A 1,153,433-nucleotide genomic window follows, 5' to 3' on the forward strand; every position below is an offset into this window, starting at 1 on the left:
GATGACCAGGGGACTGGAGCACCTCCCGTATGAAGACAGGCTGAGGAAGCTGGGGCTGTTCAGCCTGGAGAAGAGAAAGCTGTGTGGGGACCTAATCGCAGCCTTCCAGTATCTGAAGGGGGCCTATAGGGATGCTGGGGAGGAACTCTTCATCAGGGACTGTAGTGACAGGACAACGGGTAACGGGTTAAAACTTAAACAGGGGAAGTTTAGACTGGATATAAGGAGGAAATTCTTTCCTGTTAGGGTGGTGAGGCACTGGAATGGGTTGCCCAAGGAGGTTGTAAGTGCTCCATCCCTGGCGGTGTTCAAGGCCAGGTTGGATGAAGCCTTGTGTGGGATGGTTTAGTGTGAGGTGTCCCTGCGCATGGCAGGGAGGTTGGAACTAGATGATCTTGAGATCCTTTCCAACCCTAACTATTCTATGATTCTATATATGGAAGGGAAGAAGCCCCAGTGAAATGGCAAATATTAAGAGCTTTGTTTTAGCTGTCTTGTGAGATTGGCTCACCTATTTCAGTGAGTACTATAACCTCTTAAGATGCTGCCTTAAAGCTTTAAAAGAATTGCCTTAATGCTGCTTAAGCATGCAGCCTTGGCCAAGCCAACAAAGCAAATAGAGACATGTGATGGGCTTTCGCTGGAGAAGACAGAAAAAGCAGGAACTTCCCAGTTCTGCCTATCCTCCTCTTCTTTTCCCCTCTCCCACGGCTAACATATGGCATACATTTCCAGCCTGCTTCAGTGCCTAATGAAATGGAGTAACTCAGATCCCAGGTACTTCTGTGAATCTGTTTACCCTAGCTGTTTCAATCTGCGCAGTAATGCAACAGCGGCTAAGGATAGTATTGATCAGCTAGGAGAAGCAGCCTCTTAAATCACTCAAGCTAGCTCTACAGGACCATGGCTGTCTATAGCCTTACTTTAAGAAATGCAAGCAGGAATGATAAGACAGACAAAACACAGAGTGAAGAAGAGAAAAGGTTCAGGAGGGAGAGGAAGCCGACCCCATTACTATTCAACACATTCACAGTTGGCAGGAATAGGGATTTACCTATTTTTCTTTTTGTCCAATCAATGCACAGCTGTGTCATAGAAGACTCCTGGATTCCTGGACTCATGATAGTGAACTTAGTGCTATTCTTTAAGCCATGACACCTTTCCTTTCTGCATTTAAGTACTGTTCAAGAAGGCAATAACCACCATATTATTAACACACCTTGTGAAGATTTTCTTGATTATTTTAACTGTATTTCCTAATCCTTTTTTTTTTTTTTCACATTATCCCTAAAGACATGTTAAGCATTTTTAACCAGGATTTATTTCTTACGTTCTGTTTCTCTCATATTTACCTCCAACTTTAGTTAACTTCCATAAGCTATCATATATAATAGAAGGAATTGTAGTTGTGCTACTTTGAACAGTAAGCTTAAGCTTACTGTCTTTGCATATGTGCCCAGTAAATTAGCCATCTTATAGCTGTGAACAGTAATTACTGATACAGTTTAATATTTCTCTTATGTCTATAGCCTAATGAAATTAGTGCTAAGCAAGTTTCAGCCTCAAAGAACAATTAGGAAATTAGGATAGCACAGTTAAATCCCCACAAGCTATTATTAAAAAGGAAGCCAGACCATCACAGCATTCACCTTGCCAAATTTCAGCCCAGAGCCCAATTTAATCTTGTTTTTTCCTTTTTTCTTTTTTTTTTTTTTTTTATGGACAGGTTAAATACAGTGAGTGAAAACAGTGTTTAGAGTAGAAATGCTGACAAAAACTTTACTGCAGCCATGTGAACAATGCAGCTGTAATAATAGAAAGTATGCCCTTACCACAGCAAGAAAAATGTAAGGAGTTCTGAATTTGCACTGAATGAGCCATTACTTACGTCTATCACAAAGAAACAGGAGTGCTGAGCAAAAAAAGAAAAAGGATACATTAAGGGTCGTTCCCCCTCCTCTCCCCAAAAGAAAACTAAAACTAAAAAAGATCAGATGTGACTCAGGCTTTCAAACAATAAAAATAGCAAGATAAAAGAACTAGGTTGCTTCATTGCCTAAAGAAATGGTTAGAATCTTAAAAAGTCTGAAACCTGATTGTGAGAGACTCACTTTATGGGCTGCTAAGAAGGTTCTGACCTTCGTCATCAATAGATTGTCTGAGCCTTTGTGGTATTCGGCAGTAAAGGAAGTGCTTAAAAAGTCATCCCTCTGAAAAATGGACTGGAAAAATCTCCAGTTCAGATCTCAGCCTGGCTGTTGTCACTGCACATGCCCATTCAGAAAGTCTGCCTGTAAATCTAATCCAGATAAATCTTGCTTCATTTCTAAGTGATAAAACTGGAGCATCCTCACCTTAGAGATGGATCAGGATATCTAGAATTCAATATAGATGAAAGCATTATAGAGGAGGTCAGCTAATGACCTATCTGTTGTGGGGCTCTGGATGTGCTTTGTTATAGTACTGTATTTCTCTGTCCAGAGGACATTGAAGGAGTGGGATAACACTTGTACAAGTACCAGTGATATAATTTTCTTACACTCACTCCATAGTTTTGGATGCAGTTTTGCCCTTTCCAACATTTGCACTGAAATGAACTGTAGCGGATGACTGCCCTGTGATTTCAAATGGCCTTCTGGGACACGAGAACTGTTTAGATTAAAGAGTTCAGTTCCTACAACTTTCTGGAAAAGTCTCATCACTGTCTAAGTAGTACACCAACACAGCAGTTGTCATGATATGGATCTTCTAGTAGGGTGAATTAGCCACGGTGGTGTATCAGGCTAATACAATGACATGGCTGCTGGTACACAAATGAGCTCACTGAAAGACAGATGGGGTATCTTTGCACAAAATGCATCTGTGTTGCAGATACAGTCATACCCTGGCTGAAAAATGTTGTGATGTTATCCTCTAGAAACCATACAAGCATTGAACATTCACAGCAGAGAGCACAAAATACAGATGGACCACTAATGACTAGAGCTTTTAGGACAGCAGATGAGGTACAGACAGACTATCCTGAATGAGGCAGCTTGTACCTTATGCTGCAAAGGAAGCGAAAACAAAACAAAACAGTGACAAGAGAAATCTCTGTCAGTTCTGGTCAGGGTTGGGAGGGAGAGAATTATTGCTGCCTCCAGATCTGATGTCTAATGTCTTGAGTTTAAGCAAGGCATTTATGGAGTGTGTTCAATGTCAGAGCACAAGTCCACTTGGACTGCTGTCAAATGGTCCATGTAAGGAGCCTGCTTCAGAGTAAGAAACATAATCATTGAGTCTTCTTTCTGCTTCCTAGCTGCTGTACCATTCCCCTGGACCTCTGAACCATACAAGGGTATGACCCTGCAGGCCAACACTGGGGAATCCCACTTTGAACTTGTATCTTCCTCCATAGTCTTGCCACAAAAGGCAACCATGATCCTCAAACAGCCGCTTGTGCTGTCTACCAAAAGATTTTACTGAAACTGGGAAACAGAACTTGTTCTGAAGAACAGCCTTATGGAATTCATGACCCAAAGAGCTAGTAACAACAATATAATGGTCCAGTTTCAAGGCAGTTTAATACCCTCAGAGAACTACTAGAAGTTCATCTCTCCTGTCTCTACACTTCAGTGTTGAATGTAGCTCAGTGGTTCTGCCTTTGTATATGTAGATTTAGGAAGATAGCACTGCAGTCTTAAGTGTTTTGAAAGGTTTTACTTCACAACTATAAGGGCAAAAGCTTTTTTGGTTGAAATCAAAGTTTAAATTCTGAAATAAAAAGGGCTCATCAAAGAATTGGCAAAGAATATAAGAACTAGGTGCCAGATGAAATCCCTGTGTGATTTATCAGCAGGTTCTTCTCTAATCTGATGTAAGATAATATGAGGAGGTGTTGAAAGCAGAATAAAACTAGATACAGAACAAAAAGCCTAAGTAACAGGGTTCATAAGACTAAGCACATAAGGAAATTTACATTATGTAGTAGGCAGGTTGCTTTCCCCAAGGTTTACTGAGATATATTGGGAAATAACAGACAAACCCAGAAGATTTTAAGATAAATTATCTTATGTTTCTTTTGCATCTATTTTTATTCTCTATTTGAAGAGATGTGGTTTCCTTACCAACATACCAAACAAAATACTTGTCTGTAGTAGCTGTTAGTGCCATGGACAGACATCTCTTAGCGAAAATTAACCCTCAAATATACAGAAAGCTGAACTGATCAGGAAGATCATTCCTGAGAGCTCGCAAATTTAGAGTAGTTTAGTTAGTGACTGTAGCACTAAATCGTCTCATCTATATTCCTCTGCATAGTGATTCATTAGAAGCACTTTACAGTAAATGCTTCCAAAATAAAAACCAGACATTTTAACCAAAGTCTCAGGAAAATACTTAACTGACAAAGATAATGATTTTCTAAAAGCTTTCCCCTGGAAATGTGATTTTTTTTACCGAGGCAGTGATTAAAGTGAGCCTGCCTGAGTTACAATGTGCTTCCACTGCACAACCCAGAGTCATGTTACTCAGCTTGAATACCTAAAAATACAGTAGAAGCCGCAAAAATCCACTTAATACAGCAAAGTTCATTTCAGGTGCTGGTCCACCAGAGAAATGTCCATATGTGATGAAAAAATTACTGGTCTGTATTTCACAGTTCGTGCTCTGCTTTTTTTTATTCCATGGCAAATTATTTTTAGATTCTTAAGACAGTCTCATGGCAAACAGTTTGGTCCAGCCAATTTCCCATTTACACTGATATCTACCCTGCTTCAGATAGAGGACTTTGACTTTGTTAGCTTTCTGGTGAGGAGAAGACAGCCAATTGTATTTTGGGCTGCATTCAAAGAAGCGTGACCACCAGGAAGAGGGAGGTGATTCTGCCCTCTGCTCTGCTCTGGTGAGACTCCACCTGGAGTACTACGTCCAGTTTTGGAGTCCTCAATACAGGAAAGATATTGGCCTGTTGGAAAGGGTCCAAAGGAGGGCCACAAAAATGGTCAGAGGGATGGATCATCTCTTCTAGGAGAAAAAGCTGAGAGAGTTGGGGTTTGAGGTTGTTCAGCCTGGAACAGAGAAGATTCCAGGGAGACCTTATTGCAACCTATCAGTTCTTAAAAGGGGCCTTATGAGAAAGATGTGGAGAGACTTTTTAACAGGATCTGTTGCAAATGGACAAGGTTTTAAACTAAAAGAGGGAAGACTCTGGCTGGATGTGAGGAAGAAAATTTTTACAGTAATGGTGGTAAAATATTGGCACAGGATGCCCAGAGAAGTGGTGGATGCACCATCCCTGGAGACATTTCAAGGCCAGGCTGGATGTGGTTCTGGGCAACCTGATCTAGTTGAAGATGTCCCTGCTCATTGCAGGGGGGTTGGATTAGATGACCTTTGAAGGCTCCTTCCAACCCAAACTGTTCCATGGTTCTATGATTCCATGATACTAGTTCTGCTTGAGGGCTCCTTAGTATTATACAGCTGCTTAGAGGAAAATTCCTGTAAACTTGTATATGATGTAAATACTTAAATCTCATTTTCTAGAGTTCGATAGGACCTTCGCTGAATGGCCCACCCAAGAGGCTGTGAAAGTCCTGTGTTCTCCCTCCAGAACATGGTATAGCTGTACACTGCAGGACCACACGGAGGTCCATAATAGGTCCCAGTTATGTTGGCATGACATGGCACTAAGATCATCAAGCTCATCCCCTCAGCTGGTGCTGGGGCTGGCTGGAGTATCTGCTCTGCTGCACAGTGAAGATAAATCATAATTTCCTAAATTACCTAGTGCTGAAGCCAGCACTGAAAAACACAGCTTCCAGTCTTTAGGCTGTGCTATGGTTTGTTTTAAAAGGGATTGAATGTCTTACAAACAGGTAAAATTGCTGCCAGATGCAAGTACATTAGCCTTTTCCAGCTGCTTTACTGCTGCCATTCAAAATAATCTGCTATAAATATAATTCCTTTGAGCTCTATCCTGACAAGTGCAGAGCACTATCTGGGGGAAGGGCCAGTGGTTTTCTGTCTCCACTGAACTCAGTAGGAGTTGTGATTTCTCAGCGCATTGCTGAAAAAGTCTGCTGAAATTACCTTAAATGACACAATTATCCCCTCACCTCTTGCTCCTTCTCTTGCAGTCGTGGAAGGAGGAATAAGTTTCTCCACAGGCAGTTCTGCTGCAGTAAAGTTTTCAGCCTGGAGGTGGTGAACAAATGCCAGAATCAACAAGTTCCTTGCTTCTGGGCTGGTGACAGTCCTGGCTGCAATCTGGTTTAGCCAGGGAGGAGCTGCGAAACATGGCAAAGATCTGAAACTCTATTTACACTAACATTCAGCATCAGCTTCTTATATGGCCTAAAATGGCTTCATCTCTTCCCTTTACCCCTTCCTATAAATTTCTGCCCATTACCTAAGTCCCACTCCCTTACACAACAAAGATTCACTGTATCACAGCATCCAGGACACATTCTGGCAGCTTTTACCAGTGCAGTAGCCCATAAAGTAGGGCCTCGCTAAAAGTCTACAAGTTGCCTATTGTTTTAAATCTGTTCCTGGCTGAACAGAAATGGATTTATTATGTATTTTTCCTTTGTACAATCTGTACCTGTAGTTAAGTACATTAAACTGCTGTTCAATGTATGGAGGTCTGTTAAACAATAACAAAATGTTAAAGGCTGAGTGCTTATGCTTAACAAACCATTCTGAGAGGCGATCATCATTAAAGCTATTTACAATTATACTTGTCGTAATTGATGGAAAAACTGGAGAAGACAATTACCTGTGCTTTGCACCTTTTCACTCTGAAGTCAGAGTGAAGCTTGACATCTGAAGCAGATGAAAATCAACATTTCCTTTGAATTTGAGCACAGTTATGAGTTTACAATGCCAATTAAGTCACCTTCCCTATTGTATAGGAACTAGTGTTGAGAAGAGGCTTATGAACTTGATTCTGCACCTTATATGACAAGTTTGAAACCACTATTGGCTCCCTAAACTGAGAATTAGGGTGTTAAATCTTAGGGGAGGGATGCTCTTCAGCAGTAAGACTCCAGTGTCCCTTGTAAACAGTGGAATAAGAAATGGCTTTGAAAGCCAAATCTAGATCTGAATTTGGCTCAAGTACAGCTGGGACCCCACTTGGGTCTCATGCTCCTCTGGAATATATTCACTCTACCTGATTTTTTAATACCCCTCTCTGACCTCAGCAACTGTGCTTACCAGCTCTCAAAGATCGGAACACAGCGATTTTTTGCACTGTGTAACAACATACAATGCAAATCAATCAGTCACAGGGTTTTGGTTGTTTTTCTTTTGCTTGAAAGCCAGATTTTCCCTTCTTGTTGCAGATCTAAAACTGGTACACTGATGTTATTTTGCAGTTTAAGGGACTTAAACTTTTACACAGGAAAGAGAAAGTAATTACAGCTCATCTAATATTTTATGTACTAACTGTTGAAGAGTTTCCTTCTTTCATAATAGTGCCCACAATAGTGGAGAAGGCATTAGTATGCTTTCTTTGGCTTTGGAACATTTCAGTATTCTTAACTTTTCTACATTTTTCTCCTAGGACTCTTTCTTTGCTCAAGTTATGGCATCATAAAGCAACATTGACTTCCAAAAAAATATTTTGTAAGCATGAATGGCAAGAATGAAACCTCTCAGCAAACGCATAGTAGTAAGCAGTTCAATGTAGCAGCAAACAAATTGAATGATATTCCAGCAGCACTGCAAGAGGTCAAAAAACATCTTGGAGGTGCAGCAGCAGAGAATATAATGGAGAGAATAAAAATGGCAGAGAGAAAGAATAAAAACCAGAACAATGATGTAGAGAGAGCAAGCCATAAGTGGAAATCAGAAAATAATGAAAAACTGGCTGTGCAAACAGAAGAAACGATGTTAGAGACTGGCAATCCATTAATGCTGACAGCTCTGTCTCATATTCCTCTGAAAAGCCTAAATGACATAGAAACTGAGCTGGTCTACATGTATGAGGATAGCATTTTCCTTGAGTTTGAAGAGCCTATGGTGCCTAGCAGCACACAGTCAGGGTGCCATGATGCTGCACAAGCACATGCTCTGAACACACCCGACAGCCGCACTTTGCCCCACATCAATAAACAGCTTCAGATGACCCTCTTGGAAGCCAGCACTTGCTACAAACAGAAGAACTATGCAGCAGCAGTGGAGCAGTTATCAACAGCAATGGAGGTATGGGGTTAAAGAAGTATGATCACCATAGCGAAGTAAATGAAAGGCTGTCATTGTACTAACTTGGTGTAATAATATCAAAGCGAACAAGGAGTACAAACCTGGGACGGATACAGTTTAATAAAACCCCAAGATGCAATTTCCCATGAAATCTGAAAATTGAAAGCTAAAAATAAATCACAGAGGGAGGGCGGCACGGACTGAACCAAAAAATCTTAGCTGATCTTGTATTTTTCTCTAAGTCTTACACAGTATTTATGTATGGAGGAAATTTAAGTCCCGTAGAGTGTGGTGGGTCAGGAGGGGAATCTCTTTCTAATCCCAGCTCTGTCAGAGACAAATGATACCTCGATAATCAGGGGAGTCCTCACTCTATCCCAGCTGTCTATGCACTACTGAGTTAAGTGTTTAATCATGCATTCTGATTCCCTTTTTTCTCTAAAGCCAGAAGATGGCCACTGGATCTGTGTGGAAATCCATTTTTTTCCACATGAGAAAGAACAAGCCCAGTAGTGAGCAACCTCCTTCAGACACAAACAGCTTTCTCTTCAGTAGCTATGAGTTCAAAAGCTGGGGTTTTTGTGAACAGAAAGCCTCCTTGCCTGCCTGAGATATTAAAGAAATGATATGACCTTGACTATGATCTTTGAAACTAATCTACGATTTTAATGACTTTCTGCCTTCAAGTGCTCAAATTTGAGCTGTCTTAAACACATCTGTTCTTCAATAAGCAGCTATTTTTATGTTTTCAAAAGCTGAGCCCTTTCCAGTTTCAGGCTGAGCCCGCAAAAGGAGGTATCTAAAGGCCCTTGACATTTTTTAAAATCTCAGCTAGCCTTGAGTTTTATCAGTATAATATGAAAGGAAAGAATAGAAGAGGGAGTTCCTAACACTCTGGCAAGGTTGAAATTAATTTCATGGGGGGAGGGAAGAGAAAAGAGGTGTAGGAAACACCAGCAGGTGGTCACAGTTACATCCACCAGCCTCTTGTTTCCTGGAAGCCAAAGCTAGCAGCATTTACAGTAAACCTGATTGTTCAAAGTTGTATCATTATTCCCAGATTTCTCGAGTGCTGCTAATCTCAGTTAATTATATTGGAAATCCCTTGTATTATAACCATGTAATTCATGATGTGCCAGTAGAAGTCGTGGTTCATAATAATCACATAATGGGCAAGGACTTAGACGTAATCAGATTTTAGTTACCCTGTCGTGTTTCCGTAATGCTGTTGTAAAACCGACATAATCAGAAAAAAGCACCAGTTATTTAAACATTTTTTATCAGATTGATGTACAGTATCTTTCTCTCTCTTTTTTAAACAATGTAAGATAACCAAAATTAGATTACAATTGCTGGGAACAGACTATGATAAACTGTTTGCTTGTGTGCAGAATGAAATTTAATAATGGCTTCAGCATCTCAATTTTTAGTAATGTTAAACCTGTTCAATAGTAGCACTCTGCAGCCAAAGGCTGCTTTCAAAGAGGAAGCATTACAGCATTTTGAAAACCATATCTCCAAGAGCATAGCTGTCCTATAAACCTTGAAAAATACCCTATACCCTCACAATTAACCCAGATGCTAACATTTACTGTGCAGATGAGGGCTTTACTTTTTCTATGATATGTGATGCAAAAAACCCCATTCTTAGTAGATGTAAGAATTTTAAAGGTCAGTGTCTGCTTCTCAAAATAAAGAGAGACACTTTCTACTTTACAGGAATATGGTTGGTGATTAGAATAGAGGACTTGCAAGCTAGACTCTCTGAACTCTAATGTTTTATCTCCACTCTGACCCCAATCACTTCAGCTGTACACTTGACATCCTGAGAAAGGGTCCAACTACACTTGTCTCAGCACTGTACTGCCAAACTTATTTCAAAAGCATTTATGAAACATTAGTTTGCAGTTGAAAAACAGATATCCTATTCCTACTTTTTTTTTTCTACAATACCAAAGGCATTTTATTTTAAAACAATAAATATTACAGAAGTGAGTGAGTAGAATTAGTAACTGCGATCCTTTTTAGGCTTCCCCTTCCCCCCCTTTCAGAAATGAGCTGTGATGGTGACAAAAGCACTTATCAATTGACAGCAAAGGGGTACCTGCTGCCTCCTAAAAGGAAATGGAAAAGCTAGCTAATAGGCATCCTGGTGATAGATTAAGTAGAGGTTAAAGAATTCTTTCCTGGGACTGTAGACAGAGTGATTGGGAAATCACAGAATTGTAAGGGCTGGAGCTTCTCAGCAGCCTCTTAATCCGGCTCTTCTCAGAAGTAAAAACCAGAATATCCCTGAAAGACACATCTGTGTTTTTCACAAAAGTGTCTTCCACAGACAGACTTCTCATCTATATCAGCAAGCTGATAAGAAGTTTTTCCATGTTTTCCATGCTGCAAAACAGCTCATAATGGTTTTTGTATCCTTATTTGACATGAAGAGTAATTAACCAACCTATTCTCTTTGTACTTGCCATATCTCTTTTTCAGTCTTCTCAAAATGAAATAAATTTAATCCTTTTAGTATTTCCTCCCAGGTCATGTATTCTGAACTTCAATATTTTTTTGTTGCTCTCTGTTGCAACATCTCAAATTTGCCTACTCATTTGGATTTCTGTGCACAAATTGGAGATGGTGCAGAGAAACCCAGCAAACTTAAGCTGCCGAGATTAGAACTGTAGTGGATTTGCCCATTGCTTTTTGGAGAAATAAACAAAAATATCTCTGCATTTCACATGAGTGAAGAGATGTGTGATATGATGCAATAAGCTCAAAAGTCAAAGCCATGGTTTCTGCTTACAAAAATTTACAGACTTTTTCAGATTTAATGAAATTAAGGCTTTAGCCTGACATTGCAACGTTTTGAGTAAGAGATCTTGATACAGAAAAGCATGTGCACAGCATTAAATTTGAATAATACCACAAAAGCTAGTGCTGCCTTACATACTGCAGACATCATACATTTGACTCTTCTTTAAGCCAAAATTTCTTCTCTAGATCCATCTATATATTTATGTTGCATTTTAATTTTTTATATCATGTCATTTTTTAGATATGCAAATAACAGGCAGTTCTGAAAGTCTAGCACTGAAATTATTGGATTTAAAATTATTAATCAGAATGGAATATTTAAATGCTTGCTCGATTTAGAGACTTTTATAAGTTGGACAGCATGCTGCCGATTACCACAGACATCAGGAAGGCAATATTATCAGCAGAACTGGTGGCTTCTCACTATTTCTGCACTATTTAGTTACCATTAAATTAATCAGGAGGGACTTAGCATTAGTCAACTGCATTATAGTTGGCCTGGGAGAGTTAAAAATAACGCTCCCTTGGAGAACTCTCACCATTAGAGCATAAGAATTAAGTACTTTTTGTTGCTAGTGAGGAAAATAGCTGTGGAAATTGGGGCAATAGTCTTTGCTTTTCTACTTCCTAGCTCAAAAATACAGTATATTATACATACTACATTGAGGAACACTAAATTTCCCTAGATTTTCGGCATCCATCTGTTGCAACATAGGGGAATAGGACTTGAACATCTGGAGTGGGATATGAAGGGTATGAGAAATCACTCTTTAGCTTAAACCCTCAGTGGAAACCGTATACGTGTATCTATAAAATCTCTAGCCAATTATTAACAGCTTAGCTACAAAATAACATTAAACCTTTATGAGGATTGAAAGATCTTGTCTCAAACTAATCTCCTAATATCAGAGAGCGTAAGAGACCTCAGAAACACCAGCCAGTTTAAAACCTGCACAAATTTAAATTTCAGACCCTATTGTTCTGAAAATAATCCTCCCCTGTGATTAAAAAATAAATGAGAAGAGTTCATGACTGCGGTGCACAGAAAGAAGCCCACAGTATCCTGGCACACAGCTTTTGGTGTAGAATATCTGAGACATGAAATGAATCCCACAAGCAAGGTGAAGGCCTCAAACAGCGTGTGATTAATTTACAGGAGTGCTGTTGTGGTGCCTTCCATAAGCTGGAACACCTCCATTTTCTACAGATGGCTATTACGGGCACCATTCCTATGGCAGGGAGGTTAGTGCCATTTTTTCTTGCACACCTTGAGTGCTTAGATTAACCTTTCCTGTGAAACAATACCTTCCACGCAAAATTATCCACAAAAAGGAAATATTTTGAAAGCAGCTGTGGCACTTGTGCCTTGTGGACATAATTACATACCAGTATAGAGTTAGGCAGCATGGTTCAACCAAGCCTTCCATCAGTTTCATCATGCGAGAAGCAAAAAATGAATATTTCCTAAATATCTGTGTGAAAAGAGGTATATCTTACACAGTGTATCCACTGGCAAAGCACATGAGAAAAGCACAAGAGGCATTCTTTGAGTCACTGCTGCAAGGGCATTCCTGGGAGCACTGTAGGATTAAGGTCTTTGGATGTGCTCCCTGTTGTGATCATTGGATCAGTGCTACCTGCTGCAAAAAGACTAGGGCACAGCTACATTTCTGCCCACCCTTCCTCCTCCAACATTGCCTCTTTTTTGCAGATGGATCTTGAGGTCCAAGAAGCTATCAATGCATAACAATGTGTAACACCTTACTTCATGGAACATGGAATTCCTGATCATCTGGAATGAACAGGGCATATGATGGGACTTACTAGAGTTTTCCCTAACCCCTCTCATCAACAGCTGTGCAAGAACTACACACAACACAAAGGAATTCCTCAAGGAAAAGCCTCATGTGAAAGGCTAAATATTTATTTTAGCAACTTTCTGAAGCTAAAAATCAGGCCCAGATTATCTACCCTTATCATCAGCACAGATCCTCTAGAAACTTCTTGGGAGTACACTAGATCTTGGGCAGAGAACACCAAAGATGACAATCACTATTTCCCTAAAGCCTTAATACAAGATACTGACTTTACTCTCTAGAAATATTCTTTTAACATCTAACAACAAAGTAGTTTCCAAAATACCCATTTAACTTTCTTAAGAAAAAAAAAAAAAAAGACAGTTTTTTCTCTCCCTATAATCCCATCACTGCGTTTTTAGGCTGCAAAGCCAAGAAATTGACTTACACACACACACTACTGATTTTCCTTTATGGCTGCAGAAGATTTTAGACCAGGAATGTGAAGCTTATACAGATGGCTCAAATCTAGCTTGTGGAATAGAGTAGGAATCTGTTATAATGATCCACTTGGACATGCTCCCATTTTTTGATCACTGAATTTGAATTTATTCATCTTCTAGACATTTCCAACATGCCCATCACCATTACATAAAGCTGAGGAACTGCACAGCTGTTTCTCTATAAGGATTCTTGCCCCCTCTCTTCTTGCCTGATCAGCTGTTACATACTGGCTTATAAAGTACTTTTTTCCTAAAGGAATACTATATGTTGACCATAAAACAATATATTTCCTTACTCATATGCATGTACAAGAGCAAAATTCCTATTCCAGAAAGGACAGGCCATATTTTCCAATCATTTTGGTGCCAAAGCAGATCAATTTCTAATTAACTCTAATTAGCTTCCTCACATGTTATTAAATTATTTACCTGGAGGTGACAGGCGCTCAAAAGCACCAAATATTTTCTCCATACTTTGCAAGTGTTAAGCAGTTTATTTGATTAAAAATAATCATCCACTCCTTGTCACTTACAATCAAAAGCCTCATTGTAAAATATAGTCTGTATGCGTTTAGATCAGTCACAGAGAAATGGAGACAAGGTCCATGTAGTAGATTCCTCAGCAGGTAACACTGGAAAGAAAAGAGAAAGAAGTAAAAAAGAAAAAAGAAAAGAAAAAAGAAAAAAAAGACTTAGGACAGCCCCAAGGGAGGCAGTAGCCCATCCTGAAAGACACAGGCTCTGGATCCGTAAGGGGCTTCTCTGAAAGCTGGGCAGCTAAAATTATTTAGGTGCTTAAACCCTACAGCTCCCCCCATGTATTGCAGGCATTGTGGCACCCAATGACAGATAAACACAAAGGTGCAACGCTACCTCACCTCTCTCTGTGTGCCTTAGAGCTTGCCTCAAAATGGAGTTTCCGTTATGCTCAAAGGCCCTAAGAAATTGGAAACATTTATCCTCCCAGCTGCCACCTGCTCCTGGAAGGAAGTGCAGGAACAGAGAAGGAAGAGCAATACATGTTAAATTTGTGGCTCTGGGTGCTCCCTGGCTAGAGCAAACACAGCACAAGAATGCAATGGACAACGGGCTTAATTTAGAGTAAGAAAATTAGGCAAGTTCAGAGAAGGTTCAGTCACCAAAAGCAGCTAATTCAGGAAAGCAGCAGTCATAGAAGGTGTACTGTTAAAAGTATTTTCTTGCTGAAATGTCTTTAAATCATACCACTGCATACCTATACAGACTCTGCATAAAGATGCAGGCTGAAGTGGGCACCGAATTGGAAAGTGTTCATGGACTGATTTGAGAGTAACTTTATCCATGAGGACAGTTTAGAGAAAGTGTGTTATTAAAGTACTTTATTTCCATTTAGAGATTCACACAGGCATACACAGACAGTAGGTGGTGACAGCTGCTACCAGAACCATTTGTTATCTTACTCCTGTTCAGCGTTTGACAGTGTAAAATGAATATAAATGCTGAAAAGCTTTAACAGAGGTGAACCAAACAATAAAAAGTAGGGGGGAATGAATTCTGGTTAGGCTACTTTAGGGAAGAGCTTTATTTCTGTTTATTCCTGAGGCATGAATATGTGCTGTGTTTCTAATGCTGACAATACTGTTGAGAGGATTCTTGTTGGATTTTACCAAATCCAGACCATTCTGAGGTGGGAGAGAGGGGAGAGCTGGCCTTGCAGCTAGCTTTAATGACATATCCAGAAACGGCATGAAAATAAGTCTTCAGCATATTATTGCTTTTCCCTAATAATCCTGTCCATCAAAATGGAGTGAACCTTTCACATAGTTTGCCTTAATAAAAGAGCTGGTGAAATATCTCTGTGTTTGGACTTAGCAGGAGCAAATCTCTTGGCATCAAGGAGATTAAATTAGTTGGCCTGAAATTATATTGCTTTTTCCAAGCAATCATGACAGCTCCCAAAATCTTGCTACAATATAGTCACATCACACCAGCTGACAGTTGCCTCCAAAAAAGCATCCATTTTGGCCAGCTCCTCCTGTGAGCACTATCAACAGACTGATGCTCCTGCTTCAAAGTTGAATAGGCATTTTGAACTAGAATCCTCTCAAGAGGAGGTACCGGTATCAGTTTTGACTTCTGATTGTTTGGTTTTCACAGAACCATAGAATGGTTAGGGCTGCAAAGGATCTTAAGATCATCTAGTTCCAACACCCCAGCCTCAGCAGGGACTCCTCACCCTAGACCATGTCACCCAAGGCTCTGCCCAACCTGGCCTTAAACGCTGCCAGGGATGGAGCATTTACCACTTCTTTGGTCAACTTCTTCCAGTGCCTTGCCACCCTTACAGTAAAGAACTTCTTTATATCTAGCCTGAACTTCCCCTGTTTAAGTTTAAACCCATTATCCCTTGACCTATCAACGAGATGAATAGCTCACATGGAGTATTTACTCCATCCTCAGTTTGGTTTGATCTTGGATGAACTCACAGTGAAGGAATGACAAATTTCATATTACAAATACAATCTATAAAAGAGATTTCAGTCTGCTGTATAAAATATAAAGTTCCTCAGAAACTAATGTATATCGATTCCATGATGTATGTTTCATTTTAGCACTTTGGGATTGTTTTTCTGGAGTGGGTTTGGGTTGGGTTTTTTGGTGGTGATGGGGTTTTTTGGTTGGTTGGGATGTTTTTGCTTCTGTGACTAATTCTTTCACCCCAGCAGTACTGATAATGGAAACACTCGATAAAATTAGGATTGATCATAAGAGGGACAGACAGTGCATCACATAGATTAAGCTGAAGTCAAACTGATATTTTCCTAAAACCTTTGCTCCTGATGCAATATTTCTGAAGCAAATCATTTTACAATATGAGACAGACCCCTAAGTTTGCACTGAGGGGAGACAAAGTCTTTAATCTGAAGTTGGGCCAATAAACAGAAATTATTTAGGCTTAGGAATACTGCAGGGAACATCGTTAGCTTCTGTGGGAGGGAAAGATTCACGTCAAGATTATTTTTATAAAGCAGCATTCACCTAGAAATGAGCACAAACTGAAACGTTATATCCTTCAAGTTTGGTGGGCACTCAAAAATCTCATTTTTGCAGAGAGTTCTTATTTCCAAAAAGGGCCAAAAGAGTGATAGAAGCACAAAACATGTCAGCCTTTGAGGAACGAAAAATTTAGGTTTGAATTTCTCTAACATTCTGCCCACCTGGTAAACAAATCCCTTCCATGTACCTCTGGTTCCTGCCAAAAGGCTGGTTGCAGCCAAAGAAGGAATTTAAGCATAGGCATAGACAGAACTTAAGATAAACCCAACGACAATGTTGGGAGAGCAGGATCAATTCCACCCCACCAGATGCCACGGTGTGGGCAAGCAGACTATTAAATTCATCTGGTAAAGTCACCCCTCACCAAATCCATACTTTTCTAGTAAACGGGTTTTCTCAACAGAAATAGGGAACATTTCTCATAATGCAGGACAACTCAGGTATATTGGCTTTCAGCCAGTAGTGTGCAACTAGCAATGTTCCCAAGATAGCAAATGTGTTCTGCACACACATTATTACATCATCCAGTGCTAACTCTATACAGAGTAGCTAATAAGCCAAAAACACCATACATGCATATTATTTGAATTACTCATTGCAGAGCACATTGTAGGAAGCCTTGTGAATTTAGTTCTTCTCATCTGACATCTGCATTCATATTTAGTAGTGAATGATATATTTTCAATATGTTTTCTTGCAAGTTATTTACACAAACCTCATTAACAATAAAGACAGTGGGTTTATATACAATTCCTGCTCTGCTGACTGAAATTGCATACCAAGATGTCAGTATGACTTTGAATAGAGCTGGAAAGTTATGCTGCATGAAAACATGTCATTCAGGGAAAATCCTCTCTTTCTCCCCCATACTTTTTCTTTTTGTCTCTCCGCTGAGACAAAACTGCCATTACTGTTTCTTTGTTATCCTGGTTTCCTGCAGTATTTTTGATAGTGCCTAACAGTTGTAAAGACTCGATTACAGTACAATATACAAAAAGCAGTTAGTTTTCAGCACTGTGTGATGCCTGTTATCAGGTTTTGAAAATTATTTTCAGAAGTAGCCTTCCTTAGCAGACATTTTCTGGGATGCAGTCAGTGTTCAACTTGCCAGGTGCCTGATGTGCAATGCAGTAACATTACCAGGCTGATTACTTGGATGGATCTGAAGTGAAGGCATCTGGTTAGGACTGTTGGCCAGTCAGAAGAAAAGGCACTAATTAAATACTTTTTGCCCTTTCAGGTTTGTCTCTCTGATTAGCCACTCTAAAAATCACTGCAGGAGAAAACACCATTATCTTTAAAAGAGAGGCATGATTAAACATTCCTCTGCTAACAGAGAAAAAAAAGAAAAAAAAAATAGAAAAAAGGCAATGCAATCAACTCTGCAAGGCTAGCAGGTTATTGCTGTATTCAAAGTAACTCAGCTTTTTCATCTGACAGAGGAAAGCATGAGTGATCCCATGGAATATGCCAATGAATCTTAGTGCCACACACTATTTGACCAAATTTACTTGTTTTCCTAAGCTAAATTGGTCTTAAAATATGTATCTATAACTACACAAATAGATGGACATCTATTGGGCATCTCTAAAGCAAACTGTATTCCTGAATTTCTCATACACCAAACCTATAACAGTGATCAGTAAATTGTTACCATTGCCAGTTTCTTACAACTGAACCTTTCACCTGGTTTTCAGAGAAAACAGTTCCAAAGTGCCAAGGTACAGATCACCAGAGCTCTCATCTTATTCTTCTAAATTACACACGTGCTAACTAGAAAGCTACCTTAATCATCAACATTTCCACTGGTCTCTTACCAAAGCCATGGTTGGTCTTCTGGGGGATCTTTTCCTCTCTTCCTTATTAGCTAATGACTGGGAGGTCTTTACTCATAAAATTTCCTCCCTTGCTACTGCCAAAATTAAAGCCTTAATACCACAAAAAAAAATCTATGCTAAGTTCACAGTATCACAGACTCATTCTGTGACCTTTGATAAAGTACTTCGTCACAAGCATTTATATGACTGTGGTTTCAGCAATATTTATAGGGTCCTATACACGGCAAGAGAAGCCACCTTTACCAGTGAAAATACAACATAGTGTCAGTTCACCCCTAATACAAAAACAGCCCATGATGCTTTCATTCCTTGCATTTTGTTTATATACTTGACAGCTCTTTGAATGGGATAACTCAGTAGTCTTCCAAAGGATGCATGTTCACAAAACCTGCTCGATAGCTTCCAGTTGTAACAAGGGCCTCTATGAAAATATAAATATCCTTTGGCAGGATTTTTAAAATTAAATGTTATTTCTGGAAAAACACTTGTATCTACTGGCAGGGGCACTCTCAGGTAAACTACGTCTGAAAGTAAAAAATACTGTTACATGTGCTAGCTATGGTAAAAGACATAAACTGGCACATTACAAGTTTTCAACCCCAGATTGGCTGTAAACCTTCAAATGTTTAAATGATTTGCTTCAAATTTAAAGCCTCTATAACCTTTACGATATTGGCTAGATTTCTGCAGACCAAAAGCTCACTAAAGTTTCAGGCAAGATGTACCCCAAATTTCCCAGTTTGGAATTAAAATACAATTCTCACATAGCTCTGGGGAAAAAAGTAAAATAAAATAACCAAACACCCTCAACAGTACAAAAAGCAACTGCCTCTCCAAGCCAACATCTATATTTGAATGTCCTTGTGACAAGACCATAAGGTATTCGGAGTGAGAGGGAGCTGCTTTTACTTAAAGCATTCCAAAAACACCACAGCCCTTTTGATCTTCAAAGTTGGTGTTATTGGACTACAGACTGCAGCAAGATAAATAAAACTCAGTTGTGCTAGGTGAAACATGAAAAATGCAAACAAATCTCCTCCCTGCTCATTATGCCTGTGCATGGCACAGCCTTTCTTCTTCCCCTGCTCTCAGTGCAGCTGGGTTTTCTAAAGTTACAACATCTACAGCTACAAAGGTTCCTTTGGATCCCTAGAAAATTTTCCTATTCCTCTTCCCCTTTGAAACTCAGATGTGAGTCTTTCTACAACTCTTCTTCACATTCCCCACCCCCCCCACCCCGCCCATGCTGAAAATCTCTGCTCACTGTCTCCTTCCTGCCTAACTCGTCCCCTAGGAATTTCCCTAGTCAGCTTCGTCAGGGACTGTCTTTGCCTTACACTCCCAGAAATGCTCACTCAAACTTCATATTCAGTGCCAGACAGGCCAACACAAGGAAGGGGTCCTTCTCCTACTGCATAGTCAAATCATTTTATCAGAAAAGTCAGCAAAATACAATAAAGGGTGATAAACCACACAAAAAAACATATATCCTCTATCAGAGTTTGGGAAACAATTATGCGCTTTTCAGGCAGCGCTAAGCTCATTCACACAATTAAAACTTTTTCCAGTGGTGTGTCTATTGCTACCAAAACAGTACATTTAATACTGCATCTTATTGTGCACCAATACCAGACACTAGGGCTATTTAGTATATTTATAACTTTCCCCACTTAGTACAGAAGGAGCCATTTCTGTAAAATTAAGTTGAATCTGATTTTTGATGCATGTTTGTGCTGTTTGTATGGAAATAATGTGGAAAAGTCTCTCCCAAATGCATTGACCCACTGCAGAAACGTTACACAAAAATTAGGAGAGTTTGGGACACAAAAAGCATACAACTTAGATATAGGATGTCCCAAATGCAGGCACATCCCTTTAAAAATATTACTCGGATTTTGCAAGATTAAAGATTAAGTTATTATTAATTTCTTTGAGCTCTTACTCTGAGATGTCTTAGAGGAGACCTTACAGAACCCAATCTTCACCGTATTTAAATATATTTTCTGAATCCTTATCTGTTCAGGTATGGTTTACAGAGACTCATGTCTTGGTTTTTGTCAAAGATAACTGAGGGGTTACACAGGTCTAAACATAACTCTTCATATCAGCAGTAAGACTCAAGGAAACTCTGAATTGCAGCAGTTTATACTGAAGGGAGTCCTAAATGATTTTTTCTTCTCACAATCATTCAAGAACCTGCAAGTCCAGGGAGTAGCCTGATATCTCTTATTCCCATAAATTTAATAGAGGTCACAGCATGGCCAATTCCGCTGAAAAGTGTTATTACAGAAAAATCTGATGATACTTTTATGTTCACTGATGTGAACATAATTCTCTGGGTCTTTAGGTACATATAGCATGTCTTACCCATAGAGACACTTCAGCAGATATATACGGTACCATGAGCAAAGTTGTAAGTGATGAATTTGCTGATTTATAACTTCTACTGATAACAAGATGATAGAAAATCTTAAATGTATGGATGTTATATATACACTGTGTAACTTTGCTCTGTGGAGAAGGGATGTGAAAGACAAAAAATATTTATCACACCTGAACTAGGGGGACGCTTCCTCAAATGACCTTTGTTGCCTCTTAAGAATTGAGCTGATCTCCAACCAGTACACAAAAATCCTAAAGACAGGGACAGCTTTGTAGATGCTAAGTGTGGATGTGGGTCTATAAATCCTTGCCTTTAAGAATCACAAGCAAGAAGAAAGACGCATACATAGGAGAGCTTTACTTCTGGACAGATTTAATCTTCTAAAGGGATCTCAAACTGCTGAGTTGATATTGCACCTCCTACAGATCAGCCACTGGATTTTAACTATGTAGGCACAAGAAACTAATTACTATAACTAAACTCATTAGTGATGAGGAACTAGCAAAACTGGGCTTAAGCAAGAGTCCCTTGGTTATACCCCGTTTAAAGTAGAGACTACATTCATCTACATCAGGCCGCAGTTGTATATCAGTGCCATAAGCATCCACAACACTGCTCTCAGTGTGATTCAAGACTTTAAGCACACAGCCTAGATAAGTATTAATTTGTTAATCTTCATTACAGATCTACTTTTAAAGCTGACTCGCAGTGAAGTCACTTAGATGAAATCATTGCACACTACACAATCCTGTTAAGGATGTTTATCCAAGCAAGGGACATTCAATTGCATTTTCATTAGTAGCACTATATGGTTATTCTACTTAAAGACAAGGATCTTACACTTCATCTATTTGCTTACAGTTGACTTTTCTTAAGAGCTAAAAGCTAATTTTTACTACTCTTGGGCATTACAAAATCAGGTAGATTAATAAAACAAAGATTTGAGGACTGAAGGTGGTCCTACCCAGTACTGCCTATCTGCTAGCACTAAGGACTCTCCAAAACTTTAAGGAATTGTGCGTTATCTAATTCTAAAGTTGTGCATTCTTAAACATCGTTCACTGAGAAAGTCACTGGCTGTGATGAACAGCAGGCGATTTATCTATCAGGGAAAGATTTTCTTTTTTTTAAGAGAAAATATGATGCTTCTCTCTGCTAAATTCTATATGGATCAAGACGATCAAAAAGATGGCTGATGTCATCCTTTTAACTTTCTATAGTAGTCTTCTGGAAGGACAAGTCCTCCCACGAAATGAGGTCAGGGTTTCTGGTTTCCTTGCCTTGTATCACACTCTGCTTTCCTACCCATGGGACAAAGGCAGCAGAGCCTAAGGCAGAGTTCATCACTGGCTTACTGGTGTAAGTAAATAACTGTCTGAGCCTCCTTCCTTCAACCTCCTTCTGAAGACAGCCATGGATTTTGGTACACTGAAGTTGAGCCTCTATTTTTTTAAATGGGGAAAGATATATCTTCTTTCCTAACAGTGCTTTTTAGGTTTTAGTTTATTTTCTACTGTCTTGACTATCCCTTCCAGGAATATGACACTGCATTTTATATTATATTCACACGTATTTGTACTGGGTTTTATAGTGCTAACTTTGGTAGAAGTCAGGGTATATTTTACTTGGAATTCCATCTACTCAATTTATCAGTTACAAAAAGCATTTCTACCTAACAAAAGATATATTATAACATTAGTAAATAATGTTTTTGTTTCTTGTACAGCTTTTCAGTAAAGGTGCTGCTATAGACAATCCCTTTGAGTCACCTCCAGAAGCTCTTTCTAGTATTGCCAGTTCTATTGAGACAAAGCTTGTAATCTGCTACCTAAAACTGAGGAAGCCTGGTGAAGCTCTCAATCATTCATACAGGTAAAAATAAATATTAATTATATACACTGCTAAGACAGAAATGAAAAAAACTAAATGACAGACCATGAATTAAACCTGTGCAGGAAGAAACAGTCTAATAATGAGAAGAGAGGAAGCAATAAAACACAAGTTACACATGACACTGATGCTTAGTGTAGACTAACACAACATCTGGGACATTAAGCCACAATAGCCCTGTATACATTTAACTGCTTTGATAATGCATAAGGTAAGGTTTTGCAAACAAGTCATACAGTTCAGGGCACCCTTAAGGCTGAAGCTAAGCAAATATAAACATTCTTAGCCTTATGTGACAGTAATGATGAGTTCTTGATCTGCTTCAAGCCAGATTAGGTCAGGGATAGCTTCAAATTATTTTCATTACGTAATTCCTCATAGGCTCACTTGTGATCCACATGACCAGCACCACCAGCAGTGTGTAAAGAAGCCAGAAAAAAAACCTCGTACATGGTGGAGATGAAATTCCCATTAGTTTCAGATGAGTTCGGACTTTGCTGGGCTTGTGCCGCCCTTAATTAGCATTCGGGCGTAAGGATAGTTTCTGTTAAGCACATGCATGTCCTGCCAGCAACACTTCATTACTGAGGTCTCTGTTCTTTTTTTATTTTTTCCCCCTTGGATGAGATGTATTAAGATGGATACTGCAATTAGTGCAGAGTGAGGATTTTTTCCATACAATCATTCCAAATGAATGTAACTACAAGAGAGTCATTACAACAAAAGAGAAGACACATGCTTATGCCTGATGCACAGAAGACAGTGGTGAAGAATAATGTGTTGGTACAGAAATGCAATGCTACCATGGCAGCAGTTTCATTTAGCTACATGCTAAATTCATGGGAAGTCTGAGAATCCTGACTTAATGACAAGGTCTTCATCTCCCACCCCCACTCATCCCCATCCTTTCCCCCAGGATTTTTTTTTTCTGTAAAGCTATACCTACCTGGAGCTTATACACACTGGGGGCATTCATCCTTCAGACTACTTTCAAGTACCTTTCTGGGTTGACAGCTTGAATGCCCAGGAGTGGTTGGAGAACATTAGGTGAGCTCCCAGGGCACATATTTAGCAGAGACTCCTTTAGGTGGAGTATTCTGGTAGATTAGCCAAAGCATAGGACATGGGGAAGAGGAAGACTGAGATTCCAGCCCATGGCAGGGGGGTTGGAACTAGATGATCTTAAGGTCCTTTCCAACCTAAACCATTCTATGATTCCCGTTACAAAAAAAAACCACACACAAAAATCCATAAAGTGCACTCCTCTCACAAACTAAAAATCAAACACATTTTCTCATGGTTTCCTAAAGACCATGTTAGAAAAGAAAAAAAAAAAAAGTATGTCTAAATTTGACTGGACTCCCAACTTTTAACAAAATCACTCTCTTATTCCAACACCGTTTACCAAGAACACTAAAATAAAGAAACATTTGGACATATAACTGGAAGAGGAAATAATTTACTTCCCTTAAATTATCTTGATTTCAAAATAGTAAAACGTATTGACCCTGGTGCTACAGAAACTAAAGCCTATTCAGACATGCTTTGGTTTCAGTTGTCTAAAACAGAAACCCACGACCTACAAAGAACATACATGCAGTCAGATTGAGACCGCTAGAAAACTGAAAAGGGGAAAATTCTTCACTTTTTCTTATCTGCAATTACAATAATTTGTTCTTAACTCTCTTAACATAGCACAAAGAAAAGTGGCAATCAGTTATTCACATTTTCAATATAATTCATTTAATAACTTCCAGAATGGGAATAAACCTGCAGACCATAGTTGTCACACTGAAAAAATGCAGCAACTTGTACAATAGTATATTAGTTGAAAAAAAAATATTCTGAAACATACTTAACAGAAAGACAAAATTTTAAATACAATCAATTGCTATATTTTTCAAAAAGATCATATAAATTACTGTATGCTTGCCTACTAAAAATAGCTTACTGCTATCAGCTAACTGGTGTATATAGAATTTTTATTCCTATTGAGTTTTTATGTCATCACCACACTGTAGTGGCTTGCTGGTAATCCTTTGGGCATTAATCATGAATCCAAATTAAAATATTCATTTCTGTATTTATTTGCATTTACTGAAATATTCTTTCTTTAATTTAATGTAAATTTCACAGCACATGCATTCATTTCTGAAGCCTTATTAGCCAAAAATCAGCTTTAATTTTCTCACACAGAGTTGTATCAAATATATAGAAGTGGGTTTTGCTAGGAAGAAATCTTATAAAATATCACAACTAGAAGAACAGAGACAAATTCCATCAACTTTGTTTTAAAGTATTCAAGAATACGCATTTACAGGAGAATATCTTTCCCATTCTTAAGAAATGAAAGGGAGTACAATTTATATCATCGGCCTTAGATCCTGTATAAGAAGCCAAGTCTTCCTGAAAAGTGGGGATTGCATTCTCTAGTTTCTCAATATCAAAATTTAAGGCTGCCTTTAGCATCACTGGCACGATTGAGGACACTGGCTGGGTTCTGGTCATTTGTCAGGCTGATAACAAAAGATTTTACCCTTTGCGATCAAACACTCTCATCCATCACAGCTCTGAACAAACCATGGATTGACCTCACCAGGCAACATCTGCAGTAACCTACTTGACCACCAATTTTCATCATGAGATAGCCATCAAAATAATTCCTAACTTGCAGGCTGAGGCTATAAAATGAATCACACAATATTTACATGCCCTGTGGTCCTTTTGGCCCAGGCATTATGGCATTAAACCAGGGTTTAATGATCTTAATAACCCCATATGGCTTGCTGAGAAATTAGATTTTCCCTTTGGTTTCAGAAGACAATTCTCAATTACAGCAGATGGCAAAACAGTGAAGGTCCAAGAAGTCAAGAACTGAATAAGAAACCTCAGATTAGTACTTAGGCCTTACGGTGCTCAACCTCATAACATCAGTGGTTGAATTTTTGCCCCAAATGAAAACAGTCTCAAAGCAGAGCATGGCATTTCAGCAGAGTAGTCCCCCGGTTATGTCCATTCTTCAGAGGGCCAGGCCCAAAAGAGAAATCCATAAATATGCAGTCACACGTGACAAACAACCCATGGAGTATCATGTACACAGCTCAGCAACAGTTAGGATTCAATTTTGTTTGAAACTGGAGAGAGAGATGCAGAACTCCAGGACAACTGAAGATAGGCAATCCTTCAAAATATGATAGCCATTACTTCCTTGACGAGACTGTATATCCTCTTTCCAGTTTCTTTGTTTATTTTGCTTTTTTCCTCCAAGCAAGCTGAAACAAAACACACAATAGTTAGGGTTGGAAAGGACCTTAAGATCATCAAGTTCCAACCCCCCTGCCACGGGCAGGGACATCTCACACTAAAACATGTCACCCAAGGCTCTGTCCAGCCTGGCCTTGAACACCGCCAGGGATGGAGCATTCACAACTTCCCTAGGCAACCCGTTCCAGTGCCTCACTACCCTAACAGTAAAGAACTTCTTCCCTATATCCAATCTGAACTTCCCCTGTTCAAGTTTTAACCCATTACCCCTTGCCTTACCACTACAGTCCCTAATGAAGAGTCCCTTCCCAGCATCCGTATAGGACCCCTTCAGGTACTGGAAGGCTGCTATGAGGCCTCCACACAGCCTTCTCTTCTCCAGGCTGAACACCCCCAACTTCCTCAGCCTGTCTACATATGGGAGGTGCTCCATTCCCCTGATCATCCTCGTGGCCCTCCTCTGGACTTGTTCCAACAGTTCCATGTCCTTTTTATGTTGAGGACACCAGAACTGCACACAATACTCCAAGTGAGGTCTCACAAGAGCAGAGTAGAGGGGCAGGATCACCTCCTTCAATCTCCTGGTCACGCTCCTTTTGATGCAGCCCAGGATACAGTCTGCTTTCTGGGCTGCGAGTGCACACTGCCGGCTCATGTTCATTTTCTCATCGACCAGCACCCCCAAGTCCTTCTCTGCAGGGCTGCTCTGAATCTCTTCTTTGCCCAACCTGTAGCTGTGCCTGGGATTGCTCCAACCCAGGTGTAGGACCTTGCACTTTTCATGGTTAAACTTCATAAGGTTGGCATTAGCCTACCTCACAAGCGTGTCAAGGTCCCTCTGGATGGCATCCTTTCCCTGCAGTGTATCAACCAAACCACACAGCTTGGTGTCATCGGCAAACTTGCTGAGGACGCACTCAATCCCACTGTCCATATCAGCGACAAAGATGTCAAACAAGACTGGTCCAAACACCAATCCCTAAGGGACACCATTCGTCATGGGTGTCCAGCTGGATACTGAGCCATTGCCCACAACTCTTTGCACGTGGACATCCAGACAGTTCTTTATCCACCGAGTGGTCCACCTATTAAATTGATGTCTCTCCAATTTAGAGAAAAGGATGCCATGAGGGACAGTGTCAAAACGCTTTGATCTGCATTAACACCATATGTATTTAAAGGGAGGCTATAAAGAAATTAGAGACCCTTCTTTTTACAAGGAGTCACATGGAAAAGTTAAGGGTGATGGGTACAAAGTTACCACTGGGGATATTCCATTTGGACACAAGAGAAAAATTTTCACCAGGAGAACAATCAGTCATTGGAATTATCTCCCCAAGTAAGTGGTGGATTCCCCAGTGTTGGACACTTTCAAGATTCAGCTGCACAGGAAGCTGGGACATCTTATCCAAATCATGCTTTGGCCAAGATAGTTTGGACTAGATGATCCTTGAGGTTCCTTCCAAGATGGCATTCTACGATTCCCCAACTGCTATGGTGCTCATGGCACACACTATTTAAAGAATGACAGACACAGCTTGATCTAGTTGCCTGAACAGACTGCTGTTCACAGAGATCCCGTGCATGGATCAAGCACTAGAAAATGTGGAAGAGGTTAACATCACCTACCCAGCAGCAAGTGACAATAAGTATTTTGTTTAATTCCTGCCTACTTTGGATTACTCCCTGCCCAGGTGTAGGATGGCTGCAGGTGCGTAGGTCCCCTCTGGAAATCATCTACTCAGCAGGGAAATGGGGCTGTCCACTGTAAGTGAAGAGTCATACCTCTTCCCAATGGCATTGCCATCATGCCATAGGAAACCCACATCTGTTGATGGGAAGTGCCATCTGGAAGGATGCTTGCAACTTGCCTCCTCTCCTCAACATGGAGATTGTGCATGTAAGAGCTGGGAGGCAGAAGAGGAATCAGACATTGTGGCATGTTTCTTTAACATTATCTCTAAGTAATGCCTGAAAAATATGTTCATGATAATGAGGAATGCTGTACAGAGCTATTCAAAATCTTTTGCTGGTTAGAAAAGATTTTCCTGTGTCCTTGTAGACTCTGCTTTGCAGCGTGACTTGCTGCCAGTTCTCTCCCTCCCTCCCAGAAAGGCAATGTATAGAGAATGTAATAAATCTGTAAAGCTTTTTCTGCTATGCCTTTTTATGTGTTCAGTAGAAGGCAGGGCTCTCTCATGCCTCTTGCACAATTCACAGGGAGACACATGAAGTAGAAAATAGCGCCTATGTTAAGTAGTACACGATTGCTTTAGTGATGACTTAATAGAGGGAATCTCTTCTGGAGGCACAGTGACGGGGAAAAAAAATAAATCTAAGACAGATGAAGCCTCACAGATTTCTTTCTAAATCCTTTGCATTTTTCCCTGTGACTGTTCAAACACTTGAAAGGTTTAACATAATTATTAATGATAAAGCTTTATGCAATAGCAGTAGGAAAAAAGGCATCTCAAAACTTGATCAGTGTATTATAGATAAGATAAATCAGGACTCTCTAATCCAGATAAATTCAGAATTTTCAGAATAAAAATTCAATATTCAGCTACTTCTTCATTCCCTAGCTTCCTTATTTTGCACCTTTAAAGTAGGACTACATTAAAATAAGTTGATGAATAGAATTCTAGTGAAATATTAAATATCAAAACTAAATAATGTAATGATGCTATGATACAGTGCAGTCAGCGGGCATTAAAATTGAGATAGAACAGAAGGGCAGCTCAAGAGCAGCATAGACTTTTAGGTAGAAGCAGAAAAAGGTGAAGCATAATGGCTGATGCTGCTAATCTGTGGGAAGTCTATAGTGTAATGTATACTTTGCTCTAAACTACCCTCATAATCTCTTACCTTCTCAGAAAAGTGAAGAAAGAGAAGAATTAGCAGCACCTAATTACTTCAGCAATTTTGTTAGGCATATTGCAATATACATAATAGATGAGATATTATTAATACAAACCTATTCCACTGAGATGCTCTTAGTAATACAAACCCGAAGTACTCCTAAAAAAAATAATTCCTTCGTATGCAGCATTTCAAATATTTCTCTGTACTTCAACTTTTTATTACTTTTTAAATGAGAAACATTTTCTCTGAATTTCGATTCTCAACTCTGAATCACACGTTATTTCCAGGTTGGTATACCAGCAACATAGTTCCTATTTTATGGGCTGAGACTTCCTCCACTGACATCAAAGGCCATATTCCCCTTGACTTTAATGATGCTATATTGCAAAATCATTTATCTACACGATGTATGGTGGGATCCTATTATGGAAAGGCATATTTGGTGGGGGTAAAGAGGAAAAGGGGAAGAAAAGCTCTGGAAGAAATACAGAAGAAACAGTCTGGCAACACTTTATCAGAATCAGATGGAATCACTTTATGGAATCAGATGGTTTGGTGGCAAAGACAGTGCTACTTGTACAGCTGGAAAGTGAGCGGGCAGTGCACTGTGCACACAAGATAGGAAATGCAGAGTATCTCCACTTGTATTAGGATGTTTTGGGAGATTGAGACAAGATCTTTCTAAATATCTCTTTTTCTGGATTGAAGAGCATTCTCCTTTTTACCACCTTCACAGCTGAGGAATCGGGACCTGTATAGCACATTTATCTTATGCTTGCAATTCAAAGCAAATTGCTGCTGCAAAACCTTTTAGTATGACAGTTATATTTCACTTTACTGACAGAGAAAAGGCGTTGTGTGAAACCTTTTTTGGGAACCCACACTTCCTCCCATCTTGTCTGTTTAGATACAAAAACTTCATGAGATGGTTTCTTCAGTGCACTAAAGGTTCTTGCCCATAACTGCATTTTACTTCTAATTGGTTGCACAAAAAAAAAAATCCAACTGCACACAGACAAGTCAGCTGTCCTTCAGCATAAAGGGAAGTTCAGTAGAAGCTTTTATGTCTTTGTTTGCAGCTGTTTCAGTGATGACAACTACATTAGAAGGGATTCCTAATGATTTATGAGGTTACCAAAGAGACCAGTCTGCCAGATTAGCCTTTATGGATGCTCTTATTGCTACATCTACATGGCCCCTTTGTCTTCCAGCTTTTTCCTGTATAACACAGACATTATCTAGTTTTTTATGTCACTTCCTTAAAACAAAGAGTGGCAAGGGCAGGGAGGGACCAGTGCTCCTTCCTTGAGGGCCCAGAGCACGCACAACACATAAAAAGGCCTCCAAGTGCAGGGCAGAGTGGGCACTATCGCAGCCAGGCATTTAGTGGCAACAGAAACTCCCCATGGACCCATATGTCTGAACCTGCACAGCTACCAAGAAACCAAATTTAGCTCAGGAGAAAGGCCCTACCGCCCTCGCACGTCCCTTCAGGCGGCTCTCCTCACCACAGACAGCCTCCTTCTGCTTTTCTTAATGCCTACTAGCACTGAAACCACGACACTCTTGTTCTCTGGGACAAAGTGCTTCAGCATGCCTGCTTTCACAAGCCTACTAAATATTTCCACCTGCTTGGTGCAACAGGGAGGATTTTTTACCTCTTCAGGATGTCAGCTTTGGTAAACTCTCACATAGAGCACAGAAGCCCACAAGATTTTGCGTATATCCAAGACATATCCCTCTTAGTTCCCTATAACAGCACTGGAAGGATAAGTGGTTTAGAATACAAAGTTGGCTACAAGCAAACATTCCACTATTAAGTGCTCAAATAAAACTTAAATAAAATCATAACATAGCTGCACATACAAACTGCAGGAAAATATGGTAAGATTGCTTCCTGGCTACCATAGGGTTCAGGGATTTGACTGCCTCTACTAGAGCTGAACTCTTAAACCAGCCGATGGGATCACAGAACAGAGTATGTCAGACTCAGACAGATGTAAGACTAGAACTACATTGCAGATAATAAGCTCCCTGCCATATAGATGAAACAAGGAAAAAGAAAAAAGTTGAGGTTCAGTGTAATTGCACAGGATTCGTCAGGTTCATCTGCGAGTATACTGGAGCTGGATCATCAACTGTACTAATCAACAGTATTCACTGAAGATAAAAGCTTTGTGTTGGTCTACACCAACTGAATATGTGGTTCTGCTGAATACTAATTGACACTAGTGGCACTGACATTGTATTTAATGTTGTGGTGAGAACACCTCAGCAACTTCATCTGTAGTCAGTACCAGTGACACATGGATGTGCCAGCCCTTTAACCCATGCTAGCTTTATGTCTCTCTGCAGAGGCACATATTGCTTTAGCACTGAATTTTTACTTCTGATAAATCTCCTAATTCCTCTCTAATAGTAAATTACAATTGACTATTAAAATGCATCTGTAAAGATCACACTGTATCAGAGAAAAGCATGGACAACTAAGAAAAAGAAAAAGCTTCTGCTACTCAAAGAAATAACTGCATGCACTTCTACAAACAAACTATCTTTTACTCACAGTAAGAAAAATGAGTTTATCTGCTTTAGTGGTGAAGCGTGTTTTTTACACTTGTTTCATCTATAGAATCACCTCATTGACTTTTTCTTGGCCTATAAAGGCCAAACAAGTACAATGTGGTGGGTAGTAGCAGAGGCACTTTCTCCTGTTAGTCAGAGTTAAATCCCTGTTGTATCTGGGAGGGAATTTGATAGAGGATGTGCACCTTAGAGAAGAAGCAAAGTGATTTCTAACAGCCAGTTTTGATGTAGCAATCCAAGTTTCTTGCCACACCTCTTTTCTTAACACCAGGCAGCGAGACTGAAAGAAAAACTTGGGAAGAAAACCACAGACTAACGCGCGCACTTTTGATTCACATACTCCAATTGTGAGAGAGTTGATGACTTCTTCCCCCTCCTCACAGTTTGAAAAAAAAAGATAATAGGACAAACACTGTATTATTTTTAAGAGAAGATGTCAAGATGAAAAAATGAAAATGTCAAAAGAGGCTGATATACAGCATTACTTAAGGACTGTTTTGTTGAGAAAAACTGACCACATGATTTACGAAAGGCTTTTAACAGGGTAGTTTTTGGATTACAGCAAAGATGAAAAATAAATGAAAATCTATTTCAAGTTTACTTTAGCCTAGTCATTTGACAGATGAGGGCAAAACCTGGCAAGAATACAAGTTTTAATCCTCAGATGTAGTGACTTTATTTGCAGTTTTGCAGATTAGAAGTTTTCTCTGGGCAAAATAAGAACTATTCATTTTCAGGCATTTCCTGTTGAAACTTTTTCTACCTGAAGCTCCAATGGCAGCACATGAGTAAAAAGACCAAAGGACCAGTGTTTCTGCTGATGGCACAAATTGCTGCACACAGGGATTGTTCCGAGTGTGTTGCAGCTGGTGTGTCCACCACCTTCTTCCCTTCCTAATTCTTCTGTCAAGCCTCCCTCTTGAAACACATCCCTCCTAATTAATTACAGGATAAACCAGCCTAGTATCAAGACTGCTCATGGCTGGAGGTGGATCTTGGAGCACGGACTTGTTCTCACTCTGCACAGCCTGGCACATTTCTGCCTGGCCAGATGGGCCCCCCATCTGCTCCTATTTGAAGAAGAACTTCCTGGAATTAAGAGTTTTCCTCTTAACCTTTGTTTGTACAATTCTTTTGCTTCCTATTCTCATTCAGGGTTGTGGGGTTTTTTTGCCTTTTCACCAAAATTACCTGAAACACAGATTCAGGTTTAAAAGCCAAAAGGATAGCTTTGCACAGTTTTAGGGCACACCTGGCACTGAACTAGAACGGCTCATCATAAAGGCTAGTAAACTGCAGCTGCATCAGTACAGTAAAGGTTTGGGTAGAATAGTAATACAGCAGCAATTATTTCCAGCGTATAGGCTACAGACAGCCTAGCAACATCAAACCTAACTGCCAGAAGTCAAAGCTAGGTTTCTGATATTTGCTCAAGCTATTAGGGCATGTTACAATACTTTTCAGTATAGAGTTTATAGATCAAGAGAAGCAGTTGAACTTCTTGAGACTGGTAAAAAACAAAAAAACAAACCTCAAGATGCAAAATAGAGAGCCAGTATCTAATTCGATGAAAATCTGCCACAGTTCTATATTTATTATAAGCCTATCACAGCACATCCTGCTCAAAGACTTACAGAAAATGTGTTGCTAACTACCAGAGAATTATTGATTTATTTTTCAAATAAATAGCACTTTCATAGTGCTATTGCTTGGCTGTGGTAGAGCCGATAACTTGGGGAACAGGGGGAAGGAAAAATCAATATTATTATTATCAGCTGTTGACTACAGTTTACAGCAACCATAATCTCATAAAATAGCTTGCAGAAGTACTAGTTGTGATCCACGGAAGATATTACTGTTTTGGTCAAATCATTAAATGCTGATAGTATTTAATGTTTTGATGACTTTGCTTTGGTTAAATTAAGTTTTGGTGACCATCAGTATTGTCTAAACTTCAGACCTGAACCATGTTCAGCATGCCATGCTTGCAGTTGACATTATCTTTTCATTATTGCTAAGAGTGATTCGTTCTTCTCATTAGAAAAACTGATCTTTAACATCTCATGCCATTTCATACACTGTATTTTAGTTCAGTATTTAGATGCGCCACTCAGTCACTAAGGTCTGCACTCCTTCCAATAATGTCTTAAGTTACATGATATTCATCACTGTTTTTTTAACCCCACACCTTCTTCCCAGACAGGTAGTTCCTGCAAGGTAAAGCTTTCTCTCAATACAGTTTTCTGAGCATTTGTTCAAGTGTTGGACTGTGAAAGCATAGTTCTGAGTTCTACATTTTCTACATGCATGTAACAATAAATATTAAATTAGGCATCCTACAACACACTGTATGTACCTTTTCTGCAAGCATCAGGAGAAGTGCTGACCAGAGAAGCCAAGTCACTCTTTGGTTCCACTCAGAAGTGGAACTAACTAGATGTAGGAGCTGTCACTCTTGCCCTCCCTCTGCTCACATCAGAAGTCTACCTTGTCTGCCAATCTAACTGCTTAGCTTATGCTATTTTTAGCCTTCTTCTTCTTTCTAATATTGACTTAAAGCCTGTAATTTGTTACACTTGGAATTGCATCTGTTAAAGGTAAAGGTCTAAGAAACATGCCAAGGTCCACCCACATAGAACCTATCACTTGTACAGAAAGTGTTTCACAAATCTACCAAGTTAACATTAAAACACATGCTACATACAGTTTTTCCAGGTAGATAATCAGACAACTGCAACTCATTTTTGTGGAGCTAGGAGTTAACATGAAGTTGTACTGTAGCATTTTTGCTTATGCTTCCTACAAGCTAAAGGCAATGTAGAATATTACCACAGGAACGTTTTTCCTAGACCAATACACAAAACCCCAATGAAACTGTATTTGTGATACAACCTCAATAAAAATTTTAATAATGTTGTTCATATATCACAGCTGTCAAGAGAGAGTTCATACTACATTTGAGACATACAGTGTTGACCTGTATAGAGTAAGTGTGTACAGTACGATTCTTACAGTTTGATTATTAGTAGCTTTTAATGGTTTACCGAACAGAAATCTAAACTTGTCTCTCTCCTCTTTTGAAGGAGCATTATTTCGAATCCATCTTATTTCCGGAATCACCTGCGCCAAGCTGCTGTGTTTAGGTGCTTAGAGAGATACTCTGAAGCTGCAAGGTAATCCACTGCTTGTGGATTTCTAATGGTTTCTCTACATCTCTTTCATTCCAGCTCTCAGTAGTAAGGATACCACCTTATATCCAGGCTTTTTCAAAGTCAGTGGGAGCTTTGCGCTGGCTTTGTGTATACGATCTCACTTGCAACAGAGCTCCAATCTTCCCATTTGGCATAGCATGAAAAATCCCAATTTTGTCCCTAGTTGCTGTTAGGTTAATGCATGCAAGAGCATTTACTCCTCCTCAGGCACAGGGGTGAGCCCTGATCGGGTACCTGGGCTGCCCTGGGGCAAAGTTACAAGCATCTTCTTCTTCCTGGTTTCCCCATAACCCCGGGCAGAAGCTCAGGTGGGCTCCGAGTGGATGGGGGCGGGTAGGGAATCAAGATCTCTGGGTACACTGTGGTATGCTGCAAAATTTAGCCTGTGTGCAGCTGATGAGATTGCTGGTGTGAACGGGAACTGCTGGCAGGAGGAAAGCCTACGAGAGGAAGCTCTGCTTGTATGTTGCCGTTAATGCTGCCAAAACCTCAAAGTTTCAACATGCAGCAGGAGTTTTTAACCATTTAACATACTTAAATGAAAGAAATGCATGAGGAAATGCAATGGTGGCTTGGTATGTATCACCATTACTGGTAACATTAGACACTTACAGAGGACTGCTAAGCTGAAGACCACAAGGTATATCACAAAATATTTCACAAATCATTGGCTAACTAATGGAAGAACAGTGAGTGCACATAGGGAAGAGACTGAAAGGGCACTCTGCTTCATCATTTAAGATGGATACTAGTGGTATTGCTCTGAAGCTATTAAAATAGCAGAAAACTAGTTTGTACAGAGAATGGAAGACAACTTTATCCAAGCAGATATGCAGAGTTGCAGAGAGAATTTGGGAAGATGAACTTCAATTTTCTGTGCTGGACTTCAGCCAAAAGCTCTGGGACGAACACTTTCTTTCTGAAAGACTCCCTAGCTTTCACAGGTCAGGACAGGGAGAAGAAATCTGTTCCCAAAGGCAAGAAAACAGTTTTTCCAGATTTCTTTAAAAACACAGTTTTAGACAAACCTGGAATATTTCAGTTGTCTGTAAACCCACTTATGGGTTTTTGGTTTTTTGGTTTTTTTTTTTGAGGGGGAGAGAAGAAGGGAGGTGGGGTTGGGTTGGATTATATCTCACTAATAACAGTCGCTTATTCCCAAGTCTTGTTAGAGCATTGGTTCAAAGAGAAATTGTCACCTTCTAAATCATTAACAATTGAGTCCACTGATCAGCCAGACATTCTAGAGCTGTGCTAGGAGAGTATAGTCACTTTATGATGGTGTCCTGGGTTTACCAGGAGCCATTTTGCTCCTTCTTCTTAACTGGTGCAAGCTCTGTGTTTTGACTTCCAGCCTGGGCAGAGAGCTGATAACACCGATTGTTTTTAATTGTTGTTAAGTAATGTTTATTCTGGCCAAGGACTCTGTGAGTCTCATGCTCTGCTGGGGACGGAGGGGAGGCCGGGAGGAAGCAGAGACAGGACACCTGAACCAAACTAGCCAGAGGTATTCCATACCACAGCACGTCATGCCCGGAGAGGGAACTGGGAGTTGCCCGGAAGGGGCAGGCTCTCTCTCTTCGGGGGGGGTCGAACTCGTTCGGTGGTGGTATCGTATTCTCTTGTTATTTTCTCTTATCAATATTATCATTGGCGGTAGCAGCAGTGATTTGTGTTATACCTTAGTTGCTGGGCTGTTCTTATCTCAACCCGTGGGAGTTACATTCTCCTGATTCTCCTCCCCATCCCCCTGGGAGTGGGGAGGGTTGGGGGTGGGGGGTGAGTGGACGACCTGTGTGGTTTGGTTTAAACCACGACAGACGGGTAGAGAATCCTGTCCAGGACACTTTTAAACCCACAAATCCATTAGAAGCCCAACAGGTGAAGTGACACAAGCCAATTGTTTGGGGTGCTGCAGGGGAAAGAAGACTTTCCTCTGAAAGACAGGTTGAAGATTTTTAGAACAATCATAAAAGTTAAACAATAACCTCTCAGACACTGATCTGTCCTAAGCAGCAACGCATATAGAGGCCCATATTTGAGAAGACAGTATGAGCTAAGAAGGTGTTCATAAATAGGATTAACAAAAACAAATGAACTAAACAAACCACAACAAAACACAACACACAAAAAAACACCCCACAAAAAACCAAAATCGTGGTTAGTGTCACTGCAGATAAGCAAGCAGTAAATTTACTACATCAGCAGGCACAGGGGAACCCTGTCAGCCTGTTTTTCCCCCACACTGAGTATCTTTCAGGGGACTAGATTTTAAATGAGATTACATATTTTGTAAAGGAGAGGAACACTCTGACAGACTGAATCCAGAGTGATTCCAAAAGCAGTGACTATTGCAGTATTCAGAGTTTAGCCTAGTTTAACATAGTGTTATAGCAACTGTGCAGAGCTGCTTCTGCAGATTGTGTTAAACTAAGCTTAGCACTACTTCTGTCATCACACTGGAGTTGCTGGTCTTAGCTGAACCCCACTAATGGTGCAGAATGTACTTCAGTCATTACAGAAACACCATGGCACAGATATTCAGTTGCAGTTTCTGGAAAGACAAGCTTGAGTTTTGTTAGCATAAGCCATCATTTATTTCTGCTTGCCTTTTCCATGAGAAAAAGGTCACTCTATTCCTTTTTCTGCTTTTAAGTATCCCTTGCCTTCCCACCCCTTCTTGCGATTTTTTTGCTATTGCATAGTCCATTAAATACACCTAAAACACTGTACGAGTGAACAGGAGTGGCTGGTTTTGAACCGTTCTGCTTGGCACAAGCAGCATGGATAACCACATTTAATTCAGCCTACCTATCAAGCTGAAATCCCCAGAGATTCTGTCTCTGAAGACACACGAGACTGAATTCTTTGGTTCAGAGAAAGTAATAGGTTAGAGTGGGGTCAACTGTAATTTAAACGTCTCTCAAGTTCTTCTGTGTGTCATTTTCATAGTACAGCAGGAGAATAAGCACATGAAGCAGTCAAAATGCAAGGACATCTGAATTAATGTGAGGAGTCTGATATGCCCATATCAGAATCACTTCTGAATTTTGTCAGCTGCAATAGCAATTCCTGTGGGATAGCACTGATAGGATGCCACCATGTATAGTGCAGCCTAAGGCCATTTGGCATTGTAGAGCAATCCTAGAAACACCAATGTGGGGTCACAGAATCTGCAAATGATGAATTCCAAAGTGCTGCAAACACTAGATGTCAGCTAGTAAATATATTTCTCCTCTACTGGTATCTCTGATAAGAGGACTGCTCTTCACAAAGATTTAAACATCAGATGGGAGGAAGCCTATTTCAGTGGAAAGATCATCTTGGCCCTTGAACCATAAATGCATTATACATAAATTTAGTCTAGAAGTTACTGGGAAGTCTTAGGCATTAGAAGGCATTTAGGTTTAGGATGAGCATTCAATAGCAGCTACTAGAGGTACCCTGCCAAAGGACACATGATTAAAAGATCACCGATAACCAGAATGGGAAGTCAGGGGCGCACTTCTGTCCCTAAACTAAGAAAATGCTCTTGGAGGAGGCCAAGGAGAGCTCAACTTTCCTGGCAATATACCCAACCCAAAATATCCTGTGATTCTATGATTTCTACCTTAGGGAAGGATGAGATAAAGGACGAGACAAAGGATATGTATGTGCAAGGGGATGCGTAAGTCACAGAAGAACCTCAGAGGTCCATACTGTCTCTAAAGACAGAGCAGACAAACCACCATCCTTTGCTTTCAAGAACAGGAGTGCTAGAAAAGGAACATGCATCCACGGGTGAGCCTCAAAGCTCCTGAAGGAAGAGTTATGAGAGCCTACATGCCCTTCAAGTCACCAAGCCCACAGGCTGTGACCCCACAGCTGCACCCATGGGAGAAGGTCTAACCAGATGAGCAATAAGGCATGAAAGCAATTTCTCTTTTTTATTCAAATAGTGCAGGCTATTGCTGACACTGAATAGCCCTGAATTGGTAGTAAGGTGAAAATTCTTAACTTACAGAAAAATATTGCCACCTATTTGCTTTGAAACTGGAGTTTTAAGTACAGAAGAGATTTTATCCCTTTTTCTCATTAAGCTGTATAGCTCTCATCTTTCTGCTAATCAAAATGCTGTGCTGATTTAACAGTGTCACTGTGTTCTGCGAAAAGCTTAAGATAGCTCTTTTATCACCAGCTAGAACACTAGTGACTTGAAATTAGTTGTATACATGTAAGGGAAAACAGACTGTCTGTCCCTCTGCCAGAACAAACAACTCATATTCATCTGACTGCATAGAGTAGGGGTAAGCAAGCATTAAGGAGGAAGACATTTGATGATCTTAATAGCTGGGGTACGGCTGACTCAGCTTTTTGACATTCATATTAAATATATACAAAATAATCTAGATAAATCCATCATCTTAAAAGCAAACTAGGTCTGCATGCAGTGAACCTCAGCCCCCTGTAAGAGCTCAGGTGTGTGTCCCCTTTTCGTCTGACTTGAAAACACAGTGTGTGAAAGCTAGGTGAATAATTTGGGTTAGTTTGTAAGTCCGGGTTTGTTTTACGAGCCACTGAGTTGTGCTAAGGAAAGTTGTAGTAATAATTGGTGTTGGGGACACACTGCTGAGTGCCTCTAAACCAGTGCAACCTGCCTTTGCATCCAGCCTGGGTTTTCTCTTGGAAAAACAGGTGAAGGTTTATATTGTTTCTCCATCCTAATGGTTTCAGTTTTCCTAAACTGGAAGGGGAAAAACAAAAAACAACTAAAATAAACAAAAAACCAAAAAAAAAAAAAAACAAAACAAAACAAATCAAAACACACACACTAAAAAAAAAAAAAATACTCCTAAAAAGGACGGAGCGTGGGAAATCTGCTGTCATGGCAACGGACCCCCCCTCCCGTCAGCACCGGGGTTCCCTCCGGAGCCCCGCGGCTCCCCAGCACGCAGAGACCTCTCCCGGCCAGGGAGGTGTATTTGCGTACCCTTATTTCGGGGGCTGTCCAGGGGTCAGAGCCGCGGGACTGCCCTAGGCTGGGAGCTGCGCAAGAGCGACCACCCACACGCAGCCCCGCAGCGGCTCCGCGGTGAGCCGGCTCCGCGGGCAGTGGGCCCCCCTCTGCCAGGAAGCGTTTTGCACGGGCAGCACCCGTTGCCCAGGACTAGGAAGGAAACGGGATCCGCTTCCCACACACACGAAGGGGTCCGCGAGCTTTGGCTGGTTTTGTAATCTCTAGACTCCCCAGAGCAACACTGCAGAGGCAGCGCTGCATAAACTGCATCTAGGAAAGGAGCTTCGACAAGTGCTGGGGTCAAAACCCAAAGGAAAGTCCACACAGCCTATTCCTTAATTTGACACCACCATATGATGTTAGACTGTGCCTACTACCTGTTATTTCTGTGCCACACATATTATTCTTTACCATTCGAGGTTGTCCACATGTAACAACAGCTGGCTCCAACAGGGGCAGATCAGAGGCAGCTTTCAACGCTCATATTTTCCATGTCTGGCAGAAACAAATCCAGCCATTGACAGTGCAAGATGTGCCCCTAACCCAGGGAGCATGAGACACAGAAACACGAGAGAACAGGGCAAGCACCAACAAAGAATTCAAAAGAAGCACAGACCATGGATTTCTGGAAGTTTCATGGCATCTCTGCCAGACGTGGTTCCAGCTAGCCTATCCTGTCTCTAAATGGCTCAGCCATGAGGCTAACACAGGCAGTGGGGCCTCCCATACCTCCTGGGATTTGTAGAGCATATCCATTTTGACTAGTGCTTATTTCATACCAGCACACAGAGAGCCCAAGATCTTGCTGGACAAGCAAGCAACCTATTTTCTTGAGCATCTCTTGTCATTTTAAAAGATTTGTCATTTCCCTGTGCATCACTCAGCTCATGTTTGTAAAGCAATTTCTATGTCCTTATGTGGCAGTTGCCATTAAATGAGAAATGCTTGTTATCACTGCATAGCAACCTCAGTACAATGCAGAAAGTTGTTACCTGCATGCAACCATGGGACAGATAATAAATGTAATAAATGTATTCTAAGTACAGGTGCCATTTTCTTTGCAGGAAACTTACTTCTCTTTTTTCTGGCAATAGGCTAATGACCCAGAAACTTCAGCAAAGACAGTAAGCATACCCCATCACCAATCCAGAAGGGCTGGGCAGGACAGAAGAGCTTCTTCCCAGTGCACTTAAGGTTCACTTCTGAAACGCATAAAAGAAAGTTTTAGCCAGTCCATTGCAAGAATTAGCAACATCGAGGTGTTATGCATAGATAACATAACTGTTTGCCCCATTTGGGGGCTAGTCTACATATAACTAAATCCTGATGTTAATAATTTCTTTTTTGCTTAATATTCTGGAGTTGTGTTTATCTCTCATCATCTAATGGCTTCCAAGCACCTCCATAACATCAAAATAATTAGTTTACATTTACTTAGGCTATATAGATATGTTTAAAAATTAACTATTATTATTTTGTTCACTTTTCAAATAGGATAATTGCATTAAAATTATTACCTCCTACTTATTCCAGTTACAAACATCACTTTCCTGTTATAATTTCAGAAGAAAATAAGAAAGGTCATGCAGAATAGAGCAGTACCTTATTTTGTATCTTGCCTTTTAGTCTCAGTACTATTGCATTGGAGAGCTTAAATACCCAGGTATCTACATCTGAGAATATGTATCTAAATATGAATATAATAGGAAAAGTTCCTTTTAAACAGAAAAAAAAAAAAAGGGGAAATATATATATATATATACTTACGCTTTCCAAGCAGTAGGTCTGCGCAGGACTAACATCACATAGCAGCTGCCAAGGCCTCCTATTAGTACCATGTACTGAGGATCCAGGTGAGATCACTTGAAGTAGGGAGCAACAGCTCCCAGAGCCTCCTATTAGTACTGTGTACTGAGGATCCAGGTGAGATCACTTGAAGTAGGGAGCAAAGGTGATTTTCTGCTACTTGTCAGGCTATAATGTGCCTAGGCTGTGATTATTCCTAAGGCTCTGCAACCTGCAGAGAAATATTCCTCTCCACTGCAGGGCTTCCTCCCTTCTTTTCTTTCTCTGTACCTCACTGGGAGCAGTCAAGGTTTAAGGAGCTGACCTTGAGTCTTGCCCTTATATATTTCCCAGTATTTACAGTGGTAAATGAACACACAAGTACTTAGCAACAGTACTAATGTCTTGTCATCTTCGAAAATGTAACACTTTGGTGCATTCCAGAAAACTCTCCATATTTCTTATACCTGTACCATCCATTTTCTTGTCATGCACTTGTGTGGCTGCTGCAAAAGGTTTAGCTGTATGCTGGCTGTTAGTGTCAGCAGCCGTCGTGCAGCAAAAGTTACCTTTGACTCTTCTATTACAAGTTCTATAACATGTCTGGAGATGGGCTGAGGGAGACAGTTTAGGATCTGTGATATGCTCTTGGCTTGCACATACAGAAATATATCTTATTATTTTACACCACCAAGTGGCCAGATTGAGCAGATATTGCAAAACATTGCTTAACCTAAGTGGGCCAGGTTATGTCATGGAAGTTCATAATGACCTGAACTAGCAACTAGGGAAAAAACATTTGAATGTAAAGCCTCATGTTCTGAAAGAAGGAAGTGTCACATTTTCTGCCACATCCCATAAGGTGTTCCTGAAGGTGCATTGTCAGAACTACTTCAGTTCTCATATCAGACAGAGCTCCTTGGTGGGCTGCACACCTGAAACTCAGGCATGTTTTAAGTATTTCAAATTAGTAAGCCAAAACTGGTGGATGGTTTTGTAAATATGAAGCAAATATTTCTGAATATCAATGAAGTGGTTATGTCAGAAGTTGGACAGGGCTTTGAGCAGACTGGTCTGGTGGAGTGTGTCCCTGCCTATGGCAGGGGGGTTGGAACTAGATGATCTTTGGGGTCCCTTAGAATCCAAACCATTCTAGGATTCCTTTGTTATATTCTTTGTGCTCAGGAGGGTTCAAAGTTGGACCCTTATGTAGTCACTCCAGGGGTACAAATCACAGTGAGGTCTGTTGCTGGCCAACATTAATTGTCCAAAACCTCAACATGACATAACAGCTGATCCCAACTGATAGCATTACATATCTACATATCACATTTAATATCATTTTGAAATTGTAACAGGGGAGGGAGTGGTCCCTCATTCTGTTTCTGGCAATAGCAGTCAATGTATCAGGAAATTCCTTCTTTCAAGAACTGCTTTCTGCTCTTCAGAAAGCCCTGTTTGGGAGGGGAATTAATCCTACCCATCCCTACTGTACTCACCATATAACTTCTTTTTATCTATGGAGTTCCCGTGAGCAATGAAGCAACTCTGCTTCATTCTCAAGATATATATTATCCCCTTAAACCTTTAATAAAAATGCAGTCCTACAGTATGTTCTAGAGTCTTGTATGCTTCATTCCACCTATAATTTTACATTTAAAATTGACGATAATTCAACAATGGGTGCCTAGTTTAGTCGTTACAGATTCCCCTGATGATCTGTATTTAATATTTTATCAGTCTGCAGGTTGGACCAATGTTTTCAGTGTGCAAGTAGAAAACAAGGTTACAGCTGGTTCTGTAACTAATTTTCAAACTTGTTTTAAAAATAGACACAGCATGTATCTAGTATATGCGAAAGTGTAAGTAATATTGGGCTAATGCAAGCAAGAGATAAATGTATACATACAAACAGAAATGGCAAGAGTAATCTGAATTGCGGAGTTACCTGTAAAAGTGACTATTATTTCAGCTAAACTCTTTACCTGTTCCCCAGGCAATTCTATCAGATATAAGAGAAGCTTCAGAGTCAGGCAGTTTGAACTCCATCCCTCTTTTTTTTTATCCCTTTTTTGTCTCAGTTTAGGGAAAGCAAATTTCTCTCTTCTTCATTAGCACACTGCAGGAGATGGAAGCATTGCATTGTGCAGTGTACAAAATTATCACAAAGAGGTCTATTTTAAAATAAAGAAGGGCCCTCCAAATAAAGAAGAAAACCTCCAGATAGCCGTATCATTGAAGGAAGGTTGGACAGCTTTGCTGAAATGCTGTTGCACATGAATCCACCAAAAAAGAAATAAAAACAAGTATGGTGTCTTGAGATATGTGCATGCAATAGGCTTTCACTCTGATGAAGGAGGGAGAAAAAGATGTTAAAGATCTGGGTCACTTGCTCTGGATCTTAAATAATAATTTCATAAATAGTATTTCATTAAATAATATATTGCAGAAGTCTCATTTTAGAGTGTCTCACAGGCTTACCATTTGCTTACTGAATGTCCTTCTTTGTTACCCGAATTTCTATGGGCCACATGGATAAGTACTCACCTGGACTTAGGAGCACAGCTAAGTTATGTAGACCTTCATGTATTTCAGCGGAAGACAGGCTTTTAATCTACCTAAATATCTCAATCAGTTTTTTGGCTTCTGAGAATTTAGGTGCCTAGATATTTTTCAGTGCCCAGCCCTGTAACCATATTCAGACAGTATAATTTCACCTGTGTCCCTGTGTTTGGGAATTCATAGCTCCCTACTGCATGTGTCACTTTGGTTCTGTGAATTGAGCTTCGGAGGCCTTTAAGGAACACTCTCTAACTTGGGCACATTTGGGGTTGGACACAGGCCATGCACATAGAGCCTTGATGCTTGTGCTTCTTTTGAAAGTGGAATTTTTTAATTGTAAACCCTAAGGTCACATTAGCAAGTGTGCTCCCTGAAGGACAAGGGACTGAGAAGGAAAACTGGGATGGAGGCATGTGAAAGGCTCAGAGGGGTTTTATGTCTGTTCTTTGCCATTCCTGATGTAATGCGTGCCAATATGGAAGAAAATGAGTAGGGCATTGAAAAACTAACCACAAATGCTGGAAATATAAGTGTGTCTCTGATTATTTAAATAACAACAAATTAAGGAGGAAGAATAAAGAGGAAAGGCATTTGTCTGGAGTGCAGCAATGCCTGGAGACCTCTGCCACAACCAAAGTGAAATTATGCTAAGCATGCTGCAAAGAATTAGCAAAAGGTTGTGCCAGGAGGACTCACACACCAAATAAGTAAATCAGTCAAATATGATCATCCGCATTTTATAGCTGATGCTGAGAAACAGAGAAAGATGAAGAAACTTGTCTGAGGAATTATTCCAGATTTGTCCAGGGCTCTGCACTTATCTCCTCTGTTGAAAACAGTGCCACACTGGGAGAAAAGTCTTGGCTGCCATCAAGGAGCACGAGGTGGCAAACTGGTTGTCATGTCGTGCTGCCAGTGGGATGCATTCTCACGTCGCCAGTCTGCAGCCCTGCAGTAGGGATGGAAAAACACACTGCAGGTGTCTCCGTATCGACTGATTGCGTTCGACCCATGGCAGTGCTCCACAGCAGCAGGCAGAGACAGGGCGATGCTCAGGTTAAGGATTTGCCAGTTTTAATCTTTGAAATGACAGCAGTTGAGGCATGATATATCTATAGGATCACAAATTGTAAATGACCACTTGCAAATGTCCTTTGACTCCAAGGCAGACAAGGCTTTAGTGCTTAAGAATTGCTCTAAATTTAGATTGAAAGTTCCTTCTCTCTGACAAGGTGGCTGCAGGAGGCCACCACTGCTCATGTACACCATTACAGAGTAGCTGTGCCATTGCCATGGTAGCTGGAAGCTTTGTAGACCACCTCTGGTAGACCAAAGGTACACAATAACATGACGGATTCATTCAAAGTATTCCCTCTAATTCTGTGCCACACAGTTATTTCCCTTTTCCACCTCAGAGCATAGTGAAGGTCTTTCCTCAAAACTATCCCAGGCCAAGCAGGCAAAGCTGGACGCTTTGCTCACCTTCTCTGCTTCATCCACAGGATCCATATGTCATCCCTGGGATTAAACACTGACACCAGTTGGAGTCAATGAGACTTTTGCCAATGAATTTCAAGGCAATGAAGATTTCATGCTTTGTTCATCCTGTGCCGGCTGGGCTCATGATGTTCAGTTAGAAACCACTCTTTGTTCTAGTGCAGGCAAGAGGATTTTTGCCAATGATTTAAATGAGCATTGAGTAAAGCTTATGGCTAAATCCAGTCCTTATGCAGAAATCCATGGATCCTATTGAATTGCTTTTCTCCTAGTGAAATTAATGGGAGCTGCATGGGAACATCTAAGGGAAGATTTAGTTCCTGTTTGTAACAATATGTTACCCCCTGATACTGGCCTTGCTTTGAAATGTTTATTGTTAAATCCGTGTATTTTTGGTTATGTCTCATTAAGAACATAATACAGCCTCGAAAAGTACATTTTGAAAGGGTACAACAGCAGGATTGGGATTACTATTTGTGAGACACTTTTAACTAGGGGAAAATTTCAAATTCAATTTATGGTAATGTCAAAGCACAATTAATATATAGGCAATGATAAGGGGAACATGCAGAAGTACACATTGCTAGCACTACATCAACAAATAAACTTTTGGTGCTAGTAATTAGGTACAGAAGATTATTATATGTTTAATTGACTAAGTGACAATTTGGAATTACATCTAGTCATGTTTAATTGGATTTGGAATCTCTAGAGAACAGGAAACGGAGAGCAATGTGAAGAGGCAGCCATAAAAGCAAACTGATTTTCTAGAGTCTGTTAAGACTCTACATTAATATCCATTGCACAATAGTATTTTAATATCCCTCAGTCTAAAAAGAGCAATGCAATGATTGTCACAGACAGTGGGAGTACTAAAGCATACTCCATTAGGTAGCAAGATGGCTGATTACTTTTAATTTGTTTTGTTGGGATTTTTTTAAGATATAGTTTAATCAAAGTTGAACTATGAGTTAGCCATAGACCGGTAATAAGCTCAAATGGCCAAGCCACAGGGTGTTATACATGTTGATGCTGTCCTAGAAGAAATGTACTTGCACATAACATACATCCTCCACAAATACTATAAAGCAAAAAAACCCAGACTAGAATATTGTATAGCAGTCATTAAATATTTGCTCAGAGTAAAATATGGAAAAGCTATTAAAAGAAAATGTAGGGATGTTTGCTTGCAGATAGTTTAGCTAGCTGAAAAATGTTTACTAATGCTTATCTTACTGAAGTTGCACAAAGACTGAGAGTTATGTGTAATCTTTTGATACAAACCTTATGTTACACTGTTTAAGAATTACCTCCTTTAAATATTGCTATATACATCCTTCCCTCCCTGTACACTCATTTATTCTGCTTTTGTCACCAGGAGCGCCATGATCGCTGACTATATATACTGGCTGACAGGAGGCACCGAGCAGCATATAAGCAAGCTCATCAAACTGTATTGGCAGGTAAAAATTGATAGCCCAATGAGGAAGGAGGTGCCTATCTTACTATTAAGACCAAAATGAAGGATTACTGCTTAAAAGACTGCCGACAAAGGTAGCTCTTGGCCATATCAATCAACAGGACACTATATAGTACTACAGTATTTATAATGAAGTAGATCTTCTTGGACTAATTTTAAGGGCAAAATTCAAGGTTGTTAACCCTTGGCTCATACTTCAATTTTATGGACTGCTATAAAATTTAATTCTGGATACTGTATAGTTCCCTAAGCTATTTTTTGTGAAGTCTTCCTACCTTAGTGACACTTTTCTTTTGCAATTTGCATGATACTAATCTTCTGACACCTTTCCAAACTCTTCAACTGGAAGGGGAGTTAAAAATGACTTTAACAAATGGTCTCAGAGAAACCTAAAGTGCTCTGTGAAGGATGGTTAGGTAACACCCCAGTCCACAAAGATTACTTATGTGGGGAGTAGACTATTGATTTCAATGAAATTTGTCTCTGGAGCTATTTGAGGTGGCTGCTTAGCCGTATCAGCACAAATTTAAGTTTAAGGGTACCCCCTTCTGCACTGAGGAGAGCTCTCCTACAAACCTGGAGGTTAGCGGATGCTAGATCCTTTTTGCTGGGAGACACTTATTGCTGCAGGATCTTACCACTGCCACTGGTGCCCCAGCCTTCACCCCCCCTAATTTCAGTGTGAACAAGGTGCATTTCAGAGGGAGTGCAGTGTTTGAGCTCCAAGTGGTGGAAATCCCTTCTGTCTCCAAGAGCGGACCTTGCCCTCTGGTCCAATATATGTCCCTAGTGATAAAATTTCAGAGTCTGATTCTGATCCCATTTGTGAGTTTGTTCTGTGAGAACATTTGTGACATCTGTACTTTATGTGAGGTGGTGCAAAATATGTCTGACATGAGCCAGGGTAATAAAGATCAGAATCTAGTATTTTATCTTCACTTCCACAGTAAATTCTTCCTTTAAAAACTATTCTTAGTTGCATTCTTATTGGTAAAATTAAATAAATCTCAGTCCTGGGAGCTGCTGAATTTCAGTACTGCTGTGAGTGCAAAGTGCATCTCATTCAGAGAATTACCCACTGGGCTAGTGTTTGCAGTGCCTGTGAACTTTCTTATTTGCTTTCCAGCAGAGAATTTCTCCTGTACAGAACAGTTTGATTTTTTTTCCCACTGGGTCAGACTCATTTAAAATCTTGAGTTCACAAACAAGTTTCATGAAGGGGTCATTTCTTCAAATGGAATGTCTTTTTTTGTCTCTTAACACTCGTATCCATTGACTTCCCTTCTTGATGTCACGGACATGAAGCTTCAAAGAATAAACCTTTAAAGGAGGAGCTGTCATAGCTGTCCTCTCCTCCAGGGGTTCAAACTCTCCTGCTAGGTAACAGGGCCCACAAAGTGGCATGAAGGACAAGATTTATCACAGTGTCTCCCCATAGAGTCTAAACCAGAAGCTGTGGTTGGGCTGAGATGGGAACAAACCAGAACTGACGTGGGGCTACTGAATTGCTTCCAGTCATTCCCATCATATTCCTAGATAGCAAGGGCCAAAGGATTTTGGCAGTGGTAGGGCTCTGGTTCATCTCTGCTTCACTCCAGAGCTCGTGTGTTGCAAGTTGATGTGTGGGCCTCCCAGGACCCCATAGTACCTAGAGGCTCCGCCATGATGTTTGTGCCCCATTCCCTCTCCTTCTCTGCCTTTCTCCTGAACCTAAGTTGCTGTCATCTTTCTCTGCAGAAGCTTTGAAATGTCAGCAGAGATCTAACCATTTGTTTGATCCCCCACCGTGCTTGATTTTCACTGGGAGACTGAGATTGCTCTGCAATTTTGTGCCTTTTGTGCATATGCCTTAGCGTGGGCTCAGCTAAGGAGTCAGCGGTATCTATATGCTGACACACAAGCAGTGGAGGCAGCTGGGTGCCCAGTACCGCTCCCACTCAAGTTAATAGCTAGCACTTAAGAAATGCTGTTCATGAAGATATATCCCCAGAACCAGTAGCAACTTTTTCCTTCCCAAGCTGATGAGTTCTGTGCACTCAGCATCAGGGGTGACTTCAATGTCATTAGAGCACACAGCAACAATTACGCGGGATGATGTAGCATGTGACACTGCACTGGGACTTTCCACCACAGAGAGACCAAGCAGAAGTAACATAATCTTTTTTATAAATATTCTCTCTATTTCACGGTGTAAAGCTGAAAATAGCTTGTCACAACTATACATGCTCATGTGCCTTTGTAACCAGAGCAACAGCTATTGATGCACGCTTTTCTTGCGAACTACTCCTCTGCCCCAGAGCTCGCTAGCATTGGCTCACAACCATGAGCAAAATTTTCTGAGGAAGAAGGGAATAGACAGTGAACAGGATGGTTTCTTTTTTACTTTTCTGAAAAAAGATTTTTAGATTAGATATGTCACTTTTTGCTTTGATCAGTGGGTCATGTATATAATCTTCTGGTGTGTCATTGACTACTTTTGTTTCTTCTTTTCATGATTCTTTTAACTGCTGGAAAAGGCTTTTCCTCCTCACAGCCTACCTTCTACTTCTTTCATGGCTTCAAAACATTGTAAGACCACTCGAATCCTGCAGCTGACATCTTTACTGCAAAAAAATCAGGCCTTTAATTCATATCTGCAAAGCTCCTTATTATTTATTCTACTTCTAAATCACTGGTTTTTTTCTCTCCTGATCTATTCATCATGCTCAGAGCCATCTTTACCTTGTATCTCCTTTGGTTTTCCTCTCCTGATTTTAGTTTGATACTTCCTTTTGAACTTCTTCTATCCTTGACATCTACTGCCAGAAGTCCTCTTTCTTCACAGTTCTTTTTAAAACATCCTTCAGTTGCTCTCCTACTCGTTATTAACTTTTGCATATTTCTTCTTCAGCAGCAGTAATCTGTTCCATGTGACTGTGTACCTCCTCTTATGCAAACTGCAAGGTTCAGACTGCCAGATATTTAAGGCCAGATGGACTCATATTGATGAATTAATTACCTGACTTCCTGCATGAAAACACCACAGAATTGCACCCTTACCTTCCTACACTGGTGCCAAGAGAAGAAAGCAGTCTGGTTTTAAGAAAGTTACCCAATCTCCATTTAAACAGTTTAATAATGGACTATTTAACATAGCCCATTTCATAAATTATTTGTTTCATTATTGCCCCCTGTTTCTTTCCCAGTTTACAAACTGGGATCTTACACACCCAGTCCAAACTTCCAACAATTTATATTAAGCATTCCTCTCTGAAAGCTTAAAGAACCTTTAGTACTTGTAATCTTCTCCCTGTACATGCACCTATGGATCATGATCAAGGCAACTTTAAATATTCTTTTTGATTAGCTTTTTGATTAGCTTTCTTTGATTATCCCCTTTAAAGTAAATCATCTATTTCTGGATCTTCTGTACAGTGATATGTAATATCTAATGCCCTGTGTTGGTTTTGAATATTAATACCCACCTTCCATTCCAGTCTGAGATAAATGTATAATACTGATGAGAAGTGAAAAAGTAATTTGCATTGGATAATATTATTCTGTAAGTTGGGCCTTTTTTTCTGTTCAAATATTTTATTCCATGGATTGAAAATATACATTCTAAGTTAATATATGATCAAATGGATGGGCTTTTTCTTCAAATCCACTACAGAATATGCTCTGGATGATTTGTGTATTGGCTGTTAGGTTAAAAATAGGTGACTTAAATAGAATTCATCACAATAAATAATAATGTGAAAGTTATTAAATGTATTATGGTTGATACCTTCAAAGCAGTAGCAACAAGACAAAGTTTAAACTTATTCTTTATATCAGTGAAGTAAGGTCCCTAGCATTTATTGTCGGCAATGTAATTTCTTAGCTGGTAATATTAAAGCAAACAATGGTCTTGAGATATTTCATCCCATAGAAAAAGTCCTTCTCCAAACTGTCCAGTTTTACTCACACTTTTGTAAGTCCTCTTTCTTTTAGCCATTATTTCCAATGGCTAAAAACTGCAATATAAGCTGGACATTTTATTCCATGAGTAAAAATACATCGCATGGATACCACAATGTCAAAAATTACCAACATTCTCAAACTTGAACTTTGCACAAATCTGGAAAGTCACAGTCTGACTTCACCAGTATCTGGCACAAACGTCTTAGAGTTAAGTGCCTTTAGTATCGAATTTATAAATATCTTAGACTTAACTCACTACTGCAAACTTAGTTGCTCTTATTATTCCATTGTTAAAACCATGTGACCTACTTTATATTAAAGGTTCAGCTCTAGCATCCGCTATACACTTCCAACCAAGGTCAATCCCATCTAGCCTAAGTGCACCAGCAATGCACACTTAGTGCAGAAACTAACAGAACCCCAGGAAGGCATTTCAAAGCTTGTAGGTTCGTATCTGTAAGCTTCCATAACCACCTGTACTAAAAGACTTTATTCCATAACATAGCCAATGTGTATTTGCTGCAGCTCAAATGGAGATCTTTTAGCTTTAGTTCCTGTTCAACACCAGCGTTTTGGCCAAGATTGCAGCCATCACAGAGCTGCTCCTAGCACATAGAAAATACTGGCTCTGTGACTGCTGCACATGGAGCTCACAAACTTGTGTGTCTGAGAACATTTCTGTCAGCTAAACTCAGTGTCACAGAGAAAGCTTCCAGCAACACATGCATTGGCTGACATGGAGGTTTGGGTATTCAGACACTTGTTTTGCTGTCTTGATGCTGTTGTGAACATCAGGTGCTTCCATTTCAAAAATCTTTGCTGTTGCAAGCACAGAGAAATACACACATCACACAATAAACTAAATGACAACCCAACCCTGCAAGGTGGCTGAACACCTACAGTGCAGCGATGAATGCTGTCAGCTCCTTTAGAACTCAGCTTTATCTCACACCTTGTGGAGTGACAAGCCAAATCAAGAAACTTAAAAGGAAAAAGCTCTTGGTAGCCAAAACCTCCTCTGCAGTCTCAGCAGGTGACAAGACCCGTCAGCAGTCCTGCATGCTCACACTTGACCCATGTCCTGCTATGGAGCGTGAGGTTTCCAAGCTGGCAATGGCAGGGATGTTTTGCGATCCTCCTAATGGAATGACTGATAGGAGCTGACAGGCAGCCCCTCTGGGCAGCCTGGGCATCATAGAATCATGGAATCATAGAATAGTTAGGGTTGGAAAGGACCTTAAGATCATCTAGTTCCAACCCCCCTGCCATGGGCAGGGACACCTCACACTAAACCATACCACCCAAGGCTTTATCCAACCTGGCCTTGAACACCGCCAGGGATGGAGCACTCACAGCCTCCCTGGGCAACCGATTCCAGTGTCTCACCACCCTAACAGGAAAGAATTTCCTCCTTATATCCAATTTAAACTTCCCCTGTTTAAGTTTTAACCCGTTACCCGTTGTCCTGTCACTACAGTCCCTGACGAAGAGTCCCTCCCCAGCATCCCTATATGCCCCCTTCAGGTACTGGAAGGCTGCTATTAGGTCCCCACGCAGCCTTCTCTTCCCCAGGCTGAACAGCCCCAACTTCCTCAGCCTGTCTTCATACGGGAGGTGCTCCAGTCCCCTGATCATCCTCGTGGCCCTCCTCTGGACTTGTTCCAACAGTTCCATGTCCTTTTTATGTTGAGGACACCAGAACTGCACACAATACTCCAGGTGAGGTCTCACAAGAGCAGAGTAGAGGGGCAGGATCACCTCCTTCGACCTGTTGGTCATGCTCCGTTTGATGCAGCCCAGGATACGGTTGGCTTTCTGGACTGCGAGCGCACACTGAAGCCAGCTCATGTTCATTTTCTCATCGACCAGCACCCCCAAGTCCTTCTCCGCAGGGCTGCTCTGAATCTCTTCTTTGCCCAGTCTGTAGCTGTGCCTGGGATTGCTCCCACCCAGGTGTAGGACCTTGCACTCGTCATGGTTAAACTTCATAAGGTTGGCATCAGCTCACCTCACAAGCGTGTCAAGGTCCCTCTGGATGGCATCCCTTCCCTCCAGCGTATCAACCGGACCACACAGCTTTGTGTCATCGGCAAACTTGCTGAGGGTGCACTCAATCTCACTGTCCATGTCAGCGACGAAGATGTTAAACAAGACCGGTCCCAACACCGATCCATGAGGGACACCACTCGTTACTGGTTTCTAGTCGGACATCGAGCCATTGACCGCAACTCTTTGTGTGCGGCTGTCCAGTCAGTTCTTTATCCACCAAGTGGTCCATCCATCAAATTGATATCTCTCCAATTTAGAGACAAGGATGTCGTGTGGGACAGTGTCAAACGCTTTGCACAAGTCCAGGTAGATGACATCAACTGCTTTACCCTTATCCGTCAATTCTGTAGCCCCATCATAGAAGGGCACCAAATTGGTCAGGCAGGATTTCCCCTTAGTGAAGCCATGCTGGCTGTCACCAAGCACCTTGTTGTTTTTCATGTGCCTTAGCATGTTGTCCAGGAGAATGTGCTCCAAGATTTTGCCAGGCACAGAGGTGAGACTGACTGGTCTGTAGTTCCCCGGGTCTTCCATTTTCCCCTTCTTGAAAATGGGGGGTTATATTTCCCTTTTTCCAGTCGCCGGGAACTTCACCTGACATAGCACTGAGAAAATATATTTCTCATTAATTCTCAGGGCTATTTTAGCAGATCTTGCTGTGCCACACTTCACTGCAGAAAAGTCCCTTCTTTAATTAAATCTGGGGAAAATCCCATTGAGGTCAATGACTGTTGTGTATACAGGCAGAAGTGTCTAATACCTGTAAGCCTATATTGTCCCAGAGGTCTGGGGAGCTTGTTGCTGCTTTAAGAATTAATTTTTAATTTTCTCATGTGAGAAAAAGAGGTGACATTTCTCTTACCTCTCTCCATAAAAACCAATAGGTAATCCTCCCTCTTCTATATCTATGGCCATTTTGAAAGACAGCACTTGCCTTGAAACACTAAGCTTTACATTTTCTGGTGGAAAATTGGTATATAATGATTTTCCTCATCCTGCACATTAGAATTATAGAAAAGAAATATTATTTTGTCCCATACAATCAGCGTTCTTAAGACACTGCATTGGTATCCAGGTGATCTCAGGGCAGCTTCTGACCAGTTCACGGTTTTCTATGTTCTCAGTGCATCATGGATGCAGCAACTTGCTAAGATTAAAATTATTAACACTTTTTCAGGGCAGAATGGGCCTCTTCCTACATATGCCATTTCAGGGATTCAGACCATTCTGGCTTCAGAATATACTATTTTTAAGACATAGCACTCGGCTGCAAAAAATCAGCTTCATTCTGTTCTCAAATAAAAAATATGGAGTAATTGAAAAGGCAAATAAAATAACATAACAGAGTTTCTATCATGTTGATACTGATTTGGGAGCTTTTTATTGCTGTTGTTATTGCTTATATTTCCATTCCAAAAACAATTTCACATGTACGAAAGCAAGGAATTTAACATTTTTCTTGTATTCTTTCTTCTTTAATAATATCTACCTCCACATATTTTCTACCTACTTCTATTTTTCTGCTACTACATCATACATGGTAGAATAACTGTTGCTTGAATCATACTTATATTTACATAGTAAGAGAAATTATTAATTTAAATGTCACAAGTATTAAAACAGATGGGTTAATTGTCTCTAATTGCAGGAAAGATGGATTTAATACTAGCCGAATGTAATAGGCAGCACATACCTTACTGTAGTTGGTAGCTGTTGAAATCCCACTATGAAACCCTATTAGGGTTTTAACTGTTAACAGAGGGCCATAAATCATGTCTCAAAGATGCTCAACAGGAACAACCTGGCCAGCAAAGTTCCAGATCATTTAAAAAACCTACAGGGTAGCTCAAAAGTAATGTACATATATCACAAGCAGAATTTTCAGTTCATTCTGGCTTTTGCTGGGTTGCAAAGCAGAGCTTTAAGATTTACAAAAGCCTGAGAAATCAGTGCAGAAAACCAGCCATTTTGTGCTGTCCTCAGGCCATATTGTTCCTTCAAGTTGCAAAGGTCCTTAAGAAGTTACACATTTATTATCCTCTTCCATTTTTGTATACTATCTCCTTTCTCTGGGCAGATGAAGCTACAGGCAGAAGTTTGTGTTCTCAGGATCATTGCTGGTTATGTGGCTTTCCATCTGCACATCTGCTCTTGAAGAACCACAAAGGACATCACACAAAAATAGATAAAGCCACTTTTCAGAAACAGCACTAGATACAGTCAATTTGTCTTCTACTAAATTAGCAGCTATTCAGCCACATAAAGTAGCATGCTATTGCAATGACTCGGGCATGATTTTTCACTGCCCCCTTGAACAGTGCTGTCCATTTTACAGGCTAACCACATCAGTCACCATCTCTGGCTGTCTGATTCATCTTTTTGCATTTAAGTCAAGTTCCCAAAATACTTTGAGCTCAGTTCTAGGAAGGAATGACATCTCCTTCAGTTACTTTCTGAATTTTAGTTGCTTTTTCTATTTTTTTTTTTCTTATTTTTTGTTTTTCTCTTTTGGGGCTAAAAGCCCTGAAACCCCCTACAACAAGTATCCCACCTTTCTCCCAGGGGTATTCCATTGCCAAGCTCAATCACTGCCTCTTAAGCACTTGCCTGCATCGACAGATGGATGCAGCATCCAGCTGTTGTCCAGTGGGTTCCAACTACATTCACATAAAGCACTCAGGCAATGTTCAACCTTTAGCTCTGCCTGTCTGAGTTAAGACGTCCCGCTGAGCCCACGTTACCAAAGCTATTCAGTTTATAAACCCCTTTCACACAAGAAAAAAGCCCCTGCCGTTTACACTATGAACCACTGCTGGCATAGTGGGAGCCATGTGGAGCTGGCCCAACACCTAACTGAGGACTTGTGATGGCAAAAGGCTTCTCCTAGCACTGGAAGGTCACTCCTGCTGCTCAGAGCAGTCCCAGTGAATTTTGGTTTGGGATTAGGGCATTTCTCACCACAAAACCTCTCTTATCTCTAAGAAAGGGGTAATATTAACAAAACTGGTTAAAAGCCATGGGTTTTGCCAATAGCTTCACTTAGAGGATAATTAGCCTGTTCACAGGGCCAGTTCTTTGATCACAGAAACATAGAACTGTTTGGATTGGAAGGAACCTTACAGCTCATCCAGTTCCAAACCCCTGCCATGGGTAGGGTCACATTCCAATAGAGCAGGTTGCTCCAAGTCCCAACCAACCTGGCCTTGAGCACTGGCAGAGACAGGGAAGCCACAGCTTCTCTGTGCAAACTGTGCCAGTGCCTCACCACTCTCACAGGGAAGAAATTCTTCCTAATATCTAACCTAAATCTACCCTCTTTCAGTTTAAACCTATCTCCTCTTGTTCTGTCACTACTTGCTCTTATAAAAAGTCCTTATCACATTGCCCCGTTCCAGATTTATGCCTGCCCTCTGTCTTGAAGCTAGTGCTCCTGCCTGGGATGGCAACAAACTGTAATCTGAGCAGTAAGAGGGGCTCACCTTGCCAATGCTCTGGATCACCTTTGAAATGTAAATACAGCCTCTGTTTCATTGGTCTCAGAGTTGCTCCACCACAGCAACTGAAATCCGTCACATTTACCCCTGTGCTGAGATGAAAGGGTAATATTCTCAGTTTGCAGCAAGTGATGCAAGAGTTGAGGACTCTCGTGGCATTCTCTATGCACATGAGTTTGTGAGACTAGGGCTTGTGGGTAGAGAGCTTCCCTGAACTAGAACTGCATTTCCACGTTTGTGCTCAGTCCCTGCTTTCCCACCAGCCAGCATCGCAGACAGGGAGTTTCAGGAGCAGCCTCCAGCTTTTTCCACACTCCGTGTATTTTGGAGGGTTTCTCTAATGAATAGCAATCTCTTTGGAAGGTTGTAAAGAATGGATTTCTTTTCTCCCAAAACATAAAGAGATTCTTAATAGGATGTCAAACAGGTCTTGAAGCCTAAGGTAACCCATTTGCCATACCTCTGCCTTTCAGAAGTCAGCAGAATGCACAGATCTATCACTGTGGTGCTCTGCAAATCCGCTTTCAAAATACACTGCATACAAAATAACTCACAGAGACTTAAATACGTTAATAACTTAAGAACCTAAATAAGCTGATATTTGATGTGACCTACATTAATGGGGAGGCATTACATGGCAGATAAGCAGGAAGTTCTCATCTATTGTATAATACATTATTTATTCATACCACAAACATAGTGAGCAAAGGATATGCTCTCGCATTCTGTCTACTTATTTTTCCTCCAGAAAAAAAAAATAATAATAAAAATGATGTAAGAAGATCATGCTGGTGAGAAGATATTAATATCACAACAGAAACAGACCTAGTGGCAGAGCTGCCAGATACTCCTTTATGGTTGGAAAGATACAGAGAAAAGCACATAGGCTGCACCACTGTGCACCCACAATTCTAACCACCAGCCTAACAGTGGAAGCCATTCATAGAAGAGGCTAATGGCTTTACCCTGACTCATATCATTGCATTAATAAAAATCATCTGTAAAAGCATCAATTCCTGCTGTACTGTAAATGAGACAGTGGCTGAGTGTGCACTGCAGCTGCAAGATAAGGCACTAGAAAGACATCTAAATTTTGGGCTAATTCTAGATGTCAAGATAATTGGATTTTCCGAATTAAACCTTTCTGTAGTTAAAAAGGACTAAGGGTAAGGACTGTAGCAGGGAAAGCTACTGTCACCGTTATGAAGAATTTTTTGCTACAATGCCATATTTCTTCTGTGTCTGCTCTAAGCCCGCAAAATGGCAAGAGCTTCATAAAAGTATTGAAGTAGTTATATCATTTGTCATCAGAAGTTGGCATGGGAAAGCTGTGTTTCTCATGCATTTACGTATTCATTTTATGAGCTCTTAACAGGATTTTAGTGGGTGGTGAAGGGACAGTATAAGGTCGTTCAGGCTAAAGTTTGAGTTTTATTAAAAGGTCTGTGAAATGTAACATTACTACATATGATAGAATGTAAAGATATTGCAGGGGCAAGGTGCTCAGAGGAGTATGTGGCATTGGGTCAAATATATGTTTAAACACTTGATCAAAACAATTTTTTTGTTTAAGAATGTCTTTTGGCTTTTTAATTGTCGTGATAGCAATGTACATCCCTCAAACCTTGTGAATGCTTGTGTTTCATGAAGGAATCAGTTGGTATTTTAATAGAAGTGCTGACAATATAAATACTCCTTGAGACACTTTGTCTCCAGATGGTTTCTCTGAAGACTTTCTCTGATACCCCACACTTCCAAAACAGGGATATAAACCTCCTGACATAGCAAAGTATGAGTCAGTCCCATAACTACAAAAAGAAATCTTCCCTATCATCAGATTACTCTACAGCCTCTTCTTGAGCTACTTTTACATGTTTGCCGAGGCAATAGATTTTGTCCACTGCTAAGATAAACCACCAAATTCAGTGAACTCTTGTCAGTCATAATCCTTACATTATTGTACGTTGCTAGAGGACCTCTTTCATACAGTTTAAGGTCATCTCAAGGATTTCGGTTTTTCTAGCTCTGCTGGAATTGAAAGCTGGAATGTAGCATCATGTGATGAGATGAGATAACATTGCAGAGCTCACTTGCAGGATATGACAAAAAAAATCATCTTTCTTTATCACCTTTATCAGTTTAGCAGCTACCCCCATACTCGTGAAACAGCCTGACACTTCTTCCACTCCAAGGCCAGAACAGCAACATCCTCCCTGATGCATCTGAGAGGATGCTGCAGAAAGGACCCTTCAGATGAAAATAAACCAAAGCATGTGCAAATGGGGAAGAAAAAGAGCCCCACGGTAGTCCTGTCCTCTCTGCAGGAACTCTCTTGAAAGTCTGTTGGAGCCCTTGCAGTCCTCTCCACAGTGTGACTATATCCTGATGCATGGTGTACAGCATGACAGATGATGTTCTGTAGGCATTCCTGTTTCCTGGACACATTGCCAGATATCCATCCACGCGTATGGACTTCAGTGCATAAACGCTTAAGCAGAAAAATCCTTAGGGATTTCATCGTATAAAGTTTTCTCCTCCAAAGTTTTTATGGGCTGAAGTTTTATATCCTGAAAGACTTTACCCCATAAAAATCCAAGAGGATAATAAAACAAATAGCATCTATGTCCAGGGTCAGGAGCTTGGGGAAAAAAAATGCTCTTGGGTAATAATAATACCTTCAGTAGCAGTATTGACCAGAAACTACAGATCTATTCTTTTCCCCATTGGCTGACATTTTACCGTTATTGCCCTCTGCTGTGCAGAACAGCCATGGGTACATGGCAATGCAGAGATATTATAGCCGTGACTTTGAACCGTTCTTGGGGATGATAAAGCCAAAAGAGAACTTTTCAGGCAGAATACAGAGCTTGTCTGGTCCAGATTAAGATATGGCTGCCAATCTATAGAAAATAAGCAGAATGCCCAATATCTCACCCCGAATAAGGCTGACCCAATTCTATGCCTATATTTACATGTGAAATTCAGTAAAACTTGAACAAGACGGCCTCTGTTTTTCTAAAAAATATACCTTGGAAAGCTAGATTGGTACTATTGCTCTGCTACTGATCCTCTAAGGGCCCTGGATGACAAGATACTTACAGTCCATAGAAATACAAAACCCTAAAATCACTCTCCTATAAATCAGTGCAGACTAGTAAGTATTTCCACTGGGAGGAATGGGCACAGGATCCCTTCATGGACCTCCAAGCTCTTGGCAGGAGGACACACTTGCTATTTTCTGGTCTGGTATCTCCAGATCTGTGGCATTAACCGTGGATAACATGGCTGCGCCCATAGAAAATTGCAACTCCTTCTCACTGGGAGGGGAAGCTATTACTGCCCCAGGTGATCATGATACTTTTGCACACATCTGAAGCTTTTTAATGTTCCAGGGCTACATGCAAGCCACTCCAGACTGCTTCCATTCCAGTAAATGCAGGACAATGGGCTGACTAAATACTGGAATCTAAAAGTATAAACAAATCCCCAGTGACACCCTTGACATCCAGGTAGAGTATTCAGTGTAAGAGTACTCCGGATGCATGTATGACAGCCTATTCCAATATCTGCTTAAAACAATTCTATAGAATTTCCACATGCCCCATACCAATAAACAGAATGGAAATAAAGTGGCATACGGCCGTATTAGAGGACCTGTTGTCTAAAGCTATTAAAGAGAGGACACAGGTATTTAAGTAACTGGCACTCTCAGCCTTCCATTCTGGGTTGGTGGGAGCAGTCATCAGCTAAACATATGACTCACGGAGGCATGCTGTTTCTTAAATATTTTTATATAGGTGGAGGATAGACTGGAGAATAAAAGGGAGGACTTGTCAATAAAATACCAAACTAGTCCCATAATGATACCTTCAGTGTATAAAGTGATCTTGGAGATTCATACATCCTGCTTAAAAAAATATATCTTTTACTGTCTTACTTTTGCAACCATCTCTATTATCTTTGTTAGTATTGTCACTATTAACCATGTTTATCCTATTGCTGAGACACCTTAATGAAGCCTTGCAGTTCTCCCAGTTTCCAGAAAGGACTGCCCATGTCAAGGAGACAAAATCTTTTTTAACAATAGATGCAGCTGAAGCAGCACTGAATATGGTCTTATCTAAACTCAACCCAGGAGGAGCTGCAGTTCAATCTCCCTTGCACTGATCAATAAGAATACTGAGCAAGACTTTTTCCAGGCTGGTAGCTCCTGGCAGTTCCAGAACCAGTTCATTGGGGTCCACTAAGTGTGAAATCCACCTCTGCATGAGACCAGCACAATGCATCATCTGAGCCATTTTTAAGGGATGACAAGGTTCATAAGCTTCATGTCGCCCTCTGCACAGAAGTGAATTTTACTCAATGCAAATGGTGTTTAAATGCAATATTTTAAGACTAATATTCCGTATAGGCAGAGTGTCGAATTCATGCCAACCCAAGGGGTAATATGAATGCTTAGTATTGTTTAACCAACTCCCAAGGACTGAATAAAACCCTCAGATGAAAGATGTGACCTTCAGAGGGCATGGAATCACTTTTTCTTTTCCTCTAAAAGATAATTTATCTAATACTTTTCATTGAAGACATAGACTCACTGCACTGAAAACTGTTTACAAATGTTCTTTCTCCATTAAATGGATTTTCTGAGTATAGATAGGCAAGTGTTTTCTGGAACTAATTTAAATCCTCATCTAATTAATATTCAAGACCAAAATGTGTTATCTTTGCATGACTGTGCAATTATTAAAGGGAAAATATAATCTGTGAAAGTTGGTTTTGGTTTGTTTTTTTTTCTAACTAGCCATGAACAGACATGTAATGTATAATTCTTTTGCCTGTTTTAGGCTATGATTGAAGAAGCCATCACTAGAGAAACATCTTTTTCAGTTATGTACACACCACTTGGGACAGAAATCAAGGCTGATGAAAGAAACAAGCTAAAGACCAGGTTTGCTAAAAAGCACCCTGATTATGTGGAGCACATATATACAGGTGACAGCAGATTTCACATGTCCTTAAGCTCTGTATACTGTTGCTTGAGTGGCTGACTTACTTAAAAAGAGTTTGAGAGAGTCTGGAGAGTGGGCTCCAGACATTTTTATACTTCGGGGGGGGGGGGGGGGACAGTGAGGGAGAGGGGAAATAAGTGTCTAAATTTTGCTTTATGATTGCACATGATTTAGGTAATCAAATCATTACTTAGGCCAAGTACAGACTTTACACTGCAAATCCCATAAAGATGATTTTTATCCATGAAGTCCCATGCTTGAATTGTTGAATTTCATTATTGTAACTAATATTTTGTTCAAACGTAGATATGCAGTACATTGCAGTGACAGTGAGACCCAAGCTCATTCCCATCTCTGTGGGTTTCCGTCTGTCACTGATGGTCATCCCTGCAGCAGGGGCTTCACTTTCCAAAATTATCCTCCCTTCTATGAGCACTAATAGACTGACTGACACTTTTAAGAGTATCTCAGCTGCAGGAGTTGGAATAGATAGCTAGGTTTCCTTTAGCCTGTTGAAGACAAGTAGAACCGGAGCGAACAAGGCCTTTGCAGAGCCCTTTGTCATCTCCTGGCAGAGTGAACTCAAATAGCATCTCCTGGAGTAAACAGATGCTTAAATTCTGGTGGCCACAGTCTTATTGCGGGAGGAACAGGCATGACATTTTGGCAAAAGAGAGGCAAGGGGATAAAAGGCATTTCTTACTGCCATTAACGTGGTGACTTGGAGCATAGCTGACCCTGATAATATTTGACCTTGAGTTTGATTTAGAAACGTAAAGGGAAAAGTAAATGTCTTAGGTGAAATTCTGGGAATCCTCTATCTTCATCACACAAACTGAATGTGTAGCTCACCTCTTACTGCCACTTCCAGCAGGGTCACCCAAAGGGCTGAGGTGCTGCCTGCTCCCTGCAAGAGTTAGACCCAGCTCAGACAGCTTCATCCTTACAGCACTGCTGAGCCCCAGCACTCAGCAGATAAATAACGCTTCCAAAAGGGCACACATTGCGTCTTTGGGGAGGAAAAGAAAACCTATTTGTAAAACATAAATAGGAATTAGGAAACCAAATGTTTACCACAAAACTCTGCAAATAATGAACACAAGTAAACTCGGTTTGTTCATTTTTGTTTTGCTTTAAGGAAACCAGTGTAAAGCTAGATTGTGCCTTGCAAGTTGCAAACCACCCATGTACTAGATTTCTGGCAGTAGCTTTGGGGTTGTTCAAAGGGGGAAAATGAGGACTTACCTATCATGGTGGTTGTAGAATCCCTGTCTACTGTTTACTTTCTAATATGATTTTGTGGAGAATTTCCTGGGACAAAAGTATTGGCATTAAAAGGAGCATAAAATAAAACTCCCTGAATCTGATTTTAAAAAAGATAAATTCGTATTTCACATAACCCCCTCAATTTACTCGAGCATACTCAAAGAGTGAGACTTCCAAGAGCATATGAGCAGAAAAGGTGTGCAAGTGCTGCACTGAAACTCAGTTTGTGTTCATAAATCAATGAATGACTTTGAAAGTGTCATCAGCCATTTTCTCACTCCTCCCAGTAAGGAAAAGGAGGAAGTTAAAAAAAGAGGGAAGGTGTAAAAGATCTCAGTCCTGTAGTACTTTATACTTATAACATATAGTAACTATAAAATAGATTAGATAGAGCCAGATCTGCCTTCAGATACGTTTGTTTACAAAAATCTACCAGTTAAAAGCATTGCTTCAATTCTACGTAAGTTTCTCTGACTGCAGGTTCTGAGGATTCTACGAATTAAGTGGGATAGAATGCCAAGATAAAACAATATGGATATCAGGGTTTTGAAAGTGCAGTAGTGTGAGATGTCTCACACAGACAGGACCTCTCCCAAGCTCCCTCCTTTCTGTCCTATAAACACAGCAGACTCTTTTTTTCCAAGATGATGCTGAGATAACTCACAACAGTGTTAGGTAAGGTCCACCAAAGCAGAAGGGTTACTCAAGTTGTCTATTCAGGTCTGACCTAAAATCACACTGCCCACCAAAAGAAAAACCATCACAAAGCAACAAGTTTAGCTCATTATCGGTGTGGTACCGCTGGGCATTCAACCTGCAGGTCTGTGTCTGAAATAGCTGAAATTAAAAATGTGAGCTAAACCCCATTTTAACAGTGGGTGTGAAATACCAGACTTCTCACGAACATGTTATTTTAAATAACCTTCCTATTCTGTAACAATTATCTGTCCAATTTTAGTCCAAGTTCTGCTAGAGTGTAAGGATTGAATTGATTTTGAAGTTTTCTGTATTGCCAAGGAAAAGGAGCAGACACACATTTAAATCCAAGTATACAATGCAGTTTGTTGCAAAATTGAGAATCCATTAAAAGCAGAATATGCTGCAAGGGAAATATCAGGTCCATTCACTTTGATTTATATAGGGGTAAGTTCAGAGTGCTCTGAGTGGGGTTCTCCATTTGTCACTCTGACCACGCAGCCTGGCATCTTAAAAGCAGAGCGCACTGAAAACAGAGCACTGCTTTGTGAAAAGTGACACTGACATTCAATCTAGGTTTATTCTTTGCAGGGCAAGAGGAGGGAGGAAAGGACTGGTCTGGTTTCCTAAGCAGAGGTGGTTTAAACAATCGGTCTGAGCATCTGTCCTTGTTGAGGTCAGGGCATACCAATTCAGCTAATACACAGGGGGTTTGGCAGCAGCAGTCACAAACTCTGGACAAGCCACAGCACATGCTGTTACATACCAGCTGGGTGGATCAGAAAGGACATGCAGGAAGCCTGGGATTACAGTGGTGGTGATGGTTAAAACACAAATCTGTAGGAAATAAAACCTCAAAAATTCAGGGAATAACAAAACAGCTTCTTTTGCAGTAAAAAGATCACTATGTTATGTTACAGAAGCGGTTAGTTATTTATGCTTTGGATTATCAACATTGAAAAATACATAAATGGAAAAGACAAGTTTTATCATCATCAAAAGACAAGTTTTTGCATCAGCAAAATTTAACCTGTTGATGCAAAAGGTTGCAAAGTCTGGAATTTCAAAACCCAGTTGTAGCTGGATGGGCTAGCTTGGTCACCTTTGTTTTGTCAAGCTTTTGGGACTACATTTCACTCTTTCTTAGACTTCCTTTCTTTTCCTGGGGGGGGGAGGAGGGGAGGGGGGAATGAAAAAGAAAAACAAAAGTAACTTCTGTTACAACTGAAAAGAAATGTGACAGTGGAAATTATTTTCATTTCCTATTCCAGATCCTCATGGACTTCACATCTTGCCACAGACATCTGAGTGGCTGGCTGAGCCTCCCCAGAAGTACTCACTGACTCTGGGTTTCAGAAACAAACATATTGGAAAAGTCTTGGAAAGGTGGTCAAACAAAAAACTGCCAATCTTTTCAGGTACGCCAACCTGCTTATAATAGCTGGGACAGCTCAGGGGAGACCTCCATGATCCTTGCTAAATGAGGGAGGGTCGGGCTTTCTCAGGACCCATTTCTCTGTGCTGGCAGCCCCAACTGTCCAGATATCTCTCCCCATACTCCTCTCTCTTCCTTCAGTTTCCCCATCTTCCTGCTAGATGTGGAAAATGTATATAGATATAGATATAATATAGATATCATCCCAAATGTATATAACGTATATAGATATAGATAGATATAGATACAGATATACACAGTGCATGGTTTTGTGGTATCCTTTCCTAGACCGGAAAGCACCTTTCTGTCCTCTCACCAAAGAAGAAACAAAAAGATATTGGGATTACACTGGAGAAAAGATCATGCCAGTAATAGATTTTATAAGAAGCACCAAATTAACTGTGAGTATGAAATTCCCTTTCTGGTGTATAGTGTGTATGGCAGCAGAAGCCTGTGCATGTGTGAATGATGTGTGCTTTTTGGTGGGTAATGCATTCTGCACATGCTCCTCCTGTGTCCAGAAATGCTCAGTGAATTGCATTAGGAACAGAGTTCAAATGAGGTTTAGATACTTTTAAAAAGTACCCCTAATTATTTGACAATGTACCCAGTTTATTTAAAATCACTTTGCATGCAATTTTCTCAAATCTTTATGGCCTATTATATTATATCCCTTCTTCACATAACCACCAAAACAACTTGCTATATTTAATACCCATAGTTTACTACACATATCACCAGGATCTCCATCAAGAGTTAATAATTGCTACTTGAAACATTTCTAGTGCTTTAGATCCTGATCCCTATGTAGTGAAGTATGTGAAATAACCTTCAAATCTGCTACAACCATACTGAAGGTATATTAGTTAATTCTACTCTATACTTTCTGCAATAATGTACACAGCTTTTTAGCACCATGGCTTTTGATTAGCACAAAAGGTCAAAAATCAAATTTGCATGTAGACTAGACTGTTTTAATGCAATACTTAAATTATTCTCCTGAAAATAAGTGGAAAAAGCCTCTCCTCCCCAGACTGTAAATGCTAATGTTAACGCTTCTTTCCTAGCAATAACAGGTTTTTAGTTTTCTGTATGTTGAAGGGATCAGAGCCATTTCCTTGTATGGGGTGTCTTAGCAAATCACAGGATTTATATTCTTAGGTTTTGATACCAAATAGGAGGTTGACAAAAACTGCTACTTAGCAACCCCTAGCAAGGAGGAAACATTAGCTAGATATTTGGGGAAGCTATATCTCCTTTACTTTTGGAGAGCAGCTGCTGAAACAGCAGTAAGTGCTTGAACTTACATGGTTAGTGGGAGGTAGAGGTGCTTAGTGCTTCGCCAAAATGGGCGCTCATAAAGCATCTGTATCAGTGTGAAGCAGGTGGAGGAGGCTGAGGGCAGACACCCCTGAGGAAACACAGAGCTACTTCTTTCCAGTTCTTTCCTGAAGCCATGTGCTGTTGGCTTCAGATGACAAAAAGCCCGTTATTAATGTGCAGGCTAATGGGAATGGCATCTTATGAAAAGTGAAATACCCATCACTGCTGTGAGCATTGCACTTTGAATGTTTCAGAAGCTTGAAGTATAAACAGACAGCAGGTGGGTACTGGCTACAGAATAAAACCCTGATCTTTCTGAAAGGCCCAGTAAAAGTCCAATTAAAAAAATATATATATACAATGTTCTCTTTGGGTATAACACAGAGCTTTCACAGGTGAGATTCCTCTATTGCAGTTAGTCAGTCTTTAAAGAGTATCAGGAGAGAGAAAAAATTGAAATCTCATAGTCTTTGGATTCCCCATAACAACACTGATCTATAAATGAATTTGGAGGAACTGGACCACATGGTACAAGCAGAGATACATGGTATCTGGTATCCAGGGTACAGGGAAAAGCAGCTCATCATGTTAGAGATGAGAGTAGAGTGGTATATTAAGATTGCTCAAGCCAGTCTCCACTAGCTGCATGAATTTACACTGCTCCTACACAGTAATATTTTCTACCAGGTCTCAAACTCACCTCATGCATTTAAATAGTCTTGCTGAAACAAAAGAAAGCTCCCAGAACCATTGAAGTCAGCAGCAAAGATGCCTTTTTTTCAAGGAGGTCAGCACAACATTCCTGTGTTTCAGGCCAGGCCTATTCCAGCACCACCTCCAGCAGCAGCAAGAATGTGATAACAGGTCTGAACCTCCATCCTAGAGATTTATAACTAGCACCCAAGGGGTCAGTATGGGAGCTTTAATGGAGAGGAGGAAAGACACAAGATAGAAGAAAGTATCACTGAGTTGGAACAAACAGCTGCCAATTCCACATCCATTATCAACGGAAACATATTCACTTTCCCTTCAGTTTTCATAGCGTTGAATGATCCAGGCAAGACAGAACCTCTGACCCAGAGAGCAAATGACAAAGCTAATTGTGCCTGATAATATAGATAGGCATGGAGCCAGGACTGCTCTGCTGCTGGTGATTAAAATCTCTTTATAGGCCTGACAGAAGTTTGGCTACTTTTGCTTCTTTAAAGTATTCCAACACTTTCTTCAAGCTAGAAATATGATTCCATCTTATTTCCTTTAGAGACAAATTAAATCAAAAACTTCTGCCAAAAAAAAAAAAAACACCTTCAAATACAGACTCCAGCTTTACAACTTAATTTAAGATAAAAGAATGTACTTGTTTTTTAATAGAAGAAAATATATTCCTTTCTGCCCACTTCCTCATTTGTGGATGCAAACATACAATCTGAATACTTGTCCTTATCAGATTTCTTTTTGATGAAAACATCTGAGTGCTAGAGCAGAGCTTATTAAACCATGGCAACACTTAATATAAGTCAATTCTGCCACCACAGTTTTGCAGCTACACAACCTAGAGTTAATTATATGATTTATACACTTACCACTGTTTGTAAGATGCGAAATTAAAGGTTAAAAACCAGAACATTTTCTGTTGCCCCCCCTTTTTTGTAAAGAACAGCCAGTCCCATTTAAATCAAGGGGACATTTATATATTGTAAAGCAGGAAGCATTTGAGAATGAATGTCACAGCCTGGTCCCCTTGCAGCATCATCTGCTGCGGCTGAGGAAATGCCATAAACCTCGTCTATCCAGAAATACGTACCATGACACAAAGGTTATTTTATTTGCCTCAAATATATATCTGTGCGTGTGTGTGTGTATATATATATATATATTAGTCAGAACTTCAGCTACTCATATTCCATTCAAGATTACCAGCACTGACAAGGGGTTATTCTATGCAGTGATTTCACTGGGGTAACTGCTGCTTTACACACACCAAGTCTGCCTTTCTCCTGGTGCAGCCCCATGCCAATGGCACATGATGCTACTTAACAGGAGAAACAATGGCCAGAGGGCTTCTTCACATTATAAAGGTGAACAAAACCTACTGTATGATTCCCAGCATGATGCATGCATTTACAGATCTCACTGTTTTGATGTCTACTTTTTAAGTAGAGGGAAAGTGTTTGATACATACAGATTTCAGCATACACATTTTCTGGAGGATACCAAAGGCATTAAAGAAATATTATGATGGATTTTTTCTGCTTGTTACTGCAATACACCACAGAGCTGTTTGCAAGGCATAACTTTATTCAGATTTTGAGCTGCAAAATGCTAGTAAAGACTCTACAATAGAAAAGAACTACTGGGGGACTTCTGCAAAATGATGCTCTTAAAGCTGACAGTAATACGTATTGGAGGTGACAGACCCTGCTTTAAATCCAGGCTGACCAGTCACTTGCTTTTCTTTTTCTTTAGCATTCAGGCAAGCAAACTTTATTTATAAATAGAAGCGGCATAAAGGATGAATCCTTTCTTGAGTATAGAGAAAAGCAAAAAGTGGGGGTATCATCCCAAAATTCTCAATACATGAAAAGACACAATTCACTCTTCTCACATGTCCTCCAGCTCCTTTTTGCAATGAAAGCCTGTCCTAGTTATCGCTGGGTATTTAACAACAGCAGGTAAGCTCCATCCAGAACAGGCCAATCTGCTTTTTTTAGGTGCCTTTTCATCCCAAGGTCAGAGGAATGAAGATGTCATAGGGCTGATCTTTGGGTATGAGGACCTTATTTCTGTCCTAGAAGGAAGGTCTTCAAAGACACCTCTGGGGATAAACACCTTTTCATTTTCCCCCTTTTTTTTTTTTTTTTTTAAGTTTAAGGGGAATTTGTTCAGCAAAAAATCAGCTCGGAAAAACTCTCTTGAGAAGACCCCCACCTCAGCCAAGACCGCCTATTAATGAATAAAGTCATCAAGAGAAGAGCCATCAATTACTGGTTTTTACTTCCTTCTTTAAATTCTGCTTGGAATACCAGACAATAAGGGTGAGACCCACCCAGAAAGCAACAGCAGTAATATGCTGCTGCATTTCTCGCCAGTATGCAATCGCGACTCCATGAACTGCATTTGTTGGTTCCTATGCTACGTGATTCCCCAAATGTGCATTTCTTCTCTTTGTTAAAGGAGCCAACTCTTTTCCACTGAAGTCTCCATTTAGGTTTGGTCTTTACTTAACCTTCACTGTGCCTACCTGAGCTGTTTTCATCTTCATCTAATTGCTTGACCACTTTATTGTGTTTGTTTCTACAGCTTAGTAGCCCCTTGAATTCTGCTATAGTTCATTTAATTCTCATCACGTGGTTCAGTGTCCCATGGAATTTTTTCTCTTGCCAGCAGCAGTTATTTACTTTCTCTCTCTGCATTTTTCACTACCACTCAAACATCACCTCTGACAATGTTCAACCGCCTCTAATCCCTTAAAAAAAATCCACTGTTGGCTACTTACTTATTTCCAACCTACTATAAACTTCCACAGAGTGCATGTGGGCAAAGATGCCAAATTTGTTTCCCATATCTACATGGCATGCTCTCATATTTCTTCTGGAGAGTCAAGCAAAGAAAAAATGTTTCATTTTGCCTTTCCTTTCTTAATCATTGAAGAAGCCCCCAACAGACACAGCGTGATGAGAGAGGATTTTTACCTGCTTCCTTAGCTGATGACTCAATATACTCATTTCTTAGTGCTTGCACAAAAAGCTTTTGGGCGGATTTCAAGAATAGCAGGGAAAAACCTTTTGCTGCATCTAAAATGTGAGATTATTTCACTTATATAAGAGCGCTCTTTCTCTCTCATTAACTGCTTGCTTCTCTTTATTTTAATGTGCAAAGCTCTACCTGGGGACACAGCTATCTGGCTCTCAAACACCAGTGATCAGGTGGAGGTGGGGTTCTATTTTGTTCCTTGCTTTAGTGCCATGCAAACTAGATTGTGTCAGGCTTAACAATTTCACATATCAGAGATCACAGGAAATTTTTTTTCTTTCTGATTTCTCCTACTAATACTAGGTCAGGGCTTCAGAAAAGGGTTTTTCAAGTGATAAAAATAGTTTGTAAGAAGATTGTCCTGGTCTCCTTTCTTAGAGGTAGGTTAACAGAAGTTCCTGAGAGGGTAGGTCTGGAAGGGCTCTCCTGGCTCCTCAAGTCAAATCATGCTGTTATACACTGCTGTGTCACCTGATATTCTGTTCATAAATTGAATAAAATCCATCTTAGAACTGGTTAGGCTTTCTGACTTTTCTGCTCTTGGTGAAACACACTGCAGACCTTCAACCTGAAATATAAGAAGCTTAATTGCCATCCCAGTCTTATTGGTACCTATTTATACACAATGGTCCTTCTGTTATCATTGTCTTTTATCTCTCCTTCCATTTTCAGTTGTTTTCTCTCTTTGGAATTTAGCCCTGCATTATGTTTATTGAGAAGAATAATAAGCTCTTGGCATTTTCATTAATAGACTAATCAAACCACACTTCTCTCAAATGAGGTATCTCTTAACTCTACTGGCTTCTCTGCTCCATGATGCTTGGGTTTAAATTAACCTCTCCAAACACAGCTGACTGGAGCTATCTACAATACTCCAGAGAACTGCTGACCAGAATTCCTTTTCCCTGTGCAGTGCGCAATTCTCTCCTTCAGCTAATGGAAATACCAGTTCATTGGCTCAGCTCTTTCTTTTTCAGTTACTTTCATATCTGGAGCTCCCAGATTATAGCTGCATTCCTACCATTGGTCACCAGTGCATGGTCTTATATTTCATACTATTTTACAATTATATTAGGTATTATATTAAAAGGGGTAAAATTAACTATACCAGGACTATTTTTCTAGAATAAAAAAAAAAACCTAAGCTTTTTTTTCATTATTATTCTTGTAATTATTATTCTTGTAAGTTTTATAGAAAGCAAGAACAGCATTCTTATTAAATTCTTATACTTGATACAAGAACTATGTTGATGACCATTTTGATAACACTTGATGCTTGCCCTGCACAAATTCTTGCAAAAGATCAAGATCAAACCAAATAACAAAGATTCTTTGCCAAGAACTGTTAATTTTAAAAACAGAACACCATTTCTTGAAAAATAAATGTCATTCAAGACTTTCTTTTCACCCCATTCAATATATAGTTGGACCTAGAACCACATACCTGGAAGCATTATGTAAATGACAACATCAGTGTGCTACCATATGTAACTGTCAGAACAAAGGCCTGCTAAAAATACTGGAAGTGGTTTTGAAAATGGATGCCAATTCTTGGAATTTCAGGCACCTAAATACATTTAAAACCCTGATTAGATGAATGGAAATTTCACTCTGAAGGGCTGAGCATTCAGATATACAATGGCTACATCTCATCGTGAATCTAGGCCAAATTGCTTGAAAATCTCAGTAGGGTGCTTATTTGCATTTTTGGCAACAGAATACTTTCAAAGATATGATGGTAAGGCTGCCATCCATCAGACACTTCAGCAGGTGCTGAGATTTTACGCAAGCACTTGGCTGAGTTTCTGTATTCACATGTTTAAAATTTACCATGTGCCTAGCTGCCTGGAGCATCAGAGACCATCTCTGCAGGGTTTAGTCCCTCAGGGTTATATATTTGAAAACTATGTATCTGCCTAGTCTGCAAACAAGCCATAAGCTGACACACTGCACTGTTTCCTCAACCTCTTCACTGAAACTTTAAAAGCAATCCATAAACGTCAGGTAATATTTAACAGAGGGGATTATGGAAAAGCCATTTCCAAATGAGAAAATTGCATTCAGGTTTGTTATCTGCTGCCTCCCCTTCACATATATTACAACAACATATTTATTTTTCTAGTACTACTAGACAGATTATGGCAAGAAAGTCTTTTTTTTCCCCTCTATAAAGACTGACAGCAGCACTATCTTTAAGGTGCTGGATGCCATATTGCTTATAGTATTACCTGCACAAATACGTATGATGATAAGCCTCAGGGCATAAGACTGATGATGAGTGTGTTTTTCTGTGACTCTCCCCTAACCTAATTGCTTTTGCTGAGAAAACAGGACAATCGCTGCGCATGTTCACGTGGGATAGAGAAGTTGCATTATGCCAGCTTCCTTGGCCGTTTGCAGAGAGTCGAGGAACAGTCCCAAGTGATTAATCAAGCGATGGCTGAACTGGCAACCCTTCCCTACCTACAAGACACCAGCGAGAAAGATGTCAGAATGGTAAGTATTGATTTCTAATACTTGTTTTGGCCTTTAGAGGCGGGAAGCCAGGGAGGGAAGGGCTGGGGCAGAGCATTGCACTGCAGTTTGCTCTGGAAACCATTTTTTGAATGTGTGGACCTGAAGTAGTTTTAAAATCCTACCGCAGTGCCTTGTCAGAGGAGGTGCTTATCACCTGCAAGGATGACTTTTATAGAACCAACATGACTCATCTGTAGGCATATTTTTAAAGCCTCTTCTTTTCCCCCAGACCTCCCCAGATTGGTCTGGGAAAATGATTGCAATTATTCAGATCGTGCTACTTTAAAACACCTAACATCAGAAGCCACCTGCAGCAGAACAGGCCCAATCTAGCTAAAGCTGAGGAGAGGAGGGAAAGGAGAAAAGATTTTCTTTCCTGGCTCCATCTATGACTTGCTCCCTGTCTCTGAATAAACCTGTCTACCTGCTATGCTTTTGTTTTCCCTTTGCAAAATGAGGGCAGTGATGCTAGCAGGGCTGTTGCAAGGCTAGAGTCATTAATAGCTTGATCGTATATGAATAAGCTGCAATCAGAAAGTACCGTATGATTGCTCTTCCACGAGGCTGTCAGGTTTTCTGATGGAAGAAGGAGGGAGGGAGGGAGGGAGCTCACATAACATGCAAATTTTAAGAATTCCATTCTAGAAAAAAAATAAAGTCCCTCCAGAGTCCCTGTATTTAAATGCAGTCCAATTTTGATGATCCAGCTTCAGTTCACTAAAACCTGTTGGTTTTCCCAAAGCCAGTCCCTTGACATTTGTTTGCAGTCCTGCAAAGCTCATAAGCTCTGTAGAATTAAAGCTGCGCAGCAGCTTGCTTTAGGGAAGAGGAGTATCGGCCTGCAACTGCAGGAGGTGGTTGCCAGACTTTGAAGTCTGGGCTTGAGATAAGGGGAAACGACATTGCAAAGAAACTGTGCTATTAAAAGACATTCGCCTTTTGATGCAAGTTTCCTACTATTAAACTTCAGCAGGCCCACATTTCAAGGCTGACTAAAGGGTCTTGAGTTATTGGTACATATTTCAGTGATAGGTTTTTCTTTGGGGTACAATATTTTCAGTACATCACATATAAGGCACAGGCTATTACGCTTTTGCCTGTATCTTGTCATGTAGTAATCGTAAGTCTGACCTCCCTGGAAAGCTTTTTGAGGGAGGCTTCAGGCCACCCACAATGTAGGTCCTCAGTCTCTTGGGGTTTTTTTGGGCGGAACAAGTGTCTGAGCTGGGACATTTAAGTGGCAGCTTGTAAATCTTTCAACTAAACACACATGATTTGTTTACTAAGCCCAAGGTAAAAATGATTTTTAAAAAAGCAAAGGCAGAAAACCTCTACCAGTTACTCTGTCCAGGGCATTAAAATGTATTAATTCAGCATTCGTTTCTTTGTCTTTGTCTTGTCATCCTGCTGAAAAATGTATCTTTAGTCTGTGTTGCAAATGGAGGCTGAGATGCTTTGTAGCTAGGATATTTTAGTATACTTCAGGCACCACAGTGTTAAGGCACAACACTGCAAGCAAGAACTTGCAGAGTGACTTCAGCAGGGAGTGATTAATGTGCTTTACCTTTCCTGGTGACATTAGCCTGCATGGCACAAGCTCCTCTTATGTTAGTAAGGATCATTTGCCTACCAGATCATAACTGCGTCAAGCACAGAACATTAATGCCCATCGCTGGGATCTAGTGATTGGGTTGCTCAGCCTACCTGTCATCCTCCTCATTGCAGTGCGGTCCAGGCAGGGTGAAACACTTGCAAGACTGGGCTATACTGGTATGATTCAGCAGCTTCCAATGAATGCTGCCGAGGCAGCCCCCCCATCTCCCTAGCCTTCTCCCTCGCCGGCCACATTTCTAAGACATCTGAATTTCTTCATGGAGAAAACTGAGCTGGCCAAATTCTAAGCTCTTGTACCAATAAAAATTTAAAGTAATTCCTCCATGGTCATTCTGACTTTACAGTGGTAAAACTGAGATAAGACTTTATGACCAAGCAAGGCAGTTAAATCATGAGTTAGAAAATGCTAAAGATGCCAAGTGCTTACTATCACATACAGTAGAAGTTGTATAAAGTTTAAAACACACTGAATTTATAATAGTGGAATTTTCACTGAAACAGCAAAGATCCCAAAAGTATTTCAGGTATAAACTCTTCTGTGTAAATGTCTTCTGGTAACTAAATAAACAGAGTCCTAATCTATGGCACAAAGAACCTCAGATGAGGTCTTTTCAGATCAGTATTTATTCATAGACCCTGGAAAAATAAAGATTTCAGCTAGGTTGAACAGTTGAATATAAGCGGGGAAAAACTTTGAAGAACATCTTTCCAAGGTTTGTGATTTCAATGTCACCATATTTGTACATCATAACTCAAGATGAAAGCTTGTAAAAAAGTCATAAATCTATTTCAATTTAAAATCAAATGAGGATAAGACATTTTTTAAATGAAGCATTCTTCCTTTGAGAAGATTTAAAAAAAAAAGAGCAGCTCTGGGAGAGCTGCTTTGGTTGGCGAACTGCCTGCTCTGGTAGCGTTTTGTCTGCCAATAGAGCAGGGGAGACATTTTGGATGATGAAAATTAAAACCAGAGCACACACTGGGAACTTTTCACTGGCAGGTATTGATATCAGCAAAACTTTAACTGGAAAGGTACCTTGTTTTAAATGCTTGCCCAAAGCAGTGAAATCTCCAGCCTGGTTCAGCTTGGCCCCTTAGGGGTGACAGACCATTGTCCTGGTCCCTGCCTCAGTGGGTGCTGTTCCACTACTTTTTCAGAGAGAACCACTCTAAGAAAAGCAATGGAGAAATCCTCCCCTTTCCCACCCAGTTCCTCCTCTGCCTGGTTTGATGCAGGATCTGTGCCTTGCCCATTCTGCCCTTAATACCCTTAATCTCTGGACTGCATCTATTCTCGATTCATAGAAGATTATCTGTCACAAGAGTATTGTTATGGAAAATTTCTGACAGGTTCTTGACTCTTCTCACATTAAAGTCAGAGGCAGAAATTTGTGGGTTTGTTGTTTTTTTTCATGAATACTGATGCATGACTTACTTAATAAAAGTTTCCATCAAAAGATGGGATCAATAAGATTCAGTTTGGTGGCTGCACAAGCACAGAGCAAGCAGGCTGGAAGCAACCATAGTATGTCTATTTAGAGATTCAAAAGAAGATTCCTGCACCCTTTATCCAGTGTTGGGACACAGACAAAGAATTTTAACTTAAAAACCTGAGTATGAAGGGAAACTTGAGGAAATCTGCTCCTTGAATCTCAAGGCAGCATTTTTATACCTTGTGTAGATGAGCCTAAACTCTGATGTTTTAAGTTTCATGACCTTATCTATGTTAGACCACTGCCCATCTAGGTACAGAAAGAAGAGACAATACCTCTATGAATACGTACAATTATACTTGGCCAATTAGTTGGAACATGTAACAATTTGGGAAGAGACACTGAAAAATTATTGTCTGGGTTCACTTTAACCAGCTAAACATTTCAGAATAGACCTAATAGAGCACAGCAATATCACAGGTATTGGGTCTGCCCCTGTCTCTCTCTGTTCCTGAATTAAGAGCCATTGAAACATTCTCAAGTGTTTGGGAAAGGTGCAGGGTGAGGCAATGCTGTGACTAACCTGGAAGGGTACTGTGGGAGCACTACAGCTAACCTGAATTTTAGCCTTCCCTCTAACAGTAAGGACTGATTAGCAAGTATTTTCCTACAACTTCTTTTTATAGTTTACGCTAGAAATTGTCAGCCTTGTTTTTATGCTCTGTTATGCTGAATGATGGGGAGAAGGGAAGGTTTGCCAAAGAAAAAGGATAGTAAAAGCATGGAAAATGAGCTAGATACTTCCAGCTACAGTAAAAGCATCTCAGCTTTAGTGTTGTCCTCTTGTGAGGTTTTACATGCTGCTTTAAATTATGATACATTAGCCTTGGGAGAAAATACTAAGAAGCATTCATGTACAACAAAGAATATCCCAGGCAGCTAAAGAATGAAATATGGAGCCTTTATTCTCTACAACCCAATTCCTTTACTGAGTATAAACATTTACTGCATTAAAACGTATAGGCTTAAATACGAATTTTCCAGAGGATTTTTTTTGGCATTGTTAGGTATTTTATATCCACAATAATACAGTGTAATGGCTGAAGCAACGATGAGGTGCTCGTTGTGTGAAAGATGAGTAATAAAATCATCAGCATACAAATGATTTTTTAATTAGGTTTTAATCTGTGTATTTAGAGAAGTTATTTCTGTGTGAATTCCACACTGATAATTTTTATCTTGGTGCCACAGCTGCGGTTGCTAATGGCAGATGCCATGGACACCCTTGAAGGAAGAAGGAGTAAAATACGTGTGTGGAATAAAATTCAAAAGGTAAAACCCTGCAGCAAAGGACAAGAGAGTGTATTGTTCCCCAGGGAGTAAATGTCCACCTGAGTCGTATCTGTTCAAGAGGTAGAAAAGAAAGTAGGTGGCATTTGAAACCTGACTGTACGCCTTGAACTCTGTCAGTGTTTAGGCTTTAGCCCCTGTGGTTGAACTTTGTCCATGTTAATAGTCTCATGTGGTTATCTAATGGAGGAGAACAAAAAAAAAAAAAAAGAAAAAGAAAGAAAAAGGAAACAAACCTTGAATAGCTTATTTTTGGCTGATAATTATATTTTCATCTTTGTCATATGAGGTACTGTGCTAACTGGGGTGGGAAGCTGTTATGGAACAAAATTCAGCCCAACAAAACAGGTCCATTAGTGGAGCTCAAATGAGACTTTGGTGATGTGAGAGGTAAGAGACATGCAAATACCTTTCTGGAGTCTCTGCACAGCAACCAGTCAATTTAATTCTTAAAGGATTTGTGAAATGCAGGGAGTCTTGTGTTGGTTCTCTGTACAGATGAATCTGACACAACGTAATGAATAGTAGGTCAGGCTGGGAGGTAATAAGAGTATCTTGTGTTTTTACAAAGTCTTTCGAACCAGAGCAAATCACAGCTCTGGGTGTTCAGCTTTCAGCCTCTTCTGAGGAAAAGGAAAGCAATTCATCACCAGGAAGGTAAAACGTTATTAATGGTTCAAAGCAGTGGTCTTACCTCATGTCTTATGGCTCCATCAGTTCCCAGACAGATGCACGCTTGCTCTGGGTTGTGGCTGCAGCAGGAGGCTGGAGAAGAGAGGGTTTGAATTTCTGCACTGGCGGAACATGAAATTGTCCTTCTTTGGGATTTAGGGTTTACAGACAGATCTCAGGGAAGATGCTGAAAACCAAACCCTGGCTGCACTGGGTCAGCTTAAACAGGATAAGCAAATAAGACAGAGGTGGTGTAAAGAAATCACTGGAGTGAAGGGTCAACGTATTTTCAGAATCCATGTTTCCAAGTGATTTGAATTAAAATTTCTGAAGTCATCCTCTTTGAAAGAAAGTCTGAGTAGGTGTATTGCTTCAGTTAGCTGTCAGATCAGTGGCTGTTAATAAAGTTTTCCAAGTACAGAATGTTTTCAGAAAGTAAGCAAAACCCAAATGCCAAAAATTATAGACAGACTGGGTTTCATCTCTTTCAAGCACTCATGAGGCAAAACAAAGGATAAATATTCATACTGCTTTTACATTGTGCCAGGATAGTCTCCAGATCTCTCACACCTGCCTACAGATCATATGAGAATCTTTTGCAACACAAACACTACGTATAAGATGAATTATTTATATTCAATTACACACATATTTCCTGCCATATATAACTAATACTGATAACTAGATGAATATATTATCTATTTGTAAATATATCAATGATAATATATCGATATATTTACAAATAGACTATTCCTGTACTTCTCTAGCACTTATTCTTTGCATTTTCAGACAATAGACTTAAATATCAAAGACAGTTTTTCAAAGTTTTTCCAAAAGTCAGGATTTTAATCCATAGTTAGGTGTTTGAATGACCAGCCCAATTTTCACTGCCCTGAACCACCACCACTCAGAGGCTGTTGAGAAGAGGTCGTGGCTGAACATTAGACCAAGTACACAGATAATTAAATAGCTATTAAAGGCTCATTGAAAGTTTGTTAGTGATACCAAAATTATTCCCACAGATTTCCAGAGACAGTGGCTAGTATTCCATTGTAAATTCATTAAGGCAAAGTATTTTCTTTCAGAGTATTCTGATTGTAGAAGCCTACAAAGAACCTGCACACAGACCTAGTTACAATGTAGTTATTTGTATTTTTGGTATTGAATTAATTTACATATATTTGAAAGCAAAAGAGAACATTAAGGAGTTTATACAATCAGCTATAAATGCAAAACTCAGGAAAGCTGACAGCTACGTTACCACCAGTGAAGTTTGGCTTTTGCAATAGAAACAGCTGTTGCACCTAACGAAAGCACTCAAAATTTTTCTCTAATGCAGCAGAATTATGGCCATGCCTATTTTCCAAATGGTTAAAGGGTCTGTCAGAATTGCCATTACAAACCACCGTTTTCAGTTTTATATTCTACAGTCAGGCGTAAAAAGATCATTCAGGCTGAAATTTGACATAGAAGATGCAAAGCCTGACACCCAAACACTTTTCCTTTTGTCATTATTGCTTATCAAATTAGTTTGAAATTAATCTGGGCAATTTTGAATTTGCAGGGCTGACAAAGTAGTAACACATGCATAGCTTCAAGTGGTTTGGGTGCTGCGCTGCTCATCCAATTCACTGACAAATTTACGTTTTCAAGCAAACTCATTTATCAGATGGGCTAATTTATTTTTGGAAGCTTTAAGTACAAAGAAATTAAAAATGACCTTGTAATTAGCTGGAGAAAAGAGAATATTACTGCAAAGAAGGTGCCTTTCTCGGTAGTACCAGGTCACAGCCTCTCCAGCCACAAGGAGAGCTGACCCAGGAGAGCCTGGATTACCTTGAGAGATTAAGAAACATCCTCCTGCAGATGCTTCACCCATGTAGCCTAAAGAATGCCTTAGAGGCAGGGAAAAAAAAAAAAAAAACAATTGGGTCAGTTTCCCAAAATCCCTATTATCCAAAATTTTGCTACCACTTTTCCTTACAGTCCCCCGGATAAAGTGTGAGATATGTATTAGCAGTTTGGGGAAGCAAGACTGTTGGGTCTAAGACCTTTCAAGTAGTTAATGGAGGGACTAAGTCCCAGTCTACTTCAGACTCATGGGCATTCCTAAAAAACTTTTACCACCCTCCTGCTTTTCATATTTGTCAGAAATTCCCAAACCGAACTTGCTGGTGGCCAGACTCCTGGATTTACAGAGGATTCAAGGCAACATACTAGGGCTTAAGAATTTTTCTTCAGTTGCTGGCTGTGTCCAAATTGTGTTATAAGTTGAGCCACAAAGGTCCTTAAATATCACACCATCAGCATTAGATGAGAATGGACTTCCCTGAAGCCACCCTTATGAATGGGTAGCCCACCTAGAGTAGTTAATGGAAAATGTTACGGGAAAGAGCACCAAACCCTCTCTTTTAAAGAGGCTTAAGTCTTCACCACTGAACAGAGGTAGAAATATACTTTTGATTACTAGATTTTGAAGTGCAAATTCTCTTATTAATTCAAATTACATTTGAATTTATTTTTTTTACAAGACTGACTTAGCTCAGTGTTTTAAGCAATGATCTCTGATTCACAAGCCTCAGCAGCAATGAACAAGAAACTTCCAAGAGAGGTGGAGGGGAACTAATCTGATTATTCTGCTCTGTCCCTCAAAATCCACTGCAGCCACTGGGTCTTAAGCAGATGGGGACACCAGCAGAATAGCCAGGTTATTGGCTAGCTTCTTTGCTGACATCTGATATGAAGATGAATGCTGGGACCAGTGGTAAAGCTTGGCCCTGAGTAACTCAAGGAACCAGGTCTCTGCATGGCCATTACAGAACTTTATAGCGGCTATAGACAGGCAGAGGAGTTTAGAGTATCTCAGATACATAAAATGCCAGGAAGGCTCCCGCTTTCCTCTGTAAGGCCTTTGCTTCTCTGCAGACTTGTAAAAGTAAGATAAAGAAATAAAAAGAGATTACTTTCCTGTCTCATAAGTTCATTAATAAAGCCTCACAAAATTATAACAGTGAGAGGAATTACATGGAATAAATAGATACTTTAGAGACTATGAACCAGCAATTTTTGACATCCAAAGAGAAGAGAGCCATGTAAGTGCAAGTGCCAGTATGACTCTACTTCCCCTATGAAGATAATAATGTAGTTCTACTATTTTTTTTCCATTTAGCCCCTAGGCTTTCATAGCAGTTTCACAGGATCCTCTTAACATCATTTCAAGAGCCAAAGGAGAGACAGGAGATGGCAAATAAACACTTTCCTACATTTCCACATGTGAGACACTTCATAAAACCTTCACATCTGAGTTTACCTCAAAGGCATCACATACCTTGCAATTTAGATAAGTTATTATGCCCATCATTTGCTGAGCTTGGTGGAATGCCTGTTTCATAAATCTGAAAGCAGAGCAAACATGGATGAGTGAATAAAAGAACAGATGTAACTTACATAAGGATAAGTATATAACAAAAGCTGCACTAATATATATGAATATGAAATGAAGTAAAATTAGCTTAACATATTATATAATCTTTTAGCCAGGCATATGGATTTTTAGCAGTTGACCTCTGCCTACTACATCTCTGCTTCCTGCAACAGCAGGGGAACACTATCTGATGAACTGTGCTCTTCCACTGACATTATCTCTTAATTGAAAATCAAGCCATGGAAAAGAGACATAGACTTGCTAGGTTTTCGGTCAGCTGGAGGAGCAAGGAGATTCATAGTATGTTGATGGGAAGTGGACATGTTGCTGAGTAGTATTGTGCTGGCTGCTAGGACAGTTATTTGATGTATATGACTTTGTAACATCTTGTAAAGTCATCCAAGTCCATGCCACAGCCACAGGGAACTGCACTTGTGCCCAGAGCATGCGGGCTTCGAAAGTTGTGTTTTGGTGCACTGTCTTGATTCAAACTTGGCTATTCCTGAATTAACAGAAGGAAACTAGTTCCTGTTTGTTGTCTTGTGGGGGTTGTGATGCAGCTGGGTGTTTCATAAATGCATAGACCTATTGTGAAAAGGGGAAGCAAAAGATAGGAAAGGATAGGAAAAGCACAGTCCTGGAACAGGAGTGGAAGTTTAACGTGTAATGTCTAACATTCAATGAAATCGTAAACGAGCAAACACAAAAGGAAAATAATGTTTTTGGCATTAGTTCAGGTAGACTGAGTGAAGGAAAATAAAACCAGAGGAACCAGGTAGAAATGCAAAAGTTTTTGTTAAAGTTCACCAAAGACTGGCTTCATGCTAAGATAAGAGAACGCTTACTAAGACATTCTGGAAAGGATGCATCAGCTTTGAATCAGCAGCAGCCTAGAGAGGGACAAGAATTTTCTGCGGCAGGCATTTCTGACCTGGCACTGAGTAAAGTTTTCAGACCTGACAGAGGAAGTTAGGAGAGTGAGCAGGAAGTGAGATCTGCCCTGTTGAACCTGAGGGAGTTCAGAACAAATGTAGGGAACCAAAGCATCACGTTAATAAATTCAGCCCCATTGCTGGGATAAGAAAAGCATGATGGCATTCACAGAGAGTGACGACAATGGGATTTCAGCAGTTATCTGTACACCTGTGCCTAATATAAGTTCCCACCCTTGTGAGTCTCCAGTTCTTTGTCTTGCATGCAAGAGAAGAAAAGATGCCCCAGCAAGATGCCTACATGGCCCTCAGCTACACTGGAAGAAGCAATTGCATCCTGCCCATTTCCCACCCTCCAGACATCAGTATCCTACATGAAGCTGAGCTATTTAGTGACCACACACTAACCAGTTCTACCTCCTGATCACCACTAGACCAGCATTGCAATATAAAAACAGGGGCTGTGACTGCAAAGAAAGAGTGAGCTTTTAGGCATACAAGGTTTTATTCAAGTCTGAAGCAGACATGGAAATTTTCAAGTCTGTTGTTCTGCACCAGAAGTTAAGTTTCTGTACATAAAAGCTTGGGGGTTTTTTTCCAGCTAAATCAAGTGGTCTGATAGCAGATATCATCTATACCTGTAATGCTGAGGCCATCACAGCTACAACAAAACACTGCTAATGCTATTGGGAAGGAGTGTTTTTGATGAAAAAGGCTTTGGTCTGTTCCGCCAAGCTACAGGGTGTGATAAATCACTGGAATAATTTTAAATAGCAGCAAATCCAGCAACTGAGCAGTAAATGTCCTAAACATTGGAATAATGTAGCTGGTTGTAGCTTCCTTGCAGTTAAATCACAGGCAATTCTGGGCATTAACAAGCCCCACGTAAGGATTTAGATAAACATTTCACCAGCCGTTGCTAATCATGCTGTCAGTTATAAACGAGCAGTCTGCTTACCTGCTGCCCTCTACCAGAGAAGGTCTCCAGCCCTATAAACACTTGCTACCAGATATTGTTACTGCTGTAAAAAACAGCATGAGTCAACAAGACTGCTCATAGTAAACACTGTGCTGGACAGTGATTTCAGAACTTACTAAGTACAAAGGGACCATCTGAGTTGTAAGGTAGTTATACATGTATTCCATTACCAGCATCAATATTATTTTTATTTAGTTCCTCATCGACAACAGTCTTTCCTCCATCTGCTTTTAGCATTGGAGCTTTGCTAGTGTACTAAGAACCTACTGGCAAACACTAGTTTTCAGAGTTTGACTCCTTCCTTTACAATGGAAATATGCAACCGAGCTGGTTGTCAGACTTCTTCCTTTAAAGAAAGGCAGTCCATACAAAGGAGGCATGTGAAAGTGAAGAAATGGAGCATGAGGGGCACTATATTTATCTCTGGCATTAACATCTGAAGCTGTGAACACTTCCAGAGGCAAGTCCAAGGCAGGACTTGCACAGTCAGTGGGTTACATTGCCAACCAAATGCAGGGAAGCACCTTTGGCCTGCCCATGGCAGTTCAGACCATGCACTACTGTGCAAACCCACTTCCTTCTGAAAGCAACCACAGCAGCTCAAATGCCCTTTGCTTAACACAGGAACAATAAAATCATTACTTTTACCTAGATACTGAGGAACATTTGTTCTAACTGACTTTAATGGAAAGTACAGACTGGGATTTAATTTTTATTGAAATATCAGTCGCTTTTCTTAAGCTTTTCCTCGATGCTCTGTGCAGCCATCTCTACTTACTCGTAGACCCTTCAAGTACTGTTCCTTTGGTTATATTCACTCCAAAGAGTGCGTTAACAAGTAGCTCTGAGAGACAAAGCAAAACGCTGAGAGGTACTTCATGTTTAAAGGCAGCTCATTTGCCTTCTATTTCTAATAGCTCTGAAGAAATAAAACTAGATTCTGTATGCCAGAAGATCCTTTTTGCCATTACATGTTATTTATAGCTCCTGTATTTGTTTCCAAAGCACCTGTTTCTTATCTGAGAGTGAGCCCTTTGATTTGTATTGGGATTTAGGAAGTTCAGATGTTTAGACATTATAGGGAATGCATGCACATGCATCCATGCGAGACATACTTTTAACGATTTTACAGTTTCCAGAGTCTGCTTGCTGCTTATCCATCTGAGTTTTTTCTAAACAAAATTATTTTCCTACAGGAGTTTGTCACTGTGGGAACCTGGATCTTTCTCATTTCATTCTAAACTCTTCAACACATACTATAACTGATATTTTGCATTTGTATTCAAATGTATGCCAATCCTTTAAAACACGCGTGCTTTCAAGTTAGCTTGTAGTGAGAATAGCTACCCCATTTTTGGATAAGCTTCCTTTGGACAGTCAGTAAGCCATCAAACATAGACATCTGTTCCTTGGAACAGCCCCCTTGCAGCAAAGGTTGACAAGTTTCATGACATCTGTGGCCCATCAGGACTTGGACAAAACCACACTGAATGATGGATAGTATTGCAGTGTTCCCTCATCGTAGCTGGTGCATACCACATAATTAGGAACAATATGTAGGATGTCTTATCCGGATGAGTACATAGAAAAGGAAAAGAATATACTTGCATTGTAGCATATTAGGACAAAAACAGATGCACACAGGCAAGTTCAGAAGTGATTGACATGGCATTACTAGAAATCCAGTGAGTTTTTTCGGAAAAGGAGATATGAACTTGCCATAAAACCCTGCTTTGTAGAGGAGTTTGGTCTAGATGACCTCCAGCAGTCCCTATGCTGAAATCTTCCAATGATTGTAATTCAGCTGCAGCAGCAAGTGCTGCTTACGTGTCCCCCCACACCGTGAGTGAATCAATCTGGATGGCATCCAGAGAGCAGGGCTGAATGCTCACAGCAGCGAGTCTCTCCCCTTTATCCATCACTGGACAACATGTACAAAAGGTCAGGATTAGAAATATTTTTATATGTGCCAAACAAAGACTGTATTGTTCCTTATCTTTGCATGGATCTGCATAATGTCATTTATCAAAAACCCCTGTAGGTCCAAATCTAATCCTAAACCAAAGGGAAATCATATATTGCCTCACCTGATTAGACCCACTGCAACTCATCCCTCCAGCTAATCCTGTTGCATTGCCTGTTACCCAAGGAGCTTTGTGTTTTTATTGCAGACATAAACTGCATTAGATAAGTGTACCAAAACCATAAGTATTTACACATTCTGCCCAACCTTTGAGAATGATGTAAAACCATTTCAAGTTAAGAACAAGCTGATAACCTCAGTATTCACATGCACCACAGACCATTTTGTTCTCTCAGCATACTCAGAACTGGAATTCAGAGCAGACTGATTGACTTATAGTCCATCCAGGTACTTCTGGTGCACTGATTATGCTTTTCACCTTCTCACTTTGTGTCAGAATAAAAATGCCTTGATGTGTGGCACTGAGGAAAGGCAGACACCTCACCCATTTATCTGATTTTCCGTGGGAGTGAAAGAACAGGAATACTTTTGAGACATGGCCTGTTGGTGCTACAGGTCTGTGCTGGGGTTTCAGCAGCATGTGATGTCAAGGCAGCAGCTTCTTGGTCCAAGGGTCACACAAAGGTTTTGTCCTTCCCAATCATTCATCTGACTTAAAAAACAGTGTCATTTCCTTCCGTTGGGCCAAACAAGTTTGCTTTTCTTGTCTTGTTTCTCGTTTTCATTTAGCCACCAGTCTAGAGATGTCTCGATCCTAACTTAATTCCCCTTAAGCGTCAGGCGTGCAGACCCAGCATTAGCCCATTGCTTTGATTCCCCAGGTACTTCTCATGGACTCGTGGGTATAAAACTGAAGGTGGACAATTGAAAGGCCAACGCTATATATTTGTACCCTTGCAGAAGTCCAGTTGTTTTCTTGGTGTTAATTCCCTTGCTTTATGTTCTGGCCCTTCCCAGATGCAAGAATTTGAAGCACCAAGGAGAATTTGGGGGCAATGTAAAATAAAAGCAGCATTAAGATAAAGAGCACAAAATAAACTCTGCATAGTATCTGGTTCATTCTCTAATTTCTGCCCCCAAACCCTTACACTTCTCTGCTTAGCTTGAACTCAAAGCACCTATAGGTACCATAGAGATGTGCTGTGGGCTAAGCATGTAATTTGCTTTAACAACATCTTTAGTTTCTATTTATTCCCGTTTGATCTTCATTCTGTTCATTCCCTTTTTCGCCCGCTCCCTCCACCTGATTACAGGGGCCAGACTAAAGACAGAGGGAAAAATCCAGTGAAAGAACTAAGATCAGGAGCAGCCTGACAAAGGCCAGTGCTGTAGGTATTGATCCAAAGTAGAAATGCTGCCCCTGCACTGCTGGGGGTAACTGGGGAGGGGCTGAGGGGATAAATACTCAGGATATCTTGTAAGTAAGATGTCATAGCAGTGGACGATTAAAAATAGGTTGAAGCCAAATTTGTCTTTGTAATCTCTCAGGTCACCAAACGCTTGAGAAAAAGACCATAAAGACACTGTATAGTGGGTTAGATGGGAGAAATGTGGTTTCATGTGTTCAGGAGAGTATTCAAGACTTCAAGAATGTCAAGCAGCAAGTTCAGCTACTGACAGCTGAGCACAGCCTCTGTAGATGTGATGCAATGCTTCTGACCAGCTCCCAAGCACTGACTGTGGCACACATAGACATCATATGGATCAGGGAATTAGAGGTGGGAAAGCATCATCCAAGTACAAATAGATTAAAGGACTCATCCAACATTGCTGATCTCTGTGAGGGTTGGGATCGAGCCTAAAATGAGCCTCATGTGAATCACTGGCAACACCAGTAGTGAATCCTCTGCCGTGAACCCAGTCCTGCAGAGCTCTTAGCTTGGGCTTTAGTGCTGCTTTAGTGTATCAGGTAGCCAAGGGGCTCAGCTGTGTAACCCTGGGATTTGGTCTCAGCATGAGTCTGTAGCCATCAGTCTATTGCTTTGCTTGGGAGTAAGTCACAAGTCTTTTACAAAATCCAATTTCCTATGACAGCTGTTGCTCTAACACTAATCAAGTTTGGGCTGGCTACAAACTATGCCCTTCCACCTACTCCCATCCACATGGATTCTTATTTAAACAGTTATTGGATTTTTAAAAAAAAGAGAGAAGAAAGAAAGGAAAAAAAGGAAAAAAAAAAAAAAAAGAAAAGCTATTGATTTAAAAAATTTGCATTTCCCAGTGAGAGCCCCGAAGGTGGCTCACCGCAGTCAGACAGCAGAAGAGCAGGCAGAGGGAGGTTTTAAATTAAGGCAAAAAGGCAGAACGTAATGCTTCCAATTTACTTTCTTAAAATGAAATGTGCAAGCTAGAAAGCCACGAATTAGCACTACTGAACACTGCAGCCACCAAAAAGAGATTTTTAAACCACTCCCCTCCCTTCTTTTATCTTGTCAAGAGACTGTATTTTCATTGTGTTTGTATGGTAATTTAAATCATGCTAGGGCTCAGAGCATACAGTGTAATTGTAAGTCAGCAAGGGTTTGAATGCCATCACTGCAGTGAAAATAGCATCATCAGCTCATCAGCTGTGTCAGTAACATTGCAATTATGTAAGCAACCATTATTTCCACCCCTGATATGCTATATTAGAATGTATTTGGGGGGCTGGAGCTGACAGGTATTCTGTAAATATGAAAAGCACACAACAGCAGCCGAGCCATGATTCAAGATAGGAACATCATACCACCGGGGCTTTCTAGTGGCATCATCATCAGTGCAGGCACCACTGGATGGTCCTAAAGGATCTGCTGTAAAACTTGTAGCTTTTCTGGTGTCCCCTTTGCCCTTACACCGCACCCTATCCATCACCTGGGACCCATTTCCTTTCCTCATACCAACTTTTGTGCTCACCCAAACTCAAGCATTTGCCCCAAAATCGAAAAGATTACTTTAAACTGCAGAAGAAAGTTACATAGACATTTTTATTTGGTCTGTTGCCGAACAGTCTTGTGGATTTGGTGGTTGTGTTAAATATGTCTAAGCCCCTGGACTGGAGCTTGTCACTAAGTGATTAGTCTTTCTTCCTGCAACTTCCCGTGTGCTTTTGGCCAGATCAATGATTTCCTAAGCTTTTATTTCAGCTTCTTAAATAGGAGGCTAGCATAATGATGCCTTCCTCTAATCCTCTGCATGTTTATATGGTGAGCACACCACAGCGGAGCCAGCCCATGAGGCTGTCTTCAGAGAGCCCCAGCCTCCCCATGCTCCTGTTGCAATGGATCTCTTGGCAACAGAAGAGTGAAAGCCCACGCATAAGTGCCTGTCAAGGTTCCTCAGCACAGTAGAAAACTCTTTTACATGGCATCATGCATTGTTCTACGCAAAGGTGATCTGCTGAAAACATCACCCCTGCAAGCTTCATAGGGAGGAGGAGGCAGATCTCCTGTCCCAGACATGTTCCTTGTTCTCTCAGCACCCCAGGGAGGCAGATGTAACTGTCCTTAAGCTTTTCTGCCTGCCGCATTTTCTCTCTCACACACACACAACCCTCACCAACCCAAACCATGGCCAGAGTGCACGGCATGCCTTCAGGTTCAGGGTTGAAAAGCACTTCAATAACTGATCAATATATGAATAAATACAGTAGGAAGCCACACTTGGACTAATTCTCAGTTCGGTGTTGTGCCTAAAGCAGCAATGCTCCACTGAATGTGTGTCAGGTTATGGAGTCAGCCTTTTTTTTTTTTTTTTTTTAAGATTTCAGTTTAAAATGCAATTGAAAGACTGATTCTTTAGATCCTCACATTAAAAAGGGCCTAGATATTGAGTATAACTCAGTGTGAATGGATATGATTCTCGTCTGCACCTTACAGAAATACCGCATATCGTAAAAGCTGACAAAGGGTATGAATAAAGGTAAGGTATAGGGGGGAGATAGCCATAAAATTACGAATGCCTTATATTCACAGAATACCTGTACACAATGCTATTAATCTATAGTTTTGGTTGTTTTGAAATCATCTCTGCAAGGAAGATGTGTCTATCTGAATGTACTCTTTATTAGAATAATTGCATTCTTATTTTGGGAGCACACTGAGGTCATCTATTCTTTTACTGTATTCTCTAGTGTATTATATTCATGGGAAAACATATTTATTCAGAACTTCATTTTGATATAATAGAAAAATAGTTCTTGCCACAGCAATGTGGAATACTCATTTCTCTCCATGTGTTGATTTTGGCATATAAATGCCAGAAGCCTCTGTTCTCCTTCCTTATCAAGAAAAACTTGCCTGAGATTAATTTCCTCATCATCCTTTCCTTTTAAAGTGGCTGTTTTTCAATGCCATTTAAAAACAGAGTTGTGATAAATTCCTGTTTTCAATGTGCACATTTCAATGAAAGAGTCTATTCCACAGCAGTAAAGTAATTGAATCCAAAGAGAAAGGGACTAAAAAAAATAAATTATGAAATCAGGTGCTGTTACTCCAGCCAATTGTATGAGAGGTGCCTTCATGTATTTTTCCTTCTAATGACAATTAGTTTTGAAATAAACCAGTTAGAAAAGCTTTTAAAATTTTTATAGAGGGGAAAGGACATGCTTTTGACACCACTTCTTTATAATTTCAGATTGGACTAATTGAAGACTACTTATATCAAGCAGAAGACAATTACTTAAAGAACAAAAGGCAGAGAATAGCTAAGATGGAAAACATGAAGAGAACCCAAAGTACACAGCAACATTATAGGAACTACAAAACCATCCCTTACAAGCCCAAAAGTCATAGCCACACAGCAAACAAGAATGTTAACTGTAAATAATTGACAGATGGGTCAGCAAAAGCCACCTTTCCAATTAATGAGTCTTCCCCTGACTATGGAGTGTCTTCAGCAAAACACCCCTGGACTTCATTAGTCTTTACTGGTAGGAATAAATATCTCTGAAAGGCTTGTTTTAAATTGCCTTGTTCGTTTAAATGGTAACACCCAACAAAGAAGTGGCCTGTATTGTATTTTCTGTTCTAAGGATATTCTGCATCCGAACTCTATAAGATCCTGCTGCCCAAGCAGCACTGAAAAAACAGGGTTCCCCCATCCTCAGCTAAGAAGATTCAGCCCCACACTGCCTTCTTCCCAGGTTAATGCTTTGCACCAATACAGTACTATCTATAGGTGAAAAGCGGCATTCTCCACCTTTCAGCTGTGGCAACTGCAAAGGGAAGAAACACAACAGTATGAAAAGAGAAAGGAAAAAGAAATAGGGCAGAGCTGTTGTCCCATGGTTAAGAACATGAAGTCCTCTCTCGTCTGTGCCCTTATGATGATTTTTTATCCCCTGCATTAGATGGTAATTCTTTTTTAAAAGAAACACACCAAAACACTCCAGGGACGAGAAGAACTGCACCTGCCTTCTTCAGGGCAAATCTCTTGCTTAAGGATCAGCCACACGTCTTGCACTCCCACAGCAGCAGTCTGTAGTGTAGGCACATCTTACATCACTTTGGTCTTCAAGGGAGGACAGGATCCCAAATCCCCTGACACCTGTCATCAGTGAGCAAAGCAACACACCTGCTTTTCAACAGAGATCACCTTATCAGATGATGTTTGACAGGCATCCCAGCTGATGTGTGCAGCCTCTTCTAAGACTGGCATTTCCTTTATGTTCACTCTGTTTACTTTGTAAGTAAAGAACCTCATTCTATAACACCAGTATTCAGTTCATTTTCCTCATTCAGGGGTGATTTTAGAAACAAAAAGATTGAAAGAAAAGGAAAATCCAGCCCCCAGCCTTAAGATTTAATTAAAAATCCAGGACCTCAAAGGTATTTAGCACTCAATTCCTACCACCTATTTATTGCAGAGAGGAGTCTAAATCCTACAGATTTTTAGCTGCTCAAGACCATCCTTCCTAGGCTCTCATAAAAGATTTTTGAAAAGCTAAGAAAGAACCGGTAAAAGCTTTGATGGTTCTTTGTTCATTGTTAACAGAGTAAGCATGAAGAAATCTTCTGAGAAAATCTGAGCTAGCCTGAGCTCCTTAAACATGTGGGACAGGAAAACAAAGAATTATTGCCCTTTAGAGATGGCATTATTTTGCTATGGAGTTGGTTTTGTCAGATGAAGTTTTATGACACGTAGTGGCAATCATCCATCTTCGATGAGCAGACACACACTAAATCAGAAAGACTGCTCTCCATGGATCATCAAGTCACAGTTAATGCACAGCTTGGTAAATCATGAAGGTCTTAACTAAATGTGCTTAATATGATGCAAGCTGGCTTAGAATTCTGCAATATTTAATACAAAATCAGGTATTTTTACCTAGAACGATGAAAAATAATAAAATGCAGTGAAAACAGGTGATATTTAGGAACAAAAAAGCAACATTGCCAGTGAAAAACAGTCGTCTGTGCAACATTAAGAAGTTGAGCTGAGCACACCAAGAAAGATGTATCAGTCTCATCACAGAGTTTTGCAAGAAACCCTGATCCAAGACAAGATGTGACATTTCACTTTTCAGGTGTCAAGTAGGGAAGAAAACCTGTCTTATGATGTAGATCAATGAGAGAGAGAGAGGCCATAGCCCATATCAATCCATAAGGTGACAGAAACATCTAGGACAACACTTCGCTACAGTGCCCTTTTACCTCCAGAAAGCCACAGCCTAAAGTAGTTGTAAGGAGATGAATTCAGCTATGAAACAACACAAAACAAACATGCAAGGAGCCTCTGTCACAGAGAAGATTATTGCTGCTTTCCAGAAATACCCATCTGTGATGCATAGGGCCAGGTCCAAACCTACACAGTATTTTATTCATGACCTTCCAAGAGTCAACATTACTCCTCTCAAGGCCAGGTTGGACAGGCCCTTGAGCAATCTGGTCTAGCTGAGAGTGTCCCTGCTTATGGCAGGGGGATTGGAACCAGATGCCCTTCAAGGTCCTCTCCAACCCAAACCATTCTGTGATTCTATGAATATACTACATTTTGGCTGCACAATGGGGAAGAAGGGCAGGGTGAAATTCCAATGCTTGCTGCGTACAGTATAGTTCCTGAAGCATGAGATTCACTGGGATCACCTACAAAATTAAAATACATAATAAAAATTAACTCGCCTTTTGAAGATATGGCAGACTGCATTACAAGGATTCTATGGCCTCTTAGCTGGTGCTTTCTATAGCGGAATGACATATAACACTGCTCCTCTCATTCAGGAAATATTATTACAAGTTGGGTTTCATTCTTCATCCCCTTTTTTTATTAAGAGCACATTAAAAACAGTAGCCCATGGTTGCGGTGGCTCTTTTGCTCCTGTACACAAGGACACATGAGACCACTCCCAAGAGTTCCACTTTCAGGTCACTTCTCTTTCAAAGACTTGCTTCCAAATGAATGATGGGGGTTTGTTTCCCTCCATCTCAGATTTTTTTTTGTCACAAAAATGATTTATCTGTTGACAGCTAGGTTCACCGGCCCCAGGCAACTGATGCCAGTTGAAACCACTCAATGCAAAGCACAGAACACTATGACAATTTCAAGAAAGGTGGGTGGGGGAAAAGAAGAATACTGCCTTGTAATTCTTCTGCCTGCTGCTGCAATTCTTGCTTCCTTTTAAATGCCAGAATTTCTGAACTAAGTCCTGGAAGGGACAACAAGCACACAAAGAGTCAGCTCCTTCAGGTGTTAGGTGTACATTTGCTGTTGAGTTACAACACTAATTACGACTCAGAAAAGGTAGACCACGGAGTGGTTGGTCTTAAAAAACATTTTTCACTTTCATTATTTGTGAAGTCTCTCCTGTCAAAGGCACATGGTAAAAACACCTGACAAGTACAAGATTGTGATTCAGTGATGGAGAATGGTTCCATAGCTAAAGTATCAATTAAATTCAACACATCACCAGAGGAAGATGATGAGATATACTTGTGACATCCAGTGGTAAGGATTAAATCAGTAGCCTGCTGTTGCTAATCTCATTCTGTAGTCGATGAGAGGACAGTACTCAGAAAATGATTGGGAACACCTGAGTCATGCTCCTGCCTCTGCAAGTATCTCTGTCTACCTCTGTTTCACACCAAAGGTGAAAGAGAAAAGAACAGTTATATCAAGTTTTCCTTCAAATTTGGCTATACAGATTGCAAACTCCTAAGAACAAGGACTGTCTTACAGTCCATTCTGGATGCCTTCTTAAGAATTAGCATATTAATACTTCTTAAGAAAACACCACTTAAAAAGGAGTCTCATATTATGAAATCTGTAAACTAATCATGAGTTTATTAACACAGAGGACATGTGGGATATTAGGCACCACAGTATTCCCAAAACTAAGTCCATGGCTAAAATTAGAATAATCTACATATGTGTGCACTGTATCCTACTTCCAACCCAGCTGAGAAGTCATACAAATGTAACCTATTGCTTATTCAGTGGCTAGATGTGGTCACACATCTTTAATCTCAAAAACCAGAACAGCAGCATGTGCCAGTTTTACCTTTTTCCATTTGAACTACAATCATTTTCACAAGAGCCAATTTCACATTGGGCTCTTTCTTGTTCTTGTTGTAATTCATCACAAGAAGACATGCGGTCTAAGACACCTTAGCAAGGCATAGCCCATGAATAATACAGCGCATTATTTCGACCTTTTCAGTTTGCTTTGTAGTGTGATTGGCCAACCATTCCTGTCCTCTGTTGACCACCCCATTAACCTGGGAGGAGAAGGTGGGAGGGACAGACAATTAGCCAGAAGCATACTAAAAAGGTTAACACTGGAATGCACAGCCCTGGCTTTCTTGAGCTTTAATGTGTAATAAGATTCTGCAATCTCTTTCTTCTTTCAAATTATGCAGGGAATAAAAAATAAATCGTGCAAAATGAACTTTGTTTTCATTTCAGATTATAATCATGTCGTTCCTATCAGATGTCATACTTGAATGATTTTAGTTTATGCATAAATAAACTGAGAAGAGTGTTTATTTTTACCCCTCTCAATATGGAGAATATTGGATTGGAGTAGGGAACTTTTCCTTTGAAGCTGGTCATTCTTGAGTAAAAGAAGATGGGTGAAAGTAGAGGCAAAAAAGCTCCATACGGCAGTCATCTTTAAAAAGGTCACACTTGCTACACTAACTACATGAGCTGAGTCATTCCAGACATTTCCTAGTCAGAGAGAGGAAATGGGGGAAGTTTTCATCCTGTGGGCTGTCAGCTGCAGAAAGCTTTATCTCCATATTCACCAAGAATACCAGGGCAAGAAGCTCTCACGTGTGTCAGGCACACACAGAACATGAGGCACAGTAGGTTTTGGTGGAGGTTCAGAAGTGCCTGTATGTTTCCATACCTCTTCATAAAATATTCTAGATTTTTTTTTTTGGAAGATGACACTGTCATGAATGACACAAAGTTACATCGGCAATTATCAGAAAATGTTTCCTGAGGCCTTGTAGTCAAAAGACCCAACTTCTTTTGCTTGTAAAGATTTTCTAAACATTATTCTGGTGTTTCAGTTACAACGACATGGGACAGGGTTTTTTTAGATGTGCCATATCCTTGTCTTTGTATGAATGTGCTACTCTGAGTTGCTATTAATAGCAATGATATTAAATACTTTAGATGGAAGAAGTGGGGGGAAAAAAGAAAGGGACATTTCTGCTGCCCATTAGAACACCAAATTTTACATTTATTACAAGTATTGACCCCAGTAATGCAGAGTCTTTTTTATTATATCACAGTAATAATATAATCTCTATTTTGCTTAAGGTGATATTCAGACAGGAAGAATTACTAACAAAGAAAAGATAAAGCTTTAAATTACAAAAATGACTTCATGGTTTCGCTCTGTAATACATTTTAAGTCCAGAAGGGACCATTAAGATCACCTGTATGCCAAGGATTTTTACACTGTGCTTTTTGATATATGGGATCCCAAGTAACACACCATTTCTTTTGACCCTTGCTCTTGAGCATTATCTCTGATGGATTTTTACAAACTATGCATTGAAATATTCACATGCTTAGAGGCATGCTCACAAATTGAAATTGGTTAGGAAAGCATAATTTCAGAGGAGCAGTCATACTTTATAGCACAAAAGTTTTGCTGTGGTTTTGTAACAATTTCAGTGAAATCAGCACAAAGAGAAGTTAATCAGGCTGCAATATCTTTTTATGTTGATTTGAAAAAATCTGTAGCAATTTTAATGATCTCTTATTCTTGATTTAAAGTTTGGAATTGAACTGAATGTTTCTGAGCATTTAAGTGACAAAAGTTACAGCAGTTACACCATTTACCAACTGTCCATATCTCTAGCCCATTAATGCCCCATTAAGCACTAGAGGGACACCATCATCATCATGAGAACTTCAACCTCAACAGCTTGTTTCTATGGATCACTATCACAAATTAAAATATACAATGAATTAGGAGAGCAGTATTCCTGTCAAGAACCAGATTAAATTCTGGGTATGTTGAATAGAAGAGGCAAATGAAGAGCAAGAAAAAGACAGACAATCCATTCCTGCTTCTGTTCTATTGTCTAGGTGACCTAGGGAGTGCCTATGGCACAGAATGAAGTGACCCCTCCAGAGATAAACGACTAAAGATCTTTTTGTTCTTTCTGTTCACTAAGTAAGGGCTGAGGCAATCTGTAAGAGAATGAGAGCGCCAGGAAACACCCAGAGTTCTGCTGCTGTTGTGGTTTAACCCCAGCTGGCAACTAAGCCCTGCAAAACTGCTCACTCGCTTCGCCCTGGTGGGACAGGGGAGAGAACCAGAGGAGTGGGTGAGAAAACTTGTGGGCTGAGGTAAAGACAGTTTAATAGGTAAAGTAAAAGCCACGCACAAGCAAAGCAAACCAAGGAATTCATCACCACTTCCCACGGGCAGGCAGGTGTTCAGCCATTCCCAGGAAAGCAGGGCTCCATCACACCTAATGGTTACTTTGGAAGACAATCATCACTCCAAACATCCCCACCGCCACCTTCCTACTTCTTCACCAGCTTTACATGCTGAGATGACATCATACGGTATGGAATATACCTTGGATCAGTTGTCCCAGCCATGTTCCCTCCCAGTTCCTTGTGCACCCCCAGCCTGCTCTTTGGTAAGGGGTATGAGGAGCAGAAAAGACCTCGACTCTGTAAGCACTGCTCAGCAATCCCTGAATAATCAGCACTGCTTCAGCACAAATCCAAAGCATTGCTACTAGGTACCAGAAAATTTACCAGCACAGCTGCCTTGAATAGTTTCTCCCCAATTCCTCCCTTATAAGCAACACAGCAGTAACTTTATTTTTTAAATATATTTATCCACCACTGCTGGTAAACATGCCCTGAGAATTTTTGTTTTCCGGAGGGATGAGACCATCAGCTGTTACATATCGACAAATAAGCAGAGAGAAAGCTTTCTTTTTCTTAAGATACGGAGTGTCACTTCTTGTGGAGGTAAAAGCTGGAGGTGCATAAAACCAGATTCTGCCATTTAATTAGTAATCAGCAATGAACTGTCAGTCAGAGTTACTGTAAGTCATGAACTGTTAAGTCAAAGCAAAAATGGCAAGTAATTAGACCGTATCCATTAGAGCTTCACTAACACTCACTCATACATATAGGGTTTCAATCTGAGGAAGAAATGGAAGTGTGAAACTCCTTATTATATTCAGCTTTCTAATTAGCAATCAGTGCTGATTTGTCAGCCATACCAACCCTAATGCACAAGCCATTAAAACACAGAAAAAAAGGTACATTTTCAAAATAGCTTATGCTTATTTTTACATTCCCTCCAGGCCAAAACATTGGAGAAAATACTGAAACATCATCTTCACCACCACAGGGCAGCAGAAAGCATGTAGAAGCTTACAATCCAACAAAGCCAAAGAATTACCGACTGTTTGGGTAAAGACCGAAGTTGAGTTTGTGAGAGAGAGATAGTGTCTCCACACTATCTAACAAATAAATATTACCATTTTAATTGTACATGAAACAAAATCTCTAAGAGCTTAGGTAATACAATCTATATCCCAGTCAATCCCATTTTAAAGAATCCATTAATAAATTGATAGCGTTCTTACCAGACTGCTGCATTTCCTTGATCTTTGGCTGATGAAGGAGGTGGTTGAACAAAAGTGCAAAAAGTCATCCTTTACTTGATCTTCCCAGATACCTGAGCTTGTGAAGCAGAATGCAGCCTGCTTCTGGTCTTCAGTAGGTGCAAGATCCCCCTCAAATAGGAGGAACTCTTGCACTACTCCCAGTAAGCTGAGCTGCAAAGCTGGGCTTTCCAGCATTAGGCCAATGGCCACATCTTTTTTCCTCAGTCCTCAAAGACACTGACATGCTAGAGGTAGAGGGGGAATAAGGACTACAGATGTTCTCTTTTTACCCATATTAATATAAATATCAGAACTTTGATTGCTTAATTTCACCAGTAACCAACACCAGGCTTCACTATGCAAGGTAAAAAATGACTCATCTCTTTGTAAGTACATGAGGTTTTTTCAGTATTTCATACATACATATATATATTTATAGGTATAACAGCTTACTTCAAGAGTTAAAGGGTAGCTCCCACTGTAGCCAGGCTCTATACTTACAGTGCCAGTACATGGATCAGCTGATAAAGGCACCAAAACAGCTTAAACTAATTACAATTTGCAGGTAGAGTGGTAATTGCATTTCTAACTGCCTAAATTAGGCATACAAATGCATGGTTGCATTTGTTACAGGCTGACAGAATACTTTGTGCCAGCTGAAAATTCAGCCCTGAATAGTGGTAATGTTCTTATCTAAAAATGACTTTTGTTTGCTTAGCATCTGACAGTGTAACATCTATTTCACTACATGTTTAATTAGTTTGTTTTCATGGTGTTCTCCCTTCCATTTTAGCTTTCATTACTGATGGGAGAGAGCAGGTTTCTGGCTCTGCACTTAAAACTGGTCCCAAGGCAAAGAACATGGCACCAATTCACCCTTGCAATGTCAGCTGTACAGAGCACTAAGCCAACATTCTAAGCTCCCTACAGCTTTTGTGTTTTTAAAGTACCTTCTAGCTAGCCCCTGTTTTGTCTCTGATGGCTGGCTTTCAGATGTTGTAAACATCCATCTCACTGTGGAGTTTTCAGTTCCTATTTTTGAAACAGCAACTATTTTTTCTACAAAATACAGGTCAAGCCATCCTGTTGAATCTACAAGAGATTCACAGGCAGGTGCTCTCCACCAGCTATAAGCTCTCCACCTTTTCTTTTCAAACAAAAACTTTTAAAAGGTTAATCATTTTAGACCATAAATGCTCTAATAGCTTGCTGTGAGTGTATGTTTATGAATTCTAGGTGTAGGTTTGTGAATGGCAGCACCGCTCAAGTCCAGGCTGAGCTACATGAGGAAGTCCACATGATTCAGGTATCAACAAAAGAATGGTTCAGCTCCAGCCTGTGTTTCAGACTTCCTACGGTCTCTTGGCCAGCTGCCGGCTTCTTTAACGTCTCAGTGGGGATTCTTCCATTATTTTTAAGCAAGCAAGCAAACTACTGCTTCCTCGTGTATCACCCTGCCTCAGCACAAGCTTCAGTCTACACATCCCCTGCAAACTACTATCCAACAGTATACAAGCTCCTTACACACTCTTTAGAGTATAAACTTCTGAGTACTGTTACATATTTCAACTAATAAAAAAAGACAATACATAATTCTCTCCAAATGTTGAAGGGCATATTTAAACTACATCACAATGTACTTACAACATTAATTCCTACTCACAGGAATTTTCTTCTTGGAGCATTACTAGCCTAAACTACAAGATACATAGGGCTAACAAGAGAAGCAGGCAAGCACACTGCTAGAAAACTGCATTCTCCTTAAAAATCTGGGTCAGAACAGTAAGACATCCCCACCTAACACCCATCTAAAGGAAGACCCTTCCCTGTTTTTCAACTTTTAGAAGCACCAGTTTAAAACACTGGTTAAGAGTAAGGATTCTTGTGGCAAAGAATGCAAGCTCATTGAGCTATTTGATTCTGTACAGCCTAGAACAGAAGGCTGTTGATTCTGTAGAGCCTAGTACAGAACGAGAAGGTTGTCTTTCAAACAATGATTATTTTTCTACCTGCTCTTTGGACAGTTCCAGTCTTTCTGAATGAAAACAACCCTTTTGTATGCCAAATGTGTGATGGCTTACTCTTCAGCATGAATGAGAGCTAAGTTAGAAAAAAGAAACGTCCCTTTTATCCCAAAGTTTGCTCCCTGAAGCGTTGCAGGATCATAGAATGGTTTCAGTTGAAAGGGGCCTTAAAACTCATCTAGTTCCAGCCCATGGAACAGGGATACCTTTCCACTAGAACAGGTTGCTCAAACCCCCATCAAACCTGACCTTGAACACTTCCAGGAATGGGGGAGCCACAGCTTCTCTGGGCAATCTGTTCCAGTGCCTCATCACCCTCACAGTGAAGAACTTCCTTATATCTTATTAAATCTCCCCTCTTTCAGTTTAAAGACATTCCTCCTTGTACTATCACCACATGCCCTTGTAAAAAGCCCCTCTCCAACCTTCTTACAGGCATCCTTTAGGTACTGGAAGGCTGTTATAAGGTCCCCCTGGAGTATTCTCTCCTCCAGGCTGAACAAGGTCAGCTTTCTCAGCCTGTCTCCATCGGCTTGTAACACTGTCATGCAAGATACTGCCTTATTGAATGGGTCAGGTGATGCCTAGTACTTTCTCCAGTATCCAAAAGACTTGTTACTAGCTCTAGCTAATTAAATTAAGAACTGCCATTAAGTTATCAAATCAGCACATCAGTGCAATTACTACCTATTAGCTTGTTATTTTTAACCCCAAACCTGTTTTCCCATCTATCTCACCAAAAAACCGTCAGTATCTACAAAGCAGTTAAGGGCTTCAGTACAATCTAACAACACACAGTGCTGGTGCACCATCTTTCCGGTTTGCGAGAAAGCATACGTTCAGTGAACTGCTGCTACAGAACATTGCTTTAGAGCATCATCAAAGAGCAGTAAACAAAGTAATGACTATATTGTCCATTTTATATCATCTCATTTAGTTACAAGAGGATGGAGCTGCTATTTTTCTCTTAGTCCTAGGATAAGTTTTTTTTTTTTTTAACTGTGCAATTTTTAGTAAAAATAGAGGCCTCATGGTGAGGCTTAACATCACAAGTTAAGATAATAATGCATCCAGAATGCAGGAGAGTTAAAGTCACACTGGAGGCAGGCAGAGTCTTCCTTTCTTTTCCTACAAGTGTTATCAAGACTGAGCAGAACTAGTTCCTCCATTAGAAAGTTACGTGCACCAAACAACAAGCAGTAGGATGCTTAGACAATCATTTTCTGTTCATTTAGTAGAGCTGTGCAGCAGTGGTAATGCCAAGACTAAGCAATACAGTAAGAAGTAGAAGTTCAACTGGTATAATGATAGGCTGATATAAGTTTGCATGGAGGGTACCAGGTTGGAGATGCCCACCCAAAAAATAACCATAAGAACCCCAAAACAGCTGTTGATTTGTTTTTAGCAGTATTTATTGAATAGTTTATTTCCTAGAGCCACTTTATTGTGTGTCCTTGTGTACTTAGGTCAGATGTTTCTTTTGAATGGGTAAGAGCAAAAGCCCCCTGGATACAGCTATTCAGGGGAAGATGGGAAAATAGTGAATATATTAAAAAGAAAGAAAGAAAAGTTTGATTCTGGCAGATTCAGGCCTACCACGTTGTATACTTCATTCATAATAGTTACATAGATAATCAGAGTACATTTGTAGGCTGGAGCCCAACACAACTCTTTATGTAAAAAGACAAAGACTCTCAAAAAAGCCTGTTTAGCAAAGCCATAAGCAGCATTATTTTAAACAGTTTATTTACATTGCTCAAATTGGAAAAAAGAGATATAAAAATCAGTTAAGTCTGGCACATCCAGAAGCATCACTAGTTACATACAGACATAAGACAAGACACGGGTGGTTAAAAAGGAACCATAAGTTGAGAATTCCTAATACAGAGTGACAGCTAAACAATTAATGAAATGCAGAAATATACATATTTAGATAGTTCCTGAGATAGCATTGCACCATACTAAGTGTTCAGAGATGAAAGAAGTGAACATGTAGTTTTGAAGTAAGACACAAATACATGAGAAAACCACATAAAAAGCCTTGGAGAACTACACCCAGCATTTGACACACCAAAATAAGGCCCCCAGGTTATAATGTCACACCACTATTTCCATGCATTAAATAACAATTTCTTGACCAAGTATGTGGAAGATACAGGATTTGGGGGGTTTAACAGCCCTACAAAAAGGAGTAAAATCATTTTCCTCAGACTTCCACTCCAAAGACATTCAGAAGAATTCAACTGATAATTTTTGGTGGTGGAAGCTAGGTCACAGCCTTTAAACTTACTGTTCAAATAAAGGCATGTAACATACCAGTGTCTTACAGTGAGACTGCAGAAGACCACAAACACAGAAACTCAATTCTATTTCTTTACAAACAGCTTCCATTATAAAATATCTGGAACAAGCAGCTGTATAACAGGTTAACTGTCATACTTGAAAGGTCAGGTACTTCATAATGCACTTCCATTTAAGAAATTAACAATTCAAACATTAGAGTGCTCTGCCAATTGACAAAGTTAGGCAAGCATAAAAGCCATTTGAACTAGCCGTAAGTTATCCGAACACCATCTTCATTTCAAAATCTGAAAAATTAGTTTATTGCCTAGAAAGGACAATTTCCATAGAAGAAAATGCTTCCATTATGTTCACGAGAAAATAAATTTCTGCAAGGGAATACTGTGTCTTAAATGAAGACCAAGTTACTTATTCCACTGATTAGCTGATCTGCTTCAATACAACTAAAAAGCCCTTGTGATTAGTGTTATCTAACATTTTGCTAATCATTGCTAAGTGCTAATGACTAAGGTACCATTAATGTCAGTAACAGGTCATTTGAACAGCCAAGCTGCGAGTCAGTCACTATAATACAGCACTGTATTAGAAAACTGCTTCATATCAAGTGGGTTGTTGATCGACTTAATGTATGGCTCCTTTTTTCAAAGATCGAGGGAAGACTGACCAAAGAAGGAGAAGGAATACCCTGTTGGGAAAAAAAAAAAGAAAAAAAATATATATAGTTATTTGATCATTTATTAACCTGTATCAACAGTGCAGTAGTCATTTCCCTGATACATAGTATAAGGAATGTAACAGTACAGAAGATAGTTAAGATTGGCAGCTTTTGAAATTAATGATTCAGCATTCCTAGATTTCAAACAGAGAAGTTAAACAGCACCAAATGAGTAGAATAAATCTACTTTTTTTTTAAATTGCAAAGGAAAGCTTTTTTTCTTGTTACTGGCCTTGAGAGATTCACAAAGCAAAAAACATGCTTTTGAGGAGTGTCAGCATACATCTTGCATCACACTTTTTGCAGTGGTAATCTCCTTCCAAATTGAAGGCAAGAGATATGATAAGAATCTCTTAGAGAAGTGGAGCTCTCTTCAGAGCCTACAACTTTCTGTATTCTTCCCAGCTTTGAGCCCCAGATTAGATGCTGAATACATGCTTTCTTGGCTACAGAAGGCAATAGAAATAACAACTATTTGTGAAAGCTTGCTTTAGCAGCACCTGGATGGGCAAAAACCTTACTTTTCTGATGCTAGAAGCAAAGGCTACTTCTGGGACTTAAAATTACAGTGAAACCAACACATCAATGTGTAGCAATAAAAGTTAACCTCTTTGGATCAGCTGAGATTTTAAATTCTTTTTACGTAAGACCTCAAGATTCTTTCACAAGTAGTCTTCTGTTGCTCATCAGGCAGAGAGCCAAGCTTTTCAGCATACAAACAGGTCATGATAGTTTGACAGCTTGGTGCACCTGCATGCTTTAAGAACATTAAACAGGGATATTTTGACCAGGCAAGACGTGCCTCTTTATGGCACATCTATTCACAGTCAACACTAAGTAATTCAGTTGTATAAAAATAAAAAAAAAAATGCTGAAAAATTAAAAGGATTTGTGAAAGAATTAACTTTGTACCCAGAAACAGAACTAGACCACACATGAGTGTTGACTCCAACCCCATGCACTAGAAAAGTCAAAGAAAAACCCAGCACCATTTACTTTGTGGATTCTAGGGTTTTATACAGTTGTACCGTGCTGTCTTAGTTTAGAGGAACCAAGATTTTTTGCTCACTTCATGCAAGATGGATATTAACAGTCAGGATTTGATGTACAGAATTTTTCAGCACCACACTGGTTATCATCTCCAGCATCACCACAAGCGGTAGTAATAATAACAGGGATAGGACATGCTCTGTCCAAGACATGACCACTTAAGCTTTCCAAGTTGGAAGAGGTTTTTTCTTCTACAGCATTTGAAAGATGAATATTTGGAGAGCCAGGACACAGCACAGGTCGAGGCCTGGAATTTTGAGAGCTCCATTCAACAGAATTGGAGCTATGAACATTAACAGCACTTTTGACAGATCCATTTAGGCTGCACGCAGAAGTTGAACAACCAATCTACAATTAGGAAGGGGTTCAAGAGTTAGTCCAAACAAGAAAAAACTCCAAGCTCTTAAACTTTATCAATAATTTTATTCTATAGTTTTTCTGCACCAGAAAATCCCCACACAAGCACAGACCAGGATTTTATTTAAATAAACCAATGTCTGAATTACAGCTTTGACTCAGACAGGTTTCCTGAATCTTTAGTTTCCTACTCAAGGACTGCACTGGTATCCAAACTTGAGCAGATAGAACCCAAACATCCCTTTTGCCTATAACCATATGATTCAGCCAAAAAGGCTTAATGCAAGTTTCAGTGGTGTGTGGGACTAGTAAAAAAATAAAAAAAAAAATAAAAAGATTTTAAAAGTATGCACAAAAAAAAAAAAACAAACCACACACGACATCACACACAGCATACGATCTCCTGCCAAGCTGCATCTTACTACCTCAGAGGTCCAAGAATTCTGGTGAAAAATTTGAAGTGGGAAAATAGTTTTTATTACTCTAAATTCCTATTGCTTTGCTAACAAAAGCATTTTTGTAAGAGATAGACACACACAGAGGCATGCATGACTTGTATTTTCATGAGAAATAAGACACAGTGCTATATCAAAATGAAGACAGAATATTAGAATTTGAAAGCAATTATTGGAGCAATCCTAAGTGAAGCAAGAAACTCTTTACAGAGAACTGGGTTATAGCCACATTGGTAGATTCTTTTTTTATTTGCTCTAAAGCAAGGGAGTCCACTGTGATTACTTCCTCCCTCATTAATTCATATTTTCCCATGCCTATCTCATGTGGGAGAGCAGGGCAATATCTTTCTGTCGTACAATTTAATGGCTACTCAAACATATTGAATTATCTCTATATTAAGGTACTGACATATCAGGCAGTAGTATAAAGATGCACAGGAGATACTCTTGGTGGCCTTCTCTCCTGCAAATCACAGACTTTAAAGTAGGTGTTTACTCAGCATACAGACCTACTCAAACACTACAATAAAAGCAAAGATGATGAAAAAATTCCTCCAAATCTAGTCTGCTTTACTAGACTGTACTAAGAAATTGAGTCCGACTTATTGTAGAATAAAGCTGCAATAGGTAGCCAGCACAACAGAAGAGTGGCAGTATGTAGAACATTATTTTACCAAGTTTGCTTAAATGCGTCTACAGAGAGAATTCACTTGTCTTTCTAAAAACTCTCAGCCTGCAGCATCTATATTTCTCTACACTTCCTTCCCTGTTTGTTTCACAGGATGTTTATCATCTCACTACTTTCTTGATACTTTCACTGTACTATCCAGGAGTATACACCACATTTTGTATGTATTGTCCAATAACTAAAAGCATGGACCAACATAAGTGTGTAAGAAGTTTCTCACTCAGAAGAGGTTACATATCTCCGGCAAAAGAAGTCGGTTTGATTTTATTTTCTAAACTTCATTGTACAAAGTGACTCTCAGCTTCTAGTACATACAGCAGATTTTTCTGCATTTTCAGAAGGTAAATCTATTCATTAAGCAACTCTCTCAGAAAATAACATGCCTATGAATACAGTTAAAAACAAAATTTTCCATTGTGGATCTTGAAATTGTTAAATTAAGATCAGCACCAGGCATTAAAATAACTGTGATCTTTAAAAAGCTACTTATTTGGTCTGCACAGCCAAATCACTTACCGCTAGTGACGATGTACTAGTCAGTCGGCTGCCTATATAACTCTCATTAGCTGAACTGGGACTTCTTCCTTCTGTTGCACTATGTGACATTAAAGCCCTTCGAAGAGCTCTCTTTGGTGTTTTTGAGAAAGAAAATGCTCTTGTAACCTGAGGAGTTTGACAAGCAGTTATACACTGACAAAAATCAAGTTGCAATAACTACTACAATATAGGCTACTGTTCAAATTCTGAACATCTGTAGGACGTGTCAAATGTTACTACGACTGTATCAAAACTAGCTAAACACACGCCCCCTCCTCCCATAGGTTGATCTGACTTTTAAGGCTCCCCATCACCACTGCTCTTCTCACTGTCCATATATGAAGACAACATGGGGTGGTGGACGGGGATGCAGAGGGCAGAGATCCAGGAAGAAGTCAAAATAAGGTCCAGTCAACTTTGCTTCCCCACATTCCCTGGGTTCTGCAAAGTCAGCCCCCCCTTCTTTTACACTGCTCTCAATTTAGTCTTCAGCAGCTTCCATGCTACAGCAGCCTCTATAGTTTTCTCTAAGAAACTGTCTCAGCAGCTTGAACATACTAAGCCTGCCCCAAGGCTGCTAAGAACAGGCAACATATTCCTCCTTGCTGCACCCCTTCTCACATGCCAGACTTCGGTAGACTCAAACCCAGTGTGCAAATAACACGACAAAGCAGACCAGAAGCCTTCTTCCTGCCTCCCAGCCAGACCCTCTTAGAGGAACAGGGCACAGTTCCTCAGTACATTAGTTGAGAGCAGCTAAGCCATACCCAAAGACAAAGAGTACACTGGCAGACAGCAGTGTTCAGCATTTAACTTGCTTGCTGTTTCAAAGTCTGTTTTATGACCAGGACACACACGCACACTACACCCATCCTACTTTTGGAGGTTCTTGAATTTAGATAATTTCATGCAGCTTTAAAACTCCATCCAATACACTAAGAACAGTTACAGCTGAGAGTTGGAGCATTTTTTGTAATATATTTAAAAGACTCAAAAATATTAAACAAAGTTCCGTAACAGACTCAAAAATGACTACATAATACTTAAAACGATAATACTTAAAACCATATCCAAAACTACTCAGTCAAAACCTTGAACACTTCCCACCTTCTTTCTTTAAGGAGCTTACACTTAAGAGCTTTAGTTCAGATTAAGTTTTTCTTGTCACTACTGTAAGTACTACAAAACACCTGAAACAGCAACAGTAGCACAATTCCCTGACTAAAATGGGTTTTACTGTAAAGCATTATCTTTGTAGTATCTTACCTTTTTTGATGTTTTCTTTATCGCTCTGGATGCTCTGCTTAAAGTACTGTCCATATCCTTAGTATTTACTTCAACTGAGTCAGGATCAACAGTATAAATAAGATTTTCCTATAGAGAAAAACAGTCTTAAGTAATGGTCAAACAAATACCAGCACTTGTAAAAATATCCTCCTCCAGTTCACTAGATCACATTTAGAGGTTTTAATTACCATATTTAACTCCTAACATACAGGTAACTGTTATTTACTTTCATGCCATTTAATTAGATTAACTGCTGGTGCAATCAGTTTAATAAACCACTTCATCAGTAGTTTTACATTTGGTTTGTTTGATTCAGTTTCAATTTAAGGGTTAACCAAAGTAAAGGCACTAGTTCTGAAGTATACATACAAAGTTTCATGGGATACATATCTCTGTTTCACTAACACATTTAGTGGTCTTCTAAAGTTAAATCTTGATAGACTTTCTGTTTGACAGCTAGAGGTAAGTCTTTCAGCTCAAGCTCAACAGATATTTCACAATAGCCACAAGGTTTGTTTGTTTCCTTCCCCCCCCCCCCCCCTTAAAGTCTAGCATGTGCAAAGCAATCTCTGGATAATTATGTATAAAACTACGGGGGGAGGAAGGAGCAGATGGGGGGGAGGTTTGTTGTTGTTTTGGTGTTTTAGTTTGAGAAAAAACACAGTTTATACCTAAAAAAACCAAAGTTTGGGAAAAAAAAAACCAAAAAAAAAAACCAAAAAACAACGAAATCAGAAGGACACATAGAGCAAGCTGTACGGCTGCTCCTAGCGTCCATCAGAGGGTAGTTAAAGCCTTTACTGCCACCATGTGGCAAAGTCAACCGTATCTCATTCTCACACGACTAGTACTTGAAAACTAGGGAAAAGGGGAAGATTGCTGAAATTGAAGCTCAATCTGACACTAAAACCAGGAAGAAAGAAGTAATACATAGTTGGTACAAAGTAGTCATTACAGAAATTATAACTAATGGGTTTCAGCATAGCAGGTTACAATCTGTCAGCATATGATTCTGAATGTCCTGGGACAAGGGGGAATGATAAATTTATTACACAAAGACTGACTTTCTACTAAAAACCGCAACATTTTTCCATCCTTTTGTGTTATACGTAACACAAGAGACTGAAGATAGGCAACAGACAGATTGAAGTAAATTAACATTTCTGAACCAGTACCTTTCCTACTGAGCACCTAAAAACAAAGAAAAAGCACAAAGCCAAGTTTCTCATAAGTCCAGACTTAAAGATATTTCCCAAACTAAATGACTCTACGATTCTATGACAAACCAAGTTAACATAAAACTAAGATGCTATTCTGATTACTTAACTACCCCTTCCAAAACAAGCATGTCTTTAAAAATCAGACAACCAAATATTGTATAGTAAGAGCACAACGCTGAACATAAAATATGCCAAGCTCAAACCCAACTTGTTTCAGCTGTAAGTACTCTGCACATTTTCAGCAAATTTAGATGACTGATATGGATACACTCACACAATTTAAACATTAGCTGCCGTCTATTGCCATAATTGGCCAGGAACTACTCTTCAAATTAGTTTTCCAGCTGTGGAAAGCCTACACTCAGAACTAAAAATGTGAGTGCCTTTTTATTTCATTGTTTTATTTACTTTCTTGTTTTAAGGTGGCAGGCTTCTGTCTATAGGAGGAAGATGCTTCATATCTCTCACATTATGGTGCTCATGCAGATAAGGTATAGAACAAAGAATTCAACCTGACACAGTTAAAGCAAAACATATACAATCATAATTCCGGGACCACAGATTAAAACATAGCTGTGAAACAAGTGAGCTGAAGACAATTCTGTTTAGATATACAGTGCAGAGTTTAAACTATTTATAACTAATTTGTGATGGTGGAATGGCATGACTCTCGATGTAAATAATTATCTTCTGTAAAAGCTAACTTCCAGGCTTTTTTTTTTTCCTACCTTTTAGCCACTCCCTTGCAGGCACGCTAGCACAAATGTTTTCTGCTCTATTTCACCTCAAGCATGTCCACTATTAACAAGTTCTTTTGCGTCATGTGCTTCAAGCCAGAGAGAAACGCTTCCAATCAGCAACATGGTTCCAGAGTACTTACTGCATCTGCTTTACAAATAGTATTAGCCACATGCCGACACAACATCTTCAACCAATCTTCTTTAGGAGGTTCTTCAGTTGTCATCTGGAAACTAAGTAGCTTGTTGTTGAGTTCTGTTGGTGGCCGCACAACTAAGGCAAAAGCTTTATGGCAATCTACAGTTTATAAGAAAGAGGAGAAGCAAGGAATTAGGACAAAGAATAATCATCTTCTCTTATAATTCGGGGAGGGGGGAGGGGAGGAGACAGAGGAGGAAAGGGTATGACATTCAAGAGCTAAGTCTCCATCTGCCAAGAGCTAGAGTTAGGTAAAATATGATTTGGTGCAAGGATTTTATCTTTATTTACATGATAGCTCTTTTATCACTTGCCAGAGTTCTGTATGCACCCCCCATCAAGAAGCTGCAATCAGCCATTTATGCAACAGTTATTTACCAAATAATCTGCATACTACAGTCTGCAGACTACTCCATCTTTACTGTATATAGCAATAAATATCAATTTCATTCTCTAACTAATGAAATGTTGGCCAGATAATTTCTTTATGAACAGAGATAAAAGAAAAGAACAGTTACCCTGTTTTGTAAAGCAGGAAAAGGCAACAAAGACATTAGTACTATACATGACACATTTAAATAGTCAAGTTACAACGGTTTTACTGTTTAAACTTGACAAAGATTGCTCACTTGGTAGCAGAAAAATAATCTATTGCTGAAGCCAGGATTTACTCCTTTATAGCAGACACAGCTGAAGCACACTAAGCACAGCTGAAAGAGAAAGGAAAAACAACCCACTGCCAATTCAGAAAAGCAGCACTGGACAAGCAATCCCATAAGAGTGCATGTAAGACAGAGTAGCTGACCTCTCCCAAGATGAGCATACTAAGATCTCCACAGATACTAAATGGTATGCTTACAAATGGCTCCTATCAACCAAGTCCCAAAGTAAACTTAAGTGTTGCACAGTAAGCTAAAGAGGATTCTTAAAAGGGAAACCCTAATGTACCTTTTAAAACACGCAGGCATTCATCGTGTTTACTATCTATACTCTGCTATTTCTATTTTGTATTGGGTTTCCAAGTTCAGGTGCTTCAGAGAACATAAAAGCAGAACAAGTACGACTTGCACATCACCACCTACATTGAAATATCAAATCTATCTTTTTAGTGTATAGATTTAGGAACTGATCTGACCAGACTTCAAGTCACTATCAAAGCTAGAACAGTATAGCAGTACGTGTTCTGCTGATGTAGCAATGCATTACTTCAGTGAAACCTCTACAGTCTCAGTACGGCAAAGCAGCCAAAGAAATTAAGTCATCTAAACCCTTAAGTTGCTAAGCGCAGCTCCTCCTCAGCATCATTATCAACACAGTTAAATGAAGATTTAGTTTGACAGCAATAGCATTTGTCTCCGGTCAGTCTAATGCTCTGGACTGAAGTTTGGTGGTTGTTTGTTTTGTTTTGTAAATTCAGGGCTGTCAAGTGTACTCCTCCGTTTAATTCTCACTGTCATTTGCTTAGCTTATATTAATGCCATTTAGTAGTTCAGCCAAATTCAGCATCCTGCAGTGACTCTTGAAAAGGCAAAATGTGTCAATGCAAGGAATTCTCAAGCTCATACAGCACTTTAAACAGAAGCTTGTACTGGAATCACATACCTAACGTACCATGCAACATTGTTTTGTACACTGAGAACAGCCATTGGAATAATCTCCCTATGGATGTGGTGGTTTCCCCAACTCTGGATACTTCAAAAAATGAGCTAGACAGGGAGCTGGGACATGTTATTATCTAGACTGTGCTTTTGCCAAGAACGGTTGGACCAGATGATCCTCAAGATCCTTTCCACTCCATGACAGCCGAACCTTCATCCTTTATACTCTGAACAACAGTTTTCATTAGTTATCACAGCACTTCAAAACATACTGACCTTCTGTCTCCCTGATGTCTAGGACTTTCTTGATCTGGGAGAGAGGCATGAGAACAACATGCTTGAGAGATGCGGGAGGCCTTGTGTGGCCATGGGGACTCTTGAAAGCACCAATAACTTTATGCCGTTTCCTTGCAATCTGTGGTTAAATAGAAGACAAAAAGGTAAGAGAGCTTATTGCCATTGATTTGTCTTTTCTATTCTTTCACCTTCTAGTAAACAGCAAGGCACAAAAAGCCTTGCTACAGAGAACACTCTATGGAGTATTTTACCCTATTTGCCACATAAATCTTCAGGGAACTTGCTTATCTCACTGTTCACTGTCTACAGTTCAAGTGGCCCGGCAATATTTGTTACTTGGTATCAATACACTCACCTCATATTTTTTTAGGTTTTGTTTTGGGTTTTTTTGAAAAAAGCATCAAAAGGGTAAAGTAATTATTCATTACAGACTTCAATTCTACCCTGCACAAGAAGCAAGGGCCCTTTGAAGCCTACCTCAAGGTCATCTAAAGGTTTCATATCCTAGACGTATCACTTGCTGCTGCTTGTGCATGCAGCCATCAAATGGATTTTGCAGTGGACATTGGTCAGTCAGTTTTCACTTCACATTAACACATAGGTATCTTATATGTGAGTTGATGAGAAACTTAACATGAGCAGGCAGTGAGTGCTCAAAGCCCAGAAAGACAACTGTATCCTGGGCTGCATCAAAAGGAGCATGACCAACAGATCGAAGGAGGTGATCCTGCCCCTCTACTCTGCTCTTGTGAGACCTCACTTGGAGTATTGTGTGCAGTTCTGGTGTCCTCAACATACGAAGGACATGGAACTGTTGGAACAAGTCCAGAGGAGGGCCACAAGGATGATCAGGGGACTGGAGCACCTCCCGTATGAAGACAGGCTGAGGAAGTTGGGGCTGTTCAGCCTGGAGAAGAGAAGGCTGCGTGGAGACCTCTTAGCAGCCTTCCAGTATCTGAAGGGGGCCTATAAGGATGCTGGGGAGGGATTCTTCACTAGGGACTGTATTGATAGGACAAGGGGTAACGGGTTCAAACTTTAACAGGGGAAGTTTAGATTGGATATAAGGAGGAAGTTCTTTACTGTAAGGGTGGCGAGGCACTGGAATGGGTTGCCCAGGGAAGTTGTGAATGCTCCATCCCTGGCGGTGTTCAAGGCCAGGTTGGATAAAGCCCTGGGTGGTATGGTTTAGTGTGAGGTGTCCCTGCCCATGGTGGGGGGTTGGAACTAGATGATCTTGATGTTCTTTTGAACCCTATCTATTCTATGATTCTATGTTCTTTAAGTAATCTACAGTTGCTTATATCTTGTACAAAAGACAAGCCAAAAAGCTTTATTGAAAGTGTTTTCATTTTCCTCTTTCCTTTACAAGAAGCAATGAAGCTGAGTCAACCTGACTCCCAGGAAGAGCTCATCACTAGTCACAACAAGAGGCTTTTGTCTTTAAGTGCTCCTTAAGACAGCACTAATTTTGGATTATTGTAGAGTTCATCTTGTATGAAGACAGTGTTTTTACTGCTGTAGACAGTAACAAGTACTACCATAAAGTATCCTTTACAACCTCTGCTTCTCCACAGAGGTCTCCAAATCCTATGTTAGATTACTTTTCCCTTCTAATTCTTGCTAATGTACTTTTAGTCTAAGGCATTTAATATGTGATTATTCTTTTTTCTGGTAGTCTAAGCACAGACAGACCTGCCCCACAGTCCTACTGTCTACTCACATTAAATATGACTAAACCTTAAAAGGACAAACATCCTGCTGAGCCAAGGTCTCCAGCACTTTTTCATCCACTGGTACTACTCAAAGTGCTATTCAAATAAACACTTATTTCTTACCATACTAAGCTGCTTCTAATTTTTTGATCTGGCTGCAAGACAAAGGTTACATTAACACCTCCCAGACATCCACAAGTGACTAGCTACTTGTGTTGGCTTATACAATAACTAATGGATAGGCAACATCAGCATGTGCTGAACAGCTTTCCACGACTTAGAATTCTGTTCCAAAGATTTCAAATTTCATTTATGTTCATATGTAATGTCAAGCCTTTTACAAAATTCAGTTCATCAGATATATAGCCATCTTACCTCTAGGCAATCATTAAATAGAAAGAGTGTGACCTGTTCTCCCCTGTCACAGAGGTCATCACCAAGTGCTACAGTTTCCAAACGCTGAACTAAGCTTCGGTGAGAGGACAAGAGATTGGCCTAAGTGATAGAAGCAAAAAGCTCATTAAGGATTTAGTTCAAGAGCTGGATTACTGCTTGCTTACAACTTAACACTGGAAATCTATTTAAACCAGCACCATTGCATTTTAACCTCACATACTTTTGCAAAGCGAGCAAGCCAGTGCACAGTCATTTTAGAGGTATAGCAGCTTCAGAGAAATTACTTACTGGACATCCATCAACTTCATAGACAACATCAAAGAACTGCCTCTGTGCCTCTGTTTTTCTTTTGTCTTCATTAATATGTCTGAGGAAAGCATATTCTATTTAACTTCAATATCAAGCAACAGCAAATGAATGCACTGTATTCAAAACATCCAAAAATAATGAAGCTGAAAACATTCAGAGCTCTAGTTTACACAGCAGCACTGGAAAACACAAAAATCTACCACTCTTGCTCATTGACGTATTCAAATACCATACGTTCAGCACATAGGAAACTTCAGACCTAGAATATTCTTGTCATGTTATCAGTAGTTGACACACCATACAGTTAATATAGAATTCCCTGTCCTTGCCCCTAAGATTTTGAATGGAGACCAACCCACTGCAGTTCTTTATAGCCTGCATTTTAACCCTCCAAGTCAGGACTGCAGCTCACAAAGAAGCAGATGCAAGAATAATTACAATTTAAAAAGTAATTGTTGTTAAAAATTGGACAAACACCCAACCAATGCAGGCAGTCTCCATGCTGGAGACATACACTATACTTCCAAAAAATTGAGATTTACAGTCTGAACAACTTCAGCTTTAAGCTAATTAACTCACGGCATGGTGCCATGAAGGAGAAACTAATCTTCTACCAATAGCATGTCCTTTCAGTAGATGTAGGCATAGAAGTAAGATTTAAAGACAAAACATGTCTTTCCTGGGGGGAATAGACAGAAATGAGAGCTGGAACAAAACAGACAACTTAGGAGGTTCAGCTTCATGCTGAGGCATGGAATCAGCAGAGGTTCAGGTAGAAGTGGGGGTTACAATGCCACAGAGCTCTAGCACAAAATGCCAGAACAACAACAGCAGCCAAAGGGAGACAAAGGACATGTACAACTATGTATATTTACACAGAGACTAATGTTATGGCAACAACACACTAAGAGCTATTTCGAAGGAAGAGAGCTCTAGATGTATAACAGTACGTTTCATAGAATGAACATCACTTACGTCATCACTTCCTTTAATGACTCAATAGCTCTCTCTAGAGTTACTTTATCTGGGTTGTCTTCTGCTGTATGCTTCTTAATATCTACAATTAAGAAAAAATAAGTTAAAAAAACAAACAAAAAACAAACAAACAAAACCACACAAGAAACACAACATAAACAAACAAACAAACAGAAAAAAACCACAACCACATATCCTGGAGTCCAAATAACCTTGATTAAGTGGGGAGGTAGACTATACAGCAACTGTCCATGCCTCTTGGTGGGGGGGGGGGGAGGGGGGAAGGTGCTAAGAAAAGAAAAAAAACAACAAAAAACCCATGCAAAACACCTACAACACAAAAGCAAACCCTCAAGCTATTCAAAAATCAACAAGACTATGTGCTACTTTTGTTGAAGTGCAGAGACAAGCACAGAAGTCTTTCTAAATGAAGCAAAGGGTGTTGGTACAGGTTTTATTATTTTTATTAATGTACTCATTATTACAGCAAAGAGATGATACCAGGTGGAACACACGAAGCTGTAAACCTTGTCAATAGGAATTGCTTTCTAGTTTATGCAAGCTGCATTTGAATCTCAATTACATTTGTATTTGATGAGACAAAACCGTTGTCAGATCAAACTTTTCGTCTACCTATATCCTGCAAACAAATATGTGAACAAGTAAAATTTAGCCAGGAGTATGCTTTCTTCAGTAATTGGTCTCGTTAAGCATGATTAACTCCAGAAAAGCAGTTACCAATTATGACCAAAAGCTCACATTACCTTGGTTTTAACACTTGCACAAACTAATTAAAAAAAAAACCTCACTAAATTACCATTTAGCAGTAGAGCAACACTAGGCAGCCTTTGAACAGGACGTATAAGGAGTTCAGCTAGACTTTGACGGCCACACTCAGGTTTAGCTTGATTTATCTGGGGAAAAGAAAGAGGAGAAAGGAAATAATTATTTCTTTTTATAGACACACATAGAATCCCAAAGTAGGAGAAAAATTGTCTTCCTTGAAACTAGCATTGCAGTAAAGTTCAAGGATCACTTACCATAAATACTCAGTCATTAATATATTGGGTTAAAAAAAAAAAAAAGAAAAACATTCAAATCTGCACAGTATTTATTATTTATGCTCTCAATGTCTAGTTTTACATCGTCCATATTATCAGCCCCTCAAGTCTTTGTTGCCGATGCTAATGTGGAGTGGGATGGGGGATGGCCTATTCTCTTATTCATTCCTCATCTCTTAGATATCAATACTTGGATATAATTGCTGGTACCTCAGAAAACAGAAGCTCAACTCTTCCAAATCTAACTCAACAGTTTGATTACTCCACTATTACAGAGGCACTTGCTGGATACAGAAGAGTAACTAAAGCAATGCTGCTCTATTAATCAACTATACACCTTTATCTGAAAAGCTCAAGAGTCTTTAGACTCATCTTCAAATAACTTTCTTTGAATATTATCTTCCCATTGGATCTCCACTGTTACATTCCCATTCACTAGTCACAGGAAGTTGAGAGATTCTACTTCCCTCGAACCTCACAGCTGCCAAAAGCTAGTTAAAAACTGTTTCAGAAATACAAGTCTTTTAAACACATAGAGGGGGACCAATAAAAATCAGCAGCTCTAGTTATCTTTACAGAAAGGACATATTTGTGAGAAAGTAAGTAGAACACACTTTTTCCTACAAACGCACATAGCTAACCTTCTTTGAATGCTGTGTAACAGGAGGAACCCAGACCTCTTAAGTCTTACAAGAAGCTTGAGGGATGGAACTTCAATCCCTTCCTATTTCTATTTCACCAAGATGTTCTCATTCCTCCAGACTTCCAAAATTCCACATTTTTCCACCTATTGCATTAACTAGTTTACTTGGTAATGGTCTCCATGCTCTACACAAAGACTTCGTTTCGCAAACACTTACCTTTAGGAAAGCATGAAACCTTGGCTTCTGTTTTTCACATCTAGTAATAGTCTCCTTACTCATTTCGAAGAAATTCACAAATGGAGGGTATGTTTTCAACAAGTCTTTTGACTGAAAGAAACAACTATTACAGCTCTGCTTTACATGTTGCATAGCATTATACACACATTCATATGCCCTGAGAGCCATACAAAGCTGCTCAAAGGTACATTTCAATAAAGAAAAATAAAGACAGTGTTGTTAATCTATACATGTCCACAGAACAAGTCAAGGTAGTTCTGCATGCCAGATACTCAAGATTCAATGCTGCTGATTAAATGCAGACAGCTCTCAGAAACATTAATTACATGTAACAAGCTTAGAAGACGCTGATCAGCTCAAATGTAAGGCAGATTCTCACCTGGCAAGATGCTTTTGGTGAAAACTTTGAAAATTTCAGGCACGTATTCTATCCAGTTATTGTGATCACCTTTAAAAGGCACTAAACCACCAGAAGCAATACGTTAGACTGAATGCCAGTCACTACTTGCCTCAAAATGGACCAGGTCAGCAAAAACACAATACCTAGCAGATTACTTATATTAAAATGCATTACAGTCCCAGATCTAGCTTTCCTGTTCTGCACATTCTGTACTTGGGAAAACAAGAAGCCCTTACATATTTCAAGTCGACTCTGTCCCACACAACATCCTTGTCTCTAAGTTGGAGAGACATCAATTCGATAGGTGGACCACTCGGTGGGTAAAGAACTGGCTGGATGGCCCCACACAAAGAGTTGTGGTCAATGGCTCCATGTCCAGCTAGAGACCAGTAACGAGTGGTATCCCACAGGGATCGGTGCTGGGAGTGGTCTTGTTTAACATCTTTGTCAGTGACATAGACAGTGGGATTGAGTGCGCCCTCAGCAAGTTTGCTGATGACACAAAGCTGTGTGGTTCGGTTGATACTCTGGAGGGAAGGGACGCCATACAGAGGGACCTTGACACACTTGTGAGGTGGGCTGATGACAACCTCATGAAGTTTAACCATGCCAACTGCAAGGTCCTACACCTGGCTCGGAGCAATCCCAGGCACAGCTACAGGTTGGGCAAAGAAGGGATTCAGATGAGCCCTGAGGAGAAGGACTTGGGGGTGCTGGTCGATGAGAAAATGAACATGAGCCAGCTTCAGTGTGCACTCGCAGCCCAGAAAGCCAACTGTATACTGGGCTGCATCAAAAGGAGAGTGACCAGCAGGTCGAAGGAGGTGATCCTGCCCCTCTACTCTGCTCTTGTGAGACCTCACTTGATGTATTTTGTACAGTTCTTGTGTCCTCAACATAAAAAGGACATGGAACTGTTGGAACAAGTAAAGAGGAGGGCCACGAGGATGATCAGGGGACTGGATCACCTCCCGTATGAAGACAGGCTGAGGAAGTTGGGGCTGTTCAGCCTGGAGAAGAGAAGGCTGCGTGGAGACCTCATAGCAGCCTTCCAGTATCTGAAGGGGTCCTATATGGATGCTGGGGAGGGACACTTCATTAGGGAATGTAGTGACAGGACAAGGGGTAACAGGTTAAAACTTAAACAGGGGAAGTTTAGATTGGACATAAGGAAGAAATTCTTTACTGTAAGGGTGGTGAGGCACTGGAATGGGTTGCCCGGGGAAGTTGTGAATGCTCCATCCCTGGCGGTGTTCAAGGCCAGGTTGGATAAAGCCCTGGGTGGTATGGTTTAGTGTGAGATGTCCCTGCCCATGGCAGGGGGGTTGGAACTAGATGATCTTGAGGTCCTTTCCAACCCTAACTATTCTATGATTCTATTTGAAAGAACACCACAAGAAGTTTCCATGGAAAGTTATTCTCCTAGTTATTTACTATTGATCAGAGGCAGCTAATAGGTAAGGCTACAGGAAGAGCATCTTTTAATGTCTGAGTAAAAGTGCATCCATAGTGTTGCGAATTACAGTTCTCAAACTGTATCTATTTGGAGTTTTACCCCCTCATACAAGTGGACAGACTTTTAAACTTGACATGGATTACCTATACAGAGTACATCATCTAACTCAACTGAAAAGTCTAAACAGAAAATACAATTGAAGTTAGTGTTCTTTCTCACTCAGTAGTGCTTTGCTTTTATCTGCCAACTCCTATAAATGGATTATTTCTAAGACAAGATAACAGCTCGTAATAGTACCAATGCATAAAAAAAAGAAATTGAAACTTACATATTTAAGAATGATATCACCAATACTTTTGCTTTCAGTCCAATTCATCATAAGATCTTCCAGGTCTTCCTAGAATAGATGCAAGGACAGGGGGTAGAAAATAAGATGAGAATAAACTGCATAAAGCTGCAAAGATGTGTTCAGTGTTCTGCCAAACATATATAATTAGCTGTGTGTTTCCATGCTGACAAAACAGGCAATCCTAAAAGCTGTACAGTTTCAAATTAAGCCCCTACAGTCTACTGAGAGCTGAAAGTAAAAGACCTCTGGTTTATTAAATATGTAGTTTTGAATCAATGAAAGCAGAACCTAGCCATGGTCAGCACTAGACAGCTCTGCAACAAGAGGACACTATTTTGTCCAACACACTACAAAACATATCCCACAGGATGATTAAAACAAAAAATACACACAGAAGACTATTGAACCAATTCTAATTAAGAGTGCACAACTAATACAAGACTCTTAAATCCATAAAATAGGATTGGAATATAACTAGCATAGATTTCCCTCACTTGCTACACCAGGGTGTCAAGGACAGCAAGACCAAGCTGTTAAGCCTGTATCAGCTTAATAAGGATCAAGCTTATTCACTGTCAGTTAGTAACAGGGACAGAAGGGCACACCTGAAGGTTCAGGTTTCACTTTAAGTGAAAAGGATTCACCATTAATATTTGTTGCTGCCACTTCTCACATTACACCAAAAATGAAGGGAAACATAACCTAAATACTATCTAAGCAACTTTGTCTACACTGCATGCTGCAGGTGAATCCTGCTTGACACACAGACACGCATACTCTCTACTTTCATCTTAATAGGCACATATCAATACCTGTCATGATATTAGGCTGGATCCCAACAGATGGGGAAAAAAAAAAAAAGAAAAAAAAAAAGGCAAAAAAAACACACACCCAACCAAAAAAAAAAAATCCAACAAAAAAATAATTATATACATATAAACCCCCACTCAGTTACAACCAGTCTGCAAGTCCCTCTATTTTAAAAGCCTACAGTGAAATGCAGCCCAGAAAAGACATTTGCCATTATTTAAAGGAAATATTACAGCTTCATATTTGAGGAAGACTTGAATCACAATCTATTGTGAGACCCAGAGATGGCTTCAGAGCGTACTTGCAGTCCAGATTGTTTTCTTGAGTGTTTATTTTGTATTTCAATCTCATAGGAAATTCTAATCAGCTCTTACCAGGCCTTAGAACCAGCCTAGCTGCTTCAAAATTTGAATTGTGGGCCAGTTTCATGACCTGGTAGCTTCTGACAATTGGTTCAAAGCCATTTAAGGAAGGATTATTTGTTCCTCCTGAATGACAGTAGTCTCCTTATATGAAGATGTCCAAAGCCTAGGAAAACACTGATTTTCATTTTGTTGGTTTTCATGGGGTTTGGGTTTGTTTTGCTTGTTTTCTTCTGTGTGTTTGGTTTTGGTTTTATTTGTGGAGTTTTGTAGTTTGGTTTGGATTCATTAGTTGTTGGTGGGGTTTTTTTTGGGGGGGTGGGGCAGGGAGTTGTGATTTGCTCATTTTAGTTCCATAATTTTAGCTTTCCTTCCAAGAGTTCTTGCTTATTGCTTTAATAGAAATATGTATGTTGTAAGTACTTGTGAAGTAGTAACATTTGATGCCACTGCCCCCTTTTGACCAGTTCTGTATCAGTTACAGAGAACCTCCTACAGGAAGAGCTATTAAAACAGAAAAGGAGAAGACAACTCATGAACGGTAGTATTAGTTACATGCACATTACTCAGAATTCAGATATTTACATATAACTGTTATAACTTAGAGTGTACTTTGGATTTGCACCTAATTCCACAGATTGAACAGTAGGTAACAGCACCAGGATGAATCTACACCTATCCTGCAGATACAACTTGAAGCATGCAGATAAGATACAAGGTCTGTATCAATGCTTCCCCTGCAGGGAAGAAAAGTTGGAGCTTGCCTTGATTTTAGTATGCACATCAAGAATATCTGGAATGCTGCCAAATATGGTCTTAATCTCTTCCTGTGCAAGGATTGGTCCCCCAAGTTGTCCTTCCTTTTCCAACGGAACTTGAAATAACTGTTGAATTAGACAAAAAAGTTAATGCCCTCCTAACCACCACACATTGTATTAGACATAGTTATGAAAGCAATAGTGTTTCCCCTCGAGATTATACTTTCCTGCAGTCACAGTCTTGAGATACTCTCATTTAGCAAAAGTGAGTTATGGAGGAGTTATGCCATCTCTTTACTCACCATTATCTTAAAAATAAAAGTGATGGAGATCCTATTTTCCTGAAGTTCGGAATTTCCACACAAACTGCAATTCATTGCTTAGAAATTGTATTTTTTCAGCCCTTATTAATAGACAGTAACCATTTTCTTATGTCAGTAAATTACATAAAATTGTAATCAATTTATTTAAAAGTAAAACACTTATCTTGTTTTAAACCTTTGATACACCCAAGCCCTCAAAAGCCTGCAGATCACAGGTTGAAAATAATCATTAATGTAAATACTAAGTGCCTACAATTGAGCAGTACTTGCTTTAAAAACCAGCTTACCTGAATGATTGTTGTTAGAATATCAACATAGTTACTTTCTGTCTGATACAATTCCTTTGCAACCTGCCATCTTGCAGACTGTTTTAGCGCAAGAGGAGCTGCATTTTTGGAAGGCCTTGCAGAAGATTTGGGTGTTTCTGATGAAGAGATATTCGCAAAAGAAAGAAAGAGAGCTTATTACAATAGAGTCCATAAAGAAAAACTCACCCTCAAAAATGGTGGGCTGGAGGGGAAGGGCAGAAATCATAATTTTTAAGAAAGTTGTTTGTTTTCTTGGGGTTTCTTTTTTTGTTTGTTTGTTTTTAAAAAGGGGGGGAATATTCTGGAGGTTATTCTATAATTACCAGAGCTCTTTCTGAAAAAGAGTTTGCTTTATTAAAGCCTTATTATAGAACAACAGTAACATTATTCCTCAAAATTAATCTGAAACTAGAAAGCCATTTATGGGCATGTCAATGATTTAACCCTATTATGTTTAATAGGAAGTGAGGATTAGGTGCTAAATATTATTTATACATATGCTATGTACAAAAGTATTTTTCTACTTTCACTTTGCCATCAAAATTATTATCTTTCAGCTGCCTATCATCCCTGCATTAAGTATGTAGCTCAAAACCAGTTATTACAAATCAGTCTTTGCATGAAATACATACACTTCATCTCACGGGGAAGAAAGAGGGGAACACACAAGAAAGTAGTTTTTCTTCAGGTTACAGCCAAGATGGACCTTGAACAGTCCATTAATTTTAAATACTTGCTCATGTATCGGCCCTTAGGAAACCTGTACTCACTCATTTTGATGTCAAAGTTCATTACTGCCACAGTTACTATGAAACAAGTGTCTCACCTGTTGTTTTCAAAACAGCATATTTTCCTGAAACTCTCTGCTGATGCTGGCTTATAAGAAAATTCCACACAAGGGGTTACAAAGGCACTAGCATGAGCTAAGAAAGCTGGTCTTTGAGAGTAAGCTGATCTTTCCAGTTCCTTCTAAATTATCACTTACAGATTGTGCTTCACTAAGGTTTCTTATTTGACTTGCATACATGGGCCTTTTTAAAGCAGTAGTGGCTCCAGATACCTCCTCTATATGATGGAACTGGAGACTTTTTTTTTTTTAAAAAGCTCAGGTATTAGCTTTTGACTTATCCAAAATTTTGCAGTTTCTCTCTTCCAGAGTGCAGAGATATTAAAAGCTCTTTAACAGTTATCTCAAAAACAGCTGGTGATTTAAATTCTTCAGTTTAGACATGACAGTTTTCTGGCACAGAGTGTTACCTCAACAGAATGTTTCAAAGACCTATGATTTGGCTTTGCAGCTCTTTTCCCTTTAAATCCTTTAGGAAAGAATCTTTGCCCTCCTTTCTCCAAGTATCCCAACTACAGAGGTTTTTAGATTATTTACTCTTAACTACATCACTTATTTGCTGCAGATTATCAGCAGAGTATTTGAAGCACTGTGGAGTAATGTTGTACTTCACACTTATCAATTCCATATCTTTTCCTTGGTTTCCTTCAGATATGAATATGCTGTGATGACAAGAGGCAGCCTGGCCTCCATCTGAACTCCTCACTCCAATTCTGCTTTTGACATGCTTCAAAAAGGCAAAAGCCTGGGATTACTTAGCAAATCTGTAAAACTTCTAAACACTTGTATGCAGAGAGCTCTTTAACATTGCAAGTGTGTCTGAATGAAAGGTTTTATCTCTACCTGCACTGGTAGTGCTTGACTCTGGAGTGTTAGAAATATCCAGCAAGGACCCAATCGAAAGTGAATGTTCAGCTGATGGGCGTTTCCGAGGAGGGAATGGTGACACATCTGTTTCTCTGGTCAGCTGTGCAAGAGTCTCTTTCAAACGGCGCCTTTTGCGATTGCTGTTTGGAGTATTCAGAGAAAGTAGTGACACAGACTTCTTGAGACCTGGACTCTCTGACTGTAGTAAAAGAAAGTTTAGTGTTTTCACTCATTGTATCCAGCTCAGTTCAGTACAAAAGTAAGTGAATTGTAAAGATCAGCATATAACGCAAGTACTCTTATGGAAGCCAAAGGAAAACAGGTGAAGCTTTTTTCCTGCTTCCCAAAGGTTGAACTTGCTTTTAGTCAAACAAAATACTAGCATGGGTGTCAATTAAAAAATAAATAAATAAATAAATACATAAAATCCAAATTAGTATTCTATATATAAAATTCAGAATGGATTCTCTGGTACTTAAATACTGCTTTGAAACATTTGATCTCTGGCCCAACACATACCATTGTGTATGCCAGTTTTACCACCAGATATATGCTGCATGTTACGCGAGAGTTCAACATACCTTTTCAAATAAATACATGGACTCTCCAGCTCTGGCATCCATTTGAATGCTTCCCCAGAACCACTAAAGAAAAAAAAAAAAACCAAAAACAAAAACAACACATTAAGAACACACTGCAGGACTTCACCCAAAGTTAAAAAAATTCAGAATAATATGTATAATAGTAAGGCAGAGTTTGCATACTAAATACACTTTTTTCAGAATAAGCCACATGTTTGCATCTCACACAGAGCACCACACAGCAATATTCTTTCAAGAACTTGCCAGTACTAACCTCTTGCTTTACAACATAAAGGTTTTTTAAAGGTTCAAATGGAAGATCTTTTACTGTACTTTCTTCAACCACTAAGTGCGTACACCTTTCATCACCAACTGGTAAATAGTGTCCTCCTAGATAAAAAAGGCACGTTAGCAAGACCGAATATTATTATTGTTAGAAATTATAGATCACTTGATAGTTCTGTGGCACCTATCATTAACAAGAGAAGAACCAAAAAGAGATGAACTCTTCAGTAACCTGACCAGTTTTGGACCTTACGTAACATCCCAGCTACTACCAGCAGTGGGCAGCTTTTAGGAAATAGAATATAATTTCCAGTAGTAAGGTACACGTTGAAAAAATCAGAGTTCACAGTGTTCAGGAAGCATTTAAATCTGCCTGGCAACAAATGCAATATTCTCCTGGAAAGCTTTTCTTGTTTCTTGGAAGAGCAAGCCAGGAACACTCACCCTAAAGACATCCACAAGCTAGGACCTGTGCATGTCACACTCTTGTGAGGGAAGAGAATTTAAATAAATAAATAAATAATGAAAAAAAAAATTAAAAAAAGGCAAGCCCAGACAACTTTAATCTACTTCAAGCCTGTGAGGAAGCCTTGCTGTTACAAGCTTGCTCCATTCCCATGTCTATAGTGCTGTCACATGCAACTCAACTTACAAATCTCCAGACTTGTATTGCTAATTTGCTACATCATTACCACCAATGCGATTATTAATATCGTAACACACTACTGGAAACTGGAACACTTCCAATCAAGTGTTCTGCCAGTGATGATTCATATCAAAGTTGTAAACATTGTAGATGCTTTCTGTGAATTATGCAAACATGCATAACCACAAAACTGGTTACAACAATTGAAGTAGAACATACATACATACCAAGTTTTCCAGGATATCTTCAAGCATCCTATAATTACTTCTTTTTCAATTGTATAGTTTCAATCTGCCTAGGAAGTTTGAAATCTTCAACAGCTACCAGAACTTATGCATATACCAACATCAAAAAATCAATTTATAGCTTTCCACGTTCAAGAGACTTTGTTAAAATATTCACAGTCTAGTATTTCAACTTCAGTGAAGTGCGTATCAGCTATAAACCCCACTCTTTCCACAGGTCAATTTTCATAAACAATAACCTTGCATTTCTGTCATTTCTTCCATGTTAGCTTTCTCATCATCAGAGAATCCAAGGAAACTTAACATGCAATCCTGGAAGGGAGGAACCTTGAATTGATTTCTGAAGTCATCATCAGCTGCACAGAAATCACTGGAAGAAGAAAAAGATAAGTTAACAATAATTAAAAAAAAAAAAAACCAAAAAAACAACCACACACACACACTAAAAGGTCACTAAATCAGTGCTACATCACTACTTAAACAAAAGCTCACAACACCAAAGGTGAACAGGACGCAAGGTTAAGGCTGAAGGCAAACAAACACCTACATTTCATTCCTTTTCTCCCACGCCTTATAAATCCACTCTGCTTTCACGATAGGAGTGCCCAGACTCACAGCAATCTATAAAACAGGAAAAGCACAAGTTGTATCAAGGGTTTCCATTTAAGTCTTTCCCATGCCAAGAAAAATTCATAACCATGTTTTTATCTTAAGACAGATACTGCAAAAAGTGAAAATATTCCTTCAAGAATCACGTCCAACTAACTCCCAAGAGGTGGAATGTATTAATTCTTCAGTGACTAGGAAATCAGATCAATAGTTACTTTGACACTTACTCCAAAGTGCACCAATGTTAGTCTCATGTCCTTTATCACTGACAAAAACACAAAAGAAAACCTCTGCTCTAGTGGAAAACTGGATCTTTTTTCTGCTTTTGATACTTTGAATAAAGACACACATCCCAGCGTGCTTTTACCAAAAAGAAGGCAACTATTCCGAAAGTAACTTCCATGGCCAAGAAAGATAGTAAAATTTTCCTACTTTTTCCCTTTGAGTTGACAGAAAGGAGTGCTTGAACATAGTTAGAAAGTAGGTCTTCCAATTGGAAGACTAGAAAGACTAGGAAAAAAGGCAACAGCCTGCTAACAATTCAAATAAGGGAGAGTCAAGGGACACAGTCATTGCCATATCATATTCCATAGTACAAAAACCTACAAATTTGTATATACTTGTCAACTAGACATACATGTTCTGAAGTATTCCTTATTTTTTTTTGACAACACCAAAACTCACACACATTTATGCATAAAGAAAGATTTGAACACTTACACGTAGGAAGTAAAAAAAATTTTTAAACAAGATGCATACAAATTGAGTACTAAAGTTTTTTGCAAGTTATTTTAACCTTTATTGTTTGGATAGTCAAAAATGCAGGTATATTGATAAAAACTTGTTCATTGATAAGCAAGTATTTGCCAATCTTTTTAGTACTGATAACATCAGTACTTAAGTACTTAAGCATTTTGGTTATTTACTATACTTGTCTATTTCAAAATCTTAGCTTGGCAGGTTTTATTATTATTATTCTCCAACAGAGACAAAAAATATGTCAAAGCTTCCCACCATGAGACTAAGAACTCACCATTACAAGTTATTGTTGTTAGTCCAGGAAAAAAACCCAGCAGTTTACCAGCTGAAGTATAATTCACAGACTTAGTCTACAAGAAACAAATCTGGAATTTTCCAAAAAGTACAAGAGTACATACTCTGAATTTGTCTCCATGTGTTGAGTTAGCCACCAGATGTGTAACTTTTGAGCTTAAGTCCCTGCGAATAATTCCACCCATATGGTGAACCAAGGTCACCAGCTTAACCTGAAAAATAAAGATCAAATAAGTTTTCAGTGTATCTTTTGAAATGTACAGTGCAGAGTGACAGCAATACAAAAATAGTTTACAAAGCAAGCTAACAGGTTACACCCAATGTCTTTGTTCTTAAAATAACTTGTTTTAACTTTACAAACTTTTTTTTTTTTAAACAGTTAATACAGCCTTGCTGTGTAACTTGAGGAAGACTACTCAAGCCACCAGTACTCTCATAAGGATCACACATAATGCCATTACCCTCTCATACACAATAGACTCAAAGCATGCTTTCCTCATTGATTTAGTCAGCTCTCTGAAGGGGCAATTGTCAGAATTCACACTGCAATTTGACCAGTTTGAATTAAGCAGATCAAACCTAATTACCCTAGCACTGGGTAAAGCTTTTGTTTGGTTTGGTTTGGTGTTTTTCCTGTTGGTTTTAGTTGGTTGGTTGGTTTTGGTGTTGTTTGGGTATTTCTTTCCAAATGAAGACATGGAACCATATAGTTGACTCCCAGGTGTCCAAGAGGGAAACTGGGTGTCACCTGCATCACTGAAACGCAAAAGTAAACTGCTTGAGTATCAAATCACTTAGACATGTCAAAACTGAAGTCCTGATAGCATGATAGCATGGCAGCAAGACAACATGTCTGCAAATGCTCTGAACTGGACTACAGAGCTTCACATCACCACACTAATACTTGTACAAGTAAGAGGACACTGTTTGGTAAACATAATCATATCTAAGTCCTCAATCTGCAAATCTTTAAGCCCTACTGAATCAAAGCTGCTTAATATCACTCAAAAAAGTGACCAAAAACAGCATGGACACAATTATTTCAAAAAGGAAGCAGTTTCATTCACATCCTCCAATATCACTGCCTTTGGACATGCAACAAAGCAAAACAACAATTCATCCCCCCACACAAGCTTTAGTAATGGTTAAACCCTACGGGTGACTGAACAGAAGATCATTTTGAAAATAAACTTAATATAGTTTAACCAATCCAAAGGAAAAAAATTGTCTTACTAATTCATCTTTCTTTCTGAATCCTGTAAAGCACAGTACCAAGTTCAACATACTTGCACAGTACAGTGGACGACAGGAAAAGGGTAAAGGCTGAAAATAAGAAGTAATCATATTAGTCAAAAGCATACTGCTTCCATTGAAGTTTTAATATTATCTTTAATATAATACTGTTGTTCCTAGTATTAAGATGCATCAGACACTAGCCCAAGTCTATGTATAGCCTTTTCTGTGTCCCTGCCTGTGGCAGGGGCATTGGAACTAAATAATCTTTAAGGTCCCTTCCAAACAAAACCATTTTACAATTCTATGATTCAGTTACACCTCAACTCCAGACCTGCCAGCATTCTGACAAAGTAACTACAGCATCCCCAAGTTCTACAGGTAACGCTCCATCCTTTTTTAACTCTCCCCAGATCATCTTCTTTACGTGATAACCTTTGGAAATATAAAGCATCTGCTGGAGCATCATTTCTATGCTGCATTTCATAATGGCACAATCCCAATTAGTGGGTCAACAACAACCACAACTACTGCAGCAGCTGTAGACTTCCCACTGCCTTCCTTTGCTTTCTTGCTATGTGCGATATTCTAACACAATATTCTAACACAATATAAGAAGCCTGCTTTTCTTAAAATTCTCTTGCTAAAAATATTTATGATTGATTGGCAGAGCGAAATAGACTCCATTTTGAACACTTAAGATTTAGAACTCACTGCACCAGAGAACTACTCAGCTGATTTCACAAGAAACACATACCTCTCCTTTTTGTGCACAGTGCAGTACTACTGGAGGTCCAATGACACGGCAATCTGCTTTGCAGAGGTTGTTGAAGATAGAATCTTGAAATTCTGATACAACAAAGATAGACTCAAATTCTGGGGAATCGGAATCTCCAAGTTCTTCTATTGTGTCTGTCTTTATGTAGGGCACTTTAATTTCCTTGATGTATAGGGATGAAGTGAAAAGCATTATTTAGACAATGTACTTACACTAGTATCAAAATTCAACTTTTTTTTTTTTTTTTAGACCATTAGAAAAAGGTATGTTTAAGATTTCAACAAATCTGCTCTTAGTTTTTGTGAAGGCCGAGATGCCGTGCTCTCTAGCATAAGAATAGGTATGAACTGCACCTAAAAAGAAGTCTTAAAGCAATTCCTGATTCTGAAGAATAAGAATTCTACTTACTTTAGTAGTTTAGGTATCAGTTCACACTGACAATATAGCACTGGAAATATTTACAGAAAGAGAAAAAATAAACTAAGCACAAAGAGAAACTGAATTTCAGACTGTCAGAACAGCTTAAAGTTCTTCTGGATGCTACTAAAAAGTAGTATACAGCTTGCAACAGGAAGCACTATGCTGCTTAAGACCTAAAGAACAGAAGTCAATTTTGTTCATTGCTTGATATTTTTAAAGGGCTCTAAAAAATTTGTCTGTTCCAATTTCAATCAGTAGATCCAAATTTTATTTTGTAGGCTTTTCACATTAAGAAATGGAAAACCACTTCTTACTCTTAAGTTTAAATGCAGCTCTCAACTGAAAGAGAAGTCAATTAACCAGTTATGAAATCAGATCATAGCAAAAACTTATGTGCTGACTGAATAAAGGCATGCAGTTGAATGTCTCCATCAAATCTTCTATTACCCCTTAGATAACACCGCTAATTAAGAGCTGCAGATATTACTTCCATATTAGAGAAAGTTTGTAAAAGAAGTGCCAATTTTGATGAGCTTTAAGTGACACCATCAGAACCATTAGCATGTAATATGACCATTATGCCCAATTAATATAGAGTGTGCACATTTCAGTCCCAGTGAAGTACAACATGCTGCATGCAATCACGTGTGCTTAATTGCATGACATACCATATGAATAATACTTTTTATTAGTTTTTCTTCTGCTTTACCAGGACTAGTTTTCTTTATCTTTATAACTGGTACTTCCATTATCTTAATGGTCTGTGGAAGAGGAGAACTTTAGTACAGAACCAGATTGGTAACAAGAAGTCTAAAAGCATACCATCTCATACCAGACGAGATGGTATCTTTTTATCTTAGACCCACATACCTCCAAGGCTTTCAGAAGCTCTTCATGTTTCCCTGCTTCCTGAACCAAAACCACTCTTGTTTCTATTTGAGGCATTTCTTCTATTTATAGAAAAACAAAGGTAATATTCATATTTTAATAGAAAAATCCATGTTCAGTCTAAAGCAAGCAGTAATATATAAAAAATAAAGGCAGACTGCATCCCTCCAGGATACCTTGTTTATCAGGAACAAGTCTGAAATTAAATGTTACCTCAAGAAGTCTTTAATTAAGGCATACCTAACTGACCACAGAGATTAAATTTTCTAGGATATGGTGAAATGAGATTCTGCAACTTATGATGATGAAGGCTTGACTTCACAAAAGAAGATCTGGGAAAGGCTTTACCCATGCTTTTGCAAGTGTGAGTAAACCCTTCGGTCCAGCGCAGTGGATTTTTTAGGTGAGGCACAGCATGCATGAAAATGGCCCTACCCTTTACACCTGAGGTTTACCTGCCAGGGCCTAGCAAGCTTGGACAGTGACAGAAAGAGTCTGCAACTTATAACCAGTTACTTACAGTCAAAGCAAGAACATGCAAGAAGAGTTAGTGAAAGAGAAAAAAAAAAAAAAGTTAAAAAAATTGACTTAATGCTTCTAGCAGAATTAGATTCCAAGACTTGATGGAAAATAGCTGGTATCTTTTTTAATTTCTGTGTTCCTGTCTGACAAGGTTCATTACTTGCTAGTAATTGCTCAGTTTCACCATGGAATATCAGAACTGAAGTTAGGTATCTTGCTCTTTTTCTCCATGTATTAATAAGTTTAGGAGAAAGGGACAAGTGTTGCCTCCGTGTCATTTGCACCATAAGACTGCCACTGGACTTTGGTTACTGCATTGAAGGAAAAAAAATGGTTTTGTTGGGTTTTAATTTGAAGATTTGCTCTTGAATGAACTTCAAGCTCAAGACTATTCACCTCTCTGAGGTCTACCTGCACACAATAGAGCAGTAGTTTCCAAACACTCAAAATACCACCTGGAATTAGTCATTCAACAGAAGCATCAAATGGAACTAACAGATATCTATATATCAGCCAGAAGACTCATTTGATTTCATGGCAGTAACCCCAAAATTTTTATAACAAGATGAGTGAAAAATTAAGACAGTCCGTATGTTGGTGAAAGGATACCAAACCAACACCATTTTGGCTACCCTACATTAAATCTAGAATTCAGCAAAGCACTTATGTTTTTTCAAAACCACTACATACCTACAAAGTAACCAGTCATTGAAAAAACATAGTAGTTTTAAGATAACCTTCTCCCATTACCTTCAACATTCAAAATAGATCCAAGAGATACATTCTCTTTTGAGCTTTCTCCAGTTTTTGAATCAAGAACAGAAGAATCAGACAAGAGGCTCCTCCCAGTTTCAGACATGAGCATACTGTTGTCAGCCATGATTACGTCTTGCTTCTTTCTTCAACAGCTAGAAGACATATAGATGTGCTAAGTTACAGTTGCAAAAAGCATAATAAGAGTTCTAGGACTAAAGCAGCCAGAAGTAATGTCAAACTTCTGAAAATAAAACATGTAGACTCTTATTAAACTCCCACTCACACTGATAGGGTAGTTCTGACAGAGTATTAGGAGTCACGCAGTTTTTAATAGAAAGGACTGACAACAAACCTGTTACAAAAATGATTCTGAACAGGCTGCTTACCAAAGAAATAATTTATTTGCACAGAAAGCTGCAGAGGGTACTTCAACTTTGAGCAGCAGGGAAGCACTAACTCTAGTGTTCATTTTAAAAAAGTTTTATCATAAAACACCAAGAAACTAAAACCACTTATTTGCTTCAGTGATAAACTATTATGAATTACATCTGAGACCAAGATTAGCACTGAAGTGAAACATTAGCAGAATGCTAATTAGCAGGGTACACAAAACATCTTGACATTTTTACTTCCCCCACGAGGTGTATTGGTTACATAAAAATGACCAGCCAGGGAGTAGAACCAGCAGTATTTAACAACAGAATCATAGAATGCTTTGGGATGGAAGGGACCTTAAAGACCATCTAGTCCTCTGCTATGGGTGGGGACACCTTCCACTAGGCCAGATTGCTCAAAGCCCCATCCAACCTGGCCTTGGACACTTCCAGGGATGGGGTAGCCACAGCTTCGGTGGGTAAACAGTGCAAGTGTCTCACCACCCTCACCGTAAAGAGCTTCAAATACCTAATCGAAGCCTACCCTCTTTCAGGTTAAAGACATTACCCCTTGTCCTATCACTGCTTGCTCTTATATATTTTATTTTACTCAAAGGGAAGTTACTTTTGTGAAGAAGCACAAGTCTTCAAAATTCATAAGCATATACATATATGCATGCCTGTCTGCATGATCTAGTTTATTGTCCTACACTAACTGTAATATAATAGAAGTAGCCGTACATCATCATATAAAGAGGCCTTCTGTCTTCTCACAGATATATTCTATCTGTGCTCTCCTTGCCCAAATGAACATACTGGAAAGGCAGAATTCTTACAACTCTCACACCCGAATCTTGTACCAGAAAGTTTGTTCTAAAGCACCTGCCCAACACAAAGTACATTCTTTTGTGCATGAAGCAAGAAACACACATTTCCTGTGACTCATCACTCACAAAGATTTAAATATTTGCACCGAATTTATCTAGACTAGCCACTGTATCTCAACTGCTGTAGTATAATAACCCTCTATCACTTTAACTGAAGTTGTTCTCTTCCTGACTGCAAAAGACTTTTTAAAACAGTAGCCACTTAACATACTGAAGCAGTCTGAAAGACATGACACAGTAAAACCTGTAGAGAACAGCACATACTATTTTCCAAGTTGTGCTATGCTTGTTCATTTACATAGCAAAGTCAAAATCAGAAGACTGAAAAAAAAAAACAACAAAACAAAAACTATGGATGCTTTGGCACAACAGCAATGTAGAAAAGGGCTTATCTTCTAGAGTTCAGGAGATCATGTTTGAGACTCTTGGTCAGGCTTCCTATCGTCACAGTACATCATTTAAGTTCCTAAGCAGTGATGACCAGTAAGTCAACACTACAAATCTATCATCATTCTAGGCATATTATCAATATTGCAACCCTAGTTACAATTTTGATGTCATGCACAGCTATGCAGGCTCTATAGAATTAAGTTTCCCAGCAGTAAGTCCCAGTCACCCAGCTAGTTTATAGCAAAATTGCTGAGAGCTAGCAAGAGGAGAACATAACTTTAACCAGTCTTCCTGGATCACCTGTCCAGAAGGTTATAAAGATACTGCTGGGAACTGGTATAGCATTCCCCCTTCTTTGGTAGTGAGGGTGGAGGGAAGCATAATCTTGGAAGACTCAAACCATATTGTTAATAATGATTACCACACAGGCAGTTACATGTAAAATCGGGGGGGTGGGGGGGGGAGCACACCATACAAAACAAAACCCACATACTATTAAGGACACCATTAAATTTAAATCCTAAAGATCACTTTTTAGAAGTCTGAGACATCAGTACAATTCCTGTCATGCTGCTGTTGTCATACCTAATAGCACATACATGAACTTACAGAGCACTTCCTAGTGTATTTGGGAGAAGCCCATACTGTGGGCTGGACATTCATTTTCTCTATAGCTTTTCCAAATTATTTATTCATTTATGAGATCCCATTCTGGGTGTGTTTTTTAAAACATTCCCTGTTTTAATGGTCACATGTTGATAGTGTAGTATTAGTCACTAGACTTAGGCACTGAACGTGCCAACACAGAGAAGATGTGGGCATAACAGTTTCCCCTCACACAGAAAAGAACCGAAGTCAGAACGCCATCATTACAGCATTCAAGCAGACCCGAATGCCCTTATAGCATTACACTTAAAAATGACCTCCCAGGAGCTTGTGGAAAGCCTTAAGGTTACAAAACATAAGCACACTAAACCGTATGTAAAATGTAGGGTTTTCAACGCGAGAAGAACACATGTAAAAGCCTCCCATGTTCCCCATTTCTTCTGGGGGAACCACCCAAGAGAGTGATCAGACCGCACTGCGGGGAGGTGTCCGGAGGCGAGATATCACCAGCTGCTCTCATCCCAGGAGCTAGCAGGTGCCCGCGGGCCAGGGCCTCCGCTCTGCCCAGAAAAAAACACAGCGACCTCCGAAGGGCCCGGAGAGCCGCTGCCCCACGGCCCCCGTTCTCCCGGGTGCCCCAGCCCCAGGCCCACCTTGGCTGGCGCACCTTCCCCAGCGCACCCGCACCCTCCGCGAGCTCAGCCACCCAGCGCCACACCCGACCGGTAACAGCGCCAGGCCCCAGTCTCCCCTCACCGCTAACGTCGCCAACCGCAAAAGCAACCTCCTCCATGAGCGGCCGCCACCGACAATTCAAAAAGCGAGCCGCCGCACTAAGTGCGCCACGCATTGGCTGCCAATCCCACTACCCCTCTGTAAACCACCACCTCATTCGTCATCTCTCCGAGTTGTCCCGCCCCCTTCCCCTCCTTTTTTGGACAGCGCTTTTCGTCCTTGCCTCTCGGATTGGGTGCTATACCTGCCGCTCATGGCTGGAAGGTCTCCCATTGGCGGTGGGACGTTTCCTGGGCAGACTATCAGGCCTTGTGACAGTACTCGACAGCAGGTTGTTGAATGGGTGAGGGGTGTTTTATGCTGATTGGTTGTCGGGGGGTTTCGAACGCTTCCAACGGCCGCGGCGGCGTGGCCCGGATGCGGCCGTGCCAGGCACTGGTGTCCGCTGCCGATTCGAGGCGCTGCCGGCTGGTGTCACTCTGTGGCCGCATGCAGATAGCGGTTAGCAGCCCGCAGCGTGGGCAGCAGGGCTGGTGCCTTCGCGAACACCCACAGCGTGGCCCGGCCCGGCCCGTCTCGTCTCGTCTCGTCTCGTCTCGTCTCCTCTCACCGTGTCCTGCCCCAGACTGTCACGTCGGGTGCTCCTCCGGAGATCACAGCGCATACAGCTGCCCTTCACCCACCTATGGACGGTTATGCAAAAGGCGGATAAATAGTTACTGTGGCTGCTATGAAATATATTAATGCTATTAATAACTTAATAAGTGCTGCGTCGCCGGAGGTATTAGCGTGCATATATTATGTTGAGTTTCAAAATAATCATTTTACAGGAAACGAGGGAAGAGAGTTGACAGGAGAAAATACAATAGGTCAAGGTGAAAGTCAACCAGCTGACTCAACGTCACCAACCCCAAAACAGGTTAATTATAGCAAATTCTTTACCATCCTTTTTAATTTTCTCTAATACTAAAACCTACCGATCTGGAAAGGAATTCTTTCACAGGGACTCAAGCCTCTGAAACCTAATTTAGCATAACATTTCACTGGCTCAATATAAAAAGAATGAGATATATATTTTCTATTTCTACAATTTTCTATCATATGCTAAATTATATGCTAAATTGAGTTCTTAGATCTTATTAATTTTGATACCATATCTTAATACCTTACATATAACTTAGGACATATAACTATATCCTAAAATACAGGTTTTTATTAAGGCATTTTCATGACTGACGAAGCAGCTGTGAGAATCAAATGACTATGATTTGGAAGAAAAACAAAATAGGAAAAAAACAGAAGATGACAATAGGTGTTGTTTATGTGAATAAAGATTTGCTGATGAGGTACTATTAGAATCATAGAATCATAGAATAGTTAGGGTTGGAAAGGACCTTAAGATCATCTAGTTCCAACCCCCCCACCATGGGCAGGGATGCCTCACACTAAACCATCCCACCCAAGGCTCTGTCCAACCTGGCCTTGAACACCGCCAGGGATGGAGCATTCACAACTTCCCTGGGCAACCCATTCCAGTGCCTCACCACCCTTACAGTAAAGAATTTCTTCCTCATATCCAATCTAAACTTCCCCTGTTTAAGTTTTAACCCGTTACCCCTTGTCCTATCACTACAGTCCCTAATGAAGTGTCCCTCCCCAGCATCCCTATAGGCCCTCTTCAGGTACTGGAATGCTGCTATGAGGTCTCCACGCAGCCTTCTCTTCTCCAGGCTGAACAGCCCCAACTTCCTCAGCCTGTCTTCATACGGGAGGTGCTCCAGCCCCCTGATCATCCTCATGGCCCTCCTCTGGACTTGTTCCAACAGTTCCATGTCCTTTTTATGTTGAGGACACCAGAAGACACCAGAACTGCACACAATACTCCAGGTGAGGTCTCACAAGAGCAGAGGGGCAGGATCACCTCCTTTGACCTGCTGGACACGCTCCTTTTGATGCAGCCCAGGATAAGGATACAGTTGGCTTTCTGGGCTGCAAGCTCATGTTTCTGGGCTGCCTGCTCATGTTAAGTTTCTCATCGACCAACACCCCCAAGTCCCTCTCTGCAGGACTGTTATTCTGAGGATAATATTATCCTGAGAATCCTATTAGGACTATTTTCCTGAGGAAAGTATTTCAAAATAACAGCCTGGGAAACAAGGAGGTCAATTCAGTTTTGACACTTGGGTCAGCCAATTATTACACAGTCCCACAGTTATGTTATTACATACAGAGAATTGCAACAATGACCTGCAGTCAAAATATAGCCTAACCCAAGGTCCTATTGTCACTCTGAAGTACCAGTTTGGGCCATGATTTTGTGGTGCCAGGCCATGCTAACCTGCACTGGCTTTCCACCTGTTCTTCCTTCACACTGTTACGAAGTCCTTTTCAGCCAGGTCTTAGGTTTCCTTCATGCCCTGAACCAGCGATCAAGTTTCTCCTGGGTTTGGAACAAGTTCTGCAGTCTCGGAGTCAATGTTGTTTCTGCAATATAGCTTCTGGAAAAGCTATTGGTGATTGCACATTAATTTCCGCTTATCCTCTACATCCTCAAAAAAGCAATATAAAATGTTGTGCCTGCAAAGACAGGAGAAGCATATTTATTGGAGGTGAGGATTAACAGTTGATAAATGCATCATTTCTCAGTTAAAGTTTTATAAAGAATATAGGGATACCTAAACATTCATTATGTAAACACAGGCTCACTATATATATAAAGAGTGACTTGGACATTAGCAATTTCTTAAATACACTTGAAAATTACAATCTCACGAAGCAACTAGGGTATTTTCATGAACCATTGTAAGCTATCACTCCTGGGACTGACAGAACTTAGACAAATTTTCAGTAGTAATCACTGAAGAAAAGTGAGTAAAATTTTTTTAAATCAAGTGCATTTATCATAGAATCATAGAACAGTTTGGGCTGGAAGGTACCTTAAAGCTCATCTAGTTCCAAGCACCCTGCAACAGTCAGGGACACCTTCCACTTAGACCAGGTTGCTCAAAGCCCCATCCAACCTGGCCTTGATCACTGCCAGGGATGGAGCAGCCACGGCTTCTCTGGGCAGCCTGTGCAGTGTCTCACCACCCTCGCAGGGAAAAACTTTTTCATAGTGTCTAAACTAAATCTCCCCTCTGTCAGTTTAAACCCGTTTATTCTCACTAGAGTTTAGATCAAGAGTGATGACAAAAATAATTACTATTATTTGTATGTCTGACGTTTAAAAATCAAAGTGCTTTTCTTAAAAAAGGCTCTGAAATAGAGACACCTATTGGCTTTTTTTGTGTAAAATGTAACATGCAGTTGAAACGCAATGTTCCTTCCGGTTACCTAGACATCAGTAACCCAGGAGTATAACATTCATTTAACAGTTAGTTTCCTCTCACAGTGACACCCACAGGGATAAAGTTCCAGGAGATTCGATCATTACATGAATCCCATCACATCCACTTTGTGGGAGCAGGGATCTCATGCATTGTGGAAGACAGACAATGAGGCCACTTCAGAAGAGCTGATGGAACCTGGAGAGGCCTGAAGGAGACCTCATTGTCCTGCGTTGTCTCTGGAAGGTGGTTGTCCATCAACTGCTCAATGGCCTCAGGCTGAGTTTATGTAGATAAATTGCTTGTCCCCTTGATATCTTGCATTTGGGGGGTTAATTTATTTTTCTCAGACCACCAGTGTATAATTTTTTCAATCGACTTCTTCGTAAGTGCCTAGGAAACAAAACCAAACCAAACAAAACCAAACCAAAAACCCGCAAAAAGCCACCTCAAAACAGATTCCTCAAAGAGACATTGATTCGGTTTAGCCAGAGCAGCAGCCTTCAAAGCAAGAGGGGATTTCAAGCATGGGGGTTAGTAGAAGCATGAGAAACCCCAGAAAAATTCCATTCAGCCTTTTTATGTCTATTTCAAGGAAATAAGTACATGAGAGAGGAGTTGGACAAGCCCCAGTTTTGCTGGAGGTTTGGGAACAATGATTTTTGATGGAAGAGACAGGTACAAATTATTACACTCAGGGATCCTGGGTGTGGACTTGGGAAAGCAAAGTAATGCGAGTTTGCTAAGCAAAGGTGAAGGGGTGCAGGATGCAAGGTAACAGAGAACACGGGAGCACAAAATGACACAGAAATGGGCGACTTGGTATAAAAAGCTGGAGACCTCAGGAATCTCATAGTGTGTGGCTTTCTTGACAACACTTGTTTCCAAGCTGCCCTTTCACAATCATAGTCTGCCCAAAACTGACTGAAAATTACAGAAACTCCATCTGCTGTCATTATGAAAACAGGGTAAAGATGCATGAGTCTTATTTCCTCACAAATTCCAGAAACTTTCTACTGTGACCTTTAGAATCAGCGAGGTTTTACTTCAGTTCTGGTAAAGATGGCTTAAAAGCTGACTTTTTACTTCTTAGAAACATATTTTTCTTTTATTACCTTTTCATATTAGTTTTTAAAGGAAACTTGTCCTTTCTAAGACTCTATTTACATTTCTATGTGACTTTTTAGTATAATGAGTTCACTTTTGAAAGCAATGTTATCGTTAAAGTCATATTGCTCATTCTTTTTTCCACATCAGGTTCATAATGCATGTGAACCTGGCTATTTAAATATTTTATTTTGTTGAAGATAGGACTGTGACTAAGCGTAAGTAGTCTTTTGTGTCAAGGCTGAACTCTATAGTGCTTTTATTTCCTGTGTGTCGGTGATGAAACTCTAGGTACAAGAAATATTCTCATGTTAAACCAAAATCTGTTACTGACCCAGGGTAGAAAAATAAAAAATAAATTCCCAGTCCAGAATAAAGTTACAAAAATCTCCTTTTTGGAATTGTTTTGTGATGTGTTAAATGGGAAACTACTTCTTCAGCTAAAATAAGGGTCTCCCTGAGTTCCTCCCGGAAACACATTGGATCTGGAATTCCCCAGGGTTGACTTGATCCCTTTTACAGCCTTCATCCCACATTCACAGCCTCCGGGCTCTGCAGAAGGGCAAACTCTGCCCAGACCCAGATGTTCCTGCACCCTGATGTTCCCATTCTCTGTTGGTGAGGAGCTGCCACTGAACATCTTCTGGTGTTACAACCCCTGAATATGGGAACCGGTGGGGATTTTGCTCATGGGTCAACCTCGCTGCGGTACAGTGTGCCATACAGCACCACACTGAGATGCTCAGGTCGACAGGGGGCAACAGGACGCGGGGCCTGGTAGAGGGGAGGCAGAGCGGGACGCTCCCGGTTTGGGTGGCCATTGATGGCCCAGCGCACGCTGCAGGAGCCCGCTCAGGCCACGGCCGCGGCAGGGCAGCCCCTTGTGGGCCGGCGGGGCGACGCCAGGCCCGGACGCTTCCCCAGGGCGGCCCCGGCCGCACGGGGGCAGCCTCCGGCAGCCGCGTGGACCACGGGCAGCCAGGCGCCGGCCTCAGGGGCGGTGGCTGCCCGGTGCCTCTCCGGGCGGCGCAGCCAGCTGCGCGGAGCGGCCTCGCCGGCGGGGGACAGGCGGGGTGGCGCTGCGAGTGCTCCCGGGCGAGCCGCCGAGCAGGCCGCCGCCCGCCGGAGCTGGCACACAGCTGGCGGGGACGGAAGCGCCGGGACTTCCTCCGAGAGAGGCCGGCCCGGGGGCGGTGCGCGCCCTGCGGGCAGCCGCGGCGAGGCGGCCCCGCGCACCGCGGCGGAGGCAGCGGCTGTCGCTGTCGCGATGCGGTCCGCATGGGTGCTCCTGGCGGCGGTGGCCGCCCTGTCTGCCTACTACGTGTACCTGCCGCTGCCCGGCACTGTGTCGGACCCCTGGAAGCTGATGCTGCTGGATGCCACTTTCCGGGTAGTGCAGCAGACGGTAAGAGCTGCACCGGCCCCGCCAGCGTTACGGCCCCGGTCACAGCTCCGGAGGGAAGGACAGACATATCCCTCCCTCCCTCCGTGCAGCGGGCCGGGTTCTCGCTCCAGTGCCGGAGATGGCTGGAAGCGGCGGCCGCGCCCGCGGGTTTTGATGTCAGCCCGGGCGGAGCACGCCTCGGGCACCGGAGTGTCGCAGCGGCGTCCTCCGCGGCTGGGAGGGCCCCGGCCGAAGAGCCGTGCGGTGGGCAGCGTCTTGGGGTTGAAGCCGAGGAGGGGGGAGCCGCCGGCATCGGTGACATCTGCGGCGGGCGGCAGCCGGGGCTGGTCGGCGCTGTAACGGGTGTTACCGCATGGAATGGGTTTCGATGTATTGCTCGATTTGCCGAGCTGAAGGCAGCGGGCAGCTCAGGGGGAGGGTCGCCTTATGCCGCTCGTGGTTTCGCCGTACTTAGGACATCAAGCGTGTGCATTGCCTCAACAGAGAAGGCTCCGGGAAGACCTCAGAGCAGCCTTGCAGTACCTAAAGAGGGTCTACAAGAAAGCTGGAGAGGGAATACTTACAAGGGCATGTGGGGATAGAACAAGGGGGAATGGCTTTAAGCTTAAAAGAGGATAGATTTAGATTAGATATTAGGAAGAAGTTCTTTACTGTGAGGGTGGTGAGGCACTGGAACAGGAAAGCTCTTTCAGATATTAAACTGCCTTGATCTGGAATCTTACTACTGAACACAACTCTGAATGCTTGATTTTTGTCATAAGACAGTTACCGCTTCATGAGGGCTCCCTTATTTTCTGCCAGTGTGTTTCTGATTAGATGAAACAGAGCAGAGATCACAAACTTTATAATAATGGCTTTAGCTGTGAACTTTATTTTCTTCTAGGGTGGTCGGATCTCTTACAAGGACTGATCAGTGATGGTCAGGCCTGATGTAAGGAACTATGTACATGAAAAATTGTTTTCTGTTTGGGTTTTTTGTTTGGTTTTTTTTGGGGGGTGAGGTTTTTTTTGGGGGGGGGGCGGAGCTGATTGCTTATTTGGGTTGTTCAGGTTTTTTTAATTTCTCACCAGCCGTTCAGTTTACTAAATTTGTTGCAAAATGCACAAAACCCAGTACTCTGAGTGGATGAGAATATCAGCATATTCAAAAAAGAGTGAGTTAATGGACAAAGGGCCCATAAATGTATACCAAAAGGATTAGATGGGAATGTACCTTCTATGTTCCTAATGCAATAATTGTGGATGCTGGGAAGCATGTGGAGAGTGGACCACACATTGTCTGGACTTGTATATTCTGCCTCAGTAGCTTCTCTGGTTGCCACTGTTGTTTTAGAGAGTCCAGGACTCGAAAGACTACTCATCTTCTCATGGTCCAAATGTATCACTGAATCAAAGCATTATCTTTAGGATGAAATAATTAAACCTGTTTGCTTGTACAGGATAAAACCTGTTTGCTTGCATACTTTCCCATATGTCTGCTATGAAAATTATGCAGATGTGGCCTACAACAGCTTCATTCATCAGTAAAATCTATGGCTTAACTTTCACTTTGTCCATGTTTTTAACCCCACTAACTGAACAGCAAGCACTTATCTTGATCAGATTCATTGGCATGTATGGATAGAAGAGGCATGATGCCCCCAGAGCATGCTGTCTGTAAAACTTAACCGTCACAGCTCATCCAGGAACACCTAAATCAAGGCTATAACCTCTAGCTGAAGGAGACCTATCTTTAGAAGAATCATATGACTTACTAGGTATATTGCTATTGGCTTATGTACACGTTCAGTTTGTTTATGTGATATGTTGGCATCATCAGATGAATTCAGGTGCCTCCAGCTTGGAGGCTGGTATCTCTTTTGGAATATTCTAGAGGTCATAATCCCAAGAGGATCTGGCAGAGCAAAGCCTGACAGGTGGCAGCTGGAGCTAGCTGGCAGGCAGGGCTGAGGTGCCCACATCTGTCCCGGCATTCTGGGGTGGGGAAGTTTCTTTTAGGGGAAAGTGGCAATTTCTTAGTTGTTTACATATCTGGCCTAAGAAATACATACTTCTATAATACCAAACAAGTAACAGTTCCTGTAATGTAGCTTACAAACCAAATGAAGGAACAAGTGAGTTTTACACAGAGAAGCGTAACAGAAGTGAGGTATTAGGGGTGCCCTGAATCACACAACAGAAATTGGTTTCCAGAGAGAAAGAGAAGGTGCTCTCCAAGTGTTGAAAAGCCTTTCCAGCGCTGAAGGGCAGCACAAAGTCAGCAATAAATGACTGCCATCAAGAAGGAACTGTGTGAACTGCAGCTAAGGTTGCAAAAGTTAAGCTTGAATATTTTGTTATTAGACAACTTTTGTCTGTGTATAGAAATTAAAGTATATGTCCTTTAGCAGAGCTCAGCTTCCCCTTTCTTCATCTACAGCTATTGCAAGACCAAATGGTTTAACATTTCTCTAAATGTGACCATTGAACTTTCACCCACTTCTGAATGTACTTTCAGCTTGCTATTTATTACTTTCCTTTGTAGGTTTGATAGCAGGCAGAAGTACATTTCTGTTTTTAAAATCTCTGAAACCTACTGTAATCCTTTTTTTCCAAGGGTGTGAAACAAACTTCATGTGCTTCAAATACAATTGATTGCCTTTTGCTTATTTTGAAATAGATTTGTGAAGACTGAGTATTAAGCATGATGATTTCTTGGATAGAGATAATGTGTTTGTTTTCTCAGCGCACTAATAATCACTAGCAATAAAACATAATAAGGCTGTCATTGGCTTTCAGCATACTAATTATAAGGGGTTTGTATTTCCATACAAAGTTTTGTCCCAGTCAGCTACAAACGTTTTTTACAAGCTTGGGACTGACTCAGTGTCCTGGCTCAGCAGGAGACACTTCAAGAAATGTTCAAGTATAATCACATGGTTAAAAAAATGCATAATGCTTATAGGGCAGTTTCTGTAAGTAGGTTTCAAAATGTACTGCAGAAGGGGACCAATATTGTTATCCAAATTTTAAACTGGGGGGACAGAGATAGGAAGAGATGGAGTGTCGAATCTCAAAAATTCCCATGGGGAAGGTGGAAACTGAGCTGGGTTTTCAGGGCCTTGTTCCTGTGCCCTCTTTAATGTCCTGTGCTTCCCCAGTCTGAAAACAGAGAAACTTAGACTTTAATAATATTAATGAATTGATGTGAAAGCGTTTAACTGAAAATGAGAGCAATTTGGCCCTCTCACATGCCTCAAAATGGGACATGGTAACACTTTAACAGAAAACTGTGATATAACACCATTTTAGATCAGAAATTAAAACTACCTATGTATGTATTTATACAGGCGTGTTAGACTTGGCTTCACTGAAATTTGGACAACCACATAAAATGGGATTGAGCCATAGATTAAACCATAGCTATTTGTTTTACTTGGTGTCTGTCAAAAAGTGTCTAAAGCAACATCTCATAATTCTGCTGGTAACAGCAGGATTGATATAGGCATTTTTCACTTCTTCCTCTAACTGGTCTCCCTTATTGCAGTAAAGAGAACAGCATATGTTTATTTAATAAGCCCTTTGAAAAAGTTTATTTCTGAACACCTGCTGTCATGACAGTTGCTGTTCTGGTGCATGGCAAGGAAGAAGGGATTTTTTTAAGTGGGACAGCTGTTAGCAGAGGTTTTGAAGGACAGATTGGTTGGCATGGAGGCCATCAGATAGACATGTATGGAAGAAGGTAGGCTACCATACAGGGGAGGAAACTATCCTCGTATTTGTCCTCATCAGCCATTCCTTCATGCTTCTCTGCCATTTGCTATCAGAATTAAAACTAGGGCATGGGACATCAACATTCAGGATTGCAGAAAACAGTAATTAGTTTGTCCTAACATTTTGACATTTCTCTACCCATATATTTCAGAGTATGTGACTTCTGGACAGATGTAAATCCTAGTTGTAGCCAGCCAAGTAAATAGTTGATATTTTTGCATGCAAGAACAGGCCTTGGACTTGGTTTACAGTAAACCAAGTTGTTAGTTGTGGCAGGTGGGTCTCAAGGCAGTGGAACCTGAGCAGAAAATGAACCACACTGGAAATCCTATTTGCGGTAACAGATAACTTTTGTCTCTATCTAGTACAAAAGCAGATCATCATGGGTGAATAGGTATATGCACAAAACCTTACATTAAAATTCAATCTCATTTCTGCTTCTAATTAATAAACTGTAAAACAGTTGTCTTGTTTTCAGTTCTAAAGGAAATTCATCAAACTGAGAGCACTTGTCTTTGAGGACTGTCTTCCTGTCTTCATATAGCAGTGTTAAAACCACATACTCTTTACTGGGCAATAATTCACCTGCATTAAGAAATTGTTCTGTAAAATAAAATAGATATTCACTTTAAACAGGATAAACTGGCTGAAATGCACACAAAACAATGTTCTGCACACAGCTAAGTGGGGAAATGATCCTGTTTATTTTTCACTAATCTGTTACCGACTACAGATATTGTAGTTGGCATGTTGGAATGCATTTTGCAAAGTGATTCCAGAACTCATGATAGTGTCTGCATCTTTTAAGCTGGGAAGTTTAGTCTTAGACAGTTCAATTGCCCAATTCTGGCACCATTACTCATTTGAGGTATGAGTGAGATTTGGCTTATCCCTGAGTAGTGTTATGTGAAAAAGGAGCCTTAGCTGTGTGCTTAATTCCTGATCTTGACGAGGTCTGAAAGCTCAGTGCAGGACCTTGGGCCTGACCAGCTGTGAAAGCAGCAGAGGAAGCAGCTGGTGCTTTCAGTTTGGCTTTAGAGGCTCACTGCGTGTATGTGCTGTCTGAATGTGACCTGTTGCAATAATTTCATGGCCAAAGGTCAGAGATACGAGCAAGACAATGTCAGCTATGGAAGTCATACAAGGACAAAGAATCCCAATGTGCCGAATACTGTTAGGGGTTAGACGTTAGCAATAGAAAAACTTTACGTAATTTTTTTTTGGAATACAGAACACATGACTAATATGGAGTACAAGTCCATGAGGGGGTAAGTATCATAGCAATGAGCCTTTACGATTCTTCATGAAATTACCAGCTGAGGAGCAAATAGAAGAATCCTAACAGTTTAGGGACTGATACTGGTGAGTAAAGATGAAGTAATGTTGGCCATCTAGAGCAGTATTTTGTCTGCTTTTTATCAACAACCCTGACTCTTTTCTCCATTTATTGAAAACGTTCTCCTGCATCAGTTAAATATTTAAAGATCTGGCAGCCCTCTCGAAAGAATACACCAGGAAGAAAGTGGCAGTCTTGAACAGTTTATAAGGGTTCCCTGGGTTGTCCTTACCTGAAAACCCCTGCTATGGGGATGTCCTGGTAAAACAGGAGGAGGTTGGGGCTGTAGTGTTTTCTTTGCCTGACTTGTTGGAGAGCTGGGAAGCATTACAGTGTGAGTGTAAATCAGACTGCTGCCAAGGCAGCTATGGATCACGGGGAGCCAACAGCCCCAAAATGAAAAGCTGCAGTGGGAAATGAGCAATAGTTTGTCATTAGGGCTAACTGTACTATGTCCACAGGTGTTATTTGCTGAATTGGCTCAAACACCAGAAAAATACTCACATCCGCCTCACCAGCCTGTCCAGCCTTCCTCTCCTGGGGTCCTTGTGCTCATCCATCCAGCCCTGCCTCACTTCCCAGGAGCTGAGCTCTCTCCATGTGTGTCAGCCCGTTAGTCAGTCCAGCCCATAATGCTGTGAGGTTCACCAGCCACATTTCCCCAGAGTTACCTGTTCAGAAATCAAAAATGTTTATTCAGACAGATGCATGAAACCAGTTGTTACCTGGGAAAACTTGCAGCTGTGACCCATAGCAAGTGATGTGCCTGTGGCTGGCACAGCAGTTCTGGGCTAATTGCCCCCAGGGCTTTCATCTTTATATTATCTCCTCTTCTCTGTGAGTTTGCCTTTACTCTTTTTTCTGTAGTCTCTTAATTTCCCCCTTGTCCTTTTGATTTCTCTCCTTTTTCACTAGTTTATATTATTACAGCACTGTTTTCTCTCCCTTTTCACCAGAGAATGTCACTATATCTTCTGTTCCGCATGCACACACACACACATAATTCCCAGATATATTTAAGTCCTATATTTGATAGTCTGCAACAGTCCTGCATATTCTCACAGGAAGGGTGGTAAAAATTGCAAATACCAGCAAAGATCAAACCAATTATTGTTCACATGACATGACCAGGTACAGTTTTATCATGGATTTAAAGCAATCCAATTGTGGACTGCTTCCAGAAGGCCCAGTCCCATCTTTTCCCCACTCCCTCTTTCCTGCCTTAGGTTATCAGTAAGATGGTGACCTGGCTGAAGTTTGATATTGTTTCTCTGTTTATGCTGGGTTCACACTGAGCTGGTGCAGCAAGGTCACGCTCTAAGGTATTGTGTTCGTTAATGCCAGGACAAGAAAGGTGCCGGGGAAGCACAGTGAACAGGGTGGGCAGGTCCGCCCTTTGGGTGGCAATGTAGTCCTGAAAGAGAGTTCTAACCCACCCCCCCCATGCTGTGAGTAGGCACACCTTCCACCAGGTTGCTCAAAGCCCCAACCAACCTGGCCTTGAACACTGCTATGGATGAGGCAACCAGAGCTTTTATGAGCAAATGGTGCAAGTGCCTCACCACTCCCATAGTGAAGATGATAGTTCACCCTCATAGTGAAATACATCTTCTTCCTCCAGTGGCTGTATTGCAGAGTGATAAGTACTATATGTCTATTTTAAATGTTTATTTATAGAGAAAAAAAGAATTTTGTTTGTAAGAACTTTGGACAAGACTAACTCATTGCCAGCAAAAAAAGGCAATCCTGATGCCTTATAAATGACATCCAGATAGGCTGATTAGATAGATACACTTAAAGAATCTGTCTGGCACATGCTTGGCCAAAAAAAAGCACACCTATGCCTAGCAAAACAAAAGCAAAACAAAAAATCAGGGTAGCTGCTTTTTTGCCTAGCTCTAGACAGTATCTCTTCCAGGTTTTTGGATTCTTGTAAAGAGTGGTCCTTGGAAACCAAGGACTTGAATTCCAAGTGGATCCTTGGATAGAGGGTTAAAAATAGGCATGAAAGCATGTGATAACCTGCAGATAGCCATGGTGCTCTGCAGTTTAAAGAACAGAGCAAAACACTTCTTGGTAAACAACACTAACTAGCTTTTTTTGAAAGTAAAACATCTGATTCCAGGGAATATGTGGTAATCTTGTCTAGAAAGAATGTGAACGAAAGTGGGAGAAAAGCAAAATGGGACATCTCTTGCAGCACAGTCAGGCTAAAAAAAACCCTACAAAATGTTTTCCCTGGCAGCACTTCTAAAATTGCTGTGGTTACCTTTCCTGGGAACCTCCATGTGGCACAGGGAGGGTCAGGTCTTCAGCTGATTGCATCAGTGGCAGCACAAATTGATTGCCAGATTATTAATGGATGTATTGCTCTTCAGATTTCAAACTCGAACGGGGTTTTCCTGTGGGAATTTTTAAGTAACAGTGGGAGAAAAGCATGATCTGAAATTCAGAGGCACTAACAGACTTGTGAAATCACGGTTTCTTCCTGCCAGGTAGATACTTTGTGTTTCTTCTCCCAGAGAAACACATTGCAGTATAAAGAAATGATACTCCATCCAAAAAGCAGCAAACATTTGAAAATTTGGATTCCCACCAAACTATCTCAGCAGGGTGACATTACCACAAGCTAAAGCAAGAAAAGAAAGTTGTTTTCATAAATTCTTGTTTTGGAAGTGGATTCCTGTCCCCATTTGCATAACAGCCCATTGTATTTGGCACAGATTGGGGAGCAGGGGGGAAATATTAAAGTTTGTCTTTTTCCTACAGCAGTCTGCAGTGGAAGTGGGGTTGTCCAGGGCCTTTTCTATATAGCACCTGGCTAAAAAACAGTTGTTTTTGTTTTTTTTGTTTTTGTTTTTTTTTTTTACATTAAAACTAATGATAACAGATTAAAAAGTTTCATGTAAGGAGTAGGCTCCTTAGTAGGCCGTAGATGTAAGGAGACAGATCTTCTTTGGCATGGATGCTGCTTCAAAACTTGCTTTTCTTCCAGAGGTGCATGTTTGCCTCTGTTAGCCCTTCCTTTACTGCGAGCAGGCGCTCCTGGAAGAGGAGCTGAAACTTGGCACTGCAAGTGGCTGCAAAAACAGTACTGCAGAAGTACAGGCAAGAAACCCATCAGGGAAATGAAATAGTTGTCCTTGAGAACAGATAATAGAAGCCAGAAAGAGACTGAAACTCTTAATTTGCAAAATCACATCTGTCATGAGGAACCAGACTTGGCTTCTGCATAGTTTTTGTACAGGTTGAATTATGGCAACTACTGGTTCTTCACAACGTGAATGTAGTTAGACCGGTCCTGGGTGACCCTGCTCTCTCAGGTGTCAGCATCTTTAATTCATACTGGCAGGCCTGCGCTGCACTAGTGGTAGTAGCAGAATTAAACCAGTAAAGGAAATCGTGTGTGAACAAGCATCATGACAGCTAACAGTACACCTCTTATTCCTAGTATTGGTACCGGTACGTAAAATGAAAGCTCACACTTGACAGTTTTCCTTGGTAGTGGTGGTCCTTCAGGTGTACGTTAGGTATATGTGTTAATTTTACCTCCCAACTCCCTTGCCTTAGAAAGTTGTACAAAAAGCTTAGCTGATTATCTAATTTCTAGCCTTCATCACTAGGACAGAGATTAACTTTGCAAAAAGGAAAAGACCCCACTTACTTTTGAATTTTAATGGCCACTCCGGACATCATAGTCCCTACAGTGCTTTGGCTCACTCTGCCACCCAATCTGCACCATGTGGGGAATGGAAACAGGTATGCACTACAAATAGTGTGCAGGTCATATGTGGGTAGCAAGTCGTGATCATTTAGGTTGGAGAAGTGCCTTGGATTCCAGTAGTTTGCCAAGAGAAACAGGTTTTTAATCTATTCAGGGCAAAGTTAAAAAAATAATCATTAAAATTAAAATCCTGGATAGCCAAAGAGGATAAAATCTCTCTTATTCTACAAACAGGGGACACAAAATCAGATTATTGCTAATTTTCATAGTGTTTCACCCCTACAGAAATGTAACACACTTTAGTCGCTGGGAGGAGGTGGGGGTAGAAATCATTATATCACTGTCCTCACGTGGTTTTTGGATAGTATTTCAGATCCTTCCTAATTCAGCAGGTAAATACAGGACTAGGCAATAAACAACTGTTATATTCCTTTAAGATCATCCCTGTTTTCAAATTTCTTTGTAAACTTGAGAACTTTCTTAATTTGGAAGTGGAAAGACTTAACGCTTTGGGGTGGAACAAGAGAAATACTTCGCATTTTTTATACCTTACCATTAGAAAAGCTTTGCCTGTGTGATATTGCCCTCTGCTGGCACTGGTCTGAGGAGCTTCACAAGTCCCAAAGAGGAGCATGCTGGTGAGGTTCATCTCCTTTCAGGGTGGCTTTCAAGGGCAAGGATCTGCGTGCTCATTCTCAGTTGTCTTGAGCCACATAGTAGACAGGGTTTTCTCTTAATAAGGTCTTAAAAGCATTAGAGGTCTTTGATAATAATTTATTTTCCAGTGAGTAGTCTAAGAATCCATATTCATTTTCATATAGGATCTGTCCTTTGAAGACAGCTGCATTAAACATCAATGCAGTATTGTATGATGTGCTTTGAACTAACAGAAATTTTCTTCTTCTCCCCCCCAGTGCCACCTAATTCACTATCTGAGACTCAGCCATCACTTGATAGTTCTGAATTACTTGATTTGTACCTTTGACAAGCTGAAGTCTGTCTCGTCTGAAGACATTAACATCACGGATGCTGTTTTTGACGGTGTGGAAGTCAGAGTGTTTGAACCCCCTGCAAGGCGAGATGAAAAGCTCAAGCGCAGTGTTGTTTACATCCACGGAGGGGGCTGGGCCTTGGCAAGTGCAAGTATGTGTCTGCCAGTAATTAATAAGATTCTGATCTGGTTTTCTCCTAGCAAGGGAAGCCAAAAGCTGTTTTTCCTTCCAGGGATGACAATTTTGTTGACGTACCTGAATTCAGTAGTAACTGTCTCCACTCTGGTAGATCAGCTCTAAGGAGAGAAGGGGAAACATACTGTGAAAACACAGCAAAAATGCCTATCTTATCTGCACATGAGCTGTAAAAGGACAGAAAGGTTAATTTTGTTACATCCTGAGAGGACAAAAGAGCTTATTGTTTAAATTCCTGGGATGCCTGAATAGGCTGTTTGGGCCAGTCCCCTGTTTTCTGTGGTCATATGCAAAATTCAGTCCTTTGTGATCAGGATCCAGTGACTGTGTGTAAGGTTTTTGCCCCATTTTTGCAGAATAATTATCAGAAGAGTGAGCTGAACAACAGTGTGTGTAACAACATTGCTAGTGTTTGGCTCTTAAGTAACACAGACTTGAGAATACATGTTGCTGATCACCAACAAGAGGCAGTGTGATGGAGAAACAGGTAGAGGTCAGATCTGGTCGTAGTCCCTTAGGGGACCATTACCACCACTAGCAGAAATTACATTAATTGGTAACTAATGCTGTTTACTCCAGTTAACTTGGAAACCATACACGTGATCAGAGAAACTAAGGTATAGCTATAGACAACAATAAGCTAACCACTGATTCTTCCACATCGTACAGGAGGAGAAAAAGGGCATGTGGTTCTTACGGCTGCTCCAAGATCCAGAGCCCAGAGGAGTCTTCCTCTTTTTCCTTCCCCATTGCTCCCATGACATCATGAAGTCCATACAGCCCTGAAGCATTCTATGGCTTCAACTACGGAAAAAGAACATTAATGAGTTTTTCTGAAATGCTCCAAAACAACGACTGTATTGGTTGCATTTGAACTATGCATGTATGAGTCACTTGGACCATGATTTAGGTCCTTAAATAACTTTAAAATCTTTTCTTCACCTGCCTTGGGAAATCCCAGTCTCTTTGTCCTGTGGTCCTATAGAATCATGGAATAGTTTGGGTTGGAAGGGACCTTCAAGGGTCATCTAGTCCAGCCCCCTTGCAATGAGCAGGGACATTGTCCACTAGACCAGGTTGCTCAAAGCCATGTCCAACCTGGCCTCAAACAGTTCCAGGGATGGGGCAGCCACAGCTTCTCTGGGCAACCTGTGCCAGTCCCTCACCACCCTCACCTACAGCAGTTAAAAATTTTGCAACTCTTCCTACAGAGGAATTGTGCTTTGAGATGGGTTTTCTTAGGCCTGACTAAGGGAGGTTTATTAGTGCCCTGCCTACCTCATTTGTTCTGTAACAGTTTGCGTATGACTTGTTGTGCAAAAAGTTTATATTAAATTACCACGCTTTGTTTAGATTACTATAACTCAGCTATGTCAGATGCTCTCAAGTCTAAGATGAAGACGTTAATGGCACAAATATTACAACTAAATGTTAAATTCTAAGACTATAGCTACTTAGAAAAATATTTAGTGTCTTAATATATTTTATATTACCAAGAACTAACGATTAAGTAACTGGAAAGGAATAAAATTAAAGAAAATCAGTCCACTGATAAATAGGGTGGCTATTATTAATCCTCCCGTAAATGAGTAGTTCAGTTGACATTAATAGGGCAACACATTTGAATCAAAGCAATGCATGCTATAATAAAAGGAACAACAAGCGGTGACTCATGCAGTGATAATTGTCTTTGGATGCTAATGCCCCCAAGCCACTGGGTACCTTAAATTTTGCCCAAATAAGGGAATTGTGATAGGTGGATGAAATTACATCCCCCAAGTCACCAAGAAGGAGATGCATTAGACTGCAGGACTTCTCAAGGCGTGAATTATGTTCCTTCTGCTACAGTGTGTATTTGGCACTTTATCTATTGCAAGCTGATCTCATTTACTTTGCTTATATTTGTATGATGTCTTTACATTTTCGGAGAAGACTTATGTATGGCTTTGCAACTATTGACACAAATGGACGTGTATGTCCCTAACACTGTGTCCTTTCATTCTAGGAACAAGCCTTTATAACAATCTCTGCAGAATCATGGCCGAGTCTCTCAATGCTGTCGTCGTCTCAGTTGAGTGAGTAATCTAAAACCGATCGAGTAATTTTAAGGTACTAGAAATATATAACACAGTTCTTTCAGCTTTTCCCTTATTACTGGTTTGTGTGTAGGGCTTTAATTTGGACAATAATTGTCTATACCAGTCTGATGTTTTTATCCTTTTAAAATTACAACAAATTGGAATGGTATCAGAAATTCATTTGTGTTTCTAAATATTTCAGAGGTCATTTTAGAAAGCAGAAATGTGGGAAAATAAAGTAGCACTGAATTCATTTGGACAAATACTAAAATGCAAATGTTACTGCATATTGCAATTGTATCTACATTTAAGGAGATGAAACTTGAGATCACTCAGGTGTCAAGTTATGATTATGTTAATACATTTGAACTTTAAAAGCAATCAAAAAACCCAAACACATTTGGACATGATATATACCTGAAGGAAAGCTGAACCACATCGCTACGCCTCCTTGTGTGGCAAGAGGGACTTTTCTGATCCTCAGTTGCCACTCCCACAAGATATATTTTTAATATATATTTAAAATAATGTTTATATATATTATATGTATTAAGTCCACCTCAAGTCTTTCTATAAAGCAGTTTCTAAAACATACTGTGCAAGGATCTGAAACATAAAAATTATCAAATCATTTTACCCTGCTCATTAGCCAGAACACACTGTGGAGTCTGGCAGTTTCCTGCTGCTCTCTCCATCTCCCACTGTTCAGTCCTCTCACTTAAGCCTTGTACTCCACTCAAGAGCAAAGGATTGCCAGGGTGCCAGACAACAGAGAAGCAGGGCTGCTTTTTAAACAAGATGAACAATTCCAAGGTAAACAAACCTCTTAACTAGCTAAATACATTAGCTCGATGACTCCAACATGACTGGTACTTTTCCCATCCTTATTGTCAACATCAGTTTTTTCTTTTACAAACCCAATCACTTGATATAACTACTCAAATTTCCCACCTGCAGTTGATTACATACCAAGCTCTGTGATCTAATTGCAATTTAATTATATGGAGTTGATGTTACTCATTTAATACTTATTATAGCGTACTTTAAAGGGCCACCGCCTTTTTTTCTTTTTAATTCTTTTTTTATTAGTGGAAACAATGAAAACTAAAAAAAGCAGCTGTTGGTTATTGCAGACAAACAGCGATCACAGTATTGAAAAATTCCTTTTCATTCCTTTTCTAGTTTATGGTGGTATAATTCTACCTGTGGTATAATTCTACCTGTTTCTCTGAGTTATTGTTTACCTCTTCCCCTTAGCAATTATATCCATCAGTCCAGGCGTTTGTACTCAATCAGTGAAGTCTAATTAGGTTTCTCACTGGTTTAATTGCGTGTCTTCCTTTCATGATCTATGCACAGTCTATGATACGCAGTTTTGTGAAGAGTTCCCAAAGGACAGTCGTACTCCTAGATATGCAGTATATAGATTGCTTTCTGAAAGCAGGTCAGATTTGGAGTTTGAAACTTGCAACCCAAGTTTAAAATTTATTCTGATATGAAGCTTTTTTTTTTTTTTAGCTCACATTCTAAAGAAAATGTTTTGAATCAGAAAGCTGAATTTTGTTTTGCTCATTTTGCTCAGCTCTACTGGGAATATGTAAAATCTGTTGTTTGAGAAGCTACAAACAGAAGGCATGCTTTGTACCATAAGGCCTAGTAACAACTCTTACATGACAGATTACTCAGTAAATATGAACAGACTTCTCCTGCACTAGAATTTAGAAACTGAGAAAATCTAATGAATGGGACTCTGCTACTGGCTGTTTGTGGGCAGGCTGCTCTCTTTGTGCTTCAGTTTCTCCACCTGTGCAGTGGGTATATTTCTGCTCCTCTCTTTGGTAAAGTAGAGGAATTATTGAATATGTGGCATTGGAGCAAATTAATATTGCCTCACTTCTTGTCTATTGTTTATTTCATGGCACAGAGGTATAGCAAGGTTCATTCTCTCCTGCCTATAGGTAAAAAAATCAGGAAACAGAACTGTTTAGGTGTTTGGCTCAGCAGAATCTGTTGCATATATGTGAATTGCTCTCCCTCTTACTAGTTAAGGTGGGGATGTGGATCAATACCAGGTTGATCGTAATGACTCACTTGCCAAGGGTGTTTTTAAATATTCATTCATTTTTATAACGTATGATTAAATCCTTTATTGGGAAATCCTAGGAAAGTGCTGCACAGCTTTATAGTATCTTGGGATTATTCATTTCTAGTAGGTTCACACTACTCTTTCAGAATGACAGCATTAATTGTAAGATTAACTCTTACATAAGTATTACACACCTCATATTTTTCCCATAGTGTTTACCCTAATTAAATAGTTATTTGCCATTAAGGAATATCTGATACTGCCTATTAATCCTGAAAGAGAGGTACATTGACCGTAATAAGTGTCTGTCATCTCTTTTCTTTTCTAGATACCGGCTTGTACCAGAGGTGTGCTTCCCCGAGCAATTTTATGATGCTCTTCGTGCTACTAAGCATTTTTTGCAGCCTGATGTCTTAGCTGAGTATTCAGTTGACCCAAGTCGAATTGCAATTTCTGGCGATAGTGCAGGTGGAAATTTGGCAGCTGCTGTGTGTCAGCAGGTAACTTCCAGTGTCTGTTTCATATTACACTACTACCTAATTCAGTGATGCATACAGGTTTGAGAGATTCTTTAAGGTGATGTGCCAACCCTTAAGACAGAATGGTAGAAAGCCACCATCTAGTCACTTTACAGAAGAAAAATGTGTCCATCACAATATGCATCACATAGCTTGCAACAGTGATGACTTGTTATCAGCCAGATTTTAAGAGCAAGTAGCTAGATTACTTTCTTAACCCTTTTTGCTGGTGGATTCTTTATTTTTCTAAGCAGGTAACTAGGCACATGTTTAGTTTTATCAATTTAGCCTCCTATTTTTAGGTGCTTGTCTCTGAAAATATGTTTTTATTTCATTAAAATACAAATGAAGGACCAAAAAATACAAGGCGTGAAGCTTACTTCTGCTGTTAAATTGTCTTCCTGTAGCATTTTGCAATTTTAAAGATTTTTTTTTTTTTTGGGGGGGGGGGTATCTGCAGTTTAAATGTAATCTGAATTTAATCTAGTAAAGATTTTAAAGGCAGCCTGGGGTGAGCAATAATACTTTTCCTGGTTGAGTGAAGCATTATTATTAGCTTTTGTCATATTGCCATAACCACTGGTGATAAGAGAGTTATATCATGTCCAGACAACTAATTGACTAACCTTGCAATAATGAATTAGGGTGAAAAAATTAATAAGCGACAATTACACTAAAAGTTTTGATATTGAGGACTGATAAACATAATAGTACCATGTTTTGCAAAAAGCTTTCCTAATTTGTTTTCCTGGTGCATAATTCTTTTTAAGCAAAGTGAGATATGATAGAGAGCTGTGTAGCTTGTGTAGAAGATGAAGCAAAATAAGTGTTTGCTGATTCTTCTAGTAGAAGAATTGAAGGGCACCAAATGTATAATTGGTAGGCTCAAATCAAATGCAGATGGCAGGCAGGTTCAAGACAAACACAAAGAGGTATTTCTGCACATGGTGAACCTTTGCTAGAGAAAACTGCAGATGCCGACAGTTTGCACATGCCGAAAAAAACAATTAGGTAAATATGCTGAAAAAACCCGATTAGATAAATTCATAGTGCCTTTGATTCAGGAAGTCTTTCAGTTGCCAATTGTTAAACTGGAGACTGTATTAGAAAAATGCCACTTTATGCTTTTTCTTAATTTTATTTCTTATATCCTTCAATAAACTTTTGCCACTGATTTCTGTTGGAGATAGGATACTGGATCTGCCTGAATGACCATCTTTACAAGAAAAGGATCAGGCTGCTAATATTTCATACAGAAGAGCAACATTATCTGCATAAGAGCAGAATTCAGCCTAAAAATTGGCAAATGAATTGTTGGTTGTATGAAGTACTAGACTGAAATTATAATTTTTATTTTCTTTATAATCCCAATTCTATTCTGTATTTTTCCCACAGCTTAGCAAAGATGAGGATTTGGCCGTCAGACCGAAACTGCAGGCTTTAATTTATCCAGTCCTGCAGGCATTTGACTTCAATACACCTTCTTATCAGCAAAACATGAATATGCCTGTTCTTCCTCGTTATGTCATGATCAACTATTGGATAGATTATTTCAATGGTAACTATGACTTGGCTCACTCACTGCTGATTAACAACCATACTGCTCTTGACGTTAGCCAAGCTCTTTCCTTCAGAGGACACCTGAACTGGACATCTCTATTGCCTTCGTCATTCAAAAAGAACTACAAGCCTGTAATACAAACCACTGGCAAGGCTGAAATCATCCAGGAGATACCAGCACTGCTTGATGTACGAGCAGCCCCACTCCTTGCAGACAATGAAACTCTGCAGCTGCAGCCAAAAACTTATATCCTGACCTGTGAGAATGATGTCCTGCGAGATGATGGGGTGATGTACGCCATGCGCTTGGAGAATGCCGGTGTGGAAGTCACACTTGATCATTTCGATGACTGCTTTCATGGCTGTATGATATTCACCATTTGGCCTACTGATTTCTCTGCAGGCATTCAGACCAGGAACAGCTATATAAGATGGCTAGATGAAAATCTCTGAAGACAACCTCTCTTTAGAAGACACAGGGTGCACAACTCTGGTGTCCCTGCAAAAGAGCAAATGATTAAGTGCACTTTCCCAGATTCTGACTCCATCTGTTCAGCTGCAGCTGCTGGGGGTACAGACCACTAACTACAGCATTTGCTAGCTCAGTTGGCCTTACCCAGCAAAGTAGTTTGAGAAATACTTTTTCAAACTTGGATTTTTTCACCTTCTTTCAGATGTCTATTGCCAAACAAAGAAATGTTGAGCAGGGAGATCAGCATTCCTGTAGCATTCTTAACTGGCTGCAACTTTCAAGCTTTCACCCTTAATTAGGCACAAAGGCGCCATTTTACAAAGGATGTGGGATAAAGCCAAACACCTACATCTACATCTGAATATGTAAAAATGGGAGCTAATTGCAACAGTGTGGAGCATCTGATGTCAAAGAAAGAGTGAGCCTCACCTTTGACAGCAGAGCCATGCATCTGAATGTCAAGGAGGGATTTAGGTGTTGGCTTTTAGGCACGTAGACAAATGGCTAGTTTAAATTTTTTTAAAAAAGCTCTTCTGGGCAGTTAGGATGATGCTAGACAAGTCTTTTAGCCAAACATGCAATTCAGCTTTGGAATTTGGTCTTTATTGCCTTTTAGTTATTTATTTTTTATAAAAGCACAGGACTAATATATTTTCAGTTAAAACATTATAGCATACATACAAATATGCATACCATACAACATATGATAAAATACACTATCAGCAAAGTCCAGATTGCTCATGTGAGTGAGCTTCAAAGCTGGCTACTTATTTGGCTAAAGAATGTGACTTCATCTGTGTTTAAAGCCTCAGCTGTATGACCTCCTTACAGAAATACTGTGCTTACTAAAAATAATCTGCTGTGTGGTTTGCACTAATGTTTGTAATTAATAGTAGAAGTTTTTGTTCATTGACTTTTCTTTTGTGCTCAGACCGTTTATTATATTTCATCCTTCTTTGAAGGAGGGAAGCAAGCAAATAGAAGTGGGCTCTTATCTACAGGGAAGATTTAAATCTGAGCTCTGCAGCTAAACTTTGTCTTGCAGACTAACCCAAAACACTAGCTGAGATGATCTCACTGTGCGCACAAGCCTCTACAGTTTGAGCCAGTCTGTAAAATTCAGACAGGCAGGACAGGGAAGTGAAACCAAGTATTAGTGTATGTTGTCAAGGATGCCTGCTGCTTGCAGAAATGAGGATTGTGTCAAAAGTCTAGTGTTTCTAGGTAAAGAGGAGAGAATAGCTGCCCCATGACTAAACTAACAGATTAAATTCATCCTCAGCTTTACTACAGACTTCCTGTGGGACCCCAGGAGAACAACTTAATCTTATGCCCTTCTTTGTTCTTCTGCAAGAGGAGGAGTAGTATTGTCATACCTCACAAAGGATCTGTGAAGCTGAATTCACAGGCATTTGTGAAGCACATGGATGTGATGGTAACTGGCAGGTACTGAACTGCTCCTGTAGCTTTTGACTTTCCATCTTTCTCTGATAGCTGTCAGAGCAGTCTGCCCCAAGACAGGTGGTGCTGCAAGGCCTTGAGTTACACCATCTCTGTTCTGGCTCCTATCAGAGTACCATAAGGCGAGGCTTCTTGGCAGATCATGACAAAAGCAATTTCATTAAAGCGTTTCTTATGGCAGGATTCTGAAAAGTTCATTAAACAAACAAACAAAAAAACCCAAGGTACTGGTAGATCAAACTGCCTTCTGTCATTTAAAATATACACAGAACAGTCCACTTTTGCTGGTGTTTAAATTAAATGAGAGAATGACTTTGCTGAATCATTGCTTCCTAGAAATACCAGGTTGTTAATGTGGCTGTATGTATTAAGAAAAATGAGACAAGGCCTCAGTGTACACTCAGTCATGCAGGCTGAAACTCATTTCTGAGCATAGGTGTACATGGAGATGTCAAGGCAAAGCTTTTTTAAACAGTGGACCAGATTCTTCTTCCACTTGTCTCATTACAAAGACTTAGTGCAATTAGAGCAGCCAAGCGGCAATCTGAATCAGAATAAATTTTGGTCAAGATATCCAATTAATAATGCAGCAGAGTTCAAACTTTTTTTATGCATTTAAACCCTTTTTCCTCCTTTCCTCCATAAACACAATTTCAGCAGATTTAATTTACACTTAAAACAGACAGGAAACAAAGTTAAGTCCATTCAAAAGACAAATTACTGATCTGTCCTTTTCTCCTGTATGGAGACAGCTCCCTTTACTTGCCTTTAAACCATAATTTAAAGATTGAAAAATAGATAGTTACACTTTGTTGCAACAACAGGCTTCTTCTTTGCTTTCCCACTTAAAGAGTAAACCCAGAAAAGATGTAATTTATATCTACCTGCTGTCATTAAAAGATAGTAGTAAATGTAGTACTGGAAAAAAAAGTGGTTTATCTGCTTATAAATTCTATAATAATTAAGTTTGCCTGAGAGCTTTCTGCAAAGCTTTAGATCAGTATTTGTTTATAGCTAAGTTATAAATATCTGCTATGAAGCTATAATATAATTGCTGCTGGTTTATTTTTTTTTAACTGAAATGAAATGGAAAGCTGGAATATATATATATTCATAGAGTCTGTTGTAAAGTTCCTTCATGCACTGAAGCACATTAAAGTCTTGGCACAAGAAATGGTAGTAAGTATATAACTGGACTGAATGTGTTTACTAAATCATCACCAGCTTGACATGACATCCAGGATCTCAGCACAACTTGGATGCACTGTCACAGTATTAAGTATTTCCATCAGAATATCTTGACTACTTTTATCTTGCAGTTATATGGTTTAAATATGTGATAGCTGCAAAGATATGTGATGGATCCTATAACGTATAAAAAAAGGTCTGAGTTTCAGCTCTAAAAAGACCTTTTAGTATATAACTGCACAAGAGACTTGATTAAAATTCAGTGTAAACCTTGAAGGTAGTCCAAATGCAGCTTTCCTCCTACTTTGCTTTGTTCTCTTTTGTATAAGTCTCGGTGCCCGAAGTTGAAAGTTCAGAGTTGTTTCCAGCTGAGCTGCTGCAAGCTCCTAGAAACTGAGCACTAACTCAGACAAGAGCTCAGATGGGGCCGGCAGGCATGCTTACAGAGAGCTGATGCCTGATAGCAAGAGATTAGGAGTAGTGCATGTTCCAACAGCTCAATTTGTTCATGTGTTTAGTCCTGTCTCCTGAAGTGCTTCCTCGCGTGCACCTAGAACCTTCATTCCTTGGTTATTTCACAAAGCGGTTTAGGGCACTTTGCACATTGTAGGATCAGACCAAGTACTTGTAACAATATTCACCTGTGCATAGTAAAAAGTCAGGCTTCTAAAAGAAGATACTCAATGTCTACTTATCTTCATTAAATCAGTGAGTATGACTAGCTGCTTTTTGTAGATAGATAGCTTTGTTTTCCCCTCCTAAAATTAGACTTCATCTGCCCATTGCAAGACTGCCTTGTTTCTGATGGCCATCAAAGCATTCAAATGTAAGCTTTTAAATAAAAAACCAGCCAAACTCAAATAACAGAACCTATAGTCATTTGTATCCTGCTTTGATAGAATTGGGAACTATTAGCAGGCCAATAGTCTCAGGAATAAATGGAGGTTTTGTCTCCCTAGTTTAGGACCTCTTAAAGGATGTGTGTCCAGCATTTCTGAAAGCCCTAACCTGTTTAAGGATGTTTCATGATGTATAAAAGTTACAGATAAGTTGAGTTTCCTAACCTTCATCTAAGTAATTCCAAAATTGCATCCCTAGCTAAAGCATAAAGGCCATTGTGGGTTTAAATCTCCACAAACTAAAAAGAAATGCTTTTTCTTTACAATATTATTTTGTAGTGTTTGGGCTTCTATTTTTTTAATCTCTTACCAAACTTTATTAAAAACCTTTTCAAATAAAATTATTAGAAGTAGATTAACCTCCATTAAACTTTTTAAGCTGCTATGATCTGCCACAATGATGTTGTTAAAAAAACATAGCTATTTCAATGTTCTCTTATTTATGATGTTCAGAACCTGAAAGTACAACATACTTGGTGTGAATGCATTCATATCTCATGCATGACCATTTTTTTGCTATTTTTCCCTGTGCAGGTGAAACATCTTGTAAGATCTAATTAGAAAGTGTGATTGAGATGTGCTATCAAAATGAAGAACAAATAAAGTGAAATATATCTGTGACTTTTTTTTCCACAGGACCATGAGAAAATGATCTTATTTTCTGATGTGCATCATTTCCAATTTGAGTTTTCACTTAGCAGAGGTCAGTGAAACAAAACAGGAGACTTCAGAGTTCCTGAAGAAATGTTGGAACCAAAGTCAAGGTGCTTATTTTCAAGGCAGGAAACCTTGCCTGTGTGTCTGTGGGCTGTGAGGGTGACCTCCTCTTATTTCATTTCTGCCAAATGACTAATGGTGACCACATCTGCTGGTGTTGAATAGTGGACAGTACCTGCACTAGTGCTGCTGTTCTCTTTCAAGATGGACAGTGGAGCTCATGTTCTCCATTCTGATCTATAAAAATATTTTTTGTATATTTATAAATCATGTCCATGTTTGAAATCTGTTTTAGCCAGTGAAAGTCCTAGTTCCATTTTCATTCCTATTTGCCTTCCTTTCACATTCTTTCTGAACTGTTACCCACTTTCTTCCCCTTCTATCTCATTTGTTAATGGTCATAGCAGCACAACTTTTGAAATATCCAAATGTGAGAGTTTGCCATTTTGTCCAGCAGGGTCCAGTGACTTTCACAGAATACAAACCTTTTCTCCTGCTGAGAAAGTTCTAAGCAAAAAAAGCTTCAAAGAACTTACAAACCTATTTTTAAGTCAGCAGGAGTCATACTCCTGCCTGTATTAAATTGAATGCATTAAAAACAGACTGGTCCTCATAGAACAATTTTTCCAGTCATGCTTGCTTAGATTTAGTAAAAAGTGCCTTGCAGGGCTTGGGAGGACCAGGACAGTGCCTCCCATGGCCAGGTACAGCTGCACATCTCATCCCATGCCATGTGCTGCTGCAGGAGGATGCACAGTGAGCACCCACTGAAGGACCTTCTGCTGCCTGTGCTGCCCTTCCACCGGCACTGAGCTGCCACCCGAGGGCTGACAAAGGGTCTGGCAGAAAATCATCAACAGCATCTTCAAATGGCATTAGACGAAGATATGAGGCATCTTAGTTCAAGCATTAATCTACTATAGATACAGCACACTTCTTTTGCAGATATATGGTGCTGCTGAGTATTTATCCAAGTGGGGCTGGCTGATGTCAAAACTCAGAAGAGCCAAGCTTAGAAACTGAGCCTGGTGCCAAGCACATCTCTGATTGCACTGAATGCCTCCATGGTGCTGGAGCTGTATTTCCCTGGTCCCACTGCAGCAGCCTATTCCCACCTCCTACCCTCAATTGCACGACTGAAGCAGCAGTTTTCTTTTGTTCATCTGCATGGGAAGCACACATGATCTTGCTTTCATTTTTTTCTGGCACTAATCCAGTGGCATTTATTTCTTTTATAAGTGTTGTTTGAATTGTTGGTAGCACATCACTAATATAAGACTTAAGTTTTACCCCTAATGTAAATTTAATAATTTTTCACAATGATTTTCTATAGCATTTTTCAGTGTTTATCAACTCTTCAAGAGGAAGACAGGCAAAAGAAAACAAAAAAAGAAACCCTGCAATAGCTCCTTTTAAACTGTTTTTAGAGAAACTCTAGTGTAAATAACTCCTTGTGACTTTATATAAGCAAGAAAATACTAAGTATTTCTATCACAACCACTTGTTCTTTTCTGAGGCACAACATCTACAAAACCACAGCACTTCCCATCATAAGAAGGCAGTCTAGGGATATAGGAGAGGTGGAGTTCATTAAAGGAGAGAATATATATTAAGAGGTTTAAAACAACATTTCAAAATTTAAATTTAAAGCAACAATAATTGGGGTTACAGAAAACTACCTCTCCCACAAACACTGTGCCAATATTAGGAAAGGTGTGGTACACGCAGTGCCATCAAGGTGTGGGATTCAGAGTAGGGCAAAGGAATATAGAAAGGGAATTTTTACTGTTAATCTAGTAATTTCATTAACAGTTTTAGTCTGAGGTTTTTAATTATAATAATTCACACTATAGACAGCAGAGGGAGCATGTTTCTAGAAACACTATAAAACTGAAAGCATTATTGTGGGAACTGCACCAAAACAGATGTGGCAACCCAGCCCGACTTGTGAATTCATGGATAGACGAGGCATAAAACTCACGCTAATCAGAAATTACCAAGATTTCTTGCCAAATATACAGATAACCTCAGAACCTTTTTTTAGCATGAATCATTTTCAGTACTTGGCACGACATGAGGACTTTTTTTTAGGTAACTTAGCTGCTATTAGTTGACATTTTGCAAACCAGTTGGGGCATGTGTGGTTATTCAGGTCTCGTTGAAGGTGTCTGTGCATGTTTCTAGTTTGCAAATCCAAAAGGGTGAGGAAGTGCACCGAGGGCATTGCTATGTAGTCATGGACAGTTGTATTTTCAGGACTATCATCTCCATTGCCTTCATACACCTCTGGCTTTATTAGTGAGGGATGCATGGAGGCATAGCAGCATCTCCAAAAATCTATGGAGTGCCCCTGGAAATGTCTGCGTTTTAACCCCTAGGGGTAATACCTGGAGAAGTGGGTCTATTACTTTGTGCCATGGCATTTCTGTTCTTTTAATGGTGCATAAAGCAACTCATTTGTAAGTAAAAGGCAGTTTTTACAGGCTTCTGATGCTATCAGGAGGAAAGGGCCTTTCTTAGAGAGCCCCGCTGGCAAAGCAGCCCTGACACTGCCCTGAGGTCCATGGGAGCCAGTGTTACTTGGCACAGTCAGAAGTTGATGTTTGCATTATTTTAGTGATCAGATGAATTACCTTTGATGTTTTCACCATCTGGCACATGCACACACTCCACACTGTTGGCTGCCATTGCATTTTCTGCTCCAGCGCATTCATTCCTGTGATGCAAACGTGCTGTAGGTTATAAAATACTGCAAAGTAAAAACAACTCAGCAAAGCAGCAGGATACATTTAGTATGACTGTATCTACTTCTGAGGGGTATTTCCTCCACCCAAAAATCCTCTGCAGAAAAGCATGCAAATGCAGGAGGCAGAAAACTGCCTCACCTCCCTGCTGTAGCCTGAGAGGCTGGGTGCAAGGGGTCAGGGTCTGTGCTGAGCAGTGGGACTCCAAAAACTTTTGTGTTTCCTTTTGCATTCCTATTTTTCATCACTATTTCCTCTGCAAAAGTGGAACAGAGCTTACCAGATTTCCAAAATATCATGCCATTGCATTTCATTGCATTTGTTGATTGTCTGTGTGGATAGCCAAGATGCTATTTGTTATTTTACAGTCACTGCAATGAATCGGAGGCACCGGTTCCAGACTTAAACTGGCTTTAAACCTGGTTTTGAGCACAAAGAGCCAGCTGCTTAGTTCAGGTCTTGTATAGTCCGCTCAAGTTTATGTGGTTAATCAGAAAGCACATCATGGATTTGCATTTAACGTCAAGCCCCCAGGTTAGCATACAGACAGGGCATCTTAGAATCATAGAATCATAGAATAGTTAGGGTTCGAAAGAACATCAAGATCATCTAGTTCCAACCCCCCCACCATGGGCAGGGACACCTCACACTAAACCATACCACCCAGGGCTTTATCCAACCTGGCCTTGAACACCGCCAGGGATGGAGCATTCACAACTTCCCTGGGCAACCCATTCCAGTGCCTCACCACCCTAACAGGAAAGAATTTCCTCCTTATAGCCAATCTAAACTTCCCCTGGTTAAGTTTTAACCCATTACCCCTTGTCCTGTCACTACAGTCCCTGATGAAGAGCCCCTCCCCAGCATCCCTATAGGCCCTCTTCAGGTACTGGAAGGCTGCTATGAGGTCTCCACGCAGCCTTCTCTTCTCCAGGCTGAAAAGCCCCAACTTCCTCAGCCTGTCTTCATACGGGAGGTGCTCCAGTCCCCTGATCATCCTCGTGGCCCTCTTCTGGACTTGTTCCAGCAGTTCCATGTCCTTTTTTTGTTGAGGACACCAGAACTGCACAAAATACTCCAGGTGAGGTCTCACAAGAGCAGAGTAGAGGGGCAGGATCACCTCCTGTATCTTGTATATAAGGACTCTCTTTGGACTCAGACATAGACTTCATTGGATGTTGTCCAACTCCACAACAGAATTATGAAAATCAAACACAAGGCTATAAATGTGAAAATGGCCTACAAAATTGCATGTCTCACCATGAGTGATACGGAAAAGATGGTGAAACAGAAGCCTGTAGCCTGAGCCAATGTATATATTTAAGCACACTCGAAGGAACTACTTATAAACAATATTTGTGTGTCTTTATATATACACACACATATATATGCATATATATGTTGCATAGTAGAAACCTAGAACCACTTCATTGAGGATTATAGACTGACTCAGAGTTTAAAATGGTCCTCTGAGTCAGACTAAACCGATGCTATTGGCATAAAGTTGGGCTCAGGCCTATTTTAATGAGCATCATCATCTTGATTTCTTGGGCTGGTGATCTTCTCACCTGAGTTTCCAACGGAGTGTCTAATTTTAAGCAAGATCTAAAAACATCTGCTAAACTCACCTTGAGGCAGAGGCATATGCTTACTCCCACCAGCCACCCATCCCATCTCCTTGGGCCTTTACTTCAAAACATAAAACCCAATTTTCACCTAATTTTCAGTGTCACTTTGAAATGCAACTTTATCCTGACCAGAGTTTGTTCTTACTGTGGCACCCCTCCTGTGCCTGCCTGGAACAGTATCATCTGAACTGTGAAAACTCATTTACTGTTTGCATATTAACCCAGCAGAGCTGACACAGCTGGGTGCTCTTCCTTCTGAAACTTCCTCAACAGACTTGTTTAGTAACCTGCAGTCTGTTAAAGGTAGCAAGGTTAAGTCAGCACCTCTTTGGTGACAGAGATCACCGAACTTTACTTGCAGACAGATGGCAGCTCAGCTTGACCCAATCTCAGTTTCCAGAGCTGGAGCTGGGAGCAAAACAAACAATCTTTCAACTTTCAAATCAATGAGGTCAGAGCAGTCATTAAAAGCTAGTGTGTGCCAGGATCCATAATGAAATTTGGCAATAACTCATTTTCCAGAAGAAAAACAAGTTAGAGCAGAAGGTGCTTTTCCTGTTAATACCTCATCCTTTCCCCAAGTAACATCTCAGGAGCCAGTGGATCTTAGCTGAGTGAGAAAGAGGGCATTTGGTGGGGGAGGAGAGGAGTGTTTAAAAAGCAACAAAATCAGCAAGGGTTAGAGGTCAGCTGGGCTAGCCATTCATGTCCCACTAGTCAGGGCAGCAGGAGCCCTCCCATGGGCAGACCCCTGCTTCAGGAGCAGGGAAGGCTGTTGACTCCCAGACAGGGCTGTGGGGAATTCCATTGCTGGTGTAACTCCCCCGTTCTCTTCTCCTGAGCAGCACCTGGATGCCTGCCAGCTCTTTACAAATGGTGAGGCAGAACAATGAGGGCGTTTACTTATTTAGACTTGCAGGAAGAGATTGTGAATTTAATCAAAACAGCTGCCAAAAGCTGGGATTCATGACCAGCCTGGCGCTCAAGCACACTCATTTCACTTGACCTGTGTGATTTCTATAGCATGCCTGTGCAATCACAACCCAACCGTTCACCAGTGTCTACAGTGTTTGGTCAGGTAAGGGTTTTAGTACGTAAACACACCATCATGAGCTGGTCCTTGCAGTACCAAAGCAGTTTGCTATTTTCTTCCTTGACAGTGTTCCTATAACACTCAAGTTGCTGCAGGCTTGGGAGCATGGAGTGTCCTCTGAAAATACTAGGCTTCTCATAGTAGCTGAGGTTACTTAGCTATTTAATAAGGAAGACATTAGACGACTCAAATACTTTAGGACCTTAACTACAGTCTGGTGCAGCCAACAGAGAAACTGGTGCTGTCCTAAGGAGCTCTGGGCCCATGTATGATGGAGTGGGAGCCCTGAGACCCCAGTAGTGGGTTGCTGCAGCCTCAGCCATAAAGGTGTATGAGCACCCAGCATCTCTTGAGCTTTGTCACAGTGAGGTTTGAACAGGGATAAAACTAACACAGATAATAAAACTTTTGCCCATGTATTTATAGTCACTTCATCTAATGCGCTGGGGAAGGAGCCTCTGACTGCAAGGAGAGCAGTAACTGGAACAAACAAACAGGGCATAAATGGGATATTACTGTACTCTTCTGAACAGGCAAACTGCAACAAAGGTAGGTAAGGTCAAAACTTTCAGACTTGGTGCTTTCTGCTAGATCAATAAATTAATCAGCCAAGGAAAGAAGAATGTGGGACTGCTGTCCCTCACACGCTCCGCCCCTCCACTCAGATTGCTTCCTGTTCCCTGAAATGTTTGAAAACAAATAAGCCAGTAAAGAGTGTTACAAATATTAAATGAGCTTGCTGCTCGTAACTACTAAGGAAGAAGGCTGGGCGAAACACCCTGCCTGTCTTCTGACTCAGCCTGAGCTGCCGTGCAGTCCTGGAGTCACCATAAATGAGAGGTCAACATCACTTTCACAAAGCCATAAAGAAAACACCTTGGGAAACATTAGGAACTAGTGCAAATCAGGATAAGTTTGCTCGTCAGCAAAACCTTGCTAGATGTATCCAGATTAGTTTTTACAAATCCCTTACAATTAAAGAAAAGTGTACTTTTACATGCTTTGAACTATCCTATGTATCCGAAGTTTTGGTTGCCCCGAGTGTATTTATGTTTTCTCTCTGATTTATCTTGAGCAATAATTGTTAAACAAAATGAGTCCAGCTGGGCAAAGTTGCCTAGTTTTATACACTCTTTTACAACCCTTATCAGGACTAACAAGAAGGGGTAAAATGTTGCAATCAAACAACCCACAGAGATACCACCAGTCCTGGCGCTGCCATCCTTTTTTGCCTGTAATTTCAGTTTTTTATCACTGTTGGTATTTAATGTGTCAGGTATTTAACAGGTTTCTCGCGCAGCACAGCATGAAGGGCTGGAAATGCAGACCCTGGCTAATTAAAAAGTCACCTTTTTTCCAGCCTGATCTGTTTTAACTCTGCAGAGGTGCCAGTGTATGTCTTTCATCACCTAACTGCAGAGGCAGATATACCACCACAGAGCCTGACCTATGGATTCATCTTTCTTTCTTATCTTTTTATTTCTTCTGCCTGTACCTCTTTGTGCTTTAGACATTGCCTTTCTGTGAAAATGCTTTCTTGGTGGCAACTACAGGTGGAGAGAAGGTTTAAACTGAGGGTGACAGGGGTTTCTGTGAGGTCTTTGCAATAGAGGCAGCAAGTCTCTCTTTCAATGGTGTGTTTCTATTAGAGGTTGAGATGTATTTTTCAATTATTTTTTTTGTGAGCAATTCATACAACTCTGAGCATGTATATTCTCACCATAAAGAAGGCCATAAAGCTCTGTGGTTTTACAGGCACTAGCATTATGCATTCTTGGATTCTCAGGCTCACTGATAAGGCAAGTAACCTGAGTTTGCATGGTTAATACCACTTTAGGCTTTTTCATGTTTGTTTAGGTCTTGGGTTTGGGGTTGGTTTTTTTTTTTTTTACAGGGAAATAACCACAGGAATCCAAGTGCTGCATCCAACAGCAGTGCATTTCCTGGCTTTCCAACTTACCGTAACTACATTCCCAGTGAGAATTTTCCTTTTATTTGACCATTTATTTTAATCTGAGAATGAAGAGTGAAGGACATTTGCACTTCCCTTGCCTAAATGTGCTCCTCAGAGGATACCACCAGTGTAGCTCACAAGACTGTAGTCCCTGTTGAGGTTTATAGGTAGGAAGGATCTCCCCAGATCAATGTCACCTGAACTTCCTCTCTGTTCATCACAGCTGGAGACAATTTTGTTTATATGCAATAATTTCCATAGTGCACTGAGCCAAACACTTGTCTATCTAAAAACATTATCTAATAACATTGTCTAGGTATCTGCAACTGTTATTCAAGCTACAAAATGTTTTCTTTATTCAAGTTCAGACCATACTCATCAAGAAAAGTCAGGTGAGGTTTTCCAGTATGGTGACATCTTCCTTTCCTCTTCTTATGTGATTAGGCATGCAACTTGCTTATTCCAGTTAACATAGTCTTTAGAGAAAAATAAAATCCACATACGAAATCTAATAACACAGGTAGATCTGCAGGGATTAACAATATGAAGGAGAACATTGTCAAGCATATAATGATTTTTTTTTTTTGTATGTTTGCTACAGCTAACGCTTTTAATTGCATTTTCCAGTTTAATTCTAGTAGCCAAAGGCTCAATGCACAAGGCAAATAAAAGACAGGATAATTGGCATGCCCAAGTGCTCCTTTTCAACATAAATCAGGCAGACAGCAAATATGAGTTGAGCAAAGAGATCACTGTGTTGCAGTTTAATTCACTCAGGGTTTTGCCAAAATTAATTTTACACTGAAGGATGGAAAAACAGACCTAGGAAATGCATTGGTAATGTCAGGAGGGACTGGAGCTACAGTATCCTCCCTTCCACATTAACATTTCACATAAAAGAGAAAGCTTGTAAGCAGACCGATCAGGGAGGAATAGGATCAGATAGAGCCATCTTGCTGGTGTACTTCTTCATTCCCTGCATTTGCCTGAAGATGCATTATTAAAAGATTCTTTGCAATTATGGGTGCAATTACTAAAAGCCTTTTGGAACAGAAAGACCTTCCTACAAACCCAACAGAAGCAACGGATTTTATTATCCATGCCCAGATGTTTTGTTTCATAAGACATCAGCCCTGTTAGTATACGCAGAGGTGAACTATCACACTATTTCAGCTGGCACTACACAGCAGTTTGTATGTACACAAGGAGCTTGCAAGGTAATGATTTTGACTCTAAGCCCTCTAGGGCCAAGATTATCTTTATGGGCTTAGACAAATACAGAAATACATTACCAGAGCTTTAGTTTTAAGTCCATCAGAGTTGCAAGGTGAAATAAACAAAATGATAAGTACTTTTCCTTGAGTTTCAAGAGAAGGTGAGTTTTCTCCTGTTTGATCTACAAGTTCAGCCAGAGTAAGTTCAGAATTGCTAACTTCCATTAAGCATAGTAATTCATTGTTTGAGTCCTATGCACCTTTTCTTTGAAGATAGAATAAATAGGTATTCCTACTTATCAACACTGCAGAGCTTACACAGTTTCTCTTTGAGAAAGCTTGATTATCTAGAACTTTGCATGGCAGCAGCTGAAACACAGCTGGGCAAATTCCCTGCTAGTGTTATTTGAAATATTTCTATTCACTTTGTGAGAGTTTCGCCCCTTTATGCCAGCACAGTCAACCCTACTGCATGTATGTTATGTTCTGAGTTCCAAAAATTTGGCAGATCTTCACCAGGTGTTTTTAGGCATTTTTACTAGCCATAAAGAAAAGATATCTGTATTTGGCTTCTCTGCAGATTATTTGGCCACCTAACCTAAAAAAAAAGCCAAACACTAAAGTGATCCTGTTGATCACATCCAGTTTTGGAAAGCTACGCTGCAATTGAGTACAGTATTTCCAGGCTGTAAGCCATAAAACAGGGCTGTTCCTGCTGCAGTTCACATGGCTTTTCCTACGAACTGGAATGAGGGCAGGACCACATCCAATGCGTGGTCCCAAAGACACTTGCACATATTTCAAACCCAAAAATCATCAGCTGTAAAAACAAAACATTTGAGGAAACTCCAGTCAGGGAGCAAGCTGCCAAAAGAAAACTATTCTTTGTGTATGCAGAGTTGTCTTTGCTCTGTGGCCTGGCCCAGGGCAAGGACAGGTGAGTCCTAGTTCAAGGGAAACAGTGGGAGCAAGCAGCTGTTTAACAGTCCCTTTTCAGCACCAACAAGGCATTAATTTGACTTGCTTTAGTGTAACACTACACCCTAACATTGCAGGGCTTGTTCCAATAGATCTGTTCTGGTATTACTGAAGACCAGCTCCTGAAGGGTATAACATTTCTCACTGGCTCAGTGATAATCTCATTAGCTGGGTGACTCTCCCAGCACAAACTGTGCCCTTGCATTAGTTCTGCGATCTCTGCAGGGATCGCTTATGCAGGTGGGTCTTGGTGCATTTGCCTGCTGATGTCTCAAGTGCAGTGTAAAGCATCTTTACATGCTTTTACATTTACTTTACAAACTTCAGCTCAGGTTGGTGTTACTGTGGGGACTTCTCTACAGTCAAAACAGTGGTGTTATAAGGAATGAAACCAGATGTTTCATGTTTATCCAGTATCGACGATTTCGTAACACTTAGCTTGCAAGTCATGACTAGATTATTTCAGCTGCCAACGGCACAGCCCAAGCATCAAGCTGTGTTCCCTCCACTCAGTGCACTCACAGCTCTGAACTGAGTAGCAGGAATGTTAAATTACCACAACTAGGAAGAAATTACTTAGAAATATATTTGAAATATGGAATATATATTTGAAATATATATTCGAAATATAGCATATATATTCAAAAACTGGATTTCACAAATAAGCAACACATACCATAAGAATGCTCCTTAGGGCACAAAAGTTCAGTCTCTGAAGCACTAAGCTCTGTACTGATGAACAAGTGAAGCGTTATGCTGACCACCAGCTGACCTTTGTGCCGATGCTGCCTCTGTCAGGATAAAGCACAGATCCCTCGGCAACTATACAGATTTGGCAGCATTAATACTGTTAGGTTAATTAATAGTGTCTTAAGCTGAAAACAGCCTAAGGCCTTTATATTTACTTGAACTAATGCTTCCCACACCTGACATTTCTATTCAGAAGATATGTATCTTGTCCTCAATCACCCAACACTTACACCCTGCTCACTTTCTCTTACCTTTACAAGACTTTTGCACTCTGCTGTAACTGCTGAGACTCCACCAAAGAGCACAAATCAGGTGAGAAACTTTGGAAGCCAGGTTGGACATTATGCCTTCCACTTGTGTGAATCTGAGGAAAAAAAAAGAGGTGAATACAATAGATTTTGCAAGTCCTTCAAAGTCTACAGTCAGTGTAAATACACTGTGTAAAACCACGACAAACACACATCAAGCCAGGCTGTCAGAAACAGCAAAATAACCTGATGAGGATTTTGGAGAGCTATATGTTTACCAAAGAGTGAACAGCATTTGCTTGAAAAATATGTTCTTATGATAAGAAACTTTAACATCAGGTGTCTTATAGGCAAAACAGATAACTGGTTCAACTACAGTAGTACCTTGAGGCTGAATGTCATCCAGAGTATTTAAACCACAACAAACAAAATTTTGCTAAGTGCACCAAACTAGTAGGACTGTATGCTGGTAGGAATTACACAGACCGTGTGCAGGAATGCAAATGTATGTATATTTAGACAGTAGTGCATTCATTCATACGCCTCTATACCTATGCAGGCATGGAGTCTGAGCAGCAGCATGTGCCAGGATTATCTGATTAGTAGGCTTTTTAAGTAATCTGTTTCTCTTGACATCCCTTCCCTGTGCAATAAAGCACAAGTTTGTCAAGGCATCAATAATTCAGTCTTGAAAGTCAATTCTCACAAAGTGCTCTTCAGGCATGAATTCTTCATAATCCGCCTGTGGGGGAGTTGGGAGCTGAGATTTCTTTCACCTGATGGTTCCCTTGAAGACAGGGACACACTGTGGTAGAAAAGCTGAATAATTTGGCTAAAGTCAGACAAAAATTCCAACAAAGAGCCCAGGGCAGCTTTCAGGAGCTCTGGGCTGGCAGGTCTCTCCCTGGACCACACAACTCCATCAGCTTGATGCAGTTTACTGCATATAGCATAGAAACAGGTAAATAATCAAGCATCGATTAATAAATGTATACTTGCTAAAGAAAACAGAAGTACGGTTTCCAGCCCTAAAAACTGAAATAAGTTCAGAGCTCAGAAAAACTCAAAAGCAAAGGAAGGGAAGATCAGATGTTTTCTCTTCAGACCCTTGGAGACCTGGCAGCCTGTTGCTGCAGGGAGGATGCAATTGTTCAGACTTCAGCCAGATCTAGCCATGAAATCATAAGGTCAGAGGGTTTTGGGGTTTTTTTCTTTCCATGTACTCCATCATGAGCAGTTGACAAGAGCTGTTGGATTCTGGAGGCCTACCTCACATGACATGTTACACCTGGACTGGTTCTAAGGAGGGGAATGAACAGAACTAATAACTCACAAACTTCTTTCTAGTGGGATGCAGGCAAGCACCAGCAGCTTAAATGTCACACTGAAGACACAGCTCCCACCTGCTGCATGCTTGCAAGTCATGCCCTCATGGTACAGTGTCATTAAAGTGCTTTGCTCACAAACAAGTCTCCAGATTTAAAACCATTATGTGGCTGCAAGGATCAGACACAGCCTGAGTCAGACAGACTGAAAACCAGGATAAAGAATGACAAATGCAATTTACCCTTCAGGACCTTGTTCTGATTTACAAAGTGCAAATGAAGCAGAAGTTATTGCTTTTTCCTACAAATCTTGCCTTAGGACCATTTACAAAATTCTGGAGATCTCCTGCATTGCATTTTAGGGACCATAATCCAGAGCTTCTGGCAGTCAGCTGGCTGGAGATAGTACCTCTCTCTGAAACAGAGACTTTCAATAGAAGGAAAGAGGTTGTTAAAACTTTTCTGATGTGCAACAGGTTACTTTCTAAGTAAGGCAATGATGCCCCTGTGAATTCAGTGCCTCTAACCTTCATAAAGATTCAGTGTTGAAGAAAACTCATTCACTTTTGACACAAAGAAACTTAGAATCAAAACCGACTTGTTGAGTGGTTGCTCCAAACCCTCCCAGCTCTTTTACCATCTGGCAGATTCAGGAAACAGAAGGAAACAGAATTGACTTGATTCCTGCAACACCAGTGTTGCTCTTGTTCTGTCTGCAATGCTGTTTGTCATGATGGGAATCAGAGACTGGCATCAGAGGCATGTTTAGCAGAGATGGGGCACTGCTAATCTACAATGGGACCTGAATCTGGGCTCACATCTACATTGGTCCTGTTGAAATAGGAGCCTGTTCCTACACAGCACACAGTGGAAGCAGGAAATTAGGCACATGCTTGGAGGAGAGAAGGGGATTCCTCTGAGTGGTTAACCAGATGAAGCATAAAAATCCACATCAGGAGCTGTGGCCCTGTGAATACTGGGACTTGACTGAGTTCTTTCAAAACAATGTGGTGCCTCATCTGCAGGCAGGAAGCAGTGCTTGAAAAGGGAGGTTTTACAAACAATGCACTCACATCTGGTTTCCTTCTTACCAAAACTTTCCTGCCTGCCAGCTTCAATCTCCTGCTGCTGTACCCCTCCTCCAGGTTGAGACCCCAGCCCTTGCCCTGCTCTGTGCGTATTTACATACCTTGGTTAACTCAGAGATGTTGAATTCTTTGTGGGAAACTTCAAAGCCCTCTACTGCATTGTCCTGCTAATGATTTGTAAGCATATTATCTGCAATCTCTGCCATCCCCATCCAGCTATTGTGCTCCCTGTGGAATGCGGCCATGTCACAAGGCAAAACAAACACAAGAAAATAAAACAGATTACTACTAAACCCACCAGTTTTCTGTTTAAAGTTTCAGGCCAGAAACATAAGCAATTATACAACATACACTCTCATACAATAGGCTCATCTGCCGTCAGGAACTTTCAGGATCTATCTTATTTCCCATACCTGTACACATCAGTTTTCAGGAATGTGTATAATTCTTTCTCAAAGAATTTGATTCATTCTCAATGTGGACATAGGTGGCAAATCTGAGATTGCTAGAGGCATGGCTGGGGAGAGCTGCTGTGCATCTGCAGTTACATCCTTGAGTGACCCTGGAGAAAAAATCTGAGCAGAGAAAGAGGGTATGACCATAAAAAAACAGGCCAGATATGGAATATTTATAAAATATTTCTAACTTCCACCTTACAATGTCTTGTAAAGACAAGGAAATTACTGTTTAATAATAGATTCCAGCTACAAAAAAGGGCTCTCCAAACAAGCATTCATTGCTCATGGACAGTTCATCAGTTTAAACCAACACAAAATTAGAAACAGCAGCTCTTTCTTGTTACAGAGACGCAGTGGTGGTAAATGTGTTGGTAAATAAAGAAGACACATTGAAGAAAATAAAATCTAGTTATGTACAGAGATGAGTGCTCTTTGGGTGTCGTCTCCAAACACATCTAGCGTGGTCTCTCGTCCTGGGCAAGCCTGATGGAGGCAATCCTGATAACCCCTTGTCTGGATTTGTGACAGCAACTCATTGTCTTCTGCTATCCTGTAATTTAAATAAAATCTGTGTATCAATCAGCAATCAGCAGAACAGTAGCCCTGGCAAACATGGTAGGCTCTATAGGAGTCTCACTGCTCAAATTAAGATTGCAGCTTCACACCCAATTCTCCTATTTCAGTTGATAACAGTGAGTTCAAAGGTCCCATGTTTCCTGTATTAAGAGCTAAGATGTAGTTTCAAAAGATCTCCCTAGTTAGAATTCACATCCACCTCACAATACTCATAGCTAAGCTATGAGGTGCATTTCCCTAGCTCCACTTTCCACCTCTCTCTCTAAAATATGTTACTAGAAAGAAGGACCTGTATTTCTCTAAATATGGTAAATGTCCTTTACACAGCCAGGCACTGACAGAGGGTAATGTCAGTATAGTTTAAAGCTGGTTGGAAGCTATGGTAGAAGGAGCCGAATGACTGACCCATCCCCCCTTCATTCATTAAACCGGAGCTCAGCCCACAGCTTGGATGAAGGCTTCTCATGCCGCCCTCCACCACGTTGCCCCTTAAATATATATCAACAAAACTCTCTGTGTTACCATACCATAAACCAGGCTTGGGAAATGAAGATTTATTTCAAACCTGGTCGAAAGGGGGCTGGGAGCCGCAAATCCATATTGCCACTGGGATAGTCAAAAGACCATCTCAGGGAAGCTGTTGGTAATGTTTCTCAAGCTGTCTCTGACTCACCCCTCACTTGGCCCTGTGTGAGACCTCCCAGAAGAAACCATGGCATGGACCCACTGCCCTAGTGCCTCAAAATGCTGCAGAAACAGAAAGTGGGTTCAACTGAGACTTCATTTACACCTTCTTTTGCAGAGAACCACTGCTAAACATGAAACTGCTAGTAACAAAGAAAACGAAAGCAAAACCAAACATAAACTCTCTCAGGAGGAAATGAGTATTGTGTTTCTCATAAATAGTAGTTCTTTGCCAAAATGGATGTTTCATAACAGGTAAGCTTTAGGCAATCCTTCCCACTAATCTGTTTGATAGATGAGTTTCGGCAGCCTGAAAGTACTCTATAAATATTTATAACAGCCATTCACTGAGTCTTCTTTTTTCTCAAAAGTATCAACTTAAAAGAAACCAGAGCCTGGAGATGAGCCACATTCAACCACATTCACCGTCCTGACAAAAAGACGCAGGGGTAGCTAAGGCTAATATGGATGAGCAGCTGGGCCCTTCTCATGGCCAGGGAAGGATTCTCCTCAACCTGGCACTAGTTCCCACCTCTCCCTGCACTGCCCTGGACTTGCGTGGCTTTTCACTGTGCCAGTCCTCATTGATAGCCCAGAAAATAGCTATCTGGCTTTCTGCTGGATGAATGAGCCATACTGGCTCTGATGAGCACCAGAGCTTATCCAAGGTGAACAGCAAGCTCATGGGGCTAAGGAGCAAGAAGGCAATGAGAAAGAAGTGGAATTTTTTTTTTTGAGAACGGGTGAACACATCTAACACTGTACTACACGTCTCATAAGCATCAGTCTCCATTTGTGCTTTGCATGTGTATATGGGTATTATAACCTCTCTGACTATCACATCCTGCCAGTACCACTCACAGCAACAACAGCTGGTTGAGAAAGAGCAGTTATTTCTGTGATGCCATATCATGGCCTTCTGGTGGTTTTCTTTCAGAAAGCTGCATCTGCAACGTTAAGGCCTGCTTTTTAAAATTAAGCCCTCAAGTCACTTTTTTGCATGTGACCACTCCATTTCAGTGCTACTGTCTGCCACTGGAATACTCCCTGTGCTGCGAATGGCTCTCTGCTGAGAGGTATGCACTTATCTAGTGGTATTTCTTCTCTAGGTGATGAAGGATCTAATTGTCCCAAATATATTACTGGACTTTATCATTATAGAAGCCAAGGAAATCAGTTCACATGCCTCTAAAAGTCACAGAATGGAACATACTATTTTAAGCCAAGGCAAGCCCCAAGTAACTGTTTTAATTGAGCCAGTCATGGAGGTAGTTTTACAGTCTAACTGTGCTGAAGAACTATTTCACTGGCTGATTGCAGTCATCAATTATTTTTCAGGTGCCTCTTGGTGATAATTCTTCCTAGATATAAAGAATTTTCTTTTGTATCTATTTTTTCCACATAAACATTCTGTTGCAACATTTCCAGCTTTTTGTTATCGCAACCACCACAAATCCTTCACCAGCTGAGCCAGCATGTATTCACAATCCAAAGTTATCCATGATACTAAAGAAGTGCAACATTTTACCCAGTCAGGTAGTATTGACATACAACATAAATTTCAAGCTGTGCTTCTCTCTATGTATGTTCATGTATCTTTAATAAGAACACAAACATCCTCCACAGCCTTCTCCATGGCAATCTCATGTGCTGATTCTGCCAACACAAGTTTTTAACACTCATCAGTAAAAAGTTTTGAAATAGCTTTACTATTGCAAAACATTTTACAGGCAAGTCTGGATTCCTTTAATATCTGGGTTTACGTTTGAAGCTCCAGGACAGGCCTTTGCTGTATTTCTACTCTTTCTTCCTTCAATGTAAAATCTGATTTTTTTTTTCCTTTTCCTTATGATATCTAAGAAACTTTACAACCTCTAGGATCTGTGCTTTAACAAAGGTCAATTATATCAAGATGATGTCATCATATGGACATTGTCTTTGGCAGAAGAACGGTTTTAAGTGTTTCCTCCCATCCTTTGCTGCCCTTATGCAGTTTGCTGTTCTTTCAGCTGTGTCCCTCCCATGGTCTGGTGCCTCTGCTGTGAAACAGCTCCCAGAACACCCAGAATCAACACAGATTTTTAAAGAAGTGGTTTGTACCTTCTTCTGTGATCTGTTTTGCATTGTGGCCCCACTGACAGTTGTCCTGGTTAGCTCCAGCACAGCATAGGAAGGATCAGCTGGGCACTGCTGCTGCCCTGGCTGCAAAGGTCTGTTGATCAAACAAGCAAGTGCTCAGAGGGTCTGGGGGCTTCACAAGGCTTGCCTGGCTCCTCTGCAGACACAGGAGCAGCAGGCATTTGCGCAGCTTCCAGACCCTACCCACCACAGGACACCTGCATGCAATCTACATGTTACCTCTCATAGCCTGTCCTTCCCAGTGAATGACCTTAATTTTTTAAAGTAATTTTTTTTTTCTGGTTCTATAATTGTGCCTATATGATGGTGAGGGCAGCATTTGAGGAGCTTGTATTTCCACCTATAGGAAGGCCAAACAACTCTAAAAATCCAGTTGGAAGCACCATCTGAAATTATGGTGATGCAGGGATTCCTGAATCCTGTGCATTCAAGTCTGAGGATACACCTGAGACAGAAGGAAAGAGCTTTCATAGAGGTGCTTTGAGTCTTATCCAAGTCTTGTCCTTCTAAGTGTTTACATCTTGCATTTTGCATTGCCTGAATAAACTTTCTAGTTAATAAATTACCTAGCAACCCTGCATGAGCAGATATCATTGCTAATATTGTTGTGGTGTGCAGACAAGGAAGAGTAATGACCAAAGTCGAATACAAAAGTGAATGCTTTGCTTGCTAAGATACAAAAAAGCCTCCAGGGTTTGCTTGGTGGACCACTCCTGTATTAACTCACATCTCAGTGCTAGCTAAAAATTAATGGGAAAAAACAAGCGTGTGTTGCCCAGAACGAGGTACTGGGTTGAATATGCAATCACTGTCATTGCCACAGCTCTAAATCTCTGTTGTTTCTTTTTTAAATGCCATGTTCTCCACTGCAAGATTTTTTTACTTTAGCTATTTATTGTCAGAAATCTTTTCCAGCTTCCTTCCCAAGTAAATAAGGAAATCCTTCTTTGAAGAGGCTGAGGAAGTGTTTGTTATATGGCTTTTATTCCCAGACACTCAAGATCTTGTTTTGCAAATCGATGTCAGTTTGAGTTTAAACTGAAAAATTTGAGTGAGGAAAATCAAAAAACTTAGCCCCAAGAGTAAATATACTGCAGGTCGGTGAAGTACACTGCAGTTGACTGTTAGTTAAATATTGTTATCGTTATAAATGTTTTTTCAGTTAAATGTTACACAACGTTGGAGTAGGAATGGTGAAACTAAAATGCATATTGACCCAAGGGCAGCTTCGCTTTCTATTCTTCCTCAAGCCTTTCTGCTTACTGAGTTTCAGAGCCATATAAAGCCCTGAAAACATCTTGTTGGGGGTATGAGGCTGATCCCCAGTATATAATGACCTGTTTTTCAGGACAGAGGACAAATGACTTTGGAGGTCAGTGTCACTGAACATACAAACTGTGCCTTGAAGACCCAGATACACAAAACTCTGTTATAATGTTTGCATGACATTAATGAAATAGCTTCTATAACATAAAAACATGCGTATTTATAATCACCACCATGATATCATTGGCATTTTCACTGAGGCCAATGTTTTCTTTCAGGTTTGCTTCAGCTAACTGATAAACCAACAACACACAAGTAAATCAAGTTATACCAGTCTTGCACTGACCTCAGTGCTATGTGTTTCCAGCTCACCAGTCTCTGAAACTTCCCTTTAATGTTCTGGACAGTCTTGCCTAGCTCTGATTAACCTTAACAGTCCCTGGGCTCTTGCAGCTGCCCTGAATTCACAGCTGTTAACCTGGAAAGAACCCCATTTGAGACGGTGCAGGTACTACAACACTGAAGGATTTCGAAGTTTTTCTCGAGTGCAAGTCACTACACCCCTCTCCCAGAAAGTCCTCCATGTCCCCCACTCAGGGCTAAATGGCTACAATATTCATGGCCACATTCTCTTCTTGTTGTTGCCTGGTTTTTATACTAACCACACAGCATGAAAGCCTGAGCAGATGAGTCTTTCTAGCTATTGGAATTAAGTCTTTCAATAGGCATAAAAGAAATGGTAGAAAAACCTGTGTGTCTTAAAAGAATTAGTGTCTAGGCTGAAGTATGCAGCATTTCAGCAACCATCCAGGAGCCAGATTCACATGCCACGTATCAGAGCAGTCCATAGTATTTCCCAGTGTCTGTGTCAAGGCTAGTGCAAACAGAGACTGGTATATGCAGTGTCACAGAATCATAGAATCAGCCAGGCTGGAGAAGACCTTTATGATCGTCAAGTCCAACCATTACCCCAGCACTGCCAAGACCACCACTAAACCATGTCACTAAGGGCCTCATCTACACTGTGTCTGAACACTTCCAAGGACAGTGATTCCACCACTTCCCTGGGCAGCCTGTTCTAATGCCTGATCACCCTCTTGGTGAATAATTTTTTCATAATATCCAATCTAAACCTCTTCTGGCACAGCCTGAGGCCATTATCTCTTGTCCTATCACTTGTTACTTGGGAGAAGAGACCGACCCTCACCTCACTACAGCCCCCTTTCAGGTAGTTGAAGAGAGCAGTAAGGTCCCCCCTGAGCCTTCTCTTCTCCAGACTAACCAATCCCAGTTCCCTCGGCCACTCCTCATAAGGCTTATTATCACCTGATACCGAAATCACTCCCTAGAGCAAAGCAGCCACCAAGCAGTCCCCAAAACACCACAGGAGTAGGACACAGAGTGAATAAACCCAGAATATATACACACAGCAATGGGTATCACATGCGACATGATGCTCTTGCTGCAGATGCTTAGATGACTAGATGCAAATACAAACAACCTATTTCCCACTTTCATTAGTACAGTCTTAAGATGGCTGTACTGGTATAAATACAAAAACAAATCCATGCATATAAATATGGATTAAATATGTTGTAGACCAAGCCAAACCAACACTGCAGGAAAACAGATTCTGCTGGACAGGGCTGAGAATTTAACTTCACTCACTGTTGTTTCAATCACAAGAGAGAAAACAGTCCATCCACTTAATATAATACACACATGCAGTCCAACCCATTATACTCTTTTTTACTGGTTACAAGAACAGGGAAGGGGTTTCACATAGTTAAATATCATCCTCAGCTGCTTCTCCCCATTTCTTTTGTACCAGAGCATTTTGTTGCCAACTGGGAGAACGCATCTGAGTGGGAGCCCCAGCTGCAATGCTGAGAGCACAGAGGAGTACGAATGGCAGGTTCCCTCAGTGAGGAAGCAAAAATCTCGCTTCAGTTCTCTACATACATCCTTGTTACTGATTTTAATCTGCCCCAGGAGGAAACTGTAGCCTAGACAAAAATAGACAGGTATGTGACCATGCTTTACCATGAAGAAGCTTCCAAAAAAGTAATTTATTTGCATGCATATCTGGCATACTAAAGAGAAATATCTGTCTTCCATTTTCACTGGAGGTTAAAAGCACTCACCTATGGTAAAGGCAACCGAATTTCATGCTCCAAGGCTTAAGCTGATAGCATAGCAGGGGGTTGCTATGTGCCAGTGACAACTCTTCTTCTTTCTGAAATGTTGTAGTGGCAGCTAGGTGAGTTATGGATTTCCTCCCAGATTCCCCCAGAGCTGTGTCTGCAATGAACTGTTTCAACATTATCACTTTGTTAATACAATATAAAGACTTAAAAGTGGCTGTAAACATCCCTTTCATTCTCTTAGCAAGGGGGCTTTAGCATCATCTAGCGCTTCACACAAGTCTAATCACATGATAATAGCCACATGGCCAGGTCCCACCTTGGGGTCTGCAATTGAAATGAGTTGCTTCTACCTTAGTGATCTCAAGGGACATGCAGGAAAGTATAGCCATATACCCCTAACAGTGCACACATATATACATCGACAGATAGAAAGATGTATGTATGTTATTCTATTGATTTCAGCTGTTCCAAAATGAAAATTTTAGAAACTTTTCTTCAATCAAAATCTTTCACTCTAACACAAACAGAAATTTTGAAATGTGAGACTTTCCCCTGGAACTTAAATTCTGGGTTACAGTGCTACAAGTAATAATGAAAACAATACCATGGAAACCATTTACATAAAAAAACCCCCAACACACACACACGAAACCCCCCCCCAAAAAACCCCATACATGACAAGGAATCTTGGACCAAGGCACCCAAGTGAAACTAACTGCACTGATTTGCTGAGTAACATATAGGTGTTTTGCTGGGATGTGTGTGGTGACAATGCCTGGCATTTGGGTCAGCCGGTGAATATCAGAAGAGCAGGCACCACGCACAGTGCTGCAGCCCAAGGCTGGAGTTTTACCAAAACTCAGAGAAGTTCAGTATCAGGAAGGTGATCTTTCCTCTTTTAAGCCACAGTCACTTAATAAACCAGATTGGTTGCTCAGGCCAGCGTAAAGCACAAGAGTTGAGTTTCCAGAGCTGCCAACAAACCTCAAACCAACGGTTAATGATTTTGTGAAGAGTTACAAATTGGGAGAACACTGCTGCCACTGCTAATGTTCTGCTCAAGAACAGGCTTTCTAAGTACCAACTTTATGTAGAAAGCTAAAGAAGTACTAATCCTCTTAAAAGTGACAAGTGGTCATGAAGGACACTACTTTTGGAAGCACCACATATAATTGACAAGTAATGAAAAAGCTTAAAATACATACAGTACCTTACAGGGAGAAAGTCAAGTATTTTGTCAACTAAAAATGAGAGATCCAAAGCTGGATCTAGAGTGCTAGTGCTACTGCATTAATGGTGCATTTGGGGCCAGCTAGACCATTGCTGTTTTTTATGTAACATCATGGGAAAAAAGGGCGTTGCACTGATAAATAGATCCTCATTCTGATCCCATGACAATATAAATCACGATTAAGTCATGAATTTGCAATAGTTTGCAACTGATAGTAAAGCATGAGGTCTGAATCTGGCATGTGGACCACAAAGGAATGAACGTACCGCAAAAGCCAAGATATGATCTGTCCGGCACATGTGCAAAAATGAGGACCAATGTGCAAGGTTAACTCTGTGCTGGCTGGTGTAAACTATACTTCTTGTGCCTGCCTAGTTTGAAGGTTTCAGAGAATGAGGCTGTTCATGACCCTTGCCCATGAAGCAGAGCATGGCAGTGACCCATGCCTGCACTGGGAGGCTGGACTGGGCATGGACTCCATTTCAGGGAGGAGAGCAGATACAGCCATCTCTTCCTGTGCTCTTACAGCACAGTTTCATGCTAGGAACTGATGGGTGGAGTAACAAAGCCCAAACCAAGAGCAGCATTCAGGTGTCTTCTGGTGGGAATTGGGTACCTGAAGTCAGGCATTACCTTAGAAGAAAGAATTAAATAGTCATAACGTCTTTGGCAACAAAAAGCTCGATCTGAGTCATGCTCCCTGCAGGTAGAAAACTACAGCCAGAAAGCACAGCCACAGGGCTGCTCCACTGTCCAGAAGGAAAGGAGAATTTCCAGCTAAATTCCCTCTCCACAACTACAGCACTGCAATTACATGCTTTCATACCTGTGATGAAAAACACAACCTCCTTTGCTGCTCAGCAGAGAAATCAATGTCAAGAACTGCTACGTACCAAAAAGTCAACTCTGCTTTCTGTGACTTGGAAAATGAGTGCAGCCCTGCCATGCTAGGGCTGGCAGGGAATGACAGCCATGGTAATAACAGCCATCTGGACCACTGGGAGCAGTACACCTACAAACTCTGTCCTCCTCTGAAAACATCTTCATCACCCCCATCACTGCAGTCAGTGGGGAATGGGAACTAAGCACTTTTTCTAAGACACTCTCCCCTTAATTTTTATACATTTTCAGAGCCATTACAGATTCCTACTAGTAGCACTGCTGGGGGAGAAGTGTGGCAGGTCCACTGCCAGGTATGTCCTTGACATGACAAGTAGCACAGGTCCTGAGTACACAGGACAGATTAAGGTTTATCTCTAACTAAATGGCTCACCAAGTAAGCTTTAATAGGATGAAGGAGCCAGGAAGAATCAGAGGTTTTGCTGGGGAGATGCTTCAGTCTAGCCCTACACAAATGCACAGTGCTTGTTTTTGTTTAAATGGGTGCAAACGACACTCCTTCCCACCAGTGTCATGACCCTAGTTTTAGCACAGTAAATTTTCATTGGAAACACTCATTTTATACTCTCAGAACTTTTGAAACAATTTCTTTTCAGTAGATGCTTACACTTAATAGAGACAAAAATTGACTGTGGAAAAATAAGCAAAGTACTGAAAGCAGCAAAGACTTTCAAGTGTAGTCAATTGTGAAAACAGTTGGCGTTTCCCTCTCATCGTATACTATGTTGGTGTGGAAACCCATAAACATTTTATTATTGTATAATGATATTTTCAGGCGTGAAAATTTCAGAAAGAAATGTGATGTGATCATTTTTGGAAGAGACAGATTTTAGTGGGTTTTTTCCATGTTTTCCCAATTGCTCTTTTCAGAACAAACATCATTAATTTTGCCTTATAACTCTTGCAATAACTTGATTTTAAAGGAATACATAAGGAATACCATGGAGGATTTCAAATTATGGGTCAGAGGAATGTGAACCATACCTCATAGGCACCTGCAAGCTGAGTACATGGGTCTTGAAAACATCTTTTATGAGTCTGTATGTTTACTCCCAAGAATAGTTCTGTTACAAGTCATAGGTTGGGGAGAAATGGGTGAAGAAGTTGGAAAAACAGAATAAAATCCAACTCCTAAACACGAAAAACAGCACGGGTACCCTGTAACCTTGAGCTTCCTTTCGCTTTTGCTTCTATTCTCTTTGAAAGGAAACACTAAAAGAAGTTTAATTTCCTTCAAACAAGGTAGGACCTCCCTGAGCATTTGGAATGAAAATCCATACAAACTTTCTTCAGCAGGCAGGATTCTTCCTCCAAGTTAGTTACTGCCTTTTGACTCTTCACATGGCTCCCTCAGATGAAATTTATTTCTTAAGAATTTATGAACCATGATAAACAGAGTAGGGTTTTTTTGGGCTTTTTTTTTTGGGAGGGGGGTGTTTTGTTTTTTTTTTTTTTGGCAAGTTTTTTGGTCTTCAGTGCATGTACTAAAATCTTTAAGAAACTCCTGCTCTGAAGTGGATGCAGAGAGCTTCTTTGCATTAAGTAAAAGTGAATAGCAGCCCCACTAGCCCCACTTAGGAAGGGACTGGGATGCTACAAAGCAGAAAGAGCGCAAATTGTCACACTGGCTTTCCTGAGAAGTCATAGGAGGAGATCATGAGCTCACTTTCAAGAAAACATTAATCTTCTCCATCTGACATGTGCTGGAATTACACAGATCTGAACTGTTTTGGCATACAGACTGAATGCTGAATAGAGCCAGACAAACTGCCTGCTGCCACGTTAAACAGGGATTCAGGGATTGTTTTGCTACACTATGATGGAAGAAAACCCAGTTTTCCTGTAAATGGTTGAATACAGTGCAATACATCTTCTGAAGATGTTCTTAATAGTCAGGAGAAATGGAGACATCTTTATTTTAATCTTCCCCTGTAATTATACTGAGAACTCCCACCTGCATCTTGGCACTCAGGTTATGGATGCTGGGCAGGAGCCAAAATTTCACACTGCCCTGCAGCAACAGCGTGAAAGTGAACTAGCTCGTCTCTGCACTGGGATTTCAGATCCCAATTTTCCATGCCTACACTGTCAGCAGATCACACTGATGCTACCTCTAAGTCATTTTAAAGCATCTGCAGATAATTATGAAGTTGCTTACGATCCACAGTCTGTGTGAGGTGAAGGTGTCAAAACCCCAGGGAAACTTAACAGACACATTCTAAATCACTCGTGTGCCTTTGGAAAACAACTGTCTGTATTCAACAGTCTGGAAAAACAGTTTGCAAAGAGTCTTAGAGGTTTGAAAACCAACCAACCGAACCTCAGAGTGAGTTCATGATAACGAAAGCCCAAAAGGTACCTGGTGCCTTTCTGTCACACCCCAGCTCTCGGGAGTAACTGCAGTGTCAGACAACTCTGGGCCTCTCCGTACCTTAACCAGAGCCTTTATCTACAAAAATCCTATTTCCAGCATACCCTGGCGGCGACGGCCCAGAACCGCCCAGCGCCTCAGCGGCTGAGCAGTCACACTACAGCTCTGCGGGTACAGGCGGCTCCCAGCAGCCCCACAACCCCCGGCAGCCGGAGGAATAGGCCGGGGCGGGGCGCGGGGGGGCGGGTTCCGACAGCTCCGCTCGGCCCCGCGGGGCGGGGAGTGCGGCGGACGGGCTGGCGGGGGCCGCACTTCGCCGCGGGTTAGAGGCTGGTGAGCCCCCCAGTCCCGCTCCGCACGGCCCGGTCCTCCCCTCCCCGCCGCCGCTCGGGAGCTTCAGGCGAGCGCTGCCTGGCCATGATGCTGCCCGCAGCCGGCCCCAGCCCCGCGCAGACTTGCGCGGCCGTGCTCGTCGCCGCCGTGCTCCTGCAGTCCGTCTGTGTGGCCGTCACCTTCCTCTACTTCACCAACGAGCTCAAACAGGTCGGTGGGGACAGGCAACTGGGGGGGACCCCGCTCTCTCCCTTTCTGTCTGGTCAAGGAAAGGAAGGACAGACAAAAGTGTGTCCCCGCTCTGTGCAGAAGCCGGCGCAGGGCCGCGTAGCGCTCGGCGGTGGGATTGGAGCCGCCGGCAGCCTCCAAGTGTTTATTCAGAGCAGCGCCCAGCCCAGAGCCCACAGACAAAGAGCTCCGCGCTGCGTGAGCCTGCTCTTTGTGCAGGCTTTCCTCGGGCCCGGGGGCGCACGCAGGGGAAGAACAATTAAAAAGTTTTTGCTTTTTAAGTAGCGCATTTTTGCAGGGAAGTAGCAAATGTGCTCTTTATCAGAGCGCCACATCTACCGCATCCCACTGTGCTGCAGGGACATTGGTAGCGCTGGGAGGACAACAGCAGCCTCCATCAGCTGCATATTCATGTGGGCAACAGGGACAAAAAGGCTAAGAAAAGCTGAGGTACCTTTTAAATGCCTTCTTTAGGCATTTAAAATTAAATGTTTCTTTAGGAAACATACATAGTTTTAAGTCAGTGACTAATCCCAAAGGAACTTGATCCAGGCAGCAAACACTACTGAATTCCCCGGAATGACTTGTAGGGTGCCCATTGTATTGTTTAGATGCCTCGGTCTCCTTGCAGCCATCCTTCAAGCCTGCTAACTACCACTTAACCCTTTCCTATTCCTGCAAAAGATCATTTGCATTCCAAGAAAGTTATATTTACTTGATAGCCCCATAAGCCTTTAATATGTATGCTCCTGCTTTTCATTAACCCCAAGTCCTCAAGGTTTCCCTGAGTGTCTTGACAAAACTTCACTGTCTTGCTGTGGTTTGGGTTGGAAGGGACCTTAAAGATCCTCTAGTTCCAACTCTCTGGTGTACTGTAGTTACACAACTTCAGGAAGTATCACACAAATGTAAAATGTTACCTGTGAGTTTACTTATTTAATAGGTGCAGTCTTCTGCGATGTCAGAGTGCTCTGGGGAGCAAATGTTAAAAGGTATACTGTATTCCACAATATGAGGCAATGCTCATACTTTGCAAATGTCCAAAATGGATTTTCCTGCTGAGTTTATAGCTGTGGCTGTCCCATATTTGGTGAAATGGGGGAGTCACACAAATGTTTTGATTTTACAAAATCAGATTACATAATACTGCTAATGGAGAAAAATATATAAATGCACTGTCAACAGTTTGTGCGTATCGTTCAAAGTCCTTTGCTTAACAAGCTTGCCAATCTTAAGTAATTGGTAACCACAGTTATCTTTCCTTTCCTGGTATTCAAACACATACAGTTGGGACACAACCACATTTCGTGATACTTGCCCAAAATACAGCTGATTCTGAATAAGCCTGAGTTTAGCTTGAAAGCTAAGTCTTCCTGCCCCCCCCCCCCCCCCCCCAAGTTCTGCTGGGCTACTATGGGCTACTAAGTAAGGTTGCTGGCTCTGAAGGGAGTACCTTAAGCACATACTCTCCTGACTCTGCCATCTGGTGCACAATGAGCAAGGACAAAGCTTACCTAGAAACAGTCTCCTACCCCACATCCACATGGTGGTGCATTTGGAATAAATATCAAAAGACAAACTGCGATTTTTGTGTGGCCATTTTTCTTCCCTTTGTTGTTCACAATATTGGCATTCCTACACCCTCACCAAATTTCTATGGCTGAAGAGACAGCAGGTATTTTTATCTTTGCAAATAGAATAATGTAGAACTAGCAGGTGTTTTTTCCTCATAGTAATCTGGGTATAGCTACAAATATAACATTTGTTTAACCATTTTGCTTTGCTTTGAGAGGAAGTGTTGAGACAACGAGCACAATAAAGTTCATTATGCTTCAGGATACAGGGCTGCAAGAAAAATATCCTCAGACTTCCTTTTGTTTTGAAAATGTAGTTCACACACTACTAGAATAGGGTAGAAGGTTTACAAGATAGCATTCCTGCAGGACTTGCATCCTCAGACTTCAGTGGTACAGACAAAACCTCATTTGAATAAGTCTTACTATACGCTGATGCCTGGCTTTCTCTACCTATACAACAGCAATACCAATCTTTCAGTACCATATGGTGCTGATACAAGGTTGCATTCACGAGGATTTCAAAATGCTGTTCCGGTGCCAGGATAGTAAATCTGTTTTGTGGGAAAAGTATTCAGGTAAGGAGAAGGCAGAGGGCCAGGACTGTTTGCTTCCAGATTGCAGGGCAAAGCTCAGAGGTGAGCTGTAGCAAATCTGATAGGAAAATAAAAAGTAACATCTCAACTGCTCACCTGTGTTTGGGGTTTTTATAACTCTTCAAACTACTTTGTTATAGAACTATAGTTAAATGCCAGAGCCCTTAGTTGTAAGTGCAGTTTTACCCTAAGAAGAACGTAATTTTAATCATCCTGAGTTCTTGAAATGAGAAAACTGATTTAAGAATATACTCAGCAAAGACAGAGAAACCTTCACAAACACTCTGTGGTGGCCTCATTTCACTCTTGATGCCTACAAAATCATGTCAAGTAATGGATGAAGCTTGGTGCAATCTGCTGCAGCAAACCAAAGGTGCTGTTCTGCCACAAAGGACTTGCAGAGTAATATGGGTCAATTCTCATCCTCCTGGAGTGGGAAATCTCTTCCTAAATGCCTTTGTTTTCTAACAGGCAGGAAAAGCATGGAGTGTGAAGGAGGAAGTGATTCCATTTGTTGCTTTCAATACCTCAGTCTCAAGGACAGCTGAAGCTGGTACTTGCCGAATAAATGTATCTGTTTTGCAAAACAGGCCAAATGCCTTCAACATGAAAGAGTGAAATGTAAATGTTACAACCAGAAGTCCATCTAAATGCTTTGCATGCTTATTGCCGATTGCTGTTCGTTCCAAGCTCCTGTAGTGCAGTCCTGGCTCAAGAAGCCTTACAAGTCTATAGCTGATGCAGCAGCTGCTGCTGGGTTCAAAGCAGATAGGAGCTGATCTCTGCTGGCTGCAGAGCAGGTTTTGTGCTTGTAGGTTAAACAACAGCGCCAGCTGGAGTTATGTGTGAGGCTGCAGAGCTTGGAAAAAGCTTCCTACTATGATACAAACTCTCCCAGTCAGATTCCCATGGAGTCAACATGTGTTCTGCACTCTCTTCAAACTGAATTATCAGAAAAGAATCTGTTTTGTCTGTGACTAGAGGATGTAGACATAGGCCCATATCACAAGCACTCAGTATTTTATTTGGACCCAAATGTCTTTTCTGTTGTCTGGACTTTGTTCTGAGTTATTAGGTCAAATACAGTTTCGGAGATACCCCAAACTGGATATGGGGAGGATATGGTATGGATATATAACAGCAAAAGCCTGGATTGTAAATGGCATTGGCTAAAACATCAGAATAGAAAATACTTTTAAGGTCTGGTTTTCATCCTTAATAATTTGTGAAGAAAAATCCCTTGCGCAAATACATGTTTTCTAGAGCAACTAAAGAGCTCACAACATTAGTGATTTGGATATTGAAATTTCACATAGCTTATTTGGGTGTGTGCTGGATACCAGATTTATGTCCGTGGAGATAATGTAAGTATGCTTTTGCGTATTAGGTATGCCATCTAGTTAAATAATTATATAAAATCAAGATGAATTACTCATGCTGTCTATATAGTCGTAACTTGCACCATACTAACAAATGCTTGAAAGAAAAGAAAGCATGTCCCTAAGGGTAGTAAATTTAGCGACATACCACAGCTGAACACCTGCAGGCACATCACAGGTGAAAACTCCTGGCTTTCCCTTCTGCTGCAGCTCCAGGACACATACTCGAAGAGCAACGTTGCTTGTCTCACTGGGGAGGAAATCGGAGATTTCATCCAAAAGTTGGATCTAGTTGAAAGTGAAGACAGAGTGGCTGATCCCTGCTGGCAAGTCAAGTGGCACCTCGGCAAATTAATTAAAAAGGTATTTGGGAACCGACACACTGAAGCAGTGTGCTTGGTGATACTACAATTCAGAGAAACCTAATAGCAGAGTAAAGGTGGGAGGTCTCAGGTTGGTTTACTGCAGAGCAATTGTCAAGCCACAGCATTCAGCTGCAGAGTGCTTGCACTGAAGCCAAAATGACCCATGACAGTGGTTTCACTGCATTCAGGAAAACAAAACAAAGACAATAGTTTTTCACTACATAAATTTCAGTGATAGGTTGGCTTGTCTGAAATACCTCAGAAGTGTTTGACTTGAGCTTGTTTTCTATCTGACCATAGAGATTATAGTGCTAGCAGAGGTGTCACTCCCTCTTTGGAAATACAGGGAAACTGGCATGAGAAAATGAGACAAAATGTAACACAGGGAGAGGTAGAAAAGTGCTTGAGGAATGGTCTAGTCATGAGCTCTGTAATGTATTGGGGAAGAAAAAGCAAGCAAGCACACAGTATCAAGCACAACACCTTTCCAGCTCAGCATTCCGAGAACACCATCTCCTGCACTATTTACACATAAATACATAATTTTGGCTACGGAGAAGAAAATAAGACTGGCTGAAAAATCAGAAAAGCTAAAATCTTCTGTAGTGGTTTTCAAAATCCCATATCCAGCACATAAAAAAAGCTTATCCATAAAAATTCCAGTTTGTGGCTGAAACTTACCTAGCACATCTTGCAGACCAAAATAGATCCTCTTATTATATTCAGAGATCTCGGGTTCTTCAGTGGAAATTCTATCAGTGATGTCCCTGAACTTTGAGTAAAGAAAACATTGTTTTATTTGGTGATCATTTAGAAATCTGGTATACCTACTTGCTCCCCTATGGCTTAAAAGAAGATAGCCTGGGTGCCAGAAATCATAAATTATAATAATAGTTACAATAATATGACAGGAAGGGAAGGTAAAGGAAAGGAGGGGAAGGGAAGGCAGAACCCATCAGTAAGTGGCAGTACAGGGCCCATGTTAGTCACCCAGATAAATCATGGCAAACCATCAATATGATTGCTGCAGCTGCACCACTGTGTGTGATCAAACCAGTTTGGCTCATCAGTCCGCAAACAGTCAGAAAAAAGAGGAACACACAAAGATATGCTGGATTAAGACCTCACATAGGGGTATAAAAAGAAATGGAATTTTGTTTCTCAGACCTAAGATCACACAGAAGTGCACACTGCCTCGTATTCTACAAATGGAAGCTGGTACTTGTACGCTGTATCTCTTATTTGAGAAAAGCATGAGGGTCAAATTTTCCAATAGACTTAAAGCCCAGATGGCTGAGCTATATTGAAAATGTTTTCCTATGTATTTCATTACATAAAAGATGTAAACATAATAATACTTTATTGCAACAAATTAATTGGCCTTTTTTATTTGCTTGTTGATCAAATCCAGAATACCCCTATGTTTATGAATTGAGATAGGAGTGTCTTTTTCCTGAACCCATCAGTTTCTGAACTAATTTGTTTTCTCTGTATTTGTTGGCAGATGATGTCAACGAGCTATGAGGAAAACATATCTGCAGTCAATGGTATTATTTCTATTATCTGTGGCAAAAAGTTGCAGCTTGTAGCACCTGATATGTAGTGACTCAATTTATAAAAAGTGCAGAAAACACTGAAGATCGTGTACTGGCAGTGATGATTAGTGGTTAGAGCAAGGTAACCAAGGGGGATGCTGAAGGCTCAGCTTCTAGACCTCATTCCCACAATGTTATGGGACTGTTTAAACAGTCTGCTCTCCTGGAAACAAGCAGCACTGAACTGCTGTACCCATAGATCAGCTAAGGAATAGCTTTGCTGAAGATTGTACAGCCCTAAACACTTTGAGCAAAAGCATCACAACCTCCAAGTAGAAATTTGGTGTAAAGATCATGAACACTTAACCATTAAAAATGCTGATCATGAATGTGGAAATTTGGTACTATGGGTTATTTTAGTTGTCTATCAGTAACTGGGGGTATGATCAGTAATCAGGGGCTGGGAGAGGAGCAAAAGGAGAACAAAGAGGCATATAAAGACATTTTGAGGAGAGCAAGAGCAAAAGAGAAATTCGAGCCATATTAGTCTGTACAGCATTCAGTGTATGATTTAGTCCATTGAAAAAATGACATACCTATTCCTTAAAATTGGGTCACATGGGACAGATGTGCTTTCTAACATTCTTGCTTCTAACATGAGGTTCCTTTTCTCATCTTTCTGTAGCTGAGAGAACCATGACACTACCGCACAATGACAGGCAGCAGCCACTCAGCCCCATCAACAGGATCGCAGCACATCTGACAGGCAACAGCAATAGGAAGAGTTCCCTGTCACCACGCAGTAAGAAAAAACCTTTAAAAACAGTTAAAGATCGCAGAAATTACACTCTCATTGCTAGCCTTGTGCTTATATACCTGTCGTGGTTTAAACCAATCCACACAGGTCGTCCACTCACCCCCCGCCCCGACCCTCCCCACTCCCGGAGGGATGGGGAGGAAAATCAGGAGAATGTAACTCCCACGGGTTGAGATAAGAACAGCCCAGTAACTAAGGTATAACACAAATCACTGCTGCTACCACCAGTGATAATATTGATAAGAGAAAATAACAAGAGAATACGATACCACCGCCAAACGAGTTCGACCCCCCCCGAAGAGAGAGAGCCTGCCCCTTCCGGGTAACTCCCAGTTCCCTCCCTGGGCATGACGTGCAGTGGTATGGAATACCTCTTTGGCTAGTTTGGGTCAGGTGTCCTGTCTCTGCTTCCTCCCGGCCTCCCTCGTCCCCAGCAGAGCATGAGACTCACAAAGTCCTTGGCCAGAATAAACATTACTTAACAACAATTAAAAACAATCGGTGTTATCAGCTCTCTGCCCAGGCTGGAAGTCAAAACACAGAGCTTGCACCAGGTACTAAGGAGCAAAACGACTCCTGGTAAACCCAGGACAATACCCTTTTTAGTACTTGCATCGAGTTAATAGTAAGAAACAGATCATTAAAGTCTTCTTCTCCCAGACAGTAGTTTTTTCAACTAATTCTTGCAAAACAGGAGAAAGCCTGTTCTCTCTGGGTACCTCCCTAACGTTTCTTCTTGAACCGTCATTACAGGGGGAAAAAAGTTATCCTTCTTCCTAAGGCTAAGTTTTCCTTTTTTCTTTCCTTTAATTTCCTTCTGTTAGCTGTGTGAATCCCAGCTGCTATGGTGACAGACCTATTAGAAATGCGAGACAGAGACAGGAGGGACTTAACATTCAGGCCATATTAATGAAAGGCTTGGTAGGGTTTCTGCAGCTTTGGAGGGTATCAGACATAAATGGATCTTTTAACTTTGTCACTAAGTAGCAACATACTGATTTTTCTTTCATTTGTGGGTCACAAACATTATAAATAAAGGTAGTCCATGTGAATTCCCACATAGAGCTAAACAGTTTGCTTCTGGAACTTCAGATTGTTTTGAGAATTGGCCTAAGGAGCCACTGGGAAGAGCAGATTTCGCTAGTTTGTCATTAAAAACTAGACACCCCAACTAGCAGACACCTGGTTTCACTATCTGCCATGTAATTTAACATTTTCTGTCTTTTTTTCTCAAGTAGATTCGTTGGCCAGAAAAGGGAGCGGACAAAAAATAAGCAACTGGGAGTCATCAAGGAAAGGCCACTCTTTCCTTTACAACGTGGAGCTGAGAAATGGCGAGTTAGTGATACCCCAAACGGGCTTTTATTACATCTACTCACAAATTTATTTTCGTTTCCGTGAAAACGAGAACGAGGATTCAGATTTTTTGGCACAAATCAGGAATCCCAAGCAGCTTGTGCAATACGTTTACAAACTGACAAATTACCCAGAGCCCATTATGCTCATGAAAAGTGCAAGAACAAGCTGCTGGTCTAAAAAGGCAGAATATGGACTTTATTCCATCTACCAGGGTGGAGTGTTTCAGCTGAAAAAAGAAGACAGGATTTTTGTCTCTGTCAGTAATGGTGATATAGTTGACATGGACAAAGAAGCAAGTTTTTTTGGAGCCTTTCTGATTGGTTAAACGGTGAAAATCATGCTCTGAAGGAGCCATTTTTCTGTGTCAGGATCAGCTTAAAATTCTCTAAACCAGGGAATAATAAGCAAGCACTGTAGCAATACCAACAATACCAGACTCCCCTTTCTTCACTCACTCATTGCAAAGTCTGACCATGCCAAATACTCTCCCACCAGACAGGAAGGAGCAGCCGCAGGAGATGGTGCTGTTTTGGCAGGCTCCACTGCCTAGCCAGGCTGGGAACATGCAAGGATGTCACACCACAGATAATACCTTTGGCCAGAACCCTGGGCAGGTAGGTGCTCACCACCACCTCCGCAGAGGAGCTCCACACCAGCTCAGTCACAGCAGGTGGGTTGGAGAATGCTCCAGGTCTAGTTACTCAAGGGTGAGACTGGGCATCAACTTTTATTTGTGGTCTCCGTTGGGATACCATCTTGAATATCTCAGCTCTGGTAAGAAGCCTTTGCAAGTACTGCTTCCCAGATGCCTGTGTAATTACTCTGGAAGTTTGTGTTTGAACCTGAGTTTTACAAAAGTTGAAAGTCCATCAGAAATTCAAAGTACACACCTTCATCTCATCTAACCACTTAAGCACCTAATCAATTTTAAGTGCATGAACAGTCGCAACTAAATCAGGGTATTTACATGCTTGAAATTAAATATGTGCTTAAGCAGTTTCCAGAATCATGGCTTGAGTAAACACATTAGCCTGTCTTAATCAGGATATTGTACATAAGACAAGCTGCTGAAATGGCACAGAAGAGGTTTTGAAATCAATCAGTATTTTGATCAGCACATTACAATAGTGCCTATTTACTTAATTGCTGTGCTGCAAAGATTTCACCAGGCTTCCAATAGGCTCAGTAATGTACTTGCTGTTGCACTTGTTGACAGCAAGTACTTGATCCAGAAAAAAAGGTGTTTTTCTGTAAATACTGAATTTTATTACACATCTGCCACAAATTAAGCTTGACATGGTTCTTCCACATTTATTTGTACTGGCCTGTATTTGGTAATATGTAATGCAGTATAACACACCCTGATTACTAATATTTTGACGAAAACAAACAGAACTATCTATGCTTAAACAAGAGCTGCATATTTAGGTAATGCTCTTTTGATTTTATTTTATTTTTAGGAATGGGTGGAAAATTTTCATAATTTTTTTTTTTTACCATATTTTTTTAAAAAATGACACTATTTTTTGGAACTCTGTGAGTCAGAATATTTTATATAAAAAAGGAAAAAAAAGATTTGCAAGTGTAAGCTGTGGACTAGGTGCACAGAAGTTAAGTAGCATAAATCAGCACATGCACAGCATTGCCAGGGGAGTGATACCACTTCGCATTTTGCCCAGATTCAGAGAAAACTGGGGAAAAAAGAAGGTGAAAGAGTAAAAAAATTAAATAAATAAATTTGAGGGAAAGGGAGTCAGTTGTTCTGCGAAAGTTACTTCGCATCAACAGAACGACGCCAGGAAAAAGTCCGGTTGTCTATTTTGTTAATACGCGAAGGTTGCTGTGGGAACCCTCACGTTCACCTCCACATTCTGGTAATTGAATCACTGTACAGCCTTTGCATACGAGCCTCATGAGTAAACACATCGTTCATCTTGCTACTTTGTCAACAAGAGGATATGAACACACAGAAGCCCCTGAATTTATTTTGTCATTGAGAAAAGGAGGTACAGCCGTTCACTTAAATACCTGTGTTTGAGCAGCAAGAGAAGAATTTCAGGAATAACTCTCTTTATGACAGGTTAAGTAACACACTGCCGTAAGCCTAAAATGATGAGGTTTGACTTTGCCTGCTGTTCTAACATAGTGTCACGCACACTGTGTTTGGTGATAATCAAATATGTGAAATTCTTCATCTTTTACTGGAACACTTCGGTTTGCCCCATTCTCAAATCGTGTTTCAACAGAGAACAAAATATTTCTACAGTTTTCCTCCTGATTCCAGCATGCCTGCGCAGAAAAGTCTGGGAAGAACAAAGTCGTTCTCTACATATCTGGATGTCTGCTCTATTCATGACTTTTGTAAGTTCTCCTTGCAAACAGACCAGGCTTCTTGATCTCAGCACAGGATTGACCCACATTATTGGGTTTGAGGGAGTTTCTTAGCAATTTCTTGTATTAAAAAGTTGATTTGATTTTTAAATGTTAATTTAGGTGCTTATTTGAAAGAAATTTCATTTGAACTGTGAAAAAGTATTTTGGATTTACTGGTGGCAGCTTAGACCCAGAAACCCTCCCTATGGCTAAGACCAATTTGTGTAACGTAGGAGTTGTGGCTGCTAGAAAGGACTGGAAGGAAACCAATGGGGACTCCATGAACTTGCAGCTGATGCTAAGACAAGCTGTCCATTACACATAGATTTTTTTGCTCCATGTTCTTTCTTTCCTCAACTCTTGGTATATAACACCATGCCTGCTGTTGCTTGGGGAATGCTCTGTGGTATTGCCTTCCTTTTTTATCCAAATATACATATTATTGGTCTCTGCCTGCAGAGCGTATCGCAGTAGGAATCACACCAAATAATCCTATTTTATTTCTGAACAATCAAAAGGCATGCTTGCAGGTTATTATCCTGGGGAGAGATTATCAAGCAGTATCATACAGGAGACATTTGAAGATGAGTGGAAAGATACAGCAACTTCTGTTTGTACATTTGCACCCTGAATCATACTTTTCATCTCACTTTACGTTGAATGGCGAATGTAGCAAATTTTTATTTGTGGATGTAGGTTGTGGTAACATGTACAGATTGTAATTTTTCTACATGCGTTTTATATAAAACATTTTTATTAAAAAGTTACTTAGTCTTGCAGTGATTATTGGTATCATCCTATGGCTTCTATAACAACGCTGTCTGAAATAATTTCTCTGACATTGGTTAGTATCAGTTATAACCCATTAAATGCCACAAATGGTTGCAATGCAAAGGGCGTAATGCAAACTACTGAGCAATGCCATACTGTGTAAAGCCATATGAGCAGCTTCCAGACCCTAGTTAGTGAACACCATCTGGAAGCAGTATACTGAAGAAATCACTGAAAATGATCTCATGACCAGAAACTACAAAATGCCAAGCACTTCACTTCAAGTTCTGATATTCTGGGCTTTGGCCATTATTTAAGTAGTGAGAAATCTATTTATTAGGGAAACATCTGATCCTTGTCCATTACCAAGCTCCAGTAAAAGACACGTGGAATTCAGAGGGACAAGGACTATTTACACAGATGTTGTAAAGCAGCGGTGAACTGGAGATCCCCAGTCTTGAAAGCAAATGCACTCCCTGCCCCAAACGCAAGCACAAGATATTGTTTGGTCTCTTCCCTTCTAAAATTTGCTGCAACCAAAAAAGCATACGAAACCCAAGCAAACCCTGGAAACTCAGCAAGAGATAAAGACACCACCCAACCTGAGCCCCAGCCCTCAAGTGGGAGAGGGGGTGGTTTCATCCTGCTTGCGCAGAGAAGGGCTATATCTGAAGCAGCAGCAACATGGCACGGTAGGGAAACCACTTGCTTTTTGGGCACAAGCCTCCAGGAACATTGCCTCCACCTTAGTCGCTTCAAGGGCTATTTCATCTCTGTGTGTCTTCTTTTGGCATGACCTTCTCTTAGCAGTCCCCACTGTATTATTATTCTCACCATACTGGTCTCTGGAAGACCCCCACATCACTGTTACACACACTGCACATCTATGTGATTAACAAAAGGATGCTTTACTCCCTAATGGATTCATAAGCTAAATAAATGTATTTAGCCCAGTGTTTGTATTAGGCTTTATTTGGAATAGATGGGCATGCCTCAAGCCTCAGTAATCAGACATGTAGATCTGTATATGTGGCTCTCCCCATCACGCCAAACTCCACTGGAACCAGTATGCCATGTCTAGGGATGAGCAGCCCCAAACTGCAGGGATGCCCACAGGTTTTCAAAAGAAATTATTCCTTTTATACAGACTGCTTTTATTTCAGCAAAGGGTTTTCACTTTTCTGGTGTTTCCATGGGAAAGAGGACATGCCAAATTAACTGGCTTTTATTGTACCTTCCATTACTTCATGGAAATGGACTTCTATTTTTTGCCTCTCTTTGCCTTAGTAAATGTAATTATTATTGTTTGTACTGCAGCAGTATTCACTGCCTACTCAGGATCGGGGATGCATTTGCTGTAATCCATGCAAACAGTTAAAAAGCCTGATTCATACACTGAGGTTTTGAAATTCATAATTTTAGTTGTCAGATTGCATCTAAATATTAGGTTCTAAGAAAAGACTGAATGTAACGATCAATATGCCATAAATAGGCACAGTGAGACAAGATCTCGTTCATCCCTCCAAGGCACCTTGTATTATTCAGTAGCAGAAATGGAAGATAAATTAGGATATTGTTGGGTCTGATCCAGTTTTCACAGGTTGGGTTTGGGGTGTTTTTTTTTCATGTAGAATTAACACGGAAGTTTGCATCAGTTTTCATCAGAATTTTCCAAAACTTGGTTCTCCATAACTTTTCTCTATTAACAAACTGAATTGCATGCTATATCATATGTTAAAAATCCTGTTAAAAATCTGATGGCCAGGGTACCACAGTTAACATGCCTGACCACCACATCACTGTTGCTTTGTAATACCACACCTTTTCCTGAGACTTTCATTATCCAAACATGTATAGACATTTCGTTAATTTCCTCTATAAGCCTTAGAAGTGACATTTTGTTGTGACACCGGGTCATGACAGAAATGCTGTCAAACTGCCTTGGTCTTGTCAGTGAGACAAGACTGCAACTTAGGGCAGAAGCCCGTTCTTTAACCAGCTCCCGTTTTCATGAGCACATCACATATATAACACAGCATTAGCAAACATTAGGAAACCCAAAGCTGTTCCAACCTCCTTTCAGAAACCAACAATTTAAACACAATAGAATTCAAGGCACAAATTCCTCCTCAAGATACTTCTGATTGTGAATTCCTCAGCTCATATTATTCTCAATTTGTATCAAGTTATGGTTATTTAGCCCATATAACTGCTGGGTGAAGGCAAAGTGGGTTAACTGCAGATTTGCTGTTGAATTGAGCCAAGTTATCACTCCCCATTTAGTATGAGACAGAAGTATCAACAAGAAAGGATGGCTGAGAATAATTAACCATGCAATCCCATCCTGCATGTTCTGGCACTATCAGAACTCAAATCATAAGGAATATAAATATATACATGTAAGTCAGGTGAACATTTCCATCCAAAGCCAGGACAGCTTAGTCAAAACTGGCAGATCTTTTGAGATCAAATATATGTCTGTCCAATGATATGGAAAAAAAAAAAATAAATAAAGTTACTGGATACATCTACTACTCTCATGCTGGAAATTATTATTTAATAAAAACTTTGTAGTTTCAACTCAGAGCAAACATACCTGTGACAAATAGTGCTGGTTTTGGCTGGGGTAGAGTTTATTTTCTTCATAGTAGCTGGTCTGGGGCTATATTTTAGATTTGTGCTGGAAGCAGTGCTGATGATTCAGGGATGGTTTAGTCATTGCTGAGCAGTGCTTACACAGAGTCAAGGTCTCTGCTGCTCCTCATACCCCCTTACCAAAGAGCAGGCTGGGGGTGCACAAGGATCTGGGAGGGGACACAGCCAGGACAGCTGACCCCAACTGACCCGAGGGCTATTCCATACCATATGGCATCATGCTCAGCATGTAAAGCTGGGGAAGAGGGAGGAAGCAGGGGACGTTCGAAGCGATGGCATTTGTCTTCCCAAGTAACCATTAAGAGTGATGGAGCCCTGCTTTCCTGGGAATGGCTGAACACCTGTGTGACCATGGGAAGTGGTGAATGAATTCCTTGGTTTGCTTTGCTTGTGTGCAGCTTTTGCTGTACCTGTAAAACTGTCTTTATCTCAGCCCATGTTTTCTCATTTTACTCTTCTGATTCTCTCCTCCATCCCACCAGAAAGGAGCGAGTGGTTGCACAGCACTTGCCAGCTGGTGTTAAAACCTGACACCAGTGAACCATGTTCTCTCTCCAATTGGTGAACAAATCTAAAGAAGAAGGACATTAATGCCCAGGGCATGACCTAGCGGCACAGTGAGCTGAAGAATAGTGAAAAACTAAGTCTAAAGCAGATGCCTCTGAATTAGTGGCATTAAAGCACCGCGTTGCTGATAAATAAACTAACTCTGTTTTGAAGTCTGCTTGCAGATGTTTGCTGCCACATAAACAACTATACAGTGATTTGAGCACATTCTGAGTTTTACAGTATGAAGTTAGATTACCATTATTTCGTCAACACTATTCACTGATGATAGTTGCAAAACCATAACCTTTGAAAGCATATGCCAAATACTACCTTCTGTTCTTAAAATACACTTACAATAGAAGTCAAAACACCTTCTGCCCCTGGATATAACAAAAAACCCTGCATTTGCTTTTCTCTGAATTGTTGGAGGTGCGTCATTTTTAAATGGGAGATCTCTCCCTTGAAGTCTGTTTTCCAGTTTCTTCATCTCTTCACAATAAAACCACAATCATTCTATATTCAAAGCCTTCAGATATTCCCATGACAACAAACCATGATACAAACAAGAATTAAAGCTTCATTGGATGAGAAGAAAATGGAAAGAATGGAACAGAGGAGAGAGATTTCAGAACTCCATAAAAAGAAACTCTCTTCTACCTTCTCTCCAGTGCTCAACACAGCTTTAAAGATACTGAAAGAAGCACCAATATTTTAAAAGTTCCATGAAAGGTAAATGTCCATTATGCTTTTTTAAATTATTTTTTAATGTGTGTTTTGTTCACACATCCAGATAGTGAATAAAACTGCACATAAAAAGTACTTAACTTCAGCCTCTTTCTGTTAATTTCTCTCACCCCAATAACATTAGCAATTTCAATCTTTTCTGCAGTTGTTAAGGCAGCATTAAAGTATTGTTCTTGCATCTGAGGGCTAATAAATAACTCTCTGGAGCCTAAAGCTATTTTCTCTCGCAGCTCTTATACCTTCTATCATTGCTATCTTCACCATTGTCCTTCAGCATATGCAAAGAAGAGCCAGGAACTCATTACCATAAAGTTTGTGAGATGTCAGTTCTTTATATCACATCAAAATTTGGCTTACAATTGCAAAAAATAAATAAATATATATCATCAGAAAGAGTCGTAAAACTGGAGCTGTTTTTCTTCTCCCTCAGCTGACATTTTTTCTGGCTCTGACCCCATGAAGGAAAATCAGCCAGAGAAGACTTTGACTCATGGTACCCTTCAAACAAGAAGGGGGTCAGTATTGCTGGATCCAAAGCACAAGTGCTATTTCTGATTCCAGGGGCTCATCACTCAACACATCAAACTCATGGTGAATTAAGTGTTAAAGCACTACATTACAAGCTCAAATTGTCCAGCATATGTGTATCATGGTACCTCACTTTTTACTGCTTGATTTTGCTACACACATCAGTACAAGCATTATTTTAGGAAATATAAATTAAAAAAAAAAAAAAAAAAGCAGCTTTTTCTTTCCCTGGGGAAAGGGAAATGGTCATTTTTGACAAGATAACAGCTCAGCAAAATCTGAAAGAATTTCATTAGAACGAAGGATCCTCACTACACAGAGAAGTCACATTTATAGCTTCAGACCATTTTATCTGCTGAATGTCAACATTCTGCAGTGAATACCATTGGCCTGAGAATTTGTCACAAAAAGAATCCCAAGGTGGAATAATCCCAAAGTGAAATAATTCTTGATAATAAGTATTTGGCAGTTTAAATAAAGAGACAGTTAACTAGCTCCTTCATAACACAGTGCAATGAAATTTAGATTAGATTTGACACAACATTCTAGTATGAAATACCTGTACGTTGGTGGCATAAAGCCCATGATTTTTCTTCAGAAACCTATAAAACAATTACATAGGCAGCCGGATAAACTAAGTGATAAGCACATTAGGTTCTTTCTTCCTCTCAACTGCAATTAATGTGTAGCCATCCCCATAAAATTTAGCAACTGTTGAGTAACTTGCTACAAAACTGCCTCGTGGTTCAAGAGCGGGAGCGATGAGTACTGATTCCAACAAATTGCGGAAATATGAAATCCAAAGTAGGATATGGGGGAGGCACTAAGGCTAATGCTTGCATCAGGACAGAAAGCAAATTACAGAAACAGGCGCAGGAGCACAGACAACACTTACGCTCTATCTCTCCACAGCTGTGAAATCATAATGCTAGTAAGTGCACACGTATGGGAGCGCACGTATGGGAAAAACTCATACAGCTGTTTCTCAGCATGGATTTGAAGCCTTGGTTGCCACCTGAGACATGGGGTACAAGGGAAAGGATGTAGCTCCTCTGGGTAGAGGAAAAGAAAGGAGTGAAAAGAGGTTGTGCAGGAGCACACTCTCATAGATGCTTTCAGAGGACGAGTTGGAAAGGAAGACGGAGAAACCCTTTAATGTGTGCTGGGGTGGGTGGTGTCATTTTACTGTCCCTGGTCTCACCTTGTGCTGCTTCCGTCTGATTCCTTCTCAGGTGCAATACTGCCATTTAGTAGTATATATGAGTCTGCAGTGGCGAAACACACAGTACAGAAACGTAAATGTCTGCATGGGGCAGAGCATAGGACAACAGAAACATGCCAAATCGAAATTTAACTGTAGGTAAACCATGTAGAAGAGAGTGATGACTGCAGCTTCACTGAACTGGAGCCTTTACCGGGCTCCTGCCAAGATCCAAGGGCAAAACAAAGGTACGAAAAGAAGGGGAAGAATCTGCAGCCACCCCTGTATTCCTACAGTCACCGAGGCACCTCCATGTGCCCCGCAGGACCGCGCACCCCGGACACCCGCAACTCCATGTGCGCTGGCAAGGAGCGGCATCCCAGCTGCAGGCGAGGGAGGCACCGCACTCTGGAGGCTGCGACCGCCCTTAGCAGCAGCGACTGGTGCTACCCGCACCCCGGGCAGGAGCGGTTCAGGCAGCGGTGCCGGGCGGGGGGCGTTTGTCCTGGGTGGGAAGCGCTGGGTGAAGCCCCACGGCCCCGCTCCGGGACTTGGGAAGAAAGTTTGCGCGATGCTGCCGGTGCGGACCTCGCCAGCGCGCGGGATCTGCGCTGCGGGGCTGGGCTAGCTCTCGGCCCTGCGGCGCCAGCCCCGCAGCAGAGCCCCGGAGCAGCGCGGCGCCGCTCCGCGCCCGCGGAGCCAGCGCACCCACGCCTCACGTGACGCGCCGGAGAGGACCAGCCCCTCTGTCCGCACACCTCGGGGCCAGGGGGGAGCCGCAGCACCCGGGGAGAGGCGGAGCGGGGCCGCCCGTCCCTCCCCGCCCTCCGCACCTGCCCGAGCAGCGCGGCGGAGGGCGCGCAGCGGCGCGGAGGCCCGGCTGGGGCTGCGGGGGCGCGGGGGGCTCCGCGGGCGCGCCGGGCTGTGATGCGCAGCCCGCGGCTGCAGGATGCTGGAGGGGAGCGCGGGCAGCCGCGACGCGGAGAACCGGACGGGCGGCGAGCCCCCGCTGCACCTGTTTCCCGCACCCGTGCTCACAGGCATCACAGTCGCCTGCATCCTCCTCTTCGTCATCGGGATCGTTGGCAACCTCATGACCATGCTGGTGGTGTCACGGTTCAGGGACATGAGGACCACCACCAACTTCTACCTGTCCAGCATGGCCTTCTCCGACCTGCTCATCTTCCTCTGCATGCCCCTGGACCTCTTTCGCCTCTGGCAGTACCGGCCCTGGAATTTCGGAGACCTCCTCTGCAAGCTTTTCCAGTTCATCAGTGAGAGCTGCACCTACTCCACCATCCTCAACATCACCGCCCTTAGCGTGGAGCGGTACGTTGCCATCTGCTTTCCCCTCCGAGCTAAAGTGATCATCACCAAGGGGAAGGTCAAGCTGGTCATCCTTTTCCTCTGGGCCATCTCCTTCATTAGCGCTGGACCAATCTTCATCTTGGTGGGGGTCGAGCATGAGAATGGCACAAACCCCCTGAGCACCAACGAGTGCCGAGCCACAGAGTATGCCATCCGCTCAGGGCTCCTCACAATCATGGTCTGGACCTCCAGCATCTTCTTTTTTCTGCCTGTGTTTTGCCTGACCGTGCTCTACAGCCTCATTGGGAGGAAGCTCTGGAGGAGAAAGAGAAAGAACATCGGTCCAAACACTGTCATCAGGGATAAGAACAACAAGCAAACTGTGAAAATGTTAGGTACGACTCTTCTTGCACTGTTTTTCCAAAGGATGCATGTGCTTGTGTCTCTGTGTGTGTGTGTGTGTGTGTGTATGTGTGTGTGTGAGAGAGAGAGAAATACTGAGAACACTCGGTAGTTCTCTATAGTTGTTTCCAAAGGAAAGCATTTATCGAAAATGCTTCATACAAAGTGCTACACCTCAAGGTATTGTAGAATAACTCTTCTCTCTCCCTACGTTTGTTTCTAACTGGTTTGAGCTGAAGACTCTCAAGCAGTTAAACGTTAATAGCAATCACTGGCAAGGACAAATATTATGGTTATAATTAGCTAGTGCCCTGGAGATTCTTTAACATTTTTCCCCTTTGGTTGTGAGTACCGATGTTATTTACAGAAAGATAGTTTATTTCATTTTTAAACAAAAAGCAACCTTTCTCAAGCCACAAAGTTGAACTGCAGACAAAGCAAGCAGGATATGATGTGTGCTTAGTTTCACATGAAAAGAGTGCTGAGGTTTTAGCAAATTGGGGTTATATCATAAGGCCATGCTTGTAAAATTCATCTGCCTTTTTATATTAGCAAAACACCAGGGTGTGCTGAACAGGGAGCACTGCATCTCCTTTGAGGTCTGTGATCCTGTAAATTCTCACTGACTTCAAGAAGACAGGATCAAGATGACAGACACTGTCGCTCCTAACTTTGTATGTTGACATTGCTGAATGGTTTAAACAACAGTTATTGCTGCACATGCAAACACAAATTTTAACGTACTAACTCAGTGCACGTTGCGGAGTTCAGTGCACAAAACCAAAAAGTTGTTCTGCAGTTTAGTGCCTAAAAACTGCAGAATCCTACTGCTGCTGAGTACCTTTATTGAAGCAAAAGTCCTCTGCAGTGCAAGTCGTCCCATGGATTTCAGCAGCAATGAGATGCTTTATGTGAAGAAGGTTTCATGGGCAGCAGCTCTGCTGTGCTCATTTCAGCTGTGCTGAAGTGATGGGCTAATAAGCTAGATGAAGAGGTGGCAGCGTGTCCTAAGTACCTTTAAATATTAAATGGGAGCCTAACTGACTTTTTGTTCATGTCCTACTTTATTATTATGCAATAGCAGGAAGAGAAATAAACCCCACAGCATTCTTAGTGCCCTTTCAGCTACATTTTATGATCAATAGGATTACTTCAGTCTGGTGTGACCTTGGAAGTAATTCATCATTTACACTTCTAGAGTTTCAGGATTATGAATGTCTAGAATAAGTAAATTGCTACCATATATTACTACCGTGTCTATATTTCTGCATACTTAACTATAAAGAATTTTGAAATAATAACTGTTTATTCCTGCCCTGAAGCATTGCCACAAGCATTACAGTATTTCAGACACCTTCTTCTTTTTTTCCACTTACAAGGTCTGACAACCAAGCAAGACAGTGGCAAGACCATCCTCTGACAGGGAGCCAATATTCTCTAAATTATAACAGCCTGATGGAAAGAAAAGAAATTAGCAAGGGCTCAGAATGAGCAGATACTCAATACAGTCTGCTCTTCCTGGTGCTGATGTTCTGCATGGAACATCAAGTAAATGGGATTAGCATCAGCACCTCTTCTAAATTGTAGAGAAAGGTTATGCTTCTAGGTCCTTAATTAACCATCTAGACATACAGTTGCAAAGGAGTTATCATACCCAGTTCCTATTGAAATCAAGGTGATTCTGCATGCGTGAAGATCAAACTGTCAAAAGCCTGACTAGGAATATACATGCCTACATATGAAAATATTGACTATGCTTAAAAGCCTGTTCATAATGACTATGATGGTAATATTCATTACATGGATTAAGCTCCACTTGTGAGCAAGGGAAGCATTATCTGAATTCTGTAGATGAAGACACTGAGGAAAAAACTGAAGTGGCTGGCTCAAGAAGATGCAGAGCTGAAAAACATACTCTGAGCCTCAGCCCTGTGCCTTATAGTCCACCATAAGTCCTGCATAAGTATCCATTTAAACTTGGGAATGCTTGTTCAGGAAGTTGTTGGGGAAAGATGCCTATAACAATTCTTCTTAGCTCTTTGAATTTTGTTATCTGCTGGGACTCGACATGAGAAAGCAGGATTGCTAACGTGGGAGAACAGGTTAACGGGTGAAAATGGCTTAAGAATGTCAAAAACACCTTGTTCAGATTTTCCGGGTTTTCTTTCTCTGGTGTATTAACAGATACACTGAAGCAGTGTGAAAAATAAGAAGGGTAAGAAAGATCAATAACACACAGGCAATAAACAGAAAATGTTTCCCTTTCTCTAGGGTGGAAATTCAAATGGGCAAGTGTTCAAAGCTCACACATTCCAATTATTCTATATACATTATTTTTACATATAAATGCAATCATAGTGATAGTATAATATTACATATATACCATATAACTATGAAGTATATATATTTCATTTTACTCTTATTGGAGTATCTCGTGTTCTAAAAAATGGACAAACTGCAGGGGTGCACCACTTTTCTGTTCTTACCTTGGCATGCGTGCTCTAGAAGTCCACATTCTGGTGATCTGTTTTATTTTTGGGCCTTTGCCTTAAATAATTTTGCTTTCCAGAGATTCCATTCTTTGTCATAAACCATGGAGTTGAGTCTATCACATCATACGTAATTTTCTTTAGTTAAACACTGCAAATGATAGATCATTATACTGTTTCTGTCACTATTTTGATTCTTTCGTTCTCTATTTATGAAAACCTAAGTTTTATAGGTTGGAAGTGTGCTACATCATGTTAGTTGTGTAATATACAGGCAGTCTGTTCAGATTTGATCAACGTGTTTCAAGTGTTGTTAATTTTGACCTCAGCAATTGTATTCAGAGATACAAACCTGAAAACTTACGGGATGCATTTTCAACCTTTGTGATTAATTTCGTAAAGAAATATAATTTTAAAATAGAATATTAATCACCCATATTTTAACACTCATTCTTAACACGATTTCTTCTGCTGTTTTATTTTAGTTGTGGTGGTATTTGCTTTCATACTCTGCTGGTTGCCTTTTCACGTAGGACGATATTTATTTTCCAAATCCTTTGAAGCTGGATCCTTGGAGATAGCGGTGATCAGCCAGTATTGCAATTTGGTGTCCTTTGTCCTCTTCTACCTTAGCGCAGCCATCAACCCCATCCTCTACAATATCATGTCAAAGAAGTACCGAGTTGCCGCTTGCCGTCTGTTTGGACTCAAACCCCTTCCAAAGAAAAGACTCTCCAGCACAAAGCAAGAAAGTCTGCGTGTTTGGACAGAACCAAGTGTTATCACATGACACCTGATTTCCAGCACTGGAGCATCACTTACCCACGTTTCCAAGAAAGCCACGACGAAAGAGAAAGAAATGCGAATTGAAACGTTAAAGCTGTACTTCTGTCACCACCTGGATTTGCTGAAAGATGTCATGTTGGCAGTTATAGATTAAAAAACCCCAAACGTAAGAACAAAACAACAAAAACCTAAATTTTGAGGCCATAAAAGGAGACACATGATTACGGAATTCGGCAACACACAAGCATTATTTTTCTGCTCCTTTTTCCCATATGATTTTTTAACGTTGACTTTAGCAGGAGAGGTAGGCTTGCCATCCTGAACAGGGGAATATAGCCCAGTCCACCTGATAGTCTCTGTGATTTCAGTAGCAGCTAATTTGAGATCAATTTTTCCAGAGTTAAGTTTACTTTTGCTAAAAATTGTGCTAGCGTATACCCAGATGCTACAAAGAGAAAATTGAAAGGCCTTTTTGGAGTAGTGAACACAGAATTTGATACACTTTTCATAATGTTGGTTTTTAAATAAACAAATATTTTTTTCTGAATGAGGAAAATGATTGCTGAAAAAAAGAAGAAATAAAATGGGTAGAAAAACCCAACCTTCATGTCATATCTGAGTAGAAAGAAAAAAAAATGCCCTCCCAGAAGTGGCTTAGAACCTGACTGTACTGAAATATCTGTTTTAAGTATGTATGAGAGGGACAAGGACAGTGGACAATGCTGACTTGAGGACTGCAGTGATGCTATAAAAATATGGAATGCAATCTCCCACCAAAGTTCTTTAGTTTTGTTTTTGTTATATTTTACTAGTTAAATCATCTGTACACATTCTATTCAGCTTGTCTGTGGGTGACCTGATGTATTTGAACTTGGAAGCTTTTAGTTGTTTTGATATTTGTAATGATTCTGTAGTTACTTGTCCCTGTGCTGTGCACTACCAAACACCCGAGGTTTGTTGAGGACAGGTCTCCTGCCTCTAAACCCCGACTTCTTGCTGTTTAAAATGTATGAGCCGGTTACCAGTACCATGTTTCTCCATAAAGCCCTGTGTGTACTTGTACTAGTTTGCTGTAGTATTAAAATGAGAACATTTTTTTAACCAATGTGACCTGACAAAGTAATAGAAAAATCTGCATTGGGAGACACAAGCAGACATGTTCTCATACTTTTCTCCATAAAAATCTTAAATTCAATTGATCTTTATAACTGAAGTATGCCATTAAAAGGCAAACCAGAAAACTTTCCATCCTTTATAATAAGTATGTCTTATATTGCATCTATTTTCACACCAACACGTAGAATTTGTGGATCAGTTAATAGACTTTTGGAGCATGCAAGTGCAATAGCAGCTTTCTATTTACTTTGTTCTAGTACTTATTATCTAGCTGGTCCACAACTGATGCTCCATAATGAATTGTCTGTTAGCAAAAGTCTTATTGCCTTCAAACTCCTATTAACACTGACGGCCATTTTCCACCTGTTACACCTGTAGCTGATGGTGCTGCTCAGGTATAACCCAAAAGAGAACTTGGCCTCTTCTGTAAATACTGTGTCTTTTATGCCATCCAGTGCTTTGCTAGGGCCAGGGGGCTGATTGCTGCTCCTCAGTGTGGTGCCTGAGCCTGTCTTGCTCCCCACTCCAGCACTCACAGAAAGCATAGGTTTGATGTAGGCAAACCTATAAATTAAGGGACAAATGAGCAGCAGTGCTATAGGATCATTTAATCTCTAATCACATCCGTCTTGTTACTGATGTTGTTCTCTCACTCACTGACCAACAGACAGATCTGATGGCAGATGTCATGCAACTCAGGGAAACAAGAAATTCTGGAATCTTGAAAAGATTTGAAGATGTGAACTCACTTGTAACATGTCTCTGTAAATGAACCAGTCACAACACCTAGTGTCACGTGTTTCAAATCTCAGCTGTGCCTGCGGTATTAAATGTGAACAGAATAAAGTGATGGGACCCTTTACAGACCTGCCTGGTGGTTGGTAGTGGAGGGTCTGGCGTGTGATTTCATGCAGGCTGGAGAAGCAAGTTGCCGTCAGGTTCACTCAGCGCTGCCACACACCTCTCCTCTCGATGTGGGAGCCGGGCACGGTGCTGGGTGCTGCAGGACTGGCAGCAGGCAGGGCAGGCATCCACAGCGTTCGGATGGGGCACAGAATGGGTACCAGCGTCTTACACAGCCTGCAAGACTTCACAGGCTTGCTCTGTTCTCTGCAAGTAAAACCTGCGTCTCAGTTATGGGAAGAGATGCTGTGTGGCCAGAGTGGTCCCACAGAGCCTTTTACCTAGCAGAGGAGCTGCATTGTTGGGTTACCATTTTTTTCTCCAACCCTGCATAACTTGATTGGGCTATGGGCTTTTCGGTTGGGGTGATAGGTTTTTTGGGGTATTTCTTTGTGCCCTTTTTTTTTTTCTTCCCAGAAAAGCTGTAACATTAATGCCCATGAAAGCCCTGCATACATTTAATTCCTGCGTATAAACTATAACCATACGAATAATTTCATTCAACCTAACACTTCATCAGGAGAGACTAAATTTTAGCTATACCAACACTGTGAAATTGACACAGCTTTGTGTATAAAAGAATTTAAAGCATTTAATCTGGGGTCACAGAAGTCAGAAAGAAAGGGACTGGCTGCTTATTTGGAGGGAGGACAGGACTTTTTCCTTCTCACTTAGGAAATGGACTTAATTCTGCAAGTCATTGAACATTTGACCAAATCTAACAAAACACACCCATTAAAGAAGAGTAGCCACCTTCATGATTCTTGCATAAGCAGGAAAATACTGCAGATCTAGCAGGAAACATTCAAGCATTTAACTCATGCTGTAGCTGTCTCTATACCATCCATTAGTGTTGTTTTCCTCAGCACTAAAACTCTTCCATATAGAAATGCTAAGGCCAGTGGAGTCACACCAGCATGCATTGACTCCAGATGGTGAACAGGGTCTGCTTCCTCCAACAGGTACTTATGCATGCTTTGATATGGAAAACAAGAAAAAAGATATCACCTGGGTAACCTTCACTTTTGCATCATAAAATCAACTATTGTCAGATGCCTCCAGAAAGATGTATACCTCCCCACCAGAACTGATGGATGAAACCACATTGCTTGCCTCAAGGTTCATTGCCCAAGTTGTGAGAAATAATTTAATAGGGTAAGAAAGTGCAGTCAAGATTTCAGTAGCATTTTTTACCAAAGAGATGCTACCTGACATCAGTACGAGATCGACATCATGGGTTTGTCTCAGGTAGTAACATAAGGCAAGGTTCCTCCTGCTTTGTTTCTACTGGGGCTTGCAAAAGCAGAGGAGATGCTGCGGGCAGAGAGAGTAGTGGCAAACAACCCGCGCTGGCAAAAGCAACGCTGGCACTGATTTAACCATCCATCTCACCTACTGCACCTCCTCGGGGTCCACAGTGTAGTCTATCCTGGAAAATACCTTCCAGCAGAGACAAAGCATTTGTCCTCTGTTTCCCGGGGCTTTTCTGCAGCACTTCATGTTCCTGGCACCTTCTCCCTATCTGAAAGAGCATGGGTGCCTCCACCACCTTGTTTTGGGTCTGGATATGGCTTTTGAGATGTTTTACATTCAGAGAAGACAAGAGCCCATGCAGGCACTGGGCTATTCATGAAGTGTGGCAGACTGGGTAGCTCTGCAGCATGATTTCCTTCAGGCTATTGAACCATAGGCTGCATTTCTGGAAACTTTTCCCTGCAGGAACCAACTTAGCCAGTTCTAGCTGAAAAAAGAAAATATAATGTATAAGGCTTTGTAAGTTAAAACTTTGCGGTGTTCTTACTGACTCGTATGTGAGCAGCCCATATAGAAAATAACGGGAGGTTCATTAAACAGTTCATGTTTTAGAAGCTTTTCTAACTACACCTTGTATCACAGCTTCACAAATAAATAGGAACAATTTGGCTGCATTTTATTTCTTGGCAACCTATTACATCAGCGCTGAAATAGGTCAAAGGCACTTTACCAGAAAGCCTCATTCATTTTAGAAAAGTACCTTTGATGGAGACCCACACAAGCGGAAAATCATGCCCTATTGTATTTCTTTCCAAAAATAAAACATACCGGGATAAAACCCCACAGCACTTACATGTCAGGCTTGGAGTTGACAGGTACTCGGTAGTTATAGAAGTCTGTATCAAAGGACCTTTGCATAAGCCTTATTTAAAGCAGCAGCCATTAGATACCAAAACACCCAGGAGAACCTCCTCTCTGTCATGGCCATGCCCTCTGCTGTAGCCAGGGTGGTGCAGCAGCTCCCTCCTCACCTGCTGATGGGCAAGGGCAAGGTGTGGGGAAGCAGGAGGAAGGGTGGCTGCTGATGGTCCCTTTGCAGGTTTGAAGGCAGCTGGTTCTGCTCCGTGGGGAGTGCTTGCTTGTATTGATTAGTGTGCTCCCTTACGGGGCTGTTTGCAGTTCCTCTGAGCCCTTCAGTCAGTGTTTCCTGATGGGCTTCCATACAGTCTGTTTCTTTTGCAAAAATGCTGTGGCCTTCAGGAGGCAAATTCCACCTTGAGAAGTAAAATCAAAATTTGGTACGAAAAAAAACCCAAACCCCTGCCTAACTCCTCACATTGCAGCGATGCCTGTGCTGTTCCTTCCGCGCACCCCGAACCGCCCTCCTCACTCCCCAGCTGAAAGCACAATGAGTAGATTTTACTCTCACAACTTTTAATGAAATATGTTAGCCCAATTTTACAAAAAGTATATTAAAGCACTTGGCATTTTAACCCCTTGCTCAAACTATGCTGCCTTAGAACAATGGGGTGTATACGTTCACCTCCCTCTGGCCATCACTCTTTGGGCTGCGGGCTGGTGAAAGTAGCTACGAGCATTGTTTCTGTTTCTAAGCTGTGCTGCCAGAGTGCTCAGCACAAGTAGCCCGAGATCAGCATTATATGGGAAATAAGAAACCTCTGACTGGCACTGCAGCCTGTGGAGAGCACAGCCAAAGGGAGCCTGAACAAATGAAACACAGGCTATGCTTCCAAAGCTCAGCTTGCCCAGAGGAGCCGTGGCTGCCCCGTCCCTGGCAGTGTTCAAGGCCAGGCTGGACTGGGCTTTGAACAACCTGCTCTAGTGGAAGGTGTTCCTGCCCTTGGCAGAATGGGCTGGAACTGGATGAGCTTTAAGGTCCCTTCCAACCCAAACCATTCTATAATTCTATGATTCAGTCTGCATCCCTCCTCTCAATAATAACCAGACAATCCATACTAATGGCTGAGGCAACACCTGCACCCACAGTGGGATTTGTACCTGCACTTGAACTCTTTTACCAGTCAAAACACAGAGCTTGCACCAGTTACTAAGAAGGAGCAAAACGGCTCCTGGTAAACCCAGGACACTGGGCCTGCACACATGCAGGAGCTTCCTGGAGAATCCTCCAGATGATCCAGATAGACATATATCCAGCAGATGCAGCTGCGGAGTTGGCATGCGTTGAGAATGTCTGGCATGATTTACACTATTTTACACTATTTGCTGTCATGCACATCTAGCTGGTGTTACACACTGCCCAGCGGTAATGCAGACAGCGCTTGATGGAGCTTTAAGCTTGTAGGGCATTAACGTGAAGTCTCTCTGTTCTTTAGGCAGGTCCATCATCCACACAGGGCAGTGGTACATCCCCCTCACTCCAGCCATCTCTGCCCATCCATGCGTCCTCACCTGAGGTACTGCAGTAGACTCCTCCCAGCTCTGCACAAAGACCAGGAACTTCACAGGAGCAAAACAACCTCCTTATGCAGATGTGCTTGCCAGTGGCTTGTCAGTCTCACGCATGATTCCTGGTGAGAGACAGGTAAAATCTCCAGGGGTTTGGCTTCATGTCCCATGTCCTTGGCCAAACTGTTGCCCAAAGCAGTTTGTTAGATGATGGGGTACAGCTTTGCCAGCTCCGTCAGATCATGACATCACAGTTTCAATTTCCAGAAGCCCTGGCTGTTGCTGTTTAGAACAAAAAAAAAGGAATGTTAGATCATGATTTGTCTTTTACATCCAAATTGTGATTATGCAAGTACAGCAAAAGGGGATTAAGAAAAAGAAAAGTTTAATCCATCTTGTATTAATGGCGGTTTAACTGCAGGCTTCTGCACTCACTTCTGCTTGTTGTTGAGCTTTAGTACGGTTGTTATTTCACCACACAAGATAGTGCATTAGCATTATTGGATGCAATTAGTATACTTGGTGGGCATTTAACAGTTTTTCTCAGTGCTCTTCCCAGCAGAAAGGCCTCTGCTCTCTCCCAAGCCCAGCACTTGTATGGTCCTGCCCTTGTCAATCTCAATTACAGAGTAGTGCACGCTATTTTCAAATAAGCACAAAATTCACAGCCACTCATTAACCCTGTTCCTTGGACAAAAAAATAACAAACCAACCAACCAAAGGGGAAAAAAACCCAACCCAAACCCTCTCTACTTCAGACTGGAGAAGAGAAGGCTCCGGGTGAGACCTCAGAACAGCTTCCAGTACATAAAAGAGGCCTACATGAAATCCGAAGAGGGTTTTTTTACAAGGGCATGTAGGGATAGGACAAGGAGAAATGGCTTTAAACTGAAAGAGGGGAGATTTAGATTAGCTATAAGGAAGAAGTTCTTCCCTGTGAGGGTGGTGAGGCCCTGGCACAGGTTGCCCAGAGAAGCTGCGGCTGCCCCATCCCTGGCAGTGTTCAAAGCCAGGCTGGACGGGGCTTTGAGCAACCTGGTCTAGGGAAAGGTGTCCCTGCCCATGGCAGGACAGTCAGAACTGCATGAGCCTTAAGGTCCCTTCCAATCCAAACCATTCTATGTTTTTATGAAACCACCTGATTGGATGTGAACAATCCCTTTGCTTTCATCTTCCCAGTGTTTTGGGGCATTCACGGACAAGTACCTATGTCCTTCACACATGGGGTTGGGTCCAAACAGACAGCGGTGAGATTGTTGCCTAGACCCCAGGACTGCCCCTGGTAAGAGGGCACCCAATCCTCATTTGGCATCTGAAGTGTGTGCTGCCTGGTTTCCAACCCACCACTTTTGTTCTGTGCACAAATACATAATTGTGAAAGCCCACAGGGTGCTCCTTTAGCTGTACTTGGAGATAAATTACTGGCAATGAAGGCACTTTGTCGCTCTCTACCTCTGCTTTGTTTCCCTTCCTGGGAGGGAAACAAAGGTTTGGTGATGTGTGCAAGTCCATAAGGTAAAATTGCTTTCAGAAATAAGGTACTCCAGGGTTAACATCAGAGCCCGCTCCGAGGGTACAGGAGATGCTCTTCCAGCATTTGCCCCATTTTGAAAGCTGCCGGATCAAAAAGAAAGAGTTTTACTCCCTTTCCCTTTTTCTCATGTTCTGATTGATTTCCACATGATTACAATGCTGTCCATGAGAAAGAAGAGGCACGGTGATTTCCAAGCCTTTCTTTACAACTTTCTTCCCTGCACAGCCTCCTTCCACCAACCACCCGGTGCTGTGAATCATCCCTGATTAGGGCTGGCAGGCAGGGAATCTAACACCATAAGCCTGTCCTGCAATAAGCCTGCAGCAGGACGAGCTCCAGAGTGAAGAGATTTAAATAGCTTCAACATGCCAATATTACAAAAGATAGCAAAACCTCATACTACAAGTCCTCACCAAACATTAAGCGAATATCCATGATCACATGTGGCTGTGTGTTCTGCCCAGTCAATAGCACCTTGGTACTTTTACCAAGTGGTGACAATGTGATTGATTGCTGTAAAATTCATCGTACTGTGCTAGGGGCTGCAAAAAGGTGCGATCTTCTGAGCTAGTTCTGATTGAGTGTCAAGTTTTGAACCCACTGAACTATTGTTAGTTTGTGCCTTGGCTGGTTCCCCAGGTCCAGTGGAGATGTGGGGGTGTGAGACTTATCCCTTGGACAAGTGGCTGCCTTGGGTGCTGCCCGAGCATCTCTGGTCTAATACCGATATCTAGCAAAACAAAACAATTTCAGATATACTCAGGTCACTACAGTGGCTTCTTCCTCATAAAAAGCTAACCTGCAAGGTTGACTAGTTCCTCTTGCAGAGCCACTGCCCCAGAGTCACCTCAGACCAGCTACTCTTGCTGTAGTGTCAAAAGCAACAAGAGGTTTGGATTTACCTGCATTCTCTTCAGTTTTCGCTATGGGCTTGTGCCTGATTTCCCACATCACGGTGTGATTTGGAGTCTGCCATGTAGCTAAAGGAGTGCCATTGCCACAGGCTGTGGTGAGACCTACATCAAACGCCCCTTCTTGCAGAACAGGCTGCAGTCAATCACATCACACTTTAAACAAGGACATGACACTGAGCTATATTGTGCAGAAGAGATGCCTACTCCCCATAACAGAAAGAAGGCAAAGACAGCAGTAATGGCTTAAGCACTGCGATCCAGAGCAATCACAATATTAGAGCTACACCTGACACCATACAAAGTCCACACAGCAGCATCCTAGGCAATATTTGGCCCTGCTGAGTACAGAGACATGCCTTTTCTCACTGTGCTGAACCCTGACACGCTTCAGCATCGGCTGGGCAGGCAGCAAGCAGCATCCCAGCCGGCGTGCTGCCCAGGGACATGAATGCGGGCCGTGCAGGAGAGCCCCTGGAACCAATGACACCGTGACCTGCTTGCAAGCATTTTGTGGATAGAAAGGGAGTTTGAGCTATTAATAAATAAATACAATATTGACACTGGATTAGGAGGAATTTCTCAACTCTATTCATGTTTTAATCCTTACAAGACCTCTGCATCCCTACTGTTTGCTCCATTTTATTTGTAGAGAATAGCTTTCATATGATGAAGTGAGATGAGCTAATAAAATTACCAAGAAATGACACCCACTGAGCACACTGACCCAAGCAGTTATTTACTACCCATGCTAGTAGACCTAAAAATAGATTTGATCGCATGCAATACCATCTATATCAGCAATTAACACAGTAAATGTAACTACTCAAACTAATGACAGCATAGTCACCTAAATAACAGCAGATAGCAGCCTAACCCACTGTGTTTGAATGCGCCTTGTAAAACCTCTTTTTTATTTCACCCAGCCAAGAATCCACGTTTCGAGAGACCAATTGTCACGAGCAGAAACAGATGCAATCATGTAGAACTTATTAAAAGTAACACTGGTGAAATAGCCCTTTCAAGGGATCTCAGCTGGCTTTTTCTGCTCAGCCATAAAAATAATGAACCAAAATGTCCATATCCTCCTCCTCTACTGACTTGTGGTTCTCACTGCTGAGAAGAGTAAGAGATAACATTTGTGTCTTCACAGCAAGGCAGGTGAATGTTAAGGACAGAGAATATAATTCTATACCACTTCAATAAGTCACAGTACATCATGAACTCCGCAGTAATTCTATAATTGAAATTCTATAATAGAAAAAGATTTACACAGGAAATATAATTGATGCATCACATTTCCCCACTAACTTCTTTATAACTTTTCTCTCATACCTTTGGGTGCAGACAGGTGTAACAGAACCATCTGGCTCACGTATGCGTCTTTGGTGCTGGGTTGTGTGTGTGTGGAAATCACCCCATCTCCCTAGTCCATAAATTCCTCAAGCTTTGCTAAGATCTTGAAGGATCCATTTAGGCTTGGCACGAAGAGGTAAAGATTAGGTTACAGCTGGAGTCTTTAAAAACATTAACCAGTCTGGTTTTGTACAACTTGTTTAGTTCCAAACAAACACACGTGCAAGGAGGAGAAAGGTGTTGGCTTGGGTCTGGCAGAGACTAAGCAGTTCAGCTCCACCAGCTTCCTAGTGGTCAATGTGGAGATTTGGGTGGGCTGTGAGCACCAGGACTCATCCCACCACTTTCTACCAGTTTAACTTCCATGTGTCATCTGCAGCCTTAAGCTTCAGCAAAAGGACCAAAACACACTGGGGCCATTAAAGACAGTGATGATTCAAATCACATCAGAGATGGATGGAGGCTGAAGCACTTCCTCCCATTCATCCATGACTCTTAGTACTGACAGACCTTCCCCCTTCCCCATGCGGGAGGAGGAGCCTCTCTTCCCCACAGATGCCAAACGCATCACAGCAGCTTCACTCAGTTGACAAACGAGTCAGATGCTGAACCCCTGAGCTTCCACCACCACTACAGGCTCTGTGTACAAGGTGTAACCACCCCTCCATTCAGACAAGAACAGCAGCATTCCCAGCTGCAAACCTGTAAAGGACAGGAAAGCTCGGATACCTCAGCCAACTCCCACCTGGCTGACAACACCGATGCCCTGGCTCCCATGGCAGGAGTAACTCAGGTGATGCTGTTTTATACAGCACACCCTGGAGGTGTCTACACTGAAGCTCCTGAAGTATTTAAGTTTCAGGGGTGTTTTCAAACATCTCTGCTATGCTTCAAAACAGGAGGGACAGGCAGGAGTGCCCCGGTCCCCTGACATAAAGGCTAGAGTTAACATCTACCTCCCTTCAGACAAGTGCTATTTACAGTAGGATCAACCGAAGCATCTCTTAAAAATTCAAAGACTTGGATGAGTCTGGCAGGAAAAGCTCCGCAGGAGGTGAACAGCACAGATCGAAGCTACCTCCAAATACGGTTCGCTTTCTTACTTGTCCTGGGCTCAGATCACACCACGTCTTACTTTGATACACCCCCTTCAAAAGGGGCTCAATTCCCCTCCACTAACCCAAACATGCTCCCAACTTGCACCAGTGACTGAAGTCAAAAGCAAAACAAATCCTACACATTTAGTTTATGAACAGGCTCTTTGATTACCAAGAGAGAATTGCTGCTGCTATAGAAACCTGGTGACCACTCTGCTGCAGGCAGACCTAGAGATTACTCAAATTGCAGGATGTGCCACAGTCCACATCCAACTCCCGAGCTACCTGAAAGGTTGTTTGTAAAACCTCAACAGCATCTAAAAATCCAAGCCTCTGCTCTGTTCCGAAACTCTTCTAAACAGACACTTCTGTCCGAACTGGTATAAGCAGGCAAGAGATGCTGGGAAATATCGCCCAAACCCAGCTAGAATTTGGTGTTTCCTCATGAAACAAAATCCATCGGAAACTTAGCGCTATTTACCCACCTCTGCCTAGTTTCGGTGTGGAAAAGGGACCCAGCACCTCCGCACCAAGCCTATGAGTTATAACTTTGCAAGATAACAGTCAGATCTCAACCAGCAAATACCTAAATCCTCCTTCACTGCCTTGGGCTTTAGCTGTCCCCCATCAATTCTGCAGACACCCATGGCAATATTGTAAACCAGGGATTACTGAAAAGATTCTCTTCAGATACCAAAATGCTGATTAGCATTCTATAGACATTATTTAAAAGATTTTGTTCAAGGGAGATTGTTTTGGCAAACACAGCAACCAAGTGAAAAAGTGTCTGTATTTCCCCAGGAAAAACCCACTCATGTTGTAAATTGCAGTAATTAAAAAAGCAAACAAACAAGACGTTGTATTTATGCGGTGATTTGAAAAAGAAAAGCTTTTTAAAAAACGTGTTTGACAAGAAAAATGGACACATATTAGAACAGTTCTTTATGATGAGTAACTGAATTTATTGCACGTAATTAGCAAGTAAGTGAAAAGTTTGGTATTTCAAGTGTTTGATTTCAAAGATAACCGACCTAGGTGTATTTTTACCATCCTTACATTTTCACACAAGCTATTTAAAATAAGTGATTAAACCACCACAGAAACCTGACTTTAAGGTTATTTCTATAAACTTTCACTCACCAAGGGCAGCAAACTGCAGGGCAGTGGTCAGAGCTCACTGCCCCAGGCCAGGCAGCCCCAGGAAGAGGACTGCCATTTCCCATGGATGAAGAGAGAGAGGGCTACAGAAACCAGCTAACGCAAGAAGGAATTTAGCATTTACCTGGATGATGCTGAGGTCAAAACAGGAGCAGCCTTTGGATACACGGCACAGGTTACAGCCTGGCTGAGCTTCAGCTTTTCAGGAGCTGGATGAGCAACCCGCGGTGAGTTTAGCACAGTCTAAGAGAAGATGACGCCATAAACGGCTCAACTGCACCAGCAAAGACTTCACAAACAACACAAAAATCGTTCCACTTACAAATCAGAAACATCCCATGTTAAACTGGGGGGCTCCCGCTCCTGCTGCAGCAGCGCCACACACACACTGAAAAGGCTTTATTCAATTAAGAAAAGTCCTGGTAATATCAGAAAGAATTAAAACATTTATTGGGCATAAATATATTACATATACACTACAGATACAGTTAAGTCTTACATACATAGTGTAGTATTTGCAAAATCTATACATTAAAATTGATATGGCAGTTTTAATATAATGCATATGAAATAGTCTAAAATTTACAATACAAGAAAACTTATGATTATTTTTTTTTTAAAGTTGAAAAGCTTGGAATGTATGTTCCCATAGTGAGGTAAAAACATTTTATTTTTTTCAATTTAAAGAACTGTGCAAGGATAAGGTTCATACACATTCAGTTAGGGCACTTTTTCAATCATGACACTGAATACTGAGCTACTGTAGCCAACAAACTGGATTAGAAAATATTTCAAGTTCATAAAGAAAAAGGCAGAACCATACAAAACCATCTCTCTCCTCCATTAAGGGTTTTAAATATTTAGTGTTTCATTCTACCTTTGTTTTTGTTGTTCATCATTTCTTTGAGAGCAGAGAGCACTTGGGTTGGATTCAACGCCTGATACTGCTGCACCAAAGGGCATAAGGATATGTGGGAAAAGGCATCAGCAAAGGGCACATCAGTGGTAATGGCAATCACAACAGGAATGGTTTAACATCTGTGATGCCTTATTTTCTTGTCATTATATGAATGACAATCAGATCACTATGGCAGAATATACAAACTAAAAATAATGACAAATTAAACTTAATTTAGGGTCTGTCCTAACTCCTACAGAATACTTGCTCAGATAATCTCAGGGTTGGACTGGGTGTTCTCAGTAGCATTGATTATAAGGGACACCAAACAAACAAACTAGCAGTGACAGAAATGCTTCAAGAGCAACTGATTGCTTCTGCTCACCACTTTTAGCACAATTTGTATTTCAAACTCTCAAGATCAAAATTGATCAAATCACCTAAAGCATGGTGGGTATGTTTTTTTCCTTTTTTTTTCTTTTTTTTTTTTTTTTTAAAGGTGTCAAGCTTGGACTTCATAGCAGCACTGCTGGAACAAAAACAAAAAAGGGAATCTCTTAAAATTTCTGGGTTTCCAAACTAGCAGTTTTTTCATTGCTTGCAAAAATACTCTCTTTCCCCTCCACTGAAAACAGCTGTATATGCTTTGCTCACAAAATACAGATGCAAGGTCACAAAGTTTTGTATCACAAATAATTTTAAATAAGATGTAAATAAATTTGACAAGCCATGACTTTGGCAAAACCAAAAAAATATATATATTTAGCTCAATGCCATTAGTTTGCAAGGCTAAATTAAACTAATTATAGTCAATAACAAAATACAGAACATTTCTAATATCTGCTACATCTAGAGAGGCACACAGAATAATTCATTGATCTTAGCACTTTCTTTCCAGAGATGATTATGTTTTTGGATACATGTAAACGTTTGAATCACTGATAATGGTATTTTTTTCTTTTTTTTTTTTTTTCCTTTTTTTGGCATTTAATGTACTAGATGCTCCCATCTTCAAAAACACAAGAAAATGTAAGAAGATTAATACTACTAGGAATGCTGTCAGGTAAAAAGTTGACCTAAGTACAACAGTATAAAACAGACAAAATATAACATGCTATGGGGAGGGTGGAGAGGGGGATTAGTACATAAGTACACTTTTTATTTTTTTTTTTTACAATAAATAAAAGATTGCACTGTAATTGGTATTTAAAGTACTGTATGCAGTATATAGTATAAATAAACCTAAAACAAAAATAATGTCGTTTCTTCCCCATTACTTTGGTTAAGGGAATATTATGCTAGTACAGGACACTGAATCTTAAGACAATGGAGACAAGAGCACAAAATAGCTAGGACAAAAGCAAAACCAAGTAGCAAAAATATACAAAAACAAGAGGCAGGGAAATACACTGTGTCTGTTGCACCCTTTTGGAATCTATTTGCACCTCCAGCTCATTTATGTCCCTGAGGTACTTGCACAATGTTGACTTAATATAAATAATCCAATGACTCCAGAGTTAAAAATCTAGTATCCTGATGAATTAAAATATGTGTCTGGGAAGGGGCAGGCAGGAGGGGCACATGCTCCCATCAGAGCAGGGACTATTCTTCCTGCAAGACTCTCATCTGAATTTTGCCATGTACCAAGTTATTATTTCAATCGGCCCTGTAGTAAGAATAGCGTAGATACCCATTTAAGGTATTTAAAATAGACAGACCTAATTTCTGATACCTCCAAGAAAGTTCCATAAAATGGATACCCCTCCAAAAAATAATAGTAGTAAAAAAAGATCAACCGACAGTAAAGTTTGCTTACACTGAGTGAAAATCTCACCTAATTCAGTAGAGGCAGTAAGCTGTCACCAGCAATAATCATATAAATCAGGCTGAACATAATAGAATAATATCTAGTATTAGATTAGGAATAGTTATATACAGTGACAAACAGACAAGTTAAAGCAGCTTTTAAATAGCTGAACATGGGAATAACTAACTATTGCACAATGCCCTCTTACTTAAAATTACTGCTAGGAATCAAAATGGTAAAAAAATCTATAATGCTTCATAATTTATATGCAATTTGGTTATTTGATTTCTTATACAGGCAGTTTATAGTGTTGTAACTGTAAAAGTTAACAGATAATTAAAAAGGTTTTTAAGCTGCAGGATATTGTTCCGATTTAAATGCACTACACAGTTAAAATAACTTACATTTTACCTTGAGAAAAATGGGGCAAAAGTAGTGAATAAGTCATAGGCAACATGGCTAATACTGTTCAAGGAAAACTTGGTACTGTTGACTAACACTGTATTCTAGTCTTGCCACTATACACACTCGTGACTAATGTTTAGAAGGAAAAAGAAGAGACAAAAAAGTGACTCATGATTAAAATTTCCTAAATAGTAAGGTAAAATAAGAGACTGTATGAACTTCAGTGAATAAACCCCAAAACAACGTTGAAAAGGCAAATTGGTGACAATTTTGAACCTGTGAAGGAAAAAATAAAAACCCTTGCATTTGGTGTCTGGTTTGTTTGTTTCTCCAGTTTGACCACTTCCGAGTTTTGAATTTCAAAAAGGTGCACCAAAACACTGATTTATCTTTCTTCAAGCTAGAACTGTAAAACCAAGAAGTATATAAAATGTATGGTAGAACAAAAGGATTAAAAAAAAAAAAAAAGGAATATCTGAATAAATGTAGGATTATAATGCGTAGCATTAGTTAAATTTGTATCTCAAACTTCCATTGAATCCCCTACTTCATAAAGAAGTACTGTAATATACAGGCGAATATGATTGACAAACTTGCGAAGCCAAGAACGATGAGGGCTGCAAACTGTTCATCAGTAGGAATCATGCCTTTTATCTTAGGATCATCTATGCTTCCCATTTCTCCTGAAAGCATGATCTCATTACGCTGAAGCATAAAGGCAACAGATGGGCTGAAAGGTCCACTAAGTTCCTGTGAGGTATCCAAGCACCGGCGGCAGACGCAGACGCGAAACCGATAGTCTGTGTTGAGTTGAAGGCCTGAGATGTGGAATGTGGTCTCTTCTCCCTTGTACACCTTCAACACAAAACAGCAAGCACAGTCAAATACAAAGAGCAAGCCAGCCTCCTCCTCCTTTAACAGCATCAAGCGATTTAAAAAACTTTATTTTTGCCGAGGTGAGTATCTCCAGAGAGGAGCCTTCAGCACCAGAGCGAGGGGAAACACTGTGCGCAGAAGGCTCCGTTCTGAGCGGCAAGTGCCACCAAGGGAGCCTCAATCCATCACGAGATGCCCAAACCATGAGAGGTCTCATTGCAACGCATTCAACAGAGTCAATATATGCAAAGACAGACAAGACTTCAGAAAATGTATCAACCATAAGAATTACTCATCTTTTGTGGGTATGATAAATACCATAAACATATTTCTGTATCCTTAAAATGTGACTATATGCCTAAAACACATATAAGGCATAAGCACCGTGTTTGGCCCCTGCAAACTAAGGCCATTGGAAGACATCCACTGCATAATCATAAAATTGGTTAGAAATACTATTTTAATGTATTTTCCCTCACATTTCCCTCAAGAGTCAGAATCTTTACAGAAATTACACTTTCAGAATTGTGGAAACAATAAAATATTATTAAGGTATAAAAAACTCCTCTGGGGCACACTGCATTTGGTTCTTTAGCAATCCAAACCCATCATATATTTATGTTAATCAAACGTAGGTACCGCATGACTCAGAGCACGAGTCACAATATGAGAGATAACTGAATATCTAAGAGACAGTTTTGTGACTTAAATGGAAAAAGACCACTGGAAACATTTGCGTACTCTGAAAACGAACAACCAGTCAACAATTTATATAAGGGAGGGTTATTGAAACTGGTGTTTGAAGGAGTTAAAAATGTCACAAAGAGTCTGCTGGAAAAAAACAACCAAAACAGTCCTGAACTTCAGTTACTTCTTCCTCTGCTCATTTAGCCGGTTTCCTTCTCCTCGCTGCAGGAGCAGAAGGCTGAGAGCATATCAGCCCTCCCAGAGGTAAGGAATCAACTTCGAAAGGGGTAACAGAAGGAAATTAAACACGAGCTGACAGAGGATTTCCTGTGCATTACTCTGCAGTAAGAAATACAGGAGGAAAAAGAAGAGACATGCTTGGCTAAGCACCAGTTAAAAAGTCCAGCTTTCCTGCCCATGCTTGCCCCTGAGACTCATCCCTCAGTTAACAAGCCAGTCACTGATTTCTTGAGAAGGCCTAGGATGAAAGATTCATGTTTTTCTTTCATTTGTTCTCTCCCCCCCTTTTACAGTTCAGGTAACTTTTTAGGAAAACTTCTTTAAAAGTCTAAATCCTTCACAAAACTCTCACAATTTTTCCAAATATAGTTTGAATGACAGGGCTAAGTGGAAGTCCTCTAACTGGCTCAGGTTTCTTAACCTCCAGGCATAAGTCAAGAAGCGACGTTTAAATAAAGTTATGTTACCTTCCTCAAATATGCTCAGCATTCACACAAAGTTAGCTTAAGTGATGGGAATGCAGCAAATTAATACATAAATCTGTGCGATTAACCACAGCTACGGACATCCTTTATGTTGCCTTCCTTGTCTTTGCCTGTCTTCGCAATGCCAGTAAGAAGTGAGTCATTAAGTTACAGTAATACAGTAATTGCAGGGAAAGCAAAACCACAAGTTGCTGTAGTGGTCCACAGAAATAATATGAAGGTTGAAACATCTGTTTGCAAAGCATACCTCATCCCATGAACACCTCTGTCTCTCTGTTTTCCAATGGCAGTTACATTTGTAATACCCACCTGTTGTGGGCAAATGCACTCCACCTACTCCACCATCAATGCTACATCTTGTAGCTGGTTAATACCTCAGTTTACTCCCAAATACAAATAATCATGCAAAGAAAAGTTGCATGCATTTGACATGTAAATGTAGGTTCAGCGAGTCATTAAAAAAGGATGTGCTCTTCCACAGAATCAGAGTCAGGATTCTTCTATTTGGAGGAATTACCTACCTTCCATTTCTTTAGACTCTGAGACTCAAACCATCTATCCTTACAAAACAACTGTAAACAAGGTATGTTTTCTGGTGCTGTTGCAATCAACAACTTCATTTCAAGATGTATAATCCGTAATACATGTCTTTGCCATAAATGAGCCTTTGCAACCAATATGACCACTTCCAAATCAAAATAAAGATCCAGTAAAATCCAAACAATGACATTTAATAAAAATTTTACAATCTAAGCTTTGTAAATTACATATAACAGATACTACACTTAACTAGTCCCTCAGGGATGGGATATATACAACCTGTCTCTGCAATGAGAAAACCTGTCCAGTTAATTGTTTTGGGGTTTTTCTTTACACTTGTTTTGTTCTGTGAAGGTGGTGAATACTAGTGTAACTGGAGGCTGTCTGGCTAAATCAGAGGCCTGTATCTTCATTACAGTCTAATAAATATAGATGACCGAGTTCACTCAAGCCAGCTACTTGACCAAGTTATCTTAAGCCAGCTACTCAACAGCACTTTCCAGAAAAAGGCCAGTCAAGTGAGAGAAAAGTGTATCTTTAAAGAAAGCTTGAAAAACCAATGAAAGTACATTGAATACACTAATTAATATCCACTAGTCATAGAATGGTTTGGGGTTGGAAGGGACCTTAAAGATCACCTAGTTCCTGCAACGGGACCTAGTTCTTTCTTAGTACTGAGTAAAAAATAACTATGCTTAGTTGTCATTCACTTCCAACAGTAGTTCCTGTATCCTCCACAACTGGCTGCAGCAAGCACCCTGAAGACACTATTGGCTGCTGTTCATTGTTCCCTGTAGTAGAATCTATAGCACCAGGCTAAGCCAACGCAGCATGCCCTCAGCACAAAGATACATGCTTGGTTGTGAACACAGTTACACTCTGTTAATGGACTTCACACGTTTTGTTAAACAGAGGAAAAAAAAATAATTAAAAATTGACCATTTTGTACAAGATCTTTAAATTTGCTGCACAAATATGAACCCAAATAACTTATGAAGCAGCATACTTTTTCACATGTAGCACATTATGCTTTGGTGGAAAACAAGTCAAAGTGAAGCGGCTAGCCAATTTATCACTTTCATTTCCTAAAAACAGCTGTTCTGTATAGGCACCTGAGAACAAAATAAAAACATGATGAGCTTTTTGCCTGGCTGCCTCAATGAGAATATCATCACAAGTAACAAAATGCTGCTGAAGCCTCTTAGGCATTTGATCCTACTGATCAAGCTGGACAGCTCAGAGAATTCCTGTAGGGAAGTATTTCTCAGTTTCACCAATGTAATTAAATAATTCCACTCCCCTCTTCATCATTTCCAAATAATAAAAATGACAGCCACGATTGCCCTATAAGCAACACACTTCAAGTATAAAATAACTTTACTTGGTTGTTGTGCACCATTGCAATGACCAGTGTACTTCCTAATTAATAAAAGCCTATTTTGTATGGTGAAGATTGAGATATAAGAAGATCAAGAATAAGAGGCAGGTTTCAATCTATTTAGAAAGCATGCCCGCTCGAAAGGTTTAATTTCTTCTAAGCCATTTGACAGATTTTTCTTTCAGAAACTAGGTTATTATTCTATCCAAACTCAAAATCAGATTCACTCACTGCAATGCTGAGATGCTCATAAACCCTTAGGAGCTGCAGGGACAGCCTTGTCCCTTGAACAATGGACACAAGAGTCCCTCAGATCAATTCCTGCAAGCTGGGCTGCACTGAAAAATTACCAAAAGAAAATTATTTGCTCCATCTGATGACACAAAATTGGCATCTGGAGGCAAAGAAAATACTCAGTGCAAGCAGCACTAACAACACATGCCAATGTGTACTCTACAAGTATGTTGCACTCCGGCATACAACCAGCACAAGTGCCTTCGACTCCCTATTTTAAAGAGAGAGGGAAACCCCATTTTTAGCTGATTGGAGCTTTATACAGATTAACAATACACTGAATGCATTGCAGAAACTGTGCATCTACAAAGTCTGAAACAAAGTAAAACTAATAAAAATCAGAGCTTGTTAAGCCAACCGGGTTCTCCCAGGCACCCACCTCAGTGCAGACCCCAGCAGGCTTCGCCCTACACTGCTGGGGGATTTTTTTACAGACCCAGTGTATCCCACCCATATGTTCTCTTCTTTGGAAAGCATTTGGGGGCAGTTTTCTCCCAGAGGAGATGTGACAGAAGCCGGTGAAACACTGCTGCCTCCAAATTCTCGGAAATTTCAAACGTAAGAACATTTTGCCTCACTGGCAAACAATCTAAGGATAAGCTTTAAAGCTCAGCTCTCATTTCCTGTGGTCAGCTCTTATGAAGAGCTGGCTCCTCAGTAATTCAATCCCCAGAGCTGCTCAGCTGGGGAACTAAACTAAAACTTAGGCTGCGAGTGTTACAACTGTTATCCCAAGCTTCAACTCCTGCTAGCGCTGCACAACCCACCCCACTCCCCAAATTCCAAATTAAAACTATGCAAAGCTGGAGAAATTTTAACACAGTTTTAAGGTAAGTTCTGACTAAGTAAGTTTTGCTAGGTGAAAGTGCAAGAAACAGAAAAACAAATTTGGGCCACTGATTCCTGGAGGCAGCTGTGATTTACATCCTGATTCATAAAAAAGGAAAAATTGATTTCCTACAAAGAGCTGTCATGTGTCAATCCTTGTTTTTAAGTATTCAAATAGATAGAACTAACAAATACACAAAAAGGAACACATCGCTTGAGGATTTTGTTGAACTCATTTTTTAGGGAGCTACAATGTTATGTGCTTAGCTTTCGCAAATTCAGTTTTTTCAGACAGTTCTCATCAGAGAAATATTTACGTGTTCCCCCAGAGGACAGGGACAGCTATAGCCTGAGTCTGTAAAACACAGAGCTTTTGAATACTTTGATACTAACTCTGCTCCAACAAATTGTGGAACAGCAATGACTTTTGCAATGTAGAGGGCTGCATACATTGGGTTACCAGGGGAGCGAGCTCAGCTCAGGTGCGATGATCTAGAGAAACTATAGCTTTGCCCCAAAGCATGTAAATGGCTCATGTCACAGCAGGGGAAGGAAATGCTAAAGTGATTTAGTTTATTTTATAAATTATTGAAGAGTATTTTCTGTAACTTGATTTTGTTTCTACAACATAAGCGAGGTGCAAGTACAGAGCAGTGGTCTACTCCTAGGTGCTCTTCTCTCAAGAGTTTCATCTCCAGGATGGCATACGCAGCAATGGATTTACAAGGAGCTCAAGCTTTGAGAGTTAACAGATGACAATAAGACTTTGTTTTCTCCTATTAATGTTTTATTTCATAATTAGGTTTCTATATTTATTCACTTTAGATCCAAAACACACTGGAGAGGTGCTACCATGCCCTACTTTATACTGATTCACAGGCAGGTCCAGAAAAATCAGTGCTGTGCAGTAAGGAGCCATGCTGTGTGAATAAGGGAAGTGAAACGTGGCTACTTTAGCATGCACCTGAGCCTGTGCCAGAATAAGCTGAAGCAGACTACTTCATGCTTAATCAGCACAAAGAACCCAGATGAAGTTTTTCTTCTATTAATGAAACTAATATGGCAGAACATCGCATTCTGCACCTTCTAAACGTCTTCCTAGCAAGGAGTTGGGTCAAGGTCTGTAATGTAAAATTTTCCCAGAAATAGGAATTGAGCATCACATTTGTGCTTCCTAAGGATTTCTGTAAGCTTTCTTATCAAGCCCAGGGAGACTCTGTGCTCAACACTGTGCCACACCATGTGCACAACTGTTCCCCAAACAGCCACAGGATACAGCTGTGTCTGAAAACTCAAACACAATCATCATTAAAAAGTTCTAACTCAGTTTTCATGATGATAGAATCTTCCTTTTTCAAGCCTTTATTTGGATGAAAAGACTAAAATCTACTACGGAAAGCATACAACATTCGTGCCAATAAAATGCCATCGCACCAGTTTAAAAGACATAAGACTATAAATGCTAAGCTAGTATTACAAAAGTCATATTGTCATATTCCTAGGAAGTTTGTCAGAATAACAAATATCTTTGCCAGAACACAAACATCATTGTAAAATTTCCTGGGGGAGAAACACAAACATATCCCAAACATTCTCCCATCCCCTACACAAAAAATAGATTGACAAGCATCATCATCTTGAATTCTGCTGTGCATAGTCACTTCTACAGATGGTGACGTTTGTAAATGCTTTACCATTTCACTGGTTTGTTCTGCTCCAGGATATAGCTGCATATGAAATTACACTCATAAGCTTTTACAAGATTAGCGGTTTAAGACAAAATGAGGAAACTGGTTTTGGTCACCTATCAGCTGTATTCATCTGAAGTAAATCAACTGGGAGGAGGCACAAAGACTCTATGGGGATTTAACATGCTTTCCTATTTAAACTGTTTAATGCCTTCCCTTATGTAGTTGCCTTTAAATTGCTGCAAAGTGATCTGACTGTTGATAGAATGACAGCACTGTAACAGAAAAACAATTTTACATGTTCATTAGTTGAAAAGTTTCAATTTTAAGAGGGGTTTTAAAAGTGGATTTTTATTTCATGAAGCATCTGCATCTGAGCTGGTGTAAAACATATCATCCTTATGGGTCCCAACTTGAGATATTCTATGATTTTGTGTCAGAGAACAAAGACAGCTCTGTCCTGGAAGGTGAGCGAAGAGGAAAGCTTCTGAGGACGAGTGACTCAACATGTGATATGAAGTCTTGCACAGCGCATAAATAGCTTGAAATAGCTATTTGTTGCATTTATTTCCATGACAGTGGGACATAAAAAATTACTTCATGCAGCTATTTATCTCCTTATCCAGCTGTACTATCCCTGGATCTTGCAAAATGCTCTGGCAACTGCTATAGAAAATCCAGTCACTTAAGACACTGTTTTTTTCTCATGGGTGTATTTAATAGCCTGAAAAGCTACAATATTTTTTATTTGTGCAACACTTAAAAACAATTTGCAAAACTTTTCTAACATGATATGTCCCTTGAGATACACATGCAAAATATATACTCACTTGCAGGGAACAAAACAGATTTAAAGTAAATTTAGGGCTTGCACTTCAATTAAGTTAACATTATTAACATTACTTTTCAGTTAAATAGTAGCAAGTGACTGCACCCATGCCCCAGCAAAGTTAAATGCATTGGCCAGAAAAATCGCTAAAAGACATGCATGTATTTCATCTCCTATTCACATAATAGGAGCTACGAGCATGCATATAGCTACTGCAGCTTAGCTGACAGACAGTAAGTTAGTGATGTGACCCAGTGCTGAGACAACACCCACGTTCATGATGAAGATAACTCATTTTGATGGGCAAAACTGATTTCTGAGAAGGTGAAATAGTGGAACTCTCCCTCTTTTCCACGGCTGGTTATCAGTTGAGAAGAAAGCACGGGTGGACAGAACCATAGCGTTTCAAAGGTTAGTTCCATTAGAAATAATGATTAAATGCGAACAGAGTGCAAATCACTTCAACAGAAAACCATGTTCTATATAACTCCTCAGGGGAAACCCCAACCTACTACAGCCCTTAATTTTGACTTAGCCTTTACCAGAGTTCCCCTGACACATCACCATAGGGTGCAATTCAATACAGTAGAACAAAGCAGCACAGCAAATGTTCAAAAACATTTCCTTTATCTCATTGATTTAGCAATATTAAAACGAGACCACTTTCCTACCTGCTTGTATTCAGATTCTCTTCCAACCAGTACCTGCAGAACATAACCAACAGGATCGCCCTTCATGGGTGGGACCATTTCCCAGGTAATTTCACAGGCATTTCCTCCCAGCTGTGTCACTCGAGGAGCTACAATAAAATGAAATGTGTCAGCATTTAATACAAAGATGGCATTGAAATCTTATTCATTTATGTGCACTGTAATATATATGAGCACATTTTTAAAAAAGGACTTTGGGACATTACCACAGCTATCAGTACAGGCTGGGGGATGAAGGGATTGAGAGTACCCCTGAGGAGGACTTGGGGGTACTAGTGGATGAAAGACAGGATATGAGCTAGCAATGTGTGCTTGCAGCCTAGGAAATAAAAGTTATAAGCATAATTTTAAAGACTTGGACTCACATCTGCTTCTGAGCCTGACATTCAGATAATCAGATGTGCTATTTCCGGCCAGGCTTAGACTAGGACTTTCACTAGAACTCTAGAGAAATTCAGTCAGCTGTTACAATGCTGCTGTCCTTCGGAGAAAGGCCTTTCACCAGCTGAAAGCCAAAAGATGCTGCACTATGCCCAACAGCAAGCTTGCAGGTGAGCTGAGCAGAGTACTAACGGCAGCAGCATGTTCAGATGTACAATTAAGCATCTGCCACTGGAAGGCATCAAAACAACTGCGACGGCATCCAAGGTCCACCAACCTCTTGATCAGGCACAGTAAGCAAGAACATGACAAAAAACCAGAACTGGGAGAAACAACGGTGCTGAATACTCTGCCAAGTGGTTAACATGTGCACATGCAAGGACATGAGCTTGTTAACGGCAATCTAGCTTCCCAACCCTATGAAAACAGACAACAGGAGTGTCTATCAAAGAAACAAATGCTGCTGCTGCTGCATACATTACGTGAATTTTAGACTAATTTGTTACTACCCAAGACAAACACATGAATCATATGGGGACCCAAATGTAATCAATATCCATTTGCTTCTCTCTGCACATCTGCCAGTGCTGAGAGACTGATAATAGATGACTCCATCTCAGCTGACAACAACACTCTCAATTATTTTCCCTTTTTCTTCCATCCCTCACCCCAATACACGTAGATTTTTGACTGCCATTAACAATAATGCTATTTCAGGGTTGGCATCACTAAGTGAGCAATTAGGATACTTTATAGGAGAATAAAAATGTGCATGAAAAACTATATTAAGTTTATCACATACATTCCTCTGTATTGCTCCAAACACAGACAGGAATCAACATCATAATTTTGCCTCAACAGATCTCTTTTCCCTGTAGCATTGCCTCCCTTTGGCAGTGTTCACTAACGCAATTTTTGTTGTGCCCTTTTCCCATTACAGCCAGTGTTTTGTCATGTACCTGAGGTCCCAGCCCACACATGACGTGGTATTTACACTGTATTAACTGCTTGATATTCAGTTGAGGGTATGAGTCATATTTAAGAGGAACCAAATAGGCAGGGAGCTCAAAACCAAAACCTAGGTGAGATCTGAATTTAATAAAATGGATTTCTACCGAGGAAAATAAAAATGTGACTGCAGTGCACCCTGTGCTATAGTTTTATTCATTTAGTGCAGTTAAAAGAAGCAACGACAACATGGACTTGGCATCTGCAAGTGACATGTGCTTGTGCTCAGTCACTCCAACAACTCGCATATGCTAAAGCTGTGAAGCGCACCCTCCCTGCTACTATCATCTATACCAGCCTGGTTCATCTAGCATGAGCTCCCTTTGTTTTGCTGGGCAGCATAGCTCACAACTGCTAATAAGAGTGAATCATGACAATTCACCATTGGGCAAGTATATTTACCCTCAAACTTTACACCAAACACATATATACAGGTAACTTCCTATAGAAACAGCACTGAAGCAAAAGCCAAAACCCAAGGATACTCAGGTAGAAACAGAGGTGGGATTCTTGCATATGCTGATTTTAGTATAGTGAAGCCAGTCTTCCAGCGTTCTCTCTATGCTCAAGTGTTGTTCTTCCTGGGGGTAATTCAGAGCAGCTAACCTAGGGACTGGGGAAATTATACCCCAGCAGTGTTCTCCCTTCTCTAAATCTCTGATTACAAATGGTGTCAAAAATCACCAAAGCCAGATTTTAAATACAGCAGAACAAACAAAACCTCTCTGACAAGCTAAGAGTTGCCACTTCTCACAGTAAATGGTACTGCTTGACAGAGGAGTTTCAAACACAGGGAAAAAAAGGTGCATCTGATTTCAGCTCACTTTATCTGCCAGTTGACACAGAGAATCCACTGTCTTTGCAATAGTTCTCCTTGGAAAGAAGGCAGAAAACTACTTAGGCCAAAATTTACACACAGTAAAAGATGCTTCATTATAAAATTTCATTTAATTCGGCCTTTTGCTCTTCTGGAGGAACACAAGCTAAGTGAGTTCTAAATCTAACACTTCATGTATGTGAAGTATCATAATTAATTTTATACATTAAAGGGAAAATAAACACTAAAGTTCCATGTTGAACATCATCTAAACAACTAAAACCAACATTAAACTCTACTAATGTTTAAGCTGGTATGTATACATATATATACAGAAGAATCCCTGGTAAACACTATTGTTAGCAGCAGCATTTTAACAGTTTATGTGTAACAGTAGTGGTTGGTGCAGCATCTGTAGTGGTTTTATGAATATTTTGGTGGTAATTTAGTTTCCCAACATAATATAACTTGACAATCCACAGAAATACACAAGCAGCACAAACTGATTTTTCACGTTATTGCATACTCAGGGTAACCCTTACAAACTCACTGCATACACACAAATTGCTTTAATAATTACATGTTACTTATTATATAGGTAAAAAAATCTATTACATACCTTTGATTGCAGGTGGGACTGACTTAGTTGTGCAGAAGGTACATATGTCTGAGAAAGGTCCCTCCCCAGCATCATTGACTGCTTGTATTCTGAATGAGTAACATGTGGATTCTGTCAGCCTTTGTATTTTGTATGTATGACTTGGTCCCCTATAAATTGGAATAAACCTGGAAAAAATAAAACGAGAGCATGCAGTTACATGGGCGTGCCTCTGACATTGCTGGCTATTACAGATATCAGCACAAGGTATCTGTACTATGAAAACTGGCATAATGTGCTTTTCTGAGCTGTTAAAGGCAAGTATAAAACCGGCATGTTATTAGCACACTAACAATGATTAGTAGGCTGGAGAAAGCAGAAGTTCATGGTCTCTTTTCCAGCTCCTACTTACCTTGGAAAACGATAACGTGAATGAGAAAAACAACTGTCAATGCATTTCCTACTACCTACTAATCAAAATGGATCCAACTTGTGCTCTGCTACAATACACTGCATGCCCTGATGGTTTAAAAGTAAGTTTAAAATGAGGTAAATACTTTGAATCTTTTATTGCTTGATTTGGACTTTATTCGCACATTAAGATCCAAAGACTGTATCTTACACTTATCTATGCCATCTTGAACCAGAATAACTGTATTTAAATCAGAACATAGGGATGATATAATACAGTCATATGTTTTTTGAAGAGTTCATGGACTGAAGATGGCCTAGTGGCAAAGACAGTATGAATGAAAAGGCAAAGGGGAAGCATGATTACAATGAGAGGGATATGGAGGATGGAAAAGGGTGCCCACTTAGGAGCTCTGTCTGCCCTTACTGTCTGAGAGCAGGCTGAGAAGAAGAAAAAGACATGACACTACGGAAGTAACTTATATAATATTTCCATTGACAAAACCAAACCTCAGCACCCAAACTTGTCCAGCAATGTTCTCCAAAAAAAGTACAGTTGCTAGAGTGAATCAGACTTGATTTTCAGTTGCTCTGCTCAGACAGAAGCTTTCCAGTAATAGCTATATGTTAGCCAGCAGTTCCTAACTAAGATCCCAACCCTGCTTAGGATCACATGGGTTTTTATTGATGTACACTTACTCAAATTGTCTTATCCATTTCAGTGGATTTGAAATTACCAGGAAGCCAGGAAGAAATTTGGTTTTGACCTCCATGTCTCGGTGCTAGCTCTATCCTTTGGCTTTGCATAAGATACACAGTATAACCAATTTGAGCATTTCAAAGAAACAGGGTCTGTCATTAGCTCTCAGGGACAGAAATCAATTCATGTTACATTATGACTGAAATCCACAGAAGTACAAAGACATCAAGAATCATCTGTAATGAAAAGAAATGTTCAGATAATTTAAATTGCTAGAAATGTACCCTGAGGACTAATGTGATTTACTACCCCCTCTGAGTTTTAGTGATCTCCTCCTCTTGACTGGCAATCAAAGATCCATACCTACAAGTTTGTAAAAGGGTATTTTAGAGCAGATTTTCAAAGAAGAATTTAGTTATTCAACCTTATACAGTTTTAAGGACTGCTTGCTATTCCACATTTTTTAGGCTCACAAAAACAGCTATGGCATGTTTCAAAAGACTGCCACAGACCTTCCTCATGGCATAAAATTTCTTGTGATTCACTGTGTGATGAACAAAGCACATGTATTTAGGACAGCATTAAGACTGAAGAGACAAGACTACTGTCTCTCTCTCTCTCCACTTTTTGTAGCTCAATCAGGTGGCTGTCTCAGAAACCACTGCAGTACTCACAGAAGTGCAGAGACTTGTCTCTGACCCTTCTCTGAGGGCAACGGATAGCAAAACAAAAGATTTTTTGACGCAGTATTTTAGACTACTGATCTCTTTGTAATCATCTATGGAGCCAGGTAAGCAAGCAAGGATAAATACACCTTACCAGCCAGCAGACAAGCACACCCATCCCCCAGTTTGGGCTAGACATATTTATATGATTAATACCAATAATCTAGTCCTCAAATCACATTTTCTCCGTTTGAATAAGACTAAGGTTTCATAACACTGCAAAAACAATCTGGCAAAACACTTGAGCTCTTCCTGTCATTTGGGAACTGGACTAATACTCCAGGTCCATGGAATCCAGTTCCTCTAGAAAAATCCTTACAGAAATCTCCAGTGCATTTAACTTCTCTATCTCAAAACAGAATCACAGAATCACAGAATCCCAAGGGTTGGAAGGGACCTAAAAAGATCATCTAGTCCAACCCCCCTGCAAGAGCAGGGTAACCTACAGTACATCACACAGGAACTTGTCCAGGTGGGCCTTGAATATCTCCAGTGTAGGAGACTCCACAACCCCCCTGGGCAGCCTGTTCCAGTGCTCTGTCACTCTTACAGTAAAGAAGTTCTTCCTGATGTTAACGTGGAACTTCCTATGCTCCAGTTTACACCCATTGCCCCTTGTCCTATCACTGGATATCACTGAAAAAAGCCTAGCTCCATCATCCTGACACCTACCCTTCACATATTTGTAAACATTGATGAGGTCACCCCTCAGTCTCCTCTTTTGCAAGCTAAAGAGACCCAGCTCCCTCAGCCTCTCCTCATAAGGGAGATGTTCCACTCCCTTAATCATCTTTGTGGCTCTGCGCTGGACTCCTTCAAGCAATTCCCTGTCCTTCTTGAACAGAGGGGCCCAGAACTGGACGCAATATTCCAGATGCGGCCTCACCAAGGCTGAGTAGAGGGGGAGGAGAACCTCTCTTGACCTACTAACCACTCCCTTTCTAATGCACCCTAAGATGCCATTTGCCTTCTTGGCCACAAGAGCACATTGCTGGCTCATGGTCATCCTCCTATCCACCAGGACCCCCAGGTCCCTTTCCCCTTCACTACTTTCCAGCAGGTCAACCCCCAACCTGTACTGGTACATGGGGTTGTTCTTCCCCAGATGCAAGACTCTACACTTGCCCTTGTTAAATTTCATCAAGTTTCTCCCCGCCCAACTCTCCAGCCTGTCCAGGTCTCGCTGAATGGCAGCACAGTCCTCTGGTGTGTCAGCCACTCCTCCCAGTTTTGTGTCATCAGCAAACTTGCTGAGGGTGCACTCAGTTCCCTCATCCAGGTCATTGATGAAAATATTAAACAGCACCGGTCCCAGCACCGACCCCTGAGGAACTCCACTAGTCACAGACCTCCAGCTAGATTCTGCGCCATTGACCACAACTCTCTGCCTTCTTCCTTTCAACCAGTTCTCGATCCACCTCACTACTTGATCGTCAAGCCCACACTTCCTCAGCTTATCTATGAGGATGCTGTGGGAGACAGTATCAAATGCCTTACTGAAATCAAGAAAAACCACATCTACCGCTCTACCATCATCCCTCCACCTAGTCACTTCCTCATAGAAGGCTATAAGGTTGGTCATACATGACTTCCCCCTCATAAAACCATGTTGGCTGTTCTTAATGACCCCCTCATCCTTGATATGCCTAGTGATGGAGTCAAGAATAAGTTGTTCCATCATCTTTCCAGGGATGGAGGTAAGGCTGACCGGTCTATAATTACCCGGGTCCTCCTTCTTGCCCTTCTTATAGATTGGTGTGACCTTTGCCATCCGCCAATCCTCAGGCACCTCGCCCGTTTTCCACGACTTACCAAAGATGATGGAAAGTGGCCTAGCAATGACCTCCGCCAGCTCCCTCAGCACCCGTGGGTGCATTCCATCCGGACCCATCGATTTACAGATGTCCAGTTTGCATAGCTGATCCCTAACCCAATCCTCATCTACCAAAGCAAACTCCTCCTTTGTCCTGACTCCTTCTGGGGCTATAGAAATCCGGGGCCCTCGCCCATCTGTAATGAACGCAGAAACTATGGAAAAGCTTGCATCCATGTTCAAAACACAAAACTATAATGGAAGCACACTTAAACTTTTGAAATTCAGCCATTTTGAAAAGAGGACCTCCAATTTTGGAAGAAGAAAGGCTGATTACTAAGTCAACCAAATGCAACTGCTGTTAGGCTTTACTATGACAATAACACTTCACAACTGTGTTTGAAGATGCAGATCATGAGATAAGAAACCTCATGAAGATGACTTGGAGAAATACATCCTACAATCAGTCTCCTGGGCTTTCTGCTGAAGGACCACAATGAACTTAAAGTTGAATCAATCAGTGTGATTGCACACTGCTGCTGCGATGTATGCATACATTAAAAATTGTCTAAAGTAAGGTAGTCTGTTCATATTACAGTAAGTTCATTTTTTAAATCTAAATTTAAATCTAACTTTAATTTAAAAGGCACATTTAAATGTGAGAACCTTTCTGTTCTTGGCAAGCCTGACATTGTTCACTGTGCTTTATCCAGACCCTGTTCCACACATTTGCTTAAGAATAAGCCACCATTGAGCTTATTTCCAAGGGCTTAATCTCTTATGCATTTAAAAGTTGACATAATCTGTGGATGGAAAAGATCCCATGTTTTCTCTCTCCTTCTCAGCTTCTTCCAGCCTCTACTCAGCTCTTCATCTGAACACGGACAATGAATTTTCCTGCCCAGATGCTATGGAATGCCATTAAGCATGGTCACTAACAAAGCTCAGCCATGAAAAATCTTTCTGGCTTTTCAGGGTGATAGCTGAACTATGTTGCGGGACTCGCCTTTTTTCTGCATCCCACTTCATTTATCTAACAAAGCTTTATATCATTCATAAATTGAACATGAGATCATAGAATCGTAGAATAGTTAGGGTTGGAAAGGACATTAAGATCATCTAGTCCCAACACTCCTGCCATAGGCAGGGATGACCCAAGTCCCAGCCTCCACAGGGAAGCAACACAACTTGCACATCAGTGCAATTGAGAGCTGAGAAACTTGTGGAGGGGTCAAGTGCATGGCTCAACAGAGCCTTCTCCATGCCTCCTCCCTGGCATGGCCAGGCTGAAGCTGAGGGATGGGCACATGGTTGGACATGACTGAAATACTGCAGCTTGACAAACAGCCACTTCTTGTCCCTTCAGTCAAAATGGATATGCTTTTAGTTGCAGTGTTGAAAAGGTTAGTTTAAACTTTAATAAAATATCAACCAATACTAACATGCCAACATTTGCAGTGAAGGTCCCTTAGGAAGTGTGGCAGCTAAGCCTGCCCCAAACTCCCTGAACTTGCTGTTCCATTCCCCGTGCTTCTCCTTTAGTACAAATATTTACAGGGCTAGAAGGTGAACTGGATTTGAGAACTGATAGAAGGTAAAAGATCTCTAAGTAGGATAGTCTTACACTGATTAGTTCCCTAGCTGGTCCAATGTTACGTTAATACAGTTGGACTGGCAAAATTGTGGGGATTGAATGAGGACATGAGTGGTTTCAACAAGCCAGAAGTGCTCCTGTTCATATATGGGAACACACAGAATTATAAGTGTTTACACTTTAATGTCTTATTTTTTCATTACTCTTACTGTCCAAGACAGACAAAACCAAACCCAAAACAGGACCTGGGGGTGTTGGTCGATGAGAAAATGAACATGAGCTGGCTTCAGTGTGCTCTCACAGCCCAGAAAGCCAACCGTATCCTGGGCTGCATCAAAAGGAGCGTGACCAGCAGGTCGAAGGAGGTGATCCTGCCCCTCTACTCTGCTCTTGTGAGACCTCACCTGGAGTATTGTGTGCAGTGGTGTCCTCAACATAAAAAGAAAATGGAACTGCTGGAACAAGTCCAGAGGAGGGCCACGAGGATGATCAGGGGACTGGAGCACCTCCTGTATGAAGACAGGCTGAGAAAGTTGGGGCTTTTCAGCCTGGAGAAGGCTGCATGGAGACCTCAATAGCAGCCTTCCAGTATCTGAAGGGGGCCTTACAAGGATGCTGGGGATGGACTATTCATTAGGGACTGTAGTGATAAGACAAGTTATGGGTTAAAACTTACACAGGGGAAGTTTAGATTGGACATAAAGAGGAAGTTCTTTCCTGTTAGGGTGGTGAGGCACTGGAATGGGTTGCCCAGGGAAGCTGTGAATGCTCCATCCCTGGTGGTGTTCAAGGCCAGGTTGGACAAACCCTTGGGTGAGATGGTTTAGTGTGAGGTGTCCCTGCCCATGGTAGGCTGGTTGGAATTAGATGATCTTGAGGTCCTTTCCAACCCTAACTATTCTATGATTCTATGCTCAAGTGTGTCTCAGCCAAGATGTGTTCATTCTCTGATCTCCACCTGCTTTCAGGTAAATCTTAAAAGTGTGCTAAATAAGCACCAAGAAATTTTCAGTTCTCAGAGGTGTGTCCTGTTGATATTAAAAGACAGTATGCTGCACATCTTAAACTGGTACCCTGTCTTTGAAAAAATTATTACTTCTGTGGGTTAATGGCATTCTCAATGTAATCGCATTACGATTTTTTTAAAGTTTGCACCATGCACACGTAACACTGTATTGTTCAAATTTAACCTCCTGCAGTGCTGCTCTCCTCTCCACTAAATTAACAGCAGAAACTGAAAAGAAAGCAACTTTCTCCAGAGATGAAGACATTCTCCAGAGGCTACTTTCCCTCATCTCATTCTTCTCAGACATTCTCATGTCAGTCACGGATTATTCATTTATCTACACGCTGTGGAGGAGAGAGAACACAATGTGCTAGAACGATTGTTTGGGAGACACCATTGCTGTTAGCTTTTCATCAATACCTTTCTATTCTCCATGAAGATCTTCTTGGAAATGTTTTACATGTTGCAGCTGTTTTGTTTTCTCCACTTTAGTAACTTCCAGTCGAGCAAAGGAATATGAATGTACTCGCTCTACCTCTGCTCATTAGTCCTCAGCACATTTTTATCGGCAGGTTCCCTTTCAAACTCCTGGGTTTAATTTATATTTTAGTAACCCATTTGTCCTTACAAAAATTAAATTTGAAAGAAAATCTACATTAAATAAGACAGCAATCTCAAGGCAAGGTACAAAGGCTGGAATGGACACCTTAATGATTCTGTTACTGCCTCCCAGAAAAACATGGTCATCTGCCACAGTCTTGGCTGCAGTCAAATTATTAATATAGCACTGGTCCAACCCAGTGCCCTGAGGCTTCATTTCAGCATACAAAGGCAACCGCATAATTGGAAACTGAAGTACAAGCGTTTCACAGACCAACAGTTCTTTTAATATTATTATTGCAACACCTCTCTTATGTGCACAATTACAGCTCCTACCCACTTCCTTAGACTACTCCTCTATTTGTTTAAAGAACATTATCAAACACTCACTGATTTACTTGATTTTCTTTCCCCACCAGCAACTCCCTCTATTACGAAGTGGCACCAAGGAAAACAAAACTTCAAAACAAAACCATATAATTATGAGTAAAGTCAACACACATTCTTTTTTCCATTTCTTCTGTATTTTAAAATGTTCAGCTCAAAGAGAAAAACTTACCCCACCCCTACATCCAGTGGTGCCCCTATAACCACTACCAAGCTGACCCAATCTTTTCAGCTTTGGGGCACCTTTCCAAGCCACTCTCTGGCATCTCTTGTTGCAGGTAGGTGCTCAGGGAAGGCAAATATCTGGAAAGGGGGTACCAAAGAATTTTGTGCTCCCACAACCTCCCCTAATCCTGACTTCCAGTCCTAACATGAGTTGTGGACAAAACAGACAGGATGCCTTGGTCCTTCTGATCTGAAGATCTCTTTTCTAAAAGACACCTTTTGGATAACTTATTAAAGTATGCTTGCTCATATTATGTTTAGAAACCAACCTCCACAATGCACTGTCAACATAATTTTTGTTTATAGGCATCATAAAAACAACAACAGCAAGAGCCACTGAAGGTGGCAACTTTTACTTCTTTATACTTAGAAAAGCAAAACTTAGTGGAGAGCAGAAAAAGGCAGGAAGAGAATAGAGATAATAGTCAGATGGGAAGAGTATGGTTTTCTTTGCCTAATTACCTAGCACATCTTCAGGCCAAAACCTGATTTTTAACTTGCTTCTACTAGATCATCTTTTATCTGTTGCTGAATTTTAGCACATAATCTGTATTTACCACAAATAGTCACTTGTTAGATGTGTGGAATTACTGAAAATGTGGAGATGCCTTAACCTACAGAAGCTTCCCATAACAACAAAAATTACTTTCTTGTAAGAAACTCCTGGGCACATTCAGGAGGAATGGAAGACAGGTCAGAAAAGTGCCTGACAGATTATTCCTGTGTGAAACTCCATCAGAGGCCAAGGAACAGACAAGAAGGACAGTACTGAGCACAACTTAATGTGAATTAACAGCATCTGAATGAAAGATCCGGGAGAAATTAGGGAGAGCATCTAATGACCTGTTGAAAGTATATAGTCAGTAAGAACTAGACGACTAGGCACCTACCAATACCATGGCTTGCAATGGTAAACACAGAATTGCAGAATCAGTGAGGTTGGAAAAGACCTTTAAGATCATCAAGTCCAATCTTTACCCCAGCACTGCCAAGGCCACCCTAAACCATGTCACTGACGGCCTCAACTACACAGTTTGTGATCATATTAATTATTAACAGTAGATATAAATATGAGTGGGCTTAACTAAGCTAAAATCAGAAGAGAACAAAACAGTTCAACTGTGGGAAAGTAATGCTTTTACAGTACAGATACATTTTTATCTTCTGTCTGCAGCATTACAATCCCCTTTCCCAGCATGGCAGCAACTAACAGTGTCTATGAACCTTAAAATGAGGTCGTTCAGCACCTCATCTTCACAACCATTTACTGACATGACAGTCTAGGTGACATGTTTCAGCAAAGCTTGTTAAGGAAGTCAAGCATTGTTGCCAGTTCACCAACTTCAGCAAAATGAAGTTGGAACCTAAAGATGTTCTCTTAGAAAACTGGCTAACATGATCCTGGCTGCTGTAAGCTGAACTCCATTACCACTTTAGATGCTAGACAGTAATTACTCTGATTAAGGCATTACTTTTCTTATGAGGGTGTCACAGGTGTTCATAAAACAGCTTTCATTACAGTGACAACGTTTGGTCTAGATGCTGCTGCTATTTCTGATCTGTCACCTAGAATATTCAGTTACATCCATGAGGTCTGAAGTACCTGCAGTGTACACTGATCAAAATACAACAGAATATTGGTCCACTGCGTTTCTATGTAGTTAATTACTAAATTTCCCACCAAACCAGGGATTCTTTGAAAATACTTACGGAATAGCATCTAATTCTGTGTCTCACGAGATTCCTAATAGCTGAAACATCTCATCTCCAACATTTAACATGGTTTGCTCACATTTCACTTTGCCTCAAAAGATGATGTGTACACAGTTAACTTGTATCTACTAAAAATGTTTGTGTACTCATGTTTCTAGGAACAAAGCTGAAATGCATGAACAAGTTAAGCTTTTGAACTTGCAACAGTTCTTCCTCTTTTCTTTTGCACAGCCCTTACTGCAAAGCCCCAAGTATGCAATCAGAATGCTCTTAATATCATTACTGTTACTAGCAACACTAGTCTACAGAATGCAACAAACAATATTAAACAAAGACAGACTACCTAAAAGAACTTTTCTAGATGTCAACTTTCTATTTAGCCAGGCTTGCAGAGTAAATTGCAGCATGCCATATGTCTTGGTGCTCATTCTTAACTGCTTTTCACCAGTGTTTTACCCAATATGAAAATGGTTTTTTTTTCCCCACAGTTTTTTGCAAGGATGTGTAATGTATCTAATTTTATATTTTAATAGAATTTCACAAGCCGTAAGCCTGATACGTACCCGTAACTGCTGTTAAAATGGGTGCAAATTGTCTTGATCAAATCATTAAACAATTTTTAATTAAACTGCTTGAAACTTGCAGTAACTAGATAATAATGATGCTAGTCATCAGGCAAAGACAGCACATTTAGCAATTTATCTCTCTGTGCTTCTATTCTACCTTACTTCATGTCAATGCAGAGCATACATACTGAGGCTCATACATATGACTACTTTCTAACACATAGAAACTGTCTAATCATTTTGCAAAGACTGCTGCTCAGACCAAACCATCATACGTGATATTTTACTTCTACAGTAAATGGCATTGGACACTGTGACAGACAGTCTCCATTTCATTTGTGTGTTCTCTGCCATTTGTTATGCTTCTTCAAGGAGTAACTAGGTCACAGAAACTGCTGGAACGAAGGGAAAACAGTTTCTTCTGCTATGCACAACCTCAGCATGCTTGGGGAGAAGAGGTTTCCAGCACCACTGGGTGAAGACAACAGAGGAGTGGAAGAATCACTGGAAGAGCTAGGAGCTTCAAAAAACTGAACCTTTCTGCAGGAAAAAAGAGCTGATCTGTATTGTCTGCATTGGCTTTACTGTTTACTGTTCAAAACATGTTTTTATTTTCCTTGGAAACCACCTCCTGATAAGTCCTATTTGGTTCCTGTCACCTTGGAAAATACTGGCATAGATTTTTACAATATACTTTTCTCCCTTTCTTATAGGCTTTCTCTAAACAGTGAAATAGCTTTCCGCACAATTGAAAAAGAGAGCACTTCCACAAGCATCAGCAACATCTGGGTTTACAAGCATTGAAACAGACGGGATAATACATCTCCCTTGGATACAAGGAAGAACACGCATGTCCCCCTGTTCATACTCAGGCTCCACAGGCTCCTTTCACAACCTACCATACACGAGCAAGGAAAGACAACCTCAGCCACAGAAAGGCAACTGAGACTCCATATAGCTTACAGCACAGATGACCTCTGCTGCCTGCACCACAGTAATGGGCACACCTGAGATGAGGAATATGAGGGGAAATGCCTCTTGAAATAAATATTCAAGTTAAGGTAAAATTCTCCAAATAGAAAAACAAATGTTATTCCTTCCCTGGAGTCACTAAAGTTTCCACGACTACATCGAAGTATGGCTATGACCTTTGGGACATTCTTAGGTTAACCAGAAAAACAGCGTGTGCACAATGACTGTACCAATATTAATAGTGAAGTTCTATTTTGTGACTGATTTTTCATTTATATTAAATGGCAAACACATACAGTTTAGCAAAGTATTTGCCAGCAGCTTAATACCCACATAAATAATGTTTCATAAGTTATGAAAGGGAGCTGCTACTGATCACCTCCTGTCACTGGATAAAAACTCATTTATTTAATAAGTATCCCTAACAAGAGCAATTATATTTTAGTATGTCAGTAAACACCATCTCATACAATTCACTTAAAAAAGCGAGCTTCAGAATTGTCAATTCATCCATTGGTATCATTAAAGAACAGGTTTAGGTTGCTTCTCAGCCAGCCTTACCAATGATTCTCCCTTAAAACATAATTTTTATTTGGATTCTGTATACACATAAAAAAAATCACAGAATTCATCTTAGTTGCAACACATATTCATCTAAAAGAAACACAGCCAACTGGTAAATGACCCACTAATAATGTACTTGCTAATTCTCTGTTTGAGACTGGATAGTGTAAGCATTTTAAGACACTAAAGAGGTATAATTAGTTGTAGGAACAACTAAAGACTAATTACTGGCACAGGAAAAAAATAAATCAAAAGCACTACTATAATTAGGTTCATTTGTTTCCCCTGGAGAGGAAAAATCCACAGTATCCTGGAAAAATAGTGCAACTTGATTAACATGATTTTTTTGACATTACTAGTTAGGAAATGAAGTCACAACTGATAGCTTATTTAAAAAAGAAAGAAATTTTATAGTGCTCTCTACATAAAGGTCAACTACTCTCAGCTAACGTGCCCACGTACTGTGCTTTCTAGAAACAGGTTTTTCTTCATTTCCATTTAATGCTACACATAATTGAAAGGACAAGAGATGCTAATTTGATCTTCCTAAATGTCACCCACTGAACAGCAAAGGAGAGCTAAAGCAGGTACATTTCTGATGTTCACACCTTTTCAAGCCGCTACATTAATCAGTGTCAGGAGATTTCCAAGTATTTTGTTTCACAGGTCTTGCAATCGATGAAACATTTAGTCTCCAACTACTGGCCTGTTACACCTCATTACAGCATGGAAAAGTTAAAAACAATTCTTAATGACCAGGACACATTCAAGAGCACTGGCTGACTGTCACTGCATAAACCCAGAGCTCACTCTTTACAAAAGGGCCGTTAAAGCTATCAGGGTCAGACCTCAACTTTACTGATGATTTTCTTTTTTCCTTTTTTTTCTTTTTGTCTTTTAAAGAATTTGCTCAGCTTTATATTGCTGTTTGTGTAAATGCTTCAACAGCATTTTAAAGCTAATTCCTATTTTAAGCATTGTCAGTAAGAAATGTTACAGTAAGCAAAATGCATACTCAGATTTACTGAAGAAGGGAAAATTGTAATACTGAGTTGAGGGACTTAACCATAAAGCTGTCAAAAGCGATTTCAAATATCTCAGGGAATACAGTAACAGTATCTTCTGAAAGAAGAAAGTGACAGATCCATTTTGAGTTATACATGTTTATGCCACATCCTCTTCCCCTGGGTTCTTATCTCTCACCAGAGGGAAAAGACACCATGGAACATTCCCATAACCCTTTCAAACCACGAAAGACTCCAGAACACCCTTCTAGATCATTGAGTCAACTACATTGAGTACCTACAGAGGTACTTGATGCCCCAAGCCTGTCAGTGTTTAAGAGGCATTTGGACAATACCTTAACTTCTGGTCCCACTGAATGAGTCAGGTAGTTGGGCTAGATCATCGATGTAGGTCCCTTCCAACTGAAATAGTCTATTCTATTTAATTATTCCATTAGATGTCCACAGTTTACCTGCATTAGCTTGTTAAAGCACCGCGCAACTAGCTAGAGGCTAGTTTCAAAGAACCATATTCCAGTATTTTTCACAAGCATACACGTGAGTGAGTAACCCCTCAGTGACGACGGCGCTTATTTTATGGGAATGATCTAAGAGAAGACTCCTAACTCTGTAACTAACTGCTTTTTCTACCAATTCATGTGTGGGCGGTCATTCTGTTCATCAGGAATGGTAGCTCTCCTGAATGTACAAAACTTTGCCGCTGTATTCTTTTAGGAACTTCTTTCATTGTGATTGGTGGACACGACGGGGAGCTAAAAGAGATTGTCAGACAGGGAACAAAATAAATAGACCTTACTGACAAGAACTGCCAGCTCCAACTGTTCTCAAACACAGCACCTGTCACAGACAGCAGCATGCCCATTCTACTCTGCTGTGCCTGTGACGGTGCATGTTTCATCAGCTAGAGGGCTCAGGGCTATGGCTCATTTCAGGTATTATTTGACCTAATTGTGATAAACTCAACCACCAAACGAAGCCATTTCATGCAAGGATTCTGTTCAAGAAGGAGACAGTGCAATGTAGATGAGTAGCTTCTCTACATCTGTGGCAGCTGATGTGGTGTCTAAACGAAATTTAAAGCTAAGAAGACCTAGCAGAGTAAAAAGCTCAAATTCCTCCTAAAAACCAGCTCTTAAGAGAATATTTGCAGTGGGAAAAGTTTGTGCAAAGGGTTATGTTAAAGCCCTATGCAAGTGCAATTGAGAAAGAGGTTTTCTTCTCTGCTGCCAGATAACATAACATGTTTGATTCTTACAAGGAAACTCACTGTTTTCTTCAACATCAAAACAGGTTTAAAACAATTTATAGTTCTTCACCATCTTACCTGCAGTGCTACATGAAAGCAAACAAAAAATGTTTCTTTAGAGCTGACTTGATCACATGCTGCTGCAGGTGATCGGCTCCTGCCAAGCATCATTGCACTCTGAAGAAACTGTGTTTATCAGTCAGACTTTGAAATGGGCATTTGTATTCATTGGACACCTCTCGGTATTAATACAGAGGAGCATGCACCCTCTCTGCATCAGTACAGCTGAGATACAGGGGATGTATTTAGGCATTATTCATGGATTTATTACTTACAATTAGAGCTTTTGGGCCAGATCTTCAGTTGGCATAAACTCAGCACAGCTCTATTTAAATTAAAGGAATCATGCTAATTCACACCAAATTATGCTCTGTTCTCGGAGTCTCTAAGGATTACCTACTTATACATCAGTTATTTTACTTAATTAAACTAGTTAAGACTCTTTCTTTGTAAATTATAAGCCATCTACGATATTTACTCATAAAAGAGCTCAGACTATTAGGCAATACTCACATATTGTCTTTCATTCCCTTTTTTTATTGATATATCTCATCACAACTTTAGAGCTACATTATAAATCTTTCCCATACAAAGTTTGCATGGGAAAATACTTTTTGCTGATTTTGTACCTGTTTGATTTATTAATACACACAGCATGTTGGGTGTAATATCTTTGTTTTACATATTACAAAGGGTAAAGTACTATGACCATGAAAACTGGTATTAACTTTAACTGGTGGGGGAGCAGGGTTTTGCTAAAATTTCAACAGTATAGCTTTATGTTGTTCTATAGCAAGAGCTTTGTTACATAATTTGCTCAGTTACACTACAGGCACAAAATCCCTGTTAAGCCAATAGTTTGTATATATTAGTAGATATAGGGTAGTCTGGAAAACAACATTTTTCTTATTGTGAATCACAACTGCATTATGATGAACCAGAATTCATTTTCATTAACACAAGGAAAAGATTAATCTCTCTTACCTTTTATTTCTGTCTTCTATCTGCAAGATATAGACCATATCATCGGTAGTATGAAGCTTGGAGCTGCTGTCTCCCCATTTCAGCTTCAGGCTTTGGGGACCTGCCGCGGCACACTCTAACCGAGGAGGTGAGGGTGGTAACGGCCTAGTTTTTGCTTTAATAAAGTGGCTAAATGGTCCAGCTCCTATTTCATTGACAGCCTGGATCCTGATCCTAAAATGAACAACCAAAAAAAAAAAGTTAAATAAAGTGCTTTTATGAGATTCTTGGTATAAAAAAGACTCAAACAAAGCAGCCTTCTGGAGCAGACTGCTCCATCACTAACACACCAGCCACTCCCAGCTACCAGTGCTTTGCTTTGGCAAAATATAAGGCTCTGTAAACATAACAAGTATTATCATCCTGTTTATATTGTAAGAGTTGCATTGAAGATAACAACTTTGTTCCAGTATTTAAAGGATAGTATAAAGAAAATGGAGAGTCCCTTTTTAAGAGGAGTCACACTGAAAAGGGGTAATGGGCACAAGTTAGCCCAGGGGTGATTCCAGTTGGACAGAAAAGGAAAATTTTCACAATGAGAACCATCACCCATTGGAATAATCTCCCCAGCGAAGTAGTGGATTCACCAGTATTGGACACTTTTAAGATTCAGCTGGACAGGGTGCTGGGACATCTTGTCTAGACTGTACTTTTGTCAAGAAAGGTTGGACCAGATGATTCCCGAGATCCCTTCCAACCTGGTATTCTATGATTCCACGAAATGCAGGAGAGGCAGAGGAGAGAAAGATTTGGGTAAGCAATCTCAGAACCTAATGACAGTCCCTTTAACCACATGAACAACAGTGGATACAAGTGCAACCTGGATAACATGAAATGTGTAACTATGAATAAATAAAATGCAGAAGTGTGTTGTGGATGTCTAACAAAGGTGATGGACCTTTGAAATTTAGGTGAAGTCATTAAGCAAAAGCATTGGTGTCATTGCCATGAAACCCATCTCCATGTTGGTAAATATCTCTGAAGACCAAAGAACGGTATTATTTTGGCGTGTGCAGCATCTCACAAAGCACATTATTTAAGTACGTGAAACTCTACTGGAAAGAACTAACCAAGAAGGTTAAATTCACAAACCATCTACACATCTTACACAAACTGTGGAAACACTAACCATCAGTGAACTATATGTTAGATTAAATAAAAGTTGAACTGAAGCCACTCTCTCACAAGATGCACAAAATCTCTCAAGCCATCTGAACTGCATTAAGGACATTCAGAAGAAGAGAAAAGCACACCACCTACCTACCTAGCCATAAGAAGTTTTAATTCAGAAATATTCTTAAGATTGAGCCAATCTTCTAAATTCTATTTCTTTCTTAAGATAATGACTCCTGGCTTTGTCACTTTCTCTTACTTGTCTGCACCTCAGTTTCAGAATTTGCACAATGAGAATCTGCTTACAGGAATGAGTGAAGAGTCATCATCTTTTATTTTGGTAACATTAATATTGTAACAAAAATGTGAAATACGCATTTTGAAAGAGTTTTGAAGACTGTGTAAACAGAAATATTGGTATAGATGAGCCTGAAAGGTTTCAGAAGTTCGTTGGATCAAACTGAAAAGAAGAGAAAACAGGATGGGCAAACGAATTAGGCTTTTATTTTTATTTGTTTTTAGACAGTTCAGCCTAGTTTAGATAGCTGGATAGATGCCATTTACTCTGGAAACCCTGTCCACAACAGCCCAGTATTTTCTCATGGGAAAGGACTCTGCAAGAAGTTAGCCACCAAGAAGGCAGAAGTCCCTGGGAAAGGTGGGAGGGGAAGAAGGGAGAAGGGCAGAACATGGGATACCCCTACAACTGCCTGCTTCAGAGAAAGAAGAAGATAAATAGAACTGTCTGTGGTTGGCATAGCTAGTTATTTTGATTGTAACAAAACAGGACAAGCCATCCCCACAGATCCCCACTCAGACTGCATTGTTCTGGGGCTGGAACAAGACTTAATTTTACACTCTAAAGCATAAATTTTGTTTTATAACCCACTTCAGCATTGCTAACATGAGCATCCATGTGCATTTTTCTCTCTCCATCTTAAAATATCTTTTCTTTGATATTGTTTGGAAATCTAAAATGTCTAGAATTTTTATTCCTGAACCAAATTAAGTGTTTCTATTAAAATTTAATAAGGCTACTATGTATTTCTGTAAACCATGTAACTTCAGAAGAAAACAAGCATTCTGAAAACTCAGAAGTTATTTTGCAGTGAAGTATCTCAACAGCACAGCACAATTAGCTATGGAGAGCATTAAGTGAAGCTTGGGAACAGAAAATTGGTATTTCTGTTACTGTTGAATACTTATTTATTGTGGAATATTTATTAACTCGCTTCTAGTTATATCAGTTCAGAGAAAACCGGTCCAAGTACTATTACCCTACAATTGGAGCTTACAGAGCTACATGGCTATGTCAATAAAACCAAAAAGACTGTAGAACTCTCAGACATACTTCTGCAGCTGCTCACCAGCAACCATGTTTATACATTGCTTTTGTGAGGCATTTGCTTTTTGCAGAAGTGCTGATCTGTGTCTGACATCAGAGAACTCCTCTTGAAATCAGCCCTACATTGGCAGAAGCACGCCCCAGTTTCTCCTGCCTTGAATGTATTTTGGGATGCAAATCCTCCTTGTGGCATGCTGGCTGGATTTGCTACTAAGGCACAGAAACCATCAAACTTTGAGCCCATCTCAGCTAACAGCCTGGAGTTAGCTGAGGTATACTTAGAGTTGCTCATGTATGGTTATTCCTGTACAGAAGCTGGAAGTAGCAAACAACACCAGGCCTCAAATAAGTTCAACAGGGTGGACACAAGTAGACATGTTCTTAGAATCACCACTGCGTAAAACAAGGTTCATTTCCAATTTCAGTCTTGAATTCTTAATAGCCAAGACTTGTTTTCAATTTCAGGTTCCCACAAAAGCATTGACAGTGAAATTCTGATGCAACCAAAACATATTAGCCCTTTGCTGATTTACTTCAAATTCTGCTGAAACTTCAGCAAGAGTTCAGTCTCAAAGCCAGTATATGGCTTGTTTAGTCTAGGAAAAACAAGGCCTGGAAGAAAACACATTTGCTGCTTCTTAACACAGCAGGGAATAAACTTGTGACAGAGAAAAGAGCCTGTTGAGGTAAACAAAGCTGACATGAGAAGAAAAAACACTGGTGAACAAATTTAGAGAATGAAATCAGTGATGCTCTGTATCAGTCCTCTGATTAAAACAGGAAGGGCAAAAAACCCATCATGTTTTAGCATATGGCTTGATAAACATGTTTCTTACAGATACAGATGTTCCTTGGTGAAAGACAGGTGTCAAGATAGGCTTAAAAAAGAAATATGAGTTAATGATAGCAAAACCACTTTGACAGGTCTATTTTCATTAGGAGAAAAATACTTCAAACTATAGGTGAGATGCTTTTGCACCCCCACTGCAGTCACTTGTCTTCCCTGATAGGCATGAGATGCAAGATTTGGGGGTTTCTTTCTCTTGTTTTATTACAGAGCTTCATATATTATTATTTCTGAGTAATCATCTACTGATCTGTGCTCTTCATAATAATTGTTTTTTGTAGGAACTTCATTTTACAATAATATATAGAACAGTCGCAGTTAATGCTTGTGCTTTAGCCTTTTCATTTGGATTAGAGATAATCACACTCCCTGACTAAAAATACATTATTTGCTATGATGCTTTTTACAAAATAATGAAACAAGAAAGCAAAAAAAAAAAAATTAAAATAAAAATTCAGTAAAACAACAGGAGTAAGAGCTTCACAGACAAGACTGCAGCACGATTATAAAGATGAGTAGCGTTCTGCCCATCCTTTCATTCTGTATCTCCTTTTCCATCCTGACAAGGATGTTTCCCTGAAGGCAGCTGTAGACAACCAAGAACCAGCTAAAAAAGAGACTGATGTAGGAAGAATTCAGCCAAGAACTTAGACGGTCCAGTCTGGCTGTCTTGACTGGGTTGCTCAAAGCTCTCATTTTGCTTTAGATGTTTTGACTCCTGCTATGAGGAGAAAGCAGGGAGTAACGAGACTGCCCAGAGATGATGAAGTTCCATGGCTTGGTGGCCAGCCAATAAACAAACTCAACAACTTATTAGATTTACTTGGTTTTTTATTAGTCTGCAATCAGCTGGGTTCCCTGGTCTGGCTTAGAGTAAGATCACGTAAATACCAGTGCCAGTGCCAATGCAAAGTAGAGAGTGAGAAATGTGTGAGAACATAAGAGACAGAAGAGTCATGACAACAGCAACCTGAATTTGCTCAAATTATTGTGCAGCTTTACTCACGTGTAGCAGTTTCACAAACACTTTGAACTGACTTAGAGCACAGCTACTGGAAGAGGTGGTGCTAGCCTTTTCTACCCCTTCCTCTCTTCTCTGTTCATTTACAATGTAAGAAGTATAATTAGCTTTCAAAAAGACCAGTTTTTACAGTGTGGAATGGTGTAATAGCCCTTTGATGGCATAAAGGAGGACATAATGTAAGGAGGTAAGAGGCTTCCTTTGACAGCAATGCCAGGTTAAACTGACCACAAAATTAGGATCTTAAATAAACACAGAAGACTACTAGAAAAAAACTTTTACTTCATTACTGTCTTTGCAAAAAAGGATCACAGCATTAGAAGCCATTGAAGAACTGGCAATAACAATGATAACATACTGACATTTCCTGGATTTATGAGTGATCTGGAACAGAGGGGTTCTGAATCACCAAATTCCTATTTTGCCTTATTTTTTTTTTCAGATTGCTAGAGGCATGTATATATATAAATATATATAAATAAATTTACATCTTTAGTTTTTATTACCTGGTTTTAAAACCTAAAGATTCTAGGCAAAGATCAGGAACTACGGTACTAGGCACTGGAAGCAATATAAGCTCCACACTTTATTTAACTTCTAATATACATATTTGTGTATTTGCTACAAGAAGTTCTCTGTTTTGGGTACATGATAAAGTTTGAGAAATGAACTTTTGATTAAAACTTCACAAGACCTGTGGGATTTTGACACTTAATACAAATAAAAAAGAAACGTGTTACAGAAGATCTGTGCTGTGTCTAATTTTACAACTGGACAATCAGATAATCAGTTTTCAGTTTTTATTAGAGCAGTACTTAAAATAGAATTTCTTTTGTCACATCTTCTGCTGTATTGTTGTTCATTGTCTGCATGGAACCATATTTTTATTTTAATTGACAGTTAGGGAAAAAACATACGAGCCTGAACATAAAATAATAATAATACTAAAATGTTGGCAATATCATTTAGAAATTCAGACTCTGAAGAAATATGAAGAAATAGGTTTAAAATTCACATTATCTTTTTACTGATCTCCATGTGCTAAGCCAAAAAAAAAAAAAAAAAAGCTGTTGCTATACAAATAGAAGTTCGTTGCATGCACATTGCTATCCCCTCACTGTGGTCAATATAGTTAGTAATATAAGCCCCTGAAATAGTAATGCTATAGATCTGAAAAAACAGAAGATGTCACATTGTAATTTTAGTACTCTCCCATTTTTAAAGTTTATTCACCTACCAGTGTAACCTCACCTTCAAAGAGCAACTTAAAAAGGTCAGAGATATGCAAGCAGAGGAGAAAGAGGAAGAAGGTGGGGATGAAGCAATATTTCAACATGAACTACTATAATTCATTCCATAAAGGAATTTTTGCAGATTTCCATTCTCCCTAGGTTGGTTGGTTTGGTTGCTGGTTTACTTGTTTATTTAACTGAATCCATATGCCATAAACATTTTTTACATAAAATTAAAGTGTGTGATCTCATCCTCAGGGCTCTGTACCACACCAAAAAAAATTGTACTCACCGGTATGAGGTTTCTGGCAGCAAATTAGTGATAACATAACTTGTAACATTTCCTACTGGAATGCTGGTGTCACCTAGGTCAATGTTGTATGATGTAATCTCAGCTCCATTATTGCATGGTTCTTCCCAGTTCAGTACAAGGCACACAGAGGGTGAATGTTGACAGGCATCCACATGCTCTTCCTCCAGCACGGAGAGCGTACAGACTGCATCAGGCACAGATGAAGGGATTCGGCAGGTTACCACATCACTGTAAGGTCCAGCTCCTGCCTGGTTAACAGCCTGTGTGTTAAAAAAACCCCATATTTTTACAGGATAAATATTCTCCTTCACATGTCTATCAAGTTCATAATAATGAACTGTGCAACCTGGAAGAGTTGCATGGATTTTTCAGAGGAGAAGTACTGCTAGCTTATTCTCTAAAGCAGGACTCATGCCCTCTACTTAGACACACTAGGTTCTCATGAATGGCATGTAAGCAACTATACTACCTTCCCTTGAGCTGGGTTTGTCTGATATGGTCCAGCATGCTGCTAGCCCACGAGGTACACACAAACCTGATGACAGCATATTATGTACAGGCTGAGGTCCAGAAGGCACAGACCTTCAAAAGCAGCTTCCACATTGCCCAGCACTGTCCACCATCCTCACTTCCTCTGTGCTTGGAAAAGTGAGCCCAGATTCTCCCACCAGATGAGAATTAATTAGAAAACGCAGGTTTCAAACGTTGCCAGTAGAACTATGATGGCAATGAAAGGGCACATCAAGCAACTGTTTGATTTCTTATCTATGCTTAACTGTCGTAAATGACTTATTTCTGTTATGCATAATACAAACACAAAGCTATGTTCTGTTTCTCCAGGAGGCATTTTGTTCACTTGAAGAAAGAGATAATAAAGTTATATCTGTCAGCCTTTAAAAAGCCCTTCAAAACAAATCCTGCTCCAGGGTCATTTTTTATTTAGTGAAGCACTCCTAGGGCTGTTAAAAGTGAGCCTTGTTTTGTGGTCTGCCAATGATATTATTTGTCTTACCTCTAAACCAGCGTTTGGCAATCTGTATCTTGCTCCAAGCAATTTATTTTCAGTGGTGCTTCTTTTAACTGCTTTATTGGTGAATCTCATCATCATAACCAGTGGGAATTTCATTATTCTTTTCTTCCTAGATACTTCCCCCCACCACCCTTAAATGACACAATATTTCCCTTTGCAGAAGTCACAATCTTTTTTCAGGAATATTCATTACAGGAAAAAATCTGAGCAACAGTAAAGATAATTGTCTGCCCTGCAGTTATATATGCCTGATTGCGCAATTCTCTCTTTTTTATTGAGTTACTGTAGATTGAGGTAGCAATACTGTGTGTTTATCGGAGGCCAAGTCAATGCGGTTTGGGGTATCCTTATTTCTAAAATGCAAAAGATTTTTCTTTTAAAGCTGCTAACAGATAAGAAACCAAGCTATTAACCTCTCATTTTTGTTTTAAAAGACTAAAATTTCTGTAACTATTTAACTTTCCATCTTTGTCTGCTATACATACTTGGTTCTTCTTTTCTGTGTAATTGTTTAAATGTTCCAGTGTACCTTACAACAAATCTTCATATAATACACAGATGAGATCCAGAGGATGAAGCCCTCTACAAAGTAATGCAGGGGTCACTGATGGACTTCAAGAAAATGTCTTAATGCTGCTGTACATTTCATTTAACTTCTGCCTTTGAATTAGGTATTGGCTGTGTTAAAAACTGGCTACAGTTGTGCAACATTTTTGTGGCAGGTAATGAATGCCCACTCGAAATCAAAGGTGCTATAGAGCCAGCTGTTTCCATTTTTAACATGAAAATCTCCTTCAGCTCCCTGCTGCTCACCACAGAAGTGGTCTCATAGTCTTCCTGCCCAGTGGATGTTAAATGCTTTCCCTCTTGCGCAAATAAGAGGCACTTTCTGGCTCACACTTCCAGGGCACTCACACATGCTCTTTCAATTTGCCTTCCTCAACAGTGCCAGTGCAAGGTAGACACTCAGATATGACCAGAAAATGCAGTTGAGTGTACTTAAAGGTGTGGGGCCCTAGGTCTTTGGCTGCTGGCCAGCTGCTCAAAGGCTACTTCATAAATAAAAAAAAAATAAAGTTAAAAAATCTATGTCCTGTTAAAAAAAATCCCAACCAAACCCAAGAATGAAACACTCGACAGAAGCATGTTGTCCTTGATCAAAGAAATAATCCTGGGTGGCCCACATGTTGCCAGTTGGGTGGGTACATGAACTTTTGGTTGGGTTACTGGTGGTATTCTGTCTTCACATACAAACAAATCTTGTGGAAAAGTGTCTTGGGTAACAAGTATTTTTACTTCACTCCCACTTACTTTATTTTTCATTTATTTTTCAGTAGACTTAAAGGAGAAATGCTGTATTTTTATTTTCATATATATATATAAAAGAAATATGTTCTTCTACTTTTTATTGAAAATAATAGGAGAGAAAGAGATCAAAGAAAAAATAAATCATACAGGGACTCTGTATGAAATCCTATCTTACAAACCTAAGAGAAAAAATGACAAAGATGAGGACGCACTTTCTGGCAGTTACCACCTCCTATATACATTGGAATCTACTCAGCTGGTTTGCTTTCTTTGATAAATGAAACAGATGTTGAGTTTACTATTTAAGCTAAGAGAATCTTCAACGTCCAGTTGGGAGGTAAACGTTACATCTCATTACCAAGAAAAAAAAATATTTATTTTAAATTTTTAAAACATAATTTTGGTCTAATACCAGAGGGCAAAGTGGCTGTTAAACGCATTATTTACTGAAATAAATCACATGATACAAAAGAGCAGCTTTTGAGAGGTAAAAGTCATACTGACTCTCTCGTTTATCACTTTGAATTGTGTAGAATCTAAACTGTTCAGTTATATAGCAACAGTCTGCGTTATTTAAAATAAACATACCTTCTGACCCACAAAGCACATAACCTCATAGTGGCTAATGATAAAAATAAAAACACGGTGGAAAGAAAACATTTACATCTTAGATTGCAATGCATGCAAAACCTCATAACTTCCATACCTGCAGCCTACAGCAGTAATGCGCTGCCGCTGACAATTCACTTATTTCAAAACAGGTATCCGTGCCATTATATACCAGTTCTAGAGATTCCTCATCTTCTCCCCACTCTAATCTGTATTCCGAGATGTCAGCACCAGAACATTCAAGACTCTGCAACACAAATATTTATGTGGTTCAGTTCAGAAATGAGCAGTTCCGACCTCTGTGTTTCACTGAGTACGGAATAAAGTACACGGGAAACCAACCAACCTATTTTTTAAATTAATACACCATTACTGCTGTGACTGGAAAAGCGCTGAATTAGTGTTCTCTACCAGGTTACTGAAACAGGCCAATTCTGCGCAGAAATTACCTGACGGGAATTCACAGAAATGAGAAAGTGTACACAGCTACTTTGCTTTTCATCTGGATACTCAGGAATAAATTGTCTCTCCACTGGCTTGGCAGAAACACAACTGTGCAGAACACAAAAAAGCATTAATCTAGTGTAGTCTAGCCGAGTGATCAAAACACAGCTGTGGAAGAGCTACCTGTGAATGCTGAAGTAGTTACTCACTGAGAAAACTGACTGAGAAAAGAACAACCTCAACAACCGAGAAGCTTGTCTGCAGTTTTCGGTGAAAGTCACCCATCAAGCAAATGGTCCCAGTATGGGATATGGGACTGTGGACCTGGGTACATTAATGTCCACAGTGACACTCCTACAGGTTCCATATGTCCTCAGCAATGCTTTTTTCATCCTGAAGGCTAGGGGAACATGGAATAAATACCTGAATTTGCTGGAGATGAGCTACTGCAGCAATAATGACAAGGCTCCAAAACAAAAATATTTAGTGTTTTTATCAGAACTACCTAGAACCACACTGTGTGGATTGAAGCAGCTCAGGGAATCAGTGCTCTACGTGCAGAACTGTGGCCTAGGATACGACAAAGACTTTGTGATTACGGCATGCAAGCAGTGATTTTCAGTAAACAGATCCAGGCTATCACTGCACACCACAGCGACCACCCTCCACGTGCACATGGGCTTCTATACCTCTGCCTCTGAGCATCCAGCTATTTTAGTCGCAGCATTCAGAACTGCTAAGCCAGTGTTTTAAATCAAGGTGCAAAAAAGGTATAGTGGGCACTACGGTGTGCTCTGTAGCCAGACAAAAATCTCCACAGTCCTCCACTGTTTTTCCTTCATATTCATATCAGCCAAAAAAATGGTAGACTCTTCAAGAAAACATAACCACTGCAAACCACATTACTCCTTCCACAGATTCATTTTTAGCTAGAACAAACAAATATATCCTGCATATAAACACAGAGCCTACCAGGAACACTGCTGCATTGGCTCATGGCTGGGAAAAGCAAATGCCTGTACATTCATACTCTTACTAAAAGGTAGTATTTTAAAAGTTCAGTGTGACTTCTAGCTCAGTGCCACAAAATGTTGCAAGAAATATTAACAAATATCCTCAACCTACACAAACCACACCTATTTCACTATAAAATTAAACTCAGTTTATGTTTTTATCTAGAAATGGTTGTTAGCACAGTTTATTTATTTGAGCATCTGATGAATGTTAACAACTTCTTTCTCACAGGGGCATCCCTTTATGGAAGAACCCAGGTGATGCAGGGCTGGAATGGCCGCTAGGTTTTCAAAGGCAGTCTATGGCAGAACTACAGCCCCACTGCTCTGTATCATGTTCTTTATGACAACATATTTTCCTTTCTTCCTTAATTACATGATTTTCTGTTGTTTTGGTTTGGTTTTGTTTTTTTTTAGTGACACTTATTAACTCCTCTCAGCATTTCAGATAAGGCTGATTTTAAGAGTCCAATGTCCAAGGTTCTGCAGAACGGAGAAGGAATGCACATAAACTAAAACAAAAGTAAACATTTGGGGAAGAGACAAACACTTTTTAAGGAAACAAATGTACATCATAAGCATTTGTGCAGTTATTTTCATACTGGGGACTCCAATTGCAGCCAAAATCAAATATTTGCCTTCACAATTCCACCCCAGGACATGCTGACATGGTAAAAGCCTGCAGAGAGCATTTCTACCTAACCAGTCCTTTCTCATCTGATGCCAGTATAAGGAGGTCTCATGTCTGAATCCTGGTCCAGATAACTCATAATCAACTTTATGTAATTCTTTAAGGAGAAAAGTAGAGACGATGATTTTCTGCAACAGAAGAGTTTCCACAAAGGGTTTTCTTGTACAAAAAATAGTTCCAAACTAGTGAATAGCTCTCAATCTAGCTTTCAAGTGGCCGTATTAGTTTGGAGAAGCAAGACGAAAATGAAACAATGAGGGCAGCCAACTTACCTCCCAGCTTATAAGTACACATGCGTCGGACAGAAAGGACAGGGAAGGTGCTCTGCACTGGCCAGGCGGTCCTGCTGCTGTGGTGACTTCTGTAGCTTCTGAATATGGCCCGTACTAAAGGGGAACAAGGTGTCTGTACGTTAATATGTAAGCATACACCCATCTCACATTCTTCAAAGGCTTTCCAAGAACAGCACACAAACTTTATCAACGCAATAAACTTTCTCAAAGGTAGACCAGGCTTCCAACACTCGGCACCAGAGCTCAGTATGAGATAGGTGAACTGCTGCAATGTTAAAAGGTGAGGTAAGTTCAGGTACGAGCAGATAGCATGTAAATCCTCCTGTGTGGCAATGGGTCCCCATGAGAGCCTAAGCCACCTCCCACTTACCTAAGAGTGAGGATGTGTACTCAGCAATGGAGTAACTGAGGAACAGTTTGTGTCCCTCTACCTCACCTTAATGTGTTCATTTGTCTGTGCCATAGCCCAGCATAACTGGCTTCTCGTGGATATAAGAAGGAGCACAGCAACAGTAAAGCACATACTGGAGTCCAAATCCAGCTTCTCTTATATAAAATGCCTGCCACATGTTAATTACAAAAGGACAGCATGTGACAGAGGCCTGGGTTCAACGTGCAGGGGCATGATGCACACACACTGCCTACGGCCTAGCTCCATGGGCAGCTAAGCCACTCGCTCAGACAACTTTTGAGCCCTCAGTAGGAGAATAATTTAAATGCATGTTAGCAAAAGAAAAGACAATTTTCAAGAATCTGGAAAACTGTCTTCAGCCAGCAGTGTGAGGAGGGGAGAGATAACAATAGAAATAGCCTTTTTCTGAGGCTTCTTGAGTGGGATAATGAAGTTTGTTCAGCATATCCCCAAGCTAATTAAAAATCATTCTCCAGAACAAAGGAACTTTGCTGGAAGCAATGAGAGGAAAAACACTGCTATTTACTTATTTTGGAATGCAATACTAGCAAGTATGAAAAAAAACGAGCCACTACAAGTGCTGAACAACACTGAAATTATGAACCCCAGAAATGTATGAACCTCAACAGAACGTATCAGTGGATACAAGGAAGTTGTCTGGGAAGCTAGGGACCGGGTTAGGAAAGCTAAGGCCCAGTTAGAATTAAACTTGGCTAGGGATGTGAAAGATAACAGGGTTGGATTCTATAATTACATTGCAAATAAAAGACAGACTAGGGACAACGTGGGCCCCCTACGGAAGCTCTCAGGAGAACTGGCTACCCTGGATTTGGAGAAGGCTGAGGTTCTGAATGACTTCTTTGCTTCAGTCTTCACTGGCAAATGCTCTGACCACACCACCCAGTCTTGGAAGGCAGATGCAGGGACTGTGAGAATGAAGACCTTGGGCCCACTGTAGGAGAGGATCTGGTTGGAGACATCTTAAGAACCTGAACATGCACAAGTCCATGGGACCTGATGAAATCCACCCGGGGTCCTGAAGGAGCTGGCAAATGAAGTTGCTAAGCCACTGGCCATCATATTTGAAAAACCATGGCAGCCAGGTGAAGTTCCCAATGACTGGAAAAAGGGAAATATAACCCGCATTTTCAAGAAGGGGAAAATGGAAGACCCGGGGAGTTACAGACCAGTCAGTCTCACCTCTGTTCCTGGCAAAATCTTGGAGCAGATTCTCCTGGAAGGCATGCTAAGGCACATGAAAAACAACAAGGTGCTTGGTGACAGCCAGCACGGCTTCACTAAGGGGAAAACCTGCCTGACCAATCTGGTGGCCTTCCATGACGGGGCTATGGAACTGATGGACAGGGATAAAGCAGTAGACATCATCTACCTGGACTTGTGCAAAGCGTTTGACACTGTCCTCCACAGCATCTTTGTCTCTAAATTGGAGAGACATCAATTTGATAGGTGGACCACTCGGTGGATAAAGAACTGGCTGGATGGCTGCATGCAAAGACTTGTGGTTAATGGCTCAGTGTCCAGCTGGAGACCAGTAATGAGTGGTGTCCCTCAGGGATCGGTGCCGGGACTGCTCTTGTTCAACATCTTTGTCGCTGACATGGACAGAGGGATTGAGTGCGCCCTCAGCAAGTTTGCCGATGACACAAAGCTGTGTGGTTCTGTTGATACACTGCAGGGAAGGAATGCCATCAAAAGGGACCTTGACACGCTTGTGAGGTGGGCTGATACCAACCTTATGAAGTTTAACCATGACGAGTGCAAGGTCCTAAACCTGGGTCAGAGCAATCCCAGGCACAGCCACAGATGGGCAGAGAAGAGATTCAGAGCAGCCCTGTGGAGAAGGACTTGGGGGTGCTGGTCGATGAGAAAATGAACATGAGCCAGCTTCAGTGTGCGCTCACAGCCCAGAAAGCCAACCGTATCCTGGGCTGCATCAAAAGGAGTGTGACCAGCAGGTCGAAGGAGGTGATCCTGCCCCTCTACTCTGCTCTCGTGAGACCTCACCTCGAGTATTGTGTGCAGGTCTGGTGTCCTCAACACAAAAAGGACATGGAACTGCTGGAACAAGTCCAGAGGAGGGCCACAAGGATGATCAGGGGACTGGAGCACCTCCCGTATGAAGACAGGCTGAGAAAGTTGGGGCTGTTCAGCCTAGAGAAGGCTGCGTGGAGACCTCATAGCAGCTTTCCAGTATCTGAAGGGGGCCTATAAGGATGCTAGGCAGGGACTCTTCATTAGGGACTGTAGTGACAGGACAAGGGGTAACGGGTTAAAACTTGAACAGGGGAAGTTTAGATTGGACATAAGGAGGAAGTTCTTTACTGTAAGGGTGGTGAGGCACTGGAATGGGTTGCCCAGGGAAGTTGTGAATGCTCCATCCCTGACTGTGTTCAAGGCCAGTTTGGACGAAGCCTTGGGCGAGATGGTTTAGTGTGAGGTGTCCCTGGCCATGGCAGGGGAGGTTGAAACTAGATGATCTTGATGTCCTTTCCAACCCTAACTATTCTGTGATTCTAAGTCCATGTAAGTGAATAACTTTAAACCTTCCTGTTATCTTTGTCATAAAGATTCCCTTGGAATAAACACATCAACATGCATGTACTCTTGCTGGGATTGACTTTATAAAAGGCCTTTTGAAAGATGCTCTTACAAAGCCAAGCAGAACTGATCCAAACCTGACTGAATCAACAAGATCTTCCAAGAAAAAGAAAGAATGTGGTGGAAGGGGAATACATAGAGGTCTCCTCATAAGCAGATACGACTTTTACCAGGGATTTTGCACATTTTGGTGCAGCTGATTTTGGCCAGTCAAATCATATTACTAGCTAAAATTTCCTTTTAAAAGAGTACCAGATTTAAAACTGCAGCTTTTTCTCCAAAGTTCCTTTATGCATTTCTCACTTCATTTTCTTTTGCCTATCTCCCTATCACCTATCTGATCACCAACATTAACACAATCACTCTCCATCTTGGACACAGTACCACAGTGAGAGAAAGCCAAAGCACATTCTGGCACGCTGCACGTACCCCGCCATCATTCAGAGCTCTCACTCTGAACCGATATGTTGCTCCAGGAAGAAGGTTGCTGACGGTGCACTCCAGATCAGGCCCATGGTACACTTCAGAAACTACTTCCTCAGGTTCTGTCATTTCTACACTATACTCTGAGATGGGACAGTCACTTTCTGACGGAGGGACATCTAGAAAGAAATCATATCATTCATTAAGGATGCATGCCAGGAAAGGTAGTTTTTTATTTCATATACCACAGCAGTATATGTGTATAGATATGTAAACGCACATATACCTACATGCACGCGCACTACCAAAAATTATTTCCCTCTTCAATAGATGCCTTACCTGCAGTATCTCATCCATGTACATGATTGAGAATTTTAAAGCAAATTAATAAAATTACTTTTAGCCCTACATATTCACCAGGTCAGATTATTCTATACATGAGAAGCACCTCCCCCAAGCCAATGATCTGTTACCCTGAGAAGTCATATTTAATGCCAGGAGGTGCCCATCTACTTTTTAAGCAGAACATGGGAGTTACTGTCATCTTCTGAGGATGAAAAAAGAAGGTACTCTGCTGCTTTTCTCCAGTCTCAAAGGTGGTGCTGCATGCAAAGAAATTGTCAGTGAGGCAGGAGACAAATGTATAGGAAGCTGCATGAAGCATAGGACTAGCACTGAATATACCCTTTCTGGAACAGAAAAATAAGGAAGCACATGGTGGCTCTCTCACCCAATCTTAGCCGCTGGCTACAGCTGGAAACAGGCGGAGGTGGGTCATGCACACTCCAAAACTACTACTTATACATAGGATTTCTGGCAAAGCCCTACTAACACCCAATAAAAGTACAAACAACTGCCATCCTTGAACTTTATTAGTCACACTGCTAACATTTATGAGATTCTACATCTCTGCGCTTCACCTGGAATAAGCTTTTTGAAAAGCTAAATTTGTTTTCTATGTCTGTATCTGTTTCATTGCAGGCACCTTTTTCTCCATGAAAACAATATATTTGACACTATTTGCATGTTATTTTACAAGCCAGTACCACAGAATCAACCTGCCTGGGGTTCTGAAAAGCAACGCTCCACCATAACAGGGATAGCGTAAGCATTCAGGAAACAACATGGTATCTTGGATGCATAGATGAATTTATGCTGGTGTTGAGATGCACCTGTCAGTTAGAAATGGTACTGCTCTAAAATTTAGCTTAATGAATGATGCAACAAAGAATCTTGGATGCTGCAAGATTATCATGGTAAAGAAAAAAAATCTGTTGGATACTGGCTTGTACATTGTATTTTCAAAATGTGCAATTTTTTTTGCAGTCTAGTGTCATGTCCATGGTCCAAGCTCTTTGCAAAATTGCAGGTGTCCAATGGACTCTGCATGTTATACTGTGGATCAGGGTTTAAAAGCCACCCAAAATCCTCAAAATGTCCTAACTTGAATTTCTGAGAGAAGTCATAGAATCATAGAACAGTTCAGGTTGGAAAGGACCTTAAGATCATCTCATTCCAAGCCCCCTGCCATGGGCAGGGACACTTTCCACTAGACCAGGTTGCTCCAAGCCCCACCCAGCCAGGCCTTGAACACTGACAGGGATGGAGCATTCACAATTTCCTTGGGTAACCTGTTTCAGTGCCTCACCACTCTCACAGTAAAGAGCTTCTTCATATCCAACCTAAATCTCCCCTGTTTAAGTCCTATATTAGAAGTAACAACCTGCTTCTGCTAAGTCAGTATTACAAAGTAATAAAAAAGATCTTGAATCGCAAGGTGTTTTTGCAATAAAAGGACAGATATTTTAAAATAGCTGATACTTTATAGATCTGATATAGAGACAGGTCCCAACTAAAATAAAAATAGGAGCACAGTATCAGGCCTAAAAGACAGCTGGAGCACAGCTAAGTTCATAAACCCAATACAGAGCCACAGCTGTTGATGAGAAGATGTATTTCTGACTTGCACAAACTTCACTTGACTTTGTACTTCTCAGTGAACAGAATATACTGGAACTTTTCACAAGGTCTAACAACAGAAATAAAACTAAAGCAAGTTCAGTAACTAACCATCAAGATCAAAGCATCAACATCACATCATCAACAGTGAAATGCTCTAACAGCTTACCCCACTGTAGCTGTACTTCTTTGTGCTTCGGCTTCCCCAACACTCTTGGTGGCCGACAGTGACCAGGTGCAACACTTAGTGTACGGACAGGTAAACTTTCAGAACACTGGAAGAGAACAGCTAAAGTTAGCTCTCTGGTACAATTACTGCCTACAAAGTGAGGCATGATTAGAAAGCGGCACAAGAAATTGTTTCCTAAAACAACCACTTATTAGAAATTTATATTAAACAATAAAGGCTAGGAGATGCTATCAAGCATGTTACCTACAAATGCAATTTATAATAGAGTCCTTTCATTAGCATACTCACAACTGTAGCATAGGAAACTTTGATGGCTAATGTTATTGGGTTCTTAATTTCAATTTTCCTTGTTTTTATAATATCATCGAGCCTAAGGTACTCAATCATTAAAAAAAAAAAAAAAAAAAAAAAAAAAGCAAGCAAGGGGAATAAAAGTGTAGGCACTGAAATTATTTTAATTCAAAGGAGGGAATGACAGGAATCAGCATCTGGAAAATGGAACCCAAAAATTTAAAGAAGAATTCAGCCTTGTGAAAGGTAATTAATTATTATAATAAACTACCCCTCCTGCATGCCCAGCTTGTCAGTACAGGCTCATGCACATGAAAGTCTATGGTCTTTCTCAAGCAAGTAGCCAGATCAGATAAATAGCATGGTCTTTTCTAGTGTAAGTATAAACACCTACAGTTTGATTTTGAAGAAACCCAATCTCACTAAATAGTAATCTGCATGAAAAAATCCCACCAGGTAGACAGAAGTCTTGCAAAATTCACCAACCTGCAACATAAGATTAAATGTAAAGTGTAGCTTTACTGTGCTACAGGAAAAATATTCACCTTATTTTTTAAGAAAAAATCTTTTACCAAAAATAGGGGATAAATCTCTGAAAAATATAAACCCAACAGTCCTTACTGTTAAACAATACCTACCTGACTGTGTCCACCAGTGCTGATACAGCATGCTCGGAGTTTATACAAAGTGCCTGGTTTCAAGTGAGTACAGGTATATTCTGTAGCTGATCCACTATATGCCACTTCCCACTGATTTGCTACAAAAGGAAATATATCCAAGTTTAGAGAAGTATAATGCAACAAGTTCAGAAGTGTCTAGAAAAATCCTTAATGTAGTCATCCACAACTGATGCATTTCAGGGAAGTCATTAGTGTTAATATTACTATGAATGGTATTCCACCCTAAAAGACATACATACACATAGACACATATACAAGTATTTTTAAAACTTATTCAATATATTAAATCAAACAGTATCAACAGAGCCTAAAATTCTACAGTAGAAAAGAAAAAGAGCATACTTAACAAAAGCCACACCAAAACCTCCCCAAAACCCAACCCTAACTCTCCCACAAAACCTGCATGCACATAACTCAGTTTCAATCATACGTAGAGCATAAGTGCATTAATAAAAGTAATAGCCCAAAGGGTCACAACTTCTTTATAGCAGCCATAACAGAATGAAATGGAGGCAACTTGTTTCAACTTTACCTTCTGGACTTCCTTGAGAAATCTCTAGTAGATACTTTAGGATTTCTGAGCCACCATTATCCTGTGGAGGATCTGAAAAAATAAGGTAATTTGTCAAGATTAGGAGTGAAATATAACACTCGATGCAGAAGCTTCTTCTGATTCTGCTCCTTCTCCTCCATAAACTCCCCCACAGTAACTACACCAAGGAATTTATAGTAGAAGTATATAGCACACATTAGTTTTCAGCATGAGTCAGAATAAGGCAGCTGGATAATAACACTACAACCAAATTATGGAAAAAGCATTGAAAAAGATGCAGCATAGAGGCTTGTCCATTCATGAAGGGAGCGGCCGGAATGATGCTGCAACAGGACAAGAAATGTAAGGTGAAAAGCCTGAAGATGCAGTTGAGTGCCAGTTAGTCAACAACAACAATCTATATTTTTGATTCTGAAACGTAAGAGTCTCCACACAATTTTTAAAATGTTAAAACAAATTCAGTTGGAAAGCTCTCCAAATAAGTTTGACTATGGATGAGAAGCAGCATGAGAAATCAAAGTTCTAATACATATTTCGCATTTACATAATTTTATTAGAATTTATTATGACCCAGAAAAGCTCTACTATGACAAACTGAACTGGCTTACCCCACTTCACACTAAAGCCATGAGATGTTATTGGCCCCTTAATAACGGGTCTGGTTGGAGGTCCTGGCCTGTCCGGGCTTGTTGTACAGACCAACACTTCGCTGGGAGAACTCTTTCCTTCCACATTAGAAGCAAACAGCTGAAACAAAACCGCCACAAGTTTACCATTGCTTACTGTAACTGTTTTTCTGACAGTTCTGGATGAGACTTGTTTTAGCAATTGCACAAATATCATTAAACTGAAAAGTATGTCACATCCCAACAAAGTGTGTAGGATATAATAACAGATGCTAAATCGCCATGTTGTTTCCTTACAAACCACATGGATTACTTCCTTCCCTCCACTAGCAATAGATCATGACATGTTTAAGACAAGAGCACTGCTATTTTTTCCTTTAAAAAAGAGTCATGTGGCAGTTATTTACTCATAAAAGATTAAAATGATAACAACTACACTATTTTGGTTTTGGTTGTATTTAAACCGCTATTTAAAATAAATGAATTCGCAGTATCAGTAATCACAATTAAAAGCTTAAATAGGATGACATGCAAACAAGAAACACAATCTACGACCACTGAAATGAGCAGGATGTGCACAAAGAAAACTCTCAGGAAAATCCTTTGTCTCTACTCAAGAGCACCTTTTCCCGACTTCAGGAAAAAGTTTGCTAAGCTAAGACATGAGGACCTGGCCAGGAGACTGAGCAGATCAAGATCCTACAAGAAACCCCAAATGGTCCTATGTTTCACGGCTGCTGAGAGCTCTATTAGCTCACAATAGTCTCTGGGACAAAGATCTGCTGCCAAGAAGTGAGTAATAAAATATGTATTATAATTGCTAACTGTAAATATAAGCTAGCAGGAACTTTTCCACTTGGGAAGCTCTGTTATTCTCAGGAGCAGTCATTTCTGTCCCCTCTCCTAACACAGGCATCTGAGGAAAACTATTTGTAACTTTTAAGGCCAAAAAGTATGCTTGCTTTAAACAAGTCACTAAAGCCACTATCAACTCCTGTGTATCATCTCTTGGTTCTTCTCTGACTATTCTCCACTTTAAGACATCTTGCCATGAACACCAGATACATGACCTAGATAAATATCCGAGTAACAGCTCTAGGGAATCAGTGTGAGCTACTAATGTAATGCAATATTTAAACATTTCCCCTATGTATACAGCTGAAGACTGCACTAGCCTGGCAGGCACTGAAAATTCCAATTAAATTGATTGTTCAAGGAAGAACTCGTCAGAGCCACAGCCTCCCCAGCCTAGAGTCCCCCATCCTCTTACATGGAACAAAAATAAAACTTTGTTTCCAGGTCACTGATAAAATTATGAAATAGTATACACAGCACTGCTTTTAATGGAACCTCACTAGAAACAGCCATTGTGTGTGCTGACACACACTACTGAAATTACTGCACATAGTTGTGTTGATATCATTTGCCCTTCTGTGCCAAAACCTCACCTGGTATCGAACAAATGTCTTTACAACAGTGTACTACACTGCCATTGCCACTTTAATTAACCAGCCTATATTTCATCAAACATTTTAGCAAGGTGTCTTCTCTGTAAGCAAACATTGTCTGGTACGAATTAAATTATCCCCATAACTCTTTATTATTAAGGGGGTTCTCCTAAGCACCATGTTTTGCCCAGGTTCAAAGACAAGCCAGTAGCCCCCACTACGAGTTTTAAAACACTGCTGTCATCCCAGGGTCTGTGTCTGTGCTTGGTTTTGTTGGTGTTGTTTTATAGTTTTGGGGATCCTTTCCCAAGTCCTGTAGCTAATTAACGCTGATATGCATGCAACAAGAGAACATCTCAGTGTTGAGTCAGATCAGAGTTGTGCTTGTAGCCCCTGACATGAGGTGACAAGTTTGCTCTGGTATCAACCCAGATTTGCAAAATTCACATTGAATTCGAAAGCAGGGCTGCAGAGAAGCGCTAACTGTCCTCTTCCATAAGACAGCCACTGCAGCTTTTACAATGCTAAACTTTAAAGGCACCATCTTTGAGCAACACCACAACAACTTTCCAATTCTTTGGGTAGTTCTTCACACAACTTCACAAAGTCTTCTGTCAAAGAATATCCAAAGTTGGTTTTAAGGATTTAAATGAGTCTACTGGTAAAGCTGTATTTTTTGCTGCCCCTGAATATACTTCAGCCTACAGAAGCCAAATGACTGAACAGACACAAACCCATGGCATCCTTCACTCCTACTGTTTACAAATAACATGAAGCTGCTTCCAGATACCATTTTGTGTTGGCATGATGGATACGGGAGCATGATGGATATTGGCTTTACAGACAGCTCCTTGCCATCTCTGGAGGATGCCAGCACTCAGGATGGCACAGCCAAACACTACCTTGTGGAGCTATGCACAGCTCCTGGCTTTGCTGAGCTGCTACGGACGGATGGATAGGCCAGTCATGGGGATGGACAGACAGACACACCACAGCCTGTCTGGTAAAAAACACACTGTCTGCTCCTTGATAGCAGCACCCAGCACTTGTGTTGTGCTTCATTGCTTTGGCAGCAGTGAGGCAGATGACTGAATTTTGTTTGCAAAAAGACTTCAGAGCATTCTCTCTAGGGAAAGAGCACCTATAGAACAGAAAATACCAACACTTGCTGCTAAAAACCAGCTCCAAAACCAGCCACATGTGCTTATGAGATGGAAAAGCTTCACTTTCTGCATGTCAGGGGAGGACAGGCCACTGAGCTGGGGAAGGAAGCTGTGCACAACAATGGAGCTTACAGTGTTTGCTCCGTTGTGTAGAAGTGAGATTGAGATAGGTTTTTGTGACCATGGGTCAGGTTTTTGGGGAGCAATGCAGCCAAATACAAGCACTTCACATACCGAGTAGCACTTTTCCAACATCACACCTGACAGTACATGGTACCAAGAACAATGCCCGTTTTAAAAAGGCTGAGCAATAAGCATCTCCCCTGTGATAAAAGTAAAAATACAACAGTTTAATCTATTAGGTCACAGTATAAAGTAAATTTTAATTTGATGACTCCAATTTGCAGGTAGCACTAAAGGATCCCTACTGTTCCTGGAAAAAAACCAACAAAGAAAATACTACCCAGTGACAAGAGAAAAAAGATTTTACCCTGAATTTATACTGTGTGCTTCTTCTGAGATTCTTCACAGTACAGGCTTGCTCCTCTCCAGTGTACTTTGGGTGAAACATGCTATCCTAGAAATAACAAAACCAGACAAATTTCCATAACTAAGGATTCTGAGGAAGTGCTCTCTGTATTACAGTCTGAAGCTATATCATAGCAAAGGGCCTTTACATCTGACTGCTTATTATTATTATTCTCATCATTATTATTATTACTTTTAAGACACAAGGCTTAATAATCTTCCTTCTAGAAGGATGTTGCAACAGACCTGAATAATACAATTTTTCTGCAAAATAAGCACAAACCCAACCATGACAGTTTTAACACACGCTACAGAAATAGAAATGGCAGATGACAGAACACAAGGGCATCACACAGCAGCGAGAAATGCACAGCAGACTGAACTGGTTAAGGGCAAGCTTCCCGGTACCTTATGGAGTTGGGTAAAGCTTTGTGAAGTGATCATGGATGACAGTACACGTTTTTAGCTAAGGATTCATAATTCTGCTGTGGAGCAGAATAAATCACACAGCTCTGTCCTGCCAAGTACCCAGTAGTCCTAAAGACCCTCCAAAGCAGCAATCCACAATTTTCTCAGCGATCTTGAATTAGTAAGTGAAAACACTAACTCGTGCAGCTTACTTCATAGTAACATGGTACTTACATTATCTTCTTCCTGAATTTCCAGGGTGTAGGAAATCACTTCCTCTGGTGTACATCCTTCTACTTTATTCCACTGCAATGCGATCCATGTAACACCAGCTCGAACAAGCCTTGGGGCTGAAGGGGTCTGAGGAATATTACCTGCAGTATAGCACACCACCTCCTGGCTGTACCCACTGCACAGAAACAGAAGAATATTAAAACATACAAAGAACTAAATAAACAAACCTCACTGTATTTACAGAAGTATTTCACATTTTCAAAAAATCCAGATAGTGTTAAAAATGTTAAAATATGAGAACCCAGTTAGGAAATGCCAGAATAATAGCAAATAATGTAGGATTGTATGTGTCCTTCATGATCATTTTTACAGATTTCATCCCAATAACACTGGAAAAAATAATATTAGTATGCCTAAAAATATTTACTGTGAAGTGTGAAGTAGAGGAAAATCTCATGTAACAAAGGGGAACTAAACATAGGAAATAAAAGTCCCAAGTGTTCAACTTCCAGAAGTGGAACTTGACATACAGCTTCCACCTTTTATAGACTCAGAATACATATTATGTTTAAGCTACACCCCTGAAAGCAGCCTCCTTCAGCAAATCAGGTCCCACTGTCTCAGACATCCCCCTCCAAGGAAAGCAGGGAAAATTTATCCAGTCATGACCATACATGCTCAGCATCATGTAGGAGCTGTCTGGTGCAGGCACAGATGCCTCCCAGCCTGGCTCTATTCCCTTTCAGCTCTCCCTGCCCAAACTTCTTTGCATTTTAAGCTGAGCATAAAGTTCCTCTTTTGCACAGCTTAGGTCGCAATCAGAGAACATCTGCGACAGGGGAGATGCACGCTCTTATCTTGTCTAAATCCCAGCACACAATGCCTTAAAACATAACAGGCAGCTGTGTCAAGCAAGTGTAGGAAGAGTTCTCTTAAGACTCCATGCTGAATGTATTACATACAATGGAAATTTGAGAATGGAAGCTAAAAATGGACAGATTTTGGCAAATTTTCAGGAGGACAACATCAGAACTCTCAATTGAAGGTAACATTGCTGCAATTTGCAAACCTCTGTTTCCTAAATACAAACTTATTTTGTTCGTTAAAGTTGTGGCATGAGTTTAATAAATTCAAAAAGCTACATCTTCTTTTTCTGAGTCTTCTTTCACAAAAATAACATATTTGTTGAAATACTCTTATAGCTATAAAATCCACCTATTTTATTATATATATATATATATAATCCACCTGTTATATAAAGTTATAAAATCCACCCACTAACACCAAAACAAGGCAATAACAATCTTAAATGGTAGGTCCGCAAGCATTACTACCAACCAAACCTGTCTTATGACACAAAGTGCTGGATGACATTATCAAGTTCTAATTTTGAGTGCTGTCTATAAAAATAAGCCATGTGCTGTTGGCATTTATCTTTACAGATTAACACAGAGCAGCTCACCATAAATATAGTTCTTAGTTCACTTTCCCCTCAATAGCCTCAGGAAAAAAAAAGGGAGAGAGAAGAACAAAAAAAGGGAGGGAAGGTTGAAGCATGCCCTAAGATATTTAAAAATCTGGAATATGGTAAAGAAAAGAGATGCCCAAGCGGGGAACTTTGCACAAAAATGGCAGCCCCAGTTACACTGAGCAGATCCAGCTCAAGCCTCTTTCTCTCTATAGGTCAAAAATTATTTCAATAAGAAGGGAAGTTATCTTGCAAGAAATTGGCAAAAAAGGACTCTCTGCACACATAAACAGTCCCAGTGCATCTCATAGGGAGAACGCAGGAACACGAATGAAGAAACTTTTAAAACCTACATATTACTAAGAGGCTTGTGCTGTGGAAAAGCAAACAATACAGGAATCTCTCTGAGCAAAACACACCATTACATACCACCAGCGTTTCTTTTTCTGACCTTGTAATAATGATTAGATCCTGTTTAGCTAAGAAAGACAATAAAGGAGTAAACAAGAGCACTGGATGTTTAGCTTCTTCACAGCTAAACTCTTCCTGGCTTGCTTTCCTTCTGTAAGTACAGAAGCGCGCAGCCCGTGCAGCGTGACTGACGTCTCTTTGGGCAAACTCTGGTCCTCAGCTGTGTAACATTTTAGCCCAGGGCTCCCCAGAAGCTCCTGGAGGACTGCAGTAATATGACTGCTCATCATCTTCATTCGAGCACGTCTCTTCATGTGCAAAGAAAAGCAGAACCTGAAACCCATCTTTCAAGGCCTGTGGATGTGCCTGCTCTCTCTCGGTCCTGGCTCTCTCACCCTTCTTTCCCACCCCATCAGCCAGCCCTGCCAGTCCTGTGGAAGAAAGAAGGGACTGTACTGCTGAAAAAAGACAGAAGGTTTTTGCTTTAAACCAGAATAAATAAATATATCAAGATTCCTTTCAAAATCTGTAACTTAACTTCCTCCTGCTTGTTTTTCTTGGTTCACAGAGGTCCCTAGCGGGGATTTTACATAACAGATGTATTCTTTTTGTATTAGGAATAGACCACAAAACATCATTTAACACCTCAAAAGAAGCCTATCTTCTTAGGCTAACCTCATCATGCTGAAGGTACATGGCAATTCCCTGGGAGATGAATGTTACCACCAGGGAAGCTGTGACTTACTCTAAGAGATTAATAATAAAGCAAATGTCAGATACTTAACACAAAACCATAAAGAGAAAAAACCACACCACCCCTCCCCAGAAATTCCTCTTTACTCTGTCATTGATAGTTAAACTTTTCAATTACCATTTTTTCTGCAGAAAGCATGTATCTTGGGCAACTTACCTAGTACCGACGTCATTCTGAGCTGCTAATCGGAAGGTGTAACCCAAAGCTGGACAAAGCTTAGTCAACTTGCAATGCTTCTGGCTTCCAAAGTAGCATTCTCTGAAACCACTGTTCCTCTTTCCCTAGAAAGAGAGAAATCTGTAATCGGATAGCTATGAAACAAAACCACATGGTTCTTATTTTAAAAAGAGCTGTTAAACGATATTAGAATTAGATGCTTTCATAAGGCAGAGTACAAAGAAAGCTGTGCAAGCCACTGACAGCACTGCTATGCTACCTAAAATAACACGAATCAACACAGTCTGCTGCCAGATTCCCATCTTCGTGAGATGTACCTACATCTTTTGTCATTCTGCTTGAAACGCTATTTATCCTATCAATTAATAAAAAAGCGTGCAAATTTAAGGTAAAATTAATCTCTGAACCGACCTGGTCACAGGAGCATAGGAAAGCTGCAACCAGCATTTCTTGGAAGTGCTACCCTCCGCACCGCAAATCCCATGTAAACTCTCTCTGGTCCTTCGAAAACACTCTATCCCACAAGAGGGCTCTCGCTCCCCACGGTCCAGCCCATGGCCAACCCCAGCTGCTGCCACCGAGAAGGACATACCTGGGTTCGAACCCCTCCCCAGCTCCATGCTCTTAAGGACAAAATAGATGGAGGGAAATATGAGGTACCAGGTTCTGTAACCATCCCACTTCTCAGAGCACGCAGCATGGGATGAGTAAAGAGGATTTATTAGAAAGCATACAACTTTCTTAAGAAACTTGGATGTCAGAGCTTTCATAGGAGCCTCACATCAACATGACCCAGAGCAATGAAGATCCCTGACAAAGCTAAGATGGGGCAGCAGTGAGAGAAGGTATTGAGACACTTCCCCAGCTCCTAAGTCCTTCCTCAGGTACAAACCAGTACAACTGAAGACACAAACATGCAGAAGTCAGGATGATGGAGCTAGGCTTTTTTCAGTGATATCCAGTGATAGGACAAGGGGCAATGGGTGTAAACTGGAGCATAGGAAGTTCCACGTTAACATCAGGAAGAACTTCTTTACTGTAAGAGTGACAGAGCACTGGAACAGGTTGCCCAGGGGGGTTGTGGAGTCTCCTACACTGGAGATATTCAAGGCCCGCCTGGACAAGTTCCTGTGTGATGTACTGTAGGTTACCCTGCTCTTGCAGGGGGGTTGGACTAGATGATCTTTTGAGGTCCCTTCCAACCCTTGGGATTCTGTGATTCAAGTCCTCTACCTCCCCACCACATTTAAAAGAAACAAAAGCACTTTTCAATCCCACCCAACCTGGTACCCTTGGAGTAAAAACAAAGGTGAGCTTTTTGCAGAACACAGACCACAGGACAACAAAGAATATCTGGTCTCATCCTGTGCAACACGTGGGAAATGGTCAATTTGAAATCCTTCAGGGAAAGGGCACAGACTGCTCAACTCCACATAAATGATATCTCCCTGAGCTGAAGCAGTTTAAAGGAGTTTTAATTTCAATACTTGAACACAAAATTAATGCATAATCACACTACAAAGAACCCCAAAGGACACCAGGATAGAAACCTAACAAAGCACACCTGTGGGCTCCAACTGGTGCAGGAGATAGTTATAGCCATCTCTGCAACTTCTGACTTAAGAGCTCTGCTATAGCATTTGCTATTTTTGGCACCTGTCTGCAGGTCTATTTTACTGAGATAAAATAAAAATGAACATCTGCCCATAGACAAAGCTACTTATTTCACCTAGCATACACAGCTTGAAAGAAGATTTGATGTTTCTGTGCCTAAGCAGAGTAACAGGAAGATAATTCACATAGATGTCCCTCACTGCAGCCTCACCTGCTGCTCCCTCCTTGGGGTCTGTGTGTCCTCTCACATACCATTCTTCCTCCACGCTCAACGCATCATCCTTAAATGCCCCAAAATCCCAAAAATGCCTGAGTGGGACATATGTTTTTCACCAGCCCCTGTCAATTTCCACTTCTTTTCACTCGCATTGCAGCCCATAAGGAAGAATGTCATAAAATGTTTGCAGTATGTCTCCAAAATATGTTTATCAAACTAGAAACAATCACGCAGACCTCCAGCACGGCACAATTTTAGGACACTGAAGGGTCATTTAGCACACTGGCAAATAGCCATAACTTACTTCTGTTTATAAGGTGCGATCCTACACTTGTTCTAGAACTTGGTTTTATACAGTCTTCAACTTCACCCACCTGCTCCAGCTGTAACATTACTGTGTGGCTCAAGTAAATTATGGGGTGGAATTGGAAAAGAATGATGAATCTTAAAGGAAAACTCTTTTGTAAAAGAGAAAACCTTTTCAGATCTAAAATCCTTAAAGTTATATGATAAAATTCCTTTAGGACAAAAATAATAGGTCACCATACATCCCAGCTCAGCAATAACGTATTTAAAATCCAGACTATAGAAAACTTAATGAGTAATCATATCTTTTAGTAGAATATCCATTCATCAGTGCAGGACTACTAAGCACAGAATTCTTCCCCGCCTGTGCAAACTCTCTTTTATAGCTTCAGGTGCATTAAATTAATTTTTCTCTAAGTCCTTAATGACTTCACTATTTGTGAAGCATTTGAAAACATTTCTTTTTGATTTCTGAAGAACAGTTGCTTGTTTATTTTGGGTTTTTTTATTCTTTTTGTGTGATTTTTCTCCAAAAGAACAAAGTGACCAAATGCTAAGCATGTAGTTGACAAAGCGATGAACAGAGTCGGCTGGCTAAAAAGGCAAGTCCTGGAAAATCTCTCTCATCTGTAGCACAATGCCAGAAGTGAGAGCAACGGGCCAAGAAAACTCCAATTTGTCAACTGGTGGATTAAAACTTTGCAGAGGTTGCCAAACATTTAACATAAGTCCATCTTTATAACAGTACAAGTTCTGATATTGTATATATTTTTCTTCTTGAACTGGTATTGTACCCTCCCCAGACTTGCACAGAGACCAACTGGTATTCAAGTTACTCAGACTGGCTGGTATTTTGGATTCTATTGGCACTAATTGGAGAGGCTGGCCGATATTTCTAATTAACCTGGCATTAATAGCCTGGAAATAGTCTCTCTGCTCCTTCTCTCCCAAGATTTATGAAAGCACTAATGCTGGCATAATTATAGACAGGAACAACTGGCAGGCTGGTACTGGCTGCCACCCAAGAGTCTTACAGCTTTCCCAGAATCCTTCCCCTATTCTTTGTACACTTGGCATCCAAGTTTTAATCCCTCAAATAACATTTTGTAAGTTGCTTAAAATACACTGTATCACTTCCGCAACTATTTCTAATCCACAAATTTCAGAGGAAGAGCACTGTCTGACTTCTTCACTAGCCCTTTCTGCAGTCTGCATTCCCTGTTCTTCGTGGTTCATCCATGAATCACCCACAGTGTGACGATCAGAGCCTGTCCAAGGAAATATGCACAATTCGGCTCCACAAATTCATTAGAATTTGCACGACAATTCAATTTTTAAGAATTTTGCTTGCTATTTCAGCTATACTTCAAGCTACAGAGGGTGCTTAAGTTTCTCCTGGAGAAGACAAGGGTTTTGGGATTTCAAATGGGTTTTGTTGATCACATTCCCTGTGGCAGACATAGTAAATAAACATAACAAGGAATGGGTCACTGCAGGTATAGTGGATACACAAATGGAGCACAGTCCTTCACAGGATCACAGTGCACAAATCTGAAACTGTCAGCATCAGATCTACAACCAGGAGGCAAGATGGCAATATGCAGCAGGCCATGCCAGCCTTAACTTCTGTGTTTGTCTCATATTGGCAATAAAAAGCAGCAGATTGATACCCAATCTGACACAAAGCTGCAGAGCAAACTGTCAATAATTCCTATGACACAACCTAGTATCTCTGCAAAGCATTTATTGTGCATGTTCTTACACACATAACTGAATTTTCTCTATATACAAACATTTAGAAGACACGACAGGACCTGTGAAACATTCCTAATACATGCACAAAATCCAATTTCATCCAAGACTCTCTTCTTGTATGTCTCACAGGAGCAGCATAGCCACAGAACAGACCTAGAGGGTGTGCAGATGAACAAACACAAAACAGGCACAAGCGTGGGGCTCTGTGTACCTGAATTTTGGTGGACTATCCCTGACATGCATGGCCCGATTATAGCTAGTATGACAAAGAACACCTCTGCTAGCCTCAAGCAGTTTAAAACTTGTTGGCATCTCCATTTATCTCTATATAAACTTAATTAATTACCTGTCACCAGATCACTAAATAGTGTGGTACTCTATCAGTCTCTCTCTTGAGCAAATTAAAATGAGATGCTTAATGGATGAGAATTAAAGCTGCTTTTGAGTTATACACAAAACAGCAACACACACTGCCTGAGAGAGATGTCCTCTCTGGTTCAGGAACAGTACTACACTTCCCATAGAGAATGAACAGGATACTCTCACTACCCATAAACACAAGAGAAACATGTATTTACTATCACTTAATCACAGGATCAGCATTTCACATCCCATTAGTAACAAAGGCCTGATTCTTACAGCAGTGTTAGTGGCATTTTTCAATGCAGTTACAGCTTACTGATTTTGATGAACACTGGCAACAAGAGAAAGCATCAACTCATTTACAGTGTTGCTTTGTGTTTGCATATTTTTAACATTATTTTTCTAATTAGCCTTTTGCTTACCCTGAATAATCAATCCTGGAACAAAGGCATCGAGTGACTAGTTCAGGTTTGTAAAGTTCATAGAAAAGGAGCCAGAAGGTGGAGTTTCCCTTAAATACTAATTCTAACTGATTTTATTGCCAGGCTAATATTAGTAATGCCAGCACCTGAAGTACAGGCATGTTCAAATCCAACTGAATTTCAAAATACCAGAGGAGAGGGGCTGATCCTATCTCCTCTGAAGACGATGTAAACTTTCCCAGTGTACATCCAATGTTACCAGGTGACAACTCACTGAACTGATCTTTCACTCTACTGTTAAAGAATAAAGATCATCCTCAATAGAGCTTCAGGCATTTGAAATTAAACCAGTTTATTAAGGTATTACAATTATACGTCAAAGACTTAAACCAGTACTGAGGAAGAAAGTATTTGTGTTTTCTAACAAACATGTAACACCAGTCATGCTGCAAACCATTAAATCCAGACTGGGAGGGGGAAAAAAAGTGGAACAGCAGGTATACCTTTGTCTATTGACTATCTTCCACAGCCTGGAGGTCAGGGAAATCCCCAAAATTCAGAACTAAATTGAAGCAGCAGCAGGGTAGGACTGGCACAGTGACATGTTAAGCAGTATAACTTTCTTTTCATCAAAGCAGGTCAGAAGACACAACTCCCAATGAAGAAATGAAAGCAACTCATTTATGTTTCATCTAAAGCTAATCTAATGAGGTGAGAGAAGGCATTTAAAGTACATCTAAGAAAAGACAGCTAAACCACAGAATGGGGGCAGTACTGCATCTATTGTCAGCAAGAAATATAACCCCCATTTTCAAGAAGGGGAAAATGGAAGAGCCTGGGAATTACAGACCAGTCAGTCTCACCTCCGTGCCTGGCAAAATCTTGGAGCACATTCTCCTGGAAGGCATGCTAAGGCACATGAAAAACAACAAGGCGCTTGGTGACAGCCAGCATGGCTTCACTAAGGGGAACTGCTGCCTGACCAATTTGGTGGCCTTCTGTGAAGGACATATGGAACTGATGGACAGGGGTAGAGCAGTTGATGTCATCTAACTGGACTTGTGCAAAGTGTTTGAAACTGTCCCACATGACATCCTTGTCTCTAAACTGGAGAGACATCAATTTGATAGGTGGACCACTCGGTGGATAAAGAACTGGCTGGATGGCCGCACACAGAGTTGTGGTCAATGGCTCAATGTCTGGCTGGAGACCAGTAATGAGTGGTGTCCCTCAGGGATCGGTGTTGTGACCGGTCTTGTTCAACAGCTTTGTCACTGACATGGACAGTGAGATTGAGTGTGCCCTCAGCAAGTTTGCTGATGACACCAAGCTGTGTGGTTCTGTTGATAAGCTGCAGGGAAGGGATGCCATCCAGAGGGACCTTGACACACTTGTGAGGTGGGCTGATGCCAACCTTATGAAGTTTAACCATGACGAGTGCAAGGTCCTACACCTGGGTCAGAGCAATCCCAGGCACAGCTAGAGGTTGGGCAGAGAAGAGATTCAGAGCAGCCCTGTGGAGAAGGACTTGGGGGTGCTGGTCAATGAGAAAATGAACATGAGCCAGCTTCAGTGTGCGCTCGCAGCCCAGAAAGCCAACCGCATCCTGGGCTGCATCAAAAGGAGCGTGACCAGCAGGTCAAAGGAGGTAATCCTGCCCCTCTACTCTGCTCTCGTGAGACCTCACCTCGAGTATTGTGTGCAGTTCTGGTGTCCTCAACATAAAAAGGACATGGAACTGCTGGAACAAGTCCAGAGGAGGGCCACGAGGATGATCAGGGGACTGGAGCACCTCCTGTATGAAAACAGGCTGAGAAAGTTGGGGCTGTTCAGCCTGGAGAAGAGAAGGCTGCGTGGAGACCTCATAGCAGCCTTCCAGTATCTGAAGGGGGGCATTATAAGGATGCTGGGGATGGACTGTTCATTAGGGACTGTAGTGATAGGACGAGGGCTAACGGGTTAAAACTTAAACAGAGGAAGCTTAGATTGGATATAAGGAAGAAGTTCTTTACTGTAAGGGCAGTGAGACACTGGAATGGGTTGCCCAGGGAGGTTGTGAATGCTACATCCCTGGCAGGGTTCAAGGCCAGGTTGGACGAAGCCTTGGGCGAGATGGTTTAGTGTGAGGTGTCCCTGCCCATGGACTTAAGGTCCTTTCCAACCCTAACTATTCAGTGATTCTATAAGATATGATAAAATAATAATTAAAACAAAACAAAACAAACAAAACCACAATAAAGAAAAATAATAATAAAACCAATACCAACAAAACAAAACCCACCTTTCTCCAGTCTCTAGAGTGACCCTTTAGAGCAGTGGGGAACCCTGCAGTAGATATGTGTGGTAGCACAGGGCTTGCTGAGGAGCACTGAACCCAGGATCCCAGGCAGAGCCCCGTGCACCCAGCTGGCACTGCAGCACCTCAGCCCTGCGGAACTCCCCAGCTGCAGCCACAAAGAGACAAGATGCTGTCCTCGTTTCAATTTAGAACCTCACCTAATCCCAGGGCTGTAAAACATGCCACTTCTGCTGCTGTTTTACAGCAAATTTATTTCTTGCATATACGAGTGATGCCACCTACACCTCTGGCTGCATTTTAGACTCTATGAACTATGCCTTGCACTGTAAAAACAGGAGGAATGAGTTGAGATACAGTTGAGCATCATGCTCCAAGATCTGAATTGCCTCAGAGAGAGAATCTGTTACTCACTGTGCAGGAGCATGAAGGGGCTGCTGGAGCCCCTTCCTTGGTGGGAGTTGGTAGCACAGCTTGTGTTCCACGGCTCGCTCACACACCATCCTCCCCTAGGAAGGGACTCAACTTCCCAAGGCAGACTGCCATTTTAGGGCGTTTGTCTAATTTCATCATCAGATAGATTTCTTGTTCTCCATTCATGCAAAGTCCCCTCTGCTTTTTAGCCACAACTTAATTTCATTCTGATTGCTGATTTTCCCATGTTTATATCTTACTCTGTGCCCTGTAGCTGATCAATGTTACTCTAGCTGAGATCTGGCAGAGCATTTGCTGTTGCCTGGCAATAGTTCTCTTCCTGATGTATTTACTTCTTAACTTCACCAGGACACAGTGTGGCATTGTAAAACAGTGTTTTTGCTTACGTGGAGTTCACACAGCCAAGTGCGAAGGTACAGGGCATTACAAGTGAATTCTCTTTTGCACTTGGGTGCTCTTAACTCCAGTATCTAACTGCACCCTACGTCAGAGGCACAACTTGCAAGGGCACATGGAAAAGTGGGTAGAACAGCTTGCTGAGCTCACTGTTGCAGGTAGATGAGGCTCCCACAGACATAGGCACAGCCAGCATACATCTTCAGACTTTTTCTTCATAAGCCTTAATAGCAAGTTTTAATTCAGCAACTCAAATTTGCATTTCTGTCTCATATCAGAGGAAACAACCAGACAATCACGTTTCAGTCAGGAGTCCTGTCAAATCATTGGAGATGTACCAAATTAATTTGTGCAGGGCCATTATTGTTTCATCTTTGCTGGCTAGCTACCCACTGGGATCTCAGATTTCAGGACTGCTACTGAGAAAACAAGGTAATTAAACCATACAGACTAAGGGAATCAGGATGCCTTCATTTTTACCATTGGTACATGAGCTAGCCTACTAGCTACTTTTGCCATGTGAAAAACAGTCGTAACAATTATTTCTGAAGACGAAGTCTACGTATATACTCAGCAATAAATGGTTTAAAGGACAAAAGCATTTTAGAGTTGCCTAACGTATATCCAAAATTATGACTAGGGTCCATGTGGACAAAATTAACATCAAAAGTATTTGCACTGTATTAATGGTCTGTTGTGTTGGTCTTTCATCTGACAAGACCTTCTATTACTTCCTTTCTCTTTGCAGGCTGGAATCATTTGTTTTTCCACTGCTTCACTGCTTGGTGCTGTTACGTTCGCATGGCTCCAAGTTACTGGAAGCCTTGCAAGAGATCACAACAGCACAGTCAAGGTGTCACAGGAGGCAAAACGGGATCACCCTAGCCCATACTTTTGGAGAAATGTCTTTTTAATCTCCATTCCCTGACCTCACACTCCATTTTTTTTTCTTCTTCACTGACCTTTCCTCCTTCATTATGCAGAGAGGGACAGCAAGTCACTCTAAAATTATTATTTATTTTAGTTCAGTTCAACAGGTTTCTCATCACGTAGACCTTGCTTGCTGCAATACTGAAATGTTTGCAGGGTGAGTGGTTCCAAACATCATGTTGTTTTTTTCCGTCAAAGATAATACTCCTTGACTCATGCTTTCTGCAGAAATAAGGCTTACACAATGGAAAGGAATTACGGGATGAAGGGAGGACTTACAACCGGAGCCCACCTCCAGCAAATAGTCCACATCTCTTGCTTATGGCACTCTCCCCAAAAGCAAGCTGCTCACTAACTATGTAAATATTTGGGACAGAGAACTTACTTCCTTTTGTGTCTGGAAGGGGACTAATTGCCACTGTGTAAAGGGCATCATTATTTTGACCCTGAATACATTCCCTGATGAAAGGGCTGCAAGATCACGGCTCTTCTCCTTTGAGGCAAGAACAATGATTTATTCTGCACTCAGGTATCAGCCAGAAAAAGAGAACTCTAAGATACATCAAGTCATTAAATAACAAGTAATGCTAATTAACAAATAAAGTGCACTGCATGAGCAATAAAACATAGATTTTAAGAGTACAGAAGCAGAATATTGTCTCTGCAGCAAATAGAGTGAATTAAAAGTTCCCCCCCGTCCCTTTAACCTTTCCAGCTCTTAATGCCATCAGGATTTCATTTTCCTACTTCTACTTTCTCCTGTATTTAATTATTTGTCTTTACTCAGCAAATCCTTGTAAAGTCTGAGTGCCATTTATTTATGTATTTATTTCAACCAGTTACTCCTTACCTCATCCCACTCCAGAAGGTAGCTGGTGATTTTTGAACCATTATCAATGGGTGCCTATGAAGAAAAGTAAACAACGGTGATTTTGGGAATAAGAGAAAACTGCTTCACCCCCCCCACCCCCAGCAAATGACTAAAGTTTAAAGTGAAGCCAAAGCTTGGGGGCTGTGCACAGCTTGGCAACCTCTTAACAAATACTGCGAGGAAGCTGGATGTAATGAAACACATACATTTTAAAAGTCAAGTCAGTGCACAGGGAGGGATTTGTCAGATTACAAGAAGTTCAAATTCCTTACTGAAAACTGTCTCAGCTTTCAATTATTTTCAACAGTTATGCTCACTGTCAGCAAACTGTATTTTTCACTGCTTTCTTGCCTGATCCAAGCATTACCTACCTTCCATTGTAAGGTTAAGGAGCTTTTGGTCCTGTGCGAGGGTTTGGGTGGGAAGGGACACTCTGGTGCTGAGCTGTGAGTGGTGAAGCTTACTGGCTCTGAGCAGGAACCCTTTACTGAGTTGTACATTGCATATACCCTGGAAACAACATTCAAATGGGTTATAAATTTGCTGACAATTACAAGATGAGACAGCACTGCCTCAGTCACAATATTTAACTACTGAAGTATCCACAATACCGTCCACTAATGACAGATTTCTCACAGATCAGTGGCTATCATTATCCTACTTCACTTGATACAACTATGCAATAGAATTCATAGCAGAAGAGAAATATTACAGCATTTTGTCCCAATATTCCCAGGGACCACTGAGTTATCATCATCATTTTTTCTTTCCACCACTACTTTCTTGCCTATTGCCAGACTTTCACATACAGTGTGCTAAAATCCTCTTTGCAATACAAAATTTTAATGCCTGGGTACATGTAAAGCATGTGAGTGGTGCTAACTGCTGGTTTCCTTCCATGGCTACAAGCTTCTACATAGCCTAGGTGTTAACGCTTAGAACTTACACAGCTCTGGTTAAACTAAAAATCTTCAAAGCGAATACGATTTCAGGCAGTTTCTCTATATATCAGTACAGAAGGGGATATATAATAAATATTTCACATATTAGAAAGTGAACACAATGTAGTTGAGCATTTCCTCACAAGGTGCTTTTCTCTGAAAAAAATAATGATGTTATTTTTTCCCCTGCACATTTTCTATGCGGAAAAATAAAAGTGCAAATTGGAAGTCTTCTACTCAAAAGAAGTTCAAACCATGACCAGACGATGACCTCTGAGCTCGCTGTAGCTATTGTGCGCTTGAATGCAGAGTTTAAGAAAGGGCAATTTCTAAATTTGTTTTCAGTAGATAAGAGTAATTTATGTACAATGGCCACCTACATAGAATCAAACCTTTTGGGAAGTTCACAAGAACTGCTATAGTGCTGCTTTACCCACCACCTGTTAGTCAGGAGTGAAAACAAATGCAGTTAATTGAGTCTGAAGCTGGTGAGTGGTATGTACCCATGCCGGAAATCAGTGTAGCCAAGCAGCAAACACATACCATCAGGGAATACAACCATGTGAAAATGAGCTTAACGAGCATCTTCTGCAAGTCACTGAAACACTGAGCATAGTCGTCCCTGCAAGCACTAAAGTAATACTACTGGAAGAAACGCAGGCAAGAGGTTCAGAGCAAACCAGGGTGTCCTGGGTGTCAGGGCTCAGCAGGGCGGGACCAAGAACGAGCAGCCTGTGTGGAAACGAAGCCCTGAGAGATGCTGCCAAGGTTAAGGAGACCTTAGGCAATCTGCCGAGTAACGGTTGCCCAATAGATTTCTTTACTTAACAGATTTATTTCTTCACAGTTGTTAATACATAATGCAGTTTCAGTGAAGGAAAAAATTGTCATGGAAAGCAAACAGCACGTCTTTTCAGTGTTGGTTCCCTCCACTCCAAACACATGCTGCTGCTTTTTAAGTCTGACTTTTATATTTAGCAGTTGCTTCTCCTTTTTAAATGAAGTTAACTGCTAACTGTTCACAAACAATTTTTAATTTGACAAGCATCTGGGAAGGTGGAGTGAGCTGTAGGTAGGGAGAAAGAAGTCAGCCAGGACACAGGGCAAATACTCACAATGCCCTCAAAAATCGCACCAGACCTCAATGCCACGTTCTGCATAGCGACCACTTTCTTGTCGGAAGCTGCCTTTTAACATGATGCTCAATTGCTTACAGCAGGATGCTCAACAGTGTTATACAATTTTCTCCTCCTTGCTACCATCCATTTGCTGCTAGGGCTGGGACTACAGGCTGACCTGGGAGTCTGAGTCTTGTACTTATGTACAAGAAGTTACTTCTGGTCTTGCGCTTATACTTGACAAGATCATTTTAAAGCTCCACTAGAAAGTATTCTTAGAAAAACAAAAGCTGTAGCACTAGAGCAAGACAGACACATTCTAGTGTTGGGTTGGTGGGTTTTTTTAATACCTGAGAAGCACAATGTTCTTTAAAATTTTACAAACAGGAGCAGCCTTGATGTGAAAAAGCACAGCAAGTCCAGCCCTTGTCTGGAAAAACAGAAGGAAACAATAGACAGGAGTGAAAGGATTTTTTTTTTGAAGGATATTGAGTATAAGTGAACAGGATGTGAATTTGAAACCTTGCTTCATAAGGAAAGTCTTAAAAAAAAAAAAAAGGCAACATATGCAGATAACACCACAGACGGTGTTAAAAACATCAGGGAGCAAAACTGAGAATGTGTTAACAGTCACTAAATGTGTAAACCACATTTTTCGAATCAAAGAGAAACACACCCTGAAAATATCAAGAAAGGCCAGGGCAAATCCTTTTTTTGGTTTGTTTTTTTTTTTTTTTGTTTTTTATTTTTAGGGTGAGATGCATTTCTAAGCAGCAGATTTACTTCATGAAGCAAGGAGTACTTATGAGGAAACTGTGCTGGAGTACCTTCAGTGCTAGCACATCTCTGGTACAGTAACTACAGAAATGCCAGCTCCTTAAGTCAAATCTTTAAGAAGCTTGAGGAATCCCACTTTCATACACAAGCACTCCTAGGCCTGTTAAACGCACAGGCAGAAATACAGCTATGCAGATGTCTTTTTTCCTCTTTACCATAGTAATGACAGCAATATGACAGCAAAAGTATTGTTCAAAAAACACTCTTGTAACTTTAAAGTTCAGGATAAAATCTATGAGAAAGTATTTAGAAGCCACCGAAAACACACAGAGATGACCGCGAAATTCTTGAGCTACACTGTAGAGTTACATAGAAGACTTTCACGTTTATTCTCATATCATTGAAGAGTTTATATTTAAGTGACCTTCACAGTCAGACTAACTCACCTGACGTGATAATCTGTTGCTGGCCTAAGGTCTTTCAGGTTATATTCTAATTCTTCTCCACTGCAGGAAAAAGAAACCAAACCCAACAAATTCATAAATAATGAAAAAGAGTATCACACTTAGCACAGCTAGTGATTTTTTCAGTGACTAGCAATTCCCTCATATTATGATTTGAAAGAAAATGGGCGTTTTCCAGAAAAACAGTAGTAAACAATATACCAATGATTTGTTGATGCAATTCTTGTTTCTTGAAAACGTCACAAAGCTCTGTATACACAGGAGAAAAGTAATAATCATCCCAATTTATACAATAAACCAGTTACGTTGATTTATTTCAGTGCTATCCTTACATTTTGTTGATAAGCAAATAGGGTTTTCAACCCTCCCAGAGCTGAAAAGAGCCAAATTGATACAGTACTTTCATACCTTCTGCACATTCGCTATTGCAAAATACTTTATAAAAAGTGGATCACTGAACTTCAGGGGAAAAAGTATAGCTTCTTGCACAATCCTCTCACTTGTTTGCTCTCTCTTTCAGAAGAACAGTCTCTGTGAGGACCATGACAAGGAGATGTTTAATTAATGCCCTAACAGCTGGACCCAGACCTCTTTCAATACCAAGAAAAGTAAAAACACAGAGTTACAGACATTTTAGGAAAAATCCAGCATATAATCTATTAATCTCAAATGTAGCCAACACAGTTAGGGCTGTTCTTTTTCCCTTTGGTTTGTTTGCTGGTAAATGAACACTAGGCTCAATCACGTGTTGACAATTCTGTGAAAATGAAGGTACAGGTCAGTAACTGGTAAGTAATAGCCATCTCATTGTTGGCTTATTCATGATTTTATTAAAATACGGGAAAAAGGAAAACTGTCAAATAGGCATAAAGAATTATTTTATGGGATGTTGGGCAAATAGAGGTAGATCTCTCAAAAATCAAGAGGACAAAACCAACCAGAAAGCACATGCCTGCTGGGTTGCCAGAAATCCACCAAAACTCCCTTCTTTATTTCATATAATCCTATGCTCTGCAAATTCAGTTTTTCCCCTCTGAATGAGTGCACCTCCTTGCAAAGACAATGTATTCAACACATTGCAGACTTTCATTTGCCTATAGTAATAATGATTACTGCTGCTTGTGACGGAGCGTACCATAGCAAGCTAATGGCTATACTATGGCCAGCAGCAGGAGACAGATTACTAATAGTAGCTTTAAAACAGATGCACAAAATTTCATAACCATGAAAAAATGTGCAGCCATCACAGCAGCAAGCACAAGTAATGCTAGAAAGTGCCGTTCCCATTTTAAGAGCTCAGCAGCCCATATTAACCTTTGGAGATGCTCACACTGGCTCACTAGTGTGAAATACCAGTTAGTTAAGCTAGTGTAAATACTAGAAGAAAAAAACAATATTAATCAGGCAGCATTTTCTTGGTTAATGACCTCTTTATATGTTACCAAACAATTCAATCTGCCCAGTTCCCTGCCTCTGGCATACCAAGAGGTATACACTAATTCACAGGACATCTTAAGAGGAGATGGTTTGGTCTCAAGAGGTAATTCCATAAATGCTGCATCACCTGGACTTTATTTACTGAGATTTGGGAAGGATTAGCTATTTCACAATAGCCACAGTCACATCTCAAAATTTTCTTTCTTAGACGTCACTAGCGGGGGAAAAAAGAAAGGCATAACAACATATGTACTTGATCACAGAATGAGCTCAGAGGATCACTGAAAGGAGAGAGCGAGCAATCCCTCAATTTTTACTGAAGACTTCTGAGAGCCAAATATTTGGGTTTTTCTGGATAGCCTATACAGTCTACTGATGGTGTACTCCATCCTCTGCTCATTTAAGATGCTATGAAGCAGTAAAGCCCTCAAACTTCTGCTCATTAGCTCAAAAAGCAAGCTTTACTGTTCTTAATTTTGCAAGTCCACACAAATTTAGCCCATTAGGAAGGCTGCTATCCTGCCTGCATGGTGTACACGAAAGGTTTTGACATTAAGCATAAGAGGAAAAAGTAACCTTTTCATCAGCACAGGAGACACAGCATCCCATGCAAGATCTGCCAGATGCTGGGGACGTGGGAAGGGAAAGCAATTAGGGACCTTGAAACATGCACTCAACCAGCTCAGTGTAAGTTATTCCATCAAGGGGGGCTGATGGGACAGCAAGGGAGCAATTACAGGGTGTTCAAATGTGCCTTTTCTCTGTGACTGATGTGCGTACCCAAACACACACTGAGAAGCACAGGAAGTTTATTCCTAATAAAAACACAAGTGTAAAAATGATGCTGTTACCTGTAAATTATCTTGTATTTTCCATCCCTCCCTTTATCCGATAAGGCAACCTCATAGGTACAGGTGTAAGGCAAGCCATTGTTGTGTCTATCTGCATTTAGAAGGCCAGTGGGAGGTGACCAGGAAAGTAAAACTGTTCTTGCTTGAATATTCGTAACCTATAAAAGAAACATCAGTTACTCTGAATTCCTAGAAAAACACTATCCTGTGAGTACTTGCTTTCTGCTTGCATCTTTACAATCAATTTCTCATTAAAAGGGAATTCCAGAGCTACAGGTAAAAAGTACAGGGTCAGAAACAGTCATCAACAACACAAAAAATTACATATTCACAGCATAAACTAATCTTTAACAGATAAGGAATACAGAGAGATGCCCCCTTGCTATGAAATGGCTCGTCACTGAGCATCTGGTCAAGGATGCCCTCCACCATCCTGGAGGTACCTGCTGCATGGCCATTACCCGAAAGGAAGTGGAACTAAGTGAAACAAAGACTTTACCCTGTGGGTTGCTGCAATTATTTTTCTAAAGCTTTTTTTAGGGAGCTTATCTAATAAATCTCTGATAGCTTTTTTTAGTCATCCTGCTCCTTCTTGCAATTTGAAATTGCAGTAACTGAACTGCAGATAACTCCCCCCCCCCCCAAAAAAAATAACCCAACAATTCAATCTGCAAAGTTACACTGACTCAAAAGCACAAAGGAAAATCATAATAGATTTGTCAACTTGTCAACTAAAAATTACGTTGCGAATCAATCACTTTGTGCCCTGAAAGACAGCATGTATGATCTGCGGTCTCTCCTGGGCTCAGCATCTCAATGTCAGAAGGGTGATGACTCCCTTCTAATAAAACACAGAAAAAATACCTCAAGGCTCTGCACCAAAACAACTTTATCACCCCACCAGTGCAGCTGTATTCCTTTGGAAAAACAGTCACGTAACGGTAGACTGACCAAGCTTACAGAACTAGCACTGCCTTTCTCACCAGGACAGCCTGCTGGTACAGCGGCATAGACATAGCAGACAGCATAACATTTTATGTATACCTTCAGAGAAAAGCCCAGGGAAGCATCAAGTCCTCCATAGCTTCTGGCTCTCTACCACAGACTCTCCACTTTTAGTAATGAAAACAACTACATTTTTCTATCTAAATTGTAGTGAAAATGTAAAGAAAGAGTTTTTAGCTAGCCTCCATGAGGAATCAACACACAAGGTTTTATATTCTTTATCCATTTTTCCTATGGATCAAATATCAGTGATTCTATCATTTTAACAGGTTTCTCTAACACACAGAGCAAAATATTATTTCAGAAGGTGTAAGATAAATGATGCAGGTGCTTAGTTACACATTTCCTACTCTTTTCTTGAAACGATTGAAACACCTTACCCATAAATGATTTGGTAATAAAATATGAGCCATCAGCTTTCAGGGAATGCTTGTTTACAAATCCAGTTTCTGAATCAGAATCATAGAACAGCTTCTCACATGAAAACACACTGCTTCCAGCTGAAGAGCATCGCAACTGTTGTGTGCGATACCCATATATCATGCAAATTCCTTCTGAGCAAGTAATAAATCTGACTGTAACAGACAGACAAGTAGGTGACACCACAAAATCTCTCAACTCAAATACCATGCTCTTAAAGATTTTAATTTAAGCAGCACAATTAAGTCTTGCTGAAAAGAAAACCTGTTCAACCTAATGTGAAAAACAAGTTGTAAGACAAGAAGTTTTAAGTGGTATCAAGCATTTTTTTTAAAAGATGCAAATTCTTGTATGAATTTTCATGCGATTTCTTGCTCTAGCCACATTTTTCTGATGCTATGAAATTAACGTTTGCTTCATAAACTTGGACCAGTGAACACCAATACTGGATTAGATAATTTATAAGAATCCTGAGTGATTCAAATAAGACAGATAAGTTAAATTTTTGAGATATGTATTTGCACATGTATGTGAATGAAATTGTGACAAAGATACTTAGAGCTAGAAATCTATATTGTAAACAATATTTTGATCAGAAAACTGGATAGCAAGATCCAAACAGACCTTTTTTTTAAACATACATTATTACTACGCCAACTCAGCCCATCAACACACAGTTTCTTTTATTATGGAAATATGCTTGCATAATTGTTTTTCATAAATTCAGACAGACTTGGAGCTGGAGGCATGATATCCTGCCAATGTTCTATTGAAATGTTTTTCTCTATGACTACTCACAAGGACACACGTATATATTCTGTGTATGGCAAAAGCTCTGGCCTTTCATGAACTTTAGAAATCTGTAAAAAGTTAGGTCTTCTATGCTTTCTTAAAGCAAGAGAAAGCACGTTACAGACTAACTGCTAGAAACTGTTAGACTATTACTCAGAAGTCAGTGTGCAGACTTTTCCATGCAGATTATAGAAGTCCAAACCCAGCTGATAAGCCTTTCCAGATATACCATTAACTTCTTACTGATACAGAGTGGCTTCTGGCCTGCCTTGGTGGTGGTATGCACACAGTAACAGCTGGGGCAGGTTTAAAAATAAACACCAGATATCATTAAATACATTTCTTAGCTGCACGGAGTACACACAGCAAGTGTAGCAAAGCAAGTGAGGGGTCACTGTCTCCATGACAGTCAGAAAATGCAAATCTATATACTTCTATAGGAAGTAGAATAATACTGCGCATATCAGCACAAGTACTGGGAATGGGTTTGTTCTCAGTTGTAATGATAGGACAAGGGGTAATGTAATGACAGGACAAGGGGCAATGGGTTTAAACTTAAACAAGGGGAATTCAGGTTAGAAGTTCGTTACTGTGAGGGTGGTGAGGCACTGGAACAGGATGCTCAAAGAACTGGTAAACGCTCCATCCTTGGCAGTGTTTAAGGCCACATTGGACATACCCTTGGGCAACATGGTCTAGTGTAAGGCATCCCTGCTCATGGCACAGGGGCTGAAACAAGATGATCTTAAGGTCCTTTCCAGCCCGAACCATTCTATGATTCTATGATTCTATGATTATGTGTACGTGTGCTTCTCATTAACAGGCTTGATACTATATCACGTTTATCAGCCAAAGACGTATCTTTCCAGTATCTGATTTAATAGCCAAAGATATCACTTAACTTTACAAAGGAACTCCTAACTGGAGCTGGAAGCACTAGTTTTGCTGTGAAAAATTAAGTTAAATAAAATAGGGTTATGATAATCTGAGAATAACAAGCTAACACTGGAAAACCGGCTCAGTACCTTTAACTTTTCTTGCTTATACCTGGAAAAACAAACATTTACTGAAAAACACTGAACAGATCTGGACCAGCCCTATCCATGCTGTAAGGAATAGCACAGCTAACATCACGATAGTGAGCTCAGTGGCACTACTGAACATGCAAACGTAAGTGTTCATTAATGGTACCCTAATTCCATCCAACCAAAATACAAGCAGCCAGAGCACCTCTTCACAGGTTAGGCAGGTAAACCTTTGCGCTATTTTCTTGCTATTCCAGCCTGTCTCATCTGTCCCCAGAATTGCTGCGCTCGCTTTGAACAGGACTGGCTTGGCCTTTTAGCTGGGACCTAACAAAAGCTTCTCCCACAAGGAGGTTTGTATGTCTAGTGAAAAGTGCAGTTAATTAGTTTCTGAAAACTCCTCAGTTTACACAGAAAATGCCTACTTTCTACGTTATCAAAACTCGGTGATGTAAATAATTATTTTATAAAAGCCCCTGGGAAAGAATCCAGCTCCTGCACTACTTTAGTAAGGTTACAAGACTGATGAATATTGGCCCTTCCCGTCTTTCAGGTAATGAACAATGTTTCTGTATAACTTTCATTATCTTTCAAATTCTGGGTTAGCATTCACAGGCATCGTGTGGTTTGGGGCTTTATTGTATGTGTGAGAACTACACTGCAAGCAACATTCATTTATTCCCTGGAGGGCAACGCTTGAAAGACTTGTGGGTCAAATGAATTCATGGTTATTACCAGGTCTAGATTTTGCTTTTCAACTATGGCTCTAATCCTGCAATTTTAGGCAAAAATCCTAATGATTAAATATGACTTTCACTGCAGAGCAAGTCAGTGGGAGCAAACTGCCTCTTGGAGAGTTAAACTAATGCCTGAGATCCAACTCTGTGGACCATGTTTCCCTATGGGAGGTGATGCCCCCCGAGCTGCTCGGCAGCCACGCTGTCACATACAGCGATGTTGCCCCCAGCCACTTCAGAAACCCATTATCAAGTTTCCCCTTCCTCACCGATGTATTTGTTTTAGGGACTGCTTACTTTGCGATAAAGCAAATTAAAAATATATTTTATTTTAAATAAAAACAGGGGAAAAAAGCAAAAGGCTTCTTTAAAAAATTTTGCTGTCAAAGGGATAAAAATACAATTAAATTTACAGTTTGGTTGCACGTCTCTCAAGCAGGTAACAACATCTATCATAAAAACCAGACTTTCTATAAATTAATAATTTAAAAAATGTGTCTAGTTTGTACTTTGAAAGGTGAGAGAGACTTTGTCACATAGAGGTACCTGGACAAGCTAGATTAAAGACACCTCCAAGTGATACTGCGGCTGCAGATTCTCTCACAGGAGTTGCTCAGGGGGATTATCCCTTCAGATGGCTTCCAAACCGCTGACATCAAAGCCATGTGCTGCAGGCACAGCATCACTTCACCTGTCATGAACTTACTGTTCGGTGTTCTTCTATTTCAGTTGCCTCATTTCTTTCCATGCTATTGTTCTTCTATACATTGTTGAAAATTTTATTTTTCATTCATACATGCATAAGGCTCATCAAGAAACACAGCCCAGCAGACAATTTATGAATAATATATTTCTATCAGATGTAATATTGACTACACACATACATAATCATTCATAGCAATTAATGGTTTGGGAGACTCCTATGAGTTCAATTACTCACAAATGTCAAAGAGAGATAATCCTCAGCATCTTCTCATTAAATGTTATTAATATGGAACTAGAATTTCTCATGGTTTAGATTTTAAAAAAACCCAAACCACAAAAAAAAAAAAAAATCCTATTTTTAAAATGATTCAAGGAAAAATATTTTTGTTTATTTTTCATTTTGCTCCCCTCTGCTTTAAACACTTTGGTTACCATAATTCTAAGTGTGCAGAGCTCAGAATTCTGCAAACTACTCAAATAGCTTCTCTCCCTACCTCTATAGTTGTAAGTATGAAATAACTGATTTTTCATGTCATCTCTCTAGATCTTTGTCAAAGACATCTAGCTGTGACATATTACCAGCTGAGAAACATTGAGGTAGTTCTCAGTACAAAAATATTGACTGACTCTGTACAATAAACTAGCCTAATTCTAAGTGCACTTTCTTCCCTTCTGATCTACCAGAAACTCTTCTCTCAAGTTTTCAGCTTAGCATTATCACTTGCTCTGCAATACATAAAGCAACTTACTTTCCTTCTTGCAAACAGAAACTCCAGCTGTAGCCTTCTGATATTTATCATCTCTGCAGGCCTGGTTTACATTCTGGTTGGCTTTGAACCTGCTCCTGTAGATGCTACTACACTGTAGATGCTACTACACTGTAGATGCTAACACTTACTGACTGAGCAATTTAAGACCAACCAGCTTTTGTATTTAATTTATTCAGAACAAAGGCATCCAAGAGAACAGAACCTAAAAATAAAACTCAGTCCATGCTCATGCCTGCATTTCCCTGGGCTCTGCTGCTTCTGCATCCAATGAATAGATATGTTTTCACGCTTCAACTGCAGAATATCTTTCTATCATCTGCTGTTGAATCAGTCTTCAGATAAGCTTTCCAACTGTTTTTCTTAATTTGCTTGTTTTATAGCCTTCTACCTCGACAGAGAAAGACAAAGCAACAGACATAAAACTCCCAAAGCACAACCGTTTCCCTCTGCCCTGTGATTGCTTCATCCAGTGCTTGTTTAAACAGTTCATTTAGATCCACAATACTCTTCTGCCTTTAATTTAACACACCAAACTAGAAAACCATCACATTCAAAGGACTTGCAACCAGATTTATTAATAACCTTACCTGACCGTGGTCATACCCAGAATTATGGTTATTTACACGGTGATTCAATTCCATTACAATTCACATGCTTTTATGGCTCAGACAAACGTAGAATATAGTAATTGCCATTAAATAATAGAATTATCTTAATTTAATCATGATTACAGACATAAATTGCTCATGACAAATAAAATTAAACCCAGGGAAGAGCTATGTAAATCACCCCAGTGCACTGGGTTCCCCACCACAGTGGGGAACCAAATGAATTCTGGGAGTTGTCCTTTAGAAACAAGCAACTGGTGCCATGCCTGCAGTGGACAGAGCCCACAAATACCCACAAGCACAAGAGATGCTTCAAATTTATAACCTAGGAAAATGAGTTAGATATATACAGACGCAACAATCTACTAATGAAAAAATTCAGAGGTGAACCTCCGTGAAATCACCAGTATGTTGTGACACAAGCACTTCTCACATTTACTATTTTGTATACGTGTGTGGTAATTTGTGATCACATACCTGTGGTTTCTCCATTCCAGAAAGAATGTCCTGAACCCTTTTTGTTTCTGAATCAAATTCTGTAAAAGAGAGAATGTAGAAATAGGAAGAAAAATAAATCACCAAAATTAAACAAAAATGCCAGCTATGTCAGTAATTCTTCAGGAATTCATAAACAGGTGACAGACATTACCTGTACCTCTGCATCGGCTGCTTTGCTCTCATGAATTTAAGCTACACAGTTACATGTATTAATATTAAAAAAAAAAAAAAAAAACAGAAAAAGGAAGAAATTAACCTTCCACTAATTGCAGATATTCAGAGAGGGGGGACTATTTGTAGAGGTGTCCTCCACAATGTTATTAACTGGGATTTGCTTTCACAGAGCAAAACCATCCTGTTTCCAAAGCTCAGCCATAGAAGCAACCCAGGGGTTTTTACAGCTTTGTTACTGCTGAACCTGGTCCTTGTTTGTTAATCAAACACGCCATGACTCCTTTGGCTGTAGTGCTGTACCATCTGCCAGCTTGCCGGAGCAACAGTACTGGAGAGGATGAGCATCCCATGCTGGGGAAGCCCAGTCAAGCGGCGCAAGGTGCCTGCACCAAGCCCTAGCACCCACCCTACAGCTACCTGTTTTACTGTGTAATGCTCAAAACTCTTAACAGCCACCTTTCAACTCTAGAATTAATTAAGTTGTGTGAGGATAATTCAGATGCCCAGCAAGCAGTAATCTGTCCTCCCTCTCTGAGCCTTGTGCCTGGTACAGCAGCTCTTGCAAGGGCTACACAGCATTGTCAATGGACAGGGTGCAAAATATTTCCCCTAAAATAGACAGATTGAGCAAAGAAGGTGATGCAGAAGTAATTGTCTGAGCAGTAAAATCAGCCTTTTCCCCATCCTATCCGTCCACCCAGCCAAAGTCTTTGGCTATTGGGATGAAACATCAGCGTAGAGTAATGAGGTGACACAAAGCAGCTTTATTCCTTTTGGACTGCAGCACAGAGAGGCCCCACTTTCCACTACAGTATCCTCTAATGGAAAACTATGAAAATATTTTTTTCTGTATTTCTTTTACCCCCCTTTTTTTTAAAATGTTATCGTAAAACGTTTGCTCACCAAAGCAGAAGAATACATCATACCTAAAGCAAAATGAGCTCTTTATAAAAAGCATACAGATTTGGCATAGAAAGCAAAGAATATAAATAAAGAAAAACTGGTAAGATAGGTCAACAGCTTTCATAAATGATTCCCCCAAAGCCTGACCTACTTCTCGCAGCCCAAGAATGTGTCTTTATTTTTGTCTGTGACCTGCTTTAAAAAAGTACATCTTTTTCAAAATTCCATGTGCTTGGCTGCCAAAAACTAGAATTGGCTGAATGCTGATGGCAGAACTCCAGTGTAAATGCCCATCTCTCCCTGCAAGAATGCACCTTGGTGTGGAGTGGGAATGACAAATCTCCTGCTTCATGCATTCCTGGATTCCTTTTAGTCTCAGCCACTTGGAAAAGGATTAGTAATAATTCAGGAGAAGAGGAGGATAGTATGATTGGTTTTTTTCCACATTAGATAACCCTAGAGCATATTATCAAGTGTATAAACCAGCAGGATTTAGGCAGTATAATAATACTGACTTGAAAACTACACAGATGGTCTAAAATGGCAAAGGAAAAGCTTGACATGCTGATCCAAGTGAAAATGTTACTAAAGTCTGCGGTGTTTCAGAATTCAGGGTTCCCTTCAGCATCAGTACAGAAGTAGGACTTTGCCACAAGAGCCTGGATCCAGATCTGAAAACTGCAGAGGTCCTGTAGGCTTATCTCAAAGGGATGTTAACCAGAAGCAGCTTCTGCAGCTATAGAGCGTAACAAAAATGCTGCTACTATTTTACTGAAAGTTTATGGTTATTATGTCACCCCTAATTACAATCCCCAGAAGCTAAGCGTGAATCACTCTCAATCTTAAATCCCAAACATGTGGACTGAATTTTCTTTCTTCTCTCTGCTTTCTAGCAAGGATGCTATCTCTGCTACACTAAGCAGGGGAGGAAAAAAAAAACCCTGAAGCCCAAAGAAATCTCACTTCCAGCTCCCATGAAAAATGATTGCTTTGTACAGTAACTAAGTCCTCTGACCCTTGCAGGTCAGGGTTGAGGGCTCAAACTGCTCCAAATACAGGAACTGACTTTAATGACCTAAGGGAGTTGGATATACCAAGCAAATAAATAATAATAAACCCAATAATAAATCCAATAACAATAACAATAATAATAATGTACTTTAATCGGACTCCTCAATGGAAAGTCCTACAAAGGGTATCTTTTATATTAGCTCCCCAAATATGTGCCTTATTCAAAAGGAGAAGGCTCTGAGTACCAGACAGACTGAAGTCTGGGGTTATTAAGGACACATGGACATTTATGTAGACAATTTGGACATTTATGTCACAAAGAGTTTATTCAGATAATCTTGAAGTGGAAGAAGAGAAATGTCCTCAAAGATTTTGGGGACAGGGAAAGAGGGAGTGGGACATACACAGACCTAAGGTGACATTGTGAGTGCAAATAAATTAAGAATTGAATTTAAATTGATGAATAATATATATACATATATGAATGGGTGCTTCATCACATTCTCTAAAGAATAATATGGGTCAGACGTTGCAGATATGCTGACCAACTATGCCAGATATCCCCCATGCTAAACCTCCCTTGCAGTCACTTGCACATGCAGCACACTCCAACCTCTTCAGACCTACAGAGCCGATATAACCCGCGTTGCTGATTTGCTAATGCCATGAATCATTTTACAAGAAGAACAGCAAAGAAAGAACAGAACTGTATGGAAAGAACAGTGTATGACTTTGAGCTTCCCACTGAATTTGAAAAAAAACCCACCATGAATAGGCAATGCCCTGCAAAAAGAAGAGTAAATGTAAAATTAAATAGAGGAAGCAGCAAATATACAAGAATGATGTCTATAATAGCACCAGCTAATAGCTCAGGTTGGAAGGGGACTTCAAGAGAGGTCATCAAGCCCAACCTCTGAAAACTAGGAAAAAAACAGCGCAAAACTGCCCCATGGGAAAACTTGTTAATAAAACTGAAGCCAACCTTTTTTGAGAGAGAGCTCACAGAGGTGTCACCTTACTATAGTATTTCAAATACTTACTTTCCCATTTCAAGAGCTAGAAAAAATTCTCAGGCTTGTATGGATGGTTGATCTGCTTTTGGTAATAAATAGAATTATTCATAGCTTCCTGAGCTAAACTAAGCTAAAGTGAACAGGACATGTTCTGAGTCCCTCCCCAGTAGTCTTACCTGCCAACCCCTCTCATAAAAGGTTAAATATGAAGCTCAACATCTTTCTCCCAAGCCAACAAAAACCTGAAATTCTTCTGAAATAGAAACGGGGGGGGGGGGGGGGGGGGGAGGGAGGAGGGGGGATAAATAAATCTTATATGCTCTTTGCTGATACTACAGAAGTGGTGAAAGGCCCTTTTTCCTAGCTCACTATTATTGTTACTCATCAGCCACTGAGGACTCCTCTACTAGACTAGCTCACGGGAGCAGTTAGGGACAAGGAACATGAACATCTCCCAGACATCACAGGTGCAGTGGTGAAGAGCTGGGAAAGAACAGGAAGAAGGAAAGAGGAAATCCTTACGCAAAACAGGAGACTAAACTTCAGAAAAAACTACCTACAGCTGTCCAGGAAAGGTGGTGGGTGGCTGAGCATGATTCACCCACTTTGTGCTAACTGTCCTTCAGTAACACACAGCTCATTTGCTTTTAAATCTTTGTCCCTTCCTCTCTCATCCTCAGCTAACTGAGCACAGAGTATCTGACATGAACACATAAAAGCTCTGTATGTCAAGCCTCCCAACATTAACACTGGGGCTTGCAGAAACAAGCAGTGGATACATGCTGCTTTCCTCCTTTGCCATCGGGAACACAAGTTCAATCACGTCAAGGAAGAGCCTAGCTAACACTTCAGGTCATTGTCCCATTATAACTTTTCCTCTCAACATCTGTTCCCCACATCTGTCATGGCAAACCTCTTCCAACTAGGAGGAAGCTGGGGGTGGGGATGAATTCCTTGTGAATGCTCAATGGGGTCCTCTGAGGGACACTACAAAAAAATCTCACTTATCCTGTAGATCTCAGTGTCTAAAAGCTATTATAACTGTCCCTAGCTACAGCATTAGGTTTTAATTCCTTGTGGGTTATTTGGATGCAGTATTTCAGATTAACCTTTCGTAGCAGAGAAGCCAGCTATAAAATCTGAACATCTAAGTCTGCATTTTGGTCACCTCTCTTTTTTTCAGTTTTGGGTCATAACCAAAACTCCACAGTTAAAACCAAGCGTAAACGCCCCTAAAATTCAAACATTTTCCTAGCAGCTGTTTGGTGCTAATAAGGTTTCAATGTTAAGTCATTCTGAACTAAAGCCTTTTATTACATGCTTCCATTAGCCTGTGTCTATGTTCCTTTCTGCACGTAGAGTACAAATATAATTTTCAGTCCTTTCCAACCATACTTCTGAACACCAAGCACAGCTTTAAAAAACAGGAAAAAAAATTACTTGTCATTTCAAGGTGAGTTTGAAGTTTCCATGAATAGTTTTCATGTTTGCATGAACAGCAGCTGTGTATGTTAATGCTTTGAAATAGCTAAAAGCTCGAAACTAATTAAGATTTTCCCATTGCAAATACACGTTTTAGATTTGCTCTGCATTCTTTCCTTCACAGAGAGGAAAAGGTCCGGCTCAAGACCTAGCTTCTGGCCACAGAAATATTTACTGTTTCAAAAGCCTTTCAATTCCAAGGGAGTGACATCAGCACTAGCACTTTGCAAACCTCTAGTCTAATTCTCAAGCAGAGCTCCATGCTCACAGATATGCCAGTCATAACATGGACATGCTTTCTCAGAATTTGTTCCAGGTTTATTTGGGCTGCGACTGGCCTTAATGCTAGGAAAGATCTTTTATCAGTCACGTACTGTACAACCTACAACGCTCAAGAAAATGAACTCTTCAGTACACAGTCCAGCTCCTTTAAGAACTGCCTGCCAGTGTTAAAACTTCAAACACAAAGAAAAACACATATAGACTTCAATTTCAGAGAATTATAGAAATATATATTAAAAGTTCTTTGTGCAGGAACAAATCTAAACCTGTAGATTCCACACTGCATCTGAGTCACGGAAATCAAGACTGGAGGGGATGTGACACAGTCATGGAGTCTATCCTCTTACACTGAAACATAATCATCTATACCTAAACCATTCCTTAGGGATGTCTGCCTAGCCCATTTTAAGAAAAACAAAACCAACCAACCAAACAAACAAAAATCTCCCACCCTGAGACCGTGACAATCTCAAAACTTCCTTGGCTAAGCAATCTACCACAACATCTAACTCCCCTCATCACTGGGCAGATTATCTCAGCTTTCCCTGCTGCACCATAAATTACTACTTCTTTCCTGCACATTCACCACTGGTGAGCTCATCACCACTTTCTTTGTTCACCACCAACCTTTCACCTACTTGAAGGCATTTATTATTTTTGAAGGAAGCAAGTTCATTTCTTCCATGCCTCTATTTATCAGATCACAGATTCTGCTTACTGCTGTCCTTCAGAATGTTTTTTAGATTGGTCTCCATCCTCCTGAAGATGCGGTACCAGCCCTGGCCACCATACTCCATATCCCAGGCCCTAGCAGCACCAAGGAGCAACTGTTGCTACTCTTTGTCTACAGAGTAACTTGAATCTTGATTTTTTTGTAGCTTACTATACCTCCCAGAACTACTGGGAAGAACTACCATATAGTAAAAAACAAAACCAGTTTTGGGAAGGACTGGCTGAAACATAGTACTTTGCTCAATGTCATGATCACTTTCTTTCAAGGCCATTTGAGCTCTCCTCCTGTCTTGTCCTCCTTCCCTCCCTTCTTAACTCCCAAGCACTCTCAACTGTATCAGAGCTGATATGGACTATAATTTAATAGGCATCAATCCTGATTCATCCTTCCAGTTCTTAATGAAAATATTGAATAAAATTAGACCTAGATTCCTGCTTTATTCAGTTTGACGCATCTTTACAGTTTGCCAGGGAGGCAGCACAGGGCAGGGCAGGGTCACGGATAAACTGCAGGGCTATGTGCTGGCTACTGGTGTAATACTGGGAAGAGCAAATCCAGCATCGCTGTGAACACATGGCGTCCTATGCAACTCTTCTTGGCACCACTTCCACAATGGGCAAAATGGGCAGCCCTTTGAGACAGAAATATTTATATTCAAAACAGTCAACCTCAACATGCTAAAATGTAATACACTAAGGAAGAATACTAATTACCCCTAAAAATACTCAGATGAGATTTCTAAATATTAAATATTTCTGCTAATTACACGACAGTTAATAAAAACGCCAGCAATAAACAACACTGCAGCTCCATGCCCAAGGTAAAGAGATAGATGTCATCCAACGTCAAGAAAAGATTCAAGTGTTGAAACATGTTCTAATTCTTCAAAAATTGCTGGGCATGAGCATCTCACGGAAGGTTTTCATTTCTAAAAAATTTCCCACTGTTGCTATCTGAATTCTTCTGCTAAAATGCCTTACTTGTTGTCGATAAACTTATCTTTCAGTATTTGACCTTAAAGAACAAATCATATGCAGCTAGCAAAAAAATCAAGCCACTCCCTAAACAACAGAAGGCAAACAAAACAAAACCCTGGACAAACCCCAGAAACTTACATTTCCACATCTCAAGTAATTAAAAAGAAAATAAATCTCTAGGCATCCTGACTCACTGGGACATAAAGCAAGTGAAGTGTTTGCATCAACACCACTGTAATTTAGGCATGAATTTAATCACGTGTTTCAGAGATGCCCTGGCCATAGTCCATATCTATTAACCTATGAGCTTTACCTCGGCTGCTTCAGTATTCTGCTGTTTGGGAAGGATACTCCAAAATACCTGAAGTGCAAATTCACATCATATAGTCTGCCCCTGCTTCAAGCCATACTTCTTAAACAGTAGACACCTGCTATCACATGGATAAGCATTAGATGTTTTCACATCAAGCAGTTGTGGAAGCACTCAGATACATGTAATGAAGTCACTTCTGCTAAAATGTGTTTTACAAATAAATGTAAGTATATTCAATCCTCCCTGTCCCCCAATATTGTTTTGATGTATATTTGCAGTTGGGATGAAGCAGATTAAATAAGATCAGTTGTAACCTATAAGGGAAATGAAATGCTGGATGCAAGGGACAAACGGAGTGTAAGTGACATATTGGGTTTGTTATTTTCTGCTTCTTTGCTGCTACTGCAGGAAGACAGCAATAACAACTCCTACTTTACTGGCTAAAGATCTGAGTGAATTCCTACTGTGAACACAGTCGCTCCATCAGAAGGCAGAAAAGGGCTTTCTTAGTTAAATACAGCAACCCCCCATCTCTATCACATACATTTTACATCTTAAAAAAGCACTTTGTGCATCTCTCCAAGAAGATAACAGACGCAATGCACTGCATATGGCTGCAGCTGGCTGGTTTTGAAGGAAAACCAAACTAAACAATGACATAACCCAAAGAAACAGAGAAAGCCCAAGCTGAATGTGATGGAACAACAAACTGCTTACACACAGGACCTCTTCCTGGAGTGCTCTTTTTTGTACTTTTGACTTGCTTATGCTTATCTTCTGTGTCAAAATATTTTTACTTTATTTTCAGCAGCTTCCCTTCTGCTACCCTCTAGGCACAGCCCACAAGCTATGTGGGTTTGAGAAGACGGCAAAAGCTTTGCAAGTAAACAAGGGCTGGCAGTCAGCGGCCACCCCTCTGTCTTCTTGTCAATACGTTTTTAAAAATGGCATAGCAGAATCATACAAAAGTAGATAACCAAAACTAATTATTTATAATTCCACTGATTTTCACTAGCATAATTTACATGCTACAGGTTGCAATTTCAAAGCATGCTTCTAAGTTATGCTGGCATAGACAACACTCCTGTTTGAGCAGGCAGGCGAGCATCTACATGTGTGAAAGAGGTGGAGATACGATGTGTGGTAATGCCTCCTTATTCTGAGAAACCCTCATACGTGTGACAGCCATTAACATGGTTGAACCTTTGCGGCTAAAATTCTTGAGCCTCTCCAGGTAGATCTAGATGTTACTCTTCTCATGCCAGAGTGAGAAAAGGCTCACCTTTTGGCCCCAGGAGGGACATACAGAACTACTCCACAGGTTGTATGCTGAATCTGCACCAGAAATGGCAGCACTTAATGCCACCAGTCAGATCAAGCAGCCTTTGAAAATAAGTTGTTCTTCTCTAGTCTCGTCCCTTCTATATGAGCATTAGATACCACTATCCTGTAAGCACACTGCAGTTCACCAACACCCTTCAATCCTTTCAAATACAGTATTATTTTAATCAATCATCATTCCTTCATGGACCTTATTTAAGGTGCAGGAAGGTACCTAAGGACAGCAGAGAGAACTGTTACATCGTAAGTGAAATAATTTGGTTTTCTTCATTTTAAAAGAAATATTACCTCCTTTCTTGACTGTCTTTTTTCTGTCATTTCTGATTTGCTTGGATATGTAACTTTGCAAAACAGTTTTCTGCCTATTCTTGTGTCATTAGAGCCTTCCATTTCTAACAATAAGAAATTTTTATTTGACAAGGAGAGTGAAAGGCCCTCCTAAAATTCTTCTGGAGCTCCTGACTCCCTTTCCAGATGAAAGTCTGATGCTTCATTCCCACTACAAACTTTGCCAGCAGACATTAATCTTTTCCTAGACACAATGAAGTTCTTCAAAACTGTCTCAATTTTCTATTATAATTGGGATGCCTTACCCTTAATTTCTTTCATTTATCTGTGTATTGCTTCATCTTCCTCCCTTCCTGGTTCTCCTCATTCCTTGTGATTGCCTGTCCAGCCTTCATTAGTATTCAAGAGCCAGGGTACAACTTGACATGGCAGCCTCTGTCAGCCCTCTCGGTATGATCATCCAAAAGAAGAACTAACTTTTGCAAAGATCACCACCTTACTATTATTATTAGTCCAGGCTGTCACAAGTGACATGGTCATAAAAGCCCTAAAGGTTTCTCCAGTCCAAGGGAGGAGGAGGGGATGCCCAACTGGGCGGCCAAGATACCCACACTTCTTAAAATGTGAAAGGCCTCAGTGGTGACTCAAAAGGATGTCTGATGCCAGCTGTGAAATGACATTATCTGGCATTTACAGAGGCAAGATTTCCTCTTGGAAAGAAAATGCTCCCCTCAATCATGGCAAGTGACTCTCAGCTGCTAGGCAAAGCAAGAGGCTGAGCACTACAAATACAAACAGTGAAAGGAGTCTCACAACTTCTCCTTACACTGATGAAAAGCACAAGTTTGACAGCAACAAAAATTACAGTCTTCTCTTCCTAACTGGGTCACTGATGGCTCCACTGCATCTCATCACCAGCTTGATAAGCAGCAGCCAGCATGGGCATGCTTCTGTCTCCGTCAGTCTTTGGTGTAGAAGATCCTCCCATGGCAGAGGTGACCCTTGCACCCTCTAAGAACTGCAGTGGAAAGCACAATCCCTATTAAACACAGAATTTGACAAGTCTCCAGTGTCACCAGTCTAGGGTGACTGCTGTCCCATGATGACTGGAAATAATTTTCTCTGAAGTACTATCTCCAGTACAGGGGGGACAACTGTATCAGTACTGAACCCAAATAAAATTTACTTTGTCTTGACCTTCAAAATTATGACCATACCAAAAATGGCCAATAAAAGCCTTTGCTAATCTGCCCATTATGCACAATAACAGCATTTTCCTGATCAAACACAAACCTATCAAAATAACCTGCAAAACTGCATATTTGCACAGAAAAACAATCAGACAGCAGAGCCAAAACAGACTCCATAGGACCTTCACACTCGGTTGGGATTAAACAGAGCTCCTCAGCCAAAATTAACAACCTCTTTGGCAATGAACCTTGTAAAGCCACTGAGTATGCTACAACAGTATGACGGATTTTCCAGTGTCAACCTACTGGATGGCTGCAGAGTCACAACGTTTTTTGAATGAACCCCAACCTAGCTTTTTTGTTAGCAATGCAAATTATTGACGTCTTTTTTCCAGGTGAAAACTAAGATAATCAGATTGCAATGACTGGTGGAGGAGATCACAGTAACCCAGGAAATCAAGGAACATTTTTTTCCTCCCACTCAGAGATGGGGAAGACTAAGAGCTTCCAACCCACTCTTTAAACCAACTCAAACGCCTATAAACTGATAGCAGAACAGAAATAACTTCTTTCCCTTGTGACAGACAACAATCAATTTACTCTACTAATTGCAGCCTAAACCTGTTTCGCAGTCAATCTGAATAATGAACTGTATATGAGCTAGAATTATATTAAACAGAACATTTAACGAATATCAGGTGCTAAATTCCTACAACGTGAAAGTAAGAAGAGGCTGACCTGATGTTATCAGTGCCCTCCCATGCCTGTGAAATGCCAAGAATGTTAAAAAAAAAACCCTGACCTATCATGTCTGTATCAATTCACTACTAGTGAGCTGGAAAATCTCCCTGTGCAATTAGCAGTCCCATATGGAACAAGGGCAAAATACAATCTGGATATTTGCACAACCAGTTTTGCCACTGAGAATCTTTCCAAACATTTAAAATAGTTTGCAGAAATATCCACCTGATTACAGCTCATTGGGAAGGCTTCAGCAAAGCTACAGGAATTTCAACTCAATCTGGATTTCATTGCCAAGATGAAATTCAAGCAAAAGTCACATGAATCACAGTAAATCAAAGCAGCTGCCTCTGAGCACAGCTCCCTACAGAAGAAAAAACCCCAAAACACACACATACGAAAACCCTCAAACAAAACAAAACAAAAAAAAAAACAACCAGAAAAACAAATGGGGGGGGGGGGGGGGGGGGGGGGAGAACCCAATCAAATAAATAAAACCTCAACCCAAATCCCAGAAAAAAACTCCAAAAAAAGAAAACAGAGTGAAGTTCATAAAAACTTTTGAAATCAAATTCCAGCCTTCCTCAGAAAAGGAAAACTAACTGATGGGTTTTGAAGCACAGCTAAAAAGAGTTAGATAAACAAATTACATTAGCTTCAGTGGGACACAAAGTTTCATTTCACCGCCTTTGCAAATCCAGCTGAACATACAGATGGACATTGTTCAGAACATTTGGGTATACAAATCAGGGTTGTTCACAAAATTGTTACACTTAAAGGTATTTTATTTTTTATACTCCAGAGGGAGGAAATGTTCTTCTACCTCTTCCCTATAAATGCCCTCTCTCCCTTTTGGCTCAGTGTCCCAGATATTGCCAAATAAGGGAAGCATAGTTCCCTTCCTTTGTTGGTGGTCCACATTATCTCCTCTTAACTGGTGAGAATACACTGTTTATCTTGCTCTGAAGCTCTGAGACCTTTGTGTAGCTCTTCTCCCCAGCACAGATATTTAATCACTGAGCATTTGAGCAGGAAGAAAATGTACTTACTATGGGGTGGCTTTTTTTCTGTTGGTTGGATATCTATAAATAACACAAACTGATAGAAAAAAGACTCAGATTTCTGTCTTTTGGATTTGACTGTCAGTTGCAGCAGAAGCTGCAAATTCTTGAGATAATATGAAGATCCTCTGGGGGAACAGGTTGTGCCTTACGTCATTCAGCACTGACTTCCTGATAAATCATGGAGCAGATAGCTTATCCAGCTCCCCCTGCCAAGGAGGTCCTGCTGGCAAAATGAGACAAGGGAGGAATCAAAACAGATGAAAAAGAGTATCAGTCTACAGGGGTTGGTCAGGATTGTTAAAAAAAAAAAAAAAAAGCCTCGGGATACAACTCCAGCCACTATCAAAGGTGTTTTTAAGTTACCAGTAAGGTCAAAGGAGAGTCCTGGATCCAGATCTCTCCACTCTTTACTAGATATGCCCTATGCTTTCCTATGTGGACTTCAAGCTGTGTTTCTAGCAGCCTGGCACACATACAAAGTTTAAGGAGCTTCAACAGAGGTTTATTTTGTCTGAGCTTTTCTGACAAGACAGAAGAATGTCACCAGAATTGTGGTCACCCATTCTGCCCCTTTATGCCTCAGAGCTTTGGGTGCCCAAGAAACCAACTCTCAGAATAGCCTATAATCATGCTGGATCACATGTACCCACAGCTACCCTGATGTTTTGTTCACATTTCCAGTTACAAAAAGTCTGGATAAAACCAAGTTTGACTCATTTAAAAGTAGCTGACATTGAAGATGGGAGAATATTGTGCACCTAAATTAAGAGGTGATGCTGCCATTTAGCTGATGAAGAAAATATCTTAACAACTTCTCGTGCCTAAGTTATGAAGCTGGTTCTTTCAAGAGAATTGCACAGAGTGTGACTGCCCCCTCTCTCCCTGTCCCAGCTTGCAGGACTCTGCTAGCGAAGCAAAAAACAGAGAGAATGAACCAACATGGTGTGAAAGAAGGTAGGACAATCACGATATTCAGGCTTCCCATAAACTTCAGTTTGCTCCTGTAGAATGGATATAGCAGGAGAACATCATCATGCTAGTGACATTCCAAAATTCAGGCAAGATTTCATAGGCTGTAAACTCTTGGAAATTATTTTGCACACAGAGGATGTCTAGGAAAGAGTTGGTCAAGATGCACTAAAAGGAATGACCCACAGGCACCTCAAAGCAAAACACTGATGGCTTTGGAGCTGGGCAAAGCAATGGCTGAGGGAAAGAATACATTAGCACTGGGCATGGAGTTGCTTTTCAGCACCACTTGAGATATTTAGCTTTCACCTTTCTCCATCAAAGCCCCATGATGCAAGTCAGGTTTCAAGACAGCAGAGGAAACTGAGGTTTGTTTTTCTCCCTCAGCACAGTGTTTTTCTTGGTGATGCTGGATAAACATTTTAGTGATTCTTTTTGCTGAAAGAAGTCATAAATTAAGCCTGATCTAAATAAATTCTTGCATGCATACAGATTGACATGACCTTGGGAATAGACTTCGACTGAACCCTACATAATGTCAGTATTTTTCTAATATATTAATCAGTCTATATAGAGCTCAATTAAATGGTAACTTTATGTGACAATTAAATATTCTTTGGTAAAGAATCTACTTGCCCTCATAGCCATTTTGTTTTCTGCCTGGATGAGCAATTTCACAGCCTACTATTTTAGGGAAAATACAAAAGATAAAGAATGTTTAAGAAGCAGGCATATTTCCAAGTAGAAACAAAAAAACCCACAAGCTCAGTCATGATAAGAGAGATAATGTCAAGACATGAGAACACCACACTGGAAATTCCCTGGTGTCACAAATTAACTGGTTTCTCAAGTTCAGACTCGTGCCTTAATTAATGCACCTTATTTCCTTTCACTTATTAAAACTTAAAAAAAAAGAGCATGCACACACACAATATATTTCTAATCAGATATAAACCTAAACAACTAAGCCCAGTAGTATTATTTCCTAAAACTACTAAAAATGCAGTAGCAATAGTAATACTATTTAGATTTCATACATGATGCTGATCTATACTCACAAGATTCAACATATCTCTGTTTCCATTAAATATTATTTACATTACTTGTCATAATACTAAAATTCACATAGCCTGAGAGATGTATTTTAGCACTCAGAGTGGGTTTTTCCATGTTCCTAATAAAATCAGTGTGACAGTTTTGATGGGTTGTCTTCAAGAGAGAATCATGTTAAATAGAAGCAAACACATTCCTTGAGAAACCAGGGAAGCTGCACCTGCGCAGGGGTATTTTGTATGTCAGCAGAACCATTTACGATAAATTTTGTCCATAGAACATTTCTAAATCAGTATAACACAGGTGTTTATTTATATGTACCAAATCATCAGTACCTGGCTAAAAGAACATGTTAAGGTTTTGTTTCTCAGCTTCTCTGCAGACATGGACCAGAAGTGATGAAATTAGTCTTCTAAGCTTTTAAATCTATAGCATAAAATGTACATAGATACATAATATATGACCCAATAAGCTTTCAAAATAGATTCAGGACCAAAATAGAGAAGAATTGACAGGATCTAGAATGAGTAAGGAGAGGAACTTCACCTGGTTCCTGTCTGCATTGAATCACAGCTCCCTTGATTTCCCTTTAATTCACACACTCTGGATTAAAACAAAAACCAAAACAACCAAAACCAACAAAAAACAAAAAAAAAACCCTCACCACCAAAACCCAAAACCAACAAAAAAAACCCCAAACCCCAACAAACCAACAAAACAACTTGATTCAATTGAAAAGTAAAAATAGGGCTCCCCCCCCTTCCCTAAATATATTTAAATGTCATAAAAAAAGAGAGAGGAAGATAGCAGGATAGGGTCGTATTAAGAAAGTGTCAGCTCTATTTTTTCATATGCTGTCACCCACTCTGTGTCATGTACCAGCAGCTTGCAGAGCAAAACCCCACACAGCTCAGGGATACTTGCTGGTACCAGCTCTTGGCAGCATCAGCCCAGGCAAGCCATACCAGTCAGATTTACTTCTTCATTTCAGAACTGCTAGTTTGCAGAGTTCAGTACATTTAAAACGTTTTTAAATCAAAAGCACCATAGTTAGAACGTCCTGTGCTATGCCAATTTTCCACATGTTCTTGAACCATTCATCTAAAAGAAGTGAGCACACAGAGCTAGCCACATCATCTGAGAAACATCTATCAGCAATGCAGACAGGAATACAAAGCAATGGTTTTCACTTCTGGGAGTACCTGAAGGCTGCTTCAGTGCACGAGATCAGAAAAGCAACATCTTTGAGTTTTTAAGCTGGTTGTACACATGTGACAATGGTACTACAAAAGTTTATGATCTATGTATAGTCTACAGCAACTCTTCAAACTATTAAATCATTCTAATCTCTTTTTCTCCCTTCTCCATTTGTAAAGAATGCCAATGCCACATGCAAGGAACCAGCTGCTCAGAGAAGCAAAGCAGACACCAAGTCGGCTTTCCTCGCTTTGCAGATCTGAAAAGCAAGTCTGCTTTTCAAAACAAGAGTTAGACAAGTTTGCAGACAACAGGTCTACAAAGGACTTGGCATGACTAAACCCTCTACCGTGCCCAGCAGCTCTGGAGCAGGGAGCGGGGCTGCATTTGCAGGCTGTCCCCCAGCAGCATCTCCATCACCTGCTGAAAAGAGATCACTGAGCTAGACAGGCCTCTGCTCTGACCCAGTAGGGACAAATCTTCTCAAATCACCATGAAAAAAACCATACTTTATGGAACGTTTACATAAAGTTGCATGCGACCCCCCCCGCACTGCCTCCCTGCCCAGGCTAGGTCTGTTTATTCTGGCACCCAGTTCCCAGCACCCACCCAGCTCCTGGACAGGATGCACATAACAATCCATCTGCCGCTTTCCACTTTTACCCATTTCAAGTGTTTTAGTTTAGGCTATCTTAGGTTCTTCAAACTTCAATGAGAATTAAAAAAAAAAAAAAAAGATTTTATCTCATTTGAAGGAAAAAAAGATGTTTTATTAGCAAAAGTATTGTAAGAATGCTCAAAATTGCTTATGTTCCCACAGTACTTGCAGCCACACACAAAACATCTCAAACTACCAGATCACTAGATGACCAAGAAGTGAACCACTGAGTGCATAAGAAGGAAGTGACTCAGACTGAAATTCATAAAGGACAGCATGAATGGGACAGGATTTCCTCTTACAGCTCTTTCTACATGGCAAGGCTCCTTCATTAAAATAAAACAAAAATCAACCTGGCTCCCTCTTCTCCCATTCAGTTTTTAAAACAGCTCTGCAGAAGAGCTTCAGTAGGGGACTTTAAATCAGAATCCCTACATCATACTTTCAAGTTTTCAGCCTGTACAAGACTCCACCCATCCGGGTATCACAAGAGGCACTTAGAATAGTTGCCAACTTTTCAGACAATTATAAGCCATCAGTTTTCCTTTTTTTTGCCTTAAAATATAATATATTTTATATCCAGATCCAGATATTATATTTATATCCAGACCAACATAACTAAAAATCTTTATTTACAAGAGCACCTCCCAGTATAAAGACACAATTCTGGCAATGAAAAAGGGTAGAGGAATTACACTTATATCCCCACAATGCAATTGTAATTTCCCTACAAAAAAGAGGTTGTGATGCTATATTATAGGGCCAGTGTAATAGAAGCACCAAGGTATTTTTACCATTATGCTGTACATAGCACAGAGTGGCATAGAGGAGCATGTGCTAGATATACAACTAAAGAGGTGATGGAACCAAGAGTACCCTAGAGTCCTTTTTTTTAGTACTGTGGATGATGCTACCACCCCATTTATTCCATCAGTGCTGAATCAGCTTTTCAAGAAACCCCTTGTTCTTTTAATATTGGAAGGAGACAGTAAGTTATTGACATATGGCAGAATTTTCCTTGACTACTTACTGAAATGTCATGGAGAGAATACATGCAATGAGTGTATGTTTTGATGGAAATGTACATTGTTAACTTAAATATCTCATGACCTTTGATTTACCCCAAACCTTTTCAGGGAAAAAAAGTGTAGCTGTTCTTGCGTTGTACACAGGACATTTTCTTCAATATTAATGTTACAGTACTCTGTAAAAACGGTGCTCAGTAAGGAGCAACACACCCCTCAAAGAAATTGCTACCAAGAAACAAGAAGCAGGACAAGCATTTGCTTAAATACAGGGGTAGCAGATCCAAGGAAAGAAATACCTATCTTCCACTTCCCCATCACACTGTACAGATCATGTTCCTCCACTGATTAAAACAGACACTCAAATTGCCTTTCAAAGGGTTGGCTCAGGAGTGGCTGGGACTGCCAGTGCACACCCAGTACTGGGCAAGACGCCATCTGCCAGTGGCAAGCTCCTACCCATGCTCCCAGCACCAAGGCAGCTTCCAATGCTTTGCTTCCGAAAAGCCCAGGCCAAAACTTAGGCTGGGCAAGTGCCTGCCCCGGCTGTGTACAGGGCTCCCAAAGCCCGCTCCCTGGCAGGCAGCGCAGCAGCATGACTGTTTTGGTGACAGCAGCTTGTCAGGAGCTGGCACACTGGATTGCTCTGACATCCAACCACCTGAAGTAAGCATGCCAGCTACCATTACGCACGCACACAAACCCCAACCAGATATGAAATGATATACTATAAAACACATCACAATCCCAACTAAGAAATGCATGCAAATAAACCCTCTAGTTCTGCTTCACTTTACGTTTTACTCTAAATCACACATTCCTACTTGCGTCTTACGAGTTTTCTAAATACTCTTATTCCCTATATATATATTTTTATATATATATATATATCTCTATATATCAGTTTTTCCAGGCTATTCAGCAATTTTGGAAGCAGCCACATAGCACTGTAGATTTTTTAACTATTAGCAAGCTTGAACTGATACATATCCACGGAATGTGTAAGTTTAAATGCATTTGCTGCTTGTTGTTTCTGACACATTCTTTTTCTTGGCTATTCTAAACACACTGTCATCTTAGCAACATGAGTAAAAGTCACCAAACTGCTCCCAGACTGCTTTTAACTCTCACCCCAATTTACCTGTATGGCCATGATATCAGGCATCAATCAATAAAACCCCAAATAATTCAAGAAAAAACAGAGAAGGTAAAATGCCCTGGGTCTAATTAGGAGCTAATAAACATCAAGTGGGAACTTATTTTAGGGCATTGTTTGGTGGGAGCCCTTACGAAACCTCTGTGACAACCTTTCTGCAGAAATACGCATATAGGTATACGTGTATGACTATAAGAACAGGCTTTGATGTGAAAAACCTCAAATTTGAGTCCACAGTATTTTTCATTTCTTTTAATATGAAGAAAATTCTCCTATTCCTGCTTTGGCCATGTATTTGCTGTAGAGCAGTCTGGCAGTGGGATGGGCTGCCATCTTCGGGAGCAGATGCAGAACCTGTTTTTAAAACACGAGTGAGCGGGATTTATCAGGAGGGTGGGACAACCAATGCTTATTTCCACCTTCTCCTCCTATTAACTTTATCCAGAGTTTGGGGGAAGACTTGTCACTTGCTGTTCCCAGTTTTAAGGCGTTCTCTGGCTGACAGACTGGATGTGCCATCGCCCTGACTTTACCAAGTTTCTTGGCATTTTAAGACTGCTCATGCTCGTCAGCTGGAGCACAGCAGACTACAACAAGAGAAAAAAATTAGACAAACACAAGGGTTGCAAGAAACCCTCAAACTAGATGCTTTCAAATTAAATCTAGATTATTTTAAAAGTGATCATACATGCTGACTCGGTACCTACTGAAGCTATATTGAGTGGTTCAGCTGTTAAGCCTATACTATACTCTAATTCCAGGTCTTTCATGTAGGTGCTCCAAAACACCTCATGTATTCCACCATGAATGAGAGAAAATAAAAATAGCCAAACACAAATAAGAATATTAAAGGTCGTATAAGCTGACTGACAAGAAATAATTAGGAAGTCTAATGCAGTGATCCATTTTCTTCAATGAAAGCATTCCCAAATACAGCTCCCAGCCAATTCTAAAGACCCCAAAGCATGGCTGCAAGTTCTCATTCCTTACCATGCCAGCAGCATTTTTTCCCCCTTCAGCTATCAATTAAGCTACTTTTCATGAGTATTTATCTCAGCTCTCACAAGGAAAAGTACACACCAAATAAATACACACAACATACAAGTAACAGAAAGCCTATGTTTTATGTTGTATATACATAAATTCACACGAATGGTTTTGAAGTGTGCCACATTATAAATAACCTAGATGTGCTGGGCCTAAGCTTGCTCGTTACATAAAAGTTTGTTCAGCAAGCAGCAGATTTAGCAGTCCACAGAGAAGAGAAAGGCTGAGAAGTATTAACACATTATAACAAGTTACTGAGCTAAATATAGGTAGAACTGGCTATGTACAGAATGGGTCATGATAAATGAAATTTAATTAGATGAATAACTTAATGTTCTATTGTAAAGTTTTAAATTTTTCAATGGCATGCCTCTGAAAATGCTGAAGGACATTATTTCAAAAGTAGACAGACTTATTTGACTACTAATTCCAATGGCTAAGATTAACCAATTGTTTTCTGAAAATTATTCTGTTTCAACTAACCATACTTACTCTGAACTTCCACATAAACAATCTTGGTTTTTTCAGCAAGTATCTCTAAAGTTTGTAATTACTTTACTACATTTACCCAGGAGATGCAAAGTAGCAATATCTAGTAGTCAGGTTTTGGTTATAGCTCAACTGTCTGTAAGGATTTTTGTGAAGAGCCAAGAACACTAGTATGAAATGCAAAATAAAACCGAGAACTTGGCCATAAAATGCACTTCTGTCCAATAGATAAAAAGAGAATGATGCTGCATCTAGCAGAGAGTAGTCAAGAAAGATGGGGAGGCAACAAGTTCATCTTACAAAACAAATAGAGTACAGCAAGCTCAACGTTTATAGTTAAGTTCACACTGTATTAACACTGTCTTTATGTGTGGGTGGCAGTGTTTTTTGGCTTAGTTACTAAATCCAAATACGGGCAGTCATAAGCCGGAAAGGTGCAATAAAAAGGAATTAAAAATAAATAAAACTGTCTTTACCATGTGGGTCTTGTTCATTTGACTTTGGGCTGCTTCTTGCTCTGCGTTCTGGTTTCTTTACTACTGGAGCCCCCCCGCCGCCGCCTCCACTGCTTGCTCCATTGTGACTCTTTGCATAACCATTATATACAGTTGTGCAGCTGCCTATATGGCTTTTGTAGATGGATGAAGGAGGACTATTCAGACGGTTTTGGCGATCAATCTGCCTGTCTTTGAGTTTTTTGTGCTGTGGTTTGCTGTACTGATCTTCCCTGGTAATATAGCTGGACATCCCATATAGTGGTATGATTTCTGAAACAGAAGAATTCACCCACGTTAACTCAGAACAACAAAATCACTGATTATTTTTTTTTCCAGAAACTCAAATTCCTGACCATCTCTAAATGAAACGACTCCAGATTTTCCTGCTGTCAGATTTTATAGCAAACCAATTTTTTTTCTTAAGAAAACTTCTCTGAAGGACTCACAATTTTTTAAGCATGCTCCTTTGCTGGTAGGACATCATAACTCTTTGGATGTGTAAAATACAGCAATTAGGGTGATAGTTTTTCCTATTTTCAGTCTTCGTGTTTCAAAGGACACAGATTTCAAGCAAAGATCCACGGACACTGCTATTTAGGAGAAAGCCTTCAGAAGTTCACAGCAATTCAGCAGTTTCTTCCCCAGCACCTGACTGGACAGAATAAGCTGAGATGCCCTGGTTTCAAGCTGCCATCAGCGATTACATGCAATTTAATTTCCCAGCATAAACAGACTTCACAATCGTGTCAATTGTGCCTGCCTGAGAAGCGCAGGAGATGTAGAAGCTTTGGGTAAGTAAAACTGTATAACAAAAGCTTAAGAAACATTACAAATATAATATGTCCACTTCAGATACACTTAAATACAAGCCCCACTTCCCTCTTAGAAGAATGACTATCTTTAACATAAAGCAGGTCACATTTCAGGAATCAGAACATTTTCTGCTTTTCTCCATAGTTTACTCCACTTTGAGTCTGGAGCTTGAATAAATTAATGCCCAAAACAACAGTTTTTCCTTTGTTAGAAAAATAACAATTAATACTTGATACAGACTTCATGCATTTTCTTTTCGTACATCCACTCAGAAGTTATTGTACAAACTTCTGAAGCAAACATCCTATCCAGCCATTTGAAGTCTTGTCTGTAGGCTGAGATTGCCATGTATACTATGCAAGTTTCCAAGTTATTTCAACTAGCCATATTTTCTTTGCTATTTCAGTGAGTCTTGGCCTTTGTCTTTCCTTATCTAGCTACGTGATTCTGTCTGTATTCTCACAGCAACCAGCTGCCTAAAACCAGCATGCTGCAAATAAATTCAATCTTTATTTAAAGCATAAGCCATTGTACAGCAACTGGGAAATGGTGGATGAATACTCATTGGTACAATATTCACCACTTCAACTGTTTCACTGTCACAAGTATAGGTCATTCTAGGAAAGTAACCCAGGATTTTTGTTCTATTTTTAAGTTGAATTGCTTTTTTGGTATCTCACAGCTACAGAAATATTCAACATTTACTTAACTAGAAGCTCTATGTTCACTTTGCACACTGAGACTTTTGCATGCAAGACTTTGTAAAGCAATCTAATAGACTGTCCTGTTCCCTTTCCAAGGGAAAAGTCCCTTCCCTATGTACCCAGTTGGCTACACAGCCCTACTGTTTTCCTGAGCTACCCACTTCCCACTCACCCAGTATAATGAAGTTAAATGTCAGCTGTAAAGGTTCATTCCTCATTAGGTTTGTTGGCCAAGAGAAACTTCAAGAGGTAGCATCAACAGATACTTCCCCCTCTTTCTGCCTTTTCCCTTCTGCTCCAGCAAAAACTTATTTCTGGTGATACGGCTTAAATATATTCTTTAGAAAGGTTCTTAAGTCCAGGTAGGTTGGCAGCAATGTGAATCCATGAATCCTGAACTGATTTTCACATTAAACATCTCACATGGCTTTGCAGATTCCTTTCTTCTGTTAACGCACTCTTCCAGATGACACAAAGACTTCTCTCCAGGGTGGCAGAGACACAACAGTGCATAGTTCAGACAGAAATATGCCTCTTTCACTCCTTTTCTTGCAATTATTTACTCAGGGCCTGATTAGGATTGCCATGCTACCCTTTGGTATTGGACAATGCTTTTCAGTGATTTACTGCACAGCCTCAATCAGAAGAACAAACAGAAAATGCCTGTTGTTTCTTGGAAAACCATGGGTGGGGGGCAGAAAACACATTACAGCCAACAGGAAGTGGTATCAGGTTTTTCCCACTGGAAATTACTGTGGCAAGCCATGCTTGGATTCAGCCCTCTCTATCCATCCTCATTCCCAAGCCAGGACTCACACATTTAATCTCTGGGTTTTCTGTACAGTGTTGCATTGTGACGCAGCAAGAGCAACTGCCATGACTCATGCCCCTAGTTTGGAGATGGGATGAGACATTTTTTTTCCACACTTTATTTACAAATTAAGCTAAAATTGGTGGGATTTTGTTTTCTGCAATCTAAGTGTCGCAACACAGAATTGCCCTGTGTTGCTGCACTCTGGAGGGCTACACCCCCCTGTTCTAGATGTTAAAGGAGGAGGCCCCATCCATGCAGAGAAAGCCAAGTTTTCCAGTTTCTACCCTTGGTTTCATTAGCCCTTAAAACTTGCTAAACACAGGTCTGAAACACTAGTACCTTCCTTCCAGCTCACCTTGTTCTCCATATATTGTTGGGGGAAGATGATGCTGTGGGAAAAACTGTGGTGGCATGTCCCCAGGTCCAGTGACAGGCGGATAAAATGCTGTATGAGAGTTGTGAATAAAATGGGGATGGTGCGTCAGATATGGAGGTAAGTGATGGGTTGGAGAGATGGCTGAAGGATAGCTAGGAGGGTAACACTCCGGAGACTGGGGGGTTACCACCACCCTCCGAACACCGGTGTTGTCTTCTATCACCTGGAAGGGAAGGCAGGGAAATGAGCACGTTATGCAGCATCTGAACCAAACATATTTTTAACACAGCAGTATTTACTGTTTCTTCTCCCACTAGAAAATGGTTGGTCCTTAGGTTTATTAATAAACACATTTCTAAAATTAATATCAGCAGAAGTAATCATAGTGGTGATGTGGCTTTTCTTGGAGACTCAGATAGCCACACTAATCACCAGGAGGCTTACTAATGGTAGTGATAACTATGTGGGTAAGGAACAAAATAAATAACCTGTATTTAGGGAATAAGACAATTGAAAAAGGAACACAAAGCACCAAAATAAGAGTACTCATAGGGACCAACCTTACATTATGCCCGTAAAATTCCTACCACCAATTTTGACATAACTGGGAGTATGGAATTAGTAACACTTGGAAATTAGCTAGCACTGCTCTTGTGGATACGCTGTGTGTGCGCAGAGACATGTACTCTGCAAGAAGCTGTTGTGTTGACACACATTTTCAAAATAATTGCTCTGTTCACAACAGGTACCTGTTCAAGACAAATCATAGGGCAGAAGGTTTTTCTGCTTCAGAGCTAGTCTATACGTCCACACAAATCGGCTCTGGAATATACATAACTTGGCCTCAAATGCCACAGTCAAAGCATGTAAAAACAGATGTAGGAAGGTGGAAATGTGCTTAAGCTGAAAAATGTTTTTCAGCTTATAATTTTTCCAGAGCTATATTTCTGGAGAACAGTCAATCAGCCAAATTTCAGTCCAGGCTTAGGAGCCAAGCCTTTCTTGAAGCTTAGTCAAAAAACTTCTGCCATTTCTGGAACTTAAAAATACAACTGTGTAAGAACTATTACTATCTTTGATTCTGTGCATTGACGTGCATAAAGTAGAAAAGCATGAAGGAAACCTGTTAGTTTTGTACAACAAAAAGGCTGTTAAAAACCTATTTTTTTTCCTACACTGACTGATGACACACAGATGGAATAATATATGTGATGAATGTGTTGTATGAGGTAAGTGAATGTGCATCAAGGGCATGTGCAATAAGATGCTGCCACTCTCCACTGTTCACCAGCAACTTGAGCTGTAGTTATCTACTCCACCCCATAGGAGCATCAGCAGAAGAGACCCTTCTACAGAGCCCCATGCTCCAGCGATGCTTGTCACATCAGTGTCTTAGCTTAAACCACAAATTAAGTTTATTAATGCTGACACACCTTGAAGTGAAGGATAGGCATGGGCACACAATTGTCTCTGCTGACCTTGGTGCAGAGAGATGAGCCCTGTCTAAGTGGCAAGGCCCATAGCCACAAGCACTGCTGCCTCAAGCATCAGTTGAGCAAGTTAGCTGACCCAATTCCTTCTCTAGCCCATGTGTGTCCTTAGGTTATATGTATTTGCGCCTGTTAGCTATGGGCTGCAGCCATCAACACAGACAGCTTCCGTGGATTGGCTGGCCTCCTACAGAAGAAAATTTTCTATAGAAAGTCAGTTCATTCTTTTGTAACTGATATTTTACATTAAAAAGAAAAAAAAAATGCATTGCTTCCTACGCTGCATAACCAGGATAGGAATTGTTTTGCATACTTGATCCTAACCTGCAAATTTACAACTTCAGCTAGCAATTTGTCATCTGCTATCTTTACATTTTGAAGACAGAGTCCTCAAAGACAGCTGAAACTCAGAGATGTAGGCTCTCACGTCATTTTAACTGCTGCATTTTCTGGCCTCCCATCTCTGTTACTGGTTTTCAACAGGTTCAACCTCCACAGCATCTTTATCCTGGTACCAGGTCTCAAACCTGCACTCTGAAACCTGGAGAAGAGAAAAACCCTTTTCCATTCAGCAAATATTTGAAAACCAGAACTACTTGTTTAGAATGGCTCACAGAAGTGCTCAACTTAACTCTCTGAGGCTTGGATCATGCTCTCATTTGAGACAGCAAGTTCCTACATCCTGATGTGAAAAGTTTTCATTCTGACTTTCACTAGAGAACAAAATACACACATAGTCTGGTCTAAATGCACAGGTAAGAGCTTGTACCCTCCTGGAAGGCTTAACTTTTAGTTAAAGATGAATACGTTAAGGAACAGATTTAGACACAAAGCTTGCACTGTAGTACCACATAATGTAAACCATATTTAAAATTAAAGATTCCTCTTCCCGACCTATCTTCTAGAGAGCAGGGAGGAAAGCCTGAAGTCCTGTCAAAGACCTTTCTGATGAAATCATCCTGCTAGATGAGACTAAAATAGCAGCAGTAGTGAGAGAAAAGATGGAGATGAGGGGACAGAATAGAATATTTCAATTAGAAGGGACCCACAATGATGATCTATTTCAACTCAAAGTATGTACCAGCCTTCCACACGACATTCGGCAAAAAGGGAAGAGACTAAAATCATTTATTTGTTTCCTCCCAGGCCACAAATGCTGACAGCATTCCTGCTACTTCATGTGCCCATGTTCCAAATGAAACCAAAACCACAGGAGACCCTAAGACTTCATTTCCATATTCTACAGGGCATTTTCCTCCTACATAGAATCATAGAATAGTTAGGGTTGGAAAGGACCTCAAGATCATCTAGTTCCAACCCCCCTGCCATGGGCAGGGACACCTCACACTAAACCATCCCACAATCATTCTACAATCACATACAATCTTTAAATATGGTATTCGGTCCTTAACAGTCCATTAAATTGGCAATGCAATGTATCATTTATTACATGCATTAGATCACTACAAAACCATCATGGGTTAAGTCTGCAGATACCTCTTGATTTATAGAGCTTGCAATGGGTAGATTGTAGTAGTGCCATTCTGGGAGATGACACTCTTTCAATTCATCAAAGATAGAGCAATTAGTTTTGATCCATTAATGTAAATAAAGTAAATTTGCAGAGAGGAAAAATGTTTCTATTTAAAGAAGAAATCTGCAGTTCTTTGTATCTGCTTTAAACTATTTGTTTTGAAGATCATAAATTAATCAGGAAACACATTGTCTTCTAAACTGCCTCTACTTCAGTGCCAAGCTGCAACGAAACCCCAATCCCTGTTGAGGTCTCCGGATGCAATTAGAATATTGAAAGTGATTGTTATTACTAATTTTAGCAGTTTATATTTACAGAAAAGAAAGATCTCCCATCCTCTGGCACCTAGAGCTAAACTTTCTTTACTTTGTAGACAGTTACTAGGTAAATTGTCTGTTGCTGTTATTTTTTGTGCTTGCAGGTGTGACTGGCAAGCTGCCTCAATAACAATATTCTTATAGCATAGTTCAGTGTATTTTTTTTCTGTATTTTAGGGAGCTTAATTGCTGAGTGAGGTAGATAGATGATCTTTCAGGAGAATCTGAGTAAACATTACTCATACACAATAAAATTGCCTCCCCTGTCAGTTGCCACATTTTGAGAATACCATTTTAAATGTTATTTGCTTTACACTAAGGGTATCTGCAGCAATCAAAACTCAGTGTAACTAGAGATAATTCCCATATTCAAGGTACATCACTACCCCACATTTTCTCTTTTTTCTCCACTGAAATTTAGTACTACACAGGCACATTAATTTTGCACAGGTAAACTGTACCTATATTTTGTAAGTTTCCAGTTAAAGGAATACAGTCACTCTCATTCTGTAACACGCACGTTTACTGAATGGGTGTAGTATGGTATTATGCAATTAACTTCTCACTATAGAAGAAAAAATAAAAGAATTCTTATTTCATTTAGTTTGCCAGATTCTGCAAGGACATCTGGTGCACGGCCACTGGTGGGCCAAAACCAGTACATAAACTAGTTTTAAAGTTCATTCATAAATCAATCTGTACCAGAAACAGTACAGAATGAGCTCACCCTCAAGGAACTTGGATGTCAACATTTTATTTATTCACTTAATTTCTTAAGGATGCCAATTCAAACACACCAGCCCTGGCAAGTTTGCATCACTATCTTTGCCATCCATCACATACAAGCACCAGTATTAAATCTGTACCTTGAACCTGGAAATTAAACAACTGAACATCTATAACACTGGCAAGAATGCTGGGTATTTCAAATCTAGAATGATACAGGTCTTCAAGACCAATGCTCACTTTACGGTTTGCTCGAGATGAGCATGACCTTCCTTGTATTCAGTCTTATGATGATCATCGTGTTAAAAGAATGACTTGATTGATCACAGTCTACAAAACACACAGAGAGCAGTAAGCCATACAAAACCAGTCTGTGGCTAAAAACATATGCTAGACAGTTTGGGAGAAAAACACCTCTCCTGGATACATCATCTACCCAAAGACCAAAATCCTGATTCCTGAGGATATGATGCATTTTCTACCACTTTAAATGCAAAGACCTTCCTCTTTTTAGAGGTTATACTTAGGTTCTGTCAAACGCTATGTGCTTCACACAGGAATACTTAACTGCAGGACCACAGCCCAAGTTGCACAGTTCAGTTGTATGACCTGCAACTTTACTTCCTGACAAAAGCTGTCTAATCAGCACTATATATACTTCATGCTTCAAGCAGTAAATCAGTCCTTTAGCCTTAAAATACCTGTAACAAAGATCACATATTAACAACTCTGTAAATAAAATCAGAAGTGGAGATCCATGCCAGATGTTCATGTCCAACTACACGAGTAATTCCTCAAACTCCAGTGGAATGGCTCCAGATTTGAGAGAGCAGTCCTCAGCCAATAGCCCTAATCAAATAAGTTCATCATCATGCTTTTTGACATTTCCATTTTTCTAGTTCTACTCATTAGAACACCCCAAATACTCTTTCCCTTCTCCCAAACATACACTGTGAAAAGCAGAAACGACCCATGAGGATGTCCCCAAATATAACAGCTTAGCACCCAAATCATGACCTTTAATCTTCAAATTATGCCAACACCAGGGAGCTAGCGTGCTCTGGAAGCCAAAAGGCAGCATCGGGCCACAGATCCTGATGGCAAGAAGCCTCTAGTGGACTTCTTGGCAAAGGGTGAGCTCACAGCCTGCCCCATAGGACTCATTTAGCAGGGAAGAGCTCTGTCAGCAGCTCGGAACTGGAATGGGCATTAATAGGTTATGCTTGGCTCCTGACAAGTCATAGGAGCTGCTCTTTCAACATTCAACATTTTGTTTGAATTGTTGACATCATATGCATTCAATACAGCCATTCCACCTTCCACAACTTCTACAGTAGTAGTATTGTTCACCAAGAGCATGGCATTTTTCTCTGTTTTACATTTAACTATTAGCCAACAAAGAATTGCAGAGACATGATCTGTGATCTGGTAGTTCTTATCTGCCAGAGGTACAAAGAGGTTTGTCTGCTGAAAAGGAAACATATAATAACTGGTTGTATCGAACTGGCCTTTGAAAGCAAAACTATAGCATGAAAGATCTGAACTGATAGTGTATATTTGTCTTCTATTATTTTGCTGGATTTTTTCCCACCCTGGCTAAGCCTCATCATTGGGAACATCTTAATGTCAGCAAACCCAGCTTCTAGTCACAACTACTAATATGGTCCTTGAAATCTTGCAATAGGGTTTAACTATTTTTCTGCTGCTTCCCATGGGGATGATCTTGCAGGGCGGGCAACCTCCTGCCATTTTTTTGCCGATCACTTTCACAACACCAAAGAGGTAGTGAAGCACTGTTTTAATCCAGGGTTGCAATCACCACATAAACTACTGTGATATTTGAGGCTAATACTTGTAGCTCCAACAGGCTTGGTATAACAAAATGGAAAAAAAGATATCTTGCCTTTATTTCTCTGTAGGGCCACCTGCCTTCTGCCTGACTCTTAGATGCATACTTCAGGGACAAACCAAACACAAAAATCAAATGTATTTTGAGTGCACTGATTTGCTTTATGGCTTTCCCCTTGCAATTCTGAATTTAAGTTATTCTCATTGTTTATCATAGAGATTTTAACTTTTGAGGTAGTAGACGAGAGCAAGAGCAAGAAAGGTAGAAAAGTTTATTACAATAAGAGCTAATTTTATTACTCACTCGTTCAAATGCCATTTAATACAAAGTTCTCTGAAAAGCAAGAGGCTCACTTGCCAGACATCATAACACATATTCTGCTGCCTAAAAACACTGAACACAGTGCTTTCCCCCTGAAACTTTACAACATACGAAAGTTATAAATTGAATATGTTACAACATATTCCAGCTTGTCAGAAAAATATTTTCAGAAGAGGGTTTTTGGTTGGGGATTTTTTGGTTAAGAAACTACTTAAGGGCTTTAGTGGAATTATAATGGTACCGCACCAAAAGCATTAAAGAGGAACTGGGTTCAGACAGAGAGATAAAACTGAAAGACTTTCATCACTCTGGTTTGTAAAGCATTTCAATTACACCCCAAGAACTCATCTCAATAGAGGGGCTGAGAAGTATAAACATTTTAATAATAAAAAGGTGTTAAATTTATTTCAAAGGAAGCATAAATCTTTAAAAACATTCCTTCGCATTGATATGGGTCAGCTTATTAAATTAGGCGAGCCCATGAGGAGTATTAAGCACTAGGCATTCAGCAAAACTACAAATGTGGCCTCAAAGCATACCCCAACCACTCAACTTGGGATGCTCGAGGAGCAGGAGGAAGCTAGACCACCAGCTAACCTGCTCTCTCTCCTAGGGTGGCTTGCAGTGTCCCCTGTATTTTTTTCACTCTGTTCGGAGGTTAAAATACCACAGAACAATTGCAGTATTTTGTGGGATTTAAGTATGACGCCATCCACAATTTTTCAGAATTACACAAGCTCACATGTTTCTTGGGAAGGGATTCCAGGACATCATCTATTTTCTACTTAACAAGATGCCAAAATATATGTATCAAAGGTTCTTACACTATTCAGCAAGAATATTTTAAATACTTTGTATACTTTGAGTTTTCAGTCCAGTCCAGGTCTCAAAGAAAGTGATGAAGGTACTGGATTTATTGTATTGTTGACAGCTATACTGCCTTACATCAACCGTTATTTTTTTCTTTTATTCTTTTATTCCTTCAGAAAGAGTCTATGATTTGCAGAAGATGGAAGGAAGGGCACATAGAAAAGCAGCAGCTGTTCAAGAGTTCAAAAACAGATTAGTGAAAAGTTTTTTCCATAACTTGATAATTAAATCACATTTATTCTTGAAAACAAAGCAAACCCTCCCAATTCTGGATATGCTGCAGGATTTCTGCTGGGAAGATACTGAGGATCAACAGCATATTTTATAGCTACAGTGGCTCCTCTGACTTCCACCATCCCCTACCCCTTCCAGGTGTCACACTAGAAGGATGACCTAACAAAGGGAAAGAAGTTGCATATATGTAGGCTCAATCTACATGCATACCTTTTGCTAGTGTTATAAATAAAACTGATATACATACCAGGTTGTGAAGGTGCACATGTATGCTCAGTTGTGCAAATGTATGTGTACTGTCAGTAAAGAGGCAGAATATGAATCATAGAATAGTTAGGGTTGGAAAGGTATTACTGTTTTCATTAATATTTATAAATTAAACTTCTACCAAGTAGACCTGCCTAAATGGATTCATGCTATTGCTTTTATACAATTTTAACTCTTCAAAAGCATACCTGTGAGATATAACCGGGAGGCACATGAATAGGGGGAATGGATCCATTGGGTGACATCATGGGAACCTCTGCTGGTCCTAATAGGAAGAAACAAAGAAGATATTTTTTCAGTTAAAAAAAAAGCACAACTGCTCAGAAAAGCCTAAAAATAGCTTTATTTTTGAAGCCTGCAAGAACAAAATGAGCAGCTCCACTAATTTCTGGTATATGGAAAATACCTTGTGCCATCATTCTGAGAATAAGATCATTGTTCAATGACTTTACCATATATTCTGTTGAAATAATATTTTCATCATAAACCAGCTAAAACATAGACTTTATATTACCCACTGATCAACTTATACAGCATTAAGCAGTAACACAATACGTCCTTTAGCAGCCCACAATTCCTATATTGAAATCTGGTTAAGTTATTCTTGTCGAATGCATGAGAGCAGAGAACAAAGCAGAAACTGTGCAGCCTGGAATTAGGCAGCTCCCAAGGAAAGCGTCCAATTGTAGCAAAAAAAAGTCACATATGTGAAAAACTATCTATCTATTTAAGAATACACAAAGACCAAATTCATTATCTCAGCTATTCAGACTAACCTTGGAATGTGGTTATACAAGCAAGAAGCTTATGGTTTCCACTCCGAAATCCAGCCCTGAAACATGCAAGTTCCATTTGGAGGCACTGAATAAAAGGATAACAAAGCAAGTGCCATAACCATTCGACTTTTGCAAACAGAGCCTCACAGCTAAAAGAAAGCCTCTAGATAAATGGGAATAGTTTGCTCAATTGCTCATTGATTCAGCTGTTAAAATCAGGAACATCACATAGAACAGTCAATAAAATGAATCCCCAAAACATCAGACAGATGTTTGCAATAAGAGTTGACTATTTGAAAAAGAAAAATTGATTTAATTACCTCCTTATTATATATTAAAATGTTTACACTAACCTGTTAGCTAGTCCATTTGCCACGGTCTAAGAAAATAGTCATGGTCAAGCTCTCAAGAATAGCTTAAGAGAACTCTGCTCCTTGCTGCTGCAAACTGAATTTCAGCTTTGACTAACAATACAAAAGATAACTTCATAACCTTCTCTGATGGAGAAGCCACCAAGCATCTCCAAACCGTATCACATTCTAGGTAGGGAAGCTAAGCACGAAAACATATGAAGGCACAGGCACAGATGGGATGTAATGGCCTTTAGGACTGACTGCTCGAAAGTTTAGGCTAAACCTAATGAAATCCCCAACAACAAAGTGAGGCAGTCTGTTGTCTGCTATCAGCAAAACCAAGCCACATGAAATTATCAAAAAGTCACTCTCTATTCCATCTACATTTTTATAACACTCCTCAGGCTGATTATTGCACAATAAACAGGAACACCCAACCTCTCAAAATTCAAGTCACACACAGGAATCCATCTGAGCTATTTGTATCTCCTCTGATCCTGGGTCGTTTTCTCTATCCAGTTATTTATAGTTTAATCAGCACATACTGTTTTTACTAGTCACATCTAGATTTGAAACACGGTAATTTATCAACAAGTGCATTAAGCACATAGAAACGCCAAAGTTTTAATTAAAAGAAGTCATTTTAGGTGTGTGGTTCTGCTCCTCTTCACCCTTCCCTATGCTTAACTATGTGGGGAATTTTACCTATACTACCAACAGGTATTATACTACCTATTGCTAGTATAGGTAAAGTATAGGCTACTTTTTAGGGTACCTTATTCACCTCATATGAGTTCCTCTACCTTATTCTATAGCTCTTTCAACATTCTTTGTCTCCTCAGATAATCAACAATTTTAGTGTGAATGGAAAAAATATTCATCATGAGCAGTAACTGATTATGGGGGTGAGCTACCCTCTAAATGGCTCTGTAAATGGCTCTACCTATACCCATCAAAAACACGAAGTGACAATTGGTTCAGAAGGAGCTTTACAGAAATATTATTTCAGTAAATATGGGTTTCCTATAAAAAAAACCCTGCAGATTTCTTTTGAGGAATATGTTTTTTTATTTCTCTCTGAATCTACTCTGGTCTACGTACACTGCCAAATTTTACTCCACAGTGAGCTGGACAGTGTGTGTATACGTAACAGCCAATACCGGTAAACACAGTAATACACACTGGACTGTCAAGTGTTATTCAGTTCTTCAGGATGGAACTCGCCTGAGGTTATGTAAAATGAGTAGTTAACATGGTTACGTGACTCATTCCATATCAGTGATTTCTCAAACCTGAAAAACTACACAGAAAGAAAAGGCATTTTAAAATAAAAAACCCTGAGTTCACTATTTAAGTGGATAACAATGCATATGTTACACAAATGTTGCTTGATAGAATAAAGCCTTAATGTTTAACCTGTTTCAGCCCCTCACCAAAATGCTATCTCCTTACAGTTGTATTGGACCTAGACAGTTTTTCTCAACAATAGGTACTCTGACTTGCAAATAAATTTAAAAACGAACAGTTTTGGAGCTTTTCCATATAGATAGACTAGATACTCTCTATGCAAAAAATGAGAAACACTTCGCTTGGCAAGCCTCATATCTGTCTTTCTAAACCTTGTGCCAATTGCTCATATGGAGTAGCAATCTTCTCGCAGGAAGAAATCAAACTCCCACACCGATCCTGTTGACTGTAACACTTCCATTCCAATAAAAAAGAAAAATAATCATGTTTTATCATCAAAACATGCACCATGCAAGATGATTCTTCACCTTGCATATGACCCACAAACTGTTAAAGTCATTTGGATAACAGGTTTTAAAAGAATGACAGCCTACTGATTTGCAGCTAGATTTTATTTCCAGTGCTTTGATTTCAAGGTTAGCAAAATGACTTTAGCATACATTATTTCATCTCTCTCATCAATGGTATCAAATCAACTTCAAGCAGTAGTGAGTAAAATACAGACCCACAGCACGATGATTCCCAGGAATTACTAAAGACTATTCTTGCAGTGAAACCATGCGCCAATTAACACTACAACAAAACCACATCTTTGGGGGCTGGGGGGGTGGGTGTTTAGTATTTTTGGTTATGTCAAATTTTATTTAACTGTTAAAAAGCAGACATTTAGAGAAGAATGTTCCTTGTTTGCTTGTATCCACAGGATGGATATAACTAATATGTCCTCTAGGTACTTTGAACTTTCCAAATTTTAATTGAAGCTTGTGGCTTAACACAAAACTTAATTTAAATGAGAAAAAGTCAATCCATTCTAACACGGATGATGTACACTGAAATGAACTTGCTTTTGTACTTTTCAAATGTGTTAACAAACTGAGGCTGTCTCCTGAGTTCATAACGAATCTGAGCCAGAAGAGCTTTGGCCACCTCTGCTGGCAAAGCAAGAGGCCAAATTCCACTCCAAGCTCCTTCACCACAACTACAGAGCATCTCCATCACCTTCTGGAGGGATCCCTCAAAATGCAGGGGCTGGCTCCATCCAAAATGCAGGTGCAACGAAACAATTCCTCCTCCTCTGAAATAACAGGAAAAGCAGAGGAGGCACCAGGCTGAAGGCACTGAAGTCCATCTAGCCAGGGAGGTGACAGACCACACTTTTCCCCAGCTGCAAGAGCACAAAGTTTTCATATTTCTAACAAGTTAATTATTAAGGGACAGTAAGCAGCTCAGCCTCATATTGTGGCAGAGCTAATTAACAGCTTGACACCCTAGAAGAGTCTGTCCTCCTCTTCCAAGCCACATGCTCCCACTTTCATGCTGCTCTTTCACTCCTCTGATGGCACGGCAACAAATTATTTTAACCATTCTAGATGACCAAGAAGATTTTGCAAATCTATCGCCTTTGCAAGAACACCTGCACACATCATCTAACAAATTATTCTATTCCTTCTTGCATTGTGGCTTACTGTGTAAAGCTGCAGATGAAAGTAAGTCTCCTTTCCAACCTCTGCCTCCCACTACCCCTGCCAAGGGGATGCTTCTGTCTCAAAGAAATTGCCAGTCCTTCTGGCCATTTTTATTCTTTCAGAAATAATTTCACAATCTACTTGAGAAACTTCTGTCCCAAGGTTTTCAAGGCTAATTATAGCCTTGCAATCCGTGGCACTTTCAAAATTCTTGTATTAAACCAGTTTGGGTTTAAGTAGGCTTTTTTCTTGTTCCCGTGTGACCTTTTATGCATGAATTAAAGATCACTTTAGTTTAATTGGGTTTTTTCCTTATAGAAACCAAAATCTGACAATTCAGTTCCTCCAGATATAGTGATGCATCTTTCCTGTTTCTTTCTTTCCACACAGCATTATAGGGCAAAGGAGTAATTTCACTACACTGTTTTCCTTTCCTTAGTGCTTACAGAGCATCGACCTTCTCTCTTTATTACTAAATTATGTCCACTGTAGAGTATTTTTCACATGCAGCCTATGAGCATTATTACTGAGAGCAAACCCTACCAGGTGTTGTAACAAAGTTCCCATTTTGAGACCTGTTACTGAAAACTCTCTGAAGTTCAGGAATTTCACAACCCTGTTTCTAGCAATCACATACCAACTTACCATTTCACACCGCAATATCTGCATTACCAGAGAAACACCACTTACTTTGAAGTTTAAGAATCCTGGACATTTTAATAACTAGAAACTACTGCACTACCTAAGAAGAAAATGCAATCCAGTCAGGTAAATGCATTATAAAGTTCAACAGTTACCTAGTTAAGTAATCCATGACAAAAATACTATGCCTCCCTTGGATTCACAACAATACTAATAGCACATCTTTCACACAGGGTGCTTCTCAGGAAGAAAATCTATGGAGCAAGAGGTATGACCAAATGAAAAGGAGAGATAATTAAAGGGCAAACTGGCCTGCTTTGCTAGAACGAATGACCCAGGGCTTGCTGACCTTGGCCAGGACTCAAGGGTTTGCATTTTCACATGGATGAACAGCTGTTCCGGAACAATTTCCTCAATGAAACAAGCACAAACAGGCTCCCTGACGCTGTTGGGAACACGTATCTTCCCCCTCCACTTGGTCACTCTCAAAACAGCTTACGGATGAAACAAGGTTACGACAAGGAAAAACAAAATAAATCCTGGATCCTTACATTCATCATCCTTCCTCTGCAGCAGAGGTGTGGTGAGTGTTTTTCTAGCCTTTCGGACAGAGCCTAAAACTGCTTGTTAGCATAAGCTAATAAGACCAGTTCATAAAAACCTTTACAGTAGGATGCAAACAGCTTTCACGTATAAATAGCACCACAATTTTGAGGTGCAATCTTGGACAAAAGCTAACCCAGATGCTAACTTAACTCTGTTCACATACAGTAAAAGGCAGACGCCCAGGTGTCTACTTAAGTTATTAGGACACAGGGTCTTAAACTGATTGCTGATGAAGATCCAAATACTTTATCTTTAGATGAGCACAAATTTCTAGATTAAAGCAACTCCACATCAGACAGAAAAGAAGGAGCATTTTTTACAATACTAAGTGCTTGAGGGGGTTGTGAAAGGTGCAAATATAACATTATCAATACATCTTATAATATGGTTAGGGTTAAGGAAAGCACCCAGCTCATGCCTGAAGAAGGCAGCACATATATAGAGAGCACTTTACATTGCTTATCCATATATATGTGTCCTTTTTTTAAAGACAACCTCACCTACACATAAGGATGTGAAGAAAAAGATGCCTACCACACAACCAGTCACTCTCTCCTGTTTGTTTTCTATTCAGATCACAGTTTAGTAGTATGAAGCAATTCCTTCACTTCAGAGTAGTGCATTAGCAAAACCCTCAAGTTTAATAGAAATGGCTCTGTGAATTTCAAATTATGTCGGATCCTACAACCACTGATAACTTAAAATGCAAATGTAACATCTGAAAAAAGAAGTTATCAGTTTGACGTCTCCTCGACCTGCACGGCTTAACCACTGAATAGGTACCTCAACCTGTAACACAGTGTTTGAAGATGGAGATTGAAGCACCTTTCATCTAAGTAAAACACGCTTCTTAAATTCTTTAGCAACTTCTATGACTGCTTGGTTTTTTTAAATATTCTTTCTAAATCCTGTGACTACATTAGGAAAGGTTAAAATTATAGCAGGCCTTTACTCACTCCCCCCAGATTTTCAAGTTAATTTGCTGTAAATATAATTACAAATAATATGTAAAAATAAAGTTATAAAAAAAATACATCGGTCTATTGGAGTTTCAGTGTGTTATCCTTACTAACATTAAACTGCAAACCACGTACACTTGATTTACATGGTTAGTACTTAGAGCCACTGGCCCGACAATAATATCCAGTCTAGAGAGTCTGGGTTTGACTGATGTTTTCAACATGTGCAGACAAACTCACTCAACTAAACATCAAATCAAAATACTCTGAAATCTGTGCCAAACACATCAAGCAGACAGCTCCTGGAGCATATTCTGCCTTATTTATATGACAGCACCTTTGCTGTTTACACTAGAGACTCTTGGAAACAGTTTATTTTACTCGTATTTGCTACTTGACCTGCTACACACAGCAGGAGGCTCAAGTACATTCAATCTGGAGTTAAACAACAGTACTCTCCAGTTTAATGTAAGAACCAAGAGGTTCCTACTCAGCAGGGTGATATTTTGCAATGTGTGTCTCCCAGATGCTGTAGTCTGGTTTGAGGCATATTCCAGAAATTATACAGTAACTCATAAAAACAGGAAATGAACTAAAAAGATACCAGTTTCATCAAATATGCCCTGTCCAAAGCTATCACAATACTACAAGCTGTCGCACAGCAGTAGTATTGCATCTGAATTTGAAAAGGAAATGAAGTAAAATGCTCATTTTTATCCCCCACAGAACTAGGAATTAATATATTTTCAGACATCAAAAGTTTGATGTTTCAGACATAGAGTGCATTGCATATTGAGATACTTATCCTGAGAGCATAAAAAAAATTGTCCCTCTCCTCGGCTGCAAGACCTCACATGCCATCCTGCACCTCTGGGGTTCAGCACATTTCACTAATTTAACAAGCAGAAGAGAGTCCAGACGAGATTAATGGGCTGCTTTATTAGCCTGGCACATCATCCCCATGTGCATCAACAGCTTCTCCTTCTGCTGTGGGGCTGGAAGGGGAGCAGGAAGCACCTGGGGACAAGGACCTGGTCCCGCAGCATAGGGCCACCTTATGCCAGTGACAGAGCACCAGCAATCACCATTTGCAGCAATTAAGCTTACACGTTATGAGAAACGGACAACATAAAGGTCACTGAAGTCTTTAGAAAAGGTTAGACAAGCACACTTGCCACAGAGAATGGAGAAGGATGAGATGGATTCTTCAGGTCTTTTACTGTTCTTCCACATTCCCAGGTGGGTTTGCTACCTTTTAACACTGAGCACATATATTATTCCAGAGTTTCAATTTACAGGCAACACTTTAGAGTGGAACTTTTTTTTTGGTGTTGTTTTGAATAGAAATGGAGTATTTTCCTGCCCTAATCTGAACAAACAAGTTGGATTCTTTCGCTAAAATAAACCTTTTCTGATGGTTGGCTCATCAGCTGCTACTGCAAAAACACTTGCAAAGACTATGTTGCAATACTTCAAGCATTGAAAATAAGCATACTCCCATGGCAATTCACCAGATGGGCTACAGATTGTAAATCATAAATGTCTAGACTAAAACATAAGAGACAAACATCTGTCTAAAATCAGTTGACTTGAATGGCAAATACTGTTAAATAAATTAGGACTACTTTGGAAACAAAGAGAACAACCAACTATGTTGAAAACATCTGAAATTAATCCATTAGCACACAAGTCACAACACAACAACCTGAAACTGGAGTCATGCATTACATGATGAATATTAGCTCAAGATAGCATCGTGACATCTGAAGCAGAAGCACAACAGCATTTCTATGACCCAGCACCATGTTACCCCACAAGGACTCATGAATCCGTCTCCAGAACATCTGGCTGGAACGGGGTTGTTATTCTCCTCACTTCACAAGTAAAACTATGGGACAAAGAAATTAAATGCCTGATGCAGGGTCACACAGGAAGCTTGTGGGAATGTAATTGGACACAAATCCAGAATAGGTTTTTGGTCATAAAATAATACTTAAGCCTGAATAGAACCTCAGACTGTTAAAGAAGGGTAGGGCATCACATAAGAAAATACACTATTGGGGGGGGGGGAGGAAATGTCTTCCTCATTTCTAACTTTTTTCATTTCAGTATCACAAAAATCCTCATGTATCCAGTTTTTACACTGCTAAAGCTTTGAACAATAACAGAAGAATTAGCATCCTCCAACCAAGCTTCCCACCAGACCTGTATAGCCACTGCACTTCTAACCGGACCTCAGTTTTACAGGAAATATATGTCATTAAATGAAAATTACTTTCTTTTTGCACTAGTTATTAACAGCATTAGCATTTACACAGAATGCTATCTGCCTGATATCAAGAGGTTATTTATTTGTCAAAACACAAACAGCAAGCCACGGTAACATCATAAGGATAGAAGTTCAACTGTAGACATTGTTTTGCCTTTGCAATTTTGAGACAACTCTTCAGCACATTCTAGTGATGTAATGCTTTTTGGGAAGTGTGTGTGCATGTGCTAGCTTTCTGGCATATTTTTAAAATGACATTCACTTGCAAAAACTCCTGTTCTCTGTAACAGGTTTATACAAACACTAAACAATTGGCTTTGAGCACAACTTCCATTAGAAGAAGAGATAATTACACAACACCACTTATCTGCAGCAGTAAAAGAGAATGCTCCAATTATTCATAATCTAATTATTGCATTCCCATGGCAACACCAGGAGGACTGTACAATCAGCAACAGACCCAAAACCTAGCCAACAACAAAGTTACACAGTACGTTCTCTTCCACCTGCCCCAAATGAGGCAGCAATTAGGTGATGGCTATTCTTCACCTGTCCACCCACAGTGAGAAAAATCAGCTGGCCAGTGAAAACTAAAGCAAACTTTCAACCCTACCACCCACCTACCGCCGACACAGTGCCACCAACCATCATCACAGGGGTGGATGAATTTTGTTCTGGACATGTTTAGATCTTAGACTTCACTGACTCATCTAAAGTTCTTTATTTGAACCTGCCCATCAAAACCAGCAATTAATATCTACATGCCACAAACAAGCACTCTTTATCACGTGGGCTGGGGAGGAAAGTAGAATCATCAACACGGTACTGAGACACATGCTGGGCTATTTTGTGCGGCTGTGACAAACAACTGCCATCTCTCCAATTTTTATAGATAGATAGATAGTTAAGATAGAAAAAATACAGGTATCTATTCAGTAAGTATTAAAAGCAAATGTCAAGATATTTAATATTTGCTGTTTTTCTGTTGAGGTTTTATTACAGCACTGCACTTACACCAGATTAATTTTGGAAAAAAATGCATGCTAAAATCTTAAATTTGACAATCTGTGCTGTACTCAGAGATGCCCTCTGTAAGCCCAGGGATTTCCCAGCTGAGCTTTGCTCATGCCATGGGGAGAGCTATCTCCTCCTTCCTTCACAGTGGTTTGGTAATCCTGAAGCAACTCATTCAGAATTAAAAATAAGAAGCTGCATCTTACGTAGAGAAGCCTCAACCAAAATCTAGTTCTGTATCAGTGACTGCAACAGACAAAATATTTCCCTGAAACAGGGAGCTGCTGGACACAGCCCTCCCCTCCCCAGAGAAAGCCAGCTCTACCTGAGCCTCCTCTGACTGATACTGCCTCGTCAGCACCTCCAGCAGCCAAAGCTCCACAAAGCCCCCAGCTAGCATCTTCCATTGCCTACCTGCCTTCGCATTGTAAAGGTGTCCAACTTGACTTTCTCTGCTTCAAAATTTTCACTTGTTCATTCTCCATTCACAGTTGTAGACAGAGAAGCCTTCTATTATTTTCTTTCCAACAATGTTTTATGAAAGCCCCTGCCATCCCCCTTCACTTTGCCCTGTCTCCCTTGAGCCTGCCCTCCCACAGACCAAAGAAAATTCATTTTTCAAGCTTCTCCCACAGCTCTATGTTGACAGCCTGGTTTCTCTTTGCTGCTGTTCTCTGTATCTCTTGCAGTCATGCCAGACTGAAAGGAAGGTGTTCAAATCCCATTGCAGAGCCTACCAGAGCCACAAAAAGCTTCTTGCATTGACTTTGGTCCTTCTTCACCTTTTCTACTCCAGAAAACTCTTACTGTAGCTCTCAGCCACATGGTGGTTGTCTCAGAGAAGGCACTAGCTCGCTTTTTCACAGCCTGCTTTCATTTATAAACACTAAAGGTGAGGAGGAAAGCTGTGACTCACCAGGACTTCACTTATGTTTGAAGGGCCCCATCATCCTCGCCTCGTTTTCACTTAATTTCTCATATTTCTAAGTTGAGCCATCGCAAGAAGCACATTAGTTGAGTTCTGTTTTAAAACATACCTCTCTCAGCTAATGACAGCTTTACATCTCTTGAAAAATAAACCGTAAATTCTTATTTTTCTGTGTCCCCAGATAACTAATCCTATCACGTGGCATGGCATAGCAGGGAGAATTAGACTCTTCCCTTTGTATATAAATTAACTGCTGATGAGAAACAAATATTATATAATAATTAACTAAATTATTCTAATTATTAAAATAACTTCTAATTCAAAAAGAATCTGGGATACTTTCTCCATAGCACATGTGAAATATTCTGAACTTCACATGCAATACAGGGAGTTTCTTGTTGGCTATAGCAACTGTGAAATTAATTTACTATCCAAAACATTCATCGTGTAGCTTGATGGAGATTAAAGCAACCCTATCCTCCAGGGAATAAGAACTGGCCACCACTCTTCGGGTGTTAGTTGCGAAGAAGTTTTAAGGGAACAACATACCCCTTGGTGTAACACTGAGGTTATCAGCAAGTTTTCAAACACACAAGCAAAAAACTTCTCCTTCCTGTGGCTCCCAGGTCTTCAGTGTGTCCATCCCAGCAGAGGAAAAAGCCCTGCCTTGCAGGAGAGGATGCTGGCACAGCTGCCTTCACTCTGAAGCCTTCATGGGTGCAGTTGCATTGAAATAATCGCACCACCGGGGCCCTTCCGAGACTACTGAGGTTCCCAGATGGATTACCCCAGTACAACAGAGCCTACCATGACAACTCCACCCGCAGGGTCTGGAATTTGAAGAAAACGAGTGGGGTGCAGGGATAAGGGATTTAGCCACTTCACAGCTATTCAAGGAATGCTCGTTGATTTCCTCTTAACAACTTTAGGTTGAAAAACTATCTTCTGAATTTTTGAAGTTTTTGGTATTTCAACTCTACTGTTAGGATCTAACATTTCAGTTAGTAAAGTAAACAAAGCATCCAAATTCAGTGTTATAGCATTTCCTACAAAGCAAAGAGAGGGAGGGAAAGTGGCAGCTAGAAAAACATATATATAGTGCATTATTTTATACACACACACACAGTTTTCAAAAGGTAAACATTTGGAGTCATAACTTTGGTCCCTGTGGCTGCAGGAGTGCATGTGCTAACAAGGGCAAGGGCTGTGCCCGGACTTAATCTGACTGATGAAAACACAAATCTCACCCACCTTGTTTCCTTTAAACTATTTTTGAACATTACAGAAATAAAATCTCTCTTCCTAGCATTTCTGCACGAACCCATCATTTCAATTTAAAATTTCTCATAATGTTTCAATGAAAGTTCTGTGCCCCAAAACTGTCACGCAGACACAGCTGTGCAATGTATGTGTTGTACACACAACCAAAGCACTTCTTTATCTAAAGCAGGAAAAAATCCATGGCATCTTCTTTATTTCTAAACCATTTCAGGGATCCTGGCAATCAGGCAACACTGCCTGGAATACCTGGAGTCAGGACTGCTGCACATCCACCAGCGTTTGTCTAAGAGTGAGCAAAACAACTCACTGGGTCAGATGAGTTTGTGCATTAGCCCTCCAAGTACACAATTAAAAAAACATAAAAAAAATAATGAAAACAATTTGTTCTGGTGACTCAGAATCTCCACCGCTTCTGTAACGCTGCATCACTCTGGCTTCAGATCTATTCTCATGGGGTTTGGGCTTGTGACTCAACTGTTTTCCCCTGTATTCATCCATCAAGAAGTTACTGCAATTTGCATGCATCACAGGGTCTGGCTAAAAGGCAGAAAATCTAGAGGAATTAATATCATTGGAGAATATAAAAATAAAAGCCCAAATCAAACCATTGTTATTTTCCTTGGAAGTTACAGAAATTACAAGTCATCCACCTTACTGGTTACAGACTGCTTTGTTTACCACAAGCCCTTCCAATGTCAGGATTGCAACTATGTTCAGCAACAGTTTTTGAGATATCAGAAAATAGCATCCTGAAGAAACACGCCTCACGCACCAGCTACTTTTTTTTATTTGGAGGGTTTAACAAGTAAACTTGGTTACGTTAAACTCAGAGCAGTTTTACTCAACTTCTACATTGCTTCTAAAACTGCTGCTTTTATTTCAGACCTAGAAATGGGTTTCTACCCCAGAAAGTGGATGCATTCAGAAAAAAAACCAACCTTCCCACCACATGCATTTCTTTGATAAGCTTCTTGTCTTTATTTGCAGCATCCCTGAAGACCCAATGCAGTGATTTTTTCAAAAGCAAAAAAGTCAAGTTTTGACCATGAGCTCCTTATTTCCTGTCTGCTCAGAAACCAGGCAGCCACTGAAGTTTATGTTGCATGCTCTCTGTATCATATTCCTGGACCCAGAATTTTATGTCCAGGTTACCACAGCCTTGGAAGGCAAGTTAGCCTTCGATCTGTAGGCAACACCTCTGTCTGAGGTGAATTGAACATAAGATGTTAAACATTTTATGTTGAACCACAGGCATGAGCTAGCAGAACAGCCTAACACAGCAGAAGCAATCACCTCATCTATTTGCCAGGAGAAAGCTTAGCATCAAAAATTACATCTTGCACATAACAGCATTAAAGAACATCTAAACCCCGTCATACACTATCTTGTAAGCTATAATACTCCCTTTTACAAGGGAGCACAAATGAAGAGGAACTATCAGATACTGCTACATAAATAGCAAAAGAAAGAATCGGGAAAATAAATTGTAGTGATGCGCAGCTCTCTGACTACTACAACACTCTCCCTAGATACCTAAGATTCAGTAAGTCACAGAACAATCCAGACCCACAGCGAAGGAAAACAACAAAGAATTCTCTGAAAAATGTGGTTTGTCACTCTGCAGTTTGCCATGCATCTGAGTTAAATTACATCAATATAGTTTCCATAAGGGAAATTATTTTTCTAAAAACTTTGCTGCATCAGCATAATAGAAATATTGTTCCACACCATATGTTTTAAGGATTTACCTTCTTTCTCTCATTTCTGTATGTCTGTGCATAAATACGCGTGTACTTGTATACTTTTATGCTGGCATACCCAAGATAAACAATTCTGAAAAACTACGAACAGTGAAATTTTAACCCTTCAGTTTGTGTTCGTAAGAGCTTTTCATCTATCCCATGTGATAATGCTCTAGGCACACCTAAGAGAAATTCTGGAGGATATGAGATGCTCTGCAGTGATCCATTTAGAAAAACCTTCACAGTGATTAGACGCACAGCAAATTTTCACTTTTCTAACATCCACTCAAAACAAAGGATATCACGATGCCAAATAAGTAAGCAGTGACTTTCAAGGAAGTTGAAAGTTTACCAACCAAGGTCTTCCTATAGAAAACACAAGTTTTCCACAACCCACATATTTCACAGGAAAACTCTGATGACACTGATGAGAACTAGGCAGACTCTCAAGCGACACTCCCTACCCACCATACCAGCCCTTCCACTGGCTACCAGGAATTTAAGAGACCTGAGAAGCCAAAGACTCCTACCTACTGCAGCAAACATGGCCAACTGAGAGGAACCAGTTGCCTTCTGGTGGATAGTCTGGGCTGCTCTGCCCCAGGCTATGAGTCCTCTGAAAAAATATACTGTAATCTGAAATGCCAAATGGAGAAACCCACAAATTTGCACAATATGTGGTATTACTGTCTTTATAGCTGGCACTACTGCTAGGAAAGGCAGAAGCCACAGCTGGAGTCCACAAGTCTGATTCTGTATTAGTTGGTGGTACAAAAATATATGTGGATATTTCATAAACTTGCATACTCAGGTTTCACACTTAGCCCATTTTTCCTACAAAGGCTAGGTCCAAATGAGATTTTGGTAGAATGTGGCCATAGCTAAACACTTCCTTTTACGTTAGTCCGCTTTAAAAATGCGCTTCTGATTATCAGGACATACATGACGAAAGATAACGTAAATATTGCTACTGCAATTTAACTTTTCCTGCTTTAAGATAAATAGAAGTTTCTTAACATCATGCACTTATGGATATTTGATACCACAATATACTACAGTGAATCCAGTCACCAGGGATGTTTACGGGTGCTTTCTAGAACTGTGCACTACATCAGGTTATTTTATCAGTATCATATAATATATTAAGTTATGCAAACCTCAGAGAGTGAATTAACTTCCATATACAATTTAAGACATATATGAAGAGCTTATAAACACTCAGATGTGGTTAATTCGTTCTTTTAAGTTTTCTTGCTACAAATGATTGACTATAGTCTATGTCATAACTGCCTCAAGAATGAGCTGTCACTATAGAAACAGTGACAGCAATGAAGCCCTTCCTCCCTCTCCTGCACACAAAAGCCCAGGAACAAACACATTGTTCTTATTTCTTAGATAGTGAGTGCACACGGTAAAGTCCTGAGCAGGACTCAGAAAGTTCAACCTTTTTCATTTGGTTCTAAAACACATTTTTTATTTCAGCAACTCAGCTCTTCACATCAGCTTTTCCTTCCATGTCAAAAGCTCTCTAGCTCTGGAATTGTAAAAGTGCTTGTGAAGCATTCTGAAAACAAAAATAGATGAGCAGAGCACTTAAAGGAATTATAATCCATGTTTATTTAAGTTAGATATAAATATAGTTAGGGAATGGGGGAGGGAAGGAACAAGGGTGAAATCTTATTTGTGCTGCGAAGAGCCTGAAGTTAGTACATTACTTATTACAATTTTCAGATTGATTCACCCAATTCCTACCAAGTTACCTCTACTGTACAACTGAGTATCAGATGTCTAGAATTAAGCTTGTCTTAAAATCCTTTAACATCAGATGAGCTTGCACAGGTAATAGAGCAGTTAATGTAAATGCTGCTGTAGAAACAGGTATTACTAGGGTAATTTTCCAGCACAGAAGTATGCTTACAGACTACAACTGAAGGCTTAGAAGTGAAAAGAAATATTTTACAGGCATTATTTAAGTCTCTTAGAAAAGAGTAATGATGAACTGGTCCATGACAGCAAACGTTTTTTCAAAATAAGCTGAATGCTGTATTAATTCACATTTACAGATTTTTTCCAAGAAGCAGATACAGCAACCTCCTACTGTGAAAGAAAGTTTAAATCTAAAAATATAGCAGCAAATGGTAAAAATCCCATCCCTTCTTTTTGACTTCCTTCCCTTTCTGAACCCCTGCATTAAGGCAATGCTCTCATACAGTCACTAAAGGTTTTTTGACATTGCAGAAGGCTGAAAGGAATATTTCTCTCTCTCTCTCTTGCATTCAGAAAGCCTGAGCACAAGAGGAGCTATTCAAGCCGTGATGGAGTGCCTCACAGAGACTGCAATATGTTCCCAGTTGGCAAGCAGAGATCTGTTTGGACAGTGAGCCCAGCCATCCCCTCCACAAACACCAGCATTCCTGCGACTCCGCAGCAAGGAGCACTGCAGGCCCTTGTCAAGGGCTCTCGCAACCCACCAGGTTAGGGCTCCAGAACAAATGCCTCTTTGTGCCGTGCTTACAATTCAATAGGCTTTACAAAAAAAGCCGTCTCCCCCCACTCAGCATTAGGTCTAGATAAAAAAAATAATATTCAAAAAACTAAAAAACAAGGAGAAAATACCATGGAATTATACTTAGAAGTATCTTTAGCAGCTTAAACTTTCGGACAATATTACAAATCTGGTTTTGGATACTTACCTGGTTCCTAATGCTGTCTTTTTTGGGGAAAAAAAAAATAAAAGGCAATAAATAAAAATGACCAAGCGGGAAATGGACTGGAAAGTACTAGTTTTACTGCAAGTTAGCGGCAGATGGTAAAAACTAAAATATCACCCATGGCCAAAGCAACAGCAAGGTGCAAATTTTGCACAGCATTACAAACCCAAGGTGGAAGCCTTCCCAGACCTGCACATGGACGCAGAGATTTTGCCTTTCCTGGTCACATCTGCTTAGCAAAGAAGTACAGAGGTATTACACACACAAGCCAGCCTCCCATCAGCCAAGGGTTAGAGAGCACCCATTCTGGCAGGGCTGACAGCATAAGAACTGCATCTTCATGCCTGTACACCCTTCCCTTTGCTCCACCTTGCTGCATCCCTACAGGAATGAACCAGGGCTTCATCCTGATTTGTGGTGATAACATCAGCTCCTTACACAGACAGCTGAGAAGTCTCTCTAAGACATATATCACCAGGCCTCCAGGCAATCAATGGAAGTAATTAGCTTTCTCCACCAGATGTGTGCTCCATCTTAACTATTACTATTTTGCACTTGCAGAATTCATTAACACAACTGTAACAGAGAGGCCTGCAACATCTACATACTTAATCAAACTTCAAACAGACTCGCATAGTGGCAGATTCAGTGAGAGAAAGAAAACCGTGACTAGGTGGAGGGATGATGGTAGAGCGGTAGATGTAGTTTTTCTTGATTTCAGTAAGGCATTTGATACCGTCTCCCACAGCATCCTCATAGATAAGCTAAGGAAGTGTGGGCTTGACGATCAAGTAGTGAGGTGGATCGAGAACTGGTTGAAAGGAAGAAGGCAGAGAGTTGTGGTCAATGGCGCAGAATCTAGCTGGAGGTCTGTGACTAGTGGAGTCCCTCAGGGGTCGGTGCTGGGACCGGTGCTGTTTAATATTTTCATCAATGACCTGGATGAGGGAACTGAGTGCACCCTCAGCAAGTTTGCTGATGACACAAAACTGGGAGGAGTGGCTGACACACCAGAGGACTGTGCTGCCATTCAGCAAGACCTGGACAGGCTGGAGAGTTGGGCGGGGAGAAACTTGATGAAATTTAACAAGGGCAAGTGTAGAGTCTTGCATCTGGGGAAGAACAACCCCATGTACCAGTACAGGTTGGGGGTTGACCTGCTGGAAAGTAGTGAAGGGGAAAGGGACCTGGGGGTCCTGGTGGATAGGAGGATGACCATGAGCCAGCAATGTGCTCTTGTGGCCAAGAAGGCCAATGGCATCTTAGGGTGCATTAGAAAGGGAGTGGTTAGTAGGTCAAGAGAGGTTCTCCTCCCCCTCTACTCAGCATTGGTGAGGCCGCATCTGGAGTATTGCGTCCAGTTCTGGGCCCCTCTGTTCAAGAAGGACAGGGAATTGCTTGAAGGAGTCCAGCGCAGAGCCACAAAGATGATTAAGGGAGTGGAACATCTCCCTTATGAGGAGAGGCTGAGGGAGCTGGGTCTCTTTAGCTTGGAGAAGAGGAGACTGAGGGGTGACCTCATCAATGTTTACAAATATGTAAAGGGTAGGTGTCAGGATGATGGAGCTAGGCTTTTTTCAGTGATATCCAGTGATAGGACAAGGGGCAATGGGTGTAAACTGGAGCATAGGAAGTTCCACGTTAACATCAGGAAGAACTTCTTTACTGTAAGAGTGACAGAGCACTGGAACAGGTTGCCCAGGGGGGTTGTGGAGTCTCCTACACTGGAGATATTCAAGGCCCGCCTGGACAAGTTCCTGTGTGATGTACTGTAGGTTACCCTGCTCTTGCAGGGGGGTTGGACTAGATGATCTTTTGAGGTCCCTTCCAACCCTTGGGATTATGTGACTACAGAATTACATGAGAAAAGCACTATTTGGATACAGTAGGTTACGCTACAAAGTCAAATGGGCCCCGTTCTTGCCACAACTTATATCCATCTCCTGCTCCTGATGCTCATCCCCAGTGCATGTGGTAACTGGGCTAGAGATGGGTTTTTTGCTTTTGTGGTTTGTCTGTTGTTGGGATCTGAGGAGGGGACAAGTGCAGAGATTAAAGCCAGGAGAGGTTTTCTACTGTGATATACCCCAGTTCACGTACAACCACTGTGCTTGACATAACTGCACCTGATCCTATGGCCAACATGATGTGGTATCAGACTAAGCAATCAAGATAATCTTTTAAAATCCCTGAGTTTATGAATCTCCAGGTCTCCTTCTCCATTCTACCTCGGCAGCATTAAATCAGACCTATGCTTCTGCTTCCAGGTCACAGCCCACTGTTGGGTTCCGTCAACCATGAACAGCAAAATCCACTTGTCTTTCACAGTCTTCAGCTGGCGTATTCAGAAGGCACAGTCTGAGAATCAAGCTGCCAAAAGTACAAGCCCCTTGAGCTCAGACATGGTTAACGTTTCCCCCACTGCCACCTCGCCTGGGTTTAGCAAGACACAGCCTCTCTGCGAGCATGATGGACATACAAGGGAAGAAGCAACTGCAAGGACCTGAAGAACGGATGGAGGCAGTGCTCTGTAAGTGAGGAAGAGGTGCAGGAGAAGAGGCTGGGGAGGGGAAACAAAGAGTCAGGAGAAGCAGGGAAGACTCAAAGGCACTCACTCACAGTCTCAGGAACCTTCTAATAAACTCCCTGACACACTCATTCAGTGAAGAGGGGCAAATTCCTCCTCTGAAGCTCCAAAAGGCGTTGTCAGAGTAAGGAGGAGCAAGTGGAAAAGAGTAAGTGAGAACCCAGAAACTCATGGAATTGTTTTTCATTTGCCTCCCAATTTCCAGGGTTTCTCGTTGGCAGTGCTTTGTCTCTCAGGTACAGCCCTCCGCCCCTCACCAGAGCTTCGTAAACATCGGGAGAGCATGTATGCATGGAAAAAGTCTATATTTACACTGCAATAATACACCACTCACTGTAAGCCTAAAAATGAAGCCCAACCAAAGGGCTCTCTCTAAATGAGAGGGATGGGAGTCTCTTTAAACATAAAGTGCAACAAAATTATACCACGGAAACTCTGGGACATTATTCAAATCATCCACATGAATAAAACATCCTGCCTTTGCCAAGTTTTGTTCAAGCTGACTTCAGCTTTCTGCTTAAACAAACCTCAGGCAACACTGACATCATTTGTAGCAGAGACAAGCATTTTATTTAAGCTTGAAATCTGAGGGTGTTGGGTAGATTACCAAATAAAGAGTTGATTTTCCATCTAAAGAATCTCAAATGACCTGACTTCAAAGGCTGGATTTAGACTTACTAAGCCAATGGAAAACAAACATCTTTAATCTCCATACTGATATTAAACTCAAACAGAAAATAACTCTGGGAAAAGCCCTTTATCATCAAACTTCTACACAGAAATAGGGGAAAGGTGGTGGTGGTGGTAAAATCCAAATTATTCTACACAAATAGCCTGCTTCACACGCAAGGTTACCTAGTTCCTTCTCTTCCTGCTATCTTCTGCCATCCCATTTTACTCACCTCTTCTTCAAATGTTAAATTATGCTAGGCATTTAGCCTAGATTAACACACCTGAACGCTAAGAATTTACTCTAGGGCAAATCAGACATTTAGATACATATGCAAACACCTAAATTATGTCTTCTGCATCTAGGTGCTACTGCACTCCAACTAAGAAAGCAGCTTTGCACATGAAAGAAGAGAGGTTTGGCAACACTTAGTGATCATTATTTGGCCCTGGAGATAAAGTTATTAGACCTGAAGCCTTATTTCTAGTATGGGATTCAACACTGCCTGTTTCTTATTTTTTTAATATATACCGAGACTAGAAACCATGTGCCTGGCTAAGGACATGCTAAGATCAATTATTTTCTTTCCCATCTCAAAAACAGCTTTCAAAAACTGCTCAGAAATCCAAACTATGTAATATTCCCCAAAAGAAGAGAGAGAGTGGAGAAGGAAACCATGGCCTTTACCATAGGAATACTGCCACCAAATGATGTGTGGTTCAGCCCATATATCAGTGACAGTCTGCCACTGAGACGAAACAGGCTCTGGGTTTAAAGGCAGGAGCTGTTTAACAATGAACAATAGGAAAACAACATTCAAAGCAGGACAGATACCACAAATCTCTGAAATCACATTTTGGGGAATTCCAATACAGAGCTCAAGACAGCATATACACCCTTTATTCAGGCACTAGAAGGTAAGTGATCTAAAGAAAGCTGTTACAAGCTTTGCAACCCAGACTTACAAAAACACACCCAGAAGTAATGACATGCCATCACATTTCTTTTTTAAACAAAATCATTGCCCTTCTTTTAAAAAGGAATATCAAGTTTCTAGCTGAATAAATTGAGGGAGCCTCATTATTTTTAGCATGCTAAGTGAACCTGTCAATCAGCTTTCATAAATACATACAATTAGTCTGATCCAGCAAGATACTTCACACATGCAATTCTCAGACTTCAGAAACCTGAGCGACTCACAAGAATACATAGAGTATCTCACAAGTATGGAGTTACACATACTGCAACCTAAATATATGAAGTGACGGAAATACAGCATTAAATCAGAAGTCCAAGTGCTCTCTGCACATTGGCACTGAACCATCCACCCAGCTTTGGCTTTACCATCCCTGCATTGTTGAGCTGCATACATGAAGTCACACACACTTTACGCACAGTGATGTGCATAACAAGATCACCTCCAAAGAGCAGAGCCCATGCCTACCCTTACATGCAGTTTTCTACCAGTAGCCTATATCTCAAAGCAAAGCTGTGTCAACAAACCAGGTTCTGTACATACAGTGAAACTTACTCCTCTGCAGAAGATTTAAATGAGCCCTGCAGTCAAGTAGAACACAGGACTTGAATCGACCCCTAGGTCTGCATCTTTGAGATGTAAACAATAAATCAGCTCAGTCTGATTAAAAGAATGGTGCATTCTCTTGAAAAGCATGTGATGTTTGGTGAAGCGCTGGAAACTTTGTTCTAATTCACCTTCCAATGGTAACTACAGAGTATGTGTCTCTGCAGGGCAAAACCACGACAAATGCTGAGAAGCCATTACTCATATGCAACTCGCTCAAAGTGATTCTGCAATGCACTGGGCAGGTGCCTCAGGAGCACACAGCAAGAGCTTCTGCTACGTCATTACACTTTACCTTAATCTGCTGGCTTGCCTACAATTCTGTGTGAATGTCTGAATTTGACTTGGCGAATTAAGAGTTCGAGAACACACAATGCTGCCAGGTGGAAAGTACTTGAAAATGTTATCGAATGGAAGTTTTGATTGTTATGGACAGAAGTAGATCATCTGTAACTGGAATGGAAAGCCACCCACACTCCAACCCTGTCCTTCAGAAATATCAAGCAGGGAATTTGTTACGTATACCTTCAGAAAGGTCTTCAAGGAAATATAGCCCAGGGTTTAACTACAGACGTATAAAATGGCTTTTGCAACTAAAGGAAAATCCATTACTATAGAGAATACTGAGGATATGGAGTAGACGGAGCCAGGCTCTTTCCAGGGACATAACAGGAGTAAATTTAAACATAGGAAATTTTCCTCCCTTTTTCTTTTCTTTTTATTGAAATACACCATGAGGGTGATCAACAGGACTGCCTGGGGAGGTTGTGCAATCTCCATCCTTGGAGGTGTTCATGACTCAGGTGTAGTCCCTGAGCAACATGCTCTACTTTTCTCGTTTTATGCAGCTGGTTTGACTGGATGGCCTTTGAGTTCCACAGCTCCACCTAACCTAAATTATGATTTAACTCAGCAGTAAAAAATCATTATTTACTTATAATGCTGAACATCAACTTTGGAAGTGCTATCTACAAAGGCTTCTTGAAAATACAAAGATTAAAAAAACACATGCAAATAGCATGAAATGTATCACAATAACCAAGAAAGCTTATATAGTATAAGGTTTCTACTCATGTCTGTTAAGTGAGTTATGGTCTGTTAATTACTCCACTATGTGGCAGCCCATTTCTTATGAATACGCCAAGCATGAAAAGAATGTGAAGAGTATCAGGTAGAAAACACCTGGAAATTTCTTCCGCCACAATTTGTTCCAACACTTACTAATTCTGTGTGACTTATTTATACAGAAAAGATGGAAATGCATGAGAGTATCAAGCAAAGCAAGACTTTGAGCCATTTCATTTTTGAAACATAATCCTGCTACCCATTAGTCTTCCTTCAATGTAGGCAACACTGAAGGTAAAGCAGCTTTGCTCTTGAAAGCATTGCTTTTAAATACTCATGTCATTAACAAGAGCTCCTAAACCTGGCAGGTCACTGTTGATATGATCAAACAGCACAAAATTATTTAATGAACTCCACTGGATAAAATTATCCAGCCTGGATTCATCTTTGAACAGTGAAATTGTTTTTGCCTTATTAAATTGTAAAAGTGCTATTAAGAAAGCCTATTAAGAAAGATCTTTTTAAGTTCTCAACAGTATAACTGGATACTTTGTACTGCTGTTACTCATGATCAGCATTAAAATCATCATAATCAGGTAATTTCAGGGCTTTAGGTAGCCACGCTCTACCATCTGGGGACTTACCATGCTGGAGTACATCAGGCACAAGTCCATTGAAGTCGAAGGAATTAGTATTATAAAATTATTGAAACTAATCTTACAGGCCATGTTTTGCTATGTACTAATTTGAAAATATACCAGATGTCTTTATTCTCAATAGCGAACAGAGGCTAAATTACAAAAAAACTCTTAACAAACAACAGATGATAACCAGAAACAGTCTGCCTGCAGCAGTAGTACAACAGAAGTGCGATGCGACGCCTGTATGTGCTGGAAGCCTCTACCAAGAAGCCCTGCCTGCTCAGGCAGGTGCCTTGGTTGGGTCTATCCTTTTCTGCCTGAGCATCGCTGATAACACACCAGGCAGCTGATGGAGAACCTAGCCTGCAAGACCGGGGAGGACCAGGCCTTCACTAAGATGCACTAGCAAACCTTTAAGGGATTTATTAATTCACTTCCGCAACCCTTAAAAGATGGCGATTTTCTCTATAAGCTTCACACAAATATTTCTTATTCCTCAAAAACCACTTTGCTGATTATGGAGGTCCTCAACAGCTGCATCAAACAAAAAGTCTGACAATCTGTACTACAGAAAAATGAGATTTCACAAGATGGAGCAGAGACCAGACTGAGAAGATCCAGGTAGTCTAAGAGTTTGGCATTACCAAAGTATCTCACGAGTGTCTGTGAAACCAACCACCCTGAGATGGATCCAAATAACGTTTGTTCAATCACTCCTGTATATAAAGATACCTTTTTCTCTACACAAGTTTTCTAATGCTTGGGACAGTTCCCAACAGAAGCAACTGCCAGTGGAATAAAGCACTGAGTACCCTCATTTTTCTTAAAATTTCTTGCCATGATATCACTGTGAGGAATATAACTGTAGAAGAGTTGCTCTAGGCAATTCCAGGCTTCAAAAATCAAACTTAGAAGGTGTGATGACTGGATTGAGGTACTTTATCCTCAGAAGAAAACATTACAGCCCCAGCAGTAGATGGTACCATATGCAGACAGAGGTTAAGCCAGAAGAAGAGTCATGCGTATGTTTCATTTGAGTATTATAAACGTTAAATAAGTTTGTGGTTTCTAAATAAACAAGGCATTCAGACTTGCAGCCACACTGACAAAGCAACCCCCTTCTCAAGTGTCAGGATACAAGCACAGCTCAGAAACAAATTTGGAAATCAGACTTTGATCAGCAGTTGCTCTCGGAGTTCAAGATCATCCTGTTTTGTGTCTATGGCTAAGACAAGATGGTAATTTATTTGTGTTAAGCAGAAGCTCCATCAGAGCACTGTTTTAAAAGGTAACACTATTTCTTTTAACAGTGCGTGATAAAAATGTATGAAGCTACCAACAATTGTCTCTACTGGGTCAGCACTATTGGGCGCTATCTATGTGCACCCCTAATCCAGCTAGGAGAGCCATGTAAATGGTTGCTACACTCAGCTAGAATATTTAATATACGTGGAAAATATTCAAGTTATTATAAAACGCTTCTGTTAGCTTCCTGGTTTCTACTGAGACATGGAAGAGAACGATTTGCAATCATCTTGCACATGCAGCAGCAGGCACATTTCCAAAGCAAACTGGCAAAGCATGATACAAGAAGACAGGCAAATCACAGGAGCTGTGGAAGCTGTTAGATGTTGGAATCATCTCTGTGATAAAGCTGTCGGCAATGGGCAAAACCAAAGGGCTGGAAATCCAGCAGGTGCAGTTTTACAGCAGGGCTGCAGGTTCCCTCCATCCTGCCACCAGCTCCCAGGCAGGGCTTTTAATCAAACCTAAAAAGCCCCTAGACAACAAAGCCAGCTGAATTTTCAGTCCTCTTCTCCTACGCAGTACTCTTTCTGCAAGTGGTACCAAAGAATACATCAACTGCATTTTCATATAGGAGAATTATTTAAAGCTAAATTATTCCCCTAAATTCTTATTAAAATCACGGTTACTTTGTATAAATGGGCTGAAGTATACAAATACTTTTTTCTAGACACGACCACTTGCTTTTGCACGTACACAATCTGGAGAGAAAACTGGTATTTAAAAATTCATTTTGTTTATTAATTGTTGCCTTTTGCATGAGCAACGCTTTTAGTTGTGTCAAAGCTATTAACAGTGAAAATTGTGCATTAAACAAATTAAATATTCAGCAGTCCCATTCCAATGCCTTTCTGTAATGCTGCAGAGCATTTACCAACCACCTTGTCTCTTTTGTAAATAAAAGGGTATTTCTACATTTATTTTAAAAGCTAGCTAATGTCAGATTTCAGTAGAGATTTTATGCAAATAGTCATGACAGTTACGTAAATCCCAGGAATTTTTGCTGCTACAGAAAATCATGGCAACAGTACGTAGTTCTTAAGAACTGTCCCCAGTCCATGTTTAGAATTCCTTGGATGCTTGAGCATCATCATTTTGGCATCAGGGCAACAGTAATAAAGTCCCAATTAGGGTTGTTTAAAACAGCCTGCAAGAATAATGGCATGTAGCCTGAAAGACTTTGAAATCAAGAGATTTGATTTTACAGTAATGTAATAGAAAACACTAATGGAAAAGTCTCCTCTTAATAAAATCTTGAATGTGCAATAATTCTCAAATTTGCTATTAATTATGTGGAAAGACTGTATGTATTTTGTTTTCCACTGTGAGCAGTGACCCTTCTGGGAACAGAAACAAGCAGCAATTTTTCTGCCATTCATTTTCTTGCTGTGGCCGAGCATTATGTCTGATCATCCACTGGCTGCACCGATTTCACTTATTTTCCTGAATAAAGTTGGCTCAGTCATTACAGAAGTGCTCCTTGAAGTGGAAGATGGTATCTGTACCATTTTATACAAGTTATTTGATCCCACCCCCAGGAAGTGAAACACTTGAGGGTCAGATCCATGCCAGGAGAGACCGAGAGCTCCCACCAGCTCAGACCCATGGTGTACAGACAAGCCCTCTCTGCTTGAGATTAGTGCCCAAAGATCACATGCCAGTGATACTAGTGAACACCAGATGAAACACTTCCACTCTCTAAATTATATTTAAAACATCTGCAAGAAACAGAGAAAATTATAATAGAGAAATCAAGGGAGGGGGGCTGCTCTGGGCACAAGTGGAGCTCCCATACAGCTACAATGTTTTGACAGTCTCACTGACAACCAGAACTGTTTATTTTCATCCATTCTGTCTTTCATTCAGGGTGGAGATTTTAATTTGGGCCTTTTCCAGCACTGTTTAGCTGCCCAAAGATGACTCTGTGGACCTAAAGACAACCAGCACAGCCTACAATGTATTGCATCCCCAGCTGAAGCAGTCAGTGGGGTGTGATAGCTAACTGGAGAGCGATGGAAATAGCCATGCTGGTCCTAGTTTGAATTTGCTATGCTGTGCATATATACAGACACATTCAATATGATAATTACATACATATTTCATACTATGTGCAGAGTGAGAAAATCAAAAGCACTGTCCCAAAATCAAAAAAGGAGATAAAGGAAAGCTATAGAAATTATGCTACATGCAGAACTACAAAGACAACACGGAAAAGCATTAAGAGTTTGTGATTTCAGAAAGTGTTTCTGGGTTAAACACTATTACTGCAGCAGCTAAAATTATACTTTAACCTGACTTCCTTTGCAGTATCTAATAATCAGCTTGAATTTCAGGTAATGTGAGCCAGCCTGCTAAGATATCTTTGCAATATGTCATTCAAGATAATACACTTACTGAAATAGATGCAGTTAGACATTTTTTTGTTTGACTTGATGAGCTCACAAAGGATGAACTACAAAACCAATTTCAAGCAGTCTGCAATACATCCTACACTGGCATGGCACAGACATGCAAATTGGTACACTGGCATACAGACAGGATGTGCATACTCTCTTCGGAGTGATCCTAAGTAAACACAAATAAACTTAGAAAAAGCTTATAAACGATCTCTCCAGTGACCACCCAGATGAACAGCAGATATCCTTAATTCTCACTACTCACCCATAGAGACTGGAAAGTGAGAACACAATTCTATACAGTGCTGTCACAAAACTCAAAAGAACAGCCTGAGGCTGAAATCAGATTTTAAGACTAAAAATTAACAGGATTAATACACTAAAAGTGGAGAAGAAGACCCTAAAATTGTTAGTACTATTGCTAATGGTTTTTTTAATTATAGAAGGCTGGACATTACTACTGATTACTTTTCAAAGAGTAAAAGCTTGCAAATGAATGGGCAGTTGCTATTTCTCATTCAACTACATGGACTATTGAAGACAGAAGGGTTTAATACACAAATGATGTTTGTAAATCTTGTACTTCCACAAATAAAGGAACAAAAAACTTGTGCTTCCCTCCTTACCGGGAGGCATCAAAACCCCTCGGTATAAGTCTAAGCAACAAGTGATCTTTTTTTAGATACAGTGATTAGAGTCTGTAACATTGAAATCTTCATAACCATAATACGTAATATGCTAATGTAGACACATGTATGCAGACTATATGCATAAAGTCATATAATAGAAAGATATTTCTCTTGCCAAGACATCATGAAAAATTTTAACACAACATCCATTTCCTATCAACTGATACAGGGAAGATGGAACTCCCACCCCAAGCTCTCTTGCAAGACTTTTATGCTGAGTAGTTTAGTGTAGTAAATAAGATTTTATATGTTGTCTCTTAAACATATGTAACTGACCCTGTGGCATGCTCATCCACCCTCTCATGCCACACACAAAACCTTACAAGTGTTGCTGTGTTCTCTCTTTTCAGCTTTCAGTCACAAAACACACGAAATTTTGAACCAAGAATGGGATAAACTGAGGAGCCAACAAGTTAATTTTCTACTCTACTGATCTAATGATTTAGATGGGTCTCTAACGAAGTATTTGTTGGCACACAGGTATGTAATATTGCAATTTTTTGTTTAAGGTTATAACAAGCTGCTGAAGGAAAAGAAAAATCAAAGGTGTAAACAAACCCACAAATGTTAAGTTAATGTCTGCTATTCTGAAGCTGGACTTCACAGAATGCATTTTTACGTCAATGTAAACCATGATCCTTGCTTTTTAATAACTGCATCAATCTATAGGCATGCATTTGAAGCTTCCATTTTGTATTTTGAGCTGATTATACATCAGAGATACAGATCACGATCCACCACAAGGTTATGGTCTCAAGAATACATGAAGGAGTCGCAGAAATCAACCGCACTGAACTTTTTGAAGGAAGAAAGTAACTTCAGAGATGTATTTAAGGAATCCCATATTCTTAACACAATGAAAGACCAGACAAGTAATAAAATGAAACAAGTGAAATGTTGCAATCTAACTTTCTTATTTTTTAACATTATTTTGTCATTAAAGAATCTCCTTACCAGCTTATGCTCCAAGTCAAGCAACTGACATTTAAATTATCATATTATACTTCAAAACGAAATGCATGTAAAGTTTGGCATAATAAAGTAAAATCTCAGTTTTCTGGTTCCTATCAGTATGTATTTAAAAACACAAACTTTTTTTTAATAATTTGTTCTAAAAGCATTATTCTAGAACAGTTAGAATGTCAAAGCTAAATAATGCTATTAGTAAGGCTGAAACAAAACACAGGCAGTAGAGAAAACCCTAACAAATTTTGAAGAAGTATCTGCAGGAAACAGCCATGCTTTTAAAGAAAAATGAAGTCTTCAAGCTCCCAATGACTCTCACAGACAATAAACTGATGGCAAAACCCAGCATAGCTATGCATTTATTTACATCAGATAGAGGTCAGAAGAATGCTACGGCATCACAGACATGCTGCTTTCCAGCTGCAGACTCTCTCCCTTTAATACTTTCTATACATTCAAATGTTGACAACACTATTAAGGAGGGGAGCTCTAACAGAAACACATTAATCCAAGCACCTCAGTGAACACAGGATATTGGCTGCAGTATGTATTGACCATGACAGCTGGTCCACCTTACTCATATTCCTTCCTGAAAATAGGTCTTTAAACCAAAACATGAATGACTGCCTGCAAATATCCCCTATTTTTTTCTGCTAACTTTAAAATGAATGGTTTGATATTGTCCCACTTTGAAACCACATACTTTTGTCTCCCCAGTTCTGTTTATGAAGCCTAGGGTTCAGTTAACAAGTCTGAAGGACACATTTTTACAGCATTACTAAAAGAATGCAGCAAATTATCCTGGCAACCTGAACACTGTAGTAATCTGAATTATAAAACCGGCAATCAAGAATAGTGAGGAAAATATTTTCACATAATTTTGCTTCCAAGTACCCAGTCGGGTTTTTTTATTAACAAATATTTGCATTATTAAAACTTTATTAACATCTGCTGAAAAAGTTCAAGGTGAGGGAAAAATTACCATGCTGAAAGACAGTTTCTTTCAGCCTCCCTACAGACAAGACTTTTGGCATTCCTGTGGCAACTGTATGTCTAAATCATGATAGCTATCTTGTCTGCTGCAATGAAAGCAGGCATTGCGTTTGATCTCTTGAGAGCTTTGCCTGGGTATTGTCCTATTGATCTCATCTAGTTGCTGAAGCAGCTACTCCAGGCACTCCCCAGCATCTCACCAGCACTGTCCCAGACATCATTTATAGGTTGCAAAGACCTTATTTGCCTAAAACTGCCACCTTTGTAACCAGAATGTATGTGTTTCCGCAAGAGCTGGGCTACCAAAAGGTCTGTTAGAAAGCTCTTTGATTTTCCTCCATTATGCACATTCAAGATTTTACAAGCTACTGAGATTAATTTTTTTTTTTCAAATCACATGCCAAAGATCCCCAAAATTACCAGCCTGTGAAACAATAAAGTTCTTTACAAGTTAACTCTATTGTATTTAATTGGTGGAGTATCATGGCTATACCCTCACCACTCTAGAAAATTAGGTGCCTGTTTCTAAAGCAGGCAATCAGAGAGCAGCACCTGCACCTCCTTCTCAAAACGCTCACTTACATAGTGCTTCTCACCTCCCACCGAAAAAGCCCCCATTAGAGGAGCAGAGCAAGGACTGAGCATCTCACCAGCTTCACACAAACCCTGTTTTTTTAAATGCCTTAATCCAGATCCTACCAAATTTTGGTTTGCTGAGGTGCCCATGACCACCCTCATCCATGCCTCTGGTGATCTACTGCACCCTTTCGGATGCCCTCATCCTTCCGGAGGGAACCATGACAGCTGGATGTCCACTCTGGCTACCGCTAGTAGCTGCCTGAAGTTACATGAAACACTGAAAGTCTTTGGTCATTCATCAGACAAAAAGTGAACCGGCAGCAAAACTATCTCACAGTTATTTCATTTTAGGTTTCCTGGAGCCCATGGGATTTTTCAGATTCTTTAGATTTCTTACCTTTCGTGTTCTTCATTTCTTTCCCACAAATACACTTCCACTGAAACGTTTAGTAACAGCTATTGGCAGCCTAATACTAAAACAGGTTTTCAAGTTATTTGCTTCTATGGCATGGAGACAAAATATCTGAGAAATCTCTCACAAAAAAAAAAAATAAAATCCAAAAATCTGAGATATTGAGCAAGTCGCAGCGTGTCAGATGAGAAAAACATTACTACAGGGACACTGGAAACAAAATTGTCATCTCTGCACTTTGATGTGCAGAGAAAAGTATCCTTCTGCCCTCTAAAAAAAGTAACTTATGATCCCATTCTGCTATTCAATACCTTGCATTTCAACAAGGAGGACTGTCTGTTATTTTTAACAAATAACAGAAATGAATCAAAGCTCTATTTCTGAAGCATCTGCAGACATATGCCTCCCCCAGCCTCCCCACACAGTCCTGGCTGCTCTCCCTTCCCCTTTCCTCTTACTTCAAAGGCCAATGACCTTCCCAAGACAATATGCTTTCTGATTCTACTTAATTTATTTAGGTGGCCTCTATTACACACTAGCTTAATTGTAAACAAGTTATTGTAATCACAGGTGCCTCTACTGAAAACTTAAAACAAGTAGTAACAAATCCATTTATTCAGATGAAGAAGGAAGGGAAACAGATTCTCACTATCCAGAACCTCATAGTATTTAGCTGCAACATGTATTTTCTCATATGCAAGTGGAGCAGCAGTTACACTGTTCTCAGGCAGAACCCTGGAAGGGCACAGGGAATTATAAACCCTCTATTGCTGTTTAACAGCTGAGCATAAGAAAAAAAGATGGGAGTTTAGATGTGCTTGGTATGTGCTGGGAAGCAAGATAGGTTTGCATCCACAAAAACATTATTATTAAGTGATAAGTAATAACAAGGCGGAAACATTTTCTTCAAAACTGTTAAAATTTTCCACTCGACGGATCCCAGTTAGTCACAACATAACTATTCCATCATACGGTTAAAATAAATGCATCCCTTCTGGCAGGCTGTGTGGCAACGCTGCACCTAGGAGCATGACATGACGCACAGATGCTGGCAATCTGGGCTGGGGGGTGGCAGTGTGCTCCACACATCTGTTATTGTGGGAAAAAGCCATGTTGGTGTTTTGTCAAATTGCTCTATTAGTAATGAATACAGCTGTTCCACGTCGGATAATCTGTGTTGCAACACTCCACTAAGTGACTCCGTACAGAACTATGCCCCGCTGTTCATGCTCAGCTGTAATTCTGATTATCAAGGGAGATGCCACCTTGCGTTTTAAAAAATTAAAAATGTTGAAGGCAGCTGTTTCTGCTTCCAGGAATGCCAAAAGAAATCATTTCTCCCTGCCATGTATGTATTTTTCACTGTAAATCAGAATGAGTTCTGGCATTAAGGCAACTGCCCACCGGCAAAACAAAGACATGCCAAGTGTTTATTCAGCCTAAGCTGAGAGCAAGGCTAGTGCTGACCTAAGTTTTAGTGTAAAGACATGCAAGGCTGAGAAGTTACACCACCATAGGCTTCAATTTAAACCTTAGGTAAAGGAAAATATGATCATCCTCCTCCCCTTGATAAATCCCTGCGTGGAAATAAATGGTTATCAGTCCTCAAGGGCTCTAACTGAAAGTCAGCAGAACATCTTGGCGCTCAAGGTTGTATCTTTCGCTTACTACCCTCTTGTCACATTCGAGTGACGTTACACCAAATATGTTCACTCTTAGAAAGCTAAACACAAAATACTAAGTCCTAAATCTACTGAGATGGTAACCATATGATAACGTCTTAAACCAGGCGCATCACTGCTCCTCTTTGAAACACCCAACTTCCAATCCAAACGTGGAATTTGTGTTGGTTCTCCCCACAGAGCTCAGCTTTCAGACTTTGTGAAGCTACAGAAAACCCTGAGGACAGAGACCCTTTGTATGCAAGCCCAGGTGGAGAGGTGGGTCCTGCTGCTGGCAGACACCTCAGAGGAGCCTCACTTTGTCTACAGGTAATGAAAACCTCAGCTTCCAGTAGACACAGTACAACAGTTAACATGATAGGAAGGCATGTGCACCAGTGAAATGAAGCTGATGGTAGGTATTATATACTGAAAAAACCCCATCAGTTCCAAGAAGACTCCAGTACAACAAGATTTCCAGTTTTCAAGCAGTAACAGAAACATAAAAAGAGGAAAGGGAGAATAGCCAACTGGAAATGAAAATTAATTACCATATATGCAAAGCTTCTATTTGAATATCTGTTTTTGAGGTTCTCTTATTTAAAGGCAAATGGAAACATCTGATGAACAAATTTTCACCTTTACAAATGCAAATGAAGCACTTGGGCAAAAATTCATGCATGCACAAATACCATGTGTGTTTATACTCAATTACCAATTTAGGTGTTTCTCCGCCTCACGTACAGACCCAAAAAAAGGCAGATTTACAGTCTTCAGATTCATATAGTACCCTCATCCGCACCACAGTCAGCCTGTGAGGCTGTCCAGAAACAACCATGTCTTTTGGAAAAGTAGTACATGGTCAGTTATGTTTGCCTGCAACTCCACCAACCATATGGGTTTAGATGCCCACATTATTAAAAACAGACCCAAGAAAACCCCAGAACAAAAATACCCACACCACTCAGTGTTATAGCATCTCAGGAATCCTAAACATTCTAATTATTTGAGCTGATCGAAGAATTTCTGCTTGTTGAACTTCAGCCACAGCATGGTGAAGAGCTGAGAAATGAAAAACATGCCATCTGAAATGCTGAGGAAGAAGTCCTCCTAAAGTTATCAGGCTACTTTCAGTTACTGCTGCAGTGGCAAGGCTGACTTTTAGTGTGGAAAAACGCTGCAAATACAAAAGTCACAAGTATTTCCCATAGGGTGGGTGCACTGAAGCAACAAAATGCAAAACATACAGATCAAGTTGCAAGCAAGTCAGGAAGAGCAGGGCAATCTAGCGTTCCTCTTCTGAATTTGAAGTAAGACGTGCCACACAACCCTAAATCCAAAAGGAGCCGCAGTTCTCCTGGTATTTGGACAGATGAACAAGACGAGCAAGAGAAAGCCAGACCACTGCTTGTGAATTGAAGAATTTATAGTCTGAAATCAGAGAGACATTTTCTCTCGAGGCAGCATCCTTCAGTGAAAGGGCTCCTGAGTGAGGGCCATCAAAGAGCAGTGACTCCACGGACAGCTTCTTTCTGCAGTCCTTACAGTCTACTGCTCCGTGAGACAATTCCGTTCAGTTTTCCTTGAAAATAAATTCTGTGGTTCCCAGTCAAGAAAAGGCACAGTCAGGCTAGCAGTTCTCCAAAGGACCAAAGCGACAGATGACTGCCTGGTACCTCCTTTGCTCAAGTGCCCCTCGGGCTTCTGAAGTTTCCACTTTCTGGGCAGTTCAGCAGATGTTTGTTGTGGTTCACAGTAGAAGCCTGAGGTGACCCCAAGTATAATGAATAGTTTCTTCATGGGCAGGGTTTCAAAAGCCCCATAGAAAGAGTGCATACAGAAGTAACAATAAAAAGGATCTGAAAGATGGGAGGGTCCCAGACTGCTCTTCAGGGGTGCCCACGTACTGATGCCCAAAGCCTGCAGCACACACACCCAACAAGCAGTGTAAGCAGGCACTTAAAAGCCTGTGTGAGCAAAACTAAATAATTCAACAACTGGCTTTCTTGAATTCAAACCTTTGTAACATACAGCTTCTACTCCTAACTCACATCATGTTCCTACCCGGGTGCATAATTGGCGACTGGGTAAACAGGTTTGTGAGCTAGTACAACCAATGTGGCCAACTCACTCTCTTCTCTTCTTTCCTCCTTTTCTGCTCTTGAACCATAGGAACAGAGACTAAATGGCAGAGAAACTATTCACTTTTTAAAATTAGGATCAGTTTTCCCTTCCTGACCAGGTTAACAGGTCAGGCAAATGCCAGCATCAGGCAAAGAAAACAGTGAGACATGACACAAGGGGTGGAGAGAACATCATGAGAGCATGTCCTTCAGCAGCAGCAACGCATCAGGTTAGGTCACCTGTATCAAACAGCAACTTTTCCGAAGTCCAAAACAACTGCCATTTTCATCAGTAAAGGCTTGCTCTCTTCCACTCAAACAAAAAGGACAAGGAAGAGAACTGCTTTATAGTAGAAAACAGAGCAGCCATTAAATTGAGCTGAAAGCTGTATGAGTACCACGACATCCACAAGCACAGCAAGTCAGAAGAATCACCATCCAGCTTTTGAGATACCATTGAAAGAAAGGTTTGAACATAGGTTAGAGATACTGAGGATCTTGTAATATATGAAAGAGACAGAATGAGAGAGGGGGAGAGAAAAGATTTAGTTTTTTTTTTTTTTTTTTTTTTTAGTTTCTTTTGAGCAATGAAACAGTGTTGGTGGATGCCAGCAAACCAAATAAAATTAAGATATGTAACAAACCAGCATTTTCAGTGTTATCTTTCACTATCTACAAATTCAAAAGGGGAAAACACAATTGAGATTTTCAAGCATCATCTTCTACGTCCTCTTATCTTTGGAGCAAGTTACTTTGGCTGACAAATGGCTGAAGCTCTATGACCTGTACCATCTAGTTTCCCTCATTTACTCAGAAATACACTTTAAAAAAAGCAATGATTCAGAGCAGAAACTTCACTTACATGCTCTGAAACTCCTTCTGAAGGAGGCAAATTTGCTCCGCTGGCTGCTCAGAAATTCGAGGGACCTCCAGCCTCCCTGAAGCCAGGCATGGGCTCTCACCCTGCTGAGCCCACAGCTATTCTGGCCATATTTCACAGGCACTTCTCTTGAGGGACAGGCAGCAGCCATCTCCAGAGGGAGTCAAAATGTCAGCTCCACACACAGCAACTACGACCGTGTACTAAAGAGTTGCTTTTTACTGAGTGGGGTGGAAAACATGCGGGGAGAGCAACCTCTGCTACAAACTGTTGAAAACATTAACAGCTCTGATGACAGCAATGTGGAGCATGCATGGCTTAAAAAGAGATTCTAGTTCCTTATCAGCAGCGCTGCATGCTGTCAGCTTTTAAGGGCTATCTGGCTTGAAGGGCAGTTTTTTAGTCTGTAACTGCATTTGAACTTAGAATAGAATTACTGCTTTAACGACTCTGATTACATTTTTAATTATAAAAAGCTCCATTTAAAATTGTCCAGACCATTTGCACAAACTACATTTAGCAACTCACTAAACCGGGGCAGGTAAGACTAACCACTAGGTCTGCCTGGCACATCCATCTTGAAGTAAAAATAAAGCAAGAAAAATAATGCTCCAAGTTGGATATTCAAAATGGTGCTTGCAATATACCTCCAACAATGATGAAACAAGGGACTTATAAAGCTGCAAGCAGAGAAGATACAGTAATATAGACAGAATATTGCAACTAAGCAGCTTGGTGTTAGAAAATAGCTATAGTACTATTTCTAGCATAGCAGCTGGCACAAATAACTGCCTAATTCACTTAACCCATTTTCTGCATAAGGTTTTTTGGCTATACAGAGAATGGAAGTAACTATGCAAATGAGCAGCAATTGGGGAAATGCCAGGTTTCAGCTTGTAAACCTCTATTTACTTGCTTTTGTATATATGATGTAACACAAAACAGAGCACCCTAATTTAATGCTCAGGTATCCAGGATGGCCTTAAAACTGAAATTCCATGTAATTCATTTAATTTGCTGTGCTTGTCAGCAAAACAATTTTAGTCTCAGATTCACTCAGAGAGAAACAGAAGCTTATGCTATTTGAACGTATAAAAGGCCGTAATTCAAACAAAGACAAGGCATCAATAAATAAACTACAAAGCCTTTGAACACACCCCACCTTTCAGTGGAACTGCTGAAGTGGAGAGGAGGAGAAAAATAAAGCTTATGACAACACGACTGAGACTGGAACTACTTTAATCACCTCCCTCGATCCGCTGGTCATGCTTCTTTGGATGCAGCCCAGGATATGTTTAGCTTTCTGAGTCACAAGTGCATGGTGCTGGGTCATGTTGAGCTTCTTGTCAACCAACACCTCCAAGCCCTTCTCCTCAGGGCTGCTCTCAATCCAGTTCTTCCAATTTAATACCTTACCATGTTCTGGAATATAACTGAGTTTCCAAAGACAACTTTAAGCTTAAGGAGTTTGACTAAAAGTTCTGCTATTGCTTATGTGCTCTTCAAAAGCAGCCCACCACAATTATACCCAGCAGAGTATAACATTTCTCAGTATACCTTTCTGATCATAAACACCAAAACCCTCATTTGCACATCACCACCACCCACACACAAACATTCATAGCCTCAGTTAGAGAGATGACTTTAAGTGTTTATCATTACAACTGGCTTCAAAATAGCATGAGGTTAGCTGTTTAGCATGATATTTACAAACAGCATCATGAAGCGGAGTCTACATCTGGAAACCGCAGTTAGTACTGCACTCTGAAGTGAGGAACAAGACAGTTATGACAGGTTTCTTTAAATGTAATCTTAACTACCATATTAATTAATTCAGCAGTTAAAACCATTCAAGGAAAATGCATCAAATACCCTATATGTAGGAATGGGAGAACCCCTTTATGTAGTAATTGCATCCTCCCCAAAAGCATTTTGTAAGCCAGTACTCTTAGGCTAGGAAACTATGAGGAAAACATTCAATTCCTGTAGAAAATCATGTCACTGCTGAAGAGGGGGCTCAGGCTTGCTGAGGAGCCTGCTGCTAGCCAGGCTACATGCTGCTCAGACCTTTCGGAAGCAGATTCCAATGAAACTCAAAGTGAACTCTTGTACCCTGGCAGAGCAGACAGTTTCTAGAAACTCAGGTAATAAAAAAAAGACGGCAATGAATATCCCTTACAAGTATTCTGGGGTGGGTGAACAAAGACATAAAGACTTTTAAACAGTAGAAGGAACAGTTATACAGTATTTTCTGCAGGCTCTGGGCAGTTCCAGTGGGCATGCTGATACACAAGACACGCACAGAAATAACAGAGAGCATCTTAAAAAAAAATTGTCCAGAATGAAAGTAAATAGAAAAAAATGGATCAAAAGGATCAGACTGTAGTTTCCTACTGCTTTCCAAGTACGTTCATGTATGTGGAAGCTGTGAGTGTGAGGACAGCCTCCCAGCATGAATAGGGCAGTTGTATCTCTGCAGACAGCGAGACGGGCAAATCCATCCCCTGTCCCACAACCCTTCAGCTGGCACCCAGCAGAGGGGAGAAAGGCCCATGTGGGCTCACCAGCCCAGGCAGCCAGCGGCACACAGGCAACAGATGCATTTCTTTGGGTCTCCAACCGGCAGGTACCCGCAGTGCTGCATTACCTGGAGACAGTCCTCAGCTGCCTTTCCAGAGAGAGGGCAAACCTCACTTCTGGAGCTATCACAGTAACTAGGAACTGTTAAAGCATTTCACACAGTGCAGGAAAACATACTGGCACTTCTGTCCCCAAAGACAGACATCTTTGGAATAATAAACTGGAACATTAACATGCACATTCATTTTCCAATTGACAAATTCATTCTCTCTTGTCCTAGTCTATTCTGACACATTATTCAAGCAGCTTATAAGAACACAGAATATCCCAGAAGAGAACTTCAGGAGAAGTGTAATTAAATAACTGATTATTCTTCATGCTTTATAAATAAATATGTGCACATACACTTTCATGTGACAAGCTCCCAATGGAAAATGTTGTAAAACAAGTATAAAGTGTTTATTTAACTCAGAGAAGCAATTAAGCTATTAAGAAGAGCTCAGAGTAGGCATTACGCTGATTATCCTTAATTGCATGCATTCACAGCAGTGACATACAAAATGTAACAGTAACATCTATGCTACTAATTTTTTTCTGACCTGGCCACATTTTACAACAAATCCATTAGCGACATATATTTAACAAAAAGGTAATTTAAGAGTGCTGGTCCATAACTGCTCAAGTTGTTCCCTACCAGCATGGAGACATCTGTGATTACTACTCCAAAAGCCTATTTTAAACATGCTTAAGTTTACTTACATATAAATAGACAAAACTATAAGTTTATCTACTTTTCATGACATACTGTGTAATGTTAATGAGAGCCTAATTGCAATACCCATCTACCCTATTCACCTGCCCTAATTGCAGCCATTTGATGGCATCCCCAGCACCCTCCTCTCTTACACTGGCGGAGTTACAGTCTCCAAAATCCTACGGGATGAAGCATGGAGGTTCCAATGTGCTGTTGAGTCAGGACTGGCAGCCATGCGTGGCAAACTGCAATCCAAGGAGCACCTCCAGTGAAACTCCAGTTAGCAATCTGAACACTTAGGAAACACCAGACAGGAGCCCTAAACCTTCCTTTTTCCTTAGCTTGCAGACAGGGCTTCCAGCTGTATTTACCACATATGAACACAGACTGTAAAATTACACTGTGACCACAACCGAGTAGCTGAAATGAGTGGAAATGGTGTTCAGACTCCTGCAAAAGCAGTCGCATCTCCTGTGTCCTACAACGCGGGTAAACAAAGTAATTTTATAACTCCCTTGGCAGCGGCAGCAGAAGGAACCGCCAACAGGAACATGCTCTGCTTCAACCACACTGGAAGAGGAAAGAGGCTGCCAAAGCATCTAGTCGCCAAGAAAATTACAATATGATAGTCTTAATTACACTAATTGCATTTCCTGGTATTGAGGCAGGATTAATATAGTATTTCTTATGCTACATTTCATAAACACAATCGGTTTCAGCTTAACTCTTCGTAATTGTATTTTACAGTTCTTGCAAACAATTAGCCACCAATTATGTTCATTCCATTTTGCAGATGACTGATGAACACTCCAAATATCAGAACTCTCCCTCAAGGGAGGAAAATCACTTCTAACTTGTTAAGTAATTTTAATGACACCTCAATGAAAATTCTGCAGGCACATCACCCAACGGCATTCACTTGCCATGTCTATGCTATTATGAAATACTATAAAAACTTCCACCAAGAGGAGAGCCATGCTTGGACCAGCTTTGGAGAGCTGAGTAACAGCCTTAAGGTGATGAAATGACCACATAAAAAAAAAATTGCATATATGTATATATATTTATACACTTGTATATATTTGCATATACTTTCACATATAAATAGATCAGTCATACATAACATACTCATGCACAAATCCTTGTTTTAGAAATTAAACGTTTGAGCTAATACAAGTCTCAACAGGTGCTGGGAACTGGACTGGAAAGACCTTATTAGTTTCTCACTCCCACCCTACTTCCCATCAAACTCAAAGGCTCTGGCTTACACAATTGAGAATGACCAGCATTGTGTTTCAGTCCCCTCTCCAGGCACAGCTCCAACATTCAAGACAATTCAGACAGATATGTTAAAAAATGTTATGGTGAGATACTATCGTCTGCTGGGACAAAAATAGTTTTATAATGTTATGCCAAGGTCATCTGTAGCGACCTAGCCAGGATGGCATTTGAAGAGACTGACCCTTAGCAGCAGCAGGCATGATAGTCAAAAGCATATGAGTTTCTAAGAATTTTAGGCTGCATTTTTCTAACACAGCATAGCCTTGCTTAAGACGTACATCGCTTAAAAGGTGAAGTTTGGATAAATAGGATACAGGTAACAGCTACAGACCACACAATTACTTATGAAACTTCTATTGAAAACTGTAGGCACAACAAGCCAAGTATGTTGAGCTAAAATGAAGAAGACTCTTGCCTGGCCAGCACTGGCAATAGTGAAGCTTTCCCATAATGTAACAAGAATATACTTTGCTGGCAAAGCCTTACACCAGGGTTTCTGCATGGGTTACCCATCTTTCTTCTTTCATACCTGCAGGGTCACTAGCCCTTCACTAGACAGGAGAAGAAAAAAACATGAATCTTGCTGATGAATAATTTAAAATGCTTTACATGCACAGCATGTTAACATGCTTCTGTGCTGCTAAATGTTAAAACTTCTTATAGAGGATATTGTCCAAGAATTAACAGCAACCAAGAGGAGAAGTTCCCCCATTCCACCCCCAACAGGAACAAGAGGGATAAGCTCACATAAAAACCCAACAACCAAACAAAAAACCAAATCCAATCAGAAGCCCACAGCACCAGAAATGTTGTTAACAGCAGTAGAAGTTGTAAGCAATAATCAAACACACTTTATAAACAAAGCACTTGCAGAACCCTGCAGCTTTACATTATAACACACAGGGGGTACAACAGTAAAAAAATAAATTGCACACAACATGACAGTTTGGTCTTGTGCTAAACACTGAAAAAAAACCAACCCAAACCAACCCAGAACAAAACAAACAAAAAACCCACTCATCTCCAGGAGTAGCTTGATTTTTAAGCAGTATTTGAAGGTCTCCGACCCATCCCGTAAGAAAGGAAAAGTTAAAATTAAGTTTTGTGGTGTTTAAATTAATGAAACAGTGTAGGTTTGTTTATTTCTATTACATTGACCTTAAATATTTTAGAATACATATTCAGATTCTAGACTTGCTTTTTACATAGTTATTACTGATAGTACTTGACGGCACTCTACAGCCTTTGAGGTTGTTCAATGTTAATGCAGTTCCAGACTGGATAATGTGGTTGAGTGGACATTTTCATTTCCTTTTTTTTGAAGCCAGTGATGTTTTCACTGACTTGGGAATTAGTTTCTGTTAATAACATCTATTCTTCAAACCTGTATTAATGAAACTATTTGTGATACAGAAAATTATTTACTGATGCCACAGGCACCAAACCCACCATATTGCACTCCCTAGACAAAAAGGCTAGTGCAGAAGGAACAAATAAGACTCTTAATGATGTGATCACACATACTAAACATAGAAGAGGTTAACCTTTCAGAAAGTGAAAGTTACTCAACCCAAGAAATCTGACAATAGCAGAACCAACAACTGATTCAGATACAGCTTCCAACAACCCCTTAAGATTCCTTCTTTTTATGGTGGGAATAAATACAATTTAAAATTAAGTAAAACCAACAAACAGTCCAACTTACACTCTTTACCATCAAGACATTTCAATTCAATTGTTATCCAAGTTGAGATTTGTTATAAAATTAGAAATAAGAAGCATAACAACAATAAAAGCCTTGTCATGACTTTAAGTGACAGTGTGTTTCATCTCCATCCCCAATCCACATCTCCTACCTACATTTCACAATTAATTGAGAGACAGTCTGCCTTGCTGCCACAGATGTGAACATAATTCATCTTCAGCCTCCCTCAGGGAGGGAATTTCATCTGAAGTTCCCTAAATGAAGTTCCGGGTACAAGTATTTGGAAATTGCTACCAAGCTTCTTTCCATCTCCCTCTTCATCCCTCCAATGGGCAACTCAAAAAATGTCTGCACTTAAAGTTGTGCTGCTTAATGTCTGTTTTCCTGGGTTAAGTCTGGCTACATAGAAGGAAATGCCAACCTTAGCCTTTTGATAAATATAAAAATATTTGCTGCGCCAATTTCAGGCAGTCACAGTGGAGCATATGAAGATAATAAAAATTATAAAATTGGCAAAACCTGCTTAGGGGACAATATAATACTTCTTTCCTCCAAGGAAATAGTTCTTGATACGCTAAAAATCAGAAAATGTATCATTAGAGGCAGAAGGAGCACTGTTTTGTACAGCGCAATGGTTTCGCAGCCTTAGACACTGGTGTTTGAAGAACTCATCTGCTAAATACACACCTCTAGCCCTTTCAAGACAACAGAATCTGGGAAAATTCATGACAGAACAGCAATAATGTCTTCTCCACTGGAAAATCTGAAGAATAAATTAAACACAAGATATTTATACTGCTCCAGCTTGAGGTCCTTCCTCAAAGAGATCTGAGGGTGCTAAGTCTATTCACATGCATAACCTCTGTAGAAGGAGACAGTGGCAGAACTTACCCGGAGGGCTAATCATTTATCTCATTTGGATAATACAGTCCCTTAAAATCAAGGCTAATGTCAATTGTCACACCAGTTATTTTTGGTCTTGGCAAGAGGAACAGGTAAGACTTCAGTTACCAGAATTCACTTTGCATCCTCTTAAGAGGAATGTCCTACTGTGTGTCACACCAAATGCCTGAAGGCTTGTCAGAATTGGTATCCGAGACAAATCTCACACTGTAATAGAGTAAGGACACGTGTACATTTGTCATCCTCCTTAGTGTCCTTCTCCTTATTTCCTTGGGGTTTTCAACTCCCCAGGAGACTGAAAAACTGGGTAAGGTTTTCCAACAAAATTATACAACAATCTATTCCTAGTTATAAAAGCTCATACCAGCATTCCTGCAGATACTGATGGACTCATATAGGTTCTCTGTGTTTTGGGGTAAGATATTGATAGCACGCTGGTACGAGACACTGCCTTTCCAAGTGCCATTCAAATTGGTTTGAATGTACCACACTTACTGATTATTTCAGACATAGATATATATATATAAATACACACAGACAAGTAAAATAAGGACAGACAAACCCCAAATACAAATCCTGCATATTTACAAAACTAAAAAAAGTTTGAAATTATAGCCCGGACCATATGTTCTAACATTTGTGTTTTAAGTCTGCTGTCCTAATTCTAGAGATAAATGCGCTTCCCAGAAGCAGACTCTTAGGCATTAAATATATATATATATATATACAAAAAATTTCATTTTACCATAGGACAAACTTCATGAACTACTATTCCTCTGCTCGTTTACGTGTTGCTCTGCTATGATGCAGGACACTCTTTTCTATATACTTGCAAAACCGAATACTTGGTGTCTTAATTCATTTCTCATCCTGCTGATGATTCAGCCCCTGCCCCTCTCCTCTGCTGGGAGGCCACGTCAGCAGGACACAGTGCAGGCTGCCAGGTCACATCCCAGGCTGGCTGGAGCAGAGGCATGCAGCTCCACAGGCAGCACAGCCCTGCTTTCCCAGGGAAGAGGCTGCAGGGTCAGGAAAGACTGTGGCCATCCCTCCGAGCATATGTGGACACAGACCGTTAGGTTCTTCCAAAATGCTTGGAGTTTCCACGTTTCAAAGCATTTAAAAAAATATTTCCAGTTTCCATGGTATTCCTCTCCCCTTCTCTCCTCACAGTGTGTACCGTAGAACATTCAAACTTGAGGATTTAGGAAGATTAAGCTAAATTACAATTTAGTTACATATCAAGTTTCTTCTTTTTACTTTCATCTTCTGTCAGGGGAGTTGCATTCAATAATAGCTACCAATTCACCATATTTTGTTCAAAACGGATTTTTAAAAGACTAGATATTCTATACAGCAAATGCACTAAGGCAGGTGCATCTTATTCAAGATTTAATCTGCACACATGCAAAACAAATTTCCATGATTATTCTTAGCAGTAGCAGATTTAAAATGGAGAAGCTAAGATGATTCACACAGTAAACAAAGAATCCTATTGTTTACTTCTGGCTTCTTACATGGTTTCCTATACTTTATTGTAGTGTGCTAAAAACAAAACCTATGAGATAAAAGGAGAATGGTGCTACGATCTTACTGACAATAAGAAGGGAACGTCTATTCTGAGTTCACATCCCTTTGCTCTCTCTCTTCTCTTAAAAGATTTCAAAACGAGTTTCACAAAAGTATGAAAACGTGAAAGTTATTTATTGCACATGGAAGGAATAAGTGATGCACAATCAGGACCTCAGTTTTACTAAGGTGACCAAACACTAAAAGGTCAAAATGACCCATAACTGAAATACATGCACAGTCACCAAAAAAAAAACAACACAGGATAAAAAGCTCCACTGCAAACTGTTATTTTCTAGTTAATAACAGGGCAACAATGAGAAACTAAAATAACAGTATCTGTTATGATTACATGGTTAGGTTTTAACAAATAGTGGTTTATAGCTATGTCTTCGAAAAAACTACGGAGGACACCATGGGTAATATCCCAGGAGGAAGGGCACAACTGAACCCCGATCTGGGGACATGCCAGGGCTACCTAGCTGAACCTGCCAACACACTGAAGCAACCAAAGATACAAGATGGTGACAGTGCCTCTAAAGAATAATATTGACTCTGTTGATAGAAGAAACAAATATTTTGGCCAACACAGCAAAGATTGATTGGACAGAAAGGCAAGTAAGATGAGGTAAATGAGCAGTAAAAATTACGTCTTTATGTAAATAATTTATACAATATCACATACTAGGGTTTACATGGCCCTTACTTTAAAAAATTCAGCCAAAACTTAATAAACAGAGGGCAAACAAAGGCTATTTAATAGCAAAAGAGAAGATGCATTTCAAACCACCACCACACAGACCGTTTTGCTCCAAACCCAGATGACCAAAACAACCTGAACTGAAACTACATGTCCTATAGGAAGTTTTCTATAACATGTAACCAGTCTGCACACCACCATGTAGGCAGAAAGAGCCAAAACACTTCAGAGTAACAAGAAGAAAAAAATCCATCAGAGCTCAGACTGTATTTCACTCTCAGCTCCCTGACACAGCCAAAGCGTGTCCATCCTGTCCCACTCCGGTGCACCCTGGAAGATGCATCCCAGGAGGGTGCTTGACCTCATGCAGACACCCAACCAGCATCAGAGAGAAGACACGCATGCTAAAGAGGATATCATTTCTTCCCACTTCGCAGAATTCTGTGTTCTGATCAAGGAAATGTTCTGCAGCACATTTTGAAAACAGGCATGAATTAATTTCTGTAAACTTGACCAAGGACCAAATGCCAGGAATTCAAGAGATACTATGGAGGGAAAGCAGATACCAGCTTCTGGCTCTCACCAGTGCACAGGAAGCAGCTGCCCTAAGTGTCCAGTGTACCTTCCCCTTCAGATTTCACCAGCTGCCCTTTGATTAAAGGATATTTCCAGCCTTCTGGAAACCCCTTCAAAGCAACATGATTTTGGGTGCTGCTGTTATTTCATCTCAAGCTGAAACCAAGCCAAGTACACTGATAAGCAGCCTATCATCAGCCTCTGCACTTGCAGAGCCATGGAGGGAGGTGCTCTCTGCAGCTGATGCAACAGGTAAGCTTGCAGCACTATAAAACCAGCCAGCTACCTGAACCTGTATTTTTTCGTTCCATGTCCTTAGGCTTCTTCAATCCCAATCTCAGATCCAGCATCCCCCAGTTCCTTCGTGCAAGCCCTTCACTACTCTCATCTTGATGCCTCCATCCCTCCCGCCGGCCCCCAATAACACCCCACAGCTATCACTCCGCTCTTACATGATGTCCCACCTATTTTCAACTCTTTCCTTCCCTCCAAGAAACTGAATCACTTCCTCATTTCCTATCTCATACTAAAGGGAAAAATAATAAACTCTTTTTGTCTTGCTTAGACTAGACTGAACAGCCTTATTTCCCTGACACACACACTCCCTACATAAATCTACATCTATTTAGCCTTTAATATTATCCATTCCTTTGCATTACCACACCAAACCACACCCACACACTAATTTAAGGGAATAATAATTCCAGGAAATCTTTCATTTGAGAAACCACTGCTAGATTTTTAGCATACTTCTGGCCTTTCTCTTGAGTTACTCGCTTTCAGAGCCTCAGAAACAGCAGCACCAAAACTCAATTCTTGCATTCTTTGTTTTACAAAAGAGGAACAAGCAAGGGCCCTGCAGTGCTGAAGTTCAGCACCAATGGCAAAGCACTTTAAAGCATCACTTGAAAAAAATACCAGTATTACTGAACCATGTACGCATAGTATCCTATTTTCATTTCAAAATGTAACCATCCAAACACAATTCAGATCCATGTCTATACTATATGGATATTCATGCTTAAACGTAACTACAAACTCTCCATGCAACTGCACATCTCTATCTTGTCCTTGAAAACATCACAAAGCAAAAGCCCATTTAACGCAGAATCTTGTTCACCTGTGCTATGCTAGAGTTAAAGCATAATTTCTTTTCATTAGCGTATTTATTTTCTTCATACACAAACTTTGGGCTTCACTATTCCAAACGTAGTGCTGTGACAATGAACAAAGACTACAGGAAGTTTCAAGAGAGTGTTTTCAACAGCATAGGCTAGATTTAATAAAATTTAATAAACAGAGGGCAAACAAATATAGAGGGCAAACAGAATATACTGGGAATTTAAATTTTTATCACACCGGATGATTTTCTGCTACCTGTTCTTTTCTCCATCTTTGTCACAGGCTTTTTGCATGGTACATGTACATACGTAAAATTACAAAACAGAAAACTCAGTCTGGTTTGCTTGTGGCAGAAAACGTAACCCAGCTCAGATATCATTTAGATGGATGGCAACAAAAAGTACATTTAACAACAACTAAGCAGCTCCATGTGACCAATGGATAGACGTTTTATTCAGCCTACATACTCCGTACATATCTATTTTCAATATGTGGGTGACAAGCAAGTACAGGTGGCACCAGAATAATCATTTTGTTGGTATTATTCATACCACAGTGTTCATGACAGCTTGGCATTACTGCCTTCCAGGATGAAAAAGTACTCATCAGATTCTTGGGCACAGCTTCATTGCCCCAAACTGCAAACAAAATGCTGTATTTTTAAGCAATTTAGTATATTACATGATTCTCACACAGCAACCGAAGCTCCTACAAAAGATCTTAAGATACTGGCTAAAAACACCAGTTTTCGACCTGTCACTAGGGAAAAAGGAATTTCCTGAGCACATCAGATTCACCTGGAATCTATTTATTCTGAAAATCAGAAAACAGAATAATCTTTTTGCCAAATATAGGGGGGCTGTTTTAGTTCCATGCTGCAGTTGATCAGATCCATGTCCTCCTTCTCTTCCATTTAGTGTGGTTACCCCAAAGCACTACCTGGAAGCAATCTTTCATATAAAGGAAATACAAAGTCTATGGTTATAGCTCAGCAAAGAAATAGGTGAGGATATGCTTTGCCCTTTCCTTGCAGAGCTAGCAACAGTCAAGTCCGGAGTTTGTGAAAAAGTAAGCGGAAAAACATGAAAAGGAAATGAAGTATTTGAAGTATTGACGCATTTATGAAGTATTTATTATCTGTCAAAAACTGTGTAAAAAGAGCTTTTTATATAGTTTAAATGATTTTAAAATACTAATGATACAGCACATATACACATTTCATCTCTCAAAAATACTGAATTAAGATTCTAAATCCTTTTAACCACCCATGGAGATACAGTTTTGCAGTTAGAGCCCAAACCTCAGCAAGAGTGGCTATTAGCACAGGACGAGAGGGGTTTTCCTCCCCTGCTCCATAGGGATATCATCATTTTTGGAGGAAGTATACTACTACTGTGTCATTAATACACACATGGCTTAAAAGGAACACAGACTGGTCATCCTACTGCACACAAATAAAGGATGTGCTTTATATTTCTACTTCATAACAGACATCAGGTGGCCAGCCCCAGTATTCCGCAAGTGCTCCACTGTTTGACAGCCTAGGCAGGCAGGACAGCATGCCTTCTGCCCGCATAGGCAGCATCAGATTCCAGTCTTCTACTTGATTCAGCTTCTAGCAACTACCAAAAAAAAGATTCCTCTCAGCCCCGTTTCCCCTTCCTCCCCAATCTCCTTTCTTTATTCCTTTATTTGATGGTTGTTATAAAGGTTACAAAAGTCAAATAGAATCACAGAATGGTTTGGGTTGGAAAAGACCGTTAAGATGATGTAGTTCCAACCCCGTATCATGGGGAGGGACACCTTTCACCACATCAGGTTGCTCAAAGCACTGTCCAACTTCACTATATGCTACAGCACCTCTTCTATTAATTGGGATGGAGAAAACAAACCCTTAAAAAGTCAGCCAATAACACAAGTCCTGCTGAGAGCACCGGGAACCACACAGATGTTTCCCTAAGTAACTCACCGTGTGGACTGTGCCATGGAGACCTGTACTCAATGGCTGATTTCTGCAAAGACCAGATTTATCAGTCTCTCCAAATCTGACCTCTCAAGGAAACCACAGACCCTCTTCATGCCCACTGACCAGACACCATCATTTCCATAAACTGAGTAATCCAGCCCCCCACCATGGTCTATAGGACTTATAACATCTTAAACAAGTCGCCTCCAGCTACATGCAAATAGGAAACAGGAATAAAGGGAGAACTTGCAGTAATACATTGCACATTCAATTAAAAGTACACATTTATTCCACCCTTGCAGTATTTTAGGGGGGTAGTTTAGTTCAGCTGGGAGTTTTCACTATCTTACTTGTAAAACCATGAAGAACTAGAAAAAGTTCTTGTGTTTTGAATTTCTCCACTACTCAGAAACATCAAAGACCTTTAAATATGCATCTATTCTTTCTGCTTTGAAACAGTAATTACTCAATTAGTGGCTAATTACAGTTCATGGTGATTAAAACCGGGTATTCCACAGAGATTCTCCTCCAACAAGTATCTTTCTTCAAATCTTGAGAAGACAAATGAAGATTCACCAAGTCTTCTTTCTCTCTGCTATCTTTGCATCAGTCTTCCAACACATATAATCATCACCCAGCCCCAGATACGCCATGGAGCTAAGTGGGGTCCTGGATACAAAGGGATGGTTCACAGGACATCCATAGCAGGCTCCAGGAGCACAAACTACAGATTTCATACTTCTTAAAAAGACACATATATAAAAAAAGCTTTCACAAAGATTAGAAATGAAATAAAAATAAAAACTAAATTTAAAAAAACCTAAAAATTAAAAAGAAAAATAAAAATCACTCTACATAAGCAAAGCTACCTGCCTCTGCAGAACAGATGCAGGCCAAAGAAAAGAGCAGCTTTTGTATATCCTGAAGAATAGCATATAGGATTTTTTAGCATTTAGTGTAACCAAGTCATGACATCTCAAGTTTTTAATAAGTGTTCACTCTTCCCGGACTCAGGGGAATCAGAGAATTTATTATGAAATAGTCCTTCATATTGTGAACATAATCCTATTTACAAGCACAACTTCTGTCATAACACTGACCACATGGCAGTAAGGAAAAAGCGAGTATCGTCCATTCAACCAGGTAACAGACACACATGCTGCCTTAGCATAGTGCTAAAATTATTCCACACCTTGCTAATCATAGTGTAATGTGGGAGCAAAGGAAAAGCATCATTATTGTCTGAATGCTACCCCACATCTATGGAACACATTAACCTTTAAACCTACTGAATACTCTAACACAGGAAATAATAAAATAAAGACATTGTAAGTTTTTCCAAAAACAGTGCACACAAAATAACCCTGTCTTCAATAACCTCTGAGCCCAGGAAAAACTGAATTGTCACAAGTCTTAATCTCAGTATATTTGCTGGGTGATTACAGTTTCTTCTGCAATAGATCACTATTAACATTACAGTCAGATGCTCTTCTGTGTTTGAAGCATGTACTTATTTCAGCAACACAAATATTTCGTAACAAAGCAGGAGCTGAATCTTTAGCATGAAAATAATATCAGAATTTTCAGGCCAAACTTGCAGAGCGTACAGACAGACTTGTGCTTGGGCAGTCAACACTGCAGCTCTACCGAAAAAAGGAGACAATCTTAGGCTACAAATTCTAAATTACCTTTATGAAAGACTGCTGAGGAGTACCAAACAGCCTCACTGTCACAAACATATTAAATTAGTGGGAATATAGAACCAGGAGGTTTCAACTTGCATTTACTTAAATACACTGTCTGAACAGCACTTTTAAGCATGAAAAAAGCATAAATAAATGGTGTCATAACTATATTTGCAATGGAAATTTTTAATGTACTAGGCAATATAAAGAATACATTTAAAATAAAGGGAGTAGCCAGCTTTATTCCTATGTTAATTGCCACATGGACCGATTTCTTACCACACAGCATGCTGGATATAAATCTTAACAAGCAGTTTTAAATTGCTGCTACTATTGCTCATCAGGATTGAAGAATCCTGGATGGTGTTCAGGGAAGCTTCTATAACATCTATCTCAAACAACTATTAATTCATCATTCCCTGGGAATGAAATTTCAAGCAACAACCACCAACTCCTCCTCTGTTTAAATGGGGGGGGGGGGGGAGGGGGGCACCAAAAAGATGCAAAGAGACACCAAGATTTGAAATTTTAGAGACATAAAGGACAAACTCTTTCCTATGGGGGTGGCGCACCCCTGGAACAGTTCATTCGGGAGCATACTCCAGCCTCACAGAGCTTCACAACTCAGGATGTTGGGGACAATCCCGTCCACCTCTGATACTATCCCTGCTTTCAGCAGAAGGTTGAGTAAGGTGACTTCCAGGGTCCCTTCTAATCCAAGTTTTAATAAAAAGCATAGTTACCTCTGAGCACTACAATTTTAGTATTTGATGCAGTCAAAGGAACAGTCTGCCTTGATAGATCTCTAATTCACAGTCAAAATGCAGGGGCAGTTCACTAGCTATACAATTGTTATTAAACAGACTTCCAAACCTCTCTCCCCTCCTCCTCCTCCCCCCATTACATTTAGCAAAGGCTTTTGAATGAATAGCCCATTGAGATTGCTCCTTAATGGTATAAGATCTGGAAAAGATAGGGGAGGCAACAACACCTACCTCCCTTCTCAAAAAATTAAGATAATGACATAAGCTCAAAAAATACCACTGAAAACAATATTAGCAGTACAGCTATGCAAAGTCTATTCCTTTTAAATTTTCATTTAACCTTCCTGTATTTACTGTAGGTAGTGTCATACCTAGGGAAATACCTGCTTCACTTCAAAACTGTATTTGTCACTAGTTAGAAACCTTTCCACAGTACATAATATACAATCTGAAGGGTCTTTGTTGCGTCTCCCTTCAGACCTGTTAAAAGATTGTGTGGGCTCTCTCCTAAAAACCACAAGCACTATTTATCATATTTGCACAATTTTACAGAGAGGTAAAACAGCCGTCAAATGACTGCTTACATGTTTTTATTCAAAACTACATCATTAACTGGCTCTGCTGCTAAAGAACCGATTTAATATTCTCCTCAAAACCAGTCTGACTTCTCCAAGCACTCTGCAATATCTGTACTTCTCTGATCATTTTCTATCCCTCCAGAAGCCCGTATTAAAACAAAACAGTTTTTCCACAGATATCCTCTTAATTTGTTACTACTTTTCAGTCTTACTTGGGACCTCTCATTTGTATTTACTCTTTGCTTAAAAGGAAATGGACATATATGAGAAAATAAAAAATGCTGATAAATGACTGAACAGAGAGAAAACTCCTAGACTTTCAAGAGATTTGTGACTCATTCTGAGATACTAAAGTCCTATAGTATGTCCAGCTGCCATGTCTTCAACTTCTAACTCTTGTAAGTGCTGTATTTTCAGAACTGCATATCATGTTTTTGTAGAGATGAGAGAACAAGTATTCCGCAACATAAGCAGTGCTCATCCACACATTGGTGCGTCCTCTTACCTTGGATGCACTGCAGGGTTCCATCCTCAGCCCTTATTGTAAAGGTTTCACCTGGATTAACTTGAACCAAAAATACCTGGGAAAAGAAAAAAAAGCACACATTTGTCTCATTGTGATCTTCAAAAATCAGATTTCCCCAACCCAACTACTGCGTTATCCCTACTTTGGAAGAAATATGGGGGGAAGGGAAGGAACAGAACGGCATACCATATCTTTGGGTACCAGAGTCCAAGAGCCAGTAGAGATTTAAAAGTCTACCTACCCATCTAAATTTTAAGAGCTGAAATAAAGACGTAACTCAGTTGTGCACAAGTGAGAATTATGGGTCTGGGTTCCACCACCAAACTCGTGACAGCATGTTTAACTTCGGCTAATGCTGATACCTAAGGACATAAATCTTCAGAGCACAGGCACACGAGCGCAGAGAGCACATAAACTCCCGCACACAGCACCAAGCCATGCCGGGATTTCAAGCTCACAGGAATAACAGGGTTTTTGCAGTCTAAGGGGAGCTGGTAACATTACATTTTTAAGAATTTATCCCTCAGTCTTACACATAATAGACCTCAGTTAAACAAAACCCACAAACAGACGCACAGCTCAGTAGCTGCACACAGAACCAATGATAAACTATTCCTTCAGTAACAGGTTTTTTTTGTTTTTTAATCACCAAAATATCACCTCAGCCTCTCATTGCGGAAATCTGCAGATGATGGGAATGTTACAAACACCAAGGAGCACCAAAACGCATCCCAGTTCAGGGCACACTGCACATATCCTTATTATTTTTCCGGTGTCTAAAATGATGTTTTAGCGTGGTGAGGCACTGCAATGGGTTGCCCAGGGAAGTTGTGAATGCTCCATCCCTGACAGTGTTCAAGGCCAGGCTGGACAAAGCCTTGGGTGGCATGGTTTAGTGTGAGGCGTCCCTGCCCATGGCAGGGGGGGGTGGAACTAGATGATCTTGAGGTCCTTTCCAACCCTAACTATTCTATGATTCTGTGTTTTTAAAACTTATGGCTTAGATTTCTTTCTTAAATGAAGAGTTTCACTGGGAAGTTACGATCATTTACTTGCAAAACTTTTACTCAAATACTTTAAACACACTTCTGTTAACTCTGAATTGTCAGAAGTTGGATCAAAATCTGGCTTAATTTTTGTATTAATTTAAAATTAGATTTATATCTTTTTGTGAACACTCTAGATTTAGGTCTGGTCTTTATAGTCGAGAACACCTGCATGCAGAATTTAATCATTCAATCTGGAAAGACAGAATTTTAATGAATGTTGTGTTTCTGAATTCCTTAAACTAAATATGTAAAATAATTATTACCAAGATGACCTTTGAATTACAGTAATCCTACAAAACCCCATTATTCCAGCAACGTTTTTAAAGCACAAGCTGGCAATCAGAAAAATGACATATGAAAGCCATTATTTTGTCTGCTGCTCGGGGAGCACTGAACAAGATGGATCTGATCCAGCATACAGAGCACAATAAATGGTTCTGAAAAGATAAGAGGCAAAAGCCATCCCATCCCTAACCTCTGAACAATCAACATTTAAGTCACACCATTTAAGTGTGCTTTTGCTATGAATAGGCATGAATTATCCACAACAGGATATGGGCATCAGGTCAAAAGAAGAGCAGAGCAAAGCTATGTCATTCAGCTTACAAAAATCCCAACCAGAATTCAGAAACCTGAACACAAAGAGGCAAAGAATAACAAAAATATCCCATTATCTCATTTGCATTATATGTCTAAATCAGCATCTCTAAAGCTGGTTATTTATTAACATGCTTGATTAATGTAAACCAAATGCCCTAGCACAATGTTACACCTTTGGAAGAATTTGGTCCAACTCCTCAGAATGCACAGAATCATAGAATAGAATGGTTTGGGTTGGAAGGGACCTTAAAGATAATCTAGTTCCAATCCCACCTGCCATAGACAGGGACACCTTCCACTAGACCATGCTGCTCAAAGCCCCGTCCAACCTGGCCTTGCACACTGCCAGGGATGGGGCAGCCACAGCTTCCCTGGGCAACCTGTTCCACTGCCTCACCACCCTCTCAGGAAAGAACTTCTTCCTAATGTCTAATCTGATTCTACCCCCTTTCATTTTAAAGCCACTTCCCCTTATCCTATCCCTACATGCCCTTGTGAAAAGTCATTCTCCAGATTTCTTGCAGGCTACCTCAGGCACTGAAAGTCTGCTTATCGCTCGCTGGAGGTATCCCTGAAGTTTTCTCTTCTCCAAGCTGAACAAGCTCAACTCTCTCAGCCTGTCTCTGTACCAGAGGTGATCCAACACTCTGATCATCTTTGTGGCCTCCTCTGGAAACCCTGCAACAACTCTGTCTTCCTTATCCAAACTAGACCCCTGTCCTGTACATGAACAGCTCCATCTTCTCCCTAAGGCAGGGAGCTGAGTTTAATGGCAGACTGTTTAAAGGCTGAGTGTGTGAGAGGGATTCCTACATGAGGCATATGTCTACCTCAGAGTTATCAAAAGGATGTGATTTACAAATGTCTTTTCAATGAGTCATTGCAAAAGGTCCCTTACTAGTGCACACATCTGCATTAGCATCCCCGTACCTGTGCTATGAAAACAAATCCTTGGGTTTCTGCATTAAAAAAGATAATATCCCTAATAACAGCTGCTGCTTACGGTGGCTAAAGTGAAGGGCAGCTGCTGTCAGTTCACAGAGTACAACAGCTTAAAGATTTCATATTAAAAAAAAAAAAAAAAAGAAAAGAAAAAGCCCAACTCGGCACCAGCTACTGCCACAAAACACGGATTACGCTGGTTAGGAAGCAAAAAACCAAATCTGGCTATTGCATGCTGCAGGGTAACAAATGCCACCTCTACCCGGCCCATCTGGAGTAGGGACCGTACTACTTTTCCTAAACTTTATGTACAGCCCAATAAAGACAAGAGACCACAAAGTATTTTCACCCAGGATCTTGTCCTGAGCAATTCAGCTACAGAAGAAGAAATACCAAATATTTCTGAAATTCATTCAGTTAAGCGAAATTTTAGAAGAATTAAGAGGCCAAAGAGCAAGAAGAGAACCTGAGGCCCCGAGTCGCCAAGCCTCTGTGTATAGCTGAAAAAGCCATCTCCAGCTATGCAGGGTTTCTTAAACAGTGAAGAAATCAACCTCTAGCTACAGCGGCACAGGAAAGCAGTTCTGAGAAGTTCTGAAGATACTAAGAGACATTCTTCTACAGTGATGCTCCAAATTAGCCACCTCTGGAGCAGAAAACCCTTACAGGCCGTTGCTGGTGAAGAGCAGCTGTATCAGGAGCAAAAAGGAATAGCTGACATGTGAATGATGTGGGTCAACACTGAAGGAAGGACTGGATGTGGAGGAAGGGCTGGACACAAAGGGAAGACAGCCAACACATAAGCACAGATATTCAAGGGTAGCCTCAGACCCAGGAGCAGCGATCATGGTGCTCCTGAGGCAAAACTCTACACATGTTCCATACTGCAAGCATCCCCTTCTGGCAGGCTGCAGCCTAGCCCCAGTCTCCCTTCCCTGCCCAAAGCTGGGGTCTGCCCCATAATCCACCTAAACCCCTCTGCACTCATCCTGTGCCACGTATAACCCCCTGAGAGCTCGCAATTGCAAAGCACCAACTAACAAGCTGCAGAGTTGAGGTCAAACCATTAAAGCCAGCACACGACAAGCATAAGATACTGGGCATCTTCCAGCCACCACCCCCAGTTTATCCCAATTGCCTGGGACAAATAATACTGAAGCACACTGTGACTTCTTTTGTTAATACACACTAAGTATGTCAAACTAATTCAAAGATTTATTTTTCCCTACATCCTCTTAAATAACAAAACCATATTCTGCAGCCTGGAATGCATCTTTTCTCTTTCCTTTCCACACAAAGAATCTTATAAAGTTTCTGAAACTTGTAATTAAAAATCTGAGGAAAGCAATAAAAAGGCTAAGGACAATGTCTATTTTAATGAAAACAAACACAGATTATCTTTAATTTCCCTGCATCTCTTCCAGTATTCATCATCCCAAGGACACACATTCGAGATGGAAGTAAGAAGAGAGGTAACTTCAAAAGTCACTTTGAGCCCAGACTGCTGGCCAGCAGCATCATGAGGGTGTGGACCACTGTCTGATGATCTTCAGCCCTGTTTCAGTCCCCTGGCCTTCTCCCATCTAAGAAGCTAGAGCTTGTGACAGCTGCAAGTACAGAGTCAGCAGCACAATCCCAAAAAGGCTTTTTCTTTTCCCCTAAGAAGTACTCAGATATTTGCTTTAGTAGCTTAATCCACACAGTGTGGAAGCCCAGCCTTACCTGCAGCATCCTCAGAGACAGCTTGCTATCTTCATAACACAGTTATTTGTAGATTTACTTTCCATTTAAGAATGTTATTTTATTTAAAGTCATGTTTGTCAAGACTGATTAATGTTACTAAGTTGCATAGTTACTATAAATATTTATAATCACACACCCAATTTGGCAACAATTGCTCTATGTCCAGACTAAGTTTTCATAATGAGGTAAACCCACACCACTCCTGTCCTCCCATTTTCCTACTACCTGACTCTTGTGCCTGCTGGGAGCAGGGGAAGAGACTAACAAACCTGCCAGCAAAGTCTGGCACAGGCTTAAAGCTCAGGTTCACCTAAATATGAACTACGTACTAAGTGGGTAAACAGTCTCACACTAAGACAGAAAATGTCACCTGATAAGGACCAACAGCACATGCTATTTTCTATTTTGTACAGTACTGGTTTATTTTTTAAGCATACAGAAGAAAATCCATATTCAAAACAGATCATCATCTCCTAGCTGTTTTGCTGCAGGTCACTAGTGAGAGCAAGTGTAGCAGCAAGTGGGAATAATTCACTTGCATCCATGTGATGCAATACAATACAGTGCTTGCTGTTAAATACTTTCACTTTATGAGAACCTTTTCCTTGCTAAGGTCAGCTGCTTGCACTGCTTTGGCTCATTAAAACCTTGCCTTAAGTACTTTCCAATGTGATAAATGCTTCCTAGAGCCGGGGGCAGGGCGGGGACACACACAGCATCACAGGCATGGCCTGCAGCCCAGCCATAGGCTCCTCACAAATGCTATGAATTACTAACATCTATTGTATTTAGAATTTCTACAGTGCATAACCTTTGCAATATATTACAACTTTTTTATTGTTTGTTTTTGTTGTTTTTGGTTTTTGGTGGGTTTTTTTTTTGGGGGGGGGCAGAGATGAGAACACAAAAAAAATAAATCAATCTCTTGGGGCCAATCTCTATTCTACTTTAAAAGACTGTGCCCCAGATCTCCATGAATTTACAGCTCTGTCCTGCAGGAAGGACCAAAGAGTTCACACCATTCTATGAGCAATATTCTTCCCAGAAATGTATTCCTTAGCTGCACAGGAACAGACAGGATGAATACTTTCAACCTCCCTTCAGTAAGAAAAACTATGAAACATGCTACATCTTAAATAATACAACAGTAACTTTCAAAAATAAATACTTTGATGATAGTATTCTGGGCTTAACTATCCTTTTTTTTCCATAGTACTGAAAATAGAGGCATGAAGTAATTTGGTGTACGATGAGCGCTACTGATAGCAAAGCCCACAAGTGGCAAATCCTGAACCCCCTAATTTATCACAAGCTGAACACACTCCAAACAAGTGCTTACATCATCCCTTATTTGATGGCCATTTTTTATGGACTGATGCTTCTCAACTCAGGTATCTTAGATGTATATAAGTTATAAACAATTTCCTCCCTGAAACAAGCTTCCTGTGAGCAAATATTTCTACACAGCACACACACACACACACACACCCCCCAAAAGGACATTTCTGCAAGTATCGGTAAAAATTGTCAAGAAAGTATGAAGAAGTAACTCTAAATTTAGGCATGAAGTTTATTGACTCAGCCCAGGTGCTGTTCAGGTACAGCTAAACACTTTCAAGCTCTTTGCAAAGTGCACAGAACTGTGCTACCAGAAGATACCAAATCTTGTTCCTCATTCAGACATACTATTGTCTCCCTTATTGAAAGTGTGTGGCCCTAAAAGACAAGAACATGCACACACAGCACTACATACAGTGCCTGGGCTTGAGTCAAACAGTATAAAAACAAGGTTTGGTAAAAACACCTTTACAAAGACCGGGCAAGCAGACAACTTGCTACACCACTGCAGCTACAGTGAGTGAACCAAGCTGAAATAAAACATTCCATACTAAATTGCCTGCCATCCTGTACAGATGTGCTATGGCACTGTGAGCTGCCCCTCCACTTTATACTCCAAGCTTTTCAGTGCTTGCAGTGGAGTACCTACAGGAAACCATTGAAATTCTTGGACCAAAAGGTTAATTATCACTCCCTGAATCCCCACAGGAGCTACAAGTGGATTAGAAGCAGAAAGAGAGTAAGCAGCAGCTCTGGAAAGGACATGAAAGCATTAAATAAAGTCTGCAGCAATGGAAATTAAGTGTGGGAAACTTAATTAAAAAAAAACTAAAATAAAAAAATAGGCAGTGCTAGAAATGCAATTTTGGGTAGTCTGGAGAAGAGGGATTACTGTCAAGCAGACAGAGACATTCCTAGCTCTGCCCTGTACAATTACCCCCAGAAAGATAAAACAATTGACTGTTTCTATGCAATTGTCTTACAGTGCAGGACTGTTAACGGCAGAACAGCCTTTCGCATCACTCTCCATCTGGCTGCTGGTAAAGCTAAGGTGTTACACCATCTCCCATCTGCTCTTTTCTACATATGCAAGAATGGTCTTTTGAGAAAATCTGAAGCTCTGCATTTCCAGGTGCAGCTTATAGCACAACTCTACCATGCCAGCATGGCTGAGGCTTCACATATCCAATAACACATAAAGGTAAGCAACAGCAAACACACTCAGAGCATCTCATCAGAAGCAAGTACTGTCAGCCTCAAAGCACGAGGCATTGGTCTGCATGCTAGCCACTCGCAGTCTGGAAAACACCATGCGCCATGTCTCCCAACAGCTCTGCTACGATGCTTTCTGACTTCTAATAGAAACAGGGACCGTAATTACACCCTGAAAAAACACATGTCTTATAAAATTAGCACCTATCCATGGAGTAATATAAACCATCTTTCTTAAGGAAGTCATTCTTATGTGAATCTAATCTGAAGGATGTCCCTGCCTTACAAGTAACTAAAATTTCATTCCATTTAGAACTGTACTTTTAGAAAGCAAAGACATGAACTAAACCTTCAGGGACAGGATGAAAGTGACAATGCATAAAGGCAGCTACACTTTGCAACATATGAGGGCACATACAGAATAGAGGCCAAAAAGAGTCTCACAGAAAATTGGTATTCCACCTGCAAGTACTTAGAGAGATAAGGTCATGAGGCGTACACGTAGCATCCAACAAACATTTACGCAGAAACGGACTCTGGCCCAGAACTGTTCTGCTCAGTCATACTGGCATAGCACAGCAAAAGCTAGAAGTATTTCAATTCCAGTACGCCAGTCATACTTTTTACTCCAAAACATGAGATGAAAAGCTAGCTTAAAGGCAATGGAGGCATTTGCCAAGCAAGGCTTCTGAATCAGCACTGATTGGGAAACTCAAAGATCAGACTTAAGAGCCTCATCTCAAAGAAGGGCTCGGAAGACTTCATGTATTCCTTCTGATATACATGAGGACCCACAGGACAGTCTAACCTGATAAATGGTTTCCAGCAAGAAGGAAAAAGGCATATTTAAACAACAATTCTCCAATCCAGTATCAGTAAGCTTGTTCCTTTAGTTAAGCATACTAACATTGGACTAACTAAATAGAGTCACTAAAAGCTTTTTCTATTTTTCCAAGTTGAAGAACACTGTGCGGAAATCACTACAAAAAGAATCACAGCAATGAAAATCTGCATTATAATGAGAACCGAGACAGGTAAACAAAAGCTGACAAGTGGGATTTATTCTTCCTCTTGAGGTTGGTCTAACTCAAAACACAGCTTGGAAGGATGAACAAATGATCAAGGGTACGCGAAGTAAGAGAACGACATTTCATATTGATTCACGAAGGACACGTTAGATATACTTTGGTTGAAATGGCTAGAATCAGGAGGGAACCAAACTGACACCAAAAACCTGCTAGGGCAGATGTTCTACAAAGAGAAACGTTAACTCAAAATGACAGGTTTGGGAACCTACCAACCATCTGTTTGAACCTCCAGGCTGTATCCTGACATGAAGGCTTCATGATGGTCTTATTATCATTTTATCTACTTATGATCAAGTTTATCAGAAAATATCTCCCAGAAAAAAAATATGAAAGCAACTATAAACTTGCCATTCCCTTCTTCTTCTTCTAACGAACCACAGGATAAAACATAGGGTTGCTGCGATGAGTACATTTAGGTACGCAACATCATAGGAGTCATCTTCAATTCTCCATTTCTTAAAATCTCATCATAGATAATAGCAAGATGTCCGGGCATCAGCTAGTACAAGTAAATAATGAGACTAACTTTCCACAAAGCCCTCAAATATGTAGCATTTACAGCCATTATTTCAATCCCACTATTTTATATTCAAAGAAAGTACATGCAAATAATCACATTAAATTTTATGGTACACTTAAAGCATTGCTTTTAATGCCAGTGTAAAGGCAGATTTCTGTTTTCCAGGAAATACTCTGCCCTCCCTAGTCCTAGGGAAAACCCTCTTCCCCATCCAGAATCCTTTGGTGGCCCAGAAATAGTTTACCTAAACCAGCCACTTCCTGCAGAGCTCACTGACCTGCTGTGATCCATCGCCATTCACGATGTGAGGCATCATGGCTACCTCCCCATTCAGCAATGGTGGCAGCTCCAGCGGAATTTGGTCGGTCATCATCATTGTGACGTACATTCATGGAGGATTTTCCTCAACGGGTTTCCTGCAAGAGAAGCATCAGTTAAAGACCTTGGAAAACCCACTCAGACTTCAGAAGGTCACTGGCATCTGCATGGATTTTGCCACTAAGATAGTAACCTAAGCAGGACTCTTACTTTTGGAATAGGATGTATATAGGAACTTGAGGCACTGAATGGAAGTTTTAACTGTTAGATCGAGAGCATGTCAAGTTTCCAATCAAGACTTCCAAAACCCAACTAGCCAGATTTCCACTCTTCCCCACAATTATAATCCCAGTCCTCATCACACCACTGAAATAGGCAAGTTCCAAGATACTTTCAGGGAGATCTGCTCTGTTCCTAAAAATTGGCATCCTGCTTGCTACAACAGCCCTTGGAACTACATCACCCATGTGGTTTAGATGTTGCTACAGCCCTGTAAACAGTGTGAACTGCCACCTCTAGCACAAAAAGCAGGCGCCTGAATTCTACTTAATTGGGATCCAAAGCATCAAGGTTTCTGGTGAAGCAGAAAACAGGGAGGGACAGCACATCCCCACAGGCAGAACACCTTGTGTTACACAGAAGACAACAGAAGACAGTCTCACTTAAAGATTAGTGAAGAATCACACACCAGTTTGAGCACACCCTCCCCCTTCACAGCTAATTGATGTGGTATGTAAGCATCACTAAAATCACAGGGAGATTGCTTTGTAAAAACAAGTCTTAATTCAGCATTAAGAGTAACATCATACTGTTTTATGGGGCAACAATCCAGTTTTTTAGCAAATCAGATGGATGACCTAATAACATAAGCTTATCTAGAGTACTGCACAAGAACTCCCAAGCAAAGCCACCTCTCAGGGCCAGTGCTGATCAGGCAGCCTCCTCAGTACCTCTTATACCAGACAATCTCAACGTCCTCTGAGAATAATTTCATATATATCACAAATCTGAGTTAGAAAAAAAAACATACGCTGTGACTTAGATGGCTGTCAACAGCCAGATAATCAGAGCTGGCACAAGACCACCAGAGTACAGAAAAGAGAATTTTTGGCAAAGAACAACAGGAAAATCCCCATTCATGAGGAGAGCATTGTGGGATCTAGTATTTATATGGAGCACTTGACTACAGAGCTGTAAACCAGGAGTTTAATTCATCTGTTCCAGAGGAGACAAAGGTTTGAGCCTCACCAAGGTTGGAGAACGTGGTCCACAGATGCTGCGAGCTTAACACCAACATGCCTGCTCTGCCCCCATGTGCTGCTAGACTTTATAAAGATATATATAATTTTAGTTTAGGAGCAAAAATAGTTTAGTTGAAATACACTCTCCATCATCACCAGTCTCTGCCAGAGCTCGTCACAATCCTATCATCTACAGAGCAACCTGATGATCAGAAACATCAGCCTCACCAGGAGGTAGTTTTCCAGTCCCTGAAGAAGATCACTTGTGATTCAGAAGTGATGGTGGTACCCACACAGACTGAGTCACATTTATCTTTTACTTGTTATCACACAAGCCCCCTTCATATCTGAGTAGTACCAGAGGACCAAAAGTGTACTCGTTTTCCAGAAGATGTGCAAGCTTAGCCCTGTTGCCTCCAGCCATACCTCTGAAGACCAGCATTTTAATTTAAATCAGTACCAAATTTAGCAGGATTTTCACAGCAATTTCCAATGTTCTTATCCGTGCAAAAACACCACTTTTCTAATCATCACTTCACTGGGATATAAACAGAGGCAATCTATTTTCATCCACCTTTAAATTAAATCATTCCTTTCATTTGAGACTCAATTACAAGGCAGCACTTCTCAGAAAGTTCTTGAGACACAGCTGTTACGAGGATGGCACGGCCACAACCAGGATTCAAGTCCCATCTCCTGCCTTCATCAACTGCTTCATCCTAGAGTCTGGCTGTGTTTTAGTCCTACTGTCACCACTATGCTGAATAATCTGCCCTGCAGTCTATATACCCATGGAGTAAAGAATAAGGACACTTGCTAAACACTACTGTAGACAATAGAATCAAGCTCTCCGATCTGGCATGGGTCTATTGATGACCCAAGCCTCCCTGCTTTAGTCATTCACAGCTCTGACCCAACCATTATGTGGGCTAAGGAATCTGTCCAACAGCTCAGAAGCTTTGCTCAACACATTTCCCCCTGAAGTTTTGCAATATTTGGAGAGTCTTCTAAATCCTTTCCTTCTCATTACTTTACAGCCTCAGGCTTTAATTTTGAGAAAGATCCAAGTCCACAACCAATATTCATAGGCGTTGGGTTTTGGTGGTGGAGGAGAAGGAGCAGGGTAATATAACTGAGATTTTTATTTGTTTGTTTAAAATTAGTGAGAAGAAGAGAACATGTAAGGTTTTGAACCATTTCTTAAGCACTTGGGATTAAGAAAAGGACTCAAAAAGCATAATAAAAGTAATTATGACTTAGCAACTTTCAATGGAAACTGATTTACTCAATACTCAGTTGTACCTCAAACTACACTGGTTATACACGTAGTCATGTGTCTATAGAGTGTGTGTTTATGCATATATAGGAAAAGACTATTTAAAAAAAATGCAATATTCATAGGCACTATTTTAAACCCATGTAAAATAATACACCCCCCCCCCAAAATGATGTGTTCATCTAGTCCAAATCCAAAAGCCCCAGTTTTAATGGAGCTTAAGCATCACACCAAAGCTATTTTCTTAAGGAAAAAAAGCCAGACTAGCTTCAAGCTACATATTTTCCTAGTAATATTTCCATTCCAAGCACAACCACCAATATGTTGACATTTATTTGCTACATGTCATTATTTAAAGTTTTACAGCTGCATTCCTTTTGCTTTATTAATGGTTTGTCACTAAAGCCATGTCTATACTTGCCTCATATTAAAGGGGGTGGGGTGGGGGGAAAGGAAAAAGAAACAAAAAGGGCTTCCTTTATTTGTCAGGTCTGGTATGATCCCACCAGAGATAATGCCAGCAACAGTACTGTCTACAAAGCACAGCTGGCTACAGGCATTCATATTATATTTTTTTTAGCAGTATTTGACATAGAAGTACTCCATGCGGAGCTAGATGAAACATGGCTAAAACATCTACTGTGAGACTGGCAAGCTTCACACCAAAGCCAAAACCTTTGGAAACAGGCTTCACACACTTTTTTAGCTCATTTACTCATCCATCCTACTTAAAAGAGATTTATTCACTTTGCATTCGCACCCTTCCTAAAATCTAGTATTCCCGCTACACCTCAGGGGATGCTCATACAAGCAAACTTGATTGATACAAAGGTGAAGTCGGAACACAAGCACCTTCTTTTTCTTGTAGATTCAGAAACATCAGTGGGAGAAAACACCAGACAAGGACTCAAAAAGCCAGGTCACATTTCAGGATATGAGAATTCTTCCTTAGCTAAAATATTAACTGCCAAATACTAACCCACAGCTTATTTTTCAGGTACTAATTCAAATTTGGGGTTTTGTCTAGAAAGCTGACTATATTTAAATTTTAAAAAGATATTTCCTGTGCGTCTACATTCCCTAGGTTTGGCTGGAACGGACCACAGCAATGCCAACATGGAGCGAGAGGCTGCATCTCCCTGTCTAGCTACCTCCATGAATATGGGAAATCACAGCTTCTCATCTTGCTGTAGAGCAAGAAGATATAACCATCCAAGTTTGATGTTTCTCTCTCCAAACCAAACTTCCAAGCCTTTTGAAGTCTGCAAGTTACTGTTACAAACCTGGTTTCCAGTTCAGTATTGCAGCCTTCTACTGCTCACTGAGATGACTTGGTTTCCTTAAATTAATTCAATATGTGAATTCGTAATACATAAATCAGTTGCAAATGGCACTAGAGAGAAAATTTAAACACACAGAAGAACAAACTGTAACTATCTAAAAACCAATGACCATGTATGGTCAATTAACATGACCTAACAGGTTATGTCAGAGTTCTCCTGAAATTCCATAAGCAGTGTGAACCACATCAAGATAACCAAGTCCTGCTTTTCCTAGAAGGTTTTACCCATGCTATTAATGGGGCTATAAGCCAAGAACATTCTTCTTTTCGGGATTTTTTTTCCACTGTCTGTCTATTACAAAGCTGAAGAACCTCTTCAAGCTATGGCAGGCAAATTCAGAGAACCTGGCAAAAGCAAGAAGAGTTCTGACTATTCAGTCCTGTGACCCCTCTCTGCAAAGGCTCAATTTTTATTTCCCTGAAGCAGACCATTAAAAGCTACTGAGCAGAGTGCTCTGCTTTTTTATCAGTCATCTGGAATTACAAAAGTTACACTACAAAGATGATTTCTGATGACAGCTTTCTAATACCTAGCAGAGCCACATAGCCTGGTTTATTTAAAATGCAACAAAAACCCAGGACTAAACACACATTTGCACTTGTGCAGTGGTTACTTAAGGTTATTCCGTCCAATAATAAAAGAACAACCTGCGTAGAGTCAGAAGCTACAGTTTCAGCATTACCGTAGGAAAGATTCCAAACACACACAGTATAAAATTTTAAAAGGAAAAATTTTCTCTTTTCAGCCTAAAATAAAACCCCTTACAAGTTCAAGGTTAGGAAGTTCATATGCAGATGGTGCATGCACACACACAGACACACACAAGCCCGAACAATGCATGCATCAATAAACAAGCAAACAAAAACACCTCAGATTTTCCACAAGATTTGTCCTCAGACATGACAAGCCATTTGCCCATGGCCCAGCCACCTCCTGAGCCAGCTGTGACCTCAGCCCCTCCTGGCCACCAGACACATCGTTGAAGACCATCAATTTCTCAAATTGCTTTCCATGAGATGAAGCTCAAATGCAATGGCAACTGTCAAAGAAAGCCAGAGGCGCACTGGTGCTTAACCTTCCCTTCCTAAATTTAGGACAAACGTCTAACTGTCGTGACCAGTAACCATGAGCTATCCTGCCTTTATAACACCACAAATCACATGGTATTAGCATGTATGGTAGACACATGTCCAGTTCCCCCTAAATGAAATTAACCTAAAACACTCCTTGTAAAGAAAACTCAGACGCTAAGTGTGGCTTCAAAGATGATAGAATCTATTACCCAACAAAAACTAGTTTTCTTGAAATAGAAAATTTCTCCATTAATTCTTCAAAATCAGAAAACACATCCAATTGAGGCTGGGGAGAGGAGAGGCTTGTGTCAGAACCAAATGTATATTTTTTTTCCATTTAAATATCAGCTTATATAGGACAATATGATCTCCTTTCTGCCATTATTTTTATATATATGTATGCATTATATGAGCCCTCTTCTACCATTCTGCATGTAATGGGTAACCTTCTACTGCACAGCAGTTGATCCAATGAATCAAGAAGAACCCACCAGGAACTTCCTTGGTAGCTTACGACGACGGGAAAAGCTAGTTCAGGTGTGACATTGAAAGTCAAAGCCTTTTGATGATGCAACGGATACAATGCCCAGCAGTCACTTAAGAGGTGACTGTTTTGCTCCCCTACCTGGGGCAAACCAGGCTCTGCAATGAGGATATTCAAAAATCAGCAGTTCTCTGACCACAAAAGGGAAGTATTTGTGATACTTGATCTGCACCCTCCAAACCACATCCTAACAGCACAACCAACACAAACCCTCCAATGTTATCTGCACAGCTAGTCTGAACACAGTTTCCCCATCCACCATGCTACACAGACCCTCAAATACCTGTATTGTTATAACTAGGACAAGAGGAAGTAGGAGTCGCTTAAAATATTTTTGCCAAGCTAAAAAAAAAACGTATGGAATCACAGGCTCATGTCAGAGGAGTCCCACCTACCACTAATGTGAAGTCAAACATAGCTTTAGAAACACAGGCCCTGAAAACAGGGAAGACTCGAAGTATTTCCAGAAGGGATCTCACTTCTGCAAAGAAATGCAGTGAAATGCAAAGGGAATAAAAATCCTTTTGCATCTGCAGCAGCCATTACCTGCAGCACATGTTATTCTTCTTCAATAAAAAGAAATATTCTTGGAACAATTTGCTGTTTTCCAGGAGTCTGCATATGGAATTGAAGAACCATATCGAGGTCTGGTATGTCAAATCACGTCACTGCTGATCATTATGTAGCTGAAGAAATGGGTGCTTTTTCCAGAGATATTTTGAACAAACTCAAAAATAATGAAAGAAAAAATTAACCAGGAAAAAATTGCTAGTATGTACAAACAGAATATGCATACACCCCCCATGATTTATTTGTACACACACACATAGACACTGAGAATTTTAAATGAGTACATGACCCACTAGGAAAACTCCCACTGAGAAGCACTTCTGCGTGTTACTGTTGGTGCTGGTGTTTGCATGCAAGAGGTGAAAGAGCTTACACACAGCCACATTTTCCTATTGCATTTTGTACAGCACATGTTGAAATTTAAGATTAATTAAAAAATACATAATGCAATTATATTTTCACTGAAAAGCAGAGTGGTAAATATAGCTGCTTTCAAGAGACTCTTGCCATGGCTTGCCACTTGAATTCAAAAAGGAGTGGTAATAATTGCTCATGTAGAAAAGCCTCTTGAGACATGAGCAGTACCTGGAGGTATGCGCACAGATGGTTGGTCAAGGCACAAACAGTCTGGAATTTGTCTTCTCTGATGTGTGTTCATTAGTTTAGTTAAATCACATCCGTCTGAAGGGCGACGGAAACCTGAAAGCATTCTTTCTCTGTTTAATTGCAAACACGGTAGATTAATTTGAAAGCACCCAAACAGACAGGCTTCTTCATAACAAATTTGAAGAAATACATGCAATTTTAAAAATCTGTTATGACAAAAGAAATCAGATTACAGGGAATGCATACCTAAAAAGCTCACAGGCAGTTTATGAAGAGGCAGTAAAATGCCTGGTGCTTGTTCTGTGTGCCATTTCACAGACAAGACCACCACCAGTAGCTGGATCCTATCTCCAGCAAGCTGAAAAGCATAAACAACCTCTCAAAACTTAACCACTGCAATTTATCAGTGGGTTTATTCCCCTCTACTTTATTTTAAATAACAACACATTTCAATGTCCATGGTGCATTCCCTCTCTAAAGATGGAATTAGCAGTATTCAGTTTGATAAGAGATCAAGGAAAGTTAATGATGTTTTCCTCCACACTGATGTAAGATTACTAAAGATTATGAAAGTTATCCAAAGCATAATGATACGATGATTTTCAGCAGTCTGCATTTATTTAAATCTAAAATTTTACTCAAGTTTTTGAGACTTGAAACTCCATTCTTTTTAAAGAACAACAATTTGGCAATGCAAGCAGCCCTCACAGGAAATGTTTGTCATTTCAGAGCAAACAAACTATATATATACGTAAAAAAAAAGGCCCCTAGCTCAACTTTGGGATGAAATGGAGTAACTAAATAGCTTCAAATGCATACCAGAACCGAGCATCAGGAATGGAGAGATGAGGTCAAACGGCATCATACAGAAGTGTCTTATTTCACAAGGCAAGTACAACTCATCAGCATACAATAGCTCTGATGAAACACCGGAATAAAGCAAGCTGGTGCACAAAGGAGTCTTTTATCAAAGGAAAACTTCACGCCATTAGGTTTTTTTCCCCTAGTTTTCCGGAGGGGAATCTTGTGAAAAGTTGCGCACGAAAAGCCAACCCACCCTCCTCCCACCACCACGTCTACCCAGGGCAAGTAAGTGCCCCAAAGGGCAGTCATATTCAGGTGAAGACATAATGGCACTGGATTTAAGGAAATGAAATACACCAGAAGTGAAACAGATCAACAAAATTTTATGAGGCTTATATTAGCTACAGCTGAACAGAAAGCCGCAGGCAGATGAGCTAATCCAGTGCCTCCATAACATTCTCACTCAAATTCATCTGCTGCTCAAAATCAATTCTAAAACATGCAAACACACCAGTTTAAATTAGTCATTTTTGCTATTTATATCCCTTTCCTTCCATGTCCTCACACATTTCTTTCCTCACCTTCCTGCATATTAGTGACAAGAGCAATAGGGTGAGGTTAACTCTTCTTGCACAGTGGGGGGCCAATTATTTTGTTTCCACGATTTTTTGTACTGCTATTTCTTCACATTTTTAATGTTGGGTTTTTACATTTAAAAAGACCATCTAATTATAGACTTTCTTCTGGCACAATTTACATTAAATAGCAACTACATTAAACATTTATTTTTTTAAAAGGAAAATTAATTTATGTAATTCCAAAAATACAATAAGTAATCAACATTTTAAGTTAATTTATCCCTGCTTGTCCACCCTCGCAGAAACATTGAGTAAGAGTTCCGGGTGCTGATCAATCGACAGCTGTACAATACACTACCAACTGGACTCAGCCTCTCTGGGTTGTTCTAGAAGACCACAAGCCACATCACAAGAACGGGCACAAAGCGGGACCTTTCAATTTCACTGACATCCTCCTCTCCACTGGCCAGCAGGAGAGGATGCCACCCTCCCAGCTGGAGTCCTCCACATGCCAGGGTGAGGAGTAGAGGATGACAGTGCCCTGACATCTCCCCATCCTACAAACTGGTCCCCTAATGGCAAAAGGCCATTTTGTCCAACAGTGTTGCATGTTTCCTAATTAAATGATAATCCTTTCAGGTTCTCTACATTCTATAATGCCTCTGACAAAAGCAATTTACAAATGAAATTCACAATGTCACAAAACATATTCAGTAAGTTTAAACACTGTTTCAAACAAATACCAGGTTACTCCAACTATTCACTTGAGGAGGAACAAACCCCTTCAATCCAGACCAACACCTGTCTACAATTTGGGCCTCAATCCTGCAGACATTTGCACCAGAGTATGTATTTATGAACCCTTAATAGTTTCATTAGCAGTCTACCAATACATTGAACACCCCTGGATGAAGGCTGCACATGCCTAGGGACACCAGCAAAACCTCTACAAGAAGAGAAGTTCCTGCACAAAGGTGCAAGTCAGATAAGGCATATACTTCATCTGTTTGCTTTCTGCCTCCATTTAATGGCCAAAGTATTAATCACAGTTAGAGGCTGATAAGCATAGCACTTGGTGACAAATATCCTCCTCCTCATCTCTGCTCTCTCAAGTAATAACCTCCCTGCAATAATATCACAAAGACCTGGTTATCTTTTCTAGATTTCCTGTGCAGTGGAGAATCTACTGAAATCAATGGGGTGGGTTTGTTGGTTGCTTTTACTGCTCATCAAACTACGATGAAAAAGAAGGGTATCTACCTTATCAATCTACAGCACTTGAAAAGCACGCATACCAAATTCCATTTGCAACAAGGCTTCAGCACACCTTTGTGCAAGACAAACTTTTTTGTTGCCACCGTTCACAGCTAACCTGACTCTGGGCTGACGCTGTGCTGACAAAGTGGCTCATTGTGTTATTGTGGGAAACCGCTTCGGAGAGATCTCCCATTCAGCCCTGAGATTCAAGAACAGGCATTCACACGGAGCGGCCGCTGCAAGGGAGTACCTCTGGATGGCTGCCGGAGACCTTTCTCATGTAGAAGGAAAGTTGAACCCATTATTATAGAATGTAAGTGTCTAAACTCAAAAAAAAAAAAACTATCCAAAACCAACCAAAAACCCACCATCCAAACCCCGCCACTCTAGAACTTCTCTGCATCAAAAGAAAAGTTAAAGTTTTGTTTCACCATTCCTCACTTTCTCAGAACAAAGTAAAACATGCAAGAGATTTTTACTTTTCTGAACCACTTCATGAAAATGAAAATAATATGCTACCTATGAAGGCTTCTCATACTCTGAGGTAGATAGGAACTTGTATTAAAAAACCCCAAACAAACACCACCAACTCAAAAACCACAAAAAAAAAGAAAGAAACCACACATACACAGAATCATCAAGCCATTGTTCCTTTTTCAATTGAGCAATTTTGGTATGCAGCCCCTTGCAGGAAAAAAGCCTCTCCTACTCCAGGTATCTGATTTTTATCTCTCATGATAAAAAAAATTAAGGAATCAAAAACACTTGATCTTTAAATGCAGAGTACTTAGGGGTTTTGTTTTCTTTAAGGTGGGAAGACACAGGTTCTCTACCTAGACAGAATATGCTGAATATTCTCCATCACACTGAATATGCCAACTAATGCAGCTATAAAACTCACATCACTTATTAAATGGGTTAAAAAGGAAAACCTTTGGGTTTTGTTACCTGTCTGAAATGTGGCACAGCTTGTAACACAGATTGGAGAAATGAAGTTCTGTTGATACAGCAGGAGACAGTCCAGTGGGGTTACCAACACTCGGCTTGCTCATATCAAATTTTGAGTCCTCGCCCTTATAACTAAATTAATTCCCATGTTCTGCCAATTCATTCAGGCAATGGAAGGCTAAAAGTTACTATGAATAAAAATAAATTGGTATTCTTCTTTGGTAATAATCAACACAATGGAGTATCGGACAACTTTTATTATGAACTGGGAAACCAACATCACTTAAAAATCACAGCAAACCCAGCAGTGCTGGTTGAAAGGCACGGTGGCACAGTGCCAGGGAGACAGATGCTCTCCCCTCTACGTGCCATGGGTATGGTTAAAAGGCAACAGCCCCAATCCTATAAATCCTAGTTACAGGAGTTATTCAGTACTCAGTTAAAAGCGTTTGTTCATAAAAATCATAGAATGGCTTGGGTTGGAAAAGGCCTCAAGACTGTCTAGCTCCTACTCCCCTGCCATGAGCAGGGACTCTTCATCCTAGACCATGTTATCTAAGGCTCTGTCCAACCTGGCCTTGAACACTGTCAGGGATGGAGCATTTACCCCTTCCTTGTGCAACCTGCTCAAGTGCCTCACCACCTTCACAGTAAAGAACTTCTTCCGTATATCTAACCTGAATTTCCCCCTAATATTTCACCTACTGACTTTGATACTACAGTTTTCAGTGTTAGCAGAGCACGAAAACGCAGTATCAGTACTGAAAGGTTAACACACCTTACACTCTTTTTTCTTTTTTCTTTTTTTTTTTTTTTCCACAATCCTCCTAAATTCTAGAAGCAGCAGCCCACACCTTCCAGTCCACAGCCATTGCCAGCCTTCGGGAATAACCCCTGAAAGAGTCAATCTAAAGGCAGTCTATCTTTTTTGGTTCTTCAGGGGTTTTAACTACGAAGTATCATCCATAATGTTCTTCCTTACTGCTTTTAGCTCCAAAACAGGAGAAAACATCATGACAGCTTGCTGTTACTGCGAGCATAGGCTGAAAGGAAAACAGAGAGAAAAGGGAAGGAAATGCATTCTTACACCAGCTCTGCAGATGGACACCCAGTTTGCTGTTTCCCAAAAACTTGAAGGACATAGTTGTGACCATCCAAGCCTAAATAGACTCCATTTAGGATAAAAACAGTCAGCATTAACCTGCAGGCTGCCATAAAAAATGACTTTTGAGGAAAGGCAGCTCAGGTGCTTTATGAGACACCCAAGGGCACCCATGCCCACAGAGCAATACGGGCAACACTTCTGGATGTTGGAGACAAGCCCTCGTGCACTAAGTAGCCCACACAACTCTGCAGAAAGTAGAATTTTAAAGACAAATAATAATTAAGGTGCTTCAAAGAAAGCAAGAGAACATTCTTTTGGGAATGTCAATAGGCACATACACAAGACAATAATAAGAACCAGAAACTGAGCTAGGTAAAGGAAGGTAAATATTCCACGGTCAAACTGCAGTAATTCTTTAATGCAAAATTATAATTTAATAAGAAAAAAGGGGTCAGTTATGCTTCTTTATGCTTCCTTGTTGATACAACCACACACAGCTCCAAGGAAGTCAATTAAAGGCATGAAACTAAAGTTAGCTTTCCGCATCCTTTACATGACACAATTCTAGTCAAGCAATAAATTTGAACGGACAAGCAGCAGAAAGCAAACCAACTTTGAAGCTTCATGCCACATGCAACTGCTGTTTCGTTTTCCCTTGTTACACTTGAATAAATTCATTTCCATAGCTGCATACCAAACTTCTGAAGTGCAAGAGTCTAGAGTCTATTCAAACACATTTAAGAAATCCACAGAAAGGAAGAAATTGTCCTCTCTAGAGGTGAACCATACAAATGCTGGTCTTACTGAGCACCAGTGGGTTCTTAATCAAGAGGAAAAAAAAAAATGTTCCTGACTTAAGACAAATGCACTTTTATTTCTGCTCTGAGAGATACCCGAGTACATCCCTTACTCTCCCTGGCTCCGTAACAGCATCCCCAGCCCCACGAATGCAACACGCTATTCCAGCGGAACAGCAGGGAACCATAAACTTCCTGGCCTGCCTGTTGCTGAAAGCATGCTGCTGTCAAACCCCATGCTGAGAGCCCTTCCACCCCAAAATGCTACCAAAAGTTTAGTATTTTTCTTAGGAATGTTTCACACCACCTCTACAGACATGGGAGGCCACGACAAACAGGGATGCACCTTGCACAGGCTAAGCAAAGGCAGGTAGCAGTCACAAAGCCATGCATCAGGATCACCCCCTTTCCATTCAGCCCCAGAGCCAAGCCAGGGGAAAGCAGTACCACAGGCACTGGCCAGAACACCTTTGTTCTTTCCCTGCTCCACTCATTTTCAGAAGGTAAACTTCCTTCTTTTCCCAAGTTGGCATAAACAACCTGATTGGTACTTAAAAACATGGGGTAGCTCCATTGTGCAAGCCTCAGAGTAGACTAGCAGCATGTAAAAATAAAATCGGAGTTTATCTTTGGGTCTTTTTCAAGAAAATCATTTTGTCAGAGATAAACCTCTAGCAACAAAATTCACAAGACTGGAGCTTCCTAGAAAGTATAAATACCCTCCACATCATCCATGGAGTATTTCATTTACAATTCTAGCTAGAATTCAAAACTTGAAGTGTTTCAGAAAGGCAGCAAAAAAACTGGCTTTATGTCTCAAAATATACAGAACTGAATTTCAAGAAATGGACTTCGACTTGTCTAGTGTATGAGAGTAAGGAAAATTACCTTAAAAAAAAACCTTAAGTAGTTTTGAAGGGTTGGGGAGAAGGTACAAATAACACCCAGTTCATTCACAGAATTCCAATAAACAGATGACCACAAAACAAGCAAGTCCTTCCAAGGAAAGAAAATCCCCCTCAAAACTCAAGTTGAAGGAATTCAAGCATGAAAAAGACTGAATCTACAAGAAAGGCTAATTCTTTAAAAACATTTTCTACTGTACCTTGCACAAACACTTCACCAAATCCTGACAGTCTTCAGTATTCAGCTTTTCCTGGACATGCACCTCACTTTGCTTATTGCAAGAGAAATTCACAGAAATCCTGATGGAGCAAAGAACGTTACACGAAGTTTATGTCCTCTTAGACCGATTTCCACATCAAATACAGAAATATAGTATATATGCATATGAATAGATTTTAAAAAATAAAATGGGGGTTGACAGCAATTGATCTTCAGCACTGGAGGAAGAAAGTTCAAAATATCAGCAAAACCAGGAGTTAGCCTTCAGAGCTCCGTAGGCAGCCTGCCGGCATTAGCACAGGATGCAAGCAAGGAACAAGCTTTCCCAGTGAAATTTGGTTGCCTCAGTTTTACCTGAATGCTATAACTGACACGTGGCCCAACGAGATTTTATTCCACTGCTTTAACACCCAGGAGAGCACTACCAAGGCACACACAGTTTGTGTGAATAAACTGGAACACCCAGGCGCTATCACCAAGAGTACAGCTTAATCTCAGTTCTTTAATATTTACATTCTGACCCAGTTCAGTCACATTTTGGCAGCGCTCAGCAGAGCGGAGCCCATACGGATACCCACCTTAACAATACAGTATCCAGTTAATCAGTGACAAAAGCCTACTCATTAACCCCACTTGCTCTTCGAGCAAAAAGCTTCACAGGTCTAAGAAATTCAAGCAGGTTGCATTTGGTCCCTAATTCCTAGAGGAAGAGTACGTATTTTTCCATCATTTGACATGCTAATATCTGGTTTCAAAAAAATAAGAAAAACTGACATTGTTTCTTACCTACACCATAGCATGTTCTTGGGGCAGAGAAAGAAGATGACATGTCCCTGCAGCAATTTTAATGAAAAGAGCCTCAACAGTAACTGACCCATGTAGAAAAAAGCACTCCCACTCTCTCTGATGTTAATATATTCTTCCTCCTGCTTCTCTCTTCAGTCCCCAGTCAAATTCCAGGTTGACAGAGAAAGACAGTCTGGGTGTTCAGAGCTGTTTTAAACTGCTGATGAGTGTGCAGCAATGGAGCATACTGCAGAGAAACCCCCCAAAACCAAACAGCTGTTCAGAATCTCATCTTCCTCCTCATGCTCACTAAGGAAATTCCTTCATCCTTCATGAATTCTGACTAATTTTTTCTATTGCCCCAGATGAAACTTCAATAATAAGATTTCTCTCTAATCCTGTTCTGTGTCCCTAGGCATTGCATCAAACCCTGTTATGGATAACCTAAATATCAGATTTCTGGGTGTATCTCCTCACCATCCAACAGGTGCCAGTTATCTTAAAATTCATAAAGCAACTTAAGAGTGCAACATATTGAAGTGAATGCTACAGCTCTACACCAAGAAGTAATCACTGATTACAGTTTTAAATACTCAGAAATTAGTAATACGAAATTCAGCACCATTACAAGTAACTTCACTCTTGGTGTCTTCTCTGTTCAAGGAAGAACAGAACAATATTTATTATCATTTCAATCAAAAACTCAACCTGTTACAACCTTTTCTCTTTGAATTTGTAGCTGAAGAAACTGTGGATGCTCTGCTTTTTAATCCTCATCCATATACATTAGTGGTGCAGAAATCTCAGATGAATACTTGGTAAGAAGTAATGAATGACACATTCGTTCTCACATATATTGAGCAAACAATATTTATTATTAAGATGTACTGTAGGTTACCCTGCTCTTGCAGGGGGGTTGGACTAGATGATCTTTTGAGGTCCCTTCCAACCCTTGGGATTCTGTGATTCTGTGAGGTTCATAAGTCTTGAAGGCTTTCACTGTTTTTAACACTTCTTGAATTGATTAAATTAAGGAAAGTTGCTTTGTTACTAGTAGTTTCCTTCCTATGACTAACACAAGTGGGTTGAGTCTCCCTATCCATTAAATATGGAAAAAGTACCTATGCTAATAATAAAGCAGCAGTACAATCACTGACAGCATTCTGCTGATATCACGAATGCTGAAGCATCATTGGGTGGTAAAAGGATTAAGAATTCATGAAGATTAACAGAAAACTGATCAAAAATGCAGAAGTGTGGTGTATCTAAATGCAGAAGTGTGGTTGTATCTAATTTCAGAACTACTTAGCCGGTAAGCCAACATGATTTTTAAACCAGCTAGCAGACTGGAAACTCACTCTCAGAAGTCGCCCTTCCCTCTCTAGGAAGGATTACTATGGGAAAAGCATGATTTAGTGCAGTTTAATATGCAGCATGCATTATATGCCAGCTGCCAGGTCTACAACTGTTCCTGTAACAGGCATCTACATCTGTCATCAAGCTACTTAGCTGCTGGGAAACCAGTAATGAAGAACTAAAGCAAGTGAGATCCCTATCTCAAATAAAAATGGGTATAGCAGACAAAATGATAAAGTATTTATTTTAGACTTTATGTTAGATTTAGTATAACACACAGTCAAACACAAGATGGAGATCACAAAAAGATTTTTTAAAACCATACCCAAAAAACTTCATCACTGGTGAGAAGATATCAAGACATAGAACAGGTGCATAAAATTCTATGCTGGATTCAAATTTCAGCATTCAAAGGCATGCCGGTGGCCCGAAAATAAAACAAGGGGGGAGAGGTCTGTTTAGTACAATAGCATCAGGCCACTGTTCATCAGTACAATAAATCTGATAATTACTTTTACAGCTTCCCTTGGTAGCTCTATCTCCTGTAGTCTACATTCAGGGTCTTACTGTCCTCATATCTAATCACAGAGGTTTAAGATCATCACGTAAGTTATGAGATATGTACATGTACACACACATACATATGTGTTCGTCTACATGATAGGAATAGTTATCTTCATTTATCTTTAAAGCCTTAGAATACTTACACCATGTTTAAAAATAAGCAAGTACAAAGAATTGCTAAAGACTTTAAAGCAAAGTGATGAAGAGAAAAGCTCACTTTCTCCCTCTCTTTTTCCTGGACTTAACCTGCTACAAAAACCTGTAGGCCAATGGTGCGTTCTTCACTCTCAAAGCACAGTGGGCCTGTATCTCAAAGCCTTACACATACTTGCTTCAAGAACAGAGCAGCGTACCAGGGAGTGCAGCTCCTGCCACTGGCACATACCAAAGATTCCACGACTAAAATGTTCTCATCAACTGGGATTTCTGTTAGAACATGTTACTCCAGCCTCAAAAAGTGCAATCTCGGCATGGTAAGTTTAGCTTTGTTTCAGAAAGCCTTCTCTTTGGTGCTGGGAATGCAGAGAAAATAGGTTAAGAAATAAAACATAAACCATAATCCTTGTTTTTCCAAAAACAACGTCCAGCTACAAACCTTAAGAACGCCACACATCTACCAAATTCTCTTCTCTTTTCATTAGCACAGGGAAGACAGAAAGAGAGGTACTTTGTTAACACCTCACCTCTTCATTACGCTGCCTTCTTTCTGTTTTACTGAATTACTAAATATATCTTGCTTCTAGTTGTGTGTACAGGTAAATTACACCTTTATGAAAATACCTGTTGCTATAAACATGCACAAAAAAAACCAAAACAACCCCAAACACAAACGGAAAAAATCTTGGTAAACAATAAATTCTCATTGTATTTTAACAGCTGTAGGTCTTTGCTAGCAACAGCTATCCCAGAACACAAAGCCACATTCACGAGATCAAATGAATGATATCTGAAGTTTACAGAAGGAAGCATATACAGTCTTACAAAAGTATTTTCATAGCAGGAAGCTATAAGCACTCCTCTGCACTCCAGTGGCTGCTGACCCCTCCGCACTGTAAGCAAGCCCTGCAGTCAATAGGGGAGCAGGCAGCAGCAGTGCTGCTTTAGCAAAGCACACTTTAGTTTCACTACGAGATTAACCAGATTGTAAATCATCAATAAACCCTGCTTTATGATTTAGGCTTTAATTCACTATGAACATGAAGGCAAGACATGCAACGGAGCCTGGTGGAGGTCAGTCTGGAGGGCTCTGCTTTGCCTGCCCCCATCTCAAGGCTCAGCCATCCTTGAAGCAAATGCCTTTTTAATTGAAATGTTCAAAAGTCTCTTTTCCAAAGAATCTAAGGGTTAATTGCTGTACACTGTTGACAGTGATAAACACAAATCAATGAATATTCATGCAACTAAGCATGTTAGTAGTTTATCAATACATAAAGGGTGTGTGGTTTTCTGTTCTCCAAATCTTCCTATTTCTTCACTTCAGATAGAAAAATAAGAAACTTCTCATCTACCACGTGCAAGTCTCCCTCCCCCCTTTCCATTTTGTGGATTTTTCTGTTGAAAAATAAATTCCTGAGGACAGGAAATTTCCTGCACAAAGGATATCCAGCTTTATGACACTTAAAATATTGCGCATTCCTTCTTATCTGTCATTGAGCACGCCGGTTTTTGGCATGTGCAATGTTGGTTTGGGTGTGTAATGCCTTTGGGGGGCTGGGCAGAGCCTCTCCACAGATTTCCCCACAGTGGTTGCAGCCTCACACCTTCAGATAAATCGGCTCCTTCAAATTTCCCTTTTAGCCATATTCAAACCCGCTGTCGCACTGCAGTCCAAAGAGAAGCGACGCAGCATTGCTTTCTAATGCTGGCTATCAAGAGCACATCCTTCCCCAGCCTCTCCTGATAAGGTGCTTTAAACTACGCCTATAACTCTCATCTTAAGGCCTAATCTGGTTAAGGTGGCTTGGCCTTTCAAGCGATCCCTTCTTTAAATTTCCTCAACAACTGCACTCCACAAAAGCAAACATCCTGTCTCACTTGCAGAGTCAGATCCCAGTTGTGGCAGGCAGCTGCCCGCAGCACAGGCAGGAGGGGAGCAAGGATGAGCAGCAACAGCTCCAGCCCACACCAGAGAGCTCCACTGGCCACCCTCATTACAGAGATGGTTCATTCACCAAAATGGACCAAAAGTTATGGTAACAGGCACGTGGTTTTAAACAAAAGTTTGGCAGGTCTCCAAGCAGCTGGCAGGGGGTGGTACTGCAGCCACTGGTGTCTATCCCACCTCCCCAGGCAATCAACTCAGAGCCAAACGCATTCAGAACTGGGCTTTCTGGGGTGACCAGTGACTGTACAGAAATCTGAAGTTTTAAATTAAGTCACCTAAATTACATGGTGCATATACCAAGGGATAGTCAGTCACATCCCAACCTACTATGCAACCCTTCCCTGCTTGACCAGCTTCAAGCCCCACAAAACAAATATCCAAGTTGACGATTCACATCTAACACTCTCTCAGCAGTCAGTGGCTGCCTTTCTTAAACAAAAGCAGACAAATCTTAAAAATCACTCATATCAAAATCAGGATTCCATCCTTCTAGTGCACTCTTGACACTTCAGTAGCTTGCTGTCTCTTCCTTTGAGAAGAACAGCCAATATCTGAAGCTAAACACTGACAAGCAGTTGAGGTAAAGCCAAGGTTGCAATCTCTGGAACGAGGGCAGCTGTACAATGACAGAAGGCAAGCATTTCAAGAAAAAAACAACAAAATTCTGACAGGACAAAATTGCAGCTATGACACTTGGGTCTTTTAAAAATACACTTCTCTAAAGGTTTACAAGTGATGTTTATTATCTTTCTAATAAAGAGACATCCAAATCTAGCCTCAGTAATAAAGAGTACTTTCACCTGACATCTTTGCCAGTCTCTATTTAAACATACCTTGGTTTTTAAGAACACCAAATCACTGTGGTTTCACTGGAGAGAAAAGGGGCTAATGCTCCATTTGTAGAAAACTTCAGAATACCAGCTACCATTCCTAGTACTCTATAAAGATCATGCTTTTCAGAGTGGTTTAGAATGTTTTAATACAGCCTTAGCCAAAGGATACTCATTTCTGTCAATTATACTTGCAGCTAATGGCCACAGAAGACCCATTACAAGGTCACCTCCCCATGTACTGACCCCTGTGTCCCAATAGCATGTACACATGAACACACCCTCCCAACCCTGGCTGATCTAATGCAATGCTGAACTCGACACCCAGTGACCACCACAACATCCAGGGCTGTCCCCCTGCTAGGTACTTTGACACCACCCTTAGCACAAACTCACAGAGGGGATTTTATTAATAACAGTTCAAATATAAACATACAGTTTTAAAACACTACACAGGACAGACTAGAGAAATCACCACTGCCACAAGAGAAACCTCCTTCACCTCTTCTTGTGGCAAAGCACTCCTAAAGATACTTAATCAACTATGGCCACAGAAGCAGTATTCATAAGAGCAGTATTCCCTTTGAAAAACAGCTCTAGAGAAAGAATTATGTATCACCAGGTGCTTGGACATAGTCAGGCTTCAGTAAGCACTTCAGCAACAAAAGTAAAATTGTAGTGTCTTGTCTCATTTCTGTTGGCCTTGTTAGCTGGCACAGGTTAGATCCTACTCAGTCCCTCATATTAGCAAGTAATGTCAAACCAAAATCCAAACAAACTACATCTTGATTTGCTCACAAATCAGAGCAAGAACTTTATTATAAAGTCATGTTTATTCCAGAACACTCAATGCCTGGGGAAAACTCGCCTCTAGAAACACTACACTCAAATATTTCATAGCCACAGCATTACTTTGCTGATGTTTAATACCGACAATGCAAATTTACTCAAATCAGCAACAGGGAGCATCGCAACTGCCCACTCAGTTTGTGACAGCTCTCAGATGAAGCCTGCTGGTTTACAGGCATAATTCACACTGTTGGATACATAATACCTTTTGGTCTTCACTTCTTTGAGATCACTCTGCTGTCCCACTACTCCAGACTCACTGAGCTAGTGGGTCCAAACATTTAAAAGCTGAGACCAAGCAGTTTCCAAGGGTGAGTACCTACATTAGACATTGCCAACAAGCTTTGACTAGACTGCAGGAGCAAGGAATAGAATTTGGAGAGCACAGTGTTTGGTCTGACACATCTGCCCACAAGGCACAGAGGGAAGAGAACCAGCAATGTAAGCAGAGAAGTCTTTGTCCTTAGGTGACACTGAGGCAATCTACACATGCCAGAATTGTTGTGCAATTAGCATGTTCTTAATTTTGTACCCTTAGAGAAGTAAGTAAGCATACTTAATCAACTGAAAATAAAGTAATGCAAAATAAAGCAACCCAAATAACTAATTAGTTAAAAGATGTCAAATGGAAGCAAAATGAAGTGTCTAATTATATACAGTCAATTCAAGTGTACAACACAATACGGACCTACAAAAAAACGCTATTTCCTAATTTAATCTGAACAATCCAGCTAAAGACCACTGCTGAGTATACTGAAGAGAAAAAAAATGTTAAGAAACTAAACACAACAGTTAAAATTTTTCTGGTGAGGTTCAATGATATCTTTTCAGTTCAGTGAAGATAACCGACAAACATGAAGCAAATTCACAAGATTCAAGGCTTCCTCCAAGACAACTGTATGCAACAAAACTAATTTAAAGACATGACATCAAAAAAATGAAGGTTTTGGAGTTTTTCTCCAAAATTCACATAAATTGTATACTCTCCTGTATCTTCAGCTTTTCGTTTCAAAGCAGCATCTCAATCTGCAAAATCACAGAATCATAGAATGGCTTGGGTTGGAAGAGACTTTAAAGCTCATCCAGGTCCAACCCCCTGCCGTGGTCAGGGACACCTTCCACTAGACCAGGTTGCTCAAAGCCCCGTCCAACCTGGCCTTGATCACTCCCAGGGATCAGGTAGGCACAACCAAAACCATTAAGCCTCCTGAGAAGCTAGTGTACGCAAGTACCAATTCATCAGGGGAAAATTTCCTCAACAAGCTCTATCCCCATTACTCATTTCTTTGTCCCTCAAAGGGTTCTTTAACACTATTGGCTGACATCAGTCATGAATGTCACAATCTTAATGCAAGCGACTGAAGCTTATCAATCACTGCCATAATTTTAACAGCTTAGAAACTTCACAATTTTAGGGACGAGTATCTTGAAAATTATGAAGTTACTGTGCTGTGAATCAGAGAAAAGGCTACCTATATGCGTGTCAAAATCCCACTGTTTATTCTGAACTGAGTAATCACTACAGAAAGTGAGCATCTGTAGGAAGGTGGGGAAAAGGGAGAAGATAATGGGGCATTTCAGAGGATATAAAGTCCCTTTGGATGCTTTTCCAAATTCAGTTCCACAGAAACCAAATGCCAAATATAATGGACATTTCTGATGTCCATTTCTGACAAGTTGGTTTGGGTCAGTTGCTTTTTAGTTAATTTAATTGTATGTCACTACTTTGGTAACAAAAAACTAGCATCCAAAATCCTTCTGTGCGCCCTTGAAACGACAACACTATAACTTACCAAGGAATGCTGTTGAGGTTCTTACAAATATTGCGGAAATATGTTTTTCCTTATAAAATCAAACCTATTGTTAGGAAAAATAAGGCATTTCCAGTGCAGTATGCCAAGCACAGTAAAATTCAGTCCTTGAGTAGGAAAGCATAAATTGAATTGAATCAGGTGGGATCAGGGCTCTTTTTCGTTTGGAGCAAAATAGATTCAGTGTTGGGAGTATTTGACAAGGTATTAACAGTAGTTTAATAAAAAAATAAAGGTAAAAAGATTGACTTTTTTGAGTTGTTTTGTCTTAAGTGTGAGTATTGCAAATTCTGAAAGATATTTGGGAAGACTCAGGAAAACCATTTTTAGAAATAACCAAGAAATCCTGAGCTGCACTTGTCATGCAAGTTTCCATCAAGCCACATTAGCAGTCCTCTGAAAAACAGAATTAACCAAAAAGATGCTTGGAATTCCTTCTGCATTACACAGACCTTATTCCATGTCCGGAATCCCAGCTCTCCCTCATGCCCACATTTAAATCATTCCCTCACCCTTCAGCAAGACAAAGCCTACTGCTGAAACCATGTCTCCCAAGACACAAGTGAAGAAAAACAGCAAGTGCAAATGTAGCCATAGTGTAGGTGAACCTATGTAAGCTCAGCTGCACTCAATTAAGCTAAGCCCATTGTCTAAGGGCAGACCTCTCTCTCTCTCTATATATATACACACACATATAGGGAAACATGACCTGAGGGCTACATTCGTGGGTGGAAAAACCAAACAGACTTCATTAAGCTTTGCCCCATATCTCAGCAAGCTTCTTTTTGGATGCATCCTAGTAGCTGAGATTTCCAACCAAGATATTACTAAAAGGAGATCTTAATAATCTAATAGTTCTTTATACCACTTGGAATCCAGCATACAACCGAGATACCTCTGTTACAGATACCTTTCTGTTATTCATTCATACCATGGTATTTCAGCACTAGAGTTGTGTTTGTGCTTCCGAGCTTGCTATCCCTTCCCCTTTAAGGGCTGAAGTCAAGGATCCGTGGACAAGCACTTCAAGTCAAACAGACCCTTTGCTATTTCAGGCTTTAACAGATTACAGCTCAGCTGTATTCTGTCTGAACTTTTGTTTATCTCTTACCAATGCTGCACTAATTACTCCTGACAAAAGACAGACTTTAATTAACAAGCAATGACCAACTTTTATCTATAAACTCTTCCATCCCATACAAGTTCTGCCTTTATGTAGCTATTAATTACCAAATTTTAGCAGTAATTAGGAGGTACTCTTATCACACAGAGTTAATGCAGAATTCAAATCACACAGGAGAGGCACAGGTCACAGGGACTGCCAGGGACACCTTGTCCATGGGAGAAGCCAAGCTGTACCTCTACCTGGGAGACAGTATTTCTATAGATCTGGGGTATTTGTGTTCTTGCAGCACACGCTGTTCCAGGAAGGCTAAGTGGCTGCTATTCAGAGCAAAGCAGCGAGCAAATATAAAAACAGACAAGATCTCCACCTCAAGCTGTTCAGAAGAGAAAAGGAAGCGCTTTCCTGACATCCTTTCACATACAGGATGTGAAAGCCCATCTCTTCAAATACGAGAAACAAAGAGGAGAGAGTTTCAAAGTAGGAAGAAATTGAGGTATTGGGACAGGCAACTAAAGTGAACACTGAAGGACAAAAAGTAATGTAAATCAAACCCAGGTAGTCAAACTGTCCTTTTAACTGGCACATGGCTTCCTAACGTCTACTACAGGAATTCTTCAAGGTGTCGAGAAAGAACACTGACGAGACAAAGAGATTTTACCTGTAACATTTTTGCACTTACCTTCCCTTAACCCTTTTCCTTTAGTGTGGAAGGTGGGGGTTAAGCGGCAAGACCAGCAGAGAGGGAGAACGATCACCAACACTGTGATTTCAAACAGCATGAGTACTAAACAGGCTAAAGCCAAAATAAAGGACACCATGTGTGGAAGTATGTACAGGATGATTTCCCCTTGCACTGTACCTCAGCAGGACCACCCCTGCTGGCTGGAGGAAGGTGCTGAGGGTGGCAGCTGCAAGAGGTGCCCCAAGGCACATCATGGCCAGGGCAGGAAGAGGGATCACATGTGGCTTGAAATCCATAGCCAGGTTGTGTGAGTGCAGGATCAGGAAAGGCTGAAGCAAGCCAAACACCAGATCAACACCAGCAGAGTACACCAGACCCTTGCTACTGCCCCTCTGCCTACGCTGGGACAGGTCTAAAGTTAACTTCCAGATCAACCCAGGGGTCTAACTTGTTGAGCCAAACCAAGAGAAGCAATAGGAATAAATGGAGCTGGAGGCAGGACTGACCTTTCAGTAGCAGCACTAACTCAGAGTTGTGTAATCAGGCCATGAACTTGCACTTTGATGTGCATCTGTAGTATTTTATCTATCAATATTCAAACGGAGTTGGATTGCAGCACCTCCTTTTTTAATATCACGATGTTTAACTACTTAAGGAAGGTGATCCGCCAAGTTCTGTACTGCAAACACTTGTGAAACCATTTCCTTCCTTCCCCTGCTGCCTACAACATAGAGAATTATTTGATTTACACCACAAAGGGAATTCAAACATAGCTCAACAGCAAACAAAACTTTGCTACACCATACACATACAACCTATATGGGGGGGGGGGGGGGGGAAGAACAAAACCAGTGCTTTCCTATCCTTCCACCTTCTACACACTCAAAACCCAACAGCTGGAAGTTTCATCTGCGCAGAATCAGTCAGGGTCATCCCCTGAGTTTTTGAATCGCCACACCATTTAAACATTATTAGAGGGAGATTAATTGGATTTATCATGCAGTTTAGGTTTAAAAGAACAAAAGCTAGTTTCCCAAAACTGATTAGAAGTGAAGGAAAACTAATGTGAAAGTAAATTTACTACATGGAACTTTTATGTTTGTTTTTTGTTTTTTTTTTTAAAGACAGGCAACTATGAAGAGATCCCCTCATCCAAGAAAAAGGAAAACTTTGGCTAAAAAGCTACCCTGATCCCATAGTAAAAAGAGGACAACCTAAATACAATGCAGTATAAACAAAGCATAAAAGAGGGAAAGGACAGGGACAAAAGTGAACTAGAACTACATGAAATTGGAAAGTGAAATCAAGACTGAAGTCAAGACAATTCAGACAAAAAAAAATAATCATGGCTTGCAGGAAAACAAAAAATGAGCTGCTTTTCGGAATAAATTAGGAAGGACTGAAATCTAACAGTGTATAACCCCACTACAAAACACAAGTGCAAAGAGGGCAAGTGATACAGGAATAAAACACTTAAACTTTTCCACTCAGTATTTGGAAAGAGGCAAAACTGCACCTGTATCAAAGAGACTGATGAATTATCCCAGTGGCCAAGTCAGGCCCAGAATCTTTCAACTGAGAGGGAAGGAGGATGACCAGTGTAATTACATCCCATTAGTAAGGCATAGCGTTCAGCTAAAACAATCCGAAGCCAATTTAGGCTTCCAGTGATAAGGAATTCAAAGATACGAACATAATCACCATTGTTATTCTATATAAAACAGGTCCTGTCAAACAAATCCAAGTGTACTCTCTCTGATGAGATTACACCTTTGGCTGGAAAAACATGTTAGCATGTGTATATTCTTTAGCCAGCATCTGACTTAATACGTGCAACACTCGTAAAGAAAAGTTAGCATTGCAGTCAAAATGAAGTTATCTTCAATGTATGCAGAGCTGGCTAGCTGACCACAGTTTAATCTGTGAGCTGGTAACACTGAATCAGCCATGCCATGGGCGCAGACTTACCCAACTGCTTGATGCACAGCGCTCCAGCAAGATTTGCTAGCACTGCACAAGATTTATTCATATGGTCTCAGGGCCAACAAGGATCTGACATTAAGGAACAATAAGAACCAGCAAGAAGCAGGAGCCAGGCTAATCAGAGTTGGGTGCAACATTAAAATAAAAACCCAAAGATTAGCTACTGAAGTAGATGGGATCAGCCAGGGGAAGTGAACAGTATTTCCTCCTCTTATGGAAATATGACTTTATGTGCTCACCAGAAATATAAATTACAAGTAAGCCAGGATAACTTTACCCTTTCTAAAAAAGAACCGTAACCTTACTAAATTAAGTGTATGCTGTACAGCCTACTGACAACTTTATTACTTCGCAAAAGCTTAGTTGGCATGTGTAAGAAATCTGGTTTCACCCCCCTTACCCATAACAAGTCAGCCTTTTACAAAGATTTCCTAGAGATACAATATACTAAGGAGAAGCCAAATAACTAGTTACCTCCCTCTCCAAGCTGCCAGCAACACTCCCCTGAGAGAGACTGGAGATACTCAAACTGCACTCGGGCACTGCGCACTGCCAGGAGGCTTGTCAAGTCCCATGTTGGGGAGAGAAGCCCCCAGTACATACAGACCACTGAGAATAATTCTAGTTCAGCCTCAACTGCTGCAAGCCCCAAGAAACAAGTACCTCCCATTATTTCACCTCTGTGTCTTGATTTCTCAGCTGTAAAATGGGGATAAGGAAATGCATCACCTCTGTTAGGCATTCTGCTATCTACCAAGAGCAAAGGAACAATCACATTGTTTATTTGCCAACACTTATTTAATGATTTTCTCCTAAAAGCGACAGCCAGTTCTGGCTAGTAATGCTAATTAAAATTATCGCAGGATCTGTTTGGCTGTCCACATTAACAACTACAACTTCACACTACAAATTTTTTTCATATGGACCTTCCTAAATTAGGAAATGCTTAGCAGTTTGTGGGTGGGACTGGAATTAAACCACACCACCCAGCCACCCACATACAGGCATCAACAAATAAAACCATACAGATCATTGCTTCTGCCTGTGCTCCTGACTCTACCAACCTGCCTACAGGTCCCCTGCCCAGCACAAGAATGCTTCCTCTGCCCCATCTTGCCCATTCCTAGCCAGGTTCTTCCAGCAAGCTCCTGCAATCTGGTTCTCCAACCATCACTTCCACCCCTTGGAGTTAGTTCCTACTGCCAACATTAACTCTTTCTATGCTGGGCTGAAATCCCATCAGAGCAATAAAAATGAACTCGAATACACTTTGCACCAACTCACCTATAACTGAGCAAGTGGCCACAGTGTGAGATGCTGTTCCCAGTCATTTCATTAACTCCCCAGCCAGAGACTTTCCCAATAAAAATAATAATAAAAAATATATATACATACCCCACAACACAAAACCCACCACACCAAAAAAACAAAACTAAGCTACACTAAGGGGAAATCCTGTCTGACCAATTTGGTGGCCTTCTATGATGGGGCTACAGAACTGATGGACAGAGGTAGAACAGCTGACATCATCTACCTGGACTCATGCAAAGCATTCAACACTGTCTTGCATGACATCCTTGTCTCTAAATTGGAGAGACATAAATTTGATAAGTGGACCACTCGGTGGATAAAGAACTGGCTGGATGGCCACATTCAAAGAGTTGTGGTCAATGGCTCAATGTCCGGCTGGAGACCGGTAATGAGTGGTGTCCCTCAGGGATCGGTGTCAGGACTGGTCTTGTTCAACATCTTTGTCAGTGACATGGACAGTGGGATTGAGTGCGCCCTCAGCAAGTTTGCTGATGTCACCAACCTGCGTGGTCCGGTTGATAAGCTGCAGGGAAGGGATGCCATCCAGAGGGACCTTGACACGCTTGAGAGGTAGGCTGATGCCAACCTTATGAAGTTTAACCATGACAACTACACTTGGGTCGGAGCAATCCCAGGCACAGCTACAGGTTGGGCAGAGAAGAGATTCAGAGCGGCCCTGCAGAGAAGGACTTGGGGGTGTCGGTTGATGAGAAAATGAACATGAGCCGGCTTCAGCGTGCGCTCACAGCCCAGAAAGCCAACCGTATCCTGGGCTGCATCAAAAGGAGCATGACCAGCAGGTCGAAGGAGGTGATCCTGCCCCTCTACTCTGCTCTCGTGAGACCTCACCTCGAGTATTGTGTGCAGGTCTGGTGTCCTCAACATAAAAAGGACATGGAACTGCTGGAACAAGTCCAGAGGAGGGCCACAAGGATGATCAGGGGACTGGCGCACCTCCCATATGAAGATAGGCTGAGAAAGTTGGGGCTGTTAGCCTGGAGAAGGCTGCATGCAGACCTCATAGCAGCCTTCCAGTATCTGAAGGGGGCCTATAAGGATGCTAGGCAGGGACTCTTCATTAGGGGCTGTAGTGATAGAACAAGGGCTAACGGGTTAAAACTTGAACAGGGGAAGTTTAGATTGGACATAAGGAGGAAGTTCTTTACTGTAAGGGTGGCGAAGCACTGGAATGGGTTGCCCAGGGAAGTCATGAATGCTCCAACCCTGATGGTGTTCAAGGCCAGGCTGGATAAAGTCTTGGGTGAGATGGTTTAGTGTGAGGTGTCCCTGCCCATGGCAGGGGGGTTGGAACTAGATGATCTTAAAGGTCTTTTCCAACCCTAACTATTCTATGATTCTATGAAAACAAAACAAAACCACCAACCTTTAAGTGCACTAGCTTACTGTGATTTTTAATTAGTGACAGGATTTCAGATAGTGCACACCCACTGCCCAAAAGTGGGGTGAGGGGAGTACATGTGTGCGTGCTTGTGAAGCCATTGTTCCCCTGTCAATACAGCTCATCCTCTGTCCCACCCAAGTTCCCAGCTGCCCAATCACACAACTTCAAAAGCCAACAGCTGAGCGTTTTATAAACCTGGAGAACTCAGAAGCTAATCCTTACGTCTCTGGCAAGGAGCCTTGGCCAAAGCCTGAAGACCCTATAGAGACCATTCCTGCCCCACCACACTACTTTACCTTCCTCCTTCAGCTGACTGCTAACAAAGACAAAGTTTGCACTATAAGCCAGGCAGCCAGCTGTTTTGTAAGCAGTTAAATGATAGAGTCAGGCGTACTGAATTGTGTTGGGTAGTGGCTGGGATCCAGGATCTGCAACCATCTGGAAGTTTGCTTGGCTTTTGTTTCAAGTCTTCACAGCACTGATGGATGGAAACAAGCTCCCAGTTTTTCTGCATTAACATAAAGATAATTAAAACAATTTTCTCCCCCAAATAGCTCAGAAATGAAAGCACATCACACAAGCTTAAATGAGACTGTGTCAAAAATTTATTTAAGTAAAACCTGACTCTTTGGAACAAAAAACCACCCCAAAACAAAACCTCAGTTCAATCACAGAAAACAGTATTGTCAACAAGTTCCTGTGACTCCTCATTGTAAGAGAAAACACTCAGATGCAGGACTCACTGCATCCTTCTCTCTCCAAGACACATTAACTACTGCCTGACAAAAGCTGAGAAAGAGAACACCACAGGCCAGTACTGAAGCAATTTCAGTTTAGCTACCAAGCAATCAGCTACATAGTACCTTCACTACATGCTGATTTTTTCAGTACACTTCCAGAGTACTGGTGCAAACATAACTAGCAATTTGTTGTTTTTACAGACACTTCTGAAGTTGCAGGTGACCCAATTTAGATTTCCCTTTCTATATCACTGAAAATACTTCTTCTTTGGCACTGCGGATCTATTCACTTACTTATTTCACTTCTTTTAAGCTTTTCCATCGTATTTCAGGATAATTTCTATCTTATATCAGAAAATACAAATTCAGATGGTTTGATTTTTAACTACTCAAACTCACATTTGTGAAACAATGATCTTGGGGTTTTTTTATCCCTAAGCCAAAGCATAAACAAAGATTATCTTGCATTCTGATTTTACTTTCAAGCTTGTCATTACCCTGAAATTAACATGCTCCTTCCTTGAGATTATCATTAGTAAAGTTTTGGCTACAAACCTCCAGATTTACTCTGAGAACTGATCCACCACTTTCATAAAGCTGGTTTGGAAAGCAGTTTTACTCTTTGACTTGATGGTTCAAGCTCTTTGAAAGCTGCCCATCTCCTTTTATCAAGCTATACTACAAAAGGACTACCAATAAAAGTAAACATCGTTAACAGAGCATAGGAGTGCAATTCCACCATGACTGCAGCCACATAGAAGTTTCAGCACCAGTGCTGTACAGCTCCACACATATATAATGGCAAGTGCAAGCAGACTTGGAAAAAAGTATTTTTATCATGTCAATTCATGTAAAAACTAAGGATCAGGTTTATAAGTTTTGCTGTTGCAACTAATGCCTTGAGTATTCTCATCATGCAATATTCTGGGACAGAAGGTCTTTTTCTGTTCTTCCACCTCCTTGAAATCATACTGCCACCTGTATGCTCCTTACTCCTGTATGAAAACACTACAGCCACATATTCTTTCATAGCCTTGCATAAAGCTCTATACATTAAAATTAGTTAGGTCTTTCTGCTTGCCATAAGACATTGCCTGTTTGGATGGCTGGACTAGTTTTGGACTAGTTTGATCAAATTCTGAAAAAGATTGTATTTATCAATATCATGCATTCATCTGCTGACGCTGCTTTTTGGCTTACACAGTCGCGTATGCCTTCATAATGTTTACATCTGATGGCTTCAGAGATAGTAAAGTTCATTGAAACTTTTTTCCTGTTAAATATTACTTCGTCTTATCTTATGACAAAGACTTTCTACACTTCCACTCATGCTTGTAGCCCTCTCCCGCAATTCTACCATTTCAAATTTATCCATCTTTCACTAACACAGGTAGTCGGAATGTTTTTCCAAGGAAGCCCCAGCAGGACTTGCAAGTAATCTCCCTGCGCATCTCTACTAAAAGCAAAATAAAAAAACCATCTTTTGGTGCATGCCATTTGCCATGGTTGCATCACCACTAACAGACCACACTCACACTATGTAGGGTCAGTGTGAGAAGCTGCACAGCAAAGCCACTTTACCTACTTTAAAAAAACGTCACACTAATATTGATCATAAGGGTTATGAAGAAATGATGTTGGCATCAAAACATAGAAGCCACACTAAATCTTTGTCTGATATACCAGAAGAGAATAGATACAAATCGTGTTTTTCTGTTTCTTCCTCCCAACAGTCTATTCTGCATATGGAGAGAGAAGAGTCAGGTTCAGTTCCACCTAGTAAATCCCATTTCATTTTTCAAACGTGTAAGTTGTTGTAAGTTGGGAAACATTTTCTGCAAAAACCAGAGATGTGCACAAATGCTAAACCAGAGGTACTTCATACAGTACACTGCTAATACAAAATACTCATTAAAGAACCTCCAGAAGACAGTTAAACCTCACTTGTTCCACAGAGCCAGGACACCGATAGGTAATGAAGACACAAAAATAAGTTACAGCCATATAATTAATGGAAAATAACTCTCCTGAGGACATGAGAGAAGGAAAGTTGACAGATCCAATCTGCCATCCTCATGTACTTTCTAACTTGAGTACAAAACCTCTTCTCACCATCTGAGGCTAGTCTAGGCACCAGGCCAAAGCTTTGCAGACAGATCTCCCACTGCCACGTCGCTAACCCACAGCCAGAAAGCAGCACCTCATCCCTTCCCAGTACTGCCCACAGCTTTGCAGCTGCAGGAAAAAAAAATCACACCACTGCCTGTAATAAGGATACATCAAATTTGCTCGAAGGTGGTATTATCACTGTTCAAGTGAACTCATTCACGTGAGAAAGCATATTACTATATGTGCTTACATTTCATTTGGAGAACATCAAACAATATCAAATGATGGCAAGGCCATAAATAGTACAACCTACTTGCAAACTATTCCCTTCATTTATTTTCACTGTCTTCACATAGCCGTATTTTCTACCTCCCAACTCTCACATTTCAGAAGATACTTCAATCATTTATCCACTCACATTTGTCCACTGACACTAACCCAACAATTCAGGATGCACTGAAATGAATAAATTTGTCTAGACTACAACGTAAGGAAAAAGGGACTAGAGAAATAAGTATTAAGGCAGATGAGCAAGGACCCAGATCTGCTAGCAGGGACAACTCTGTAAAAGTCTATAAGGTCTGAGAAACTGAAAAACTTCTTACAGCAACTTTTTAGAGCATAATATCATTCTGTTTGACTGCATTATCAAGAAACGCCAAAAGGAAGTGAAAGGGTTGATGTCTACCTTCAGTGATCTATATCCACAAATATTTCTTTGCAGTAACAAAGCAGCTCTCACACATCCACTGAAGCAACCTATTCAGATGCATAAAAATTAAAGTGTAGTTGCCTTGTACATGAAATAGATTGTGGTTACAGAAGTATATGAATGACTTGACTCTTGTATTTTAGCCAGAAGTGGCTGCTGTGGTAGAGAGATCAGAGACACTTTTAGTTGTACGCAGTAGGATTGCCTAATTTCCACCCCATCGCCATTTCCTGCCCACTGAACGAGGCAGCTGGAACATCTGGATAAGCACGTCCAGCTCTGTTAACCAAAAGGGGAAAGGGTAAATATATAATACCACACACATGAGAGCTTGTAGGGAGAAGACACTTAATTAGGTCTCAGAATTTGACTGTTTTTTTTTTTTTTTTGCTCTTTAGCCATTAGATTTGTGTGTATCAGTTCCGGGTCAGCTATAAATAATGTAACCCAACTGCTCTGTACCAAGCCCTGTAAAAGTGAAGCAAGTTGGAAGGTATGATAGAGTAGCAAAAATCTTAATGAGCCATAAGCTGCTACCTTGTTACAACACTTGATCTTCCCGGCATTGCAGGAACAGCTTAGTGCCACACAGTACTCTGCAGGAGTGCAGGAGTCATGCAATAAGGTATTACCCGTGTGTCTGACGAAATCCATAGGGTATTTCTGACTTCTGAACACAAGTTACTATTACCTCAACAACAGCTGAAGTTAACCAGGATGTGAAATATGAAGTAATTTTTGTTTGGTCCTTTAAGGTTTTTGTTTGTTTGTTGGGTTTCTGTTGTTGTTTTGAGGTCCTGCTGAGCTAAACATAATTTAGTTTAATAACAAAGAGCCCCAGAGGACACCATGCAAATAGGAAGTTACATAATGAGGCACCACGGTAGGAATCACCCACCTGCGTGAGTGCAAGTGAAGCTCAGACATACTAGAAAATTATGTTTCACTTTTTCTTATTCTGAGTTACTTTCATCATTATTACCTGAGAGAAGGGAGCACCTGCAGTAACCTAAATCACTAACTTCTGATTAGGAAACAGTGAGAAAACAACTGTGTCAAACAAGCTACACTTCTGAACATTATCAATATATTCATGGAATTGCTATAAAATTAACCCTTTATCCTCAAAACATCTAACATGTATTTCCTGCCAGTACAAAATAGGCTTGAGTGTTTCAGAGCAAAGCTGAATGCCTGCAGGGTCATGGTGTACAAAGCTAACAGCAGATCACTCTTCCAGCTATCTGACTGATCCAAAAATCTTAAAACTGTCACGACTCCATAGTTAACATGGGCATTATTTGTGATACTGGTGCCATTTACTCTCCACCTCCAAACCACATAAAGTCACTCGTGTAGGAGAAGGCAACATATGCGCATGGTCTGCTATCAACACAAATGTAGTGAAAGCACCGTTCTCAGACTGGCAACTTAAAGTTACGATTTATTTCTAATTTAAAGATTTATTTTTTGCCATGTCTTCCTCTTGCCCATAAACACCACCAACCTCCCTGCAGCTCAGCCTGCTTCTGTGTTAGCCTCCAAGTCTAGGCTCTCTATATTCACCATGTGGCAAGCCATCATAGCTTAACTGACTCCAGTATTGCCACATCTGTGCCCTAATGTTCCCCTCTTGCACATGACAGCCAAAAGATGAGGCCACTTCACTACATTCCCATTTTCTCACTTCCTTCCCTTTTCATCCATGAATGCCCTTACCAAACAAACCAGAAAAGTTCTGACCCATTCATCCCTCAAAACCAGCTTTTAAAGACACCCATGGATTTTCTCTCTCTGCATGGCTGGCTGGCAGGTACCATCAACAATGACTATCATCCAAAAGCAGTGCCCTCTGGTCCTGCCAGATCAGACCACCTGGCCTCTTACGAACTCCTCAGGGACCACATACCACAGGCTTCCTGTGTCATGTGTACCCACCTCAGAGCCAAGACACAACTACCTTGGCTACAATGCTGGGCACACCCCCACTACACATGTGGATGGACGTGTTCCTCCCATACAACAGTCCTGTGTCCACATGACTGCATTTTTAGTCATGCACAGGCCACATGTCACACCCACTGCGTGAACAAGAGCATGAAGCAAATAGGAACAGGACAGAAAGGAATGCAGCATGCCACAAACACAGATCTGTAGGCCCTCCCTCACCCACATCTAAAGCATTCAAGAAAAGCCAGCAAAGAGCAAACATTGTGCCAAATTAAGTATTGTGTATCTAGCTGCTCAGATCCCCAGACAGATTGTCAGATGGCACCGGCTGCTCAGGAGGGATGTTTCTTTTGCAACACCAAATGCGGCACTGTGAGCTTCCGGTCTGGAGCATGACAGCAGAAGTAACCTCAATGCACGGCTGAGGATCACCTTTAACAACTGTGCAACCAACAGAACAACATAAATCATACAGAGATATAATTAAAAGGAAAACCCTATCTCAGTATCAGAAAGCATGGGTGGCTAATGAATAAGCATGCTAAAGAAAGGACAGGCAAGCAGGACACTGAGAAAAGCAGAAGCCCTTGGAATCAGAAAAATCATTAAAGTGGAAAACAATCCTGTAAAAAAAACAGCATAAGAAACAGTTGTTTTCTTTCAATTTGCTTTTCTTTGAGATGCCACATCTTTTAACGCTTTCCAGCATCAGAAAAATCAGGGCTTGTAGCTCTTCCCTCCCCAAGACATGCTTTGAAAACAAATTTCCTAGTTAACCTGCCAAAGCAGAAGATTTCAGAGCAGCCAAATGCCCCTTTGCCCAGCTCAGGGGATGACTCAGTGGAAACCAGCCTTCAAAACCGTGTTGTCATCCTTCAGTCAGTGCAACTGAACAGGAACAATTTTTTCACCTTAAAAGCCATGGCGTCCAAGGTAGTCACAGTTGTGTTGTGCAGCATTGTATACTAGAGGAACACCACCAACACGTTCTGATGAAACATGTCAACTTACTTTTTACCCACTTCTTCAATGTTTAATACCATTAATAAGAAGGTATCCACTGAAATTAGACTATAATTTCCTCGGAGTATCTCACAGAAGAACAGGATATTAGTATGTGCTAAGTAACATGGATTAAGAACTGGGGAAGAAAAAGACCAACATTTTAACTGTTCAAGCCAAACACTCAAAGCAAAACACCAACCATGCAATCAACCCTTGGCTAGGAGAACAGACTGCCCCACACATGCACATATTGAGCTGAGTCTCAAACTTGCATCTTGAAATAGATCTAAAAGAATCAGGCATGTGATATATCCCAATTTGCCTTATCTTGTTACAAAAGCAGGGCTTTTTTCCACTTTCCTCTTCAACCTAAGCCTTTAGTTCCAGACACTGAAGTATCAAATAAAAGGTGAAATACTAATTCACACAGTACAGCAACATACTTCATGAAGGAAGTCAAGCCCAAGCTGTGCTTTTGCTTTTCCACCTTGCCACCTCTATCAGCACTTACGGACAAAAGCGACTATTCAGGCTTTTGAGTTCAGGCATTACACACTCCGAATAAACCACAACCTCTGCAGTTCCAACTGTCTCTTGTGCTCTGTTAATTTATCTTAATAAAGTGATGCTTCTGTCTGCCATACGTTTGCTAGTAACGAGACACTGAAAGCAATTCTTTCTCCTCTGCGAGATGACATTACACGAGCCTGCAAGAAATACAAGCTGACCAGAAGGAAACCTACTCAATGCTTTCATTATCCACAAATGCTATCATCTTTTTTTTCCTCTGCTGCATTATTCCGCATCAGTAAATGAGTAACAAGTGAAGAGCAATGCATAATACTTAATAACGTATCTACATCAGCTCAAGTGTCAGCAAGCATAAGGTCACTTATGTTACATGAATTGCCATTGAACAGGCAACACAATAAAGGTGATTTAGAAAATGGAATAAATTTTAGCAGCTAACTAATCTTGCACTAAAGAAAAATCGTAAGGTGATCTTGAAACAAAATCGGGACAACTCTACTCCCACACTGTTTCTGCCTCCAGGGTCCACAATGATCACACCATCCTACTTCACTACAGTGAATCATGCAGAAATACTTCGGGCACAAGATAACATGGGGATTTATATTACAAATGTTAGCATTTTATTAGCGGGTGAGCAAGGAACAGGAAGCAACCATGTAAAATTGACACAGCTGCACAGAGGCCCAGAGATCCACCTACAAACTAAGCAGAACACATTCTTTTCTGCCAGTTTAGATTAAAAGCATGGGGAAATCTGTCCACAACATCCCAAGGATCTTCGAGGGTGGCAATGGTCATCTAAAAATGTTGCTTATTGAAGTTTTTATTAGCAGCCTCTTGAGAGCAGTGTCTCTTCCCTCAACATTGCATATGAAACATTCCTGAAAGCATGAAGTATATGTTTAAATACATATATATACACACACACGCACACACTTTCTATTATTAGAGTCCTGTGCAAGAACCTAATAATAGAAATGTCCATAGTTACGTATAAGGCAACTATAAGAGACTTATATATAAGGCATGCTTTAAGGTATGTGAATTGCTGCCACAGAATAGCTATGCACTAAGTCAATACAGAGAAATCAGACAAGCCTATCGCGTTCATCTCCAGAGACTTCAAGTGTTTCATTTCAGTTATCATAAATAAACAAAAAAAAAAAAACAAAACCAAAAACCAAACACTAATCAAAAAGCCCCACAAAGGCAGAATACTGAATCCTCCTTCTCACTCCACTTAGTAGCTTCTAGAGGAACTGGAAGCAGATGCCAGAAGAAACAAATGCCACACATCAGTACTAGCTGCAATCTTTGTCTTCTTCAAAAAATAATATAAAATACACACTTAATTACTTAGGAATTGTTTGATACTTTGTATTACACAAATAACATTATGCATAGTTGCAGTTTAATAAGGAGAGTATCCAAATGGTAACTTTCTGTATATACCACCATTATAAACTGTCACCACTAGAAATACAAATAAAGCATGCTTCTTATACAGCTAGTGCTGTAGTCGGCATTTTGTCTGTTATCTGCTAACAAACAACACAATTTGCTTGTAAACAAAGGATTCCTTAGATCAAACGCAGAAAGCATGTCACTGGTGAAACCACATGTTTTAATCCCTAAGCTCAAGGAAAGCCAGCATTTCCCAATTAAAAGCACTGTGAAGATTTGCTCAAAACTGTGCTACCTGGGACCTCCGGGGAATATTCCTGCTCAGGAACAGACTTAAACACAGACTACGCTTTTCTTGTGTACTTGCGCAACAGCACAGTCATCTTTCATCCAGAGCAGAGCACAGATTTAACATTCGCAGCGGCATTTCTGAAAGGCAACTAATCTCTCCAATACTGTTACAAATTCCACAATAAATCATGTTTAATTAGTTTGTGCTTTTTTCCTGGCTGTCTGCAATCCAACAAAGAGGAGGCTTCCAATTTCAATTTTGCAAAGAGATGCTTAGAATAAATTGGTAAAAATGCAAACCACTGCATCCCCACTGGAAACTGGAGAGTTATCTGCTCGCTGACACACCAACATTCCTGCCTGTAGATGGCCTGTTACCGTTGTGTATCGAGCGTCTCCTATTTCCACTGCCTTGTTTGAAGAACTTCTTTCTTCCCACATACCTTCCATCTCCAGGGACAATCACACATGGACACTAAATCTTGGCTGTAAACAACACTTCTGATATTCCTGTCTCCAAAGGATCCTCAACCGCTGCCGTTCAGCGGCACAGAGAAGATCACCTAGGCACAAGTCCTCTGTGCAACACATTTGAGAAACCCTTTGCCTCACTGGTATTTGGCACAGTTGAGATTTACAGAGGGGCTGCTAGCTTCCTCCGCTATTTATTTTATTTGCTGTACACTAAGGGCTACTGCAAACAAATGGGACTTTGGTTTTGTGCAGTGTGCTGCAAGTTACTGCATTGGGACATTTGATTTCCAGTCCTAACACCCATTACCATGGCACCCTTGGTGGAGAGCCAGGAAGCCCTCCCAGAGCATCCCAAACTGCTGCTCCTACAGGTCACTCCATCTTCCCTCATGTCTCTCCTTTTGAGTGGAATACGAAACTGCATTGAGAAGAAAAGCACTACGGAGTGCAGTTTGTTTTATACAGCTGTATATGGGACATTTATATAATTATTTGTATTTTGTAGGAATTAAGATCCTCACACTACAAACATTTATTCACACTGTAAACCTTGCTAGTGCTCACCAGACCAACAACCTGCATTTTTGAGGGAAAAGCCAATTATATTAATTAGAAAGCTCACGAATACAACAGCACACATGCAGAAGTTTGCTGCATTATCTGTATGTGTTTTCTTGCACAATTTATAAATTGTAGAAGTTTAACCACCCTTAACTGCTCCTCTCTCTCTTCAGAGAAGTTAAAGAAATCTACAAAGTGGAAAAAAAAAATGAAACCACAAATTCTCTCTTAAGAAAGAGGTACGACACAGAAATCTACTTTCTGCTCACTAAATGCCACATGTAGAGGGAAAAAAAAATAGTGCCAGAATAAACGCACTTCAGATGGGAAGTTACAGACTTTTCCGAGAGCTTGCAGTATGGAGTTACACCTCTAAGCTTCTTGGCTATAGTAGAATATCAGCTTATTTTGGATGCTGTCTTCATTTCTTGTCCTTTGGCCAACTGTAGGCTAACAGCATGAAAACTCCCCCTCATCACCATCCCAGCAGTGACCTCAAACCCAAACCAGGTGAGTCTCAATGGTTCAAATAAAATTCAAAAAGTATAAACTAAATCAACTTCCACAGACTCATCTCTGGGCACAAACTAGCTAAAAGATACTGAGCTGGGAAGAACAACATGCAATACTCCTGGGGCAACAGACACTTCTGTCACAGCAGGGTCCCTGATACAACCACAACTGCTTTAAAACTAACGAGAAGGAACCACAAAGTGAAGATTAAGAGAAAAGCACTAACAGACCGCTTCTGTGTGAGACCCAAAATGACCCCAGGAAAACTGCCAAGAATCGTTTTCTTACTGGTAGCACTGGCAGCATGTTCTGACCAGACAAACACATAGACAGAAGGTGAGCAAGGGTACCGGTGGGCCAAATGAGAGGGACAAGATTCCTCCAATCAGGAAGCAGCCCACTGCCCATTCCTGAGATTTATGGAAGAGATGCCTTTACCTATATTTCCACCCAAGCGCACACATCGTGTCATCCATGTCCATACCAGCTGCTCCCCATCAGAAAGGAGCGGAGCTCCAGTCCGGTACAGGCAGCAAGGAGCTAGCAGGCCTGGCAGTCCCAACCTTTTTTAAGCAAGCTGAGTATTTCCCAAAAAAAAGTTGAGAAATACTGTTTAGACTTAAAACATGTGTGCAAGTTTGAAATCCCATTACCTAGCACATTGCTAAGCTCGAGTTAGACTGGTTTGGCACCTTTCAGGAAAGTACTAGTTGAGCCCTGGGTTCTGCAGGGTAAGCGGTTAGGGGATACAGCAAATGTGGTCAGGGCCCAGGGAACCAGGATACATGAATTCTGTTCTCACAAATCTAGCACTGAGTTCAAATGAAAAATAATTTAAAAAAAAAAAAAAAAAAGGCGGCACAAAAATCCAAAATAACCGGAAAACACACCAAACAAGAATATTCAATTTTTCCACATCTCAGTTTCCCCCATCTGTGATGGAGAAACCACCACTTTAGGGAATCAAGCCAATACTTTTAGGTACTTGAAGCACACAAAGAAATGCAAATGAAATACTAATATGGAGAGAGGCAGTTGCCCCCCACCTTTTATTTTGCAGATACAGACGGGACAAACGGTTCATTACATTTAACTCCAGGCCGCACCACCTTAGCCAAAACCTTATTTAAATAGAACATTTCTGAGAACCGGGAAGGGGGGGGAAGGCAGAGGGGAGGGATGCAGATGTGGTCTTAACCTAAGCGAGATTAAGCTTTTAAAAGGCTTGCTCTTTTTTCGCTCGGTCTCCTGGTAGCGTGCCATTTTTAAAAGGTGTCTGGCAGGCGAAATAAAAAGTTTCCAGGGTTTTCCTTCCCAGAGCCGCCTCAGCCAAGAGCCGGGCGGGGAGGACGGGGCCGGGAGAAGTCGCTCGCGCCTTTCCTCAGCTTTTTCTCCAACGTGCCCCCTGGATCCAGGCGCTCTGAGACGGAGCTGAGGGCGAGGAGCAGCCCGGCTGGCCTCACCTGCCCGCCTCCCCGGGCCGCTCGGCGGGGCCGCGGCCGCCAACCTGCGCCCCGCCGCCCCACGGGCCCGGCTCCTGCGGGGCAGCCGCGGCAGGGCGGGGGCCGCCATGCACGCACCCACCCACGCGTGCCGCCAGCCCCGCACGCCGCACCGGCCGCCCCCCGCGCTTTCCCTCCCGGCGCCGCGGCGGGACGCAGGGCAGGGCAGGGGAGGGCGGCAGGACAGGGGCGATGACAGCGGCAGCCCCTCGGGATTACCGGGCGGTGCCGGAGGGCCCGTCCGGCCGCCAGCTCCTCGCAGGGCCACGGCGGAGCTGCTCCCGCGTGCCGCAGAGCTACCCGCGGAGGCGCGGAGCCGGAGGGGCCCCGGGGCGAGCCGGGCCGGGCGGGGAGCGCAGCGAGAGGAGGGGGCGGCAGCGAGGCAAACTTTCCGCCAAGTGCGGCCGCGTCCCGTCGCCGCCCCGCGATTCCGCCCTGCCGCCGAACAAAAGAGCTGGGACCGGGAGCGGCGCCTCGGGGGGAGCGACACGGCTCCCCGGGGCTGCGAGCCGACAGCAGCTCCGAGTCGAGAAGAGTCGAGACGAGACGACCCGAGCCGCCGGGCTCCCCGCCCTGGTCCCCCGTCCCCCAGCGCGTCCTTACCTGGCGGAGGGCTGGTGCAGGGCGCCGAGCCGAGCCGGGCCGGGCGCGGCGGTGAGTCCCGGCTAGCTAGAGCGAGTGCCAGGAGGGCTCGGCGGGGATTCCGCCATGTCAGTGATGTCGGCACCACATGGGGCCCGCGGCCGGCCCACGCTACCGCGCACTCTAGAGTAGAGGCTCCCGCCGAAAAGCCGGCTGAGGCGGGCGGCGGCGAGACGCGCCGGCCCTGCTGCCCCCGCCCCGCCGAGCCGCGGCTCCGCCCCGGGCCGGCCCCTCGCCACCACCTCCGCCCCGCAGCCGAGCAGGGGGAGCCGCGAGGGGCGGCGGGGCCCGGCGGGGGCCGGGGCGGGGCCCGGCCGCGGCCCAGTCAGGCGGCGCCGCATCGCTGCGCGCCCCGCGCCGGCTCCGGCGCCTGGCGGGGTCCGCGGTGTGCTCCCGCGATGCCTGCATCGTTCCGTATTGCCAGGTATCCCCCCTGGAGCAGAAATGACCCACCGAGCCTTCCCCCGGCCGCCGTGGCAGGGGCTGGTCCCTGCTGTCACGAAAATCCCCTTCTTCACCGGGGAAGCCTCTCGTCCGAAGGGGTAAAGGCTGGGATTTGCCTCACTCTCCTGTATGTCCTCCCCTCGGCGTGTGCTGCAAAAGCAAGACACCGCATGAGAAGAGCCCTTAGTCCCACCAGGGTGGTTGTTCCTATGTTTCCATCGGTTGGCAGTTAGGAGAAGAAGTTTTAGGATATGTTTTTTGGAGCTTCACAAATGCTTTGATTAAGTTGTTGCAGCCCAAAAGAAGAGAAGTTTTTCTGCTGGCTCTGGAAGAGAGCCCCAAGGAACCACAGTGGTCATTTACCTCTCAGCCCTGCATCCAGGTGATGTAGGAATCATGACTAGAGACTTAATCTGTTTGCAGGGAAAGCTTAAAATAGGGCTTGGCCTTACTCACACCACAGATCACAGCCATGCTATGGAGGGGCTTTTGATTTGGCCTTTGGGTAGCTAACCCTCCTCCGCAGAAGCTCACCACCCATATGTCTTGTGCTCTGCATTCTCTCTGTCACTTCAGTGCTGTTTTTTTTCTTACAGCTTTTATCAGCAGTCGATCTCCCCTACCCATGAGAGCAAGGCTTCCTTTCAGAAACTAGAAAACCCAGTGAAGTCTTAGGTGCATTTTCATCAGCTTCCATTAAAATATCAATGTGATGTTTTTCTCATAGGACTCCTTGATGTTCTACTTCTTGATGAAATTCAGACTAAAGAAAAATTGGTTTGGCATAAAAATTCCGTAAAATAAAGATGTCGTGCCCAACTAGTGTGTTGGGTTTTTTTGACCAAATACAGAAAAATGAAAATAAAGGTATCTGAAATAGATAATTCCTCCAAAAATAACAAATCAACATTTTCCCATGGGAAAGATTTTTCAATGTAAAATGGGCAGCCAGCACTAAGTATTGTTCATTCTTAATTGCAAAAACTTTTGTAATGACTAAAATATAAAAGTAGGAAAATGTTTTGTTTTATTAGTGACCCAAAACACATAGACTTTTTGATGATCCTGTATTGAGTTAGAGTCAGATGAGATTAATTACTCACTAGGGTGATAAAGCCCTTACTTGGTCTCATAGACTGTTTTGTGAAGATGAGAGAGAAAAGAGACAGTGAAGATGTTGGGTTAGAAAGGAAAAAATAATCACTGACCCAAGCTGGAAAATTACTCCAAAGAAAAAAAGAAAGATGAAGTTTCAGTTGAAGTGTAAATAAAATCAAACCTGAAGAAAGCAAAATGAAAAAAAAAATAGTGTTTCTTTTCACAAAGATAATATAGAAAAGAATACAGAAGAGAAATAGAAACAAAACCACACAACTGACTTGCAGCTTTTCTACCCAGCAGGCCAGAAGGCAGCTAGGTCCTCATTTGGAGAGTCAAAACAGAGGCCCAAGGCAAAGAGACATTTCCAGTCTCACCTAGAACTGCAGAATTAGCCAAACACACGAAAAAAAAGAGGAAAACTAGCGTGGCCTGGAGCAAAGGCATACCTCCTCCCTGGAGCACTTTTCTTTCAGCCCCGCTGCCCCTGTGAACTGATGAGCAGATATGGTTAGCAGTAACTCCAAGCTGATTCAGAGGAAGCTGGGCATGGCTTGTAAACCGAGGAAGAGAGCAGGGGAGAGTGCAGCAAGGACCGCTTTTCCTAAGAAAGTTCCAACATAAATAACAGATAAAACTGTCTTTACTGCCTGAACCAGCTCATCTAGGAAGAGCATTAATCAGACCTGGAGGAAACTGTCTTTTGCCCCTGAAAAAGGGTTAGGCTAAGTGGTGACCCAGCAGGGACAGACAAATTAAGCTGGAGAAAATGACTGACCTAAACTACCATCTAAATAAATACAGACCAGAGCTATGAACTTTTCTGTTTTGATGAGTCTGGGTTTTTTCCAATAGCATGCCTATTTTTCTTTTATCACAGTGAGATCTTTCTGTTAATTCAGGAAGCAAGTGGCATCAAAATGCAATAGCATGTCTCTTCCATCTCCCTTCCCAAGTGCCCCTGTTGCAGACAAGCAGGATGAAGGGATGATGCTGTCTCCTTCCTCAATCTTTCTCTTGGATCTGTGACCTCAGGACAGTCATTCCCAAACTGGAGGTGCACCAGGACCAGACAGAAGCCCCCAGCTGCTTTCAAGCAATAATTGTTTAGCTATCACATAGTCACTGCTTACTGGGGCTGGATGCAAACTAATTCTAAATCCCATATTCTGCCACCACCCCAATCAGCCATCCCTTCCTATTTATTGACAAATCCCAGAGAGGGGCCTATGGAAACTCTCTCTGTACAGTCAGGATGTGGCCTTGGAGATTATACATCATTGAAATGGCTGTGAAGACAGCCTTTATTCACACAGGATGCTTTCCCTCCCATTTGTGATGGGATTACAGTTAAACTTTCACTATTCCCACAAGTTCCACATTCTGTATTCTAGAGGGCAGGCAGGCAGGCTGAGATGGTGGCACCAGTGCTGTTTGACAGTATACAGAGACTGCTCTGATGAATTTATTTGCCAAATACTGGTTGGGGGGAGGGGGGGTATTTTTATATATTTTTTTTAACCTGGGGTGTACTGCCCTCCATCATTTTTAATCGCACCAGCTTGTAGGGTGTATGGTTCCACTCACACACTGGCAGGGACTGTAGTCACAGAAGTTTTCTATTCATGTGCATTGTTACACCTCTGAGCATCTGAGGGTGGGCTGGCTTGGGACTCAGTGTCTAACAGGTTACATTTACCCATAGCAAGAACTTCAAGTTCAGACTCCTACTAGTTCACATTTTTACTCGCAGGACCAGCAGCAACCTGAACAGAGAAAAATAGATACTCAGCAAGAAATACACCCTAGGTCACCCCTAGGAAGGCTGAGAGTAGGCACTGAAGCATCCCTCACTTGCACCTCACTCTGCCAGGGAAAGGATTCTGCAAGGTGGGAAGGGCAGGATGCTCAAAGCAAACAACTGGATGATGTCCTTAAGGAAAACATCCAGAACAAAATGACATAGCACCTCTCCTCCCTTCACCTTGTGATCACAATTTATTCCTTCCGCTGAATAAAGATAGGACCATACAATCTGTTTTTTCTTGTTAATGAACCCTTTTGGGGGCCCTTGTCTTTATATATCCCATATCATTAAAGTTAGTGCAATTTGCACAGTTGGGTACTCAAAATCCTGCAGTACTATCTGATCACAGTAGTCTTCTCTCACTCTTATCTAAAAAAATAATAAAAAAACCAAAGCTAAATGCAGATTAGATTATACAGATTAAAACATATTGAATTCCTTCAATCTTGACAACATTTTATTTTCAAGATGATGCCCAGGGACTAGCAGAAGCAAGAAGATCTGGGTAAGCACACGTATGTAGTTTGTAGTTCATAATGGTCACTTTTACTGGAAGGAATCAAAAATTCTGCAGGGCTCTTTTTAAATAACTAGGGCATGTAAACATTTTCATGAACCAGGATTTCTATCTGTACCTCTCTATTTAGAGGAAATGAATGCTAGTTATTCACTCAGTGTATATTCATGTTGTTGCATTCTTGAACTGACCAAGTTTGGTGAGGAGTTTGTATTCACAGTATTAATTAGCAGATTTTTCCCCTCTTCAGACACAGGTCAGTATCTCTCATGCTCAGTAACACATGCAGAAATTAAGCCCCCAAAATCTTACTCTTGGGATAAGCTCAAAGGACTAACCACTGTAAGAGTCTGAAATAAAAATTATCTGCTTCTTGCTACTGGGATGCGTGGTAACCTTGCATTGTACAACAATTTGTGATAAAAACAATTGCCTACTGGACATCCTTGTATTACATTCAATAGGCCAGTCCTTAATTTGGTCTTTGAATCTCTCAACCTACTCCTAAGCAATAAACATGCACAGTCAAACTCTACTAGAAGTCACTAAAGACCCAAGGACTTCTCTGGCAGCTAGGAGAGGCCCTCTAAATGCCAGTGCCATTATTCTAAAGGTGCGATTTATGACACAGTGGAAGTTGTCGTTTGTCAGGGATATGGTGCTATTAGTTGTTTCTTAAGCTTTACAAAGGCATCATGGAAAAAAGATGTTCCTGTTGCCCTCTCTTGCATGAGGAGCACCATTGTCTTCATAATTTATCCGCTTGCAAGCTGAGGACTTACACAGGGCATTTTTTACATTTTTTCATCTACGTTGGTTTTATAAGTTTAAATAAGTTCCTGTCTGCCAAGAGCTTCCAAAGAGCGTTGGCACTTAACCAATTCAAGAAGCTTGCCGTGAAGATTACACACCAGTTGTGCTTATTCAAAACAATAACTTTGACCACTGCACCAGAAGAAAATACTCCCATTTATTGTCTTATAATCACGCATCTCTGCAGTGTTAGTTCCCCTTTTGCCAGCAAGAAGGATGTTCCTTTTGATATTTAACAAATATTTCAGCTAAGTCTCCTTAACGCTCTGCAGTTCTTTGGCTCGTTAGGTTTGCTTTGGTTTTGTTTTGTTGAAAGCTCTTGTTTCAGTTCAGGCTCTAAAGAAAACAAAGCACTATTGCTTGTATTGTTAAAGCCAAAAGTAGGGCCATGAAAAAAAATTGTTGCTCTTGGGAGATTTTGTAGATTGGTATTTGGGAAACAGCTGGAGATGAAACATACAGCACCAATCCTGTCCAGTTGCTCCTAGTCATGTTGCACATTCAGGAAATTCATAATTAGGTGGTTATATCCCCAGTGTTTCCCCTGCAGCACTATTTACAACTAGCAGTTTATCTTCTTTCTTGTCCTTAAAAAAAACCCCAAAAAACCACACAACTGAAAACACCACTACAAAGGAGCAAGGGGGAGAGAAAATACAAGCAGGAATGACTTAAAATATGCCTAATAGTTTCTTTTCACTGTAAAAAAAAAAAGTCAGATGTTTTCATTTCTGCACATACCAGCAAGCTTCTCCTGATCCATTGCCCTTTTCTATCGCAGTACTTTTCCTCTGTGCTGTATCTCCTTCCTCTTCACAGTATTTATTTTGTCAGTTAATTTTTTATTTTGCCTTGCCAGTCATGCACCCGCTTTCCTGTAAAGGGCAGCCACACCTGACAATTTAGAAATAAACACTTTAGTAAGTAAACATTTCTTTTTCTTGCCAAATGGAAAGAAATGGGGGGTTTATTCCTAGCTCACTCCAAGGTTTCTAGTGAATTCCTGAGGAGTTTCTGCTCTTTATTTTTACTTCCCTAACAGTATCATGAAAGCCTTTTTCTGCACACTGGGAATCTTCATACTGCATGCTACAAACAGTGATGTCAAAAATTCACATGAGTTTTAAAGCAGTCAGGGTATAAGTTGAAGGATTTTTCTTCTTTTCATAGCCTTTAAATAGAATAACCTTATCTACTGGTAATTACATGTGCAAGGTGGAGATTTTTGTATACAGGGAAATGGATGAGAAACTTGATTTAAACTGTTAGCAGTGATTCAGCAGGTTTGCTCTGCAGCAGTAAAGCATTAAAGATAAGCTTTTCAAACAATCATTATTACTGATTTTTCCCCAAAAATAATTTTTAAAAATCACCTAGGAAAAACAAAAAGAAAACTACTTAGATAACGCTGCTCGTTAAAGTTCAGGAATTTCCATACCTGCAATTAGGAAGTGCCACAGAACCACCAGTGCCTTAGAAGCCTGCCTTTTTGAAGATAAAAAAGCCCCACAGCAATTTCATAACACATACAGTGAATACACAAATAACTTTAAAACAACAAAAAGAGTCATCAACCCCTCTGGAGCTAGAATGGCAGTTCCATCCACCGGATCACAGGATCACCGTAAATCCCAGCAAGAGGCTAGGGAAAAGCTAGCCCTCATCCCAGCCTTCCTGCTGGTGTTTCTTATCCAGGGGAGCCTCAGCCATTTTGCTGTGCACTTGTGGTTTCCTCCTCCTCTCAGGATTTTGCTAAATGTATTTTTAGTTACAAATGCAGCAGAAACACAACCAGACAATATCTTATTTTTCCCCCTAGCCATCAGTGAGCAGCTCTGATTCCCTGGCTGACAGGGTGGAAGCAGAAGGCTCACTGACTATTTTTGAATGGAGATGCCCAGTCGTGCCAAAGTACAAGTCCTCTTTGAAAACATCATAGCAAAGCATGATGATTTTCAAAGAAAGACAAATCTCCTCAAAAGCTCTATAGATCCGCAATAAGGCAAGATCCTTTATGCCATGTGGGAGGCCCTTATGAAAAAAATTATCATCAAGTTACAATATATTATTAAAAAAACCAAAAAACAACCCAAAAGCCAAACAGCCCAACATTGAAGAATTTAAGAAAATTTCACCTCAGATTCTTCTCCATCAGTGGCTTTTCCCAGAGCTTCCCCAAAAATGGGGTGGAAATACCGAAAGTGTGACTTTGAAAAGCACTCACATTTTAAAAACTATGTATAACTTTAGCAGACTTCAAAGGTGATGCCTGATATAAATGTGTTTCATATTGATTGGTAATTGAGTCTGGAATATAAATGTTTTGGTGTGGTCTTGGAAAAAACTCTTCTGCTAACTGTGCCTCAGGCTAGAATGATTTAAAAACTAGTGCTTATTTTACAATTCTGTTACTTCTTTTATCTACAATAAACTGCAAGGCTTAACCTCTCCGTCATGCTCTGTCACACAATCACACCCAAACTCTACACACCTTCAACACTTTCTTTTAAACAAAGTGAAGATCTAGCAGGCTGCCCTAAAAATCAACAAAACCTGGAATTGTTTTTCACTAAGGGAGACACAACCACTACAAACAAGGCAATACAAGCAGCATTCTGTCTCAGCTCTTGCCTCACTGCATTGTACCCTGGCAGACCACAGATGTGATATGCAATGATGTGAAATGGTGTCTGCATAGGTCCCGAGTCATTCGGTGGCTGATGGGTCAAAGATGAATTTATCCTCAGGGTCTCGTAGTCTACGTCCATTGTGTTCATAACTTCTGTTTTCTCCCAGCTCTTCTTGCTGCTGAATGAGAATGGGAAGGGGTAAAGATGCCAGGAGAGACAGTCTCCCTTACCACAGGGCACATCTCTTCTCAGCCAAGGTTGGGAAGCCATGGTTACATGAGCAGTAATACTGAATCTGCATACTCCCAAATTTCTTCTCAGCGTATTTATCCCAGAACAGGCATGCCTGCTGAATTTGTCAGGGCGCACAATACAGTTCATGTCAACGCGACACCTTTAGGCTAACTTTGCATCTGCTCTGGGATTCAATGTATAGCTGGGATGGAAGTGACTGACATCTGGCATAAAGCCTAGCTGTTCAAAGTTAATCCCGCAGAATTTTTAAACTAAACTGGAACTGGCAGAGGGAGCATAGGCCATATAAATACTCAGTCTCATATGGCAGCACTTTTAAATCCTGTCCTGTCCCTGTCCCTCTCCAAAAAAAGAAATGCATTGTGTCATCACACCACTCCCTTAGTCCTTTGGTGTTTCGGTTCTTCTGAAACTATAAAATACTGACCCTTGCATTTCTGTAAGGGAATTCATACAAATTCCTCATGAAAGCATGTGCCTACTTGGAAGCAATACTGAACTGATATGGATAATTTCTTCTGAATGGCACTAAAATCCTCAGAGATTAACCTGAAAATGCATCAGTCCTTTAGAGCACTGGGGCATGTTTTTATATTTAACTTTACCCTGAGATTAACATATTCAAAATAGACTTGGCAGCTCATTATGTGAGAGAGCTATAAGAGTACTCTGAAGTATTTGGAATAATCAAGTAAGCACATGCAGGATCAGGGTCCAAGATGGAGCTACTTGGAAAAAAACAGTTCTGTCTGGCACAAAAAAAAAAAAATGCCAGTGATGAACAGAATGCTAACTTCAACAAATACTCAAGATATGCCACTATCTTACATTACATTCCTTGTATAAGGAACGTGTGGAAAGAGAAAAGCGGCAGCTAGATAGGGACCTTTCTTGTCAGGGAAAGGTTTGACTTTTAGATAATTTTATTTTTCTTTGGAGACTCAGTCACTCGTCTCTTCTCAAAAGCTTGAACTTGATCCTGAAAACTGCCCAGCTCCATTCATCAATTGACTTTATCGCTTCACTTCTGTGATAAAAAGAATGGCACCCGAGTATTTTAAACATAATTCACTGAATTTAAAAGCAAACTCTTGCAATCTGTAAATTCTGGATCCAAAACTTAGCTAAACAGAAACTTACCTGTGAGCTGGCTGAGGGATGTGAGGGGAGATCATGAGGGAGGAGCAGGGGCAGCCACAGGACATGGCGGGCAGCCACGGGATGTGAGGATGGCCATGGCAGGAAAGCAGGGGCAGCCATGGGACGTGAGGGGATCACTGTGAAGGGCAATTATGAGGGGAGATCTTGAGGTGAGATCAGTTTGCCCTCAGTCACACGGTTTAGTGGCGGGCTTGGCAGTCCTGAGTAATGGTTGGACTTGATCATAAAGGTCTTTTCCAGCATACTTGATTCTATTCTATCATTCTTTGTTAATTAGGGAATGGAGGAAGCATTTAAAGTGAGCTGATGCAAATGCTACATTTGGAAGAGCAAGCCAAAATATATTACTGAAGAAGAGAAAAACAAGTACGTATGTTTTTGTGATAAATCCATTAAATGATAGGAGTTCTTTACTTGGGGCAAATGTTAAGAGAATGAAAACTAAGAAAGTGGGAGCAGAAGAAATTTTAGGCAGCTAAACTTTAAGATAAGCTTGTTAACACCCAATTGCTTTCAAAGACTAATGGACATTTTTAGTGGGATTTCTTTAAAGAAACTGTGTTGCTACCACCTATAGCTAAAAATAAGAGACCATACACTGTGCAGAGCACACAGCATGTGGGAGAGCCTTGACAGGCCAGGGAAGAGCAGATGAATGGGGTTTCAAATCTAAGATGAAATAGTGAACTTTTGCCATCTCTTGATTAATTACATTGACAGAAACAAGCTGCTTAATAACATTTCTTTGGGTGAAAGATGCAAACCTAAATTTGTGCACTTTAATTCAAAGACAGAGTTAAAATTGAGCTAAACCTGTAGTGTTTCTGCATTGTCCGGAATACAAAATGGGTTAGACTGAGCTTTGTTCCCCAAACTACAGCTCCAGCTGTAGATTCATGCTGCAGAGTCTTTGACAGCAACTCAGTTAAGTTGTTGCTGCCCCTAGCTGCTAGTTGGTACCTCTGTGGTCTGCTTTCTCAGTTGTGCTGGTCCTCGTGGCTTTTGCATCAACGCTGTGAATCAAGCGGGGAAACTGATCTGGGTGAAAAGCAGCATTCCTAAAAATGTTTGGGTTTATTTTTAATTCTTCCAACCAGGTAATCTGCATGACTGGTTTTAGATGCAGAAGCAGCTGTGGCCCAAAGGCAGGGGTGATGGGCTACAGTACTGAGGCAAGCATGGATGGAAGAGGACAGCTAGTGCATTAAACCAACATTGCTGCCAAATACATGCAGCAGCATAACTTTGAACCCCATCTCATTCAGGCAAGTCACATACTGGATTCCAAAGAGAGACAATTCTCCTTCAGTTCAAATGCAAGGGACTTGTGATTTAGAGCAGAAAAAGCTATATTATTTCCTCTTCTGCTAAATACTTCTGAGCAGCTACAGTGTTCACCCTGTTGACAGCCATGAAACCCTGCCTAGTCACTAATCCCTTACCTGCTCCCATGGATAATTAACTACTAAGCATAAATGTTGCCTGCAGCCTTTTCTGTTGGGAGGTAGCCCAGCAGCTGCAGAATGAAGATCCAAACTTACTGATAATCCAGCAATACTGGGGTCATGTTACCAATCTCACACACACCCTGAGTCATGTGTCTGCTGCCTCAGTTCCTTGTTTTTGCTTCCCTGATGAGCACATGCATGCACTCACATGCGTATGTGCACAAACCACACACTGCAGTTCAGGAAGGCTTCCTGCAGTCAGATATATGCAGCCAAATTCCACCTAAAGCAGTTTTCTAGGTTTAAATGCTTCTGGATGTTGAGATACAACTAAAATAAAACAATAAGGGTCTCAGAGGAGTCTAAGCAAGAAGAATCCAGTCATGGGGGTCTAGCTTGCTGTAGGTGGACAACAAGTATAAATAGTTGCTGTCTTTACAGAGCAGAAGCTGCATATTTTTTGTGTACTTCATAGAATAATTTGGTATGGAAGGAACCTTCAAAGGTCATCTAGTCCAACCCCCCTGCAATAAGCAGGGACATCTTCAACAAGATCAGGTTGCTCAAAGTCATATCCAACCTGACCTTGAATGTTTCCAGAGATGGGGCAGCCACAGCTTCTCTGGACAGCCTGGTCAAGTTCCTCATCACCCTCATCTTTGCTGCCTCTATCCATTATTTGTCCTTTTCTGAGAACTCTAGTTCCCCTGCTGCCTGTTAGCCCTCCACTCTGCTCAACTTATTTATCCTGGTACTTGGTAAATTCTCCACCTGTCCATTGTTCACCCTGCCCACAAACTCTCCCCTGTAGATGAAATCTAATCATGAATCTCACATCTGATAGTATCAATGGTTTGTCTATTTTATATTGGCTGCCTTCTATATTTGTGAACCATACTGCACATGGTAAGCTGATGGTAGCACCAACTGGTGATAGAGTCCTGGCCTGGGGTATGGCTGTGACCAGGGAGAGAAGGGTCCCCAGTTCTACTGCTATGAACCAGCCAGTTATCTCCTTCTCTGGAAGCTTAGTACTTCTGTCTCTTGGTATTGGGCTCTTGCTATCGTGATCTTTATAACAAGGTCTCTTTAGGGTATGTAAAAAAAACAAACACATTTGCTTTCCACTGCTGTTTTCAGGAACATTCATTTGCATTTGCTTGCTTTTTCTGCATGCTGACACGCAAATACCCAGAACCCCCTAACAAAACTCCATTCAGAATTGCTCGTGTGTCTCAGAAACCACCAAGAATCCTTCACTTAATATACAGGTCTCTGGAATTAATTCCTCATCAGGATAAATCCTTTGCAGGTGAAACCCTTTCAGAACTCAAAACATCTGAGAAAATTATTACAGCAGCTTCCCTAAACATCCCAGAGTCTTCAAAAAGAGTAAAGCTGAAGAAAAACTGCTGAAAACAGCCAACATCTTTGAGAGAAAGTCCATGTAGAAAAATGGAAGTGTTTGGAAGAGAAACTTCCCCGGGGTGAAGAGTGTTGCTTAACTGCAGGACTGTCTGAAACAACCTGTCAGTGCACAAATTCCATATTCAGTTCACCGCTGTTCACCCAGGTGTGTTCATAGCCAATGTCACTCAGAGCCAGCACACCAACTTATCAGGAACTATTATTTTTTAATTTTCCTTTTATTTTGAACTAGTTCAGAATTAGTTTCATGCTTAGAACTTAAATTATAAATGACCAGCAGTAATAAGGGACATGCCTTACTTCTTCAATACATACACCTGTTTGAGCTAGTCCCCTTTGGGTATTGCCATAATGTAAGTTCTCCTTAATGTCCAGTACTAGGCTGTTCGTTTATGTCTCAGTATTCTCAGGGAGGGTAGAATCTGCCTACAGTATTTTTCTGTGCTTTGTAAGAAGGCGTAGAAAGAAAGGAAGATTTTTATTTTCCTCAGATTATGTCAGTGCTAGTTACAGACTAGGTCATATTTTATTTCTTCTTTGGGACCTTTGGTCTTTGACTTTCTCATTGCATACCTCAACTCCTTTCTGGTGCATGAGTCTTCTGAGGATTTAAGTCACCCCACTTGGGGGATGAAGACTGACAGGTCAGTGTTTTGGAATGACCCTTCAAGACATACTTTAGGGAATGGTAGGCTATCAGGACACCATGCATACTCAGCTCACTCGGTTAGGATTTACAGAACACAAAGCAGGTCTGTGTAATGTGATGAAGAGGATGTGATCTCTTTGTAGAGTTACTGAATGATAGATGTGGTTATCAACTGGACAAGGAACTACTTGGATGGGGAAGAATCAGTAAACTCAGTTAAGAAGACAGAGACAGGGCAAAATTGAGTCTATTTTGTGGAAACAAAAGCAGAAACCTTGCTGGAAACAGGAATTTCTTCTCCCTTCTCTAGCGAGTGGTTTGAGAGAGGCGCTTTTCTACAGAGCATAGACATCCTCCTAGGCTTCCTTCCTCCTCTCATTTGCAGCTTTTCTGACTTCTGAGGGGTTTTTCACAATTCAAGAGCTAAAAAGAAAAAAAAAAAAAAAAAGGACTTATAAACCCCTGCATTTTGTTTCCCTACACTTCCTTCCAAACCCTTCAAACTGCATTACTTTTGCTGTTCTTTGCTATTCTTGTTTTTACAGTGGGTTTGTTGGGTTTTTTTCCAAGTTTCATGGATCCTAGAGGCCCCTTTACCTGTGGTATTACTGGGGCTCTTTCCTATCAAGTTCGTGTATATCCAGAGCAGACATCTTTGATCATATTCTGCCTACTAGAAGGATCAACACACCCCAGTCACTCGTGGTGTTTAGACTCCCCACTGACTTGTTTGGGTGTCCCTATCCAAGGAAAATCTGCAAGAGCAAAGACAGCATTAGCTTAGTTCCTCTTGACCTTCCCTTATCTGCAGACAGAAACATGGGTCCATAAACTCAGTGTTTAGTTAAAGCGTAACTGCTGTTAGGTTCATAATGAGGAAAATGAAGACGAGATCAAAAGATTTGCTTTTTTGTGGGTTTAATTTTCTTCCTTGTCTTTGCACTTTGGTAGTAAACACTGCTGTTCCCCCTCTGCCCTCCTGTTCCATATACTGAAGATCAAGTTGGGAAATATTTTAGAGAAGACGTGATTATACAGAAGGGAGTATTAGACTGTGACCTTATAGCTGCTTTGGAAGTTTTTGAAGGCTACATGGCAAACGTTCTCAGTATTTCCAAATTCTTGGAAAAAGAAGATTCATAGATAGCTCTTCATTAATTTAAGTGTACTAACTAATTGGCCACCTATATGTTTATTCCCTCTCTCTCGTGCATGCACATATAGAGCAAAGCCAATACATATTCCAAGATGCCTGAAACAAATAATGGACCCACAGTATTGCCTCAATAGCTACTGGCATGGAACGAAAAGTAAACAGCAAAACAGGAAAAGGAAGGCCAAAACTAGATTAAACAGATTCTGCATTCAAGAGTGCAGTCATCTGGGAGCTTAATGAAAAAAAAAAAAAAAGAGTTGAAAGGGAAAGTTAAAGCATAAAACATACAGACTCCTCTTGTATTTTTGAAAATCCCTCATCAGCTGTGCTACAAAATGCCTTTTACAAACTAGCATACAGTATAAAACATAGATGTATAGAATTAACCTTTCATTCACTAAGGTAAGCAAAACTTCAGGTTATTCCACATCACTGGAATGCAAATTAGGCCCAGATTGTTTGACAGGACCTGGAAGGGAGATGTCAGGGATCAAAGGAAAGAGCTTAATTGTCTCAGTTACAGGGAAAAGAATGTAATTTCTCAGGATAAGGACATGTTACCAATAAAAATTTATGCTGCATATATGTGACACAGTATGTCTTCAATTAACTGAAAGAGGAGATGTGCAAAAAGCAAGGTGATTTAAAAACCTGGCCTATCACCAAAGCCAGCTAGATCTCTCACTGTTTCTATCATTTGAAGCTGGAAATCTCCTGCTGAATACTCTAGTCCATTTTAATCCCAATTTTAATTTGAACTGGAACCCTAGCTCCTAGAATAAATCAAACCCAGATCTTAACATGTTCCTTCCAGACCATTTCTGATAACACAAGCCCTATTGAAATAATCTGGCTTTGCTTCTGCAATGATTTCCAAGAGCCCCAACCAGGAATTTTGCTACTTAACTGACTGACTTCAGACATACCTGTCTAGGTTAGCTGATTGAGCCAAAAAAGAAATCCTAGCTTCCTTCACCACTGCTTTCATTCTTTACAATTGGAAATAAGAAAACTATCTTAAAGACTCTGGACAACCTGTCATGTCAGTTTGGCAGTACTCTTCCCTTTTGTCTGATCTTCAAGAAAGAGTAATCAACTTTTCTGCCATAATTCTGTGTTCTGCTGTATCCCCATCAATTGAAAGAACTTTGAGTGAAGTGTGTTACTGCCCACCAGACAGAAGGCCCAGAAAGAGACTTTTCCACTGACTTAAGCATCTGTGGTTGCCCGCAGTAGGAACATGTGTAAGCAATCCTACAGACCCTTTTCACCATGGAGTCTGAAAGCAAGATGTTCACCCATTATGCTTCCAAGGGTATTGTTTGGGCAAGTGCTGTCTTTCTGATAGATTGTGTACACAGGACACTTCTTCCTTTATCAAAGTCTTCTTCTGCAGGCCAGAAAGAATCTTTTAATTTTGTTAACCCAGCCTGGGCTAGTAAATCCCACAGCCTCCCTTGCAAATAGTTATGATTAAACTTATTCAAGAGCCAGATGCCTCTCATGAATTCGAATTCAGGAGGCTAAACCTACATTTCCAAGGATATTTTACATAGGACATTACTTTTTTTTATCCTTAACTGACATCTTTCATCAAGCAATTGGCTAACTTGTTTCTAAAATTAGCTGTACTTCAGTTTCCAAGCAGTGGAGGTACAGATACAACTACATGATCTCCAGTTCTTCTAAATTAAAGGTATTATACTGAAACAAATAGAATCTCAAAGGCAGTGGCAATCATTATTTGTACTGTTAGCATCCATAATCATTAAGAAAAAGGGGGTACTTGTAAAGCTCACTACTTCTCCTAAAAAGCCAGTCTTTCTTACTGTTTTTATGTAGTGAAACATTTCTTCTATAAAAAGACCCTCTGATATATCCATGTGAGTAGTTTCACTGCTGAAAGCTGTTTCCAGTATAACTTTGGATAGAAGATGCTAGTAAAGCAAGAAGGAGAATTTAAAACTCCCATGGAACTGTGGGTTGTACAGGGCCTCCTGCTACACTAAGAATATCTGGAGTCTTGTGGATATATTAATAAGGACTTACAGTAGCCCAGTCTCCATTGAACTGGATCATGGTTGGGAGCACTGGCAAGCTAAGGTCAACGAGAGGGTGGTTTGTGCTGTAGGTGTCTCAGCTATATCTGACCTGTAAATAAAGAGGAGATTTGCAGTTCCAGGACAGCCAGTATCTTAACCTTCATCTGTACAAACACTTGTCCTGAAAAGTAGAGTACTTACTTTGAAAAAATACACATTGCAAACATACATGTTGTATTTCCACCTCTATGACCCATAGACACCAAAGACCATTTTACAGAACTACAGACACCCTTACTAGCAATGAATCCATGATAACACAGAGGACTTATGCATAGAAGTAGGACAGTGGCTGTCTGATTGTATGATTTTATTTTTCTGAAGATTCCAGGTACTGGTACCATAGAAACAAGATTAAGGTACTAGAACTCCAAGATGTAATGCTCATTGCTGTGTCTCTAACATTAGATAAAAGCCTTCAGGCTTCACTGGTAGCACAGCTGAACTGTGCCTGGTTTAGCAGCCAGAGAGGATGAGTTTCCAGCCAGACTTGCCCCTTTTCCCCAGCTGCTCCCTCTGATGTGTTTTCAGCCCCTGGTTCAGGGATCCCTCTATGCTCCCTTCCCCAGAAATGCCTAAAGATCTGAAAGTTTAGAAGGACTGAATTTGTCCTTGCACTCACTGTTGGGCCTCCAGCTGAAATCCCTGTGCCTGGTGGAATGCAGGTGGTAGACAGCAGTCTGTAATTACTTCAAGGACTGCAAATAGAAGGGGAAAAACGTACTCAAAGAGATGAAACCCTGACCCAAATGGAATCAGAAGGAATTTAGCTGTTTACATGAATAGAGGCAGGATTACCCCTCTAGCCAAGATGATAAGACCATGAAGTTTATCTATACATTTACTCTTGTTTTCTGCCAGCAATAAACACAGTAAAAAGATAAAGATGTATCAAAGAAGCTGACTGTGCTACAAGGGATGTTTCTCCTAGCTTCAGGCCGCAAGATTATCTTGCACAAAGAAGTAAGTATGAAAGCTGTTGTGCAAACACTGCACACCATTGTTTATTTTGTCATATCACAGCTAATCATAACCCTTTTAAAATTCTGAGCAGATATTATGGGAAGTGCTGCACTGTCATTACTGTGGAAGGTAATCACTGCTAGATTGAAGAGTTCACTTAAACCACTTCAGCTGTGGTTGCATTGTTGTATAGGACTTTGCAACTCATCTGCTCTTAAGAATGAAAATTGATTATGGGCAAGAACTGTTCTGAACATGAACTTTGACACAAAGATCTGACCTATTTACTGTGCTCTACACAGTACTACCATACCTTTGATACACTTTCTCCACACTTTGGCAAGGAAAAAAGCCTTCATCACACAGATTTTCCCAAGTGCTGGTATTAATATTGTGCTATTCTACTGGAGGGCTCCATCAGGAAAACTGGTGATTCTTAGACATTGCTGGACATGGCTGTTTGTCCTGCTTAGGACAAACACATTGTCACAGCTGATCATGTGTACCCCAGAGGTATGCAAACTCATAGCTTTTGAGATAGTGTATAGGTGAAGCATCTACTTGAGGCTTTCTTTTACCTGGGGTCATCCCAGCTCTGATTGTCTGTCATCTAGGAATCCTTAATAAATGACTATTTGACCTCAATCGGCCATTGAAGGTTTGCTGACCCAAGAGAATCATCACAAGAAGAAAGAAGACAGAGCTGAGGAAGCCATGAAGACTTGTGCTACCTTGCTGCTGTAGGTTGCTGCCTTCACAGCAGAGCTGACAGCTTGTCTGTCTGCACTGCACAGCCTAAGGTCTGGCACATTAACTGAGACCATTGGGAATCTGCACTGAGACATAACCCCAAACTGCACATCACGATTCCACCAAGGAGCAGCTGGCAACAGCAGGGCTGGGGAGGATGAAAATGCAGCTAGAGATTTCAACCTGTTTTCCTTCACAAATTTGATTCAGAGGCAATTGAATGGATTTGTGCTCCTTTTCTAGAACACTGACCTGGGCGGAGAGGAGAAGGTCCCTCTTTCTGTCCCCATAAAAAACACATTGACAGATAATGCTTTTCAAAAACTTCCTCCATAGCAAGAGATTTAAACCATACTTCATTTGTTTCCAATTTAGATTTCTGCTTGTTGCAAACACCACAGGTTCAAAAGCACCAAGAATAATAATAGAATCATTTAAGTTGGAAATGACCTTTAAGATCATCAACTCCAGCTACAAACCTAACACTGACAAGTCCAGAGACTCAAACAGTCAGCTTTCCTGGTCCTGATGGACCTGACATGCTGCAGGGTTCTTCCTTCCCATCATGTGGCCCGACACAAAGGGAAGAGACAGAACTACACAGCTCTCTTCCTCCTCCCCCTGCATCCTCCTGGAGACCTCTCCCATGGACACAGTTCACCGGACACAGCCTGTATGTCAGCAGGAGCCAGCCCAGTTTCCCTTCGCCTCCTTGAAGTGAATAATCAGCTTATACCAGGCAGGAGTAGACCAATGGAAAAATTCACCTCTTTGTTTATCCACCACCATCAATATGAGGTTTAATCATATATCCCCAGTCATTTATGCCCCAAGATTGGCACCTAAAATGCAATTTCAAGACAATTGTCACCAGCATCCATTCACTGTATTAAGATCGGGAGAAGCCCAGCCTGTGGAGGCAGGGTCATTTTTCAGGTCTTGCGCTGTTCTTTAACCCAGCCTCTGCCCTTGCTTTTACAGCTACAAAGCCAGGCGTCAGTGTGTAAATCAGCTGACTTCTGTCTCACAGAGTCTGCTAGACAAACTCCCAGCAGAGGTGTGAACTTCCCCAGTTAATCTTAATGAAGTGTTAACTTCAAAGCTGAGCTGTAGCCATTTCTAGGTTAAGAGAACCTTACAGAGAAAACCTCCAAGGCTGACTTGTTAAAAAACAGCTCCAAGGGGACAGGATTGGCCAAATTTGGGGGTTATTCTGGGATCTGGAAAAAATCCCACTCACTGGCAGCCGCCGCATGTACACCACTTCTACTGCAGCTGCATTGTTAGGAGACCAAAGTGTCAGGCAGCCAGACTGGAAAAACTGTACAGTGAATGTGTACTAAAAATATCACGGGAGCAGATGGAGCAAGATAAGGAGGCATGGATGATAAAGGCTGTAAGGAACTGTAAACTTACTGAGCCAAGTGATGGCCTTCTTCATACTCTCTTTTACCTTACTCAGGTCAGTGAAGTACAGAGCCAAATTAAAGTCCTGAGCCCAAATTTAATTTATGTATTTCAAGAATCCTCAGTTACCCAAGGATGCAGATCTTTCACTCTGAAAACAATAAGATGTATACTTCAAATTGCTCTGTAAATACTAGCAGTATAGCTGTTAGTTTTGCTAGCGCTTTCAGCCATTGGTGTATTAGTGCATTTGGAAGTGTGAATTCACATTGTGGACCCTAAGTATAGATCTCTCGGAACAAGCCCTTCATTTGGAAGAGTCTTGTAATCTTATTTTCCTGATACGATGACACAGAACTGCAGCCTTTGCCAGGAGACATTTCCCAACATGTCTCCACCTGCTTTCCAGTCAAGGAGCCCACCTAACAATTGGGAAAGGAGAATGTAGCCTGGGGAACCAGGCTATAACCCATCCGTGTGTATTCAGTTCCTAGTCCAACATGAACCAATTGATCTTTGTGCTCACTTTTTACTCTTAAGCAGAACAAATGTCTTGATCTGGAATAGTTGTAGGGACCATATAACCAGACTGGTAGCACACTCCCTCATGGGAAATGCTGCAACAAATTAGATTGCTAAGACTTACACATTCATGTATTCCAGCAAGTGAAAGCTCGGGTACCTCAATTTTTATTGTCAAAGGCAGTAGGAAAAGAATTTCCTTGAAACAATTGCATGGAATTCTTTCATAATAGCCCAAAAAGCTCAAGGCTTACGCTGAGCAATTCAGATTGCATTCTGAATATAAGAACTTAACTGTAAGAGAGGAAGGTCCTCCCTAGAACTTCATTACAAGCTTCCTTGAAGACTTCTGACTCAGCTGATTATTGTCAGAACACACCCACATCTGCCTGTGTAAGCTTTTAAAATATAAGAGCTGAAGAAAAAGGCTAATTATTCCTATTTTGACAAGTTCAAGAGTAAATGGCTGTGTTGCCATGGATGCTGTTTTGTTATAACACTGTTTTTTCCCTCATTATTTGCTACTATTAACTAACATGAAACAGGAGTTCACCTCCAGCATCATAACATGGCTCTGATCTCCTGTGTATGTTAGTTTGGCTAGTGAATGCAGGTCAGATGATGCAGAAGGAAACAATAGTTCTTCCAGATCCACAATATTTTCTGCAGAATACCTCAAAACCAGCCCTGCTCACCAGGGTCAGGAAGCAGTTGTTTTCACATTTGTGAAGTATTTTCATGCTAGCAGTCACTGGATATTCTTGTCCTTTATCTGAAGCGTCTCAGAAGAGACAGACTAATAGTCTGAGCTTAGCAACAGCAGTCAGCAGTGGAGCAGGGCAAAAGGTCCTACTCCTTTTAGGAGCTGTGGGTCATCACTAACAGGAATAGGAAGCAGTTTAACTTACAGTTATAAGGTCACTGGAAAAAGGGGTCTTTCAGCAGCCTCAGGCTGTGAGATCTGTTGAGCTCATGTGACACAGCTCAGTCATGAAGCCAAATTTACAGTGGCAAATAGGTTCTTTCCCAAGTCTTATTTTTTTCCATTGGAATGTTAGTGGATATTTACTATGACACACAATCTGCACAGGCTGACAGATCTGTCCTGCCTCTCCTCATTCTTTGCCAGCAGGAAGAGAGTGTTGTTTGTCCCCACCGGGAGCACACTGCTGATTGCTAATCCATCTCCCATCACCTCCTTCCCAATGCATGTGTTCATGTGGAACAGTTTGGGCTGCACAGATTAGACTGTCTTTCTTAATCCTTTAAGGTCAAGCTCCAGCAAGAGCTAAGCATACAGCAGCTCCTAAAACAAAATCTTTTTCCCAACCAATTCAGTATCCAGCTTGAAAATCTGGTCTGTGCTGCATTCTCCATAAACTGACCTTGATGTATGTACGGCAACACAATGGAATAGCTGCACTTTGTCTGATACAGTCTATACCCTTTCTAGTTTTAATTGCAAACCCTGTGTGTCCTCCTCTTGGAAGATTTTGTAGAAACCAGAAACCAATTACTAGCAAAACCAATGATTCTACATTTTGCAGATCAATTATTGAAGTTTAGAAACTTTGTGCTATTTCTTCTCTAAATTATTTTCACTTACATAGTAACAGTAGAAAGGAACAATGCATCTCAACAGAGCAGCCCTATTGACTGGGGAAAAACAGGTGCTACTCTAAATGCTGCTCTGCAGGGCTGCCAAGACATCTGTAAACAAGCTATGCTGTTGCACTTTTCTCAGTCAGCTTAGCATAACAGAGCTTGTAAGACTTTATGCCCATAGCAATGAATATATACTGAATTACTAAAACCATGCAAGCACACATTCTTAAGTATCCCTCATATCTTAATTTCAGTACTAATAAGCAGAAGGGCAAGCACACACACTCCTGGCTACATCCCTTTTTGTATGCAAATATGGAATAAATAGCTGTGACTCTGGCCCCCGAAAGAGATGCCTAAGAAAGAGGTACTGCAGAAGTCTACAGTGTAAAGTGACATGCAGAATGCAAATATGAACTGTTTGTTTACATGATATCACTTCAAGAAGTAATGGGTATCATAGCAGATAAGTTCAAAACAAAGATGATATTTTTCTTCACATCATATATTATGTCATTGAACTTGCTACAGGGTACCATGGGTGCTAAAACTTTACATGGGTTTAAAGGAAGGCTTGAGAAATTTAGATAATTTACAGTTAATAAATATAAAGGCACCAACTCGGGTTAAAATGGTCAGAGACTGAAGGATTACATGGAGGAAATACCACTTCATCATCACCTTATGCCCACTCAGCTACTTTTTACATTAATATTCGCTCTTGACTACTTGTCTGTGAAGCAAGGGCCTACTGCTCCTTAAGGATGCATACCAAGTGGAACAGCATGGCCAGCAGGACCTCTTCAGCTACAGCCCATTCCCACAGTACCTGAGCAAGAGGAGCAGGGCAGGTTCAACCAAGAAAGAGTCCAAGACCATCAGGCAATATCACTGTGATGAGCGCAGATAAATAAGCCAGTCCATGTGTCAGGGCTAAGACCAGATCCAGCGGTTGCCAGGTAGACACATAGCAGCAAGGCGAACTGAAATTAAGCAATCAGTCTCCAGGTTGCAGTCTAGATGAATAGGTGCTGTAAACAGGTAACAACATTATGAAGCTGCCAACCTGTGACCTTCCAATACAGTTCTAGGTCCCAGGCTGAGCTTAAATAGAGCTACTGGGCCATGGGTGTGGGGTAGAGGTCCCAGGTGGTGTCACTTAGACAGCAAAGCGTACTAAAGCACTGATAGCACTGTTTCCACTGATGGAGAGTGGGATCTTTTTTTTCTTTATCATGTGAATCTACACCTGAATGTAAGCATTAACAACTTACTGGCAGTGTGGAGCCACCATACAGTGGATCAGCCTCACCAACTGTTGCGCCTAGAGGGACAGTGATATACTGAGGTTTTTAATATCCAAGTAGATTAGGACCAAGTTCTTAAGATGAAACATGTATCAACAGATCAATAGACTGGAATTGTAGCACCTGTAGATAGGCATAGTCAATAATTTGCACTTCACACAGGTCACAGAATCACAGAATCACAGAATCCCAAGGGTTGGAAGGGACCTAAAAAGATCATCTAGTCCAACCCCCCTGCAAGAGCAGGGTAACCTACAGTACATCACACAGGAACTTGTCCAGGCGGGCCTTGAATATCTCCAGTGTAGGAGACTCCACAACCCCCCTGGGCAACCTGTTCCAGTGGTCCATATATTCATGCTTCTGAGATCCAGTAAAAGACTAATGCCTTGGCTTAAGTTATGCTGTACAGTGTTAACCTCTTCCTAGAATAGAAAATTTCCAAAAGGCCTAATATCTTTTATTTTTTCTCTTACTGGTATGTTTCATGTTCCATTAAAAAAAACAAGAAAATATTGCATGATTTTAACATATAGGCTCAAGGAAATGAGTCTGAGTTGCCTGTTGAAGTTACAGAGCATGTATTATACTGTAATTATGTATTATATGTATGTAATACATATGCATTTTATGTACATTTATGTATGTATTTTATAATACATATGCATTTTATGTATTATATTATGTGTAATACATATAAGGTATTCAGCCTTCCATAATGTGGTCATATGGAAAGCCAATCTTAATCTGAATCATGGACAATCATGTGAATCCCTTCCTTTTGCATCTCTGATCACACAATATACTGTGGCAGGAGCAACAACATTTATGGAAAAATAATGGCAGTTGTATCATTACTGTGTTAATGGCAGTTGTATCATTACTGTGTTAATGGCAGTTGTATCATTACTGTGTTAATGGCAGTTGTATCATTACTGTGTTAAGCTGCTCAAAATAAGAACGCCAACATCAAACTATTCATTCCCTCTGTGTGGACCACTAATGATATATTTACTAAGTTTCCTGAGCCATGGGAACATACAGTCCTGTACTTAATCATATGAGTCATTCAAGTGGAAATTTTCTAGTCTGAAATTTTACAACTTTAATTAAGAACATTAAAAAAATACATGCTTGCTTTATGCCTGTTTGTAATATCTCTGTTCTCGGTATTACCTCTATGATATTTCCATTTATAAAAATAATTAACAGTAAATGGAATAATAAGAGTTCTACTTGCAAAGAAGGAAAGTTTATTGGCCTTCATTCATAGGTCAATATCCCACACCACACATCAAATTAAGAAAACAAGTCTTTTTTCCTACTGATGCAGTACTGAATTCTCTTCTTAATTTAAAGTACTGTTGCCATAATGGCAGTACAGGGTGTTGAGACTGTTGTTGCGTTACCAAGTTGGGTAAATAAAGTACATGCAAGGGTCTGAGGACTGAGCATTCAAAGGAATGCCTATGGTTTCTATAATACTCAGAAGAAATGGATGACAATCATGACACTGTGAATTTCAACATGACAAGCTGTCTGTAAGAAAATGCATTTGGCCCATCATCTGTTATGAAAAGTCTCTCAGAATGGGAAAGGAAAGAATATGAGCAACGGGCTGCAAGTGACAAACTACAGAGGCAGTAATGACAGCAAGTCAAAAATATTTTACAGAAGACATTGCTGTATTAGCAACTCTGAGATGGAAACGGCAAGGCCAACAGCTAGCTAGAAATGGAAGACTTGTCTGGACAGAAAGAGAAATGACCTGAACTACCCACAATTTGATCTGCAGCCAAAGCAAAAATGTAGTTTGTATTCCAAACAGTCAGTGCCATTAGTGCAGCATGTTTGCAGTTCTCTGGGCTTTCGGTTCCAGGTTGATGTTCTATTTCCATAGAGAAATCATTGTACTGCAATGTACAGACAATAAAACCCATGAAACTATAACATGTAACTATAGTTACAAATGAACATGGCCATAGAACAGCTCTCATTCAGCAGCTTCTTGTTAGCTTGCATACTGCCTTTTTGATTATTGCAGCTTCATTCCCAGCCTGCCTTGGTGCCTGGAAGAATGCAGCGAAATGCATTTAAGATTTTTATCCAAGGCAGTTTTTAGCCCTCGTCTTGTTACCACCAGCTCACTCTGGCAGATCTGAACATTTCAACTCACTTTCCTAATTCTGTACCAACCTGTCTGCATGTGAAAAAAGTGTGTTATTTTAATCTATTATTGTATATTAATAATTTTATCATTGTTATTACCATTTTTTCTTAATGGCACACACTACATCCAGACAGTACGCACGGAACAGCATATATGGTGGGTTAGTGGCTGTGGGTGCTGTAGTGTGTTGTTCGTGCAGTGAGTGATGGTAAGACTATGAATATAACTTCTCACGCACATCATATTGTATCTTACACTGTGTCCAAGCTTATACTTTCTGTCAATCAATAGTTCAATACTCTTTAATACTAGTTCAGTCAACATTATTCTGGTAACAGTTTCATACACCATGGTAATATATAATTTTTTCCATTTTTTCTTCACTATTTTCAGCTACCAGCTCAGTGTTTTAAGACTCAGCAGTTCCGTAGACATTCAAAATGCTGCAGCCATGCCATGCTCAAGCAACATAAACCTAGAGAGACTCTCTTCTGGCTTTCCCAAACTGACCCTTTTCTGACTTTCCTAATACACCTTGTCTTAATTCCTTAATGTCTTAACGAATCTTTCAGCTAGCAAGTCTACCAAGGAGGTGACTTCTGATTTCTGTGTGATTTCATCTCTGTGTCTTGGTGTCTGTCTCAGGGGCTCCTCAGGGTTGTGGCAGGGGCTCCTCAGGGTTGTGGCTAGACAGGGAGTTTAGTGGGAATTAATGGGGTTGGACTGGAAGAGATGTGGGGCAAAGTGGCAGAGGGTTGGAAACTGGTTTTATCATGTTAAACTGTGTTGCAAATATTAAAAAATAGAACTTCATTGGTTTTGCCATTTACCCCCGCATTAGATTTTTGTATAAAGACATATGATACATGATACATATAAATATAAACCACTACCATCTTGATTTGTCATTTAAATATAAACCTGTGCAGTGAATTCAGTTATGAAAGAGTCCTCTTATTTTTCCTGCTGAGAACTGAGTCCTTCTTCCAATTTAAAGGCTTTTTATAGGTTAGCTGCTGTGGAAGTTGATATACAGGAGAGCTTGTCAGCTCACTGGCGCTGCTTACATAGAGCATCTGACATTTATACTCTTTTTGTTCACTGCTTTTCACTGAACATCAGACAATGTACAAAACCTTTGCTCTTACCCTTAGTTACTTGATCTCGGCCTCCCATAACACCACCCTTGTTTCACCAGAGCCCTGGTCAAGTCAAGAATAAAACATATCCTTTGCGGGAACATTTTTCAAGGAAAGTGAAAATTGTATCTGAAGGCTCACTTAAAGAGATTAAAGTAAGTCTGAAACTTGTCATCTGAAAATACAACTCAGATTTTTCTCCTCCATGTATTCTTAATGGTTTACAAAATTATCTATATACATAGCCCTTAATTTTGAGAGATGATGGGCTTGGATCAAGCACCTGGACCTGGGGCGAGACCATTAGAAACTCCTCAGCTCCAGCTCTGAGATGCGAGCAGCAGCATTGTCTGGAGTGTGAATAACTGGAATTTGTATCAGGGTGATGGTGATGTAATTTGTTCAGCTGAGACATCACATGAAAGCCAAAGAAAAACAAGAAACAACACATCCACAAACACAGACACACACAGATTAGCGGGAAGTTTCACCTCAAGAAATCACTGTGTCTCTCTGTTCCTGTCAGTAACGTGTCTGCAAATGTCACCCAGCAGCAATGCATCACCCCATGGGCAGCCCCAGAACACAGGGGCAACAAAAAGCGTGATGAGAAAAATATTGCCAAATACTTTTGAAACAAGTCAGGGTTGGACCCATTGGGAGAAAAATTACTCAATAAAACAGTTTTTGCCAAGTAAACCAAGACTCAGGGAGGAAGTTGCCTGTGCCAGTCCTGGCCACAGAGGAGAAAGCTGTTTCTCTGGGAAGGACAGTGAAGTCAGATTCAATATTTGCCTCTCCTCCTTGCCGACTTCCTTCTCTGCTTAACATCAGAGATAACTAAGTTTGTCCAAGCTGGTCCTCACACCCAAAGCTTCCCCTGTGAATGGTGCCTGGCTGCACACAGGCTGCACCTCTGTGTGAGACCACTGAACTAAATTCTAACAGGTATAGATGGCATTTGAGAATAATTTCTCTACTCAAGAGAAGCCCCATTTTCTTCTCTGACCTCAGCTTACAGCAGGGCTCTGTGGTCTGCCATTAGAAGAAAGACCTTTTTAATCTTTATTATAAACCAGCAATTAGAGAAGGAAAACCACAGATCCAGAAAAACCTAATTCCATTTTCTGTTCCCTGTGAGCACACCTTCACTTATCACTGAAATGAGAGGAGGAGGGTTGGTAGACCAAGCCAAGGGTGCACCTTTAGATATATGTAACAGAAGATACAGAGACGCGTGGCTCTCCTATGAAAAATGAGAGCCTACATAGACCCATTGCTGGAAAATGTCTCTGGAGTTGCATTTGCTGTTATCCTGCTATTTGTGTCCTGACCTGGAGCCTTCACACACCACTTCTGGGGTCCACTCAGCCTCAGACACTCTGCTGACGTTACCAGCCAATTTGCCAACCACGATGGTAATCACATGTCTACAAGGAAATGAAGTCACAACAGTAACTGGAATAACTTCAGAAGAGCCTTCCATGAGGCAGCAGGGACTGAAACCCATGACTGACAAGGGCTGAATTAGAATCAGTGGAAAACTCTGTATCTCATTACAAGTTGCCACAATGTATGGATTAAAAGTATTAATCTGGTTGGTGGTGCCATATGCTGCTCCAGGTGGGCTGAAGAAGAACGTGGCTCAGCCAAGCAGAGAGTTTTAACAGGTTAATACTGGCAAAGTTTATTTAATACACTGAGCTCAGTTCCTGTTGGCTAACGTTAACGTTGGCACAATTAGGCTGATGAAAACACTGTGCAGATGTCCTCTGGTGATCCAGTCCCTCCCCAACACTTGTAACTATCAGATAATAAACTCTTTTTCCATGGTTGCTCTGGTTGGTGATTCACTGAAGATTACTTACGCTAGTTCTCCACTTCCTTTTGTAATGTGTCTGGGCTCCTTACCTAATTCAGTACTTTCTTCTCAACTGCTCTCATTATTGGCCAGTCACAATTTCTCCATGATTTCTTGCAGCCTGCAGAAAGCAGGGCTGAGCTAGGAGCGCGGCAAGCACAGAGCCAGCTGCCTTCCTGCTGGGTCAGGGCTGCTCTGCAAGTGGAGGGACAGCTCCAGAGCAGTAGTGGTAACCGGCACCCTTCTCATCTCACTTCTTGATTTTAAATTGCTACAAATACTTCAGCTTGATGGATTTTTTTTCCTCTTTCTTCTTCCCATTTTTCTTCTGTAGGAGATTTTCCCCATAGCTAAACTTGTCTTGCTTCTAAGTAGCTGATTCCTGTTGATATTTACTACAAGTGACATTGAAACATGATTGCAAATTTAAGCTTCCACCTTAATTAAACCTCCATTTAGAATATTTAGAGCAACTAACAGTTTCCTTATTAAGGTTCAATTAATTCCTGTCCATTGTTTCTGCTTCTAACACGTAGCTTTTGCTATCTTTCTCCTCTTTTTAATGATGCTCACCTTTCTATAATCATTCCTAATGAAAAATACAAAAAAGATAGGTACATGTTGATAAAACAAGGGGTCCTTGTAGGAGTGTATTGCTCAAAATTGAACTGGAGACATGAAAGAAGCAATCCCTAGAGCAGTTACTGGCTGTAAGAGCTTGAAGGCACAAGGAAAGGTAGACCTTTCTTCCCTGAAGAGTGGTGGCATCACATGGTGCGACCACACTTCTAGTTCTCAACAGCAACCTCTAGCATCAGCATCAGCCTGTAACAGATTTTAGTTGCTCCGCTTGCCCTCATACCTGCTCTTTTCCTGCTCATGAAGTTCTGAGATTGTGGAGCATTTCAGCATTTTTGCATTGTTCTGAAAAGGCCTTTATCTTAAGGGGTAGAAAGCAGACTGCAAAAGGATGTGTTGGAAGCAGTTTTAGTCCCCTGCCTATGTCTGGAAAGAAGAACATGGGCTTCATAGCATTCAGACAGCTCCTCAGCCTGGGTGTGTTGCCTGCTCAGTGCCTAAGTTTCAGGATTCTCTCTGTATTTTCCTTTTAATGGGAAGGAAATTTGTATATGTGAGCCAGATTAAGGTCACTCCGTGGTATAATCAGAATCTGGGCCAGGATAATCAAGGGCCAAGACCCCTGGATGTCCAGTTGTATGTCCCCACAGCTCAGCTGAATTGTCACCCTGTAGCTGTCCTTACTGCCTGTAGGGGACAAAGCCCTTGATGTGATCTGCAGAAACCAGGCTGCCCCTGTGGTGCTGACTTTTCTGTTATTTTCAGCTGCTAGAGCATATTAAGTAAGCCTTTTCCCAGTATTACTCTTCCATGCAGCCCCTGCTTCAGTTGCCATAGGGATGGCTTGTGACTGCGACTGGCAGGGATCTCAAGGCCATCTCTCTGGTGATGTGATGTCTGCTGTCAGTGAGTGAAAGCCCTTACTCATTTGCATTTCACAGCTACAGTGATGTTTATTGCCAGCATCAGAGCAGAAGAAAAGAATGATTTGTTTTGCTTAATTTATTTTTTCTTTCAGGGCTGTTACGATTCTATTTTATATTCTCCTCTGATAGAAGTCAACATGAATCAAGCCTAGAAACTCATCATCTGAGGCAAGGAATGCGGTGTTGACCTTATCTCCAATCTAAAAATGTCAGATTTTCAAGAAATATAAAGCCTAAAGAATTGATCTGTGCATGGAGGGAATCAGAACCGATGTGTGCATGGTGGGTGGCAGTGGTCAACTGTTCAAAAGGCGTTCTCACAGAATGGCAGTAGCCATTTATATGCACTAGAAAATGAGGAAAGCAGCCTTTCTTCCACTGCATTGTTTTAGTGTTCAAAAGAACATGTTGACACCATTTTTTTTATAATTAAAAATATTTTGAGCATAAGATGTGATAAATATGAATCTCTAAGAAGAGAAATAAAGTGAATATTCTCAGAATAATCCAAGCTATGTGTGATTCCTATTTCAGCAAACAATTCTGGAGAATTTATCCTTACTTGTTAAACAATACTATGTAGATATAAATGAAATATCCTACTTTTCTGTAACACTTTCCAATATAGCAACTCACCAGTGCTGTATCTGGCACTACCAGAGCCATGTACTTTCCCAAAGACCTCTGCTGTCTTCTCTTGCAGTAGGATGGGAAACAGGAAGATTTGTTTTGGCAGTTTTAAGGAAGCGAATGTATTTCACCCTTGATGCTCCCCACAAGTTACCAGTTAAGTGGAATCACCTTCCGCAGAGCCACCACACACAGGAAGGGCAGCGGGTGGGGACCAGATTGTGAGGCTGAAAAACTAAACCCAGGGATCAGCTGTTTCAGCATGCAGCGACCCTTCCTCGTGGGACAAGGGAAAGGATGGTGAACACATGCCTGTGTTCTCCATGGCATCCCTCCAACCCTGATTTTGTAGGCATTGTGAATGTGAATGCAGGAGAAAGTAATGGATCTTAATGATGCCTAGTCTGCGGAAGGCTGAATGAGTTTTGTAGTTGAGTGGTTTTAGCAGAGGTCTTGCTTGCGGAAGAGGAGTGCAAATTTACATACACTTTTGATTAGGAGTTTGTCTTTCACGTGAGTCTCTGAGAAGACGGAAAGGACAAAGTGTAACTGGAAGAATGGATATTATTAGTGACCTCTGAAACCATGTTTAAAACATTTTTCAGATTAATTCTCCAAATTAGCGTGGCAGAGAGTACGGCTGCCTTCCATTTCTTGTCTGTCTGAATGTGTTTAAAACAGACCATGTCTAAACTACAGGACCAGAAGTGCTTTCTAATTGTGAATTACATCCAAGCGTACGACTTTCTCCTTTTTCTTTTCTGCTATGTTCTGAGGTCCACGGGAAGAAAACACAGGCAATTATTCTGTATGTTGCTTTCCAATTGAGCAAGACCGCGTGAAAAATCTGTAAAGAATATTTCAAGCAGTCTATACGTTACCGGAGTCAGCACCACACCATCCCTCTTGTGAGAACAGTTGTCATCATCTTTCTCTCACTCCCTGCTGGTCTTAATAATTGTATTCCCTTTGTATCTTTTCACAACTTTCCCACTCCATTGCTATCTTTGCTTTTTCCTCTTCCCCATCTCATTTAACCTCCTGCTCCACCCTGCTTCTTCCCTTGTTTCCTTCAGCTTTTACCATGCTACTCCTCATGTGGATGAAAAATCCTGACCGAATAGGCAGGGTCCTACCAAATAGGCAGGAAGAACTGATGAAGAATAACTGGATTTAGGGACAACTTCAGACTCTGAAAGTGCTGCCTGTCAGCAAGCGGCAGACAAACAGGGGCTGCATCGCGTGGCAGAGTAGAAAACTTATGCTGTACCAACAAATCCAATACCAAGACTGCTAAGGCAGGCTGAATCGAAGAGCTTCAAAACAGCCACACTGTCAAAAATGGGTGCTACTGATTGATTTAGAAAGAGAAAAAGCTTTTGGGCTTGACAACTCAAAATGTAACAGCTATACATGTGAAAAATAACACTGCTGAGTACAGTATTTGAAACTTCAGGGGACTTGCATGTCCTGCTCCTAGTATGTCTGTGTGTGTTACATCCTTGAAAACTGTGAGGCCTTTGTGAAGCAGGAGACATAAAGTAGGATAAACATTTGTACAATGTGAAACTCACATAGAAACAAAACTGTCCTTGCGATTAAAGTTCAGGAAAGCATCCTAAAACCCCTTTGACTTTAGTATCTTAGGTTACCCGATGTATGCTTGGTAACTGATACATGGCTGCTAACCGCAGGCTCTGGGCTTTTTTCTGAATCCAGTTTGCACAGTGTTTGAAGAGAAAACTTGGTAAAGGCATTACAACTTTCCATTGAGAGACTTCACATCTCACTGAGAGGTCGATTTCCATTTTTAACCCTGCTGACTGTTGACGTATTTGCTCTAATAGTGTTCGCAGACAAACCTGGGAAGCTCTGTGGCTGAGAGTGCCTCCTGATTTCATGTGGATTGCTGGCACTTTGAGTAGACATTTACCAGCAGCTGGGAGCTTGGAGATACAGCATCTATTCTTTCCTTTCACATTTGCCTACAGAGCTGTAAATGTCAAAGCCTTTCAAGTGCCCCTCAAACAAAACGAGTTAGTAAATCAGCAAATGTGGCACCGCACACACTCATGCGGTGCATGTTAAGCTACTGTACTTCATTCACTTCTTTATCTGATGGCTCCGTGAGAAAAGAGAATTCACTGAGGCGCCGAGATGCCTTAGTCATTTTGTTTGGGGTTTTTTTCACATAGCTACTGTTCTTGTTTTCTCTTTTTTTTTCCCCCAAAAAGCTGCGTCAGATGTGCTTAGCATTCAATTCAACTAGATACATTAGATGAAAAGGCTATTTTCTCTTCACTGATGAAATATAATTGAACCCACGTATAATGAACTCACATACCAAATAGTGAAAGTCCATTTGTGTGACTGGGGCTCTTTTCCGAACCCCACAATTCCCACTCTCCTAAGGGAATGTTTTCTATGCGTTTCCACCAGTTTCACTGAGATCACAATTTGGCACATCAGGAAAACGCGAGTTCCTCATTGTCTCTATATCAGAGAGAAGCAAGTTTATAAAAAGAAAATATAAAGAGTAGGAGCAGTTTAATTAGCAATCAGTGTTACTTGCAAAAAGCCCCAGCCTAGCTATGCCAAAGAAACCATGTCTTTAGCACACAGTTTTCCCAGTCTTCTGCTTTAGTATTCCGTTTCACCGTGACTCATGTTTTACTGGGTGTCTTCTTTACCTTCAACCTGTTTAAAGTTATGTGCTGCAAATTCTCCAGGAAGCTGCCAGTTTTGGCACAGCCCTGCAATCTATTCCCTTGAAAGCTGTAAGGGAGCTGTTAAGGAGCAGAACAGTGTAAGGCAAACATTTGTATTGTGTCTTTGGGGCTCCTGCAGAGATAGCTCTCCCTTTGGTTCAAATATGGGAAGATGTCCCCGACCTCTTTTACGTGCAAGTGTTGTGGATAAGCAGGGTACTTGGCCAAAAAGTCTCTGCATGACCTCATGTGCATATCTGGAGAATGTCAGAACTGCTCACTGAAGATAAGGAAGAAGACTCAGCCCCAGACAGGGAAGATATGGAAGGAAGGGTGGGCTACACTGTCTATACATGCTGGATTTTAGGAAAAAAATAATTTATTGTGGACTTATTCAAATCTGACTGCCTAACGCCACGCATTTCTGTTCCTCTAAGCTATGTCGCAGGGTGCGTGAGACAGCCAAACCAACTGAAGGAGGCTTAGGTTTTAAACTGAGTGAGGTGGCATTAACCTGGGAAATTTGGGAATTTAAAAAAAGATCCTTAGAGTTTGACTGCACTGCCACTGCCTGCTGCCAGCCCAGCGTTTCATGGTGCAGCAGAGCCATGGGACTTCATCATGGGGACATTTTGGGAGAAGCTCTGATATGTGACTCTTGTCTGCCTTCAGAATAAATCAGTATGGCTTCATGCACCGCGTTTAATGTCAACAGATGTATGTGTCAGGGCCTCGTGTGGACTTAATGGCCCTGACCAGCCACACCTGAGACCTCACCCACACCCTGACCATAGGCCCTGGACCCTATTTAAGCTCAGTGTAGGATTTATTTTCTTTCCTCTGCCTGAGCTATGCTGCAGGAGTGCTGGTTTGTAGCCCTGTTGCTGCCTGTGCTGCTTGGATTGATACCGTAAGTAGCTGTCTCCTGGATGGCACCTTATATGTGCATTGTAGCTCATCTGGTTGTATCTCCTTCTGCTCCTGGCTGGGCTTCTTGGGTGGTCCCTGGACCTGCTCATCCCTTGCTGGATCTGTTGATGGCTCTGGCTGCAGAGCTGAGGTGCTGTGGGTGTGAGGCGGTACCCTCACTGAGGTTACCTTTGGTTCCCTTTCCTCGGGGAGCAGCTGGAGCTTTTGCTGTAACAAAACTAAACCATCTTATGTGTTGTCAATGTTTGTTGGCTTTTCAGGAAACAAAGGGAAAAAAACAACCCTTTTTGTTTATGAGCTGAGAGGTTAATTCCTTAAATGATGTGTTCCCCTAGATTGTCATGTTGATGGTAGTCCTACTAATCCTGCAAGAACATACCAGTTCACATGCTCCTGTTCACTCCTGTGAATAGGAGCATGTGAGCTGATGCCATCTGCCCAGACCTTAGTCTTTAAGAAGGGGCATCAATTTTTTGAACTCTTCTTAAATCAAAAATAATAGATACATTATCTGTTCTGCTATAGATGGCACCTTTTTCCTGCTCTGATACGGTCATGCTGACACAGCCACAATATCTGATGACATGTTTCTGTAATGTCACCATGTTTTCACTAAAAAGCAATGTTTCTTACTACCTGATTTTTTTCTGCTAGAAAAATTGCTTTTAGCAGGCATCTCTTGCAGGTTTAGACTTGAACTTTTGGAGTAAACAAATAATTCTAGCTCACAGGAAATTATTATTTTACCAACTGAAGCAGACAGCTATATGAGGAAGTTCTAGCCACTCATTAAAGCCACACTGTGGGTCTAGCTGGTGACAGACCACATCTGCCAGACTAAGGAAAAAAAGCGGCTGTACCTTTGTTAGAGCACAGGTAGGCTTAGGAGTGCTATTGTTAGTATAGCTATGCTAATCTGAGAATGAAATTGAGATGAGACAAAAGGCGGCTGGGAAGGCGTCTCGGAACTTCCCACCCTTTGTGGCTGTAGTCTGGGAAAGTGGATGGGTTGCTGGATGCTGCTTCACCCAATACCTGTGGCCACAGGAGGGAAGACCTGCAACACTTGCCTAACTTGTTTTTCTTAAGCTCCTTGGCTTTCATGAAGTATCAATTTATTGGTGCTGCTCTCTAATTGACCCCTCATCACACTGGGTTTCAGAACAGGATGAGGCAGGTTAAGTCCCTCATTACTCTTGTCTTCCTTTGGAGATTGGTTAGACTAGGTGAACTAATATTCTGGTTGAGTTCACTCTGCTAGGTGATTTATTACTAATACCCCAGGAAGGATCATTTTGGAAGTCTCACTGAGATGATACAGATGTAAATGGCATAAAAAACAAAGACGGAAAATTCTAGCAATGCTTAGAAGTAAGCTGTTAACTTGGAGCAATAGTTGAGTGAGGTCCATTCCCAGAAGTTTCCTGGTTTCAGTCTTTTACTGCAGTTAAACAGAGCTGTAGTAGAAATCCTGACAGTAGCTAGTCTAGCTTTTGGCAAGAGTAAGGCTGGGCTGCTTTAAATCAGTAGTGAAGAGGGATAACAGCTGCTGATTACAATCAGCAAAGAACTAAAGTGTGCGGGTGAATAAATATTGCTTGTCTTTCAGGATGAATTAGTTGCTGTGCCCTGCAGCCTGGCTTCTGAAGCTGCTGGGAGCTGCAGACAGGTTTCCCTACAGACATGCATCTCCCCCCACGCCTCGGCAGGGGCTGGGAATTAGAGTGGCAACTGTCACTTGAGTTTCAAAGAAAATTACATAGCACTTCAAGCTAAGCATTGCAAGCAAGGATGAAGGGCTGTTAGTTATTGCCATGATGAAGCTAATCCAGTCCTAAGGAGGATAAAGGGTTGCTTAGCAATACTTCAGCAATGGCTAACAATGCTTTACCAGACTTCCACTGTTTACGAAGACTTTAATACTGGCTCAGTGGGTTTTATAGTGGATTTTTTTTTTTACCATTTTTGCAATGGTCTCCCCTCTTGAGAAACTGTCAAACTCATCACATATAATGAACAGGCAGCGGTCAGCAAGCTGATCATGTGTTGATTTTTGGCCTGACCTCATTAAGATTTCTTATCTTTACCTTCTCTTTCCTTAGGAGTTCTTAAATTAGCTACAGAGATTAGATTATTTAAGTGCTTTTTCATATAAATGCCTCTTTGTCTGTGTATTTTTTCCTAGATACCTGTTGTCCATGTGGAAACTCTTTTCTGGTACTTAAAGGAAGGTGTACTGGGGAAGAGGTTATCTGAACCAGTCCAGGGTCACATCTTGTAGAAAACTTTATTATGGTTTTCTGTAAATCCCTTTTACTGGGTCAAGATACTTATTGTTACATTTAATTTTCCTTACTAACGTAACTATTAAGTCACCTTCTAGATCGCAAGAGGCTGCTATGTACTGTGCAGTATATCCATATAGTATCCATTAAAAGTTTTACTGAGGGCCAAGTGTTCTATTCATGGTTTCATGTATTTGGCTGAAAAATGCAAGCACACACCAAATAAACTGATCCTCTTCTCTGCTGAAGTATCTGACTCATGGCTGTCACTGTAGAAAATGTATAGTAATATTCTGGGGAAAGGAAAACACATTAAATCTGAGGAGTGCATCTGGACTCTTTAAGGGTTCCCTTTGGCTGTATCTATACTTTGGAGCTGATGCTGTCAGGGGAACCAGTAACAGCATGGTAATCCCCAGCAAAACATAGCTCACAATTTAACTGTGTCCAGAGACTACTGTGCAAGCAAGTGCCTCTGTGGGACTTCATTATGCAGTGCAGATGAGCCCTGTGAGTCTCACCATCCTGGCAGCCAGGCCCTGTTAGCTCCCTGGCATGAGAGCCAGAGCCCTTCTGCTTCAGCTGGGAAGAGGCATCCTGTTTAATTAGAGGTGTGGGCTTTGAAGGACTTGTGGTGTTATGGGGGGTTTCCATATGTTTGCAGCTGATGTTCATATAATAGCCAAATAGGAGTTTTCACCTCGAACTCTGCAGAAAATAGCACTGTGGCATGACTGGGGAGGGTTTAACAAACCCACCTACATTGCTTATAACTGTCCTACCGAGAATGTGAAAATCTGAATAATTATCTCTGCAGTTTTGCATGTGTTCCACAGTTACAATATTAATTACTGCGAGATGGGATGTATTTCTGCCCTTGTGAGCACCTGCACAATTTCCAAGACACTAGAGGATGCAACGTCACCTTGGTTTGAAATGTGGGGCACAGCAAGTGAGACCTCCTCTGATCTGGTGGGCTGTGCTGTTGGCTCAGTTGCTGAAATGATGCTCTTGGTGTTCCAGCACTGTGCCAGCTGCCCTGTCACCTGTTTGTCATCCTCCTGGATCATGTGGGAGAGGGTTTGGTGGCCAGACACTGTGGAGCACAAAGTCACCTCTGCTCTTTGATGTTCCTAGAGGGGAAATGAAGAAAATGCTTTCCCTTCTGAGTTGTCATAGCCTAGCTGTAATCTCAACAGCATTGCCATGGAAAGGAGGAATGGGAATGGACTTTGATATTAAAACTCATGTTTTAATTGTTCCCTGCTGTATGATGAATATTACCCCAAAGTTCAGTCCCCAAAACCTCTGAATTCAGGAGACATGACTTGAAATCTGAATGCTGTCCTCTAAAACTGTGACTAGACAACAAAAGTGACTTAGATAAATGTGATCTTTGATCCTTTATCAATGCTGTCAATTAGAGCCTAGAGCACAGCGAAGAATTAGTAGTTACATTGGCAGTGAGCTGTTAGTATCTGATTCTCCCTAAGAGTCCTTCAGGCTTCTTAAAATTGGAAAGACGTCTTCCAGTTTAGATTGAAACAAAAGAATCTCTTTACACTAACCTCATAGCACTGTTACTTAATGATGTGAGCTCAGTGTATCAACACAGACATTTCACTTGGATTTTATTGGTAGTAATTTTATAAAGCATTTGTCTAACTATCTGTGGGAATCCTCAACACAGAGCTATTTCTGCACATCTGCTTTTAGATAGCCTCATGAATTCAACCCAGTATTTTGGTGCCTGCTTGGTGTGTGTATACTAGTAAAACCCAATATATTCATCTTTTTTACTCTTTTTCCAAGCCTGTATGTCGGTGGCCCCCAGTGAGTACAGACAGATGTCTGACACTGAAGGTTTATCTGAGGCTTTTCTAATACTCTTGCTATACCTGACTGCATTCAGTCTGTAATATTTATTACCTGAATATAAGACTTCCTGAGCTTAGTAGCTGTGAGAGGAAGGGAAAGCCACACAATAACAGCAATATGTGTGAGACTTAACACGTTCCCAGCAAAAACAAACCTCCACTTGGGAAAAAGGATGATGATGGCACACGCCATAAAATAAAATGTATGAGCCTCCTGTGATAATTTGGGAAGTCTCACTTGGCAGAGCTCAGTAATGGGTGTCTGCAGCCATGTCCAGCTCAAACTCTGTTTGGGATCTGGGGCTTGTTTTTCTTCTGAAGAAGAATTCTTCTTTTCTTGACATTTTTAGGGAAAGCAAGCATTTGCACCTAGTCCAGGGGTAACAAAAAGCATCTCTGAACTTTGGTGATTTGCCTAGGATATGTGGAGACAAAGTGCTGGAGACTGCCTGAGGTTTTTATGAGCGTGCCTTAATTGATACTCCATACTGAACCTCACTGGCGAAAATGTTGGGATGCTGATTTTTGAAATAAAAAGGGGTTTTCTCCAAAGTATTTTTAGGAAAAAGGAATGGGGTGTGGGGAAATGGGCATTGTGATGTTTTCAAGAGAAGCAGCCAGGTGAGGGAGGGAGAGGCAGGAATGCTCCCATAATAAACTCTTCATTTTTTACAGGGATCTCCTGCAGACACAAAAAGGAGCAAGCGTCAGAGCAAGGGCTAGTCATGCAGGGAGGGATTTTAATCCCACAACGGTAGGGAAATGTGCTTGAGGTATGTATTATTTGTCTAGCTTTTTGTATGTCTTATGCTAGCCAAGCTGCGTTTGTTTTGGAGCCAGTCCACCAGCTGTATGCATGTCGCATACTTTTGCTGGAGTGTGGGTAGGGCGGGAGCCTTCTGAAAGCACAGGACTAAATAGTTTGGATGGTTTAGCAAGCTGAATCATCTTGCCAAGGGGTTAGACAGGCAAGGTGAAAGGAAATTAGTAGGAAAATCTGGCTGGAAGCAGCGCTGCCTCTTTTGGTGACACTGAGCTGTTAACGTGACTCAGGTATCTCATGACGCACCTCAACCTTAAACACCAGTGTGTTTAAGAACACAGGGGAAAGATGAAGACAGTAGAGGTGCATTTCTGATTCAGACCGAGAGACAGTATTTAGTCTCAAGACAAGCAGACTTGTTGGGAAGTTATTGCATGGCACCCGTCCACTTCAGATCTGTCACTTCAGTGGCAGTCACTTGAGATCTGCCCATATCTACACTTGCTTCAGCTATATTTTATATTCTTGTTACATCATGCAGCTGTTTTGGGAATTTTATCAGGCAGTGAGGTAACCCAGGCTGAACTGTGCTACCTTCTGTCCTTGTTCCGACATTCTTTTTGTGAGGATTTTCTCAGACTACAGCATTTCTGTACCAGTGCCAGCAGCCCAGACATCTGTCGACTGTGGCAAAAATCATTAAACTGCCTTTGCACTGAAGAAACCATCCTGTGTAATTATATTCCACTTATAAAAGGTAGCTAGGACACATTTGCTGAAGTTAACTGCAAGTTCAACCGAGGCAGGCATTCCAGCCTGAGGAATTTTCCTAGGGCTTCATGGGATCAACTCCCCTATGCCCCCAGTCAGCTGGGAGGTGGATCCCTTCAGGGTTCAGCACATCTCACTTTTGGGGAGAAATGGGATTACTGAGGGTTCATTCAGCCCAGTAAGTCACTGGGCTGCATGTAGGAAAACGGATAGATTGGGTTAGTTCCACAGGCTAAAGCCCCAACCCAGACAGGAGAGACAAACAGCAAGGCAATAGCTGATGTTGTTATTGCGGAAAGAATGCTGTGTGTCAACTTCCCTTTTGCAACAATCCTGTAAGGATCCATCTAAGCCCTCTGAGATGGGCCTTGAGGTAGTCCTCCCACATAAGAGCTAATTTTACTTACAGTTTTCGTTTCATCAGGCATCTTGTGATAAGAGCAGTGCCACGGTTCAAGGTGGGAACTTCTCACCTTGCATGATTCTTCTGCTGAAGATAGTGATTACTGAAGCTGAGAGGAGGTTTCTGATAAGAACAGAGGTACCAATGTCCCAAAACAGCCTTTCCTCCCTACTCTTTAAACAGAATTCGGCTGCTGCTGACACTCTCCCCATCCAAGAAATTGAGGGTATAATACTTGTGTTTCTCAGTTGCTTGGCTTTAGCTTCTAGCCTGCAGTAAATGTTGGCATCATCAGTCCCTTTGCTGGCAGTTAGGAGTTAAAAGAAGAGTATGATCTGCTTAGTCCTCCACAAGGGCAGCTTTAAGCACTCACCCAAGGTGGGCACTGGACTGTTCTCAGCCAGTGCCATCCTAAAGCCTTTCTCTAGGCCTTTGACCTGTGGAAAGAGCCAGGATTTCAAATTTTACTATCCTGTACCTTGCTTTTTCCCCCGTTCTTGCATCTGTGTGTTGCATACATCTGGGGCTTTGGGACTTCAGTGAAGTACATGATTTCTGCCGTGTATGAAGACCCCAGTAACTCAGTGTTACTAGAGTGGGTGGGAATTAACCCCAGGAGGCAGACACATAACAGCCAGGCACTCTAGTATCAGCTCTCTTGGCATCTTGGTTTTCTGCTAGGTCTGAACTTCCATGAATTGGCCAATCATTAGCTGAACTGAAGCCCAAGTTGAAGATTTCAGTAGGATTGGGATAAATCTCATAGCTGTAACTTGCCTGAAAAAGAAAATGTTACACCAGCTTTGTAATGGGATTGTTTATTTAATCTGTGGAGTAGATGCATGTTTTTCTCCTTGAAGGCTACTCAGACAATAGGGAAGTTACTGTAACTAAAAGAGATTTTGGCAGACATGCATAATAATGGCAGTGTTTTGAGATTTTTTTCTTTCAGAGGGTGAACATGTACCTTGTTTCAAAGGAACTTTATAACGATCAGCTTAATCAGATTCTTATTCATCAGCTGTTGCCTTCAAAGGGAGGTCTTCTTGTCGTAAGAAAATGTGGCTATTAACTAATGCCTTTTCTTTGATCTTTGCCACCAAAATTTCTTCCTTTAATTTCTTCTGTAGCCTTTCTTCCGTATAGTTTGTGGCATGCTCACTTATTTGTTCCTGGAATAGTTTCCAATTAATTATCGGAGCCAGTTACAAAAATTTCCATCCAAGATGATAAAAAGGCAATTTTTGTAGAGCTGTAAAATCAGGCAAACACTGTCTCCTTTCATGTGGTTTGACTTTAACCCAAACTGCCCTGAAGGTAAAAGATGTGGAGATGAACAGCTCCTTACTTCTGAGAGGCATTTGCAGTCAAGTCGGATGTTAACACACTGCAGGAAGCACTTTGTCAGTAATAAATCAGGTGTCCTGAGGAGGAAACGGTTGATGGGGGCGCTTCAATGATGCTTTCTTCTCTGTTTTTAGTACCTGCACAGTTGGGTTAATGTCCAATGTTTTCCAAGGCGAGTCAAACCTAAAACCTTGGAGTGGGATGGTAATGTCAGGATTTGCCCAGAAGACAGTGATGCAGCCAGGCAGGCAGCCTTGTGTGGTGGTGAACCACCCGCATGTCTACCCCAGCAGAACCAGACATGCTCCGAGACTGGCTTAGGGAATGTGAACTCATATAACCTCTCTGTGCACAAAGAAACACAATTGCACTTTACATGATTGAAAAATATGTCCCTTAACTGCTAGTTTCTTAAGCCCACGTTTCCAAGCCTTCAGTAAAATCTGTAAGCACTGCATATTTGTAAACCACAGCTTCCTTAGTGCTTTTCCTGTATAAGGGTTATTTGGCTTCACTTATTTACATGATGGATTATCAGTATTAAACACCTCCATCTGTGCAAGGAGCAAGTGGTCTCTGGTCAGACTTCTTCATATCAATGGCATTTGGATCCTGTTCTTCCCTTCACAAACCTTTACACTGTTATCACCCTTCCTGCTCTACCATTTACAGCCATACACTAGCTAGGATATATTGGAGGGCTGCTTGGTCTCCTTTGCTCTGATCAGCGTAAGAGTTGATGGCACTTAATTTTTGCCTTCCTGGTTGTTACCAGCAGTGGAGCTGCATGGGTGACAGCAATGGCAAGGCGTCCATGAAAAACCATCTAAAGCAAACACCACCCAGAGACAGGAGGGCAGCCTGAGGGAAGCTGCGGTGCTGCTGCTAATGATTTCTTCCTGACATGATAAGCAGAGGATTTTATTATCAGAATGACACTTCTATTGTTAGAGTGCTTTGGGTTTTGTGTTTGGTTTGGTTTGGTTTGATTGTTCTTTTTGCTGTTGTTTTTTAACAAGCAAAATACCCTGTGTCTCAGTTCTGTAGCTCTATTTAGGTCCTGGTTTGTCCTGCTAAGGAGGCATCATATTTTTGAAGGCCTGGAAAAGGGTGGCAGACTGGTAATGTCCCCTGGATCTGCTATAGCAGGATCTTATGTGGCATCTTCATTACTACATCTTTATCTGCAGTATTAATTACTCAGAAAACTCATTTGTGCACAATGACAGTTCAATAAGGAAGCATGCCGAACTGAAATAAATTACAACAGTCGCAGAGAAAATAGTTCTGGTATGCTTGCTGCCCTCATGAGCAGAACTGCTGACTAGAAACCCAAGAGATTAAAAAGGTTATTGGGCAGGAGTGTGCTGATTACCTGCCATAAAGCACTCCGTTCAGCTGAGCTGACCGTCAGCCACGCTAATGTTGCCTGACAAATTAATACAGGTTTAGGCTGTAATTCTGCAATCTGCTCTGCATGCAGATGGACACCTGCACTGACTGCAGCCAGAGGAAGAAGCCATGCTCAGGAGTGATTCTGTTGTCTGAAATGCCTCACAAATTATTCCTTTCTATTTCGGTAGAAATGTCTCTGAGCATCTGTAAACTTTATCAAGTGAATGATAGTTCAAGACTGTGGTTAACCAATACCACAGAAAACAGCATTACTGTTTCCAAAATCTAAGTAACATTAATGTTTCCATAAATACTATATAGCATTTCCACACAGTTTAAAACTGTAGTTGAATTATGGAAAGTGAAATTGTAACACAGGCTTACGTAGGTCATTAGCTATCAGGGTTGCCAGACTTCCCTTGTCTGGAAGAGATAGTATCTTGGCTTGAACCACAGTTATTGTCTCTCTGGGCAAAGAGAATTTAGGAGGTTAAATCGGCTGAAGCTGTAAGGAACTTTCCATTTCTTGTTAGGATGAAAAATGTAAGCAGCAGGATAAAGGATTAAAGGATGGTGCTGACCCTGAGCCAGGGGTTGAAGACTGGGGAGTAGAGTTGGGGAAGGGATGTTTGTGTGGGAGACCGATGGGGAGACTGGACGCATGGAGGTGGTGCACTGCGAGGACACATCGCTGGGTTGTGTTGAGCTTCTTGTCAATCAACACCTGCAGGTCTCTCCTGAGGGCTGGTCCCAATCCAGTCTCTGCCCAGCCTGTATTTGTGCTTGGCATTGTCCCAACCCTGGTTCAGGGCCCTGCACTTGGCCTTGTTGAGCTTCATGAGGGCATCCCTTGCCTCCAGTTTGTTGACTGCACCACACAGCTTGGTGTCACTGGCAAACTTGCTGAGGCACTCACTCCCACTGTCCATGCTTGTGCACCTTCAAGCTCCTTAGATGTTCTTGAGCCTGATCTTCTCCCATGGTAGGTGTTTCTTCATTCTCTCAGTCCTTGCCTTTGCCTTCTGCAGCTTGGGCAGTGTGTCTGGAGCTCTGTATAGGGAAGATAGAGGATAAAAATTCGTTGAGTACCTCAGCTTTCTCCATGTCTCAGGTAACCAGGTCTCCTGTTTCCTTCCATAGAGGGCCCACATTTTCCCTGGTCTTCCTGCTACCACTGACATAGCTACAGATGCTTTTTGTGTTGCCCTTGTCCTAGGTAGATTTAATACTTTCAGGGCTTCAGCTTTCCTAGCCTGATCCCTGGCTGCTCAGCCAATTTCTCAGTATTCCTCCCAGGCTACCTGTCCTTGCTTCCACCCTCTATAGGCTTCCTTTTTGTGTCTGAATTTGTCCAGGAGCTCCTTGTTCATCCATTCAGGCCTCCTGGCGCTTTTGCCTGACTTCCTCTTTGTTGGGGTGCAACGTTCTTGAGTTTGAGGAGATGACCACTGAATATTACCCTGCTTTTTTGGGTCCCTCTTCTCTCCAGGGCTTTATCTCATGGTACTCTACCAAGCAGATTCCTGAGGATGCGAAAGTCTGCTCTCCTGAAGTCCAGGCAGTGAGCTTTCTGTGTGCCCTTATTGCTGCCCTTAGGATCTTGAACTCCATCATTTCATGGTTCCTGCAGCTCAGCCCTTGAGCTTCACGTTCCCCACCAGCTTTTCCTTGTTGGTGAGAACAAGGTCCAGCATCGTACCTCTCTTTGTTGGCTCCTCTGTCACTTCAAGAAGAAAGGTATTATCAAATGTGCTGAAGTATTTTGTTGAGCCAGGGCCTTTATATCTTTCTATACTTTTAGGTCACTCATCTCATTCTAGGTAGGTGTCTTACCATTACCTTCCACTTCTGCCTTCGCATATATGCACGATGTAAGTCAGATAGTAAGAAAGGTACCATCTACAGTCAAATGTAATTGCAGAACAATTAAGGTACTGCTCAAGCTTAATAATAACCTTTCTGGTTCTTGAGGGCAGTTGAGAACCCTTGACAATGGGGTAAGATAAGACACTGTGTGCAGCCTCTTACCTCCAGGCGGTGGGAGAGGATTAATCCATCCATTTTGATCTTGAGGTTCTCTCCAACCCTAATCATTGTGATTGTAAGAAATTAAACTGGAAGGACATGTAGGATCTAGGGGCACTCTGCTGCTGAGAACATGGTGGAGGCAGATACCAAAGCCTGTATCTAGAGCCTATATCAGCTGCTGCTACTTTGATTTGAGCACTTTCTCCTTGTCAAGGGCACGTTCTTTAAATTTATGCTCTGTACAGAGATCCCTGCAGTCAGTGCTGTCCTGTGCAGGTGTTAATGCTGACATTAGGCTTGGAGATTTCCTTCGTTGCTCAGCAATACATGTTTTACCATATCTTTCTGACGCAACTATTAAATTAATAGCTTCCTTTAAGCGCCCTGGAGGTTAACAGGATGTCAATACATAAAACAAATTTTCTTAATGTCAGCATAGAGCCTTTGTTATCTCTATTAGGCACAGTGCCAAAAACAGAAAGGTGTTTCTGCTCACAGGGGATCCCATCCCTAAACTGGTGTAACTGGTCAACACCCTTCCACTGATTCTGATGGCTTTGGGGGTCAGCCTTTGAGCATGGAACAGTTTGACCCTCCTGGGTAATGTAGAAATCATATTTGGAAGTGCTCTGAGTAGAGAGGATTCAATGTGTGTGGGTTTTGTTGTCGGGTTGGGTTTTTTTCTGGTGTTTATAGTTGTTGAGCAGATTATTACTGGTAAATATTAAATACGTCATCTGGAAAAGGGATAAGCACTCTAGCTTTTGCCAACAAACCACTTAAGCACATGCTTAGAGATAAGCATGCATTAAGGTAAATGGAGTTGCTCATGGGCTTGGTGTTGAGCATATGTTTAGGTTTTCTGGATATGGAAAAAAATCATTGCTCGAAATCATCATCTCTTATCCCTAATGAATGGAAATTAGATTCTAGCATAAGAATTAATTTTCATTAAACAAAAAATTAAAAACTACTAGAAGGTAAACAGCTTGGGATGAAAAAGGAATTATCTAATTTAAATACCATAAAATGGAAAGAACATAATTTCAAAAAAACATTCCAAAATTTCTTTCCCATCTTCCAGTCTTCTTTAAAACTTCTTTAGGCCCCAGAATTGCCTGGCAGGGTTGGCTTGGTGCCTTGTGGAGTGTATTACCAAGCTCCATGTCTCCAGTACTGCTAGTGAGTGCCGTGCTCAGGTCCAGCAGGCTCAGCAGAAGATCATGATGGAGCAGGAGGTAGGAAGGGCTCTCTGCTTGCTGAACTGAGTGGGATAAGGTAAAGATAGGGTTCTTACCCTATCCACGTGATTCCCTAAAGCACTGCCATTCATTAGGAAGCAATGATCTGCATGTAGTAAGCAGTTATTGCACATGCACTTCAGGAATCTTAGTTGGAGCTTAAATATCCAAATTTAGAATTACTGACCTGCTTTGGATGTCACAAAACAACACGTTTGGAGAGATATCTTGTGTTAAAGCACACTGGACTTTCTTCTGCCAGGTATACTGCAGGAGTGGGCAGAAGTTGGTATTTAAGAGCAAGCTCTTGGGTTAACATATATGCCTTTGTCTTGAAGAGCAGGATAGATAAAATGGCAAGAAACACTGTGATTCTGCTTTTCCCTTGAAGGGCCATTGAAAATTTGCTCTTGTGCTGAGGTGTATCAACATTAAAACAGAGGGAAGATTTCTTCAGAGAAGTCCAGCACAAACAGAGTTCCCACTATACTCAGTGGGAAGCTATATAACCCTGGCTCTTTGCTTGGCAAATGTTTGACTTTTTCATAGGGTGGACTGTCCCCAGTTTGGGGGCTGGGGGGGGATGGGGTGGGGTGCATTTCCCTGTCAAGCAAAATTGGCATAAAAAGAGGGAAAATAAATTATTATCAGATCTTGGATGTGAATTCTTTTTAACATTAAAAATGGATAAGCTGTGCTCTTGAGAGGAAGGCAGGGAAAAGAGGCTGGGGAAGGGCTGACCCTGCGGTGAGTTGAGAAGCACTCCCGTTAAGTGATCTGCAGCATCAGGCTTTTAACCAACTCATTAAAAGCTTGATTTGCTTTGTGCTTGGTAGAGTGCTTCTTGTTTACCTACCCACGGTGATGGAGGAAAGTGACTGCCCTGCTCCCACATGTAAATGAGGAGTTACAAGGCTAGGGCTGTAAGGTTTGGCAAGTGAGTGCATGAAATTTAAGGTTACCTGTAGGCATCTGTTGCTCACCCTGCAGGTGTTTTATTATGGCTATTTAATTGCATGTTGCTCAGTACCAAATGAGTACAACTTACATGAATAGCTACAGCAGCACAAATGCTGCTGCCTCTAAGGTAAAGGACCTTATTTGAGAGACAAATACTTAACTAATAATACCATAGGCCTTGTGAGCTTTTAAAAGTCTGTACTTTATGTCTGATAAAAAGGAAAGAAATGGTCTAACTCGTAAAAATAAACCCAAAAGCATTTTAAGGACATTTTTTTTCCCTCCTATTTCTATTCTTTTCCCATTCTTTTCCCAAGTTGCAAAAATAACATCCAGTAATGAAATGAAAACAAGCTGAATAGTTACATTCAGTGGAGGAGGGAAGAGGTAGTCGCAGACAGCTGGAGCATGTCTGGGCCAGTGTCTCGGTTCTTTTCTTTCTGCTAGTTTAGTGCCACTCCAAGAATGCAGACAATGCTGGCTACGACTGTTTCATATTTGATTTCCACACTTAAATCTCTGCTTGTTAAATGAAACCCCATTGTCAGGTTGGCATGCATCCATGCTGCCTCCTCAGGTCCTACTTCACAGCTTGCTGTCTGTGTTTGAGTGTCCTGCTCATATCCCTTCAGTAAGGATCAGGTATGCAAAGGGCATTTTGCTTTTTTTGTGCTGCTTGTGGCATTGCAATGAAACCTTTTGGACTTTTCTTGCAACCGCATCCATGGATAACCCTCATAAATCTTGGTCTGAGGGCAGACAGAAGTGCCACAGGGAAGGGATGGGGTTTTGGAACAGCCTCAAGAGCGGCGGATCAGCTGGGCACTCAGCTGGAGCTGGGCAAGATACCGCAGGAGAAAATGCTTGGAAAAGCAAGGCCTGGCTCTGCAAATGGGTTAGTACCCTGCCCTGCATGAGGAGAGGATGCATCTCGGGGATGCTTTTGGTCTCAGTGGCGCCCTTTGAATGCTCTGTTGGGCTGGGTTCAGCAGGCCTTTGCTGAAGGGAGGCAAAAGAAATGCTATTTATTGGAAGCAAAGCAGTGACTGTGAATAACAAAGGATCATTTCATATCCTCTGTAAAATACTATGGAGGGCATGAAATGCATGAATCTTTATTAATAAAGCTTAGGGGATTGCAAAATCCAGCAGCTGTCCAGTCCTTTAGACTGCAGACCCTCTTGGCCTTTCTCTCTGCCATAAGCTGGTACTGTGGTCTGGTACCTGCTTGTACATCACTTGTGCAGTATAATGTATCATTCAGTAAATGCCAGTAATGCCAAAGCAGACACAGCTCTGCCTAAAGCAGTCTGCAATCTACCTCAGTACGAGGAGAGGTGATAGAATGGGGCCATCATACCGTGGGGTGTGATGCTGGAGCAGGAGGAAACACTGGCCATGTTTTGATTCTTCAGATGCTCTAGAGGAGCCCACTGCTGGACTGTTGTCATGGAAACACAGTTATTTTGTGGGATTCAAGGCTAGCCTCAAACAAAGGTGAAAGGGAAGGAAAACAAAAAAAAAAAAAACCAGTTTGGATGCATAGAAGGTGAGGTATTTCTCAGCACAGCGAAATTTGCCAGTGTCTGAGCCAGCAGTGAGTCCTCCGAGGTGTGTAAGCTGGAGGTATGTCAGGGCTGGATATTGATGCTGTGCCTCTTGGTCCTTGGGCACTGGCTCTTCTGAATCACCCAAAGGCCTGTTCCTCCTCTTGTCCTCACCTCCCATCCTCCCATGCTGTCAAGGTGCTGCTGCCTAAGGCTCTATGGCTCTATTTGGAGCTGAGATGGTATGTTCTGAATGATGATTATTTTTCACATCTCGTTTGCTTTTCAGGTAACAGGTCTACACGCAGGTTTTAATGTCTCCTTACATTAATGGTAGTGCAAGATTCACAGTCTTAAGAAAAAGCAGGAAGGCAAACCCTTGGGTTCTGCTTTCTGCAATGTCAAAAGCAAACTACAATTTCCAAAAAAGCCTTTACATTCAGAGGCCCAGGCTATGTATGCTAAAGGTGTGTCCCTTTACTTGAAGCAGCACTGGGATGCAGTGGGTACAAAGGGCCTAGTTACTGGTTTATAAAGTAATGTAATGGAATGATGCACATTGTTTTAGGGGTGCTACTGATCCTGATGTGAGTGCATTTGAAATCTGTCCTTGAACATCTGTGCCGCCTTAATGGCTGCCTTTAACAGCATTACTGGTGGCATCCACCTACCCTATCAAGACCGATGCTCATGTTCAAATGTCCAAATTGGAGCAGTTTCACAAAAGCCAGCACAAAAAACAAAGATGCACAGAACACAGCCGAACTCAAGTACAGCTCCAGGATTTGCCGGTACCTGCAGGCTGAGGTGGTACCTCTCAGAACACTGTGCGTCTTTGCAGAGGTTTGGAAAGGCAGTGTAGAGAAAAGGGAACAGGACTGCATAACCCAGGTGTCTGGTCTGAGCAATCCCAGCAAGTGAGTGGTGGCAGTATGGACTGAGGAGAGGAAATGCAATGGCAGCAGCAAATTGCGCTGAGGCACCCATGATGCTCAGAATGCCAAAGGCAAAACCAGCCTCCCAGGGAAACAGAGACAAAAGCATTTGATCACTTCTCTGACCTGCTGAGATAATTTTTTTAAACAAGTTAAAAACCAAAGAGCTCAGTATTTTGGGATTTTTTCATTTCCAACTTGGGGGAAAAAAAGCCAACCGGTTTTGTATTCAGTCTCCTTTATTCTGTGTCCAAAAGCGGATGTGATGGTAAGGAAAATGAGTAGCTTGAGTGTCATGATCTTATTAAAGAAAAATATAGGGTTGGGGTTTTTGGGGGGGTTTTGGGGGTTTTTTTGTGGGGTTTTTTTTTTTTTTTGAGAAGGCAAAGTCATTAAAACCATGTTTTGTTAAAAATAATAGAAGAATAAACTGAACAGGTATACTTACGCAATTTGTCATATGACATTTACATCCAGTGGGTGGTCTTTAAAATTTAAGCTGCTACTTGAATACAAACAAAGTCCCTCATTATAGAAGAGAAAATGTGATAGGAGCTGGCAGAGCTACTGTGCTGGTGGGATATTTAATGTGCATCTTCTACAAACGCTGCGCAGCATGTTTGATCCATGGTACTAACAAAAGCAGTGCTTTCCCCTTCAAATGTATCGTTAAAATTAACACTGCTGCTTCCCTGCTGCCTCCTGCATGTAACACTATAGGGACTCCTGGACTAGGCACCTTGACTGATGGCCTCTTGCACTGAGTTACCACCTACCCTGTCCTCAGCAGCTCCACACAGCAGGATTTTGGCATGGTTGAGCTCAGCTCTGGGGTAGGTAAGCAAAAACTTTGCTGCTTGAGCCAGTGCAGGCTGCCTTGGTGCTGGGTACTCAGCCCTCAGCATGCGCTCTCTGGCTCTCGCACCTCCTTCTTGTCCTGGCACATCCCTGCCTCAAAGGGGTTTGCTATGGAGCCAGGTCCATCTTGTGTGCCAGCTGAGAGGCTTTTCCATGCTGGGGGAAGCCTTAGAAGAGCTTTTAGGAATAATTTAAATTTCCTTTGATCCAACAACTCTGCAGGTAAAGAGCTAATGCTATTAAAACAAGCAATAACTAGCTGCTGGGCTTGAGCCTCTTGAGGAGCGGAAAGGGCTCTTCTCTATCAGGCTGGAATAGGTGCCCTGTGTTTCTCCCTGGCTCTGTGCACAGGGAGTGGTTGTGAAAGAGGTAGGACTGTGCTCGGCAGGGGCAGGACCAGAGCCCTGGTGATGCACACTGAAAGCCAGCTGGGAGCTGGAGGCAAAACTAAAATTTGCCTTGTGTGGACTCAAGCATAATGAGTTCTTGCATCCTTTTTGTGCACAGCATGGCCACAGATAATGTTTACTGTTTGTGGCCAAAAGGCCAATGAAAACTGTTCCATGCGTCTCCTGTGTTTGCTCTTGTGCTCCTGAGATACCTTGAGCACTTAGAAAGATGTGGCTATCCCTGCAGGGGACGCCTTCCGCACCACCCTCCACACTAGCTCTGCTTACCACTGCACAGCAAATTCAGTCTGGATTTTCCTCCTGACAAATGGGGAGCAGTGAAGAAACCCAGGAACGCTGCAAGTGGGAGTGCCTGAAGGAAACCCCAGGCAGTACGGAAAGGAAGGTTATTAAGGTTATTTTAATGTCTGCTTCATGCTGCTTTTGTCCCTTTGGAGAAGGAATGAGTTTTGGGGTTGGTTATTCTTCCTAATGCTGTCAAAGGCACAGCAGACACTTGTGCTATTCACTAGGTCCCCATCAGAGCAGTGTACATTTTGTCACTGCCCTTATTCCAGAACCAGTTTTGACTGGGAAGAGTATTTGTGGTAATGATGAGCTGACATACACAGGCACATTTTCATTTAAATACACTAGCAGTAACTCTAGCTTGCAGTGAGTAATCTTTTTTTTCCAGTGTAAGCATCTTGGACCCACATGTATCTTTGCTCCTAACTTCAGGCTGGTTGAATGGAAAGAGCTGAAGATGTGCTAAACGCAAGAATCTGTGTCCGAGAACACAGAAAACAGCATGATCTCAGCTGCATTTTCTGGTGCAATGGAGGAGACTATCAGCACAGATCCAGAACCTTGAGCAATATTGTCCTGTGATTTGATTTCTATTCTGGCATGGTAAATGCAGTAAGGCCCAGGTTTTTCATGGCATTTTCCATTTTTGATTTAGGGAATTTGAAAAATACTTGTCTTGAGGCTGAGCCTGAAGTTATAATCTTGGCATATCCATACCATTAAATTCCCGTGGATAAAAGCAAAAACATCTGGATTCATGAGTGGATGTTGGCTAAATCCACCAGGAAAAAAAAAGCCTTCAGGGGATCCTAGAGGGTTCTAAGCCAGAATAAATAATACAACAAAATAAGAGTGCTATTAAGAGTAATTGTAATACTGAAGCTGAATTATAAGATGAGGGCCAAGCCCTTTTCACAATCTGCTTTTCCAGCTAAGAGCACTTCAATTTACACTTAACGCACATGTGGCTGATGGAACAAAGAAAAAATTGAAGAAGGATGAAAGCAGCGCAGAGATTATTCAGCCTTGCTGGTTTAGCTCCAGGCACATCGTTTAAATGAGGAGATGATCAGCTTCCAGTTTGTTTTAAATTCTCTGGCAGGAAATTTTACACTCTATCCCAAAGTTGGAAGTTGGATGGGCTTAAAACCTTTTTCTTTTTCGTTTTCTTTTTTTTTTTTTTTTTTTTATTTATTTAAGGCTCTGCCATTTTGTTTTATTTTTGAGGCAAGACTCTGAAAGTGCTCTGCAGGAGACACCTGAGTGCTGGGAATGGAGGGGCAGCCTGGCTCTGCTCCCAGTCCCCTGGGACTGGGGAACAGTTGCTCCTCTTCTCTCCTACCTCTGGGAGTCTGAGCCCTGCCTTGCTGAGGCAGATGCAATACCTAAGCTCAGCAGCACCCAGAGTCAAGTGGCCAAAACTGCTGTCCCCCACATGCTTGCAGCTCCTTTCGCTGCACCTTGTTGTACCAGCACTGCTTGCCTGGTTCAGAGTTGGTGAAAGGAGAATGGTTTGTGTTGCTTGCCCCTTGCATTATCTTTTGGTGTTTTCAGGGTTAAGAGCTGCTGAACAGCACATCCTCTTCCCATCCAGCCCCTCCTGCATGGGTCTCCTCCTTACACCAGGTCATGCAGCATGTCTTCCCCTGCGGTGACGGAGGAAACTACACCCACTGCCAGGTGATTAAAAACTAAGTTGCATGTTGCTGAGAGTGCCCTTTATGTACCATCCCTCCCCAAACAATGGAGTCAGCATTTCTCATTACCTGTACTTTGTCCACGCAGATCTGCCTTACTGACCCCCACTGACCTTGCATGTCACCCTTCCCGCTTCCCAGAAAGCCTTGGGCATTTGCCTGCTCTTTAATCTTCAGCCAATACAGCTTGGGACAGGTTCCTTCCTTGCAGAATAAAATCCCTATTGGTTAGTCCTTGTCCTGTCCTCATTTGTTGCCCTCTTCTTCACTGTTGTCCATACCATAGCTGACCAGTTGAATAACTCCTAGGGTAGATGATCTGTTGGTACCACTCTAGTAGGTCTTCCTCTATGGAGAGACTTTAGGTTGTCCCCCTTGGAGACACTTCCTGTGATGTACTCTCAATAGATGATGCTCTCTAAAGACTGCCATTAGGCTCTGAACACATGGGATACATGTCTGGGGCAAGGCAATACTTGAAGTATAACTGGAAATACCAGTGATCTTCAGTGATGCTTAAGCTACCTTATGTTCCATACGAGGAGTAATCCTGTTTACACTGTAAGGAGTGGGAGTTTGATTTGCCTTAAAATAGCCTCAACGCATCTAGGAAATCCATAAAAAGGATGTCTCTGTATTTCTTAGGACGTTCTTTTCATCAGATCTTGTTACTTAATTTGCCACCAACATCTGTCATTTCCTCTACTGTGTATTGCCCAGCACCCACACCTGGGTCTGAACCGAAAGCTGACAGGACTCAAAGCAAAAGATTTAGTGCTGCTTTCCATTAAAGGAAAACAAGGAAATACATCTGCTCATAAATGTTACAAAATATTTGTTTTAGATTAGCTGCTATGTCTGCCATTGCCCATGTTTGCAGTCATGTTCTTCCACCCAGCTTGAAGGCAATAGGAAGGCCTGCTGAAACTGCAGGGTTGTCAGGAGCAAATAGCTTGAGAAGATGAGTATGAGAAATGAAGTAGAGCTAAAATTAGGATCTCAGATAAGTAAACATCTGCATCTTCAGTGCTCTGTGGTTTTATTTTGCTCTATACAAAGCACACATTGGTTTCACATGGCTGTTTGCAGATTGTACCAACTCAAAGAAGGCTTGTGGGGAGAAAAAAAAAGGCTTTGATGTCTTCAGTAAACAAATAGAGGTGTTAAGAGCTTCAGTTCTTGTTAGCATGCTGCAAACAGCTATGTTTGAAGAAAAATAAACATCCCAAGGTTGATGGAAGGGTAGGAAAGCCATAAAGCGCTGTAGTGAAATCCTTGGTAAGAAGACATCAAAAATGACAGTGCCACAAGCAAAAAGTTTTCTCCTTCCTTTTGGATTAAAAAAAAAAAACGTTTCATGATTTACCAGCCATGCAGTGGGAATAACATGGGTGTCAAATCTAGGACTAGATCATTACCATCCAAATCACACGAATATTATCAAGTCCACTGGAAAACCAAAGGAAGGATTTCCCTGGAGATCTTCCCCTCTGACCATTGTGGTGAGAGTAGAAGACTCACTCTTCTTTCAACCTCTGTTTTGACTCAGCTTCTGCAGTGCTTCACCTGTTGCCACCAGCACCTCTTAACCCTTGTAGCTACAGGATCTCATCCCTGAAAACCGTGTTGGCTTTCAAGTTGTGCTACCACCCGGTTTTCATGAGGAAGCACCAGGTGTGCATCATGCTCTCAGTGAGGAGGATTAGAATTTCATGAGCTTTTACCCTGTAAAGCTTGTTGTACTTGTCTCATTGCATCACTTACAATATCCCTTCAGAAATGCAAAAGATGAGGAAATGAACTAAAGAGAAGAGCTTAACAATGATCTCTGTTACACCATCATAACCTTGGGGATGTTAATTTACAATTACACCGTTAGCAATCCAAGTTAGGTTCAGAATGAGAAAGTTTGGAGTTTTCCCTGTAAAGTGAAATTAAAAATTCTCAGGTCATGCTAATAATCAATACACCAATATTTACAGCAAATTTAAATCTTACCAAGAGCCTCCAGGAAGCCTTTCACTTCAGTTTCATGTAATTCCAAGCATTTCTCTGTTTAAAGATAGTTTAAGGAGTTAGGAAATAAATAATTCAGACATAGTTGACTTTTTAAAGTCTCTGTAGCATCACTAACATCTTTCTTTTGATAATGCTTTTGTTCTGCCTACCAAAGCTCCATCCCAAATGGGACTGGTGAGGTAGATGCTCCATCTGAAGGACTAGGGCTTACAACAAAAAGCAGGGGAAAAGGCAAAACTTCCAGAAAAAAACCCCAAAAAGTGCTATAATCCCAAAGGCAGTAAGTATTCCTTTGGTAACTTCATGCAAGTTCTTCATTTTCATTGTGAGCCTTTCCTTCCTGGATTCACAGCAAGGCTTTTTAGCTAAAGCTGAGGCAGAGACTGTTCATAATAAACAGAAGCTCCTTAGAAACTGTAGCCATGGCATGTGAGAGCTGTTTACCTGGCACAAGGAAGCACTATTCTGTTTATCTTCAGATGTTCCTACAGAAACAGAAGGTATTACAGTGTGGTAAATAAGGCCCCTTCACCCTCACAAATATGTTTGGGGTGTTTTTTTCCAGACTAGTTACCCTTTACTTTCAGCTGCAGAAAGCCCATCCTGTGATTGCTGAATTACTCCTTCATGCTCCCTCCCAAGAGGACAGACTGCTTCCCGGTGCAGAGAGAGACAGAAACTTGCTGACAGCAACTGGGGTTGTTGTTTCCAGTGCTGACCTGCCCATCACAGTATAATGAAACCAGACCCCTGGTTGCCACCAGCCTCTGCAATACATGTTGTACGTGTCCTCCAGAACAGGACCCCCTTCTTCCTGGGGGGAGTTATTGTTGATGTACTGTGGTTGTAACAAAGAAATTTAGAGGGAATAGGCTCTAGCTTGTAACTTGAAACCAAGACAGTGGCACAGCTAATGCTGTCGGTGTCTTTGCTCCAAAAGGGAAAGATGAGGGCACTGAGAGCTTTGAGGGGCACTTTGGAGGCTGCGGGTCACTCCTAGGATCTGTTCCTGGGCATTGCAGGGGAAAAGCCCTTGATTTCAAAGGGATTAGGGCTGGGTGCGTCCCATTGCTCATCAGACTGGAGCCCTGTTTCTCCCTACCTGCCACAGCAAATATTTTGACTGCAAGAGCCAAAGCAATCGTGTTGTGTACTTTACAAAATGCAATCCCCGAGGCACACTGCTGATAACCATCGAACTCATTTCAGACCTGTGGCCCCCCGCCCTGCTGGAGTGCTGCCACCAGCCAGGCTGGCACTGGGTACCGCCACGTGCCTCAGTGTTACATCCCCATCCTCCTAAAGGGCACTTGAAAGGGACGGTCACCCTTTGGGGTAAACCAGCCTGCACAGTGGTGGCTCCTTGGGCAGCTGTGATAACAATGTCCCCTCTGCACAGCCGGGGAAAGCAAAGGGACAAATTTAACAGGTGGTAATTTTACCATTAAACTTACACCTCTGAAGATCCTTTAATGCCCAGTTGACCCCATCAGGTGGGATTTAGCACTGAACTGATTTATGGCATAGCACAGCAGGCTGTGTGGAGTGTGTTTATCCAAATATCATCATCCCTCTTTGCCAAACACTATTCCACCTCTACTTAAATTAAAACACAATTGCAATTTTCTTAAATATGTCCAGTCTTCAATGAGATTACTAATAATGTCTGTTCAGTGTGCGAGTCAGTAAAGTGACATGTGGAAAATTACACGTTCTTGACTCAGGAATGTAACTGGGAGGATGACTTCATGTTCCTGAATGAGAAGATCAGCATGCCAGATGCGCCTAGTGCCTGACCCCTTTAAAGGCTCTGAAAGATCACACATAACTTTAAAATGTCGTTTTATGCATGGAGAAGAACGAAAGCCTGATAGTTTTGTCACTTAGCTTTCTGTTTAATTTGGTTAAGGCGTTGTGAATGTCTTAATAACACGAAGCAGAATTCTGATCTCTGGTCTGGCTGCATGTTTCAAATACCCTAATGCCTTTCTCGTGGCTGGAGTGCTTAACATCTGTATTTTCTTGCTATTAATAAGAAATTGCATTTTATTTTCCAGTGAAGAGCGAGCCTCGCAGTGTAGCTGACAACTTTGCAGTCCACGCTTTCAGTCATGCATTGAATTTTACTGAATTGTTTTGTCTGGAGCCAAAACCAACAAATGTGAGTAAAGAACTAATACCTTTTTAAATTTGTAATTGTATTTTTAAGTCGCAAAAATCAGGTGCTAGTCAGCCTTTCTCACTCTTGACCCGCTGCCTCTGCTATAGTTTTGAACATCCTTTCTTTTTCCTTGCGTAAGTGCTCACTCCAAAATCCTGCTGAAAAGTATTCAGAGTGTGATCCAGGTCTCTGCCTTTAATAAGCGTGTCCCCATAGCAAATTGTATAACAGCATTTTGTACACTCGTATGTTTCCTCTCCCCCAGTGCATTCCACACACCTACACAGTCATGCTAATTAGATCATGTAATAAACTTAAATGTGGCAAAAATCTGTTCACGGGGTGTTGCAAGACAGAGCTAGATTTGGAAAGCAGCCATTCATGAATTTTGTTTTGTTTGAGAAAAGCCAAAGGATGTTATTTTGCTGAAGATGAAGCAAACTCCACGTAATAGGAGCTGTAATCTAAGGAGACAAATTATTTTATTAAAGTAAGGCTCAGCAAGCCCTGATATAAAGGCTTGCTCATGTGAAAGAAACTGCTAGGGTTTAACGAAGCCACTAAAAATAATTAAACCTAAACTAAGGTTAAGTTGATTCGTTTAACTAAATTTAGCTAATCAAAACTAAACTAATGTTAATCCATAACTACAAAGGAGCTAAATAGCAAGGAACTTAACTTTGAGCACCAGGTGTCTTTTTAAAGTAAGTGTCTACGATGCAATATGGTGATAGATTCAAAATGTACCTCAACCGGTTTTTCTATAGATTATCTTACACTGTGCATAATGCAGTAATCCCCGTGTTTGCAGGGTAATATAGGAGACTGAAAACACAGCCTCCTCTGAAATACCACTTAGCACTGCAACCTTACACTTGCATGCTCATTTCTAGGGAAAGGAGTAATTTTGGGCGCTCAACCAATTTGACAGTAGTGTTTAATTGGTCCTGGGTTTTATGACACGGTTGGTAACACGATCAGCTGTCAGGTAGGAACTGCTTTCTTAATTTCAGTTCAGATGCTAAAAGTTTTGGCCACCGTTGCACTGAATCGCATTTAAACCTGTAGCTCTATTAAGTCAGCTCTTAAATATAACCACAATAATTGTCATAATGAACTAGACAGACCGTGACCGTTACCAGATGACTTCTGCAAAGCTAATGAAGGCAGTGACACGGCGCATGGAGAACTGACAGGTTATGAAACACATGGGAGAAGAAGCTGAGGTTGTGGCTGGGTGGTGGGGTGCTGGTCCAGGAAAAACCTGTCTGCAGATTTCATCAAACTGCCATTAATGAAGTATGATGATAACTTCCAGCTATATCCCTGATCAACACTAGATGTTGCTATGCTGCTACTCATATAAGCTATACATTAGTAAAGCTTTTAAATGGTATTTACTGCAATTTCCTCTTTCCTGTTTCTGTTCTACACTATATTCTGAATGCTGGGTGAGCTGCTAGTTTAATTTACTTTATCAATATCAACTTTATAAGCCCCTCAAACGTACACATAAAACTTTACAAGCAGCAGAGACTCTTGCAAGTGATAACATGAAGCAACTCCTATATGAATGTCAAATATTTACTTAAACTCTGCTTCTGAATTTTTTGCAATCCAAGGGGAATGACATTGTTAGTCGGACGATTCCGGGAACAGACTGCCAGCTGCAAGGCCATGGAGGGAAGTTTGTTTATGGGGGGGGGGGTGATATATAAAAAATACCAAAAAGTGTTTAGCCCTGCTGGGTTTCAGGCTTTCTACTCCCACGTGTTTGAGTGGGAGAAAGGACAAATCTTAGGACGTTGATTTCCCCATGGCAACAGAAAACGGAAATTACTTTAACCCCATCTAGTGACAGATGACTCATTGCTCAGCCTGCTGCTATTTTCCAAGCACTGAAACAATACAGCTGCAAAGAAAAGGCCAGCCTGTATCATCTCATGGGCTGAGCGCCGGGGCTCGTGGGAGAGGGCAATTCTCTGGCTGCCTTTTTATCGACAAAAGACAGAGCTGGAGCCTTTTGGTGATTTTTTTATTGTAGAAGGCAAATGTGCCTGTGTGCTTCCTGTCCCTGTACCGCTGGAGGGCAAACCCAGGGTGTCCCCAGGGTGGTCATGCAGTGCCCGTGGGGTGAGCTGATGCTGGTGGGTGGCCTACTGCCTGGTCCTGTTCGCCCTGCATCCAATGATCTCATAGGGCACTTCCAGGCTTTCAGTTTAAACACACACACCCCCACCCCGGAATCACATAGAGGGAACTGTGCATGCAGTAGAGTGATGATTCGTTCACAAATGCAGCCCAGTGAGGGGAAAGCAGGTATGAGCAGGTCCCTATGTATGAAAAAGTAGTTGTAACAGGATCTCACAGGAAAAGCTGATACAGGAATATTCAGCTTTGAAAGCTGAATTATCGTAGGTGAAAGGATTAGGGAGAGCGGTTTCTGAGTGAGGATGGTGGAACCATTATCACTTGGGGTCCTTAAACCCAGAGCGGGTGTTGCTGTAAAAGAACCTTCAGTCCAGCTTGTAGGATGAAGAGGTAAGCTATGTGCTCAGGAGGTCAGCCTTAACGCTGTGTCTGTCTTCTTGCACCTTAGACCTCTTGCAGCAGAGCTCCACAGAGCTACCAGCTCATCTGAGGAGCACCTTTGTTGAGCATCTCCAGCATCTGGATGACAGCTCTTGCTCAGCAACTTCTGGACATGGCAGAGAAAGGCTGTTTTGGAGAGGAGCTGGTTCAAGCTCACAGAGTCAACAGTGATTCTTCATCTGCCTCTTTCCACCAGCAGCTCAGGGCAGGAGGTACCCTCTCTATAAATGCCAGTTTTCCTAAATCCTGCCAAGTGTTCAGAAAGGCTCAGAAGTAAGGTTAGTAAGGTTTCCTGAGCCTCAGATGCACTTTACACATAAAATATTACACTATTGAGCAGGGAAGGTATTAATGCTACCACTGAGATGACACACTCAATAATTAACTGGTCACCAGAAACTGGGGGCAGGCATCAAAATATTGGGAAAATCAGGACCCCAGGAAAACTATGTGGTGGGACGGTGTCATGGGATACATGAAACATTTTCTTTCTGGGAAAGACAAGCTGAGCTACTGGTAAAATAACCAATCTCTATTCAATCTTGTCATTTGTATGCTGGTCAGATTAATTTTCAGCTTCCTAACAGCAGGAAATCAGATCCATAAATTTCTATTTGAGTAGTACAGTTAACAAAAAGAATTACGCAGTTAGCAGGTTCTTCTGGAAACCAGACATTGGGTTTCATTAACAGCACAAGTTACTTTCATGCAGAAATCAATGTACCAACACAAATTAATAGCTTTCCCTGCTAAAACCCAGACCTTGAAGGGTGCTCCAGGCTATGCTGTGCACTGCCGTCTGTGCCTCAGCTGGGTTAGTTATCTGGGAACGTTCTAGACTTGGCTGCAGGCATCCCAAAACCAACAGCAACTTAACCAGGATGCTCAGAGCTGTTGCCTCTGCCTTGTCTTGCCCCACTTGCCTGCTGCTTCAACCCAAACTCTTTGCGGCCAGCTCTGATTTCTGGGATGCTTTGGCCAGGAGGTGCTTCAGGGCTACATGTTGTTATCATACTTAGAGTTTCATTCAGCACTCTCCTATAATACAAAATGTCCCCTCCCAAAAAAGCAAGAGCCCTGTGGACCTGCTGGCTGTGGGGAAGAAGAGCCAGAGATCACAACAGCTTATTCTTGAAAAAGAAAATATGACTGTTGCTGTCTAAACTTATGCCAGCCTGCTAGGTCCGGAGAAAGATGTGTGGGTTTGCTTTAAACTCCATCTTTCAAGAATTCATTTATCAGTGTTCTGGTTTAGAAGACCATGAATTATGGCACTAAACATAGAGATTGCTCCTTTCAGAGAAAGAGCAATTGCCAAAATGTCCATGTAGAAAATGAGGAGTTTTAATTTAGGCATGGGTTGGTTGGTTGGTTGGTTTTTTTCCTTTAATGTTCTCTCCAATTCCCTATCTAGAAAACGGCTACTTTACCTGGAAACATATTTTGTATTGTGCTGCTTGAGGGAAAAAGGGCTAATTAAATTTGTAAAATGGAAAGTAATGTTGAAGACGCAAGACTGTGATTCTGACTGCTGGTGTCAGTTTTACTGCCAATATGTACAGATGGTAATGAGTGAGCTACCATCAACAATCCTTTATTGTCCTAGGGCCCCAGTCAGCTCATAAATGTCTTCGCTGGTTATTATTCGCAGTTATTTAGTGTTCAGTTTGTAAGTGCAATACTCTCATCGATGCTGTGCCCCAAACCAGGAGAGCAGGGTGAGTAATAGCAGTTTCTCAGACAGCTCTGTGCGTACAGAGCCCTCTGACCAAGTGCAGAGAGGCTGCAGAGGACATGCTGAAGCAGGCGCATATGAACCAATGGTAATAACTAAACCAAGGCCTCCGTAGCTGAACTGTGTGTATATAAATACAGCTTTCCTGCAAGAGCCATGGAGCAAAGGGTCTGGGTTTGCACGGCTGGTGGCTGTGGCAGTGTTTGGGCAGGGCAATTAACAGTGATTAACTAGTGGATGGAGTGATTAATGAGATGGAGTGGACTCCAGGACTTTTAGATACTGCATTCAAACTTTCCACAGAACATACTGTACTGAATTTTGCATAGCCAGAGGACGGCATTTCTTCTTACAAACAATGACAAATTCTTCAGAATGAGGATATAAACTACTTCCCCCAGAACGGTATTTGAAACTTTGGGCAAACCTAGTGTCTGCTCTTTGATTTATGAGCCTGACTTCTGTGCACTGTTCAGCTCTCCACAGTCATCCTTAGAAACACTTCCTCCACCTCTTTCAGTACACAAGCCCTGTTGTAACATATGTAAACTACAAACAACTACTGTACACTTTTTGTCAGTAATCCTTAGCTCGTACCAACAGGTTCTTTTAGCAGCATCTGCAGATTCTGTTTTACAACTCTGCAGCACACGTTGCCCCAAAGGCTCATTCCTAGGCAAAAGCAGCGGGCACAGGAGCTATTTGCCATTGCTGGGCAGGTGGAGGTTGGGGTCCAAACTCTCCAACTCTTTTTGCAAAGCTCCTTTCTTCAACTCTGCAAGAATATTTTCACCCCCTTTCAACCATGAGGGGTTAGCTGTGCCTGGGACTCTGGCCAGCCAATGATTTCTCCTCAAGCAGCCTTCATATCTCCCAGTGAACGTCAGGGCTAGTTTCCCTTTGACTGCAAAGTTCAGGAAATACCACTCTTTTCCAACTCTCGTCAAGGCAGAAAGATTTTCTTCCTCGTGTCTAATTCTCCTAAGCGCGTTTGAGTTTTCCGACTGCAGCCTGCTTATTTCCACAGAGAGTTGCCTATAAAAATTTCCCTCTCTTAATTTCAACACATTTTCCCTTGCAGTGGAGCAATGGAAACAGTCAGAGCCTGCCAGCTTTTCTGGCTTGCCTTTTGAGGAAGGCTGCGGATTCATGTTTCCTGGGAACTACACTTCCCAGAAGACACGTTATCTTCCCCCAAACCAGGAACCCAGGCTCACTGGCTCTGTCACTTCCTCCTCCCTAAGCAGCAATGAGCAAGTGGCCTACAGCGGGCATCCTGGGCAGGAGGGCAACAAGGGACAAGGCAGGTCTGCTCCTGCTGTTCCACATCCATCTCAGCACAGGGTCTATTCATTTAGAGCTCTGTGCAGAGTCAGAGGGAGAGCGTTGTAATGTCACTATCTGAAGGCACTGCTTCCACTTCTATAGAATTACAAAATCCCAAACTAAAGTGTGGTGTTTAAAGGGCTGCCAGTGTTAAGGTTTTTAGGGACCATGTGAGAATGGAAGAAATGCCTTCTGTGGCCATGTGTCTCCACTGAAGTAATATTTCAGCATGTCTATCCTTAGCAGTCCACAAAATCCTCCTCTTTAGCCTCTGATCAGACATGCTTGCAGTGCCCACTTGAACAGCGTGCTGTGATGCCACATGCCCTGCTGGCTTCCTCCTCCCAGGGGAACAGTCTTAGAAAAGGCCTTAAAAGCAAAGACTTAATTGCATGGCCCTAAGCAGTCTCCATACTGTTTCATGTGATGTGACTCAGTACCATACTTGGTCACTTAACAAGCCTGAGTGCTCCTAATTAAAACCAGTGCTTGCCCAGACTATCTGCTGCGAGAGTGTTGTCTCAGTCAGTAAAGTCATTAATAGTGGTACCACCCTAAACAAGCCTATTTGTGTGGGGGCTGTAATCTCCTGAAGTGATCTCTGTCTTTTGCAACCTGAAGTCAAAGGTGTTCCTTTTATGAGAGCCTTCTAAAGTTTGCCAGTAAAGTCATCAAAATGCTCGTGACTGTGTCTGAAGTCACTAGGAGCCTCCCAAAAATCAGATAGCAAGTACATCAGCAGCAGATTAAAAGGTCCAAGGCTTGCATTTGCGGCGTAGAAAGGTTAGGCTCACCTTCCAGTAAGCCAAAGGAGCTGGGCAATGAGCAACATCGTGTCTTCAGGGCTTTAAAAACGTAGTGGGACTTGGAGTGCAAATGTGAAAAGTCAGACTGGTGTTTCAAGAATAACATGCTTTTCCCCATCTAAGGCAGGTGGGAGGACTTTGCTGCTTGCTAATAGCAATAGTTCATGGAAATAGATACTGGCCTTCAAAGTACTCACACTAATATAAGTACTGACCTAAACACATTAAAACTGACCCTTGCCTGTGTTTTTCCCCCCCACTGGAATGTACTCTGTTTCTGGAGGGTTTTCACTCAGATTTCTCCCAAGGAATCTCAGCATCCCTTGTCATTGCTAAATGAAGCTTCAGGAGAGCTTTGCTGTGCAGGTTTAGCCTGAACCACCAGCCTCACAAAAGTTGCTGTGTCAGGAACTAGAAGATGGAAAAGCGACTCAGAGTAAAAATGGGACAATCTTTCAAAAACCTGGAATCGAGCACTTCTGAGGAGTTTATCAGAGTAGATCTGTGACAAGTACCGCACCCCCACCACTGATGACGTTTCCCTGTCCCTCATGGAAGGAAAATAACAGAGTGCTATTGCTGCAGAAAGTAATCTGATAATGCTTGGCTCTAATTGCTGCTGGCAGCGAAAGCTCATTGTGTTCCAATTTCGATGAAGCAAGTTTTAATTGCTGAAGTTCAGCCGCTACCACCACCCAAGCCTTCGCTACCCCTTCCCTGAAAGGCTGTAATTTCAGTGAACATAGTATGCAATGATGAATATTTGTAATAAATAAGGCAACTGGCTGTAAGTAGCCATGCATCATGGCATGTGACGGCTGGGTGAGGGGCACCCAAGGAAATGCAGGTAAGTGGTGGAACCACCACCTGAAGGGGCCATGCAATTGCTGGCTGTTTGCAAAACATCAGTATTTGGACACCTAAATATGCCACAACTATCTTGTTCAGCAAGCATGGGGAACAAGTGTGCTCCCTCCCCAGTTTGTTCTTAGAAAGCCTCCCCAGGCCAGCCGTGTCCCCCGTGGGACCAGGATGCTGTGTGCACATGGGTTCCCTGGGACCACAATGGCACCAGAAGCAGAAGAAAAGCAGAACTACCCTGTGAAGATGTTGTAGCACATTTAAAATACCCAAGTGGTTTCATACTCAGTGAGCACAGTGTATTAGGAGCCAGGTGTTTTGAGCTAGAACTTGCAATCCTGAAGCACCTTCTCCTCTGTTGTTACTGTGCAGTCGCTCACTTCTCTACCTCTATTCACCCACTTTTTAGAGTAGTATAATACCCTTGAAGCACGGATCTGTTAAAGAGGAGAGAGGCTGGCTGGACTCCTAGTTTTGCCTGGTTTTCTGAAAACTGCAGGGGATTTTTCCTTTCCATTTAATATGGGTAGATGCAAGAATATGGTATGATTTTTTTTTTTTGCCACTGCTCTGAGCTAGAAAGGCACTTCTTCCTACCTTTAAAACAATGAAAATTGAACTGGTGTTTTGGTTGGGTTTTGGTTTTTTGAGGGGTTTTTTTTTTCTTTTAGGGAAAAAATAAGAAAGAGAAAAGCCATGAACTGCTTGCTTTTTGGTCCTGCAGTGTGACGTTGCGAAGAGGAAGCACTTCAGAGCTGTAGCTGTGATGGGTGATACTGCACTGCTGCTGGCGTATCTTCACTTGCTTATCTCTTAACTTCACCCTTCATGTGGGTTAACTGCCTCCCAGAGCAGTGGTCCTACAGTCCTCTCTGCAGGCTTCAAAAGGGCTCCAGAAAGAGCTGAATCCATGGCATGGTGCTGGGATTTCATGCTGCTGGCTGTGTCCCGTGGGTTAACACCCAAGCATGGCATGTCACATCATTTCTGGGGACTTTGCAGTGCATTTAGTTCAGACCCAGGTAAGTTCTGGCTGGCTGGAATGGGAGTTTGCTGAGGCTGGCTCGGTAGGGTACTTGTTGGCATGAGGTGTGATTTTGGGAATTCCACTAACAGCAGGAGAAAGTGATGTGAAATTTTCCTCTCCCTCTTTGGCTTAACTCCATTCCTGAATCCAAAGTGTGTTTTGATTTAAATGCAGAAGGAATGGCGCTGCCAGGACATAAGGGTCTTTGGATCTGGGATGGGCAGTTTGCTCACAGCAGCCCTCAGTTACTTAAGTCAATACTAAACACAGATGTGCAGATCTGAATCATGCCCAGCTGCAACCTTCACTCACGTAACCATCCTGGAGATGTTTGGTTACAGGGAGAACCCAAAGATTTGGAAACAGGTGTCTTCCGAAACAGCTTTTCAGTTAAATGTTAATGCAAATTCCAAGTAAATGCTGGTTGTTTGCATAAGGACCTGCCTGGAGACATGCCAGGAATGATGATGTGGTCCTAAATAAATGCCAGCCCTTCTTGTATGACAGCAGAAACCTCCAGTGTCCCCAGATGAAAACTGGGGGCTGTGACTGTGGAGCAGATGCCATCCAAACATCTCGCATTCATGTCATTCGTCTACCAGAAAACTCACAGCAATGACCTTCCTCTGCCTAGTCTGAGATAACTGGGTATCCGGGTATCCATTAGGGACTGGCAGAAAGTTAAGAAGCAAAGAAAGCTGAAAACTAAAGAAAGTAAATACTAAGTGGCCCATCTCTGGGTATGCATTACAGGCTGCTGTATGTGATACTTACAATTAAATTGCTGAAGAACTGGTTCTGGTTCAACTTTACGTTCCCTCAGTAAGTGTGACAGAGGGTAAAGCAAGGTAATGTGGCAATTCACGGACACTTTCATTTAAAGGTTTAATAATGACTGATACCTCTAAGGCTGCATGTCACTGGTTGCTTTGTTTGTTAGTGTTCTTTATGTATTTGTTAATAGTTTCCAGAAATCTATAGTGGAACACTGATTGAGGGAGTACAAAAACCAGATGAAATGCAGAAATATTCAGTGCTTTTCCTTTAACATGTCTCATTGAAAGAGGACCTGATGGATTAGTCAGGTAAATGGGCGTTGCAGTACACATAGGTAAATACCGTGCTGCTCAGCACAGTGATCCCAAACCTCGGATAAACGCTTGTGTCCAGTTACTTCCTTCAAAAAGTCTTCCATGTGACGACAACTCATCCTGTGTTGTACACTTGGGTATCTTTGCTGAGTATGCTGTGATTTGTAATACTTTGGTCTTCCCAGGTTTATGGATGGAATTAAAAGTGAGACTATACCCTCAGCAGTGCTCTTTTGAGGTCTGTGCAGCTCTTGTGTTGGTGAGTATAAATAAAATGATTGCATAGCCTCTGCTGGGTTCTGTATATAAAGCTTTGTGTTTCCTCAGCTGTTATGGGTTTTGGTTTTTTTCACTTGTTCTTCCTCTTTTAGTTTTGATCCTATGGCAGACTTGGGTTTTACATGTTTTGCTGTGCAAAATGACTGGGATTTGGGATAAAAAAAAAAAGACAAATAGAGAATTATGCTACTGGTTTCAGTGGAGGGCTTGAGCAAACTGCGAGCAGAGTACTGAGGAACCGGGACTGATGGCAGCTTTGAGTTTAGTCTAAACTCTGGAAAGGCAGCACAGAGCATTTTTATTGCCTTTTGCAGTTGTGTTTGTCAGAGTGAAATAACTTTCTGGAGACTAGCTCTATGCTTCCTGATGGATTTATGAGAGAAAACGAACTTGTGTGTGTGTGTTCTGTTGGATTGTGGCATCTGCTCCAGCCTGCATTTTCGTACCGTGTGTGTGCACTCCTTTGTTGAGTGGTGTAGTGGGGTGTCTGGTCCTTCTCTGGGGAACTTGCTGGTCACCTCACACCACTGCATTCGGCTGCACCGGCTGCTGCTCCTTCTGCCTCCCCTGTAGAGCTTGTGGATTTCTAAGCTCATGGTGTCTCGAAACTTTCATGATTCGCTCAACCCCATTTTTTTCCTGTTGCAATCCACCCAAAATCCACGACATGAAAATCCTCTTTCCTCCTGCCACCAGGGAGATGGTGTGTGCAGCATCGCACAGGAGACAGGGCAGTGGCAGGAGAGGACAGAGCCATCTGGCTGTGAAGCTGCACGGCCCCAGCACAGGGACTTCAGAGGAAGCCCTCACTGCTGAGCACGTTAAGGAGCAAAATCTGAAAGCTCCAGCTTGGCACTGGCTCCTCTTCTCTGGAGCACTGAACAAACTCCTCTGAGTCATTTTCTGATTTACATGAGTCAGAAGCTGGGGAGACACTAATGCAATAATAATCATGGTAAAACAATGGCTCTCTGTTACCAGGAAGATGGAAGTGAAGTGGTGTAAGATGGTATTAGGTCAGTTTTCTAATGAAGTTGTGAACAGGAAAGGTCTGAAACTTAGAACAGAGCTCAGATAAAAAGTAAAACAAGTAAAAGCAGCTGCATTACTAGCTGCTGTGGGAGAAGTGGGTGTCTCAGCAGGACTGTAGGTGAATTCAGAACACTTAAGATCAGAAGCAGTAACTGCCTTATCTTGCCTGGCCGTCTATCTACCAGACGCAGTTGCAGTTTGCCTGGATATTTTTAAGTCTGAATGCCGGAATAAACCATTCTGATCATCTGGTCTGACCTGCAGTGTCAGGCAAGCCACAGGATTTTTCGTTTCCTTGAACAAGTATAGCCTTTGGAAGGAAAAAAAAACCTCCAGTATTGAATAAAGGTATTTTTAATGACGATGATTCTACTCCATGATGGACTGTTTCACTTGCAGGGTTTGTGTCAAATCCAGCTTTGTCTGGTTCAGATTCTGTCATTGAGGTGACATCCAAGAAAGCAATTTCACTTCACAAGAGTAACTTTTCAATGGTATAAACAAGGATCTGAGTAACCAAGAACACAGCGTATCGACTGCAAATGCATGCAAAAAAGCTGATTCATGTGATAATTAAAAATTAAAGGGATGAGCATTTTAGCAGTGTGGGTGAACAAAGCCAGAGTTTAAATGAAAATATTCAGAACTAATACTGCCAGTAGCTACAGGGACATGTAAGACTGACAGAGCTGGTTTGGATGCAGAGTGTAACTGGAATGCACAGAGCTAGCAGCGAGCAAAAATGAGAATATAGAGAGAAATAAACTATTTTTAAAAATGCACCTATAGAGAGATATGTGTGCTATACAGAGAGATACTTTTTAGTGCCCTCTCCATATGGGATCATAAGCACTCAGAACAGCAATAAAGATAAAATGGTGTTTAACAAAGCTAACAAGGAAAAGAAACTCGGGAGAGACATCATGGAACATTGTGAAAGAAGCAAACAGTGGCTCAGAGGATGAGATTTTTGCATCTACTTAATTAAACAGAGTGGGGGAAAGAAAATAAAGTGGGAGGGTTGGAGCAGTGCCGGATCCAGAGACACAAGAGCAGCGCAGAGTTGATGCTACGATGAGTAGCAGAAGATATCTCGGCACTACGCAAGAAAAGCAAGTGAGATTTACACTAGATAAAACCAAATTAACATTATGCAATGACTAGCACGCTTCCTATCCCGCCCTTGAAGCCTACTTTAAAAATAAAACATTAGGAGGAACTTCAACTCAGAAACTGTTGCTTTTGATTTAAACAAGTGAACATGTGCACCTAGAGATATAAAACCAGGGGAAAATGGTTCAGAAAATAGACACATAAGCAGAACATTATTATGTCCAGAACATATTTATCCAGAAGATAAATAACTTGTACTGAAACTGGAAAAAGTAGAGTGACTAGTTACAGCATGCCCGCCTAGCCCTGCAATGGGTAAAACACTGGTTGCAGAAGCACCAACCAGACTCACCTCTGACTACTGCATCCTCAGCTGGGCTGAGTCATGGGTATAAATGCCTGCAAAGGGCTTGTTTTGGGAGAAGGGTGGTGAGGGTTGCAGGAAGTCTGCAGACTTTATTGGAATGAATTTTGGATATGAGCAATCAGCTCAGATGCTGCGGGGAGGAAGGGCTGGCTGAGACCTGGAAGTTGTTTCTGGGGAAGAAACATGATGATGGGTGGCAAAAGGGGAAGGAGGTGCTGGCTGCGTGGCAATGGTGCTGCAAGCTGGGGTGGCCTGTGAGTATCTGCTGGGGGAGCAAGCACGGGCTGTGTGTGGGATGGGAGACACGCTGTGCCCCATGCAGAACTTAGGGGTTTAGGTGTAGCCACAGGAAGGGCTCCCCGATGCCAAGCTGTTAATTACTTTTTGTTTGGGAAGTGCGAAACCAGACAGGGGACCTGAGCAGCCTGAGGGTGTGGATTGGTGGCAGCTCTGGGGACCCGGGCTCTGTGGAGGAGCCTTGGTGTGGTATAGCATGAGGGGTGTGGGGGTGATGGCTGCCAGAGCTGACGGTTGCCTCTAAGGGTCAGGGAAGAAACAGCGAGCTGAAGAGGCATTAGACAAACTCGCAGAAGGCTGTAAGGGTGCACAGGGCTGTTTGCTGCTCTCTTGAGGACAGAAATGTCGCCGTGGGGACAGTCAGCGGTGGTTTCTTTGGCTGAGGAGATGGTGACAAGATCCTGTTAAATGTGTGAAATTCTGAGATGCCAAATGGTGGAAAGCACAGCCCTGTCCCCTGGAGACATGCGTCAGGGTGGTACCACGCACCCGAGCTGGTGGTGGGGCATAGACCCCTACACAGCAACGCAGGAAGCCTGTGCAAGAGGGGAGTTGTCCAAAGCCCTCCGCTATCAGGAAGCTAAAGATCTTTCAGGCTTATGCTGACTTATTTCCTCAAGGAAAATCCTGCATCCCAAAGTAATCTGCAAGAAGGTGCCTTGAGACTTTTTCTGAAAGAGGTATTGTTCCCCCACGATAACAGCAGGAAAAGCCCCCCATGAGCATCCCGCAGCTCAGCAAGCAGGGTACGTCTGGTGCAGGCTGAGTCACAGGAACAGAGTTTTGACATTGCTAGAAAAAAAACCCAACATAATGGTGCATACCGATGGCTGTCACAGGAGAGACTCACTCCTTTCAGCAGCTTGGTGCTGCAAAATACACTTTAGACAAGACAGAGATCTGTTCACAGGAATTTGAATGACTGTTCTTAGCTATTGACAAGCTCGAGTTGGCAGAACAGGCTCTTCTTTCTCTTCCATAAGCATTCATAGAAGGGTTTGGGTTGGAAGGGACCTTAAAGATCATGTAGCTCTGATCACCCTGCCATGGGTAGGGACACCTTCCACTGTAACAGGTTGCTCAAAGCCCTGTCCAACCTGGCCTTTGATCACTGCCAGGGACTGGGCAGCCACAGCTTCTCTGGGCAGCCTGTGCCAGTGCCTCACCACCCTCACAGGGAAGAATTTACTATGATAAAGAGTCAGTGGAATATAATAAGTCCTTACAGAAGTAAATCTGTTTAATTTTGTTCCTAGACAACAGTGGCAAAGGGATGCTGCAGCAAATGTCTCGCAGTGACAGAGTTTGAGCAGGGAGAGGAAATGAAATCCTGTTTCTGAAAGGGAGAGAGAGTGAGGCTTTGTGAATGAAGAACAGATCTGGAAAGTGATGCTTCTTTTCTCTGTTTATGTTCAAGTATCAGCGCAGGGAATAACAGTGGAAGCTGTAGAGGGCACTAGGGGTCACCACTGCCTTACCTATGTCATCTGGATGTACTTCTGAAGTAAGGTAAATAACACACTAGAAACCAAACCCAGGCTAAGTTTTTCGGTTGGTTGGTGTGTGTGTGTGTTCTGCGGGCCAGACATCTTGCATTTCCTTTCTTTATTTTCTCCCCCTGCCTGCCTTCTGCTTGCCTCTCCCTTAAAACAACCCCCAGGAAAGCCTGTAGAATGCAGCCAGAGAGGATGCTCTAGAAACGGGGAGTTGCATCAAAATTCCCTCTGTGCAGCTCCAATTTATTTAGAGCAAAGGTTAGGCAAATCACAAACACCAAGTAAGTCAGGCAGAATCACATAACAGCCTTGGCATGTTTCTGCAAGTACCACAGAGCAAACCGACTACTGTGATGAATAGCACCCTTGTAGTCCAGAGAGTAGCTCCTGATATGCTTTGCTCTGCCTGGCCAACAATCCCATGTCTGAAGATCTTTCTCACCCCCTACTCTTCCCCCAGCCAGACAAGTATCCTTGGCTTCTCATGAAACTGCATCTGATACTTGCATTAGGGGGTGGATTGGGTATCTGGGTTGTGAAGAGAATTGTAAATCCTCTTTTCTGAGTCTTTTTTTGACCTCATGTCTAGGAAGTAACCATTGGTGTGGGCAGAATCTATTGTCTCAGTGTTGGAATAGTGCATTTTAAGGTGGGATGCAAGGTGTCTAGGGAGAAAAAGTATTTCTTTACCAAGACAAATAATTTGTCTTGAGACAGACAGGCTTTCAGGCATACAAGACCTGATGAGGAGGTTGCACTCCCTGACAGCCTGCTTTTTTACCTATAGTAGTTGATCTTGCAAGATGTGGATTCCCTTTTCTCTACAGATAATGTATGGTAAATTGTGGGGGTTTTTGTTGCATGATATTGCAGAAGTTTAAAAGTTCATGTGAACTCGAAACCTGGCTGCACCACTTCTTGAAAGAAATAGCTGCCAGTTGCTTTGAAACTGCAAAGACAGCACTTCTGGCTTGGAAAATCCCTTGCTTGCAATCCCCTGGAGACAGGGAGAGTCCTAGAGAAGTTTCCTCATAACCATGCCCCACTTGCATACCCCTTCCTGAGCATCAGTTATAGTTCCCTTGGGATGACAACCTGGGATCAGATGTTATTTAACCTGATGTGTCACACGAGAGAATGAAACAACGGATATGTATTCTTTGATCACCACAGGAATGATCAAGTTGCTTAGAGTGTGTTACTGTACAGGGTGTTTCCAGAGAAGTGTGAGGGCAAATCCGGACTCATAGCCAAACCTATGCTTGGGGCTAGTGTAAGCACATGGCTGCCTGTGCCACTCCAGGCTTGGCCATCAGCTGCATATAAGCTCAGTTAGTTCAGTGTCAGCTCAGGTATATGTGGGCTGCAGTCACACTATCATCCAAAGGTGGGGGAGTTCTCCGGTTCCATATTTTAGGATTTTATGTAACATCCAGCTTATATAAGCCTTTGTCTGTTAACAAAATGGGTGGAGCATGTCTTGCTTGGATTCCTCAGTAAAGAAACGCTTGTCACTTACTCAAGTGCTCATTACATACTTCAAGAATGTTTTAGTTAGTTTCTTTCCTGTTGCTAATAATAACATACCAACTTGGCAACCTGTTATGGACAAATGGTAAAATGTGTCATTAACTATTTCTTGAACTGCATCTTAGAATACATTAAAAACAGCTCTGTTGAGGTAGATGAGGGGAAAATGAGACATGCCCCAAACCCTGGCTCTGGGTTGCATCTTGCTTTCTTCTTGCTCCTGCCTGGCAGAAGAGAGTTTAGGGGCTCTGGTAGGGATGGAAGGATGGTTTGGCTTTGCCAGGATTGCTTGGCTTTTAGGACATGCATGGGTACCAGCATTAGTAGCAAAACCCTTGTCTTCAGCACAGCCAGGGCTGCACCCAGCATCGGTTCCCAGGCAGAGTGAAAGGGGAGGGGGGCAGCAGCACTGAGCACCCTGTGGGCCAGTGTCCCCATCCCAAAGTCTTTCCAGATCCAGATTCCAGCTCTCCAGCAGGAAAGGGTGGGTTGTATCTTGCTGTGTGGGAATGGTAAAGCGCTAAGAGCTGTCAGGTGCCCAGATCCTGTCGTAGTGAGGGGCATGTGAATTGTTTTCAGATGGACTTGTTGAGCTCACTCAAACCTGGCATTCATGTTACTGTAGAGCTTTAAATAGAAAAGCAGTGTGTGTCTTAGCTTAACACCATAAGGAGACGGTTTGCACGCTCTCCTTCCTCCCGGTACTGTGCTTCATATACTGACGTGCTTGGCATTGCTCTAAGTTTTGTGGATTGCTGCAAAAAGATCCTTTCATTTGTTCCCCGTTTTGTTTTTCTTAAAGCTGTACAGAGCCCTGCAGCCGCGGGCTGCATGGGGCAGCTGCCACACGGTGGCATACAGGTATCTGCACAATGATGTGCCATGAGGAAACGGGTGGGAGGGTTTGGGTTTGGGTGTTTCCTGCCAAATAGCAAGTTTTCGAGAGAAGAAATGATGTATTTTTTTATCTCTGAGGCCCATTTCTGTCCCCTGATGCTCTTAAGGGGCGACAGAGATCAGAGATGCACCGCTGCAGGGAAGATCAAGCTAGAAATGGAGTGTCATGTTTCATTCCATGCATATGTTGTTTAGGGGTTTTTTTTTAGCTTTTCATTTACCAATTCCATTCACCACACCCCCTCGAGAAAAGTAAAAACCCCCACCCAACCAAACCCAAACAGAGAGAGCCTTGTTTTTGTTTCCATGGGAATTCTGCGAGAGGGGGAGGGTGCGAAAGGAAACCGAAATGTTCTGGCCAAACCCAGTAAGGTTTGGATTCTGAGCAGCCCCCCGGGTGTCTTGTAGCAGCTAAAGTCCAAAGGTCTTTAGTTAGTGCAGTGCAGTTGGGCAGGTCTGGGATGGGGCTGCAGCAGCCGCTGCGTGTCGTGGGGAGCATTACTGCGCTGTGGCGCTGCACCAGCAAAAGCAATCTGGGTGGGAACAGATATGACTACAAGTCCCAGGAGGCACCAAGGCCGAGGGAGGGCGTCATGTTTAAGTGCCTTTCATCAAAACTTCCTTCCCGTGCCTCTTCCTCCGAAGTCAGGAGGACAATTGTGGTCGTTGAACCGGGGAAGGGGGGAGAAAGAAGTATTTCACAATATGATTTCTGCAAACGTGTATGTGTGTTGCAGTATTTACTTGAATACTGGTCTTAAGGGACAACACAAGGAAACCCACTTTTTTGTGCATGCATGTGGTTTAATGCCAGCTGACCCACTTTAGGTCATCTCTGGGCTGCTCCATCCTTGGCAGCATCAGCCCATGGAGTTTTCCTGGGGTGTCTGGTGCACACATCCATGGGGCCCCACTGCCTGCTGTGGGTGTTTTGGTCTTTGGCAGTGAGAGGTAAGCATTATTCTGCCACATCCTTCTGTGTAGCTTATGGGAGTATGTTCAGGCCTTTTCTCATGCCACAGCTCTGTGATGGCTACAGCAAACACATCTCCAGTTCATAGTCAGGTATACAGAGCACCACAGCCCTGTTGTCCTAAAAAGCTTCAGAGTCATTGTTGTATGGGGCAGGTGAATGACAACTTGAAAACCTGGCAGAGGAGCAGTAGATCCGCCACCGCTTGAAGACCCTTTGCCATGCAGCAGTATGGCTTCCGCAGAGGTTGGGGACAGGATGCCAGAGCAGGAGGTACAGTGGTGTCCCATGCCGGGGCTTGGCCTCATGTGGTGCCAAAGCCAGCCGTCATCTCACTGCCAGGTGATGGAGCCAGTTCTTTCATCCCTCCCCTTGGGTTCTGCAGGCTCCTTCCCAATGCAGTGATAAACTACTCTGCAGTTTTCCCCCTAGTGCCCCTCTGGTCCCCATGGCTTTGCAGAGGCATGAGTGTCATTCACGCTTGGGGCCAGGGAGCATCTGTGCAGCTAAAGGGGAAATACAAGGAGGAAAAAGGTCCTGCATGTTGTCTGCAGGCATGAGAAACGGGCATAAAAGTGCTCAGTTGAAGCAATCAATGGTTTGGTTGGTTGGTTTTGATGTCTTTGACACTCCACCTAACAATAATGTGTTGATTCCTGAGAACGATGTCAGCTGAAGTGCAGCAGTTCAGCAGCACTGGGCTGGGGGATATAGCCTGTTACTTGTAACACTGTAAATAGCACAGCACTGGAGTTTATACTAGTGTAGCTGTGCTCATTTTACAAGGGAAAGGCAGCCTGGTGAGAAAAATCCTACAGGCAAACCCCTGTGCTTAGATGACATCCATGTCCAAAATATTGGACAGATCCCTGTCATTGCTCTGCTGAAGCTGCTGAAGCCCTCCTGCGCTCCAGCCCATGGGCAAAACTGTGTTTTGCTGTTGAATGAAAGGGAGGAGTGCTTTTCTGGGTGCGAGGAAATGGTTTGAGAGGCTTGGAGAAGTTGATGGCTTCCTTGTGCCATCACATGCTGTCTACTGCCCGCTCTGAGGCCATAGTTTGGCATTTCTCTAGTGTCTAGCAGCTGCTGTCCCTCTGCTCCCCACCTTTCCCCCTGTTTGTGATGCCAAAAGGTGACCAAGATCAAGGATGAGGTCTTTATTTAAAAAACAAACAAACAAACCAACCCTTTTTTCTTTTCCTGGTTTACCTTTCAGCTGGCAGATCGGGTTTGGTGTGCAGCAATATAGGCTTAGTCCTTAAAAAGCCCGTCTGCAGATGTCTCTTCATGCCTCAGGTATCTCACTTTTGGGCAGCTCATTAGGCATGGCAATGAAAAATTTCAGGAGAATTAAAACCATGAATGAAGTGCAACCAAATAATAATGAATAAAGATTCCTAATATTAGCACCTTGGTTTTACAGACTGCAGCAACAGCGATCCCTGTGTGACTGCCATGCAGCGGGCTCTTTGCACTAGCATCTCTTGTTAAATAAGAAAATCTCACACCCCTGTGTCCTCCAAGGGATGTGCAGAAGTTCTGAAGACTGAAAAGCAGTGGGAATAGAGAACCAAGGAAACCCCTGACAGTCAATACCGTTTCTTCAGAGCTCGAGATATTTCTGAAGGTATGTGCCAAGTATCCACTTTATGAATTGCCCCTGGGACAGGGAAGGTTATGGGAAGTATAGCAGACCACTACCGGACACAAGCACAGCTGCAGTTCTCCTGGAAGTGGTGATGACTGTGAGTGGAGAACCTGCTCTGTCATGGTCCTTGGGAGAGTGGAACTGTGCTACGTAGAGGCCAAAATGCGCACGGAGAGTGTCTGCTCTCTTCTGCTAATGGTCTAGCCCTGCTCACAGCAGCTGCCAAAGTCAACCTAGCAGCAGAGAAATTAAGTATGCATAAACTGAACTGAGGTTTATGGATTTGTGAAGATTTGCCATAACTAGGCCAGCCATAGGTGATGAGCACTGATACAAGCACTGGGCAGGTGGGCAGGGGATTGTCTGTAGAGAGAGTTTTTCTTCTCTGCGTCTGAAATGTCCCCTCTCTGCACCAGTGTGTGCTGCGAGGTGTAGAGAGATAGGAGACAGTGGAGACCCCCTGCAGCCCACTGGCTTCCTGCACGAGGCAGCTATGGGGTTAACAGCGGTGAGCCTGGAGAGAACAGCAGAGATGAAGGATGCTTCCCGTGCCATCCCTCCACCAATTCCCATGCCATATGTTGGCTTTAGCATGAAACCTCTCTGCAGTGTGGGGTGAAGTGTCCTTGAGCATGACTTTGACTGCTCTTTGGGGTGGAAAGGTGGTGCCATATAGGGTGACTTTCCATATTTCCCATTGCCCCTATTGTTTGCTGCAGAGTTCCACATCTGTTGTTTTGTTCTCTCATGACGCTGAGTGCTCCAGGTGTCTGACTGTCTTTTTTTTTGCTCAGTATGGCCAGCACTGGTGAGCCACCTTGACTCAGCTCTCCACAGATGCTGAGTGTAGCAGCGTTCGAGCTCATCACCATGAGCTGAAGGAAGCCGTGTTGCAATGCTGTTGGGAACCGCCTTAGATTTCTGAGCTTGATTTTACAAGTGAAGCACATCACTCACACTGGTTTTAGTAGGCTGTTTGTAAGCCTAGTCATAGTAAACCCAGTATACATGAGCTGAACTAATGTGCTGTAGCTATGCCCATACGCTAAGCAGGTACTGTTCTGGTAGAGAATGTGGAGATGCTTCAATATTGCACTGCCAGAATAGAGAGGAGGAGAGTCTCTCTGCATTTGCAGTGACCAGATTTGGGTTATTTATCACACTTGAGGACCATGCTTCTGTTTGTTGCTATTAAATAAACAAACAAAAAAACAAAAAAAAAAAAAAAAGAAAAAAAGAAAGAAAGGAAAAAAATCCTATAGGAAAGAAAAATGTCATAACAGCCATATTGAAATCCTGCTGTAGGGACAGAAGTAGGAGCACTGAATTCACTGGAAGAAGTCACCCAGACATCCCCTGCACAGCTGCGGGTGGAAGCTGTAGTACTGCAGACAGGTTTCAGGCATTTTACCAGCACGCTGGTATGCAAGACTGTGTTAGAGCTGTGCAGCGTACGGAGGGATTTTGCTTGTCAGTTCAATGCTTCTGTCTCGCTAAAAAATCTGCTTCTTTGCATATTAAAAAGGAAGTATGGGAAGTAACATGAAAAATGTGGCATATGCAGGCAAGCACTGTTCAGATGCAAACGATATGTGACCGTAATTATTAGGTTGTCTTATGCTAAAAATAACGTTGCAAGTGCACTTAATTAATCACTAATTTGCACTGACTTTTTCATTTGTTCCCCTCGCTGAATGTGGTTCTTGGTGCCGGGCGGGGAAACTGACTTCTCCCTGCTGAAGTCGTTGGGCTTCAGTGAGAGGGGCGTAGACGGGAGAAGACCGTGCTCCCCGTGAGAGCTGCGTTTCCATGAGGAAATCACTTTGAGCCCCTGTCCCTGCAGGGATAGGAAGTTGAAACAAACAAAAAAATCCCCAAAACAAACAACCCACAGACTTTCTCCTCGGCGTTAATGGCTTATTTCTTGATTATGATTTTTCATCTCTGTACGAAGAAGTGCCGACGATAAAAAGGGGCAGAACCCATAAAAGCATCCTACCCTCCACCCTTCCTGCAAGTATCCCAACACTCTCCTTCGCTGCGGGGTGTGGTTTCCCCGTACTCAGCAGTGCTCATAGGCTGGAGTGCCTGGTGGGCTGGGTCGCGCCTCAGCTCGCCTGTGGGGAGGCCGCCCGGGAACGGGAGCCGAGGGGCCGGAGCTGGGCTGCGGGGAGGCTCCTGCGGCTGCGGAGCCGCCGATTCCTTAGGGAGCGCCGCGCTGGGTCTGCAGCAGCCATGGGGCACCCGCTTGCTCGGGGGCAGGAGGTTGGTACAGCGGGGTCCGGAGCTGCCGCTGCTGTTGCGGCGGTTCGGTTCCCCGCGGCGGGCGGAGGCCGATGCGCTCCGCGGGCTGCCCCGGCCCGCGCTGTGTCCGGCCTCGGGGCGGCTCGGGGCACGGAGAGGCGGTTCCTTTACTACAGCGCGCTTGTTTCCCCGCAGTTCCGTGCTTGGGCTCTTCGCCGCGGCTGGGCGGCAAACTTTGCGATGGGAGGTGTTCGTCAGCCCCGCAGGACGGACGTGGGGTGGTTTACGGGTTCTTCGTGCTTTGAAATGGGAGGGTTTGGATGCGGAGAGGCTGCCGGGTGCCAGGCTGGGGTTAGCGTCGGGGCGCTGCACCGGGGAGTTCCGAGGTGGAAGCTTTACCTTTGTTGTTGTGAACCTGGAGATGCGTTTGGTTGGTGTATTCTTAATGCTGGTGAAACTGTGCCTCTGACTTTTCGCTTTTAGCATCTGCCGTTTCGGGACACGGGAAAAACCTGAGAGTTTCCCAACGTGCTGGCAGCTGGCTGTCATACCCTGTTTTGACGAGCTGCCGGCTCCCTTTCTTGCAGTGAAAGCCTTTCCTCCCTGTTGCTATTTTTCTTTATTTGGCACAATTCTAAGAGGCTGCTCCTTGGAAATCTTCAGCCTCAGATCTGCCTGGGCAATGATTCAAGCTGGTCCAGCTCCCTGGACTTTGGGAGTGTTTTCTCTGCACGGTCAGGGCTGACCTGAGCTCTTTGTACACAGGACAATACGTATTATGTGTCCAGGTCTACGTGATCATCTCTAGCGTTCCTCCTTTAAGTAAATCTGCATGATGCCTTTGAAGCCAGTAGAGTTGTGTGGCTTTTGGGGGACAGACACTGATAGTTTAATTGTATGGATGAAGCTCTGCTGGCTTGATATTTGGTGGAAGACCATAAGTAATGGGATGTCATGGCAAGGCTGGAGCGCCCATGGCTGCTGGGACAGATGCTGTCTGTTTGCGTATGCTGTTGTGTTTCATAGCTGCCTGTGTTCGCAGCTCGCAGGGTGCTAATTCCATTTCAAGTGCCTTTAATCGCTCAAGAATTCCTTTTTTCCCTCCCATGCCATTTGGCTTTTGATAGCATGAGCTCATGCCAGAGGCTCGCAGGTAACCAGAGAACATATTTTCTGACCACCTCTTCTTATGATGCTCGCAGGAGTGTTTGTTCTGTGGCTTGGGTCTTGTGGCCAAATCTTACCCAGCTTTGCCAGAAGTTGGGAAGCACTTAATTATTAATTATGACCCTGTGGGCCCTGGGCTACCCTTCCTTTTCAGCTTGCTGCCTGTACTATATTCACTGTGAATATGCAGCAAGTCCCTTCCTTCAGGATGTTGCTGTGGATGCTGAGTGCTGCCTAAGGATGCTGGGATCCCTGATCCCTACTCAGGAGATGGGCAGTGAGCTGGGGTGGGCATCTCACTGGGGTGAGATCGTCTCCTCCATTGTGTAACCACTCTTCCCTGCACTCAATTGCAGCTGAAATCAGTGTGGTTTTTTTGTGATGGAAAAGTGTGTCTGGCCTCCCCAAGGGCTGAGGGCCCAGTATGTGGGAGACCTGCAGTGCCTGCATCGTCGTGGTGTCCCCATTGCCTGTCTTCATGCAGGGTTTAGCTGGGTAGGGGGGCCAAGCCCTGGCGCTGCACTGCCCTCCCCTCCAGCAAGGGGCCAGCCCCAGGCTTTGTCAGAGCTTCCGGGGGCAGAGGGTAGGGATATCCCTGTGACAAGACCTATTAAACCTTACAGGGGCTCCTGTAACCTATGGTTCAGTTGATTCAACGAGGTACACCTGTTTAATTTTTTTTGCCGAGGTTTAACTTTCTTACTTAGAGGAGATCGAAGGGTCTCACTTCAATACCCATTTGCACATTCACTTTGTCCAGACACAGAACATCCTTCTTTTTCAGGGTTATTGAAAGTCAGTGTTGAGGCTCTGGTCTTATGGGGAAAAAAATTATTAACGTGGTTTCTCCTGGGGACCGTGATGCTCTTTGAGAGCCTTGAACTCCTGCCACAAATGGTGCTGCTGCTGGCAGGTGTCTCCTGAGCTCTCGCAGCTGAGGAAGAGTTTGCTGGGATCAGAACTGCAGCTTGCTTGAACTGCTGAAGATGGTGTTTTACATATACGTAAATGAAGTTATAAGCACTAGGTAGGTAATCTTTGCTGGTGAAGTCATTCTTCCATGAAGCGGGCTGAAATCCCATGCCTCACCTAGAAATTTTTATTACTATTCTTAATGGTAGCAAAGTGTAAAGGCTTGTGCTAACTTGTCATTGTTATCCCTGTAATTTATGAAGTGTTCTTTAGACTGCAGGAGTGTCTGTGGTAAAGGAAAGATCTCGTGTTTTACAGTGGGTCTGCTCTCCAGCAGTGGCTTGAGAAATCTCGTCCTTGATAAGCCACGTGAGCAAGTGCAGTTGCACCTCCTCTATCTGGTAGCTATGAACTGAACTTGGGGTTTTACAGTAATTCCTTCTCTGGTAATTGATTTAAAGCAAGTTAGCAAATCTTCAGGGAAAGAAGCGTCAGGGGAATGCACTTAACTGCTGGTGTTGCCACAGTTTTTAATCCCTTCAAATGAAATCATACAGAAGATATCGGTTATTAATGTACATACAGGCTTCTGGATTTATCTTCTGTATCTCTGTCTAAAGAACACATAAAAGGAGAGCCAGCCTCTGGAGCGACTGAAGCCCTGAGTACAGCATAACTAAGCTGTGTGCTCTGTAATGAGAAGCACCCTTCTGTTGCCTTTGTTGCAAACAGGTGGTTCCTTAATTTCACATTGGAACAGCTACTTTGCAGCAAGTCGTTTAACAAACCAACAATACAACCAGGTTTGAGTGGGAGCAAGCATTGTACAGTGGCCTTAAATCTGAGTATGGTAGAGCTGAGGAAGCAGTTTGATTTTCTTCTGTGCCTCGAGTTGCTGGAGTGTCTGATGTCAGTAACCACCTGGTTTTAGCTGAGGTGGAGGAGGGCAAGAGGGAACGCTTCGCTTTGTGCCTTTTCCTCCTATTGTCTGGCTGACAATCAATGATGTGTTTTTCACTTGCTCTCACGTGCCCTGTACCCTGGAAAGCCTCCTGCAGGGGCTGAGATTCGGTCATGGCTGTGTGTTTGACGGAAGTTGCGATCGGGTTCTCTTTTCTTTCTCTTCGCAAAACCCTGGCCAGTTTTGGTTTGGGTTTTTTTTATTGTATTTTTTTTTAATCTTCCCCCCAGAAAGAAGGATTTTTTTGGTCCTGGTGCTAGTTGCCATGCTCTTTCTGCACTCTGAGTTCTGGGTTGTGTGTATAGCTCATACACAGTCTGGGTCCTTTGCAGCCACCTATGCAGTGTCAGACCTCGGCCCTGCTGAGCTGCAGGATGTAGATACATGTATACTATACTTTTTTTGGTTTTATATGTATATATATATAATTTGGTAACAGATATCTTGCCAGGTGCCCCTGCCCTGCCACTCACTTTTACGCACTTGTGAGCATCTGCCAGATGTGCATACCCGCTCCACATGTGTAGACACCCTGGAAAGCAGAGGATGATGGAGGGATTGGGGGAAAAAAGCCCCTCTGTTTGCCAGCTTTTCTTTACAAAATATTTGCCATGTTGCTCCCCCACCTGCTTAGCACAGGGTGTCCAGGGTGGCAGGAGGCAGCGTGGTCCTTGGGGCAGGGGACACACACCCTTATCCTGGCTCCTCTGCCTGGGAGGAGCAAACCCCCAGCAGCAAACAGGAGGGAAACATGGATTTGCGTCATGAATTATATATATACATATATATGCATGATTATATATATATATGTGTGTGTGTGTATATTTGTGTCTTCAGGATTAGGAGTTCTGTTTCCATGCAATAACAGTGGGAGGTATCTAATTGCTGGGGTTGGCATTGCGTTTTATTGCCACTGCCCTGAGCGCTTCACGCATCCCTCTCTCCTTGTGCCCACGGCTGCTGCGATGGCATTTAGCGCTTTGTAGATCCTTAAAGCAGATAAACACCAAAACCTGGGGGTTTACGTAATGAAGTGGGAGCGGGGCTCATGTCTGTCAGACAGCTCGCCTGCGCTGGGGTGCCACGTCCCTCAGGCACCCATCTGCCGCTGCAGGGAAGGGGGAAAAGCCATCTGGTGGCTGCTGCTCCCACACTGGAGGACTGGGACCCCAAAAGGAGCTGGGAGGGTGCCAGGTGTCCCCCCAGCATATGCAGCCTCCTTGCTAGGGGAGGAGAGGATGCCACACACCCTGGCAGGGAGGTGGATTCTGCCTCTGAACATAAAAACTTGTGTGAGCCAGAGCTGTTTTTAAATTACACGTCTAAAGAGATGCTGGTGATGGAAAACTTGCCAAAAAGGGGTCAGGGAGGGGAATGGAGCAACTACCAGAAGGACCTGCTGCAGCGCCGGCAGCGAGTATGGCGTGCCAGCATGGCAGGCAGGGTGACAACGCAGCAAGTAGGCAGGGGTTATTGCCAGAAAGGGATGCAGGTTTTTAATATCAAGATGAGATTGCTATCTCAAGGTGATTATTAGGCTAATGTGCTTGCTTTGTTGCCAAGAAAATGTGTCTGAGAGTGGTGCTGGGTGGGAACGAACCTGGCAGTATCTCCTTGGCACATGCCTGGTCTGAGTGGCGCTGAAGCCAGGGTAGGCCATGTGTGACATTCACACCTCTAATGGTTTCTGCAATTGTTTTCCCTTAAAACTTCCCCTTTGCCGTCTGAGGATGCAGTGCTGACCGTGTTGAGCTCCAGCAGTCAAAATGTGCCACATCTCTAGTAGGATTTGACAGCGAAGCAGCCAGTTTGTATTGGTTATCTTAATGTAATAACACTACCCCTTCCTCCTCTCTCCCTTTGCTTTCTGGTAAAGAAGGCATATAAAATACAAAATGGTCTTCTGCCCTAAGGAACCAGCTCTTGTGACTAGTGATGGGCTGGACGTTCTGCAGAAGGGAAAGAGCATCCCTTTGTTGCCTACCCTGAGCAAGCCGGGGTAGGCTATGGAAAGCCTCAGGGAGAGGAGGTGCGGAGCTGAGGATGAAAAACCTTATCAATGTTTGAAGGCTTACTCAACAGAAAAAGGCTTTTTTTGGGGATGTGGGGTCCTTTTCACGCTATACTGGCAGCAGCAAATATTCAGAATATTCATGGTGCAGGGAGTTACATTTCTGGTTTACACCTCTGTTGATGGAAGAATGAAAATTGTAATTTCCTTGATTGCGGGCCCGATGCCTGTCTTTGATTTTTATTTCTGCCGTTGCAGTGAACCCTCAGGTGCAGCCCTCACATGAGGATTCTTTTTTTTTGGGGGGGGTAGAGGGGATGTAAAATAAGATAAACCCACTGATAAATGCCTAGTGATTTCCTGGGCTCCCCCAGGGCCAGCGGCAGGCACAGGGGGATCCTGGTGCTGCTCCCCAGCTCTGGGGGCTGTTTACAGCTCCTTCCCCACGGCTGGGGAGGGTGGTCTGGGTACAGAGGGACCACTCTTCTCTGGGACAAGTGTTCCAGTGCGCAGAGACAAAAGGCAGTATCAGACAGACAATGTCCCACAGAGCAGCGCTCTGACGGGCTCTGTCCAAGCCTGTGCGAGCGGGTGATTCACAGCCAGTTGGTGTTTCGGTTGTCTTGCTGTGCTTCTCGGCTCTTCTCCAGTCAGGACTCTGCCAGTGGCATGTCCTGGTGCTCCTCTGTGTCACTGAGCCACCTCCCAGAAACCTCCCCCTTTTTACCCGCCAGGCTTTTGGGAGGATTTCTTGTTCTTCCCTCCCCAACCCAAGTCTTTGTGTCCCGCAGCCAGAACACAGCCCTCTTGTGAGCGCGCAGTAACTGCATCACTCTCGGATCAGATGCACTTCACAGCACAGGCTCTCGCCATCAGCTGGGCTGACTCCTGCCTGCAGCCTTCACGGATCCCTGGGGTAAAAAATAAACCAGCAAGTGTAATTAATTGCGCATTTCCAACACTTTCAGTAACCTGGGGTGTTGTGGTTGTGGCAGTGCCTGGTAACTGTGCCCCACTCCCTGGCTAAAGGCAACCTTACTGTTGGTTTTTTCTAACTTATTTATTTACAAAAGACAAGGTTTTCTGTCTCAGCAAACTTTGAATATGAAACACAAAGTAAAACAAGTGGGTATTTTGGGCCTGCATTTTCTCTTTTTGTCCAAGTAAGGTGCAGTTGCATGATGCAGCTGACTTCTCTGCGGGAAGAACACAGGTCTGCCTTGCTTGGTGTTTTCTTGGGTGCAGTGAGAAGCACCCGTGGGTGCTATGGTCTTCCAGGAAGCTTGTCTGTCTTCTCTCTGTCACAACTAAAGGGCTGCTGAAGCACTTTGGAAAGCAGGCAATGCATTGTAGTCTTTTAGTAAAGAAATGCTTTGGTCTCTCTTTCCTCTCTTTTGTAGCAGTCTGTGTAGCCCCATGAGATGTTCTGGAGTGTGTTTTTTCCATGACAGAGGTTTCCTGCAAATTGATTTTTTTAATGTTTTTTAAGTGTCCCACCCAGCGTTAAGTCTCGCCAAGAGAGAATAGAGCAGTCGATGACTCACGGTGGCTTTGAAATTTCTGTGGTTAGACCAGATCCCACTGAGTTTTGGCAGCAGTTATGGCAAATGAGCCATTTTGTTCACTGGGAGAAAGAACCAGCAAGATGGGAACTGCTGCCTGAGCCTGTTCAGGGTCTTTTTTTTTCTCTCCCAAAGCTATTGCTGTTCCTTCTAGCAAATGGCATTTTTGTACACGTGTAAAACTGTCTGCAGACACTTTTCTGAGCAGCGCTGCTCCAGAAGTTATGGCAGTGGGGGGAAAAGTAATATTTCTTGGTTCATTATATGCAGCTGCCCATCTCGTGTTGAGGTCTGGAGGGTTCAGCGTGTACGTTGTAACCTTAATGCTCTGATTTCCTCTAGGAACGTGTAGAAAAATCCTACATAGGAGGTTTCACGAAATGAGAAAAAGCTGCAGGGTGTCTGTGGTTGTCCAGACACCTGCATTGCTTGTAAGGTGCTGGAGGTCTGGGTACGTGGGTAAGGGAGAGGAATGAGAAGGCAGCTGAGGCTCGATTTGTGCTCAGACACGAGCATCATCTTTCACTGTCTGCCATCAGCGTGCTTCTGTACTGGCTTGATGGAGGTGGATTTTTTTTTCCCTCTGGGAAAGAAGGAAAAAATACGTCCAAGGTCTCTATTTTCTTCTAGGAAAGCTGTCAGTATTGTATATGTGTGTAAATGAACTGTTCTGCATAGATTTGCAGGTATGTAGTTGTATTTAAGCAAAAATCACACAGGAGCTATTCTTTCCAAGTTACTTCTTTATAGTGAGCAATTTTGCATTGAATTTGCCTGGGTTTGATCTTGGTTCACCACGTATTGATCTGAAACCTCAGCCATAGTTCCAGAGTTATTTCAAGTGAAATCATGACCAACCTTCTGTAACCGTTCACTCATCCTTATTTCTGATAATGAATCAAACACTTCAGCGTATAGAAAAATTAACTTTTCAGTAACTCAAGTACACTGTGTCCTGGGTGCTGTTTTGTCATCCTGTGGAGGGTCTTACGAAGCTCCTGTGGAGGGTCTACTTGGGAGACCGGTTTACAAAGGCACCTGAAGTCTGCTGCAGTCTTGAGGACAATATCACCTTTGCACTCTGAGCTTGGCTCTCAGCTTCTCTTACATTTACCCTGGGGACTTTCCCAAGCCAACTGTTTTCTTCTTGCAAACTAGAAGATCTCAAGTATGTGTTATAGCTGTTATATATATATATATATATAGGGAAAAGGAAAACACAGGCCTCTGGGAGGCCTTAATATTATCCTAGATCCACAGATGAAGGAGATTTCTAGGTGTGAAAGGGAGGCCGAGGGCTGATGTTTGCCCATGTCGGTGCTTGCTGTTGACCATGGCCGCAGGTAAGCGGCTGCTTTTGGAAATGCAGAACAGTAGTAGGCATGCACCCACCCGTCATCTCCTCTGGCATGTGTTGTTGCTGCCTGTTTGGGCATGATGCCTTATTGTACAATGAGCATGTGATGCTGGGTGTCTCAGCTCAACAGTGGGAGGCGAGGGCATTGAGCGCTGTAGTTTTAGGGGTAGACTGGAAGTCAGCCAAGGATGGAGACATAAGGTTATTGTGGAGTTTATTAGCCAGAATGCAGGAAATATCTTTAAAAGCATTGCTTAAAAAAAAAAAAAAATCATGTAAGGAGGTTCAGCTTGGAAAGGTGCTAAATCCAGGTGTGCAGGTAGGGTATGAATGTGTTTCAGGGCTGGGATGGCTGGAAGTGCGTGGTGTCCCCATGGTGTTGCAGCTCCTCTCACTTCCATGAACCTGGCATTCATCACGTGCTTTGGGTTTACCAGAGTACATCCCTGACATGCTGCACGCACAGTAAGCAAAGCCTGGCAGAGGTTAATGTTCAGTGTGTGCAGTGGCAGGGGTGATTCATGCTGCTAGGAAGCATCAGCGTGGGATGGCACCATGCAAACACACATGGACTCAGGATCCGGACTTGGCTGCTGCTCCTCATACGGGAACACTCTGAGTCCTGCACTATGGTACTACCTTCCTGCTCCATCATAAATGCCTGCTCATGCCAACTGTTTTTTTGCAATATTCAAATTGTTCGAAGAGTTCCATTCAAACAAACAAAAAAATCTAGACAATGGAAACAGCATTTTATTAAAACAATCAATTATTAGTAAAAATACGTGGTCTCAATCTGCTCAATCCTTGTTGCTGTGATACCTGCAGAAATTTCTTTGACTAAATCACAAAAAGGGTCGACAAAAATTTAGCATCTTCATGTACTTTTGCATGTGGTTTTTAACGGCAGGAGGAGAAGATTAAAATCATGTTCCCTCTTAATGGGAGCTTGGCAATTAGCAGCAAGGTTGCCACTGGAGTGGGGATAGTCATCTCCTGGCAGGAAGCTGTGCTCTCTGCCTTCATATAGAGCAGCTCCTGGTGGGAGCAAGTGCCTGTGAATGGAGCATAGCTGAGGGAAATGGCGAAGAGACCCTACTGCGGTCTCCCTGATCCCTTCCTGAGCACAGGCTGCAGTGCTTTCCCCAGTTTAGCTTGGCTGGCAGGAGTAATGTGAAGAACCGTGTTTGCATTTATCAGCTGTGGAATGGAGGTGCTGGGCTGCCTTCCAGCGTGCCTACTTGGCTCTGCACCACTGAAATTCCCTGCGGAAATGTGGCTTGGCAGGTGGTGGCGGCTGGAGCAGACGTGGCACTGGGACATACCAGAATAGTGTTGAGTGATGTACAGGACATGAATCTTGTAGGCGTCTATACGTTCAGATCATGAAAATATGTCCTGTATTTATGTATATGATGTGTTCATCTATATATAAGAGCAGCAGCAATGCTTACCATCCCTTGAGCATGCAGTGGTCCTTGTCACCTCTGATTGTTGTGGAGATGGTTACTTTCCATTATGCTATTGCCCTGGGAAGCTCCTTGCTTTGGGGTTGTTTTTCATAAAGCTTTCATGATCCTTCCTAGTGCCAAGCTCCCTGTGTGTCTCAGTGCTCTGAAATGTTGCATCCTTTCACCTTCCTACTGTTTGTGCTCTTTGAAGCAGGTACTTTTTCCAGTCCCTCTTTTCCCTCAGCCCAGGATTCCCTCGGCTGTTCCCTGTAGCATGTCTGTTGCGCAGTTCGGGCCTGCCAAGATACTGCTGATATCCAAGGTGGTGTCACACAGTTCCCTGTGCCCATCTGCAGCTACAGTGATAGCAGGTCTCTGGTTAGATAATCAGGTGCTGGAGGCTGTGGGCTTCCCCTGTGCTGGCTTTCAAGGCTGTTATGCACAGTGCTGCTGAGTTTAGGTGTGCAGAGTGTGTGCCATGACCACGTCAGATAATGGAGGGCTCATGGTGATCCAGAGGATGCGCAGCACTCTTGTCCATGCCCAAGGAATCCAAAACACGGCAATGAGTAAGTATGTGAAGGGCTGCCATTAATCATTGATAAATACCTAATGATTGGTTTCCAGCTGTGCTTCCAGTGGAAGTCTGAGGAGCAGCGCCTGTGCTCCGAGTGCCCTGCTGGGCAGGGGGGAGCAGGAACCCTGTGCTAGGGGAAGAGCAGCCAGAGCAACCAGCATGTCAGCATGAGATCAGCAGCCAGTGCTCATCTGGGGATGTTTATGTTTTCATTTTACTGTTCTGTAAAGCAAATAATAAGAGTCCTTGGGAAGCGACTGACGCTCAGGCTGGTCCTGGGTGTGGGGAAAAATGCTGCACGGAGGGGTTTTCTGACTGCAGCGGTGGGTTAGTCACCACACAATCACAGCGCTGCCTGCCGCGATGACCAGGGCCTTACCTCATAGTTTCCCTTGACCTGCCTGGGTGGTTCTTTGTTGCCTTTTCTCTAGTACAAATGCTGTGGGATGGATGCTGCAGAACCCAGTGCAAGGGCAGAAGAAGCTATGCCCTGTTACTGATACCGCAGCAGGGGCTTCTATAGTCTTGCCACTTATTTGCAGTCATCCCAGTCTTAAAGCATCTCGTCACCTGTTGAAAACAAGCTGTGTGGGTTCCCATGACTTAGTTTTTCCTCTGGGTAGGCTGGTGGCTTGGCAGTAAGCCTCGCATGGAAAGGACTATGGAAATCAATAAGGTGGAACCAGGCAACTGTGCTGAAGTTATTGGGAAGAGCAAATTGGTTCCTGCATTTAGAGGTATTGCTGTTAAATGTAGGCGCTTTGTGAGCTGGAAACAGTGTTTTGAAAAATCTTTGTTTTATCAAGATTGGGCCACAGATAAGCAAATGAGGTCAGGATGATGTCTGAATGTGAGTCCCAATCAACAATAACCGTCATGTTTCAGTTCTTCGCCAGTTCTGTATCTTCCCAGGGTGGGAGCAGTGCTTTGGTTCTTGCTCACAGGTTGGTTTGTGTGTTTTAAAAAATTAACTCTAATCCCCTTGCTCTGTCCCTGTAGTGTGAGCATCCAGAAGGGCAGCTTTTCAGGAGGTGTCTCCATGTCCCGTGCTGGCCACTTGCTCACCTGGCTAAATGACTTCCATGTACTGAACCTGAGAGCAGGGTTAAGTCATTGCTGAGCATTTTTGAACCCCTACTTTTTTTTGCCTACTTAAGAAATGCAGCGTGCTACCTACAAGAGCCCTTGGAATTTGATTAGGTATCAGGGAAGGGTGTACTAGAAAACAAAGTCAGTGTGTGTGTGCTTTGCGTATGTGGTTTCCTTGGGCTGCGTAAGCAGGACCCTCTTTGCAGGTTCTGGCGGGGACCCTGAGCCTGGGGGACATTTCCTGACTGCTCAGTGGATGTCTGACACCTTCCCAGGACTGTGGAAGGAAGGTGTGCCAGGGAGTAAATCTGGGGGTGATGACAGGCCTGTCTTCTCCTGGGGGACGCAAATAATTCCTCATAAAGGGCTCTTGTCAGTCAAGAGTATTTCTCTATGCACAAGTATCCAAAGCTAATTTTAGGATTAAAATGTAGTGAATTAGGAAATAGTTACATGGAAAAGACCCATCATTACCAGGCAGGGCAAACAGCTGTTGTGGGCATTGCGTGTAGGCTTTCCTTCGCATCCCTTCTGGGCTCTCACTGCCTGTATGCCACTCAGGCTCCCTGCAGCAGCAGGAGGAGAGAGGAAATTAATGGCTCAAGTTGTTTGGGTTTTGTTTTGTTTCCGTTTTCCCCTTTTTAATACCACCATCTCATTGCCCTGTTTTAGCTGAGCCCGCATGTTTTGCTCATGCAGCCAGCGAGGCTTGCATGGGTGCAGCCGCTGGCACTGCCTGCAGGACAAAACCAAGTATGGGAATGGAGGTCACTTGTCGCAGCCCTTGCCAAAAGGTCACTGTGCTGGGAGAGATGTCATGGGAACTGGAATGAGGCTAATTTTCAGGGATTACAGTGTTTCTCACCATGGGGATGGGAGTTGATGTAGAGCGTCAAACCCTGGGAGGCATTAGCAGGAAATGCCTACTTTTACTGGATGTATTTTCTTTTCTCTCCTCCCCTCTTTCCCAAATGGAGGCTTTCGTGGTTTCATAGCTCTGCGTGGTGCTCGTCAGTATCATCACCTCATTAAGGAGCAGCAATTATCTGAGTTTGTTGCAGATCTGCCACCATACATCTAAGAGAATTAGGCTGGCCAAACTTTAGCTAGTCTGTGCTATTACCAGCTGCATATATTTTCACATCAGGACTTGAATGTCTTCAAAGCACAGAACTGTTCGTGAATATTTACTAAAACTTGCTTTTTTTCTTTTTGCCTTCCAGTTTCCATGTCTTTAAAGGTATGCTTTTATTTTCCTGTGCAACAAGTGTAAAACCACTGTTCCTTTAGTGAAGGCTGAGATTGTTATATGATCCCCTAAGTAAAAACTGGGGGTTAAAGCATAACCAAAATGCCAAATAACAAAAATAGCTATCAGGCTTGTAGAGTTGCAGGATTGAGGTAGGGGTGTGCAATATATTCACAGGGGCTAAGGGATTATTATAGTTAATTTTGATTTTTATAGTTGTTTCCTTAAGTATTGAAATACTGACTCTTGGTGCAGTCGTTATTCCCAATGTATATATTCTGCTAGCTCAAGAGGTTTGAGGCCCATGTGCTGTGGGGACAGCCCGGTGAAGGGAGGTTAAACTATGCTTGGAAGAGGAAGTAATTAATCTGAAAACCAGGCTGAACAAAGGTGGTGTCAAGCCGAGTTTGTAGGGGTTTTAGTACCGTTCTTTCCTCTTTCATTTTTTACCGTCCCCCCTTTTCCTCATTTGTTCATTTTTCCAAAGCTGTTCTTTACAGATGACTTTTTTTCCTCATTGTTTTTTTCCTCCTTGTTGCTTTTGCCCAGAGAGGGTTTGAGCCAGATAAAACTGGAGCAGTGCCTTCCCTCTGTTATTATGCAGGTTGCTGAGACAGTTCCTGGCTGCCCAGGCATCAGGTTTGGGAATGTGGGAGCTGGAGGGAACTGGGTTGGATGTTCCACCTCCCCTGCCCTGGGAAGGTCAATAGGGGCAGCCTGCCCTTACAGACCTCCAGCCCTGGGGACTCTGCAAACCCCTCCTTGGACAGTCCCGTGCCTCTGCCATTAGACAGGGTTTTTGTCCCTGGTCTCTGCTTTGAACCTATAATTCAGAGCAATTATCTCTTCTCTGCCTTGCTCACAGGGGGCTTGAGGACTGCTGTCATGTTTTATCCAAGTCTTTTCCTTCTCAGTTGTGCCATTATGTTCTTACGGGTCAAGTGCTTTAGATCTGACTCTTCCTCTCTTCTGCACCCTACCTTCCTTTTTGGCTTGCAGTAGCCCTGTTTCTGTATCTTGGCACAGGTTTTGCTTTTGTCTGCTGCTTATTTGCTCTCCTGGATGGCAACAGCCAAATACTGAAATGTAGCAAATGTTTCTAATATATTTCACCCTATTATTTCCACCCTCCTGCAATTTGCCAGTATCGTGTATGATCTCTCTGTCCTTCGCATAATTGCAGCCTCCAAAGCTGACAATATCAGCAAGTTTTATAAGCCCATTCTCTAGTCCATCATTAGCGCAGGCGGGGAGTGGCGCTGGATAGACAGGGCCTCCTTGACACGTCTATTTTGCAGTTTAATCATGGATAACTGTGCTTGGTGTGTGCATCCAGCCTGTTGCACATTAACCCGGATACATTCCTCAGCTTGCCTATGGGAATGCAAACAGTGTCCTCATGGAAACTCTGGCCAAGAGGTTAAATAGCTCTTACTGAGCAGCACCATATAAAGCAATTTGCAGAAGCTTTCAGAGGGACATGGTATGTCCCATCCTTCCGCCTGACCCCTCTGCTGCCCTCCCTACCTAGGGCTGCGTTTGCCCCATGCCTTGTGGCTCTGCAGTGGCCGGCTGTGACGGGGGAGCTCAGTTGCTGCCTGGATTTGTGAGGCTTTTGGCAGGGCTGGAGGCAAGTCACATGTTCCCTCTTGAGGCCATAATCTGGCTTGAATCTTGGCAGGGGGAATCTTGCTGCTGGGTCTGAATTGGGTCCAACTGAGTTTGGACTCTGCTTTATCCCACGACTTGTTTGTGGCAGCTGTGAAAACAGCTTTTAAAAGAATAATTAGAAAAGCCCTCAGTTATGCAGCACTGCTGTGGTCCTCAGCAAATAATCATTGCATACACTGGTTAATTGTTTATCCATTAAGTGACTGCGTCAATTAATCTGACAGGAGGAGCCTGGCTGTACCTGGCACAAAGGGGAGGAGGAGGAGGGAGGATGCACATCCTGTCCGTGTTGGCTCCTGCCCGCATGCTCTTCCTCCAGCCCTGTTGCTGTGGTATTTGCCTGCAGGTTTTCTTCAAGTGTAGTTGCTGGCACGGCATGTGCAAAGTGTATTTGGGTTTGTGTTCTCTTTACCTCTTCTTCTGGAAAGCCCATTAAGTTTCCATGAAGCAAGAGCATCTCTTCAGCCTAAAATAACCAAACTGTTTTGTTTCTAAATGTGAATGTGCGCTTAAGAAATACAAAGCAAGGTGCTGCTTTATTTCCAGCTAGATGGCCATAAAAATTCTTAGTGTGGAATGGGAAATAGGTGCAGAGTGGGAAGTGCTGCTGCCTGGCATGCAGCAGCACTGGGCTCCTCCCTACCACTCCTGGGGTTATTTGGGGGGCCTGATAGCGTGGCCTCCCTCCTGGGAATGCTGTGTATGCATGCCTGCTTTGTAGGGAGAAAATCAAACACCAGGGCCAGTCTATATCTGGTGGAATGACTTCACTGCTAGAAGAAAATAAAAATATGCCTTGTGTGCTCTGAGTAATTAACGTTCCCTGCAGTATGTTGTTAGTAATAGGTAAAGTGTAAAGCTTCTGCCAGTGAGAACTGGCTTTTCATCCAGCTGCCGTGAGGGCAGTGTGCGGCAGCGCTAATGACAAATTCCCACTGCAAGGAGGCTGTGCAAGCTGAGTGGCATCAGTGCCTTCATCATCCCAATGCTTCAGCACAGCTCCACCTGCAAGGATGAATGCAGATTCCCTTTTTGCTCTCCCCAGACAGAAGGGGAATGAGGTACACATGTGAGTTGTTCAGGCAGATCTCTTCAAGTGACATGCCAGCCCAGTGAGCCCCAGTCTGGTCCGAAAGCCACCTGTGCTGCAGTGGCATTCCCAGCCATCTGGGGAAGTTGGTGGAGCCACCAACACCCTCAGAGCCCTCACTGCCAAGGTGAAGCTGTGTTTCTGCATTTGCTTTGGTATAATAAGGAGAGATTGACCCAATTTTTCTTGATTCAAGTCTATATGCAAATAGTTTTGGGTTTTTTTTTTGTGAAGATGGCTCATTTTAACATGTTTTTGAGCTTACATGATATCAGCCTTATGTAGTTATAAAACTATGCACTTGTTTCAAGAGGAAACTATACTGAAGAATGTTCTTTCAAAAGCAGCTAAACACATGAATTATTAAAATGCTACATTATTTCCAAGTTACAGCATATCCAGCTCTTTCTATGGAGCTCACTCAAGAATAGTTGCATAGTGTTCTTCGCAGAATTTAACATCAGAAATGTCACACTTTTTTTCTTTTTTAATCATTCTTTTACACAAGAGCTTCCACAAGTATAAATGGGTGTCCTTATATTTGGGCTTCTATATTGGCTTCTGTGAAACGTTGCCGGTTTGTCCCATCCACATTTTTTCAGTGTAGCTGTCGAGCTGTGATGTTTATTGTAGAGCAAAGATTGAAGGGACTTTTTATCACAGAGGTGCCCAGGAGCTGGAGCTTGGCTATGTGCAGGACCAGCAGCTGGGTCTGCAGCCGCATGGTGCGTTGCAGAGCCTGGAGGAGGAGGAAGCAGCTTTGGAAAGCCTTGCAAGCACTGGGAACTTGCACCAGTGTTACTGGATGTGCCTCATGTCTTGATAGCGTGTTTGGGGGTTTTTTCCCTTTTTTTTTTTTTCCTTTTCTTCGTTCCCTGTTGTTGTCCTGAGTCAGGCTCCTGGCATGGGTGGGTGGGGATGAAGGTGGGAAGTGCTGTAGTCATCAGTGCCCAGACACCTCCAACTGCCACTGACTGACTGCCCTGAGCAGCCTACAGCCTTCACACTGCCCACTGTCCCCGTAGCGAAAGGTGGGGGGGCTGGTCCCCTGCAGACACTTGTGCTGTGTACAGGGCGCGAGCTCCTTGGGGGTCTCTTGGAGGCGTGAGCACAAGGATGAGCTGCAGTGTCCACCTGTGTTGCTCCTAGGCTTTCCGTGGGCATCTGGGTGCCCCTGACCCTGCTCTGCTCCCCTCACAGGAGCCTTCATGGCCGTGACTTTTGAGCCTGCTGAGAGGATGGAGCCGTGGGAGAGCACAAGACGTGCAGATATCATGGGCAATTGTGTCAGATGCATAGAAACAGAGGAAATCTCAATAATGCCAGGCATTCATATCACTAGTTCAATCACAAAAAAAACACCTACTGACTTTCAAAATGAGCTTTTCCTCCGCGCAGCTTAACCTGGCAAACACAACGTCATGTGGATTAAGTCTGGGATTTGGCCAGGCATTATTATGGTTTGTGCTTTTTCTGGTGAATTGGCATTATTGCAGAGCTAGCTGAGATGGTCAGGTGAGTTGCTGTAAAAGCTTCCTTGCTTTCCCTTTGAAATCAGTATGTGAAGGTATTCCCAAGCCACAGCCAAGCCCTTGCTTTTTTTTTTTTCATAACTGGGAAGTGAAGTACTGCGTATTTTGCATTTTAAAGTACAAATGGACTATGAGTCCTGTGCTCACTGGCACTGAAGGAAATTCTCTCTTGTAGCCTGAATCTACCTGTGCTGTTTCACTGCTCTGGGCAGTGGTTTCCTGGAGCTGCAGGGCTGGGTGTTTTGCATCTGGTGTGTTGGATGGGGATAATTGGGATGAATGAGGGTAAAGGGTCTGGAGGGAAGACAGGGCCATGCACTGCCAGGGTTTTCCCTCGGCCCTGCTGTGCTAAGGTGTTGGAGAGGGAGTGATGACAGGTCTGCCTCTTCCTCCTCCCCAGTGCCCCGTGGCTCCAGTGCACCAGTCCCTGAGATGTCACTGAGAGCTGAAAGCCATGCAGCTACATCGACGCTGAAGAAAGTCGCTGCAGACATGAGCAACATCATCGAGAGCCTGGACACCAGGGACCTCCACTTTGATGGGGAGGAGGTTGAATCGGAGGTGCTAAATGACCCAAAAGGCACTGGTGAGTTGATGCCTGTGTGTTCTCACCTCCCATCCTGCCTGGATGTACCATATCTGTCAATAGATAGCTTACCTCAGTGGTTTTACCAACCATTGACCCTGCTCTAGGACCACGAGGCATTACTTTTAGCACTTCAGCTTTTCAAGTCGAGTCTCTTCTGTGAAAGCTTGTCTTTAAGCTGTTAAATAAAACCTGGCATATTTTAGTGGAATAGATGTTGCTGTGTAAATGCTCCCCTGTTAAACCGTTGCAGCTATCTGCCGGCTTTCATGGCCTCCTTGATCATTACAAGGCTGTTGAACTAATGGGTTTTGTGTTCTTTCCAGTGTGTATTCCTTTCTCTGCCATCTATCACACCCATGGGTTCAAAGAGCCGGGCACGCAGACGTACCTCACAGGATGTCCTGTTCGAGTGTGTGTGTCGGAAGTTGAACGCTTTACTTCCACAAAGAAGGTCAGAAATTCAATTTGATTTCTGCAGAATTGTATTAAAATGCTGCTTGTGGGTTCACTTTGCATGTGCTTGTTTGTGAGCTGAAGAAGCAGGAATGCTTGTGTCTCAGAAAGCACGTAAGAGAGAAGGTTACCTATCTGTTTATAAAACCTAATGAAGCAGAACAAGAAATGGTGAGACAGTGATCCTAAAGTAGAAATGAATGAGGGCTCTTTAGATGAGCAGCTGCAGGAAGATTACTTACTTCAAAGCTGCATCTCCTGTGGTGGGGTTCTCCTCTGCAGGTACCAAGCCCCAATGTTTACACCATCGAGCTGACCCATGGAGAGTTCACCTGGCAGGTGAAAAGGAAGTTCAAGCACTTCCAGGAGTTTCACAGGGAGCTGCTGAGGTACAAAGCCTTCGTGCACATCCCTATCCCAACCAGGAGGTGAGTGTGGAGCCCTTTGGATGTGGTCGGCTTTGGGGAGATGTGATCTTTTCTCTTTTAATAGCTTATGGCTTTGGCTTCACTGATCCCATTCACTTTGCTATAAGGAGGGCAGGGCAGGAGAATTCAGTCTCTACAAATACTTAGCAGCTATAATAAAGACATTTAATTTCTACCTATTTAGTAGCTATAATCAAAGTGGCGCAGGTATCTCTCTGCCTTCTGCAGAAAGCATGCTGGGTCCCCGACCATCAGCTTTAGAGCTGAATTTGCTTTGAACCTGAAGAATGGTCGTGCTAATGAAAATTGTTGGTGTAGTGTGGCTCTCTGCCAGCACGGGGTGCTTGTGGGATGTACGGGGGTCCCTGGTATGGATGGTCAGCCCTACCAAGGATGGTCTTGGTGCTCAAGGTAGCTGGAAGTGTTACGGAGAAGAGAAAGTGGTGTAGGTCAGCAGGAGCCGTCTGATGTGGTGAAATGTGGGGAGATGATAGTAATAAAGATAGAATTATGAAGGGGTAAAGGCTGGGGGAACGTAGTACCCTAAAAGTAGGGTTTAGGCTCCCTTTCCTTAAAAGGGCTAAAGGGGACCCTCAAAAATCAAACTCTGCTACTTGTTTTCTATTTCTTTGTTTGTGAGCCAGTTGGAGCACCCTGGCTTCTCAAACAAATCCATTCTTGCTTTTCTGTCTGCTTTCTTGCCCTCCCATCTCAGTTTTTAAGAGCTTGGGTAGGAAAAATGAAAGCATTGCAGAAGAATGGTTACATGCTGAGGTGCACACACGCTCGCAGCGCTCAGACTTGTTGGGGTTTCTTTTCCTTCCAGTCACACGGTGAGAAGACAATCCATCAAAAGGGGAGAACCGAGGCAGATGCCAAGTCTGCCACACACGGCAGAGAGCACGGTGCGGGAAGAGCACTTCTCCAGCAGGAGGGTAAGCGCAGCCGGCACCGTGTGCAGGGGCCAGAGCAATGCACTGGGAAAGCTTCTGAGGTGCAGAGGTGCCAGGCAGGTTGCTCATAGAGCTGCGCACTGCCAAAGCCCTTGTTTTATTACCATTCAAGTCTTTTGCTTGACAAACTTAAGCTTTGACGAGTCCAGAATGCCAAATCCTCCTCCATGCAGGGAGAAAGATGCTGTTCCCAGGGTTCATATGGACGAAGTTTTCCTCTGCAGTTGAGGAAAACCACGATGCTGAGAACGGCGGTTCCCCTCCTCCCACCTGCTCCGATTTAAAGATAGAAGAGGCAGTTCAGAGTCAAGTTGCGTGATGGAGGCAGCCCCTTGGCCATCAAAATCTGAGAGATTTCAGACCTGTCCCCCTCTGAAAGAGGAGATGACAGTCAGTCTTTTGATGCTGAAGTGGGTAATTTTAGCCAAGGCACACGTGTTCTGTGTAACTTCATCAGATGTTAACAGATGGGCCCTTCTATGAAGAGGGCGGATGTCTTCCTACCTCTTCGTTGCAGCTTTGCTGTTTGGGGAAGGGAAAAGAGAAAAATAGAAGAAAGAGCGAGCCTGTACCATAATCCCCTGTTTGTTCACTCTGTGCTTATCGCTCTCTTTCTGCCCTTCACTCCCTCTCTGGGCTTTCTGTTGCCGAAGTCTCAAGTCCCAAAAGGTTGTCCTGTGGGTGTACAGTGCAGATAACCCTCCCTGCTGCGCCGCTGTGCAGGAAGCTTCGGGAAGGAGATCTTAGTTTAAAAGAGGAAGAAAAAATGTTTTAAAGATCCTTCCACTCCTATTGGTTTCCTTGTGGGAATCCTACAGCTTGCACCATGAGGGTGTTTATGCTGTTTGTACCAGCTGGATGTCTTAGTGTTGCAATGCTAGCACTGAAAAGGATGAAGATCGCAATGGCATTCATTTCTTTTTAGTCTGTTTTGTATCCTGTAGGACTCTGCTCAGTTTCCCATGGGTAAACAGCTTAATCTCTTCTTTGGCCAGTTACTATGAGAATGGGTGAACGTTCTCTCTCCTATAATGGTTGCTTCTTTTCTCCCCTCCTGGCTGGGGAGGACAGGCTCTCCAGCGACCAGTGGCCCAGTTACTGCCCTCTCTGTGGCTTTGTAACAGGGCAGCATGGTCACCATGCTCCTCACCCCTGAACCTGGTGTTCTGGTTAACCAAAATTTACTTAACCAAATAGGCATCTGAGGCTGCGTTTACTCACAACGCTAATTCATGTGGGTAGAAACAGCGGGTCTGATTTTGTATTTTAGCTTGTTCTGAAACTTGGGCTCAGTCAAGAAAGTTGACAGTGCCAAGGTGGAAGGTGTATACATGGATCTGTGAACAGAAAACAGCCTGTGATCAAACTGTTTATGCTGCTCAGCTATAATCTTCCATGAGCATGTAATGATGTATTTATACGTTCAAGCTGAAAAAGTGTGTCTGATTTCTTGACTGCTTCCTAATGCTACAGTTGGATTGCGTGGGGTTTTTATTCTTGAAAATTCCTGTTCCTTATGTAAAGTTTCAATGTTTTAATTGTAGAAACAGCTGGAAGACTACTTGACAAAGATCCTAAAAATGCCAATGTACAGGAACTACCATGGAACGGTAAGTAGAGGTTAGTTTGCTTAAATGCCTAAAGAATGTTCACTTTAGAGATTTCAGAAGGAAAAAGTTTTCAATTTCCTTCCCCCAGCCCCGCTTGCCTTGTGGGAATCCCACAACTGGACCACAGCAATGCTGAGTGTGTATGAGTGATACCCATTCACCTCTGCAGCTGGTTTGTCACTTCCAAAGGGAGAGACAGTATTTGGCTTATTTTCCTAAGTCAATAGTCTTTTTGAAATAGGGAGAGATGTCAAAGCCAACTTCAGGCCTTTTTTAAGCTTTCCTTTGAAAGCCATTCTTGAATATTTCTTCAGTATTCCTCACCTGTTAGCCACAGCTGTAGCATCTCCCTGAGATGGTAATTTATTTCCCCTTTTCTTGGCTGCATAATGACTGTGTTACTCTGTCTTTTGTATTATCAGCAAAAGCTGATGCGTGCATTGAGTAGCTGCAGAGCTTAGTGACATTTCTGTGCAAGGAGTGATAACTGGGAACACTTGGTTTTCAAACAGGCCAGAAATGTAGACTGAATTTATGGTTTCTGTAGCAGCCAGTAGCAGCTCTTTGACTGTTGTTGTTGTTTGGTAGGTTGTTCTGCTCTTCTGCAGATTTCACTTGTGTAGAGATACTGGGCAGCTTGTATCTGGAAAGCTGTGTGTGTTCTCACTGCGGTCTGTTGAGCACTGCCTGTTACATGGGGCGAACAGTCCATCCAGTGTTGGCTGGCATGCCTTAGGCTGACTGTTGTGCTTTGGATTGCAAGAAATCCTCATTCTCAGGGTGAGGGAACTGTGTCCCTTACAGAATGCTTCTCTAGGGACAGGCCGTGAAGCTTAAGTCCAGTGTGGAGCTTAAGCCCATGTAAACTAGCACGAGCTGTGTTAGTTTATATGTGGAAAACAGTAATCTTTTGTTCTGAAGGCAAGATCGGGATAACTTGGCAATTTTGATCAGTAGCATATGCAAGGAGGGAGAGAGTTCCTTTGTAGTGTGGATCCATCTTGTCACTCTCAGGCAGGTGTTGCTTGTTTCAAATATTTTGGAGAGTTTCTGCTGTGTAAGAACCTGAGCGATCCTTTGACCAGCCTCTTATTAAAGGCAGGCTGCTTTGGCAGGGGCCAGGCAAGGAGATGGGCAGTCCTGCCTTGCCCAGGCAGCTGTGGGGTGCTCCCCTCCTGTGCTGAATTGCCCTTCTGTTCCTGGTCCAGAGACAGATGTCATTTTGCACATACATTCTCGGTTTATTGTTGGCTTTCACTGGATTTGGCTCTGTGTTCAGTGAGGACTTTGCTGTTACTGGTGGCAGCGCTGCTAAGTGTGGCAGGTCCTGCAGGCGATGCTGGAAGAAAGCACAGGGAGAAAAATGTTTTCTTTAAAACAAAAGCAACACTGAAACAACCCCCATCATTCTCAGACTAGGGACAAAAGGGAAGATTTCTGGCATTTCCTTTGGGAACTGTATTTGTCCTCCTTAGAGCAAAGCCCTCATTTTGTTCTTCCTGTGGTTAAGAAGTCTTTTGCCTGGACGCTGACGAATGCTGAGACTGTCCTAATATTGGAGCACATTTTGATTGCCATATGTTCCTGTCATCAAATCCGTGCACCAAGGTGGTTTGTGGGTTTTTAAATCCTAAATTCTTTATAAAGTCAGATATGGAGTTGCAACAGCAAGCTGCAACCTGTCTGGTGTGTAAGCCTTGGTCCTTGTGAAAAGCCTGCTTGGTTCAATCGCATCTCTTTGGAGCTGTTTTTACACCTGAGCTGCACCATTTAATTAATTCACGTCTTAAATTCTTTTATTTTGCACTTGTGGTTAATGTAGTACTTGTCGGTGGGAGGATCAACACTTTATACACTGCCTCAAGGATGTGCCATGCACTCCAAGAGTTGAGCCTCCAAGCTGAGCTTATAGCAGTTTTGTAGACCTGAAGTTCCTGGTGAGTTCAGGATCAGGTCCATGGTGACCACATGAAATCGTTGAGGTTGTACATCTCTGGCCTTTCTAGGTGACACTCATACAGGCTGTAGAAATGGAACCTAGCGAAGCATCATCATTTAGACATGTACCAAGTGCCCCTTGCTTTGACTAGGTAACCCTGACAAAATTTACAGGCTTCTCACATCTCCCTTTATTTCTCCTAATTTGTTGTAACAGTATTTTGTGTGGAGTTCACAAATAAGTTAGGAGATGCATTATATTTTGTGATCAGACTTCATAGCTTTTTAGAATGTAATTTTTATTTTTCCTTTTAGCTATGTGCGTAATGATTTAATCTCATGTCTTCTAGTGCTTTCCAAAACCTTTTTACAGTACTTCTGGGCTGAGGTGCTTCAAGCTGGCTACTGTTAAAATAGATTTGGGATTCTCAGTGTGTTCATTGTCCCTGCTTTTTTTCTGGGAGATAGGAACTGTGTGAATATAGCCAAAAAGCATTTGGAAAGGGGGCCTGTGGGCTTGATTGTCTTCCATATAAAAATTTATTTTGCGGCATTTTTTGGTATGAGCTGCAGTAGTTGAAAGATGCCTGAGCAACATAAAAAGTGGCATTCAGTTGAACCAGAGTGTGTGTCTGTAACATTTTGCGTGAGCTTTAGTGAGTGTAAAAAACCTCATCTTGGGTGAAAGCAGTCACAGTGTAAGAGCAATGCAGGTATGTGAGAGTGGCTGCTGTTTTGCCTCTGATATGGCACTTAGATCTGCAGACATTGCATAGGTCCCCACCCAACCCTTCTGTACTTTTAGTTATTGCGCTTGAACTTTAGCATGTTTATTTTTCTTTATTTATGTTCAGTGTAAGCCAATTCTTTTGTGTACGGACCAGCTGGCATCTTCTGCTGAACAGCATTGTTCTGAAGAGCCGTGTAATTCCATCTTATTGCTAGCCACAGGTGCTAAGCAACTCTGTGGGGTTTTAAACCCACTAATTTAAAAACAAGACTCAAAATGAAAACAAAACATGGAGCTGCTGAATTCTTCCTGAAACACAGATACTCTGCAATTCCTGCTTACACAGATCATGCATGCTTGATGTTGCTGGCGGAATGGGGTGCTTTAAAAACATGGCTTGTGCACCTTGCAGCTGGTTCTTCACCTTTCATAGCTTGTCTTTCTGCAGCTGATCACTCCTGCCTGTTTGTTTTATAATTATTATCGTCTTTATTGCTACGACAGTGTCATTGAAGCTGCATTCTCTGGGCCATATCTCATACTTCAAATACTCTGCTACCAATTGCTCTGAAACCAGAGTGGGATGCCAGCTCCCCAGGGAGGCAGCTGGGCAGCACAGGAATTCAGATGTGAGGAAGATGAAAGCGCCTTGCCGCTCTGCATTCCCCTCTCAGTTGTTCTGTGAATTACGAGCACCTCGGATGAAAGGCACTGTGACAGTAAAAATAGCTAATGCGGCAATAATAATAATAATAAATCATTTGATCAGATATGTTCCACTGCACTGAGGACTCTTCCTTCTGACTGGTGGAATTTATTTATGGGTGGTTTTGGTACTTTTACAAACCAACGTTTCTAATTGGTGGTGCTGCCTGATGAACACGTTGGATGGGCTCCTGTCATCATCCTTGCCATTTCAAAGACTCCTTGGCTGGAGAGCAGGTTGCTGCGCTGCCAGACGGTCTTTTTCATGTTAATGTAGTAGTAGTTCTGTTTCTGTGAGTAATTTTTTCTCCTCTTTTTTTCTCTTCGCTTCTTTGAGAACAATTACTTCTCTGCATGCAGTGCTCCTCAAACGGCTGCCAGCTTTCTGGTTGCAGCCAACGTTTTCAAAGGGGTTTGACAGTCATATGCGGGTGTTTCTTTGTGTGCCCACTGTGAGAGAGATGTCTGGTTCTCTGATTTGTCTGGTGGGGAATGCCAGCCATTTTCTGAAGAAATGAAAAATGGGATCCTGGGCAAAGAACTGGCCTGAGACTTCACTTGTGACCTCTGATAAGAGCCTGTAGGATACACAGGGTTTTCAGATGCTCCCCATCCCCAAGCATCACTGCAGAAAGAGCTGAAATGTTTTCCTGTCACACCAGGTGCTTTTCTAGAGAGTGTAATAGGTGAGGTGATAGCAAGATTGTTGGTAAAAGCATGGAATAACTTCTTGTAGCCGCTTTCTGAAAACAGGCTGAAGTCACCCAAACATTAGGGCATTAAATTTGCCTCTTCTGAGGTTATTTTGTGTCCTTGAGCTACTCGGAGGAGAACAACAGGTCTTTTGTTCTTCTCCATAGCTTCATTGATGTGAGAAATTTGGGAAGGTCCCAGGAGCAGCAGAGCATGAGGAGGGAGGATCTTCTGTCCTACTGCTGCTTCTGGGGGGCAAAAGCGATGGTGTTGGGAAGGGAGCCTGAGCCAGCCTCAGCATAACTGCGATACAGACTTGCCCCAAGTTTTCTGGTGCTCTTTGTTAAACCTAGTGCTTGAAAATATCCGGATTTCTTACGGATCCACCCATGCAGTTCCTGTGCAAAGTCATATTTTTCCAGTGGGGTCCCTGAGGTGTGTTTGCCAAAGGGCAGGTGGCAGTGACCACCATGGCCACCCCTTCCTTGGACTCTGACACCTGAGCTGTTGTGGGGCTGGCCCCAAGGCTGTCTCATGTCCCAGCTGTGGTTGGGAGTGTGGGTTGGATCCTCAAGTTTGGTCCCAGCAGGCTTCCTTGTCGAAACGTGGTTTGAGGGTTCCCTCTGGCTTGCTGCCTGACTCAAGGGGAGAGCAGCTCCTACCCTCACCCTGCCCTGGGCACCTTTCTGCGCTTGGACAATTTTATGAGTAATAAATTACAAGTGCCTGGGTGCAGACAAGCCTCTGCCGTGCAAGGCAGCTCCTTCTCAAGGCTGTTCCCACCCGGTCCTGCACAGGATGCCTGGGGCAAGCATTTGTCCCTGCTAATGGAGCCCAGGGCTAGCAACCAGCAGACTGTCAGGAATGCCCTGCTGTGCCAAGAAAAGCCTCCTTGGTCAGAATCCCGCAGTGTCCTATTTTTAGAGGTGAATGTAATGGTGCTGTGTTTTCTCACGGGCTTTGCTTGTTGTTACATTCCTCTGCAGTCTGCTGAAGCAGGAGGAGCCGCAAGGAGGCAGGTTGCTGGAATTTGCTGGTAGAGCTGATAGTGTGGCACATAGGTTCCCCAGGCTGTGCCCACCGTAGAGATCTGTGCAGACCAGTAGAAGTCATGGAGAGTGCACTTGAACATGTTCTCCTAACCCACTGTGGCTTTCCTGTGGGTTTTTGGCTTTTGGGGCAAGATGGGGCAGTGGCACGTGTACAGCACTGAGTGGGAGTGACCTGCTGCATCTTGGAGGATGTGCATGGGCTGAGGGGCTGAACCCCCATGTGGTGTGTGTCCATGAGGTAGGAGACTCGAAGCGAATAGCATGCTCCCAGCCCTGGGGACATGTGCTCATTCACTTTGCAGCCCTCCTGTGAGGGTTACTGAAGGGAGGAGAGGATTCAGGCAGCCAGCCAAGTTCACACAAGACCCCTAAATAGTGTCAAACTTGAGTCCTCATTTCAGCCAGTTATCCAGGATGGGGCATACTGGTGGGTCCCTGTGATACACTTGGTCTTGATTGTGCTGGTTGTCTGAACCATGTTCTCCAAACCATGTTTAGAATTAGCAGACAAACCAGCCCAGCCAAGCTACGTGGTCATCTTAAAGATGCTTAAGTTACTTCTGCTCAGGATCTTCTGTAGGTTCTGTCTTTATGACAAGTCACGTTGATGAAACAAAGCTCTTTGTGGATTTCAGGGTATGAAAGATGGGGCAATCTTTTTATCTTTCCCCAGATGGAGTTTGTTGGAGTAAGCCAGCTGTCATTCGTCCATGACCTGGGACCAAAGGGCATGTGAGTTGAGCTCCGTCTTTGGGTTACGATCCACCAAGAGCATGGCTTTATAAGTAAATATTGTTCAAATTAATAGCTTTCCAAAAGCTGACTGGGGAATGTTTTGCCATCTGGATAGAAAAAAGTATTGATGTTCACACAGAAAGCGCTACAGCTTTGAGAAAAGGCTTTGGGAGTGGGCTGCTCTGAGAGGCGTGGGCTGCTCTGAGCGGCGTGGGCTGCAGCTTGTTTCTCCCCTGCCTGTGACCTGTAAGCCTGCTTGTTCTTCTGCTTGTGCTATAAAACAGGCCCCTGCATTTCTAAAATCTGCATTATTTCCTTCGGGGGGGGTTATTTTTGCCCTTCTACCAGCTTTCAGGGCATGGCACAGAGGCAGAAGCCATCCCTGTGCTTGGAGACTGGGGGGTTCAGCAAGCATCTGAAAGACCCCTGCGTTTCCAGGTGAGCCATGCTACCTATCCTGACCATGTTTCTGTCCTTGCAGAGAAGGGTTCATCATGAAGCGCTCTGGGGGCCATCGCATACCTGGCTTGAACTGCTGTGGCCAAGGGAGGATGTGCTACCGATGGTCCAAAAGGTACTGCTGGAATGGGCAAAGATGGCAATGCTGTGTCATCCTTGGACATATGAAAATGCTTATTTGCCTTTTTCTTCCAGAAAGCCTGTGAGGGAGACCTTTGCTTTTTTTACAAAGCCACTGATTTTCAGGTGAAAGGGTCCGTCCTGTCCCCCCCCTCCTGCGTGAAGTTTATTGAGGTTTTTTTGTTCTGCTTTGGAGATGATAGGAGGGACTGATGTATAGAAAAATTGGAATTCCCTACAGCCCCGAGCTGGCAGAAATAGCATTAATCCCTCAGTCTGTGCCCAGCTTTCCCTGCTGTGCGAGCACCCAGGGGCCCTGCCTTCAGGAGAGGAAGTGGCTGGTGACGCCACCCTGTCCAGATTCCAGCCCGGTTTTCTGAGCTTCTCTTCCTCAATTTACAGAAGGAAAATAAATCCATTGAAACACTGTTTGGGCTGCTTTGTAGCTGGATTAAACCGCACATGACCTGTAGCAGCAAATTAACCTTGGAATTAAGTATGTCACCTCTTCCTTATTACTGCAGGCGCTTAAATGCGGGTGTTTTCTTGATATGTCCCTTCCTGCTGCAGACAGATATAACTTACTGTCCCCATCTGTTTACCTTCTGTGTTAGATCTCTGTGTCTCCAGGGGCTGCGGTACAGAGAGGTGTGTGCTGTGGAGGAGTATGTGCGTTACCAGCTAGCATCCAAAAATCACAAGGGATCCTCCTGAGCTTGCCATTCCTGGGCAAATCTTTCTTTTCAAAAAAAAAAAAAGTATAAAAAAAATATATATAAAAAAAAAAGCACATACCTGCCTTAGAGCAGCAACTTCTTGGTCTGTCAGAGCTTCCCTGAGCATTATTCACCTTTGGATTTTAGCATGCGCAATGGGCTCTCATTAATTTTAGCTAAAAAATATCTGTTTTCCAACAAAATATTTTTGCTTTCTTGTGAAGAAAGGTTCCTGTTTGTTCACAGTCTTTCCAATATTCCTTAATGTCATTTTACGGAAGATCTCCCCAATGGGCGCACAAGCAGGTGGAAAGGTGACCTTCTTTGAGGTCACATCACTAAATTGTCTCCAATTCTTTTCTTTTTTCTTTTTTTTTTTTTATTTTCTGGAAATAGCAGCCTGTTCCTTACAATACCCCTCAGTTAACTCTTCCCTATGTTACGCAGAGCTCAAGCTTTAGTAGGGGCACTAGCGTGTTTCACTTGGATGGATCTTGGTTTTCCTTTAATGCCTAAAAATTGCATGGGAGAAGCATTTGAGTGGAGTTGTGTGCAGAGTAGCACGAGGGGCAACAAATGCCTGCCAGGCCTGACAGTGCATGCATCAATAAGTGAGCAAATAGCACTAGTATTTCCCAGGGAGGGTTATTTAAGTGAAGGGCTTTAGGACACATCAAGCTGGAGTAGAGCTCCCCCCTCAGCATGAGGCAGACTGCAGCCAGCCTTTTCCCACAACAGCTTTGCTGCAGGCATTGGGGGTTATATACTCCAAATTCATTTCCCTTATTATAGTAGGTTGGGTGGTTTATGGCCACGGGGGCTGTGGAAAGAGGTGTGGAGGAGGACAGTGGGGTGATGCTGTGAACGGGCATGGGCGGGACTTCTGTGCATGCAGAACTGCCTGGGAGAAACAGAAAGGGGAAATGTACCCCATGGTGAAATTATGGGCCAGATTAGGGAGAGGGGAGGTATTTTGGCATCAAATGGGAGGTGATGCTGGGATAACTCTTTCAGGGCCCTGAAAAAAATAAAAACTATGGGATCTGGAGGTAGATAGGGAGCTGAGGCTGTTACTAAAGATATAAGAATGAACAGATTTTTGTGGTGGTTTCTGTTGCTTTGTGTGTTTCTGAGTGTGCAGAAGAATGAGGTGAAGGTCTGGTGGTGGAAACCTGTGTGGGACAGAGGGGGGCAGTTATCCCAGTGATGCTGCAGGGGGATTAAAAATTAGAAATGCCATTCACAGTAAAAAAATGTGGGTTTTTTCGCAGAGTTGCCTTCAGGCTACAGTATTTACATAAAACCTGCCGGTCATCTCTCACCATGTGTTTCTAACAGGATGTCTGTTGCTTGGCAATAAAAGCTTTCCAAAATGCCTTTTTCTGTATCTTTTGATAGGAGTGAAAGTGATCCTGTCATCATACTTGATGTCAGAAATGTCAACTTCTGTATAGCATGCAAGCTGAATAAAGATCTGGGGTGGAGGAATCCTGTTGCACCTTGCTCTGTGCTGGGTACCTGACTGGGAGGTTTGTGGGCAGGCAGGTTCTCACTGATCTTGTTAGACAAGGAAATGCGTATTTTCGAAGACTTCTGTAAGACAGGAATCACGTAAATAACTCTAAAAGTCTTCTGTTGAATTCAAACTCGTTACCCAAGTTCATAAAATAGGCACTTTTCTGCTCTAGGAAACTGAGGGAGCCCCCGGAAAGAAATTTTACCATTTAGTTGAATGCTTTCCTTTCCCTGATAAGTTATTTGCACTTGGCTTTTTTTTTTATTGCTCATGTTTTGAAGACTCACATTGAATACAAGTTACCTGGTTGCTGTGCCCATACAGGTGGCTGGTGGTGAAGGACTCTTTCCTGCTGTACATGAAGCCAGACTCAGGTGCCATTTCATTTGTCCTGCTGGTGGATAAGGAATTCAACATTAAGATAGGCCAGAAAGAAACAGAAACAAAATACGGGTTGCAGATCGACAATCTCTCTAGGTAAGAAACACAGACTTTATTTAGACCCTTTTCAGTTTGCTTTGGTTTTTATTAGATAGGAATCGATGCTGCTCTCCAAGAGGGGTTAACAAGGTGTGCTGGGTTGACATGGTGCAGCTCAGCTTCCCGCAGGGCCCAGAGCCTGGGTGACTGCTGGTGTGTTTATACCTGCTGAGGATTTAGCCTGTAATGCAGATCATTTCCGATGTCTTAATGAGTCATTTGGAGCCTCAGCTGCTGTTTGTCCATCCTTATGGTTATTTCTCAGGCCTGGGGGTGCGGTGCCTGTTGAGTTGCACAGTCTTGTTTTGCAGCAGCTGCGTACAATAATTTTCAAGGTGCTCTGTTCCTTTTATGCTTCAAGCAGGGATGTGTTCTACAACCCAGCTGGGGTATTACCCAAAAGACATGCTATTTGGGATAAAGTGATATTTAATATTGTTATGGTAAATATGGTGTAAATTCATCTTTTCAAAAATACAGCATTAGCTGGATCCAGCTGTCCTCTGAGCTAAGATGATGCTGTTAATTTAAATCTGATCAGGTTTTTATTTATCTTATGCTTGGCAGTGCAATCCTGTGGTAGTCACTCAGAGCAGCTCAGTGCTGATGTATTCTTCAACAAACAGAACAACAAATCAAAATCCTTTTTGCTTAAATAAAATATGACTGATATATGTGTATTTATCAACGTGTATAGACAGTGAGGAGCAGCCCAATTAAACATACATGGCTTCAACATCCTGCCCTATGTGTCGTCTGTTTTACAGGTCATTGATTTTGAAGTGTAACAGCTACAGACATGCCCAGTGGTGGAGGCAGGGCATAGACAAGTTTATTCGGAAGCACGGCAAGGACTTCCTCACAGAGCACCGCTTCGGGTCTTACGCAGCCGTGCGGGAGAACACGCTGGCCAAGTGGTGAGGACTGTGGTGAGGCTGCGACCGGCTCAGTGCCTTGGGTGCTGTTACCTGCAGCAGGAACAGCACACACCTGCCAGTGATACCATCTGCCTGATGGGTGGAACTGTTAGTGCTCAGTAGCTGTAGAGACTGATGATAATTAAACGTGTTCCAAAAAAAAGGTTTTCTCCACCGGGAATGGAATAGCAGTACTGGTGACAGGAGTGCTTTGATCCTGTTACAGCTTTGCGTTGCAGCTAAATGCATTTTGTAACATCAGGTTGCATTTGAATATGAACGTCTGGGCATTTATTATTGTAAGGATAAAAATGGTATCTTGATGCACATATAGTTGGCAGAATGCTTATGAGTTAAAACTAGAATTGATCTTTCATCAGAAGATATTCCTGGCTTCAATTTTATCACAGTTTCTAATTCTGTAAATCCTACTTTCTAAGGGGTTAGGTTTTTGTTCTCCGGGTTATAAACTCATAGTAACATAGGTGCTGTTGAAAACCTCTTCCTCTTTGGCCACTCCCTTCTCCATAGCTCCCTCCTAAAGCTGCTGTGCTGCAGCCTGTCCTGCCTGTGCTCCACTGTAGCCAATCATCTCTTCATGTCCTTCATGCTCTGAATTGCAAGATTTGTCCTTCTTTTTACATTGGCAAGGCTGATTTTCATTCTGTAGCACAACATTGCCTTTCCAGGCACCACGAATATGTTCTAGTGCAGACGTCACTCATTGGGTGAAGAACGTAATCAGATTCTGGTCTTGCAGACTGGCTTTGCAATGAAGGAGAATTGGCAAAAAGCAAATTTGGGTATAGTCTAAGGGTGACTGGGCTTCATTCCAAAACAATCACACAATAAATCCATCTGTCCACGGTGTAACCTGCTTGCACTAAGCCATTCCTAGAGTCACCTCAAAAACTGGATTCTAGCTATAAGCAAATCCTTGTGGCGGTCTCATTGCAGCTTCTGCCTTGCAGCAACTGCTGCCCAAGTTGTTTCTGTAAATCTAAACGCGCACCACTCCACCATCCTTTCCTGAGAGCCCTACCTCACTCACACATCAAGCAAACCCCAAGAATATTGTCTGTGGTTCACAGAAGTACCAACTGGCACTTAATAATCTCTTATTACGCTGTTTCATTAAGCTACTAATGGCAGCATGAAGCTCTCCCTGCACGCTGTCCTGATTTTTGAAATTAAATCTGTGTTTTCCTCCGAGAAGAGAATATAAATGGCATTACACAGAAACCCATCGGTCTTCAGCTGTGGACTTTGTTTAATGGAGTGGAGGGAAACAAATCTATGTGCTGTTTGCTTTTACAGGTATGTAAACGCTAAGTGGTACTTTGAAGATGTCGCAAATGCCATGGAGGCTGCTAAGGAAGAAATTTTCATCACAGATTGGTGGTTTGTACTTACATAATTTGGATGTTGACCAGCTGCCTCTCTTGGGATGTTCCCAACAATGCGGCACTGTTTGGAGGCCCTACAGTATGGCAACTAGCCGTGCGGCCAGATGGTTTGGCAGCACACCCAAACATCGCCTTGTGTTGTATTCAAAGGCCTTTTCAGGAAGGTTGGCAGCAAAAGTGCATGCTTGAAATCAACAGCTTTGTTGTCTCCTTCCAGGGAAAGGCCTGAAACTGCATGAAGGCACCACCTGAATTGCAAATGTTATGGCTTGAGGTGCTCATCAGGAGTGTAAATGGCTGCAAAACCCGGGGGCACAGTTCTTTTTTTCAGTGTGTAAGGGAACAGAATGTAGATACTCAAGCACCTCTGGCAGTGTTCTTCCCATAGGATCCTGCATGGGATCCTCCTTTCAGCACCTCCTTGCTGTCTTGGAAAGCTTTATAGCAGCACCTTGGGAGGGGTGTGATTTTGTTTTGCTGTTAAATGAGCCAGGCAATGTAGGGGGAGTTTTTTGTCACCCCTTTGGAGCTATGTGGCTGCTTAAGAACATGGCTCTGCTCACTTCTTAACTAGCAATTCAGTATGTTTATGCAATGCTCCGGTTCCTGTCTGAGGCAGGAACTCACAGCCTTGGGGCAGAGTTTCTTGGCTGGATGCTGGCTGTGTCTTGCCTTTGGGGAGGTTAATCTGGCTAAGCCAGGCTGGACTTTGTGGATGGGATGGTAGGGCAGGCTGCCAGGATATGGCTCAGACCTCCTCTTTAACTTTGGGCACATTGCGGTGCACATCTTTGTCCAGCTGTAGAATGAACCTCTTGCTACTAAGCCAGTGACCATTGGAACTGGGAGGATTCGCTCTTAGGTGGCAATTATTATGTGAAAGTTAAATACAAGGTTAGCATTTACATGGGTAAACCCATTTCCTAACCTGACCACATATAAACCCAATGCTACTGCATCCCCATGTGCAGCATCAGGTCACAATGCAAGAGCACAGCATTTCAGACCCAGCATCTTTTGCTTAATGTTCTGTTCAGACAATTGTTAATGTATCTTAGAATTCCAAAACGTATTTGAAACTTGGATTTTAAGATAAAAATCCTGTTGTCAGAAGCAAGGTTTTAGGGTGTAGCTACATGCTTTATCCAAGCACAAGTTCTCATGCTCACTACAAAAGTAAAGGAATGAAATTCTGTCACCTTGCTTTGCAGGAGTTAGTGGAGATTGCTCAGTTATTCCCTGTATTCTTTAAAGCTATGAATCAGTAAATTGTCCTTTTGAGAGAGATTGCCTTGTCTTTAGGCAGCAAGGAAAATTCAGCACAAATCTAAGCTACTCAGATAGCCTAAGTGCCAGGAGAAGTGAAATCCCACCTTATTTTTTATGTCTGTGTATTTCTTTCAAATCTAATTTGGGCTTTTCTTTCATTGCATCTTTCTTTTATAGAGTCCAAGTTTCCCGGTTTATGCATCACTGTTAAGCCTGGTCTCAGGGGTTGTTGAATACTAAGGCGAATGTGCTGGACACACCCCCTGCCCTCTATAATGCTCTGTTATTAAAATACAAAGAGCATGGTGTGGAGAATCTATCACTCTGGGACATGAGCCTTCGCATCCATTTTATATCAACTTTGATTTCTTCGCTTCCCAAGATGATTATTTAGGCCAGTGCTTTGTTTGCAGACTGCACATGACATGGGTTTTTCCACCCTTTTTTTTTTATTAGGCTCAGCCCAGAAATCTTCATGAAACGACCTGTTGTGGAAGGAAATCGCTGGCGGCTGGACTGCATCCTCAAGCGGAAAGCAGTAAGTGAGCTCCAGCTGCAGCCTTTACCCTGCAGAAAACCCCATGTGCCCACACAGTTACAGGGTCATAGTGGACTGGAGTGTTTGCACCATTTATTTTGGTGGGGATGAGAGTTAAAGCTGGCCAAGCCTCATTTCAGATGGCCTGTTTTGATTTGCTCCCCTCATTTGGGTTTGGAAGAGCTTGGAAGCAATAGGGTAAATCTCTGATTGCTCCTTTGAGTCCTCAGGTTTGGGTCATTTCAGTATTGCATTATGACTGCCCCAGCTCCTGTTGCTATCCAGTGCTCTCCACATGGCATATGTAATTGAGAGGTACAGGAAAGACTAAACACTTTGTGGTGGTTCTTGGTAGGCGTTTTGTACATCGCTGTGTTGTGCAGATCCTTTCTGTTGTTACCATGTGCTGTGTGTCTGTGCTGCAGCTGTCAGTCCAACAAGAAAATCAGGGTGTCATTAGCAAAAAGTCACTTGGCATCATTCAGGGGTTCATCTGTCTCATGATAGCTAACTCATTGGGTTTTCCATACCTGATAGATTGCAAAGGTCCTTGCTAAAACTAAACACCAAAGAACTGATGTTCTGGCTGTTCACCCATTGTTCCTTGCTGTAGTAAAGAAGTGCCTGTTGACATTAAACATCATCCTGATGTTTTCCAGCCCTGTTACCCCTGGTGGAGCCCCTCTTGCTTTTGTCCTGCCTGGGCCATGCTGCCCAAAGCTCTTCATGCTATAGCTCTTTGCTACCATCTGTAATAATAAATTTTAGTGCAGCATATAAAGCCAAAGCCTGAAAGGTTTTTGTGTTGTCTTATTTTTATTTAGAGGGATAACTTATGGTTAGAAAATGCTTTATTCTTTTGTTAGTTGTTCTTTTACTATCTGTATGTCTACTGGTTTTCTTTGTTCCTACCCACCCCTTTCTGTATTCTCGTGACTCTTGTGGCCACTAAGATGAGGCAGATCAGCTGTGTCCTCCCTCCCTGTCCCTTCTCAAGTGGCAACTGGTCATGAGGGCCCTGGTGCATTGCTATGGAGAAGAAAAGTGAGGAAGGGGCTTCAGCAAAGCAGGAAGAGAAGAAAGTGTACAAATACAGGCATCATCATGTTCCCCAGAGCTGGACTGTGGTGGTCAGCTTCTTTACAGGAATGTGATAAATATAGCTCAGAGGCTAGGACTTCTACTTGCATTGCTGTGTATCTGAGTTAATACGTGCTTGTGTTAAGTAAGCAAATGCTTACTGTATAAACTTGATAAGGCTTTTTTCTCCCTGTGTTAATTTTTCCTCTTCTGTTCCTCCTGAAGGGAAAAGCTCAGACCTGCTGTTGACCTGATGCCTTTCCTGGCTCTCTTGGTCAGTTCTGTGCTGTTACATGCTTTTCTTTCTTGTGCAGCACTTTAAGATATGATCAAGCAACTGCTAGCTCTGTTTCTCTTTAAGCATTTTCATCTCAGTGAACAGTTCATTTTGTTGCTGGTTGTACTCTGCTTTCCAGTAACGCGTCTGGATCCAGACTGTAGCGAACACGTTTCATGGAGCCAAATGAGGCAGACAGAGAAGCCAAGTGTGAGGTGTTTATGAATGTGAGCTGTACTTCAGTTGTTCACCCAGCCTGTGATAACACCAGTGCTAGGTAGTTGGACCCATGTAAACAGTGAGTCAGAAAGCAAAGCACAGATGGGAAGACTCTTGAACTCTTGGTGTGGTAGAAGGGCAGGATTCCAGGTGGACAAGCTGAATTAGTCTTTGACACCCTGCCCTTCCAGACCAGCACGGTCCTCACCCCTCCACATGCCTGTTAAAAAACATACCGTTTTTTGTGTCTGTTGTTGATTTGGAAGTAGTCATTTTCTGGCAAATGAAACATGGCCACAGGGCATGCCCACTGGGTGGAAGAATTTATCTTGGTCATGTTGACATGATTTTCCTATAAATACCTTGTAAGAGTGAGGAGCATTTCAGGTTTAGTTTCTGGAACTACTTACCAGCTCTTTCGCTTGTGGCATTTCTTTGACTTGACAGGGCGTTCAGCAAATTAGGGTCTAGGTGCGTGGTAAGGCTGTCCTTTGTGTATGTATGGTGCTGCCTTGGAATTCTCTGGGTGCAGTGGAGAGCAGAATAACATCCACAATTTGGAGACTGCCTAAGCTCTCAGAAGCAGCTTTGTGGGAATAGGAACTTAAAAGGTTGTGGGAAGTTTCAGCTGGCAAACTCCACTGCAGGATTTTAAACCATGCTGATTTATGGGTACTGAATGTGTCCCAGTGTGTGACCAGCACGTGCTGAGGTTAGGGAAGTGCTTGGAAGTTTTAAAAGTGCTTTAACAAGTGTCCTTAGAAATCCTACTGTGGGTACCATTCTGGTCACTAAAAGACCATCCTTGTAGCACTGCTCATTGTACTCCAGCAGCTCGTTTAGCTCTACCAGCAGAAAGAACTTGTTTACTGGCATTGAGCTGGTTGCATCCCCTTCAGGAGAGAGATGTCCATGTGACGGCACTGGTATTGTTGTCCTGCAGAGGTTTTTAACTGCAAGCAAACCCCAGGCAACATGAAGCAGCAGAAGACTGAGCTTCAGTGGATGATTAAATGTGGAGTGAATCATGTTTGCAAAATCTTACCTCAAAGGAGGTTTAAAAGGGGGTACTGTAAGAATGACCTCTTGATGGGTTTTGGCGTAACTCGGCTGTTGAATCCAGCTACTGAGCTTTCCTGAGTACAGGTCCTTGCATGCTGTGGGGTCACTGTAGTTTCTCTTCACTTTGGAATTGGACTGTATCCATTCATATACCTGCATAGCATGTTTTTCTCTGTTTCTGACAGCAACAAGGGGTGAGGATTTTTGTGATGCTGTACAAAGAGGTGGAGCTTGCCCTAGGTATCAACAGTGAATATAGCAAGCGGACGCTTATGCACCTCCATCCAAACATTAAGGTAATTCTGCATTGAGCAGCTGTATGAAAGACATCTGCATTTGTTTGTTCTTGATAGTGCTGACCCTCACACTGAAATGAGCGTGAACTGGTACAGTGGTAATAGTCTGAGAAGACATACAGTGATTACCACATCTGGCAACTTCACTTCTTTAGTTTATAATAGGACATAAAATTGCTTAGTTTAGACTTGCCAAAGCAGCTATTCATCTAATTTACAAGAAACATATTTTATGTGAGAAGCTAATAGGGTTACATCAAATGGAAAGTTACAATTTGAGAATGTCTCATTTCAGCATTTCTGTTCAAATGTAGATGACAAGAGTCAACACCGGATGTTTAAGTTCCCATCACAAATGAACAGCATTGCACTGTCCTGTGCTGTTACTCTGCTGTGCTGCCACCAATCAGAAAATGCGTTGTGGCAGACGAACCGGTAAATAAGGCTAGATCTGGTCTCTTGAAATCAGAGACATATACATTTTAATGAGCAATAAGATATATATGTCATGCATGAGGGTGGCTAGCAAACTGCTAGAGTAATAGATTTATTGTCACTTGATCAGTTGTCACAGTGAAGGGAAGCATCCATTCACTGTCATCTTCTCAGCAAGCCTGGAAGGTGTAACTGGAAGATGCATTCTAGCTGTGTAACAGGATTTGGGAGCAGCCAGGTGAAACTCTGTACCTTTTTTCCCCAGGAAGCTAGTCTAATGGCTCTAACAAAATATATGTACTGTGTGCTTAGATACAGAAATTACTTTGTCATAAACATGTGTCAAAAAGAATGTCATAAAGAAATGCCAAGCAACTTGCTTGGGGAAAAAAACAGCCAACTTCTCACTTATGTAGCAGCAACAACCAAAGTAGTGAGTCAGATCGCCAATATGTTGTTTTCTTTAGGAGCAGGCTTGTGTTTGAAAGCTCAGCTATTACAACTCTACTGAAAGCATGATTTTATTTGTTGCTGTCAAGTTCCCTTGACCATTGTCCTCTTATGAACACTATTGCTGTCCCAGCATCAGTGACAGTTGCTGCTCGGGAATACCTGCATTATAGGGAAGCACCTGCCTGCCTATAGGGCTGAGCCCAAGAAGTGGGGGAGTCGTGTGTCTTCAGTAATTAAGCAGTGTGTGTGGATGCATCTTTAAAAACTCCAGTGTCTCCCCATCGTCCTGAGCAGCCAAAACCAAGCTGGGCAGCTCTGGCTGGAGGGATGCAAGTTGGGTTGTGACACTGAGCTTGAGTGCTGACTTTTCTCACCAGGTGATGAGACACCCAGACCATGTGTCTTCCTCCGTGTACCTCTGGGCCCACCACGAGAAGCTTGTCATTGTTGACCAGTCTGTGGCATTTGTGGGTGGCATTGACTTGGCATATGGCAGGTGGGATGACGACGAGCACCGCCTGACAGATGTGGGCAGTGTGAAGCGAATGGTGGCAGTGAAGTCAGTGTCAGCAACTAACCTGACAGTAAGTGAGCTTGCTCCAGCTGGTGGCCGTGCTCAGCATCTGTGTGTCAGGTTTGCGGTGGGGATGAACAAGTTGTGTCCTCTTCTAAGCATAGGGCTGGGTTTAGGAGGTTTAAAGAGGCATAGTAGTGGGAAGGAGGAAGTGTCTGAGCATTGAATGACTCCTGAGGGCTTGATGCTTGCCAGCTGTTATTAGGGTACATAAACAGACAGCTGAGCTTCTGGAGCTTGGAGCAGCAGTTACAGTTTGAAGGCTGCTTTCATACTCAAACTGCTATAAATGCATGGTAAGCACGTGCAGAGTGCCCTGAAGTTCTGGATACTTGGGCCCTTGGCAGGTGCCTTGTTTGCTGAACTTTCTTGCTAACCTGAGTCTGTATGTAACAGCATATCTCTAAAACTTCAGAGAGGTTTAGGTTTATGACAATTTTAAGGGGAGTAGTAATCTAGAGTAAATTTATGGAATCAAATACTGCTAGTAATACTGGGTTGTTCTGTTGAGTGCCTCCTCAGTAGACTCTCTCACAAAAGCATTCCTAGTTCCCACTGACCTGTGTCCTTGTCACAGGGCAAGATTTGGCTCATGGTTGTTTGAGTATTGATGTACATGATAATCTGTAATTAAAGGGTAGCCTGCCCAGATGTCACCTGCAGCAAAGTTTTGTGTCTTTTAAGTCTGCAGCAGAGTCGGAACATGTCCCCCTGCAGTCTCAAGCTCTATCTCCCGAAAGCCCCTTGTTCCAGAGAAACGCTGATGATGCCCCAGACACATCGAAAATGAAAGGAGTAGGAAAACCCAAAAAGTTTTCAAGGTTCAGTATTTACAAGCACCTCCATAAACATGGCATGCACCATGCTGACAGTGTCAGCAGCATCGGCAGTGACTCAAGTAAGTAATGTTTTTTTTTAACTAAACAACATAAATAAAGCGTGAGTGGAGGTGGGTGGGTGCCTGTGCATGCAGATTCACATAATTTCTAGGGTAACGTGTTCTTTTGTAAGGGAGGAAAGTTGATGAATTTCTGAGCTATCTGAATAAGTTCTTATTTTGTGTCACTGCAAAATGTAGAGGGAAGGTTTTGATTTGAGTTTCGTTAATTAGCAATTGTCACAAGCCGTCAGATGACACGCTGTAGTGTACATGATACCTAATGTTTATATTGTTGGAAAACTGAGAATTGACTATTTCATTTTTCAGCTTGTGTTTATTATAACGAGCAAAACAGTTTGAGTGTGATTATCTCTCATAGGCCAGTGTTACCTAGGTTTACATCAGTTCACTTAAATGGAAGTATTCACACTTCACCTGCTTACTAGAGGGGAGATACTATTCAACAGTTAAGTATTTGAATGCAGCTTTTAGTTCTCCACATTAAAAACTGCTTCAGAGCTAAAACTACATTTTGTTCTTGACATTTGTTCTAGCATGAAGTACTTCCTGAAATCTGTTCCTGAAGTCCTCCGTTCTTAAAGCTGTGTATTGCTTGTGGTGGGAACCTACTTGAGTTTCCACCAACCCCTGCAGATCTTCCTCCTGCCTCTGGCCAGAGGAAGCCTTGGTGGAGCATTGTTTGCCTTGGTTGCAGTTTGCTCGGGACATAGCAATGGCTTCACTGCTTCAATATATCTGGTTTAAAACCAGCGAGGTCTTGAATTTGGTTCTTTGCCTATTGGTCACTTGTAGTTTCAGCAAACTGACATCTTGTTTGAGCTTCTACCATGCAAGATGTCTTCAGACAGGATCAGGCACCAATGTAGCAGAAGTTGACATGTGTTTTTGCCATGAATAGAGCATCTCGACTTCCTGCAGGTTACTATAACCCCACTAGAAGTCAACCAAATATAATCCAGAGTTTAAAGCCCCATCTGAAAATCTTCCATCACCACAGTGAATCCAAACAGGGGCTCACAGAGCCTCGGGAGGGTAAGTGGAGGAAGGCAGAGGTGCCTTCAGGCTTTAGCTGCTGATGCGTTTGTGTTATAACTATGGTGAGAGTTAGGTTGAGTGCCAGGATCAGCCTTTGCTGCTTGTTGATTTCCCAGCATCTTTAGCACCCCTCTGAGGACATACTGGCAGAAGAGTCTTCTCCAGAAGCTTCAGAAACTGCAGCATAAATAAATAATAATTACAAAAAAAAGAGCCCACAACAGCAACAAACCCAGAACAAATCAACATATTTGCAATAACAACCCGGAACAGTTAAGGAAATGGCTCTGATTCTGGTACATGATGATTTCAGCAGCTCTCATCCTGCAAAGGAAGGGGCTTGTTACTGGAATTGGGAACTTCTGCAATGGGTGCTTTAAAGTAAACCTAGTGCAGGAAGACATGCAGAGAAAGGACACAGCAAAGTGGCTGCTGTCAGACCTATGTTTGGATGAAGACTTGGGCCCTCCCTTTTGTCCCTTATTAAAGTCAATAAAGGCATACTTAACTGAGAAAAGATTTTCTCTTAACCACTGGCCTGTCCTGATCTCTGGACTGAAGTTGAAAGGGCCTGTTTCAGCAGCTCATAGGGATCCCTTTGAGTTCTGGTATGGGGTGAGGAGCAGTTACTTGACATCTTCCTCTTGTTAACGTTTTCTGCTAAGGCCTTAATTACCAATTATAAAATACTGGTCACAAAGTAGTGGTAGGTAACAAGGAAGAGAAGCATTTGCTTCGTGGAAATTAATTGTGGTCTCCCCTGTGGTCACCTCATGCTCATTCATGAGTCAGCATACAGTCATCAAAGCTCAGTTCATGAAGTGTGTTTCAGCCGCACAGCACATCCCACCCATTCCCATTTGAGCATGCTGAGTCAGTGATTCCCCAGCTCCACCTGGACTCTCACTAGAAACTCCAGCTTCCTAATGCAGCTGTGGTGCTTACCTGCTGCATGGTGTTTCTGGCATGGCTTGGCTTAGCTCAGTGGGGTTTCAGCAGTGCTGGCAGGGCTTGCTTTGTGTGAACCGGTCTTGTTGCACTGCTGCCAATGTGTATTTTGTTGACTGTTGGAAGGGGGTTGTGGTAAGGGGTTTTCATGGTTACCCGGTGATATGGTTGAGTTAGGAGAAGGCTTCTGCTGCTAGCATGTTACTGTGTAATTATTTCAGTAGTACTTAGTACAGTAGATGAAGACTGCTCTCAGGGTCAGGAAATAATGCTAGTTTAATGTTTGTGGTCTAGCCAATGTTTTTGGTTTCCTTAAAAGTAGAGAAAAAAATTCACTCTGCACCAAAATATGTGCTGTAGAAAAGGGATCCTGTTTGAAAGGAATATTTTAGATTATTTTAAATCACCAATTTGGAATTCAGAATCCGTTTGTTTAAACATGTAAAATTATATGAAAAGATGACATTGTTATTTGGAAATACAAAATAAAACATTAGTGAAGGAACATGATTTAATCATCTCATTCTAGTTAATAAAGACTAGCTTCTGTCAGATGAGACATACCCTTCTACAGAGGCGAAGTTATAAATACTCCAGAGAAGTTGGAATTACTTCATTAGTATTGTAAGATACATTAAATGGATAATTTATGTGATGTTTCTATACATATATCCACTGAGGTCAGTCACAGCTGGGCCTGGGCTGCCACGTTTAGGTGTCATTCATTGGGCTGTGGAAAAAACGAATGATTATAGGGTGTGTTTTTCAGTGTAGTGTATGGAGAATTCAGCATCTGCTCATTGTTTCCATAACAGGCTCCTATATATAACCAGTTCCGATGGTATAACAAATATTAAAATAGGGAAGAAAAAAAATACTACTATACATCTTTTGAAAGCATCAGGAAGAGTAGGGAGAAATCAGCTTCAGCTGACCGGGAGGTCCTACAAGTGCTGTTCAATGGCAGGGAATCTCTCATCAGTGGTGTGCGATGGACAGACATAACTGGAGTGTGTGGATTTGTTGTCTTGTTTGCCTGTGACAGATAAAGGATCCATCCGCAGCTTGAAGACAGGTGTTGGTGAGCTGCTTGGGGAAACCAGGTTCTGGCATGGAAAAGACTATTGCAACTTTGTCTTCAAAGACTGGGTTCAACTTGACAAACCTTTTGCTGGTAAGTGCCTTTGCACCATGGAAATCATTACATTTCCCCCAAAGCCTCTTTTGCATCTTTTCAGCCTCAAACCATATTTTTTGCTCTTATTGGGACAGGTAATGAGGCAATTTTGATTTGGCTGCTAGGAGGAAGCAGCAAAACTGTGTTTGAGAGGTTCTAGGGCCAATTGTGCCTTTACGGTCCATAGACTTGGACTGCAGGTGATTGCATGATGAGTGTTCTGCACAGCCCTCAGTGCTGTGTCCCAGAAGCTTCCATTTGAGGGGGGCACTCCATGCTTTTCCACATTTGTGTCTGTTTTCTGAGAAGGCCTAAATATGCTTTCCTGTCCTGTAGACTTCATTGACAGATACACCACCCCGAGGATGCCCTGGCATGATATCTCCTCCGTGGTACATGGCAAAGCAGCACGGGATGTTGCCCGACACTTCATCCAGCGCTGGAACTTCACCAAGGTGGGGTGTGGGCATCACTGCTGGGGACACAGAAACGAATACAACCCCTGCCTCCTCCACGTGCCCTCCACAGGCAGTGCATTTTGATTTTTAATGTTATCCTCCTGTGTTACAGTGTCATCAAGTTGCGTTTGTTTTCTTTTTTTCCACGGGCAGATTATGAAGCCCAAATACCGATCCCTGTCCTATCCATTCCTGCTGCCGAAATCTCAGCAAACTGCTAATGAGTTGAAGTATCAGGTGCCCGAGGCTGTTCCTGCCACAGTCCAGGTGGGTGCTGATGGTCTGCTCACGTTCTCCTAAGAGAGCTTGTTTTGCATCTTTCCAGCAGGAAATGTCAATGCCTGACAGACCCTCTGCAGAGCTTGAAATTATAAAATTACACAGCATAGGTGGTCACATCCTAAATTACAATAAAATAATGCAACTCTTTCAGTAGAAATGCACTAATTTATACCTCCACCTTTGAGGCAAGAGGACCAAGCTGTAAGCAGTACCCAAGCTGTGGGAACACCATGACTTTGTGTGGCTGTGTAATTTGCTATTCTGCTTTCTGCTGCTCTTCTAATGCCTAACATTTATATTTTATGTTTTGGGAAGGCCTGATGGGTTGAGGTTGCTCACTGAATATTTATCTCAAATCTTAGAGCAGTCTTACCAAGCCCCCAGTGCCTCACTCGAACATTTGGTGGTCATCTAGAGCCCAGCATTAAGTGGAATCTCAGAGATGTTGCATTGGACTTCATCTGCATTTTATCATGCAGCCATTCAGCCCTGTGGGTGCTCTGCAGTTCTGCACAGTCAGCCCACAGTCTCATTTGTGACAATCATCCTCACAGTCATAGTTTCAGAGATACCTGTATCTAAAAACCCAGCTAGCTAGACTGAGTGCATATATTGAATACTACTGCTACCCGGCTGACACATGGACTTGTTGAAGAATATAGTCAAAAGAGTTATGCTGAAGCATCAAAACAATTGAGTGTCTCTGTGGGTGAAAGATGTACAAAATAAGAGCAATTAGACCCAAACCAGGCAAGATGCATGCCTTTTCTCTTTGTAAAAAAGTGGTCTACCCAGATATCAGCAACACTTGGGGGAGCTTGGTGTAATAAGACTTTATTTTTCTGGGTTTGTGGGCTGCCAGGGCATTGTCTGCTCCAACCCACATAATGTGAGGGGTGGCCAGCACAGGGATCTTGTCATGGATCTTGGGTGTGTTACACCGGCCTCAGAAACAATGCTTGTTGAAACAGCCTGTTGAAAAATAGTCTCACTTCAGGCATCATCGTGCTCCCCTGTGGCTGTAAATGCCTCCGCAGCTGAGACTGTGGCACCAGCTATTTGGGAAACTTTGTTTTCATGACTGTGAGGAGGCTTGTGTCCCCTGAGCATGCTCTAACCACAACATAAGCCTCAGCTTCTAAATCGTGGGGCTTGCCGTAGCAAAATGTTAGGATCTGCTGATTAAGAGCTGGAAGCAGTTCCCTAAGGAGAAACTGAACTGAGCACTATCTAGATCCAGCTTTCCTTTAGTCCATACTGCAGAGCTGCTGGCTCAGGGCATCAGCCTGTGGTAAAGGAGGATGAAATTCAAACAGTGGCTGTTAAATGCTGCATGCGCCAGTGCTGAGTGGCAGGTGAGTTGTTGAAAAGTAAGCTTTGTCACAGCATTGCTGGGGCATTGCAAATAACTGATATGTTCCTGGAATTGAGGGGCTGTTTCGGTGATGCTCTGAACAGCAAAAAAGAGAGCAGGTTTGTCTTGTAGATTATTCACTTGAAACTGCCTTGCTCATTTCTAATCCATGTCAAATTGCAGCTTTGAGAGACTTGTCAGGATAGCCCAGCACTGCTTAGAGACAGGTAAATAAAACCACATGATATTAATCTGAAAACATGTTGCCCTGCAATGTACCAGCCTTCCCAGTATAAGGGAACATAGTGAGAAAGAGCATTTGCAGCACCAAGCATGGTGGAAGTGGCGAGGGTGGCTCCTATGTCTAGGCTGGTGCACCCTGCCTGAGTACAGGTTCCTTGACCCTGGGCTGCTTGCTTATGATTTCTGGATTATCTCCCCAAGCTCTGAGCCATGGTTTTGCATGCACATACTGTAATGTCAGCAGTCTTCTCTGTAACGTTCACACTGGCCTGGTTTCCATCAGTTCTCGGATGACGAAAGTGCCCTGAAGCATTCCTGTAGACCCTGCTATGGGTCAGTGAGTGGCTCAAGCTCTTCTCCTGATGAAGGTTTCAGATTTGGCTGCTGCAGGAGGTGGTGAGAGGGAAAGACTGGATCTACACACACATATCCGTTCTCCTGGTTCGCCTCTTTTTGGAGCTCCTGGGGTGTGCATCAGGGTGTCCCTGCACATCTTCTCCTTTCCTGCAGTCACAGGAGTATCAGCCTCTTGCCTGTCCAGTATAGTAGTTTTGGGCCAGAGGGCTGCTCGTGCTCATGTCTGCTTCCAGTGGTACAGTCCAGCGCAGAAACCAGAAATACCCTAAAACCTTTCACTAACTTTTTACCCAGAAAAACTAGAGCAATATTGTTGCTGATACTGAATCCCTCGGCTGGCCGACAGCCGTGCCCATGTTATTCCCATTTTGGTGTTGTGTAGGGACTTTAGAGGTAGAATTTACTGTGCTGAAGCAAAATCCAGTATCCAGGGCCTGTCCCTGGCTGTGGGGTGATTGAAGAAAGTCTGGCTGCTGTTTTTCTTGTTTCTGAGCCTGTTCGGAATCTGTCTTCAATTGTGGGCAGATCAGAGGAAGGGAAAACACAAAGTATCTGTGGCGATTGCAACATTGCTGGGATGACCCAGGCACTGACTTGTCAGCAACACATTTCGACCTCATTGAACCAGCTGGTTTTGCTCTCCTTTGTCAGACAAGAGGAGCAGGAAAAGGTTTTCAGGCGGGTGAGGACCACAGGAGTGGCCCTGACAAGGGCAGGGAGGATGAGTGCAGTGTGCATGGAAACAATGTGGAGGTGCAGGCTGGGAAGAAGGGAGCCTGGCAGCTCCATGGGTTAGTCAGACATGGTCTTTTACCCTCTTTCCTTTGAACTTCTGGGCTTTGCTCGCAATAGCAAACTGATTGCACATTGATTTTTTTTTTACAAGAGTCAAATAGCTAAAGGCAGTGTCAGGGTTTTTCCATCTATCTCTATTCCAGGGTTTGCAATTATCGGCCAAAGCCAGCCCTGTGAAAGATGTGATGTGAGGCAATATCCAGTTCCTGATGCAAATGCAATGAAAATTTAATGCTCTGGCAGTGGCTAATGCCTTTACCTCTTTGAGGTCTGCGTGAGAGCTTGCCCTGCTCAGGAGTTATGCACTAGCTCACAGCATACATCAGCATTGTTACTGTTGTTATCAGTAAAAGAAGTTAAAGAGATGACAAGCTTGGCACAGCCTTCCACAGAGGTATTGAGGGGTCTGAGGGACAGGAGAGGAGGGAGCATGGAGACACCATCTGTTGTACCTGGTGTAAGATGTTTGGGTGATCCTTTTTAGGACAAGCCACGGCACATGGTTGTGGGGTGATGGTCCTGTAAGAGCAGGCAGCCCAGTGTGAAGAGCAGCTGGGGTGCTGATGTGTGGAGGGATAAAGAGGAAGGCAGGGAAGGGCAGGTGGATGATGCGCTGGGAAGCCATAGTGCTGGAAAGGGATGGTCCTGAGTGTTAGTCCTGTTGCATCAGGTGGCATCCCTGGTTTAGAATAAACTTGTCTTCTCTCAGTAGAGTTGTCTTCCAAAGCAAGGGGCTTTGGTGTTATCAAGGTCCCAATTCAGAAAAGTACGTTTATTCCCCATCCACAGCAGTTTCAGCTCTTGCTGCAGTAAATGAGGGTGTGGAAGTTACTTTGTTCAGTGCAGGGCTCAGCAGCTTAGGGCAGAAGAGAAGCAGCTCTTTGGAGCGTGGACAAAGTTAACTAGCAAAAAGGATTAAATATCGGTACTTTGTATGCTAGGAAGGTTTCTGAAGCACAGTTCCAGACTGCATTTGTTGGAGGTACCCAGTCCACAGGGACACGCTTCATGGCCCCCGGTTTTCACCGCAGCAGGAGAAGAGGCAGGGAGGAGGCAACTGCTCACTGCCGGCTGTGCTGGTGAAGGTGGAAGGGCTGCAAGCTCCTGTCCATGCTGCACCCTGAGCTGTGTCTATAGAAGAATTAGACTGCTCTTTACCCAGAAAAGCTGCTTTTCTGTCCTTACTAATGCACACAGTGGAATTCTGTTCAGGAGCTCTGGCTGCTATGGTGTTTGGTGGGGTTTCAGCAGTGCCCAGCCTGAGGTGTGGGGGAGAATGCAGCTTTGGCTTTGCAAACCAAATAGGTGATTAAAACCACACAGGCATGAGCAGCATCACCTTGCATACGTCTATGCAAGCAAAGGGCAGCTGTTGGGGACCAGTAGAGGCTATGAAGGCCCTTGTGTTTGGGCTGGCTCCCTCCCTCGAGCATCTGTGACCCCAATGCTCAGTTTGGGAGGCTGCAGTGTGTGCCCTTCTGTTGGCCAAGACAGCAGCTAAATGGCAAGAGTTGCAGGATCTGGTTTTCGGTGACCTGTGGGAGAAAGCTCCTCCTGTCCAGTTAAAGGAATTGGCTCAAGAGTTGTGTGGTACTTAACAGCAGTGCCTCCCGGTGCCTCCTCCACAGATGCTCTGGAGACAAGAAGATTGGCTTGGTTCAGGCATACAGCACCTGGACCAAAGGGCCAAATCCTTATCTATTGGTACACTACTGGTGATGACAATATGACAGCAGAGCTCAGGGGGAGGGTGTTAGGGGGACAGGGAGAATAACATGGAGCCAAGCAGAAGCTGGACACAGAGAATTAAAAGAAATCCATTGGAGGAATTCCCAGGGAAAACTGTTGAGTCCTGAAAGAGATTGGGATTTTGCACATACTGACACATGTGTTTCACAGATCCTCTCAGCCTTTGGATCTTGTCCTGTGTGTGACTGGCCCTGAGTGCTGGTATAATGGGTGTAGAAAGCTATTTTTAGGGCTAATGTTTCAATATGTTTGTCTTGAGAATGTTTAGAGGCAGACACTAATAATGAGTAATAGTTTCCCTGAGCATGTGCTCTGTCTCATTTAATTAAAAACTACATTTCCATCTAGGAAAATGTCACTCAGGGCATAGTGTGGTTGCTTCTCGACTCAAAGCGCAAGAGGGAGATGCTGTGGCATCTCTGGCTGTTGGGGATGGGAAGTTGTCTGCTGTGGGGCTTGCTCAGTGTGGCTGAGAGCATGAACAAAGGTTCTTTCTCATATTGGTTTGGCTTTCTTGCACAAGAACTGCAGGAGGTGCGGGAGAATGTGCCCTGGGGATCATGCAGTATCCACTTGGAAAGGGGACTTACAGTGAAAATTAATGGTTAAGTGAGAGCAGCCAAACTGCTATGAATTTTTAAAGTCGTATCATCGCAAATGGGATGGCTTATACAAGGATTTGGCAGAAGTAGTAAGTGACCTCTAGTACTCAGGGCAAAGCCACGTCCTGCTTTATCAGACTGTGTAATGGTGTAGCCTTTTTGTGGAAAAAGACTTAGCCCCAGCTGGATGCTGGCTTTAAAAAATGCTGGACGGGAGATCACTGTTTGGATGTGCACACCTAAAACTTCAAAATGGAGTTGTTTTAAAAGCAGTTTGTCATAAGACCTTAAGCAAGAACAGAACTTCTGTGCTGTTTCGGTTTCATCGAGAGCTGCCCGGGTGGGACCGCAGTAACACACCAATGGGACAGAGTACTTAAGTTTTAATCACAACATTATTGAGCATTAATACTGTTTTTGAGCAGCTTTTCTCCTTATTACCAATGCAGTATAAATGGTAACTGCTGTACATATTACCTTACTAGTGAAAACCTGAGAGGCAAATGGTACAAGGGAGGAGCATTGCCTCTTAAGAAATCCAGTTGCAATGCTATGGTGTCCTGGATGGGACAGAGCTGAAGGTGTTCATCTCTTGCTTTCCAGGTGATCCGTTCTGCTGCTGACTGGTCGGCTGGCATTAAATACCATGAGGAGTCCATCCACAATGCCTATATCAGTGTGATAGAAAACAGCAAGCACTACATATATATAGAAGTGAGTGGCAATGAGGGAAAGCAGGAGGGTCCTGGTGCTCTGGGTATGGCTTGCAGCCATCAGGAGGGTGATGCTACTTCTTGAGGTCTGGTCTTAATTTTTTATGAATTTAGACACACATGGATATTAATACAGCATCTAATCTGAATCTTTGGAGCTGTTTCTATTAACTTCAGTGATCTTTGAACCAGGCTGATGGGTATGTACCCTGACAGCCTTCTAACCTTAAGGTGGAAAAAAGTAGGCGTCTGTTTTATAAGCCTGTTTGTGAAACTGCCAGCAACTTCCATGGCCTGTGCAATGGTCTTCTGTGCCCTCCATGGCTTTGTGGTGTCCCCCGTTCAAGCCCAAACATCTCACTCACAGAGCTGATCTTGCATCTGTACAGCCTTGAGCAGAAGGAATCTCCTGTGTTGGAGTGACTCTCAGAGCTGGCTGGCTGGAGATGCTTATTCTCCTCTTTTTCTCTGTCTTTTCCTGCACCCCCCAGCCTCTTATTTGGTTGCTTGTTACATGAATTTTCTAAGGAGTGTGATTAATAAGGATTAATTCATTCCTAAGCGAGCACGGACACACATCGTTTAATGGTAATTTTCAGAAAGCACCCACTGAAGTGGCACACAAACCAGCTAGCTTTTGTGGCTCTTGGTCTGAAGTAAAGCGTGCAAATATCTTTTTGTTCCTCACTGACAGTGTCTGACAGTAACTTTGCTTGCTTTTCCTGCAGAACCAGTTTTTTATTAGCTGTGCTGATGACAAAGTTGTCTGGAACAAGATCGGCGATGCGATTGCACAGAGGATTCTTAAAGCTCACAGGTAACCTGTTCTTAACAAGGCAATGGAAGTCTTCCAGGTGCATTTATATGGTGTGGTGTAAAATAATATCTTAATGAACATAACTGTAAATAACTTTCCCAGAGCAGAACCAATGTGGTCCAACATCTGCTTGCATTTGCAGCAGTGAGACTTTTGTGGTTTCTTTGCATCCACAAAGTGATTTTTCTGGACTTACCATGGTGCAAGTGCATTTTTAACTATGGAACGTGCTTAAAAGCAAGTCCTTTATACTCTGGTTCAGAGACACCTTTGCTTCATAGCCAACCAGTCTTGAACTCTGTGTGTGTGGTAAGGCAAGTTAATGGGTAAGAAGATTGAAGTAGGATTTGTGGTTTATTCAAATTATCTGTAGAGAGGATTGGCTTCAGATAGAGGAAGCAAACATGTTTCAAGAATTTGACTGTGGGGTTCAGCTATTGTTTGAACAACTTTTTCTGGTAAGTGCTGGAGGGTATTTACAAACCCCCATTGCAAGGGAACCATCATTTATTCCTGGATGGATCAGATCCAGCCATGTTCTGGATGTTCCTTTTACTTCAGCACACTTAACCCCTTGTTAACATTACTATCACAGGTACTTGTTAATTATTAATTAATAATTAATGAAAATATAAATATTAATTTATATTAATAAAGCTTGTTTCTGTTTCCATCCTGTACAGCCTTGTGTAAGGTTGCTCTTTAAGGTACATTGATGTCATAGTCTGAACCTGTATCCTGGCCTTGCTGGGCTGGTACACAGAAAGCTTTCTAAACTTCTTTCATCTCTCACGTGCTTTTTCACCGTGCATGGAGACGTTTCTTGGAGCTATTGTTTTTTCCATATTGTAATTGTCCAGAGCTATGCAGGGAATGCTTTCCCAGAGGTATTCTCTCCAGAGTGACAGAGATTTCTCTCTCTTTGGCACTTGAACTTGGAAATTCCCACTTGGGTAGAGGCAGCTAACCCAAGACAGGCAGTCACCAGGGAAAAGGCAGAATCTGCAAGGCCACAGGAGCTGCCATGAGCCAGGCTTTGTTCGGAGGCACTGCAGAAAGAGGAGCACTATTCAAACTGGGAGAGCATGGGTGTTATCTGCTATGCCATTAACAACAGGGCAGAGTAACAGGGTGGAGTTGCTGGTAATCTGAGCTGCAGTGCATAGCCCAAATAATGGATATTAGCTAAGGATTAAAAAAGATGGGGTGGATACTCACACACAGGGTAGATGAGGAGTGGTGCCAGTGCTGCTGGAAATGGTGTTGTGGATGTTTGCACTGCAACCTGGAGGCTCTCAGGCAGCCGGATACAGCATCTCTGTGCTGGTTGGTGTCTTCCTGAAAAATCACTCCCGGCTGCCTTTCCTGCCTTTGGGGACTCATGCTATGGGCCCTTTGCATCTGTTGACTGCTTCTAACAATGTTACTGAGGTAGGAGCAAATTCTCCAGGTAATCTGCTAAGAATTTCCTGTTATGTAAAGTGTATGTAGTGGGTGTCTTTCTGTCCAGATGTCAAAAAGTCTGGCACAAAAGGGAGTCACACCAATTCTTCAGTGAGCCATTTCCAGATGGGATGCTCACATCTGTATTACTCCAATTTTATGCCAATATTGTGCCAGCTTAGTGTTGGTGATCTCACTAAACATAAGATTCAAATTCTGCATGCTCCAGAGTGCTTGGCATTGCCTAAGATTAAAAGTAAACTCGGACATAAATGGTTTGCATCAAAATGCTCATGTTCCAACTGCCCTGGGAAAACAGGGTAAGTGACACACAGATGTTTAATTGTAAATTAAGGTCTTTAGTAAAACTTGTATATTTCTTGCTCTTCTAGACCAAATATTTGCTACTGATGTAACTAGTAATGTTCTTTTCTTGGTTTCCCTCTTTTTTGTGTTGGTTTTTTCCATGGGTGGCTCTAGCTAGTGCAGTAAACACTGGGCTTTGGACAAACAAGCTGCTTTTTGGGGAACGCTTTTGTTGGTAGATCTTTTTCATGAAACAAACAGGCTTCATTTCAAAGTCTCTTGTTGTGTGTGGTTAAGACCTCATTAGCTGTTTCTGGGGTCAGCTGACAAATTGAGGCTAGTTTACAGTGCATCCTGCAGTATAAGGAAGCGCTGGTTGAAACAAAAGAAACACAAGGCCTCACTGTCTCCCTCTCAGCTCAGGTGAGACCCCAGTACTTCATGATTCCCGTGCCCTTAAATTCACAGGCACGACTTGCCCGACGAAGCTGTACTTCTAACAAAAGCTGCAAACTGGCTTTTATCTTCAGTCTGCTGCTGAAATGGTTTTGTCCTGGTTAAACTGTGTTTGCCATCTAGTGGCAGCACCCTGCAGTAGAGCATCCTCCGATGCACAGGACAGGGGATTGCCAGTACCCCAGGGCACCTGGAAAGCGCTGGCAGGTGCGTCTAGCTTTTGTCAGCAAAGAAAACCCAGAGGTGGGCTTTAAGAAAAGCCCCAAGCAGTGCCACAGTTGCAACTTTTGTTCTGATTCAGATAATGGTCATAGAGTATGGCTTAGTCTGGGGAAAATCTGGGAACGAGTTTTGTGGGTTGTGATGTATCAGTGATATACTTGCCTTCCTTGAGTGATAAATGTTTTGCTTATGCCCTGAGCTGCTTCCAGCGTTTGTGATGTTTCTGGCTTCTAAAAATCGGGATGAAGTGAGGCCATCATGTTAGATTTCGGGTTTTCTGCCTGTGGTAGCTTTGTAATCTTAGGCAGTTGTACACACCAGCCTCCAGCAGTACTGGCATGACTGGACTATCATGGTGCTCAAATGAACTTTTATAGTAGCAGACACAATCTGTAAAACAGCTACTATGCCCTTGAACTTTGGTGAAAATGCGTTTCTTTTGCTTTAGCTTCTTTTGCTATCTGCTTCTCCTCCTGACGGCCTGAACACTCACTGAAGTACTGCTGACAGGTGATGAAGAGATGTAATGGGAAATACACTTCATACTTTTTGCTCTCCTAAAATTTACGTAGTAGCTGTGGATAAAAACCAAGTTGGTTAGTGCAAGGGAAGTGAAAACGGGAGGCCTTCACCTTGCAGGAAGCTGTAATATTTGCAGGCTAATATTCCCCCATACTATCTTTTCAGGGAAAACAAGCGTTTCCGAGTATACGTGGTGATCCCGCTGCTGCCCGGGTTTGAAGGAGACATCTCAACTGGTGGGGGGAGCGCGCTGCAGGCCATAATGCACTTCAACTACAGGTACTGCAGGCAGCCCTGCTGCAGGCAGGCTGTCAGACCTCCCTGGTCACCTCTGCTGGCTGCGGGTGGTGCCCAAGGCTCCAGCTGCCATCCATCCACGCAGCATCACACTAGATGCTGTCCCGATGTACACGGTGTTTGGAAAAGGAGAAGACTGTAGCTTTCACTTAGTACTTATAGCTCATGTATGTGCCAGCCTCAGAGCTTGCATCAGGATGTGAGGCAATGCAGCTGAGTGGGGAAGTGCGGTGGGTGAAGTCCCATGCTTTCTGCAGGCAAACGCCCTCACAGATCTGGGGAAATCCCACCCTGCCCTGGCACAATGGGTTCCCCAGTCCTTTACACAAACCCACCAGTTCCTGACTCTCAGTTACTGCCTATGTGCAGCATAGCACTTTCATTTTAGCTCATCAGACCAGGACCTCTTCACCTCTGAGCTCTTTACCCTCCCACTCTTACAGTCGTGCTCTCCTGTAGGCACTTCCCATGGTGCTTGCTACAGTTCCTTCTGGCAGCATCCCCATCACCACTGGAGCCATGATGGAGCTTGCAGCCCTGTAGGTTCCTTGGCCAGGCTTTGTCTCCAAATCTGCCTTTCTGGCCAACCCTTTGCCTGGCTCTGCTAGCAACAGCATATTCCCCAATGTGATCCCCCTGCTCCAGCATGGATGTGTCTGAGGGACACTTGCAACCCTAGTTGCAAGTCTCCTGGGAAGGAATGAGACACAGTGGTGCCAAGTAGCCCTGTGCTAGAAATGGGCTGTAGAGAAAGGCAAAATGGTCCAAGGCAAGATTGTTTTACTGGAAAGCTGCTGTGTTATGGTACGTCTGTGGAGACGGAAGAAATCTTCCTTGTCTGCTGGTCTGTATGGATCCTACTGCACATCCAGAAGGAGGAGCAGGACAGGAGACACAAACAGAAGGAAAGCAGCATGTCTCTCTAATTAGGCCCTTTAGCCTGAGCTTTCTTCTGCAAGGGCAACCATAGGTCTTGAGAAATTGCCCATGGGTTGGGCTCTTTTGAATGAGATATAGGCTGTGGCTTTTCCAGCCCAGCCGTAATCATGCAAATTCCCTAACCTGGTGTTCTGCACATGTTATTTTCTTATTGCGATTTCACATCCAGATCTGTGGCACAGCCCTGTTTGTAAGGCATTTATCATCTCATTAAGGTGTGCTCTAGAAAGCAAAAATGCTTCCCAGCTCCTGTGCAGATTGGTACGAGCTCTTATAGGAAATGAGCAGTCCATGATACATCAACAGTCATTCAGGGAAAATGCGTGCTCTGGAAGCACCGTGTTTCTTCTGCTTGCACAGGGTATTTAAGAGGCGTCTGTGTTTGTGATTTACCTCGCCTGGTTCTGCTTCAGCATATGCTGTTGCCTTGAGTCACGGTGGTGCTGACGGCTGCCTACCTTCTTTCTAGGACCATGTGCCGAGGAGAAAACTCAATCCTGGGCCAGTTGAAGACAGAGGGTAAGAGCTTTATTTTTCTCCTCTATGTTTTTTAGTCTTGGGATGCTGCTGTTCAGTGGTTATGTCTATGACATAAATCAGATTCTCCAGCTTCTTATTAGCATGGCTTGCTGTGACTGGGGCATCTCACAGCATCATGTGCTATGGGCTCATGGGGCTGGTGAATGACCTCCTCCTCTGCTGCTATCCCATGGCAAGGTCTTTCGGAACATGCGAGCTGTGGCCAGTTGTCAGACTTCCTGCTTGGATGCAGCCCTGATCTGGAGGAGGGGAGCACCCCAGGGGGAAGACAGCAGAGGTTGCAGCTGCTCAGGATCACGTTGTTTGAAAAATGTCCTGGGGGCCCGCTTTTGGGAGTGACAAGCCTTCAGCCTCCCCTGTGAATCCCACTCTCCGTTTGTTTCTGGCAGTTGTCAAACACGAAGAGGGAAAGCCTGCCTAAGCAGGATGCTGTTTCTGAGCTTCTTCCTTGCCATGAGGGTGCCAGCTTGAAATCAGAGCACCAGGAAAACATACATGTCACAAATACCAGGGGTGTACATAACGCCTCATTCCCTCTGTGTCTTTGCATAAATCTGAACTGCAGACAAGTACATTAGGACATATCTCCATACTGTGCATGGACAAAACACCTGCTTCCAGCTTCCTTTCTGCAGGATTTGCAGAAGAGCAGTCGCATGGTCCAGTCATTTTAAGACATTTGGATCAATTGTGAGGACTTGGCATGCTGCACTAGGGAGAATGGGGTCACTTCTTGCCATAGTGGAAGTATACAAGCAGGCAGTGGATCAGAGCAGTGCAGGAAGCCCGCAGGCAGCGTGTAAAGTCTATTTATGAACTAATTTCCATTATCTGTTTCTTATTTAAGTCAAAAGTGAATTGTTATTTATACGGGCCTTTATATAAAGGGTCTTTTATCTTTCTTCTCTTTTCCACCTTCCTCATCCCTCATCTTGTTTAATTTTCAGTTGGAGATAAGTGGATAAACTACATATCGTTCTGTGGACTTCGAACATATGCCGAGTTGGAAGGAAAACTAGTCACAGAGCTCATCTATGTTCACAGCAAACTGCTTATTGCTGATGACAACACAGTTATAATCGGTGAGCAGGGGGCCTGTGGGAGGGGTTTGGAGCACTCGATTATATCTGCGTTAGACCCTTCGTTTCTCTGCCCCGTAATCAGTGCAGGCTGTGGTACTGTGTGCTTTTCTATGCTGTGATTTCTTTCTCGTGAAATATTTTGTTGTTTAAAAACCCACCCAAAACCCAGATGCAGAAGCTCGTCAGGAAGGTAGGTAGGAGGGAGGAAGGGATCTGGGGGACTGTCATTTAATTTGTTTTTCTAAAATGGTTTTGAATCTCAGTGTAACAGTGAAGAGAATCCCAGTGCAGGGAATATTGTCCATCTGTCTTGTATCAAGCTCTAACAGGAAGACTTGTGAGACTTGTCATCTGTTCCTTAAAGAACAGAATGTGCCGGAAAACTTGGAAGCTTTGGGCAACATGTGTCATTTATCAGCTCCATTTCCTAAGAATGGGGAAATATGTTCTAACAAGTAATAGATAACATTTCATCCATTTTCTCTTTTTTTACCATATTTATTATGAGACCATGCAGCAAAGACAAGACTACAGGCTCAGAGCACTATATCACAGCAGAAAAGTAGTTTTTTGGCCTGTTCCTTTGAAGAAACCTTGTTTTTATCTGCTGTGTCAGCAACAGAAACTTTGCCAAAGAATAACTTAATACCAGATCTTGTAGGACTTGGAATACTTCCTTCCTTCACTGCAGCAGTTCAGCTGTAGTCTCGGATGACCTGTGGTTAGGTTTGCTCATCTGTTACCCTCTGTGGGGTCAGATCTCATCTCCAGTACACAGAGCAGCTCAGAAGTGGTTTCAGTGTTGCAGCAGGAGCAGTGACTTTGCAACTGTGATCTGGGAGGGGGCCTGAGACAGCTCTTTATTTCTGTTTTCTGTACCTATAAGCCTGAGGATGGATTTTTATGTAGTGTTTGCACCTGTGCCAGCTGATGAGAAGATGGGGAGGCAGTGTCATCTCTTTTCCACTCACAAAAGACCATGCATGGAAATAAAATGCTAATGGGGCCAATGTGCAGAGTCAGGGCTGGAGCCGCCATGTGGGGCCAAGTGCATACAAACCTTTACATGAGCATGGTGATGCATTTTGGATAGGGACACCCCCCCACCCCGGAAAGGCACGGCCAGAGCCATGCAGTAGAAATGCAACAGAACAAATGCCTGCTGCCCTCCAGCAGCATTGGGGACAGAAGTGGTTGTTTCCCAAGGTGTGAGCCAGGAACTGTGCACAGGACACCCATGGGTCCCACCACTGGGGAAGGAGGCCCCTTTGCCACCCTCTGGAAAGCACACCTCCACTTCCTGGCATTTGGGTCTTGCACAGCATGCAGTAGCAAGCACAGGACAAGGAGTGGAGAAGAAACATCTCCTGTAGTGTGAAGGTGCCGCAGGGTCCTGGGGTCTGCTGCTGCCTTACTCCGTCATCAGGGATGGTGCCTGAGCTCTTGTGTCTGCAGACACAAGGTGTGGTCCTGGCAGGACAGGAGGCTGCCTTTGCAGACATGCAGCCCACAGCAAGGAGATGACCTTCACAAATGCAAATTAAAAGCTTCCTTTCTTTACACTACTAAGGATGAGAGCGGATTTACCCATGGAGCCCATCCTGTGTCAGGTAACCTGGTATCCAAACCAAATGCAGTTAAGCCCTTTGAAAACTGTGGCATCCTTCAGCTAAAGTATCTGGGAAGTTTCAGAGAGAGTAAACTTCTAAAAACGATGGCCTGAGCTTGGCTATGATTTAACCTTCTTTCAGACCTGGAGCATTTGAAGCTTGCAAAAATAAGTTGGAGGTTTTTCCCCTTCCCCAAATTCTGTCTCTCATGGTCTGTGTTTCCATAAGGAAAACCTCTGGTCAGGGTTTTACCTAGTGAATCCATAGATGGTCCCCCATGGAGATGAGAGATGCAAAGGGTGGTGATGGGAGGGTGTGCAGGAGCATCCCATGCAGCCATGATGCATTACCGGTGCTCTATTCTCCCCCTTGCCAGGCTCTGCCAACATCAATGACCGCAGCATGCTGGGAAAGAGGGACAGCGAGATGGCCATCATTGTGCAGGACACTGAGACCGTCCCCTCTGTGATGGATGGGGAAGACTACAGCGCTGGGAAGTTTGCCCAGTCCCTCCGGCTGCGGTGCTTCAGGTGGGATGCACAGGGCTGGCAGTGAGCAGGATGCGGTCAGGGCTTGCTCAGGCTTTCGCTTGCCAGCAGCCTTTCAGGCAAAAAGAGTTGCTGCCTGCTCAGGTTTAGCATTGCCTGTCCTGGATTTAGCCTGGTCTTCTGCTGCTGTTTCACTGGCGTTTCTTTTCTTCCTTCTCCCTCTCCATTTTCCATCTGGACAATTATTGTACAGGAAAAGAAGTAGAAAATTGAGCAGCATTACAGCTGACAGACTATGGCAGGGGGCAGGAGCAGGAGGGTGCTGGGAGCACACAGGGTTTGGCAAGTCCCAAGGAAAATTTTCGTCTCCTAGCATTTCTCAAGATGGGGAGAACCCAGTGCTTGCGCTTCCATGAGCATCAATTGCTTTGTTTTCTCAGGGTTGTCCTCGGCGGCTCCGATCTCAGTCCGGAACACCAGGATCCTGTTTGCGACAAATTTTTCAAGGAGGTGTGGATTTCTACAGCAGCTCGCAATGCCACCATCTTTGATAAGGTGAGGAACAGAACGTGATGCCTTTCCCTTCTCTCCTTCCCATGCAGCAGCAGCAGATGCCAATGGGAGAAGCAGCACAGGGAGGGCAAGTGCAGCAGGTCCAGCTCCTGGGTGGGACCTTCAGAGATGCTTTCAAGGAATGAGTAGTGTCGGATGCAAGAGCTGTGAACAAGACAGTGGAGTTTATGCATCCTCGAAATGTGGCAGCAGTTCTGATTTCTCCTTTTATTTATATCAGCTGTAGCTCCAGTGAGTGGCTGTGGTGTACTTACTGCTTCTACTTGGCATAACTGGAGTAGAAGCAAATTGCACTTCTGTTTTTTAATGAGCTTTTGCAGTGATAAGAAAAAGCCCTGGAGCTTCCCCTCTGCCTGCTCCAGCTGTATCACAGATAGGCACATGCATCTTCCCTCCATGTTCTCCAGGCTCTTAATTAAGTCACTACCATCCCAGGGAATTTGTATTAGATGCTTTGGTCCTTCTCCGGAGCTCTGCATTGCAGTATTTCCCCCGCACTGACATACCACTTTCTCTTTCTGTTTTGACCAGGTTTTTCGATGCCTTCCCAGTGACCAGGTGAATAACTTAACCCAACTGCGTGATTTCATCAACAAGCCCAAATTAGCGAACGATGATCCTGCGAAAGCAGCAGAAGAATTGAAAAAGATTCGTGGGTTTTTAGTACAATTCCCCTTTCGTTTTCTGGAGGAAGAGTACTTGCTTCCCTCCGTTGGAACAAAGGAGTCCATGGTACCCATGGAGGTTTGGACTTAAGAAGACTGCTTTATGTTTTAAACTCTGGTTCTCTAGAGACAAGTTGTTGAACAATACAGGATTTTGGAAAGCCTTTTATTGCTGAGAGAGGTGACATCTCCACCAAGCTTATGTGCCTTTCTTAAGGATTTTGGTGGAGGAACTCAAAGCAAGTCAACACTAGCAAAGGAGAGGAGCAGAAAGACTTAGAAATTATGGCAAATGAGAAGTTTAACCTCTGAAGGAGTTACTTCTTAAGGCATGTTCTGAGTGCCTAAAGGATGCAGACCACTTCCTAGGACAAGAAACAAATCCCAGTTGCTGTTGTTCCTACTGCCAGCTGTATACTGTGGTTGCATACGTACTGTGATCGTGCTGTGGCTGTGCAGGAATCGTGGGCTGCATGTGCTTCTAAGGCTTTTGGGTATCAGCACCTTGGCTTGCCATCTCACCCCTTTCATATGCCATCAGATCATGTCATGCAGCTCTGGTGCTGTCAGGAAGTGCTGTTTGGTGCTGCCTTGGGCTGTCCTACCACTTGCAGGTGTTTCACTTCCTAAATGGAAATGGACTAAGAATCTTTTATCAAAATCAGCATTTCAGTCTTTTCTCCCCTTTGGGGGGAAAAACCCCAAATGTTTCTATCACAGCTAGAGCAATCAGCAGTCCTCATGTGCAGTGCATGGCACTGCCTAGGTCTTGGCAAAAGGCAGCCTCAATGGAGCCAGGAGTGCTGAAAATCACCAGTTTGCTGGCCTTTGCAGACACGTAACACGTCAGTTTGTTGAGACTGGGTGTGAATGCTTTCTCCAGGAGAGGATCAAGGTTTAAACTCAAGCCTTAGATCATCTCTGGAGCTGAAAGAGAGCGAGGCACTGCCTGTAATGGGACAGAAACTCGAAACCCAGCATGGGCCGAACAAAGCTCTGTGCTTTGCTTCCTCCATTCATGCATTTAATTTGCAGTACATAGGTAGACTTTTCTTTCCATCTCTTTCCTCCCTTTTAAGGAAGAGAAAGGCCATTAAGCTGGAGCTGATGCCATGCTCAAACTGAGCTGACATGTCGCTTCGTAGGTGGGATGAATATAAGGGGGAAGGGAAGCAGTTAGCAAAGCCTTTGCTGTGGTCTACTTTGTTATTAGACCAGCCACAATCTTTGAGCTCAGCCATGCAGGATGTGTCTTCCTAAGCACAGGGAAAACTCAGCATGCCAAACCCTGTTTTCCATTTCTGTAAGGCAATTTCCAAAGCTGTTTTGCATCTCACTGTGCAGCGAAGCAGCAGTTTCACTCAGCATCCCTATGCAAAACACCACCACTCCTGGCTCAGGACCTGACGTGGTGGGTGCTGTCCTGGGTCTTTGCTCCATCTGCAGTGAGCCGTGTCTCCCAATTTTATGTTCAGCTCCAACTGCAGTCCCAGGAGGGGTGTTCCCTAGCAGTCAGCAGTGCCATGTCAAACACTAAGAGACGGGACTGTTAGAAATGCCTAGTGAAGAGTCGTGTCTGGAAAAGTGCGAGGCTGAGCTCCTCGGCTGCTTTGGTGTATGGGGGAAACCCTTTGCTAGCTGCATTTAACCCTGTGCCCAACAATTCTTAGTCAAAAGACCAGGTGAACTATTTAATTCACAAGCAAGTTTGGTTTTGTCTTTCCTGCCTCTTCCACAGTCTTACTCATTTTTTTAACTGGAAAAGAATCATACCAGTTGCCAAGCTATTCCCGAAACACAGCTGGTACATTTTAGCTGATTGCCTTTGGTGTCTTCAGATGTGTCAGTAGGAACCAGATAATTCTGTACCTACTGCATCACCCAAGTAAGTAACAACTCCAGACATTCTTCCAGCCCTTTCCTACAGTTCCCACTGTTTTACGCTTATGTTTTGTAGATACAGTTGCATATTACACTCCTTTCTGGTTGGTTCATCTGTGGTCTGGCTAGCCTGATGGAAGTGCACGTGCAGCATTTTATGTGTTGATCTTTGGTCCAGGGGGTTGGTGCTTTTAGCTGGCACACTGTTAGCAGATAAGTAGGTTCCCTTGATTTTTGATTTTTGCCTTAAAAAATATTGACCTGGGGTCACCCCCTGCAGAACCAGAGCAATATGTGCTCCGACCATTTGCTATCAACAAAGATCAAAGTTGTCTTATTTTACATCAGTGCGAGTTCAGAGCTTTCCTCTCCTGATGTGTTTTTAGCTGTTTTAGTTTGAACAAAGCTGCTAACTTTAAACAATTACAGCCTGTCAAAGAATCCTTGTAAGTCACACAGATCTGTATTCATAGTTGAAAAGGAAACGTTCAACCCTGCCACCCCTACACGTGAACCTTGAAGAAGTGCAAGACTCCTGTCATCTTCTAAGTACTCTTATTGTCTCCATCCTCATATTAGCAAAGACTTTTGTAAGTGTTAAATTATCCTTATATTGTCTCTTAAAGTGGTAGGTAGCTAACTACTGGGGCTTCATAACTCCCCCTTCTGCCAGGCTCCTTTGGGGGGAAGAAAACACTCAGCCCACAGTGTGATGGATGCTGGTCCCAAGCAACACAGCAGAGCCATGGAGGAGAGGTTTAATTGGCTGATTATGTATGAAAAGATGCTAATTAAGAAGGTCTTTTGTTATTAAAATAGCAGACAAGCCTCACGTTGGCTCTCTGTCCAGAAGGAGGTTTCCCTCCGTGGGAGCAGAGGAGCTGTGCTGAACATCCATGTGTTAGTGCTGAATTCCAGATACCAGGAATTTAGTAATGTTCAAATGCTGGCAAGGTGTGCAAGGCAGCCTTGGTACAGTGCAGAGAGCCTGGCATCCCCCAGGGCTCAAGGGGCCACTGAAGCCCCCCATGGATGTGGCACCGCTCACCTCAAACAGATGCTGGGGCTGGAGCCATTTCCAGTGAAGGCACACCACTTGTTTGCACACATAGGCTGTGCTGTGCAAAGCTGGCTCCTTGCATCCTGTCAGCTAGAGGTTTACTTCTTATATTAAGAAGCCTGTGAGATTGAGCGCCTTGAGAGAGTTAATTTCTGCACCTAAACAATCACTACTACTTAGTCTGTAATACCAGTGTGGATTTAATACCTTCAAGCTGAAGAGGATCACTCGCAAATATACAGTACTGTAACAAGCAATGTGGTTTCAAGCACTAGCAAACCCAGGAACATGAACTGTTTCTTGTGGCATTTATTTGTTAGATCTATAGGAAATGAGAACTTCTCCCAGGCTCAGTCTTTATTTTGTAGTTCAACCTGAGTAGAAACCTCCCCCATAACCTCCTTTTAATTTATTCCTTAACACACGCCACTTTGAGAACTCATACTCCTTATCTTTTTAATAGTCTGATATTTTAAAATGTGTTTTGTTGTACAGGTGCTGGACTGGGTAAATGTTCCACTGCAAAGTTAGTGGATGGTTTAGAAAACAAGGGACAAAATATCATCATATGTTAGAACTTCACTAGAAAATGATTTGCAGAGGAACTACTCCAGTGCTCCATGGCAGATGCCAAGCGCTCAGCTCAGTTTCTGGTCTCTTGGTCTCAGTTTGTCACTTGACTTGATGTGAGCTTTGCTAGATTAAGCCCCAAGTGCTCCATTTTCATTTCTTTTGATGAGGTTTCAGAACATAACTTTGCAATCCTGGTGCTGTCCCTCGGGGGAGACCTCAGTGTAGGTTTTGCCTCACTGGGACCCTGATACTAATAATTTACAATATCTTTTTTCCTTCCAAGGAAACGTCCGTGTACAATCAAGCTCAGATGTGGTTTTCTATTTTTATTTCAATGTAACAAGTCCTTTGTGCATTGAGTTTGTGGAACATTGAAATAAAAGTCTGAACGGTCCCTTAGGTTGATGCCGTCTCCTTCTCCTGCCGAATGTAAAGACCAAATCCATGCTGGTCTAAACTGACACATGTCCATTCAGCTGCAGAGCTGCTGCGGTGGTTTTCTGGCAGAAAAGACTTGGTCTGTAGGGTGCAATGGTGGCCAAGGTGAGGAGAGCAAGTGGGCTCCAGACCAGGTGCAGGAGCAGAGGTTGGCCTACAAGATGGGAATACACTCACATTTTGGGGCTTGAAACCAGCAACCCCTTCTGTGCAGCTGAGGTACTGCTGAAAGCAGGAGCTTTGCAGAATCAACCTTTAAACCATGAGCGTAATGCCATAGCAGTGAATCAAGTTAAGCATGCAAAACTAAGGTATATCAAAGTGGAACAGACCCACAGACTATCCATTGACCAGTGAATGCCATGATCCTCTTGGGATTTCTTTTCTTTCCCTTGTTTTTTTTTTAATTTCCTTCACTGTTTTCTTGTTGTATCTTCCAGTATTTGTCATTATTCTATTTTTCCCTCCCAGTATGTTTTCCTAAAATCTCCTCCATGTAAACATTTCCAACTTACCTCTTTCCTGACACATGGGAAATGGAAAAAGTGTCAAAAGTCACAGTTCTTGGAATTGTTGGGGTTGGATTGTTTCCTAAATCATGTGTCTAGCTAAACTAATCGACAAAAAAGGATCTTCCACTTCAGATATGTCTCTGTGCATCTCTACCTTCCAACAGTGTGGTTGTGAACACTGAATATCCCTTCTGTGAAGGCTGCTGGAATTGAGTTTTGTGTCCTTGTTTCTGCTAACGATTGCTTTTCTTTCCACTCCATTTGTATCTGGTAAATGAATGTGTATTAATGGACTGAAAATACAACTGATCATCATATCAGAATGTTTGGCCTTGCTCTCATTTCTGCTTGTTTTGGGGACTGGGGGCACATTCTGCTTGTGGGCCGAGTTCTGCATCTTGCATTGGCAGTGCTGCCGTAGCAGACAAGACGTGATGGGAAAGGAGTCAGAATTGCAATGAAAAGGGCAAGACTTGAGTCATTTTCCTAGGAGAGAGAAATTGCTGGAATGAAACAGCACAGAAAGAGGAAATTGGACTTCTTTGATTTTTAAAATCCTGTTTTAAAGGAGTTTTAGTAATCCAAAAGCACTATGAAAGGCACAGAATTGTCTGTCTCCAAAATAGAATTAACTTGCCACTGTCCCATTTAACTTTCAGTAAAGGAAATTCAGCATAGAGGAAAAAGCAGATTACTGTTGTCCTCCAGGGGGAGAGAGATTAATAAAGCATCAGTGGCATTTCCAAGCTCTCTTGTAAGCTGAAAACATATTAACTTCTGTGTTTCTTAGGTTTCTCATCTCCTTCCTCAAATGCCAAAGGGCTCTCCGCATCTTCAGAACTTCCAAATCCAATCTGTGCTCTTGATACACACAATAAACCAAGATAACAGAGCTGGAGCTTCAGGGCAGGGGTGTACTGGTAGAACTCTGGGAGCTGCTGATTGACACTGTCAGCTTCTGCTGCTGCTCTGACATCTCACAGCTAATTATATGCTCACTGCATCACGCTTACAAGGACTTGCAGCAGAGATAACAGCAACAGGAGCAATGCAGAGACCTGCCAGGCGCTGCTGTGCGCAGAGATGCCGCTGGCAGCGGGGTGGGTGAGAGGATGATGGTTGCAGCAGAGGCAGGCAGCCCTGGCTGGCTCCTGCTTGCCGGCGTCACTTGGTTTTGATGCTAGCAGCGCAGGAGAGCCATGGCCTCTCAATGTAAGCTTATCTCAGTGTGATATTAATGTGAAACTAGAAATGGTCCTGGTCTAGAAAGTAGGTATCAATTTGGAGAAAGGGTTCTTTCCATTTCTATGTGATGTAGGGGCCCAACTTGAGGGCACTGTTGCTGCTTTTGCTGTGTTCCCTCTCCTACGCATAGGCACAACTTCATCCACATCCGTCAGCCCATTAAAAACATAAGCAAACAGCAGCTTACAGGCTGTAGCTGGCACAAACCACTGTGGGACCATGCTGCCTCTGGCCAAGGCAGAATTCCCTTTGATTTTCCTACAGCTGAAGCACTCGATGAACTACTTGCAAAGCCTCTAATTGGATGACTCCTTGCTGAGCAGAGGTGCAGCCCACATGTACTCTGAACACAAAGTGCAATTGCTGGTATGTTTAATAAGCCTGTTCTTTCCAGGAGGGATTTCTTCAGCAACTTTTGTACGGAGGCTACTCCTGCCTCCTACCACAGCTCAGCCTCTCTGTTGCTGATCAGTCCACAGGCATCCTGTGCCAGAGGATGGAGAAATCCTCTCCTCCACTCCAGCACTGAGCACACGTACTCTTTGGGCCTTCATTAGCCATGCATTTATGCACTGAGCTCTCAATAACATGTCAACTTTTTAGTGAGTGCCAGCCTTCTGCGTGTATGAAATTACTAATATGCCACAGTTGGTTTTGTGCAGGAGGAAAGTAGGGAAGGCAAAAAGAAAGAAAAGGTTTTGTGAGACAGCTCCAAGGGCATGTGAGGAAACAAGTTTCTTCTCACTGCTAAAAATCTATTTAAGTTTCTCTGCAATTGTGCTGGCCCTCCAGATTTTCAAGTACATCTCTGAAGCACTGATGCGGTGGAGCGAAGGTTTTAAGAGAGTAAATCACAACTGCACTGAGTGAAATACTCCTTTTTTTTTTTTCTTCATTGGAAAAATTAAAAGTGACAGTTTCAAAATTGGTTCCACTGCTTTGGTTGATTACTCAGAATATTTAGCTCAGAATTATTATGGCAAGATTTTCTACTGAGGCTCATGGCTGGGATGGAAATTAATTTGAAGAGGAGGAGGGGGAGTTCTTAGAAAAGAAATTATTCTGCAAAGGAAACTGTTTATACCCAGGATCGCTGATGAGTAATATTTCCACATTCAGCCTGATCTCAATAATTAAACATCCTGTGAGTTCCCATTTGAGGACAAAGGAGAGGAGGCCAGGGTGATAGTGTTATCATGGTTTCATAGGTTTCTATTATCTGGAGACTACTGATGCTCTGTATGCCTGCTGCTCAGGAGCTGTGTGGTGCTCTGCTGGTGGCCTGGCCGTGTAGTGTATTTAGAATCACAGAATGGTTTGAGCCAGAAAGGACCTTAAAACTCATCTAGTTCCATCCTCCTGCCACAGGCAGGGCCACCTTTCCCTAGACCAGGTTGCTCAAAGCCCCTTCCAACCTGGCCTTGAACAATGCCAGGGATGGGGCAGCCACAGCTTCTCTGGACAACCTGTGCCAGTGCCTCACCACCCTCACAATAAAGAGCTTTTTCCTAATATCTGATCTAAATCTATGCTCTTTCAACCTGCCCTGGGCCAAAGGTTGTGCTTTTAATAAGGCAGAAGAGTGCAGGAGTCTTGCTGGGGCAGATGTGCTGGAAGTCACCCATTGAGGATGAAAGGTGAAGGATGCTGAGACACTGAAGATAGTGTGGGCACAAGAGAATTTCAGAGCTGGACCCATCTCTTCAGCTGGAGAAACCACCAGGCCAAGCTATACAGTGATTACACCTGGGCTTTGGCACCCCTGGGTGCACCACTCTGTCCAGGCAGACACCATCCCACCACCTTGGACTGCAGTTTCTCTTACCCTTCCCAGGTCTTTGTACACTCCCTTACATTCCTGCAAAGGCACAGCTTAAAAGCAGGCATATCATATGGATGAACCAGTGTCTCCAGACGGACAGCTGCTCTCTCACTCCAGGCTCTTCCCAGGATGGGAGAACCAGGACCAGCAGGGAAAGAGGGGACAGGCAAGGTAGGCGGTCACTCAGGGAGACATCGACTTTCCCGGCTCTCTCCTGACCACAGCTTTGGAGCTCTGTCCTGTTCCTGGTGTGCTGCAATTGGCATTTATTTGATTCCTCCAGTTTATCTCACAAAACAGACAGAAAAGCATATTCTCTTGGTTGCCTTCCTTATTTCATTCTTTACCAAACAAACCTACAGTGAAGAACCCCAACCAAGCCCTTGCAAACTCACAGGCTGGAAAGTGCACGTTGTACGTGCAAGACAGAAGCAGAAAATGTGTCCTTCTGGAGAGGGCTTGGGGTCTATTTGCCCAGCAGTTCTAGATTTTAACTCAAAAGATGGGTTTGAGACTTCAGATTTGGGGCTTTTTTTACGTTTTAGGTTTTCATGTTTCAGATGTGCTTTCTCTTAAAATGGATACATGGTTTATGAAATAAAACATAAAACACTGTAACTTCAGAAATATAAACGATTCTGTATATGGACCTAATTTTAGGCAAGTTTAAGGCTTTCTTTATACAGAAAAGACCCTTTTTGGCCAGTAGCGGATGCGGACCTGAGGAACTCCAGAAAGGAAGGCAGCTGTAGCCGCAAGGTGCAGACCAACACAGTACAGCCGCTGGAGGATGTTTGTCCTCAGGTGTCTCATCTTCTGTATAGCAAATCACAGATGGACCCCATGTATCCGTTGACTGTGTGTTGACCAGCACATACTGACTGGAAAGAGTATAGCAGATACTGGTAATAGAATTATGTTGCCTGAATGTAACCTGTGAATTTAATTGCGTGAAGGAATTTAAGCTATGTTTCCTTGGGGCAACACTAAAGTGTGATTTCATTGATGGGTCACTTTTAGGTAACATTCAGCCTGATTCCTCTTGAGCCTACCACAGCCAGAGGGAAAGTGATTGCCCTGCCATGGTGAATCTAAGGATGCTGTGCCCAGGTGAGTGCAGAGATGCTGTGCCAGGGGCTGAGTGGTGTTAGGCTAAACTGAACTGCAGCCTACAGCCCTCTAGGGACCGTGTGATGGGAGTGAAGTGTCCATCTCCACACATACTAGGACTCCACTTCCAATTTGGGCTAACCCTGCCATCGTGACGTTGAGCTGCAGCCGAAGATGCACGGGGGCCATGGAACCCTGCAAGGCAGGAGCTTAGAGGCCTTTTCGCTGGGTGCTGCTCCCAGGCTTGGTGGGGAGACCCTGCTCCACTTCTCTCTCCATCCAGCCTTTGCCTTCCGCACTGTTCATCCCCTCAAGCACCAGGAGGAACAAGCTGGAGGCCTGATGCCATCCGGCATCGCCAAGACGAGCTGGTGCACAGAGGTGGATTAAACTCCCCTGGGAAATAAATCGTTGCTGAAGAGGTGGCTTTCACCTCACCCAAATCCTCCCCGAAAACAAGGCAGGGTGGCTGTGGTCCTCTAGAGGGTGCTGCGGGCTCGACGTGCTCCTGTACGGGAGATGAGTGCTCGCTTTAACGGGTGGCTACGAGCCTCGCCCTGAGGTGCTGGATCCTGCTGGGACGCGACGGCCACAGCATGTGGCTACAGCACGTAATCCCATAGGGCTCCCTCCTCCACGGTGCTCCGACTGCAGCGGGAGCCTGGGTCATCCTGTCTCCATGGGATGTAACCCCCGAGGGGTGCACCCCGAATTTCCCCTTGCTGTCTGCACCAAAGATGGGCTGCTGTGGGTGCTTGCAGGTCAGCACCTTCCCCTTTCCTCTGAACATGGTCATGCTGAGCTGTTTTAAGAATAAATACTACGTGTACCTTTCCTGTTTAGGCTAAAACACATTCCCTGCCTAAATTGTTACTCCTAGAAGGCTGTATTAGCTCTCAATTGACTCGCTGCAATATATATCTCCACTTTGTTTCCTTGCAGACCATATCTGTATGACACCAATTGTACTGGCTAAGAATGCTTACAAACCTATTTCCTGCTGCAGGATGATCACATTATACACAATTACACACTCTAGGAATTTCTCCTGAGATCCAGCTGGGTGCAGGCTAGAGTGGCAGAGGAGCCAAAGCGTGTGCGGAATAATGAATCATTCATTCAAACCTCCGCACTGACTTCAAGCTCTTGGGTTGTGTGAGCGTGTGGTGAGCTGCACCAGCTTCTCATTATCCTAAAAAAAAAAAAAAGCCTGAATCATCTAAATCGTTCCAAATTTGGTTTCCCCTGGGTCTACACGCTTTCTGTGTCTTGCCTTTCCATTACTATTATTTTTACCGTATCAGAAAGGCTTGTGCAGAATTTATTCACAATGTCTCAGCAGGAGAAGTCTTCCTGAGCACAGACATGCAGTTTCAAACAGACTTTCTCAGCAGGAGCAAAATCCAGTTGTCTCTGTCCACCAGGTTCCTGTCCTCAGAACAGACCAGTATTGCTTGTCCTGCGTTACTGGTGGTGATGGCAGCAGCGGCAGCACTATTATGCATTTGCATTGCAGCACTGTGGTGCACCTTCCCAGGAGCCTGTGATGCAAAGGGACCTAAAACCACAGCATTTCCCTGCCCTGGAAATGTAACAGCCTGCTATAATAGGACAGAGCTGACTGGAAAGATAGAGATGCTACTTGCTCTTGTGATGGGTAGGGGCCTCACATGCAGGTTATTTTGCTCCAAATACATAAAATAATGCTTTTCTTTAACCCACTATTGGATCCTGCTAGCAAAAACGTGTTGTAGTGTCATGGGAGGGACACGGGGACAATGCACATTGAAACCTCCCTGGTGAACATCACAAAGCCCATCTGGCCATGCTGACTGTCCCAGAGTGCAGGACGCTGGTGCAGCTGCGGTGCCAGGGCTGCAGCGCGGCACATTGCAACACCCCACGAAACAACCACCACCTTCCTCTTCCACTTCCTGACCAAGTCACACCAGAAGCAGCCGTCCTGCTACACGCCACTCGCTGTGGCTTGGTGGACCAGCCCCCTGCATGGCACCATGTCAACTGCTTCCCTGGAGTCCAGCTACATTTTATTCACTGTTTCATCATTATCTGCCAGTGCAAAAAGGCTGAAGCATATTTGTTAGCTAAAGATTTCCTTTTAGGGAGCTGGCGGCAGATTATCCTGGTTGTTTCTAACTATGTGTAATCTAAGCTGTCACCCACGTTTCCAGTGTTTTACTCCTGGTAAGGCTACAGCAAAGCAGGAATGGAGCCGAGGTGCCGGGGAGCCCTCCTCATGCAGAGTGGGATGGTGTCAGACCTGAGACCTCACAGATCACATCACCTCCACCTTCAGGTCATCTGAACTTACCTTTATTTTCTTTAACCCTCTCTAGGATCATACTGCTTTCCTAAAGGCACAACTTTCAGTTGTTATTACTTTTTAAATAACACTAAAAGTCACATGTGGGCATGTGGTTCCATTAACTGCAAAAGTGCTGAATACGGTGAGCGTTGGGACAAAAATCAAGCAAATCCATCCCTTCCCCATGGTAACACCCAGACCGGCCACTTGGAAAACTGACCCTTTCTGAACAGACTTGTGCACTCTCCTTTAGTTCGTTATAACATATGTTCATTATAACTTTTACAAAAAAGAATTTAACAGGGGATTCACTCATACACAGGCTATTAGCCAGATTTTGCACATTTCACCATCCGGGTGTGCTTAGCTGGTGCCCAGTGTCTTGTTGATAAAACTGATGTGAACGTTTTCCAACACTACATGAGATAATGTAATTTTGACCCCATATGCTTCTTTCTTTCTGATCAAACAGCTGCGGCTGTTGGTGGTTTTACAGTGTTTAATCTGAACTCAGTATTAGGCTGACGTGCTCATTACTTGCCCAAATTGCTCAATCCACAATGCCAGGGCTTGGAACAAAACACAGGCAATCCCGGGAAGGGCAAACGCGGCTGTTCTGCATGCCTGGGAGACACTGTTGCCTTACAACTGTCTTGCAGGTTTTTTCAGTATTTTTAATGGGTAATTTCAGGTCAGCTGCATCCCAGCTCTTCCACTAGCTCAAGTTAGCGACAGAAAAGGAAGGAAAAACTAGGCTCAAAAAGTGCCTGAACAATTCAGGAGCTCAAATCCTATTTTCCAAAAGCAATGTAGGCTTTCCAAATGGCAATGTAGCAGCCTAATTGCCATTTACTAGCAGTCAGACTAACTCTTAATGCCCAGTTTTGCAGAGGAAAAAGCTAATTCTCTTTCAGCACACAGCCTGTGTCAGCTGTGACACTTCCAAACCTCATACTTTGCTGTATGTGCATTTGGTGCTTCTGAAAGCGTGATTGCTCATAAAGTGCTAAATCCACCACCTGCCTGTATAGAGGATAGTGGATTTTCTGTTAGGATATGGCTAACTTGCTTCTTAAGATATTGTGTAAAGCACTGAAATCTTCTTTAACAACTAAATAATCCAGAGAAATTTTGCAGAGAGGTCTCTTGCAGGCCTATCAGCACCTGCCCTCCATGCACTTTGGTGTGATGCTGTGATACGGAGGAGGTTTGTCCTGCTGGAGATAAGTTTGCAGCCTGCTGTTGTCTTAGGGCTTGAGGATATCAATAACAAAGTTTCAGCAATGAGTGTCTTTGGCTAGGTCCCTGATGACCAGCTGAAATGAGTGCAAGCATTGCTCGAAAGAAATGAGCTTTAGTATTTAATCCTGTAAGTATTTCTCTCCAGATGACACTCAGCTCCTACCGATGTCTCTCCAGGTGGAAATCTTGAGATGAATACCTTTTTATTCACCTCCATTTGGGATCTGGAGGTGATGGAGGGTATGCAGGGTACGTGGGACAGGGAGCAAGGCATGGGATGGATGTGGCAGGACAGTCAGGTCTTGCAAAGGGAGAAGGTTGGGCAGCGCTGAGGGGCTCATTTCATCTACCCATCATGTGTTAAACGACCTTCTCAGTGGAGAATACAGCTCAGTATCTTCAAAATACCTCCACTTGCACATCACTCCAGTTTATCATCCCTGCCTGGCTTGTCTCACTGCATCAGCCATGTCTGTGTCCCCTGTTTACCTCCTGTTGCTGCGACAGCCCAAATCTGTGCCTTAGCAGTTGTTCCGCACTTCTTCAGAGCAGACACAGTGCATTCCCTCCCTCCAGTCAAGGCACATATGCAGATTGTTCCCTCTATTTTAACGATGTATTGGCTATTTTACAGAAACACCTTGTGACTTTACTTCAGGCTATTACTGGGCTGTCATTTATCCCAGGTGACGGAAATTGCATGTTTTCAGCACTTGGGACTCTTTCTCTTCCTGTTATTCTCTCCTGTGTTCAGTGCATGGTGTATATGTTATTAAAGTCAAGTGGCCTAGAATGGATGGCAATAAATGAATCAGTTTGGGAAGTATTTTCAGTTTCCTTCAAGTTGCAGCTGGACCGTTCTTGACAACCTTTCTTTCGTGCCAGAAGATAGCCAGGGCAGGAGGACATGGGACAGCACCAGCAGGTGAAGTGTCGAGTGCAGGACAGGCTTCCCACCGCTGTGGCACTGCAGAGCCCACCTTGCAGTCCAGCTGTGCCTCCCCTCCATCCATGGCATGGCAGAAGGTGACAACAGGACACAGCTCAGTGCAATTTGCACCAGGGACGAGGACACTTATGGTCAGAACAGGTTCAAGCTCACACAGCAGACAAGGGCACAAAAGTATCTTCTGCATTTGCCGGTGCCTCATCTTTCAGCTGGCTTGTTGGCAGAGGCTGCTTTAGAAAGTACCAGAAACAGTGACATGTTATGGACAAATATTGTGTTAATACAATAGCATCAAAGAAGTGGTTCTGCCTCCAAACTAAACTATGAGACAGAAATTTCAGTGCCAGGAGCCACAAACTGAGAATCACAAACTTCTGAAACCCTGAGATTAATTAAATACATAATGTCACTTTTGGAAGTCTCTCTAACACACTGGCTGCTTTGAGCCTGTAGGGGCCAGAATTTCAAAGGAAATTTTCCAGTTCATCCTTCCCACTCAGCACTGGTGCTCAGGGGAAGTGGGGCTTGGTCACATCTTTGTCACTTGGGGTTGATCTACCTTTCTTGCCGAGGTTTTTCTGAGTATCCAATTTAGCTCCCAGCTGATGGTTTCCTTCTGAGAAGCTACTAATGAGAGCCCAGACTGCAGTCTCAGATGTGGGCAGGGTTTCCTCCCGCACGGAGGATCAGCCCACTCTTTTCTGCTTTTCTAACTAAAGATGGAGTCATTCAACATGCAGCATGCTTTTCATAGATATTTTCAAAACCACCTAGTTTCCTGCCTGCTGTTTTGGTAGTTTCTCAGAAATCACGTGTTAACATTAAATTCGCCAACTTGGTTAAACATACCCGTTGTTTGGTTGTGGGTTTGGGGTTTTTTTGTCCTGTGTATACTTGAGTTGAACAAAGTGTTGACTGTGCTTTTCCCATCCTGGGTGTCACTTCATTTCCACATCTTTGCTGACCAGCGGCATGCTGCACAACTAGGTGAATCCTTGTCCCTTCTTCACAGACTTTCTTCCTAGTACTGCCTGACACTTGTGTTTCAAGGATTTTTCCCATGCTATAATTTCTCCGAGTCTGCTTATCTGTCTTTGTGGGTTTCTGGAGGTATTTCTTGGTGACATGGTGTCATCTTGAGAGGTTAGCCACCCTTTTGTGCTATGTTTGCAGTTGCGCTATCAGCATTAGATATTAGGCCAAATGGCAATGGCAAGGACGTGGCTGTATAAGCCAGGGCTCTTCTCTGGCTCTTCACCCTTTTGGAGGCTTTTCCACCTGTATGTGACGTTAATGACTTTAGCTGGGATTTGTAGTAATGAAGGTTCTTCTGTATTGCAGGCTGAAAAACACCTTCTGAGGGTCGCAAAACCGATGTTGAAGGAAGTCTGATGTTCTGCAGAGTTTTCTCATATGATCTGTAAATCAGAGTATGCAAACTCTACAGGACTTCCTGGGCCTGACACCAGCCTCCATCCACATCCCTGCCATGCAGCAGCATGCTGCAGAAGACCTTCCATACATAAAATCCAGACTCAAGTGGCTCCTTCCTGAGATAGTGGAGTGGTATTTTGAGGTACTCTGGTGATGAGATGATGAGTTTCTCTTTCAGCTAGTCAGGAAGTCCCATGCCTCTGAAATTCTCCATGCATTTCATGAAAGTACAGCATGTCTTGTCTTCATTGAACATCTGGGTTAGCTTTTTTAAGCTTTCCCCTGTTATGACAGGACCTAGAACCTTCCCATCCTCTACCCCCTCGCCCCAGTTTTGGGGTTTTTCCAAACCATTTTCACCTAATTCCAGGAGGAATGCTTTCATAGACTGCCACATTTCCATGAAGGTATGAGGAAGTAAAACACCTCTGAGTGAAGCCTCCACAGAAAGGCAACAGCAGTTGGCTCAAACCCTGTTTCACTCTTCATACACCAACACTTTAAGCACTACTCAGACAGTGACTTTAAGTTGCTTTAAGTACCTTCAGTTGTTTTCTGAGTAGCTTCTGCTTTGGTCATTGATGATGAGAGAGAAGCTTGAAATATCAGACTTGGAAAGTGTGTTCTGTGATTTAACCTTTCTTTTTGTTTTCCACATCAAAGACTTTTGCCTTCTGCAGGATGAAATGATAAGTATTCAACAAGCTTCTGAGAAGGTGGAAGCATAGTGGCCTTTGTGGCTCTGTCTTCTTTGCAGAACAGCACATCTCACAAGCTATGGTGAAGACATCAGTCGTTAAAAATAAACGAAAATCTGGAAAAATACATATGCCAAGGAGGTGTTGGACGGGGATTGCCTCCAATCACACAGGTCTCTGAACACCCTGTATGCCTGGCCACTGCCAAAGCCCTGTGGGACCCACTTTATCAGCACCTTTGCTAACTGCAGTGTGCAGTTCCAGTTTTGTAACCCCTGTCCCCAGGAAAGATGCCGAACCCTACCCACACCTCAGGACAGATGATAATTTAAAACAACCACCTCACTGTTCCTGAAATGTGTCTTAATTAACTCTCAGCAATTTGCATTTGACAAAAGAGAGAGCCTGTTTCTCTTGTTCTACTGACCTGCGCTTAGTGCCAGATGGGGGTGGCTTCGGGTCAGGTGTTTCCCAGGCCTGGGGCTGCCTTTTGTTTGCAAGGCAAGCCAAGTAAGATGAGGGAGAGAAAGCGTATAAATACTGGTTGTCTTAGGGTAGCTCAGCTCCAGACTGATAAGCATAAAAAACATCTTGGGATGCTAAATAATTCTGATAAAAGGCACTTGAAAAACAGAGCAGCTATTCCATCCCATGGACAGGGTTGTAAAGAAGGTACTTATGGGCAGAGGCCTCCAGAGGACTTTTCTGCTGTGGCAGGTGGGTTCTGGCGAGCATCCCTGATCCAGTAGCTCCAGCATTCCGGACGTTATGCATAATGATGTTATCTTGGGGATCTCAGCAAAGAAAGCAGAAATTAGTATTCTTCTGCAGGGCTGTGGAACACAGTTTGCTGGGGGCAAGGCTGCATTAGGTTTTCTGCAAGCAGTGCAAAAATGGCATTTTGATTGGTTTCTAAACAGTCACAATTGGCACATTTTAAATTACTATAAAAGACTTGACACCCTCCTGAAGAGCAGGGTTGCCCTCTGATGATGTTTTTTTCTTTGCAGAATAAGCACAAAGAAAAGAGGTTAATTGACAACAGAAAATCCTACATCACTAATGTGGCATGTTCCCAAATAGCAACATGGAAACGTATCACCCAGACCATCAATGTTTTAGGCCCCAGATGCTATAGCCAGGCTGATGGGAGACCAACAAAGGCACCAGTGCCTGCTTGCATCTGCTGGGGAGACCAGTGCATTATTGCATTTACCTATCTGCTTTACCTAAAAATTATATTCAAATTTTGGTTTTCTGGTAAATAATACAGCAGCATTTCAAAGGGTGCAAGTGCTTGCTACCCTGGAAAAGCCTCCTTTAACTCACGCAAGGCAGATAGCGAGCCTGATCTGCATAAACCAGGGGAGGGCACAGAAAGCAGTTCTGCTTCTTTTAGCACCTTGCTGGCCTTGCTAGTGAAGGCTTTGAGGCTGTTGTCTCCTGGGTGACTTTGGTCCATGGTGGCAGCCCTCAAGAGAAGGCAGTGCAACTGCAGTGGAATGGACATAAAGGAAACTGTGCTGGGCCTCAGCTCCAAATATTTTGGGGAAGAACACTGCTTGGAGGGGTGCTGTGGGCAAGTTAAGTGCCTGGAAGTGTACCATCTACCATCTCTTTCCCTGCAGTGCCCCAGGACTTTGTTATTTAAATGCACTGTGCTGTTCCCTGGGTATGAATCTGTGGTGGTAGGTTGTTTTCCAAAGAGCCCCTGCTGATTTTCCACTTACTCCCCCATTGCAGTGATTACAGGGTTTTGTAGTTGAACAATGCTCAAGTGATGGAGCAATTAACTATTTATAGACTAATAGAATCATAGAATAGTTATGGTTGGAAAGGACATCAAGATCATCTAGTTCCAACCTCCCTGACATGGGCAGGGACACCTCACACTAAACCATGTCACCCAAGGCTCTGTTCGATCTGGCCTTGAACACCGCCAGGGATGGGGCATTCACAACCTCCCTGGGCAACCCATTCCAGTGCCTCACCACCCTTACAGTAAAGAATTTCCTCCTTATATCCAATCTAAACTTCCCCTGTTTAAGTTTTAACCCGTTACCCCTTGTCCTGTCACTACAGTCCCTAATGAAGAGTCCCTTCCCAGCATCCTTATAGGCCCCCTTCAGATACTGGAAGGCTGCTATGAGGTCTCCACGCAGCCTTCTCTTCTCCAGGCTGAACAGCCCCAACTTCCTCAGCCTGTCTTCATACGGGAGGTGCTCCAGTCCCCTGATCATCCTCGTGGCCCTCCTCTGGACTTGTTCCAGCAGTTCCATGTCCTTTTTATGTTGAGGACACCAGAACTGCACACAATACTCCAGGTGAGGTCTCACGAGAGCAGTGTAGAGGGGCAGGATCACCTCCTCCGACCTGCCGGTCACGCTCCTTTTGATGCGGCCCAGGATACGGTTGGCTTTCTGGGCTGCGAGCGCACACTGAAGCCGGCTCATGTTCATTTTCTCATCAACCAACACCCCCAAGTCCTTCTCCGCAGGGCTGCTCTGAATCTTTTCTTTGCCCAGTCTGTATCTGTGCTTGGGATTGCTCCGACCCAGGTGCAGAACCTTGCAGTTGTCATGGTTGAACTTCATAAGGTTGGCATCAGCCCACCTCACAAGCGTGTCAAGGTCCCTCTGGATGGCATCCCTTCCCTGCAGCTTATCAACCGGACCACACAGCTTGGTGTCATCAGCAAACTTGCTGAGGGCGCACTCAATCCCACTGTCCATGTCACCGACAAAGATGTTGATTTACAAAGATTTACAGGTTTATTTTTTTATATATAGCTATAGGAAAAATCCTGGCAACTGGGTTCACACCCATAGTCTTGCTCAGCTCCAAGGATGCAATGGAAAAACACTTCTTTCTCTGGAGAGGAAGCCTTATAAGCAGAAGGCTGAGCAATCAGTAAGCGATAATGAATCAGTTAAAGTGCATTTTGAGAAGATCAATAGATACAGGTTAGGACAAACGTAGCCATTCATTTCTGAGTGTTTTTTAACAAAGCTGCATGTTGTCATGCTAGCCTGAACCCCAATTATTATGCATTTAACAGAGTATTCATTTCTAGAGTCCTTTAAGTACTGCATTACATGGGCAAACCTGGGGTACAGAAAAATTATGCTGGCGCCAGCCATGGGGTTGAATGATCACAGAATTACTGAGAACAAGTGACCGAAATGTGCTGGTGGAATAAATCAAGAGTCCCAAAATCGGGCCCAAATGTGCTTTCTTGTTGGCTTCATTCCTTTTCTTGCTAATCTTCTGGAGAATGATCCAGAGCCTGAAGCACCTGGATAGGTGCTTCCTTGCTAATCGGTGCACCTTGCTAATTGGACAAGGCCTTATGTGTCATTTAGATTTACTCATTCTACATATACCCCCTCATGATATAATTAACAGCGGTGGCACTGTTAGATAATTAAATTTAGTTTTATTCAGAGGTCAAATTACCTGTATAGTTTATATGTGAACTGATGAGCTTCTAGGAATAAATCAGAAATACTGACCCCGACATTAGCCCCCCACTGCCAGCAGCAGAGCTGTGGTTCATTAAGGTGCTTGCTGCTCACCGGGGCCGATCAAGGCAGGGGACTGACGCTCTGTGGGAAAAAAACAGATTTTCACATTTCGCCACTTTCTGAATGGGGATGAAATGACAAAACCGACGGGCCACAAAATGGTCCCAGCTTCCACAGCAGCAGAAATGGCAGGTATGGAGCTACTGAGAGAAGTGGGAAGCAGAGCTAGGAGAGGCTGTACTCCTCCTCTTCCATGGCTCTTGCTTCATGAAGGATGGGATTTGGCAGCTTCATACCTTCGTTTGGCTCGGAAGCACTCGCCCTTGCTGTGGCTCACATATAGCCATGCCAGTGCTGCATTGCAGCCAGGCTGGCTGGAGCAGAGGAACCACTCAGTGAGAGTGAGGGACCATGATGAGACACAACAGGGTCCAGAGCCATTCCCAGCAGAGACCCACTAGGTGGAAACACAATCTCATGCTGGACTGACTCACAGCAAAATATTTTGGGCCAATTCAGCAGCGTACTCTGTTTTGAGTCACAGTGACTCCCACTGCAAGATTGTGTTTAGATGCTCCTGGAAGAAAAAAAAAGTATACAGAGACACAAAGAAAAAAAACAACAACAAAACAAAACAAAAACAAAAAACCACCACCACCACCACCAAAAAAAAAAACAAACAATGTCTCAGAAAATTCATTTTCCATAGAAAAAGCTGCCTGCAGAAAAGGACTGACCAGCTCTAGCTCTTCCTGCAGCCTGGCCAGACACTGGTACAGCCCATGCAGCAGCCCTGGCATCTCAGGTCACAGGGGGGGCACACCTCCACACTAAGGCCAGTCCTTTCCCTCAGCAGCCTGGAAGCAGCAGCCCTCACCAGGATATTCCTTTCACCTCCTGCTATCCCTTTGTGCATTTCTGATGTCAGTGATAACAGAAAGGTCCTCTACATTTTTACCATCTTGGTAGACAGCAGGTAGATTGTAATTAAATCACAGTTTAGCTTGGGTTTTTGCATCCATGCTGAGGAGCAGGGCAATCTGTTTATTTGCAAGACTAGGCATGTATATATATCATAAGGGTCATAAATATATATGTATATAGTTAATCCTTATGAGTTTCACAAATAATCCCATATATTCCTGGATGGAAAACACATTAGAGCAAGCCAGCATCCTCTCTCATCCTTTTTGTTCCTCCCTTCTCTCCCTGAGAACAATGAAAGCAGGAGGAAGTCTCGCATTGGTTTGTTGCTAGTTTCCAGGCAGTTTTGCCTCCAGCTTCACAACTACAAGCAAAACATCGCAATACTTCGGTTTGAACAGACACAGGCAACATCTGGTTTGAAAAAACGCCCTATCAAAAATTCAGGAGGGTGCTCAGATGGTCCCTGGTGTTTATTTTATTGAGTTTAGCATTTTGATCAAATTTGCCTCCTTAAATGCGAGTGAGGACTAATGACTGTGCAAGATATCAAGGAGTGATGATTTGTAGCTTGGAAAAGGGGATCTATCCAGGCAGGCTGCTGCTGCTGTGCAGCCCCGTGTGCCTCACCACGGCGGGCAGCTTCCGCTACCTGCCACTTCAGCAGTTCATTACCAATAAAAATCACATTCTGCTGCGCCCTCGCAACCCGGCAAGCCGGAACACCGGCGCCGCCGTCTCCAGCCCCTGCGAGCCCTGCTGCCATCAGGACTAATAACGCTAATAAGCCGCTGATGCAGTCCCTCCGCTGCGGGCTATCCAGCGAGCGGAAGGCGGAGGCACTGGTGGCAACTCACTTCTTCTGCAACTGCCTCGGCGGATGCTGTCGCTCCTGGGGAGTTTTCATCAGCTGCTTCTGGCCTTTTATCCGTCTGTCCCTCCTGGCCCAGCGCAGAGGCTGCACCCCTGGCATCCGCTGCAGCACGCAGCCTCCCTGCAACTGCACCATTGCTTGTAATGCAATTGATTGGTTTTGAAGCACATCTCCAATCAGTAAGTGTAAGAAAATCCCATCCGCCTGCCAATTGACTCATGTGTAGGGTTTCCGCTTCCCAGATCTGCATATTGTAAGCTCCTGACACAAGCTGATACTGTAAGTACAGCTTCCATACGGTTCTCTCAAAGGCAACAGATTTTTTTATACATATATATATATATGGCACCTGGTTTGGCAGAAACCACATCCGAAAAAAGGGAAATAGGGAAAATAGTAAAAGCTTAATCTACCTAGCTATCGCTGGCTTTGGAGGGGTTTTGGGCAATTGCAAAGACAGCATAAATCTTTTATTCTGACTCAGAAACAGCATGAGAGTCGATAGGGCTAAGCTGACCCCCGAGCATAGGGGCGACAGGTCATAAACTTGGGTCCGACACCTGGACCCACGCGGAGAAGGGGCATTTCCTGACCCGAGCATCCCGAGGTGTATTAAGCAGAGGTCGCTCCTTTCACACCAAGCAGACCAGGCCCCGGCACTGACACTGCAGCCTGGCAGGATTCGGGTTCAGCACCTGAGATTCGGTAGCTGTCCCCACCAGATCTGGCAGGCACAACAGTTCTGGTACGGGGCAGGGCTCCGGCTGGTTCTGCCCGCTCTCTGTCAGGGGGGGCTGCGCGCAGAACGAACCCCGCGGTGGGGCCCTGCGAAGCGACGGGCCGGGGCTGGAAGCCCGCAGGACGCGCAGGACGGCGCTCGCCGGCGTTGTCCTCGGCGCACCAGCGCATCCCCCCGCCGAGCGCGGCTGCCGCCGCTGCTCTCCGCCGGTCCCGACCCTCCGCACCCGGCGAGCGCAGGGGCGGCCGGGCCCCCCGCCCGCCCTCAGGCAGGGAGCCGGGACGGGACCGGGGAGGGGGCGCTCGGCCACCGCGGGGCTCTGCCCGCCCCCCGCCCGGCACCGCCCCCGCCCCGTGCCACCGCCCCCGCCCCGCGCCGTGACAGACAGCTCCGGCGGCGCGCTCGGCCGGGGAGGCGGCGAGGCGAGGCGAGGCGAGGCGAGGCGATGCGCCGCCGCCGCCGCCGCCATCCCGGCGCAGCCCGCGGCGTGCCCTGCCTGCCGGCAGCCCGCGGCCGCCCCTAGCCGCGCTGCAGGCGGAAGGGCAGGGGCGGTGGCTTCTCCTTCCCGGCGCCCCGCATGAGGAGAAGCGTTAAATAGCGCCAGCGCCGCGGCGGCCGCCACCACTGCCCGCTCGGTGGCGGCGGGGCCGCCTGGCCGGCGGCGGCGGAAACATGGCGAGCGACTCTCCGGCGCGGAGCCTGGACGAGATCGACCTCTCGGCGCTGCGGGTGAGGCGCCGGTCCGGGCCCGGGAGGATGCGGGAGCCACCGCCCCCCCAATCCATCCATCCATCCATCCATCTGTTCATTCCCCGGTTGGGGGGTGCTGAGGCTAAATGGGGGGGGGGGGGGGGGTGGCGCGGGGCTGTGTGTGTCCGTGCGCCGGCACGTATGTACATACCGAGGTACATGGGTTGCGCGCGGGCAGCCGCGTGTACGCATGTGTGTGAATGTGCACAGGTACATGTGTGTGCGTGCGCCCGCGTGCGTGAGCCGGCACGCGCACCCGTGCGCGGCGGGCGGGGGTGCGCAGGTGCGTGTGTTCGCACACACACACACACACATACACATACACATACACACACATACACACGCACACACACACACATACACACATACACATACACACATACACATACACACGCACGCACACACACGTACGCGCACACAGACGCGCGCGGAGGAGCGGGTGCACGCGCGTGTGTGTGTGCGGGCGCGCGGCTGCGACAGTCGCCCTCCCCCCGCCCGCCCGCCCCGCCCGTGCTCTCTGCGGGCCGCCGCGCACCGGCACCGGCACCGGCACCGGCACCGGGAGGGGCGACACCGCTCCTGCGCGCCGCAGCGTGCGCGGGCGCACGGGCTCTGGAGCCCTGAACCTCCGGTGCGCGGGGCTGCCCCCCACACCCGGGTTTCCCGCAGCGGCGCGGCACCCGCGGCCTCCCCATCCATCCATCTCCCGGGGCGCCCCTTCGCGATGCCTCCTCTTCACCCCCCTCTGAAAACGAGGCTCGCCGTGTACCCTTGAAATGTCGGGCTCGTCAAACGTGTCAGCCTCTGCGTGGGCTGTGGCCTGATGTTCGTTCCCCCCCCCCCCCCGGTCTATTTTTCCTGTAACTTTGTTCCTTTTCGCCCTTTCTTCATCTTTCTGGTTGTAAGAAGAGCAGGTTGGTAGCGAGCATGGGGAGTCATTTAGAGAAGCAGCGTTTATTCGGGAGGTGACTGCGGGGCTGCTTCATTCAACCTGCAGGCACAGATAAATAAATAAAATTGAGCAGAATCCCCTGGAGACTTGCACAAGTGTATTTTTAGAAATATTATTTTTGCTTCAGTGCAAGAAGGAAAAAATTGTGTATTCACTTGCCCTACTTTCTTCCTGGTGAGTGTCTGGTTGAGTAATGGTGTAAATGATTGCTCAGCAATACACGGTGTAGATGGGAATGGAAAGGGGGGGAAACATGACCTTAAAAACAGACCTGGAGCTTGTTTCCCCCAGTAGGTGCCTTGGGAGAATGGTTGCTGAGGCCGGTGGAGTTAATCCAGGAAAACATTATCTTTGGGGAGGGGGAGGGGCCCTCTCCTTCTCCCCTGCCCTCTGAAACGTGAAAATCAGATTTTTATATTTCTTTTTAACATCTGTGTTGGGAAGTTTATTTGAAGTAGGGCACCATTTCTTCTTAAAACTGTATCCATACATCCTTAGTGGTTTGGTTTTGGGTTTTTTCCCTGTGTATATGCGGCTTTTTAAATAGCAGTCTGCTCCAGATACAGTCAGGAGTTTGTTTTCACTGTAGGAGGAAATGTATATTCCTTCCCTCCCCGTCCCCCTGAGACCCACTGGCAGCGCCTGGTCTGCGAGCAGAGCGGTGCTGGTGTTTCAGGGTAACCAGAGACAGGGAGACCTGAAATCCCGACTGACATCGAGGTGGGAGTGCAAAGCCATGTCCCCTGCCTAGCTGTGTCTGCCCTGGCAGGACCCTGGGGATAGCATGGTGCCTCTGCCACTTGGACCTCAGCCCCTCTCAACGGGAGAGACCTGCTACAGTGCTTTCCTGTAAATGGCGAGAGATGTGTTGGTTTGTAATCGAGACGAGAATAGGAGCTTAATTTGCCAGGGAATAGATCTTCTAAACTAAGCTCTTTTAGCACTTAGAATAATTGTTAAAGGTCATAAATTCAGCAGATAGGGCAAGAAGCGTGAATCATTCTGTGGGGTCTGAATCAGAAATCAATAGTAAATTTGCTGCCTGAGCATAAAACATGGCAGGGAGGAGTAATTCCCTAAGCCGTGCAAAATTCCATTTATTTGAAGTGTCAGGGCTGCGGGTTTGTAGATGGGTCTGGATGGAGGAGATGCTGCTCTTGTGCCTACGTCTTTGAAGGGGTGAGGGATGGCTAAGTGAAATGCTGGGAGCCAGGTGGTGACTCAAAATCTGGCTGAGGAGATGATTTGTTCTCAGCAGCAGGGAAAGGAAACGCTTGGGCCACTTATCTCCAAGTTTGAGTCACTGAAGTGTTCCAGGAGGCTGGGTTTTATGAACAACAAGCAAATGCATATAAAAAAGGTGGACCTTTGACTGCCAGTTCACCCTGTCCTTTGCTTTCTCTTCCCTGCTTCTCTCACAGGGGGAGAAGGTGGGTTTGCAGGACCAGACCGTGCTCTGCTTTTCAGGGCTGAGTGTGGCTTGGCACAAGGACAGCCCTGCGCACCATCATTCATCTGCCTTGCCTCTACCCGCTAGTTTACAGGGTAGGATTTGTAGAGCTGGGCTTAAAGGTAACATAGGAGCTAGTAGAAGCTTCTGTTCTTGCCACACCAGAGTTTACCTTGACCACACAGTCAGGCTCCACCATAGCAGCGCATCTGTTTGACATGCTGGTGGCTGGGACAGGAACAAAGCGCTGAATTCTGATTAAAATGCACGGCCTGGTGCATCGAGTAAGCGCACTTGGGGCTGGCTCCTGCCTTCTTTGCGACGTTTCTATCCGTCATTGTTCACTGTGCGCACTGCCATGGTACCCAAATGTCCCTGTGTCAGTGCAGAGGGCTAAGAGGAAGGGATGGGGTGAAACCTTCAACATCAGAGGATTCTCGAAATGGAGATCTGCTGGTGGTGGTGGTGCTGGTAATGAGTACTGTTAATGTTGCAGAAAACTGTAATTTAAAATGATGAGGCCATTGAACAGGTAGTGCTGCATATTATACTGACAAGGGGATAAGATAAACTACATCATAATGTTCTTTTGTGTGGGCAAGGACATATTTTTGCTAGTCCACTCAGCACGTTTAATAGCCAGGTGACCTGGCAGTGCTATTAGTAGAATAATTATTACCAGGGGGATTCGCACAGGCTGTTGACAGCCGTGTTTGAGGAGCAGATTTCTGCAATAAAATAAGAGCAAGCAAATGTGGGGAGGGATGCAGTGGGCCGTGCTCTCTGGTGAATGCACAGCTGATCTCTGTAGGAGAATAAGCAGAAAGATGGGGCTGGATTTGGGGTGGTTTTTTTTTGTCTCAGTAAATGCAAGAGCTTGTCAGATCTTGCTGAAGGCAGTGGCCTTGATCCTTGATTCTAAAATATTCAGGTCAATAGCTTTTCCTCTGCTGTATCCATCTGCAGGGCTGGGCCTCTGGCTGATGTTCCAGCAGTGGCAGCAGGCTCTTCTGCAGTAGCTGGCACAGCTGGGTGCTTTGGGGTGCTTTGCAAGGTGTATGTGGGCTGATGAAAGCTCTCTGTGAGAAAAGCCTTTCTCAAGGGAATGATAACCCCTGGGGTGGGGCCAGTGTGGGGCAAGCAACCCCCCCCTGCTCACAAGCCTTGCAAGGCTCATGTTAGTTGTATGGCTTGACTGAGGGTTTCCTGCAAGCCTGGGAGTCTAAAAGCAGCCTTTTTAGGGAAGGAGCATTTGTTTTCTTAGTGTACCTGGATGTTGCTTTTGCTTTGAGCTCATTAACAAAACCCAAGCTTTTTTTATTTACTTTAGGAAAGTGCTGACCTTGCACTCTGTGGGAACTGAATCCTAAAATTGTTAGCTCTTCTGGAGCCTTTAACGCTCAGGCTTGGAGAGGAGACAGCGCAGAATTAAGGAGCCGGTGGGTATTAGCTGTTGCTGGGAAGAATTGGATGAAACCCAAAAATGTCACTACTCTTACTTTAGCTTTGCTTTGTATAGAAGTGAAGTTTCAGTGGCCATTTGTTTGCATTAGTTGATCACTGTCAATGAAGATAAAAGCTCTCATATTAAAAACCCCACAAAACTCAAACAAACGTGCTGGCATTGTCTTGTTTCCAGAACTTCATCAGTTTATGGCATGTTTCAGCATCATTAAAGATTTAGGAGAAGTTCTAATGGGGGGATAAGCACTGAAAGCCTCCACTCAGGAGCATTATCCTGATAGCATTATGTTAGGTTTCTTCTTCCAGCACCTTTTAAAAAACTCTCTAGCCCAACATAAATTGGGCAGCTTTTGCAAAGGTCACCTTCTTCCTAAGTAGAAAGAGGAACTAGAGATAACTTCTGAAGATTAAAAAAAGGCATTAAAAGGTTATTTATGTTGTGTTTTACACACATTGTGCAAAATTTGGAACGTATCTTCAATGTAAATAGCCATAATTCCTGAGGATAGAGACTCTCGGGGGTCTTCCATTAGGGGCTTCATCTGCCCTCTTCCAGTGTGATTCAGTGCATGTGTAAGCTATGGACCATGACTGTGTCCGTGTATAGTTTTGAGCCTTTGTTTTTTACTGTAAAACCTTGGCAGCACAAATCCGTTTCTGAATCATCCCAAAGGGATGACACAGACCCACTCTAACCCTTTTGGGTTTTTTTCCAGCATTTCACTTCCATTCCTTGAGTGGGGAGTGCTGGTACCAGTGCATACATTTATCTTTTACACATGTGTGCATATTCTGTGTGTGCTCATGAAAAGAAACAAGGCTGTCTTCTGTCTAAGCCTTTTGTGTGGTTGATTTTAATTGTTGGGTTTTTTTTTTCCCCACCTTTTGGAGGCATGCAGCCCAGATGCTGCTGTTCTGCAGTTCTCTATATGTCCTTCACCACTGGTGCTGTGGTTACTCTTCCTCATCTTTGGAGATCTTCCACAACATGGAAGTGTAGGGTGTTTTTAAATCCACAGAGAGTCTGTTCTTACTGATGTTCCTGTTCTGGGCAGCCATAAAAGTTGGTAATTTGAAGTGAATTTGTAGAAAGCATGTTCTTGAGCAGGTAGAAGGTTGAGCACCAGCGTTTTGTTTCACTGAGGCTTGAAGCAACAAAGTATTTGATCGGTGTGCATATTTAAAATAAAGTGTCTGATTTCTAAGCCTTGCAAGAAGGAGTAGTTAGAGGAAGGTTTTATCCTTGCTACATACTTTTTATGTGCCAGGCTCTAGTAGAGGTACTGGTACAGTTTGTAGGGGGTAAGGGGGAAAAGTTTCCGTTTGATCTGCATGTAAATCTTCACAAATGAATCTCCAGCTGAAGAAGAGGTGTCCTTGGAAGTCATCATTCATGTAGGGCCAGATCACGTGAAAGCAGCTATCGCCTCCTGGGCTCAGGCTCTGAGTTGCTCTCTCCAAACCCTTGCCTGACTGCTAATGCACCCCCAGTCACATTGTAAGAGTACTTAGAGGCATCAGCGGGAGTTCTCTGCCTCTGACCTGCAGACCAAGGACAGAGTATTGATCCCTCTCTCCTTTCTTCATGCCTCAAATATAAATGGGGAAAATCCTGTTAGATTTCTCATGCTTTCCCCCAGTAAAAAGCTACCCACAGGTAAAAGGATGCACTGCGTGGAGGACCAGCATTGCTAAAAGCTGCTGTGTCTTGGGGTGGGGAGGATGGAGCTGGGATGGGTTCAGGACCTACCTCTTGAAGGTGGCTTCTCATCCGAGGGTATTTGGGGAGCATATGTGCCCTATTCCACATGCCAGCTGCGGAAGAGACCAGGAGCACTATGGGGTGAAGGACAGACACACGGCAGAGCTGTGCTGGGAGGGGCTTTGGCTGACTCTTCCCACCAGCGGCTGTTTCAGCTCTGGCTGCTCTGCAGGTGCCCTGCTCTCCTGTGGGAAGCATAGAGCCTCTATCACATGAGATTTTCATTTACTGATGCTCAGGCATCTTCTTTGCTAATCTTTCACGCAGCCATTAGAGCAGGCTGTGGGTCGAAAACCACTAGTCTAAGTCATTGATAGCTCCATTAAATGGGAGATTGTATTTCCCACTAATAAAGCCAATAGCTTTGATTTCCTTCCCCACCATGTCCTCTCCTTCTCTTCCCTTTTGCCACTTTGAACTGTGGCTGCACATTGAGACTGATAGGCTATCTTCTCTGGACTCAGGAAAACAGTTTATGTAAGTGAGGTGTGATGTTCTTTGTGTAAATTGCTTTAGATTTCTAAGGAGGATTGTCTAAGAAACACGGTCCTTGGGAAACAGAGACTCCCCTTCTCTATTCCCCCTCCATAGTGGTTTCCCTGCGAGGAGCCAGTCATCCCTTTCCCACAGAGGGACGAGGATGCTCAGCATGTAGGGCCTCAGCCCTCGGTTGCTCCTGGATGGCTTGTTAGTGAAAAGAGAGGAAAACCCACCAAGGTTGGAAAACACTGATAAGAAGTTGGAACTTGGTTATGTCTCTCTGCAGGCCCGATTTTGTTTTGTAATGGCAAATCAGAGAACCTTCCTCCCCTTTGATCAAGAATGTTGCTTTTCCGTGTTTTCTGCAGCGCTTGCCAGAAGTTCAAGGTTGTGTGTTCATGGTAAATAATGGATGATTGTAATCAGGCAGGCAGCACTGGAGTATCCAAATGCACCTTGCATGACTGAGAAGTGACATTTCCTCCTTCCATACTAAGTGAGCAAACTGTGCTCAGCTGCAGAGTTACCCCGAGTGCAGCAGAAGGCATGCACTTTGCTCTGCTGCAGATAACCAACCCTTCTCTGCTACAGAAACCCCACTAGATGATAATGGCTTTGTGCAAACACCACTCTCTTGCCAGTAAGTGAGACCTGAGCGGTTGATGTGCTCCCATCCTTCCTACATACACGCTCAGGCTGAAAGCAACTGTGGCCTCTGGCAAGCACAGTTTGTGCAGCGGGCTGTGAACAGTGAGTTGTGCTTCTGAGTAAAGCTTTAGCAGTAAGAGTTTAACATCCTCTTGGTTTTAAGCGCTGTTGCTGCAGCGAGGGTGGGTGGATGAGTTTCTGCTCACGTGAGTGAATGTGTGGTTTTCAGCTTCAGAGTGCGTGAAGCCTTTTGTTACAGTTTTTGCTTGCTTCCTCCAGCAATGGCATTTTGCAGTGTAAAAAAGAAGTTAATTGTTCCGAAAGCAACACTTCTTAGAAGCCAGGGATGTTGCCTAGGACGTATATTCCTTTATAAAGTAACAGGGAATCAAATTTAATTTAGGTGGCTGACACTTCTTCCCCCCTTCCTTATAAATATTCTCTTTGCTCCTAATTTTGTAACTCAGCAGGAAAAAGCCTACTGCCAGCTGAGTCATGTGTTTGGTGCATGGCAGAAGTGACTGTTTGGGACCATGACCTTAATCTGCAGGATGGTGACTTTAGGATGCCTTGGAGGTGGCAGAGCTTTTCCTGAGGAAGAGATCGCACAGCTTGAATCTAATAAAATGTATCTAATAATCGCTGTAGCATGCTACAGAAAGACAAGAGATCAAAGCTTTGGAGGCTTTTATTTTCATAATTTGTGGGTCGCATCCTTGCAGGACTAATTGGGTACTGTTTGATGTCCAGGCAACAATAGAAATCTCCCTGTAAATCAGCATATATTTGCCTTTTTGTCCTTTTTGTCTAGTGCACAAGCATAAAAAAAAGCATAAGCATATATTCCTTTCTGTCTCATGCACAAGCATAAAAGCTTAGTGTGATTTTCAGATAAACTAGCAAAAGTGAAGGCACAGATCTCCTCCCTACCTCACTGCCGGCTTTCTTAGGTGTTTTTCTCTTTGGGCCATACAGATGGTGCAGTACCCACAACTGCATTTACCTGGTAGCTGGTGGTCCTTCTAATGCTGGTGGTCCAGGAGCACTAGGCCTGCTGGTTATTGCCTACCATGCTTTGCTCCCCAAAGCATGAACTGAGATAAGAGTGGAGAACAAACTTTGGTGCAGTCTATAGGATCTCCTCAGTTGTGGCTTACTAGTCATGATACCCAAGTGGTGTCTCAGCTTTGCAGGTGGTCACCCTCAAAACACAGCAAGTCAGATATGCTGTGTTTTGTGAAAGCACTTAGAAAGTTCTTTTATTTATATATATATATAAAATATACATAACATATATAAAAATATATATTAAAAATAAGTGTGGATCTAACCATTCCCTCTTGAGTGGAGTAGGACAGCACGTGGGCTTAACGTGTGCCTATGAAAGGCACAGCCTGTGTTTCTATACCTGGGACACAGACCTTCAAAACACAGGACAAAATTTTCTGAGCTCCTTGCTTATGTGGGAGATGTTGAATTACCTATAGACCTTTTATTATACGTGAAATCTGGCTGAAAAGAAAGGGACATCGCCCTTAAACTTGTGGGTTTTGTGTTATATCCTCCCACTGAATATTCATGGTAGGTATTTGTGGGGATCTTCTCTCTTGTGTCTGCAGATACCACCATCTAGGGAGGAAAGAAGGATGGGTGTGCAAGGAAATGGTGTTCTTGAAGCAAAACCAGAGGCCACGCAATAAAATTAAACAGGATTTAAATACATTTTCTGGCGATGCAGACAGGCTGTCTTCATTGCAGTAAATCTCCAGGCTTTATGTATTGATTGGCTTCAGTAAATAGTGCAGTGACTCTCTTCTTCCTATTGCTAATCTGTGGGGATCAGTGCGTTAGTATGGCTGAAGAGTCTGTAATGGCTAAATGGGATTCCAGTAGTGAGAGCAGTTTACTGATGCTCTCGAAAGTGAACCTTACAGCCAGCATGACTGTGCTTGACTGCCATAAATACAAACACAGAGTGCTCCACTGGTGATCACGCTGGTAATGCCTGTGTTTTCTAATGGGCAGAACCATGTTCTGTGAGCCAAGTGCCCTGCGGTGACAGTGCTGCGCCCTGACAGGGATGCTGTCTTCTCCTGGGTCACTGGGTAGGAGCTGTGATGGGTACATTGTGTGGGGGTTGGTGAAGGGAGCAGGAATCAGGGGACCTGATCAGGAGCCGGGAGTCCTCTTAAAATGTAGGACTGCTTGGCTAGAAAATGGCTGGAAAAGCCTCTTTTTTTAGCTGCCTTGCTCATGGTTTGTAATAGTTTCTTTAATGTCTGTGTGTCGCTGGGCATGGTTCAAATGGATTTCATTTGTTAGGCTTTGTAACTGCTCTTGGAGGTGATGGTGTGGTTTTGCAGCCTGAAGGTGGTTGTGTTTGATCACTGGGCAGGCTCCAGATCCTCGGAAGTTTGTCATGATGAAGTGTGAAGAGAGCAGGAAGGTGGCAGGGACAGCAGCTTGTTGTCCCTGTGGAGCAGCAGTGGGAGGACGGGTGGAGAGATGTTTTACCTAGATGCCATAGCTGAAAACCAATTCAGAAGGCTTCGCACTGCCATCCCCATGTTTTGAGACAACCTGTAACTACACCACAGTGGAAGAGTTCTTTCCAGAGGTAGTTTAGGCCACAAGGTGAAATGCCAGGTTGCTCTGGAGACAGTGGATGGAAAGATAAGATGGAGCAGATGTAGAATTAGCATAACAATATACCTTTAATTCAACTTGAAGGAAATAATTGAAGACTAATTGTCACTTATGATGGTGACCTCTGCCAATATGACTCATGCTGCAATATAATATGAGTCACTTGTTAATGATGGCCTGTTATGGAGAAAGTGCCAAATCCTTGTAACTTCTTCATTGTGCGATATAAAAGCGAGGATGAAGAAGGGTGTTCAGGGTATTGTTGCCTAAAAATAGGTGATACATAAGAGTGCTGAAGCACCTTTACTTGGCTCTAGCATGAAAAGGCAAAGGCCCTGAGGAGAAGTACTACTTCTTCTTTGGCCGTGGTTTAAAGCTGCCACATGACGCACCTTGTACCTCTCCTTTCCAGCCTTCTGCACTGATGTGGTGCTGCCCGAGCATGGGGACATTGGTAGCTCTTCTTCCTGCCAGACAGCACAGCTGCCTGCAGAGTGCTGGTGGGAGGGAGGTGGGTAGGTGTCAAGTTGTGTGGTGAGTGTGGAAAGCCACGGCCATCTTTACAAAGGCTGCCTGGCAAGGGCTTAGCGTGGGGAGGGAGGTCTTGGGGGTCAGCCCAGCTGATGGGAGAACCCAGAGGTAGGAACAAGATCCTTGGTGCCACTGTTGGGGAGACCTGGGCTGGAGACCCGCAGTTAGGGGTCTGTGGCTGTGTCGTCTCCTGCAGTGATGGCTCTGCCAGGCACAATCTTCTCTGTGAACTCCTCACCTCTGATATCTGCAGGTGAGGTGCAGGATGAGGTTTTTATAGCTGTAAGGAACCTGTGGTGCTCCTGTAGCAACTGACTTGAGCACTCACTTGTTAATCATCTACTTGCTGTCTTAAATGCTTCCTTATATTGAACTAGTGTTTTTCCTTAATAAATGAGGTTTTGCAATCCACAGAAAGCAAGAATCTGGTGTGAAAGTGCTTGTGACCAGGGGCAGGAGCTCACCAAGAAGGGACAGGTAGACTAGCTCCTGGGGTCGGCTTGGGTGTTGGTGCTCTAGGCATGCTCTTTGCCCTTCCGTGCAGCAGAGGGGTAAGAGGAAGGTATGGCAGAGGGACATCTTGCTCGTGGGAAAGGGTTTGTAACTTGTCAAAAGCCTGATGATTTTGTCTGTGGTTGTGAATTCCTGTGAAGTTCAGAAGTTGAGTGGGGAATATTTTGTTCCTAGATCTCATCACCGTAGAGAAGTATGAGAGAGGAAAAAAAAAAACAAAGCCTTTCTGAAAGATGATAATCCAAAGGGCAAGTAGACTCCAAATATCTTACTGAAATTTCAGAAGAAAAAGTGGTGATAAATCACATAGAGTCATAGAATGGGTTAGGTTGGAAGGGGCCTTAAGGATCATCCAGTTCCAACCCCTGCCGTAGGCAGGGACACCTTTCCCTAGACCAGGTTGCTCAAAGCCCCATCCAACCTGGCCTTGAACACTGTCAGGGATGGGGCAGCCCCAGCTTCTCTGGGCAGCCTGTGCCAGTGTCTCACCACCCTCACAGGGAAGAACTTTTTCCTAGTGTATCTAATCTAAACCTACCCTCTTCCAGCTTAAAGCCATTCCCCGTTGTCCTGTCACTATAGGCCCTTGTAGAAAGTCCCTCTCCAGGTTTTTGTTGGCCCCTTTAGGCCCTGGAAGGCTGTTCTAAGGTCTCTCCAGAGCCTTCACTTCTCCAGGCTGACCAATATGTGAGGCCTCACCTTCTTTATTCCGCAAGTGATGCAGCACAGCAGCTGGAGATACCCAGGCTACTTCTGCCATACTTTCGTTTTTGGGCGAGAAGCTGTCTGCCTCCACTGTCACCCACTTCTGCCATCTGCTTCTACAACGTGTGTTTTGCCCTCTGGACCTTGCCTGTTTGCAGTCCAGACTGAACTACCAGATCCTGCTGCCTTGTGCAGCACTGGTAAGGTCCTCAAGGAAACAGGAGGGTGGTGATGAAGGGCTGTGGAGGAAGGTTGAGGTTTGAAGGGGTGGACCTGAAGGAGGAAAGCTTTGCACACAGATGTTGCTGTCAAGGTGATCCGAAGCAGCTAAAGGACAATGAACGTACAAGTGGTTACATTGCAGGAAATTGATGTGTAGTACCTGAGGAGTAGAACTCTGAGGGGTGGACGAGCATCTCTTCCTGAAGAGAAACCGCCAGCACAGTGGAGCCCCAGTCTGCTACGCATCCCGGGTGCCATCTGCTCCTGAGGTGATCTCCTGACTGGCCCTTAGACCTGGCAGTGCCCTGAGAGGACCATAGTCTCTGCCATGAGTGGAGTTGTGGTTTTTGTGCTGGGGTAGAGTACTACAAGGATGGCTGGGCTGCCCCTCCATCATGTCTTCCACACGTTCAGGCCTGGGAAGCCCAAATGTTCTTTCCATGGAGACCTGTGTTTCCAAGGTGTACCAGCTGGCATCCTTTGAGAAGTGGATGGAGTAAAAGCACTACACTTTTGAATAGGCAGATCATATGGTTCAAAGGGAGGGATGCCCTGTAGGGGGACAGACCATCCTCCCCCAAAACCCCTAAACCACTGTGATTGACAAGGGAGATGGGGCATAAGTTCAAAGCTGGAGTTGCTTTTTCAAGACCCTTTCACAACGAGATGTGGTTTTGCTTTTGCCGGTTGATGTGACCTCTTCCATGCTGCTGGCGTAAAGCAAAGTGCCTGCGCAGAGGAAATGTCCTCAAGAGAAGATGCAAGAGCCCTGCTCATTATCAGAGATGAATAAAACTGCTCCAAGCTAATCTGGCTGCCTAAAAATAGAAGTGGTGGTAGGGGGAGGGACTGTCTTCTATGTTCGTTTGCCCTTGATTTTCATGACATTTTGCTGCTCTATATTATGTGTGTTGTAGGAGACCGGGTGTCCTGGTCACACTGGAGCAATTCAAAAGAGCACGTGCTTGTATCGAAAACCATGGGGGAGGAAGGCTCAGAAGTTTGTTCAGGGGTTAGGAGTTAACTTGCAAAGTGCAGTTATTCAGGTTTATTCCCTCATTCCCTGCTCCTCGCAGGTTCAGAGCCTCTCCCTTGATGTGATCTCAAAGCCTCCTTAGGGTAGGTCTGAAGAAGCGATGTGACTAGTGATGAGGCTGCGGGGTGGGATGCATCCTTGGTGCTGTGAGGTGGTGGGAGCAGGGGGCATCTGCCAGTGTGCACCTTGCCAGATATCACACCTCAGTGGAAGGTTGCAGCACCTACTCTGCAGCTGTGGGGGGGAATAACTTAAGAGAGTTAATTACGGTGTTACTGTTATTCAGCATTTAAAACCCAAGTTTCATAACTGCCTTGTGATATCAGCATTTATGTTCTTTGTCAGTGTTATGCAAGCAGCTTACCTTGTGATCATGAAATACTGAAATGTGCTTTCTAATTCTCACCCTCTGTTTCTCAATGAGTCCATAAAACCTCTTCTGCTTTCCATTAATTACAGAACAACAGGACATTTTTCTCTTCCGTTTTTAAAAGAAGTGAGCTTTTTTTCTTTCCTTTCTTCAAGTTCTTGGACCAGCTGCTCCTCTGAGACCTTTCTGTTCCATGTGGCTGGACTAGGGTGGGTGTATCTTCTGTCTTTCACTGCACTGGGAGGAAGCAGGAGGTTTATGGGCCCATCTTGGGAGCAAAGGTCTTGCTGCCATACTGGTGCAGTGACTGCTGCTGGCACTGGTACAGCTGATGTGATCTACTTACAGGGTTGGCTGAGGCAACTGAGAAAGATGGGGAACAGGTCCACATGGGGTGAGTTTCCTTCCTTCCCCGAAGAGCTAAAATACTACCTTGGTTGTTAATATTCAGTTGTTTTCCAACAGGAAGTTTCTGTTTAACACCAGAAGAAGCCCTTTGTGCACCCCTGCTTAGAGTGCTGCCACTGTCAAAGGCTGCATTGCCTGGGCAAAGCCAAGCAGGAGTCATGCTGTAAGCAAGGCTCCATGAGCTGGGATCTGGTCTTATCTGTGGGAGCGTCTGTGCTGGGTCTGGATTTTCCCCACCTCCAAAATCCAGTTTTTGCAGGACAGTAAGAGCAGACTTCTAGTTTTCCTTCTGATTGGTCTCGTCCTGCCAGTCAGTGACATCCAGAGCAAGGGGGGAAAAGGAAGGTTGTTTGGTTTTGTGGTGGTGTTGCCTGTGGGGTAGTTCTGCAGGTGACTAGCTAGAGGTGGTGGGGTCTCTTGGTACTTGTTAAAAGAATCTTGCATGATTTTTCTTGACTTAAAGACCTGCAGTTTGATCTTTGCTCTGAGCCTTCTCAAGAAGAAATTGTTGGATTTCTTTCTTCCCTGCATAGGGAAAGCATTAAAATGTTTCTTCAAGCACAGATGTGGAGCGTGATGCGGTTCAGTTTGCCTGAATACACTGAAGAGGATGTGTCTTCAGGCTCTACGGCCAGTGCTGCTTCCCCACTCTTTGGTACTTTGCTTTACATACACATCCGGAGATGCGTAACTCTCTTCAGATGCTAATGAAGAGTTTATAGATAAGATCCCCTGTGAGGAAAGGAATGCTAGGGTAGTCTCATAGCAGGGGAAATTAAGGTGAGGAGGGGTCAAGCATCTTCCCTAGATCACTTACAAGTGATGCAGTCCTGGCAGAGTTGAGAGTAGAAGTCAGACCCGCTGGCCTCTCATCCTGTGCTGTAGCCATTAAACTGTGCTCCTCTAAGATTAGATAACCTGTGGTTTTGCTGTCTGCAAGACTTGATGAGCAAATTCCTTTGAATAAATGCTTTTCTTGTATACTTGCCATTGTAGAGTGAGATTTGGGACATGAAGGAAGGGAAATAACTTGTAGGTGTCAATTTCAGGAAGTAAATCAGATGTCAGGATAATAATAACAATACCCAATGGGTTAGAGTTCTTAGAAGGACTCATGGGTGAGGATCACATCTTACATCTCTGTTTCAAAGTAATATGGGGAATGCAGCCTGCGACTGTGTGTCCTGCTGTGAGTTTCAGTATGGAGTATTGAACAGTCCAGATTTCTGGCAATGGCGAGACATGGCGCTGGAGTTCGTTTGGGCCCTGGGATAGATGCTGAAGGTAACAGGGCTAACTTTAGGCCTGAGTGTTGGAATTCTTGGTGGATCCAGTTGCAGAATTCTGAATTTCCTCACAGTGTGAATTGTAGTAGCATAGTATTTTGCGTCACCTTAACCGAAAAGTCTGTCTTGGCTTTTAGAGCGCTTGCAGATCTCGTTTCCCAGCGTAATGAGCGATTCCTTCCCAATACATCAGGTCTTCAGAGGAGGAAAGGATCACAAAGGCATCTTGGTCTCATAGTAATTTGTCTTCCTTGCTGTAGCCTGGGGCTGTAAGGTGGACTGGAGTTCAGCTGAGCACACACCACAGTTGGCTTACAATAGAATTGCTGCAGCTGCCCTCCTTTCTGACCAGAAGAGGTCCAGTCAGGTCTGCTGGGTGGAATGAGGTGATGCTGCATGCTGCAGACAGCTCTCTGAGGATTTAGGGTGTCTTGGCAGAGTTTGTTGTGCTATGTATTTTACTTCCTGAGACAGTGTGTTGCTGGTGAAACTCTTGCATGGATTTGATTTCTGGTTATGAGTGCCCTTATCTGCTTCTGTAGCCGTTAGCTCTTTGTCTTCCCCACATTGGAAGCTGTAAGTTACTTCATCTGATAAGGCTTGCCTTATCAGCTCTGACATTTGTGTAGAATTCACATTATTCTAGGAACTTTAAAAAAGGGGATGAAGTCTGGGAATTATGGCTGAAAAGTTGAGTTCCTCTTCCCTGCACAGGCCAGCAAGATGTCAGTGTAAAGTATGAATCTCTCCATGTGTCAAGCCGGGGCTGAGTTCTTGGTTGTGTATTGTGTCTAGAAAGTAGAACATATCCTGAGATTTCTTTTTCTTTCCTTCCTTACTTTGTGCAGCATCATCAGAACTCTCCTTTTGGCCTTTTAAACTTACCAGCTTGCTCGTGAAATATTCAGGAAAGCTTGGGCTGAGTTTGCATCGCTGTCAGTGGGTTGCATCCTTTTCGAGAGGCTTTGATCTTGCTTACTCCATGCTGAGTAATATACACTCCTCCCACATGAGCAGCCGCTCAATGGATATGCCTCCCTCTGAGAGTGTGGCCCTTAGCAAGCTCTCTCAGTTTCTCCTAATGGTAAGCATTTAAATGGTATTAAAGCTTCTTATCTGAGTCTTGTGCTTTGGAGTCATTAACACCTCTGCAAAGACAGTGTAGAACTGGTGTCTGCTGGTGGCACTTCACAGTGGTTTGAATGGTTACCCAGGGTGCTGGGAACAGAGGACTGGGCTTCCTGTGCTGGTGGTGGCTGCAGTGCCCACGGGTGGGGAGCTGATGCTCCCATGTGTGGCAGGGATCACCCCGGGAGGTGGCATTCTCCTTCACCCGGGGGTCAGGGCTCCCTTCTGCCATCAGGCACCTCAGGTTTTTGTTGTTCTTCCTCCGTCATTCCTCAGGGGTCAGAAATGGCCATCTCTCAATCTCTGGTGGATCTGGTTTAATGGCACATTTCATAGCATGTTAGCAATTTTCTTTTAAAGGATCTGTGCTATTCTGTTACCTTTACAAGGAGATACGGGTGTTCAAAGGTGATCCTGCCATGAAGTCGTCCAAAAAAGTGAAGCTGGCTTTGTTGAACATTGTCCTGTGCAGAAACAGTGCCGCAGTGGTTTAATCTTCCTCATGGCCACTGACAGATCCCACTCTTACTCTCGTTGCTTGGTCTGTTGAGCCAGTTGAGCTCTGCAGTAAATAACAGGAAACTATCATTAATGTTAGGCTGGTAGAAAAAATAGTAGGGGTAAATAATAGCACAAGATACATGGAGATCAGTGTTTTTCTCCTTTGAGGCTGTGGATGTAATCCACTTAATATTCTGTGGAACACAAGATTAAATTTCTTTAGTATAATATATGCGAGGGCTTTTCTTTTTAGTTTGCTGGCAGAGGCATTGCTGTGTTGCTGAAGCTGAGGGAAGGGTATTAGGAGGGAAGAAGGATGCTGACCCACCTTCCAGAGGATTCAAAACAAGTGAAAACTGGCTAGAGGAGATGAAATTTCTCCCTTGCTTGCAGGACTTTTCTGCAAGCATTGTGGCTGGGACTAGGTGTCTTGCATAGGAGTGGCCCCTGTTGTTTGCTCATCAGGCTTTGCTGTGTGGTAGGGTATCTTTCAACTCTCTGGAGGTCTGAGATGTTGGGGAATAGGTCTAATTTGCTTGGACTGTGTATTGAGACTTGGTGGGCTCCCAGCACAGAGCCCGGGTCTGCAGCACGTGGAAATGAGCTCCAGCCTTGTACTTGTCCTCCTTTACAACATACCTTTGCCATGATTTCAACTTGCAGAACTCACAAGCTTTGTAGAGGTTCCTTTAAAATAACAATAAAGCAAAATCCCGGTTCTTTTTCTTTCACAGGATGGAAAGAATGCAGTGACTTGCCAGGCTTAAAGAGGAGTAGATACAGCAAAAATAAATAAATCAAGCCCATTTATTTTAAGTTGATTAATTTGATATGTTCATAGTTTTCTAAAATAAAACCTAGCCGTGGAGAGTTTAGCAAATCATGTAACAATAGCAGCAATTAATTTAGAAGTAGTTATGAATGTTTCCCATCCCCTATTCACATCCTTACACCCACATGATTGATCTCAGCACTTATGACTGCGGGCCAGATCCTGCCTGGGGATGTGCAGTTGTCTCTCTTGGGTTGGAGAAAGTGCACTTGAAGAGCTGCCCCATGCTTGAGATGGGGAAGGACCATGGGAAGGGGTGAGATGGGGAAGGACCATTGGAAGGGGTGAGATGGACAAGCAGTGGATGCTGGGCTCCTGGGGCACTTTGTGCCTGCTGGAGAGCTTGGTCTGCTGCTGGGTGGAATGTCTATGTTGAAAATATAAGTATTATGGATTTCACCGCCTGTTTTGTTTTCCTGTTTTGTACTGGCCCTCAGCAATCTGGTACCTGTGGTCTCGCAGGGCTTGGTTTGCTGCTGCGTGCATGCTGTGTTGATGTTTCCAGCCTGCTTGTGTGAGCTAAAGAAAAAATGGAGCTCTAGCTAGGCAGAGGCCACAGTCTGTCACGGCTGGCTGCAGGGGCTGGAGCCAGCAGAGAGCTCCCAAGGCAGGGAGGTGTCACGAGGCTGTAATTTGACAGGGAGCTCAAGTGATCCCGTAAAGCAAAAGGTGGTGGTTGGATTTATGGGGCACCACAGTGACTTGCAAAGCAAAACCAGCTTTGCATCTTCCTAGGATGCCTGTGTGAGAAAGGTCCCTCCACTTTGTCTTAGCTGTAGCGCTATTGTAATGCATGTGTCAAATGAACTAAACTAAATAAACTGTGCCGTATCGCTGCACTGTTTGTAATTTGGGGCATTGGGATTTGAAATAAAAAGCATCTCCCTGAATTTACAGGAGTGATTCACAATGTAAGAAGCCACCAAGAAATACAGAAGTCTTGCTATAGGAAATACTTTATGATCTGGCAAAAAATTCTTGTAAATCATTCCAGCAACTCTGGATTGTCCCTGACTTTCAGGCCTTTTTTAATTTGTTTTTGGCACACATTAGGCAGGAGCTTGCTTTTTGCTGTGGGACCGTGTTTTGTGGGACCAGCTTAAGTGAGTGTCTGTCAAGACCAAACTTTCAGACTCCCCGTAGTCTGTCATTAATGGAGGCAGCCTGTGAAATGTAGGAAAAAGGTGAGAAGCCTTCCCCCCCTTCCCTGCAACATGTTAAATCTTGGGTGAGAAAAGCCCAGATGTGAAACACACAAATTAACATATTGGATATTATTTTAAATAATTTTGCTACTTCGTCAAGGCAATTCTATGTAAAAATGTGTTTTTAATGCATGGTTTTGGGAGCTTGTTAAGTATAGTTATGTTTTGGTTATGTGACAGTCTGTCTTAAGAGAGTTCTCCAAGTAGTTGAATGCTCAACAATTTGATGTGATTTTCTCCCCATTTTGTCTTTTTTTTAAACTATTGGTACTGTTGGAGAGTTACGATTCTCTTCTGCTAACCAGCCCTTACAGAGCCAAGCGCAAGAAGCCGATGGCAGGTGACAGGCTGTGGGTAAACTCTTCGAGAAGCACTAAACCATCAGATAATTCCATCTCCAGATGATCTGTGAAAATTGGATTGGTGTGAGAAACTCACCTGAATCCAGCAGGGAGGTGATGTTTCTCCAGACGTGTCTGTAGGGATTCTGCCTCGTTTTCCACAAAACATTAGAATCACAGAATCACAGAATCCCAAGGGTTGGAAGGGACCTCAAAAGATCATCTAGTCCAACCCCCCTGCAAGAGCAGGGTAACCTACAGTACATCACACAGGAACTTGTCCAGGCGGGCCTTGAATATCTCCAGTGTAGGAGACTCCACAACCCCCCTGGGCAACCTGTTCTAGTGCTCTGTCACTCTTACAGTAAAGAAGTTCTTCCTGATGTTAACGTGGAACTTCCTATGTTCCAGTTTACACCCATTGCCCCTTGTCCTATCACTGGATATCACTGAAAAAAGCCTAGCTCCATCATCCTGACACCTACCCTTTACATATTTGTAAACATTGATGAGGTCACCCCTCAGTCTCCTCTTCTCCAAGCTAAAGAGACCCAGCTCCCTCAGCCTCTCCTCATAAGGGAGATGTTCCACTCCCTTAATCATCTTTGTGGCTCTGCGCTGGACTCCTTCAAGCAATTCCCTGTCCTTCTTGAACAGAGGGGCCCAGAACTGGACGCAATATTCCAGATGTGGCCTCACCCAGGATGTACTGATTCCTGATGGGCAAAGCTCTCCACCCATGTTGTCTCTCTTAAGACCTGTTAACTCCTGTTGTGTTCAGATGTCATGAAGGGTTCCTGGCTGCTCCACAAGATGAAACCCCCCCAGTATCTTTGGCCGTGATGCTCATCTGGTGCTGTTGGGTGAATGTGAATGGTCACAGCTCTGGCCCAGATGACTTCTTATCTCTCCCTTGGCTTTAAGTCTCCTTGGCTTGCATGCATGCATACCTGCTGAGCCTGCATGATGGTTGTTGCACAGATCTCTGCTGTTGTTGCATGGATCTCTGCTGTTGAAGGCTGTAGACTATAGGTTGCTGGTGCCACAATGACACTAGGTTTTTATCCCTGTCAACTTATCCCTGGTTGTCTCAGCCCATGTCCTCAACTGTGACTTAAAAGCATGGAGGTGCAAAGCCACCCTGCTTTTAAAAAGCGAAGGGTGTTAAAATAGATTTGCTTTTGCTTGCTCTTAAAAGCATCTGGAAGTGAGACATTCTCCCATTTTAAGGCATTGCTCTGGTCACAGCTCTCACTACAAGTTTGGAGCAAGGCTGTATATTCTTGACAGAAGCAATCACAGATGGCAGACCTTAGCATCTCCAGAGAGGGCTTCAGCAGCTGAGGTGTCCAGTCTGCAGTGACTTGTAAAGGTGCAAACTGGCTTGTGAGCCGTCATCCCTACACACATCCACAGATGAAACCACAAACGTGACCTGCTGTTGGGAAGCCAGTTTTTGTTTTCTCCTGGATGCGAGGGAGGGCTCTCTCCTTTTGGTGTGAGCTTGGCAGCAACCTTGCTTTTCAGAGTGTAACTCTAGGAGTGGTATGTTAAGAAGCTCTAGCTCCTGAAACAGCTGCTTTGGTAAGTAATTAAACCAGCTCCTCTGAGACCCCATAACCCTTTGACAGCATTTACTAGTAGGTAGCAATTTCAGCTTGATGCAAACGTTTGCTGGCCAAGGTGAAACTCTTAATTTCTCAGAGAGATGAGATCTAAACATTTAGGAATTATTGGTCTGAAACTGCAGATAAGTGACTTCAGTGAGGAGAGTGTCCAGCTGCTGTGCTCTAATTGATGTCTGCATCCAAAGAAGTGTGGTACAATACTAGTAGTGGCTTTAGATCTTCTGGGGACTATAGGTATGATTTATAATTGGCACCGTTGCTTTTTAGAGACACTGAGCTTTGCCAGGCCTTTTATATATTGTCCTGTTGAAGTTGTGTGCTTGAATTAGGCATATGTTGAAGTGGCTGATTGTACTGAGGCTGCATTCATCTAACACTGCATGGAAAACCTCAGAGTTCACTTAGCAGTAGTGCTTTAGCTGGTGCTTCTGGACTGATTGACTTCTAACTCTTCTAGAGGAACAGTCTTCTGTGAACTGGAAAGAGGGTTTATCATACAACTGCGAACAATTAGTGGAGTCTGCCCTGGGGATCTACAGGATGTGCTGTAGAGCTTTAAAAACGAGAGAGGACTGTCTGATTTGGAGGAAGTCCAGCTTCAAATGAAGAATAAGTAGAATTGTGTTGTCTTAAGGGTTATTGAATATTTCAGTCAGCATCATTTTACCATGGTGAGACTCATGGGCGCCAGATGTTGATCTCCCTTAGCTTCAAGTTAAAGCTCATTGCTTGAGTGACATCAGGATGAGATGGAGTCACCTTGTTGCTAGCGATGCTTAGGTCAGGCTTTTGAAGCATGTAGGGGCGTCTTGGACCCTTGTTTTGATTAGTGTTATGTGGCTGGTGGATGGCTTTTCCTTAGGCTGGACTGCTCCAGTGGGCCCTGTTAGGCGAAGGTTAGCTTTGTGTATGTCTGTGTAAGTCATTGTTACCCTGCATCAGTGCTGCATCTTGGGCTTTGGGACCCACTGTTTGCTGTGGTACAAATACATCACCTTGCTTTGGAAAAAAATCTTTGTTCCAGGCCTGTATGTGTTCCTTACTGGCTTGGAGCTCCCGTGTTTTTTATTTGTGGATGATGTACCGAATGGCTGCTTTTTCCATTGACATGATAGAAAGGAGAAACTAGGTCAGATGAACTCTAATTTTGTGTGTGCTAGTGCTAATCCATGAGCAGGAAATTTGGAATAGTCAATATATTGTAGTGTTAGTGGTTTGGCCTCAGCAGAACCAAGTGGGACTGGACTGCATATGCACATGGGGAATTTCTTGCTTCCTTCAGTGGTGGTGTTGGTTATACCTTTGCTGGCTGGTGGCTATAAATCCACACTTAGCTCTTAAATCAAACTGGTAGTGGTTGAAGAAGTAATCCAGCTTTATTGACTGAAAAGCCCAGTGTGGTGATTAGTTCTCCTTTAATTTTGCTGCTGCCATCTATTGGCAGGTCTTAACATTTTGGGAAGGAAAGAGGTGCGCATGCGGTAGTTGAAGCTTTACTGCCGTTCAAAGCTAGAGAGACCCGGGAGAGCTGATGTATGGTTTCGGAAGAGGAGATGGCTCTCGGCAGGGGCTGGAGAAACGGCTCCTCGAGAGCTGCCGAAGAGGATTGGTTCAAATAGATTTGTAAACAGGCTTCTCTCAGCTGTCAAGTGGAGAATTTGTTCTCCTGTTAATAACTTAGCCTCGACAACAGTTTCTCCTGTGCTATATAGGAGTGTTGTTTCTTGACTAACATCTTCGTTTCAGATCCAGAGCTGGGTGTTTGGGGGTGAGGGAGGACAAACTGCGTCTTCAAAATGAAAACAAAACCCTCGGCGAGTTCCTTATTACTCTTCCAAGTAGAGCAGCTTGTATTGCTTGAGTAGGCAGGAGGTGCAGTGGTAGATGGCATTGATGATAGCTTGTCTTGTGAGTCTCTGGATGGGTGGGCGAAGGAAGGGAAGAGTACAAAGCTAGGAGGAGAAGACATGAGATGAAGCAATCCCTGTGAGGGCTGAATAGCACCTAGTAGTCCAGCATGGTTCTGCTTCATTACTTCGCTGAAGCAAAATATCTCAAAAATACCTGTGCAGCCTGTTGAGTGGTTTTTTGCACTGCTTTAATTAATGGGCAGGCTTAGGGTGATGTCTGTGTGATGGGAAGGCAGTGTTTGAAGCAAAAAAGTAACGTCCCCAATCTCTTTCTGGAAGTTTCTGGTAACTGGATCAATATTTTGCTGCTTTGGCCTCTGCCTTCCTGCTTTGCAGCTATATTAGCAATCCTTTCTTGGCTTGCGCAGTCCATCTTCATATTACAGGGCTGTTAATCAGAAGTGCCTTGAAGATGGAGACAAGTAGTTGATAACTAAAAAGCAACTCTATCATCAAGTACCCTTCAAACCCCTCAGTTTTTCTCTGAACTACATGCTGTTATGGGGTAGCTTCCCCAAAGAGATCCGGATCTCATTTTTTTGAATCATACAAGTGCTTCAATTCCTGCTGTAGAGGCCAGTGTAAAAAGTATGGCAGAATGAGCGAGTTGATGTGTCTTCAGGAAGAACAGCAGTTGACTTGATAGAGCTTGAGGTTGCTTGGGTCCTGATACTTGGGAGATATGCATGGCTGTGTACGGAGCTTTTGACTTCGCTAGCGTGAAGGATGGCTTCCTAGAGCATGGCTTAGCTTGGGCATTTCGCCTTGGGAAACAGAACCTAGACAAGTATGTAGTATGAGAACTAAAGGCTTGATCATTATACTTGGTCTCATAATGATGTTTTGCATAATTAGAAATACATTGCCCCAATGACAATTTTACGTATCGAACTGTACTGCTGAAGGGCTTTGTCTCCTCTGCATTTCTTGCAAGGCCTTTCTCATGCTCTGAATTAACGATCTTCCTCTCCTGTGTGAAGCTTGGTGGAGTTAGAAGACTCGACTTTCTCCAGGCAGTTGTGTACATACACCAGATCTCAAGACACTGCTTGTATGGAGAGTGCTGCCCATTGCCATCATGCCAAGCTGTGTGATGCTGGGTGGGATTACAGCTGTCATTAATTTACAAGAGCCAACTCTTTGAGTAGAATGACCCCTTGGTGCTTCCCAGTGCCAGAATCTCTCCTTTTGACCACCAGGATTTGTCTAAGCAGAGGCACCTGCACACAGATGGAGCTAACTGGGTCTAGTATTAAGGGTCATGAGTTAAATGGCTTTGTAAGCCTGCTTTGGTTCTTGAGGATGCCTTATCAGTTTAATGGGGTCTCCTGTTGAGGCTGGTTTATTATGGAGCTGTAAGGCAGAGGCTTGTAAAATCCTGATGTTTGGGAACATTAGTTCACAGGCTTTATTCTTAGCGAAGATTAAAAAACCCTTTCTAGTGCCACGGAGTTGCTTCAGCTAACTAGTGCCTGGGGATGCTTCTCTGTTACTGACCCATAACTGCGTGCTGCCTCCAGTTAACAGTGCATTTTCCTTCTCTAGGGTTATAACATTTGCTTAATGACTGGTTATCTCCATGATTTTTGGCTGGAAGTTGTCATTAGCTGCTCAGAATTGGGGGACTAAGTGCACAATGATTATAGAGCCTCTGATCTCTCATTTCCCCTCCGATGCATTCACAGCAATCGTGGTTTAATTGGTGTGCCCCTCAGTTCCCTCCGAGCATCTCTCTGCTGTCCCCTCATGTAACCCTTTCTGTTACATATGTTTTGTGTAGGCTAGAAGGGAGAAAAATGAGGCTTTTTCAAGGAAAACAAGCAAGTTTGGTGTACAGACTGTGTATAAATGCACCTTTTGTTTGTGGACATCTGCATGGCTATATTTAAGGACTGTTTAAGGACATCTAACTGGTGATCTGCAGACTGGTGATTGACTAACTTAGTGGTCATCATAGCCAACACTGGTAGACACCTGCAGCCCATAAACCTTAGCTGACTTAGCCCTGGATATGGCTATTACTCTCTAAATGGTCTCCTCAAGCAAAGTGTTCACTCTTTTGTGCCTTGGACTTGTTGAGACGTCACAGTGTAGGCAACGAAGTCTTTCAGCTTTAGTTCTGCTGGGGTCTGGGTTAGACAGAGCGAGTGGTTTTAACCGGGAGCGTCCTACTGCTGGGAGCCCCGCTGCTGCATGCTCCATGCCGATAAGCCCTTCAGAAAGGATGCGTGTTTTGTCGCTGAAATTTGGATGCATCCTGCTTTATCATCCACGTACATAAGTCCCTTTTCTGATAATGCAGCGGTTTTAAATATACTGTTTATTGAAATAAAGTGGACTCCCTCTTTCACCTCCCCCAAGATATTGCTGGAAAAGATGACACTCTTGCCTTGTTCTGCATCTCAGACTGGTTTTAGCCAAGACTTTAGTACCACTGATTTTCCTGGGAGGTGGGTGAAGAGCATAACAATTTCCTTCTTGAATTTGAGCCTCTTCTGGCTGCAGCTGTGGAAGCAGGGTCAGATCCCAGCACGGGAGAGCTCGGGTGCCAGCCTGTTCCTGGTTGCAGGACCCCTGGGTCTGCGCAGCCCTTGCCTTGGGTGCCACTATAAAACATTTCCCATCCCATGAGCAGCTGAAAGATGCTCTTGTTGAGTGTTCTGTTGCTTTGTGAAGAGCCCCATGTCTCAATTTGCTCCTGTGTCTTCTGGCACAAATCCTTAGTAACTCCTTCTCAACGGGGCTTTGTGTGCCAGGGTGGGCAAGTGGCCATGCTGGGGCCAGTGGCACCTTCCTATGGAGAAAGCTGCAGCTGGGCTCTTCTGGGAGCAGGGTGCTGAGCCTGCAAAGCTTACTTTTTAAACTAAAAATAAACTCCTTTCCTTAGCAGGAAATGGTCTAGCTGTGCATTGCTGCAGGCCTAAAACAGGAGTAGCTGGTAGCGGATGATGTGCAAATGTCCCTTGGCGTCTGTACGGCTTTGCAGCCCCTGCCTGGGCTTGGGGGCTGCCCCTCCTGGACCTGTCATGGGGGCAAATGGTGCTGCTGGCCCCTATGGAACCAGGACAAGGTTTTAATTTCTAGTGCTTGGAGCTAATGTGGTCTGAAATCAGCCCTGCCTGCTGAGGTGCATGGGGGTCAGGCTCTCCTGAACACAGCCCCAGCTGGTGCTGAATTTTGCCCCTGCTCTTGCAGCTGCCTGCCTTTCTGGTCACCTGCTTTGTTCAGGCAGGGAGGAGGGAAGGACCGTACCTTGGTATAAGGGCTCTTCACAGAGCCCTGTGCTGCTACAACTGTACAAATCCTTTTCTGTGTGAAGCTAATGTGCAGCTGAAAATTACTGTGGGTTTGTCTTAAATGCTGGTTCTTTCCCCCTGTTTTAAACAGTGCATCTTCTTTTCCTCATTTTTTCCTTTTATTTGTGCGCTTCCTATTTAGTTCAGATGTTTTCAGTAAAAAAATTGAAATCAGTAGTATTTCTGAAGGCAGTCTGGGTGTGGAAAGAGGAGGCTGCTGTGGCAGGAGGGTTGCAGCCTCACCAACTGTGTGTCCTTCGATGGAGAAGAGGGCATCATCGGAAGGTGATAGCACTAAGCTGGAAGCAGCTGTGTGTAATGAGCTTTGAGGCCACCCCCAGCCAAGTGCAACGCAGCACGCTGCTGTGAGCCCTGATCTGCAGCACAGGCTATATTTGGTCTGAGATTACTCCCTGCTTGGCCTGGATTGGTCCCTGGTCAGAGCTGTGCAGGGTGGATTTCTTTTTCCCTGGCTAACAGAAGAATTTCCATGCAGTGTGCCTCCATGTTTTCCGCTCTTGCTGCCCACTCCAGCCTGCCCAAGCTGCGGTCACTGCTCTCTGGTACCCTCCTGAAGCATCTGAGCTGGGGGACAACCTGTTCCCCACTCCCCAGCAGCTATTGAAATGCAGAGCTCTTCTCTGTAGGAACTGGTCCAGGGGAGACTAGTGGAAAGAGGGATATTCCCGCCTGCCCACCCCATCCTCTGCTGTGTATCTTCTGGAAGAGCAATTAATGACACATTACTCCTGGGCACTAACAGTAGCTGTTGGGGACAAGCATTGTCCCTTCAGCTGCCTGCTGCATGGGAAGGAGCAGGGCCGAGGAGGGCAGCATGGCTTTGCTCGCTGACGGTGCATTGCTGGCATTCCCAGTGTGTTGCCATGGCTGTGCTGAGATTGGGCTGCTCGTGCCAGCAGTCAGGGGAGAAGTGTCACTCAGCACTGTGCCGGTGCCCAGTTACCTTGGCGAAGCTTCTGGATAAATGCACAGAGAAAGCAGGATGAAGGGGGACATGCAGCAGAGAAATTGCGCTGCAAGTGGGATGTGGAGCAGGAGCTCTGATGGTGGGAGCCGTGGGGGAAAGCTTTCCTTGTGCGTGAGCTGCCCTTGGCCAGCACAGAGCTGCACTGGCCAAAGCGAGATGGTGGCAGGGGAGACAAGCATGAGGCTGGCAGGTGATGGATGGACATGGATAAACCTAATAGAGCCGCACCACGTCTGACGCATGTTAGAGGAGTGAGAAGTGGCCTGGAATGGTGGGAGGGTGTTCTCTTTGGTTTGAGGATTTGTGGAAGGAGGTTGGAAATACATTGCAAAGAGGAGTTCTTTTTATCCAAAATGGCCAGCTGCATCCCTGGATGTTTCTCCAAACCCGCTGATCATCTGCCCTAGGCACAGCTTTCTTCTCCCTTAATCTCCTGATGAATATTCAAAAATAGATGTACTTGTAGCACTGGAAAAGCCTTTTTCAGAGTTGTTTCAGCACTGCAGAGAGCAACCCTTAAGAAAGAAACTCAAGGAATATACAGCAGCTGCTGCCATGTTTTCCCTTCCTTCCATTCTCACACAGCATGGAAGCCCAGTGTACCACCGGTTCCCTTTCCCATCCATTCACGGCTTTTTGCTGCCTTGTACCAAATCAGTAAAGCCACCACATGGGTGTTGCATGCTAGAAACCTGTTTTGCCTCAGCTTCACCTGTGGTGCCAAGTGTCTGGCTGAAGGTTAGTTGGGGAATTGCATCCCAGTGCATCAGGGCAGATGCATCCTCAGTGGTCTCTAGACCTTTTCCAGTGCCGCTCCCCTGCCCTCTGCTACAGTTGGTCCCACCAGAGACTGAGCTGATGCTCCTACCCTTGGAGCTCTCTGGGGCTTCCCACATGGCAGCCTGGGGAAGCTGCTCATGTGATGGGGGAACAGGCAGAAGAGGGATGTGGCATTTCTAAACACAGGGTGATCAGAGAGGTTGCAGTGACCCTGATGCGGAGGTGTGCCGAACTCGGGCAGATATGTGGCAGTACGTGTTCTGGGCTGGGCAGAAAGCTGCCTCAGTCATGTCAAGACTTGGATTCATTTACTTGCGGCGTTATTAGTATGTTGAACCTTGCTCCTCAGCTGCTCACAAAGAGCCAGTGTTTGACTTTTGAACCCAGAAGTCCTCTTAAGCTGATGCAGGCTCTGTAATGAATGATGACTCTATGTCCATAGCATGGTGGTGGGTGTCCCTCTCCTGTCTCCTAAGGAGTGCTGTTGGCTGATCCTCCTTTGCCTGTGGGAGCCATTACTTGACCCATCTGCACTCTCTTGAATTGCAGCTGGCAGTCCTTTGCTCATGGCATGCCAAGTCATTCGATAGCTCAAGGGACTAAAAATCCTCTAGGGATGATGGGTGGATGGTGGGAGCTAGGTTCACCAGTGCTGTGGGTGGTGGGTGCACAGACCCCTGAGTGCTGTCATGCCTTTGTATCTGCCAGCTTCCAGGGGGATTGCTGTATCTGAAATTGGAGTGATGAGTATGGGAGGAGGAGCAGAAGGGTGTAAATAACGCTTTTGGAAGGGGAAAACTCACCTGGAGGAGAATATAGCAGCACTGATTATTCTGTCCCCACCCTTCCTTGTGCCTCTCTGCTTGTATCGTCATTTTAACTGTGTTGGTGGCTGTGCTCCAGCTTTCGCACATGTGTGCACTTGTGTGCGACTACCCTTCACTAGCAGGACACACACTGGGTGGAGGGAGGCCTGGGGATAGGTTTTGGTGCTTCAGTGCTACCGTCCAAATCACTGTGCACTCGTGTAGTGCTGCCCTAAATCTACTTGTCTCAGTTGATAAACCAGAATGTCAAAGGCCAGAATGCACCAAACCAAAAATAACACTTAGGCCAAGTAACACTAATGCTGCTGACCTCAGGAATATATACCTGGAAAACTCTGTTTTGAAGTCAGAAATTGCATCCTGCCTGTTAGCTTGTTTTATTCCAAAGCTGATGCGTAAGAAAACGTAAGTTTTAATAGCAGATAATTTCTATTACATTTAAAAGACACTGAGCAATTTTTTGTTTTCCCCTTCCTTTTCTTTTAGGATCCTGCAGGAATCTTTGAACTGGTGGAGCTTGTTGGCAATGGTACCTACGGGCAGGTATATAAGGTAAGGGCTTCACCTGAAGTCATCCCATTTGCCTTAGTTACATGTTGAACGTGGAGCGTCCTAGCACATTGTCTTGGCTGGGTTTGACCTGTTTCAGGCCTGACAAGAAGCTTTGCTGAACTCCGGCTTTTTGGTCTTGTGTGCAAGCACTGTGTAACACACAGAGCTCTTTTAGAATAAGCAATTCATTATAGTTCTGAAACTGTCACAAAAAATAAATAGCTCTTTCTTTTTTCTCCCTCCCCCCTTTCCCCGTGCTTTTTATTGATTGCATGATGAGGAGGGAGTGAAAAGTCTGTGCTTTAATAGATAAATCTTGATCTCTTCTCAAAGCTGAGTTTTGCAGCTGCAATAGGCTGCCAAATGAATTTGCTACAGTCTGGTGCTCTGCTCACACGTGGGCTGGCTGCCACTCTTTCCACCCGCAGAAACCTGCTGCAGGATTAAATACACAATAGGCAGTAGGCTTGCTTTAAATTTCTATAAACACCTGGAAGCAGATCTCACAATGAGAACAGCGAGGGCACCATGGAGAACAGAATTTCAAACCCGTGAACTTCTTTACAAGAATATTTAAAATGTCCAGACTTTACGGATTTGTTTTCTTGGTGGGGTCTTTTTGTGGATGACTCCTGTCGAGTTGGGGAGGGATTGAATTATTTCAAAGTCTGGGTTTATTTACACTTAATATGTGGTGGAGAAATGGTTGTCAGCACAGTTGCATGAGGAATTTGCCAAATATTTGATTCTGCTTGGAGACAGTAGCTCCCCCAGCTCCAAAAACTTCTGTACACATGGGCACAAGTTCTGTGTATATGTGTACTTGTGTGTGTGCATGCACACAGAGAGCCTGTTTATCTGTCATGCCTTTGTTATCATTTGACTATAGAGAAGAGTATATTCACATGCTCTTACTGTTGCTTTGGAGCCACAGCTCTTCCCTGTCATGTGGCAAAACACAGTGAGCTGCTCCTGATGAAGAGGAGAAGGGTGCTTAAAAAGCTACTTGTCAGTAAATATTTATTTTGGATTCTGGTTTCCTCGTCCTCCTGCTGCGGTAGGCCAATCCCATCAATATGAGGACAGAGGGATTGAAGTGAACTGAAGATGAACTGGAACTTCTGGAGTTTTAAATATGTGAATATTTGAACCGGAATAAGTTTAAAAAACAAGAAACAAAACCAACCGAAAACAAAAGAGAAAAACCCTAACCAACCAACCAAAAAACGCCAAGCAAGCAAACAAAAACCAGACCAAGCCCTGGAAAACCACCTAAAACTGTTGTTATCAAGCTTATATTCCAGGGAACTTCCCCCTCGGGTACTTGTTTTTCTATGGTATGCTCCCTGCCATGAGAGCTCCCTTTTGAACTGCTTCTTTTCTCAGCTGCTAGAATAATGGTAGAGGGTGACCTAATTTTAACTGGTGCATATTTGTAACAATCCGTGGAAACTATGCGCCTTTAACAGCCTTTTGAAAGCATCATGTTTTTGTGGAGAGCAGAAAAAGGAAATAAGCTAGCTGGTGCTGGCACTACTGGTCGCATGGCTCTGCTGATCGGGTTTCGTCGTGCTCTGTTTGATTCTTCTGGTGTGTCTGTGTGTTACCTCAAAGTGGAGAAAAACCACCCAGAAATACCCCAAGTATAGGCATTCTGGGAGGTGAGCACTTCTGTGTTCCACTTTTCTCCTGCTGTATAGGAAAAAATCTTCCTCTTAACTGTTTTTAACTTACTGGAGCAATCAGATTGTCCTTGGTGTGATTCACTTGCTCCTGGTGCCAGACGGGATGGTGACGGGGGTGGAGGGGGAAACGCTTCTGTCCAAACCAAATTAGTAAGTACTGAGGTATGAGTTCAGGCAAAGACTGACTTCAGAGCTCCCTTAAGCTGAAGTCTTGAAGTAGCACCCGCTCTATAAACAAAAGGAGACTCTGATATAAACCATACATAACTGTTTATGGTGTCCCACCCTAAACCCAGGGCGGAAATAAGAGCTCTGTGATTCTTTTCCTCCAGATACCATCACTGTATTTATCTCTTGCAGTAAAACAAACGGATCAACTTTCAGGACACACAGACCTGCTGCCTCCCTTCTAAAACAGCCTTTAAAAGTGGTCCATACCTAGGGGCAATGTCCTCTATAGTTAGATGATTGTTCCACTGCCATTTCAAACCCATCTCAGGTGGGGCTGGGGTATTCATAGAATTGTTTACGTTGGAAAAGACCTTTAAGATCATCAAGTCCATCATGAACCTTTAATCCAACACTGCCAAGTCCACCACTCAGCCATGTCCCTAAGTGCCACATCTACACATCTTTTAAATGCCTTCAGGAATGGTGACCCACTCTTCTGTGCTCGTGCTATCTGAGGTGCACCGTTGCTGTCCTCTTGGAAACTGTGTGTGCCTCTAGTTGTATTTTCAGATGTGGGAAGCATACTTTGTTGTGATGTGTGTTCTGGTGCTGGCTTCTTAGCCCAAGCTTTGGAGGTCCAACCCTTGCCCTCTCTGCCATGTCTGGCCACTTGGTGAGCATCACCACCTCTTTGCATGGCTGGTGCTTCTCTGAAGCAAGAGGATTGGGAAGAAGCAGAAGTGAGATGCTTACTCCAGGCAGAGGAGAGCATCCTGTTTGTCTGCTGCAAGACTGACAAAACAGGGCTGCAGCCCTGATTTTTCCCTCAGAAAACCTGACTTAGCAGCCAGTTCTATTACTGCTGCATGGCAGTATTTGTGGTAGAGACTGCAGGTTTTCCTGGTGGTAACGTAGTCTGCCCAGGACCTGGAGGGATGTGTGAGGCACAAACCTCTCATTGATCCCATGGGATAAAGTTTTGGTGATTGAATGATACCGCAACCCAGCAGGGTGGGGAGCCTGGAAAATGTCTGGTAGTACTGCAGTAATAGAAGCAATCAGAGAGCAGTGGTTCGTGGAGTCAGCCTTAGGACCCACTGTGTTGGAGCAGGTTGAAGCCCTGCCACAGCGCATGCCTGCTCCTGGCTTGTAGGAGGAAAGACATACTGGCCAAGTCTGGTGCATATTAAGAGCTCCCAAAGGGAGTGCACCCTCTGCTGAAGCACAGACACTGGGATGAAGCTTGCTGCACAAGTTTCTTTGATCCTGCTTTCTGGGCCATGATTTGAAGATCCCTTTCAAGGTGGTGCAGAGTGCTTCTGTAAATCAAAGCCTTGTTCTCTGAGGCTTGTGCTCCAAAGGCAGAGGTAGCTTGCTCAGCTTTATCTCTGTATTTTCAAGTAAAGGCTTTTCTGTGCTCAGGACAGCAGGTTAAAACGTGACTTTGGTGCTTCCCAGCTCTGGCCATACCCCAATGACACCTGAACGCTGCAGGAGCCCTCAGTAGTGACCTGCTCTGCTCTCCCTCCTGTAACCCCAACCACAAGCTCTTCACTGCAGATAAATGCAGAGAGTAATAACATTCCTTGTTCGATGCTTAACAATCTCTTGTGAATAGCTTGATTTTTATTTTAATCAGGGCTGCACTGGTGAATGGTTTATCTCTCTAATTGAATCAGAAGCTTTTCTTTATTTTCTAATAATCCTGCATCTCATGTTACAGATTTTACACTGGTTTTGATAAAAGGCTGAGAGCTTGCTAGCTCCTGTGCCAGACGTTGTTGCACTAGTGGATTTCTGTGTCCTTGGATTCTCTTTTTTTAAAGAGTTTGAAGAAATGACTAACAGGAAGACAGTGAGTTGGACCTGGGGAATTGAGACATTGCCTCTTTGCTTTTTTAGCAGGTAGCTGATGGCTGAAAGCAAAACTGTAAACACAAAAATCACTAAGACCCTTTACAGCATTGTCTGAAGTGTGAGGAAATGCCGGTTTTATGTTACAGGACATTATTATTACTGCTTATCTCTACTTTGCATTAGAAAGCAAGCAAGAAGTCCTTAAAATACTGCGTATGCTTAGATTGTGTGAGTAAATCAGGGCCACAACTGCCGGTGTGTCAAACACCAGTAAATACAGGGGTCGAAAGTAAAAGGACACTAGGTTACTCAGAAATACCTTTCCAGCAGATGGTTACCAAGGTGGAGAAAGACATGCAGCGTGCTGCTTATTGTGCACTGAATATGTTAAAAAGCAAAGCAATCCCCTGGTGGTTTTGGACCTGCTTAGCCATGGGCATTCACATGCCAGCCTGTGCAGTGTCACCAAAGCAGGACGTTATTGCAGGCCTTTCTTTTCCAGGTTACAAGATAGAGTACTGTGGGCTCACTCCATAACTGCACAATAACTATTGATTGTTTAATTAGCTGGTAAATGCCATATAATCGCTAAGTCATTACACAGCAGCACTCTGCGCTCTAAATAAGAGCGTGTGGGATCTTCAAGCCGCAGGTCTCTCAGCTGTCACTCCCCAGGGAGCCCGTCCACCACCATCACAGACCAGGGGTCACTTCCCATGAGACACCTTTAGGCAGGCCACTGGTCGCAAGCAGTCCCTGTCCCCTGCCTGCAGTTGTTCTTTGCTGCACTGTGTCGTGTTTGTCTGGGGTACAATACATGGGGCATCCCAAGGTATTTTGTTAGGTTTTATCTCGTGATTACCCAACTGACATTTTCCAGAAGCCAGGATCAATCCAGCTGGAGCTGAGCCCTGCCAGCTCCCCATCTCCAGGTTTGACCCAGTACATGAAGATACAATGAGGTGTGTGGGTATGAGAAAGTGAATAAAACATTTGAAATCCAAGGTCGCCTGTTGCTGGGGAGCTGGGAGCAGCAGGGCTGCTGGGACACTTTGATCCCTCAGTCAAACCTCTGAGAACGTCCCAGGCACAAGTCTGTACTCACTAATATTGTCCTGGAGTTTGCAGGTGTCAAATGAGGATGGTAACGCATGTCCTGCCGTCCTGGCTGCTGTTTCTGCACTGCCCTGCACAGCGGCGTCCTTCCTGATGGCACCCTTGGGCATTCCACCACTATAGGCTGGTGAGGTAGCAGGTGAATATGCTAAAGAAAGGCCTTTAGGAGATTTTGTTTTCTTTCACCTTTTTTTTTTTTTCTTTTTTTGAGGGAAGGAATGAGAAAGTAACTAATGTGCAGTCTGTGCCATGCTTAGCCTGCCTGAGGTCTGGCTCAGCCCCACTGCTGCTGATCGAGGGCTGGGCCCTTGCATTAGCCCTGGTGAGAACAGACTCTGCAGGTTCCTGGGTCATTATTAGCAGTTCAGATAATTAGCCTGAGTCAAGAATGACATTAATAATCACTTGTTTTATTGTCTCCCTTCCTGAAAGGCTGATGGTCAATGGTTTGATAATTAATCACTGTTGCTTTTAGCCATGTGGAAGAAGTTACCATGCTGCACACAGTATTTCCTGGGGATTGTTGCTGTAAAGAATTAATTTTGGTTTACATACACCGCTTTTATAGCTGAGGACTGACTGCTGAGCCTTGCTTGGGAAACCAGGCTGAATGCACACAAACCGTGCATGCGGACTGCAGGCGGGACTATGCTGCTGCCCACCCATCTTCCAAACGCCGTCCTGCGGTGGTGGCTGCTGTGTGGTGGTCCTGGCCATGCTGAGGGCACCTGAGGCTCACTTTCATGAGCCTCTAAAGGAATTCAGAGCTCCGTCATCTTGCAGTCTAAACAAACACCTCTAACACTAGACAGTCAGCTATTGCATTTAAAGATGTATTGCAAGCATTTCTCTTTTCCCACCCCCTTGTTGTTTATAAAATGAAATGTAGTGTAGTGGGGTTGGGTGTGACTTGAGCTGGATAGGTTCTTTCAGTGTTGTGTCCTTGGCTTTGGGTTCTTAATCTTGTTTTCACCCTCTTCAGAGATTGCTTTTGCTGCATGGCAGGGCAGGCTGAGTGTAACTGCATGTGTGAGTATACGTCCATCCATCCTCGTTGTGGTCTGATGGTCACTGCAGACTAAGGCAAGCACATGAGGGAGGGTATGGTCGCCTCTGATTCGGTAGCTCCCCGGCTTTTCCCCTGGTTTGGTGCTGCACAAAGAGCCTGTTTCATGGGGCTGGGACAAGGAAGAACCCCAGGCAGCAGAGCAGTTAGCTAGAGCTGAGCTGACATGCCTCATCCAGGGCTCTTCTTTCTGCTGGAATGATTTTTATGGTGCCTGGGCCCGCTCACATCCATTTACAGGTACAGCCCTGTGTGGGCAGGCAGTGACCATTTGGCATCTTCAAGGTCACGTAAGGGCCATGCGAGTGTGAATGGATTTGCAGGATTTGCAAGCTGCCTTATAATCCTTCCTTATTACAAGATCAATATTAAGTATTAAGCCGTTGTTTCTGATGGGTTGGGTCCCTATGCCGGCAGAGAGGATACAGTGGTGCTGCCATGTGAGGATGCTCACTGATGCTCGGGGGTCTTTGCTGCTCCCATACACACCGGCTTGCGCATGGTGCTGGGATTTTATCAGCTTTTACTGGGTCATGGGAAGGGGCTGGGCTAGCCTGGCATGCTGGTGTGTGATAATGTGTGTCAGCGTTATCAGAAGGAAAATGGGCAAACTCGATTTATCAGCTTCCCTACAATGTTAAAATACCTCTAGAAGAGAAGGTCCTTTCTTTGCTGACTGCAGTGGGGTGTGTGTATTTCTGAAACGGGGAGCTGTTTTTGCCATGCAGGCAGGGAAGTCTGAACTGGAAAATGCTTAAAATGATGAAATGATGTTGCACTCTTCCTTTCTTTTTTTTTTTTCCCTCTGAAAAAAAGAGAAAGCTTTGTTACCAGAGCAACTGGTACATCTTGTGCTGCTTCATTTCTCTGAAACACAGAGAGCCCTCAGCTCTCCCTCCCTCCCCCCAAGAAACCAGCCCACACACACCTACACACCAATATGTCACATTAGCTTCACTGTTAAAGGTGCTTTTTACATTTCAATCCTATAGAACACGGGTTATAAAAGGTGATTAAAAATGTTCCTGTATTGCCTTCCTTTTAATCTCTATTCCCTTTTTCCTGCCTCCAAAGTTTGTGATGGGGAAGGACAGGGTGAAGGTCAGGAGCAGACCAATATATCTGTGAAGTGGCATGTGTCAGCTGTCCCTTGCATTACTGGACGCTTTGCTTCTGTAAATACTGCACAATTTTGCAGGTCAAAAAATATCTACAATGACATAGAGGGGGGAAAAGTGAGCTTCAGAGGTGCTAAGTAAAGTCAACAGTTCACTGTAAAGCATGGGGAACATGGTGGTGGGTCTTGCAATGCTGTTTGTGTGTGTGCCAGGCATGGATGGGGATGGAGGGAGAGCCCTCTCCTTCCATTTTGGGCATTGGAAGATGATCCATACAAGCACCTGCTGTGCCGAGGATGTGAAGAAGCACAGTGTCCAGTACCACCTTCTCCTATCCCATAAGAATGACTGGTCTGGGAGCTCAGACCTGTCTTTTCTCATGTATTCTGTGAGGACGCCTAAAGTGGGCCAGTTCACAGGTTGGCTGCAGAATCCCAGTATCCATAGGTTTCATGGTTGAGGACCAGTGCTGCTGGATGTGAGGGTCCTGTTTTATGCAAGCAGAGCCGCAGCAGAACAGTCTGGGAAGGCGAGGATGTGGGTGCACATAGCTATATTTAATACTAAGGTCTGAGAAGACTCACTGTCTAGAGGTCTTCAAGCTCCCTAGGAGAAATTGGTTCATGTGACTTGCCCGGCTGCTCTGTGCTTGTGTGGCTGCTCTTGAGGCTGCTCAAAGTCCCTTGACTTGGTCAGGCTCTTTGGGTCTGCTCCTGGTGATGTATTTGGGTACCCAGCTACCCTCTGCATTGCTGAACCTGGGGGATGGAGATGTGCGGAGAGCTGTTTAGAAGATAGCTAACTTTCAGAACTGGAGTTACTGCATGTGAAAGCATCACTCTCACTTTCAGGAGGTACAGGTTTCATTGTTCTGCTCACTAATATCTTACAATGATGGTACGTAGTAGCTTATAAGGCCATGCCTCATAGGTAGCAGGTGAGGTATGGATGCTGTAAGGCTCAGGTGGATTACATAAAACCATTTGCTGTCAGGATAGATTAATTTAATGGTAGCCCTGGGCTGTAAGGCAGCAGATGAGGGGCATCTTGTTCTAAGTAGAAGCTGGTACCTGCTGATTTTTGTTGTTGTTAACTTGTTTGTGGTATTGAACCATTATCAGGTTTGTCAAGTGAGTTGGAGCCTAGGGCAATGTATAGGAAACCTAGGGCCAAGTCCTTGGTGCTGCGGACTTCTCCAGTAACCTTTGCTAAATGACTTCTCTTTTCCCATCCCTGTCCTTAGCCCTCTTCCTCTAAAATCGGAAACAGGGCCGTGCCAGGGTGGTCTGGGAGAGCAGAGCTGGGAGCTGCTTGGTGGTACCAGCATTGGAAAGCCAACTGTGAGGAAATGTGCTGGGAACCCCTTGTTTTGTTTGAAGGCAAAAGGTGAGGAGAGGCTGGAAGGTGCTCCCAAAGGAGCGAAGTACAGTAGCTGCTAGCTGTGAGTAGGCCAGCTGAGAAGAGCAGTCCAAAGAAGCACTGAAAGGTAGGTTTTGGAGCTGGGAGGTGTTTTGTTCCTCCTACCTCTGAAGGTGCCACTCTCAGCTAAGAAGGCAGGAGAGGACTTTTTGGAAGGTTTACAGAAGGTGATGGGGAAAGCAGTGCCTGTAAACGTTGGTCCAGGCTGTGTATTTGAGGTGTTCACAGATGCTGGAGTGTTCGTCTTCAGAGGCATTTCTTGCTTGTCATTTTTTATACATCTCTTCAAATTCTGATGCAGCTTGACTTGCAGCTGACCCTCAAGACCTGAAGGCATGCAATGCCTACAGGGAGCCAGTTGGAGCTCTGCTTCTTCTGCTGGTTATGCTTTGAAGCCTTGCTGTAGAGAGAAGTGTGTTTCTCTTGAAATCTGCAGTTTATTCTTAGGTTTACCTGGGAAGCCCTTTACACTAATTACCTAAAGATGGAAAGTGCCAAGCAAACACAGCCTGCTTCCAAATGTTGTGGGTTTTTCTCCTCCCCTAAGAGTGGCAGATTGGTCTAACTTTTTTTCTTTTTCTTGTTTAAGTCTTTATTTTTGTATGTGTGTTTTGGTCTCAAAATTCTTGTGTTTGAATGTGCTCATGGAAGTGTGTGGCTGGGAGCCCAACTCCATCCCCACATCCTCACTATGCTGCACTTGTCCCCAGCATCTGCCTCCCTTGGCTCCCTGCATAGGTGGCTGAGAAGGAGGTCGTTTAGGCCTTCAGACAGCACTGAAATCAGCTGGTGATTGATGTGGGGCTCCTGTGTGGTACCAGAAGCAAGGTACCATGGCCACCCTTCTTCCTGTGCCCCGGTGGGGATGTGGGGCTTAGTGTTTGTCCGTAGGTACAGAGCATTCTAAGAGAGGGTGTGAAGTATGGGGTGTATCCAGTGGACTCAGCTATGGCACACAGATCTGCAAGAGGATGAGAAATCTAGGTGCTGGACAGGCTTTCTCTTGGTGTGAATCTCTGCTTAAGTGTGGCAATTGGACTTGGGTGGGAACCTCTGGGGTCATTAGGTTAAGCTAGTTGCATGGCTGGGGGGGCTCACCAAGGGCAACAGCAGTATTGACAGCGGGAGCTCCTGGAGTGGAGCAATGCTGCTCTGCCCCAGTTTCTTCTGTTCTGTAGGGGTGCTTGCAACCTGTGGCAGTGAGGTCCCACAATTAATAGCATTCTGCAGGCCTGTTTTTTTAATCCACTGTAAATCTGAATCTGACAGCAAATGATACTTGAAACAACCTAGGTGTGTAGGGGCAAAGAGGGGCAGGGAGTTAATGCAGCCCAAAGTGTTTAAAAATGGGAGCCATAGTGGAGAGAGAGCTGCATAAAGGACAGGATCTGAGATGTCCATAATTAATATTACAAAGCAGCCCACAGGACCAGTCTGGAAGCTGTGCTGGCTTTGTTAGCTCTCCGTGGGCGCTAAAGAGGACGCGACCCATCAGGGCTACATGCCTCTTGTGCTGGAGGTGATGCTGCACCTCAGCTGCAGGGAATGGGCAATGCGCTGCTCTCCTGTCTGATCGCATTTCAGTGGTTGTTACCTTAGCTTGATGCAGCTTTTATATGCATTTTTATATATATGTATTGTATATATATAGTTTTTTTTTCCCAGTTAGTGCTGGGTGGGGATATGTTTTCAGTAAGTCTAGCTATTGAGTTCCAAATAAACAAGTAGTGTTAGCTCGTTAGAGGTGTTCTACTCCCTTGAGAAATAGTTATTAACAGGGTCAGCCTGAAAAAATGTATTTTATGTTTGTCTGCATGGGATGTACATCAGATGAGATCAGGCTTATGCAGTAAACCAGCTACATTAAAAATAGTTAACTTGTGGATGCCTCCTTGTGTCGCTCATTCCTCACAGGTTGGCATTGTGTTTTCCTTGCGATAGCTGTTGGTGTGTGAACTTCAGGGTGGTTCCTGCATCCAGGCAAGCAACCCTGGGGTGTCTGCAGGGATTTCTGGTGGGGGCCTCAATATGATGGAATGGGAGCTCCTTCTCCAGAAATCCTGTTGTGTAAGAAGTGGAAAGTGTGCCAGGCACAGGGTCGGAAAGGAAAACTCGGACCTTGTTCCAAGGCCTCTCCTTCGCCTTGTCCATTTGTCCTTGATTTCCCCAGTGAGGGTGTAATGGCCAGGGTGCAGGGCTGGCGGGGGTCTGTGCCTGCAGCAGGATCAGCATCTTGTGTGGCAGGGCTGGTTTTCATTTAAAGCAAAATAAAACTTGTAGGTGACTTGCTGGGGAAGGGTTGAACATGTTAACCTCGGTGACAGCAAACAAATTGGAGCAGACTTTTCTTTCAAACTTTTTTCCTTTTAAATTCCACATGACAGATCTTTCCTGGGAGAGCCAGAGCTGAGATACGGCTGTGGAGAGCAATCCCACTTTTATCTCTGCTGTGAATTAAGCTGCATTGCTTCATGCCAAGGAGCAGAGAGAAAAGCAAGTCATTGCAGTGGGACGTTCATGGTGGCAGTCCCATTTTTCATCGGTTGCTCAGGTCTCTGCCCACGTTTTCCAACACCATTGTATCCACATTCAGACGTACTAGGTTTAATACTAATATTTCACTGTTTTTACACGCCAAAGAAAAGAATCCCTACAAAACGCATTGAGTTGAGACTTCAGTTTGTGGTGTGGTTCCAAGTGCCGAGCAGCTGGTGGCATCCGTGGGAGTCAGCAACACAGTGTGCCATCGCCGGGCTGCTGCACCAGCATCCCTGGGCTCCTGCCTGGTGCTGGTGCTGAGGTCCATTGAGGGGAGGGGATGTGCTGGGAGAGACCATCATCTCTTCTGCTGGGGTCTCTGAGGCCAGCCCCATGTTGGCAGCGATGAGATGCAGATAGAGAGCCATTTTCATCCTTCCAGCTTAACTCTTACTTTTTTCCAGCTTTGCATTCTCTTTTGAAAAGATGGGATGTTTCTGCTCCAGCACATCTGGCACTTGATAAATGTTTATGATAATACTTTCCTTGGTGTTGCAGTCTGTCCCTGAGCAAAGCCATTAGTGGGGAATATGATGCCGTATTAAGTATCTAACTTGAGCATTCAGAAGTCTCCAGCCAACCTCCCTCTTCTCTGTTCAGTACGTAAAAACCTCTTTAGAGTTTGAAGCTCTTGGGGACAACATGAAAGGCTGGAAATGCATCTTTATGTTTTACAGTGATAGAAATTCATGTCTAAGCAGTGATCAGGGCTTAGGAAAAATTGCAGATACCACTGGACTGGCCATTAGCCTCTTGTTTTCTTAGCACTATTATGGTTATAGCCAAAGTGGGCAGTACTGGTGGTGCACAGTGGAAGTTCCTTCGTGTTCTGTGCTGCTGAGATTTTCTCTTTCACGCTTTAATTAAACAGGTCCAGGATGGAGGCCAAAGCTTTTCTTCTCTATATAACTAATAGAAAGACAGCCAATTCAGCAGAATTTCTGTAAATAGACTGTTCCAGATGAATTGCGAATTGTTTATCTGAGTGCCAGTAGGGCTAAAACGAAGGGCAGTTTGCAAAAGAAAATGGAAACCTCGTGTTAAAGGAGCAAGCTTCTGAAATGCAGCGTAAAACTGCGCTTTGGGACTCTGTGAAAACAGTGTTTGCTGTAGTCAGGAAACTGCCCAAAATGCAGGAAAGTCTCGATCCCTGGTGCTGAAGAGCAGCATCCAGTGGGTGAGTCCTCCTGGCCACACAGAACGTTCTCAGCATCTGCTTAAAATCTGTGGCAGCCAAGCAGCAAACTGGCATCTCCAAGGTTTACTGAAAGAGCTCCTCCAGTACGTTATGTTGTTTTCTTTTTAACTGACCAAGAACAGCATCTGTTGGGGTGGAAGAGCCACGGCAGTTGTGGCGGGTTTGGGGTACTCCGCCTTCAGCATCGTGCAGAGTCAGGTGCAGTGAGTGCTGCTGGAGAGCTGCTCGCCTGGGGCACGGCCCCCCTGCAGCAGGGTTCAGCCCCCATGGGAGCAGTTGGATGTGAAGCCTGTCACTGCCTCGCCTTTAAAAGCCAGCGCGGACAGGGAGGGTTCTGTCGCCGGCTGCCGAGTAACTCCTCGGGCTGCAAATGGATTTTGCACGCTGCCGTGCTGGCAGGCTGGGCTGTGCAGGGCACGGAGATTCAGGTTACAGCCTTCTGCTTGAGGAAGGACACTGGGGACAGGGAGAGGCTTGCTCTGGAGCTCTGTGTATGTCTTCAGCCTGGGTTGACTTGGGCTCTGTGAATCATTTGCATGTAGCTTTGCTGCAGAGCATGCACAGTGTATTTGTTTGCCCAGGTTAATCACTACAGCACTGCACCAGGGCTGCACTTCTGTCTTGCAGCCTTTTTCTCACTTATGACTAACTTGGGGTTTTGGTTTGTGGGATTCTTGGGTGGTTTGGAGGGAGAGTGGTATCGTTGCTTTTGGTTCATGTATTTGTTTATTTATTGTTATTTTTTGTTCTTTCATCTTTCTGTATTAGCTGAAACTTGGCATGGCCAAAGAAAATTGCTACCTTTCCCATGCTGCTCTACTGCAGATACAGTTTTGCATGCAGGGCAGTGCCAGCAGCCAGTGAGAGCATGCAGCATGGGACATGGATTAGCTCATGGGCTCATGCAAGAGCACAATTTTGGGCTAGCCCATGTGACAAAGACAAGCCTTCTTCCTCCAGATCTCTTGCCTTTCTTCTCACAAAAGCCCTAAGCCTGTGATACGGTGCCTGGGGTTGTGTTTAGCGAGGACTAAGCATGTCACCAATAGGATTTAAATCAAAGGGAAGAGGCTGGCACAAGGGCAGCGTGTGAGCCTCATCCCTCTGCTGGCTGAGCCCCCAGCCAGGAAGAGGGTCTGGGAAGCCCCATCTGGGCTGCAAGGGCAGCCCACATCCCTGGGGAGGAGATGCAGCTCCTGGCATAGCTACTACAGCATGTGCGTCAGCTTCTGCTAGTCGCTACCTTCATCCCTATTCCAGTACTAGGGAATATCGCTTGTGTAGATGAGTTAGCCTGTAGATGAGTTTGCATGGGGAGAAATCCAAAGACGGGCAAGGGTAAATGCTCTTGAGAGCCCCAGCATGCACTCTAAGCGTTTGGGTTTTTTTGTTCTCTCATTGGTGACTATTCACAAGCTATTTGGGAAGGCACTTGAGGAGAAATAAGTTAATTACATAATCTAATAAAAGATGTAAGAGCACCAATCTAAGCACACCGGTGTTGTGGAGGAGCAGAATGTGACTCTTCTTGCACGGGAGAGATTAATCGTGTTGACTCCCTGGGGACAGGTCTGCTAGAAGGGTGCTTGTGTTGGATCCACTGTTCATATCATTAAAATGAGGCTGCGTACAAAAGCTAATGGAAAAAGAAGAAAAGGTTTCTAGCAGAGGAGATCGATAACTTTGAAGCATTTTAATTCAAAATTAAAAAAATGAGAACAGTTATGGGCAAGGAGAGTGTATTAATAAAAGAAAATGAGTATTTGTTACTGCTGGTGTGAAAATGAGATAATTTAAGAGAAATGCTCTAAGTGCCTTTTGTCACAGTTAATGCCTTTTGTTAGGTTTCCAAGCAAAATGGAGCCTGTGACTTTCAATTTCAGGGTTCTCAGATGATCAAAATACCGTGGGGCAGTCTGATCATCTCATACTTTACTGGAATGAGGTCATCAATAACTTGTGCCGGGGTATGATTTACACAGTTGTCAGTGCCTGAATTGCCATAATATGTCTCTGCCTGGAAAAAATGCTGCATTCAGAGGGGAAAAAAAACCTCAAACTAAAGCAGGATCTCTCTGGGTAGATGGTTCACTGCTAATAATGGATACAGAAAAGTGATTACTTGTGATCCATTCAAATAGAAAGGCTCAGCCTCTAAAGCTGGAGGCATGGAAGCTGTTAAAAGGTCAAGCAGTGTCCTTTAAGGAGAAAGAGGTGGCGGGTGCTGTCAGCTGTAGATAACACACCTGCAACATCATGAAAAGCACATCTGAAATTAAGATTAAAGATGCCTTGCACTCCTACGGGGGAAGAGAAGACAGAGGTGAAATCAGAAAAAAGAGGATTAGGTTTTGGTGGTGACAAGTGATAGCCTTGGCCAGGGAGAGATTTAAGCAGTGAAGTACTCAGTAACAGGAGGAATTACCAGAGGTTTCTACAGCTGCTTCCTACTGATGGTCTTCAACAGCCTGAAATTCTTCGTGTTTGAACCTCTCTCTCACCCCATGCCCATGTATGTATATGCAAAATCTCATCTGCAGCCTCATATGTCAAGCTGGGAATCGAAAACCAGAGGCCTTAGTCGTCTGCACTTGCAGAAGTTGGCTTTAAGTTTAGGTGCCTTAGTTTCCATTGAGGCAAAAAGGGACTTAACCTGCAGCTACGCTGATAGATCTCTTCCTCATGTTGACATACACTATGGGTCAGGGCACCCAGAGCTTCTGAAAGTGAAGTCCTCATGTCCTAGCAGATGTTTTCAAGTTTCTGCTTTGGTAAATGGGGCCAGGAAGCTTTGCTGAAAGACCTGCAAGAGCAACTGAGCCTCTTTACTAATGGCTATGAGCCACAATTGGCATTTCCTAATATGCTCAAGAGGTTGATACTGTAAGATTTGTCAGTTCCACCATGCTGAGAAACACCAGTTTGCGAAAATAGGTTTTGGCTACAACCTCTCCAAGGAGCAGAAGGAATCAACCCTTTATAATCATGGCAGTGACTTCACAGGTGGGAAGCTTGGGTTTGTGTTCTCAGCTTAGGGTGATCCCAAAGGAAAAGAGCTCCCCTGAAGCAGAAAAAGCAGGCAAGCAGGCTTCAAGGGGTCTAATGTGCTTTTCTCCCACCTTGGGAAAACAGCACAGCCAAGCAAAACCTATGGGCTTGCATTCAAACTAGACCCTTAGATGCACATCAATCTTGTAAAAACTTCAGAAAGGTTTGGGGTTTATTCCATAGTGGCAGAAAAGTGTGTTTGCAAATCTGAAGCATTTCTGGGGAGCCAGCTATACTACCAGTTTTAGCAGCAGGAATGGAAGTGTGGTGTCTTGAGGTCAGCAGTACCCAGGACCACACATCTGCTTGGTTCCTCTGTGGCAGGATGTTTGCTGACGCCCAACTCATTGGGTCCGTAAATACCTGTGTCCATAAATACCTTTTGTCTTACTGGTGTCTGGTCCATAGCTGTTTCATTTTACTAGCAGAAAACAAATATTAACCTTGACATCAGCAGACTAGGGTGAAGATCGCACACCCGTTGTATAGACAGACGCAAAAAACGGACACAGAAACTGGAAAGGGCAAATACCGTATTTGGTACAGATCATCTATGTGCCAGTGACCAGGCCTCATTCTGAGCTTGTAGAAGCTTTACCTGCGTAAGAAAATTAAGTTTGAAATATAACAACCTCACAGGTATGTGCTGCCCTTGTACATATGTGGACCTTGCCTTCTCCATTTTCTCGTCTACTGAAACTAGTCTTATCAAAGGAGCATAGTATTTAATGAATCAAGCGTCAGCAGAATAAACTACTGTGTCTTTTGGTAGTCTGGTACAAAATTCTTCCTGCATTTCTTGGTGCTTAGTTATTAATGAGGCATTCGTTCTGTTTGCTTAAAAACCTTCCAGCAGCTAGCACGTGTGCACTATGCAAATTATTTGTGGTCTGGTTAAATGCTTGTTTTCTAGAGAGGGGAATGACTGAATTTAGTAGAGGAAAAATAAGTAACATTAACCCTCTGTAGGTTCTCTCGTTAATTATTTTGGTTATTTGGCTCTTCTGGTAGAACCAAGCGTGCTGCTGTCGTTAACAGCAATTTGGTACTTCAGCTTGAGTAGTCACGTACCTCTAAGTGCTTACTTTGGGTGGCAGTGGTCCAGAAAACTGCCAGCATCCTTATTAACACACTTTTTCAGTGGACAATATTAATATTCATACTGTTATACTGTAAAATGAGTAATTTGAATAGACAGAATGTCTTGCACTCTCTTGATCTCTTGTGGATTAACCTACAAAAGGCCACTGGCACTCATTCTTCCAGGCCTTAATGGGTACAAAGGCTTCTAATAAAACTGCGGAGCAGAGGTACCTCAGGATGTGTAACAAATATAATGCATCTGATAGGGATATTAATATTTTTTGTTAGAGCAGTGAAGGAAAATGTGAAGGGAAATGTTTGTAATAGATGAGCAGCTCTAAATGATGGAAGAGGAAGGCAGCTCTTGGGGGTGACTGGTCCCACAACATCCATCTAAATGATGTCAGCCCAGCAGTGGTGATGCAGAAATCCCCCAGCTGAGCTGATGCTTAGAGAAAAATAGTACTCAAAGGGCGAAAGCAGATATATGTTTGACTGGAAAACAAAAGACTTGGGAGGCTGGTCATGTTTTATTGATGCACATCATTAGGGGCTACCACAAGATATACTACCAGTTTTAGCAGCAGGAATGGAAGTGTGGAAAATACTGTGAAAAAGAGAATTACCCAGAGGAAAAAAGCAAAGGTGCACCTGAAGTGGAAAACACTGCATTTAGCAAATAGGTTAAGAGGCATGAGGGTTAGAGGATATGTTCAGGTAAGCACCAATTCATTTAATAAAGCATCCACATTACTCCATTCACCTGAGAGATGTACCCTGTATATGCACAAGCCATTCTGTAGCAAATACCCTCAGCAGCTGCTGAGGTCTGACTGACCTTGAGTCCTCAAGGAAGGAGAAAGCAGCTTTGGGATCATTATTGAGGGGAAACTGCTGCAGGAAAACAATGAGTCTCAGCACATCTTCAACACTCAGTATAGAGCAGGCTGTTAGCTGGAGGGTGTGAGCTTTCTAGTTGCTTCATCCTCTAAAGAGCCTTTGCTGGTGCAAATAGTGCAAAGGAAGGAGGCCTTTTCTGTACCTGCAGATTTGGTTGTGGTCCCTGCAGGCCTTTGGATCCTGCAGAGATGTTGCTCTGTCTTCAGCAGCAGAGGAGAAAGCGTACAAAATTGATGCTAACGAATTGTATTTTGACTGGTTTGGCATAGGAGCGAGATCACACTTAACAGAATCAGGCAGTGCTTTGAAGAATTGACAAAAGGGAGCTGAGTGAGAGGGCAGCTGTGGACGCAGATTACCTGGACCCAGGATGATTTCTGGTGGTGTCGCACACCATCTGTGCATTCACAGGGCCTCGCACTGGCTGTGGTCTCTTATAGAGGATCAAACATGTCTTAGATCTCAACAAGCAGAAGGCATCTGTGAAGAGCAGCATTTTTCTAAAGAGGAAGGTGACTGCGCAGTGCTATGGGGCTCACCTTAAACTGATTTAGTTCACTTTGTGTATGGGTAGCTTTGACTTCTGGATGAAAGCTTAACCATGGAAACTAGCTGCCAGGGAGAGCAGCAGACCTCTTTCTGCAGGGCCTGGCCTGTCTGCTCTGCTGGTGGCATCTTTGTCTCCATGTCGGTGGCCTGTACAAACTGCTGGAATGGGACAAATCTCTGTGAAAGTAGCTCACCAACCCCTGTGCCAGCAGCTGAGATGGGGAGATGAGACTTTAGGTGCTGCCTTTCAGCTAGTGGGAGACCTGAAGCATTTGTGTGTCGGCCTAGGCTGCATCTGTCAGATGTTCAAAGATGGGTGGCATCTGCTCTTTTCAAATAGCTACAAATGCCTTTTTTTTATGGTGTGTTCACTATGAACCCTTACCTTTGGTATCACCCATGTGCTCTTTCCATAAGCTGGGGCACAGTGGGTCCCACGCAGACACTGAACATGGATGATTTCCCTGCCTTCGCCCTTTCAAACCTCCCACATCCTTCTCCACTGTGGCTGTGAGGGGCTGGCTTGGGCTAGGGCTGGCAGGTTCCCTCATCAGCCCTGACATTCCCTCTCTGCAGCTTCCTCCTTTGAGCAGAAGATGCTTTAGCTGGCAGTGAAACAGCCAGTGAGTCAAAAAAGGGGGGGGGGGGGGGGAGTAGATAAAGGAGGGAAGAATAGTAATAAAGAAAACAATACTCAAGGCAGTTGGTGGGGAAGGAAGCGGGCAGCGAGTGGTGCAGAGCTGTGACTCAGAGGCAGCTTCGCTCCCGACGCGTGCCGAGCCAAGTGAACGCAATACTGCAGCATCTCTGCTGATGGGCTTGGCAGCTTCCCGGCAGCCAGGGAGGCAGCGAGGCCAAGGGGCTGCGCCGCTCTCCCTGTCCCCGTCATCTCTTCTCCTCTCGCTTCCAGCCTGGTGTCTCCTGCCTGTGGATGGTGCCTGGAGCAGCTCCTGCCTCCGTGCGGAGGTTGCCCTTTGCTCTGGCTGCAGAGAGCGGTGAGCTCGAGGAACAGTAATTGCAGTGCTGAAGCGAGATGCCTGGAGCTGGGTGGCACGGATCCCCTCCTGCTGGGTTCATGCACATGATAAGTTGAGCTGAGCTCCCTTGCTGCTGCTTCCATCTGCCTGTGTCTTTGCTGCCAGAGTTCATAGAAGTACTGAAATCTATTTCCCTGCAGACACTTGCTGTCCTTATGTGTCCTCCTTTGGTGAAGCACTTTATTTAATTATTTCTTGGAACTTTTGGGAAAAGTCCCAAAGAAGTCCTTAAAATAGAGAAATCCTGTAGGTTTAAATGTTTCTGAGGAAGGCTGGAAGATGTTCTGCAGCCTGCTCCACAACCTTTTCATGTCTCCTAGGAGGCCAATAGCAACTAATTTTTGAATAATCTCCCAGTTGCACTCAGACTATGAAAAATACTCATTTGTATAGCTGTGTAGTTTGCTTCAAGGTGGCAGAAGTAAGTTATGTCATAAATGTACAGGGCTGATGCCAGGCGGGTTTTGGTGTCCATCAGAGCAGCAAGGCACAGGACATGATTTTTTCTCTAATCTCCTTTATGAAAGGCTGGGGTTAGACGGGTCAGGCTTGAAGGGCAGTCTCAGCTCCACCTAAAAGCTTGCATGGCATTTTATTTGGCTGAGTTTTAGAGAGTTTATTGCTTCATTCTCTAGTCTCAACCCAGAAATTGCTTTCCCCCTTTTTGCAGGAGGGGCATTTTCTCCCAGATGCTTTGCTTTGGTGATGGGGGAAGGAAACATCTGAAACAAAACATTTAAGTGATGGTTTCTTGGAAGAAAAACGACTTTTCTTATTTTTTTTCTTTTGGTCCCAGAATCTGTGCATAATGCAATACCTGTCTGGGAAATGTGCGCTGGTTTTGAGCTTTGGTTCCCATTCTGGGGTTTCCCTTTGTTTTTATTGTGCCTCTGCAGTGGCAGCTGCTGCTGTTCCAGCTATCACTCCTCGCTCAACATGGAGACAGTTAATGAGAGGTCTTCCAAGGCTCCCCTTTCTCAGCCACATGCCTTTTCCTGTCTGCACCTTGGCCCGAGGTTAAGCATTTCTGCTCCTGGAGGAATGCGGGAGCACCCTTTGCAGGAGCAGCTAATTGGCAGCGGCTGCAGAGGTGATGCGCTAGCCTTCATGTGCTAGCCGGAGCGAAGCTGTTAGCCGACGGCCCGAGAGCATGGAAATGAACCCTTTATTTTCTAATTACTGTTATTTGAGCAGCTTCTTCTGAAGGGGCCGTAACCGATCTCTGCTGCAGTGACTGGGGAGAGCGCAGCCTTGGTTGCAGAGCCATGTTCTCCCAGTACGGCATTCACAGCCATTGTCAGGATACTGTTTCTTGCTAGTTTTGTGTAATACTGTTGGAGGTGCTTGAAGCTGGGACTCAGCAGCTGGTGAAAACTGCAGTGGAGGGATCCCATGTGTTCATCCACCCTTCCCTGCCCTGTGGGATCCCCGGCTGCCCTGGGCAGCGCAGGGAATAGGGATGCTGTTCTGGAATAGCTACCCTGATGACAGGATTGGCCTGTGAAAAATGTCAAAACGTGTTACTTTGAACAGAATGAGGTATCTGCTTGCAAATCGAACAACTTCTGCTGGTTCTTGATAGGTTTACAAATTTTGGGCTGCACAGAGGTAAGGCACCTGGCTCTGTTGGTGTTGCAGTAAGGAAAAGAGATCACCTCTCTGGTTATATAACAACTGGGTCAGTCTTGTCCATATGAATTCCTAATGTAGTTATTTAGATGCTCAGCACAGCATATGAAAAGCCCTTTAGAAATCAAATGGAGCTGCATGGTTGCCTTAAGGTGAATATTTTGGGAGTGTTTTGTACCTATGAGCCTGATTCATGTTAACCATGCTCCCCTTGATGTTACTGGTCAGGAGTTAAAATTGTGTTATGCTTTTTTCCCTGGACTGTATGGGTATACACACCAGGGACAGACAGGTATAGATGTACAACAAAGGAGAAAGCGTCCCCGTTCAGCAGAGGCAGTGGCGGAGGAGACCCTGCAAACACGCCTGCTGCAGCGCAGAGGTGAGAAGATGCTTGTGTCAAAATGGGCAGTTACTTTCTGCAGCATTTTACCTAAGCTCCAGTCCCAGTCACTGCCCCAGGGCTGGTGTGAGTGTGATGAAGAACCAGCTGATTATTTCAACCCCCCTTTTTAAATCAGGAGGTGGAGGTAGGGGAAGTAACTTTTTCAGCTGTCAGGGCTGTGTCAGTTATGAAAGAGCGAGAGGGCTGGAGGCAGTGCTGCGTGGAAGCCCAAGGGGGTTTGCTACTGCCAGGTGGTGTTACGGGGGACCCAGCCCAGTGCCCGGTATCACATCCCGGCCTGTCAGAGCAAATAGGCACAGATGCTGTTGTCCCTTCTTAGGGCTGGCAAGGATCCATGGCGACTGGGTACCTTGCGAGGCAGGCAGCTGAGTCACAACTGCAGCGAGGGAATGTGCAGGGAGTGTGGACTGTCACCCTGGTCCCCCCCAGGGCATCCCTGCCCACCCTGCAGGCCTTCAGGTGGGACCCAGCAGGTGTTTGAGGATAGGGGAGGGGACATTACCTCCAGCAACAACTTTCTTCATTCCCTCATCTTTCAGTTCTGAAGCAGCATTTACATTCATACCTATTTTTAACCTGGGTGCTGCAAGATATGTGCTGCGGGGACCTTTTTGGTGAATGCTTCTGACAGAAACGTGTTTTGTTATCCCTTGAAAGCCATAAAGAAGAGAATGACGTTAATGAACAGACCTTGCCGAATCACCACCTTGCAGCTCTAGCCACTCATGTGAATCAAAACCTGCTGAAAGTAGGTCATATAGTAAAAATGAATTAGGTTTACTTCACATTTTATTGACTCTCCCAGTTTTTCATTCATAGAGGCTTATAGTTAGGAATTTATCTTGTCTTTTTAATGCTAGGCTGAGGTAAAAGGGGAAAATACTGTTTTTTATTACTTCCTTTCTAGGTTGCATGTTTGGATGGTCAGGTATATATGACAGATGCACTTTCTCTTTTCTGTGTTTGTTTATTCTTTTATTCTCCTGCACTGAAGAGCTGCACTGAATTCAGCCTGGTCCCAAAAGTTTAGGCAACACCTGAATTACCCTTAAAACTTCTATGAAGGGTGGTGTAGTGCCTGTCTGCAAGTATATGGATTACACTGCATCCCCTCCTTAGTGCTCTACTGAACCAGGGAAGCATTCTTGGACCAAGGATGTTTGCGGTCTCCAACACTATTTATCTTGTAATATTGAGAACACCCTGGGTGGCTGCGCTGAGGTGGGCTGCAGGGGACATTTGCCGGTCCAGAGGGTGCCAAGTTTTGTTCAAAAGGAAGATTTTCTTGTTGTCCTTCATTTATATGATTCACTTTATCGCAGAAGAAGCACAGATGAAAATCATCATAGATGCTTGTTGTATAGAGCTGTGGTAGACTGTGCTGTGTGCAAGGGAGGAAGAGGGACGCAGCTGTGTGGCCACGTTTATGAAGGTTTTATCACGAAGGCAGTCCTGGGAGTTAACCTGGACTTTTTAATTCATGTTTGGATTGCATTTATTATGCTATCACTAATTTAGCCTGTTTGTTTTGGCAGTGCGCGACTGCAGCAGCAGTGTGCCACTTCCCAGGAATCTCTGTGGATGGGGTTGGAGGGAGCTGGTGGCTTTGGGCACTGAATAGCGGAGCATTTGGGAATGTGAGGAACAGCACTGTATTAATTTTGCTGAAATGTGGGACTTACAAGGCAGGTCTGGCTGGGCTTCGGATTGAATGCCGTCACTGTCCCCATGCTATTGGTAGGACAGACGTGGCCAGTGCAGGCTTGGTGTGGGAGGTGTGTGCCTGGTGGGTTTCAGGTAACCTCCGTGCCCTCTGTGTCATAACCATGTAGTCAGATGAACTGTCTTTTATGTGTAATGTTAAATGTCAGTCAGTGGCTGCCTTACAGCAGAGCAGACCAAGGCCAGTGGGTAACGCGGGTGGGATAACCCAAAAGCGTGACTGGGACCAACAAGTGAGTCACTGTACATCAGACCCCATTTAGATGAATTCATAAGGACTTTCTGCAAGGCCAGTTGGCAGGATATGTATATAAAATAATGAACAATCTGGCATATAAATCCTTGAAACATCCAGATCTGTCATTTCTAAATGATCCAGCACCAATCTTTGGATTCCCAGATTCTGGAAAGCTCGAACGTCGTTCCCACAGCAGTGCACAGAGAAGGGAGGGATGGGAGTCAGAGAAGTGGGGAATGCAGTGGAGAGGATTTTCAGCATCCAGGCACCACAGCCGTGAATATTGGGCTTTGTTAGCATAGTGCAGCTCAGGTGCTTGTATTTGGGATGAACTGGTCAGATTCCTTCTCAGAGAGCCCAGCTGGTAGCCATGGGGCTATTGCTCCTCAGGTGCGACTGGGTGGGAACATTCATAGACGGAGGCAGAATGTATGGTGAGACTCTTCAGGACTGAATTGGGGTATTTCTGGGATGTGCTGAGGGAGGAAGTGAAAACCACAGTATAGTAACTTGTTCTTGAGAGGTTCAGCCAGCAATCAGGATGCCATGCAATGCACCTTAGAGGACACGAGGGATAGATTTGAGCAGCCAAGGCTGCTTCTGAACAAAGGGCAGCAAGGGTAACTCAGATCTTGATACCTGTTGCTGGTAGGGTTTGGGGCTGGTTATGCTGATTATTTCTACCTCTTTATAGAAGGTTGGAATTAATTTCCATGTTTTAAGAAAGATGATGGAGGGCTTTAATGAAGTGGTGGATGTTGCAGCCCTGAGATGCTGCAATGAAGATGAGGTTGGTCTCAGTCTTCAGTGCCTGTGTGGTGACAGAGTTAAAAAGCCCTCCTGGTCTTTTTAACTTTCCAATGCACTAACTAGGATCCAGAAATGTAAACAAGGAGGTGCAGCTCCATAAGTTTGACTGCTGAGTAACAGCCTGTAGCAGCTTCTTTCATTGGCACTTATTGCATGCAGGGAAGATGTTTTCCTGGTGGGAAACAAATAAAAGGCAATTGTAGGCTGGATGCTCAGCTGTCATGAGCAAGGGCAGTTGTAATGTCTGCCATCCCGCAGCAGGGGAGGGAGCTTGCTGCTTAAAACATGAAGGTATGGGAGCTCGCTTAGATGCTTGTCCACCCTCGGCCAGGCAGCAGTGAGAGCTCACTTAGATGCTTGTCCACCCTGGGCCAGGCGGCAGGGTGGCACTGTGTGGGTTGGCACAGAGAGGGCATGGTCCCCTGCTCCCGGCCTCTCCCCCAGTGGAGCTTCTGGCTTTCTGGCTTTTTGAAACCCTGGATTTGAGGGCAATCAGACCTACCTTGTCATCTGGTAGATGATGGACTCTACCTGTTAATTTCTGTACCGTGGGCACAGCTGCAGGTTGGGTGCCCTATTCAGATTCAACTTTCAATTTTGGTGTAAAGCCTTCAAGCATCAGTGGTTCTGCTGCTCCTTCATCAATCTCTGCTGGTGATTAACTGCTCTCACTTAAAAATTACGTGCTTTATTTCCCATTAGTCTTTGTCCTCCTTCAGTTTGTAGTCACTGAATCTTGTCGTTGCCATTTTCTGCCTGTGTTTGGTATTGTGATTTCTCCTGAAGTTTCTGCTGGAGTTAAGCAATCTGGTCTCAGCTTTAGCAAGAATCTGAGAGGAAGAGGATGGAAAGAAGGCAGAAACATTGCAGTAGTAGTATCCTATTGTGTTTTATATGTGATGTTTTTCATTCAGAAGGTGTTTTTTTTTTAAGGGAAACGTAATAACACACAGCACTGAAATTTTATGTTGTAGTTAGGGTTTCTGTTGTAGCTAATGGCAAAACTGTGAATGAGGGCAGCTTCTCTAATGATTGATGATTTTTCCCCCCCCCTCTTATTTACTACCTTTCCTGCCTGCTGTAGATGGTACATACTTTTAAGGGGATGAAAACTCCCTACTGATAAATCAGGATTTGTTTTGCAGCCTTCTCTCTGCAATTATAGCTAACTGCTTTGATCTCAGCTGAAGACCTTTATTCAAGGATATAAATCTTCTCTACCTGTGGTTTCATAACTTAAAGAAATACAGCCAGAAACCATCTTGAGCGGGAAGAGAGAGTCCCCACTGGTATCCCTGTACCAGGCTGCCTGGGGAGGGCACAGCAGAGAGTACAAGTGGCCTCTGTCCTTTTAATTACTGCTGGACAATCCACACATTACCTAAAATCACAGCTTGAAAAAGAATAAGCTGTTTAATCCTGCGTAATACAATGTGACACACAGATGAAGGCCTGTAAGTAAACCACTATTTGACTCCAGAAAAGACCTTCATTGACTATTATGTGAATAATAAATCTTCCATTTTCTCTTAAGAAACAGTAATTATAGAATCTTCAGCTGTGATGGGTATCTGCTTCAGCACATCCTCAGCATCTTGGTGAGGGATGCTAGTGTGGCCTACACTGTAGAGATAATATAAAATACTGTCTGTAGTACGTACTGTCAGCCTTTTTTTCCTTTAAGCCTTGCAAGTACAGACTGGGATGCTGCTCTGTGTATCCAGGAACACATCTTGTTTGTCACGCTTTCCTTTTTTAACAGTTCCAAGATATTTTTGCTGTCTGGCTCTTGGTTACTAGCAAGGAGCTCCAAGGAGATAAGCTCCACTCTTTGGTAGGAAGGAAGCTGCCTCAGCAGTCACAGCAAAGAGGGGTGACCTCTTTTACTGCTTCACCAGCAAAATCAAAGCGGAAAACCAAGTGGATCAATGGCAGCTGTAATCCAGTTTTGCCACATGGAAGTGGGTCACAGTGAAGCACAGGCAGGCCGGTTGGAGTCTTCGCTGCTCCCTGCTACATAGAGCTGCCTGTGAGTTCAGCTCCAGTGCCTGGAGCCAGCTCAAGGTCATGTTTGACTGCTGTTTCCTGATGGGCACCAATTGTCCTACCACCAGGATTGATATGTGTAGCACATGAGGAGGTTAGAAAGGAATTGTCTTCAATTTATGACTTCATAAGGGCTAATGTGAATGTTGCTGGGATGCAAATGTGAAGTCTGTCTGGTATAGAACCTACAGCTGGAGGCTTCAGCTGTGCTGCCCAGGCCATCCCAGGGAGGATGGCTCTGCTGAATGCTGGCATGTATTCAGTTGTTAGTTTCAGGAGCTCTTGACTCTAGGTGTCGTGGACCTAGCAGGACCTAGCAGGACAGCTGAGTGTACCTGGAAGCAGCCAAGTGTCAGGGAACCAGCTTAGTGTGACTGTTTCTCTATAGTAACAGGCAAGAGCTGAACTTGTGAACACACCTTAGAAGGGCTTCTGCTGCCGGGTGTCTGCAGTTTTAATACATGTCGGATGGGTTGTTTTAAAACCATTTATTCATGCAGGAGGTGTCCAGGTGGTGAGCTGTGCTGGGCGCTGGCGAGGATCCCTTCCGTCTCTCCTTGAGAGACAGCAGTTCTCCCGGTGCACTGCTTTGGGACTTCCAAAAGTAGTCTTCAGGGTTAGTTCCTGGTAAGAGACTGCTGTGATGAGCTGGTCTTGAACAGAAATGGAAGAATAATTGTGACAAGGTCCAGGCCAAAAAGGAAACGTTACCAAAACCTTGCAAAGTGCAGGTTTTAAAAACGCTGCTCAGCGATACTTTTTTGACTACCAGGCTTCAGCCCTGCTTCCAAACCATCCACATACAACAGGGCTCTCTGGCTCTAAACTGGATTCAGTCTTTTGGAAGGAAACAAAGAGAATAATATTTCTGGCCATAGAATGCACCTGATCTTTAACTCCTGAATGAACGTACCTTCGAGACAAACATAAAACTGGAAAGGGTTTGTGGAAAACCTCACCTCTCAAATATTCTTCTTAGGAAGCAGCAGCGAGGCCCTTTTGGGTGCTGAGCTGGGTGCCTTGGAAAGCCTCTGGTGGGGTTGTTTTGGCTGGGTGAATGGGGCCAGCCTCAGTGACTGTTTGCCTTAGCTGGATTCTGGATTTAATATTGAGAAAGATAAAAGGGTAAAGGGCTAGATGGAGCTGGAAGGACTCTGAATCTATATTTAACTCTCAGACTGGCTCTTGAGAAAATACTTCTAGAAAAAAATTGCAGCCTTATTAAATGTCGGCAGATGTGAATTTACTGACAATTCTGAGATCCTTACCCCTCCCCAGCTTAATGTTTTATAATCCCTTGGGGTTTGGTAACAAGAGAGAGGCTTGGCCCCTGTTTTGGAGAACGCTCAGGTAGATGTGATTTTCTTGTCTCATTAGTTACACAGCCTCTTTGAATCACCTAGAAATCAGAGCGAATTGGGGTCAGCATATCAGGTTGTTGCCTGCTTTGGCTGTCACATCACAGCACGGATTTTTTCAGTGTTCATGTGTTTGAGGCTTGAAACCATCTCAGTAAATACTGGGAGGTATGTGCGTGCCTCCATCAGTGCTGCTGGGGACTTTGGCCAAGTCCTGTCTGTGGCTCTGTAACTTCTAAGAAGACTGCAATGGGGCAAGCAGATGCTATGCTTTGCCCCTGGGATTTTCTCTCTTCTCTTGTCTCTCTTCCAGGCTGCTTTTATACAGCTATGCAGAGGGCACGTGAGGAACATGATACTGGTTTGAAGATAACCTCAAAATAGCCAACTCTTGTCTTTAGTAGTAGCTGCATTTCTTGTTTCCCTTTCCTCTTGTAACATATAGTTTCTCTGTTTTTTTCTTTTTTTTTTTTTTCATTTTATTTATTTTTATCTTTCCCTAACTGAAATTGCCCTAGTTACAGCTGTCAGATTCTAGCTTTGCAGTGGTCTGATGTGGCAGCCCTATTTCCTCTTAAAACTTGCAGACAAATGATGTTTAGCTTGCAGCATCCTCTGGTTGCTCTAGACTGTCACAACAAGATTAGAGTAATTCACATGAAAGTAGAAAACCCAGCTGTCTTCTAAGAGCAAAGCCGTACAGAATATGAAGATGGAGCAGGTTTTGCTGGAGAGATAGAGCTTTTCTTGTTGCATGCCTGTGTTCAAGCCATGACAACTTGCATCCTCCAGTGTTAGTGGTGGTTTCATGATGTTCTGTGTCTGTCCTATGCTTGTTTTCTGAAGGTGGAGCCAAGTGGGCACCATTTCATTGCTGCTGGTTTAAATCCCGGGTTGAGCTGTATTGTTCCTCAGAAGTGAGTGGAAATAACTTGGTGAGATGACTGCCTAAGTAATTTATTCTCAGAGGAGCATTCTTTGTGCGCTCTCTGAAGCGGTGATGAGGAAGAAAGTAGGACGCTTCTCCTACACAGCAGTGCATTGAAAAACATCACTTCTTTCTCAGTGATACAAACAAATTTTGCATGCCATCATAGTGTTCTGATACCTCATGTCCAGTGACTGATGTGGTCCGTTTCCTATTATCCGGTGTTTTTCTTCCTGTCTGGAGAAAAAACTGGCCTTGCCTTCATGGCTGGTGACAGAGGAGCTCCTGGCATTTCCTGAGGTGACTCATCTCTTGCCATGTTGATGCAGTTAGGAAGACTTTGGGCTCTGTGGTGGTTTAGTAATTAACTAAGCATCTTTCTGAAAGGGCTTTCAGTGATTCCTTGTGACTTTTTTGTCTGTTGAAGTCATTGAACTGTGCTGATAAGAAACTTTTGTGGAAGAGGGTGCTTTTGGGTTTTCCTTCCTGCAGGATTAGTCTGGTAATGCCCAGTGGTTTGCAGCTTAAAAAGGGGCAGATGTATGTGATTAAAGCACAGGACTAAGACTGAAGAGCTAAATGTGTCTGCAGTGCCACGTGATTTTGGTATGATCTGGACTGTTGACTTTTCTGTGCCCCTCTTGGCTCATCAGTACTGTCCGCCCAATGGGGACATCACTCACTTTATTACATTTCTTGCATAATTGGTGCCAAAACCACACTTTCTAGTCTGTCCTCCTGTCTCCCTAGGGAGATACTGAGCAGGCTTGTCAGCCTTGTGAAGCTCTAGGTGGGTCCTTGGTGTAGTATTTAGGATCTACTTATGAAAGGGGTCCTGGGAGACCTGGGTCCTCAGCTGCAGGACGACTCCACAGGCATCGATCCCTGCTGATGTGCTTTGGTGCAAAGTTCCTGCGACTGAGAGGGAGCCTCACACCCTTTGCAGGGCTGTTGGCAAATCTCAGCTCCGGTGCAGGCTCTGCCTTTCAGTAGCATCCAGGGGAGATCACATCCCGTATGGAGAAGACTGTCGTGACCCATTTTTGGCTGTGCACGTGGAAGGGTCAGATCTAGTGAGCGTGTGAACTTGTTCCTGGGAGGAGCTTTCAAAACCTGGGAGGCATGACAGTTTGTTGTTTGGGAATACACTTGGTTACAGAAGCAGCCTTGTGCTTTTCTGTGGACCATCCCATAAAGGAAAGGGTAGGTGTCTGTGATAAAACACCTTCATCCGGGTACTGGTGTTGCAATAATTACAGTATATAATACTCTATTTGGGGCCATGTTACTCAGGCTCCCTGGTCCTGCAGGGAGAGAGCAAGAGAGGGTGAGCAGGTAAGAGATGACTGTGGTAGGAGTACAGTGTATTCAGCTGGAGGTGATCTGGAAAGCATCCTTTAAAACGTACTGGTATGGCTAGAGAACCTTTGTGCTGGTTTTAAATTAAGTGGAGCAAGTGGAGTCAGAGTAGTCCCTGTGCCTTCCAGAGTTTGTAGCACATGCGTGTCTCCAGGCTGGATCCTGCTCTGTTTGTACCTGTTTGCATCACGGGTTTCTTACTGTAAGAAAAAGTTCTTTTCACCCCTTTGAAAGATGCTGTTTTTGTGACTGAATACCCAGGACTCAGCTGTGATCTTCACGGACTGACTTCTGCGTGGATAGTTTGATGTGAACCTTGGTTGTGCCACTATAAAAAAGGTGTGATTTTTACAAAGGCTGGCCTTCATGGAGGTAATACAGAATTTCTATTTATTGTTAATACATGAAAACCCACGCTGCAGATGAAAACTCTTCTTGCAAACTGCTTTTAAATTATACCCATGTGGTGTTTGAAGCATTCTGCTCAACCCTCTTAATTAAAGACTACACTGTACAAAGCAACTGTGTTGCACTCCTCCTCTCATTCCCCCTTTTCTTCATTGGCTGTTTGCTTAAGACACATTCCCTCTGTTGGGAGGAATGGCTGAATTCTGCTGCTTCTTCCTCTCCCAAATGTCCCGGGCTATGTTAATTTCTGGAGATAGCATATGTGGTAATATGGATTTGCTGTAGAAGCAGCAGGACTTCTGTTCCCTTTTCACCAATGAGCAGTGAAATCCAGTGGGTGCCATGCCCTGACTCTGCACCATGTGTGGGTGCAACTGTGGCCAGGTAAGGTGTCACCCAAAAATCTTTGGCTATTACAGGCCCTGCTCTCCTGATTTTGCTGGGAAACTGGTCGCTTTGGGGCCAGGAAGCGACCTCGGGGAAGACCATCACAGCTTTGTAGTGCCCTTGTTGTACCAAAAGCATTCTTCTCTTTGGTAAGCATCACTCTGTGGGTTTTCTTCCTTCTCATCTGTAACTGTAGGGTTGTTAGTAGCGTTGTACGTCATGGCACTTCTCCAAGTGCTGTCAGCATGGCTGCGGCGGGGTCCTTGCTGTCAGTGCTTGGAAAGCAATCAAAGGCTTTGATGTGTCAAGTCAGCTGAGCTCAGCGTAGCAAGAGCATTCATTTGTGCCACCTAAATAAACGGCATTTTACCCAGTCAGCTCTGCTTTTCTTGCCTGCTTTGGGAACAGCTAGGGACGGTGTCTCTGAGAACAAAAAGGCAGCAGTGATGTGGAGAGATGAATGAGTGACTTCTCTGATAGACAGGTGACCATCACAGAAGGACTTGGTGGTAGACCCTGCACACTGCTGGTGCCTGTCCCCTTTGCAAGTAGCAAAACCCTGTCTGTGGTGGCTTCTTGTCCTTAATCCCTTAATGTCCGTTTTCTTCTTAATAATACCTTGGGAATGAATGGCATCAGTCGCAGGATCAAGGTTCAAACAAGAACCTCTTGCCAGATTGAGCCCATTTTCTCGTGCAGTCATTGGCCATAAACAGTAATGGCTGTAGGAGTTGGGAAGCAAATGACTCTTATTAAAAAATCTAATCTAATCTCTAATGAACCACTCTGTTCTACCACGCAGTTACGAGAAAATCCCGGGGTGTGTTCAATTGTGTATTTGCAAGTAATAGGTGGGCAGAAGGGACCGTAAGTGGGATGGGTGCTTTTATATCATGCCAAAGGAGACAGCAATCTCATACCTGCTTTTCAGAGAAGCAGGATGCATCTATATTGTAGCAGCAAACTGAAAAGTTATGGATAGAAAATTAGGTTTACGAGCTGGAGAATGCCTCTTGGAACTCAGATGCAGTTGTGCTGGTAATAGAACATTAAAATTTGATAGCCCTTGGGTTTATTGGAAGTCTGAATTTACAGCTAGCTCCCAGAGTGTGCTGTTGACCTGGCCGTGGTGATGGAGGGTCACTGTAGTGGCTGCTGGAGCATCCACTGGCATCTCTGTGCTGCAGCTCCCTCCCATGGGTCTGCTCCAGCAGCCAGGCAGTCATGATCCCTGTTGTCTCTACCTCAGGTGGGGGTTGGACCTTTCAACCTGCACCCTTACATGTTAAAAAAGGAAGAAAGTGAGGGCACTGGTTTTGTCCATGAAGTCAGCAGGTGTGAGTTATTCTGAGTAGAGAAAGTCTTGTTTTAACTCTACTGCTTTCTGACCATCCCCATATCTGAGGTGGGTTACCAGGTGACATCCCCACCAGCAGGCTCAGGGAGATGGTGTATTGGATGGCCAGGTGAATGTCCCATTTCTGCACCAGCAGTACCACGGGGTGCGGTGCACGTTCTCCTCATCACCCCTTCACCTGTGGACAGTGGCCAGCCACTGGGGAGCAAAGAGAAGATCTCCTTGTCACACTGAGCACCGTGACCTTTTTCTGGTAGCACTGGCCCCAGTTCAAGCTGCTGGTGTTCCGCAGGCAGGGCTCGAGGTGGGAGCAGCAGAGCTGACCGGGCATGCTGCATGCCTGTGCTCAGCACAGATCAACCCAACCACTCGCTTTGGAGGGTTTATTATTTTTAGACGAAGCAGGAGATGGGAATGTGCTGAGCCAGCTCCTAAGACCTGCCAAAAAAAGAACATATTTCAGGACATGGTTTAACTTCCAGCTCTGTCTTGACACAAGAGCAATCTACCTGGAATTGGTAAGTGATGTTGCGTAGGGTCGATAAGGCTTTTGTTAACACATCCGTAAGGTATGAAATCTGTTACGTGACTATTAAAGGAAATCTGTCAGGGCTTTAAAAAATAAAGCAGGCCGTTTACACCCAGAAGAATCCAAGTACTAGACACGTAAGCACTCTAAGGTATTTCTCATCATTTAGGGAGAAATTACGGCAGCTGTATTTGCATTGAGATTGTCAGTGCTCCCTGCATGGCTGGAAGACACGCAGCCCTCTGGGTGGGAAGAGCAGTGGAAAAGCCAGAGGACAGGCATTGCTGCTGGCTCTTATGTTCATGGGGTTGATTTCTTTTTTCTCATGTGTGCTTCCCTCTGTTTCATGGGTTAAACTCATGAGCTGTTCAGCCTTCAGAGACCTGGTGATGCTTTGAAGTGGTCTCAGGTACCACCAAGTGGCGGGAGCTCTGGGGGATGCACCGGCACTGGGTGTTTGCTGTCTGCCCTGCTGTGTGCTGCAGCTCAGCAGCAACTGCAGAGCAGTTCGTGTGACACAAGGAATGCAGGGCTTCCCCAGCAAGCAGGGCTGGGCATGACGTGCATCTTCAAATATGCCCTTTTATTCTTGGCCCTTGCAGCCAGAAAATTAGCTCGTGACTTATAGGGTAAAGACAAACACCAGAAGCACACCCTTGAGTTATCTCATGTGACATTACTGCGATGATGAAGTACCTTGCAAGGCATTATCACATCATTTTGCTCCATTTTAAGGACAGAAGTAGAGGCCTTTGGAGAAATATGGTATTACACAGTGAGCTTTATAGGAGTAACTCATTTTTTTTGCAAGCCGATAAGTTGCATTTAAAGTTTTGAAGGCTTATAAAATCAGAAGTAGGTTTTAAATGTCTGGAGTAGAGGTAGCTTTACTATGTTATATAAAACCTTTTGTGTACTTAATAAGCAAAGCATTTAGAAGTAGTGTTTGTTGTAGCCATGTTGAACCAGGGGCAGAACCAAAACCGGGTTTATTAGAACAGCTGGCAGAGCTGGAGAAGGTGCCTGACCTTTAGAGCATGCTCAGTGCTTTCCTCAGCCTGGAAAAGATGAAGAAAATATTTCAAGCAGACTGCTGATCATGTTAGGCAGGATCTAAATCAAGTGTCCCACAGTGGGGATGTAGCTGTGGTGGGAAAAGCCGGTCCATCTCCACACAGGATGGATGGGATTTATCTACCTCCATAAGGAGATCCTTCAGTCAGTGGCTGATGTGAAACCCACTGAGATCAATTGGCAGGCACTCATATGATGGCCTGTGTTTGGGGACGCAGTGCAGGCAGCCTTATTTATGTCCCTGTCTGGCTGCTCCCACAGAAGACAGCTTGCAGGTGTCCCTGGGAGGGGGAGAGCTGGCTCAGTGAGCTTAGCATTTTCTCCTTGGCTATCAGTGCTTTGCTTCCATGACTGAATGTTTTCTGCCAGAAAAATGTTCCCAGCTATATTTTTTTTCCACTGGCTTTATGGAAACACTGTGCCTTTCTTCTCCTGGCGTCCCAGCTGGTGCCTGCCCTTCCTGCGCATACCAAGTCCTCCCTTGGCACTGATAGGGGCTGCTCCGCTCAGACACTCATGGTCAAAATGGGTTTGCATTAGATAAAAATACTGAATACACTTTTATGCAAATTAAAAGTTTGTTTTTCATGTTTTTCAGACTTGGATTTGACTTGGAAGGGGGGGTGGGAAGTGAGTGTGTGCAGCTGAAGCAGAGAGCCCATAGGTGCTGTCCTGGTGGGACGTGGCCCTCGGCTGCTCTGCCCATGTCTCCATATCCAGAATATTCAGAATACCATTTAGTGGAATGTTCCAGGAGTTAAATTTTCTTGGGAAGTGACTCTGCAGGAGTGTTTGAGGGAGGGTTGGGGTTTCTTTTTAATGTTTGGGTCTCCTTTGAGTTGGTGGGTTTTTTTTAGCTATCTTTACTTGGTGCCAGCCTGGAGCTGAGCATGACAGCCGTGATGCGCTTTTTAGCTGAATTTCCCAAAGAAATGAAGCTGCTGCAACCTGCATGGCTGTCGGAGAGACTCCTTTTCTGCCTCCGAGTCAGGGAGATTTTCAGTCTGACAGCTGATCCCAGCCAGAGCTGACAAAGAGTGGAGGTCTCTGAGATGGACTGTTCCAGCAGCTTTCCCAAGGACGGGTAATCGGAATAAGCAGGACTCTTCATGTGCTGAGGGAACAGCTGTGAACACTAAACTCAGATTATCAAACATGAAAGAATTTATGAGTGGCAGAAAATTGGTTTCATAAACTGTGGTGCTTGTTTCCCTTTACCTTTTTAATGAAAAGAATCACTCGTTTAGAAAAGATGCTTAAAGGGCCCTGTGTGCACCACTTATTTAACGGCTTATAGTGAGCCTCGATGGGAAAGTGACCTAGTTCAAGTCCCCGGAGGCTACTGCAATAAAAATGATTATGAATAAAGCTACTTCTATCACCATATGGCAGTTTCAGGCATTGCACACATACGTAGTCTGCAACTGTTTTGTCCAGAAATAGTGAGCTTTCTCTTAAATAAATCTATCTAGCAAAGGCAGGAGAGGAGGGGTTGCCGTTATTAGTATTCTTCCCTGTGAACCAGCTGCAAAATCCTGGGTTGCTGGAAAGGGGAGGAGGGGTTTTGTTCTGCAGGCTGCCCTGGATAATGTGCTTTGGGGAGCTGAAATCCTCCGATGGAACAGAATCCGTTTTGCAGGTGCAGAGCACTTTACTTTTTCCTTATAAGCCCAAGCAGAGATTTAATTGCTGCTCTTCAGAAGTGCAAAACAAGAGAATGTAATAATTAGAGCTGTCAGGGTGTCCTTTCTTTTATGCTGATGCTGACATTAGCTGGTTTAAAGCCTATTTTTAACCTTTGCAGCATTGAAGAATTACTGTGTATTTTCAGTCTGGCTTTATTTGTTTCAAACTTTGTAAATTTTAAGTAATGTAAACTGGAGGGGGAGGGGGAGAGAAAGAGGAAAAACTGGATGGAAATAGAAAGGAGGAAAAATGAATGAAATTAAATGAAAAATGTCAGTAAATTATGGTTTTTTTTTTTCCTTTTTATGAGCCTGAAAAATTCCTTCTAATTGGAAACCAAAAAAAAAAAAAATTCACGAAACTTAAAGTACCAAGTGCCTGGTAAGATAAATACTGTGTTTAACCTAGCTTCATACAGTGCCCTGGATACTGCACACAGCAGGAGGACTATTTTCTGCTTAAATAGTCATGGTTTCATCGAACTTCACCCCTGACCGCTCTGGGGGTTATCCGGATGAGCCAGCAGCAATGATACAACTGACAGAAACCAGGCAGGACATGCTCTGCCCATTTAGCACTTTTTATAGATTATATGTTTATATATGTAATCTATAAATATCTATTATATATGTATAAAACATATATTTATATATAATATATATTATTATACACACACATATGTGTGTGTGTGTACATAGGTGGATATATATGTGTGTATATGCATGGTAAATGTTGAGAGTGATCTGCTGCTCTCCTCCAGCTTTACTAGGCTAATGGGGAACCACTGTTTTCGGTGGGAGACTAGAGAAGGCCAAGCTGGTGGAGATGCACACATGCAGGACACTGAGGACGTTGCCATGATGTAGTGAAGGGTTCCTCCTTATCCTGATTAGATAAACGTGAAGGGCACACTGAAGCTGGGACTTCTTGGGATGTCAGAAAGGTCACAGTCCTTTGGGGCTGGTTAAGTACCTCATTTAAACTGAGGCAGGGACAGAAGAATAACAGTGCAGTTGTGTGGTCTTGGTCTTGCTAAATTAGAGCCAGAATGGGATGCTCAGATAGTCTCACCATGTGAGACTCTGTTTGCATATATTGTTTTTTTCTCTATCTGGCATTTAAATATATTTTGGGGGTACCTTTGAGTGCAGTACCTGGAGTCTGCAGGGAGAGGTGGGGATGGATGGCTGGTGGAGGACTCCTCTTGAACACACCTGATGATAGGGTGGATCCTGCCACATTGCTAAGTGGGCGCTCAGATCCTGTGTCTGTAGCTGCAGAATCCCGGTGAAGGCTGTGGGAGTGTTCACGGAGGTGTGTGTTAGCCCACCCGTTGTTACAGGAGAGCACAGAAGGTGGTGTTTGCAGCAGATTTGTTTTATTTTCTTAGTTTCTTGGCATGGATGGCTCATTCTCTGCTTGCCCTGTCGGTTCCTCACAGATGGATTAGAACATCATCATGCCACTGCTCCTGGCGCTTTTCTCATGCAAGGTATTGACATCTAAAATACAGATTTCTAATCCTAAAATTACAACCTGCCCTTTCATAACACAAAATTGGTTAGTTAATCTCCAAATAGTTCCCCAGCCCCTCGTTAGTCACTTTGTACTATTACATTCTCAGCAAAACCTTTATCCAGCCATTAAAGCATGAACGTTAAATACATCCACTGCTTTGCTAAACTGGCTCTGAACCTGCAAGACCCCAAGTGAGGATGGGGTAGCCAAGGATGTAGTTTCCTGCAGAGGAAGTGAGCCCCAGCGGGCTCAGGGCTGCAGTGGGGAGTTGGTGGCTTCAACTTCTCTTTCTTCCTTGGTGTGTGTTTGCACCTGGTGATCCTGACTTTCCTCTTAGATGTGAGAAAGCGAGATACTGGAGTCGCTGAGAAGCACTGATGTAAATCTGACCCAAGGACTGGGGTCAGAAGCTCCTTCCCATGACACTGGCCCAGCTGTAGTTTGTATTTTGTAACCACAGTTAAGCTAGAACCAGGCTTCCCCCATACTGGACTCTGTTGCTTTCCCATCGTGAGCGCCATGTTTCTAGAATCTCTTGGGTTTTGGTTGGTTTCATTATTAACTTTTTCTGAAAGAGCAAACTAGGCCTGTGCTATTAAGATTACTGATATTTTTATCCCTCCTCCAGTAATCAGGAATAAATCAGGGCATGGGCATTTCTGCAAGCGCCAGAACTAATAAACCTGGTTTCCTTTGTATTTATGTCTCTTGGTTGATTGAGTACGTCCCTAATTAAATTAGGAGTCTATTATATCTGCTTATACCTATAGTCTCTCCCTTCCATTACTTTTCTGGCAACATAGAAGCTGCTGTAATTGACTGGAGGAAAGGGGCTGACAGGATTAAAATCTGTTGGAGATAAACCTTGTGAATGGCTGCATCCAGCATCCTTCACCACCCACCTGCCTGTTTCTATGAAGCTGGTAGAAAATGAGTATCTTGAAGTTAGCTAATAGTGTTAAAACTCAGACGTGCACGCATGCATGCACCAACATGAGTCAGATCGTTGGGTCAGCTTGTTCCTGAGGAAGCTGGGATAAAAAGGTAGAGGGATGTTATCTCTTTAGTCCAAGCCATGCACTGAGGATTTTGGGTTGCATGCCTTGCTTTAGAAGGTAAAGAATGTGTACAGTCAGCATGTTAGTGTGGTTTGGCAGTCGTAAAATGGCATGGTGCTTTATGCACTTGTGCTGTAGTCATACCGTATGTAGGAGAAATCAGCTTACAAATGACTGTGAGGGGGGGATGTTTGTGTAAGCACCAGTTTTTCCCAGTGCGGTCAGTACCCAAAAAATCAGGCTTCATAATCAAGTGCCTGAGCACGGGGGTGTCTTTGTGCTCAACCATATGAGGTCCTGATGTGCATTTCTGGAGCCCTTACTGTGAGGAGCACTGCAGTAGCTTTCAGAAGTGTGCCCAATACAAGACTATGGGAGCTCTATCCTGTAATAGGGTTGAGAAAGTAAGTTGTTATGTTGAAGGGTGGCATGAGATCTCCCTTCATATGTTACATAAATCCTGGCATATCTGCAATTCTTGCCGGAGATCAATCTTCAGTCTGAAATGCTGGGTCAGGCTTGATGGTTTAGAAAAGCTGGGACGTGAAACTTTGCATGACAGATCCCCGTATATGTATGTAGCTTAAGAGATGGCAGCAATGCTCAGTTACAAACAAACAAACCTATAAGGGTGCAGAGGCAACCTCAGGACTGCAGGAAAAAGTGAGTTACCTGGGAAATGTGACTCTTCATATTTGCACATATGTCAAGAGGGGGGAATTGCTTAGTTACCGGTATGCTAGCACAGCCAGGTCCTACAAAAATAATCGCTTAAATGGAAAATGTTCTCAGCCTGCATTTTTGCCTTTTGTTAAAAGGAAGTGTATATATTCTTCCACAGGATGGAATAATCCTGCAGCCTTGAAATTGCCACTTGTTCATTTCTCATTGCCTATATTAGATATAATGTTGCTTTTCTGAATTATTCAGTTTTATTCTGCATGCTTTTAAGTGCTTTTAGTTTTAATTTATGTTTTGTCCCAATGCCACATTCAGAGAAGTATGGGTGGGGAAAGGAGAAATCCTCCTGTTAGTCCCATCCCTGCACCTAGGTTGAGGCAAAACCATGGGGTGAATGCCTTTGACCAAGTCCTCCAGCATCCTTACTGGGTGGATACTTGGTACTGGATGGATACCTTGCCATTCTTACCAGGACTGCAGTGGAAAATGAAATGGGGAAAAGTAGGATGTGAGAAAGAGGAAAATGGAAAGGATGAAAATAAAGGGGAGAGAGGAGGAAGGTGGTGAGGAGGCAGCGGGGGCTCGTGGGGCTTCGAAAGCTGGAGACAAGCAGCTGTCAGACAATGCTGCAGGAAGCCTGAACTTGTATTTTTAGGGATGCTTGGGTTTATACTTTACTGTAAATAATGGGTCTGGGGGAGGAGGATAGAAGTGACTGCTCTTCCTGCTGCCTGCTGCACTAGGCTTTGTTTCGCTTCTGTTTTCCTTCCTCCCAACCTCAGCATTTGCAGAATGAGCGGTGTTAGCATCCTCCTGCCCCAGCGCTCTGACACTTGTCCGCAGCACAGCGGAGTGTTTCCAGACGGCACATGAGCCAGGGAGCCAGCATGTACTGCATGGGGTGGGCGAGGACCCAACCTGTCTCCTCGAGGTCTAGTTTCAGACAGATGTTTAATAGCGATCAACTGAATCGGCAAAGTCTTGACACCCAGGAACAGGTTTGGTTTATGACAGAAAAATTTCCTTTACTTTTCTAGGTAAATGTTTGCATTTCAAGAGTCTCTCAGCCCAGAGCAGAAGAGCAGCAAGGGCTGGTTAATCCACTTTGTGTGAAATGGTTCAGGAAAACAGGGTGCTGGTGTTTGGAAGGACAGCTGTATTTCTGACCTGTTCACTAAGCTTTCTGAACGAGAAACTATTTCAGATTTCCTCAAAGTGATTTGAAACTGTCCAGGAGTTTCAGGAGAGACCAAAATCATCTTTTCTGTTGTCACATCGGGTGTTCTTTGCTTCTTCTCTCTGACTTTTTTCTCTTTAGCAGAACTGGAATACATCTACATTAAATCACAACATTGTTTGTTACTGGTACTTTTGTTAAGGCAGGTTTTAAGAGCACTTGTAAAAGACTCATTCCCAGTCAGCATGTAAGACAGGGACTACGAGGATGACTTTCATTTATCATCAGCATAAGCCTTCTCAGGAGGAACAGGACCATTGTTTTGGAGCACATGAGGAGGCTGCTACAGGTGGCATATCCTGAGCAGGTATAAGGAGCTTTTCCCAGTCTGCAAGGGCTGCTAAAATCTCTTGATCTTAGCAACTATCTTCCACCACCACGAAATCCACCTCGCTGTCAGCCTTTCTTGCAGGGGACAGCCTGGCTTGGCCATCAGGTCAGCTTGGTGGTGACTGATCTCTTCAGGTAACCGCATCTGCACCAAGGCAGTTTATCCCCTCAGTACTGCCATTTATCTTCGGGGTAGTTTTTATTTGATGAGTCCCATTTCTTTCTGCTCCAGCATATGGATGCTTTGAGAGCCCAAGGAGGCAAGGAAAGATATCACAACAGAAATTTTAGGGGGGGAAATAGGGACTAGATTTATTGAAATCTCTGGTTCTTCTTGATCTGAAAGGTGCTGGGAACAGCAGCCTTCAGGGAATATTTGAGCTCCTGTCTTTCAGAGCTGGGTAGGAGTTTGGAAATCTTGATGAAGGAAACAAAATGTGAAAAGCTTAAAAAAGGAAGAAACAAAAAGAGAGACTTGTAGCACAGGTACTAATCCAGCCCAGAGAGTCGTGTTTCAGAAGTTCTGATGGAGGCTCATTCTTTTGTCTGAAATTACTCATCTTCCTTCTTTGTTTAAAGCACTGCAGGCTTACAGCTTGTAGGCAGCGGTGACAAGTTGTGGCTTCTGCAGTCATCTCCCGTGCAGTTGCTGGTGCTGCTTGTGTTGCTGGTGACTTCAGTCTTGGTTTGCATCACCGATGTGAGCATTAACCACAATTATTCACTTGTAATTAAGTAGCCAGGATGGATTTGTAACGGTGTTGCGGGCTCTCTGGAGTGAGCTTGGTTGGAGGCTGCATCTAGCGAAGTTATGCTGGGCCAGCAAGCCTCCCCAGGTAAAAGGCAGGAGCAGGGAGCTACAAAGGAGGGCCTGAATTAGGGGAAATGTTTATACTAGGTGTGCTTTTTCCCAGCTAAAAGATTTGTCTCCACATTTTCATGTCTCATTTGTGAGGATTAATGTAAGCAAATTCTAAACCACCAAATAGTGGAAAGGGGGAGGTAGGAGGTCTCAACCAAGTGTTAGGGTGTGCTCACATTTATCTTGGAGGAGACTTTGAAAGCCGTTTTGTTTAGGGACATTGATGATGGTACCAAAAACATCTGCAGGTTAGGAGACCACTACCTCACCCATGCAGAAAGTAGCCTAAAACTTTGCAGTGGTCTTAATCTAATCTGTGCTGACCTGAGCTGTTTAGTATGAGGAATAGGTGTGAAAACCCAGTGCTCAGTAGGTAGACGGACCCTGCGTCCCATGTGCTTCCCATTTACTTTTACCTCCATTTCCATCAAGAGTCGCTTGGTTGAGAAGTCTTCCTCCTGGTATCTTGCCTCTTGAAGGTGATGACCTAAATGCGGACAAGTCGGGCACTGGGAACAAAAATGGTATTTCACATGCGTTGTCCAGTGTCTAATCCACTGTCTAATTTTTGCATGATTGACTGAATGACAAAGGGAATTCAGGGGTACCTGGGTCTTGTCTGCCCTGAACATGGGTTCTCTTTTGGAGCTGATGCTTGAATTGATACTTGAGTCTGACTCTATTTGAGCACAGCTCTGCAGTACTCTTAACATGACAGAAATCTGCCTGGTTTGGCTGTGCTGCACTTTGCATGTTAAAAGCATGTATTCCTATTGAGCATGGATTCATCTTTGTGATACAAAATAAGCCTTTCTTGGAGGAGCTGTTTTGTTCAAAGGGGTCTGCATGCTCTTTTGTGAGGTAAGGGGAGGAACATCTTTCATCTTTCACGAGGACCCAGGTTGTACAAGTGCACCCTGGAGAAGGGAAGAATGTCCCGATATAGAGGCACACCCAGAGGTTTATGTTCACAGCCTCCTGGTGCCTGTGCTGTAAACATCCTCTGCTTCTCACAGCACTGCTGCCGTCTGAGCAAATGCAGCCCTGGCATTTTATCCTGTTGGAGTCTCCCAGCTGCCTTTGCCTGCTCAGGAGTCTCTGTCTGAGGTTTATCTCTTGCAGCAGCCATAGCTGTGAGGAGCACCAGGACACACCATGTCTGCAGTGTTTCACCTCTTCAGCATCGTTACTCAAACAAACAAGCAAAAACAGGGAAAAGGGACAGGCACATCTTGTAGCCCCCTCTGGGAAACGTGGTGACCGTAGAAATTAAATCTCAGGATGATATTTTTGTGTCCTGCTAAGCTGCAACAGTGGGAGGAGTGAGAAGTACCAGGTGGTCTGACAAGTCAGATTTCTGAGCGCAAGAGGACAGGTTACATTTATGATGGTATTTATACAGAAAAACATATGTGTCGATGGCTGTGTTAATTTTATGGGCATTTTAATGCTGGTGTTAAAGGGTAACAGCACAGTTCAGATTTTGGTTGTTTTTAAGGGTGTGCTAGTCTGGTTACTGCTGAGATGGTGCTTTAATGCCTTAAGACCAAGGAGAGCATGTGGAAAATAATCTGCTGCCTTTGGTTTAGTGGTGGACTTGGGAGTACTAAGGTAGCAATTGGACTTGATCTTAAATGTCTTTTACAGCCTAAACTATTCTGTGATTCTGACAGGTAACATGCAGTGCACAGCAGTAGAACCTTCTGTCTGCAGAGGGCTTTATTGCAGGGATGTGGGGTGGTTCATCACTGCCTTGGGGTGCTGCTGTCTCCTGCCCTCCCTCTTTCCCTTGGTGGCCCAGGGACCACCATTTTGGTGAAGTGTACCCCTGCCTCCTGACTTCCCGTGGGGCAGAACAATAGTAAATGAACACCTTGGTTATCAGTTGGGTTGCGAGGAGGTAGCTCAGAGGAGGGGGGCTTTCCTTGGTCTCCATATGGCAGTGCTGCATTTGCTGTGGTAGACAATCTCCTGTCAATTCCTGAGCCCTCTCTACATCTCTGCCTGGGCTTGCTACTGCACACCATGGTGCAGAGCATGGGGTGAGTGGTGCAGCCCTCATATCTTCCTCAGCACCAGTGCCAGCACCAGCCGTCTCTGTTCATGTGGTGATGGTCAGGTGGAGGGTGAGGCCGTCGAGATTCATGCAGGGCAGCATTTGTGCTGCTGCTGTAAAGGATATGGAGAATTGGAGAGGAGAACCAGGTCCTCAGCAGTGGTTTGCTGATGGGTTGCAAGGTGGTTCCCACCTCTTTACATTTCTTGCAATTGGCTTAAGTTGATCCTGGGATTCCCTTGGATTTGGGAAAGGACCCTGGAAAGGAAACTAAGGTGCACTGGATTACCCCTCCCCAGGCCCCTGTCTGCCTCCAGCTCGATGATTCTGATCCCTTCCACCGGCAGGGGCCCTTGCTCGGTGGTTTCTTTGGAAATGCTGAAGACCAGTGGGTCCTTGTGTATAAAAGCGAGGGAGCCAAGCCTCCTTCGTTCAGCCAGCTCTGGCACCCTTGCTGCGCTCACTGGCTGTTTGCATTGAGGATTTTACTCTGACCCCTATCAGGTCCTGTGGGAAGATCCTTTCACTCTGTGAAAAGGCTTCTCTGATTAGCAAAAACTGCTTCCCTGTTTGCAGAGCCACCTCCTCCAATACTTAAGAGGGGTTTGGTCCTTTGCTCTCATAGGCAGCTTGTTTCCCCTCCAATGCCACCCAGAAATTAGGTGATAATAACTTCATTTTATCTTCTGCCCATCATATTTAAGCAAACATTCCCCTAATCTTCAATAAATACTGTCAGTTCGCAGTGTACCCTTAGGAAACAGTGCTCTCTGAGGCCAGCGCTGAAGCCTGCAGAAGCCTGAGTCATCGCGTAAAGAAGATCAGCTTTTAATTACAATTTCCAGTGCACACTTTAAGCAGTCTTGTGGAAATGCTGTGTAGGAGCATTTGCATTACAAATGTAAAGAATTTGTGCCTCGTTTTTTCAATTGTAAGTCTGCCAGGGAAACGCAAGCCCTCTGCTATAGAAAAAATAATTAAACATTTATAGAATGCTGTTGTTTGAAGGTGCAAATTGGGGCTCTAATGCAGAGTATGGCTGCATGAGAAACAACTTATATTGGCATATGTGTTTCTACGTTTAGGCGAGGCTTTGGAGGCTCTTTTGCAGTATAGGATAGAACATTGCACCATCTTTATGGAGTAGCTGTGGTATCATTTTACCCCTCTTACTGGGGGACAAAGTTGAGTGAAGAGCTTTGTCTGTTGCCCAAGGTCAAGTGCAGTTAGTGGAGATGCAGGAATAGCACCCAGCTGCTCAGCTTGGCCTTGGCCCTGCTTCCCAGAAAATCAGCCCATGCCACGCATCACCTGTAACATCTCAGCAGCTTTTAATGCTTAGCCAGCCATGATCCTGCTGGGAAAGGGTTAAAAGCCTGCAGTGGCGCCGGAGGGGTGGCATGTTGTCCTGGCTGTAGGGGATGGGGAGAGTGGGTGGCCTGAGCTGCCTTTAGGTTGGAGCAGGAAGCAGCTGGTTCAGAGGGATGCTTATAAAGCAGTATCTTACCATTTTCTTTCTCTTAGTACAGCTGAAATTGCAGGTTCGTGGTGTGATTTGATGCAGTGCCTGGCCTTGGTTACTTCCTGATGTGCCTGCAGCATGGCAGAGTCTGTGTGGATTAGCTGTGGATGAGGCTTCATGCCGAGCCTTTCAGATTTCCACTAAGATCTTTATCCAGTGGAATAAAAGGCCATCACCCCCTGCCCATATGTGTTCTCCTTGCAAAGCTGCAGGCAGCCTCCGTGAGCTGCCCACGTTCCGGCAGGCACCCTGCTGCAGGCAGCTTTTTGGGCTGCTTTGAGAGCTTTTTTGTCTGCTTTGTTTCACTTTGTAAATAACAGTGAGTAAAATCCATAGCCTTCAGACGGTTCCTTTAAACTGTACAGCATCGATTTGTGTCTATACATGTTATTGCTCTGTAAATAGGAGACTTAATGGCTCGATAGCCCTCCTGCATTGATAACCACATCAGGTAGTGGTTCCAGTGGCTGGAGTCCCTTAATTACCAAATAGTGATGTGCTGTGATGGTGCTGGGCTTGTCCCTTGTGTCCCCAGGTGCCAAAAGCAGTAGGGATACTTGGTCCTTTCTGCCCTCTTCCTCCTCATTCCTGAGCTGTATTGTTCCTGTGCAGTCCTTGGTACTGGCTTAACCTTCCCCTGCTAATCCCAAATCCTCCTCTCCTCCCTGCTTTCAAATCTCTGTCCGTAGCCCCCCCTCAGCTGTGCTGCCTGCTGTGAGGCTGAATGTGCAGGGCTTGGGCGTGTCTTTTGTTTTGTAGGGTCTTTTAGGGCTCCCTATTTCCTAGAGGAGCCCTTGGACCCGGCTTTCTCTTATTTTGCAGGTAAATAAGGACTGCTGAGCACTGGGTGTCCCAGGAGGAGGGTACTCTGCCATAAAGGGCAGCATAACATTGCTGTTGAGTGCAGTGGAGTCCACTTTGCAGGTCTGTCAGGAAAGGCAGTGATCTGGCTGCCTTACTTCTTAATAGAAGCTTTGTCTAGGCAGTACAAGGGTGGGAAGTTCCTGCTTCAGAGAGGAGGCTTGAAGTTGAGAAGATATAAAAGCAAAGTGGTTTTATTTGCTGATCAGCTCTGTTGATCCTAACCTGCCAGGCTGACTTAGAAAGGTGAGCCACAGTGAGGATGTTTGGCAGCAGAGTCAGAAATCCCATGTTTATCCCAGACAGTAGTGAATGCACGTATGACATGTAAAGCAAACATCAGGGTAAAGGGTCTAAGTGTCACTTCGTGGGCTCCCTTTTCCAGTAAGTGTTTCTAAAACATTGCTATCTAGTGCCTGACTTGTTTAAAGCAGCAATGTGAAATCTTGATGTAGCCCTGTACAGATGAATTAGGATGTATATCACATAGTATTGCTCTAGGCACAGCTGGGTCTTCTAAATCAGTAGAACATAGGCACTGCAAAACATTTATTGACTACTGACGGTAAGTGACTTGGAGTAGGATAGGATGGACAGTAAGTTGTCAGGGGTGCTCAGGGCAGACAAAAACCCTGGAGTCACCTCTGGATAAAAGAGTGTGATGCCCATCTGCCTTTAAGTATGTGAGGTCTAAAATTGATATTTGAGCTGACACAGAAACGTGCAACACAGGATCTGCAGTATCTTGAATTACAAAGTCATTTGGCTTAGGGGAGCACCTCAGTCCTCAATAGCACTAGATCTGGGGTTACTTACGCCATTTTTACCTTTATTTTCTTAATGCTAAGACACCTAAGTCACATCCTAAGCCCCATGAATGTAAGTGCCTTTATCAGCTTGCACTTGTTATTTCTACCACTCTGGGACAGGAACTTGGAGTCTTGCTTATGATTGATGACTGTGTGAAGCCTGAATGTATGAATTAACTCAGATGCCAGACAGTGTTGTGACATGGTCAGGAATCAAGTACGGCTCTAATTGTTAGCAGGACTGGAGAGGATCAAAGAGTGAGGCAGTGCAATTGTTGTAAGGATGACTTGCTTAGAAATGGGTTCAAGGTAACTGGATACATGTCCTGGCAGATTCAGCCATTGCTGGCAATAGGACTGGACCTCAGAAGTTCAGCCTGAATTCCTCTTGGATTTGAGGCATTAGGGTTGGTGCAGAAATCTGGTGGGTTTGTGTTCAGGCTCCTTCCTGCAAGCCGAGAGACATGGGGCAGGTGGAGGTGAAAAAGGTGAGAGCTCCATTTGACTGTCCTGATAACAACTGCGGAAGTGTCTGGTTATCAAATTTGGAGAGATCCAGTGCTGGACCCTACCTGCCCATCCTGGGCCATCATGTCTGCAGAGAAGCATAGGGCCATGGAGGGGATATGGAGCAGCATTCACAGCTGTACCATGCTGTGAGCTGAGATGAAAGAAATACGGCCTGCAGTTACATGGAGAGACACAGAAGGGGGAAAACTTGGGCTGGGAAAGCAGTCTGGGCTACTCAGTCAGGTTGAGTAGTTCACCTGGACATGGACACAGCTGTTTTATGCCATTGGTAATTCAGTGGAATGCAATGGAAATCCTTTGTGAAAAACCATCAACAGCCATAGAGTTAAGTTTCCTGGTTTATATGGTACATGGTCAAGAAATCACAGGGAACAGCTTTGGACTTACCTCCATCTCAGTTTTACCTATACAGGGACAAAACAACCCCAAAACAAATTAAAACCCTGTCATCTCTGTGTTACCTGGCTCCCCATGGCTGTCCCCTGCCACCAGTGCTCTCCGTCCCAGCTGCCAGAGAGGATTCTGAGCACTCAAATTCGCAGGAGATGGTTCTCCCTGTTTGTTGGTTGAACAACCACCTTGCACTTTACATGCCACCTCCAAAATTGGATCTTGCTACTATGAAGCTAGAGCAGGAGTCAAGCAGATGGCACTGAAGAGGTGTTTCAAGAAACTACATTTCCATCAGCATGTGCAGTTGTTTTTTCTGCAAGGGCCATTTTTATTACTCGGCTGCAGTTTGCAAGGCAGTTACTGATTTGGGGCATGGATTAAATAGCAGGTGAAACTTCACGTGTTGAAATGCACCTGGTTTATGCATGGCACAGATAAATGGGGTACCAAAAACCAGAGGAGACTGAGGAGTACCTGCATCTGTTTGGTGTTCTGGGATGAATTACCATGGGAGGCAGCAGCACACACTTGCAGGGATTAAGCCCTGTCTGCTCTGCATCAGGGAGCATGTTAGGAGCAATCTGTTTTGAAGGGCCATTTTTAATACAACACAGAAGCAGCAGCAGCCCTGCCAAAGCACAGTGCAAGGTAGAGACCTTGCTGGTGCCCCTGAGCTCTGGACACAGTGGCTTGTTCTCATCCTGAAGCATACAGTCTGAGGTCGTGAGCAGTCCTGGGGATTACAGGGAAGGGTTTAGAGAGCTCCCTGTTGCCCTGATTCATCTGTTCTGTATCCCACACAGAGACAGTTTCACCTATGGTGAGAGCTGATGACCTGAAGCTGGTAGGCTTATCCTGGAGTTTGGGTTTGAACATCGAAACCAGTGTGGCTGTGGCTGCAATAAAGCTAAGGTGCCCTGGGACCATGCAGAAATAGTTGGCTGTAGGGCAAACTGGGTTGCATACAGCAAAAACGTAAGGAAGTCAGGGTCTGCGTGGTGCTTGCAGATGCAAAAGCTACCTGCTGCAGTCCAGACCTGAGTAGTTTGTGATGGTCCAGTGCCACATGTCAACCAGAAGGGGTCTGGAGAAAGGTGTCACATGGTGAGATATCCTGGCTCATCAGAGGAGTCTGCGTCCTTCTTCAGCCATGCTCAAGAGCCAAGTCCTTTAGAAGACTGAGCAGCACTGTTCCCTGCACAGCTCTGCTTCCCACTGGAAGGAGCAACGTGGTGCTGCTATCAGAGACGTGGCCTGTGTGAAAGGGTGCCTTGTGGGTCTCTGAAACAGCGATGTAATTTTAGTTATGAATACTGCAGTGTTGAATAGGCAGTGGTGTGAAACAGAAGCACAGTGGGGGTGTTAAAGGGTGGTAATAACATGGCTGTCATGAACTAATGTTATTGGGAACAGGCTGTACTGCCTTCTTTTAGCTGCAAAAATGTGCACTGACAGGGAGGCTGAGGGCAAATGGGCTGTGCAGGAGGGGAAGGAGCACCCTTGGGGACCAGATGCTGCCCTCCCTGCCCTGAGGGGCTGCAGGTGATGGGCTGCTCCCCTTGGCAGACCTGCCGTGATGGACCTGTGTGGGCTGGAGCAAAGAGCAAAGCTTGCAGAGGGCCTGGGAAGGTTCCAAGGAGTCCAGCAGTAACCAGCATCATCATTCTGCTTCTCCATCCCAGTGGTCCTCTTTTGAATCCTGCTGCTTTCAGTGTGGGACCAGCTCTGGGAATATTTTCCTAAGGCACTGTTCCTTCTCTTTTTTTATACATTGCTCTTTGTCAGGAACATCTCTCCTTATTCATTTGGTGCTTCACGTTTCTTTAAACCCACTTTTAGTGTGTTTGCTGTCTGTTCTTGATCTCAGTCTCTGTCTGCTCCATGTTGTTATGCTCAGTCCACTCGTCTTCCAGCCTAGACCTTCTTTTGTTGAGTTTTGACCTCCTTTTAGGAGAGCAATGTTGGTTCCTGTGTCCTGGGAAAGACCTGCTGGATGCAGAAGCATCTTGAAATCTGGTGTGCCACAAGGTTTCCTGTGACTGTAAAGTGTAGCTCTTCAAAACCCACAGCTTCAAACGCTTCTGGACAAAATCTGTGCACAATTCTTTGTGTGAGTGTGAAGCAGATCCACAACCAGTTGTTTGGTGGTAAATGGTGGCAATGCCATAGAGAGGGGGAAGCACTTTCTAACCAGTGGTTTTCCCTGGATGGGAATTAGAAGTGGTGCAAACCACATCTAGAGGATCTCTATACAGAAACTTCTTGAAGGATTTGGGATTTCTGATGCTGTTTTAGGACTTCTTACACTGATGCTTTTATACATGGAAGAAGGAAACCTCTCAGTTCTTCCTGAGCTGGAGAAGGGCTGGTGTCTTCAGCCTTCTTTGAACTGCAGGAGGGATAGGGAATGCATAAATGCAAGCATTGGTGTGGTGGATGTGTGTCCCTTTTATATATAAGGGAATATAAGATTATAGTCTTGGTCACCTATATGCTATAGTGCATGTTATTTCTGGAGATGAATAATATGCTAATTTAACAATTTAGTTTGTTAATCTAATAATCCTGCCTTCTTTACGCAATGTCAGACCTGTTGGGGAGCTGCAGTAGTGGAATTGAAGCTATTCCAGCTGCACAGCCCTGATCAGAGCTTGGATTGATACAGAGGATTAGAAATACTTCAGTCCAAAGGTCAGCTTTGTTCAGTCAACACAGAGCATTAGCTTGGCCCTGTGCAATTAGAGACGTCTGTGCTGGGAGAGGATTTATGTCTTTCTGAGGGGAAGCTCTGGTTGTTAATCCAAACTGAAGTATTAATAAAAATTCCCAGCTGAGGAGATCTGGGGTGGAAAAAAAATCCACATTATTTTTGTTTCTCTTAGAGGTTTTTTTAATATTTTCCAGGATTTTACAATTTAAAATGCCGGAAAAGATGACAAATGTAAGGGAGGATCAGCTATGAATGAAGTTTGTGCTTGCCCTCTCAGTGAAAGTCTTCTGCTCTCCATAAGCAGCCCAAGGGGTGGCAGCAGGTTGGCCAGAGATAAAGAGCACTGCCTTGAGCAAGCAACCAGCTTTCTGCAGGAAAGCTCAGAAGGACAGAGGAGTAACTCTGGAAGCATCACCTGGCCAGCAAATGAGATGATGAGCATTGGATACACCTTTTTATCTGTTTCATAGATTTTTCCATTTCTGATGTCAAAGCATTGGCATTTCAGGCATGTTGTGTATATGAGAGGATGTTGTTTGCAGAGTGTGGTGAAGCCTGGGAGGACAGAGGGTGTTTTAGGTAGCTCTGTAAGCAGGTGAAGTTTGCTCCGAGTAGAAGGGAACTGCATCAAGTCAGTCATGCCTTTTAGTGTCTTGGAGGAGTGGGGTTGCTCTGAAACTCTCACAAAGCTATTCGTGAACCCAAGAAAACATGGAGAGGTGGAAATGTGTGCTGTAGAGGGAAACACACTGCTGTCATGGTCATGCCGTTTCTCTCAAAAGGGTAACACACGCTCCCACTGCAAAGGGCAGGGGTTTTACTGCAATGTTTGGCTGATCCTGCCCCTCTACTCTGCTCTTGTGAGACCTCACCTGGAGTATTGTGTGCAGTTCTGGTGTCCTCAACATAAAAAGGACATGGAACTGCTGGAACAAGTCCAGAGGAGGGCCACGAGGATGATCAGGGGACTGAAGCACCTCCCGTATGAAGACAGGCTGAGGAAGTTGGGGCTGTTCAGCCTGGAGAAGAGAAGGCTGCATGGGGACCTAATAGCAGCCTTCCAGTATCTGAAGGGGGCCTATAGGGATGCTGGGGAGGGACTCTTTGTCAGGGACTGTAGTGACAGGACAAGGGGTAACGGGTTAAAACTTAAACAGGGGAAGTTTAGATTGGGTATAAGGAGGAAATTCTTTCCTGTTAGGGTGGTGAGGCACTGGAATGGGTTGCCCAGGGAGGTTGTGAGTGCTCCATCCCTGGCGGTGTTCAAGGCCAGATCGAACAGAGCCTTGGGTGACATGGTTTAGTGTGAGGTGTCCCTGCCCATGGCAGGGGGGTTGGAACTAGATGATCTTGAGGTCCTTTCCAACCCTAACTATTCTATGATTCTATGAAAGGCAGTGAGATTGGGCCGAGTCCCTGGCCCAAGTGAGGACCTGGCCCCTAGTCTGCAGGATTGTCACAAGTCCCTGCTGGCTTGAAATCCGCCTGCTAGTGGCTGGGGTTAAGCGTAGCAGGAGCAGTAAGTTTTGGCTCATGATCGCTCTGTTTTAATCAAACAGATATTTTACTTTCTGTTAAAATAAACATTTTTCCCATCCTGTTATATGACTCACTTTTTCTTATGCTGACCTGATATTTGGAGTATCTTGATGTTTTAATTACCTTCTCAGAGGCATGGATTAATTTCAGATGTTTGAAGAGATGTGTAAACTAAGTGCAAAGCTGGAGTACGTCATTTATAAAACAGCTTCTTTTGAAGCTTCTTTTCACACCAGGATAAGCTATTTTTCCCCCCATCAATAAGTATTTTAGTCCCTTAAACTAGTTGGGGGGGATGTTTGCACCCTGAAGATTGTTTTTAGTGGAAATGAATTTCAGAAACATGCCTATATTTGGTAAAAGCTGAGAACAAATCACACCAGGTGCTATAAAATGGTCTAATTTACTGCAGGGTGGCAGTTTAGATGCACAGTCTCTGTTGGAAGGCAAAGTTCCTTCTCCCAGGAGAAATTGGATGCAGTTTTCAGTGCAGTGATAAAGTGCCTTCATGCTAAAAATCTTGGACTGAGTCCCTGACTTGCCTTGAACAGCAGAAAAACAAAGAACTGACAGGACCTGGACCAGAGACCTGCATGAAGTTCTGGCCTATTCCAGGGGAGCTCTGCTGCAGAAGGTCTTGGATGCAGAAACAGTCTGGAGGAGATGAGACTCATGAGTGAATACCTTGATGGTGCATCTGCAGAAGTATGGCTTGGCAAAGAGTTTGTCATAGCAAGCACATATAAAAAATGATACATTAACACAGAAAAATGAACTGGTGACTTCTCACCTGGCAAAATCTCGTGTGTTCCATGCCGTTCCTATTGTAGGAAGATGACGTGTGTTGATGGTGTCGAGGATGTGCTGTCTGATGTCACAGTTTAGAAGCACAGTTTAGGAGCTGGCCAGTAGAAGGGGCAGTTGTTGGGTTGCTGGCATCAGCTTTATATTTTAACTGCAACAAAAATGTAATGGAATAAAATTAGTTGGCAGGCTTCTGTCCTGCCCAAGTGGTAATATTTGGACTTTTATGAGACATTTTGTTATTTGTCTCAGTGTACAGGCGTTTCTGTATGGAACGGGCTGTTCCTTGGGTTATATTTCTCAGCAATGAAATTTCTCAGCATTGTGGTCTGGTCCCAGCAAGGCTGTTGGTCTTGAAATTTCTGCAGTGCCTTGCAAGAGCACGTCACTTGTTTTAACACTTTCATGTTACATGACTAAGGGCATTGCAAAAATGGCTGGATCACAAGTGTTTTGCTTTAAAGTATCAGACATGCAACAGGTTTACTCCTCTAAATGCCGGCTATGGACATTATGTATGTATGGGGGCTTGGAGGCTCGTTGCCCTGGCTGGGTGGTTCAGGAGACGATGCTCAGCCCAGCAGAAGGAAGCGGGAGCTCTGCCTTTCTCAAAAGAGTGACAGTTCTGGCTATGTGCCACTGTTTGCAGCAGGTGGTGGGTCATGTATTTTGTTGAAATAGGAGGAGACAGCAGAGGTTAATATGGTGGGATACATTTCTGGGTACAGAAATTGCAGTGTTTGCTTAAAGGTGAAATCCATGCTTTTACAAGCAAACTTTTAAAAAGCAACAATCAATCACCTTTCTTTCTTTGAAATGTGGGCTCGAATTTTGGGCCAGGATATGCAGGTTTTATATACAAAGGCTGATATTGAGGCCCTGGTTTATTTATTTAGTAAATAACATGCCTGAATGTATCAGCTGATATTTAAAAGTGTTTAGCAATTTTCCCGTTATGTGCCAGTCCATTACACTTTATGGAGCGTGAGGACCACAACTTTTGAAGAAAAAGACTTGTGGTGTCTGCTTCATTTGCAGAAATTAGTCTTAATACTTAACATTATCAGGTTAGTGATAGCTGATGTAACAGTTTGAGAGTAATTAGGAGCATGAATTTATGCTCAGATGGATGTTTAATTAAAAACTGTGTCAGCTTTGAAGCTCAAGCTTGCATAATCTTGAGGCTGAAATGTGGGTTTATACCCAAGTGAACCTTGGCAGCAAATCTGGAGAGAGGAAAAAAAATGATTTAGTAGCCCTGTTTTCCTCCTGTTTGTTTTACACCATTACAGCCATCATGGTGTCTGTAACCATGCTGAATTTATGAAGATGAAGCAGATCAAGCAGTTCAGCCAGAACAGCACGTAGCCAGAACCTGCTTTAGGGAAAGGAGCAGGTAGATGTTGGAAGATGCCTGTGTATTTGAGACCTCCAGGAGCTTCACTCCAGGTGATGCTGGCAGTGGCCCTTCAAACTTTGCAGTGCTTACTGTGAACAGTGAACATGGGGTGGTGAAAGTGCTGCCCTGTGTCTAGCGGAGAGAGAAAGGTGGGTAAAACATGCTTGTGTCCAAAGCAAGGGTGAAGCCATGCAGGCGTTTGAGCCCTGAGGCAGGATGGGGCTGGTGGTGGGATGGTGGTGTTTTGTGGCAGGTTGGGCTTTGGGAGGATGCCAGTCCTCTTGCATATCTCGCTCTCATATACAAGCGGCTGGAAGCAGCTCACCCACCACCACAAGCGGAAGAATTCAACAGAGACAAAGGCGGCGAGAAGACATAATGTTACAGATTGCTAAAGAGCAGATCAGCTCATTTTCTGCAGGCAGACAGGGGGCAAGACAAGGAGGCGAGGAGGGTGCAGGGAGCAAGGATGGCTGCAATGATTGCTGCTCCCCTCCATCTCCCTTCTCTCTTGTCACTGAAAATGGTGGTGGCTGGCTGGTCTGAAGGCTCCGAAGTGACTGCCTGACCCTGGAAGGGTCCCATCCTCCTGAAGGCTTTGCCTAGGGGCAGCTGCATCCTCTCCAGCATTTCCAGGGTAAGCCCCCAAGCTCCAGACTCCAGTGAAGGCATCTGCAGTTTTGACCCACATTTATGCTGGGGGAACAGAGGCAACCCAGGTGCAGGAGTTGGGCTCAGTCATTGTGTGGTTTTCTAGTGGAGGCTTCTGCTGATAGTTTAAAGGGAAAAAGCAACAAGTTTTGATGGGTGGAGGACATACAGGAGATAAAAGCATTGCAACAGGGGCTTTATGGTACTTTTCTTGGTCTTGATACCCCAGTCCGCATTTGTAGCTTCCTTACAGCAGTGCCTTATTCACACTGGACAGTGTAGCACTTGCCACTCATTAATTAGCAATTTCAGCTTGCCTTGGTTGGCTTGGGCAGAAATGGCTCCACTGCCTAGTCCAGCTGGATACTTTGAGAGACAGCAGGGACACAGATGCTTCTGGTCTTGCTTCCAACCTTTGGGCACAGGCACTTGCTTCTGCATGACCAGCATGCAGGAGGTGGTTGGAGGCTGATGCTGTTGAAAGGGTTTATTGCTGCATCGCATCTATCACTTTCAGTTCTTAGTATTTCTCCTGCAAAACCAGGAATGTCTACGGTAGGGTGAAAATCAACTGGCTTTTCTCAGCTATGTACGATGGTTTCACTGCAAATACCGGTTTTGAGCACTAAGTTACATTGAATTAAAAAGGACAGCTAACTGATGCGGAGATGCCTGGTTTCCCTGGACAGAGGTGGAAATCTGCCAGGATGAAGCTCAGCAATGCATTGCTGTGAAAATCTGTACAAAAAAGCGTATCTTTGTTAAAAGATCCTAGGCTAAATATTTATTGGTTAAACTTCACCAGATTTTTGCATGACTAAGTGTCCCTCATGGCTTACATTAACATATCTATCAAAGCAGTTTGTTTTGTTTTGGTAAATGCTTACACAATATGAAGTTCTTACCTTCATCTGTAGATATCTGGGAGGTGTATGAGGTGGTGGCACATCACTAGGAGAAGGATGTTGTGGGCATGTAGAGCTTTTCTCCTTGGCCAGTACTGGAGGTAGGCAGCAGCACTCTGCAGCAAGGCTAAGGCATATCCTTGAAAGGCAAAATGAGGTGGTGAACATCAGATGAAGGCAGGTATAACTAGTCAAATACATGGCTTGAAATGCCCCAGCTTGCTTCCCCATTTGCCTCCTCTATTCCATGGAAGATGCTGTGTGTTGTGGTTGTGTCCGAGCATATCCCCTGCTGATGTACTCTTGGCTTTAACTAAAGAGTTGGGACATGTGGGCGCTTCCTGACCAAGCAAACAAGGATGAATTTATGAAGGGGAGGATTTGTTTTTGCAGATCGCGCAGTGTAAATAGCTGGTGCCTAGAGGTGCACCCCTCGTTCCCGGTGGCCTCATCCAGGCGATGCTTCAGCCGCAGCCGAGCACTGCAGGGCTGCACTTTGGTTTTGTTATGTTTTTATGTAGCACTTTTTAAAGTAAAGCTCTTTTTCTGCTGTTAGATTGTGCAGTTGCTCCGGACATATAAATTGTGTGAATAAACAAGCAAGGAGCCCTGGTTGGTGAATATGCTTCCCGATAAAGCCATAAATTTGGAGGATGCTGCTTCACCCTGCAACCACAGCGTGGGTTTGCTCCTCAGTGCCATGCCTGGAAACACAAGGGGCCAGGGAGAGGTCCCTGCGTCTGGGAGTTTGGGGTTCTTGCTGGAGGTGAGGTGATGTGAAAGACCATCTGCAGCCTGCTCATCGACAAGCACAATGGTGGAAAGGGTTTCAATTTAGGGAAGAGCTCATATTTTTCCCACTTTCTGCTATGCTGCAGTTTGACTCCGGTCCACCCCTGCTCCTCATTGTGTCCTTGGTGCATTAATTACCAATGCTGCAGGGCAGGAGCTGCCATTCCTCTGTGTCCTCTATGCTGTATCTCATGTGATAAGGCCTTGGGCTGCTCCTGTAGTAAGAAGTGACTGGGAAATAGGTATGCTTCCCTTTGCCTCCCACTTCTTCTGCTGTAATCAATGTTCACTGGTTTTCCTAGAGAAATCATCTTCTTTTCCTCTGACTCTGTCCTTTTTGTAAGCAGAGCACGTGCCCTGCACAAATGGAGGAAGGGGGGGAGTGATTTGATATAAGCAATTTTGATATGATGTTGGGTAACCTGTTTCTTTGGAAAGGAGGAAAGGGTGGGAATTGGCTTGCTTGGTAGCAGTTTTGTTGGTTTTAACACCCCATCAACAGTTTGGGCTCTTTCATCATTTTCCCCATCATTTCCAGGCCTTTTTCCATTAGGATTGATAATAGTTGATCACTATGCAACAAGCAGTTCATTGCAGTGACTTGCTCATTTTTTGGGTGCCGAAAACCGAGGAGGCCGTATGTGCTTCTCTTTCCATGCCGGCTCTTGAGCATCTTCTCTAGATGCATGCTCCCTGCTTGTGCCAGCACTGAAGATGGAGTCCCTTCCACAGCCAAGAAGTAAATCTGGTTTTAAAAACCTCTCTAGCTTGCTAACCAAGGCTTTTGTACAATAACTAAATCTGTGGACAGAGTGTATAATGGTGCTCTGAAGGCTAGGATCCCTGTGGGTCCAAGGTCTGAGAGAGCTGGAGCTCACACATAAGGGGCCTGGAGCCAGTGCCATGTGGGTACCCCAGGCAGCACATTTCCATCATCACAGCTCCAGCAGACCACTTTCAGCCGAGTCATGCTCTGTGCTCAGGAGAACCCCACAGCTGCTTTTGTTTGTTTGTGGTTTTGCTTTTTTTGGAGGTTTTTTGGTTTTATTGTTTTGCATGGCTGAGCATTAAAGGATATTTCCAGCACTTGTTTGCCAGGAAAATACAGCATTGAAGGCCCTTTGCTAATTAGTTGTAATGGCAGGAGGGAATCACTTTCCCATCATGGCTGCTGTGAAGATGCTCTTGAAAAAGAAAACCCCAAAGTGCAGATGCTGCCAGGACCAGGAGATTGTTTAAGGATATTGTTCACTGTCAGTAAAACATTGCCAACAAGCAAAAACAAACTTCTCCTTTTTCTTTTGCAGGGTCGTCATGTTAAAACAGGCCAGCTTGCTGCTATTAAGGTTATGGACGTCACCGGGGTAATGTATCCTCTTGCATCCTTAAATCATAGAAAAGAGGGGAAAGGGGATGGGGTTGTGATAATGTGGGTGTTGGTGGAAGGTTTGTGTTCCTGGGATGCAAATCCCCTGGGCCTTAGTGTGAAATGTGCCATTAAGAGGTTTTGGTTTTAGTAAATGTGCGAGAGAAAAATAAATCTGGAAGAGTTTGGAAGATTAAGTAATTTTATGCTGAAACAAAGCAGCATCGAGTTCCAGCAGTGGCTCTTTTGAATGTGTCAGTAAAATCTGAAGAAAATCGTAGGAGCAGGATCATGTATTCATAACACATTTCAGTTTCTTCAAATCCGTGTTTTTCACTGGAAAGCTTTTGTTCACCAAAATTACATGCAGGTATTGTTATGAATAACTTTACCAGGCAAGTTAAATTACCCCTATGCATCCTACTGATAAAGAGGAAAAAATACACTACTCTGGTCTCAGAAATGTGGCTCTTTTAAAACTTGTTTCAGAATAAGGCAACCAAGATTTTACAAGTTACTAAATGTGTAACAGGATTTAGAGGAAAGAATAGTTCCACCATTTCCCAGTGGCCACAAAACAAAACCAAAAAAAGAGTGGAATTGCTATGATCCCTAAAACCTAAACAGATGCGTGTAAGAGGGTGACATGAAAGCGCTTTTTCATGCATAATTGTAAGTGCAGTATTATACATCCCAAAGTTCCTGCCTACATAAATGATGCCATTAAAATCTGGGAGAAAATGTGTTTTGTTATGTGGGGTTTTTCTTTCTTTGTTCTTTTGCGGTTTTGATTTTTTTTTAGTGGAATAAGCCATTTCAAAATTTAGGGCTCAATCACATCTACCCACTTTATTTTTCCCAATTAATGATATTTTTTAATTGGCTTTCCGGATGTTCAGCATATGCAGAATTGACTTGCTGTGAAGGCAGTCACCTGTCCTCAGGAGTGTGTTTTGAAATACTCTACATGTTGTGTTTGGTGTTAATATCTGTAGGACCTTGAGGTTCTTTTTCCTGCCAACAGGTGACAAGATGTGTTGAAATTAATCTGTAAATGTGAATGAGATCCGTTTCTGTTTACTCGCAATAGTTGCAAGTGCCATTTTTCTAGTTCTTGTGAGAAGCAGGCTCTAATGGAATGGGCAGACAACGTGTCTTGGAATCCTGCAGAGAATAGAATTAGTGTGGTTATCGCAGCCATAGCCATCTGCAGTTTCATGAAGGAAGTTTTTGGAATGTAAAGCCCCTATGTTTTAAGTGAGCTCCCAAGCCAGTGTCTCATTCCAACTGCATGCCTTGCACTAAGCCCCCAAAGGCTCCTGACAATCATGCTTTGTTTAACTCATCTGCGCTCTTGCTAATTATCTGTTAGGGAAGATTGCAGCATAGAGGCCCTCAAATTACAGCACTTGATCGTTTAGGGCAGCCGCTATCTCTGAATTAAGAATTTGGATCCATTTTCCAGGGGCTGGTCCTGCTGTATGCCGCATGACCTACTTCCAGCAACGGATGTCACAGAATTGATCGGTGGAGGCAAAGTGTGGCAGCAAAACCTCATCTGTGGGTTTTGTCAGTTTCAGGGTTGGGGTACAGCAGTTCGCTGTGATCATTCCTTTTTCTTCCCTCCCTCGCTGGATTTACTGGTGGTGATTGCTGGCAGTAGTCCTGCTTGGAGCAGGAGGTTGAGCTGGAGACCCCTAAGCCTGGCTGTACAAACGTGTCCTTGGGTGCCATCCACAGCTCTGATGCTTTGGAGGTTTTATTTCCTCATTGTGAATACTTCAGCCTGAAGAAGGATTTGAGATAAAGCCTTAGCTCAAGTGTCCCCGTGCCTTATCTCCATTTTTCCTAGAGAGCCAGGAATGAGGTGGGGGATGACTGAAGATCTGGCCAGTGGTACCTGGGGAGCTGGTGAGGTTTTGTGCTGGCCACCCCTCCTTGCTTCCAGTGTTGTTGAGCATCCACCTGCTTTTTTGTTGCAGAGGGCATGGGGCCTGATAAATTGTTCTATTCCCTGGTTTCCTGGGCAAACGAAAGCAAGCAAAGTTGTGTTGACTGCTTGAAGGAAAGAGGTGCTAAAGGTCTTCTAGAATAATTCCCGGGTTTTCCTTGTAATGTTTGGGCCTGTTCCTCATCCTCTTTGGTGCTTACACTCTCCATGTTTTTTCCAAAGATAAAATTGGAGTTTGTTTATACAAGCTCCACCTAGCTACTACTTCTGTTTGTTCCTCCTGCCCTCATCTTCACTGTTCTTTCCTGAATTCTCTCTGGAAGACTGTAGTCATCAAACCACTTTCTGTGGTAGTTTGGGAAGAAAGCTGTGTCTGTGTTGCATGACACCCTGTCAGGGAGCACCGCTGTTTGCCAGGGTGTCTTGTCCTTTGTCTGTTTGTAAAACTGAAGTCTGGATGAAGCAGGCGAGGGACACAAAGGTAATAAGTAACAGTCCTTCTGGTCCTTTTATGATAAAGCTTATCGACATCAAGACACTAACTGCTGCTCCACAGCTTGCAAAATTAAAGTGGGCTGGAATTCAGTCAGCTTAGAATAAAACCAGGGCATGTTTGATGGTCATGAAAGCTAAGAGCTAGGACATCAAAACAGGTATCAGTGCAGTTCCCCTGCCTTGGCTGCTTCAGCTATTGCTGCGTTGCAGACAGGAGAGAGAGAGGCTGTAGCAACCCACAAGAATAATGCTTGTCACCAGGGCCAGGTGAGTCTGGTGAAGAGTTTGTGCACAGGCAGCATCAGCCTCCTCCCCGCATGGTGCTGCCTACAGCACCTGGTGTCCCCAAAGGTCTTGTGCTGCTTCCAGGGTGGGCAGGAGCAGGGTATTGGATGGCCAAGATACATAGTACAGAGCACTTCTGCCATGCAGTGGTTTCTAGAAAGCCATCTTCTTGGGCCTCTGATGGATTCAGGAGTGTGTGTATCTCATCTCATGCATTGCTTGGGTAACACAAGTATGGTTGAGCTTACGAGCAACACAAAACTGATGTAAGTTGCGGTATGAATCATAAAGGAATTAGTTTAAAAAGATGGAGGAATGTCTAACCTGCTGAAAACATGCAGGTCTGGCACTGGTGCACCTCTGAATGGAGAACATGTCTCCATGTGAGGGCTCAGTTCCTGGCCAAACCTCACTTTGCTTGGCCAGCTCCTCCTGACATGTCCGTCTAGTTGCAGACATTCAGCTGCTCAGGAGCTTCCCAGGGCACTCTGCTCTGGCCTATGCCGCAGGATTTGAAGCAGCACACAGGGACGGTGGGTCATTAACTCATGTGAGAGGACTGCTGCCCCCTTAAGCTCTGCCAGCACCTTTGGGATCCTGCTCTGGAGGAAATGCAGGACCTGAACCATTTGGAAACTACCTGACTTGCACGCTGCCTGAAGATCTGTCAGTTCAGCGCTCAGAAATAGAGCAGATGCTTCAAAGTATGTGTTTTCTCCTTAGCTTTTTACTCAAGGAGCAGCCCATTAGTCTCCAGTCCAGACCTCAGGCTCTCAGGGTTTGGCTGCAAAAAGTGGCTGTAAAAAGCAATTCAAGCAAATTTGGGAGAGTTTGGTCAGAAATGGGGGGCTTGGAAGTTCACCAACCTACAAAGAGAACTGGGACCCTGTGAAGTGCAGTCTTTTAGAGCCTCTGGTTTTTCCTTTTGCCTCATCCCAGGATGAAGAGGAAGAGATCAAACAAGAAATTAACATGCTGAAGAAGTATTCTCACCACCGAAATATTGCTACGTATTATGGTGCTTTTATTAAGAAGAACCCACCAGGAATGGATGATCAGCTCTGGGTAAGTTGCTTTCTTTTCTTTAAAACAACTGGGTTTTGATGCAAATTATTTACTCCATGTTGTCCTCTTACCACCACCCATATTGCACAAAAATACCTTATTTTGCATGTCTTTTTCAGAGCCATGGCTTTGAAAAGGCTCTTCCTGCACTGCAAAATGCCATGAAATCTTTGCAAACTGATGATAAAACCATTTCTATTCTGAATCGTCACTGACATCTTTGTTACAATTTTCAACTGAAAATTGTTCCATCCCATGAAAACAAATGCATCCAAAAAAAACCCAAAGCAGTTGGAGGGAGCCGGGAGCATTGCTGGGAAGATGGAGGCTGGAAGGAGGATACTGGGCACGTGCGATTTGTGCTAGCTCTCAGCACTGCTTCTCATGCTTAATCTTTCATGGAGTCAGTGCATACGAATAAAGAGGAGAGGGATGGCAGAGGTTGAGCAGGAAGGTCTGTGGCTGTTCAGCTAATGAGGATGGCTCATGTTGCTGAAGGGCTGCAAGCTGCTTTGCCTCTCCATAAATCCTTGGGTGCTTCCTCCCACTTCTCCCCTTGTCAGTGCTTGTCGGTTGTTACTGGAGCATTGGAGCTAACCTCCGTGTGGGCAGCTGGCTGGTGCTCACTGGGGCTGGGCAGGGTGGCAGGCACCACAGGTTAGGGCCCTGGGCACTGCCATAAGGGGATGGAAAATTACTTAAATTTACTGTGCTGTGTTCTGAGTTCCACTGTGCTGATCTGAGTCTGTGGAGCAACAGCCTGCAGCCCCCATAGGTGTCTGACCAGCAGTCTTGAGACCCTGCTTTCATTAGTACAGCATTGAAGAGAAAGCTGTGTTTGAGTTATCTTTAATATAATAACCTGGATGTTGTCCTGTAGTCTAAATGGAGTTTGTTTCCTTGCAGTCTTTTAAATCCAGTCAGTTCTGACCTAACCACAGGTGGTTTCCAAAGTTTTATGTACCTGAACAAGATTGCTAGAGTCTAGTTTTTCAGGGTAGCAAATATCCATGGTTCATCCACGAGACCATGGAGATGCTGAAGAGCCAGCAGCATGCTCCTCCCTGGAGTTTCTGTGTAATCTAGGCTTTATTCTAGCAAAAGGTTCAGTGGCTTCAGCAGTTTTCCCCTGCATCCGCATGCCAGAGCATCAGGGACAGTGGCAGCTGGGGCATTTTAATGAGCACTCCCTTCTGGGACGGAAATGGAGCTGATGGGCTTCTGCACCACTTTGCTACCAGGACTTTCTGCTACACTGAACTATTGGAAGACTTGGGGTCTTGGACTCCGGGGACTTTTCTTACTTGGGTGTTGGGGTTATTTTTGGTGGGAACTCTTAAAAAACATGTTCTTTTCAGCTGGGCTGGGATTCAGTGAGCAGAAAGCTGTCAAGCTGAGAAATGCCTTTTCATCCTGTGAAATTCCATTTGGCTTTAGCTGGTTTATAAGCTGTTAAAAAAAAAAAAAAAGGGTAAAATAGAAAACCAACCCACAACATTTCCCCTGGTGCTGCTGGAGTGCCTGGGGGAAGAAAAACCCCACCAACTGTGTGCCAAAGTCCTCAATAGCAATGGAAGCCCTGACTTGAGCTGGGCTTTGCTCAGTGCCTTTATGCTGCTTGGGTTTAGAGTTAGCATGGTCTGAAGAGGATTTGTTGTGTTTGTTTTTTCTTCAGCTCTGGTGCAAAAAACTCTTGGCATGTACAAGTGATAATAAAATAACGGCTTTTTTTAAATGATTGTCCCATCCAGAGCAGCCCAGACTTCCAAAAAGAAAAGCTCTGTAGAAAACTCTTCGGATTAAGAGAGGCACTTTCATCAATCCCCATCATCATGAAAGTGCAGAGGATGCTGTACGTGCTGTATCACCTTCAGATGCCCAAAGTCAGGAGGAGAACCTTGGTCTTCCCTGGTGGGTCACCCAGCCATGCACGGGGAGAAGGTGTTCATCACCCAGCTGTGCTGCTTCTCTTACCCCTTGAAAAGGCAGACTAGATAATCTGAATTCCCTTTCAGACAGCTAACTCTGCTCTCAATTTTGGGGCCTTTCTCATGGGCTTGTGATACAAATTCTTGCAAAAGCTGCTTTTCTTGCACTGAAGAGTGCTGGGGGGTGAGGGTTTTGTAAGTCCATGCCCAGTGCTGAGGCTGTTTGAGGTATTCACAGGAAAGCTCCCTGGCTGTGGAGGAGACCTGTGCTGGTGGCGGTGTGTTAAATAGCTGTTGTTGCAGGATCTGATTGAATTAGGACTTGCATGAACTCTATCAGTCTTGCTGCACAGATAAAGGCTTGTTTATTTTTCATTGTCCCTTTGTTGAAATAAAACGGTTTCTGATAATGCCCAAGTAATTCTTTTTATCGACATTCAGGAGGCTGATACGGAAATAAAAAACAGGGAGCTCTTTCAGTGGAGATTAAGATCTCAGAAACGCAACAAGCTTCTGACATGAAGTATTGTCATCGCTTCTGCTGCTGTGATGAGCAGGTGTTTTGGTGCTGCTGCTCCATTCGGCAGCAGCCACTTGCCTGAAAGACGAGTCTACGGAACAACTGAGTGTTCCTCAAATCAGAGAGCTGCACGGAGGATATCTTAGCAGATGACAGTGGAGATGTACATCATAAATCCGATATGTGGAGAAAAAAAAGGAAAAGTCACAGTGGCGACCTTTTTGAAACATACAAAAATAAGAGGCAGGCTTATTCCTGTGTTGGATAAAGTGTTACTTTCTGGGGGGACTGTGCACCTTTAGCAGGGATTGTGCCTGTCTCTTAACTGGGACAGAGGGGTCCTGCCCAGGGGGATCTGTGGTGCGAGGGGCGAAGAGAGGGTGGGCTGCAGAAGCTGGGGAAGTGACCCAGGACATGGTGAGGACCCAGTTAATCAATTAACTGCTGCTTCTTGGAGGTAAACTCATTAAATTCCCCGTGCTCATCTCAGATTTAAAGTATGGGTTACGAGGCTGCACATAACCCAGGGGCATTGTGTTGAGATACTTGGAGGGGGCGGGGGGAGTTTGGTGATAGGAGATGGGGCATTCTTTAGCGTGAACTTGCTGGGGTAGGTGACCCCTTCCCAAAGGACCTTCTCCTCAGCACATCACCCGCCCTGACAGCTGCTGGAAGTTGCAGGCTCTCTACATCATTCCCGTAGTTTTAACACAGTGTATACATCTGCAGGTCAATAGAAGTGACATTTCAGCTGGATGTTTGTCATCTGCTTTTGCCGTCCATGGTGCACTGAAACCATCAATAGAGAAGCCCTGCCATGCATGGGCAGCAGGCAGAGGGGGGTTTGCAGAGTGTGGGGGCTGGCGGCATCCCGGGGCAGAGCCTACCCTATGTGGTCCCCAGGGACCAGCGGTGCTGGCTGCGGATGGATGGCTGCCATGGCAACTCTGCCTGCACCCGGAGCCACATCTGTCACAAAAAGGGGGAAAATTGCTGATATTCAGGGTGCCAAATACCTGCTCATGAGGAGCATGTTGGTGTGGCCTCTGATGTGTCATCTGGGGTGATTCTGGGGAGGAAGGAATTAAGAGTGATTTAGGACCAGTGGCTAAGTCAGGATGGCACTGCTGCAGCCATGCAGCACTCAGGGCTGTCCCTGTGTAGTTGCAATGTGTTTTTTCACTGTGTCGAGCTGTAGAGATCTATTGAATCGTGGCAGGGTGATATGAATGGTCACAGTGAGGACCTGGAGAGCAAAAATGGGGGCAGGGAGGCTCCACTGAAAACGGTGCACAAGCCATGAAGCACTGGGTGACACCTGTGCAGCTCAGAGCAGGATTGCTGTTAATCTGCTTATAGGCACTGAAAAATATTTTTGGACAGTTGCTGATAACCTTACATCACAGGAATTAAATCACTAAACATTTGAGAGGGAATGGTTTTTGGCTGAGCTGTAATTCTCCCTAGTCCCTCCAAGCCTTGCAGTCCCAGGGGACCGAGAGCCTGGGGTAAGCAGAAAGGCTTTCTGCTGCTGTCTGGCTGAGTAAGCCAATGCTATTTCATTCTCACCCCTCTTCAAAGCAATGTCAGTGCTGTAAACATTGTGAGACTGGGAGCATGACTCCTTTTGCTGCCTTTCCTATGCCCAAAGCTTTCAGCCTGCTCTGGACCTGTGGTGGCAGCTGCCCGCCAGCTCCCCAAGGGGCAGGAATTGCTTGGCTGGCCTCAAAGTGTGGGGAGATGCAGGCAGGGCACAAGCAGGCGAGTAATTTATTTATGAGAATGTGCAAGAGCCATTTGATGCTGGCTTTGGAGAGGAGAGCGCAGAGCAGCACTGGCCCCCACCCATGTGTGCTGCTGCAGCAGCATCGCAGCCTGCTCCAGCTGTAACACCAACACAGGCAATTAAAACCTGTGCTTATCTTCCTACAGAGCATTTCAGTTGCTGCATAATACCAGCTCCATGACTATTTCTGGTTCTGAAATGGGCATCAGCTTTTCTGCTGATCCACCAAGTGAAAGTCTCTGCATTGTGTTTTTTTCAGTGTTCTGTCGCCGGCTCCACGTGCCACAATGTGTGCGATGAGGGACCCTGTTGCAAGGGAGCCAGGCAGTGGGGTGGGATGGGAGGCTTGGGTGGCCTGGGTGTATGGGACTGCATTACTCCTGTGTTCTGTTTACACACACAGCAGGACAAAGTGTTTCCAGCAGCATTCAGTCATGGCACGTTGCATGTTTGTTTTCTGTAACTTAGAGAAGCCACTTTGCTCCTGGGGTGAGGAATAGAAACATGGAAGGATTTGGCTTACAGAGCAGGGATTTGAATTATTTTGGGGGGGTTTCTCTGGACAGGCTGGAACAGTTCACCAGTTGCTGGATTGGGATTTCTATGCTGGAGATACTCAGGTTTGAGCCCTTCCATGGGGAAGGGATGGGAGCAGAGGTCTTACTGGCCATTCCCAAACTGGGGAAAGTGGTGGTTGATTTGAAAGCTGCAAAGCCTCTTTAAACAAAAAAATCATGAGACAACAGGACACAGAATTTACAGCTGCTGCTTCTGAATTTGCCTTGCTTGTGAAGTTTGCTGTCACTCTGGTATGAAGAGCTAAGTAAATGCTAAATGAACTGTATTTAAAAATACTTCCTCGATAAATAGCCTTGCAAATTAAATTTCAGAAGATGATCTTACCTTTAGCCTATCTTGATAATTTTAATTATGGTTAATAAAAATTCAATCTGCATTTCAAGTTTGTTGTCCTACCGCATCATGACTTCATCCTTTAACAAGATTGGTTAATGCTGCATGTGTGTGCGGGGCAAAGCACTCACCTAAAGCCATGGGACTGGAAAGAAGGTATCTTAGTATAAGTGCCATTCGAAGTCTTGTGTGAATATACTAAGCTCTGCCCTAAAATCAGCTGGAACTGTTGTTCCCCTTTCTCCTATAAGGCAGTTTGTTGGTTTCCAGCCTGAATATATGCATCAAGTGTTGATATATTGATATTATGCCAGTACTTTGTTCTTCTCTCTCTCTGGCACTTAGTTGTCCACACTGTTGACAGTATACACTCATATCGTGTAGTCATCCATTCCCTGGCTGGCTGAACAAGTCCTCAGGTCCTCTGAGAAGACCTGATCATCTTTCTGTACTTGCTTCAGCGTGCATTTATAGTTCACAAGCTCCATCACCCAGCAGGACACAGTGCTGTGGGTGAGAGCTCACCTGGCCTGTTGGCATGACTCCTTAGCCATCACCTGTGTTGCCGTTTTTTGGAGTGCCTTTCTGTTAGTAGCATATGCAAAATGCTGAGCCCCCTTGGCCACTGCCCAGCTGGACCTGGAGCCTGCTGGTACTGCCAGAGATGTGCTGGTACTGGGTATTTTGCTATGGATGTCCCTGCCCATGGCAGGGGGGTTGGAACTAGATGATCTTAAGGTCCTTTCCAACCCTAACTATTCTATGATTATATGATGTTACAGGACTGTGGAGCTCTTAAAAACCGAGTTGTAAACGCATCCCATAGGGGTTTCTCTTTCCCTCTCTCCTCTCCTCTCCTCTCCTCTCCTCTCCTCTCCTCTCCTCTCCTCTCCTCTCCTCTCCTCTCCTCTCCTCTCCTCTCCTCTCCTCTCCTCTCCTCTTCTTTTCTCTTTCTCTTTCTCTTTTCTTCTCTTTTCTCTTCCCTTTTCTCTTCCCTTTTCCCTTTTCTTTTTTGTTTCCCTTTCCTCTTCCTTTTTTGCTTCCCTTTCCTCTTGCCTCTCCTCTCCTCTCCTCTTCTCTCCTTTCCTTTCCTCTCCTCTCCTCAAGATTTCACCATTACAGACTAGGAATGTATCAGCAGTTGGCCGTATTATTCACTTCCTGGTGCAAAATTAATCTTTGCTGTGTGGAAATCAAGGACAGGGCAGAGGACTGCATGAACTGCCAGCTCCATAAAGATAATCTGACAAATTAACAGATACACTGTGTACTTTTAATGGGATTTCTTCCACCTTCTTTTAAGCATTGTGATTGCTGTATACATAGCATAGCGTGCCCTTCCTCTTCATCCTGCTCCAAACCTTGGTGAGAGCCTGTGAATGAATTTCCATGGAAGGGGACTGGAGAGGGCAGCCTTTTGGGTTGGAAAGTGTTTGTGGCTAGCTCAGCTATCCAGGGTTTTCCTTTCAGAGCTTGCTGCCATGGTATCCCAAATGTTCATTTAATCAGAAACACATGCAGACACTGATATTCCCCACGTGTCAAACATTCAAAGGGAAGAAAAAAGGAGGAGTGGCTTTGGAACTGGCTGTTCCATTATTCCCTGTTGGTGAGCAGTAAGTAACCTATGCTTTAGGCCGTGTCCCAGTGACCCAGCTGGGTTGCTTGTCTCCTCCTGGGGTGGGAGAGCTGCAAGTTCTGCACAGCATTCCTAGCCCTTGCATGGGGCAGGCTTTGGCTAGTCACACATCTCTTGTTTCTTGAAGCCAGTTTGCTGACACAACAGGGACATACAAATAATTTTTCAGCTGTCAGTTTAGTAAGGGAAGACAGACTTGATATCGAAACTGAAGATAGGAGCATGGTCAAACCCAACTAAGGTATAGTCTGCTCAAGTATGGTGTTTAATGTGGAGGTTTATAGCAGTACTATATCTGTATTTTATGGTTGTTTATGATAGTCCTTTGAATTACTGCATTTGAGCCGTTTGGTTAGCAGTAACTCTTTCGCAGTTTATTTCTCTGCTCTTGGCCTATGCTTTTAATACAGTGATGTCACTTGCTTGGAGAACATCAAATGCCATGTAAGCTTCTCATGATAAGAAACTAAACACGTACATAGAAGAATCTGGCAAGGCACAACTCATAAGGGAATATCTTTTAGTAGCAAGCTGATCTAATTGGAAAATGTGGTTTAACATCTGAGAGAAACACTTGCACAGGTTTTAGAGGATGCTTGTTGCATGCATGGGCTGTGCTCCCTTTCTGGAGCACACTGATGGCTCCTGTGTGCCCTAGGGATCCATGATGTCCCTGGCAGGCAGACACACCCCATGTTGTTTTTATAACATTTATTTCACAATTGCTGTATGATATTAAGTCTGGGCCTGGGTTAGGTCACTGTACTTCTGTATTTAATTTTGTGAAACTTTGGAAGTGGTACAGCCGGTGGTGCCCAGTCTCGTTTGAACCAACCTGAGCAGCAGGATGCCAGCTTTGTCCTGGACAGGCTGAAGCTACTTGGCAAGCTTCCCCTCAAAGAAGGTTTCCTGCCCAAAAAGGTGATAAAAAACAAAGACCTTCTGGTTAAAAAACTAGAAAATAAAAATTGAAGAGTGTACCTGTTTTGTACGGTTGTAGGAAGCTTTCAAATGTCTGTCTTGTTGCCTTCACACTTTCAGAGTTGAAGAACTTACATGTTAGAGGCAGAGTTTTGCTTGTATTACTGTTAATACTAAACATTGATTATAAGTATCAAGTAGGGTATGTAGTGGTGGGGTCTTTCAAGGTGGGGAGATTTCAAGGTTTCCACTTTCCTCTGCTGATTTTCTGCATTGGACTGATCACTGTTTCTTGTTCCAAATCTTCTGGAGAGCAACAAGCCTTTCAAGCCTTCCAGCCTTCTACTGTTTCACTTTTACAACAGAACCTATGTGGTTTACAAGCTGATAGGCTCAAGATTGTGTCCCAGTGGCTCTGCATAGCACTGTGGTGGCCCCACAGTTGCATTGCCAGTGTCAGGGTCCTACCTGGTCCTACCAGGGTCCAGGGTCAGGCAGCTTGGAGGATGCTGTCACTGTCATTACAGTAATGGCATTTTTGTTCCATTTGGCAGCTGGTGATGGAGTTCTGCGGCGCAGGCTCTGTCACTGACCTCATCAAGAACACGAAGGGGAACACCTTGAAGGAGGAGTGGATTGCCTACATCTGCAGAGAGATCTTACGGGTACGTGCTCAGAGGGAGCTGAATGTTGGGTGGTGTTGGAGTGTTGCAGCTGGTGCTCAGGAGACATGGAATGACTGCCATGCTGCCATGGGCTCGAGCCTCTAGCTAAGAGAGCCCTGTAGCTCTCTTAATTCCCTGACTTTTAACCCTCTTTTTTCCTTCAACAACAACAACAACAGAAATCCTTAGTATTAATAGGGCAAAGATTTATTGACATTAGAATTATATTTTCAATTGACAGAAAGGTGAGCACTAATAAGGTCTGTGGGAAGAATCTTCTTTATTCAGATGCACCCTATGTTTTATTAAATCCACATATCTCTGGCTTTAATGAGGATGCTGCAACTTTTATACCGACAAGATAAATATTTGACTGGAATGTCTTAAAATGGGCCGTGCCAGAGTCTTGTACTGGGAGATGTCAGCTTCAGCAAAGGCTTGCTTGCATTTTGCACAGCTGAGGTTTTATGATGTGATAGGAATGGCTGCCCAAAATTAAAGCCTGTCATTCCACCAACAGAGGTTTTGTTCAAGAAGAAACAGAAATATTGAGCATGTGAAGGAAACCTGAAGAAGAGCATTCTTCAAGTGATAGAGTCTTCAAGTGATAGGATGAGAAAAAACAGCCTCAAGTTGTGCCTAGGAAGGTTTAGATTGGGTGTTAGGAAAAACTGCCTCACCGAAAGGGTTGTCAGCCATTGGAACAGCTTGCTCAGGGAAGTGGTGGAGTCACTGTTCCTGGAGGTATTCAAAAGACATGTAGATGTGGTGCCTGGGGACATGGTTTAGTGGTGGATTTGACTTGGCACTGTTAGGTTTATGGTTGCACTTGATGATCTTTTCCCATCTAAACGATTCTATGATTCTGTGGAAGACAGTGAAGCAAGATGACTGCTCCAGAAGGGGTGTCCAACACTGCCACTGAGGCTGCTGCTTGTGTCTAGAGGTGACACAGCACTTCCCTGTTGACCCTGCATGACACTGTCCGCACCAACATGATGGGCAGAAGGTGTGGTGCTGTAGCTAATCAGCTGTTATATGGACACTACTTTCAGTGCCAGAAAGCCAGTTATGCAGGGTTATTTAAATGTATGAGCACTGTGATCCTACTTCTTAAAATAGTCCCTGGCAGTGAGTCAGAACCCAGCCACTGAGTCAAGTCCCAGGGCCGCTGTTGAGTGTCATCACTTGTATTTTGGCCATGCATTCGGCATTGGTTGGCAACCTCCATAGGGTTTCAGGTGATGAAAGGTTCCCACCTTCCTGATGGAGAAGGTGGCTCAGACTTGGTTTAGACGTTGGCAGCCAGTTGTAATTCTAACATGAAGCTCAATCTCATGTTGTTCAAGCAGTTATTGAAATTCAGTGAGATTTTTGTTTTGCCTCCAATGCACAAAGGTGCCTCTAACCCGGTATAACATGGCTAAAAAAGGGCTCCCATACAGATTCCACAGTTGTATCCCAGGGTAACAAGCGTAAAATGACTCCTAACTACCAGTGATGATAGCAGAAATGACTTTCTTCCTCAAATATTAATATTTTATGTGAAATATGAACCTAATGCAAAATGAGGTTTTGAAGTCATCCATATTTTTCCTATGCTGGCAGTATAGATGGATGTTACTCTGAAATAATAAATGAATGAAATAAAAATGTAGGTTGCAAAAAGAAATTAATGAGTTAATAAAAAAGCAGAACGGAAAAGCTAGTTTACCTTTGGCCTTTGCGACAGGCTTTTATTTTGAGCTATATCTCTGTTAGGAGTATGTGCAAGTTATAACATTTGCATTTGCATGGTAGCTTTTTTAATGTAAGCTTTTCAGTGTATTAAAGACCAGTTTATTGGACCAATATAACAAGCAAATTGTTTTCTTCAGTTTCTGGATGATGGAAATAGAGAAAAGAGACAAAAGCATTCTGTTATTTTTGTCACTGAAATTGCTCCCTAAGGCAAGGAGCACATGGGGGAAAATATGTCTAGAGCTACAGAGGAATTTGGGTTAATATGAGTTAACTGCAGAAACTGAAAGGTTGGGTTTAATCCCTATAGATTTGATGGTTCTCCTGCAATGGGGAGCACCCACTGCAGCACATACAGCCTATCGATGGGCCTTTTGCTTGCTGGGCATGTCCTCCCAGTGTGTGACACAGGGTGATATTTTGAACACATTCTAAACAAAAGGATTCTGAAGTGGTTAACTCCAACTGTGAATCTTTCGTTTCCAGAGCATAATTGGTTGAGGAGGAATGTCCAAAAATAACATGCTTTGAACTTGGATTCCTCTAACCTTTCTCTGAATTCTCTAGGGCTTGAGTCATCTACACCAGCACAAAGTAATTCATCGAGACATCAAGGGACAGAATGTATTGCTGACAGAAAATGCAGAAGTTAAACTGGGTAAGAGTGGGTTAGAGCTCTTGGAAGCTGCAGGTGAGCTGGCTGGAGAGAAGCAGCAAAACTGACTTGTATACAGCTTGGAGAAAGGGGATGGATACTGAGATCTACTCTTGTGTTTTTTCTCATGCCAATCTCAATAACATGACCTTGGGTGTTGACCAAGTGCTGTGTTATAAACTGCTAGTGGTTGATGGCCAAGTTCTGCCTGCAAAGATGTAGCGGTGTTTCTGTTCAGAAAGGTAGTTTGGGCAGTTCTTTCATCAGATACAGGTTAAGCAAGTGACCATTTTTTCATGCCCCAGACTGAAAGTTGCCCTGTGTGCATTGCCAGACATTATCAAACTCTGTTCCCCCACAGCTTCATAGAAGTGTCCTACAGGATCATAATTCATTCAGTTTAGTGTGACATAATCCAGACTTATTTTTCAGGCTAACTTGTTAAGGACAGCTTAATTTTCAAGAACTACTCAAACTTTCATAGGTGGTGTTAGTCACCCTGAGGAAGACCAGGCATTCATGTAAAGATCATATGGAAGACAGCAGATCAGCATAGATGATGTGCTGATATCCTCAGTTGTCCAGCACCAATGTTAAGGCTGGTTTGCATGTCTTAATTTCAGCTACTGATGGAAGATCATTTACACTGGTAAAGTGAGGTACAAGCCTTGTTTTCCCATATGTCTCCTCTCTCTTTACAGCAGAATAAACCCCTGTCTTAACAGATGGTAGCACCAGCTCATTTGGCTGTATGCTGGTGAAGATTCCCCTCCAAGGGGAAATTCTCCAGGGCAAATCTCCAGCCATTGTGCTGTGCAAAGTGAACTTAGTGGACCATAGAGTATTCTGTCACTGATTTGATTTCATCAGGTTTTGCTTCATTTTGCAGCTCTCTGCTTGACATTTCCCTATGGGCCTTTGTCCTTGGCCCTTAGTTCCTGAAGTCTTTTGCATTTCTACCATTTCCAGTAAGAATTTAGGTAGAAAAATGAGGCTTCTACCAATACTTGACAGGCTTTAATTCAAATGAGAAAGCATAGAACAAAGGCAGTGGCTTATTCATGTTGATAACCCTGTTTCTCATTAGTATGAGGAGCTGTGATTTCTTTTTATTGCCTCCTGGCAAGGAGGAAAAGGCACAGTGTTTCATACAAAACCTGGACATCAAGGTTTGTCCTTGAATGACCTCTGTTGATCTCAGCAAAGATCAAACAGGAATATCTCTGGCTGCGTATTTCTTTCTTGACCACACAGAGGAGTTGATCTGAATGCACTCGATGTTTTACATTCAACAGAGGGGTGATGCTTAGGTTTGTCTCTGACCTTACAATGTCCTGTTCTGTCTGATCCGCAGTGGATTTCGGTGTCAGTGCTCAGCTGGACAGAACAGTGGGCAGGAGAAACACCTTCATTGGAACGCCTTACTGGATGGCCCCCGAGGTCATTGCCTGCGATGAAAATCCTGATGCCACTTACGACTTCAAGGTACCTAAACAACCATCCTCCTACTCATTTGTATGTCATTACAAATGTAATCTTTGCAAAGTCTAGCACGTCTACTAGTAAGGCAGGGAAGCACAGCACTTGTAGGAGCTTGCAAAGAGAGTTGTGATCATAAACACCTGAAATAGGTGCTTGGTATAATCTCAGATTTTATGCCCCAGTAACATGAACTCGAGCACTTAGGGATTTTGTGTATTCTTGAAGCTTGGAAAAATATGTTGTCAAGCAGCATAGTCTCCTCCTGCTTTCTGGCTGTTGGATTTTGAGATGCCAGTTCAGGTCCAATGTGAATCTTTGTTGTGCTGCTCATGTATCCAAATTGACTGTGAAGAAGTCTTTCCCCATGCTAAGAAAGGTGTCAGACTGAGGCTTCCTACCTCCCAGCCTGCTTTTCAGTGCTGCATGTTTAAATACTACAGTCAAACATGCTGTATTCGCTCCGTTTCCTGAGGGGAAAGGAGGGGTGGCCATGAGGGGAGATCGTGACAGACAAGGAGGGTCGGCCATGAGGGGAGATTGTGAGGGAAGACAAGGGGTGGCCAAGAGGGAAGATCATGAGGGGAGAGGAAGGGTGGCCATGAGGGGAGAGGAAAGGTGGCCATGGGGGGAGATCATGAAGGGAGATGAGCGGTGGCCATGAAGGGGGATCATGAGGGGAGATGAGCGATGGCCATGAGGGGAGATGAGTGGTGGCCATGAGGGGTGATCATGAGGGGAGAAGAGGGTGGCCATGAGAGATGATGAGGGGAGAAAAGGGGTGGCCATGAGGGGAGATCATGAGGGCAGAAGAGGAGTGGCTATGAGGGGAGTTCGTGAGTTGAGACGAGTGGTGGCCATGGGGGAGATCATGAGGGGAAAGCAAGGGCAGCCATGGGATGTGAGGGGATCACCATGAGGAGCAGTTGTGAGGGGAGGCCATGAGAGTAGAGGAGGGGTGGCCATGAGGGGTAGGAGCGGCAGCTCTGCAGTGTGGGCCACTGTGGGTGGCAGATGAGGGGTGACTGAGTGGAGATCATTGTGAGGGGCAGCCATGCCTTGAGATCAGTTTGCCCTTAGTGACATGGTTTGGTGGTGGGCTTGGCAGTCCTGGGGTAATGGTTGGACTTGATGATCTTAATGGCCTTTTTCAGCCTATTGATTCTATGATTCTGTTTGCTCTGGAGGGAAGTCAGGTCAGGTTTAGAAAGGGCAAAATCACGTCTCCTGGCCTGCAGGCTGGTATTCGCAGGGAGATCTGAAGGCTGTCAGACAATCCGAGGTTCAGGGGGCTGACCTACTTTTCACATGTCTCTAGCCTGTTTGAAGTTTATTTTTGGGTTGGTGACAGCACAGCAGTGCAGCTGAGTTACAGTGTGGCGCAGAGCAGGTCTGCTGGAGGGTTAGGAATCCCACCTCCCCTTTCAAACAACAGCAAGTTCTGAGGATTAAAACAGGAAGAGCTTAATGTACTTTATCCTGTTTCTGCCTCACTGCAAGTTTCTGAACACACATCTATAGAAGAGTCCCTTGGAGGTTTTTTTGTCCCTTTGTTTTTTGAAGCGTCCAGAACTTGAATTTCTAGCTCAGAACCCCCTAAGGTGCGGTGAGGATGTCCAGAGAGGAGAGTAAGACACTGACACATGAGCTTTGGGAAAAGAAGCTCAGACACATAAAAGCTCACTGTACCTCTGATCGTGCGCATGCTGAGAGGTCACTTTGCGAGGTAATGTTTAATGAGGGCTTTGAGCCCCTGTAGTGTGAAGCAGGGTGGCTGCTTTCTAACAGTAGGACATTGCAATGTAATAGTGCAACAGCCCGCCATCGTGGCACAATTTGGACTGCCATTACAAATCACTCAGAGAAATTTTTGAGAGGTGGAGGATTTTAAAGTAACCAAGCGATGATTTGGTATTGCAGCTATTTGAGTACTTCAGTCAACTTTTGAACTGATGGTTTTTCCAGAGAGCAGCTCTCCATTCTGAGCTCAGACTCTGGGTTACATAAATCATTAATGATAAGGACATGTAGAAATAGTTTAATCTGCAATTACTTAATACTCTTTGATTAACCAACTACAACAGGCATTTCCTCAGCTCTGCTGATGGCAGTGCTTCTTTAGCAGGGGTATGGCCTGCACTAGCTGCTCTTGCTGCTTCTCCACTGGCAGCCGCCTGGTGCAGCACTCTATTCACAGCTTTTTATTACTGTCTTTTTCTTTAAAAGGACTGATATCTTCATAGGCTACATTCTGCCCTCAGAAATCCCTGAGGTTTTTCCTCTTTCCAAAATAACTAGGGCACTTAATATGCCAATGCACAAGCACCGGGACCAGAATCCCTCTATTGTCCCTGAGGATCAAATGCTCATAGCGAGCTGAGGTGCCTGTGCCTCTGTAGTTGGCATTGACTGTTTTCCCTTGGCTGGGGGTATGAAATACAAGGTTGATTGGTGCCGACACACCCACCGTGGGGTGTTTTTGGAGCTCATGGTGATGTGGGGTCCACCAGCCATTAGTTTGCACTCGGAATCGCATCCCTGCACCTGATGCTCTTGCTTTACAGGGGGGAGGGGAGGCCTGTAAATGGCAATTATTACTTTTAAAAGGAATGCAAATCAGATGCTCTCAGGTTTAGCTGACCAGCTTAAAACAGTGAATACAAAAGATGAGATTTATAGGGTGAAAAAAGGAATCCTCGCAGGCTTAATCTGTTGGACAAAAAGCCTCAGATCTCACTGCTTTCTTAGCCAGAAAGAGATGCCTGTGTAATCTATGGAAGAAGTCAGTAAATACCTCCTCACAAAAATAAAGCGGTTTAAAAAGTAACAAATAGAAACCCCACATTGTTGAAGTTATTTGTTGTTTTTTCCCCACAGTCTTCCTTTTTTCTTTAGAAATATCTTGTCAATAAGCTTAGACTCAAAAGGAGGGGGAGGGGAGAAGCTTACTTCCCTTCCCAACTCAAGGCAATGGAAATGCGTTAGCACAGCATCTTTTTGCCGGGTGGACTGAAAAGCTTTTCAGTCTCAAAAACAAAAACACCACAGAAAAAAGAATAAATCTGAATTCCTGATCATTATAAAATGTGTGCTTCCTGCTGGGTGTCTGCTTTCTCTGGGAGACTGAGAGGTGATAATCCCTTTCTATATTGCTCCAGTTTTAAGATCATTTGGCATCTTGAATATAATACTGGGCACCTTGATATGGAAAGACACACTAGGAATTTGGCAACCCAGAGGGAAGGGGGTCATGTGTGCTGAATCATATGGAAAGACTGCAATAAGTAAGTATGCAGCAGAAATCCTGGCTTACCAGAAACAAAGAATGGAGGAGACTGTCCTGTAAAAGGGCTGGAAATAGTATTTGAGAGAGAATTTTTAAGCAGGTACAAAGATGTGTACAAGGACAGCATTTGTAAGGTGAGAACTTCAGTTAAAAATGAGGAAAAGTGCCTTGAGATGGAAAATCAGAGTTGTCTTTCCTAGGGGGGGTATGTGAGAAGGTGCTTGTGGTCCCTAGAGGCTTTTTTTAGCTCTGGCTGAGCTTCTGGGGCTCTGTGCTGGGAAGAACAACTTTGCTGTGATTTGCTCTCTCAATTGCAGGTTTAGGGACTTGAGGAGGTTTGGAAAGGGCAGCTCTTGAGTCAGAGGGAGAAAACTGAAGTAGGACTGTGGGGATGTGACAGAGAGCAGCATGAAGGGAGAGCAAGGTGTGAGCTGGAAGTTCAGGAGGAAGGGTGGAAGGCAGAGCCCGTCCCTTACACCCTGAGATGCACATTTACAACATTTACTGGTTTTGATGTGCTAACTGAAATTCAGCTGGTCTCCGTCCAACATCAGCTGGAGCCGTGTAGCATCAGGCTTGTTCTGGTGCCCTGTGCACCTCCAGCTTCTGCCCTTGCCGTTGCCAGCTTCCCATCACAGTCAGGTGTCTCCACCCCCCTGGGCATGTGTTGGAGGCTGTGCTTGAGATGAAAGCACAAAAACTAATCTGGGTCCTATTCCCAATGCGCAGTGGGTGCTGGGTTGTGAATCATTAGCAGTCCCATACATGATGTCCAGAATAACAAATTAGCCGCCTTCTGCCAAAAAATGAAGTTGCAGCAGTGCCTTTAGGGAAGGTGCTCATTTTCTCTTACTGGGCACGTACTGTGTCTGGCTCTGCTGCTGCCAGGAGAGCCAGGCCATCCTTTGGGGCTTGTTACCACATCTAGAGGAGAGCTGCAGCTCATTAGTGATGGTGGGGTGGGAAGGAGGCACTGCCGGGCAGCTCACCACTGCTCTCAAGGAGTTACAAGTGTCCCTCTTTGCAAGGGAGAAAGTGGAAGGAGGAGTGAAATGAAATCAAGTATGAAATCAAAATGATTTCTAGACAGGTATGTTCTGTCTGCTCTGATCATTCAGGAGATTCAGCCAGCCGTGTGGGCTGAGCAGGACTTGGGAACAGGGTAGATAAGTGTCCATTTATTTGCACGTGTCCGTAAGTGTCACACTGGCGAAACACCGCATTTCAGGCTTCCATTTAATGAGTCCATGATTCAAGAGCCCCTGAGGTATCTCGAGGTACTTCATGTTTTTTATCTGTTCCAAGAAGCCTGTTTTCTGTGGAGCTGTATCAAATCCATGGATGAGCATCACCTAGCTTTAAACAGGGAGCTGCCAGCTGGGGGTACTGCTTACCCCAGCTGTGAAACTGAGGAGTATTTTGTCACCAGCTTGTCCAGGAGCTGGAGGTTTGTTCTTTGGTGCACAGGGCTTGGTAGAATACCCCCACCAGGGGACCTTCAGGTCATCAGCATCTCCTTAGGCAGTGCCCTCACTCAGCTACTGGGAGCGGTGCCACAGTAAGGTCACCCTGCCCTACTTTGGAAATGCCTTGAGCATTTTTAAATCAATCTTTGTGATAAAGAGAGGGGTTGGGAACGTCTTCTAAAGCTCTAGCACATGGCAAGATGATGAGACCAAGGTGTGGGTGTGGGGGCTTGCAGAGGACACACAGATATGGCTCACAGGACTGAGCCCCCTGGGCTGGGGAGAGCCACGCTCCCCCCCTCACCTGGTGGCCACTGCTACGACGAAGCTCCCTGTATCACACATGTCCTTCTGCTTTCTCTTACAGAGTGACTTGTGGTCTTTGGGGATAACAGCCATTGAAATGGCGGAAGGCGCTCCCCGTAAGTAGATGCATTGATCTGCTTTAATTAACCCTGAGCTGTAACGTGCTGGGGGTTGCTGAGCACCAGTCAGCACTTGATTTTGTGCAAGAAACTCCGTGAAAAGGTTTTTCCAAGCGACCTGGGCTCCCTGAGGTGGGGCTTGCAGGGTCCGTGGGAACAAAGCGTGGCCTTGGAGACAGGATGAGCAGTGTGCAGAGGTGTATGACCCCTGATACATCACTTGAGCGCTATGGGACTCAGTTTCCTCAAATAAAATACAGCTGAAGAAGGGGCGGAGGACTGGAAGTAGGTAAAAGACTACTCCTCAGAGCTGATGTTCTACCACCCTCCATGGTGATACATGTAGTGGCACACTGGGTTCATATGGTGCATCTGCACAGGTCATACTGGTGCGGCTTTTCAGTGTTACCCTGGGACTGCCCTTGTGTGCCGGTAAATGCAAGTCAGTAAAGCAGAGCATGGTGGCACACGGTGCAGCTGTACCATGCTCTGGGCCTCTTGCTGTCAGTACCTGGCAGGGTACTGGGGACATGCAGCTGCAGGAGCGCAGGCATCCCCAGCCAGCCCTGCTGCTGAGACAAGTGGTGCTGGCGACACACATTAGCTCTCACCTGAGTTGCAGGCTGCTGCGGGGACAAGGGGTTGTCACTGTAAATCCTCCTGCCATGCAGGTCTTGTAGCTTCAGAGGAAACCTGGGGTCTTCCCAGCTGAGTGTGTAGCCTTTCTTTGGAAAACCTGGGGGGTCTGTGAGATGCTGTGCCATGTTTAATGCCTCTTCTTGCAAATTGCAGCTCTCTGTGACATGCATCCCATGAGAGCCCTCTTCCTCATCCCCCGCAACCCAGCCCCGAGGTTGAAATCAAAAAAGTGGTGAGTTTCTCTCTCAATCTCCAATGACTGTACAAACTTTTCAGGAGCAACTTGTTTCTGCAGCCCAGGCATGTTGGGGACTTGGTGTTTACATTTATATAGCTTCAGGGGTTCACAGTCTCCAGCATCACTCCCATGAGTACAGGTCTGGGTCTTGATCTCCTAAGGAGATGCAATTTTGTCTGAAGGAGTCACTAGCCATGGGATGGAGGGCTTCCTAAGTAGGCAGAGAGGATTTTGCTGCAATTTCGCAGCACGGAGTTGGCTTTTCCAAGGCAATTCATGCAGCCTGAAACTAGATGACACTTTGCTTGGCTCCTGTTTCTTTCCAGTCAGGTTCCGTTTTCAAGTGGAAACATGATTCCAGGCCAAAAAAAAGGATAGTTTATCTTGAAAAACCCAGGAATGCAGTGATTTGTACTTAGTTTGGGCTTTATTTTAAAATTCTGCAGGAAAAAATACATGGAGCATGCCAACAAAAACCTGTAGGAAAAATATTCCTGAAGCCCAGCAGATGTTGTTTTGTTACTGTATGTTCTGTACCAGTGGAGCTGGAGTCCTTAAAAACTCTCATCTTTGGTTTGTGCTGTTTGCCTGCCCAGGTTCAATAGCGGTTTGGTCAGGAAAGATATACCAGATGTTAGAGAGACAGCACTGCCCCTTGTTCGCAGATAGGCTGAGCTGGCAGAGGCAAGTTTTACCCAACTCTTTAAAATTATATGCTTATTATCTTATTGAAGCAACACAAAAGGAAGAGCAATGGGTGTTTAATACACTTGGTGCCACAGCAACAGGTATTTTGTTGCTGGGAGGGGAGTGAGGGGGGCTTGGAGTCCTTTGCATCAGATGCATGGTGCTGGGGTTTAGGACCAACCCCTGAAATCTGACCCAGGCTTTGGCAGGGAGCATCTTAATTTTCTCAGCCCGATCATCAGCTGCTGCTGCTGAGGAGTAGAGGAACCTTTCCCAGCTGGCTCTGCAGAGGGTGTCATAGATGCTCACTCTCCTTGCACAGCCTTTTGAGGTTACCATTGTTCACCTGGGAAAATAGTTTATACATTGTTTTCTGCCACATCACAAGTCTCCTACTTAATTATCTTCACTGCTAAAGCACAAAATAGATTGTAAGATTTCAGTTTATTTTTCATACAGAAGTGGTGTTTATGCAGCAAAGGCTTCCTCATCCTCCAGACAGAGGGGAGTTGAAGACAGTGGGTTTTGAGCAGAACATTTCCCCATCTTCTTAAGGTGAAAACAGAGCTAAGGTGGAAGTTGTATTTTAGTCCCTCCTCTGAGATACAAGGATGTGCTTTGTGCAAGTCAGGGTGTTTCTTGGCACTGCCTTCCCCTTGCATGTCTGGTGGCTGTCTCAGGTGCACATCTCGTGGTGGTGAACAGTGGTGGTGTCTGCGCAGGGTCAGCCTGTCTATCCAGTGCTGTATTCTGTACTTGCCAGGGTCGAGCTTTGAGAGCAGGATCGTCTGGGAAATGTGGTGTTCACCTGGTCCCTCCATGAGCAAGCAGGGATTCCTGCTCTCCAGCATAGCTCAAACCTGTATGCATCTTCCAAGCTTTCATTGCAATGGGAAACTCCAAAGGATCCAGACAAAGCTCCACCAACTCCACCTTTTCCTTAAAAGCAATTTTTGTCAGCACTTTTAGTGGGACACTCATTTCTCAGCTGGAGGTTTTGGGAACAGCCAGGATGGGTCCTGGCATTGTGCAAGCCCTACCCAAGAAGACTGGAGATGTTTGAGTAGGCTTTCACGGTGGCTCTCTGGCAGCCAGCGAGCTGGTTTGCACAAGCACAGTTCACAAGAGAAAAGCAAAATGAAGAAAGGTTCAACTTGAACCTTGAATTTGTCCTTGCTTTAGTGCATAGCAACACATAAAAGTACACCAGGTGGTGTACGTTAATGAAATTAAAGTCTTCAGTATCATTTTCTCTCCCAATTAAAGCCAGCCAGCAACGAAGCTTTATTTTCTTCTTCCTGTGCTTAGCAAGTGAAAATGAATTTGAGCTTCAGCAATGTCATTCCCATAAACACTCCATAGCCCTGCCTTATAAGAGATGACAAGCCCTCTTTGTTAATGAGGTGATATTTGCACTGTGATAGCGCTTCTCATCCAAGCGGCCACAAAGACTTTGCAAACATTGATTTAAGCTTTACAAACCCCAAGAGCTGAAGAAGCACATTTCATGAAGGTGGGCTGACCTGTGCCTGGGAAGGAGATGAGACGTGTTATGGCTTCCTCTTGGATCAGAGCCAGGGGGGAAACCCTTGTCTTCTGCTCCAGTGAGGGCTGAGCTGTGCCACTCAACAGGCTCACTTTTTTTAAGAGGAAGATTGCAGGAAAACCAGAGGCCTGAGCTGGTGCCTGTCTGTAGCTGCTCAGCCAGCTCAAGAATACAGAAGTGTCTTAGGGCACTGCAACCCCCATCCTGAAGAGATGGGAAGACCCATCACTGGACGATAACTTTTTAGGCTACTTCACCTCAACAGTGTTTGTGGGTGCTGTGGACCACGCATCCAGGACTGGAGTCCCTCCTGTCTCACACCAACAGGGGAGAATCGTATTTTAGAAGCAGGTATTTTTTTGAGCGTCACATGGATTGTCCCTTCTGGATTCACCAAGACACACAGTTTCTTGAGGCAAGGTGCAGAAAGGAGATTTGCTTGTTAATAAAGCTGGAGGGAGGATTTAATTGGATCAAGTAGTGTATTTTATTTTTGCATCTCAATTTGTATGGATTAGCACTTAAAAGATGAATCAATTTTAGTCTGACAGCTTAAAAGTAAAATCCCCGAAAGCTTATTGTTTTACCTCTAATGCAGTTCCGTAGTATCTGTTGGCTTCTGACATTAATTTACACTCATTTACACTATTTGCTAAAGCAACATGAGATAATAGTGGCCTGTCAACATCTTTCTTCCATGTAAATCCCTGTTCTTTTGGGTTTATAATGTGGTGAGATTAGTTCCAGGAAAACTTTGGGTATGCAACACTTGAGAGGAAGAGAAACCTGTTTATTAAAAGATGTAGCTGAGATTGTTTTAGCTGAGATTCAATGTAACTGTTTGTGGGAGGGCAGACTGTGAGCTGGGGCTGGGCTCTTATCACCCACAGCCACATTCCCACCTCTGCCCAAGCGGTGCTGCTCAAAGAGCATGTCCATTTGCATGGATCATGATCAGGGAGACTAGGTCATGCTGCTCCCCAGGACCTGGTGGGTTAATAAAACTGCTGAGTCTCTCTCAGAGTGCAGGGAAGAGCTGCAGGCAGTGAACATTGTCCAGAGGTTGTCTGAGCTTTAACAAGCCATGTAATGTTAGGTGGTTAAATCTACCAATAATAAAAAAAACGAAGAAAAATCAACCTGTCAGTCCCACTCAGCTTCAGAAAGGTACATCTCTTGAAACACCATCCGGGGCCTTAAAATATGGGAAACAATCCATTAAGGAATTGCATTTATATCTTTATGTGTTGTGTGTTGTTTCTACCTGCAGTTTCACAGATCAGAGGGAAGGGGGGAGGAATGCTCCCTTGCATTTTCTTGGTCACCACCGATGACATCTGGCTTTGATAATTCACTGGTCATACTGATGGTTCCTAGCTTTCTCAAACTCAGCAGAATGGTGGGTTCTCCTGACTGCACCAGGAAGGCAAAGACAGGAGCATACATGGGAAGAGTAGGAGAGCATGAAGCAAAAGAGGACACATGTGATGGTGCAGCTTTGAGACAGTGCTAGGCATCAAGAGAGGTCATGGGAATCCTTTTGGATTGCTATATCCGAGCCAGAACTGTGTAACAGCCAAACATTCTTCTCAAATACCTGCAGGTTTCTCACTTTCTAATACAAGAATCAATATATGTACCTGTTTTTTCTGTACCTTCCTTTTCTGTACTTGTCCAGGTCTAAAAAGTTTCAGTCCTTCATTGAGAGCTGCCTAGTGAAGAACCATAGCCAGAGACCAACCACAGAGCAGCTGATGAAGCACCCCTTCATCCGAGACCAGCCCAATGAAAGGCAGGTCCGCATCCAGCTCAAGGACCACATTGACAGGACTAAGAAGAAGCGAGGCGAGAAAGGTTAGTGGAGAAGGGAGAAGGGTAAGTGGAGAAGCAGTACTCTGGGCAATCCTTGACCTCTGCCATGGGCTTGGAGATCCCTAGCACAGACCAAACCATATCCAGGCAGGTAGAACGTTTCGGTAGAAGGATGGCAAAGAGGACTGGGTTTCTCATGGTCTCGGTACCAGTTTCCCTTATGCAGATGGCTAAGTTTGTTTGCAGATTGGTTGAGTTAAATAGGTGTGGTCCTTTTGTGTGACCATGCTTCTGATTGCTTTGAGGTCAGATTATTTTGTTTGATTTGTTTTCTCTCAGTCATTGAAAATACCCATGTCAAAACCCGTCAGTGTTCATACAAAACCTACAGGTGACTCATTAGAACTAATCAGTGGTTTTAAATATTTTTTTTTCCTCTGATGAAAAATTGTGTGGTTTTTTTTGTCCAGGTGATAATTTGCACATGGAACATTTAAGCTTTGATTCATCAAAATGTGTGTATAAAATTTACATCTGCATATTTATGTACTGGCACTTGGGAGGGAGAAGCTGCTAAGCAGCTCACATATTTCATGCCATGTCTGTTGATCTGTGTGACATTCATGATGCACCAGCAATGAGCAGAGTTGTGCAAATGAACATCGAGATAAGACCCTTGCCCCAAAGCAATTCCATTGATTAGGAATAACCTGTTAAACTGAATGTTTCCAGTGAGCTCTCCAGGCCCTATCAAAGTCTTCTGGAATGAAGATCAGGTAGCCAAAGGAATGTGTTGAAGTATTCAGCTGCTTGTGAACTGAGTTTTAATTTGAAAGCTCGTATGTAGAATCCAGCAAATTAATAATGTCGCTATTTCTCTTCTTGTTGGTAGTGGTATTAATTTTTCATGCGTACCTCGCAGCCCCTTGTAATAAATTTCACTACAATCAAAACAATAAAATGGGATCCCAGTGAAGGGATGTATTTAGGCTGGCAGATGAAGGTTGGACCCTAGAGATGGAGAGTAATTGGATAAATGCAAGCCTTTCTTTTACTATAATTCTCTTCATCTGATGAAGATGGTATCCCAATAGAAATCATAGTATGTAGCACAACATTGAAGTTGAGCTTTTACACAGATGTCTTCATTGCTTGGAAAATACATGGATTTGCATAGGAAGAGTGTATGTTTAGGGAGAGGGGAGTTGGTGCCTTCAGAGACATAGTTAAATCCCACCTTCCAGTGCCTGTGGCTTCAATAGCTTGTGGTGCTCCTTCCTTTGAAGAACCCTCCTGAAGAATGGGGTCAATCACTGTCATATGGAGATAAATTCTTGTTTTATGGATACCCGTGTCTTTACACTGAGTGTCCGTGGTTGCTGGGGCCGTTGCCCACTGTGCTGATGCTGTCTGCGGCACTCCAGCCAAGCTTGCAGCCCTCTTCCCCTGATTGCAGCCCAGGCATTCGAAGTGCCAGTACCCAGGGAAACTGCCTGTGCTTCCCTGGCCTTGCAGCCTTCCTTAAAAACAGAAGATGCATAGAAATCATCCTGCCTATTCTTTGCCATGTGAGAAGAAGAGTTGTCTGTTCTGACTATAGAGCTCTTGGGTTTTCAACCGCTGGAAAAACAAGTGAGTCCAGCAAAAGACACTGACAAGCAATTCTGTTCCTAGATGAGACAGAGTACGAGTACAGTGGAAGTGAGGAGGAGGAGGAGGAAAATGACTCTGGAGAGCCCAGGTAAGAATCAGCATTTCATTTATGCCCTTACGTGTCTGTAACTCTATAAAATTAGATTGGATTACAGGCTGACGTGAGCTAGAAATGGAAAAAGGACAGTTTGAACACTGAGTCCTGTTTCCTGGCAGAACAGAGTATATTCCCTTTGCTGGATGGCTTGTGGATATAAACTGATGCTCTAGGTCACCCTATCTAAAAGCTGGGGAAAAAGACCCAGGTACCCTATCATGTGTGGGATCTGCAGCAGAATATGGTACTGTCATGGAAATGTGGATATTCAGATGTGTAAAAAATGTGAGTTGAAATTGCAGAAGACTCTTTAAAATGCAGTTCTTTACGTCCAAGTGTAACTCCCTGTTTCAGCATAACTTTTCACCATGAAACCTCTCTAGAGCTGCTGCAAGCGTGGTAGGGCTGGAACTTTCTTTGGTGAAAATTTTCAGGCCATTGTAAATGATTATCAAGTTATTCCATTATTGCACTGAGATAATTTAATATTTTAATAGCTGGCAGTGATTCATGCTAAATGTGCTTTGTGAACGGCTTCAGTGTGTGCCACTGAAGCAGAAGCAGCTTTGGTTAGAAACTTAATGTAAAGGAAGCCTTTAGCAAATGAATTATTGGTGAGCCATGCTGCTCTGCCCCAACATGTGTGGTCCCCCCGTCCCTCCATCCCTTGCTGGCCAAGTTCTGTCAGGCGTTCAAATGCTGTTAGGATGAAGGGGAGAGGGGCCACATTGGAAAATCATGCAGAACTCCCCCTGGCAAGAGGTTTAAGGGTGCAAGAAAGGGTTCTTTCTTCTCTGATGCTTCTCTCCTATGTAGCTCCATCCTAAACCTGCCTGGGGAGTCGACACTAAGACGGGATTTCTTGAGGCTACAGCTGGCGAACAAGGAGCGGTCAGAGGCACTGCGCCGGCAGCAGCTGGAGCAGCAGCAGCGGGAGAATGAGGAGCACAAGCGGCAGTTGCTGGCTGAGCGGCAGAAGCGGATTGAGGAGCAGAAGGAGCAGAGGCGAAGGCTAGAGGAGGTAACTGGCCAGAGCCAAGCAATGGGCTGGCAAAAGGATGTTTTCAGGTGGAACAGCATGATTTCTGGTAGCAGGTCCCAAGTGACTGTTCTCAGCCTGGTTTAAGATGACCATGCCTTAACCTTTCTGGCTCATAACCCCAAATGTTTTGTTAGACTGGTCAAAGCCCCCTGCTCATCTTTTTTGTATACCCACCTCCAGCCACTCCTCACCATAGGAAGTGTTGCCAATTCTTGCAGAGGTAATAATGATGGTTTGCTATAAATAAACCCTTGAAATACCAAACTTAAAGGGATCCCTGGAACTACTGAGTAGAGTTAGCTCATTATTGAGGTGACAGCTGTATTCGGTTGAAGTGGGCAAAGCTGGTCCAGGCATCTGTCAAGTTCATTATTATTATTTGTTACTGCGGACTGTTACAGTTGAGAAGCTGAAAAGCTCCCTTTTACCACAGCCATGTGCCACTTGTGTCCCCTTTAGTCCCTAATTTCAACTCAGTCCTTCCAGTCCCTGCCAATTGCAATTTCTCTTGCAGGGGAGGGGCAGATGCCTGCCTGACTTGTGCAATGATCCATATGTGCCCCGAAGGATAAGATTTCACTACCCTTGTCTTAACATACCAGCTACAAATGTGATCGGTCAGAAAATTATACACCCCATTTAAAATCCAGCTGCAGGATTTGACTTTGGGTGTCGCTGAGCTGCTCAGCCTGGCTGCGTACTCTGTAGAAAGCACTCGCTTTTGGTTTAGCTCCTGTATCTTGGATTGCAGAAGTCCACCAAAAAAAAAAAAAGGAGTGGAGCTTTTCCCCTGCTTTTGGGGTTTCACATAAAGACACCCATTGCCTTGCATTGAACTCATCCCAAGTGTCTGATTGAAGGGTTCATATGTTAACGGTAATTAAATTAGCTTTCCAAAGGGGTCACCACTGTGTCTGAAAAAAGGACTTGCAGTAAATGGACTGTTAGAGCAGCCACTCCCTTTATTTGCAGGAGTCAGAGTATCTGTTGTGTTTAACCTGACTCTCTCTGCACTGGGTAATGCCCCCAGGCCAGGAGCACACACAGGAAAGAATTTCAGGCAGCTGATGGTGATGATGATGGTAATGGTGTGGCCCCTCTTCAGGGTGGTCCTCTAAGCCCCTCCAGGGTGAAAAACAGCACAGGAAAGTCCCAGGCAATGCATTTTTTCAGTCTGGTAAACATGTAGGTCTGTCATGTCAGAGCACAGAGCATTGTATGCTCAGTACATTGTAGGTCAGGCTTTGTTTGCATCCTGCACCCTTCCCAAAGCTGGTGAGCTGCTTTGAGAGAGGTCAGGATCTGCACAGAGACATACCCAAAATCTTCTGCCCCAGTGGATGTTTATCTGAGGACTGTGGCAAGGAAGCCTTTGTCCCAGTCTGCTTGCTGCAAGCGGTACAGTATCAGAACAACAGCAGAATAAAAGCAGACACCAGATTAGCTGCAATCCTGTAATGAATACAATGTTTGATGCTGAATTAATACATTCTCTTCACATGAAGAAAATTGTTCTATCTCTTTGCTGTTTCTCAGGCAGGTTTTGAATGGAGGACTAATCTTGCTAAGCTGGTGAGCTGTGCCCTGAGCTACAGAGGTGCTGCCTTGCGGGCCAGGCTGTGCACAGCTACCCTGGGATGTGCCCCTTTCCCTTCTTTCCCGCATGTCGTTAAAAGCTAATGCCATCATAGCCAGGATTTAAAATCAACACCTCTGTTCCCCCTGGCTCTAATAGCTCCCCATGGTTCTTCATCCATTGCCTCTTCCCAGCTGCCTTACAGTTTTCAGTCCTAAGTTAAGAAGGAGATACCTCTGGAGTAAAGCTGGCAAAGAGGAGTTTTCATGCTCCTGCTATGTTGGAGAAGTGGGGAAAGACAGGGGGTCTGTAACCAAGGGGCATCCTCTGATTGCCACAGCATGGGCCACCAGTGTGATCATAGAATCATAGAATAGTTAGGGTTGGAAAGCACCTTAAGATCATCTAGTTCCAACCCCCCTGCCATGGGCAGGGACACCTCACACTAAACCATGTCACCCAAGGCTCTGTCCAACCTGGCCTTTGAGCACTGCCAGGGATGGAGCATTCACAACCTCCCTGGGCAACCTATTCCAGTGCCTCACCACCCTAACAGGAAGGAATTTCTTCCTTATATCCAATCTAAACTTCCCCTGTTAAAGTTTTAACCCGTTATCCCTTGTCCTGTCACTACAGTCCCTAATGAAGAGTCCGTCCTCAGCATTCCTATAGGCCCCCTTCAGATACTGGAAGGCTGTTATGAGGTCTCCACGCAGCCTTCTCTTCTCCAGGCTGAACAGCCCCAACTTCCTCAGCCTGTCTTCATACGGGAGGTGCTCCAGTCCCCTGATCATCCTCATGGCCCTCCTCTGGACTTGTTCCAGCAGTTCCATGTCCTTTTCATGTTGAGGACACCAGAACTACACACAATACTCCAGGTGAGGTCTCACAAGAGCAGAGTAGAGGGGCAGGATCACCTCCTTTGACCTGCTGGTCACGCTCCTTTTGATGCAGCCCAGGATACGGTTGGCTTTCTGGACTGCGAGCTGACGCTGCCGGCCCATGTTCATTTTCTCATCGACCAGCACCCCCAAGTCCTTCTCCCCAGGGCTGCTCTGAATCTCTTCTTTGCCCAACCTGTAGCTGTTCCTGGGATTGCTCCCACCCAGGTGTAGGACCTTGCACTTGTCGTGGGTGAACTTCATAAGGTTGGCATCAGCCCACCTCACAAGCGTGTCAAGGTCCCCCTGGATGGCATCCCTTCCCTCCAGCGTATCAACCGGACCACACAGCTTGGTGTCATCGGCAAACTTGCTGAGGGCGCACTCAATCCCACTGTCCATGTCAGTGACAAAGATGTTGAACAAGACCGGTCCCAACACCAGTCCCTGAGGGACACCACTCATTACTGGTCTCCAGCCGGACATTGAGCCATTGACCACAAGTCTTTACATGCGGCCATCCAGCCAGTTCTTTATCCACTGAGTGGTCCACCTATCAAATTGATGTCTCTTCAACTTAAAGACAAGGATGTCATGTGGGACAGTGTCAAACACTTTTCACAAATCCAGGTAGATGACGTCAACTGCTCTGCCCCTTTCCGTCAGTTCCATAGCCATGTGATCATCCCCATGGGCTCAGCAAGGATTAGGGCAGAGTGGGCATCTTCTCAGGTGTCCATCTTCTTGTGTCTGTCTAGCTGGGTGTAGCTTCACCTGCGTCTCCAGCTACAGAGTGAAATGAGCTCTCCTCCCTATTAGACATTGTTTGCATGGTGAGTAAGAAACTGCCAAGTTGCTATGGTGAGGATTAAAGCAGGAGACCTTGAAGAGGTACAGACCTTCTGTTGCAAACGTAGCGGGTTGTGGCAGAGGTTCGAAGGATGCTCCCCAGTGCAGCCAGCTGTGGCTTTGCCAGCTGCAGGGTGTCATGTATCTGCCGTGGGCTGCTGTAGGAAAACCAGAAAACTAGTAGAGGCGGAGATTAGCAAACAGAGTTTCATCACTGCTGCAGGGAGTGGGCTGGAGGAGCTGCACAAGCAGCTTTGAGCATCAGGACACTGACTCCCAGTGTCTGCCCTGGGAAGGGATGATGCCTCTTCCTGGGGACACAGGAAGGGTGTTGTACCCCTAGGCTGCCCCACTGTTTCTAGCACAGCCAGCCAGTGGTGGATATAGTTTGGTCTGTTCTTCCTAGATCTTTGGGGCAGGAAGCATCTGAAAGCCAGACAGAGGTACTGAACAGCAACCATCACAGCTGCTCCTAGTTTGATGTTGCTGCCTGGAGGCACCCAGCACACTCCGTCTATGTCGCTGTAGTTTTCCTCCAGAGAGCAGCACTGCTCAAGCTCTCATACCCCTCACAGTGGCACCCAAAGGCTTCAGCAGCAGCCAGACTGTTGGCTTTTGGCCTCTGCTTTTTCTTATGCTAGCTTCTCACTGACTTCAGTTGTTGACTGTTGGCTCTGGATTTATTTTGGTTAGTAGAACAAGGTTTCTTCCATGCTACTTTATGGTCTGACTAAGATGGGGTGTGCCTCCAGTAGGCAGCACTATACCAACAGATCTCTGGGAGAAGAGATGAGTGGAAGACTCAAGTTAGTCCGTTTTCAAAATACAGTTGACCTTTAAAACCCATTAGAGCATCCAGGATAAATAAACACTTGGAGCTGGTGGCTTCTGGGGCTCCTAAGTCAGCCTGTTCAGTACTGCCAGGCATATTACTGTGCTTATAGAAAGAGCTCTGACTCATTATAGGATGCTGTGAAGGTGGCTAAGCTGAGTGAGTGCATTTACTGGACCCAAGTGCAGCACCAAAAGGATTGATGTAGGAAGATGCCAAGCTCAAAAATGCCTGGAGTTAGTTTGTACTGGAGATGCACAGTAAAAGAGCTGGAGAAATGCCTGTTAGTGGGGCGATTCGTCCATTCCTCTGTCAGTGCAGACCTTCAGTAGATGTTTTTCTTTTGTTTTCCAGTCTTTTCTTTAAATACAGCCAAGAATAGAGCTCCTGCCATGTCTGTTCCTTGTCTAGTAGAGCTCAAAATGAATGAATCCTATTTTTTCTTGTCATCTTGATATTTCTGAAACTCTTACAAAGTACCTCTCATTTTAGGGCCTATCTAGGCAAATCCAGCAATAACATCAAACATATATATAAAACAGTCAAACGGGGAAGTCTTATGGTGATCTCTTCAAGCACTTTATGCTGTCCCCAAGACATGCTGCCATCCTTAGCGTGCCTCCTTGCATCTGTCTGACACTTGGGTCTCCTTTTTCAGCAGCTGAGCAGTTTCCTTCTTTAAGGCTGAATCTTCTTCCAGGCACTCAGAGAGGTGTAGATTTGTATCTGTCTTTAACTGCGGTGGAAGTGAAAATCCCCAAGCTGGCTGAAAACCAGGATCTTCGTGAACTAGAGCTGCAGCTTTTTTTTCCCCTCATGCAGAGAAAGTTAGTCTCGTGAACTCAAAATGTGTGCCAGAACTGCCAGAGCCCCCCAGATTAGAGAATTAAATATCACTAAATCAAATCGCACTAAGAAAAATAATTTTGTAATGCAGAAGTGTGAATATGCTTAAATATATTTTAATTTTTCCCTGTATATACATATATTAGACATATATATAGTTCCCTATTAAGCTCTCTATTCGTTGCTTGCACAGAAAATAGCCTTGCTGCACCAGTTTAACCACTGGAACTTCAGCTGAGCTATAGGAATAACACATCTCCTAGTCAGAAGCATTAGGAATCCTGTGAAACAAATCTCTGTGTAGACCCCTTGGCAGCAGTGGGCAGATGTAGTCAGGGAAGGCATTATATAACCTCATTTTTCTGCCATGTTGTGGATTTTTTTCCTTTCTAGGTATAAAATGAAGGTCACATCTTTACAGGGAAGGTACAAGGCAAATCTAAGCATCTTGCTGTTAGTATGTGAGGTTTTATTCAGTGCAGTTATAGAGTCAGATGTTCAAGGGATAAAAAATTGCTGCAGTTCCTTTATATGTTAACCAGCAGCATACTGGAAGCTCTTATAAAGCAATAAAAAATATTAAATAAAATCCAGCGATTAATTATAGATAAACTTATATTAGCTGAAATGGTGGTTATTATTTTCTTCTGCATATGCAGTTGCTGTATAGCTTGTAGGAACATTTTCATTAAGATGACAGCCTCCTCAGTAATATGGTACATGGGAGCACTGTAGCAGTCCTGCACCCATTTCCAAGGACTGCATTACAGCAGCTCCTGTAGTACTGGTGTGTGCTAAGCTTACATTTCTCTAGTTTTAATTTGGTTAGAAAGCATGTAGAACTCATAGTTTCTGAAGCATGAGCCTTTTCCTGCATGGAGCATCCCTTCATGATGATCCCAGCTAAAATTAGCTCCTGTGATCGTTCATAGCGTATCAGGTCCCCATTTGCCACAGTGGGAAGTTCTGACCCAGTTAATCTACCAGTGGGAAACACTTTCTGTGCTCCAGTGCTTGATGTGTCAGGAAAGATGATGTTCCAGCCACAGTTGCTCTTTCCCTGGTGGCTCAGATAAATGAGCCTGTCACAGCCATGCAGCCACCTAGAATATTTGTTTTCATTTGTCACTTGGAATTCCCCTTCCACTTCTTTACTGGCTCATGCTCATGGTTGGGAGCAGCAGCCAAGGTTTCCATGAGCCTCCTCATGTAAGAGTCAGTGCCTCTCCAAGTTCACCAGGTTCATGGGGTGGCTGCAGCTCTCTGGTCGCTTGTAGTCTTGAATGTGTCTGATCTAGCAACGTGAGCTTGGTCCTTTGAAGTCCTTGTTTTATGCCAGGCCTCCAAGGGCCTTCTCACCAGAGGTTTTGCCTTCATGTGTCGTCTTTCCCTCATCAATATTTAAAACCTGTCATTTCTAGTGCAGCGCAAATAAGATCCCATTCTGACTTAGAAGCAGCTACATATGGTTTTACCTGCAGAGTTATATAAATGCAGTCCTAATTAATTGGCACTCTTGCTTTGCATGGATAATAAATCTGAGTAGCGTAAATACACACAGTAGTTTCAGGCTTGGAGAAACGTGAGAAGTGTGCACTCACAGTGAGAGAGGGAGAGCGAAGAGCAGGCAGAAAAAGAGGCAAACAAAGAGAGATCTTTGAATCTTCCCCTGCCCTTTTTTTTTTTGGTTTCTTTTTTGTTTCTGTATGCACTTCCACATGCAGTTTCCAGCTGCATCTTACTGAGCTCAGTCCCTGTTTTAAACAGGGTCCCCATCATCCCATCACTGCTCAGCACAGGCATGAGCCAGAGGTAGAGGGGAGATGGGAGCCCTGCTAGAGGCTTTTCCCACTGCAGCACCAAGTCCTCTTCAGATGTTTGCCAGCTGCTGAAGTGGGTCCATACAGGGGAGGCAGCTGTGCCACTGCCAATTCAGCCCCCGCTCTGCTGAGATGGTGGTGCAGTGCTCAGCTGAAGGTGCTCATAATGCGACCATGACAAGTGACTTGCTTATAATGTGTCCTGACAAAAGCACAGTTGAGCTACAGGGAAGTGCTGTACTCCTAGCCTCAATAAATGTATATATTGCATCCCGCTCACATACTCAACCCTAAGAGCCCACCTATGACAGGGCACAGAGATCCTTCAAATATCCAGAAGAGCATCAGGCCTTGCTTTGAAAGAAATTTGTGCCTGAGAGGCTCAAATCCCAGCATCTGGGATTAAATAGGCTTTTAGGTGTGCAGGAGAGGAGGCTGGTGGTTTGATGCTGCCGTGCAGGAGAGAGGCCAGAAGAGGGACAAGCTCACCAGGGCCACTGGGCACATGGTATGCTCAAAGGGTAGTGTTAACACTGTTCTCTCTCTGGGAAAAATGCTTTTGTCTCCTTTGTGCAGGGGTTTGGCTTTGTTCACCTGCAGGATTGGAAATAAAGACCAATCAGGTGATTTTTATTTAAGAAATAGCTGTGACATTCAGTTCCATTCAGCCAAGCCCAGCCTACACAAGCATTATGTGCTCTATTCAGCAGCATGTTATTTTAACTAAAAAAACCCCAACATTAAAACCCAACCCAAAACCAGTGTAATACACACTGTGATTGGAAGCTCAGGGTAACATGTATTCAACCCATTAGTCAAAAGCCCTGTGCTCTTGAGGGCATGGAACAGTGACTATCACCAGCAGCACTCATCCAAGGAGGTCAGGGAGTGCTGGCAAAGCCAAGAAATCACACATTACTTCTTCAGAGTTAGCCATATCCTGGTGTCCTGGTGGCATCTCCTCTACAATTTGTAGTATAGAGTTCAAAAACCTACAAAAGCCCTACATTCACGTTGTGCTCAGCAAGGACAGGCATACGCGTGGAGTAACACATGCATACCCAGCTTACGTGGGCAGTGCGAGTGATTGCGCCTGGCGTAGGACATGCCGGAGTCTGGAGCTGGCAGGTTATTTCAGGTTTGATGCGATTTTCCTTCCCTGAGGCAAGTGGAATAGCAATGATAAATATGGCTATAGGTGGTAGTGAAGCTGTGCTGCAGCTTGAGTGTTAAGCTAGAGGAAATCAGTGTCCTTGGGCATGGATGTTGCCTGTTAACCTATGGATGTTACCTGAGGATGAGATAGCAGCAAGACAGGCAATGGCTCTTCCCTATATGAAATGTGGGGGTGTCTTTAAATGTTTGTTAAAGTACCTATATGTCTATCTATAGATGTGTCTATTTTTATAGGTCTATAAAGTTAGCTATTGCTATCTATCTCTAGAGAGACAGAGATACAGAATAGAACATAGAATAGAATATAGGATAGGTATAGAATTATAGTCTGATAACAGTGATATAGTATATATGTAATAACGTAGATCTGTTAGAAATCTATTATATAGAGATTTATCTATTGTATTAGCTATTACAGACAGATCCATATAACAGCTATAATAGCTATATAGTATCTATAGCTAGATACCTATAACAGGGATAGGTAGCTATATAGGTAGCTATCTATAGATAGATACAGATTTCAGATCTGCCTGAATATACAGTGCAAATTATTGCAGAGGAGCAGTTTAAAGATACATCTTTGTCTCTGGGTAGCACAGCCAGCTCCTTGGGCAGAGCTGCTGTAGTCAGCTGCCATCTCCAGCCCTCCATGTGATATAGCGAATGCATAGTGTTGCAAATCCCTCCAGTGCCTGCCTTTCCACTGCAGTCTGCTCAGCTGCTGTGCCGGCAACGGGGGGAAAAAAGGAGGAAAAAAAGGGAGGAAAAAGGACCAGATTTGTGCTTCAGCGGGTTGTCTGCCCGTTAGCGCTGCAGTGTTGCTGCACCCAGCACACGATGGAGTTACGGCAGGCTGCAGATTCCCAGTAGCCAATACTGGCATTTGAGTGCCCTCTGCTGATGTGCCGGTAGAGGTGTGGAGAAGCCCGCAGCCCCTCTGCTTTACGGCAGAGTGTTGTAGCAGTTTTCTGCGAGTCCCTGCCCCCAGGACCAGAGCGAAGGGTGGTTTGGGGAGCTGGAGGAGTTACGCTAGGTTAAAAGCAGAGGGCGTGGGGGCTGCAGGTGTCACCTGGGTGCCCAGGGCACTCTGGGTGGCTCACAGCAGGCTCTAGGTCATCATCCTCCCCCCAAAAAAAGTGCTCTGGGTTGCTGTCAGCAAAGATGCAACAGCACAGAGCAAGCAGGGATGTGACCCAGGAGGCAGGAGTGGCAAGGGAAGCCCTCCCATCCTGATCATTTTGTGTTACAGAAAGGGAGAACCGTAGGATCTTGGGTCTTCTCTCTTAGCTTCTGGTCTTCACAAACATTAAGAAGGATGTGTTCCCCTCTTGGCAGGCAGTAGCTTCTGCAGCGCTCTCCCTCATGGGTCTGGGGATGAGTTTCCCATAAGCGATGGGTTTGTCCAGTTCCTGGGTGTCTGAGATCTGATGAGCCCACTAGTCAGGCATGTGGGCAAGTGGGGACCACACACTGCCCACATAGCTTCATCTGCAGGTGGAAGAAGAAATGGGGCTGTGTGCATGGTCTGGTGCTGCCCAGGAGGATGTTGTGTGCTCTCCATAGCTGGTGCTAGGCACCAGAGCACATGAGGATGGGGTAGGATCGGCAAGCCCCTCTACTGCCCCAAACAGACCTGCCGGCTAGCAAGGCATCTCATCGGGTGAGCAGGAGTGTTGCGGGTTGCTGGACGAGTTGGCTCCCTGAAAATTGTGTGAAACTCTCAGGGAGAGAAGTGGGGGTGCTGACCTGTGCATTCTGCCCCCACAGCAGCAGAGGCGGGAGAAGGAGTTGCGGAAGCAGCAGGAGCGGGAGCAGCGGCGACACTATGAGGAGCAGATGCGGCGGGAGGAGGAGCGGCGACGTGCGGAGCATGAGCAGGTAACACAGTGGAAGCGAGGCAGTAGTCTTCAGCACACATCACTTCCTCTTATCCGGGTTTTTCTTGTAAACACTCATAATTTGTGCTACTTGAGAGCAAATTGCTTCATTGTTAACGCTGTGTGTTGCTTTCCACTGCTGTCACATATTTCTGTGTAGGTCCACTTGCAGGCCCGCAGGTGTGGAGCCACTTGATGCAAGTTCTTCCCACCCGCTTGTTCCTGGGGTGGGGTTTTATGGTGTTCCCAGTTAATGTTCACCATTTCCCAGTGGTTTTCACTCTTTACCCTCAGAGGTCCCTTGTAGGGTGGTGGACACCCTGGACTCTTTGGGGAGGGACAGAGAGTATTGGCTCTCAGGCTGGGTGGATGTAGGTGCCCACCTCATTTTCCTTCCTGTTGGGAAATGCTGTCTCTTTTACCTTCTCTCTCTTTTTCTTTGATCCTTGCTGCCCATGCTTCCAGGAGTACATCAGGCGACAGTTAGAGGAGGAGCAGAGACAGTTAGAGATCCTGCAGCAGCAGTTGTTGCAGGAGCAAGCACTACTTCTGGTAAATGGGAGGCCACGGCCACGCTTGCTGCTTTCTGCCCATGTCGTGTCCGCATGAGCCTGCGTGCACCCAAGCTACCTAAGTGATCCCTGCCATGCTGAGACATGGGGGATGCCACTGTCACCGCCAGACCCAGAGCCTCCTGTCCCGCCCTGTGGCCACAAGCATGCCTCAGTATCCCCACCGCTGCTTCAGCTGGGTCCCCTTGTGGTGTACAGTGCTCTCGTTGCATCCCTTCCCTCGCATCAGCATGCTTGTGCCTTCATGAGAGGAGCAGCTCTGTTACTTGCTGTGTAGTTTTGAAGGCTGTTTGCAGCATGTTGGAGTGTGGTTGAGCTGTCGCATGCCTGCACCCAGAGAACCCACCCTGTCGTGTGGATCTTCGTATTCGAAGTGGAGGCCTTTGTTTTAATTTCCTTGCAGGAACACTGTATATTCATTCCTTCTTGTGCTGTTTTTGTTCTAGATACCCTCTTTTTTTTATTTCATTTTGAGTTGTCCTTTCAATGCTGGTAGCTGTTATTCTCACTGCATTTTCTTTTAATCTGCAGAGATTATTCTTTTTGATCTTGCTATTAATTTTATTTAGGGAAAAGAAAAACCCTCAGACAAGCCCTTGCCTTTTAAAATGCCTCTTTCAAAATTATTTACTCATTAAACCTCATAGAGCCATAGGGATTCAGAAAGATCACACAGTTAGCTGTGCTGTGCAGCCCTTCCCACAAAGAATAAATTGGCCCTACAGAGGAGTTGACTTCACTTGAGCTTTGTCTGACCTGGTGATGTTTGGCACCTTATCAGGTTAATCCTTTGTTCTTCCCATCCAGAAAAATCAGGGCAAAATCAATGGCAACTCCTAAGCAGATGTCAGCTCTCAGGGGTCTTTGCAGGGCTTCCCTGGTGAGGCAGGGCTAGCACCTCCAGTTCCCAGTAGACAGGGCTGTTCACTGGCTGCAAAGTATCGATTTTGGGGTCACAACTCTGGATTTGTTGGCTCTGTCCTCCCAGCTACCCCTCCTCTGGGATGCTTTAGAGCTCAGTCCCCAAAGTATTTCACATCAATGAGCTTTGCCAGGAAGCAGTCTTTCAGGTGCTGAGGCCCCATTTTCCACCCAAACAGATAAATCTGTAGTTTGCAGCCCTGTGTTTACAGGCTGGCCAGGCATCCATTTCACTGTGTTTTCTTCTGGGTAGGAGTATAAGCGCAAGCAGCTGGAGGAGCAGCGGCAAGCAGAGAGACTGCAGAGGCAGCTCCAGCAGGAGCGGGACTACCTTGTCTCCCTGCAGCAGCAGCAGCAGCAGCAGCGGCAGGACCAGAGGCCAGCAGAGAAGAAACCTCTCTACCATTATAAAGAAGGGATAAATGCCAGCGAGAAGCCAGCGTGGGCCAAGGAGGTAGGCAAGAGTAAGGAGCAAGAAGGTGCCTGCCTGCGTCTGCAGGGCTGGGCACACAGTTCGGTCTGGGCACACAGTTCGGTCTGAAATACGTACAGCAGATTGCACTCTGCTGGGTCAGCCTCCAGCAGATGCCATTAGCAGTGCTGGAAGCACTCCCAGTTCAGTGCAGTGTATGTGCATCTATGTGTACCTTTGTGCAAGCAAAGAGAGTGAAGGAAGGAGGCTTTTCCATGAGGGCATGCAAGGAAGAAAATGAGTCCCTCCTGTGGAGGGGTTCAGCCATAGCTGGGGGTATATGAACATACTGGGAGCTCCTGGTATTTCTACCTGGCACGTCCGCAAGCCTACTGTCAGGGTCAGGGGTGGATGTAGAGGGTATTTGTAGCAGGGTTCCTTGCTGAGCCCTAATTCAGTTCACCATAGGCAAACAGAGATCAGCCCTCCCGTGCTCAGGGCTGTATCTTTTGGGATTGCTCTGCTTTCATGATTTTCAGGAAGGCAAGCCACATCGAGAGTTTTGTTTTTCTCTCCAGCTAAAAGAGGTAATTGTTGTAACAATTGTGAGATCTTGAATATTAATTATTGCCTGGCTGAATAGTCTTGAAAAGATGAAGACATGCATTGTCTGCAGTGCAGTTTCAGGATTGTGTGCAAACTCTGTCTCCTTAGTCTCTTTGTGGTGGCTCCAGTAAGGCTGGTGCCCACTCTTGCATTAATTTTTCCAAAGTTCTTTGTGTTTAGTTGGTTTAATTTTGCAGCCCTGGGCAGAAAGATCTTTTAATAACTTGCCTATTCCTACTAAGCAGGATCACAGCTCTGCTGCCAAATGCCTGGCACCCTTTAGTCCTGGCAGAGATGTGACATGCATCCAGCACATAGCTCGCTCCTAGTCTTTCCTCTTGCCAGCCCTCGGCTGCATCCACAATACCTGCAAGCATTAAATGCTCGAGAAATTCAATCAGCTCTCCATTGCTAAGCAAAGGTCAATAATACAAACAGTTCTTAACCTTTCTGAACCATCACAGATGGAGATGTGGGTGTCTTTTCACTTCTTTATACTCCCTTGGGTTTCTCCTTTGTTCCCTTCCAATTTAGTCTTCAGAGTCTTTTGGTGGTGATGCACCAGAAGGCATGTTTTCATGGAGTTGCAGCATCATTCTCAGTCATCCAAGTCTTCCTTTCACGACAATTCTCCAGCCCTTCCAGTGGAAGAAGAGGTTTGGTAAGTGGGTCTGCAGATGAGATGCTCCAGATGTGCTGAGCCACCTCTAACATGAGCAGTTTCCACCTGGATGGTACCTCTGTGGCTTTGTGCAGAATAGGGTCTCTCTTGAACATCTGCAGAAGTGCTGAGAGCTGGTAGCAGGCAGGGAAAGGGGAATAAGTTGCCTTTCATTGCCTAGTTTAAATAAATCCTCTGGAACGTTGCTAAAGTACCTCTGGCACTGTCTTCAAAGCCATAGCAAAGATATATAAAAAGGAACCTTATTCTTTATCTGGTGTGAAGGAGAGAAGTGCTGGATTTAGCGTTCTGTTTCAAACATGAAGTCCCATTTCTTCTATTCCATGGGGTAGGCATCTTTTTATTTGTTGCCATCACTTGAAGCACAGCGTTGGGGACTGTACAATATGAATGAGGGCAGCAGAATGTCACCTCATACCCTTTGCTGAAGTCACAGGGAAGATGAGGTTTCCTGTTGTTAGGGAATATCTCCAGCTTCCACTAATTAGCTCTCCAAGCTATTTACTCTTTACCTGTGTCACTCTGTCTGATTTCTAATGAAATGCTCAAAGCAGCCACTGTGGCATCTTTCTGCTCTTGGGAGCAGTAGTTTGATGTACTGCCTTGACAAAATGCCTTTGGGAGCTTCCCTAAACTAATCCTCTTGCCTTGATCCCCTGTTTTACCTACTGCATAGTCACACTTCTAGAACAATTCAGCTACTCTGCAGCATAGATTAAAGTGCCATCCATGCTGGTAAACTTGTGCTGGTACTTAATCATCCTACCATGGTTCTTGTTACAGTTTAGCAATTTCCATACCCAGCCCATGCATGCTAATTTAACAGAAATATTGAGACTTTGTTTTCCTTTGAGAACAATGAAAATGCAAGTCTAGTGTTCAGCCTACAGTTTCTGGAGGCTCTGCAGAGCTTATTAGGATATTTTCTGAAGATTTTGCATGATATCCCATACCATCCTTGTATTTATAGTCTTTGGTCTCAAGTCTTCTCCCTCAGGAGCTTGATCACTGTAGCTGAGTTGTCCTTGCACCGTGCCTCTCTCTGCTTTTCGTAGCTCTCCTTTATGCACTTATTTTCCCACCTCGCTCTTCTTCACATGGTAACTCCGAGACCCTTCAGACACAGGGTAAAGCATAAAGTGGCTGTAGCCACTCATGCTGTGTCCCTGCATCCCCTTGTTAAGGGACTGGTCTGTCTGTGAAGGCAAAGCTCTGCTTTAGGAACCAGGCTATACTGCTTTTCTCATAGCTTCCCTGGTCAAGGATTTCTCTTTTTTTGTGCTAAGCAAAACGGTCTGATCAGATAGTGTTACCAATATGCATGGATGCACATGTCCATCTGCTGCCCCTTCTAATCATATTGTGAATGAAGGGTTATCCACTGGAAATCAACTTGGGATATAGCCAGGGTGCTGTCCCAGACCTGCTGTTTAGCCAGGTTCATCATCAAGGACTCACAGGGCCTTTTGGACATCATGTTGTAACCCTCTGATGATCCAGCCAGGGATGTGGCATTAGCACTCTAAGCAGTAGTACTGTAATGAGCAGCTTTCTCCATTACTGGCTTGTCTGTTATAGACCAGTGTTTGCTAAACAAAGTGATGCAGATAGTCAAGTGTCCTGGGTTCAGCTGCATTCTCTCCCCTTGTTATTTCCCTTATCACTATTATTATTGGTGGTAGCAGTAGTAGTAGTTTTGTATTATACGTTAGTTACTGGACTGTTCTTATCTCAACCTGTGAGAGTTACATTCTTTAGATTCTCCTCCCCATCCCCCTGGGAGCAGGGGGAGGAAGAAGTAGGGGGAATGAGCAAGGGGCTGCGTGGTTCTGAGTTACCGGCTGGGCTTAAAGCACAACGCCAGGTCGAACGTCTCAGTGACAAAGAAGCTTGGTCATCTGAAGGATAGGTTTGGGCAGCTGTATGCCATACATGACCATGCATAAAGGAGGGGACAAGTTTAATCAGATGATTTCCATGCAGTGGCTGGGCTCTGCGATGCTTTCCCACAGCTCAGACCTTCCTGGGAGCTTAGGGCTCAACTGTCCCTCGCAAGCTCTGCTGTTCTCTGCAGCAGCCAACATGTGCGTCAGCTCCTCCTGCAGTCCCCATGGCTTTATTCTCTTGCTTTGAAGTGATGTATTAAAACATTAGCATCCTTCCACTGGGACCTGCACAGAAGCTGCTAAGAATGTTTCCTGTTTGAGGGGAATCTTGAGTTCAATTAGAAATGGCTTGAACCAGAGGGATGATGAATTGCTGCAGGATTTTACTGCTTTTTCCCCCACTCTGCCTAATGGAGGGGCTCTCCAGTGCAGCTGGAGAGTCCCAGAAGCATCCTCTGCCGTGCTGCTGCAGCAAAGTCCTAGTGAGGAGATGCTGGCAGTGGGAAACGAAATGTCCTTCTCCTTACCGGTACACAGATATCCCCATTTCATCACTCCCCTGCCTTCTACTCTACACAAGCTTTGACATCCTCCATGATTAGCTGCACATTATGGCTTGGCAGTGTGCCGGAGAGCACCTGCAAACAGGTGGAGGACTTGGCAGCAGCACTGTCTCTGCCTGCTGCTGTTCATGACAAAGTTTGGTTGATAAGGAGATGTATTGGGCCATGCCTGCAACTGAGTGCTCATGCTGCTGTTCCCTTGTTCAGAAGGAGTTCTCCTTCCTGCCCTGCTTGCCTTCCCATCCTTGTGTCCACTCCCATAGGGATCCCCAAACCAAGTTCTGTATAGCCTCTGCTAGCCAGTGGGCAGCATCTGGGGAAGTTGCGACAACCTCTTACGACACAGCAGTGTCTTGGATGGTCCCTCATGAACTAAAAAGAAAAAAATCCATAATACAAATCTCTTGCCTAAATTTTACCTAAATCTGATGCCTGCTCAGTATCTGAAAATGGAAAAGATGCATTTTTATTAATATAATGGCTTTTATTACTTAAAAAGCAGCCGTGGTTCTTTCCAAGCAAACCTATTTTAAAGATTGCCTCTTAACATGACATTGTACATGACAGAATCAAGACATGCTAAGGGTATTTAACATGTTAATAATACATGAATGAAAATACCCATCAGATCTCGAGGTATCAGAAATTCTGCATAGCATATGCTGTATGAATACCAATGCAGTCTCTAACTGCAGGAGCAGATTGCACGTATGTCTAGGTTAGCTGAAACCATTGCACTTTGATCAAGGGGAATTGAAAGCAGTGGGCTTTGGGTTTATTTCTCTACTTGTAATGGAAGTTTTTCCTCTTCCATACATGACAAGGTGCGAGACTTACTAAATCTAGATCAAAGCCAGCCATTTTCTAGCTGCCATGTTTATTCTTTCATTCAGATCAAACAAAAGCATTCCTCGTGATGTTTATAATAGTGAAGGAAAAGGGTCCCCTTGCTTAAAGATACATTTGAGAAGAAGCAAGAGCTTCTCAGGAGTCATCTTCTAGAAATACGTCAGAGAGTCATGTTTCCTTTTCTTTATTTCTTCATTTCATATTCAGAAATTAATTATGTGCATAAATACAAATAGTTCTTTCAGTGTCTTTAAAATGCATTTACTGCAAAATCTGCAGAGTGACTTGGATTCCATGATGATACGATATATGTGATTTGCCAAAGGAGAAAAGAACTTCATATGTATTTAGATATGCATACCTTAGTTTTCTATTGGAGACAAGTTTTTATGGGGTGTTCACCCACTCTCCCTGTCTCGCTGCAGGTGGAGGAACGCTCCCGGCTCAATCGCCAGAGCTCGCCGGCCATGCCCCATAAGGTGGCCAACAGGATTTCTGACCCCAACCTGCCTCCTCGGTCAGAGTCTTTCAGCATCAGTGGTGTGCAGCCAGCCCGGACCCCACCCCTGCTTCGACCTGTGGACCCGCAGGTAACAGCGCTTTCCCTGGCAGGCTCACATACCAGAGCCAGGATGCTGGGGGTGCTGGTAAGGTAACAAGAAAAAGAGCTGATTTAAGGGAAATTGTGTCTCAGCCTTAAGCATATTCATAAGAGCAGCATCTACATTCATGAGTGTATTCCTCTTGTCACCTCCATATGTTAGCTACATCATGCTGGTTTATACCTTCCTTTGAAGCATCACATACTAGTTACTGCCAGAAACAAGCTGGAGGAGAAAGAGGGACTGCTGGCCTGGTCCAGTGAGGCAGTTGCTCTGTTCCTCTTTGGATCTGGTTTATGTAAAGGACTAAAACCACAGCGCCTGGTACAAAAGATCCAAGATGCTTTTTGCTTTCTTTACTGCTTTAATTCAAGGTTTTGTTTTGGTTTTCCATTGAGTTGACATCAGTCACAAGCACATCTGGAGAGGGCATAGATCACCATGACCGTCACACAGGAGGGGCATCGTTATTTTAAAAGTTCCTCCCAGCCATGAGGTCTGTAAGTACTCTGCCACCAAAAGCTGTAGAAGTGTTGATGCTGGCTCTAGTCCAGCCTCTGGAATTACTGCCACAGATCCACAGACTTCAGCAGGTGTTTCAGAGGGAAGTACAAAGCCTTTGCTCCAAGTCCAGCTGGGCTTTCTATGGGAAAATGTGCCAGCTAAGTGCTATCTACGTGTGATATGCGCACTTGTAGGACAGCAGTACGATGCCATCTTTAAACAAAATACATATAGGAAAGTCCTTAAACGTACAGCTCTTTGACCCAGTGTACATGGTCTGTATACATTGAGAAGTAGGTAAAATCCCCACTGTAATCTTTCTGATTGACCATATACTTTTTGGTGACCTTTTTGGTAACATATATTGTCAACAGCTACAAAGACTTCTGTTTGGCAATAAAATCTTAATGAAAAAGTTACCTGACACCCAAAGACCCATGTAAACGTGTGCATGCATGCACATATACATACGATACATGTATCTGTGCACGTAGACATGCATGTAGAAACATCAAATAAAAGTTACAACTCCCCTGTATCAAAGAAGTGCAGCTTCACAGGGTCCTGGGAGGAAGCTCTGATTTCACAAACTAACTTTGTGAATTTCTCAGATTTCCCAAAACAGATGTTGATACGCCTTTCATGTGGAACCTTTAGATCTGTAGGGCTGATTCATGGGATAGTGGCTACCTAGACCTTTAGAAACTCATGCTGCAAGATATTTTTTTTAAGCCATCTCTGCCTCAGAATTCCCGACGATTTTTTTGTTAATATTAGTTATTATCCTTTTTTTTTTTTTTTCCTCCATTTTAACAGGGAAAATCCATGCCAAACTCATTAGGTCAACTTTAGAGGTGCAAGCATAGGAGCTGTAAATTCATCCAGTAGCAGGCAGAGCCTGGGGCGGGCACGGTGTGTGCGGGAGCTGGCAGGAGGGAGCAGCCTGCCCCTGCTTCTGGGGTGGTACCCATAGATTGGCACCGGGCTGTCGGCATGAGCCTGTCTCCGGCTGCACGCAGGAGTGCTCAGGGCTGGAGCATGGCATTGCCTGATTTTAAAAGGCTGAGCTGTACAGGTGTGATTTTTAATAGGTATTGTGTTGAAGCAATATAAATCAGGCATTCCTGAAACCAAGGGAGTGCTGATCTCAAACTGAGGGGGCTTTTTAGTGCATCTGAAGTGCTAAATCAAATATTTTAATCCAATTTTTTTTAATAAATTTTTTAAATATTTTTTATTCCTTCTTTTTTCTTTTTTTTTTTTCTTCCTTTTTTTTCCCCCCCATTTTGTACTGATAGTTCTGTTTTGACTTGGTGCTTAGATTCCACATCTGGTCACTGTGAAATCCCAAGGAAGCTCCTTGTCTGGGTCTCAGTCACTGCATGAACAGCCTGCAAAGGGACTGGCTGGGTTTCAGGAGGCTTTGACGGTGACCTCTCACCGCACTGAGATGCCAAGGCAGAACTCGGACCCCACCTCAGAAAACCCTCCTCTGCCCCCTCGCATTGAAAAGTTTGACCGAAGTTCTTGGTTACGGCAGGAGGAAGACATTCCACCAAAGGTAACACTACCGCTCCTCACTTTCAGCACGTCAAAGAGGCAGTCCCAGAGCTAAGTCCCCATGGGATAGTGCTGCAGTCAGCACCTCTGGCAAAGCAGATTGGGCAGGACTGAGCCCATCCCCATGGCTCCGCGGCGAGGACCTGTGACCCCAGGGCTGCATTTCCCAAGGCAGGTTTTGCACAAGATGCTGGTAGCTGCTCTCAGGCACACACACAGTGCTGCAAAATAGTGTTGCCCTCCAACAAAGAAAGTTCTGGAGCCTGGATAGAGGCCATAATAAATTATTGTCTTCTTCCCCTAGGATAAAATAACAACCTTCTGTTTAAATAGAATTATAGGAACATAAAATTTGTCATACTCAATAAGATGGGCCCTTTTTAGTCTGGTACCCTGCCTTCAGTTGCAATCAATATTTGATGGAAGACTTGTAAGGGCTCCAGCAGCCTTTTACATTCACTGACATTTTGGCAGTGTCTGGCAGTACCTCTTTAATTAAGACCCTTCTGGACCAGTATTTCGATCACATTGTTTATGCACCTTCGTTTTGGAAGAATTATAACATGGCCATTAAAATTCCCCTTACAGTGAATCAGTGCTCAGCAATGGAGGATTTTTACAGAGAAAAAAAATATTACAAATTCATTAGTGACAGCAAGGCAGTATTTGTCCCTGATTAAGAGGCAGTTTTTCTTTGTATTCATAAAGTAAGTGGCTTAAGAGCAAAATACCAGCTAACAGGTAAGCCTCCCTGTGCAAGGGATCTATGGTGGCCTGTCACATGTGTTAATGACATTCCCATTTTTGCTACCAGCAAGTGAGAGGGGACATCAGTGCCCACCTAAGAGGAAAAGCAAGTCAACAGTTGTTCCTGGAGCTGTTTGTGTGCTTTAGTTCTCAGTAGTGCAGGAGGGTAGGTGCCTGGTTTTAACTTCATTTTGAAAAAACCCTTGCAATTTAAAGTTGTTTTTTGCCTCGAGTCCTTTGAGATGGGTGTCTCTTAACTGCAGTGATGCACTTCATGGTGAAACCACAGCACCAGCTCCTTGGAAAAAAGCTGTTTTCCAACGCTATGGAGTATTTTCCCCATTGGCTGAGAGAATGTGAACTCTGTAAGGTGTCCCCATGAAATTACATTTAGTGCTGTTGTGTCAGCAGTAATAGCCATGAGGAATCTGACTTCATGTTTTACTGCCCAAAGTGGGTTTAATGTGTTTGTAAATGGGAATGAAAGGACTGCCCCATGAGGCAGGGCTAGCTGTCTCCATGGTCCAGCATCTTGTTTCTGCCTGTGCTTATAGCTGGATGCTTCAGAGGAAGGTAAAATACTCCCCAGGTCACAGCTGCAGGGTACCTTACCGAGAGGGGAGATTTCCTTTTAATGAGACAAGCTGTAGCTAATGATACTGCAGAATATGAAGCTTACTTGCTCTCTAAATTGTTTTCTCTTGCCTAACATAACCGTGTGCTTATTCACAAGAAATAAACCTTCCACCACGTCTCTGAAACGCACTTCAGTTAGAATTTTACCTTAAAAAGTAATTTTCTGGATTTTGTTGGATTTAAATTATATATGTGTGTGTACATGCATACATTCACTTCTGAAAAAGTAAACACCCTGTTTGATGGTAGCTGGGCTGCTCAGGGCCTCCCTCCCCTGCCAGGAGCATCCCTCACCGCACCCTTTGCAGGTCATTTCTGTCTCACACTTGGGTGCTACCTTCTAAAAGCTGAGAGCTTTGTGGTTTATAATTGCCTATCCCTCAGTGGAAATCAATTGTAAATCAAGTAATAAGGCAGTGCTGGGAGGTGATCTCTCAGGTGTGCAGACGGCAGCCTGAATGGTGGGGCAGACTGGGTGACAGCAAATGTGTCTGTTCTTTTCCAGGTGCCTCAACGAACCACTTCCATATCCCCTGCTCTGGCGAGGAAGAACTCCCCGGGCAATGGCAGTGCCCTGGGGCCCCGGCTGGGTTCCCAGCCTATTCGAGCAAGGTATGGGCATGGGCAAGATACGGACATGGGGAAGGTACGGACACAGAGGGCAATGGGCAGGAGTGATACCACCATGCACTCCTTTGCTTGGCTGGGGAGCCCAGACATGGGCTGGGTTTAGCCCTGCTTTTACTGATTGGTAACAACACAAGATTTGCAATGCTTCTCCTATTGTTGCAGTGAACTTTTGCATTCGTTGATACTTTGTACTGGCACCAAAGACTATGAATGCTTAGAGCCCTGGAGGTTTTGCTCCCTGGGCTGAATATGTTCCTGGGCATTGCAGGGTTTGGAAGTGGGTGCTACATCTGCAGCTAGGGGTAAAAAAGGAATTTGGGCGCTCCCTTTAGCAGAACCAGGCTCTGTTTCTCCCAGTGTCACCTCTTACTTATAAGGGGATCCACATAAGCCGGTGGGGAGATCTCGGTGATACATACCATAGTTTTTCTATGCATCAGAGCAGCTTTTCACAGATAATGGCTGAGGAATGTGCTGATACAGCCTGGGGAGATTTTCATTAGATGAAGACCAAAGATAAAATTACTTTCAGTTTCCTAGGACTAGGGCATTTAGTTTAGCCTCATGCAGCTCTTGGGCATGGTGGTGTACAGGGCATGCTTGTAGCACCCTGAGGCAGGATGCTGTACCACAGCAGCAGTCTGGTCTGCCATGTCAGAGCTATCCCTGGACATGTTTAAACCAAGCAGGAAATTTGACAGGCTCTGCTCACAGCTGGATGGAAAAAACTTGGCTTAGTCATGCGAGAGCTTGTCTCTGGTTTGCAGAGCATCACAGACAGCTATAGACCTCAGACCGGCAAATCTCAGGGTAATATGTGTTCCACATAGCATTGTGTGAAGGAGCTCCTTGGCTTCTTCTTTCTGCCTTGTCCTTTCAGGGTGAGGTCAAGAAGAGAATGCTGGGATGTCTGTAGCCATGTGCTGTCACCAGTTTCAGGATACACCTTTCTTTCCAGCTCAGTGCCCCAAGCATGCATCAGCAGACTCACATAGAGTGGGCAGCAGCTTAGAGTAGCTGACAGGGGTAGCAGAAGGCAGAAGAATTTTGTTGTTTGTTGGGTTTTTTCAATAGAAAAAACCATTCATATTGTGGTTTGTTTGCCTTTATTGCTGAAGGCCGAAGCATTTTGAATTCTGTAAAATGTTCTTTTAATAAGCGTTTGCTTGAAGGACAATTCAAAATGCAGAGGGATATTGGCCTGCATTGTCCTAGGAAGTGATGATATTGGAAATAAAAACAATAAGGGGATCTGGGGTTGCCCACTCTTTCCTGGACATCGCAGCCCCAGTCCTGGTTGGTACAGGTGTATACATTAGTTGCCAAAGTGTTCAAATACATTTCATGAGCTAATTTAGCTAAGGACACATCAGCCATACAACATGAGCTGGAGGCCTTCAGTTGGATGAAAACTGGAAATTATTAGAATGCTATTGTATTCATTAAGCTTAATATTCAGTGAAAGTACTTCATATTTCATTTCTCTCACAGCAGTGTAACATTTCTCCAGCTTTCCTTTTGAACTCCCTCTCCTACTGGTTCTTGATTCCCCCCCATGCATAAATGTAAATATTATAAAAATATGCTTTCCTTTATTTGTCACCCTGTTGTAGCAAATGAGGGGATTTTCCTTGCACACAGAAAGCTGCTGTCTTGCTGTCATCAATTTAATAAATCTTTTAATTTAATAATCAATTTAATAATAATTTTAAAAGCCACCTGTTTCAATGTGAAATAACAATAGGCAGGGATTTTATACTACATCCATGTTAGGCTCTGTACAAATGATTCTGCCAACAACCCCATTATGGCAGTGGGCCTTAGCACAACTTGCACCGACATGGTTGTTCTCTGAGGGATGTGCCATGCAGACCCCACAGATCTTGCACCTTACACGCATGGCCGCCAGTAGTAATTGTATTATTCATGTGGCACTATTACCACATTCAGAGTTCTAATTGGACTTCATGGAGAAAGCTTTTCATACATTTTTAACAGGACTTTGAATAAGATAATTTAACAGAAATACTGTATAAAAGCAAAAGCAAATTGCATAACTCTGTGTGAACATGTCTTCTGATTTCATTTCAGTGCCAAATAAGAATTAATTTCCTGAAGGCATCTGATACCCAGAAAGATAATAGTCACTCTTTGTGTATCCAGGATGCTTTTTATTCTAGATGTATGCATGTTCACAAGGCAAGAGAAATCAAGGAACAAAAGGGGATCTCTGATGCAAGTTTAAAGTGAAGCCATGAAAATTGGGAAGTATGAATAAGTGGTAAAAGTGATCTGCAGCCTTGTTGCAAACTTGAGATCCTTTCTTCAATTAAATACTTCTTTCTCTGCCTAACAAACAGTGATGTGCAAATTCCCGCTTTTGTGATGAATATTGATAGTTAAGTAGATAACTCCAGCATTGCACATTACAGACTGAAAGGGAGTTCTGAACAAAGAATCTTAATTTTTGATGAATTTGGCAAAATAAGAGCAGAATGCTTCTCTAGCCAATTCTTCATTGCGGTTGTGGTGCACCTCCGTAAAGATGGTCAGTGCCTAATTCTACGTAGTCCCTCAGTGGGGCTTGCAGGCTCAATAGCCTCAGAAAAGAAGACCTCAGCCCTGTCTTGTCCAGCAGAGGAGGTGTCCCCTCACCTTTGCAACTCTCCCTGTCAGTGTGGGAAGCAGCTGAAGCCCGGAGGAGCATGTGACACTGGCTGATGGTATCCTTCTGGTTTTGTGCTCCTGCAGCAACCCAGACCTGAGGAGGACGGAGCCCATCGTGGAGAGCCCACTACAGAGGACCAGCAGCGGCAGCTCCTCCAGCTCCAGCACTCCCAGCTCCCAGCCCAGCTCCCAGGGTGGGTCCCAGCCTGGCTCCCAGGCTGGCTCAAGTGAGCGCAACAGAGTCAGAGGTGAGGTTCTTGAGAACATCCCTTAGCATCGGGCATGCTTCCTGCGGCTTGTTTGGTAAGCAAGAAGGGCGAGAGGTCTGTGATCTCATGTATGGTTTTTAACAAATTGAAAAAAGAATTTATAATTCCTGATGCACTTCTGTGACCAGCTGACCTCCTAGCAAACAGATACCAGCACTCCCTTTTGCCTGGATGCTGATGTACGATGCCCACGGCAGCATGTGCTGCTTCTGCATTTGCGGTGCCACGTAGCTTGTACAAAAGGAGATGGGGGTTATAGAATCATAGAATAGTTAGGGTTGGAAAGGACCTTAAGATCATCTAGTCCCAACCCCCCTGCCACTGGCAGGGACACCTCACACTAATATAAGTTATGCTTTAGGGTAAACAAAATGATAAAATACCGGTGTGCTCCCTGTCTTCATCAACCCAAGCACACTTCTTCTGTGATGGTTTCTTTGGGAGTCTGTTTCACTTTTAGAAGTATATTTAATTTTTTTTTTTGAGCTTCATCTTTGCGCAAAGCCTGAGATGGGAGCAGAGGAGTGAATTAGACCATAAGAAGCTTTCTCTAAAACGCTTTTGCCAGGCAGCCATGCTGACACTGTGTTTATGCTCCTAGTTAAATTGTTTCATCTTAGAGCCACTCTTAAAGATATTCCATTCCCCCATTTAATCACAGTAGCAGTTGCTAGAGCACATACAACACATACATCTGCATTTCTGCCACAGCCCCGCAGTGTAAATCCCTAGGGTTGAAGCGCATTAAAACAAATGCTGTCTCCATGCTTTGAATTTTTTATGACTTGGCTGTACAATGACATGTCTGTTGTTGAAATCATTACTCCTCTAGGTAGTCAGTAAAAGGAGTTTATCACCAGTTGTCCTTTTTGGTTTGATTTTGGTTTTAGTAATGAGGAATCCTGTGACAAATAATGTCCCAGCAATGTCAGATGCTGCAGAGCTTTTTATTTATCACATGCTCTGCTCTTTTGCAAAGTGAATTTGTTTGTTTAGTAGAAAGAAGAGCAGTAACACTGCAAGAGGGCTGTCAGTGGAGGCAGGCCCGGGTCATGGCTTTTGTTGCTATGTTGATGGAGACTTGTTGCAATGACAGTCAGAGAGGAGCAGGAGAGTTTCTCGAGACAACAGAAACAAGACAATGATGGAGCCCTCAATCCCACTTGTTCCAGGTGACAGGATGCGGTGACAGGTTTGAGCAACATTTTAATTCCCACTTTCTCTGCTTGCCTTTCGCCCAGGGAACACCAAGCCTGAAGGGTCCCCTGTGCTCTCCCACGAGCCTGCTAAGGTCAAGCAGGAAGACAACAGGGATGTGACGCGACCAAGCCGACCCGCTGTGAGTCTTAAATTATTTCCCATGGGAATGTTGCCAGCTGGCTTGGTCACGTTTCCCTTCAGTGTGGTAGCACAACTGCAGGGCCCCCAGAAAGGAGGCTAGTACTGTTGCTTCTCCAGTAGGACTGGAAAGCAGTGGTACAGCAAGAGCCCATGGGAGATATGAATGCTTAAGAGAGTGCATGAGTTTTTATCAGGAGCCCAAGTCTAGGGGAAAGCACTTAAGCCTGTGTTTTCAAGTGAAGCAGATGCTTAAGGGCTTTGCTAGCTTGGGTGTGGTGGTTGCCTATGGCACATTGTTGTGTTCCGTGCTGCATGTCCCCCCGCAGCAGCCCAGCGGAGGGATGCTCTGCTCTGGAAACCAGCCCCCGACAGCCTTCACAGCTTAAAACCAAACCTGGTAGTGGTCTCTGTACAATCCCATTTGATTATTCTGAGCAAAATCTCATCCGAAGTGTTTCCTCCTAGTTTAATGCTGTTGACATTTGTATTTTAAAACTGCAGACTCGGCCTAATGAAATGAATTTCCACTGCTTCTCTTTTTTAATGTGTAATAATGTTTTGTTGATGTTTTTTTCTCTACACTCCACAGCATTGAGCTAACAATTCTAATTTTATTTCTAACCTGCTTGCCCTTCCTCTGGCTTTTTCCTGTCCTGATCTGTTTCCTCTGATGCTGATTATTCTTCCTTTACCCACAGAGCTATAAGAAAGCTATAGATGAGGTTAGTGATATCTTTTCTCAGTGGGTCATGCCTGTGCAAGGTTGACTTGTTAGTGCTCAATACCAAACTGGGTTTTCTTGGTGCTGACTTTGAAAAGGTGGCAATGTAGTCTTGGGGCAGACGAGAGACCGAACGATTGTGTCTCAGTGTAGGGAGCCTGTGTGTGGGGAGGGGAGCAGCACGGCCTCTGTGTTCTGCTCAGCCAAGGGCTGCCTGAAACCCGCTGGCCAGACCACTTGCATGGAAGCCATGTCAAGAAGCACCCCAGCGTTCACACACAGAGCAAACAGTGCTGCCGTTTTGGTGTATTTGAAAGAGAAAGAGCAAGAGCGGAGGTTTCTGGTGCCAGTGGAGGTGGTCTGGGCAGCCTGTGCCACTCACTGCATTCTGCTCTCAGCTACAGCCCCCAGCCACCCACTGATTTCAGTGGGGCCATTGAGCACTATTTGAAGTGCTTTTTAAACCTAATTCCAATGAAGGTGCTCGGCAAATAAAGGAAAACAAAGCAGTGGGGTACATTGGGTAATTCATTCTCATGGCCCAGACCATCAGCTGTAAAGCCAGAGTCAGCGGAGCCATCTTGGATCTTGATGGCAAATGCTAGTCTTCCTCCATCCTCTTAAAAAAATAAAAGTCCTGAATTACACCTTTTTTTTTTTACCATATGGTAATATTTTGAATATGTGTGCATCTGGTGATGCTGAATGTTTTAGTGTTCATGGGGAAAGACCAAGCATTCCTGATGTAGCATTTAACTTGCCTCACACACATCACTATGTGCTGATACTGGTAATTGTGGGGCTGTAATGGCAAGCACCTGTACCAGCAGCCTCTCCTTCAGCCTTATTCTGGAAGATAGAGAAGAAGGAAGATGTGCTGGTTAGTTAACTTGTTCTCTTGAGTAAAACATGAGCAATATGTTTTGTGTAGCGAAGTGCTTTGTTAAGGAAAAAACACATAAATCAGTGTCTAAATAAAGGCAGCGTGTGCGCTAAATTCAAGTTCAATGAGCTGTGTGATCTTGGAAACCAATCTGACTTGATTCCAGCAAATATTATATCTAAAGAAGTCTTTGTAATTAAAAGTAATTAAAAAGCACTGATACTATTAACTTATGTATTATGTCATCTTCAGTAATAACATTTCAAACTCATGTGGAACTACAGAGCACTTTCTAGTTGTCAGATTGTTTTTGGTCCAAGAGCAACTCGGTGAAGCTGATTAATCCTATGTAGTGCTCATTACTTAGAGAAAATGATAGCATCAAAAAATTAACCATCCTGAGGCAAAGCTTTAACTAGGAAATACAAGTTATCTAGACAAGTTATTGTCTAGAGTATTATTGCTGTTATAACTTCCAAATTAGTTGTTAAAAACGAATCAAACTGATTTTTAAAATACTTTATTATCTTCTAGCGATGACCAAAGGAAGCTGATAGGGTGCCTTGAAACATGTTAGAAATGAAAGGTGCAAAAAAAAAAAAGGCAATTTTCACAGTTTATCACTGTGATAGGGAAGGGTTCAGTCCTAGTCCTTCCTTCACTGTAGGAAGTCCAGCTGCAATTTTAAGAGGCTCTTATGCAGTCCTAAAGCCCTTTTTAAAGTTGTGAAGGCTCTAAACCAATTCAAAGGCAAGCGCTTAATAAAGAGCATATCTTACACTATAAATGGAAAGCATTGTTAAGCTGTTGGAATTGTCATTAGTTCTTATTTAGGAAAAGAAACAATCATATCATTTGAGCTGCTACAGCGCTAATTAAAATAATTAGTTGTCGTGACTGCAGATTTGACTGCATTTCTATCCCAAACGTCTTGGCATCAAAAATAAACTCTTGAAATACCACATTCTCTCTTTAATCTTGATACCTGTAATATACTTTAATCTTGATAATTTGTACCTTTCTTCGAAGGTACAGAGAACATTTGGAGAGGGATATATAATACCCATCACAGGTACCTGCTGTGGAGCAGGGATTCATCCTTTGGTCATTTTAAAAATGGTGGGTTTTGGTCTACTAATATTTACAGGTCTGATGCAAAGATCTCTGACATCCATGGGAGTCCTTCCTCTACATCAGAGGCTGGGCAGGGCAGACCTGGGAGCAGAATGTGCGGCTGTCGACAGTGGGAGCCCGCTGGGAGGTGTGGGTCATCAGTAACCAAAGTACAGACTGCTTGCAAAATATTCCTGCTTCACAGTTAGGACATAAACTGGGTTTGTATCTCAGCGTAGAGGTTTTCCATCGTTTTCTTCACATGTCGACGGGATAGATTTTTTGCAACCATAATTAATATTGCTGTAGTCGTCCTGCTGGAACGGTAAACTGGAAATGCAGTAAATGAGAGTATGGCCATAAGACAATTGTGGAATTTAGTCTTTTTCAATGAGTTTCTTTCTCCCTAATCCTTTATCTCTGACCGAATGCACTGATGCCTACCTCGGTCACTAATATAGGGAGAAATGGTAAGACTGACAATTGCGATGCTTTGTTCGTCGTGTGCATGTCTTGTGCAACAGAGTTCTCTAACCCATTCTAATTCAAGCTCTCATGCTTTTCTGCCCTACTGCTTCCCCCTGCATTGCTATAAAAGCATGTAAGATAACAAAAAGTCTCTTTTCTACACGGTGCCTGCCATGTTCCTTGTTTTGAAATAGCAATGTCTATTTTATATGACTGTCGGGTCTGAGACCTCATCAAAGTCATGGTAAACTGAAAAATTATTACTAGGCTTTGGGACTGCTCCTATTTTATTTTTTTCTTGTTTCAAAGCTTTTTTTTTTTTGTTCTGCCCTTAGCTTGTAGGCTGCCACATTTCACATGAAGTGCTTAATGGGTCCCGCTGAGGGACTGATCTGTTTCATTTATTTATCCGGTTTTTTTGATCGTGTGGCTGACTCAGAGCTGTGACTCCGAAGTCTGGCTGAGCTGGGCGCTTCTCCTCGTGCTCCTCACCACCTCTCGGCAGCTGCCCGACAGCGGAGACTCACCACGGAAGCAGCTCTTGACGTGGGGATTGCACCACCCATGGGAGATGCTGTCATTGCTTCCTTCCCAAATGCATTTATTACAGAATAAATATAATTACGGGGTCTCTTTGAGAAGTTTGAAAGAAGAGAAAACCCTGCAGGAGAGATTCTCTGAGCCAATCTTTGAAATGACGTTGTTTTCCAGTTTACTATGATGGTGACTGAACTTCACCTTTCCAACAAATATAATTTTGTCGTGTATATACATATAAGTGTGTGTATATATATGCACATACACGTTCCAAACAGAAAAAGAAGAGGTTGGCTATTGATTTTTCAGTGAGCATAAATCAGTTTTGTTTTGTTTAATAAATGCTACATGCTACAAACATTGTCTTACGTTCGTCTCATGTTTGTAACAACTCTGTAAAGCTATTTCTTGTTGCTCGTGCTGTTAGCATTGGCTTTTGAAGACATGTTTGTGACTTTCTCCTCACTTTAAATATAATAGCCTTTGCTTTCTTGTTTTCTTGCCCCCATCCCCTTTAGGATCTGACGGCCTTAGCCAAAGAGTTGAGGGAGCTGCGCATCGAAGAAACCAATCGCCCCCTGAAGAAGGTGACGGACTACTCCTCCTCCAGTGAGGAGTCAGAAAGCAGCGAGGAGGAGGAGGAGGATGGGGAAAACGAGACGCATGATGGGACTGTGCCTGTCAGTGATATTCCACGGCTTATGTAAGAAGCGCTTTCTTTGGGGGGAGAAGGGAAACTGTGAAGCCCTGTTGTGTCTTGGTCTTGAGGAGCAGTAGCTGTGTTATGGGGCATGTCCAAAGCATGTCAGTATTTGGTGGGAAGGGCACTGGGAATGGTGTCGTGGTTGCAAGGGATACTGTACTCAGATAAATCTTTCTCCTGGTCAAAACTAGAGATATTTAATGGTAAAAACTGAGTTATTTCCACTACACATTCAATGAACTTGGGCTCCAAGATGATGCACCTCTTCCTGTTCATGAGCAAGGCAGGTTTTTTGACAGAGTGGATGTATCTGACCTCATCCGTCCCTTGAGTGTCCTGCCCATGGGGCTGGTGAGTTAAAACTCTGCTGGCTTTTGAGCCTGGTCTTGCCCCAAATCAAGCTGTGCTGAAGTGCAGTACTTTGTGGCCTGCCCAGTGCCAACTGGTAGAGCCAGATTATAGTGATCCTGCATCTTCATCTTTGATTTTTGTCTTTGGCTCAGTCACTGCGCAGGCAGCAGGAAAACGTGGTGCGTTAAGGCACTGAAATGAAAAAGTCAGCAGGCTGTACTATTGAGTTACCATTGTAGGTCATGGGACACTTGTGCTTTTAGATGCCTCTAGATGAGGGAGGGGGGCTGCATAGTTTCGACACACACTAAACAGCTGTAACTACACAGAGCGAGCTCATGGAGCATCCCTACTCAGGCTCCCTGCTTGGTGCTTTGCAGCATTAGTGTGGCAGGGACGTTTCTGGGGCTCACTGCCTGGCATGGAGTCTGACTCTTACCCCTGTGAATTCACAGAGGTTTTGTGGGAAGGCTTTAGGGGATTATTTGCATTTTAATCAGTTAATTTTCGTTCTTCCTGGTAAATGAATTATTAGTTGATATAGATGTTATTAGGCTTCATAGTGGTGGGGTTTGGAGTGGCAGGGAAGCCCTCCAGGTGGCAAGGAGACCTAGAGGGTCCATGTTACACACAGTGCCAAGCTCCTTTGTTGGAGCTTCCTTCCAGCAGGACAAGAAAAATCAGAGCTCTTGGAATTTGTTGGAGAAAGTCAGGAGACAGAAGGATGGCTATGAATATACAGGAATTGGATGGGCAGTCACATGTGGAAGAAGCAACCTCAGGCTGCTCACAGAGGAGGATTTTAATCAGGAGTGGTTAATCTGTATTGACATGCTTCCACCAAACACCTTGGGTTTGACACAGTGCTTTCCAGTGGATGAAAGTATCTCACTGAGTGCTTTGCCAGATGTCAGAGGACAGCTATGGTGGTGAGATGGATGCCCCTAACCCACTGCCACAGCTGAACACCACTTGTCCTGTAATGTCCTGTTGATGGATGTGCCCCAGAGACTGAACATGAAGATGCAAACTATTGATGTCAGAGTGAGGCAGCAGGAGCTCTGTCTGTATCTAAGCCTTCCCAGCCGTCTGCACCCATAGTTGTGAAGGCTTACACTCACTGCTCTGTGTCTGGGGAAAAAAGAAAGCATGTGCTTGGCTTTACACTTCTATTTCACAAAAGGAACCTTAACTCACGTCCCAGCTAGATGTAGTTGGGCATTTTCCTATCAAAGCTTCATCTTTCCCATGTTCAGTGTTTTTCATTAGCATCTGGGCCCAAGAGAGATCATCTCATTTTCTCCTGCACCTTCTAACTGATCTTTTTATAACCCATTTTTAAGCTTCCTTGGTCATCCTCCCTGAGCACTGGGCTGCTCTTCATCCCAGCTCTGTCCAGGTCTCATGCTGCAGGATAAGTCCATCCATCACTGTGTCCCAATGGACAGGAGGGACTGTTTACTCCTTCTGCCTCTGCAGATACCTTTTCTTCATCTGAGGACTGTGATGACTCCTTTTGGTTCTCTCTCCTCTGAGCTGTGCAAGCCAGCTCTTGCCTGCATACAGAGATTTCCTGCAGGGTGACATTGAAACTGCGTGCCAATGAAATCTGGGACCTCATGGCTACCACGGGCATTCATTCACTCACTTTATGATCTCAAAATTAACATAATCTCCTTTGTCACTGCTTTTTTATTTCTGAAACTGGAATGGTTGTGTTATTTTCTCATCCTCTGGTGGTGTTGAAAAGCTAGTGGTAGGAAGGTATGAGCTCCTCAGCTGAAAGGTGCTGCAGAAGTATGGCACGCTCTTCTTTGGAGTACTTTGGTGATGCCTGTCCAGTTGTACATTTGATATGATACAGGCGAGGATCCGTTATCACACCAGTTACACCTTGGGATCCCTGGAGCTCATGTCTTGCGTTGGACCAGTAACCCCTTGATTAATACAGGCCTGCTTTGGCTTTTCACATTACAAGGCTCCCTGGTGAGCCTTTGGGTTCTGTCAAGCAGGTGTGCAAGGGGATAACATGTTAAAGAGTGAATTACTTCAATACTGATGAAAAGCAACCGGTCTGTATGGCTTTTAAATGCAAAGTAATGGGTCCCATCAACAACATCTTCATAACCACCATCGTAATTTTCCAGCGCACAGGCAGGGCTGGGTAATCCAGAGGCACTTTGACATTTGCTTTTGGTTTTGTTTGAATTATATTTAAGCAGCTGGTCTGCTAAGAAGGTAAATAATAGTGTAGCGGTGGCTGCTCACCACCTGCGACATCCACTCTCTGGCAGTCCTAAAATTTCATGTGTGTGAGAATAAATTCCAGCCTCTCTCTTGACACAGGAGCAGAGAAATAAACTCACGGCAAATCATGGGTCAGGGCTATATCTTCACCTAGAAAACAGCAAAGAGCTGGAGGAAACAACTTGTGCTCCTGCCCACACCTACTCCAAACCCCATCCCTTCTCTTGTTGTCGTTTGTCATCGGATGCTCTGATGCACTGTTCCCTTCCCACGGGTGGACATGGGGAACAAAGAGAGTGATTTTTTTCTTTAACTTCAGTAGGAAAACTGATGTAAGGCAGAGGAGAACTGCTGCAACTTGTTACCTGTTCACCAGTGCTCCTCTTGGGGCACCTCGGGATGAGAAAGGCCCTTCTCTTTGGTCTCTGTGCTGTATCTGTAGTGTATCAACCTGACCCTAGTCCCGTATTTCTGACAAGAGAAATAATCTCACTATTATGTTTAAGTGGGTATATTTTCTAATGTTGCTTCTTGTGAGATACAAAACCTTACCCTTATTAAATTAGTAGTATATGAGAGGATTTGTCCTCTAGTCTAGCAAAGGAAATATTCATCATTAATGCTTTTCCATTCTGTCCACAGCCCAACGGGAATTTCTGGCAGCAATGAGCCGTACAACCTGGGAATGGTGACAACCCATGGGATAGAGACTTCCCACGCAGATACGTTTAGCAATATTTCAAGGGAAGGGACTTTAATGGTGAGGGAGGTAAGTTATAAAACAAATATTCCCATGGAGCATCTTCAGGAGGTTTTGCCCATGTAAGCACAAAAACTAACAGTGCTGTGTGTCCGGAACACAAAATGACTAAGTAAATTGTGCTCGTTAGCGCTCTTGTTAATGCAATTTACACTCGGAGCAAATGTGACAAGTGCAAATGTTTCTCAGAACTACAAACAGCAGTGAATAGTAATGCCAGGGTGTACGGGGACAATGCTCATACAAATGACTCTGCTGTAATCCCACTATAGCTCCAGGCAACTGAAGTTAAGTTCACAGCATTTAGTTAATACACTTGGAATATGGCCCAGAGTTTCCCCTCTTCTTCCCAACCTATGCACTGTGTAACCATCAGAAGTGTGCAGTGTTGTAGAGCATTTGGAGAGTTTTACCAAAGGCTGGTCATACTTAGGGAAGGCCAAGCTCCCTTCCCCACAGCCAGCCCAGTGAGCCAGCGGCAGGGGGCACTGGGCATCCCACATGGATGCGAGCCCCTGTTCCGAGCTCTGGTGTTGCAGAGGTAAGGCTGCCGTGGGAGCCACCCTGATGCATGGTACTGCAGGAGAGAGGCAGAGGAGGCACGTTTGGTTGGCTGTGGAAGATCTCCCCCAGTGTTTCAGATTCCCAGTTGCTGGAACATGCTGGTGGTGCTGCTGGAAACACAGATGTGTAGCAGGTCTCCTAGTAAGGGGACAGGCAGTGAACATGGGAGTCACTCTCCTGCTAGTATGTAAAGGAGGAGTATGGGTGAGAAGGAAGGGGAGGGGAGTTTGGAGTCAGCAATCATAAAGAAGGAATGTTTAGATCAAATGCAAGCTAGACTTGAGCAGCATTTTGATTATTAATTGCATTTATATAAAACATTCACATATGAAGGAAAAAAAAACAATGCAACTTTGAAAGAGAGGAAGGAATTAGCAAAAGAAGTCACTCCATGTTTGCTGCTTTTCACGACGAGTTTTGGAGGTGGACAGCAATGCTCAGCCCACCTCATCCCCCACTGGTGTGGAGCTGTTCAGATCAGGGATCCCTGTAGCCTGGACAGCTCTCTGTGCATCCTTTTAACAGGGAAGGTGATGCAGTTTGCAAAATGAGTTTGGTGTTTATCATCACAACTGTAAAACACACGCCATGCCAACAGGGCTATATAAGAAAACTGGAACCTTGTGGCAGAGTGAAATGCCAGTTGTTCCGCTGATGCTGCCGCTGTTCACTGCTGTTTTGGGTTACAGAAACATGCAACGGGGGCTGTGTTGTCATTTGCAGTCAGGCTACTCGCTGCCATAGCTGTGCTAAGCCGTTAAGGCTAACACTGATCGAGGGGTCAGATTCTGCTGCCTGTGATGGCTGTGTGGGAGGAGAGCTGGCCATGGGGTTTTCAGCCATGGTGGCAAGAACAGAATCTGCCCTGCGTCCCTTGTCTCAAAATGACAGTGATCAGGCTTCTCTCGCTGTAATGTGGCTAATTACTCTGTATTGACTTTGTGATTAATCCTGTCTTTATTTCTCCTGGGGCGGGGGGGTTGGTTAGCTGCTTGCCAGATTGCATGGGGATGGAAGCAGAGAGGGTCCTTCTCCTGAGCTTGTTCTAGGAACTGGGGAACGTCCAACGACTTAGTTTTGTTTGGTTTTTTTCTCTTCTTTTTCTCTTTTTTCTTCCCCCTTCTCTTTCTTCCTCATGCCTTGTGTTTCTGCAGACCTCTGGTGAAAAAAAGCGTTCTGGCCATGCAGCCAGCAATGGCTTTGCAGGTCACATCAATCTCCCTGACCTGGTGCAGCAAAGCCACTCGCCTGCGGGCACGCCGACTGAGGCCCTGGGGCGAGTCTCCACGCATGCGCAGGACATGGACTCGGTGCCTGAAGTAGGTGGTGGGGGGCTCCTCTTTCTCCTTTGCATCGCTTTAAACAAGTATTAACATCTCTCCCTCATAAATGGGCTTTCCTGCTTTCCTCCCCGACTTTCTTGGCTCTTCCCTCTCTATGTTTCTGGTCCATATGGGTGAGTGTAGTGGAAATACGGGGGAATCTGACGGGTTGTTGCTGTATGGGTCTAAGGTTGATGGTAGAAATGTATATTAGATCTTGTCTGAAGCCCACCAGTTGGGAGTTTTTGTGGTAATGGCTTGAATGCTGCCAACTGATGAGAAAGCCCCTCACTGGGGTTTTGGTTTGTTTGGGGTTTTTTTCTGACACTTGGAAATAAAAGAGAAAGAAATAATGAGAGCCAGTGATGCCATTAACTTCAGCAGGGCCCAGTTTCCACCTGTGCAATCCCTGATACTTAATGTTGACTCAAAAGGTTAGCAACAACCAAAGCCAGCAAAATTCTAGATAATTCTTCAGTCTAGAAAAAAATCTGCACACCTTTAAAATCGGGAGTTTCCTGTTATGGCAAAGTATTTCCCCCTGGTAGCTGTTTTACAGGTACACGATTGAACGTTAACATTGTGTAAGGTGCAAAAAGACTTGGAAAGTATAAGATGTGACACATAAGACAAGGGAATTGATGTGTCCTGGTTTACTATTACCAGCTGTGAGAACCAGGCACAGTTCTGTGTTCTGTCATGAGAAATAAACCCATTTGGTGCTAAATAGAATCATAGAATATGATAAATGCTAAATAAGCTACTGCATTTAAATTCTTCTTTTCATTTTGTTGGATATACGTCAGAATTTCTGTCATCATATTCTCTTTCATAGAAATGATGTCCTCATTTTATAGTGTACTTTTACTAGCAGTATAAAAATAAAGAATGCTTGGAACTGGGCATTGCTAGAATGTAAGAACAGATGGTACCTGACTTCACCTCAAGGTTTTAGCTGTTTTGTCATTGCCTTGAAAGCGGGTGATGAGAGAATTGATGCTGAAAATGACACCTTCCACGGTCATCCTGGGACTGCTTAAATGTGGGCAAGCACTGGGTTTAAATATATTCACTTATAGAATACCAACCAAGAAGATCTTTTCCATTTCTAAAACTGCATTATCAGGGCTGAATGAACCAGGAGACTTGGGGATTTAATTCGCAAGTGTCTCATGGTGGTGTGAGAAAAAGCAGGAAGCAAGCACAACCACATCTTGCAGCTTGTTGCTGTCTCTGTAAGCCACCACAGTTGAACAGGAGGATGTCTTAACATTGAAATAGCAGACTTGGAAGTCATTAAATAATGCCAGCTTCTTAGGAGAATGGCTGAACCTGAGCAAAGAAAAGAAATGCTCAGTGCATTGGGATGAGGGGCTTCTTCGTAACTCAATTGTCAGAAAGCACCTGCCTCTCAGCTGGAAAGCATCCCTGTAGATACTGATATTTTCTCATCCTTGAATTGGTGGTGGTTTATGAAAAGGCATCCAGCACAGGCCAAAAATGTGTATTTCTTGGATAGGAGAGAAGCACAAAGTAGCAAGTATATCTCACATGCGCACACAAATTTGGCCATACTGTGTATGTAAATGTGGTATCTGTTCCTGCAGCCTTCCCTGCTGCAGGCTGTTAACTCCTTCCGTGGGTCTTGGTTACCATGTGCATTTTGGAAATCCATCGCGTTTCTATGGAAACAGGCGGGCTGTCAGGGGAATAAAGACGAAAGGGAAGCAGGATGCACAGCGTGGTTTTGGCATGCACGGGGGATGGAAGCCAGCTCAGCCATGGATGCCAGTCCCAAAATGCTTGGAAAGACCAAGCCGCAGGGGTGCTCCCACTGTTTTTTTGCCCCTAAATCTTTCTGTGGCCCACTGGAGGACAGGTGTGAGGCCAGCCCAGTGTGGGTACAGATGTGCCAGGGTGGCAGTGTTCCCATGGCACACCTTCCTGCAGCACAGGCTTGTCCCCATGGCAGTTGTCAGCACAGGGGCTGCAGCAGTGGCGTTGGCATGGGCTCTGGTGTCTCAGTGATGTGAAAGCTGAGGAAGATTTATTCCTTCCAGAGAAGGAAAATGTGCAGTGGAAGAATAATGTGAGCAGTAGTATTGCTGCAGAGTGACGTGGGGTTTGCTGCTGTTGCAGCTCTTAATGGAGCTCATACATAAAGCATATCCTGGGTAAATACTGGAGTAGGAAAAATAAGCTGCTCAACAAGGGGGAAAATCATGTCACTTTGACTCCCAAGGCAAGGATTTCCTGTTGCTTAAGAGAAGGTCTTAGCCTCGTTTTCTGCCTTAACAAAGCAATGACTTTAAGAAGAAAGCAGTGTGATGTTGCAGTTTGTTCCTCCCCAAATTCCCTTGGCAAAGTATTGGCTCTGACATTCCCTGCAATACCTTCGGGTTAAGTTTTGTTAGCATAGAAATAACTGTTCCTGCAGTCCTGTCTGAAATGCTGCAGACAGTTTCAAACAGCAACCCATACATGTCATCCCCATGAGGTGTGCTGAAAACCAGAGTTTGCGGGGGATGCCATTTTCTGATGAGCCTGAGTATCTAGGGCATTTTCTAACACAACCTGTTAGAAAGCTTTCCCTAAAGAGAGCTTCAGAACAGTGCACAGCTCGCCCCACTCCTTCCCCAGCTCCAGCGCTTTGGATTCTCCCAAACAGAGCAGGCAGGTGCTGCTGAGGGGCATTGCTGGGGCCTGCCTCTGCCATAGGTTTGAGGACCAGCCGTAACAGCCCAGCAGAATGATAAATAGGTGTTTTGCTGGGAGCTGACTTTCCCACAGGCATCAATATTTTGGGCTTAGCCCAGTGAATCCCTAGATACCAAGTGGTGAAAGTAGGGTGGTATTATAGCTGTATGAGCATTCCTGCCTAAGTTTTACAGGTCCCAGAACAGATTTCCACAACCTGTTGAAATAAAATCTTTACTCAGACTGTGCTAGTTAGTGTTTGGCTTTGGCACAAGGGAAGCAACAGCCCCACCTTTTCCATCTCTCTTGAATTACTCCCGTGGTCACTGGTCCACGTCAGCTGCCCCATGCCAGGGCTTTCCGAGGGCTCCTACTGCTGTCCTGCCAGCCTTGGCTGCGCACTGAGGGAGTGGGAAAAGCAAATTCTCACCTGCCTGGCATCCCAGAATGGGCTTTTGAAGGCAGGTGTCTAACATGCAGACAAGTTGGGGTCTACCTGCGTTGACTTTTGACTCTGGCCCTGTGGCTTCTCTGCTAACTGGTCTCATGGCTGTGCTGTGCTTCTGCCTGTGAGAAGAGAGTGGAGCTGGGCCCTGCTCCTCTTGTTTTCTGCTGCTCATGGCCACTCACAAATCAAGTTTAATGTTTTTCCTGACTAGTGATGGGGGAGGAGGAGCAGATGTTGACAGAGGGCTTGAAAAGGGCACTGCAGGTGTAAACATTGTGTCTGCCAATTAGAAAGTCTTACCTATACACACATACACAAAATTATTGTCATTTCTGTGCTCTGAGCAGTTTCTTTGCTGTTATTTTCCAGTATGGTATGGGAAGTAGCACCAAAGCCTCTTTCACCCCCTTCGTGGACACCAGAGTATATCAGACCTCACCTACTGATGAAGATGAAGATGAGGATGAAGAATCATCTGCTACTGGTAGGAGGCAATGTGGCCAGTTTGAGAGGGGAGGGCCTCGTGGAAACCAGATCGTGGAAGCTGAATAACCCCACTTAACCTGTTTCATATTTCACTTGCTCTTGTCCAAACATTGCTCATGTCTGCATCCTTGTGGTCTCCTGTTGCCATACAACTTCTCCCACACCAGCAAAATGCCGCCAGAAAGGTCTGGGAGAAAACAGGGAGCAGCAGAATCCCACCCATCTGCATGGGAGGTCGGGAGAAGTGTTCCTGGCAGAACTGGGAGGTGGTAATCTCTCAAAAAGACTGGCAGTTGGTCGGAAGTCACTGGAAGTGGCTGGATGTGAGCAGGCAGGCAACAAACAGAGCTGGTCAGCTCGGCAGGCAGGGCTGGAGGCCGGGGACATCACCTGCTGATGGGTTTGGTGTTGGTTCTAATCCATGAGAAGATCCTAATGATCCTTCTCCAGTCTAGTAGCTTGCAACATAGCGATGGCTCCCCCATCAGGAGATAACTCAAGTATTGTCTTCCCGTCCCGAATAAAGAGGTGACAGAAGAATTAATCCATCACATCTCACTGTCTTGTTGTGTTTCCTTGCAAGCCCTGTTCACCAGCGAGCTGCTCAGACAGGAGCAGGCCAAGCTGAATGAAGCTCGGAAGATCTCAGTGGTGAATGTCAACCCCACCAACATCCGTCCCCACAGTGACACCCCGGAGATCCGGAAATACAAGAAGCGCTTCAACTCGGAAATACTCTGTGCTGCTTTATGGGGTAAGCCCTGAGCACGCCGTGCCCTCGGCAAAGCTCCCTGGAGCAAATGGCTGGTGGTGAAACACAAACGTGTCATCACAGAACCAAGACCCTGCCTCTGGTCATCCCTTTCTCCACCCTGGGCAAAGCTGGTATCCCCAAGTCCCTGCACTGTAAACGTGACCCTTCGTATTCATGGGAAGATCACAGTCTTAGCTGGGATCTCGTGGTGGTAGCAGAGATGAGCTCAGGGTGTTGTCCGCCATGGCTCCTGGTGCCCATTGCCGTATCCTCTTCAGGTGTGAATCTGCTGGTGGGCACAGAAAATGGCCTGATGCTGCTGGATCGAAGTGGGCAGGGGAAGGTCTACAACCTCATCAACAGACGTCGATTTCAACAAATGGATGTACTTGAGGGCCTTAATGTCCTCGTGACAATATCAGGTACGTCTCTCGTGCTCCTACCCCATCATTCACCCTCTTGGCTGCATGCCATGAGCGGTTCCAGCTCAGACAAAACCTGCCCACCCATACCAGTGGGAAGCTCCCAGGGCAGCTTGAGGTGGTTTATTCCAGAATCAAAGGTTTTGAAGTGTTCTCCCATCGCCTGTTGGTTCTTTTTCATCTACAATATGCCATCCTTCTTTATTAGGGAAGGGAAGGTGCAGAATACAGGTGGATACCCCAGCAAGGCAGGTAGTCACAGTTTGAGGGGGCAGCGAGCTCTGCTCTTGGGTCTGTTTGGCTCTAGCCAAGGGAGCCGTGAGCCTTGGCTTCAGGAATCCAGCTCATACCATGGCTCAGGGTACCTCTAGCATTGTGAGGGCCACAGGCTTGTCACTGTCCCAGGTTCAGCCAGGAGCTTTGGAGCTCTCAAATCAGGCTCATGAGTGATTCCTGGCAAAAAACGCAAACATTCTCTAGTTCAGTCTCCCAGGAGAGCACCCAGTGTCCCCCTGCAGAGCAGCCCCATGAAGCACATGGAGCTGGGGCACAGCCTTCTGCTATGCCTGCCCCACAAAGCTCACACAGAACAGTAGGAGAAATGCTTGTTAGGAAAACTGCTTGATACTATCCTTCTGTTCACTTTTGCATTGTTCAGCACCTCCCTGGGCTCACTCTGCATTCACCTGCAAATTCCTGCTCCCTCCATTCAGACAGAGCTCTTCAAAACCACTGCTTCATCATTTACCTTGGTCTGCAGCTCCACTGTGGTTTGAGGGTGTCCTAGGTTCAGCAGTAGCAGTTATTTTTCTCCTTCTTAGTAGCTAGTGCAGTGCTGTGTTTTGATTTTTTGGCCTGGGAACAGTGCTGATAATGCCGATGTTTTCAGTTGCTGCTCAAATGTTTAGTCTGACCAAGGACTTTCTGAGCCTCATGCTCTGCCAGGGAGGAGGGAAAGCTGGGAGGAAGCAGAGACAGGACACCTGACCCTAACTGACCAAAGAAGCATTCCATACCACAGCACGTCATGCCCAGGATGTAACTGGGAGTTACCAGGAAGGGCTGGGGGGACTGCAGGGTTGGAGGAGGTATTGGTCGGTGCTCGGCTGGGGGGAGTGGGGTGAGTTATTGGTCGGCTGGTGTTAAGGTGTTGTATTCTTTCCTCTTGTTATTTCCTTTATCATTATTATCATTGGTCGTAGCAGTAGTGGTTTGTGTTATACCTTAGTTACTGAACTGTTCTTATCTCAACCCGTGGGAGTTGCATTCCTTTCTATTCTCCTCTCCATCCCTCCAGGAGCAGGGGGAGGGCAAGAAGGTGGCGGGGGGAGTGAGTGAACGAGGTTTGTGGTTGGGTTTAAACCACGACAGAGGGATACAGATGTGGAATAACAGGTTTGGTAGAGCTGGAAGATGAATGGGGAGGGAGCACTGTCCCCCAAGACAGCCTCGAGAATGAGCCTTGGGCATTTCTGGAAACCCATGAACAGATGGAGATCCTGGTTTATGGTTTGGACCCTGCCCCACCAGTCTCAGTGTGAGCTGTGTCCTGTCCCTGTAGTGGGGGCTTTGCAGCAACAGAGAGGTTTGTAGCCTGATTGCAGCCATCCAAAAGCAGGCTGGCAGACATGCAGAAGTTTGACAGCCCCTCAACATTGCAGAGTCCAGCACCAGACTTGTTGGCAGATAGCAGTGCCTGTTGCAGACCATGGAGCTTCTGTTTCAGCTCCAGGGTGGAATTAATGTTGTATGAAGGAGAAGAGAGAAAAGAAACCAGGTAGTTGAGTAGTTGGGTAAGCCCTGAGCCATAAGAGAACTGGGGGCATGTCCCCACTGTGCCTGACCATCTCTCCATGAACACTGATGTACAGGAAAAGGAACGTTTCCAGGTTGCAGGAAGCAAAAGCCCAGCTCTTCCACTATTCACCTGCTGTCTGGGCTCTGCTTTCCATATGGTGTTTTCCCAAGAAAAAAACCCAAACAACCCAGCTAAATTACTGTTTTCAGCTTCATCATGAAATGAACTTTATCATCTCATGAGTGAAAATAGGCACTGAAATCTCAAGATTTCTCGTGCCTTCATGTTCTGCTCTGACAGGGAAGTTTCTTTTGTTACAGGAAAGAAGAACAAGCTGCGTGTGTACTATCTCTCCTGGCTGAGAAACAGGATTTTACACAACGACCCTGAAGTGGAGAAGAAGCAGGGCTGGATCACGGTTGGGGACCTGGAGGGATGCATCCATTACAAAGTCGGTGAGTGGCCTCTCTGGAAAAAAAATGTCTGAAGCGATGCAGGTCTTAGAGCTGACCTGACAACTTCTCTTAAAAGTATGGTCAGACCATAGCCACAAATAAACTTGGAATTCATCTATATGTATTAGGTGGACACTGCCCGAGAAGCTGTTCCTGGAGATGAGTTGTTCAACCTTGTTAGAAAGAAAGTTTAAATCGGTTTTATTTTCATTTTAGTGAAATATGAAAGAATCAAATTCTTGGTGATTGCCTTAAAGAATGCTGTAGAGATCTATGCTTGGGCTCCCAAACCATATCACAAGTTCATGGCATTTAAGGTATGTTTATCTTTTAACCAAAATACACTCTGTAATTGTAGATACACATTTCTGTAGTATGCAGAGCAGAGAAAGCATCTTGCTTATGTAGCTGAGCTCTTTGGGATGCCTGGCAGGCTTGGGAGACAGGATATGATCTGGCTTAAGAGACTGGATACCTACTGCTTATGGCGAACAATGAAGTGTTAATATTAGCTTTTATGCTGGCAGGCTTTACTTGGGAAATTTGCAGAAAGCTGACCAAATGCCCACGAGTAAAACTGCATTGGGGTTTTTTGGGGAAGGGGAGTCGTGGTGTTTGTTGGGGTTTTTTTAACCTCTGTTTTTTCACATCTAGTAGAAAATAGGTTGGCAGTGCTTTACAGTTTTATTTCGCAAAATCCTCTCCCCTTCTGCAGTGTGGATTTTGTTTGAAGACAGGAAGTCTAAGAGAATGACCCACTCTTTCTCTCTCTTTTTCTCTCCCTTTTCATTTACCTCAGTTTCCTTCAGTGAGACCTTTCTCCTCTATAACCTGCCAGTGGGTATTTTGTACTTAGTCCTTTAAAGCACTTTTCATCCTACACTCTGTGCAGAGACAAGTCACAAGGGGCAGTGCCTTCTGGAGACATTCATGCTGAGTAATCTCATTTTGCATCCCTCCAGCACAAATGGGCTTATTCAGTATCAGGTCACATTTGCTTTTTCTGAACAAAAGCCAGAATAAATGGGCTCAGTGACATGGAGAGCTCAGCAGCATTAGAATGGCCTGGGATCCAGCCTCTGCAGGCTCTGTTGAGGATGCTGGTTAGTGCTCCTGGTGCTGCTTCTCCCGTCGGAGGGGGCTGAGCACCCTTGCCTTGCCCTGTAGGCAGGCATCTGTTGGGATAGTGGGAAATACCACCTCCTGATTTTCCCTGTCAGGAGTCAGAGTGGTCCTTGCACAGAATGCCAGGAGCCTTTTACTCTCCACCTGGGGATGCTTCATCATCCCAGCTACAGAGAGATACTTTGTCCTGGATCAGTCTATGCTGGGAAGCAGGTTAGATTGGACGAAGAAAAGTGGGTCTTTGCTAATCTGAGTCATTTCAGCTGCCCAGACTGGAGCGGTGATCTGTGCCAAGAAGACAGCTCTCTGCAGACTTTGTTCTTGCTACCCAGAGCAGCACCAGCACTGGGGGTTCCCATGTGCTGGCTGTACGCATGCCAATATAGAATTGAGCTGTTGCCTTCCTTTAGAGACCAAATCCTTGGGCTGACTTCAGGCTCCTGGGGGTAAAAGAGCTGTGCTTGGCGAAGGTGAGCGCTTCTCTGCTGGGATGGCTGGAGTAAGTGGGTAATACCCTCTGAGGCATCTGACATAGTAGCAAAGAGACAGGAATATAAATGAGCATATCTTGTAGGAAACACGGTCAAGCAAATATGATTTCAGAACCATATCAGGCTGCTGCTATGTGGGGATTTGTTGGCTTTCTGTGATACTCACTGAAGGGATTATAAAAGTCTTTTGCAGATCTCCAGCACAAGCCGTTGCTCGTGGATCTCACTGTAGAAGAGGGTCAGAGACTGAAGGTTATCTTTGGATCCCACACTGGTTTCCATGTGATTGATGTAGATTCTGGGAACTCTTATGATATCTATATACCATCTCATGTGAGTATATGGGAAGTGCTGCTGCATGACTAAAAACAGGTCACCAGCAAGGTTTGGACAGGCTCTCTGTGGCTCAGAAATGGTGACCAGTCAGGGGATATCTTGTCATGGGTTTGACATCCTCTGGTGCCCTCTTTATTTAAAGAAGGCTTAGAGGTATCACATACTTCATGTTCATTATTCGCACAGGCTATTTCTGTCCTTGTGCCCAGGCAGTCAGGTTTAAGGTTGCTATGTGCCACAGACAGGAGAATCTGTCTGCACGCTGCATGAAGCAGTAATGTAAGCTTTTTGTAGGGCAGGATACCACGAAAACAGGTTCTTGGTTGCTGGAAAACGTAGACCCCCCTAAGAGCTGGGTGCCCACTGCACTACCCTATTGCACGTTGTCCAGATGTGCTGCCAACGCTTGTTCCTTCTGAGGCAGTGCAGTTTGCCCAGGTGAAGGTTGCAGGATTAGGGTAGCCCAAATCTCAGTAAGGCTGCTGCTCAAAAATCCCGGCCCCTCTGAAAACAGGGACTCACCACAGGACCTCTCTCAGGTCCATCGGCGATTTCAGGAGAGAACCAGAGCTACAAAAACATACTTAGTCAGGGAGGATTTTCTTGATGGCTTATTGAAGCTGTGTCCATGCTGTTGGCCCAAGCAGCATGAGAAGTACTGTGGCAGTTTGGGATGGTTTTGTGTTTTCTTAGCTATGGAAGGGCAGACATGGGTGGAAAGTTACCATAATTGCCCTTGGAGCTAGAGACTGATTACTGGAAAATGGTAATAATTGCTTCCAAGTTACCTGTAAAATTCTGGGTTTATTTGCCTTGCTTTGCACAGAAGACGGATTCGTCAAGTCAGCAGTCACTTACTTGTGTTGCAGCTAAGTGTCAGCCATCAGTCTTGGGGGTGCGTGTTGCGATCCCTCTGTACTTGCTGAACCTGTTTATCCTTGATGTATGAGGCAGCTCTGATGGCAGGGTAAACATGACAGTTTATTCCCCTTCAAGCTTAACTCTGAAAGCCAGTATCTGTTTGGTGAACGAAGGGAGGGGTCGTTCTCGGGTTGGTTTGAGGTTTTGTTTTTGTAATGCTCTGCTCCCTTCCCCTTACTCCTTCCTGCATTCAATGTAATTCTGACCTTTAAGGTTTATTTTAACTGCAGATTCAGGGCAATATTACTCCTCACGCCATTGTCATCCTGCCTAAAACAGACGGGATGGAGATGCTTGTGTGCTATGAGGATGAAGGCGTATATGTGAACACCTATGGACGGATAACTAAAGATGTGGTGCTCCAGTGGGGAGAAATGCCTACTTCCGTGGGTAGGTCAACCCTTCCTCTTCACTTGCATAGTATACAAGTGACAAGCAAAATGAGGAGTTGAGAATGTTGAGATGGAGTCATTTGGGGTTTTGTTTGTCAAAGGAGATTTCTCTCAGTTAGATAAGAGATACAGTTACTAAATTTCTACAATTTGGTCCTCCGTAATAACAGCAAGTGATTTCCTGCCTATTTAAGCTCTGGTTTATCTGAAGTATAAGATAATATAAGCTGTTGCGCTGATGGGATACTGTGTTGAGTGGAAGAGGGGCTGGGTACGGAGCTGGGAACACTTGGGTTGCTCTTCTGGCTCTGCTGTTGCTCAGCTCCACGGCCCATGGAGGCAAGCTACTGCCCAGCTCCTCACCCACAGAAATCAGAAGTGATACTTCTTGTTTAAATTACTCAGCACTTTGTAGATGAAAATTAAAGGCTACTGTCCCTGCAGGCACACTCCTGGCTGCCCGTGCCTCTGGCAGAGCTCTGCCATTTATCTTTGTAGGCTTTGAGTAACAGTTGATGAGAGTTTTTCTGCCTTTTGCGTAATGTGTAGCTCAACACACATTGTAACGCCTACCGAATGCTTCCTTTTGACAGCCTACATTCATTCCAATCAAATAATGGGCTGGGGAGAGAAAGCTATTGAAATCCGGTCAGTGGAGACAGGACATTTGGATGGAGTATTTATGCACAAGCGAGCTCAAAGGTTAAAGTTTCTATGTGAAAGAAATGATAAGGTAAGTCCACTTCAAAGCTGGTATTCCATGCTTTAAGCTACAAGCTACTTTCAGACTTTAAATCTGGTTTATCTTGGGGTTAATAATTAATCTGAAGGTCCTGTTTAATAAGCAGTGCCCATAAGCCCACTGCAGTTAATTCTCTTCAGTGGATGCAGATCTCAGCCTGTGGTGGGAGGATCTCTTCCACCTCTTGCTGAGATCTGCATTGACTTGGCTTGGCTCTCCCAAGTCTTGCGTGTGACCATTAACTATTGAGGCTGCCGAGTAAACCCTGCAAAAGTTGAGGAATGGTGGCAGTAAGGATGTGCGAGTGACCCTGATTTGAGCTCTTGCGCAGAAACATTTTGATGCATTTTTTAGACGCATTTTGATGCATCTTAGAAACTGTTTTCTCTATGGAGCCCCACTTTTTCTGTGTACAGCACTGATAAATACTGCTCTGGAGAGTCACCAGGGTTGCATGGGGAATGCATCTGTCATGTAGATGAACCCTGTCATGGATATTGCTGATGGGCAAAGGGTGCAGGGAATGAGGAAATGAGAAATTGCCAAAGGAAAGAGAATGTTTGCATGGAAGAAATGGTTGAATGCCAAGGGCTGTTTCTGCTCCTGATATTTGCTCATCTCACAAGGTTTCACCAAGATGAAACAGGACCATTCAGCAGACTTCCTTTGTAATGAGCACGATCACAAAACATGTGAGGAAGGTGATTGCTTTGTCCCCAGAGCAGGGTTTAATATTGTGCAATAAAGAAGGTTTGAGGCCACATTGAGTTATTGCACTCATTGCTCATTAGTTGAGCATTGCCCTACCCATTGCATGGAGTTAGGCTGAAACTCTGCAGGAAAAATAGATCCTAACTTTGCAATTGAGTTTACCACAGGAAGCTGCCTCAAGAAAATGAATTTTAGTTGCCCAAATATCCCTAATTTGCTTTTTTCCTGATTCTGGAGTACTTGACTCTGCAAGCTTTATACTGATGGGGTTTTCTTGAAGAGTTATTTTTGTGGTTTGCTCCTGTTGATTATTTTTTTGTCCTTTTTCTAAGAAAACGAGGGAAAAAAACCCACCTCAATCTTTCTAAAATACTGGGACCAACTGATCACTGGTGGGTCTGAAATACTAAAACCAGGGGGCCTACAAGAAATCTGGAGAGGGATTTTTTACAAGGGCCTGTAGTGACAGCGCAAGGTGGGGTGGCTTTAAACTGACAGAGGGGAGATGTAGACAAGATACTAGGAAGTAGTTCTTCACTGTGAGGGTGGTGAGACACTGGCACAGGCTGCCCAGAGAAGCTGTGGCTGCCCCATCCCTGGCAGTGCTCAAGGCCAGGCTGGATGGGGCTTTGGGCAACCTGCTCTAGCGGAAGGTGTCCCTGCCCATGGCAGGGGGTTGGAACTGGATGAGCTTTAAGGTCTCCTCCAACCCAAGCCATTCTGTGATACTGTGAAAGTCACGTGAAGATCGAGTAATTTTTGGTTTTGAAAAGGACAGAGGCTTCAGATAGTCCCTTGCAATATTTGCAAGTTATAACTTTTATGTTTTAAGTCTTCCATTAAGAATCCTAACAGAAGCACCAAAACCTGTATTCTTCATACAGAGTCTAGTCTGTGCTTTGAGCACACTGAAGGGAAGTAGTTTTCCCAAGCTTTACTTTCAGGAACAGCTGAAATACCAGGACTAACTTTTCGGAAGAAAACCATTTCACACCGATGCAGATGTTTACCCAAATGGTTAATGTTTAGCAAGCTGCAAACCACTGACAGCAGCCTTCTTAATATTGCATAATAAATGGTGCTGTGTAAAAATGTGATAAACTCAGTATTTTTATTACTGTGTTTACTAATAAGTGGTTTGATTTGATCTGAGTCTGGCATGGGTGAGCTCCGGTCCCTGAGCTCTGTGGAAAAATGAGAACCTGGCAGTGGGTCCACATACAATTTTTGCTGTCAGCTGGAGAAAAGGAGCAGGGAGGGAAGTTTAGGCAGAGGACACCACAGGGTGTGGGGCAGCTCCCGCTTTCGTCGCTCATCAAGACAATTAACAGATAAAAATCACTAATAAGGGGTTTTTTTTGTGCTTCCAAACAGGTATTTTTTGCATCAGTGCGATCCGGAGGAAGCAGCCAAGTGTTTTTCATGACCCTCAACAGAAACTCCATGATGAACTGGTAACAGAGGAGCACTTGGCAGTCACCGCCATGGCATTATTTCTAATTTAAAGGACATTAAACACGTGGACTAACACTGTAGAGGCAGATGCGGAGGGCGCCGAGAAACATCGCTCCCCACGCTCGCCCAGCGCCGTCAGCCCTGGGGCAGGGGCTGCGGGCAGGGATGGACTTTCGCGCTTGGACCCCCCGAGGTCTCCTGATTACGCTGTGTTATAGTGGGTTATGAGTTCTCCCTTATTTTATTTCAATTTTTTTATTTTACTTTTTCTTTGTCCCCTACTTTGTAAGAACGGGGAAAGAAACAGTGTCCAAAAGTCTGTTTTTAATTCTGTCTGCCTGCTAGCATCAAATATATAGTATGTTGTAAAGTTACCAATTAAATCTGGTGAGAGACAGCACAATAAATGTACCTTTTATCTTTGTGATGAAGGCCATAACCATATAGCTGGGTAATTTTAGAAATCTTTTGCCTTCACCAACATTTACATGTTGCTTTTGGCAGCAACGGCTTAATGGATTTTTAAAGAAGAGAAAAAATAATAGGTTTTTTTCCCCTCTTTTGGGAAATGGATTTTAAATGGCTAAACTACTAGCCTTAGACTAATAAAAATCAGCTACCATTTTTGTCAAGTTTGTCAATCCATATTTCTATATGGATCTTCACATAATGGTGTGTCTTGATAGGGACAGAGGTGCCATTTGTTGTTGCTCCAGCGCTGCCCGTCTGCCCTGGGGCTCAGCCGCGGGTGCCAGGATGGGGGGATCAGAGGAGCGGACAGTGGAGCGGTCAGAGGAGCCCCGCGCTTGCCCCCGAGGTGGGATTTGCAGCTGCAGACAGCTCTTGGGATGCTGTGGGTGCTGGACCCTGATGCCGCAGCCGGTGCGAGCTGTGGGCGCTCGTCTCCTCCTGATCCTAGAGCCGGGTGCTGGTGTGCAGAGGCAGCCAGTGTGGGGATGGGGACCACGCCATGAGCTGCCTGTCCCCTGTGTTGCTGGATTGGGCTTGTAAAGAGCTTAAAAATATATATATGTGTGGTTTCTTCGGACGAGGGTCTGAATCTCTACTCGTTTTCCGCCCCCTCCGCTCCCTAGGAATTACCCAACATACAGTGAAAGACAACATCTGTGCCGAACCGTGTGTGTGTGTGTGTGTGTGTGTGTTTAGTTCAGGTTGAATCGTGTCCTTATAAACTCTGCTCAGTTGATTTCCGTTTTCGGTGCGTATCTGGGGTTTTCTTTCTCAGTAGCTGCAAGCATGGCCGCCTGTGGTGTTGGGGTGTCGCATAACAAGGTCTGTGTTGCTGGTTTTAACCTACCTCGTTTCGGTTGGGGTTTGTTTTTTGGTTTGGTTTCTTTTATCTTTTTTTCCGTTCCGCTGTCGATCACAGCGCTGTTACCTCCAGCGACATATAGAGAGCTTAACTGGCAATCTTGGTGTACTCAGTAACGATGGCTTTATTAAAAAATGATTAAATCAACAGGACTTGGTCACACTCGAATCTTTATCAAGGGTAGGAGGTGACGCGGGGTGGTGGGTATGGGATGGGCCACCCTCGCCCAAAGCATCCCACGGGCAGGGCATCGCAGTTTGGTGCCAGCAGGGATCGCTGCAGTGGGACTCATGGTGGGATGTGGTGTTCAGAGGAGCACGGGCAGGAGGGGCTTTTGGGTGCCTTCTTCACCCACCAGGCAACCTCCCATTGTACCAAGCGCAACCTGCCTACCGCCCGGGTAAGTGCCCTGCAAAGCACGGGAACGGCCATGAGACCACAACACTCATGCCACTTAAAACCCCATCCGAGCCCCATCACAGACACTGATTGCCAACAGCTCTTTATGTTTCTACTGTGGTTAACATATAAAAGCCCAGAACTTTTTATTATGTTGCAAACTGGTAACTGGTTTGGGTGTTTTGTCCCTCTTGAAGTGACAAATACACAGCTTTGGAAGATGATTCTTTTATCGTAGGGTTTTGGGTACAGTGACAAAACAGAAGGGGATCGTGGTGTTTCCGCATCAGGTAGTTTGTGATTTTTTAAAATCTTAGCATCACTTGAAACAAAAATAACGAGAAACTGGTATTAAAGCAGGCTTGTCTCTGGAGTGTGTATCTGAGCATACCACAGAGCAAACACATTTCTGGTGCCAACCACAATAAACCACAAAACTTCAACATTCAGCCATGCCTTTTCTGTTTTGGTAAATAAAACCTGGGGTGTTAGGCAGGTGATGGAGCTTAAACGGCTTTTCAGGGCTCCGAGTCACGATTGCCTTTGCCTGGAGGTCTTGGTAAAGCAGTGGTTTTGGGCAGGATGAGTGTGGGTGTACAGGTATGTCCCCAGTGATGCTGCCTGGCAGCAAGCAGTGGCCAAGGGATGTCTCGATGAACCATCACCACCTGGAAACCTGTGCTCTTCTACAAAATCAGCCCAGGATTATTACAAAGATGTGCTTTCATTTGCTTGTCTTTTGTTGTAAGTAAAATATGGTTGCAGTTGATCAGTGCTATCGGAAACTACTTAGGCTTAGTGTTTAAAGAAATAAAACATCAGGGTCCTTGTAAAACCCTACTTCTGGGAGTTTTTACCTGGGAAAGGAAACTTACTAGTGGAGCAGCACTGCAGGAGGAAAAAGAGACAACATCTGTGCATGCAGGAGTCACTTGAGCCTGTTGCAGATTCAGTTATTTACAGAGTTGCTGTCAAGTATTGCATGAACTGCAGGGACGAGTCATACCCTCCGTGGTAAATGAAAGAAAAGCCCCGAGAGCTGGTGCGGGGCTGTGCTTGGTTGCTGGTTAACCCCAGCACACTGCAGACACTGGGGAGATGTTGGGTACCATTCCCAAAGGAAAGGATGCGCAGAGGTAAGACTGTAGCACCTAGTTCTGGGAATTGCCAACGTGTTTCAGAGTGATTATCAAATGGCATTTCTCTTGTTGTGAGATGGTTTGGGGGGTGATCATACTGTGTATTTTGAGGCAGAAAGGTGACTGGCCCTGGCCCCAGAGCTGGTCTGGTTGCTGGAAATGGTTGAAGCTGTTGTGCTACAATTCCTTGTCTCAACACGAGCCTATGTGGTCCGTTGCTGCTCATGCAATAATTCGCACATTGCTGCTATGTAATCAGGGCTAACATGAGCATCGTGTATGCTGGCCATGAGCAGCGGTGGGGGCTGACCTGCCTGTTCCTGAAGGCGTGTGCCGCATGTCCAGACCATACCATGCCAGTGCCCAGGATGATAAGCCACCTGCCTGAGACCCAGCTCTTCTAAGGAGACCCAGCAGAGATGTTCTTAGCAATAAGGAAGTGGTTCAAAGCATCACAACCACTGTGCCCCTGCGACATCCATTTACTGCCCTGTGTACATGTGCAGAGCTGCCGCATCCCATCCTGGCTGTCACCTACTGCAGAAGAGGTTTGCTGGGTTTGCTTCCCAATTTTTCCTTTCTGGGAGATGCTGCACCACCCAGAGCTGGGGGGTGGGAAGGGGCCTATTAAACCCCGTATAGAGCGACTAGCTTTTGCTGGAAGGGTACAAGGCCAACAAACCGGTATCTTTACAACAGTGCTGTAAATGCACAAAATTCTCCCTCTTGAATGTGTTTTCACAGCCTAAAGCCCACACCGTGCAGGTGGCCCCAGCACTGCTGCCTGCCCCAGCTACTATGCACGTAGAGAGGAAAACTGAACATCTATCGTGTTCTTTTCATGCCAGCCTCTGATGTGCCACCAGCTTGCTGTTACAAGGCCACAGCCTTATGGTTTGGCTTTTCATTTTAGTTTTGGTTTCTGTTTGTTTTCTTTTTTCCTTTTTCCTTTTTTTTAACATCAAAGCTGCCTCTGACTGACCCAGGGGCAGTAAAAGGGGTGTGTAAATTGCCTTGGCCACTGAGAAAGCCTCACTGTGCTTCTGGAATCTTCAAATTCCTTCCACTGATGTGACAGCATGTTCAGTTGTTCAGAAGCAAAGCCCAACCATAATCTTTTAACACGTTGCTTTTATCACATAGCATTAGATTTAGCAACACCACCAATTATAGCTGACACAACATGTAGTACGCAATAAGCATGGCAGTTCATCATTGTAGAATCACAGAATAGTTTGGGTTGGAAGGGACCTTAAATCTCATCCAGTTCCATGTTCCACTAGAGCAGGCTGCTCCAAGCCACGTCCAACCTGGCCTTGAACACTGCCAGGCATGGGGCAGCCACAGCTTCCATGGGCAACCTGTGCCTCATCACCCTCACAGGGAAGAATTTCTTCCTTGTATTTAACCTAAATCTCCCCTCTGTCACTTTTAAAGCCGTTCCTCCTTGTTCTGTCCCTTGTAAAAAAACCCTCTCCAGCTTTCTTGTATCCCCTTTAGGCACTGGAAGCTGCTTTAAGGTCTCCCCAGAGCCTTCTCTTCTCCAGGCTGAGCAACCCCAGCTCTCTCAGCCTGTCTCTGCGTGTTCAGCCACTTGCATAGAGACCCATGTTTGCCAGTGGCATGTTTCACCTCTGCATCATGCCACATTCCCAGAATAACTGTGGGATCAATCTATCCATCTGAGCTGCTCCATTTGCCCTGGCAAGGAAAGTCCTGTGTGGACAAGGAATAGTCTCTTGTGCAAAGAAGTGTCTGAGCTGACCAAATGCTCCTAACACCTTCAAACACCATTCTTCTTTTTGTCTCTTTTTCCTTTCTTTTTTTTTTCCCTTTTTTTCCTTTTTCCCTTTTCTTCCTTTTTTCTTTAAATTTTTTTATTTTACTTTTTTCCTTTCTTTTTTCCCCATTTTTTCCTTTTTTTCTTTATTTCCTTTTTCCTTTTTTTCCTTTTTCCCTTTTCTCCTTTTTTTTTCTTTTTACCTTTTTAATTTCTTTTTTTCTTTTTTCTTTTTCTTTTCCATCACTCTGAGGCCTCCTGCAGATTTGTGTATCACTTTTTCCCAGCACTGACAGGAGCCAGATGACAAGCTGAGCAGCTCAGCTGGCATCAGCCTGCTGAGCCCTTGCATGGCTGCTGCAGCTGGGACTGAGGCAGCTCCCACCAGCACCTGAGTGTGGCTAGGCTGCTGTTAATTGGGTGCTGAGGATCCTGTGCATCCACATGGAGCACACATGCTCTTGCCACTCTCAGACGTACCCAAAGATCATCTGAACACGGACAAAAGAAAATAAAAACAAGCCCTAGGCTGGCAAACCTGGGTCGGAGCAGCAAGGATCAGGATGGCAGAGCTGGCCTTGCAGGGAAGATGCTGCCCACCTTTGATCTCTATGCCCTTGGTCAAATCACTTACATGCTGCCTGGTGAGGCTCGCCAGCCAGGGGATGGGTGGGTATTGCCCCTGACCTGCACTGCACTAATATCTGCGCCCTATGGTCTGCAGTCTCACAACCAGCTGTCAAACATGCAAGAGATTTGATGGGCTGGTGGTTCAGGCCCAGTGTTCTAGCACAAAGGAATATTGTGCTTCAGTTTTCCAAGCTAACAGTCAAGGTGTGATGCCCTAACAGCCCCTTTGGGAAGCAGTTGCAGCAAAAGGCAGATTTACGCCCTGACCTTTCCCATCTCTGAGCTCAGGACCAGCCTCAAGCTGGCCTCTGCTACTCATCACAGCCGCATCCAGACCCTGTTCAGAAAAACACAGCAGCTTGAATCTGCTAGTGTCTCTGAAAGCTAAATACATGCCTAAAATGGCTGGGGACAAGGCTCTGGAGGGGTGTATCACAGCTGGCATCAGCCAGGGCCATACACAAGGGGCAAGGCAGCCCTGGGCACCGGCTTGCAGCATCCAGCCCAGCAGAAAGAGGGCCCAGGAAGGGATGGGGAGCACCAGTATAACTTTACGCCTCTTGCCAGCAGAGCTGGCCAAGGGAGGCCATGGGGCTTCCTGTCCCATTGAAGTCACCGGGCCACTCCTGGGGAGGTGAGTGACGGTTAGCCATTCCTCTCCACTGCTGCCCCAGCTGCTCTGCCCCACCTCCCTGGGAAGCCAAATTAAGGGCTGTGCTCTGTAAGCAGCAGCAGAAAGGACATGAGAGACTACAAGCCACGGACAACCCCCTCCCACCCCCCCAGTTTTCTGCTATCCATATGTTGATGGCCTTTAACCCCTCAAACTGCCTCCAGTAGGATGGGAAGAGTAGGAGGTAAAGCATCATTCTCCCTTGGCCGGGAACCCTTGACAGGATGGGGATCTTAGAGGGGGACATCAGTTCTGGCCAAGAGTTTCACAATACCCAAGACTTTCAGTCTGGGATATCAGTTCAGGACCCTTCCTTGTTTCCCAATTCAAACTTGAGGAGCCTGTTAATTGTCTAATCCTGCCAGCCCCCAGCATGGAGGCATTTAACCACAGTGCAAAGAAACTGTGCTTGTAAATGCCTGGGTATCCAGACACAGCGAGCAAGCAAACACGATGGGCAAAGATCTCGGCTGGAAGGACAAATAGTGAGGAAAACTTCAAAAAGCTCAGCTGGAATGCAGGTGCTGCGCCTGGAATCAATGCCTCCATTAATGCAATGAACTTACCTCCAGTAATGTAAAACTTTAACTGGCGGAGACCAGTGCAAAGATTAGTGGTCTTGCGCTCATCTTCTTTTTGTTTTTTTTTCTCTTCCGCTTCCTCTGTAGAAAGTACAATTTGTGCCCATGTGAAGTCTGGCTGACTGACAGCATCATCCAATGAGTCTGTAGCTTGTGTAGGTTGGCAGCCGGACCCATCAGGAGCTTATCTGGAAGGCAATGGCATTAATCAGCATTAATCACCTTCTTGCATGATTCAGACTTCGGCATGTCTCCTACGGATACCACCATCCCCCCTACTGCTGCAGCTCTTCTCATCTATGACATCAAGGATAGCAAAGCCTGAGCCAGAGTGAGACCAGCTCAGACCAGCTTTTGCAGATGTGCAAAGTTCATGACTACCGAGTAACGCAAGCCAAAGGGCTGTGATGTTTGGCAGCATCAGTAGTATTTGCTAGCATCGGCAGTATTTCAAAGCGCAGCACTTGGCTGGTGGTGCTGAAAGGCTCAGCACTTGAGTCTTTTAGGGCTTTTTAACAAAACCATGAAATGCTACTGTAATATTCTGGATAATTTTGCTACGTTATATCTCCACATCCACATAGAACTGTCTCCTCTCAATGCTCAGGATGCATACATACAGGTGTGTACTAGCATTACATGCTGAAGGGGCTGTGTGTGTGCAGGTATGTATGTATGGAGAGACCTGCACACATCTGTTTTTATATATGTTTGGCTGTGTATGTTACATACACACATAAACATATTTTAAAACAGGTGCTAAGTGCTATCTAAATAAAATACTCTTAGTCATTTTCTAGCTTCTTTGCTACATATGCTGGAAAGGTTTCTCCTTGTTAATTCAGCAAGACGTTTGTAACGTAGCACATAAATCAGGCACGGAAGCCACCAAAGGTGTTGAACACCTCAAAAGAGATTCCCAAGTCAGCTGAAGGACAGCTCCAAACCAGCCTTTCAGCTGGATCATTTGAATTTCCCAGGTCCACTCTATCACTCTTTGCAGGTCTCCCATTGTTCCATTTGTCCCCAAAACTGGGATTGGTAGCTGCTGCTCTGAGTCAACCAGTAGCCAAATAACGCATGGAAGGCTTGGGTTTCTCATTAACTCCAGAGCTTATATAGTCCCATCTCACAGAGCACCAGCCACTTCTACTGCCTTCATCCCAGTCCTGCTGTCCCTCCTTCCCTGCCCGAACTCTCACACTGCTTGGCAGCCCAGGCCAGTGACCGCTCTCGGGAGGACAGCAGAGGAGCTGCAGGATGGACGAGAAAAGCAAAATCCAAGCCGAGAAGGTAACCATGACTTAGTGATATTTTTGTGCTAGAATTTCTTCAGGACCCAGCACAGAGCAATGGTATTCAGTGCTTGCCAAGACCAAAACCAGTTAAAAAATCCCCTCCCCTAATTAATTGCTCATTGATGTCTGTATACTGAGCACATGGGCAGAGGGGTCAAGGGGTTATTATTTAAGAGCTCTGCTGTCTCTGTGATAGAAGGAAATAATACTTGGCACAGCACCACCAAAAAACACCATTTTTGGTCATTTTTTCCTCACTGATCTGCTTCAGGGGTGGTGCTAGAGATGGGGCAGGGCACATTCCTGCTGCTCCTGTGCTGCTGTACCGGGCAAAGCCCCTGCTCACCGTGAGCACTGGCGTGAACACTGGCAGCACAGCAGAGACAGATTGTTCTTTGTGGGGAAACTCTGCTCTGTCCTAGGGGCCTGATCCTGCCCACTCCCAGGGACTTTCCCTTCTCCTTTGGAGCCAGCCAAAGTGCCTGGATGCCACTGTCCCAGCCAGCTGGGCAGCAGCATCCCTCTGGACAGAACGGGAACAGCCCCCCCAGGTTTGGGCAGGGCTGGGACAGTGGGATGAGGCTGTTCTCTGCTCCCTTCCCCAGCACCTCACAGGAACATTGGTTCTCTCTGTCTTCACCGCGGTGTTGGGCTTCTTCCAGTATGGCTACAGCCTGGGTGTCATTAACGCCCCCCAGAAGGTAAGATGAGCCCCTAAGCTGTGCATAGGCAAGGGATGAGGGCTTCAGGGCAGCCAGGGCTGGTCTGTCATGTGTAGAAGCCCTCAGGAGAGCTCTGTCCCTTCCCCGGGCACTGTCTCCCGCAGTACAAAGCCCCCGTGATAAGGCAATGGATGGGAAAACAGTGAGGACCCCTGCTGCCACCCCTCAGCAAAAGGAGCAGGGCTCTGCATATCAGGCCGCCATCCGCACTGCAACGCGGTCCCTGTGCCCAGACCAAGGGACTGCACCTCTCCACAGGGGGTGCATCTGGAGAACCCCCGTCCCCGGGGAGTGGTGTTGGATGAGGGGGATACTCCATTCCTGCCGTTGTGGTCCCTCCCCACTGGGGGTCTGAGTGCTAGGGAGCTGTGTGGGGCCCCAAGATTTCAACCCTGCAAAGCCTGTTACGAAAAGCTTTTCCTAGGGCAGCAAAAGAAACGAAACAGGGGCTGGGGTGGTTACAGATTGAGCTGATGGCATTTTCTTCCTTGCCCACCACAGGTGATAGAAGCCCACTACAGCCGTGTGCTGGGCATTGCTCCCCTCGACAGACATGCCACCAATGCCTCTGGGGAGGACGGCACTGTCCCTAGCACACAGCCCTGGGCTGGCACCAAGGGCACACTCGCACCCACGGCTGACACCGTCGAGGACCTCACCACCTCCTCACACATCCTCACCATGTACTGGTCCCTCTCAGTCTCCATGTTTGCCATCGGCGGCATGATCTCCTCGTTCACTGTGGGGTGGATCGGTGACCGCCTGGGGAGGTGAGAACACATTGTGTGCTGCGACTCGTCTGCCTCAGCCAAATCCTTTTTGTTTGACTTTTCCCTTGAAACATTTCTTCCCCATAGAAATACCATTTATGTTCTTTTCCCAATTTAATTATAAACACACACACCCCAAACCCCAAACCTCTGAAATATTGCTCCAGCCATCACAAAGGTCTGGCTTACAGAAATCCTCACTTATAAAACATTTGGTTGCAACTGTTAGCACTTCAGACAAGCAGCTGCTGAGCAGCCTTGATTAACTTCCCAATTCTTCCTCCCTTTTTTTTCCATGGCAAAAGGGAGAGGAGAGCATCTGACTGGTGTTGGCACAGGATGTATAACATACTTTTAGCGACTCTGACTGCACCTCTGCCTGATATTTTTCAGTGCTTACGACCATTATTTTTAACCCTGTTGTGCTGATTAAGCCACTTCATAGCTCTGATTGTATGCCATGATGCCTGGTTTGGCTGAGAGGTGCCAGAAGGAGCTGTGCTGGTGCTGCCTTGCAGGGTGAAAGCCATGCTGGTGGTGAATGTCCTCTCCATTGCTGGGAACCTTCTCATGGGGCTGGCGAAATTTGGGCCGTCTCACTTACTCATCATCACCGGGAGAGCAGTCACAGGGCTGTACTGCGGTAAGTCCAGGCAGGTCAAGCACTGCAGACCAGCCTCCTGGTAGGGTGCTGGGTGCTCCCAGGCTGCAGTTAAGAGTTTCCTGTATTTTTTAATCTTTTTTCTTTATTCAGAAAGGGTTTCACAGGGCTTTCACAAAGGAATTTCCCTCTTTTCCCCATGTCTTTACTTCTCAATCCAGGATCTTTCCCAGAAGTACTTGAGTTGGCTTTATCATGAAATTGGTTTATTTTACATCCCAGAAAGCAGCAAGTCCCTCCTCTGTATACCTTGGTCTTGCTGGTGGCTGTTGTAACAGTACGATATTAATCATGCTGTTTAATGGGTTCCCTAGACAACAGTATTATCTAGCAGATAGTACAGGAGCACTGTACATACAGAGGATAAGATAGTAGGCAAATAACATGGAATTATATTAGAATTAGCTTAGAAACATCAGTTTATCATTACTGTTACTGATATGCAAATACAATACTCTGAAGTTTCAAGGCAAGTTTTCAGAAAGCTCTTTGCTCTGTGATAACTTTGCCCAGTGGATGATCTCTGCTCCATGCTCGTATGTGTATGTTCAAGTGTAAAGGCTCCTCGGCTTGGGGCTCTGAATCCAGGGATATCCAAGCACCTTTGCAAGAGGCAGGTGGTTCCCATCCAGACACAGGGAGCTTGGTGGGATGTGGGAGGCAGCACACAGGCTCCATCTTCCCTTCCCACTTGGGAAGCAGTTTCTGCTGGTTGCTGATGTGTGGTCTAGAAGAGGTGATACCTGTGTGTGCTTGGTGCAGGGCTCTCCTCTGGACTTGTGCCCATGTACGTCAGTGAGGTCTCTCCCACGGCCCTCCGAGGAGCGCTGGGGACACTGCACCAGCTTGCTATCGTCACGGGTATCCTCATCAGCCAGGTAAGCAGGAAAGCGCACGAGTCCAGAGATGGTATTTTAAGAGATTAGGGATACCCCAGTGATACACAGGGATGTCACTCACCAATCCACCCCAAACTGAAAAACAGTGCAAAGCAATCTGCTCTAATGAGTTTAAACTCCTACCTTGAGTGAGAGCTGCCTTAACAAATTTCTCATGAAATAAAAAGTACTTCTGCAAACAATTTCTCCCTTCCCCTAGGAAGTTTTTGTAAGAATCTCATCAGAGTCAGGCTGGATCCTGAACACAAGATCTCTAATATTCAGGTAATCAAAAATTACTTCATCAGAGAACCAGGAAGCCCAATGTTCCCCTCAGCATTGTCCACCATGGCAGGAGTCCCAGCTATGTGACAGATGGGCACATAAATGTACCACAAACCAACACTCCAGAAAAACTTAACATAACCTCAAAGTTCATCTAATCTGATTTAGCCAAAGACTATGGACAGACCATGGGTTAAAAAAAGCTCACAAGGTAGGTCCTGCAGCTTCACTACCTGGGGAACACAATGCTTTTCAAATTACAGAAGGAAAAAAGTTACAAGGGCACACAAACTACCCAGAACACCTTTTTCAATGGTCAATAATCACACACTAAAGCAAAGCTCAAGTCAGTTGCAGCCCCAGTGCTCAGACCGTGCTGGTCACCACTCAGGTATCTGGGGTACCCCATGCTGCATGGACCTCTACCCTGCCCCTTTGTGGAGTTGCTTAGGACACATATGCCCATAAAACCTCATACCCTAAAACCCCCAAGACAGCAAGGTTTGAGGAGAAAACATTTCATCAGCATGCTTGTATTTGCTGAGCTGTTTACACAGTGGTTCTGTCCAGGCACAGGGCTCCTGCTGGTGGCATGTCCCAAGAAGGACCGAGTCACTGCAGGGTGTCCCACAGCACCTGTAAGCCAAAGTCTTGCTCATGACATTTTATGCCATCTGTTCATTCCCTCCTTGTAAGTGTGTATCGTAACTAAAGAAATCAAACTGTTAGGACTGAGAATTGCATTTGCTTCTGGACTTCTTCCAGGTTGTCACTTCCAAATGCCATAGTGGTCAATCACTTTCATTTTCTAGGGTGCAAAATAAGCTATTCAAACATGCCTCAATCATTCCAGGTCCTTGGACTAGACTTTCTCCTGGGCAACGATGAGCTGTGGCCCCTGCTCCTCAGTCTGTCTGGTGTGGCTGCCCTCCTGCAGTTCTTCTTGCTTTTACTGTGCCCTGAGAGTCCCCGTTACCTTTACATCAAACTGGGGAAGGTCGAGGAAGCTAAAAAAAGTAAGACACATTCTGGGCTTGTCTAAAGTTGGTTTTATACTATATATAGTATTAAACACAGAAGGAAAAGCACAGCTGAGGGCTCATACATGTAACTAGTTATAGCTGCTCCGTCCCACACAGCACATTTGCAGGAGGGATTTCGGACACCTGCAAATAGTCAGTGCCTAATGCACACTTGCTTCTTTATCACTGTGGGTGGTGGGAGCCTTAGCACGTTACACCTTTCCATCAGAGAGATGGATGAAGGCAAAAGAGCAGATGCCACCCCAAAAAAACCCATTCAGTCGGAAGGGATTTCTACCACGTGTAAAAATAAGAATGACATCTTCTAGCGGACAGCTGATCTCTCTGTCCTTGGTGCTTTTTGCAACTACGCAGTAAATCCACAGCTGAACCTGCTTATGCATCTTCCAGTGTGGCCCTCCTTAGCTGGTTTCAGCCATGTCTACAAGGATTAAGAGCTGTCAGTGGACACAGCTGAAATTGAGGTGAGAGCCCAAGACAGGGTAAAACAGAGCATAACCTCATTCCTGGATGCAGAGTTGCCTGCTCATGCTCTGAGCTGCTGAACTATAGATTAGCTCTAACCGAAAACTATTGAGATACGTCTGCATGGGACTAATAAGCATTGCTGAGGGACAAGGCTTGACTGCAGTGTCTCAGAACTAATGTGCTGCTGGCCCTTGCCAGCAGACACATCTTTGATCCTTGACGTGCCATAGGAGTCCTCAGAGCAAGAGGACACCACTGTTCATCTGGTTGGATTACCCTGAGTTTTGCTTAGAGAGATTCTTGTCCTTACTCTAATTCTTATCTATCACTGAAAATAAAATGTCTATCTTTTTCTTCTTCAGATTTGAAAAGACTCAGAGGAAATTGTGACCCGATGAAAGAGATTGCTGAGATGGAAAAGGAAAAGCAAGAAGCTGCTAGCGAAAAGAAAGTCTCAATAAGACAGCTTTTCACCTCTTCAAAGTACAAGCAGGCTGTCATCGTGGCGCTGATGGTGCAAATATCTCAGCAGTTCTCAGGAATCAATGCAGTGAGTCTCCCAGAAAAGTTTGTCTTTAAAGAAATCCACACTGAGCATGAAAAGACAGGGCTGGCTCCATCCAAGCCATGTCAGGGTGAAGAGAAGGCTTTCCTGTGACTGCAGTAGGCTCCTTGGCCACCACTATCAGTGCTGAAGGTGGACCTCACTGCCAAGCCTGGCTGCAGCAGGGCAGGAGGGGAGAAGAGTGTAAGGGCATTCAGCACAAAACCAGCTGGCTTGGTGCGTCCGTGCTGAGCTCTCCTGTGATCCTTCACGTGAGTTCAGCAGTTTGCTCTCTTTAATTACTACCTGCTCACGCCAGGAACCACAGAATCACTATCTCCTAGCTATTTTTAGCTAGTTTTTGCATCACCAAAAATCACCATTTTACACCCAGGAGCACGGAGCCTCCTTTTCAAAACTTTCTCAAACCTTTGAAAGTCTGGTGGCAACTTTACAAAGGTTGAGGCTTCTGTTCTACTGGCTTTCAAAACGCACCTGCCCTGCCTTGAGGCCATGCACAGCCTCATCTACCAGCCACAGGGTCAGCCACCTGTTTACCTCCTGCCCAGAGGTTATTCACCTCCTTATTCTCAGACAGAAGGGAGAGATTTGAGTCATTCCAATGTAGTGAGGCTATTTAAAATTAATGTAAAACTTGATCATATTAAGTTATTTGTCTCCAGTGCTCAGTGCTGGTGATCCGGCTTTCAAGATTAAACTATATGGAAGAAAACAGTTTTAAATACGCAAATGCAGTAGCTCAGGAGGAGAATTTCAATAGGATTTTTAACTCCCTCAGGCTTCTTTGAAAGTTTCAGCTTTAATTATTATAACGAGCCATTAAAAGTTGAAAAATCTATTCATAATTAAATTACTTCACATCTCAGCCAAGCAAGTGAGACTCTTCCTCACGAGAACAAAAAGTTCCACCAGCCCTGTTGCCTAATTCTTCATCCTAATTATTTTGATAGATCTTTTACTACTCTACAAACATTTTCGAGAGAGCTGGAGTTGACCAACCAGTTTATGCAACCATTGGTGTCGGAGTGGTGAACACAGTCTTCACTGTTATCTCTGTAAGTAAATATTTTTACCCCCGACACTGCAAAAACATGTAGGCTACAGTGTGGTTTTGAATAATGATTTTATCCTGGAGCTGGGATTCGCACTCTTGCAGGACTGATCCTGCAAACCTTTCAGGAAAATCATTCCTTGGCAAGCCTTGATTGAAAAATCAAGTCTTAAAGTACAGCCCATTGCCATCAAACAGCACTGCTTTTCACAGTGAGTGAAAACTGCATCACCATGCTCAGGTAAGCTCTGGTAGCTCAGCATTTCCTCCCACAACAGAAGCTGCCTTTGAGACTGAAATTCTGCAGGTGCTATTTCCCTCAGGGAGCAGGCAGGGGATTGGCATTGCGATGGGGAAGCCAGCAGCTCACAATCTCCCTCTTACATGTTATCTTTTAAATTGTTTTCTATATGTACATAGCACCTGCATGAATGATACCCAAAGGCTATTCCACAGTAATAAAACTAATCTAACAACTACCCTCATTGTATCTATGCAGTGCTCTGCAGCAATAAAAGGATGGTTCTGTTTTCACAGCCTTCCCCTTTGTTTGTCTCTCTCCTGAGAGTATTAACACAATTCCTATCAGCAGGCAATTATTTTTGTAATGGGGGCATTAACATAAGATCAGGAAATGCCAAGCCCATTTCCTTCACATCACTAGAGAGACTTAGGGAGCAAACAACTTTTACCCACCATGAAGCAGGACTAGCTGCAAGGTAGAAATACACAGCTTTAAGAGATCTTAGTCCAGCATGTATGAGATAGGAGGTCTTGGGGTGAACCCGCTTTAGAGGAAGTCCATCATAGGTCCTGTACAGAGGAGAAAACATTATTGTGAAATGAGCACAGAAGTGGGCAGCTGGAAGTGATCTTTCTCTAGCTCAGAGTATCTCCTGCAGTTTAATCTCCACCCCAGGGCTACGGTACTTGCAGCCAGGAGTATTTGCTCTTTGCTGCTTTTGGCCATGAGCACTTAAAAATTACCTACATTTGTCAATTAATGACAGACCCCGATCAAAAGGCAAAAAAACTGAGAGCGGGGGTGGACCTTGGCAAGGGAGAAGGAAGTGCAACTTGCCCTCTGCAACTTCACAAGTTAGCAAGATGAACAGCCTCTGGCAAAAGAGATTGTCTCTTGGAAGCATAAATCACTTGCTGTAATTGCCAGGAAAGGTTTTGCTGATGGCCAAAGGTGTTCTTTAGAGAAAGGGGAAGGAGCAGACAGCCTCAGAGGCTAGTACACAGCACCTTAGGGCAGGCCAGATGCACTGTCCCTCTGGAGTTACCTGTTACACTTCACCACTGGGTGAAGTGATTGGTACAGACTTAGCTGTCAGAATTTGGGTGAGATGACGGGAATCCACCAGAGGAGTTGAAAATGAGCAAGCTAAACCCTGTGGCTACCAGGGAAGCAAAAGGAGTCTGGGAGCAACTGAAGAATAAATCCTGAGTCCAGCTGCTACAGGACTCCCTGTCCTAGTGGGGGCAAGATGAAATGGCTCATGATGTAACTTGAATTATGCTACATTTTGAAGGCTGCTTCCAAACTAATGCAGCCCTGGGAAGTTTATTCTTCCTGAGAAGGGGACCAAAAAAAAAAAAAAGGAGCTTGTAATGCGTAAGTTCTGAGTCTATGTGGTTTTACCTTGCCCTTGGCAGGGTGGCTGCTCAGTCTGGCTCCCTAACAGCCACCACAGAGTTTCTGACACTTGGAAACCAGCACGTAAATCTCTACCACGAGAGCTAAAAGAGCAGGATTCAATGTGTTGGTAGTAACAGGTTGCTTATTGCTGAAGGACCTCATTGAACCTCCTAAGAGTGAGCTGCTGCACTTGTTTCTACAGGTCTTTTTGGTGGAGAAGGCAGGCAGGCGGTCCCTGTTCCTGGCTGGTTTGATGGGCATGTTATTAAGTGCTGTGGCCATGACAGTTGGACTTGTGCTCCTGGTAAGGATTTCTCTCCATTTTTTAATTCATGATTTGCAAATATGAGAAGAAAAACCACCCTTTGAAGTGAATGTTTTGCATTTTTATCTCATAGGAGTTCAGAAAACATTTGTCCTAAGAAGGGGCAATTCAAAGTGGCCATAGCTGGAGCCACCTCTGGTTACAGAAGTGCCTGAGGACACTGCACTTTTGGCCCTGAGACACCCCACTTCTGCTAGAAAGGACCTGTGTCCCCTGTCCCCTCCCTGAGCTAGCTGACAATCTCAGCTCCTTACACAGCAGCTGCACTATTCCTACAGCATAATCCCATGCCTGCTAAGAAAACCAGGGTGTACCTCCATGCGCAAACAGTGTGTGTCCTAAACCCTCAACTTGCAACTCCCTGGCTTGGTGCAAGGATGCTACACTAGCATCTTGTCTTTGTTAAAAAAGGGACAAATTATTCCTTCTTACCCAGGAGAGTGTTCAGGGTGTGAGACATGGGGCAGAACAGGCAGAGGATGAAGCCAGCCCGCAATCAAAGTCAGTTCAAACCTGTCACCAAATAAGGGGTGGACTCCTCTACAGAACACCCTGGTTACTGAAGACACCACCATTTTGCCTCTTCGCAGCCATCCTGCGGGCAAGGGGAGGGCTTGAAGGTACAGCTGAGGTGATAGCTGTGAGCTCCAACATCCCTCTGCAAGAGGCAATGCTGACACCACACAGCCAGCCAGTACCCAACACAAGAGTTTAGAGCTTTAATTATGCATGTCCAGTATCCACTTGTCTGAATAGAAAGAAATTTCTGAAAAAGAAGCCTAATTAAAGCAATTTGTGATAATTAATGAAAGTCGTGTTAGGACTAACACCGAGCACACCCTCTTGCAGAGCCAGTTTGCTTGGATGAGCTATATCAGCATGGTCGCGATCTTCCTCTTCGTCATCTTCTTTGAAGTTGGGCCTGGCCCCATCCCTTGGTTTATTGTGGCTGAACTGTTCAGCCAAGGCCCGCGCCCCGCTGCCATTGCTGTCGCCGGCTTCTGCAACTGGGCCTGCAACTTCATTGTGGGAATGTGTTTCCAGTACATAGCGGTAAGAAATACCTCTACAACCACACAAATAAATGACTGGCATGACCCCACTGCTGGGCTCCCAAAATAGCCCAGCAGGATGTGGATATGTCTCCTAGATCTTGATATGGATATGCCTCCTAGATCTCTACCCCCAAGCCCTGCTGGGTACCTCAGTCACCCAGGGTAGGATGGGGAAGCCATCCCTGTGGTACTGATGGTGGTGTCGCCTCTTCTCCCTTCACCTGCTGCAGGATCTGTGTGGACCATACGTGTTTGTGATCTTTGCGACTCTGCTTCTAGTCTTCTTTCTGTTTGCATACTTCAAAGTACCGGAGACGAAAGGAAAGTCCTTTGAGGAGATTGCAGCTGTGTTCCGCCGCAAGAAGCTTATGGCCAAAACGATGACTGAGCTGGAAGACCTGCGACGCAGCGAAGAGGCATAGACATGGCCACACACCCAGAAAGGACTGAGCATGGACCTCCTTCAGGTGCTGCAGAAAGAATGTTGGGCAAAAGTCTTATTTCACAGAAACCTTGCAGCTGGCAGACCAGGAGGACCCATCCATTGGATGCCTTCTGGCTGCTGCAGCTCACACCTCCAAGCCACAGGTGTCAACCTGGCATTTTCCTCTGAAACACTCAGTACAACTAGGCTGCAAGAAGACCCAGGGAAAGGGCACAAAGATTATGTTACATGTGTGCCTTCATGACACACTGGAAGAGCCCACTGGGACAATGATATTATTAGCTGGCAAAGCATTACATTGAGCAGGGTCATCACTCAGCTGGAATGAAGGAAAGAGTGCTCAGCTGACGCTGCAGCCTCATGTTTTCACCTCTTTGTCCCACGCTTACTGCTTCCTTCTGCTGAGTGATCTGATGCACTCAGAAAACAACAGCTGGTGAAGGTTGTGGCACAGCCACAGCACTGACTGCCTCAGGTGCTATGGAAAACAGACTAAGCAAACTCCTCCTTACTCCTGCCTGTGCAGAGGAAGAAGGTGAATTGGTTGGGATGCATCTTGCTTGCTTTGCTATCCATGCATTATAGAAATGCTGTCCAATCTCATGAGAATTTATCAAGTCACAAGATTTTTTAGGAAAATCTTAGAAACTCTGGCTGGGCTGATGTGCATTTTTTTTTTTTCTTTTGGTTTAGTCAGACTATTTACCTCCTCTTTCCTCCTAGGAATCATTTCTTGCCTCCTTTATCCCTGCTATGGCACAAGACAGCACATCACTGACTACACAACAGCCTGGGCTCTCCTTCCCCTAGGTCAGGAGACTCATGTCTTGCTGCCACCCCTCCCATGGTGTGACCATCACCAGGTCACCTCCGCTTGCTGCTCCTCCTTTCTCCACCCTGCGAATCTGCCTTCCCTTCCTTTTGTACAACACTTAGATCCGCAGGCTCCAGCTTCAGCCAAGGCCTTGGGCTGCCCATATTGTAACAATAAATGACGACTCAAAGAAGAAATGGGTACTGCAGCATAAACTGGAAGGTGCCCCGCTGATCCAACCCCCACTTTGCACCCACTTATGGTTTTGCTGACTGTACTTGCTTCAGCCAAGACAGTGTGCAAGCAGGAGGTCGTTTTGTTTCTATAGTCTTATTTGCGATCGGCTTGCTTCTGTATGAGGTACCTTTATATGACAAAATCAAGCTACAAGGATTTTTCTTCCTTTTTTGTGGGATGTGTAGGAAACACTGTAAAAGCCTGCTCTCTGTTTGCTTGACTTTTAAGATTTGCATGCTCCTTGTTGTGACACCAGGTTACTTTCTAGCAACTTCATCAGGATAGAAACCCTTTATTTATTTAGAGACAAACATCAGCGTTGCTCAGTCACTGCGAGCTCATCACAGCTAGCGGTGAAACAGTGGCCATAAAGTAACAGAGGATCAAGCAGAATGAAAAGCACGAGAATAGTCAGGCCAAGGAAGATCATAGGCTGCAGCTATAGATTTGGTTTTAGGGAAGGTTCATGCTCCTTTCTACGTGTCCAAACTTCTTTCCTCTGTAGACTTTACTCTCTTGGTATTAAGGCCCCAGAGCAAATTCTGGTCCCTTCCAATTAATTAGCAGTGTAGCCACAAGGTCCACTGGGATATTGTCTGGCTCTGGCCTGTGCACTCAAGCAGTAAGTTTGCACCAAAGGCTTTTCTGGAGTCACTGCTGGGATTTAACCAGACGAGAACTGGGTCAGTGCTGTCATGTGCTACAGCAGTGGGGACCTGGGACTGACACGGGGCATGCAGGGCATGTAGGAACTAGGGCCCAGGCTGTGGTGCATAGAAGAGAGCAGCAGAGCTGGGGCGCAGGCTCTGGGTCGAACTGTGAGTCTGTGTGCTGCAAACAGGTCTCCCCAGGTGAGACTAGCTGAGACGACAGGCTCAGAAGCTCTCCACAATGTCTGCTGCAGTTAGTTAAATATTATAATGAGTTGTCTGAATGTAAAAGAAGGGGAAAAATAAAAGAGATGGGTTCTTGCTTTCAGCAATGTTATCTACACCTGCAACATAAAAGCGACAATGAACATCTACAACGTGTTGGCTTGTGCTGTTGAATTGTTTGGGTTTTTTTCCTTCTCTGTATCTCAGACATATGTCCAGCTCCAGATGGGAGGCAGTTTCCTAGCAGGATATATTTGCTCCATGGGTGTTAATTGCTTTGCAAGCCCTCAGCTAAATGCCTTTGAAATGGATGGTCCAGAGGTGAGACTGGGGAGTTGGAAAGCAGCTCTGGAGCTGATGGAAGCTGGCTCTGCACTGGGATGAATCCTCACTGGAGGTGTGCCAGCATCTAACCCTAGCTGTCTTCACTGCCCACCTATATAACACCACAATAAATGACACCTCTGCTTGGATGGGCACTGGTGCAACTTAAAACTTGGTGCTGGGGCCTCTCTAGGCATCAAAAGCATTTGGGGAGAGATGGAGCTGAGGCAGATTTGATCCTGCTCTGAGGGCAGAACCAGGCTGGTTCCCTCCAGGAGTGGAAAGCTTGGGACAGCAGAGGCAGGGTGGCAGGGAAGGTGCTGGCACTGGACTCCTAGATGTCCCCTGCTAGGTCCTTGTGAGCCGGCCAGTCCATACAAACAGAATGGCTTGAGTTACAGTCACAAAGTGCTCACATGGGTAGTTTAACATGAGAAAGGCTGTCCAAAACCACTTCACTAAACTTCTGCTGAGCTTTGTTCTAATGCCTGAGGGGCACCAGCCAGTGACACTGTCAGTAACTCAGCAGTGAGGGGTCACTTACTTAGCAACACTCTGAGCAGCCAGTCTTTGTTTTCCTGCGTGTTAGTAGGTGAATGATAACAGAAAGCCTGATCCAATTACTGTAGAACAGCACATAAACTAGCTTAAGAAAGCACACAACATTAACCTTACCCATAGCTATAGACCTGAACTTCCCAGAAGGTCTGTCTGGGTATTCAGAGGCCCTTAAGGAAAACTGGTCCCTGAGTTTCAGGATGTGAAACTGTTTTCAGGATGCAGCTGCTGTGTGGAAGAGAAGCAAGTCTTCTTCCAGGCTGGGACCTCCTCCTGGCAACCCTCTCTAATCTTCCTGGGCCCCAACTGGGCAACATGCCTCCATGCATTTAACTATTATCATTTGATTTATTTGTATATTCCCCTGGAGATGATGCTTTGCTCACCCCAGGATGTTTCAGATCAGTTCTGTTCGTGGTTGCAGCGGGGCAGGCTGCAGCCTGAGACACACTGTGCAGAGCTCAGCGCTGCTCAAGGCTACAGCAATCCCTGTCCTCACCAAGGCTGATATGCTGGGCTGAACTATCACAAGTGCACTTTTACCATGCATGACAACGCAGAAAGAGGTCATACAAGTCGGTGAAACCTGCCAACGTTTACTTTTTTCTTGTCCCATCTGGCTGGTAATTTGGACTGTACACTTTATCTGTCCTTGCTACATTCAAGTTCCAGTTAAAACTCGTTCTTGAGACACAGCTTGTTGAATCATTATTTTTATCTCTCGGTGTTACAGTTTTACGAAGTTGCTAATCATTAAGAAAATTTAAAAGACCAGGTCATGCTTATTAGTTAAATGGCCGTTGCTTTTTAGTTAACATGTGAAATACGTCCTTGCATTGTGGTTAGCTAATAATGAAATATAATTAATAACCTCGGAGAAAGCATCTTGTCAGCAAGGGTTTTGACAGTGTTTTCCTAATGTGCTGACATGACAGCCATTAAGACTCTTCTGTCGTGTCAGAGAAATGGCTAATGATATCTAGCTTCCCACCCTCTAGGCATAATCTTAAAATTAGTTTGACTTTCCTAATCCAATAAACCGAGGACATTTGGTCCCATTAACACTTTCCACACTAATTTATCACAGATTTTCTGCCTCACTTCAACTTGTTTTTCATCCCTGGGAAGTGCCCCCCTCCCCCTCCACAGTCACACAGCTGATGAGGATGAAGCTAACCTCAGTGCTACATATGCAGGGACTCAGTGTTTGAGGTACAATGCATTTTCTGAGGTGCTTAATGTCCTTTTCTTTCACTGGGAGCTGAAGAATTACAAAGCAGGACATCAGGTCTGGATACAGCAGCATCTGTAAGCATGAGGCTTAATTTAAGGTAACTTTGCCTGTGCTGAAGTGTTTCATTAAATCCTGAAGCAACACTGGCAAATTTTATCTGGAGGCACAGCCTAAATAGCTGTGCTGAGAGGGAAGGTATCTCCTCCCCAGCAGAGTGGCAATAAATTTGGCTGTAGGTCCACAGTTAGTAAATTTTACAGGCTGTAGAAATAACTGTAGACCTGATGCTTGGGCAGTGCCTTGTGGCTTTGCCTCCATGTATTCTGTGCATGAGAGTGAGTGGCTCCTGTGGCTATGAAAAGCATCATGGACCCCAGGTCATATGTGGGATATCCCTGTACTAGCACTGTTGCAGCCCCAGGAGGAGGGAACAGCTGGAGTTACTACATCTTTTCCCTCAGTGGGAGTTACAGGTGATTCTCACTAGCTTGGTGTCCCTGCACTGCCACTGCTTGCCTCTGATCTCCAGTGTGTGTGCCCAGGGTGAATTCCATGGGGAATTCAGGCAGCGTGGCTGTGTGTGCACACCTCATCCAATGTTTCTCTGGCTGAGTGGTTGTGTGGAGCACAGAAAGGTAAGAGTGGCCAAGAAGCAGCTAGAGGCAGCGCTCCAGCAGTCTCTAAGTATTGTCCCAGGGCACGCAGCACCTAATAATTGTAGGAACCATCCAGCACCTCAGAATCCCTTTCTCAAGGCTGAAGCAAATGCACAATGAGTCACTGGCACCGCACAGAAAGCAGAAGGTAAATGGCAGAATTAAAGCAGTGCCTGGAGCAGCATGGGGTGCCTGTGGCAAGGTTACTGCAGAGGCTCTTTAAGGCAGTTCATACTATATATAGAGACTGTATGTAGGAGCTCAGAGGGTCTGCTGAGCATGACAATGTCCTCTAGATTACCAGTCCCCAGCTTCTCTTATGTTCTTCTGCTTGAGGCTGTGCCAGAAGCCAGTGTGAACCCTCACCCCCAATGGGCAGGACACATCAATGGGATACCAGGTAAGACAGCTGAGGAGCTGAAACAGAGACACTTGTTTAGGCTGGAACAGGGTTGTTTACACTGCTTTGCTCATGACCTGTTACTTCTAATCTTGTGACCTGAATCAAGTCCTGATGAATGAGCCTCCTTCTACTTTCCCAGTGCTCACCCAGCGCTGAGGGCACTGAGTAAACTGCTCACTGCCGCTCTACGAGTGACCCCCCTCTCAGCTAGCAAGCACGGCTCTCCTCTGTCACCCTCCTCTGTCCTCCATGCACCCAGGCTACCACCCCTGGGTGTTGCAGGAGATGGCTGCCCTCCTTCTTGTTCCCCACAGAGATGTATCACAGTATTTATAAATAAATATGCTTTGAAGTCATAGAATCATGGAATGGTTAGGGTTGAAAAGGACCTTAAAGCTCATGCAGTTCCAACCCCCTGCCATGAACAGGAATACCTTCCACTAGACCAGGTTGCTCAAAGCACCATCCAACCTGGCCTTGTATACTGGCAGGGATGGGGCAGCCACACCTTCTCTGGGCAACCTGTGCCAATGCCTCAACACTCTCACAGTAAAGAGCTTCTTCCTTTTATCTAACCTAAATTTCCTGTTTAAGGAGAGATTAAATCAAACTGCTGCTGTTGTATAGAGAAGTGAGATAATCACATTAGCACTGTCAAGAAACACACTTTAGAAAATAGATGTTGATCCAGACAAAGGAACAATGCCTACAAGCAATAACCGATGGAGCTGGTTTCCTTTTTTTTTTTTTTTTGCTTTGTTATTGAATCTTGAATAAAGGCTGTCTTGAATACATGTTTTGTGTCTTGAAAATAAATAGAATTTACAGCTGCATCGCAGTAAAAATACTTGATAAACTCCAGAAGCGCTCTCAAGTAATCCAAAGTAAATCTGTTAGTTGTGGAAAATCAGCCAAATTTATAATCTGGTCCCCAAGGGGAAAAAAAATAAATAAATAAAATTGCCAGTAGTGCTTAGCCCCAGCCTGCTCCAGTTTGGGTTCAGATAAAATCCTCACAAATGATTTTATGAGGAAAAAAACAGAAGTCCCAGGGCACATGTAATTAGTTCATTTATTTTGTAGGTAAACAAACACACGCTGCACATGTAAAAACACTTAACACAATGCCAAAGTCTCTGATTATCAGCTGACACAGAAGAAAAATGGGCAGTTCCCCAGGGTGAAGTGTATCATCTCTAAAGTGGGCTGGGTGAGGCAGCATACACTGAAAACCCTCGTAACGGAAGAGAGCCATCATCTTGACGTGCTGGAGCATTATAAAGGGGCCCCAAGCAAATGAAAGTCAAACTTATCTCCTTGGGTACATGCTGTACAATTTGGAGTGGCATTTATGTAACCCAGGGTGAGACCACAGGCAGACAGATCACACAGGTTAACATGAATTAAAGGATCCCATGAAGAACCATTTAAAAAGTATGTAACTTACGCAGCAATCCCATTACAACACAGGCAAGAAGTTCGGCATCTCAGGGCAGACACCGGAGGACAGCACACTGCAGTCTGTGCTGCTGATGGCAGAGGCCAGCTCTGACAGTGCTGCCACACGCGCCCTGGATTTGGGTGCTTTTGTTTCTCTGGTATTTATAGGTGGTCTCTATGGCACTCCTCAGGGCCGGGCCCATTCACCAGCAGCTTCACAGAAGCGTCTTCTGATGAATTCGGGTTAACATCTAAAGTACTGAAGCATCTGACTTGGACAGTTTTAATAAAATTGGTTATTGTTTGGCCTCATTTTGCTCAGGATCCATGTCTGGCTCCGTGGCTGTGTTCATCACCTCCTTGGGCAGAGCAGTGAGTGGATGTCAGGGGCTAATGATGGCTGCGCTGTTAGCATTGCGCATAAGCTGTCAGGAATGGAGTCACCCGAGTCTCACATCTACTAATGTTAACCGGCTTTCACCACAGCTTCTGAGCAGTTTCAGACCCCTATGGCTGACTGCAGTGCACTTGCAAAAAGCTCTCACTATTCTGAGAGGGGAACCAACAGCCACACAAACGCACTGTGTGTGGACAGTTAAGTACACCTCACAAGGAAGCCTTATCCCGCCAGGCTCTGGAAACACACATTTCTTTTCCAGTGCGTTTAGAACCTAGTTTTGTCTCCCGGAAGCCGCCTGACCACCCTTCGCAGGAATCGGCACCCCGAGCCGCGTACGACACAAGATGGCGGGGGCTGTGTGTGGTAGGAGGCGCACAGCGCCGCCTAGCGGCCCAGAGCGGCCACACGCCGGCGGTGCTGGGGGGGGGGCTCGCCTCGGCTGCAATGGCGCCGGCGCCGCGCGGCTGGCGAGAGGGCGCGCTGAGCCCAGCGGCTCTCCGTAGGCGAGGGGCGGGGTGAGCGCACGCGGGAGGCACCCGCAGCACGTGGTCAGCCGGCTGGCCAAGGGGGCAGGGCCGGGCCCTGCTCCGGGGGAGGGGGGAGGGCACGGGCCAATGAGCGCGGCCGCCGGCGGAAGCGGGAGGGTGTGGCTGGGCGGTGCGCCGCGCCGTGCGTGCGCTCCTCGCCGCCTCTTCCCGCCGCCCGCCGCAGTGGTCGGGCGCGTGTGCGCGGCGCCGTGCCCCCGCCCCGCCCGGCCCCGGCCCCACCGCACCCCCGAACGGCCTCGCGAGGTAAGAAGGGCCGTGCGCCCCCGGGGGGCCAGCCCCCGGGGCTGCGCGCTGGTGGCGGCTGGGCCGCGGCGCCTAGGCGACGGGGAAGAAGGGGTGAGGCGAGCCTGGGGGCGGGCGCCGCCGCTACCGGGGCGGGGAAGGCGGGGGGGGGGGATCGCAAGGGGCTCCGGCATGCGGCGTGGTGTGCGGCGGCTCCCCGCCCGCGGGCACGTGTGTCAGAGCGAGGCGGGCCCATCCCGCCCCGGGGCGCCGCCATCGCGCTGCCTTTCCCCGGAGGAGGTGGTTGGGGTCCGTCTTCCCCGCGGCCCGGGCCCCGAGCCGACGCGTTCTCTCTCTTTAGCAGCCCCTGCCTCCAGCCCCCCGCCGCCATGGCCGACGAGCTCGACTTCACCACGGGCGATGCCGGCGCCTCCTTCACGTACCCCATGCAGTGCTCGGCGCTGCGGAAGAACGGCTTTGTGGTGCTCAAGGGCCGCCCCTGTAAGATCGTGGAGATGTCCACTTCGAAGACGGGCAAGCACGGCCACGCCAAGGTGAGCGGCCTCGGGCAGGCTCGGCACGCCTCAGTCTGTTTCACAGCCCTGCGGCTCCCAGCCCTCGCAGCGGCATCGCGCTCTCATTGCATGGCTAACCTAGTGGGGAGGGTGTAGCGTTTCATTTGGCAGCGTTCTGTATCCTGCCTTTGCCTTTCTCGCAGCTGTGTGTTGTGTGTGTCTGCACTCCAGAGCTGGTTCAAGGATGTCAGTTAATGTAAAGTGTGAAGGGTCGAGGATAGGGGGTGAGTTTTTTTTTCTCCCAACTTGTTAAAAAGCTTTAAGGCTGATAGTGATAAAACCTGGTTTGTAGTGGGGGTAGAGTAAGTTCTGGAAGGGGGGCTGATGAAATCACTAGGGTGTGGTTGGGTTGTGCTGTCGCTACCCACCAAAGCACTTTCTGTCTGCCTGGGCTAGCAGACTTTCACTATTGTAGCGCTCAACTTAAGCGCTTGCACTCAATGCAAGCGCTTACTTGAGGAGCCGTGTTTCTGTTACATAATCCAGAGGAGCTCGGCAAACGCTCATTGCCTCTGTGGGCCTGCTCTAGCCCTACTTTGCTGGCTTGCCTTGCTGTTGCTTTGCTTTTTTCGGCACTGAGTGAGGAGTATCTTGCCCCTCCTGTGTCTCAGAAGGGACGTTCTGGCTGGGGCTGCAGTCCTGCCTAAGCAGTTGCCTTATGCACCTGTCCGGAGCTCAGACCAAGGCTAGACTCTCTCTCCAGTAATTCAGCAACACTTTATGATGGGTATAGTAAAGTTTAGAGACAGATGTGCTACAAACACTGATTAGTGGTGTTTATAAGTTTCTGGACCTTGTATGATACATGTAGATGGGCAAAATATTTAGGATTTATCAAAGCTAGAGTATACCAAGCCCTTGCCAGTATTTTCCTTTCTCCCACCTCTTGCTTTTTTTATGGCTTATTTTAGATCCAGTTTTCTTAAGAAGTGAAGTGGTTGTGAAAGGGCTTGAGGAAGGCTATGAGCTTGTAATCCAAGCACTAGCTGTAGGGAGCAGCTACTGCTAGTACCAAGGCAGGTGGGAGCTGTTTTAATCTCTGTGCATGACCACCTCTTCTTTTCCCCTTAACCTTCATGTTGTCGCCAACACTGTTGTGTTTCTCAGAACTGGAAGTTCCGAGTTTTCTTAAACACTGCATACTCTGAGCTCTGGCTTGCTGCTGTAACACTACAGACAGCTATGGAAGGTAACAGTGGCTGATCTTCATTCTCATGTAGTGTTCCTATAGTATGCTGTGAAAAGGCGTGAAAAACCCTCTCTTGGTGCTTGGGCTGCTTTCATACCACAAGTAAAGGCTCTAGGCAGAAGCTGGTATAACACACGATCTCTTAAAAAAACAGCAATACTGACTGCAGTGGCATCCTCTAGGCATTCTCTAGGACCAGCAGTAACTGATGGTAATTTTATTCCCTTGTAGGTCCACTTGGTTGGCATTGATATCTTCACTGGTAAAAAATATGAAGATATTTGCCCATCAACTCATAACATGGATGTTCCAAATATCAAGAGGAATGATTACCAGGTGAGTTAACAGTCACTACGTCCTCCCACACATTAAGAGGCTTTATACTCCTAATACCACACAGAAACTTTCTTCATCCCAAAACCTGCCTCAATTAATTAAGTACTGTTGTCAGAATTAAGGGAACTTGCCTGTATGGGTGTGACATTGCTGAACCCAGCATCAACTGAATTCTTAAAACTCTCAGGCTTACTGATGGAGAGCTCCTTACTGTACTAACCCCATGTTACAGTAGCATTCTTTAGAAATGACAGGTAATAGACAATTCAGAACTGTGATTTTTTTTTTTTTTCTAGTTCATGTTGTAAGGTCACTTACTTATTCTTTGTGGTACTGGCATCCTTTAGAATTTAGAGTTTATCCCTGCTACAAGTTAATATTAAAGGATAATCAGGATCTTGCTTCAAGTAAATTTGAATCTAAGCATATATTTATATTTATATGCTTAGATTCATTTATAATTCTGCCCTTAAACATAGTAGATGAAATAACAAGACAGTTTAAATTGCATCTGATGCCAGTTCTAACTTGCTACAGTGCTTCCCACTCCTTGTGTGGAAGCTGGCTTTAGTTGCTCCTAAGTAATTTTGGTGCTCCCAGCTCTGTACTGAAATACATGTATGCAGGGAACTTGGCAGACTTCTGTAATGCATTCTGTGATACAGGCAGTTTGCTCTTAAAAGCAGCATGGTTCGGGTTCTCAGTTATAAGGTATCCTCTCTCTTCCCATTGTCTTGGGACTAGTTCTGGCCAGGTACTGGTACATCAGCATCAGCTGGGATGCTGCAGTTCCTTGACAAAGCCAAAGATCGCTGTGTTAGCAACTCGGAGCTAATGCTGTTTGAATAAAGTGTGACTAACCTTGTGCTGGAGTTCAGACCTTCCAGGAGATTCTTAATGTTGGTGATCTTGTTCTTGAGGCCTCACTGCTTCTGAAATTCTTGCATTTATCAGACTTGTCAGGGTTGACTTTTGGGTTGACAGTTATGTCTTCCAAGTTCCCTAACCTGCTCTGTCGAAATAGCTGCTTCCCTTAGCCCAGCCTTTCAGTTAGGCTGGAAACAGCACTGTAAAAGTGGCCCAGAGCTTGGTGGATGTTCCCCAATTTATTCATTAGCCTTTAATGTAAATGATGGTATCCTATTGTACAAATGGAGGTATAGAAGTGTACAGTTCAACTATTGTGTACTTTGTGTGCTTTGTAAAAGCACTACTGTTCAGTGAACAGCATTTCAGTTACTATTTCTAATTCATAGATGTAAAAAGCTGAACTCGTGACCTGGAAGCAGGACCTTTTTTAAATCACAAGGATGGGTTTTGCAGTGCCCTATGTACTAAGAAGTAACCAGCAGGGTTCTGGTGGTTTTTGATAGCAGACTGGCTTTTGCTACAGTTGCTCTAGATCAGCTCTCTCAATTGTTGTTAAACATTTACTTAAATTAGGTCCTTAACTGTTACAAACACAATACTAAAGAATTAATGGAGTTGACTGTCTTCTGCTTATCTTCAGCTACTGTCTACTGGTGGCTACTGATGTTAAACTTACTAAAAGTGAAATTCTCTTCACAGCTGATAGGTATTCAGGATGGGTATCTCTCCCTGCTGACAGAAAGTGGTGAAGTTCGTGAAGATCTGAAGTTGCCAGAAGGGGATCTTGGCAAAGAAATAGAAGGAAAATTCAATGCCAATGAAGATGTGCAGGCAAGTATAGATGGCAGACAGGATGAGTTATGGTTAATTCCACTTGAGAAGTCATACTCTGATATTGACCATTTGTATCTCTGTGAAGGGTGGGTAGAGAAGCAGGGGAATTGGTCCTTTGAGATGCAGAAGGACTTTTTTTGTACTGGTGCACTCAGTATGGCACTGAAGCCTGGCCCAGTTGTCAGTAAGATGATAGGTGTAGCTCCGAAATATCTAGATAAATCCTAACAGTCCTGACCACACAGTGAGGATTGGAGCCTCCAGGCTTTCTTAATTGCCAACAGGTGTAGAGTTTTGTGACATAGTCTGGGTAGTCTAATTTGCTATGTAAGCAGACCTGTCTGCAAGTAGCTCTGCAGACTGTAGTCTGTGCTGGACCACACTAGACACTATCTAGGCTCTGTTGCAGGAGCTTGTTTCTCTTCCTCTGTGGTATGAACCTCAAGCTGCTGGCCAAGGTAACATGGCAAAGGGAAGGCAGTAGAAGAGCAAATTGGTAGGAAGGGCAGATACTGTGGAAATCTTTCTAATGGCTGAATTTTTACCAGCTTCAGCTTCTGTTTTTCTTGAGAGATGGGACAGATGTTAAAATACGAAAATCTGTAACTTCCTCTGGCGCAGGTTGGAGCTTACTTACTTACCTTGTCTTTTCTTCCAGATATCCGTCATAAGTGCAATGAATGAAGAATGTGCTGTAGCCATAAAGCCTTGCAAATAAAGAGGATCACCAGGCTCGGGCAGCTGCTCAGGTCTGGACAAACCGCAGATCTATAAATTTGGTTCCTATTGTCACCAAAGCTCTGGCCTTCACAAGCAACCTCATTTCTTTTTCGAATTGTTAAAAAGCAGTGCTGGATTCTGGATTAGTGTTGCAGGCTAACTGGCAGTTTTCAAAATCACTGAGATTTTAATTCCTTAATTGTAACTATTTTAACATTCCTGTGGGTTTCAGCTATGGATCTGAGAAACCAATCAGGTGTTACTATTGAATATATTTTTATTTGCTTGAGCAAAACAGTGTTTGTCTGTATGAACAGACAAAATACAGTATTCAGGGGCTTTTAGATAAGCTGGTAGGTATCTAGGATTATAAAGTGACCTAGAGCACAAATAGTATTTTTCTTGACATGTTTAGGTAGAACTGACAATAAAACAATAAAAGTAGCTTTTTTTTTTTTTTATGCTTAAGTATTTTGTGGATTGGAACTCTTGCAGAACTGTAGGTGCCAATCACAACTTTTAGGCCAAGAAACTCAAGTGATCAAAAACGCCAGCTGGCTTGACCAAGCCCCAGTGGCCATGTGCAACTTAACTGTATTACCTCTGTTTTCTTCTTTGCCAACTTGTTGGCTTATTTTGATGATAAAATGGTGTCAAAAGCCTACCTGTGGTTTAGGCAGGCAGTTGGAATATTGGGTAGATGAGACATAGATAGGTCAAGGGGACACAAAGGTGAGAATGGATGTTAAAGCTATAGACTTTCACTCGAGGCCTTTGTCAGACTTGAAAAAATAAAATAGTTCAATTGCTTTCCTTTATTTTATTTATCTTAAACTATAAAAGGGTGACAAACTCCACGAAAATCTGTTGCAGTGCTTCCAGCTTTAGATTTTAATCTTCAGGTGTAGACCATATTTTTGTAGCACAGGGACCACGGGTTTTCTCAAGAAGTGGGACAAACTGTAGCATTGAGCCTAAACTAAATGCATGTGATTCTTTTTAAAAAATAAAACTATTGTATTTTCAAAATATAGACTTGGCACACAATACTGAACAACCATGGCTTAACTATAAAAGTAAATAAATTGCTACATAGTTATGAAAGCTAGCTCCCATCCAGGGGCGTTATGAGTCATTGAAACACGCATGCATGCCTCTAGTTAGTAGCTTAATGGGCAAACACAAGGCTTCATAGCAATAGTTAATGGAAGGATAACTAGCCTGTTCCTGTTTAAGGCGTTCAACTTGAATTCTAAAACTTGGTGACTCTTCATGAGTGGGAAACTCTCTTAGTCTGTGGTTCAGACCTCTCTTCACAGTTGATAAAATTACTTCATGAGCTTGCCTTAAGCTTCAGTGGCTGTTGGCTGACCAAGGATAACTTTTAAGCATGTAGCATTCTGCCCTGGATACATGCTCCGTTCACAGTGGGCCATGAGAGTCAGAGGTCATACTGCCGTGAACTGTTTAAAATGTTTTCAGCTTAATAGCGTATGCTCTTTAATCCCCAGAGGGCTCATGGCGACTGTCCTGAACTGCCCTTGTACATACTATGGCAGGGTTTAGCAAATCCTGGGGGCCTGATGTAGATGGCAAAAACATGTGTTTTCTACAGGCTTCTTGTGACAGGGAGAGCAGTACCAGTGAAGGTAAAGAACAGCAATAAATATACTCTGGTAATAAAGCACAGTTACCTGGGACACCTGACAGAAATAAGAGACTACCACGTGCTCTTGCCTAGCACAATGCACATTGCAGGCAAACTCTAAAAACGCCTGGATTGAAATGGCAAAACTGCTTAAAAAAACACCTGTCGACGCAAGATATTGAGATGCATTCAGAATAGTTTTGACATGCATGCTTAATAGTTCAAGCTAGTCTGCACTGTGCTCTTTTGTTTCTCCATTGAAAAGGTACCTGAAAGACAGGCTTTGTGGGCTTTGGAGGTGATGGTGAAACCATTGATGATGGTATTGACAGCAAGGTGAGCTGTGTGGGAAGTCATAGGTTGCTATGGCAAACTAATGCAAGTTCTAATGCTATCACTGTATTACAAATACTTACAATATACTTGAAAACTGCAAGACTCTGATTTGTCCCTGTTCTGGTAGTGCTTTAGTTTACTTTCAGGTGCCTGTCTGTCCTCTAAAATGTTGTTGGAAGACAGGTATTTGATGCCACTGGCCCACAGTTTGAGCATTTACTTAACCTGCGAGCTCTCCAGGACAAAGGCTGGATTTTGTCCTGTTCCTACAAGTGGGGTTCTGGTCTCACTGGAGTTTACAGGTACAACAGCAATCTAAAGATAAAGGTTTTATGACCTCCAGCTTGCTGGAAGAGCCTTCCTTGGGACTTACAGATGTCCTTCTATTGCAACCTTCAGTTCTGCAAGATTTAAATGATTAAGTACTTCATTATAGGTTTGTTCTTATATACTTAGTTGTCTTTTGTGAAGCACTTCGAACACTATGGAAGTGCAGAGCATTTGCTTGTCATGCATGAAGTTTCCCATAGTTAATAATACATAAGCATGAGTTAAGCATAATCTCAAAGTTTCAGTAAGGTTAAAAGTTGCTTCTAAATTAGAACTTGTATTTGAGGCATTTTTTTCCAGAGTAAGATGTTTCAGTTTACTGTCAGAATTGTTTGCAACAAACTTTGTGATCAGTAGTTCATATAGATGCGTATTTTTAAGATCCCTAACCAAATGCTTAGGGAAGTTCTCCTTTCATAGCTTTACTTTAAAACAAATCTTACTGATGTACTTGTTCTGTAGCACCGTCTTAACACTTACATTGTGTCAAAACTGAAAACTATAATCTTCTAAAAGCTGATGGCAATTGCTTAGAGTAAAGACTGTGAAACCTAGGAGGTAAAGAAAACTATTCCCGCTCCAAATAATGCATTTTTGTAATGGCTCCAATTCACTGAGTTTCTCCTACTAATTTACAGAATTGGGAAGACTGCAGTGTTTCCTGCCTCGAGTGTTGGCAAATAATACATTAAGATTTCAATAGATCGGTCTAATTTTTGCTTATAATGGTGGTTTTTCAACTAGGCTCTTGCTAGTTGAGCCATGTTCTCAGGGCTGTTTTTTTTTTTTTAAGAAGTTAGCTGAATTTTGTTTTGACGTAACTGCTTTCAAGCCTCTTGCAGGTTTTTCTAATCCACAGTGTATCCAGAAATGGTGCACGGTCTGTAGTTTCAAAATACAGGTGATTTCACATAATCTGTAAAGAAGTCAAACTTGTTGACAGTTCAGACTCTTATGGTTACTGCAGGTCAGTCTCACGGAATTCAAAATTCAATAAATCCCACTTTTTTTTGGTTGAGTAATTAGAATGTAGTTTGTTACAGTAGAACTGAGCTTCAGGAGAAAAGGACCTTGTTAAGGATATTTCAAGTATCTCGCTTATACACAGAGAATGTTAACGAAGGCGTAGATCCTGGAGGTGTTGTAGTGGGAGCATGGTGGAGCGCTCTGCAGTCTGGTGCGGTATGCCAAGGTGGGCAGAGGCCTCTCCAGCACCTACAGTCTGGCCCTGCAGTATTCGGCATCTGAGAGTAACTTGGTTTGTGAGTTGAAACCTGAATGTTTGCCGTGTATTGCTGTATCGCAGAAAACCCCTGCTGTCCTGTGCTGTATATCTAAGCGTTATTGTTTGGTGTGGCTTTCGGAACTCTGGGGAAAGAGGAATGATGGTGATGACTGCTTTTCCTGATGATGGTGAAAACCAAACCCTGTTAACTGGTGTGAGCCGGGAGCAGCAGCCCTGGTGGTTCAAATGTGTGTCTGTTTTGGAAGCTGTATTGTGTTCAACACCATGCCAATGATCAGGGGGAACATGTATGTTCATTGTTTTGCTCCAGAAACAATAAAGATGTCAGTGCTGTGGGGATCTGGGTTGCTTCAAGGCTGAGTGCATCTGCAGGCTCCTGCGCTGACCTGGCTGCAGGGAGAACACTGCTGTCAGCCCCCGCGCCGGGAGGAGAGCGGCGCGGCCGGCGGGTTGTTACGAGAGCAAGAGAACCGCTTGCGTTCCTGTCCTACAGAAATAAAACTCAGAACTCAAACACACGGCTGCCTCCTTCCTTCCGTACCGCCGCCCCGCCGCGGGGACAACATGGCTGCCGAGGGCGGGCTCCCGCTCCCAGCTGCCTCTGGCAGCGCAGGCGCTCTGCCGCGCTTGCCTGCGTGATGACGTCACCTCGAGGTCTATAAAGGCGAGGCGAGGGGGGCGCTCCTTCCTTTCTGCGGGAGCATGGCGCCGGTGAGTGAGGGCCTGAACAACGGCGGCGGGGGCGGCTGGGCCGGGCCGGGCCGGGAGGTTTGATGACCTCGCCGCCGGTGGCGAGTGGACCTGGGGTGAGTGGTGGCCGGCGGGCCCCGGGCCGGGCGAGTCGGCTGCGGCTAGCCCAGCTCTCTAGGCGAAGGCCCTCTGCCGTGTCCCGCGCTGATAGAAGCTGCCGGTGTGGGTGTTGCGGATAATGATGGGTGTTCTTACGGTGTTTTAGCAAAAGGACAGAAAATCAAAAAAGTCCGTCTGGAAGTTTTACCTTGACTTGACCCATCCTGTGGAAGATGGAATCTTCGATTCGGGAAATTTTGTAAGTTGTGGTTTGCTCATACTCTTGGTGCGCAATATAATAAAACCTTAGTACGCTAGCTGTATCCCAGCTCAAAAGTTACATTCTAAGTTAGTGAAATCAACAGCTGTCCTTTAAAGTATGGGCACTTTTGAAAGCTTAGTTGTATTTAGAGTTAAGATGGCTTATACCTGTCCGTGAACAGAACTGTTTGAAATTAAATACTGTTTTAGCACGGGGGTGACTTCTTTAACTGCACTCTGTAGAACATTACTGCATTGTAAATACTTGTATTGTGACATCAGTAAATGGTGATTTTTAATATTGCTGTATGGCTAGGGTCCCTTCCCTAGTTCACACCTAGGGTGCCATTCCCTAGTGTTCTATTCCTTTAATGTTGAAACAGGAACAGTTCCTAAAGGAGAAGGTTAAGGTCAATGGGAAAACTGGAAACTTGGGCAACACTGTTCATATTGAACGCCTGAAGAACAAGATCACGGTGACATCAGAGAAGCAGTTTTCTAAAAGGTTGGCATATGTTCCCTTTTGTTGTGGTTGTGATTTTGGACAGTGGTATGTTGAACATGATGTGCTTCGGATACGTACAGAGGAGGTGTTGGCTCTGACCTTCACAGTGCTTGTAAATGTTTGTGGAAGATGTAATTCAAACAGATGTCTAGCATTAGATATTAAAAAAACCCTGCTTTTTAAAACTCGGGGCTTGAGTGCAAATTAATACTCTAATATAAGCATAGTAATACAGAGATGCTTTCTATAGGTTGTTAGAAGTGTATCAAAGAAAGATAGGCTTTTAAATGCCATGCTGAATTCATATAATGGGTGGCTGTTTCATTACTTGCTTGGTTGTAGTAAAATGTATGTGTATGCAGTAGATGCTGTTGCAAAAGAGCCTGTTGAGTCAAATGAAGCATTAAACTGCTCAGTGTGTTAGGGTGTACAATGAATGTGTGTGCTGATGAGAGGTTCCTTCTTAATGAGCCATTCCTTCCCTGCAGCACCCCTTCATTTGTTGGTACAGATACACAAGTATCTGTCCTGTAACACCAAGGTTTAGAACCACTTTTCAGTGCTTTTGAGTTACTGGCATTGTGCTGTGTAGTCAGAAAGCATAAAATAACAAATTCATAGGTACCAGGAATGAAAGTACGCTGTTATATATGGTGATTTTTAATGAATGGATATAATCAGTGTGTTGGTCCCCTCCTAGACCCATGTCTTGGGTGGAGTGCAGACAGCAGTAAGGGTTGTTAAACAAGACAGTTGTAACATATAATTACTGTTTTTAAGGTACCTAAAATACCTCACCAAGAAGTACCTCAAGAAGAACAACCTGCGCGACTGGCTTCGTGTTGTTGCATCTGACAAGGAGACTTACGAACTACGCTACTTCCAAATCAGCCAAGATGAAGAAGGATCGGAGTCTGAGGAATAACTGAAGCTTAGCTTTGTACTACATGCAGTGTACAAAAGACAGGAACATCTATTTATAAGAATATTTAACTTATTGATGAATAAAGACTTTGTACCCTGTTTGACAGAGCATGGTTATAGTTTTCTAGCCTTTTTTCTAAGTTCTAATTTAAAACCAGCATGGAGAATCTTTTGATTTGCAGTTTTCCTGCCACTGCTAGAAAACAGAGCTACTCAGTGTGGCATCAAGAGTCCAAGTAGAAAAGGACTGAGCCCTTCAGCCAGAATGAATGTAGGACAGTGACATCAGTGTTTAACCATTTTGGTAAAAATAACAACTAGAGCTTCTTGTGACTGGAAGTACCAGCTCGTTCTGCTAATATATGTGGAGCTAATGATACAATATTTAATAAAAGTTTACTTCTATTTGTTTAAAAACAGGGTTATGAATTTCTATAGTGATTTTTTTATTCTGTGTGATTTATTAAAATCTTGAATTGGTTGTAGCACAGTGTTGAAGTCTGGTGTTAGTAATGGTTTATTTACTTAATATCATAAAGTGAGGATCCATGTAGGCTCTGATACTGAACTTGGAGCTTGAACAAATCTGCTAGTTTAGGCTGAATTGTGCCAACTAAATTGTTTCATTTCCTGGTGATTTTTTTAGTAATTATTTCAGCATTGTTTTTGCTTTCAAACCTCTGAGACAGTCTATTTAGAGAGTTACAAAGCACAAAGCAATGCATTGACAGTCGCATGACACCCACTTGGGGTACCTAAATCTAAAAACTACAGAAGGGGAGATGAATGTTACCAGCAGCCTTAGGGTTTTCTATCTATCAATGTTTGTTTCTGAAGGGTGGCCCAGGGAGAGGAGAGGAGGCAGTAGCGACTTGTGTAATCTTTGCCATGTTGATGTGTGTCATTTTGCTGTTTCAGAGCTAGCTAAAAGCAGTGAGTCTAACTGGCTGCAAGGCTACGGATTATTTCCAAGGTCCTATGTGTTGAGCTTTGTATGCTTCAGTGGAAATAAAACACCTGAAGTCCTGCCTGTGATCTGGAGCACTGGATAACGCCAGAGCACTGCCGTGAAAGTCCCTATTTGAGAAAAATCAATCAGTTTCAAAGCAAAAAATAAAGTTGGTTATGTTCTTCCTGTTCTTCCAGAACAGAAGATTGCTAATGCTTTTAGAAAGTAGTTATGTAATACAGTATTTATAATATATATAACTATATAGTTATATAATGCCTGTATCGAGCAGGCAGCATTGTTTTCCACAGTAAAGCTACAAATAGTTGAAAACTATCTGGTCTGGTTTTGCTGCACTAAGTTAAGCAAAGGGTATGACTAACAGTTGTATTTCAGAAGCCATCCCCACCTTTTTTTTTCCATAGTTGAGCTTTTATGTGACAATATATCCTGCATGCTAGACTGACACAACAAAGCTGCTCTGATTAAATGGAACCAGCACAAACAAAATCAGAGCTAATGGGATCATGCTGCCTAGTTGTTCTTCCTCCTAAAGCAGGCTGGCATCTACCCATGTAGTTGTGTGGCCCAGCAGATACAGATTGTCTATAGTCAAAAGATAGGAAAACAAGGCCTGGGATTTCAAGCAAAGCTACTCATTTCATAGCTGGGTTTGGAGGAAAACTGCCAAGGCAGTCATGCGTGTTGTATTACTCACTGAGCTTCACTGCAATGACGATGGAGTCTAGGAATTCCTTTTTTGATGCTTGACAACATGGAAAACTTGAAAAACCAAATTCTGAGTTTCTTGTAAGTGTGGATCCAGAGTGTTTTCATAAATTTAGAAACCTTTTCCTTCCTGCCTCTTCAGATAGCAGTCGAGCATCTTCGTTTTATCGCTGTGTTGCCCAAGCTGTGCTAGCTGTATCCTGAGCCCTATATGGCTCTATGCTTCTGAGCGTGCAGGCTGTTAGAGCTCTCTCGTGCAGTTAGGGATATTGAGTCATGGGAAATCAGACAGACTCTGGAAAATACAGTGATTCTTTCATAACTTCATGTACTTCACAGCTGAAGGGGGCAGATGTAATGCAGGTGGCAGGCAGGAAACAGACCTTGTAATTGTTCACATAAAGTAATTAATACAAACTATCCAGATCAGAATTGAAGCGAGCTCTTCTTTAAAGTCAGAGGTCAGCATTTCTCTGATCTTTGGCGGGGTCTAAATCATTGAGATAGCAGCTCTGGGGTGCAGGGAGCTGCCGGGTACCTTCACTGGGGGACCTGGAACACCAATTGGGTTTTTTCCCAACTAGAATCTGCTATAAAATAACCAGTTTTGTTCATCTTTGTTTAGAAAGTTAAAAGATCCTGAACAGCTTGAAAACGGACAGGATTGACAGTCAGAATTTTCCATATTTAGTGCTGGACAAGAGCCCAGAAAAGCCCTGCTCGGAGGGCTGGGCTGTCCTCGTAGCTGCAGAGACACGCTCCTGTGTCAGCCAGGCAATGAAGCTGCTGGGAAATACAATGCACCCACAGTGTGAAGGCTTCGCAGGGAACCAGGGCTGCTGCAGAGTTCGGTCCCCAGGGCTCCATAGTAACATGCTCTGGGTGCTTTAGGATTTCCAAAGGGATAAGCACAAAATACAGCAGGAAGGAGTGAGTTATGGAACACCTCTCTGCTGCACCTCCACCCAGCTGGGAGCCCTGGCCCACCAAGCCAGCACTTCAATTTGCAGAGGAATAATCATTGCAAAGCACCAGTTGCACCAGTAGCACAGCAGATGGGCCAAGGCCAGCACCTGCGAGTTCAGGGCTCAGGAGAACAGTGTCACTGTAACTTTTACATGGCTTTAATATAGCAATTTTAAAAAAAAAATGTTAAAATATATTAAAAATATGTCTATATTCTCACCCCTTCAATTTTTCATTTAATGTTTCTCCATTTCATGTAAAATGCTTTCGCTGCTCTCCTCCAAACAAAATAAGTTTATGAGAGACCTCCCACACACGGAAAATTTCAATGTCTGGCAAATAAAAAAAAAAAAAGGAAACAAATTTCTAAGCAGAATTGCTACACGGCTGTTGCCAGAGCAGCAGCACCACCACATACGCTGCTTATTATGAGCATACAGAGATGTTCTTTTTCTGCACCATCAGTCTCCATCACCCTTACTGCAGCAAAACTATCACTGATTTCCAGTAAAGGAAGAGCAACAAAACCTGCAGGATGTCACCAGTCATAACCATCACTAATAAAAGGTACTTCTAAATGTCCTTGCATACCCATATGCTTTCTGTCCTTCTGCCCTTCTGACCTATAAACCCATTGAAAAACAGCTTTAACATGTACCCAAAAGCAGTAGGATCAGAAATAAAGAGGTAAATAATAGCAGAAATACCTGAAAAATGTTTCGGGGTACTATGTCTACAACAGACCCAGCATGTGGCGGATATTGAAGGAGGCACAGACTCAATGTATTCGCATAACATCAGCGCAAAGTAATTAGAGACAAAGAGGCCTGTGGAAAAATAAATACTCAATAATGGCTTCAATGTACCCAACAGCAGGAAGTGAGCTTCAGTGGTGGGAGTGATCTGATTACACCAAATAAAGACAAAAATACATAACAATTGTTTCTTTTTAAAGATAAAAAGAAAACCCTGAGATCAGAAATGTGCAGATCTAAAAGGCCTCATGATATTGAATATCCTCGCAATATTGAAAGTAAAGTCTTTGTCCCATGAACTTTAATAGCTATGTCAGATGAAGTGTCTTGTCCTGATCCCAGTCCCACGAGCAAGGGCTGTGATTGCCATTAGCAGGTAAAGACTGATGCCTGTCACAAGGACCACTCTGAGCAGTTAGATTCATAGGCACAGAAGCCGTAACTCAACACAGTGTTGCCAAAGCTGGGAGAAGGAGAAACAAAAAGTCAGAGGCACCAAGAAAGCTTCTGGGGACACATGGAAAGACCCTGAGGTAGAAGAAGGTGGCATCAAGACAAGCTGGAGCAGATGTGGACGCCCAGACAAGGCTGGCTGGGAAACACTTCAGCCATCAGCATGTTACTGCCTGCGACGGCAGGTCCTCCAGGGAGAGCTCATGTGAGCCAGGGCTGCACAGTGTGGTCACCCACCCTTGCGGGAAGCACAGAGCTGCAGGGCTCGGCAGGGATTTCTGTAAGCAACATCCTATTCCAGCATCTAAATCCAGCAGGCATCTCCTGCTGCTAGCCTCCGGATTGCTGCCCAGCTGTCCCACCGACACACGAATACCTAATTCCTGTGGCGCGTACATTCTTGGCAGGATGCTGCCATAAAACCACTTCCAGGCTTGCTTTGGCACCTCGGCTGCTATCTGAGCCCTAACTCATGCTAAAGCTGCTGCTTGAGAGACATGCTGCTGCAGAGCACAAACCATAGGTGGGAGGAGCAGCCAGGGCCAAGCTGCTGCCAAATGGCCCAAACAGCCTTCAGGCATCTACAACGTGACCCAAACACCCTTCAAGGGGTCTACAGCATGACCCAAACACCCTCCAGGCAGGATGCTGTGAAGCCTTCATGGAGGCAGTTGAGAGGGGTGTGTGTGTGTGTGTATGTTTCCAAGGCAAGGTATTTTCGTGACCCCTTCAAGTCTGTAAACTGCCTGCAGCAGCTTTTGCCCCTCTATCCCTTTGCTTTGGGGGCTAATAGAAGCCTTGGGTGGCATGGTTTAGTGTGAGGTGTCCCTGCCCATGGCAGGGGGTTGGAACTAGATGATCTTGAGGTCCTTTCCAACCCTAAGTATTCCATGATTCTATGATTCTAAAGAGCCACCAGCTGGGAATGATTTTCCACTGCTGTCCATCCATGCTGGATTTAAACAAGGAATTAAGAGAAATGTTTTAAGAGCCTATTAACAGATCTTTTTTTGTTGTTTGTTTGTTTTTTAACTAGGTAGTTTAACTTGGCAAGACAGTTCAAACATCCCATCCCACAACAGCGAGCACTAAGCATGATTTAAGTCTTACCTTTGTTACAATGTTCTTGCCATCAGGTTAGGAGTTTGGTTGAGATTTTAAATGGGAACATGGGTCAATGAGCTCTTTTTTCACACAGTGGCCTAATCACTGCGCAAATGTTCCCCACATGCTGACGGGATGCTTTGAGCCGAACCTGCAGGTACCAAAGCTGCCAGCAACAGCATCTTCTTAATTGCTGGCACTAGGTCAGGAAGAAGGAAGATGGCACAAAACAATAAGCACAGTAAGGTTTACAAATAGCAGAATCGAAAGCAAATAACTAAAATGCATTAGTTTGATGCAGAAGGGCAAGATGCTTCAGGGTGCAGCGCTGCTGCCAGCTCTGGTGGGAGCCACCCCAGCTGCCCCTCTGCTCCTCAGCAAGGACAGATAAGGGGTGTTCAAACATCCCTCTTCCTAACTCGGTAACATTTCCCAGCAAAGCTGCATTCACCAGTCTTCACCGTTTCAGCTCATTTAGAAAATATTTACCCTGCTAGAAGATAACAGCCCTGAAACAGGGGTAGCTTTGCTGACACAGCAGGCTGGGAGCTGTAAAGCTTCCAAGCTTCTCCCCAGCAGCTATTGTGGGACTCCTCCTGCCCCAGCCTAGGATGCTGAGACCCCTACAAGGGGTAAATACCCTCACCTGGCACTCAGCTGCAGCAGGGTACTGTGGGGCTGGTGGAAATAACTTGCAGAGCCTGGGGGTGGTCAGCAAGGTGCAGTTGAACTGGGGTGATTAGTCTGAAGCCCAAAGCTGGAGGGTCCTGCCATTGCTCCTGGCTGCACAGCACCCACCTCATAGTCCAGGGACCTGTGTTTTCCTCCTCATGCAGGTTTTGGGGCAGATGGTAATATGCTGGAAACAGGGATCAAATCTTTTCTCTGGACAGCCTCAGGAGCAAAGGAGCAGGGATGCTGCCATAGAGCATCACAGGGAGCATTAACCCTCTGGAGGTGATTGGTGTGCTGCCACATCTTCCACACGGTTGTGATATAAGCATGTTCCATGAGAAACTATACTGGAGCTGAAAAATACTAATGAAAACCACTAATGAAAGCCAACCACAGGAGCCCCCTCATTACACTGTCTTTGCTGTGAAATTTAAATTGCCCCAGTGTTTGCTTTCAGGACTGCCAGACCCCACTGACTTGGCTGACAGGTTACAACTCCATCCCAAGAGGTCTTTGCTATCAGCACTGCAGTGAAGAAATGTAGAAGGGCACTAAAATTTGTGGTATTGGCTCGAAGTCATGAAGTTGAATAATGAATTGTATCTTACTCTTGCATTTAAAGGAGTGGTATTTCCCAACTCTTGTTGGCAGAAGAGTTAGACATTAATTCATTTCTTAAATTAAAGTTTCAGGAAATCATGTGATGGCAAGGGCTGAAGTTTTAAGCTAATACATGGTAAAAGTTGTAGTGGATCTGACCAAAGGTCCTGGACCTCAGTGCCCCCACTTCAGAGCAGATCAGGAATAGGAGGCAGCATCAGCAGTACCCATCAGAATGCAACAGCTCATGGTTAGGGAGGGACCTTCCAAGCCAGAGCTGACATCTGTATATTCAATAACCCTCGCTGGATTCCTTTCCTACAGTAAATTTGTTCAATTATTTCTCCAAACACCAGTTATTGCCAGGCTTGCAGTTACACAAAACCAATGTATCTGTGAACCCAGCAGAAGATGGAGCCAAATAAAGCAGGCATGGTCTGAAGATGATATGGGCGCTGCTCAGCAGGGGAAGGAGGAATGAACAGGGAGGAGGAGCGTTATCTGCCTGAACACTCCTGGCTCTGGCTGCAGCCTTCTCACCTCCTCCATAAGCAAAAGCACATCCATTCATTAAAGTACGACTGAGTGCCCCATTTCAGGCACAGAATGGGTGGGTTTTCCTGCCCCCACCCTGCTGCAGACCACTTGGCTCTTTAGGGGAAAAAAGCTCTTAATTTATTTTTGCACAGGATCTTAAGTGCATGTTCAGAGCCCAGGGCTGGGCACAGGGAGTGAACATGACAATGGCACAGCTATATTAAAACCATACATATATTTATATAATTATTATATATAATAGCTATTATTTATAACAACACATAATGTATAGATAATGTATAAATAAAATATATAGATATGTACTTTACAGGTATATATTATACATATAATTAGATATGCACATAGAATATTTTATATTATAAATTTTTTTTATATAGATGTGTGTGTATATATGTGTAATTACTAGGGAAAGTGACTTTCAGGGGATAGGAATGATGGCAACATGGTGTTGAAAGGACTGTACCGCATCTGACTGCTGAACCACTACACAGCTCCAGACTCCATCAGGGAATGTAATCACATTCTGTAATTGCACACTGAGGCCATAGAGGTATAACCATGTGCTTAGTGGCAATCCTGAGCACCACACCTTGGGTCTGGGATGAGCTGTATAGCACTTGGAGGTTACAGGAAGTCTGCTTTTTCTCAGTGACTTCTGACCTTCAAACCCACCCTGGGAAGCTCAGGAGAGCTCTTTTCCTTTCTCCTCCAAACACAATAAAGAAGCATGAAGCAACCAATGTTTTTGCAGGTGCAGAATTATCTGTTGGGAGAGCAGACTGCAGAGATCGTGATATAAAGCTGCAACTTTTCTGCTCACCTTTAGCAGGAAGCCTGTGATCCGAAAATCAGTAAGGCCCCTGAAATCAGAAACTGGGCAAAAGCCCTAGCTTTTGTTCCAGTGAATTCTGGGGGCCTTGTCTGAAGCTCCTTACAACATGATGGCATCAGCAGGGGTGCCCTGGGAGGGGTGTGCAGCATGGGCTGCCTACCTGCCTGCAGCTGGGACACTCTGTCAGAATGGGATCCAGCGTAGAAGTGGTATTTGGCTGCTGTACATAAAACCTTTGGGGAGAGCTCTGCTTGCTAGTCAAGAAATTACTGCTGTTGCTCACCTAATTTCTGTGGGTATCTCATGTTGTACACAGCAAAGTAAAAAGGGCCATGATTATAAGAATACTTATGTGTGCCATCCTGAGATTTGCTAAGCCTGGGTCGGAGCAGGGGGGTTGGAACTAAATGATCTTAAGGTCCTTTCCATGCCAAAACATTCTATGATAAGCCCCAAAAGCAGTTGGGATGACTAATACCCTTTAAAACAAATGGCATTCCTGTGCCAACCTCCCCCCTTGTGTCTCTCCTCACTGGCAGAGCATGAGAGACTGAAATGTCCTTGATTTAGAGTAAGCATGATTTAGCAACAACTAAAACATCGGTGTGTTATCAGCATTGTTCTCATACTAAAAACAAAGCACAGCCCTGCACCAGCTACTAGAGAGAAAATCGACTCCATCCCAGCCAAAACCAAGACTCAAGGTTTAAAACACAGCCTTTGAAGACATGCTGGTCTGCAAGAAAACGCCTTCCTGGAAGCCGGGGTTGGGGCTGGCAGGGCTGGCTGCCCATGCTGAGCAGCATAACCCTGGTCTGGGCTGCAAACCGAGTAAGCTGATGAATTGGTCACAAACAACCCGTGCAGCAAGAGTTAGTTGCTGAAACGCTACAGTGAATAATAACAGATGCAATCATCATCACTCTGTATAAGAAAAAAGGTGTAAAGTCAGACTGCTCAAGCTCCCGAGGTATAACTCCGCTCTCCATTGCTGGAAAAATTCTTGCAAGAATACTATTGAGCAGACTAGTACCCGCTATCGCAGAAGAACTTCTACCTGAAAGTCAGTGTGGTTTCAGAGCTAATAGAAGTACCACGGACATGGTATTTGCTCTCAGACGACTGCAAGAAAAGTGTAGAGAACAGAATAAAGGGCTCTATGTAACTTTCATTGACCTCACCAAAGCTTTCGACACTGTGAGCAGAAAAGGCCTGTGGCTGATCTTGGAACAATTAGGCTGTCCCCCCAAGTTCCTCAAAATGATTATTCTATCACATGAGGATCAGCAAGGCCAAGTCAGATACGGCGATGCACTCTCTGAGCCCTTCCCAATAACCAGTGTTGGGAAACAAGGTTGCGTTCTCGCACCAATTTTATTCACATCTTCTTCATCATGATGCTCCAAAGGGCTACGGTAGACCGCGACGAACAAAACGGCATTTATATTCGGTATCGTACTGATGGTAGCCTATTCAATCTAAGGCGACTGAAGGCCCACACTAAGACCCTAAATCATCTTGTCCGTGAACTGCTTTTTGCTGACAATGCCGCCCTTGTTGCCCACACAGAAGCAGCTCTGCAGCATTTAACATCTTGCTTTGCGGAGGCGGCTGAGCTTTTTGGGCTGGAAGTCAGCTTGAAGAAGACAGTAGTTCTCTACCAACCTGCACCACAAGAAGATTATCATTATCCCCACATTACCATTGGTGAGTCAGAGCTTAAGTCAGTTCAGCAGTTCAGCTATCTGGAAAGCATTATTTCCTCGGATGCCACGATCGACAAAGAGATAGATAACAGAATAGCAAAGGCATATAGAGCCTTCAGAAAACTCCATAAAAGAGTCTGGTGCAATAAACACCTGAAGAAAAGTACAAAGATTAGTGTCTATAGAGCCACTGTACTGTCTACTCTTTTATATTGGTCTGAATCATGGGTTATCTACTGCCATCACCTGCGGCTCCTCGAACGCTTTCGTCAGCGCTGCCTCCATACAATTCTAAACATCCATTGGACTGACTATATGTCAAATGTTACTGTCCTTGGACAAGCAGGGGTCACCAGTATCGAGGCCTTATTGCTCAAACTGCAGCTGCGCTGGGCAGAGCACGTGTCTAGGATGGAGGATCACCGCCTCCCTAAGATCGTGTTTTACGGTGAACTTGCCACAGGTTGCCACAAGAGAAGTGCCTCAAAGAAGAGATATAAGGACTCCCTGAAACAACACCTTAGCCTTGGCCATATTGACTACCATCAGTGGTCCACCTTGGCCTCCAATCAGGATGCTTGGAGACTATACATAATGCCGTCGACTCCTTTGAGAACTCACGCAGAACTAGTCTTGAGGAGAAAAGACAACGTAGAAAGAATCACGCCCCGCCTATACCACCCAAGGAGACCTTTCGCTGTGCTTTTTGCAGCCGGATTTGCCTGTCTCACATTGGCCTTTTTAGTCATCAGCGCGCTTGTAGTAAGCGTGGGTAAAGCCCTTCCCAAATCTTCGTTTGCGAAATCAAGCCATGACAGTGAATAATATCAAAGCAATGCACCTAGGGAGTTGCAAATGACAATCCATATGAGGCATCAAGCACTGTTAACTCATTATTTACCCCGATATTTGGGGCAGCTCTGTGGTTTATCCTTCAATTTGAAATTCACTACATGAGTGTTTATCTGAACTTGGAAGCAGAGGCTGAGCAATGCTACAGTCATTTTTTCACTAAACTCCCCTATGGTGTGACAGCATATCTGATCCATTGCTCACGCCAGGGTGTGATAACAGGAGAGCTAGCTTCCAAAATGTAACACACAGCAGCAAACTCCATCTCTGTTACACAAGGGGAAGATCAAGGGAGAAGATCACATTTTGCCCTGAATAGCTGCAGCTGTGTCCTGCCCAGGACCCTGCACTGCAAACAGAAGATGACCCAAATCACCCGGCTCCAGCCTGGATGGGCAGCAGCATCCATGAGCTGATTGTCCAGGCTTGGCCCTTCCAGCAGCTGAGATCCAAGACATCTTTTCCTCACTCATGCTGCTACTTGGCTGCACCAAAATACTGTCTCACTTGTACGCTGAAGTGAAGTTGCAAACTTATAGTCTAGATCTGAGCAAAATGCTTACTGAGAATAAGCTGATGGGATGCTCCAATTCACTTGCTGAAGTAGCTGCCCCAGAGTATTGCAATTATGGGAAAGCACACATCAGTGTGTACATCCCGGGAGTGAATGATGAATCTCCAGGATCAAAAGCTGGGGGGAATTGTTGACAGACTAGTTCTTGGTTGATTAACCAAAATCAAAACACTTCTTGGAAACATAAATCAGGAAGGTTTCCTCCCATATCTATTTCCCTGGGCAGTTTATCTCACTGATTGGAAGTTAATATTCTTCCTAAAACTTTAAGCACCCAGCAGAGACAGGAGTCTTCCCAAGGTGGTTCCTCAAAATGAAGAGGAGGCAAGGGAAGATCTGTGACCCAGAAAGGCTGGTCTGAGTCCAGCTGCATCCCAGCAGCCCACTAGCTTCAAATACCTAACCAGAATAATGCAAGGGGTTTTGTTGTCATGTTTGGCAGACTAAATACCTTGAAAAGGCCACACATCTACAGTCTGGTCACACAAGCTCTGTTTGCCACCTCACCAGCAGAGACCCCTCATCCGTGTGCCATTCTGTGCTGGCTGCTGTCTAAAATCGAGCGCAGATGCCAAAAGATGCTTCATCATCTACTAATAGGCAGTTCTTATGTTCCTGCCATCTGTTCACTGCCACAGCCCAGGGAGCAACACAATGCTGCAGTGTCATGCTATGGTGGCTACCAGCAGCCCTGACTCTGGTGGGCACCAGCAGACCCCAGAACAGCAGACATTTGCTTTGCAGAGATACCTGAGGACGTGGTCTCGTGTCCTGAGCCCAATCCTTCCAACACAGTGCAGAGGTTTCCTCACATGGCCCCATAGTCACACAGGAGGAACTGTGTCCAGAAAATGCCACCATGTCCAGCTCTATGCCTGGAGCTCCCAGCTGGCTAGAGTTGTGGTAGATGTACCAAGAAACCCCTTGCCTTTGTGCTGGGAAATAGTTAAACACCAGCTTTTGTTTACACTAGGGATATTTAAAATATCATAATGAACTTAAGCTGGTTAACCCTTTCCCTGAATGAACTTCCCAAGCCTAGCTGAGTAAGCATGGCATGGAGAGATCTATGTGATACCCACTGATATCCCTGGATATATCAGCACTTCACGCACAGGTTTCATTGCTAGAGCCAGACTGCATTAAATCAGTTTCTCTAACCTATATGCTCACCACTGAAAGAGCTGATTATGCCTCTCTGATGCTGAATCTGAGGGAACAGGATGAATGAAAGATGGTTGGTTACCCAGAAGATGAAATTTCCTTATGCCCACAGTTGTATTTCTGTGACTTCTTTCAAGGTCTTCACCAACACAATTTAGGTAGATGCACCATGAGTTCAGAAGCATTGCCCTGATGCGGGGACTATTTGCTGTAATTTGTTTTGCAGGCACTTAGAAAAAGCAGAATAGCAAGAAATGGGGAGAGCGCCCAGCAAAGTAATATGAAAATGGAGCCTCTGGCAGGCTCTGAGATGCACGCTTTTAATACGGTTAGAGCATGGAGAGGATGATGGACCCTGGGTCTGAAGTAGCCAAACTCGAATTTTTTTTACACTGTGAAAGAAGTATTGATACATCTGCACTTCTTAGCTCTTCTTCCAGCCAGGGAGCGCAATGAAAAATCACGAGGCAGAGCTGAATACCCTCTTTGCCAGCAGTCACCAGCGAACAGTGCCTGGTGCTGTAACGGAGCTCTCCTGTGGCCCCCAGCATGCAGCCTGGCTGCATCCACAGGGGAACATGCCCCAGGGCTGAGGCTCGCTCTCCATTGCCAGTCCCGGCAGTGGGAATGCTCACATTGGTCTGGAGCTCACCAGCTCTCAACGCCTGGCTCAGGCACATGTGTCTGAGCCCATCGAGTTCAGAAAAACACATCTGCCTGGGTGTGAGGTCCTGCCTGCAGGAGAAGTTATTCATTAACAGCCTTTCCGATCAACACTCTCTCTCGAAAAAATGGCTTGTTCCAAAATAGCTTAATCTGTGTGGGATCTACTTTGACAGATGGCTCTTGGACAGGCTGTGCAGGCAAGAGCTGACCCATCATGCCTGCCTTCCCCCTTGGTGCCAGCTGCAACTCATGTCCTTGTGCCTGCAGTGTCCTTGACAGTCGGTGCCCAGGATGCAGACAGCCCAAATGAAGACAACAGCCATGTGCCCCACTGGTGAGGGCAGCTTTGCTCTCATTGCTCGGTGACACCCCTAAGGAAAGCTGACTGCAAACAAGCAGCCCACCAGAGGCACCTCCAGCACAATGACCCCCAGCCCCTCCACTGGAGCATCTGCACTGCAGTGAGCGCTCAACTGCTTTGGAGTGAAATGAGCTATAAAAACCCATACGAAAGACAAAACTTGCCGTAGTCTGGACACAGCACACTGTGCTGGAGGAAGGAGCTCCTCTATAGCGCAGCCTCCACCACCTTCATCCCCCTCTTGGTTATGTCAGTGATTAAAGCTGCAGGTCTGAGCACAGTCTGTTCCAAAAGTGACTGATAAATACATTACAGCTGTGATGAAAATAGATTTTTCTTTTCTGCCTCCCGTACTATAAAATATGAATTGGGAATTCATTAGCTATGAGCTGCTGCAAAATAACATTGCTCTTGAAATTTTCAGTAGTCTCCTGTCTCCAAAGGACCCTGGTTAACTAGAGACAGAGCAGAGGGGGGTTTCAGGTTTTAAAATGTCCTGGAAAGGACCATTAGCAATCCCTTACAGTTTCTTTCAGAGGCTTTTCAATTCCCATCTGCAGACTCTAGGCGGAGATATAGAGAGAGAATCTGCAGCGGTGTTGAGTCATGAAGGCGCCGGCGCTGCATGCTCGGCTGCTCACAGGGGCAGGCGTGGGGAGGCAGAAGGAATAGCACCGAGGAAAGCAAGTTGTGACTGTGGCTTAGCAACGTCTCGGAGCCCTCCTGCGGGATGCTCTGCAGCACTCGTCCTTGGGACCCGCTGCGGTTCCTCAGCTCCACCCAAGGGCCAGTAACACCAAGACTGCTTGGGGACAGGCTTGTGCAGCCTGGACATTGCCAGAGATGTGGGGCTGTTGCGCCCGGTGAGAAGGCATGTGTCCACCCGAGTGGGCTGTGCTCCGTCACTGTAACATCTGAGCAAGGTTTTGGAGGTATAGGGACCACTGAGTTCCACAAACAATGGGCAGAGGCAGGAGGGGTAGGATGGTTGAAGAGGATCTGGGGCTTTCAGGCCTTCTTGCTACTAGAAGAGTTTGGTCTCCATGTCCTTGGAAATACTTGATATACCTGATAAGAAATCGCTCATCATGCTTAAGTCTGTTTTGCAAGCAAATGATGAACAGTCCTGCTACTCCAAGGTCTACTCAGAGACCAGTGTAAGCCACTAAACATAGCTGCCTATATATGTATTTGCTCTGCCCAAAGCTGGGGCATGGCCCGGCTCCATGGTCAGGTCCCACCAATGTTTTGATTCCAAACAACCTGAAACTCTCAGGAGAACCAGATCCACGGCTTTGACTCAGGCCCCTCACAGTCATCATGTTAAAAAGCTGTCAGGGTTGTTATCCAGAGAGCCCACTGGACCCAATGGGCAGGCTTCCAACATCCTCCTACAGCTGTAATTAAACAGCTGTACTATGAAGTGGACCATGCAGAAGTAACAACACCACCAGAGCCAGAGCAGCCTTTGAAGTCAGCACTTATCACCTCCATCCACCACCCACACAATTAAACCTTCTTTTTTCCTTTTTCTTTTCACAAATCAGAGGATGCCAACACAAACAGATCACTCCCCAGCTTCTCTGCTAATCACTGAACAAACCCACTACAAAGGCAACCCTAAGCCCTTGTGCAGAGCAGGGTTGGGAATGCTCTGGGGCACACAGGGTCTGGGGGCTGGGAGGGCTGTGCTTGGGAATGGCTTTGCTGTGCTCTACAAGTAAAGGGACAAAGTGCTTGTCCACACAGACGGATGCAGAGGTTCCTAGCAGGGCAGGATATTCCCCTGTCCCAGCTTATCCACCACCCACCACACTTCTAAGAGGTTTTGAACCTATTTTTGCCAGCGTTGTTCCAAATCTGGCACAGCAAATGCTCGCAGAGTGTTGCTTTTGCTCACATTTCAAGAAAGTGGTGATTAAACTGGGACAGAAAATGGGGAGAGGCGAGAGCACCTCCTGCCCAGCCTGGTTTGATGGCACCAGGGGACACAACAGAGGCACCAGGGACCCATAAGGACCCATGGGGACCTGGGGAGGGAGAGGTAGCAGAGCAGGACAGGGGACCCAGGGGACCAGGCAAACGACAAGCTGTCAGCTCAGCTGCTCACAGAACAATTTATTTTCAAGGGCTTCAAACAAAAACTCAGAGGAGTAACATGGTGATTTCACAAGTACCTGAAAGAGGAGCTGTAATCTTCTTTCTCTTGGCTGCATGTGAATTGATTTTCCTTGAGGATTAGAGGCCAAATAGTTCCAAATATCCCATACTTCTTGACAAGCAAGGAGCTGCAGGCTGAGAATTAGGAAGAAGAAATGTCTGAAGCCTTCTTCAAAGCCAGAAGTATCCCCAAAGCAGTAAAGACAAGCTCTCTTGGAGCACAAGAGTCACTCCCACCTCCACTGTCACTTATCTAACCTTTTTCTTTGGCAAAATCTTGCTGTGTGGAGAGCTGATAAAATTCACATGACAAGACATGCCTGGTGAAAAATCCTTGCTTGTGGGGTTTTGGTAGAAACAATATGCTTCCTGCCAAAAAAAGTTTAAAACCAACCAATTAAAAAAAGTTTCAAATTAATTAAAAAGCAATTTGTATTTTGGTTTTTTTTAAGTCTTTTCAGCTCATTTCAAAAGGAAAACACCGAAAGAAGGTGGTAACTCTCATCATTATGGATAGGTATTTCTGCTGGCATGGTATCTTCTAATCTTTTGAAAAGGATTCCTGCCTGGAGCTTACAGTGAGGAAAGGGAGAGCCTCAAGGGAAAACTGTCAGCAGATAACAATAAACCCAACAATTTTTTTTTTTTTTTGGTGGATCTGACATTTTCCAGTGACAATGTGAAGTGAGAAATGTCTTTTTCAGTGGGAAAGCAACTCAAGAAATCCAATCCCTGCCAAGAAGCCATCCCACCTGCCGCAGAGCGGGGCCACAGGCTTTGCAGCAGGTGAAGGTGAGCTGAGCACTGTGATGCTCAGCCACCCAGCCCAGCTCTGCTGTTCCCCTTTCCTTCCTTCCAGAGAATTCCCCCCACCCCGCTTTTCTTCTTCTCATTTGCCTTTGCTCTTCTTTCTCATTTGCTCACCTCCCAGGAGGACTTATGCTTTACACCATCATACTAATGGCTATTAGAGTCCCGTCAGGCTCTTCCCTGCCAGCATCCATCTTGTCTCCATCAGAACTGTCCTCACTCACCCTGCTCTGCACCCATCTTTCTTGCAATGCTTTTCTCCAAGTAGTTTTAAAACCACCCTTTGTCATCAGTGTTTGATTCAGTTTTTGCAGTGGTTTCATTTAGATGTAAAATGATTATTTCCCACCCTGCCTGTGCACCCACCTACCCGTGTCTAGGCCCTAGGGACCACCACCACCCATGCTGAGCTTCACTTCCCCTTTGGGCATCCGCCCTCCCAGTCTCATGCATCTCCAGTAATGAAGAAGTGGCACATTTTAAATGAAAGCCAGCTCCATCATATATATTCACCAACCACAGCAGATCTCCACATATTCAGCGAAGGGAAAGTCTCAGCAGCAGCTTTTGCTCTCCAGATGCCAGCACAGAGGTGCCTCCTCCTGCTTGCTGGCCCAGTGAAGAGGAATGATTGATTTTACAGTATCACAGCCAGATCTGCAGTCACAGATGACAGCTCTGGGTAAGGTTGTGCTGCTGACTCCTTGTGAGCTTTAAAGGAGCCATAGTACTTTTTATTCTCCTGAAGGAAATAGATTAATTAGTCCTTCTGCTGGGGTTGTGGGTAGTTTTCCTAAGACTGGTGTTTTCAGATTACTTCAGAAAGCAAATAAGACTGCCTAGCACAAGTTCTCAAAATCATTTCCAGTCATGTATTTCAAACACTCCATTGGATTTTCAGAAGAAAATAGATCAGATTTCCAAATTGCTCAGTGGGTGCTGCCAGCTGCTCGAAAAAATGGGGATGTTGTCTTGGTGCCTCACAAGAGAGCAGCAGATTTTGCACAGACCTAACGCATCTGAAATGGATGCCAAATACGTGCTCTCCTTTAGTTTTAGCTGCATTTTCTTTTCAGTTATAGCTCTCAATATGAAATATGGATAAATCCAGGAAAGAGAACAGGCGGATACGGCAACGGATGAAGTGTCATGACATGGCTCCTTTGTACAGCCATGCTCCTGATGCCAACAAACTGCATCACTCTGCTCTAAGCCTCAGGAAAACACATGAAAACGCTAAATTTTGCAGCATGCAGACCTCATGACACAACAAAGAAGGTTTGGTAAAGGTGTTTGATAGGGGAGCTAAGGAAAAACCTCACCCTTTCAGATGGAAATGCCTTCTATGAAAGGCACTGTAGAACAAATTCACACAAAAATCACTCCAGCTCCATCAGCTGGGGTGGCTGATGGCAGTCTGAGTCTAATTTAAATGCCAAAAATGGAAGGAAGTGCTTGGGAGTGAAGGGTTCATTCATATTATCTCGCTCTCACCATCTTGAAAGCACACAATGCTAGTGACCGGCAATGCTCTGACCAGAAAAGATTCCTAGAAAGCAAACTAATAAGCATAATTGGCAGGTAGAGGGTGGTTTTGAGCAATGTCCCTTCTACTATCCTGCTGTGGGGAGATGTTGTCCCTTCACAGTGGCAGCCAACTTCAAGGCAGCCCCCTTGATCCCAGGGCTCTGGATCCTACTGGAGGTATTAACAGATGTCTCTCTTTGCTCTTCAGAAGATACAGCATCCGAGGGAGAGCAGCCAGCAACCTGCAATATATTTCCAAGCTGGTTGATTGTAATTCCTTGAACTTGCAAAGCATATTTAATTGCAGCACTCATCCAAGCAGTTTCTAGACGTTAATTCTCACAAAACCTTTATAAGGCTTTTACACCCAGAGAATGTGAAGCAGGCAGAGATTGGCTGGTTAGCACAGGGTATGTCACGGCTCAGCAGAAGGAGCCTTGCCTTGCCTCAGATCAGTTGTGTTGCTATTTTATAGCAAAAAAAATGCAAAATCATGCCAGGCTAGACCTGAGCGTCTGTGCTCTGGCAAAGTGCTGAGTGCCTGGCTTTGCTGTGCCACTGCCTCGTGGGTACCCAGCATCACTGTCTGCAGCTCACAATAAGTCACTGCAAAAGGCAAAGGTGCAACATAGGATGGGAAAACCCAGCTGGAAAGGTTTGGAGCTCGCTGTGCCTCTTTCCACCATGAACTCTCCTCTCCCCCAGATAACCCACCAGCTTCTTAATTCAGAAAACACACCATGACCAGACTTCTCTACAGCCATCCCAAACCTTTTTTCCTTTAGCCACCCTAAACCCAGAAGGGTAAGGGCTTCAGGGTATTTCCACATGTCACTCTGCAGATGAAGTGCTGATGTTTAACCATGGAGCTTTCACTGATGATAAATCCTTCCTTGGACACTCGGATCATCCTTTAACAAGCTGCTGTGTATCAGCCCTTACCTGGGACAAGCCAGTGCTGGTTAAGGACAATCTTGGCAGAGTTGCCTTCATCCACCTCAGTGGAGGATGTAGCTCACAGAAAAGCCAGGCTTGCTTAGCTCAACATATCCCTTTATCAACAAGGACATTTGTCACAGTGTTTTTTGTCCCTCTTGCCCAAACAAGAAACATTTCTGTTCAAGCTGGGCAATGTGTCCGGGAGAGGAGATTCCAGCCCAGAGATAACACAGATAGAGCTACCCCTGCCGCCTGGGAAAGCTGCTGATGGAAGAGAGAGTCTCACATGAGGGAGCTGCTATTTGTGGCCGTTCAAAACAATGTTGCTGATTATTTGATATGAGGCAGCGTAGGCCAGGCTTGTTTTCCCAGTGTGCAGGACAAGCGAGGCTGCAGGGAGTCAGTGTTTTGTATCACTCCACACAGAGTTTATCTAGGGAAAAAGCACCAAGGATGAGCTGCAGATGCACAGTGGATCGTAGGAGGAAAAAAGCCAAGCACAATGATACCATAAAATGTACTGTGAGTCATTAGCTACGACTCATATCTTTGCTCAGACAAGGGGATGCAAATAGACGTCATGGATAAATGCCAGGAGAAAGAGTTGCAATTTTACTGACGAGGCTATTGCTGATTAAGTACTTTGCAGCTTGGCCTTTACCACGGGCTAGATCTGGACACAAAAACCCATAAATTGTTTCCATTACAAGTGCGGGCAGCCAGGGAACTATAAACTGAACAGGAGAGGCCTCATCCCCCTCCAAGCCCATAGCTGGCCAGCTTCTCTCAGGATTGGGACTGAATGGTTAGAAACATGCACACTGGAGAAGTAAAGTATTACGTGTTGGCAGGAGCTAAATAATGCCATAAATACAACCTTCTCCTGAAGATATCTGACTGGTTATTGATTTTTCATAGCTAAATGGTTTGGACAGGTTTTTCAAGATAACAAAAGTCTGGTTTACTAAGGAGTAAATATGTTTGTGTAGACCTAAGGACAGAAGAGTGAGGATGCACCTTCAAGATAAGCTTCCCTGCAAACTCAAAACCTGAAAGTTCCAGAACACATCAAGTAACAAACAATAAAGGAGTAAATATTAAAAGTAGTGATCCATAGAGCAAAATGGTGGATTTCCTCTCTGAAATGGCCTCGGTGCCCAGTTCGCTGTGCTGTGGTACCTAAACACAGTTTCTGCCAACACGTGCACACCATGACTTTCTCTCCAAATCATTTTCTCCAAGCACTGCTTAGCAACTCGCTTCCGGGTATCAGTGACTCCAAGCAGTTCATCCTAATGACCATGCTGGGCTTTTCCTGTCTGCTTCTGCTGCTGCTTCCAGCGAGGAACAGCAAGTGGCAGCAGTTTGAAAGGTCTGGGCAGAGAGCAGGTCTCTGCAGGTCCTCCCCACTACCCTTGCTGTGAGCGTGGACGTGCAGGATCCTCCTGGGCAACCAGCTTAGTTTCCCTGGCCCAAAGCACCCAAAAGGCTCCACACTCCTTTAAGGCTGCTCCTCTGCATCACTCCACTGCGATCTACCCAAACTCTGTTGGAATTCTTAAAACTTCATTGAGCAATAAATGCCAAAATGCTTCCCTCCCTTGCTGGTGGGTAAATGAGGCTGCTCTGTCTCCCAGCTCTAGGCACTGGGAGAGCAGCCCTGCAGTGCATGCAGTAGGACTTACACCTCCAGGGAGAGCCTGCAGTACCGACTTTCACAGTTTTCAGTACAGTATGGGCATTTACATTTTTCCATGTCACAGCAAGCATTAATTAATGCACACATGCAAATTATGCTGGAGAATTGTGTGAGAAGATTGTCATCCAAAGCAGGAGGAAAAGTAAGAGATGCCTCTAGTTTCATGCATTTATTCCATCAAAGTGTACTTCTGGTCATATCATTAACTGCAAAGAGCCATCAGTCTGCAATCTAACATTCAGAGGTTTCAATCACCTCATGCCTTCTCGTGCCAGAGTAGTATTTCAGCTCCTACATCAATCTCTCTTTCACCTTCGTCACCACCTCACTGACAAATCCCTTTTCATGGCTGGTAGCATCTTGCCAGATTCCTCAGGCAGAAAATTTCCCCTTCTGAGTCATGGTAGAATATCACAGCCTGCAGAGCAGCCAAATCCTCCCCCCCCCCATTTTCCAACGTGCTGTACAGTTTTACTGTTCTGTCCCAGTCTGAGGACAGAACTGCAGCCCTATAAACAGCATAAACATCAGGAGACGTCTGCTAAACCATGCACTTTGCTACCTACAGGTGATTTTATCTATATTTTGCTGGTCAAAAGTGTGGTATCTGAATAGGCAAAAGCAGGTCATGAATGCTGTAGCCTCAGTTATTAAGGAGCTTGTACGGTGATGTATACCTTATTTCGGTGGCCTTCAGGGGAACATGTATGAAAGACACTATTGTGGCTCCCAACAGACCAAATGTTGACTTTCAGGATGGACCTAGGTTCCTCCAAAACATGAAGACAGCTTGAAACAGATCATCCAGAGGAGGGCCACGAGGATGATCAGGGGACTGGAGCACCTCCCGTATGAAGACAGGCTGAGGAAGTTGGGGCTGTTCAGCCTGGAGAAGAGAAGGCTGCGTGGAGACCTCATAGCAGCCTTCCAGTACCTGAAGGGGGCCTATAGGGATGCTGGGGACTCTCCATTAGTGACTGTAGTGACAGGACAAGGGTAACGGGTTAAAACTTAAACAGGGGAAGTTTAGGTTGGATATAAGGAAGAAATTCTTTCCTGTTAGGGTGGTGAGGCACTGGAATGGGTTGCCCAGGGAGGTTGTGAATGATCCATCCTTGAGTGTTCAAGGCCAGGCTGGGCAGAGCCTTGGGTGGGATGGTTTAGTGTGAGGTGTCCCTGCCCACCGCAGGGGGGTTGGAACTAGATGATCTTGAGGTCTTTTCCAACCCTAACTGTTCTATGATTCTGTGATTCTATGATCTCCATCTTGAAAAGTAACTTCTCTGAAGCTCAGGGTTTGCACACAGACCTATTGCTAAAGTTTTATTTTACCAGGGCAAACAAACCCAAACAAATCCACTTATTTTTGAATGACCCTGCCTGCATGAAACCCACAGGGATGCAGTAGATGAAACCTGACTTTCCTGGGCACAAAGGTTCTGGCATCAAGCCAGCAAAGGCTACCCCAGCACTACCATCTTGTCCCCATGGTGTGACCCTGCTCTGAGTTGGGCAGCATCAGTACCACACGGGAGCCGGTGCCAGGCTATAAAATAATTCCTTGCTTAAAGCAAAAGCACTGGGACGTGGCTGATGAAATAACATTGGGAGCTTCCACACAGCCCAGCATCACATGACTTGAGCGATTAAAGCTAGAGATTTTCTTCCTGTATGTGATCTGGCTCCACTGTGGTATTAAAATCAGCGCATAACACTGAAGGGCAAGGGGGTGACTCGGCAGCACAGCGGAGCCCTCAGCAGGACAATCACATGTGAACACTGGCCTTGACCTGCACTGTCATTCAGTGGGGAGTGATTCCTAGGCAGGGTCTGCTATGCATTAGTTGCACAATCGGGGCAAATGACTGGGTTTTCTTGTTTCTGCCAGGCTGTAACACCAGCTTGTCTGTATCACAGAGCTGTTTTGAAGATGAAGGTAAGAGAAAGGACTCTCAGGGAATATAAGGAGTTCAGTACCCACCTCCCACTGATACTCAAGTATAGATGGCATCTGGAGAAAGCAGAACAGAGGAAAATATCTGAAAATAAGCCATTATCCCTTTTTCCTTTAAAAAAAGTCCTTCTTTGTGGGTTTTATGTTTTTTCTGTAATATTTTTGCATGTGGAATCTAAAGAAGATGGGGAGGAGCATGGTATCAAACCCCTGTATGTGCTCACCTAACTGTGTGCAGGTACCTCACAGCACTGACCGCATTGTCCTGGCTGGCAGTGAGCAACAGGTCACAGTGGCGTGTTCCAGCTACAAACACCAGCCTCTAGAGAAGGAAGCTGAAATATGGGTAGAAAGCTTCAGCCATTCGGCGAGTAGCTGCAGTTTGTGGTTATTTCAGCTAATAAAATAGTAATCTTCTCAATGACAGGTCCAAAAATAGGTTACAATTTTGGAAAACGATGAAAATCATTCAGCCTGCTTCTGGAGTCATTCCCTGTCCTGCAGCTTCATTCTGCTTCCCAAAATAATGAGCTTTGCCAGCAATGCATGGCTGCAAATGCTCAGCTCAAAGGTAATTAGGGCAGGAGATAAATATGCATGGTGGCTGCGAGACTCCTGCCATCGGGGGCATCTCAGGACAACACATCTTTTAGTGTAAAAATATTACTGCAGTCTCTCCAATCTGCAGCTTAATGCAACAACGTCTCTCTCGAGCAGAGCATTGGCAGACGCACAGCAGCTAAATGGATTCCGAAGGCTGAACTAGCCACCCAAACAGCAACAGGAAAAAGCAGTTTCCTCCAGCACCATGAGACTGCCAGCAGGGCCATCCCAGGAGGCCAGAGATGCATGGGAAGCAATAATGATCCATGCTCCTTCTTTTCCACACCGTCGGGTGGGGGTCCCCTGCCCCTTTGCCGCACAGTAAGCCAGGAGCTGCCTCTTTTGTTCAGCCTGGGCTCATCTGCTTGATGGTGGACAAAATATAATGGAAATGCTTTCCCCTGATGAATTTATTTTAAGTTGTTGCAAATCGAATAAACTCCAGCAGGATGAAGAGCATGAAACAAACCCCGAGCACAGGGGTTATTTCAACATCACAGCATTTCCTAAACGTGGTGAGCCCAAATGGCTGCCCTCGGAACCATGCTGTGCAACACCTAGATCTGTGTTTAACGCTTCTCCTTGCCTCAAGCTTGAAATGGCTCACCCAGTTTAAGGCCAAAGGGTTGCTAAAGGCTTTAAGGTGAGCAAAGAGTATCATCTTAGAAAGCCTCTGAAAATATTAGCAACAACATTATCCAAAAATGTTAAACTCATCAGCTAATTAAATCATACAGTGGAGTAATAATACATTTGAAATATAAGCTGTGAGGCAATGCCTGAATTCCCAAGTCAATACATCTCTTTCAGCCTCAAAACAAAACCTTTCTACAGTAGATATTGGCATCAGCACAGAACTTCAGACTATTCGAACTGCTGTTAAGAGTCTCCCATATTTCCCCCACTGCCAAACACTATCCAGCTTTTGTATTTTAATTGGGGCCCATCACCACACAAGACTGATGAGTTTCATTTCTGATCTTCAAAGCAGGCACGCATTGTTCAAGCACTCAATTTAAAATAAAACCTGAAAGCTGCCAATATTTTAAGAGATGATGAAATGAGCAAAGATTTCTGGAGAGGATGAAGAATTACATCCCATGCAAGATAACTAAGCAAGAGCAGGAGCAGCAATGGATGCTCCCTGACTGGGTACACAGTAGTGGCATGCAAAACTATGTTTGGAGACAGTGTAGGGTTCCAAAACAGACTTCTGACTGTAAACAGGAAATTCTTCTATCCCTTTTTCTCCTTTTCTCTAACAAAACTGTTTTCTGGAGGAGCTGCAGAGGTTACAAGCAGAGCTGTGTTTCAGCATCGGTCCCTCACTTACCCAAGCACAGAGGGGCTAGCTACTTGCCGTTCTACAGGTCCCTTTGTGAGTCTAATTAAAGCTTTCCATTTTTTGATGCAAGTCGCAAAGCTTCTAATTAACTGCCGAAAATTATACTGAGCATCCCGTATCTGCTGTGCAGCTGCTCAGCGCTCATCAGCTCCCCAGGGTGATTGTGGTAGGGGTGGAGCGGCAGCAGAGATACAGAGAGGAGGCGAAAAAGGTATCCAGCAACTTTTTGAAACACTAATGGCTTTGGAGTGTCTCTAACCTGGATTTCTCAGGAAGGAGTAAAAATACATATTTTATACATATACACACATATATATATAAATAAATTGGTATCCAAAGTAGAGTTTAACCCAAACCCACAAAACATTGTCCTCTCTTTGTATCCTTTCCAAATGCAGGGGAGAACACTTCAATTTTTTCTGATTCCCCTGCAACTTTTTTCATAAGAATGAATAAAGAAAAAAGCCAATATCAGCTGCTCTCCCTCTCTGCTAAAAGCATTTTTAGTTCCCCCTCTTCTCCAGTGTGCTGGCAGGCCCTGACATGGTGACAGAGGGGAACACTTGTTTAGATGAAACTTTATACGCCATGAGAGCCATCCTGTCTCCAAGGAATCCTGAAACCCTGGGACCAGGTTTCTTTATTTCTGATGCATGGGACTGTTCAATAACAAGATCCCTATGGGGCTGTAGGAAACACACACTAAGACCCTGTGAAGTACAGGAAAATGTGCAATGGCAACTGCCCCCTCAAAATGTACCTCATTTGTATGATCTGTGCTAATTTTCTGATTTGTCATCTTAACTGGACTTTGTCCCCAGCAGAGGGGAAGGCTCGGGGGGTAGATGACAGCACAGAAAGTGCTGTTTCTTGAGGAACATTTTGGGGAGAGCTGCAACCAGGCTGGGGAATGCTTTTAATTAAGCCATATCCTTAAAAGGCTCTTGATGAAATGCCAGAAGTTGGAGCACTAGATAATGAAGCAAGTGATTCAGGTGAGATGTACACTGCCTAACCAATGGAAATGACTTAATGAACTGCTCTTAACTCATCCACAGAGCTACTGGAAAAACCTGCAAGCAGAAAATACCACAGAAATTCTGGGTTTTCTCCCAGCTCTTGCAATTTCCCAGCAATCCCTGAGCAGCCTCCCCTACAGCCTGAGGGACCAAGGCTATGGGTAAACCTCCCTGCTCCTTGGAGACTGCCCCACTGCCGAGCAGGCTGACTCTTGCTGACAGGATGAAGCTTTGCCTTTAGGAGACATGTTTCCTCATACTCCTTGTGGGCATGTTTCACAGAAGCTTCAAAGAAAAAACATTAGAAAATCTGACCACAGTTAATTAAATATCTGCCTGAGCACTAACTCCATCGCATGCCTCTGTATCTCCAAAAGAGACCCAGATGCTGCAGATGAGTCTGCGCATGATTCTCCTCAGGGGACCCAGAACTCCAGGATGGTCATTCAAGGCCAAAGAAACCTTTTCCTACCCATGGCTTAGGTGAAGGTTTTAACCACACTATTGAGTTGTCTTCAGTTGTTATTGCTGGGCTGTTTTGTGTTGTTTATGCTTTGCCCACTAAGTGGAGCTGGGGACTCTCCCACGCTTCCCCTCCCGGGATGGTGCCAACACCACTTTATTCCCCTCCCTGGATGAAATGTCAGGGTCATCTGCTGGCAACGTGGCTCACACAGACCAACGCTGGCCCACGGTCCACTCACCAGCGCAAAAGGGCAATGGTTCATTGTTTGCTTGCCATCACATAAGCTTGAGGTCTTTCCCCTTTTTGAACCCAACCAGTGTAGCCCTGTGCAAGTGAGCACAGGAGAAAGCTTTCAGAGGGTGAGGAGTGCCAGAGGTTCTTGCCTTGACGCTTTCCTGCTTCAGCTTTTTTCACAAACTCCATTAATTAACCTTTCCAATATCTACAGGTACTGAAAGTAACATCTGTTAACACCGAGGCTTTTCAGGAATTGCCTCATAGCTTGGCCCTTTACTATCTTTTTTGAATCTGTTTTATATAAACCACCTGAAAATACATGTAGCATGATGCATCAGGTCAGCTACCAAAGTATTCGTATTATCTGCCATGAAGATCAATTCAACCACTAAGGCAAGCTATTTACTTTGCTTGAGACCATCCCATACCTGCACAAATTTATATATTCCCAGCAAGACTTCCCTGGGAATTTGGGAAAGCAGCTGACGAGGAATTCATCCACACACCACCACCTTTCCTGCTGCCAAAGATCATGTCAGAAATAACTCCAGAGGAGAAAAGAGTGTGTCTCTAGGGAAAACAGAGGACATGGAAACAAACTGGGATAAAATTACAGCTTTACAAAACTCATTGCATTACCCTGCAATGGAAAGATAATTAGGAAATTGCTTTTATACTAATGATTCATATCTAGCTGGGCAGAAGCTACGTTAGGAACACGACTTTAATTTAACCTAATATTGCAGGATCAAAACGTGGTTTGCAATATTTTTATGTCCAGGAACAAGATGCTCCCAGCGCACTGCCTCTTCCCACTCCTTCTCCCCAAATCACCGTCTCAGACAAGGGCATTTGAAGATTACCTGTGCAGCATGAACAACAGCTAACTGTCCTTAATGTTGTTTGCAGTGATCCAGGTTCAAACTGAAAGAGTTAGATCAGTGGGATTGTTTTCCATGAACCTGATTATGATTTTTAAGACTCAATTTATTACAATAGGATCTTCTACTTTGTAAGGCTGCGTAGAATCCCCAAGATCACTGAAACATTGTACTGAAATGTGTCCACATGGTATTCCTACCTTGAACGGTCTCTGAAAAAAACCAAAGTCTCTGATGTTACTTCAGATATTGGAGTTTTCTCCTGAATGTCCCTTTCCTGCCAGGCATGTAGGAAAAGTTCAGGCCTTTCTATTCAGTTATACCAAACCTTGCCCTATATTAAAGGAAATAATTGCATTCAAATTATGTCCGTGCACTGGCAGTGTTGACTGAGAATAATCTGCAAAACAACTGTATTTACGCAGCATATATATCTTGCAGTTGCCTCTACAATGGTTTTATTTGCAGACAAAATATTTAGTTGACGAAAATTTACAATTCCTCATGGAAACGTTGCCCATGGAAACCATACTACTGATACGCACTGAGACAAAAATACGCTACTCATCACTGCATAATGAAGCCTGTGGACGAGCAGTACATGGAGTAGGTTGATGTGTAGTTCTTCAGTTTATGAAACAAAGTCTACTTGTTTTTCAGTGATCACTGTACAGTTACACAGCAAACAATGAGTTCTCTTTACCATGTAAATAATTTAATGAATTTAGAAGTATTTAATGAATAGCAGATTTAACCTTCTCCCATTCCTTTGCATCCCAAACTTTAGAGTGACTCAATATCTCTTCCACATTTATGAGAGCTTCTATCTCAATAGTGTTCTGGACCAGCACACAAGGCAAAAGAACTGCCTTGGAGGAAAGCAAGTTCATCATAAACCAGGTCTATTCTAAAATGTAATAGACATATCCTGAATATTATGTACCTAAGTAAACTGAAATGAGAAATATCCTTGTAGAAATTTTCATTTTATCTAGGAAAAGAGAAAACGATTTCATAGCATGGAAAATTTGCTAATATATTGAAACATGTTGTTATTATTGCTTTATTGCCATTTATCGCAGGGCTTTTATCAGTACATCCACTTGGTAAATGAATAAACCCTTTCATGATGCAGTTCTGGCACAAATGCAAACTGCAGGATGGGACGATGGAGCAGAGCCTCAGGCAAGGCACAGGATGCCCATCCTTTCCATCCAGGACACACCAGCAGGCACATGTCCATCCGGGCAGCACTATTGTCCTTGAAGGCTTTATGCAGAGCAAAGAGATTTGGTGATTTAAAGACAAACAGGACCCCATTCAATTTCTAAACCCCTGACCTGTCCATTCCAGCTTAGACTACAGCAGGATCTGGTGTCACACCAACCACTGCAGTGACCAAGAGGGGACCCGCACTGCTGGCTGTGCTCCTGCGGCACTGATGTGACTCCTTGACTGCAGCAGAAATGCATAAGTATGCTACTGGGTAGGATTTGCCTTTAAGAGCTTAATTCAGTGAGTGTCTCGCTCCAGAGCAGACTTTACACATTACTGAGATAAAGCACTTAATACTGATGAGAGGGTCACAGTACATAAACGTGCTGCTGCTGCTGGTAGGCTGTACTTTGGTGAATATATGGGAGAAAGAAACATTTATGTGCACTTCCAAGATGCCCGAAGAGGCATAATTAAATCTCTCACTCATACACACCTGTACAAAAAACATAACACTGGTCTAAACTTTCAGTGTGAAGCCAGTCCTGTGCTAAGTGACTGAAAAAATCCTTTCACTGCGCCAATTTCCTAATTGTTTACATGCAGACTGGTGCTACCTTTCCTGTTAGATAGGGTTCCCATAGCAACGTTAGTTTTATCACATAAGAGGATTCACCAGATTAAACCAGACGCCTTCAGGTAATTAAAATACATGAAATTTCTTTGTTATTTACGTATCCTCTAGCGACGAACCACAATACTCAATTCAAACCAGGATGCTGAGGATCTTTGCAAGCAAACAAACAAGAAATAAAGCTGTCAGTGTTTGTCTAGTACAAAATGGGGACTTGCCAGCTGCAGGAGGCATTGCACAGAAAAAAACTCCCAGTTTGGAGCATGCGATGGTGAGAAGGGCAGCCCATGCAACCTGGTATTTGTGTTTAGAGCCAGTGCCAGAAGGTTGGGATGAATTGAGTGGTTTATTTTCTAGAAAGCTGGCTGTCAAGAGAAGACACAATGTGTTAGATGAGAGCTTTAATGCTGGTGTCCTGATCTGAATGATGGTGAGGGGTGGATTTGAACATTGTCACCTGTTTCCCAGGTGCTTTCAGCTGGAAAGTGTTTACATCTCTGCCTTGCAAGGCATCAAACCTCCAAATTACCAGAGGCTGTGCAAAACTCATTCTTCTTGAAACTGCAAAAGTTGTGTTCCCACTCGAAGAGCTCATAGACCAAACAGGTGCCTCTGATCTTTTCCATCTTTGTCCAATGGGTTTGCATTTTGGATTTTGCTTTGCCCCCTTAGCACTTCCAGAGAAAGGGTGCAGGGCTCACTTCCAGCTTTACCCTTGTGACGTTTACAGCTGCCCCAGCCTGTTGCAGGAGAAGGCAAACCAGGATTCAATCTCTCCTACAAGGTGACAGGAGTCGGAGGAGCTCTGGGAGCACTACTGCTGGAGTCAGAGCAAAAAATTAACCTTATCAGGGAAAGCTGGATCTGGAAGAGCAGTCTTCCTCCGGGTGCTGAAGGGCATTTTGCAGAGAGCAGTTTCCTTCTCGTTGTGCCATCAGGTAAGAGCCGGGAGGTTGGAAGCAGGTGTTTGCCCTTGTCCTGAGCGAACAGCCTGTAAAAGGACTTTGGTTAGAGGGCTGAACTAAGCTGCTTGTTCCCCTCCATGGTGGTAACAGCAAAGACAGGGTCATTCAGAAAGCTGGATTTCCAGCAGCTTCACTGTGAAACTAGGTTCAACACCACACTATTTTTCTAAAGCTTCCAGTAAACTGAAGTGCAGACTACCTTTCTTGAATTAAATCTGTCCCTGGTTTATTTTAAGATCTTTGATTCTGATTAATGTTCGATTTGAGAAGCTGCTATGGAAAGTTTTCTTGTTTAGAAGAATTCAGAATATTAAATCCAATGTTAACTGTATGCCAAACGACACCACTTCTTATTTACTCTACAGCTAGAGACTGGAGGAGTGAGAACTTCAGTCACGCTGTGTAAGAGGCAACTTCAACTTAAACAGCAAAGACAGTTTAGTCTCCCATCCTTCTCCATCACTGCTTTGAGATAAATTGTTTCAGCAGAGGTTTAGCGTATGTTGCCTAACCTTTGGCAAGCCTTGACTTCTCCCAGCAGCTACCACTACACAGACCAGTGGTGGATGAAAGCAAAAGGACATTTAAATGCAGATAGGGGTGCCCTCATCCTTTTCTCTGAGCTTCTTAACAGTTTCTCATGGAGATGAACAGAGCAGCTTACCCTCTCAGAAGTCACATTTCAAGCTTCTCTGCCAGACATTGCAACTAGGAACTTCAGAAAAAAGGTTATGAAAGAAGAGCTAACTTCCACTGCTCGCTATTAAACACCATGTCCAACTTTGCATGACATGGAACTGCAATTAAAACCTGACTGCTCCAGTGACAGACAGAAGAGAATAACATGCAGCTGGAAGTACACCAGCCCCTGGAAGTCCCGTTTAGCCCCGGAAGGCCAATCTAATGCTGTCACAGATATTTCCATTGTAAATGGCCTTTGAAGTCCATATGTGACACCACTGTAGCTTTGCAGTGTTCTTTTTATTGTATCTTTTTATTGTATTTTTATTTATATTTTTATGGCGTATCTTCAGAAAGATACGTTTGGTTTGGGGAAGATGAAATGAAAATAAATTTCAATGAAAAATGAGTTCTGAAGTGATTACACAGAAGGAAATTAAACCAACACTTATGTCTGGCACGTCTCCTCCACCATTTGAATAAGCTGGTTACCTCTTGATTAAGAAAACCCAAACAAACAAAAACCACACCACAAAGAACTGAAAGAGGGGACAGTGTCCATAAAACAAAGCTATAACCCCAGCCAACACCCTTCACTCATCTAGGAAAAATGTTAATTTAGTGTTATTTGGAGCAGATTTAGAGGCTACCATGGAGCTCTAATGATGCTGACACTGCAGACTAGCCCCGTGGGCTACTCCATAGCTGCTTGCAAGGGCTTTGCGTTGCACTGACTGGTGAATCTACCTATTCCTGATTGCAGCCTGAGCTGCAGGCTGAATCTAACACCAAAGCAAACACCTTGCATGAAAAAATGGCAGTCTACAGGCTCAGTAACCACCTGAATATTGTTTTGAACTCATAAAACATTTCTAAATGAACAGAAATGGGTATAATACTCTGCGTTTGGAGGACCAAGAGGATGCCAGGATGCCAGGATGAACAGCATGTTCAGTTCCTCGCTGCCCTAAGACCTTTGTCTCATCTATAAATCCTCCAAGCAGGCTCTGACGACTTCTCGCTCTCTTACAGCAGCATTATACAAGCCTAATGCCCAGTAGGTCCAACCTGTAGTTATCACAGACTTCCTACAGACTTTGAGCACAGAATGCTCACAGACCCACTCAGACCCACAAGAAGCACTTGCTCTCTCCTTTGAATGGCAAATTAACCAGCTGACTTAGTGCAGAAGAAAACGTGTACCCATGCAGCAGTGATCTGGCCACAGAGGCAGGAACCCCACCAAGGCACTAATTAGCCTTTGAACTCTGAACTTCTTCGACTTGTTCCTAAAAATTGTACCTAAAGGGTCAACCTTGCCAATCTTTACTATACAAACCTTACTCGCTTGTAGATAGATACATGGATTAAAACTGCAAACTACTTATTTTCTAGACATTAAATTTGAGTATAAAATTGCAAACCCCATTGTGAAAACTACCCATTACCTACAATAGCTGAGCAGCACGCGCTAATGCCGCTGGCACATGTTCCTGCCAGGCTACACCTAATCATTGCATGCTGAGTCATGGCACAACTACAGAAGTGGGAATTAACAGAGCTGTAGAGGGTCATGAGTCTGTTCAGCTGGGAGCTTCCTGAGAACAGTGGCCATAAAATGTACCATCGTCAGAAAATTTGGAAAAGGAGGTGCCTGTGGTCTGGTGGCCTTCCAGAAGCACATTACCACTGCCTAGGTGGTCTCTGGACTTTAGTACACTTCGCCCCAAGCATCACTCCCAGCTCTGTCATTGTCTTCATCTGCTTGGGCAAAGGGCAGATGTAGAACCATATAATCATTTAGGTTGGATCTTTAAGACGATTGAGTCCAATCATAAACCTAACACTGAAAAGTCCACCAGCTTCAGGGTGGCTTCATGTCGTAACACAATGAGAAAGGCTTCTGTCTAGTCTAAGACCTCATCCGCGTCCTCCACAGCCAATGAGGGAAGGAGGAACTTTTGAGGACAGTGTGCCTCACCTGCCCTAAACATCTGCCCCACACTGGCATGAATTCCAGAGATTCCCACAGAAATATCTTGGATTAGACATGACTCATTAAATGATTCAGGAACCCAAACAGAAGTGTCTAGTGACTCAGTCCTTAATTGATTAACTTTTACCAGATAGGCTGTGACGAGTATAGTGTAAAGGTCATTTTGAATGAAATGAAACAGGCATCTTTTAGAAAGATGGTTACTAGCTTTGACGCTTCCCTGCAGATGTTCTTATTTGGGAAAATGCAGTGACGACATACGGTATCTTTGAAAAAGTGCCTGACTCATTTATGATGATCAGAGGCTGGGGGTTAAAACAGAGTGGGTTTTTACCCTGCCTTAGCATTTCCCTTGAGCTTAGGCATGGCCACTCTATTCCTGTTATGCTGCTTTTCACGTCCATGTTTTTGTGTGCCTTTGTGCTTTCCTCTTGACTGCCTGCACAACAGCTGCCTTATTTGAATCCATTTCCAAATCATACAGTTTCTCACCTTCCCTAAAGATGGAGACCATTCCCTACCTGGAATAAGGTGTGAATTATAAGTTAAGCAACAGTGGACAGGAAAGCTCAGTATAACCTGGTGTTATCTATCTGTCAGCAAGCAGCCTCACTGTCAGCAAGCAGAACATTACACAGTGGTCCTGAACATGCTGCCAGTATTTTCTTTTTTTCAAATCTGGACTCAGACCACCAATGTCCCAGTACTGACAGACACCCCTATAAACAGTTCAACTGCGTGTGCCTTTGCTGAGAGACAACTAATTTTATGCTTCATCAGAAATGACACATTTCACTCCCAAGAATAATTCTTATCCTATTCCTAATTCACATACATTAACACTCAGAAGTGATTAGAATTGCACAAAGTAATCATGTTTAAGCACTGTACATAATGCTCAGCAGTTTCTGCCCAAGGCAGAACATATCCTCAACAAATTTGTCAGCAGGGTTGCTCTTTCGAGACGACTGTGGATTTTCTGTTGACAAAAATGTTTTCTTTATTCAGGTGGTATTTGCCCAATTTATTCCCTGGAACACCCATAAAAAGAGGACAATCAAGAGGCTGCCTTCATAACCCCCCATATAAAACTTATGGTTTGTATGAGGCCCTCTGAGCCTTTTTTTGTTTGGCTTTTTAATTCATCTGAACAAATTTACTTTGGGTCAAAACCAGAAGACTTTATTGAGACAAAGATTCATTGCCTCTAAATGGCCAAATCTTGAAAGAATCCTCAGTGCCCAGAAAACAAACCATCAATTCAATCAGGCTACCTCTCTGCTAATAAATGAAATATGCTTAGGACCATTCTCTCGGATATTGGCCAGCTGGCACAGAAAGACCCGTGTCCATAATGCTTAGCTCTCTCAAACTGAAGAACAAAAAGGTTGTGTGCAAATTGCCTACAGGAAGGGTTGACCATACCAACTTCTGCACCATGCCTAGGGAGTGCTGCCTGGCACAGAGCAAAAGCATGCCATGTTTTATGATGGTTCATGGTTCTAATAACTGAATGGTACTGCACCAGGGAATGTGACTCCAGATGCCTTGAACATGAGTACAAAGGTAGCTTCAAAGTCCAATTTGGACCAACAATTGTTGCTAACTTTGCAGGGTCCTTAATCAGGGAAACTATCAGTGAATCCAAATGTAAAAAATGAGCCAATGCTTCTCAGTTAAGGAAAATATTATGCTCTTTGGGTTAATCTTGGAAGTTTGAACTTGCAAAGTTTTCCAGTTACAGTACTTTCTAGATGCAGGTGATAGGAAAACCTGATTAATTCTTTTACAATCCACCAGGTTACTGTATTTCTTCACTTAATCCCTCATGGCTAAGAGTGAGAGGAAGCATGAGGAGCAGGATAAACCAACACTACTGACAAAACATGTTGTGAAATAATCTATCCTATTCAGTATGTTCAGTATTGAACATGTCGCTGCCCCTGTGCAGCAGTGAGAGATATCTGGGCTTTGGCTGCCTTGGCACTACACAGAAAGCATGGCATGGTGCGTTGCTCTGCTTGCAATCTTCTCCTCACTAGGCATGGCTCTGGCCTAAGGAATGACTAACTCCATATTCAATTTCCTTAATATGGTTTTGCATTCTTTACGTTGCATTAGAAATTTATATTTGAGTCTGAACAGGGAGAACCTGTACTGAGGAGATGAGAAGGACAGCCAAAACTGTCAGGCTCACCACCAGCCATCAGCTTCTTGCTGGTGGCTCAGAAGTCACCCTCCCTGCAGGGCACCACAGTCCTGTTCAAGAGAGCACCTTTAAATTAAGTAAATTATTTCTAAGCATTTGCTGCTTGTTCCAGTGTCTGCTCTCTCCAGAGATCTCACATCAAAGCCAAGGGGAACGTTAAACTGACCTGCACTTTGCACCATAACCTCTAGCACTGCTCCTATGGTGCTCACCTTACCTGTCTAGTTCTTCAGTTCTCCAGGCCAAGCAATACGCTAAAGGACGTCTCAAAACCTCAAAATTCTGAAGGCTGCTTCTCTTCTCTATTGCTCGAAGTACTTAAAAAACATCAAATATCTTCTATTGTTTGTTCAATGCAGGCAGTATTGTACTATCTGTGTTTCACATTCAGGGAAAGAGGAGCAGGAAGCACTTACATGCTCAAGGAAAGGCTGTAAAATTAATTGGAGAAATGGAGAAGAAAAATCACTATTTTGTAATCTACAGTTCACATGTCTACAGAGTTCAGAAGGGTATGAAAGTGAAACCACACACACCCCTTTACCAGGCAGAGGTGTCCATTGGCATGAGCTTGCTGCAGAGCCGAGAGCACAGTTCCATCATAATTTGGTCAGAGTGCAGAAAGCAGAGGCAGGGAAATGGTCTTGGTAGTTTGGGATAACAAGGGTCTGAATATCCCAATTTACCAAAGCTGATGTTCTGTTTCCCCCGTGCTCTCCACTCCACAAGCGAAGGCTGCTCCATGGCTGAGGCACATACAGCAGCAGCTCAATCCCTCTCCCCCAGACACCACTACAGGATTACACAGTGTGTGCTGCAACTTCAGCATTAAAATAAAATAAGAAACTAATCCACAGCCAGCTCTTTCCAAACTCAAGAAAAAAAAGAAGGAAAAAGAAAGAAAAAGAAAAAAGACATTATGGAGCAGCAGTCTGGCCTGAGAGAGACATAAGTGATAATTTCTGACTCCATGCTGATGTATTACCTATGAGAAAATGGTTCATTCTCTCCTCCTTTACCTATTTTAAGTTCTTTACTGTTCTTTGTTCCCCTCACAGAAACTCAGAGTTATATTTCCAACCACTGAACCAGTCTTCTCACAGCACTGCATAATATTACAAGCATGTACTACAGTTCTGTGTACAGAGCAGGCAGAGGCTGGTGGAGGCTGGTCCTCCCAGAGCTTTGTCAAGGGCTGGCGGATTTATAGGGGCTGAAATACTCTGCACTGACACCAGTCAGGTCTTTTTACAGTGTAAAATGGTAACAGAAAAGTAAAGAAAAGAAATAATTGCACCAGAAGTGAGGAAAACCAGCATGGAAAGGAAAACACATCTACCGCAACTCCATGGGAAAAGAGTGAGGAAGTGAAATAGCCCATCCTAACGGCCCATAGAGAAAGCATTGACTACTTTGGGAAAAATCTAGTATTATCACTGTATTCATAGTATTATTTCAGGATGATAACTCTATGCCCAAGAAGTGTCTCTGACAAGAGTCCAATGGACTGAAAAGTGAGCAATTAGGGCAGCAAAATGATTTGGAAAATGCCTTTTATCATCTGCCAGTCCTGCCTAGCTTTCTAGCACTTACAGATCACTAATACTTATCCATCTGCAAGCACACTACCTTGCCTCCCACTGCTCCATAAACATTTATTGTTTTCTATTGCCTTACAGTCCTTCTGCATTTATAGTTACTGCTTCTGACTTAGGAATGTGCAATCATCTCCAATAGAACACAAAGCTGTAAGGTAGCACCGACACCCCTCCAGCCACCTCCAAACCATTACCTAAATAACTTCAGGTCAACAAACCCACCATGTTCTGAGCACTCTACATTTGTTGCCACTGTAGCCCCATGACATAGTCTACCCAATGTAGACTTTGCTAAAGGCCACAGGATGGTCATAGTCATCAGCTGAGAGATGCAGCAGATAAACCCTGCTACCATTAGTAGGAATTGCAGTGCTTTATTTATCAGGGGCTTTGTTCTCCTGGAGAGCTGGCAGTCAGTTACCCGCTTGGAGAAAAGCTTTAAGAGACTATCACCCACCAGGCAATAGGTACAGTCTTTTCACTCAAAGTCATCGCTGAAAAACACCACCCAGTATTCCTGTCCCAGACTTGTGGTTACATACGAGAGAATTCAGCTCCTCGCTACCCAGGAAGGCCCTTTTACCTGCATGAAGTGACCCTCAGCACTGACAGGCTGAGGGATTCTTCAAACACAGAATTGAACAGGGACAGGAAGTAAAACAATTGCGTTAGACAAGAAAGACAGACATTTGTTATTCATTAGTGCACTCAATAAAAAAACCCAGAGTAACTGCATAGAGGCACTGTGGATGAGCGATGGGTTAGCAGCTTAGCAATATCTCCAGAAGAAATCCTGTATAAATTTCTTTTGCTCTAGAGAGCTGTGAAGAACAAGCTCATCATTCATGTCGTTCCGCTGTTAAACAGCAGGATCTGACCAAGCTGGATTTGGCTTTCTCCCCGTTTGCCTTGACCTTTTGGGAAAGAACAGGGTAAATCCCCACAAGGTTTCACAGCAGGCTATGCAATCAGGCTAAGAGCTGTCAGTCTCCCTCCAAACACCCCATGGTCATTTGTAAGCAAATGTTCCCAAACTCAAGGGAATGGTTATTACTGCGTGATCACGTGAAGTTACTGTCTATACCTCTGCAAGCACGGTGGAATTCCACCAATGACAGGGACCAGGGTCACAGCCAGGGACTGCAGTTCTGCCTAGGAGATGGGAGGACGGTGGTTTTTTTCTAATACAGAAAGTGTCAGTTGAAAAACACAGCTGGCAGATATCACAGAGGAAGGTGAGCATTGAAGATCCAGTCAAGAAAAAGCAACACAAAGTTGCTACTCCATAATGCAAAACCTGAAAATGGGACAAATCATATACCAATACTCTGCTATTACAGAGCGCCAATAAATTGTTTCTGCAAGAAAAATAGGTTGGGGTGTTGGGTTTTTTCCCAGCCAAAAGAAAAGCAGAATGGAGACGAATCAAATTCAGACAATATAAGGCTAATGTCTCCCTCTCCAATGGTATTTCACTCATCTGAAAACAGAAGTGAATCCTTTGACATGTATTTTGTTTTTTCTTGTAAATGTTTTAAAGATGAGAGGGTCTCAATACATCAGTATCACTCCACAAGCATTACCAAGTTCGTCTCCATAAGTCTCTTGAAAGTAATGGAATAAAAGGTTAGTCGCGAAGGTGGATAATTATAAATACGATGTAACAGACCTGAAGGTCCAGGGTCTGGGTGCGGTCTGGTCTAGACCTTACTAATAGTGATGCAGTGAAAGTGCTGGTTGCTTTTGCTGCTGGAGAAAGCATGGTACCTCCTGCCAGCTGCGGACAGCAGACAGGGAGCAGATCGGTTCAACTTAAGGAAAAGCAAGCAGAGATTTTAAAACATCACTTAAACTCACTAAGAAATATACTAATTACACAAAAAAAAATGAACACAGGGTTTATTTTTCTTATTTTCAATCTGTACTTATTCATTCTCTGTCCCTCATTTTTGCCCACTATTTGGATGAAGTTTACTCTATCTGGACCATATGGATCAACCTCCAAGGGATAAGTGAGGCAGTGGAAAACATGCATGAAGATCCAGATCAAGATTTTTTGTATACCCAAAAGCTTTGGAGATTTCACACATTTTTAGGGTATATCTCACATGCACCATTCAGACCTACCCTTCCCTTAGCTCACCCATTGGATGCTCAGTTTGGAGTCCAGGGATAACATTCATTAAAGATTAAGAAAATAAAAGAAGCTGTGCGAAATCCTGGAAATCCTGAAGCTGGGAGGAGAGGAAAAATCCAGGTAATGCTGCTCTCCTGCTCAGAAGTGAATTAAAAAAATTACACATGGCTAGTCAGTGGTAATTTTATCAATTTCTCCTTGCCATTGTTACTTGTGCTGCCTAAAATTGACTTCTATTTGCCAGTTCTTCCTTGTAATCTGTGACCTCCTTCCTTCTGGGGAAAAAAGCCGTGGTGAATAAAAGCACTGCAGATTTACCAGGTAATTGAAATCATCACAGAAAATAGTTACACGCTCTAGACTTTGAAAGCCTCAAAGACATGCATATTTACAGCACTTAAAGAAGGTGGGGGGGAAGAAAGAAAAGAGAAGAAAAAAGTGAGCCTTTAAAAAAAACAAATCTTGGACTAGGTACAATTTTTCATTTTAAAACACAATTTGGTCATGATGGTGCTGGGCTGGCACTGAGGGGGCTCTAACCTGGCCATAATGACACATATTTTCTCATATAGTTAGAAATGGCTAACAGCTCCCTTCTGGGAAGATCCCTTCTATAAAGGAAATAAAGATTAAGATACAAAGAACTGATGAACCTCTGTCAGGTTCCTGAGTGTCAACAGAAGAGCAAACTTGAGGCATTTCTCCAGATGGATTTGATGATGGCAGTATCCACTCGCTAAGAAAGTAGCTGAGCTGAATCCCTTCCCGTAGCGCATTTCATGCCGACCACAGAAGGGAAGATTTGCTTACAAAGCAGCTGTTTTAAAGCCAACTCCTGACTTTTTAATTTATTGAATATTTGTTCCCTGTGACTGAAACTTCAGCAGTCTTTCTCTGCCAGAGCTAATATTTTAAGTCGTGTATCTTAACATCATTTGCATAACTTTTTTAAACTATGTTATCACTGTCCATGTCCTCCTATTTTGCATTCTGCCTAATCCCAAGGTCAACCAACTCAATAGGAGCCCCTTGGTTTTTCTGGGCTTTGGACAAGAATTTTCAGACCCAACAAGAGAAGTCTGCCAGTAATGTGCTTCATTCGCCACGGGCTCTCATCTCTCTCCTATGTACACTGGACGCTTGACAGCAGGACCACTCTTGGTTTGTTTTTATTCACTCTCTGCCACGTCTTTTAAACTTTCATCCTGCTCAAAAAGCCAACAATTCTGCTTGCAATATTCTTTTGCAAGGTCTTCCGCAGCTACAACAAAGTCTTCAGTCAAAACCTTAGTAAAATCTCTTCTAAAACATTGTTTTCCACAGGCATAAAGATGTTATGGGAAGATCCCTACAAGCACACCAGCCTTTCTGCTCAAAAGCTGCAGGAAATTCAGCTTTGTAAGCAGGAGTCACTCACCTGTGAGCCACAAATGCAGGGACATGCCAAGAGGGATCCTGACCTGAAGTTTGGTAGAGTTAATGGAAATGCTCCACCTGGCTCCTCTGAGCCAAAGCCCATCATGGCTCAGAGCAAAAGTTCTCATCCTGGTCCTGCCCTGTCAAAGACCAATGGGCTCCTCTACAAACCATCCACACAACCTGGGCTTCCTCACCCCTGCTTCCTCCCTGGACTTTTGGACCAGGGTACATGTGCATTTCCAATTATATCTTTGCTAAGGTAGGTCAAGGTGAGAGAGCAAGAAAATGGCCTTCAAATCATCACTGCTTCCATGTAGGAACACATCTTTCAGAATTGTCGTTACGAAGAATGTTGGCCTTGATGTACATCTACTATCCGTACAACCCAATAGCAACACGTATTAAGATGTAAAATTGACTTATCCTGATTTTATGAGGTGCCCTTTTGCACCTCATCTGTTCTATAAATAACATAGTTTTTAATTAAGTATCTATGAGCTGATGATTGATGAGTTATGACTAGTGGCAGGTATATATTCAGTATTTTGCATACCAAATTACACAACGATGATGAACCTGTTGGTTCTACTCCATTTCTGAGCTTCCTCCACATAAGAGTCTCAGTTTCCAGTTCAGGATGGGAACAGGACTGAAGCTGTTTCCCGTCAGCAGCAAAACAGCCCATTTAACACCCAACCTGATACAAAGCTGACGGCAATTTTGCTGTATGTTAGTACACAAACCTTGTTTTTCACTGGTGATAGTTTTTTCATCAGCTCATCCAGGAGTTGCCTTCTGAGTCACATCCCATCTCCCAGACAGGCCCCAAACTGGGCCCAGCCTAAAGGAAAGCACACCCTCCCTGGGTGTCTGGTAGGGTCTCTAACCTGTCAGAAACAAGTTCCTCAGGAGAGGATTATTGACTCTGCATTGCATCATCTGTGGCATGCAGCAACCTGAGATGATTTAGAGGATGTGGAGAACACAGCACCCAGCTCAAAAAGTGGGGAAAATTAAGGCGTGAGTAGACTAAATACACGGAATGAACTGAAAATCAACAGCAACACTAGGGACAAAAATAAATGAAAATAGAAGCCCTCCTTATGCTCTCAATAAAGTAACTGCAGGAAACTTGGGGTTTTTACTTGGTTTTCCCCACTTTTCTGACTGTCATCCTCATCTGTAACACTTATAAAGAAAATAAGTTGTTCCTCTAAACAAGACATTTAGAATCGAAGAACAGAAGAAGAGAGTTGCTGCAAGCCCTCACAGGCCCACACATGCCATGCTGCTGGACAAGGAGGACTCTCTACATCCTGCTGGGACAGCCCTGGTCTGCAACTGTGCACAGGAAGGTCTCCTCTGGCTATGAGACACATTGCATTCATGCATGTCTCCTATTTAAGCACTGATCAGGCCAAATCCTGTTTCACTGGCTTGATTTGAAAAGTTGCAGGTCAGAGCTGTCGGGCTGCAGGCTGTGCACTTGCATGCAGTGTATTTGTGTTTCCCTGAAGCTGCCTGGAAATACCGCTGTGCCTACAGTGCAGAAAGCTGATGAGAGTTTTATTAATAGAGAGCTATTTTTCTCAGACCTTTGAATTGAGCAGGAATATAATGATTATCATTATTATTATTACTCTCCATCACAGCCAAATTGATAATAATTCTATGTTTCGGATCACCTGCCCCATACTGACAATGTTTACCGGCACAGCCCATGGGTGGGTGGGATTGCTGTAGGAAGCAGTGGACCCTGCAAGGGAGTGAATCAGCCCAGCTGAGCTAACTTGTGAGGCCATCAGGAATCAGCTGATTCCTGCCAGCTGAGCCTCTGTCTTCCCCTCCTGTGACTCATCCTCCTCTGAATTAAAGAGCCCCCAAACTGCAGGCTGAGTCACATCTGCTTTGAAAGTGGGAGCGTGGTGGCTTTTGTGTCACCCCTGCCTCGGGAGGGACTGCTGGGGAGGAGGTTGCCTCTATGGCAGTGAACCTCGAGTCAGAGCTCTAAAAATAATAGTACTGAGAACAAGAAAGGCCTCTGAGAACATGACTTCCCCCCCCACCTCAGCCACCTCCTGTAACAGCACTTCAATACACTCCTGCAGGGGAAGGGGAGACAAGTGGATGTGTGATGCATGGGATGACCAAGTTCCTGAGGACTGTAATTACACAGGATTAAAATGCACAGCTCTGCAGTTACGTTTTGACAGAAAATTACAACCTTAACAAGGGAAACTGTCAGGAAAGGACACCATTAAAGCAGCAAAACCAGGGCAAATTCAGCTCTGATTTCAGCACGTGTGGCTCCACAGCTGGATTTGGCTACTTGGTACCCACTGACAGATGTGTATTACTATCTATCTGGTCCTTCCTCCCAGAAGCAATATCACAAATTTCCTTAGAGATGTCATGGCTCTGGTTTCATATATGTGTATCTGAAGATAGATTTCTGCTTCAGTGTTGGGTATGTGTTTCTTCCCTCCCCACAGATAGATAGTGGCTGCTTCTCCTAAAGAGAGGAGCTGGTCATTTGTTCCCTGGGCATGCACAGCCTGCTGGGGCCATTGCTCTCCTCCTGCTCTCCCCTGGCCAACAGCAACCTGGGCTGCCCGTCCCCTGCTGCCTATCTTCAAAATCATTAATTATTATAAGGAAGAACATCTCCTTTAACTGCACAATGTCAAACAGCTCTTCAATTTAAGTGCTCATTTGTTTTCATCAATCCAGAGCCAAGCTGCCGCGCTGCTGTGTTATGAGACCAACTGGTAGCATTCCACTTGTGAATATGCTCAGACTTTGAAACACTCAGGCAATCCACTGCCAGCAGTAAATAATTTCTTGTAAGGCATGGAAATCCCAGAAAAAATGGAGGATAGACTTGGATAAGTGCTACAAATAGGGAACAGGGAAGGTGGGTAGGGGCTGTCACTGGTTATCTTTGAGGAACCTGTTAGCCTTCCAAGTCCGACTAAACCATGCACCAGAAGATTGGGTTTGCTCAGATACGGCTTTAACATTCAATTTATTCAGAGTAACTCAGCTTCATTTGGGGAATTGCAAATGAACTGTTACTTTCTCTGAGCCAACAAAACACTGGGATTTCTTACTAAAGAAAATAGAGGAAAACACGCATCTTGTCAAGCCACTATTCCTTGTTCACCATCCCCCTCTCCAAAGACCAGCTCACAGAGAGGAACCTGGGACAAAACACCCAGCAGCAGCTGGTGATGCTCCACTGCAACTGTGCCAAAGCATAGCATACCTCCAGACTAGTGTCCAGCAGGAAAAGGGAAATGATTCTGCTAAACAGCTATTTCCACAGTGGACAGTGGAAAGAGTGAAACACACAACAAAAAACATCTTCCTGCATCCCCTCCTGTATGCTTCATCACCAGAAGCTTCATAGAAACCCCAGGATAAATTGGCTTTGTGATTTGGTGTGGGCACAAGAGGATAAAAATTGCCTGGAGACGTGCACTTCTATACTGTATTTAAGGAACTGGTGTTGTCAGGCACTGTGTTCCCATGTGGGAAATGGAGCATCGGGGAGCTTAATCTTCCCCATGAATGGGAAAGGAAAGCAGGAATTCAACCCTGTTTGTACGTATATTAGTCAGCAGGATGAGAGAGGGGTTAAATAGCTGTTGCACGATATAATATGTGCTATCCTATAGCAACATTTCATTATGTGTAACTCTCCTTACTCCTATCTGTGCAATGAAAACACCCCAGGAAATTCTATGTGCTAATATTAGCAGCCGGATCTCCATTCAGATCTCAAACTAGAAACAATCCAGTATCAGCACAATAAAGTTGTTAATAGAAGACTGATTATGATTTCTCCTTAAAGCATAGATCTGCTATGAAAATCGTGTTGGTTTTAATCCCTTCCGCTGCCATTGGTGCTCCTGTTCCTCCTGCCTGCGCCCAGCCCTGCTGCAGCACAACAGGTAGCAGCAAAAGCCAGGCGGGTCCCCACCATCCCCTGGTGTGACCGGTGCCGCTGTGCAGGAGCAGCTTCTGGGGCAGCAGCAATCGGTTGCTATTTCCACAAAGCACAGACCAGCTTTGTCACTGGGGCCCTCAGCTTGATGCTTCCCAGTGGGAAAGACTCTGGCCAGCCCCCAGTTATCCAGGCTGCAGAAAAGGCAGCGCTGCGCCCATTGGCTCAGCACCTAACTGTCCACCAATGTAAAGCAAATGGCAATTAGAAGCTGGGGATTTAAATCATTTTTATTAGGCCAGTGGGAAAACACTGAAGTATTAACATTTTTAAAATGCTTGCTATACTGTGTATGTAGAAGATAATGATGATGATCACTAAGCAGAGGGCTTTTCCTCCTTTCCTTTGCAGAGCTACATGATTTCTCTGCTGCTTAGGTTGGTTTGTTTTGCTTTCTCATGTTTCTGTATGGTCAAAGACTACCTGTCGCTGGCTTTGCCCCCCTGAAAACCCCAGCACATGCCATCTGTCCTGCGCCTGGCCAGGACACTGGGGGTCCCTGTTGTCCCCAAGGGAAGCCGCTGAGCTGCAGCATCTCCTTTCCCTGCAGCAAGACAGCGAGCCTGCAGCCCTGGCTGTGGTTTGATGCAGGCATCAAAACAAAGTTCAAATACTGTATTTTTCACATGCCAAGTCAAACACAATACCCAGACAAGATGACTGTGGATGAGCGTGAGTGCGCTTGGTGGATCCAGGGTGTAAATGCCATCTCCAACACTGGGTGATAAGGACCACTAGAGGCTTATACCCTCCATAAGAAGCAGAAGAAGGGATGGAAGGAGGGGTTTTCCCTGGCCTCCTCCCCTGCCTGCAGCTGGGGTCTTTTTCTAACCAGGAGCTGCATAAGCCATGAGAAATGTGATTGAATCATATGCTTCAGAGTCCTTGCTGATCTCTGTTCTCATAAATCATGAAGGTAAACATAGATCCGTTATTGCCTGGGTTTATCAGGGTATGTTTGAGCAGAAGCCAGGCTGTCGATGCTGTATGTGGACAACAAGGACACACCCCTAGCATTAATCTGGTTTGTCTAATTGTTCTGCACAGAGGAGATGGCACCAGCTCCTTCTTCAACATTTGTTTCCAGAGTCATTCAGTGCTGGTTTCGTGAGACTGAAAACATGATCTCAGATTAGGTAAACCTTTCCATAAAAGCCATTAACTCCTCCGTGCAAAAGCCCAGTGGACTTTTCCACAAGATGTAATTTCTAAAAGCCTGTCTTTATAAATGTGCAAAGTTAAGAGCCAGGAAAATAACAAATTTTAAAGAAAAAAGAGCCCGAATGTGTCAATGTAAGCAGCATTTCAGTTAAGTACAAGCCACCTGATTTCAAGAGCTACATCTTGTCTATACCTGACCCACTCCATCAAAATGTGTGGGGTTTAGCATGAGATCCAACTGAATTAGAAGCAATACTATTAGCAGTTTTGCGTTCTGGATCAACCTTTTTTTTCTGTCTCCGTACTAGGGGGAAAACTTTCCAATCTTTTCTCTGCATTGTAAGAGCAGAATTGCAGAATGTTTTTGCATGTTAGCTGGCACATCAGTGATGAAAAACACGCTGCCTAATATCCTCCCCCAGCACCTGCGGGAGCTTGCTTGAAGCCTATTTACTGCTAAGATGTGCATATTAATGTCTTATCTTATTTGCCTCAACAAACAGAAAGAAGGCTATTTTAAGTTACTAGAAGACATACAAACTAATGAAAAATCCAATTTTCATATTCTAGGGAAGCTGTCTGGTTCATGCTCCTTCTTTTGCAATAATTTTAAAGCATCTTTGGGGTATTCTTATGGGCAGCACACACTCATGTATCAAATGAAGGTCATTAAAGGATGGTTGCCCGTGCTCTGAGTACCTGTGCCAGAGACCCAACATGAGGGAAGCCAATGCACCAAAGCCTGCAGAGCCATCAACCACCTGGCTGGAGATGCCATTAGCAGCTCGTAAGTGAGCCTGGACCTTGGTCACTGATAATGGTATAATGAATATCAAATTAAAACCTAAAACTGTGCTACCACAGGTTTCGATCTTATCAACCTGCCCTGAAACCTGACCTGCATTGGGCCCTGCAGTTCTTGAATAGGTGATTTCAATATGCAGCGGGTAACTCAATCCATGCCACTCTGCTCTTTGAAGCAGCACTCAGCCAAGGCTGCATTACGATATTAAACCCATTGTGACTTCAGAGGTATAAGCTTTGGCTCATCATCCTTCAGCTGAGATACAAAATCAGGTTGAACAGACCCGGAATGACCTAGCCAAAATATCTTTGCTGAGCTTCAACTGAGAGGTTGCCTTTAGTACAAGGAAATCTGCAGTATGGTTTCATCTGGATAACGTTTTTTTGCCTTAAGTGCTGACCCTTCCCAACACTGCTCTTTCTTTGGCTTTAGCAGTAAGAAATCATTGGGGAAGAGCAGATCAATGGAAACATCAATGACAATAAACTATCAGATCAATACAGTCCTTTTTTTGTTCTGCAGTGCTGCCAGTTTTGGAGCAGACATGTGGAGCAGTTCTGTGGAATAGCTGATACTGCTTAGCTTTAGTCCGAGATGTGTTCACAAACCTTTCCTTTCCTGCAAGGCCTGCTCCTGGGACAGCAGCAGTTACTCTGGACACGCAAGAAGCTACAGTTTTGTGAAAAACAAACAACAGACAATAAAGCCTCTTATTTGCATGCAAAGCAAATACACTCTCACAAACAGCAGCCTCTCTTCAAAACCCAAGATGGGCAAAGCCCTTTTCATTATTAGCAGCAAGATGAATAAATCAAGCAGCCAGTTAAAATGCCTGGGAAGCACTCACATACCTTTCTCTCCCTCTCCTCCTCCCTGAAAAAAATAAAACGGTTGGGGTTGGTTTTGTTTGTGGGTTTGGGTTTTTTTGGTTGGTTGGTTGGTTGGTTTGGGGGGGGTTTTACTTTTGATTTTTATTTTTCTATTCAAGCGGAAATAGTTCAGTCTCTGGCTAAAATTTGGCAAGTAAATGCTAAAACACTGAGAAGATGACTAATTTTAACCTGGTGCTCTCAGCAGTAGCAAGCAAGCTATTTGTGTACAAACCCAAACCGAAAACTGTGACCTAACTGTGCTTTCACTGAGGATAACAGAAACAGCTTCTCCTGAGCTGGACCTGTCACCATAGTGTGTTGCAGGGGGAACAAGTGGCTCATGGATGCTCCCCAACCCTGTATGCAGCATGGGGGTACCACTACCCACTCAGGGCTCAGCTCTGCCAGCTATGTACAACAAGATGCAGGTGATGGGGAGCTGAAATGAGTCCAGGATAGGGGCCATGAGAGGCAATAAGGGGAAAGCAAAGGAGATCAAACACAGCCCAGTGTGTGCAATGTCCCAGCAGAGCAAGTCAGCCCCCTGATAGCCTGCCAGAACAAGAAGCCCTGAAGCAACAGATCTTTCCAGTCCCCTGCTCATTGCAGGTGAGCCAGGCTACGTGTCCTCTGGGCAAAGCATTGCCCTTAAAGCATTACTACACTTTTAATACAACCATGTACAGCACCTGCTCCAATAGCAAAGAAGAAATGTTCTCTCTGAGCTCTTCGCCAACAGAATGAGTTTCTGCCTAAAACTGGCCCAGCATGGCTGCTGCTAGAACCGCAGCTTTATTGAGATGAGTAGAGGGCTAAGCCATTACTAAGATGCTAAGAGGCATCTCTTTACAGGGCATGTAAGTGGTGGCAAACACCACAACACACTGCTCCAGACTAAGCACTGAACCACAGAATGGATCAGTACCAACACACACAGACTGCATGTCGTACATGGCATTAAACCCGAGGTGGCTGGCAGCTTTTGAAAAGCTTAAAGGCATCAAAGTAGGTGCTGATTTTCTGGGGAACACCTGAACAGAGTCAAACTCAAGTCAAACACAATCAGAGATGTTACCCTGTGGTGACTATATCATAGAATCATAGAATAGAATCATAGAATAGTTAGGGTTGGAAAGGACCTCAAGATCATCTAGTTCCAGCCCCCCTGCCATGGGCAGGGACACCTCACACTAAACCATCCAACACAAGGCTTCATCCAGCCTGGCCTTGAACACTGCCAGGGATGGAGCACTCACAACCTCCCTGGGCAACCGATTCCAGTGTCTCACCACCCTAACAGGAAAGAATTTCCTCCTTATATCCAATCTAAACTTCCCCTGTTTAAGTTTTAAGCCGTTACCCCTTGTCCTGTCACTACAGTCCCTGACGAAGAGTCCCTCCCCAGCATCCCTATAGGCCCCCTTCAGGTACTGGAAGGCTGCTATCAGGTCTCCACACAGCCTTCTCTTCTCCAGGCTGAACAGCCCCAACTTCCTCAGCCTGTCTTCATATGGGAGGTGCTCCAGTCCCCTGATCATCCTCATGGCCCTCCTCTGGACTTGTTCCAGCAGTTCCATGCCCTTTTTATGTTGAGGACACCAGAACTGCACACAATACTCCAGGTGAGGTCTCACAAGAGCAGAGTAGAGGGGCAGGATCACCTCCTTCAACCTGCTGGTCACGCTCCTTTTGATGCAGCCCAGGATACGGTTGGCTTTCTGGGCTGCGAGCGCACACTGAAGCCAGCTCATGTTCATTTTCTCATTGACCAGCACCCCCAAGTCCTTCTCCCCAGGGCTGCTCTGAATCTCTTCTTTGCCCAGTCTGTAGCTGTGCCTGGGATATCCAAAGCCATGTTGTGCATGCAGGCAGCCAACAAATCCACCAAAGGTCCCTGTGCTGGTACCACTTTTGTGCTATGCCACATTACCTATTACTCTCAGAACAAATAACTAGGGCCAAATCCTGCCACCATCTGAACCCTTGTTACTTCAACTGAAATCTAGAAGAGCTAAACCCACCTGGAGGGCAGTGAGAACTGATCCTCAGCAATCTATCAAGTTTCACTTGATTAAGACATAATTGTCACTGCCTACATGGTGTGACCTGGATGAATGGGTCACACTTATCAGCTACACAGCAGCCCAAAACATTAATGTTAAAGCATGGGCTGCTTTAATGTTAAACCCTTCTGCCTGGTTTTGCTGTTAAAAGCAGTCTTCTCTGGACGAGAAAAAAAATTGTGTGTGGTCCTTTAAATAATGCAGCAGCCTCCGAACACTGAAACATGTAATTGCCTCTCGCTGGCAGCTGCTTTATCCCAGCCTGCCCAAAGGCACGGCTGCAGCCCTGCTGAAGCACCTTGCCCTGTGTAGGAAGGGGAGCCCCACCAGGGACTGCAGCTCCCTGGTCTAATGTGGGGTGTCCCCACTTGCATCCCCAGCCCTTGCAGCTCCCAGCCCCATCACACGGGTCTTTATTTGCCTAGGGCGAAGGTTAATGCATCTGTTCTGGTACCAGCGGGAGCTCTCCGTTGGGGGCAATGATGGCATCACCAAAGGGCATCGCTTTTATTGCAGGCACCAGCTACAGCCTCCATCCAGGGGAGAAGCCATAGCTTGTGACGGAACTAGGCTTGGGCTGTACGTTTGCATACGGCTTTGAAAGGGATTTCTTTAATGCTCCGTCACCCTATCTTTATCTGAACGGGGAATGTGTCTGATGGATGCATTACTTTGTCTTCTAAGCTCAGCCTGGCACGGAGGATATGGAGCATGAAAGAAAGAGGATGGGAGATATCTTAGCTGGATAAAATCAAATGGCAAAACATCCCCAGGCTGGGATTTCCCCCAGTTTCTGTCCATACCCACACACCACTGAGGTTGCCAACTCATACAGGACAGAAATGCCATGATAGGTGTTTATGAGGAAAATCCACAGAACCGTTTCCATTTAACCTGCCCAAGATGTCAATTACCAGGGCAGAACAACTCTGCCCATTGCCCTAGGCAGAAATGAATCCATGGCCAGTTCCACTACAGACAAGTAACTTAAAAAATGAAGAGGGTGCCCCGTGAGTGCTGGGCTCATCCGCTACCCAGCTGTGTCAGGGCTACAGTCTGTGACTGTAAGGGGCAAGACCTCATGGGGTCAGTGAGGAGGGAGGTACAGCTTTCCATTCCAGGCACTTTCTTTCATATGCCCAGCTATGGCATCTATCCAGATGCATTGCCCCAGTGAGGTCAGGATCCCATAAAGCACATAGAGAGAGTCCCTCACCCCAAAAAATTAGAGCATGTGCAACCAACATACCTGCTAAGACTGCTCAATACTTCCGTGATCATTTCACAGCACTGGGACTACAAAGACCAATGAGGTTTACCCAAGAAACCTGTTGTAGAGCCAGTAACATAGTGAGGTTTTCTAAGTCTCAAGTCAGAGCTTTAATTACAGAACTATCTTTCCTCATGCTGGTCTTCATCATAGCACTAGTCATCAACAAGAGATGAGACAGCAAGATTAATCCCTCTTCTTATCCTTCTACATTAATGCCTCCATCACTTTGACCCCTGTAAGATACTGACAGAGGTTCCAGCTGCAAAAGAAAGGAAAAGAGTGGCCAAGCATTCTGGCCATGTTTCTAAAAATACCAGCACCTCTGCAGGGCTCCATCTGGTCTTTGCTCAGAGACACTGTCAACTGAACTTTGCACTGGATGTTCAGGAGCTACTGCTATTCAGCAAGTTACCTTGTGATGTCCCAGACCAAACCGGAGCAGGGCCACTTGCCAAAGCTATGGACATGAGTTATCAGACATGGGGAATGAGCAGGCAGAGGTCTAACCAGCTCCCATCACTACATCCCAGTGGCTGCTTAATAGAATGTCCCTGTGCCCCCTGGTGCTTGCAGACAAAAGCAGTGCTTTTCAATGGAATATCAGTCTTTCCTAAGAGCCAGCTGACACACTCCGACTGCCTTTGCTGAATGGTAAGCATGTGATGGAAACTGTGACTTCAGCTCCACTCATTGAACAGGAGCTGCTGGAGGGGATGCAGCCAGAGCACACAGACACAGAAATGGCAAGGGAAAGATGCTGTGGTTTCTCCCTCTGAATGCCCACCGGATTTCGGGAGAAAACATTTGAAAATGCATACTAATTTTCACTTGTCGTGTCAATTTAAAATGTAATTTCTGACTGGAATTTGATTTTATTCCAAAACAGGTTTCTTCTGCAACTTCATTCATTTCAAATAGCTTTTTCTTTGGAAACACAACCCAACTCAATGTGCCTTTGCAAAACCAACAAAAACCAAGCACACATGTTGGCAGTCCAATGTAAACCAAAGGGGAACTCAAGCTATTTCTCTTGAACAGGACATTAGTCAGTTTTGATGATGTCAAAACATTTTGAGAAACAGCACTAAGGAAAACTCATCAAAATAAAGGAATTAAAGATGAGTTTTCCTTTCTGAGGAGGTTTCACGAAAGGAAAGATGCCCCCCATGGTGAGGATGCTGGAAGCCATAGAGGGGCTTGGGAGCCAGCAGGCCAAGATCATGTTGACTGTCCTAATAAAAAGCTCTGTAGACAAAGAAATAGCCCAGAAAACTGCAGGAACCATGGTACTTAAATGGCACAATTCATTAGTCACAGATGACAGAAGAATGAGGGGATTATGAGAAAGGTAAACAAATGTTTAAATAAAAGGAAGAAAGAAAATCGATCAGGTGGCTTCTTCTCATGTATATTCAGTCACAAAAAAGAAAGTTACGACCCACAGAATTGGAAAGACTATATTTGGTGCTGATAAGCAAAATAGCCAACAATACAAGCAAAATAGCCAAGAACACAAGATGGTGTAGATCCCTGCTAGGAGGTGTTACTAAGACCAAAGCCTCAGTCACATTCAGAATCGGACTAAGTATTTAAATGACCAGTCAGACGGCCATGTACTGTTACAGAAAGATGGCAAGACGGGCAGAAATTGTTTTGGAATGGGCAAACTGGGCAGTGCATAGGGACAGAGAAAATTCTGCTGCAAAAGTATCATCTTCTGCTTGGATGCTATGGGAAATTGCACCCTAATCTGAGGGTGATCTCACTGATGGGCCTAGTCAAGAGGGTAACTTGGCCTCATGCAGTTCTTTATCCAGGTGACAGACTCACAATCAACTTGAAGAGCACCATTAGAGGGATAGCTGTAGAAATTAATCTTCCTGTAAGACTGGAAGTTACAAAACTCATGAGAACAGGGTGAGGATTAATAAGAGAGAGCTTAAGTGAGCCTCTGAGAAAACATCTGTGCTTTTTATTACTCGAGGTGATTTTATTAGGAGGACAGGTTGGATGAGGCTTTGAACAATCTGCTCTAGTGGAACCAATGCAGGAGCTGGAACTATATGGTCTTTAAGGTCCTTTCCAATACAAACCATCCTATGATGGTAGGATAAGGTGGTGAAACATTGTTTTGGGTGGCTAACAATAGGTAGCACTGAATAAAACAGAGGCAAACGTGTAAAACATAGACCCAGGCTGGACTGTAACAGCGTCCGGAAAACTATTACACAGCCATGTCTGCTGGAGCAAGAGGTCTGAGCAGCAGAGGGAAGGTGGATGGCAGGGAAGGTGTTGTACTGCACAGTGATTTGCACAGTCTTGCGTGCTACAAGTAAGAGGACACAAAAGCACCTCTCTGCTGCTACCAAACAAACTGCAATAAGCTGGATGTGCTGACAGCCCCAACCTGCAAGTCAGCCCTCAGGGCATGCAGTCCCATGCTCCAGTACACCAGCCGCAAGGAACGAATATGACTCAAACGACTTTGAACTCACACATGCAGGGAAGTCTAGCTAAAACTTGGCCACACTGACAATCATTTCAGAAACACACCCCACCTATGTCCTTTACCCACACTACAAGCACAAGAAGTTGGATGTGAGCACAAAAGGCTGTCGGTGCTGTCAGCTGGAGTCCATCACAGTCTTAAAAGTGCTGTGAAACAAGGTGCAATAGCAGATGGAGAAGCTTTTCTCTTTTTCCCAGATTTAGTGAAAGGGAAGCTCCTGAGATCGGCCACCCACAGCTGCACTCAGTGTCCACAGACTGAGCAACAGCAGCTGGGGAAGCCAGTGAGTGAGAAGAGGAACAGCAACCAAATGGGAAGCATGGGGACTACCAGCAGGGACAGGAGAGCAGCTGCAGCTCAGTGTTGCTTTCAAGCAATCAAAGAATAAGGAAAAGAATAGAAACAGGGTTTAAAAACTGCTGGTTGTGAGGGCAGTAATCAGCTGGCTGCACTTTGGCCTCAGAGAGGCTTTTTCTGATGTACACTGTGTGGTGGGATGTGTGCTGGCCAGGGTGGCAGGAAGGGAACAGGACATCATGTCATCCTGTAATGACACCTACTGCTGTCCAGAAGTAACCTGGGAAAGGTCTTTTCAATTCCTGTTTGGGAAGAGGAGCTGTAAAGACGCTTCTGGGAGGGAAGGAAGAGAGAGAGGTAAAGCTAAGCTGGAGAGAGGAAAAGGTCTGGTAAGAAAGTGGGAAAATGATGACACTCATCTGGAAAGCCATCAAAAATGCCACAGAAATCGAGTCTGGAAAGGATATTAGAGATGACGTAGTCCACTTTCCTGCCCAAAGACAGGATGATGGACATCCTGGCTAAGTTTCCCTGTGCAGTGTTTCTGTCTGCATATCCCCAGAAGACCACTGCCATTGATGTAGCTCCTGTCGGGGTCACTCACATTAGCCAGACATTGGTTTCCAAAACCGAACTGAAGCTGAAGGTTCACACCTTTCATTCCTGCCAGCAGATATTTATTTTGGTGTTTAGAGAATGAATAGCTTCTCTGCACGTGAATAGCTTCTATTCCTGCACCCAGGAAAGGGTCCTATTAGACATTATAGCATGAAGCTGTAGCAGAGACTGAAATTCGATCCTGGAGATGAAACCATTTTGGATTTGACATCAGGTATACAGAGGGAGCATTTCTAGGTGGAACTAAATAGCATGAATCAAGACAGAAAAATGTGATAAGGAATCATCTTGAACATGAATTCCAGCTATCCTCAAAAGCAGCTATGGATATACAATGTAAAATACATCCTGCACCTGATACCCACCTCCTCCCAGCCAGGCCATGCAGGGGGTTGGACATCCCCGCAAGCAGCAAAACGCAAAACATGATTTAAGTCCTAATTCTGCCTGTTACAGGATTACAGCATTAGTGCCCCAAACCTCACGGTGTGGCTCAAGGAGAAAGCCTCCAGCCCTGGGGTGAGGAAAGCCCCGCTCCGGAGGAGGCATCCGGGAGAGTTATTTTTCAGCAGCGGCCAATATGGGGGAGGCCGCCCGCAGCCCTGGGGCCACTTAGGCAGGCGGGGGGGACTCGGCGGGTGGGTACGTGGCCGCTGGGGTGCAGCCCCGCGCAGGCTGTTCTCCCGAGCCCGGCGCGGCTCGGATCGACCCATGGGTATTGCCGGGCGGTCACATGCGGCGGGCGGGGAGAGAGCAGGGAAGGGGGAGCGCTGAATAATTGAGGAGCTGCAGCGCCCTCCTCCCTCCCTCCTCCATCCCTCCCTCCCTCCTCCTCCATCCCTCCCTCCCCCCGCCCTGCTTGCGCTGCCGGGAGCCGGGGTCGGCGGATCCCAGCTCAAACCCCCCGAGCCCCGCCGGCTGCAGCAGCGCAGCCGCGCCGCCGGGGTGCTGCTCCACAGAATCGCCCTCCCGCTGCCCTCCGCGCCGGCGGTGAGTGCCCCGCGGCACCGCGGAAGATAAGCGGGGTGGAGGGAGGGGGGGAAGGCGCTGCCATCCCCCGCGTGGGGGGAGCGACTCGGAGCCTCTCCGGGTGCAGGGGGCAGGCTGCGAGACCGGGCGAGGGCTGGCCCGCCGCTCCTCACGGGGAGTGGGAGCGCTGCCGCGGCCCCCCCCCACGCACACGGAACTGTCTCATGCCCTGCTCGGGGCCGGCACGGCAAGGGGAGCGCCGCGGGTCCTCCGGGCCATGGGGAAGCGAGCCCGGGGGACCCCAGCCCGCTTGTGCATCCCCGGCTGCGCTGAGGCCCCGTGTTTACAAAGTGTCGGGGCACTCATCGCGGGTGGGGGCGTCAGAGGTTGATAGGAAAGAGGGAAAGAAAGGGGCGAGGAGCAGTACCGGGTGGTCTGACCGAGGCGAAGCTCTCGCTACAGGTTACCTTACGAAACACTCGAGGGACAGGTGGGGAAACGGGGGGCAGGAGGCAGAAGAGGAACCTGAGCAGGAGGGAGGTCGGTGGAGGACGCGAGGGCAGCTAGACCCGCGCGGGACGGCGCTGGGGCAGTAGCAGCCCCGGGCTGGCGCTGTCCGCGGTGCTGAAGCCACGGCGGGGCGACTCAGGCCCCCGCCGAGGCCTCCCTCCGACGGACGCGGCTGGCCCACGCACACGGGCCCGATTTACGGCTCCGTCCTCCCGCCGGCTATTGCAAAACTCCCTCTGACTTAGAGGCTGGTAATGGAGTTAAGCTTCCTCTTTACGTCACCCCTGACTCGGTGCTGTTTATTGATTCCACACGGGTATTTTCAAACTGCCTAATACCAGCCGTCTGCCCACCCCAGCCCCTGGTAGGTGTGCTTCAGCATCGTGGTATTGAGAATTCTCATCGCTTTTCTCAGAATTGATTTCCAGCTCAGGTTCTTGTGGCCTATTAAATGCTAGTTTATACAGATCGACTTCGTGCCTTCCTGTCACAAGCTGTACCGAGAATGCTCTAATGTAGGACTACCTAAATCAACACAGGCTCTGGGGAGAAGTAGAAAGTAGTATTACCCTGGTCAACCCCAGAGAAGACTTTTGGCTCAAAAGGGCCATGGCTGATTTAATCTAGCATAATAGCTAATAAATCCTCACAATGTCCCGAAATGGTAGGCGAGTACATTTTAGCATGCCAAGGCATTTGTTTAATTGCCCCCAAACTGTCATGAGACTGGAAATCTGATTGCTAAAGATATTTACATATGTTCATTTTATCAGTACACATTGCTAAGACATATGAGTTACAGTAATGGAGCAACATATTGTAAACAAACATAAAAACCTCAAACAACCCAAAACAATACCAGAGTGAAAACTTACCTAGATTAAACTGACTAATTATCTATTCTTAAAACATACCGCTGAGTGGGGCATCCCTGTTCCATGAGAACAGAGAAGCAAGGGGGTCCTGCAAAGATCCAAGACCAAAGTGCTATTTCCCATTTTCATCTGTCAAAGGTGCTGAACTCTGCTGACAAAACAGAGACTGATGAATAGTAAATGATGCTGACAAAGAATCTTGGGTCCTCTCAAAATAAAGTCAATGTACAGTACATCTGGAAGTAATATCTGCAGTAGGACAAGGTGTTGAATAAAACCAGGGTGGGGAAAAAAAAACCTTTGTTCAATTGCTGCTCAGTAAGAGGAGATGCAAGAAGGAAATTTTACCTGAGCCATTGGAAACTGAAACTGCTGGAATACAGGAGACATCAATAATAAAATACAGTAGAATTTGAAGTAAAAAAAAAGCAGCAAAGCCAAAGCCTGTCAAGGGGCAGAGAAAGGCCACTGTAAGTGGAGGAAATACAGCACTTGAGCAACTCACTTCATTGAAAAGAAGGGTGGGAGGTAACTTGCTTCTTGAATCTAAGAGCCTCTATAGAAATTACTAGGCACTGAGTTATTCCTCTGTCTGCCAAAGAAAGGCACAACACGAGCTAGTGCTGAGATGCTAAATGCCAAAGCATTCTGATTTAAGTGAGGGATCACATTTTTGAACAGTGGAGAGCTGATGACCTGATGAAGAAGTTATCAGAAAACCTGCTGGATTCTCCATCTGTCGATGTCAAGACTCAATGTCCTCCCACAAGATAAGACTTAGCCAAAGCAAGTCATTGGGCTCCCCGCAGGACTGATTGCCTGAAAGCTAATGGCTTGCGATTTAGACCAAATGAAGTCAGTGTACTTAATGGTACCTTTGATCCTTAAATCCTCGAGCTAGGTACAGAGATGTACAACTTTGCTCCCAAGTGCCCGAGCCTCCCCCTAGACAAGTACAACATTCCCAGCAGGTGAGATTTTTGACCACAAACCCAGAGCAGAACAAATGCCTGACCGAATTATATTTTAATCGCACAATTTTCCAACTTGTTTCATCAATTAACTCTCTCTAAAAAGAGCCGCTTTCTTTCTGAATATTTCAGTAAAGTGAAGCAATTTAAAACAGAAATCATTCTCCTTAGGGAGTCAGTCATGACTCCGGTGTCAAGACATATCTTACCCTTTTCTAAGTTTTTAGGATTATATGAAAATGATGAAAGTTCGTCCTTAATGGGACTTCAGAGTCTCGGATGGGATTGTATCAGAAAGGATTCCTGCCCAAAATATTTTAAAGGATATATTTATAGGCTGACTTGATGCTACTTCCTTCTTGAGCACAAGACAGTCTGTTTTCTCAGTTCTGAAATCACATACGTATAATAAGATTTCATCCATCTTTCCTTGAAGACAACAGTTTTTCTAGAAAATTCAGTGAGAACAGGATAACCGCCCAATGCCTAAATCAGTGGATTTCCTGTGAAGCCTTGCAGCATTCAAGCAAAAAGCAAGAATAGTAAGAACTTACACAAACATAAATAAGATCTTAGGCTCTGCATGGAAAAGAAAAATAGAGAGAGGATAACAGAATAGTCTGTAACAGAATACACTTAGTCTCTTGGACTTCTTAGCCCCCAAATAATCAAATCTTTGCTTTCAGAGTACCTGAGCTATTCAGATCATCATAATGTGTACGTTCAAGCAACATGTTGCTGTTTGAATTATTAAGACATTTTAAAGATAGGGACATAAGAATGCAAAAAAGAATCAAATACTTATTCATGTGTGTGGTAGCGGGATCCATGGTCACACGCAAAAACATTAGCAGGTAGGTAGCATGTCTGTTTTTCACATTGATTGAAAAAGGAAATTATTAAAAAAACCTACTCCCAGATCGGAGCTCTCTACAAAATATAAAGCCACATAAGGGTCTGAACTTGTCATTTGAGTGAGAGACAGTGTATCTAGGGTTGCAAAAGGGTCTAGGGTCAAGAAATACAGTAGGCATTTTTAAGCTAGTTCCCATAGATATGAAAACCTGGCCAGAGTCTCACCTCAGTCCAGGCTGACTCTGCTGAACTCATTAAACCGCCCACAGTGCAAATGGCAGCAGATTCTGACTTAGATCCATGAGCCACAGAGATTCCTAAAACGTCTTTGATTTACAAGGGTGAGATGTAGCTAAGCTGTGGTTGTCAACTGGAAACTGCCTTCTAGTACCAAGCAATTGTTCTCCTGTGTACTTTTGCTTGGCTCATTGAACAGCAGCCCTGCCTCTAGACTGTGGTCATTGGCACAGGCCTGGGTGCTCCAGCTAACATTGATGCTGCCACCACAGCCTATCCCTTCCTGTCACCAGGCTGGGACTAGGAGAAAATTATATTTTCCCTGCAATAAAACTGTCAGAGTGAAGCCCAGGCACTTCTGAAACAAAACCGGAGAGGTGGAGCCACGCAGAACATGACTGTTGTTTCCCTTCTTCTGCATGGCGACTGTATCAATAATTTACTGGAAGACATGGTACCATAAACTAAATCTACCTTGCATGTGAACAGAGGAAGAGCTTTTGTGGCACAGGTTTTCCAAGCACCTCATCCTGTTTCTGAGAGGACAGTTACAGGAGCAAGTAGTTTGCTGCCTACAGGGAAATGGGTTACTGCTGCCAGGCTCCAAGTGTCTATGGCTGCAAGTACCTGTATCGAAACGGTAGGTAAATGTCTACAAAAACAAATGTGGGGGGTTGAGGACAGCCCCTCTAAGCAGCCACTGACTCTTGCTTGTCAGTGACCGTGACCTAAGCCAGTGGTTTGGTTCACTCTTCCTGCAAGTCCTCAGCTCCCTGAGAGCAGACCAGGTCTTACTCAACAAAGGTTTTTAAACCTGAGGATAGAGACACCCCCTTGTGCCAAGACACCACTGGTACCTCTGGGCTCATTCACTCCCAGCAACACAATTAAAGCTTAGCTTTAAACATGCTCTTGAGCATTATTGAACCAGGTTCATGCTCTTGAGCATTATTGAACCAGGTTTTAATGATGGACTTGTTGAGTCGTACTAAATGAGCAACAGCTCTGTGGGGCACAGCAATGCCAGGGTGGCTTCCAGATGAGATTTGGACACCCTAGTATAGTAGTGAAGGAAATGTATGCTTCTCCTGCCTGTTCTTCTTCCTCGGCTGGGAAGAGGCAGAAAGCATCAGTGACAGGTCTCACACTGCTCCAGCCCCGCAGCAAGGCGCTTGGGAAGCATCTGGGTATGCCAGCGCCCTGTCAAAGCACATGGGCAATGGCAAGTGTGTTCCACTCATTAACCAGCTGTGGAAGAAACAGGGACCAAGAATGTGCAATTAATAACTAGGGTCACCAGCTCTGCACACAGTAAATTAAGACAGAAAGAGGCAGTATGTTGAGTTACTTTGTCCAAGAGCTCCAGCGCAAACAAGAACTACAGCAATCATATTTCAGTGACACTGCTCTCTGCTCTTAATTACATGTGGGCACACCAGTTGAGTTACACTTGCCAGGCAGGGCAGCACACCATGAGGACACTGTATGTACTGTAGCTGCGAGACAAAATGTGTTGCCTCAGGGAAAGAAGTCGGGGTTTGGGGCCTTGCCAGTAAGGGAAGAGCAAGTATGCATTTAGCTACCAGAGCTTCAATGGCAAAGAAATTTTAAGCTAAAGGTAATCATGCTGGCTCATGCTGATTCCTGTGCTACACAAGGACATCTCCAGGCAGTGTGTGTGCATCACTCAGGGATGTTATAATACCCTAATTTTATATGCTATTAGCATTTTTAAGAACATACCATTCTTCATTTAATTCTTCTTTACTGGTGCCATCCTAGATGCTGATTCAGTCTTGTAACTCAATGGGAAATGTCAGAAAGCCCTCATGCTACGGTGCCCAGTGTTACTCACACTACACACCACTGAGGAGTTGCTATGTGTTTGCCTAAATGATGATCATAGAATTGTATAAGTTGGAAAAGACCTTTAAGATCACTGAATCTAACCATTCACCCAGCACTGCCAAGTCCACCTCTAAACCATGTCACTAAGTGCCACATCTACGCCTTTTCTAAATGCCTCCTGGGATGATTCCACAACTTCTTTGGGAAGTTGGTTCCAATGCTTGGAAACCCTTGTGGTGAAGAAATTTTTCCTAATACCCAATCTAAACCTCCTCTGGTGCAACTTGAGGCCATTTCCTCTTGCTCTATCACTTGTTACTTGGGAGAAGAGATCGACACATACCTTGCTACAACAAGTGATGATAAATGACTAAACCCAGAAACCCTATTCTAAATCGTCTTGTTTGATCAACTTGTGCTCACATTACTCATATAATGGGTTGTGCTGAAATGCAGGAGAATTACTCATGTAAGTCAAAGATGTTTGGTCCCAGTGAATAATAAGGATAAGCAGCCAAATGTAATAGAAGCAGCAGGAGCTGCTATTCACTTCCTTGGAAGTGCATTGAATCTACCTCACATCTCTGCTGAGGAACTTAGTGACACAGGCTACAACCAGCCCACAGCTCTAGGATCCCTTTTTCATATGCAAAAAACCCCACTGATTTGCATATACTACTATTGCTTCTTCTGGAGCCTTTAGTAGGCTCGGGATTGAAGAATATGTCATTCCAGCTTCTTCTAAGGAAAGTAGTTCTTTGAGAACCTCTCCTGCATTAATCAGGTGATAGCCAAAATCATGGAAATGGGACAGCGAGGCATAATCTACCACATTTGTATATCCACTGGTGGAACATGATAACTAATTAATGAGACCATGTGCGCACACAAAAGAGAAATGCATTTAAAGCCCAACAAGTGCTGAACTGTGTTTGTAAGCCCGATGTGTTTACAGTGTAAAAGACCAGTTCAGACTACTACTAAATTATTACAGACAGGTGGAAAGACTGCTGGTAAGTGAGATACAGCATGGGGAGGGGAAAAAAAACAACCCAGTTTCTTAGTGGGGAATAAAGGAATCTCTATGAAAACAGCTATCTTCAAAACAAAAGTAGAAGCTTAAAAATAGTGAATTTTCAGATCCTGTATTTGATACACAAGGGATTTTTTTGTTCTGGTTGGGATGATGAAGCCAGTGTCAAATTGGTACTCTATTGAAAGACTTAATTTGTGTTTTTGCCACTGAAATTCAAAATGCTACCCAGAAATGAAATAAATTGTCATAATGACACATCAGCCAGACTCTCACGGCAGTAAAAATCCATTTTGTTTTGATAAATAACCCATTCTGTGAATTATGTGGGTTGAAAAATGCTCTTATGGCTGGCCTGGAGCAAAGCATGACAACTTTCATTCTGTGGTGTAAAAGGATGGATCCACAGAGGTAAAAAAAAAAGCAAGCACAACTGAGTAATTACAGACATTTCCTCGTGCATGCTCTTAAAGCAAAGTTCTTTAATTAGTAATATTCTAGAACAGACTGATAATCCAGGTCTAAACATTTCGGTGATACAAAGGCAGCCCTTGTCCACTCTGATGGTGAGATTCACTGCAGAAAGTGTGCATCTCAAAGACTGATGAAAGTATAATCCACTACCCCAAAATAAAAAAAGCCCAGCATTGCAAGCACAAGGCTGCAACCACCCCACTGATGCCAACGGCAATCATACTGCCAGAACAATATACACGTAGTACTGCAAACAGGAAACTCACTAAGATTTGGAGGAGATACCACAGTATCAGGGAGATGCTTTTTCCTCTTGTGACAGCTCAGAGGCTAGAGCTGCTACTATCAAGACCAGAGGTGAAGCTGCAGAAACAAGTGCCAGCATATGAGACTAATCTTGGCTCCTGGGCACTCAACTCATGATGTTTTAAATACCTGAATTTCAGAGGTCAGCACATCAGCCTTTGAAGCAGTCTGAGCACCCAGACCTGTGAGCCCAAATTTCCTTTAGGAGTTTCATGTGTTCAACATTGCCATGGCTTGTGTCTGCAAAAGGATGGGGGATGCCGTATCAGATAGCTGTAAACATTGGTATCAATACCTGCACTTCATATGCAAAATCATGCAGCTGCCACAAATGTGCATTTGAAGGTGCATAGAGTCATAAGGGTCCCTCTGAACATGACCACTGGCAGGTAGAAGAGCAATATTGTTTCCAGCAAAGAACAGCTAGGGGAGCATTAACAGTTTTTAGCATGGCTTTTCTTCCACTTCCTTAAAAAACCCAGCTGGATTAACCACTCATGCACTTCTGTAAGGTAGCTACATTCTCCATTTTACTGATGGAGGAACAAATTTAGTAATTTCATTCGGTTTCATCACTCTCTTAGAGGGAATCTGTCAGAACAGTTCCAAGAAGCTCCTGGTTGCCCATCTCCTGCTCAGCTCACCCATCTATTGATTTGTCATTTCCCTGCATTAGCAGTATCATTATGTTTTTTAAGGCTTTTACTTTGCCGTCTCAAGACAACAATGACAAACCAGACCTTTTGGAAAATGTGCAAATTGATTATACCTCTTTCTCTGTAATTCTTTTTTTTTCTTCTTTCCCTTCTGGTGATTAAATAGCTTTTTTTTTGCAAACACAGAGCACTTCATGCATATTGCATTGCTTACAGCTTGGCACTCACAGACGTATCTGTTACAAGTTCCCTGCACTCAGCCGTACACCACTCTGCACCATAAGGAATCATTGCTACCCATACAAAAAGGACAGAAAACAAGTGTCAGGCATAGGTCTGCCTTCTGCAGGCATAAGGAGAAGGACGGCAGAAAAACTGATGTCTTGGGGGGGTGAACTTACTGTCTAAGCAGAGGGGACGTGCATGCTGTAATGCCCATGAGCATCTCAGAAAGGGTGAATGGTTCATTTGGTTTCCTTGCCCTGCAGGCTATAAATAAGAGCTATAGGTGCTCCTAATGCATTCAGCCTCTGGAAAGGAGGAAAACACTGCTCCTTGCAGCCCCATAGCTGTTTCTCAGTAGCTGGATGCTCCAGAGGATCCCAAGGGACCCTGGCAGCCTGGACCACCTGCTGTTGAGGTCGGCATGTAATTCACCCTGTCAAAGTTTAGAACAACACAATGTCAAGGCATCTGCTGACCTTCACTACAGCTAGCTCCAATTTTACCTCCGAACGTGTTACTTCAGCTCCCACCTATACCTCACCCAGGCAGGAAGAGGAGCACTCAACCACCTAAGCCTCCTAATTGCTCACCTTCACAGACACGCTGCCCAAAGATCAATACTCAAACACTGAACTAGCTATTTAGCTCAGGAAATGGGACCCACCAGCTGCAGGATAAATGGAATCATAGAATCAACTAGGTTGGAAAAGGCCTTTAAGATCATCAAGTCCTACCGTTCCCCAGGACTGCCAAGTCCACCACTAAGGAACTTTGACCTCTCTCTCATCCTTCCCTCTGCCTTTTCCCTGATTACTCAGGCAGGGCAGTCTCTGAAGGCTGGAGAGGGGCAAAAAGGGTACTGTCTATGTACATGCTACTTATTTTATTGGATTACATGTCTATGCTCTTTGGACTTTCACACTGGAGTCTAGAATACAAAGTTTAAGGACTCCTGGGGGCTGTCTCAGGATGCATGGCACCCTTGCTTTATGTCTTTGGTTGAATTATTTCCTCTTTTAACTCACTTATTTGTCAAAAAAGCCATCTTATAACAGGTCTGATATTGGTAAAGCATTTAATGTGACACAGGTGGAAGTAACATAGAAAAGTGCTGTTCAAGCCCTCCATTTCCATTTCGCTATGAAGACAAGCAAAACCAAGAATTTCTGAACCCATTTTTTTACTTGATGCAACATAGAAAGTTGGTCTTAAACCTGAAACGTATCACTAGTTTAATTTGGCAAGAATTTTAAATTAAATTAACCACAGCTCCGTTTGCTCAAGCAAGGGTAAAAATGGAAAGATTATAAATAAAAAGAGCCCAAAATTAACAGCAAAGGCTCAAGGCCAGATTGCTGAAGATGAACCCACGTGAGCAATGCTGGGACTGGCAGGGACCAGCCCTTGCACTCAGCTCTGTGCCTGGCTTTTAAATCCCTTTAAGGAGAACTGATGATGGAGACAGAGCCAGCTTTTACAGTGCCAGCCCAGCTGGGGATCAACACTGTAAAACCAAGCACATAAAACTCCAAATCAAATCTCAGTCGTAATGAAAACCTTAAGGTGATGACCAGCCCCGGCAGAAGGCATCCCTCTGGTCGGCTGCCTGCCTCCCACTGCATCGCACCACTGACGTCAGTCCTCTCCCTGCTGTAGGAGCTGTAATGAGATTCAGTATCTTGTGTCTCTTCATACAAGTCCGCCTCACCGTTACCGAGCTAGTAATTAGAGAAGAAAGGGGAGTAGGAGCATGGTACTCAGGCTAGCGTGTTTCTTCCTCTTGTCCTTCACCTGGGATTGCAGTGGGTTCGCTGCCAGGAGCTGCCTCTTGCATAATCCTGAGCCATTTCTCACATCCCCTTCAGCCTCTGGGGCTCCCAGGGGCAATGCTTTACCCCAGCTCGGCATGCAGCCCCTACATAGAGCAGGAAGGGGAGTCTGAGGGCTGTTGCTCCTGCACTGCAAACATCTGTGTTACTATTTCTGAGGTCCACAGCAGGCACTGCCTCAGGGTTTGACAGGAACCTGCTCCAATCCCACACATAAGGGGCACATCTTCCCTGGGCAAGGAGGAAAGGGCTTTCCCCATAACACCCGCTGCAGCAAACTGAATGCTGCTGTCCTGCACACTGGGGCCAGGACCATGCCAAGCCAGCTGCTGCTGCAGCATCAGCAAGCTCTTCTCTACAGTAATTACTTCTGTGAGCCACAAAAACCAGAGGATATACAACCTTTTCCTCTTAATGAGTGCCCTTTCCTGACTTTCCATCAATATACCAACAGGAGCTCTCTTTTTTCATTCATTACTGTCAATGTTCTGTTTCTTGTTGCATCCCCAGCATTTTTAGTAGAGGTCTTTGCTTAAGGATACTGCTATGGACTCCTGAACAGGGGTAGTCATTAACAGAAAAATCAAATTAGCCATCCCAAAGCACAGATGAGGCATGGGGAAGCTCATCTGGGGAAGCTGGAGCTGTGGAGGGTGATGAGGATTGGGCAATGCTGAGGGGCACTGTGCTGCATTTCACCAGCATGGAGCAGCCAGCAGAAACGAGTTTTACATAGGAATAATTTGTCACCAACCCAGCCGCTAAGGAATATTCATGCCTCTAAATACCTAGGCCTCTCCTTCTGACTTGATTGCTGTTTTAGTTAATTTACCCTAATGAAGACGAGTGTTTCGGTACAAACAGCGGTTGCTAACAAGCACGTGGTGGCAGTAGGAAGTGCCAGCCGGCGAGGCGGCAGCCAAGGAAAACCGACCCAGTCTGCCTGGTGATGGAAAGCTGCACAGCTCCAAAACCTGGCTGCAGCTCCCCGAGTCCGGCTTGTCCTCTCCAAGCCACAGCTCCCTTCATCTTCCCAGATTTATCATGCCGAGAGCAAATAAATAGCCACAATTAAAAACTCCTTCCTTCTGGCTATGTGCTTCTACCAAGGCAGGGTTAGTGGAGCAGAGCAGAAGCGAGTTGTCTCTGCCTCATGTAAAGGCTGCCATCCATGAGATTTTTTTTATGGTTTCAAAAGGAGTGAAAGGATGTTTTCCAAGCTACAGACCAGCAATATGCTGATCTCACTTAAACGTCTGGAACAGTTTTGAATGATTGCTTTAATTTAATACAGCAGCAATTATAGAGTTGTTTTGTTTCGGAGGCTTTTTCTTCCCCCTTGTTGACTTAGGAGGGGCTGTATGAACTGCAGGGCTATGCTGGGCTGCCAGGCAGAAGCACCCCCGGTCTCAGCCCAACCCCAGGCAGCTGGAATAGCTCAGCAGCCTAAAACTGGGCACATCAGAGGCCCAGTTCCTGCTTTAAATTTAAACCATTTAAAGTATTTAATTTTTAAAATTAAAATTAAAAAATTACTTTAGCAATTTAAAATTATTCCTAGACAAGGCTGTCAGGTCTTCCCTTTAGGTTCTTCGCAAACCCTTCACTGCCACCCTTCCCAAACCCTCCATCAGCTACCACAGACATAGCAGACAAGATGGTGAAAAATTGCAGGTTTCAAACCACATCTGTCCCAACCTCCTTAAAACACAGGGCAGGTATTGCCATGCCAAAGCACAAAGTTGGTGATGAGAGCAAGAAGCAGCCCGCAGCCCCAGCAACTCCATTCCTATCTCTTCTGGTGGCCCAACAGCCCCTCTGTGACAAGCACAGCCTTCACAAAAGCATCCAGATATGGTATAAAGATATCAAGAGAAACAAATCATCTCTTCCCAGTATCCATTTGTTTCCATAGTTAATCACCCAACTTTTATTTGTCCATCCTCAACATCCAGCCACTGATTCCCAGTATGCTTTTCCTTACAGGAGTTAAGAGCCGACTTTTCAGTATCTACGATTTTCACCTTACAACAGGTTTTTGGCATGAGTAAATCAAGGATAGGTTCACTTGGGAAAGAGATTTTCTTACAGTACAGGAAAATGTCTTTTGCACAGGGATAAGAACATCGAAGTTGTAACAGTTCAAAAAACAGTTCAAAAACTTCTGCCCTGCTTCTAGGCTAGTTTAAGGCAATTTGGCACAATCCAAAGCACAGCAATCGGAGTCTTGCAAATTCAACTAGAAGCATTCAAAAACTCCAAGGAAAACAATTAAATAAAGAATGGGAAGCGGCTGGGTGAAGTGCAGCAAGACTTCTTTGCCAGCCCGTGTTTCAGAGACACTGTGCTTTGGATAAAAGGAAGATGACTTCTGGGTGGTGATCACTTTGTTTAGAGGAGTTATTTTCCCTCTGGCTGAAACACAGCCCTGGCAAAGGAGAGCTACCAGCACATGAGCACACTGCCCTGAGGACTGCTCTGACAGATCCCAGCTTGCTGTGGCTCAGCTGCCCCTTCCAACACAAACCTTCGTCTAAATCAGAAAGTAAAACCTAGCCTGAGACCCAGCTACAAACCAGAGGATTCCTTGAGCAGCCCAAAGCCAAACCCATTTTTTATTCTCAACCCCAAAATGCACATTTTCTAAAGAGCAGTAACTATTTTGTTATTATTCTTAGCCAGGACATCCAGCCTTTCAACCCATGGTTGCCCAAGGGAAAAATATCAGCACAATTTGAACTGTGATCAACCAAAACATGAAATAAAAGCTGTGTTTTATTTAATAAAGTCCAGCAAACAAGGCTGGCTGGTGGACACAATGTGATTTGTATTGGATGTAAAGATGGAAAAATAATTGTTTTGTCTTCAAGGCAATAGAAAAAAAAATCTGTATTAACAAGAAGGTACCAGGTTAAAATTCATATTTAATGAACTTTTTCCTGTTCTGTTACATTAGCATGCAGAGACCATCAATTCTTGTTATTTTGCTCAAAGTCAAGAAGTCATCTTGTGTCACTAGGAAGTCACTGCTGTTGGTATTAGGATGTCGCCTAAGAGCTACACAGTTTGCTAAAGAACAGCACAACGAGCTGGAGGATGGCAGTTGCTGAAAACATGACTTGAGGTGAAAAAGCACAGAGAAAGAGAAAAACAAGAGGTTGCCATAATTTTTAAGACAACCCTAGAGCAGATGGGTTCAGGCAGGATCATTTAGAAGCATTTAAAAAGAGCTGCAGCCTGCCATGCTCTTCGCCAGTCACTCTCCAGTGGATCATAGAGCCAGCACTGCTTCTGCTGAGCTTCTCTCCCAGGTTGTCTTAGCAACACAGAAGCCAGACCCCAAAGCGTGGTGCAGGTACACCAGAAAGCTGTATCAATAAATAAATAAATAATATTAAAAAGTACTCCTGACCCAGTATTCAACAACTACAATAACAAAGTGATAAATTGAGTGATGAAACCACACCAAGGACTCTTCTTAACCATGATTCATTAGGACCTGAACAAGCAGCACCTTTTAAAACTTCCCCTTTTGGGCTCACCAGAATAACAGCAGCACACAAAAAGAAAAAACAACCAGGAGCAACTTCTATAGCACCCAAAGATAATCACGTCCCTGTAAGTGCCAGTTTGCAGTGACCAATCCCCATATCCAGCCTGGCCTAGGCAAGCAGCAGGCTCAACACACTGGTTACAGGAGCAAAGCTAAAGTCCCAGACTCTTCTTTTGGCGTGGATGGAGCACAGTGGTTATTCCACAGTGTGGAATGCGGTGATGGTGGGCTGATACATGGTGCCAGCAGGAACATCCCTGCTGCTGGAATATACTGTGGTGCTGCCAAGCTTGGAGTCAGGCTTGCTCCCCACCGTGACCCAATGTGCCACAGTGGCCACCAGCATAGTCATTATTGCTTCTGGTAGAAATTAAGCCATGTAATGGCCACTTGGAGGGTATCAGGTCTCTGCTGCTTATGGGGTTGTATTAGTAACTAGGACTAAAACCACACAGACAAAAAAAAAGGGGGACAGCATCTCTGTTGTATCAAACACTTGGGATGAAGAAAGGCTATTTCTTCAGAGAAGCAACACTGCTGAAAGCAAAGCTCCCCTCAGCCCCCAGGGCTCTCCCAGCACTGAAGCCCAGCCAGAAACCAGCTCAGGAGGTCCTTTTGGTTCCTCCGTGTGGAGTCCATCCCTCTTCCTCTACTGTTTCAGTTAACAACTGTGTTCCTCCCTTGCAGCCAGGCCGCCAGTGCAGGAGGGAGATGCAGCCGCAGCCCTGAGCGGGTGCTGCCAGAACCATCTGTGATCCACCTCCACGAGCCCAGCGCCAGCCATGAGCGGCTTCTTCTCACGCCTGGACCCCCGGCGGGTGCCATGGGGGGCAGCGGGCTATGCCCTGCGCACCCGCGTCCTGCGCACCAAGCCAGTGGAGTCAATGCTGGAGGGCACGGGGACCACTGCCACCCAGGGCGCCAGGCTGGCTAAGGTGCTCACCACCCTCGACCTCATCTCCCTCGGCGTCGGGAGCTGTGTGGGCACAGGCATGTACGTGGTGTCCGGCCTGGTGGCCAAGGAGATGGCAGGGCCCGGGGTCATCGTGTCCTTCATCATCGCGGCCGTCGCCTCCATCTTGTCAGGTGAGTCTTGTGTGTGCCTTTTGAGTACATGTCATTACGTGCATCCTCTGGCTCCATTCGCGGGTGGACGCTTGGATGGACCCAAGTTCAGCAGCACAAGCTACAAGGAGGTAGCAACTTCTCCATAGACTAAAAAACCCTTTCACGCTGGGCTTACCACCTCAGGTGCACTGTCTCTCGTTGTCCAAATATCAAACCAAACATAGTGCCCTGGGAGCCAGCAGCCTAAGTGCAATTACCCTGATGAGCTGCTGACGGCTTCCCCAGGGATGGAGCCTGTGGTCAATGTGTTTTGAAAGAGCTGAAAGTTTTGCAGTGTGTGTCCAAGGCAGAGAGTGTGGCCGAGCCACAGCGTTCAAGCAGGAGTGCAACATGGCTTGTGGGAAACCCTGGTTCGGCAGGAAGGCTGTCATGGCCTGGGTAGCGCTGGGGCCAGCTTCTTTTGCTATCAACATTGAGAACAGTTAAAAAATTCCTCTACTGGTTTTGGAGTTGGTTTTATTGGCTCCTATACACGCAGGATCACTGTTTGAGTTTCCTAACAAAAAACCCAACAAATAACTGCAAAAACAGAGGAATTATGTGTTCTAGTGAAAAACCAATGAATTCCATCTCCTTCGTAGGAACCCAGCTGAGCATATGGCTTGAGCTGCGGTTTCCACATGAAGCCAGTACTGCTGGCATTTGTCCTTTCCAGATCAGTGCTAACACGATGATGTGATGTCCCTGCTCTCCCTGCTCAGAGGACTTTGCATGCTGTGTCAGTCTGGTATCTGGCTTTTATCTGCAGGTTGGATAAGGAAACCTGAGTAAATGGCAAAGGGCTTTGATAGAGGACAGGAACAGCAAACACAAAGTGACCCAACTCCACTTTTCAAGTCTTTGGATTTTTGTAGGGAGAGATGGAAGCACATCATGCTCTTTCCCTGGAGGTTGTAGTGCTGCTCCACAGAGATCCTACCAAAGTGCATGCGAGTTTGAACCCCTACACCCCAGACACAGCCCTGGCACAGCGTGGGGATGAGAGACACCCTCTCTCCAAAGCTATGCCAGGAAGAACCAACCAAGTGATGCTGGCTAGGGACCACCACACAGACCCACAGATCCCCACTCACTAGCTGGATCACAGTAACAAGGAGCTCGGACACATATACCGCTGGTTTACCCTAGAACAAGAGCTGAGAACTCAGAGTGCAGTGAGATCCCTTGCTTGAGATCTCAACACAACAGATGAACCAAAATGCCCTTTTTTTAACCAAGACAGGAGATAGCATCAGTGTTTTTATCTTTTACCGCTGCCTGCTTTCTCTCCTCTACCAGGGTTTTGCTGGCTGTGATGCAAACCAAGAGCAAATGGAGCTTGGGTGGGTCTCATAAAACAAAAACACGCTGTACTCCAGAAAGGGGCTTTTTCACCCCAGACGTGAACCCTGCCCCACAGCAGGGAGCTCCTCCTGCCTTTGCCCACAGGAGCCTGCACTGTTTCCCACTCAGCTTTCATCCCCCCTTGCTTTTGTAGCCCTGGGAAAGTGTTTTGCAAAGGATGCAGTGTTTTGATAGTCTCCTTGGCTGCTTCCTCACTTCATCCTTGACGCTGCTGCTGCTTATAACAGCAACACATTTTTGGCAAGTGAAACCAAGCAAGAGTCTGGAAACTGAACAGGCCACTGGGCTCGTCGGGGACATGATTTGAGCTCTCGCATCATGGTCACTCCTGGTGGGCCAGGCCCTGAGCTTGGGCAGGTGTGCACAGACAGATTTTGAGGAAGCTCTTACAGTTTTAAGGCCAGGTGGGAACACCAGATCACCTTCTCTGCCTTGGTGCACCACAGATCACCAAGTCAGATCCCACTCTCTTTTAAGTTAGCCTAGAACGGTTTTGGCTAAAAAAATGCCCCTTCCAGAAAGCCATTTGTCTCCTGGGGACAGACACAGTGAAGCCCAGTAAGAAATCCCTATGCCCTGTTTAGCCCAGATAGGGAGTTTTCTGACTTCATCTACCAAACAAACTGCAGTTATGCCTTCCCCTAGGTTTAAACAGCATGTGCTCCATCAGGGTACTTACAGACAGACTCTAACTGATTAAGCTGATAAATTAAATCAATCTCTTTTATTCTCTCACTGGAAAGCCTCAGCTGTCAAACAGAAATGCTTGCCTAACTTCCCCTCACAAAGCCTCCGGCACAGGGAACACCACAGGTTCCCTCCACAAGCTGTGACCACTGGGATTCCCCACTCTTAACTCCGTGTCTAACCAAAACCCCTTGTTGGCAGAAATCAGCATTCTACCCAGCCCCATTGCCCTCTCCACAGCTTTTGCCACCAGCCGTTGCTTGTGCCTTTGGTGATCTCCTTTCCTAAAGTAATAAAACCTCATGGAACACACTCTGCAAACCACTTACTGTGAGCTCAGGCAAGGGTTAGGTCCTCCCCCATGATGGTTACAGGTGTGGGATAGCTTTCCCTGTGACAAAACTCCACAAGCTTTTGTGTCAGACTGTGCAAGGAAGGAAGAGACTCTCCCATAAGAACTGCTCTGTAACCCCTCAACCCTCGATGGGGATTTCAAGCACCCAGCTACACAGTTTTGGAGCACACTGCCATGTCTCTTACCTAGTATACATGTGGGAGCAGGCTCAGCAACAGCCTTGGTGCACAACAGAGCAGGGGATAGCTGAGCATGTGTCTCAGGTGCTGCAGGATGAGGGCCCGGATGAGGTGCTCCAGCTGAGTCTGACCATGGGCTGCCTGCATGCTGCTGGAGAGCTGGCAGTCCTTTTTCTAAGGAAGCTTTCTTTACAGAGCTGCCTTTTATATATCTGCACACAGTGATTGTGAAACACAATGGACAGGCTTTCGGAAAATAGGGTTTTGCTGTACATCTGCCCCCATAAATTGGTTGCTTTTGGTTAATGAAGGATAGTCCCTGTAGATATTTCTCCAGCAAAAGTCCCCACTGAGCAGGCCAGGGTGCCACTGCCCAAGCCACTGCTAACACAGAAACATCTAACCCGCATGGAGCTGTATGCAAAGCTGCTGGCTGCCTCACCTCCTACCCTCAAACAAGATAAACCAGAGAGTGGAGAGGTCAATTAAATCTGAAAAATTGGGTTTTGTAGATGGGATCTTGGAAGGACCAATGTCATGGACCAAACCACTCAGCTGTGTTTACGTCTTGCTGAATAATGGCAATAATTGTGTAATTATATCAGCATTATGACCATCACACCAGTTATAAATGTAGCTGACAGTCAGAGAAAAGAAATGTAAAAAGGCTGCTCTTCTAAATAGCTTGCAAACACACTTGACTGGGGAGGGAAAGGAAATCTGCCTTCAAATTCAAAGAGAGAGGTCCCAGCATCCCCTTCAGACCTGGAGCCAGGCACTGGCAGGACTGCATCTCTCCGGGTACCAGGGGATGAAGTGCTGAATAGCAGGGGAGTACAAGAAGTGACTAACAGGTTTATTATGCAGTTGTAATGTAATAATAATAATAATAATAATACACTAGTGATGCAGTAGAGATTAATGAGATAAAACCTGCACCCTAATAAATTGTGATATTTTCTTCCTTTTTAAGCAGAGGGGGATGTGCTGTGAACCCTGTTTCTGATGAAGGACCTGCAGCACCACAAAGTAAAGTGATTTGATCAGTGGCACCCGATACAGCCACTGGCAGTCAGGGGTGGATGACAGGTCTTGCATCATATGTCCCCTGGACTGAATATTGCATGCCATGATAGAAAGTAGTTTATTTTCTTAATATATGCTGATACTTAATGCAGATAGCCACAACGTGTTGCTGTACCAATGCACAATGAAAGACTGATGTTCTATTTTGGGATCCTAGTAAAGTAACTGAAAACTCAAACATTTTATACATATTAATGTCTTTGTTTTGCCACGATCATCTGTATCAGTAACAATCATCTTTAATCCTTACCTTGTCATTGGCTAAAAGTAGAGTTGCCTCCAAGAAATATTGCATGATTTTTAAGGCCATCAAAGAGAGAAACTAGACACTTGTCCCCATCAGAGCACCTGTTTCATAAATCATTCAGGCCTGTAGTTATCTGTGAATGTCTCACCTTTGCTGAGTGCATGCATTTTTCATCAGCTTTAAATAACGACCATCTGTAAGGCTGGATGATGGGGATGTCTTGCTGCTCCTGTAGTTGGGCCTGCTTTACAGAAATCAGGCTTTGAAGACCCCCATTGCAAAGCACTGCCAGCATTGTACATGCAAGCGAATGGAATGTAAAAATCCTCCCATACCAAGAAAAGAATCACCACCAAATTCCGTTTAAGGATTCAACAATTCTGTGTTCGTACTGTGTAAAAACTGCACTAGCAGTGAGAGCAGCAACCTCTTAACATTTTTATTAATCATTCATCCCTTTCTCTATACTGAACTGATTGCAAATTTGAAGCAATTATTATCTTCTAAATAGAGAATAGTAGTTGATAAAGAACTCACTAATTACTACATGTTCACACAATGATGGTAACAGCCCTAACCCATTATCCCATACAAACTGAACTGGAGTCTTTGGGCAAGGGCTTAATCAGCGTTAAACACGCTGGACACAGTGTGCCCTTCCAGGACTTGTTCTGACTAATATTTGGGGAATTTATGACTAAGTCTATCCATTCCTTTTAAATAAAAACTAATGGTTGTTTTAAGACATCAATGTGTCAAGGTCAGGTTTTTATTGAAAAGTATCCTGACATAGTAAGCACACAAGGAGTTTGGAAAGTATTAAAGTCCATTGAAATTGCCTCCTAAAGAGTTCCTATTAAATACTTCTTTTTGCTTCTCTTCTTCTACAAAGTCTGTTTTGCAACTGTTCTTCAGAATGAGACTTATGTGTGACATTTTTGAGTGTCAAAATAACTTGTTCTCTGTGTAAGATGGCTTTAAACTCCTCTTGCATAGGTACAAATTAGAGCAGGGATGAGCAGGACAGTTCTCATGCCTTCACAGCAGTAACCCAAGATAGGTATTAGGAGATTGTACAGCCAGGGCAAGGAGAGGTATAGGCTTGAATGAGCCCTCCTGTAGCATCTTGCTCTAGCATGAGGCTGGGCAAAACTGGTTCAGGATTGCACACAATGACTAGAACCACCCCTGACCTCCTTGTGCCCTACAGTACTTCAAAGAAACATAAACACTGTCCTCTGGCAGGTCTCACTGTAACCACCTTTCCCCGGCAAGCCCCAGGGCTATAATGGTTTCTGTGGCCAAAAGCACTGGGAGCTTACCAGAACATGGATACCACAGTAAAACATTTTATAAAATCCCAGGAAAAAAACAGCAGAAATCGTATTATGGTGTCACAGTTGGATGGGGAAGGCGAGGTACCCATCATCATCAAAGCTGCTTCAGGGAAAGGGCTCCAAGGACCACACCACCCATGGTGCTCAGTTCCATTCCCAGCTTTGGTTTTGTGTCTGCGGGGGCTGCAGTTGGCTGTGCCAAAGGTCCCACATGAGAGGCACACACCTGTAGCAAGGCTTTTCTGCAACAGGCTCTAAAGGTTTGGGTGGTTTGAACTGTGCAGTCTTAAAAAAATAACAAAAAAAAATAACAAAAATCACAGCTTGATTTTAATGAAAAACGGGCTGGATTTTAAGCCAAATGATTGGGGAGGGAGGGTCATCCTAGCCCCCTGCAATGTCTCTGTGCTCCTGATGCTGACTACAGCCCTGCGCATTTCCTCGCACCTCCATGCAGGTGAAACCAAGGCAGTTTCAATTTCTCCTTTTCCAAGCACATTTTCCTTACGTTGTTCCGCGTTTTTCTAACCAGGCGTTTGCTACGCTGAGTTTGGCGTGCGGGTCCCCAAGACCACGGGCTCTGCCTACACCTACAGCTATGTGACAGTGGGGGAGTTTGTGGCATTCTTCATCGGCTGGAACCTCATCCTGGAGTACCTGATCGGCACGGCCGCAGGTGCCAGCGCCCTCAGCAGCATGTTCGACTCGCTGGCCAACCACACCATCAGCCGCTGGATGATCAACAGCGTCGGGACATTGAACGGACTAGGTGCGTCATGCTGTGCATAGGCTCCCAATCACTCAAAAAGTAATTGGAAGCTCGTCAGAAGTCAGACATGGATATTAGGCTTCATTCATTATGTACTATCCGTCTGCCTCTGGTACTTTGCATTTGCAGTCTGGTTTCATAGATGGGATTCAGGGAATGGGGTACACAATACTTTGAGCCCCTTTGGGAGGAGCTGGCATTTAGCAGAATAAGCACCCAGAAAAATTAGTCAAATGCCAGAGGCTAATGACAGTACAGGAGCACTTCACCCAGTGCAAGCACTCTGCTTGGTCCTGTTAAGGCACACACTTGTACTCTCTTGTTAGAGAGTACAAGCTGGTGTCTACAGTACCACCATATAGGAACTCAGGGTTGTGATGATCCTGTACGAACACCAGTTACAGTCCATGGTTCCCACCAGTAAGTAAAACAGCTAGCTGTCCTGTACCTGTGTCATGAAAACTTGGTGTCTGATTGATTTTTAATTAGTGCTAAGCAGACATGTTATGCAAACTGGGATCTGATTGTTTCTTCTCTAACCTCGCAAAGCTCCTAACAGTGTCTTGAGGCACCAAGATTTATTACCTTAATAAAACAACTTTAGCTAGCAGAGGCAGGAGCATCTGGAGCCTGCCTTTGCAATGAGGCCAAGGGGTTCTGCAAAACCTCAGGGTCTGAAAAGTGTTTTAAAAAGCCCCTACAGAGTTTCTGAAGGTGCTGTCTGCAGCTATGGATGGAGAGTTAAACACCTCTTTTCTCTTACCTAGGGAAAGGAGAGGAGTCGTACCCTGACCTTCTTGCTCTGGTCATTGCTGTCATTGTCACCATCATTGTAGCCATAGGGGTGAAGAACTCAGTGGGGCTGAACAACGTGCTCAACGTCATTAACCTGGCAGTCTGGATCTTTATCATGATTGCTGGTCTCTTCTATATTAAAAGTGACAACTGGGCTGAAGGGCAATTCCTGCCATTTGGATGGCCGGGGGTAAGTCCTGGGCACAGGGAGGGGCACACAGCACCTCAGCAGAGCCACAGTTTGTGGTGGTGTATACCGCTCAGCATTCCTCATGGTATACACACCCTACAGCCACTGCAGTCCCCAAATCTCAACCCTGCTAAATGCACCTGTGTGTTGGCCAGGGATCTCCAACTTCCAGCACTGTAGGCTTGGATCCAGACCTCCTCACTCCACCAGACCCAGAGTTCGGCAATGCTTTACCCATATCTCTTAGGAAAAACCCCATATTTTCCATAAACGTCCTCCTCAAGAGCCAAACTCCACATGAAAGTGTACCCCAGGAAATGCCACTAATTGCCTGGCAATGGAGCAAAATGCAGTGGCCATCCAAGACAGAGTGCTCAGGAGGAGCTGGCTCAGTCTCTGCTGAGGGGGAGATACTTGTGTTGGCTGTTCTTCAACAACAATGTTCTCAAGCATTTGTTTTGAGCACTTCATAACGCCACCTGCCAGTACTTATTTTATGGATGTTCCCCTAAAGCTTACTGAGAATTTGGACATATTTGGCTTTTTTAGCTTGCTTGCACTGGTTTTTATCCAAAGATGAACAGAGACTGAAAATATCTCAGCTGGCCTAAACCCAAGATAATTTCTCAGATTTACACTGCTCGACTCCATCAGGGTTTTGTGCAGAAAAACAAGCAAGAAAGTAAAATAAACCAAGAGTCCTGATTATTGAAAGGGTCCCAAGCTGCCTAAAAGTCCCTGCACCTCCCTTTAGTAAATCAATACCTCCCTGCCAGAGAACAACAGTGAGAAGAGCACTGAGCCCCATTCGAGAGCAGAGATTATATTTACCTTTGCATTGTGCTTGGCTTTTTATACCATACAATAGGAATGAAAAAGAGAAAATGGAAAACAGCTGGTTTGCTCCACTCAAACTCACCAAATATCTCCTCGCAAAAAAAATAAAATCATAGATTTAAATAAGTACATACCCAAAACACATAAAAACTTATAGGGTCTTCCCACCATTTTCAGCTGGCTGTTTGTCTATTTGTTTGTAAAGGTAAATCCACCAAAGCACAAGCGTGAGATCCCCAGGAACATAGGGCATACTTTAAAAAGGTGATTACATGTAGTCTCCTGAAAGAGGTGAGTGTTACCGTGTGCTCCATCACTAAACAGCTGAGATGACAGGAATGTGAAGAACATGTGATACCCAGCTAACTAGCTAGACATATGCAAAGGGTCACTCACAGTCACACAGTCTTTAACCTGCTCCAGCATTGCTTTCCTATCAGTGTCCTTGCTACTATTGTATATTTTTTAAAATCATATTAAAAAATAACCAAACAGTACAAATAATTCCCCATTCAAGTGCTCCAGTGTGTGCTCCTAACCTGTCTGCAGCTTCCAAGCAAAACAAAGGTTGTTTGGAAAACGGAGTACATCTGACTGTTGCTGCTCTCTTCTGCTTCCTCTGCTAGCAGACCTTGCTGCCACATGAGACATCTTGCTAAGCATGTAAACATGCTCCAAATCCCTAATAATATAAAGGGATTTGGGGTGGAGGATTGTGAAAGCAAACCTGAAATTGGTTAATTGTCTCCTCTGTCACTGCCAGGGTCTCCCAGCAGATTTGGGCACTGCACAGGCTCAGGTTTGTGGTGCACCACGAGTGAGCTGCAGATGCCTCCAGTGACCCTGGCCACATGTTGGAATCTCTTCGCTAGGCCAGATCACTGTGCTATGGGTGTTCCCAGGGTCAGTCCCCTGATGGGAATGCCCAGCAATATGTGTGCACCCGTTCACCCTTTAGCTCCAAGGAGGCAGAACTGGGGTCCTTCATTTCTGCTGGGTTCCCTCTCCCTGTCTGGGTGCCAGCCTCCCTCCTGCCACTCAGACGCTCGATCCTCCATGCAGGTGCTCAAAGGGGCTGCGACCTGTTTCTATGCCTTCATCGGCTTTGACATCATTGCTACTACGGGAGAAGAAGCAAAGAACCCCAACACCTCCATCCCTTACGCCATCACGGCCTCACTCGTCATGTGCTTGACAGCATATGTGTCAGTAAGTACTAGTTGTACATATGTAAGTGTACATGAATATGTATGTATGCATATATGGATGTTAAAAAATTATACATACAGTGTGACCCTTCTGCGCGGCCGCCGTCCCGCTGAGCCAGCGTGCCGGTCTGACCCTCAGACAAGGGCCTTTCTGTGGTGGGAGCCGAGACAGCAGCTGTGTTTCCATGTGACTGCAGCGTCCTCCCGGGACTCACCTCCGCCACGGCCCAGTTTGTCCTCAGGCTCCCGACGCCCTGCCGAGATCCCTCTGCTGGCTGCAGGGAGATGGTGGCAGCCAGCCTTTTCCTCACCCCTCATCCTCATCCACAGCTATTTTTGCTCCCATAAGTGCAGCAGAACAGGAGCAGCAGCACCGCAGCAACCTTTCTGCGTGTTCTGGGGAAAAGCAGCACTGCCTCCGCTAGATATATGGGAGACGGTCCATGTGAGTGGGAGGACGGGCAGGGATAGCCGTGCCAGCTGCTCTGCGCCCCTGCAAGTGCATGCCTGTACTCAGGGATTTTCCTTGTCAAAGCAAAATTGAGTCACAAAGGAGAAAAAACACTGTTCTGATCATTTCAAATAAACTCACCCACTGCCTCTCCTGCAGCATGGTGCCCTTCCTTCAAAACCAATTTCTTTGGCTAAAATAGGATCAGAGCGCAGCCTCAAGCAATGATGTCTTGGGTTTTCACATGACCCATGAGGAGTACATGACTCGGGCAGTGCTGTCCCTGCGCAGGAACATGGCCAATGCATAACTAACCTCTCCCAGTCCCACCAGTCTCCTGCATCACCACAGCAGCAAGGTTCGAGGTGTCACCTTCTTGCAGTGGCAGTCTGAGGCCCCACACTTCCTGGATTAACCACGCAGAAGTGATAACAGCAAAGTGTTTACAGGCCTTACCTCCAGCACTTTGCATCCGCTCCCTAGAAGACATAGGGATGCAATCCCAATCAGGCTGGGAATTTTTGGCTTTCTACCCTTGAGAAGCAGCCCCTGCACACTGCTGCTGACACCTGTGTCCTGCTCCTCTTGTCTTCCCCAGGTGAGCATCATCCTCACACTGATGGTGCCCTATGATGCCATCGACACAGAGTCCCCGCTGATGGAAATGTTTGTGGCTCACGGCTTCAACGCAGCCAAGTTCATCGTTGCCATCGGGTCTGTGGCTGGCCTGACTGTCAGCTTGCTGGGATCCCTCTTCCCAATGCCGAGAGTCATTTATGCCATGGCTGGAGATGGGCTGCTCTTCAGGTCAGTCATGCCCATGCGGGCATTTATTTTTGCCCCCTTGGAACCCCAAGGGGTGGTTTTCTGGGGATGGGGTGTCTCCTGTGCCCTAACAAGCCAGTGGCATCACTGCAGGGAGCAGTGGTCATGCACAGACTTGGTGCCTGCAGAATGGGGCACACACCAAAGCAAAATCATGGTGTGTAGGGGGTGGAACTAGGAGTGATCTATGCAAAAGTTTCTCATTTGGTGCTGGTACCTAGAGACTCAGCTTATGAGAGGTTGAGCACTCAATTCAAGAGTTACTTGCAAAGAAGAGCAGCTTATAGGCATAAAATCTTGGCACTTACTCGCAAGTGTCCAAATGCCCATTTCATTGCTGGTTAGACCTAGATGTAACTCCAGATCCAGCCTCAGCAATATTTCCAGTCCCCAGCTGTCTGGAGTCTAAGATTCAAGAAGCAACAAGAGCTGTAGGGACCACAGCTCTGAGCCTGGTCTCAGGTAAAGGTAATTATGACAGGGAACCACTGCGATCTGCAGTTTTAACCTTATGCAACTGTTTTGCACTCCAGATTTTTGTCCCACGTCAGTTCTTACACGGAAACCCCTGTAGTGGCTTGTATCGTCTCCGGATTCCTCGCAGCACTGCTCTCCTTGCTGGTTAGCCTGCGAGACCTGATAGAAATGATGTCCATCGGCACGCTGCTTGCCTACACGCTGGTCTCCGTCTGTGTCCTGCTCCTCCGATACCAGCCCGAGAGCGACATTGATGGCTTTGTCAAATTCCTCTCCGAGGAGCACACCAAGAAGAAAGAGGGCATCCTGGCCGACTGTGAGAAGGAGGCTTGCTCCCCAGGCAGTGAAGGAGAAGAGTTCACTGGCCCACCAACCAACACGTGTGGAGCAAAAAATCTTCCATCACTGGGAGACAATGAAATGCTAATCGGGAAATCCGACAAATCCACCTACAGCGTGAATCACCCCAATTACGGCACAGTAGACATGACCACAGGGATAGAGGCGGATGAGTCAGAGAACATCTACCTCATCAAGCTGAAGAAGTTGATCGGCCCTCGCTACTACACGATGCGGATCCACCTCGGACTGCCAGGGAAAATGGACCGCCCCACGGTGGCCACTGGCCACACGGTCACCACCTGCGTGCTCCTGCTCTTCGTCCTCATGTTCATCTTCTGCTCCTTCATCATTTTTGGGGCAGACTACATCTATGAGCAGAGCTGGTGGGCTGTCCTCCTCGTCGTGCTGATGATCCTGCTCATCGTTGTGCTAGTGTTTGTGATCCTGCAGCAGCCAGAAAACCCCAAGAAGCTGCCCTACATGGCACCTTGCCTGCCCTTTGTCCCTGCCTTTGCTATGCTGGTGAATATCTATCTCATGCTGAAGCTCTCCACGGTCACGTGGATCCGATTTGCCGTATGGTGTTTTGTGGGTGAGTCTCAGGTTCATTTGTTTTATTCTTTTATCTAATGCTCTTTTGAACGGGTGTTAATAATAACTTGCCTAATCAGAGTGCTTAGGCAATGCTTCTTCACCTGGGACATGCGCAGTCCTTTTCATTTGTCCCTTGTCATCCTGAAGTTCCTAGAAACCTCAGTTAATCAAGCCCCCGAACCACAGCTCGATGGAGAACTACGCCTCCAGAAAATGTCAGCTTGATGGCAGTAAACTGCTCCATGCAAAGGTGACTGTTTCCATGAGTCTTTTGACGCGCAGTAGGTGGGTTCTGCAGATTGCCTCACGGGCAGGTTTCCTACAGAAATCTGCCTGCTTTCTTGCTATTTCACCCACTTGAGCTCTTCAGCAGCCCACACCAGTATCTCAGCAGTGCTTTCCCAAAGCCCAGAACTGCCCAACCCCAACAGCCCGGGAGAATCAGAGCCAAGGGATCTGGGGACTGTATCTCCTTTTCTTGGTGTAAGTCCTTAACGCTGTGGCAGGGGGATCTCAGGACTTGCAGGCTCTGTTGTAGACTTTTTTGCCAAAATTAGTCTTCCTGGAACATGGCCACAGCTTGGCATGTTGTTCTGGGTTCATAGTTTCCCTTGCTTTACATTGCAACCCACTTACTCCACAAACCCAGGAGAAACAGACCAGCTCTCATTGCTCTTCCTGAAGGCTCCCAAGCCTGTACTATAGAGAACTGAAGCAACAAGACAGTACCAAAGCCAAGGGGCTCTTTACGGAGAAATGATAACCCCAGAGGTAAACATATATATTTCAGCAGCCCACAAGGGCAACAGTTGCAGACAACAGACCCAGCTGCCAGCAATGGCAGTGAGTCAGTTAAGCCACACCATTAACGTGTAATGGACTCCACCAGTCCCGTCCATGGCTGCTTGCCTGCTGAGGAGGTACATGCCATCTGTTTTTACGGCAGAGATGTACAGTCCTGCCACACAGACTCTGGATTTAACCTCAGAAGCAGTTACCCATTGCCAGTCCTAGCCTGTGGAGAAGTCTGGGTTTCTCCATGCACATATCTGGTGTAGGTTAAACCCAGGTGCACTGGAAATCAGATCTCCAGATACGTTTGCTTCCAGGGAAAACACTGGTACAGAAAGGTGAGATCAGGTGGGAGAAGACAAAATGAAATTACTGAGGGGAAGAGGACAGTGTTTCAGAGCTGGTTTAATACCAAACACACTCATCCTGACAGCCCTGGGGCACGCGTGGCTGTGAGCACCAGCAGGAGAGAGACTGAGAGCATGAGAAAACACCAAGAAGAGAAAGATAGCCAGGAAGGTAGCAGGTGGGGATGTGGGTTGCTGGGACTTGGGAGCCTCCTCACATCTGCTGGGAGCTGTGGTCCCACCGAGGCTGCAGATGGCATGATAGCATGGCCAGCAGCAACCCCAGCTGATGTTTAAAACATACAGCCCTCAGGTCACAGCTGGCAGCCTCAAAACACACACTCAGCAGCTTCAAAGAGCAGACATCAACTACAGCATACACTAGGCTTTAAAAATAGAGGTATTTTTACTTACACTTAATCATCCGCTGGAGCCAGCCCAGCTTAGGTGGAAGAGGCTGGTGGTGAGCTGGGCTGCATCCCCAACCCACCGCTGGTGTGGGTTTTGGGGGTCAGGTGCCATTCTGGGGCATGGGTGTTTTATCAAAGCAGCTGGTGTCCAACCCTCTCCCTTTCACCTGCCACAGGTCTGCTCATATACTTTGGCTATGGGATGTGGAACAGCACGTTGGAGATCAGCGCTCGCGAGGAGGCCCTCCACCAGAGCACCTATCAGCGCTATGATGTGGATGTCGACCCCTTCTCTGTGGACGACGGCTTCTCCTATGCCACTGAGGGTGATGGCTTCCCGGGCTGGGGTCCCTCCGAGGACAAGGGCTTCTCGTACCAGCAAATGGCAGGAGCAAAGGAAAGCCATCGGACGAGTAGCAGGTCGAAAAGCAAAGGCAGGCACAAAGAGCCGTCGGAGGCTCTCATCGCCAACGATGAGTTGGACTACTCGCCCGAGTAGCAGGGTGGACAGCTGGGTGCCGCGCCACCCAGCCAATGAGGAAGGGTCCCCACGGTTCCCCCGTCCTGTCCCACCCTCCCTGGGTCCTCCACCACTCCCCTTGCTCACTCTGGTCCTTGGGACACACTCTGCCATTGCCATTGACCCTGAACCAAACACACTTGTGGCCTGTCCTGGCTCCTTTGGTCGGGTCTCGCTCTGGTGAATGCCAGCTGCTCCTCTGGCACCGGCTGATCTTCCAGCACCAGCCACGCCACGGAGGCAGTGAAGTGGGAGATGTGCCAAACTGGGTGGATGTTGAGAGGTGGACACAGGAGGGGGATTCCCTGGGGAATGTCCACCTGGTGGCTGCAGCAGCGGGATGCCTCTCTTACACTTTTGGCACTTTCTTAGCACATGTGTGTTTTTTCTTTGAACCACCTAGAAGTAATAGCTGAGCCAGTGGGATAGCTGGGTAGGTAGGTGCAGAGTGGAGATGGACAAACCCATTTCAAGGGAGCTGCTCAGAGACGGATCCAGGGATGCTGGCCCTACATCACACAGCGTTTCCATATCATGTTCTCTGCAAAGGCACTCAGTGCACACCACAGTGTTATTTCCGAATCCAAGTACCCCAGATACTGTGATCCAAAATTGGTCCACATTTCAATCAAACCTTGAAGTCGCAGCACAGCCAAACATCCCAAATCTGTGGCTGGGAGCCTGGTCCCATTTATGGTCACAGTGATGGCGGCGACCCACTCTTGGCTCAACCCACCTTTTGTGAACGGCCAGCGAGGACCAGACGCCATTCCTCTGAGCATCACCAGGCTGAGGCTGGGAGCTGTTTCCACCATATTGTGTCTTTTACAGAAATGACTGTGCCGTAATCCCCTCGCTGCAGTGGGCACATTTTAGCGCTCACTCTGGCCTCAATGCTTCAGGGATGCGCCTGTGTCCCTGCAAAGTAGCAGTGTCCATGGGTCAGCCACACCTTGGCAGGGTGGGCCACATATGGCAAGCAGAGGGGACTTGGCTGCTGAAATCCCTGCTGCTGTCTCCACCTTGTACCATTTTCTCTGTTTCTGACCCTGGCTTGTTGGATGCTGTATGAAAAAAACACTGAAACGCTGCGCATTCTGTAAGTGTCTGTATTTCAATATGTAACCAAACAGAGCTGGTGGCTCATGGGGCAGAGGTGGTCGGCACGTGGATGTTTCTCATAGTTAAACCCCTCGGTATGGCCCAAGGATGGCCATGACTCCCAGAAGCGCCATCAGGTTCTCTTCTACCAGTGTCCCTACAGCACCATCGATGGTGGCGGTGCTTGGCTGCAGGCACCACAGTCAGCAACTGCACTGCTGAGTCAGCAATTGGCATAAGCTCCAATTTTGGAGCCCATCTCCAGCTTACTTAGTTTAAAACATTGCAATGGAGGAACACCTTTTTGAATAAATAAAACCCACGTAAGCACCCCATCAGACAGCGACGGCCACCCTCTACCCGGCTGATGAAAGCTGCAGCCAGATCCATCCTTGGGCCTCCCCTGGAGCAGCCCACGCCAATCCCCAGGAGCAGGGGCTGCCCCTAGCATCCTACGGGACAATTTAACATTGATGGGACATGAAGTAGGATTTCCAACATGTGATGCTGAGAACCATTACCTCTTTGGTTCATTGAATGAGGCTCAGCCCCCAAAACACAGCGAGAGCTTGCCTAGCCCCCTCTGTGGGCAAGCAGGTTGCTGAATGCAGAGGGTGCCTGGACCCATGCCCATCCTCATCACTCCTGGGGCTCAGGGGCTCAGTGGGGAGGCACTTGTTGCGACTGAGGAAGTTTCCCTGTAGCTTTTGTTCCAAATGGTAACAAACTACAGTCGTTTTCCCAGCAAAGAGCATCCAATTCTGCAGATCTTAACACAGAGTGCCCCAGGAAACCAAGGGAAATTTGACCTCTGTGAGGGCTTCAGAATGGGAGCAAGGATTTGGCAAAAGGACTTCTAAGCTTCGCTCTGGCATCTCCTTCCATTGGCCGCCCCTATCACACCTCTACAGTCAGAAATCATGAGTGTGTTCCACTGAAAAGCTGCTTGCAATGGGGCCACCACTCACGGACCAGCTTGGGAAACCTTTCCAGCAGTGCTGAGCACCTCTTGCAAAGGTCACCTCTCACTTGTGCTTAACTGCTCTTGTCCTCAATGCCTTAGAAGTACCCAAGAGAGATGGCACCTTGCAGGTCTGGCTTTACCTTTTCAGGGAGAAAGATTGATGCTATTTTCCTACCAGCTCTTATACTATACTGTATCCAAGGTAGTTGTCTTTGTCCTGCTTCCACATGGTATTTAGGCATCTGCTGAACCACAAACTCCTGCCCAAGTACCCTGTCGAATCAAAGTCTGTTATTCCTTTTGCAGCCTTAATCTCTTGCTATAGAGCAGTTACCAGTACCAGCGTCTGTTGTCATGTCCTCTCTGATTACTCTGTATAATTTGATGAGGGCTTGATCCCTTGCTCTTTGGTGTCTCTAAGAACCTCTCCATTGGATCCATGCATCGAGTGAAGCCCTTCAGCTACTACGGTTCCCATTCACGCATCCCCCTTCCACTTCCCAGGGAAGCGCCAGGGCAGGATGCCTGCGCCTTATTGCCAGGACTGCTGGAAAACAGTGTTTGATGCCATGGCACTGTCTGATGTGGGTGGGCTGCCATCAGTCCTCACCGTGTCAGGGGTGAGAGCTGTACCCTCCTCCCGAGCCCACCACATCCCACCTAACAGAGGTGCATAAGGAGAAGGCAGCCGAGCCGCAGGCTGGGTCTAGCCAGTGCTTGCTGGCAGCTGAGCAGCCAGTGCCCAGGGAGGCCGGTTTGCAGTGGGGTCCCTACACCCTGCTCTGGGCTGCAGCGCTTGAGGGATGTGATGGTTCAGCCTCTGTTTGGGAGCTCGCGCGCTTTCCCCTGTAGCAGGCATTAGTGTCTTCAATGGGACAAGCAGGAGCTGCAAAGTCCAACGCTTTCAGGCATTTCCATCACCTCTGGGCACCGCTGGCACCAGGAGCGGTTTCGGACGCTGGGAGAGGTGGAAGTGTGTGTTTTGTTGTAGCCCCATAATCTCGCCTTCCACATGGGTGCCCTCAGAGAGGTTCTCGCACCTCTGAGCCACCAGGAGGACACAGGCAGAGTAATACCATGCTGCTGTAACCACCGGTGAGGGGCACACAGCCCCTCCACGCCTGACCGCCCTCCGCAGGGCACGCACCGCAAGGGGCAATGCATGATACTGACGGAGCATAAATACCTCAACTCTTCCAGGCCGACGCTATAAGATCTCATCCCTCCACGAATCCACTCCGCACGGTTACGACCGCTCAGTGCAAGTTCCAGCACACCGGTATCCTCCACGTGGCAGAGAAATCACGCGCCGAATGACATGGGATGTTGTAAATCCAGCTTGTAAATGATCTCCACTTTGTCCTGTTCAGTCTTTCTGATGTATATCTTGCTTTTTTTGCGGGTGGTACTTTCTGGTGTAACAATTCTCTGCAGTTCTGGTATGAAATTGGTGTATTTGTTAAAAACAGTTTGTTCTATTACAGTTTTTTTGTGGTTTCCAAAAGCCCATTGGTGCATTGTACAATGGGATCTTGTAGTGTGTCATGAGAAAGAAAAAAATACGCAGATATGTCATGGAGTGAGTTTTCTTTTCAAACGATCGTGTTGTTGGCAATTATACATATTATATATATATATATTGTCAAGATACTCTGAAAAAAAGTCTAAATTTACCAAAATCTGTATATTTTAATAAATGCATAAAGCTTTATTGTGTGCTTCTACATCGAAAAATCAAAGAGGAAGAAAGGGACTTTTAAAGGATTCCAGAGACAAACGTGTCTTGATATCAGTTTCCATAATAACGTAAATATTTTAAGTTAAAAACTAAACAAGGAAATAGTAAGAAAAAAATCCCATATAAGTCCTGTTAAGCCAATCAGTACCTGGGGGTTTGATATTTTTTCAATGCTAAACTGAAGCGAGAGATGAACAAATCTTGCCGTAAGTGCTTCAGAATTTCCTCTCTAGAAGACCCATTTCAGTGGCCGACTTTGGTATTTACTTGCACTGTTGTGAAAAAAGTGGTTATCAGTTTATACAATAAAAAGACAAGAACAAACCCCCCAAGCTGATGACCACAGGTTGGCTACTGCAGTGCGAAGTCCTGGGCAGTGCTCACGGTGCTGCCGGCACCCGCCTTTCCCCAGGGTAACTGCGGTGTCACTGCGCCATCACCCCCCTGCACAGGCACTGGGGCTGCAGGGAAGCAGGCATCACTCGTGGGCCCATGGCTGCCTTTCCACTTCAGGGAGCTCAGAGCTGCCAGTAACCCCATATGGGCTCCCTCCTGTTATTTGGGGAATGGGGAGGCTGCCAGGCGCACTCCCTGTGATGGAGAGAGGTCCTACTGGAGCTGGGGAGGGCTCCACTGGGACAGCAGGGACCATCACCTCCATGCCAGGGTGACCACCCACAGCAAGAGATTTGTATTAGACTCTATTTTGAGGCTTTGGGTCAGCAAACAAGCACTAAAAGCCTTCAAGAGCCAGCAGTGCCTCAGCCAACCCAGCCCAGGAGAACCCCACAGGGGAGCGGGGTGTCTGGGGGCGTGCAGAGCAGGTATTTAGCTTTGATCATCTAAAACCTAGAAAAGTTTAATGTTCTTTGTGCTTCCTCCAAACACTTCCCCTCTGCGGTGCCAGCACTAATATCCTGTCCTGTTCTTGGCTCCATCTCCTCACACCCTACAGCTGCAGATGTCTGCTTCCCGCACGGCTGCGCCAGGGTTGTTTCACTTTGGTTTTTTTCTTATCTTCCCTGAAATATGGCTTCTTCCTTCCTCTGAGCAGCTTGCCCTGGGTCTTTTAAGTGCTGGATAAGGGATTGGCCGCCAATAACTGTGACCACAGCACCATCCCCTGCTGAAGGTCCCCAGACCCATGTACCTGAAGGTATAAATGGGTAATAAATATGTATAAACATATAAATGCTGCCTGGTGCACTTCATCCCCCATCGGGCCATGCACTGCTGCCTGGGCCCCACCAGCGGCACCAACACCATGCGGAAAAGAGATCCTCAGGCATCTCAGACAGGTTTTCCTGTGCTTTTCTCCCCCAGTTTGCTCCAGGGCTGTTTGCAGGCAGTGCTTCAGCAGCTTTCTGCTCTGAGGTCTCCCATGCTGCCGTTGGTCCTGGGGTTAACAGGCAGAGGCGCTCCCCAGCCGGAGCCGCAGCAGCAGCACAATCCACAATCCCCGGGCAGCCTGCACAAGCTGGCACGTCTGTGCGCCACCCCTTCGCCCCGGGCACCCCCACATCAATGGCAGCACTTACAGCGTCCCTCCAGCGCATACAACAACTGCCTGTGCCCTGCCTGTGATGTAATGGGCACAAGTGTCCTGCCACGGGCCCCGCGCCACTGCCCGCCTTGGGTACATTGTATAGGACAGCAGCAATGCAAAGTTCACACAACAGAGACGCGTTCAAGACTGCTCGGTGTTAAAGGCAGATGCTAGGGCTGCTGCCCATCCCTTGTCCGTGCAGGCAAAGGGCCATTGAGGAACACAGCCATCCTCCTTTTGACTCCTTTTAAATGCTCCGGCCTCAGCTTCCCACATGGAGAAGGAGACAGGTGGGAGCTATGGTACCCTTGCCCATGGATGTGTTGCCCAGTTTGGATTCTCCAACTGAAGCAGACCTTCCCCCAAGGCTTGACTAGCAGCACTGTTCTCAAATTCTTCTCCGTCACCCCAAACTCCGTCACTCCTCTGCTCGCTCAGTCCTCTCTCCTCCTACACACATCCCCCTTGTCTTCACCTGAAGAGCAGCTACCCCTCTTGTCCTTCTCCTGAAGCCTGGCGTACACAATTTATTTGAACTGAGTTAACATCTCCTGCAACAGATGGGATTTTGTATCAATGTAATTAAATTGCTACAGCCTCTGGTAAAGGCAGGGTTAGATCTTGACCTTACACGGTTTTAATCCGAGCGATGACCCTGGATCAGACTCTTATTTTTGTTGAAAGCACTCCCAGCAACATGACTTCTCCTCTTCAGCATGCCCAAGCAGGGCTGGGGGTACATCTCCACCACCCGAGCGGGTTTCTAGGTCTCCCCGATATGAAGAGTACTGCAAGTCAGTACCGCTGCTGTAAGCTGCTACTGGGAACATTGAAAGAATGAAGGGGTAAGGCAGCAGTCAGTACCATGCAGGAAGATTAATCATATTTTAAATACTTAACAGCAAAAAAAGAACAAACCAAAAGGCCAACTTAATTCCACAGCAAAGCAGAATCTGTCACCTGAACTGCTATTAAATATATATATAATATATATATTCAAAATCATTGGGAAACCATTGCCATGGAAAAGCTAACTATGGAAACACACAGGAAGGAAGGAAAAAAAAGAAGCCAGTGATTGCAGGTACTCTGTTATTTATTGTACAGTGTTTCACCGAAAGTACAAAGGCATCATCAGTATTCACCAGAATTGTATTGTAACAGGTACATTATAATGTGTGTTAAAACGTGCTACTTTAATGGTGCAAGACAGAACACAAATTTAGAGGAAGAAAGCAAAAAGAATGTAAAAATACATTTTTAGTAACTGATCTGTACAAAGGAAAAAAAAGGAAAAACCAAACCAGAGTACGGGGATTAGAGCCCCCAGAGTCATTTAAAACTATATAGAAAGGCACTGTTATCTACCGTGTAATTAGGACCATTGGGTTCTGTTTCCTTCATACTGATGACCGTGGGGGTGAGGGGAAAAACTGTTACTAAAATGACCAAACTCATACAAAAGTATTTACAGAGAAAGGCAGAAAAATCCCCCTACTCTTGTTCCAAAAGAGAAACATTTTCGCTGTTGGAGAGTACAGCCTTCCTCCCTCTCAGCCAAACCGTGCCAAAGCAGTGACCTTGAACAGGGGAAAGCAAATACTGACATGGTGGGAGAAACTCCCAGAGTCCTTCTAACAGTGGGAAAGTGTCTCTCTCATTTCTGTTTTATTGCTTTGAACTCTCCTGTTATCAGGGGAGCTGGAAAATAAAATAAAAGCCCTAACACCCCCAAGACAACCCCAAAGCATCGGAGTCTTCCTGGCTGCAAGAAGATGGGGCAGGAGGTCAGGACAAAATGGGGAGGACCAAGAGGTAGGGCTGGCTGCAGCTTTCTTTCTAGAGAAGGGGGGAACAGATGGGGAGAATAATGCTTCAAACTACCAGACATTTGTGCTGCTTTTCTAAATCTTCCCCTGGGAGCCTGACAGCGGCGCGTGTCAGTAGAAGCAGACCCAGGGCACACCAACCCATCAGCCAAAGCATCCGACAGCAGCCATGGGACATCCCCAGGATGCTTACACGTGTGCGCTCTTTGCATGGGTAGGGGAGCTGGATCCCGAGGCGTAGTAGAAGCGGTTTTCACCGAACGTCTGGGCATCTCCCGAGCAGCAGACGATGACGCAGCCACCAAAGAGGCAGAGAGCAGAGCCGATCCAGCCCGTGTACAGGGAGTAGCCGAAGCTCATAATGGTGGTCTCACGGTGGGCACACACGGGAAACCAGATCGTCGCAACAACACCACACATGGCTGGGGAGAGAGGGAAAGGAAAGGTAATGCCACGATGTAACCCCACCATGGGGACAGAAAGCACGCCAACAGGTAAGGAAGGCTCTGCAGGACAGGGGAGGGAGAGGAAGCCCATCCCTCCTCCCTTCCAGTCCCATGGTGGGACTCTGGAGCATCAGCATCAGGACTTGGTCCGAAAGATCCCTGAGCAGGAGGCAGGGTAGGAGTCTGGTCAGAGAGGGGATAGATCAAGAGAGAACAGTCATCTCTCACACACCAACAAACAAGAAGTGAAAGTAACTGCTGCTTGACACAATCTGATATATTTATTACAAGGGAAACAGATTTGCTCCCTACAAGTATCTTTAAAGGGAAGAATGAAAGTCATCCCTGAAAACGATGCTCTGAAGAGCTGCAGAATTAGGAATAGATTAGATACGAAGCAAGATCACAAAAGTTGTATGCATCAGTGAGTAAAATCAGTGGCTCAGAGTCAACTGGTTTAAATCACTGTTTCTGCATGAATTCACATACTATGTCCTCAGCCCGTGTCAATCAGCATCACTGCAGTTGCTCTACCGGATAGTTGTATAAATGTAAACAAAATATCCCAGAACTTAGCTGGGCAGAGCAGGGTTTATAAAATACAAGTAGAAAATGGGCAGGGACAAAATAAGCATCAAGCATTGTTGGGCGTTTTGTATGGAGAAAGAAATGTCTTACAACTCTGGAAAGCAGACTCCACTTCCCTATGGAAAATTTCTCTATACCAAGTAACTGTGACAAACCCAGCAAGGCTATCCAGAACCCTATTGAATTGAATAGAAATGGGACCTGAAGGGAAAATGGTGTTCTACCTGCAGTCAACAGCAGGTCAAAAGGTGACTGCAGACTTCAAATTCTGCTTGAAATCCCACAGTTTTTTTTCCATGAAAAGCAGGAAGGCTGCCACGGTGGTGCTGTGAGGACCGCTAGGCAGCTGACATGTGAAGGAGAAAGCCTTAGGACAGTAAAAGCAGGTTCAAATTCAGCACTTTGCAGGCAGCCAGGCTAGGAACAGCAGTGTTTCAGTGTGTGGCACACACACAGTTTGCTCCAAGCAGGGAGAAAACACATGCCCTGCTTTGTGCTGCACAAGGTCACACTCGTTACCCTCATCACGGGCCCTACCTCTATCCTGCAAAGTCCCCACATGTACTGAGGGCAATAGGAGTTGATGGTGTTAATCACCTCACAGAAGCAGGTCCTAAAACAATACTCCTTTATGGCCTGTACATCCGAGAAGAATTAATCTGTCAATATTTACTCGCCTCTGGGACAAGCTGTGCAGGACTCCATCCTTGTGGCTATCAGAGAATCAGAGCAAAACAATAACAGGACTGTGGCAGCATCACAGATTTCCACCGACCGCGTTAAAAGGTATCTGGAGGCAGTGTCAGAAAGTTAAGGTTGCAAGAGAGGAAAAAAAAGGGATGAGATTAAAACTAAAAATTGTTTAGTTAAAGCAGAGAACAAACCAGAGCTGCTGGCCAGTAGAGCAGAAAACCCATCCCCAATAGCTGCGGTTATTGTGAGAGAAAATATTTTCCTATGGAAAAGAGAAGAACATTTGAAGGATGCTAATAAAGCCAGCAATAATTTGGGACCTCCTCAAAGTAAGGGCCCCGCAGCTTTGGAAGGCATTGTTGGAGAAGGCAGGGAGGAGACAGCAGCATTTCCCCTGTGTGTGGATCAGTTCTGCAAACTGCTCACGAGCATCAAACAATTTAAACAAAAATGTATCAGTTGGGAAGCCACAAAGCATTCTCATGGGCTCCGGGAAAAGAGCTTCTTTGTTGCCCAGAAAAACACAATCATCTTTTCTTTTTCTGTCAGCAGTAAATACATATATATTTATATTTACATCCACAGACTGTAAGAGCCTTATCTATCCAGGCTCTCCCCCACAACGCAGGACCGAAGAAAACACACTGGAGTGCAAGGAGCTCTCAGGGATACTAACACAATGGCATCTCTTATGCCTGTGGCTCAGCTACATGTAAAACCACCTTATTTTAATGCTGACAACACTAGAAAGCTGTGAAACACAAGCCACGGACTTTGCATGGGTTAGTTTGACCTCTGTCTTTGGAGGCTACCAGCTGCCGTCAGTCACCAGTGATCCCACTGCTCAGCAAGAGGAATGCCCTAAAGCAGGACCAGATTTCATCGCTTTGCATAGATTAGATTGGGCTGTAAATTGTCCGAGAAGATGTGAGGACAGTCTGCAATTGCAGTAGTTCTTGGTGAACTCGAATTTTGGTCTACCTGTATCACCGGGGAAGGCTGAAAAAAGGTTGATTCACCAGGAAACCCAAAGGGATTAGAAAAGGCATTTTAGGGCAAGTTTCAAGTTCTAAAACAGCTGCCTACACGGAAAAGGTGTTAGAATAGAGATTATTACCCTTTCTCTTTTGTGCTAATGCCGAGACACCCTTTGCCTCTCTCTAACTAAGAATGTCATCAGGTAGTAGAGCTGCTGTAGTCAGTATAGTCTAGCAGAAGAGTAAGAGAAGGTCTGCAAGCAGAAGGAATATTTTCTATTAGACAGAGAAGGTTAGTTGGAAAACCAGGCATGGTTTAGGGCACACACATACTGTAAAGCTTGCCTACTTTATGCAGCTAGAGAAGGCAATCCTGTAAAAGCCACTGCTTCTACCTGCGAAATTCATTTCAGTAACACACGGTATGGTTAACCTTGCTCCATCAGATCACTGTGAATCCACAGGGATACATCTCAGGCTTCCAGCATTTCTAAGTCATTTTGACAACGGACTTGCGGTAGCTCAATCCATTGATCTGAAACTCTTAATGTTCTACATTACAGGCATATTTGAATCAGAAGGAAGCACACACACACACACAAAAGCACAGAAAGTGCTTGGGGAGGTGGGGGAGATAGAGCAGGATTACTCTAACTCAGTGGACAGTGAGGCCCTGCCAAATTCCTCAACAGTGAGTAGAAGGCTTTCTGCAGACAAATACTATTCTTTCACAGCTACATTTAATTATTCTGAGTTGCTGACTCAAAGTCACACTGATTTCTCTTTCAAAGCATTTGGTTGAAATAATAGATATCTGTGACTTTTTCCTTATGTTCAAGGCATTTTTTTTATCTTTATGGTTTTACAAGGAAATCTCATGCAGTGTCCAGAAAACCTTATAAATATCCTTTATTTAGTTTACGATAGCTAATCCGGTTGTTTTGCAGCAGTAATTCCCAATAACTAACATATTTTTAATCTGTGTTTTCCAGTGTCTCGAGTCCTTCACCTCCATTAGGAAAGTGCCTGCTTGGTTACCAGCAAGGGGTCCTCCCAGATTAGTATCAACAACACAGGATGGGCCAGGGTTTTTCCATCAACACTAGTGTATGAAATGTTTTCATACCGGCTCAGAGCAAACCTCTGCTCATGGTTGTTTTCGGCAATAGATCAGTTCTCTCGGACAGATACGATCAAGCAAAGACATAAATACATCAGCAGGCAGGATAGGAGGGTCTGCACGCAGGTTGCTCTCTGCAGCCTGCTGTTATCAGTGGAGAGAAAAATCAATGGAATATCTGAGACCATTGTTTTCCTGGCAAGTTTTCAACTTTTTTCCTTTTCTTTTTCTTTCTATTTTTTTTTCTTTTTTTTTTTTCTTTTTTTTGGGTTCCCTGCTGTGTTTCAACCCCTGTTTTCCTTTTTCATACATTCCAACGATAAACTACCACCCCTCCCCTAAGCAATCAGTTAAGGTGGCCATGGGGCCAGCTCCCCTGATCACATCTCCTCCCCCTGTTTCTGCTGTGTTAGTTAGTGTTTTGGGGTTTGTTTTCATTTAACCAGAGCTCTGGGAGTTGGTCTCCACTGAGAGGAAAAGGCTGGAGCCCATGCGGTTGGGGAAAACCACGAATGAGAGTTCAGCGGCCAGAGGGTAAATAAGAGTAACCCAGGGCATATTACTTCAAGAATATAATGAATTTTAAGTCAGTATTTTGTCTTTTGAAGCCTGATTCATGCTTGTTAGATGCTCTGGAACAGTAGCACCTCATTTTGCAAATAACAGATCATTAATCAGCTTAAATAATGTCAAAGCCCCAAGCTCTGTACATTATTCTTCAAAGCGGCTGTCTTGATCAGCCTGGAAAAAACTGGGGGTTGTAAAAACACATGTGGGTTGGTTTGGGTTTTTTAAGAAAAAAGGAAAATAAAACCAGAAAAAACCCCAAACCTACACACACACAAGAACACCGTCCCCACCCCCACCCCACCCCCAAAATAAAGCCCTTAAGAGCTAAAGGAGCTTATTTATTCTTCATTTGTGGACTGACAGAAAAGCATTACTGAGATTGTGACTAAGACATTGTGAGCAGGCTGCTGTTCCCAGCCCAGATCTCTCAGGACATCAGGAACATGAGCAAATCACCTCTAGACGCTTTAAAACTCACAGGGGCAAAAATCAGTAAGAAGTCCAAATCCAACCCAAAGAGCATTCATCTGCCAATGTCTCTGTAAGTACACACTTCCTTTCCTCACAGAATCTACCCAGTAGCAGAGCAGACTCCTCCAGCACTACAATTTCAATCACAGACAGAAAAAACCCCACTTTTTCTTCACTTTGCCAAGCCCAGATACATGACTTAAGGCTCTGGGACAGGGATAGTCACATTCCAACAGCTCTTTAACATGGCTGTTCATGGTCAGGACATCAGGCCTAATAAAGCTGCTTTTAGGACTTCCAGTTGTGGCAAGGTGCCCTTATACCCCACTGGCATTGAAAGGGCCCCTTGGTCTCAGTCCCTTAGATTTTGGGTGTACTGACTCGTCCTGTTTCTCACCAAGATGCCAGACAAGGGACTGCTTGCAAGGAAGGAGCATCCAGAGGACAGCCCCTCTGAGCACGCAGCTATATCCAGCGCCCACTTGAAGAAAAATAAGGAGAAGAAGAAGAAAGAAGATGGGCATGATGTCAGTGCTGGCCGCCAGCGACCAGCAGAGCCACACAAAGAGGCCACTTTCCCTCACCCCTCCTCCTCTGCCACACAGACGGGTAAAAACAAGGCACCGCAGCCTGTTGCTGAGATGACGAGGCTTCAAGAACATGCAGGTGTTGCACTGGGGACAATGAGCTCCACAGTCTGTGCTGCTCAAAACAAGCTCCTCCACAAGCATTATTGACGGGAAGAAATTCCCAGGGGAACTTGGAGGCCAAGAGTAAGGCTGGCCAGAGGGGGGTTGGGAGGCACAGCGGACATGTCATCCCTCTTCCCAGGTCCGTGCCACCTCCTTGCTCCCTCCTCTGCTGTTTCCACTTTGACCTGGCTGCATCTGTGATGCCCGGGGAATTCAGAGGTTATCCATTCCCTGTAGGCAGCTTGGAAGTTTAGACCCTTTCCGAACATAACATGGCTTCCACAGCAAACCAGCAAAACCAATGCCTGTGGCCGTGCCTGAGGACTCCACAAGACAATACACAGTAGGGGTTCACAGCCCTCCCCTGCTTCTCTCCCTGTCTTTGTCCTCCCATTCCTGTTCATGTCTTTTGTTGACACTACAGATTGCAGTGATGCTGGAGAGCTCCAGGATCAGCCCAGCCTTGACAGCCATCCTTTTAGGTGAACAGGCTCAGCCAGCTTCCACTGTGCCCTCCTGGGGCAGAGGAAGACTGCAGAGGAAGCCTCCGCACACGCAGAGGCACCTTACCCAAGAGGATGATGAGGATCCCTCCCAGCTGGGACCGCCGGTACTTGGCAGCTCCAGGCTCATGGCCCATCCGGATGCAGGGCAAGACTGTTATCAGCAAGAAGATAGCAGGAAGACCCAGGACGGAGGCAGCGATCATCAGTGCTCGACAGGCTTGGACGTACCCTGTTGGCAAAGCAAGGAAAGAGGATATCGATTATTTGGCACAAGAGAAGGAAACCTCTGGAGAAAGGCTCCCATTTGGTTAGCTCCCAAGACTTGCACAGAGTGTGGGGGACAGGTTCAATCCTTTGTGTAAACATTAAGTCTTCTCTAGACGCAGGCAGTGACACTGCAGTGCAGTGGGTAGTGCATGAACACAGGATGTGCAGGATCAAAATTTTCCAATGAACAAATAGCACTGCCTGAAAAACAGAAGCTCTCCCAGCAAGACACTGAGAAATCACGGAGCTGGAATATATACGAAGGGGAAGCAGGAGAAGCAGCTAAGATGGAGATTTCCTGTATCTTTTCATGGAGAGAGCTTTGATTAAATAACAAGAATTTAGACTTCAAGAGCAGCTTTCTGTGAGCAGAGGAGGACCACAGTCATCCAGAGGAGAGCTGAATAGTTACAAACGAATCACAGAAACAATCAGGTCCATGAGATACCACCAGTAGCTGCCCTGAGAAGTTGAGGACTGCTGACCTGGGAGGAGGAGGGACACTCGCCATGTCCCAGTGCTGCACCTCAGGAGTCCAGCCTGGCAGTGGGGGTTTCAGAGGAGACCCGTGGCTCGAGCCAATCACTGGCACAGCTCTTCCTTAGAGAGAAGAAATGACTGCACTTTGCAGAGCTGCTTGGGTTGCCATAACCAAGGGCCACGTTATTCCTCTGGGAATCACAGGATCCCTTGGCATTCCATCAGTTACTGCCTCTCTCCTGTCTGTGCCTGAGCAGCAGTAGCAGCCTGTCACAAGGCAGCAAGGAGCTACAAGACACAGGGGCTGTGGCCATGATGCACAGGGTCATGATGTTTCTATCACTCGGTGAGGGTCTATGTATAATAATGTCTCATTTAAAAAATGTTTTTTTTTTATATAAATGTATATACAAAATTTTATTTTTATATATATATAATTTATAGATAATATATCACTTTTATATATAAATAAATAAGAACAGGTCATTACTTGCATTCAAAAGAAAAAGAGTGAGTGCCAGATTCATTCCAGTGCCTGGTGAGCCTCCACCAGCTCTCAGGACAGTCACAGCGAAGAAAGTATGCTGGCTCTGTTTCTCTTCTCGCTAACAAAATGAAGCTGCCACATGCAAACATGGCGTTTTGTGATGCCTCAGACAATACCAGTGAAGAGGGGCCTCAAGCAAGTCCCACTGACATACAGGTAAGGCACTAGGAGTGAGGATTTTACTGTTCCTGGAAATACAGACTCTGTGTATATTGAATATTTGCTTGAATTTGCAAGAGGAAACTTAACAAAACAAGTTACCCGAGGAGTTCGGGGCAAAAAAATGGGACCTCAAATGAAGGAGGTGGCTGTGCCCAGTATGGTTCCTGTGCAATCAACCCCCATTAGAAGAGAATACAAACATCCATTTTAAAAGCTTGACTCAGGCAGTGAAAGACTAAATACATTTCAGCTATCAGGCACACCAGGATAAATCTCCCTTTCATGGAAAGCTGTGGGTATCAAATAGGTTAGAAGCACAAGCATTTGTCTTGTGATTTGTTTCTGCTGGAGAGATTTGTTTCTGCTGCTGAAAGACCTGTTTACTTATTCATTAAATTTCATTCAACTGTTTCTTCAGGGCAAGCTTTTTCTCTTTCTTCTCTGCTGGATCATACTGAGCAACAGTAGCAACAAGGAAGGCAAACCTACTGCAATAAAAGTATACACACACAGAAAGGGAGAATAGGAGCAACCGAGACATTCAATATTGCTAAGCACTGTAGGACCCAGAGTGGGCTCTGTAACAGAGAGAAATTTGGGACTAATCTTTCTAAGCTCTTGTGAAATTGTTTTCACAGCAGTTTAAACAAATAAACAAGGAAATATGAAAGAAGACAACAAGGAACGGTTATTTCTACCCTGTCAGCTTTGGAAGAGGCATCTCTGACATGCTAGAGAAGGTGCAATCTAAAACATCAGAATGAAGAAGCACTGCAGAGTTAACCTGATTGCAACAGGTGAGATCACTAACTAAGCTTATAGGGACAAGACTTTGGCATGCTTAATTAGCTCAAAAGATGCATTAATACTGATTAAACACCTTGCTTAATTTTTGCTTTGCAGTAAATTAAATGGAAATTACTATATAATTAGAAAAGATCAAGAAAAGCTGAAGAGTTACTTCTGTTTGCCATGGAAAAGTTCTGTCTTGCTTTAGAACATGTGGGAAGCACAAGACCATCAAGACTAATGACGATGTTCCAAAAGATTAAAAGCCATAGCAGCATTAATAATAGATGCTGAAAGATTCATTATCCTCAAAATCACTCTAAGGAATAGAACCTTCACATTTGTAATAGTTCATCATCATCTAAAAGCAAAACCCTGAAACACTCCATTAAACCTCAATATACTATATACGTTTTGCAATGCAATCTATAGCTACAAGATGCGAAAGGGCAAGCGCCTAAGAGCACCAATTAAACTTTAGCTGGACCTTAACAGCCACAGATAACTCATGATACCTGGTACAATTAAAACTAAGTATTAATATAAGGAAATCGTATTAAAAGCTATTTTTCACATTCCTTAGTATATTTCATAAACCATCTCCTGCGCTGCTGAAGTCGAAGGAGCTTTGCCATCAATTCCTCCAGCAGCAGGACCTGCACTGCTCAGAGTAAAGCTTTGCTCCTCACCTCCGGGAGAGGAGGAGAGGTTGGGCACACATACCTGGCAATATGAGGATGTCCACAAGGGGCTTGCAGTGATAGAGACCTGTCGCCATGACACAGTCTGCCCACAGCCCCTTGGACCCCAGCTCATCCATTTTCCTGCAGGTGGTAATGGTGTAGCCACAAGTCACCACCCAGTCATTGGTGGCCGTTGCCACAACCACCCCGATCCACCCTATGAAACTGCAGACAAATCCGGCCAGGTGCAGGCAGGTGGCCACCATGTCGATCCCTTGCTGGGGCAAGCTGGACAGGAGGGCACCTGCAGGGGTTCAGCAAAGCCGGCTGGCAAGCGTCCTGCTGTGGATCCGGTCTGCTGGGACTTGCTGCGAGCTGGAGGGATGGGGGTCTGGTAGGACAAGGTCTCTGATCTGCTGCAGGCACTCACTGCCTCTGCCCAGCTCTGTCCCTGGGAGGGGTTAGAGCTGCCTCCAACCATATAACACATGGGAGGAGCGAGCGGGGAGCCCCAATTTCTGCCAGTTAATCAACAGAGTCAGAGGGGAAGGAGGGTGTGGAGAGGAGGAGATGCAGAATTACACCCACCTATGCTTGAAAAACAAACCAGGCTGCTTTATTCAAATGCAAACAGCCTGACTATTCAAAATACAGCACTGAGGGAGAAAAAATAAGGCAGCATTTTTGAGTTGAAGACAAATGATCACACTGGTACCTCTTCATGGAAAAATATAGGGCAAGAAATACAGTGGACAAAGTTACTCAAAAGGTGGAAGTGATAATCTCATCAAAGCCATCAGCACGGCTGCAGTAAAAGGATAAAATCAGTCTTGAGTTTTTCCTGATGTTTTCAGTAACTGCAAAAACATGAGACCCATCGCTGTACTCCCTGCTTCTGCCTGGGGTTTTAGAAGTATTAATTAACACTCACGGACTCTCAAATATGTGTTTAACAGCACCTATTTCCACTTCTGAATGCTAAAATTAGAACGAGACGCTTTTTACTTGGATTCATTATAGGTGTGAATTCTAGTCGACAGAACGGGAAACAGCTACTTCAAAATCTCAAAAGAAGAGAAACTTCACAGCCCGCTCTGCATCAGGAGAAATAGGCAGGCAGGGTATTTTACTTTGTACTTTCACAGACACATATATAGTGTGTGCCAACACATCCCTAGTCACTGTTGTCCTCCAGTGCTTCTGACTCCGCGAAAGGAACCTTGGATCTATGCAGATGAAACATGCCTGGAGAGACCACTAGTGGAGAGCTGTTCCCACTGCACAGAAGGGCAGAACTGGGCAAGAAAACGAGAGAACAATGAATTTGATTCATTCCTAGAGCTGCCGGTGAAAAAGAAATATCGGAAGCAACACACCAAAATATTACTATTTTTGTTGTTTTTTACTCTACTCCAAGCGCTGGGAAAGAAAACTATCTTGCTCTTCATCCAACAGTGTTCTATCCCGCTCTTTGGCAAATAAAGTGAAAAACATCATCAAGATCATCCTGAGCTCCATCACATATCCCTTACATTCAAAATTCAAAGACATGAGGCCACAGTTTTGTTTCGTCAAAGCTTTATCTGAACACTGGAGTTACAACAAAAATAGCTGAAAATTACCTTCGGAGAGTAGCTTTTGTAACAAATAGAAATTTGTTGGTTTTGGTTTATATTGTGGGCTACTCCTTACCTGGCTTATGGTATTTTTGTGAGGCCTTGCTGCCAGCTGGCCTTTCATTGATTTTCCCAATGAGATTTCATCTGTCTACGAAGCTTATTCTTCCGCTGCACCCACTTCAGGTGAAGCCTGCTGTTCCTTATGTTCAACCACCATTTTCATGTTGTCAAGGGTTTGATTCTAGATCGATTGAATCTTTCCCCAAACAATATTCCCTCTTACTTGTTACTTGTTCTTCAGAAGATATACTAGTATATTGTAAGGACAATACACACAAACAGACACATTCCTGCCTCTCTCCTTTGCTGATATAGCTCACATTTTTTCAAGTCTAGAATTTTATCCACCTATCTTTAAATAAGAATACTTCACCACTTTGGGATGAGCCATCCCAACCTCTGCTGTTTAACAGGATTGTTTCCACACAGTCCCTTGAAGTTAAAACCCATGCATATTCTCTGAAATCACACTAATTCTTAGTGCAAACGTACTTCAAAGCATTTTGGGTTTATTCAAAATACCAAAAAATTTTGCAGCATCTTGATACCCCATTTCATTCCAAACCTGAAATTAGAAGCATTTTGCATGGTGATAGCATACCCTAATGCACAAAAAAAGACTTTTGTAAATACTGAGAGATATTAATGTGCAGGCCGTGGGCACATCCTACCATAATTCACTCCCCTACCGTTATGGTTTTATTAACCACAAAAGCTTTGAACACGTTTAACATGTTTTTAACATGTTTTCCTTCACAAATGTTATTTGCCAGACTGTGCAGCAGCTCAACAGGCAAGAAGTAAATTTTACACGTTAGTAGCTAGAATAACTCAACAGTACTTGACCTGGTGCCCAGTCTGAAATATTTCATTAACACGGCTAGAGACAGGACACGTTTACTATTTTGTCAGTGTTATAAATACCACTGATACTGAAGTGAATAGAAGCATGCTACAAGTGAACAAGGATTCACAAGATCAATAAAATAAGAAACAAAGAATAATGACTTCCTAGCTATATGCTAAATAAACTGATACACTTTGGGAAATACCCTTAAAACTTGACATTTTTAAAGCTGTTCATTGCGGCAAGTGTGAACAGCTTAAATATCAATCTTTCTACCCTGTCACTCCAGCAGATTTCCTTTGATCAGCAGCATTGTTTTCTCTGACAAATGGTATGCGTTTCAATTAGTCATACTTACACAAGTTATCAACACCCTACAGCTTTTTCTCATACAAAATGACTCACCTTGAACTTGCTTCTTGCAGGTTTTTCACCCTGTTAGCTTCTCCCTCACTTGAAAATACAGCAGGATAAAAATACAACATGGGATGCTGAAGTCAACAGGTTTAAGTGATACAGCTAGTTGTTAATTTTCTTCCATATTAAGGGCTGAGCTCATCAAAATATTACAAAATTCATCTTCAGCCTGGTTCATTCCGCTCATTTCTCTTCAGCTGTAAAACACAGGCAAGTACATAGTAGCAGTAAGGGTTTGCAATAATCCGAAACATCATCAGGATTTCCTACACGCAAGAGCAGTACCTTGAAACAAGGACAAAGCAGTTTTGCTCTGATTTGAGAAGGGGAAAAAAAATCTCGTGTATGTGACCACACTTCTGTATCTGCCAGGAAAAACCTCTCTGTATGAATAAAATAACACAGAAAATCTCCAAAATATCATTTGTAGTAAAAGTTGTAATTTTTACTACAATGTAGGGGGGTTTAAAGTGACCAATGGAGTACAGCCTGATGTTGTAAGTGGTGGAAGCTTAACCTAAATGGAAGTCCCATTCACACGCAACTTATAGGAACAGCTCCCACTTTCCTCCTGGCTGCCTCCTCTCTCCTATTCTCAATTTCCTGCTATTTAGGCTCCCTTATACATAGAAATATTAAGTAATGTAATCATGATTTACAAAAACTAAGAACTCCTGAGAGTCACTGTTGGGCATGTTTTCTATCAGTGGTATTTTTTCAGCCAATTCAGTAGAATTCTCATTTCTGATTTTTAACTTTGTACAGTCTCAGCATTTTATCTGGTAACGTGTGATTTTTTTATCTTGTTCATTACTAAGCTATTAAAGGTGTGAACAACTCAAACATAGCGGGAATTTCCAAACAACAACAAAGGCTGAGCACCAGCGTACAACCCAAATATGCAAGTGGTTATACTTACACGTATAGACACCAAATTTATGTCAAGATACACAGAAATCTTACTGTCAATAACCTCTTTGTGGAGTCGTAAGAGCTTTAGGAGTCTTCAATGGACTGATGAAGAGGGCAGGCCATTGTCTTGTCAATTTTGCTGAATATACCCTTTAGAAAACCGGGACCTGCTGGCAGGCAGTGGGAGCTCTGCAAACAAGTCAGTGTAATCAGGGTTTAATTTACTGTGTCCAAAGCAAGGAAGAGTCTGTCTGTGGTGTTAAACACCTCCCAAGAAGTCAAGTTTAGAAGTCAGTGTTTAAAAACATCACAGACAAGTGTTCTGACATTACAGTTCTTTATTTTTTTTTGAATCCACAATCTATACAGGTATTTACAAAGCATGAAAATGGATAACAGCACAAAATACAATTGAGGTATAAGCTAAGAGCACAGTATGTCATGTTTCAATAAATATAATTTAAAATTTGTAAACTAAGTGACCAGATAGATGCATCTTGTTTACTAAAACCATATAAAATATCTGTTAAATCTCACGTGAGGTAGAGGACAGTTTTGTGTGTCATGTAATGCAACCACAGCAACTCTTAACAACACGACTGTACATCATTGGCAAAGTACTAAAAATTGTTGAATGCACTGATCATTTTTCACAGGCTCTTGCTATGGTTTCAGAATAGCCATCCAACCTGTTGCCTTGCGCTAACACAAACTGCTGTTTTGCAACTACTTTCTGCAATTTGAGATAATAATATACTGGCATGTCAGCATCAATACGTTCAAGAGTATGAAAACACAAAACCAGATTTTGTCTATCACAGAAAGCAACATAATGGCAACAAAGTATTTTAGACTGATTTTTTATTATTTCCTAGAATTAGTTTAAATACAGTACAGCTGTGCTTTCCTTTAAGTGAGGTATCTATATTCGAAGGAAAAAAAAAAATCAATTGATACTGTTACATTTAATCAATTTTCAAATAGCAAAATTTTATACCATTTGTTTGCTGTGCTTGATGAAGTGCTTAGAACTCATTTTTCAAGCATTTTCCAACTGAACCACTAACCCTGAAAAAACACCATTTTCCAAGTAATGAAGACACAATACAACATGGTCGTGCAAGTCGTAAGCAGTAACTGCTACCACAAAAGCTAAAAGAAAATTGGGTGTCTTTTTGAAATATGCAACAAATTGAAAATTCTACACATTTTCTGTAATGAAAACTGATGAATACTCAAACTGCCAACGTAATGAGCAAAAAAGAAAATTAAAATTTGCAGCTTTCTTCTGCTTACTTCTGACAGCTTAAACAAAATTAATGAAATATTGTAAGCACAGATTAACAGGTAGGTGTAATTATGTCTTTTGTGGACTTCACCACACTAGAGAAAACTGTTGTGTGGGTCAATTACATGAATTAAGTGCAGAAAAAATACAAAGTCATTATCTTAACTGACAATTAAAATATATATTCTACAAACAAGTGAATTCCAGGAAGCTGACCATGTCAGCATGGCAAGGCCAACTTCATACCTAATGCTAGGAAACTTTTCCAACAATCTCATAACACATTCTAGCTATCCCCTCCCCAACAGAAAACAAGAGTGTATGAAGGAAACATTGTGACTTCTAAAATATGGGCCAAGACTTACACTTTCAGGCCACCAGTAGCTTTATGCTCCCACTCAACTTCTCCTACTTCACTAATTGCTTTACGCCTTTACTATATACAAGTGATTTTACACCTAAGCTATCAATATATTAAATATAGAATAAAATTAGTTTAAGAACGTAAAACATAACTACATTTATCTAAATACTCAAATTGAACAATATGCTTTACAAAAACTAAAACACAGACTAAGTTTGGAGATTTAGATAAAAATCTCTTTTGTCTTGGGATACACTACTACGCTGCGAACGAGGGTGCTTTCAGACTGCGAAAATTGCAGGAGTTTTACTCTTTAAGCTCTTAGGTTTTCTTGTTGATTGAAGTACACAAAGCAACGTGAAAGTTCTCTTTGAACGAAATACAGGAGGAAACTAGCTATTCACCTTGAATCCTACTTACTTTGTTCCAGAAGGTACACTAGGCAACTTTGATCTCAGTCTGGGTATTTAATAACGCAACTTTCAAGATTATAGACAATTTTAGGATTTTTTTCCTACAGGTTTCACATCACAACTAACCAGGAAAACTACTTCCTGCCTGAAAGATCAGCAAGCAATAACTGAAGACAAAACAAGTATTAATACAGAAAATGAGCATGCTATGACTAAAAGGGAGGACCTAATGACAGAATTAGTTTCTACCATTAAGTGTGCACTTAAATGAGGGCCCTTAAATGTGCATTCCGAGTTCCTATATTAGGCTGTAAAATAAACCATTCAATGTAACTAGCATAAGGTAGTGAAAAAAGGTCAACATATTTGTTCTAGAACTGATGCAGCATTATTTACAATTTACTAAAAAACTATCTTTCAAAGGCTGTGAACACACAAAATCTATGGCACATTTATGTATACATTATTACTTAAAATCAGTATAAAATTAAGTCTACACATATGAAAATTGCTTATGTTAAAGAGCCTGAAAGTAATATTTAAGAATTTTAAGAGGATTACAATAATTTAAAATGCATTCTAACTTTAGATGAACTAAATGGAGTATTTACAAAGCTACTTTTAAAGTTATTTTATTAAATGTTCTATCAGCTTTTTCAGCCAGATGTTTTTAAATAATTAGGAGGACATATCTGTAGCTGGAACTGCTGAAAATTCATATAGCTGCTTGAGTTCTTGAAACAGTGAAAATGCTAGTACAAATTATGGACACCAGCATTTTAATAGTCTACAGTGCAAGCCAGTTAACAGCTGGTTGAAGCAGAGTAACCCAGGCTACACCAGCACTCTGCTGCAATTGCCACTGCTGAAGATACACCAGTGGCAAAAGGGGAAATTTGAGCAGAAGTTACATAACACAGACAAGACCTGAATGGAAACAGACTATACAGTATTCTAATATAATTCCATGAGGATTCCATAAATTAAACAGCTAAAATATAAATACTGTGGTAATTTAGTTACTGCAGCTGTATTAAACAAGTCTGTATGGCCTTACCTATACTGACAAACAAGTCTGGTTCAAAACACTGCTAAAGCAAATAGATATGCTCTCTTTTGCTCCTTTAGTAACACTCACCTGAAATTTTTCTGTTTCCTAGGACAGCATTTTGCTTCTTGCCCATCTAACTAATCCAACATACATTCAGTCCATCAATGACTACTTCAAGCTCCATTCCCTAACAATCACTTTTATCACTATTCTTGCCTACTCTCCCTCCCTATAACCATGGTTTTGGTGCTTGTTACAGTAAAACATTGTGTTTCTAAAGCAAGTGGTGTGTAAACAACCGGAACCATCTACAGTCAGCACCTTTCCTGCCAAACCATGCTGCAAACACAGGCTTTTTCCCTTCTTTTTTTTAAGCAAAAATTTAGAGATGAAGGGAAAAAATGCAATCGTTTCTGATCAACACTGACAAAGAAAATGGTTTGGTTTTTTTTCCATCTAACCTGTTTTAATCATCACTGTAAATATGACACAGAGCTCAGAAAAAAAACTGTACACAGCTATAAAAGAATCATTCTGTGACCCCATGGAAATTTATCACCTCATTTCTCATCCACTTTAAAGAGTTGTGCAATTTTATCTTTCTCTGTGATGTTCAGTCCTGTCACACCACTGAAAGAGAAACAAAAGTCAACTCAAAAGTCTTCAGTTTTACTAGTTAGGGGGGAGATTAAAAAATAAATTAAAAAAAAAAAAAAACCAACAATGTAGGCTTTTACTAGTGGTTTCATCCCAAATTAACTGAATTATTAAGAGAATAATAAACCTAAGTACCTTAAAAACAGAAGCCAAAGCACAGGTTAAAATTACATAGTAAAATGCTAGAATTACTAAAATATTCCTAATCACTGACTTAAATCAGCTAATGTCTGTCAGCTGTATCAAACTTTTTGGAAAGAAGTGCAAAACGTATTTCTTCGTCCAACTTTGTAGTCATGCGTTTAATCCACTAGGAACCAGACTTCTGAAGTACTCAAACGTTATATATACATAAAACAGCAATTCTGTACAATCACACACTTTCAAATGTTATAGCTTAACAAACATGCTGAATTTCTTAATTCATGATAACACTACCGTGCCATTCAAATACAGAGACTATCAAAATGGTTTTCAAAGTGCCGTATCTCAGAAGTTTATTTTTTAAGCTATTATCGCAATGTCAGTTAAGGCCTGTTCTATGTAACGGAAGAAAAATCCACAAGTTGGCAAGAAGCTCAAAGTGCGGAGGCTTATGGTACGAGAGAAACTAATACATTTCGTTTAATAAATATTACATTTCTTGAAAGCTTGACTATTTGAAAACCAGTTAAGTCAAGCTTCCTCAGTTTCTAGAAGGAAAAGCCCCACCTCTAAGCTTTTTATTAACATTGCTTTCATACCTACTAAATAGAAGAAAAAAAAAAAAAAAAAAAAGGTGAGTTTTTAATTCCCAAAGATTCCATTAGAACTGTAAATTTTTTCATTTACAAAAACACCCTAAAGTTTTCTTCTTCCAGCACGGCAAGCAAATGCTGGCTCTAAAATTTAGATTATTAACAAGTTGTTAAATAGAAAATACTGAAAAGATCAGCTTGACTTCACACAATGAAATTATGGGAAAAACTCATGCTGCTATATCACTTTTGATGATCCATCATCTGTCTCTGTGGAAATTTTGAGTATAACCTTACAGACGGAAAGCTGCCTTTACTTTCCCCAGTTCAAGAACGAATAATTTACACTGAAACCCAAACTACTTTTGTTCTTGAAGAATTCAAAATGTTTTAAACATACTTTTATAGCTGGATGTGCAATTGATAGCAAAATAAAAGATCACCACATGTATTTTAACAGACAATATTAAAAGGTATAGAGTGCTCAAGACTGCATTAGAAATAGACAGAACTGGTCACCCTAAATCAAGAGGTTTGCATTTTTCATTGTTTGAGAAAAACACCAGTACAAATAAATGCAGATTTTCATTGGTTAGGAAAATCTAAAAATGTACACCTATCTATATTTATTTATATATATCTTCATCTGGACTTGTCTGAGAAATAGAAATCTGCAGAGAATAGTTCTCATCACACTAAACTGCTCAAAATTCACTAAAAACCAAATCACCCTGTTTGAAGGACTCAGTCAAGCTTCCTCTTTCAATTTCTATTTTCCTTTTCCATTTTTCGAAGATTTCAAGATCTGCAGCTTCAACTCCTTTATCATCATTTCTAACTTTTCTCTTGCCTCTCGTTCTTGTCTCAGTTCATCCTGAAGCTCTTGTCTATCTGCTTCTGCATGATCCAGTCTCTGTCTCAATTCTGCTAGCTGTAAAAGAGACAAAAAGAAGCAGAGCAAATTTTAGCAAACTTATTTGTAACATCAGCTATTCACTTCAAGACACCAATGACTACCCTATGCATCAGATGAAAGGACTTCATTCACCAGTTATTTATCAGCTCCTCTTCTACTGTTATCAAGAATCATGCAGCATACTACACCATTAGCAAATAACATCAGTATGTAAAGTTGCATAAACATCATATGCATATAAATTGTAGTTATATTAACTGTCACACTAGACCATGTAATAATACATACAATCTGTTAGGAAGATTGCTATTATTTCAGAATCAGATGTTTCACAAATCCCACAATAAAGAGCACTTTCCCATTTATCAGCTTCTTTTCTCTTCCTGACAAAGTATTAACTCCTTTATTTCAAAGCCTGAATGCACTTCTAGAACAAACAAAACCACCAACATTGTTTCAGTACCCTTTAGTATAAATAAAACAGACCTACCATAAATTACATTCAGAGAACCTTGAACGTAACACCTGTAACACCTATGTGTGTTCAAATACGAGTCCATGCACACTTTTGGCAAAATGTTTTGTGTTTAAACACAGAAATTAAGTAGCATTTTTCATCTTTGGAGTACAGTAAAACTTGAACTTCCTAGAGTGTCATCAGAACTTATTCACAGTGAGGTCTGGAAATGACTGATGAATTTTTCAAGTGTGGGAAAGTTACTGTCAAATTGCTTATCCATATACTACCAGCAGTTAAACAGGGAGGAGACTGGAAATCAGTTCTCTTCTCTACCACTGATTTTAAGGAGTTATTTCTTAAAAAAAAAAAAAAAAAGACAAAAAGCCTCACTGAATCTAAAAAATTCATCTGCCTTTATAATGATAGGAATCTATCTGATATAAATCATCACTCAGCTCACGAGAATGAAAGACGCAGGAGTGCACAGGATCACTGGTGTTCAGCAACTGCAGTAAAACTGCTGGGCAAAGGAACTGCTGTGCTGATTTTAGAGAAACACTGCATTCAGCAACCTTCATCTCCACTTGTATTATCCAAAATATTTAAATGGTTCTTCATCTAACCAGAGATATTGAAGCCGTTCTTAGATATTAATGCAAGTCTTTTGACTCCACTACTTTGATGAAGTAAACTGTTGCCATACAATAATGCCCACTGCCTACATGCTGCAACACGTACATAAGCACGTCTCTAGTTGAGTTTCAATTTTCAGCTCTAAGGAAAGGTTTCAGCTGTGGTTACACTATTTCAGTTGACAGGGTAAAGCAACAACTAAACTACACAACTCATTAAAGAAGTCAAGAAAGGGGAGAGGACACTTAGTACGTCTTCAGACAGGCCTAGAAAGAAGAACAGACATTTAAGCAAGTTGCAAACCCCAAATTACTCATTTTGCTTAATGTAGGACAGGGTTCCTCCCAGTCCACAGTTCTTGGGCAGAAAAGGCAGCCTGGGCAGCTGCTTCAAGAAGACATTAGATGAAGGCTTTTTTAAAATGCTGTACACGCAGCTTGGGGAAGCTGCCTGTTGCCAGAACCGCTGTTTAACCTGGGTATTTCTGACAACTGCTTGGAACCTAGGGTCCAAAATCTATTGTACGATGTGATAAACAGAGAAAAAGGCTCAAATTATATGTTGCCAATAGCTCTACCACACAGGTAATAAGAGAGTAAACTTTCTTGAAAGGAACATATTTAGTTTCCAAAGTCTAACTTCAAAAGAAACAATCAACCAATCTCTGTGTGGAACAATGCATGGTTTTTACCCTCTGAAGAAAGTAAGCTACACAAGCCATATAAAACATGCTATACATGATTATCTTCATAAATTGGAACATGTTGCTACTTGCAGTAACTGGGCTTGTACCAGATGTTTAGTAAATCAGGCCTTAGAGAGGATTATTTCTGGCAGCAAGGCCAGGAATCTGCGGAGTGGGATGTCATCAAATTAAATTAATGAGAAGGATTTACGATGCTAGTCTCTGCCCTACTCCCCCAAAACACCAAAACCTGTCTCTCAAGTACTGCCTGTTTCTTAGTTTGAGACAGCAAGAACAGGAAATACACAAAGCTACAATCAAATGACCACAAAGCTTTCCTGAGCTTAAGTTTCAGTTTTGTTTACTTTTGAAAAGCTGTGAAGACTCTTTTCCTGTGACATGGTACAAAATACATCACTGTACATCTAATCATAATTGCATCTGATTTTGAAGAGGCATTCCAAGGCTCCCTTGGGCATTAACTATATTTTCCCCCATTGGAATAGCATGAATTATCTCCAACTTATGTTGGAAGCAGTAATAAAAGTTTAAAAAAAAAAAGGTGAAACAATCTCCACAGGTTTTGACATATAAACCCAAGAGGCAGGAATGAGAGACAAAAAACAGAAAATTTAATTTCCAAGAGAACTCTTGCCTGAATGCTTTGACAGAGCACAGATGGGGGCTCTATCAGACAGTGCAGAAGATTATACCACCAAAGATCAGAAACAGCACCAAGGTACGCTCCTTATCTTACAAAAAGGTGGTTTAGAAGTTTGGATTTGTTTTTTTAACATACAAGGAAGAAAAAGAAAGAAATAGCTTATTTATGTAACTAAAATGAGAATAGTTAATTCTGTAACATGGGCAAGACTACACACATTAAAAACACAAATTTGTTTTAAATGAGCAGCTAACAGAGCTTACATTAAAGATTACTATTTTGTCCATAACAGCACATGTTTTTGCAAGCTGCATTCTACCTCAGTTTCAGTCAAGGGACAGGGAAATAAATATTGCTGTCACTGTGACCTATTTTAGTATTCGTCTATGGTATCAAAACACACAGAGAAGGTGAAACCTGAAGGTGGCTGAGCAATAGCTTCACAATTTCCTGATACGTTAAATGCCATTTTGTTTGAAGCAACTTTCCCTTCTCACCTGTGCTGCATATTCAGCTTCTTTGTCTTTTTCTAAATTGGAGTCACAGCTACACTTTTGCTTCATCACTTGGTCCAGTTTCTTCTCCAAGTCTCTCTGCTCAAAATAAAATTCTTCCATTCTTTGAGCATGCTCTGTTTGCAGACATTCAAGTTCTTTTTGTAAATTCTGCTGCTCTTCAGTTAGTTCCTTCATCGATTTAGAGTTGCTTAACATTTCCACTTCCTGTCAAGAAAAAAACAGGATCATATACACCTTGGCTCTAAGATGAGGAAAGCACAAAGCTGCATTTAAATGTGTATCTGTAAACAATGAGGCCAAAAAGGGCACGTTTATCTACTAACAACAATAAACTGATAATGGTAGGTATTTCCTTGATGACAGCCTGGAATTCTGTACCAAGCATTTCACTTTTAAGAAATTATTTATAGACAGGACTTCTAGAAACAGATTCACAGCTTTCAACAATGAACCTCAGAAAGCAGCAGCACTGATTTATTAAAATATACTTGGAAGATATAAGAAGTGCATCATGAGAAAACAGAATAAATGTGTTTATTTTTCCATTAGCACCTTGGGATTTCTTTTTCCAAGTCTTAATTTTTTTTTAACTTATTTACAAGCTTTACCTCCAACAGCAGAACAACTTAAAAGTAGCAGCTCTAGAGGATTCTAGTCTATGAATGTAAAAAAGCAAAGATAGTGTTCACCTTGATCCAGAAAACAGAAAGGAGGCAGAATCACAAATGAATACCAGCTTCTAATGTCATCCATTATTAAGAAAGGCTAACAAAATCCCCCTAAAAACAAGGGCTTATCGAAAGAGGAAGGCGGTATTCTTTTTTATACAGGGCAGCAATAAGACCATTCCTAGAACACTGATGTCGGCATTTTTAAAATCCTGAAAACTGAGAAACTTCAGAGGAGTTAAGCTATATTTGCCAAAACACTTAAATACTTGGGAAACATTCTGAAATTGAAGAAGTGGTTTACATTTGGATAAAACAAAAGAAAGAGCTGTTTGAACACCGTTGCAAACTGAAAAGACACCAATTATTAGTGGACTCAAATCTAATGAGCACAGGGGATATTTAAGATTTGGTGTCTGGATTCAAGCTGGAGGGGAAATTATCCGTGTGCTTTGTGTTTTTAAATGAATATAATCTGTGATACCGATCTAAAACCAGCCAGCTAACATCAGTTTTCTGACATCAAAAGCAAAATGCACTCAGATTGTCACTGTACCATTTGAAGCTGCTGTTTTCTCTGCAAAATAGTATTTAGTTTTTCTTGCTGTTTGATGTAGGTTTTCATTACTTCTTCCATAATCCTTCCCTTGTCATCTTCACAACTGATGTCCTTCATGAGAGTGGGGGACAAGGTTTGTACATTACCTACTTCAATACGGCTAGAGTCTCGGGTGATTCTGGAAGAAACACGTTCAGATCTTCCACCTCTTGCAGAATGAGTTGACATGGGTGGATCTGTAGATAAAAGAACAACACAGCATAATAATTTGGTGATTATTAAATTATTATTATTATTATTATTAAATTAAACTTCCATAGTGAAGAAAAAGTGAAGAAAACAGAAGATGATAAAAAGGTCAAAACAACTTTTGGAAAACTGAAGTGACATCACAAAATAATAGCTTGGTGTTGAGCTTTCCAAAATGATATGGTATAAAAAAAAGAAGACTTCAATGAAATCTTCACTACTCACCTAAACGTTTATGCTGCTCCACACCTGCTTTCAAGTCAATTTTTTCCTGTTCTTCCAGAGAAAGGTCTGGATAGGACACAGCTTTTTTGTGCTTTCCGCTACTGAGCTTTCTGTCTGACTGTCCAGGTGAGGATTTAATTATTTCTGAAGCTCTGACTGCTGTTTTTGCAACATCCTTACATTGCGATGCAAGAGATACATTTGGGGCAACCACTTTATCACACATATAAAGGTAGTAACTGAAACAGCAGAACAGTAAAATCAAGAATGAAAGGTAAGACATAATAGATTATGACTATTAGAGAGCATAAGTTTAATTTTATATAATTTCAAACTGTAAAAGCTTCAGTGAAAAATAAGCACGCCCTTCTAAATTATTCCTATGCAAAAGGAAATCCTAATGATCGACTTAATCTTTACTGAGTAGATTATCCAGATAAGGTTTTGGGGCTATCAAACAAGAGGATTTTCCAAACATGACTGATTAAAAAAAATTTGTATGGAAAATCATGTGAAGTATTCATTTAAATGCAATGGGTGAAACTTGCTGTCTGGAGAGTCCAGACTCTCCAGCATTTTCATAATCCTTATATTAGCAATGGAGGATGGGGGAAGTGATCAGTGTACTGGGAACAATACTCTAAATAGCAAAGTTGTATACTGACAGTGCTGGGCTATTGTCTGAGACCAATGCTGGACCTCCTGTCCCACATATGTTGAGCAATACATCTGTATGCTCACAGCTCCTGGAATCATGAGAACATCCTTCTGTACCACCCTAACCTAGTTACTAACTTTTAACTCTTACAGAGGGAAAAGAGTACCAAATGTGCTAAGGTTAGTGCCAAAACAGTCAGTGTCACTATGCTGGGGTTCTCATTGCTGTGTTCAACACTTCCCCTTTCTCCTAGTTCTGAAGGAAGGCACCTACAGAAACAGCAAACTGAAGGACCATGACAGAAGTTCCACCATTCATGTGCTTGCGTGGGAACTGGTTTGATGTGTGTGTGTTGCTCTGATGCATGCTGCTAGCCAAAAGAGTCTGATCTCACCCATATATGGTAAATGCACAACCACACAGGGAGGAGGGGAAGAGCTATGTTGAGAAAAACTTCCCTCGCTGATGCAGATGACAAACTGTGTACCATGTTAAGGAAATGCACTTGGTTTCTAAAACCAGGAAGCTAATCAACAGACAACTCAGCCACAGCCATTGTTCCAGTGTGAAGAAAGCCTTCAAACACCTTTTACAAGTCTGTCAGGGGTTCAGCAGTAGCAGTCATTTTTCTCCTTCTTGGTAGCTGGTGCAGCACTGTGTTTTGACTTTTGGCCTGGGAACAACACTGACGTTTTTAGTTACCCCTCAAATGTTTTAGTCTGGGCAAGGACTTTCTGAGCCTCATGCTCTGCCAGGGAAGAGGGAGAGCTGGGAGGAAGCAGAGACAGGACACCTGACCCAAACTAGCCAAAGAGGTATTCCATGAACATCCAAAGAGGTATGCCAAAGAGCATCCACGTCATGCCCAGGATGTAACGGAGAGTTACCCGGAAGGGCTAGGACTGCAGGGTTCACGAGGTATCAGTCGGTGCTCGGTTGGGTGGAGTGGGGCAAGTTTTGGGTCGGCTGGTGTTGAGGTGTATTTTTTCCTCTTGCTATTTCCCTTATTATTATTATTGGTGGTAGCAGTAGTGGTTTGTGTTATACCTTAGTTACTAAACTGTTCTTATCTCAACCCATGGGAGTTGCATTCTTTTCGATTCTCCTCTCCATCCCTCCGGGAGTAGGGGGAGGGCAAGAAGGGGGGGAGTGAGAGAGCGACTGTGTGATTTATAGATGACTTTTGTTTAAACCACGACAAAGTCTTTTTTTGAAAGGGAATTAAATTGCACTAATGGTAAATAAGTCCTATGCATATTTCCACATGCATGCATTGTACTATAATACGAAAGATAAAAAATTACCTTTGGTCATTTTTATTTTGAAAAGGGAAATTGTAACAACATTTCAATTGTATTGCCTACTGAAGAACACTCAAAGATCACAGCCTGAGTCTTGTACCAAAACCCCCCTCATAAGCAGTTCATTAATATTTACACTAAGAAATGCATAAAAAGCTAGGGTTCAGTTACTCCTGTGAAATATATTAGAGTTTTCCTAACAATTTAGGAGGCAAGTACATTTTTTTCATTTTGAATTATCTTTAAGTACCCACAAGTATTTAAATACTTGTCCATACACTGCTTATCGCTCTACACAGCAAACTGAGTTACCTTGGATGGATAAAGGAGGGTGGCTGAGGATCAGTTTCTGCTTCCTGCTTTATCACTGGATACCACTGGGATAATTCCAGGGTCTGCTGTGATTCCACCTAAGGAAAAGAAAATAAATTGGTAATTGGAAGATGGGTACATGGTACCTACATTTTCATAAATGCTCCTCAGTGGAATGGCATTTACACCAGGAATACATACACACTACAGATTTGGGGTAGTGGAAAATGGAGCACCTCTGGCACAGATGCAGGATGACTCAAGCCACTAAAGTTTCCTCAATATCCAGTTTCCCATGTTAAGCAAAGTAGCAACAAAATTAAAAGAAAACCTCTTCACAAACACATATAAAAGCCCTGCTGAGTTTCCAGAACTCTGCCAGGGCATGCTAAAAATGTCTGGGAGAAACAGAAAGCAGAAATTAAGATTCCCAAAAGGCGGTAGGAACCTTCTGCAATAAGGTATCCACATCATAGTAAACACCTGCCAGATACATTATTACAAAATGAAACCTGTGAATAAAATGGAAGAATTACTGGTGTTCCAGATACAGAACTTTCTTCTGTTGTCACAAATTCTTATTACTCTTATGACAGAACTGGACAAAGTTGCTGCAGTAACACGACAACTCCATTCCCTTTGCAGTAACAAACAAATTAATTCAGGTGCATCAGACTACATGATCTTAAAAAACTTCTGCGCATTTTGTATTTGGATAGCACTTCTTGTTCCGTTTGTCTCAAAAAATATTCTTTGAATTACTCTTTAGTCAAAGTTGCTAGTGATACCTTGCGCCCCACTGCAAAGTTACTCTTAATTTCAAGTGAAAGGTGTTTTGTCATATACGTAAACACGACACACAGCTAGGAAATTGGTTCTTAATTTCACTGTATTAAAATAGCCTTGGGAAGCAGGTTTTGGACTAAGGTGTGCTTGGTTGACCCCAGCCAGCACCTAAGTACCCAAGCAGCCACTCCCTTACAAAGGCAAGAAAGCTCCTAGGTCAAGATAAAGACAGTCCAATCGAGAGTATCTTTTTGGTCACAAATCCAAAGCACAGCACCATACAGGCTGCTACAAAGACAATTAACACCATTCCAGCCAAAACCAGTACTTTCTGAAAGTCGGTCAATTAAAAAAAAATTAAAAAAATAAAAAAAAAGCCTATAAAGCTAAAAAATAAACCCAAACAAAAACCCCAAACCAACAAAAAGACTCAACAACAACAACAAAACTCTTTACTGTACCAAAGATATGTTACCAGGAAAGTCTGTATTTATGCACACTGAAATAAACTGTCACAGAACTTCATCTCTGGCAGGCAAGAGAGCTCCCAGTTACACGGGTGTGGCTTATACCAAGGTCTGTAGAATCAAGCCCCACTTGACTGTAAGAGAGATCAAATCACATCTACAATACTATGGTCAAAAGTTCCAGTCCACTAAACTGAGTAGCAATGAAACTGAAATTTAACTCCACCCCTGCAGTTCCTCAAATGGGTTTCAACACAAAGAGAAAGGAGGGAGGGTACAAGGAAGTTAAGCTCCAAAACAGTAAATTCATAATCAAGCCTTTAAGTAACAAAGATTTGAAATAAAGTTAATCCTCTCTAGAAAAATGGCCTCATCCTGACACTCCTCAAGTTTTTCTGCTTATTCAGATCACTCTAATAATTTAAATAATGTACACATGCTCTACTTATCCTGCAGTTTGTACACAGTAACCCAGTTTTTACTTCTGAACCACATTTGTCCATTTAGCACGTTTATACATTTACATTTGAAACTAGCTATCGGGTAATTGCTATTTTCAAGTTATTTGGTCAGATTTTTGCATTCCCACCTATTTCAAACGGAAACTAACTTTACTGTTACCCATTAGCATGCATTTTGCAAATGAATTTCATAACATGAAGTCAATTTTTTTACTTAGGAAAGGAAATGAAAGGTAACAATGAATAAACATGAAGTCTTTTTCGAAGTCTATTCTTTCCCCATCATACAGGTTAATAAAATAAAGCATCTACTTCAATATATACAGGTATATTACATTACCTAATGATCTGTTTCATGTAGATACTCTTAAAGAATTCTGTAAACAGAATATAACCAAGTTGAATCAAATGACTTTTACCCAAATCCTCTGGAAGGGCTACATGAAAAAATGTCTTAATTTTCTTCTAAGCTAGCTGAACAAAGCTGTTGTTTAAGGAAAAAAAAGGCAAGTAGTGGTTTCAGCTAATCATTAAGCTGGTAGTATTAGCAGAGACGGGATTTATAAAAATGATCAGAAGAAATGTTAATTATCCACATTGCGAACTTTTCCCCATGCACAGTGACCAACTCAAGGAAGTAGTCTGAGAACCAAGGCAAAGTTTTAGTACACAGCAATTATCAGAAACTGTCACAAAGTCAAAGGGAATCAAGATCTGACAGCACAGACATTAGCAGCAATCGCAGCAGCTGTTCCTTCAAGAGCAGGTGGATGTTACACTGCAGTCTAGGACTCAACCGAAAATGAGAAACTCTGTGCCAATTACGTATACAGCTTACAGCCTTCTTACTAGCACAATGAACAGAAGTGAGTTAACCTGGCGAATACACTAAATGCTCTTAAAAACACTGAGAGCAAAAGCATATTCGCACAGTGAGGTGAATAAACTCAGTGAAATGCTAAGGAGAAAGGGAAGGCAGAGATTTAGGATGCTCCACAGACTACAGGATTTAATTGATAATTTATTATTACTTTATAGACAAAGACATAGCCAAGGGCAATGGTTCCTCCTGAGCCCTCCACCATAACCTCAAAGATACAGCAGCCCTTCAGAGGCCGGTAAAGGTGGTAAAAGCAAAGGTGGTAAAAAGGTGACAGAATAGCAAACGGCACATCCTGCAAATAAACATCGCTAGGAGTGCAAGAAAAGGGAATGCCCACACACTGCACCTGCTACCTCTCTCACACCACAGAAATGACGGCCAGAAAAGCTGACTGAAGCAGCCCAAGCTGCCCCAGGACAAGAAAACAGAGGCTGTGCTCCTACACTGCTCTATTAAACTCTTCTTTTGTACTTTCCAGATGAATATTCATGAGACAAGAAAGAAAAAAAAACAACAAAAAACCAACCCTCTCACACCACTTCATCTCTGTTCAAGTTTTCAGTTTTCTCTTATCCTGATTTCATATGCAGTTCTGTAAAAAAGAACTATACAGGTCTGCAATGGAAGACTAGCAAGTTTTTGTCTTTCATCTGCACCACTCCAGTCCAAAGCACTGCTACTGGCAATTTCAGCTGGGCTTTTTTTTCACCTGTACAGATGAAACCAAGAGATCTAGCAGGCTGAAATCTGCTACTGTGAAAACAGAAGTGGGATTGTAAGTATGAATACAGAAACCTATTTTCACTGATGCACCCACCATACTAGATTTTAATACCTACACTGGCATTGCAAGGATAAGACTGTCATGCCTTTATCAGATAAAAAGCAAAGTCTCCTTGCTATGAACTTACCTGCACCTTCAACTGATTCAGCATGTGGAAGCATGCCAACTTGGATGGAAATTTTCTGCTGAAATCCCTTCCTGAGGACTGGCACAACTGTAAAAATACCTGTTACTACTGTAAGCCTTTCTGCAATACTAACTTTTCAGAAGTATACCCTGAAAGGTGTAAACTTACAGCACACCTTTTTGGGCTCAGCCATCTGGACTGCTCTTGCTGCTATTTCCAAATCCACCACAAAACATCTTGCAGTCAAAACTGATATATAATCAAATCAGTAGCCACCAAGCAGACATATAAATGCCAAATACACTGAAAAGAAACACAATCATGGGCCAAGAACCACTTAAAATCCTCTTGCGTTCAGACTATACCCAAAAGATTCTACCTTCTATGAGTGGAAACGTATGATGTTCAACATTTATCTGCTGCTTATTATTTAAAGTAGAAGCTCTCTAAGGGAAACGTATTTTTGAACCACAGCACAGACTTGCAGCAGCATTTTAGGAAAAAATATGACATCTATTATTAACCATTGTCAAGATACCGGCCTACAGCTCATTACTTCGGCTGCCTAAAACTCCCTCTTTTGGGCCTATTTCTCTGTACAAGCAGTTTAAACAGAAAGCTATTGCTGAACAAGCAGACTTCGGGCTTCCAAACAGTAACTTATGAATGCACCATTACCCTGCTCACAGTCATGAGATGGGTGGCTAGCAAGCCAGGTCGCCACATAGCATAGGTGTCTGGAGTAAAAATGACAAATGTAGAACTAGTTCCTAATACTTGATTTTCAAGCTCCTTTCTGCTTTGCTCAGCTGCTGCAACACACACCACACAAAGCACACTCAAAGGTCAAATGGGAGAATGAAAATTTCCACAATAGCTCTGAATTTTCCAGAGACCGTGTACCTTAGAACAAGAACCAACAAAGCCAAACCAGCTCAAATGAAGTTACTTACAGCCCAAAACCGAAAGAAATTACCACACCTTTTAATGAGAAATGTATTTCCATGGTGAAGCTCTCCCACAAATTTAACTTAGGCTTGATTTGACAAGTATTCCCACTTGCAAAAGGCACTTACACGTGCTTCCAAAACAAGTATTTACATGTGAGCAAAAAGAGATTTAGGAGTTTTACAAGACTAGGTAAACTTACTTTGGATCGAGTTCTTTTCTGATTTTTCTCGCTAAATTTCTCCTTCATTTCCTCCAAGAGATGCTTCAGTTCCCGCTCCTCCGACGTTCCCAAGTATTTTTGGTTAATATGCAGGTAGCAGTGCCACTTGGACGATTCAAATCCCCAGTGACAGGTCCTCTTGTCCGGGGATCTGTGCGAATGCATCACAAATGTCTGGGGTGAGAACATCCCGTAGCATTCCAAACACTGGATACATGGGTCATCTGGCGCAAGGTAGAACTGAGGTGCAAACAACCCCTGGCACTTGCCCAGGCATTCATGCTCTACTTCAAAGGCACTGCCAGTCTCTTTCAACTGGGCCAAGGTATTCTTACCAGGGAGAAAACTGCCATTTTGTGGAAAAGTGCGAGGACGCAGTAAAGCATTGCATAGTCTCTGAGCATCGGTCAGCGTAATTAACCCGCAGGATGGAGCATTAAATGGAAGAATTCCCAAAACCTTCAAGATATGAAGCTGGTCAGAAGTGCACCTCGAGCAGTATATATACAGTTCATCGCACACCGTGTTGATCTGTTGCAGTGAGAAATCTCGGAGAACCGAATTCAACACTTGAGGGAGGCAAAGTCTTTTTTCTCCTCCAACTTTAAAACAAGAGATTGACTCCCCCTCCAGAACAGTCTGGGTGAGCTCCGTGGAGCTGTCTGGAGGAATGAGCAGCGGACCAGAGAGTATCTGCGGTGACGGAAGAGGCAAGAAGACAGCGGGCGACATACTTTCCTGGGAATAACGAGCTGAAAAGGCTGCTGGTCCACCAAGAGAACTCTGGCTGCTGAGGTGGAACTGTGCCAATGTGTGTTTCAAACCTGGATTTAAATTCAAAGGCTCAGAAAGCGAAGTACTGTTTGGCTTGGCAGTTTCCCCATCAGCCTCCACAGGAGTTTCATCATATTCGTCCAAGTTTTCCTTCTTTATGGTTGGCAATTTATTCATTACAACTTCAACTTTGCCATTTACACGCATCTCTGTCATTGCTTTTTTTAATGGAGGACTCCCATCCTCTTGGATCCCACTCCTTTTTTGGTCTGAAACTAGACCCAGAGGGAACTTTATTTGCGGGTTTTCCATTGCTAAACACCAGAACTTTAATTAATTAAAGTCTTGAATATGCATTTTCCTGCTTGTTCATAAAAAAAATAACAACCCAGAAGTCAAGTGTTCTTGATTACCAAGCTCAGGTACACCAAGTTTTGCACCCCTTGCAGTAAAACGTTACTTCAACCTCCAACGGTAAAAACTGTAACACATTTTGCACATTGTACCATAAAATCAATAATGGAGGGTTGCGCAAATTTTTCTAATTGAACAGTTATTTGTTCAATTTCCTAAGATAAAAACCCCACTGCAATATGTATAAAAAAGCTTCCCTTCATACCCTTCCCACTGTTTCACACAGTAGTCTAGTACAGCAACTCAGTAAAAAACGTGTTGACGCAAGTGTGCATCCTTGATTATTTTTCTTTCCTGTAAAAAATATACTGCCTTTTCAAGTACGTCCCTGTTCAAATATTAAAGTAGAAAAATGGTCTCGCTTCAAAGAACGCCGATCTTAAAGCAGCTGATCCAAACCATAGTTTAAGATGTATGAAAATTTCATTCGGCACTTTCCACTCCTGGAGATCAAACGCAACCTTAAGGGTTCGCTTTATTGTGCTGCCAACTTCATGATTTCACCGCTGCCACGAGAGTTACTATGGCAGTTCACAAATAAATCCCCAAATTAAAGGCTGGTCCAAATCGTCGTCAAAAACTGAACGTCCCTCGAGAGTCACCTTTCGCACAGATGTCACTGGTCTGTGTCAGAACTTTCCCACCCCACGTTATTAGTAAGAGAGGTAGGATCCAGGCCATCGGCTCAGTGCATGTCTGGTGCTAACGAAGAGGTCAGTCCTTCCAGACAGCCTGTGAAAAGGGGAACAGGTCAGGCACAAGCCACCCCAAGACACGAGTCTGCTGGGTCGAAAGGGAGGAGATGCCAGTTTCCCAGTTAACCGCGGGAGACCAGCGCGCACGGAGCTCTCCTCCGAGACCCTCAGCCCCACCGCCACCCCGGCGGAGCGGCACAGCCGGCGCCAGCCGCAGACAACTCCCGGAGCGCCGCATTCACCGCTGGGCGAGCCGCGGGCGGGCTGGCGGAGGGGCGGCACCGGGGCGGCTCTCTCCCAGCGCGCACACTCTGCAAGGACGGGGGCTCCGGAGCGACGAGAGCCGTTCTCCACCGCTCCCCTCCGCCCGGGAACCGGCCCCTCGCTCCGCAGCCCCTTCCCGGAAGGGCCCGGGACGCCGCATCCCGCCGCTCGCACCCTCCCGCGCCGTGACTCACCTCAGCCCCAGCGGCACTGCTCCAGGCAGGGCTCTCGCTCTCTCCCCCTCCCTCTCCCTCCTCCTCCCGCCGGTCTCGCCGCTCCGCCGTGTCCGGCTCCCCGGGGGCACAGCCCGCGCCGCGCCGCTCCGCTCCGCCGCCCCTCTGCCCACCTCCCCCGCGCCCCACCGCCCGCACCCCCTTTTCCTCCACCCCGCCGCTGCCTCTCCCTCCGCCCGCCGCAGCCCCATCCCCCTCAGGCGCCCCCGCCCCTCCCCCGCCGAGGGGCCGGCAGCGCCCCCTCTGTCCGCCCCCCCCCTTCCCTCCCTCCCTCCCCCGCCGGTAACTCCCCGGCTCCTCACCCGTCGCGGCGGGGCTCCGGCACCCGGGCAGCGGAGCAGGCGCCGCGCACGCGCCGCCCACCCGTGACCTCACTGCGGAGACGGCGGCGGCGGCGGAGACAACCACCGAGACGGCGGCGGCGGCGGCGCGCGGGCACGAACTGCCGGCAGCGCGCACCGCCCCCGCCCCCTCCCGCCGCCGCCGGAGCTCCGCCCACTGTCTGGGGCAGCGGCGGGAGCGGGTGCCCTTCCCCCGCCTGCTGTCGCCTCAGCGCCGGGGAGCCCTCCCCCAGCGCAGCCCGGCCCGGCCCAGGCCCGCCGCCGGCAGGAAAGGGAGACGTGAAACCCGCCGAACATACAATAAAGGAGTTACTCGTGCCGGCGTTAGCTCGCCGCCCCACGGCCCACCCGGGCCAGACACAGCCCCAGGGGGAGCGCGGGGCAGGGAGCGCCGGGGAGAAGGCGAGGCGCCGACAGCCGGGGCGGGGAGGGGGGTCCGTTAGAGCAGCCATAGCAGAAAGAGGGAAGGAGCCACGGCGGCAGACGCAGGAGGCCCGGGAGTTGACAGGCGAGCTGGTCCCCTGAGGCGCGGCGAGCGCCTCTCAGCGGGGGTCCGGTGCCTGCCCCAGCGAGGGTCCCTCAGTGCCTCAGTGCCTGCCGTCGCCTGAGCGCCTCCCGGCAGCAGTCCCCATGGACGGTGGTGTCCGCTCTGACACGCCGCTGCTGCGGCATGGGGGAAGGTGTGCGAACATGATGGTGTCTGTCCCCGAAGCAGTTTCACAGACCTCTCCTTCCAGTCGCAGGCTCATCGTGCAGCGTCCGGAGTGAGGGGACGGTGAGGCGCAGGGGAAGGTGTTAGAAACATTCCAGAGCCTGGCTGGGAAACAGTACAGTCAACTGCGGAGAGGCGTTTACACGAGGGGCTTCTTCCACTTCGGTCTTGTTACTGGAGGAGGAAGATGCTCTTAAGGGGTGGCTTAGTACAGACAGTTCATGTATTGCAAGTTTGTTCTGTCTGAAAGAAGCGTAAAGCTTTTTGGTTTACTTCGTCTTTGTAAAGACAGCGTTTCAGCTGAGATTAAGGCACAATGCAATTTGCCATTGCTTTTTATCCCGTAGTTACATGTTTTGATGCGATACAAATATAAAAGTGTAGCACATGAAAATGGGGCAGTTGCACAACGACGAGGCAGAGCTTAACACTGGCCAGCACAGCCCCCAAGGAGTGGGCTCACTCCCGTGCCACCTCCTAACACCATGCCAGAAGGATTGCCACAGAGCACACAAAACCTGCCTTGCTGCTGCTGATCGAGAGGGGTTTGATAGTGCGCGACTTCACGCCTTTGATACACTCAGATTTCCTCAGCGCTTGCTGATGGAGGGGCCGTTGAGAATCACTGCAAAGCTGCTTCACGAGTCACCTCTTGCTTTTAAAACACCACATCAGTTGTGATACTAAGATAGTATCTGCATTCTTTCTGATCATGGCTGGACAAAGAGCGAGCTGGGTTTGCTGATGCTGGTTTGTGCGCAGGTTTTCCCCCTTGTTGCTAACCTTAGATGGGCACATTTGTAGGCAGGAGTTATCCTCTCTGTTTGCACAGCAGCTCGTGCAATCCTGGGGATCTGTGGCGCTTTATATTGCAAAACCAATAAACTGTTGACAATTAAATAGTAAACTAGAGTTTAGAATATATATATATGAAAATATAGATAAGTAAATATAAATAGCAGTGTGTATATATATATATATATATATAAACAGCAGTGCCTGGTCTTTTAATGGTAATTCTGTGATGGCAAAGACAATAATGGTTATAGTTATTTTCTAAAACCTAAAGAAAACCACTTGACCTTTCTGTTATGAAGGAATTCAGGTACAGTTGAAGGAATTGTAAAGCTGAAATAGAGCACAACCTCAATTTCTATATTCAGTGGAAGGTGTGTGAGTAAGGACTATCGTTTTACTGTTGCCATATTGCAGCACTCGGGCAGGCGGCTTTCCTATAAATGAAGGGGTACCAAAAAGCAACTTTAATTTTGTTGAGGGATGTAGACCTCCAAATTACCTAAAATTAAGTATTTTTTTTTAAGCTGCTTGTAATTAACATTTCATAGAATGCCTGTAAAAAAAACGTAAGTTCTCTTTTCACAGAAGAGAAAGAAGGAAATGCATAAACTCCTTCCCATCCATGTAGGCCAAAGCAGAGAGAAAAGTGTCCCAAAACCTGCAGAAGAATCTTAGAAATACTGGGTTGGGGTTTTTTTTCTCCATTATAGTTAAGCAGACAACACAAGGCAAAGCAGTTTCAGTACAGCTGCTAGCGTTAATGAAAACATGAACTGCTATTGTGCAGGGCAGGGAGACAGAGAAAAGTCTTCCTGGAAATCAGGCATCAACAGGAATATGTGAAAGTGCATGTTTCATCTCAATTGTCTGTTTAAATTCTGTTTAATTCTTGATTCTTCTGCAATAAAATCTTTGAGGGTAGGACAACAAATAGCTTTAAGGAAAAAATAACACATTTGTGAAGAATACCAGCACTTACTTACTAAGCAGATACCCAGTTCGTTGAAAGGCCACAACAGTACAGCCAAATAAAACGAGTTCCGGATCCACCAACCAGCTTTTGGAGCTGATCCTGAAAGAACTTCTTCCTAGTACTTAATCTACGTCTATCCTCTCTTCTGGACAGTCTCTCTTCTTCAACCTTTAGGAGTTCAGGATCCAAATAAAAAAAAATTCTCTTCAAATACCAGTCAGGGAGACACACTATGTCATATTTCCATTTTTAATTTACTGAAGAAAACACAAGATTTATTACACCAGAGCTGGACTGATCTATGGATGTAAGGAAAGCAATGTACGTAGGCAGATACATTAAATCCTTTATTACACCTACTGAGGTCATAGAAGCTTTCAGTGGTATTATTTAATTTAGGGGGTACAGGTTCTGCTGCACATTATCCATTTCAGGTTGCAAATTCTGGTAGCTATTGTGCCATAATGATAGTGTTGCTATAGAGCTACAATAATCAGGCAATGTAAGACAAAGTTGGTAGGTAGAGGATTGTCTAAAAAAAGATGTTAATTCTGCCTACAACTTCTACTGCAGACTGTGAAAAGCAGTTCCAAAGACACTGTGCAACTAAAACTCAAGTTACAGACCTCTGCAAGATGTAATAAGTTGAGCTAACAGAGCATAGGAGGAATCTTTCTTTTAACACCTCTGAATTTTTAAGAGATGCTGACACTCTCTGGAAGCATACAAAATTAACATTTAAGGTGGTCTTAAGATATAATGCACAAATGGCACCTTCACTGCTCGGTTTCCACACTTTAGGTTTAACACCAAGGCAGCCTGTACTGAATTTTTGTCTTTAAGACAGCTCTAAGGAAAAAGAGTTAAAATTAAAAAAAAAAAAAGTTTTAAACTTTACAATTAAACGGTGACTATGAAAGTTTCATTCATAAACAAAAAAAAGAGGGATAAATAATAAAATATTTGGGAATGTATATAACTTATTTCATGTACTTCCAAAATAAGACCAAGCAGGACACACTCAAAAACAGACCTCTAAAATACCATGAAATAAAAACCGGGTGTTTAAAAAACAAGGAAGTCCTGCCTTCCCCTCACACATGCCCCTCTGAATTCCTCACAGACCACCTCTGACAGTCCCTAGGGTCAATACCTCTTCCACTCGCACATTAGGAAGAGGAGCAAAGTAATCTGCTTTTCTGAGTGCAAATAAAAAATTCTTTTGAACTACTGCCTTCACAGTGAAGTGCCAATTACCATGTTAAAACAAAATGATCTTTCAGTTGAGCTGGTTAACATAGACACAAAGTTGTTCATCAAACCGCTAAGTGCGTAAAGAATTTTGTCACAGTTTTAGAAGTAAGATTCAAGTTGCATATTGATGAACACAGGAGGGGTCTACAGAAAGAAGCATTTATTTATTTGTTTTTTAAGCTGTTCCCATAAACACTCTGAAGATGCTGAAAAGCACAATTTAACACTGACCATACAGCAAGAATTGTGCATTTTATTCTCTGAAGACACCAGATAAAGCAAAAACCCCCACTTCTGTGGCAGTTCTTAATGGTAAATTGTAATACTTAGGAGATTGCTTGCGAAGTCTCCTTTGATATTAAATAACATAGGTAAGACACACTATTAGATGCCTGATCGCAGATCTTATACCCAACAAAGGGTTGATACATTTTAGCGTGTGCTGCATCTTACAAGACAAGCTACTTTAGAAGCGGGTCTGTACAAAACAGCTAATGGAGAACTGTACTTTATCTCTTACATCTGAAATCACAGTCAGATTCAGCTGCGCAGCTGGACACCTCACTGTCCAGTGCAGGAGGGTTCAGCCCACTCTGTTAATCTTAGAAGTCAAACACAGACACAACAGGTTTCTGCTTCTATTTACACCTGACAAAGCCCACCACCTCCAAAAGCCAGATGGACCTAGGAGGTAGATGCATCCCTGCTGTTAATTGTTGGTGATTAAATAGTAGGATCACACATTTCAAGTATGCAGTTCAGATCCCTTTATCATAAATAGGATAAAAAAAAAAAAAGTCTTAAAACTCTAACAGAACTGTTCACAAGAAGATGCAAGATAGGATAAAATCCCTTTTCTGAAAGGGGCTCCCACCCCACTTCCCTCTTTACAGGAAAATAATAATCTACAGGCAATTTCAGATAACTTCCTTGCTTAAACTGCTTATGCCATCCATCATGAAGTGAGGATGCGTGCTTAGCAGTTAAGGTATCGAGTATATATATAGATTACACAAGCTATTAATTTCTTTTAGAGAGTGTCTTAACATAAACAATTGCTCAGACTGAGCCGAGAGCAGTTGGCCACCAAACTGAGCAGAAACAAGAAGCGCGCGTGGGGGGAGGTTAAGCATTTAAGATATGCAACCATCTGCAGCATTTGCCTAGGACTGCTGATACACACTTTTAATAACAAGCCAGATTGCAAGAGGAAATCTCTTCTAAAATATAGACACACAGATACTGAAATACAGATATATGGAAATACATGGTAAGTGCCCTTGCCCTCCGTGTCAGAAATCTGAGGAAACGCAGGGGAAGGAGTTGAAGAAACAAAGAAAGAAATCATGCAGAAGTAAGCACAGCAGAGGAGAATGTTGCTCCAAATCCCCAGCTCTGGCAGCTGAGATGACGTCTTACAAGTTCCAGCTGAAAGAGGTCCTTGGTCAAGCAAGCTACAAGTGTTTTACTTGAAAGCTTTCTGTATCTTTGCGGCTGACTGAAGCCTTGATGTTTTTGTCTCACCACTGCTGTTGGAATAAAAGAGAACCTACAAGGCATGATGAACATAAGGCTGGCAATCCATATTAGAGGGGGACTCGCATTCTAAGGTACATTTGGGGAACGCAGGCTGAGTGAGATGTTTCTTAGGTTGCTGTGGTCACCCCAGTGCTATCTACTAGAAGGAATGACAAGATTAGAACAACCCTCCTGTGACTTGGATAGTTAAGGGTCAGACAACAAGCAAAGCATGTCACACTATTTGTTTTAGAAGTTAAAACACAGAGGCCTAATACAAATGTTTTATTTAAAGTAAAAAGTGTGCACAAATAAAGGGAATGATTATACAACAACATTCAAGACCATATTCCATATGAAACAGGAAAATAGTAGTGACAATATTAACTAGCAGAGTACCCACAAGAATCCAACTCACGTACAAAAAGGAGGTAATTCCACATATATACATCATGCTTCTGATGCAGACACTTTCTCCAAAAGACAAAGCCTACGGCACTGGACTGTTTACACTCAATGTCCCTTCTGAATATTTCTGACTGTTGCTATATGCTTTACAATGAAAAATAACTGTTAATATCATGGCACTTTGGAGAAAATTAAGGTTCAAAAAATGGATTTACAGTCATTTAAAATGTCTGTCACTTAGCAACATTCTTAATGGTTAGACACGTACATAGAAAAAACTATATCCTCTGTGACATTATCTGTAAAAAAAAATTTGTTTCTGCTTTAAGCACAGAAGACAGTGTTTTACTCAATTACTCTGCTGTGATGAATAGCAGAAATGCCCTTCCTTATGTAAAGCCATTTTACTCAATACCCCATATGAAATTAAGCCACTGTAGAGACAAGGCTTTTCTCGTTTGCTTTAAATAACTTCCAAGTTTAATATCCAACGTTAAGTCCTGATGTCTAAAACTAGGCATGCAGGTACAGAAGTCAAAGAGTAAACAATCGCAATTTCAAACCTGCATGTAAGCAGTTCATTTGACATGAACTAAATGTGCTGAAGTTATTAGCTGCTCTTTAGAAGTAAGTTTACTGCAATATTTTACATTTGAAAATATACAACTTAAATTTAAGGGAACCTGATTTTTAACAGTGTGGAGGGTCAATCCTTTCCTGAAACTGAGGCCCCCTCCAATCACTTCCCAGTTTTGAAAAACTGGGACTGATACTTAAAGTTTCCCATTCACACTGCAAAGAAAAATATGAACTACATACTATGTACCATGACAGTACTGTGCATTTGTGCAATCTCACTCCTTGAAGCTAACATGCAAGTGAAAAAACATACACCACAAGATTTGTGCCATGGATTTACAGTGTGGCCATACAAGGATTTTTAAGGAGATGCAATGAGCAAGCAGGTTTCTTAGAAGTTTTAGGTAAGGTTTGCTAACTTGTGCTTACAGATACTTAGATCTGCTTACAGTAACACTCAGCTTTCCTTACAGCTCTTACTTATGTAACACAGATTCTTTTCTTCAGTGTCTCTTAATCCCTTTTCCCCAAAATAATAAAAATGTGGTACATTTGGCATTTCTTCAGCCTAAGACATCCAGAACTATACCTTAAGCATTAAAAATAAGAATCATCTGTGCTGTATATTACACTGTTCACTAACCTGAAATGTAAGAATCACACCTCCGAAAAGTCCTAGTTTGAACAGTACTTTCAGCTGATTCCAACTGCTTTCCTATTAACTTTGAGTCTATTACCAACATTCAAGGTTTGATTGTGATCACAAATCGCCATCTGCAAGCGGAGAAGTGAAGGGAATTATTACGGACAGCACCTTTCCCCCTCTACCCCCACAATGTGTTTTTTCCACTGGCAAAGTGGAATCAATTTCCAAAAGTATGGCAGTAAGATTAAAAAAAGGAAACAATGCCCTTACCTAGGCAGTGGCTGTAACATGTCTGACACAGTGCAGACAGGAAGTATAAAAGCAAGAATAGCATGATGTTCTATGTCTATCAATATTAGCTGCCCATTACCACTAACCTACACGCTACAGATTTTAACTTTTCAAAAGTATTAAGTGAACTCCATTTGACACTTTATACCATGGACAACCCTCACTGAAAGGGACAGGCTCAGAAAGGCACTCTGCGTTTCAGCATGCGATTCCTAGCGTGTAATTCTGGAGCAAAGTCTATTGATTCTAATAATCATCTCCTTTACAACAGGATGAATATACCCTGTGAAAGCAGCCATTCTTGACCTATTCAGTTTAAAAACCTGCTCTCCTTACTGTCTTTTCAACTCGAAGGGCAGTAACATAGTGCTAAGTCCAGAAGAACACGCAATCAGATATTCAGAGAGGAGAGATATAGAACAACAGAAGTCATAAGGTCTTACTTCTCTTGCTGGAAAAATGGAAGTCCTTTAATGATATTTTACTACATCCCCTAATGCAAGTTGTGTTCTTAAAATAATAAGAAAACATTCCTTTATCAGAACACTGTATTGGCAGATTATCCTGTTGTGCAGCCTGGAGCCCCAGAGACCAACTTTGATCTTAAAGGTCAAGTTTGGCAAGACCGTTGGAAAGCTGAACATTTAAAATGTGGCAGCTGAAGGTTCAGCATAACAACTGTTCTGGATGAAAATTAATATAAAAAGAAAATTAGTGAGTAATTCACACTAGGTGGCAAGGGTAAAATGTTCGGTTATTCATTTTATGCAAGTGCATCCAAATGAAGAGATGTTTATCCATGCAGAAACAGTAACAATTGGCACAGTCCAGAAGTGGAGAATTCAGACACATTCCTCAGCTGACATCAGAAGAGGATTTATATATTCAAAGCCTTCAAATTCTGACTGGTCAATCTTCTTCACAATGTCACTGTCAAGATTAGAAAACAGTCATTAGTTCAGCAGAACTAAAAAGGTAACAGTATTAAGTGAGTTGGTCTAAAATTTAGACCTGTACAGCAGATTGCAATTGAGAAAATCTATTTTTTGTCCCTCTGTTTTCCCCACAAAGCAATCTGCAAAGTTTGCCATTTTAAAACTTCTAAAACAGTAATTGTCATAAAAAGCTGAACAGAATGTGATAGATACTGCACCTGCATCAGAAACTTATCTAAATTTAGTTTGTACATTTTGCATTTGAATAGATGAAGAACGAAGTTGGATCTCAGACCTAATCAAGGTACATCGCTAACATTTTATTTTCACTGTTTGTGTTTACATACTACATGAACAATATACAAAACCCTAGAAAAAGTCCTAAAATGAAAACAAGTGGCTCAGTCAAACTAGAAAGGTACTTCCCTCCTCATCCCAAACTGGGGCCCCTCAGGAGTAAGGAACCACAAATGCACTGCCAAATCAAATGCATTATCATGCATTTCATCAAGGGTTTATCAGCCAGCATAGTCTCACCTGGCTAACTAATAACTTAAAGTACCCAAACAAGCCAAACAAAGCATCAGGTCTTGGTCAGAACACCCAAGATGAATTCAACTTAAACCAAATATTCTAGAAATATCATGGCTTAAAGTACTGCAAAAATAAACCATTTGACAAAACAGATCTTTTTCTTCACATGTTCATTTCTTGCAGAAGATGCCACTGAAACTTGTAAAATAGCACTTACCCATCTTTCCTTGAACTAAGATTCTTTATAGCAACTTTCTCACTGTTAATTGTTTTTTACATCTTGCCAGAGTACAAGACTTAATCCAGCCATGCTAAGTCTATCAGGAAGACATATAATAGAATTTTTTCCAAACTAACACTTTTATATTTATATTTACTGCTTTATGTATACTCTATATTTACTGCTTTATGTATACTCTATGCGCTACAAGTACAGCTGTTAAAATGAAGTTTTACAACTCCTTCACTGGCTTATCAGAACTTCTTAAATTCTACATTACTTACTCATCATCTGGAGTGAGTTGTACAGGTTCATTGGTGAATTGGGAATCAAAGTTATCCAGACCAAATTCTCCAGATATATTTGGTTTAAATGGAGGCACCACTTGTTTTTGCTCCATCTAAGAATAAATGCAGTTAGTGACACCAAGAATGAGCTACAACGTGTGGAATTATTTTTAAACAAGGCTGGAAGTTACTGGTAATTTTCTTTTGTATACTTTGTACAATCATTCTATTAGTCTACTGTACTTACTGTGTGCAAAAGGGTTAAAAGATTCTGTGTTATCATTGTGAGACATCTTAAGAGCTTAAGGTTTTTGAGCTTAAGTTCATCTCTGATCTCAAAATGAGTCGTTAAGCCATCACTGCATATGAAGAAAATATGCCAATTCACATACCAGATCCCAGTCAACGTTGCGAAAGAATGGATGTCCCTGGATATCTGCAAATCCTGTTTGAGGATGGCAGCCTAAACGTTCCTTTGGATCCTGTGCAAGAAAGAAAATATTTCTAAATGAGTGCCATGGCCTACACATGAACAACATGCAAATGCTACAAACTCCATGAGAAAGGAAACACCAGAGTTAGAAGGGAGACTGAAGAACTGAGTTAGCATTTTTTATTTTGGAAACTCTTTCAATTCACTGTCTGAAATAGGCATGAATATATAGAAGCCATTAACTGAAATGTATATGAGTAATCATGCTATCTTTCTTCATTTTTACTCAGACCTGTTTAAACATACTGTATCTTTCAGAGCAAACTTGGTTAGATTACAAGTGAATGTGTTCCTTCCCTGCCCCTCCCTGAGAATACTGACTGTGCCAGGCAATCACACTGGAGGAGTAATTGCAGGTTACTGATAAATACAGTGGACAGAAGGTCATTTTAACAAGACAGTGCCGCCTCCACGTATATGTATCACATGCTACCGAGGAATTGAAACTGAAGCACTGTTCTTGAAAATATTACTTTCTTAAAATAATATAACCAAATCTATTTTCTCACAGAATCACAGAATCCCAAGGGTTGGAAGGGACCTAAAAAGATCATCTAAAAAGATCATTCTCCCATGCCTCTTTCTCCCCAGTCATGTTACACTCACTAAATAAAGGCTAGGACTAGTCCACTAGCACATATGCACCTTTGACTATCAGCAAGTGTATACAGCCTCTGCAGTTCCCTTGACAAAGTCATCAGAAGTTGTCAGAGTGATTTGCTGCTTCTCTTTAGGAAAGAAGATAAACCTGGTAAGTTTGTCCAGTTCCCTAAATTAAAGAAATCACTTGGAATATTCGTATGCCTTTCAATTTGAAATTTACTCACAATCCCAGCCAGAGAATCTAGATTTCAACACAAGTATCTAGAATCGGTCTACCGGCTCCACTGAAAGTCTGAGTTAGGCTCACACCTTTTCTACCTGGTTTTTTTTTTTTGTCTACCCAGATAAAGTATGTCTGCCTATGTATGATGCCTACACATCAATTAGTCAACTGATTAACAAAAAAACCAACAAACCAAAACAAATCAACTGCTCTTAAGAAGTCTCAAATAGTCCTGTTTAGATCTTACCTTATTAAGGAAGCTCTTTAGAACACCTGCTGCTTTAACAGAAAGGGATCGGGGAATTCGGATCTGTTTTTCCAAAATTACTGCAAGAAAAAGAGGTTCCTATAAGCCGTCACATCTTTAAAGTTTGGTTATAGTTAAGTAGAAACAAAGCCCTGGAAGAGTAGAAACACTACTTAGGGTACTTACCTTGGAAGAGATAGTCTTCTGTGTTCTGATCAGGATTGTCAGAACTCCCAACAATATCAAATGGTGACCGGCCCGCCATCATTTCAAACATAAGCACACCAAGTGCCCACCAGTCTACACTGAAGCCTAGAAGTCAGAGGAGAAAATGCCACTGAAAGCATTTTGGAGCAAAAATGCCAGTGCTTTTGGGGCTAAAGACAAGCAAGTTTTGAGAAAAAAGAATGATTTAAAAAAGCTTAAGTACTGCCAGTTTTCTGATTATCCAACTACAGAGGTAATGATTGTACGTGACGTTACTTGGTTCATTACGTGCTCTACAGGAGGGGATGCTGTACAAAGAAAAGGAAATGCAGAAAGTTTAAAAGTTGGTATTAGGACCTTATCAAAGGTTTAGATAATATTTAAGCCTAGGCATTACTAACAGTGCATTATCCAGGGCAGGGGACAAGGGGGAAGTATGTGATTCTTAATGGTAGTAAGACAGTCATCTATGGAGCTAAGCACAGCTATTCTGCTATTCACTGCTAAAGAAGAACTCCAGTAGTTAGGCTGGGACTGATATAGTCTAGCTGGCCTACAAAGTTTGTGATAAGGAAGGAAGATGTGAAGCCAGTCTGGAAGAGACATCCAACAGAAATAAAATGGCAGATTTAAAACAAATTCTTTCTGTTGTCTTGAGGTTTTTGTTTGTTTTCTTGGGGTTTTGTTTTGTTGTTTGGTTGTTGGGATTTTTTAAGTGGAATGTTAACAGGTTTTACAATTAAAGGGATGTTCTCTGCCTTTCCTTTGAAGGGTTCACTTACTTTTTCAGACAGGATGCTTAATTAAGAATGATCACATTTCTAACTGAGATTTAGACTTTCTACTGCTAAACAACTTGAGTCAGTTGTAAGAGACAAGGTAAATTTTACATGGTAGCAGTGAAAAATTCAGCTTACCATAATCCTCTCCCCGGAGAATTTCAGGTGCAATATAGTTTGGAGTCCCACAGAATGTGCTGGTTGTGTCACCAGGCCTAAGGCCCTCCTTTAAGAAAGAGGGAAAAAAAATACTTTACAGTTAGCCAAGGATCATACATTCCCCCTCTGCTGAGAACTTGATTTTGAATTAAGTATCCAGAATAAACTGCTTTTGTCTATTCAAAATTAAACAATTTTTGTTTATTTATATATTATATATTTTATGTTTATTTATATATTATAGTTTTACTAAAAAAATAAATACTCATCTAAAGTCTCAGGAGGATGGCACATTCCCATTGATGACAACATCTTTTAAGGTTTTCAGTAGTAAGCTCCACCACATCTCCAGCGATAGGCAAATGGGAATAACTAAGGCATGGTGGAACAGCTTACATGACTGCGGTGTTGCAGTGGACAGATACAAGCTTTACAGAGAAGAGCATGGGATGCAGAATGGGGAGGGAGTTGCCCAAGAAAGTTCTGCAGTCTTCATCCTTGGAGGTTTTCACAGACAAACTGAATAAAGCCCTTAATAACCTAGCCTCATATGACAGCTTACCCTGCTTTGCACAGGAGTGTGGATTAGACATCCCAAGGCCCTTTCCAACCTGTACTACTTTATGCTTTTCAGTTGCTTAGCCAAATTATAGCATTTAAAATAGTTCTAACAGGTCAGCATAATGGCAATTCATGGCAAAGTCAAACCTGTGCTCCAGTGTCTTTGTACTAAGTGACTGATACATTTCAACCTCTTGCTCCTCTTGAAATCAAGCTATCTTGCTCCATCCCTGGCAGTGTTTCAGGCTGGGTTGGACAGGGCCTTGAGAAACCCGGTTTAGGGGTAAGGTGTCCCTACCCATGGCAGGGGGGTTGGAACTGGATGACCTTAAGGTCCTTTCCAACCCAAACTATTCTAGGATTCTATTTCAGCCTACCCCTCTCAGTCAAGTCAATAAAGCAGCTTCATAAAAATCATAAACAGTATATATATGTACTGTCTGCATTTAGGCTATATACTTATTTCACTGCTATAAATGGAAGAAAGAAAAATGCCAATCTGCACTGTGTATAAATTAATACCTTGAAATTTTACATTTTTAAGTGTCTCTACTCTGCTCTTGTGAGACCTCACCTGGAGTATTGTGTGCAGTCCTGGTGTCCTCAACATAAAAAGGACATGGAACTGCTGGAACAAGTCCAGAGGAGGGCCACGAGGATGATCAGGGAACTGAAGCACCTCCCCTATGAAGACAGGCTGAGGAAGTTGGGGCTGTTCAGCCTGAAGAAGAGAAGGCTGCGTGGGGACCTCATAGCAGCCTTCAAGTACCTGAAGGGGGCCTATAGGGATGCTGGGGAGAGACTCTTTGTCATGGATCGCAGTGACAGGACAAGGGGTAACGGGTTAAAACTTAAACAGGGAAGTTTAGATTGGAGATAAGGAGGAAATTCTTTCCTGTTAGGGTGGTGAGACACTGGAATCGGTTGCCCAGGGAGGTTGAGTGCTCCCTTCCTGGCAGTGTTCGAGACCAGGTTGGATGAAGCCTTGGGTGGGATGGTTTAGTGCGAGGTGTCCCTGCCCATGGCAGGGGGGTTGGAACTAGATGATCCTGAGGTCCTTTCCAACCCTAAGTATTCTATGATTCTATGTCTGCATCTTTTAATTTATGACAATTTCGTAACTGTTGATATTATCGGTTAGCAAGGAACTAGAGCTTACCTTGCACATGCCATAATCTGTGAGTTTAATATGCCCTTCAGAATCTAGTAGCACATTATCCAGTTTTAAATCTCTATAGATTATCCCTCGTTCATGTAAATAGTTCAAGGCTAGACTGATTTCAGCAGAATAAAACCTAATGTAGAAAGGAGATATTGATTACCCAAATAATCAAAACCCCAACCACAACAGTCTTTGTAGTATGATACTTCTCTAAATATAATCACATGTATTCTGTTATTTTTCATCAGATAAGTGGATAAATTGCTTATAATCATACAAATGTTTCCATCCACAGTCACTTCAAAAATTATTTTTAATTAATATTAGTGTCTACCGCAATCATCCCTTTCATCTCACCATCTGAGATGAAGCATATGCACCAAAAACTCAGCATTTGCCAGGACAGCTGGTAGTGGTTGTTCTAAGAGAAACACATTGATGTCACATCATTAGAAATTAAAAAAAAAAAAAAAAAACAACAAAAAAAAAAAAACCCCAAAACCCCCCCCAAAACCAAAAAAGCAGTCACAACCACAAAAGCATTTTTCCAGAAAAAAAAAAAAAAAAAAATCAGAATCAGACTGAAGTCATGTAGGGTAACGCTAAGACAAGCAATACTGAAGTGCTTCCTATTACATTTCCTCCTTGAAACAAAAATATCGTAGGCTGCAACATTAAAATGAGGATGCGGTTTCACATTTCCTAAATCCTTAACATCTGGAGAGGATTTGTTAGCTCCTCATCATAATCTCTGCACTACTGCACTGTGCCAGAAAATGAACTGTTTTGCTGCAAAATAATCTTAAATTAGACATACCTGGCATGCTCCTCTGGCAGCTTTCTCTGTCTCTGCATATGAAACATTAGGTCTCCTCCATTTACATACTCTATAACGAAGAATAACCTGAAACACAGGGGGTTGATATAAATTATATTCTCCAAGGCTGAAAGAGGTTTGAGATGTTACAGGTCTATTATTGAACAATGTCAGTTCAGCTCCTCCCACCTCTCAGGTAACATGGCCAGTTTCAGCATTTTGCCTCCCTTTGAATAAATTCTCCAGTTTAAAAAACAAGTGTATGGAGTTTCTCTAGATAATTCCTTTACTGCAAAAGAAAAGTAGGTAGATCTTCTCCAATTCCTAATCCATTAAAGCCACTCCTTGCCATTATTACATATGTGACGATATAAATAGATTGAGGTAAGTTTCTGTGCACAAACCAGATTTTTTTTTTCCAATTTTCCATCGTTATCCCTTTAATCTTCTTTGTTCAGAGTTAATACTATTGGTATATTACAAACACTCCTTCTCACTTTCCCTCCTCTATCTTGTCACCTTTTCAAACGGCGAGGATATTGTTTAAATATGTAACTATACTTTATATATACTGAAAGTTATTACTGTATAGAATAATAATTAATTTACTGCAATCTCTTCTACATGTAAACACACAGTAGAATAATAATTTTCATCTCTATTACTGTTTTCCTTTTAAAAATTCAGATACTATTTTCTGAGTCTTGCTCAGTCTCACCATCACACAGTCCATCCCAGTAATTTTTTGTACTTCCGATTTCTCTTTCCCTAAACTTCCTTTTCCACCCATTCCAGGCTCTGTCTTCTACCTTATATCCTTAAGCCTTTTTTTTGTATGCTAGCCGCACCTCTCTTCCTGTCCAGAATCCTTCCTATCATACCTATCGGTACTTTGCATTCTGTTGCATCTTTGCAATCTGAAAAGCTTAGATGACAAACATGGCCTTTTGCTTGTAAAAGGCTACAGTACATTGTCTTTCACTACTTGCCTAACGCTTAATGATTTAAATAAGCCTTTGAGGTGCCTAACAGTATGAAGTATTTTTCTAATAAGATTATCTTGTTATTATCTTATGACTTTTACCTGCTTTCTGTCTGGAAGCAAGAGTGTAGTCCAACAAGAAAGGGATGATTCGAAGCCTGTTCAAAGACGTGTTTCTCTGTCTGAACCCAATCAATATCCTATTTATTTAAGAAAGTGACATTCAGAAAAGGACTGTTGCCATTCTTAGGTCAAGTACGTATTAATGACAATTAGCAGAAAGATATTCAAGTGTTTTGCTGTCCTCATTTTACTTACAGGAAATTAAATATTATATAGTTTTCCAATGTGAAGTAATACAATGGAGAATACTGGGGGGTTTTCTTGTCTTAAGCATTCTGTACTTTTAGCCTCATTGTGTGACTACACTTGTGAATGAAAACACACTCATCTATAAAAGAAACTGGTGCAGACAGATGCAAAGTAGTATTAAAAAAAAAAAAAAAAGGCAAAATAAATCAATGGTAGATGGAGAAGTAAATACAAAAGCTCTTGGACAGCAAACCACAGACACTTGACTCTTTCCAGAGTAGCCTAAAGAAACACAGGAGAAATCTTTGGTAACAGTATGTGTTCAGCAGTTTAATACTGCAGTTTCTGACAAATATCCACTAATCTCCCGGCTTGAGGGAAATACTGAAGCTCTTTGGAAGAGTTGCCCGATTTATTGTAAAAGGCTTGCCTACCTCATCATCATTGACGAGCTCTTTCTTCACCACTTTCATTGCATAAATGCGTTCAGTTTTCTTCAATCGAACAAGTAGTACTTTAGCATAACTGCCTCTTCCTATAACTCGGAGCAAATCAAAATCCTGAAGACCCAGACTGGAGGAAGCTTTACCGCTTTCTCTAATGCTCATTGCCTATTGGTAAAGATACTTTGAAATGAGTACGCAGGCTTTCCAATTTTAACAACTGCAAAAGTCAGCATTTCAAAAAGAACAGCAAAATTAATGTAAGCATGTAATTCAATTAACAATTGTTATTCTTAAAACTGCTTTGTCCTGGAGAGGAATGTGAGGGGAAAGAAGGGAGGCAGAGGAGAATTGGCAGGTAGAAAACAGATGAGACTGAAGGATTTTGGAATACTTCCTAAATAAAGCACATCTCAACTCAAGATTCAAAACAAAACAGCTTGTAAGCTGTTCGTTTGTGACAAATTAAATTAGTAAAATACTGAAATTGACAGACACAGGCTTTAAGATCTCTGAATACACATCACGTACTTAAGATACTTTACCTCTTTTTCTTCACCAACATGGTCCAAGCTTTCATGACTTGAGGGATTATATGGAATAACTAAAGGTGCAAAAAAACCATATTAGACCAATGTGACACAACAGTATTTTCTTTTGCCTTGAAATTTCCACACAAAAGCTCAGAGAGATACACAGTTTAAATACTTCTATTACAAGTATTCAAAACTGCTGGGTTTGGGGTTTTTTTAAGTGCAAGAGGGTAAACCATCATCATCACTCTTTCCCAATAGTGCATTAGTAATCAGTTATGGCTAATATAAAATCCTGTAATTATAATTGGAGATCTCTTCAAACTCCACACAGAGAATCTTGTGCAGAACAGTGGTCTGTTTGTTTTTTAAACTGACCATCATCTATATCCAAATTCAGACATTAGGCCCATCACTCTTATTGCTACAACAATGAACTTGTTTGGCTACAAATCCAGTAGACACCCTGCTAGTTCTGCTACGGGGTTTTGTTTGCTTGATCAGGGCATTTAAAGTACATGGCTTACTGATGGAAAAATTGTAACAGCCTAAATTCCTCTTTTTAGCCAGGTTTCTTAAGCTGGTAGGACATGGAAAACAGGAATTTTTGTATTTATATCCCCCTTATCATGAAGAAGAGGGATACAAGTCTTATTTAAGAATGGTTTTAAGAATTAAAGTTATTTTATTTCATTTTAAAACCTAAAGTTCATGTTTCAGCAACTTACAGTAATGCAAAGAAGAAAAATTATTCATCTTACCCGATTCTACATTATCTGAATGCACTGATGATGGATCCATAGGCATTATTGGCTCCTGCAAATACAGACAGGATTTTTGTATTAGACTGTCCAAGTATGAGACATTACTTTAGAGACAATAAATGATCCCCAAGGAATATAATCTGAGCTACTTTTTAACTTGTTTAATCAACATACATAATGCTCTAATTCATACTCAATAAAAGAAACCACTGCAGGCCTTATTTTACCAATTTTCTGGAAGTTATGACATGATTCCAGAAGCTGGTGAAGTGACAACTTAGGACAACAGAGAAAAGAAGTATAGCAGATGAGAAATGAGACAGAAAAGCTCAAGTACTTCAGCAGTACATCTATTAGTCAAATGAGTTCACAAAAGGTAGACCTGCAGTTGTCTGCTTTTAATATTAAGCCAGGAGCAATAATCATCTAAAATTTTCTGGGGACTTAAGAACTAAAGTTGATTGGATTTTTTGGGAGAAAAGACAAAACCTCTGCACTTCATCTTCCTTTTCTGTAAAATGAGAAATAATCTTATAATCTAACAGACATTTAGAGAATTTATTTCACCTGTACTTCAATTCAGAGATGTGTGATGTAACAGAGCAGTGAAGAATGAGATAAACATCACTTCTAGGCTTATATTAGACACTAGAAAAATACAAGATGTGAAACTTGGATTCCTGTCTTGCCACTAAACTGCCTTTTGCTATGTGAATCCCACACTTACTTGCAAAGTGTTGGAGTAACCATAAAGAACTATGTTTCATCTACTGTGATTATTTGCAGACTGCAGTTCGAAAACTGTTAATACAACATGGGGTTTGGTTGGTTGATTGGTGGTTGTTTTTTTCAGGACAACTCTTCTTTTGTTTTACTTACTGGTTGTAGTGTATGTCGGCCACATTCAGTACTGACAAGTTTATGACACTTCTTGTGAACAAGGAGTTTGCAATTGATGCATTTATATCCTTGGCGACCCAGGCCCCATATTCGGTCAGTGCAGATGGCACAATGAGCTCTCTAGAATGACAAATCAACAAAACCAATTAAAGAGCAAAACTAAACAATAAAAACTAATCAGCCAGATTAACAAAACCCCTAGGATAAGAGATCAGACAGATCCCTGCTGAACTTGCCACTATACCAAGAGTGTCTATCTGAAAACCTTGAGAACAAACATGCAGATACAATACACAGGAGTTCAAAAACTACAACTGAACAATAAGCAGCAACTGCCATTCAGAAAGCCTGCATCTACACGGAAAGGTGCAGGCGTGGCCAGCCTCTTCTGCTGCACACAGCCCCAAGGAGGCATGAGCCAAACAACTCCAAGTCAGAACACTGCAGCTGAATCAGTAGGCTGCTGTGACTGAGCTAATTTGCTATGCATCTCCTCATCTGTGTAGATGAGTCCTTACATTTGTACAGAGTAAGGCAGGAGAGCAAAATCTTTGATACATTAAACCACCAGATAATAGGACATGGGAAGGTTACTGAAGGACATTCACAAAACAACTCAAAGATCCATGAAAACAGGGTGCCTATGAAAGCAAGAGTAGAAAGTGATTAAGCTATGGTGCCTTGACAGCCTTTGACCAGGAAGAGTTTATAAAAGAAAAAAAAAAGGGGGGGGGGGGGCGGGGAGGGGGGAAGAGGGCTTAGTTAGACATGAAGGATGCTCAAGATGAAATTCAGTGGAGGCAATCTCAAGCATTAAGCACACAATACACTAAGCTCAGAAAAGAAGGAAAGATTATTGAAGCTGTCAAGGAACCTGGCTTATTCCAGTATTTTGGGTTTGCTTTTTCTTGTTCCTTAAGCCTTCTTGGCCATCAGCTAATTGTATTTGACCGTTGCTTCTTGAAAATATTACAGTTTTTTATTTTCAGTTGACTACATGCCATCACAAGCAGGCTCTTTGGACAAAAATCTCAGTTTTCTAGCTTAAACATCATCAAAGAAAAGTCTCTGCAATGTAAGCAAGCTCAGATGTTTTTAAGCCCAGAACTGAAAGAACTGAAAATGTATTTTCAGCTCACAGCCATCTGATGCCAGTGTTCAAGTTTGACCTCTGCGAAGACTTTAAGGGAACACAGGAGCTTTTGTATAATCAATATCATGGTTTCATAGTATAAGTAAAGTAAATTGCAACCAATTTATTTTTCTATTACAATCATTACTAAATTATCAGGAACTTAAGTTTCCTGAAACTACAGGGTTACCAAAAGTGTAGCTAGTACAGACAAACAACAAAAATGAGAATAAAAGCACCTTAGAATTTTTCAAGGAAGTGACATTGTAATTACAAAATTAAGACATCCCTGTATCATGGTTTCAAGTACCCAACAAGATTCTCACCCTGTTAAATCGTTTGGCTTGGAAAGTGTGACCATTTGCACAATAGAGCTTTCGCCACCGGCGGGCGCCTCGGCGATAAATGGATTCTAAGAGGAAAAACATATGATTATATCCATAAAAATATAAACACAGAACTACAACATCTTCTTGTGGAGGTTTCTGTGTAGGGTGATTTGCAGAGTAAAGTTTCACTCCTGCACTTCACAGAAACACAGAGTAATATTCCAAGTATCTTTTTTATTTTTTAAGTTTTGGAGCACATCTAAAGCAGAATATCCCTATCAACTCCAAATTAATCCTGCTTTTCCAAAGTTAAAAGTAATAGCAACTGAAGAGAAGGGAAACTGGCCAAACAATACAAACACTTGTGTGCTACCCTAGCTAAACTTGGGAAGGAGCTGGGGAAGGAGGAAAGAATGTGCATTTCAGCAGCATGCCCTCATTGACAAGACTGCTTGCACAAATCCTCCAGTGGTTTAGATCCACAGCTGCCACTGTTTGGTTTTGGTTTTTACTCTTTATTAGTAGAGACATATCAGGAACCAAAACTGAAAACTACAATATACAAAACTACCCTGAGCTGCAAGTCTATTTCTAATTCATCCTGCAACCTCGCTTTTTCAGAAAAGCGGCATTACCCATACTGCTGAAGTTAACTTTTAAGCACGCACATTTACATTTGTCAGGCTTGGATGTCAAGCTGACAGATGTGTGTGTGTGCGTAGCATACGCATGCTCTTTTACAAAACTTTAACACAGAGGGAAAATTACCTATATCAGCTAACATAAGAGGTTTCCAGAGAATACTCCTGGTAGTATTCTGGCATCAATTTTAAATTAATTAAGTGATCTCTAAATGGTGAAACAAGAAGTCATTATCATTGGTTACAAACCTTTGTTCACACTACTCAGCCAGCAATCTGGTAACTACCAAAGACAGGAGTAAGATAAAAAATTGTCACGGTAGAAGAGGCAAAAGCAAGGAAAGCAGAGTGACATGGACAGTTAACAGGAATGCGAAATGCTTATTAACAATGATTAAGAAGTGATAACATTTAAGTTTAGCAAGACTTCTATTCCTTTTCAATATTTAATTTGTAGATATTTGATTATTACTAATCCTAAGTGTAGGATGAAAAAAAATCACAGAATACCAACATTTTTGAAAAAGGAAACCTGAATTCTTGATTTTCCGTAATTTTTAACTAAAAAGCCTACTTACTATCTTCTCCAGGACAAGGCATGCCAGGCCGTTCCGGTACACAAGGGAATACTGCAAGACAGACATTAGCATCTGATTAATTTTTATTTCTGAGAGAAAATAAATCCTTAGGTTAAATACAACACTTCTGAAAGGCATTCAGCCTTTCGGGAATTCAGCACATACTGCATTTTAACAAAACCTTGTGCAAAAGCGGGTGAGCTGAAAAGCTGCCACAAAAACCCCTGTTGCTGGACAGCACAGTGACATACATGAGAAATACAACCAAGAAGCAGACTAAACCAAGTTCTTTCCTAAGGAAATTAACTAGAAAAAAGTAAGAATTCTGGTGACCAATCATCACAGTATTTGGAAATCTTGACTATGAACTTACTATATTACAGTGTCCCAACAGCTACATATGATCTTGTCTACATTAGGCTTTTTTTTATTTCAGTTTATTTAGCTTCAGCAGTATAACTGGCCAGAGCGTACCCTAGTGCTATTTTAATCAAAAGCTTATCAGACACAAAAACAAATAGAGAAATGGCTTATCAAAAAGCATGCTGACATACTATATACAGAATGAGTGAAAATATATATAGCAAAAGATTACATTCTTCTTCCACTTATTAAAAGTCTGTGGGTAGCTGAAAAGCTGTCCCTTCCTTCCAAATGAGCTGATTGTGAACTAGTTTTTGGATCCTTTTAGAGAAGGACCACGTTAAGACACTCTAGTGTAACACCCCCACTAACATGCTTTACAGTGATCCTCTGCTTTTCTGCTATTATCTCCATTAAACAAAAATCTGTCTTTTACTTGTAAAAAGGTACAAACAGAAAGAAAGAAAAAAACTGCAGAAGCTAGCAAAACAGGTGTATAACCTTGAAAAATAAAAATTGAACTATTACACATAAACCGGGGCACAGTATTACTAGATTCAAAACTATTTTAGAAAAATCAAACTTTTGACTAATCTGGCATCACAAATTGAGCTCATCAACTTTTTTTACTAATACAGGTGCTACTCTAAAGCACTTAACAACAAAGCATAGGACACTGTCCTGTATCTCTTCCACCATTCATTGCCAGCAAGCGTACAAAGGCGCTTGGGATGAATGAATGAAAGAGACAGGGTCTGTCTTTCATTAATAAACTAACAGGAAGTATTTTTTCCTCCCTTAATTTAATAAAGAACATTGACAAAGTGCTGACAGCGAAAAAGCACAGTGCATGCTCTTCAGCATCCTCTTTGACAGAATGCATGACAGGTTTTCATTGAGGAAGCTGTCCAAAAGATGCAGATAAGTCAAGGTAAAAATTCCACTTATTCACAGTAGAAAAAAAGAGAAGCAATACATTAAATGTCACCATACCATGAATTAGAAGCTCTGAATCCTTGTTTAGTTCATACAACCGAAAGGCCTCTTCTAACTCCAGCTGAGAAGAAACTGTACATGGATCTCCTGTAGAAAGGAGAGAGAACAATACAAAACTCAATCCAATTAGTTCTGTACCACTCAACACTTCTCTCACAGTTGGATCCAAGATAATTAACATAGCAAAACAGAAGAATATTCTCAAGTGTGGTAGCATTTACTTTCAACACTGTTCAGAGACAACATCTGAAAATACAGTCATATTGAATGATTTCAGGGAAAATAAAAATGAGATACTGCCAAGAGGCAAGCATATCATAATCACAAAACATCATTGGTTTGATCTGCTAGAAGCACGGTTACACAGTTTTTCAGTACAGGAGGTGCAGGTTATCTTCTTGCACCTGAAAGCCTTCTAAGATTCCACTGTATTTTGTGGATTTTTAATCAGAACTGAGTTGACTTGTGGTTTCACACCTGCTTCAACATTGCCAAAACTTTAACCAGGAGGTGCAAAAGCAGTGTGGCTTCCAGTCTTTCCTCAAACCTCAATCAAGACATTTGACAAATCATGTAACTTAAATAAAAATACCCTATTTTTCCAACTTTTAACTACTACTTTCACCCTCACACGACTATCTGAAGGAAAAAAAAACCCTAAAGAAAGGGCACTAAGGCAGGGGAAAAACTGTTGAATCTGAATCATCACAGCCCCAAAGAAAGAAAATGCTTCTGGCTATCAGTTCAACTTTCCCTCCTCCATCCACCTACACAAGGTGATGTCTGTGGGATCTCTCTTTGCCTGCTCGTACTCCAGCATGTCAGCAGAACAAGCTTCTTTCTAGCCGAAAACCCGTATGACAAGTCTTCTTTCATATAGCATTTCCAGTTGTTATCAGAAATACTACTTTCCACACCCTTAAGTGGTAAACTGGTTGTGGGCAATTGAATTGGAGGGAAGCAGAACAATTTCCATCTCAGCTGAACTAGATCCAATATGAAAGTTTTACCACTTTGAGTCGTTAGACAAAATCATGGTTTGGAACTTAACTAGAAACAGTCTATTAACTATTCTCTTTGTTTTGTACTACAAGATACTAAAATTAATACAGGTGTTGCTAAGGCTTCAGTGGAACCACCCCCTTAGCAGGCAGGAAAAACATTTAAAACTCATCCCACAGGAAGTTTTCTAAGTTTATTTTTGTTTCTAATGTATACATTCTTTTCTATTGCTAAAATATTGGCAATAATTTTAAACTGCCGATTTGCAACATTCTGTCTTTATTCTTTTTTGCATGTCATAATCCTCAGAATGAATCTCTGAAGGTAGATGTAGTCATTTTTCACCATACCACTTCCCCCCTACAATTTAGCCTATCTGGACATCAAACTGCCTACCCACTGCACAAACTTATACAGCATAGAGCACGGGGGAGGAGAAGGAACAACTGTATCTATCCAGGCTGTCTACGAGAATCAACAAACCAGTTTTTCTTCATTTGTTTCCGACACCTGTGCAAACAGCTTTGTGTTTCTCTCTGGCAGAAGAAAAGGAGGCTCTCAAGAACACACACCATATTTCAAACTAAAAGCAGAAGGTTTATAGACATACCCTTTCAACAAGTGCAGAATAGCAGTACAAGTTTTGCAGTCAAAGACAGCTGGGACAAGTGTCATAGGAAAACATTTACCTTCCAGTTATACAGCAAGAAACAATAGACTGAACACAAACATAAGGCTAGTGTCCATCCTACAGGTCATTTTAGAAGACAGGTAAGACAAACTGACTGCACACAGGTAAAGCAGAAATTTGCCTAAAATCAAATCAAGTTTGTCCTACTTTCCAGTTGCATCTGAGCATTTTTTGAAGTGATTCCACTCAAATTAAATATGCCTTGTCACTCCCTCTATGAAAACAAAAATAAATTAGCTATTCATGATGCTCTGCATCATGCAAAGGCTAAAAAGACATTTAGCATATGACAAATAAAAACCCTGGTGACATGGTAAATCTGGTTTCATCACACCTCTTATCAAGGAGTTTAGTCAGGAATTAGCTAAGAGATGGCCTAGACCCTGTATCTTGCCTTGTTCTATGCGAAGCACAGGTAGTAGCGTAACCAGTCCACAGTATACGTTATTTCTTTGTGCTACGACTAAAGAGTAAACTTCAGTCTTAGCAAAGAGGATGTGGCACAGGAATTCTCCAAGAAAGACAATTATGAGTCTCTAGAAAGAATACCAACTGAAAACACTGCAGAGAATTTGGGAGAGAGGAAGAGAGGAGGCAGGGGTCTCAGCAAGAAGCCATGCATTGTAGATGCAAGAGTGACTCATAATAAAGTTGGGGGGATTTTTTTTAAATGCACTCCTTGTCACCAGATTAACTTCTTCTCCACTGACATTAAACTGGAAGTCAATGACTAAGGTAGACACGGATTGTTTGTGAAAACTGAATCCTATGACTACAATTGTTTTCATGTATTCACAAACTGCAATGTTCCTTTTAAAAAAAACCAAAACCTATCTCTAATTAAAGAGCATAAACTGAGAGAACAAACTGCTGCTTCGAGTAAATTACTGACTCCACACAAAATTTTCTATAAATGCTTTATTAAAGCAAGGTCTGTGCTTCTTACTATGACCAACACTGCAGACTCTTCAGTGAGGAGTCTATCTTCCTCCTCGAGATAAAACAAAGCAGCCAGCTTATTTGCTATTTACTTATTACTGTGAAGTAAATGTTCAACCCAAATAGCACCACTACACAGTTCAGTCATAAACACAGTTTATTTTACTTTACTGCATCTGCCTGGTATAAATAACTTTGGAATGATGAGGGGAATAAAGAAGGGGGAAAAAAAAAAAAAGGAAGGAAGGAAGGCAGGAAGAAGGAAAACCTGCTCAGGTTCCCAAGAGTACATGATCTTCAACACACCTGCCCATATAACACTTCCAAAAAAATCAGCATTGGTCCATGTTTAGCTTTAAGCTCTGAATAAACTGGCAGTCACCCAATTTTGACTAGGAAAGCCCTGAGAAAGGGAGGAAACAGTTCTATAAACACAATTTATGCTGATCGCTGCACACAAATACTAATCACTGCCAACAAATCACTGCACATTACGGCCTTTTATGTATTGCATCAAGTACTTAGCATGTTAAAATAACTCAACAGCTATTTCATAATTTAGATGTCTCTTCCACATAGTTCAAAACTGCATGTAGAATACACCAATTCCTCAAAGAAAACAGGAACTACAAATAACCTTTTCAAAAAATTGCTAGTGTATGCATACAGCTCAGCTGGACTACATCTGTTATGAGGAAGGGAGAACAGATTTCCAACTCTTTGTTCATCCGAGGTAAACTCTTACATGGATAACTTTAATGCTAGAGATGACAAAAGTTCTCAGCCAAGACTGTTACTGCAGTTTGATGAAAAGTTACTATGTATCATTTGGACAAGTAATTTCTCTTTTAATATTTTGAAAGAATTTTATTTATAGCTATGTGTTAATAGACTTTAGGTTGCTAAAGTAACAGCTCATACAAACACTCAAAATATAATGGTTTTGCTTACACATACAATTCAGCTATATATTAAATTGTGACAATATTTTCGATTAATACTGTCATTTGCATAATTCAAGGTTAGTTTAGATATTTTTCAGAGATTTAAGACTTAAGGGGAACCAGTCATCTTCAGTAGTATAATCCTCTCATAAGAAATCCTAACACTGAATTCACAGTTTGATAGTCACTGAGGTTTTATTCGATTAATACAGCACGCTATACACTAAGCAATTTGAAGCCACAACCTTTTCATTAAAATATACACTTACAGAGGCATTGGATAACCATTCTTTTTGGAGTCAGTTATACTATTTCTCAAAATACACTTATGACATACATTTTGTAAGCTTATCTTACGAAGGTAAAGGGAAAGGAAAAGATGAAAGAGAGAAGAACGCTAGATGGCTGAACAACATATTGAGCAGCATTGATTTACCTTCTTCATCAATCCATTTCATGGTGAAAAGCTGCTCATTGTCAAACGAGCACATGTCTCGAACTTCACTGCATAGTCCCTCAAATGAGATAGAAGGTTCAAAATAGGTTATCATGATGTCCCTGAGAAAGAGAAAAATAAATCAGTGAACTTTTGTAACATGTAGCACTTGATCATCACCTCTAACACTTTCCATGTACCACTAATATAAAACCCATCCCTGCTGCAGCCCCTAGAAAAATATTAGGTAAGCACGTAAGTTCCCTTCCTACAGCAGTCAGGCTCCAGGTGGTTTTTATTACCAACTACTTGACACTGAATCCTCCAGGTTATCTGCTTAAGTAAGATTTAAATGTCCAAATAGTTGAAGGGAGTTGCAGCAGATATTAACCACACACATAAATGAGATACATTACATACCAGTGGAAACTGAAGAATGAAATGCTACAAAAATTGTGAAGGACCTTATTAGCATACAATAGCTGGGTTTGTGCTTTAACGGTTACTTTGTTATTAGCAAAATGTTAAGAATGTATATGTGTTCAGCTACATTTTGATTATGTAGATGTTATAAAAAATTAATGAAAACCATTAAACGGGTTTCCTAGCAGACTGGGGGAATGTTCCAAATACTGAAAGTGCCTTTAGATAAAGGAACCCACAATGCTTCACTGCAGTGATGGTGAAAATCTACTACTTTACTGGTATGCAGAATAGGTATTTCTGTTATAATTAAGATTAAAAGCTAAGTTAACTAGGTATTTAAAATGCATTAACATAAAATGCTGACCCATTGTGTTGGTATTTGCTGGGCCTTAAGGGGGAAACAGGTGACTCAGGGTTGCAGTCCTTCAAACAAAAGATTTCAGAGATACAGCACAGAGGAAGGCAGAAGGCTGTTTACCACACTACTCTTCAAACATCTTTTATAACCCAAATATGTGAGCTACAAGACTAATCTTCCCATAAAAAGCTCAGCTAGTTCGGTTGTTTCAGTTGGAGCCAGCCAGCAGCACTATTTGGTAAGAGGTGAGAGGGGAAATACTGAAGCAACTGGCAAAGTTTCCATCTGGTCAAAACTGACATCAACATTCCTGCCAGACTCAAGTGCACATATACAGCAGGTTAAACACCTTTAAATCATCCTGTGCGCTGGGCAGACTGGTATCACAGTGGTGACCTAATATGACATGCTGCAGTCACTGAACCTGAACCACTTTCAGGAGTGGCAGAGAACACTCATGATAAACATGCCTGCCTGAAGCTCCTTTAAGTTCAGCAGCATGAATAAAATAAAATAGCAATTTCTAAGCACTCAAGAAGAACAACGAACCTACTTCTGGATTTAAGAGCACAATCAGAGTTAGCATAGTTACAGGAAAGACTCCATTAAGGAGGGCAGTGAAATGACCCCTCTCAATAATCTAGATAAAGCAGTCAAAAAGCTGCTACAGTATTTGGTTAAGGAATTGCTCCTGATCTTTTCACACAAGAAAAAATGCAAAACAAAACAGTATTTGGAACCCAGTATTTAAACATAGTACAGTACTTCGGTGCAAACTGGGCTTTGTTTGAAACACCTGACTGCAAACATTCCACAAGGCAAACTGTGTTCTCTCAAAGATTTCCCTTCACATCCTCTATCAAAATGCACAAACTGCAAACCCAATGCCAACATTTGTCTCTATGAACAGAGGTGGATTTAACAGTGTGTTACAGTTACCCACATACAGGCATCAACCAAAGACAAACCAACAAGGCCCTACTAGGAGGCGAAGCTTTAACCTGTATTTCCTGTTTTTCAGGGAAGGAAATGAGGCACTGCTTACTTAGTAGCTTCACTGATTTTGTGCTAAAGTTTACTATGCCTTCCTTTATTTATATTTTAGTGCAGATATATTCACTTTGGAATATTTTCTTAAACAAAAGTTAAGTTCTGAAGGGCACTGAGAAGTCAGAGTTAAGTATTTCAATTACTGCAGTTCATTTTGTGGCTGAACTAGTATATAATGAGAGAGGGTATGTTAAAATAAGTGGTGACTACATGACTTATTGTCAGACAAGCAAAGAGAATTAGGTGACAAAGCATAATCTCAGACTGTCATCACTGATGCTGTAGCAAAAATGATGATTAAAAAGTATATATATATTAGCAAAGCCTATTCATCAGGTTTTCAAACTTGATGATTCAAGTTCACTTAAAATAGATTTATTTGTACTTCAGTGAAGAAAAAGTCACAACATACCACATAGTGAGCAGCCCAGTATCCTTCCTACTTGTTGCTACTTTTAAGTAGCAAAATAGTTGCCCTTTGAATAAAAGGAAAGTTCAATTATGTCAGAATTTAAGCAAGTTCCCTAAATTACTACCCTAATACCTCCGACAGGACACGTATTAAATTACAGGACACAGGACAGTTATTAAACCCAATTGGAAGATGTTACAGTCTCTGTTACACCAAACACTAATCAGCCTTTCGGGGAATCTCCAGCTAATAGCAATATAAATATATGAATATGAACAAGGTTCCACAAGCAACATTTAGCACTTTTCTCAGAGATGTGAAGCCAGCTTTACATCACACAGAAACTGAAAGATTACAGGTTTTCCTATGAGATTTATTTTGCCATTTTAACTACACTGATGACACTGACATTTTCTACTGAGGCAGGTCTCACTTTCAGAGTAGTTCTGTTACCACACCTTTGCATAATATGGTATTTTCCACTCTTCTTGCACCAGAAAAATACACCTATGACGTCTTCAATAGAAAAATAACCTGCATTCATTCAAGCTAAGATAAAGTCAAAACTCTACTGAGAAGAAATTTGGCATTTCAAACAAAAATTATGAGGCCAAGTTAAAGAAGAAATGAAAGTTAATGCAGACTATAGCCTGCTGCCTTGCATTAAAAAATACAAAATGCTTTCCTTCACTAAGACATGGGCAAACAATCTTGACAACAGCCCTTTCCTTCTTATGAAGATAAGCTTACACACTTTTTAATAAGCATGTTTGTTATAAAGCTGTTCTAAAGCATAATATCCTTATTTGTCTTCTCATGATACACACGATGAATTAGAAGAAAGTCCAATTAAAGCACACCCTTTGCATCACCACATCTGGATGTGACAACTCTTGCTACAGAAGCACCACGGTTTTTAGAACTTGTTTTAGGAGTATTATAATAGGTCTTAATCAGGGACTTGAGAGTAAGAAACATGCAAATAAACAAGACAGTACTTGTCCTGAATTACTGTTACATAGCATGTTGTCATTTATATCTTCCATGAATATTAATAAAGGATTGTTTTATTCACACTAATAAAAGGCCTGCATGAATCTCTACCCTGCAAATCTAAGAATCAGTAGAAGATAAACCATAGGAAGACTGAGAAAATACAAATGACAAATCTAAACACAAATGCCACAAAACAAGTTTTAAATATCTCTAGAAGACCATGAACCCCATCACTATCTTCCTGACCTTTCCTGAGATCAGTTTTCCTCATGCCTTTTAACGGATCATCCAACAGTCATAATATCCCTTAAAAAAAAAAAAAAACAACCTAAAAACCCTAAAAAACAAAAAAGTTAAAAAAAAAACAAAACACAAAAACCACAAACCCAAACAAAACCAACCAGAACAAACAAAAAACCAAAATACCAATGCCAACAGTTAAATGCAATTCAGTATCCGCATCTCATTTTTCACTTCTGAGGTTAAACTTCTGAGAGAACAATCACTGTAAAAACAGAGGTCTCAAACTGACTGCATCCATAATCTATTTCTGGAAAAAGTTTATCACCAGAAAATCAAATCACCATTGAAACAGCAAGAAGGGGTGAAAAAGTGTTCACAGGCTTAGACCAAAGCTTTCTCAACCTGAACACTCTCCTATGGAGAGCCAGATCCTCAAAAGAAAACAGAAGACATGGAAGAGAAGAACTGATCAAGATGAAGCATAAAGGACGTGTGAACTCAAAAATTCTTAAGAGATTAATTTCCTGGAATTAAGTTTAACATGTATTGTGAGAGAACTGTCAGGAACAGTCTTCATTTGAACAAAACCAAACACAAGACAAGCAAACCACTGGTAACCTATGCCTTTAACTATATTAAAAGTCTAACCTACATTACAGCCTACGCAGAGTAAGCAAAGAGAGCATTATCTACATTGGGCACTGAAAGCATGCAAGCTAGCAGTCCTAATCATGACAGAAAAACAGTTCTTCGAGTTTGTTGCTTGGTTCTGGTTTTCTTTTTTAAATCAACAGTGTTAATTCTACATGATTCCTAGAGCACAAGCAGTGTATTACTCCTATCTGCTCTCTACTACTACAATGCATTCCTCTCTTAATGATATAATAGCTTCTTGCATTGAACTGACAAAAAAGCATCTAGAAGAAATGAGATAAGACAAAAGGTAAACTTGGAATAATATCAGAAAGCTGAAATGGTTGTAATTACAGATGCTGTTCACCTTTGAAGCTGCTACCCTTTGCTACTGTATCATCAAAAAGTAGGTAAACATCAGTGTAACAGTAAATCCATAAGAACACAATGTACTAAATACACTGTGCAGATTATGGTAACTCTTTAAAATACATAATACTGTTTCCAGCATTTTAAACAACCAGCCCTGTGAGAAAGATAAGCATGGCTTACCCAAGAGAAGGAAATATGCAAACAAACTCAACCTAACACCTTAATTTTGAAGTCCTGAGAATTCCCCACCCCCTTACTGTCATCATCACTGCTCATTTGAGGAAAATTTTCCTTCCTGGTTTCACATATTTCATTAATTAAAGATAAAGAATTACCACTGCACAGCTGAATGAAACAAAGGCCTTTCAAAGTGTTCTTCATGAAAGCTTTTGTCTTGGCTGAGAAAAGCAATTAGGCTCTTGGCCAGCCTAAGCCTGTTTTGGGGATTCAGGTTCAGCTCTTTGTTTTAAGTCAGTAAGCAGGCATCTCAGGCCCCAGGTGAGTCCTGACTATCAGATCCCCACTGTTTCAAGAACAAATCTGTGCTTCTGAGTTACTGAGTTTTTATTCTTTAACCAGAAACTCCTTCTGGAAAAGACCTTCCTGTCAAATTTTCCACAGTAACTTCTACAACCTACTTAAACGCTTCTATTAAAATGAAATTAAGAAAGATTAACATTTCCTGATTAACACTATTTCCCATTAAATCCTCTCTCCAGCTCTAATCTTGAGACACTTCATTAGACAAAAGGGGAAAATACAGCCTTTGATAATCAGCATTTAGAGCCTCAGTCTCCAAGTTGCTGCAGTGTAAGTGCAGGTGAAGTGTTTTGCTTTGATACCCACTTCTTGATAGATCTTCTAGTCCGAGAAGGTGACATGACACCTTCCACTATAAGGAAGCAGAGGGAATAATTTATTTAGCTCTCGAAACAAATCATGACTAAGGCATTCAGCTCATTAGTCTGTTGGTATTTGCAATGGTTAACCAACACCCTATGTGACTCAGTATCATTATTAAAAGTAAACTTGATAATTGCATTAACAGATAAAAAGTCACTAGATAAGACTCAAAAGAAACATTCCCCTCTCTGTGAAATTATTACCTCATATTTAAAGTGTCATGAGCAAGCATTCCTGTCCAATGTAGCAGTTTTCCTCCTCACTCCCACAACCCTGAGCTGCTTTCTCTGTTCTTGCACCACGGCCTCCCTGTGCTAAAGAATTCATGTGATTGCATGTGGAAATGATCAAGATTGAAACTGACCCAGCAGAAAAAAAATAAATGGTTTTAACCCAGAACAGCTCTCACTTTAAGTTCACTGCTGGACCAGATGAACAATTCTGCCAGCCAATAGCCAGCGGCATCTCCACGTCCTTAAGAAATGGTGGATTAAAGGAACTGTAAAACAAAGAGTTTAGAATTTCATGTACTATGACTTGGACAGCGTTTCACTCATCTTTTAAAGCCAGAGACTGTGCCAGTCTCTACAGAACTTTTAGAGATTTCTGACAAGAAAAGCCCCAAAGCAGACACAAGACAAAAATCAAACACTCAGCATGATTTCTGTATCTCTCTTAAAATTACAAAGATAGAGGTAAGAGAAATAATAAATACTGTAAATGCAATAAACCGTTTCTTGTACTTAACACAGATAACTGGAAGGAAGCTGTCAAGAGTATCATGTGTTCACTCTTAATCCAAAAACACAACCTACATTTTTTTCTGCTTAGATCACTTTCTCTCAAACTTAATGGCCCAATGAACCATCAGCAACCCTTGCACTCAAGACTTTTAAAGTTAGGTCCTATAACTGTTACTATTTAATAGGGGGTTGTGATGCCAAACCAGATGCTTCTCCTGCCTTGTATATAATTGTTGGAGAACCACTGAATTAGACCAGCAAAATTTAGATTTTCATTGTGCAGACCTCTAGAACGTTGGGTTTTGTTTGGCTTGGGTTTATTTATTTGGTTTGGGTGGTTTTTTGTTTAGTGTTGGGTTGGGTTGGTTTTTTTTTTTTACACTGGAAGCATAACTAAGAGTAAATTCGTCTTAAATTACCATTCACAGATTCCCTCAGAAGTCACTCAATCCCTGGGAAACAGCCTAAAACCTGATGAAATAGGTTTCCATCCAAACACCCTCTTCCTCTAGACCTGAATATCAATTAAAGCACAGGGACCAGGGCCAAAGCTGGACTCCGAACATATTTTCTCAAGTATGAATTTTGGCATGTGTTTTGCAATGAGGTGTTATGAACGAATATGCAGTCATTACTGACAAGAGATAAACAACCAGAACCCTGGGGTGCGTGAAAGCAGGGTGAGCAGGGCAGCGGAGGCCTCTCTGGTGCATCCATCCTCGTTTACCGGCAAGGCCACCACGGAAGGAGTGGGGCTGCGCCGGCGCTCAGCCCCCTCCCAGCCCCCGCTGACTCCCAAAACTCCAGGAGAGGCTCCTCCAAACAAAACCTCCAGATCACGCAGGTTCAGCGCAGCACTGGAAGTCATTTTAACACGCTCTTTAGTCTCAGGGGGTGTTTTTTCTGCTCCCCTCTTCCTTTTTTCCCCTACAAGTAAGCGCATGTCTAGAACTCGAAATGTTAAAATTACAGTAAGCGCACCGAAAAACTCCTTTTTAAGACCTCTCATTCGAGGAGCCACCACTGACAGAAACCCGCGGGCAGCCGTGCCTGGCTTCAGCCACCGACGGGGAGCCGGAGACGTTCTCGACCGGCCAAACCCCGCACTGGAGGGGAGCGCGCTCCACCCGTCCCAGGGAAGGGTCGCCTTCAGACCCACGGCCAGGCACCCGCCGCTCCGGAGGTACCGGGCAGGGCAGAGCCGGCCCCGCCGCGCCGCGCCGCACCGCTCCGCCCCGGCCGGCCGCCGCCTCTCTGTCTGTCCGGGCCCCACCTCCCGTTCCCACCGCCGCGGAGCTCCGCGCCCTCACTCACCCCTTGTAGTAGGCTTTCACCCGGACCTGATGGGCGCTGTCCCCGCCGAGGCCGCCCCCTCCGCAGCCCGGAGCCGACATGGTGCTGTTGCCGCTGCTGTCCCGCTGCGTCGGCATCCCCCCACCCCGCGGCGGGCGGCACCGCCGGGGCGGCGGGCGAGAAGAGGGCTGGGGGAGCGGTAGGCGGCTGCGCGACCCCCACCGCTCCCCGCCGCCTCCTCACAGCGCCAGGCCGGGCCGGGGGGGACCACGGGGTGGGGAGCACGGAGCCGTGCGGGACAGTGCGGGGTTGGAGTACAGGTCTTCCCCCTGCAGGAGGGAGGAGCCACCCCGTCCGCCACCGGCCAGCAGCTCCGCCGTCCGAGAAGGCGGGCGCTACGCCTCCTATGTACTCCCCCCCACACGCGTGCTACGTGGGCTCTTCCCCGCGGGACTCTGCGCACACCTGTGGAGCGGAACGCTCCACGCCGAAGCGGACGGGGGGAGGCGGCGGAGCAGAGACAGCAGGTATTGCCGTAGCTGCCGAGCTGCCGGCTGCTCCCGGCCAGGCGAGCCGAAAGCCACTCGGATGCCGCTCTTCACCTTTCCCCTAGCTTGCAAGAGGGGCACGCAGCGCTGCTCCTCAACACACACACTTGGTACAGCCCGCCGCGAGGCATGCTGGGGCTGGTGGGCGGCTGCCTGGCGTTGGCGCCGGCGCGGCGGGAGGGCGGTCGGGAGAGGCGTCGGCAGCGCAGTGTTAGCGGGCTGTGGGGCGAGCCGCGCTGCTGAGGTACAGGGGTGGGCCTCCGGCGGCAGCGGCTCGTTCCGCAGGGTTTCACAACCGGAGCGACGCTTGGGGAAAGAGCGAGGGTGGAAAACTCGTCCCTTTCCCTAGGTACCGAGAGGACTGACCCTGCTCCAAGGAGATTTAGCAACGCCCACAGCGGCACTCTCTGGGAAGCGCCCACTGAGCAGTGGAAGCGCAGCAGCGGACCGCTCTCTCCACTTGAACAGTGGCATAGAACCAAACCCATCACTACTGCCTGAGCACCAAGAAAACCAGACCTGGACACATTAACGGTGCCTTTTGTACTGTGACTCCTGTACCAGTTGTGTCACTATCTACCCGGTCTGACACGTGGAAAAAGTCAGGATTTTAGCATAAAACCACTGCAGAAGTGGCCAACGCAGAGCTGATGGCAGCAGGCCCCTCAGTAGCTGTGGCAATGTGTTTCTCACTACCTCTGTCGACTAAAATACTTGTCAGAATTCTAAAGAATCCATTCAATGTGCCCTGCCTGCAAGATAGTACATTCAGTTGTGAAGCTTTAGTTACCTGTATCAAACGGCTAAGGCATTAATAACATGAAGGATGCTTTTTAACTGGGGGGGTATGTGTGTGTGTCTGTGCGTGGAGGTGTAGTAAACAAAAGGTGCTCTATTGAAACTGTTACTTATCAGCCACTTTATCACTGCAAGTAGTGTTTCCTTCCAGCCTGGCCTATTAATATACCAGTAGCTTCTTTGATAACACATACTGCCCAATGTCTCCTGCATGGACAGATCTAGGTAATTAGGTAATCCTAATACATAGGGAACCCTCGTTTTCTTCTGTTATAGCAAAAACTAATTTACTCCTTTTTTCCACTACTCCCTGCCATGCTCCAGTCAGCACTGCATCTGTATGTAACACCTCAGAGTTCCGCTTTATGCAGGATCTGCACTTCCCAATCCGCACACCTCACTGTGGTGAGCTCCCTCCCCGCTGCCCGGCCGCGAATCCCCGTCCCGGCTGCTCTCCGCCCAGACCCCCCCCACCCCGCAGCACCTCACGAAGGACACCGCGCTTCAGCGACAACATGGCGGCGGAGGCCGTCACGTGCGCGGCTCCGACGGTATCCAGTGCGCCTGCGCGGCACCTCCCCGGAGGGAGGCGAGAAGATGGCGGAAGCGGAGTGAGCGCCTTGTCCGAGGCGAGTCTCCCGGCGGGACGCGCGGAGGAGGGGGAGCGGCAGCGGCAGGCCCCGGCCAGGCCGCGGCGGGGCGCGTAGGCGGAGACCCGCGTCCTGACAGCGCCCGCTGCGGGCCGGCCCCGCGCGGGGAGCGGGCGCCGCCCCTCCCGCCCACCTTTTTCCCGCTCCCCGGCGGTAGCTGCCTCCTATGGGGCTGCTGGGGGCGGTGGCGCTGGGCTGGAGCGCGGCCGCCGGGCCGGGAGAGGCCGCGGCCCCCGGTGCCAGGGGCTTAGGGGATGGGTCAGCCCGGCGGGCACGGCCTGCGGCCCGAGGCCCTGCCGCTGCCCGAGGAGCAGCCCCGGGACTCCCTCTGTGGCCCAGGCTGTCGGGCCCGAGCAGCCCCCGGCGGGGCCGCGCCGTGCCGGTTCGCGGGCAGGTTGCGCCGCACAGCTTGGGTTGCATTTCCACAGAGCGTAGTTATAAATTTCCTGGTTTTGTTGTTTTTTAGCGACCCCAAGGTTTGGGCAAGGTTGGCCTGTGTACTCGAGCCACAGTTAAGGGAAAGAGAGGATTTATTTTGCATTCAATCATATGCAGAAGTGCTCATAGGGGTTAGGCTTAGAGGACATTTTAGTTTATTTTCTGTGATGTGTACCACTGAGAGTTGTAAGGAGAGGTCATGAATGGAAAGAGTAAGAATAAGCTCTATATGTTAAAAACAAAGCTATTTTCAAATACCAGTTAGGGTTGCAATATGTCAGTGGTGTTTGTTATTACCGTGGTGTTTGCCAAAACTCAAACTTCCTAAAACATGAGTGGTGACATTTGTATCCACTGTGCAGTAGTTTAACATTATTGGTATAGAATAGCAGGTTTGGGTTGGTTGGTTTGTTTCTTTTTTTTTTTACTTCAGGCATTTGCTTTGACCAAAAAAACATATAAAGTGGACAAAAATTCTCAGTGTTTACATTATGCAGTGTAACTTGAAATTATGTGATGTCTCATACTGTTACTGCTTGAATAAATGGTTATTTTCAATATAGTTTTCTGTTATGCTTTGTATTTTGGGCTTGCTTAAAATCAGTAGTGGCTGTTTAGTCTGTTTTCTAAAATTTGCTTTGCTTTACAGAGGTTCTTTTGAGTTAAAGTTGCTCACAGGCAACATGACTGTGAGGCATTCATCATATGTTAAGAAAGTTAATTTTACTGTAAGGTAGGAGTTTTGCCTTTTTGATAGTTGAGTACTTGATGAGCAATGTCAGAAGATTGTTTTCAATTTTATCTGAGGGGTTTTTTTATAACTGGAGTGGTCTCTGCACATAGTGTTGTAAAGTAAATGAAAGAGACGCCATAAAGGCAGTCTGATTTTAAGTCTGTAATGGCTTTTGCGCATTCTGTCATAAAATAGCCATCTGCTAAACTGTGATGGATTCTTGGTTGCCTTGTTAAAGATACCCACTTTCAATGCATTTCCTTTTCGTCCTTAAACATTCAACTTCTCAATGAAAGAAAGAAGAGGTTTCTACCAAATGTTATTTGTTGGAACACTTTGCTGTTCCTTCAGCCAGAAGAGGGCACGCTATTTGTGCGTGATGGTGCTGTGCTGTGTTTGTGTTGAGGTAGGACTAAGGGCTGCAAGTTAAGCGTCTCTTAAGTGTGGGGTCAGAGGATTCGAGATGCACCTCAGCGCCAGGCCGCGCTGAACCAAAGTTTAGGAGCAATTTCTTGTTCTCCATTGTACATCCATTTCAGGAGCAACTTGGGCAACTGTTTTTGAAAATGAGGCACTTCCAGCTAAAGGATTGACAGCTTTTATGGGTTGAACTGATGGAATAGCTTAGTAGAGTGGAATACTCTGCACATCTCACTAATAATACATCTAAAACATGGCTGAGGATGAAGGAAATAAAACATCCAATGTTGTTTTCTTAGGCTGATTTAACTGGTTGCATAGCTCTCTGCTAAAACTAGCTAGACAAGTTGTAGGTGCAAGTATTTTTATTTTCTTTTAGTGCTCTGTGGAGGGACACAGGACTTTTTTTCAAGGTACTTTACATTAATGTTATGTGAAATTAATGAAAAGTGGTTTTGGAAAGGATGCTGGCTTTATTGCAGTTGAAGTGTTTAACCCCTGAGTGTTAACTTGTGCTCTAATGTAGGTGGACAAATGGCATCAATAACACACAACAGATCTGAATTTTTAACAATAAAGCCATATTTTTTTCCTTCAGTGTTAATAGTAGGGAATATCTGCTTTTAAAGCCTGCTTTATTGCCACGAATGTTCTTTGACAGCAAAACGCTGAAATATACAATACAGTGGTAGGCATGAGGTCCTTAGGTAACTATCCATCTATTAAAGTTTAGTTATTCCAAATACTCAAGAGCTGCAGCATCAGGTGCAGTTATTTCTCTACTTGCAAAGCAATTGTGTTTTGAGAGGTGAAGCTAGGAGCCTGGCAGCATTGCATTCTACTTTCAGCTGTGTGAGTTGAAACTGGTAGTTATGTTTCTGTTTGATGCAGCATCCAGTGTTAAACACTTGATAATGCTACATTTTTACTAGTACGTTGCAGCTCTTTCTGAGTGTTTTTCTGAGCCCTTCTTTGTTGTAAGAAGGAAACACATTTTCTCCCCCCAGTTTTTTTAACATCCTTTTAAAAGCAATAGACAGCAACTATACTATTAATTGTTAATCATAATACTAATACTGAAAAAGAAACTAAATGCTCCTCAATATAGTAAGGCATGTAATTCTTTTCAGTTTTTAAGATGGTATTTTGGCAGAGAGATTGTACTCTGCAGCAGAGGGAAGTATAGTGCTGGGGAGGAATCACCAGAGACACTTGAACAGGTAGTTGTTTCTTTCGTGCCTCCTCTATTTTGTGAGGTATTCCTGTAAAAAGTAAAAAACATTTTTGCTCGCATCCTTTCTATTTTTTTCCATGTCACCAGTGATTTTTGCCAAGAATGTGGTTTTTCCCATGTACAGAATGATTGGCCAGCAGTCTCAGTGCTGTGGGGAGAAGGGATGTGGCAGTACTCCTGTGTAGCTTGCTGGAAATCATAGAATAATCTTGCATGTATTCCTAAATTGGCCACATCTTGCTACTTTTGATGGATCTTAGACTATTTTCTTTTCTTTTCTTTAAAATCTGTGTGCCATGTGCTAGCTTCTGTTTGTGAACCACTTTTATTTCAATTCTGCCAGGCTGGACGAGCACTGCACAGCTATGGAGAATGAACCAAGCACCACAACATGTTCTGCATCTACAACTACTATCACTACCACCTCCACTTCCCGAACACAGCTACCACAGATATCTGTCTACAGCGGCTCTGACAGGCATGCTGTCCAGGTACTGAGCTATGAAATACTCTTTCCTGTCTTTATAGTGCTCTCAAATACAGTCATTACATGATACTTTACACAAGATTAACTTTCCGTTGCTAATTACTATCCTTGTTCTCAGTATGTGACTGATTCTCAGAAGGTGTTTCCTACCAAAGGGTACTTAAGAATAGTGCAGGGTACAGGCCTGCCTCCCAGATAAGAGAGAGGAGAAATGCTGAGCTGGAAAGTTCGGATTTTTTTGCCATTCCCTAAGGGTATAGTTTATTAACATAAACCTATAAAAAATTACACAAAATAAAGCTGGCAGTTTGGCCAACATTGACTACAGAGATCTAGAGGTATCTCTGTTTGTATTACAGCTGCTTTGGATCCAGCCCCACCTTGCTGTTCTTTAAATTAGGTCTTCTCAAATTCTCTATGGTCTGTTCTGTTGCGTTTGATGATTGAGTCTCACACACTATCCTGATCTTTCAAAAAGTAGAATGTTACATAGGATTTGTTGACAGGAACCTAAGAGGCTTGGGTGTTGTGTCATGAATGATGCTGTATGGTCAACTGATTGTCAGGCTTTTCTTCAAAATGTGAATATATTTATGTTGACTGTATTCTGTGACTTGGTTGAGCACAGTGATGGAGCAAGTTCAGTATTATGTGATCGGTATGAAAAGGATTTATTTGGTTTTATTTCCTTGTTAAACTTCCACATCATCTCAGTGCGGTGTATGCTTTGTAATTGTAATTAATTAACCTACTGATTCATCACAGGTTATTCAGCAGGCCTTGCATCGTCCTCCTAGCTCAGCTGCTCAGTACCTCCAGCAGATGTACGCAGCTCAACAGCAGCATCTAATGCTGCAGACTGCTGCTTTACAGCAGCAGCATTTAAGCAGTACCCAATTCCAGAGTCTGGCAACTGTACCACAGGTGAGAGTGAAGATTGCTGGAAAAGAACAGTGTGCTACTTTCTAGAGCAGGACTGTAATTTTAGAGCATTGTCAAACATAATAACAGCTTAAGTGCCTGAGCTTAATGCCTCACAATAAGTCACTGTTATATTTTAACAACTTTGTTATTTTAAATTGTATCTGCCTCCAAACTATTTGGAAGATTTTGTCTAGTGTTATACATGCTCCAGTAGGCTACCATTTCATGCTTCATTGCATACATTATGATGCATCATGTAAATCATCAAACAGTAGTAAATATTAAAAGTAGGCCACTTCAATCTTCATCCCATTATTCCCTCTAAAAGTTGATGGGGAAAGCAATGAATTGCAATGTATCTTAGTGAAAGCAAATAAAAATAATGAACATCTGGTATCTTAGTATGTTTTGCCACACATCTGGCTGCATTTTAACTCTGGCAAAATTCCATTTTAACTCTGCTTGTGGAAACGTAGGAAGAAAATGACATTTCATTTCTGAAGCACAGCTTTTACCTTTGGTGAACACTGGAGGAGAGCAGTGGAAAGCAGTGGAAAAGTTTTCTTTGATCTCAGTTGACCTCGGGTTGAGAATACTGTTTTGCAGAGATAGGTAGTTGTTAATGATTTTACAATGGAAATGCTAAAACAAAGTTAAAGACTTCAGGGATAAAGCAGTTTGTTGCTAGAACTGGCACTGACTCGTCTGTGCTCCTGGCTTTTTCTTCTATAACCTTACCATTAAATCGTGGTCATATATTTATTGTGGGGTTTTTTAGTTGGGTTTTTTTTTGTGTGTGTATGATGGATTTGTGTGTGCCTGTACAGTTGCAAAGACAGAGCAAAGCAAATCAGGATGGGGAAGGCTAAGAAATTTTGGTATGCAGTCTGTTAATACATAATCTAAATCACTGCCCAGGTATTCATCTGAAGGGCTGGAATAGTGTACTGTTACAGACAATAGATTTGCATACATAAGTTATCATTCTAGAATATAAGGGTATTTTTTACAGCATTTATAATTTTTGGTTTATTTTTAGATCACTCAATAATAAAAAATTAATGACAGCTTGTAATGGTCACTTGTAAGTTCTGAGCACCATAGGTAGCAAGCTGATAAGTTAGCTCCATTAACGGGCTTATAGACTTTACCTCTGATGCTTTTTGTTTAAGTCTTGATCTGCAAGATTCTGAGTGCCTGAAATTGGGTAGGAATTCAAGGCATTTACCACCTTGCAGATAGCATTTCGTAGTGCAGAATGAGCTTTCTTGTAAACTAATTCTGCTGAGTAAAGCATTTTTACTGTTAACTCAGAGAAAAGGTAATGATAGAGAGGGATGTTTCTGATGGTTTATGCAATGATATGAACATCACTTAAACACTTTGATTTCAGTATTTGACACCTATTCTCGCTATTTAGGCAAGCCTGTCAGGTGGGAGGCAATGTACTTCCCCCACTGGGAATGTCACACAGCAGTCAAGCATGTCGCAGACCTCGGTACGTAACTGAACAAAGCCCTCCATCCATTCTCAAACCCTCCTGGTTATTATTTACCTACTTGGAAAAAGAGAAAAGATTTTAGTAATTAAATTGGTATGGTTAAAATTAGTATTACAGAAGCAGTAAATAGAAGTGTGATAACTCTGTAGCGGGTGATGGCTGTGCTTCCAGCATTCGCCAGTCATCCTGACATGCGGTGTCAGCCATCATCATTGGCCACTGTTGGAGACTTCACCGGTTCCAGACCTGTCTTGGTACTCCGAGGGACAGCTGCCTTCTCCACATGCACCAGTGACTGTTAGGCCACTGCAAGAGTCAGTCACTCCCCGAGCTTTCATTTCTCGCATGATTTCTTAACTGTATTTTCACATTAGTTTCTTTATTCAGGGCACTACTGTACGTTAAAATCATTAAGTGTGTATCAGCAATTAAAGAGCACCAAATCTAAAGAATCTAAGTCAGTGCTCACAAATATATAACAAACTGATTAAATATTTATAGCATTCATTCTTTTATTGATTATCATCTTATTATCATGCATCTTCTATGCACTTTCAATTATTTTATCCATATTCTAGGCATGTGCTCAGGTTTCAGTTATTTGCAGCTCTCTGTTCAGTTCATGCTGTATTTCTTTAAGTGGCATCTTCAGACATGTAACTTGCAGTTTATGTGCAGTTTTACAGTTGTCTTGAGTAGGACTTTGTTAGTCCTACAGACATCCTGCTTATTAATCATTCCCTCAAGCTGTTCATGACTTCAGTGCATAGCTTCAGTGACTTAACTGTATATTTTTTTTAAGCTCTCATAGCATTGCTTTGGCTTACAGCTGTTAAGAAGTAAAATCATTCATTCATTAAATCTAAGAGGGAAAATCTTTAAAGATGTCTGATGTTAAGCTACCAATAATTGGGCTGGGATTTTTCGAGGAAATCTTTGAGTAAGTGATGAGAAAGAGCTGGGCACTTAACTCTGTTAGACTGGTTAGGGGGAAAAAAAAGTGGAAAAAGATACCACCAAACCAAAACCGCAATACCTTTTGTTTTAACTGCTATAAAGAGCAATTGCTGAGAAGCATTTAATATAAAATTATAGAAAGTTTTAGTCTCCAGTCATTTTTAAATGTGCATGTGTAGAATGAGGAATCAAAGTCTGTGTATGGTGGTACAAAGAAGTGTCCTGATCAAGCTGCATAACAGGCATAAAAGAAGATACCAGTCCAGTCAATTAATACTAACATTTAAAGATGCTTAAATATCAAAATTCAGGTATTTTTTGAAAAAATTTGCAAGCTCATGCTACTTAGTCTGCAAACGTATTTCAATGAGGTATAATTTTCAGACTTGAAGTTATTGTTTATGCTCAACTGCTTATTATTTACTGCAAAACATTTGCTTGCAGTTTAAGATTTAAAATTTACAACCTTGACAGGATCCAGTGTTTGCGATGATTGGCTCAATATGTTGGGTGGTTTTTTTTGGTACCTCTGCAGTTCAGAGATTTCAGCTGCCCCTGCCATCTTTGTCAAAGGCTTTCTGGCTTTAGATCCTAGGATGAATGAATTTCCATGACAGAAGCAATATTTTTGTTTCCTTAGATTAACCTCTCCACCTCTCCTACACCTGCACAGATAATAAGCCGTTCACAGACCTCCAACACCACCAGCAGCAGTATTACCCAACAGACTATGTTGCTGGGGAGCACCTCTCCAACCCTGAGTGCAAGCCAGGCTCAAATGTATCTACGAGCTCAAATGGTAAGTTTTGATTACAGTTACAGCCAAGCTGTGACAAAGCTTGGCTTTGGTCCCTCCCTGAAGTCTCCATGCACACACCACCCCCTTTAACATCTTCAGGTTTTATTTTGTTTCTATAAATTATTTATAAATACTTTTCTTTAGTTTCAGGTAGCATTGAGAATTTAATTACCAATCCGTGAATGCATGTCTCCTGAAACACTGTAGACACCAGAAGGATTGCTGTAGCTTAGTTCTCTGGTGAAATTTCCTCATGTGTTTTAGCCTGGCTGTACCACAATTATTAAATTGATCATACATGGGGAAAACCAGAAAGAGCACCTGTTTTTTCTGGCTTTGTAGAGGGGCATACTGGAGCTTGTCTGTGTTTGAGGTAAATTGTTTTCCAAGACACTGGTAACATTCAGAATTCTGACTCTTGATTAAAATATTTTTATATTTAACTAAGATTGTTCTTTGCATTACCATCCTCAGAATTCAGGTTAGATACAGAGCTTTCATTCTCTTCAGATTGACATGAAACTCATCAGATTTTTGCAGTTTCCTGTCAATATAGGCAAAAAAAAAAAAAAAAAAAAGAGCTGTTTAGCTGTTTGTTGGGGGGTTTATGTGGCTTTGGGGGGGGGGGTGTTTGGGTTTTTTGGGGGGGTTGGTTGGTTTTTGGTTTTGTTTTGTTGTTTGGTTTTTTTTTTTTTTTAATTTAATACTCGCTCTAGTTTCATATGAATTGAACCCTACAATCTGTGTGGGAATTCATAGAAATTGCTGAAGTTGTACATGAATGCTCAGGTACCAATCAGTACTTCATAAAGGCCAAAGACTCTGTTATGGCTTGTGTGAGTTGATGGCCAGAGCGCTCTAGTGTTAGGTTCAACTACATAAAATAGGAAGAATCATTGTTACACTACACTGAGATTCAGAGCCAGAGGTCCGTGACTGCAGTGATATATAAAACTAGATTCAGGCATGAGTTCTTGCAGGAGTTGCACCGAAGAAACATGTTTGGGAAAATAAATCCTTTGTTCTTTTTCTGAGATTTTTCTTAAAGATGTGCAGCAATGCTGTTATGCTAAGATGAGGGTTTTTTCCTTTGGCTATTGTTTTCCTACATGTTTATTGGAAAAGTAGTATAACTTGAAAGGTAGGGATTTAAAGATCAAATCCTTTCCATTTACCAGGAAAAGGATTTCTTGAGTCTGGATTGAAGGCAAAGCTAGATGCTGAATGCGCCTAGTACTTTTTAACAGAACAGGAGCTACATGTTCATTTCATGTCCCTGTCTTTCAATATGTGTTAACAACTTAGTAGCTGAAGCAATATGAGGATGCCATTGCTGGGTTTTGTAGTGGCAGTCACTCTCAGTGGCATGGATTATTGATACAGTTCTCCTATTCATTTACACTAAATTTTCATTCAGACTCTAAATGTCAAATCCCATGCGTATTTGAATAACTGCTTTATACTCCGATTTCAAGAGTGAAACTTACCCTATTAGTTTCTGTTTAGAATGGTATTGCTAGCCTTGGTAGTTCAAACATCGTACTTGTCTTTCAGTGTTTCTAGCTAACATAATCAAAGTATTTTTCTTCATCACCAAGATCTTTTTATAAAAAGGTCAACTCATATCTCTAGCTAGCTGATGATATCAGCTTCATCACCACATCCATTCAGTTCCAGACAAAAAACTTCATGTTTTTTTTCTTAGCTGCTCCTTGCAGTTGAGATCTCTTTAAAAATGTGGAAGACTAATTAATGGTCTCTCTTCAAAGCTTTCCATAAAACTTGTCTTTGCTGTATTGCCTATAAAGAAATTATTGATAGTTGGGTGTGCTGGTATTCTGAAGTTAGTAATTTCAGGTTGGTTTTATGATACCTGTTCTCAATATGAAACTAAATTAGCATAGATAAAATCCATATAAAAACTCTCCTTGTTAAACAACATTTTGACAGATTGGAAAATCTAAGTTCTCTTTCTTTAATATAGCAGATATTGGGCTGCTCTATGGACTTTTTCTTGCTATTGTTTCACTTATTTGTAATATTGGAGGGAAAGCCCTCTTTAAAATGCTTGTATAAAAGGTGATGGGTGTATGTGTATATGAAAGATTTTTCTCAGTATGTAGAACAAATATGTTAAACTATTTTATTTTTATTCACTTAAACAACCATAAGGTGTTCTTTGTGTAAGTTAATCTAAAAGTAAAATGTAAATCTTGCAAGCTGTACATCACTACATGTAAATCATGTGTATCTCTTTCAAATACTGTTTCTTTCACATATTTTCAAAGTTTCAGTCTCGTGCAGATTAATTTTTTTTTCTTGCTTAACAGCTTATTTTTACTCCTGCAACCACTGTGGCTGCTGTCCAATCTGACATTCCTGTTGTCTCATCGTCTTCCTCTTCTTCCTGTCAGTCTGCAGCTACTCAGGTGAGTTTGTGTAAATTTATTAAAAGTATGTCCAGTAAAGTGCGCCAAAACTGAAAAGCAGAGAAACATTGCACTTAAGTTTATTTGCCTCTAAGAACTACTCATGGTTACTGGTTATGTATAACTTCAGTGTCTGCTCTTTGCCATCATCATGTATTTAGAGGTGATTACGTATATATGTAAAATTTGGAACCTGGATAAGACATTTTAGGTCTTTGTAATTAGTTCTCATCTTTATTACTTTGAATAACTTCATGTTATCAGCTGAACTTGTACCACGTTTTCACTGCTCGCTATTTCTAATTTGGAAAAAACACATATTGTTGTACGGATCGCTACTGAACGTATTAGTCAGTCTTCTGATGGTAAACATGTGTCTAACAAACATATGCTTTCATGAGAGAGCTTCTTTTCTATCTTAGCAATTTCTTTAACAGCCTTTGATTAACTGACCTTGCTAGAAACCTTTTATAAATCCAAGTAAATTATACCCATTGAATAGTCTCTGACCTTATGCTGACCCCTTTGGAAGATTCTAATGGATTTAAAGACCTTGAAGATGGGTTACTTCTGAGATAACGGTAAATCATTGAAGCTTGTCTTCCCTTTGCTTTTACAGTAGGAAGGTGAGATGGCCAGAGCTTGCTGGAATCCAACTGTGTGTTTATGCAGGATGTTGCTGAGCAAGCTCACAATGTTAAAGTTCATCAGTTGAGCTTTCATTGAAAAGACAGACTGCTTCTTCAATCATAGAATTATTGTCATTATCCTTTATCACAGCTGCCTTTCTTCCTCTGGATTTTGCAGATAAAGTTTGAAAGTTTGGACAGGTTATTGGATCTGCTAGCAGCTTTTCTTGCATTTGTATCTTTGTCTTTTGCATTCAATGTGGAGACATCAATAAAGCTTATCACTTTACAGTCTTTTATGTACCACAGGGTTTTAGAGGTATGCTTTGCACAAGCATGCCCAACTGCACAGTCTCCTGAGACATTATTGCAGAGGAAAGTGGAGACTATAGAGCATTAGTCAGATGGTCTGCTGTGGTGACCCTGGCAAATATAAGCCTTTCCTCTCCTCTGTCAGTGTTCCGTACTGCTCTGTTGCCAGATGTTGTTAACCTTGGTTGTCTGGTGGTTTCTATAGCAGCAATGACATTGCAAAGATCCAGTTTCATCTGGAGTCAGTGATGAAATGGAAAAGCTTTAACACTAGTACACTTAATTTTCCTTACCTTGTTACAAATACGTCCTTGGTGTTTCATCTGGGTTTAAAGAAATGTCTTTGTTCACTGTATAAGCAAACCTGAGCAAGTAGGCAATCCCAGTTAATAAGAAAAAAATGCATTTAGTTATAGACACCTGGTCTAATGGAAGGAATCCCACATGGCAGGGGGTTGGAACTAGATCTATAAAATCCCTTCCAACCCAAGCCATTCTATGATTCTATATACATAGATGTGTATGTTACACTTAGCCAAGATGTTTGTCAAGGTACAGTGTAGTGATCTCACAGTATCATCTTCCATGTAGAAATTCCAGAGAAATGCATAAGATCATCAGTGATTATCAGGGTCTTGGTGGTATGTCTAACATGGCCTGTTAGGTGAACTGGCACTTCTCTCCTACTTACTTTTCCTCCCTTTTGCTTTCATATTATTTTCTTACGTATCCCCTTATGTATGACCTGGACATCTCAAGCTGCCTTATCTGTTAAGGTGTGCTGAAGGTTGATTTGTACTCACAGATGGGATTGCAGTAAATGCTTTATGAATGCCAATAAAGAAACACACCTTTGTCTTCAGATCAGGATTTGAAAGCATCCTGTGTTAAGACACTGAGTAGTGAGAAATAAAATGTAAACTAGCTGTTCATTGTACACGTGCTGACTGTTGAATGAGAGAGGGATTGTGTAATAGTAGATGGCGATAATAAATAGTCCTCTTTTTCATGTCAAGTATGATGTAAATTAGTGTTACAAGGGTAGTCTTTATCCTGGAAAATAAAATTCTTGCTCAGCATGTGGGATTGGAAAGCTCAGATCATTATGTACAGAATCTGGCTGTGATAAAACAGATATTGGTGAAAATAACCACTGACTGATTTACACTTCATAAGGCAATCCTTTTGTACCTTCTTACTATGACACATGAAACATTAATAGCACTGTAGAAATAAAGGGCTCAGGTTTGTTAGGACATGGATAACATATAGCAGATTCTGGTCCCGTTGACTACTGACTACCTAAGGGTCTGGTTTATGTTAGTTTCTGGAAGCATAATTAGACCACTGCACATCTGCAGCATCTGTATAAAAGTAGAATTGCATTTGCTTAAGATGCTTTTTGTCTTTCACTTTGAAGGCACAGTAAAAGAGGAAAAAATGCAAGTTTTAAGTCAAATTAATGTAACAAACAATCTCAGTTTCTTTTAAAAGTTCCAAAAGAAAAGATAATTTCTGTATTTTCTTTATCACTGAAGTAATTTATGATCTCCGTTCTTTAGATTTTATGGCTTAAAAGATACTTTGTGCAGATTTTAACTTCTCGTGTATTTTGATCACATGGGATGAGGAGCATTACATAACGGTGGTTTGGGGGGGGTGTTTTGCTATTTTTTCCTGGATGTTTGTCATAAATGTTCATATGTGGTGTTTTTTAGTTTGGGGGTTGGTTGTGTTTTGTTTTTTTTTCACGTTTTGCTTGTTCCCCAGGTTCAGAACTTGACACTGCGCAGTCAGAAGTTGGGTGTATTGTCAAGTTCACAGAATGGCCCACCAAAGAGCAGCAGTCAAACTCAGTCATTGTCTCTGTGCCCTAATAAACCTGTAACCAGTTCCAAGGGCAGCCAACCAGATCCTTCAGAAAGCAACAGAAAAGGCGAGAGCCCAACTCCAGAGTGTCGGAGTACACCAGTCACACGGACATCAAGCATACATCACTTAATAACACCAGGTGGGATGAAGATGGAGCTGTAAGAAAGAGATTTTAATTAAAGTTTTTTTGTATATTATGATTGTGTTGGGAGTCCCATGGTCCCTGACCAGGTTCTTTTAGGTATTCCACATAAAGATAGTTTAATGTTTCATAGTAAATTTACTAATTTGTTGATACTGGATATTACGCAGAATTTTGATTTAGCAGAGTGATAATACAGTGTTTTTAAATCACAGTAAAAGCACAGTGTAGTTGCAATACACAGTTGAATCACAGCACAAGCATGATTCTCCTTACCATACTGGTCTGTATGTTATCAGGACATGTCATCCCTGGTCTCTGGGCAGCAGTATGTGGGCTGAAACCCCCTCAAGCCTCTTGCTGTCATCAAGATCTCTTTTGCTGGTGGTTTTTTTTTTTGTTTGTTTTGTGGGTTTTCTTTTTTATTTTTGTCTTGTCTGTATCATCAGTGTGTTCTTACATGAAGTACTTACATAAATCCATAGGTGATAGTGCCCAAGAATCTTAGTGGTTTGTATTAAGAGAAAAATCAAAATAAGTATGCAATTGCATGCAGTGTATTTGTATTTTTAGCTTCCTTATTTTGACAGAGTAACAGTTTTCTAGACAATGGTCTGAATTCTGTGGAATTTAGCTTGGCTTAATGGTAGCTTTTAGAGGAGTGAGACTGTGAGGCAGACATTCTTGAGGTATTGAGCCCTAATACTCTTAGAACTCACTTCTGTAAGGAAAAAATCCATCTTCACTAGCAGAATAAATAATAAAGACAACATAACTGAGTTGCTCCTCGAGTGGAAACAGCAAAGCAAGAAGAGGTTTGCATGTGGAGGAAAATATGTGTGCGTGTTCTGTAAGGAATTACTAATGAGTCGCTGGTTCACTTAAAGGTGGTGTGGTATCTCTGGAAGTTGCTTTAGGTTCATACCTTTCAGTTTATGTGTTCAAGATCAGGCAAATACTTTGAACAGTTTAAATTCATACTGATCTCTTGGAATTTTGTTTAGTCTCTTAAAATGGTATTACCTAACTTTGACTTAGCAGTTATCAACAAATCCTGTTGACTGTGAAGTTCTTATCTCTTCCATTCCAGTCTGCTACAAAGCAAACATTAAATACATTTAAAGTTGCATTAAATGCTTAAATAAATGAAGGCTGGATCAGCAATAATCTTGGAGCTAACACCAAAAAGATAAGTTTAGATACTTTTATATAGAAGGTACATGTATGTGCATGTACATGCAAAAAGCATGGCTGTATTCCTTTATTCATTGCTATGCTTTGCATTGGAAATTGATATATTCCTCTAATTATTCTTGTGTACTACATGCTGTCAAAGAAGATATTTCTAAACATAGGTCAGAGGGTTACAAAAACTGTGCTGGTCTTACTTTAAAGTAGAAACTTAATTTCTTTTAATATTTTAATAATATTTTCCAGACTTAAAGAAATAAATACTGATTGTCACTTTTTTCCCCCCTCTCACAGCTTCATATTCTCCATTACAACCTCATTCTCTAGTAAAACATCAGCAGATTCCACTTCATTCACCACCTCCAAAGATTTCTCATCATCAGCTGATACTGCAACAGCAGCAGCAAGTCCAGCCAATTGCACTTCAGACTCCTTCGGGTCAGGAGCCCCCTCCATCGCAACACTGCCTGCCACTCCCAAGCCATGGTCTTCCTCCAGGTCCCAGCAGTGTGCAGTCTCATTGCTCACCTATTCACATGCATCCTCCACCTCTAACACTATCTCCTACTCCATCCCAGTCAGCTCAGCAGTCAGTAGTGGTATCCCCTCCACCTTCTCACTCCCCTAGTCAATCACCCACAATAATTATTCACCCTCAAGCACTTATTCAATCACAGGCAAACTCCCTTGTGCCAGCAGCTCTTCAGCCAGAGCAGACTGCTCCTCAGCAAACTACTGCCAATCCAGTTCGACCAATTGCACAGCCACTTAATCTTCCATCACATCTTCCATCTTCTCCTGCTGTACATATAGGGTCAGTAGATCAGCCCAGCTTAGTTTCCCCAGGCCAGCAGATTGTGTCCTCGACACCGCACCAGCAATATTCAGCCTTGCAGTCTGCACCCATCCCTCTTGCAGCTCCTCCTCAGCTGTCAACATCTTCAACCCAGATTCAACAACTGCCATTGCAGTCTGTACAGTCTTTACAAGTGCAGCCTGAAATTCTGTCTCAGGGCCAGGTTTTGGTTCAAAACACTTTGGTTTCTGAGGAAGAACTTCCTGCTGCAGAAGCTTTGGTCCAGCTGCCATTTCAAACTCTTCCACCACCACAGACTGTTGCAGTAAATCTTCAAGTGCAACCATCGGTACCAATTCAATCTCCAGTGGTAAGTGATAATACTTCAGTCTTTTATTCTTTATCGTCAGCTTCTCCAAAGAGCTGTAAGTGTGGCCCATTGGCTTCAGAGGGAGCTAAACCAAGTGCTAGACAGAGGGTGAGAAGAAACCTGTTGCTAACAGAAACAAGTTTTAAGAAAACAGACATTTTTCACTGCTTTTTTTTTTTTCCTTTGATGTGAGGCTTTTTGTAATGGATCATAAGTCAAAAATACCAACCAAGGTTCATGGAAGTCCAACTTTTGGACCTAAAAAATCTTGTCTCTAAATGAAATGGCAGCATATCTAAAGTTTAAAAAGCGCATAAATATTATGCCAAGGCTTAGATATTTATGTCAAATTGGATTTTGATAAATATACCATATGTACTGTAAACTTTATTTCTTTATATTAATACAGATATAATACCGGCAATTGAAATTTTGAGTAGCAGAATCATCTCTACTGGGTGCAAAGTTAAATAGCAGATTATTAAGATAATAGAGTTCTGGATAATTAATTTTGTACTAACATTGAAAAAATCATCTTTGTAAAAGAATAGGGTAATTCTTGATGCTGTCTTGGTGTTCCACATCACTGCAATTTAATTTAGCTCAGTGTTAGTCTTGGATGTCTTCAGCTTGTTTCAGCAGAAGGTTTCAGCTTCACTCATCTGAACTAAAATAATATACAGTGAAATATCAATGAAATAAAATTATATGCAGATAAAGCTGATGTTTAAGTTGGCATTGCTAGGCTTTAGTGGAAACATGCTAATGAGATTAATGCAAGCAAAAGAATCCGAAGATCTGGTAGGCTTTTTTCAGGCTACCAGCAGATTGAGGAAGGTCGGCTGTTTGGTTTATGTTAAAAAGGGTAATAATAATCTCAGCTCTCTGGTATTTCATATAGAAATTGGGCGACAGTAGAAGCCAGGTTTGCTTTCAACAAGGTGGTGTGTCACATCCTAATCTGCTAAACTGGCTGTCAGTAATTCATGTAAATTTACTTCAGCTGTTTTCAGGAAAATACCTTAGTCTAGCAATAGCTTGAAAGCCTTGGTATACTCTTCTGAAATACTCAGTTTGATTACGTTGCTGTATAGGATAAAGAGCAACTTGTAGACTTCTCATTATGTTCCCCATGCTCTAATTCCTCTTTCAAGGCCAGGTTGGACAAAGCCTTGGGTGACATGGTTTAGTGTGAGGTGTCCCTGCCCATGGCAGGGGAGTTGGAACTAGATGACCTAGTTAGGGTTTCCAACCCTAACTATTCTATGTTACAAAGCTTGTGTTTTTCAGAAGTGTTTAAATAGCTAGAATTGTCTGTGTAGATAAAAATACAGCAGACTATAAACATAAGGCAAGATCTCTGGTCTGTTTGACAGAGTGGTGTCTCTATATTTTACTATTTATAACAAAATAGTTTTTTTTCTCTCAAATTTTTTTCTTAAAGACATTGTGATGTCCTCAAAGTTCATTGTTTTGTATGCAGTTTGGAAACTAGTATTTTATTAGATTAGCATATTTTCACATTTTAACTGTTAATTTATTTTAAAAACTGTATTTATGCAACTCTTTTAAGGTATTAAGATAGAATGGAACTCTCTCTAAAGCAATAGTTTGTTGGATGCAGATTTACCAAGTGGAGAATGTATGTGAAGAAGAGATGCCCGAGGAATCAGATTGTGTCCACATGGCTAGAACACCTACACCACCCACTTTGTCTCCACCAGCCATAAACTTGGGGAATGGAGAGGCACTTAATTCAGAAGATCCATTGTCAGGTGAGAACAAATATCCAACTAAAGTAGCTCTTCTGCTTAGAAACTCCTACTAGTTATTGCTGGTTTAAAGGAAAAATCTGTACATTTAAATTTTTTTTTTTTTTTTTAGAGATGTAATTTTTTAAGTAAAAGAAACTATATGAAATATGCTTGAAAACCGTATGATAGAACAAATGTTTTGGTCCCAGATGTATAGCTTATATATGTATTTGGATAATATGTAGCACAGGAAATGCTTATTTGAGCTTTTTAGTATATACTTTTATACAAAAATCTTAACAGGAATGTCAATCTCCAGTTAATCTTTAACTGATAGCTGTGATATCAGCAAAATATGCTGACTGCTCTGGTGTGAATTCGGGTCAGCAATCAGAAGTTGCTGTTGGAGTGGTTGACTACACTGTATGGGTCTTTTTGGCACAATTTCTTTTTGTATATGCCACAGTAAGGAGCTATTCTAATGCAAAAGCTACCAGTGAAAATTTTTCTTCTTCACTGTATTGTACAATATACATGCCTGTATCAATCGTTGTCCTGCATACTGATGTAATGTCCCTCATGTGCTAAATATCCAAATATATACCCTCTCTCTCTATGTGTTGCAGGGTGTATGTGTGTATATATAGATAGATATGCTATGGATATAATTGGGTGCTTAGAGGCTTAATGTTGTGTATGCTTGTGACCCTGCAGGCTACTGAGGCTCAAGTCATGTCTGAAATTCTCTCTCTAGAAATATTTCAGCTGCTCAGTCTTCAGAATAGAGTGTTCAAAAATACTGGGTTCTGCTTTTGACTTATGGATCTGATTTGTGTAGGTAATTAATGGCCAGCTAAGCTTATATTTCACAGTTACTAAGCAAACGAAAATGTTGTGGTAACTGTTTGTGGAATAGTCTGATAAGGAAAAGTATGTTGTTTTGAAGGCAAAATCTATAAACCACAGGGAAGAACCTGTGTTACGGGATGGTGGGTGCAGGTGTGGGTGTGTTCATCTCTTCTTATTTCTAGAATTCTGAGCCAGTGGTTGGACACGAGTGATAAAACCACAAAATACTTTGGGTTTTTTGTTTTTTGTTTTTTTTTTTTTTTTCAGAACATGGGGGATTACCTTCAGTGACATCATCAGTCAGTGCCTCAGTAATTAAATCTCCGTCTGATCCTTCACATGCTTCTATTCCACCACCACCTCTTTTGCTTCCAGCAGCGACAACAAGGAGCAACAGCACATCAATGCCGAATAGTATTCCTAGCCTAGAAAATAAACCTCCACAGGCTATTGTTAAACCACAGATCCTGACCCATGTTATTGAAGGCTTTGTGATTCAGGAGGGATTAGAGCCATTCCCTGTAAGTGTAAAAGTCGCTATGAGTTTCTTACTACTAATTTTTGAAACAGACTGGTTTTAAGGGTGAAGTTTTTTGTGGCTAGTAGCTATTTAGATCTTGAATAATTTTTCACATGCTGATTTTAACCTTTTTTCCCACTGACTGGTTACATGTTTCCTACAGCATTCAGTATACTTGTATACTGTTGGTATTGTCTTTCATATATAATTGGAATTCGTGATACTGTTTGGCTTACCAGTATCACTGGATGACAAGGTACTAAATGAAAATGGAAACACAGCTGAGTTACAGGCTGTATCTGGAGATAACTACAGAGAGTGATTTTTAGGCTAGCATTTGCAATAACTTTGTTTTACATTCCTCTCCTAGGTACCTCAATTTAACTGATACCTTAATTTAAAGCTCTGAGTATGAGTCTGTGTTAAAATTCTAAAATATTAGAACTTTGTTTAAAGCACTGGCAAGCCCCATGCTGAGTTTGGTGTGATTAGTACTGTGTCTGGTGAGAATTACTGTCGAAAATTTTAAATCCACAAATGGACAGTTTAAAACCTATGAGTCTGCCTTACTAACTAATGTAATGTGTCTCTTATTTTCCCATTCCTTCATTTCTCTAGATAAAATGTGTTTCTTCCTTCATTAAATGTAATTGCAAACTGCAGAGCAGGAGTGAGTCTTTGAGAAATGGTATTTAGAGCTTTGGCACTATATAATAATGATTCATTGATAGGGAATAGAAACTGTGATTCTAGTCTCAGTTACAACTGCTAAGTCACAAATACTATTTTCAGTTATTCATTGTTCAGTTAATCACTGTTGCTTTGCTTTTATTGCAATAGGTAAGTCGTTCATCTTTGCTGGTAGAACAGCCTGCAGAAAAAAGATTGCTAGTGGAGGGTCAGATCATGAGTGTTGTGTGTGTTGAATCAGACTTGCAGAATGCAAAACATGCAGACAACTCATCGGACACAGAGATAGAGGATATGATTGCAGAAGGTTTGTAGTTTTTGTTTAAATACCCGTGTTACTTCCTTTTAGTTCTGTATGTATTACAGAATCCCATCCCACCTGTACTTCTGGAATCTTTCTCCAGTCTCTAATAGAAACTATTTTCAAACGTTTTTTACTAGCTACACATCATAATGACAGTTGTTGTAGGTGCATACAAATGTTAAGAAAGCACTTGTCCTGCTTAGAATACAGTGCTCTCCAGCACAGCCCATGAGCTAATTTGAGTTCCCCGTGCAGTATCTTGACATAATCATCACCATGGGTTTTTAGAACTTGGCAATCGAATATTTTGGATGTGTTACACCACTATTACTGTTCAAGCCCAAATGTAGGTAGCCTCACGAGTGTTCTGAAATGGAAACTAGATCATGGCATGGCCCAGAAAAAACAAGTTCTTCTTCAACTTACTTTTGTATATGTTCATTCAAGTTTTGAAAGTCCAGAATTTTCAGCCACCTCTGGATTTTCTGTTCCACATCTTGAGCAATTGCACAAGAGTTGGTTTTGGTGATATGGTTAAATCTGTCTTAAAGCAACTCTTAGTTTTGTTCTTTTGAAATATTTCTTTTCCCTCTTTCATATCGAAACTGTATTGGGCAGGTTAAGAAAGGACAAATACAGTGGCTGCTCCTGCCACAGGTCTGCATCAGGGAAGTAGCTGGGAACTGTCAGGAGAGCGTGTCCTGAGCAGTAGCAGTTGTCACTGTAGCTGTGCTTCAACTACTTCCCACTCTGGGCATGGTAAATTGTCATTTAGTTAAAGCAATCTGTCTCACCAATCTTGTCTCACAGGAACTTTCAGGGTGGCAACTCTGATGGCAGTTCATTACTTACTGTGGTTTCTGCCTCAGTGAATGGGACCGAAGTGCAGTAGGGAAGTTGGCTGCACCCACTGTGTATCTCAGCAAACAAATGAGCTCAAGGATCAGTATTCTAGATTACTAGATTCTGTTACATAACTTTTTACCACAATGATTTATACCCATTACTGCTGGTAAGTGTATTGGATCAGACCCAGGTCAAGGACTGCAGACAAGGTAGAAAGCTTGCTTTAGAAAGCATTCTGAATTCAAGAAGAGTATTTGTTGGTAGTGAAGTCAAGTGAACATGGCTGGAATTTTTGTGTAAGGCTGATACACTTTACCGGTCAGGCAATATGTATCTCAGCTTAAAAGTATATTTCACTTGTAGGACCTATTTTTGGTAGGAGCTGATTTAGATTGGAAGGACATCACTAAAAGAAAATATTGATGGGTTGCAGTCCTTGTACATGCTGATATAACATTTGTGCAGAGAAGTCAGAAACCATGGAAACAGTGCCTGAAAATGAAAAATAAATCATGATTTCCTAAATTATGGCTGATTATATGATTGCATGTACTAGCGTATCTCAGATCCCTGCTTCATTTATGCAGTAACAGTCGACTTTAGGGAGTGGCAGATATTTGAAATGCTGTGTTTTGTGACTGTAACTTTCTTTTGCTTATGTTGTAATTTCTCTACATAGAAAAATGAAGAAACAGTTTTTACAGAACCCATTTTTTAAATATATTACACAATACTCTACTGGAAAATAATTTGAGGCCTGTACCTTATTTTTCACTAACCTTCACGTAGGCATGGCAGACTAAATTTCAGAAGGCAAGCATCTGTCATATTAATAGTGGAGGTTTGCAGCATCACTGGAAGTTTTCTATGCCTTTATTTCATCTAATTTGAAATTGCTGTTATTTTTTTTGGCATAGTCTCCCAGTGAAGACTTCCATTTAAACAGCTCTTTGAGAGGGAAGCCCTTTGATACAAAAGCGTCAAACACAAGAGCCTTCAAAAACGGGGAAAAAAAAAAAGGAAAAAGAAAAAATAATCATTTGGTAAACTTTTACTTGTTTGCTGTATTTTGGTTATTTTACAGCTCAATGGAGTTACACTACTTTTCTACTACTTTTCTAAAAATGAGACTGGTAAATCCCTTAGCTCATGACTGCTCAGTAAATTGCTATTAAATAAAATTGCTTTCTTGATCAAGAGTACAGCTTTTTTTTTTTTAATGCCTTGTTTCACCCAGTATATTTCAAACGAGAAACTTTTTGCCATCTGGTGCGTCTTCTGTGAAGCTCTGTTTGCAACAGTTATTTTGCCCTTAATTTGTTAGAGTAGATCTTAATTCAGTTTTCAATAGCATTCCCTAAGAACTTTTCAGTATTAACACTGTGTTGTTTCTCACATTTCAAGCAGCTTGCTGTCATTTTATTGAAACATTCATGGTTTTGTTTTTAGTTATTGTTCCTGACAGCTGGTGTTAGGTTTATATATGCAATTTGCAACTCTTTGTTAGATGAGCTAGTAGGGAACATACAACACTGAGACAGATACACATATGTAGAAGCTGAGCTAAGGAGATTTTCTGATACTAAACCAGGGTATGATTGCTTGTATGGTAGAAACACCTAATATGCGAAAGAAAAGGCTCTGAATATCAAATTTCACTTCACTCTGTTGCCAGTTTTTTCCACATAGCATGACCTGGCTTGGGAATGAGTGCTTTGGGGTTGTTTGGGCATTTTTTGAGAAATGCTTATTTATTTGAAGGATGCATCTCTGGTATTTAATTTCAGTTGGTCAGATTTGGTATGTTTCCCATTTAGAATCATAGAATCAGCTAGGTTGGAAAAGGCCTTTAAGGTCATCAAGTCCAACCATTACCCTAGGACTGCCAAGACCACCACTAAACCATGTCACTAAGGGCCTTAGCTGCGTGGTTTTGAACAGTTCCAGGGACAGTGATTCCACCTGGGCAACCTGTTCCAATGCCTGATTACCCTCTCAGTGAAGAAATTTTTTCTAATATCCAATCTAAACATTCCCTGGCACAGCCTGAGATGTCCTATCACTTGTTACTTGGGAGAAGAGACCAAACCCCACCTCACTACAGCCTCCTTTTGGGTAGTTGTAGAGAGCAATAAGGTCCTCCTGAGACTTCTCACCAGACTAAACAGCCCCAGTTGTTTCCAGTTTTTATTTCCTGTGTGATACCAACTTACTCTGTTGGAGACTTGCAACCTGGTAATTTTCAGACTGCCAGAAGATCTGTTGACTTCAGTTATATCCTCATACATGAGATACATTATTCAAATACCCTCTTTAGTATTTTGACCTCTTTGCTGCACTAGTGCTTATTCTTACCTCGTCAGTGCAAGCAGTTTAGTGAGTTAACATCTCTGTAACAGACTTACATGTTCATAGTTAAAATCTTTCAATTAAATTTTGATATCCGCATGTACATTAGCTGACATCAAAGCTTTACAAAGAGCTTGAAACAACAAGCTAGTTTGCAGTTTTTTCAACTAATTATGTAAAATTAAAAGTATGAATGTGGGAGGAGAATAGCAAGAGGCAAAGTACATGAAACAGTGACTCAGGTAAAACAGAAGTGTGAAAGAAATGTGTGTTTGTTTAGGCCTCTAAAATTCTATAGAATTTTTGAGCCTTGTATTTTGTCCATGATAACAGCTCTGTGGTGTGCAGTTCTTTCACTTGACCTGAATGACCACAAAATGTTACATTTCAGTTTATGCCAGTTTCTCTTCTTTGCTCCTTATAATGTATTTCACAGATGGTATGTGAGGATAAGGGTTGGTTTTGGCGGTTTTTTTCCATGCCAGAAGTCAAGTTGGTTTGCAGATATGGTGGCATTACTCTAAACTATGTACAAACCATGCTTTACCCACTAAATACATTTCTAGCAAAACAGAGCATAAACGTTCAGCATGTGATGTGTATGCTGCCTTGACCTGCCTTCTTTTGAGCTCTTCTACTCTTTTACTCATATTTCTCTCATCTGGTGTTTAAATTCTTCACAAGGAGCAGGAAAAGTGCATCCTCACCTCACCAACAGAAAAATATTCTGTAACAATAGACTAAATTAGTAGATGGTATAATTGTGGGAGTTTTCTTATTGTATACAGTTTAACGTTTTCATAGATAAGATTCAGTGTCTTACTTTCACAACTCCCTTTGGCTGTAGCAGTTGAAAGAAATTAATTTAAAAGGTTAACATGTTATGTCATTACAAGAGAGCTTGAATTCAGACCATGGATGCTCAGTTCTCTTAATGAACTCTTTATAAGCAATTCATGAGGACTGTAACACCTCTTCTTAATTATTTGCTATGTTTGAGGGTGTACTTGCTCGTGGATGGCTTGAAAATTAACAAAAGAGCTGATTAAGTTCATTGAATAACTTAATTGAAGGTTCAGTAAGGTTCAGTTTGCTCAAGAGCTGTTCTATAGGGAATGATATCTTATGACTTACTTAGCTTTGCAGTTTTCTGTTAATCATAGTATTTAATTAAATGTGTTAGGTATTTGAAAGTCTTCTGCCCGCCTGCTTGAAATTAGAAATTTGAACATAATTTTGTGTCACTGAAGCTGACTTCCTTATGCGTCACTCCTTTCTTTAGAAGGACTGGATGAAATTGAAAATGATCTTCTGAAGTGTGAATTTTGCGGGAAAATGGGATACTCCAATAAGTTTCTACGGTCAAAAAGATTCTGTTCCACGTCCTGTGCCAAAAGGTACTTTGTCTAGTTAGTGCTTAACAGTATCTGGTTAATGGAATAGCACCCAAATAGTATATGGTGTTGAAAAATAAAGAAACAATAAAACATGACTGCCTGCTACCTGCATTTGCAGAGTATATGAGCACAAAGAGTTATGGTAGACTATAATATATTTTAAGAAGATAGACAAAGGGGAATTCCAGTAAAATTGTGTACCTCTTTCCAGAGGGTGCCATGCTGTTGGACGTATGGGAAGGTGATGGGTGTCATGGAAGATAAATTTGTTCAGGGTTATTAAGTTTGGAAATCAGTGCAGAGGTTCACAGGCCACCAGATTTTACAGATTTCTCATGTTCCTGTTGTCTTCCTCTTGTTGGTGGGCAATGTCAGAGAAAGAATGCTGGGCTTGGTGGGCTTTCTTACACTGTTTTGTGATACTAGTGTAAGAAACACACTGAATTTATCTTGGCATAATTGAAATGCTGCGTAGACAAAAAAAATCCCATTCTTAATGGTTTTAATAACTGTAAAATTTGTTTATGTGCATAAAGTAAAATAGAAATATTCATAAGCATAAATAATTTTGTGTTTTCTGAAGCTTCTCCTTTCCTGAAAATAAGTGATGCCATTTGCTTGTGTGTGGTTCGCAGAAGAAACAGGCTGGTTTCTGTTTCTCTTTTGGTTTAGAATGCTGCTTTTATTTTGGTTTGGTTGAGAGAGGAGGAATTTATAGTCAACATGTGAATGTACAATATTGCATCATTACAGCTAGAAAATTTATATTTAACTCCAGATGTTTAGAAATGGGGAATAGTTTCATTTCACCACTTAGTTCTTCTGTTGCGTCAGTGTGCCTAGAAACCACCTTTCTCTTATGTCTGCTGCTATTTTAATCCCCCATATGAGACATTCCCATTTTAAGTAGTGGGAATGTGTACTTTTTTATTTGGTATGTGTTGGGACACTACTAGCAAAATAATTTTAAGAGGGGATTTGTCCCATAGATGTTAAAATGAGGGGTTTTTGTCTCCATCCTCTTTTAACTTTTGCCTATCGAGGTATCCGCTAGTTAGGGAAAATGGAAGCAAAAGATACAATGTGACTTCAGGCTTTTAGCAGACATTTTAGAGAAGGGATCAGCCTACGTGATAAAATGCAGAAGTATTTCTGTCATGGAAGAATGGAAAAGATGAACGTCTTCCAGGGATGATCTAGATTCACTTGATCTTGCATCAAGACCAGGGGTTTGAGTAAGTGGCCTTTGAGATACTTTTCTCTTGTGTTTCTGTGACAACTGTTATATTTAATTAGGCAGCATTTCTGCAACGCTGTAATTTTGTGGTTACTTGATTGAAATCAGTCCAAAAAACTATTAGTGTGTTATTGAATATATCTTGCTTCTTCAGGCACAGCCTTAGTTGCACTAAGAAATTTGGGCTGTTTACATCAGACAAGAGCAGTCGCTGGAATCGGAAATCAGATAGCCAAAGTCTTGGGCGACGCGGGCGTCGGCCGAGTGGCCCTGATGGGGCATCACGAGACCATTTTCTTAGACAGGTCTGTGGAATATTTGTTTAAAATTATGGCATTATTTGGGGAGTTACAAATAAAATCTAATACTGTAGTGTATTTGTATTGCATTTTCCAGCTTCCCATTACTTATCCATCCCAAGAAGAAGATATGGCTCCTCATGAAGATGCTGTTCCAGCTGCCATGACCACCCGTCTGCGAAGACAGAGTGAAAGAGAAAGAGAACGTGAACTTAGGGAACTAAGAATTAGGAAAATGCCAGAGAGCATTGACTTGTTACCAGTGGTGCAAGCTGACCCATCAGTATGGACTGTTGATGAAGTTTGGGCCTTTATACATTCTTTGCCTGGTATGTAATGTGCAATAACTCGTTCCGGTTTTCTTTCTCAACAGTGAAGTTCTTTGCTTTTTAACATCAGTGTGATGAGGTGGTGTGGTAACAGAACTGCTGTACTCTTTAGTTGGTGATGGAAACTGGAATGTGATTTGTTTCCTCTTGCTTGTTCCTTCAGCACAAATCCCATGTTGATAGAACTAGTCCCACTCCTGCTGTTGCATCCCAGCTGATGGAGATTAGAGCTGTTCCTCCCTTCAGTCTGACTTCTCTCAAGAGGTCAGTGAGAGATCAGACACGCTTTCTCCCTTTTACGCTTGCTTCTTCTCTTCTCTCCTTACTTACTGCTTATTTAGTAGAAAAAGGAGAGTTATTTCCCTTTATACAACTGAAAAATTTGAAATACCTGTCCTAACATAACTCATTAAAAAAGAATAAGCAAGTTTCATCTATGAAGTTAAGCTGTTTTGCATAGCTTTGCTCAGTAACTGAAATGCAGAGGACTTCTGTGTATAGACTCTGTATACTGGTAGATGTAGTCTATTCTCAGCAAAAAATCTTCTTTCTCCTTGTTTACAAACCTTTTCTTTAGCTCAATGTTCACAGTTACCTGTCTTCTTCAGGTTATTTGACGCTTACGTTTCGTTTCCTAACTATCCCAAGCTTTAAAGCTTCCCTATCCCTTTTTCCCAAGGACGCCATTCTATCTGATCAGATACTGTAACCCTTCCAGCTAACAAGGGCAGGTCTCCACAACAGCAGTCATACAAGAATTTTTGTTGCTTACCCATGTAACTCATATGTCAAAACACTGAAACCAGGTGAAGTCTGTTCCTGATTTTCTGCTTCTTCTGGAATGCTAAACCATTTTTTTTGTGTGTGTATCCCATCAGGCTGATAACCTGTAAGGAATTCATTGCTAAGTCATACTCATGGTTATGAAAAAATATTTTATAAAGTGGATCAGGCAAAGAATTGAGTAAGGGATGTCTTAAATCAGCAAAAGTCATCCTTGAAGTATGTCAAACTATGAAGTATGCTTCTTCTGATAGGTTTGCAATTAAATTACATCGTCTGCTTTGGGAACCTGCAGTGATGTCTGTAAAAACAAGCAAAGCTCCTTAGATTTAAGACATGGACATTCATGTTTCTGTACTTCAGCTGTGTTATTGGGATGTAACTATAATGCTGCTGGTTTTTATAGATTTGAGGCTCTAGTTAATTCTGTAAATTCCTGATCCAGGGTTCTGCAAAGAATAAGCAGTAGTTCTTGTCCTAGAAAACTTAAAGTACCACATAAACACAATTCACTTCCACATATGAAAACAAAAATATTATTATTAAAATGTGGTTTCTGTTTTGAAACCATTACTTTTACAATACTTTAGCAGCTGCTGGATCTGGGTTACTTTGGTGTGGGTATTTTTGTATTCTATAAACAAGGTAATCTTGGATTTTAAGCAGCTTCATATTTCTCTGTATTTAATGAAAATTTATTATAATTACTGATTCCCATCCATATTAAGGAAAATACTTCTTTAAAAAAACCCATAAGTTCAATAGCTATTTAAAATTATATTCAGAACCTGCCAGAACTTTGATTGTTATATAGCTACATTCATCTTGTTTGGCAATTTGAGGGTTTATTGTGCTCAACGTATTCTCAAGCCACTCTCTTGAAAAAATATTATTTAGATGCTGCCAGAGTTGAATGATACAAGAAGTAATGTAATTGACTTTCATTATGCTATTTTGCAATATATACTTGCTGCAGTCCATGCAGACCATCTGCCATGTTGTAGGAGACAGTGATTTGTCAGCTTTTCATAAACATTAGGGACATCTGTTTTGATTTACCTCTTTCTGTGTAGAGTCTATAGCTGAGACCTAACTGCAGTCAAGTGTTGTTAGGCTTTCTGTGAATTCCTCTGAAGTCTTTTGGAGAACTGAAGTTTGTGGACGCTCATTTCTTCTGGGGGAAGAGACAGCAACAGTTCAAGCCCCAGTGGATTTGTTCCTCCTTTCTTTCTTCAGCTGCAAGATTAATGGTCTTTCATCCACTTCCCATCCTTTTTTTAGCTAAGTTATTGCACAACAACCAATTGCTAAAGTGCTTAAGAATACACAGTGTGCTTGGATGAAGGGACTTAAATACATTCAACTTTCATCCTTTGCTTTTCCAAAATCACTTTATTTTAGGAAAAGTTAATTGAAATGCTTCATATCCTGCTTAAAGAAAAAAAACCCTGCAACTACAACCTGTAGTCTATTTTAATTGTACCACTTTTGTTCCTAAATGTAAAATCTCTTGATCTCTCAGTTTCTTTGCAAATGCTGTGGTGTGACAATCACCATGTTCATGTCTCAAGTCAGACATAATTTTGTCTGTTGTCAACATAAAAATAATAATCTTTGTTATGATGTTAGAATTCTTAAATCCTCCTAAGAATGGTCAATTGTCTTAAGATTTCTCTTCATGTTAATGGCAGCATTATCTTCTCTTGGTAGCTGCAATTGGCAGCAATGTTCCAAGGTGCTCTCTGACAACTCTGGGCTCCTGAGAAATGTTTTCCTATTGAGTGTGGTACAGTTTGTAGCTGGGCTACACTAGTGCATCACCGCACCCAAAATATTGGAAGTAAATGTTATGGGACACATCGAAGCACTAAAACATTTTAATGGCTTTAGTGGCTATAGAAATACTGCTTGTGACAAACTCCCCCCCCCCCCCCCCAAAAAAAAATACCACTCTAATTTCTTATTACGATAAAAAATTCTCAAGAACTGGAAATGTATTGTTTATTGAAGTTGTTGTTTTAAATGCTGTGGAAAATAGCCCTTAGTTCCGATTAAAAGTTAGTCAGCTGCTACAAAGTAACTGTTGAACCTTTGTGACTGGGGTTTATACAGTTGTAACCTGAACTAACAGAGGTTTAGAGGTATAGCCTTATTTCATGATAAAACCTTTTCATCTTCAGATTATCTTTTAATTTTTCACTAATAAAGTGGCAGCTGATTGTTTCATGAGGTCTGCAATTAGCACAATATGAAAATTAACAAATAATTGAAAAAAATTGTCTTTTTTTTCTTTGTGAAAAGCTAAAATTGTCCAACCTTGAACATTATGACCACTAGACGGTAATAATCCAAATTAGTTAAGGTTTGGATGTTGATACTTTCTTCCACATGTCCTTTCAGTTTCTCTTACATGTTTTTAAATCCAGCAGGAAATCAGACTGCCTCTTCTTTATAGAATTTAAATCTGAATACACAAAAGAACATAAAATTAGTTAGTTGCTGTCATCTGGGGTGGAAGAGGTGTTCTTCACAGTATTTTCATATCTCTAAAATAGTATACTTTTAGAACGGGGGAAAATATAAAAATGCCCCAAAAAAGGCTTAACCAGGGAATAATTGAAAGCAGGAATGCTAGGTGGAACGCAAATTAAAACGTGTCTGAAAGGCTCTGAGATAGATGGAGAGACGAGGGGATTGAGAACGTAAGTATATAAAAAAACATGAAAAACATGGCTTTTGGGGAAAGAAGCTTCACATAAACAACTGACAATGAGTGTTCTTATTCACATTGTTAGAAGACTTTTGTCCGTGTAACAAAGCTGCCACCCAGCCAGGCATAGCTAACTGTTTCTGCTTAACAGATCTCCAGAACATCTTTTGAGGAACCTTGTGTTTCCACAGTGTCCTTCAGTGGAAAGGAGCCCTAAATTCCCTGGGACAGTCCCACCCATGAATAGTCAGGCCTCAGTAACCTGAAACCATATTATTTCATGTTCAGAAAAAGAGTGTAATTTCTTTTTAAATTCAACTCATTTAAAATTGCACTTGTGAGCTGAGTTGCTGCTATGTATAGAATAGTCACTGAGGTAATAGATGATAAATGTCTTCATGAGACAGTTATGCTAAAGCCCATAAATCAAAGTTCTGTTTACTTAACGCAGTGGTGGTAACATACAGATGGGATTAACACCTGTTGGAAATTGTAGCTGTGTAAATTTTCTCGGTGAGTTGTAGAATATGCGTGTATCTTTTTAGTGGTGGAAAGAGCCCACTTGAATTATGCTCTTCCTTGATTGCTATTTCAGCAGTATTTTGCTAGTTTCTTCCAACTGTGAGATCGTGGTGGTTGTTCCTCTTAATGAAATGAGAAAGATGTCTTTGTTAAGACTTGACATTTCCAATGAGTAGTTGTCCAATAATTACAGTGCAATTAGAGGCTGTGGTAAAAATTTCAGATTATCTCAGAAGTTCCCATCCTAACACTGAAGTGTTGCATGTGTCTTAGGTCAAGCTTGAAGGGGTGAGCACTGGAAATTATGTAGCTGAAAAGCTCTAGTGTGGACAGTCATTGCATCTAAGAACGCACATTTCTAACCCAGTAATTCTTTCTTCTGTTTCCTTGTAGGTTGTCAAGATATTGCGGATGAATTTAGAGCACAAGAAATTGATGGACAAGCTCTCCTCTTGTTGAAGGAGGATCACCTTATGAGTGCAATGAATATTAAGCTTGGACCTGCATTGAAAATCTGTGCACGTATCAATTCATTGAAAGAATCCTAGGGGGTGAACATGAAGGTTTAAACAACGGTTTCTCAGTGACAGAACTGACAGTAATACGCCAACATCTTCACTGTGGCATGAGTGTTACTGTGATGTTTTGTTAAATATATGGGGGTTTCCCCACATACAGACTTTAAAATGTACTTTTGATTATACCAGGTTTATACTACTATAATCTGTAGTTTCCAACAATTAATAGGTTCATGGTAAAGCCTGAGTAATACTTTGAGTTGAAGTGGTAGTTCATGGAAAAACATGAAGTGAAATATGCTGTGATAGGTTAAATATTCCCCAAGATGTACTTTATAAGTTTAACACCCCAGCACCCACCCCAGCCTAAACACCATTTAAATTGTGTTGCTGTATTCTGAAAGATTTCTGCCACATACAGCAGGTTTTGGACTGAAATAACAGAAGTGTCCACAGACCTTGTGGAAGTACTAATAATGGTAAAATGCTATGCATTCAGTTGTTTCTTTTAGTCTCGAGCAAATTGTAAGGGGTAGGTTGGCAGCTAGTTTTCCTTGTGTAGGCTTACCTTTATCTCTGCCACTGTCGTATTTTCCTGAAGTCTGGAAATACTGTAAACCATGTAGATGCCTCATCAAAATCCTCATCATCAGGCTACTGAAATGCAATGGCTTAACACTCTTGCCAGAGGTAACTGAAGCACATGTTACTTTACTCTTTGTATGCTGCTATGCACTAAGAGGGCATTAAATTGTTACATTTGTAGTTCTGCATGCTGCTAGTTAAACTAGGCCAGCAGTTCTCAAATGGGGGTTCAGAATGGATCCTGAGAAGGCGTGAGAACACACAGGGTTCAGGTTCCCAAATGCCTAGGTGTGACTGGCTGAAAACTGCAGCCAGAATTAACTCATGTTGAGACAAGCGTACTTCAAAGACTGGAGGTAGAGAAGGGATGGCATAGCTCAGATGCTCTTTTTCTTGATACCTCTTCTAACTTGTCTTTCTCTGTAGTGCATTCCTATTGCCTCACTGGAAGCTTCCAAGCACCTTTTATTTGTCCACTGGCCAGCATGAGCTGGGCTTGCTGTAGTCTGAGGAAGGAGCATGGTGAGTTGCTCTTTGAGGTCCCTTCAGAGCTGGGTGTAGGAGTGGCTGCTGCTGCAGTGAGGGAGCCTGGAGCTATGGGTCAGCAGGAGGAGTGTTGCCCCTAGGCAGCTCTGGAGGAAATCTCTGGGGGCCCTGCTTTATCCCTCTAGCGGGAGATTTCCATGTCAACGCTGCAGCCCCAGGCGGTGGGATTTTAGTGTCTCCGTCTTCCCTCTTTCGCATGCCGTGTAGAAAAAGTATGCATTTCCCCAGTTACTGACGCTCTCAGAAGCTGCTTGGGCTCTGAGGCAGCAGCACCTTCTCAGCCTTTGCTTCCCATCATATGTGTATGGATGTTCATGGATGTATTTTGTACCTTCTGTTCCCTCCCTTTTGCAGCTCCACTCCCCTTATGTACAGACCAAGATCCCTAAACAGGGAAAGAAGGGCACATGTGCTGATAAAGTTGTTGTGTATATTTGAATTAAATATGTGTATGTGTCTGCAAATAATGTATTTTGTATTTTATGCAAATTAATGCATAATATATGATTGTGTAGGGAGACATTCAGGGTGACTGTAAAGTATTCCTGAAAAGGAGTAACTGATCTAAAGTTTGAGAACTGCTGACCTAGATCAAAAGGAGTCAATGCACATACACTGGCTGAAAGGAAGGTTTATGACAGGTAGATTAATATGTATATTATTTAACTGATTACCTTAAAGAGTAAATTGGGATTACAGAAAACTCTGTGCTTCGTTTTCGTTTAATTAGACTCTTGCTTTGTTTCTACTAACAAACTTTCTACTGTTATCTTCCAGAGATAAACATTAGAGTCATTGGTTTTAATGACAACTGTTTGAGCTTACTAACTGCAGATGTTATTAATAAGTTATTAACCACTGAAGCTCCAAGTTAGGACAACCCATTGCTGTTACGTGCGAATATGTAGTGAGAGCCTTATCGAAATGGCACCAAAGGCTGTAGAGAATTAACTGATGTCTGGGTTTATTTTGGAGGGAAGTTGCTAAGCACTTTCTGATTTGTTTTCTCTGTCTCCAGTTACTGTTGTAAAATAAACTTCGTAGTTGAAGGTACAACGTTTGGCAATGTTCATTGGGAAGATAATCAAATGATGGAGACAGTAGGTTCCCATTTGTAGCATTTCTGTAAGATAAACCATGTAGCATATCTGTAACATATGTTCTAAAGGATATGTTCTGTTTTAATGAGCTAATTGAAGACTAAAGATATCTTAGATACTTATTCTTTGGCTTTTGTCTTAAAGTTATATTATTTTTATATGAAAATTTCACTGGCTAATTTTTAATCTGTCTTCTGATTGTGCTGCCCCTTGACAATGTAAAAAGCAAGTACACGTAAATGTGATTTGGTAATGACTTAAGGCATATTTGAAGACATGGACTTAAGAGACTTATTTAGACCTGCAGCTAACCACAGTGTTACAAGCATGAACATTTCACAGCTGTTCTAATTTGCTTTATTAGACAGCTTCAGGAGACCTTCTACGGCTAGTCCTTATGTACAACTCTTGGACATAATCACTGACAGATGCCAGGAGCTCAGAGGAGACCTGATTAATGCACATCTGTTCTGGTTCTTCTGGTACACTACACTTCCAGTGGTTTTGGGAGAGCCACAGATAGTGAGTTATGCTTCAGATATTCATGAATGCAGCAACTAAGAATGTGAGCCTTATGTATCTTGAAAGTTCTTTCTCCTTCACGGATTTTGGCATTAAACAGGAACTTACAAGCAGACACAGTTGCACTTACCTCTACTGATAGAAATGCACGGGTGTTGGAGTGGTAGCCAGTAGAACTGTGTCAGTAAAATCGGTTTTAAAAAATACCACAGCTGTACATGCAAGTACGCTGGAAAACTTAAGTGCAGCTGAAGTCTATGTCAGAAGCTTTTGAGTTTACTCAGAAAAGCAATACAATACTTGGAGTAATACTCCTCCAAAACCATTGTACATACCAATCGCTTGTTTCTGTTCAGATCAGTGAGGCTTTCCCAGGCTTATGGGACCATTTCCCATGGCTTTCCCCACAAATAAAGCTAGGCCCTCTTGCAAAAGAGGAAGTATTGCAGATTTTAATTGAGTATTTTTTAACACTTGCTTCTGCTGGGTGTGTCTACAAGAAATCCTTTCTGTTAGCTTTACTTCCTGGGGTTTTGTTGTCTGTATTCAGACTGCTGCTGTTGTGGGCTACATCTCATGCTAATCCCTGCAATATTTCAATTCCTATAGAAAGGACTACAGGATGCTGTAGGATCTTAGCTCAAGAGGGAGGTGTGTTGGATGGCTTTTTCCCTTTTTCTCCACTGGTCTCCCTCCTAATCAGCTCCTTAATGCAAACTGCAGAATTAGCTCAGGGTAAAACCCTTTGGCAGAGCACTAGGCGGAATGTGACTGTAAGGATCTCTTCCAAGGGAGTTTTAACTACTACACTTGTCTTGGCTTCAGAGTTTATTTTGTTTTTTAAAGAAATGCACCTGAATGGGCAAAGTGGGTATGCAGACTCCTCTGCTTAATCTAGTTTTTATCACTCAGCAACCCTGCTATCACCAGGGTTTTCAAGGAGACTGCATTATAAATCCATCCTTTACCTGTTAATCCAGCATACTTTTTTCCAGAAATGAAGCTGTGTTGATGGGGAGGGTAAAATTTTTGCTAGATTTGGGTCAATTAGACATCTCGGATAGAAAGTTTATATCCTGCAAGCGTCTATTTCCCCATTTCTTTCCTGTGAAAGCAGGTTTTTTCCCCCCAGCTTCTTTTTGGACAAATCATGAGTGGGAATCCAACCACCTGAGTAGAACAGATGGAACAGTCCATTCTAACTGCAGGTGTGGCAGGAAGAGGAAAGGAATAATCAGGCTTATGACAGCTTTTGTGTAACTTCTTTACCTTGATCTTAGCTGTAAGGAAATGTTCACATATAAAACGATTTCTTTTTTTTTATGTAGTAAGACGTTGCTGGGTGTAGTGTGTCACTGCCTGGCATACCAGTTAAAACTACTGCCAGTTTCAGATGACACTTCTCGTCTTAATACCACGATAGTGATACACAAACTTATAGCTCAATAGCTTAAGAAATTTCTTACACATTGACAAATGTGATCAAAGAATTCCATGACAGCTGTACTGTGAGTCCTGGCTCTGCAAATAATTAGACATTCACATAATTTATACCATGAGTAGTTCTCCTGATTGTATTGAGACTACTCATACCAAAATTAAGCATGTGTAGAAATGCTTGCAGGGTTGTTTTCTTAGCAGTATTGCATAGAAATGTCCTGTTAGCATACATTTGGTTAAGTGACGACTCTCTATCTAGACTTTTACTCATCGGTTGCTCTAGGTTGCAGATAATGACTGTGCAAAGGAACCAACGTAGGATACTTCTTTTAAGCATTTACCCATATTAAAGGTGGAGAGAAACTAACATTTTAAAGTATTTTCATTTAAAGATACTGTTTCTGTTGAATGCCAAGTAGAAGAGGTGTGAACGAAGCTATAAATGTGTAATTTCAATGTCGGGTATAGTGCTTGCTTGCAGTGAATTGATTTCTGAGCATGCTTTTTGCCTTGATGGGTGTCAGCTATGTTGGCTGGAGTGTTCTGTCCTCTACTTGTCTCAGCACTGCCACGTGTATTGAAGGCCCCATCCTAAAGCCACTCTATAGGTTTGTGTAACCTCTGCATTGAAACTTGCGCATGCCCACTGATTCCCTTGAAGGTTGTGCGTATTATTTACTGATCACTTGCAGTGATGTGGAAGGAAAAAGAAGGAAATAGGAGGTATGTAGCAAGCTCACAGTCTACCTTTTGTAACCACTGATCTAACTTTTCCAAAGCACAATTCCAGGAGTCAGTGTTACAAACAGATTTCAAGTTTAAAAATGTTAAAGCTTCCTGCTGAATTATCCCAAATTACTGTGCACAATAAGGAGCCAGAAAAAGAAGATATAAAGTGATTTTTTTTCCATCTAGAAAGAAGTATAATTTCAGCAGAACTGTACATTTGTAGTGATGATAAATATTGTTAAAGTGTAACACGTAACAGAGCATTTTAATTGGGTGTAAAAAGCACTGTATTGTTCTGTAGGGTTGTCAAAAGGCTTACAGTATTGGTTGTAGGTACCAAAGCACGTATGCTTGCTATTATGGGATTAGGCTAAAGCACAAATATAACTGATTCATGAAGTGTATCTACTTTGTGGGTGAAGCCAAGTCAGCCTGTGGTAAGGCTTGTGCATTGTCCTCAGCCCACCTGGGTAGTGTGCTAGCAGCCAGGATGCTGCTGTCCTCTGGCAGCTTTGTGCAAAGTTGGATGTTTGAAAGAACAACGAGGTATTATGCACACCCAGCCTCCTTTTTAAGCAGTCTTTGTGTCACGGTGTTAACAAACCTGTATTGATCAGGAAAGATGTGCGTAAAGAATGAAAGGATTTATTAATGAGTGCCAAATACTTCTATTTAGGGTTGAAAAGACATAGAATATCTCATTAATCATAGAATCAGAGACTAGTTAGGGTTGGAAAGGACCTTAAGATCATCTAGTTCCAACCCCCCTGCCATGGGCAGGGACACCTCACACTAAACCATCCCACACAAGGCTTCGTCCAACCTGGCCTTGAACACCACCAGGGATGGAGCATTCGCAAAAATCGATGTGTGAGGGTTTTTTTTAAGGGATCCTTCATAGGAGGAAAGTACAGAAGTTCCTCACAAAGGGTTAACACTTTAGCTACTGTTGCCATTAATATCAAATAATCCTGTAAGAATTAAAGACTAAAGTGTTTGAATCGTATAAGGCCATTAGATACTGGCTCAGCACAAGAAGTAATGTACTGAGGAGATAGCTCAGTGGTTGTCTGTAGTTGTTCCCTAGCATTGCTTCTCTCCTCTTTCTGTCTGGCAATGAAACTGAGATGCTTTTGTAGAGAGTAATGGTTTATGGTTGTATGGCTGGACTCGGGATTCACTCTTAGGACTTCCCAGAAACAAGACAAAAGAAAACGCACAGAGAAAAGAGTTATTAGGAAGGCTCTCCCTCCATAAAAAAAAAACAAGGATAAAAGTGGGCTTACAAGGAGAGCTGCTATTAGTATATTTTGAAATAGCTACTTAGCAGGCTTAGGCACCACAGTTGGATGCTACGTGAAGACCTGCAGTGCCACTACAGCTGAAAGGTTTTCTTTTCGGCCCTTCTTCCCAAGGGGTACGGAAGAATGGATTTGATAGTGATACAGTGCCATAACATCACTATGTTAATATTTGCTTTGGCTGCATGTTATGGCTTCCCTGTAAAAGCTAAGATTTTAAAACCTTAAAATGGCTTTAGAAGCACTGCAGCAGCTATGGGAGTTCTGCCACAGCAAGACAGATGGGGTTGTGTAAACTTTAATTAGGGGTTGATAAGCTGGACCACACTGATAAATAATGTCAGCAGCCTTACCCAGCTGGAACTGCAAGAAGTGCATCACCCACAGACCTTAATGAATCAGAACGGTGAGACCAACCACACAAAGCAGAAGCATCTGAAGTGGTTTTGAAAATAACTTTGCCTTCATCTGGTGTTAAATTGATTTTAAATTAGGAGTTTTCCCTTGCCTGTCAAGTCTGTAGGGATTAGTTATTTCACGATCTGCAATGCCTGGTGCATTGCTGTATTTGACGTATTTGCCAGTTTTTAAATGGAACTAGGTTTTATAAGTATTTTGTCAACCCCATTTCAGTGGGTGTCCAGTTCATACAAAACCTGAAGAAATGCTGTGTCAAAAAAATGTGTTTACACATGGCTTATCCTATAGCATCTCAAGTGCTAAGTCACAGCAATTGCAATTTGAGATAACGACAAGCGGTTGCTTAAGGTTGCTTTTTCATGTTAACGTTGTCTATGCTTTCCTGCTTTTAACACAGAATTTCCCTCAAATAGATTTTTCCAGCATAAAGGATGAAATAATCTGTGGTGCCAAGCACTCCGAGCTATGTTGCTAAGCATCGCCTCCTCTTACTGTGCTAGTTTTAAAATCCAGGTTTTGATCATTTACTATCCTTTCTATGGCCTTTTTAACTGATTTTACCCAAACCATTTTCTACTGCTTAAAGTTACATCCCTGAAACCTCAGAGAAATTTACCACAGACTGTGGGTGAAAGAAGCACTGTGTGGGGTGAAGTAATAAATCAGAATGGCAACTGGACTTTGATATATTGCGAAACTGTAAGACTAATATATGACTGAGATGTGATTGTGTATTCTTATGGAGTGATATACTGGAATATTCTTTTATAGGAAATTTTAGCCCATGGAGCACTAAATTCTACAGTTAAATCTTATGTCTATAATTGATACACAGTAATGTACATTATAACCCCAAAATGAAATTTTGCAGTCGAAGAGCACACGGTGAACTATGTAAAAACAGGATCTTCACTTTGGGAATCTTCTTTTGTAAAAAAAGCACTTTTCTATTACCAACTGGCATGTGAATGAATTTTAGATTCTCTCCTTTGTTATGATCCTGTAGAAGTGAAATCTCTTTAATCTGCCTGTTAATGGATAAATCCATCATACAGATGTTGAAACAAAGCACCTTATACTATGCTGCTTGAACTTGCTTGTAATTGCACCTTTTGTTACCTGCAGATTTTTCTTAATGAGTATTCTTGTGTGATACCATTGTTCCCCGTGGGTCTGGGTGAAGGATTAACCAATCTGCAGCATCAGTTACTTACAGTTTCTATTTCAATACAGCATTGTATTGTGAGTTCAGTGCTTCAGAAATAAATGCTACTTCCATTTGTCTGTTTTGGTTGTGTATCACTTATTTCTTCTACAAAATTAAATCAGACCTTCATAGAACTGAAGAATTTGAAAATTAATTTTGCTAGAAGCCTGACACATTCTTCCCCTACTGAAGTAGTCCCACTTCAAATCTAGTCAGTTTAAAATTATTTTGGCCATTCTTTAACCTTGGGCATGTATTTATCTATAGGTATAGCAAAGAAACAACATCACCACCTTTCCTATAGCTGTAGAAGTTGCTTTACATTAATTGAAACAATTTATTTCTCTTTAAACAGACAACGACCCTTAACTTCAATCAAACTGACAAGAAGTCCCACTTTAACAAGAAAATATGCTTCAAAAACTCACAGCAGTTGTCTGAAGCTTTGACAGTAGGTTAACATGGGGCTGTAATGTGGATATAAGGGCCCCAGCTTTAAAAAAGGCTTTATTGCATTCTGTACTACAAAACCTGAGCTCATTCCATTTAAAGGAAGTGTGAAATCCTAGTCATAAACATGAGGCTTATTTGAAAACTTGTTTCATACAAGTAGTGGTCTCCTCACACCCATGCATTCAAGTAAAATTCTCTGAATTGGCAGGTGTTCTCTGCCCACTGGACCCCAGTGTGTCCCAGGCTCTGGTGCAATGTTGGTGGGTGCTGGACTTTTCTCCGTTGGTTGTGGCTCTGGGGATGTTTCCTGTATTATCTGTAAGGACACGCTTCTATCACACAGCACTTATTTGCAGTCTTTTCAGTCAGCAGCTCATTAGCAGATTACAATTACTGTGCCTGGGTTATCATCAGCTGTCTCTGTGCTTTCATTGTTAAATGGGATAAAGCAGAATTTCCAGCTGACAAATGGATCCCTAGACCACATCTCCTCTGTCAAGTCAACATTGTGACACCGACACCAGTATGCTACCGCAATGAGAAAGCTGTTGATGAAGTACAGCCAGGGGACGTTCATCTCCATGTAGGCTGGAATCTGAGCACCGAGAAACAAAATGATGATTTGAAGAACAACAAAAGGTGCCCAAGTGCCAAGAAAACAGATGAGGAGTCTGGTCAGGAGCTGCCACTTAAAGCAAGTGCTGTTGTTGTTGGACACATACGAGAACATCAGAACAGGCTGACTGGCAAAGGATACTAGCCTGACAGATAGCAGCATGGTTGTAACTTCCTTCCAACAGGCCAGGAGAGCTGTGCCTGTAAGCAGCACCATGGCACAGGAGAATGAGTAACTCTGCAGGCTGGCATAGAGGGGACACCGATAAGGAGAAAAATGGTTCTGAGTGTCTAGTTCTTCATAGATAGCGGGAACTTTCAGAATACAAAAAAACCCTGAAATCCATATAGTGACCACAGCAAATATATAAAGTAATCTTTGACCTCTTTTAGGAAACTGAGAAGTTTGGGCTATAGTCATGTAATAATCCAGGCCAGCCACAAGATACACTGGGTAATGAAGTATACCATAGGTGAGAGAAATCACCTGAGTGAACAGGCAAATGTGGTACTTTGTAAATCGCACACCCCAGAGCGCAAAGTCTTCAAAATAAAAAATGAAAGAGATGCTCATCAGCAGTGTGAAATCGAGAAGCGCCAGTGAAACACAGAAGTATCCCATAAAACTGACTTTCACGGCTGTTTTCTTCACTTGCAACATGAAGAAATCAAGGAACACTTTGCCGAACATAATCAAGAGCAGCATGCAGCTGATCTCCAGCGGCTGGTTGACCTGGGTATAGGGATGCTGACCAGGGCAATTTTCAGAGAGTATGGCAGCCATCCTCCAGTGGTGGGCGGAAAGGAAGTATCACAGGGCACAGTGCTTCATACCTGGGAAGTCAAAAAGAGGTCTGTAAAAACTTGGTTTTGGGTACCTCTACCAATTAGTTAATTCTCCATCACAGCAACTGCCACATTTACATCTGAATTTTCCAGGCTCCTTAATTAAGAGTAAATAGGCTCACTAACACATCATTAAGTTGTCCTGCCTAAATTTTATATGCTTCAGATATACATTCTTGAGAGTTAAAAGGTCAACATAGACCTAAGTTACTTTCCTAGCTACTTTCCTAAGGAAAGGTTTAGAAAGTAAGTAAGCCTGTGCTCCTTTCCTTTAGAAAGCATGAGGGGTCTTTCTGCCCAGTCAGGCAGAGGGACGGGTGTTTCAGGGCTCTGGAACACAGATTGCAGAAATGTCCTGAAAGCAGAAAAAGCATCAACCCAACTCATCATCCTTTTTCAGATCCAAAGCACACACACACACTTCATTAGTTGATTGGGCTTTTTTGTTCATCCTTCAGCAATGTATGATCTACTATGACAGACACCTCAGAACCGATGTTTTTCCACTTGGACTTCCTTATGATAACTCTTTTCTGTGTTTTCATTCCTAAGGAAAATGAACACAGGATTGCTTCGTGTATGTCAGCAAGACATATTAGAGAAAGCTGTATGCGCTTTCTTCTCTTTACTAGAGAAGCAGGATGGTGCCAGCATTCTCAGCAACAGCAGAGGAAAGCTGAGAAGCGGAGAAGCCAAGAGCCAGGATCTCTGTTAACAGTGATGCACTTGTATTTCAACAGACACCTACATTTCATTACCAGCTTGCCAGAACTGGTGAACATTGAGTCAGTGTCTCCTGAGAAGCGGAGTAATAACAACCCCAAGTACTTGGCAGTGCAACTCGAGAAGCATCCACTGCGCTCAGCTGCAAGGGCTTGCCGCTTCACTCTGCACATTTCACCGTCTAAAACCGAACACATTTTACACTACAACTTAAAACAGACTTCTGTGTGTATTTTCCCTTTCATATACCGGATGCTGCCCGTGCGTATGCAGAAAGGAGGCAATCAGGGTCATGCTATGTAAGCGATCACTTGAATCCGTCTGTAATGTTATTATCGTCATAACGCAAAGTCACCTGTGCACAGGTTGGGCCTTCCGCCGGCTGTCCGAAGCCCCGGGCAGAGCAGCAGGAGCGGCGTTAACCCCGCCGCAGAACGGCGCGGACAGGACCCGCACCTGCCGGCCCCTCCGCACCCTCCCGCGGCAGCCGCGGGCTGTCCGCGCCTTCCCGGCTCCCGCAATCCCCCGCCCGGCTCAGGGACCGCGCCAGCCCCTCCCGGCCGCAGGGCGCCGACGGAAGAGGGACGCTTGAGCGGCGCCCGGGCTGGGAGCGGCTCCCGCGGCGAGTCCTCGCCAGCCCGGCCCCTGCTCGCCCGAACCCCCACCTGCTGCAGCCACCGCCCCTCCGCGCTCCTCCTCGGCCTGTGCTGCGGCGACCTTCGGCTCCCCCTCAGGCGGCAGCCATCTGCGCCGCTCCGCATCGTGCGGGGACCCTGCCAGCGGGCGGACGGGAACGGCTCGGCTCAGTTCGGCTGGGCTCGGCTCGGCTCGGCTGGCGGCGCGGGGGGGGCGGGTGGGGCCAGGCTCCCCCGCCCGGCCCGCACTCAGCGGAGCCGGTCCGGCCGCTCGGCGCCCGGCAGCTTCCTCCGGGGCGCCTGAGCGCACAGCGCCGGCGGGGCCGGGCCGGGCCGGGCCGGGCAGGGCAGGGCTGTTCCTCGCGGCGGTGAGGGGCTCGTGGTGAGGGCAGCGTCACCGCCCGGAGGAGAGGCGCTGTGTTGGATCCCGCCCTCCGCTCGCCCCCGCTGGGGCTGAGGGAAGCGCGACGGCTGCGGGCGCGGGAGGAGAGCGCCTGCCGTTACCGGGGCGCTGAGGGCAGGGCACACTCACTCTGTGCGTGCCAGGCAAACGCTTTCCGCTCTAAACGTGCGACCTGTGTGGAGCACAGGCAGCGGGTGACGGTGGGGCGCTGAGGGCGCCTCGGCAGGTGCCGGCGGAAGCCATGGTTCCTGATGGGTGCCTCAGCACTCGATGGCAACGGCCCACCTGTGGCGGGGACCCCGGGGGGTTGGCTCACGGGGCCCGGTGTTGACGCAGCGTGTGCTCGCCCAGCCGTGCCGGCGGACGGGCGCCGGTGTCACCTGCACGGAGCTGGTCAGGATGAGTGCGGATGCCGGGCCCCTCCCAGAGATGTCCATGGAAGTACCCTGAGGACACGCGGAAAACTGGTTCCTGTTTCTCTCCTGGTCTGTCGGCTGGGAGAACGCTCCTGTCCCCATCCACGGAGCCCTCCGTGGGCAAGCGTGTGGGCACCTGTAATGCTCTGGATCTGTGGGCTTCCACACGGCTTGCACCGAACGCAGCATGCCTCTCAAGACATGACTAGTCACCTTGTTACAGCATAGCTCTACTTTTATCACTGATTAAGCCATTCAATAAATCCGAATAGGAATTCTTTTCACCATGAGAACAAGCAGCCGCTGGAATAATCTCCCCAGGGAAGTGCTGGATTCCCCAGCGTTGACCACTTTAAGGATTCAGCTGGACAGGGAGCTGTGACATCTCATCTAGCCTGTGCTTTTGACAAGATGATCCTTAAGGTCGCTTCCAGCCTGGCGGTGTGTGAGCCTGTGGCTGCAGAAGTCAGACACTGGTGCATTTGCAATACAGCTCGAATTTTTAACATCATGTAGTGGTTTTATAGAACGCTTCTGGCTTTGAATTACAACACAGAATTGTACAAACCCTTCAATACTGTGTATTTATTCTGTTCCACAGGGGAACTTAATATTTAGCTGGAAACTACATTCTGGTACTGATATAGCTGAAGGCCTATACAGTAAATATTAAGCAATATTTTACTGTGAACGTTATCTTGGCAAAAAAAAAAAGTCTTACAAATGGCTCTCTCAACTCCATCTTCCTCAGAGATTCTCAACAACTGAGTTTAGGAGAGAAGTTGGGGAGTGCCCATTATCTGTTCTATGATAATGATACTTTAGTAGATAATCCTGAAGGTGTGTACCAGATCTCAATGGGCTGGCTTTTTAGCTTGTCCACCCTGCAGCAATCTACTTAATAGAATTTAAAAATTCGCAGTAGCAGCTTTTTGCCTCTTCGGATCAAAGTAGTAATTTAGTTTTCCATTTGTTGTTTCTATTTTCCATCTACCAGCATGTGTAGGATAGGAGCGCATCCCAAGGAACGGCTTGCTGAGAGACCTGAGCTGTGCTTCTCAAGTTAATGGGCAGTGGTTTCCTGATCTCTGCATGCACGCGATACAGCTTTTTCCCTTCACGGTTTTGGTAATTCGAGGCTAAATCTAACAGGAGGCTTGGAAGCTTGTGAGTTCAATGCTGCAGCGCCTGCCTTATGCTGAACAGCCTGGAGCCCTGTGCTGCCACTCCTCTGCCTCCATGGGGTGCTTGTCCAGACTCATTTACTGGGCAGGAGTTGCTAGTGTGAGTCTCCAGATGATCTGGGAAAAGTAGTGTCCTAATGTCCTGCCTTTGTTAAAAACGAGGTGGGAATAAATGACATCATTTAGATACTTTCTGCAGATTGGACAGCCTGAGAAACTGAGGCAGAGCATCTGATTTCTGGGACCTCAGGAGGGGAGCTGAACCTTTAGGAGCTTTTTGGTTTATTGTATGTCACTGAATTTAACCTGCCTTGTTGGGTCTAAACTTGCTTACAGACCAGCTACATGTTTAGCATGTCTAGTGTCCACTGGGAGGGAAACGTTTTTTGTTGTCCTTCTGGCAGGGTAGACTGCAAATCCATGTCTGGCCTAGCTGTGTGTGATCTGTGTGTAGAGAAGCAGCTGGCAGAACCTCTTCTGAAAGCAACTAACCCTATGGAATTAAATTCAGATGTAAGTGGAGCCTTTTTTCTTCTTTTTCCATCTTCTTCTCTCTCCATGGTTCATCTCAAGGATTAAATAACTTCAGGGAGAGAAAGAATTGGGTTTCTTTGGGTGGAAAACTGAGACTGATCATCTGAAAAGAAACATGAGTGCTTCAAGTAATCTAAAGCAGCTTTCACATTCACACTGGCAATATTTACTTATTCCAACTGCGCTTGCTAGGACTGTGCAATATAGTAACAAAATGTTTATACCTGGGATGGGTGCTGTACATGCTGAGCAGCTAGTTTTCTTAGTTCTAATCCAAACTAAAGCAGTGGTAGTGAAGGAATTGTTTGGATGGTATCTTTCCAATGTATGTTTGTTTGTTTCTGATCATGTCTGTGTTTATGACTGCAGCAACTATGGCACTGGCCCCTGTGGGGAGATACCCTGGGCAGTGGAAATGAGCAACCAGGAGCGGACGGGGACAGTTCAGACAGTTTTTTCTGCTGACAAGAATCCTAATGAGTGTGGGTCTCCAGAGTGTGCAGCACCATATGTCTGCTCCATTCTCAGTGAGCCTTCTGAGCAGGCTCCTCAGTGTGGCCCACAGGAGCGCTTTGCTGCCCAGGTTACATCCTGTGTTAATGCCGGGACTACTTCATGGCTTCCCTTTCCCTCCACCAAGGCCCTCTGTGCTGCTGCTTTGAAAGTTTGCTTATTACTCACTGATTACTCTCAGGTGATTGTTTTCTGCTCCGGAGTACAACATGTCATCTTCCTGTTTTTCATAGAAATAACATTGTGAGATGGGATGCCCTGGGAAACAAAGGCATTGCTTAGGGCTGGCAGGTCCTTCTTGCTGTGCTAGAAGCTTGCTTACACTCAGTATCGGCCCTTCTTTAGCATGGGCTCAATTTGCAGCTCCGCAGGAAAACTTGCAGGTAATTGACAAACACCATACTCTAAACAATGCCTTGAGCCCATCCTGCTTCATTGAAGACACTGCATTTGTATTTGTGTGCAGCAAGAAACAGGCTTAAGAAGTTAGTTTATATTTGCATGCGGGCAGCTGTGTGTGGAAAATAAGACAGGAGATGGCCTCCTCCAGGAAGAGGGCTCATGAAATGATACAGCAAACCTCTTGCGAAAGCAGTTTGTGTAGTCTTCAGATCGTGGTGTTGTGGTTCTATGTCCCCTGCAGTCACAAGATATTTGCATAGATGCTTCCTTCCTTCGTCAAGACTGTTTCCTGCTGCTGGTTGCTCATATTTTTTGCTTAACTGTAAGGATGGGATTTTAGGACAAAAGGCAAAGGACCAAGAAAAAAAAAATCCCTCTAATTTCGAATCTAACTTAAGGGTGACCAAACAAAGTTAGAGTTCTCGCAGAACAGATCTTGGTCTCTGCCCTCTCCTCCCTTCCATGATGGAACTCAGCATTGCAGCCCCACAGTTCACTATGGCTCTTGGAGTCCCGTAGAAAGACCAGTGGGGAACAGCAGTTTTTATGTGTTGTTTCTGCTTCATCTGTGGTGCTGGCTGATTTAGAGCCAGGAAGTTTCCTTTAGACATGGGTAAGTGTAGATAATGAATGTAACTTCTTCAGCTACTACATGAAGGAGTACAGGTTGTGCTTCCTATGTAGTTAGAACTGGATCTTTACTTTTCCCCAGCAATTTCTGTCTGGGACGTGCTGTGCTTCAGAAACTGGTTGCCATCTGCCCCTATATTCAGTTGAGCAGAATAAGGAATAAATGTGAACCTCACCTTGTGTATTTCAATAAATCTTACGCTGACATTGTGGATGCCTCAAGCCATGTGGGAGCAAGATTGGGAGGTCAGATGTGTAGTTATGCATTTTGTTGTGATGTGTGGGGAAAGCTGTACTCTACGAAGGGAATTCCTGGAAAAACGTTATTATGGAGAATCAGTGTCCTGAGCAGCAAGGAGCTGGGCATGGCTCAGGCTGGAGATGAATGGACATGACAGTCATGAGCAGAGCTGGCAATAGACCGTGTTGAGTGCAGAATGTCATCTCTGGAGTGTATTTGTATGAGGAGATGAGTGCCAATCTGATACACCCTTTCCTGCGCCCTTTCTCCTGGATGTGCCTTTAACTGGGTGTTGCCTTGCTGAGCATGTTTAATGCCCTGTTAGATTTTATGCCTTGTCAGCACAGGATTAGCCACTGGAGTTTTACAATGGCTGATGAGCAAGCGGCTGGGGAGTTGCTGTTCCTGAAAGGCTGCATGGCTCAGGAAGACAGTATGGTGTTTACGGAGATTCTCATTCTTTATCAAAGTACTTAACTAATAATGTGCTTTTGGATCTTGATTTGAATCATTTGGGGTGCTTATCTTAAAGGCAAGAGGTTTGTTCTTAGAAGGTTCTTCTTGGGAAGAACCTGTAAATATTTCCACAGTAATTTTCCTTTGGAGGCAGCTTGTTAGAGAATTCTAACTGCTTATTCAGTGAAAATCTGGTAAATGCAGTACACAGCTGATGTCTTGATGCATTTTCCCAAAGCAGTGTTTCCTCGATGTGTGTAACTGCAGGCGTAGCCTTTGCCTGTGCTCATGATGACACTGTAGTCTTAGCTGGCTTTTGGGTTTGTTTTTTTTTTTTGCCTGTCTTTGATGCAAAGAGTTTTCCTGGGAACTAGAAAGAAGACGGGAAGATCAAGGCTCTGAAAACTGTATTACATGAGCCAGTAATTTATGAAACCCAATTCATGGCTTGCTGGGCACTATGACAAGAAAATAAAAGAAGACTGAAGCCAACACAGTGTGCAGGGTGTGATCCTACTCTTGTTATGTTGCTCACAAACAACAAAGCAGCCAGTAATCTTTTGCCACCTTTTAGTGTATTACTACCTTCTTGCAGACTTCAATTTTAAACAAACTCTGTAATGGTGCTTTCATTTAAAAGGAAGATACAAAATGGGGGAAATGTAACTTCAGTCCCACCCTCAATCTGAAGAAACGAAACTACATCTTCTGATAAGGTATTAGGAAGAAGTTCTTAGCTGTAAGGGTGCTGAGGCACTGGCACAGGTTTCCCAGAGAAGCTGTGGCTGCCCCATCCCTGGCAGTGTTCAAGGCTGGATGAGGGTTGGAGCAACCTGGTCTAGTGGAAGGTGTCCCTGCCCGTGGCAGGGGATTGGAACTAGGTGATCTCTAAGCTCCTTTCCAACGCAGACCATTCTGGGCTGCTGTGATTGCCAGCTAAGAGCCTTTATTGAGTATTGGTTGAAGACTCATATGCCAGGAAGATAAAATAAGGTGTTACTGTTAAGGCTAGTGAGAGTCGCTCAGAACTCTTCTGTTTCATTTATTGACTAGTAAAGGTAAACTGCAGGAGTTGTCTCGTAAGCACCTTCATCCTTTACAGGATCCAGGCTATGAGGTACTTTCAGGGATCATTGGCTTAGCCTTTTCTGTGTTCAGCTTCGGTTTACATGATGAGGATTAATAGTGGTTACCCCCTGTAGAGGATACTTTGATCTGTATCTAAAGCATGATCAGTGTGTACTGAGTGCTGTTTGCTGTCTTTACACTGTAACTTAAACCGAAACTGTTTGCATAGTGCTATTACTAACTTTAAGCTAATTCCTCTCTCAAAAGTTTTTATCACAGAACAATTATTTTTCTGAGTGATCATTATTTTCATGAAAAAAAAACCCCACACATGGCAAAACGAGTGCCTGCTGTGTCAGCCAGTCAGTAATGGACTCTTTGTGGACACGATCAGGAAATGTGCCTTTTGTTTTCCTGCACCTGTGGCTGTATTACAAATGAAACCATCCAATGTTTTATTAAATAAAATGAGAAGCCCTAATGAAATTGTACCAGCCATTACCAGGAAGTCTATTGAAAACATTCAGCAGCTGCTTCAGTCTCAGTTCATGCACACTGATAGGATTGTTTTGTCCTCCTTACGTTCCATGCAAGAAAGCTGCAGTGCTGTGCTGGTGGATGGCAGAGCCTTGGGTTGTTTCATACCACTTTCCTCCAATTCCCTATGAAGTATTTGATAAGAATCAGTCATAAATCATGTTCAACAGTTATGTACTGACAAAACTTTGTTAGAAGCCAGTGTCCCAGGTCTTAACTTCTGTTTTGCAAACATCAGCTCATATATACCCTTACAGCAGAGCGGTAAAGCAGGTAAAGGCCTACTGTATTATTCTGCTTTTTTAGAGAGGGATTGATCAGAGACATTAAAAATCAAATCTGTCAACCCTTCATGTTAGAAAAAATACCCAGGTAGCCTGAGGAATCCGCTGGAGTGAGCTTGTTCCAGATGATAGTTTGATATCCAGATGATAGCAGCCTTGTTCCAGGTGATATCACCTCTCTAGTTAGGAGCTCTAAAGCTCCCAGCAAAACTGATCTCTGGCTTTTCCATGTTTAAAAGTCAATCCATCTGTCACATTGCCATGATGGCAGATAGGTGGAGACTCACAGAACAGATGGTAGTTCCTAACAAGAGCTGCCTTATTTAAAAGAGAAGGTAACCCTAGCAATGCTCTCCTGCTAAATGTTGAGCAGTAGGTCCCAACATGAAAACTCAGCTGCATCATCACTGCTTTGGATATTGGAAACTGTTTGATAAAGACTTTCTGGTAAAAATAGCATTATAAATTTGTTCAGACTTGCATGATTTCAGACATTTCTAGGTTTGCTTTAAAAAAACTATGAGAAGTAGTTGGAGGAAATGACAGCAAGCGGTAAGCAATACAACCCTCCCTTCCCGCAACGGCTGGGAGGTGAGTAGCTACATTCAGGGGCAGAGGGTGCTGTACGAGACCTCACGGTCCCCGAGCATTTCCTGCTGGAGCGTCCCTTTCTGACCACTGTCCGGGAGCAGAAAAATTAACCACTAGTCTGTCTCCTCTCCTGTTTGCTTGATGTTACAAGAATTTAGACTCAAATATAAGGAAGTAAGGCAAATACAAGCTTTCTAGAATTCGACACTATATATGGAATCTATATGTATAGAACCTTCCTACTGGAAAAGTTGATCTGAAACTATATGTGCCTCAAGCAGCTGTTTGGGGCTGGCTTCGGCCTGCTGTAAGTCAAACCAGGGCTATTGCTGGCTCTTTGGATCCTGTGTCTGCTCCACTTTGCTTTTGTTCAGAAGCACTCTTCTTGCACCCAGCCTGCCAGTGCTGTCACCAGCTTGGGATGTCCCCTCTCGCCTTCTCTCTCCAAGGGGCTCTTTCACCTTCTCTTGCCAAGCCCTCCTCTCTCTTCTCTTTTCTGAGGAGTGAAGGAAGGAAGTGAATTTAGAAGTTAAAAGGACTCAGTTCTCCCTTAACAACTAAGTTAAGGCCAAAACACCTCTCATGGGGTGCTTGAGTGCCAGCACACTTTTAAAATCACCAGTTGTTGCCACTGGATCCACATGTTAGGATTCTGCACCTCCCTGGTGGCACTATCAAAGCATTCCCAGTGCCTGGAGCCAAAGCCATGAGCTCCTTTATCACAGAAAAGGAGCATGTATCAGGCTGCCCCAGGTCTTGTGCAGAGCAGAGTGTGTATCTGTTCTGAGGAAGGCAAGATACAGCATTTCTTGGAAATCCCAACTAGTGGCAGCACAGAGAAACACTGGGCACCTAGACTGAGCAAGGAAAGTTTTCAGGATGGGGAAGAGGGAAAAACACATTCTTGTTACGAACAGCTGGGCTGTAGAACATGTCATCTGCAGGCAGGCCCATGGGGAGGGAGCAAGAGCTTGCTTAGGCTCTGGGACACCGAGTGGCAGGGAAGCTGGTCTTTGCTCCTCACTGTGACATCTCCAAGGGGATGTAGGTACCGTAGGTACTGACAGTTAACTTCTCTGCAGTGGTCTGTTTTCCAGGTGGTATGTAGGTGTATTTGGTAAATGGGCTGGAGTATCTGAATTGTGGGATGGGGATAGCTGGGGTTAGCAGCTCAGTAACTGCATGAGGGAGGGAGAGGGCAAGGCACAACAGCAGGGAGGGTGAAATGGCTTTACTCTGAACCGAGCCCATTCAGACTCACATCTGCTAGCAGATCCAGGAGGGATTCTGGTCAGGACTTCCACCTGCTGCCACTCAACTGCAGCTGGAACAGGACATGTCTCTGTTGGTTGAGTGCTTTGGATGCCAAGCAGGAGGTCTGAATGTGACTTTGCTGTCACTGTGACCCCACTTAGGAGAGAATTATATGCTCAGAGGAGCTGGAGAGCAACCCTGCAAGGCTCTTACAGCTTAGCACCACAGAGGGAAATGCAGGTGGTGGGAGGATGGAAAATCAGGAGCTAAGGCAGGCAGGTGTACTTTCTGTATTTCTTCATTTCAGGTTTACCTGAGGCAGATGCTTCCGCCAGCCTTTCTCCTGATCTAACAAAGGGGACCAGAGCCCTGGTTAAAACATCATTTAAGAGTCTACCGAGGAACTGAGACATTCTTCATGTCTCTTTATGTGCCCTTCCTCATGCTGTATGATGCTCTGTGAACCGCGGCTGGTATTATTTCAGACACGGGCCTAAATGAGAAAAAAAATATCTATCCAATAAAGTATGTATTTTTTATAGAAAGGAAAAGTCTATGATATACAGCAGGTGACAGTAAATGCTTCCCGCAAGCTGATGCTACAAAGGTACCTTGCCATTCAAAACCAGTCATCACAAGCATCCCCACGAGTGCTGTAAGATTTCTGCTGATTAAGAAATACGCAAGTTTGTCAACGAGTAATTTTTATATATTTCCTAATTGCTAGGGAAAGATCTGCCTTTAAGGGAAGCAGAGCACTGCAAGTGAGCTGAGGTTACTGCATCCATACTGGAGCGGAGTAGACCATATATGCGTATAACATCCCTGCTAAACACTGACCTGCATTAAATACTTATTTGTGTTTTACCAGTTTTAATGGGAAAAATTAAAAAAATCAAAGGAATAATCATATTTCCTCTGAAAGAAAAACAAGCAGAAAATTGTATTTGGTATATAAAACACTGGGAGGAATATCAGTACGACCACTATAAAATTTTATTGCAGGAAGGACGTTTTAATAGAGTAGTTAAATTTAAATAACTTTCCACTAAATGTATATGTACATACTTGTTCCCATAAGGTCACCCTAGGCTCTGCAAATTAAAAGTCAAGATCAGGAAGAGCCTCGAAATACCCAACTGATACAGCAGCATCCTGATAACTAACTAAATGTAGCCAAGTCCCCCTGTGATTTTCTCTCTTTGGAGTGGAAGCGTTTCTCAGGATACCATAAGTCTACTCACAGTTTTACTGTCATATTGTACTCACTTCTCTCATTATCTCATTCAAGGTAATTCTGAAGTCTTGGGGGAGTATTTGTAGAAAATGCTGCATTACAGTAATGGGTCACGGTCCTTTCCCGAACCACTGAAATCAGTCAGCTCTTTTATCTCTTTCTTCACACCACTTCTTCAGGAGATGCAGTCATTCACTGCAGGTAAGTGAAAGAGTTTAAGGCTAATTCAGGGCCTACCACTGGGTGAGCCTGGGACTTCAGTAAGGTGACAGTACAAATTTTCTGTAGTTAATTTTGAGACCTGAATACCATTCCCCAGGCCACAGGCAGGTAGTGCTGGCATATCGCACACATCAGCTTAGCAGGAAGCAGATGGCAACATTACTGAAGTATTTATTATTCAACCATTTCAACCTTTTTTCCTCAGCAAGGCCCTTAAGATGTTACTTCACTTTTAGGAGGAAACGCACTTGAAATGACTGAAATCCCCTATTTCTTCAACGACAGGCAGTGGCTGTGGGGCCTGCTGTGAGCCAGTGCTGGACACTGCCAGCGCATGTGTTCTGCCGTGCTCAGCGTATGGAGTGCTCCCCTAGTGCTAATCTCTAAATGGCCACTGGGAGATGCCTATGCGCAAGGCTGGCCACCCTGAGTTTTGCTCCCATCAGCATCAGCAGGAACTGAACATGATGAACATTCAGCACAAAGTTTTGTAACTCTGCACCTGCCTGCTGAAAAGCAAGTTACCAAACAAGCCATAGCACCCACTCTTCAGGCCAGAGGTACCAGCACTCACAGAGCAAACAGGCCCAAGGTTCTTGTGCAGGAAGAGGCAGCTCTGCTGTCAGCAGCAGCTATGAAGGTGTGACATGCCAGCACAAAGAGAATGAGTCCTCACCTGAGCAAAGCATCCGGAGTGTCTCAGACCACCTGCTGCAGCGGATTCATCACCACAAGATGTACCCAAGTCAGGTACTTCCTTGGCTATTGTAGTCAGTGATATCACACAAGTATCCAGGAGCCAATCCATTAAGGTAACGGTTCCTTTAATTTTTTGCTGTATTAATAAAAAAGTGATCCAATTTATCTGGTTTCCTCATGGAGTAAATATTTAAGAAGCAAATACACCAGATCCATGAATTATCAATGCACAAATTATGATGTTTATATTTGCATAATCTGAAAAAATTAGTATCTTCATCCAAAACGCCGATGCTGGAAGGAAGCGGAACCAATTTAGGACAGGAAAAACAGTTCTCCAAGTCAGTCATTAAAATGCCAGGCTTACCCTCATCTTCTCTGAGCGGCTCCGGGTGGCAATCAAATCTATACTCACTCTTGGAGTCATCTGGAGGAATGATGCCAAGTCTTCTCTTTCTCAGTGCGTAGTTAACCTGAACATACATCCTCCAAGCATCCAGCAGAAAGGGACGCACAACAGAAACCACACAAACTACTCCAAAATATTTATAAACAAATTATTAATGGTCACTTTGTGTTAGCTTTGAGTTACCTGTGTTTCTGAACAGAGGAATACTCTGCTGCCTCTTCAGTTTTGAGAGTATTCCGGTTCCAGAATAGACAAAGTTTAACATTAAGGCATACATACAGCTATGTTGTTTGCTTTCATTTAATAAAGATCAATTTACTCATACTCAAATACATGGAATGTTGGCACAAAACTAAAGCTTTTGTGGAACAGCTACCAATCATACACAAATATTCTGTGAGGTCCTCGTGACTTGCATTTCTCCGATAGATACACCACAAAATGGCTTTAATAATACAAACCGAATGCTGGATCAAATCTCTAAATAATAAGTAGCAGTTAAAGTAAATGGTTTGCTTTATTTGTAAATTATGTACAGAATACATTTATTTAAATTCTAATTATGATGGAGCAGGAGAAGGAAAACAGCCAGGGTGTCCAAACCTGGAGAGTTCCTTCACCTGCTGGAGATGACATCTTTCTGTGAACCAGATGTACAAAACCAGTTTGGATTTCCTCAGTTGCTGGCACGCAGTCTGGAGAAAAAAAGAGCACTGCAGCTGAATTCAGCACTACCAGCTTCTACATTTGCAGCCAAATACTTCTGCTAAAACTAGCTTTCTCAGGAAAGTTTTCACAATCTTCTGAAAACAAAATCAAGAAGGATATCAAGAAAGCTGTAGGCTAAGATGGGCTTTACCTAACTAGAGATCAAATAATTAGGAATAATCGAAGATTTGGTCATTCCACTATCACCTGTTTTACAAAAGCAAGTTTGAGAAGCTAAACTAATCGACCAGTTATGCAAGTACCAGAAAACTGTTTTTCAGTATGTTTGAGGACAATCTGGGCAATCTATCAATCAATAGAAAACTTGTCAGATTGATAAAACTTCTGTAAATGGATATTAATGATTAACATAGTACCAAATAATCAAGTTAATGGTTAAAAAAAAAAATGAAGGAACTAGATATAAAACTGTTTGGTAACATGTATATTTCAGCAAACAAAGACGCTACTGTATGGTCTATGTTTTGGTGATCAGCCAACAAAGAAAATCCAACCATTTGCACATACTTAGTCCCCAAACCACAGTGACTTATGATTTTTCATGTGAAGGCCTGCTTTCGGTCTCTTCCTCCTCTTCCTCCTCTTCACAATCCCCCTCATCTGTTTGCTGTTCCAGTTCCTCTTTTGTGATCATTTCAAAGTCGTTTCCATTTCCACTACTGTGCTGGGACCTGTCGTCTTCACGCCTGTCACTGTCAGTGTCTGAATGCCGCTCTCCTCCAGAGCCGTCTGTGCCCGAGTTCCTCGGTCCTTCTGTTTTCCCATCATCTTCTTCCTTCTTCTCACTGTCTGATTTCTCCTCACTGTCGTATTTTTGCTGCTTTTTGGATTCTGATTTTTCCTCTTTCTTTAAGTCTGCTTTTGGTCCTTTGTATTCATGTGTGTACACAGGCCTGAAGGAGTCGATGAAGCCCACATCTGCTGTAAGGTTTGGCAGGAACCAGAAGTGATGCCTTCCTCCAGTGATCAGCCAGATGATCAGGAAAAGGATGCAGCGAGCTGTATATAAAAAAACCAGAAATGCTGGGGTTTATTATAAAGACACACAATACACACCTGTGGTGTAAGAGATGTGCACTACCAGCTGATGCCCACCCCAAGCCAAGGACAGGGGTGACCTTAGGAGGAAATCTCTTGTTCTGCAACAGCACTGTGGCATCAACTGTTCTTACCGTGTCTCCCCCACCCCACTAACTATGAACCTTATCTATGATTTAGCTTTTAATCCCTTCTGTTACAGAGATACAAGCTGAAGAAAGCTTTAAAATCCTGGTTATATCATTTCCACCACTGAATATGTTCTTATGCACAGCTCTTGGGTTTGTTTTGTCCTTTTTTTTCTTTTTCTTTTTTAAGGGAGGCAGTACACAGATCTCCACTCACAGGAAACACAACCAGGTGACAAGCTTGATTTCTTTCTGTGGCACAACTCTGACACCCAGTGGCCAGGAGGGAAATCCGTAACAAGGAATAGGTCTGACTGTATGTAGCTCATTGCCTATTTGGGACCACGTCCAAGAGGTAGGCTCTGTCTCCCTTGTCTCTGACCTTTCAAACTTCACCTAGTGACATTGAGGATGACCAACACTTACCAACGGCAAGAAGAAGAATACTGGCGACGAAACAGCCCGCGCCTACACTGAGGTAATAAACACCAACACGCATTTCCGCTGGCCAGAGGGGGAACAGCGTTGCAGCTATAACAGCAATCACTAAATAGAAAAGCAAAGCATGAGAAGGACAATTATTTTTTCATGGGATGGGTACAAAGGTACTAGGCTTACTAGTTATTCAAGGTATTAGCTTAGCATACTATGAGGTACTGACAATAGCTGAAAACTTGTCTAGACTCACTGGTTTTTGTACTGGGTAGAGACGCTGCATTCAGCAACTCCAAGTCACTCTGCTTAGCCAATAGAGCAAAAGGAGCCCCTCTGAGGAGCGGGCACAAATAAAAAGGGGAGCAGGGAGCTGACTATAACTGGTGCAGCAGGAAAGGGATGCAGGGAGCTGGATGGAAGTTGTGGTGGCCCCACAAGGGATGACGTGAGTTCTTGGGAGAGGTAGTTGTTCCATATAGAGGAAGCTGGCAAGAACAAGTCAGGGGGCTAAACCAGTAGGACACTGATCTGTTAGCTCACTGGCATCAGTGAGTTTAACATCAGCAGTTAACATCAATACTGATTAATAAAAAACAACCAAAAACCCAACAAAACAGGTGATTTGGCTTATCCTACACAAATACAAGTTTTAGGATCAGAAAGGTATCACTCATAGCTTAAAATCATCCCTTTAATATTTTTCACATTTTTATATAACCCACATTGCCTATTGGATCACTTAGTTGTTAGCTTAAAGCAACGGAAATAACCAGCTTGCACATCTGTCCTAAAGCATGTTTCAGCTTTTACTTTTTAACATGTGCAGCCCTTCGAAATTCATGTAACAGAATCAATATCACATCATGATGAGACTGAAGAGCAAAACTTTATCTGGGAAAAGACAAACTTCACCAAGGACAGATGGGCCTGGAATACTATGCCTACATTTATGACATCCTCACCAACACCTGCTCTTACTTACCAAGTACAAGTCCCATGGCAAAAGTTTTAAAGTGAACGGGGTCATAGATCCACACATACACCTACAACAGAAATAACCTGGTTTACACTTGGAAAACAAGCTCTGATAAATTATTTCATTTGTTGCCTCATCCAAACACTTACTGCCATGCTGTCTACTTGGTGCTGAACACAGGCCCTGCAGTCAGTACTGTGTCAGAGCAGAAGAGCAGGGCTGGGGCCCCTGTATCATAGGAAGGGTTATATTTTGACCAGGACTTCAAAGAGGTTTCTGCCAGCAGAAGAGGTGCAAAAGGAGACAGGCAGCCAAGGGGCTACATGCCTATGTGCCCGCAGCGCTGCCTGAGCTGCGCTGGTTATAAAATGAGCCTTGTGGCTGGAGGCTGAAGGCAGGGCAGGCTGCAGCTGGGTAGAGTGCTGGCCATGCTGGAGGCTTCCACTGGGGGAAGAAGGAAGGGGTTTCCATACTGTGTAAGTGGAAAGCTCAGCCTGCATCTCCCAAAGAATTACTTCATGAAAGAAGTTGTACCTGTTTAACCTGTAGGTGACAAAATCCTGGGGAAAACAATCAGACAGAAAAACTGACGGGGAAATGAAAAATTCAGACATATCACTGAAGCAAGGTTTGGCTTTATCTTTCTTTATTCATGAATGTTGTTCAGTATGAAGTAAAAAAAACTTTTGTGCAAACAAAATAGAATAATAGAATGGTTTGGGTTGGAAGGGACCTTAAAGATCATTTAGTTCCAAATGCCTGCCATAGCAGGGTCTCATGAGAGCAGAGTAGAAGGGCAGAATCACCACCCTCAACCTGCTGGCCATGCTCTTAGCTTTGAAGAGATTTCCTTAAGAGGGGAAAAAACCAGACTGAACATATGCAACAAAGCAACCAGCTGAAATGCTCAATTCAGCTGAAGTCCCATTTGATGGCCTCAGATAAGTATAACTGTACCTGCTGTTCCACAACGCATGGTTATCTACATGTCTACAGTTCAACACAGTACAAAATGTTTGTGCTAGAACTGTGGACCTGTCTGAATCAGCTTTGCTCACCCTTGTTAAAAAACACCACCAACTTCTAGCTAAAGTGCAGGATTTTCTGAACTAGAAAAACAGGATTTTTTTTTTTTTCTACCAAACAATTAGAATCTCAGCTATGAACTATGAAGAGAAGCTGCTAATTACAAGAAACCAGCAACCCCCACAGCAACGCGCTAGTATGAACTAGCAAGAGGACACCTTAGAGGCAATAATACAGTTTTTCAGAGTGACACAACGTGTATTTAATACTCTACTTCTCACACGGTGTGAGAACTGAGTATATGCAAGTGTAGCTCTGCTTCCAGTCAGCTGTTCCGTGAGTCCAAACAAAACTGCAGTTCATGACTGGTGACCAGCAGTAAGGCAGTGTAATAATATTCAGTGTTCATAAGTGCAAAATAAGGAAGAAAAGGTAAAAACCAGCTCAATGTACATACACAAGGATTGTCTCAAAATTAGCTCCTACTTAAAAAAAAACCTCTTGAGAGTTGCAGTTCTTCAACAATGTCAGGTCATTAATAAACAAAAAAGTAAATGATGTTAAGACAAGGAGTAAATACCATTGTACTGCAAATGCAGTGCTGCGCCCTCGCTCTGAATGCCACTCACCATCACAGTTACTCCATGTAAAAGACAACAGTGAGGATCAGAGGGAGGTGTGATTCTGTATGCAGTGGGATGACACAGGACAAGGCTGGCAGTAAAACAACTGACTGAGAAGAGCAAAATAAAGATACATAGAGGAAATACACATTTTCAGCACAAAGTGTTTATTTAGAGTTCAGCGCTGTGTATGTTTTATAACCATGGTATGCAAGAATCTTCAGGGAAATTCCAGGACAGTGGCACACAGCATCAACACAAACACAGTGTAATTCTGCTGAAGTAAAGGCTTCTCACTTATACCAAACATTAAAAACACAAATACAACTCTCTGCATTACAGAGCTGTTAAAGAATTAAGTTCTCCCTCTTCCAGGAAAGCAAAGTATGCAGAAGCATTTAAGATCAGAGTTTAAGCAGTAAAGCCAGGATGAGAACCAAGGAATGCCCAAGTGTCACCCATCTGCCCAGATCAGAGTCAGGCAGCCTCTGGGTGGCAAGAATGTTTTTATTTCCCCACCTGTGACTGAACATCATGTTTCAAAAGGTCTGTGTCTTGTTTAGAAATACTTCAGCAGGGTAACACCCACAGGATAATGTGGGTTGGAAGGGACCTGAAGAGGCCCTCCAGCCCAGCCTGCTGTTCAGAGCAGGGTCCACTGCAAGGCCTGCCCAGCTTACTCAGGGTTTTACTGGGTCCATTCTGGAAAGCTGCTGAGCACGGAGGCTGTGAAACTGCTCTGTGCAGCCTGCTCCAGCACCCCATTACACCCTGAGGACAAACACTGCACCTCATTGCCACCAACACATGAAACTACTAGTAATACAGTTTCTTCGTGATTTTTTTAAGCTACTGGTTATCTCCCTCTGCCCTCCTTGCAAATATCTAAAAACCTGTGTTTCAAGATCAGCCACCATATTGCCATTAATTTTTCTTTCTACATGCCAAGGAAGAGTTTGCAGAAATCCAGTAAACGAACCTATTATTAGACAATAGTAAATTGACACTAAAAGTGAGGAAGTACCCATAAATCCTACCTCATTGCCATCCAAGAAAACTTGGTCTTCATGAGGCTCAAGTTTAAATTTCCTTTTAGTTTCCTTTTTCTTGGGTGTTCCTGGGGTCTCATCCTGAAAACAAGCACAAAATCAAAGTTAAATTGTAAGGAAAGGGAAATCTTATTTTTAGTTAGTGTCTGAGGACTAAACTATGACTTCAGGATTATATTATGCCTTCAAATGCATAGCAAAGCTCCCCAGATAGTTAACAGGGTATCTGCACAAAGATCAGTAGCAGAGAACACCACTTCAACCCTAACTTTATTAGAATTATTTGTTCTGTATTTACCACAAGGGCATCCTTTCAGAATTGGTTTCTGCCTGGTTTATCTCCTCAATCTCATTCTGGATCTTGTGCTTCCTCCTCCCTGTCTCCCATTTCCTTCTCTTTGCTTATTTTCTTTGCTTAAAATTAACTTTCTAATTTTTGTCCTGTGGTGGTGTTCAAGTTACTACTCATTGTCTTATATAATCCACTAAAATATCAGCTCAATAAATAATGACTGGTTTAAAAATGAACATTACACTTACTAACATAACTCTCCAGATGACAGGCAACTGCCGGGGTTCATAACGTGCAGCAGCCTCATTTTAAAGTACCTCAAGAGTTAAGATAATCTTATACCGGCTTCTGTGTTTAGACTGCCAGTGAGATTGTTTTGTTTGTAATTCTTCCATTAGCCACCCAGCTTTCTTCTGAGGTCCAGACCTTTGTACATATTGACTATAGCTGTTGCTAAATATGCCCTTATTTCAATGACGAATGTCTGAACGGGAATCACTTTTGAGCACTATCCTACTAACTCTCACTGGATTCACACCACTGTATATAGAAGATAAAACCCACATCCCCCTCTCAAGTTTCTCCTCCAGACTCCTAATATTTTAATTTAGGAATTCTGTTAATAAAATAAATCAGGAATGAAAACATGAAAAACCACCTGAAAACTTAACAAAGATAGTCTGAACTTTAAATGAAGTAAATCAGAAGTCTGTGTAAACTAGGTGTTACACAGCTTAGTAATGGAGCTGTCCCACACAAACCTGGCCCCCTAGCACAGAGCTATTTACAAGCATCGCGTATCAAACATTACATTCCAAACATTCTTATTGCCAAACACCGCAAACTTGGTTTTGTTTCAGGTGTGCAGCTGCACTGCTCTCAGATGTCCGGTCCCACGTTTGCATGTCATCCTGTGCTAACGCAGAAAGCACCACTGCCTGCTGCAGCTAAGAGAAGTAGATTTTTTATTATCTCAGCCCACTGGAAGATGATGAGGTAAACAAGGCACAGCTGAAGCCTCTTTTTTCATACAGGTCAAAATCAGAGCAAGCCTAAAGTAAAAACCAAACAAACCACAAACCCAGTGTATTTTAGAGATGAAAACAGGCAAAAAAAAAAAAAAAGGTATGTCACATTTTAGAACAACTATATTTTAAGCCCATGTAATCTCACCAGTTACTGTATTCCCTGTCACAGGTTTCTCTCTCCTCTGACAGACAGTACTTACCTTCTTACACTCCTCTTTTTCACCATCCTTCTTCTTTTCTTTCTCCTTCTTATTTTTGTCATCTTTGACACTTTCCTTCTTGCCCTTTTTCTCCTCTTCTTTCCCAATCTCAGCCTTTCCTTTTTCCTTTTCTTTCTTTGTATCCTTGTCAGGTTTCATTTTCATCACTTTTAATGCTCGATGAAAGAACTGTTTTTTCAGGAGTCTTAAAATGAAAAAAGTTACATGATACACTTAAGTATGGCTGTGTGATAATGTTTTCTCAACTGTTATCAGATACCATTCTATAGTATCTACTATAATTCATGACTAGCATGACTGAAAGACAGAGATCACCATCACTGCTCTATTTACAACTAAATACACAAAATCTAACTATCCTGGGTCTCACCTCTTACTTCTCAAAACTGGGTAAACCTCCTACTTTTCTGTGGCAGCATTTTGCATAGATATGAATGAATCTGGAAGACGCAAGACTGTGAAACCCACCAGGTCAATTTAATTATCTTTCCCACTAATGCAACTTCATCTAATATTTATGTTCAGGTTCATGTCAGTGTATTTCACAGCACAAATAAGAAAGTGCACATATGGCTTATCGAGTTCCTTGGCAAGTGGTGCATGATGAATAAAATCGTCCTGATAAAACTGTGGTACACGTGCAAGCATTCCATTCACACCAGCTACAAATATACCTTAAAGCACATATACATATGGCCAGCGATATGGCCACTCTCTCTCCAGGAGACAGTATTTGGGATTCTCAACCTTAACCTTGCCACCAGCAAGTAATGTCATTGAAAGAATCATAGCCAAATTCAGAATAGGAAGAGCCATATAGAATACTGCTCTTTGCACTGAGAGGAAGCAGTGGGGTGTGAAACCCAAATACACATTCACACCAAAAACCCTCATCTGGAGCAACAAATCAACTTGATTTGTCTTTGCTTTCTTTCATCTCTTGCTGCAGACCAAATCTTTATGCCATACTGCTGGTTAAACTGAGGAACTCACTGAAGATAGAGAAGTCATTCTACCAATTACACTTATGTACATGCTGACTGTCAGGCAGAGTTGTTTCAGGTGTGTAAAAAACTCTTCCTCCAGACAACTGTTGACATGGATTCTCTCTCCAGCAGCAGAAAAATCACTTGTTTGGCAGAACCTACTTTTCTTTGCAGCTGGAAGTTTAGGGGCTCAGGTACTGAGCAGCCCATGGGACAGGTCTTGCCTGCAGGACAGCTCTTTCAGGTGTGGGAGCTACCTCTGCCTCTGATGGAACTATAAAAAGATAGGATGTACAAGACCTACTGCTCTGAGCACACAGCCGTAGTACCAGCACAGCAAACGGCCCGGTCCTGGGGCAGGACAGACCTTGCCATAACTAGTGAAGTTCAGATTGGTTGCTGATTCCCAACTTGCTAACCTGCTATAGATCTGCTGAAAAGAGCACTGTTTCCGTAGCTTATTTGTGAGCAAAACCCCTCAAAAGATAATTTACTGAACTTAGATCAGTATATAAGAGTACCAAGAGACCTTATGTACTTGAACAGTGTTATGAACTCAGTTGGTAAGTTGTTTTAAACATGCAATTGATTGATGCAACTGACACAGGATGAAGGAGCAGGATCTGCTATTTGTTCTTTTGTTTAATATGACAGGTAAAACAAGCAATAGGCATGACAAGAGAGTTAAGGTACTTGTTTTCAATATGCGTAAGAGCCTAAGCAGCCTTTTACACTGAAGGGATTATTTTTGTGTTAAGATACTCCTCCATCCCTTCCAAAAGGCAAAGGAAGTAGACTGTGTTAATATTTAGAACTCTGAAAACACTTCAGCGAGTACACTGAAGGGACATCTGACCATCTGAGAGGCATAATCTAAACCTCAGGGTCCAGCTTCTACCATGATGGCAGACCAGCTCCACATGAGAGATCTGAGAGCTCTGATCCTACTAACTTAAAAAAACTATGAAATTTAGGAAAATTATTTTTTTCATCTTGCCTCACACGCATAATGAAAGCGTGTGAGTTTCAAGAACAAAGATGAAGAAACAATATTGTTTCCACCTTCAAACACAGTAATAAAACTGCAATTATAATTTTTACAAACAACCCCATGTTTGAGAATGCACGAAGTCTAAGTGCAACTGGTTCCTAAATAGCTAAGACAACTTAAAAGCTTGACAACCATACTCATTAATAAACAATTAATGAGACTAGGCCATACCTGTTGCAGTAATCAACTACAGACTCACGGGTTGTAAATAAAGCCTCTTCCCCTTTCTTTGCCTTTGCCCATTTAGAATCCAGGAGGCAATCCACAGCTTTTGAGGCTAGAGGGGAAAACAGAATCAAAAATGCATTAAAATTAACAATATTCATTTTAACATTTAGTCTACATTCCTTGAACCACACCAACCAGTCAGTTGTGGTGATGTTCCACATCCTCTCACTCTTTAAGGTACGACTAGCCACTATTCTAAAATACATTACTCTTGAAAACTATGCATCTTTAAATCACAGAGTGGAAAGTTTATTGTGTTTACTTCAGGCTGTTAAGATTAATTTTATGGCTATCTAATGCCCAGATAACTTTTCAAAACCAAATTGTAAGAGCAGTACTTATTAGATAAAGCACTAATAATAAAAACAAAACACACGCCCCCCTCCAAGTACAAGTACAAAGTTAGAAGAAACTTCCATTCTCTGGTTAAAAGTAACCCTACCAATAAAATAATCAACTCGGTGGCCCATCATGTTGGTGGATTTTGTTGGACAGTTGAAACGTAAGTATTTAGCAACAGCCTTCTCCTCTTTGAATGGCTCACCGACCTCCTACAATGGTAAAAGTCCAAAATTAATACAGTTTTAAACACATGAGAAAAAAATCACTCATTTGGGCTCGAAAATCAACTATTGCAAAGTCCTCGTTGTTTTATAACAATATATAAATAATAAATAAAATGTAAAAGATATGAAAATAGGTCATTTCCCCCAAGAACTTCCTGTCTACACAGAGCAAAAATGCAGGAATTCTTAAGTTAGGCGATTTGAAGGCAACACCTAGGAACTCCTTTAACAGCTCTGTAAAAAGAGAAAACTCAGACATTAGCTAAGAGGTAAGCACTGAGCACATGGAAAGCTGTTTAAGGCATACAAGCTTGGATGAAAACAGTTGTGAAGCTGAGAACAAAGGAAAACAATAGAGGGAGGAATAAGAATGTATGAAATGACAGCAACGTAGGCATACTGACAGAATACAAAGCAGCTTGAATTTCAGGTGAAAGAGGAGAAAATCATTTTGAAAAGAAGCTCAAAGATTTGGCTAGAAAATTTCATTATCACTGCATGACCACAAAATGACTTGAACTTCAGAGTACCATCAAGGAGATTCTGCCAACTTAAGAGATGATGAAGCGCAGCAGGATGAAGTACACGAACATCAGAACAGGCATTTTAAGAAAAGGGAGCCACTAGTCTGCACATATTCATCACCTCTGCACATATATCAACTTGCAGAGAGGTAGCAGAATTCAATAATGTGTAAGGCAGAAGGATGGAGACAGACATCTTCAATTATGTAAAATTAAGACCTGTTATCTGTAAGCAGGAAAGAAGTGTTCCTGCTTCACAAAATCGTATCTGAAACAAGTGTTTCGCGTATTGCACCGAGTCATGCAGACCTCCTCTCTGTAAGAATTCTTAGAAGCAGTAAGGCTGAACTTTCCAACTCCCCCACTACTCGCAGATCAGTAACAGGGGGACACCAGGACATATTCTCAGACTGGCAGTACCTTTTCTGTACCTATTCCTCTTGTGCTGGCCAAAGAAATAGATTACAGAAGCCACAAAACAGATTGGCGATTTACAGGAATACACAGAATGCAAAGTTTCTATTTAAAGACACAATGTTTTTAAAGGTCAATAAACATACACAACCTTCATCACCGCCTTTAAGATGTTAATGGCAATAGCACAGGAAGCATGGTAAGTGAAAACGCAAGGTTACATAGATGTTGTTACACCAAAATAAAAACTTTGCTGGTGAGAGTTGTTAATTTTCAACAGTTTGCATAGCAAACTTTCAAAAAGAACTGGTTAATGGATTATCCTTCTAGGAGATTGTTGCTTTTCCTATCTGAGGACAATTTTCAAGAGAGTAATACAGACATAAGATATCCAAAAGACTCCACAGTTTGTTAGTTCTAAGATTACTGAGAATTTTTTAAAGTTTAAATTCTTTATCTCTATACAGAAATATGCTCTCACACTCACCAGTTTGTTTCAAAAACACATTCCCAAATTAAGTCAGATGATTTTAATAATCCTCATAGGGATTACATTAACTCCTTCATGATCCATCCCTTTTTAATTTTTAAGAATCTGTATAAAACATCAGATAACTCATAGAAAACTATTCACTAGCTGACTGCATGCATGCTCATAATATATATACTGTGGTCTGATGTCCCCTTCCATGGAATTGTACATCGCTAAGGATGCTACCAAGTTTGGTACCAAACCAGATGCGGTCTAATAGCAACAAAAGGAGTTAAAATGGATTAAATCCAGCAAATGATGCTAAGGCACAGTGAAGACTGATGACTACATACAGCAACTCATTTTCAAAATAATGTTTTTCTAGTATTTCCTACCAGGAAATTAAACTTCGAATAACAATGCACAGGGCAAAATGTTCTTCACAGCACAGACAGTAAAACAGTCAGAGAAGCTACAGATATTCACATCAACATTAATTCTTCTGCTAGGCTTTCTTTTTTTCCTTCTTCTTCCTAAAATATTTATGACTCTGCTCGGTCATGTGCTGTACTACACAGGCAGTGGCTGGCACCAGGATTTTTTTACTTTGATGGCTCCTTACTATGTATTGCTTTGTCTTTTTCTGTGATCTACTTTTATAACATTCCAAACAAAAATTCTGCCCTGTGAGAAAGACTGCCACAGTTACATTGAGCTTATTCTGAGAAAGTTTTCTCTGCAATTTAATCCCCAGTTTTCATCCTGTTTTCATCCCTTTAATTTGCAGAGCCAGGTTTTTGTTAAAATACTACAACAGACAACAGACAGAAATGAAAACTACATTTTACCATAAAATGAAATCAACACAAGCACTGAAAACTTCAATATCCTAAGCACAACTTTTTTAAGACGCAGCTCAACTGATCTTTAAGTTTGGTTGTAAAACTAGCCAAAAGCCAGACACTTTAACTCTCCTTACACATTTTGAAAAGCATTATACAAATAAATCAAGGGGTAGTTCTCAACAAACTATAAAGCTTTACAACAGATCACATGGCCTTTAAAAGCATATGAAAACTTCCTGGTATTTAAAGTTTGCTTCTATAGGAAAACTAGAAAGATTCAAGAGACATCTCAGGTAATATATTTCTGGAATGCTGCAAAATGTCTTCTTTGTGAAAACTCTGTTTTCCAATAATAAAAAATAGGCTAGTGCTAAGCTTCCAAATACTTCTGCTCCGGATTTTATTTTAGACCCTTGCATCTACTTTAATTTTGTATATTGAAAAATGCATGTTGTCACTAGAGAGCATGTAAAATTTTGAGACTTATGATCCCTGATAATTTACAAACTCTGGAAGAATGCCATTAAAAATAAAATCAAACCGAATTTCTTACTTATGTAGACAGAAGAACTCCATCTATAGGGAGGTAGAAAAAGCAGGGCTCAGCCTACCTACTTACTTACTATGAATGCACTGGTATTTTCAAATTTTGAAGAATAATTCTCAAACATTCCTATCAAAATTCTGTCCTATATGAGTTCATAAAATGACACCGAGATTTTCAAGCCCAGGGACCTTTCAGACCCACCGAAGTGAAAGGAAAATCTGAATCAAATTAATTTTTTACTATTATCTCCCAAATCGATGTATAGCACGGTGCCTTCAGAACTTCCTTCAATACACTCATGTAGTTCCCAGTTAATTCAAGCTGGGACTGCAGCAGCAAAGCTGCCTGTATATGTTAAAAATAAAAACAGCTGAACTGAGCTACTAAAACTAGTGTGCCCTTCTCCCTCTCATCTCTACCTTAATACGACTTATTCAAGTTTTCTTACTCCTGGAATCACACAGTGGATGTCAAAAGGCCAGAGCATACCTGTGGTTCAAAATTTCACTCTTCCCCCCGCGCCCCCCCCTGCCCCTGCATCACAGTTGCAAGGAGACAGGTTCGACCCAAGCCAGGATGATTTCCTTCCACAGCGTTGTAATGGAAACAGGGTTTCTGGAAAATCAGAAGAGAGTAAATGACGACTACTACTTACAAGACAAGTTATTTCATGTGCAGAAAAATGCACTACAAGGATTTATGGTCCTCTGTTTTAAACAGGTCATCAAAATCAATAAAATTAGTATCTAGTTTGTTTTGTTGATCTTACACCTTAGAACTCTGATTTTCAGAATACCATCCCTCTCAGATGACTTCTGAGGCCCAATAATTTATAGCTTACAGATAAGAAGAAATTTAAGCACATTTGTCACACACAGCCTGTTTTTCAAGCTGAGAAGCTACGTCCAAAATGACACTACGTCAACCCATGTTCCACTCCTCACACCTCTCCATGTATTATAAGGGCACTACAACTGCATTAGCGTTATCTCTTCTGAAGATGGTCTGAACACATCATAGCTTGGGCTGAATCACAGGATTATCTTTTTCTTTTCTCTGTTGACTCTCAGGACTTTAGAGTAGAGGATGTTCTGTGGCAAGGGAGTAAGTACTCAACCTTTCTGATGAAACATTTATATTTTGCCTAAAAGAAATCAAGGTGCAATAGGGCAGAGAAAAAGCTCACAAATCAGTATGACTCGACAGATCACTGGGTGGGAGTGAAAATGAGTTAGGTCTTAGGACTCCATCTGTATTTTCTTCAGTGATTAATACAGTCTGACTTCCGCATTGATGACCAGTACATGGATTGCCCCAGGTGTCTTAAAAGAAACAGTGGCAGAACCATGCAGAGAAACCAGTTCTTCTGGATTACCACGGCTGTGTGCTAGCCACAAGCCATTAATTTTCTTTACAGAAAAAGATTAACAGACTTTTTTTTGTCCTATACATATCCTAGAAAATAGAAGTATTTGTTTTCCTCATTTATTCTTACAGCAATCACTATTTTTTCTGAGCTTAAACACATGTCAAAGGAGCTATGTACAGTATTTTGAAGCCAAAACATGCCAGCTTCCATCCTCTTCTAACCCTAGGCCAGTTATTTTGACTTTTTCTCTTCCCACCTCCCAAAATGTAACTCAGATTTTTGAAAAACAATGATTCTTGTTTTAATGACAAGTGGGTCTGCTACTTTTAATTCCTGGTTTTCTGCATTTTTCCACCCTGAAATTTTTGTTTCTTCCTCCTTATCACCCAATACCACCCACTTTCAAAGAAGTTATTTAGCCATTCTCCTCTGTTATCACCACACTCAGCTTTACTAGAATGTATGAGAAAGACAAATGGGCAAGGTGGATTAATCTCTGCATTACTGGACAACCGCTGCATTGCCATTTCTGAAGATCCTTTCTATAGGCATTCACAAAAAAACTGCAGTATAGGAAGCAGCAATGCAGCTGTTTCATCTTCCTTCCCGCGGAGACCAAACCAAGACATGACAGAACCATAGGCTGCAACACTCAATGCTATTTATTAGATGTCCTTCATCAGGAAACTCAAAGCTTTAATCCCGTGATTCAAATAAAGAGGAAAAAAGAAGTCAACAAGGAAAGTATGTGCTATTAATTGGATGCGTGCGGCACTGATGCCACCTCAGCCATCAATCTGCAGCTCAGCCATCAATTTGCAGTGAGACATTAATCTAAGAACTACCTAAGAACTGTTTTCTCTATTCAGAAGAGCAGTTTTTACATGCATTAACATTTCTGGAGTAGAGGACACACCACTAAGGTGCTGTTCAAGTGCTATTAACTGCAACGCAAAGATAAACAAAACTTCACCTGGGCAGAACAGAACTGTGCACGATGGAATCCGGCCAATGTAATTAAAGCTTAATACCTACTTAACAGTCAAACTGCAGCCCTGCCAACCAAGTGCCACATGTTGGCCAGCTGAACGCTTCTCAGAGGAAGCAACTCAGAAGATTTTTTGCTTGAGTATTTTGGGATACCCATGGAATTGGTTTTTTTTTTCCCCTAAGAAATGAAATAGCTTTGATCAGGTTGCTGGACAGGCATTCAAAGACAGCTCCCATCTTTTGAGATGCATCTGTCTAAAGAAACAATATTAAACTAGCCACTAGACAACATATGTTGTTTTTCTTTTAATAAGCCCTTTGTATACAGCAAGCATTCTCGATTTCAGAAATTTGAATAATGTGGGAACCCACTGGCTTGAGCAAGCTGCAGTCTACAGATCAGTCTCTTCTCACCATTATATATGTGAAGTAATCTCCATGTCAGTTACAGTTAAATTACCATCACTGTCAAAAGTGACACTTTGAAAACTTTACCTCTAAATGTCTCTGAACTTCCTAAGTTACAATTTCTACAACTTCCATAACTTTCAGCTTGTGGCCAGGCAAAGAGTCTAAGCTATGTAATACAGATTGGGCAATACGTCTTTCTGTGAAAATGCAATCTATAAAACAAATCCTTCCTGTTATCACTTCCGATGGAGAACACAGAAAGTAGGCTTGACGCAACTTTGAACTATTTTACTGAGACTTTTTTCCATGTCTCCTCTCACATGCAGCTAGCTGATCTAACTACATCATTCCAATCCTGATGGCAGACATAAAATCCTATAAAAGTTATTCATAACCCAGGCTCTATACAGGTAGTATTTGGCATCAAACTCTATTACATCAGTCTCTTCCACAGCTAAACACGCCATCTCCTCCTAAGAACCTTTCTCTTGTCAAATGCAGCTGTACTCAATGACAATTCAGATGTCAGACTTGCATACAGTATGATAAATATTCTCTTTATTAAGGGGTACACATCACCTTAAAATAAATGCACGCTTCCAAAGCACTTGCAACAACTACAAATTACACACTCCATTTTAAAACAAGAAACTTGCAGCATTATCCTGAAACATGGTAATACAGTAACTATGCCGATAAAGTTCAAAAAGCTTAAAAAAACCCAAAAAACCAACCAAAACCAACTACCAAGAAAAATACACGTTATTTTATTCACTGCCCAAGTAAGAACACCACTTGGGCATTCAACATTCTTTGCTCACTGTCCTGTCTTCCCACTGTTGCTTACACACACAGAGAAACTACTAAGATGCAATACACATTTATCTGCTCACTTATATCTCAAATTCAGGCCACAGTCTTAAACTGTAAGTGCTAACACACAGCCATCAATTTAATTACTAATACTCTGGGAAATACTTTTACAGCTAACAGGCAGGAAATTAAGTATGTGCTTAAGTGCCTTCAAGACCACTGCCTTGTGTATTGTACAAAACATTAAATTACACTTAATTTGGGTTTGATGGATGCTTTATTTGATGGATGCTAGTTTTGTCCTTGGTAAGGGACGGTCTATGATGAATATGAAAAGATAATAATTCTGTAATGTTTTATGGCAATTCCTTGAATATCTGTGATTGATAAGGCTTGCTTAACCAGATTTTGATTAATTACCCTTTGCATTCCCCCTCCCCCAGCTCCCGTAGTTTGAATTAAAGGGGAAAAAAGAAACTATGATGTACAGGCAAATCTCTTGCTTTCTCAGGGGAAGGGAAAGTGGGTGGGAAGGGAAAGGATGAGAAAGGAGAGAGAGAGCAAACAAGCAGAAACATGACATATGAAGTGTACATTGCTGAATGGCTTTATGACTTCTCTTGTGAATATTATCTCCACTCAACAGCAGAGTAATAAATCCCAAACACACACTCTTTAGGCTTAGTGTTAATAATACATAATGGTAACAGCCATTATAGCACCTGATGTTATAACTGTCCAAAACATGTATAATAAACTTTGTAAAACTCATTTAAAATTAATATACTAAGAAGTCCAGACTTCCAGGTAAGTGAAAATACCTAAGATGTCTTCACCTTGCCCTTAAGTGACACCACATAATTATCACTACATTTTAACATGATCTCAAAACTGATTAAGTCTATTTTTACACGCAGTTGTTTATGTTTTCTAACAACAAATCTGTTTTCCTCACTAAATCATTTCCTGGCTGGGCACGTTTGTTTTTAAGATGCTTATACCATCTGCCCCATACCTTTTTGCTTATGATCGCTGGAACAGACAGATGATGGGTCAGCCCTCGGCTAAGGTGGCTGCTCGCCTATTCTGAGTGTTGTTATACCATACCAAGCTATTGTCCAACACTGGTAACGGGTGAGATCCTAAGTATAATAGGACCATTAAAAACAGGCAGCAGCTCGACATCGCACCCGCTGGTCTTCGAAGAAGACGACGTACTTTTGAGGGCGCAGACCCTCTGAGGGCAGGCCCGCCGGTAAGGGGGAGGCCGGGGCGGGCTCCCTGCCGTGCCAGCTGCCCCTCAGCCTCCCGCCGCGGCGGGGAAGCAGTGCTTGCAGCCCCCCCAAACCGCTCCTACAGGCACTCCTCCGCCCCGCAGGGCCCCAGCTTCCCTCAGTATTTACGAGGATTTATGAATTTGCTAGAAAATTCTGAGGAAAACCTGTCGCCCGCTGCCAGCCTGGACTTCTACCGAGCTCTGGTGAGGCGCTCCCGGCGCCTGAGCAGCGGGAGCCTGCAGGCGCCGGGTGAGATGATGGTGCTTCCCAACCGCCAGCCGCCGCCACCACCACCTCACAACGGCACGGCGTCGTGGCGGGGAGGCCGTGGAGAAAGGGAGGGAAGCCCCCCTGAGGGGCGGCCGGGCCGCCCGGCGCAGCCCAGCCGGGCCTCCGTGAGGACGGAGAGAGGGAGCTGCCGCCTGGGGAGGAGGCAAGGGCAGGGTAGGCTGGTGGGGTGAGGGCCAGCTACCTGGATCCGCTTCCTGTGCCTCCGCCGCTCCGCCATGTTGTCCCCGTCTGCTCCGCCGGTGACGTAGCGAGAGCGGGGGGGGGAAGGGGGGGGTGTGTGCAGCGGCCTCGCGAGAGGCGGCGGGAGTCCGCGGAGGGGCGGGAAGGCTGAGGGGGTGCTCGCTTCAGCCCTCAGCGCCGGCTCGCAGCGGCCCTGCGCTGGGGCTGCGCTCTGTGGGCTGCCCCGGCTTAGACATTGTTGCGGGCCGAGGCGTCGCGTTCCTTTCTGTCAGCCCCCCGGAAGTAGTCTGGTTGATCAGAAGCGCCCCTGGGGGGAGATGGCGCGTCTGCGGTGCCTCGGCCTTAACCTCGCGTCTGAAGTCGAACTCCTAAACTGGGAGTGGTGCCTCTTGCCACCCGGTTCCCTCAGGCAGCCGGGCCGGGGCTACACGTCGGGGCCTACCCAGGGCAGGAGGGAGCGGTGTGGCCACATGCTGGACAAGCTGGGGAGGCCGTCTGCACTCAGAGGTGTCGCTTGGGATCTCAGAGTGAGCCCATCCTACTGGAATAAACGTGCTCCAGCTCGTGGGCAGTGAAAATGTACGCGTTTAGTTTTGTTACTTCTAAATAGAAAGTTCGGCCTTAAAGATGCTCGATGCTTCAGGCCTTTGTTAATCCTTACCTGTTTAAACAGACTGGTTGCTCAGACCTCATATACTTAACATAATTAGATTCAGAAAGCAACCTATATACAGTAAAAAGGCCTTTTGTCAGTGGTTGCCCCACATGCTTTTGCTATGAGGTCACTCAGGTTAGCAAAGCGTATAATCGTTTATCCTGGCTCCATGTTTCCAAACCACACCCTGGCACTTTGGGATGGAAAAGTATGTGCAGCGCTGTGTTGCCTTGTCGAGCCCTTTCAAGTCTTCTTGTCCCTTCCCTTTCCTGTGATTTTGGAGCCTCTCAGATTGAAAAGTAGGTAATTAAAAACATAAAATTGTTTCCAGCAGCACATTTGCTCAGAGAAATTGTGACATTTTTTTGTGGGCTTTTTGTGTTGTTTTTTTTTTTTCTGGTATGACATCTTTTCCTTTTGAATGTTTTCGTCTTGCTGTTGCTGGGCAGAAAATCTATACAAGTTACAAATTAAGCTGACAGGCTGCAGAGTGAACAAATATAAAGTGTAATTCAAGAGAAAAGATTGTAGGTATAGGGAATTAAAGTTTTTATGGTTACAATAAAACAATGCCTTGTAAAAAGTAGGCAAGCTGCATTTAGTCAAAAAATACATTTTTAAGTTGGCAATCATTTTAACAGTTACTTCATGTACTTAACTTACAGTAACATAAAAGCACATCTGAAATGAGGCTGTCTTGTGGAAGACATTTTAGCCATCTGTAACTTACAGCTTACTAATAATACACAATGCCTGCAGCAAGGGTTTTAGTACGGTGTAGCTCAGAGCCCTCTCCTCTCCCTGCATAGGCACAAACTGAAGCTGTGAAACACCTCCTGCTCTATGGGAGAGGCTGTTCAGAGCCATACCGTTATCTGCTCGCTGCCCTCCTCGTGAAGAGTGCAGCTGCCTCATGATGGGTCTCATTGCAGATCATCATCTGTCATACCTCTACTTTCAGGTTTTTTAAGGTCTTATTTTGCATATGCCTTCTATGTCTTAGCATCTACTGCAGATTCATAAACCCACCTTTAATGCTTAGCTCTTAATTTTGCCTTTTTAGAAGTATTTAACTGCAGTAGATCAAGCTGTTTGTTGCCAGAAAAGCACCTTGGATTTCTGCTTCATCTCTTTTTTCTTTTTTTTTTTTTTTTTTCCACAGAACTTTTAATTAATCTGAAGCTCAAGAAACAGTAACTTGAATGAGTTCTTCCCAGGACAGCTGGTCATGCAGCACCAGATTGGTGTGCAGCACAGGGAGCAAACTGATCATTTCCAGCAGATCTGTAAGAAAGGACCAAGGGATGGAAAGTGGACCAGGGAATGTGCCCTCCAGTGCAAGGCACGGATGGTGAACTTTGTGCCACTATGGAGCACAGAGCCTATCAAGGCTGAATATTACATGGGACAGGTTTGTTTGTAGTCATTGGTACAGTGGGAGAACAAGAGAGAAGCAAGTGGCTGAGTCTCAAGAAAGCCAGTGAAAGTGAGGGTTCAAAAGGCTTGCGTTTAAGGTCAGTGTCTATGTCAACTGTAGGACAGGCCACATAAAGAAGCATTTCAGAACCATGCAGGGAAGTCAGCCCCTTAAGTACCTACTGCCATTTTGATTAGAGTAGGGTTTCAGAATCATGACCGCTTACATTACTGTTGTGAAGGATATTGCATGCAAGTGGAGTGGTTTCCTTTTTCAACTGAAGCCAAACCGACAGCATTTAATTAGCCCCTTTTCCCTCCCCTCTCTCTTCTTTACCCCAAATGTGTGATAGCAGTATGGATGCTGGATATTTAGTACAAAAACCAGGTGGATACATTCATGGAACAAAAATCCATCATGAGCTGTTAAATATAAAATCATCTCTGGCTGTCTGTGAGATAGGTCCCTGGAAGTAGTATGAAATGGCTGCTTTGTTCTTATACTCTGCTTTAGGTATCCTGTCTTGGCCTCTGAGGCACGACAGCAAGTTGGGTGGTCTTCTGCTCTTTCTGGTACATGTTTTCTTATAGCCTTATATTCACTTATTCCTGACAAATTATTGTGCTACTGGTAATCTCATTGTTTTGGGCTCAGCGCCAGTCATCCTGGATCCGTAAGAGAGTGTGAATATGCACCAGAAGTGCAAGGCTACATACACATTGGCAATTGAATTACTGACAAGCATGTCACAAACTCTCTGTACAGTCACACTGCCTTCTGCAGTACAGGAATAGAAGTGACACTGGAAGTCTGAGCAAGTGTCTGTTCTGCTAAACAAACCATTCATTTGCAAAAAGCTTATCCACTGGCTTCATGGTTAATCCTTCTGACTTTGGAGGGAGGAGATGGAAGAACACAAGTCAAAATTACCTGTTGACAGGCAGGATGAAAGGCAGGCAAGTGGGCAGGAAGAAAAGAGCTTCCATAGAGGAATCCAAGGAAGTCAGACAAATTCCCCAGCAATATGTTAGGAGCCATTTCCTAGATCATCTACAGATGGTAGCATGCTGCAGGCTCTGGAGTGACCACCCTTTTCATCCGGTCAGCTTCAGCACTGAATATGTGTTAAAAATATAAGGAATATGGGCCTTGTGCTGTACAGCATCACATACTTTCAAGGCAGGTTCAGCTAAAATCCACCCACAAATACATGAGTCATCATTCAGAAGCACACTCCAGTGTAGACATATCCTGAGTCACTTCCACCTCAGAAGCTTATAAATATTTAGTTAGCCACTTAGCTTTTAATTTAGCAGGGTGACAAAGGTTCATTAGACAAATCCCCAGAATTATCTTTTGGTAAGATGCTTCTTAAGTACTTCCACTCCTGAAAGTTCTTTTCATTGCTATACAACTCAAAATTATTTGATATGTATAACTTAGAAAACCCATAGTTGAGCAAAGAATTAATTTCTCCTGCTTCTGGTCCTTCTGTAACTAATTACAGCTATTTCAAATGCCAGCTTTGTTCATTGCAAGAATATATTTTCATTTTAGCAATAACTGATGAACCCTAATAAGGACATGCTTCTCCTGATGTGGAGTGGCATATATTCTTCCTAAAGACTGCTGGTCTAGGGGACCATGGTGGATTCGGTGGAGGTGTACCTGGACACATAAGAATGTTAAATAGAAAAAATATCTGTACATTTTTCAGAAGAGCCAGCTAAGGTTTTAGGTTAAAAAAAAAAATCCAAACTAAAAAGACTGGCTTGCTTGCTTGTATCTCAGTGTTTTTTGGCAGTGGCAGGAGGGGAAGAGAAAAATTGTGATATTTAAGGATAGAGCATTAAGAAAACCAAACGGTTACTTTTTTATAAAATCATGAATTTGTTGTTATGACTACAAGTGTTTGAGTTAAAAATATTTGTTATATAAAAATGTGATTCTTGAGTTTACATCTCTCCAATTAACAGATTCAACCAGAAGCCAGTGATTGCTTTACAGACCGTCTTTCAATGCAAGTTTACAAACTGCTGGAGTCCCAGATTGAGCAGCACTTCTCTAACAGAGTTGTTTGAACCCTGTAACAGAAAGGTAATGAGAAAACCAGGCTGGCTTGATGCTCTCTCAGCAGTGCTTCTGCTTGCTGTTTTGGTTGGTTGATTTTTATTGCAGTAATTCACACACACAGATGCCACATTTATAGGTTTTTATATTTTGATAAAGCAAAACATCTATTCATGTCTTTCCTGTACTATAGGAAAAAAATACTATATTGTTCTCTATGCAACACAGACAATAGGTATCTCTTTTCTATGGTCTAAGTAAAAGGTTTTGCATCCTCACCAACGTGGAAATTGTTGATTCAAGAAGAACACATGGGTAGTAGCAGAACTATTGTCTGCCTGGAAGAATATAGACTTAGGTAAACTTGGCAGTGGGAGTAAGGAAAGGGCTATGTAAAGGCCAAGTCAACAGAATAATTCTTGTGGCGTCAGAATAGGTGATAGTAGGAACAAAGCCTTCCTGAAGAAAGGAAAGAGCTTTGCAACTGCAAAGGCAGAAAGTAACCTCCCCCCAAAAAATAAAACAAAACAAAACAAAACCCTAACAAAACAAAAAAGGAGAGGTGAGGTTTTCTCTTACTATAGAATCATTGCCATATAGATAGCTATGGAGCAGTAGAGCTATAGCTGTTTAGTGTGAATGGCTCAGTCAAAACCAAGCATCACAGGTAGCAGAACCCTGATGAACACCCAGCCTTATAAAACTGCCTTATTATTTTCCAGTGAATGATAAAGGGCTTAGATAGGACATTGATTTTGCCTTTACCAGGAGCAAGATACCAAAACAAGAGGTGTATCTAGTTTTTGGTGCTTTACTGTAGTATTTCCAGTGTTGGAGGTGACTCAGAACTCTACATAATCAATCAACATTGATTTATGGTATTTGGAGAGTCTAAAATATGAAAAGTGATTTTTAAAACTGGAGGGAGGTGATTATTTTTTCTGTTTCATACTCAAAGGATAAATTAACATTCTGAAAACTATTTCATGGAGGATTCACAATTGTATAAGGTCTTAGAATGCTAAGTTTTATAAAGCAGCTGGTGGCATGGATATGAGTCAGTTTCAAATACCATCGCCTTGGTGTTTGAAGCTGCTGGTTCTTTGGTTTGTGTGCTTGATTAGAATAGCTGCCTGACTTGGACAGGTAGGAATTCTGCCTAACTTGTCTATTTATAGCGTTTTTTAAGAGATTTTTCACCTGGGGTATTGAGCAGAGAATTACCTGTTTAGGTTTGTATGAATATGTGCTCCACATCATCATTGTATGCAGCAATCACAAGCTCAGAAACACAGGTTGTGGAAGGACAAGATGTTTCTTCCTTTTCAGGACTTTCCTAGTTTTGTTAGGTATAGTACAGAACTATTCTGTTATGTTTGCCATATCTTTTTATTTATGTTGTCTTTAACCTTGGCCCTATTAAAAAAAAAGAGATGGAAGTCCCTGTTCCTAGGAGCCTACACATTTAATGTGGCTACAGACAAAATGAGGCCCTTCTGCAACATCTCATAAAAACATTCTCTTCTTCATTAACTTCATCACTACTACAGACTAATACAGCAATAGACATCAAGTGATACATTTCTAATGGTGCCACACATATTAAAATATATCATCTGCATCCTGTTGTGATTTTAGTGGCATAGTAGAAAAAATGAATGCAGTGGTGTCACAGGCACCAGAAAGTCATCAAGCAGTGCAGTTCTGCCAGCTCTGTACTTGTGTGTGCTGGCTACACCCCTTTGCAGCTGGAGTAAGCATTAAAAGTCAAAAAAGAACATGTAGCTGCCGAGAATCAGTAAGGCCTCGTTGTTTACATGTAAACATAATTCCTGAAAACGTATTAAAATCTGAAAATATGGGTCTGTCTTCTGATTCTATGTGATTTTCAATTTTTAGCTTTTTTTATTTCTCTCTGTAAAGTGTTTGTAGGAGAGGAAACATTAATTACCAGTGGCATTTCCGTCATTGCAAATAGAATTTATTATGTCTGTTTAGATAAATCACTTTCCTTCCTATTTCACTCTATGGCTGTATGTGGTCTAGGCCTCACTGCATTTTGGCACGCACACACCCACCCTCCCACCCCCACCCCCCAGTGCAGGAAGCTATGAACTCATTCTGTTTGTCATTTTGGGAATGAGACCCCAGTGTGTGCAAAGGACCTGTTATTTTGTTTGGGATTTTTAACTGTAGAAGTAGTACCAGCATGCAAAGTTTGCATCCCAGTTTTCTATGCTTTTGGCTTTGTTCATGTCTGAGCCATTTTCAAAAGCAGTGACATTCTTCAGAACCAGATTTCAGTCTTTCTTTGCTAGCATATGGAATTTCAAGTCAAGCTCCTCTGCTGTTACTTTAGATAAACAAGTTCAGTTTCTTCATCCTTGGTCTTAACAGACCACCTGTGCTTCAAGTGTGCTGCCTTTCCCTTTGGAGGGATAGTAGGTGACCTCTTTCAGCTTTGCAGCGACATCTCGTGGGCTAATTGACTTAGGAACCTATCAGAGATGCTCTTCTAGGGTGAAGTTCTCATGTGGGTTAAGTGAAAAGTTTCATCCAGTGAGGAGGTAGGATGCCGTTTGAAAACCAGTTCATTAACTTTGTTTAATTAGGTAAGTGGCATTGTCAACAGGATCGTCAATTGTACAAAAAAAAAATCCCAAAACAAAACGAAGTTAGAAATCGTTTCCAAGCTAAACAGAAAGCTGTCCCTATTTATTTATTTTATTTATTTATTACATTTTAACAAGCAATTGTACTATATAAAAATATATTCTTTTCCCCTCATGGTGTATGGACGATCTACATTCAAAAAAACCACAATAGTTAAATCTACTATAAAAACTTTTTTTCTGGTACAATTAATCCAAGATGTTCTGTATTAAAATCACAGGTAAAAGCATTTCAAACAGAATATGAGTTTTTACAGTGACACTTGTGTTTCATCCAAAATCTGAAAAGTAAGTATTTACATTACCAAATTCAACATAAAACTCTCCAAGCTGCCTCACTAAGTTTTAAAGCCATGAAAAGATGTAGAAAAGTTAATGAAGAGAATTGAGGTTAATACTTGCTGACCTTAACTGAGACAAAATTAACAGCAAACTAATTGATAGTCCAGGATTAATATTGCTGTTGTACTTCTTTTAGACAATCTTATAGATTTATATTGAAGCCTTCCAGCTTCAGGTTATAATTTTGCTGGTTTTGAAGACTGCTGAGTATTCAGTAAATAGTTCTTTATATGACAAATACCCAGAGATGATGCATAAAACATAATCCAAATTCTTGGGAAAACTCTCATCTTTCACCGGATCACAGATGTAAAGGTCAGCACTTCACTTAGGAAGGGATTACTTCGGTGTCTGTCTGCAACTTCAGAATATTTTGCTGCACAGCATCCCACATTTTTGTACTGGGCCTTCCTGGATTTCATCAGTTAACCCTTAAAATGTACACCCCAGTAACAGTATTTGGACCCCAGTAACAGTATTTGGAGATAGATGTACAGAGTCCAAAACTGTTGTAACTGGTGTCAGTGGCAGTTTTCAGTGAAAGCAGAATTAGGCTCTACTCTTTTTACAGACTTTGCTAGTTCAGAAAAGGAGTGCAACAGATGTTTGCCCTTCCTCTGAAAGCTGCAAGGTTTGGACAATATACTAAGATGAGCATCTTAAGTTGCTGTTGCAAGGATCTAATCACATATTATCTAGTGCACAAATATATCAAAGACATAAAATCATTTATCTCAGGCTAAAGTAAAAGAACACATGTTCACAGTCTAAAATATGAGAGTACTCTACCTCCTTGTATGCTTATACACTCCCCATCTAAACAGCAGAGTACCTCTTGGTTTTTAAGTGCTTGAGGCCACACAAACTAAACTAAGGGGAGAGAATCTAAAGTAGCAATATACAGCAGAAGCACAGCCTATCATCAACCCTCAATTTACAGAACTTAATTTTATCAGAAATATTTGTGTATCCTTTGGAGTAAAGAAGTGTTCTTGTAAGGAGAAGAGTGGAAGTATAATGACTTCCAAAGCCTAAGTGGAAGACCACTGTATGACCAAGCCCCTAAAGAGGGAACCAAGATAATTCACACAGGAATCATGATAAAATGCTGGGGATTTATCCCTAGCTAAAAACTCCATTTTGTGTCCTTGTTTGCTATGAGGTAATGAATCACCAGTCAGAAGTGAGGATAAACCATATTTTTGCAAAGAGGGAGGTTTCAGGCTGAAATTGATGGCCTCTTCCAAAATGAAGCGCAGTTGAGTGTGCCACCAAGTGAAGAGTTTCCCATGGCTTGCTGATGTGAGCTGAGGGGAAAGGTGAGCTGTGGCAGTGGTTGGCAGTGGAACTGGGTGACTTTGAGCCTGCTGCCTGCAGGAACATAACTGTCACAGTTACTGGTCTTCATGGTGGAGTCTGCTGATGCTTCTTTCTAAACTCATCTCAGTGATGCAGTCACTCACAGCAAGTTGAAACCTCGGTGATAAGAATGCCTCAGAATAATTAAAATTTCTGTTACACCTGGTATTTCCTTCTCTAGGGTTTAATCCATGTTTCTTGTCTATACCCTTCCCAGGCACTTAGGCTTAGTTCTCGAATAGCAATGGAATTAACCCAAATTGCTAAGTCTAGGGTCTATTTCTCTATATTCTTCAGGTAATTCCATACTCTCCCAATGAATTACATATAAATTTCCTGTATAAATTTTGTTTAATGGGAGCAGCAGCAAGCTATATGTGGAAGCTGTAACTTTTCCTTGTAGTTTCTTAGCAGCCTGCAGGAACACATTGTAAGACAGACAGTGCACTCTGAATCTCTGATGGATTTCAGTGATGACACTGGACTTCAATGAAAAATGGAAAGTACCTGTTAACTGTACTGGTTTCTTTCCAATGTGTTGAACTTGAAAGTAATTGCACCAATATGTAGTTGCATTTTTGTGATGCCTTTCAGATACCACACTTTCTCATGCTGCATTTGCAGTTTATTCAGCCCCAATCACATAGAGGGTTCACACTGTAGCTATCTTCTCAAATGCTTTATAACTAGAGGTCCTGTACTATTAAAAACATGTTATGTCCTGGACTTTGCTCAACTTTTCTGGAAAGTGATCATCTGGAAGTCAGCCTGTGATCCAGCTGTGTTGCACGGATTTTCCCTGCTTTCTGAAATTATCTGTTCCACTGCTTGTGAAGTTTCTGGGTCCTGAGAGCCTGGACTATCCAGCGCATCTCCAGTGCTGTTACAGTGAAGAGGGGAGGTTATGTCAGGAGGCTGATCTGAGGCTTTGCCTGAAGCAGGTGGCAATGGCACTGGCAGAGGAAGATTCATCATGTAGAACACATTGCCCAAACGCTGAGACACCTTTAGAGATAAAAGACCAATTGCAGAAATTGTTTCTTGAGATAGCATTAAAAACATTAAACATCAAGGCTGACTCATGTAGCAATGCTAGGGACATCCAGGAGATCCCCTCTCAAACCCATCTCAAATGATTATTAGTTGTTAGCAAAAGTGGAAAAAAAAAAATCTTCCATTTTCCCTCTTTTGTGTTTTTCCAGGCCCAGGTTCTTGTGGAAGGATAATTGTGGCAATACTCAGCTTGGAAATGGCCCAGTGTGCTGGGCCTGGCAGCCAGCTTCTCTTGCTCCCTGTGGGACAGAGGGGAGGCAAACTGCCAGTAGGGGGAAATGTGGTTTTAGTGAGAAGAGTGAGAGCAAGCAAAGAGTTAAAGAAAAGAACCAGGCAACAAGAGAAACACAGTGAGAGTTGATGATAATTAAGAGCTGAAGACTTTAAACACAGAGGGACAGCCTGTCCCTGAAACATGTACGATTTTATTCCCAGAAGGACTGTAGAAACCTCTACTTGGTATATTTTAAGTCGGGTTGGAACAGAAGTATGTGTGTGTCAGAGCACTTCTTACAAACTGCGAAGGGGAAAATGTAGTATGTAGTGAAACTGAATTAATTAATCAAAAACATCTTTTCCATATCAAACCTCAGCCTAGTGTGCACTGCTGGTGTATCCTGACTCTACTTGAAGTGTCTCTCAAACTGACAGTCCTAACCTCCCCTGATCCTGCATGCTGTTGTAACATACAGAGAAGCAAAAGCGCTATGCTGGAGTGATTTTGCTTCTAATATGGTGGTTACCTTGTCAGTGAGGAAAAAAAAGTGGTTTAGTTTGGAAGAGTTTCCTCCTACCGGCTTCTGACTCTGTCACATCTCTGTGACCTGCCACCCTGACACACATTCAATGATCATACCTGAGAGCGGATTTTTAATGCTGGTCCAAGTTTTAATCCCATTGTATCCAGGAGATGTTCCTCTGTTAGCAGTGGGAGGGTTTCTCCATCAATAGCGTGGTCTTTAAATATCTTATGAAACAATAAAACACATCATGGTGTGCTAAAACAGTCTTCATGGGTTAGTTTTTATGCTTATTCCTGAGGCACAGGCAATACAAGGAGGAAATTATAATTTTACTGTTTTGTCTTTGTATTTATCTTCTAGCTGCAGCATGAGGTCTCTTGTTCAGGCATGTGGATATTAGCACATTTGTCTGTAGTTTATCTACTTGTTCTTGGCAAGTGAGAACTTAGTAATGTTTCAGTGTTAGTTCTTTTTGTTTGTTGTTTTTTTGTGGGTTTTTATGTAAGCAGCCTATTACTGATGAAAGAATAGTGTTGATCCTATTGAGGCTTTACAACATGCAAGAGTTCAGCCTCTGTGCTTGCATTTCTAATGATATTTCATATTTCAAATTGAATGATGCCTATAAGAACGCAGGGGTGGTAGGTGGGTTATACCAATATCCAAGAATGCAAAATTGCCTTAATCTGCATAAAAATTGTGCAGGGCATGTGGAGTGAAAAAATTGAGATACTTTCCTTATACTAGTGGTTTGCTGCTGGTCCTCCTGGTACGTGTCATGACCAATAACTCCCAAGTGCAGCAGAAGTGCATGTAACCTCAGATCATGGACTGGTTTCCCCTTTAAGAAGTAGCTTCATATGCTGAAGCACAGTGAAAACTATTAATGTTTGTAAGTCTGTGAGAACTAGTTAACCTCTAGCATTTACATTTGTTTGATGACCTTTAAATCTTGATGCTCCTAAAGACCTGAAAATGAGATGAATGTTTATAATCACCTGGGCATAATCTGAACAGCCAGGGAGGCTAATGATGAAGTTGTAAACATCATCAACAGTCCACTTGCGAATGTCTTCAGTTGAAGAAATGTCTTCTCCATTCAGGATCAGGCCATGTGCTCCTTTGAGGAGGGAACAAAAATGTTATGTTTCTGGAACTTTGCTGGCAAAGCAATAGGAAACAATTGTTAACATGAGAATTTTTACAGTTCTCCAGAACCTGATGTATTAACTGCAGTGTGTAGGCACAGACAGATACAGTTTAGTTTAGAGTTTAGTGGTGGGCTTGGCAGTATTAGGTTTATGGTTGGACTCAGTGATCTTAAAGGTCTTTTCTAACCTAAATGATTCTATGATTCTATATTTTTCAGTGATACAGTATGTCTTTGGTAGATCATCCTGGACAAGCAGCTCATCCTGTTGTCATTTTAGGTAATATGAAGTTTTGCAAGGCACTGATGTATTTAACAAGAGCTGCAAAGCTTTAGGAACAATGTTTCTTGCATAGTGGCTGAGAGGCCTCTGTCTTATGCTGTTCTTGGGGAGGTCAAGCCTCAGGGCTAAATTTGTTCCTAAATGAGTGTAATTTCTAAGGGATTCCTTGTCCTGTTTGACAAACACAGGGATTATGATTAGTATATTGTGTGCTGCTACATTTCTCCCTGATCACCAGAAGAAGAAAGAATGTAACATGCTAAACAGAACTGCAGAGAAGCTCAAAGTGCTGCCAACTTAATGGCTTAGGGGTGACAAGTGTGTTGTCCCAGGGACTGAGATAAATTCAGGACGACATCCTGCAGCTATATAGTGTGTGGCACAGAGCACTGAAACAGTTAGGAGGCTGCTTTGTGACTTTCACTGTGCAACTGCATTGTCCTGGAAAGAAAAGCACTGCTACCTAGAATGCTGAAACCTCCATTGTGCCAGCAAGCAGCAAAGTCTGCAGGTTGGGAAAAACACCTTTGTTCACTCGGATTTACCAAGTTATTCCTATTTGCTGCGTATGAACTCTACATTCAGTTGCTATGACTCTATCATACAAAAACTTTGCTTAAAACAGAGGGAGGAAATAAGAGAGCAAATCAATAAAAATAAATTATATCAGCATGCCACCCTAACTGTACTCTGCAGACTTGACAAACCTGAGGGTAGCAGTGCATTGCTTGGTACTGGAAATCCATATGGTAATGCTGAGAATGGGATTGCAGAAGGGTATGTGAACTTGTCATCAAAAGCAGCACAGGAGCTATTAGATTCTTTCTCATTTGTATTGTTGCAGCTGTTAGTTTCAGTAGAAATTTCATGAGTAGCAGAGTTTTTTCTCAAGCTTTGTTCAAACTCTTTACAGTTTTTGGCAACTGCAGATGGCTCAGTCTGGTTTTTGTTTTGCTCATGTTTGTTTGGTGTCTCCACCTCTGCTTCTTTCTTGTCTTCTTTCTCATCATCCACTGCAGCTGCAGCAGGGTCTGTAGTTTTGTCGTCAGCTTGGTTCTTTGTGCCATTGGCACTACACTCTGCAGTTTTGTGATTTCCAGCTCTTCTCCCTGGTCGACGTCCCCTCTCCCTTTGCAAAGTGGTGACTGGAGGGTATGGGCTGGTTGCCATTAGCATAGTGTTGCCATGAATTTCATCAAGGGTGGTACGATGAACATATAAGTCACTGGGGAGATGGCCTTCAGGCAGTCTGTGCCTGCCACGGAAAGCAATGGGACTAGCCGGCATCCCATGGTAAAGGAAAGGTGCTTCCAGGCCCAGTAGTCCTTTCCGATGAGCTTTCTCCATTTCTTTTTGCTGAAAAATAGCACTCATCTCCATTTCCATTCTAAGAGACACACAGAGCACAAGCAGTTAGGGCAGCTCAGTTCCTTCATCACCTCTGTTTACAATAACAGATTAAAACTCAGATAATTGAATAGGCAAGAGTACTGCTTGTCTTCTCTCTCTCCCCTATATCGCTATGTGTGAGAGAACAAAACCTGCAGATGGAATGCAAACCTGGCTATATTTATTGTGCTGCCAGATGCATAGAGTAAACTAAAAGGAAGAGAAAATACATCTTCCATGTGATGTCTCTAGGTAATAGTTCAGACAAAAAAAAAAAAAAAGTAGTTTGTATATTGGCAACCCAGGCATTATTACAGTGATTATGCTCAGTTGGGATTTGGAAAATTGTCTGCAGGGTCATAAGACTAAAGAAAATAAGTTATTTACATTACCAATCAAAATTGTACTGAAAACTGCAAAACAGAAGTGATACTATGATAAAGAACTAGAATTACATGATCTATATAACCTGTGCATGCATTCAGAGTAAGATAATGCAAGTCTCTTTGAGTAACTCTCGATAGTGCATGGCAACCTGAGCATGGCTCTGAGAGCATGAAAGAGTGAGGTCCTGGTGATAAGTGTTCAACTGCTTTCCGTTTTGGTGGATAAAGCCAGTGCTCCATGGCCTGTGACAGCTTCCTGCCCCTGGCATTGTGGTTAGGAGGGCTTACCAGTGGGACACGGAGAATACAAGGAGTAGTATGTGCCTCTGTTGTACCAACCTTTTCTGTCGTCGGCTTTCTCGGGAGCCAACCTAGTGAGCAAACAGAAAGCTGTAGCTCCTACTGTAGCTCTTAACTGCAATGAGGGTAATAGGCCAGAGAGAGTCTGACTTTTAGGAGACTTCTCATTAATGTAAAATTGTCAGGAAAATAGTTGGGTCAAAAGGTATCTATTCAGACTGTTGTGACAAAAAGGAGTTAGTTGATCACTCCATAACACTTGGGGGCTTTTTCTCTGCCCTCTTTTCATCTTTGCAACAACCTACATATTATTATTTTTCTGCTTTCAGAGATGCAGTGGAAGTGTTTTGTCTATGTACCATGTCCTTGTACATCTTGCCCAATTGTTGTTACTTACACACAGCTCTTGAGGTGGAGATAAACAGCAAAAAGCCTTACATTCTTGACTACTCTTCCAGATAACATAATCTGCTTCTCTGAGGACTGGCAGATGGGGGATTGCCAAGCATTGGTATGAGGCAGACTCCCTTGGAGAACAAGGATTTGTGACCAGGTGTTCAGCAGTACAGCTGCAGCAAGCACAGCAAATTGTTTGCCAACACCTGATTTCTAGAAAGTGTGAGAGGAGCAAGTGCAGCTCCAAAAATAATGTGTGCAGTAGAAAGCAGCATGAAGCTAATGCAGTTGCCAGGACAACAAAAGGCTGGGGTTAGGGGTTATGTTATGGAGTTAGGCTAAGGTTTTTTCTGTTAGGATTCTCTTGGGTTTGGTGGACTGCAGGAAGAGCCTGAAGAGGTAGGATTAGCTCTGATGTGGCTGAGGGTGTATGTGATGACCATGTTTGCTGCTAGCTATTTTACTTGTGTTTCTGAAGGGTTTTGCCGTATGACAAGAGCTGTATGAAATGCATCGTTGATGCAGATCTTGTGCTTGAAAGTAACTGAGCTTTGCTGACTGAAGATCTCAAAACACTTCTGTCATAATTCTCTGGAGATGCCTGCTGAGAATTTATCTGTTCTTTGATCTTAGTGTGTCAGGGGCACTGCCACTCAGCCCTGTGCTGAAACCTAGTGCAGGAGTGGTTGAGGTTAGAGTTTGGCTATGGAAATGGTGTGGCTGTGAGGGCAGCAGTGGTGGTTACTTAGCCAATTACTGATTACCCCAAAACTGGTACAAATAATTGGACTTTATAGTCACCCTGACATTCAGATTGGTTAAACTAGGAAAGATGCCCACCCTGGTAGGGTGGAGACATAGCTAATTGTGCCAGGACCTAGCTGCAAAGGCTTAAAATGTTGTGTGCTGTCACACACAGCTGTGATGTTTTAAATTTTTGTGACTTTTTGTAACTTCAGATTGTTTGGATTCAGAGTTCAAGGACTAGGGCTGAAATTTGTAGCTTGTGTCTTTAATTAAGCTGGGGGGTTTGTTTCCTCTATAATTTTAAGGCTAAGAGCAGAATGGGGGCAAGCAAAAAGTTAAATAGCTTCATATGTTAAAGAGGTAATCAAGGTTCCTCTGCTTCCCTGGGTGACTTGGAAAAAGTATCTCAATCACTGTAAATAAAAAAACCCAAAAAGTCTGTGAAATAACAATTTCCACCTGCCTTTGCTGCCCTAATCCTGGCATGTACCTCAAAGCAAAGTTTACTATTGATTACCTGGCAATATTTTGCTTTTGCACCAGTTCCTGTCTCCTGGCCACAGCTTCCATGGATTCTGGTTGCAGAAAGCTATATCCTTAAAGGGGCAGAGAAGAAAAAAGAAATCTTTAAAATTCACTTGTTTCTTAAAGCAAATGCACAAATCCCAAAGCACTACTGAGACTCGAACTGTGTGCTTCACTAGGAAGCTGATATGACTTCAGGCTAAGTTCTGTTTGTGTTCGTTGCTTTGGAACATGTAGTAAAACATGAAGTCCAGCATCAGCTGTTTGCAGGATCAGACCTGTAGTTACTTGCCATTATCCATGAAGGAGAGAGGACAGCAGGATGACTTTATTTGGTGCCTTATGAAGTACATAGAGCTGCTCAGAAAATAATGAGCAACAGTTAAGCAAACCTGCTCTTCAAAATTGTTTTCAGCTTAGGTGCCATGTAATTTTACATTATACTTCCTCTTGAGGGAATCTCTTATTTGAGATCCACAGTATGGGGGGGGGGAGAAGGCTGAAGCCTGAATTTCTTGTTTATGGATCTGTGTGGCATTGAGAGTTTATTCCCTTATCTCAAAGAAGGAACCTTAAGATATACGGTTCACCTTTGTATAAAGTGATATGTAAATTTATGCACAACATATGTGCCACAGTTGTGTTGCCACGCTGTGGTATCAGTCTTTCCCTTACAGCTGTGCCCTGTAATTTTGAGCCTTTATTAAAAGGGCTTGTAGTTGCCCTACATGAGTAAAATGCCATGTTACATTATGATTAAAGAGTATGATCTTAAGTAAGGTAGTCTTAAAGCAGCCAATGCGCATTCATGAGCAAGAGTTAAATGTAGCAAAAAAAAGTGTTGATTGGACTAATTTATTTAGTGACAGCCTTCCTTTTGAGTGTGAGAATGCTTGGAAAATACGAAAAGAAGAAAAGGGGAGAACAAAAATGTGCAAATGATTTTGAAAACAGTGCATTTAACAAAAGTTAAAATGGATGTGTTTAGACTTAAACTGGCACAGTTTAGAATCTCTGGTAGGCAAACTGCCTCTTCTCAGTGAGACTGTTTTTCCCAAAGAAAACAAACTGTTATTGGCACTACCAACAAACCTCTGAAAAAACAGTAGGTGGAGTTTGCTTTCTCATTTACAGGCTATCACTTTTCAGGGTGCAGGCAATGCTTTGTTACCTGGGGGTGGGTAAACCCGGTTGGACAGTATATTTGGCATGTTTGCATGCTGTGGGACCGTGGGCCCGAGGTGGGATGCTATATGGAGTTGTCTTGGGTCAGCTGATGCCATCATTTCAGCTGAAGGTAACAGATCTCTGAGAGGAAAAAAAAAACAAATACCTTCAGATACACAATGGACATTGTTTAGTTAAGAATAATCTCGCATGTTTATATACTCAGGTGCAGCACGGTTATTCTTTACCTGCAGTATTACAATAGGGAAATATTGCAAAGTACCTGTCAACAAGCCGAGGCTCAAACTGGGAGGGAATCGCCTGCATTCTCGGCTGGCCTGCACCCATCAGCTGAGGGTTTACTGCCATCAGCTGGTTGCGCATGAGCATCTCTTGTCGCTGCCGCAGTTCTGCCAGAAGGCACATACAGTTCCGTTGTCAATGTAGTGAATTAGAAAGTGATTCTGTCTGCAGAATAACTGTACTTGAAGAAATATGGGTGTTTCCTCAAGCATTTTAGTACGAGTTAGCAAATCACACTTCTTTTTTTAATAGCAGCAACTAAGAAACGATGTTTCCACTGCCATTGTAACCACTTTGTTTAACTAACGCATATTTATACCGTCAAGCTGCAGTAAAAATAACAGGTATGCGCAGCCAAGTGTACAAAAGGACAATTTACAATTAACAACAATTCATTAATGATATGATACAGAGGAGAATAGCCATGAATGTTAATTTCTCTGCCAGAGAGTTTTCATTTCTAAAACAGTTTTAGAAAAATTTTATTAGCTGGAACCTGCCTTGTTCAGCAGCTCTAAAAAAAGGAGCCCACAGTGGTGAGCAAGAGCATCGTAACATCCAGCTACAGTTTTTGTTTCTGAGTTCTTGTGTGACCTTGACTCCTCTTCCAGATGCTTAGCATCACATGATCAAATTCTGAATGTCAAGAATCCCTCATGTTAGCTTTTAATTACCTTTAAGAGAAATGTTTCTCCAGTTACTCCTAAGATAAATTTGAAATACCTTTTAAAGGCATTAAACCTGTTGCTGGCTGTTTCTTGTGCCTTGTGCAGATATTAGCAAGCCTATAAACCAGTGTGCAACTAGGTTTCTTCCTGCTTACCTCCTGCTGCCATGCCACTTGCTAACCGGTATAAGTGCTTTTCTTCTAGTGTTCCTTGTTCTCCCAGGATAGACATTTTTCTCATGTGATCTCGTGGAGTCATTCTGCAAGGAGACAGCAGCAGCTTTTCTATTGTAAAGAACTGAATCAGCAGGTCCAAACACAAGAATAAAACATTAGAAAATGTAAGAAACAGAGCAGATTATGTAAGTTATTTCTAAGATAAGCAGGCAGTCCTTCTGCCAGTCACAGCTATACCCTTTAATGCTTGTGGATTGTATGGATACCATATAGAAACTTTCTATTTTGGGGACAATGCAAATGTTGCCCTTATTTATGCTGAGTTGTTCAGTGTCCTTGAGTCTTACTATGCAAGAAAAGTCAGGATGTTGTGAAATACCAGCTGCTCAAAAGGACATGAGTAAGCCAGAGTCTTTTGCCTGCAGCCCTTGGTGTATCCCAGCAGCCCTGAGAACAGCGGCAGGTATTGCACTTAGGAAGGCAATTTGGCTTTAGTTTAGGAATTGTGATACTTGGTATCCCTATCTACTATAAACTAAATGAAACAGCTGGAAAGAAAAGGTAGAAATAAGCTGTTCTAAATTACATCAGCCCCTTAAGACTGGAAGGCTCAGATTAATTATCCATATATGTACAGGTAAATAAAGCCAGATGAAGAGTAGAAATCTAGACTAAAATCTAATATCTAAACTAGACTAAAATCAGATGCAGAACTGAATAGCTATGCATTGACATTTATAAGTCTGTCCAGAGAGGAAGGTGACTAGATTACAAATGATCCTGATACCAGGGGAATGAATAACCACAGTATAACCACCCTACTCGGGATTTTGACCTACAGCAGGATTATTTCTGCAAATAGAGGAAATAAGTCCTGTAACACTCAGCCTGGATGTTAGAAAGCTGTCCTGTGCAGGGTGCTTTGAGAGGTTGGCAGAGGGAGCAGGCTAGCTGTAAAGGCAACAGCGGCATCTGTACATTGCTTTCAAATTAGATTTGCACAGCAAATGATTGATTTATTTTTATTATATTTTTTCTTCAAATTAAATTGAAATTAAGGGGTTGAATTTTCTCCCACATTAGATCTAATGAAATGGATTCTGTCTTCTGAAACAAGGAAGATGTAATGCTTAAGTGTTCTCATCTTGCAGGTAGGGAGTTACAGCTCATGAGTTCATCTGGCATATGGTATAGATAAGTGAGGGACACCTTAGGGATGCTAAGAGAAGTACAGACACTACCAAAGCCACTGATAAATTCCCTGATAGCATTTACCTTCCATTTCAGCTGAGTGCTGACAACTGCTGAATTAATTTTTAATAATCACTCCACAAAGATGTGATCTCTGAAGCACAAAAGACTAAAATCACCCAGAGCTTTGGATGGTTTGCCTTCTTACGGCTTACTTGCCTAGTCTGTCTTTAGCATGTCATGATGATACTACTGCAGTAAAATGCCAGCCCTCCCTGAGAACTCTTGACTACTTTTTGCTCAGGTCTTTCTTATGTATTTTCACATTTATGCCAAACTTGCTTACTTTGCAGGCCAAAACATATTTTATTTTTTACACTATTCTGTCCTGCTTCTAGGCTTACTAATTCAATGCCTGTGATTAATGGCTTTGGCATGATAAAATCCAGCTGTGGCACCAGTTGTGTGTGTGTGACTACTGCAGAGTCAGTGGTATTGTACAAGTACCAGTAAGATTAAACACAGCTTGAGATGTTAACACTGCACTGTTACAAGACAGATCCAATTGCCAAGCAGTTTGTCTACCTTTCAACCAGCTGCCCAGTATGCAGTAGTTCCTTAGAAATAGTAAGCAGGAGTAACCAAGATTCCCTTTTTAACAGCCAGTTCTTCTCCAAAATAGAGCTGAACTTTAAAAACCGTTCATTACCCAAAATGTAATGTAAGCCAAGTCCTGCATTTTGTTACCCAAGCCATTTATAAATTAATCATTATATCTCCTTTTATTGCCTTTGACCTATGGATGAGTTACAAAACATTTTATGGGAAAGCTATCAGTCTAATTCACATGCTTCAGAAATTTGCCATTTCCTTGGTATGGTGTGGCTACTTGGTCTCAGTCTCAAAATGAGTTTTCCAAAAGGCAGACAAGTGAGTAATTTCAGCTGTTCTGACTGAGAGCAGAGGCTATACTTGGACCACATTACTGGTGTTCCCTCAAAATAAAAAATTCTTTACATTTGTAAGTGCTAGATTGTATGTTGGCCAAGATTCAGGTCTTCCTGGAAGCAGATACGCCTGTTAAGTGCAAGAACAGCACTGTGTACTTTGTTCTTGACATATGTACCTGAACATGTGCTGCTGGGTGTGTTTCCATTTGCTTTTTTTTTTTAGGATACTTTAGACTTAAAGCGGTTTAGGATGCTGGGTGCTTCATGAAGAGCATTTGAGCTGACAAAGTGCTTCTGAGCTGCTAAAGCATTTTAAAGCTCAGTACTAAAGCGATTTGGTGCTGAACTAAACTTTACAGCAGCTCAAAAAATAGATGGCAACTGGGATGATGGTACTTGACCTACCATATTGGTCCACTGAGCCATTTAGGTGGTTTGGCTGTGTATTAAATCCTTCTGAAAGCAAAGGTGGAATTTAAAAACTTCATGCTAACCACCTTACAGCCTGGCCTTTGCCTGGTACACCTGACTACAGAATATTAAGGTGCAAAGCAACCAGCAGAGGTCCAGATAGACATTATGAGGAAAAAAAAAAAACAGGTTTTAGCCATTTTATTCTACTAAATTATAAAATAAATAATATAAATATAAATAATATAAATAATATTAATAAGATATGTAATATTAATAATAGCAATTGTAATTTGAAAGGCTGTATTAACACTAACAAAATTTTGTCTGACAGATGCCTGACAAGCTGTACCACTTCTGCTTTTTAGGAACTGCTAGAATGCTTCAATCCCCTGTTTAATCACAGTTGTGAATGCACTTTATTCTGGGGAAGCTGTCCCTGTGTGGGGGAAAAAGACACACAAGTAAAAGATATTTGTCTTTATAAGGCCTACTTAGAATTTCTACAGTCCGCCCTGAAATCACACCTGTGACTAAAATTATTTGATACAACTTTAAAGTATAGAATCATGGAAAACTTTGGGGGGAATGACCTATCTATTCTGACCCCAAACCACCACCTCTACATGGGATCCTGTATACACGGCCTGTTCTGGCAGACATCTATCAATAACCAAGCAGCAGCACCTGTGCTTAGAAACCAGTGGCACCAGTATCGCTGTATACTTCATGCAGTTCCCAAAACAAGTCTGGATTTTGTGTTGGATGTGATGCTATACTGTCTGTTGATAGGTAGTCTCTCGCATAGCCTCCTTTTATAGCTGAAGGGGCAACTATTTAAGAACCTTCTTAAAATTTTTCTTTCAAAAAGCAGGGGTTTATTTTAAATGCTGGCATTTTCACTTAATATAGGGTACTGAATATGGCAGCATCCCCTGAAGCTGATCCATATTTATTGACAGATTATTGTCCATTAGATGACCAAGATTCACAGAGCATCACCTCAGCCAACATTCATCACTTCAGGCAACATGCATCATGTAAGCAACTTATCTTTACAAAGGTAGTCTAGGTGCTCTTTTGGTTTGACACAGGGAAAATACAGTATTGAACAGATCATGGAACAATACATTGTGGAAGTTCACTGGTGTCTTCTTCCACTGAAGCTGTAGCTTACTGCTTCCACTGACCCAGTTTTTGAATCCTTGCGAGCCAGAGGGAAGGTTTGATTCCTTAATGAGGTTTTCACTGGAATTGCTTTGTGACATCATTCTGTTTTTTTCATTGGTGTGCCAGTCAATCCTATCTCTCTTATGTTGGATTTCTTCTGAGATACATAAAAATAACTGGTATTTGTGGTAAAAATGTTGAGATGTTGTTTCCACTAGAATTCTAATCTGCTTTCGTAAGTTGAATGGCAAAATATCAGTATGGTTTAAATTTAACTTGAAGGACACATGTTGTATGTTGGTTATCTGCGTTAAATTACTTATTTCCCTGAGTCTTCTGTTCAGGGAAGTGTTGAATTGATCAGGTAGGATAAATAGTTAGCTTAATAACCTAATATATAGACTTGTATGTCACTCTGTGTCAGGAGATACCGAACTTGATGGATCGATGTTATTAAATTTGGAAAACCACCTTTTTTGGTTACTTAGCTGGGGTTTTGACTTGCAGGCCAAATTTAGGGCACTTAAGATTCATATTATTTTCATAACAACTAGTATATTAGAAACCAGTATCAGCAAAAAAAGAAAAGATCTCTGAGGGAACAGGGAAAGTACACTTCTGATACATATATTAGCTGGGATTTGTGAGTAGCTCAAAATCTGGCATCAGGCTTCATATAAATTCATACACACCAGCTGTCTAGTGTTACATTCATATATGGCTGTTCTCTGATCCTATTGCACAAATCCTGGCTGTACAGCACATTACAGGGATGAAGACACGCTAATCTCTACCTTTAGAGTCTTACCCTTAGCAAACCCTACTTGGCAGCAGGCAGAAGCACTCACCCAGTACTAATTCTGTCTCAGTTTATTAGATGAGAAAGGACAAGACACGAACTTCATGAACCAGAAGCATTTGCAAATCTAGTCATGCTATATGTGGTTTCAAAATGTCTCTATCAGTCTGTATATCTACATTATTAATTTCATTAGCAAAATATGGTATAGTCCGGTGTATAATAGAGACTTGGAAGACTTTTTTTGAGGGGTTTTTTTTGTTTGTTTTTTTGGTTTGGTGGTTGTTTTTTTTTTTAGTTAAATACATTAAGATTTCATTAGCTAATACTTTTATTTACATCAAACACACAGAATTAGCCTTTTTTAAAAGCAATGTTTAGCATACCTTTGCAGTGGCTCCACAGACTCTTTGAGAGAAGCTGAGTATTGTTGAAAATGTTCAGGTAAATCTGTGTCAGAGAAATCAGTTAAACATTTAATACAAACATGCGTACATGCTTATGAGTGAACTATGGAAATAAACTCGTACATCATCTCATTTTCACTTCCATTGGCTCCCTTTTTAGAAAACCTCTCCTGATTACCTGAGAAATAAGATGCTGTTTTAAAAATTAAATAAATATTCCAATGTTATGAATAATCTAATGTTATTAACTGTAGTATTAAAGGGGTTTGCCCTAAATCTGTGCTAAGAGTCATAGAGCCAGAGACTGTACTTGTTCAAGAACCCACAGTTAGCAAAATAAATGACTTTGGAAAGCAAAAAGGCAGTTATACCAACATTATGTCATAAGGGGGGAATGAAATATGTCTTCTTAATTGGGGTGAGGTACCACAGGAGAGGCTGTAGGGCTAAATTCTAATCCTAGATACGTGGGCACAGACTGCTCAGAGACTGAGATTAGAGTGTAATCCTAAAACTGGATTGAGAACGATATGTTCCTTAAAGAAAGGAAAATAACTATATTTATACTGTGTGTGTCAGCCAGTTGCATTTGCATTGCATGCCTGTACACTGACATGAAGATATGGATGTTTCACCATTTCTGAGCTAACCAATTGGTAAGATGGCAAGCAGCAAATCACTTGTGTTTTTTTAAACAGACTGGCCTCAAGAAGAATTCAAGTCAAACCTTCAGGAATAAAGTTAGGTTCATAATAGTTTATCTGTCTTGTTCCCACTGGAATGGCTGGGGGAAGGAGAAGCTGTTATGCCTGTGTGCCACTAAGGAAACAGTCAATGTATAACCAAAGGTGGAGCTGCATTGTGCTGGGCACAAACGCACAGCAAGAGGTGAAACAGACAGATGGTGAAGAAAAAAGTAGCAGTCCTGCCATTTGATAATGCATTGGAGAAATATAGATACAGGACAGTAAGCAGCTGAGGTGGGAACTGTGCTTGGCAGTTCTCCCTCGCAGGCACCCAGGACTGGTTTCTGCAGAACCACACTGCTAACACTATTCATTCATATTTGTGGCAGCATCCAAAAACTCCAGCTGAGATCACAGTGAATGCTTTAACTGTGCCTTTTCAAAAACTAAGTAAAATAACTAAGCAAAACCTAGTGAAAATAGTGCTTGTAGCAAAGAAAGTGTGTGCATGCATACATATCTGTGTATAACATTGTACACCATTGTGTCCTGCCAAACTGGTGCATGGAGAAGCTGTTTACAAGGGATGAGTGTCTGTTATATCGGTTATATACAGAGAGAGAAAAGCATGATGTAATTTGTTTTCCTTGTGGATTTATTTCATAATTATGGCTGACATTTGAAATGTTATTTTCTTGTCTTTGATTCTTCTAGAAGTCCAAAGATTGCAAAATGTAGCCTAAGTGGAATCAGTAAAAGGAAAACTAAACTCTGTATTTTTAACTTTTTAGTATTTTTTTTCTTTTAAAGCTTAAAAAAGTTTGTTGGTTTTCTTAAATACTGGAAGTACAGTTCTTGGGATGGGAAGCTTTCTGGCAATTGGAGAGCAAGGCTGGTATTTGCACATGAAATAGAGTTGAATTTTAGTGAGATTCATGTGTCACTTTAACCTGAAATACTAGTGCAAATGACAGCACTCCCAGTGCCAAAATAAACCAAGTAGCGGAAAGAGGAACAGGTTTTAGGAGGACTACCTAAAACTATTTTGATTTAATAACTCTTTAACTTCACTGGCTAAGAGTTTGAATCTAGAACACATGTAATGAATCCTCAGTGCTTACCCTCTTCAGTAAGGATGTTAAATATTGCAGCAGTATCCCTTGGACTTCTCAAAATCCTCTGATAAAACAGTAAATTGCATTTGATGTGTCTTACGCCACCAAAGTAAAACCAGATGGTGCGGGTTTTTATCATTAATAATTTCAGGTTAGCTTGCTTTACTACAAAGCAAAAGACATTACACATTCATCTTAAAAAATATTTTCAGGTATGTTAAAATATGTCACAGGTACGAGATACTAAACCCGCTCTTATTTTCCAAACTCATATATGAAGTCACATGTTTTAATACAAACTTCTTCCCCCTGAGACTAACATGTGAAATTGCACACCTGATCCTGTAAACAGTCTCAGAAGTTGGCATCTCATCACTCTTAGAACAGACTGAACATTTTCACCTCCAGTTTGAAAGATCAGACCTACTCAAGTTAGGATTGCTCACCTCTCTCTCTCTCTTTCCTTATGTCTGGGGCACCAGGGAGACATGGAAATTCACATATCCTGTAGCTGAGGAACCTGAAATTTTAGCTCTGAAGGCAATATAATAGTGCCCAAGCCTTTGTCAGTCTACAGTTTATTCCACCCACATACTGAGATAATAACAAGATGTAAGGAACCCTCATCACGGTGTGACAATATTTTTACAAAATATACCGCACTGCATGCATTGGCATCCCACAAAGCTGCCAGCACTGGGGTTTGTTACAATGGCTGAGCACACCAGCAAAATTTTAGTTAGGTAAATCTACATCAGACTGAACCAGTCAGATATATCTGTGTGATGGTAGCCTCAATTAATTCTGATTGCACACTGTTTCAGGAAATCCACCACCGAAGAAGTATCTGTAAATATTGAGGGTTTCCTGTTGTACTTTAAAAAGAGAAATCAGCAGAAAGATTAAGCTGTGTGTATTAACAACCAGTTACAAGCCAATGAAATATTTATGCATATACATTAAACAACTCAATCTGTATTCAAAGTCTTCTAGAAAAATACTGACTATGCAATGACAAGCTTTCCCAAAGTAAAATCACAGAATCACAGAATCACAGAATCCCAAGGGTTGGAAGGGACCTAAAAAGATCAAAATGGTCAAGTTTATGTCATAAAAAATAAAGTGTTTGCACCAGAATATGCTGGATTCTTTACCTGTAAGAGTGCATCTCCTGAGAAATCAGAACATAGTTAGTCACATACTTTGCTTTTCCTGTATCACCTCTGCCTATTCCTAACTTTACTCTCTGCAGTCCAGTGCTGCTCTTCATGAAAAGCACTGTGAAGTCTGCTTTGGTCTGGCCTGTTTCTAACATAAGATAAGTACTTCCTATCAAAATCAGAAAAATCATACACCTCTTGGTATTGCCTACTTGATATTGCATCACCACTTACATTGAAAACTAGCACACTTAATTTTTATTTCATGTATACTTACATCTACTGCGAAGACCTTAGTTTTGGGTAAAATGAAGACACCATGACCATCCACGAGTGTGTGCCTTCTCTATAAGTCTTCCTTTCAAGCTGCTTCAGTAATGTGATTGACAGCTCTTAAAACACATCAAGATTAACATGTCATAAATTGCCTTAACTAACACTGACTTTACTTTAAATACAAATTGAACTTATCTTGATTAGCCCTCATCCCTGCTTCTAAGCCCTTCCCACTCTGACATCACAAGCTCTTCTCCAATACCATCCCCTAACCAGGCTGTAAAAACGTAATTACAAGAAGAGCACTACACTGATCTGATAAACCTATTTCACATTTAACCTGCTAAGCTGTTGTTAGCTTTTAAGATGCTTGATGCATTCACTGAAAATCTTCCTGTTCCAACAAGAAATAGGAGAGAAGGTTAATAATTGCCCAGTTCTCACACATTGTGTTATATACTCATGCTGGTTTTTAGAAAGGGTATACTTCTGACTGTTGGCAAGCAGTTATCCCAGAACTGTGTTATCCCAGTACTGTGTATCCGATTGGATTGGGGGGAACTAGAAGATGGAAATCCTGTTAAGCATATTGTGAGGCTAACACAGGGATCAGTTGGTTATACTGCTCAAGCCGGCAGTTTACTCTTTAATTCTCACTGTCAGTGAGTGAGCTCTCAGATCGAATGCCTCGTAAATGGCAAACTTTAAAATATCAGGGAGTGGTTAGTTTCTTCTAATATCCATGTCAGCTGATGGGATGTCAGGGTTGATGTTTGTTAATCCCTTATTCACCTGACTAAAGTTCATCAGGTGCTTGCTGTGGCAAAAAAAAAAAATTGCCCAAAGTCCTCTCTCAAATGCTAACACAAGGCCTAAACCTGGAGTGAACAGATGCATTCCTATTGAGAATCGCTCTCAGGGCAATATTATCGTTAATATAGGGATGCAATTCTGCTATAGTTCCACATATTTGTACAGAAAACAAACTTTTTTTAATGTAACATAAAATGCATATATAGTGGGACAGCTTTTAAATGGGGGGGGGGTTATTATTTTTTTAGAAGTGTCTGCAACACTGAATATTTCTGTCGTAAATGCTATAGTGGTTATTTTGTTGCTGTCTGGATCTTCTTTATAAACAAGAAAATCACACCCAGAATCATTGTTAAAAGAAAAAAAGTACTAAGTTTTAAAAATAATTTTAAGACTTCCTTTAAAAATATAATTAGATACCAGTTAAAATAACCTGAGACCAGTTTTTATGTGGTTGTCCAAATCTTTGCACATGCAGGCAGACAAGGAATCAAAGGAGCATTCTAGGCTTGAAGATAACTTCCAGCTTGTGTTCAATCCGCTCAGTCTGTAACTGTATACCAAAGCCTGTGAAAGGAGATGTAATGAGTAGATAGAGTCTGGAACAAAGTTCCTCTGCTGGGATTTTTCAAGCTTCTCTGGGTGAGGCTGAAGTAAATGTAAGATACAGTGTTGCCCAAATAAATTACAAGTCTTGCATCAGCATCCATTTTTCATCAGATGTTTTAGTCCATGTGAATCACATTTCAGGAAAACCACAGAAAGTTTAAACCAGGAAAAATTACTTCCTGAAGCAGAAACAAACCCAGCAATATAATAAGGACATACATGTATTTTTACCTTGTTTACCTACTGAGGGAAGTTTGGAAAGAGTACATTAATTCACAAGACCCCTGGCATCTAGCCTTTGGTTTCTGGCGTGAAAGCAGAATTGCTGTGTGCTGTGGTGAAGTGTGACAACCACAATTCATAAAGATGCTTTAATGGTCCCTCTCCAGGGAAGATCTAGTTCTTGACTGGTTTTGCAGAGATAGACCAGGCAGAGGTGCGTGCAGTGGCCTGTGTGTCTCTCTGCAGTCCTGATTCTGCCAGTCATACTCACCAACAGGGAAAAATAGCAAAGCAGCAAAGGAGGGAGAGAGAGGGACATAGGAATGAGTTATCAATAGAACAAAGTAATGTAGAGTGTGTCAAATTGATCTGGGCCTTGGTCTGTCAATTAGTATCACTGTTGGCTAAGATGGTTTAGGGCAGTGTAGTCCCACTTTATTCCCTTTGCAGAGAGGAATGTGAGAGTGGGGAAACACTGACACTCAGGGACAACTGTAGCCTGTCAGTTCCCACCCAGTATCTGGTGTGTCTTAGCCTGAGCTACTGACACCAGATATACAGTAATGCAAAAGATGGAGCTGGAGTCAACACAACCTTGTGTACATTCTCACCCAGGCTTATTGCCTGGAGTGACCTTTACAATAAGCAGTGAAGAAGTCTCAACACAGAGATTTGACCCACTTGGTATAGAGTGCCCTGAAAGAGTATCACTTTGTCATAGACCACAAGGAATCGGAAGAACAGTACCAAAAAAAACAACAGAGTTTGGCAGTTTATGTACTATTCCAGAGCTGAATTAAGAATAAGGAGACTCTCTCAATTAATTTAAAAATAAATGTCAACTACTTCACATCTTTCACAATTCCTGAAGTACCAGAATAGGTTGTAAGTGTGGAATTGGCTCCATGTACTAAGGTAGATATCTGTCTTATCATTGTCAGCACTGATTTGGGTCAGAAACTTCTTTCTTCTGTTTAGACAAAACTGACGACAAGACATGGCTCAACTGATGGGATTTATGGTCTTCAAAAATGGAAGGCAAAAAATTATATTAGGCAATTTTATTGCCAGTTCAAGAATTACATTGTTCAATTGAATGCAATGCTGAAATGGATTCGTATAAGTAGACAACCTGCTAAACTAGAATCTAATCAGGTTTTAAACCTGTTTCTAAACACTGTCATAAGTGGGGAATCTGTGAAAGAGCAGTAATCTTTATTTCTCCTCCTATGCAGTTTCCTGAAGCAAGATGGGGACTAATTTCTGTATAATGAAATGAACTGGATTGATACAGAACTTGATAAATGGCTTATTTATCACAGATCACCCTGTCTTTTCCCAAAACAAAATCTGTGTTCAGACATACCAAATTCTTTAGCTAAACCTCACTTCCTTCTGTGTTTCCTGCAAAAGGTATAAACTAAAAAAGTGCCCACAGGCATAGGCAGGGGAAAGGGTGGTCCTGATGAATGTGTTAGAAGTCTGGAACTGGTAGGTTGGAAATAACAAGAAGGAGCTTGAACAAGAAGTGGTGTCCTAGAATCTTGGGATTAGAAACAATCATCTAACTCTACAGTGACACGGCTGGCTTGGAAACACACAGGATCTTGCCTTTGGGTTCACTCACAACAACTTGAAAAATAACCAGAGAACGGAATGGGCAAAGCTGTGTGTCACCTGATATGCTGGGTGTGCAGAATGTACTTCAAACTATAGCAGTCCTTAGGCTTTAATTTTTTTTCAGTCCTAGTCCTTTGCTTAGTTTGCAGGGCAGGTGCTCTAGTTCTAGTAGGATACTCTGAACAGAAAAGTGCCCAGCTTCAGAGTTCACCTGTACTACATACACACTGACAAGATCAGCAAATACTAATTGGAAAGGTAACAGTTTGCTTTCAGTGGGAAAGAATTACATTTATCAGAGTTCTGAAGAGATGTTTAGAGAGACTAGGTGGATTACACAGCTGTCTCGTTCCCAGTGGAAATCTGGGAATTAATCAGAACTGGACCAAAATAGGGACAAAACTGAAGCTACAGTTGGCTGATCTCAAGTCCAAAAGTGAATGAGTGATTCTAAGTGATGAAATATGGCTAACCATTAAGTTCTTTTGAAAATTAAATTGTCCAAGCGTATATTGAAAGAAGACTGGATTTTATGTGTCACTGAATCAAAATCATTGTAAAGGTTTGGATCTGAAACCATACAAATTGAGTTTTCAAAGACCTGGGGTTTTTTTGTTTGGCTAACATAGTGTCTAACAGGACTAAAATGTTTTGGTCAAAGCTTTCAGACTGGACAACATGCAGAAAGAGCAAATCAATTTGTAAAATGGTATTACCACTTCTATGCACATACACCAGAGGTAATGGAAGCCGCACTCTGCCATGTTTGTGTCATCTATGGAATTTCAGTCTTTTCACTCTGGATGTGCCCTTTTACAGTAATAATTAACAAAGCAAATAACACACACACTTATCTCTAATTAAACCATTTTATAGCAAGCATGTTTCTATATTTGCTTGCTTGGTGATTTTTTTTCATTAGCCTATGTGTGGATTTAGGGTATTTTTGGATATGGAAGGGCAAATTCCTGTTGCATTGGTAATCTGTGATTGTTAATCACATTCAAAAAGGAAACTGTTGACTATTTTTGAACTATTTTTTGAACTAACTTTCGAAACAAGAAATACGGGGGTCTCAGATGCTGTCACTTAGAATGACCCTAAAAAATGTTTTACAGCCAGCTTATATATATCAGCATAAACTTGCTGTCCTAGCAAAACATATCCAGGTTGAAGTTCCACAGAATGCAATGGGGAGTTTTGCTGAACTATCCAGACTCATTGTACCAGATGGCACTGTATGGAAATAACACTGATCCTTTGACTGTGTTGATTTCTAATTAGGTTTCTAGTAATTAATATAGTTTGCAGGCCTTGCATGAACTCCACAGATTACCTTTTCATGTAAATGATTAACTGAAAGGGGATTAATCCTGGCATAAGTTCAACTAAAAAGAATTTTCCAGCCTGAAAATCTTCTCTACCAGACCTGTATATTGTAACAGAGAATGAAACATTAAGTATGTGTTTGTGTTGTTGAATTTAAAAAAAGAGTAACTCAAAATATCAGAGTGTTTTAAGTATCAGCATTGTGGCTGTAAATATACATTTGCTGTGATAGACTTTTTAGTCATGCTTTTTATGGAAATCAAAATGTATATTCAGTATGAGAGTTGGAAAAATCTACTTATCATTGCTGTTGTTTTATAGTAGGTAAGGTAAATTCTGGCCTTGTAAAAAAGCATATGTTTTAAAATTCTGTAGTTCATGTTTAGCAACTTGTGCTGGTATATGCAAGGTTGAAATTCTTATAGCTTCAATAAATCAGTGGCAACAGGAGCTGTCACACACCTCTGTGCATGACCAGTTCACCCAGCACGTGCACTTGCAAGATGGTCCTGCGAAGTGTGCAGCCCCTTCAGGTCAGGCAGAGCACACGTTTGCATGCTAGCACCAGTTTCATAATGTTACTTTTTGTTATGCTTTAAAGTACAAAAAATTGAGTGAAATGCCAAAATCTTCCTCAACCTTTTGATCCATGAAAAGCCTCGCTGAGTTTACAGGGCTGCTTAAAGGGTGTTCAGCCTTCTAGTATCTGAAGGGGGCCTATAGGGATGCTGGGGAGGGACTCTTCATTAGGGACTGTAGTGATAGGACAAGGGGTAATGGGTTCAAAATTAAACAGGGGAAGTTTAGATTGGATATAAGGAGGAAGTTCTTTACTGTAAGGGTGGTGAGGCACTGGAATGGGTTGCCTAGGGAAGTTGTGAATGCTCCATCCCTGGCGGTGTTCAAGGCCAGGCTGGACAGAGCCTTGGATGACATGGTTTAATGTGAGGTGTCCCTGCCCATGGCAGGGCGGTTGGACCTAGATGATCTTAAGGTCCTTTCCAACCCTAACTATTCTATGATTCAGAGACGTGTGTTTCTGAATCCAAGGTCTCAGCTAGTTTTGTATGTTCTCATTGCCTTTTCAAACCCCTCCTGTGGTCAGTCTATGGTTGTACATAAATATGGAATAAAAGAGTTTGATTTGGCTTTCATAACCCAGTGAAATGTATTTTAAACAGCTGCCTCAGGAACTACTGTAGCCTGATGGCCTATCAGGCATGCACACTGATCTCAGAGTAGGGAAGTCTGAGATGAGCTTGCTCTGGGGAAGTGTCAGTGTTGCACTGTATTTCTGACAGTATAAGAATATATGGAAAATAAGCATTTATCCAGATGGCAACACACTGCTGAGCTCTACCTGGAAGCCCAAGCTGTGTTTCCTAACCTGGGCTCTGCAGACCACTTCCCACTAGTGGCTGCAGCTGCATCCCTAAATTCATCCTCAGAGAATGGTCCTTCCAGCCCATTGTGCGTGAAGTCTTTTCTGAAGGTTTTTGTCTGGCCCTAAAGCTGATCCCTGCTGCTCTGTGAATTGCCCAGGTGTAGAGTCATCATCAAATCAGTGGACGACACTGATACTGTGGTACTAGCAATGTGCCATCCGTGCCAGCTGAAGGCTTCTCAGCTATGTAGGCAAGACTGAATTCTGCTGCCTCAGCTATAAGGGGTCAGAACTGGGTCAGACTTGAAGGATGAAGGGATAGGACAAAGCAGGAGAAAAAGGATAGACAGAGCTGTGGAGGGTATGGTTTGATGTACATGGCTTGGAAAGATAAGGGCAGTGAGCCTGATACCGGAACAGGCCACATGCTCTTCCCCTACCCTCATTTGGCAGCAGCTCCTGGCACGTGTTCTGAGTCAGTGCAGCCCCAGAGCAAGCCCCCTGGCACTGGCAAAGACGGCAATGGGGCAGTAAGCATTTTACCACCCCTGATACGATATGGTATTGGTATGGGCCAAGAAACTGCCCACTGCATCTAGGCAGCCTGCAACAAATCAAGCCGAGCAAGAGAAGCCCCTGGAGGCTGCTGCAGGCAGTGACAGCCATGCAGAAAGGGAAAACAGAGCAGCTGAGATACATTCTAAAGAAAGGAAGAAAGAATAACAAGCCAGTGATTCAGTCTTCTTCTCCCACAGAGGAGAACAGTACCTTTACTGGGTGTGAGCAAAGCTGGGGAAGGGAACTGTCTTAAAAGCAAACAAGGGTGACTGCATTACTGTGTGCTACAGAATATTAACAATCCCTAGCAGATAAATATCCAAAGTCATTAAATTATATATCTATATATTGGGCCAAGTTCCTGCCTGGTATAACTGTAACGACTATGACAGCAAGGATGGGTTTAGTCCAGTGGGTTTAGATTCTGTACTATTTTAACCAGACACTTTGGATTTTGTCTTTCTTTAATGGATAATAAGGGCCATCCAAAACAGAGCTGCTGCTTTGCTTGGGTTTCATTGAAAAGGACACTACTAAAGGGAGAGAAAATCCCCAAAACGATAGTCAGTGATTAAGTACATAGAATATAGGATTTCAGTGTTTGCAAATCCTTTTTTTCAAATGAACTTGTAGCACTAATCCTCTAATGGCATTATTTCTTTGGAATATATGCCGGATTAAGAAGTCACAATGAGGCAAAGTACAAAAATCCACATTAATCTCTCACCAGTGGATACCGTGTGGGATGCAACTTCAACTATTTTGTTCCAAAATTGGTTCTGTTCCTGACCTTGCTGCAGGTCCACACAGAAAAAAGACTAGATACAAACAAGTGTGACACTGAGCACTTGGCAGATGGTCACAAACCATACAACTGGATAGAAAGGGGAAGGCATTTATTGTTTTTAAACTCCAGAAGCTAAGCCTACCCCGTGCTGTCCATGACATACTGCAAGAAGCAGGTGCACAGATCTGCAAGGCAGGAGCAGGGCACATGTTCAGAAGTATGCCATAGAGGAGACAGCAACCAACACAGCAAGGCCCAGTCTAGCAGCTAACGGTGGCATGGTTGATATATCACATGTTCACAGCACAGCCTGGGCCTATTGCAAAGTAATGCTCATGTTTTCAGCCCAGTGCAGCCACCTCCCTCTGGTTATTCTGCTTTGTTTTGGGATAACCTTGACATTCCTTCATAGCTGCTGTAAAAAAAGGTGAAGATACACTTTGTAGAAAGAGGAAACTAGGTCCCTGCAAAACTACATTTCCCTTCTCACCAGATTACAGGGTGCTGCCATGGCGCCATGAAGTATTTTCACTACCATTCAACAGCTTAAAGTGGTGAAAGAATTTCTGAATGGGCAGCACATCACCTAACATGCTGGTGTCAGAGCATCCAAGTTAGCCCACCAAGACACTCTAATTGGTGCTTAACATGCTTAGGGATTTCCCCAGTTCCAGGAAGTGGAGATTATCAGATATTCCCATTCCACGTTCTCATTGAACTGCAGCAGGCTTTGAGTATCTTGGGCCAGCAGAGCCTGGCACATACAGCTTGGGTTGTGAACTATGATTGTGGTTCTGTTGTTAAGCACAAGTAAGGTGGAAAAGAGCTGTCAAATTCAGTGAGTTCCTTACCAACAGAAATGCTTGGGATTTTTGATAGTCTGCATAGCGGAAACACCAGAACACATGAAGTGAATTAGCACACAGGGAGGTGATCTTACCCAGTGGATACCAGTCTGTAGTGAGATGCTTGTTTCACAAACTGTGACAGGGCAGCCACTCATGGGTGTCAGAAAACCTTAAAACCAACTTGGAGATCCTTTCTGTCTGGGAATAGAAATGTGCCCTCCATTCCTGCAGGGAAAGATGGTTCATCACAGTAGTTTCGTGCATTTTTTCCTACTGTAAATGTTTGCCAGCATAGTACTACTCATGAGTGGGAGGATTCCCCTCATATTCACGGTATTTTCTTCCCTTAATCTCATCCTGTTGGCTCCTAGCAGCACTCAGTGCTTCATTTCAGTCTGAGTCATTTGTACTTTGACACACAAGGGATGCTTTGCAAAGCCAAGAAAAGCACGAACTGCCTTACACAGAAAGCCTGTCCTCAAGAATCGTGTCTGCTCAGCTGCTTTCAAAGGAATCATTAGTTTTGTTGACCAGCTTTATCATTCCCCAGCAAAAGCACTCCAGTTTGCATATGTCTTTAGTGTATACGTATCAGTGGATGGTCCCTTGTATTTAAGGAAGCAAAAATTATACTGCAGCAGGTGCAAAGGTGAGCAGGAAATGATAAGGGAAATGGAGAGTTAGCCACATGAGAGGAGACTAGAAGAGTTTAGGTTGTTTAGCCTACAAAAGTGAAGACCTCATGGATTAAAAAGAATCATCAAAACTAGAGAGATTTAACATAAATGTCTGTATGTTTAATATGGAAATTGTAACATTTGCCATCATGAAAATCAGATTTTAGCGCAGATAGACAAAAGGTATAGTGACAAAAAGTGTACAGTGAAGTATGATTGTATTTATATGTTGTATGAAATGATTACATTGTAATGTTGTATATGCTGTTGCCTACAAGTAAATTGTGCCTGATGGTGCAGTGTGACCCCCTCCTCCAATGTCTCCTGTTAACATAAACCAGAGTGCACTGTATCCCCTGTATTTCTTTTTGTTACAGAACTATTCAACACCCTGCTGACAGCACAGCTTTCCTCACCCTCCAGCGGTATTTCTGACCAGTATGGACGAAAGGGGTGGGAAAACAAAGAACTTTTCTTCAGGTAGGCTTGTAACCCGATCCATAAGGTGACTCAGCCTCTCCGAACAACAGCTGTTTCAGGGACATGCAGTGGTTAGTATACAGTGTTAAAGTCTGTCCTGCCACTTCCTGGTTTCTGCCTGGTGAATGATGTGAACTGCGGCATGATCACAGCATTTAAATGGACTTCTCAACCCCCCAGAAAAGAGAGGCCAGAGATAGCAGGGTGACATTGAAAGCCAGTGCAAAGGAACAGAGGCATCAGGAAAGAGCCCACAAACCACTTGGGCAGAGCTGCTGCTATCGAGCTGATGAAGACAGAAGCTCTTGAAAGAAAACTACATGGAGAGTCCTGTGAGGGAAAGAAGTGAGGTTTTGTTTGCATATCGTAGCTCACTTCTCCTGCAAGCCCTGAAAGTACTGTAAAACGTGAGAGATCCTTAAGTGTACCAATGGAAAAGACAGGTATGTTTCTTTGTTTAAAATAATACTGTTCTACAGCATGAAAACACAGCAGGGTAACCAGCATTGTTTTACAGCTCGATAAAGGTGCATGTACAGCTATGTAGACTGTATAATTTTTTACTTAGAAAAAGCTGATGCATTGTTTAAAGTCTTGCTCTTAATAGCCTTTCACAGCTCTATTTCTTATAAGTACTCTGCCCTTGAACATCATATTGTGGCAGAGAACTCCCAACACACTTAGAAAATTTACCTAAATACGCATACATCAGTATATTACCCCACATTTATACACACACACACACAAAGTAGGTGTATATAAAAACTACATTTGCTTTATTTTGACATTTACCCCTGACCCAACTCTTGCTATAATAACATGAAATTACTTGTGCAAGTCGTGGGGTTTCTGATAGTACTTCATATGTTTGTCTTTTTGGGAAAGTTTGTGCCAGTGACATTCTATATAACTGACTTATTAAAATGATCGAGTTAATGCACTCTTATGAATGACAGCAAATTGTGGAATGAGTTCTGTGTGCAGATCTGTACTGGGAAAGGGGGAATCTGTTGAGCACAGAAATCCATTCATGAGCTCTGATGAATCACAGAATTGAGTTCTGAGCAGAGATCATCTCTCTTGCAGTCAGTGGCACACAGCAGGGCTTGATGCATGCCTTTTCCATGTGGTCCTTCCAAAGCAGAAGTCAGTGAATGCCTACCTAGTTTTTATGACTGCTCCATTAAAAGCATGAGTCTGTGTGTGAATGCTAGAACTAAAACCAATAAAAGAGCATTAAATGAATGTTCAAAGGAAAACAAAACAGTTTCAGAATCACTGGATGATGCTTGTGTAGTATGAACAGAAATAAGGAAAGAATGTGCATAAATTATAAAATCAAACTTTAATATTTATATTAGTCACTGAAACTGAGGTTGCTATAGTACTGAACTGTTCCAAACAAGCTATCAGGGGGGCTTGTTTTCTTCTAGCAGTGTCACACTCTGAATGTTCATAGCTATGACATCTGGTTGTTTTCAGCACTATCGCTTCAGCTTTGCTCTAAGGTTAATGGGGTTCTGTTCGCATGTTCCACTCTGAGCTTGGGAGCATTTGACATGATTCAGGCAAGGTTGTCCTTGTACTCCTGTTGCACACCTTCTCCTCTGACCTTTGTAGCTGCCTGCCTGGCCTTTGGCAAGAAGAATTACTTTGGTGTAAAACTTTACCTGGCATCCCCTCACAACAGGGACATCTCAGCCTTGCTTCTTTAATGTGACCACAAGACTGTGAACTAAACATGGGGATTCAGTGGTAGGGGAAGCAGCAAGTTCGCCCTTCAGCGCTTGGTGGCCAGGTGGGGTGGCCTTAGGGGCTTGTTGGCACTAACCAGACAGCAGAGAGTGATACCACTGAGAACTGGGGCCACTGAGTCTGCTGTGTTAATACTGAGTATTACCTGTTCCTTTTGGAGGGGGAGTTCAGAGTCTGGTCTACTACTAAACAATGCTTTTTTGATATTAGCAGGGAGGGAATGGTAGGAAATTCTCACTGCATCTGCCACTGTGAAAGAAGGTAAGCAAGAGTAAACGATCCTAAAACTAATACTTTCTGTCTGCTGATCCCCTGAAAGATGACATGCGTAGCTGCCAGGATAAGCATGAAGAGGACATCCCAAAGAGTTCCCCATTTGACTTTGTTATGAAACAGTTCCAAAGAAAAAGGTCGTCTCCTGGAAAAAGAAAAGAGCAGCCTTCAGCCATGAAAAAATTCTTCACGGGCTTTGACTTTGGGAAATCTGAAGGCAAGGACAGAAGGGAAATAGAAGAAACAGAAATAAACAATTCTGGAGCTGATGATCAGAGTGAGAAGGAAGATCTCTCTGCAGAAGGTAATGCCAGTACAATAATGAAATACATGTTTTATGAAACACATATTTTAATTTCATAGAAAATCAGTTGTTTTTCTTGCAAGCCAGAATCCTGTATTTTGCTGTCTACAGTTTATCCTTCTGATATCTAGGATTTCCTTCTGATTGGAATATTATCAAGGATGTACCCTCTAAGTTGATAGATGCCAAGCAAGGAGTGAGATCCATGTTGCTGAGGAGGAATAAAGCTTTTGTGTGACTTCTCTCTTGATCTCCAGTGTGAGAGATCAGTGCTGGAGTCAGCTCATTAGTTACAGAGCTTACTTGGTTTCAAAGCCAAGAGTTGAGCAGTAGCTTGGCTTGTTGTATTTGGGATCGGTCTCTGTCCGCCCTGCTGCTAAAGCAATCTGAAGACAAGAGCAGATGTTTCCTGCCACTTGACATTGGTAAGGGAGAGGGGAAGGTAATGGAAATTCATCATGTATGTGATTTTGGGCATACAATAATACTCTTTATATCCACACTAGAGAAAATGAGGCTATTTTTAAAAAGGAGCTGGAAGGTGATGCTTAGAACCCCAACCTTTGTCCTAAGAGTTTTGGGTAGGTTTGGGCAACCAATAAGAGGATGGCTACTGGGAGCAGGATTGCTATTTTGTATACATTTTTGCTGCTGTTTTCCAGTTATAGGCATTAGATGAAATTACTGATTTGTTAGAGTTTATCAATGAATGCAAATGCAATTTTCCTTGCTGTACAACCTGCATGAAAGAAGAAGGTAAGCAAGGGATGTTTTGCAAAGCCAAGAAAAGCAGGAACTGCCTTACACACACAATGTATGAAAATGAACACAAGCAGGTTCACCACACAATTGCAGGGCCACTTGGTGCTCATTTATCAGGGCGTATTGCAGCAGTGTGGATACAGTGCAGGCACGTAGAGGTGGTTGTGTGACTTGTGCATCCAAAGTAGCTGCAGTGCAGACTTTTGCATGCATTTCATGTCCTTGAACTGCGGGTGTGACCATCCAAAGTCATTGGCATAAAGGCAGCGTGGAGATGTTCAACAGGAGATTCTTTTCCCACTCTGCATCAGGAGCTTTGTAGTGATCTGACCTATACTGATCTTATTACTCAGAGTATTGGTCCACATTGATCAAAAATAGATCCTGTGTTACTGACAGACTTAGTTAATTTCCTAAAGTCTTTACCTGACAGCCACAGGTAGGTTTTACACAATGTGTTAGTAACAGAAATAACCAGGGCCCTGTTTCTTTGTTACTCAGATGGAATTTCACATCTCATTTCTGAAGCAGAGTCACCATCTGGTGACCAGATATTTAATGAGTTCATGCATAAGCTGGGGAAGAAACCCAACAGCAAGAATCTGGAGCTAAATAATTGTGCATTAAATGCAGCAGATGTAACAGAGCTGGGTAAATACACATTTTATTCAACTAGTCACTTCATACATTTCTTTAATTCTTATCTGCCTATTCAGTTATTCACTTTCCTCTTTTCCATTCCCATTCTTTTACACAGGCCCAGGCCTGGCTTTATTTAACAATTCATTTGGTGGTCCCAGGTCCCTGAGAAATATTAATTAATAAGTTACACAAATTATGTAAAATATACATATAAATATAAAAATCAAACAAGTCTGTAAAGCAGATTAATGTCTTTAACACTCGAACTACAGATAAGAAAACTGAGATACAAATTGTCATGGCTTTAAAATGCTGTATTTGTTGTAGAAAGCAACTTTGTATTAAGATGTATTAACATCCAGAGTGTGCAGAGAACATCCAAAGATGTTCTTTGCAAAGAACATCCTTTTCTTTTCTTTTCTTTTTTTTTACAGCTTCTTTACTGCCCTTTCTCCCAGAGCTGGAAGAGATTAGTCTGTCCTGGAATGGTGGTGTTGGTGGGACTTTGAAAGCTCTCACTGTTCATCTTCATCATGTAAACCTGTTAAAAGTCCTTCGACTTAACAACTGCAGACTGACAGCTGAGGATGTCACCTCCTTAGGTACAGGATTTCATTTGCATTCACTTCCAGACAGCTTGGGTCTAACATAATCCATCTCATCTTTTCCTACATCCTACTCTTGCTGCTTCCACAAAGGACAGTGTAAACTCCTGCTGTGAAACAGTAGAAAGAACTTGGGCTTACAGGTTGCTCTGCCAAGTTCATTCCTCAGGGTATTAAGATTTCATACTCAGAAGGGAACAGAATTCAGTCCTGTTTGCAGGAAAGCATGTTTTCAATTCCAATTAGTGTTTTGTTTTGTTTTTCTATCTTTGATATCTAATGATAGAAGAACTGAAACAGAGTCAGTCATAATAGGGTCACCTTAGGTCTTCATGAGGCAGGACAGATGAGTGCTCATCACAAAAAAATGTTGGACTTTTGGAAGAGACTTAAAACCAGAAGTGCTGCTTGAAGCTTTATGACTTGTTTTTGCAGGCCTGGGAGAAGCTTATTCCCTTGATTACTTCTTTGCTTGGAGTGCCTGCAACCCTGCTTTCTGCAAAGCATGAGATTTAAAATTTTTAAAGGTAGTGTTATGCACTCAGGTTCTGACATTGAGTCACCTCTGGGCCTGGAGTTTACTGTGGGATGTGTCTGTGATATGTATCAAAAAGGAGGGCAGACTCAAGCAACTGGGAATTCAAAAACTACTGCTTATTTTGCAAGTTCTAAAAGCCGGTCTGAGTTATAAAGCTGGGGTTTATGTCATTCATATGTAGGCTTTTTCCAGGAAAGGTCTGGCAATAAAATGACATATATGGTGGTAGCACAAAAGTGGGTCATGCTGTCTGCTGGGGACAAAAACTGTATCTCTCATCTCTACAAAAGCTGGTGAAAATAATTATTGGCCCATTTCTGATCTTTGTTTTGTTTTGTGTTTGGTTTTTTCAAGTTTATTTTATCCTTTATCAAGCCCTTGAGTTTTATTAGTTACTGATTATATTTCCAATCGATTTATTTTGCCTGGTTCTTCTCTGCAGTTTCCTTCCCTCTTCTGGCTTGGTCTCTGCTGAAACAGATACAAAACTGATCATAGGACTTGAATTTCCAGCCAAGATGTGATGCCCTTGACATGTGGAATAGCAACACTCAGTTTGCATCGATTATGCGTGCGATTTTGAAAACAGCATGTGCATTTAGGCCACTATTGCCTGTTTGACTATGTTCATATTTATCTGTGGAAATGTGGCCACTTGTGGACTCAGTGCATTCTGCTTAGAAATCATATAACCATAATATCAGCCTCTCTTATGTGTTTGCTTATTGCTGTGAGAAGTTATAGGAAACCATTCCTGGAGCTGTAATCCTTTATTTATCTTCTGGGTGGAAAATGTGTCTGGAATGGTACTCCCCATGTCAAACATAAACAGGCTATGCTGCAGAGGCAAAACCATTTCTCAGCTGCAGAGCATTGCTTAGTGTTCAAGAATGAGGCAATAATTTTGAATAAGTGCAGAAACAGAAACTGCAACATGTCCTTTTCTCTCAGACCTAGATATTCCCTTTCAACAACAGAAATAATTAGTTTTCTATTATAAAACTTTTGTGAAGAATTAATTTGGAAAACACAGATGTGTGTTTTATTATTATTAATATGCAATTCTTAATTGCTAGGTTGATGACAAGACTTCATATAAAAAAAACTTTGTGTGTGACACCTTGAAATGGTATTTGCATATGGTCTGATTAATTGATCTTATTTGGGAACGAGTTTATGCAAATATACACCTGCCTTCCTCCTCTACAAAGGAAGTTAGGAAGCTGGATTTTGCAGTGGCATGTTAGTATTGCAAGGAAGCACTAACCCAGTTCACGCTGGGAAGTATGTCAAGACTGCAAAAGGCGAATTTTTCTGAATGTAAGCAAAATCAGTGCCATCTGCCTTGAAATCAAGGAGAGTTGGTTTGGGTCAAAACCATGCTCATCTTGATTTCTTATGAAGTGAGTCAGAAATTCCTGTCAGAAATGAAACTTTTACATATTCAGAAATAGTGGAAGAGGGCCTTCTTTCATCCCCTCCAAAATGACCTGTGGGCACAGTACAGAGGACATTGGAAGCTTGCCAAATAAAATAGAGCAGAACTACACAGGGCAATAAATCCAGACTTGTCATTTGTATTGATTTTCCTATAGACTAGACTTTCTGGGTCCTGGAAAGGTCTGCAATTATGGCCAAACAGTCTGATGGGGATTTGGGAACCTGAATAAATTCCAGGCCTGTGTGTACAGTGACAATGACTTGTGATCTGTATTGCTCCTTAGATAAGGTGAGAGTTTATGCAACATTGCTGCAATAGCAACAATTCACACATACATACACCAATTTTTGTGGCAAGCCATTTGAAATACAATAATTTGAGAATGAAGTGACTAACGTTCCTCTTTAATGTATTCCAAACCTTTGTTTTCATCTTGCACTGAAATTGATACCTAGAATGAGTCATCATAAATATCTGTTACAGGAGAGGCATTTGAAATTGTTTCTCAACTTGAAGAACTGGATTTATCATGGAACAGTAACATAGGTGGAAAACTATCACTCCTGACAAAAAAAATCCAGAAAGGATGCAAGTTAAAACTTCTGAAAATTACAGACTGTAACCTGACGGCAAAGGATGGAGAATCCCTTGGTATGTGTATCGATCTAGCTGGACTGAGGGTGGCTTCACAGAGACATAACCTGTTCAATTTAGATCATGACTGTATTGAGCTCAGTATTAGTAGAAAGTTAATTTATTTCAGGCTCTGCGTTATAACAGTGTTGAATTTTAATGCACTTTCTTTCAAGGAAGAAGGTTGTTCTCTCTAATCACAGGAGGTATGGTTGAGAAGAAAAATAGCTAGATCTAATCTGCAGTCTGGCTGCCTCAGTGGTCCAGGGTTGCTTGATCCTTTGAGACCCTGAGCAAATCATATATGCCAGGATTTCCAACGATGACTGCTTAAAATTAGGTAGCTAGCTGGGGGATGGGAAAGAAGGCCTGAGCAATGAGAATTTAGGCTGAGTGGGCAACCACTGACCATCCCTCCTCTCTTTCACCATAGCTTAATCCTGTGTCATCTTTTGATATGATTCTGTGTTTCAAAAGATATTTACTCCCTAGAGAGAAGCCTCTATGCTCTCACCTGCGCTGCAGGAGATGGTCCTTATGCAACATAAAGTCCTATATATTTTCATTATAATGTTTTCTTTCTCATACTTCTGATTTTTATTCCCCTGTATTTTCCTAGCTATGTATTTTTGTCATCTTTATTTTGAGGCAGATTTTTTTCACTGGTTTTCTTTATTCCTATCCAATCTTTGTTTTGCTGTATTTTTAGGTAGAACAGGAACTTAGTAAGTCTAAACCACACATATAGGCAAACCTGCCTACCTCATCTTGTTTGCCATGATGCTATATTTTTCTGGGGTTCATCTGTATATATTCTAGACAATTACCAATTCTGTTCTTCTTTTTTTTTTTTTCCCAGCTGAAATTCTAAATGTGATCCCAAACCTCGAAGTCTTAGATCTCTCTATCAACAAACTCATCGGCTGCAGCATGAAGGTTATTGCTCAGGCTCTGAAAAATGTGCCAGGCTTGAAAGAGTTAAACTTGCACATGTGTGGATTAAAGCAAGACAGCCTCCAGGGCTTAGGTTAGACTTTATGTTCAGAAAGACTTTCATTCTGGATAAATTGTACATCTGAAAACCATTTAAGAAAGGCAATGAGGTGGGATTTTGCTGATGGTTTGGCAGTATTAATGGGCAATCGTTATTTGCTGTTTGAGGATTGATAAAAGACTACAGAGACTTTCAGCAGGAGTAGCATTTATCTTCCCTGAGCTCAAGCATGTGAAAGTCAGTGGGGAGAGTCACCCTCCACACCATTTATCTGAGACACATCTTAGGGTAGATTAGTGGCTCTATGGACATGCTTCCTCTCTCCCCAGACAGAACACAGACAAGGCCCAGACACTCTAGCTAACTTTTAACAAGCTAATCCCTACTCTCAGGGGAAATCCAAATTCACCATTATCACTTAATGAGTGTCCAGTGAAGCCATATGAAATGGGCTTATTGTCTGTGTCTCTCCCTAGTGGAGGTTTTATCCAGAAGACAAACCAACTGGCACTAATTAGCACATCCAGTAGTAATTTCAGCAAAATGCTGAGGACTGACTGGATCTGGGGGATGAGCTGGCCTCACCTTCACCTGCTCTTTCAGAGAGGAATGGAGTTGCAAAGATGGGGAAGCTTTGTGGTATTACTGTATGTCTCCTGTGATTATACACTGAAGCTTAGTCTAAGAGCTTTGCCTGCAATACCTTGTGCAAACTTTGACGTTGAAGTAAATAAATAAATGCTAAAGCTGTGACCTGTGCTATTGTGGCACCCGGTGACCAGGATGCTCCCTTTTCCATTTCAGACTCCGCTTTAAAGCACCTTGCAGACCTAAGGAAATTAGACATATCATGTAACAAAGAGATTGGTGGTGGCTTTAAAGACTCAACAGCTCATTTGGCCAGCTTGAAAAATCTCGAAGTCCTTGATCTCCACCGGTGCTGTGTAACAGAAGAGGACATGACCATTTTGTGTAAGAACATATTGAGGAAATCCATTAAGAATCTAGGTTTTGACTTCTGAAAGCACTCAGAGGTGTAAGAGATTCTGCCTAACCTAGTGAGCCAGTTAAATTTTCTGTGTGCATTATCACAATATCTTGACATTGTTTTTTTTATTCTTTAGAACAATAACAATAAAATCCCATGACTCGAAGCCTATATTGCCTACATCTTATTTTCACAGAATCACAGAATCACAGAATCCCAAGGGTTGGAAGGGACCTAAAAAGATCATCTAGTCCAACCCCCCTGCAAGAGCAGGGTAACCTACAGTACATCACACAGGAACTTGTCCAGGCGGGCCTTGAATATCTCCAGTATAGGAGACTCCACAACCCCCCTGGGCAACCTGTTCCAGTGCTCTGTCACTCTTACAGTAAAGAAGTTCTTCCTGATGTTAACGTGGAACTTCCTATGTTCCAGTTTACACCCAGGTAAAGAAGATAATTTGAAAAGCTACTGCTGAAGCACTGAGAAATACTATTAGTAATAGCAATCATAATTTATTTTTAATCTATTGACTAATAGAAAATAATAGCATTAATACAAAGGAGTTTCAGTTAGCAGCAAAGACATTTAGAAATAACCCCCATCTCATTTAATGTTAAATTCCCTACTTCACCTAGAAAATTTCAACAGGAAGCTGTGTTCTGACGACCTTCCACACAGTATGTAATGCTTAAACATTCTTAAACATTCCTACTGAAAATAACAAGGCTATTTATGGACTAAAACATTACTCACCATAAATTTGAGTGTCAGAATTTGGCCTTGACTTTTGGATTGATTTATAAAGCAAAGAAATTATGTCAAGCAAGTATACAACTACATATTTGTTTTGGATTGGTGACTGTCTAATAAATATTTCATGTTTTCACAGCCCAGGTGATACCTTTACTCTCCAGTCTGCAAGAGCTGAATTTATCCTCAAATAAAAATGTAGGCGTCTCATCTGGACCTCTTCTGGGCAGGCTCAGGTTTTTACCGAAGTTGAAATCTGTGGCCATCAGCAATTGTGGTTTAGGTGAAGAGTCGTTTTCATCACTAGGTAGGAATGTTTTTTTTAAAGAGTGTCTATTCTCTGTGTATCCTTGTGGGACAAGTACTTCATTCTGCGCTGGCTGAACTCCAGAGATCATAGCTACGTTATACCACAGGTCCCAGCTGAAAAAGCCTGTGATGAAACCAGTGCTTCATGGGACCCAGCTGCAAGGGAAGACCATTGTGTGTCTTCCCCCATTATACCTGACTGGATGAAGTCCTTTTAGTCTTTTGTCTGATAGCAAGCTTTTGTATACTTCCTAATTTGGGAAAAGAAAGGAAAACATGATTTTATATTATGCTGTAATTATAGTTTGGTTGTAACACTGCATTTGCAGTTTAATGGGGTAAAGTTCTGACTGAAGGTTTTTCACCTCACTGCTGGTGAAAGTTTCAGTAGAAACTCTGTGGAATAGAGTTAAGCACGGGGCAGTGGAGGAACTGAAGCAATGGCTGCATTAGTAGAAAAGAGACTGCATAGCTATGAAGAAAAGTCCAGTCTAACGCGGGACATGTAAATTCAGCCTCTTTTGCCTACTTATTGCAAATCCCAGTGGATTAGTGGCTATGCTGTACTTTTGATAGGTGTTCCATATGGCACATGAAATCTAAGTACCCCTAAGAGGGATCAGTTAGTTACCACAAAATGCACTTACATTTTGTACTGTTTGCTAGTGACATTGAAACCTGTAGTAAAACTTCACTGCCTTCAGCAGAAGCAGTAGCAAGCTAAATTGGTCTGAGGTCCCTGCAGGAAAAGTACTATATTTATATCATTACAATTATGTAAGAGTGACATCATGGAAATTGGTGTTGTCAAAAGATACAGAGCATTTCACCTTGCATGGTGAGTTCACAGCAAGAATTTGCTGTCTTTAAATTGATATAAAATGGTTTAAAAACAAGCTGTTAAGTTAAATTGGCTTCAGTGGGACAAGGTCAAGCCAATAACATACACAGAAAGACAAGAAACCCCTCCACAGAGTTCTTATAGATTCTGTAAGCAGGCCCTTCTTATATTCTTTATTCTGACTTTTATTAGGATGAAATAAGTTATTCTCAGCACAAGCAGGCAGCCTGTTAGAAGCCCATTTACAGGTGAATTGTTGGTGAGTTGTCTATTGAAGCTGTGTTGTTTTCTCTCAGTAAGCAGAAGTTGCTGGTCTTAATCTTTTCAGCTGAGGCTGCCCTTCACCTTCCTGAACTGGAGATACTAGACCTTTCCTGGAATAAGTGCGTTGGTGGGAACCTAAAGCTGCTTTTGGGAGCGCTAAAGCTTGCAGTGGAGATTCAAGTGTTAAGACTGAGCAGCTGTAACTTGGTGGATGAAGATTTGGCACTTCTAAGTACGTAGAACATGGTATTTACTAGCAGTCAAGGAGCCAGGGCATTTAGACCACAATTCAGAAGGGACTTGTTCTATGGGCTGAGCAAAGTTTTGCATAAATCAAATGAAAAGATGGAAAATTAAGCAGTATTTTACCCAGAAAGGTTTTCATTTTACTGAAGTCTGGCTGTCCTGTACATGAACAGTGCAAAAGCTGAAAAGTATAAAATACATAGAATCTTTTAGTAGTTTTAAGTATTAATACAAAAAGGCAGCACTTGGAAAATGTAGGGTTTGCATCTGCTTTTTATATCAGATATTTAAACTGCCTCAGAGGAGTTTTATTTTGTTCAGTTGCTGGCTTTGTGTCCAGTAATTAGTAGAAAATGTACATGCTGACAGTCAGTAATACAGGCACCATTAGCTCTCAGTGCATTAGGTGTGTTTCAGGATGTCACACTATTGTGGAAGAATCAAATCAAAAATACTTTTGCCCATCTCTTAGCAGCTGCTGAGAAACACAGGAAAATGGAAACCTGATGATGGTATCAATTCTAGGATCCCTTAAAAACCTGTTTATTTTATAATCATCTTTGTGATTCTGTGGGCCTGACTCATGGGTTTTCAGTGTCTGAGACTGGCAATAGCTGCGTGGCACTTATTAAGGCCCTGTAATCTGAAGGCTGGTGAGATGAAGCCTGAATATTTGTGACTTTATAAACACTACCCTTGATGGGTGTCTCCTTTGCCAGTTGTACATTAGGGATCCCAGTTCCCTTTAGGGTATATTGGGACCATTACCCTCCCACAGTGAGAAGTGGCTGTTGTAATCACACAACCTCATCTAGTTTTGCTTTCCTCTTTCTAAATCTTAGAATCATAGAATGGTTTGGGTTCAAAGGGGCCTTAATGATCATCTGCATCCACCCCCCCCACCAGCCACAAGCAGGGACACCTTCCACTAGAGCAAGTTGCTCAAAGCCCCATCCAACCTGGCCTTGAACACTTGCCCAGGGATGGGGCATCCAAAACTTCTGTGGGCAACCTGTTCCAGTATCTCACCACCCTCATAGTAAAGAATTTCTCATGTCTAATCTAAATCTACCCTCTTTAAGTTTAAAAACATTCCCTTTTGTCCTATCACTACATGCCCTTGTAAGAAGTCCTTCTCCAGATTTCTTGTAGGCCCCCTTTAGGTATTGGAAGACTGTTATAAGGCCTCCACTGAGCCAAACTCTCTCAGCCTGTCTCCATAGCAGAGCTACTACAGCTCTCTGAGCATCTTCATGGCTCTCCTCTGGACTCAATCCAGCAGGTCCATGTCCCTCTTGTGTTGGGGGCCCCACAGCTGAACACAGTACTCTGGGGGGGATGTCTCATGAGAGCTGAGTAGAGTGGGAAAATCCCCGCCATTGACATGCTGGTCCTGCTGCTAGTGATGCAGCCCAGCATACGGTTGGCTTCCTGGCCTGCAAGTACACACTGCTGGGTCACATTGAGCTTCTCATCGATCAACACCCCCAAGTCCCTCTCCTCCGGGCTGCTCTCGATACATCTCTGCCCAGCCTGTAGTTGTCTCCCTGTAAAGCCTGTCTGCCTGTTTTAATTAGCACTGCATACAATTTCTATCCAACTGACTCAAAGGTTTTCAGGTTGTCATGCAATTTTCACCCTATACTTCTGTTCCTTTTGAATTGCCTGTGTTTTAAATGTTGTACACTCCTTCAGCTGTGATAAAACAGTTTTTCTGACATCAACATCATGTGATTTAATGTTGCTGAGGAGTTGAATCTTGCTGTTTGACTGCTGAAAAGTCTTTAATATGGTATTAAAATACTACTAATCTTACTTACAAGCTTTTAAGGCAATTGTGAGGATGTACTAGTTGTGTTTGTGCCTGTAATTTCTTGCAGCATTGCTGACGCAGGATGGTCACCTAGCCAGATTACAGAAGCTGGATTTGAGTTATAACAACAATGTATCTGACGAAGGGTGGGTCATGTTCTGTCGAGGCTTAACACTATTCAAAGAACTCTCAGAGCTGGATGTCAGTCTTCGCCCATCGTCCTGCCGTGACTGTGGGATGTGGTTCAGTGAGTTGTTAGCAGCATTGACAAAGCTACCTGCCTTGGCAGAGCTGGGGATGCAAAGATGGGTCCTTTCAGAATTACAACAGGAACAACTGGAAAGCTTTAATCAAGACAACAAAAGAAACATTCGTTTTGACTGTTGATGGAGGTTGAAGGTTTCTGGAAGGCCTTTCACAAGCAGCACGTGAACCAAGTATTATGTGTCTCTGACTTAGAAGACAGCCCAGGTTTTAGTAATCTTGTCTCATAAGAACTCCTGAAATAGTTCCACAATTATAAAAAACTTATTTAACCTTCTGCATGCACAGGTTAGTCCATTTAATAACATACTCTCTCAGATTCTCTGGGCCATGCTCACATGCTTAATCTTTGTGTTGTGAATACCGCAGTGACTACTGTCAAATGAGCAACGATGATTTCAGATGGGCACACTTCAGGTTTGCCAACAGCAGAAGTGGCTGGGGTGTTTGCTAATGCAGGTGGCTGGGCAGTGTGACTGTGGCCTCATGTATGTAAGAAAAATGCCTAAAATACTTGAAACCTCTATGTTTTAAATTTTAGTTTCTTCTCCCCCAAAACTTTTGCTCTTTGTGAATCCATAAAACTGTGAGATTTGGACAGCATCCTGACAACTCAGGATTATATGTTAGTCCAGTAAGGAAAATACATAAGGAGCTGTTCTGCCTCTGCTCAGCCCTTGATGCCTTCTCATAGTGTAGATGAGTCCTGTGTACAGAATCAACATAAAATCAAGTTGATTGGTGTCTTTGTAGGTCTCAGGGACAAGGAAAATGCTGTGGTAGGTTAAGTGAGGGAGATGTCCTGCTACTTTAGCAAGGAAGTTTGTATACAGAGCAATCCAAAAGCATTCTGGATAAGGCTATACAAAGACTTCAGGAAACTTCAGGGATGCCCCTTCTCATCCTGAGCTGTTTCAGACTGCACTTTCTGTACAGACCCTTTTATGACATGCAGCACAAAAAAACCCAAAACAAACCAAACCCAACAACAACAAAAAACAAACTTCCACATATAAGAGTCTGATCTACAGCATATGAAAGCCAGTGGGAGTTCCCATAGTGTCTTCATGCTTCCCACATTCAGGATTAATCCATTAACCTTCACAACACCTTGTGACATAGACAATGTTCTTATACTTACCCTAAAGATGAAGGAAATAAGCAAAGTCTATTATTAAAAGCCACAGGACATCTTCTAGCTAAGAGCAGAGCACCCTGCTCTGTGACCAAGAACTGTTAGAAAAAGCACCAACTTGGGATGTGTAAGTGGCTCCTCCTTTCTTTTATTTGATAATTTATTTGGCGTTTTACTGTATGTGTTTAAACAGAGCTGAATTCCGGCATAGTCACTCGTGTCATGGAGCATGTTAACCCACACGTGAGCTCAAAGACTGCAGTGGGATTATTCATTGGAAAGGTATTTTAGGAAGTAAAGATATAAGATCTGCCCACTGGGTGAGGAGTCTTAGAGAAATCCCAAGGCAGCTTGAGGGATAAAGTACTGCTGAATTAGCTCTGAGTGTATCTACATGCTGCAGCAATCTTGTGGAGGAGAGGCCCAAAGTTGCACTTTCCTAACGTGCTAGGACCCCTCTCATGCAGATGTACATCAATATGCAGTCCGGATGACCCTTCCAACATCAACTTCTGGCTGGTCAGGGTTATAACCAGCAGCTGACCATGCTGTGATGATACCTCTTGATTGTTTAATCCATAATTTCGTGCGAGGGTCTCCATGGACTTCCTGGTTCCAGTTTCAGTTCTACATAAAAAGTGTGCTTGGCTCCCGCAGCTCTCAGAAACATGAGGTGAACTGGAGTATCTTGGTCAGAGGTAGCAGGGAATTGCTGCAGTGTGGGATCAGTTATTTTCTACAGAGATCCTCAACTTCTGAAATGAAGCAAAGAGCCCCAGTTTCATACAGGGCTAGCAAGAGAGACTGTCGATCAGAAACTTAAGCCAGGAGAGTTACTCTAATGTGGAAGTACCTTCGATTCTGTTTAACAGCAGGACACCAGCCTCTTTCCTTGATCACTTGCTTTTCTATGCCTTTCCTTTTCTATGCCTTTCCTCCTCAAATCTGCCTTTAGGCCAACTGGGAAATTGATGCTTTATCTGCTCTGTGAGAATCTCTGAATCACAGCTTTCCCACTTGAACCTCTCTCTCTAATTCAGTAAAGCAGCTGACCCATGTTTAATATCTGAGATTTGTTGTAATCTTACTGACTGAAGTGGACTTCAGCATTGGGTTTTCTTGCTTTGACATAGTTGGGTCCTCATTCTCAGCTCCAAAGCTCAATATGGACTGGTCGCAACCTCACCACTTGCTGTTCGTGATCCCTTTCTTGGTCCTTTGCCTTCTCATGAGTCTGTCATATCTGTTGTGCCATTAAAAAGCTTTTATTAAAGCACTTCTGTTAAATGTCTTGTCTGTCTGCCAGTCTTCCTGGAAATCTCTTTCTTCCCGTGATTTCCTCCTCTGCAGCCTCTGAATCATTCTTCTCTCTGTTTCTCTTTGCCTTCACTTCGGATGAAATAATTTTGTCAGACACCTCCAAACAATCAAACCAGCATCAGTTACCTAGTAAAATGGAAAATCAAAACTGAACCATCCCACTTTTCTGCACTCCCAGCTCTCTCCTGCCAGCAGGCGTGTTAATGGTATTTCGGTATCCATTGATTCAAGAACCAAACAGAAATAAGGTCCATATCCTGGGTGCAGATATAGCCGCAGCATTTAGAGAGCACTGCCTGGAGGTGGAGCTCTAGGAAGAGCTGGGTCTCAGTGAGCCTTCCTTCATCACTTCCTTCTCAGTGCCAGCACCTTCTCTAAGGCAACTCCTTCAAGGGGAGGGACAGCAGGACTGCAGCTCTGACCAACCATTTAAACTGAATAAAGAGGTCTGCTCCTACCCACTTGTGCATTTTAAATCACAGTGGCGGATCCCAGTGCTTCTCTGTGCTTTATGTATGCTGCAAATGAAATTCTGGAGGGGTTTAAGGAGTCATCGAGCAATACAGAATAAAAACTAGAAAAGGACATCAGATGTGTAGACCAAACAGCTGTGAAGTGCTGAGGAAAGACATGGCTGCATACAAATTTGGCATACTAGAATTTAGCAAGGGGTATTTGTCATGGTTCTTTTGAATAACAAAGGCGTTAGGACACGGCAGGACCCAGACTCTCTGCTTTAAAATAAGCCTGTTGTACACAGGTGTTTTACAAGCTGTCACCAAGCTACCTCAGAGATGAGCTGTGACACTAAGGATTTCAGAACTTGCAGTCATTCAAAATACTGTTAACTAAAGACTGTCAAAACATCAGAGAAGAGTTTTGCAGAAGTATAGGGATACTTTCAAAACAGCTTTTTATACCTCTGTAAGACAGGATGGAAAGGCAGGTTTCGGTAGAAATGCATGTGTTCTCACTGCCTGGAATCATCCTCCATATTTCCAAACAAATCAAATGAACTCCAAATGTTAGTGGTGTTAAAGGCGTTAATAATACTACATCCATTTATAAACTGCCATCTACTCTGTTTCAGTTCTTGATAGAATCATAGAATGGTTTGGGTTGGAAGGGACCTTAAAGATCGTCCAGTTCCAACCCCTCTACCACAGGCAGGGACACCTTCCACTAGATTGCTCAAAGCCTCCTCCAACCTGGTTTTGAACACTTCCAGGGATGGCAGCCACAACTTCTGTGGGCAACCTGTGCCAGTGCCTCACAACCCTCATAGCACTGAGTCTAAGCAAATGCAGTTTTTACTTTCCAGTGTACACAAAAAAAAAGACTCAAAACAATGGAAGCAGGCTGGCCAATTGGGATTTCATCTTTATTATTCAACACAAAGGTCAGTGTTTCCACATTCTTGCTTTCTTCTCCCTGCCTGAATACAGTGATGAATAACCCAGGCTCAGGTGCATACCGGGTGGTACATGCCTTCTCACTGCAGTAAAGAAAGATGGCACACAGCTGTAATGAAGAACTTAGATTTTGCAAAAGGGAGGTATCAATAAAATATCAATTAAAACAAAAGGACCAAATAACTCCTGTATCTGATTGTCATCCAGGGCCAATACTTCCAGGTTTTTCATAGTGCATGTTCCTTTAGGAATACCAGCAAGGGAATTATCACTTATACAAATGCAGGAAAGGGACGACCAGCAGCAGATCTGGTGTGGGGACTTCTCCAGCCTGTGAGCAGTTTGAGCAGTCTGATTTCAGTGAGATTCTTCAAACCTGGGGGAAGCTTGTGCAGGAGGTTATGAGACAGATCCAGCACAGCAAGCTTCTGGCAGTGTTACAATGAAGGAGGAATGGAGGGTAAGTTATTAAAAGCTAAAAGTGGCTTAACTAGGTTTGTCAAAAAGCCTCCCTCTTCTGTGATGACACTGATTATATTTTGTACTTTAGAGCTGTTATTTCTGAATTAGCAATATGACAAAGCTCCTTGGGAAAACTTTCAAATCTATTTTTCTGGAGGTAAATTTCCTTGATTTTGGGGTTTTTGTTTTTTTTTGAGGTTTACTCTTTCTTTAGGCAGACACTTGAGATGATTGTCAGAAAGGCCAAGCAGTTCAATGTGATAAGAGGTATCCACCGAGCTGCACTGGAATTTCATGCAAGTTTGTTTTGTAAAGCCTGAGCTGACAAAGAGACTGCAGCTTGCTGCAAACTACATGAGAGGGGATTATTACTTAAATCTAAACTCAGAGGAGATTTCATCTCCCCCAATTCTTTGCATATATTTTGTATGTGATTCTGATCCAAGTAGGGGACCTTCATATGCCTCAGGCAATTTACGTCTGGGGATGCTTACAATCAGGTTCTTCCCCATATGCGGCTCTTCCAGATATTCTAGACTCAAGACCCCTGGCAAGGCTGTTCACAGTTACTGTTGGATAAATCATTATGAAAAATATCCTCTGTGTGACACATGTGGGAGAAAGAGCTTCATTCTCTGGCACTTTATTCACTGGTATTTCTTGTGTATCATCCTCAAAACCAACAGAATCAGCTTTGGGCCAGTGACTGCCCCCTGCACCGGCCTCTTGGCTCTACAGAGATTCAGCCATCTCTGCTCTGTATTTCTAATTCCAGAAGATTAAAAAAAGGAAAATCACCAGTACTCAGGGATCTTCCCATGCTAAATAAGTACTGACAGAATTCAGCATTTAGGGACTGGTTCTAGTCTGAAGCTGTGCCCCTGCAAGAACCTGTTTTGTGTTCTTTGATCAAATCTCGCAATACATACAGCAGGACCGTATCTTTGAATCCCTTCATGTGAGGACTGTAGGAAGTGTCCTCAAAGACTCAGGTCAGACTCAACAGCAAAGCAGAAATCTATGAAGTGTTTTCACAAAAACAGGTGCCCCAGTGAGGAGAGTGCACCCTGCTTACGGCCACCTTTTAATCCCTACTCCCAACCGCAAAGTCCCTCCCTTGTTTCCCCGCTGGTTAGGTACTCAGAGGTTTACCGCCTATCTGAAGCGCCTAAGTTACTCACGTGAAGTCCTGCCCCTGTTTACATTTCCCACTACTCTAGTTCAGGAGACTCTTCTCCTTATTTACACATATGCTCTTATGGTATAGTGGCCAAACTCGTCCGACCATCCGTCCGTCCCCCACCTTGGGGAGCTTGGTTTCAAGTATCAAGCCTTGTTCTAGCCCTTTTATCGCTCTGACTACAATGAGTTTCAGCTGAAATTTCCTGTCTATGTGCCAGCTTCCCCTTTGTCTTTTATTATCACGCAAGCTGTACTTAAAAGGCTGTAAAAGCAATACAGTGGTATTTCTTACAAGTGCATTCGGAAGTATCCCAACAGCCAAATTCAGAGGGTGAACTGTGAAGTCAAGGGAGCTGGACAAAGCAATCTCCTTGCGTCTTCAAGGGCCGTATTTACAAACACTGACATTTCTTCAGCTATGCTGATGGTAAAACTGGGAGAGTCCTGCTGGAGAAAGGTGGCACCTTCTTCTGTGACAGTGGTTTCTGAGCCAGACAGATGCCAGTGAATCCGATATTTGACAATCCTCAAAATTGTACTGTTGCCAATAGCAAAAGAGCAAGATGTGCGAAGGGAGAGACCCTATGCCTGGATAGAAGAAATCTGTCAGCTGGCATTTAAGGAATGATAGGAGAAAATAGAGGTCAAGAGGCAGCTGACAGCCATCTCCCACTCAATACCCTTTTCTCTGCAGCTGTAGCCATTCTGGGTTTCAGCCATTCATGTTTTCAGAGATGAATGGTTTCCAGGTGCCACCAAGATGGGAAGGAAGAACTGAGCAAGCACCATGGGGATAGACTCATGCTGGGCTTCCCACTCCAATTCAGGTGTTGCACAAGGGTGTTTTCCTTATTGGCTCCAAGCTCAGTACTTGGGTGTGAGCCCCACACACTATGGGACAGGAGAGTGTGCAGTCCTAGCTTACTCTCTGCTGTGTACAAGGGCAGTAGTGAAGTCATGAGAAGGGTTTATTTGGTGGAAAGGGCCAGTACAGACACCTTTGAAGTAACTGCTAATCTATGCAACCACGGAAACTTCGCAAAGGCTCCTTGGAGACTGAGGGCAGACGGCTGAGTAAATACTCTGGGGGTGAGTTGATGAAGCTCCCCTCCATGCAGGGGCCAGGCACCACACGTGCGGCCACTCTCCACAGTGGGGAGGGGAAGGGTGGTGATGGGGCGTCATGCCAGGGCCCTGGGCTGAATCTGTCTGCCTTTGCCAGCTCCCTCCTGGAGGGCCTGTGACACCGTCCTTGGAAACAGGCTTCATTACCAAACATTGTTAAGGTTGGGGCAGGCTGGCTCGCCTGTGCGCTGGTCACCGTGTGTTGGCGCAGGGAGGGGGCGCTGGTGCGAATTGCTCAGGTAGGTCTGCGGATGTCGGGGCTCGCTGCTTTACAGGAAGCAAAGCTCCTGCCTGCATGAATACTAATTCTGTTAGCTCAGATTCCTTGGGATGGCTTCAGAAACACATCCACAAACCCACATTTTTTTCCTGACTATTTTCTCGTCTGTTTGAATCTGTTATTCATGTGCTGCATACCGGTAGTTGTAACCTTTTTCAGACCAAGCCCAGTTTCATTGTTATACAAAGCCCAGCACCTGGGTCTATGGTGATGTTGCTAGGCTGCAGTAACGATGCAATAACGCTTTGTTTTGTTTTCCAGCAGGTCATGTCAGTTTGTCCAGATCTTCACCAACACTATGTGCTGGTCTGCCAAAACTTGGGCCAACCTGAAAACCCTTTCATTGCTCATGTGCTTCGAGAAGCTGATAAAAATGATGAAATGTAAGGAAATAACGAACAGTGTGTTTCAGATGCTTCTGAAAGTCTTAAGACAGCAGGACAAGGAGTTGAATAGTGAGAAAGTTCATGCAGTTTCAGGCTGAAACACAAATCATATTTAGCATTTACTGCTGAAGTTCTGGTTTGACTCAGCTTGACATCATTTTGGCAGAAGTTTGTAGCTATATATCCCTTCTGGGCAGCTTTACAAGCAGTGAAATCAAAAAAGTGAAAAATGTACAGGATGGTGCCTTTGTGTCCCTTAAAGAAGCCAAACCCAGTGTCTAGTCATTCTAACTCCCTTCCTTTTGTCTCACTCCTGTTTTAAAAGCCTCAGCTGCATACAGTTAGCTTCCAACTGGTAATGCTTCCCTAAAATGTCTCTGAATCCTGCCAAGTTATTAACTACCAAAATTCTCTCTCATTATGTGTCTAGATAGGGCTTCCTCTCATGGATGCTCCTGGGGTCGAAGTTAATTTACCTTTGTAGAGAAAACCTGAGAAAATACAGCATGGTGAAATGGTTTGTGTTAGGTTTTGATCCTGAGGCCGGGATAGGGTAAATAAAGGAAAAGGAACAAGTAAATAGGAGATAATGAGGTAATCTCCAGGATAGTCTATTTCCATCTGCCTTCCCCTCATCTTGCTTCTTCCTGCTTTTTGTGCATGTGTGCTAAGCAGCTGTGCAGTGTCTTCAGATTATCAGAAAGGCCAGTGCTGAAGTACAGCCTGAATCACGTTGTCTGCTATGGCATTACCAAAGGTTGCGGTAGCAGCTAACTGCATGAAACACATCAAGGGAGGGCAAGCCTGGATACACTTTTATCTGGAGAGAGAATTCATTTATCTGTAGCACTCTACTTCTCCCCATGTGCTTACATTTTTATGTTTCAGCATATGGGCAAAAGGGTTCACATTAAAAATAGCTGGAAATAGTCATCTAGTGCCTGCGCAGAGAGTTACAGATGACAGTCTTCAAGTTCTTGTCTCTGTCTTACGTACAGCTGCGTTTGTCACAGGTAAGCTTTTTTTAACATACATTTAAACATTGCTGTGCTAGTATAAGAGAACTTAAGCAGTCTGGGTTGTTGGGGTTTATTTTTTTCAGAGATCAGTTAATTGTAGATATACATCTGTCACATTCTTCATTCATCTTTTTCAGGTTTGGATCTTAGGTACAATATATTGACTGATGCTGGAGCAAAGACCATGGCAACATTCCTTCAGGTGCCAAAGTGATATTTCTTTTTCAGCAACTTGCAATTTATTTGGCTATGATAATATTTGAATGTGCTGTACTGGAGACAAGAATGCAATTGTTTGGCAAAATTCCGGTACTTTTTCCTTTCACATCCAAATCCGTCCTACGAAAATCTCAGACTGTATTCTCTGGGGAGATTTTTCATTTCTGGTAGAACATCCTTGGACATCTGGCTAAGGTGTCCAAAAGAAAGAAAGGTTGAATAAATTGTGGGGCTTTTAGGCTTACAGTTCAGTTTAACAAAGGAGGTAATGGAAGTGTCAAATGTCCCGGGGCCTTTGTTTTAGATACTTATCACCTGTTAACCTTTTTGTAGGCCTAAACATAGGAAACTTTAATGCTGCCTTTTTGTCATTATAAGCACTGCAATAGAGGTGGAAAATGGTGAGTTATCACTTGGTGCCTGTGTTCCTGGAGCTCAGGGTGTGCCATGAAGTTTGCCAAGTGCCTGAAGGTCTGCATGTGAGCTTGACCCCCTGCCTCCTTTGGTCATGCACTTGGGTTTGCAAGTGGTTTCTGTAAGCGCCCTGAGGACATGTTTTTACATGCTTCGTGTTTTTCTGCCTTCTCTTCACCATCTGACACACTTTGGCATTCTTTAACTACTTCTCCAAATCAGGGGCTGTCTGAAATGCAGTAAAGGTCAGAGGTTTTAAGTACATGTGTGATGCATATATCCTCTTTGAAAACTGCAGGCTTGCTCTGGAAAGGAGTCTGATTGCTTTCTGATTTGTTTGTTCCTCAGGAAAACTCCTCTCTGCGGTACCTGAACCTGATGTTTAATAATATTGGCACAAGTGGAGCAGAGCTGATAGCAAAAGCGCTCCATGTGAGTATTTGCCTGGCAGACTTAAACAATGGTATCTCGTTTGATATTTTTGCTTTTGATGAACTGTGCTAGCTGTCCTGCCAACATCAGAGCTGGCTGAAGGGGCCCTCTGTCTTCTGTCCATTCAGTGGTTCGCTGTATCACAGGGACTGCTTGTTTTCTCAAGGCAAACTTCAGAAATCAGGTTTCACACCTGAGGAAGTTGCACTGTGCTGCCATTAACACTTAATTATCACAGCTATCACAGCTGGACTTTTCCAAGTGAAAAATGCTCTGCTGTGGGAGATACAGTGCCATCAGTTTCTTCCTTTAAAAGAAAAAGAATTGCATTATGTTTACCTGTACCTTGATGTCAGTATTTGTCTGGATACAAAATGGCTTAGACGTGTTTTCAAACCTTTGCCTTGCAGCAGCATCATAAAAACAAGTTTGTTATTTTTAATGTGGCTTCCCAAGGAAATGAGGCTTGTGTGCATGATTTGTTGTGTTTGTGAAATGAGACTCACGTGAGCTCTTTCTTCCTCCTTCACAGGCTTTGAACTCTAAACCGATTTCAGCTAAATTTGACAGGCCACCAAAGCACTAAGGTTGTACAGTAGATCATACTAGGCTTGCAAGCAGCCACCAAAGCTCTTTGTGCAGCCCCAGCAGCACTTGCTGGGTTTGCTGAGCAGGCAGGAACCCTGGGCTGCATGGGTTCCTGCTGCACTGGGCCAGGCAGGGAGGTCTGGGGGTGAAGATAGGCTGTTATTGAGGGAGGGAGAAGGAAGGAGATGCTGTAGTGAGGTACTACATCAGGTGAAGGTGTGCTGGGGACATGTGGAAGACATCAAACCTGTATGAAAATGGGCTTCATTAGTTCTGCTGCTCACAGAACTACTTGGTTTGTAATCTCTTCCTCAACCGTAATCTCTGGTCATAAGTGATTATAAAGGAAATAAAAATACAAAGCTACTCTGCATTGCATTTTGGGCTATAACAGTTGAATAGCTGTTTTACATCCATTGAAATTCTGTGGAGGGTGAGGGGAAAGATGCTGACTTTTCTAGACCTCTGATCAGAACTTTATATTGCCGGTGACGCCTCCAGTCCTGCGAAGACTTACACATTGGTTTGACTCTACTAAGTAGTCCTGCTGAAGGTGACTGGCTTCACTGAGCTTCGACTGGTCATGTGCTTTAAAAGATCATGAAAAATAAAGCAGATTATATTCTTGATTTAAATCAGTTTTGATGTAATTTACATTTCAGATGCCAATTCAGGCAGATTTATTTAGGCAGGATTAATTTCATGAGTGTGAGATTTGTCAACTTGAGGGGAAACAAAAGTTCTCAAAGACTTGAGTTTTGCTTCCAGACTCTCATGCATTTCATTCCACTGAGGAAAGCGTGAGCCAACTGCTTAGTCAGTGTTATCACTTAAACACGATTCTTCTGGAGTGTTGTTTTGTCTTTGTGTGACAACCAGCAGGATTCACAGGGGAAAGGACAGTGTTGTTTTTGAGGCCACTTCAAAGGCATTGATTTTTTTCCTGTCCCCTATTTTTATTTTGTTTAGGGGAATAAAACTCTTCTGCATATGAGAATGACTGGGAACAAAATAGGAGAGAAAGGTGGGATGTTCTTTGCTTCAATGCTACAAATTAATTCAACCTTGGAGAAGTTGGATCTTGGAGACTGTGATATAGTGAGTAACCCAGTGAAATTATCAGCAATGACCTAAGTCTTTCAAGGATATTACAAAGGTTCTGCACTACTTAATTAAGGGGAAGTGCCATCTGTTGACATTGATTTTTACCTTTTGTGGTAGCAGTATATAATATTGCAGTGTGTACTTGGAAAAGCATGTTGCATACACCTGAGAAGTCACAACTGATGATATATATGAGACACTATGTCCTGGGGATTCAACTGCTTGGCTTTCACATATTCTGAGATTTGTTTCTGCTGTTCATTTTTGTTGTGCTGCCTAAGTCCTGTGTAAGTCATGTTGAAGGAAGGACTTCTTACTCCCTGGAGGCTCTTTTCCTTCTGAAGTATGCAGTGCACCTGAAAGTAGCCCAGTCCCATAGCTCTGTTGCTCCTATCAGGCTTCAATCCCTAAAGGACATAAGCACAACAGTGCCGAATTGAGTTGAAAGGCTGCTCAAAATGAGCCCGATTTGATCCTAGATAACCTGATGTCTCCTGGAGTCGGTGAGCAGGGAGAGTCGTGAGGATGGGAATGGCTCCATGGATTAAACAGGGTGCTCTAGCCAGTAAAAAGCCTGTGGGTAGCTTTTAAAAACCTATATTTGTTTCCTGGAATTACAGAATTTGCTCCTAAACTAGAAGGTGGAATACCTCAGGAAGTGTGCAGGATGTTACAAATACATAAAGGAAGTGTAGCCAGTATAGGATTTATTTGAAAGCTTAATGTGTTTATGCTTGGTAGGGAGTTCATAGAGAGTTGGTTTAGAATGAAGTGGCTTTGGGTGCAGACCAGCCTAACTGAAAAGTAGCACAAATATAAATTAGTGAGCAAACTAGAAGGAAATAAAAAAAATCCAAATTGGCCTGTATTCTAGACTGTATTCTTTGTACCACATTATTCACATTTAGTGTGAATTTACCTAGTAGATAAATGTTAGCTAAAACTTTCACCATAGACTTCAGGCAAAACACACAAGCTGGTTTTGCTTCATAAATTAGGAAAACCAAAATAGAGGATCAATTAAACGGACGAGTATCTTTGAGATGCATTATTCTTGCTTTTTATTTTCTGAGTTGCCAAATTTCCTGGTCATTTGCACTACTTAGATGAATTTCACTCTATTATTCCATAGGGAGTTGGCACTGGTATTATCAGAAAACACACTGTGTGTCTGTAAGCAGTTGCCAACTGCATTTGTATCTCTCCAGAGTGTATGGAGGCAGAACTAACAGTATTTCTAATCTGAGCCCATTTGATGTTTTTGATCTTCTGACAATCAATTCTAGGAAGTTGCAATAATTTGTTAGTTAGATTTATACATCAAATAGGTTTTCTCTAAAGAGTTTATTTTTATTTCCAGGGTGTGCAGTGTCTAATAGCAACAGCATCAGCCCTGAATCAGAACAAATCAGTCAAAGCAATAAACCTAAATCGTCCTTTACTCTTCAGCCAAGAGGTATGTAAGCAGACTGTAGTTTCAGCTCAGACGGAAGCATAGGAAAGTCAGTACTGATGCCTTTATGTATGTCTGAACTGCATGGCTCTCTCTGTTTCCTTACAAAGTGAAGTAAATTGATGCAGAAATTCTCTCTTTCTGTGCCAAGTTTTGTGCAGTCACAGGCTGCCCCGGTCTAACTAGAAGGTTAATTGTTAAAAAAAATTGCTTTCTTGGTACATACACTTTTGTTAAATCATGAGCTAATGGAAAGGGCTTGATATTGGAGAACCAAGAATTCCTTCTGCTGTTGCAGTGTGGGGAGTTTCATGTATAGTTCAGCAAGTGGGGAGAAACGGTGTTCAGCAGGAAATGAGAGGAAGAACAAAAGACGGCTGTTTATCTCAGCTGTGCAATACCCGCAGCTTAAAGAAGAAAGGCATACTTTAACAATATGCCATAATCACTGGAATGTGTGGTTGTTTTACTGCATGAACTTGAAGCACAAATTTAACAAATGAATGCACCTCATCAATGTAAAACCTACTATGCATTTGTTAGCCAAAAGGAAGACACAATCCTTCCGGGGCAATCAAGCACTGAAAAGAAAATCTGCAAGTACAGATTCACAGAGCTCTGGGGCATTTGCTTGCAGGCATACAGCTTCTGCTCCTTGCTTGTCCTGCTGAAGTCCTGGCTGTAAAGCTGCTTGTAGTGGTGGTTTCACCAGACTGGCAGCAATTCTCGGGTGTCTATGCTATGGACAGTATTTTCTTGCTGGCAGGATAACGAAATTAAACTGTTGTGAAGGCCAGATCTTTCAAAATTCCCACAGTTGAAGCAGATTTTAGTTGTTTCTTTTCTACTAAGACGGGGCTTGATCTACCTAACCCCAGTTTTAGAAGTCAATTTAAAATACTGCTGCTGAAAATATATACCGGTAAGGGCATGGTCTGTACCTGTGAGATTCTACTAGCCACTGTTCCTACCTTCAGCTCTGTGGTTTTCTGAGGCCTCTAGGTTGTCCCCTCATTTTTGGCTCAAAGTATTCACTCATTATTTTCTTACCAAAACTCAACTAGTTCAAAATGAACTGAGTCTTACAATGGCGGAAGGTGTATTTTTCTTGTAGCAATCCTATTTCTTTTGATGAAATAATAGATTAGCATCATGACAAAGTACTTTTAATGCTAGTGAGGACTGACTCAAACATTCAGTTTAAGAGCAATGAGTGGAAGGAAAACTAATTAGACGTAATGGTTCAAACACTGATGCTTTTGGTATCTGCAGGGATGTACATAGTACTATCAATGTGCATATATCTTTCTGGTATTTTATTTATTTATTTCAGTATAATCCTAATATATTGTTTCCCAGCTATTTTTAATACAATACACAACAATGGAACACTACTGATGACCAAACTGACAGCCTGAGAGAGCTGGGCTTGTTCAGAGAATAGAAATCTCAGGGGGGACCTTAGAGCAGCCTTCCAGTTCCTAAAGGGGGCCTACAAAGAAATCTGGAGAGGGGCTTTTTACAAGGCATGTAGGAATACGACAATTGTGGCTGGCTTTAAACTGTCAGAGGGGAGATTTAGATATTCAGAAGTTCCTCACTATGAGGCTGGTGAGACACTGGCACAGGCTGCCCAGAGAAGCTGTGGCTGCCCCATCCCCTGGCAGTGTTCAAGGTCAGGTTGGACAGGGCTTAGAAAAACCTGTTGTAGTGGAAGGTGTCCCTGACCATGGCAGGGGGAATGGAACTGGATGAGCTTTAAGGTCCCTTCCAACCCAAACTATTCTGTGATTCTGTGAAATCTTTCTGGTAGTTGTGAATCTCCTTTTTACTGAAACAAGACTGTATTTTTTCTTAAAGTACAGCTTAATAAAACAGAGTGTGTGTTCTTAGGAAGAGACCACAGTTCATCTAGCTCTGATGCTGAAAAATAACTCTTCTCTTGTGGAACTACACTTGTGCAAGCATGAAATGAAAAACTTTGGTGTGGAGAGACTGTGTGAAGCTTTGTATGAAAACTCCAGCCTGAGATACCTTGATCTTGCCTGGTAAGAGTTACTAAGTGACACAGCCCTGACTAACATTAGAAACTCATTTTCTTAGCACTGTTTTAAGAAAAAAGTGTGTGTCTCTCTCTTCCAGTAATAAAATAACCAGTGATGGTGTAAAATTTCTGGGAAAACTGCTAAAATGGAACCAGACCCTGCAAATCCTAGGTCTTAATGCAAACCGAATAGAAGATGATGGAGCCATCTACCTGAGTGAGGCCTTGGCTTTGTACAATAGGACTCTTAAGGCGTTAGTATTTACACAACTTCCCCAGAATCTGCAGGTGTAAGGAACTTGGGCTTTGCAGTGTCTGAGCTGACATCAAAGCTATGTGCTTTGATGTTGATCAAAATGGAAAAGTCAGGAAGTTCCAAACTTTTTGGTCCATTTTTCCTTCTTGGGGTGAAAAAACTGTGATGGATAGATAGGATAGGTTTTTCCTCCTACGAGAGATGCCCTGAGACCTATGCTGGAAGTGAGCCACAGGTCCTCTTAGGGCCCTTCAGCTGGAGGCCAGGCAGGAGATACTAATGCATTTTGTACAGCACAAGAGAGGCTTGTGTTTGGTAACTGAGCTAAAGGAGTAAAACTCAAGGCCAAGACATGCTGTTCAGCCCCACATGCTGATGCTTTGTGTTTACTTTCCTGCACTGCCAGGACTACTCTCAACTCACTTTATCTTTCCTTGTACTTGCTTTTTTTATATCTTGTATCCACTGCTGTGTGGCCTAACAGACACCTTTTCTTCTATTCAGGGCTTTTTGGGGCTAATGTTTGGCTCAGCTTTGTAGTAGTTCATCTTACATGTGATTCACAGCTTTTACAGTCATTCTGAGGGCTGTGTGGCGGGGGGAGGCAATTAGATCTTGTTAGTTCTTTTTGCATGTTCAAAGCATAGGTCCCTGTGGTGCACAACCAAAACCAAGCAGGAGCTGTACAGCCTTCAGAATTTTAAGATAATAAGATTCCATGCAGGGATAAGGCACTATATTTGTTGATTCTTACCTTCCACACTTAAGAAAATCCTCTAAGTTAGCTTCCGGGTGAGCCTGAAAGAGCTGTAATCTCTCCATCAGGGTGTATTTTGTAGCCCGCATTAAACCATGCACCGGCAGGATGTAAAAGCTGATCAAAGGCGTTACCTGAAGCCATTAGTTTTAAGTAGCAGACTGAGGAGGTGGTGGCTGCTAGGTGCCTCTGAAAGCCTTCCAGGTTCACTCATATAAAAATAACTGCCACTGCGCAAAGATCAAAGCTTAGCCTGGAGAAATGCCAGCGCTTGGGCTTCAAGGCAGAGGAGAGATGAGACCTGGCCACCATGCAGTCAGTCACTGAGACTGAAGAGCTATGAAGTAAACAACCTGTTCTGGCTGCACCAGTCATGGAAATGACCTGAGAAATAGTGCAAGTCCATAGTCCAAACTGCCTTTAGGAACATGGGAAAGATTTTATAGTAGGACTGGCCTTGATACAAATAAATACTTACTAATAACAAATGTAGAATTTCAATATACTCATCAGATATATAATAATATGTAACAATAAAATATAAAATAAGAATAAATCGTAGTTAAGCTCTTAGTTTTGACCAAGAGATGGGAATTCTGTGGTTTAGCACACATTTGCACAACCATTTTCTCTGGTTTAGGTTGTCTATAGCAAGCAACAATGTAAGTGGCAAAGGACTTGTAGCGCTTTCAGACGCAATGAAAACAAACACAGAACTTTCCTGTATTTACATCTGGGGGAACAAATTTGATGAAGCCACCTGTAGGGTAAGTGCTTGCTTCTGAACTCTTCTAAGAGGGTTGGAGTTTGTTTGTCCTAGTTCATGTTTACGGTCCTTGTGAAAACTGCAGCAATTAGTGAGCAAGATACTTGATTAACTGTGGGGTTTATTTAGATAATTATGGTGGTGCTGTAATGAGACTCACTGGACATCAGCATACTGAAATAATCAAGTACTCTCTTGTGTGTTACCTTCTAAAGACTTCACTGCAGTTAAAGGAGAATATTCTGTGTCTCATTCTTGGTTTTACTCATTTCAGGCATTTTCAGAATTAATTCAGATGGGCCGCCTGAAACTTAATTGCACAGACGTGGAGCCTTATGAAGTGGACGGGCACATTTACCTTGCAGAGCTCTCCCATGGCCTGCAGAAGCATTACTACTGGACACCAAGTTATTGGGCGGTGACAAAAAAGGATGCTAATGCCAGTCTGGCAATTGCAGCTGTTTCAGAATACTTGTGAGTGAGGTAGCGGTTTGAAGCATTCAGTATGCTTCAGCTTTTCCTATCTGGTTTCTAGTAAACAAGATTGTATCAGTATCAGACTCGCTGCATGTTGTTTCTTCAGGGTCTTTAGTCTGGAAAGAATCTAAACCTGCTCAAAATGGCATTAGAGATAAAATATTGAACCAATGACTTTAAAATTTGTTGATAAATAACAGCCAATGTATTAAGAGCCTATTAATATGAAAATGCATTATTTCTGCTGCAATCATTTCTATTGCACACTATCTTCTTTGTGTTACCATGACTGCCTGTAGTTCCAGAGTTCCTAGGTGAGAAATTTAGTGAAATGACATACTCAGAGGAAAGTATTTTCACCACAGCAGTGCACCAAGAGTGACATTAGGTATCATTAACAGTAATGGAGAGTAAACCAGTCACTGCCCAGAGGCATGTGAAAGGTTTAGACTGCGGCAGTGCAGAGGCATGAAGTGAACTCTCGGCAGCTGAACTACTCTGCTCTATTTAGATGACCTTCTCAGACCAGGATTTTGATCAAATGCTTCTTCTTTAGAAAAGATGCAGAGGCTGGATCGGAGCAGTTGCAGAGCATGAGTGGAGTGTCCTGCCCACGGGGCTGCTGCAGGTGAAGAGCTGTTGTTGCCCTTCCTGGGCTGTGATCTCTGCAGTTGGGTTTCCGTATAGCTGGGAGAACCCATATATAATGTTATTGCATCTCTGCAGGTTGGAGTACAGCCAGGCAGATCAAGCTGACAAAAACTTACACCCAGGACTACTCCTGGACAGCAGCTTTACTTGATAGCAAATCAGATCTATTGCAGAAGGTTCCTGCTGAAACAGGAAGGTTTGGATAAATCTGTTGCTACTGTGCTCTACATACACTCTCCTTTTACTTAGTAATGGTGCTTTTGATCTCTTTTCAAGAATAACCTTTTTTTAACTGAAGTTAAATTAACTTAATTATTAAGCCACTATAAGGCTGGGACTTTAAAGCTGGCATTTTGATTAGTCTGCAACTTGTACTTGTTCCTTGTACAACAAATGATAAACACCCACCAACCTTGGTGTCATTTCTTCCTGTCTCTTAAAAACTGATTAAGAAGTAGCTACATGGCAACTCTTATGCACAAATAAGACAACATATGCATACAGTGGTCGTTAAACATTGTTTAATGATTTGGGTACAGACTTTGTAGAATTTTGGGAATCACTCAGCTTGTTTCCTTCTTCCACCCACTCTGTTCATACCTGTAGGAGTCACTAGATCTGTCCTCCTAAACAGAAAAACTCACCATGTAGAAAAGCAGAGGTTTGCTTAAAGGCTACTAGTGCATTCTTCTGTGTGTCTAAATGCGCCTGTTAGAAATTAGTGTGAAGTAACAGAATAATCTGTGAATATATGCACACGCAGGCAAAAGACCTACGAGATCGAAGTATGAGGGGGAAAAAGATAAAGTAATTTCAACAATGACACCTAGCAGCAGTGATGTTCCAATTCTGTATTACCAGAGTGGTAGCATGGAATCAGGGAGATGTATGAATACCCCTTACCAATTCACAATGACCAAGGTGGTGCTGATAGCTGCTGTACATGGAGGTGTTCTGTTGTTTGGTTGGGTTTTTTTCATTCCTCCCACCCCAATTACAAATGAGCCAGGCTCTGTTGCTCCAAAAAGCACTTAATATCGTAAGAGGACTTAAGAGGTAAGCCCACAGACCAGGTACACTCTGCACTATTGACAATACCCATAAAACTAGCTCACGTTATAGTTTACTTTGATACTCCTTTGCAAGAAAGGGCTGCAGAATAATTCCCACTGAATTTTGTATAAGCAGCTTCCTGCACACTAAAATAATTATTTGTGCAAAACCCTGTACTGCTGCTTAGAGCCCTACGCCACAGACATTTACTGCTTTCCTTTCTGTGAAAACCAAACCTTGAAATTCTTAAAAGATGTCTCTTGTGTTTTTTGGACGTAGAGAATTTTTTGCCATGTTATTCTGTGCAAGTTATTCTAGCAAGCATAATCCTGCTCAGTTAACCATTGCTTTAGCTTCTGCAGCTTGTGGAAAGGCAGCATTTTTGCCCTAGTTTAAAAGGAAGGAAAATGACTGACCCAGTAAGCCAGTGGTACAATGCAGGTCCCCTAAGTCCTGCTGTGTGCTCCAGTCACCACACCACCTTCTGTAAAATGAAACAATCTAGTAAAAATATGTTAAAATACAAATTCTGATAAAGAAATTCACTGAATATGTAGTTTAGCAAAAAAAGTACATCTTCAAAGCACTCTGTAAAAACCCACCCCTCCAGACACCTCAAAACAAATGGAAAAAAATTAACCTAAAAGTCATTATACTGGATTGTATTTAGAATAACGTTTGTGTTTAATTCAGTTTGAATAGAACCCAAAATATCTTCTATTATGAGAATTGGGTGTGTAATGTAACAATCCTTGTTGTGTTAGTGTGCTGCAGCGCGTATCCTTCTGACAGGGTGTTTGACGGTGGTTATGTTAGACTGCTTCCCTCCTCCTTTTGTGCTACCCCCTGCAGTTACAAACAGGAGACACCAGGTGAGGGAAAATTACAAAACAAGTTTATTAAAGTCTAACATAAAACACTTCAGGCTAAATATGTACAACTCCCTCCCTTCCCAGGGGATTATAAAATTGAGAGTTGAGATATATACAAATAACAGAGGAAAACTGTATATACAGGAAAGATACTTTAAAAATAATTTAACCAAAAAATCAGTTATTAGTCCTTATCTGAACTTAATTCTGCAAGGCTTATCAACAGCTTCGCTAAGATCACAGCCCTGAAATCCTTAACATGGGACTTGTCCATACTTGGAACAGTTTTTTGAAACACATGATTTCAGAAAAGTTGTCACGCTTTGTGGCCACAGGTCAGCAAAACTTTGGAAGTTCAGTGCTATACAGAGAGCCATTCTCACACACGTATTTCCAAACAGCCAATTTGGAGACTTCAAGATGCAGATAACCTACTCAGCCAAAACTTGACTGACTTCAATACAAAACTGACTGAAACAGTACTGAAACAACAGTGTGACAAGTCATGTCATTTTCTCTAAATTACTGTTAGTGGAATTATTCCAATTTCCTCTTTCCTTTTGCAGGTAAGTCTCAAGGAGATGTCCGCCTAAAAAGATTCCATGCCTTCCTCCATTTATCCCTTACAGAAATTATCAATACTGTTATAAACCTTGTGCATCCAAAATTAACTCAGAATCCTTAAGCCTAGGAATTAGATGTGCAGCTGTTTTCCATGCATCTGTTGGCAAAAGGTACAACACAGACCTGCTTCTTCAGGCCCAACCTGAACACACCTACAAATAACTTTTATACATATATATATATATATATTTAAAATCTATATTCTAGTAAATGAATACAGTTCATAGATACCATACCTCAGCAGCTGAGATATCTTCATGAAAGATGAGGCTAAAAATCAAGACTCTCAGATGGGGACTCAAGAGTGCAGGTCTTAAATTATTGCTCCAAGACAAAACTACAAGCCCGTGTATTCTATTAAGAAAGGTTAAAATTGTTGTCTTGTAAAAAATAATGATTATCTACTTGTCTATAAAGAAAACTAAATGACTAATAAAGCAAGTGTTACTGTTATAAGTATCGAAACAAATCCTGTATAAATCTAAGCACTGTATTTTTTAAAAAAGTCTGAACTCTAAGAATACAGTAATAAGATATAATTTTAGAAATATAAAAACAGTCCAAACAAACATTGTTATGGAATGCATTTACTATGTAGGAATGTAAATATTTTTAATATATTTTTCTTTTCCAGAGCTAGTTCTCTCTTATGGTTATTTATACTTGATATCTTCATCTTCAGATACTTTTCCTCAGGTAACAGCAGCCTATCGTTAGTTTATCTTCCAAAGCTGTTTAAATATGAAAGCTGTCAGTTGTATGGTATTGTTCTTTTTCAGTATTTATGTGTATCCCAAGGCTTCTGCTCTTGAAGAGCAAGTAAAGAGGAACCTCAGGACAAGCTACACAGTTTGCTTTTTTATACTGAGTCAAGATCCTGATCTTTGAGATTCTTCAGTTTCAAATGGCAAGGCTAAGGAATCCTTCAGGTGCTACATCAACAACGGAAGCTAAAAAAAGGGGGAGGAAAAGGGGAAATGCCAACAAACAGGAAAAAAAATATCAGAGCTTCACCCATTGTCCTTTGCCAGCATTCTGAAGGACATTGGCTGTTCAGACATGATGTAGTGCAGATAAGTGAAGTAAATACAGGTCAGGCAGGTACGGCAGTAATTGGTTCCAGTGGACAGAACCAGAGATGCCTGCATTAAGAATGTTCCCAGTGAAGATGGCTGTACTCCTTGCTGTCCCTGGTGGACTTTATCAGCAAATTTGCCATATATAAAGCGTAAAATATGATCAAGAAGCAGAGTTTTAAATTTGCCACATACTAAAATGATTAACAGAAAGAAGCAAAAAGTCTGTCACTTTACAGGTACAAACATGTAGGAAGAGGAAAAAAAAATTCTATAGTCATGCTCAGGAGTCAAGGAACCATTTACAGAATATTTAAATGAAATCCTCAAAGAAATTTTTCACAAGTCTGTTTAATTAAGGTGCAGATTAATACTCCATGTAGAACAGTTAAGAGGTATCTCCTGTGCTCTTCTATTTATCAGTGTCTGGACACAAGGCATCAGTGGAAATAAAATGCTAGCACCAAGTAAATAACCAACAAACAATATCTATAAATGCATTGTTGGTACAGTATTATGACTGTTTTCTTACTATCTGATGATTACTTAAATAATGCTTACATTCTGTTAATGGCACAAACTGGCAAAAAGGAGTATAAAAGAACCCTGTTTGTCAACTAGTGTGTAGCTAATGACCCTAGCAAGACACTAGAAGTGTTGCTCTTTAAAAATGTATGTCGCTAGTAATCAAACATACCTTCATGCGGGTCTTGCTAGATACCAGTTTTGTGCAGTCGTTGTGGACAAGTGATAAGAGAGATAAAGCCATACATAAATACTTCAATTAAACCAGATCAGTCATACTCTAACAAAGCCTTGCCTATAAGAATAGCCATCTGCTCTTTTGTATTCTTCCTTAATACCCCCTCACGTAGCGTTCACTTCTTGTTTTCACAGTGAAGGACAGGATTTGTTTCTTTCCTCTTTTGTACCTAGCGTCTAGCACAAGAAGCAGCACTACTGCTGTAAAAAAAAAAAGTATTGTGAGGCTATGATTCACGCCACACCAATTAAGTCAATGCACCTTTTTGTCTCATCTACAACATGCATGTTCCAAACTCTCCTTCTGAGCAAATGTGGTCACTTGTGCCAAAGCCAGCATGTGTCAGGGATGTGAAATAGAAACCCAGGACAAGATACACCAACACTGCATTCACTCAGAAGAAAAAAACAAACAAGTGACTTGTTGGAAAGAATACCCAATACACAGCAGTATCTGTGCTATCAGAACCCCCTGACTTACTGCACTTGAGGAAAAAAAATAACCCTCCTTTACTTGCCTTGTCAGGAAAATATACACAAAGCTTTCTTTCCCTCTGCTCAGACTTCAACTGACAGTTGTAATTCTTTGGGAGCACTGCACCAGCCTGCCTTCCAGCATGCATCACTGTATCACTTGGAATGCAGGAGTACAAGCTTGCTAGTGCATGTGAATCATGATTTTCCCCTTACACCTCCAGGTTAATATTCCTAAATTATCAAATATGGCTTAAAATGTCTGCTCTCAAGTGACACTGTGACACATCAGATCAGCAGGAACATGGGAGGAGATCTCCAAAATACATCAACATATTTAACAGAGAATTCTTAAGGCAGGTGTTGCTGGAAAGGAATCGTCTTGTGGAAATCAGTGTTAACTGCAAATAGAAAATTGATTGTAGATTAGCACAATTCGACAAAAAAAGTCAGACAGCACTGCACAATGGAAATGCCTTACAAGTGTCTTTACACAGAGAAAAAAAAAGAACAAGTCCAATTCAAAAAGCATGACTGCTTGCTTGATTATGTTCATCTCATCAAACGTGCGCAAGTTCACTACCACATTACCTTGTTGCCTCTGTACTGCACTGTCAGTACAACTGCTGCAAGAAAATAAACTGAGGTTCTGAATATCCAGTCACAGCAGATCTTAGTAATGTTTCTGATGAAGGAGACTGACTACCCGTCACAGGAAGCAGCATCTGATGGTCTTCACTCCCAATGGGAAGAGGAAGTGCTAAAGACATCTCAGAAGGTTTCACATCTATGGACTCTGATAAGGGACTTTTCTGACTCTGAATGGATTCTTGTTCATTGAAAGAGTTATCAAGTGCATTAGAATCAGGGGGAGTTTCTGATCCTGCGGAAGCAAAAAACCAAAAAGAAAGAAATGTTCAAAAGATTCCCTTTCAAATGACCATCAAAACAAACACAGGGTATGTCAAAGACTGCCAGGACAGCTGGGCTATCAGTGCTTCGATGTGCTGCCAAGCCAGAATGAGCTGTAAATACAATGTAAGCACTGAGAATCACAACCTTTGCTGCTTGTAGCATGACAACTAGAGGAATGGTGCATTCCAACTTCATCTCTACTTAATATGGTACAGAAGATAACAATTCCTTAACATCACAAAGGAGCTTTGGAAAAAAAAAATGTAATTATGAAGATTTCCTTGGGATTTTCCATCCCAGAAAATCTAAGAAACACAGCCACATCCAAACAGCCTCTTAATGTGAGATAGCAATGTACAATACATCACTTATCCATAAACTTCTTCAGAAGAAAGTGTTTATTAAAGCCATTCCAGCCAGACCCATTGTAGTTTTTATCCAGTCGCTTGACAAAGGATTTTCTGTTCCTAACTGAAATCACTGTGAAAGAATTCCTCGCTGCCTTCCTGTTTGAAGGCATTGGCTATTTGACCTGTCCTCTACCAAAGTGCACCCTGAAGCCTGTTATTTCAGCAATGAAGCACTCCTGTCTGCCCTGTCTCTCCGTGAGAGCAGACATGCCTTGTCAGCTCCCCCAGCTCACACCCTGAGGCTCTGCCAGGCTCACCACTGCTCACCACCCTTGCTTCCACTGGCTTCCCTGCTGCACTGGGGCCTTCCTAAATGGGGCTTCTCAAGCTTTCGACATTCAAAGCTACCTCTGCAAATAACTCCTTTTTTCTCATCCTCTCCCCCTCCCAATCCAGATCTACACAGACATCCATTACTCCTTTTTCCCTACGACAGAGCCAAGGGAATTATGGTTAACGCACTTGGGGATGGACAGATAACAAGGTGTATGGAACCAGTGCTGAATGCAGCTGGCTCAACGTCTCTGCTTTGTACCATAGGCAAGTAATATATGTCACATTTCTTCCTAATCAAAATCTTGTCTCTAGAATAGGAATGGAATGTATTCGGGAAGAGTTTCTAGAGCAGTATTTGCATCTTGGAGCATTTTGCCAGCTGTTTGTCATCTTGCGTGCTTGCTAATCCAGCTCAGACTTGGATTATCATTGCATATATAAAAAATCACCCTTAAAAAAAATAATTTGTGCCTTCAAGATGCAGAGTAATTCCTGTAACCTGTATGCCTTGTTCACCTCAGTCACTGCCCTTGTAAAGACACACTCCTCTGACATGTTCAGAAGAGGTAAACAATTTCCTGCAATTCAGACTTTGCCTTGAGGTGGAAAGCGCTCACAAGTTACTAGGACAAGAAAGTAAATATTCAGGTATAGAAATTCCTTTCAGCAGCAATCCACTTCTATGTTGCTCAACATGTGTTTGTTACAGCAATACAAATGCTTGAAAATGTGTCTTGAATCTACTTGAAAGCAGGTGCTTTATGCTTTATAAGGTTTGGGTACCTCTAAAGTGGATGCTTTGGGCTCTAAGGAGAGCTACTATCCAAAAATCATTCAAAAAATAATTTATGTTCTAATTTTGGGCCTGGATGAGCAAAAAATAAAAATAAAAAAGAAAGGAATAATTACTCATCCCTGAAGACAAGATAGTTGATGTCACTTCTTAATGTTTCCTTGCAAGGAGCGTACCTGTGTGAACTTTTGTTTTGTGCTTCTTAAGATTTTTTATATCTGTGTAAGAATTCCCACACATTTCACAGATAAATGGTCTTTCACCTGAAAAGTAACAAGTGGTTTGGCAGTTAGAACAATCAGAAATTGAAAACAAACACAATGAGAGATTTAGGACAATGGATTTCAAGCTTGTATTTAAACTACAAATCTGTTATTCTGACTGTGTGTCTATTCAGAAGAAAACCGTTTCCAGAACAGATTAAAACAAAGCAAAAAACCCCAAATGTCAGAAGTAAAGCCATGATCATACATCAGCTACACTGTTACACAGATCTTAGTCTGAAAAAGGCAATTAAACAATGCACAAATATTTTCTTTAAATTATGTTAACACAAGAGATACATAAATTAAGAAACTGCTACTTTCAAGTACTGCACAATATGGTGTATTTTAAAGGCAAAAGGGTAAAAGTAGGATATTATTTATAGTGCAGGAAGCAGCCTGTCTGGCAACTGACCTGTATGGGACCGAAAATGTTTATTGAGCTCTCCAGAGGAAATAAAACTTTTTTCACAAATGCCGCAGATATATGGCTTCTCTCCTAAAGGAAACACAAGTAGTTTATTAGTTCAATATATAAACCAGGATAGACAAAAAGAACAAATCAGAATAAAGCAGAGGGAACATCTAATGGGAGAAAGAGCTCCCTAAACTGGAATCAAAGGGAAAAAACATGAGTAAAGAGCTGGATGACAACTCTGGAGGTAACTTCAACAGATTTCCAGGTCATTATCTACATCCAGCCCCTCTGCCAGAAGCTCTCCCTTACCAGGCCTCCTGCGGTGCCGCAGGACTCTGTTTCCCCTTACCTGTGTGTTTTCGGGAATGGGTAATGAGAGAACTGGAGACAGCAAAGGCTTTTCCACAGCTGTCACACACATAGGGCTTCTCCCCTGTGTGGCGGCGCACGTGGTAGGTGAGCGTGCTGGCCTGAGCAAACCGCTGGCCGCAGCGATCGCACACATACGGCTTCTCACCACTGTGCTTCCTGCGAACGAATGCAGACCAACATCAGTGATCCTGGGCAGGAAAGAAGCAACACCTGCGACCAACTCACTCTCCTCCATTAGCGCTTTACCCCAAAATTCTGTGAACTACAGAAAAGTACAGGCCCTGCACACATGACATGCACCAGGAGCACTCGGCATGTTTTGCATGATAGTGTACTGAAAGATAAAATGATGATTCCTAACAAGGAAATGTAATTCCTGCTCCTGCCAAAAATACAAAAAGCCACATGAAGATAGCAGTGAACTGCAAGAACTGTTCTGTTCTGCTTCCCACCAAGGAACATTCCTCTCTGGTGCTATAAGCAGTTTAAAACAAACCCACATCACTGCCATTAGGATACCAGTGCACAGAATGTCAGATTCATAAATCACAAACTGCTTCCCTCAGGAGCATGTACATAGATGTAATTATTCTGTTCCGCAACACAAGAGAAGACCCATGAGAAAAGAAACCGAAATGACCAAATTATGTGAAAGTGTAACTCTTGCTCGCACTGGAGTAAATTATTCTGTTCAAATAAGCACATGGATAAGCATTTGCAAGATCTCACTTTTGCCCACCTGGCATGAATCTTCAGATTGCTTGAAGTCGCAAACTGCAGGTTGCAGACATCACATTTGTATGGTTTCTCTTCTCCGTGGTGCATCCGACTGTGGAACACTAACTGGCACTTCTGAGCAAAGCCTTTGTCGCAGAGTTCACATTTGTATGGCTTCTCCCCTGGTGAAAAATAAAACCCTTGTGCTCTCTGCATTTGCGTAAGAAAGCTTTCCAGCCCATTACCTGACCAAAGCTCAGGTGTCTGTTCTAATACTTCTTACAAGTAACACCTTGGAACATCCCATAATCAGTCCACTGAAGTGGAATATGCCAGGAATACACCGGATAACAGGCTATTTTTTAACACATTACCTTTTGGGAAAAAAGGTAATACTATCTTTTTAATAGAGCCATTTTCCCCACATTATTTTCAGATGCTGCATTTTCAGGCTTTTTACTAGTCCTGTCTATTCAAGATTCTGAATATTCAAGATGAATGACCAGTGAAATCATCTGCCTTTTCTTGCCTGTCAAACAGCAATGGTCCTCATAGTACAATCTAGTGCTCCCTAATTTCTCAATGGTATCTGCTGTAGAATGCTGCAGGTACTTTGCTGACTACTCGTGTTCTCTTTGTTCTCAAGAGTCTCACAGAATGGATTGCACAATGCTGCAGAGCCTTAGATGACAGTATAAAAGAGCCTATCCCTGCATTACTGTGGCAGTACACAATCAAACCAAGAACTCAGCTATTCTTAAGTACATTGTGTACACAAGAACTTCAAAAATAAAAGTATTAGACATCTAACCTGCCATCTAGCAACTCACACTGTGAAATTCCCTACCTACTCAGGCAACAATTCCCAGTACAAGACTCTCAAAAGCAGAAAACGCATCTGACATTCCTACCATGACACTGGCCCTGGATACTGCTCACAAGCTCTGTCTCCCATATTAATCTTTGATTAGTTACTTGCTGACAATATCTGAAATTCCCTCCCTTGGTTAGAGAAGGAGCACAGCATTCTGCAGGTGTATCTCCATACATCCTACATCACCTCTTTACAACTTCATGGCTTCATGGAAAGAGCTCCACTGCTGGCCTCTGCTCAGTTTTCCAAAGGGGAGAAAGTCAAAAGTAAGTTTTTATCTGATTCACTGTTACTTCAGAGTTCTCAATGCTGGCCACAGAAGGAAGAAAACTCCACAAACCAGGTCCCTCCATTGCTCACTGGGCTAAGCATGGCAGCAATGGCCTGAAGAACAAACTGACCCAGTACCAAGTCTTCCATCTTCATGGAAGAATACAGGCACAGCACTTCTCCCATATGTCCCAGGCTCCAGCAACTTCTTGCTCATACTCTTTGAAAGTCAGACATGTTGTCTTAACGTTTAAGTGTTCACAACTGATTTTACTTTGATACTTTGTTCAGTAGCTCTTGATACAACACAAACTTCTGGGAATTCTTTACTGAATGCAGAGCCCATAACACCATCACACATTTCAGCTGCATGTTTTACTAAATAAAGCCCCAAATGCTGTAGTACTTCAGCCACCTCCCCTACCTCATATGAAAGCCCTACAGGAGAAGTTACTTACATGTCACAGGATTGCATTTTCCCCCACTTTTGTTATCAAATGTGTATAAGAACTTTTAAAAAAGCAACAGAAATCCTGGCATCTAGTACAATGAGTTTTCCACGCTCTACTGGCACTCGAAAACTGGAGGTTTTGGCACTCCCTCGCTCTGCAAAATCAAAGGACAGCCAGCTCTTCTGAGTCTTTCCAGAAATCAAGATGCTCAGACTAATAAAGTCCCCTGTAGCTATTTAAAGCAGAAGCTATGATTTTGGTCTGAAAACTGCTGCAGTGTTTCATGCTACCCCAGGATATCGGTACTACCTCCATACGCATAACAGCGGCAAACATAATTCCTAGAGGAAAAAGACCACAAAGATTTTTATAGTCCTGTATTCACAGGCTGTGATTCCAGGTCTCATAGACAAGGCCAATGGCTTACCTGTGTGAGTCCTTACATGTGTTTTCAACTGATTGCATTGAGTGAATGCCTTCCCACAGAGCTGACACACATACGGTTTCACTCCTTTGTGTATTCTCATGTGGCGACGGAGGCTACTAGCTTCTGAAAAGACTTTTCCGCAGGTGTTACACACTGGTTTAGCTTTGGAATACTTCTGGTCAAGCTCTTCTGCTGTGCTCTCCAGCTGGTAAGTGGTCTTTTCGCTGGCTACATTAGACATACAGTGCTCCTTCAGTGCGCAGCCTTGCTGAGGCTTTCCCCGCTTCTGTTTCGCGGCAATAGTCTGAACTAGGATATCCTGCGCTGCCAGCGTTTCACTTTCCACCACCGATGCCAGCTGTAGCTCAGAGTTATCACTGCCCTGGGCAGCCTGTTCCGTTATCTGGGTGGCCAGCTTATTTGCATCTAAAAACATCTCAATGGATGCATTCTCAGTCACATCATTCTGATACTGTACAGATTTATTCTGTATGCATTTGGGAGAGCTGAAATTCTTCTTTCGCTTTTTGGTCTGAGGAGATTTCTTTTCCAAAGCTGCTTTCTTTGTCTGTGGCTGAACCAACTCTGCAGAAGCAGTGTCTGCTTTCTCCTGGTTATTGTAATCTCGGAGAGTCAGAAGGCAAGTCTGTTGATTCATCTCAATGTTTCCAGTGATACTAGATGTCTCTGTAGAAGAGGGATTAGCAATAAAAGCGAAGTCCTCCATCTTAATTTTGCATTTAGTGACCACTTCTTCCACTTTGAGATAGTCCGCGGCCTGGTGAATTTCTTTAACATTCCAGCTGCAAGAAAACAAGATTTGGGTGACAATATTCTGGACAAAGCAAGCATTTGTTCTGCACTAACTGTATCAAACACAGAGGGCAGAGCTACAGGAAAAGTTACACTGTTAGAAAACACAACTCTGACAGCACATACAGCAAGATCTGATCTCTTGGTGCTGCGAGACCCCAGTACAACAGCTACTCCTGAACTGACAGCCCATCTCTGCACAACCACAGAAGCGAGAATTTTAGCTTCAGTTATGTGCTTTTTGTAGAATTTTCAGTTAAAAGGCCAATTGTAAAGTGGTGAGGATAGACATGGGGCTGCTGGTCCAAGAAGCTCAGAAACCACAAGGATAAAATACTGGAGAATAAAATGCATAAATTACAATTCTATAAGCCTTCTAGCAAGTCTTAATCAATTTGCAAGTGGCACATTCACCTCAGCGCTGCTGTGAGGCAGGTATTAATCTTCTTTTATAAAACGATTTGCAAACAGTCTTAATTCTGTGTCAGCTGCGCACAGACAATGTTAGCACCACGGAAGTCCTCATTTCAACTACTACACTCTGCTTCTCAGTTGCTGCAACACAACACAGGCCCTGATGGTTTAGAAAAAAATTGATCTGGGGAAGGTGGCAACATGTACCATCAGTGCATTTATGGATTTACAGCACTTTAAAGAAAGATTCATGGTAAACAACATCATTTTAGCCATCTATTACACAGTAAATGTAACTAAACAATAAGTAACTAGCCACAGTTACTCTCTGTACATGAATACATCTGTCTCAGTATCTTGCATTACACTAGCAGAGTTCAAAGAACACCCTCCCAGTGTCTCTTGTGCACCCACCATCACAGAAGATAACGGAATTTGCAGCCTAAAGGGACAGAGGGGAAGAGGATGGGTGCATGTGCGCAGACCTGTGAGCATCATTTTTAGCCAAATAGCTCTGCAATAGCAATAGGTGACAACGGTACTTGCACCCTCCTCTTCCTTCAAAGATTTCAGCTGCTTCAGAATGAGTCCAGAAACTCTCCCCCTGCGGTCCCAGACACACATCAAGAATGCTGCATGATACTGCTCACACTAGTCTGCAAAGCAGTGGTTACTAACTTCACCATACAGCTGCGTTACCTGCTTTGCTGTTATTAATGCTTATAGCTAATTAAAACCAAAACAACGAAACCCCAAACACCACCGAACCACCCTGCATCTGTATACTTAAATTAATGACTATGAGATTTCAGACAGGTTTTTAAACCTGCATTTGGCACCAGGCATTGGAAAGGAAAGGAAAATCCTGGACTACATACTTCTAAGAAGTCACACTTCCCTCGTGAGGGATAATATCTTTTGTTTGCCAAGAGGAAAGCACTGCAAAGAATTCTAACTGTACATAAAGCAACAGCACAGGCATAAAATCAGTGCAGTAAGGGGGGAAATGCTTTTTCTGTGACTCCTTTTGGGCACTGTAATGAAAAATTTTAAGTAACTGATCATGCAAATTCTAACCAATGTGATCTTTTAAAGTGGTGCCTATCCTCACCCATTCCTCAGACTTTACCTTCTACCATGTACACAGTTTCTGTGTGTTCTCTGCAAAAATGGACTCCTGTGATCCAACCTAAGAAAGAAAAAACGTATCCTTCCCTCTCCTGGTAATCATGCAAGATGTTTAATCCCTTCCAATCCAGACAGGGAAGCTGAAACTAACAATCAGTGAAGTATCAGACAACAAACGTTTGTTCTGGCACTGGCATGTCCTGTGTTATTTTAAAACATACAAACAGATGATCTCCAACTTGTAGTATTTATCATAGCCACTACCATGTGTTCCTCCAGAAGGTGTTACAAAGGACAAAAAAACCACCCAGTACTGCCTTAACACAAAGTTTATTTCCCTGTTTTCTTTCTCTCTTTAGTAGAATATATTACCTGTCAAGGTTTAAGATTCCTGTATAAATAAATTCCAGGAGTTTCTGGAATCCGTCAGCTTTCACTTGAGTCTGATCCAAAACAACGTTATTGTCAGACGCATCTCTGTAAAAGGCGCCGAAGTACTCGCTGAAGGAGGCAAGCACGTTTCTGTGTGCTTTGAACTGGAATTCACCAATAACAACAGTGCAGTCACACAGAAAACCAGCTTCTCGCTGCTTGTTCAGTCTCTCTAAAAGGTGCTCACAGTGATGGGAATACTGCATTTTGGTATTTTCTGACCTAGGACAGCAAAAAAAATTACATTCAAGATTTAACTTTGTTTTTCCCTTAACAGAGTAAGTTAATGATCACAAGTGAACCAGTGTTCGAATCCACTCAGGACTACCGCAGGGTAATTCGTGTAGCAGTGCTTTTGAATGAGACATAACGAGACGGGCAAGTCTTTCTTCACTTGGGGAGCTGCTAATTTAGAGCCAGAAGGAGGGGGAGAGCGCACAGACGTGTATAGTTCCCTCACGCCGCGATCGGAGGATTAGTTTGTTTAAGCCTGCGAACTGTCACGTCGAAACGGGGCTCCGAGGAGCTTCCGCAGAAACGAGACATCCATGGCTCGGCCCGAACCGCGCTCAGGCGGCGGGGGCTGCCGCTCCCCGGGGAGCAGCCCTGCTCCCCGCCGCACAGACCGGAGACCAACAGACCTCGGGAGCAACGGGTCTCGAGCAGCCACCGGGGCCCAGAGGGCAGGGCCGCCTCGGCGCCAAGGCAGCAAGCAGGGTGCCGGCGAGCCACGGCAGCCGCGACCCGCCTGGGCTGGCTTCGCCGCTAGACGGGACAGAGCGCGCAGCACCCTCCCGCACCGCGGCCCTCGCCCGGCCCCGCCACGACGTGCCCCCCGCGGCTGACCAAGCGCTGTCCGCTCCTAGCGCTGCCCGCCCGACCCGAGGGCCGCTGCAGCGCCGGCGAAGCCCCCCCGGCCCATCAACACCCCACGCACCTGCGGAGGGGACGGGAAAGGAAGGGACGCCTCCGTCTCAGGCCGCCATGTTCTGATGACGCCGCGCCCGGCGCTTCCGGGATGCGGTTTCCGGCGTCCCGCTCCGGAGGGGCAGCGGCCCCACCCGCGACGAACTGGCGAACTTTGACTGGCCGCGGCCCGTCCCGCCGGGGGAAAAGGGCAGGGCCGGGCTGCGAACGGCTCCCGGGAGGGTCAGGGGCTTCGGACTACAACTCCCAGCATGCAGCGCGCAGCGGCAGGGCCCGCCATTACAGCGGCGAGAAGCGGTGCACACCGGGAGCTGTAGTCACGGCTGCCTGAGGGCAGGCGAGGGTAATTAACGCGGCTCTCTGGGTGCAGCTCCTCTTCCTGTCCCCCAGCTTGGTAAATAGAATGGTTCTGATGTACTTGTTACTCTCAGTGCTGAAGAGCCTTGCCCATGCCTGTGCGTCCCGCCAAGAAGGGTGTTTCAGCGTTTGCGATAGGGGCGGCTGAGCGGCCGGAAGGGACCGGATCCACTCATTTTCTAGCGTGAAAAGATTAAAAACGCAACACTCGTTATTGCTGTTTCCGCCCGGTTTCGAACCGGGGACCTTTCGCGTGTTAGGCGAACGTGATAACCACTACACTACGGAAACACCCCTACCTAGGCTTTCCGGCAGCACTACTAAAGGCACCAATCACGGCTTCGCCGCCACCTTCCTTCGTGGCCCCCTCCTGCCTCAAAGCGGCACCGAAGCAAGGGGCTTGCCCAAGTAACTGCATCTGCAGAACCGCGGGCTGTCCGTGCCAGAGCTCCCCAAACACTCCCCACAGCCTCCCCTGCCGCCGGCCCCTGCACCACTGCAGGGCCAGCAGGTCTCCCTGAGGTGCGCCGTGTTCCAGGGTCGTCGCCCACGGCCCCTTCCACACACCCTCCGAGAATAACAGCACCGGTGCAAACAGAGCACGTAAAAATCCCTTGGGCACAACTGCAGTGCCTGATGTGAAAACACCCACACTGCAGGCACAGCTCTGTCCAGCGGCGGGTTGCCCCTGTACTAGTAACACCCATTCTGCTCCTGCAAGGTCTTCAGCAGTCCCTAGAGATTAAATGTCACCGTAGGTCAGCAGTTGCTTGTACAAGGCATACAAGAAAAAATGTATTAAGTGTGCCTGAGCTTCGAGGAACACATAACTAAGAATCCTGCTGAGGTGGAAAACTCTTACCACATGCCTAGTGGCCATGAGATTATGGTTCAGAATTAAAGGATTCACTGTCCTGAAGCCCCTTTTTACCTTCCTGTCATTGGCATGGAATCACCAGGGATTGACAAGCTCTGCTCCAATTCTATCATGAGCAAATCATTATGAGCAAATCATGATGTTGGCATAAGGACTTCAGTCCTTTCTGGCAGTTTTAGTCTCTTCCCTGAAATAAAAACAAATGCTTAAACAAGGATATAGTCTGTATGGTCGTGTTAGGTGGTGTTAAGGTGAAAGTCGGTGCTCCTCCTAATAGCAAGTTTTCCGTTTGGACAGGAGGCTCCTTCCTTCCTTAAGTGTGCCTTACAGCTGACACAGATTACTGTGGCAGAGTACACGGGAGGCTGAGCCCAACAGGGTGCACAGAAGACATTTCTAAAATACCTGTGATTTTATTACAGGTTTTGCTTAACATTTCATGGAGAAGAACCTGAGCTGGCAGCTTCCTGGAAGCTAGTGTCTAGGGGTAGATCCGTGTCCATAGCATGCCTTTTCAAAGTCCAGTAAAAATCATAACCTCTGGCACAGTTACTTCCTTCTTAGTGGACAAACACACCTTTCTGAACAGGTGTAAAATACATTTTTAAAGAGGTTTTGTTACCTAAACGATGCCGTACAGCGTATGCACAACTGAAGTTAGGAAGACCAAGAGCTCTATGCTATTGCTTTGTACTCTGTACCTGCAAAACCGCTTAACTTGGCAATGCCTTGCTTCTCCGTGGATGTCTCAGGGTCAAAAAGAGAACACACAAATCCAGTTCTAAGGAAGAGGATGCTGCAGAGGCGAGTGTCTCACCTCTGTCACAGTGTCACAGTGAGGTGAGCAGGTACAGTGCAGGGGGAATATGCCTCGTACAAAGAGAGAGCATGGAAGAGATAAATACCCTCTCCAACAAGGCACAGGGGCTGGTTCAGGGTAACAAGGGGAGTCTCTGGGCTGAGTTCTGCACTTGGGGGTCCTCGAATGAGACAGAAAGGGCACAAATGCGGGTCTGCGCCCTAGGTGCAGACCCCAGCTCAAGTCCCGGCCCTAAATCGCAGGCACCAGCGCCCAGACACTGCCTCCATGCCCCGGATCTGGCTCCAGGTCCCAGATCCAGATCCAGGCCCAGTTCCCGGGGAAGGGGAGGGGGAGAGGGGGAGGGAGGGAGGAAGGGGGGGGAGGGGGATAGGAGGGGGGGAGGGGGATAGGAGGGGGGGAGGGGGATGGGGGGGGGAGGGGGATGGGGGGGAGGGGGATGGGGGGGGGGAGGGGAGGGCGCGCTCCCAGGAGCACGTGGTACGACCGCCGGACGAATGGCCCGAGCGTCCTAAACTCCCGCCACTCTCTCCCTCCCGCCCCCTGCCCCCGCCGCAGCCAATGGCGGCAGAGGTGGGTGCCGTTTCTGACCAATGGAGGCGCGGTGGGCGTGACCGCGGAGGGTTTAAGAGGCGCCGCACGTCGCGTGGCGCGCAGGGAGGCTCCAGCCTAACTAACCCTAATGGCTGCTGCCGTGCTCCCCGTGCACCCGTCCGCTGTTTTACTCGCTGACTTTCAGCGGACGGGGGGAGCCGTCTGGGGGGGAAGGGGGTTTGCTATCAAAAAACGTCAGCGATGGGTCTCCCAAGCCTAGCCCGCCCTGGGGTCTCCGTCCCCCATGCAGCCGGGGGCGTGCCGTGAAGGCTCCCTCCGCCGCGCTTCACGGAGGCCGCGGTCGGCCGGCTCGCGCCACTGCCGCCGCGAAGAGTTCGTCTCTGTCAGCCTCGGCGGCGGGCGGGAGCGAAAGGGCGCGCCCCACGCCGGGTGCCCCAGCAGAGCAAAACGGAGCGGCGTCCTCGGCACAGCCGCCGCGCTTCTCTCACCCGTGGGAAGCGCGGACGGCGCCGCTCCGACACCCCAAGCGGCTCCGGTGGGGGCTCAGGATGGGGGGTAGGAGGCGGGAGGGGAGGGTGTCGGGGTCGCAGCGTGCGACACCCCTATTGCCATCCCCCTGTACCCCCCCTTGGGCCCGACTCTTGGGGCCGCTTCCCCCCTCGCCCCGCCGTGAGGCGGCCCTGCCCCGCTGAAGCGGGCGGGCAGAGACCGCGGCCCGGGAGGCCGCGGCTTGGTAGGGGCCGGCCGCCTGGCCCGGCGGGGAAGGTGTGCCCCGGGGGAGAAGCGAGCTTCCCGGAGGCCCCAGAATGTCACTTCCCTGCCGGGGTTTGTGTTGCGTCCCGTCCCTCTCGGAGGACGGGCGGTGGAAGGGCCGGACGCGCCGCTGGCGGTGCCATCTTGTCTGGGAGGGCCATGCGGTGGTGGAAAGCTGGGATTGTTGAATTTAACGTATCTAGCTCAAGAAGCGTTGTGTTTTATTTTACTCCTCCTGTTTAGAAGTGTGGGGCTGAATTTGCAAAACGACGCAGGCCCGCGCGTACCGGGAGCTGGCGACAAGCGTTTTGCTGCAGTGCAGAAGAACGGGTTGTGCAGGGAGCAGTGCTGGGGCTTGCCCCCCGCCGCTCCTCCCAGTGCGGAGGCTTCGGCCCTGCCGTGCAGCAAGGGGCCCCTGTGGAATGCCCAGCCACAGCACTGCCTCCCTCACCTCACGGAGCAGTGCAGAGAGCCCGGGCTGGGCTGCTCACCATCATGGGAGCACGCTGTTCGGTTGCCTCTGCTGGGATTGCTTGCCATAGGCCAAACTGTTTCTGTGCTTCTGCAGCCAGCATAGACCACTTAGAGAAAGTTTAGAAGAAAAGTCGGCATACGTACGTTCCTGCACCCACCGCAGGCCTCGCCTCGGCAGGGAGCAGACATGGCCCTAGAAGCTGGGCTTGGCCATGCCGCAGTGCTCACATTTTACCAACCTTTCAATACTCTCCTGGGCGTTTGACCACTGCCATCTTGTGGCCTTGTGGGGTTTGGGTTTTTTAATTCTTTCCACAGAGTGCACCTCGGCACTTAATTTTTGCACTTGAGTTCCACGGAAACCTTCTGTTGCCAGAATAAGTAGAAGCGGGAGAATCCGACATGGCACGCTTGAAGATGTATAGCTCCTTTCTGGTCATGGAGTCTGAATGTCACTTAATAAACCCGATTTAGCTAAAACACTGGCTCTGCCAGCAGTAGTGCTTTTTCTCATTTGAAACCAATGCTTTTTCATTGTTTTATCTTGTTTCTTAGCAACAGCTTTCACTTAGCATCAAATAATTATTTCAGTCTTGCAACTAAACATGCGAAGCCAAAATATTTCATGTGCTTAGTACATTACTTTTCAAAATAAAACTCTCCTTGTCTCTCAAGTCTTGTTTCCCTGAGAAAAGTTTTTGTCTCCTAAATATATATGATTTTTGGCATTTACCATGATTTTTCTCCTTTCACTGTCACTTCTGGAAGAGGCTATAAGCTTAAACTGCCAAGTTTCTGTACACATAAGGAAGTGTGTGCTCTGCAGATCCACGTGTCAAGAGAAAAACTGTTTAGAAATGGAGGACTTCATCTGCTTTTCTTTCTGTTTATTGATGCTAGGAAGGAAAACTTCGTGCAATGTGGTATTGTCATGGAGACGACAATAAACATAGCTGTTGCTGATACAGCTTGCTACTGTTTCTGAACAGCCTGCAGCTGCCTTCTGGCCCCAGTGAAGCTGTCAAATAAAAAAAATTAATAAAATGCTACTCTGACTTTTTAGGAATCTGAAGCTCTCAGCAGTTTCTTCCCTGAAGAGTTTAAAACCATTTGCAAGTGGCTGCCGCCTTGGTGTGTCAAAGTAATTGTATTTGAAGGCTCTTTTCTAAGCAGAACTCAACTGGCAGTGAGCAGCAGTCATCTGTGAGAGTCAGCAGGTCCACCTCAGTGCCATGCTTCAGTCACTTGACATGAAGTGGTTTTTCTTCCCTGCAGAGCCTAAGTGCTCTTGTTAACATCTCCAGATTTGTTTGATTTTAAAAATCTGATGGTTGGTTTGAAGCTTGTGTGCACCAAGAATGTTATCCTCAATGCTAGCAGTGCACAAAGTGACACAGAGGGAGGTGATGACGTTTGGGAGAAGAGGAGCACTTGTGCTCAATAAAATTATGAAAGCCTGTTATTGAGGTTCATATTCTGGGCTGCTGTTCAGGTGGTTTGGGAATGAGGGTTGCGCATGCTGGGTGACTTGTAGTCGGATGCCAGATGCTCAGAAATTAACACCCAAGTTGTAAGGAGGTTCTGTAACAAATGTTTAGCTGGTGGACTTTGAAGGATGTTATGCTCACGTCTGTTTAAGGAGGATGTTTTCGCTGTTTGACATCAGTCATACGCCATGTGTCACTTCAGGTTGTGTACATTGGAAGTGCCTTGGCCAAAGGTGACAAAGCACTGGGACTGCCCTGGCAGTATGAAATGCCCTCACTGCACTCTGCTAATACGTGCATGGGGTCGCCTTCCTTTTGCGTGGTCATCTTTGTAGTGTGCTATTTCTAACTGAACCCTAGAGCTTTCTGTCTCTGTGGGAAATTGCTCCCTTTCTGTGGAGAACCTAGGAAAAAACACCCAGAACAATGTGGATGAAATCCCTTGAGAGGTCTGCCAGACTTGGTGGGGTAGCAGGAGGCATAATCTCCCTGTGCTTCTGCAAATAGCCCTCTTCTGAGGGTATTTCAAGCACCAACAGATTTAGGGTCCCTGGGGGGATGAAGGGGATGAGCGGTATGACCCCCATTACCACATTTTCAAGTGCACATTTCCAAGCGTGAAATCTCAGCTGCAGTTTGTTCCAGCTGTGGCACTATGTGGTGTGCAGAGGTTTTGAGCTGTGTTCCACTCTTGGCTCTACCTTGGTCTCTGCCTTCAGTCACCTCTCAGGATCATTAGCTTTCCTGATCTCAACAAGAACATGGTTCCACTCTCTGAAGAGCTTGCTGTATATGACAGCAGCAGTATTTTATCTTGCATTGCTTTCATTGAGCTGTTTGCAGTTTACATTTTAGCTTTCTTGCATTGTTTTAAAAACAGGCACAATTGTTTGGGTTCTATGGGATGTGCCAGTGCGCAACAAACCAAAATAAGGCATATTACTTCATGAGGATTATATGCAAAGATAGACAAACTGAAGTAAATTAGTGTAGATTCACATGCTGGTATGACATTGTGTTTAAATTTAATGTACAATTTGCTATGTACTTGGAATCACCAACAGAAAAGCTGGAGCTTTCTCACTTACTGAAAGTTCTGCTAAATGTTTCCAAAAGTTGTTTGCAGAGGTGACAGTGCATGTAGACTTTGTAAAAGAACAGTACAAGCAGAGTTAAATTGAACTACCTTATTGAGTCTAACAAAACAGTTCAGGCTGACCTTGGTCATGAGACAACTAAAAGTGTCTCAAGGAGAAATAATAATTATCGAAGAGTAAAGAATGGTTTAATTCAAAGGCTGTTTAACCTCTGGTAGTTCTGACAAACATTAATAGAACCCTACCCTAATGCTGTTTGTAGATTGCCTCAACAAGCGGTACTTTCAAAATGTGGTTGGATGTCGTATCTAAGGATATTCGTCAGCAGAGAAAATGGAAGAAGCATATATCTCAATTTTTATATAATAATTCAGTGGTAAATTGAAGTCATACAATTAAATCTTTGTAAATACTGAGAGTATAGACTAAAGATAGTTTAAGCATATTAATAAATTACCATGCTTTTCTTTGCCCAGGTCCCTCTATTCAGCTTAACACACCCAAGGGGGGAAGTAATTTTATGCAAAAGAGGTTTGGAAAAACCAACCCTTGGCAATGCTAAACTTCTTATGTGAGAGCCTGACAGAACAGCTCTGGGTCTTGGTCCCGTGCTTGGTGATTTTGACTTGCTCAGTGGATCAGATCAGGTTCCTCTTCAAGCAAGAATTCTGTGTTGTGTGGCCTTTGCATAGAGAGCTGGAAGGTGACTTTTACCTTGTGCATTTATAGCTTTCAGGTTGTTGCAGAGGAGTGTTTGTAATTTGAGCATAACAGTATCTTTAAATTAATCTTTATTAATATTTTAATTTGTGTGTATTCATGTCTAGCTGCAGTCATTGGGACAGTCTTACAAACCCTCAAATCCATAAAAAACCCCCCAGCTGTCAGAATGTTTGGCTTTGTGTGTAGTTCCCAGTTGTTTCAGACATAAAAATGATAGTGGTTCAAGAGGAGAAGAGCCTTTTTCCTACCTCTCTTTGATCAGTCGAATGTTGTGTTTCAGAGATTTCAACAGGGTAAGCTGCTCCCCTGTGCTTGGTGGAGTCTTTGTTTTCTGCACCTCATCTGTGCTCTGAAGGGCTGTTGGATGTGCTTTTGCTGTTTATAATCTCTTTTCCAACGGTAGATGGCAGTAGCCATTCATTTGTAAAACGGGAGAGTAGAACTCAGTGCCTGTTACAGGATTTGATGCGCAAGTAAAATCATTCCTGGGTAGGAATGTAGTTGAAACTATTCGTAAAAATTTTTCCTTTTTTTTGAGTACAGGTAAACTGCCATTGAATAGGAAAGTTCGTGATTTAAATAAATTTATATTTTTTTAGAAGCCAGTTTAAAGCAAAAATTTTGAGAGATGCTATTTAAGCTTCCCAGGAAAGCACTATAATGAATTGTCATTCCTATGTGAAAAGGTTTTTCGAAATGCATTTTTTTCAAGTGATTAAGGTATGGTGGTTAACCCTAGATTTTCTTACTGCTTTTCAAGTTTGCTTGAAATGGTACCAATTTCAGCTTATGTTTGGTTGAGAAACTAATTAAAACATCTTTATGCAAATGGAAGAGTTTCATTTCCTATCGATAAGCTTTAGGATTTACCTTGACAAATATTTTTTCACCTTGACCGCTTGAAAATAGTGTCAGAGATCAGCATTTGCAGATCTTCGATTTCACTTTTGCCTCTAAAAATGCGTTGTATAATTTGAAACCAGATGTGCAAATGTCACCCATTCGGGTATTCAGCAGTATGTTGTAGGATAAATTGTTTTCCACATTTCTCATTTATTAAAAAAACGATTGTTTGCTTTTGTGGGATATATACTTTGTTTCCCAAAAGTGAACTTGGGAGTTATGTGTGAGGAAGGTAATCATCTATAACAAAATTATAACCGAGTCACAAGACTTTTGGGAATTTTACAGCTGCAAACCAAGGTTCTCGTGCATTATCATGGCATTCTGTTTTGCAGTGATAACGAGTTTAAAGGCTAGAATTTCTCTGTTTTTATTGAAAAGATAATCAGACTTTGGTACATTAATGATGGAATATTGGCAGCTGTGATAATTTCATAGAAAAATTTTTAGTGCTGCAATTAGTATTTTAATAAGGTTGTTTCTTATTACTGTATTGGTATTATCTGAATTGTACAGTTGGACACTTCACTGTGCTCTATGGGGGACAAAATAAGGCAGAAAGGATAGAAACAGACTGAAAGTGATGAAGGGGATTTGGTCCCAAGACTGCTGCTGACTCCAGATGTGCTATTCCGAGCTTCTTGGGTTCTTCATCTGTGAAATGGCAATAACGATACTGACCTCCTGTTGATGTTGTGGATAAGCAGTGCTAAGCCATATCATCCCCTGCTCCTGTTGCCCTGGGCAATAGACCCACGGAGCTGTATTGTTTTCGGAGGGGCCATGTTCTTCATGCATAAAACTGTCTTCTAGGTCGCAACTTTCAGGATGGGGAAAATTTACCAAGTCCACATGCTTAAACCTTTTCTCTCTGGTTCAGCCTCTGAGCCTCCTAAAGGGCAGAATTCCATCACTTCTTTCATCACTCTAATATTCCTTTAAACAACTGTATCATGGGATCTATTGTACTTAGCTATAGTATGTCTACCGTATAGTCCATGTTTTTCATCACAGGAAGCAGCTTGAACTGCTTATAACACATGGAGTACACATTTGTCTTGTTTTAGAACAGCTTTATATCGTTCAGCTGGCTTTACAGCCTCTTCTGTGTCTAAAGATATGTATGTTTAAGCATAATCCTGAAGTTGTAATCTTCTGCATCTTTAGCCCACACTCTAGTTAGCATTTCATACTATGCTCCTCCAGGCAGCTTTGAACAACCTTAGCTTGACAATTAGGGGTGTGAGCTGGCAAATCTTCTAATTTCTCTCCCTTTCCTTTCACTCTTATCTCGTATTCTCAAAGATACACGTCTTTATCTACACGTTTCCAAGAAAGGTGTTCAATTAATAACTCAGACAAGTCAGTGCCGATAGGATCTTTTCATGTATTAATTTAACTCTTCCTTTCAAACAGAGTGCCAGTAAATACTGTTTTCATGTTTTCTCTATTTATTCTGGCTGGATTTTTTTACTGAAGTTGCATGGTGTAGCCCTTTGATTCTGCTCCCAATAAATTATTGGGGATTTCAGTAGTGGCCTGACGGGTAATGGGGGGTTCTCACTGATGTGTTCTATAGCACTTCTGTATTAATGTTGGGTTTAGATTGGTTTTATTTATAGCAAAAAGTAAACCCACAGACTTGGCCCTACCAGATATAGAAATATTAGGTGCTTTTTTACTCAGTTTCTCATGTGTGTCTCTGGGTTTTTTTTCTGACAATGAGAAAGATGCAACACAGCTGATGGGTACAACAAAATTAATTTTTATTGGAGGCAATCACAAGACTTGTTCGAAGGCAGAGGTTCATTTGTGCTAGTCATTTAGCAGTTACAGAGAGCAGTGTTTTTTCATTAGACATGAATGACAATATGTTTAGTTTCCATCTGTGTCGGTCTTGCAGCAGGTTTAAACTTGTGATAACAGCTAAGTTGAATTGATATTATAAAAATTCCTCTTGACTCTTGTTGACAGTTTAAATGCATCTGGTCCTGAGAAGAATCTACATTACTGTTAATGCAAGCTGGAAGATAGAGTAAACTACAGTCACTCTTAGCTAGGACTGGAGATGGGGAGACCCATCTCCACAGAACAGCAGGTTGTTTAGTGAACATGAAATGAATGAATTTCACTGAGAAAACAGGTAACCAACTAGCTTAACCATAAAGTCTGTACTGAAAAAAAATCTTTAAAACTCATCTCAGGGAGCCTTTTCTGTTTTGTTTATTAGAGGTAAAGATGATTTTTGGTTTTAATACCAAAATAGTATGATGAAATATTTTGGAAATTTCTATTTGTATGGCTTATAAAATCAGTGTTCTAATTGCATTCAGAGAGAGCAGCAACCGTGAATCTGAGAATATCCAAATGGGTGGGAAATCCTGGTAAATGACAAGTGGACCTTTGCTCCTGATTTTCCTTGTGAAAGCACAAGAACCTTCCCGTGAACAATTTGCCTGAACCAAAGGTATAGAATCTACACGTAATGTTATCTAGTACAGAAATTGTTATGCAGTACAGAAAAAAATTACCCATTAATCAGCTTTTCAAAATCATCCATTTTTCTACCAAATTGATTTATCATTCCCCAATCAAAGGATTTTCCATACTGATTTTTTTTTCCTTAGGAATGCCATTTTTAATGTAGCAGACTTGTATCACCAGGACACAAAGTTGGTTTACATCCAGTGGGAATCATAAACACATGTGGACTAATAGTTAAATTGCTGATTCTGTGATTAATATTGACCATTGTTTTAGTTGTCAATCTTTTTCATGGAAATCTTGTAGGTATAAAGTCCAAGTTTAATATAGGGATACTGCAGTTCTGGAATATTTCCAGCATTTTGCTTCTATTTTCAAGTTTATCTCGGCAGTACCCCTGAAACAGATGACATGTGAAGCCGCAATGACTTGCTTGCAAGCCTGCTGTGTCACAGGGCTTGACTACAGCACGGTAATGTTAAACTCCTTCAAAATATAGTTCAGTCTTGTAATATAAGACAGTTCAAATCATGCTTTTAAGTGTGTTTCTCAACTGTAAGTTCTGGCCAAGTGTTTCAGATAGTTCAGGAATACAGTTTAAAGAAAAAATCATTTCAAGAAGGAAGAATACTTAAAAAGGTGAGAGCCTACCTTCTTGAAGCCAAGTCCTGCAACAGTTTTTTCCTTTTTTGTTTTAGTGAGGGCTTCAAGTGTTTTCCATCTTAACATGTGTGCAAGGTAAAATGTGCCTTTTAAATGAGACCTTTGTAATAAATAAGAGGTATGTAAGCTCATTGGTTGAAGACTTGAGAACCAGATTTGTAACCCAAAGGAGATGTAGTTGAATGCTCGTTGGTAGAAAGGCTGCTATCAGGCTGTCTACAGATTCCTAAGGACCATGTACTGCTTGCCAAGGAAATACACATATTGACAGTGTTCCTTAAAGGCGTGCTTCAAGGGCAAAATTAAAACATTTCCATAGGGTATAGCCATCAGTCACCAGAAGGATGTTCTCATACAGCAAGTACAACGCAGTATAGCTTTCCAGTGACCTTAACACACCAGCCAACATAGGAGCTGCTATAGTAATTACAGATTACATTAAGTATCAAGTAAAAGCCAACGGCCAACTACTAGGCAAGCCTTTTATGCGTTATTAAAATCATATCCTTCCCAGAAGATTCAAACTAATAAAATTGAATTCAGTAATGCAATCAGTAAAAAGCAGGTTTTTAAAAAAATTCTCCTTTGTTGATAATGTCCCAGGAAATCCTGTGTTTTATATAATGCCTAATATACATAAGCGTGGAAATAATCCTTCAGGTATATTAATGGTTTCAGTTGCACATTCTCTGAGACTGCCTTGAATTTTACATAATTACATTTTATTAAGAAATAATTGTTACGTATCAAATGTGCATTGCACTTAGATTAAAGACTTCGGTTACCTAATATTTCATCAATTAAAATATAGACAATCTTAGCAAGTATGAAATTGGAGGGGTTGCTCTTACATATCAAGAAGCTACTTCTCCGTCCTGAGCAACTGACTGAGACTGTTTGTTACAGGCTCTGGAAAAGAAAAAATAGGGGTTTGACATGAAAAAGGAGGAAGGAAAAAACACTTTTTGCGTAAGGAGACCAGAGTTCACTGCTAACACTTCTGATAAATCACTTATCACTGGATAATATCATGTATTGGGTCACCGTAAAGGAGCCCTACTGGGTCTGACTTTCAGACCACAAGTTTCTGAAAACTTGGCATTTTCAGGAATTGTCAGAATAAGATACTTTTTTTTCCTGTATTGTCCAAGAGAGTATGTTCTGTTATATAGTAGAACCTGGGTTCCCTGCGTCTGAGAACTGACACCGTATGGCAGCTGCTTTGTGAGGTTTTTTTGTCAGTCTTTGAGTTTTAAAACAAGGTATATGCTATTCCCATATATCATATACAACATTGAGAAAAAAAGTTAATATTGAACAATATTCTACCACTACATTAGTGCTTTGTTTCTGTGAACCTGAAGGGTCCAAGACCTGGCTGTAAAGCTGTCAGCAACTGAGTCGAGAATGCACCAAGCATCTAGAACATGGTTCAAAGCAGAACGTGGTGCAGATTCTCTGAGTAGGTGGTAAACCAGATAAAAATAAATAAGGCCAGGATGAATCAGTTTCATGACAATGTCTTATACACACACATCACAGTTGCAAAAATCTAGCTCTTCAATCATTAGCTGGCACAGTGGTACAACAGCCCAGTCCCAGCCATGCCTAAATGAGGAATTCCAAGCTTATTTTTGCTTCAGTTCTCCCAAACAGATAAGAAATGTAGCAACTTTTGTGTATTAGGTCACAGCTCCTACCTAAAGCAAGAGGTGCTGCCTAGTCTGTTCCTAATGAAGAGCATGAAAATACTGCTTCCAGTAGGAGTTAATGCAGAGTTTGTCATTCTTAATTCAGGCAGTTTGTTAGCTATTCCAGATCCAGATGTAGTCTTAGTTATGGCTTTTGAGTCAAAGTTGCCCTAATAAATTCTATTTTTACTTTTTAAAAGTCAGATTGCTTATTTAAAAACCAAAGCGTAGGTTCCTATTTTTTTAAAAACAAACCCAAGACTCTCCCCCCTGACCTGAGTCTTTATTGTTTGCTGTCTCAGAAAACTTGCCTGAAGCAGAAAATGGATCAAGGAGTAGCAGTACAGCTGGCCAAAGTCAGCCCTTGTGCCGGTCTGGTGCAAGAGTTGGAGGTGTGCCTACTGAAACCTGGGCTGAATCTGGTCCTCTATCTTCGCTGTGTGAGTAGAGATTCTGTTTCAGTACTTCAGAGGCGCCCAAGAAAACTTTGTAATTGATGTTTTCCACTCATTTTCTTTCTCTGCTGGTTCTGTATTTTGGTTGAGTCATGTTTCCCCAGCTTTCAGATGTATGCTCGAATGCTGGAAAAACTCACTCTCATGCATAATGAAAAAGGAAAAGTTACAGAGGAGGAATTTATTGGCTGGAGTCTCCATTCCTGCTCTATATCTTGCTCTACAAGCTCCCACAGCAAGTGAGCGGTAGAGCTAAGAATAGAACACCACTTCTGTGACACCCAGTCCAGCGCCTTAACCCCTGCCTCCCATGAGAAATTTTGTTTAGGTTTTCTGTACGGTGCAAAGATAAGATCACACTTTATTTTGGTGCATAAATTGATCTCTGGGGTGAATGAATAAGGTTGGGAAATAGCCAGAGAATAACACAATGTAAATAGTGAAACGTAAGGAGGTTATATATAGAACTCTATAGCTTCTCAGACTGCTGTGTGTCTAGATAGAACTAATTAGAAGTTATGTGAAGTATTCAAGTTCTTTCCAGTTTGTTTTGAGCACACAAGCTCTTCTTCAGAGAGAAAGCAGGACTTCTTTTGCTCAACTGGGTTTTCTTTGAGAGCAACCTACGAAGGTTCTTGCTATTCCACTATAGCAGTACTTGCTTTGTTGGGATAATCGCAGGTGTTGTGTTGCCTGTTTGGGGACAGCAAATGAATTTGGAAAAAGATTACAAAAAGATACAAATGTATTCTAACTGCAAAGCATAGCTGTTATTACAGACTGCGTATAATAAGGAGTAGCATGTGTAAACTTAGCATGGGGATGTTGATATGAAACACTTAAATGCATCCAGTACTCACAACTGATAAGGAGTGGTCTCTGGAAGTGCTGACTCAGCGCCCCTGACTTCTGGAACAGCCACTCCTCTAAGTTCGGTTAAGCAAAGTGTACGCTCTCCAGAATACCCAGCTGTGCCAAACTGACAGGGGACTCACGTTATCCTTTGGTTTGGTGTCCACCAAACTTTCCATGAGAGGCATGACTGCATTTGTGCTGTGTTAGCCAGCTCCTTTTCAGGGTTTTTCCTCCAGAAAGACAGTTTTGACAAATCAGGGAGTTATCATCTTGTACTTAATTTCAGCCAACATAAGAACTTCTCTTTTCCTTTCCCAACGTGTGAATAAGAGGCAAGTGCTAAGTGCCACAGGTGAAAGCTGTATTCCATCACACTTTTAAAAGCTTATAGGTTTGAATAGTAAATACTTGTGAAAAATTTATTTCCAAAATCTCTTCACACATCACGAATGAGTGTGTATGTATATGCAGGGAATAGAGACTGCTATGAAAGGCTAGAATAGAGATCATGGTAGCTTTCTCTCTGTGTTCTGTAGCCATGCTCATTGCTTTAATGCAGCATTTGCAATTCAAACTGCTGAAATGCATTGGAAAATAACCCTGTGTTATTTTAGGCACCTAGCAGTGAGGATGCACAAACAAGTTGCATGACCTTACAGCACCACTTCCACTCATGGCAAAATAAAGCATTTGCCTTGCTCACTGGCTAGAAATGATTGGGAATTGTTTGGCAGTGCTTAACGCTCAGAAACTCTTTATTTCTCACCACTGAAATGTTTTGTGGGAACATGCCAGTTTCAGTGAAACTTCTGTAATAAAAAGTTTGTGTTCAGGCTAGAATGTAGAGGGAGTGTGCTTTAACCGTAATCCGCCTGTCTGAGAAGAAGGATTTAACCCCCAAAGTCTTCACATTCCAGGAGAGCCCTGGTTATGGCTTATGATGTTGTTAGACTTTTCCCGTGCTTTGGTAAAAACAACCAACCAACCCCAAACAACAAACAGATCTTACTTCTAAGTTCATCTTGTTGCAATTGGGAAGGCTTTCAAAATTTTGAAATTATTTCTGGGATGGGAAAAATTCTTTCTCTTCTCTTTCAACTTTGCACGTCACCAGTCCATCATGAACTTTGCATCTGAGATTTTCCTCTTGATGAATGAGCTCTCAGCCATAAAGACTGCTGTGAGCTAGGCTCAAGGACTTTCCTGAAAAATGAAAACCAAAAGGCTAAACCACAGTTACCTTAGGAAATGTGAGTAAGGAGAAAAATGAGATCTTCGCTCTTCTGCTTCTGCTTTAGGGTTTTGTGTTCATTCCTCAGCTAGTCCCCTACTTCAGGTGCTGGCTGCTGTTGCTCAGACATGAGATGGGGGTAGAGCATCGCTGTGTTATCAGGGAGGGTCTCCTGGATTCAGAGCTGCCCTGGGCTGTGCCATCCCCAGGCGCTGGCAGGCTCCGATGGCTCTGCTGTAATCGATCCCTTTATGGACGCTGTGCCTGCCGCACTAAGGGAAACTGCAGATTGACTTGGCTCCTCACCTTCACGGGCTTTGTTGGTTACTACAATTAGAAATGCCAGCTACAGTGTAAAATAAACAAATAGAAATTTCATCTGTTCTTTCTGGAACCTGATGTCTATTGTTATTTAATGCTTGCTGCAGTTGTGGCTGTAACTTTTTTCTGTTTGTTTTGGTCATTATCTTTGTAACAACTGAAAGAGCTGAATTTTGACTTTGGATTAAGTGTGAGATGACTACTGTTTGTAGTCTGCCTTCTTCCAGCCAGCTGATACCGAAAGGCTGCTCCTCTAGGCTGCATTGCTGTCAGAGAACTTGTGCTAATATCTTTACATGGTGATGTATCAAAGTGAAAAAATAAATCATACAAATCAATACTCAGTATATGTGTCCTCTGGGAAGATGCTGAGGGGAAAAATGGTTCAACATCTGTTTAGTGTGCTATTAGACTGTGCATATTGTCTGCTGATGAATGCAGAATGAAAGAAACAATATAGAAAATCAAAGAGGAGTATTTCAGAAAGTTTTAGAAAGATGTTTTGGAAAAGGACTGTTCGGTACTCAAAGTATCATTACACTGTGCTTGATGGCTCTTGTCTAAAACCTCAGGGCTTTAATATGTGTTGTGTTTAAGTGTGATTGAAATCTTTTGGGATTCCATATCTAGCAGAAAGTTCTGAGCAATGGTATCAGTACTTGTGTTCTGAACAGAAGTCTCAACGTACAAAAAAACGAGGGAGTAATTCCTATCTGATGTGGAAGGAATTGAACACACTCAACTTCTGTCAGCTGTAAGTGCTGTGTGTAGATGCCTGTATTGATGAAAGGTGTTGGATGATACGCGCTTTCCATAGAAGGCTCCACAAACAGCAGCGCTCTAACAGATTCTTCTTTCCAAAGTCTCTCAGCAATAGCTATCAAATCAGCTACGAATACAGTTGTATAAAATGTGTCCATGCATTCCCTCTTTAATATTAATGGATCCTGTGCAAAATGTAATTTGAAAATACCTTCCAAAGAGAGCAAATGTGGTTTGTTCTCAGCCAAGGTGGAAGCCTTAAACAGAACTCCCAGTGAAGGACTGCAAGAGAGCAGGATTCTTGCTGGGCACTGGAGGGCAAAGGCAGCAAAAAGAAATTTCAGTTTTTCTGTATTATTTTTGTGGGTACATCGTATTTGCTTCCAACAAACTGTTTATTTCACTTTTTATTTTAAGAAATTGAAAGCGTTTTTCATTTCTACATAGTTTTTACTGTGACTTTGAACTGTGAACCTTATCGTTATAATTCAGCAGGAACTGGAGGATGGGGGTTTTTGGTTTGGTGCAATAAACATGCTCTAACTAGCCATCACTTTTGGTTCCCTGCTCTCATAACTCTTGTTCTTTATGTGATGCTATTTGCATCTCAGCTACAGCAGGCATCAAATAAGATGTTTAATTAAAAATGTTAACAGAGGTCCAATTTAAGATCAAAGATGACATGCTATCAGAGATCCAGAACCTTGATACCACAATAATGGGTACCTTAGAAATAGTCAGATGGGTTAGATTAGATAGTAATTTATTATAGCTTGTTTCCTTTTTCTTAGTACTCATTCCAGAGACCGTAACCTGATGGAAGTTTTAAGAAGAAACAGTAATTTTAAAAGTGAAAAGTAAAAGGCTTTCAGTTTAAACAAAACTGATAAAAAAATGATGGAAGGAAGAAAATGAGACCTTTAGAATATATATATGATCAAAAGCACAATAAACATTATTGACTGGCAATGTAATCCTGAATGCTAACGTAAATTTGTTTGTTGTAACAAACAGTTAGTCTAATTTGATCTTTGAATGTATTACTGCCAGAAACAGTAGAATTTACAGGCACTAATGTGTTGGTTACTCTTAAAATCCTGCTGTAACTATTGATGCTGATGGTGTCTCCCACTGAAAAGACCATTTTAATTATCACTGTCATCCATCTCAGTGAAGTCTCTGCATGTGTATTATTTACAGATCATGCTTTAAACTACTAAATAAGTTGTGCGCTGAGACGGGAATAAGAGATAAAATTATGCTACATTGCCAGCATCGCATGACAACAGGGCGTGAATTTGAGCTCTTGTGAGTTAAGAGCTTGTGATACAGCCCTCCGAAGAAAGCAGAGGCTGAGTTAGTTTGTTACATGGCAGTGCATCTGCGCAGGTACTGCTCCCATCTCACAGGATATTAATGACCTCTGAAAAGATGTGAGAACCCTCCACTTCTAATGTAGCCTGTGGTAGTTAATGGAACAATTAAGTAGTAGATAGGTAGCTAGTAGTAGATAGGTAGCTAGTAAGCTTATGTAAGCGATGTGGTTTTACCTGTTTACTTTTGTTTTACTTCTGAATGACTTTGATTTTAGATGAAGTAATCTGAATGTCTGTTTGGTGGACAACAGTATTTTTTTAATTATTCTTTCACACTTAGAAATTATTCTAACAGCTCTTCCGGCTGATAAATCAGAACTAGGTTGGTTTCTAATGCATTTGAGCTACCAGCCAGCATGTGCAGAATGTTATCAGTTTTCATGTGCTACAGATAGGGGAGGTGGAAAAGTGGTTTTAAAATGGTGTTGAGCTACTGCAAAGATTTTCCATTTGCTTCTCAGCCATTGCTGTTGTGCAGTCTCAGGGCTCTTGCACTCAAGTGGTAGAGGGTACACTCTGCAAAGCTTCCTTTGACACCGATGGAACCCAAAAAGCTCTGAACTGGGCAAAGTTCTGTGACTCCCCCAGACTGACAAAGGAGCAGAACCGCAGCTCCTGCTTGCCAACCCCAGCCATCTTTCTCCAAAAAGACTTTAAATGACTTTCCGTTTTTTTTCTTCTTCTTACCCCAAAGTGGCTTTGGAAACACGTCAGGAATGCAAATAAATGTATAAAAGAGTCAGTCTAATCGGGTGTACAGTTCTCAGAACTTCATTACTCTTTGTTATCTGAAAAACTGCAAATAAGAAAACGAATGCCAGCAGGGCAGAGATGCATTGTCACATTGCAAATTTCATGTTAGGAGAGATACTTGTGAATGCTAACAGAAAGCCTAGGATCCAAAATTCGGTGTGTGGGTTCAGTCTTGTGAATGGACGCTATTTTTAGAAATGAACTAAATTGAAAAATCCTTATTTTCCATGCAAATGGACATCTTGTTTAAATTCAGAAGCAAAAAAACCCTGGGGATAAGTGTAAGACCCACAACTCAATTTGCATGTTGAGGAATTCAGACTGTAACAGAAGCTTTGTCATGTTAAGGTGAGGTCTTTCCTGTGGCTGTTCAAGTGGGCTCTAAAGACTTTTTAACATGTAGCAGGATATTAAGGGGGGAAGGTCTGACTTACATCCCTTTTTTTTCAGACCCACTTCTGCAGGTTTCAGCACACTTTCCGTGTCTCGCCTGCGGGATGTTGCTGAGGGCGGGATAGGTGCCCAATTGCCTACACACGATTTCATCAGGAAAGGTATATGATTTATTGCCCTGTAAAGGGTTTTGACATGAAACCTGTGAAAAGCACTATATAAATGCCAATACAATATAAAACGTCACACAAATACTTTACTCATTAATTCTGACCCTGTGCTTTTGTACTGGAGAGAAATGGGAGTGAAATATGAATGTGTTCCTTATGCTTTAGAGGGAAAAATGGGTTTGTGGATTTGATAAAGGCTGATGTGTTAACCTGCCTTTGCAATTCCTTTAAAGACAAGCAGCAAGAAGCCCATTCTCTGCCTGGCTGTGAATGGCAGTAGGTAAAGCACCAACAAAGGGAAAATCCGTGTTTGTCCATCCTAACAGTCCTTGGTCACAATAGTGCTCTCTTGACACAAGCAGACGATTTCAGTTCTTTCTCAAAATTTCATCGATTCAGCACTGCTAGTGGAAGCCTTTCTGCCATTGCCCCATTACATTCCACCTCCTCCCCCTCCCCCCCCAATATTTTGTGATGTTATCTTCTTTAAACAGCTTAATAACCACCCCAGCCTCCATGGCATTGGACAGGCCTGTTTCAGCTTGCGGCTTCAGTGAAAGAAAACGTCTTTCATGTGTTACTGACCCGGCTGAGCTGAGCACAGCTCATTCAGCTTCTGCATTGTGCTGCCCACAAGGGACAGTGGCTCCTCAAAGCCCATGTCTCACCAGTCTTTCCTTCTGGGAAGCCACTGGGTTTGGCCAGGAAGGAAGGGGAACATCATGGCAGAATCCAGAAAGCCCCATTTCACCTTCAGCAAGGAGTTTTTAGCCTTTCCCTGCTCACTTTGTGTAATGGGAGACAGCCTGACCTGCTGGCAGGAATCACAACACCCTTGAGTCTAATCAACCAAGGTTTTCTCTCACCAGCTGACCCAGCAGCGTGGTGTGGCTTCAGTTTTTTTCCATACATCACCTTTAACTATTGCTGAGTACTGAGTAAAATTTACTGCATTCCTTCATTTGGATTTCAGGTTGCTCTTCAAATTCCTCCCCCCTTCTGTGTTTCTCCGTGATTTTGATTGTTTCTATTTTTGCTTTTAATAGGCTCTTCACTTTCTGCTGATCTCTCCTGACATTTTTCCCTTTTCATTTGCAGTACTATTAATTCCCCTCTCTTCAATGTTTTGTCTACATTCAGCACATGCTTGGTTTTCTCTAGTGGCCTGTAATTACTTCCCCCCCACCTTTAATTTTTTCAATTACTTGTCCACTGATTCTCCTTTAAGAGCAAGACATACTGGGGGTAGCCTCTTGAGGGTATGACTTTTTTTTGGCCAGAGCTGGGGTTGTGGGTATCAGTTGCACCTCTCTTTGGTCAATCCTCGATGAGTGTTTTGGTTACAGTTAGTTGATTTGCAGGTCCTGTTGCATGCTTGGGGATGGTCCTGCACTGCCACTGTCTAGTGGGAACAGGGGCCGTGGCAAACTCAAGCCTGGGACCTGAAACCAGACCTCCAGCTCTTGGCTGTGGTGGAGCTTCTCTCCCTTGCAGGTAGGGGGTGGAGGAATGCCGAGACCAAGGGACCAGGGCAAAGGAGGCCAGGACATCTGCAGTGAGGTAGAAAAGCAGATCCAGCTCTCTGACATCCCTGTTTATCAAACCAACCTCCACCCTGGTCTTCCAATATAACCTCTATCTAGCCTGGTAATTTCTCCCAGTTTTTGTTTCAGTCTCATCGTGGTGGAAATCCAAGTCCTTCCTACAGGCAGGAGCAAGATCTACTTCATAGCTGGCATCCCATACCGTTTTCATGTGGAAATGCTTCCAGCTGAGCATTTTGCAGGTATTACTGGTATTCTGTTCGTGGCTCTCAAACCTATGAATGCATTTAATTCTTCCCAGCACTTGTGTTTTCAGTGGCACCTTCACCAGGGATAGGACAATTCCAGGCCTGTGGAAATCTGGAGCCAGCTTTGCTTCGGGAGGGTGTCTGTACCAGGCCACAGACGTGTGTCCCACGAAATCCCACTGTGGGCTCCTGACAGCTCCCGGTGTGGGGGGTTCACCCGCGCTCTCGCCAAGGACCGGCCCACATGCCGCACTGCCCAGTCGCTGCCACGAGGGGGCGCCGCAGACCGCAGGGCGCCCGCGCAGGGGCGCGCAGGGGTCGGGGCGAGCCCCAGCCTCGGCGGCGGCTGCAGCCGCGCAGCTCCGCAGGGCGAGCGCGGCTCTTGTCGCAAGCAAAGCCGGCCTCCGCGGGCGCGCAGTCGTTCGCTGCGGATTCCTCTCCAAAGGCGGGTCGAATAGCGTTACTGGGGTAAAGGGGGCGGTGGGGAGCGGTGCGGGAACATTTGCTCCCTCACCTCTGAAGTCGTTTAAAGGCAGCGGCACGGGGCGCAAACGGAGGCTTTGTGCAGGCGTGTGCGTGAAGCACCGCGCAAAAGAAAAAAAAATACAAAAAAATAATAATAAAAACCCCAACCAAACCCCAAGTGGTCAAACCAGGTTTGTTAAGGAATCCGGTAAGTTATAGGAAGCAAAATTAAATGTCTGGTGCTTACACGACGGCATGTTTTACAAGGGAGAAGGAAACTGTGCAGAAAATGCATGGGCTTTTATTGTTGGTTTTCATTGCCTGTATTGTGGTGGATGCTTTATGCTACGGAGAGCAAGTTTAATTGAACCAGATCGCTGATTTCATATAGCAGGGGGCATGAGGTGTGTGGGGGGGATGTGTGTGTTTTGTTTTCGGAGTTAACCGTTTCGGGGACTAGAGGCAGGCAGGACAGGGCTCCGCAGCCTCCGAGTTTCGAGCCAGCAAATAAAAACACATTACATAAACCCAAACACTGAGCTCGGTTATCAAAGCCTCAATCTCTCTCTATTATTTTCCCTTGTACTTGGTGCCTTTTTTCTTTTTTTCTTTCTTTGTTTTTTTCTTTAATCACATCTGTCGTTCCCAGCCTTTCCCAGGAGTGCTGAGCAAAGCGACAGCTTCCATGTGACCACCTAACACAGGAGGAATTTTCTGCTGGGAAACTTGGGAGCAGTTTTCTTCTTTCCCTTCCTTTCGAGAGCTCGGAAAAGAAAATGTGCATCTTCCCTGTGATTAAAGTCTCCGCATTTGTCCTCAGACTTCTCGGGCTTATCCAAACTTTCGTGCGTGTGTGTTTATCGCCCCCACCCCCCTTTCCGTGCATTTGTAAAGTAGCCCCATCTAGCAATGATAAATATCCCTGTTGATCACTTGATTGATTACCTCTCGGAAAGGTCACGCGGGCTTGCAGTAATTTCCTTTTGCCTAAGGCTCCCTTTTCACTTTTACTCCCGCACGACAGCTCCGAGCATACGGGATCTTTATTTTTTGATTTTTAACCCCTAAAGAGCTCCCCGAAAACAATGCGGTGGTGAGGAGCGGGAGGGGAATCAGCCAGCGGGGCCGCGCTGCCCCAGCCCTCGCCGCGCTCTCGGGGCGGGTCGGGGAGGCAGAGCCGCCCTCCCCTGCTCTCCCGCGGGCTCAGAATTCGGATTTAAACAACCAGACAAGCTATTAATTTACCCATGCTACCCAGGGTCCTGAACCCAATTAATTTCTAATAATTACAGCCCAAGGGGGCTGGAGAGATCCCTCTGCCTCCTTCCAGCCTCGCCACTCCGCGGCACCGAGGTCAGCATATCATAATAAAGTGTATATTTGGAGAGTGATCAGCAGAACAGTGAGTTATTGCAGTGAATGAAAATTGTTTCCATTTTGGCTAATTGAGCCCGTGGCTGAAAGCTGGAGTTCTGAGACTAAATAAAGAGAACTGTTTCATTCCGAGGGGGACTGGAAATCCCTGCGTGGCTTTTTGGTCACCCAGCAAGGAGCTTAATTTCTCAACAGCGAACCTGAAATCAAGCGTTGGGTAAACAGTATTAATAATTACATTACAATGATTAAATTAATCTTACTGGTAGCTAGGAGAATATAGCTTGAGGTTGAATAGCACGATGTAAAGTTCACTGCACAAAGACAATAGCACAACAAATGCCTCGATGAAGAATTCCAACTTTTCTCCAAGTAGGCTGCTGGGCTCGTTCGATTGTAATGTAAGGAAGGGAAAATTTCCTGTTACGGGGAATGCACTGAAACCTGTGTGTGAAGGGGGGCGTGGGGGGGGGGGGGGGCGTTTTGTCTCCCAGCCTATGTTAGAAATAGTTTTAATTCCCCCCCTCCGCCCAGAAAAGAAAACCAAAAACAAACCAAACCAAACCAGAACACAACAAAGCAAACCCTCAAATTTAAATACTTCGTTCCGGCCGCTGATGTGCTGCAGGGGCGCCCGCAGTCCCGCAGCAGCGCAGCCCCGCAGCCGCGCAGCCCCGCGGCCGGCCGTGTCCCGCCCGGGAGGCAACGGGGGTCGCCGGCGCGGAGGAGCCTCCCAGCGCAAACGAAACGGATATCCCGGGGGGCTCGCGGGGACCTTTCGGGCAGTGGGGAGACCCGGTGCGGCCGCGGCACCTGCCGGGCTCCCGGGGCCGGCGGGCAGGTGGCCGTGACGGGCGGGCGCCGCCGGGGTCAGGGCTGCCCGCCCGGGAAACCCGGATCTGGGCGCCCGGCCCAGCAGCGGGGCTCCCACGCGTGTTCCCCGCCACGCCGGTCGCGGCTGCCCACGGCGGAGGACGCGCACCTCTGCCCGGGCGGCGGCTTTGTCGGGGTCTCCGTTTAAACCGGGGAGCGGGGGCAGTTTTGCCAAGTTCACGGTTGTCTTCGGTTCTTCCCCCAAGCGAACCGGCGCCGCGGGTTGATGAGGAGGGGTGATTCGGGGACACCCTGATACAGCCCCGCAAGGAGAGAGACGCTGCCTGCGAGCAAGAGCTGGGGTCTGTAGTGCCCGTTCCCCGAGGGCAGCCCCGGCCCTGCCTCCGCCCGGGACAGCCCGAGGGGTGCGGAGGGTCTGCGGCCGGGGAAGGCCCAGCTCCACGCGTGTGCGCGGCCGCGCAGCGCCCTGCCTGCCTGCCCCTCCTGCTCGGGGGGGTGAGGTGCATCCCTGCGCGGCTGCGGAAGGCTGCGGGGTGGGCGCGGGGCAGCTGCTGGGCCTTGAAAAAAAAGAGAAACCCAATTTGCAACTGAAACATAACGATGGGCATCAAGGACGGCTCCGCAGAGAGGGTTCAAGTGCTTGCACCTATCTGCCGGGCGATGGGGGAGCAGTCCGGGAGCCGCCGTGCCCCCGCTCCACCCCTCCAGCGCGGGGGCTGTCACCAGTGGGGTGCGGGGGACGCTGGGCCAGGGGGGGAGCCGCGGGCGGCCCCGATCATCAGCAGCGGCAGCCGGGGGGGAGTGTTTGTTGGGGTGGGGAGTGTGAAGGGGGAAGGGGCGATGCTGAGGATTTTATTAAAACAAAAAGTTGAGCAGCGTGTATGTACTGGCGCAGCCCCGAGTCTGAAAGATTGTAATTTTCTTTTATGGTGTCTGGCAGGATTTGCAACAGATATTAATGGGAACATAAATAGCGCATGGAAGGTATTGAACAAAACTGTTTAATGCAAGGAGGTTGTACCAGAGGAAAATCTATATGTAGTTTGGATTGATTCATACCTCGGACACAGCCGTCCCCTAAAGGAGCTCCCAATTTCTTCGCGCTCCCTCTTTGATTGGCAAACCCTGTAATTAAAGCAGATTAGAGCGGTGGGTTCACCGTTTTAAAAGCGCCTTTTTTCTTTCTTCAGCCCAAATGGTGGCGGCTGAACCGAGTTCAAGGTGGGGAAAAAGTGTGTGCGCTGGGCAAGGGGGCATACATAGTAAAACATGTCAGTAAGTTGTGCCTCTCGCTATATACGCAGAGACCTACGCTAATTGCGGCCGGGTGAGAATAAACCATTTAAACGTTGCGAAGACGCCAGGAGAACGCTAACGTCACACACACACATATACACGTATATAAATGTGAAAAAAAGAAAAAAAGCAGAAAAAGGTAAAAAAGAAGGAAAAGGTAAAAAAAAGAGCAAAAGGTAAAGAAAAATATAAAAAGGTAAAAAAAAAAAAGGGAAAATAAGTAAAAGTTTTTTTTGAAAAAGTAAAAAGGTAAAAAAAAAATACAAAAAAGGATTAAACTGAGGTAAAAAATAGAACAGAGAAAAAGGTAAAAGAGAAAAAATGGAAAAAGTAAAAAAAGAAGTAAAAGGAAAAATAAAGGAGAAAGGTAGAACCCAAGCGGAAGAGGTGAAGGAGAGGTGTCCCTTCTCGCCCCCCAGCCGCTGCCCCGCTGTGTCCGGCTGCGCAGGCAGCGCAGCGCAGCGCAGCGGCAGCCCCTGGGCCCCTGCCCGCCCGGCCGGCCCGGCCCGGCCCGGGGCCGCTGTCGGGTCTCCCCCGGCGGTGATGGATCGCTGCAAACTTTTTTTTGGCGGCGCTGAAATGTTGAAGAGCGGGGGGGAGCCGCCCGTGCGCATGTGCGAAGGTGTCCGAACTGACAATGCTGGAGAGATAGCGAGCCGGGATTGAGAGAAAGGGAGAGTGTGTGTGCGGGAGAGGGAGAGGAGAGCGGGAGAGGGGGAGCGAAAACGGAGGAAAAGCTCCAGGAGGAGAAAAAAATATAAGCCCCCCCCCCAGCCGCACGCCAGCATCGGCCGCGGGACGGGCAGCATGCGATCCAAGGGCCGGGCGAGGAAGCTGGCCGCAAGTAGGTGCAATACCCCTTTCTCTTGGCTTTTCACCCTCCCTCTCTGCCATGTTGCACAGACATGTCTGATGCGGCGCTGAGCTCGCAGACAACCTGCAGCATCCCCACTTCGCCACGGCCCGGCCCGGCCAGGCTCGGCTCGGCTCGGCCCGGCAGGGTCCGGGAGGGGGCAGCCGGGTGGGGGCTGCGGGCGGCCAGCGGGCGGTGGGGAAGGAGTTGAGGAGAAGTTCAGTGGCGAGCGCTGGAAGTTGCTGCCGCTGCCGGGGGCTGGAGTGTGTGGGGGGTGGTCGGGAAAAGGGGGTGCGAGTGGCTCCGGGCCCTATAGTGGGCGCTGTCGGCCGTCGGCAGGGCCGGGGTGGGTGTGCGAGTGTGAGTGTGTGTGCGTGTGCGCGGAGGGGCAGCGGCAGCCCGCGGGGCAGGCGGCGAGCCCCGGGCGCAGGTAGCCGGTGCGGAGCTACCGGGGACGCCACCCCGGCCGCGTGCTTGTGCCAAAATCCAGCCCCAAACCGCGCGTGGAGCCGCGCGGGGAAGCGGGACGGGACGGGACGGGGGGGGCACCACGCGTGGCCGGGGATGCCCCGCTCGGGAGGGGGGGCAGCGGGGGCTGTCGGAGCGGCTCGCAGCACGCTGGGGTCCCCGCTCCGAGGCGAGGTGAATGCTGTCATGTCAGGCGCTTTTCCAGCACTTTTTATACAGTTTGGCCGCCCGGAGGTCTGTGTTCCGCGAGGCGAGGGCTCGGCCGTCCACACGCGAAGTCCGACTGATTTAATTATTATTACGCTCCCCCATCTGTTTCTCCTTTAGGATGGGGAGCTTTGCTTTTAACTGCAGCAGTCTTGGGGCTTATATTGTTATTTTCCTTATATATATATATATATGTTATTTAAAAAAGGGAATCAACAACAAAACTTCGCCAGCTTTCGCGTCCTATTTTAAAAGCAGCTGATGTCTTTATTTTCTCTGACACATCTGGGCAAGTTTCATTTGATATCCATGGCGATGGCAACTCACATTCCCGAGTGAAAAAAAAAATACGGGCAAGCGAAAAAAGAAAACCAACCCCCCCCCCCCCAAAGCTCGGATGAAATGTTGCATAAGTTGCGTGAGGTAAAAAGCAGATGCTTATGTACTCTTTATTTGTGAAGGGGAAAAAACCGTAGAGGAGCCTGGAAAAGGGGAAGCGAAAGATGTCTCCGGATCATCATCAGCTTTTCTGTGAATCTCAACAATAACAGCAGCAACCTGCATTTGATGAGGGGATTTTAAAGTGGATAATCCAGCGCCCACAATTTAAAACCAAATATATTGCTAGATCTCCAGGTTGCCATCCCTTCTTTGGAGGTAATTACGGGGAAAAAATTAGTAATTCTCACATCCCCGACAAAATCCGTCAGGTTTCTTTGCCTCTGCCTTGCCTTTCTCGCTGTGCAGCGATGCAGGGCTACTCCTGCTCCTGTTCCCGCTCCCGATCCCGCTCCCGCTGCTGCTCCTCCTCCGCGGGCGAGATCCCACCGTCTGCAAAGTTTCTGCTCTGGGCTCTCGCTGCAGCAGCAGCAGCACTTCCACCCCCCACTCCCCCCAACCCCCCCGTCCCCGACAGATGCGTTACATTAAATAATCCTTCGGTTACAATCCGCTCATAAAGGAAATCATATTTAAAAAGCCGGGATATTTTTTCCCCCGTATGATTCTTTCCCCCCCCGAAGAGCGTCTCACTTCCACGGCAAGTGGAAGGAGGGTTGGAGGCGACCCCTGTAATTCAGTTGTTCGAGAGGAGAAGTTTTTAGCTTTTCGGTTCTTTCTGTCTGGGTTGGGAATAGGAAAGAGTTTGTAGCCTTCACCCTCCTCCGTGGAGAACGGGGTAGGTCGGGACCAAGCGCGCTTCTGGTGTAATTTCGCTTTTACTGCTTCGTGCGTGAAACAAAAATCGGCCCGATGGCGCGGCTGTCGCTGGTACGCGGGGAAGCTTTTGACTCTTCATTGAGGCAGAATCCGTGAAGCGTGCATGCTCTTGACCTCAGTGTAAAATTGATAAAAACCAATTTGGGGGTTTTGCCCCTCCCCCCCCCCCCAAAAAAGAAATAAAAGGGAAAAATAAAAATAATAGAAGAAGAAACAAGCAAAGCCACGCGGGGAGTAGCGGGTGAATTTTTAAATGTCAAACTGTAAAAATAAGAGGAAAAACCACGCTGAAGGCTTTGTCCCCGCCACATTTTCGGGTGGCAGCTGGTGGGGTGCGGACCCTGAGGGGGTGCAGGCCCGGGGTGCGGGCCCGGCCGCCCGCATCGCGCTGCACCTGCGCGGGCATCCCCGCTCCGCGCTGCTCCGCGCCTCGGCCCCGGGGCAGCTGCTTTTCCACTCGGGTGGGTTTGTGCCCGCCTGGTGGAACCGTATCCCCGAATAACCCCTGGGCTGGGGCAGACCCCAGCCACCCAGCAGCCTCATAAAGAGCCAGGAGGTGATCAGATTAGGGGAACACACGGGAAGAAGGAGGCACTTGTTACTTTTACACTTTATCACCACTTTTTTACAGGCAATTTAGTGCAGTCAAGGTAGATCCAGATCCCTCCAACCATCTGAGATGGTAAAATAACACTTTCCTAAGTTTCAGCAGGTTTTCCTGAGCCTGTAATTTGCCTCAGTCTAGTACTTAAAAGGCTTGATTGAAAAACAGAGCTGGCAAGTTTATTTGCCTGTTTAAGACTCTGTGCAGGAATTTGTTTTCGAGCAGGGAAATGTTTGCCGTGTCCGGGCTCCCGGCCCTCTCCGCGAGGCGGTTTACTTTGCCACCGCTTTACCCTCGCCTCTGCCTCCCGCCGCCGGCACCGCGGGTCCGTAACACCCCCCGCCGGGGGGGCAGCGGGGCTGCCGGCGGCGGCGCGCAACCCGCCCGGGACACCGACACCGGCCCGGCCCGGCCCGGCCGGCCTGGCGGCACCCCTAGCGCAGCGCCGTCCCGGGTGGCTCCTGCTGGAGGGTGCGGGGCGCAGGGGGCTGCGGGGCCGGGCGAGGCAATCCCATTACACGCCGGGCACATTTTCACCAGGCTGCTCGTTAACCCTTCTCAGGGGGGAGAGCGCGCGTTGTGGCTTCTCGCTTCTTTCGTTCTGCTTTCTCTTTCCCTCTTTCTTTTTCTTTCTTTCTTTCTTTCTTTCTTTCTTTCTTTCTTTCTTTCTTTCTTTCTTTCTTTCTTTCTTTCTTTCTTTCTTTCTTTCTTTCTTTCTTTCTTTCTTTCTTTCTTTCTTTTCTTTCTTTCTCTCTTTCTCTCTCTCTTTCTCTCTCTCTTTCTCTCTCTCTTTCTTCTCCTCTCTTTCTCTCTCTCTTTCTCTCTTTCTCTCTTTCTCTCTTTCTCTCTCTCTCTCTCTCTCTCTCCTCTTTCTCTCTTTCTTTTTCTTTCTTTCTTTCTTTTCTTTCTTTCTCTCTCTTTCTTTCTTTCTTTTTCTTTTCTCTTTCTCTCTCTCTTTCTTTTCTCTCTTTTCTCTCTCTCTTTCTTTCTTTTTCTTTCTTTCTCTCTCTTCTTTTCTCTTTCTTTCTTTCTTTCTTCTTTCTTTCTTTTCCTTTTTTTCTTTCTTCTCTCTTTCTCTCTTTTTCTTTCTTCTTTTTTTTCACTGTTTCTCTCTTTCTTTCTTCTCTCTTTCTCTCTCCCTTTCTGTCTCTCTCTTTTCCTTCCTTCCTTCCTTCCTTCCTTCCTTCCTTCCTTCCTTCCTTCCTTCCTTCCTTCCTTCCTTCCTTCCTTCCTTCCTTCCTTCCTTCCTTCTTTCCTTCCTTCCTTCCTTCCTTCCTTCCTTCCTTCCTCCCCCCTTCTTCCTCCCTCCTTCCTTCCTCCTTCCCTTCCTCCCTTCCTTTCTCTCTTTTTTTTCCTTTTCCGCTTCCTTCATCCTGGTTCCCTTTCTTCCACCTCTTTCCTCTCTCTCTCTGCCTCTGTCTCTCTCTGTCTCCACCGTCGCTTACTCGGGGCCAGCAGCCACCACGAGTTTGTGACCACCTTTGTGGCACTGCGCAGGCGATGGCACGTGGGGCTGAGCCCAGCGGTGACTCTGGGCTGCTCCTCGGCCACCCCGGGGCTGGCCACGGTGCGGGGCAGAGAAAGGACACAAAGGAAAGGGATGGTCCGAAAGGCGAGCTCGTTATTAATACAGCCCTGCTTGTAAATGAAAAATGTAACCCTTGTTAATTAACGCTGTTTACATGGGGTACAAGAAACTTAAGAAATGTTTCTACAAAGGGGAAGGAACTGTTTACAAAACTCTTCAAAAGTGTGACATATTGCTGCAGTTCCAGCACTAAAAAGCCAAACACACTTACACGCCTTTGAAGTTGGCTGGCTGAGGCAACATTATTTGACTCGGATTCAGATATTGCTTGTGGGTATAACTAATGGCTTTTACTTAGTTAGTGGGCTGGGAGGGGCAAGGGCCTGGGCGCCGTGGCCATTGGGTCCCTCCAGAGAGCTGGGCTGGCTCCCCGCCAGCTCTGTACAATGTCAACATTGAATATTTGAATTCCCAGACTCTATTTAACAACTTTCTAAATAAATAAACTCATTGTGTGTCTGTGTTTAAAATTATTTCACCTCTTTCATGAAAGCTACAGCATCTCATTACACCGGCCTCTCCGGCTGCTTTTCCCCCTTTTCTTTCCTAACAAACACAAATGCAGCTGAGCATGAATTTTTTCTTTCCCCTGCCTCATACCTCTCCTTCTCTCCCCTTTTCACTCTCTGTCTTCTTGTGAAGCACGAGTGGAAGCTGCCTGCACGTCCCATGATGTCCTCAGTGGGACAGCTCTGTGCACCCTGCTATCTAATCAGAACTAAAACCAAAGCCAGGTTCACCAACTCGGTTAAATATTAATCATTTCTAAAAGGAGGCCCATCTGAGTGCCATTGCTGCAGCGGTGCCCTGTACATACTCAATCATTTTGGCTGCTGTACCACAGGCAGGCTCCAGGGACAGCTTTCATTGTTGTTGCCATAAATGGCTATTAGTGTTCATATTCACCTATTCATGGAGTTATTTAAGTGCATGTAAGTGTGCAAGTGTCTGTGTTTCTGTATGCATGTGCATATGTGTGCATTTGTAACATAGCCTTCTGTTTATGCCCTGGAGATGCATATATCTGTATGTGTGTGTATATATATATATAACTGTATAAAATAATGATGTATGTGTGTGCACATACAGAGAGAAACACAGGTAACTACATTTGATACCTGCAATCACAGTTAATGTATGTACTGGTTTAGAGTGGGGTTGTGGTATGCGTAGGCTCCTGGAGTGCTTGCAGCCTGTGCACCTATGTTTGAACATCTGCACAGGCTCTTAGACGTTGTGAGTGTATACAGACAACACAGAATTGGTATACAGGAGCCTATGCATAGTTCCCTGGGATGCTTCCCAAAAGCTCTGTGTACTTCTGTGGTGGAAGTATTTGTTGTAAAATGTTTATTGGCTCCACGTGTAAGTAAAGGTGTTTGGCCAGAGAAGGAATTTCTGGCTGTCCTGGGGAGCACAGCTCCCTGATAAAGCTGCCTAAGTTGCTGAGGAAGAAAGTGGGGTGAATTTTCTGCCAGGACAGGTACATGATGCAGAAGGATAAAGGAAAGCATCAGAGACTGCTCCGGACCAAGGTGGATGAGGAAAGGGCAGTAGGAAGCAGGTGGAGTTTTATAAATCCCAGGTAATGAAGCCTTGCCCGCAGAAATTGCCTTGCTTTGCAGTAAACCACTTTCTTAACAGATGTACTTTAACTCTGGAAGGGCTTGTTCAGACACTTAGATTTCTGACCAAGAATTCATGATATTTGTTTATTTAAAATCTAACTAGGTTTGCTGTCATTTTTGGAGCAACTTGGTGCTCTTTTGCCGTAATTTAATACAATCAGTTTTCCATCACTTCAGCCTAGTCAGACAAGGAGTGGCTTATGAAGAGCAGAAGGAGGTTTAATCCCACATGGTTTTCAAACTAGCGAATACAATGTTACCCAGAAGACAGAGCTAGAACTGAACAAATGTGTATCACAGGTGTCCCTGCTCGGCGCAGGGGTGCCCTGTGCCCATGTTTAAGGGCAGAGGGAAGCAGGCGGACTGTAAAGATGGGAAGGAGGAGTAGGGTGTGCACACTGAGATTAGGATGCAAAGAGGGGGGCCTGGGGTCACAGAAGTTTGTTGCTGCTCTGATGGCTTTCCATTGGGTTACTGCTGCAGCTCTTAATACACAGGCTAGGAACCAGACAAGACCAGTATAGATTGTAATATGAACCAATAAGCGTCAGAAAGCGCCTCCAGGCCTCCTTAGCTTCAGGGCCTGATGGAGGGAGATGTTTGCTGGTAGATAATCTCAGCTAGGAAACAGTGAGGTGGGGAAGGGAATGGAGAAGCTGAAGAGAAGTGCGTGTTGTAATGGCCAGGACTTCATCTATTTGCATTGCCATTTTATATCAAAAAAAGTGCTCAGGGTATAAGAATTCGTTGACTTCATGTTCCCTCCCTCTTGTTTGCATTTCCAGGCTATAGCGAGGCATTGCCTTCTCCAGTGCTGCTGAAAGAAAAGGCAGGCACAGAGCCGTGTGGGAGGAGGGAAGCTAGCCTGCGATGAATATTGTATTTGGTGCTAAATATGTAACAAAGAGAAAGAAATGTGAGCTAATCCAGCAATAGGAGTTGGGAAGTGAAATACAATTCGTTTTATTTCAGGGTTTAATATTGTGGTCTGTTTCAGTGAAGCGTTATCTTTTAAACTAGGATATATGCAATGACATAAAACCCCACTACCTTAAGGGAATGTCAAAGTTTGATCTCCAAATAAAGGAAATTCAAAGTTAAGGCTGAAATGTACCACATGGCCTCCAAGTCCTAGGAACAACAGGAGGCAAGGAAGTAGCTAAAGGTATGGGCTGCACTTTAAAACGAGTCCAGCAACTATGAAGCCGCCAGTGCTTGTTGCTGACACACAGCCCGGTTTGAGCTGGGATTTGTACTAACTAGAGAAAGGCTGGCTCAACAAGATCCGCAATGATCTCGAGTCTTTGTGGAAATCCTGGCTGATCTGTGATGAGCATGAGTTTTACAGTGCAAGGATTACAGGTCTGGGCTTAATTTATGCAATAGAAACACTCTGTCCCCTTCGGCACCAGCAGCTTTTGTTTAGAGAATCTTATACTGGAGCAAGATTTTGGTTCAGAATAGAGATACACCCAAGTTACAGCTTTGTTCCTTTTCTGAGGAACTACTCATATGTCTGAATGGGTGCACTACTTTTTAGCCCTGTTTCAACTAAATTTAAATTGCCTGTAAAATAATCTGCAGAATGGAAACTGCCACACAACCGTAGCCCTTGCTCCCTGACCCAAACCCATATTCCGTTGCAAGGCAGTGCGCTGCTCTGTTTCGTGATTACAATAAGTTAGAAACCAGAAGAGCAAGACTTCTATGAATAGGTTATTTTTGGCAATTGCATCACCAATTATGTATAAAATTTCAAAAAAATATGAGTTCTGGCAGTTTGATCTCTGAGAGGGCTACAGAAAATGAAAGCTTTGAGACTGCTGTAACATCATACTATTTTGTCTATTAGATATCATTAGATTACCAGAATACTCAAACCTTCGTATCAACCAATCTAGCAAAAATTTCCCAGGTGGTTTAAATTAAAAAATTAGCCATAAATATATTTTGTATAATGCAATTTATTATGGATGTTTATTGTGTGCAGTGGGAAAATGTTTGGTTTCGGATGATCTTACTGTATAACATGTGCCCTACTGAATCTGTTTATACTGCGGCAGCCTGCAAAGGCCCCAGCCTAATTCTGAGACTGGCTGGGCTACACGCTTCGAAAGCCACAGGAAGGCAGAGCCCTTCCCCTGGAAAGCCAAAGGGGCAACAGCAGCTTGTATGGGATATGTGCAACAGAAAAGCTTGGCAGTGCGGGAAGAAATGAATGGCAGAGAAAACTGAAGGATGGTTCATGGCAATGTTGTTTATAGGGAAAAGGGGATTAAAATGATACCAGCTCCCAGCTGGTCCTATTATACTGGGATGAGGGCTCACCTGTGGCCAAGGAATGTTTTGCCTGCCACATCCCGTGTTATCCAAGCCTTCTCTTATTTCAGCTGGGTTTGGTGAGTGGGGTCTGTATTCATACCCACCCATGACTCCAGATTTGCCCTTTTGTAGCAGAGAGGGGACTACCCTAGCCCTAGGGACCTGGGGGTCCCTGTGACAGACACATCCACCCTCTGCTGGGATGTTGTGACAGGGAGCTGATGGCTTCAGAAGAACATCTCCTGCCCCCTCTCCTGTTCTTGTGCACAAAGTCCGTGTGCTGGCAAGGGTGAAACCGTTTCTCAATTTAAAAAAGTCTCCTCAACTCCTCCCTCCCCCAGGCTCCTTCACACATGTATTAACACCAAACTGGCAAAGCCGATGGAAAAGAATTTTGCATTCTGGCAGCAGAGCTGGCTCAGCGCTTGCTGCGGGCCTTATCCCAAACCCACCAGAGCTGAAGAAGCTCGTACCCGACTTCAACGGGCTTTGGATCAGGTCTGGACGGGAGGAATCCTCTTCCTTTCATTCCCGGGGGGGTGCGGATGTGTGCGGTTATCAGCAGCTTTTGCTCTCTGGTGTGCCCCAACATGCGATGTTGTAACAGATACCTAGATTTACATCAGTGTAAGTGAATTAGGTTGGGCCTATAATCTGGCCTCATTTAAGAGTCATTTTAGCCATTACAATGAAATATGAACGCCGCTGATGGGGGGACTGCGGTGACTTTGCATACTTGTTTCCTGCTGTGCCCCATCCATGCCGTGTGCTCTCCGTCTCTCCCATGGGTCAAGGACTGCTGGGGGCTGTGGCGGGCACTCAGGGGGTGTGCAAGGGGTCCAGCACCCCTGACTAGCGCTGCTGAGCTGAGTCCCAAGGACTGTGCTTCTCCAAATAGCCTGAGTTTGTACCTTCTAAACAAATAGCTTTGCTGTTGAAAGTGCCTGGTGCCTGTAGTAGTACCATTTAATGCCTCCCCATTTCATCTCAGACTAACGGAAGGTATGTGAGAGACAAGCACTGACTGCTGGAAAAAAATCACCCCAAACATGTCTAAAATGCATCTTGAGTCACTGGTGGTGCTTATATTTTTGATTTAAAAACCATTTAACATTTCCAGCATTTGACAGAAATGATTAACCTTTCCCTCCTGAAAACTCTGCGATTTGAACTTACTGTGGCACGTTTTATTTACTTGCACCTTGGTGAGGAGTTAAGCAATGCTTTTTGTGAGTTTTAATTTTTCCCATTCTCTTTGTGGCTCCCTATAAAGGAAGAAAAGGAAACGTTGTTTGAAAGAATTTTGAGTGATGTTTCTATTTTACTTTTTTTAGGCTCTTGATGTATTTTTGGCTGCAGGGACTGGCATGAAGTATTGGTCTAAGAATACACAGCATCAAAAAGCAAAGGGATATCAGCTGTATCTGAGTTAACAGCACTACTTCATACTTTTGCTGTTTCGTTCTTACTGTATCATGATAATGATAATTCACAGTGGTAATGAAGGCGTGTCAATTGTGAAAGGTAAACAGTACTATGTATTTGTCCTGATTCTTTCAGTTCATATAGTAAGCAATACCCCAGTAGTCCCTGGCTGCCTGCGTAAGAGCTATTAAGCATTTATGCTCTGCCTGGATAATCACCATCCTGGAGTTTATGGTACCTGGTGTGAGGGAAGATACCAGATAAAGCCAAGGTAACTGAGTGATGAAGAAATGATGCACTAGGTCGCTTCAGATGCAGATCAGAGAGATCTGGGGGAATAAAACCATGCGGTGTCTTTAGTATTGGCGACCAAGCTCAGAATGAGAGAAAAGGTGACATTATCTGTACTGAACCAAAGTCCTGAGTGAAAACAGAAGCAAGACTGAGCCAGAAGGGGTGAAACAAAGTTAGAACCAGGATGGGGGGATGCAGGAAAGCTTCCCAACTGCTGCTTTCACCATGCGCCGTGCTGAAGGATCAGCCATGGACCAAAACCAGACGATTTATTTCCAACCTGACATTATTATTTATTATGACTTGAATTAAAGCAGCAACTGCAGAACCCAGCCAGGACTGGATGCCTGTTGTGCTGAGCTTTGTGCAAACATGGGCAGTTCACACAGAGCTTAGGCCCTAAGAAAGGCAGATTAAACATCGAGCCTGCTGCCCTACGTACGCAATTGCAGCATCGTTGGAGGCAGTAATAAAATTCTGAGGAGAAATGGGTGCTTTAAGGAAAATCCATGGAGTAGGGACTGTGGAGTGCTAGGCTTTCCGCTTACACATGGGTGGATGTGCTTCAGCTTTAATCCCATCAGTCCTCTCCCTCTGCCAACAAATGGTTCCCCTGGCTCCATTTTAGACAACCCTATTATTTTTGGCTGTGTCTGTAACCTTGGATGATCAAGCCGCATTAAGCTCTGAGTGTCCTTGCAGCATCATCTACTTGCTTTCAAAGAAAACAGCTCTGAAGGAAGAGGGCAATACCGGCAGATAATCCAGCCCTATAAAATCCCTGGGTTGTGGTTCCAGCCTGCTTTCCACCCGGGCGCTGCAAGAGGGACGTGAGCAGTGTGGCTGGCAAGTGCCAGCAACCAAAAAGTCCCCCAAGCCTATAAGGTTTATTAAGATCTTTTAAAGTCTGTGCCAATAAAAAGGGTCCACGCAACCTCTGAGTGAGGCTTCATAAACTCATTTTTATGTTTGGATAATTTAGAGCCAAACCGTCACGGAGTTCACATAGAGAAATACCTCACGGAGCATCACAAACTGCAAAGAAAATATATTGAGGAAAGAGAAGGCTGATAATTTTATGGCTTTCCTTAAAGCTAGGCAGTAAAATGGGCTTTATTTAGCCATTTCTTAACTGATTGCGATTTTGTTACCAATGCAACCGGTTTAGATATGCTATTTTGTAAATAGGAAGGAATGTTGGAAACCAGGGTGCTATGGCTTTGTGCACAGCACCTGGACCTGCCGCAGGAAGCAGTGCCATGCACTCCTGGTTTGCCAAATGTTTGATCTTTGGATCAGACCGGGGCAGGACATGGCAGCAGCACTCAGCTCTGCTGTGAAAAGTTGTACATGGAGCCCAGCATGGCTGGGTAGCCCGTGGAAGGAATAGTCCCTTTAAAGCCAACTGAGTAGTTTGACAGGGGTTCAAGGATGAGCAACATACACTTATTTGTGGAGAGTGAAGCATTTGTAAATCGAAATACATTTAAGAGCCCTGATTTTTACCAATGAGGTGATCATCGCAGTCTCAAGGCTCACTTTCCAAACCAGAGGATATTCAAATCATTTGTCCCTTAACTTTTTGACCAAAACGTGTGTGCGTAAATCCAGATCCAGAATCCCTTCGATGGGATTTACAAGATAAACCTCCACTGCGTTTGCTGCTCACACAAATATTTATTTTATACTCGTCACGGTTCATCTTTTAAAAATCTGTTTTACAATGTAATAATTCACACTCGCTTCTCTTTGGGAAGTCATTTATAGAAGGAAGATTAAATGTGGCTGGGCATTAGAGGGAGTACTGCTGATACATGCAACAACTCAAAATGTTGAGGGAAGTGATTATGGGTATGGGAGAAGATGCCATCTTGACCTTGGCGGTTTGTTTATTAGGCACTAAATCGTGGGCATTTCTTCTCCCAGTTATAACTGGTCCTAGGACTCAGATATAACCTCAGAAAGTCCTTTCTTGGGTTTTAAACAGAATTTAGACATCATTTGTGCTCAGTATTATTTATGCAGCTTGAATGAGAAAAGGGAATGCAGAGACCAATGTGGGAAGGAAAAAAAAAGAGAAGAAACCAGAGAAAAAAGGAGTATTCATCCAAATGGCCATATTTCCTTTTCAAAAGGTTGCCCTTCCTGGTGCCACAGAACAGAAGGAATGAGAAAATACTCTATGTCTTTTTACCCACTTTGCTTATGCACCTTGTGCATATGTCAGCCAGTAACCATCAAACTTGTCCCACCAGCCTTCAGTATTTCACTGCAAGGAAAGGGCTGTCTCTTGATGTCAGGAGCAAAGGTAGCACTGGAAATCAGGTGGAAGTGACCACACAGTGGGCAGGGATGGTTGGGGGACTGGGAGATGGGACATGCCTGACGGACTGCTGTCAGACCCCTGAGCAAAAGGAGGCAAACAAGTCAGCTCTGTTGGCACCTTTCTGTACAGGAATATCAAAGTAATTCAAGACATCCGATTTAAGACTTAATTGGTGTTTTTCAAATACCAAATAGGCCCTGAATATGCTGTTCTCCATGGTTTCCTCTCCCCAGTGCTATACTAGGGGGGGTTTTGATTTTTTTTTAAACATACATACATACATGATCTCAGCAAGCCAATACAGCTGAATCACCTCTGTGCATCCTGACTTCCTGCTTAGTCTCCTGTTTCAGAGGCTTGGTGTGAACTAAGGTGCTGGGCTTACTCTTCAGGTCTACATATTTCCTCCTGGTTCCTGCTCTGCAGAAATAGCTGTGCTCTGTGGGTCGGTGAAGATCCAGCTGAAGCTTGCGAGGGCTGGAGGAAGCAGTGTTGCTTTAGGCTCCCTGCCTGCAGAGTGACATATCAGAAGTAATAAGTCTGAGCCTGAGCTGATGTCTAACAGCATCGGAGAGCGGGCTGGAGGGCTGAACTTCTGCAAAAATGAAAGCAAGGAATTTAGCAGCAGTAAAAAAGAGGGTAAGGAAAGAACAAAAAGGAAAGGAAATAAAAGTGATATGAATGGCTAGAAAAACAGCTGTGTCCAAATATTAACCTCTGCTGCTGTATTTTGACACTGGGCTGCATTAGCAGAAGTACACGGCAAATACACGTTAAGTTGGAAGAAAGTACTTAATTGCAGAAATTACCTAGATCATCGCGACACAGAAAATATTTTAGCACAAGACATTTCAAATCTGCCAGTAGCTTGAAGACAGCTTCTGCAGGAGGCTGGCAGGAGAAAGTATGTTTTACTGGTGGGCTTTTCAGCCAAACTCTCTCACTCTTGGAGCTTCTTATCCCTTTTCTTCTCCAAGATACCTTTACCCCTACCACTGGAGGAGCAGAAGCAGATAGGCCTTTCCCCAGCCGATCAGATGTGGCCTGCCCAGCCATACCTCCTGTCAGCCACAGGAACCACACAGATAGAGCTGGCTCGGGGGGCTTTTTCCCCCCCTTAGCACACTGAAGGAATGGCCCTAAAGCACATGGAGCTAAACTGGTATAAAATTGGTGTAAGAACAGAACCCGCTTTGGCAAGGGGATGAGCTCAACGTGGCTCTGCTGGCTGTTTGCCCTGGGATCTGTCCAGGGTGGGAAGAAAGCAGATGCAGGGCAGTCTTCACTCTGTCAAGGCCTTCTCTGGCCTCCAGGGCTTAGAAGTGGAAAATATTTATGGTTCTTTAAGATAAAGAGTTTTCTGTCCCTTTTGGATTTCTGGATGTTCCTGGGGATTGCATAATTCCATAAGCATCATTTGTTTCAGAGAGTAAGATCACAGTGAGACAGCTTGGGCTTTTATTTCTGGGAATATCTTTATAGGCTTGTTTTCATGGCTATGTAACAACATTATTTTATCTATCCATCTCTCATCCACTTCCTGATACACAGAATTATCAAGACTACCCATCAGTCACTCCTGTGTTTTCTAGCCCTCGATGCCGTTACCAGTTATTTAGGATATCTTTCCAGTATTGCAGCCACGCTGATCTTGGTAGCTTTTGAAAAAATCCTATCATGTCTTTCAAAAACTCTGTTGAGATGTGCAACGCCAGCTGAAGAGAAGCAAAAGATTAGACTTGAGTTATATCATTACTGGCTTCCTGAGTGCTCCAGTGAGGAAAGGCAGTTAACTGAGTTGTGGGCTTTTTAAGGAAAGAAACAAGAAAAACCAAAAGCTGTGTGGAAGAGCAGGACATGTGCTTTTATAATTATGAGCTAACGAGCTGGGACTGCGCACCACCTGATGTTGTCCTCTGCAGCCTTTCATGTACTTGGCCTGCCCAGCTGATTTCTTCCTGTGGATGCATCGGGATTTCTCAAGTTTTTAGAGGCTCACCTGCTCTGTTTGTGGACCTTACGTGCCCCATGGCCTAAGGTATGATAGGACATAGGGGTGGTGGGAGATACAGGAGTGGAGATCACTCAGTACAAATTAAAAAGAGAGATTGAAGGGTACATCCTGCTTCTCCTGAGCTCCACCTCTGTGCAGCTGGTCAGGGAGCTGCTCAGCTGTGCCACATCATGGTGAAATTGGTCCCTTTGTTTTGGGCTTGTTTGCAAGATAATTACTGAATACGAAGGCTGGCTTTGTCCTGGGCTGAAGGCAAGTTTTTTTCTGCTAGATATTATGGTGTTTGGCCTGTAGGACACTGTGGAAATTATTGCTGGTGTTTTACACCCTGCTACAGGAACAGTTGTGTATAGAGCTGTGATTTCAGGTACTGCTCAGCTGGTGGTAGGTTGGGGTCAGGGATGTAATTTGACTTTTGGGCTTTGACACAGTGTAAAACTGCCTTTTTGCTGCCTTAGCTTCCCCTAGTGCTGCCTGCAGTTGAAGCTGGGTGTGTTTCTAACTCCTCAGTGTAATTGTGTATTGTAACAGCAGTCTCAAGTTGTCATCTTAGAACTGGTATCAACAAAAGTGATTCCTTTTGGAATTTGGGCAGAAGCTACAAAAAATGGTCTGATGTTTTCTTGAGAAATACCTCATTTTCCTTTTTCTTCTGCAAAGTTCTCACTTCTTTAGTGCTGTGTCTACTGGCATTGATTTTTTTCAGTGTTGGTTATAAAATCCCAAAGCAATAGGAGGTGCGCATTTTTCCTTCCCCTGTGTGCTTTATTGGAGATCAGCTTGGGGGAACAACAAACCGCTCTGTTGCAAGCACAGTCTCTCCATCCACAGCTAGAATGTTACGGGAATGCGTGTTGGATGTCTGGTCTTGTTTTACTTTCTGTCACAGCCTTGGGTGCCAGTGCCTCCATTGTTTCTTCTTTCAGCCCCATGATTCTGCTATATTCTGTGGGCTCCCCTCTCGTTACATAGGAATACATACGAAAATAAAAATAAAATTAATCTCTGGCTGCAGGTTTAGATCACCATGAGTCAGCTGCAGAAGCCAATGTGTCTCTTTAGCTTCATGCTTCCTGGGTCAGTAGTCTGTGAGAAGGGAAATGGGTTTGAGGATGCTTAGTGACTGGCTCTTGAAAGCTCAGCGTGCTGTGCAGAGGGAGAGAGCTTTGCCTGTTGTATTTGAAGCAGTGGAATTGATCAAATTGCACCATCTACTCTGGTTTTGGTTAATATGCATGATAAGATGTGCTAATCCTATAAGAGCGTCTGATGAAAACAGGACAGACAATTCCACAGCAGCTTTGCTGACTGTGGTGGGGTGAGGTGTGTGCTGGAGGCTGTTACTGCTTGAGGAGCATCCTCTGGAGAGGGCAGGAACTGCTGAAAGGGTTCTCCAGCTGCTTGTGCTGCCCTCAGTGCCGAGGTGGGGGTAATTCCCATGTTGGTGCTGGTGTTTCCCACATTTATGGGAGCCACAGGCTTTGCAGAACCAGCAGCCACCTCTGGTCTGAGCAGTACCAGAAACAGGAACCTGTTGAGTTGTGTAGCGCATGCTAGAGCTGCGGAGTGGTAGGTGAAAACTTCTGTTCCTGATGAGTTGAAGATGGCTTTTTTTCCTCCCCCCATGCGCGTGTGGAAGGGGACTTAGATGTCTGATGCCCCAGGTGGAACAAGCAGGTGATGGTAGAGGAGTATGATAGTGCATGTATGTGGGTGAATGTGTGTTGCTGTGGGTTCTAACACCTCTTAGCTGGTTTATCCGTAGCTGGAGGTTCAGTATGTGGCATCCATTTGCTAGACTGGTGAAGTCTGTGAAAAACCTGGAAGTTAATTTCTGACCAGGCTGAGGCATCATTTGCCATTTAAACTTGTAAATCTGTGTTTATCCAGTGCTAACAGATGTAACGTAAATGAGTTCCTGTGCTCTCTGCCGGTTCGCTAATGGCACTTGTTTATAAGTGCTTTATGTTAACAGCTATTTGATGGTGCCCATTAGTTTTTTTCTAGGTTAATGTTATATAATAAAGTGAATGCTAGCCAAAAGCAATAGTAATATGATAAACAAAAAATCCAAATGCTGGGTGAGAAATGTAATGGAGCGAGGACTGAACTCTGGTGGGAGTTTGGTTTAATCTCAAGGTTAAAAAATGTTATAATTTGGGTTTAAGTAAATTGGCTCTTTAGTCCCAGAGGTCTTGCTCTCGTACTTCTTGTGCCTCCAAAGCTTCCATTAATGCCTATGGGAGTCTTGGGGGCACAAGAAATGTGGGTTCAGGTACTAAAGTTACAGATTGGCTTGGACCAAAACCCCTAATCCAAATACCTCCGGCTTTTGAAAGCATTTGCCAATTGGATTTGAATCTGGACACAAACATTGTGGCTTGAGCTCATCTGAGCTCACTTACATCTGTGTAAATCTGTAGTATGGCCCTGATCCAGCAAAGCATGTAAATATGTGCTTAATTTGACTTCAAGGGGACTATTGTGAGCTTAAAGCTAAGCACGCATTTAAGTGCTTTGCTGGACTGAAGTCCAATTACATGGGAGTCAATGAAACGACACCAAATATTGCAGTGTGAGATATGAAATGAACCAAAATGTTTGTGTTTCTACCTGGAAATTAACACCCTGTTCATATCCTATGTATCCTGCATGAACTTTGTATTTTCATCCATCTGCACATAATGTATTCTTTATGGTAACCTGTCCATTCAGTACAGTGAAAAAGAAATATACTTTGAATTTTCCTGCTCTATTACTCATATTTCATGAAATGTGTTCTTATGCCAAGTGTCTGTTTATATATATTTATACATGTTTTTTTATTGATATTGGCAAGATACAAGAAGAAAAGGAATTTTTTTTATGGTTAAAAGCTTGTAAACAGTTTTATCTGTCACTTAAAACATTCTTTTTTTCCCCAAGAATTTACCTGACATGGTCAAATTGCTTCAACTTATTTTCAGTTTTGCCAATCTGACTATAACTAAAAATATTTGTTAAAGATACAGGTTTGTTTTTAGCTGCAGATACACGTTGAACATGTTTGCAATGAAGTGACGTGAATGTGCCTTTACACTTAACTGCTAAATGCTACTTCTGCGTTTTAAATCCCACATTTAGTGATTGCCATGCTACATAAAGCTGTCAATGAATTTTTGCATGTGAATACATTAATACTTGTTAAAAAATTTCATATTGCTTGTTGACTGCTGCAACTCATTGCAAGGAGAACACAGAAGAGTTAATTGAGCCCAGCCCTGCAAAGGTGGCAGCGGCATAGACGAGAGCTGGGAATTAAACCCAAAACAAATACAAGAAGAAATAGCCCTCGTGCCTGTGTATGACCACAATGCAGACATAAAGAAGTGTAATCTGCAAATGTCTGTAGGTTATTAATGAGGTAATAGAAGCGAAATTAGGTATCAGCAGGGTTTGGCTCTGTTTGAATAAAACTGAGATCTTTTATCTCAAAATGCTCTAAGAAAGACTCATAACCTGTGATTTGGTGGTCTAGGCTGTGCCCTTCTTGGTTATGGGAGTTGACTCATGCCATTTAAACTCACCAGTGTTTTCCACTTAGGGCAACCAGATGTGGGATCAGCTGCAGGGGACGGCTGGCTGGGAAAAGGGAAAGGGTTTGCGTGGCAGTTTATGAGGAAAAAATGCTTTTTTGTGCTTACTTCTGAATAAAAAGAATATTTTGGTCTTCAGCTTCGTGCATCTGGAGGGTAGATGCTATTTTGTTGCAAAGCCAGTGTGGGGAAAGCATGTAATGTCAATGCTGAAACCCTTCCATGTCCAATGCCGACTGCTGCAGAGGCTGAGACTGCCTCCCCATAGAGTTCAGCAGCTTCCCTCTGGATTTACTTCAGCCTGGATCAGAACAGAGCTTGGTCACAGACCTCTGATCAAGGCTCAGTACTTTTTACATTTAAAAGTAAACTTTCCTCTGAAATAAAGGAAAAATACTCCTTTCATGACTCTCGAAGGTTGACAGCCAGAGATGCTGCTGATGCATTGCGTAGAGCCATCTGACCTGCCCCAATCCCTCCTCAGCTCTGTCACTGAAGTAAGTGGCAAAACTCCCATTAACTTTAATGATTTGGGATCGACCTTAAATGGATAAAGTTTCCCTGTAAGAAAAATCACTAAAGGATTCAATTACACCATAAATGTATTCAGTGGTTGTGAAGTGATTCTGGTGTCCGTACAGCCAAACCCTGAATTCCTTCTCAAGTAAGTGTCTGGGCGAGGATTGATTACAAATTCTGCTCTACACTACACCCGAATAGCTCCCTGGGAGCTGATGGCATTCCTCCCTGTTCCTCTTGCTCGGGAAAGCTGAGCCATATGGTGCCCATTGCATCCCACTTCTGCTCGCCTTGGACAGGAGCTGGGAAGGATGGAGCCTGCCCTTGTGGATCTGAAAAGATCCTTGTGACCTGGAGCAGCACCTGCAGTGTGATGGAGGCTGCACTGGGAGCGGTTTTGGCCCTTCAGCCTTTGAAGAGCTCTGGCATGATGTAATCCCAACACTGTAAGCTGCTGCGGGACCCTCGGGTTGAGAGATGCCCTATAAATCTTGGTTGCTGGTTTTTGTTACCTGCCTGCTCTGCTACATGACTAATGACTTGAGGTAAAGAATGGGTATTGGAGAAACGGGTAATTAACAAAAACATCCTTCTGTGTTTTCTGCTCAGCTTCCGTGACTGGCGTTTTCAAAAGCCAGGCAGATATGATTTGTAGCCTCCCTCTTTCACAAACACGAAGGCAGGGCTGATTTGAAACATGGCAATCCCTGAACGCTTCCCTAGTTTCCTTCTCTTGTGTTTGATGCAGCCAGGGCTGGTTTTTCAGAGTCGCCAGTATCTGCCTTGACTGACGTTTTCATGCTGCGGTTAGGTTTTCTTCCCCGAGCACGGGGTTGCTTTGAGAGTGGCCTGGTGCAAGTGCATTAGCAAAGTGAGCCCACTATAAAATATTGCTGCATCCAACTGCCCTGTCAATAGATCAAGCTATTTGTCCGATCCAGACAGGGTGTCTAGCTCTCCTGGCTTGGGAAAACTTGTTTTGTTTAGCATTAGGGAAAAAATACGTCTAAATAGTAATGCTTGAATCTAAACGCTCCTGCTATCTTTGTGCACGGGGTGCTGTGTTGCTGGTTATTTTATGATAGGTTTTCTTCTCCTGCCCCCACCAAAGGTCTTGAGTCCCAGCCTGCAGAATAGCTGCTGTTGAGTGGAAGCATTCCTGCTATTTCCCCCTCAATTCAGAGGAAGCAATGCACTTGTTGTGTTACCTTGGTGAATCGAAAGTGGTTTTCACTTCCCTTAATTAAGCCTCCTTTGGCACTGGCCCCTCCAAGGTGGAGAGCAGAACGCACTCAGGAGCGCTGCTGCTGATTTGAATTCCTAAATTCCTCTCCTTGCAAACTTCAAAGGCAAGTATATTGCTCTGTCTAAGAGGCACCAATTATGTAAACCCTGGGCCACTCAGAATGTTCCATAATTATTTATTTTCAACGAAAGAGGTTTTAACCCAAACTAGACAGAAAACTGGCATTTCTCCAGTTATTAAATTCTGTTGGAAAAGGTATTAAACAATGGGCCGCGTAACATGGTAGATTAGTGTCCCTTCATCTTTCTGACCTGGGCATGTGTCAGAGCTGCACTGAGCTGACCAGAATTACTTTGATTTGATGGCCATTAAAGGTCAGGTGCAGAATGGGATCAGACGTCTCTGTTGAGGCTGAAGTACACAGCATTATATATTGATAGTAATTAAGTTGTTTCATTTAATAAGCATCATCAGATTTAAAGGCATTGTTACAGTACTGGGGCTGGGAGGAGGGGAAAGGCAGCCGGAATATGGGCTGGGGGGAGAGGGAGAGAGAAAGGGTTCTGGAATGAGTGAAATACGTCCCTGGAGTAATTTTTTATTTTATAAACTGAATGCAAACCTGATGGAGAACTATGGAAATGAGCAGTCATGCTGGATACATACACACACTCTCTCAATATTCTTATACTGTGGTAATGAAAAGTGCCTTCAGGGATAGGGTGGCCTTACCATTCATCAGTGCCATAGCCTTAAGTGGGTAATAACTAAGAGCTCCCATATCTAGTGTGTATATAAATTCTAGCTCCTCAGTATATTTGCTGCAGACTGTATTTAATTTATACAATTCCTTAGCTTTAAAGCTGTCAATTGATAACATTCAATCTGTGAGCCTGACTGATAAAAAGGAAGAGAAGAAGTGCTCTCTAGTGGCTAGAGCAGGAGAAGGGTGTGGGGGCAAAAGATCCATGTGGGGAGCAGAGTCATGCTTCACCTGGGCTTTGTTTCAAGGCCAAATGAACCCCCTTTGCTGTTCTCTTTACCTCTTTGGAACATAAGCTGGTCCCTCTGTTCAGCAGATGCTGTCTGTATATACAGTCAGTAGACAACCATCTGCCATGAGGATGGAGGTATCTTTGCTGCCTTCAGTGGTGATGGGAATGACCTCCCTCTGTGCCTCTGACCCTTGTGGGTTTGCGAGATGCTGAGAGTGTTGTTTTCCTCACATACATATTCCAGAGATACATGTAGGATCTGTCACTGTGTTTGGGAGGACTGGTGACGGCACTGACTGGGTTTTGGAAAGAGCAAGATAGAAACAAGCCCCCACTGCTGCAAAATAAAGGGAGGCTGCTAAGTGAGGGCTCTATGGAAATCAGCTGTCCTGTGGATGCACAAATGGATGTTGAATTTGGCCAGCATGTTCAAATGCGAGAGCTGACTCTGCCCTTGGACACAGATGTGATGAGGGATGCAAGTCTCCATGACGGAGTGATGTGCCAGTCACTTGAACACTATAAAGAGAGCTAAGCTCTCACACTTTAATAAATTTGGGAAGTTGAAGGGAAAATGGCCAGGCAGTTTGGAATTCAGCTTGTGAACCCAATATAGCATATTTTTCACCGTGTGAAACAAGCTGTTATTAACAGGGAGCTTTGTTCTTGATCCACGTTTCAAATGCCCTTGTGTTGGGGAGGGGCTCATCCAAAGGTTGGCTCAGCTTCCTTTCATTGTAAAACATGCTGGTTCCTCCTGACCCTAAGCTGCTGCTGGGCTGCAAAAGCTTCCCAGCACCCAGATGTCCCACACGGGATCTCTCTCATGGCACAGTGACAGTACTCATGGGTGGCTGTGGTCATTGCTGAGACTTGCAGCACTGATGAGACTTGCAGAGGTGCAGCTCTGCAGGCACTGGTGATTTCCACTGGTCTTGGTGCTGGACCTGTAAGAGGCACAGCAGGTGCTTTCTGCTGTGCCTCTTATCCAGTTTGGGCCCTCTGGGCTGGAGGCAGCCAAATCACCTGGTGTGTTGGTGGTTTTGGCCAAGACACCGGCAGGGATGTTGAGGAGGGAGCATCACAGGTGAAGGATGTGGCAAAGCAGGTGCTGGCCAAGGCAGGTCTTCAGAAGAGCTAGCATATGTTTCCCCTGTTGTATGGTTGCACATCTTGCTGATGGAGGAACCAGGAGGTTAACCTGGCTTTCAGGATAATTTCTTCCTCTATATGGGACTTTGAGAAATGTCATGACTTGCATGTCGAAGCTTTTAAAAAGTAATTTAATATATCGATTGGAAGGGAACAATCAGGAGAGTGAACTGGATGGAGACTTTGTAGTTGAAGCATGCAGAGATTGTTGCTTTTATGGAGTAATGCTGTAGGATGCTGGTGTCGGCTTGTGTGTTAGTTGGTTTGTGTAAGAGGAAAATCCACCTGCCCTGATGATCAGGATCTCCAGCATAAACAATTCTATGATTCTATGATGGTCTTTTCAACCTGGCTTTCGGGATTCACCAGAAACTCCAAATAGTGCCTTGAAATGCAGTCTGATAACATTCTCTTTAATTCTGAGTTGCTGCACTAACAGTTGCCCATTTTGCAGGCTGCAGTGTCATAATTAGCTTAAAAAGGAGTAACTAGTAGTGTCTTCAGGAGCAGGGCAAATATTCTTACAATTGCTAAAATAAGTGGGTAGGATGGTCTGCATCCTGGTGGTGTTTTTTCAAGTTCAGCTGTAGTTTTAAATGGCTGAAGTCTTGATGTTATTGTTGAATGTGGCCGTGGGGCACAGCTCCCCACAAAACTTTTTGGCTTCAGGCAGCTGGGAATGGAAATGACTGCGTGAAACAGGAGGTGCCGGATCCAGCCAAGAGCTGTGAGGGATGAGCAGGAAGTGCAGTGTGGGGCAGACGTCCAGGAAGAGGATGCAAGGAGGAGTGGGTACCTTGTTCCTGGAAAGCTGGTTGTGAGGAAGTGCTCTGGCTGCAAATGGAGGTGGTGAGTGAAGGAAGGGTGCTTGTTTTGAGCGCAGTAGATTGCAGGACACAAGATGTTTCTAAGCAGAAACATGCTGGCTGGGCTGGATTTGGGTTTGCTTTGGGCTCAGATTCAGGAATAAAACATTTTTGGCTTAGCAATGCCCTGTCTGCGCTCCTTGCTGGAAACACTGTTTCTCAGCAAAGGGAAGCTGGCTCTTGTATCCACTGTGTACTTCTACAAAACTTACTGCTTCCTTACATCCGTGACCCAACCTCTTCAAGCAGTTAATTTTTGAACAACCACTGAGCACCTTATTTGAGCAAAATAACTCCATTAGAAAAGGGTTCAAATGCAATCAATAAAGAAGTATCGAGCAGAGATAAATAAACTTGAAATAAGGATTATAATTAACCTGCTTGGGGGAAAGCAAAATGATTTAGCAATGATTGGACATTTGGCAAAGAAATTTTCATCTAGTGCCTGCTTTGCTCAAGCTCTTTCACTGGGAGAAGAATCTCCTGAAAAATGCCTTGAAGCGGCCCAAATCACAGTTCAGAGCTTGCAATAGTCCAAGATAGGAAACAAAACCAAGGAACACTTGCCAAAGAAGGACTGCAAGGTCTTGGAGCGCTGTGATGGAAATAAACCTGTGTAAAGCTAAACAAAACCGTGTATAGCCCTAATACAAAGGAAGGAAGGAAGGTGACCACTCTGAAGTGCTGCTGCGTGGCATGAAACCCCTATACCCTTCTAAGAACAAGTCTTCCAGTATATGGGTCAGGAAGCAGCGTGTCTTCAGCCTGGATGCCTAGAGAAAAACAAAGCAATTGTTCAGTGGTATGTTAATATAGCAGGTGCAGTTTTATTTAAACAAGAGGTAGCTATTGTTTTCTGGAAGTGTGGTGATTTATAGGCTCATAGCTTATCCCTGAGGATCAGGGTGTTAAGTCATGTGGGTGTATGTGTGTTCTAGCCCAGGGTGGCCATTCTTCTGTCTGCATCTCTGAGCCAGGAGAAACTTATAGGGAAGGGCCCTGTAAGCTCAGGGACATTAAATCAGGAGGGTTTGTTGGAGTGTAATAAGTAGACTACTGAATGTGGGGACCTGGATTTGGGATGAAAGGGAGGTATGGTTTTCAGTTCATGTTATGGTCTAGGAGGCTTGTACAGGACCTCAGCTGATCTTGGTAGGATTTGTGGGTGAGAATTTGTAGAAAGAACCTGGCCTTGTAAGTGCTGCTTGTCTGGTAAGCCATGGGGTAGAACAGGAATTAACAAGTATCTTTGCTCCTGACAGTTACTTCAGTGGGGTACCTCCACAGGTGCAAGCAGAAGCATCCAAAACGCAATACGTGATTTGTGTGTTGGCAAATATGCTGTGATCTGGATTCTCTCCTCTCCCTGTCCTTATTGGCTTTGCTTTTCTTGAGTTTCATCCTGAGCAGATGGGCAGCAGGAGAAGCCCCTTGTTCCACAGCAGACGCTAAGCTACACTGACCATGTAATGGCCTGATCCACCCCAAGCAGGGAAGCTGAGCCGGTTTCCCTTTCATGGGTTTTCAAACCCACAGCAAGGGGCTTCTGCTGATGCTCACTGTTGGAGCAGCTCTATATCCTTTATCTGAATTGTGAGCTGAAATAAGTCAAAAGGCTAATGTGAAGCCTATCTTTTCAGGGTAATATGGTTTTAGGTTTTTTTTGGGAGGTGTGTGTGGGAGAAGAGGGTCGAGGGATAACACCAGTGCACTGGGCTGGTGGGGAAATCATGTCTGGTCCTGCTTAGCTCTGCAGCAGTGTTTTCAATTTAGCTGTACTTCATCTACATCCCACTGCCTTTGTACAGTGTGCAAGTCCGAATGCAGCCAAACTCTTCCGCAGCTGGTGGTTATTTATTTTCCCTCTTCTGCCTGGAGAGCATCTTTCCAGAACAAGTCAAGTTGTTCTCGGAGTCCAAAAATTTTAGACTGGGTTAGATGGTGTATTGCAGCCCCCAAAGCCTGCTGTATTACTCTAAGAAGAGGGTGGTGGCTTTTTTCTTCTTGGCTGGAGAAGAGGATCTCGGCTTGAGTCTTCAATTTTACTGTGCTGTAGAGTGAGAATAGCTTCATTGGGATACATGCATTTACACCAAAGTGGTAGCAATGCAGAAAATTTAAATGAAGTAAAAAATTGTTGTTAATCCACCTACACAGGTTATTTCTGCAGACACCTACTTTTTGGAGTTAAAACCATCTTTTTTCCTCTCTCTTTATCATTGGGATTGAACATGATGTGAGTGTGGTGTTGGCAACACCAGACTTGCCCAGCACCTGGGTCTGCCCCAAGCAAGCAAACTCTGCCTTCTGAAAACCATGGCCAAACTCTTGGGGCAATCGCAGCCAGGATGCCGTAGGGTTATGCTGGGATGCTTTGGAGGAGGTCGGACTGCAGCTCACATCCATGCTCAGTGTCCTGTACTGGCCGGGCTGAGCCCTTGGACCTTCCTCCCTGCCCTGTTCCTCACTCGGCGCAGACCCAGGGACTTTGAAATGGCAGCTTAATGCTGCACTTTCACTTGTGATGATTAATACTGCTCTAATATTTGTCTGATGGTAACTCCCACCGACGGGCAGGGCAGCGCCCTGTAGTGCTGCTCATTGTACAAGCTGTAGTAAATGACTGTCCCTTCCTCAGTGAGCTCACAGGCTAAAATTAATAATGATTTTGAAATGCAGGGTGCTTTCTGAGTAAGTGCTGCCATTGTTATTTCTAATTTTGTTCCATAGAAACAGAACACTTTATTACTTTTGCTGAAGAAATCCACGTTATCAGTTTCCTTTCATGCAACAAAACACCCTCCCATTCTTCTTTAATAAACATTAGTTGCTTAAAGCTTGTTCTGCACTTTGCATGTAGAAAACTGCAGAAATGCCAACTATCCTTCTTATTTTTTTTCCTCCTGGAGGTTCCAGTTCACTGAATCCACCAGGCCAAAATAACACCATCTCAGAGGGCCAGTGCTGCTACAAATTTATAGTCTGGGAGCTTATATCTTTCTAGGCAATTGTCTTCAAACAGACAGTGCATTTCTGCATGTCGGAGTCTTAGGGCTGGACTTTCTTCTGAGAAATGGCTGAGCCTGCCACTGCTGAACCCCTGAGTGACAGAAAGTGCTTTTTGGCTTCTGTTGTGATTTTTATTTGTATTTTTTTCCTTTTCTTTTCTTTTTCTTTTTTTTTTTTCCTTCTTTTTTAAGAAGGGTTGGCAGCCTGAGCTGTTCTCAAGGATTTGGAAAAGAGCCACAAACAGGAATTATTGAACAATTGCTCTGTGAAACTTAAGATAACAGTTTGTTCCACCACAGTGGAATTGCTTTGTGGTAGAAGGAAATTATCTTTTTAGCTCTTGATTAACATTATGTGAGAAAAATAAAATTAAAGCCTGATTGTATCTGTGGGTGAATGGAATGCGTGTTCGTGCGAGGGCAAGAGGGGACAGATGTTCATGGGTGACACATACGGAGCTGAATGTTCGCAACACCTCGATTGAAGGTGATTCACAGATTATGAATGTTTTTACTGTTTAGGTAATTCCTCATTGCTTCTTTATTGTCAGATTAATGTTCACTGTTCAATGTGACTGTAAATTCTAGATCATTAATGAGAGTAAATGCATACCATAATTTGCAGGTGTGAAAGCTTCTTTTGGTGCAAATGAATATTCTTGTTGTAATCTTTTTGCTGCTTTTGTCTGGTTCACAGAAATAAGCAATAACTTGCACCTCTATACTTACTCTATAAAATAGTACATTTACCCATGAGTTTATCACTCCTACTTATTAAAAGTAAACATATTTTTGAGAGCACAACTGCATTTTTCACATACCGTCGCGATCCAACTGCCTTTGAAGTCAATGGGAATTTTTTTCCCTTGTTGTTAAGGCAAGTTGGATTGGACACTGAGAAGGCATGAGGAGCACGGTCAGTGTTTGGGATATTGATTGCAGAGAGGGCTGCACCTGTAAAGCGAATTCATTATGTGAGTGCAGGACCCTGGTTCAGCTCATGCTTGCAGCATGGGGGAATACCTTTAAGGGTGCTCCAAAATCACTATATTATTTTTTTTAATGAAAGTCCCATGAGCATGAGCAGGAGTTGCCCTTACACGCTGAGGGCATGGTCTGTTTGAAATAGGTGCTTTGAAGGAATGAAGTCCAGGGACGTGCAGGAAGGTGATTTGCACTGTGCATGCAGGGCTTTTAAGGAACTGTGGCTTGCCCAAGGCCCTGGAACTCAGCTTTGTGGTTGCATCTTCCTGGCTTCCTGCCTGCTCCAGGAGCCCCACCGTTCCCTGTCGGCAGTGGCTTTGACACCCTGCAATTCAGAGGGAAGCTCTGAGGATGCTGAGATCCAAACATGAACTTTCTGGGCAGGCCAGCTCTGTGCCTGTGCTTATCTGTGTTTGCAAGACATGCTGGGAGATCAAAATATGCCCTTTTTGAGGCGATAGGAAAGAGACAAGATGCTTCTTTAATCACGTCTGATAAATTCTCACTTGTAATGAGAGCCCTAATTAAGGGAAATTACCTATTGGAAAAGAGTTAAAAGGGGCCCCCATACTCCTTCCAGCAAACTTAAAGACAAAAGGAAGTTTCTAACAATGGGTCACTGGAGATGCATTTCCGCTCCGCTTTAAAAAACAAGGTACTGTCTAGCTGATGAGTGGTGAAGGCGAGCAATGAGGCTTTGATGAGCCTTCTCCTGCTTCCTGATATTGTGACCCTCTTAACAAACACCGCGGATGAAAATCAGCATGCCTTCGGTATGCTGTAAGTGCAGGCAGGCTATCTGAAGAGATGCCTCACTCGCAGGATATGGTTTAAATCCTGTTTTGAATAAGGTTTACATCCTTGTCACTGAAATAATATTTTTGTACCGTAAAAATCAATGCGAAGAGACAGGCAGACAGGTCCACCAATATGTAAACAACCTATCTTTGATGTCACTTCTTGCTGAGATTTTTTTATTTGTCCCGAGGAATGCCCAAGAGTTTAGCTGTTTAATTTTACTTATCTGTTTACGATGCCAGAAGGTGTGCCCTGTTCTTGGTTTCAAAAAGCTGGGATGGGAGGCCCATAATCTGGACTCTGTTTTGTCCTTATTGCACTGAAATCAGTTCTTTTGCTTCCACTTGGGTGGTTGGGGAAGTTCTGTTTTTTCAGTCAGCTCTGTGATTAGTGCGAAAACAAGAGGGATTCTCTCTGCATGCAGGGGCCTGGGGGAGGGGGGACCGGAATAAGAAGCTCTGGGTCCAGGAATTTTGGTCTGTGATCATCTGGAATGAGCTTTCCATGTATCATTAATTTCTTCTCAATGGCGCATGCTGGAGTGAACTGTATGTGGTGCTCCAGACATACTTTACATACTGATCTCTCCTTGGGCTGGTTTGCAGTTGCCAATCTCAGTGTGTCTTGCAGGGAGCGTTGGTGAGAAGCAACGTATCTAGTCTCCTTCTAGCATACAGATTGCAGAACCTGTTTGCAGTAAAGCAACAGAAAGGCTGTATAAGCAATAAAAACACTAGGGTTTGCTTGCAAATGCAGAGAGTCACAGTTTCACTATCAGAAGTTAGTGTCCGGACTAGATGATGAAAAGTAGCTGTTTGCAATCCTCCCATCAGGTTTGCTGCATTCAGCACCCAGAGCTCTACGCTACGTCTCTGAGCCCTGAAAACATTTGAATTGGCATATGAATTTTTCAGCCTGCGTTGGTTGCCAATATAAAGGGCATCATTGATCAAACTGTAACTTTGTTCCGTGTTACATCGTACTTGTTTATTTTTTCTTTCATTGAAGCAAATCATCAGCAATTTTCCCCATCAGTAAGATTTTTTGTTTCACAAAACCACAACCACAACCAGCAGTGGCTTGAGCCATGTTATTTCTTTATTGTTAGGCATTTGAAATGTATTTTTATTACTTGCGATCAGAATGTGGCTTAGGCATGTTTAACCACTGCAGCTTGCTTCCCAGCACCTCTGAGGGATGGGTGTTGCTACTAGCTTTTGTAAAATAAGAGTAAACTGGGGTACACAGAAACAAAGCCATTTTACTAGAGATCCCCGAGGAATGTGGCGGCTGAAACAGGGATACAGCTTGTGGCTTGGCCAGTCCTTGTCCTAACCACGAGTTCCTCTGTGCTCTTTGGAGTGAAACATGTGTAAGGGGTTGGAGCCATGGGGAGGCATGGGGCACAGGCACTGCTCCAGCTTGGAGCTCCTCAAGCAGTTTGCATTGGCATTCCAGGAGCTTCGGAGGGACACTGGCCTTTCAAACTAATAGCAAACTTGAGGATTTTCCAGGTACTGCTAGAAAATTACATGAACAAGTTCCCAAATGCAGAACCAGATGTGCTGTGTCAAACCATAGGGCTCTCCAGCTCAGAGTCTTGTCCCTGCAGTGAGTGGCCAGAGCAGGGCATAAGGGCAGGAGATGTGAGTCATGGGATGTCCCAGAAAACTCCTGTGTTTGGCACCAAAACCTCCCCGGTGAGGAGGTGACAACTGCATACACTGACTAGCCAACAGGAAGCTGCCCTGCAGGCTCATCCGTGTTTGTGTAGCTTTGAGAACAGCTAGCTGAAATTCCAGCTACCTTCTGAAAACACGTGGCTATTGCATGATATGTTGGCGTTGGAGTTTATCTTTTAATTGAAGCATGCAAGAGCTGGGTGGAGTATTGGCCATGTTTGTAGACTGGGAGATGGTGAACTTTGCAGAGCCCCTTGCCTCTAGCATGTGATAAGGGTACATGACACCTCATCTGCTGACCTGACACCTGAATTACCCCAGGAGTTGGCCAGTCCAAGAAATATCCCCTTAAACTATGCTGTTGAGCAAACTCCCCTGGAATTTAGGTATCAGTGACATTAGCAAACCACATGGATGCTGGTTGATGGTGTTACAACACTCCAGTTTCATTCGATGTAATCCAGCTGTGGGCTGTTTGGGGTGGCATCTTGTGCAGGCTTATTTCTAACCACATGGGAGCTCGTTGCCTCCAGGCATGCAGCGCTGATAGCAGGAAATGCTGCTGCTGTCCTTCTGGTGGCACCTATCGCCTGCCACCAACTTCTTTGCTGACTTTTGGAGACCACTTTGTGATTGTCTGATCTCTGCCTTCTAGCACCTGGAACGTGGTGGTGCTTGTGATGGGTAGTCCCATTTCAGCAGTCTGTCTCACTGGTTGCTGAAATGGGAGCAGCATCAGAGGCAGGCACAAGTCCTTGCTCTGCACAAAAGAGCTCTTATTTAATAACGACAAAAATAAAAAGTCCTAAATCATTTGCTTTTCCAGAGCTACTGTCTGCAGAGAGGAGGAGCCCGGTACGTATGTGGAAATGTGGGAGCTGTAGGTGTGTGTGAGCAATGTATATTTAGATGGACTTTTGGTCTAATTTGAAAATTAGTTTGTTTTTTACCAGTTGCAAAAAGGAATGATTAACCCAAGCAGGAGCGCCCGTGTTACTCACCTTTAATTATGTTTGCAATACATCATGGTGATATGGGGGAGCAGAAAGCCTGTCTGTATCCAGCACATTTACCTCGCAGCATATGGTCCTACAGAAACTGTTTTGATTCAGAGCCCCCAGCAGCATATGGTGAAAAAAACGTTCCTGAAGTCAAATTGAAAGTAGAGGCTGGTCCTGGGCCCCAGAGGACCCCGTGTCTCCTGCCAGCCGGCAGGACCAGAGTCAGGGTATGTGTCACTGTTTCACTCATCATGAAGATTTTATATTCGGTTTGGGACACTGGTGCATGAGGTTCTGGATGTAAAAGTCAGAAGAGATATGGTTCCTGTAATGTCTGCAGAGATCCTTGTGTCGATAAGGTCAGCAGCAAGTTAATAGATTTTTATCTTCTCATCACACGAACTTAATATAGTGCAACTGTTGGAGGGGAGGGGAGAAACCTTCCTGCCATTATTTTCTGATGTGTTTCAGGGGTTTTTAAAAGACAGCGTGTGTCTTAAAAACCCCTTTTTGCTTAGAGTGAATATCAATAGTTCAAAAATATTAATAAAATGTACAAATATAAACTGAAGGGTAAATGTTGTGTAGTAACCATAGCTAACTCTAATTACAGCATGGTGAAGAGGGATGCATTTCTCCATGGTGGTGATGGAAAGGATAAGGGGGAATGGAGATTTCCTATTCAGTGCTCCCAAAGGCATCAGACTGAGTTTACTTAAATGATGCCAAAGCAACATTCAGCTCTGTGCTCCTGCCACACGGAGTAATGCAGAAGCAGAGCTGGAGGCTTTACACTACAAAAATAGCCATAAATGCTACTCATTGCTGTTATTAAATCAACACATGTATGGAAATGAAGACCCTGAGCCCTGAAGCACTCACAAAAACCTTGAGAAAGGGGGTGACGGTGCTGATAAATGTGGGAGCTGTGCCCAAGTTGGGGGTGAAGAGGAATCAGAAGGGAGAGCAAGGAGATGGGAGGTAAAAGATGCCATAAAGATCTGTCACCATCAAAACCTGGTGTTGCTCACATGGCAGCCACTGCAATGGAAAAGATGGAGGAGAAGGTCTGTGGCAATCGGGGAGGGGGCTGCTCTCACACCAGCGATGGAAACCTGGGGCTGAAATATGGTGTCTCTGTCAGGGGCGAAATCCATGGAGGGACACTGTCGGGTCACGCTGACTAGTAGGGCTCAGCGATCAAACGTGTCACACCTGTCTTGGCCACGGGTGCAGGTGTTCTAGGTCAGCTCTCACTGTGGTTATCAATCGCTGACAGTTGACAGTTTAATTTTACACCACAAGTACCTCATTACTTGTGTAGGCACTTGAAGAACATGTGGGCACTGGGTTGGATCAGTGATCAATGACAAAGGTTGCGCAGGGTGCAAGTGGTAGCAGTAAAAGTGAAGGTCTCCGTGCATGAGTTGGCAGTGGTGGGGATACATGACAAGGGGAGTTTAGCTGACAAACAGTCTGTCAGGGCTGGAAGAATGGAGGCTCGCTGGAGAGCTGGCGCTCCATTATAAAATACAGCTCACCATTTAAGAAAGGAGGGAAAAAAATGAAAAAGGAAAGAAAGGCCCTTGCTTTGAAAAAGTGTTTAAACAAATTTAATGCATGGGGGGGACGACTGTAAATTTTTATTCTACAAGCGTTTATTTCATGACATGGGAGCATCCAGGTGTTCAGGAATTTTGTATTAAAGGGAAGTGGAAGTGCTGTTTTACAGAGAGATACATGCATGTCGCTGCTAGTTTAGGTAGCCCAATGGATGCGGGTTAAGGACATTCAATATATAACCAAATCTTTCCACATGAGATTCCTTCTTTCCATGTATCAATAGGAGGATTTATGACTAAATCTGCTGTGACAGATTTCTTCAGCCACAGTAGGGAAAAATTTGTTGTTTCAACGCACTTAAAAGTGGTGCTTTAATCAATCCCATGCAACTCTCTGTTTTGCTGATTGTTTTCCTTTGTGGAGTTTCTAACATTCTTTTCCACGTCGAGTGTACCCGGCGGATTATGTCATGGGGCGATGACTGGAAAAAAAAAAAAGAGACATATGGCATTAGTTTGGTAGAGCCGTGTATCTTGCATTAGGATGTAAATCTTGTTTGCTTGAGAAACCGCACTGAAAGATACTTTGCTCAAGGTATAATGTAGCTGCGTTATTGAGTGCACCTTATAATAATTGATATGGCTGGAACGATATTAATGGAAATAATGTGAATTTCACCCAAACTGTAGTAAATAAGGAAAAGACTAATAGTCTGCCCTTCACTGAATTGAACACGTCTTAAAAAAAGATTCTTGATTATTTCTCGCGTGCTGATTAGGTGTAGGCTAACTTTGATCATATCACCTATGTTTCCCACTGAAAGGACACGTGCGGTGTGAGTCGCGGTTTTAGAAATTGTTAAAATGATTGAATAAGCAGGAAAGCAAGCATACGGCTTAAAAAATGAGATGCATGCTCTCTGTTGGTGTTTTGTATTGATTTAATAACATTGCCGGAAAGCCCTTGCAGTGCTAGGTGTGCAGGCAAAGAGGTCCCTCTCCCACCTCTTGCCTGTGAAGCTGAAGGCACCTTCATCTTCACTCTTTGTTTAGCCCCAAGGTATATTTCTAGTCTTTAGTAAATGATAATGGAAATTAATGGCCCTCATGTTAGGGATGGAAAAAGCTTCTTATAAATCATAGTGAAGGGCCCACGTCAAAATTCTTGATTTAGATATTCCTGAAATATTGAGACAAATCTGGGTTTATTATGAAGTCTGGGATTATCATGGCCATTTTTTCTTATTCTGTGCTTTCTAATATTTATTTTAACTCTAGATGGTAGAAAGGGAAGTTTTAGGGTTATACCGTTAATGCTTCTAGTGATAAAATGATCCTCATAAAATCCTCATAAAATGCCCATAGCAGTACAGGCTGTTATAGGCATCAGACAGATGAGCCTGATTTCAGCTTCAAGCCAACCTATCAGTGTTCAAATAGGGAAATAAGTTTTTCATTACTATTTTTTTTTTCCTTGTAAGTGTGCACAAATAACATGGAGAAGTTTCCTTGCCATATCCATGGCTGTTTCTTCAGAGAAAGTTACCTCCTGAAAACTTGGAACAGGGTCATCTATGGTAAAAGTTCATGTCTGATGGGTAAATTCGGTATATCTTGGTGGCCCAGCAGGTATAGTAACTGTTAATAATTAAATGTGCTTGTTGGGGCTGGACTGACTGAATTTCATTTCCTAAAAAGGAATACTCAAGGCAAAGCAAAAACAAGTCTCTGGCTTACGATCCCAAAAGGATCCTGATGTTTACTGGAACAATCCCATCAACTTTGGTGGAATGAAGAACGGTCCAGTAGGGCTGTCTTTATACAGTACCCTACAAGAACACTTTACATTGTCTTGAAGTCAATAGATATGAACCCTCTCACTGTATATAGATCTATATATCTGAGTAGCCACATGCTGGAGGTGAAGAGGATCAGGTCAGCAAACCATTTAAATGTGGTGGCACCACAGATGGGCAAAGACAGGAGAACAAGGGGAACTGGGAGGAGAAAGGAAGAGAGGAACAGCCGTTTCTGTCCCAGTTAACAGATAATGTTGTGAGGATCCAACAGGATACAAACGTACGAGAGGGCTGTGATGGGAGAATGAAAGAAAAAGTACTTTGAGAGATGGAGATGATGAGGCACTGGAATGGGTTGCCCAGGGAAGTTGTGAATGCCCCATCCCTGGCGGTGTTCGAGGCCAGGTTGGACAGAGCCTTGGGTGACATAGTTTAGTGTGAGGTGTCCCTGCCCATGGCAGGGGGGGTTGGAACTAGATGATCTTGAGGTCCTTTCCAACCCTAACTACTCTACGATTCTATGGAGGAAGTTCTGGGCTGTGAGCACATGGAGTCTGAGGCACTATTAGGCCAAGTTAGAGAAAATGAACTCTAAAATTTAAATAGTAATTTAATAGTAATTTTAAATAGTAATAATAATAAAAAGGTCTATTCTTATTAGACTTTGGAAAAACCAGTGTTTTCTGACTGTGTGTGTCCAGCCTGCACATATAGGTACTGGGGGGCATCCAGTGTGCTTGCACTTGCATAAATAAGGGCAATTTTTGCCAGAAATACACAATATCAGAAAACAAAGCACCTAAACCTGTAGTTATCTGTGGTCTATGCAATGCTAATGACTTAACAGAGTTTTCACAGTCAGTGGTGGGGGGTGAGTGGGGGATAACACACACACATCCCAACTACCTTGAGTTTTTAAGGAATTATTTGGCTATATGTTTCCCCTTGTGACACCAGTGCAAATTCAGCACAGTCCTACCAAAACTGGAGGTTGCCCCAGCTTTCTGCTGGGTATGGGTGCTTGGAGTTGTCTGGTGGAGGTTGCTTATATGAGCATGACCTCACAGCAGTTGGCGGTGTTCTACACTGGAGGTTATTGAGAGAAGAAGTTGGCTCAGTTGCTGTTAAGGAAACACAGTGGTCATTTTTCCAAGTGTTACTTCAAATATAGAGGTTTTTCTTTCCACATTTGTTGTTGAGAGCTAAAAAGTGGCCGGTCTTTTCTAGCTACATCAAAATATTGCTTTTGTGTTTGTTTTTTATCTCTCCTTTTTCTGCTCTACCCCAGTGTAACCACTTCTCCATTTCCTACAAACTTTCTGGATTTAATAGGGACAAATTCTGTGCCCTTTTGCAAGTAGGTTTAGCTTTGTTGACCACTAAGGAACAGTGCCAGTTGACACCAGTCAAGAAATTTGCCCAGGGTTTTCAAATCTCATGTAAAACATGGCAGTGACAGGGTGGGACAAATGGCACCCTTGATCCCCACACCTGCATGACAGATACTTACCTTTTGGTTTCTTTTCTGCTGGTTCTCACCCTGCCTCACTGCTGGGGGAGGTGGTTTCCCTGTTTTGCATTGCTCCTGAAATGGAGAGATTTAAATTTTTTTAGCAACTAAATAAAAATAATAACACCCCAAAGTTTTGAAATGAAGTTTCTTGCAGCATTGCTGGGGACAAAACTCACCCTTTCATCCAGGAGCTTTCCTTAGCAAAAGAGGGCTGGACAGAGTGCATGGGTTATTTAAAAGCAGATTTTTCCCATTTTTTTTGAGCAAAATTCACTCATCTTTGCATAGGACTAAAGGATTGGGGATGGGTGGTTGCCTGTCTCTGTGTTGTGGTATGGGGTGGTGAGGATGGTTCACTCTGCTTGCCTTTCCCCTGCAGGGAGTTCATCACCCTTGGTAGTGGTTCATGGGGGCAGAGGTTGGGAAGATGGGAAGGAGTCAAGGAGCACTGGCTTTCAAACAGGAAAACACATGCAAGACCTTCCTTTGCTCTCATTCAAATGAATTACGTATTTTTCTGCTGATTTGCATAACATTTCACTGTGACATTATTAAACATTGTTATAATGAATTAAGCACAGCTCAGGCATATCATCTTATACCATATCCTCCATGCAGGGCCATGCAGGCCTCAGCAGCTATTCCTTGGAGGAAGTGGGTGGCAGTGTAAGAGTAATGGAATTGGGGTGTTTTTCATATGAGTGAGTAGTACAGAAAGGATGCTGCAGGGAGCCTAGGGGGGCAGGTGGTTAAGGTTTGGGACCAGTGCTGTGCAAAGCAGGGCCTGCCTGATTTGA

The 1,153,433-nt window shown here is 42.9% G+C and overlaps 23 protein-coding genes, 7 long non-coding RNA genes and 1 other non-coding gene across 66 annotated transcripts in view; 17 read left to right on the plus strand and 14 right to left on the minus strand.

The window, feature by feature from the left end:
- Nucleotides 1-7,599: 7,599 nt before the first annotated feature.
- On the plus strand, nt 7,600-89,361 carry SPATA16 (spermatogenesis associated 16). Its single transcript, XM_065670350.1, is given in 11 exon segments — nt 7,600-8,187; nt 22,278-22,423; nt 34,234-34,323; nt 46,581-46,665; nt 61,012-61,159; nt 64,410-64,556; nt 64,862-64,974; nt 71,981-72,145; nt 76,465-76,545; nt 89,166-89,281; nt 89,283-89,361. Coding segments are annotated over 11 exon segments (1,743 nt in total). The 5' UTR covers nt 7,600-7,614.
- A 10,679-nt stretch (nt 89,362-100,040) lies between these two features.
- ECT2 (epithelial cell transforming 2) lies at nt 100,041-133,025 on the minus strand. 4 transcript variants are annotated; one of them, XM_065674566.1, is made up of 26 exons: nt 132,934-133,025; nt 129,915-130,072; nt 128,625-128,704; nt 128,423-128,515; nt 127,314-127,496; nt 126,557-126,646; nt 125,428-125,535; nt 124,209-124,282; nt 123,901-124,031; nt 122,760-122,875; nt 122,486-122,548; nt 121,881-122,103; nt 120,170-120,306; nt 119,566-119,685; nt 117,609-117,677; nt 115,404-115,514; nt 114,300-114,396; nt 113,483-113,564; nt 112,487-112,565; nt 112,178-112,297; nt 110,067-110,205; nt 108,137-108,291; nt 106,016-106,123; nt 104,729-104,875; nt 102,732-103,060; nt 101,543-101,632 (listed from the first exon to the last, which is right to left on the minus strand). In XM_065674566.1, the coding sequence occupies exons 2-25, from the start codon at nt 130,042-130,044 to the stop codon at nt 102,749-102,751; spliced, it is 2,967 nt and encodes a 988-aa protein (XP_065530638.1). In that variant the 5' UTR covers nt 130,045-130,072; nt 132,934-133,025; the 3' UTR covers nt 101,543-101,632; nt 102,732-102,748. The 4 variants fall into 4 exon arrangements, with proteins under 4 accessions (XP_065530641.1, XP_065530642.1, XP_065530638.1 ...); XM_065674569.1 differs by lacking the exon at nt 102,732-103,060 and having other exon boundaries at nt 100,041-101,632; XM_065674568.1 differs by lacking the exon at nt 128,423-128,515.
- Nucleotides 133,026-133,166: 141 nt separating this feature from the next.
- LOC136011951 (uncharacterized) lies at nt 133,167-136,740 on the minus strand. Its single transcript, XR_010611524.1, has 3 exons — nt 136,314-136,740; nt 135,251-135,489; nt 133,167-133,595 (listed from the first exon to the last, which is right to left on the minus strand). It is a non-coding gene; the product is annotated as an uncharacterized LOC136011951 (long non-coding RNA).
- A 1,622-nt stretch (nt 136,741-138,362) lies between these two features.
- NCEH1 (neutral cholesterol ester hydrolase 1) lies at nt 138,363-159,633 on the plus strand. Its single transcript, XM_065674571.1, has 5 exons — nt 138,363-138,750; nt 148,478-148,706; nt 150,756-150,825; nt 153,243-153,414; nt 154,828-159,633. Exons 1-5 carry the CDS (start codon nt 138,613-138,615, stop codon nt 155,443-155,445), a joined length of 1,227 nt encoding a protein of 408 aa, XP_065530643.1. The 5' UTR covers nt 138,363-138,612; the 3' UTR covers nt 155,446-159,633.
- A 25,161-nt stretch (nt 159,634-184,794) lies between these two features.
- On the plus strand, nt 184,795-195,849 carry TNFSF10 (TNF superfamily member 10). 2 transcript variants are annotated; one of them, XM_065674572.1, is made up of 5 exons: nt 184,795-185,066; nt 188,844-188,996; nt 190,503-190,545; nt 191,219-191,335; nt 192,586-195,849. In XM_065674572.1, exons 1-5 carry the CDS (start codon nt 184,941-184,943, stop codon nt 193,032-193,034), a joined length of 888 nt encoding a protein of 295 aa, XP_065530644.1. In that variant the 5' UTR covers nt 184,795-184,940; the 3' UTR covers nt 193,035-195,849. The 2 variants fall into 2 exon arrangements, with proteins under 2 accessions (XP_065530644.1, XP_065530645.1); XM_065674573.1 differs by having other exon boundaries at nt 192,589-195,849.
- A 6,630-nt stretch (nt 195,850-202,479) lies between these two features.
- Nucleotides 202,480-206,519, plus strand: GHSR (growth hormone secretagogue receptor). The gene is made up of 2 exons (XM_065672635.1): nt 202,480-203,233; nt 206,215-206,519. The coding sequence occupies exons 1-2, from the start codon at nt 202,480-202,482 to the stop codon at nt 206,517-206,519; spliced, it is 1,059 nt and encodes a 352-aa protein (XP_065528707.1).
- Nucleotides 206,520-218,697: 12,178 nt separating this feature from the next.
- On the minus strand, nt 218,698-425,624 carry FNDC3B (fibronectin type III domain containing 3B). Its single transcript, XM_065674575.1, has 26 exons — nt 425,396-425,624; nt 384,886-385,024; nt 376,096-376,171; nt 324,833-324,909; nt 317,016-317,259; nt 314,309-314,599; nt 294,706-294,764; nt 288,167-288,324; nt 285,861-285,920; nt 282,950-283,088; nt 282,558-282,611; nt 272,953-273,077; nt 270,164-270,338; nt 269,484-269,570; nt 266,365-266,503; nt 265,736-265,807; nt 265,162-265,280; nt 264,212-264,317; nt 262,090-262,262; nt 258,609-258,722; nt 256,286-256,435; nt 253,221-253,501; nt 247,332-247,544; nt 232,762-232,928; nt 229,898-230,025; nt 218,698-222,236 (listed from the first exon to the last, which is right to left on the minus strand). The coding sequence occupies exons 2-26, from the start codon at nt 384,994-384,996 to the stop codon at nt 221,925-221,927; spliced, it is 3,630 nt and encodes a 1,209-aa protein (XP_065530647.1). The 5' UTR covers nt 384,997-385,024; nt 425,396-425,624; the 3' UTR covers nt 218,698-221,924.
- Nucleotides 425,625-425,844: 220 nt separating this feature from the next.
- LOC136010914 (uncharacterized) lies at nt 425,845-447,256 on the minus strand. 2 transcript variants are annotated; one of them, XR_010611062.1, is made up of 4 exons: nt 447,019-447,256; nt 440,890-440,991; nt 430,855-431,007; nt 425,845-426,028 (listed from the first exon to the last, which is right to left on the minus strand). It is a non-coding gene; the product is annotated as an uncharacterized LOC136010914 (long non-coding RNA). The 2 variants fall into 2 exon arrangements; XR_010611061.1 differs by lacking the exons at nt 425,845-426,028; nt 430,855-431,007 and adding an exon at nt 437,007-438,107.
- An 11,081-nt stretch (nt 447,257-458,337) lies between these two features.
- Nucleotides 458,338-477,569, plus strand: LOC136010915 (uncharacterized). 2 transcript variants are annotated; one of them, XR_010611064.1, is made up of 4 exons: nt 458,338-458,419; nt 463,277-463,374; nt 474,712-474,828; nt 477,102-477,569. It is a non-coding gene; the product is annotated as an uncharacterized LOC136010915 (long non-coding RNA). The 2 variants fall into 2 exon arrangements; XR_010611063.1 differs by lacking the exon at nt 474,712-474,828.
- Nucleotides 477,570-489,582: 12,013 nt separating this feature from the next.
- Nucleotides 489,583-502,268, plus strand: LOC136011953 (uncharacterized). Of its 2 annotated transcripts, XR_010611526.1 has the most exons (4): nt 493,842-493,907; nt 495,368-495,459; nt 500,270-500,473; nt 501,289-502,268. It is a non-coding gene; the product is annotated as an uncharacterized LOC136011953 (long non-coding RNA). The 2 variants fall into 2 exon arrangements; XR_010611525.1 differs by lacking the exons at nt 493,842-493,907; nt 495,368-495,459 and adding an exon at nt 489,583-491,121.
- Nucleotides 502,269-502,591: 323 nt separating this feature from the next.
- On the plus strand, nt 502,592-566,431 carry PLD1 (phospholipase D1). 2 transcript variants are annotated; one of them, XM_065674576.1, is made up of 27 exons: nt 502,592-502,759; nt 519,768-519,953; nt 520,280-520,407; nt 520,692-520,837; nt 521,664-521,772; nt 523,335-523,400; nt 529,192-529,250; nt 529,735-529,827; nt 532,389-532,541; nt 533,312-533,461; nt 534,779-534,862; nt 536,593-536,674; nt 539,498-539,608; nt 540,874-541,080; nt 541,755-541,968; nt 542,890-543,003; nt 545,000-545,128; nt 545,468-545,586; nt 545,743-545,856; nt 551,575-551,685; nt 552,413-552,501; nt 555,616-555,729; nt 557,156-557,205; nt 558,174-558,308; nt 560,295-560,448; nt 560,847-560,961; nt 561,511-566,431. In XM_065674576.1, the coding sequence occupies exons 2-27, from the start codon at nt 519,800-519,802 to the stop codon at nt 561,733-561,735; spliced, it is 3,225 nt and encodes a 1,074-aa protein (XP_065530648.1). In that variant the 5' UTR covers nt 502,592-502,759; nt 519,768-519,799; the 3' UTR covers nt 561,736-566,431. The 2 variants fall into 2 exon arrangements, with proteins under 2 accessions (XP_065530648.1, XP_065530649.1); XM_065674577.1 differs by lacking the exon at nt 542,890-543,003 and having other exon boundaries at nt 502,593-502,759.
- A 16,991-nt stretch (nt 566,432-583,422) lies between these two features.
- Nucleotides 583,423-747,573, plus strand: TNIK (TRAF2 and NCK interacting kinase). 7 transcript variants are annotated; one of them, XM_065674578.1, is made up of 33 exons: nt 583,423-583,724; nt 612,141-612,206; nt 668,894-668,950; nt 672,623-672,748; nt 681,009-681,119; nt 683,427-683,517; nt 684,869-684,999; nt 690,113-690,167; nt 690,963-691,041; nt 694,959-695,134; nt 695,563-695,607; nt 696,767-696,833; nt 697,659-697,863; nt 707,635-707,745; nt 708,210-708,296; nt 709,491-709,691; nt 714,661-714,825; nt 716,663-716,902; nt 718,790-718,896; nt 721,666-721,829; nt 723,092-723,189; nt 727,432-727,616; nt 730,857-730,983; nt 732,693-732,857; nt 736,375-736,489; nt 737,075-737,245; nt 737,524-737,667; nt 739,786-739,920; nt 740,137-740,237; nt 741,720-741,869; nt 743,024-743,183; nt 743,779-743,918; nt 746,013-747,573. In XM_065674578.1, the coding sequence occupies exons 1-33, from the start codon at nt 583,668-583,670 to the stop codon at nt 746,094-746,096; spliced, it is 4,116 nt and encodes a 1,371-aa protein (XP_065530650.1). In that variant the 5' UTR covers nt 583,423-583,667; the 3' UTR covers nt 746,097-747,573. The 7 variants fall into 7 exon arrangements, with proteins under 7 accessions (XP_065530650.1, XP_065530655.1, XP_065530656.1 ...); XM_065674583.1 differs by lacking the exon at nt 732,693-732,857; XM_065674584.1 differs by lacking the exon at nt 716,663-716,902 and having other exon boundaries at nt 583,424-583,724.
- Nucleotides 747,527-752,975, minus strand: LOC136011956 (uncharacterized). The gene is made up of 2 exons (XR_010611527.1): nt 752,614-752,975; nt 747,527-747,835 (listed from the first exon to the last, which is right to left on the minus strand). It is a non-coding gene; the product is annotated as an uncharacterized LOC136011956 (long non-coding RNA).
- Nucleotides 752,976-753,764: 789 nt separating this feature from the next.
- SLC2A2 (solute carrier family 2 member 2) lies at nt 753,765-765,917 on the plus strand. Its single transcript, XM_065674586.1, has 11 exons — nt 753,765-753,921; nt 754,532-754,627; nt 755,150-755,418; nt 755,937-756,061; nt 756,842-756,957; nt 758,096-758,258; nt 759,116-759,303; nt 760,269-760,373; nt 762,217-762,318; nt 763,189-763,392; nt 763,625-765,917. Exons 1-11 carry the CDS (start codon nt 753,889-753,891, stop codon nt 763,814-763,816), a joined length of 1,593 nt encoding a protein of 530 aa, XP_065530658.1. The 5' UTR covers nt 753,765-753,888; the 3' UTR covers nt 763,817-765,917.
- A 5,534-nt stretch (nt 765,918-771,451) lies between these two features.
- On the plus strand, nt 771,452-780,148 carry EIF5A2 (eukaryotic translation initiation factor 5A2). Of its 2 annotated transcripts, none has more exons than XM_065674587.1 (5): nt 771,452-771,571; nt 771,912-772,104; nt 773,546-773,650; nt 775,220-775,351; nt 776,013-780,148. In XM_065674587.1, exons 2-5 carry the CDS (start codon nt 771,940-771,942, stop codon nt 776,070-776,072), a joined length of 462 nt encoding a protein of 153 aa, XP_065530659.1. In that variant the 5' UTR covers nt 771,452-771,571; nt 771,912-771,939; the 3' UTR covers nt 776,073-780,148. The 2 variants fall into 2 exon arrangements, with proteins under 2 accessions (XP_065530659.1, XP_065530660.1); XM_065674588.1 differs by having other exon boundaries at nt 771,915-772,104.
- A 92-nt stretch (nt 780,149-780,240) lies between these two features.
- Nucleotides 780,241-782,530, plus strand: RPL22L1 (ribosomal protein L22 like 1). 2 transcript variants are annotated; one of them, XM_065674590.1, is made up of 4 exons: nt 780,241-780,345; nt 780,590-780,682; nt 781,068-781,189; nt 781,970-782,530. In XM_065674590.1, the coding sequence occupies exons 1-4, from the start codon at nt 780,337-780,339 to the stop codon at nt 782,112-782,114; spliced, it is 369 nt and encodes a 122-aa protein (XP_065530662.1). In that variant the 5' UTR covers nt 780,241-780,336; the 3' UTR covers nt 782,115-782,530. The 2 variants fall into 2 exon arrangements, with proteins under 2 accessions (XP_065530662.1, XP_065530661.1); XM_065674589.1 differs by lacking the exon at nt 780,241-780,345 and adding an exon at nt 780,393-780,440.
- Nucleotides 782,531-784,812: 2,282 nt separating this feature from the next.
- On the minus strand, nt 784,813-787,638 carry LOC136010916 (uncharacterized). The gene is made up of 4 exons (XR_010611065.1): nt 787,559-787,638; nt 787,076-787,268; nt 785,465-785,584; nt 784,813-785,089 (listed from the first exon to the last, which is right to left on the minus strand). It is a non-coding gene; the product is annotated as an uncharacterized LOC136010916 (long non-coding RNA).
- Nucleotides 787,639-835,989: 48,351 nt separating this feature from the next.
- Nucleotides 835,990-868,192, plus strand: SLC7A14 (solute carrier family 7 member 14). 2 transcript variants are annotated; one of them, XM_065674591.1, is made up of 8 exons: nt 835,990-836,145; nt 850,184-850,582; nt 856,392-856,624; nt 857,392-857,613; nt 859,513-859,659; nt 860,708-860,916; nt 861,468-862,345; nt 864,073-868,192. In XM_065674591.1, the coding sequence occupies exons 2-8, from the start codon at nt 850,279-850,281 to the stop codon at nt 864,393-864,395; spliced, it is 2,316 nt and encodes a 771-aa protein (XP_065530663.1). In that variant the 5' UTR covers nt 835,990-836,145; nt 850,184-850,278; the 3' UTR covers nt 864,396-868,192. The 2 variants fall into 2 exon arrangements, with proteins under 2 accessions (XP_065530663.1, XP_065530664.1); XM_065674592.1 differs by having other exon boundaries at nt 850,188-850,582.
- A 2,651-nt stretch (nt 868,193-870,843) lies between these two features.
- CLDN11 (claudin 11) lies at nt 870,844-881,059 on the minus strand. Its single transcript, XM_065672637.1, has 3 exons — nt 880,626-881,059; nt 877,722-877,886; nt 870,844-872,016 (listed from the first exon to the last, which is right to left on the minus strand). The coding sequence occupies exons 1-3, from the start codon at nt 880,849-880,851 to the stop codon at nt 871,784-871,786; spliced, it is 624 nt and encodes a 207-aa protein (XP_065528709.1). The 5' UTR covers nt 880,852-881,059; the 3' UTR covers nt 870,844-871,783.
- A 7,178-nt stretch (nt 881,060-888,237) lies between these two features.
- On the minus strand, nt 888,238-904,245 carry SKIL (SKI like proto-oncogene). Of its 2 annotated transcripts, none has more exons than XM_065674594.1 (7): nt 904,160-904,245; nt 901,457-903,397; nt 896,799-896,896; nt 894,528-894,766; nt 894,051-894,289; nt 892,806-893,030; nt 888,238-889,881 (listed from the first exon to the last, which is right to left on the minus strand). In XM_065674594.1, exons 2-7 carry the CDS (start codon nt 902,561-902,563, stop codon nt 889,720-889,722), a joined length of 2,070 nt encoding a protein of 689 aa, XP_065530666.1. In that variant the 5' UTR covers nt 902,564-903,397; nt 904,160-904,245; the 3' UTR covers nt 888,238-889,719. The 2 variants fall into 2 exon arrangements, with proteins under 2 accessions (XP_065530666.1, XP_065530667.1); XM_065674595.1 differs by lacking the exon at nt 904,160-904,245 and adding an exon at nt 903,819-903,874.
- A 5,478-nt stretch (nt 904,246-909,723) lies between these two features.
- PRKCI (protein kinase C iota) lies at nt 909,724-938,654 on the minus strand. Of its 3 annotated transcripts, none has more exons than XM_065674613.1 (18): nt 938,040-938,654; nt 930,590-930,711; nt 926,575-926,664; nt 925,219-925,269; nt 923,997-924,082; nt 922,518-922,658; nt 921,636-921,690; nt 920,887-920,945; nt 920,333-920,509; nt 919,689-919,786; nt 918,605-918,691; nt 917,785-917,920; nt 916,044-916,131; nt 915,106-915,231; nt 914,920-914,999; nt 913,746-913,835; nt 913,351-913,466; nt 909,724-912,307 (listed from the first exon to the last, which is right to left on the minus strand). In XM_065674613.1, exons 1-18 carry the CDS (start codon nt 938,153-938,155, stop codon nt 912,220-912,222), a joined length of 1,806 nt encoding a protein of 601 aa, XP_065530685.1. In that variant the 5' UTR covers nt 938,156-938,654; the 3' UTR covers nt 909,724-912,219. The 3 variants fall into 3 exon arrangements, with proteins under 3 accessions (XP_065530685.1, XP_065530686.1, XP_065530687.1); XM_065674614.1 differs by lacking the exon at nt 938,040-938,654 and adding an exon at nt 935,844-935,925; XM_065674615.1 differs by lacking the exons at nt 923,997-924,082; nt 930,590-930,711; nt 938,040-938,654 and having other exon boundaries at nt 926,575-926,663.
- PHC3 (polyhomeotic homolog 3) lies at nt 938,328-978,282 on the plus strand. 4 transcript variants are annotated; one of them, XM_065674610.1, is made up of 16 exons: nt 938,328-938,810; nt 938,916-939,993; nt 943,183-943,330; nt 944,092-944,250; nt 945,671-945,748; nt 947,349-947,507; nt 949,838-949,936; nt 952,648-952,888; nt 954,377-955,248; nt 956,873-957,023; nt 958,119-958,372; nt 959,212-959,368; nt 963,843-963,957; nt 965,349-965,499; nt 965,591-965,822; nt 970,231-978,282. In XM_065674610.1, exons 3-16 carry the CDS (start codon nt 943,205-943,207, stop codon nt 970,383-970,385), a joined length of 2,949 nt encoding a protein of 982 aa, XP_065530682.1. In that variant the 5' UTR covers nt 938,328-938,810; nt 938,916-939,993; nt 943,183-943,204; the 3' UTR covers nt 970,386-978,282. The 4 variants fall into 4 exon arrangements, with proteins under 4 accessions (XP_065530682.1, XP_065530681.1, XP_065530684.1 ...); XM_065674609.1 differs by having other exon boundaries at nt 938,328-938,545; XM_065674612.1 differs by having other exon boundaries at nt 938,328-939,993; nt 947,382-947,507.
- Nucleotides 977,817-982,000, minus strand: GPR160 (G protein-coupled receptor 160). The gene is made up of 2 exons (XM_065674616.1): nt 981,508-982,000; nt 977,817-980,107 (listed from the first exon to the last, which is right to left on the minus strand). The coding sequence occupies exon 2, from the start codon at nt 980,055-980,057 to the stop codon at nt 979,035-979,037; it is 1,023 nt and encodes a 340-aa protein (XP_065530688.1). The 5' UTR covers nt 980,058-980,107; nt 981,508-982,000; the 3' UTR covers nt 977,817-979,034.
- A 10,691-nt stretch (nt 982,001-992,691) lies between these two features.
- Nucleotides 992,692-1,011,155, minus strand: SEC62 (SEC62 homolog, preprotein translocation factor). The gene is made up of 8 exons (XM_065674605.1): nt 1,011,068-1,011,155; nt 1,002,810-1,002,918; nt 1,002,311-1,002,416; nt 1,000,082-1,000,286; nt 998,550-998,642; nt 995,870-995,930; nt 994,879-994,998; nt 992,692-994,285 (listed from the first exon to the last, which is right to left on the minus strand). The coding sequence occupies exons 1-8, from the start codon at nt 1,011,101-1,011,103 to the stop codon at nt 993,816-993,818; spliced, it is 1,200 nt and encodes a 399-aa protein (XP_065530677.1). The 5' UTR covers nt 1,011,104-1,011,155; the 3' UTR covers nt 992,692-993,815.
- A 1,770-nt stretch (nt 1,011,156-1,012,925) lies between these two features.
- Nucleotides 1,012,926-1,062,300, plus strand: LRRC31 (leucine rich repeat containing 31). 2 transcript variants are annotated; one of them, XM_065674596.1, is made up of 12 exons: nt 1,012,926-1,013,132; nt 1,015,115-1,015,235; nt 1,046,257-1,046,802; nt 1,048,434-1,048,691; nt 1,049,955-1,050,104; nt 1,050,530-1,050,697; nt 1,053,163-1,053,330; nt 1,054,172-1,054,339; nt 1,055,111-1,055,278; nt 1,056,187-1,056,354; nt 1,057,526-1,057,693; nt 1,059,588-1,062,300. In XM_065674596.1, exons 3-12 carry the CDS (start codon nt 1,046,790-1,046,792, stop codon nt 1,059,905-1,059,907), a joined length of 1,749 nt encoding a protein of 582 aa, XP_065530668.1. In that variant the 5' UTR covers nt 1,012,926-1,013,132; nt 1,015,115-1,015,235; nt 1,046,257-1,046,789; the 3' UTR covers nt 1,059,908-1,062,300. The 2 variants fall into 2 exon arrangements, with proteins under 2 accessions (XP_065530668.1, XP_065530669.1); XM_065674597.1 differs by lacking the exon at nt 1,012,926-1,013,132 and adding an exon at nt 1,013,197-1,013,235.
- On the minus strand, nt 1,020,098-1,037,121 carry SAMD7 (sterile alpha motif domain containing 7). The gene is made up of 10 exons (XM_065672638.1): nt 1,037,034-1,037,121; nt 1,033,775-1,033,838; nt 1,028,847-1,028,950; nt 1,028,004-1,028,130; nt 1,027,725-1,027,861; nt 1,026,546-1,026,624; nt 1,023,518-1,024,197; nt 1,022,376-1,022,497; nt 1,021,491-1,021,601; nt 1,020,098-1,020,586 (listed from the first exon to the last, which is right to left on the minus strand). Exons 3-10 carry the CDS (start codon nt 1,028,947-1,028,949, stop codon nt 1,020,314-1,020,316), a joined length of 1,632 nt encoding a protein of 543 aa, XP_065528710.1. The 5' UTR covers nt 1,028,950; nt 1,033,775-1,033,838; nt 1,037,034-1,037,121; the 3' UTR covers nt 1,020,098-1,020,313.
- A 1,640-nt stretch (nt 1,062,301-1,063,940) lies between the features above and the next one.
- LRRC34 (leucine rich repeat containing 34) lies at nt 1,063,941-1,076,693 on the plus strand. Of its 7 annotated transcripts, none has more exons than XM_065674599.1 (11): nt 1,063,944-1,064,111; nt 1,066,962-1,067,083; nt 1,067,975-1,068,099; nt 1,068,243-1,068,307; nt 1,069,087-1,069,170; nt 1,070,728-1,070,856; nt 1,072,223-1,072,318; nt 1,074,209-1,074,363; nt 1,074,458-1,074,613; nt 1,076,013-1,076,139; nt 1,076,413-1,076,693. In XM_065674599.1, the coding sequence occupies exons 1-11, from the start codon at nt 1,064,094-1,064,096 to the stop codon at nt 1,076,614-1,076,616; spliced, it is 1,281 nt and encodes a 426-aa protein (XP_065530671.1). In that variant the 5' UTR covers nt 1,063,944-1,064,093; the 3' UTR covers nt 1,076,617-1,076,693. The 7 variants fall into 7 exon arrangements, with proteins under 7 accessions (XP_065530674.1, XP_065530671.1, XP_065530675.1 ...); XM_065674603.1 differs by lacking the exon at nt 1,063,944-1,064,111 and adding an exon at nt 1,066,042-1,066,384 and having other exon boundaries at nt 1,068,085-1,068,099; XM_065674604.1 differs by lacking the exon at nt 1,063,944-1,064,111 and adding an exon at nt 1,066,042-1,066,384 and having other exon boundaries at nt 1,066,965-1,067,083; nt 1,068,085-1,068,099.
- Nucleotides 1,076,694-1,077,765: 1,072 nt separating this feature from the next.
- MYNN (myoneurin) lies at nt 1,077,766-1,092,170 on the minus strand. 3 transcript variants are annotated; one of them, XR_010611529.1, is made up of 9 exons: nt 1,092,039-1,092,170; nt 1,091,042-1,091,323; nt 1,088,315-1,089,117; nt 1,086,314-1,086,473; nt 1,085,552-1,085,730; nt 1,085,200-1,085,283; nt 1,084,698-1,084,784; nt 1,080,052-1,083,010; nt 1,077,766-1,079,165 (listed from the first exon to the last, which is right to left on the minus strand). XR_010611529.1 is itself a non-coding variant. In XM_065674608.1 (9 exons), the coding sequence occupies exons 2-8, from the start codon at nt 1,091,305-1,091,307 to the stop codon at nt 1,082,742-1,082,744; spliced, it is 1,848 nt and encodes a 615-aa protein (XP_065530680.1). In that variant the 5' UTR covers nt 1,091,308-1,091,323; nt 1,092,039-1,092,170; the 3' UTR covers nt 1,077,766-1,079,165; nt 1,082,719-1,082,741. The 3 variants fall into 3 exon arrangements, 2 of the variants coding, with proteins under 2 accessions (XP_065530680.1, XP_065530679.1); XM_065674608.1 differs by having other exon boundaries at nt 1,082,719-1,083,010; XM_065674607.1 differs by lacking the exon at nt 1,077,766-1,079,165 and having other exon boundaries at nt 1,079,193-1,083,010.
- A 433-nt stretch (nt 1,092,171-1,092,603) lies between these two features.
- On the minus strand, nt 1,092,604-1,092,676 carry TRNAV-AAC (transfer RNA valine (anticodon AAC)). The gene has a single exon. It is a non-coding gene; the product is annotated as a tRNA-Val (tRNA).
- A 19,942-nt stretch (nt 1,092,677-1,112,618) lies between these two features.
- LOC136010919 (uncharacterized) lies at nt 1,112,619-1,114,308 on the plus strand. The gene is made up of 3 exons (XR_010611066.1): nt 1,112,619-1,112,788; nt 1,112,902-1,113,014; nt 1,114,135-1,114,308. It is a non-coding gene; the product is annotated as an uncharacterized LOC136010919 (long non-coding RNA).
- Nucleotides 1,114,309-1,117,688: 3,380 nt separating this feature from the next.
- Nucleotides 1,117,689-1,153,433, plus strand: part of MECOM (MDS1 and EVI1 complex locus) — a 343,190-nt gene continuing 307,445 nt past the window's right edge. For 2 of the 4 annotated variants that reach the window (XM_065674617.1, XM_065674618.1), the window contains exon 1: nt 1,117,689-1,117,833. In XM_065674617.1, coding sequence (XP_065530689.1) covers nt 1,117,797-1,117,833 — 37 coding nt within the window. In that variant the 5' untranslated portion in view covers nt 1,117,689-1,117,796. The remainder of the gene's footprint in view (nt 1,117,834-1,153,433) is intronic. The other 2 variants (XM_065674619.1, XM_065674621.1) reach the window with 1 other exon arrangement.

Source organism: Lathamus discolor, chromosome 3, assembly GCF_037157495.1.
Source record: "Lathamus discolor isolate bLatDis1 chromosome 3, bLatDis1.hap1, whole genome shotgun sequence".
NCBI classification, from domain to species: domain Eukaryota; kingdom Metazoa; phylum Chordata; class Aves; order Psittaciformes; family Psittacidae; genus Lathamus; species Lathamus discolor.

What these genes read in the sequence shown, in the direction of transcription:
- ECT2 (XM_065674566.1), bottom strand. Translation starts at nt 130,044, where the DNA reads ATGGCTGACAACAGTATGCTCATGTCTGAAACTGGGAGGAGCCTCTTG. An exon ending in AGAAATGACAGAAATGCAAG is followed by an intron (nt 122,876 to 123,900) that starts GTTATTGTTTAT and finishes TTTTTTATCTAG; the next exon opens with GAGGACACTATTTACCAGTT. An exon ending in CCATGTATTTATTTGAAAAG is followed by an intron (nt 122,104 to 122,485) that starts GTATGTTGAACT and finishes CTTTTACTACAG; the next exon opens with TCAGAGAGTCCAGGTCTCAA.
- NCEH1 (XM_065674571.1), top strand. Translation starts at nt 138,613, where the DNA reads ATGCGGTCCGCATGGGTGCTCCTGGCGGCGGTGGCCGCCCTGTCTGCC. An exon ending in GCTGTCGTCGTCTCAGTTGA is followed by an intron (nt 150,826 to 153,242) that starts GTGAGTAATCTA and finishes TTTCTTTTCTAG; the next exon opens with ATACCGGCTTGTACCAGAGG. An exon ending in CAGCTGCTGTGTGTCAGCAG is followed by an intron (nt 153,415 to 154,827) that starts GTAACTTCCAGT and finishes TTTTTCCCACAG; the next exon opens with CTTAGCAAAGATGAGGATTT.
- TNFSF10 (XM_065674572.1), top strand. Translation starts at nt 184,941, where the DNA reads ATGATGCTGCCCGCAGCCGGCCCCAGCCCCGCGCAGACTTGCGCGGCC. An exon ending in TCACCAACGAGCTCAAACAG is followed by an intron (nt 185,067 to 188,843) that starts GTCGGTGGGGAC and finishes CTTCTGCTGCAG; the next exon opens with CTCCAGGACACATACTCGAA. An exon ending in GAGTTCCCTGTCACCACGCA is followed by an intron (nt 191,336 to 192,585) that starts GTAAGAAAAAAC and finishes TTTTTTCTCAAG; the next exon opens with TAGATTCGTTGGCCAGAAAA.
- GHSR (XM_065672635.1), top strand. Translation starts at nt 202,480, where the DNA reads ATGCTGGAGGGGAGCGCGGGCAGCCGCGACGCGGAGAACCGGACGGGC. An exon ending in GCAAACTGTGAAAATGTTAG is followed by an intron (nt 203,234 to 206,214) that starts GTACGACTCTTC and finishes GTTTTATTTTAG; the next exon opens with TTGTGGTGGTATTTGCTTTC.
- FNDC3B (XM_065674575.1), bottom strand. Translation starts at nt 384,996, where the DNA reads ATGTACGTCACAATGATGATGACCGACCAAATTCCGCTGGAGCTGCCA. An exon ending in GCACACAGTATAAATTCAGG is followed by an intron (nt 266,504 to 269,483) that starts GTAAAATCTTTT and finishes GTTTTGTTTCAG; the next exon opens with CTGTTTGCTTCTAATGTGGA. An exon ending in AGTCCCACCTGCAATCAAAG is followed by an intron (nt 230,026 to 232,761) that starts GTATGTAATAGA and finishes ATTTTATTGTAG; the next exon opens with CTCCTCGAGTGACACAGCTG.
- PLD1 (XM_065674576.1), top strand. Translation starts at nt 519,800, where the DNA reads ATGTCACTGAGAGCTGAAAGCCATGCAGCTACATCGACGCTGAAGAAA. An exon ending in ACTTGACAAACCTTTTGCTG is followed by an intron (nt 545,129 to 545,467) that starts GTAAGTGCCTTT and finishes CCTGTCCTGTAG; the next exon opens with ACTTCATTGACAGATACACC. An exon ending in CTCCGGCTGCGGTGCTTCAG is followed by an intron (nt 560,449 to 560,846) that starts GTGGGATGCACA and finishes TTGTTTTCTCAG; the next exon opens with GGTTGTCCTCGGCGGCTCCG.
- TNIK (XM_065674578.1), top strand. Translation starts at nt 583,668, where the DNA reads ATGGCGAGCGACTCTCCGGCGCGGAGCCTGGACGAGATCGACCTCTCG. An exon ending in AGGTTGAAATCAAAAAAGTG is followed by an intron (nt 691,042 to 694,958) that starts GTGAGTTTCTCT and finishes GTACTTGTCCAG; the next exon opens with GTCTAAAAAGTTTCAGTCCT. An exon ending in ATATCTATATACCATCTCAT is followed by an intron (nt 741,870 to 743,023) that starts GTGAGTATATGG and finishes TTTTAACTGCAG; the next exon opens with ATTCAGGGCAATATTACTCC.
- SLC2A2 (XM_065674586.1), top strand. Translation starts at nt 753,889, where the DNA reads ATGGACGAGAAAAGCAAAATCCAAGCCGAGAAG. An exon ending in GCAAAATCCAAGCCGAGAAG is followed by an intron (nt 753,922 to 754,531) that starts GTAACCATGACT and finishes TCCCTTCCCCAG; the next exon opens with CACCTCACAGGAACATTGGT. An exon ending in AGTTCTCAGGAATCAATGCA is followed by an intron (nt 759,304 to 760,268) that starts GTGAGTCTCCCA and finishes TTATTTTGATAG; the next exon opens with ATCTTTTACTACTCTACAAA.
- EIF5A2 (XM_065674587.1), top strand. Translation starts at nt 771,940, where the DNA reads ATGGCCGACGAGCTCGACTTCACCACGGGCGATGCCGGCGCCTCCTTC. An exon ending in GCAAGCACGGCCACGCCAAG is followed by an intron (nt 772,105 to 773,545) that starts GTGAGCGGCCTC and finishes ATTCCCTTGTAG; the next exon opens with GTCCACTTGGTTGGCATTGA. An exon ending in TCAAGAGGAATGATTACCAG is followed by an intron (nt 773,651 to 775,219) that starts GTGAGTTAACAG and finishes TTCTCTTCACAG; the next exon opens with CTGATAGGTATTCAGGATGG.
- RPL22L1 (XM_065674589.1), top strand. Translation starts at nt 780,408, where the DNA reads ATGACCTCGCCGCCGGTGGCGAGTGGACCTGGG. An exon ending in CGGTGGCGAGTGGACCTGGG is followed by an intron (nt 780,441 to 780,589) that starts GTGAGTGGTGGC and finishes ACGGTGTTTTAG; the next exon opens with CAAAAGGACAGAAAATCAAA. An exon ending in TCTTCGATTCGGGAAATTTT is followed by an intron (nt 780,683 to 781,067) that starts GTAAGTTGTGGT and finishes ATGTTGAAACAG; the next exon opens with GAACAGTTCCTAAAGGAGAA.
- SLC7A14 (XM_065674591.1), top strand. Translation starts at nt 850,279, where the DNA reads ATGAGCGGCTTCTTCTCACGCCTGGACCCCCGGCGGGTGCCATGGGGG. An exon ending in CGTCGCCTCCATCTTGTCAG is followed by an intron (nt 850,583 to 856,391) that starts GTGAGTCTTGTG and finishes TTTTCTAACCAG; the next exon opens with GCGTTTGCTACGCTGAGTTT. An exon ending in TGCCGTATGGTGTTTTGTGG is followed by an intron (nt 862,346 to 864,072) that starts GTGAGTCTCAGG and finishes CACCTGCCACAG; the next exon opens with GTCTGCTCATATACTTTGGC.
- CLDN11 (XM_065672637.1), bottom strand. Translation starts at nt 880,851, where the DNA reads ATGGTGGCCACCTGCCTGCACCTGGCCGGATTTGTCTGCAGTTTCATA. An exon ending in GGACATCCTCATATTGCCAG is followed by an intron (nt 877,887 to 880,625) that starts GTATGTGTGCCC and finishes CTTTGCCAACAG; the next exon opens with GGTACGTCCAAGCCTGTCGA. An exon ending in GATCCTCATCATCCTCTTGG is followed by an intron (nt 872,017 to 877,721) that starts GTAAGGTGCCTC and finishes CTCTCTCCCCAG; the next exon opens with CCATGTGTGGTGTTGTTGCG.
- SKIL (XM_065674594.1), bottom strand. Translation starts at nt 902,563, where the DNA reads ATGGAAAACCCGCAAATAAAGTTCCCTCTGGGTCTAGTTTCAGACCAA. An exon ending in AGAAAAGAACTCGATCCAAA is followed by an intron (nt 896,897 to 901,456) that starts GTAAGTTTACCT and finishes TCTTTTCCTTAG; the next exon opens with GTGGAATCACAGCAGACCCT. An exon ending in GGAGCAGCATAAACGTTTAG is followed by an intron (nt 894,290 to 894,527) that starts GTGAGTAGTGAA and finishes TTTTATCTACAG; the next exon opens with ATCCACCCATGTCAACTCAT.
- PRKCI (XM_065674613.1), bottom strand. Translation starts at nt 938,155, where the DNA reads ATGCCGACGCAGCGGGACAGCAGCGGCAACAGCACCATGTCGGCTCCG. An exon ending in GCCTTGTCCTGGAGAAGATA is followed by an intron (nt 924,083 to 925,218) that starts GTAAGTAGGCTT and finishes TTTTCCTCTTAG; the next exon opens with AATCCATTTATCGCCGAGGC. An exon ending in CAACTCACTCCAGATGATGA is followed by an intron (nt 912,308 to 913,350) that starts GTAAGTAATGTA and finishes TAATCTTGACAG; the next exon opens with TGACATTGTGAAGAAGATTG.
- PHC3 (XM_065674610.1), top strand. Translation starts at nt 943,205, where the DNA reads ATGGAGAATGAACCAAGCACCACAACATGTTCTGCATCTACAACTACT. An exon ending in ACATCACTTAATAACACCAG is followed by an intron (nt 952,889 to 954,376) that starts GTGGGATGAAGA and finishes CCCCTCTCACAG; the next exon opens with CTTCATATTCTCCATTACAA. An exon ending in CTTTATACATTCTTTGCCTG is followed by an intron (nt 965,823 to 970,230) that starts GTATGTAATGTG and finishes GTTTCCTTGTAG; the next exon opens with GTTGTCAAGATATTGCGGAT.
- GPR160 (XM_065674616.1), bottom strand. Translation starts at nt 980,057, where the DNA reads ATGGCTGCCATACTCTCTGAAAATTGCCCTGGTCAGCATCCCTATACC.
- SEC62 (XM_065674605.1), bottom strand. Translation starts at nt 1,011,103, where the DNA reads ATGGCGGAGCGGCGGAGGCACAGGAAGCGGATCCAG. An exon ending in CCGAGTTGATTATTTTATTG is followed by an intron (nt 1,002,417 to 1,002,809) that starts GTAGGGTTACTT and finishes TTTCCCCTCTAG; the next exon opens with CCTCAAAAGCTGTGGATTGC. An exon ending in TGCCATGGGACTTGTACTTG is followed by an intron (nt 994,999 to 995,869) that starts GTAAGTAAGAGC and finishes TTTTCTATTTAG; the next exon opens with TGATTGCTGTTATAGCTGCA.
- SAMD7 (XM_065672638.1), bottom strand. Translation starts at nt 1,028,949, where the DNA reads ATGACTCCACGAGATCACATGAGAAAAATGTCTATCCTGGGAGAACAA. An exon ending in GAGCCTCGGCTTGTTGACAG is followed by an intron (nt 1,027,862 to 1,028,003) that starts GTACTTTGCAAT and finishes TTTTCCTCTCAG; the next exon opens with AGATCTGTTACCTTCAGCTG. An exon ending in CATTAAAAATCCGCTCTCAG is followed by an intron (nt 1,020,587 to 1,021,490) that starts GTATGATCATTG and finishes TTATCTCTAAAG; the next exon opens with GTGTCTCAGCGTTTGGGCAA.
- LRRC31 (XM_065674596.1), top strand. An exon ending in AGACAGCCTCCAGGGCTTAG is followed by an intron (nt 1,054,340 to 1,055,110) that starts GTTAGACTTTAT and finishes TTTCCATTTCAG; the next exon opens with ACTCCGCTTTAAAGCACCTT. An exon ending in AGAGTCGTTTTCATCACTAG is followed by an intron (nt 1,056,355 to 1,057,525) that starts GTAGGAATGTTT and finishes TAATCTTTTCAG; the next exon opens with CTGAGGCTGCCCTTCACCTT.
- LRRC34 (XM_065674598.1), top strand. Translation starts at nt 1,066,905, where the DNA reads ATGGTGATGTTGCTAGGCTGCAGTAACGATGCAATAACGCTTTGTTTT. An exon ending in CCATGGCAACATTCCTTCAG is followed by an intron (nt 1,068,308 to 1,069,086) that starts GTGCCAAAGTGA and finishes TTTGTTCCTCAG; the next exon opens with GAAAACTCCTCTCTGCGGTA. An exon ending in TGATAGCAAAAGCGCTCCAT is followed by an intron (nt 1,069,171 to 1,070,727) that starts GTGAGTATTTGC and finishes TATTTTGTTTAG; the next exon opens with GGGAATAAAACTCTTCTGCA.
- MYNN (XM_065674608.1), bottom strand. Translation starts at nt 1,091,307, where the DNA reads ATGCAGTATTCCCATCACTGTGAGCACCTTTTAGAGAGACTGAACAAG. An exon ending in ACATTTTCGGTCCCATACAG is followed by an intron (nt 1,084,785 to 1,085,199) that starts GTCAGTTGCCAG and finishes GTTACTTTTCAG; the next exon opens with GTGAAAGACCATTTATCTGT. An exon ending in CAAAACAAAAGTTCACACAG is followed by an intron (nt 1,083,011 to 1,084,697) that starts GTACGCTCCTTG and finishes TTGCTTCCGCAG; the next exon opens with GATCAGAAACTCCCCCTGAT.